The sequence below is a fragment of the Heterocephalus glaber genome, unplaced genomic scaffold, assembly GCF_053883595.1.
Source record: "Heterocephalus glaber isolate CG9 unplaced genomic scaffold, H.glaber_assembly_v1.0 deba00001457, whole genome shotgun sequence".
NCBI lineage: Eukaryota > Metazoa > Chordata > Mammalia > Rodentia > Bathyergidae > Heterocephalus > Heterocephalus glaber.
This window is the reverse complement of record NW_028258305.1, coordinates 34537436-35459364: the sequence shown is the minus strand read 5'-3', so window position 1 is coordinate 35459364 and position 921929 is coordinate 34537436. Positions and strand designations below refer to the sequence as shown.

Below are 921929 nucleotides of genomic sequence, written 5' to 3'. Positions count from 1 at the left end.
TTTGGGCCCTGTAGTGATTGGCATCCACAGTTTAAGGTCATTCCCAAGCAGACTGTTTGTCAGGGGGTCACGCTCCTCTGACCTTCCTTCAAGGGTGTGATTTTCAAAAGGATGAAGAAAGGCAAACTCCTGAGGACGGATTTCATGGTGATGCTCGGGCTGAAGCTCAGGAAGAGAAAAGCGTGAAACATCACGATGTGATCAAAGCTGGTTCCAAGAAAGGGGCAAAGAAATTCAGACAGAAAAGTTTAAATGTAGACAGAGCAGCAAACTCCAGGACTTCCATGCCTCCTATGAAGTAGTGCATGGTTGGTGACATGGTATATGGTACTGTGACCTCTCTGCTGTTCCAGAATATTTTAGGTAATGAGTCACACCCACAACATGTTTAGCATCACACCACCTGCTGCTCTCATGGTTGGCATTATTTGTCATCAAATCTGATCCCAAGGTTTGCCATATGATTGGATATCCCATGAAACAGAATCTAAAAATATAACTTTTCCCCTCTAAATTAGTGCTAACCTTACAAGTGGGGTTGAAACCATAACATCTGTGCCTATTTTTGTTTCACTTGCAGGGGTTAGGTAATAATATTAAATTCCTCATCTCATATTAGCCTAAGCCTATTTGTACTTGGCTTGGAACTTGAAGAATATATTTATAAATTAAATTTATGCTGCTTTTTATCTCATGCAAAGTAGCTATGAATTTATAGGCTCATGGTAACTCAGTGTTTTTGGCTTAAAAGAAACACATCTCCAGATTGAAGTTCCTCACCTGAGGTCATTTCCATCTCAGAATTTCTGAGGGCTGTTTCTGTTACAGAGGAGAAAAGGACACTGGACCCACAGCCGCCCAAAATCAGCATCTCTGGAAACTCAGGCCTTGCCTCCAGGTCCAGTTCTTCCTTTATCAGAGGGTAGCCCTGAAATCAAGGAAGGCAGGATTTGGAGAGCGTGGAAGTAGCTGCTTTGTCTGGGCTTGTGCATTGCTCTTTGTGGCTGCAAGGACCTTCAGGCTCATTGTAGGAAAACCAGTTAAAGCAGAAAAGGTCCATGCAACCAAATCTCTGCTCCCCAAAGTAGCTGTGCAACTTGTAATTTCCCGAGAACTTCACTTACCTCTCTCTAGTGCCAGGTCCTTCATGCTGCATTTTGTATTTCTGTAACATTCTTAAAAACCTTTGTTATATTTAGTTTAGTGAAGTATATTTATCAGAAACAAAGAAAGACTGAAGTATTGACTGCAGGATCGATTTACAGAGAGATGCATACATTTCTGTTTTTTCAGTGTCTGCAAGTCACATAAGTAAAACATGACTGTTTTCAGAGTCTGTGACACTAAGACACTTTATCTGTGAAAGATACATTGTTTAATACTTTATTTCTGTTTGGTTTCAAATTTTAAAAAGGAAACAACCAATTTATTTTCAGAAATAAAATCACCATTGACTTAAATTTTTCTGTACCCGATTTTCTTTTTGCTTTCACTTAATAATGGCTGGGTGTTATTTATTTTCATTCTCTACAAAGAGTTAAACTTCTTCTATAAGAGCACCAAATGGAAAGAATTGGCCAAAGGCCTAAGCTTGTTCTTTATGAGAAGTACAAGCCTCTAAGGGGCTCCAGCCTTTTTGGAGTCAGCCCAAGATTTGCTCAGGAAGCGTGGCATGGCAGAAAGGAACATAGGTGCTTTTAGCATATTTATGTGAACATGGGTTCTGGGTTTTACAAATAGAGAAATGTACGTCTGTGGGGGGGTGGGGAGAGAGAGAGAGAGACTGAGAGAGACTGAGATTTTGATCGGAGGATTTTACACTTTGAGGTCAAGTGTACAGCTAAGTCAGAGAAATGAGAGTATACAAGTAACGGCCTTATGACATAATTATTGGCTTTCTTTATGAGACATCTCAGAGAGAACACAATTTCTCTAAAAGAATGGAAGATATATTAAACGTTTTAAGCCCAGAATAGCCAAAACAATCCTAAGAAAGAAGAACAAACTTGGAGACTTATAGTTTCTAATTTGAGAACTTACTAGAAAGTAATCAAGGCAGTGTAGTACTGACGGAGGATAGACACAGACACATAGGCCAATGGGATGGAGATGAGAGTCCAGAAATAGATCCAGATATATGGACAGTTATTTTAAGATGATTCAATAGCATAAGATGTTTGTTTGTTTGTTTGTTTTTAACAAATGATGCCAGTACAACTGGCAAATCTACACGCAAACAAATGGATCTGGAACCTTACTTCATACCACATACTAAAATTAAAATAGAATAAAGACTTAAATCTGAAAGCTAAAAGTATAAACTCTTAGAAGAAAATATAGTTATGACTCTCTGAGACTTTGGATTTGACAATGGTTTCTCACATGTGACACCAAAAACACAAAAATAAAAAAGTAAATTGGCTTCACTAAACCAGAATTTCTGTTTGTCAAATGACATTACAGAATGTATTTGTTCCTATAGAACAGGAGAAAGTTTTTGCAAGACCTATATCTGATAAGGGTCTAGTATCTAAAATATACAAAGGATGTTTACAACTTAACAATAAAGAGACAAATAACCCAATTCAAAACTGGGTAAAGGTTGTGAAAAGGTGTTTCTTAATATACCATTGGCCAATAAACCCTGGAAAATGTTTTCTACATCATAAGCTGCTAAGGAAATACAAATCAAAGCTGCATTAAATACCACTTTGCACCCACTAAGACGCTATAATAAAAAAATTTAAAACAGAAAATAACAAGTGTTGGCATAGGTGTGGAAAATGGAACCCGCATATATTGCTGATGGGAATATAAAATGGTACAGCAGCTTTGGAAAACAGTTAGGCAGCTTCTGAAAAAGTTAATCATGAGATCAAGCAATTTCACTCCTATGGTCTAGATTCATACACTACACTATGGAGCTTTTTGTGTCTGGCTTTGTGTGTGTGTGTGTGTGTGTGTGTGTGTGTGTGAGGGGGTCTTCTTTCACTTAGCATACTGTTTCAAGGTTCGTCCATGTTGCAGAGTGTATCAGTACTTCATTCATTTTTATTGTCAAAGAACATTATATTCATAGATATACCACATTTTGTTAACCAATTCATCAGTCGATGCACATTTGATTTGTTCTGGCTTTCTGGGGGCTATTATGAAGAATCCTGCTATATGCATTGATGTACAAATTTTGTGTGGAAATATGTTTTCATTTTTCTTGGGGTTTTGCATACATTTAAAGACTATAATAATTCATTTTTTAACATGTGTAAAGCTTTTTCATCAAAAGGCAGGAAATGGATTCCATTTTGTATAACAACATCATACCCTTAGAACATTTAGAGCTCAAAGCAGCCTATGCTGTCTGCTGGGTGAGGTCCTGACCCTACTGACATAGCCCAGAGAGGTGAGGTGACTGCTTCAAGTGAACCAGCCAGTGAGTGACTCAGGCAGACATAGAGCTGTGTTCTCCCAGCTCCCACACCCTGTTCCCATCTAGATGTGCAACATGAATTCTTAGCCCTGTGAATGTCTACCCAAAGCGAACTGTTAGCCCTGCAAGTATGGAGCATGGGAGTGGCCGCAGGAAAAGGTGACTTCCCAGAGAGGGGTGGAAAGCTCCACCCACCTCCCCAAACTGTTTCTTTTCTCCACAAGATGCTACGTTGCTTGCAATTCTGCTGGGTTGAGGGAGGGCCCCCAAATGGATGGCCTGTGGGGGCCAGAGGGTAATGAAAGAATGGATGGGCAGGCTGGAAAGCTGGGAAGCACATGCCCCACATAAAAGAGCTCAGGACCCAAGCTGCAGGAACTGTGTCTGTGAAGGACTTGCAGGCCTGGCATCACACAAGTGGCTTCTGGAACCAGGATGCAAGACTGGAATGTGGGCCATGTTGACTTCCCTGATCCGTGGAACAGTGCTGGCATATTCTGAAGTCTCAGAGAGGCCCCTCCAAAGGGAAGCCAGGTGCTGCAAGACAAGGCTCTCAAATGGGTGCTGGAGCCCCCACAGTGGCTTGAGACAAGCTGGAGAGGAAAGATGGGCTTGCTCTGAGCGCCCACGAGATGCAACCACCCTGGAACACTTCGTTAATTCAGGGGGGCCTTAGAGGATGTGGTCGCTACCATCCCACATGGGGACTAAAAGCCTTCATAATTTGGGCCATGATACTGCATGCGAGGCCTGGTAAGTCTGGGGGATTTAGGGCTCATTTCTAAAACCATATTTTCTATTTAGTAACACGTAGAATATTTTATAATCCGAATGAGTCCATCACCTCTTGGCATCTGTTAGTGAGATGCTATTATCTCAGTAAGCATAAATCTCGACTCCGATTGATTTGGTCACGTCACACAATTCACTGGGGCCTCAGAATGCTGTTCCTTGGTCTTGCTTGGCTTCGCTATGAACATATGAATGTGCAGATGACAAGAACAGATGTCAGAGCCCCCAGAAGATCAAAGTGCTGGTGCTGCCTTAGAAAATCTGCCTGTGCCACATAGCTCTCTAAATCTGCAGGAAGGCTGTTGTAAATATTCAATACATATTTGTTCAATTGAATGAACTCTGAAGCCAACATATTGTTCACCACTCCTCTGGGAGCCTGGAGCTGGTGTCCAGGTGACCATGACAAAACAAGGAGGAGTACTTGAGTTGCAGTTGTCACTGATGGTTCCCCACCCCTTAGCATTTGTCTCTTTCCCCAATATCTTAATTTGCTGCAAGAAAAAATTTCTCCCCTTTGTAATAAAACTATGCTGATTGTTTTCATTTCTTTCCCCCAAAACTGAAAATAAAGACACACTGTTTTTAGCACTGTGGACAGTGATTCCAGACAAGGGAAAACCAGAGGGTTTTATGACTTAGGAAAGAGAACTCCCCGAGGGGCCCAGGCTGTTTTTCTTCCATCTTTCCCTTTTGTAATTCTCTGGATTTCTTCTTGATGATTTCTAAAGTCTCTTAGCTTGCCCCTCCACTTCTCTTCTTCCCTTTCTGGCCCCTCGCTGGTTGCCTTGTCCCTTCTCAGTCCTTAGTGGTATCTCCATGTTGGCTGCGCATATTTTTGCCTGAACTTCTCTCTCCTGTTTGACTCAAAAGCTCCTAAGTAGTTTTCTCCAGTGGATAAAATGAGCAGAATGCTAGTAGTGTGATTTTCTTAAAAAAAGAAGCTCTCCAATGCCCCCTCCTGATTGAGTGGACTCCCTTTTGTGAGGCATGCTTAGTTGACAAGGCATTGTTTGCATCGTTTTGTTCAATGGGCTAACTCCATTAACCTTTAAATTGTGCCCTTTTCCATAAAGATGTTTCACCAGCACAGCTGGATAGAACAAATGTTGAGTGGGGGAAAAAAAATGAAATGGAGATATTTTTAAGATATCTTAACATTATTAAGGTTATCTCTGCCAAAACCTGCATCTGGTAGTAAAGTCTTTTTTTTTCAAACGTTATTCTCTCCAAAGAGCCATCCAAAAGGTACTGTATGAAAGCTCCTTGAGCCATTTTTATTCTGTGGTTTCTAACCAGTGAGTCCTCCTGGCAGACTCTGACCAGGAAAGGTTTTCACTCAGTACTCAATGGACATGGGATTCTGATGGGTTCATGATATTTGGTCTAAGAAATTACCTGCGGCCAAAGATTCTAACTGATAAGACTACCACATTTTACCTTGTGGTATGTGCTCTGTCCCCCAAATATGCAGTTCTTACAGTGTGACAAATTGTTTGTGAGATGACCGTGTTGCAGCCAGACAGCTAGACAAAACACCCCTTTGGAGTTGAAACCACAGAGTGGGGTCCCTGAATAAGAAATATGCAAAATCACACCTGCTGGCCAACGTTACTGCTTGGGTTTTCCTGCCCCCACCCCCATTCCCACAAAGAAAATTCAGTGGGAAATGAACTAAACGTTGAGAAAAGGACCTGGGGTGAGGTTCCCACATAAACTTAGCTCATTGATATTTTGTGTGGCCTGACTTTAAATAGCTTGCATAGCGTTTAAGTTTATGCTGTTTGCAATTTGGAGTTGAAACCCCAATATTTAATGATTGCCAGCCTGGGGCAGTGCACAATGGTTGGCCACACAACGGATTTAGTCTTGACAATTCTCTGTGCTTTGGGTCTGGTGAGCCTTCTAAGATCAATATATGCTAACGAAGAATCTTTGCCACAACTCAATTCTCATGCATTCTGCTGTTAGTACCCAATATTTATGATACTTGACGGCAATAATATTTTCATAGTTAGGTGAGATTATTGGGAGTAAAATAGGACTGGGGAGTGCTCATTTTTGGAATTCATTCTGACATGAAAACGTCTTAAGGTTATTAAATTTCAAAAACTTTTCAAGGGATGGTTTTTCCTGATGGCATAGCAAGATAAGAATGCTGTTGTGCTGTCTTTAGTAAAATTTGTGGTATTTGTGTCTGTTGGCTATTAACATGTATTATGTGTTTTGAAAGCACAGATGCCTTTTATAGTTTAAGCTATGAGAAAATGTCCTCACTTTTATAAGCTAGATGTACATATAATTCATGCAAATATAAACATATAGCAAAGTACACATATGCAACTTTGCTAATTTTCCTATTGTCCTCACTAGGAGCACTGTAACTTTCTATAAAAATAATCTCTGGATGCTCATGACAAAATGTATAATTGCTTGCGTTTTAAGAATTGTGCCAAGCCCAAAGCCTATTTTCTGGAGTCTCTGGTAGACCCGCAGCCTGAAGTAGACATTCTGTTGTCACCACTGAATTGCATTCAGCCACGGTCTTTCCAACCCACCCTGTCAGTTCTGAGTTCCATTCTATAGTGTCTTCTCTAGTAACCTGTCAGTGCCTATCACCCAAGACTTTCGGGGGTCATTCTAGTCATTTTTTGGTCCTATCTTTCAAGCTTCTTATTCAGTCTATCAGTAAATTTGATCTCTGTTACCTCAAACGTATTTCAAATGAACTTCTCTCCAACTGGATCCCATGCCCTCAACTGGCACGACTGCCACCTCTTGTCCAGAAAGGACAGTAGCCTCCCAGATGCTCCTTCTACTTCCTCTATGGCCCCTCACTGATCCATTGATTATAGAGCAGTTAGAGCGCTCCTTAAAACATGGGCATCAGGGCTGGGGATTTAGCTCAGTGGTGCTGCCATCTGCCTCGCAATTGCAAGGTCCTGAGTTCCATCCCTGGTACCAAAAAAAAGAAAAAAGAAAAAAAGAAAACATGAGCATCAGCTCATGGTTTTCTGGTTCAAAACTTTCAGTGACTTCCCATTTCTCTTATAATGTACTCTGCATTCCCAATAATGGCAATTTCTTAGTCCCTAATTCCCATCTCTCTTTGCCATTTTATCTCATAATCTCTAACACTTTCTTTCTTCCTCATTAAACATATCATCCTGGTTCCTTTCAGTTCTGAGAACAAAATAAAGTCTCAAGGCCTTTGCATCAGCTGTTGTCTTTGGCCCAAGTGCTTACATGAGTCTACCCTTGTCATATAGGTCTCAGCCAAACGTCACCTTCTCAGAGAAATCTGTCCTTACCATTTTAAAGTGGAGACTTCCTGTTACTCTGTCATTTATCTTTCCCTCCTGGTTCTTTCTGTAATCTGTGAGTTGTGACACTTATTGGTTGTTTATTGTTTGTTTCCCCCATTAGATTGTAAAGCCCTTGAAAATAGGGGAAACTATTATCTATTATGTATCCTCAGTGCTTAAGAACAGTGTCTGTCACAAAGAAAATGCTCAGTAATAATTGTTGAATAAATGAACAGAAAATCCCTTTGAATGTTAACAGGAAATCTGCTTAAAATTTCTACTCTTGGTTCTGGTGTTTTTTAAAGTAGCGCTATAGCTTCACATACACAATCATATTTCAGATCTTTGATACCATTCTTTGGCATCTTATTTCTTTGCTGTATACTTCTCTCAACATGTCTTTTTTTATGGTATGGCTTCCAACTTTTTCATCACAGTAATTACTCTGTTGGAAGACTCTAATTTGACAACAACCTCCATTTAAAAAATCAGATGTGCTCTGATCACTGCACAACCCAACAGGTCCTTTGGACCTGTAGTTTCCAGGATCTAGTACTTTTTCCCTAAAATATTGCAAAGTAGAACATTTTCCACAGTTTCTGGCTCCTTTTCTGTTCTCCACAACTTCTCACATTCACAGCTAGTGGCTCTGAGATTACATCTGCAAGTTCCTTTCATCCTCTAGATCTGGGGGATTGAAATCATTGTTGTGCTTAGATTTTTCCTTATTTCCTAACTTACTATGGGTTCTTTCCATTGTCTCTTTTGCTGCACATTTAGAATTTAGAATTTATTGTCCTCACTCCAGGGGATGGAATTTTACTTTATGGTAATATGAGCTTTTTTCACCTGGTAACATTACCATCATCTTGTACTGGCCACTTCTTTGTTCTCCTTCTCTTCTGCATTTCTTCCATCTCTTCTTCCTTCTTTCCTTCTGTCTTTCTTCTTTGGTTCTCTCCCCTGTCACTCCCTTCCTTCTCTTTTCTCTTCTCTTCTCTTTTCTTCCCCCCACCCTGCCCCCAGCTGAACCAGTCATGGAGCACCTTGTTAATCCCACTTGCTTCTTGGATTTTCCATTAGCTGGGATTTTAGTCTTCCTAACCCTTCTTTTTTCTTTTTCTTCTGTATTGGTTCATGGATATATGTCCCTCATTACTGCCTGTGAAACATATCCATAAAACAATGGTTTCCTGAGGAAGTTGTCTGTGTGGCCACATCTGCTTATGAGTTGACTTATCCTGGCCCTTTTTACTGGGATTGATTGTCACCCCACTGCCTTGGAATTTATGTAATGCTCCCTTCCCTTGCTGCTGTGGGGTCCCCAAAGACATGCTCACGTACTCCCAAGGCCCCTATAATTTCTATATTGAAACCAGTTCTTTCTCATTGGTTAAAATTTTATCCAGAATTCCGGTTTCTCCTTTTCTCAGAGAGCTGAAATTGTTAGCTAAGAATGTTCAAAAGTTTTATAAGCATCTTTGCTTTGGCAAAATGTGGCCTCCAACAGGTCCTTAGGCCCATCACTGCTTGCTTGTCGTTATGTGGTTTGCATTCAGAAAGCCTCAGCCATTCCTGGGCGTCCACGCTAAACCTTCACCCTGGAAGGACTCTTCGCCTCCACGTTGCCTGCAGTTCTAACCAGTGGAGCTTTGTGTACAGAAGCATGTTACCTTTTTTGCATCCCCTTCTCACTCACATACAAGGCTTCTTCCAACAGTCCACCTCACCTGTGCGAGAATGCTGTGCTTCTTACATTATCAGTCCAGCTTTTTCTTGGCATCTTGTCTACTGTGAATCAGTGTCAGAGATCTTTTAGTGCATATGGGATTTTTTTCGTTCTCTAAAATAAACTGAGTTCCTCTCTGTTTTGACTAAGAATAGCATGTGAGGCACAACCTGCACTAGCCCAGCGATTTCTCCAGATGGCCCGGTTCTCACATTTGACTCTCATTCTTTTTTATCCTTTGACATAATTTTCCCTCTGGTTTCTTAGTGTTCCATCCTTTTAAAAACATTCATTTATTCATTCATTCCTTTTACTAATAATCATGTGTATGGAAAGGCCTTCCTTTCAGATTTTGCCTGCTCTTCTGCTAGCAAATAACCAGAGTACTGGTGATCATTTCAGGAACAAATACAGGATGCTTCTAGCACAAGCTGGCGGGGAAAAGATTTGAAGATCTTAACTTGGCTGATAGCGTGATCTGGGTGAAGAACCACATGATAAGTACAGGCTCAGGAAAGTGACTTGGAGAAATGACCCCATGTAGACTGCAATGAGGCTCTCTGTGGGGATGCAAGAGGAAGTATCCACTTTGACCATGGAGGAGGGAAAGTGCTATGCGTAGTGAGAAGCAGATCCTAAGAAGGGGTGGACTGGTGGAGGGACAGTGGGCTATGGAACAAGGAGAGGCCTGTGGGATTTGTCTCCCATCATCCTTTCCATCAGGTAAGCCTTCTTGTCCCTCCGACTCCTGATGGGCTGGGAGGGAAGTCCTTTGCTCCTGCTCTAACGCTACCATCCCTCTTCCTGTGAAGATTGGGTCCCATTTTGCACATCCCATCTCTGCACTGCCTGCCATGGGAAGCAAGCTGCTTTGTCTCCAAGTGGTCTAGGCCTGGGGTCCCTACCCTAGCACTCTCACCCCATCTCCTTGCTCCCCAGGAATTGTCTCTGGCACCACGTGCCTCTCACCTTGCCTCATGCACTACCTGAGCACATGGACCTGGGTGGTGGGAGACACCTTTGGAGGCTCACGGAAGTGCCCATTTGTAGGTAGTGTGGTATAGGCAGTCAGAACTAGATACAGGCCACTCTCCAAATTTTGCTACTTTCCAACCAATTATTTAATTGTTCCAAATCTCAGGGACTCTGTGTGTAAAACATGGATAGGAACCCTAACTGTGCATAGAGATGCACACACATATTTCCTGGCATTTAATATATTCTCAGCTGGTGTATCAGTATTTCTTCACTGTAAAATGGATAACATGGCATCTATTTTTTTGCATTTATTTTGAGGGAAGATAAATGGGGTAAAAAAGTACAATACAGCATACCCATAATCAGCAGCTGTTATGGGGAGATTTTGGGGCTAATGGTTAGAGTAACTTTGAAGACAAATTAAGTTGGAGAGCTGGCTCTGCCACTAACTAGCTGTGTGATATTGGGCAAGAGAATTTTACCTTTTGAAGCCTTGTTTTTCCCCAAGATCCAGTGGGACCAATTATAAAACCCACACTGTAAGATGGTTGCAATCCAGATATGTAATCCATGGGCAGTGTCCAGTCCTGTGGTTGATTCTTAGCAAGGGCTTCGAAGTCTTTGGTGTTACTGTAACTAGTTGTGCTGATCCTTTTCTTCTCCCTGCCCTCTCCCAGTCCTAGCCCAGGAGGGATATTGGTCCCCTGGTGGGGCAGGGAGAAGGACAGTGAACAGATGCACCTGGAAGGCAGGAGAGGAAGAGTGGACAGTAGGACCCTTTGGAAAGGACCAGGTTGGAGAGGCTGTGGCTTTGTCAGGATGAGCACTTGGCACTTTGTAGAGTTTATTCTTGTCCTAACCATTCCCAGCACTTCTATGGGCTGGTCTGTAGGTATTTGCTGAAAGGGTTATTCCACCTGGATCTCATTGAAATCGTGCAGCCTTTGCCTTCACTGCATGTTTTTCTATCCCAATAACTACATAAATGTTCCATTTGTGATGTAATTGTTCTGTTTCAGATTTTCTTTCCTAAACTAAAACTAGGGTTATCCAAAACATTTGAGACAATGGCTTGAATGTAATGCTTTGTCTGATCAAGTTTTTATTTTCTGTGGTTTACATTTCTTTTCCTATTTTGTCGTCTGTACTCTGGCTCTAGGTGGAGGCTCCAAGGGCATCAGCTACATTGTGAAGAGGTTGGACAGATGCAGAAAATTACTTTTCTTGTAAAAATTTTCCACTTTCTAGAGAGAGAGTGAAGCATAAACTAAACAGAGGCAGCTTTTACTTATTTGGAAATGCAATCATGATCTTTCTTTTGGTTGCTTAAAATTTCTACAGAAAGCAACCAGCTTCTGCCAAAATTACATTTGCAAAGAAAATATTCTATTGCGTTAGCTGCTTATGGCAGTGACATTTTTTGAAGCCAGTGAACTCCTCACTATTTGGCTCTGCCAAATAACCATGCATGAGAGGAGAAAGGAAGAATTAGGAACAGGCCAGAGTGAACTTTGGCATCTGAAAACAGAAAATGGACCATATCTGGTTCAACGAGGATGGGCAGTATAGCATTAAGTTATTTGGTTGTGGTAAAATGAAGGGAGGAGTGGGTTCAAAGCCAAAGACTTGGGTCAGGCCCCATTTCTGCTGTCAGTTATTTTTATGAGGTATAAATCTCAGTGTTCTTGACCATAAGATGGGAAGATAATGCTGATATAGTAGGGCTGGCACAGCTGGGCAGAAATTAGATGTGAACACAACTGACTCTTCTCTGGAGCCATTGTCTGACTGTGATAATAAACATGAGCATTTTCCTTTTTTGGCTGAAGAGAAGAGGGCTTCCTGGGAATTCTTTTTTTTTTTTTTTTACTATGAGAAACTACTTTATTTCATATTATCATGAAAAGAACAGAACTGAACATTTGCATGACAAACATGAGAATCCAGAAATTCCAAATGCAACTCAGTTTTTTTTCCTTTAATTTAAATAGGTATTAATGCTGGAAGGTGATCTGAAAAGTCTTCTACTCTACAGAATATTAGCAATTATAATTATTATTAGTCCAACAATTGAAAGAAAAAAACTACAAACATTAATAGACTATAGAGAAAATATTTGTCTCTATCATAAACATCTACCCATGCTTACATTTAGTAATTTTGACCACTTTATTTCATTCAGACTGAGAAGAATGCATTTTTGTTCCTAAATGAAGCTTGACCCTGAAATTTGAACCACACCAAAAGCCTTCAATGTCTTTGTGTTAAAATGTTTTATATATTTATTAACCATCACATTTGCTTACTAACAGTCCGATACAAGGGAGCTAGTCCCTTACACACCCACAACTAGAAGGAACTCAGAGCCTCAGCTCTCCCCGTTTACTCAGCCACAAGGTCACGAGCATGAGCTACTGAGATATGGCCTGCCTTACGGAAAGAAAAGTTGAGTTTGGCCCAGGAGAATCTCAGCCATGGAAGTGAAAGCCGAAAGCCAATACCACAAGGAGCCCAAGCAAAGAGAGAGAATTAAGATGAGAAACTGAACATGAACAGGCAAGAGTTGTATGGTAGAGATGAGAAACAGAGGGTACCAGCTGACAGTGAGCAGACAGTGACACAGGGAGAGGCACAAAGAGCCCGAGGAACAGCAGCGGTGAGTCACCATGCCACCGTGCACTCCAGCTCTGGTCTCCAGGATGTGCAGCCAAGGATTGGCTGCTAGGCTTAAATAGCCATGAAACTTCACGTCTCTAATTTTGCTCCTCATATATCAGTACAGTTGTACCTCAGTATTGGACTGCTTTGAAAATCACTGAATTTGGTACACAATGAGTGTGACCTGAAAATTTTATCCTGTGCAGGTCATTTGTTTGGTACTATCTGCACAGGCTAGAACTCACTGGTGTCCATTGCCCTGTGACTCACTGCCCTTTCCAGCCAAAACAATTTGCTTGGTACTCGTTTTTAGTACTTGTTGTGCCTCCCAAAACCACTTAAGAAGAGTACCAAGCAAGGTACTATTGTACAATGAAACCATTCTAAACAAATTAACTGCTATGAGTCTCCAGCTCCTGCAACCAAAGAACCTAAAATTATATACATATGTACAAAATCAAACCTATTAATTATATATAGCCTCTATGTAACATATAATATGCTGTAATATGGAATTATATACTTATATATTTGTAATATAGTAGCTTACAAAAAAATGGGATGCTTATATATTTGTAATAATATATAATACTAAACACAGAAAAAATATATAGGAAATGTGTTACATATTATACACTATGGATTAAAAATTATAGGTTCTTATACAGTTCACTAGATCAGGGAAAGGTCCCAGGACCCAAATAATGCCTGACTTCCAAAGTCCAAGAGTCTTGAAAGAGCTATCAGAGTTCTCTTTAGTGGTCATGATTTTTAGAAAAGCAATTAATTCAAGTTACCTAATCAGTTTTATGGTGGGTACACTGGGTGAATATAAAATATATTTTATACACAATTGAAAAAGTACCCTAAATGAGCCCAGTACTCTAGCTTTTGGTTTATGTCTTCATTATTTAATCACCATATGTCCTCATAACATGAAAGCACAATACACCAGATATTATAAGAGTAGGCCATCACTCTGAACTTTGGGGCTTTTCAAAGATGTCTTTGCTTTATAAATTTATACATCAGTTTTACCAATGGATGAAAAATACCAAATGTTATTAATTAGTCAAATAAGAAGACTAAAAATTGACCCTAGTAACACGAGGGTTAAAAGTGGTGAAAGCAAATCTAACTGGAGTATGTTCAAGGGAAAATGGGAGGGAGAATAGTGTTCAGAGAAGTCTTTCAAGAAATTTTGCTTCAAAAAAGTAAGAGGAGTAGCTAGAGGCATTGTATGATCAAGCAAATTTCCTGTCCTTTTTAGTCTGAGAAATATTAAAGCACATTTGTATAATGATAAGATTGATCCAGTAGAGGAGAAAACACTTAAAGATGCAGGCGGGAGAAAGGATAATGGTCGATGCAAACTTCCTGGGCAGATAGGAAGAACTGTAGAGATCAATGACTGCGAAGGGGTCAGATAGGATAACAGAAGAGGAGAAGCAAGAGGAGCATGAGAAATAGTACCTTTGTGAAATATTTTTCTATTAATGCATTTCAAATTTGCATTAATTTTGCCAGTAGCCTCACCAAAATACCAATTTCCACTATAGTCATCATCTACCAGGACCTTAGGTCTTTTTTTTTTTTTTGTACCTGGGATCAAACTCAGAGCCTTCTGCTTTCGAGGCAGGCAGCAGAACCACTGAGCTAAATCCCCAGCCCAGGTCTTTTTCCTTTATGTTCTCAGCCAGTTACACAGTCCAGAGTGCAGTTAATTTTTAGAATGAAACTGACTAGAAACACCATGTTAGCTTTTTTTTTTTTGGTACTGGAGATCGAACTTGGGACCTTGTGCTTGCGAGGCAGGGCCTGGAACCACTGAGCTAAATCCTTGACCCCCATGTCATGTTAGCTTTATGTTAATGCACTGGCAAGCTTTGGTCCTAATGTACTGTCAAAGCTGACAGAATAGGTGACCAACCCCCATCTCATGACATCATGGAAAGCCCCTGGGCCCTGGACATCACTCTACTTTGCTTATAATGGATTCTCCCTTGTAGTAGGTATAATAGTTCAGGCCAGGTCCTCAGGAGATTGATGAGAAATGTAACCTGTTTTTCTATTACTCGTTATCATCTCCATTTTGACTCCCTTATTTCCATTCCTATCAAAATTTATCCAGAAAATATCATATCTGGATACACTGAATCATTTCAGGATTTAAACTACAAATATTCATTGAAATATTTCAGCTAAGAACTTCCTCCTCCCTTTCCTTTTCTCTGGGCCAAAAACTAGGGTTTCAGGGCAATATTGAAGTTGAGGCCCCAGGGAGAAGCCCAGCAGGTCTATGTCTGTCAGCATGTGCTTCCACCGGCATCTGGGTGCATTAAGTAGTAAGAGGTCTCATGGTCGGTCCCTGATCCTTGGCCCACGTCCTTTGAACTTAATAGTCCTGGAGGATCTTTTAGGTCTGTTGGTCTGCTCTCAATCATTTTCCAGCCTTTCAGGGGGCTTTTCAGATGTTCTCTGGTGCTTCTGTGATGGCAGGAGGCTTAGAGCCACCTGTCCTCCTGCCCTGCTACCTTACTGCTACTGTCACTGCCCCCAAACAACATAGTGGATGAGACTGAGGAGCTCTTAGATATAAGTGGCATCTGCTTTTAGATGCCCACATTGACCTGAAGTCTCCATTATCAATTTTCCTAGTTCTTATGCTGGAGAAAGGGGGAGGAAATAGGAAAGGTCTTGGAACCATATTGCCTGCCCAGCCATCCTGATTTTCTACACAAGTATCCTTATTCTTCACTGTGCTAGTAAAATCGTGTCTAGGCCAGCTCTTTAATCAGCTGAATTTGTCCCAAATTCTTTATTTACTGCATAAACTTTGGCTTTTGTTACCTCTTCTGATATTGTCTGCTTTAAAATGGGAAAGCTGAGAATTGATTCTTTTGTATACCCTTCCCTTCCTTGGAGTAGTAAGTCTGGATTTTCCAGTTGCTGCCTGGAATGAGGAAGAAGGTCACAAGGGGAAAGGCAATTACTACAAATGGGAAACTCATAAATTACTATCAAGATATTAGCGGCCTTACAACATAACATATGAGTTGTTAAGGAATGTTTTCCTAAGAAGGTATCAGGTTTCTTTTTCCCTTCCACAATAAATGTACATTTAGCCTGTTGTAATATAGTATATTATTTTTGTTCTGTAATAGTCAATCAGTTTGGGCCTATCCTGTGCATTTATCGATGTAGCTACCACATTCTTATTATCTTTCACAAGTGCCATATAAAGCTGAGTTGGATTTAATATAGTTTGAATGCTGGTAAACTAGAATTTTCTTACTTTTAAATCTGTTCAATTTGTATCATTCTAAGTAGCCACTGACGTCGCAGGAAAAACCGTGAATACTAAAATGCACACGTTTAAGAGATACAAGCCTAAAACCATGACAAAAGTTCATATTTATAAAATTCTTTACTGCTTACAAAAGGGTTTTACATGCATTATTGTTCTTCGTTCTTCAGGAAAATGTAGATTGAGGTGGTGTGCGAGCTTTGGCCTTCTGAATGAAAATTCAGCATATTTCCACAAGGGACAGAATATTAGCATTCTGTCCTTTGATGATGAAAGCAGAAGCATTGGGTGATGTCCTAGATGACTCGTTGTCCATGTATGAGGTTCATTAACTCACTTCAAACCCTTTGCTGCTTATGGATGCCAAGACCACAGCACAGGCTGTTGCTTGCCTCAGTGTGCCAGGAGTTGCAAAAGAGATCAGTTATCTTCTGCTTGTCTCTGTGCTTTCACTTAGGCAGCATTAGGCCCTGGCATCGTGTCAAGGATGCTCTGATAATGCTTAAAGCCAATTGAAGTGTAAGAGTTGTTCAAAGGATATAAAGGATCTACTTTCCAATTGTCCTGCCGCATCCCGATGTGAAGCGTGCCCAGAGAGAGTCCTGTGTTTGGCTTGGCTGTGTAAGATCATCCACAATTATTCCAAATGCTAGAATGTGATTATTATCCACGTTTGCGATCATCCTTCTCCAAATTATAAACTGTAGGTGCTCTGAAGGTGACCTAACATATAATTCCTTCCAACTCTTGAACTGTTGGTGTCAATTTCCTCTTGCAGGGCCAGGGTCGGGAGGAGGAGCCGCGACGAGCCCACAGACCCCCGCACGGCGGGCAGGCGGGAGGCTTGCGGAGGCCCGGAGCGCAAGGAGGCAGGCGTAGAGTCGGGGTGGTGGCACGGCCGCCAGGCCTCCCCTCCCCTTAGGCCCGGGGGCCGGTGCCCGGGGCGGGCGCCGCGGGAAGGTGGAGACGTGAGGCGCGCAGGCCTGGACGGCCTGGCCAGGTGATGTGGGTCCTGGGAATTCTTGAGTGCAAGAGACTCGGAGGGGACAGGAGGACAGTGGAAAGGCAGGATGGCTTCTGTGTTCCATGCCCTTGTTCCCCTCCTGTGCATATGTTTCTGTGTTCTGAATCTGCCACCCAAATTGCTGAAGTGGGTCTTGAGCAGAACATAGGCTTGGGGCCCAGGTGACAAAACTCTTGCCACAAGTGGACCAGAACCAATATTTGCCATCCCACCAAAAGACTCTTAGCACTCTCAGGGGCTCAGGACAAACACCAACAGAGAAGTACTGGTCTAAGTGACCTGTGGGCCATGAATATGTCACAATGAAGACAGGACAGCAGAGAAGTATTGTTCATGGGTAACTGGAGACAGCTTCTGGGACACCGAGAAGTCCCTGGGGGAGACTTTAGGTGGTGAGGTTTGGGCAGGTGTGGGTCAGAGCTCTTGAAGGCTTGTAGGTCTGTAGATAGAATCTTATTTGAATAGGACTTCACAATTTGGTGATGTTGGGGGGACATTTCTGGTACCTGTATCTTACAGGGTTTCCACATAGATTTGTTTTTTTTGTATTAAATTCTTTTATTGGTACATTGTAGGTACACAACACAATTACATTTCTCATTGGGAATTGTACCTTTACATGATGCATCTTGGTTCTTATTTTTTCCCCATTCCTAGCCCTCCCTCCATGCCCTCCACCCTTCCCTATTTACAAAGACTTTATTTCCATTTTTCCATTTCTCATCATTTTTCCTTTCCCTTCTTTCCTTTCCCCTGCCCCTCCCACTACCCCTACCCCTTTGGACCTTTTCTTCCTATTTTACATTATCGATTATTCATTCTAATCATTGGTACATTTTAGGCATACAATATAATGACATTCATCATTGGAAATTTGCACCTTTACATGGTCTCTCTTGGTTCTTATTTTTCACCCTTGCCCAGCCCTCCCTTCAACCCCTCCAGTCCTCCCTATTTACAAAGATTTTGTTCCTATTTTTCCATTTTCTCATATTAATCCCATTCCCTTCTGTCCTTTCCCCTAGCCCTCCCACTTCCTTCCCCTTTGCCCCTTTTCTTCCTATTTCACATGACCTATTATACATTTAGTCCTTATTTACACTTTGAGATTCTCACACCAGAGAAACTATTCGGTATTTATACATGTGTGTCCTATTTATTTCACTTAAGAGTATTGCCTCAATGTGCATCCACTTAGCTATAAATGTCTCTAATTTCTCATTTTTTATGTCTGAGTAGTACTCCATTTTATAAAAAAACACATTTTCTTTATCCAGTCTCCAGTTGATGGGCATTTGGGCTGTTTCCAAGTTTTAGCTATCACAAACTGTGCTGCTATGAACATGGGTGCAAATGTATCACTGTGGTATGATTCTTTTAATTCTTTGGGGAAGATCCCCAGCCGTGGAATAGCAGGGTCAAATGGGACTTCTAGTCCTAGTTCTTTGAGGTATCTCCATACTGATTTCCACAGTGGTTGCATCAGTCTACACTCCCACCCGCAGTGGAGCAGGGTTCCTCTTTCCGCACAGCCCTGCCAGCATTTCTTATTGGTTGATTTCATGATAGCAGCCATTCTTTCTGGAGTGAGGTGGCATCTCAACATTGTTTTCATTTGCATCTCTCGAATGACCAGTGATGTTGAACATTTTTTCATGTATTTATTTGCTATTTCTACTTCCTTGTCTGAGAAATGTCTGTTCATTTCAGATGCCCATTTTTGGATTGGGTCTTTCAATTTGGGAGGTCTGATCTTTTTAAGTTCTTTATAGATTCGAGATAGTAGACCTTTGTCTGAGGAAGAGCAGGTGAAGATTATTTCCCACATTGTGGGTTGTCTCTTCACACTGCTGGTGGTTTCTCTTGCAGTGCAGAAGCTTTTCAGTAAAAAGAGATCCCACTTACTGATTGTTTGTGCTAGTTCATGGGCAACTGAGGTTTTGTTCATAAAGTCTTTTCCTACCCCAATGTCTTCAAGAGTTCTACCTAACCTCTGTTCCAGCTGGTTCAGTGTTTCTGTTTTTATATTTAGATCTTTAATCCATTTCGATTTTAGATTAGTTCATGGTGAGAGATATAGGTCTAGTTTTAGTCTTCGGCAAGTTGAAATCCAATTTCTCCAGCACCATTTATTAAAGAGACTATCTTTCCTCCAGAGAAGGTATTTGGCTCCTTTATCAAAGATGAAGTGGGTGAGTGTGTCTGAAGTTGTTTCTGCATCTTCTAATCTGTTCCACTGGTCCTCAGGTCTGTTTCTTTGCCAGTACCATGCTGTTTGTCACAGTAGCTTTGTAGTAGAGTTTCAGGTTGGGGGTTGTAATACCCCCTGCCATGTCTCTGTTACCTAGAATTGCTTTTGCTATTCTGGGTCTCCTCTTGTTCCAAATGAATTTTTGGATTGTTTTCTCAAGATCTATGAAGTATGCTGTTGGAATTTGAATTGGGATTGCATTGAATCTATGTAGCAATTTTGGAAGTATAGCCATTTTCACTATGTTGATCCTTCCTACCGAGGAGCAAAGGATGTCTGTCCATTTTCTGATATCATCTTCAATCTCTCTTTTCAGAGTGCCATAGTTTTCAGAGAAGAGGTCTTTGATTTCTTTCGTTAGGATGATTCCTAGGTATTTCAGTTTTTTGGATGCTATTGTGAAAGGAATTATTTGCCCTATTTCTCTCTCAGTGAGTCTGTCATTGGTGTAGAGGAAAGCTATTGATTTTTGTGTGTTGACCTTGTAACCAGCTACTTGACTGAATTTGGTTATTAAGTCTAGAAGACTTTTGGTGGAGTTCTTGGGGTCTCTATATAGAGTGTCATGTCTTCTGCAGATAATGATAATTTGACTTCTTCATTACCTATCTTTATTCCTTTTATTTCTTTCTCTTGTCTAATTGCCATGGCTAATGTTTCCAGAACTATATTGAACAAGAGTGGTGATAGTGGACATCCTTGTCTTGTTCCTGATTTTAGTGTGAAGGATTTCAGTTTGTGACCATTTAGTATGATATTGGCTGTTGGTTTTTCATAGATGGCTTTTATCAGTTTGAGGTAGAGACCATCTATTCCAATTTTTTGTAGGATTTTTATCATAAATGCATGTTGGATTTTGTCAAATGTGTTTTCTGCATCTATGGAGATAATCATATGGTTTTTGTCCTTGGCTCTATTGATACAGTGTATTACATTGATTGATTTGTGTAGGTTGAACCATCCCTGCATCCCTGGGATGAATCCCACTTGATCAGGGTGTATGATATTCTTGATGATCTTCTGCATTCTGTTTGCCATTATCTTATTAAGGATTTTTGCATCTATGTTCATTAGTGAGATTGGCCTATAGTTCTCTTTTTCCATTGGGTCTTTCTCTGATTTGGGGATCAAGGTGATACTTGCTTCCAGGAATGAATTTGGGAGTATTGCTTCCCTTTCAATTTCATTGAAGAGTTTAAACAGTAGTGGCAGCAGTTCCTCTCTAAATGTCTTGTAGAATTCAGCAGTGAACCCATTAGGGCCCAGGCTTTTCTTAGTTGATAAGTTTTTAATTACCTTTTCAATTTCATTGGTTGATATTGGGTTGTTCAGAATTTGTAGGTCTTCTTCGTTCAATTTTGTTAATTCCTATGTATCTAGGAATCTGTCGGTTTCTTCTGTGTTGTCCATCTTATCGGCATATAGGTTTGGGAAGTAGGTATCGATGATCCTCTGGATTTCTGCTGGGTCTGTTGTCATTTCACCCTTTTCATTCCTAATTGCATGGATTTGGGCCTTTTCTTTCCTTTTTCTGACAAGGTTGGCTAAGGGTTTGTCAATTTTGTTGATTCTTTCAAAGAACCAAGTCTTGGCTTCATTGATTTTTTGTATTGTTCTCTTAGTCTCCATTGCATTGATTTCTCCTCTGGTCTTTATAATTTCCTCCCTTGTATGAGCTCTGGGGTTGTCCTGTTCTTCTTTTTCTAGAAACTCGAGGTTCAGCATCAGGTTGTTTAATTGGGCTCGTTCTGTTTTCCTAATATGCGTATTCACTGCTATGAATTTCCCTCGTAAGACTGCTTTCATTGTGTCCCATAGATTCCGATATGTTGTATTGTCATTGTCATTTAATTGAAGGAACTGTCTGATTTCTTCTTTAATTTCCTCTGTGATCCATTGGTTATTCAGAAGTGTGTTATTCAATTTCCATGTGTTTATGAAATTTTTTGAGTTTTGTTTGCTATGGATCTCCAATTTCATGGCACTATGGTCTGATAAAGTACAGGGGATAACTTCAATTCCTTTGCACTTACTTAAACATGTTCTATGAGTGAGTATGTGGTCTATTTTGGAGAATGACCCATGTGCAGCTGAGAAGAATGTGTATTCTGATTTTGTGGGATGGAAGACTCTGTAAACATCTGTTAAGTTCATTTGTTCAAGAGTTCAATTGAGTTCTTGTATTTCATTACTTATTTTTAGTCTAGTTGATCTATCTATTTGTGACAGTGGGGTGTTGAGGTCCCCTACTACAATTGTATAAGTGCATATATGACTTTTCATGTCCATTAGTATTTGTTTTATATAGTTGGGTGCACTCGTGTTTGGTGTATAGATATTTATGATTGTCATCTCTTCCTCTTGGATTCTTCCTTTTACAAGGATGTAGAGTCCTTCTCTGTCTCTCTTAATCAGTGTTGGTTTGAAATCTACTTGATCTGCAAAGAGGATAGTTACACCTGCTTTTTTTGGGGTTCCTGTCACATGGAGTATTGTTTTCCACCCTTTAACTTTCAGTCTATGAGTTTCCTTTTGAATTAAGTGTGTTTCTTGTATGCAACATATTGTTGGATTTTGCTTCTTCACCCACTCTGCCAGTCTATTTCTTTTGATTGGTGAATTGAGACCATTAACGTTGATGGTTGTAACTGAAACGTATTGACTTGTCATTGCCATGACTTTTTCTTTTTGTTGGGTTCTCCCCTTTTACATTTAATTTCTTGTCATGCCAGATGGGTTCATTCTGCTTTGCTTCCTGGGGTTGTGATCCTCAATGCCTGTTCCTAGGATATTGTGTAAAATTCTTTGGAGTGCTGGTTTGGTATTCACGAAGTTTCTAAGGTCCTCTTTGTCATGAAAGTATCTTATTTCTCCATCCATTTTGAAAGATAGTTTTGCAGGGTACATCAATCTGGGTTGGAGGCTGTTTTCTTTTAGGGCTTGGAATATGTCACTCCAAGCTCTTCTTGCCTTGATGGTTTGTGTTGAGAAGCCTGCTGTGATTCTGATGGGCTTTCCTTTGTATGTGATTTGTTTCTTTTCTCTGACTGCTTGGAGAACTTTGTTCTTCTGTTGAGTTTCTGGAATCTTAAGAGTTATATGCCTATGTGTAGATTTTTTTTTTTGATCAAGGCTATTTGGAGTCCTATATGCCTCACTTATCTGTATGTCAAGTTCTTTTCCCCTGCTTGGGAAGTTTTCTGCCATTATTTCTGTGAAGAGATTTTTTTATGTCATGTCCACTCGCTCCTGTTTCTTCATTGACTCCAATCAGTCTTATGTTATTCTTTGCATCATCTAGCAGCTACTGGATTGATTTCTCATGTTCCCTTATAATTTTGAAGCAATTTTTCTTTTCAATCATTCTTTTCCTGGTCATTAATTGCAATCTTATCTTCTATATCTGAAATTCTGTCCTCACATTGGCTCATTCTGCTGTGTAGACTTTCAATGGAGTTTTTCATGTCCTGGAAATCTATTTGCATCTGTTTTATGGATTCCATTTGTTTCTTATGTTGGGATTCCATCATGTTCCTGAGCTCCTCTCTAGATTTATTAATCATGTCTTGCACTAAGGGCACAATTTCTCCTGTTATCTGAGAAATTATTTCTGATTTCATTTTTTCCAGATCTCCTTTTCTTGCCAGTTCAGAGGGTCCAGGTGGTTGAGTATCAGAATGGTCCATCTCATTTCCCTTTGTGGTTGCTGTAGGTGATCTGGAAGTCTGGTTTTGAAACTTATTTACGTATTTTCTCATTTCGACTGGGGCAGGGGGCTGTTAGCACCTGCATGGATTACCTCCTCTGAGCTGGGTGAGGTGGGACAGGGGCAGGGATCAGCGGTAGGGATGGTGACCCAAAAGCCCTTTCTTGTGGGCTGGGAGCAGCGGGAGGGATGGTGGCCGGGAAGCCCCTTTCTCTGGACCAGGAGCAGTGGGATGGTGGCTCAGAAGCCCCTCCCTCTGTGCTGGGAGTGGTGGGAGGGATGGTGGCTTGGAAGCCCCTTCCTCTGGGCCAGGAGCAGCGGGACAGAAGGTGGCCCAAAAACCCTTTCCTCTGGGCTGGGAGCAGTGGGAGGGATGGTTACCGGGAAGTCCCTTCCTCTGGACCAGGAGCAGTGGGACGGTGGCTCAGAAGCCCCTACCTCTGGGCCGGGAACAGCGCGACTCAGTACCTTGGTCTGGTGGTCTGGTGTCCTCTGCGTCTTTGTAGTGTGGAATCAGGTGGCTCCCTGTCTGCAGCGGGGTGATTCGGCATCTTCCGCATGACTCAGGACCTCAGTAGGGCATGCACAGACCTTCCTGTGTGTAGCGGGCTGATTCGGCGTATTGCGCGTGACTGGGGACCTCAGTAGGGCGTGGGCAGACCTGTCTGTCTGCAGCAGGCTGATTCGATTTGGCGTGTTCTGTGCAACTCAGGACCTCGGTAGGGCGTGCACAGACCTGCCTGTCTGCAGCAGGCTGATTCAGCATGTTCTGTGTGACTCAGGACCTCGGTAGGGCATGGGCAGACCTGGCTGTCTGCAGCCGTTTCCACATAGATTTAAAGAGAGACCATATAAAAGCCTTCTGCACATTTTAAAGTACAAAAGTGAGGGAGTGGTATTATGGACAAGACTTTCTGGAACCCAGCACAGCTCCCTGTTAGAGATCAGTGGAGACTGCTGAGGCCAGACACAAGGTGGATGGAGCAGGTCACTGAGATAAAGAACACCTCCCAAGGGAACCTACGGGGGTTTCATTGAGTGCTTGTCATGATCTAAGATTTCTCTCTGTTTAGATTTCAAAGATGAGTAATTCTGTCTCTGCTTTTCAAGAGTTCACAGTCCAAATAGAGATTTTCTTTCTGTAGCTCGTATTCTAAGGCAGCTCCAGAGGGGATGTAAGTGCTAGAGAGACCCCACACAGGCTTCTTGGGGGCTCCAGCCTTGCCGGAGCCAGGCTGCAGTGAGCTTCCCAAGCCAGAGTAGTCAAAGCAGGAGGGATGACATTACCCACTGACTTTTACGCAAAGCTGCAGCCTCCATCCCCATCTCCAGAAAGTGGGGGATGGTAGGGCATATGTCTAGATGTCCTTTCAAAGCCTTATGTGGTTATAGATGGGGCTTTTTGGAGGTGGCTAAATCTAGGGTGTGTGAATGTAGATTAAAGGTGTGATATTGGGATTGAGGGCATGTGGTACTAAATTAGTCCACTGATTGGAAGTAGCACAGTTCTGTGTGTGGCCGAATGAATTTACTGATGACAAAAGCCCTACTCTGGATGTGGGTGGCACCACCCAAAAGGCTTGTACCTTGGATGGGATAAAAGGGAAAGTCAGGCTTGCTGCTGCTGCTCTGCTACTTCCTTCCTGCCACACCATGGACTGTTTATCCTCTGCTTTATAGCCAATGGACTATGGACTGAAACATCTACAATACATGAGCTGAAATGGACCTTTCCTCCTTTAACTTTGGGTGTTGGGTATTTTGTCTCAGCAATGATGAAAGTAACTAAGGCAGGGGGCATAACAGCTGAGAGTACAGCCACTGAAGGGTCAACTACCCATTGACTCCATAAATAACATCTTCTTGGTTCAAATCCTTATTTGGGGTGTTTAGACTTTCTTCAGAAAACAAACAGCATCTGCCAAAATTAGTTCTCAAAATTAATTCACTAGTGCAACAAGTTGTCCAACAAGTATTTATTGAGAAGCTCTTGGGAGGCAGTCAGGATGAGTCACATGTCATTCTTCTAGCTCAGCATACACAGATTGGAGAAGGTGACTATCTTCAGCAGAGAGCAAGCACCTACTGGGATTGTTATGAATAACCACCATGCACAGCTCTCACAGCAGGGCCTTCAGTCCAAATCTACAGGCATAGTGAGAAGTAAGATGCCCTGGGTTTGCATGGACAGATCGAAGAGGACATACATAGTTTCTGCCATCAAGAACTCAGCCTGCTGCAGCAGTTGGCAAGTTATGTCTTGTGGTCCCCCTCTGGCTTACCACCTGTGTTTGTAAATAATATATTGTTGGAATCCAGACAGACCTATTTGTTTATGTATCATTTATGTTTGCTTAGTATATATCATAAGACAAAGTTGAGTAGTTGTGAACTTACAGCCTACAGAACCTAAAATATTGACTCTATAGAAAAAGTTTGTCACCTTTGGTCTTGTGGAGACTCAGCCATCCCTAGTTAACTCATTCTCATCTGAAGCATTTTGAAGAGGATCAGGTGTCAATGGTGGTGAGGGGTCAGTTGGCTGACTGCCCAGGGGATTGCCATGATGGGTGGACCAGCCCTCAGTCATGTCAGCCCAGAAACTTGGCTTGTCAGTTCACGGACATAACAACAGAATTCATGATGGACTGACAGATACCCCAAATCACAGATGATTTACAAGCTGAAAAGGAGCAGGTGCTGTGGAGTAGCCTTTTCAGGGAATGGAATGATTCCCACGGGGCTACCATTTGTGCGCAGTACAGCATGTCCCCATGTGTCCAGTTCTCTCAAGGCCTGCTTATGAGCATAACAGACATGAAGCCTCTGGGAGAGTTGATTCAGCTCCAGGTGAGACCAGAGGAGAAACTAGCCTGTTCCTTCCCAGAACACACCATGCCAGTGCCTGGGACTGAAAGTCCCCATCTGCACAGTCCTCCCCTGGAGAAGATTGGGAAATGCCAGAATGGGGCTCTCTGGGTCCCAACCCCCTCTGATAGTCCCTGCTTGCCTTATCACAGCATTAACATCATTGCTGGGGGAAACAGCTGGTGCTGGTAAAGGTGACATCCTGGGAACTTCTCAGGTGCTTTTGTTATTTTCTGAATATTGTTTTTATAGGTTCACTCTGGGAGGGAAACCTGACATCCCTCCTGCTCAGGTACTTGGGGGCACCTTACCATGTCCCTCTGTCCAACCACCTGCACCTGATGGCAGTAGGCTGTGCTGTAAGGGAGACAAGGTCAAGATGCTATCAGACCAGAGAGGAGCACATCTTTAATCTTTTTTTTTTTTTTGGTACCAGGGATTGAATTTGGGACTTTCTGCTTGCAAAGCAGGCACTGGAATCATTGAGCTAAATCCCCGGCAATGTCTTTAATCTTGACTGAGGTTCAGGAAAAGGCTTCTCAGAGGTGATATTTGGTGGGAGTCTGCAGGGGAGGAGCAATTTGAGAGACAGAGATGGGGAGGATGGCATTCAGGCAGGAGAGAAATATGAGCGAGGAGGCTCTTGAGGGAGATGGACAGGAGACTGAGCATGGCAGAGTGGTGGCTGTGGGAGGTGGGGACAGGAGGCAAAAGAGAAAAGACAGGTCAAAGCAGGCTGGAGGGGCCTGGTGTGCTCATGCTTTATTCTGAAGGCAGTGCAAACAGGGTGAGTGTATCAGCAAGATGGGAAAATTATGAGTGTAGAAAATAAATCCAGCAGTTCTGGCAAATGCAGATTTGACATAAACTTCTCAGGATTTGGCTGTGATCTTGGTAAAAGGTGGAACAGGTCCATGTGGGATTGGGATAGAGAGGCACATGTGGTTCCCAAGGTAGGAATCAAGGTTAGAGGCCCCTCTGAGCCTCTGAGGGGACCACGATGCTACCTGAATAGGAACTCTTAGCAGGAAGAATGACTGGGAAGAAAGTGATTGGGAGGCAAGAGGCACAGATGGATGATTTGTGTAATTCAGAGCCCTGTGTTCTCTGCCCCCTCACTTCAGGAAGCAGAGTGAACACTGCCCTGATTAGGTTTACCTCTGTTGCCATAGCAACTTGCTTTGTTGTACATTCTTGAAACTTTAAGCGAGGAAGTTATTTTATATCAAGTTACCTACTAGGTAGGCTAGTGATTTTCCTATCTCAAACATTCTCTTAAGTCTTGCTAGGTTCTCTCCTTCCAGAATTCATTCTCACATACTTCATATATCAGGATTTGGGACCAATGTATATGTATGTAAACATGCAAAAAACTAAAGATTTAAAATGAAATTATTCTGATATCTGATTATGAAAGTGCTTGTCAGAGACAAATGTGAAAAGTAGAAAAATCAAATCACTCATTTCCTCATCACTCTCAACATTTGATTATTTTTCCTCCTGATCCTGTTGCTAGACTCATTTTATTACATTAAAGTCTATTTGTTATTGTGTATTTACAGTTTTATATGTTGTTTTGTTTGCTAGCTGATTATATCATGGGTATTTCACCATGTCACTAAAATAGTTCTTAAAAACATTCCATTAGATATATGCTCCACATTTTAACCATTTCTCTATTTTAATGCAAAAATTGTCCATCTTTCTACATATTTTTGGTCCCTGAATCTATCTTTTTTTTTGGTACCGGGGATCGAACTCAGGACATTGTGCTTGCCAGGCAGGTGCGGTGCCACTGAGCTGAATCCCCAGCCCCTGGCCCCAGAATCTTAAATCCATTCACACATCAAGATTATTTTTGTATTTACATTTTCTTAGAATCTTTGTACTGAATTTAACAATGTTTCATACATTTTAAGAGGTATATTAGTATAATTACAAGTGTTCACACCATCTTTTGTCTCCAAATACAGGTTGTTTTGAACTATGATCTGATTAACCTGTAAAGTCCATTAAAAAATTTGAACCAGAGTCACGCGCAAAACACTGAATGAGCCCGCTGCAGATAGGCAGGTCTGTGGATGTGGTCCCAAGGTCACCAGTCACATGGAAAACCCTGAATCAGCCCTCACCTGGCAGCAATCCACTGGACACTGCCACCCCCACCCCTGGCTCCTTTGGCCTCTTTTCTGTACAGCCACCTGATTCCACACTACAAAGACACAGAGGAAACCAGACCACCAGATGACTGTACTGGAGCTAATCAAGTTATGAGCATTTGAAGAATTCCTGCCCAGAGGTGGGGGCTTCTGAGCTGCCATACCACTGCTCCTGGTCCAGAGGAAGGGGCTGCCCAGCCACCATCCTTCCCGCTGCTCCCAGCCCAGAGGAAAGGGCTTTTGGATTGCCGTCTGTCCCGCTGCTTCCGGCCCAGAGGTAGGGGCTTCTGAGCTGCCATCCCACTGCTCCTGGTCCAGAGGAAGGGGCTTCCAGGCCACCAAACGTCCTGCCGCTCCTGGCCCAGAGGAAGGGGCTTTCGGGCCACCATCCCTACTGCTCCTGGCCCCTGGTCCACCTCTCCCAGCTCAGAGGACATGAGCCATGTGGATGCCAAGAGCAGCCACCCTGCCCCCCTAGTCAAAATGAGAAAGCACATAAATAAGTCTCAAAACCAGACTTCCAGATCACCTACAGCAACCCCAAAGGGAAATGAGATGGAACACTCTGATACTCAACCACCTGGACCCTCTGAACTGGCAAGAAAAGGAGATCTGGAAAAAATGAAATCAGAAATAATTTCTCAGATAACAGGAGAAATTGTGCCCCTAGTGAAAGACATGATTAATAAGTCTAGAGAGGAGCTGAGGAACATGATGGAATCCCAACATAGGAAACAAATGGAATCCCTAAAACAGATGCAAATAGATTTCCAGGACATGAAAAACTCCATTGAAAGTCTACACAGCAGAATGAGCCAATGTGAGGACAGAATTTCAGATATAGAAGATAAGATTGCAGTTAATGACCAGGAAAAGAAAAATTGCTTCAAAATTATAAGGGAACATGAGAAATCAATCCAGCAGCTGCTAGATGATGCAAAGAAGAATAACATAAGACTGATTGGAGTCAATGAAGAAACAGGAGCGAGTGGACATGACATAAAAAAATCTCTTCACAGAAATAATGGCAGAAAACTTCCCAAGCAGGGGAAAAGAACTTGACATACAGATAAGTGAGGCATATAGGACTCCAAATAGCCTTGATCAAAAAAAAATCTACACATAGGCATATAACTCTTAAGATTCCAGAAACTCAACAGAAGAACAAAGTTCTCCAAGCAGTCAGAGAAAAGAAACAAATCACATACAAAGGAAAGCCCATCAGAATCACAGCAGACTTCTCAACACAAACCATCAAGGCAAGAAGAGCTTGGAGTGACATATTCCAAGCCCTAAAAGAAAACAGCCTCCAACCCAGATTGATGTACCCTGCAAAACTATCTTTCAAAATGGATGGAGAAATAAGATACTTTCATGACAAAGAGCACCTTAGAAACTTCGTGAATACCAAACCAGCATTCCAAAGAATTTTACACAATATCCTAGGAACAGACATTGAGGATCACAACCCCAGGAAGCAAAGCAGAATGAACCCATCTGGCATGACAAGAAATTAAATGTAAAGGGAGAGAACCCAACAAAAAGAAAAAGTCATGGCAATGACAAGTCAATACGTTTCAGTTATAACCATCAACGTTAATGGTCTCAATTCACCAATCAAAAGAAATAGACTGGCAGAGTGGGTCAAGAAGCAAAATCCAACAATATGCTGCATACAAGAAACACACTTAATTCAAAAGGAAACTCATAGACTGAAAGTTAAAGGGTGGAAAACAATACTCCATGTGACAGGAACCCCAAAAAAAGCAGGTATAGCTATCCTCTTTGCAGATCAAGTAGATTTCAAACCAACACTGATTAAGAGAGACAGAGAAGGACTCTACATCCTTGTAAAGGGAAGAATCCAAGAGGAAGAGATGAGAATCATAAATATCTAGGCACCAAACACTAGTATACCCAACTATATAAAACAAATACTAATGGACATGAAAAGTCATATATGCACTTATACAATTGTAGTAGGGGACCTCAACACCCCACTGTCACAAATAGATAGATCAACTAGACTAAAAATAAGTAATGAAATACAAGAACTCAATTGAACTCTTGAACAAATGAACTTAACAGATGTTTACAGAGTCTTCCACCCCACAAAATCAGAATACACATTCTTCTCAGCTGCACATGGGTCATTCTCCAAAATAGACCACATACTCACACATAGAACATGTTTAAGTGCAAAGGAATTGAAGTTATCCCCTGTACATTATCAGACCATAGTGCGATGAAATTGGAGATCCATAGCAAATGAAACTCAAAAAATTTCATAAACACATGGAAATTGAACAACACACTTCTGAATAACCAATGGGTCACAGAGGAAATTAAAGAAGAAATCAGACAGTTCCTTCAATTAAATGACAATGACATTACAAAATATTGGAATCTATGGGACACAATGAAAGCAGTCTTACGAGGGAAATTCATAGCAGTGAATACGCATATTAGGAAAACAGAACGAGCCCAATTAAACAACCTGATGCTGAACCTCGAGTTTCTAGAAAAAGAAGAACAGGACAACCCCAGAGCTCATACAAGGGAGGAAATTATAAAGACCAGAGGAGAAATCAATGCAATGGAGACTAAGAGAACGATACAAAAAATCAATGAAGCCAAGACTTGGTTCTTTGAAAGAATCAACAAAATTGACAAACCCTTAGCCAACCTTGTCAGAAAAAGGAAAGAAAAGGCCCAAATCCATGCAATTAGGAATGAAAAGGGTGAAATGACAACAGACCCAGCAGAAATCCAGAGGATCATCGATACCTACTTCCCAAACCTATATGCCGATAAGATGGACAACACAGAAGAAACCGACAGATTCCTAGATACATAGGAATTACCAAAGTTGAACAAAGGAGACCTACAAATTCTGAACAACCCAATATCAACCAATGAAATTGAAAATGTAATTAAAAACTTAACAACTAAGAAAAGCCTGGGCCCTGATGGGTTCACTGCTGAATTCTACAAGACATTTAGAGAGGAACTGCTGCCACTACTGTTTAAACTCTTCAATGAAATTGAAAGGGAAGCAATACTCCCAAATTCATTCCTGGAAGCAAGTATCACCTTGATCCCCAAATCAGAGAAAGACCCAATGGAAAAAGAGAACTATAGGCCAATCTCACTAATGAACATAGATGCAAAAATCCTTAATAAGATAATGGCAAACAGAATGCAGAAGATCGTCAAGAATATCATACACCCTGATCAAGTGGGATTCATCCCAGGGATGCAGGGAAGGTTCAACCTACACAAATCAATCAATGTAATACACTATATCAATAGAGCCAAGGACAAAAACCATATGATTATCTCCATAGATGCAGAAAACACATTTGACAAAATCCAACATGCATTTATGATAAAAATCCTACAAAAAATTGGAATAGATGGTCTCTACCTCAAACTGATAAAAGCCATCTATGAAAAACCAACAGCCAATATCATACTAAATGGTCACAAACTGAAATCCTTCACACTAAAATCAGGAACAAGACAAGGATGTCCACTATCACCACTCTTGTTCAATATAGTTCTGGAAACATTAGCCATGGCAATTAGACAAGAGAAAGAAATAAAAAGAATAAAGATAGGTAATGAAGAAGTCAAATTATCATTATTTGCAGATGACATGATACTCTATATAGAAGACCCCAAGAACTCCACCAAAAGTCTTCTAGACTTAATAACCAAATTCAGTCAAGTAGCTGGTTACAAGGTCAACACACAAAAATCAATAGCTTTTCTCTACACGAATGACAGACTCACTGAGAGTGAAATAGGACAAACAATTCCTTTCACAATAGCATCCAAAAAACTGAAATACCTAGGAATCATCCTAATGAAAGAAATCGAAGACCTCTTCTCTGAAAACTATAGCACTCTGAAAAGAGAGATTGAAGATGGTATCAGAAAATGGACAGACATCCCCTGCTCCTGGATAGGAAGGATTAATATAGTGAAAATGGCCATACTTCCAAAACTGCTATATAGATTCAGTGCAATTCCAATTGAGATCCCAGCAGCATACTTCATGGACCTTGAGAAAACAATCCAAAAATTCATTTGGAACAAGAAGAGACCCAGAATAGCAAAAGCAATTCTAGGTAACAGAGACATGGCAGGGGGTATCACAATCCCCAACCTGCAACTACATTACAAAGCTACTGTGATAAAAACAGCATGCTACTGGCAAAGAAACAGACTTGAGAACCAGTGGAACAGGTTAGAAGATGCAGAAATAACGCCAGACACACTCAGCCATCTCATCTTCGATAAAAGAGCCAAACACCCTCACTGGAGGAAAGATAGCCTCTTTAATAAATGGTACTGGAAAAATTGTGTTTTAACTTGCCAAAGATTAAAACTAGACCTATATGTCTCACCATGGACTAAAGTAAAATCGAAATGGATTAAAGATCTAAATATTAAAATAGAAACTCTGAACCAGTTGGAACAGAGGTTAGGTAGAACTCTTGAAGACATTGGGGTAGCAAAAGTTTTATGAACAAAACCTCAGTTGCCCATGAACTAGCACAAACAATCAACAAGTGGGATCTCTTCTTATTAAAAAGCTTCTGAACAGCAAGAGAAAGTACCAGCAGTGTGAAGAGACAACCCACAATGTGGGAAAAAAATCTTCACCTGCTTTTCCTCAGACAAAAGTCTACTATCTTGAATCTATAAAGAACTTAAAAAGATCAGACCTCCCAAATTGAAAGACCCAATCCAAAAATGGGCATCTGAAATGAACAGACATTTCTCAGACAAGGAAGTAGAAATAGCAAATAAATACATGAAAAAATGTTCAACATCACTGGTCATTCGAGAGATGCAAATGAAAACAATGTTGAGATGCCACCTCACTCCAGAAAGAATGGCTGCTATCATGAAATCAACCAATAACAAATGCTGGTGGGGCTGTGGGGAAAGAGGAACCCTTCTCCACTGCTGGTGGGAGTGTAGACTGATGCAACCACTGTGGAAATCAGTATGGAGATACCTCAAAGAACTAGGACTGGAAGTCCCATTTGACCCTGCTATTCCACTGCTAGGGATCTTCCCCAAAGAATTAAAAGAATCATACCACAGTGATACATTTGCACCCATGTTCATAGCAGCACAGTTTGTGATAGCTAAAACTTGGGAACAGCCCAAATGCCCATCAACTGGAGACTGGATAAAGAAAATTTGGGTTTTTTTTTATAAAATGGAGTACTACTCAGCCATAAAAAATGGAGAAATTAGAGATATTTATAGTTAAATGGATGCACATTGAGGCGATACTCTTAAGTGAAATAAATAGGACACACATGTATAAATACCGAAAAGTTTCTCTGGTGTGAGAAACTGAAAGTGTAAATAAGGACTAAAATGTATAATAGGTAAAGTGAAATAGGAAGAAAAGAGGCAAAGGGGAAGGAAGTGGGAGGGGTAGGGGAAAGGAAAGAAGGGTATGGAATTAATATGAGAAAATGGAAAAATAAGAACAAAGTCTTTGTAAATACGGAGGGATGGAGGGGTTGAAGGGAGGGCTGGTCAAGGGTGAAAAATAAGAACCAAGAGAGATTATGTAAAGGTGCAAATTTCCAGTGATGAATGTCATAATATTGTATACCTAAAATGTACCAATGATTAGAATGAATAATCGATAATGTAAAATAGGAAGAAAAGGTCCAAAGGGGTAGGGGTAGTGGGAGGGGCAGGGGAAAGGAAAGAAGGGAAAGGAAAAATGATGAGAAATGGAAAAAATGGAAATAAAGTCTTTGAAATAGAGAAGGGTGGAGGGCATGAAGGGAGGGCTAGGAATGGGGAAAAAATAAGAAGCAAGATGCATCATGTAAAGGTACAATTCCCAATGAGAAATGTAATTGTGTTGTATACCTAAAATGTACCAATAAAAGAATTTTTTAAAAATTTGACTCAAATTTGAATAATAATACATTGCATTGATTTTTGACCTCAGGTTTAGTGCTTGCTTAAATTCTACAAGTATAGCACTGATCACTGACGAAACTGTTTTTCCTGTTTTGGATTTGTTAGTAAATATTAATTCAGATCCTAGGTCTTTCTCATTTCTCTCTTTTCATTGCCTACTTTTCTTAGTCCTATTATGATATATCAATTTGTACAAATTTGCAGAAAGTGACTTTTTTGGCTTGTTGGAAAAATTCATTTGGCTTATGTAGTTTTTTCCATTATTTGACTCTCAAACATTTGGTGCTTCGTTTTAAGTGTGTTTCTTATAGAAAAGTGTGGTTGAATTAAAATAAGAGCCATCTCTTAATTGGTAAATTTAACACATTTTTATTTATTGTAACCATTGATAGGCTCTATTTGGGTTTACTTTTACTATGTTTTCTGTATTTTCCACCTGTCCTGTGGAGTTCTTTTTGTTTGTTTGTTATTCTTAAGTTCTTTTATTGGTACATTTTAGGTATACAATATGTTTACATTTATCTTTGGGTGTTTGTACCTGTACATGATGTATCTTGATTCTTATTTTTTCCCCATTACCTGTACCCCCTTCACCCCCTCCACCCTTCCCTATTTACCTAGACTTCATTTCCATTTTTTTCCTTTTCTCATAATTTTTCCTTTCCCTTCTTTCCTTTCCCCTGCCCGTCCCTTCACCCCTACCTCTTTGGACCTTTTTTCCTATTTCAAATTATCAATTATTCATTTTAATCATTTTAAGCCTTGTTTACACTATCAGTTTCTCACACTAGAGAAACTATTCGGTATTGACACATATGTGTCCTATATATTTCACTTAAGAGTATGGCCTCTATATGCACCCATTTAGCTATAAATGACTCTAGTTTCTCATTATTTATGGCTGAGTAAGTACTCCATTTTATAAAAGAAAACACATCTTCATTATCCAGTTTCCAGTTGATGGGCACTTGGGCTGCTTCCAAGCTTTAGCTATTACAAACTGTGCCACTATAAACATGGGTGCACATATATCACTGTGGTATGATTCTTTTAATTCTTTGGGGAAGATACCCAGCAGGGGAATGGCTGGGGCAAATGGGATTTCCAGTCCTAGTTCTTTGAGGTATCTCCATACTGATTTCCACAGTGGCTGCACCAGCCTACACTCCCACCAGCAATGGAGAAGAGTTCCTTTCTCCCCACACCCCCGCCAGCATTTGTTATTGGTTGATTTCATGATAGCAGCCATTCTCTCTGGTGTGAGGTGGAATCTCAGCGTTGTTTTCATCTGCATATCTCGAATGACCAGTGATGTTGAACATTTTTTCATATATTTATTTGCTGCTTTTACGTCTTTGTCTGAGAAATGTCTGTTCATTTCAGATGCCCATTTTTGAATTGGGTCTTTGAATTTGGGAGGTCTGATTTTTTTCAGTTCTTTATATATTCTAGATAGTAGTCCTTTGTCTGAGGTACAGCTGCTAAAATTTTTTTCCCACATTGTAGCTCTGTTGGTGGTTTCTCTTGCAGTGCAGAAACTTTTTAATAAGATGAGATCCCAGTTGTTGATTCTTTTTGCTAGTTCCCATGCTACTCAGGTTTTGTTCATAAAGTCTTTTCCTATGCCAATGTCTTCAACAGTTCTACCTAACTTATCTTCTAGCAAGTTTAGTGTTTCTGTCTTAATATTTCGATCTTTAATCCACACTGATCTTAGTTTAGTGGATGGTGATAGGTATGGGTCTAGTTTTCATCTTTGGCAGGTTGAAATCCAGTTTTTCCAACACCACTCATTAAATAGGCTGTCTTTCCTCCAATGAGGGTGGTTGGCTCCTTTGTCAAAGATGAGGTGGCTGAGTATGTCTGATGTTGTTTCTGCATCTTCTAATCTATTCCGCTGATCCTCAGGGCTGTTCTTTTGCCAGTACCATGCTGTTTTTAATCACAGTAGCTTTGTAGTAGAGTTTCAGGTTGGAGATTGTGATACCCCCTGCCATGTCTCTGTTGCCTAGAATTGCTTTTGCTATTCTAGGTCTCTTCCGGTTCCAAATGAATTTTTGGATTGTTTTCTCTAGTTCTGTGAAGTATATTGTTGGAATTTCAGTTGGCATTGCATTAAATATGTATAGCAGTTTTGGAAGTATGGTCATTTTCACTATATTGGTTCTTCCTACCCAGGAGCAAGGGATGTCTTTCCATTTTCTTGCATCCTCCTCAATCTCTGTTTTCAGAGTGCTGTAGTTTTCAGTGTAGAGGTCTTTTGCTTCCTTTGTTAGATTGATTCCTAGATATTTCATTTTTATGGATGCTATTGTAAAAGGAATTGTTTCTCTAATTACACTCTCAGTGAGTCTCTTATCTGTGTACAAGAAGGCTATTGTTTTTTGTGTTGACCTTGTATCCAACTACTCTACTGAGTCTGTCAATTAAGTCTAGAAGTCTTTTGGCTGGGTTTTTTTGGCTCCTCTATGTAAAGTATATCATCAGCAAATAATGACAGTTTCACTTCTTCCTTTCCTATCTTTATTCCTTTTATTTCTTTCTCTTTTCTAATTGCTGTGGCTAATGTTTCAAGAACTGTATTGAACAGGAGTGGTGATAGTGGGCATCCTTGTCTTGTTCCTGATGTTAGCATGAAAGTTTTCAGTTTTTGACCATTTAGTATGATGTTGGCTGTTGGTTTTTCATAGATAGCCTTAATCAGGTTGAGATAAAGACCTTCTATTCCAGTTTTCTGTAGGGTTTTTATCATGAATGGGTGTTGGATTTTGTCAAATGCCTTTTCTGCATCTATTGAGATGATCATATGGTTTTTGTCCTTAGTTCTGTTAATATAGTGTATTATATTTATTGATTCATGGATGTTGAACCATCCTTGCATCCCTGGGATAAATCTGACTTGGTCAGGGTATATGATCTTCTTGATGACCCTCCGTATCTTGTTGAGGATTTTTGCATCTATGTTCATTAGGGAGATTGGCCTGTAGTTCTCTTTTTGAGTTGGGTCTTTCCCTGATTTTGGAATCAAAGTAACACTTGCTTCCAGGAATGAATTGGAAGCCTTGCTTCCCTTGGAATTTCCTTGATGAGTTTAAAGATTAATGGCAATAGTTCTTCTTTAAATGTCTTGTAGAATTCAGCAGTGAAGCCATCAGGACCTGGAATGTTCTTCGTTGGTAAATTTTTTATTACATTTTCAATTTCACTCATTGTAATTGGGGTGTTTAGAATTTCTATATCTTCTTCATTTAACTTTGACAATTCATATGTATCCAGCAATCTGTCCATTTCTTCTGTGTTTTCCATTTTATTCTCGAAGTAGGTATTGATGATCCTCTGGATTTCTGCTGGGTCTGTTGTGATTTCACCTTTTTTGTTCTTAACTGCATGGATTTGAGCCTTTTCTTTCCCTTTTTTGATAAGGTTGGCTAAAGGTTTATTGATTTTATTTATTCTTTCAAAAAGCCAACTCTTTGATTCATTAATTTTTTGTATCTTTCTCTTACTCTCCATTGCATTGATTTCTGTGCTGATCTTTATAATTTCCTCTTGTACAAGTTTTGGGTTTGTTATTCTCTTCTAGGAGCTTGAGGTTATGCATTAGGTTATTTATCTGAGTTTTCTCTGTTTTCCTAATATGGGCATTCACTGCTATGAATTTCCCATGTAGAACTGCTTTCATTGTGTCCCACAGATTCCTGTATGTTTTACTCGCATTATCATTTACTTGTAGAAACTGTTTAATTTCTTCTTTAATTTCCTCTGTGACCCATTAGTTGTTCAGGAGGGTGTTATTCAGTTTCCATGTGTTTGTGGGGTTTTGCAGTTTATGTTATTGATCTCCAATTTTATTGCACTATGATCTGATAATATACAGGGGGTAACTTCAATTCTTTTACATTTACATAGACAGTTCCTAAGAGCTAGCATGTGGTCTATTCTAGAGAATGACCTGTGTGCAGCCGAAAAGAATGTTTATTCTGATTTTGTGGGGTGGAACACTGTGTAAACATCTATTAAGTGCATTTGTTCAATAGCTTGGTTCAGTTCTAGAATTTCGTTGTTAACTTTTTGTCTAGATGATCTGTCTATTTGTGATAGTGGAATATTGAGGTCCCCCATTACAATTGTGTTAGTGCTCATTTGGTTTTTCATGTACATTAATATTTGTTTTGTATAGTTGGGAGCATTCGTATTTGGTGCATATATATTTATGATTGTCATCTCTTCCTCTTGGATTGTTCCCTTCACAAGGATGTAGTGATCTTCTTTGTCTCTTTTAATTAGTTTTGGTTTGAAATCTACTTTGTCTGCAAATAAGATTGCTATGCCTGCTTTTTTCTGGGATCCTGTGGTGTGGAAAAATGTTTTCCATCCTTTTACTTTCAGTCTATGAATTTCTTTTTGAATTAGGTGTGTTTCTTGTATACATCATATTGTTGCATTTTGCTTCTTAATCCATTCTGTCAGTCTATTTCTTTTGATTGGTGAATTGAGGCCATTAACATTGATGGTTATAATTGAAAGATATTGACTCATCCTTGTCTTGATGTTTTACTTTTGTTGGCTCTTTTATTTAATTTTCTCCCTTTCCCTTTAGTTTCTACCTTGCCTGGTCATTTTCCTCTGTTTGGTCTCATGGAGTTGTGTTGGTCTCATGGAGTTGTGACCTTCATTGTTTTTTTCTAGGATATTGTTTAGAATTGCTTGTAGTGTTGGTTTGGTGTTCATGAAATTTCTCAAGTGTTCTTTGTCATGAAAGTATCTAATTTCCTCATCAATTTTGAAAGATAATTTTGCAGGATACAACAGTCTAGTTTGGAAGTTATTTTCTTTTAGGGCTTGAAATACTTCACTCCAGGCTCTCCTTGAGTTGAGGGTTTGTGTTGAGAAGTCTGCTGTGATTCTGATGGGCTTTCCTTTGTAGGTGATTTGTTTCTTTTCTCTAACTGCTTGTAGGATTTTGGTCTTCTGTTGGGTTTCTGGGATCTTGACTATTATATGTCTAGGTGTAAATTTTTTTGATCATGGCTAGTTGGAGTTCTATATGCCTCACTTATCTGTATGACCAATTCTCTACCTCTGTCTGGGAAGTTTTCCACTATTACTACTGTGAACAGTTTTTTTTATGTCAGTTGTACTTTTTTCATGGACTCCTATCAGTCTTATGTTATTCTTCTTTGCATTATCTAGCAGCTGCTGGATTGATTTCTCATGGTCCCTTACCATTTTCAAGAAATCTCTGTTTTCGTGGTCCTTAACTGTGATCCTGTCTTCTATATCTGATATTCTATCTTCAGATTCCCTTGATCTGCTGTGCATGCTTTCAATGGAGTTTTTAATTTCCTGAATATCTATTTGAATCTGTTTCATGGATTCCATTTCTTTCTTATGTTGGGCAATTGTGGTTTCCATTTCTTTCTTATGCTGGGTATTCATGGCTTCCCACATGTTTCTGAGCTCTTCTTTTTTTTTTTATCTATTTCTGTTCTAGAGCCTCTAATCATATCTTTCACTCTGCTCACCATGTTTGTAGTTATCTGGGAGATTATTTCTGTTTTGAATTTTTCTAGAGCCTCATTCATCTGTTTTGTTACTTTGTGCTATCAGTTCAGAGTGTCCAGGTGGTTGATTATTGGACTTTTCCACCTTGTTTCCCCTGGGGTTTACCCTTTGTGGGGTGGAAGTCCGAGTTTGTGCCTTGCTTAAATGTTTTCTCATTTTTGTTTTTGGTCCTGTCCTTGGTTTCACTCCTGAGTTGATACTTTGAAATTACTTACTGTAAGTATCTTTTTTGCTTGTAATTAGAACCCTTATGGAATGATTTCTTCTCAGAGGTGTCTTCCAGATATAGCTGGTCTTTAAATTTTGAGTCTCTAATGACTCTGGGGCTGTCTCATTTTCATTATATCAGGAAGGACCACTGACTAGATCAATAACAACACCTTAGCCCAAGTGATACAATGAGCAACACCATAGCATCAAGTACATTTTAGAAAATGACATTTTGTGGTAGTTATTAATCTATCACATTTAACTGTGTGAATTAAATCAAAATCGAGGACCAACCCAACATATGTTTATAGTGAATTAACTCTTCAATATAACAACCTTACCCTTCGGGATGGGGAGTTAGAAGGAGTTGGGGAGGTAGAGATAGATAGGTAGAAGGATAGGGGAAGGTTAGCAGTGGGGCCAGAGGACACAGCAGAGAGAAGGAAAAAGAGAGTAATAGAAAAATAAAGAAGAAATCTGAATGAGGGCCAGAACAGGAACAAAAAAGGAGATGAACAATGTGGGACAGCAAGAGAGTGAGTGTAAGAGAGAGAGAAAGGAAAGAGAAAAGAAAGAAGTAAAAAAAGGAGAGAAAAACCAGAATTTGCAAAGAGTAGGAAAAAAATTAAAGATAAGAGGAGAAAAACAAACCAATAATACTAATTTTGGAAATAAAAAATAAAAATGAAAATGAAGGGCCTCCTTCAGAGTATGTCTCTGCTGTCACAATCAACAACGTGGGTAGCAGTATGCAGATATAAGTCAATGAGTCTCAGCAAGCCAGTCACAGACCCATGAGATTCAGGCAGATTTCTGGCTGCAAGTCCCAAGTTGAGCTCCCTGTCCTCCTATAGGTTTGAACTTTTTGGGTTGTACTGCACGTTCCAGCTGCCCTTCCCCTGAAGATAGTCCAGGTTCCATTGGGAGGTGATGATCCCTCCAACTTATCCAATAGTGTGGTCTGGTGGTCTGGTGTCCCCTGTTGCTTTGTAGTGTGGAACCAGGTGGCAGTACAGCCAAGAGGACAGAGGAGCGGGGTGGGGGTCCTGCAGGTGCCCACGTGGCTAAGTGTATCACTGCTGGGGGTGTGGGCTAGATGCGGCGGGTTCCCTGTGACTGGGGACCCCTCTATGGCATCTGCGGATGTGCCTGTCTGGGGCGGGGTGGATCTGGAGTTCTTTTATCATTCCACTTTTCTCCTCTAATATTTTAGAACTTAGATAATAGATTCTAATTTTTTATAGTTAAAGTTATCCTTTCTCCTAAGACTTAGTGACTCTTTCTCAGCTAAACTGGCTATTATTGTCTTCTATGTCTGTAAAAATGTTCTCAGAAATATGTCACATATGCAAGTGTACAGCATGTGTGTGTATCTGTCTATGCATGCATGTGTGCATGCAAACATACACATGCACACACAAGGACTCACACACATGGACACACACTCTTGTATCTACCAGTTTTAAAGGCAGAATATGGCTTCTACTTTAGAAATCCATGTCCTCCACCTCTGATTTTTAAAACTTCACAAATTAAATGTTATTATTAGTGTTGATATTTATTTAGCCTTATCTACATGGTTGCCATTTTCTTTAATTACATCATTATCTTTCTTACAACTTTCTGGAGTTCTCTTCCTTATTCCTGAAGTGTATATCCTTCATTAAAGATTTATTGATAGTAAATTATCTTATGATTTTTAGCCAAATACATTGTATCTCATCTTTATTCTTGAAAGATATATTTTGCTGATTATGCAATTATCAGTTGTCAACTGTTTTCTTTCAATATTTTGAAGACATTATTTTACAGTCTTTTGGCTTCTAATATTGTTGATAAAAAGGTAGGAAGCAGGATAAACTGGGTTTTTTTTCTTTTCTACTTTAAAAGTAATTTACCTTGAGTGTTTCTTGAAATTGTTTTTTAGTTTCATAAGGATGAGTCTGGATGTGAATATGTTTTGGAATTTTTTAGGATCCATAAAATTTTTTGAATATTGTTTCTATCCACTCTCATTAGTCACTTCTCTGACACTGATTAGATGAATCTTTAAAGTTCTCACTCAAACTTTCACGTCAATAAACCTCTCTTTCATGATTTTCTCTTTACATCTCTATAGTATTTTCTCAGTAGTTTTGTTATACCCACCTGCCAGTCTGGTGTTTCTCAGTTCTACAGTGATAGCATATAGTTAACACAGGCCAACCCCTTCTCTTATTACTGCCCATGGCATCTTTCACACTAGCACAGCAAAGCTGAGTCTTTTTTTTTTTTCTGGTACCTCTTGGATCTTTGTGCTTTCGAGGCAGGCGGTGGAACCACTGAGCTAAATCCCTGGCCCTAAGCTGAGTCTTTTTGACAGAACCTGTGTGACTTGCAAAGCCTAAAGTACACACATCTGGCCCTTGAGAGAACCATCCCAGTATCCAGCACTTCCTTGTGTGTCTGATTTAGCTGCTTGATGTTTCTGCTAAGTCTGATGGTGTTTTACTCCATGGGTGGCTCTTGGGAGTAAGGCTGCATAATTTCAGGGAAAAACCATTTGATTAGGCCTAGTTCTCCTGCCCACAGGCCAGCTACGGCATTTTGAGACATAGTTCCATTTTGGCCCCCGGCCACAACTGAGACCTCAATGATGCAGTGATGCTGTGATTCTCCAGGACAAGATTATGCCAGCTGAAGACATCCTGGGAGGAACAAAATCTTCATCTACCCAGTTCCTCATTGTTCTTGGATTGTTACACATTGTTTATCCCGATGTACTGAACTCTCTGCAAGTCATTTGTTACATTTGTTTCTCCCGATGTACTGAATAAAAGGTGTGGTAAGATGGGGGCTTTTGTCTTTGCTGCCCAGAGCAGCACTGATCAGGCCCAAAACTCACTTCTTCTCCAAGTCTCATTTTTCTACCTTCCCTGAATAATAAGTTAATTTGCCTTGTGCTGCCATGGCTCGCAGGAGACTAGGACTTACTGCAGAGGTCCTAGTAACGTCCCCTTTTCCTGTTCCCTACAAGTGGCCTTGTGATTTTTTTTTTTTTCTTTTTTGTGGTTGTGGGGATTGAACCAGGGCCTCTGGCATGAGAGAGAAGTGCTCTACTACTGAACTACATTCCCAATTCATTTTATTTTTTATTTGGAGATGAGATCTCACTGAGTTGCCCAGGCTGGCCTTGAACTTGCAATCCTCCTGCTTCAGCCTCCCAAGTAAACTAGGATTATAGTTGTGCAACATGGTACTCAGCTGGTACTGTGATTTTTTTCTTGTTATGAGCTCATTTTGTTGGGACATTATCTGTGAGAATTTTATGAGGCTTGAATTGAGAGAATGCCCTTTTGTGTTTATTTTTGCCAAATACCTGGCCACTTAAAATTTATTATTATTATTATTATTACTTAAAATAGTTTCAAAATAGTTATTTAGAATCCATTTCAACCCAGCCTTGAGGCCCGACCTGTGCTTCTTTACTTGCATTGCCTCTGGTAGGGGACAGAGGCTGTTATTTTTTCTTCCAATCAAAATCAACTTGGAGACACAAACATTTTCTTTGACAGCTCCCTTTGGATGGCAAATATTTTCCAGTTCACCCTTTTACTGGGAATGTGGGCCTTTGGGGACTCATTCCAGAGTCTCCATGCTGGGACTGCACTGCCTTGTCACCCGCCTCCCCTGTCCCCCTTACACCCCTAGACGCTGTTAAAACTGAAAGCTCTAATTTAGAAAACACTAGCAAATGACCTTAAGGTCCTCTGCCTGCTTGAGTGCACGTTTACTATACTCCTTTGGATTCTGGCTTCCACTTCTTTTTTGGCCCCTGGAAATTAAGAAACCTTAATAGCTTAATGAATACAGCTATTCATTTTATCTAGCATTTTAAAGGTGATTTTTAGGGAAGATTTTCAGGAGACAGAGTCTGTCACACTGCTGGAAATGAATATCAGCAAATTTTTAGATTGAAAAATATACAATTAGGGCTGGGACGTAGCTTGTAGTAGAGTACTTCTGAGTTCAATTCGCCAGTCCTGAAATCAATCAGTCAATCAATCAATCAATAGTACAATTAGGAAAATGGAAATGAAAGTTTCCTGATACTCTTACAGGTCCCAAGTCTACCTAGTTGATTATTTATATTTCAGTTACGAGTATTGTCTCTGGAAACAGATAACCCAAGGAGAAAAGCAGGCTCCACTGTGGGGATAACCATGCGTGAAGACTCTCTGCAAAGGGCTGGATGGCGAGTATCTGCAGGCTGCATGTATCCACTCCACTCTGTCACCATATCAAGAGGACAGCCATGATTACATAATATGTAATGAATGGTGTGCCTGGTCCCAATAAAACTTTATTTACAAGAGCAAGCAGTGAGCTGGGCTTGCCCTTCTGGTTTTAGTTTACATACTTCTGGCCTTGTGCAAGTTAATGAACCTCTTTATGCCTCATATGTTCTTATATCCAGAATGAGGATAATAATAATACTGGTGTCATACATTGTTTATTATTAAGTTAGGGAATTCATGTAAATGCTAGTGTTATCTGTAATGCTGCTGCTGGAAATGATAGCTTCAAGCCGGTTCCCTGATGTTTTAAGATTACTAGGCTGTCATCACTTAGAAACATTTGACTATGTCCAATGTAACCATCCTTGCAGCTATTGATATCTCCTAATGGAAATAATAGAAATATAGAATATTTTTATCATAGTATTTCTATTATATCTCATAATAGAAATATTTCATAATATCTCAGTGGCTGCCAGAGTCAGATTTAAAATTTCGCTCATGTTTCCACCACAGGTTAGGGGGGAGTGCTCTAATGAGTGTCATCCACCCACAACTCAAGCTGTTGGAGCAGCTGCCATCTTAAAGGTCCTGGCCACTCAGGGGCAAAGGAGCTTTGGAAGGTCTTGCAGCAACAATTATATGTTTGGTCTGCATGTGACACATGCTATTTATGAGCACAATTCATGCTCAGGTTGGTCACATCTTCTCTCACCAGCCCATTTCCCCCATTGCTGGACGTGCAGTCAGCTTTCTCTGTCAGCCCCTCCAGCAGTGTCCAAGCTGCAGAGTATTTCACTCGAGGTCACATACTTCCTGGAGAGGCCCACATCCCAGGACTGCTCCAGATGGGAATGCAAAGCTCACATATTTCAGCCACATTTCAGTGTGGGACAACCCTGGGATTTGTTTCATCCTGTTGTCAGGCAACTTGACTCCTTCCTCATCCCAATCCTGCTTCCTTCTCCTTTCCCAGAGGTGGTTCCCAAGGACACTCCATAGTACACATTCTGCACAGTATCCTCTATCGCCTGTCACACTCACTGTGTGCCAAAGAGAAGGTGGGCTACAAAGACCTGCCAAGAGGCACTGAGTCAAACCTCTCTGAAGATAAAGCTTGCACATACAAATGGACAGGAAAGTTGAACAACAGAGTGGAGACAATGGCTAATATTCATTGAGCACCGCTGCACACCTTTTAGTCAAAAGATGTTACTGAGATGATTGCCTCATTTAATGCTCACAGCACCCTATATTTCAAGACCCATTCACTCTGTTTTTAAACTGTATTTTTATTATACATGTTTGCAGTAGATAATGTTTACATTCCTTATATGGAGTCGGTCCATGTACATAACACATCTTCATTCCTTTCTTCATCCCCTTTCCTTCCCCTTTCTCCTCATCCCTTCATCTCTTGATTCCTTCTGTATTTGAGAAAGATCTTTCTACCTACTTTCTATTATCTGTCTTTTATTTCACTCTTTCTTTGTAATTTGGGTTTCCATATAAGAGAAAATGTGCAATATTTGAGCTGGTATGTCTGATTTTTTTCATTTAACATTATAGTCTCAAGGTGCATTTGTTTTCCTACAAAGGACTCAAGTTTATTTTTCTTTGTGGCAGAGTAGTACTCTATTTTGTGTAAATACCACATTTTCTTTATTCACTCATCTGTACATAGATATATAGGCTGCTTCCAAGATTTATCTATTTTGAATTGTGCCGCTACATGAGTATATGAACGTGAGTGTACATGTATCTCTGAAACAGGATGTCCTTAACTCTTTGCGGAAGATACCTAGAAGAGGAATAGCTAAGTCAAATGGAATTTCTAGTTTTAGTTTTCTGAGGAATCTCCATACTGATTTCCATAGTGATAGTACAGTTTACAATCCCACCAACATAGAAGGGTTTCTTTTTCCCAGTAGCTTTGCCAGCACTTGTTATTATTGGATTTCTTGATGATGGTCATTCTCTCTTGGTTAAGATGAAATCTCAGTTTTGTTTAAGTTTGCATTTCCTTAATGGCCAGTAATGTTGAACATTTCTTCATGTATTTATTGAACATTTCTTCATGTATTTATTGGCTATTTGCCCTTCTTCTGAGAAGTGTCTATTCATTTCAGTTGATCATTTTTGGATTAGGCCTTTTATTTGTGGGGGTTCTAATTTTTTTGACTTCTTTATATATTCTAGATGTTAGTCCTCTGAGGAATAACTGGCAAATTTTTTTCCCATTTTGTAGTTTGTCTTTTCACTCTGTTGCTTATTTCTTTTGTTGTGCAGAAGCTTTTAGATTTGATACAATCCCATTTGTTGATTCTTGATACTATTTCTTGTCCAACTGGGGTTCTGTTCAGAAAGACCTTGGCTATGCTCATGACTTCAAGAGTTTTATCTTTTTTTTTCCAGTACCAGGGATCAAACTCAGGACCTTGCACTTGCAAGGCAGGCATGGCACCACTGAGCTAAATCCCCAGCTCAAGTTTTACCTGTTTTATCTTCCAGGAGATTTAGTGTTTCTATTTTAATATTTAGATATTTGATCCATTTTGATTTTAGTTTAGTGCAGGGTGAAAGATATGGGTCTAGATTTGGTCTTCTGCATGTGGCTAGCCAGTTTTTCCAGCACCTTTTATTAAAGAGGTTATCTTTCCTCCAGTGAATGTTTTTGGCCCCTTTCTCAAAGGTCAGCTGAATGTGCCCAGGGTTGTTTCTGCATCTTCTATTTTGTCTGTTTTTGAGTCAGTACCATTCTGCTTTTATCACAGTGGTTTTGGAATATAAATTCAAGTCTTGGAATATGATGCCTCCCATTTTGCTCTTGTTATCCAAGATTACTTTTGCTATTCTGGGTGTCTTTTGATTCCATATGAATTTTAGAATTGTTTTTTCCAGTTCTGTGAAGAATGATCTTGCCATTTTATCAGAATTGTGTTAAATCTGTATATCAATTTTGGAAATATGGCCATTTTGACTATACATACATTCCTCGTTTAACAATTGAGTTTTGTTTCTATGACTAGGTTGTTAAATGACCTGGTTGCTAAATGAGGAACTGTATACAGTATGTACATTACAATATTTAGAATAAAGAAATAGTAAAAGGAAACTCGAACTTGATGACTTTTCTTTTTTTGCATAACTCTGATATGCAATACTATACTGTGTAACAAATAGAACATAAAACTACAGTACTGTACAGTATAGTCAGCAAAAATTACAATACTGTATAAACAAGATGTTCAAAAAATACATTGAGGATCTATAAAAAAGAGATGTACAGAATTGTACAAAAAGAAAGATGGGTCGTAAGTCCAAGCTTTGGGTCATATCTAAACATTGTGCCTCAGTCGTAAGTCTGAATGGCCATTAAACAGGTGGGTCGTTGAATAAGGAATGTATTGAGTCTGTCTATCCAGGAACAATGAATATCTTTTCATTTTCTAGTGTCCTCTTTGATTTTCTTTTTCACAATTCTGTAGTTGTAGAGGCCTTTCAGTTCCTTGGATAGGTAAATTCCTAAGTATTTAATTTTTCTTCGTGCTATTGTGAATGCTATTTTTTCTTAATTTCTTCTTTTTCCTATTTTGTTTTTTTTTTTTAATAGTACATGTTTTCCATACATAATAATCACATTCATCATGGGGAATTTCTACCTATACATAACATATCTTAATTCTTTTTTTCCTATTCTCCCCTCCCTTCAACCCTTCTTCCCTTCCCCATTTACAAATGTTTTGTTTCCATTTTTTCCTTCAATTCTTTTTTTTAAATCCCCTTTCCCTTCTTTTTCTTCCCCTCCCCCTTCTTCCCCTTCCTATTTAAACAAATTCTTCCTATTTCCCAATATCTATCCTTCATTTTGTTACTCAGTGGGTTTATTATTGACATACAGGAATTCTGTTGACTTTTATGTGTTGATTTTCTATCCTGCTACATTGCAGAATTTGGTTAGTAAGTCTAAGAGTCTTTTGGAGAATTTTTTTGGTGGTCTTCTATGTAGAGGATCATGTCATCTGCAAATGACAATTTGACTTCTTTTCCTATACATATCCCTTTCTTTCTTTCTCTTTCCTAATTACTCTTGCTAATGTTTTCAGTACTGTATTGAACAGGAGTGGTGATAGGGGATATCCTTGTCTTGTTCCTGATTTTAGAGAGAATTCAATTTTCCCCCTTATAATATGATGCTAGCAGTAGTTTTGTCAAAATGGCTTTAATCAGATTGAGATAAAGTCTTCTATACCGATTTTATTCAGTATGATTTTCATGAAAGGATGTTAGCTTTTGTCAAAAGCTTTTTCTGCATCTGTTGAGATGATCATGTGATTTTTTTGTCCTTCTGTTTATGTGATGTGTTTATTACATTTATTGATTTGTGTATATTGAACCATTCTTGCATTCTTGAGATGAAATCTACTTGGTCATGATGTACGATCTTTTTAATGATTCATTCCATTCTGCTTGCTAGTATCTTGTTGAGGATTTTTGCATCTATGTTCATTAAAGAGATTGGTCTATAGTTCTCATTTTTGGTTGGATCCTCATGTGGTTTTGGAATCAGGGTAATGGTAGCTTCTAGGAATGACTTTTGGAATACTTCTACCCTTTTAATTTCATTAAAAAGACTGAAGATTATTGATGTTAGAGCTTCTCTGAAGATTTATAGAATTCAACAGTGAATACATCCAGACATGGGCTTTTCTTAGTTGATAGGTTATTTATTTATTATTTTTTCCCATTAAGTTTATTGGTACATTTTAGGTATAAAATATAGCTACATTCATCATTGGGGTCTTGTACCATTACATGAGTCTCTTGGTTCTTATTTTTTTTCCCCTTCCCCTGCCCTCCCTTCACCCCCTCCACCCTTCCCTATATGCAAAGACTTTGTTTCCATTTTTTCCTTTTCTCATATTTTTTCTTTTCCCTTCTTTCCTTTCCCCTACCTCTCCCAATTCCCCTGCTCCTTTAGACCTTTTCTTCCTATTACACAGTATCAATTATACATTTTAAAAATTACAATATCAAGATCTAGGAGACATTACCACAGATTTTACAGAATTTAAAAGGACATAGAAAGCGTATTACAAAAATCTTTTTTGAAATAAATTTGACAACTTCTAAGAAGTACCTTGGAAGACAAAGTAATGAAATTAACTCTGGAGGAAATATAAAATTTGAATAGCACCTATTAAAGAAAGTATATTCCTAGCTTGAAAACCTACCTATATGGTAACAGGCTTATATACATTTTTTTTGGACTGGGGATTGAACTTGGGACCTTGCGTCTGTGAGGCAGGCACTGGAACCACTGAGCTAAATCCCCAGCCCTAAAGGCTCATATACATTTTAACTGATAAATTATATCAAACATTTAAAGCAGAAAAAAGAAGGAACATTTCTCCCCTCATTTTAGGAAATCAACATTGTGCTAATCCTAAAACTGGGTAAAGATAATAGAAGGAAAAAGTATGAACATAGATAGAAATTTGTTTAACAAAACAAACTATTAGAAGTCAGATCTGGCAGTATGTAGAAAGTGGTTTTGTTATAGGGATGGCAGTGTTGATTCAGCATTGGAAGATCCACTCCCAAAAGTCATCATTTTAACAGAGGAAAGGAAAAAGCCTTATAATCCTCTCACTAGTTGGAGAAAAAGTATTGGACTAAATTCTATAGCTGTTCATGGTGAAAGCTATCAGGAGACTAGAAGTAGAACAGAACCTTCTCAACAGGTCAAAGACATGTACTCCATACTTCCAGCAAAAACGCCTTATATGAATGGAGAAGATACAATGCTTTCTCCCTAAGGTGGGGAACAAGGGCAGATATGCCTACTCTTCATCTGTCCATTAAACTTTGAAACCTAGGCCCAAACCAAAATAGTCTGGCAATAAAATGACACAATAAGGATAGGATTGGCAAGGTAGAAGCAAAATCTTTATATGTAGATGAAATGATCATCTACAGAGAAAATACTAAGAAATCTCTAGGAGCCCCTAGAACTTGTATTTGAATTTAGCAAGATTAGAAAACATAAGGTATATAGAAAAATTCAGGTGTATGTATACTTGCTATAAATGAAGAATTGGATATTGAAATTTAAAAGTTATGTATGAGTACAAAGGACCTAGAAAAGTAAAAAGAAAAAGAAAAAAAGGTGTTGGAAGACATTTATTACCTAATTTTAAGATTTCCTCTAAAGCTACAGTAATCAAGGCAGTGTTGGTGTAAGGAAAGACATATAGATCAATGGAATAAAACAGAATCTAGAAATAGAAACACACATATATGGTCCACTGAGTTTTGAAAGATTATTTAACATGAACATTTTATAGAATATAAACTCAATTCAAGAGCAGAGGAAAAGATAGTGTTTTCAGCAAACGGCACTAGAACACCTGGTATCCGTATATAAAAAATTAACCTCAACCCTTTATTTCCATACATAAAAACAACTTGAAAGGATCTATGAACAATATGAAAGACTAAAACTATAAAACTTTAAGAAGAAATTATAAGGGAAAATGTTTATGAATTTAGGGCAGGCAAGAACTTCCTAGGATACAAAAAACATGATGTATAAAAAAAAATTGATAAATGAGATTCTATCAAAATTTAGAACTTTAAATGACATTAAAATGAAAAGTAGTCCTTAGACCATATTTACAATGCATATAACCTATGACCAGAATATATAAAGAACTCTTACAGCTCATTAATAGACAACCCAATTAAAAATTAGACACAGGAAGATGATAAATAGCCAGTATAGCACAAGGAAAGGTGTGCAACACTAGAATCAGAAAAATACTAATCAGTCCAATAACAAGATTGAATTATATACGCATTAGGGAGATGAAGTTAAAAGTTTTAAAGTTTTGTCATGACTTTCTTTTTCTTTTTGTTGGATTCTCCCCCTTTGCGTTTAATTTGTCATGCCCAATGGATTCATTCTGCTGAGCTTCCTGGGGTTGTGATCCTCATCGTCTTTTCCTAGGATATTGTGTAAAATTTTTTGGAGTGCTGGTTTGCTATTCATGAAGTTCCTAAGGTGCTCTTTATCATGAAAGTATCTCATTTCTCCATCAATTTTGAAAAATTGTTTTGCAGGGAACATCAATGTGGGTTGGAGGATGTTTTCCTTTGGGGCTTGAAATACATCACTCCAAGCTCTTCTTGCCTTGAGGGTTTGCATTGAGAAGTCTGCTGTGATTCCAATGGGCTTTCCTTTGTATGTGATTTGTTTCTTTTCTCTCACTGCTTGTAGAATTTTATTCTTCTGTTGGGTTTCTTGAATCTTAACAATTATATGCCTATGTGTAGATTTGTTTTGATCAAGGCTAGTTGGAGACCTATATGCCTCACTTATCTGTATGTCAGGTTCTTTTCCCCTCCTTGGGAAGTTTTCTGCCATCACTTCTGTGAACAGTTTTTTAATGTTATCTGCACTCTCTAATCTTTCTCCATTGACTCCAAGCAGTCTGATGTTATTCTTCTTTGCATTGTCTAGCAGCTGCTAGATTGATTTCTCATGGTCCCTTGAAATTTTAAAGCAATTTTTCTTTTCCTGGTCACTCATTGCAATCTTACCTTCTATATCTGAAATTCTGTCCTCACATTGGTTCATTCTGCTGCATAGACTTTCAATGGAGTTTTTAATCTCCTGGAAATCTGTTTGTGTCTGTTTTATGGATACCATTTGTTTCCTATGTTGGGATTCCATCATGTTCCTCAGATCCTTTATAGTTTTATCTGTGTCCTCTCTAGAGTTATTAATCATGTCTTGCACTATGGGCACTATCTCTGCTGTTATCTGAGAAATATTTCTGATTTCATTTTTTCCAGCTCCTCCTTTGTTGCCAGTTCAGAGAGTCCAGATGGTTGAGTATCAGATTGTTCCATCTCGTTTCCCTTTGGGGTTGCTGTAGGTGATCTGGAAGTTTGTTTCTGAGGCTTGTTTACATGTCTTCTCATTTCCATGGTGGGGGGTGGTACTGCTGGCACCCATGAGGCTCACCTCCTCTGCCCTGGGAGCAGTGGAATGGTGGCCCAGGATCCTCCTCCTGGGCGCTGGGATTGGCTCACCTCCTCTGCCCTGGGAGCAGTGGAATGGTAGGTTATTTATTACTGCTTCAACTTTATTGCCTGTTATTGGACTACTCAGGATTTTAAATCATCTTGGTTCTGTTTTGGTAATTCATGTGTATCTAGAAATCTGTTCATTTTTTCTGAATTCTCCAATTTATTGGTGTAGAGGTTGTGAAGTAGTTGCTAACAATCTTTTTGATTTTGGCAGTATGTGTTGTGATTTTTCTTTTTTTTAATTAAGTTTATTGGTACATTTTAGGTATAAAATACAGTTATATTCATCATTAGGATCATGTACCTTTACATAATATATCTTGTACCCAATTCAAAAGTAGACACAAGAAGATGATAAATAGCACAAGGAAAGGTGTGTAACACTAGAATCAGAAAAATACTAATCAGTACAATAACAAGATCATATTATACACTCATTAGGGAGATGAAGTTAAAAGTTTTAAAAGAACAAATGTCAGTTTAGGTGTGAACCAGTTAGAACTTTCAAATACTGCTGATGTGAATGTAAAATGATAAACTGTTTTGGAAAACAATATAGAAATTTCTTGTATTACTGTTAAGAACCAATAGTTCTGTTCTTAAGTTTTTACTGAAGAGGAATGAAAACACATATTCACAATAGATTTGTACATACAAGTTGACTATCCCTTATCTGAAATTCTTGGGACCAGAAGTGTTTCAGAATTTGGTTTGAAATCCACTTGATTTGCAAAGAGGATAGCTACTCTTGCTTTTTTTCAGGTTCCCATCACATGGAGTATTGATTTCCACCCTTTAACTTTCAGTCTATGAGTTTCTTTTTGAATTAAATGTGTTTCTTGTATGCAGCATATTGTTAGATCTTGTTTCTTCACCAATTCTGCCAGTTTATTTCTTTTGATTGGTGAATTGAGACCATTAACATTGATGGTTATAACATACATATTGACTTATCATTGTCATGACTTTTTCTTTTTGTTGGATTCTCCCCTTTGCATTTAATTTCTTGTCGTGCCTGATGGATTCATTCTGCTGAGCTTCCTGGGGTTGTGATCCTCATTGTCTTTTCCTAGGATATTGTGTAAAATTCTTTGGAGTGATGGTTTGGTATTCACGAAGTTCCTAAGGTGCTCTTTGTCATGAAAGTATCTTATTTCTCCATCAATTTTGAAAGATTGTTTTGCAGGGTACATCAATGTGGGTTGGAGGATGTTTTCCTTTGGGGCTTGAAATACATCACTCCAAGCATCTTCTTGCCTTGAGGGTTTGCACTGAGAAGTCTGCTGTGATTCTGATGGGCTTTCCTTTGTATGTGATTTGTTTCTTTTCTCTCACTGCTTTTAAAATTTTGTTCTTCTGTTGGGTTTCTTGAATCTTAACAATTATATGCCCATGTGAAGATTTGTTTTGATCAAGGCTAGTTGGAGTCCTATATGCCTCACTTATCTATATGTCAGGTTCTTTTCCACTGCTTGGGAAGTTTTCTGCCATCACTTCTGTGAACAGTTTTTTTATGTCATCTGCACTCACTTGTGTTTCTTCACTGTCTCTGATCAGTCTTATGTTATTCTTCTTTGGATCATCTAGCAGCTGCTGGATTGATTTCTCATGGTCCCTTGAAATTTTAAAGCAATTTTTCTTTTCCTGGTCACAAATTGCAATCTTATCTTCTATATCTGAAATTCTGTCCTCACATTGGCTCATTCTGCTGTGTGAATGTTCAATGGAGTTTTTAATCTCCCAGAAATCTGTATCTGTTTTATGGATTCCATTTGTTTCCTATGTTGGGTTCCATCATGTTCCTCAGCTCCTCTATTTTTTTTTATCTGTGCCTTCTCTAGATTTATTAACCATGTCTTGCACTATGGGCATAATCTCTGCTGTTACCTGAGAAATTATTTCTGATTTTATTTTTTCCAGATCCTCTTTTGTTGCCACTTCAGGGAGTCCAGGTGGTTGATTATGAGAGTGAGTATCATTTTCCTTTGGGGTTGCTTTAGGTGATCTGTAAGTCTGTTTTTGAGACTTGTTTACTTGTCTTCTCATTTTGACAGGGGGTGGGTTCCTGGCACCCATGAGGCCTCACCTCCTTTGTGCTGAGGGGGGTGGTACAGTGGCCCGGAAGCCTCCTCCTGGGTGCTGGGAGTGGCTCACCTCCTCTGTCAATTTTGCTTTTTTCATTTCTAATTGCATTGATTTTGGTCTTTTTTCTTTTTGTGAAGTTACATTAGATAAAGGTTTGCCTATTTTGTTGATTCTTTTGAAGTACCAGTTCATTGATTCTTTGTATTTTCTTCTTTCTTTTTTTCTTTTGTATCAATTTCATAGACTTGTGCTCTGATATCTGTAATTTCTTTTCTTGTACTAGTTTTATATTTGGATTGTTCTTGTTTTTTAGGATCTTGAGATGCTTGGGCTCATTTTTTTTTTGTACTGGGGATCAAACTTGGGACCTTGTGCTTGCTTGTGAAGCGGGTGGCAGAACCACTGAGCTAAATCCCCCACCCCAAGGGCTCATTCTGTTTTTGTGATGTGGGCCTTCACAGCTGTAAGCTTCCTTCTTAGGACTGCTTTCATTGTGTCCTATAAATCCCGATATGTTGTATTGGCATTACCATTTTTTTTTTCTAGAACTTATTTCTTCCTTGATTTCATTTGTAACCCATTCTTTATTTAAGAGCTTAGTTTGCATGCATTTGTATTTACATAATTTGTATTTTCTTTCATCATTGATTTCTCATTACATTACACTATGATCTGATAATATGTATGATGATTTCAGTGCTTTTACTTGCACGTAATTTTGCTTTAGTGGAGAGTATGTGGTCTCTTTTGGAGAAAGTTCCATGTGCTGCTGAAAAGAATGTATATTCTGTTGTTTTGGGGTGGGAACACTGTAGATAACCTATTAAGTTCATTTGTACAAAGGTTTTGTTCAACTCTGAAATTTCTTTGTTGATTTTTTTGTCTAGTTGATCTATTGTTGATTTATTGTCTAGTTGTGATAAGGAGGTACTGAGGTCCTCCACTGTAATTGTATTTAGGTTTTATCTGATCTTTTATGTGCAGTAGTACTTATGAAGATGAGTGTGCCACTATTCAATGCATATGTGTTAATAATTGCTAGCTCTTTCTTGAAGTCTACTTTCTCTGATTACAGGGTAGCTACATCTGCTGTTTTTTGGGGGAGGGGGTTCTGTTGTGTGGAAAATTGTTTTTCAATCTTTGACTTTTTAGTCTGTGAGTTTCTTTTTGGGTTAAAGGTGTTACTTGTATACAGCTACCATTGGATTTTGTTTCTTGATCCATTCTGCTAGTTTGTTTCTTTTGATGGGGGAATTGAGACCATTCACATGGATAGTTATTACTGATAAGTACTGACACATTCCTGTCATTGCCTTATTTTCCTGTTGTCAATTCCCTATCTTTTCCTTCTACTTAATTGCTCACCCTAACTGGTGTATTCATTCCATTAAAATTTTTGTCAGAGTTGGCTTCATTGTCTCTTTCTAGGATATCCTTGAAACTTTTTTTGAGTGCTGGTTTGGTGGTCATAGATTTGTTTAAGTGCTCTTTATCATGGAAATATTTTGCAAGATCTGTCAATCTGGGTTGGAAGTTATTTTCTTTTATGGCTTGAAACACTTTACCCCAAGCTCTTCTGGCCTTTAAGGATTGTGTTGAGAAGTCTGCTGTAATTCTAATGGGTTACCTTTAAAAGTGTTACTTTATAAATGTTACTTGTTACTTTTCTCTAGCCACTTTTAAAATTCTGTCCTTGTGTTGGACTTCTGGGGTTTTGACTATGTGTCTTGAGGAGGTTCTTTTCTGATCATGGCTATTTGCGGTTCTCTATGCCTCACTTATCTGTATATTATATTCTTTTTCCTTATTTGGAAAGTTTTCTGTCATTATTTCAGTGAACAGATTTTTATGCGATTTGTGCTGTCTTCTGATTTTTCACTAATTCCAATCAACCTTAGATTAGTCTTCTTGTTTTGGTTTTGGTTTTTTTGGTACCGGGGATTGAACTTGAGTCCTTGTACTTGCAAGGCAGGCAGTGGAACCACTGAGCTAAATCTCCGGCCTTAGATTAGTCTTTTTTATATCACCTAGGAACTATTGGGTCCATTTTTCATGTTTTCTTGTTTATAAGGTATCTCTCATTAATTGGTCACTGACTGAGGTCAGTGTTTTTTAGTTTTGACACTTTGTCCTGACACTGGCCATTTCTGCTGTCCATACTTTTGACAGAATTTTTAAGCTCTTGAATTTCTATTTGGAGTCTTTATATGGACTGTAATTTTTTTCCGTGCTGATTATGCATGTTTTGCCTCACTTGGTTTAGGTCTTCTAGCTTTTTAATTAGTGTCTTCTGTAGACTTGCTGATTGTTTTGTTTATTCGGTCCATTATTAGCTAACTTATATCTTCTGTGAGCTTGCCAAATCCCTCATTGATCTGTTTTGTCATCTCCTCTGATATGATTTTGAATAATTCATCTGTGTGGCTTTTGATTTCTTTTTCTTTGATGCCCCATGGATCAGCTTTGGGGAAGTTGGGAGCTTTTGGGCACACTTTCGTTGCCTTTTCTTCTCATGTTTTTATTTTTTATTTGTTTTGTGTTGAGCCTTGCAGATTGATTATAGTGGAAAGCTTTGTTGCTAGTATGGAGACTTCTTAGTTAATGTCTACTTTTCAATGGTGTCCTCTGAGTGTAGCTAACTATTGGCCTTTGCCTCTGTCTCAGGATCCAACCACCTCCATTTCCTTGGATGGGAGGCTGCAGTATATTTGGCCCAGTACCTGGTTCTCTAGGAATGGGCCGCATAATGTTAACAACCCTGAGATAATCCTGATACTGGCATTCCCAAGAAAGCCAATTAATAGCAGCAATGATGTCATCACGGCTATAGTAATAAAATCAGCATCAATTGTAGCATCAAAGACAAAATGAATATTGACAAGCCCTCAGAACCCATAATGTCCCACCCTTAACCATATGAACATTAAGATAAACCATATATTGATGTACTATTGACCTGCAGTACATATCTACTAAATGAAACAACTGGGCCTCTAATAACAATAGAACATCATCCAACAGTAATAGCATAAATTTAATATGCCATCTGGAGACTCATAAAGCTTAGAAGTTATATTAATAAAGGTAGACTTGGGGAACTGGAGAATGAAAAAAATAAATTTGAAAAATTAATCAATGGATGTGATAAGGAGGAAAGGAAAGCAACACAGGGGTCCTATTGAGAAGTGAAAGGAATGAATAGTGTTAGAAAACAGTCATAGGAAAAACAAATGAGAGAAAGAAGAAAAAAAGATAAACAGACAGCAAAATACTAGAAATGAAGTAAAGATAAGAAGAAAGAGAAAAGCCAGGGATTTAGCTCAGTGGTTCTACCACCTGCCTTGCAAGTGCAAAGTCCCGAGTTCGATCCCCAGTACCAAAAAAAAAAAACAACCCACAACCAGCCAAAAGAAGAAAGAGAAAAAAGTTCAAAAGGAAAAAGAAAAAGAGGAGAGAAAATAAACTAAATGAGAAAAAGATAAAGGGAGGGAAAAAACCCCAACCACCCCCAAAACTCAAGGAAAGATAAAAATAATAACAAATTGTAAAATTAAAAAAGGATTGAGTCAAAGAAAACATTCCTGTTTTTGAAGGAGTGGTTTCTTTCTAAGATCTGTAGTCTTGGGATCCAGCCAGTCAAATTTTCTCTGCCTAGCTTTAGGGCCGATGGGTTTTCAAGGCGCCATCCCTACAGCTGAGGCCCCTGGCTCTCACCCCAGACTGGGCTTACCATCCAAGCCAAGGCCTGCCCGTGCTCACACTGGTAGGTGGGAAAAGCCATCAGCCCTCTAGTCTCTGCCGGATGTAGGCCACAGGGTGAGTTTTCAAGTGGACCATTGGGCTGTGGGGTCTGGTTTCTCCCTACAGAGGGCAGGACCTGTGTCCTCCAACCCTGAGTTTACTCTCTCAGGGGGTTCTGTGTCCGGCCCACTTCCTCTCTGAAGTGGTCTCCTGGGGCTGTGTCTCACACTGACACTTCGGGAGGGTCACATTGGAGTCCCTGAAATTGCTGGTCAAGTCTGTACTTTCTCCCTGGGTCTGCTGGCTTTCCAGGTTTACCTTTTCTCCCTGGGCATTTTTCTTGTCCAGGTCCGGGTTTGTTGGTTAGTGCATGCACTGCTGCCCTATGCCAAGGGGAAGCAAAACGTGGAGCCGGTTTAGAGTTAGCGGATGGTTGCGCTGTGCAGCCGGTATGGGCCTGCTTGTTTGCATCAGGGCTGCACTCCATGGCCAGTGGGGGCCAGTCGCTTACATTGAGGGGGTGCTGTAAAACCTGTATGGACCCGTTCATTCCTTTACACATTGTCTATGGCTACTTTCATGCTACATCAGTTGTGACAGAGTCTGTATGGATCACAAAATCTAAAATATGTACTATTTATGTCTTTTTGGAAACAGTCTGCTAAATCCTGTACTAGATGTTATTTCCATTTTGTTGATAAGAAAATAGAAGCTTACAGAGGCATGTAGTTTACAAAGTCCCAGAAAGCTATTTTTCAGCTATAAAGGCAAACATCTACAGCCAGGTTTCCTTCTCTGATGGCAGGTGCAGAACTTCTCCTACACCCCAGGCTATCTGTGAGCCTTTATAAATGCTCAGTGAAAGAATAGGATGCTTTTCTTCCTTCCAGGACCCCCCTTTAACCCTTTCCTAGCCTGGTTGCGTCCTCCACAGGTGAGGGTGTTCGTGGTTGTGATCCTTTGGCCTCTCCAAGTGGAGAACACAAGAGACCCCTCAGTTTTTGGTATCTCTGAGTATAAAACTCCTAGAAAAAGCTCCATTTTTTTCTAGAAATGCCTTTCTCATAATGGAATGGTTAGAGCAGTAAATTGTAGCTGCTGAGCTGGCTACCAGGAAACCCTTTATGAATGCTGATAAATTATTCTGTGTACAGAACCATAAAGTGATAAAATAAAATGGCAGCCCTGACAGGCCCCTTAGAATTTTAAGCTGAGATTATCTATTCCTAACTGCTTTCAGCTGAAAAGTGGTTCCCAGGTCAGCACCGAGTAACACAAAAGCATTTCCTCATAAAAGTGATTGTTCAAGAGGGATTCAAGAGTTTAGTTCCTAAATGCCCCTCCAGCTACTTCCTAGGTTTATCCAGAACATGGGCCTTATGCCCCCCACGTTCACTCCCATATGCAGGAAGCGAACTGGGAACTGAGCCCAGGTTCTCTGGCATCAAAGTTTGAGCTTTTAGTCATATATTCTACTCCTTTCGGATACACAAATACCCAGGGTTACATGTTCACATTCTACAGATACTGCTATACATGATTGTATAGATTTTCAGGCAGTGATTTTCTAGCAATTAGCTGCAAGTAGATTCTAGAGAGATCCCACCTGTCTATCTCTTTCTCCCATGCCTTCTAATTTCCTAGACTTTCAGAGAGAATCCTCAACTATAAGCAAGAATATTTGATCCATAGCAAAAATGTGCACTATCCTTTCCTTGACCTTAAGTAAAAAGCAGTTGGCTTTCAAAATTAGCTAGTGAATGGCACACACATATGGATATACATTCCAATAATGAATCAATCCGCAGACTCCGGGCAACTTTAGGATCTTGGGGCAAGGTTCGTATTTATGATGAAGAAGAGATAATTGGTAGGTTTCTTATTGTTTGACTACTGTATCTTCCGGGACAGAATTGAGCATTCATTATGAATTGTACCCTGTGCTGTGCTGGGGATAAGGCACGCAAGGTTTCTGCCCTCAATGCAGCCCTCCAGGGCTGAAGTGGAGGTGTGAACATCTTTGTAGGTGCCGGCAGCTTCACCTGGAGCTTTGCCAGTTACTCAGACATAGGGAGGAAAATACAGAGGGAAAGATAAAGACGAAGATGACCTTTCTATTAAGAGAAATGAAGTGTAATGCACAGGTGGAGGCATGGAAAGGGTTAAGTGTAAAGTTCTTGGCAGCTGGCAGATGTAACCTGATCCCTCTCAGCAGCAGCTTTTTAAACCTAGGCTTTAAAATCAGGAAACTTAGAGGAATCACAGACAGACCCAGGGCTGGTTTTACTGGTCTTGCCTCTGTTTAGAAAGCCAGGCCTTTCCTCACCAAGCCGGGTGTCTTTGGTGGAGTGAGTTATTTTTGTTTATTATTGCTTAGTGCAGCCATTTATGCCAAGTTGTATTTTAAAAGTATGTCCCGGCCCCCAGTAATAAGGCAAGTGGAGAGGACAGCAAAAGATGTTATAAGAGCAGGGACTGTTTCAATAGATAACTGTCAATACAACAGTGTTCTAACACAAATATAACACGATTCTTTCTATAGAACTTTTCACATGATTAACCAAGAGCCAGTGCTTGATTTAGTTGAAGCAAGTTAGTTTAGGTTGGGTGAAAATTTGGGAAAATCCCATTGCTCAGCAGATCCCTGAACGCAATTAAAAAAGACAAGTCAGAGTGTCCTAACCAAACTTTAACATCATTCATCATGACTTGCCTTGGTTCTGGAGCAAGACTGTAAAAAAACCGTTCACCTGTAAGAAGTGTTCTTCTACAAAGCATGTGTTATATATCCAGTGCCTGGGATAGATAGTAAGAGTTAAGAAGAGATCATCAGTTGAGGTTTAGGGTAGTCCAAAGTAAAAGATCTTGAATTCTTATTTGGAAGGAAGAGGACCTAGTCCAGAAGATAAGGATGTCTGAGCAGAATGACCCAAGGCAAGGTTTAGAAGCAAAAGCTAGGCTTCTTTTTTTTCCAGACGAATGGCTATGATTTTGTTTTTCAAAGAGAAGAAAGAAAAGTGAGTGAATGGATATACGGTAGTTGGAATAGATTTCTGTAGGAGAGTAGTCCAAGATTAGGTTGAAAGGGTAAGGAGACCGTCTGTGAAGGGCCTTGGAGCTTTGAAAAGCAACAGGCTAGGAACTGCTATGCCAAGGCGGTGTACTACCTAACTACCTTCACTCCTTGTTTCTTGTTTCTACACTGCTTTATTCTTTATATAATGTCTTCATCGATTTGATGGGAGGCCAAGAGGACATTTTGAGAAGTCAAATGAGTATCAGGTGTTAAACTTAAGCAGTAGCTTGTTCTAGTGCCGTTGGGTGAAAATCCTGATGTAGATTAAAAAACAAAGAATTCTAATTACTAATATCCTGAAATTTAAATAAAGGAAGCCCTTTTAGCAATTCCACAACCCTGAGAGCACGGAAGTTGAAGGAAAGCAGGAGGTTCCTTTTAAAATTGGATCACAGTTTGTAAGTGTCTATATCTGAGTAGAGAGAACATGATTGTCCACCTGGCTCTCAACCGATCTTGCAGGTGCCTGGGGACCCTTGGACTTAACTTTGAGAAGGGAAACTAGGAAAATCTCATTGACTGAATGGAAGATCAAAGAGGTGTTTAAAACTAAGATACAAAATGAAAGGAATTTGGGGGTTTTTTTGTGATCAAAAGACAGGTGTTTCATAGATTTCTTCATTGGAGCCTGTTTGGTGCACCTCCAGTGTTTTATAAGATGCAAACTCCTTCAAAGCAGGAACAAATTTCCTTCATACTGCATTGACTCAATGAGTTTAGAGGTGTGAATGACAAGTGAAATAAACTTATATGGACAGCTGTTTAATTATGTAGTTTCATTTTTTTTTTTAGTACATGTTTGCAGTACATAACGTTTACATTTCTTATGTGGAGTTGGTCCATGTACATAACCCATCTTCATTCTTTTTTTTTCTCCATCCCTTTTCCCTCCTCTCCATCTTTTTGTACCAGGGATCGAACTCAGGACCTTGTGTTTGCAAGGCAGGTGGCGGCGCCACTGAGCTAAATCTCCAGCCCCTCCTCTCCATTTCTTGATCCTCATTTGAGAAAGACCTCCCTACTTCCTATTATCTATTTTTCATTTTGCTCTTTATAATTTGGGTTTCTCACATAAGAGAAGCCCTGTGATATAGTTTCATGTTGAATGTTCAAAAGTTCTAAATGGCCATGAAAAAAATCTCAGTGAAAGCTAAATTAATGAACATATTTTTGGCTAGCTGCAGGTGGAACTATTCTGTGGTCTTCAGCAGCTCCAGTCTGTGGTCTTACCCTTGGTTATATGTAAGGCAAGTGAGAATAATCAGAAATGAAAGTGAGTGTACCCAAACTTTATTTTTAGTGGGTTCCCTTTTTGTTGATTGGCTCTTCTAAATTTATAGGAAGACAGAACCATACCCCTGTCCCCTTTTCCTCATGGGTCTCATTCCCCACCCTATAATCCCTTTTCAATACTTGCCACACGTCTTTATTTGTTCAGAGTCCATATATCTCCTTAGACTGGAGGCTTCTTACAAACTTGGGTCTATCTCATCATGGCCAGGCACCTAGGGCCAGCACAGAGGTATTCACTGGCTCAAGGGGAACTTTGAGCTGCGATCCAACAGCATATTTAACTTCTCCACTTAAAATGGAAGCCCTTTTTGAATTTGCTGTTAGGTTCCGCATAGGCCAGCTGAAGGCCCTGTAACTGTTCAACAAGCGGTTGTTGAATAATAACTAAAGATGCTTTAAGGGAAGGGAGACACTGGGACAACTCTCAGTTCTACTCATTTTTTTTTCCTGCAAAGCAGACCGGCACCTCAGCAGACAGACACTGGCATCTTTACCAGGTTTCAGCTTTAATTCTTCATCTGTAAAGCATCATGTTATATCTCATCAAAGTCAGTTCAGGTAAGAGGAGGTCACATGCCTCTAATTTCCCTCACTCCCATTTTTTGAGGAAATAGTTGAAAGCAAAAGAGAGGGGTGTCTCCAGCTAAACATTCCATCTTCGGCTTCCTGATTATGCAGGAGAAGGTGAGACTTCCTGTATGGGCATGAGTTTAATTCTAGTTCAAACCTGGCCGAGCTGATGTCCAGGTCAGAACTAGCTGATGTTTAGGAAAGGCTGCCAGAGTTCTAGTGAGCAGACTGAGCAAATGCAGCTCAGGTTGTTTCTAACTCTGCTCTCCACATTTCACTTCTCCCCTTTAGTCTCCTCGCCTTCTGTCTGCTCCCTTTCTCCTCCACTGACTTCTTCCTTTCCTGGCTTCTTCCTATTCCAATTCATTCCTCTTCTTTACCTCTACTCAGTTTTTGCCCCTCCTTCCACTCTACACCTGATTCTTTCAAAGCACCTTTCCCACTTTCTCTCTTGTATTAAAGAGCTTTCTATCATTATAATGAAATACTTGAGGCAATCAGCTTATAAGAGAAAGGGCTTATTTAGCTTATGATTTTGGAGGTTCTAGTTCATGATCAAGTGGCCCCATTTCCTTGGGCCTCTGAGAGGCAGTACAGGGGAGGAGCATGTGATCCAGCAAACTGACCACCTTAGGAACTGGGAATCAAAACAATAGGAAGAGGCTAGGGTCCCACAAGCCCCTTGACCTAAGGACCTCTTCCTCTTAAAGGGTCCACCACTTCCCAAGAGCACCACCCTGAGGACCAAGCCTTTGCCATACCCACCTTTGGGGGACCCTCATCCAGGACCCATAGCACTTCCCACCCTACAGCCTCTGCCCCTCTCCTTGCTCTTCCCTTTGTGTATAGTCTCCTGCCTTTGTGTTCTCCCCCTCTCCTCCTCCTTTCTCTTCCTAAGAATTTTTTTGATGAAAAAATGAAATCCTTGGCTGGCAGAAAACATGGGTGGAAGCAGTTCTGATCATACACAGCCACTAAATTTGATTTGTAGCTGATCTTAAATGTAGGAAAAGATTTTCAATTACAAAACTCATAAAGTGTAAAGATGAGGAAATTTGGCTACATTTTGAATTTGACTAATGGTCTCAAAGTGCTTTAAAATGTTTTGGCGTTTGCCAGCCCTTTCTTTCTTCTCCTAATCCTCAAACCCATGAGTTTTTATGGGAAACATAATCCTCTTTTCTGATTCATTTACACTTAGCTCATCTGAGTATTGTTTTGTAAAAACCATCTGAAGTCCAAAAACTTTTATGAGATCTTTAAAGACTTGGTTTTTGAACCAGGAAGTTGTGTATTGCCAATATAAATGGACCTTGAACCTTAAGGGGCTTTAAGTCCAGGATCCATGGCATTAAACTGGGTCTAGACTTGGCAAAGCTGGTCCCCAAGCCTGACAAAAACTGAGCTTTCACTTTTGGAATAACAGTGAGTTCACTGTTTTAGATGAGCAACCATCTCCTATGATAGTACATGGGGAGCACAATACATTTTTCAAGGATTATCTTGCTAGCACACTGTTCTCTCCACATCTGACATAAAGCAGGTTGCAACTTCCTCAAAGACTGGCCTGAAATACCCATCCCACGGTACTGTGGGTCAAGAGAAGGGAAGGGAAGATTGTGTTGTATATTTTTAAAGGTAGAAAAAAAATTTTTTCAAGTCATAAAGTATGGCAAAGGTCATTTCCCTTCACTTGCAAGGATCTCAGGCAGGTTCCCAGGCCATCTGGAAACTAAACTGAAGCACAGAGAGGTGAAATGATTTCCCCAAGTTCCCACAGGACAGAGAGCAGCATGCTATCCTCACCCCATCCCCAGAGTGCCTTCTACATGCAGCTTCCTCTGCTTCCATGAATGCCATCCACCTGCCAGTGCCCTGGGAGTGACCCACTGGAAAATCCCACTCACCACTGAAAACAGGTGCAGTCCATTCTGGCTGGTGCTTGTGTCCTTTACCATTTTCTGAATTTTCACCTGCCCGAGGCCTCCCCTCCTCTCCTGGCTCTTCAGAATGTTGTCAGCTCTGCTAGACACCCCACCCCACTCCCTGTCTACTTAAACTGCTGCTATATAATCCCTAATTGAGAGGTCAAATTTTCACAGAGTGATTTGAGTTGCAGGTAGGAAGTATTTTCCCAGCAGGTTGTGAACTGTGTAAGATGATATAGAATTGTGGGCTATACTATGGTATAGAAGTCTGCTCCCGCCTTGTGAGAGTTCTAGTATTCTCCTCACGTGTGGCTGAATTCAGTTGTCTTTTTTAAGCTTTGGATCTGCCCTTTGAAACCAGCTATCTTTCTCAAAGACAAAGGCATCGTATCTCTAGAAGTTCCTGCTCTTGCGCCTTCTTCAGAGCATGCACATGGTGGATATTTATTAGTTTGCTTCGCATTTTTCCAACAGAAACTAGTGCAGAGGCAATTTCTTAACTCTGCTCCTTCCATTTTCTCTGCTGGTTCACTTTGGCCTGTCTCAGAGGCTGACCTGGAACGATCCTGTCCAGAAGGACCTTGTATGCTCTTCCAGCCACAGACTCTTAGGGCTGGGAGAGACTCTTAATGCAGCTCCCCAACGTTATGGAGGAGATGGAGTTCAGAGAGGTCCTTTAACCAATGTGCAGCAAAGAGTGTTAGGCTGGAACGGAGATCTCTTCCCTCCTGGTCAGGGCTATTTATTCTAGGACAGTGGCTGTCAGGCTGTGTTCTCACAGGAAGCCGGTGCTCAGGCAGCTGGGCTGAGGTCCTCTCATGCCAAACCAAATATCGGAGGTAGTTCACCAACATAGAGAAAGAAAACAGACGAATGGGTTGTTTTCTCAACTTCAAACGGCTTTCCCACTCATACTTCTTAAGCCATTTGCACCTGCTATCAGTTGTCTACTAACAAAAGCAGGCAGACAAGAAAACAAAAGGAAATCTGCAAAGAAATATGAATGAGAACAACCAGAGTCTTGGAAATGGACTATTCTTAAAAATTTGAGGAAATGGACCACGATGACCAGAGGTTTTCTATTGCAGTGCTATAATAAAGTCATATTCTGGTGGTTCATTTTACATTCAAACGCTAGACGTGAGTATGTCATTAATACTTGGTTTTCCCCAAAGAACACCGGGGTCCCCTGGAACATCCCACCATCTCCTATAATATGATCTCGGGCCATCTGCAGGCTGTATGGCCCAGTCATATTGGGGGTCTGATCTGACTTAAAAAATACTTGATAATGGCTTGGAGTTGTCGGGGATCCCGAACTCTATTCCTATCCTGGAAGACCAGGCAGGCTGTGGCGCTTTTCTCCACCTACGGGGCGCCCCCTGCTGCCCGCCTTGCACTCTCGTACCTGCTAAGCAAGAAGCAGGGTACCAAAGGCTGCAGACCGAGAAAGCCACAGGAGAAATTAATCTCCAAGGAAATTATCCAAACGCTTTCCGATGGAGAGCTCGGCGCCCCCCCCCCCCCCGAGAGTGCCTGCTGGGCCCGACCTGGCATTGTGAGCCGACCCCTGCCGCAAACGTTCGAGCAGACACGGATAAGAAAGCGCGCGGGCTTGCAAACAAAATCAAAGGAATCCTACAGGGCTTCCAGAAGGAAGGGGGCGTTCAGTGGCTTGGCCCTCTGTCCTCCCCCGGGACGGGGGACAGGGGAGCGGGGACGCCGCCTTTCCGACCCCCAGTCCCCACTGTGGATGTGGAGGGTGTCGGCGCGCGCCGGGCTCCTTGCACGCTCTCCCCAATTAGGACTGACTGCCTGACGTCACGTCTGCCGGAGATTGGCTGCTCAGACCCGACTCTCGGGTCCACGGAGGGAAACTTTTTAAAGACTTCGCAGCGGGGCTGCCTGCGAGCGTCCCGGGCGCGGCCCTCACCTTGCGGCCTCGCCCCTCTTCCGCCGCTCTCGGCCCGGGTCCGTGCTGCTCGGGCGCCGCCGCACTTCCTTGCTCGGGCGCGGGTCTCGCGGTTCTCGGGGCGCCCGAGCGCGGGGAAGCCGAGCCGCGCGGCCGGGGGCGGGGGCCGGGAGGAGCCGCGGCCGGCAATGGCGGGGCCCTGGCTCAGGTGGGGGCTGCTGCTGTGCGCCGGGCTGCTGGCGTGCTGCGCGCGCGGCCGGTTGCGGAGGATCACGTACGTGGTGCGCCCGGGCCCCGGCCTGGCGGCAGTCGCCTCTCCCCTGGCCGGGCCGCCGCGCCCGCGGACCTTCAACGTCGCGCTCAACGCCAGGTACAGCCGCGGCTCGGCGGGCGCCCCCTCGGAGCGGAGCCGGCGCACGAGCAAGCCGGGAGGCGCGGCCCTGCAGGGGCTCCGGCCGCCGTCGCCCCCCGAGCCCGCGCGTCCCGGGGCCCCCGGCGGGCAGCTGCTGCCCAAGGCCGTCGGCCACCCGGCGGCCGCCCCGTTCGCCAGGCAGGGCCGGCAAGCTGCGCGCTCCAAGGTGCCGCAGGAGACGCAGAGCGGCGCGGGCTCCCGGCCGCAGGTTCACCCGAAGCAGCAGCTGCAGGGGTAAGCGCCCTCCCGCTCCCGCCGAGACCCGCGGGGCTGGCTCTCTCCCCCGCCTGCAGCTCCCGGGAAAGCCCAGCTCCGGGGACGCGGAAGGCGGGCCGCATTGTTACCGAGCCGCAGGGAGCACAAAAGGCTTCGCTGCCCGGGGCGTAACCTCCCGTGCGCGAACCGAGCTGCTCCTGGAGGATGGGCGTAAACATGAAGTCACTGCGCTTTAATCCCACGGCATCAATTAAACTTCTCTCTGCAGCTCACTTTAATCTTGGCTTCGCTAGTGAAAAAATTGTTTTGAGAGAGGCTGGCTGTGAACATCCAGCCCCTGTACCATGGCCTAGAACTTCAGGGCATCTCGGAAATTGTGGGCTAAGCTTCCGTGCACCGGTGGGGTCCGCAGTCCCGGGCTGGGGGCGGAGGGGCGGTGTCTCACCATCCACAGAATTTGGGGCTGGGAGGTTTGCGTCATTGGGCGCCGGTAAGTATCCTCCCTGCACCACCCTGCTCCACGTTAATCACAAGTTGGGATGTGGATGTGGGGAAAAACTTACTTTGCTTGTTTTTTTTTTTTTTTTTTTCCCCCTTCAGGGGTGGTTCCAGGTGGTGTGACCATACTGTTTTTTAGACACTTCTCTCTGAAACTCAAATTGGGTCCAGATAGTATACAGATTAAATTGGGCTTTAATTTGGGGGTTAGGTCAACTATTTGAATCGTACAGTCCCTTTTTGCTGTGGCTTACGCACCCTTCCCAGGTATGTACTCCTTGCCTTTCTACTAGACAGCTTTGTGTTGGGCGTCCTGCATACCCCTTGGGATTTTCTTGAAGCCAGAGGAGTGTGGAAGCAGGAGGCTGGCCTTTCAGGAACTTGCCGGAAGCTTGGAGAGCTTTGCTGTTGTTGAACTCAGGAGTCTTGTTTTGTTTTAGGGTTAATATCTGCGGAGGGCAGTGCTGTCATGGCTGGAGCAAGGCCCCTGGCTCCCAAAGGTGCACCAAACGTAAGTTGCCCTGTCTGCAGTACTGTCTTCTTGTCAGCTGCAGCTTTCCTCACCACCCACAAAGGAAGGGCCAGGTCAGGACAGTGACAGTGGCAGTGCCAGGAGGAACGCTTACACAGAACCAGGCAGTGCATCCCAGAGTCTTTGTGCGCTCACTTATCACACCTGTGAATCAGGAAGTATCAATAGCTTGTTGCACTCAGGAAAGGAAATTCCTATTTGCGAATGTGCAGTATGGTAGAACTGATGCAAGCAATTTAAACATGGTACCAAGAAGTGAAAATTATTCTTTAAGACAATGCTGAGGAATGGGAAGTAGGAATAACATTCAAGTTTTCTGAAAACAGCAACCTGCACCCCCATCTCTGAGGTCCCTTTCCTGAGTGCTCCCTATGAGTGGGTTTTCCAACCTCGTTCCTGCAGGTAATATGCATACCTACCAGGGTTTTCGAAAGATGTGTGACCCACGCATATAGATTTGAGAATGTTGGGAAGTGTTTCTCCTATGCATCGTGAAATTAAGATCAAGTTAAAATGGATCTGAAGCCACTCTTGAAAAGTTAATGCTAAGTCTAGTGCTAATTGGAGATTAAAGTCTTGCTCCCCCTCCAATATCGTTAAGCGCTTTTAGGTGTTTTCCGGAGAGAGCTTGAGCCATTACCATGAGTTTGGAATCATCCAAAATTTCATCTGTTAGTATTCAGCATAAGTAAAATTTAGAAATTGCCTTCTGTGTCATTTGGATTTTAAATACTGGTGGATGAATGAAAATAATTTCACATACTGTCACTCTAGTGATAGTGTCTCTTGGAAAATGCCATCTGTCTCTGAGGGAAACAGAGGGGCTTTGGCACAATGCCTTTCATTTTGTAGAGAGAATGTCCTCAGGTTTTGTGAGTTGACTATAAGCAAGGAGTAATGCCGGATATAAACAGCCTCCTGACTGTGGGACTCAAACCTCTGGTTCTGGAATACTGAGGGCGGTGGGCATTTCCTCTCCTCACCCCAGTAATTCTTTCTGCTCCAAGCTTGATATGCTAGGGTTTGCCGGCAGTGTGAGGAGAGCCCATCTGCGACAGCTCCACGGCGGGGCTGCTGTGGGAGGGTTAGACGTACAAGGCAGGGTTTGTAGGCCGGTGGATGCTCCTTGATGCCTGCTGGAGAGAGTGCTCTAAGACTCTAAGAAGTTAGCTTGGCAGATGATGTCACTGAGTGCTCTCTGAAAAGAAGCTGGTTCCTTAGTCTCCAGTTGTGTGAGGGTTTGGGGATCCAAAGATGTTCTAGAAGATCAGTGATGACCTAGAAAGAGGACATTGTGATCGAGAGCATTTCAGGCAAGGGTGGCAAAGCCCTGGGGGTGCCTGTGTGTAGCTGGCTTTGCCCCTGGTGATTCCTGGAGGGAAGGGCTTCAGAGGACTGTCAGATGGAGGAGTTAGAGGAGGGCATCAGAAGTCGTGGATTAATCTCACAATAGCTACAGCAGAGGCCTCCAGCTTAAATTTTCCTTCCAGCTCCTAGGAGGTACCTCCTGGAGAGCACTGGGGTCACTTTCCTTGTCTGTGGTTTTCAGCAATCATCACATGATTAGCAATTCTGACAAATGAATGAAGGCTGTTAATTAAGGCTTTTTTCATGCCTATCTAATAGGTCCAGACTGATAGAGGAGCTTCTGCCTTCCGACAGGACCTCTGGGGTTACCACCCATGCTAGATGCTAGGAAGCTTGTGTCCATGGCTGAGCAAGATGATGCCAGGAAAGACCCCTGGCCTTAGGTTGAAAAGATCTGAGTTCAAGTGCTGGAGTCTTCACTGCTGTGTGGCCTTGGGGAGTTCAGTTGACCTCTCTGACCCTTCATTTTCCCATCCAGAAATGACTCTGGTAAAAACTTGCCACCTCTCTGGGATTGTTGCAGGTATCAAGGTAAGAAAGAATGGATGTGAAAGCCTTGAGGAAACCAGAAAGATTCTTAAGAGTTTAAATTGGAGCAAGCCAAGTAAATCTTGTATCATCTTTCTCTATTACTTGATTTTCTTCTCTTTTTTTCTCAATTATATATATGTTGGTAACTTTATGTCATAGGGTGATTATCCTTTTTCTAAAATACACGGAACCAGAAGTCTTCTGAGTTTTGATGCGCACACACCAATAAAATGGTCTATCTCAAGAATGGGACCCAAGTCCACACATGAAGTTTGTTTCCTGTGTGCATTATACACATGGCCTGAAAGTGATTTTATAGAGTACTTTTAGTGTGCCAGGGTTTTGACTGTGATCTGTTACATGGGGTCAGGTGTGGGATTTCCATTTTTGATATCTTCTTGGCACTTAAAAAGTTGCAGATTTTGGAGCATTTTGGATTTCTGGATTAGGGATGCTCAATGTTTTTTTAGTGGGGTTTTTTTTTTTTTTTTTTTTTACCTAGAATGATTTATTGTAAGAGTTTTAAAAGAGACTATTGTTTCTAGTTTTCTTTATGTAAAAGCTTGTTGCTTAGGGAGAAATATTCCCCAAAGTATTTATAATTGAAATGAAAAACACTCCATCACCAGTTTTTATCAGAGTAACTACTTTGGTAAATACTGTAGCAGTGATATATAGGTTGCAGAATAAATTGATATGTGCTCTCCTTCCTTTCTCATATCATTAATATGCCAAGGTTCAACAATTGCACTTGGGTGTAATTTATTACATACACACGAAAATACAAAACCCAATCATATGTCAACATGAAGTTCCTCTTAGGAGGTTCCTCTTAGTCGTAAGTGAATGTAGATTTCAGGGTATATAACCCAGAAGGTTTAATAATAAAAATAATAATAGTTATTATTTTAAGATGGGGTCTTTTCATGTTACCCACACTGGCCTCAAATTCCCAGTTCTCCTGTCTCAACCTCTGAGTAGCTGGAATTTGAATTGTGTACTGCGGCCCCAAGCTTTAGTAGTTGTTGTTATACCTTAAGGGATAATTTTAAGGATTCAGCTGAAAAATTTTCATTTATATAGGTTGGGTCCAATTGTTGCAAAAAACAATCTTCATAAGGGATTGCATATGTTCATGTTGTTTAGTGTTTGATTAGTCTAGTGAAGAAAATAATGTGACCCACTGAGCCAACGTGCATTGTTTTGAGTTGATTGAAACTTAATTTAACGGACCATGGGTAAATGCTTCTGAGGACTGAAGATTTAATGGACCTTCAGTTGCAAATCAGAGATGGGAAGCAAGCAGGCCGCAGACCCATTGAGGGGCAAAGAATTTCTGTGTGCATCCACCCAGGTGGTCTCGGGGCTCCTGGAGCCCAGGCCTCATGTGGAGATGCTCAATTGCATGTTAATACTGCTGCTCAGACACCATTTGTGTGCGGATCTCTGAGGCTGAAATCACAGCACAGGATCCGTCTTTCTAGTTATTAATATTGCCTGTCTGTTGATGGTGATACCTGTTTGGGCAAAAGAGATGGCACCATATTCCTCCCTTTCCAAAACATTGACATTTATTTATTGAAGGGCTTTGTGGCTTAGGGACTATCCTCAGAGTGGGGCATTAAAACCCCAATGTGTAGCATTTTTATCTATTCCCATTTTGCATTTTTTCCCTCTGTCCAAGGTAAACTCACTCTTCCCCATAGCTTCTTCCAATCTTTTTGTCCCCTTTTCATGGTGAGTGTGGTCCAGAGAGGTAGATGATGCCAGGGGCTGGAGCTCTGAGAGGAGACTGGACAAGGGAACAGAAAACACAAGAATCCAGGAGAAGAGAGTGAAGCCAGCTGATGGGGGAGGCTGAGGGAAGAGGAGAGGGCAGGCAGGACTCCCCGGCGGCGAGTGCCTGGCACGTTGCACGCCCTCTGTAAATGCATGCATGGTTCTTTCATTTATTTAACGGATATCTGTTTAGCTTTTACCATGTGCCAGGTTCTATGAATAGGGGAGAAACACAGCCAGCTGTAGGGAGTGCAGGGTCTGTTTTTACTCACGTAACTCATGGCACATCAAATGACTTGTTCTCTCCTTAGCAAGGAACAGAAAATCGATATTCCATTGCTTTTCCATTGGCATTCAGCCCACCTGCTTTGGAAAAAAAACAAAAGCCACCCGTGGAAACGTTCCTGAGATTACATGCAGAGGAGACATGGTCATATGTGCTCTGGAGACTGGGGATGCTGGCACAGGGGGCAGCCCCCGGGGGGAGGGTGCAGCGCAGCTGGGCTTGGGGTGACCTAGAGAACACTCTCAGGCTGTCGCCTGGCCCCCTGGGCTCGGCAGCACGCCAGCCAGGCTTGGGAGGGAGGCCCAGGGTGATCGCACATTCTTCGTGTGCCTGCTATGGCCATTGACAGCTGCCTTGCCCATAGATCTGCGGCGAGGTTTACATGGCAGCTGCTGGGAGGGCTGCCCCAGGCCGGCCCCAGTGCTGGGATCTGCAGTGGGGGGGTCAGCTGGAAAATCTTGTCGTGCAGCACTGACGGCCCAGCAAAGGGAGAGGGACCCCGAGGTCAAGTTCACAGTGGGTCAAATATGTGTTCTCAACACTAGTTAAGACAAACATTTAGGAGTTGTAAATTCTGTGTTGCGATAGTACTTAAACCTTCACGGTGCGGCCCTCCTCCAGCCTGGGGGCCGGCCTGTGCACACCACCTCCCAGCGTGGTCTGCTCTCTTCCAGATTTTGCTGCCTACCCAATCCTGGGCCCTTAGGAACCCTGACTCGGTGAAAAGACCTTGGCGACCCTGGGTTTTGCTGTTTCGGATCCTGTTATTTGTTGTTCTGGATATTCCAAACATATTCAGAGGTGTTTGGGAATTTGAATGGAATTTTCTTAAAAATCCAGACTTTGCTTGAAAGTGCTTCCCCTCTTGGCCCTGATCAGAGCAAGAAGGAGCTACCGGTGGGGTAAGGGTGTGTGCCTGGGGCTCCAGAGCTGGAGAGAGCAGATTCGAGATTTTCACACCCTGTGGAGTAACTGAGGGAAGAATGAGCTGTTGCCCCCTTGCCAGGTGGGGCTGGTGCTCAGACCCCAATGCAGTTCTTCTGGCTCTTTGTACTGCTTCAGGCTGCTGTCATGCAGGCTGCACTATTCTGTCTCAAGGTCTTGGTCTTGACTCTCCTGATAACCCTAACTTTCCTGGATTGATTTCACCGTGTAAATTCGCTTCAGGATTTTCCAAGCTATATTACTACGCTGGGGTGGAGTACTGTAATAAAAAAGTACCGTAAACTAGATGGCTTGGAACAGTAAAAGTTTATTGTCTCACAGTTCTGGAGGCCAGGGCCCGAAATCCAAGTGTTGACAGAGTTGGCTCCTCCTGAGGGTCACGGGGGAAAGACCTTCCAGGTCTCTGTCCTTCATAGAAGGCCGTCTCCTCCCTGAGTCTCTTCACATCGCCTTCATTCAGTGCTCATCTGTCTCCACATTTCCCCTTTTTATAAGGACACCAGCCGTGCTGGATTAGGGCCTGTCCTAATGACCTCGTTTTAATTTGATTTGCTCTATAAAGATCCCCTCTCCAAACAAGGTCACATTCTGAGGTCCTGGAGGGACGAAGCTCAACCCATGATACAAACACCTGGATGCTGTGCAGGTGGGCTGGAGAGTTGGGGTAGTCAGAGTTGGCTTAGCCCAGGGGCTCCTGGGAATTCCTTAGCAGTGATCTAAGGATGGGTGGCTGGGGCTTGATCGTCCCCTTGCCACAGTCTGCAGCTGTGGATTTAGCTTGGCTTCTCCCCTACTACCGGAGCCCTGGCTGCCTTGGTGAATGTTAGGAGAGGTGGAGGATTGGCCATGGTTGGATTTGCTTATACCTCTGGATGTTTTTATCTAGCCTGATTCAGAGAGTTTCTAGACTGGTGTGATTCTTAGACATATGTATCAGAATCACAAGAAGAGCTTGTTAAAATGCTTTATAGGGGTCCGGGATTTAGCTCAGTGGTTCTGGTGCCTGCCTCGCAAGCTCAAGGTCCCGAGTTCGATCCCCAGTACCAAAAAAAAATGCTTTATTGAATCAGAATCTCGGGTTCCTAACAGGTACCCCAGGTTATGTTGATGGAGGTAGCCCATATTTTGAGACACTGATCCCGAAGGATCCCAGTCCTGGGCGATATTTATGACACGGTGTGAGAAATCAAAGGCCAAGGTAAGCACTAGAGAAAACCCTAAGGGGAGAGCCCTCAAACACTGTGTTAGCTCAGTACTCAATAGTACAGTCCAAGATTGCGGTATATGGGTTTTTTTCCTATCCAGTTTTTCTTTAATCACATATTTGGTATATATGTATATTTTTCTAAGAGTTTTAAATTTGCAAAATTTTTAATGATGCATAGATGATTAAATAGTTCTTTTTAAAGGTTTAAGCACTTTGGAACACATGGGTGTTCTCATCAGACATTCTACTTAAAATTTAAAATATACAAAAACATAGACGATAATATGTCTTAATAGCTACTCATCGGGTTTGTTTTTTTAAAAGCTCTCTTATGTGGTAGTTAAGCATAGTGATTTATAGATGAGTGAGAAAAGATGGTTTATTTTGTTCTAAAGATATGTTTTACTCATAATGGTTCCTGCTTTTTTTTTCCCCCACAGAAGATAGTACCTAATTTGTTGGTGTGACACAAATTGGTTGTTTTGGTGCTTATGGAAAGATTTCTTCTGCTTATTATTATGGATTGAACATCTCATGGAGACATAATCTTGGCTCTGAGACTCTGTGTATATGTCATTTTTTTGAGACAAGAATTTGCTATGTAGCCCAGGCTCGCCTTGAACTCATGGTGATCTTCCTGCCTCAGCCTCCCGAGTGCTGGGATTATAGGCGTGCGCCACCACACCTGTCCATACATTGTCATTTAGACATCACACTATGTAGTTGTGAGAAGGAAATGCTACTTGTTTCTTCTCTTCTCCACCCCCAAACTTGCCTTTATTGTCTTCTACTTCTTCCTCCCCTTGCTTGGGCTCAGTTTGGTTTGTCTTCAACTAGAGGCAGGTTGGCTCAGTGCAGTCTTTGGAGCTAGAGTACAGGGCTCCTGTCTTTGACTTGAGTGGACAACCTTGAGAACCAGGCAAGGCTGAGTTGACTGTGTTCGCAGGCAGATATGTTGGTCATCGGGAGCGGCATCTGGAAGCCTGTTGGCGGCATGAGGCGATACATGAACAGTGTTGGGAGAGCAGGGCCCTGCGGAACTATACTCCGGGCCTCTCTAGGCTTGGGACCACCCCCTCCTGGAGACCACTGCTGCTCATCCAGTGCTCCATCCCTTGCTCGAAGTCCTGCTCTCCCGTGTGCTTCCCAGCTCCTCTGACTTCTTTCACCCCTCTTGGCTCTGAGATTGGCCGCCCGTGTGGAAGAGTTGTCTTCTCAGTGCTGAGCTCCTGGGAAGCTGGGTTTTGTCTTAAGAACCCGGATCCCTTGCATTGCCACAGCATGAGTGCTGGTTGAGCTGAATAGGATTGAATTGAGCTAGCATCTCTGATTCTGCTGTGTTGTAAATGCTGTCCTCTGGTTACTACATAAAGAATTCTGCTAGCTTCTTTGTCCACTCTCATCTTTGACAGTAATTTCCATGAATTTTTCCAGCGCACATTTTCTCTGTGTGCTCGTCGTGGCCCACCAGACCCTGCTGCTTAGGACCGCTTTTCAGGGGCGTACACCTTCCTCTCAGTCCTCTGCCGTCTCTGTAAGGCCGGTCTGGGATAGCCCAAAGTAAGGCGACTCCCTTTCTTCCTGCCAGTTTTAGTCTTTCTGCTCACCATCATCTGATAGAGATTTGGGACTAAGTAAAATGAATGTTGTATGATTTTCCCTGTAATTTTAGATCCCCAAGTACTGCTGTTGGCCAACTACACTATTCCCTGTGGTTTTTTCACTCCACCACAGTTGAGTAATATTATTGGCATGGACGTAAGTAAACAGTTTGCGAAATGTTGTGTTTTGTAAATTAGAAGATGGATGGGCTGGTTTTTTAATACATGCCCTTGGTTAGCTGGGCCAGAGGAAAGATGAGCTTGGTCAGAGGATGGGAAGACTAGTGGAGGGAGGTGTTGCTGTCCCAAGTTGACGAGGGTGACTGCTGAACTGATAAGGTCTGTGATTTATAGGTGGAAACCTTGGCGGGAGGAGAAACTTTAGAGGGATTTTGGTAACGAGTTAAGGAGAGATCCTTGTAGAGCAGATAGAAAGTAACCCCCAGTGAAAAGTCACCAGAGGAAAATATAATTTAAAACGTAGGGAAAATAGCACAATAAAGATCATTTGTCTCTCTAGACTTAGAAATGTTTCATTTCTTAGGAGATTACCAAACATTCCAATTTGGCTTTCAATCCGGCATGAACTTCATTTTATTATTATTTTTCATTAAAAAGTAAATCTTGGGCTGGGGATGTAGCTCAGTGATGCTGAGGCTGCCCGGCAAGCTCAAGGTACTGAGTTCGATCCTTGGTACTGAAGGGAAAGAAAAGTAAATCTCCATATACGTACATATGTATGTGTCTATATGCTTATATGCCATTTTAACACTGCATCAAGTGGATAGTTAGAATTGGCATCTTTGAAACATTTTGGAGAACTACTGAAATCAGGCAAGATCCCATCAGTCATTTGCTATATTGATTCAGTAGTGAGGAAGCTTCTGCCTCTTCATTGGCTGTGAAACTTCACGCAGACCAATTAAACTCCTGGCATTTCCCATCCTTCCAGTGGGGAGAGTGCCGTCCACTACCCAGCCCTGTTGGAGTCCTTGTTGTGTCTGTCAGGCACCTGGATCTCTTTCTCTCTTAATACTTTTTACGTTGTGTCACAGTTGTCCGCATAGGTGTTTGGCTTCCCAGCTGGAGTGTGAGCTCTGTGAGGATGGGGAACTTACCATGGCCATCTTTTCATCCTTGGTGTACCTATGGACACGCAGGCCTTTGGGGAACAAATGAGTGAATGAATGGGTTCATTTGTTGCACTTTCCTGAGCGCCTCTGTACCAGGTGCTGGGGCACATAGGATGTTAAGTGCTATGAAGAGGGTAAAACAGGGTAATAGACCCGAGGGAGGGGCTGGGGCTGGGGCTCTGTATGGAAGTAACTTGGGAGCCTGTGTGGTATGAAAGGGGTTCAAAGAGGAGCATTGTAGGCCAAGAGAGCAGCTAGGACAAATGCCCAGGATGGGAATAGACCTGGCCCATGGCGGAGACATAGGCAGTTCAGGGTGTCAGGGAGGGCTCTAAGGTAAGATATGAGGCAGTAAGATAATTAAAAACTATTGCACCTTAAAAAAAGTAAAAGTAATGGGAATCCTCACATGGTACCAGATAAAAAGGCCAAATCTTTAAAAAACTAATGACTTAAAAAATCTCATTTTGATGATCACAGAAAATTAAATCACAGAGAGCATATAGGATGGGTAAAAGTGTGCACTTTGGAGCATATTTGAATGCTGTTGTGAAGTTTATTGACTCCACCAACATATAATGTACGAGTTGGGACAGCCATTGGCTCTGCCTCCCATTTTCTGATGGAGATCAGATAAAATGGAATTCACAAAAAAGAGCCATAGAAACATACAATTATATTACTAATAAAATATTAGTAATTTTTCCACATTGTGTTGAAATTAAAATTACCCATTTTCAGTGGATTTTTTTTTATGATTACACGGCTTGTATCTTAAGACTTTATTTTGATCACCAGGTTTTAATGATGTCTCTGAGGCATCTCATGGAAATTGGTTTGAAAGTAAGCAAAAAATACCTAAAACTCCACTTTAATCCCCTGCTTCTGGTGATTTGCCTTACTCCCCTAAAAGAGTGCAAGCAAAGACAGCCACCCTTTTGAGAGAGTCTTTTTTCTTTCCTTCTTTTTTGTGACAGTGAAAAGGTTCACTTACTTCAAAATTTCTTAGTAATTGGAGATGAAATAATACAGACAATAGGCAAATTACAGGCAGGCACTGTGTTTTGTTTTACTTTTTTATCCTCTAGGAAGTCGGCTCCCCAGCAGTTCTGTGTATACAGGAGACCCTCAGTAAGGTTTCTTCATTAATAAGCACTACAAGTCACATTTGTTTGAGTGGAAGACCAGCTGAAATTCATTTAAATCGATGGGTGCTGAGCTTGTGTCGTTAAGCAGTTCTCTTTGTTACAAGAGAATGCGTGTGTATTACAGCAAACTTCCCTGTATAACAGTTTGAAGTGCTCGGATTTGAGCCTTAAGAGTTCTTTCACTTTTTCTTCATTCTTTCCTTGAATGCAGACTGCTGAATGCACTTCCCAGAGCTTTCAGCCTAGTGATTCTCAGAGGATAGACCCTGGGCCAGGGACAGCCGCATTGCCTGGTGACTTGTTAGAGATGTAAACTCTTGGGGCCAGGGACTGTAGCTCAGTGGTAGAGCCTGGGCTTAGCATGAGCAAGGCCCTGGGTTTCATCGACAGCATACTTCCCCCCTCCCCCCAACAAAAAAGAGCGGAAGAAATGCAAATTCTGTAGCCCTACCCCAGGCTGACGGGTCAGGAGCCCTGGGGATGGGCCCAGCTGTCTGTGTTGTTAGGGGCCCTCTAGGAGCACCTGGAACAGCTAGGCGTGCCCGGAACAGCACTAGCTTGGCAGTCCCTGTCCAGCTGGACCTTCTCCTCATCTTCCACATACCCTCTTCCTTCCGTGATCACTTGTGGTCATGCTGGGGACAAGGAAATTGGATCCTTTGGGTACAGGCCTTGGGGACTGAAGGTTTGTTTTTTCTTCCTTCATTTCTGCTGAAGGATGAATTTGTAGGGCATTAGGCCCAATAGGATGGTTGAGTTTCCATCCAGTCTCAGGAACTCCAGAACCTGAGCAGGTGTAGCTGTGAAGTTTAATACATATGGTATGCATATGGTATGCTTAGTGGAGTGTGTCATTTCCAGCCAGTATACCTACCAATGTGGTTTATACCTTTAGGTCTTCCTGGTTCTGTTCTCTTCCTTAGAGTGGAAGATCCTTAAAGCACACTTCTTAGAATTCTTTAAAGCTGTATTTGTCAAAGTGTGGTACCTGGACCCCACACATCGGAACCCCAGGGGGATGTGTACCAATGCAGGCTGTGGGGCCCTGTCATCAATCCACCACATTGCAGGCTCCAAGGTCCCCAATCTTTGCAGGCACCCAGCTGCCTGACATGGGCAGAAGCAGGAGGACTCTGGGTTTAAGGCCTGCAGTAAAAGATGTCAAAGGCAAGGAATGCTGAGACAGATATTATGAAATCAATAAAACAAAGGCGAGATTGTTACATTTTATTTTAGAGGCAGGTGCCATTACTTGTTTGTAAAGTAGTTGGAAAGTGAAATGAAGAGCAAGCTCTTGCCTGGAGCATGCCCCTAGGGTTGGCAGGCATGGAGCTTCTTTATGTGGAGGTCAGGAAGTTCAAGCAGAGGAGAGGGAGGCGGCGGCACTGCCCGGCTGTTCCTTGGGTCATGCTGGCTCAGTCCTGGAAGTCACTGGAGGGATGCATCAGATGTTTGGAAACAGCCCAGTTAAGAATTTCAGCAATGACACACACTTTTATTAGATGTGTATTTCAGAAAGGAATTGCCTATTCTAAGACCAGGGCCGCTTGTAGAAAGAGCTGCAGAAGGGCCAGGTTTGCTTCTGCTGTGAAATAGAGACTATGTATCTTTTTCTCCTTTTTGTGCAATAAACACACAGATGCATTGCCTGTGTATTGAAGAAAAGTTAGGTCTTTTTAAAATGTCCCTTTCTAAATAGATATTTTGGGGAGAAAACTTACTTAAATCAGTTATTGTAATTATGGCAATACTTCATTAAAAGTATTTTATCTATATAGGAAATATAGATAGCTAGTAGCATGTAGCTCTTTCTAAACATCTGCATGTTACTTTTGATGAAGCGTTCAAAAGTTTAAATATCATGTAAGGCCAGAATTCTAGAAAATGATGCTAAAATTTTGAAAAACCCAATGTGGTGGATTAACTAATGCTCAGCTTGGAACGCCCAGCTGAACAGAATCAGCATGGTCTGGGCGTGGAAGACCCACCTGAGGATTGTTGCCAACGGCTTAAAAAGAACTGGAGGGGAAGATTGTGGGGTGTTGATTTTCTAGGAGAAGCTTGCTGCAGTTAGTTTCCTGATGTGAACTCGGCTGTTCTGGTTCGAGGAGCTCGGTACCTCGCTGTCGCTGGGAATGGCTGCTGTTCTGAGGGGATCTGTGATCCTCACTGTGAGTGCTCATTCCTGGCTCCAGTTTGGATCCCTCAGCCTGGTGGCACAAATCCTTCAGCCCACTGGTGTGGGCTTTCTAGCTTCCACCACTGGCCTTTGGACCTTCCCCTTGCAGGTCCTCAATACGGACGAGTATGAGACATTGCTGTGGCCTCTAGGCCTCTGGCTGGCCTCATGGAGGACATTGCCTTGGATTCTGGGCCTTCAGCTGGACTTGTGCAGGACATTGCTATGGGATCCAGGCCCTCGGCTGGATTCTTTGGGTCTCTAGTGTGCGGCTAATTTCTTATACTTTTCTGCATTTGACTTTTTGGGTGGCTATTATAAAATAATTCCATAAATTATGTGTCCTGTATTAAATCTGTTCCCTTGCAAAGTCCTGACCACAACACCCAAATGTAAGGAATTACTTACAATGTAGGTTTTAAAAAATCTTTAGCTCTTTTTTATTCTCAGGATGGGAAAACAGTGGAATAATAAGGCAAAATTATGGATCACAGCAGTAAGGACTTGGCAAAAGTGGGTACCTTAAATTTTATTTTTCATTTTAAAATACACTTTATTTTTAGAGCAGTTTTGGGTTCAGAGTAAAATTGAGCAGAAAGTAGAGCTCCCTAGATCCTCTACATACACAGTCTCACCCACTGTCAAAATCCTGCGTCAGAATGGTACATTTGTTACAATGGATGTATTAGTATCACCCATGGTTTACACTAGGGTGCACTCTTGGTGTTGTACATTTTATGGGTTTGGACAGATGTATAATATGTATCCCTCAGGACAATATCATACAGAATAATTTCACTGCCCTAAAAATTGTATGTTCTGCCTGTTCATCCCTTCTTCCTGAGCAATCCTTGACAGCCATGGATTCTTTTACTGTTTACATAGCTTTTTGCCTTTTCCAGAATGTCATATAGTTGGGATCATACAGTACTGCTACTTAGCCTTTTCAGATCGATTACTTTCACTTATTATGCATTTAAAGTTTTTCTATGTCTTTTCGTACCTTGATGGCTAGTGTCTTTTTAGCACTGACTAGTATTCTGTTGTCCAGATAAACCACAGTTTATTTATCCATTCACCTACTGAAGGACATCTTGGTTGTTTCTAAGTTTTGACAATTATGAATCAAGCTACTACTAAAAGCTTTGTTTGAGTTTTTGTGTAGATATACATTTTCAGTGAATTTAGGTTAATATCAAGGTGAGTGATTGCTGGATCATATGGTAAGACTGTGATTCCTTTTTTAAGAAACTGAAACTGGCTTCCAGAGTGATAGAACATTTTGCAACCCTACTAGCAATAAATTCCTGTTACCCCACATCCTTGCCAGTATTAGGTGTGTCTGTGTTTTGGAATTTGGCCATTCAGTGCATGTCTAGTGATACCTCATTGTTTTAATTTGCAACTCTCTAAAGAAATATAATGTTGAACATTTTTTTAGAAGCCCATTTGCCTTTTGTATATTTTGGTAAGATGCCTGTTTAGGTCTTTTGCCTCTTCAAAAGTTTTTTTTTAATTTTTGAATTTTAAAACTCTTTATTTTAGATAATAGTTCTTTATGTGTTTTTTTTTTTTTACAAATGTTTTCTTCTAGTCTGTAGTTTCTCTTTTCATTTTCTTGACTGTGTCTTTTGCAGAACAGTAGTTTAAAAAGTTTTTAAAATTTTAACAAATTCCAGCTTATCAATTTTGTCTTTGATGGTTAATGTCTTTCGTGTTGAGTCTAAAAGGTCATTGGCTGCTGAACCAACACTGCCATCCCTAAAATAAAACCACTTTCTACATACTGCCAGATCTGACTTCTAATAGTTTGCTCTGTTAAACAGATTTTTACGTATGTTCATACTTTTTCTTCTGTTATCTTTATCCAGTTTTAGTATTAGCACAATGTTGAGTACCAAAAATGAGGGGAGAAGTGTTCCCTCTTTTTTCTGCTTTAAATGTTTGATATAATTTATCAGTTAAAATGTGTATGAGCCTGTTGTGATATAGGTAGGTTTTCAAGCTAGGAATATACTTTCTTTAATAGGTGCTTTTCAAATTTTATATTTCCTCCAGAGTTAGTTTCATTAATTTGTCTTCCAAGTTCTTAGAAGTTGTCAAATTTATTTCAAAACAGATTTTTGAAATATGCTTTCTATATCCTTTTAAATTCTGTAAAATCTGTGGTAATGTCTCCTAGGTCTTGATATTTTAATTTTAAAAATGTATAATTGATATTGCATAATAGAAAGTAAAGGTCTAAAGGAGCAGGGGAAGTGGGAGGGGTAGGGGAAAGGAAAGAAGGGAAAAGAAAAAATATGAGAAAAGGAAAAAAATGGAAACAAAATCTTTGCAAATAGGGAAGGGTGGAGAGGGTGAAGGGAGGGCAGGGAAAGGGGAAAAAAAAAAAGAACCAAGATACTCATGTAATGGTACAAGCTCCCAATGATGTATGTAAATGTATTTTATATCTAAAATGTACCAATAAACTTAATGGGAAAAAAGGGTCATTGGCATATCGAAGGTCACCTATATTATCTTTTAGGAGTTTTATAATTTTGGATTCCACATTTAGGGATTTTGAATTAATTTTGTGAAGTATGTAAGGTCTGTGTTTAGATTTTTTTTTTTTGGCATGTGGTTGTCTAGTTGCTAGCACCATTTGTTGAAAAGACTTTTATTTGCTTCATTGAGTCTAGAAGTCAGGCAGTGTCAGTCCTCTGACTTGTTCATCTCCCTAAATGCTGTGTTAGCTATGTTGAGTCTTCTACCTGTACAGATAAACTTGAGAGTCAGTTTGTTCAATATAAATAGATTGAAGAGCAAACTAAAAGATAATAGGAAACCAGGAGATAATTTTTTTACAAAAGGGAAGAAACCAATAGTTGGAGTGAGATGGGAGGGAGTGGGGCAAGGGGGTGAAAAGAAATTGTGTCCTGCAGCCTTGCTGTAATTGCTTACTGGTTGCAGGGTTTTTTTTGTTGGTTCTCACATTTTCTATGCAGACAATTATATCATCTGGAAACAAGTCTTATTTCTTTCTTTTCAATCAGTTTACCTTTTATTTCCTTTTCTTGTTCTCCTACATTAGCTAGCACTTCCATTACACTGTTATGTATGATTTTAGCTGTATGTGTTTTATAGATTTTTTTCTCTATCAAGTTTTTTGGTTTGCTCATAATTTTTTTTGTCATAAATGGGTGATGGATTTTGTCAAATACTTTTTCTGTATCTACTAATATAATCATGAGATTTTTTCCCCCGGTCTCATTTCTCTTTGCTTTTCCATTGTGAAAGTTTCCATTGCCATATCTTCAAGCTTAGAGATTCTTTCCTCATTCATGTCTAGTCTATTAATGAGCTCATCAGTCATTCTTCATTCTAATACCTAACATTCCTTCTTGATTCTTTCTGAGAATTTCTGTCTGATTACGTTGTCCATCTGTTTTTACATGCCATCTGTGCTGTGCATCCTCTTGAGTCTTTGGCATATTAATCAGAGTTGTTTTAAGTTTTTGATTTGATAATTCCAAGGTCCATGCTGTATCTGACTGTGGATGTGATACTTATTCTGTCTTCCCAACCTATGTTTTTTGCATTTGACTTTGCCTTGTAGTTTTTCTTGATAGCCAGGTATGTCGTACTTGATATTGGTTTCCATGGAGGTTTCTACTCCAGTAAATTGTTCTTCTCTGTATTTGCCAGCTAGTCTCTCCAACATTGGGGCAGCATTTTGTTCTATGACTTTACTTCTCTAATGGATTTAGGAAGAGCTTCTGATTTTTCAAGTTCTGTTCAATTTTTTACTTGACTTCCAGACTTCCTGTATGCTGGAGACTGGAAGTTGAAATTTTATTTTAGGAATAAAAGTACAGACATTATTAAAAATGTAGGAAGGCAAAGTTGGTATCATCTGGAACACAGGAGGACCCCTACTTTTGAACAAGAGGTATCTCCCAAGGGTCTTCATCAGCTGGTGGCTTGGAACCTAGGTCTTCCTTTTCCCAGTAGTACAGTGCTACATACTGAGTCCTTGATATGCCCAGGCCTTTTGCTAGCTGCTCCACAGGCATTATTTTAGGTAATCCCCGCAGTAAGCCCATGATTAACCACGACTGTAATCTGCTCTGTAGATGAGCAGACTGAGGTGTTAACTTGGTGTTAGGGATAACATCTCACAGCAGGATTCAGACCCAGAGCTAGCCCGTCTTCATCTCTGTACTCCGTTGCTTCATGGATTGGTCCAAGGACCACCATTGACACTTGCCCCAGTTTAGACCCCAACTGCTGTGCCTGGAAGTGTTTCTATGGGAAAGTGAGCTTCCAGTTCTTACTTGAGATTCCACTTGGGAGAATGACATGCCTTCCCACCCTGGTGGAATTGAGCAAGATTCGTTTGGTTAACCAAACATATATACAATCATTGTCCACAAGATCCAGCTGTGTTTCTCGGAGCTGGCATTCTTGTGACCAGGGACCCTGTCTTCCTCCCAGAGCCTCGGGGCCCTGGTGGGATGGGTCTGGAAATGTTGACGGGTGGTAATGGGAGCTCTTGGGGATGGGTGGGGCCCTGTGTAACCTTCCAGGACGCTTCTGGTTTTGCATTCGCTCTTTCACTCCTCATAACCCCCCTCCCTTTTTCCCTGGAAACTTTAGGGAAGGCCTGAGTGTTCCTTTTTTCACTCTGTTCCAGTGTGGCTCCTGATTGCCTTATCTTCCTCCTCCTCACGCTTTTGAGCATCTCTGCCTGAGGGTTTTTGAATGAAGGACATAGTGAATGTGAGGCTTTTGAAAGGTGTTTTCTATTGCCCCCTGCAGTTGCAGAAAGGTTTCTTTCATCTCTTCTGTGCCCAGGATCTGGTAGCTGCTCAAAAAACATTTTTGAATGAATGTCTGAGTCTTTCATATCTTCTGACACTGTACATGTACAATTGAATTAGATTTTTATGTACCCTTCAGGAAATCTAGACACTTAGCCACCAAGGCAGAGGACCAGATGGGGGCCTTAGGATGATATTGGGGGAGATGGATTGGCTGAAGGCTAATACAGAGGTGGCCAGGGCTGAGGGGAGTGGGTGTCTGCTGTGTAGTGGACTTAGAGGAGGTGGACTTAGAGGCTGCGGTAGGCAGACCCATTAGCTGTGAAGGAATGATTCGTATGCAGACTGGCGTAAGGAAAAGAGGCTTCTCGTTTACAGATAATGAGTCCTAGGGTTCATGCTGGCTTCAGGCATAATTGGATCCACGGGTTCAAATGGTGGTATCAGGATCAGCTGCATCATGACAGGGCCCAGTGTAAGTCATGAAACCCTTGTAAAAACATTGTGACTTTCAAGGTTTTGACAGCAGTCAGCACAGGGTCCCTCTAAGCACAGCACAGATTGCAAACCCATGAAGCTGGCCCAGATCAGGACCGTGTGTGTTTCAATAAACCCCAGGTCTGCCAATCTCTCATGGTTTTCATTTTCAGACAGGCTTTCTCCAGTGACATCAAAATGACACCAACAACCCCCGCTTTGCATTGTCCTTAGGCTTGATGATCTCAAAGGCAAACAAAATACTGCACCTGTCCGAGGAGCTCTGGTATGACGTCTCTAAGAGAACTGTGATGAGTGATTGGCCAGGGTTGTGTCATGTTTCCATCCATAAACCAATCACAGGACCAGGTGCTTGAAGTGCTCCGAGTGGCTGGGGGTGGAGTGCTGGGCATGAGGTGGGGAAACGGGGCCAGCCGCATTTGACTTCCAGGGACCAAATGGGATCATTTGGGGATGGGAAGGGAAGTCCTCAAGGAAGGGATGTTGAATGGACAAAGAATGAGATTATGGGATGGGAGACAGAAAAGTTGCCCCACCTCATCACCCATCCTGTGACCAGAGCGCTGGGGTCTTGTATATGTCAGGACAAGGGATACAAGTTAGGGAGGATGTGGTTCTTGATAGAACGGCAGTGGAAGGAGTATAGGAAAAGAAGAGGGGGATGAAATCCTGGAATAGAGTCAGGAAGGAAAGGCAGGAAGAGAGGTCCCTTAGATGTGTGGCCTGCAGATCCTCAGATCCTCAGATCCTGGCTGCCATTCCCATGAGGGCGTTGCCTAAGTCAGGCTTTAGGAATTCCTGTAAATAGGATGAGAATTAGGCAGATTGCTATCACTTTTCCTCCTCTGGAAGGTGGAAAGAGCTCTGGAGTCATGTCTTTGCTGCTGAACTTTGTGATCTTGGCCCAATAATGTTACTGAAAACTAAGCCTCAGTTTTGTCATCTGTAAAATGGGGATTTTGATAATTTCCCAAAAGCTGCCAGGAACTGGTAAGATGCCTGAAATAGATGCTAATGAAATAGTATTGTTACTATTCCTCATCTCAGGGGCATCACATCCATCTGTCACACACGCCTCCTCTGGACAGGTTTGCCATGGAGAGTCGACAGTTCTCTTGTGCTCCACAGAATAATGGTCCCCTTGGAGATAACAGGTTGTAATCCCCAGAACCTGTGAGTGATAACTTACATGGCAAAGACTTTATAGACGTGATCAAATGAAAAGATCTTGGGATGGGAAGATTCTCCTGGATTTTCCAAGTGCCCCCTAACTACCACCACAGGTCCCTTCTAAGAGAGGGACAGAGGAAGATTGGACATATGCAAAGAGGTGAGGCACTGTGGCGATGGAGGCACAGGTTGCAGTGCTGCAACCACAAGCCAAAGAATGCTGGCAGCCACCTGTCCTGGAGGAGGCAAGGAATAGATTTTCCCGAGGAGCCTTCAGAGAGACCTTGGCCCTGTTGACACCTTGATTTTTTCCCCAGTGATATGAATTTCAGACTCTCATATACCTCAAGAACCCTGAGAAAATAAATTCCTGTTGTTTTAAGCCAATCAATTTGTGGCAATTTATTAAAATAGCCATAGGAAAATAGTACAGTATTTTGATATGCTTCTTGATTATTCACTTCAGTTCGTGTGTTTACCCTGGGATTGTACCTGCTAAAGTTTGCTGCTTTAAACTGTGGGGAGTCAGGCAAGACTGCTACAGGTGGCGTGAGCCTAGTCACTTCTACCATACTGAGGTCCTGGAGAGTCCTAGGAACCTGGGGACCCTGGTGTGACTTTGAGGTGGTGACTCAGTGGTGCAGTTACTACCTGAGATGATTTTACTGCACCTCCTTTAGTGTGCAGGCTGGAGATCAAGAGAGGGGCAGGTGCCTTCTGAATTTTAGAGGAGCGGTAATCTATAGTTATAGTTCACATTTAATGGACACTGTTAGTTGAGTGTGAGTAACAGGGATGTGACCTAAAATTTTCCTTATTACCCAGGATGTGGAGGTGTGAACACCCTTTAAGCTCCTCCTGTCTCAGCCCCCATAGTGGGAAATCCATGCAGCCGTAAGGCACCCCCCCCCCCATCTGAGTAACTGCTGCAGTGGTAGTATTGTTTACTCTGCCCTTCCTAATAGGAATGTAATTACATTTGCAGGGTTAAGAGTAAACAAAATGACACTTGAGTCCTTATGTCTTTTCTTTGGAGGCAATAGTACACGATTGCTCCCACATACTGAGACTTCCTTTTTTTTTTTTCAGAACAGAACTTAATACTTCTGTGGCACTTTCAAACTCTGAATTCTAAAATAGTAACACAATTTTGGCCTAAGATTCAGATAAGATCATTTCAGAAAGATGGTGCTGAACTTGGTGACAGTTATAGCATTGGAACATTGCTGTAACGGAGGCCCTGTTGAACAGTAGGTTGACTTCCTTCCCATAAAACCATGCTAAAGGATGATTTTAAGGAAGAGGGTGTAATCCTGACTCACATGGATATAAAATCAACGTGTCAGAGATTTTATTTAACATACTAATGAACCTGCAAACCAGTGAGATGTTACAACTAGTTCAGAGGAATGCTGGGATGAATTTGTAAATAGATGCAGAATGCTTCTATCCACAGGGCAACAATCAATTGGATTTCACAGACACCACTGATTTGCATCTTTATGATTATGCATCATTTGCAATATTCCGTGTACCTCTGTAACTTACAGGGTTGTAAATTATTAGAAAGCAACGAGAGGCAGAGGAAACTGGAAAGGGGGCCCTTGACTGGATGCTCAGTAATATTTTGGACATGGGGAGTCCTTCTCAAAGTCTTTTTTAGTTTTTCCTAACAGATGAATACTCTTTTCTCTGACCTTTGGGTTGAGTTGTACTTGGTGCACTGTGGTGATGTGGATGAGGGGAAGGCCAGGGACAGAGTGTACTAGCCACAGAGGAGTCTGGGGAACAGGTTCCCTTTTCCTGCCAGCTGCCTAGGTTCTGAGGGACCAGTGACAGTGTAGAGCTGCCATCAGGGAAATGTGCTTCCTTTTGAAAGGTTGAATAGTGAACTGGCCGGGGGTAACATGGCTTCACATTCTGGGTCCACACCTACTCGCTCTATGTCCCCTATGCCTTAGCTTCCTTAATGGTCACCTGGGGATAATGGTGCTGCCAGCGCCTAGGGTGGTGATAACTGAATGGGAAACTGAATATTCAGTCTTCAGCACAGGTGACCGAGTTAGTGTCTGTAAGGTAGCAGATGGTACTGGGCACGTGTCTAGCACTAGGTAGTTGTTAGCTATTATTAATTTTCAAGCAAGAATAACAGCCCAGGGTAAGTTCTGCGTTTTACCATTCTTGGAACTGCTTTATTGATCGAGTGCTTATTGTGACCTACTGATACTCTGTTCATGAGCAACAGACACAGGTCTCTGGCCAGTAAGCTTACAAGTTCTCCTGTCTGCTGGGCATTGTCCTGATCTGGCCACTCTGTGGGCCCGTAATGCAGTTGGCTCTGTGTATCGAAGGACTCTGCATCTTCACATCCAATCTTAGACTGAAAATGTTTCCGGAGTATATTTAGGACACAGCTCAGTGATAGAGCACTTGCCTAGCATGTGTGAAGCCCTGGGCTTCTTAATACCTAACATCACAAACACACAAAAGGGAAAAAAATTCCTCCTGTACTGAGCATATCTTTTTTTCCTTATCATTATTTCCTACATAATACAGCAGGACAACTACTTAGACAGCATTTACGTTGTATTATGTCTTACGAGTAACTCAGTGATAAAGTACACAGGAGGATGCACACAGGTTAAATACAAATTCGGTGCCACTTTTACACAGGACTTGAGCCTTGAGGTTTAGTTGTCTGTGGAGAGCCTAGGATCAAACTTATAAATATCAAAGGACCACTGTACTTGTAGAGCTCATGTTTAATTTTCAAAGTAAAATCAAGTGAAGACTGTTTGTATCCTATCACATGGAGATAGAGTATAGGTATTTAAAATTGTTGTATTTAGTTTGGGGTGGGGGCTAGGTTTATAAATCTCAGCTACCTGGAAGGCTGAGGCAGGAGAATCACTTCAGCTTAATTAAGAGTTCTGGGCCAGCCTAGGCAACATGGTGAGATATTATCTTTTAAAAAAAAATTAAAACAATTTTTTAATGTGATGTTAGTTTCTATAACTTTTCGGTAAAGCACTAATGGAGCTGCATTTAAAAATTTATTTAGAGGTCCGGGTATTTAGCTCCGTGGTTCTGCCACCTGCCTTGCAAGTGCAAGGTCCCGAGTTTGATCCTTGGTACCAAACCAAACCAAACAAAACAAATAAAAATTTACTTAGAAGCTGTGGCTGTTGTTACATGTCTATAATCCCAGGTACTTGTGAGCCTGAGGCAGGAAGATCACAAATTCAAAGCCAGTCTGGGCAACTTAGTGCAATCTGGTCTCAAAATAAAAAAGAGCTAGAGAAGTAGCTTAAGGTTAAGGCTCTGAGTTTAGTTCCCAGTACATGAAAAAGAAATTCACTTAGAAGCTGTAAGTCCAGCTACTTGGGAGGCTGAGGCAGAAGGATCTAAAGTTCTAGGCCAGCCCAGGCAACTTAGTGAAACTGTGTCTTAACAAGGGGGAGAGGGGACTGGGGCAGCAGCCCAGTGGTAGAGCACTTGCCTAGCCTGTGTGAGGCCCTGGGTTCAATCCCTAGTTCTGAGAAAAGATATTTGCTTACCATTACACTGGGGGAGTTTACCAAAGCTTTGCATTGTTGAGCGGGGGTCCTCGTATTCTTTACTCTCTACTTAGGTTGTTTGCATGAAGACTGATTTCAAGGAATGATGGTAATTGGACTACATTTTCTTAAATTTTGATGCTTTTCATATATTTTTCTCAAAGACTCTTACTGCCTTTTTGATGACTGTTCTATAAAAACTGTTAAACGAATATGTGTGTGTGTGAGGGATCTTCACATTACCTTGTGATTCATAGTGCAGTGCTGCAAAGCAGCTGTGGGGAGAAGAATTACGTTTTTATTAGTAACTTTTATGACTCAGTTTGGTGTTATGAGTCTACCTGTCTGCATCCAGGTGGGAAACAACTTAAATTATGTGCGAGTGACACATAGAGGTGGATGTGAAAGTTTTCCATGAAGAAATAGCTGCTTAATTGTGTGGCTCTGGGGAGCTGCCCACTCTCTAGAGAAACAGGTGGCATTTGTTCCCGTGGGTAGTTAATCTCTCATAGATAAACAGTGGACTTCCAGAGATTACAGTGGTACCATCCCTGGTCCAAACTAGGATTACACAGTTAATAAAGATAGCTGTAGTAAATCTTTCGAAGTGATGACAGAGTTTTGACTTGAAAAAAAGAATGTGCTTTTCTTCTGCTTGAGTTCGTTACTCATTCCATTTTTATTTCCTATCACAGAACTGGCTGCTTAAAGTTACAGAACAAAACTATGATCTCATATTACCTTATCTTTCTCCTTTCATATTTGCCCACATAGATACTTGCAACTACAGAGGATTCAGACCAGTAGTTTTTAGATGGATCTTAGTTGTCCAGAATTGGATTAATCATGCTTTTTGGCTTCTTACTTGCACATAAACTTGATTTTTTTTCTTGAATTATAGTTGTATCATTTTTTAAAATTAAGTTTTGCAAAATAATTGCCACCTACACTATCTAAATATAGAGATGCTTTTTGTCAGTTTTGGAAATATTTTAAAATCACACATAGACTTTCATGACAGCAATAATGGTTTGGGATCAGAAGATGAAGTAATTGGCTTCTTCGACTTTCCATTGTTGCACAACTTCGGGGTTGAGTGATACACTGTGCTGGTTAAGTGAGCCGGGTTAAGGCTTCAGTTGTTGTGTGCAGGACAAGCTAGTCCTCCTCAGTGGGCGTCTTGGAAGCAGGAAAGGGGTGGCTTTAGAATTTGGTCCTGAATGACCTAGAAGTCAGTCATCTCATCTTCCAACCCCACCCCTGCTCCAGCCCAAGAATCCTCTGGGGCCCTCGCCACAGGCCACCACGCTTAACCTGGACTTACATCCTTCTGGGCACGTGAAACCCACTCATTCATGGCCAGTCGTTGTCTTTCACTGAATTAAAGCTACGATTTTCTTGTGCTTGAGCATGCTTTCTTAAAACTTCCCCTCCTTTGCTGTCATAATTACTTCTACTTCTAGGTGACAAAATTAAGTCATCATGCTCATAACTAATTCTATTGGTAGAGTAGGATGATTCTGTATGCTTTTTTTTTTTTTTTTTTGGGTACCAGAGATTGAACTCGGGTCCTTGTGCTTGCGAGGCAGGCAGCGGAACCACTGAGCTAAATCTCCGGCCTTCCATATGCTTTTTGACTCTGTGCCTTCTTAGTGTGCTTCTCCTTGAGAAATCTTACCCTGTGTGTTCAAGGCAGCAGGTGTTTGTGGGGTGTGAGTTACATGCCAGGTGCTCTCCCCAGGCTGGCTGAGAAAGGTGCTTCACACGGCAGTGAGAAAGGCTCACAGATCGATGCAAGACCCAAACCAAGTGCCATCAGGGTCCAAAGGAGAGAGAGTGATACCAGACTCAGCTGTGCTGGCAATATTCCAGAATCAGGAGGCAGCTGAGACAGGTAGGTGGGTTTTTTTATTTTGTAGATTGAGACTGGGAGAAGGACCTTCTGGGCAGAGACCAATGTGGATGAAAGCCCAGGGACAGGAAGTGTGAATCGCATCCAAAATGGAGGAGTGTCCCGTTTGCTCAGCTTCCGGGCTGCGTGTAGGGAAGGGAAGTGTGATGAGGGTGAGGTAGCTGGTTGAGCCAAGAGCCCAGGCAGCCTCGATCCCTTGCTATCTGCCCGACAGCGCTGCAGTTCTGCCCAAGAGCTCAGACCTGGCTTTCAGCCTGAGTGTTGCCACAGAGCCTCTGCTTCCTGATCTGCAGATGGAGGTTTGTGTTCATCCCAAGGGCTGCGGGACCTGTGAGAGAGGACTCCGCCCCCACAGGGCAGACGGCAGTGGCTGGAGAATCGCAGGGTGTCCTCCTGCACTTGGTAGGCTCAGAGAAGCAGGGAGCCAGGGACCAGTTCCCACAGTGGGGTTCAGGGAAATTTGTGGAGAGACCTTAGCAGAGGCAGCTCCTCCTCAGGAAGAAAGGAAGATCTTTTGACAGCGGAGGCAGTGGGAATGGGAAGAAGGGCAGCCATCGATTGAGGGACAACCACAGAACTGGAAGCAGATTTAATGTCTGGAGGAGGATAAGGAAAGAGAGAGAGGTCACCTCCAGAAGGGTGGGTAAGAATGGTGAGTTTGATACTGGGTGTGCTGAGGCGCTGGTCCCGGCGGGCCTTCCAGACAGCCACAGGAGCTGGACATGGGAAGTTGGGCCTTAGGAATGAGCTGTGGAGGCAGGAATACTGGTCCCAAAGAGGATCCAAGACCCGGGCTGTGTGCTCAGAATGGAGGTGGGAGCAGGTGAGAGAGAGAGAGAGAGAGAGAGAGAGAGAGAGAGAGGTCCTGGATTACACCGAACTTGCAGTCCAGCTTGGGTGTGGAAAAGGAGCCAGCACTAAGCCGGGACCCATCTAAAAGCAAAGAAGTGAATTCTGAGACACAGTGAAAGGAAAACTGGTAGAGATTGCCTGAGAAAGGATTCATGGTGACTTAGAATTCTCAGCAGAAAAAAGGCCACATTGTTTTTGTGCATGCACACACACATATAAGGTCAGTCAAACACCATCTACTATTTAGGCCTGTTAGTTTCCTCAGAGAAACCCTTCAGGAAATGCTCTGCTTGTCCAGGGAATGTGTCTATATTTAGAAGATTTTGAGAGAAAGCCTATTGTTAAACTTTAGTTTGTTAGAGAATCACTAGGAGGCCATGGAAATGTAACGCAAACGTCAGTTGTACTGAGTGGGCTTTCTGTTCACTTGAAGACCAGAAAGTAAAACCATGGCTCCATCCTTGAGGGGACCTCTTCCTGGCACTGTGACAAGAACCCGGGATGGGAAGCACTGGAAGGGACCATGTGACCTGGTCTCATTCTTACGTAATGGATGAGGAAACTGAGGCCCAGAGCATTGGGAATGGCTGGATGTCACACAGCTTGCTGGAGGCAGAGCTTGTGTTTTGAAGTGACCCTTTCATCCCAGGCCAGGCCCTCTAAGCTTGAACAGAGGGGACTTCAACTTGGAGTGTGTGTGTGTCTAGGGGTTATTCATGGACCATCTGACCACAGAGTGTGGGAAAGAGCTGTGGAACCTGACTCATTATTATGATACCCTTATAACTTGTCAGCAGACCTTTCTTACAAGTATCCTGCAGAGGAAAGTGCTAACACATGAAGAGTGAAGCCCTTGTCAGTGAAGAAGGTCTTTACGGAGAATCTAAATGTCCACCTGCTTGAGTTAACAATAGTTAAATATTCACTGAGGACAGCTGGCATGCCTGGCACACCTAGTGTGTTTTCTATAGATTATGTCTTTTACCATCCCTACTGTTGTTTTGAGATACTCACTTCTTATACCAACTTTACACATAAGGCAATTATGTGTAATTATACTTAAGTAGCCTGCCCAAAATATAGAGCCAGAAAGTGGTAGAACCAGGATTACACCCCTTCATTTGATACCAGAAGCTCTGCATATTTATCTTATGGCAGTGGCTCTCAACCTTACTTGATTTTAAAAAATTCGTAGTCCTCGTGCTGTACCCCAAACCATTTGAATCAGCTTCTCTGGGGTAAGGCCTTGCATTAATATTGTTTCATAGCTCTTCAGAGAGATGATTCTAGCTTCCAGCAAGGCTGAGAAACACTGATGTATGCTACATCTGGTGCAAATGTAGTAGGGTAGTGCGCCTCAGACTAGTGTGCGTGGGGTCATGGTAAAGTGTACACCCAAAATCCTAACCTAAGGCCTCTGAATCTAATAACTGGGATTAACTACTGTGCTCTGTTGCTTTCTTGTACACATACAGGTATTATTTCCAAGAACATTGTCTACGGCCTTGTGTTTTCTAACCCCATGGATTAAGTATAGAACCATCTTAGTCCAGTTAGGATGCTGTAACAAAGTACCATAAACTAGGTGACTCACATACAGCAGAAATTCATTTCTTCACAGTTTTGGAGGCTGGAAGTCTGAGATTAAGGCACTGATGGGTGAGTCCTCTTCCTCGATGGCTGGCTTACAGGATCTCTTTGGGGTTCTTTCATTATGGAAGTAGTTCCATTCATGAATACTCCACCCTCATGACCTAATGACGTCCATCCCAGTCTCCCAGTACCATCCCCGTGGGGATTAGGATTTCAGCATAAGAATTTGGAATGGACACAGACGTTCAGACCACAGCAGGGACCTCTTCTTTGGAACTTTTTGCTTTCCAAGTGTCTTTGTTCTCCTCATGTTGGACCTGGTAGTGGCTGGTGAAGCATCTTAGGATTGCAGTGGTAACATTTTATGGAGGATATTTATGATATTCAGACTTGGTTTCCAGTAAAATCTGCTTCGTCTCCAGCAAAGTTTGCAGGACTCACATTCTAGATCCAAGTGTGGTCCCTGGATCACTAGACCGCATTGGTCCCTTAAGAAGCTTGCTGAGTTATAATTCTTGGTCTTCTTCCCAGACCTAGTAATTATAGGGATTAGGCCTGGAGATGTCTGTTTTAGAAAACTCCCTAAGCTGTTTAAATGTACACTAATATCTAGAAACCATGGTGGTTTTGTATATGTATGTATGTGTGTGTGTGTGTGTGTGTGTGTGTATATACATATATATATACACCCTCCCTGTGGTGGGGTATTTAGTAGGTGATTGGGGCTTTGGGTGAACCAGGATTAGATTAGATCCTGGGAGTTGTGCTCTCTGGGTGGGATTAGTGGAGGGTTGCCAGAGAACTTGCCTCCATTTCTGGTTCCAAAGATCTGGATGGAGCTGAGATTCTGCGTTTCTCATGAGCACCTCGGTGCTGCGGTGCTGCTGGGCTTTGGGTTTCCTGTTGGGCTTGAAGGCTAATCGTTTGAGTCCCATCTGCAACCCAGAAGAAGGCCCTCACCAGGACCTGACTGGACTGGTGCCCTGGTCCCAAACTTCCAGCCTCCAGAATAGGAAGAAATAAATGTCTGTTGTTTATAAGCCGCTCAGTTTGTTATTGCAGAAAAGTGTGGTCCCTAGATCATTAGAACTTGTAAATGATGGGCCCTGGTCCAGAGGTATTACATTAGAAACGTGGGGATGGGCCCAGTCATCCGGTATAACGAGCCCTCCAGGTGACTCTGGTGTGTGCTGACATTGGGCAGCCGGGGACTAGATCCTTCCTGCTCAGAAGGGGGTCGGTGGACCAGCTCTGGCTGTGTCATCTTGGAGCTTGTGTCCCAGCTGCCTCCTCCCGCTGAAGCAGAATTTGCATGCTGTGGAGGAGCTCTGTGCGTGTCCACAGTTGAGAAGCCATGCTGGATGTGCGTTCTAGCCTGAGAAACCTTAAAAAACTGCCAGCGCTCTGTTGCTACCCAAGGCATTTATGGGAGTCAGTGAGGTCCAGTGGGGCCTAGGCATCTCGTTATAAAAGTTCCTCAGGTGATTTGAACCGAGCCACCTGTGTTGAGATCCCTGATATAAAGTGTGGGGGTCTGGTCATCGGCGCCCCATCCTCACATTTCAGGCTGTGGAAAGGGTCAGTGCAGGACTAATTTCTCCTTCCTCCCTCCCCATCCTCCACATCCCAGAGTGGAGCCCGGAAGATCAGGAGGGATGTACATATACATCTTGATCATTTTTTTTTTTTGGTACCGGGGATTGAACTTGGGACCGTAAGGTTTCGAGGCTGGCGCCGGAACCACTGAGCTAAATCCCTGGCCCTGTCTTAATCATTTTTTTACTCCCCTTTCCCCGCCCCAGTACTGATTCCTCAAAACGATAAATATTATGTACCTAAATATATTGGTAAAAAATTAATAAGAAAAGACCAAGAGAGCTAAGTTCTTTTGTGTTTGCAGAGGTATGCTTACAATAAGAGAAGAGAACGAGGTTTCGAGGGGTGAGGGGTGTGAGAATTGAAAGGGTGGAGCCTGTTATCTGGGCTCAGGCCAGACTCTTTGTCACACTGACTTAGTGTCACCTCAGCAGCACACGATCCTGGGCTCTGCTGCAGAGTCATATCCAGGCCCTTGAGAGGGGCCCAGGCATTTGCGCTGTTAACACGCTCCCCAACACGATCCTGGTGTAAAATTGAGGCAAGCACTGCTAGAAGCTTGTGATCTGGCTGATTATTAGAAGAACCCAGAGAAACTAAAAAGTGTAGGCCCCTGGCTCTGTCCCAGCTCGTCTAAGTCCGGAGGCGAAGGAATTCGCCTATTGAATGAGTAGCGTAGACCTTGCCATCTGTGCCCTCAGAAGCTCTGTGGCTTCCTCTGCAGTGTATATATCTGGCGCTACCAAGGGTGGAGGGGGCTGGAACCCTCCAGCCTTATCTGCTGGTTATTTTAAGCTTCAGTGGAAAATTGCATTTGAAGAGAGGATTCCATCTTGTAGAAAAATTTTGCGAGCAAATCACGGTTGTCCATTGATACAGGATACAATCTCTGCAAGATTGGTAGTGCTTTTACCTTCTGAGCCACAGTTTTGAGGACAGATTCTCTGCTTTGTGACCACCCATCCTTACTAAAATGTTGATCTTAATCCTGTGCTGCAAACAATCCTGAATGCCCTGAGCCCCCCCTTCACATTGTGGGATTTCCTGATTCTGCTTTTTGGCCCCAGGACTGAATTACTTTGCAGCTAACACAATGCTGATCACCCCAGGAATGCCTTGTGCGCAAATCATAGTACCTTAGGATAGTGACTTTCATATGTGACTGTGGCTTTGAAAACTTCTGTGTCAGAATCACTGGGATGGCTGGGCCCCAGTCTCAGTCTTTCTGTGTCCTGTCTCTGAAGTGAGGCATGAAAATTTGTGCTTTGCTTTTCTTGGCGGTGCTGGGGTTTAAACCCAGGGCCTCATGCATGCCGGGCAAACACTGTAACATTGAGCTGTGGCCCGGACCCCTGAGAATTTGTACTTCTAGTAAGATCTCAGTTGATGCTAATACTGCTGGCTCAGGGACCACAAATAGGACCACTGCCTTAAGATTGCATAATGTTGGATATACCTGGGGTCAGATTCTTCTGCTAGATATATTTTTTCCACAGGTACAGCTTCTTTGGTGATAAAATAGTTGGTACCATCCTGAAAATGATACCTGGAAGGAAGAGCTCAGAACTCAGAGTAAGTTAGGGCTGTGACTTGTGTGTCAGGCAGGCCTTAGGTCTGGCTGGGCTCACCCGCCAAGCTAACAACTCTTTGTGGCAGTGTTTCTGTAGGAAGGTGCGTGTATTTCCCTGTTTGTGTCACACAGATCGTATCAGAATGGGTTGTAGGAGTGACAAGAATTTGGTGCTGGCTTCTTACTGTCCAGGGCTTGGTCAGAATGTGACAAAGCAACCCTGAGTATTAGTTATCAGCAAGGTGAATATTTTCTCTTCCCTGAAACAAGTACTAGAAGGATAGAAGGATTCTAGGTTAACTGTTCTTTTTAAGGACGTCCCTCCTCATCCCACTCTCTTGTGTAGAGCCAGGCACGGTGGCAAGGCAGAGGTGTCCTCCCTGGCCAAACACAGGCTCATGGAGGCTGCTGTCACAGTCAGGGGCCTTCGCAGCTTCGGTGGGGAACTGTACCAGTCACCGGCAGGAAGTCCTATGGGCTCTTCCTGAGAGTTGTGGAATGTTTTGGCCGGGCAAATGACTGTAATTATTTGCATTTTAAAAAAATAGCCAGCCCACTGTAGTGGTTCAGCTCTGGGGCAGAATATATTTAATTTTGGTTCTTAGCAATACATCTGGGAGCCTCTACTAACTGCCCTTGAACAAATGCAGAGCTTTCGATAATGAGGTAATTATGTTTGCGCAGGGGAGGGGGCAGGCGTCAGTGGGACAGTGAAAAGAACATGTAGGCAGTTCGTGAGGGGTGGGGTCGGGCAGAGCCACTTTACCTTTTCTACCTGTGAGGCTGGGTCCTGAGCTTTCTGAGAAGTAGGAAAAACACTTCCAGGCCAGTGTGAACACACGGCAGTGATGGAGTGTCCGGGGGCTCAGACCCAGCTGTGCTCACAAGAGCTGTGCTCTTGTGGGCAGATTTTCCAGCTCTCTTTATCCTGCCTGCTGAAGAAAGTGGCAGATAATCAGAAATATAAAGGGCCCTGGGAGCGACAGCTTTAAAAACCCATTCTCAGCACTGTCCCACCTGGAGGTCTGCTCCCCTCCTCACCACTTTAGAAGACACCCTAGACTTCGCCCTTTCCTTACCATGGATGGGATGATAAGAGCTAGCGCCTGTGGTGGCTTCCTGGGCTCCTCATCCTGTGCCAGTTGCTTAACACGGAGATGGGTTCGCCTGTAATAGAGTTGCATCATAAACACATTGAATGAGCTTGAATTACTACATGTGTCCGAGAGAGAGAGAGAGAGAGAGAGAGAGAGAGAGAGAGACTGAGATTGTGTTTAATCAGAGAAATAGTGACCTGCTCATATGTAGAAGGACATTCTGAGAGCCAGTGTGTTGGTATGTCACGTTAAGTAGATTTATAAGAGTAATTTTTTAGGTTTTTAAAAAAATTTTATTTTTCATTCGTAAATGTTTGCAGTTTGGGATGATTACATTCGTCATGGGAAGTTGGTCCATGTACACAACATTTCTTTTATTGCCTTCCCCTCTTTACATCTCTTTGTCCCCCTCGGTTTTGCAAAAAGTCTCCTTGCTTTTTTATTATCTTTTATTTTGCTCTTTATTTAGACTTTGAGTTTCTTTTCCCTTGTTTTTTTGGTACTGGGGATCAAACTTGGGTCCTTGCACTTGTGCAGCAGGCGGTGAAACCACTGAGCTAAATCCCCAGCCCTGTTGGGTTTCTTATATAAGAGAAATCATGTGATGTTCAAGCTTCTGTGTCTATTTAACATTGTGAATTCAAAGTGCATCCATTTTTCTACAGATGACTCAGATTTATTCTTCTTTATGACAGTGGTATTCCATTGTATATAAATACCACATTTTTCTTTATACATTCATTTGTTGATGAACATATAGACTGATACAAGATGTAGATATTATGGATTGTGCTGCTACAAACATGGGTGTGCATGTATCACTGTAATATGATGTCTTTAACGCTTTTAGGAAGATACCTAAAGGGGAATAGCTGGGGGAAATGGATTTCCAATTTAATTTTTTTGAGGCATCTCCACACTAATTTCCATAGAGATTCTGCTAGTTTACATTCCCACCAACAATGTAGAAGGGTTTCCTTTTCCCCACAGCGCTGCCAGTATTTGTGATTATTTCATTTCTTGATAATGGCTGGCATTCTTTCTGTAGTAAGATGAAACTTCAATGTTGTTTTAATTTGCATTTATCTAATGGCCAGTAATGCTGAACATTTTTCATGTATTGGCTTTTTGTATGTCTTCTGAGAAGTGTGTATTGATTTCAGCCACCACTATTAGATTGGGTCTTTTATTTTGAGCTGGACAAATTTGTTTGCATCTGGGCTCTTAGACTTCCTTGAGCTTTATGATGAGCTCTTTGATGGAATCATCTTACATGGGCATGATGATTTTTTAGAAAAATAGCTTTATTGAGATATAATTCATAGGCCATACAATTTGCCCATTTAAAGTGTACAGTTCAATTCTTTGTATGTTAAAGTTGTGATATCTATCAACATTTGCAAAATATAGTGTTCAGCTGTAGCTAGTATTATCAAAGATGAGTGTTTTTCTCTACCAGGTAATTTGGCCAGGAAATTATTAAAACATTTTGAGGTCATATTCAATGCTGGAAAAGTATAGAAAAATGGATGCCTATGCTGGATCTTCTCCACTTCATAGGATTTTTGAGGTTATTACACAGTCTTTACAAATTTTTTTAAACAAATTTTTATTTTATTATTTTATTCTTTTAAATTTTTTTTTCCGATACTGGGGATTGAACTCAGGACCTTGCACTTGCAAGGCAGGCATGGCACCACTGAGCTAAATCCCCTGCCTCTATGTGAATTTTTAAAGACTTGATCACACAATCATAGTGTGTTGTTGCAGGGGAGTCAGTGTGGTGGAAATAGCAGGAGCCCTGGGATGAAGTACAGCAACTCTTCTTGGGAGAATCAGTTATCTGTTTCTGCAAGACAAACCACCCTGACAAACTGTTTTTAAAACAAATGCAGTCATGTATTTGCTCCTGATTTTGTGATTCAGCCAGGACTTAATAGGAACGGCTCATCCCTGCTCCATGGGGCGTCAGCCTGGTGACTTGACTGAGCGGGGCAGCTGTACTTCTAAGGTAGCATACTCATGTGGATGACAAAATGGTGCTGGCTACTAGTTGGGAACTCAGCTGGGGCTCTTTGCCGGGGGCCTCAGTGCTCTCTTGGCTGTGGACCTCTTTGTGTGGTTGGTTGGGCTTCTTCAGAACATGGCGGCTGGGTTCCCAGAAGGAAGGCCTGTTGCTGCCTCACCTTAATGCCTGGGCTCCCAGGTCTCAGAATGGCACTTCTGCATTTCATTGGTTAGAACAATTTGAGGTTCATCTCGGACTGAAGCGGGCAGGAACATAAGCTCTGCTCTGTCTCCATGGGAGGTGCCACATAAACTCATGTTTCAGGTCATCTTTAGAGGCTAGCCACCACAGAGAACTGCAGTCATCTTTTTCTCCCCTCATTCCCGCTCCACAGAAGCCTCCTAATCATGGAATGAACTAGTAATCACAAATAATGGAAAGAAATCTCAAGAAAAAAATGGGTACTAGGCATACCTAGTCTTTAGGGGATTGTGGCTTGCTAGTAAATTATTGCATAGTCATTCTCTTAGGCAGTCATGAGATTTGTGATTATTAGTATATTTTTTATGCCTTTATTAAAATTGTTACAGATTTGCTGTATAGAATTTCATTATTTCTTCATTATGATTTTTTTCATTAGGGAAAATTTAACTATGTATAAAAATGACAAAATTACTAACAAAATAAATTTGCTATTCACCACTTACAGTGGATTCTTGACTTACAAACTCTGTTCCTGAGGGCTGGTTGTAACTCAAGTTGGTTGTAAGTCAGTACAGCTGAGATCTGGATGTTTACCTGGGTATACACTATAGATAACAAGAGGCAGGTGAATCTTCCATTAACCTAATTAACCCAAGTTGTTCGTATGTCAGACCAGTTGTAACTTGAGGGTCCTCTATATTTTGACTAATAAAAAGATTCAATTCAATCTTTAAAAACTTCTACAATCATTTATTTTTTTAAAAAACACAAAGACATGAAAAATTTGAAGATCGTAACACTCGGTGATGATGATCATCTATTGCTTCACAAGAAGTTTAGCCTAATGTTCTAAAACAAAATAGTTCTTTTAAATTTGGCAACTCCCAAGAAGCAATTAATTGTTAGTTTTTGCTCTTAACTGTTTAAATTTCTACTTGTGTATTGATTAGACTTTATTTCTGGCATGATCAGAGATTATAGAAGGAGGAATCTCAGATTTAACTTAAAAATTTTGAATGTATGTGGATATCAGCTGTTTTCTAATGGGTTCTTGAAGCCCATAATTGTATTTCAGATTTATTTTTTTTTTGGTACTGGGGATCGAACTCAGGACCTTGTGCTTGCAAGGCAGGCAGCAGAAACATGAGCTAAATCCCCGGCCCCTTTCAGGTTAATTTTTGAAAATGGTTGTATTGTGTTTCCACAGCACGAGAGCTAATGACCACAGGATGGATTGTTTGCAAATGCATCATCTTCTGGGCAGTGTCCTTCCTTTTAGGCAAGTGGCCTTGTATTTCGCAGTCAGGCTTCCACTGTGATGCCCTCTTCAGAGTAATAAGAGTCTGACAAGTGTAGTTTTTGTAGCAGGGGCTGTGTCCACACTATGTTCAGGCTTTATGTTTTGCGATGGCGCTCAGGCATCAGGGAAATTCAAAAGCATTTTTATTTTAGCAAGGAAAAGCGTTGGCATAATTTAGATTGCATTTCTTTCAGAGTTCTGCATCCTTAGTCACATAATGCTATTAATGTACCTTAAGGAATGTTGTCAAAATAAATCCAGTGGTTCTTTAAAAAGGCTCCATCTCACTTATTTAGCTATTATTCTTTATTCGGTTATGAAAATGAGTTTGGAAATATGAATCTTTAGTATGAGAACGATCATGTAGTGTTTTATTTTAGCGTAGCAGTGCTCTCTGTCATTTTGCAGCTGTCACAGTTTTACTTTGAATGAGTTAAGCATGGAAAAGAAAGAAAAATGGTAGCTGATTATCTTTGGCTCAGTGAGGAAGGCTGTTTTAGGTTAGTGTAAAATTCCAGTGGTAGAAATCAAATTCTACCCCAGATAGAAATGTGACCCACTTCTCTGACTCTTCCTCGAAGGCTCTTTTGGTGTGTGGGGGGGATAAATTTGGTGCATGGGTAATAATAATGGACACCTCACTGGTACTACGGTACCCTGAACCAGGAGCTGTCCCGAGTGCTTTGCGTATATTAATTATCTCCATACAAGCCCTCTTATTATTCCTGTTTTTTTTGGTACTGGGGATCAAACTCAGGACCTTGTACTTGTGAGGCAGGCAGCAGCACCATTATTCCCATTTTATAGAAGGAAAAACCACGTCACAAAAAAGGCCATGGAAACATATCCAAGGCCACCTAGCTAGTCAGTGCCTGAGTGGTGGCTTGGTTTTGGCCACCTGGCTTCTGTGGCCTTTAACCACCATATGACACACCCTCATCTGAGTCAGTTATGTTTTCTCTTAGTCTTTTTTCCCCTTTATCTTAAACCAAGGTTCAGATACTTAATTCTCAAGTTGGCAGTCATTTCAGTCTTGTAAAGCTTATTTTTTTTATTGTTCCAATTTTCACAAAAGCTTCTTGTTCAGCATTTTTGGTTGATGAAAATAAAATCCAGCTTTTCAGATTGAACATGTTGAAAATAGTGCTATGTATATTAACCAGGCATAGTATGTTAAGAATAAGTTTCAAAGGAAAAATAATATTCATTCTAGTATAGTATAGTTATCATAAAGTCTATATGTGGTACTCTGTCTCACATATCATTTATATTGTAGAAGTTGCAGCCCTTAAAATTTTAAGTATATTTAAAATAGTCTTTTGAGCTAACATTTCTTTTTAGAAAAATATTGTTGGTTTTTGCCATACTGTAAAAGTCGTAACAGGCCATTTAAAAAAAATCTGGAAAATACAGTATGAACAAAAGTCAATAACTTACATACTTCCACCACTCATAAGTAAGTAATTCATGTTGGCATTTAAATCAGTTTTTCTTCCTTCCTTTATGTATTCATTCCTTCACCCATTAATCATTGATCATCTTCTAGGAGCCAAATGGTGTTTTAGACACCAAAGCAAAAGCCATCCTCTTCTTTCTCCCTATGGAGCTCAGAGTTCGGAGGGAGAAGCAGAGAGTGGCCAGGTGAACGTGTAACTCAGGGCCAGAGAGGGGATGATGAAAGCCGAGGCGGGATAGAAGAATAGAGGCGCAGGGGCTGGAGGCCACCGTTGTGCCGAGTGTGGTCCTGGGAGAGGCTGGGAGATGGGAGTGAGGGAGCCTGGGAATATCTGGTGAGAGATGTTACAGCCCAGACAGCAGCCAGCGAGGCCCTGGATCGGACACAAGCCTGGTGTTCCGGGAGCAGCAGGGGAGCCAGTGTGACAAGAGTGTGATCCTCACCGGAGGGTTTGGAGCAGAGGAGTGGTTTTACCTGGTTCTGGCTCTAGGGGGGCCTTGTGGAGAGTAGACTGCAGAACACAGGGTGTCTGGGAGAAGGCTTTGGTGGGAGGCGGTGAGAAAAATGGTCAGTTTCAAGATGTATTTAAAATACATAAAAAAGATGTGGTATTTTTATATAGGGAGTTAATCAGCCATAACGAAGGATAAACATGAGACATTTCTAGCTAAATAGATGCACCTTGAGACTATACTCGTAAGTGAAATAAATTAGACACACATGTGTAAATATCACATTGCTTCTCTGGTATGAGAAGCTGAAAGGGTAAAGATCAAAATGTGTAATAGTATTAAATAGGAAGAAACTATTCAAAAGGAAAGGGAAATTGTAAAGGAGGGGGAAAAAAGGGAAAAAATGAGAAAAGAAGAAAAAAATGGAAACAAAGCTTTTGTAAATAAGGGGGGGTTGAAGGGAAGAGAGGGATTGGGGGAAAAAGAGGAGTCATACAGGAGACATACAGGTACAAATTCCTTATGAATGGGATCATTATGTTTGTTTGTTTATTTATTTATTTATTTTTTGGTGCTGGGAATCAAACTCGGGTCCTTGCACTTGTGCAGCAGGCGGTGAAACCACTGAGCTAAATCCCCGGCCCTGTTATGTATATTTAAACTGTACCAATAAAATTAAAAAATAAAATGAAAAAATATGTCAGTGGGATTTAGAGATGGATTGCGTGTTCACAAGAAAAAAAGAAGAGTCACATATGATGACTTGGTATTATGGGTTGGATTGTTGTTCCCGCTTCAGATGTTGAAGTCCTAACTCCCGGCACCTTAGAATGTGCCTGTCTTTGGAAATAGGGTGCGTGCATTTGGCGGGGGAGGATATGTGTGTGTATGTGTGTACATGTGTGTGTGGCTGCCTGTCTAATCGCTATGACTGATGTCCTTGTGGAGAGTGGAATCTTGGACTTAGGGAAGACACACAGACACAGGGGTAATGCCATCTACAAGGCAAGGAATGCCTGGCGACCAGAAATTGGATGAGGAGAATGGAATAGCTTCTCTCTCACAGCCCTCAGGAGGAACCATCCCACTGACATCTTGGTTTCAGAATTCTGGCTTGCAGAACTTTGAGACAATTATTTCTATTGTTTAAGCCACTCATACCGTGACTTTGCCATGGCAGCTGCAGCACACTAATACATTTGGTGAGATACTCGGTGCCTGGCAGTGCTGTTTAAAGAAGAATGCTAGGAAGCAGTGGGTCTTGGAGTTTGGAGTGCGGCAAGGGACAGAAACTATGCTGAGTTTGACAAGCCTGTTAGATATTCATATGGGACATGGATATTCTGTAGTTGGACATGGAAATCTAGAGTTTGGACGAGAGTACAAGGCCAGACATCTGAGTTTGGGCACAGTCTAGATAGAGATCAAAGCTGTGGGACTGGATGAGTTCACCAGGACAGGTGTTCCTAGAGCAAGCGGTCCCTGGGAAATTGCAGCGTTTAGAGGCCAGGGAGAGTCAGAGGTCACTGAGGAGGGGTTGGGGGCATGGTAGGAAGGAGGGCGGCAGGGTGAGACATCTTACTAGCCAACAGTGGTGAGGAAGGAAGGGCAGATCTGCTGTGGCCAGCACTGCTGGCGGTCAAGAAGGGGGAGGATGGAGAACCCCACGGATTCACCAGCCTGCAGGTCACGACAGTCCTGGGGTTAGGTTCAGTGAAAATGTGGAGGTTCAAGGCTCACTGGAGTCAGTTCAAGAGAAAGTAGGAACTTTTTTTTAAAAAAACTTGGCTTCATAAGCATGTTTTTATTTATTTCATGTCACTGAAAGTCTTTTCAAACATTGTTTTATTAACTCACATGATTTTTATCTGTTCCTTATTGGTTTTATGGGTAGGATTATTTCTAGTTTTTATTGCTACATTGATTGTAATACTGTAGTAGACATATTTGAGCATAAAATTTCCAACAAGACATAACAGAATGTTTGTTTTTAGGGCCAGATGTTTTTAGTGCCATCCTAAAAAAATGGCCAGTTTTATAGAAAGTCTGCAGGGTACACTGCACCCTTCTGCAGTATAGGAGCAGAATTGCCTCTCTGCACCTTTTTTTCCGACATGTTACTGAATTGGGAGCAACATTAAGTTACAAAAGTGATGGCAGGTGTTATGGGCCAAGCTATATTTTTCCATAGTTCACATGTTGAAATCTGTTAATCCACTCTCCCTTGCTGTAACCAAATACGTGAGGCTGGGAAATGCATAAAGAAAAGTTTATTTAGCTCACAGTGTCAGAGGCAGAAAGTCCAAGATTGGGCAGCTCCATTTGTTTAGCCTCTGGTCCGTCCTGTGGTGGCACTGAGTGCAAGAGGGATCACATTGTATCATAGGAAACTACAAGTGGACCCTCGAGTTACAGCCTGCCTGACATATGAGCAACTTAGGTTAGGACCAGAATTTTAGTTTTCACTTAAGACCAAAGTTTGAGTTATGACCCAAATGTCAGCTACTTGTGCTTCTACATGGTCTCATACAGATTTAACTCTTAGGGCTGGGGATTTAGCTCAGTGGTTCCGGTGCCTGCTTCGCAAGCGCAAGGTCTTGAGTTCAATCCCTGGTACCAAAAACAAAACAGATTTAACCCTTGATGGAAGGAACATTACATCCTTTTCTGGGTGGGGTTAAGTGAGAAATCCTGGGCCAGTGTCTCTCTAAGGACACTGAGATCTGCCTGTACACAGTAGAGAGACTTCATAGGCTGTGTAGGGGAGCCTGAGCCTTCAACTGACTAACTTGAGTTACAACCAGCCCTCAAGAATGAATTGAGTTCATAAGTCAAGGGTCCACTGTATAGAACTGGGAGGAGCCAGTCTTGCTCTTCCCTAACAACTCTTGAGGGAACTGTGTTCCCAAGAGAATTTACTTAGTATCTTCTGAGCCAATTACCTAGTTACCTAGCACCAGAACTAGTTACCCTAGTACTAGACTTCACCTCTTAAAGGTTCCGCTATTTCCCAGCATCGCCTTGCCGAGGATCAAGCTTCCAACATGAAGTCAGGTGTAGAGTTTTCCTTTGTGGTTTCTTGTCGGCACTCAAAAAGCTTTGGATTTTGGAGCATTTTGGATTTTGGATTGGAGATGTCCAACCTGTACTCAGTGCTGTTAAGTAAAGACTCAGGTATGGAGGCATCCTCAGGCCAAGTTTAGTTTAATGTTAGAGAAGGTGCTTCAGGCGTGAATGAATGAAGAATGAAATAGCATTGTGCTTTATTCATGTTAATATTATCCAGCACTTTAGAAACCTGGGTCACTTTATTCAGATTTTAAATGGTGGTATAATACCATATTTTACCAACCTTTATGGTACTTTTGAATTTTTTGTTGGTACAAATAGCACTGCTGTGGATACCCAGACACATGTGTGGACATAGTTATTTCCCTTTTTGATTATTAGGGTGCATTTCTTAAAATTAGGGTACTGTTGATTAAACTACTTTCTAAAAGGCTTGTACTATTTTACCTCCACCTTTGCAGCACTTTGAATTAATATTTTTACATTTTCTTAAAAATTAAATCTAGGTGTGTTGGCATATGCCTGTTATCCCAGTGCCCAGGAGGCTGGGGCAGGAGGATTGCCGTGAGTTTGAGGCCAGCCTGGACTACATAGTTCAAGGCCAGCCTGAACTACTTAGTGAGACCCTGTCTCAAAAAAAAAAAAGTTAAGTAGCCATGATAAATCTCCTTGATTTAGTTTGCATTTCTTTTGATGGCTTCATTAATTTTAACACTATCACATTTATTAATTGAATTTCCTCTGTCTTAGTTATCTTTTTTGTCCTTTATAATTTCTTTTGATTTTGGTATTTCTTAAAATTTAAGTTTTTCTATATAACAGCATTTTTTGAAAATGTTTTTTCTGACTTATGTTTCCTATTCATTTGCTATTTTTATTAAATGTTAAAATGTTGGTATAGTCTAAGCTGTTTATCTTTAACATTCTTTTTATTATGAAGCTTCTGTGACTTTAAAAAACAACGAACACAACTTCATAAAACAGCAGTAATGAAACCAGAAATAAAATCCAGAAAAACAGCCACTTGTTTCTCATTACATGACATGATTTAATTATGTTAAATTCTTTGAGTGATTTTACAGTTATTGATGGCATCGGGAGGTGTGTGTTCGGCCCAGCTGACTGCCTATTTTAAATTAAATCACATGGTAACAGCCACTCCTGCTGTGCTCAGGCTTAGAGGACCTCAGCCTTCCAGAATACAGCTCTTAAGCCAGTAGGAAGATGGGGTGGACACTAGACATAGAGGCATCAGACTCCTGACTATAACTGAGATCCTGCACGCTGCCTTTGTGCCTTTAGTCCATGTGATTTATGCTGGGCTCAGCTGTCTGCTTGTTGACATTACTGGAGAGTAGATTAGGACGGCACATGGTGTGGGACAGTGGCAAGAAAGCCTGTGCTACCTGACAAGTCTGATTCTGTGGGAGGCGAGGACTGAACACACACACACACACACACTCTCTCTCTCACACTCACACACTCCACTCCCTCCCTTACCCCTGAAGTATTTCATATGGATTCAAAATGATCAGAACCCCACAGAGGTGGTTCATGTATTGGTGCTTAATAGGGCGTGGTTCACCTATCCTGAAAACAGCTCTGTGGGAATTCTTCATATCGCACAAGACTAGATAGAAAAGGCATTGGGATGTTATGATAATGCTTTTCTCTGTAGGGATTTGGGAGGAAGCTGACCGAGAGCCATTCAGCACAATGGAAGTGCAGCATTTATTGGGGTTTGGTATAAGGAGCAGGCAGTAGACACAAATGTGTGACCTCACGGTAGGTTTTCTTGTGATCTGATTTCGTTTCTTGTTATTGAATAACTTCAAAGGGCAGCTGGGCATTGCCGTGAAGACACACACAGCAGAGCAGTTTCTCACCTGCTGTATCTGATCGACTCACATTTCTCCCCAGGACACATGCGGTGGACAAGCTGCAACTTGTTTGGCGACGACGAAGGCAAGGGGCAGAGTCTCAGTGTTTGTGCTGAGTGGGCTGGGGCAAGTTTTAAATATATCTAGGGCTACATTTTTAGAATGAAAAGCAATGAAGGCTGAGCTTGAGGGCATGGGTTCCTTCCTAAAAATACAGTCACTGAACTTTTAAAGAACTTTAGGGTCAGCGCGTCAAACTGGAGTGGATTCAAATGGGGAAGAAATCTGAGACTATTTTGGACCAAAAATGGGAAACTTACTCCGTTGATTTTTGACTTTTTCAGATGATGAAGGAGTGTTTTCACAAGATCAGCCTAGTAGTGTAGGAGGGAGTAGGATTTTGTTGCGTGATCTGCCTCCCCGAGCTCGATGTCAGTGGTTTTTGGCGAGCCCGGTGTGTACCTCTTTGTCTTGGTGTCAGTTTCTACCGCTTCTGGCTGGCCCTACTTCGTCCTCCCTTCCCCCTGTGATTAAGGAGCAGGTTTTTAACTCTCCTGTCTTCTCAGATGCCTTTTGTTGGCTGCTGAAAAAATTGATTTTGAAAAGTTGACTAGTACAACAGATAGACTAGTAAATACCAACATATCTACTACCCACAATTAGTATGTGTATACTTGTCGTATTTGCTACCCATCTTTTTAAAAAAAGTATTCCCATAAAGTGACTGATTTCCTTTCTAAAATTTATTTTCTTTTTTCCATTTTCTTCCCAGAAGTGATTCTGTCATAAACTTAGTGGATTTCAGTACATATTTTATACTTTTGCCAATCTCATATGTATCCATAAAACACATGGTATTGTTTTAAAATTTATGATAATATAGCTATAATATGAAGAACAGAGTTGTAAAGTAGTGTTCTGAAATTTTCTTTCTTCAGCCAAAATTATTTTCAGGATTCATTCACGTTGCTTGGTACAGATCTAGGTCACAATTTCAACTACTGTATAGTAAATATTCCATTGTGTGATCAACACCAGTATTTTGCTGCTGTAATTATTACACAGTGAATATTCCTGTATATGTCTTTGTGTGCATATGCCAGCCTAGAAGTGAAATTGCTGAGTGAGAGGGTCTTCACATTACCACTGTAGCAGGTCTTGCCTGGGCGCTTTTCACAGATGTGGTGTAACATGTGTCCCCCCCAGCAGTGTCCAGGTGTCCCATTGCCATGTCTGTGGTGGCACATGGCAGCAGAGTTTTTGCCGGGTTCATTGAAAGTAGCGTCTGATCTTGTTTGATTTGCAGTTCTCTGGTAATCGACACTATCTTTCCATGTTCATTTGCCACATTTCAAATTTCATCCTCTATGAATAATTGGGTTTCTATCCTGTGTCTGTTTTTCTTTGTTTACTGTTTCCCCATTGATTTGTAGGAATTTTTGATGTATCAAGTTAAATGAAATTCTTCTCCTAAGTGATGAAAATATAATTTCTTTCAGAAACCTAGAATGCATATTCTTGTGTGAGGCATAAGGTAGGGATCGAACTTCATTTATTTTAGAAGACTGGCCATTCTTTCCTAACACCATTTGTTAGATAGTCTGTTGTTTCCCTGCAGATTTGCTTCAGTTTATCTCCTCCGTATTTCCAGGTTGCTGTTTATTGTATAAACGACTCTGTTTACAAGCTTCCTATTAAATTTCACTGATCTGTTTTTCTGTCTCTGAAACCAGGATCTCATTGTCTTAATTATTTGAACCTTGTACTGAACTTTAGTGTAGTATCTGGTTGAACAGATGTCCCCATGGTCCTCTTTTTTAGCATTGATTATTCCTGGCTCTTTAATGTGCCATTGTTAATTTCAGAGTTGGCTTGTCAGTTTCTCTGAAAAATTATTGTAAAATTTCAATTTGAATGGCATTTGGAGAGAATACTATCTATTTGAGTTAAATCTTGCAATGCATGTATATGGTGTACCTTGATATATATTCTGGGGTTTTGGGGGGAGGTCCTTAAATGCTTTGTAATTTCCTTCACAAGTCGTGCATATCTTTTGTTAGATTTATGTAGGATGCTTTATAATGAACCCAGCTATGGTGAATGGTAGTTTTTAACATTACGTTTGTATAGTGATGTATTATTACAAGAGTACTGTCTATTTTTCCCAGTTGCTCTAGAGCAGTGGTGGCAAACCTATGGCCCATGTGCCACAGCAGGCTCATTGAAAGCTCTAAAAGTGATGGGCTGCTACAGCCCATCACTGCTCTAGAAGATGCAAACTTTGCCGACTTTTCTTATCAGTTCAAATGGTTTGTAGAATCTTTCATATGTACAAAACTAGGAAAACTATAAATAATGGTACATTTGTTTCTTTGTTTATAGTAGCTACATCTTCTAATTTTCTTGCCTGGGGTACAGTGTGCAATATTAACTGTAAGAGGTTATTGTGGGCACTTAAGTTTATTTCCAACTTTGATAAAAAATGTTTGTACCGTTTCCTCATATTTGCTATAGTTTTGGTTTGCTGTTTTGTGTAGGATTTGTTCTCGATATTGTTAACCAGAATAAGGAAAGCCCGTTGTATTTGTTATCATGAATAAGTGATGAATTTTATTGGAAACACTTCAGTACTCCTTCAGTTAAATTCTTACCTAATTTTTTTTTTTTTGGTACTGGGGATCAAACTCGGGTCCTTGCGCTTTCGAGGCGGACGGCGACACCACTGAGCTAAATCCCCTGCCCCCTTATCTAATTTTTTTAATATGGGGAACTACACTGACAGATCTGCTGACATTAGAGCCATCTTTGTATTTCTGGAATTAGTTCTGCTCTCTTTTCTTATTCTGAAATACCAGTGTATTTGATTGACTAATGTTTTAAGTATTTTGCGTCTGTGCTTATAATTTGTTCATTTTCTTTTAGATACTGTTCTTGTCAGATTTTGATATTGAGATTATATTGTCTTTTTCAAAGGAGTTCAATTCTGGGGTCTCTACTAACTCTTCTGATTAGCTGCTCAGCACAGGCCCTGTGCCCTAGAGTGGCTCTGGGACTTTGCAGCCTGGTAGTGTTTTTCTACCCTCACCCTATGCCTGTGCAGTGTAGCATCGGGCAGAGATGCATGTGGATCCTTTTCAGATGCCTGGGCTGTCTATTTCTGCAGGTTTTTCTCTCCAGTGCTCAGCCCTGCAAATGCCAGCTCTCTGTTTCCTGAAGCAGGGCTCTGTCTCCTCGGCTTGGTCAAGCCGTTGTGCCTGCTTTGTTCTCCTCTCCCTGCTGTGGTCCACAGATTGCTCTGCAAAAGATCGTTCAGCATCGGGCACATCTCCCCAATACCTTCGGAATCACAGCTGCATGCTGCTGGTTGTCTAGGGTTGCAGAACAGTTGTTTTATATCGGACATCCAGCATTCTAGTTGTTTATGAGAAAAAGGCTTGTTTGGTAACAGTTATTCCATCATGACTGAAATTGAAATGATTTTTTTGGATGTGAAAACATTTTTGAAAAATCATTGTTTTGTTTTTGAAGTGCTCAGAGGGTTAAGTCACTGCTTTCTTGAGCAGTGTTCCTTTTGGGAGATTATCCTTTTTATTAATTACTGTTCTCCTCACTTCCTTTATAGTTCATTTCCACAAATGGAGAATCTCTCAGCTCTTATTTTCTGCTGCACTGGAACTTCTTGGGCTAACTGCCTTAATGGACATTTGTTTTGGAAGTTTAGTAGCTCCTATCAGATCACTGTGATATTCTTTTCTCTTTGTTCTTGACCAGTTTCTCCCTTGGACTTCTAAAACAGCAGATATGGGCTGCTGAAACATTTTTTTTTGTATATCCTTTTATTGGTACATTTTAGGTATACAATATAATGACATTCATCATTGGAAATTTGCACCTTTACATAATCTCTCTTGATTCTTATTTTTTCCCCTTCCCCTACCCTCCCTTCAACCTCTCCATCCCTCCCTATTTACAAAGACTTTGTTTCCTTTTTTTTCATTTTCTCTTATTAATTCCATTCCCTTCTTTCCTTTCCCCTACCCCCCCTTCCCCTTTGCCACTTTTCTTCCTATTTCACGTTATCTATTATACCTTTTAGTCCTTATTTACACTTTCAGTTTCTCACACTAGAGAAACTATTTGGTATTTACACGTGTGTCCTGTTTATTTCACTTGAGTATTGTCTCAATGTGCATTCATTTAACAATAAATGTCTCTAATTTCTCATTTTTGATGGCTAAGTAGTACTCCATTTTATTTAAAAAACCACATTTTCTTGATCCAGTCTCCAGTTGACGGGCATTTGGGCTGTTTCCAAGTTTTAGCTATCACAAACTGTGCTGCTATGAACATGGGTGCACATATATCACTGTGGTATGATTCTTTTAATTCTTTGGAGAAGATCCCCAGCAGGGGAATAGCTGGGTCAAATGGGACTTCCAGTCCTAGTTCTTTGAGGTATCTCCAGACTGATTTCCACAGTGGTTGCACCAGTCTACACTCCTACCAGAAGTGGAGCAGTGTTCCTTTTTCCCCACAGCCCCGCCAGCATTTGTTATTAGTTGATTTCATGATAGCAGCCATTCTTTCTGGAGGGAGGTGGAATCTCAGGGTTGTTTTCATTTGCATCTCTTGAATGACCAGTGATGTTGAACATTTTTTCATATGTTTATTTGCCACGTCTACTTCTTTGTGTGAGAAATGTCTGTTCATTTCAGATGCCCATTTTTGGATTGGGTCTTTAAATTTGGGAGGCCTGATCTTTTTAAGTTCTTTATAGATTCGAGATAGTAGACCTTTGTCTGAGGAAGAGCAGGTGAAGATTTTTTCCCACATTGTGGGTTGTCTCTTCACACTGCTGGTGGTTTCTCTTGCCGTGCAGAAGCTTTTCAGTAAAAAGAGATCCCACTTACTGATTGTTTGTGCTAGTTCATGGGCAACTGAGGTTTTGTTCATAAAGTCTTTTCCTACCCCAATGTCTTCAAGAGTTCTACCTAACCTCTGTTCCAGCTGGTTCAGTGTTTCTGTTTTTATATTTAGATCTTTAATCCATTTCGATTTTAGATTAGTTCATGGTGAGAGATATAGGTCTAGTTTTAGTCTTCGGCAAGTTGAAATCCAATTTCTCCAGCACCATTTATTAAAGAGACTATCTTTCCTCCAGAGAAGGTATTTGGCTCCTTTATCAAAGATGAAGTGGGTGAGTGTGTCTGAAGTTGTTTCTGCATCTTCTAATCTGTTCCACTGGTCCTCAGGTCTGTTTCTTTGCCAGTACCATGCTGTTTGTCACAGTAGCTTTGTAGTAGAGTTTCAGGTTGGGGGTTGTAATACCCCCTGCCATGTCTCTGTTACCTAGAATTGCTTTTGCTATTCTGGGTCTCCTCTTGTTCCAAATGAATTTTTGGATTGTTTTCTCAAGATCTATGAAGTATGCTGTTGGAATTTGAATTGGGATTGCATTGAATCTATGTAGCAATTTTGGAAGTATAGCCATTTTCACTATGTTGATCCTTCCTACCGAGGAGCAAAGGATGTCTGTCCATTTTCTGGTATCATCTTCAATCTCTCTTTTCAGAGTGCTATAATTTTCAGAGAAGAGGCCTTTGATTTCTTTTGTTAGGTTGATTCCTAGGTATTTCAGTTTTTTGGGTGCTGTTGTGAAAGGAATTGTTTTCCCTGTTTCTCAGTGAGTCTGTTGTTCATGTAGAGTAATGCTACAGATTTTTGTGTGTTGACCTTCTATCCAGCTACTTGACTGAATTTGGTTATTAAGTCTAGAAGACTTTTGGTAGAGTTCTTGGCGTCTTCTATATTATAGAGTATCATGTCATCTGCAAATAATGATAATTTGACTTCTTCATTACCTGTCTTTATTCCTTTTATTTCTTTCTCTTGTCTAATTGCCGTGGCTTATGTTTTCAGAACTATATTGAACAAGAGTGGTGATAGTGGACATCCTTGTCTTGTTCCTGATTTTAGTGTGAAGGATTTCAGTTTGTGACCATTTAGTGTGATATTGGCTGTTGGTTTTTCATAGATGGCTTTTATCAGTTTGAGGTAGAGACCATCTATTCCAGTTTTTTCTAGGGTTTTTATCATAAATGCATGTTGGATTTTGTCAAATGCTTTTTCTGCATCTATTGAGATGATCATATGGTTTTTGTACCTGGCTCTATTGATATAGTATATTACATTGATTGGTTTGCATATGTTGAACCATCCCTGCATCCCTGGGATGAATCCCACTTGATCAGGGTGTATGATATTCTTGATGATCTTCTGCATTCTGTTTGCCAGTATCTTATTGAGGATTTTTGCATCTATATTCATTAGTGAGATTGGCCTGTAGCTCTCTTTTTCAGTTGGGTTTTTGTCTGCTTTTGGGGATCAAGGTGATGTTTGCTTCCAGGAATGATTTTGGAACTATTGCTTCCCTTTCAATTTCATTGAAGAGTTTAAACAGTAGTGGCAGTAGTTCCTCTGTAAATGTCTTGTAGAATTCAGCAGTGAAGCGATCAGGACCTGGGCTTTTCTTGGTTGGTAAGTTTTTAATTATGTTTTCAGTTTCATTGATTGATATTGGATTGTTTAGAATTTTTAGGTCTTCTTCATTCTATTTTGGTAATTCATATGTATCTAGGAATCTGTCCATTTCTTCTGTGTTTTCCATCTTGTTGACATATAGATTCTGGAAGTAGGTATTGATGATTCTCTGGATTTTTGCTGAGTCTGTTGTCATTTCACCCTTTTCATTCCTAATTGCATGGATTTGGGCCTTTTCTTTCCTTTTCCTGATAAGGTTGGCCAAGGGTTTGCCAATTTTGTTGATTCTTTCGAAGAACCAACTCTTGGCTTCATTGATTGTTTGCATCATTCTCTTAGTCTCCATTCCATTGATTTCTGCTCTGATCTTTATAATTTCCTCCCTTGGATGAGCTTTGGGTTTGTCCTGCTATTCTCTTTCTAGAAGCTTGAGGTTCAGCATCAGCTTGTTTAATTGGGCACGCTCTGTTTTCCTAATGTGATTATTCACTGCTATGAATTTCCCTCATAAGACTGCTTTCATTGTGTCCCATAGATTCCGATATGTTGTATTGTCATTGTCATTTAATTGAAGGAACTGTCTGATTTCTTCTTTAATTTCCTCTGTGACCCATTGGTTATTCAGAAGTGTGTTGTTCAATTTCCCTGTGTTTATGAAGTTTTTGCAGTTTCTTTTGCTGTTGATCTCCAATTTCATCGCACTGTGGTCTGATAATAAACGGGATAACTTCAATTCCTTTACACTTATCTAAATATGTTTTATGAGCAAGTATGTGGTCTATTTTGGAGAATGACCCGTGTGCAGCTGAAAAGAATGTGTATTCTGATTTTGTGGGGTGGAACACTGTAAACATTTGTTAGGTTCATATCTTCAGTAGTTTGATTGAGTTCTAGTATTTCATTGCTTGGTTTTTGTCCAGTTGATCTGTCTATTTGTGAAAATGGGGTATTGAGGTCCCCCACTACTATTGTATCAGTGCTTACATGTTATTTCATGTCCATTAGTATTTGTTTTGTATAGTTGGGTGCACTAGTGTTTGGTGCATAAAGATTTATGATTGTCATCTCTTCCTCTTGGATTGTTCCCTTTACAAGGATATAGTGTCCTTCTTTGTCTCTCTTAATCAGTGTGGGTTTGAAATCCACTTGGTCTGCCAAGAGGGTAGCTACTCCTGCTTTTTTTGGGGTTCCTGTCGCATGGAGTATTGTTTTTCACCCTTTAACTTTCAGTCTATGAGTTTTTTGAATTAAGTGTGTTTCTTGTATGTAACATATTGTTGGATCTTGCTTCTTGACCCATTCTGCCCGTCTGTTTCTTTTGATTGGTCAGTTGAGAACATTAACATTGATGGTTATAACTGACATGTATTGAGTTTTCATTGTCAAGACTTTTTCTTTTTGTTGGATCCTCCCCTTTGCTTTTAATTTCTTGTCATGCCCAATGGATTCATTCTGCTGGGCTTCCTGGGGTTGTGATCCTTGTTGTCTTTTCCTAGGATTTTGTCTAAAATTATTTGGAGTGCTGGTTTGGTATTCATGACGTTCCTAAGGTGCTCTTTATCATGAAAGTATCTCATTTCTCCATCAATTTTGAGAGATTGTTTTGCAGGGTACATCAGTGTGGGTTGGAGGATGTTTTCCTTTGGGGCTTGAAATCCATCACTCCAAGCTCTTCTTGCCTTGAGGGTTTGCATTGAGAAGTCTGCTGTGATTCCAATGGGCTTTCCTTTGTATGTGATTTGTTTCTTTTCTCTCACTGCTTTTAAAATTTTGTTCTTCTGTTGGGTTTCTTGAATCTTAACAATTATATGCCTATGTGTAGATTTGTTTTGATCAAGGCTAGTTGGAGTCCTATATGCCTCACTTATCTGTATGTCAGGTTCTTTTCCACTGCTTGGGAAGTTTTCTGCCATCACTTCTGTGAACAGTTTTTTAATGTTATCTGCACTCTCTCCTCTTTCTTCATTGACTCCAAGCAGTCTGATGTTATTCTTCTTTGCATCGTCTAGCAGCTGCTAGATTGATTTCTCATGGTCCCTTGAAATTTTAAAGCAATTTTTCTTTTCCTGGTCACAAATTGCAATCTTATCTTCTATATCTGAAATTCTGTCTTCACATTGGCTCGTTCTGCTGCATAGACTTTCAATGGAGTTTTTAATCTCCTGGAAATCTATTTGCATCTGTTTTATGGATTCCATTTGTTTCCTATGTTGGGATTCCATCATGTTCCTCAGCTTCTCTAATTTTTTATCTGTATCCTGTCTAGATTTATTAATCATATCTTGCACTATGGGCACGATCTTTGCTGTTATGTGAGAAATTATTTCTGATTTCATTTTTTCCAGATCCTCTTTCGTTGCTAGTTCAGGCAGTCCAGGTGGTTGAGTATCAGATTGTTCCATCTCGTTTCTCTTTGGGGTTGCTGTAGGTTATCTGGAAGTCTGGTTCTGTGGCTTGTTTACGTGTCTTCTCATTTTGATGAGCGGGGGGGCGGGGTGGGGTGGTGTAGTGTGAGTCTGTGTTCCTGGTGCCCGCTCGGCTCACCTCCTCTGGGCTCGAAGCCATGGCATGCCTACCCGGAAGCTTCTTTTATGCTGGGAGCCGCAGCACGCCTACACGGAAGCCTCCTGCTGCCTGCGAGCCGTGGTGCACCAGTCTCTGCTGAAATATTTTCTATGAATAACCATCTTACACTTTGAAAAGACCTTGTGTATTTGCAGACTGCATGTCTATTTTAATATTAATTTTGATGGAAAAACATCTGCTTTGGAGTACTGGAGACTTAGCATACTGTAAACCAAGGCCGTAGATTCAGACATTATTATGTACTAGCATAAGAGACTATCTTTCTTTAGAGATGTCCTTAAATCCCAGCACCATTTGGAAGGTAGTGACTCTACACTTATATCACTCTGGTAGCCAAGGTGAAGTTCAAGCTTCTGTCCTCAGAAACAAAGTTTTGCATGAGCCACTCAGCTGACCTCTCTGTTGATAGTCTATTTGGGAAATAAGAGATAACTTTATAAAAAGATGACTGTGTGGCAGCACACATGAACTATGAAGTGAATGGTGAAAACAGGACAGGGGCTCAGATGGTGTGAAGAGCCTGGTGAGGGTGGGCAGGCATTTGGGAAAGACTCAGGGCAGGAAGGACCGAAGGACCGGAAGTCTCCCATGCACTGGTGGAAGTGAGGGGCTTTGTTCCCGGAGAGGACCCCTGTGTGGAGACGCAAGGGGGTGGCAACTTGGGAAATGAGGGTGGTACCAGATGGATGGGGTCTTCAAATCATCGCACGGCCAGCAAAACAGTGGTGAAAGTTTTTGAATGAAGAGAAAAAAGTGAATCAGAGAGCAGCATTTTAGGAAGACGGTTAGTAAGTTTAGGTTAGGATTTTGTTCTCAAACCTACTTCTTCTCAGACCTGGGTATATTTTGTCGTCACCAGGTGCAGTTGGCTGGGAGTCAAAAGAGGACTGATGGCTGTGGCCTCTTCCCGGAGATTCTGATTTAATCAGGCTGGAGTTAGGCTTGTGTTTGGGAGTTTTAAAAGTTCCCAAAGAGATGCTCATTTTGCAGCTTGGGAACTGCTGCCCAGGCTCCAGTAAGATCTTGATCTGTACTCACTGCAGAAGCACAGTGGCCAGGCGTAGGCAGGAGCAGCGTGTAGGAAACAACCCGAGTTTTTAAAGCACTTCTGCAACATTATTTGCAATATTCCACATAGTTCAGCACCCCAGGTAGAATATGTTTTCTCATAAACACCTACACATTTTTGCATTGGTTGTGAAAAGGACAGTGACAGATGTATGGACTTTTGGAAGGGACCCATGAATTTGATAACAGGAAAAATGGTTCCTCTTATTAAAAATAAAAGGGAAAAATAAAACAAACATTTTAGTTATAGCTAAGAATTCAATAAAATAAAAGCAATACTAGTGCACAAAACTTGTAATAAAAAAAGGCTCAAAGCTTTATTGACGCCAAGACTGTCATTTCCTAAATACTGTTTGTCAGTTGGTTCAACCCTGAGAGTGCATCTGAATCCCCTGGAGGTGTTAACAGAGTGCTGGGTTCCAGATTCAGGTTTAGTGGGCCCAGGACAGCACAGGAATGTGTATTTCTGAGGTGTTCCCTGGTGCTGTTGCTGCAGCTGGTCAGGGTGCCAGATGTTGGGAACCCCTACTATCACTGCTGCATGGGGAGCCCTGATGTATGGGGTCCAAATATTTCAGGAAAAATGGCTTCAGGAAATGTGATTGGAGAATGTTTTTTGCTTTTTTACATCAGATGAGGGGCTTGTTTGGGCGGTTAGGGCACCTGTCCCCTCTGCCTCAGTTCAAGCCAACCCCTCCTCATTTGTGTGCTGAGCCGGAGACAGTTGCTGTCTGGTAGGGTAGGTGAAAGATAATATTGTCTTCTCATTCTCCTTTGAAAATTGACTAGAGGAGGATGGTACTCTATATAGTTATTCTATTACATAGCATGCTCTATTTTTCTTCCAGTAGAAAATACTGTCTTAGCAAATTTTTAGTATGATTTGCTTTTATTACCTTCTCCCTGTTCCCCTACTCCATGCAAAATTAGAATAGTTAAAATAAATGACTCCCCTTTTATTTTTTGAATCCATTTATATCTTTCTAAAGTCAGGCTCTTATGGCATGTTGAGTGGTACGTTGGATGATTTCAGCTCTTAGCTTTCACCAAAGTGCTCCCTTTTGCAGGCTGCTCTGCACAGCTTCCTGGTAGTAGACATTTGCAGTACACCTTGGGAGGAAGGAGAAGGGGAAATCATCCTCAGATGTTCAACTGAAATGTGTTTCTGATTGAAAGCATGAAGAGAATGCACACATGAAAGTGCCTTGGGGTGATCTCTTGATAGAGGCAGCGTTGAAAGCTCAGTCTGGTCCTCACTCCTGGCCCCTTCTATTCCCATTCCTGTGACGTCCAGCTAGGAAAATGCTGAAACATTAGCGTCCTGTATTTGAGAAGTACACAGCTTTTGAATTCCGATTCTGCGAGCCTAATATGGAGCAACCCGTGGGGACCATTTTAGAACAAGCAGCCACTGTGCTCCTAATGCCTCCCCACACACTACTAATTGAACCCATGGCTTTGTGTGTGCTAGGAAAGGGCTCTTCCACCAAAACATGCCCCATCCCCTTTTTTCTAACTTTGTGAAAATTTGTCAGCCTGGCATTCTTTAGGGTCATTTCTTATTATTTGCTGTAGCTAATTGGAATAATGTAGTAAGATGGGAAAAATGCCTTCTCCTTTTGTAGAAAATGAGTAGGTTTCAGAGCTATTAGGCCTTGGTAATTTGGCTCTTAATAACGATCTCCTGTGGTTCACATCCCTCACCTGTATTGTAATAACTTTGTGGCTATATCTGGCATTGAATTTTTTTTTTTTTGGTACTGGGTTGAACTCAGGACTTTGCTCTTGTGAGGCAGGCGCTGGAACCACTGAGCTAAATCCCCGGCCCACTGCATTGAATTTTATGGGAGTGTTGGTAGTATGATCTCCAGATCAAGTTTTAAGTAGGTGGACTAATATCAAAAGGGTAGCATTTATATATATATGAACAAATAAAGAAGGGAATGCAGGGACCTATGATATTACCTAATAAAACTTAAGTTCACAACCTCTAAACTCCCAAAGCACCATGCCTATGACCAAATCCACTAGATGTTGCCCATGACCCAGAGCCCTGCTAACTTTATAACCCTTCTTGGCCACAAGTCTGGTGATTCAAAGTTCAGGTACCTTAGCAAACAGGAGACGAAGAGTTTGTTTCTTTTTGGTTGCTTTTCATGTGCGGTTAGGGATGGTATACAGCGTTCTGGACTTGAATACAAAGTAGTAAGTGTTTTATTGGGTGACTCTCAACTTTTGTGCCCTTGGTTTCCTCGTATGTGAAAACAGTTGGTTGGACTAAATTTTAAAATAATCTGTCCAAGCTCTGATAGCCTGCACAAATCTCTAGGGGAATACTTCTTGGGGTTTGGGATTTTTTTTTGCCAAATCTTTGGAAAATAATTAACCTAAAAATTTAAAATTAAATTTAAACTTAAGACATAGAGTACAGCTTAAAAAAACAGCAGAGCATTTTTAAAGGTCTCTTTTGTGTTTTTGATGCATTTCTGGAAGGCAGTTATAGTAAAGTGGCTAAACATGATGGCTTTGCAGTCAGCGCACTAGGTTGAATCCTAGGTTTTCTATTTATTAATCATTGTGTGACCTTTGATAAGTTACTTAGCCTTTCTGTCTGTTTCTTCATGGGGGAAAATAAAATATCCACTACATGTAGTTTGTGAGGGATTGAATTTGCTGCTGTACATTAGAATGGTGACTGTCATATAGGCAGCCATTAGTAGATACCGGCTGCTGTCATCTGCGTGATCACTCGTCATGATCATGAGGGCTGAAGTGTGGTTTTATTTTATTGGAGAATATTGGGATGCTGCTGTTAACCCTTATCTTCAAACCTGAGCTTCTGTTGTCTTTTTTGCAGCAAGCTGTGTTCCACCGTGCCAGAATGGAGGGATGTGTCTCCGACCTCAACTCTGTGTGTGCAAACCAGGGACCAAGGGCAAAGCCTGTGAGACAACAGCTCCCCAGAACACCTTGTCAACGGCCTTTGGAGGGCAGAGTCCTGGGGCTGCCCCTTCTTGGGGCCCTCCTGAGCAAGCAGCAAAGCACACTTCGTCTAAGAAGGCAGACACCCTACCAAGAGTCAGTCCTGTGGCCCAGATGACCTTGACCCTCAAGCCAAAGCCTTCAGTAGGACTCTCCCAGCAGATACATTCTCAGTGAGTCTTTAACTTGACTCTAGCTAAGGAGCACCTTTATCAGTCTTGGATGCATTACTTTTTTTTGCTTAAATTCTTTTATTGGGTACATTTTAGGTATACAATATAATGACATTCATCATTGGAAATTTGCACCTTTACATAATCCATCTTGGTTCTTATTTTTTCCTCTTTCCCCTGCCCTCCCTTCAACCCCTCCATCCCTCCCTATTTACAAAGACTTTGATTCCATTTTTTCATTTTCTCATATTAATCCCATTCCCTTCTTTCCTTTCCCCTACCTCTCCCACTTCCCCTTCCCCTTTGCCCCTATTCTTCCTATTTCACATTATCTATTATACCTTTTAGTCCTTATTTACACTTTCAGTTTCTCACACTAGAGAAACTATTTGGTATTTACACCTGTGTCCTATTTATTTCACTTAAGAATATTGCCTCAATGTGTTTCCATTTAGCTATAAATGTCTCTAATTTCTCATTTTTTATGGCTGAGTAGTACTCCATTTTATAAAAAAATCCACATTTTTTCTATCCAGTCTCCAGTTGATGGGCAATTGGACTACTTCCAAGTTTTAGCTATTGCAAATTGTGCTGCTATGAACATGGGCGCACATATATCACTGTGGTATGCTTCTTTTAATTCTTTGGGGAAGATCCCCAGCAATGGAATAGTGGGGTCAAATGGGACTTCCAGTCCTAGTTCTTTGAGGTATCTCCAGACTGATTTCCACAGTGGTTGCACCAGTCTACAGTCCCACCAGCAGTGGAGCAGGGTTCCTCTTTCCCCACAGCCCTGCCAGCATTTGTTATTGGTTGATTTCATGATAGCAGCCATTCTTTCTGGAGGGAGGTGGAATCTCAGGGTTGTTTTCATATTTGCATCTCTTGAATGACCAGTGATGTTGAACATTCTCTCATATGTTTATTTGCCTTGTCTACTTCTTTGTGTGAGAAATGTCTGTTCATTTCAGATGCCCATTTTTGGATTGGGTCTTTAGCTTTGGAAGGTCTGATTTTTTAAAGTTCTTTATACATTCCAGATAGTAGACCTTTGTCTGAGGAAGAGCAGGTGAAGATTTTTTCCCACATTGTGGGTTGTCTCTTCACATTGCTGGTGGTTTCTCTTGCTGTGCAGAAGCTTTTTAATAAGAAGAGATCCCACTTGTTGATTGTTTGTGCTAGTTCATGGGCAACTGAGGTTTTGTTCATAAAGTCTTTTCCTATACTAATGTCTTCAAGAGTTTTACTTAACCTCTGTTCCAGCCGGATCAGCGTTTCTGTTTTAATATTTAGATCGATTTTAGTTTAGTGAATGGCGAGAGATATAGGTCTAGTTTTAATCTTTAGCAAGTTGAAATGCAATTTTTCAAGCACCATTTATTAAAGAGGCTAAATTTCCTCCCGTGAGGGCATTTGGCTCCTTTGTTGAAGATGAGGTGGCTGAGTGTGTCTGAAGTTGTTTCTGCATCTTCAAATCTGTTCCACTGATCCTCAGGTCTGTTTCTTTGCCAGTACCATGCTATTTTTATCACAGTAGCTTTGTAGTGTAGTTTCAAGTTGGGGGCTGTGATACCCCCTACCTTGTCTTTATTGCCTAGTATTGCTTTTGCTATTCTAGGTCTCTTCTTGTTCCAAGTGAATTTTTGGATTGTTTTCTCAAGGTCTGTGAAGTATGCTGCTGGAATTTCAATTGGGATTGCATTGATTCTATATAGCAGTTTTGGAAGTATGGCCATTTTCACTATATTGGTTCTTTCTACCCAGGAGCAGGGGATGTCTGCCCATTTTCTGATAACAATCTCTCTTTTCAGAGTGCTATAGTTTTCAGAGAAGAGGTCTTTGATTTCTTTTATAAGGTTGATTCCTAGATATTTCAGTTTCTTGGGTGCTATTGTGAAAGTTGTTTGCCCTATTTCTGTCTCAGTGAGTCTGTTGTTCGTGTAGAGGAAAGCTATTGATTTTTGTGTGTTGACCTTGTATCTAGCTACTTGACTGAATTTGGTTATTAAATCTAGAAGACTTTTGGTGGAGTTCTTGGGGTCTTCTATATAGAGTATCATGTCATCTGCAAATAATGACAGTTTGCCTTCTTCATTTCTTATCTTTATTCCTTTTATTTTTTTCTCTTGTCTAATTGCTGTGGCCAATGTTTCCAGAACTATATTGAACAGGAGTGGTGATAGTGGACATCCTTTTCTTGTTCCTGATTTTAGTGTGAAGGATTTCAGTTTTTGACCATTTAGTATGATATTGCCTGTTGGTTTTTCATAGATGACTTTTATCAGTTTGAGATAGAGACCGTCTATTCCAATTTTGTCTAGGGTTTTTATCATAAATGCATGTTGGATTTTGTCAAATGCCTTTTCTGCATCTATTGAGATGATCATATGGTTTTTGTCCCTGGCTCTATTGATATAGTGTATTACATTGATTGATTTGCGTATGTTGAACCATCCCTGCATCCTTGGGATGAATCCCACTTGGTTAGGGTGTATGGTCTGCTTGATGATCTTCTGCATTCTATTTTTTTTCCATGAATTTTATTGATACATTTTAGGTATAAAATACAGTTTCATTCATTATTGGGATCTTGTACCTTTACATGATTTATCTTGGTTCTTATTTTTTTCCCCTTCCCCTGCTCTCCCTTCACCCCCTCCACCATTTCCTATTTGCAGAGACTTTGTTTCCATTTATTTTTCTTTTCTCATATTTTTTCTTTTCCCTTCTTTCCTTTCCCCTACCCTTCCCACTTCCCCTACTCCTTTAGACCTTTTCTTCCTATTACACAATATCAATTACATGTTTTTAAAATTACAATATAAAAATTTAGAAGACATTACCACAGATTTTACAGAATTTAAGAGGAAAGTATATTACAAAATCTTTTTTGAAATAAGTTTGACAACTTCTAAGAAGTATCTTGGAAGACAAATTAATGAATCTGACTCTGGAGGAAATATAAAATTTGAATAGCACCTATTAAAGAAAGCATATTCCTAGCTTGTAAACATACCTGTATGAAAACAACAGGTTCATATACATTTTAACTGATAAATTATATCAAACATTTAAAGTAGAAGAAAGAAGGAACACTTCTCTCCTCATTTTAGGAACTCAACATTGTGCTAATCCTAAAACTGGGTAAAGATAATAGAAGAAAAAAGTATGAACCTAGATAGAAATTTGTTTAACAAAACAAACTATTAGAAGTCAGATCTGGCAGTATGTAGAAAGTGGTTTTATTATAGTGATGGCAGTGTTGGTTCAGCATTGGAAGACCTACCCCCATAAGTTATCATTTTAACAGAGGAAAGGAAAAAGCCGCATAATCCTGTGAGTAGTTGCAGAAAAAGTATTGGAGTAAATTCTACAGCTGTTCATGGTAAAAGCTATCAGGAGACTAGAAGTAGAACAGAACCTTCTCAACAGATAATCTGTGTATTCCATACTTCCAGCAAAAATGCCTTATATGAATGGAGAAGATACAGTGCCTTCTCTCTAAGGTGGGGAACAAGGGCAGATATGCTTATTCTTCATCTGTTCATTAAACTTTGAAACCTAGGCCCAAACCAAAATAATCTGGGAATAAAAAGACACAATTAGGATAGGATTGGCAAGGTACAAGTAAAATCTTTATATGTAGATGAAATGATCATCTACAGAGGAAAGTAAGAAATCTCTAGGAGCCCCTAAGAACTTGTATCTGAATTTAGCAAGATTAGAAAACACGAGGTATATATAAAAATTCAGGTATATGTATACTTGCTATAAATGAAGAATTGGATATTGAAACTTAAAAGTTATGTACGAGTAAAAAGGAGCTAGAAAACTAAAAAAAAAAAACAGTGTTGGAAGACATTTATTACCTAATTTTAAGATTTCCTCTAAAGCTACAGTAATCAAGGCAGTTTTGGCGTAAGGAAAGACATTTAGATCAATGGAATAAAACAGAGAATCTAGAAATAGAACCACACATATATGGTCCACTGAGTTTTGAAAGATTATTTAACACAAACATTTTATAGAATATAAACTCAATTCAAGAGCAGAGGAATAGATAGTGTTTTCAGCAAATGGCACTAGAACATCTGGTATCCGTATATAAAAAATTAACCTCAACCCTTATTTCCATACATAAAAATAACTTGAAATGATCTCTGAATCTAAATATGGAAGACTAAAACTATAAAACTTTAAGAAGAAATTATAAGGGAAAATGTTTAAGAATTTAGGGTAGGCAAGAACTTCCTAGGATACAAAAACCACGATGTATAAAAGAAAAATTTGATAAATGAGATTCCATCAAAATTTAGAACTTTAAATGACATTAAAATGAAAAGTAGTCCTTAAACAGACCATATTTATAATACATATAACCTAAGACCAGAATATATAAAGAACTCTTACAGCTCATTAATAGACATCCCAATTAAAAAGTAGACACAAGAGGGCTGGGGATTTAGCTCAGTGGTTTCATCGCCTGCTGTACAAGTGCAAGGACCCGAGTTCTATCCCTGGAAACAAAAACCAAAAACCAAAAAAAGTAGGCACATGAAGATGATAAATGACCAGTACAGATCCGTATTGACTTATCATTGTCATGACTTTTTCGTTTTGTTGGGTTCTCCCCCTTTACATTTAATTTCTTGTCATGCCCAACGGATTAATTTTGCTGGGCTTCCTGGGGTTGTGGTCCGCATTGTCTTTTCCTAGGATATTGTCTAAAATTTTTTAGAGTGCTGGTTTGGTGTTCATGAAGTTCCTAAGGTGCTCTTTGTCATGAAAGTATCTTATTTCTCCATCAATTTTGAAAGATAGTTTTGCAGGGTACATCAATCTGGGTTGGAGGCTGTTTTCCTTTAGGGCTTGAAATATATCACTCTAAGCTCTTCTTGCCTTGATGTTTTGCACTGAGAAGTCTGCTGTGATTCTGATGGGCTTTCCTTTGTATGTGCTTTGTTTCTTTTCTCTCACTGCTTGTAGAATTTTGTTCTTCTGTTGAGTTTCTGGAATCTTAACAATTATATGCCTATGTGTAGATTTGTTTTGATCAAGGCTATTTGGAGTCCTATATGCCTCACTTATGTGTATGTCAAGTTCTTTCCTCCTGCTTGGGAAGTTTTCTGCCATGACTTCTGTTAACAGTTTTTTTTATATCATCTGCACTCTCTCCTCTTTCTTCACTGTCTCCGATCAGTCTTATATTATTCTTTGCATCTTCTAGCAGCTGCTGGATTGATTTCTCGTGGTCCCTTGCAGTTTTAAAGCAAATTTTCTTTTCCTAGTCACAAATTCGAATCATATTTTCTATATCTGAAATTCTGTCCTCACATTGGCTCATTCTGCTGTGTAAGCTTTCAATGGAGTTTTTAATCTCCTAGAAATTTGTTTGCATCTGTTTTGTGGATTCCATTTGTTTCCTCTGTTGGGATTCCATCATGTTTCTCAGCTCCTCTATTTTTTTTATCTGTTTCCTCTCTAGATTTATTAATCATGTCTTGCACTATGGGTACAATCTCTGCTGTTATCTGAGAAATTATTTCTGATTTCATTTTTTCCAAATCCTCTTTTGTTGCCGGTTCAGGGAGTCCAGGTGGTTGAGTATCAGATTATTCCATCTCATTTCCCTTTGCGGTTGCTTTAGGTGATCTGGAAATCTGGTTTGAGAGTTATTTACTTGTCATCTCATTTCAATGGGGGTGTGAGGGGGTGCTGCGGATGCTCATGTGGCTCACCTCCTTGGCCCTGGGCGTGGTGGTATGGTGGCCCGGAAGGCTCCTCCTTAGCTCTGGTGGCTGCTCTACTACTTGGTGCTGGTTGTGGTGGTACACTGAATGTATTTTTTTTTTTTTGGTACCCAGGATTGAACTTGGGTCCTTGCGCTTGTGCAGCAGGTGGCGAAACCACTGAGGTGAAACCCCTGGCCCCGCTGAATGTAATCTTAATTTTTTTAATTTTTAATTTTTATTTTTTTCCTACTGGGGATCGAACTCGGGTCCTTGTGCTTGTGCAGGAGGCAGCGAAACCACTGAGCTAAATCCCCAGCCCTGAATGCAATTTTTAAAGAAAATGGCAAAGGTAGGAACTCAGCTTTGTACAGAGAAGGTATTCAAAGAAAGGAGTCCTGAAAAGAAGATAATTTCTCAACCTTAGTAGCAAATCAAGTGTATCTTTTAGCACGATGTTTACCTCCCAGTTGCCATGTGGGTCCATTTTTGGTGAGTGAGCTTGCCCTCTATTTATAGAATATGGTCCTTTTTTCATGTTAGGAAATAAATGCAAAGCTGATACAATGAGAACTCAGAGATAAGGAGGAGTATCTCTGACCTCCTCTGAGTTGAGCAGGAAGTAGCCCTTTACATGCACAGGGTCCTGACACAAATTGTCTCCTCTTAATGAGCTATTCCACATAGTTAATAAGATGCAGAATGTACTGCAACTATCACTTGTCTAGGAATGTAAAATACTGGAAGTCCCCAATTTAAACATGGACTTGGCCCAGCAGTTCATTTGTAAGTCACTTGATTGGAATTTAGGATGCTTTCCCCCCATAGAGACAAATTTCCACATGGTGATTAGTACTCAGTGAACCCACAGAAGTTATTTAATGAAATTATCCTAATTTATACTTCGCCTGTGAACACCTACTGTTCCTGCTGAGTGGGGTACCTACAACTTTCCCCTTTCGTTACCCTCCTTAATCCTTTTTCTTTTTTTTTTTCTCTTAATACTTTAGTTCTATCTTGATAAGTAGATTTGAGGCCTAGGTTGAAGTCTTACCACTTCGTGAGATTTTAGAGTTGGAAAACATATCCTGAAGCTATCAATGAGAAGGAGTATTAGGTATAACTAGCACATAGTAAGAGGTGATTATATGCCAGCTACTGTTTTAAGTGTTCCATGTGTATTAATTTACAAATTACAGTGGCCTTCTAAGGTAGGTACTTTTATTAACCCCTTTACAGCTGAGAAAACCAAGGTTCAGAGTGGTTAAGTAGTATGTTCAAAGTCACACAGTTTATCTGTAGGTCACAGTGTTGGGGTTGAAACAGAGTTTGTCAGGTTCCAGCATCCATGTCCTAAAGAAAGAGGTAGGAACATGTTCTGTAAAGGACTCTATAGTGTGTCCAGCTCTGTGGGACATGTGGCTTCTGTTGCCACTACCCAGTTCTGCCTTTGTGGCACAAACACAGCCAAAGACTGCATAAATGTCTTCCAAAAAGCTTTATTTATGGACACTGAAATTTGAATTTCATATAAATTTCACATGTTAAGGAATGTTATTTTTCTTTTGTTTTTTTTTCTCAACCATTTAAAAATAAAAAAATCATTCTTCACTTGTGAACCGTATAAAAACAGGCTGTGGGATGGATTTGGCCTGTAAATTCTAGTTTGCTCACCCCGCCTCTCCAGGATAATAGTACTTTTTTTTCTTTTTCTTTTTTGGCACTAGAAAACAAATGTAACCATGTCCTTAGAATGGTATAAAGCTTTGATTATATCATAGCTAGATACCTCCCTTTCAGCACTGTTCTGATCTTAAAAACAAAGAACAAGTCTGAGCTGAATGAACTGTGCTTTGGTGGCCAAGAGTCAGATTATTTTTTATTGCAATTTTTCTAGTGTGTTATTGCTTCCATAAACTGTGAAGTGATGTATAAGCAGCATTATTAATCCTTAATTAGAAAATGACCATTCATGATGTGCATGTACAATGTCTGGGCCCTTCGTAAGAACCAGTTGTCTGAAATGGAGCAGTGTCTTTTCTCCTTTTGCTAGTTACATTGTAATTTTGACAGGAATGTTGTGGGTCAAGGAGGATGCTAAGGTTTCAGCTCTGACATGGCTTTGGTAAAATGAAAGTCATTAGGTAATTTGCTCTGGATACTCCATCTAATGAACCAAGATCCGTCCAGGGGTGGCGTTGTTGTAGGAAGGAATATGTGCATGGGTGTGAGGGTTGTGTGCTTTGGGTAAGGAGAGGAGCTAGCCTAAGATGTTACCAGTTTTGATATCTACTTAATAAACTTTTGTAGATTACAGGTCTTTATCTGGTCCTTGTAGGCAGGATTAAGATGTATAAGATCCAGTCTTGCTCTTCAGGAGATTTTGAAATTATGAAGGAGTCACAATTAGAGAGGGGTACAAAGGAAGGGCACAGTTGGCCATCGATCAAATTTAGTAATGACATCATAACTTCAATTCATATTCAGTTAAACTGCTGAGGAAGTGCCATATGATAGGCTCATTTTGGCTAATTTCCCTTAAATTATTTTTTAAAAAATACTGCCTTTTTTAGGGTGTTTCATTGTTTTTAGCCAGTGAAGGGGACATTGATTAAGCCTCGTTACCATGCTCTACTGTAGACATAAACTTACCTAAAATGGCAGAATGTTTAGTATCCATCCACTGTGTGGGGGATGAAAGGGTTCAGTCTTGCATATTGACTGGGCACGTTTTTACTGGGCACGTTTTTACTGGGCATATACTGTGTAGCAGGAGGTACCACCGATACCTGCACAGAACACATGCTGCTTTCCTGGAGCTTATAGTCTGGAGAGGACAAGACAGCTGATGGTGATGTCGCTAAGTGCAAATCAGGTTGAGATTGTTTTCTTACTGTGAAGAAAACAAAGCTGCAGTAGTGATGGGATAGTGCTGGTAGATGTGAGCGGGAAGGATGGTGGTTTAACATGTTCACAATGGGGCCGTGCTTCGTATGTCTTGCTACTGGGCAGCTCGAACCACTGGCAGTACATGCATGATTGTCCCATGCATGACTGTACCACTTCTATCAATCAGTGGTACATGCTGCCTGATGGGACAGTCATGCATGTACCATTAGTGGGTCAAGCTGGTGGGAACATGTTGAAATAGGTTTTTTTTGTTTTTGGTACTGGGCATCAAACTCAGGACCTTGCGCTTTCAAGGCAGGCGGCAGAACCACTGAGCTAAATCCCCAGCCCTGAAACAGGTTTTTAAGAGAGGGCCGATGAGCAGGTGGCTTGTAAGTCAGGACCTAAGCCGGCAAGGGCAGGAATCATGCAGACCCTGGGGCTGCAGCAGCGGCTTGGAGGCGGGAGTGTTCCTGGCATGTCTGGGGAAGGTTTGTTTGGTGAAACTATATGACTAAAGGACATTTTAGGCAAGTGGACGTTAGATGAGTTGGTTTTGTCTTTAACTGAATTGGTGTAAGGGAGTTTGACTTAGAAGCAGATACCAACAATGTCCTTTAGAGACTCAAAGGAAGAAGTCCTTGCCTCCAAATTTTGGAGAGGTAGGAAGTAGAAGTCTAGAGAGAGCTTTCTGGAGAAGGTAGGTGATCTGTAAGCTTGAAAAGTCAGTGAATTTGGATCCACAGAACTGGAGACGAAGGGCATTCTCAGATATGAGGCCAGATGGTGTGGTGTGCTGGTTGTATTTTGTTGGGTAACAGATCACCTCAGAACTTAGCTGCCTTAAACAGTATACATTTATTGATTGACAGTCTGTGTGTATCAGGAGTCCGGGAGGCAGCTGGCCGAAACTGGCACAGTGTTTCCTGAGGTGGCAGTCAAGTGCTCAGCAAGGGTGGCTGTCATCTGAAGGCTTGATTGGGGCTGGGGAATCCACTGCCCCCAGGGCTTACTCCCAGGATTGTTGAGAGGAGGCCTCAGCTCTGACACGCTGCTGGCAGGAAGCTTCACTTTCTCTCCACACGGATGTCTCTGGGGAGCTGTCTGAGCATCCTCACCGCATGGTTGCTGGTTTCTCCCAAAGTGAGAGAGCCCAGATGCAGGAGAGCAAGGAGGAAGCCATTGGGCCTTGGTGGTCTTTCACACCTTCCTTCCCGCCTCTTTCTATCCACTGGAAGCAAGTCAAGAGTCTAGTCCATAGTAGGAGGGAGCAGAAGTAGCCTGCACTGTTTGGAGGGAGAAATGTCAAGGAATTGGTGGACATTTTAAAAAAGTGATCATATTTATGATATGATTTGATGGAATGAAGACTAGTGATAACCGATGAATGTGAATGAAGACTGGTGATAAAATAGGCATTAAATATTGGTTGAAAACCAGGCTAACGACTAATGCCCTACAAGAGAAAACAAAGCAAAATAGAAAAAAAAAGTAACGGAGGGAAAACTTGTCGTTCAGAAAACATTCATCAGCCAGTCAGAGTAATTGGACTACATTTTTCATCCTGATTCAAACACACTGCAAATAAATGAAAAAGATAACAATTGTAAAAAGGCTGACATTGATGAGGAACTTGACAATCTGAGAGAATGATTGTTGGTTTGGGGGGCTGTGATGTTGGCCTTGTAGTTGTTTGTAAGGAACAGAATCTTATTGAACTAATTACAGATGCAAGTTTATGTCTGACATTTGATTCACAGTAAGGCAGTGGGTTGAAGTATAGAGGTAAGAATATTGGCTGTGAGATGATGTTTATTAAAGCTGGATAATGGATACATGGGAGTTTTTTTTTTTAGAAGTGTTTTTTATTATGTTTGCAGATAAATACATAAGAAACATGCTCATCATGTAGGATTGGTACAAATACATATCACATCTTGGTCCTACTTCCTCTTCTCTTCTTTTTCCTTTTGTCTTCCCCCCATCATCAGATCCCCTTCCCATCTCCACAACATATCTCTCCCTATTTCTTATCTTTTATCTTGCTCTTTAAATTGATCGTATTTTGAGTTTCTCATATAAGTGAACCCATGTGATAATTAACTTTCTGTCTGATTTATTTCACTTAGCATTATGCTGTCAAAGTGTACACATTTTCTACACATTCAAATTTATCCTTCTTTATGGCTGAGTAGTACTCCATTGTGTGTGTGTGTGTGTGTATTACATTTTCTTTATCGATTCATCTGTTGATGGATGTATAGGCTCCTTCCAAGATTAAGCTATTATGAGTTGTGCTGTTTTATCTATATGAGGGTTTCTTACAAAATTCTGTTTTAAAATTTCCTGTAATACAGAGTAATTTAAAAAAACCAAAGAAAATTTCAAATAGAAGAAGGGTGCATTTATACTTGACGTCGGAAGATTAATCTCTCTGTGGTTTCTAAAATGGAGCAGAGCCTAGTGATCTATGACAGGTGTAGGAGTGACAGTAATTCAGGGGAAGGAAGTGAACTCAGAGGTTGTCAGGATAAACACTGGCACCTCACTGAACCATGGAGAGCAAAGGAAAAGAGAATCCAGGTGGCCCTGGCTTGGGACTGGGAGAAAGGGATTCTGAGGCTGGCCTTCCATCCTGCTGATCTTAAAGATTGCTGCAGTGAGGTCATGGGTCCCCATGCCCTTTGCAGGTGTGTGATACTAGGCCAATGGGTTGGTCTCCCAACAGCTTATGATGGAATACCAAGACCATCGGTGGTCCCCTACGTGGGACTACAATAAGTAGATTTCAGTTGGACAAGGCTGGTTACTTGGTCATTGTTAGGGCGTGTCCCCTCAAAGCCTCATGCAGGTTGGTCGTAGGTGGGGCTTTCCAGAGGTGGCTGGATCTAGGGTGTGTGGTGCTGGGATTAAGGGTGTGTGATTACTAAATTAGTCCAGTGCTGAGTTTGACATAGCTCTGAGTGTGGCTAATGGGAAGGCCTTCCCTGGGTGTGAGTGCTACTTCCCTAAGGGTGTGTATCCTGGATAGACTAGGAAGGACAGAAAGAGGGCTGCAGCTTTGCTGCTTCACTGCTTTTGCTGCCTTCTGCCTGCCATGAACTGTTTCTCCTCTGTGACGCCCCTCTGCCATGCCACCCTGCCTTGGAGCCAGCCGACTATTGACTGAAACCTCTACAAACTGTGAGCTACAATAAACATTTCCTCCTTTAGCTTTGGGTGTCAGGTGTTTTGTCTTGGCAGCGAGAAAAGTCACTAAGACAGCGTGTGTTAGTTTGAGAAGACTGGCTAGTACTTTCTGGCAATAGTCATCGAGTCACTGCTGTAGTTGGTAATTTCTTTCATGCTTTTTTACTGAAGTTTCTTATTATGACATTATTTTTCTAGTCTTCTGGACCACATCATGGGTATTCCATGAACTGAAGAAAGACCAAATGATATTTTATCTTCCTGTGTAAATGTTTGCATTTACTTTTCTGATTCCTTACACTTTTATTCTACTCTATAGTACTGGAATCTTTAGAGAGCCTGTATTAACATCTCAGGTTACTATCATACTTGCATCGTGCAGGTGTTATTCAAGGTAGCTGGTAGTGCTGTCTTCCCAGAATGGCCTCTCTTGGATTGCAGGTGCAAGAATTCACAAAGGAGCAAAATTTAAAACTGTTCAACTTTCCAGAGCTTTTTCGTTCTGTCACTGTCACTATTCACATATGCATTGACATTCTTCATTAGAGTTTGTTTTTGATCCCCAGTGCTGCTGAATGAAGCTATCTAGACTTGTATTGATGTCCATTTTATCCTTATTCATCATGATAGATGTTGTAAGTTCTGACCATGAAAGCCCACAACAGAGGTCAGAAGGCATTCTTGAGCTACTAATGACTTTGGGTTCTTAAGGAGCATTGGTACAAGGTCCCTGCTTTGCCAAATGAGGAGCTGTCATCTCTACTGTACAAAGAGTAAGTGTTTTTATGGGAGATGCTATGCCCAGTCCCCTCTTTTGGAGCTTGAACAGGAAGTCTGGTTTTACTCAGGATACTGATGTCAGATCTGTCTAGAGAGCTCCCTTGTATCCTGTCTCTTTTCCTTCCCTGGTGATGGCTGTTTTCATCGTCTTGTGGTGTCCTGATGTGGAGGTGGCTTGTTTCTCAGGAACAACTGGTTCTTTCTGTCTCAAACTAATCGAGGGACTAAATTTACCTAATGATATTATTTCTGTTTACTATCCTCTTCTTCCCAGGGATGTGGTGAAGATAAAAAAAGCAAAGTAGAAAATGTTCTTTTAACAAATAGCAGTAATTCAAATGTGTGCTGTATTTATTGAGTGACTTTACTCCATACCAGATATTCTCCAACTGTAGAGATAATGGGTTCGACTTCTACAGTTCTAAAAAATGAGTGCATGGCATGTATCTCGAGTCAGTTGACAGGAGGACACGTGCGTGGTGTCTGTGCCCAGAAGGACCAGAGAGGGCAGCACAAGTTCTTGTCTTCCTGTTGCTGTCAGTGTTCAAAAAGGACTGGATGGTCTGCCACCTATAAGGATGGAGGACCTTGTGGAATGTCCTTGGAGGATTCTGCCCTCCTCATTAACAACAACAAGCCAAGCTCATTCTCTTTATTTAAAAAACTTTTTTTTTTTTAAAGTTTTAAAAATTTTTTTGGTTTTTTGGGATAGGGTCTCACTATGTAGCCCAGGCTGGTCTCAAACTTGCGACGATCCTCCTGCCTCAGCCTCCCAAGTACTTGGGTTGCAGGTGTGTGCCACCATGCCTGGCCTTCAGTCCTTTTATTTGGACTTTCTTAGGCCTCTCTTTTTTCAGAAAAGAAAAAAAGAAAGCCTGTTATAAACCTACACCAACAGTTAAAGCTGTAGGGGAGGTTTCAAGTGTTTTTATGCAGCACTAGTAGTTGATTTGGGGACCTTGAGTGAACTTTTTAAAGCAGCCAAAGAACTGATCAGTCTTCAGATAGGCAGTGTTCCCAAATTATGTTCAGGCTGTGAAAGGGACCCCGCCCAATGTTGACCCCTTACTTGGGTCCCAGACCCTCCCCAGGTTCCTCCTGTCTGTGTCTTGTACTTACCATGATCACAACACTTACTACACAGTCTCTTCGCTTCCTGTCCACAGAGGTACAAGAAGGGCTTCAACAAATGCTAACTGTTTAGTTTTCTCTGGAGGAGAAAAGCAGCAACATTGTCTAAATCCCTGTCTGCTTGTTGTTCCATGAGTCCTTATGATGTAGGAGCTGTCTTATTTGCTTGGAATGATGCCCTTTGCGTTCATAAAGCCCCAAACATTTTGCAGATTCCTTTGCATTCCTTATTGTGTTTGATCTGCTGAGCAAGTCTGGGCGGTAGATGACGGTTTTGATCTCCACTTTATGATGTGGAACAAGAGGCAGAGTATTAGAAAACTGAAGAAAAAGTGCTCCATCTAAGGATTTCAGTGCTCATTTCATGAGACCTTCACGGCGTGAGAACAAGAACAAATTTGAGCCAATGACTGATTTTTCATCCACACATTCATTTTTAACTTTTTAAAAATTTGAGTTAAATGGGAATTACAAGCAGGAAAGAACAAAAGTCAAGAGCAGGCATAGCCTAGTGATTATCCCAGAGTGAATCAGCCTCACGTAAGTGTCATCCACGGAGAAGAATGGACCGTTAGTTACCAGGCTCTTCCCTGTCCCCAGAGGGAGGGGCTTCCTTGTTTCTGATTCCCAAGATCAGGACTGCCTGTCTTTGAACTGTATGTAGGTGATGCGGTGTGTATTCTTCCACCCCATATTATGTCTGGGATTCATCTGTGTAGTTGTGGGGCTGTAGTTTGTTCCTTTACATTGCCAGAGACAGTTTCATCATGTGAATATGCCCCAATTTATTTATTCTGTTCTTGTTAAATGTTTGAAATTTTTCCACTTTTGGCTCTTTTTTAAAATCTCCATCTATATTGAATAATTTAAAAAGTTGTCTGAATCTGCAGTGTGCAATATGATGTTTGCATATGCATGTACATTGTAAAATGATTTCCACAATCAAACTGACGTATCCTTCACCTCATGTACTTGCCGTATTTTTTGTTTGTTGTTAAGATTTAAGATTTAAATCTTAAATCCACTCTTATAGTGAATTCTTAATGTACCAGTCAGTATTATTAACTATAGTCACCCTGCTGTTAGAGCTCTATAATTTATTTATTAAGCATACCTGAAATGTGCCCTTTGGCCAGTTTTGGGGCTCATGGGAATTCTGCTGTGTGGGTGTATACATGTGGTAGTTGCAGAAGCAGCCCTTTCTGAGCTTACCAGAAAACCAAGCCCACCTTGGGTGTAGGGATGTCAGGGTTTGATAAGGACTTCATAAACTGTGAACCTTACATAAAGTTTGATCATATTGCTAGCTGATAGTGATATTTTGTTTGAAGAAAAAACAGACACATGGGAAAAGACATATGATGAGATAAGATAATTTTTTGAGTAACTAGAAGCAAGGAACTCGTAATTTTTTTTCTCCTGAGACAGACATAAAGAGAAGAGTAGGCTTTGCTCTGAGCACATTTTGAGTATTATCTCATTTAATCTTTTCAAAAGAATGTTAGATACTGTTTGTCTTAGTCTGTTTTATGTTGCTATAACAAGATCCCCAAGTCTGGATAATTAATCAGAAAAGAGGTTTGTTTAGTTTCTAGCTTTGGAGATTGAGTCTGGCTTCTAGGGGTTGCCTGTGCTCTCTGTCTCAGGCCCCTTCCTAAGTGTCAGTGCCAGCCACGTTGTCCCGAGTCCTCTTCCTTTTGCCACCCTTCTGTTCCCTTCCTTCAGCCTCCCTCTTCCACTTTTAAGGGCTCTTTGCTTACACACTGGGCCCACCTGGATAATCCAGCCTGAGTTCCCCATCTCAAGGCCGCTGATTAGCAGCCTTCATTCTGTCAGCACTTTAATTCCCCTTTGCCATGTAACCTAACACATTCATAGGTTCTGGGGACGAGGACGTGGACAAGTTTGAGGGCTTTACAATGCCTGCCATGACAGCCTCCCAGAGACCGCATCTTGCCCTTGCAGCCTTCCCTTGTGGCATGAGTGAGCTGCAGTCACAAGGCACAGGAAATAACCATCAGGGCATGCTTCAGTTAACAGCTGAGCCAGCCATTCTGTCCTTTGTAAAAGTTAATCTCTTCACAGGGGTTTAAGAACTAAATGCCTCCATCCCAATTGTTTTTTGAAGCCTTGGGACCAGCATGTTCAGGCACTAGTCATAGAGGAAGAGGAGAAACAGATCAGAGACTAGAGATGGCCAGGCCCTGAGAGGGGTCCTGATTCTTCCCAGGCTTGTGGCCTCTGGCGACTAGAAGGCAGCTTTCACAGTAAGTGCCACAGTAAGAAAATGCAGCGTGGCCTGTGACTGCTTTCGGTGCTCCTGAGGGGAGTTAGAAAGGGGTGGTCCGAGGTGGACAAGACAGGGAGAGGACTAGGAATCCTCACTCCCTTTGACAATTAGACCTGGCCCTGGAGTCTGATAAAGTGCTTCATATATGATTATTCTATAGTTGAAGTAATTTGTGCACTGAAAATGGAATCATCATTACCAGAGACCTTGCTGCAAACTGACAGTAGAACCGGGCTTGAAACTCATGTGAATCCCTCCACAGCAGTGTGGCTGACACAGGGGACCTGGGACCTTGATACTGTGTCTGCATGGTTGATTCCAAATGAGAATGCTGTTTAGGCCTTAGTGTTGGGTATCGTGAAGATTGGAATAATTTCTCTTTCCGTTTGAATATGCATTGCCTTCTAGGAATATTGCCCACGAGAATCCCTCCAAGGTGCCCCTGAGATTGCATTAAATCTTATCTTCTTGTTTCTCTTGGCATTAGAGTTTAAGTGGTGCGTAGACTAAACTTGAAGGTTGAATTTTCTTTTCTTTTTTTTTTTTTTTTTTTGGTACCGGGGATCGAACTCGGATCCTTCCGCTTGCAAGGCAGGCGGCAGAACCACTGAGCTAAATCCCCGGCCCCAAAGGCTGAATTTTCATAGCAATGTGGTGCCCTGGAGTTGCCTAGGAGCAGCAACAAGAACTTCAGTGGTGTGAGTCTTTTGTGAGGAGGGTGAAAAGTACACCTCAAATCATGCAAAGTAGGCAGCAGTCAGGGAATAAAAGGCAGAGTTGTGAAACTTATGTGGTAGAAACTCAGAGGTTCTCAAAGCTGGATGTATATTTTACCTATTTGTCTGTCCCTCAGAGGTTTTAGGGGTGACCTGGCAGTGGTGGCAGACCCATGGTCCCCTGGGCAAGAACTGCTAAGCGGGAAGAATGTCTACTTAAGCCGTATGGAAAAGAGAAAGCCTGGATTTGCTAATCCAGAAAAAAAATGTCTGTTTGTGTGCGCGTGCACACACGATAGCAAGAACAAGAAAGGCCAGGTGGAATTGAGTCGTGTCCCTGAGAGTGTTCTTATCCCCATGGGAGTCAGTGGACTTTCCCCTGGGTGGGGTGGGGCAGGGCTCGAACTGTCTTCCATCTCCCCAAAGCTTGGGATTTCACGAAGGATGAGTGGATTTCGTCTAAACCTGTGCCCGTAACTAGAAAGAGCTTCTCAGAATGTAGGTCTTATCTTGCCTTGCCTTGCGTAAGCATCTGTAAGCTTCCCAGGGCTCTGGGGGTGAAGATTAGGATTCTCCACCCAGGTGGGCTCGGATTCTCTGGTTGCACCTTGTGCTCTTTTTTCCTTTGTCGTCACCACACAGCCATAGCAACTCTGTGAGCTGCCCAGCTCCTGCCTGACACGTGCCTTTGTCAAGGCATTTTCTCCTTCCGTAATGCACCGCCCCTTCTCTGTTTAACATCTGCTTCCTCTGCTGATCCCATTTTTCCCGGGAAGCCTTCCCCAGCACCTTCCCAGCCTAAAAGGTACTCTCCCCACACCCTGCACTTTCCCTCCTTCATGGATTCATTGAAGTTTGTGTAAGTCTGTAATGTGCTCTGCGGGGCACAGTACATACTTGCTGAGTGAGTAAATGTTGATGATGATGGTATGTGACTGCTCTGATCCAAGCATTAGGCAAGGAGAATGCAGATGGGAACCCATTTTCTAGGTGGCCTCAGTGTCCCGAAAGTCCAACAAGAGTCACTGATGTAGGCAGAAGTTTACTCAGTCATTCACTCACTTTTGTAGGGCAGTAGTAGTTTGCATGGCATCCTCCTCTTCCATGGGATGTCTAAGTGATGAGGAGTCCCACTTCTTGTAGCTTTCTGGGTATCATAAGAGTTGTCATGGATCAGACTGTATTTAATTTCATGGGTCTTATTTTCTTGACCTTTTAAGGCTGAGTCTTATTGCTCCTTGTACTTCTTAGTTCTCTCTGATAGATTAAGGCGTAGTAATCAGCTAAGGCTGACAGCAAAGGCCAGGGAGCCATTCTCTGGGGAAAGTTCCTGATGCTGACACTATAAATCCAGTTTATGAACTTGAAACTTCCTGGTACTCCTGAGGATTAAATTACGTATTGACTCGAACCTTGACGCATTTGGCTAAAATGCTTATGGAACGTTAACAGGGATGTTCAGACAAACTTTAATTATTTTGGACTCAGAGTTCATATAATTTCAGAGTTATGTGACTTAATGGAGTTGCACCAGAACAAAGGAGAAATATTTTGTCAATATTACTGTCTTTGAATAGAGTTAATCTTGGGTACTTGTTCCTTTTAAAGTTTGCATTCAAGCATAATGGTAAATAGAAGAAGTATTAAATTTGGAGATTTTTTTCATCATTTTTTCAGAATTTTCTGTCAGTGCAAACCATAAAATTTTATACTTGTGGGAGGCTGAGTGCCCTGCCCTTAGTCACTCAGAAGCGTATTAATGGAGCTCTGGCTTGAACCAGGCTCCTTGACCTCTTATTCCATGTACTCCTGACATTTAATTTGTTTCATTTTATTTACTTATTCATTCATTGACATATACATACATACACAGTTACATACATACTTACATACACACATCCTGTGAATTGAATCCAGGGAGCACTGGGCTACATCCTCAGCCCTTGAAAAAATTAAATTTTTTGAGGAGGGTACTGATGATCGAACTCAGGACCTTGTGCTTGCCGGGCAGATGCTGTGCCACTGAGTTACATCCCCAGCCCTAAATTGTTTTTGGAGATAGGATCTTGATAAGTTGCTGGGCTTGAACTTGTGGTCTCCCTGCTTCATGCTTCCAAGTAACTAGGGTTACTGGCATGCTCCACCACACCTGGCTCTCCTGGCATTTTCTGTGTGTCGTTATCAGATTCCTTTTACCAGAGCAATGCAAAACAAAAACTAAAACACAACAGAAGATTTGAAGCCCAAAATACAATTAAAAAATATAGAGAAGTGAAAAATTATAGTTGTTTCGTGAATTTTAAATTTTGACATTTTTGTCTTAAAAGTTTGACAGAAAGCTGATTATTTTTTAAAACAGTTCAAGATTCACTTAAAAATGTATTCTTGTGGAAAAAATGTGGCAACTCTTTATTTTAGTTAAGTTACCAATGTACAAAGCTGTACTCATATCTTTAAAAGTTAATTGGACTGTCTGCCACAGACACGGAATTTATTTTTGAGGAAATTCTCATTGTGAGGCTTTCTTTGACAAAAGCATCACTTTTATTGCTTTCAAAGTACAATGTTTTATTTCTTTCTCTTTTTTTGAGTAGGAAAAATTTACTGGGAGAAAGAAAGCTTCTGCCTAAGAGAGACTGAAGGGGGACCGGAAAGTGGGTTGCCCACCCACCCCACTTTTCAAAGATGTTTTATACAGCAAAGCCATGTGGTGAGGCAGGTACAAAGTGGGTGAAAACTATGAGACCCAATGGAAATTTACAAGGTGAGCATGAGGTGAGACAAAACCATGACCAACCAATAAGATTACAAGTACAGTCACCCTGGTAATATTGATTAAATGAGGATCAAATGGGAAGATAAGTCACATACAAGAAATCTCCCATTTTATTTATTTATTTATTTTCCCTTAAATTCTTTTATTGGTACATTTTAGATATATAATACGTTTACATTTATCATTGGGTGCTTGTACCTGTGCATGATGTATCTTGATTCTTAGTTTTTCCCCATTACCTGTGCGCCCTTCACCCCCTCCACCCTTCCCTATTTACATAGACTTCGTTTCCATTTTTTTCTTTTCTCATAATTTTTCCTTTCCCTTCTTTCCTTTGCCCCCACCCCTACCCCTTTGCACCTGTTCTACTTATTTCAAATTATCAGTTATTCATTCTAATCATTTTAACCCTTATTTGCACTTTCAGTTTCTCACACTAAAGAAGCTATTCTGTATTTACACATGTGTGCCCTATTTATTTCACTTAAGAGGATGGCCTCAATATGCATCCATTTAGCTATAAATGTCTCTAGTTTCTCGTTCTTTATGGCTGAGTAGTACTCCATTTTTTTTTAAAAAACCACATCTTCTTTATCCAGTTTCCAGTTGATGGGCACTTGGGCTGTTTCCAAGCTTTAGCTATTACAAACTGTGCCGCTATAAACATGGGTGCACATATATTGCTGTGGTATGATTCTTTTAATTCTTTTGGGAAGATACCCAGCAGGGGAATAGCTGGGTCAAATGGGACCTCTAGCCCTAGTTCTCTGAGGTATCTCCATACTGATTTCCACAGTGGTTGCACCAGCCTGCACTCCCACTAACAATGGAGAAGGATTCCTTTCTCCTCACACCCCCATCAGCATTTGTTATTGGTTGATTTCTTGATAGCAGCCATTCTTTCTTGGGTGAGGTTTTCGTCTGCATCTCTTGAATGACCAGTGATGTTGAACATTTTTTCATATATTTATTTGCTGCTTTTACTTATTTGAGAAATGTCTGTTCATTTCAGATGCCCATTTTTGAATTGGGTCTTTGAATTTGGGGGGTCTGATTTTTTTTTCAGTTCTTTATATATTCTAGATAGTAGTCCTTTGTCTGAGGTACAGCTGCTAAAATTTTTTTCCCACATTGTAGCTCTGTTGGTGGTTTCTCTTGCAGTGCAGAAACTTTTTAATAAGATGAGATTCCAGTTGTTGATTCTTTGTGCTAGTTCCCATGCTAGTGAGGTTTTGTTCATAAAGTCTTTTCCTATGCCAGTGTCTTCAAGAATTCTACATAACTTATCTTCCAGCAAGTTTAGTATTTCTGTTTTTATATTTAGGTCTCATCCACTTCAGTCTTAGTTTAGTGCATGGTGATAGGTATAGAACTAGTTTTCACCTTTGGCAGGTTGAAATCCAGTTTTTCCAACACCATTTATTAAATAGGCTATCTTTCCTCCAATGATGGTGGTTGGCTCCTTTGTCAAAAATGAGATGGCTGAGTGTGTCTGGAGTTGTTTCTGCATCTTCAAATGTATTTCACTGATCCTCAGGTGTGTTTCTTTGCCAGTACCATGCTGTTTTTATCACAGTAGCTTTGTAGTATAGTTTTGAGTGGGGGATTGTGATACCTCCTGCCATGTCTCTGTTGCCTAGAATTGCTTTTGCTATTCTAGGTCTCTTCTGGTTCCAAATGAATTTTTGGATTGATTTTTCTAATTCTGTGAAGCATATTGTTGGAATTTCAATTGGCATTGCATTAAATACGTATAGCAGTTTTGGAAGTATGGCCATTTTCACTATATTGGTTCTTCCTACCCAGGAGCAAGGGATGTCTTTCCATTTTCTTGTATCCTCCTCGATCTCTGTTTTCAGAGTGCTGTAGTTTTCAGTGTAGAGGTCTTTTGCTTCCTTTGTTAGATTTATTCCTAGATAGTTCATTTTTTTGGATGCTATTGCAAAAGGAATTGTTTCCCTAATTTCTCTCTCAGTGAGTCTGTTATTTGTGTATAAGAAGGCTATTGTTTTTTGAGTGTTTACCTTGTATCCAGCTACTCTACTGAATCTGTCAATTAAGTCTAGAAGCTTTTTGGCTGCGTTTTTTGGGTCTTCTATGTAGAGTATCATATCATCAGCAAATAATGACAGTTTCACTTCTTCCTTTCCTATCTTTATTCCTTTTATTTCTTTCTCTTTTCTAATTGCTGTGGCTAATGTTTCGAGAACTGTATTGAACAGGAGTGGTGATAGTGGGCATCCTTGTCTTGTTCCTGATGTTAGCATGAAAAGTTTTCAGTTTTTGACCAGTTGGTTTAATGTTGGCTGTTGTTTTTTCACATACAGCCTTAATCTGGTTGAGATAAAGACCTTCTGTTCCAGTTTTCTGTAGGGTTTTTATCATGAATAGGTGTTGGATTTTGTGGAATGCTTTTTCTGCATCTGTTGAGATGATCATATGATTTTTGTCCTTAGTTCTGTTAATGCAGTGTATTACATTTATTGATTTATGTATGTTGTACCATCCTTGCATTCCTGGGATAAATCTGACTTGGTCAGGGTGTATGATCTTGATGACCCTCTGTATTCTGTTTGCTAGTATCTTGTTGAGGATTTTTGCATCTATGTTCACTAGGGAGATTGGCCTGTAGTTCTCTTTTTGGGTTGGGTCTTTCCCTGATTTTGGAATCAAAGTAACACTTGCTTCCTGAAATGAATTTGGAAGTATTGGTTCCCTTGGAATTTCCTTGATGAGTTCAAAGAGTAATGGTGATAGTTCTTCTTTAAATGTTTTGTAGAATTCAGCAGTGAAGCCATCAGGACCTGGAATGTTCTTTGTTGGTAAATTTTTTATTACATTTTTAGTTTCGCGCATTGTTATTGGGCTGTTTAGAATTTCTATATCTTTATTTAACTTTGGCAATTCATGTGTATCTAGGAATCTGTCCATTTCTTCTGTGTTTTCCATTTTATTGGAGTATAGGTTCTTGAAGTAGGTATTGATGATCCTCTGGATTTCTGCTGGGTCTGTTGTGACTTCCCCTTTTTCATTCTTAATTGCATAGAGTTGAGCCTTTTCTTTCCTTGTTTTGATAAGGTTGGCTAAGGGTTTATCAATTTTATTTATTCTTTCAAAAAACCAACTCTTTGATTTATTGATTTTTTTTTTGTATTATTCTCTTAGTCTCTATTGCATTGATTTCTGCTCTGATCTTTGTAATTTCCTCTCTTGTACAAGCTTCGGGGTTGTTGTGCACTTCTTTTTCTAGGAACCTGAGGTTCTGCATGAGGTTATTTATCTGAGTTCTCTCTGTTTTCCTAATATGGGCATTCACTGCTATTAATTTCCCATGTAGAACTGCTTTAATTTTGTCCCCTAGATTCCTGTATATTGTATTGGCATTATCATTTACTTGTAGAAACTGCCTGATTTCTTTAATTTCCTCTGTGACCCATTGGTTGTTCAGGAGGGTGTTATTCAATTTCCATGTGTTTGTGGGAGTTTTGCAGTTTCTTATGTTATTGATTTCCAATTTTATTGCACTATGGTCTGATAATATACAGGGGCTAACTTCACTTCTTTTACATTTACGTAGACACGTCCTTTGAACTAGCATGTGGTCTGTTTTTGAGAATGACCCATGTGCAGCTGAAAAGAATGTGTATTCTGATTTTGTGGGGTGGAACACTGTGTAAACATCTATTAAGTGCATTTGTTCAATAGCTTGGTTCAGTTCTAGAATTTCAGTGTTAATTTTTGGTCTAGATGATCTGTCTCTTTGTGATCTGTCTCTTTGGGGTATTGAGGTCCCCCACTACAACTGTATTAGTGCTTATTTGGTTTTTCATGTCCATTAATATTTATTTTGTGTAATTGTGTGCATTCGTATTTGGTGCATATATATTTAGGATTGTCATCTTTTCCTCTTGGATTGTTCCCTTCACAAGGATGTAGTGACCATCTTTGTCTCAATTAGTTTTGGTTTGAAATCTACTTTGTCTGTAAATAGTATTGCTACTACTGCTTTTCTCAGGGTTCCTGTGGCGTGGAGCACTGTTTTCCATCCTTTTACTTTCAGTCTATGACTTTCTTTTCGAATTAGGTGTGTTTCTTGTATACAGCATATTGCTGGATTTTGCTTCTTAATCCATTGTGTCAGTCTATTTCTTTTGGTTGGTGAATTAGGCCATTAACATTGATAGTTATAATTGATGGATATTGACTCATCCTTGTCATGATGTTTTACTTTTGTTGTCTCTTTTATTTCATATTTTTTCCCCCTTTCCCCTTTGTGTCTTACCTTGCCTGGTGGCTTCCCTCTGTTGGGCCTCATGGAGTTGTGACCTTCATTGTCTTTTTCTAGGATATTGCTTAGAATTGTTTGGAGTGCTGGTTTGGTGGTCATGAAATTTCTCAGGTGTTCTTTGTTGTGGAAGTATCTAATTTCCCCATTGATTTTGAAAGGTAACTTTGCAGGATACATCAGTCTAGGTTGGAAGTTATTTTCTTTTAGGGCTTGAAATACTTCACTCCAGGCTCTCCTTGATTTGAGGGTTTGTGTTGAGAAGTCTGCTGTGATTCTGATGGGCTTTCCTTTGTAGATGAGTTGTTTCTTTTCTCTAACTGCTTGTAGGATTTTGTTCTTCTGTTGGGTTTCTGGGATCTTGACTATTATATGTCTAGTTGTAGATTTTTTTTGATCATGGCTAGTTGGAGTTTTATATGTCTCACTTATCTGTATGTCTTAATTCTCCACTTCTGTCTGGGAAGTTTTCTACTATTACTTCTTTGAACAGGTTTTTTTTTTATGTCAATTGTACTTTCTCCTGTTTTTTTGTGGACTCCTCTATCAGTCTTGTTATTCTTCTTTGCATCATCTAGCACCTGCTGGATTGATTTCTCATGGGCCCTTACTATTTTTAAGAAATCTCTGTTTTCATGGTCCTTAACTGGAATCTTGTCTTCTATATCTGATATTCTATCTTCCAGTTCCCTTAATCTGCTGTGCATGCTTTCAGTGGAGTTTTTAATCTCCTGAATATCTGTTTGAATCTGTTTCATGGATTCCATTTCTTTCTTATGTTGGGCTATCATGGTTTCCATTTCTTTCTTATCTGGATATTCATGGCTTCCAACAAATTTCTGAGCTCATCCATTTTTTTTATCTGTTTCTGTTGTAGAGCCTCTAATCATGTCTTTCATTCTGCTCACCATCTCTGTAGTTATCTGGGAGATTATTTCTGTGTTGAATTTTTCTAGAGCCTCATTCATCTGTTCTGTTACTTCCTGTGCTATCAGTTCATGGTGTCCAGGTGGTTGATTGTCAGACTTTTCCACCTTTTTTTCCCCAGAATTTGCCTTTTGTGGGTTGGAAATCTGACTTTGTGCCTTATCTTCTCATTTTTTTGTTTTTGGTACTTTCCTTGTTGTAGTTCCTGGGTTGATACTTTGAAGTTGCTTATTGTAAGTATCTTTGTTGATATATTTAGAACTCTTATAGAATGATTGCGTCTCAGAGATGTCTTCCAGATATAGCTGGTCTTTTGGTTTTGAGTCTCTAATGGCTCTCAGGGTATCTCATTTTCATTATACCAGGAAAGACAACTGATTAGATCAATCACAACTCCTTAGCCCAAGTGATACAGTCAGCAACACAATAGCATCAAATACCTCTTAGAAACTGACAATTTGTGGTAGTTATTAATGTATCACCTTTAACTGTGTGAATTAAATCAAAATCAAGAACCAACCTAACATGTTTACAGTGAATAAACTCTTCAATATAGCAACTTTACCCTTTGGAATGGGGAATTAGAAGGAGTTGGGGAGGGGGAGGGATAGGTAGGTAGATGGATAGTGTAAAGTTAGCAGTGAGGCCAGAGGACACAGGTGAGAGAAGGAAAGAGAAGTAAAGAAAAATAAAGAAGAAATATGAATCAGGGCCAGAACAGGAACACAAAAGGAGATGAAGAACAATGTGGGACAGCAAGGGAGCAAGGGAGAGAGAGAGAAAGAAAAGAGAAAAGAAAGAAAAAAGAGAAAAATACAATGTTTAAAAGTAGGAAAAGATGGAAAATAATAAGAGAAAAAAATAGTGGTAATTTTGAAAATAACAAATAAAAGATAAAAATGAAGGGACTCCTTCAGGGTATGTCTCTGCTGTCACAATAGACAATGTGGGCATCAGTGTGCAGTTATAAGTCTGTGAGTCTCAGTAAGCCAGTCAGAGACCCTTGAGATTCAGTCAGATTTCTGACTGCAAGTCCCAAGTTGAGCTGCCTGTCCTCCTGCAAGGTTGAACTCTGCAAGGCTGTACTGCAGGTTCCAGCTGCCCTTCCCCTGAAGATAGTCCAGGTTCCAATGGGAGGTGATGATCCCTCCAACTTATCAGGTATGGTGGTCTGGTGTCGCTTGTGTCTTTGTAGTGTTGGAAGCAGGTAGTGGTATAGGCAAGAGACTGGCGGGGGTGAATCCTGCAGGCACCTGCTCACCTAAGTGGATTGGTACCATGGTCGTGGGCAGTGGCAAGGGGTCCTCACCTTCTGGCTGGTCCCTGCAGGTGTGCTTGGTGCGGGCTGGATGAGGCGGTGTTCCTGGCGACCCAGGAACTCTCTACTGCACCCTGCCAGTGTGCTTCGTGTGGTTTGGATTGGGCAGGGCTCCTGGCCACAAAGGACCTCTGGAGTGCCCTGCCCTGTGCTTTCTGCAGGCTGGATCGGAATTTCCTATTTAGAATATCAATCACTGCTATCTATCTCTTGGGGAAGTAGTGCTTCCTTTCCTTTTTACGATGCTAATCAGTGAATGTGCCTCAATTGTTCTCCATGTTGGTTCCTTGGTGTGTTGGCTCCAGGAGGGCTGACACCTTAAGGATGCCCTGTCTACCTGCCAACAAGATAACTAATTAACTTACCCATCTGTAATATTACCCCCTCTGAAGAAGTACCCCTAACTGCTGTGAGGGGGCAAAGGGCGAAGACCGTTCTGGCTACTTCCAGCTGAAGAGGGTCGTAGTTGTCATCAGTAGTTAAGAGTTAGTCTACAGAGAGTCTATCTGAAGGCCCTTGATAGGTGCCAGGCATTGTCATCTTGGTAGCCATATAGCTTTGAATCTTGAGGAGAGAAAACCAAAGAAAAAGTTAAAACATGGGCCAAATTATATTGTCAGCAGATTTGCTATGAATATAGCCAACAAAGGTCTCCACTGAGAGGAACTAGTAACAGCCTCCCACAAAGAGGATAAGGAGAAGGTCCAGGGGACTTCAGAATCCAACATAGAAGTTGTATTGTATAGTTTAGCAGTTATGAGCTGTTTACAAGGTCAATCCGGTGAATCCTGGTAAAAGAAGTCGAGCACATTTGTCATTGGTTCCATTTGTATGACTACTTGGAGTTTGGCAGCCTCTAGGCAAGAATAAACAAAACTTTTAAGAAATTAGAGCATGCATAGTCTAAGCATGAGCACACTAGAATGGAAGGGCAATTTGGGGAGAAAGTCACACTTAGAAATTGAAATAGTAATTGTAACCTGCTGGCTCATAGATTCTTTCATTGATAAGGTTATGTATAAGTCTACTTTAAGAAGAGGCAATTTGAAGATCAGATTTCGCTAAGAAATATAAAACTCTAGCTGAGCTGTTATAGATTCTACCATAGTTTTTCCTAATGATCCATAACCATGGTGAGCTACTGGTATAGCTAGAAACTGCCAGAAGGGGTCAGTGACTGGAGCCCCTTTTTATATCTAGCTTTATTACTATGGCATTATTTTATACCTCTTTTGGTTATTCTTTTCTGCTGGGTGTTTAAGACCAAGTTAAAGTGAGACCTGTGTCAATCAGTAAGAACTCTTGCTATCTATCAAGGTCAGTTAAGTCTCCTCAGGGATTACTTTGGAACCATGCATTGAGCCTCTCAGTTCCTCTGTCAGTGTCAGCCTTCAGGATGGTCATGGGCTTGCTTGACCCTGTTCCTTTCAGAGAAAACATGGGAGACTTTCCTTCTTTGTGACCCTCCTTTGGAACACAGTACACTTGTCCTCTGGTGTCCAGCAATCTCCCTGCTCAGGAGGTTGAGTGACTTAGGATGTAGGATCCTGTAGGAAAGGTTCCTTTGTGTCCTGGATCTTTGTTGACCTTTAGGGGCCAGGGCCAAAATATTGGCTGTCCTCTTAGCCCAGTTGTTGAACACCCAGAAGAGAAGATGAGTGACATAAATATTTTAGTAGGAGCACTGAGCTTAACTGTTATAATAGTTAAGACATCAAGCACTTTTGAAGTATAAAGCACAGTTAGAGGGCTGTTATTTTTTACCAACCATGGTTGTTTTAGGAGTTGAATCCCTGTAGAAGGTTACCAGACAACAGTTATATATTATAGAGGAACTTAAGATCAAGAGCCACACATAGTATTTTAGCATGACAATCATGATAACATTGTATTTGTAACACTTACATGTCTATCTTAGTACGAAATAGTCTTTCAGTGAAACACCTTCATCTGATCACAAGACATGAAATGACATAAAGAAAACTCTTCATTTGTTATCCTTTAGTAGGATGCCATCTAAAGAGAACATACATATTGGCCTATAAATGTATCTTAGAAGTTCATAATGTGTAGCCTCTAATTTTAGTGTGACATTGTTTCAACTGTTTGGTGATTGAGCATCCCTTAGTGTGGTGACACATATAACATACATCACGTAAGTTTTTAAGATAAGTGTTATTTGACTGGTTTTCTCATGCTAGCTTGACATGTGCCTCTTATCACAAGTAGCTGGAATGTAAGAGAAAGGCAGATAGCTGAGTCAAAAAAGATCATTACCATAAACAGTATCTTAGAAGATGTGTACACCCAGAAGGCATGAATAATATTTAGTACCCCATGAAATAACAATGAATATCAGTTACATGAAACCCCTTGTCATTTAATTTTGTTTTGTGCCGAGAACATTTAAAATAAAACCTTATTGTTTTTTCACAGAAAACTTAGCCTGTGACCAGTGTATACCTATCACAATGATATGTTTTGTGATGTATTTCCCACAAGGCTATGGAAATTATTGGGGTCCCCTTTGTGAACAAAGTCTGGAATAAATTTTTTCCAGGCAGCTTCTCCTTTATTTACCAAGGGGAGTCCTGTCCCATAGTTTTCCTAAACCCAAGAGTCTTTAATTATCTTACCAAATTTTTAGATGACCTGTGAGAGCCAGATCGTAACAGTTAATACATTATTTTGACCAATGAAAGATTCCCAAGTTATACATAGACAAAAATATGTACTGTATTTGTAAAACCAGTTGACATTATTTGGATCATCTGGGAACCTGGGGGAACCATGTCTTTAATTACATTTATCTATAAGCCAACTTGAGTTACAGGCAAACATCTTAAAAAAATCCAAAATGCCAAAAGAAAAAAGCTCAAACATAACAGCTGTGCATGTTGTAACAAATTGAATAGGCAGACAGACACACACGTAAGACAACTTGTCTATAAATCAGAGTGCACTCAGATGTATTTGGCCAAGTTGAATTATAATAACTTTTATAATTGTTAGGTTTATAACTGTAAATAATATTAGTGAGAACTTTGTAGATCAATTAACAGAGGTCTCTTGTAATAAGAATCAAAAGGAATAAAAATCTTCTACACCTGTGAAAGCAAAGACCCTTTTAAGATGGGCCCTAAGCTGACAGTTTATCTCACTGGAATACCCAGCTATACAGGCTTCTCATTGTTGATTTTATAACCATAGTTGTTCGACAGCCACATGTAATTGTTCCCTCTAAACAGACAGACTATTAAAGGTAATTTTACCTATCTCCAGTGGGGTCCGCTCAGGCCAGGTTTGGATGTAGAAGAGACTAGGTGACACTCTTTGGAGGTAAGTACAAATTCCACGCAGTGAGGGAAGAAGGCCTGGCAAGGCTCCAACCTGCCGTGCTGCAGATGTCTACCTGTGACAGTTTTTCCTGTTTCGAAAAGAAACAAAGGAAAAGAAGGCATCCCTGTTTATCCCCCTTGTTCTGTGCCCAATCTAAGGTGCCCCTTAGACTTTATCTCATCCAGTGCCAATGGCGGCTGACTAGAGGTGTGGTGCAAGGAAGTGGCCAGAGCAGGTTAGCTGTTCCTAACATTCTCTAATTTTGCCTGAGGGCTGAAAGATAAATCTGAACTGAAACTTTCACATTTATTTTTTGAGAGTTCCAGGATTAAACCTAGACCAGTTTTCTATATGGCCCAGAGCAAAAAGAAGGTCAGCTTTACTCTGGAAGGATTCCAGGGAGGGGAAACACCATTCTGGAAGCTTTGTCTTGAAATCCAGCAATCACAGAGGAGGGAAGTGTCTTGAGTCAAACTGCACTATCTCTCAGGGGGAGGGGAGTGGAGAAGGGACAGAAGTGTGCCTTTAAGTGTGGCACAAGAACTAAAGCTTAACCATCTCAGGTGTAGAAGGACAATTAAGATCAGGAGCTTTTCCAGAGCTTAGCAAAACATGTCTCCAGAGACAAAAGCTATGATTGACTCCGACTGCATTGCCAAGCAGAGAAATCAAACCAATAAGCAAAGAACCCAAATGGCTGCTTTGTGCCTCTTGAAAGAGAATGAAAGTGTTCTCACTATATTGTTGAGGGCTTATCCTTTTAATGAATTACTCTGAATCTATAATATCTAATTTATGACTTAAATACCCTACAGGCTGTTGAGCAGCTCCCTGATATTGTAGAAACACTTCCAAAGCCATGTCTCACCTTTTATTAATATACAGACTGAAACAGTGTCCTGTAGGTAGGCACTTCGAAGTGCTTGTTTGAACTTGTGGAATGAGGTCTGGGAATGAAGTTCCCAGGTGTCTGTCTCTTGGGCTTTTCTATAAGCTAATAGATGGGTCGCGAAATCTCACTATATATTACTATCTGAAGGCCACAAAAGCCTGTAATTTCCATGAATGTCCTTAGCTGTTTTAGAGTCTTGAGCTATGGAAAGGAAAGAATTTGTTTCATTCTTTCTTCCTCCAGTCTTTGTGTTCCTTTAGATATAATAATACCTAAATATTTTACCTCAAGGCTGCAAAGTTGTGCCTTCGATCTAGAAATATTATAACCCCTGTCAGAAAATTCAGCAGAGCAGATGTCTTGGCTAGAAAGCTCTTCTGAGGGGACACATAACAGCATACCATCTACATATTGCAAGACTCTGACTTGGGAAAAACGATAGTATTTCCTTTAATCAAATCAGGATGTAGAGATGTCTTATTTTTCCTGATAAAAAGTTGACAATTTAAAATAATTGAAGGACTGAGTTCTAATGTTTATTAGACCGTCAAGAATACATGCCTGAAAATGTCTTCTATTTAATCTCGTATCTGATTGGCAGGCCAGTGGGGGTCTTGTATAGGAACTGCTTGTATTCTAGTAGAAACCAATTGTTTCCCTGGATGCCTGTCTTTTTGAGCTTCCAAAATTAAAATATCTGTCTCTGTATGTAGTAACAGCTTGTAATACTACTTATTTCTCATTAGAAATCAATGTTGGATTTAAGAGCAACATTACATCTTTTCAATCTAGGCCATAGGTCTGAGTAGGTCCTCTAAAGACCTCAATGTACATATCAGGGTCATCTAAAAAGTATTTTAGGTCTCATTTAATCTGTCTTAGATCACTGAGAGAAAAACACAGTCACAGGGATGTTGTCTTTGAGGGACCTGAACAACTTAGCTAAGGATGGATATAGCCTCATAGAGGTTAATTATGACTGGCCTAGAAACTCCACCCTCAGCACCTGGTGGTCAAGGCTTAAAGTTGTCTTGGAAACTTTGTTCTCAGGTTCTAAAGGGCGAGGAGTAACCTCAGGTTTAGAGATACTGAGTGCCTTAAGGGTGAGGTGTCTCTCATTTTTCTGTGGCCCACATTTACTTTTGAACACAAGCAAGAATTATTTCTTAAGATGATTTTGACCATTTTCTCTCTTTTACAGTATAATTCTCATTGTGAGATAGAATCGTAGTACTTTCCTCTGTGTACTTGGCTTTAGGACGTAGGCACACCACATGCAGGTGTAGAGAAATACTAAATTGCTCCTTAATATATTCCAAAGATGTAAGAGGTTCAGATATGGAGTTCCTAATCTGAAACAAGAGAAACAAATATGGCATCCCATAAGTCTCTACTTGATTCCTGTGCCCCCTGGGACATCCCCAGGCCATCCTCCAAGGTTTATACCACTCCAGGGTAGGTAGCTACAGTCTGGAGAGAGAACCAGAAAATAAAACCACACTGCGCCTGCTTCGTAAGCGCAAGGTCCTGAGTTCGATTTCCAGTACCAAAATAAAAAAAATAAAAGTGTTGATTGCATTTGGGCTGGGGATTTAGCTCAGTGGTTCCAGCACCTGTCTTGCAAGCACAAGGTCCCAAGTTTGATCCCTGGTACCAAAAAAAAAAAAATGAAAACAAAACTGGACTGGACTATCTACCCTTTACCAGCATGCGATCTTATCTTCTTCAGGGAACTCATATCCTTACTCCAGTAGGTACTCTTAAAGTGCAAGTTACAGTTGTCTTCAGCCATAACAGTCATGTTTAAAGAAGGAAGTATTGCTACCAAACCAAGAGATTTAAACCACTGCTATCTAGTTACTTGAAAGAGAGAGGAAAATAAGTCAACAGTCAAATTAGGGCACTTTTCCTGCAAAAGAGATCACCTCCAGAGATGGTAAGTCAGAGATTCTGCCCTGGGCCCTAGGGCAGAGAAAGCTCTGAGAAATTTCTGTTGTCTATCCAGTCAGTTAGAGAAGTTTTATTAGCAGCAACACAAGGCTACTCCTTTAAGGTCCATTTTAAATTCACTAAGTATTTGAAACTCATAGGTCCTTCTTGCAGCCGCAGTCTACATAGTAAAGGCGCTCTTATCGATTTCCTGTGCAGGGATGAATGAAGAGAAAGGCTGGCTAAGATAGTCCCTTATTCTAGTTAACATGTAAAACACAAGTGCAAGTTGCTGATTGCTATTTTCCCTAGTGTAAGACAAAACAGTTGTTGAGAGTTGCCTTAGTCTGACTTTCTGGAAGGAGGAGTGGTCTGACTACAAGGGATTTTCAAATGAACTCCCAACCAGTTGGAGAACAGTTTAAGTGGAGTTTTTAACTCACTAGCAGAGAGAAAAAGCCCAAATAAAGCTCAAGCTGGTTAAACATTCAAAAATCACCATATAGCACTGTATAAGTCCACAGTCAAAGTTCCAAAGTCCACAACCTATGGAGAAAGACATTTTTCTCCCTTAGTCACATAAATGATGAAGACCATGACTAGAAGGGGGAGAGAAGATTCAGGTAGTTTTTAATCCTTCAATGATTTATTTTCTACATTTGTCTAGAGGTCTTACTAGTAGTAGAGAAAGAAGTCCAAACCTGTAGCTCAACTCTTAATGGAGGCTTAAGAAAGGGCTCTGACAGCATCATTTCACATCACTCTGAGACAGAGGCTATCTGGTGATCACTGAGTTCCCCTTTCACCTCACTGAGGAGTCCAGACAGGGACAAGATGTGGAGATTTTCTGCTGATTAGCAGGATGGGCTGTCTGGAGCTAGTTTCTTCTGAGGAACCTTTGGGTATCTGCCAGAGGGTAGCCCTGGCCATGAGCCCTCAGTTGTCACCTCAGTTTCCCCTAGTTCCACGCAATCAGAGATCTGTCTCTGAAAGGAACCCAATTGCCTATCTGGTCAACATTCCACCCACCATTGGTGTCAGCGGGAGTGGGGATTCAGCAGAGGGCAACTGGAGAAACCTGTCTTCTGCTTTGAGAGTGGCAGCTGCCCTAAAGGCAGTTACTAGCTGGCGGAGTAACCACCATTTGGCACTCTATAAGGGACAGATAAAAGCCTGAACTGTCTTTATCTGAGACGATTTCATAAGAGACCCATTTTACTTTTTTTGGGGGGGTGTACCAGGGATTGAACTTGGGACCTTGTGCTTGTGAGGCAGGCGGTGGAACCACTGAGCTAAATCTCCGGCCCATTTACAACATTTTAAAGCAACTAAGTCCAAATGCAACACATACAAAACAAGAATAAAATGTAATTATAACAAAAGACAGTGCATAAGAACAACAAGAAATTTGCAAACATTTAAAACACACAACTTAAAATTAAAACACTTCTGAAACAAAAGCCAAATCAGAGGCCAGAATTTATGAAACAGAAACCAGAATCTATGAAAGAGCCAGAGCCTATGAAACAAAAAGTTATAATCTATGAAGCCAAAAGACCAAAGTTAGAACCTATGGAACAATAGCAAACTCTTACCTCTGACCCGCAATCTCAGTGGAAGACCTCCAAAATGATACGAAACGATATAACTCCCAACTCTGCTAGATATCTGAAATGTAAGTTCGTGTTCTCTAAAATTGTAGAATGAATTTTAGCAACAATGGGGGTTAAGAGTAAGAAAAATTTATTGGGAGAAAGAAAGCTTCTGCCTAAGAGCCAGAAGGGGGACCGGAAAGTGGGTTGCCCTCACAACCTTTTCTTTCCCTGATGTTGGTGTTTTGCCAAGAGCTGGTATTTCAGATTTGATGGAAGAATCTAAATGAGATATCATTCTTTCTTAATTTGTTCAAAGCCTCTTTATGCAGCAGGTAATCCTTCCTAATTATATTTCTAGGAAGGATATTCTTAACTCAAACAGAAAGATGACAGACATTTTGAGATTAGGACACAAATAATTTGAAAGGAAATACTCTCCAGTGCCCATTTCTCCCTGGGTACAACCATTTCCCCTTCCTCTTTGTTAAGTTCTTTTCTCTCTCTTTCCTCTTTCATTCCTGTAGGCCCCATTCATCCCTTCACCTAACTAACCTAATTTGAAGGTGTAAAAAATCCAAGAAATCTGTTTCTAGTGAGGCAGACATTTCACAGCTTAATTGTCTTACTGTTTTGAAAGGTGACGAGCAAATCTAAATAACTTGAAAATTTAGTGCTGATGTTAAAAATACTTTAAGGTTGAATCACTTCAGGTTCCTGGATTAATTTCTTTGGTACCATGTTGATTTATATAAATTTAATGTGATTTTTATATGGATGGAAATATGTTAGTGACACCTATATTATCTGAGATTCTTAATATTTTAAACAGACTAAGCGTGGGTACTGTCAAATAAAACTTAAATAAGTCTTAATGGTTTGAGTATTGCGAGACATGATTTTATTACCTTGCTTGCAGAATAGTTTTAGTTTGTTTTAAGTTAATTTGTGTTTCTTAAGATTATTTCACTGGTTGAACATTTTTCATATTTTGAAAGCCTTTTGTGTATGTGAATAATCAATTTACATTCTTCATACCATTTTGTTACATGTCCTTATTTGTAAGAGCTCTTTTCATATGAAAGGTCCTTCTTGTCAAATATTTCAAGAATTCTCCAAGGGAAGGGATTGTATGCAAAGAATGTTACTAGTACTTACTGAATTTTTTATCCCAAATTTGGAAGAAACTTCTCAAGTTGGAATTTTGAAAAGCCCCACTTGCCCATGAGGACAATAGTGTAATCTGCTGCTCATTGACTGTATATGTCAGTTGTCTGTTGTTGTGACAAAATGCCTGAACAAATCAACTTGTGGGAGTAAAGATTTTGGCTCACAGTTGCAGAGGTTTCAGTCCATGGTCACTTGGCTTCATTGTCTCTGGGCTTGTGGTGAGACAGAGCATCATGGTGCAGAATATGAGGTGGAGCAGAGCTGATCACATCATGGTGGCCTTCATCTCCACAGTGCACATTTTGATTTTACCATAGTTGATTTATGCATTCCATTGGGAAATATCTATTGGGTGCCAACTACATGCCAGATTCTGTTCTAGGTATTCTAGTTGGCGGGATCAAGATAACATGTCTGAAATTTAGTGATTAATATAGGACAATCTCCAATTAACCACCACATTATGTGGTACCTATTATAACTTCTGGTGGAGAATAAAGAAGGGTACGACCAGTAGGCACTAGAGGAACAGAGTAAAGGAATATTTAGCAGAATCTGCAGGACTTGAAGAAGTGAAGGGGATGCTGGCCCTCAAGTATATAACAGAATGAATGGTATGGTGGAAATGAGTCTCCTGCTTCCATAGAACTGTTGAGGGATTGATCTCTTGGTGGGGGGAATTGAAGGGTAGGTGGCAGTGAGATTGGTTAGGAAGGTCCAGCTTATGGACAGCCAACCAGAGGTTCTCTGGGTGCGGCTGTGATAGAAAGTTGGCCCCGGTAGCCACTAAAGAAACCCATGAATCCTCTGTGTGGAGCCGGGCGGGTTCTGTGAAAGGGAGGAAAGGCAGCCCAGGTGGTTGATGGGCAGAGAGAGAGGTGCCTAAAGGGGCTGTTTGTAGCCCACCTGCCAGTCATAGTAAACTCCTGAGAGGAGAGGAAATCTAATTTCCTTTAAAACAGGATTCAGGCGCCCATTTAAGCAAACAGGCTCTCTGGATCCAGGTCAAGGAATTATGTGCAATCTAGTGTTTATCGGCTTAAGGAATTATGTGCGGTCTCATGTTTATTGGCTTAAGGAATTATATGTAGTGTAGTGTTTATCACGTTCAGGAATTCTGTGTAGTCCAGTGTTTATCTCTCTAGATAAGTGAAATGGAATGGGAAAGTAGCGGCTGTCTTTGAGTGTCTCCTTTTTTCCACTCTGTCCCTGAATTCAAACTCACCAATCCAAAATGAAAACCAGATCTTTTTCCTCTTGTGTTGACCAGCTAATCATTCTCAAAACATATTTGGCAGCAGTTCATCATGCTCAAGGTCTGTTTTCCTTTTCAGATGTTCATCAGACTGATTTTCTACCTTTCTTGATCTTTTTTGGCTTTGCAGCTTTTGCCATTAACTGTTTCATGTTTTCTCATCTCGGTGTCTTTATGCTAAGGCAGAAGTGCTTTAATAGTATATGCCTCCTCCTGTAGGTGACAGAAACCTTACATCTTTTGTGATGTCTTTGCTGGTGACCTGGAAATGAATGTGGGGTAATCACACACACACACAGGAGTCTAGTGTCCCACAAGTCGCTAGTCTCTAAATGTCTTTCTAGTTGGGCTGCATTCCCATGAGTTATCATTACTTAATATAAACAACAATTAAAGTCTGAAACAGAAGTTACATATTTATTATGTGATATTAAATAATCTGCTTTTTCAGACTTTATTCTGTGGTTTAGCTGTTAAGGTCCAGAGTTGCCAGGAAAGGTTTGATTTGCTTTGTGAAGAACTCAATCCAGTGACATGTTATGTGACAGAAATAATAATATTGCCTTTCACAGAATCAGAAATATTTTCTAGACCTAGTGAAGAGCTACTCCTTAAAAAAAACTTGTGTATCATTTTTGTATTCAAATTAATTTGGATGTTCATAAAAATGAAGAATGTGATCAGGCTTCTTTAGTAAGTCTTTCATAAGAGACCAAAAGGAGTGATTTGGGATTTTTAATCTCACGTATATTGATTGAGTTATCTACTCTGTGCCAGGTGCTGTGCTTGCAGCTCATGTACATATTTAGTTTCAAGGAATAAGCCATAAGTGGAACAGATTTTTTCTCTTTATTGTTGCAGTGCTGCAGATTAAACCTAGGGCCTCACCTATACTAGACAGGCACTCTCCCAGCCCCAGCTGTTTTCTTCCTCTTTGTATTATTTCTCTAGAATGATTTGTGAAATAATTTATTTTTGTTCCTTTCATAAGGAACTGTATTTTAATAGGACAAAATGTATGTAATATTATTCTCTCTACTGATACAGTAAGTGACTTAATTGACCTGTTCACCCAGAAGTCCAGTTCTGGTGTTGTGGGCCTGGAATCCATCAGTTTAATCAGCAGCTCACTGTAAAGTTACCTGTGTGCCCCAGGCACCATCATAGAGGTAGCATTTGGAAAGAACTAATGAGACTCTAGCCTTAGAAACCCCAGGTGCTTCTAGATGCCTTGGTGTGGGCATTCAGGTGAGAGAAAGATTTTGCCTGATGCGAAACCCTGGTGCATGACATAGTAGTTCCTGTAGAGATTGTGAAAAAAGGGTTAAACCAACCATGGGGTGAGGGGAGACTTGAACAAATGTGTGTGATGTTCCCCCGGGACCGCAGTATCTGAAAGCTAACTACCTGCAGCTGGATGGGCTTCCTTTCAGACAGAGACGCTGCCTGTAGTGTTAGGAAAAAATGCACACCAGAAAATAGTGCAATATTATGGTGCCATCTGTCTTGAAAATGAATTATTTTTTATTGTTTGCTTTATGGTAGTTCCCAGCTGACTGTAAGTTTCAACAAGCTTTGGTGCTATTTTGCATATGGGCAAAACCATCAGGCGAAAGCCTTTAAAGTTGTATTTTTATAGGAGGTTTTTTTTTGTTTTGTTTTTTGTTTTTTGTGCCTGGGATTGTACTCAGGTCCTTGTGCTTGCAAGGCAGGTGGTGTAACCACTGAGCTAAATCCCCAACCCCTAAAGTTGTATTCCAAAGGACGTTAGGATTATCATCCTGGGGTCTCTGCAGAGACTACTTCCCTGAAGTCTCTCAGAGCCACACCCCTGGTGGACCAGAGAGCGCGTGGAGTTGTTCTTGCACCTTCACTCTCCCAGTCAAGTCTGTGACCGGTTTCAGGACCTCTTTCTTTGCAAATGACACTTCTTCAATTCACCGTTTTACTTTCTCCTTAACGTCCGAGTTGTTTTTGAGGGGTTGACAGCGTGGATCAATAATGGTACAAATCTACAGTGTTAGAAGAATGAGACAGTATTTGAGATACTATTTGAAGGATAGTTATTATTTTTATGAAGGCTAAATAAAATGCATTTACTTATCAGTTTTTCTTAGAATAAATTAAATGAATACTGGACATATTGAGAACCTATGAAAACCCTTGCCAGTATTAACATAATTAAAACATTAGACAGTTTAAATGTCTAAAGCTAACAGTTAACACGGTGGTGAAATCATTGAATGTTTTGTTGTTGTTTGCTGAGTTGTTACTTCAAGTTTTGTAACATGAATATAAACTAGCTTAATACTATTAATTTTGGATTCTAGAGTCTGAATGGATGAGAAAATGATTTAGAATTCCTTATCATCATAGAATGATGACAGGCCATGGAACCATAGGACAATGCTGGGATATTTTCAAAGGAATTCCTCCCAGGTCTGGATATGATACTAAACATGACTGCAGTTTGGGCAATTTTTTATGTATACAATATGTATAACAGTTTGGAAGTATTTTTTTATTAGAGGCACCCTGGTTATAGCTGATTATGTACAGGGTTTGAAATGACATCTAACACCTTGGAGGTTTACATTTTCTCTCAAAAGAAGAAAGATAGGTGAGACCTAATGAATAAATACACACTATTTAAACATCTACACTATTCAGGTTGTAAGAGGATTTACATTGAAAAATGTGGACACAGTTTGAACATTTATGATTATGCCATTGGGCAGCAGGTGGCAAGCTTTGCTTTTCAATGTTCTTTGGTTTCACTTTCATACCACAGAATGCCAGAATTTGAAGAGGGTGGTTGGAGTCCACTGGGAGATGTCATTTCTTGGCAGTGCAGCCCCAAACCACCTCCTTTGGTCACCATGGATAATTGCCTTTCTTTGGATGTGGTGGCCAGCCCTCGGCTCCCCTTTTTGCAGATGGATCGGAATTAACTCACTTGAACGATGCTTTATTCTCTGGTGATTTTAACATGTTCCTAATGGAGAAAATAAATGAGAAACAAATGACTTTCTGAAGGCAGTCCCTGTATGATTTTATAGAGGTTTTGTTGAGAAGTTTCATTTAATGTTAAACCGTACATGTATATTTTTGCTTCGCGATTTTTATTTTTAAATCAATTATGGCTAAATAACTTGATGTAGAGGTATAGCAAAACTGAACAGAGTCCCAGGAAAATATTTTGAAAAATCAGAGAAGAAAAATGCAATTGAAGGCCAGAATTGAAAATCATTTTCATCCCTTAGGCTATACTGTTTGTTTATTCAGGATTTGAATTAAAATTTTTTTTACTGTTTGTGGTGCTGTAGATCAAACCAAGGGTCACATGCTCTACCCTTAAACTATCCTCCAGCCCTAGGATTTGAACTTGAAGTCTGGAAAGGAGATTAAATTTGAAGAGGAGGGTGATCCAGAGGTGGCCACCAGATTATTTTATAGGCAATTTATTCATACTTTGTATTTAAAAACTTCTTTTTAGATTATTATAGTATGCACTGTGGAAAAATGGAGTGAACAAAGAAAAGTGAAAAAGCATGTCACCATAAATATTTAATAATGTACAGATATTCAGCTTTTGCTATATACTCAATTTTATTTTCTCTAGGCCTTTTGTTAGAATTGAGTTCATATGGGGTATATTTTTGGGCCATAATTTTTTCTGTTCTCAACCTTTTTCTCTTTCACCTCTGCATATGTATTTTTCTTGTTTGAAAATATTTCACTTATAAAAAGATACATAATTTATAATGCAAATAGTTTAAAGGATAGTAAGACAATTCCACATTCTTAGCTCTCTCAGCTGAGGATATAAAACAGCTATTGTCTTCCTGGCCTCCCTGTGGGCCTTCCCAATTCCACTGTTCCTCCCCTCTTCTTCCAAGTTATTTGTGTCAGTCATTTCCTGCTTTTCTTTATAGCTTTACCATTATTTGGTGGTATTTCAAAACACTCCTACAGTATTTTGTTAGCACGTTTTTGGCTTTTAAGTAAGTGTATTGTATTGTTCTGAAACTTGCTTCTCTTGCTTACCATAGGTAGGCATTTATCTAGGACACTGGCTGTCAAACTTGAGCTTGAATTTGGTTTACCTGGAGAGCTTGCTAAACTGGACTTGCCATGCCCTGCTTGATTTTCTGATTCCGTGGGACTGGGGAGGTGCTGAGAGTGTATGTACTAATAGGCTTGTGAGTGGGGCTCCTGCTGCTGACATGGGGCCACACTTTGATAATCACTCTTAGTCCTGATGTGTACCGGTGAGATTCACTTGCTGTAGTATCATTAACCCAGTATACCACATTTATTATCCTTTGTTCTGACGATGTTTCCAGTGTTTGTCACTACAGCAGTGTTGTGATGAACAGTTTTGTACAAGTCTTCTGTTACATATTTTTAAAAGTGCAATGCAATAAAAATAACAATTTCACTCATATTAAGGGTTAGGGGTTCATTGTGTTTTGTGAAACTTATTTGGAAACACACACTCTGCTGTGTAAAAATGCCTTTCATATAGTGAGCTGTTGTCAACAATGTTTAAATGTCCCCTGTCTAGGGTAATTAAATTGAACATGTTTTCTTTGTATGTTGTTTCAGAAATCTTTTCCTAACTAATTACTATATTTTTTTCTATGTCTTCTAGAAGGGCTGTCTTTCACATTTGCTTTAGTGCACCTGGAATTGATTTTGAGAATCATGTAAGTTTATTTTCCATATGAGTTACTTACTGTCTTAATATTATTAAACAAGTCTCTCCCTTAAAAAAAACCCCTCAGAAATCTAAGATGTTTTTGTTACATTCATGTTTTTCTGTTTGTTTATGTATGTTTTGGGGGTTTTATCTTCTTGTGCTGATCTTTACCCTTGAGTCAACATCATGCTACTTTAAATTCTATAATTAGGTAAGTCTTGGTAGGAACATCTTCCTTCCCTGTTCTATGCTGCATTTCTGTATAGTTGTAGAATCAGTTTGTTAGAGGTTTTGGGTTGCTTTTGTTTTTTAAGGAGACCCAGTTGGAATTTTGATTGGAATTCCTCTGAATCAATGTATGATTTGGGGGTATATTTTTGATGCTGGCCCTTTCTATCCGTAAATGTAATATCTTTCCATTTATTTAGGTCTTCGGTGTTTTTCAGTAGAGTTTAATAAATTCTTCATTAACATTTTGCACATATCTTGTGAGATCTATTGGCTTAATATTCCTGGTTGCATTTGTAATAGAATCTTTTCTAATATTCCATGTTCAAATGTACTTCCTTAGAGAAATGTTTTTCTTATCCTGAGGAACTTTGCCGAAGTCACCTATTAATTCTAACTCATTGCATACTCTTTTGGGTTTTCTGTAGAGAATTATGTCAAACATGGTGAAGAGAGATTTCTTCTTTCTAATCTTTACATCTTCAGTCATTTTGAGCCTTGTTGTTGTGTTGGTTGGGGCCTCTAGTTCAGTGTGAAACAGAAGTGGTAACAGTGTGGCTCCATATTTTCAGTGGAGCTCTGTTAGCCCTGTATTACCGATTACCACACTGCCTTAGGCTTTTGCAGGTTACCCTTTATTAAAGCAAGTTAAGGAGGCTGCCTTGTATTGTTAGATTGCTAAAAGTATCTCTTACAGATGTTGAATTTGACAACTTGATCTGATGGCTTGGTCATATGGTTTTCTTTTATCTTTAATGTGGTGAATTATGTTAAAAGATTTGCTAATGTTGGAACAGTTGTGTGTGTTCCTATAATAAAGTTCACTTGGCTCTACTGTCTTTTTTTCCCCAGTGGATTCAGTCTGCTGTGTATTCATGAGTGAGACTGGTATAGAATTTCGCTTTTTCACACTATTTTGATCTGATTTTAGTGTTAAGGTTATAGTAACCTTAGAGCTGAGTATGTGTTCTCATTCCATTCTTCAGAAAATTTTGTGTCATCTTGAAGGTTTCCTAGAACTTGCTTGTCAAACTTGATTGTGACACTATCTGGGCATTTTTTATGTAGGAGGGTTTAATTTTTACTGCCATTTTATACTTAAAATTTTTCTTTGATTTTTAAATAATAATTATTATTTTAGGGGCTCTTCCCATAGGTTAAGGCATGTCTTCCTCTGCCTATAAACGTCTTGGGTTTATATGCTCCTTATGTTCTCTTAGTGATTATGCCAGGGGTTTGAATATAAATTTACAGTACCAGAGGCACAAAGTGTTCAGTATTTTGACTTTCTGGCCTGAGAGCATAAGCACTCGGGACCTTGAGACTCTGATTACTCCCTTGGAGGTCTACACTATTATTTTCAACACTTTAAAACATTTTAATCTTACAAGGTAGATATTGTAGCATTGCTTTATATAGACTGTGCTTGTTTACCTTTTCCCACATCTTTACCATTTTTTTGGTTCATTGTTGCTATGTGGATTTTAAACATTTTCTCTGGGGCAATTTGTCTGAAAGTGCTTGTTTTGGAAATTCCTGTGGTGTTTCTTTTGGTGCCTTCACTTCATTGAATTTTTCTGGGTGTGTAATTGTAACTTGACAGTTATTACTATTTTTAAATAGTTTGAAGGCATTGTTCTCGTCTTCTGTCTTCTCTTGTTCCTTTATTGATGAATCAATTTGTTTTCCTTTGAAGATAAATCAGCCGGTCTAATTCTTGTTCTCTCAAGTTAATTTTTCTTTTTTGCCTTTTAAAAATTTATCCTGCTGCCTGAGATTTATTGCGTTTCTAATGTTTTATGCTTTTGGAAAATTCTCACCCATTTTTTTCCCCTTGGAATATTGACTTATCTCAACTGTTTGCTTTTTTTTTTTTGGTACTGGGGATCAAACTCGGAACTTTGTGCCTGTGAGGCAGGCGGTGGAACCAGTGAGCTCAATCCCCGGCTCTCAACTGTTTGCTTTTAGAAGTGTGATTAGGCAATTATTATACCTTCTTATTTTCTTCTGTGCCTCCTTTACTCTTCTCTTCTTCCTTATTTGTGCTGCATTCAGATTAATTTCTTCTAGGTTATGGATTCTTTCTTTCTGGTACCAGAAATCGAACTCAGGACCTTGTGCTTGCCAGGCAGGTGCAGCACCACTGGGCTAAATCCCCAGTCCCTGGTTATGGATTCTTTATTTAGTTCTGTTATAGCTGCTGGCATCCTTAGGGCTACCCATTTCCAACAGGATTTTAATGTTTGGTTCTTTTCCAAATTGTTGTATTCCATATCAACAATTTCTTTTTACCCTTACTTTCAACCTTTGTACAGATTACAAATAGTTATATTCTGTATCTTACGATTATAGTCTAGTAATTTGTGGCTGTTACTGCCAGATTCTGCGGTTTAATTTTTCTGCTAATTCTGGCTTGTTTTATGATTTCATCTCTGGGATTCCTGAAGATCTAGTTTTAAGGTAGGTTTCTCCAGATCGCACTTGTGTAGGTTTTCAGTAGGGTTGTGGGGTGCAGGGTGGCACATTCATCAAATGTTGGGATTGTCGATTGTCCTGGCAGATTCAGGTCTTTTCAGCTTGAAGGCCAGATTGGCACAAAAATGAACTTGGGGTTAAAAGTTCTCACCTGAGTGTTGTGCAGTTGTGAGTTTTCATATTCACCCAAGGCCCAAGTGGAGGTGGGCACAGGCTGTCATGTTCGCTCACTGTGGGTTGATTTGTTTTTTGTTCACTTACTGAAAATCCTTTGTAGCGCTCTCTGACCTAATATTTTACCTCTCATGGTCACCAAGCTTGGTCCCTGTGCCTCTTATATTGCACTAAAACATGTAATGGAGGCATCCAGAGATGGCTTTGGGGAAAATTCCTTTCCTGCTGCTGACTCATTTCCCTGGATTTGTCATCTCTGGTTGTTCCTGGGCTCTGATGGCTTTTCTTACTCTCCTGCCAGCTCAAGCCATATTCTTACAAGTTGTCCAGAAATCTTAGTTGTTTTATCCTGGCAAAATATCCCTGGACATCTAACCTTCTCTTTTGTTTCAAAAATAGAGATCCTAGTTAATTTATTTGAAAAAGTTTTATTTCTGAGAAATAGAAAGTATTTGGAAGAGAGACCATAAAGTTTCTTGTGCTACAAGGAACTCATACCGCAGTTGAATAACTGTACTGAGTCTTGGAGAGACTGAGACATTCTTTTCCCTGTCACTATGACAGGAGTAGTCTAATGGGAGCCTCTGTTTTTGAGGGTACTCATCCAACCGAGAGGCCAGAAAGCCTGTGAGATGCTAGGGTGGTCTGGGGCATCTTCTCCCATGTCTACCCTTGGCACCCCACTGGGGACACTGTGTGTGAGCTGTGTCGCTGTAGAATAGTAATTTTGGGGGCAGGGAAAGGAAAATCGAAAAGTAGTTGCTTCTACATCAGTGACACTGATGGGGAAAAAGCCTACTTGCTCTTATAAGAGAGAGCTGGTGGAGAAGCCATATATATAAACCATGAATACTTGATTTATGAGTGGAGATAATATTGTATTCCTTTGAAAGGTGCTTCTTACCTCTTCTCTCTAAATTTATAATCTTCAGTGATCTGCTTTCGGCTTACCTCTTACAATGACCACCTGTAACTCGGCAGCCTATAGAGCATTGCCAGGTATATCAGGACACCAAGTGAAATATCTTTTCTAACCAATGTTGGAATCAAGTACAGTGTGTTTTTGGCTAACCAATTCTAATCCTCGACTTGTATAAATTATTGAGAAATTATATGTTATGTTTGTGGGGGCTGTGATAATATAATCATAGGCAATTAAATTGAGGGAGTGAATGAAATTAAGTATGTTTTTGGTCCTATATTATTTCTTTTTCAGGAATCTGAGTTGGAATTTGATAACTGTCATTTAGTTTTATCAGGGTAAATTCTAGGGTGGTAGTGGGTTTGGGAAGGCAGGTTCTAGGCAGAGGAAAGCTGATAATGCTTACTGAAAGTTGAGGTTTTAGATGATGAAGGCTTGGTTTTGTGTGTGATTTAGATTGGGACTGAAAGCAAGATGAAGAAGGAGAGCAGGTGAAGAATTCATCAGTGTTAGAGGAGGAATCAAAGAGAGGTCAGATGGGAGAGGCCTTGTGGGACAGGTCTCGGAGTCTGGGAGAGCTGGCAGAGGCCAGGTAAGCATGGTCGGAGAGACGTTCCATCCCTTGGTGTTCAAGAAAAATGAGCCGGGGTCACTTGAAAGATAAGCTTTGGGTTTGAGAGCTGAGGTGCTGATTGCTGTAGACAATAATCAGTGGTTAGGGGCTGCAGGCAGGAGGGAGCCGCTCAGTTAGTGGGCGTGGTGGGCATTCAAGAAGGAGCGTGGACCTAGATGTTTGGATCTCTGGGTGTTGGGTGCTCCAGCTTCAGAGGGAGCTAGCTGACTCCAGTAACTCTGGTAGAATCCCTTGCTTGCTGTTAGGGAGTCCACAGTTCAGTGGAAGGCATAATTACACACACGCACAGGATAATATTTTTTGTGGTAAAGGCAATGAGAGAAGCTTTGCAGCAGGAGATCTGGGAGTTCCACGAAGTTCCTGCTCTGTGAAACTCATTTCAAAGCCTTCTGTTCTATGGATCCATCTGCTGCCTAGTCCATCCATCGTATCCTTCACTACTCTCCCACCCACACTTCACTCCCTGTCCCCTCCCCTCATGCCTCTTCCACTCCACACTGTGTTCTCTTTACCTCCTCCTCCTGTAATCATTCCTTGATATGTGAGGCATAATTCAGTTCAGTAGTTTCCCTGAACTGATCACAGGCACCAACATCTATTGAGAATATACCTTGTTTACCACCCGCTAGGCTTTCTGCATCCCTGATCTTGTAATTGGAGATGTTCAAGTTATTGAGCTACTGTGTGGCACCGTTACAGAGCCTGCATCCTGGGTTCCCCGCCATCCTGGAGGTTATTCCTTTAGTGCTGGTGCTGAGTGGTAGGGAGCTCTGGCCTGTCAGCGGCCCTCAGGGAGCTGTCTCCTATGGAAGCAGTTGGACCCGCGGTACCTACCAGCTGACTGTCAGGCTGCCTTCTGACTGTCTTGTTGTCAGGACCCTCTTTTTAAAGATCGGGAAAGTTGGTTGTAGAAAGATCAAATAGCTGAGGGACAGCTGAAAAGTAAGGGTCGGGCTTTGCACCCCAGCCTGTCTAACCCTGGAGAATGACCTGAGCGCTTGCACTATACTGCACCACGTCACACGGCGAGGAGTCGGAGTCTTGCGTGGCTGCTGTTTCCTCTGAGTTGGGCTTATTTCTCTAGTTCATTGTCACCATAGGGATATAGACCCTGTCTTTCCTGTATCCCTGGTGCCTGGTCTGAAGTGGAGCACCTGGTATTATTCATTGTTTTATTTATTCTGCAGACTTAGTGAACACCTTCTGTGTGTCAGGCTTTGTACGGGGGATAAAGAGGCAGCAGAGATAGGAGAGGGACCCTTAAAGCCAGATGTGGTGGCACGTGCCTGTAAGCTCAGCACCGTGGGAGGCTGAGGCGGGAAGATTGCAAGTTTGAGCACAGCCTGGGCCACTTAGAGACTTAGTGAGACTCTGCCCAAGAATAAAAAATTTTTATAAAGGCTGAGGACGTACACAGTTCACTGAAAAGGCCCTGAGTCCCCCTAGCATCAACCAGTTAATCAGTCCTCGGTTACTGGAAGACGGCCCCCCCTTTCTCACCTGCAGAGATTATTGTGATGGAGCACAACATGTGCACGGTAGAAACTTGCCCCAAGTGGATCTCTTTAAAACTGCTTTCCATAAAAAAAAAACAAAAACAAAAAACCAAAAATCTGCTTTCCATAGTGACTACTCTTTTATTTGTTTATTTTTTCGAGACAGGGTCTCTCTCCGTAGCCCAGGCTGGCCTCCAACTCTTGGTGACCCCCCCCACCCCCGCCTCAGCCTCCCGAGTGCTGGGATCACAGGTGTGTGTGCCACCACACCCAGCTGTTTGATGTTCTTACCAGCAGAGTCTGAGAGCCTAGCTGCTGCATGTCCTCGTTGACACTGGCTCTGCTCTGACTCGATTGGTGCCATTCTAACAGGTGTACAGTGGGCGCTCACTGTGCTTTTTATGTGAATTTCTGTTTGCAGATGTTTGCTTGCCCTCTGCCTGTTTTGTTTTGTGGAGTCTGTCTAGATTTTGGCCCAGTGTCTACTTGGGCCGCTTACTTTCTTATTTGCCGGCATGACAGACTTTTAACAAACAGAATGTCCTTTTCAGGAATTGGCTCCATTTTCAGTGTATTTGATAAAGTGAATTTGAAGACTGTGCTCAAGGAGTGGGTTGCTAAGGAAACCTAAACTGGGCTGTGATTCTAACTGGGGTGAAGTAGGTGAGGATGAGGCTCAGTACTTTTCTTCCCTGGGGGCTGAGAAAAGCAAAATCAGAACCAGAGAGCACAGGAGGGACTTTGATCTTCAGTGTCAGAAGGAAAACAAGGCTCTGTTGGCTGCTGGTGAAAGCTGGAGGGGCTAGAAATGCTAAAGGAATGGTTTATCCTGATGAGAAAAGCAAGTGGACAAGAAGATGAATAGCAGGGCTTAAAAATGCTCAGCCTAGCTTGGCATAGTGGCCTGTGTCTGTGATCCTAGTGCTGCGGGAGGCTGAAGCAGGAGGGTCTCAAGTTCAACAGGCCCGGGCAACTTAACACTATAGCAAGAATGTCTCAGAAAACAAAACAAAAGGGCTGAGGATGTAGCTCAGTGTGAAGGCCCTGGGTTTCATCCCCAGTACTGTCCCTCTCCAAAAATCTAAAAAGCAAAAAATCAAAACAAACTCATCCTTTTCAGCCCAAATTAGAAGAAGTGAGACCAACAGGTGGTCTCTACGACAGGGAAAGGAGGTCACATGGTTTTGTTATCCTAGAGTGGTCAGGTAGATAGTGAACACTTTTAGGAGGAGTAAGAATGCCTCAATTTATGCTATTTGTAACATACATGTACTTTTAACGTCTGTATCAATATGCAAGTAAACTGTTTTTTTAAAAGCATTTGACTGATCATGTGAAAAATCGTTTTAGGAGCAGGAGGTCTGTTTGAGGCTAAAACACTCCCTCCCTTCCTGTCACCCAACTTGAGGGCCCTATGGCCCCGGAGAAAGACAACCAGGCTCCTGATCAGGCTGCGGGGCTCTGCCCATCTGACCCCGCACCGTCTGCAATGCTGTGTGGATCCGTATTTGAGGGGATAGTTATGCAGCTCTCCTCAGCCCCAGAGAGGCCCAGGAGCACCCCCCCCCGCCCCGCCCTGAGTGTGTCTGTGAAGCCCTCTCCTGGAGGGCTGCTTGACAAAGTCTCTAAGAGATGGCACAGCCAGCGTTCCTTCCATGTCCCAGCTTGAAAACCTCGTGGCAGGAAGTCCTGTGTCAGATGGAATCAAGTGTCTATTAAAGTGGTAGGGCTGAGTCCAGGGCTTTTCAGCTCTCTTATAGGCAACTTTGATGATTCTCTTCCTGACATAATTAATTTGTAACAATTTCCCAAGAAAGATATTTTTAAAAAACACTGGTTGGGTGAATTACTCTGATATGTGTATTCCTGATTGTATTGCTATATTCATAAAAACCTATGTTGTTACGTTTAATAAAAATATGAACGTAACGTACAGGGTGGGGCTAATATGTATGCAGTGCCACACTATGCATATTAGAGAAGATTGAAGAGTGTCAGACATGATCTTGGAAAGACAAGAGCCACAGGCACAGGGCAGGAAGCCGGAAGAAGAGTGTTGGAGGGAGGGAGGGTTTCCACCTGGGCTGGTGGGCTTCAGCCTGGGCTGGAGGCGCAGTGTCTGATAGGCGAGAAGGCGAGGGAGTGGCAGTTTAGTGGAAGACAGTGTGTGCAGGACTGCTCAGAGGGAGCTCTCCATGGGACACTGGGCTGAGCATGCTCCATGTGGAGGGATCCTTATAGGTCAACAGATGTGGGTGAGGTTGAAGCTGCAACACAGCTGAGATGACGTTTTGGAAAATTAATCTGGTGGCTGGAGGCCAAGTGTGTTGTGGAGAAGGAAAGAAACTAAAAGGAGAGGTGGCGTTTAGGTGCTTAAAACAGTCACATAGCCATGAAAGGGAAAGGGCTTCAGGAAGAAAGGGGCGAGGGCCATTGGGCCAGGAGGAAGGAGAATCTCTTGTAGGGTTCTAAGAGGTTCAGAAGGAAAGCACTTAGACTTTTTAGCAAATAACTGTTAGAAGAAACAGAGTTTTTTCTTTTTGTAAACCACACCGGGTGTTGAGTAAGTCAGGAGCTGCAGTGTTGTTACACAGCAGAGCTTTGTAGCCGTGAGTTCAGGGATCTGTTGTAAAGAGAGGAGAGGTGCAATCAGGAATTCCAAGGCCAAGGAGGATTTCAGGTCATGAGTGGTCTCCATACAGAGCGCATAAGAGGACTTGCTTAGTACAGGGAGGCACGTGGCCGTAACTGAACTTATTCCTGACAGTACCAGCCAAGTTCTTGCTCGAGACTAAAGACCAGAATCATCAAAGGACCCTGGGAGTACAGTCTAATCCTCCCCACCTCTCCTGGAGGACAACATTGTCGTCTTTTAGCAGTGGATGAAAGCCATGAATCAGAGCAGAAAGGGTCATTAGTTAAGTGTTGAGCCGGCACATTGACTGCTTCCAGTGCTGTCTGAGGTGAGGCGCTCACACCCCGAGGGATGCAAGAAAAAAATACAGTGACTGTTCTGCATATTTTTGTCTAAACATAGAAATTAAACTTTTCTGATAGTCAGTGTATGGACTGACCTTAGTGACTCGTGTGGTCCATGTGTTGGAAGATGCTGCAGCCACAGGCAATTGGGGGGAAACATTCAGCTGACAGAAAGTCCTAACGTGAGGCTGTTTAGTCAGATTTATTTCTACTCATGGGGTAGACTTACAGATGATAGCATCTTAAATAGCCAGAAAATCTTACAGTACTTCATAATGAGACAGAGAGGAATCCTAGTAATCTTTTATGCCACAGATGCTAACAAGAGCAACTTTTTAAAGGAGTTGTAGCACATAAATTAAGAATTTTTCTTGCAAAAAATAGGCATTTCAAAATTGCTAGCCTTTTATGGTATATGATACATAGCCAAGAGGATTCTTCTTGTCCTGTGGATATTTAAAAAATAAATACTTTAAATGTGTCCTTTTAAAATAGAATATATTAATAATGAGTCAGAAACTTATAAACAAAACCTTATACTGGAGAGAAGGCATATATAAAATAAATATATAGAAACATTTGCATCCTATATGATTGTCACAGTGAAAAAGTTTTAGTTATACATAAAAACATATTTGCATACTTAAAAATCTTGGAAACAAAGTACTTTTGAACAGTTTTTGAGCTCAGTAAAAACCTTTATCAAAATGTAACATTTCCCATAAGTTTGCAAAACCTACTTTAGAGTTACCTTAGGAAAGATACAAAGCCACTAACTTTAGTTTAAAAAAGTCTTTGCAATTAGTATATGAGATTGAAATATGAGGGTCATAACTTTGTATTTCTTCTATTTGCCATTATGTGTCTTTGGCAGATAGCTTTTTGTAGCTAACCCAGACCATAAAGCTAAATATTGACATATACAGATTCAAAGGTGTGATTCTACATTGAATGTATGTATCATAAAGTATCAGACCAAAATTTAAATAAGTCATGAAGTAATTCAACCATGCTGTGGTCAACGAAAGAGAGATTGTTAGTGAGGAAAAAAGGGATTAGTGAAACAAAATTATTTTGAAAATTCTTAATTCAATCTTAATTTCAGCTTTTAAAATTTCTAATTTTTAAGTGTTTCACAATGTATATTACATTAATATGGTTGTTTTATAATATGTGAGTGCAATAGAACATGTATTTAATTTATGAAAATATATTGGAAAAAAGCTTTTAGTTCCTGGCAAATTTAGTGAGTGCATGATCTAAACAGGTAAAAAGGTATTGGTCTACAGAAGGAAACCTACTGGGAAGTTTTTACAAAATTTTCTGTTTTCCATGTTGGAATGGTGGTAGCAGTGATGGAAGAGGAGGAAGAGTAGCAGCAAGCTGGCGGATCAGGATGGGGCATTATCCCTTCTGAGTGTTGTTGGCGGTACTGCATGGGCCCAGCGGGGCAGGGGAGCTCTCACCAAAGGAGGCAGGACTGTGCCCTTCGGGCCAGAACTGGCAGCCTGGAGGGGAGGAGGAAAAGCCCGCTGGGGTTCCACTCAGCATGTCATGGTTTCAGTCTCTGTTAGCAAGTTTTGATCATGAATTTTTGTCTTTAGAGCAGTACTGTGCACTAGAAATATCAGGTAACCCATGTAAGTTTTTTACAGTTTCTAGTGGTATTATTAAAAAGTTTTTTTAAAAGCTCCAGGTAGAATTGTTTAATATACCTTATTAAATCTCATGCATCCAAAATATTATGTATGTCATGTAATCAGTTTAAAATATTAGTGAGATATTTAATATTCTTTTCTCCCCCTTGGTAAGTCTTCAGGACCAGTGTGTAAGTTTATAGCTAGACCACATGCCCACTGGGACTCCAGCCAACAGTGGTACAGCAGAGCTAGAAAGGAGCTAGAGATCAGCTGACCAATGCATTTTCACAGCTCACGGGATGGTGGCAGTGGTAGAACAGGAAGAGGAGGCTGGCTTTCAGACACACCTGTCCCCCACCACCAAAGCCATTTTCCTTTACCTGCTTCATGTTTATATTCTGCCATATGATGGTGTTTTAAAAGAGATTCTGAAAAATTTTGTTTCAAGACAGTTAAAATCCAATTTAATTGCTTCATTTTACAAGTGAGAAAATAGAAGTCCATTAAATTAAACCATTTGGCCAAAGTCATTAATTAGAAGCATTCCTATACCTAATTTATACATTTATGTTTAAGGGCTTCCCCTTTTTTTTTGTGGTACTAAGAAATGAGTCTAGGGTCTTTGAGCTGAGCTACCCCCTCAGCCCTTTATTTATTTATTATTTATTTATTTTAAGTTTTGAGACAGGTTCTTGCTAAGTTGCTCAGGCTGGACTCAACTTGTGATCCTCCTGCTTCAGCTTACCCTAGTGCTGGAGGATCAAACCCAGGGCCTTGCAGATGCTGGACAAGTGCTGTACTACCACACTACATTACTAGCCTCCCTGGTTTTTTTTTATTAAAAATTTTTTTTTTTTCTGTGTCAGAGATCGAACTCATGACGTTGAGCTTGCGAGGCAGGTGCCACTGAGCTAAATCCCTGGCACTCAAGTTCTATATGTATTTTAAGGCAATATAATGATTACATGACTTGAGCACTTGTTTGGTCACCAGCACACAGCTGAGAGGTGCACTGTTTCTCAGAATCTCTGAATTTTCTCTGTGTGGAGAAATATTCAGATGGTACTTTCCATGTTTTTTTTTTTTTGAAGGGAACATGCTAGAAATATTTATTTTCTTGCTGACCATGAGGCTGCAGCATGCACCTTGCAACAATGAGCTGCTACCCTTCACTCGTCTAGAAGCACCAGATGCTATGGTACCGCTGCTTAGGTTCTCAGCCTTTCAAAAACTTTTATTGCCAGTATCATCACTTAAGGAATAAACCTTTTAAGGACTTAAAAGCACTTACTCTTTATAAAAAGTAATCTCTGATTTCATGCACCAAAGTCCGATGAGCAAATTTTAGGTCCATAATAGAAAGAAAAAAATTACTCTATTTTTGTAAATAATAAGGAATAAAATAAGTATTTCTACTTGCCTTGTTACAAGGAAATAAGACTGTTTTCCCTACCAGGAATCAGGATTGTAGCTTTGATGATTCCTTTGGGTTGCCCCCTAGTTATCTTTCTAAAGATGTTCAGAAATAGGAAGTTGGCTCATCTTCCTTATACAATTTAAAGAAATATTTGTGGTATGTGTAGGAGTTACAGGTTATATATACTCTAAACCCCTGTGAAAGCATTCAAGAGATCTATTCTCTCCATTTAAAAAAACTCCACTTCAGATGATAAAAGGAAATTCCTATTATCCCTGAGCAAAAAAGGGAAATAATCATAAGTACTTTTATTAGTTAGTGCAAACCACTGTAAATGAACATTCTTGGAGAATTTATATAAACTGAAACAGGAATGAAGTGCTCTCAGAGACTTCTTAGATAAATGAAGCCGTTAGTTTGAGTAGAAGAGTTTTACATCTAAATAACCATACAGCTGAACATTGTCAATTTTAAAATTTGAGAATATTGTGAGGATATTTATGGGATGTAAAACTATTGGGCACAGGAATTTTTTAAATTTCTTTTTTTTTAAATAAATGGATCTTTTATTTTGAACATAGTGCCATAAGTCATCAATAATTTACAATAGGTAACTGCCTCGTAAATATTATGTCTCATGAAGTTTAATGTGGATCAATTATTTTTTAAATTATCTATTTAGAACATAATAGAAACAAAATTGTCTCAATTCTTCTAAGAAAGAAAATCACAATTTCCTGATCAGATTAAAATCATTCCATCAGTAAAGGGGACTAAAAAGAAGCATAAATAAATGTGAATAGAAATGTCCATTTCCTGGCTTTGGCCTTCTATATAAACCCAAATCTTTAGAATTCAAATGATTTTCTAGTTTCCCTTCGTGAGTGATGAATGTCCTACAGCAGCTTAGAAAGGACCTTGATATCTCCACCCAGGCAGTGGGTAACGTGGGCTTCTCCCACCGAGCACATTCCTTCTAAAGCTCCCCTGGTACTGTGTTGCCCATCAAGGTACTGTCCCATCCAGGGACCCCTAACCTTCTAGATGCCACTGCTGTGAGGAGGAGCCATCACAGATCGCCATAGCAACAGAGCCCTTCTGGCCTAGGGGATCCACCACTTTCAGGCACTGTCCAACTGATACCTGGTATAGCTGGTTATTTTTCCCCAAGGTCCACTGCTGCGATCCACCTGACCCATGGCACTTCATGAGGCTCGGTGGGTCTGATGAGCGAGTTTCTGACATGTCTAGACAGAGGAGGTTATTTAAAACCAATTCATGCTCTTCATTATAAATCCAGACCTGAGCTGGGTCTCCATAGTCGCAGGCCTTGAGCACCACGAGGCCTCCCTTCTGGCTCGGGCGGCCCTGAGCAACCAGACATTTGTTGGTCTGAAAGTGATGGAGCCGTCCACGCTGCAGGACCCTGGGTCGCTTGGGCCCTCTGTTGACAAGGACAGGCTGCTGGGCTTTGGCATTGGGCCCCGGGATCTGCATTTCTGCGTAAATGTTATCCAGATACCGTTTGAATGACTGGCAGCCCAACTTCTTCCTCAACTCAACACGTTCACTGATGTTTCCGTAGCTTTTGGTCTTGAGATCAGGTCTTAAGGAAAAATACTGCTCCTTGTATTCATCCAGCCAGACGTGTGCCAACCTCATCGAGTTGTGTGTCATGGTGTCCTGGCCTTCGGGAGAGCCATACGGCCCCCTCTTCCGGAAGTTGTGTCCTACTCTTGAGCAAGGGATGATAAAGAGTTTCCCGCCACACTTCCAGATCCAAAATGATATTTCCAGATTTTCTCCTCCCCAGATATCCATACCACTGTCATACTGACCAAGCTCATTGAAATACTGTCTGTTCCTGGCAAACAGTCCTCCAGCCATTGTAGGGGAGTTGATCGGTGCAGTAGCGCTGTCTGCTCCTCCCAGCTCAGAAAGCGGAACAAGATCCCACTTGAAGTGCAGCCCCCAGTTGAAGACACCCCGGACGACAGGCGATGAGCTGTAGGCCAGCGTGTCGGCACTGATGATTTCGATCACCGGGCACACCACTGTGTGTGGGTCCCCGTGGACGGCAGCCAGCAAGGGCTGCAGCCACATCACATTCACCTCACAGTGGCTGTCCAGGTACGCGAGGACTTCTCCTGTAGCATGGGCTGCTCCGATCATTCTTCCACAAATCAACCCCTCTTGCCTTGGATTTCTGATTACTTTAATTTTTGCAGGGAGATATTTTTGGATATACTCATCTAGTTCTCCTTTTAAATCATCAAAGTCACTGTTGTCATCCACGAGGATGATTTCATGAAGCAGGTAGGCAGGCGTTCGGTCTAGCACACTGTGCACTGTCCGGAGCAAGGCAGAAAAGGCTTCGTTGTAGAAACAAACAACAACACTAGCTACTTGCAGTCAGTTGGGTAAGACTTCTCTTTACATACTGCATTCCTCCTGTCAGGAACATCTCTGTGGTAGCTCAGGCGGTTACTAATGAGCATATTAAAGGCATGCTTCTGATAGCCCAAATCGCTCAACTCCTGATCATGTTCACTGAAAATCATACCCAATTCAGAAGAGAATTTCAGGTGGCCTTTTTCTGGATCTTCAGTTTGATTATCTATCATATCACCAATTTTGTTTGCTTTAAACTGTAGATCTAATATTCTACTTGGACTACGAGTAAAACGAGGATAGAATTTTTTGGGAAATGGTCCATGGGGCCCAGACCCCTTGATGGGCACACTCTTAAATGGCTGAGTCACTTCACTGAAGTTGAAATAAACAAAAAGCAAAACTGTCCAGGCAGCAGATGTAAAAAGGCACCTATAACAGAAATACCGAACTGTGACACTTCCCATTATAGACCTAGCATAGCTGAAGGGCCATTTTCAGTTTCCGTGAAGCCAGGAGCCCAGGAACGTGGCCTTCCGGGCCTCGGGCTGCAGCATCTTCCCTCCTGCCATAGCCCAGGGCCCTGAGGCATGAGCTGCTAGGGCCAAAGCAGCCAGAGTTAGTGTAGCGGGGTGACAGGGCAGCCCAGGGCGTGGCGCAGGCACAGGGTGTGGTGAGGCAGCCCCGAGCCTCACCCAGTCCCCATGGCAGGCTAGCTCGAGCGCCGGGCCTCCGCTGGCGCCATGTCAGGGCGACCCCGCCCAGGAATTTTTAAAATGTTAGCAAACTGGCAGAAGGAGAACAAAGAGTGGGGAAGACTGCAGTGAACAAAGTGAATAAGGGGTGACACACTGTAGTTCTGAGCTTTTTATTAAGTCATGGGCCTCTGGCTGCATTAGGCTATACTTGCTATTATATTAATATGCACCAAATGCTGCGAAATAAATTTAATAATGTCCCAAACTAATTTAAGTCTATTTGTTCAAAGAGTAAATGAGAAAAACTTCAGCTTCTTTTTTTTTTTGGTACAGGGGATCGAACTCGGGACCCTGTGCTTGTGAGGCAGGCAGTGGCACCACTGAGCTAAATCCCCGGCCCAAAAGTTTAGCTTCTTAATCAGAGTGCTATATAATTTCAAAGCATCTTAACATAATTTATTTAACTCTAAAGCAACTAGGAAATAAGCAAAATATCATAAAAGGAAAACAACCAAAGGTTACTTCTTCCAGGGGCCAGTAGACAGGGTCTGTGCAACAAAGCAGTTAACCTTCACACACTTGGAGCCTGGTTTGAAAGGCCGTCAAAAACTGATTACTGAAAATCACAAATGTCACCACCAAAAGGAATGTTACTTAAAGTCAAAAAACTTCCCAAAGGGCTGCCTTCTTTGAAGGAATTTCCAAATGGTGCCAGCACAGGTTGATTACCTTACATGGCATTGATGGCTCTATTAGGGGATCAGAATGTCCTAGTCAGTGCTGTTTTAAAATCTTACTGGGAGGGAAAAAACAAAACAATCTACTGTTCCCTAACATATAACGCTTAGCACCCAGAGAAAGCCTCTGCCTCCAAACGAGACTTTCTGCATAGGGTTAAGCTTCATTAAATGAGGCGTGATCTTTCATTTTCAGGACGTGTCTTTTCTTGCAAGGTCTTTAGAGGCAGAAGTTCCACTCGGGTTCTAATACATATCCCTGTGAGCTCAGCTTCCTGAAAACATACACCTCCCAGGTTCTAGGTTCTCCCTTACCAGTAACTGTATTTGGTACTTCACAGGCACCAGAACCGCACATACACTATTAACATGATGAAAAATACAGCTACAGCTGCAAGTTTGGCATAAGTGGAACACATGTTCAAGTACTTTGCATCCTGGCAGTACTTCTTGGACAGACTGGACAAATTGTTAGCCTTTGAATCCAATGCTGAGAGTGCTTCTCCCCATTGCAGCACTTCTTCAGTGTTGGCTACCGTGATCCTCTGCACATCCTGCAACTTGGTGTTGATGGAGCCGAGGTTTCTCCAGGGATGACTGTTAGTGTAGAGCTTTTTGGTCTTCTGAATGAAGGTATCAAACTCAATAAAAGAATAAGGTCTAGACACAGTAGGCACCTTCTTCCCATGCTGTTCCTCAAATTCTGAATGCAAATCTAGGTAGGCAAAAGCCAACTTTTTAGGGAAGGCAGCGTCACACAAAACCAAATAACACACTCCCTACTCAGTAATGTAGTGAAAAGTCATGGCTCCTGCTTCCAAGGTACATTGATTGTTCATTCAGCTTTCGAAAGAGCTGCTTAGCCTGACTCTGATACTGCTGAAGGTCCTGGCCAGACTGTTCATACTCCTGCATCGACTCGGCCAGTGGGAGCCTGTCCGCCACTCTGGCGATCATCGTCTGCAACCCCATCTTCACAGGCTTCAGGGACCCAGCACTGGTCCACGCTGCCGGAGGCCTCATTCTCACTTCCTCTGCTGCGAGGACAGCAAAACCTCTACCTCACTTTCTGAAGATGTAGCCGCTAGTGTCTCCGCTTCCTGCTGAGGTGGTACTTTCCATGTTTTAACATCCACTCAGGAGAGAAGTTTGCCTGCAGATGAGGTCATGGGATACCTTTGAACCCATATTGTCACCATGTGCTGTAGATGATGTGTAACAGCTTTGGTTTGGGGGGAAATTCTGGGTTTTGAAATGGAACACTTGGATTCAGGTTTCTACCTTGCTCTATCCTGGCTATAATCTTGACAAATCACTGAGCCTCTTGATTAGGTTTGGTCAGCTAGAAAATGAGCATAGTCATCTGTCACAGTGTGATTTTTAAGCTCAGTGAATTAAGGCAGAGGAAAGTGTTCTGGAAACTGCAGATTCTGAAGCCTCAGGGGGATTGACCGAGACTTGAGCCTGTAGTCAGCCGCCTTCATTCTCACTGTGGTGGTCCTGCCCTGAGACTGGGATTCTCTAGGTGTACCTGTTAAGTATAGGCATTGTCCTTGAGCATGGTTCTGGCTGGGTGGGTTCTGTTTCAGATGGCTTAGCTGCCCTTAGGTTTCCAAGCTCGTGTCGCCAAGTTGTGTGGCGTGGTGTGCAGAGCTGCTGTAGGTTTGCAGTGCTGGCTTTCTGTGTGGTACTCAGAGGGCCTTGAGATCCTGGTGACTTAAAATCAAGAGCCACTTTATTTCTGCTCCCACATCTTACTCAGTCTGCTAGGCTTACAACAGTCTAAATCCCAGAAGCCCTGTCAGCTCTCCCCAGGAAATGTAGAACCCAAAGACATGGGCACATATTTTCATTTCCTTTTCGAATGAACACAATCTCTTTAGGAGTTTTATTTGAATACCAATCTATGGTTTGCACAAACTGTTTGAATTTTAAACAGATGTGTGTGCAGTGCTGGGAGGAAACTTTGCATCTCAGTCCAGTTTTATATCACTGATTTCTAGGGCTTACAGCCTGGTCCATATCTGCGCATAGGGTGGACAAGCTGGTGACAGCTTCCGTGTGCTTTTCTGCCCAGAGCTAGAGCCAGGGTGGCTTCTGGGTGTCCGGTGCATGGTCACTGTAAATGGACCATCGCTACAGTAAGTGCCCAGGAGCTCTTGTGTGCCAAACTTTACTGACTGCCAAGTCCAAGGGTACGTAGAGTATTTGGAGAGTTTAGTGAAAAAATATTCTTTGGAAGGGCCATCTTCTTAATGTTCACTTCTCTTAACTGTGAGCCAATTTTAATAATGTTTATAGTTAGCTAAGATTAAATTAGGTTGCTTAAAACATACTTGGACATTGTCTATCCAAGAGTGAGTAGGAAAATATTAGATGAAATAAACAAAACCTTTATTATTGAAGGTTGGGGAAAATGGATTACTTAAAATCTCAAGTGGTTAACATCTACTATTATGTCTGCTGTTATGTTTGAGTGAGTCGAGGGGCTTGACTTGCTATTTGGTAATTGTATCCTCATTGACAATAAATTTATATTATCTTAAAAGAATCCATGTACAGCCAAGATGAGGATAAATCAAAGGGAAATGTGATGCTAAGGAAAATTGGGGAGGTATTAACAAGAAATGGTTTTATTTATTCCAATCACCATTTTGTAATTATTTCAGGTTAAAATCTGTTATCTTGGTCAGATTCCATGATGTTGATGCTCTACTTTCACTTTTGAAATTAGTCTCGAATTAGATTAAAAAACCCTTTCCCCTCTTTATTACTCTTTTTAAAAAATTAATTCTATCGGTTCCTTTTTCGGTATACAATAGAATGACATTCATCATTGGAAATTTGCACCTTTACATAATCTCTCTTGGTTCTTACTTTTTTCCCCCTTCCCCTGCCCTCCCCTCAACCCCTCCATCCCTCCCTATTTACAAAGACTTTGTTTCCATTTTTTCATTTTCTCACATTAATTCCATTCCCTTCTTTCCTTTCTCCAATAACAAATGCTGGCGGGGCTGTGGGGAAAGAGGAACCCTGCTCCACTGTTGGTGGGAGTATAGACTGTTGCAACCACTGTGAAAATCAGTATGGAGAGACCTCAGAGAACTAGGATTAGAGGTCCCATTTGACCCACCTATTTCCCTGATGTTTATCTTCCCAAAAGAATTATAAGAATCATACCACAGTGATATATGTGCACCCATGTTCATAGCAGCACAATTTGTAATAGCTACAACTTGGAAACAGCCCAATTGCCCATCAACTGGAGACTGGATAAAGAAAATGTGTATTTTTAGAAAATAAAATGGAGTACTACTCAGCCATAAAGAACGAGAAACTAGAGACATTTATAGCTAAATGGGTGCACATTGAGACTATACTCTTAAGTAAAATAAATAGGACGCACATGTATAAATACCATATAGTTTCTCTGGTGTGAGAAACTGAAAGTGTAAATAAGAATCAAAAGGTAAATAAAAATCAAAAGAGCTGGGAATCAGTTGATGTCTCTCTCTCTCACATTGGTTAGAGCTTTATCAAGATATACGTGCCATGTATTCACCCATTTAGATTGTATAGTTCATTGGCTTTTCGTATATTTATAGAATTGTCTCATGGTCATACTTGCCTATAGCTTGGAGTAGAAAGTTGCTTCCACTCAACATTCCCCTGGGGGAGAACTTAGTTATGTGGTCCTAACCTAATTTCAAGGAAGGCTGGGAAATGTAGTCCTCCTGTGTGCCTAAGCAGGAAAAAATACTGTGATGCACACATGCTACTGTCACTGCCTTACTCATTTCCTACACTGTCTGCATGACTCAGGAAGGTCACTCTTCACTGAGTGAAGCTGTGCCTCTCACTGTCCCCATATCCATTCTGCCATTTTGCTCTGGTTTTTCACTCTGTTGCCCAGACAGGTGGGTGTGGGATTGAGGTGGGAGAGGCAGATAACTAAAGTCACTGCCAAAGTTCTCATCTGACTGGAGGACACATGGACATCACTTCTCTTGATGGGAAGTGCCCAGTTCCACAAGGGCTTCTCTCAGAGTGCCTTCCTTTCCTTCACCTTATAAGGGCAGTTCTCCATGAGATCATATTCAAGACTCTGTTGCTTTCCTTCCTTCATCCTTTGTACCATTTGGCCTGTGATTGTAGGTGATGGGAGGCCAAGCACCTTGCAGATACCACTTGCACTGGGAGAATTTTCTTCTCTGGAAAATTTTCTTTCTTTATAATTTCGTAACACAATGAATTGCTATGAAATAAAGGTTTAAAATTATGAGCATATCATTTACAATCATTTTTCCATTGGGAGCATCCAAAGAATTCTGAACTATTAGTTTTATGGAACATATATCAAAATTTCTTGGATTATTGGCATGTAGTTTATGCTAGTGAATTAATACGGAGTCTCAGAGTCACCACAATGAATTTTACTCTAAATATTTAAATTTTAGATTGATTAATATTACTATAGTAACAAACTTTATTTTGGAATAACTTTAGATTTACAAAACAGTTGCAAAAGCTAACATAGGGAGTTCCAGTATACTGGTTACCCAGTTGATCCTAATGTAAACACCATGCATTACCACAGTTGTCAAAGTTAGGAAATTAACTTTGTGTGATGTAGTAACTAAACCACAAATTTTGCTTTGATTTCCCTGGTGACTGTTAAATGGGACGACTGTATGATCTTTCTAAAGCTGTAATAGACCAATAATAACTATATGGGTAATATAGAAACTTGTCAATATTTATAAAATTAGCAAACATTTGGTAGTGGAGTCAAATGAGTAGGTAATATCAAAATTCAGTAATTAAAAATTATGTGAAACCCATTACATTGCCTCTTTTGTTTTATAGATGAGAAGCTAAAGTTTAAATGGTCTGCCTGAGCAAAGCCAGGATAAAAGTTGTCCATCTTCTAACTACAGTGCTTTTCATAAATGAAGCAGTTAAGTTAGCCTTCCTGTTTTACTTTCTTTTTTTTTGTTTCCTTTTGTCCAAAAGACTATTCTGAAATATTTTCTAATATGGAAGCATATTTGTTATTTAGCAAAAAAGCAAGAAGATCAGTTTTATGTATTTTCTTTTTACATTTGCATTTCAGGTATATAATTTATATTACTAGCACATAAAAACACTATTGAATTTTTTGTTTTGATATGGCTTTTCACACAGAAAAGCAGTTTCTGTCAAGTTTTTTGTTTATACTTTTGATTCTAGAAATTCTGTTTAAGTGGCACTAGTTCAGTTGTTTTCATTTCAGTTTTGAGAATGGTAGCTTAATGTATCAGGAGAGAAGGCACTGCATTTGAACTCACAAAAATATTGAATATGACACAAATACATTGAAATGACAGTGCTACAAGTAGAAGATGGAAAATGCGCATTGCCACTTCTTGATTTTTACAAGGATCAATACAGTTGTGGATATTTATCTTATTGTTTTCACAGCTACACATTTGCTGCTGAGATCATCAGTCTTTCAGGAGCAAAAGGAAAAGAATGATGTGAATTTCCCCTTTAAAAGTCAACATTAGGTTGTGCAACATTTAAGTGTTTTTTTGCCTGTGCCCTTGAAAAGCTATACCATTATGTTGATGGATTTGCTACATTGTATCCTATTAAGTAGAAAATGTGAACATATATTTTGGATTTCAGGGTATTTTCTGCTTTGTTGAGCACACTGGTGCTTAAAATGATGATTTAAATTAGTTTTAATGTAGTTGGGTAATCAAGCATATAGTGCTTTGAAGCCACTAACCAAGAAAAAGAAGAGAACTATTCCAGCTTTTCCCCGTAATGAGACCCATAAATCAAAAGAATGAACATGGAAACTTCCAGTGAGCTTGAGACTCTAATTTCAAACACCTTAAAGGGTCTCCTTTTTTGGTTCAGTCTTGCAATGACCATGCTGCCCAGTCTGCGAGCTAAACTGAGAAATTTAGATATAAAACAGAAAAACCTCTATAGGACTAAAACAAATGAGCCAAACTCTCCCTCGTAGCTTTTGGATTTGAGAACTTGTGGTTAGAAAATTTGAGTCTAAAGAGGAGGAAATGCATGGAGATATATTCAGTTAGAGGCATACATATGTTCAGATACCAAATACATGTTATCTAGGGCAATCATAAGATGAACATGAGAGAGAGAAAGAGAGAGAGAAAGGGAGAGAGTTTTCCACTCTACATGTAATTATAATGGACTTGTGGGACTAGCTCTGGGACAATACATGCTTTACATAAATGTTTTCAACTGACAGAAATAGAATGAATTTCTGAGGAAAATCAGACACAGCTCTAAAAAGACAGAAACGCCGTCTGGACCTCAGATGTATAGCAAAGAGGAAGACAGGCTATTTCTAGAACTTTGGCAGGCAGACTGGCCTTTCACTTCTTTAAAAAAAGGAATGGAATAAAATAGGCAAAAGAAGTGTGGAGTACGAGATCCAAGTTCTCTAGATGTTGTTGGTTCAAGCAATGTCAAATTCTTCATAGCTCCTCTCTTGCCGGCTGACTTTGGACTGCACATGGGCCTATTTTTAAATTGCAGACTCCATTTCACTCCCACATATTTTACCCTTTTACTGTTCAAGTGCTAAAAGCAGGCATTATTGAAGTTAGTTTACACCCTGTTGTACACTGAGATGAGACTGTAGGATTCTGAAACTGTGAAAGAACAGGGTAAAAGGAAATAAATGCTGAGAGGCTAGATGATAAAGGTGACAGGAATCTTTTCCCTCTTAATTTCCTTCTTTCCTAAGATTCACTGGAGTCCTAGAATATGCAAAGGCTTTTGACTCTATCTGTAGGAATATTTGCATTGAGGGTAGTTTTTTTTGATTTTGGCGATGTGTTGCTTTCCAGGAATAGCGGGGGTAATTTAAGAGCAGGGGACACAATTATTTTGCCATTCAGGGCTGTGCTGGATCTGTGGGTGTGAGCAAGGATATAGAGGAGAAGAACTTTAAAATACTATTGGCTGCACTGAATTTAAAATTTAAAATTTTTGGTATATGTGTGGAAAGAAACACATATACAATGGCTAAATATTTGTAGTCCTTAACAGCAAAGGGATCAGAGTGAATGAACTGGTATTCAGAAGAATGAGAGGGTCTGAATGGTTGCTGGTTATCAAACCAATTAGTATGATTTTTACTTTTTAAACATGATCTTTTATAGCAGTTGAAATTCTCTTGTTCTGCAACATTTTTAAAAATAAAAACTTGTTATTTTCCTAGAATCTTTTATGAAGTAGCTCTTACAGACAGCTGAACAAATCAAAACTGAAACTAACTGCAGCCATGTACTTGATTGTACTGGATCAGGTCATGGAACACTAATAAAGGTGTCTTGCCTGATACTAAATGTAGATACTGGAGAAGGCAGGCACATTCCTGTTACTTTGAGAGTTGATTAGGGTGAAGGTGATAAAAGTGATCTGTACTTATGGCAGATTTTATTTTTAACCAAATAGGGTATTTTTCTTGTAGCTACAGTGTCCATTCAGTTTGCCTGATGCTTTTAAAAACTAATAAGCACACATCTTCAGTAAGTTTTTACTCACTTTAGCATGCATGTCTTTAATTAGGGCAGTGCTGTGTTTAGTATTGTTTTTTAAAAGTGGAATTTTTAACACCCTGAAATGCACAAATGTTATGTGCATCCTTTGAATTTTGTGATCCCAAACTCTGTTGGGATAGAAAACAGGGCCATTATCTAAGAAAAATTCTTTCATGACTTTTCCCAGTCAGTTCTACCAGGGACACAGTTACTATTCTGATTTTTTTTTCACCCTAGTTTTCACTATTCTAGAACATTTAAGTGAAATTACACTTACACTCCTTTGTGGGAGATTTCTTTTACTTACCATACTGTTTTTTAAATTTGTTCACACTTTCGCATGGTTCATTCCTTTGTATTTTGTGTTCCATTGTATAAATATATGGCAGCTTGTTCATTCATCTGTTGATGAATACCTTCGTTGTTTCTAATTTGGTCTAATATGTAAAAGTGGCTATGAACATTTTTGTGCAAGTCTTTTTGTGGACGTAGGCTTTTGATTCTGTTGGGTATCTGGGAGTGGAATTTCTGTGTCATAAGATGGGTGTATAGTTAGTTTTGTGGGAAACTGCCAGACCTTTTTCTAAAGTTGTTTTAGTTTTTAACATTTCCATTAAGAGTGGATGAGATTTCTGCTCAATTTCGGTGCCAACAACACAACATTTTCAGGCTTTTTTAGTATTAACCATTGTGAGCATGTAATGATATTTCACTGATTTTAATTTGCATTTCCCTGAGGTCAAGTGATGAAGCTTTTGTGTGTGTTTGTGTTTGTGGGGGGGGGGTGCAGTACTAGGGATTGAACTCAGGGCCTCATACATGCTGGACAAGTGTATTATCATTGAACTACATCTTCAACCCTGCTAAAATTTGAGACAGAGTCTCACTAAATTGTCCAAGCTGGCTTTGAACTTGTAATCTTCCCATCCTCAGCCTCTCAAGTAGATGATGTTAACAGACATGCTCCACTGTGCCCAGCATGAATAGCAGTTAATGTACACATTCACTGTTTGTATATTTTCCTTTGTGAAATGCCTCTTTGATTTTTTGCTTTTCTTTATTGCTTTTCTTACTGAATTATAAATCTTTATATATTGTATTATAGATACTAGTTTTTACATGCATACCATTATTTTTGTCCAACTCTGTGGCTAGTCTGTTATCTCTTTAGCAGTGTCTTTTGATATGCATAAGTTAATAATTTAGATAAATTCTAATTTATTGGTATTCAATTCAATTGTGATTGATTTGCTTGTTAAGGAGTCTCTATTCACAGATTATAAAGATTTTCCTATTTGAAAAGCTTTGCAGTTTTGGCTTTTATATTTCTGTAATTGATTTTGAGTTGTATTTGTTTATAATGTGGGTAAGATCTAGATTTTTAAAATTTTTATACTGGTAGCAGTTTTTCTATCATAATTATTGAAAAAAATTTTTCCCATTAGAGTGCTTTAGCACCTTTTGTCAAAAATCAATCGATTATATATTTGCTAGTCTAATTGGTAGTTTGTGGTCTATTCTGCTAATGTATTCCTTGATTATGCAAGTGCATTGCTGTCTTGAGTACTATAGCATCACCAATAAGTCTTTAACTGAAGTTATGTAGCCCTCTGTTTTTGTTCTTTATTTTCAAAACTACTTTTTAAAAATATTTGTGAACCTTTGTGTTTCATATTAATTAAAGAATCACCTTGTCCATTTCTTTTTTTTAATCCTTTGGAATTACAGTTTGTAGTGCCTTGAATCTGAAACTCCTGGGTTTCCCCAGGTCAGAACTGTTTTCAGGGCCTGGGATTTAGCTCAATGGCACCACGCCTGCCTCGCTAGTGCAAGGTCCTGAGTTTGAACCCAACTACCCCCCCCCCAAGAAAACAACAACAAAACCCACAAAAAAACCAAACCTGTTTTCAGACTAAAACTAGTAAGGCATTATTTGCTTTTACATTCTCATTCTTTTAAGAGTGTACCATAGGGTTTTCTAGAGGCTACATTAATGTGGGATGCTACAACAAATTGAATGCAGAAGAACTGCAAATCCAGCTGTCATCGTAACTATTAATGATATTTGCAAAAGTGTAAATCTTCCCAATAAGTTTTATTGTTTTAGGAAGAATTTCATAGCAGTAATGTTACTATTTAATGAGGGTGTTAATTTTCAATGAAATAATATGTTAGCATTTTTTCATCTTATGTGGCAAATTTTGATAGCTATAACCACATAACTCAATTATTTTTAAGATTGTTAAGGGTTCTGGGAACAAAGTGTTTGAAAACTGCTCCTATTGATTATTTTCGGAACAACCAACACCTTAATGATATTCTTCTGATCATGAGCATCACATATCCCTACCTTTATTTGTTTTATAGTTCTCAGTATAGGGTTTTGAACATTTTTTGTTGACTGCATTCCTAAGTGTTGTCTGCTTGATGATGCTATGTAAATGCAATACGTTTAAAATTGAATCTTCTAATTATTTGCTGCTAATACATAGAAATATATATATATATATATATATATATATATATTTATTTATTTGTTTAACTTATACTTAGTGACTACACATCATTCCGGCAGTTGTATGTCAAGAACTCCACAGTGGTTTGAGGTGTGATCCTGCTCACAAGGTAACATGTTAGCTTACCACAGTTTCATCCATGCTGACCGAAGATAAAAGAATCCTCTGTCAGAGACAGTGGACTTTGTTATTCATTGTATAGCTGTGGCAAAAGCTTTCTGTTTATATTGATCCCTGCAGTCCCTAAGCCCCACAGTGAAATTCAGATTAGCCTTTGCAGATGGTGTTCACATAGTGGGTTTGTGTCCCAGCTGAGGAACCCTGAGCTTAGGAATTGCATTCTTTAAAAGAGAGATTAGCCAACCTTGCCTGACCATTGCCCCAGGGGGTGATGTCACTTTCATTTTTCTGTGCAGCAAACAAATCTTTCATTACTTCAGAGAAAGAGAAAATTACCTTTGTGGTCTTAGACTGTGTGCTATCGAAACATTCCTGAGAAGATAATTTGCCATGAAAGCCCATGATAAAGACATGCAGAAACATAGCCACATGGAGACACTCTCTGTAGCTTATTTTTCTGAGTGTTTCTTAAACAATCATGTCATTTGAATTATAGTCAAGTTACTTTTTTTCATATAGGCTTCCCCTTTTGTTTTGCCATATTGAACTAGTTAGGATTTATAGTGCAGTGGGGAATAGAAGTGTAAGAAAGGTCATCTTTGCTTTCTTTTTCTTGATCCTTTTGCCAAAGGACACTTTCGTACAATCAATATGATATATACATTATAGATTTTTCTTAAGAGGAGAGAATATTTTATATTCCTAATTTGCCTTAAGCATGAATGTTCATTGCATTTTATCAAATGATCTATATGTAATGTGATCATAATATATTCCATTTCTTTATTCTATTAATATGGTTAATTACATTGATTATTTTTCAAATGTTAAACCAGCCTTGCATTTCTGGGATGAGTCATCCTTGGTCAGAGTGTGCTATCCTTGTTATATATTATGAATTTGATTATGAAGCTGATATGCTGTGAAGGATTTATCTATTTGTGTTCACAAGGGATGCTGGTCTCTCAGTTTTTGGTATTATTCTAGCTTCATAAAACAATTTGGGAAAGGTTTTTCTTCCTCTGTTTTTTGACAGTTTTGATATGATTGGTTTTATTTCTTACATGTTTGTTCCATTTGGGATCCATACACTGATCCATTTGGGACTGGACTTGTATTTGTGGGAAAAGTTTTGGTAAATTCATTGCTTTTACTAGATATAAGATTATATTTTTGGTTTCGTCTTGTGTCATAATTTTTAATCTTTGTTTGACAAATGAAAATAGTATCTGTTTTAAATAGCAAGAAGGTTAAGTAGTCAGTGTATTGGCTGTTTGCATTTTTTCTTCATACACTTAGGCCAGTGTTCTAGTAGGATGTGTATCTTAAGAATATTAATCCTCTGTTTATATGTTTACCATATTTTCCTTTGTTTTCTCTTTTAAAAAATTTTCGTTTTTACTTATTTTTCATGCAGGATATTTTAATGTTTATGCAGTCTTATCTGTTAGTTTTTCCCCATATAGTTCTTGACTCTGGTGTATTACACAAAGTCTTTTCCAAACACCAATACTTTATAAGTATTTACATTTCCATGTCCTTTTACTTTATTCCATCTCCTTTCTTTACATTTTTAGATACAGTGGATCCTCAAGTTACGACTGGCCTGACATACGAACAACTTGGGTTAATTAGTTTAATAGAAGATTCATCTGCCTCTTGTTATCTATAATGTGTACCAGGTAAACATCCAGATCTCAGCTATATTGACTTAGTAACAACCAGCCTTCTGGAAGTGATCGAGTTCATAAGTCAAAGATCCACTATACAGTATACATATCAAACTTAACATATAAGATCTGTGGTACATATCTTCCTTAATGAACAATTCATTTTTCCTATAAATTTGAAATTCTATCTTTACTAAATCCTAAATTTTACATATATATATGTATATATATTTATATTTATTTATTTATTTATTTTGTTTTGAGGATTGAACTCAGGACCTTGCGCTTGCCAGGCAGGAGTAGTGCCACTGAGCTAAATCCCTGGCCTCTAAATTGTATATTCTTTAATCTTTTATTAATCCATTTATGCTAGTCCCAGTATGTTTAGTAACTGAATCTATTTTCATATTTGTAATTGATGTTTTGGACACAGGCTATTATGGAGTTTATAATGAACAGGGAGCTTATAATTAAGAAAAGAGATGAGACAAATATGCTTAATGCCATGTGGCTTCAAAGAGTAGGTTGGGACCAGGTTTGGAAGGCCTCGCATATGTTATCCTTAAATTTGGATCAGCCTTCTCACTATTGTAACATAGTAACCAATGAGTGCTAAACCCCACATACGTAGTCATGATTTCTTACAGTGATGCTTGAGGTAGTATATGTATCTCATCTCAGTTCCAGTCGATGGGAAGGGTGTAGTTGGAATGCTCTGTGGAAATAGCCCAGTGGGAAAGAATGTAATATAGAAGAACATTGTTCTCTGTCATGGATTCTGGAGGTGATATATTTGCTGTATGTTTTGCCTATTACTGTTTATATGGCTCCAGATTGCATTTGTCTTGTTGTTGTTGATTCTCTGGCCTCTGAGGTCTGCTCCTTTGTTATTACTTAGATATTTCTTTTCCCTGTTGCTGTAGTCTGGCACTTTCTATAATCTAATTCTGTTGATATTTTCAAGGGGAATGTAAACAACTAAGTTTGTTAAATTAACAACCTTATTTTTAGCCCAGTCTCGAGTCAGGGATTTATATTGCTGTCATCTATATCTCTGTCTTTCTTCCTTTCTTTTTTTCCTCCTATAAAATGTCAGAGCTGAAATAGTTCTTGCTTGTCACTCATTTCTGGATTGACACCTTCCTAGCATCCTTAAAAAACATTTACAACACCAAGATATCCCCTATAATTTTAACTTCAACTGTTTTAAAATGGATCTCACAGTCTTCCCCCTATAAGTCATTTCCAGTTCTCAAAGTTCCATTGCTTTTAGACTAAAAAGTAATTTTTAAAATCGCTTCTACATGTTCCTTTTCTTTCGTGTATGAATTGAGCCAGTTCCAGGTTGCCTGTCTGTCTGCTCTTTCTTCCTTCTACTCCCCATCTCTGTCCTTGTGAAACAGAGCAAATAGTCCTCATTCTCCTTCTCTTACCATTGTAGGTTCTTTTCTGATTTCCCTGATTCTCACTGCTTTATTTATATTTTATAGAGATATTTATATCATATTTTATACAGATACTTAGATTAGCGCTCCAGGCTTTTAAAAAACATATCATTTCTCTACTCATTTGGGTGCCTAGTTCCTATAGTCTTAAATCCATGTGACTCTGACTGCCTTAGCTTTATCTTTGCTTTTGTTCTATCCTCACTTTTTTTTTTTTTTTTTTTTGGTACTGGGGATCGAACTTGGGACCTTGTGCTTTCGAGGCAGGCGCTGGAACCACTGAGCTCAATCCCCGGCCCTATTCCTCACTTTTTATGCTTTACATCAGCTATGTTAGGAGCTCAGCCCTATCTCTGACTCTTCTTGGGGATGTTCTCTTCCCTGGCTCACACATTGTCTCAGTTTTCTCTCGTTGCTGAGACAAAATACCCAACACACAAAGTTAAAGGACAGAGGATCTATTTAGCTCACAGTTTATAAAGGTTTCAGTTCATAATCAGCTGGCTCTGAGGCAGAGTGGCACATGGCAGAGTGGGTGGTCACAGAGGAGAAACAGTTCATGGTGCCCACACCATAAAAGCAACAAGGGAACCTTAACAGTGTCTTTCTGCCCCTTTTATTCAGATTACAGGGGATTAGGGGAGTGTCAAACCAATCAGTGAACTGATTTAGTAATCACACGCCCTTAATCCCAGCATCACACACTCCAGATTCAGCCACCTCTGAAAAAGCCCTATGACTGCATGAGACTTTGGGGATACATCTAGACACAAACCCTAACACACCTATAGCATATTGTCCTATGTCCCTTTTACCTCTCCAAATTTTACCTCTTTTTCAAAGTATAGCTTTCGTAGATTTCCTGATCCCATTTACTCTCCCACAACTACTACTATTTTCCTTTCTAAATTCCTAGGGCACAAATTATAGTTACACATCAATTGCAGATGCTTAGTTGCAGAATAATGAGAGAATTCCACTGGAATGGAAGATGTGTTAGCCATCTGGGGCTGCTTTCGGCAGACAATACTGCCATGAAGTATTCTACTTTTTTAAATTTTGTCTTCCCAAATAATGTATGACCACCTGGAGGGAACAATTTTTTTTTTTTTGGTACCAGGGATTGAACTCGGAACCTTGCACTTTCAAGGCAGGCGGCGGAACCACTGAGCTAAATCCCCCAGCCCTGGAGGAAACAATTTTAAAATTGCCTTGTACTCCTTGTGTGTCATCTGAAGTTCCTGGCATAGTGACGGGACTTTATAACTGGTCTATTACAATATTTGATTGATGAATTATTAATAGAATCCTTATGTCTTAATGATAATTTCTAAAACAGCTATTTGTGAATGTGATTTTATCTAAACGATGTATGAAACTTTAAAGTCACCTTTTCCTGAAATTCTTTTACTCTTGACATTAAGCATGCCTTCTGAAAGGGCTTTGGAGAACAGGAGATTGAAAAATGAATTAAAACTCAAGTATTTTAATTGTTTTCTTAGTTGTACTATTGAATTTATATGCTCTCCAAGGGAAGTGAGCCACCTCAATTGTTTTTTGCCTTTAGTAAAGTACAGGTGATGACAGTGTTCTGTCTAATCCTAAAGTATTAACAGGCTTTAAGCATTGGGAAGTGCTAGACTAGGAGACATGGTGGAGTACAGAATTCTATTAAGAATTAATAGATTTGCTTACGAGTTCATGAGTGATGGAGTTTTTGAAGGAGCAGAGAAGTGGATATGTATAGTGGGGGGCCCTTTGCAAAGTTCTGGTTTTTCAATGGGACCAGAAATTTGGTTGACAGAGTGGCCAGTTAAGTATCAGTGGCCACTAAGGTTTTGTGCGATGTTCCTTGAGAACTTCTGGCATTCTAACCAGGGCTTCCTTCACTCATTCAGGGAGAGCTGAGAGATTGGAACCTCCTTATTCGCAGGCTCTAAGGCTAAGTGAAGCCTTACTATTGAGTTGGGAGTGGAGACTGATTGGGTAAATTCTTTCCATTCCAAATTCCTCCCTCCTCCTTCTCTGCAGTAGATACCTAGGAAGGATAGAAGTCAGAACTGTTTCAAAGCCAAGTGCCTACAAACTTGCCACTCATAGCAGGAAAAAGAGTTAAGATTACACTGTTCTGTACCTGCTCTTCTCGGAGGGTGTGGCTGGCTTAAAGAGAATATGATTTCTTTCTTTTCTGAACCATATTTGCCTTTCCTAAGCCTCAGTCTTGGGTAAAGAGGATGATCGTCCCAGGTAGAAAGGCCATTCTTTGATAAAGGAACTATTTCTCCTGGCCTAATTTATTGTTTTTTGGAGCACATTTCTGAGATGGCCCAGTGTCTTCCCTGGACTGTGCATGTAGAGCAATGGGTCAGGATCCATTCATACCTGAATTGAATTCCTTCTCTGCTATCTATCAGAAGTAGGACCATAGGGAAATAATGTAACGCATCTGAACTTTTACTTTTTCTCCTCAGGGAAGAATAATGCCTGTGTCCTTAATGTTAGAGAAGGGATTAAATGTAAGGCACCAGGCCATAGCCTGGAACATTAGCAGTCATTTCACGCAATGGTAGCTGTTGTAATAATAGTCAGACTTGCATTCAGGTGTCTGATGCAAACAGACTAGACCTAGGCAGAATTATGAGATGGGCAACAATTATCAGAGGCACCTTGAACATTTCTTTTTCATTCTGTGTTGATATTTCTTTACCATCTTCATGGACCAGTCTGCTTTCTGTCCACTCTCAACAAATGAAGAGGGTAATGACTCTGGTAATGACACTGTTATACTGATGGAAACAAACCTTTAGATCAGAGGCCAGCAAACAGTAGGCAACTGTCTGTTTTGGTGTGGCCCATGAACTAAGTTTTTTTGTTATTTTACATTGTTAAGTGATTGAAGCAAAAGATCTTTTGTGACATATAACGTGAAAATAATATGAACTTCAAATTTCTGAAAAAAAACTAAATTAAGTTTTATAGGTACACAGCAAGCTTTTCATTTACAGTTTGTCTATATAACATGCTAATTTTATCTCTTAGACTTGGTCAATTCTATGGGGGTATTTTTGATCAGATGGAAGCTTTCTTGCCATCAGAGCAAAGTTAAGGAGTCATGACAGTGACTGACAGGTCTTCCATCACTTGGCTCTGCTCTTTGGGCCACTACAGAGCACAGTGGTGCAGTTATCACCGGGCCATGTTATGAGTGCCATGTCTATTGCCTTACAGCAACATTTGCTTGTTTTTTATTGTTAGTGCTTGTCCTTGATGATAAAGTGAGAGAACTAGGCTTCAGATGTCCTGCTTTAAAGGCACAGTGGGATGTTGAGTTATTTTGATTTTTAGTTAGATGGCAAAGCATTCTGTTTATTATGTAATGAGATCATGACTGTGCCAAAAGAAATATACTGTACATTAAACTACAAAGTAACATTAAGCTACATACATGGCATGTCTGCAAAATATGGTGAACGTTTAAAACATGTATTATACTAAAAGTCCTATTGCTGTTAGTCTTCCTCAACATACTCGCCCTCGTTTTGAACACACCTATCTGTGTGTATGCGTACTCACCACTTTCTGAAGCAGTTCTGGAAGTCTTTTCTCACGGAGTCTCAGGAGTGTCTTTAGTTGTGCTGTCCCAGCAGCCTTCATATCGTGATTCAATTCAAAACATTCACCTTTCATGTTCATTTTAACTTTGGAGAAGAGCCAGAAGTCATACGATATCAGATCTGGTGAATAAGGTGGATGAGGACACGCCATAATGTTTTTGACAGAAATTGCCAGAAACATTTTGGTATCTTGATTGAGCCATGACAATGCAAGCCATGACACAAGCACAGCCATGACAGTGCAAGTAGAAACATAAATAGGACTGATAGAACTGCTTTAGAAAGTGGCAGGAATGATGGGACGTGTGTGTTTGAAGTGAGGGAGGGTGTTTTGAGGGGAATTAATGATAGTGTTTTATTATAATTAATCAATTTTTATTTATATACACACACCTTTTTTTTTTTAAGGTACCGGGGCCTGGAACTCAGGACCTTGCTTTTTTGAGGCACGCACGGCACCACTGAGCTGAATCCCCGGCCCTCCACACTCTTTTTTTTAATCACACCTCATACTTGTCACAGTATTGGCAACTCACAGGAACTAATGATAACACATTTGAAAATTTAAAACTGACTATGTTGTTACAGAAGAATTTCTAGACCAAGATAAAGAATGAAGATAAAATTGTAATTAAACTGTTTCAGAGTAACTCCTTTGCTAGCCAAACCAGAAAAGTCACTTATTAATGGTGAATTGATTCAATCATATATGATGGCAACAACTGAAGAAATTTGTCCAGGACATGGAAAATTAAGACTCTTAACTTTAATAGATAACAGTTGCTCAAGGAGGTCAGGGCATTAGTTAGGCTCAATGTCATTAGTCAAATAAAGGAAATAATTTTTGAGTGGCTTTCCTTGATTATTGATGAGTCAATATTACTAATAGACCCCTAATTACTAATGTTGATTATTTGTTTTTTCCTTGAGGGATTAATGTAAAGTTTGAAATGACTGAAAAGTCTGGGTCTACCAATAGTTTGTCTAGAACATCTAAAGTTAGGATATTTTCAAAAAATTACAAAAACATGAATTTAATACAATCTGAAGTGGAATCTAATAAGATATTTTAGAAGTAACGGTGCTACAGATGTGTGGAACAGTGGAACAGAAAAAGGCTTAGTTGATTAACCGTACAAAGCTTGTGAAAATGCAGTGTGTTTAAAACCTATAGCTATTTTTTGTTTTATCACCAAGTATTTTGAAGTTATTTGTTTGCTTTATGTTATTGAGCATTTGCTGCCAATGATGAACTTTACTTCATCTCTTATATTTCTAGTGGTCAATTCTGTGATTTTTGGTAGAAATAGAAGCTGAATATCTTGACTTGTCTTATCACACAACAGTTTGATGGCTTACCAAAAGTGAAATTTGTTTCTTTTTTCCCTTTAGCTCAGGGTCAAGATTAAAAATTTTTCTGAACACAGTAAGTGGCTTTATTATTTGAATACTAAATGGCTGTGGAAATTAGCTTTTACTGCATATTTGAGAATGAATTCAACATAAAACTATAAGAAGAAGTAGTGATTATATGCAAAACAACACTGGAATAATTTATATGCTAGCATTGTTTGAGTCACTAGTCAAGCTGCTTTATATACTTCCTATGCTGTCAAAAGTTAAAATATTCCCAAACCAATCTGTGGTTGAAATATATTTTCTTAGCAGAAATGAAGTACTAGCAGTGCTTTTTGGAATGAATGGTGTACAAAGGAAATTTTCATATTTCAAAATCCATTTAACTGCAGTTGAGGAATCCCTCTGCCCTCCCTCTCCCCTCCCTCTCCCCCTCTCCTTGTCTCCTTGTGTCTCCTCTCTCTCTCTCTCTCTCTCTCTCTCTCTCTCTCTCTCTCTCTCTCTCTCTCTCTCTCTCTCTCTCTTTCTTTCTTGTATGGGGAATTAGACTCAGGGCCTCACACTTGCCTGGCAAACACAGCACCACTGAGCTGAATCCCTGGCCTCCCCTACCCAACCTTAATTGGAAAGGAGGAATCTGAGGCATAGTAACATGATAAAAGGAAACTGTCAAGAAGAGTACCTAATAGGAAATTCCTAAATGCCATCCAAGTGATGAATGTCTTTAATGAAAGTCATATGCCCGTGGATGTCAGTATTGGTATTAATTTCTTGTGTGAAAACATTTTCAAAGATGAACTATATAAAATCTCAATACCAGTCAACATTAGCAGAGGAGCGTTTGTAGTTTTTTTCCCTTTATATACATGTGTAAATTTTTTTTTTTTTTTTTGCGATATCAGGAATCAAACTCAGGACCTTGAGCTTGCGAGGCAGGTGTGGTGCCACTGAGGTAAATCCCTGGCCTCAATATGTTTTTAATTCTTTCAAATAAATGCCGAAGAGGGCAGTTGCGAGGTCATATGGTCAGTGTACATTTATTTTTTTAAATTACATTTTATTTTTAAAATCCAGTTTTAGGTTCATAGCCCAGATTGAGGAAAAGGTAAAGAATAGCCAATATGCTTTCTACCCCACACATATATAGAATCTGCCATTATCAACATCCCCACCACAACGGTACATTTGATAAACCTGCTTTGTCATATCACGATCATGCAAAGACCACAGGTTATTTTAAAATGGGTTGACTCGATATAAATTTTTCTAAGTCCATGGAATGTGCAGTGCATGGGTATTCATGTGTCTTACAGAGTATTTTCATTGCCCTAAAAGTCCTCTGTGCTCTACCTATTTATCCTTCTCTCTCCCTTAATCCTTACCAACCAGTGATCTGCTTACTATTTCCTTAGTGTTTGCAATTGATTTTGATGAGAGAATAGTAACTTTGAGTCTCAGCTAAGCAAATTGGCATTCCCCCAAATAGCATGTTATTGTCCATATTGGCAGGCTTGCATTACAAATAATTGTTCTTTGTCATTATGTTTTAAATTTTGTCAAGGATAAATTTTTTATCATTGTTTAAGTACCTGTATAATATCCTCAGTATTGTCTCTTGGCCCACATCTAACATGTGTACTATGTGAATTATATCAGTGCTTAATTATTCTATCTGTCCTCATTCAGAGGGTGAGTGTTTTTGTGCCCTGATAAAGGTTTATTTCAAATATCAACAGTAGTGATGAAAATTTTGGGTCTAGGTTATTTTTCCCCAAAAGTTATGCCCATTTAAAGTTTAGTCTGATGCTTAAATTGCATTATCTGAGAGAGGGTTGAACATAAAACAAGATAGTCGATTCCACTCCCTGTTCTTGATAATACTCCTGGTACCCAGAGAGGATGGCCCCACTCAGGCCTGGTCTGAGGTGTTGGACTGAGGAGGAGAGGGAGCGGGAGGGGGAGGGCACCCCTGGCTCCATGCTCTGATTCCTCCGTCCTAGCCTTCACACCATCATCGAACACGCTGACCCTTCAGTCTGCCTCTCTTTCTTCTGTTCATGGACGTATCCATCACCCTTCAATTTCTAGGCCCCTTCAGTCAAGCACCATGCTTGTCTTTCCCTCTGGACAGTCCTTTTTGGTCTAGAAGATAGTGTTATCTTCTAAGAAGGCAGTAGGCAAAGCAGACTGTTTGCCCCAAAATGTGTGCTGTTTCCTAACACCTGCCTGAGAAGAGGAAGAGGACCTGGGTAACAGTGATCCCCCTGGCTTGAAACTGCTGGCTTTGCATGTGCACACGCGCGCACACACAACCTGGAAATCCTGGGCTGGGATTATTCTTAAGCTTCATGGGTTTAGGTTCATTTCTAACACAGACCAGTTTTCTACTCACAAAGCTAACAACAGTTGCAGAGAATAAGAATGAATACCGTGATGTTTCAATTTTTGCCTCTTCTCACTCTTTCCCCATCCACAGATGCCGTTGTCTTTACCCTTCGGTGCAGTCTTAGTTTCCCTGGGTCATCTTTGAAGGATATGTGGGTAAAGTGCTTCCTTCTTGCTTGGAATGTAGGCCGCTATTCTCCCAAGAGCTCTCAATAGTTTGCAATCCAGAGGAAGCCCTGTGAGTACTCACTCGGTCTATTGATCATGTAGAAAAGTGAACATAGCATGTGGGAGAGAAAATGACTCATGGATGTGACTTCACCATTGCCCTTATTTTAAACTTCTTACGGTGAAAGCATAACCCAGTTCTGACAAAGATTTTCAGCCAGGGCTGGGCCTGTCTTTGACTCAGTGATGTGTCACATTTTCTTTGCCGGAAATACGCATTCTTAACACCAGTCATCACGGACCTGGCGAGAAACCTTTTGGAGAGGTGTTGGTATTTGGTGGGTTTATTATTTTTGTTTCCAGTTGCCCATGAAAAACAAACTCAGAAAGAACTATGTTTTTTTCTTTTCTTTGCAGAGCATGGTAGAATAGTTTGTCATTTATCCATCTGGAGTTGTTGTTGTTCTGCCAAGGGTAGTTTGGCTAAGGCCATGGCAAGGTGACCGTGGCCCTGAATGAAGGGTAAAATAAGCTGGGGCAGCGTGCCTGTCTGCGCTGGTGAAACCTCAGCTGGTGTGAGGCGGGGTGTGGCTGGCCATGTTCGGTGGCCGCAGGCCCCCGCTTCCATTGTGGCTGAGATTTGCTTAAAGCAGTCTTAAGTGATGCCCGCCCAGCTACTCACTTAAGTGGGTAACTCTGAACTGTTCATGGTTTTGTGCCAAGACTGCCAGCCCACCCTGGGAGCTTCCCAGAAGCCTAAGGGCTGCACCTCATTTTTAAGAACGAGTCCCTCTTCTGTTCCGTGGTTTTCCCGATAGCTCATGGGAGAGGCCTATTCTAACAGGCTTATTTGTAATTTGCAGATGTAACATGAGTAGCTTCTTGAAAACAGGGCTGTGTCTTTACCAGGTGTTTCCCCCTAGTGTTCTGCTCAGAGGAGACCCCAACAGAGAGGGATTGTAGAGTGGGAAGGACACCTGTCCCATAGTCAGGGGACCAGGTCAGAACTCCAAGTGGGCTACTAGCCATGAGGTCTTGGCCCAGACACTCCCTTTCTTTGAGCATCTCCTTATCAGCTAATTAGTAGGTTGAGTAGAGATTCTTGAAGCAATCGTTTTTACTCTTACTATGCATCAGAAATATCTGTGGGCTTTTTATGTTAATATACATGATTGGGGGCCAGGGATTTAGCTTGACGGTTCTGTCGCTTGCCTCGCAAGGAAGTGCAAGGACCCGAGTTCGATCCCCAGTACCAAAATACATATATGTGTGTGTGTGTGTGTGTGTGTGTGTGTACATGATTGGGTCCCATCCTCAAGGTAGAGTTCCACAGGTCTAAATGGAGCTTAGAGAGTGAAGATTCACCCACCCTAGTGTTCCTTATCGCCAAGGTTGAAGGCTGCTAATGTGTAATGTTTCCTTCCTGACCTTCCTGACCTTTATGAATACACAGTGGTACCTTGGTTCATGAACTTAATTCTTTCTACCATTCTGGTGGCAGAATTTGTCCCGTGATTCTGGCTGCAACCTAATTCAGTTTGTGAACTGAGTTGCCACTGTATTTGACAACTGATAAGATATGCAATATGGGCAAAGACCGAAGAATCAAGTCCAATTCCAAGCTCATGCACATGGTTTTGGGTAGGCCTTAGTTCCTTCTCGGTTGTTGACCTTGGCACTTGTGCCTTTCCGTGTGGTAGCTATGAAGCAGTTTTCCCATAGGGTGAGCAAGAGCCTAGGCAAAGTGAAAGCCACAGTCTTGTTGAACCCAATTTCAGAAGCAACATCCCATCACTTTTGCTATATTCTGTACATTGCAAATGAGCACATGGTCTGCCTCACACTCAGGGGGTTAGGATAATATAAGAACCTTGAATACCAGCGCGGGTGGGGGACCATTGGGAGCTTTAGAGGATGCCTAGCATAGCGTCTAAGAGGCTAGTGAAGAATGAATTCTGAAGTAGAAGTAGGAATTGTGGGAAGACAAGGAAGGAATCAGAAATTAGTGGAAGTTGGATAGAATTCATATATGGGGTAATTCATGATGTGGTTATAACTCATAATCTTGGGCTTAGAGTAATAATGATTTACTCCATAATGCACATATTCACGTTAGGTAGCTGTAGGCTTTGTGCTGTGTACTTACCTTCCATTGCTGGTCATTTAGGGGTTATTCTTAGGACACAAGTGGACAGAGCAACCACGATCTGAAACATTGCTAGTTGTCATGGCAGAGGAGAGAAGTTATGAGAAGCATGTGTTAGCTCATAAAACTTCAAAATTCAGCCCATGTTATTTTCTTGCACATTTCATTGGTCAAGTCTTGTCATATGGCCTGCCTCCTTTCAGAGGGAATGAAGATATGAACATATGCCATGTGTCCCTAGAGTGGAAATCCAGAGATAACGTAATCGGTGCTAAAGGCAACCCTGGGAGAGTGGTCAGTATGTCACCTTACACACTGTGTGCATGCATAGGGTGCAGTATGACTACTCACCATGGTGTTTGGATTGGCAGTGGTGTGGTCATTGTTCACCTTGGTCTTTGCTGGAACAGTGGGTGTGGAGAGATGACCCATGCTCTAGTTGCAGTGGGCTGAGGAGTGAATGAGGGGCAAGAAGGTAGAGCTAGGAGGGAAAAATTGTAGACATTTATCAGGCAGGAAAGAGGCTTGAATCACAAGTCTTTCCTCTTTCTTCTTTATTTAATCGAGTAGTTTTATGGTGGTTTAATATTTTTTTTGTGTGTGTGTATCAGGCGTGTGTCAAAAGTCTTCCCTAATTGTAAAGCACTACATTTATGCTTTGATAATAATCTCAGAAATGACCATGAGAACTGACTTGATTTTGTGCACTCTTTCAGTATTGCATTTGAACAAGAAATCACTCCTTTTTAACTTTTCCTCTTATGGCAGCCCTAAATCAGGGTATTATGAGAGGAAAGCTTTCTGAGGAAACCTACTATGCACTCGTCCTTCTTGCTGTTTTTATTAACTATTTCTTTTTGGAAACTGGAAATAATTAAATCTGCCTCTGTCTCCATATGCTGCTCTGAAACAGCAACCTTCCATTTTTGCTGAGTTCTATATTGTAAGCAGGATATGTGAAAGTGGTAAACTGTAAATCAGTATACGAATATAAGTTGTTTTTGCCACTTCTCCCATTCATTTCAACTGGTCAAATGGTGATGTTGTACACATTTTGTTTGTGAGGAAATGGTCCAAAGTCAAGATCTGAATCTGGATAGTGGAGACAGTGATGATGTCTGATTTAACATATATTCTCTTGAATTATGTACTTAAATAAGCTGTTACTTCATTAACATGTAAGGATTGAGAGAGAATAAATATTGCTGCAAACCAGGGTGGATTTATACAAGTGCAACAATAACGGTTATTTTTTCCACCTGTTTTTCTTGCTAGTCTCTCACTTCTTTTCGTGGCCTGTTCCACTTCCTCCTCTGGCAGTTACAGTTGATTCGTCTACTTCCTCCGAGCTCTGCACGAGCTAGATAGAAAGGAGAGTCGACATGACCTGGGATTACCTGGTACTGTGCCAGGAGTCTTTGAAATGACAGAAACTGGGGAGAGCTGATTTCTGAGCATCTCAAAATTTTTTTTTAACTTTCAAAGGAGAAAGAATTGGCGGTGTCAGACTTTACACAGACTGACTTAAGATGTCAGCGAGAATTGACTTTGATTCAAATAGTTTGAAATATTCCCCACCTTATAGGTTTTCATTATTAACCTGTAGATAATTGAGATGTATGAATGATTAATAAATTTACAGTGGTAAAATTTTCAAAAAAGCTAGTATTAGGAAGATATTTTGATTTGGTGCTAACTTGGCATTGCAATATTTAACCTCCAAAGTTTAAAATTCAGTGACTAGTATTACAGTTTAACAATTTTTTTTTGAGCTAGCTGAAATAAATATTTAATTGTTGGTCCAAAGAAATTGACTTTACTAATCTATTAGAGTTATGCCAGAATTATGTTTATGAAAAACTCCTTTCCACTTTCTTGGCAAGATGCACGAATAATGTGCTATTAAAAAAAAAAGAATAATGTGCTATAAAAATCAAACCTTTTTAATTGCCTTCTGTGTGTTTGAACCAACATCTGCCTTTGAAGTTATCTAACAGCGTGTTACCAATTTACCTGTTTTCCTGGGTGTTATTTTTTCAGTGGGGATTATTAAATCTAATACTCTGAGCAAGTAATATAATCCATACTTCTTATAACATGATGGTATTCTGATAAAAAATTCACTTCCAGGTGTTTCTGAATTGAAGTGCTTTGGCAGGTAAATTCTTCTAAAGTTTTTTTTTCCCCATAATTAATACGACTTTTTTCCCGAAGGTATTGAATCTTTTTTTTTTTTTGGTTATCATATATGTTGTTAAACTCTTGAATTATTTGTATGCAGAAATAGGTAACTGAAGCTTTCTGATTTCCTCGTACTGTATTAAACCTCTTTGAGTTGCTGAAATTATTACTGCTTTGTACAATAGTTTAAAAAAATGCCTATCAAGGATATGTTTGGGATTGTATATTTTGGTTATGAATGATTGGGAGGGGTAAGTTTCTGTCTTTTCCTCATTATGTACAGAAGACAGGCTGTGAATTCTGCAGGAGGCCATGGGCAGCCATGAGAGTGTCAGGAGACCTTGTGGCTAAGGTAGTTGTTCCATATATTCTGTTCATAGGTTGGATACTGTCCTTCTCTGTACTGGGAAAATTGTTGTATTGCCAGATAAAATTCTTTCCTTGAGCTCAGCTATAACTTAGACTCTGAAGAATTACTGTGGGTGGTACAAAGCTTCCTCTGTTTGCTAATTTGCTTTTAGAAAAACTATTCGTATTCCTTTGCTTTATTTAAAAACAAAGCCAACTCTGAAGGGTTATATTATTAAAGAAAAATTCTTCTGAAATGATAGTGTTGTGGTATTGATAAATTACATTCTTCTAGAACTCGTTTACGTTTATCTCAGCATCATTTTGGTAGATGTGAGCAGTAGGTTGGGGTCACTGTAAAAGAGAACCCAGTAGGAGGAGGAGCTGACGAATTCCCTGTTGTGGAATTTGAGGTTGAGCGACCTGGGGATGTTCATTCAGGTGGAGATGCCAGTGTGCAGTTGCAGATCTACAGAGTGTGGAGGGAGGTCACATCTAGATGTATAAATTTTGCAGACATTTATTTGTAATTGAAGCCGAAGGGCGGGGGGTGGAGACTTGCCCATTAATCATGAAATGTGATAGCTGCTGTTGTAACCACATGAACTTTGTGTTAATCAGCCCCAACCAATGTATTAAGCCACGTTAAGTGGTGGGAAAACAACTAAGGTTTTCTCCCAAGGAAATGGAAAGGCTGCATCTTTGACCTCATGAATAAATATTTCAGAGGACAGAATTGACAGACTACTTTAGTGAAGCAGCCGTACAGCTAGTTTGCACAGGGTTACAGATTTGAATTTTGAAGCAATTAAACCTTACCTAAAATTAACCATACTGTTGGAAGAGTGGATTACAATAATGACATCAGAGTTACTGATGTTTAAGCCAGCTTATTTTGATTATATGCGTCTTTGTACGAGAGGAATAATTATGGGACTAATTGTCAGAAAAAAAGAGAGGAGCAATAAACATTCTTTATAGGGATGATTATTTAGTTAAAAGCAAAATTACACAATAGTGTTAATTATAGTCTAATTATAATAGTGTTATTGTCACAGCCAAATGAATGACTGAGTTAATTTTAATGAAATTCTTTAGTACAAATTTATTTTTAAAAGTAGAAATTTAAGAGCCACATCCTACTATGCTGCAGTCAGTATAATTTAGTCACTTCAGCCAGGTAATTATTTTTGCTCATCTATGGTATTGAGATAGAACTGGTTTTTTGCATTGTATCTGTGAATTTTCTTTTCATTGGTTTTGCCATTCTTAGATTCTGGTGAATGTTGTGACTCTGCTTATTCAACACTAGCTGGGTACTTACTTTGTATCAGGCACATGGCATACAAAGATGGAGTGAGGTTTTCAGCCCTCAAGGATGAAACATTTGTGGAGAAACAAATGAATAAACCAGAATTACAGGAAGGTAAGATGGGAGCACATACATAGGGGTGAAGGAAGCTTTCTGGATGTTTCCAGCTATATTACCTAAAAGAATAAAACTGCTGGGTGAGAATGTACAATTCATGTGTCCAAGCTCATCATGGATCTTAAAAAAATTAGGCAAATTGGGCAATTTGGAGAATTGATGCATAGTTAATATCATATCAGGAAACCCAGAGTTCATGGAAAGAATGTGTGTGGTTATTCAGGCCTTTACCAGGTGATAAGATCTGGACGTTTAGCATGAAGCTTGTGGTAGTGATGGAATCCTGGCCCTAGTCAGGAGGATCTCACTGCAAGGACCTTTTTACCCCCAGGACAGGGGAGTGACTCCATCTTTTTAGTATGGACTGAGCTATTCTCCTAGCCCTTTTTAATTTTACTTAGAGATAGTGTCTTACTAAGTTCATAAGTTGACCTGGCTGTGCCCTAACTTGTGATCCTACTGACTCAGCTCTCAGCTTCCCAGCCTGCCTTCCCAGCATGCCTGTGCCAGCAGGCCCTGCCCTGCAAAGATCCTCTTTTGAAATAATCAACTGTACTCTGTTTTCTGTCTCCTCCCAGTTCTAGTCTCACCCCCTCTAAAGGCAACCAGCTTGACCTAGGCTGATGGTGCTGCCTGTCACAGGGAAGGTGCCATCCGCACTTTCTCACCGTCACCTCTTTTCTCTCTTTTTTTTTTTGGTACCAGGGATCGAACTCAGGGCCTTGCACTTGCCAAGCAGGTATGGTGCCACTGAAACCTCTTTTCTTGGAATTTAAAAAACCAATCTCTTTCTTTTGTTTGCCACTAACAATGCAGTTAATTCCCCCAAGATTGCCTTTTTCTTCATGTTTTTCTTAGTCCATCTACCCCGTTTTGCTGCTTTTGACCTGCTGCCCTTTCTTTCTGTGTGTTCCAGATGTGGACAAACACTATAGCCCCAATAAAAATATAAATGATTTTGCCATAAGAGGGCAGTCCACATGTTTTCAAACAACATCCCCGTTTGCTTAAGTCCTTGAAAAAGATCTAGAAGTCCTACTTAAAAATCTCTTCATTTTTCTATTGCCTGTTTAAATCTAATGTTCTTTTAATAATATCTGTGTTCAAGATAAAAAGAATCTAATCATTTCTGTTGTTTTTTGAATAAAAGCTTTCAAAAAGTATACATTAACAACTACCTGTATGGTGTGTTTTGTATAAAACATTTTCTGTGATTCTTCTGTCTTAAATAACTGACAAATTGAATTATAAAAAAAAATCTGTCACAGTTAAGAGCAAATGGTTCTTTCTTTTCATTAATGTATTCATTTATTTTCTCTTTTCATTTATTCGTGGAATAATTATTGAGGTACCATTTGCTGGCATCTTAGCTGACAGTCATGCTGTGTGCCTTTAAAGGATTTTTTGTGGGCTAGATGTGTAACTCAGCAGAGTGCTTGCCTAGCACAAGGGAGGGCATGGGTTCAGTCCTCAGCAACACACACACACACACACACACACACACACACACACACAGAATTTGTCCTGGGGTGAAGCCCACTCATGAATGTGTATGTTTACTCTGTTCATGTGCTTTCTACATGCACATAAATGTGTGATTTAGTATATGTAACATGCCTGTATCCATACAGTGTATCTCTGTCTCTCTGTGCACATGCACACATGGATATGCCTGCTTCCTTTTCCTTAGCTCCCTCCAAATAGTGTAGCTTTGTAGCTTGGAATTAAGGGGTGGGCAAGAGTAAATGGGTAAAAGGTTGTGGGAAAGGCATTTTCTGTGGAGGGACTGCCATGCTCGAGTGTATTAGGGTAGGAAATCTTAGGATTTGTAATGCTAGAAGGACCTGGATTTATTAACAGATTTGGTTCTAAACAAGAAATTAAAGAGAAGGGTAAAAAAGTTGGTGTAGTGGGAAGGAATCAGCCTACAGGGTTGACAGTGACAGAGATATGACTCATTTAAAAAAAATAATTCAACTTATGTTTCAAGTTCATTTCTAACCACCCTGTGGGAAACACTTGTTTTTTTCTCCCTTTTACCTCACACGTGGTTCTAGAATCTTCCATTTGCCACATCATTAGGTGGGCATCTGCTGTTGGTTGTTGTCTCAGGAAAGTTGCTGTTGAGACATAAAACATCCCAGTCCTTCAGGTCTACAGTTCTCTGCTGAGTGAGAATCTATGTGGGGCGCCTGGCTGCTCAGACCACTGCAAAACCCTTCTTTGTTTGGATTTTGTCTCTTTCCCAGAAGCTCTGCTTATGAACGTGGAACTGCTGCCTCCCATTCTCTCTGGCCTGCCTGATGGAGTCCCTTTCTGGTTCTGGTAGAACTTGGCAGCAACTTACTTTACACATGAGAACCACCTCCCTCCCATCTGACTTCTAGAAGCTCTGGTTCTTTCTAGCCAAATCCCTCTCCAAAGACAGTGGACATAAAGGACCGATTCTTAGCTTGAATAAGGAAGAAAGAAGGGGGATGTCCCAGACCCCCTGCCCCATGGGGTCATGTTTCAAAAATACTGTCTTCTCCTCTTATGCCATAGATTGGGTCATAGTTGAAGAATCTTAGCTATTAAATTTAGGGCTCTGAATTCACTGGGTTGGGTAACAGTGACTCTGAGCCAGGCTGTGACACACGATGGGGCTTGTGTTTTGGGAGGATTCACCTGATGGCACTGGGATGCATCTAGGAGAGGGAAGGGACTCTGGATTCAGGGAAGTCCAGGGCGATTCCTGTTGTGTTCTTCTTGGGTGATTTCCTGTGCTCCAGAGAGGTACCTTAACACAGAGCATGGGGCAGTTAGTGCAGTTCATGCCCTGTGGGGTTTGATCCAAGGCTTTGACTGATGCTTATCTGTATTTTACCTTATACAGGGCTGTTCTTATTGAAGATTGTCACCCTCTGGGAAGCTGTGAGGTCAAGAATGGATTAGTCACTGGAAAAGGAAGTTACAGAAGGTCATTCAGGGAGGGAACATTCTTTCATTTCATGACTGCCTGTTGCACTGTCAGTGAGAGCTAAAATGTCTAATGGGTTTCTTAACCAGAACGGACACTGGATACTCCAAAAGAGGAAGCTACTCTAATAAGGCTGGAGGCTCCCCAGTAGGTAATAGTTCATTAACTTGGGAGGACCTTGCTGAGGTTGGAGTTTGCATTACAGGTGGAGGAGTCTGATGTCTGGAAATCTTTCTTATTTTATTCAAAGGCTGAGCTGTGGATCTCCAAGGCCCTCTGTGACTCTTAAAAAAGAGCAGACAAAGAAGGCTTTTGTAGGCTACAGAAACACTGAAAATTTTTTGGTGAAATTTGATGATTCCCCATTTGCAGCACATACATGTATCAAATTTTTTCGTTTGTGCCCAGATAGGCATTTATGCTTTCAAAATTTCAGCCGAGTCTGATTACCTAATTAGTTCGAATTGGCCTATTCTGGAGAGACAGGCAGGAGAGAGGCTTTGAAGTGGTGAAAGGGACCGTGAAGCAGACAGGCCTCTGGAGCCTGGGCAGGGGGTGCCAGCAGGAAATATCTTGAACACTTCTTCCTTTATTCTCATGGTGGTTCATGGAGGGAACTCTTAGGGACCCCAGGCCATAGCAGTAATCTGGTTTTAGGGAACTCTGTTGGATATCCTGCAGGCAAATCAATAAAAATATCAAATTCTTCAGCAGGGTTAGCATAGAAGTGAGTCACCGCTCTTGGCAGCCTCCCTCTGCACCCCATCATGCTCTCCTTGACCCCAAGGAGCTCAGCTCCTCTCACAGCTGCCACTGTGGTCCATAGTTTGTTTAACTTGGTTTCTGTGACAGATACTTGTCTCTGTCTGGTTTTCACCCTGTCAGGTAAAAGGCCAAAGACCAAGACCAGACCAGGCCACAACAAGCCTTTATTAGGGGACTAGATCTGCCGGGCTGTCTCTGAACTAAGGAGAGACAAAAGCAATATGGCTGGGGCAGGGAGAGTCTTTTATAGAGACTGTGGTGGGGTTTGTAGGGGCTGAGGTGGGGTTGAGTGAGGTAGGGACTAGGGAATGGAGGAGCCCGTGATGTCACTAGGTGGTAGGAGGTGAGCAAGTATTAGGTTACTCTCTAGGTGAGAACAGGGGCATGCTGGGAAGAAGGGTTTATTCTTTGGTGGGAGCAACCATCTTGGCATGATGTCACACAGGGGAGGGGGCAGGACAAGATACGAAGAGGGCAGCTACTATCCATAATAGCTGCTGAGGTAGTGGGAGACCTATCACACCCATTAATGGATTAAATGATATCTCTCCCCAAAGATATGCCTACATTTTAATCCCCAAACCCATGCCTGGAACCTTACCGGAATAATAATGTAAGGCTCTGAAGATGACATCACCCTAATTTAGATGGCCCTCAATCCAGTGGCAAGTGTTCTTGTGAGACATGAAGAGGAGACAGAGAAAGGAGGAGACTGTGTGAAGATGGCGACAGAGATTGGAGAGAGGCAGCCACAAGCCAATGAGTTCCTGAAGTCCTTAGTGCTGGCAGAGACAAGGAAGGGTCCTCTCTTAGAGCCTGTGGAGGGAGCCTATGGTCCCCTCCATTTCAGGCTTCTGGTCTCTGTGACTGGTAGACAATGAGTTTCTGTTGTTTTAAGCCTCCCAGTTTTGGGTGATTTGTTACAGCAGCTCTAGGAAACCAATACATTGCCAGGCTTTTATCAGTGAGCATCTTTTTGTTGTTAGGAGAGATAATGCATACCTTCTCCAGACACAGCTGCCACCTCCTCCAACAGTCATCTCAGGAATCATTTCTAGGAGGGGAATTCTGGTTCTAAGTCTTGGTGATATTTTATTCCAACATTTACATGCATCCTTGCCTTAGGAGTACGGAAATAATGCAACTGACAATTGCAATGGCTGTGGGTTAAGTGTTTTTTTGTGTGTATCAAGCATTGTGGCTAAACTGTCTTAGTCTTCAAGATAGCCCTTTCACTGCTAGTGTCTGAGGTTTGTAAAAGGGTTATTATCTTATGTTGCTGATGGAAAACCAAAGTGTAGAATATTGTAGGCCCTTGCACATGAGCATATGCTTACATAGGAGACAGGGCCGGATTCAGACCAACTTTTAACTCATTCCAAGATCTGTGTTCTTTGCCAGGACTCTGGGCCGAGTTTTAGACTTTGGGTTCTGTATTGGGTGGATGTGATCTGGCTTGTCCTGGCTGCTGGGTGGTGGGTTCTGGGAAGGGACAAAGTCATTGTACCTATAGGAAGAAATATGACCTGGGAGGCAGATTGTGCGACTCATAGGGCACTGGCCACTGAAACGGTACCAGGCAGATGATCCATCTTTGAGTAATGGGATCCTGATGAATGGGCTGAAAAGCCAGGAGTTAGAACATCAGTAGTAATGACAACAAACTTTCAGTTATTATTAGCTCTTACTATGTGTCATGCGTCCTTCCAAGGGTCTTGCATGCATTTACCTATTGTGAAGCAAGTACTCTGTTGACACAGAAGGAGACTGTCAGCAAGTGGTGGGGTGTAATTGCTTGACATTTACAGATAAGTTCCTGATGGAGGAGACAGCAAGAACAAGGCAGGTTCAGTTTCCAAGAATAGAGGTACTAGGTGGTTTACAAGGAAAAAATTATCAACTCAAGCTTTCAGGTGGGTGTCCAGTGAGTGGGATTTCATTCTGAAAATTTCATTGCAGGTGAGAGGCAGAAGTCCAGGTACTGGAACTGGGGCCAGAAGTGAGTGTACACCAGGACTGACTAATGTTTGATGCTGCTGTGGTGAGCATTAGGAGTAGCAGCTGATGTTCGAGAGTAGGAAGAGCTTGGCTTTGCATTCTCAGGGTTATGAGCTTGTAATTATGGTGACACAAATGAGCCTGATAGGTGAAGAAGTTCCTGATGTTTTTGTGTTGCATTGTCATTTATTTCTTTATTGCACGTGTTCAGCTTTGTGACTTCTAGTGTTGTGCCCAGATCGTGAGGTCCCCAAAGACCACCAAGGAGCCGATTCCGATGCAAACACACGAGGGACATTTATTCAAGCTCGAGCAGGGACTCTCATCTAACACCGACGCAGCGGGTCAGGATTGAGAGCCTTGACTCTAAAACACCAGGGGTTTTTATAGAGGTTACAGCAAGGCGCGGGGTTTCAAAAAGGCACGGGGTTTCAAATCACACATAAATCACACAATTGGCTAGCATTTAGCAAGTTTTGAAAGTTTAAACCTAATTGGTTGGGCCTTGCGCACTGAATTGCAAACGGCTGCTCAAGTCATCGAAAAGAACATCTGGGATACTGAGGTATTGGGGTAACTACTGATTAGCTGTTGCAGGCCATCGAGAAGAGCATCTGGGACATTGAGGCAGCTACTGATTAGCTGTTGCTAGGCTAGTTGCTAGGGGACTGCTGAACATTATCACAGGCAGGTGGCCAAAGTACATCTTGTGGTTTTTCTTGGAACTAGAATTTATGTCCAGGCCACCTTACTCTAAGATGGGGCCAAATTTTAAAATGGAGTCACTCAGGTCTCACACTAGCACTGCCTAGCATGTGTAATGTAATCCTTTGATTAATTTTTATCTTTAAGAAAATCATTATCCTTACTGGCTTTATTGATACCTTTTAATTCCTTTTTTTTTTTTTTTTTGGTACTGGTGATCAAACTCAGGTCCTTGCACTGTACCTTTTAATTCTTAAGAGTAGTTTTAGGTTGGGAACATGGCTCAGTGGTAGAACACTTGCTTAGTATATGCAAAAACCTTGGTTTGAGCCTCACACCACACACACACACACACACACACACACACACACACGTGCAGTTTCTATTGGCTCAGCACCCAAAATAATTTTCACTTCCTTATATTATTGGACCCTGTGCCATTTCTTGTTAAATTTTGACAAAGGAAAATGGAGTAACGTGTTGTCCCTTTTATTTAATTGATGGGAGCTTATCTCCATCTTGTGGTTATTTGCATGGCATTGTACATGCTATAGATGTCAATTGAAATTCTCCAGGTTTGTAGCTTCTTTGGCCTGCAGTTTTATTCTCATGTTGAGTTCTGAACATACAGATGCTGAACAGTCTCACTAATGCTGCGACTACTTCCACTTTAAGCATTTTCAAAGTCCTTTCAAAATGATGGTTTCCTTTGCTCCTCCAAATTGTCTTATGGTATATGCAAATTCTATTTGAAGATGAGGGAAGTAATTTTAATTTTAAGATGAGGGAATTTAATCAATATTAGACCTGAGCCCAGAATTTAGGTTCTTTTTTCCCCCCAGTACCGGGGATCAAACTCAAGACCTTGCATTTGTAAGGCAGGCATGGTACCACTGAGCTAAATCCCCAGCCTTCTTTTCCCCTCAGAAATTAGATTCTTTTGCTGTTAGAACACTTATTACCCTCATCTCTACCCCGTGCTCTGCCCATAACAGAATGTGAGGGTAGCAGTGTCACAAACCATCTTTCAGAGGCTGGCCTCGGCACTTTGTAAAATGCCAGTGGAGTGTTTCCAAACCGAATGTGCTTTAATTGTTAGTACATCTCCCCAATTTGCACAACTTGAACAAGTGTACTTTATGTTTTGATTACTACCGGTATTTTGAGAAAGGAACTCACTCCAAAAATGGGATATGACTTGAGAATAGAGTGTGTGGTGTAGAAGTACAGATTAGGACTTACTTTTAAATAAGTGAAACTTAAAATTCAAGAATTGGGAACTTACATGTCATTTAAACGTAACTGTGCATAGCAAATTCATGACAAAGTGGATAAAGCTTAAGGCTTGGAGCAAGAAAGACTCCTTTGTGGCCAGATCTTATATGAGGACAAAATACAGTTGTGAGGTTGCATATAATGCATATGGAATACCTACCATATCAGAGTCCCTGGCACATCATAGCAACATAAAACAATTATTTCAACTGTTTTCTTTAGTTTTTTTCAGTAAAACACAGAATTAGTCATATCTTACATCAGTGTTCTCAAGCAGGGTGATTTTTCCCTCTAAATGACATTTTGTCAATTCTAAGACATTGTTGATGATGGTGACATGTGGGGTTACTACTGACATATAGTGGACAGAGACCAGGGGAGCTGCTAAGCTGCTAATATCTTTTTTACTTTTTTTTTTTTTTGGTACCAGGAATCAAACTCAGGACCCTGTGCTTGCAAGGCAGACAACGGAACCACTGAGCTAAATCCCTGGCCCTTGCTAATATCTTTTTTTTTTTAAGAGTAGGAAAAATTTACTGGGAGAAAGAAAGCTTCTGTCTAAGAGAGACAGAAGGGGGACCAGAAAGTGGGTTGCCCATCAACCCCACCCTCCACATTTCAAAGGTGTTTTATTCAGCAAAGCCCTGTGGTGAGGCCAGTACAAAGTGGGAGAAAACTATAAGACCCAAAGGAAATTTACAAGGTGGGCATGACGTGGGATAAAACTATGACCAACCAATAAGATTGCAAGTACAGTCACCCAGGTAATATTGATTAAATGGAGGTCAAATGGGGGAGCAAGTCATGTAGCAAGCATATAAGGATTTTCAGTAAGGGTGGGTCAGGGATATTTCCTGGAGAGGCTGGGTTAAGACATTGACCCCCTACCCAGGTGATTGATACCTATTTAGAATATCAATCACTGCTATTTATCCCCAGGGGAAGCACAAGGGTGTGTAGTTTGACTCCTTTTAAAATTCTGTCCTTCAGTGAATGTGTCTTAATTGTTCTCCCTGTTAGCTCCTTGCTGTGTTGGCTCCTGGAGGGCTGGTCCCCTCTAACTGCACACAAGATATCTAATTAATTTACCTACCTGCAATTTTTCCCCCTCTGAAGAAGTACCCCTAACTGCTGTGAGGGAGCAAAGGGCGAAGACCATTCTGGCTACTTCTAGCTGAAGAGGGTCATAGTTGTGATCAGCAGTTAGTTACTCTACAGAGAGTCTGTCTAAAGGCCCTCTGTGGGTGCCAGGCATTGTTATCTTGGTAGCCATATAGTTTTGAGTCTGGAGGAGACAAAGCCAAAGAAACAGTACATGGACCAAATTATAAGGTCAGCAGGATCGCTATGAATATAGCCAACAAGGGTCTCCACCGGGAGGAGCTAGTAACAGCCTCCCACAAAGAGGATAAGGAGAAGGTCCAGGGGACTTCAAAATCCCAACATAGAAGTCGTATTGTATAGTTTAGCAGTTATGAGCTGTTCACAAGGTCGATCTGGTGGATCCTGGTAAAAGAACTCTAGCGCATTTGTCATTGGTTCCATTTGTATGACTACTTGGAGTTTGGCAGCCTCTAGGCAAGAATAAACAAAACTTTTAAGAAATTAGAGCATGCATAGTCTCAGCATGAGCGCACTAGAATGGAAGGCAATTTGGGGAGAAAGTCACACTTAGAAATTGAAATAGTGATTTTTTAACCTGCTGGCTCTTAGATTATTTCATTGATGAAGGTTATGTATGTATAAGTCTGATACCTTGTCATAAATCTCTCTAGTTTTAGCTGTAAGAAGATAAGAGACAATTTGAAGAACAAATCTCATTTAAGAAATTTAAAACTCTAGCTGAGCTCTTATGCATTTTACCATAGTTTTTTCCTAATGATCCATAACTGTGGTCAGCTGCTGGTGTAGCTAGAAACTGCCAGAAGGGGTCAGTGACTGGAGCCCCTTTTTATATTTAGCTTTATTACCATGGCATTGTTTTATACCTCTTTTAGTTATTCTTTTCTGCTGGGTGTTTAAGACCAAGTTAGTGTCAATCAATATGAACTGCTTGCTATCTATCAAGGACAGTTAAATCTCCTCAGGCATTACTTTGGAACCATGCATAGAGCCTCTCAGCTCCTCTGTCAGTGTCAGCCTTCAGGATGGTCATGGCCTTGCTTGACAATGTTGGTTTCCATGAAAGTGTGGGAGATTTCCCCCTCTTTGTGACCCTCTTTTGGCACATGGTACGTTTGTCCTCTGGTGCCCACCAATCTCCCTGCTCAGGAAGTTGAGTGACTTACCAAAGATATAGGATCCTGTAGGAAAGGTTCCTTTGTGTCCTGGATCTTTGTTGACCTTTAGGGACCAGGGCCAAAATATTGGCTGGCCTCATAGCCCAGTTGTTGAACACCCAGAAGAGAAGATGAGTAACATAAGTATTTTAGTAGGAGCAGTGAGCTTAACTAATGTAATAGTTAAGACATCAAGCACTTTTGAAGTATAAAGCACGGAGAGGGCTGTTATGTTTTTAACCAACCATGGTTGTTTTAGGAGTTGAATCCCTGTAGAATGTTACCAGACAACAGTTATATATTATAGAGAAACTTAAGATCAAGAGCTACACATAATATTTTAGAATGACAATCACTATGATATTGTCTTTGTAACACTTATGTGTCTGTCTTAGTACGGAATAGTCTTTCAGTGAAACACTTTCATCTGATCACAAGACATGAAATGACATAAAGAAAACTCTTCATTTGTTATCCTTTAGTAGGATGCCATCTAAAGAGAACATACATATTGTTCTTCATACATATAAATGTGTCTTGTTCAGGTACAAACACCCAATGATAAATGTAAATGTACTGTATACCTAAAATGTACCAATTAATATATAAATTAAAAAAAAAACCAAATAAATGTATCTTAGGAGTTTGTCAGGTAAAAGGGCTGAAAACCAAGACCAGACCAGGCCACAACAAGCCTTTTATTAGGGGAATAGATCTGCCAGGCTGTCTCTGAACAAAGGAGAGACAAAAGCAATATGGCCGGGGCAGGGAGAGTCTTTTATAGAGACTGTGGTGGGGTTTGTAGGGGCTGAGGTGGGGTTGAGTGAGGTAGGGACTAGGGAATGGAGGAGCCAGTGATGTCACTAGGTGGTAGGAGGTGAGCGAGTATTAGGTTACTCTCTAGGTGGGAACAGGGGCATGCTGGGAAGAAGGGTTTATTCTTTGGTGGGAGCAACCATCTTGGCATGACGTCACACGGGAGGGGGCAAGGCATGATAGGAAGAGGGCAGCTACTATACATAATAGCTGCTGAGGTAGTGAGAGACCTATCAGAATTCATAATGTGTAGCCTCTAATTTGAGTGTGACATTGTTTCAACTGTTTGGTGATTGAGCATCCCTTAGTGTGGTGACACATATAACATACATCACGTAAGTTTTTAAGATAAGTGTTGTTATTTGACTGGTTTTCTCATACTGGCTTGACATGTGCCTCTTAACACAAGTAGATGGAGTGTAAGAGAAAGGCAGATAGCTGAGTCAAAAAAGATCATTACCATAAGATAAACAGTATCTTAGAAGATGTGTACACCCAGAAGGCATGAATGATATTTAGTACACCATGAAATAACAATGAATATCAGTTACATGAAACCCCTTGTCATTTAATTTTGTTTTATACCCAGAATATTTAAAATAAAAAGTTTTGTTTTTTCACAGAAAACTTAGCCTGTGACCAGTGTATACCTATCACAATGATATGTTTTGTGATGTATTTCCCACAAGGCTATGGAAATTATTGGGGTCCACTTTGTGAACAAAGGCTGGAATAATCTTTTCCAGGCAGCCGCACCTTTATTTATCAAGATGAGTACTGTCCCACTCAGATGTTTTTGACCAAGTTGAATTATAATAACTTTTATAATTTTTAGGTTTTTTTTTTTTTTGGTACCTGGGATCGAACTTGGGTCCTTGAGCTTGCGCAGCAGGAGGCAAAACCACTGAGCTAAATCCCCAGCCCTAGGTTTATAACTATAAATAAGACTAGTGAGAACTTTGTAGATCAATTACAATGTTGTGCAATATTGTAACAAATTGAATAGGCAGACAGACACACACGTAAGACAACTTGTCTATAAATCAGAGTGCACTCAGATGTATTTGGCCAAGTTGAATTATAATAACTTTTATAATTGTTAGGTTTATAACTGTAAATAATATTAGTGAGAACTTTGTAGATCAATTAACAGAGGTCTCTTGTAATAAGAATCAAAAGGAATAAAAATCTTCTACACCTGTGAAAGCAAAGACCCTTTTAAGATGGGCCCTAAGCTGACAGTTTATCTCACTGGAATACCCAGCTATACAGGCTTCTCATTGTTGATTTTATAACCATAGTTGTTCGACAGCCACATGTAATTGTTCCCTCTAAACAGACAGACTATTAAAGGTAATTTTACCTATCTCCAGTGGGGTCCGCTCAGGCCAGGTTTGGATGTAGAAGAGACTAGGTGACACTCTTTGGAGGTAAGTACAAATTCCACGCAGTGAGGGAAGAAGGCCTGGCAAGGCTCCAACCTGCCGTGCTGCAGATGTCTACCTGTGACAGTTTTTCCTGTTTCGAAAAGAAACAAAGGAAAAGAAGGCATCCCTGTTTATCCCCCTTGTTCTGTGCCCAATCTAAGGTGCCCCTTAGACTTCATCTCATCCAGTGCCAATGGCGGCTGACTAGAGGTGTGGTGCAAGGAAGTGGCCAGAGCAGGTTAGCTGTTCCTAACATTCTCTAATTTTGCCTGAGGGCTGAAAGATAAATCTGAACTGAAACTTTCACATTTATTTTTTGAGAGTTCCAGGATTAAACCTAGACCAGTTTTCTATATGGCCCAGAGCAAAAAGAAGGTCAGCTTTACTCTGGAAGGATTCCAGGGAGGGGAAACACCATTCTGGAAGCTTTGTCTTGAAATCCAGCAACCACAGAGGAGGGAAGTGCCTTGAATCAAACTGCGTTATCTCTCAGGGGGAGGGGAGTGGAGAAGGGACGGAAGTGTGCCTTTAAGTGTGGCACAAGAACTAAAGCTTAACCATCTCAGGTGTAGAAGGACAATTAAGATCAGGAGCTTTTCCAGAGCTTAGCAAAACATGTCTCCAGAGACAAAAGCTATGATTGACTCCGACTGCATTGCCAAGCAGAGAAATCAAACCAATAAGCAAAGAACCCAAATGGCTGCTTTGTGCCTCTTGAAAGAGAATGAAAGTGTTCTCACTATATTGTTAAGGGCTTACCCTTTTAATGAATTACTGTGAATCTGTAATATCTAATTTATATTTGAAATACTATACAGGCTGTTGAGCAGCTCCCTGTAGAAACACTCCCAAAGCCATGTTTTACTTATTATTAACATACAAACTGAGATGCTTTCCTGTAGGCAGGCACTTTGAAGTGCTTGTTTGAGCTTCTGGAATGTCTTGGAACCAGGTTCTCAGGTTAAAATATGGGTATCTGTATTTGTTTTTTTATAACCCGATCGAAGGGGGGTCACACAATCTTACTGTATCCTGCTATCTAAGGGTGACAAAAGCCTGTAATATTTAGGAATCTCCTTGGCTGTTTTAGAGTCTTGGCCTGTGGAAAGGAAAGAATTGGTTTAATTCTTCCTTCTCCCAGTCTTTGGGTTCCCTTAGATATAATAAGACCTAAATATTTTACTCAAGGCTGCAAAGTTGTGCCTTAGATCTAGAAACATTATAACCCCTGTCTGTTAGAAAATTAAGCAGAGCAGATGTCTTGGCTAGAAAGCTCTTCTGAGGGGCCACATAACAGCATACCATCTACATATTGCAAGACTCTGACTTGGGAAAAATGATAATATTTCCTTTTATCAAATCAGGATGTAGAGATGTCCTATTTTTCCTGGTAAATAGCTGATAATTTAAAATAATTGAAGGACTTAGTTATCATGTTTCTTAGACCTTCAAGAATACATGCCTGAAAATGTCTTCTATTTAATCTCGTATCTGATTGGCAGGGCAGTGGGATTCTTGTATAGGAACTGCTTGTGTTCCAGTAGGAACCAGTTATTCCCTTGGCTGTCTGACTTTTGAACTTCCAAAATTAAGATAATATCTGTCTCTATATGTAGTAGCAGCTTGTAATACTACTTGTCTCCCATTAGAAATCAATTTTTGATTTAAGAGCAACATTACATCTTTCCAATCTAGTCCATAGGTCTGAATAAGTCCTCTTACAGACCTCAATGTACATATCAGGGTCATCTGAAAATTTTCTTAGGTCTCATTTGATCTGTCTTAATCACTGAGAGAAAAAGACACGTGAACACAGGTAGTCTTATATTTGCCATTTACTTCCTGCAAGGGATATTGTCTTCCTGGGACCTGAACGACTTAGGTAAGGATGGATATGGCCTCACAGAGATATTAATTATAGCTGGCCTAGAAACTCCACTCTCAGTAAGTGGTGGTTAGGGCAAGGAGTAGCCTCAGGCTTAGAGGTACTGAATGTCTAAAGGGTGAGGTGTCTCATTTTTCTATGTCCCACATTTATATTTGAACACAAGCAAGAATTACTTCTTAATATAAAGAAAATCTCAACATAAGATGATTTAACCATTTTTTCTCTCTTACAGCATAATTCTACTTGTGAGATAGCATCATAGTATTTTCCTTTGTGTATTTGGCTTTAGGAGGTAGGCACACCACATGCAGGTGTAGAGAAATACTAAATTGCTCCTTAATATATTCCAAAGGAGTAAGAGGTTCAGATATGGAGTTCCTAAACTGAAACAAGAGAAAGAAATATGGTGTCCCATAAGTCTCTCCCTGATTCCTGTGCCCCCTAGGGAGTCCCCAGGGTGCCCCCCAAGCTTTATACCACTCCAGGGTATGTAGCTACCCTCTGGAGAGAGAATCAGAAAATAAAACCGGACTGGACTGTCTACCCTTTACCAGCATGCGATCTTATCTTCCTCAGTTAACTCATATCCTTACTCCTGTAGGTACTCTTAAAGTGCAAGTTACAAGTGACTTCAGCCATAACAATCATGTTTACAGAAGTAAGTATTGCTAGCAGACCAAGAAATTTAAACCACTGCTTTCTAGTTCCTTGAAAGAGAGAGGGGAATAGGTCAATAGTCAGATTAGGGCACTTTTCTTGCAAAAGAGATCACTTCCAGAGATGGTAAGTTAGAAATTCTGCCCTGGGCCCTAGGGCAGAGAAAGCTCTGAGAAATTTCTGTTGTCTATCCAGTCAGTTAGGGAAGTTTTATTAGCAGCAATACAAGGCTACTCCTTTAAGGTCCATTTTAAATTCACTAAGTATTTGAAACCCACAGGTCCTCCTAGCAGCCACAATCTACATAGTAAAGGCACTCTTAAGGACTTCCTAGCAGGGATGAATGAAGAGAAAGGCTGGCTAAGATAGTCCCATATTCTAGTTAACAAGTAAAAACACAAATGCAAGTTGCTGATTGCTATTTTCCCTAGTGTAAGACAAAACAGTTGTTGAGAGTTGCCTTAGTCTGACTTTCTGGAAGGAGGAGTGGTCTGACTACAAGGCCTTCTCAAATGAACTCCCAACCAGTTGGAGAACAGTTTTAAGTGGAGTTTTTAACTCACTAGCAGAGAGAAAAAGCCCAAATAAAGCTCAAGGTGGTTAAACATTCAAAAATCACCATATAGCGCTGTATAAGTCCACAGTCAAAGTTCCAAAGTCCACAACCTATGGAGAAAGACATTTTTCTCCCTTAGTCACATAAATGATGAAGACCATGACTAGAAGGGGGAGAGAAGATTCAGGTAGTTTTTAATCCTTCAATGATTTATTTTCTACATTTGTCTAGAGGTCTTACTAGTAGTAGAGAAAGAAGTCCAAACCTGTAGCTCAACTCTTAATGGAGGCTTAAGAAAGGGCTCTGACAGCATCATTTCACATCACTCTGAGACAGAGGCTATCTGGTGATCACTGAGTTCCCCTTTCACCTCACTGAGGAGTCCAGATAGGGACAAGATGTGGAGATTTTCTGCTGATTAGCAGGATGGGCTGTCTGGAGCTAGTTTCTTCTGAGGGACCTTTGGGTATCTGCCAGAGGGTAGCCCTGGCCATGAGCCCTCAGTTGCCACCTCAGTTTCCTCTAGTTCCACGCAATCAGAGATCTGTCTCTGAAAGGAACCCAATTGCCTATCTGGTCAACATTCCACCCACCATTGGTGTCAGCGGGAGTGGGGATTCAGCAGAGGGCAACTGGAGAAACCTGTCTTCTGCTTTGAGAGTGGCAGCTGCCCTAAAGGCAGTTACTAGCTGGCAGAGTAACCACCATTTGGCACTCTATAAGGGACAGATAAAAGCCTGAACTGTCTTTATCTGAAACGATTTCATAAGAGACCCATTTTACAACTTTTTTAAGCAACCAAGTCCAAATGTAACATATACAAAACAATAAAATGTAATTTTAACAAAAGACAATGCATAAGAAAAATAAGAAATTTGCAAACATTTAAATCACACAGCCAAAATTAAGATACTTTTGAAACAAAAGCCAAAACAAGGGCCAAAATTTGTGAAATAAAACCCCAAATCTATGAAACAAATAGCCAGAGCCTGTGAAATTAATAGTAACAATCTTTGAAGCAAAAAGACTAAAATTAGAGCTTATGGGACAAAAGCAAACCCTTACCTCTGACCAGTAATCTTGGTGGAAGACCTCCAAAATGATATAGGGGGAAAAGATATAACTCCCAAACCTGGTAGATACCGGAAATGCGAGTTCGTGTTCTCTAAAATCGAAGAATGAATTCTAGTAACAATGGAGGTGAGGAATAGGAAGAATTTATTGGGAGAAAGAAAGCTTCTGCCTAGGAGAGACAGAAGAGGGACCGGAAAGTGGGTTGCCCCAGGCTGCTCGTATCTTACAGTGTACACAAGACAGCCTACAGAATGAAAAATTATCAGGCAAAGATATCAGTAATGCTGAGATTGAGAGACTTTGTCCAGGTCACCTGTGAAAGCATGATTTGAAGATATTGAGGGGCTAGAGGTGTAACTGAGTAGTAAAGGAGTACTTAGCATGTATGAGGCTCTGGGTTCAGTCCCCAGCACTGCCAAAACAAAATGTGTTTAAAAGATAAAAATCTCTGCGTCTAGATACAAAGTATGTGTCATTGTATAAGTCTTACTTTGAACCAGCTATTACTAACTAAAGTCTATTAATACATCGTAAATAAGTGAGTTTTCTAATTTCTTGGTGCATTGTTTTTAACTGGTGGTTTCAGTTAATATCAGGGATTCTTTTCTTGGACATATTTCCCTGTTTTAAAAAGCTGTTACTCAGGGCCAGGGATTTAGCTCAGTGGTTTCGCTGTCTGCTGCGCAAGCGCAAGGACCCGAGTTCGATCCCTGGTATCAAAAAAAAAAGCTGTTACTTGCTTTACAAACAGTATAGTAAGCACATGCCTAATAAATCCGTGCTGAGCCCAGCAAACACTGTTGGTTGGTATAGTTACAGCCATACAAGAATAGAACTCTTGCCAGTAGCTTGATCAAAATAAACTCAATTTACTGTTTATTAATTGACATTATCTGTCTCATATGAACTTAACCTGCATTCTGGTAGATCCGGTAGGGTTTTGTTTTTGCTTTTGTTTTTTTTTACTATGAAGAAAATTTCTATTTCCTGTGGAAAAATATTGTGAATTTCTGTGGCTGGAGAGAGTTGGAAAATTAGGGTAATTCCATTGTTTCATTTACTCTTTCTTTTTGGTGAAATATGTCATGTTTGAATGATTCTCTGGAGTAGAAAAGAGTTTGAAGACACTCTTCCTGTCCATAGTCATTGGGTTGAAAGCTTATCCCTTGACAATTGATGACACATCGGTAACTCACTTGGTAGGACCACAGATGTTCCCTTCAGTGGTCTGAAGTTTCTTATTATGAGGTTCTGATGTATACCAAATCTGTTCTTATGCCTGTGTTGTCAATCTTAGCTCTTGGGTGCTGTGTCAAGGAGGTTTCTTTGGAGAATATTGATGGCATTTAATGAGTGCTTAGTTTGTATCAGACACTGTATTAAATACTCTTTATGATTTACCCATTTTATCCTCATCACAGAATCAGGAGGTAGCTACTATTTTGATTTCCATTTTAGATCTTGGAATCCCAGGTTTGGAAAGGTTAAGTAACTTGTTCAGAGTTGTATGACTCAGGGGGTAGGGAGATCAGAATAGGTTCAGGTTCTCTGCTCATCTTTGCTGTCTGCAAAGGAGGGGTAGAGGTGGAGGTGGTGCTTTGAGTGGGATAGCACACACAGAGAAATCTGACTTTAGTTCTAAATTGTGGCAGTGAAATATAACTTAGTATCATTTCTTAGCAGCTCTGTGAGGAGAAAGAAAGCCCTTGCTGATAGAAGGGCTGGGATTTAAAAAGAGTTCCTTACTGAGGTCTGTTTCCCTCACCTTTGGTGGCTCCTGGGGCAGAATGTGAAAATATGGACATGCACGTACTGACGCTCATCACTTGCGAAGAAGCTGCTCCACAGACCTCTGCATGCTGTGTGCCCCCTCTAGTTGTGCCTGACAAACATCTAGGAGTGTTGCCTATCTGTGTAGTAGCACAGTTATGGACTCTCTGTCCATGCCCAGGAACCTGTGTGAATTGAAGTTTGTCCTATACTTGTGTGTGTGCACAAACATGAATGTTTGCAGCTCTCCCATTGGCAGTGCTGGGTAGGGTACAGATTTCTTCGGTGTGCCCTTGATGTACACCAGACAGAACTCTGGTCCTGTGGGAACTATAACTAGTGAATTGTTCTAGTCTTCTCTGGTCTGTAACTTAATAAATACTGTGTATGCTAGCCAGTTTTGTTGCGTAAAAAAAGTACCTGACATAATCAACTTAATAAGACAGAAGATTTATTTTCGCCCATTGTTTTGAAGGTTTGAGTTCATGGTCAGTTGTCCACTGCTTTGGACCAGTAGCAAGACAGTACATAATGCCAGGGAGTGTGTGGCAGAGCAGGACTCCTGGAAGCAGAGAGAGAGGAAGAAAACCAGCTGGGGTCTCGGTGTCATCCTCAAAGGCATGTCCCCACTAAGCTCACTTCCTTCTATGAGGCTGCACTTCCTACAGGTTCTACCAACTCTCAGTAGCACCACAGGCTGGCAGCCAAGACTTTAACACATGGATCTTTGGGGAACACACCACATCCCAATCCACAGCCTTGTGTTGATACTAGGAGTAACAGAGATCTTCTGTGCTGTAAGTTCTCTCTGTTTTACTGCCAAAGCACCTGAGCTGACGAGGATGAAATAACTCTGAGGCTGCTGAGCTTAGTGCCTGGAGGGCTGGGGTTCCTCTAGGACTAAAGTCAGTGTCTGAGCCTCTTCAACATTCTCTGTTCTTTTATTTTTGGATCTCTGGTACCTGGTCTTCAGTAGATACCAGTTGAGTGAATGTTGCTTTTAAACCCTTCTGGGTGGAATCAAAGCATTCCTTTTACTGTAGTATAACAGAGTTATAAGCTATACGGTGACAGTGGAAAGATTCCTTGGTATTTGGTGCTTGACTGGGTTGCCAGAAGGAAACCTCTGTCCTCAGGGCCTTTGCCCTGTGTGTGTCCTTTGGGCCTGGATTTTCCAGTCTTCCATCCAGTTTCACAGTTTTCCTGCTGAGCCCTTCCGGGAAAACTGTCTGATCTCTCCTTGATGCTGCTGGGCTTTCACTTTCAGTATGATTTTCCTTCTGACATCCTCAGAGGCTTTCCTTGTTGCCTTGGGAAAGAGGTGCTCACCCTACCCCAATTCCCAGGAACGTCACTGACTACGCATTTGTATCGCTAAGCTCTGTGACAGTGAAGTGTTTGGCCTGTTTGCATTTTGAGTTTCTCATCACCAATGTGAGGGCTATAAAGTAATAAGCCACTTAGTTCTGTAGTTATTTGCCAGGTTTTTAAAATTGTGGACCCCTGTAAGAATTTGCTAAAAACACATATTCTGCAAACACACACACACACACACACACACACACACACACACACACACACGATTTCAGTGGACTAAAGATCTCTGTCACCCAAAGCCTATCCATCTACTACCTATCCCATGTGTAAAGGATCTATTCTTTATTGGGTTTTATCTGTCTTTGACAGGCTCTAGTATGTCATGATAGTTTTTTAAATTGCAAATTTATTGAAAAGATAGCTTTATGTGAAAAATTATAAAATTTACAAAGCTTTCAGGCTGGGCTTTGAAGCAATACAGAGGTTTAGAATTCTGGGGTAGACTCTCACCAGACATTAGGACTCCTGCATTACTCCTTTCTCCCTGCCTTCCGACTTTCTACCCCACACTCTCATCATCTATATTGTGTATGAATAATCAGGTGAATGTTTTTTTTTCCTTGGAGGAATAAATAGCAGAGGGATGTTTCAAAGGTAGAATGTAGAGGAAACTTTACTTGAAATAAAGGCAATGGAAAACATATTTAAGGAACACTTGGGTTCCACAGAAAAACTTGAAATCCTCTTTTCCTGTTGCTTTTGAACTGCACATAGCAACCATCTCCAGAGAGTTTCTGTTGCCATGATCTAAACTCTCTCTCCATCTTTCTACACCACTCTCCCAACCTATCTGCATCTGTTTCTGCCAGTGTATTTTGTTCTTTGTGTATGTGTGATGCTGAGAATTGAAAACCAGGGCCTTGAACATAGTAGGTCAGTACTCTACCATTGACCAACATCCCTGGCTCTCTTATGTTGGAAGATCTGTGGTACCCACACCAAGCTAGTCGATGTTTTCTGGAGTGGAACATAGCTTTCAACAAACTTGTGTTTGGTTCATAATATTCTAACTAGTCCCTGGAATATTTGAATCAAGTCTTTGTTTCATGTACATGTATTTTCAAAGGGAAATAAGTGAGCAAAGTCAAATATTTGATTTACAGCAGTTAAGATGGTTAAATGCAAATGTTTCTGACTTGCTCCTCTTTTCCCCTCCATATGCTATTGCCCCTGCCCTCCCTCCCATTCAGTGAGATAGCCCCTTGCTCAAGGACTCCAATGAGATTTTATTTACTGCCTAGTGGAAATAGTTGAAAAAAATTATGCAGTTAGAACAGTCCAAGCATTTTGAAACATTTACTTGGCAGGACCAGACCCCTCCCCCCTCCCCCATTGGTAGCTAGGATACGCTTACTCAAAACAGTTTTTTTAATGTTTTACCTTCATGGGCTCTACGTTGCCAGTAAAAATGTTTGCAAATTATTCTCTTGATTTCATTCTTAAGACCCTTTGCAGTGACTATTACATATATGTATAGTGTGTTTGTGTATATATATGTGTGTGTGTGTGTATCTCCCATATATGTGAACAAACTGTCTTCTTTGGTTTAAAAATGTGATTATTTCTTTCAAGAAGAAATAATAATGTGAAACTTAAAATCTGGCTAGTTGAATTCCATGGAGGGGAGCTATTATAATTATATAAAGTAATGATAGGAACATACTGATGATCTCATAGGCATCTCATGCCTTGGTTTGGCATTTATGGAAAATCTCATGGTAGCAGTACATCATAGAGATAAGACAACCACCACTTCTTTTTATTTTATTTTATTTTATTTTCAACATTTCTTCAGACAAATTAGGACTTAGAACTTACCACCTCCTGGGTCCCCTGTGGGTAGTTTAATGTGGAACTGAAAAGATGTGACAAGAGATTTTAAAAGGATACAGGCATTCGGACAATATAAGGTATCAGATTAGTGATGCATATAAACTTTAGTAGAGCTTCTATAGTTTTTCATATGCAAACTATTTACAATTTTATTAATTGTTCATGAAACAATTCTTTTGGGATAGCTCTCTCTCCACCTTAATAGTATAGGAAGATTAAATGTGAGTCATGCCAAGCAGAATTTGTGGATATTTATTTATTTATTTATTTTTGATACTGAGAATCAAACTTAGGACCTTGTGCTTGACAGGTAGGCATGGCGTCACTGTGCTAACTCCCCGGCCCCAGAATTTGTGGATTTTTGTTTGTGTTTCCTAAAGACTTTGGTGTTTGATACATTAAAAAAATTCTTTTTTTAAAAATAAGATCTAGGAGGGCTAGTGTAAGATATTAGAACAAGCATTTGGCTCTAGACTTGTTTCTGTTATTGTTGATGATTACTTAATTTTTCAATATTGAATAAACTTACTTCCTTTCTTTGGCCGTCACCGTCCTCATCTCTAGAGCAAAGTGATTAGATTAGATGATATCCTAAGTCCATTGGAGCTGTCTGAGCACTGCTTTACTTTTTAAAATTATTTTTTAATTTATTAGTATATGTTTGTGATACATAATTAGATTCATCTTGGGGAATTGTACACATACACATCACGTCATTGTTTACTCCCCTTTCCCCCAGCATACTTTCTTCTTCCTTGCCCAGAATCCCTTCTCATTTCTCTGTTTCCTACCATCTCTCTTATTTCACTTTTAAATTATTTATATTTTGGATTTCTGTTTTAAGAGAAACCATGCGATAGTTAAGCTTCTATGTCTGATTTATTTTACTTAGCTTTATGGTCTTAAGGTGCATCCATTTTTCTGCATATGACTCAAATTTATCCTTCTTTATGGCTGGGTAGAAACTAATCATGTTTCTTTATCCATTCATCTGTTGATGGGCAAATAGACCACTTCTTTAATTTAGCTATTGTGAATTGTGAGCAGTGCTTTTCATCAGTGAACTTACAACTATCCTCTTTGAAGAATGTAGAATACCAGACCAATATCACATGAATTACAAATTAAGGAGGGGAATTGTATAAAGCCATGTACTGTAATTGGTTTTTTTTTTTTTTTTTGGTACCGGGAATCGAACTCTGGTCCTTGCGCTTTCAGGGCAGGCAGCAAAACCACTGAGCTAAATCCCCAGCCCTGTAATTGGCTGTATTGTGTGAGCACCACGTAATAATGATGTTATTTTATTTTTCAGTGAGTTAGAGCTTACAGATTGCCCAGTTGCCAGAAATGTGATGAATCTTTTTGGTTTTGGCCAACACATTGCTTTCACGAGTTCCACTGCACGTGGTTATAAACCCTGTGGATTTCTGAGCTAATATATGAGGTAATGCCATCTTCCAAATGAAAAAAAAATTTACTTGTTCCTCTAAGGAGAACATATTTTCCCCTCCTTGCAAAATAATTCTAACCAAATGTAAACATGTATAACAACATGGAATCATTTCAAAATTTATACCCTGTATTTTCTAATGTAAGGAAAAAGTTGCTATGAAACTGAAAACTAATATATCTTTACTTCCTAGGTAATGTAAATAGTTAAAAATTAAGGAAGAATGTTTGTCTGTCTTCTTTAAAATAAAGAGTAAATATCAATGTAAAATAGTGACCTTGAAAGAAAAATATTTTAAAAATATAGATGGAGAAAGTTCTTATCAAACTAGTTCATAACAGTTATGAATTCTGGACAAAATATAAATTCTATGTGAAATATTGTAAGTCAACTGAAAACAGAAATATAGGGGAGCTCTTCTCTTAAAGGGAGACCCCAAACATCTGTATTTAAACTCCATCTAAAGTCTTGGCTCATTCTTGGGAGGCTCCAGAGTTCTCATTGAGAGCAGTAAGTGAAAGCTGAAATGACTGAGCAGTTTCAGTCATTACACACTACAGGGTAGCAGAATTTTGAATTTTGAGTCCAGTCTAGAAACTGCCTGGTGCAACAGAACAATTAACATTCTTCAGAAGATCCAGAGTGTCCACAGCATAGTATCCACAGTGTTCTATACATCATAACAATTGTGAGAAGGAAAGGAAATACAACTCATCATCAAGAGATAAAGCACTCAAAAGAAAACAACCCTGAGATGACCAATTGGAATTAGCACACAGGGACTTTAATAGTAGTTATTATAAATATGAGCAAAGACTTAAAACAGTGGTCTTTATGAAGCTTCTGACCCAGATTAGCATATCTGTATAACAAAACTTTCTTTCAAAATAGATCGAGAAATAAGAACATTCCATGAAAAAGAACAACTCGAGATTTATGAACGCCAAACTAGCATTCTAGAAAATACTCAAGAATATCCTAAACAGAGACGACAAAGCCAACAATCCAGGTGGAATGAATACATCAAGCAAGTTGAATAGATAAAAAATGAAAAGAAAAGAAAAAGGAATCATCAACAGAAAAAGAATGGCACTTCTCAGTAATAACTCTCAATGATAATGGGTTCAATTCCCCAATCAAAAAACACATATTGACAGATTGGATTAAAAAAAACCCCCAGAATCAGACAGTCTTTCGCATTCAAGAAATTCAGCTAATCAAAAATATATTCACAGACTAAAAATCAAAGGCTTGAAAACAATATTTCATGTACCAGGACTCTGAAAGTAAGCCAGGGTAACAATTTTATTCTCAGACAAAGTAAATTTAAAGCTAAAATTGATCAGATGAGACTAAGAAGGTCACTACATACTAGTTAAGGGAATAATCCAATAAAAGAGATAATACTTGTAAATATATATGTACCAAATACTGGAGGTACCCATCTTTACAAAAGAAATACTTTAGGACATAAAAGATCAAGTAAACACTAGCACAGTGATAGTGTATGACCTCAAAACCCTATTTTCATGACTAAATACAAAGTTAATAAAGTAATATTGAGCTGAACCACTCTCTTGAACATAGGGATATCTACAGAGTGTTCTACACTACTACAACAGAATACACATTCCTTTTAGTAGAAAATGGAACTTTCTCCAAAATAGACCACATACTAGTCCACAAATGGTGCTTAAGTAAATATAAAAGAATTGAATTCACATCATATTTACTATCAGACCATTGTGCAGTGAAACTAAAAATCAGTCACAGAAGGAACCACAGAAAAATTAGAAACATCTGAAAATTTAAATACCCCTGAACACTCAATGGGTCATGGAAGAATCAAGGACAAAAATATTTCTGTAAGCAAACAGCAGTGCCATACAACACACCACAACCTGTGGGACACAATGAAAGCTGTCCTAAGAGAGGCTTATTGCAAGCAGTGCACACACTGGGAAAACAGAGCGAGCTCAAATAAATAACCTAATTAGGAACCTTAAGATACTCAAAAAACAATGACAATCCAACCCCAAACTGAATTATGGAGGGAAATCATAAAAATCAGAGAAGAATTTAATGAAATTGAGATTAAAAAAATACAAAGAGGGGCTAGGGATTTAGCTCAGCGGCACCACGCCTGCCTTGCAAGCACAAGGTCCTGAGTTCATCCCCAGTGCCAAAAAAACCAAAAACAAAAAACAACACAAAGAATCAATGAATTGAAGAACTGATATTTTGAAAGAATAAACAGAATAGATAAACTCTTAGCCAGACTTACCAAAAGACAGATAAAAGACTTATATCAATGCAATTAGAGAAGATAAAGACAGAATCACAATAGACACTATTGAAATCCAGAAGATAGTAACTATTTTGAAAAATTGTATTCCAACAAATTGGAAAATCTTAATAGACAGGTTGCTAGACTTATACAAATTAGCAAAACTAAGAAGACAAAAATTTTGAGCAGTCCAATAACAAGCAATGAAATGAGGCAGTAATAAAAAAAAATACCATCTAAAAAAGCCCAGGACCTGATGGATGTTTTTTGTTTTGTTTCATTTTTTGCTGTTTCAGTTTAATTGGTGTTTATTTTCTCTGCCTCTTTTTCCTCACCCAATCTCATTTCTTCAAAAAAAGCTCAGGACCTGATGGATTCATTGCTGAATTCTACAAAACCTTTAAGGATGTTTTGTCACCAATATTCCTCAAACTGTACAATGAAATTGAAAGTGAAAGAGCGCTTCTAAATTCATTCCTGGAAGTCAGCATCACTCAGATCGCCAATCCAGACAAAGACCCAACTTACAAAGAAAACTATAGGCCAGTATTCTTAATGAACACAGATGCAAAAATCCTCAATAAGTTGTTGGCAAATAGAATGCAACATATCATGAAAAGGATCATAAATCACGACCAAGTAGGTTTCATCTCAGTGTTGCAAGGAGGGTTCATCATATGCAAATCACTAAATGTAATGTGCCATGTAAACAGAAGAAAGGACAAAAACCACATGATCATATCAATAGATATTGAAAGAGCTTTTGACAAAATCCAACAGCCCTCCATGATAAAAATCCTGAAGACAATAAATATAGAAGGACCTTACCTGAATCTGATAAAAGCCATTGTTGACCAGCTTATTGCCAACATCATATTAAATAGAGAAAAACTGAAAACTTTCCCTCTAAAATCAGAAACAAGACAAGATGTCCACTATCAGCACTTCTGTTCAACATAGAACTCACAGCAATCGGGCAGGAGAAGGAGCTAAAAGGGATATGTATAGGAAAAAAGAGGTCAAATTATTATTTACAAATGACATGATCCTCTACATAGAAGACCCAAAGAATCCCACCAAAAACTCTTATAATTAGTAACCAATTTCAGCAATGTAGCAGAATACAAAATCACCACCTAAAAATCAATAACATTTGTGTATACCAATAAAGAACTCACTGAGAAAGAAATTAGGAAAACGTCATTTACATTGACACCAAGAAAAATTAAATACCTAGGAATTAATCTAACCAAAGAAATGAAAGACTTCTACAACAAAAACTACAGTTGTTTGAAAAAGGAAATTGAAGAGAACATCAGAAAAATAGAAACATGTCTCCTGTTACTGGATAGGCAGAACTAATATTGCTAAAATGGCCATACTCCTCAAACTGATATATTAATTCAACACAATCCCAATCAAAATACCAATAGCATTGCTCACACATCTAAAGAAAACAGTCCTAAAATTCACATGCAACAAGAAGAGAGCCAGAATAGCAAAAGCAATCCTGGGCAACAAAGGCAAAGTAAGTGGTATTACAGTACCCTTGTAGTTACACTACAAGGCTAAAGTGATTAAAACAGCATGGTATTGGCACAAAAACAGACATGTAGATCAGTAGAACAGAATAGAGGATACATGTACAACCTCAAACACATCCAGCTATTTGATCTTTGACAAAAGGACCAAAAATACACATTGGAAGAAAGATAGCCTCTTTAGCAAAAGGCTCTGGGAAAACTGGGTATCCATATGCAGAAGATTGAAGCTGGACCTGCATCTCTTATTGTGTTCTAAACTAAAAGCACAGTGGATCAGAGATCTAAATGTTAAAATAGAAACATTCAACCTACTGGAAGACAAAGTAGGAAAAACTCTTGAAGTCAGAGGTTAAGGACATTGTGAGTAGAACTCCACTTTCACAAGAAATAACAGCAAGAATAAGCAAGTAGGATTATATCAGTTTGAAAAGGTTTTGTACAGCAAAAGAAATGATCAATAGAGTGAAGAGACAACCTACAGAGTGTAAAAAAATTTTGCCAGCTATTCTTCAGAGTAATATCTAGACTATACAAAGAACTCAAAAAAATTAGAGCCCCTCAAAATAAAAGACCCGGTCAAAAAATGGACAAGGGAAATAAATAGACAGTTTTCAAAAGAGTAAGTACAAATTGCCAGTAAAATGAAAAAATGTTCACTATCTCTAGCCATGAGAGAAATGTGAATTAACACAACTTGAAGCAGAAAGAGTGGCCATCATTGAGACATCAAGTGAAAACAAATGGTCATGAGGCTGCAGGGAAAAAGGAACCTCTTTACATTGTTGGTGGGAATATAAACTTGTTACAACCATTATGGAAATCAGCATGGCGATTTCTCAGAGAACTAAAAATAGAAATTACATTTGACCCAGCTATTCCCCTTTTGGGTATCTTTCCAAAAGAGTTAAAGACATCATAGTACAGCAATACATATATATTAGTGTTCATAGCAGCAGAAATCATAATAGCTAAATCCCAGAAGCAGCCTGTATGTTCATCAACTGACAAATGGAAAAAGAATATGTGGTATCTGTTTTTAATGGAGTAAAGAAGGATAAGTTTGAGACATTTATAGGAAAACAGATACAGCTGGAAAATACAATGTTAAGTGAAATAAACAGTCACAAAAGCTTCAATACCATGTGATACTGTTGTGCCCAGATGGCGTAGTCCCAAAGACCACCAGGAAGCCAGTCCCGATGTAAGCACACGAGGGTCGTTTATTCAAGCTCGAGCAGGGGCTCACAACCATCACCGATGCAGCGTATCAGAATTGAGAGCCCCGAATTTCAAATTAGCAGGGTTTTTATTGTGGTTACAGCAAGGTTTGGTGATTTTCCACTTAGCAGTTACATGATTGGTTGACATTTAGCAAGTATGAAGTGTACATTTCTGATTGGCTAGGTTCATCGGGGGGTTGAGGGGTGGCTACATGTAGGTTTTACGAGGGAAAAGAGGGACAAAGGTTAGTGGCTGACTGTCACGTACTGATGGTCAGCAGACACACTGACTAATAGTCACAACCATTATTTACCGACAGCACTCTACAGATTGTTCTATGGATAGTGGGCCCGGAACATTCATTTCCTGGGCAAACAGATGGTTGAGTAATTAACTCAGGAACTTTGCTTCATTACAGACTGTATCTTTTGTCCCAAAGCAAGCACATTTTAACCATTAATTTGTGAGAGACTAGGGGAGTGGTGCATTTTAGCAAAATGGAGTCGCTTTGGTCTCACAATACCTCGCTGGGGTCTAGCTCAGTGGTAGAGCACTTGCCTAAAATATGTGAGGCCCTAGTTTCAATCCTGAGCACCACAAAATAAAATGAAAACCATACAGTATCACTCAGTGTAGTAAGGCAAATTGTAAGGACATGGAAGGGAGGGGGTCAAGGGAAGGATGGAAAAAGGAAAAACAGGAGAAAAAAAGGAAAAAATGGAAACAGAGCTTTTATAAATAAGGAGGGGAAGAAGGGTTGAAGGGAGGGGAGGAAATGGGAAAAAGAAAAGAATCAAGATACGTTATGTGTCTAGGTACAAATTCCCTATGATGAATGTGATCATGATGTATATCAAAAGTATACCAGTAAAATTAATTTAAAAACACAAAAAAGATAAGATGCCCTGGTGAATTTTATAAAAAAGAACAAAATAAATGATTGACATAGGAAAACAGGGAGATAGAGCTTTTGCAAATGGGAAGGACTCCAAAAGACTGAAGACAGAGAAGGGAGGCAAAGGGGAAGTGAAAAGATTTAAAATGAGTCATGTATATGTACCAAATACCCACAATGAATGTAAACATTATATGCCATAAACATGAACTAATAATAATATTAATGAAAATGGGGAAAGAGGATTTAGAGAGGGAGGGAGGGAGGTGGTAGGGAGGTGAAGGGCAATAAAAAAGAATCAAAATGTATTTGTCATGTACATGTACCTGCTCCCTAGGATGAATGTAAACGTCACATATTGCAAACATACTAATAAAATTAAAAAGAAAAATAGCAAAAAGTTGGAAAGGATAAGTGAACTGGAAGATAAATCAGTAGAAGTTACCTGGAGAACAAAGAGAAAGTTCTTAAATAAAAAATGCTCAGAATTTTGTACCCAGAGAAAAATCTGTCAAAAATGAAAGTTTGAGTAAGACCTTTTTAAGAAAGTGAAAGTGGAGACAGTTTTTTGTTTTTTTGTTAATAGAAGATCTGTTGAAAAGACAATTCTGAAGGAAGCACTTTTGGCTTAAGAAAAATGACACCAAATGGGTCAGTGTGGGGTTCATGATGCATGTTGGTGTAACATATAGAGACATGTAAGAGTTTTGCAGCAAGAACTGTAGAGATTGCAAGAGTGGTGAAATCTGTCAATATGTTGCTGTTCTTACAAGAAAGACAGGAGGGTCCTTGGTGGCAATTTGATGGTGTTTTTAGTTTTTAGAGAGTTTAGAAAATGTATATTGGTTCCTTTTCAGAATCATTATCACAAGATTATTTGGGAGGATTAGTGGCTGCTGTGGAAATCAGATTGTAAGGGAATGAAAAAGAGGTGGTAATGAATGTAGACCAATCACATATTAGAGGAACAGGAAGGAATAGCAAGAGCAAATAATTTTTGATATGAATTCTGAGAGGTCCTTCTTTGTTAACTAGGTGACTTGATAGAGTTGAAGGGGTGGAAATGCATGGGAGAGAAGAATGCTGATAACCCAATCCTAGTAGAAAGAATCCTTCAGGCCATTGTTTGGGATTGGCATTGTTTCTTTTTTATAGAAACAGTTACATATGCCTAGTGATTTTACAGAACCATATTTGTGTAGAATCTGTAGGCAATGAGGTGATCAAAACTTTATTTTATACTAAATGTAATTTTTCTGAAAGTCAAATTTTGAATGATTTGGTTAGAAATTCCAGGGCATTGCAGGGCAAGTAATGTCCAAGCTAGGCTCTGCTATTGTGTGGGGAAGCTCCAGAGGTATTGCCTTCTCCCTGCTCTCTGAATGGGCCTGCTGTTAGGCCCTGAGCCCTGTGGTCCTGGTACAGGAAGAGCCAGTAAAGGAAGATCCCCTGATTGAGTTTTGTTGCTTCTTATATAGTTTGATACTCATTGCACTCTAGACATACTGAAATAGGCCATGGTTTCCTCCCAGCTGAACCTTGCAGGTCCTCTAGGGTAGTGGTATTTTGTTTCAGCTGGATCAGGCCCTACAAGAGGATTGGAACAGATGTTTGAATTTGGTTAAATGCTTTCAATATTTATTACTTAGGTGACCTAGTTTAGAGGCAATTGTAATAGGAAAAAACAAGGCCATTTGGGAAAAACGGAGTTTATTGCATTCACCTTAAAAAAGTAGAAAGATGTTTTCCTTTTTTATTTAGCTTATTTTATACAGCTTGAAAGTGAGGAACCCCCCCCCCCCAAGGGAATCTATTCCTATGTTGAACAGATATCTCCATGCAGATTTCAGTTAAAAATGTTTTTCCATATGAAATATTTTTTAGTGGGACTGGAGAGCAGTTTTGGAGCTGAAGTTCTTGATGTGCTGGTTCTGAAAGCTGGGGGACTTCGGAGGTCAAATCAGAGAGACTGGCACTTCATAAATGGAGACACTGAGACTTAGAAGGACTTGGTAATGTGTGAGTCAGGGCCCGCAGATTTGCTGGCGCAGGTGGAAGCATAATTTGAATTTCTCAGACCCTGCTTAGAACTATTTCTCCTGCCTCCTTCTTGAGCTCTGTGTGCCACATGGATGCCCTGTCCTGGAGAAGTGGATACTTTGTAGGACAGTCTAAGTGTTCACTTTTGACTCTTTGGATAGCGTCATATTGCTTAGTATAAGGAAGATGCTAGCTTGTAAGAAGGGAAATTATTAAGGAACAACTTCTCTGAAATGTTTCAAGTACCTTTTCCATTCTTCCGAAGGAGGGAATGTGTAGAGTTAGCGTCCAAAACCCAGATCCGTACACGTGTCTTCATGTTTCCCTTAGGGTGTGGGCGAAGAGTTGACTAATGCATCCATGTAAGCAACGATAGCTCCAGCAAGCAGAAGACTTTGGAGAATGAATAGAGTTAGGTGTCAAAGGCTTCACAGGCAGGCGGATATAGGTCACTTCCTGTGTCTGACAAACTGGAAGCTCATTCTGCACAGTGCTGTGAGAAAGTGGTCATGGGAAAACATAATGTGTTAGAGCTGTAGAGGCTGAATTCTTATAATTTGGTTCAAGGAATGGCTGACACAGTGAAGAGGATTAGAAGGCGGGAAGATAAAAAATGGAAATGATGATAGGAGAGGTAGAATTATATATCTGGCTACTACTGCAGAGTTGGCATCTCAAATGAACAACAGGGAACAAGGTGACAAAAATATATTTGAAATTTGGGGAGATGACAAAACCTTACACTGTATCATCCAGAAATACTGACAGTTGGAGAGGGAGAAGTGAGAAAGCTTCCTTCTTTCTCTCTCATTTACTGTGGTTCTTGGTTTCTTTTTCTTTAAAAATTAGGTTTTAATTGATATATAAAAATTATGCATCTTATGGGGTACCATGTGATGTTAACATACATGTATACTCTGTAATATTCATATCAGGGTAAGTAATAACCATCTCCTCATTTATCATTTCTTTATTTTGAAAACATGCAAAATCTTTTTTTTTTTTTTTGGTATCAGGGATCGAACTTGGGTCTTTGCACTTGGGTAGCAGGCGGCGAAACCACTGGGCTAAATCCCCGGCCCCCAAAATCTTTTCTCCTAGATTTTTTTTTGTTTTAAAGGAATCTGGGTCTAATTATTTTTAACATAATTTAAAAAATTATAGGAAAGGATATATAACAGAAAAATTGCCATTTTAACTACTTTATATAGTTTACTGGCATTAATTACATTCATGCTATTGTGTATTCATCACCATTGTTTCCAAAATTTTTTTTTTTTTTTATTCTTTTATTGGTACATTGTAGGTATACAACACAATTACATTTCTCATTGGGAACTTGCACCTTTACGTAATGCATCTTGGTTCTTATTTTTTCCCCATTCCTAGCCCTCCCTTCACCCCCTCCACCCTTCCCTATTTACAAAGACTTTATTTCCATTTTTTCCATTTCTCATCATTTTTCCTTTCCCTTCTTTCCTTTCCCCTGCCCCTCCCACTACCCCTACCCCTTTGGACCTGTTCTTCCTATTTTAGATTTTCGATTATTCATTCTAATCATTGGTACATTTTAGGTATATAATATAATGACATTCACCATTGGAAATTTGTATCATAGTCTCTCTTGGTTCTTCTTTTTCACCCTTGCCCAGCCCTCCCTTCAACCCCTCCAGTCCTCCCTATTTACAAAGATTTTGTTCCTATTTTTCCATTTTCTCATATTAATCCCATTACCTTCGGTCCTTTCCCCTAGCCCTCCCACTTCCTTCCCCTTTGCCCCTTTTCTTCCTATTTCACATGACCTATTTTACATTTTAGTCCTTATTTACACTTTCAGTTTCTCACACCAGAGAAACTATTCGGTATTTATACATGTGTGTCCTACTTATTTCAATTAAGAGTATCACCTCAGTGTGCATCCATTTAGCTATAAATGTCTCTAATTTCTCATTTTTTATGGCTGAGTAGTACTCCATTTTATAAAAAAACCCACATTTTCTTTATCCAGTCTCCAGTTGATGGGCATTTGGGCTGTTTTCAAGTTTTAGCTATCACAAACTGTGCTGCTATGAACATGGGTGCACATATATCACTGTGGTATGATTCTTTTAATTCTTTGGGGAAGATCCCCAGCAGTGGAATAGTGGGGTCAAATGGGACTTCCAGTCCTAGTTCTTTGAGGTATTTCCATACTGATTTCCACAGTGGTTGCATCAGTCTACACTCCCACCAGCAGTGGAGCAGGGTTCCTCTTTCCCCACAGCCCTGCCAGCATTTGTTATTGGTTGATTTCATGATAGCAGCCATTCTTTCTGGAGTGAAGTGAAATCTCAGCGTTTTCATTTACATCTCTCAAATGACCAGTGATGTTGAACATTTTTTCATGTATTTGCTCTTTCTTCCTCTTTGTGTGAGAAATGTCTGTTCATTTCAGATGCCCATTTTCGGATTGGCTCTTTAAATTTTGGAGGTCTGATCTTTTTAAGCTCTTTATAGATTCAATATATTAGAACTTTGTCTGAGGAAGAGCAGGTGAAGATTTTTTTCCCACATTGTGGGTTGTCTCTTCACACTGCTGGTGGTTTCTCTTGCTGTGCAGAAGCTTTTTAATAAGAAGAGATCCCACTTGTTGATTGTTTGTGCTAGTTCACGGGCAACTGAGGTTTTGTTCATAAAATCTTTTCCTACACCGATGTCTTCAAGGGTTCTACCTAACCTCTGTTCCAACTGGTTCAGCATTTCTATTTTAATATTTAGATCTTTAATCCATTTTGATTTTAGTTTAGTGCATGGTGAGAGATACAGGTCTAGTTTTAATCTTTGGCAAGTTGAAGCCCAATTTTTCCAGCACCATTTATTAAAGAGGCTATCTTTCCTCCAGTGAGGGTGTTTGGCTCCTTTATCGAAGATAAGATGGCTGAGTGTGTCTGGCGTTGTTTCTGCATCTTCTAATCTGTTCCTCTGGTCCTCAAGTCTGTTTCTTTGCCAGTAGCATGCTGTTTTTATCACAGTAGCTTTGTAGTATAGTTTCAGGTTTGGGATTGTGATACCCCCGCCATGTCTCTGTTACCTAGAATTGTTTTTGCTATTCTGGGTCTCTTCTTGCTCCAGATGAATTTTTGGATTGTTTTCTCAAGGTCTATGAAGTATGCTGCTGGGATCGCAATTGGAATTGCATTAAATCTATATAGCAACTTTGGAAGTATGGCCATTTTCACTATATTAATCCTTCCTACCCAGGAGCAGGGGATGTCTGTCCATTTTCTGATACCATCTTCAATCTCTCTTTTCAGAGTGCCATAGTTTTCAGAGAAGAGGTCTTTGATTTCTTTCATTAGGATGATTCCTAGGTATTTCAGTTTTTTGGATGCTATTGTGAAAGGAATTGTTTGTCCTATTTCACTCTCAGTGAGTCTGTCATTGGTGTAGAGGAAAGCTATTGATTTTTGTGTGTTGACCTTGTAACCAGCTACTTGACTGAATTTGGTTATTAAGTCTAGAAGACTTTTGGTGGAGTTCTTGAGGTCTTCTATATTCAGTACCATGTCTTCTGCAAATAATGACAATTTGACTTCTTCATTACCTGTCTTTATTCCTTTTATTTCTTTCTCTTGTCTAATTGCCATGGCTAATGTTTCCAGAACTATATTGAACAAGAGTGGTGATAGTGGACATCCTTGTCTTGTTCCTGACTTTAGTATGAAGGATTTCAGTTTGTGACCATTTAGTATGATATTGGCTGTTGGTTTTTCATAGATGGCTTCTATCAGTTTGAGGTAGAGACCATCTATTCCAATTTTTTGTAGGATTTTTATCATAAATGCATGTTGGATTTTGTCAAATGCTTTTTCTGCGTCTATGGAGATAATCATATGGTTTTTGTCCTTGGCTCTATTGCTATAGTGTATTACATTGATTGATTTGCGTAGGTTGAACCATCCCTGCATCCCTGGGATGAATCCCACTTGATCAGGGTGTATGATCTTCTTGATGATCTTCTGCATTCTGTTTGCCAGTATCTTATTAAGGATTTTTGCATCTATGTTCATTAGTGAGATTGGCCTATAGTTCTCCTTTTTGGTTGGGTCTTTCTCTGCTTTGGGGATCAAGGTGATACTTGCTTCCAGGAATGAATTTGGGAGTATTGCTTCCCTTTGAATTTCACTGAAGAGTTTAAACAGTAGTTGCAGCAGTTCCTCTCTAAATGTCTTGTAGAATTCAGCAGTGAAGCCATCAGGGCCCAGGCTTTTCTTAGTTGATAAGTTTTTAATTACATTTTCAATTTCATTGGTTGATATTGGGTTGTTCAGAATTTTTAGGTCTTCTTCATTCAACTTTGGTAATTCCTATGTATCTAGGAATCTGTCCATTTCTTCTGTGTTTTCTATCTTATTGGCATATAGGTTTGGGAAGTAGGTATTGATGATCCTCTGGATTTCTGCTTGGTCTGTTCTAATTTTACCCTTTTCATTCCTAATTGCGTGTATTTGGGCCTTTTCCTTCCTCGTTCTGACAAGGTTGGCTAAGGGTTTGTCAATTTTGTTGATTCTTTCAAGGAACCAGTTCTTGGCTTCATTGATTTTTTTGTATCGTTCTCTTAGTCTCCATTGCATTGATTTCTCCTCTGATCTTTATAATTTCCTCCCTTGTATGAGCTCTGGTGTTGTCCTGTTCTTCTTTTTCTAGATGCTCGAGGTTCCGCATCAGGTTGTTTAATTGGGCTTCTGTTTTCCTAATATGCATATTCACTGCTATGAATTTCCCTCGTAAGACTGCTTTCATTGTGTCCCATAGATTCCGATATGTTGTATTGTCATTGTCATTTATTTGAAGGAACTGTCTGATTTCTTCTTTAATTTCCTCTGTGATCCATTGGTTATTCAGAAGTGTGTTGTTCAATTTCCACATGTTTATGAAATTTTTTGAGTTTCTTTTGCTATGGATCTCCAATTTCATCACACTATGGTCTGATAATGTACAGGGGATAACTTCAATTCCTTTGGACTTACTTAAACATGTTCTATGTGTGAGTATATGGTCTATTTTGGAGAATGACCCATGTGCAGCTGAGAAGAATGTGTATTCTGATTTTGTGGGGTGGATGACTCTGTAAACATCTGTTAAGTTCATTTTTTCAAGAGTTCGATTGAGTTCTAGTATTTCATTACTTATTTTTAGTCTAGTTGATCTATCTCTTTGTGACAGTGGGGTGTTGAGGTCCCCCACTACAATTGTATTAGTGCATATATGACTTTTCATGTCTGTTAGTATTTGTTTTATATAGTTGGGTGCACTAGCATTTGGTGCATAGATATTTATGATTGTCATCTGTTCCTCTTGGATTGCTCCCTTTACAAGGATGTAGTGTCCTTCTTCGTCTCTCTTAATCAGTGTTGGTTTGAAATCTACTTGATCTGCAAAGAGGATAGTTACACCTGCTTTTTTTCAGGTTCCTGTCACATGGAGTATTGTTTTCCACCCTTTAACTTTCAGTCTATGAGTTTCCTTTTGAATTAAGTGTGTTTCTTGTATGCAGCATATTGTTGGATTTTGCTTCTTGACCGACTCTGCCAGTGTGTTTCTTTTGATTGGTGAATTGAGACCATTAACATTGATGGTTATAACTGAAACATATTGACTTGTCATTGCCATGACTTTTTCTTTTTGTTGGGTTCTCTCCCTTTACATTTAATTTCTTGTCATGCCTGATGGGTTCATTCTGCTTTGCTTTCTGGGGTTGTGATCTTCCATGTGTGTTCCTAGGATATTGTGTAAAATTCTTTGGAGTGCTGGTTTGGTATTCACGAAGTTCCTACGGTGCTCTTTGTCATGAAAGTATCTTATTTCTCCATCCATTTTGCAAGATAGTTTTGCAGGGTACATCAATCTGGGTTGGAGGCTGTTTCCCTTTAGGGCTTGGAATATGTCACTCCAAGCTCTTCTTGCCTTGATGGTTTGTGTTGAGAAGTCTCCTGTGATTCTGATGGGCTTTCCTTTGTATGTGATTTGTTTCTTTTCTCTGACTGCTTGTAGAACTTTGTTCTTCTGTTGAGTTTCTGGAATCTTAAGAGTTATATGCCTATGTGTAGATTTTTTTTGATCAAGGCTATTTGGAGTCCTATATGCCTTACTTATCTGTATGTCAAGCTCTTTTCCCCTGCTTGGGAAGTTTTCTGCCATAATTTCTGTGAAGAGAGTTTTTATGTCATCTGCATTCTCTCCTGTTTCTTCATTGACTCCAGTCAGTCTTATGTTATTCTTTTTTGCATCATCTAGCAGCTGCTGGATTGATTTCTCATGTTCCCTTATAATTTTGAAGCAACTTTTCTTTTCCTGGTCACTAATTGCAATCTTATCTTCTATATCTGAAATTCTGTTCTCACATTGGCTCATTCTGCTGTGTAGACTTTCAATGGAGTTTTTCATGTCCTGGAAATCTATTTGCATCTGTTTTATGGATTCCATTTGTTTCTTATGTTGGGATTCCATCATGTTCCTGAGCTCCTCTCTAGATTTATTAATCATGCTTTGCACTAGGAGCACAATGTCTCCTGTTACCTGAGAAATTATTTCTGATTTCATTTTTTCCAGATCCCCTTTTGTTGCCAGTTCAGTGGGTCCAGGTGGTTGAGTATCAGAATGGTCCATCTCATTTCCCTTTGTGGTTGCTGTAGGTGATCTGGAAGTCTGGTTTTGAGACTCATTTACGTGTTTTCTCATTTCCACTGGGGTGGGAGGGGCTGTTGGCGCCTGCATGGATTATCTCCTCTGAGCTGGGAGAGGTGGGACGGGCCGGGAGCAGCGGTAAGGGATGGTGGCCCAAAAGCCCTTTCCTGTGGGCTGGGAGCAGCTGGAGGGATGGTGTCCGGGAAGCCCCTTCCTCTGGTCCAGGAGCAGTGGGATGGTGGCTCAGAAGCCCCTCCCTCTGTGCTTAGAGCAGTGGTAGGGATGGTGGCCTGGAAGCCCCTTCCCCTGGACCAGGAGCAGTGGGTCGGTGTCTCAGAAGCCCCTACCTCTGGGCCAGGAGCAGCAGGACTCAGTACCGTGGTCTGGTGGTCCGGTATCCTCTGTGTCTTTGTAGGGTGGAACCAGGTGGCTGTACAGAGGAGTGGGGGGTGGGGTCCAGTGAATTGTTGTTGAGGCGTGGGCTGATTAGGCGTGTTCTGAGGGACTCGGGACCTCGGTAGGGTGTCCGCAGACCTGCCTGACTCTAGTGGTTTGATTTGGCGTGTTCCGTTTGGGTTGTGACCTTGGTAGGGCGTGTGCAGACCTGCCTGTCTGCAGTGGGCTGACTGGGTGTGTTCTGTGCCACTCGGGACCTTGGTAGGGTGTCCACAGACCTGCCTGTCTGCAGTGCAAAAATTTTTTTACTGCCCGAAAAGAAACTCCACTTTCAAACTCCCCATTCTTTTCCCCCTAACCTTTGGTAATAAGTTGCTTTCTGTTTTCTGTCTGTATAAGTTCATCATCTTTCGGGACCTTATCTAAGTGGAATCATACAATATATTTGTCATTTTCTGTCTTAGTTCACTTAGCATAATGTTTTCAGGGTTCATGCATGTTACATATAAGAGTTTTGTTCCTTTTTATGGTTGAGTAATATTCCATTGCACATGCATATCACATTTTTTTTATTCATTTGTCTAAGGATATTTGGATTGTTTTCACCATTAGGATATTATGAATAATACTGCAGTGAACATTGCAGTATAAGTATATTGAGTCAATGCTTTCAGTTCTTTTGGGTATTTTCTTAGTAGTGGAGTTACAGAATACCTGGTAATTCTTTGTTTAGTTTTTTAGGCGCTATGAAAGTATTTTCCACAGTGGATGTGATATTAGGTCATTTAACTGTTTTTGCAAACTCACAAGCAGAACATTGTGAACCAACCCTGGGTTGCTACTGGGACTGTGCACATTGTTTATTAACATTTTTTGGATGCATTTATAAAGCTTTAATTCATAAAATTTAAGAAAGTAAGCTTTGCTTTTTTTCTTAACTGTACACTTTAGGTCAGTTGTAATGAACCTATGCATGTATGTCACAGTGGGCTGTTTGCGTCATTGAAAGCTCTGAGAGGTTTACTACTGCTTTAGGTGGCCTTTAAATATGAACTAATACTATCACAGGGGTAAAATTCGGTTTCTTTGTTGTCCTTATTGTAAGAGGTTAGTGAAAGAATCTAATGTCCTTGTATATCAAAGGGTATTTTCACACTTTTCCTTTTTATATCATTTTTTGCCATTATTTGCACATTAAGTTGGTGAGGTGGTACTGTTACTCTTGTATGGCAAGAGTATTGTATTCCTTGAAAAGTGGTAGAGTGAGGATCCAGTTAACAGCCACTAAGCTGGCCTTTCCCCTGTAGCATAGGGACCTTAATTACTTGCTAAACTGCTGACATTTTGGGATTTTAAAAATTCTGTTAGGTTTTCTCTGACCCCTCTGAGTTCAGATAAGTAGGAGATAGTGCAACTTCTTTCAAATTTGAGTTCAGGAAAGCTATCCTAAGTAACCAAGTATATAGCCATTTATATTTGACCAAAGAAGACATTAGATATTAATAATACCTTCAATGGTTACTTGTTAAATAATTTACTTATTTCAAGGACGATGGTTTCAGTCTTCTGTGTTTTTCTTAGCATTTGAAAAGTTACCTGCCTCCTTTATAGATAGGATATCTGCTTCGTTAGCGTGTAACTTTGATAACTAAAACTAGGAGAGAAAAGGGTATGCATTGCTTGTATGTCCCTGGCTGCCTTCTATTTTCTCTCTGGCTAGGTGTCTGTTTCCTTTTTCCTTTTTCTAAGTAATATTACTATACATTGCACTTTTGTAATGTTTTCTGTTTTTCAGAGTACTGTTAAGTACATGATCTCATTTGATACAGCTTGAGAAATGATAAAAGATTATTACATAAGATGATTTATTTTGTGAATTCTTACAAGATAGTTTAAACATAAGTAAAGTAAAAACTCCAAAGATAAACTACAACTGGATAGAAATTGAGAATTATGTAAGATACAAGTTGGACAGAATACAAAATCAACATTTAAAAAAAATCAATAGCTTTTCTATATACCAGTAATGAAGTAGATGAAAAAGAAAATTAGGAAAACAATTCCATTCATAAAAGCATCAAGCCACCTTGCACTTTTAAAAAGGTTCATACATTGCATATATTAATATTTTTAAAAATGTATTTTTATTAGTGCCTATTAATTTTATAAAATGCTGGGTTTCAGTGTAGTATTTTCACACATGCATATAGCATATTTCACTCCTATCTATTCCTCCATTATACCCCTCCTCCTTATTCTTTTCTTAATGTCTAATAATAGTAATAGTCTCCCTTCTACCTGCTTTCATGCCATCTTTGGTTTTTAGATTCTACATATTGGGGAAAACATTTAATACTTGTCTTTCTGAATTTTTGTTGTTGTTGTTGTTGGTACTGGGGATTGAACTCAGGACCTTGTGCTTGCCAGGCAGGTGCTGTGCCGTTGAGCTGTATTCCCAGCTCGTCTTTCTGAATTCTTTTCTAATATTTGTTTAATGTTTGTCTTTCTGAATCTGGCTTGTTTCACTTAATGTGATCTCCAGTTCCTGCAAATGACATATTTTTGTTCTTCTTTATGGATGACTAATACTCCCTTGTGTGTGTGTGTATGTGTATTTTACATTTTCTTTATCCATTCACCCACTGATGGGTACTGTTTTTGTTACTATGGCTTCGTAGTATAACTTCAGATTGGTATTGTGATACCTGCAGCCTTGCACTTCTTGGTGATGATTGCTTTGGCTATCCTGGGTCTTGTATGTTTCCAAGTGAATTTTAGGATTGTTTTTTTCTAGTTAGGTGAAGAATGTCATTGGAATGTTAATGGAGATTGCATTGAATCTGTAGAGCACTTTGGGTAATAGGGCAATTTTAACAGTAGTCTACCAGGGCCGGGGATTTAGCCCAGTGGTTCCATCGCCTGCCTCGCAAGCGCAAGGACCCGAGTTCGATCCTTGGTACCAAAAAAACCAGAAAAAACAGTAGTCCATGAACGCAGGAGATCTTTCTATCCTTTAATGTCTTTCTTTAGTTTCTTTGTTCAGTGTTCTGAAGTTTTCATCATAGAGATCTTTTGCCTTCTATGAATTTTTTGGAAAGCTTTTGTTCATGGAATTGTTTTTCTGATTTTCTTTTTCATCTAGTTCATTATTGGTATATAGAAAAACTATTGATTAATTGCAGTGTTGGCACTTTGTGATAAATAAGTGGATTTTGGGTTGCAGTTTGGAGACTTGGTCTCTAAAACGTTCACTATCACTGCTGAAGACATTACTGAACATCCTGGGTGGGGAGCAAACTCACTATCATGCTAGGAAACAAGAGTAAAGGAAAAGTAGTTCCAAAACTACTTGGTTGTGTTGCCTGCAAATGACGACTGAGAAGATTTCCTTATTCTCCGTGTTTTTATCCTCTCCACATATCTGACCTCCTTACTTTTAACTTCTCAATCATTTTTTGTCTCTTTCATCTCATTTGAAGTGTAAGACAAGAATTTTACTGGATTATCCCCTACATTTATATTTTTAGTGTAATCTTTTCTTTCCTCCCGTTCTCATGGCTCTGTGTTTGTTTCATTTTTGGGGGTGTTTTTTCTAGCATACTCCAGTTCTCTACACTCTCCTACTGGCAGTCAGTATGTGCTGTTCTTTACTTCCTTCATCAGCAACCTTTTACCTCCTAAACCTTTGTTGTCTGACAGGTAATTCCACGTGAGTGGGGTCACAGACCACAAATACTTGTTTCCCTTTATGTGCATTTGTGTATTGCTCTGCCTCATGGGATCTTCCTAATGTTTTGTTTTTTGCTTGACCTTTCTATGTGCATATTGTCCTTGAGTGCTCCATGGGAAAGAGCTTTTCTCCTTGTCAAATGTCAAATCATTGCTCACATTTTTTATTTGCCCTAATGCCCTTACTTCTCCTTGAGTTACATTTTAAAAACTATGGGGTACCCACAATTACCTGAATTTTATAGAGAATCTGGTCTTGAGGGACTCAAGTGGTCTCCTTGTGCCTTTCTCTGCATCATTCTTTCCTCCTCTTGTCTTTGCTAACTCCTGACTTCAAACTGGAGGATGCTCAAGGTAGGGGAAGGGTTAGGTTGTGTCAGACTGCCGTCTGTGGGAAACTTTTAATGGCCTGTAGGGGGTTCCTTTCTGTGAGGTCCAAAGCCCTTGGCTGAAGTGGACAGGACTGTGAAGTTTGCCAGATACTCCCACCCTCTCACAGGTCAAATAATGGGTTTTGTAGAAATATGGAAAAGTTTAGTTCATCTGCGTGCCAAAAATTGCCACTAGGAAGGCAATAGTGTAAACAGTGTGTGACTAATCCTTTCTTCTAAGGAAGACAGTTTTATGCAGTGGTTTCTCCTCTGTTTACTAGATACAAAAGTTTCCATAGATTCATATCTTCAGGTGGCTCTACATAGCCCTTGTTTCTGCCCTGTTTCTTTTCTGTCTTTACTGTATGTCACCTTTATCTGCCCCATAAAGTTATACTGTGTGGTTAGATTGTAGACAGCTAAGTTAGTTCAATATATTATGGGGAGTTAGATGGCAGGGCCCTCTAGGGAGTCGATAGAGAAGACACTCCAGGCCCATTTACTGAAAGGCAGGATTCAAAACACAAGACCTGCTGCACTCACATACTTTCCCTAGGGATGAAGACCAGTGATTGATATCCTAAATAGGCATCAATCATCTGGGGTGGGGAACAAAACCTCCCTAGCCCATTCCTTCACGGAAGTCCTTGTTTGTTCTGCTTGTTATGTGACTTGCTTCTCCATTTGCTTCCCACTTAATCAGTATTACCTCAACAACTGTATTGGTTGTAATCTTATTGGTTGACCCTAGTTCTGTCCCCCCTCATGATGTCCCATTGGATCAGTATTACCTAAGCGACTCCTTTTAATCTTACTGGTTGACTAGTTTTGTCCCACCTTGATCCCCCCCCTCATCTTGTGGCTTTGCTCAATAAAACACCCCTGAGAAGCAGGGTAGGTGGGCTACTCACTTTCTGGTCCCCCTTCTATGTCTCTCAGACAGAAGCTATCTTTCTCTCCATAAATTTTTCCTGTTCTTTTTTTTTGGTACCGGGGATCAAACTTGGGACCTTGCGCTTGCGAGGCAGGCGGCAGAAATTTTTCCTACTCTTACCTCCAATGTTTCTAGAATTCATTCTTCGATTTCAGAGAACATGAACTCAGAGTGTTGGATATTTAGCAGGTTGGGAGTTATAATATTTCCCTTATATCATTTGGAGGCCCTATTTCATACGCCCTGTCAGTTATGCCTCAACCCCTACCACTACTGCCACCCTGTTTGTGTTGTCTGTGACCTACCACCAAACCCAGCAGCCCTTTTTAAGGTCTTTCGTCCCTGTCGTTTTCTGCAGCACTTTATGGGTAACCCTTTCTCGTCATCTCTGGACCTGTATTATTCTTGTTTTTTCCTCTTCCGATTCTGCCCCCTGTATTGACTTTATGTCATCACCATTGAGGTGGAATATCTTTGAAGACTGTGTGATTGTATCCTTTTTGTTTCCTGAAGCATTTTTGCCTCTGAGGAGACTGGCCCACTTAGAATGTCACTATTCCTAAACTCCGAGGCTTTCCCTAACCACTCCATGGAGATCCACCCGTATTTGTTTCTGAGAACCAATGCAGGCATCTTCACCACAGACTGGCCCTTGCTTCTCACGGCTATGACTCAGCACACCTCTTTGCCCTTACTCTTCTACTAGGCCTCGACTCAGAAATACCCTGCAAGCCAACCAGGCTTTAAAGCTTTTAGTTTTGCTAAACTTCTTTCCCGTGGGTTCTACCCCTCACTCATTAAATCAAGTCCCGTAGCTCTTTTGTAGTTACCTCTGAATGGCCACTTCTTGTCTCATTCACTGTAGATATTGTTTAAAGATTTCTCGTCATGGTAGGTCAAGGGTTAGCTTATTTATCTCATTGCTTGTCCTCAGTCTTCCTCCGAGTCATTATTTTGTATGCATCATTTTCCTGTTTCTTCAAAGTCAAACAACACATTTAAACCTTGATTTATTCTTCTATCAGTGTCATGGTTATTATCCTCTGGCAGTTCATTTGCAAAAAGGAGGGCAGTGGCCCTCCCAGTCTTTCTTTCTCTTCTCCTCTTCCTCTTCTTCTGGCTAATTCTAGGTCTATCACCAGAGTTCAACACGGGTGCTCCTAACACTTCAAATATTTGTTGTATTTGTTTATGGATGTACCACTCAGTGTAAAGCCAGATAGGGTGTTTGGGTTTCTTCTTTTCTATGTGCCTGTTGTCAACATCCCTGTGCCTCGTCAAGGAGAATGTTCCCAGCATCACATTGGTGTGGATTCTCTTTTTTCCAATTCACCGTATAGTTGTATCTCCAAAATATCAATCATAGCACTAGGTGTGGTGGTGCACACCTGTAATTCTAGCACTCGGGAGACTGAGGCAGGAGAATTCCTGTGAGTTTTAGGCCAGCCTGGGCTACACAGTGAGTTCAAGGCCAGCCTGAACTACACAGAGAGACCCTGTCTAAAAAAACCCCCAAAATACCCAAAAATACCCCCCCCAAACAATATCAATCATATTTTCCATTCCAATTATTCTCCTTTTTTCCCCTTTCCTCTAAATTACTCTCCTGTTGCTCCCTGTCCAACATCCCTTTAGGGGAAATATATGGCAAACCAGTCTTTATGCTGCCGAAACTAAAAATGCCAAAAGGAGGGGACTTTACTGTGGAGGAGAGGAATAAATTTTGTGGTTCACCTCAGGTAATTTCATTCTTTTAGAGAAGAATACTTATTTTGGTTTCCCTGAGGGGGATCCAAATTTGACTTCTGGATGATCTGTTTGCTTAAACTGGGAAAGACAGTTGTCTTCATATATAAACTTTCAATTAAGACACCAGTGTTCACCCCTTTTCTCATTATAACCCCTTCCCTTCCTTGGCTCCAGCATCTGGAACTCCCCTGCCGTCCCTGGGAAGATGCACAGGTTACTAACTGGAACATTCAGCCACTGGATACCACCTGGAGGGAGTCATGATGTCATGAAATAGATGTAGAGTGGTTCAAGGCTGTCTAGCAAATAACTTATAGGAGAAAATATCAAGATATCCTGCACATAGAGGCTAAATAATATTTTGTGAAATTTGTTCGGATTATATCAAAACACACAGATATATAGATGTGTACTGTATCTTCATGTACAATGTATTTCCTACTGTGTGTTGAGGTAAAAGAGAAGAAAAATACGTTGGGACCCGTGGCTTCCTCTAGTCTGCTGAAACAGTCGGGGTTTCTCATTGTGTTTTGATTACAAATGTGATAGATGCAACTCCAAACCCGTTTAGTAACCTGTTGGGAGGAGGTCTCAACCAATCAGAATGGGTGCTGGAGCAGAGACCCAGGGGTTTCCAGTTCTGCCAAATGTTAACTCAGCAGATACAGGACCAAGGGGCTGCCTTAGGTGGCAGTAGGTAGGCTGGGAGGCCACCAGTGGAGGGAAACTGAGGAATATGGGTTAGTTGCTTTTTTATCAGTACAGTTGGTGGGAGTGTAGAGTGGTGTAACCACTGTGGGAATCACTGTGGAGATTCCTCAGAAAACTAGGACTAAAGGTTCCATTTGACCCAGGTATCCCCTTTCTTGGTATTTTCCTGAAAGAATTAAAAGCATCATACCACAGTGATATATGTATACCTATGTTTATAAAAGCACAGTTTGTAATAGCTAAATCTTGGAAACAGCCCAAATGCTCATCAACTGATGAATGGATAAAGAAGATTTTTTTAATACAATAGAGTACTACTCAGCCATAAAGAAGGATAAACTAGAGACATTTCTAGGTAAACGGATGCACCTTGAGACCATACTGTTAAGTGAAATAAATTGGATAATAATATGTAAATATCACATTATTTCTCTGATGTGAGAAACTGAAAGTGTAATAAGGACCAAAATGTCTAATACATAATGTGAAATAGGAAGAAAGTATTCAAATGGGGAGGGGGAAAAGAAGGAAGAGAAAAGGGAAAAAATGAGAAAAGAAAAATAAAACAGAAACAGTGCTTTTGTAAATAAGGAGGGGAAGTGGGGTTGACGGGAGGAGAGTAGAATGGGAAAAAAATAAGAATCAAGATAGAGCATGTACAGGTACAGATTCTGTATGATGAATGGGATCATTGTATGTATCTAAATTGTACCAATAAACTTAATTTTAAAAATTGACATACCAAAAAATATTTTAAACCACTAGTATGGCAGTACTATGGCACAGAGCCAGGTATTCAATTTATATTTTGTTTTACCTATAATTTTCAGGATGTCTTTGGAGGACAGGGAATATATGGGTGCCTCAAAACCATTTTGAACCAGAGGTCTACAGTTTTCACATTTAACTGAATGTTCTTTTTTTAAAAAACTTAGCTTCCTGTCCCTTAAAATTATATTGCTGCAACTAGTTTGATGTTCACTAGTGATAGTGAAGCCTTTTATATTCTGGTAGTGGGGGAAGGAGGAAGAAATCTCAATTTTTTTTTACATTTTTAAAAAATAAATTTTATTTGATCCCATTCCCCCCCCAAGCCCCCTCCCCTCCCTATGTACAGAAGCTTTCCTTCTATTTTCACTTTTTTCTTGTCCCTTCCTTCCTTTCCCCCTCCCTCCTCCTTGTTTCCCTTCCCATTTGAACACTTTCTTCCCATTTCCCAACATCCATTATACATCTCAGTCCTTATTTCCACATTCAGTTTCTCACACCAGAAAAACAGTGCGGTATTTAAACATATGTATCCAGTGTATTTCACTTAACAGAATGGTCTCAAGGTCCGTTCATTTAAGCTATAAATATCTGAAGCTCATTCTTCTTTATGACAGAGTAGTACTTCATTGTATAAAAAACCTACATCTTCTTTATCCACTCATCAGTTGATGGGCATTTGGGCTCTTTCCAAGATTTAGCTATCACAGACTGCTGCTATAAACATGGGTGTGTATGTATCACTGTGGTATGATTTTAATTCTTTCAGGAAGACACCAAGGAGAGGTATAGCTGGGTCAAAAAGAACCTCTAGTTTTAGTTCTTTGAGAAATCTCCACACTGATTAAGAAATCACAGTTTAAATAGAGAGATTTCTTTTTCCTGAAATAGTTGGGTAAAAGGAAAGAGAGAAGAGTTAGAGAGACTGTGTCCTTGTGAAGCTGAGAAGTGGTGCAAAGGAAAAATCATTGGGAAGGGTGGTGTTGGAGGAGAAGGTGGACACCAGCCGCCACGGAGGAAGCAGGGGATGAGCCTGCCTTGCACTGGGCTGCCCGTGGCTTTGCTTATTCCTTGGACTGTGAGCAGAGTGGCCTCAGCCTTTCTACTGCAGGGCCTGGGCACTTACACCCTGTTTCTGGGGAAAGGCGAAGAAGAGATGAAGGGGGCCACCTGTGTGTAGTTCCATATTTGCAGTGTGTTTGTCACTTGGGGTTACTTACACACCTGTGGGACTCAAGTCCTCATTCCCTTGGGCTAGTGCTGGCTAGAGGTTGTTACTCCAGTTCTAGACCTGGAACAGCTCGGCCTTATTTTTTATGTGTTTATTACTTTTCTCTTGTGCTTAGGGAAAAGGAGCCCGTGTGTACACAGGCTCTCAGCTCACGTCTTGCTGTCCCTGTCTTTCGGTGGGAGAGAGCAGGAGGTGCCCATCTGGAAGGCAGACCCACAGGCTCCCCTTCCTGCCGCGCGCGTCAGGACAGGAATGAGCTGTTGCAGCCCAGGTCTCCCAGGGGGCTGGGCTTCACAGTTCTGAACAGAAGCTCCTCCGTGTGCTGTCAGCCCGGTATAGCCCTGCAGCGACCGCTGACAGCGCAGCTGGAGGACCAGGTGCCTCTGAGGTACAGAGGTGCTCCCCCTTCTCCACGGCTTGTGGAGTAACTTGTGACCACCAGATGTGTCTAGCCGGTTCATTGCGTGTTCTATCCCAACCAAGCATACTTAAAATCAAAACAGTACTTACATCATCAGAACAGAAGTGTTTACAATGCTAACCCTTGGGCTTTTAGTAATTTAGTCGATAGTCTGGTGACAAAGCCCTTAGGTGGTATTGTGTCTGGGAAAAGCCAGGGCCCAAGATGGATTTTCCAGGCTTGCTGAGACCCAGGCTTTAGAGAGAGAGAGCTCCAGAGCACTGGTGAAGAGGAAAGCATCCTAATTCCAGCCTCTTCTGTCCCACAAAATACCTCCTCTCACAGCCCCAACTAGAATGAACCCTACAGAGTAAGTTATCCAGAATTCTGCTACTGGAGAGACGCTGCAGTGTTTTGGGTGGCTCGGCAGTTTACCCTTCACACCGAGCTGCCGTGATGTCATTTCCACCCTCTTGATATTGTCGCCTTCTTAAAAGCAGTCTTTTGGGTCAGATCACACTGGGGAGCAGGTTCTCTCCTGAAGGCTGTGTGCTTCTAAAATGGACTAGTCTAACAACTTTCGTAGCAATTTTGCATATCCTAGAATTAGTTGTTATAGCTTCTTTATATTTTTATTACTTATTAGGTCTCTCTAGGGATGCTTGAATCTGGGCAAAGACTTATTATTTTAAAGTATATATTGCATGCAGTGGAAGAGAACTATCACAGAATATAAAGAGTTGGACCAGGAGGGTGAAAACACAACACTTATGTTTGGAAGTCCCAGAGGTCTTCATTTGTAGTATTGAAAAAAATGACAAGATCGTGATTAGTTTTTATTATTCAGCTATAAACTATACCTGAAGAGTAGATTATACCATTATGAGATATAGCATAAAAATTGTTTTCCTAAAAGTAGCACCATAATTTATATTTCAAAAGATAATTCAAATGACTTTATTCTGGTTGGGTTTCTTTTTTTTCAGTTTTATTGTGTTCAGATTTTTTGGGTAGGGAGGTAGAGAGTGAATCCAGGGCCTTTGCACTGAGTTACATCTCCATCCCTTTAAAAATTTTTTTGAGTCAGGGGCTCACTAAATTGCCAAGTTGCTTAGACTGAACTCAAAATTGCCATCTTTCTGTCTCAGCCTCCCAGAGGGCTGGGTTTACAGGCATGCACCATCATACCTGGCTATGCGTTCAGATTTTTACAAGCATTTCTTCTCAGCCCTGTGTGGTAGAGACTGTGTATATTGCTATAGTTTAGGGAATCAAGACTCAAAGGAGCTGACCACCTAACCTACTATCATTAGGCAGCTTTACAGGGTCCCTCTGAACCATATGACTCTACTGGGTGAAGCTGATTTTGCTTCATTAACCAAGTTGGATATCTCTTGCATAATCTCCACCCTGTGTCCTTTTTCTTTTTATTTCCACTGTTTCCAGGGCTGTCAGTTTATTTATATGTATGTATCCATGCCTATGTCTGTGCTTTTTTCTTAACTATTAATGCTATGAAGGCTTATGGTAGCCATGCTGTGAACCCTCTGATAAAATCCACTAGTGATACCCTGTTTATCCTTATGCTTCTTGAGTCGATAGGCAGAGTCCCTTTCATGCTGGAGGTTTCTATGGGTAAGTGGTTAACTCTTGCCTTACACACCACGAATGGTCAGCCCCTGTATTTGAAGGAGCAAATGGGCCTTGCATGGAAGTTACTCTGCTTTTTAAGTTTAACCGCTTGTTTTTTCCTCCTTAGTTGACTTCTAAAAGCCCATTATTTACACTTTCAGTTTCTCATACCAGAGAAACTATTTGGTATTTACACATGTGTCCTATTTATTTCACTTAAGAGTATCGCCTCCATGTGCATCCTCTAGTTTGTCGTTCTTTATGGCTGAGTAGTACTTCATTTCATACAAAAACCACATCTTCTTAAGGATTAAAATGATTAAAACAAATAATTGATAATCTGAAATAGGAAGAAGAGGCCCAAAGGGGTAGGGGAAGTGGGAAGGGGAGGGGAAGGGGAAAGGAAAGAAGGGAAAGGAAAAATGATGAGAAAAGGGAAAAATGGAAACAAAGTCTTTGTAAATAGGGAAGGGAGGACAGGGAAGGGGGAAAAAATAAGAACCAAGATACATCATGTACAGGTACAAGTTCCCAATGATAAATGTAAATGTATTGTATACCTAAAATGTACCAATAAAAGAATTTAAGGAAAAAAAAATAGCCCATTATTTATTCTCTTCTTCTCACTTTGCTTCTCCCTAGAGTAACACCCTTCTCCTCCCAGAATGTGATGATTCACCATGGCCAGGCCCAGGAATATGTGCTCAAGCCCAAATATTTTCCATCCCAGAAGGTGATTTCTGGGGAGCAGTCGACGGAAGGCTCATTCCCATTAAGATATGGGCAGGACCAAGTGCCTTTTCAGTGTGAGTATGGTTCAGTTAGCCATTTTCCTAAGTTATAGTATCATAGTTTGGACATTTTATTTGGTTTATATGACTTTAATGTGTCACAGTAGGTAAAATTCAAGAATTATTAAAAGACCCCCATTGATTCCTGAGACAACCAGACAGCAGATATTTCCCATGGTTTCCTAATTCTGAGGAAAAGCAGCTTTCCTGGATTTGGGAAATAAATCTGAAGTGATCTGCTTGTGATTCTGTGTCTGCAAGATGTCTGCGTTTCAGAGACATACTTGGTGTAATTTTCGGTACAGTTGCACGTCTGCCGTGTTTACATTGATGGAATGTTTTCTTTAGCAAGCTAGCCAAGATTCATTCCTGTGAAAAGTCTGAAGTGTCCTGCATCCGTCTCCCAGCCTCACCTACAGTGGGTATTTTTGTGTTTAAGGTCCACCTACTTTTTGGTCTATTAAGCAGATGGCATGCCAGACTACTCTGAATTTGTAAAGGGCTATTGTATCAGTGGCCAGCTTGGTCAGTATCTTGCTCTGTGGGAAGCTCAAGGACACAGCCCCTGGCTCAAAGGGTGAGGAATGTGATGATTTGTGGTTTAGGTATTACCGAGTGTCTGCTGGCAGCATCTGCAGAAAACGTTCTGGAGCGAGATGCAGACCATTGAAAGGCAAGAGCTAGATGTGCACTCCTTCCAGTGGCGTCCTGCTCCGTCCCATGTTGACTGATTGCCCACACCATAAGTAATGAAAAAGAATGCCAGTTGTGGGGTCATGGAAGACTATCTTTCACCACCAGCGACAGTCTGAATAGCTGAGATGGAGATTTGCTACTGTTTGACACTGAAGCAGTGTGTAGCTGCTGCAGAGTTGATTTCCTACTGCTGTCTCCACCTCCCCCAGTTTCTGTACTGAATCTAAAGTGATCAACGCTGCCCTCGAGTTGTCTTTCCATGTGAAGAGTATCTAATAACAGGATTTTTACATCCACTTTTTGTATTTTCAAAAAGTTCTGCTCAATGACAGGTGGCTGGAACCCAGAGAATAGTTTGGTGTGGGATGATTATTGGGATGATTAAGGAAGAAAACCTGAGGATCTTCGGGAAAATTATAGCAATCATTTGCATCATATCCTGGCAGGCAAGATTACTTCCAACTCATTTGGAAAGGGAAAGATGTATCCATATAACCTTTGAAAGATCTTTCACTTTAGTACTTAATAGGATGTCCCTTAATTGAATATCCCTTGACTGCATAACATTTTTCTAACCCTAATTTTAAAAATAAAAAGGTGTACTTTCTTATTTCTTTGGAGTCTTAAATAGATATAATTTTAGAAGCACCCCAAAATTAGAATGTGATGGGAAGAGAATTTTTGAAAGTTGATGATTTTGTTGGTAAAGAGGTTTCTGAACAGCATGAATGTGTCAAGAAAAGATGGCTTGGGAATCACTGGTTTTGAGGTTGGAGACTATTGTTTTGATTAGTAATTGATGATTTGTTATTGGAATGGAATCCTTACTGTGTGCATGTATTTTAAACTCTCAACCCTTGATTGAGTTGTTTTATGGAAGATGAAATGGTTACAGAAGAACGTGAAGTTTCTTATCTGTATTGCCTTACACTTTCTCATCTGTCCTGATTAACTCTATTTTTGCATAGTAGTGAGCTGGTAAAAGGATATGGACTAGCATGTTATCACAGTGATGGAATTTTCTGACCTAATCCTCCACAAGATGACTCTTTCTCAGAAAGAAGTTCAGGAATTGGCTGAGACATTTAGGTGTACTGGAGGGCCAGGAAGGGAGATGTGGCTCTTTTGGCCTAGGCCAGAGCTCTACTGAGAGCTGGAGGTCTAATTGGAAAGTTTAAAAAAGAGGTAACTTGGCAAGACCATGGAGAATATTGAAATAGGAAAACTGAATAAGAGCAGGAACATTAAAACTGTATAAAGGGGGTACAAACAGGAAGAACCTTAAAGTGTTCTGTCTACCCATAGTCCCACTGCATGCCAAGTGAAAGAGGAAGCCCTATGTGGAACCAAAAGGAAGGAAAAATCAATACCAGAAATCTCAAGAAAAGCAGAAAATTTTAGTATCTTTATTTTCATTTTTATAGAAAAGATCAAATGCAGGCAGATTGTCATTATATTGAAAGATTAGAAGGTTAGACAGAAGTGGATACTTTTCTTCAGAAAAATAGAAGCGATTAGGATCATTTGCCGTGCTGTAAGTTGGGATAAAATTGAAGGATTGGTGTGTGTCACTGCTTGCTTGCGCTTGCACAGCAGGTGGTGAAACCACTGAGCTAAATCCCCGGCCCTGGTGCTGTTACTTTTGAGAAGTGACTAGGACCAGAGAAGACATTTAATTTGGCAAAGAATAAGTATTGTTTTTGACCTTTAAAAGGGCTTTTTTTTTTTATTACAAAGAAGATGTTCTACTGTAATTAAGTACCATTTGGCAGTATTAATATTGATACCTTGCAACCAGCAATAATGATGTTAACCTAGATAGAGCTCCACATGTTGTGTAACTTAATCAGCTTACAGTAGGAGGGCATGGTGGTTCTACCAGCCAAATGACTAAGGATTTGCTGTTGACGCTTGGGAAGAGAAAAAATGTTGCTCAGAATAAGTAGGAAAGAAATAAGGATGGGGCTGGTGGATTTACTAAAGCCAAATATGTTAGTGTGTCAAATGTAGCTCTCTCCAGAAGAAACACACTAGATTAGGGGAAACAAACCATCAAGTTGCTAGTGAAATACTCTCTCTGGGAGCAAAAGATATTATTTTGGCATTTCCCAGAGTTTTAGTGCTGGAGCTTGCCATCACTGTCCAACGTATGCACAATAGTTTTCCTATTTTTGTATTTACCAGCCTTTTGAGTCATTCCCTAGGTAACTCGATATCCTAGGTTGAGAGTTCTCTGGTCCCTGATAAGGGCTATCTCTAGTGATACATTAATAACTTGATGTTCTGTTTTATTAAGTAGTCTTAAAAGAATTTAACTTGCATGTGCTTCATTTAGAGCAGAGGTCAGAAAAATTTTTCTTAAAGGACCTGTAGTAACTGTTTTAGGCCTTGCAAGCCAAGAGGAAAATTGAGGATGTTATGTGACTACTCACATAGTTGTTTTTTTTTTTTAATTTTTTTGCTTAAATTCTTTTATTAGTACATTTTAGGTATACAGTACATTTACATTTATTATTGGGTGCTTGTACCTGTACATGATGTAGCTTGGTTCTTATTTTTTCCCCATTACCTGTGCGCCCTTCATTCCCTCCACCCTTCCCTATTTACATAGACTTTGTTTCCATTTTTTCTTTTCTCATAATTTTTCCTTTCCTTTTTTTCCTTTCCCCTTCCCCTCTCACTTCCCCTACTTCTTTGGACCTTTTCTTCCTATTTCAAATTATCAATTATTCATTTTAATTGTTTTAATCCTTATTTACACTTTCAGTTTCTCACACCAGAGAAACTGTTTGGTATCTACACATGTGTGTCCTATTTATTTCACTTAAGAGTATGGCCTCAATATGCACTTACATAGTTCATTCAATGTTGTTATTTAAGAATGTCGAAATTATGGGTGAAGGGCTGCATCTGGCTCATGGTCTGTAGTTTGCTGATCCCTGGTCTACAGACTCACAGCCTCTCAATCTACTAAACACAAGCAGATTTTGGAACTGATAGACTGATGGCTGGAACATTCCAGTTAAACCAAAAGCTGCCCAAGACCCTGCATGTAACCAGCCGTTCTTCCTTGTCAGGGTCCCTGACAACCTACCTCTTCACACCACAATTCTCAAATATATCTCCACTTAGTTTGGAGGCAGCTGGAAAAGCATGCACTACCAGGAACTACCTGTGTCTGATAAGTCTAGTGTCTTTTAATGTTAGAGTGACAGCATATATAGCAATTGGGAAAATTCCCATATAGCAATTGGGAAAATAATGTATGTCACAGAAACCCTTTTGATATTAGTGGAAATAACATTTCAATTGGATGAGGTAATAATGGTCATAGACTCAGCTGTATAATGTTATGGTGCCACCCGAATGCCTCGAAAAAGTTACATTTATTTAACTTTAGTTATTGTGTACCTGGCAGTTCCAACTCCTAGGTGTATACCCAAGAGAATCGAAACCGAAAGTATAAATAAGGACCAAAATGTATAATAGATATTGGGAAATAGGAAGAAAATATTCAAATGAGAACAGGAACAATGGAGGGGGGAGAGGGAGAGGAAAGGAGGACAAATAAAAAAGAGAATAGGGAGGAAAAATGGATACAAAGCTTTTGTAAATAAGGAGGGGAAGAGGGTTGAGGGGGGAGGGAAATGGGAAAAAAAGAATCAAGATATATCATGTACAGGTACAAATCCCTATGATGAATGTTATCATTATGTATATCTAAAATGTATCAAAAAATAAAGTGAATTGAAAACATTTCACACAAAAAGATTTGCACATAAATATGTTCAGAGCAGCATTATTCATAATATCCAGTGAAAACATCCCAAATGTATATCAACTGACGAGTGAGAAACTAATGAGGTATTTCCCTACAATGTAATATTAACTGTCAAAAGGAATGAGGTACTGATACTTGCTTCAACCTTGAATACAGGCTGAGTGAAAGAAACCAGACACATATTACATGATTCCATTTGTATAGAATTCCAGAATAGGCAAATCCTTAGAGATGGAGCATAGATTAGTGGTTACCCAGGGGCTTAGGTGAGGGAGAATGGAGAATAACTATTTATTTGTATGTAAGTGGTTTCTTCTGGGGGTGATGAAAATACTCTGGAATTAGATGGTCATGATGGTTGTACAACCAACCATGTGAATATACTAAAAAGCACTGAACTATACACTTAAATTTAAAAGGGTGTGTATCTCAGCTGTATCTAGTTAAAAAAGGTGAAGTCTTTGGTATGTTACATGTATCTCAGTGAAAAATAAAAGATACAAAAAGGATTGCCAGTGGAGGCTTCTGAAAGCCTATCGTCAGCTCCAAGGCATGGAGCTCCAGCTCTCCAGAGTCCCTGTTCTGACAGCAGCAGCTTTGTTGGCTGAGCCCCTCCATCCCAGCTGTGACCCAACCCCAGCCTGTAGTCCTAGACTGTGAAGATACTTTGGACACAGGAGACCTCTTCTTTATACTTCTGGTGACACTGAGGTTGATTGCATGTCAGGTAGCATTGACCAGCAGACTTGTGTTCAGGCTGATGTCAGGAAGCAGAAGACCTGAAAACATCTTAGGGCGTGGCAACAAGTAGCTGTGTCACCCCTTGAAAAAGGAAAACTGTTAGTCTGGAATGAAGATTCTCAGTGGTTTCAGACTGATTCAGTAGAGAGCTTACCAGTGATGTTGTCTGGGTCTTCCTGGTTGCCCTGACTAAGAGGGAAGAGAGGGGTTCTGAAAAGGTTAGAGGAGACAGCCAAAGCGGTTTGCTTTTGGCAAAACAAATCTGAACGTGAGGAGACTGGCAGTGTTTGGCTGGATGAGTTTGCCAATGCCAACCACTTCAAGGAGACAGGCAAGGACATTGAATAAAGGCTGTAGACAGCACTGCCGCACAGTGCTCATGGGGGTTTGTCCATGGCATAGCAGAGCACCCAGGACAGAAGAGAAGGTGGAGCTTCAGAGCATGGGATACCAAGTTTTTCCTCTACCTATTGGCCCTTTGCAAAAGAATGAATAATCTTTAGGGTAGCAACTGGATGAAAGTGAAAAAAAAAAGAAAAAGAACAGTTGGAACTACATTCTTATACATGGGATGAATTGTAGATCTTGAGCAGAGCAGCATTTGACCATGCTAGTGTGGGAAACTGTGGCTGTGAGAACCGTTGGAGCCTCAGTTGCACCTCTTGAGAAGAGGGAAAAGTAGCAGCAGCAAAAACCCAGCGTGTTGTCAGCTCCATTTCTCAGACTGACAGTTACTGACAGATTGATTGGGAGCCCGTTAGGGCAGAGCTTTGCAGATGGACCAAGTCAGTACTTGGAGGGAGAGAAGACTTCCAGAGATGGACATTCTGCAGCATTGGAAGACTTCCCTGTGTGGAGACTACCTCTAACTTGTGTGCAAATAAGCGTGTCTTTGGTATTGGCCTTACACCAACCCAGAGGGTACTAAATGGCAGTGGAATTTGGACCAGCCTACAGTCTTCCAAGAAGCTGATGAAAACCTACAAAAAATGAATAAACATTTAAGAAGAGTACTAGGTGTGAAAACCAACTGCTTTAAAACAGAAATGATGCTAAAGCTTCATACTGTTCCCGTGCAGAATCTACAAGTTCCTGAAGCTACTTGCTCACCCAAGCACACTTTTGTGTGCAAGTTAGGAACCTTGAGGCAGTTGCCCAGTTGCATTGCCGTATGGGTGTTGGCATAAACGTGACCAGAAGAAAATTGGTTACTCTTTGAGGATTTCTGGCAAACTCTTTGATTTGAAAGTCTAGACAATAAGATGTTATTCTGTGTATAGACTGAAACTTGAAAAAGCATTCTGATGATTAGGGATGGATTTGGTTTTGCTGAGCTATTACTCTTGGGGGTCCAGGTTTCTTTGAAGGACAAAGTACAACCTATTGTAGAGACAGTCTTCCAATGGTTATTGTGCTTCTGTGGGGGTAGAGGTATGGTATGTTTGATCCAAGAGTTGTTTAATCACATTCTTGCCCGGGAAGGTATGTGAACGTGAATGTTCTCTGCCTCCTGATGGGTTACACAAAGTTAGAGGTAGCTAGGAAATGGTAGATATGAATTGATCATAAACACTTCCAAGGAGCTTAATCAGCAATGTGAAAATTGGTGGAGGAAAACAATTATGTTGTTTAAATTCCCCCTGGGCAGTCTTTAGTACTAGAAAGAGATTTTTATTCCAGTGGCCCAGGATTTCATGACAAACAAATTCAAGGATATTTTTGAGTGTTGAAACTGAGTTGAAGTGAGAAGCCAACACTTAGTATGGCTTCAGAATATTTTGGAATCAAACCATGATTTTTCCTCCCCTTGGGGAAAAAATAATACTAATGAATTTACAGTTTGCAAGGGGAAAACTACTAAACAGCATTTTAGGAGAAGAAAATTTGCACTTGAAAAAGAAAAGAGATGGTTATGGTTTGGGTCTGGTTACCCCCCCAAAGCCTCCTTCTGTCAGAGGTGGCTGAATCTGGAATGTGTGGTGCTGGGATTAAGGGCGTGTGATTACTAAACCACTACACATGAGTGGTTGGTTTAGCACCACCCTAATCCCCAGTAGTCTGGATGGGATAAAAGAGGCAGAAAGACTCGGTGAAGTTCTCTTGTTACCTTTGTTGCCTTGTGTGTACCATGTTGTTCTCCTCTGCGATGCCTGTTTGCCATCCCAGCCTTGGATCCAGCCTACTATGAACTGAAATCTCTATGAACTGTAAGCCAAATAAACTCTTTCCCCTCTAACTTTGGGTGTCAGGTATTTTGTCTCAGCAACGAGAGAAAAGTAACAAACACGGTGACTACTTAGCCTTTGGATTTCTTTGTCAGAAATCTAAGCTTTGCTTGATTTTTATTTTTGGAGGGAAAAAACAGTTTCTAGGGACTGAACATTATTGGAGTTAAAATGGTAGTTTTGATTCAAAATAAACAGGACTGTACTTATGTGTTATGAGGTATTCCTGAGGGAATTAAAGTAGAATGCCTTGTCAGTGAGTTCTGCCCCACTTTGAAGTAAGCATCAGTCCCTTTCTTTTATTTTTGTTTCTTAAAGACTTTGTGCTATGATTTTTTTCTATGATTCTAGTTCTGTATCATCTTTCCCTCCTAAGAGATCATTGTAATCTGGTTAAATTGGTTAATTGTTGTGGCAGGCAAACTTTAAAAGAAGAAATGTGTATACATATGTATGATGGATATGTATATATTAAAAACTTTAAAAATGCATATGTATAAACATATTTTAAAAGTTTTTTTAAAAGCTTCTCATTGTTGTCCATAAAGGAAGTAGCCAGTGTTTTAGAAAATTGTTGTAGCCGTAACTGAACTTAATGCCTTTGATTTTTCAAGGTCTTAGTTTTTTTGTTTTTTGCTTTTTTTCTTTTAAGGAACGCATTCTAAATAGGCGGGGCTGCTTTAGTGAAAAAGTCGTAATTGTTTTAAAATCTCTGAATCCTGGAAACAGATTGACAAAGCTTTGGTGAAAGAGAGAAAAGCATCCGGAGGGCAGGGGAGCGGCCGTGGTCCGGCTTGGCGGGCTCTGGGCGTCCTGTGTGGGATTGAGCGCTCTCCCCAGCGAGGCTGAACACACACCCGGGCAGCTGGGCTCCTTGTTTATGACGGGCCCTGGCTACAGGTGCATCTCAGGATTGCAGCCGTTTGACTCAGATCCAGCAGAAACCAAATTGCTTCCACCCACGCTTTCAACTTACATTCCACCGAGAAGCCAGCGGGAGCAGGGTCTGCTTTCCTTTAGAGAGGATTATGGAATAATCCTCCCCCAAACAAAGTCCTTTGATTTATATTTTTTCCTTTATTCATCAATCAAATATATGCACCTTTGTGGTTCAGTTGGGTAGATAACTTCTGGCCCAAAGGTTGCTTTTTTTCTTGATAGCTGTAAATATTTAATGAAAATGAAGTATTTAAGTGTGCTTTAGTTTGTTTTGATAGGGAGAGAAGGTGGTGTATTTATTTTTGTTAATGATTCTCTAACCTATTTAACTGCCCCCCCCAACGTTTTATTCATCCCCAAATAAATAATGACAGTGGTAGGTCATATTAGTTATGTATCATTCTTTCTTCCCTCTCTTTTCTTGCTGTGGCTTCCTTGTGGATGTAGTGGCTTTTCCCACCCCTCCTGCCCTTGACTTTGGGCTTGGCCGCCTCGTTTGCCTCAAGCATTCGCATGTGGGTGTGGTGAGCGCCAGCTCTGGGCAGCGCCCAGCAGAGGCCTTGAGAGCCACTGCATTCTTCCGACTTTGGTCATGGGAAGGGCATGGATCTGGTCTGCTGACCTGTCCACTCCCTTGAAAACTGCTGTGTTTCTTAGATCATGGTTTCAGCAGGGCAGAAAACTGACTGGTTAGAACGATCTGGACAAATCAATTGTTAGTCTCGGCAGAGCAGATGGTACTGGTATGGTCAGACAGAATACATCCAGGTATAAGTGTGCCGTGATGGGTGACCTCATCTTCTGGCCACAGTGGACTGGAGAACAGATAGGCACTTGACCCAAGAGAAACCAGTGTGAGCCTGGCCTGTCTGCCGCCTGTCAGGTGGCCTGGCAGAAAAGCCTTCCCGACCATGGACGATGTTGCCTGAAGTAATCAGAATCTCTCTTAAGGAATTTGTCGGAGTTGAACAGTGAGTAACTAGAACAGAGACGGAATACCACAAGGGAGCAGAAGCAGCCAGACAGAAGCTCTCTGCCATATTAATGTTGGGTATAAAACTGATGTTCATCAGTGTTTTGGAAAAGGGCTGGGGATGGGACCGCACATAATGGGGTGCTGAAAGTACTGTGGTTTCTTAGCATCTTCCCAGTTACTGAAATAAGTTCCAGGCTCTGTGAGATTTGGCTTATGAAGCTGAGTTTCTTGAGACTTCCGTCTCCCTTTTGGCTGCACATAGCATCACTGTAACATCTTACAGCTTGAGATAGTGTACACTCCCTTCATGGTTTGAAGACAAAAGATCCAAGCTAACACAAGTTCTATTTCTACCCTGCAGCTGCTGTCCTGATTCCTCGGAGCACCCAAGGTTGCCTTCTAGAGAGGGAAAACCCAGCTGCTTCGAGTTCTGTTCTTTATTCCCTTTATAGCACTTATTCCTGCCCACACCCTCCACTCCTAGAAAGTTAGGATGGGTTGACAGATGGGGTGTGGAGTGGATGGGTTGGTTCTGTCAGTTCCCTAGCCCTAACCCCTGAAACACTTGAAGGATCGCTTTGCTAGGTCTTGGAGTCAGTAGGAGTTACCATATTCACATCTTTGCCATTTGGGTTTTTAACAGAAGTATTCTCAAGGCTCAGGCATTCCTGCTCGTGTGGAATGGAGAACATCCAATTTTAGTTTGTTAGTGAGTGTGGCTTGGGGAACCTTTTCAATATGACTTCTGAAATCCTGTTGTGCCTCCTCTTCATTCATCTTTATTGGTATGGGTTTTCTGGCAACCACAATGTGGTATGTGTGTAAATACCCATCAGGCGTGCTCTGCCATGTCTTGAACATAGAAATACAGTAAAATTAGATGCCTCTCTCTAAAGGATCTTTTCAAAGCCTGTTAGTGGAGAAAATGATTCATAATGTTTCTTCTCTGAGATCCCAATTTCCAAACCACACCTTAATATACCTTGAGAAAAAATCCAGAAATCTTGAAGGTATTGTGTATTGTACTCTTAGTCACCAAATATTAGGTAGTTAGAAAATGTGGATGTAGAATTTTCTTCATCTGTTTAGCACTTTCTGTATGTTAGCCACTGTATTAAGCATTCTGTGTACAACCATTTAGTATGTCATTACTATACACTTATGCACCACCTAACAGTGGTCATATATGTTGAGAAATGCATCATGGGGTGATTTGCATCACTGGGTGAACATCACAGAATGTGCTTTTAACAGACCCAGGTAGAATAAGTCAGTCACTTGAGGGTGCCTCTTGATGCAGTTGAGAGATGCAGTAAAACAATATGTATCAGGCTGCTTGGTGTATGCAGGATGTTTTATAGTAAATTCTGTAAGTAGGAATACACATTAAAAGAATAAAATGTTCATAGTATAGTAAATATGTAAACCGGTAACATAATTGCTTATTGTCATTGTCAAGTGTTACGTACTATACTTGATTCTATGTGCTATACTTTTATGACATTTATATGACACAAAGTAGGTGTGTGTACACTATCATCACAGATATGTATAAAGTGTTGCACCATAATGTTGTAGTGTCACTAGGAGATACGAATTTTTCAGTTCCATTATAATCTTAAGAGCTCATCATATACAAGGTCTGTTGTTGACTAGAATGTCATCATGGAGTACATTTTGACTACCTAAATGTCATGGATGTTATTCATACAAGTTTAAGTTAGGAATCAAAAATATCAGTTACTGCATCTTCTAATCTGTTCCACTGGTCCTCAAGTCTGTTTCTTTGCCAGTACCATGCTGTTTTTATCACAGTAGCTTTGTGGTATAGTTGCAGGTTGGGGATTGCAGAAACAACACCAGACACACTCAGCCATCTTATCTTCGATAAAGGAGCCAAACATCCTCACTGGAGGAAAGATAGCTTCTTTAATAAATGGTGCTGGAAAAGCTGGGCTTCAACTTGCCAAAGATTAAAACTAGACCTATATCTCTCACCATGCACTAAACTAAAATCAAAATGGATTAAAGATCTAAATATTAAAATAGAAACTCTGAACCAGTTGGAACAGAGGTTAGGTAGAACCCTTGAAGACACTGGTGTAGGAAAAGATTTTATGAACAAAACCTCAGTTGCCCGTGAACTAGCACAAACAATCAACAAGTGGGATCTCTTCTTATTAAAAAGCTTCTGCATAGCAAGAGAAACCACCAGCAGTGTGAAGAGACAATCCACAATGTGGGAAAAAATCTTCACCTGCTCTTCCTCAGACAAAGATCTACTATCTTGAATCTATAAAGAACTTAAAAAGATCAGACCTCCCAAATTTAAAGAGCCAATCCGAAAATGGGCATCTGAAATGAACAGACATTTCTCACACAAAGAAGTAGAAATAGCAAATAAATACATGAAAAAATGTTCAACATCACTGGTCATTTGAGAGATGCAAATGAAAACAATGCTGAGATTCCACCTCACTCCAGAAAGAATGGCTGCTATCATGAAATTATCCAATAAGAAATGCTGGCAGGGCTGTGGGGAAAGAGGAACCCTGCTCCACTGCTGGTGGGAGTGTAGACTGATGCAACCACTGTGGAAATCAGTATGGAGATACCTCAAAGAACTAGGACTGGAAGTCCCATTTGACCCCGCTATTCCACTGCTGGGGATCTTCCCCAAAGAATTAAAAGAATCATACCACAGTGATATATGTGCACCCATGTTCATAGCAGCACAGTTTGTGATAGCTAAAACTTGGAAACAGCCCAAATGCCCATCAACTAGAGACTGGATAAAGAAAATTTGAGTTTTTCAATAAAATGGAGTACTACTCAGCCATAAAAAATGAGAAATTAGAGACATTTATAGCTAAATGGATGCACATTGAGGCAATACTCTTAAGTGAAATAAATAGGACACACGTGTAAATACGGAATAGTTTCTCTGGTGTGAGAAACTGAAAGTGTAAATAAGGACTAAAATGTAAAATAGGTCATGTGAAATAGGAAGAAAAGGGGCAAAGGGGAAGGAAGTGGGAGGGCTAGGGGAAAGGACAGAAGGGAGTGGGATTAATATGAGAAAATGGAAAAATAGGAACAAAATCTTTGTAAATAGGGAGGACTGGAGGGGTTGAAGGGAGGGCTGGGCAAGGGTGAAAAAGAAGAACCAAGAGAGACGATGTAAAGGTGCAAATTTCCAATGATGAATGTCATTATATTGTATACCTAAAATGTACCAATGATTAGAATGAATAATCGATAATGTAAAATAGGAAGAAAAGGTCCAAAGGGGTAGGAGTAGTGAGAGGGGCAGGGGAAAGGAAAGAGGGGAAAGGACAAATGATGAGAAATGGAAAAAATGGAAATAAAGTCTTTGTAAATAAGGAAGGGTGGAGGGGGTGAAGGGAGGGCTAGGAATGGGGCAAAAATAAGAACCAAGATGCATCATGTAAAGGTGCAATTTCCAGTGAGAAATGTAATTGTGTTGTATACCTACAATGTACCAATAAAAGAATTTAATTAAAAAAAAAATATCAGTTAAGAGTTCCCAAAGCAAATCTTATTGGGAAAAAAAAGCCAATTTGGCTCTTTGTGTAAGTTAGTTTAAGGTGAGTTATAAATTCAAAATTAGATTATATTTAAAATTTTTGTCAATTTTATTATATGTGGGTCTTTCAAGACAACATATTTTAGAAATTGTCTGAATGTAGAGATAATGACAATTTTTGTTTTTTGGGGTTTTTTTTGGTACCGGGGATGGAACTTGGGTCCTTGTACTTGCGAAGCAGGCAGTGAAACCACTGAGCTAAATCTCCAGCCTCAATAATGACAATTTTTAACAGAAATTATTTAAATGTAAAATAAAGCTTTATAATCAGTAGATTCCGACTGCTGGTTGAAATCTATTTTTATGTCTTTCAGACCATGTCAAGCAATCCAATCATATCTAAAAATAATGTAGATACTATTGTCCATAATAGACCCTTGCTTTATTCTGTAGTAATCTTCTATAATAATGATCAGTGAAAGCAAATATCTTGAGACGAAAATTTTCCTATGCTTAGAAGTACTTGTAGATTTTGCTCAATAATATATCATGGCTTAAGTGTCACTGATGGTTTGAAATTTTCTCACAGCTGCTCTATTAAAAGCTGACTATATGTAATAATACCTTCTTACCTTTGCATAATAAAGTACAGCCTATAAATTATGTCCATACAAATAGTTTCACGTCGCCCTTGCCACAATCTCATGAGGTAGACAAGTTGGCTTACATTGTTCTGTGTGTTCTTTTTCCACTCTAGATTTCAAGATTTTGGTGGGTGGAGCTTATGAGTAGTTTTACTGTATCCTATCCCTTATGGTCATTATGATCTGTGATGGTCATTTCATGTCAGATAAAAATCTTAACCCTGGGCCTGGGGATTTAGCTCAGTGGTTTTGCCACCAGCTGTGCAAGCGCAAGGACCCGAGTTTGATCCCCAGTACCAAAAAAAAAAAAAAAAAAAAATCTTAACCCTATGACTGTGAGAATGAAGTGCAATGAAGGATCTAAGGTACCTAGTATACTGCCAAAAACATTACTTAGTAAGTACTCAGTTTGTATTTGTTTCCCTCCCTCATCCCAACCTCTCCAAATGCTTGGTGTCATGGGATTTTCATGGGATGCCCATTACAACGGTAGGAGAGGCACTGAGGTAGTAGAGAAAGACTGACTTCAGTGGAAGCCTGGCTTTACCATTTCCTGTAAAATGAGTTTGGCCAGCATTCTGATGACTAGCTCTATGGTTTCCTTGTCTATAAAATGGGTATGATGATAGCTGGCATAATTGTGGTATGTATTTGAGTTCTGGAGCTTAGTATGCACTTGCTACCTACATCTTGCAGATAGAGCTGTTACTGTGCATAGTGCTCCGTGTGTTTGGGACGATCTATAAATTCTGCATCTGTGTTCTCAAAATCTTGTGCCGCCCCCCCCAAGCACAAATCAAGAGAGAACACATGCGTGTGTATGTGTATGTGTTTGTGTATATTATCTCTTGTGCAACAAATCCCTCTACACCTGATGGTTTAAAGCAACAAATATCACCTCACAGTTTCTGTGGGTCAGGAATTTGGAGGTAACTTAGCCTGTTGGTCCTGCCTCAGGTTCTTCCATGAAGTTGCCATGAGAGTATCAGTAAGAGCTACAGTCCTCCAAAGGCCTCACTGGGGCTGGAAGATTTGCTTTCAAGATGTTTCCTTCGCATGCCTACTGGCAGGAGGCTTAGTTCTTTGCCACATGGGCCTTTCTGTAAGCTGCTGTGTGACCTCACATCATGATCCAACAGAGAGAGGTCGAGACAGCAGCCGTGGCATCTCTTATGATGTAGTTCTGGTCTCTGAAATAACAACCATCACTTGTATTTTATCCTGTTCATTAGATTTCACCTCTTGAAGAGAAAAGCGTCAAATAATTTATGGACCTATTTTAAAACTATCTCAGTGTTCAACAGAAAAAAAAGGAAGTTGAAAATGAGTAACCTAAAAAGAATTAGCTGACAGATAGCTGGAAAATTTACAATGTGTAATTACACATCAGTAATCCACTTTTTATTGGCAGCTAATCATTTTAAAATTTTTTATCACATGATACTGAAGCATAGCTAGATATAATATGATGACTTTGAGAAAAAGGAAATCTTTTCTAATGATGAGATCTATTGAATTTGGCAGTAATCCCCTGAGAGGAATAGTTGGGGCCATTTGATGGAGTCATTTAAAAGCTGAGCCAGAGAGATTTGTATTGAAAAAAACAATGAAGTAAATGATGGAATTGGTATTCTGCAGTCCTGCTTCCTGATGGTATAATTCTAAAATAATTCAGAGATGTCAATTTTCTATATAACTAATTGCTTCAGCAGATTTTTCTTTGTGTTTAATCCATAGAACAAGAGTTGTTTTGGCAGTTGCCAAAATCTTCATATCCTCAACTTCCTTAGTGCTTCTCAAAATGCATTCAGATTCTAACTTTATTTTTGTTTGCTCTGGATTTTTGTTGCCTGCATGAAAGAATTGGAATCCCTCAGAGGCACATTAAGGCATCTACTTCTGGCCTGGCAATTTCAGTGACTCAGAATGCCTGTTCAGAGCCCAGGGGCTTTTGGTTTCCTTCTCTGCCCTGTCTTTCAACATTTTTTTCTTTTAAACAGAAGTTAAATTTTGTAAAGTATTGTAAGTCACGTCTTTCCTCGTATCTGCCTTTGGTGTCAGAGGAAAATTTCCATGCATGAAAGTAGTCAACTCCCCTGAAGTTTTGTGGCTTCCATTATTAGCTCCTGGAGTCAAAGTCATTTCTCTATCCTTTACCTTGTCTGTCTTCACATGGCTCCTACCCTCAGTTTGTCACTTTTGATCCCTGATTTCATTTCCAACCCCTGCATTCTCTTCCCATGTCATTCTCTTCCCTAGTATTCTTCCCATTCCCAAAGAGGGACAGTCGCCAGATAGGATGTGTGTTGTAGATCGAAAAGGAGGATAAGAATACAAACTATTTTCTTTGGCTGGTTGGAGGCCAAAAGTCAGTGAGGAAAGGAGAGAAGCATACATAGATAGAAGTATGTGCAGAATCAAGAGACAAAGGATGTTGTAACATTCAGCTGCTAGGTGGTGAAGGTCATGAAGGGAGGGGGCAGTTGAGTGATGAAGATGGACAGTGTGGGGATGGGATGGGGCTCTAGGGAGGGGGAACTGTATTTGAAGGAAAGAGGTGCATGTGTGAGGACTGTGGAACACTCAGGCCTGGTTAATGCCCTGGCTTTCAGTGTAAATATGGCTGGAGAGGGGGCGGGGTGGATCTAGATAGAAAAGGTTTTAATTTCCTTTTAAAGAATTTGATTTTGTAAGAAATGTTTACCATAACAATAGAGATATATAGAATCCTGATTCTCAAAGTGCATGGTAGGGATAATCTGGAACCCTTTGGCCTATAGTTATGCTCGTTAATAAGCCGTGAAATGTGTTCCATGGCAAACAGAGCCCAGTAGCTATCTCTGTTTATTCCGACTTGTTTCTCTTCATACACTCAACCAGATGTTATTTATGGAAATGGTGAGTGATTGGCTGATAGCAAATGCTTCCATTTACTTGCCCTTTGAAAAACAACAAATGTGTGGATAAATAAAACCTAATCCCATTCCAAAATTAAGGGACAGAAAATTTGAGTCACAGGAGGCATATCTACCCACTATTTCTGTAGGGAGCCCCTCAGACTGGCTAAATTGTGTGAGCCTTAGATGCAGAAGCCAGGTGAGTGCAGACGGCTCTACCTCAGCTGCTCTGCTTCATGGCAGCAGTGAGGTCATTGCGTCAGGTGCACAGGCTCCCTCCTCCCTGGCCATGGTGTGAGTTCCGGTGCCATGCCAGTGCAGGCGCTGGTAGGGTCTTGGAGGGAGGTAGATGTTTTTACATATGAAAAAAAAGTCTTTTAAATGGTTTTCCTCTGGGGAGGATAGCCTTTAGGAAGAGCAACATCTTGAACCGTGATGACTCTTATCTCCCCCGCAAATCCCTGGACAGACTAATGTAATCCTCCCCAAGTGTGGTTCCCGTCATAGTTAGGTTTCTAGATTGAGGCTGTGGATTACATTCTTACTCCAGGGTTGAGAGAATGGGTTCAGTGAGCTCTTTCTCTTCCTTCCTTCTTTCATTTTTAAAATGAACTGAATCAAGAGCTGTCTCTTCGGGAAGGGTGTGCCTTCACCTCTTGAGTCCCAGCATCTTAGAGCCCACCCTGTGTGGCTGGGACACACTGGTAGGTTCTCTGGCAGTCAGGATTGGGAGCAAAGGAGGGATTGCCATATGTGTTCCAGACAGGTGAGTTCTTTGGAAAGAAGAGCACAGATCGGCCCTGTGTGACCACAGGGACTCTAGCACCAAGGCGTATGTTCATGTCTGCCTCTAGTTAGTGGAGGGTGGGGACAGGAGATCAGCAAGTGCTGTCACCTCTGTCCCTGGACAGAGGTCCAAACCTGTCCTGAAATTCCCTGGGTAATCCTTATCCCCATACTCCAGAAGGATGTCTGGACTATCGAATCCCTTCAGGGTTTGTAAGGCTAAAGAAAACTATTTTACAAAAGAACTAACACAGAATGAGTGTCAAAAAGCCAATAATTTGTTTTGCTAGCTCTCTGTTTTTATGACCAACTCTATTTTCTTTCCCCCAAACCTGGGTCAGATCCTGCTGGATGGGTAAATTAGTTGTTCAGTAAAAGAGTCTTTTGTCTGTAAAATATACCTTCAGAAATACTGGATTTCATTCTGGGCGTAAAAATAGGACCTTTTCTTATATTTATAGAGAAGACATTGATATTTAAAGGGGGAAAACTCCAAGGAGAAAAAGGAAAGATGAAAACAAGCCAAAGTCTCTGGATGTGCTTTTTATAGCCCTGTTGGGGGCAGTGAAGTCTGGCTGGCAGGGCAGGATTGATAGCGAGAGAACTCCTGATTCGAGGTGGAAATCATAGTCCTTACATCTCCAGTCAAGGTAAACCGAAGATTAAATGGGCAAAATAAGAAATTAGATGTTAAATAGAAATTTGGGATGACATCTACCATCTTTCTCGCTGGACTTTTGGTGAGTCCCTTGGCAAGTCTCCCTGAGTTAGGAACCAAAATGCATTTCTCTTTTTGGGTGAATTTTGTAGTTTAGTGGCAATTTACGTAAGTATTGCCACATCTGTGCAGATGGTACATTCATAGTTGTTTTCTACCTAACAAAGGGAGTGAATACTTAGTCAGAAATATGATAAAATTAAAAACCTTACACATTGTCATAAATTTTTATCATTAAAGGAAATTTCCATGGTGTGTCTTTTGATTTTTGCCTAATATGTTGCAAAATTTTTGTAGCAGTTGTTTTTCTTTTGAACAAGTGCTTGAGAAATTGCTATTTCCTGTTGCTTATCCCATTATTCTCTTTGGCCTACTTAATTTTAAAATTATTTTACTCATTGGCCATTTTTGGTAATATCTTAATGATTTCAGGAAAAATGTGTTTTGTAACAATTGCAGGGTTCCCAACCTGTAACAAGTTATACGTTACCTGGATCTGAGATGTTAGTGATTAAAATATTTCTCTCTAATGGTATCATATATAACAAATATGTTTTAAGGCTAAAGGTTTTATAGGAATGTTCTTTTCTTATAATAGTACCACTAGTTACCCCACAGATAAATATGAATATTTAGTGTTCTGTCAGTGAAATATATTCATTTGTTCCATTATTACTATTATTATTTTTTTGAGATAGGGTCTTGCTGTGTAGCCCAGGCTGGCTTCTATTTTGAGACAATCCTCCTTCCTCAGTCTACCAAGTGCTGGGATCACAAGTGTGTGCCACCATTCCTGGCCCATGATGATTATTTTTGAGCACATATTGTGAGATATCTATTCTCATGGAGTTTATGTTCTCATGACAACCATGAAAAACACAGTAAATAGGAAATGTAAAGCAGGGTGCAGGTAGATAAAGTGGGGGAGCTGGCACACCTTTTATCTTGGGTAGCAGGGAAGGACCTCCCTGATATGGTCACATTTGGAAGTCTTGAAGGAAGTGGGGAAGGAAGCTGTGTGTTTGTGCAGAAGAATATTCTGATAGAGGGAAAACAAAGTGCAGAGGTCCGAGGTAGGAACGTGCAGATAGCAGAGTAGAGCAGGCTGGGGAGAGTTGTAGGAGATGAGGGCTTGCAGGTCACAGGGGGCATTTGCTAGTGCTCCCTGGGAGGACGTTGGCTTGCATCTTGCTTGAGATGGGAAGCCATGGAAGAGAGGAGGGCCATGATCTGACTTCCATACATGAAAAGGATGTGCTGAGTGCTGGGAGGAGACTAAGGTGTAGGAGGGTATGACCAGAAGCTGGAAGTCTAGGTAGGAGACTGATGGGATAATGCAGACAGAAGATGGTTAGCGCACCAGCGCGTTGGCCAGGGAGGTGGCAAAAAGTTGTTGCCTTCTGGAAGAGAGCCCACAGGATTTGCTGTTGAACTGTTTGTGAGATGATGAAAAAGAGATGCAAAAATAGACTTGCAGAAGTCTTGAAGAGGGTATTTAGATGTGAGTACAGAGAGAAATCAACGCTTAATTTTGAGGTGTTTGTTAAACATCTGCCTGGTGAAGTCCCATAAGCAGCCGCACTGTTGGACTTGGCTGTGTGTGTGTGTGTATACATGTGTATCTATCTGCATATACATACACATGTGCATGTATATTTATAGTGTCTCCAGTGTATAGGTGGACAGACACATATGTGCAAGGTAGAAGTGAGTCAGGCTAAACTTAGGCAGAAGTTTATTATACAGAAGCCTGTAGATAATATATAAGTCCACGAGATAGGAGAGGATGGTGTCATCTAGAAAGTCAGTGTAGAGAAGAGAAGAAAAGGCTACAAGGACTAAGCTCTGGGCCTTTGCTTGGGTTGGATCATGAGAAGAGAGGCCACTGAGCTAGGAATGAGGCACAAGAGTATCGAGTGACCTAGAAGCAATGGAAGAGAACGTCCTAAAGCAGAGTGTTCTACTGTGTCACATACGCTGAAAATTGGAGTAGGAGAGAACCAGGAAGTTAGCCATTGGATTTGGCAACATGGAGGCCTCTGGTGACCTTCACAAGGGTAGTTGTAGTGAAATGGTGGCAGCAAAGCCCTGGCTGGAGCAGGCTCAAGAGAGAATGGCAGAGGGGGAGGGGAGATGCTGTGCAGATAGCTCTTTTGAGGAGTTTGGCTGTAAGGGGAGCTGAGTAGTATAACATCCACAGTGGAGTGGAATGGGGGTGTTCTTGAAGGACGGACGCTGTGTAGCAAGTCTGTGTGCTCATGGCAATGAATGCAAAGAAGCCTGAGCAGGCCAGAGAGGAGGAGTTCTGGTGCCTGGAGGAGGGGTTGGCCCAGGTAGGCCCATGCCCTTCCTTCATCAGGAGGAAGGCAGGACAGCGACAGCTGCAGGTCAGTTGAGAGGTATAGGTCCTAGCTTGTGGTTTTTGGGTTAAACAAGCGAAGTCATAGTTGATATTTTGGAGGCGGTATTTGGTGATGTACATTTGATCCTGCTGTTTTAATGAGCAATAAGCAATTCCTTAAGAAACTCAGAATCTATCCTGAAATTTATTCTTGTATTAAATGTGCTCCCCCTTTGGCTATAAGCCTATCTTCTTAAATGTATGTAAAGGGAAGGAAATCACACATGTGTGTGTATGTGTGCATGCGTGTGTGCCTGTGTGTAGGGGGGGCTGGCATAAGGTTCTCTCTAGTGACTACAGTATTAAGGGAGAATTGAAAGGGAGAGAAAGCTCAGTTGTCTGTTGCTTAGGTTTCTATCACGTGTGTGGCACCTGTTTTTCTGTACCTCTGTAGTTACTCCTCTACCTAAATACTTCAGGACATGGAGCTGGAACTGTCCACATCAGTGCTCAAGATCTCATCTGAGATTCTCTGCTGCAGGGCTTTTTCCAGGACTGAAGTGCCCAGTGAAGTAACATTTGGAATAACTTTTTATTCACACGCCACCTTTCTCAAGGAACACAAGGCACACCGTGGGCATTATTTTAATAGTCCAGGAGGAGTTAAACAAGTCTGGAGAGCTGAACAATAAAGTCCTGTTATTTTAAGCATTATTTAATACTTTCGTGATTTATCCTTAAAAGAATTCTTGGCCTTGGGGCAAGCAATGGACTACAAGTGGGAGCATGAGCTGTTGGTTCAGTTTCCCTCACGGCCAGAGGGAATACGTTTGACCTATGATGAGTCAATCTGGGTCTCTCTGTGCAAGCCTCAGTTGAAGGTCAGGGTGATGGCTTTCACCACAGATTGGTTGACCTTCTCAGGGGACATTGCCTGTGCTGGGCTGGTCCCGCCGTTTAAGCTGGGAGAATGCTGATGTCTCGCGCAGCAGCCTGGGTAAATGCTGAGGGGACTGTTTATTCGCCACATCTGATGTGAGTCTTGAACTTGTTATATTTATTTTTTTGCCTGTCTTTGCTTTGGTCATGTCTTGGTCTAATGACTGAAAGATGGCAACTATACTCCGTTCTATTCTGACATGCATTTGTGAAGAATAATTTTCACATTTTTGAATTTTTTGTTAATGATGGTTCAGCAGAAATGAAAACTTTTTTGTTTTTAATCTTGGGAAGGTATCGGCTTTATTCCCATCCCTTTCAACACTCACTCTGAATATGTGTGGTTTGTTTTAAGCCATGTGTCAGTGCCTCTTCTTGGAGGTTTAAATTCACGCAGGGTCTGGCAGAAGCTGCAGGCAGGATGTGGACTCTTGACTGACTAGGAGGCCTGGTGGAGGTGCTACGTGGCTCCAGGCAATCTGTGGTTCTAACCAAGGCCTCTAAAACCCAAGGTGTAAAAGTTCTGGCTTGAGATTTCTGGGGCCAACTCACCTATGAAAATCTAAAAATTACATTTTTTTTTTCCTTTCAGAGAGACCAAGGACAAGAAGCTGTCCAGTGGTTTCCCTGTTAACTCCTGATCGGCCCAACTTTTGCTTCTCAGATTTGTTATTCCTGGTCAGCTTCAGAGGTGCCCGAGATGATGCTTTTCTACCACTCACTAGTCCTCAGCTTGGTTCCTGACTGGTGAAGCTGGGCCTTAGTTGCTGTGAGTCCTGGATCTCTGTGAGGTCGACAGTCACCTCCAGGTCACTTCCTTTACTCCATGCTTACCGGGTACTATGTGTAAGATACCAGAGTTCCTTGAGTATTAACTCATTCAAAGGCCTCCAAGGAAGATGCCTCATTTAGACGAGTGGCCTTTGGAGAGTTCACATCCACTGTTAGTGAATTACTACTATAGGTTTTTGTGTGTTTTTGTGTGTGGTGGTACTGGGAGTTGAACTCAGGGCCATATGCATACCACTGGCCACATCCCCAGACCGTCCTGCTGAACTCTTGGAAGACAACTAGTATTGTCATCAGCCTGTCACTTCTGAGGAATTTGAAGCTCAGAGCAGTGGACCTTAGTTTTTTTATACAGTATTCTAAAACTTAGGCTTTTTTACTCTAGATAAGTTGACATGATTTTAAGAAGTAGGAAGAATGTATTTTCTAATCCATTCAATATTTATGGAAATCCCATTAGAGGTCTGAATGACAGTTTTGTGTCAACATGGTTTTTCACTGTGATTTTGAAAAGATTGATGTGGAAACCTACAGATAATTATCTAGAAGAATTAAATGCTTCGTGAAGAGACAAGAAGACCATTTGGACATACAGGTGTCTGTTTTAGAATGAAATTACTGTGTAGCAGAGTGAATGTAAAACACAAGGGAAAATATGAAATAAAATGTATCTTCTGCTTCCAAGAAGATGTGAACATTGTAAAAATCAGAATTAAATCATAACTGCCAGATGAGTCCAGGCCAAGAGAACTTTTTTTTTTGGCAAAGAAATACAGGTTTTTTAAAACAATAGGCCCTGAGAAAGTCAAGTGCCTATAAAGTGACTACTGTAGCTGGGAGATGAAATGGGAATCATGATGAAGTGCTTGCTTTCCCTGGATGTCTCAGTTTGCCTAAGTGAGCATAATTTTGGTGACTGGGCATTTGCCTGGCAGCTGCTGGTACTACAAGTTAATGCCAGAGAAGACAAAATAGTTGGCACACAGTTTCTAATTTGATTACTGTACTAAAAGCCAGAAGAAATAGAGTTATATTCTTCCGAAGTGGGAAGATGTTGCCTCTTTTCTTTCTTGGGCTTCACACACTTGCACACACCAAGCATCCTCCAGGTATTTGTTCAGTGTGGCCGCGCTGATTTGTTTGTGCTACTGTAAAGAAAACGAACAGGGTGAATTTTGTACCCTTGAGGAATCAGTATTTCATTGTACTTTTTGGAATTTCTAAAGTAGACACCCAGGTAATTTGAAATGTCATGCAAGCATCTAAAGCAGTGGGCAGCAAACCTGTGTTTCTAAATTTTGTTGGAACGCAGCCACACCCATTATTTGCATATCATATTTGACAAGCTGCCTTCCAGTTACCACAGCCTGGTTGAATGGCTGCACTGGTGGCCTTTTGGCCTGAAATCTGAAAATATTTTCTCTATTACCCTTTATAGAAAAACTTGGGAATCCCTGACCTAGAGCCTTGGTCATACCTTCTTAGTGGATGTCATTTTGCAAGGTGCTAGAAGGCTGGCTTGGCAGTTCAGATGCTGTACTCTCTCTCCGCCTCAGACAGTTGGTCTTCATCTCCAGTCAAAGAACCTCTGGGAAAATGTGCAAGGACTGCGTTCAGTCCTCAGTACCACCCAAAACAAAAACAAACAAACAGAAAAACCACCAAAAATCACTGGGTTTAGGAGAAACTTTCTTGAAAAAAAAAAAAGAGGAGCTTTTTCCTCTGGAAGAAGCAACTTAAGAGGGCTGACCATCTGATGGCTCAAGTCCTTCTCACTTCAGCATTCTTTGATTCTGTGGCCAGTGTCCTTGAGTGTTTGAAAGGCTGACATGTGGAAGAAGCATTAGATTGTGAGACTGGATGATCTGCATTAGGGGCAATGGGTGCAAGTTACTGTGAGTACAGATTTCAGCTCCAGATAGGATTGTGCTTGCTAGGAGCTCCCATTCGTAGAATGTGTTTCTTGGGTAATGAGTTCCCTGCCATGAGTGATGTGAAAATAAAGGGTAGCTGACTGCTTGATACTTGGGATGTAAGCACTGGATTAAAGATGATCGTGTAGCAAAACCTTGGAGGCACTAACCTTGAAATGCTAATGGCTGCTTTGGTCAAAGTTGTTTCCATGCTCAGATTTTAACCACATTTTAATTTGTTGTGAATCTCTAGATGCATCCTGGATGATTGTTTGAAAATATAATATGGCCAAACTAGAACAGTGCAGAGGGGTGGAGCTTTTCTGGGTGGGCAGAGATGGCAGAGAAAGGCTAACCTGGGCCCTTGGGCCACTGCAGTTAACAGTGGAGCAAGCTGTGTGCTGCTTCTCACCTGACTTAAAGCCTCACGAACAAACTGTCTCTCTCCAGCTGCTGCTACCATCTTTGCTTTCTGCCTGGGTTCTCGGAAAGAGAAGAGACCTGGCCAGGGGCATATTACACATGCAGAAGTCAAAACAGGGTTTCTGTACTGCTGTCCACCAGAGTTTAGGCTGGGATATGGCTTTGAAGAACAGGTCTGGGTGAGGTCATCGGGTCTCTGTGCAACTCTGTTGTGCTGTCACAGCACAGAAACAGCCAGGGACAATGTATAAATGATGAGTGTGACTGTATTCCAATAAAACTTTATTAAAAGAAACAAGCAGTGGGCCAGGTTTGGCCCTTGTGCTGTAGAGTGCTGATCCTTGAGAGAGACCTTGAAAGTTACAGCTGGAAACATCAGCTCTAGTTCCCTCATGTTTTAGACAGAAGGTGAAATGACATGTCCAAAGTCACCCAGGGTTGAGCCAGAATTACAAGGCATAGTATATTTTTAGTTTAGTTCCCATTTGGTGATTCTAGGCTGCTTCAGCCATGTGGTCAGTTTATAGCATTTGGTTTTTAAGAGAGCCTTGCAGATGAAGGCAACACCTGCCTCAGGTGCTCTGTGAATAGCATTCGTGAGAGCACAAGGATGTTATTTTATCAGAGATAACTCTTCATCAATGTGGCCTGGGCCCTCTACACAGTAAAACAAAATATATGTTGCCTAGGTTCCTATGGAGAAATAATGCCCTGGAGTTGTGAAAAAGAAATGGGCTCCTGCAGCTGCGTCACAGGATTTGATCACTTCAGCTGAGAGTGCCAGGAGATTTGAGACAGATGTTTTCAGACATGCTGCATGCCTAAAACATTTCCAGGGGTCGGGCTGCAAATAGTGACTTAATAAGTGGAGAAACAGGGAAAGTATGCAAGTTGAGGACACAAGAGTTTATTCACCACGAGGTGCGTGGCCAACCTCTTTGCATTACATCTGCCTGTCAGGGTTGGCTCTTTAATCTGTTGTGCCCTCCGTGTTGCTCTTTGTCTGCCCGTGAATAAAGTGCAGCATTGTGGTTAGTAATCCCACTCCAGTGACTCGACTTCAAATGTGGTTTTGGAGTGCATCCCAGAGTTCTGTTTGCTGAGCTTCCCACTCCTGTTTCAGAGACGCCACTGGATACAGAGCAGCGAGCACTAAAGGCTTCCCTCTTCCTTAAACCTGTCGGGTTGTGGGCTCTCTCTTTCCCCTTCTTGTTCTGTTTTTTTCTTTCCTTCTTTCTTTTTTTTTTTTGAAACCTTCAGGACAAGTTCATGGATACTAAGCTGATGTGTTTGTTGTTCTTTTTCTCCCTGCCTCCACTCCTAGTGAGTAACCACACTGGCCGCATCAAGGTGGTCTTTACTCCGAGCATCTGTAAAGTGACCTGCACCAAGGGCAGCTGTCAGAACAGCTGCAAGAAGGGGAACACCACCACTCTCATTAGTGAGAATGGTCATGCTGCTGACACCCTGACAGCTACGAACTTCCGAGTGGGTGAGTTCCTCCACGGTCCCTAACTGTCTTTGCCGGCTCGAGCTCTAGGAGATCATAGCCCTTAGACACCCTTCCATTCACACTGGGTCTCTGTCTGAGTACAAATATGCTTCTCTCAAGACATCTTTTAAATGACTTTCAGAACAATTTCAAACCTCAGTTTTAGTTTCTTAGAGAAATGGCAACTAGACTATTTCCTCTATTGCTTAGCATTTCCCCAGCCATGGTGGTGGGAATGTATAGAGTAGGGCAGAAGAGAGTTTTAGATGGAGACTCGAATGCATATCTTGCACTGATCAGCTTCTGATTCGATCAGCCCACATTGATACATAGCATTTGCATTAGATGTAACTCATGTTACACAGTTTGGAAGGTTGTGATGAAATTTAAAACTTCACTGTATAAATAACCAGGATCTTTAAAAAAAAAAAAAAATCTCTAAAATTTGTCAAAAACCTGTACTTTGGTTGTAGAAGGGGACACAGGCTTGTGTCTTTTGCCACGTTTCTGCTCTGTATCCTGAGCCTGAATTATAAATTGATATATGAGATGAGTTTAGGGGAAGATAGACTAGTATTATTGTAAGTATTATTGTAAGCATTCAAAAACTTTAAGTTAATTTAAATATGAACAAGTAGTTCTGACTGCAAAAGAAGATTTTCTCCAATTTTTTTTTGTTTCTCTTTTACTTTTTTGTAAATGGAGAAAGCATTGCGGTCTACTGAGAGCTGTCATAGTGCCATGTTGTCATGCAATACAGTATTTTTGTCACAGAAAAAAATGTCTTTTATTATTTTTTGACCAATTATGGTTTGCCATGTATACTCAAATAATCACAGACACCCATGTTACTTTATGAGTTACTCACAAGAATAACCCAAATGTCAGACAGATAATAACACTGGCTAGATCTGGTCTTTTTATGGAATATTGCTGTTTAGTCTTGGGAGTGTATGTCTAAGGGGGAACGTAGGAAAGAGTGTGTGTATTTCAAACTGATTTCCATCAAGACAAACTAAAAGGGCAGCTTGAAGTTCTTGTTAGCTCTATGCTTATTTTATTGTGTGTGACTCCCAATCCTTATGAGGTTGAAGCAGTATTCTTAATTGTATTTGGAGAAAAAAAACAACACATGCTCATAGATATAATTTAAAAGAGTATTGTAACTTTCCTGGCTATGATAGGGGTACTTTGGGCATATTTTAAGAAGAATTTTAGCTGTTAGGTGCCAAATGGCACATTATGCATAGCAGGGCAGGGAGCCGAGTTGAATGGGAAGTGTGTTGAAGTGATGATCAGGAAACTGGTCTCTGGTCCCAGTCCTGCTCCTAACCAGCTAATAACCCATAGGCCATGCCAGGTGGTATTTCTGGGCCTTGGTTTTTCACCTCCATAAAATAGATGGGTTTATCTAGTGATCTCTGAAATTCAGTCCACCTCCAAAATCGTATGACATTTTATCAGCGATAAGTAATATTTTTTTCTGGCTTTTTTTTTTGAGGGCTGTAGACAAGAAGGGGAAAGAAAAGGTCCAATTCTCCATATATTTTTCTGGGCTTCGTGGCTTTTCCCGCTTTTCTTTTCATGGTTACCTTCCTTAGTACTGCTTCCCCTTCTTTGTTATCAACAGTAACATCACTCCTGTTTGCATTTATGGTAAATCTTTACGGTAGCAATGACAAAGTAATCAAATGGGTGGTAATTTTTTTTGGCTTGCAGTGTATTCATTTTGAAACTAAATATTTGAGGGCTTTGAGAAACAGGAAGTCTGCTTGTTAGAACACACTGCACACCTTCCTTTCTGGCATTTAACCAGATGTTTAGGAACAGAAGACACATAGCCTATTCAAAATACAAGGTGGAGCAAAATTCTTCACAAAAGCATTTAAACATCAGAATCTAACTCTCCACAAAAGAATTGGAAGAATAGTTTAATTTTTAAAAAGCTGAAGAATTTAAAAAATTAAAGCAGTTTAAAATCTGTAATTGTACACTGGAAATCATTTATATCCTAAGCCATTTCCCTCATGTTAGTTCAAATATTTGAGGGACAAGTTTTATAATTTTCTTTTTTGAAGAATGATGATTATATAGAAATCAGATTGTGAATCTTACAAAAAATTTTAGCGTTCATTTGCATGCATGTATCTTTTTTGGAGTTTACTGCAATTTTATTATTTGCAAAGGACAGTTTTCTAATTTATTTTCTCTATCTGTAGTATATTAAATCTTTTGAAAAATAAGATATATATGGAAAATAGTACAGTTTGAGGAAAATTCACATTTTCATAACTGGCTCGCAAGTGTCTTTGGCCTCTGTTATTTACGGGTGCCAAAAGGTAAGGGCTGGTGAACTGTTTCTGATAAAGAAGTAGAGAGGTTACACATTGAATTTCCTGGGCCCTGGCCCCTGTGGCAGCGACTCACCCCTGCGTCATAGTATCAGTCAGAGACAGTAAGAACAGGACTGGATGTGCCGTGCCGCCAGAGCAGGTAACTGGGCTACACTGGACGTACGTTCCATAGTTTGTGGCCCCCCGCTCTGAGGAGGAGAACTAATACAAGAAAAAGCATGTGCATTTCACATTAACGATCCATTTAGATAGTCAGAACAGCAGAAATAATTTTGAATATTTGCATGATGATTTACCTTTGTTTCGAAGGAATATCAGTAAGGAAATTCAGGCACAGAGGGAAAGTGAATTGGTTCTAGGTATACAGTGAGTCACTTAGCTAAGACGAGACCCTGGATCTCCTTTTGTCTTCTGTGCACCTAACCACCCCCCCGCCCCCCAGCCCCTGGATGCCATGTACAGGTGGGGAGTGAGGGCCTCGAAGAGCTGAGTCTTCCAGGAAGGCTGGGTGGTATGAGAGAGAGAGAGAGAGAGAGATACAGACAGTGACAGCGGGCCCATGTGGGTTCGCATCCTGACTTCATCGGGCATGCTTGGCTCTGTGCCCTCTCCGGGCCAGGCCGCCTCATCCACCCCGTGGAGGCAGAAATAGCCACACAGAGGGTTGTTCTACAGCAGGCATGTGGACCAGATCCCTCCCGCACCTATGGTGCTTCTTTGTTGTTGTTCTGTTGTGTGGTGACTGTGAGTCTGGCTGTTCAGATGTGAGGGGCGGAAGGTGCTTCTCCCAGGGCTATTAAACCCACTAGCCACTCTTCTTGAGTGCTCAGTGGGAGAAAATAATAAGTAGAATTTCCGTTTAATATAAGGAAGGCCCCACTGAAGGTGTTATCTAAGGGAATTTTTCTTCTAGAGTAAGTATTTTTGTGAATGGTGACATTGATATGGTGTATGGAGCACTGACATTGAGTGGAGTTATCTGTGTTTAACAGATTTCTAATTATAATGACTTTTTTTCCAGCACTGTACACTCTGCTTCCTTGTTCCCTCTGACCCCTGCCTTTTTAAAAAATGGAAACATACCCTCCATGGGTAGGCCAGCAGGTTTGCCACTGCTGTTTTAATGAATTCTTAACATTTCATAGGGAGATAATGAAATGACCTTGTGGGAGTTTTGTTTGTGAAGTCTAAATTTCCTTTAACAAGGAGAATATAAGAATTCATGTTGTAACAACTAGAAAAATTCAAAGACAATAATCCTGTCACTCGATATAACATTTTGGCAGAAACATTGGAAAGGAGTCATGACTGCTACAATAACACACTTGGTTTATATGATGCTGCTTTCTCTGAGGAAGTTGTGACTCACATTCCTTGAGCACCAATTGAATAATTATAGAAATATATATGATAATTTACGAACTGTGTTTTCATATGTTATTTCCTTTGATGAGAGAGGTCAGTCATCGTGTCTATAATTTGCAAATATGACATCTGAGACTTTCAGGGCTTGATTAAAGGTTATAGTAAGCTTTTCTTATTCTAATGTCATGGTACTTCCAGCTGTCCCATGATGCTGCCTATGCGATACTAGTATTAAATGATTATGTATAAAATATGGTACTGTATTTTCCATGATAAACAAATCATAAGGCTGCCTCTGACAAGCTTCCGTCTGAGGAGGTGATGCAGTGTATCCATAAATAACCCCACATCGGGGTCCAAAGTGTCCAGCAGGAGCCCAGAGGGGAGAAGCCGTGACCTCCTGAGGGAGGATGCTTTGAGAGGACAGATGGCAGGCAGCACTTTTATTTCCTCTGTTCAACATGCTCCCCGACCTCCTAAGCTTGTTGTTCCACCCCGAGTAAATGCATACTGCCTTATTGTTGACCGATAGAGGCAGTGGAACTTGAAACATGGAAAGTCCCAAAATAAAGATGGATGGAGGGTAGGGAAGGAGAAAGGCAAAAATTATATGGGAAGGGAGAATTTACCCAGTGGAATCGGATGTGGAATGGGAAGACACGGGTTGTTTCTGGAAACTGGGCCTAGTTTTATTTAATAATAGTAGATGACAAGTCCGGGCTGGAGTAGGGAAGGCTGCTCAGCACTTCGAAATGCAGGCTTAGAAGTTTGGGTTGTACTCTTTCAGGGTCTGCTCATACAGTTCTCTGAGGAGATGTAGATATTGACCATTTTGAAAAAGTGAGACAGATGTTCTCTTTTTAGGTGGGAAACTAGTGTTTTCAGAGGCCAAGTTTCTGAATGAATGGTGACCTGCAGCCTCCTCCACCAGTTCTGAGGTTTGCCTGATGCTCTGCACTGGAGATCTCCCCATCTGTCTCTCAAAACCAACCTAATGCCATCGCTAAACTCATTCTTAGATGCTCCTCACAAGGAGGGAAGAAAATTCCCTCTTCAAGAGGCATGAAATAAACTGACACTGAACAGCTCAAGGTGGGGGAAGCATTTGGGTTTTTTTCTGGTGACTTTGTTCAAACACTGAGATATCCATGAATCTCTGCTGATTGTCGTTTGGGCCCCTGATGTTTATACAGCATGGAAATCAATGGAAGTGTCAGTGGGTCACTGGTTAACTGGTAACTGTATTTTCTCTTCAGTGTATTTTATAGGTATATTTTATATTTCTAAATAATAATTCAATAAAGTACTAAAGAAAATAGTTGCCTTTCATTTGGGCAATTTAGAATGCCTAAAAACTGCTCAAAGCGGGCCTGGGATTTAGCTTAGTGGTTTTGCCGCCTGCTGTGCAAGTGCAAGGACCCGAGTTCGATCCCCGGTACCAAAAAAAACCCAAAAAAACTGATCAAAGAAACTATCCCCAAATATTTTTAGTCTTATCAAGTGATTTTATTTTCTAATACTGAATAAATGTCATAATGGTTTTTTTCTTTTTTGGTACTGGGGATCAAACTTGGGACCTTGTACTTGCGAGGCAGGCAGCGGAACCACTGAGCTAAATCCCTGGCCCTTTTGTCATAATGTTTTTATTTAAACTATAGAATATTCTTAAAGGGCTGATATTAGACCATTCATTCACTTAACGTATTTATGGACCACCTATATGGTTTAGGCATTGGAGTTATAGCAATGAACAAAATGGAAGTCTTTGCCATCCTGCAACATTAAAAAAATAATATGCCTATAAAATAGATGAAGTTAGTGGACATTATACTGAGTGAAATAAGCTAGTCACAAAAAGACAGGTACCATGTGATTTTATTTCTGTGAGGGACCTAGTGAAATTTATGGAGATAGAAAGTAGAGTGGTGGTTGCCAGAGCTTAGGGGGAGGATAGAAGAGAGGGTTGTTGTGTAATGGAAGTAGAGTTTCAGTTTTGCAAGATGAAAAAGTTAGGGAGATTGGATGGACAGCAGTATGAATGTATGTAATGCTAATGAACTGTAGACCTACAGGTGATTAAGATGGTCAACTTTATGTTAAAACGTATTTTATCACAATTAGAAATAAAAACTTAGAAATATATAATATGTCTATACACTATCATCAAATATATCGAATCAAAAATATACTGTGAGAAATATACATGAAATAATGTCCAGTAGTGATAAATGCTATGAAGAGAAATAAAGTGGGGAGGGAGATAAGAAATGGGGAGTGTTGAGGGGGAGGAAGCTTGGTTTGCTAGCTTGACAGCTCCAAGGAGGCCTCTCTGGGGAGACAACATTTGAAAAGCCCTGGATAACATGAGGGAGCTCGGTGAGGGAGCATCAGAAACGTCATCATGTGACGTGACAATGCCTTTTACTCTGTCTACGCTGGGGAGCCGTGTCCAGAAGGCTGGTGTGCAGAGGATACGCTCAGACTTTTCCAGGATGCCATCTTGGGCCGGGTTTCATCCTCCTGTCTTGTGTCAGGGAATTTAATTAATAATGTCTTTAGAAAAGAGCCTCATTCCCAGAGGATAGAAGCAAGCAAGTCGTATCCTCTGGGTGGAAAAAAAATAAAAGGTTCTGTAATTAACTGCAAAAGGAGTCTTGGTGATTTAGAATAAAAAGTGAAAGGTTTTCAATATAAAAACTTTACCAAAACTCTGTCACCTCTTTCTCCAACATTCTTTTATATTAGACGGATGATGTGATTTTGGTGTGGAGCTTGGTTTTCATGCAGGGAAATAAAATGAGACAGTTTCAAGGGTTAGTTGGAATGAGGAGAGTCAGTAGGTTGATCTTAAGAACCAAAATGCACAGAGAATGTGGTCCCATTTGGAGAAGGAGGAAAGTGCCTGTGGCAAGAAAATAAGGGATGTCCGAGTATAGAATAAGAAGATATGTCAGCAGCCAGGACAGTTCTTTAAAAAGTGAGCACAGGTAAGAGAGGGTTCAGTAGTTTGCAAGGTCTGTGAGAAAGGCATGTGTGATAGATTGTTCCTCCTAAGCCAGGCCTGGCCTATCTCACAGCAGTGGATGGGCTCCTTCCAGGGGTTGTGCTGGGCTGCCTGGTGTAAATAACCTTTCAGATTTCCTTGATGTCTGTAACACAGTGTCACGAAGTGTGTATTCTTTCCTAGTCTGTCAGCGTGGGAGTATGGAATGCTCTTTGGGAAAATCCAGACTCCTAGTGTAGCGTCTGGGGCCTTCCAGGATTCTGCTGCTGCCTGACTCCCCGCCATTACTTTGGCTATGCCCCTTCATCCGTCCTTGTAATTCTCTACCTTTGTCAAACTGAGCTTGGAGATGCCAGAGGTGTCCAGTTCCGTGGGCCCTCCGATCCTCTGTTCACAATGCTTCCTCTCCCTACAGCTGCCTTTCCCCACCCAGCTGGCCTGGGCTGTCACCCACTTCATTTTCAGGACTCAGCCAAGTGACAGTCCTGCTGCAAAGCCTCATCTTCTTATTTATTGCCACGCCTGTGTCTGCACTGTACTTTACAGTGCTTGGGAACAAGCACCTGCTCCTCTATCTCAGCGTCCCCTGATCCAGCACAGTGCCCACTTTGGAGATGCTTGATGCAATTTCTGTTGACAGTAAATCATGCTGCTATGTCATGGGGGCATGCAGAGACATCTCCCCGTACAGATTAATTTTCAGGTAAGTAAAATTATGGAAATGAAATAACTGACCAGTCTCTGTAGAGTTTATAGTCACAGGAAAGAGGATATTTCACTAACTGCAAGATGCTCAGAAAAAGGGCCTGCGTGGAGCACTTTATATGGTAGTAGGTACTTTCTCCCCTGGGAAAAGTAGTTAGATTTCCATACACTTCATAGAGCTGTTTCTGCAACATGAGATCCCACCTCCTGACTCCTGCATCAGTTGAGATACTGGCAGTCCCTTTTAAGGAAACTGTGGCCATCCCAATGTCATTTGACCCCTGGTGGTCTGGTTCAGGTATACTGTGGATGAGCCCCAGGACCCAGGCTGGCAATTTCACCTCTTGGGTTCTCAGCTTCCATGCTGGTATAATGAATGGGATAAGCATTAACCTTCCTTGGAGAGCTGTCCTGGGGCTCCCCAGAGGGAGCAGGCCAATGGTATATGGGAGGTTCTTGGATTGATCTGATGACCTTTATCTTTTTCTCAATATGGTAAATCCTCCTAATTCACAAGCTCTATCTCCTTTCCTGTGGAGTGGAGGCTTGGCTCAGGGTGCGGTGCCTATGGCTCCTGGAGGGTCAATAGGGCTTGTGACTTGTGTACCTCAGAGGCAACAGCATCTTCGTGTACTGATCCCAAGAAGACAATAGCACCGGGAGAGGCAGGGGGATGTTTTTGTCACTCCTTCACTTTGGTCCTCTCATAAGAGTGCACAGAAGGCTCTGTGCTTGTCTTCTTTTAGGCTTGGGCAGGTTTGACTTTGCACAGGACACTGTCCAGAATCCTAATCTCGTGGCCAAAATGGCAGTGCAGCATCCTCTCTTCGCTGCTATGGCCATGCTCTTCCTGAGGTGTTCACTTGCTTGCACAGGAAGCTCTTGCACTTGGCTCGAGCCTGCTGGCAAGGGTGGAAATATTTAGCAGTATAATACATTTTGGAGCCCAAAGCTGTGGTCAGGAGGAAAAATAATCAGCCTGAATAGATGGGGCACCTCTAGTGACGTGTGATAATGACATCTGGTCCTGCTTTGTGCTCTTCACTCTGCTGTCAGTCCAGTAACTTACCTCTGGGCTTGTAGGTTAGAGTAGACGTAAGAAAGCTGGATATAAAGCAGATATTGTGATCACATTTCTGAGATACAGTATATACCTACAGCATTTATGGGCATATGAGTTGGGCTGAATTTTGCATCTATTAGACAGGTCAAATATTTGTACCAACTTTTAACCATCTATATATATATATATTTTTTCCAAGTAGAGAAGAAATAATGAATTTGTGGATTGTTGGAAAAACCTCCTGGAACTGACATCACAGCTGATGTGAAAATGTTTTTGAGGGCAGCCACACAATCATTGTCCTGCTAACCAGTCCAGGAAAATAAAATAACTACCAAATGGAGAAGGTTAGAGTTAGTGAGGAAGCTTAAGATTCATTCTCCAAGTTATATCACAAATAAAGAGAGTAGAAGAGCCAGATACCATTCCATTTGCCAATTTAGTGTGATGTTGTTATTAATGCACTTATTAAAACTTGATTTTTTTATTTAGTTGAATGGTGCAGGCTTAAGAAATGGTATACTGCTCAACTTCATTATCTTGAATTTAGTCTCTTGCAATAATTACTAAAAAACTGGTGCAACTGCAGTGTTGGCTTCTTGCAGGGTGGGGCTGGGGTGGGGGACAGACAACAACTTTATGCTGCAATGAGAGATTTCCTCCCTCTAGACCAAACTTCAGATGCCCAGCGGATTCTGTAGGAATTTATTCTGGAGTATGGGAACTTTCTAAGTTTTCCTAGTACAAAAACTCATCCTAACTTTGATCGTATTTTCCCTGGAAGAGGTAAAAGGGAAATGACATTAAATGACATTCTTGCAGGGAAGAAAGAGGACCACTGCCCTTTTCTTGGCAAATGAGGAAATGTACTAGAACATTCTTGGCTAAAAATCCTATTTAGCAAGATTAAAATATGTCACTTTTTGCCACTGCATTGTCCCTTTCTGAAGAAAGGGTGATTTATAAGCCTTCGGGATCTTCTTGTGGTATTAATAACATCTTGAGCCAGCTGTTTTATTGGGTGTACACAGAGGGTAATTAGAAACATCTGAGAATCTGATAATGTGCCCAGAAAACCATGACATTGTGTGGAAAAGAAAAAATAAAATAACATTCAAGCTAAAGTTGTATGCTTGGTAAATAGATTAATTTGTATTAAACAAAATTTACTTTGTATTATATACCGTTTTCTAAAAAGAAGCAAAACTCTTCAGGCTGAAAATATCCTTTTATTGAAATACACTCACTGCAAAAATCATAACCTTATTTGGTAAAAGACTTGTGACTCTGCTGTTCATACGGTGATTATCATTTCCCTTCTGTCAAACTCCATCACATTATAGACCATTTTCTGCCAGAAGAACTATTTCTTCTTTTACCTGGCAGTTGCTTGAATATTTTGGAATTCTGAGGGATCCCATTTAAGGAAATTAGCTCTTAAGAACAAGCTGCACCAGGGATTAATGTTGTCCCATTTGCTTCATAGTTGATCCTAGAAGTCGGGTTGGATGCTGGACTGTGGCCTCTGCTCTTTCGGGCTATTTGGAATTTGATCTGCTATGATGGTGGCTTCCTGGAAGTATTCGGGTATTCAGCAATAACAGCAGCTAAGTTAAGGTCTGATTTAAATCAGGCCCTGCTCTTCCCTCAAGACAAAATCTAGACAAGAAAACCTAACAATCTGGTGGTGGCTGGTGAATGGTTCCTTTCATCTTCATTCACAAATAACAAGCCCTTCTGAGAAGTCAGTGTTGAGTCAAGCTGACATAACCCAGGCGGACATGGCCAGGGTTCAAATTGGAGGCCTCCAGCATCTTTTCAACCTGTCTTGCTTCGCATGTCTTCCCAGCATATGCTGTTGTGGTCCTTTTTGATCATTTGAATGTGATTCTTTATGGATCCAGAAGAGAAAGTTTTTACTTTCTCATGTGTTTTTACTGAAGGGCATCAGAGACTTTATCAAGTATCTGGGTGGAGAAATGGGCTCACCTGTTTAAAAATGTCTGCCGGGTAGGGCAGTGGTTATAAGCTCTGACCTCAAATGCCTGCCTTCTTCAGTCACTGAATCAGAGGCTCCCTGCTCTTGTATCACAGAATGACATTGCTTAAAAGGTACAGGTGGCCACAAGTGATCCCCTAGGTTCCTTCAGTCATGGTTTCTGGGCATCTTTTGGGTATGTGTAATTTGAAAACAGGGCAGCAATTGTAACACACAGTTCTAATGGAGAACTTGTGGTCCTAGTGCTTCTCACCCTTCCGTGTCTGTCGGAATCACTGAGGAGCTTGTTAGATTCAGATTCTGATTCAGTAGGGCTGGGTGGGGTCTGAGATTCTACATTTGTAACAGTCTCCCAAAAGATGATATTCTGCTTGCCCATGGTTTGCTCTTTGAGCCACAAAGGTCTAAAATATTAATCACAATGGATAATAATTTCACAAAGACCTGTGTTATCATGAATTATAGGAGCCTAATATTATATTAGGAAATTGTTTCCAAAGGTCAAAAGGAACGTAGTCATATAATCAAAAAACGTTTACTTTTTGTAAATCCCCAACCTTACTTCCTGTTCCTCTTTAAGTTGAGGGTTCCTCACCCTGCCAGGCAGCTTTGAGCACCATCCGACCATGCTGGCTCCAGCCTGTGGGGTCTATGCATCCTTCCCCAAGAATCCAGATGGTGCAGCTGGCTCTTGCTTGCCTCGTGTCTTGAGAATGTCTTGGGGGGCAGTCAGAAAGTCTTTGTCCACCATGCCCCTTAAATTCTGAGGAGTGTGTGTCATGTTCTCCAAAGAGTTTTCACCTTCTCCACTCCACTGAAATAAGCTAATTCTGCAGCATAGGCGACCTCCTATGAAATGAAATGACTATTATGCCCTTTATACTCAGTTTTGAAATGTACCCCAAATCCCAAAGCAAAAGTTGAGTTCTCTAGTTTGTACAACATTTGACAGAACGTTACTGCCTTTAGTGAGTGTTTTGATTTGGAAGGATGATACTCTTGGTTTACAGATCTTTGAATTTTTCCAGGAAAGAGAAAGGGAGCTATATTTGTGTAGTCCCATCTTACCTGTAGTTGAGTTCCACCTGGGGTTGACAGCAAGCATTTTGACAATATATGAAGATACAGTCTTTATTTTGCAATAAGAGAAGACACAATTGAACACTACCAGTTACTCCAAACCTGTTATGTAGTCATCCCCTTTGCTGATAACCTAAGATCTCTATGCCAGATGTGTCTCTTTAAAGCACTCAGGTTTGAGGTAATGGCTGTACCACTTAAGAGCACTTCGAGGCTGGCTGGGTGACACAGGCCCAGCACTCTGGGAGGCTGAAGCTAAAAGATCGCAAGTTTGAGACAAGCCTGGCTATTTAGTGACATAGTGAGACCCCCCTCTCAAAATAAAAAATAATAAAAGGGCTGGGGATGTAGCTCAGTAAAAAGGCCTTGTACCAAAGGTCAGAAAAACCCCTGGTACCAAAAAAAGACAAAATGAAAGAGCTTTCTGAGTATAGAACAGTTGAGTTAGCTGAAACTAAAGAAGTACAGATGAATTCATTAGCCGTATAGCAAAGCTGGAACTTTCTCTTGCACCGTGAAGCCCCATTGCATTTCCTTCACTTCGTTTCGGCTCCTTCCTTTTTCCCACATGGTCTACTAATACCTAGGTTCCATCTCATTCCTGTGCCTGATTCCCTTTTATTTCAGCTGCATCCATCTGAGCTATGTATAGGTGGGTGCTACGTTCTCTCTGTTACTCTGAAATAGCCAGTTCACACCCACAGTGCAAATGGGAAGAATAAAAATTGCCCGTATAGTAACAGTTCTCATCCAGGGCAGTTTTGTACTTCCCCTCCTAGGAGAAACATTTGCTAACACAAAGAGACACTTTTGGTTGTCCAGACTGGGGCCAGGGGAGAAAGGGTGCGCCTGCTTCTAGTGGGTAGAGGCCAAAGATCTAAACATCGTACAATGCACAGGATAGCTCCTACAGTGAAAAATTGTTTTGGGCTGAAAATGTGATTGCCAAGGTTGAGAAACTCTGCTGTAAAGATTTCCATTTTTTCTCTGTGGCCCTCTTAGACCCTCTCCCTAACGTTTTGTCCAGGTCTGTGGAAAACTACCTCCTTAGCCTCAAGATTATTGTCTAGATGAAACTTCCAGCCTCTTGCCACAGATCTGCTTCTTCCTCAGACTTGCAGCTTGCCGTCAGCCCCTCTGTACACGTGTAACCTAATTAACTGGGCCCAGGCTCCTGGAGACTTGATTTACATTTGACCACTTATCTGAGATGATCACTTTTGATTTTGGAGGGAGAAAGGGGTGAGATGTTTGGGACTATCTATCTCAGGTGGACCCCTAAGCCATCTTGATTGGCCTTTTATTCTGGGGTCTCTCTGGAAACTGAAGTAAGAAATAATGAATGAGAAAACACTTAAGGCAGGAGACATCTTTTGGAGGTCTCACAAGTGACTGTGTAACAGAAGCAACTTTTCAACACCAACCGTTGCTACTGTGTGGACCCTCAGTGTGCGACATGGTGTCTGAGCTATGGCTGTTGCAAAAGGAGAGAATGCCTAGTGTGTTTATTTGAACGATAGCACTGTCTGGTGTTCAAATAAATGTAGCATCTTAGGGGAGAATGCAGATTTGTTATTTCTAACGCAAACGTGTTCACACATGCTGTCTGAAGGGTCACTTTGCCAAGTTTGAAAGATAAAACTCTCCTAGCATTGAAAGTCTGACTTTCAACTTGTTGAAAAAAGAAAAACCTGTTTGTGGCCAAAACATTCTATGTTAGCTGGACAGTGATGTATATCATGTTCTTACAGCATTTCCTTTTAGACTGAGAATTGGCCCTCGAGAGCAAGGAAAAGACATTGTCCTCACCCGTTTATAACCTCTCGGAGCAATTTTCCCTGATGTTTTGGAAATCTTGTTCGGGAAACTTGGGATTTTCACAGTTGTTTCTTTTGTGCTTTATTGTGGAATAAAATATCTGTTCTCAGTTCTACCAATATGGGGGAAGTTATATTTTATTGCTTATCTTCCTGAGACCTAAGCCTATAACTCACATTGTTACTTTTTTCCAGTTATTTTTTTAAGTTGGTTAAATATACATAACATAAAGTTGATCATTTTAAAGTGTACATTTCTGTGGCTTTGAGTACATTCTCAATGTTGTACAACCATCATCACTGTCCATTTATAGAACTCTCCATCACTTAAATCAGAATCTACACCCATTAAACAGCTTTCTATTCCTCTCTTCCTCGGTCCTTGATAACTTCTCTTCTACTTCTCTTTCTTAGGAATTTGAGTATTCTGAGTGCTTTATAGAAGTAGGATCACACAATACTTATCTTTTGGTAGCTAACTTATTTGACTTAGCATGTACAATGTTTTCAAGGTTTATTTGTATTCTATCATGTTGTAGGATCTTTTCTTTTTAATTTTCAAGGCTGAATAATCTGTTTTCTGAATATGCTACTTTTGTCTATCCATTCATCCCTTGATGGACATTTGGGTTGTTCCCATCTTTTGGATATTATAAATAATACTGCTATGAACATTGCTACACAAATATATGGGTCCCTACTTTGAAATTTTTTAGGCATATATAGGTGGAACATCTCTAATCTGAAATGTTCCAAAATCTGAGACTTCTTGAGGATGAGTATGGTTCAAAAAGCTTCAGGTTTTGGCACATTTCAGATTTTTGGATTAGAGAGGGATGCTCAATTGATAAAATTTATGTATCCTTATCCACATCAAAAACCCCTGCCATCTGAGACCCTTCCCAGGCATTTCGGATAAGGGATAGTGAGCCTTTGCTAGGAAGTGGTGAATCTGTGTTTAACTGAGGAGCTGCCAAACTGTGTCCACAGAGGCTCCTCAGTTTACCTTCTTGTTGGCATTGTTCTGGGGTTCCAGCTTCTCCACATCCTAGACAACCGCTTATTTTCCTGCTTTTAATGTTTTTTTCAGCAATAGCCATCCTAGTGGATGGCTTAATTTCTTCATCTGTAAAAGGAGTTCAGGGAATGGATTCCAAGATCTCATGGCAATCCTAAAATTCTGTTCTCATATTAATATAAAGCCTGTCTAGGAAGAGCACAGTCAAGTATAAAGGGGATCAGGCTATCCTGAGTATTTAGTAGTCTGAGAATATTTACTGTGATTTCCAAGCGTGTACAGTGTGTTTCCTTTTGTACTTTTATATTGGCTCTGCTTTCCACTCTGAATCAAAGGATGATTTTACACCACTCCTGTGGTGTATTGTGTGGTGATGTGCCATTGGCCTGACACGTTTGATTAGAATACTAGAAGCCTTGAAACATCGGCCAGGCTTACAAATGACTGTATTTTTCTTGCTTACTTTTAAAAATCCGAGCTCTCAGAAGAATTTGGCCAGAAACAGAATGACTCCATGGTGGCCTGAAGGAAGTGCAACTTGTTTGGAACAGGGTAAAAGGGTGAAGGTTGGGTTGGACCAGTATGGTTGGAGAGTACTGAGGTTTTATTTTATTTTTAAAGAAAACTGAAATGAGAACCTGCATGCCATTGACTGCAGGAGCCCTGTTACAAACTGCAGCACTGTGTGGTTGGGGATTACAAATCTGAGTTGTAAAATTTAAATTGTCTCTCTGGGAGAAGACAGTCAAAAGCCAATTTTAAACTTAAGGTAAGTAGATTTTATAGTAATTGAAGAGGTAGTTTCTCTGATACATATTTGAGTTCATTTATCTCTTGCCAATTCCCAGGGTTATCTTCATTTGCTTAGTTTAACACAGCTTTCTTGAATTTTTATTTTGTGTGCTATTAAGGCAAAGCCAGACACATGAGTGTTCAACAGTCAGAATGCAGTATTGACCAGTGCTGTGTGGGGAAGCCACCCTGTCTGTGTCCCCAGAGACACCAGAGGCTCCCCTTTCCTACAGGACACTGGGGAGTAGGGGAGAGAAAGGTTGGGTTTTTGTTTCCCCAGCTCCCTTCTACAGGGTCCCAGGGTCCTTTCTGCCCCTGCACCTAAAGCCACAGCCCCTGTCCTGAACCTCTCCCTGTCAGTTCTTTGCTTTTGCCATCCCAGGGTTTCCATCCCAGAGTGGGTCCCCAGACTCTGCCTGCTTTAAACTGTCTTTACGTTTTGGCCCATTTCAATGTGCCTCTATTTCTTGGCCCTTGACTCACACTAAACTAAGGGTGAAGTAGATTTAAAGGTAGATTTTTTTAAAAAGTTGATTTGTTCAACATCTTTAAAAAGTTTTTTTTGAATATGTAACACATGGTACAAGATTTAAAAGGGATAAAAGGGCTTAATATAGAGTGAACAGTAAGGATTTTTTTCCCCATTTTTATCTTCTTAATACTCAGTTCTCTTTCTTAGGGGCAAATACTTTTTTCCATTTCCATGATTTCTTCCAGAATACAAATGTATTGGCATATATGTAAATACATTGTGGAAGGTAGTAATATATTTTAATTACTCTATTATACTGTGTTTGGTTCACTTAACAGTCCATATCAGTGCAAATAAATTTGCCTTATTTTTTTAAAGGCTGCATAATATTCCATTCTGGCATATATTATAAACTTGTTTAAGCAGACTGAAGTACTGGACCATGCACCTTTTCAACTTTTGCTATCCTCCAAGAACAGTGACTGGTGAATGTCTTAGCATATGTTTGTGAAATTCTAAGGATAAATTCATAGACCCAAAATTTCTGCACCAAACAATTAGTGCTTATTTAATTTTGACAGATATTTAACCAAATCATTTTAAAAGTTGAACTAACTTACGTTCTAAACAGTATATGAGACTGTCTCTATCACTACACTCCTTGCGATACAGATTGTTAGCTATTTTGAACTCTGCCACTGTGGTAGGCTGGAGTTTTAATTTGCATTTTCGCATGTCCATGAGATAGAATGCCTTTTCATATGTCCACAATAGGGTCTCTCAGTCTCAGCATCATTCATAGTGGGTGGATAATTTTGTAAGGGGGCCCCTGTGCATGGTAGGATGTGTGAAACCCCCTGAGCTGTACCCATTAGGTTCACATAGTGTTGCTTTCTCAATTGTGATAGCCAAGTCTGTCTCCAGCCATTGCCAGCTGTGCCCCGGGGGAAGAATAACCCCTGGTTGGCTCCTGGTCTAAATGTTTTTCTGCTTTGTCTATTTTTTTTCTTTGTTGGATTGTTGATATTTTAACATTGCATATAATGGATCTGCTATTTATTTATTACTACTTTTTTAGGGCATGTGAAATTTTGAATTTTTTTATGTGGTCAGATTTGTCAGTCTGCTTCTTTTCACTTATGCACAGTTGATTCAGAAGTTGATTTGGGATGGAATTTTGTTAATCAAGTAAAAATACCATCTTCTATTTCCTGAAGTCATCTATTACATCTTTTCTCCAGTTCTAGACAACAAATTCCTAGTGGGAAACCAGGTTAAAGTTTGAATTTTAATGAATAGCATATAGATAGAGAATATTTGAAAAAAAATTATAACAACCAACACTACTGAGTCTGTTTTTCCTCCCCAGCACTATGCTAAGTACCTTGTATGTGTTACAGCTTAGCCTTATAGCACTACCCTGACTGATCAAGTGCGTACTTATGGTCATGTTATAGATGAGCAAACTAAAGCAGAAATAAAGTGGAGTGAAGTGATTTGCCCAAGACCACAGGGTAAGCAAGTAGCACAGTTAGGTTTCACGTAGATGTCTCAGGGTCCCAGGGTCACGCTCTGCCTTGTACACGGTGTTGTCTTCTGTTCACCTCTCCGTGCTGAGGTTGGCATGAACCCGCCAGCATTGTCAGGAGAAGGCGCGAGTAAAGCTGTGATGTGTCTTCTTTCTGGGTGACTTGGAAGACTTACTGAGCACTGCATGCCCTGGTTCTTGGGTCTTGCTCTGAGCTCTGTCGTATGTGTAGGGACAGTTTATTCCTCTGTAGAATGGGAAGGGAACCTCCTATTTCATAGAGTTGCCTTGAGGGTTAAATGCAAGCAAACTTCGCAAAAATGCTGTGTGATCAGCAAGGCAGTGTCCATATCTTAGGTGTTGTATTAATTGCTTGATTACTATAACCATACGTTTGATTACATCAAAGTTAAAATTTATGGAGCTACAACATTGAGTGTACTTTGCTATAAGAGATAAAAAATTGGTATTAACAAATACATGTGTTTACTTGTGTACATTAAACTGATGAAATATCATATATTGTTAGCCTTGCCTCATACGTCAATATTTTTATGCCATTTAGCTACAACTCCAGGTTTAATTCAAAGAGTTTATGTTGCACAATATATAGTTTTAATAAATTTTTAAAGAGAATCTGAAGAAAATTAACTCCATTTAATTTTGTATTTGGAGTTTTCATCAAGAATTTAAAAATTTGACAGTTCTGCAAATAATAGATTTCTCACAGTTGGTAGCCACTTCATTGGTGACGAGAGCAAAGGTTTTGTCTGAACTGGAGACATGCATAGAAAGTGCATGGAGTTTTCTTGATATTTAACATTTAATTAAACCTTAAAATCTAATTTAAGAAGCTGAAAAATGTATAAATGACCCAGTGGAGATGCTAGAGATTGCGGTGTTGTCTGTGACTAAGAAATCGTTGGTCCAAGTGGAATTGAAATGTGGCTGATGTGTGGAGAGGAATGAAGAGTCATGCAGGGAGGAAGGCAGCCTTTTAGATGTGGATTATTTCCTGTCTTTGATGTGTTCCTGAAAAGCTGATGATCATAGGATTGTACCAAATGTGCAAGAGGTGCAAACATTTCATGGAAATCTGTTGAGAATTGTTTTGCGACTTGAATGCGAGACTCGTGGAGCTGAAAGTAGTTCAGAGTATCTAATTCATCGTTTTCATTTTATAGATTAGAAAATTGAGGCCTAGAAAGGAACATGACTACCTTAGTGTCATGGTTGATGGCAAAGCTCAGATTTGGGCTCAGGCTTCTAACTCCCATTGTGCTGTCTAATAGGATTGTTTTTGTAAGGTTTTTATATCTAAGCTTTTAAGAGTGGTTCCTATAGGATGGTGCTGCTGTGTGATTTCTAATGCAGTTTGCCTGTGTAAGAGAAGAGTATCGGAGAGGGAATCTGTCCTAGCTGCTGAAATGCAAAACCTTTTCTTCTTTCCCATCCAAATAAGGGGAGGGTGAGTCATTAGGAAACTGAGAAAAGCTGGGATGACCATACTCAAGAAAGTACATACACATAAAACAGAATATTTCTTAATCATCATATATACCTTTGTTCAACAAAAGAATGAGTAGAGTATGCTCTATGAATGTCAGATAGAGATTGATGTGTAGAGTATCAAACAGACATCCAGGGTTTTAAAATTTAAAATGCAAGTAGTCAAGCAGAAGAAATACTCTGGGGCCCTGACAGCCAGGCCCTTCTGACCCAGCCACAGAAGGGTGCTTACTGATGACAAGGACTTCTGCAGGGCCTGGGAAAGGGGGACACCAAATTCTGTGCCATGTCTGGAGTTAACCCAGAGGAGGAATTGAGACAGGACATTCTAGGTGTGCCTACATTGGGGAGACTTACTTTTCCCTGGTTCCTTCCTGGTGGGGGTCCTGAATAAGGTTTTCTTAGATCATTGAAAGGAAGTAGAACAATAAAGTACCCATGATTCATGGACATTGTGGTTATTGAAGGACTCACTTTCTAGCTAGAAAACTGGATTTCTTTCCAGTGATTCACATGTAGTACCCAGAACGCTCCAACTTCCTGGAATTTAAAATATAAACTCTTGGCAATAACTTTTAAACATGGCAAATCAATGCATTTTCCCCTCCTTTCTCCTCCTCTCCCTTCCTCTCTAACCCTGATCCTTCAAACAGATTGTGGTGTACGGTAGCCATGATGACCAAAAAAAAAAAAAGAAAAAAATCCAAAAAACAAAAACGCTAGTGGTCTTCAAAGCGGTTAAAACACAGAATGTACTCCCTCCTCCCACAACACCCCTGACACATTCTCATTTTAGCACATCACATAATGAAACGGGAAACACTTTCTTTGGGAGCTCAGCTAAGGTGAGAGGAAAAGTGTCTCTTGTGCTTCTTTGTCTCATGGGCAGACAGAATGCAATGAGATGGGAATGTAGGGGGCTTAGGGTCTGCTTAATCCCACCCTAAGTGCACTTCTGTGAGTGAGGGAACAAAGCATCAGCTGGGGAGCTGCATGTGACAGCTGCGTGTGGCTTGTCTCCCTCCCTTTGCCCCAGACTGAGTCCTGCTTGCCACTCAGAGGTAAGCAGTTTGAAAAATCTGGGGCCTTTCAGGCTGCAGCTAAATTAATATCATGAGCCCCTTTGATCTTGAGTGCTTGATGTAAAGTCGAGGCCCAGCTGGTCCAGCAGCCTCTTAACAAAGCTGTTGAGTTTGATTTCACTAGAAGCTATCACTTCTTGCGCTTCCTATGTAGGATCCTTTATGGGCAACATCCTTGGTTCCTTTGCCAGAGAAAGAATTTTTCTTTCAGTATATTTTTTCTCCTTTTTTTGGGAGACAGAGCAGGCAGACTCTTGCTTTGTAGTTTATGCTGGCCTTGAATTCTGTGCAGCCCAGGCTGGCCTCAAATTCATGATGATTCACCTGTCTTAGCCTCCCAAGTGCTGGGATTACAAGGGTATGCCAACCCACCTAGTGTCTATATTTCTTATTCTTTGTGACTGATCATTTAACTCTTTAATGCTTTTATATAGTAGAAAGATAGAAACTCTACAAAGATTTTATAAAGGCCCCACTGACCTACTAAAGCCACTTATTTCCTTACTCTGCCTCTTGGGTCTATGGGTTGGTTTACTCTAGTGTTCTTTAGTTCCTACATGATAATCTGTGTGATTGTTAGAGAAGAAAAATTCCCAGAATAACCTGGTTCGGAGCTAGAAGGAGAAGAAAACTGATGTTTACTGAGTACCTTCTGTGTACCTAGGTTAGTTTTAGGCATTTTCACTGCTGTCTCTTTAAAACACTGGTATATTATTTGCATTTATTGATTATAAAACTGAGGTCCTACCAAATTTGAGAGGAAACTCAATGTAGAGAAAGAACTCAACTGTAAAAGTAACTATTGTGGACAATTTTCACTTCTGTAGCCAAATAGAGAAAATTTATTAGGGTCTTGAGGGGACTTATCCTTTTAATTGTTGGGAGATAAACAGCAAAACTTGAGTTCAGTGGAATCCAAGTGGTTTGGAATGACTTTGAGCAGGTCATTCATGTGGACAGGGCAGCGTGGCTTCCAAGGCCATGTTTTGATTGATTGTGCCAGCGTCCTTGGGTGGCCCTCCGGAGAGCTTTGAATGTCTGTGTAAGTTTGGTTTCCTCTAGCAGCTTTTAAGCTTTTACAGATGAGGCATCACATCTTTATTTTGTTCCATAATAGTGATCAGTACAGTACATTTAACTGCATGGGAATTCAGTACAAGTTAGTTGCCTTTCAGAGAAATGAGCTTTTTCAGCTCTGTTGAGAGTAACTAGATAGCATAGGTAAGAATACTGCCAACTAGGTACAGTATTTGGCTCTTGTGATTCTTTGCAAGTATTTCTGCCTCATTATTATTTATTGGTCATTGTGGTGCTTAGCTCAGGGATAGAAACTACTTTTTTTTTGTACCAACTCTATCGGTGGCTGACCAGCATAGTCAGTCTATATCTAGGCCTAGCAAGGTTAGTAATTTTTGTTACAGGAGAGGAGAGGGCAGCACCTGCCCCATAGCTGCTATTCCCTTGGGTGTTAGTCATCCCATTGAAGACTGGTCCTTTCTGTCCCTGCCTGGCTCTCCAGGAGTTACTGGGACCATGTGAACCCTTTGGAGATAGCATAGAAGACACTGAATATCAAATCTGCCATGCATTAATGGTGTGCTTTGGGAATGCTACATGTCTCCAAAATCCTCTTGTGTAACTTTGCACTGGATTGCTGAAAGAGTACGTGAGATTCTAAAACTTTCTTGTCCTTGCTTGCTGTGAAAAAGAAAAAAGAGTATTTTCATATTAATAAGTGGATAATGTAAATACTGGCATTATAGCATTTTAAAGTAGATATGTTATCCTTCCATCACATTAATCTATTACATGTATTAGTTGCAAGAGGTTACTATATCAACAAAGAGAGTGGAAGCCTTTCAGCAGTTTTATTATGTTGGACATATTAAAGAAATTGCATTTTAGACTAAACATTCAGACAATAGCTTTTATTGGTGATAAATCTTAGAAATCATGAATCATTAGTGTCTAATTCCTTCTGTACTTCTAGACAGTTCTCGTTTAACTCTTAATTTGTTTGCCATGGCTTTTGAATTGCATCTTTTAGAGGAGAATGGAGTGACTTGCTAAAGGTGAACATTATTGTGTTCCTCAGTAGTATCACAGGAGCCTGAGAACCACGTGCTTAGGAACTTATTTGATAGACTCATCATTTTAAAAATAGATTGATAGCCATGCATAAAAATTTTTGTATTATGTCTCACTCAAAAGAGCACATTTGAAGAGCGAGGGTTATATTGTGCTATCTACCTTTATGACTAAAGTGTTAAATTTAAGATACCAGAATACTGGGTAAATTTTGCCAGTTCTTTACATTTATTTAATAGATTTGTATTTGCTTATTTATGGGTCAGTAGCTTTATATGTAAAAATGAACATTACACATAGTCAAACAACATCTTAAAAATCAAAATTAGCTCTTTAATGATTATTTTTTATTTGCTTTAGGAATTCTGACTAGATGCCATGACTATATATCTAGTAATTTTTTGGAAAGTGTTGATCTTTGATTTTTTCCCTTTTCCATGGATTATTGAGCTATGAAAGCCAGAATTTTCCATTTTAATTGTAAGAACTCTGAATAGTTTTATGGTAACGGTGAAAGCAGAAATTTTTTCATCTTCAAATCAAGTTGAAGCCTTTTAATTTAGACCATATTGATTATACATATACTTGACAAGTAAGATTCACAGTCTTTCATCTGCTTGGCTTTTGATCAGCTTACTAGCAGCTGGAAGATCTAATCATAAGTCATTCGTGAAGATTATGAATAAGCTACAAGTTTATCCACATGGATAGCTTTTCTACTCCAGTGATAGTAAACGCTTCATAGTTAAGATAGGAAGGAATGACCTAATTTTATTTTTGGTTCTTTTGTTTTTTCAAAAATGGAATGAACAGTGTAGATGAGCAGTTAGTTGAATTTTGTGGGAAGGTGTGTCAGTCAGTGCTTACTAAAGAAACAGATTTAATGCAAAGTATACAGATATATAAGGATTTACAAGATCGGCCTACAATGGCTGCCCAGAGGGTTGGATGTGGAAGAGTGCAAAAGGGCTGTCCGCATGCTGGGGATCCAGAGGATCCAGTGGGAGGCCTGCAGTTCACTGTCATGTCCCGGGTGAGTCTGAGTTAGGAGGCTGAAGGGTCAGCACTGGTCCTAAAAGTCTGTGCTGGAAGCCAGGAGACAGCGCCCAAGGTGAAGGTGAAGACTGGAGCTCCTCTGAAGAAACAGAAGGGAGCCTTCCATTGTAGTTTCCCTTTTATTCCACACAGGCACCAAGCCTACAGGTTTGTGCCACTCACACCTGAGATGGATTTTCTTTCTTTAGAAAATCCCTTCAGCCATACCCAGGGCAATGCTGATCCAGTTTATTTGGATGTTTCTTACTCAGGTTGGCACAATCAGTTAACTGTCACAGAAGGGTTTGGAAGAAATCGGCCAGGTATAGACAGGAACCATTGTCGTTAGACCCAGGACCCAAAAGTGGCGCGGTTGTGTGTTAGTAAGCAAAGGCAAAGGCTTTGATAGAGTTGAGAGAGTGTTCTTTTTAGGTCCAAGAAATTGGAAGCTTTAAGAGATTTTAAATTGGTACTTGATACTGGAAATATCTCAGTAATCTAAAAATGATGGAAAGATTGCAAAATATGATTTAAAAGTATTCTGGGTATAATATTACATGTGTAAAGAGCTCGTCACCAAGATTGCAGGCTTGTCACCAGCATTGCAGAACTATTAAATCTTTTGAGGATTGGTTCTATCTTTTAGTGAAAAAGCATTGGAAGCAGAAATATTATGGAGCACCAGTGAAAACTGTCATTTCACTTAAGCATTATTATCTCGCTTCATTTTATGTTATTTAAAATAAAAAATAGCATAAGAAGCTGTCCTGGGAAAAATCCTCTTCAGTCCGTGTACATAAACCTAGAGTCTTTGGGTCTTCTGGACTGTCACACGCCTGGAGAGTTGGCATCACTGAAGTTCATTCAGAACATTGACGTTTATTTGGCACCAACTGCCTGTGCCAGGCAGTTTTCTACACATTGCTGGGAACATATGTACCTTATGTTGTGTTTGTATGTAGACAGTTTCCAAGTAATGTGTATTTATGCAAATGGATGCAAAGAAGCAGGTACACCTAGGCATCAAGGGAGCGGAATGCCTTACTTAATGGAAATATTTGGCATCATCATGGGACCCGAAAACTAAGAGGAGTAGTCGAAGAGGAGTCTTCCAAATGCCAGCCAGAAGGGATGGCATGTGTATCAGTGTGCATTCCAGACAGGAAATGTGGTATGTCCTAGGAATTACAGGTAGTTCAGTTTCATGGATTAAAACACCCAGAGCAGGATGTGGTGGAGAGAAGAAAAAGGGTGGTGGAGAGCCACAGAAAAATTACACAGGGGAGCCAGGGATTTAGCTCAGTGGTTCCACCGCCTGCCTCGCAAGTGCAAGGATCCGAGTTCAATCCCCAGTACCAAAAAAAGAAAGAAAGAAAGAAAGAAAGAAAGAAAGAAAGAAAAATTGTACAGGGAAGTGAACTAAATGGTTAAATATATACGTCAGAAAGTCCCTTCTGGAAATGGTATGGAGACATATTGGAGTGAAGTGAGAGAAGTAAGAGAAGAGGCAGGGAGATGGTTGCTGAGGCTTTGCCAAGTCTACAAATGATACAGTAGCCAACTTGGACAAAGGTATTAGGGAGTGGAGAGAAAGAAATGGGGTGGAGAGAGAAAGCAGTAGGTAGCACTCAGTCACCCTGAGGTCAGCTTGTAGGAGAGGGGAGAATCTAGGCACCACTGTTTATGATCTGTAAAGAATATTCTTTAAAATTTAATAGGTTATTGGACCATAAAAACTTAGTGTTGAGGAAATCGTGCATCAGTGAGGTTATCATTTTACCAATTAGAAAACCCAGTTCCAGATTGCTGAGCTGAAATGCTCAAGGTGTATGGCGCAGACCAGCCCCTGGAACCGAGATACGGCTCCCCGTAGCGTGCTTCTGACACTAGATTTCAAGCTGAACACTCAAAATAAATCTTTGGAGCATAGGTGATTTTATTATATCCAGGAATTATTTATTTATTTATTTATTTATTTTTATTTTTTGTACTAAATTCTTTTATTGGTACATTTGTAGGTATACAGCACAATTACATTTCTCATTGGGAACTGTACCTTTACATAATGCATCTTGGTTCTTATTTTTCTCCCATTCCTAGCCCTCCCTTCATGCCCTCCACCCGTCCCCATTTACAAAGACTTTATTTCCATTTTTTCCATTTCTCATCATTTTTCCTTTCCCCTGCCCCTCCCACTACCACTACCCCTTTGGACCTTTTCTTCCTATTTTACATTATCGATTATTCATTCTAATCATTGGTACATTTTAGGTATACAATATAATGACATTCATCATTGGAAATTTGCACCTTTACATAGTCTCTTTTGGTTCTTATTTTTCACCCTTGCCCAGCCCTCCCTTCAACCCCTCCAGTCCTCCCTATTTACAAAGATTTTGTTCCTATTTTTCCATTTTCTCATATTAATCCCATTCCCTTCTATCCTTTCCCCTAGCCCTCCCACTTCCTTCCCCTTTGCCCCTTTTCTTCCTATTTCACATGACCTATTATACATTTAGTCCTTATTTACACTTTCAGTTTCTCACACCAGAGAAACTATTCGGTATTTATACATGTGTGTCCTATTTATTTCACTTAAGAGTATCGCCTCAGTGTGCATCCACTTAGCTATAAATGTCTCTAATTTCTCATTTTTTATGGCTGAGTAGTACTCCATTTTATAAAACACCACATTTTCTTTATCCAGTCTCCAGTTGATGGGCATTTGGGCTGTTTCCAAGTTTTAGCTATCACAAACTGTGCTGCTATGAACATGGGTGCACATATATCACTGTGGTATGATTCTTTTAATTCTTTGGGGAAGATCCCCAGCAGTGGAATAGTGGGGTCAAATGGGACTTCCAGTCCTAGTTCTTTGAGGTATCGCCATACTGATTTCCACAGTGCTTGCACCAGTCTACACTCCCACCAGCAGTGGAGAAGGGTTCCTCTTTCCCCACAGCCCCACCAGCATTTGTTATTGGTTGATTTCATGATAGCAGCCATTCTTTCTGGAGTGAAGTGGAATCTCAGCGTTGTTTTCATTTGCATCTCTCAAATGAGCAGTGATGTTGAACATTTTTTCATGTATTTATTTGCTATTTCTACTTCTTTGTGTGAGAAATGTCTGTTCATTTCAGATGCCCATTTTCGGATTGGCTCTTTAAATTTGGGAGGTCTGATCTTTTTAAGTTCTTTATAGATTCAAGATAGTAGATCTTTGTCTGAGGAAGAGCAGGTGAAGATTTTTTCCCACATTGTGGGTTGTCTCTTCACACTGCTGGTGGTTTCTCTTGCTGTGCAGAAGCCTTTTAATAAGAAGAGATCCCACTTGTTGATTGTTTGTGCTAGTTCCCGGGCAACTGAGGTTTTGTTCATAAAATCTTTTCCTACACCGATGTCTTCAAGGATTCTACCTAACCTCTGTTCCAACTGGTTCAGCATTTCTATTTTAATATTTAGATCTTTAATCCATTTTGATTTTAGTTTAGTGCATGGTGAGAGATATAGGTCTAGTTTTAATCTTTGGCAAGTTGAAGCCCAATTTTTCCAGCACCATTTATTAAAGAGGCTGTCTTTCCTCCAGTGAGGGTGTTTGGCTCCTTTATCGAAGATGAGGTGGCTGAGTGTGTCTGGCATTGTTTCTGCATCTTCTAATCTGTTCCACTGGTCTTCAAGTCTGTTTCTTTGCCAGTAGCATGCTGTTTTTATCACAGTAGCTTTGTAGTATAGTTTCAGGTTTGGGATTGTGATACCCCCGCCATGTCTCTGTTACCTAGAATTGTGTTTGCTATTCTGGGTCTCTTCTTGCTCCAGATGAATTTTTGGATTGTTTTCTCAAGGTCTATGAAGTATGCTGCTGGGATCTCAATTGGAATTGCATTAAATCTATGTAGCAGTTTTGGAAGTATGGCCATTTTCACTATATTAATCCTTCCTACCCAGGAGCAGGGGATGTCTGTCCATTTTCTGATATCATCTTCAATCTCTCTTTTCAGAGTGCCATAGTTTTCAGAGAAGAGGTCTTTGATTTCTTTCATTAGGATGATTCCTAGGTATTTCAGTTTTTTGGATGCTATTGTGAAAGGAATTATTTGCCCTATTTCTCTCTCAGTGAGTCTGTCATTGGTGTAGAGGAAAGCTATTGATTTTTGTGTGTTGACCTTGTAGCCAGCTACTTGACTGAATTTGGTTATTAAGTCTAGAAGACTTTTGGTGGAGTTCTTGGGGTCTCTATATAGAGTGTCATGTCTTCTGCAAATAATGACAATTTGACTTCTTCATTATCTATCTTTATTCCTTTTATTTCTTTCTCTTGTCTAATTGCCATGGCTAATGTTTCCAGAACTATATTGAACAAGAGTGGTGATAGTGGACATCCTTGTCTTGTTCCTGATTTTAGTGTGAAGGATTTCAGTTTGTGACCATTTAGTGTGATATTGGCTGTTGGTTTTTCATAGATGGCTTTTATCAGTTTGAGGTAGAGACCATCTATTCCAATTTTTTGTAGGATTTTTATCATAAATGCATGTCGGATTTTGTCAAATGCGTTTTCTGCATCTATGGAGATAATCATATGGTTTTTGTCCTTGGCTCTATTGATACAGTGTATTACATTGATTGATTTGCGTAGGTTGAACCGTCCCTGCATCCCTGGAATGAATCCCACTTGATCAGGGTGTATGATATTCTTGATGATCTTCTTCATTCTGTTTGCCATTATCTTATTAAGGATTTTTGCATCTATGTTCATTAGTGAGATTGGCCTATAGTTCTCTTTTTCCATTGGGTCTTTCTCTGCTTTGGGGATCAAGGTGATACTTGCTTCCAGGAATGAATTTGGGAGTATTGCTTCCCTTTCAATTTCATTGAAGAGTTTAAACAGTAGTGGCAGCAGTTCCTCTCTAAATGTCTTGTAGAATTCAGCAGTGAACCCATCAGGGCCCAGGCTTTTCTTAGTTGTTAAGTTTTTAATTACATTTTCAATTTCATTGGTTGATATTGGGTTGTTCAGAATTTGTAGGTCTTCTTCATTCAACTTTGGTAATTCATATATATCTAGGAATCTGTGCATTCTGTGTTGTCCATCTTGTTGGTGTATAGGTTCTGGAAGTAGGTAGTGATGATCCTCTGGATTTCTGCTGGGTCTGTTGTCATTTCACCCTTTTCATTCCTAATTGCATGGATTTGGGCCTTTTCTTTCCTTTTTCTGACAAGGTTGGCTAAAGGTTTGTCAATTTTGTTGATTCTTTCAAAGAACTAAGTCTTGGCTTCATTGATTTGTATCTTTCTCTTAGTCTCCATTGCATTGATTTCTCCCCTGATCTCTATAATTTCCTCCCTTGGATGAGCTCTGGGGTTGTCCTGCTCTTCTTTTTCTAGAAGCTTAAGGTGCAGCATCAGGTTGTTTAATTGGGCTCGTTCTGTTTTCCTAATATGCGTATTCACTGCTGTGAATTTCCCTCATAAGACTGCTTTCATTGTGTCCCATAGATTCTGATATGTTGTATTGTCATTGTCATTTATTTGAAGGAACTGTCTGATTTCTTCTTTAATTTCCTCTGTGACCCATTGGTTATTCAGAAGTGTGTTGTTCAATTTCCACATGTTTATTAAATCTTTTGAGTTTCTTTTGCTATGGATCTCCAATTTCATCGCACTGTGGTCTGATAATGTACAGGGGATAACTTCAATTCCTTTGCACTTTCTTAAACATATTCTGTGTGTGAGTATGTGGTCTATTTTTGAGAATGACCCATGTGCAGCTGAGAAGAATGTGTATTCTGATTTTGTGGGGTGGAAGACTCTGTAAACATCTGTTAAGTTCATTTGTTCAAGAGTTCGATTGAGTTCTAGTATTTCATTACTTATTTTTAGTCTAGTTGATCTATCTATTTGTGACCATGGGGTGTTGAGGTTCCCCACTACAATTGTATTAGTGCATATATGACTTTTCACGTCCGTTAGTATTTGTTTTATATAGTTGGGTGCACTAGTGTTTGGTGCATAGATATTTATGATTGTCTTTTCTTCCTCTTGGATTTTTCCCTTTACAAGGATGTAGTGTCCTTCTTCATCTCTCTTAATCAGTGTTGGTTTGAAATCTACTTGCCCTGCCAAGAGAATAGCTACTCCTGCTTTTTGGTGGGTTCCTGTCACATGGAGTATTGCTTTCCACCCTTTAACTTTCAGTCTATGAGTTTCCTTTTGAATAAAGTGTGTTTCTTGTATGCAGCATATTGTTGGATTTTGCTTCTTGACCGACTCTGCCAGTGTGTTTCTTTTGATTGGTGAATTGAGACCATGCACATTGATGGTTATAACTGAAACACATTGACTTGTCATTACCATGACTTTTTCTTTTTGTTGGGTTCTCTCCCTTTACATTTAATTTCTTGTCATGCCAGATGGGTTCATTCTGCTTTGCTTCCTGGGGTTGTGATCCTCATTGTCTGTTCCTAGGATATTGTGTAAAAGTCTTTGGAGTGCTGGTTTCGTATTCACGAAGTTCCTAAGGTGCTCTTTGTCATGAAAGTATCTTATTTCTCCATCAATTTTGAAAGATAGTTTTGCAGGGTACATCAGTCTGGGTTGGAGGCTGTTTCCCTTTAGGGCTTGGAATATGTCACTCCAAGCTCTTCTTGCCTTGATGGTTTGTGTTGAGAAGTCTGCTGTGATTCTGATGGGCTTTCCTTTGTATGTGATGTGTTTCTTTTCTCTGACTGCTTGTAGAACTTTGTTCTTCTGTTGAGTTTCTGGAATCTTAACAATTGTATGCCTATGTGTAGATTTTTTTTTTGATCAAGGCTATTTGGAGTCCTATATGCCTCACTTATCTGTATGTCAAGCTCTTTTCCCCTGCTTGGGAAGTTTTCTGCCATTATTTCTGTGAAGAGATTTTTTATGTCATCTGCATTCTCTCCTGTTTCTTCATTGAGCCCAATCAGTCTTATGTTATTCTTCTTTGCATCATCTAGCAGCTGCTGGATTGGTTTTGCATGTTCCCTTATAATTTTGGAGCAATTTTTCTTTTCCTGGTCACTAATTGCAATCTTATCTTCTATATCTGAAATTCTGTCCTCACATTGGCTCATTCTGCTGTGTAGACTTTCATTGGAGTTTTTCATGTCCTGGAAATCTATTTGCATCTGTTTTATGGATTCCATTTGTTTCTTATGTTGGGATTCCATCATGTTCCTGAGCTCCTCTCTAGATTTATTAATCATGCCTTGCACTAGGGGCACAATTTCTCCTGTTATCTGAGAAATTATTTCTGATTTCATTTTTTCCAGATCCCCTTTTGTTGGCAGTTCAGTGGGTCCAGGTGGTTGAGTATCAGAGTGTTCCATCTCATTTCCCTTTGTGGTTGCTGTAGGTGATCTGGAAGTCTGGTTTTGAGACTTATTTATGTGTTTTCTCATTTCGACTGGGCCAGGCGGCTGTTAGCACCTGCATGGATTACCTCCTCTGAGCTGGGTGAGGTGGGACAGGGGCCACGTGCAGCGGTAGGGATTGTGACCCAAAAGCCCTTTCCTATGGGCTGGGAGCAGCGGGAGGGATGGTGGCCGGGAAGCCCCATCCTCTGGACCAGGAGCAGTGGGATGGCGACTCCGAAGCCCGTCCTTCTGGGCCGGGAGCAGTGGGAGGGATGGTGGCCTGGAAGCCCCTTCCTCTGGGCCAGGAGCAGCAGGACAGAAGGTGGCCCAAAAGCCCTTTCCTCTGGGCTGGGAGCAGTGGGAGGGATGGTTACCGGGAATCCCCTTCCTCTGGACCAGGAGCAGTGGGACGACTGCTCAGGAGCCCCTACCTCTGGGCCGGGAGCAGCAGGACTCAGTACCTTGGTCTGGTGGTCTGGTGTCCTCTGTGTCTTTGTAGTGTGGATCCAGGTGGCTGCCTGTCTGCAGCGGGGTGATTCGGTGTCTTCCGCGTGACTCAGCACCTCGGTAGGGCGTGCACAGACCTTCCTGTGTGCAGCGGGCTGATTCGGCGTGTTCTGTGCCCAGGAATTATTTATTTATTACCAACAGACTGGGTCTCTTTCTTGAGAAAAATGGACTAGAATGTATTGAATCCTGGTGTAAAGTTTGCATAATGCATTAGTTTCATGACCATAAGTGAGGGAAGTTAAGTGACCCAGTGAAAATACTTTACTCCGAATGACTTGTGAAAATACTGACAGGTTTAAAAGCTGCTATGTTACAGGCTTTGATGGTATGAGCCTGTTTGTAGATGTAAAAGCTGGAAGATGCTACCTTCTTTCCCCATTAGTTGTTTCAAGTTACTACTTTGGTTTTGGAAATCACCTTTGCCTCAGAAGCCTAACTGTAAAAGTAGATACATATCCTCTAAGTAATGTATGGATTTTTTTCTTATTGTTCATATCAGAGCTGCTGTAAATTATACAACTGTATGTCAAAATCAATTTTGTGTGAATTAGAGAAATGATTGTAGTTTGTAAAATATTTCCTTTTAATATCAGTAAAAAAGCATTGTATGTACATTTTAATTCTAAATTAAAAAATCTTTACATAGTTACCTCAACTTCAGTGTCTAGCCATAAAAGGAAAAGAAAAAGAAATAGGAATACTAGGGAAAAGTTTCTGAAAAAAAAAAAGTTTCTTCTTTGTATACCGAAGTTGTTTCTCTGATGATACCTGGTTTATTTAGGAATGTTGCCAGAAGGATTTGGAAATTTTTCTAGTCCTGATTAATGATGGTAGTTTTAATTTACTTTTCTTCCATGTCTCTGATTCTCATCCTGTGCAAAATCTAGACCTCTGATTGTTTTATTGTGGTAACTGAGTATTAGCCTATACACTAGGATGTTTCAAAAGTCAGCTTAGTCTAAGTTTGAACTCTGTTGCAAGAGAGTTAATTAGAAACATACTTGCCAGCCAGTACTGAGGATTAGAAGGAATTATCTTCAGGAAGTCAGTTTTGATACATATTGTCTTGGTTTAATGGCATGTTCCAGGTTCAGGAAGTATATATCGAGCCTCGAGGAATGAATAGGTGTATTTTAATAACCTGAATTTGACATATCAAGTTATTTAAATTAAATGGAAGGAGACATCTTGGCTCATCTCATCAGTCAGTAATGAATCACATGGGTTTGAATAGCTTTCACATTTGACTGGAAAGTTCTGTTATGTGATTTTAGGCAGTGCTCAGTAGAAGCTTTAAAATTACCTCTATATAACTGACTTTCCAAATTAACCCGTGTCCTTCATTTCTTTTTAAACATACTGTACTAATGCCCAGGGTGTGGCAAATGCTCGTAGTTGGTAACCTCTCCTGGGTTCAACCCACATATCACCCCAGTCAGGTCTGAGCTGTGTTCCTACCAGAGTCAGTTCTTTTGTCCTTGGCCTGAAATTGCATTATTTAATTAAATGTTATGTAAATTGATTAAAAAATTGAGTTCAAAAAATCCCCAAATGTTTTAATGAAAGCATGAATAATTTGGAAAGACTCAATAAAAGTGAGTCACTACTGTAATATTAAGTGCTGATTTAGGTTTAGGGAAGACAGTAGGGCATTAGAAGACAAATTATAAAAACCTAGAATTTGGCATTCAGATGGCTTTCCAATTAAAAAAATTTTTAGTAAAAACTTCATCTATCCATTCAAAAATATTTATTTGGTAGCTGCTGTGTGAAGGGTATTTTGTTAAACTAGAGGGATGGGGAGTTGAAAAAGGTGGGGTCCTGAAGACAAAGCTTCCTTCCTCCCGGGAGCTCATGACCTTCTGGAGGAGGAGTCAGACACACCCAGATGATCCAGTGAAACACTGGCTGCTGTTGCTCTGGGGGTGTGTGGCAGGGGTTAGAGCTCCCAGCTTTGCCCCGGTTTGGTCAAGAAAGGCCTTGGTGAGGATGTGATGCTGACGCAGAGGCTTGGGTTGAGGGAGCAGAGTGGAGCAGTCGATGGGAGCAAGAGGAAAGAGCCTTTGTGGCCTCTCACGTTGTGAGTGGTCCGAAGAGACCAAGTGTTGGGCATAACTGGAACTGAAGAGCATGTGGTGGCAACAGCAGGAGATGAAGCTGGACAGGAAGCAAGAACTAGATCAGAAAGAGCTCTTCCGTCATGATTTGGCTTCAGCCTTTTCCACTGGTGATACAGAGAATCTCAGAAACAGGAAATCAGTGTGTTTGGCTTTTAGCTCAGCTGCATCTGTACCTCAGAAGGAATGATCCAATTGAAAACTATTTGGCAGCTGCTTTGCTACTTTGAGTTGATGATTCTATCTATAAACCACTTTCTAGTTCCTGTTAGACATTTCCATCATTTTGTGTGCATAGTTACAGGAATGGAAAATGGGAGCTGGGTATGATAAGCAATCCAGATTAAAAATTTTTAAAAAATTTGGCAGGTTGTGGAAGTAAAACTTGTGATTTTTGACATTTATGGAAAGCCACTCTTTTACTTCTGTCTTTAGTTTCTTCCACTAAAGCCTGTAAGTCTGAAGGCAAAGTGGAAATTGATTTTTAAAAAATTAACTAAAGTGGAAACCATCATCCATCCAAATTGTGGAAACAGTTCTCGGTTATTGAGCCCATTCCTGAGCAGTTCAGGAGATCTCTGTCTAGACCTTTGTTTATATCCTGTACTCTACATGTGAAAGTTTGAAACCATCAGCATTTGAGATAATTCACCTGTCAGTCTAGATGGTGTAGACAAGCATATTCTTTGGGCATTTTGTTATATGGAGAATTGAAGGCCACAGCCAGCCTGGGACTTGTTTTCCAGGCTGAGGATTTTCCAGTTCAGGTATCTAAAAAGATCTTAGATCGCAAATGTATGTCCCTCTGGCAACTCCACAGGCTGTTTCATACTCTTAGGGATGACTGCTTCCCTACTTGTGGCGATTCTGGCACCTTGCACCAACCACATCCAAGCCTTACCCACTCGCGTGCTGTAAGTGACAACTTCGTACTCTGAAGAGAGGACTGGAGGGGGACCTGCCCTTTGAAAGAAAGAAAAGATCAAGACAGAGAAAAATGCCTCCACTGTGGTAGCACAGTTAGGTGGGAGCCATGGAAAAGTAATGATCCATGGAGACTGGGAATAAAAAGAAGCTGTAGACGGACCATGCAAATTTTTGTTTATAGTAGTGGTTCCCAAACCACTACTGTCCATCCAGAATTTATTCCTTTTGGCATCTGACTGAATTTCACAGACCCCATTTTATTTTATTACCCAGTATGTTTCTTCTTTCATCTCTCACAGGGAATGTTTCTCTGCTTGTGTGTTAACCTTAGTAGGTCTCTCAGTAATTTTTTCTGGTTTTATGTTCTTTTTTCCATCCCCGATTCCATTCTCAACTGCCAAATTTTCTCTTTTCTACCATGTTACATCTGCATCTGTCCTTTGACACCTTATGTTTGAAGTAATTGCTTAACTTTTAAAAAACAGGAAAGGAAGTTTCATTTAATATCTTATTTAGATCACAACTTGAAGCAAAAATAGTTGTAATCCATACTTATACACTGGGTAAAGACTCCAGATGAAATGAGTTAAATCATTAAGCAGAAGAAAATGACAATAAATTAATGCTAGCATGATATTGATTACTTATCAGGTACTTGGAGGGATAATAGTTTTTTAAGGATTGAGACAATAGAACACATTATAGAGAAAAGAACTTATAAGCTTAATTACATAAAACAAATAAAATACATTTTGTGTATGCCAGACAAATTAAAATGAATAAAGTGATAAAATATTTTCATCAGTAGGGTAAATAAAATCTTAAAATCTATTATCCATGAAAGCCATTGTGAAAGTAATTAGAAAATCATCAAGACTCTAAAAGGTAAGCAAAATCATCAGATAAAATGATAATGAGGTGTGATCCAAAAATACAGTGAATGTTTAAAGTAAAATTTTTTTATTACAGTAAAAGACTTATTGCCATTTATCCTCCTCAGAATACTTTCCCTCACTTGGAACACACTTATGTCCTCCTTGTTACTTTCTGAGGCGGTTCTGGAATTCTTTTTTGTGTCTTTACTTGCACTATTGGGGCTGCCTTGATGTCTTGAATCAATTCAGAACGTTTACTTTTCACGGTCATTTGTACTTTGGGGAAGAGTCAGAGGTCACACAGTGTTAGTTCCAGTGAATAAGGTGGATGAAGATGGACCAAAATGTTTTTATTTGATACTCATGCCATAAACATTTTGAATTGATTCAGGGCATTGAGGCAGTCACCAAAAGACTCACAAAAGAGGACTCTCAGAACTGTTTCAGAAAGAGGCTGCAACAGTGGGATGTGTGTTCAAAACAAGGAGTATTTTGAGAGGGATTAATGCCAATGTATTTTTAACTCTAATAATTTCATTTAAACATGTATATTTTCACCACTTTTTAATCATACTTTGGCATTCAAACAAAGGGAATGAAAAGCAGTATAGAAATATAGGAGGAAATTTTCAAAATCTTCATAAAGAAATACTAATCAGCATTATAATAATATAATCAGATGATTATGGGTAAAATATTTACAGCTCAGAAGTTATCATTTGGAAACTTTTAAGTTAGTAGAAATAAAAGGCAAGTTTGACAAGCTAAATGTGAGTTTGCTATGTTAATAAATTGCTGTTGATGCTTTTAATTGTAATTCTTGGAAGATTCATCTTCTGATACCTCAGCCACTCAACAGCGCCACACTCAGTGCTGAGAAGGGCTGTGAATGAAAGTGTCTGGAACACAGAGTGACCCGCCTACCTGTAGGCTGTGCAGGGCCCTTGCTTGGTTGTGTGGTGGTTTGGTCTCCTGTTACAGATTCCCATGGTACTAGCTGTGGCAATCACAAAGTTAATGATGATGGCCGACGCTTGCTCAGTGCTTACGAGGTGCCAAGTTCTAAGTGCCTTGAGTATATAAACTCATCCATACCACTAACAACCACATGAATCACTGTCCCCATTTTACAGGAGAGGAAATAGGGCAGAAAATTGTTAACTCCCCAAGGTCCTACCACTAATAAATAATGAAATTAGCGTCCAGCTCTCTGAGGTCTGGTTCTGAGCTCTTGCTCTTTATGTCTATGGTCTGTGTTCTCCTCATGATGAGACAGTTACAGTAGACTAATGGACTCATGTATGTTTTTCTTGTTCTCCATGACCTCTGGCATGTCACCTAGCCTAGTGCAGTGGTGCTGACCCTGTGGCATGAGTATCACAGCAGGCAGTTTGTATCATTGAAAGCTCTAAAAGGTTTGCTATCATTGACCTAATGTATACTAAGCAATTGGTAAGTATTAGTTGAATGTGTGAAGAGATAATTACTAAGAAAAATAAAACTATATGCATGAGGATGTACCTTGAAAGCTCAATCTGTAGTAGTTAAAAAAAAGAGAGAAAGAAATGCAGACAATCTCAAAAAACAATAGAGAAATGTTTATGAAATCTACCATCTGTCAGCTTAACGGAATATTATGTAGCTACTAAAAATATCAGTGATTATGGTTCCTTAACAGCACATAACCCATAACAGTATGAAGGGCACATCGTTAAAAAGAATGAAAATGTAAACTGTGGTGAGTATAACTATAACTCAAACATTCCTGTGGCTTTACTAGTTTATGGGCATAGATAATAAACAAACCAAATGATGCTCAAATTATGATTGCTTACCTATGTCCCCTGCAATTGATTGTGAAGATCTCCTAAGGGTACTTCCAGCCTTCCACCATGTGTTGGTGAGGAGCACTCACACATAGCATCCATCTAGGTCTTCCAGTGCAGACCCTCTGAGGTCACCTGCATGGGAGCCCTACCACTGCCCTATGGAAGGTCCCTGCCCACGTAGGGGTCTGCCTGTACTCTACCTGATGTTTGTTCATGCTCCCTTGAAGTGCTAGAGCCGTGCTTGGTAACTTGTGGAGATAAGATAACATATCTTTCTCTCCTCTTTAATCCGTGCTCTTTGACTCCTGAGCTCCAGAGCAGTGCTGCTTATGCCGAGTCTCACAAAGATGATAAGACAACAGATGATAAAGAAAGCAGGGATTTTTGTCTATTTTATTGGCTGATATTTGCCAAGTGTTAGGACAGTATGTGGCCCACAGTAGATGGACCTCATAATAGTCAATGAACACCACTGTTGGAGCTTTAGCCATCACTTTTCATCTCACTGGAACTGAAGGGGGCCGGCGATGGGCCAGCAGTATCCTGTAGAACCTTCTCCAGTGGTTCGAAGTGTTCTCTATCTACACTCACTCATAAGTCTTTCCTTTCTCATTTCATTATTCTTGATCCTACTCCTATTCCTCCTTCAATGTCTGTGCCCCAGGATATTCCTTTGTCTTTCTATTAATAAAAAGCCCTGAAGTGGACCAACTCATGTATTTAGATCCCTGGAAAAGATCCTCTGTCTACCTGCTATGCAGCTTGCCGACTCTCGATCTCAGTTGAGGTTTCTTTACCCTCTCCCGTTACTAGTTATAACAAACATAGGTGCCTGTGGAAGAAGACTGCAAAAGCTTCTGGCACAAGACTGTGGTGAGACTTGGGGAATGCCAAGAGCCCCCTCTATCATGAGAGGTCTGTGGGAAAGAGTCCTGAGACAGGATGGAGGAAACCTGGTTCTTACCCTGTTTCTTTTGCTACCAAGCCATGATATCCTAAGTGCATACAACCCCAGTGCCTCACTCTTTATCTGTATCAGAAGGTGGTTGAATCTGATGATTTAACAAATCCCTAACCACCTCTGCGGAAATACACTTTATGGAAATAGTTCCATGTCGCTTTATGGAAATAGTTTGAGAGCTACCACTCTAGTGGGTGCAAATCTCTTAGTCCATTGTTATGGTTTATATGTAGATGCCCCCCAAAGCCTTGTGTGCTCATAGGCGGAGCTTTGTGAAGGTGACTGGATCATGGAGGTGTGATACTCATTTGTGGATTAGTCCACTGATGAGTTAGTGTATAGCTAAAGGCGATGTTGGGAGGTGGGGCCTGTTGAAGGAAGTGGGTCACGGAGGAAGTGTATCTTGCTCCCTGCTTCTGGTCTGCCATGCCCCATGCCATGCCACCCTGCTTTGGGGCCAGCCGACTTGGACCAAAGCCTCTACATACTGTGAGTCAAAATAAACCTTTCCTTCTTAGAGTTCCGGGTGTTGGGTATTGTGTCCCAGTGATGAGAAAGAGCAGGACATCCATCTTCTGTTGCTATAACTGAGCACCAGAGAATGGGAATTTAGAAAGACAAGGGTTTATTTAGCTCATGATTCTGGAAGTCTAAGAGCATGGCACTGGCCTCTGCTTGGCATCTGGTGAGGGCATTCTCGCTGATGGGGACTCTAGTTCTGAGGTGATACAGTACGTCACATGGCAAGACAGAGCAAGCTTCCTAATTGCGTGTCTCTTCCTAATTGTATAGAGCCACTTGTGCAGTCATGGCAGATCCACCCTCATGACTTCATCTAATCCTAGCCCTCCAAACACTATTAACCTACTGTATATCTCTGGGAATTAAGTTTCAACATGAGTTGGAAGGCGCAAACAACCAGGCTACAGTAGCTAAAGCTAGATTTTGCTAGAAAAAAAGAGAAGTGTTAAAAGAGGGGTAAATACATGTTGTATTTTTTCCACTTGGAATCTTTGGGCCATTAATGCCAATAAATTTTTGTTGAGCTCCTGTCTATAAAATGCTGTGCTATGAAGTAAGAGAAATACGAAGATTAAAACATCATGGCCTCTTTCTTGTATATTCAAAATATAATAGAAAAATAACTAGAATACAGCTTGGATTAATAAATGATGTTAGATGCCCCTAATTTGCAGATGTCTTCAGGATTCTTTCTTATTTTATTATTCTTTCTTGTCCTTTTTCCTTCTTTGAAAGTAAGTTTCTTGTGTGGAGCTCATATTTGGAACAGACTTTAAGGCTACAAGAATGTAACTGGTTATGATGGCTAGAATTTTATTGCAGTTTTGTGCCCTTAAGTTAGATATGTGTGTTGAGGTTTTGACTTTGCAAATATTTTAAAATTCTAAATTTAGGGCTATCTCAAGTCCTTTTTTGAAGCTTAGGAATAAATAAATACTAAGAAGATATAATAAACTTAGTGGGAGTAGGAATTTAGTCTCTGGAGACAACACAACAGACAGAGTTTACAAATTATAGCAGTGAAACAAATGTAAAAAGGTTTTTAAGCTTATTTTTATCTTACTGTATATAGCCAAGGATTAAGTGGTATTACTTGGGTTTTTTTGAGAAAGCGTTTTGCAGGGTTGCTAGAATGGCCGGGTGCAGTGACTAAAATGCCAGCACGTCCCTTCAGATGGTTGTAGAAATAACACATAAATGGTGGTATTTGTAGGAATGAAGTGTCACCATTTTAATGAAGTCTGTTTCATTATTTATTATTGTGTAGCATTATTGTTTCCCCAGTTTGTATTCGTATCCATCCTCCAGAACAAGGTCAGCTTTTTCCACATCCACTGAGCATTTCGTTAACTACTTTGTTAGTAAGTCTGAAAGTTACACTGAAATCAGTGCCTGATTCTACATTACAAATGAAAATAAAGCACACCATTGCACCTGTTACTCTGGTCTCTTTTTTTATTTTTTGTATTGGGGATCAAACTCTGACCTCGAGCTTGGGAGGCAGGTGGTGGCACCACTGAGCTAAATCCCTGACCCACTCCAGTCTCTTTGATACAGACCTCAGGTGAATGGATCTCATATGGGTCTCATGTATAATTCCTTTAAATTTTTTTTATTTTTATTAGAACATGTTTGCATATCTTGATTGTTTTTATTCTCTTTCTCATCCCCACCCATCCCCTCCCTACATCCCTAGATCTCCATTCCTAATTTTCATTATTATTCTATTATTTTAAATTCATATTTACAATGTATAGTGCTTAAATTCATTGTGGGTATTTAGTATATGAACATGACCCATCTTAAATTTTCCCATTCCCTTTACCTTCCTTTCCCACTTGCAAAAGATCCCTCTCCCTGATTCCTTCTATCAAACCTTTATTTTGCTCTTTATTCACAGTTTGCCTTGCTCAATTGAGAGATACCATACTGTGAAACTTTAATCTTGCCCTCATGTTAGATGAGATGACGAAATATGAGTATCACTATATTTACTAACCTGGTTAAGTTTTGAGAACTAGAATTTCTGGGACTTTAAAAAAAAAAAAGAACCTCTGGCTTTTATCACCTAGCCATCTCATTTTGCCAATGAGAAGACCAAATCTACAAAGTAAAAACATTTACCCCAGTTTTTGAAGATTGTTACCAGTGAAGACCCCAAGCTAAAGGTGTCTGGGATTTTCGTGTTTACTGTATTATAAAGTTTGCAAATGTTGCTGCAGTTTCCTAGAGGTAAAAGAGACTTGAGGTTTGGGAATGATGAGGAGATAACAATGGTGACAACCTGTATGATGAAGAATGTGAAGTGGAATTTGGTGACATGCTCCATATACTGAGTTCCTTAGATTATGCAAAGTATAAAACCAGATCAAATCGGACAGCCTACAGCTGTGATGAGGCTGATGCTAAATGAACAGAAAACTATTAACAGATTGGAGGTGATGAGGGCTCAGTCCAACTCAGAAGCTTTGGTTTGTATGATAAGGGTTTCTATCTCCTGGATTATAAACAGAATGCAGTATTGGAATATTTACTATTCCCCATCAGCATTAAAAGTTAGTGGTGTCCCTGGAACTTTTGTTTGTATTAAGGTTGATTGTTTTACACTTGCTGAAATGTTTATTTGCTTTAAACATGGGTGTATTGTTCTAAGCATTTGATAGGTAAAGATGGAAGGAAGGTGGTTGTATTAATTTTTGAAGTAGGTAAAAAATCAAGATGTGTTCTGTTTGATCAGATTGATGAAACTGATGGTTAAAATTAATCTTTAAAGCAATGATACTTGTATGGCATCTCACCACCTGTTGTTTTATGAAGATAATAGCCTTGGAGTTCTGTGAAGGAACTTTTTTTAATGATTGCCTTCATCCCCAATACTTTTGCAAGCTTTAGAACATCCCTACATCTTCCAGAATGCCTTTTTTGCTTTCTAAAATACTTACCTTTCCCTTTCTAGTTTAAAACTGAGTGGTTATTATGAATATTTGTGATGTCCTCTTGTTCTTAATATACAGAATAGAAAACACTTTATTATGATACATTGAAACTACAATGTATTTTCACATCTGATGTCTAATAAATGCATATATCTCTAGTGGGGGAAAATCCACAGAGATGCTCATTGGCAGGGAGAGTACAGTAGGCGCCTTCTACACTAATTAAAGCATTTTCCTTTTCCTCCTAAATCTCTTTGGAACTGTGTTTCCACCTTTGCACGTGCTATGAAGAACACTAGTATCTTCTCACACATTTTTTAAGAAGTCTTACCTTCACAATGATTATCTATATTCAATGAGTTTTAAGTTCAGCCGTCCAAAAATTCAGTTTGAATCTTGATAAGTAGTCAGTCTAAAATGTAAAATAAGGCCCACAAACTCGATCAATTTACAGTGCACACTTAATATATATACAGTAGAGGACTCTCCAGCTTGCCTTCTCCCTGTTCTTTGTTTCTTCTTGGTTTTGTTTGCTATGTTTTGCTCCGGTCTTAAATTTTAACTTCTTCTTCCTTTGTTTCACCACACCTTGTTATAAGGCCTGACTTCATCCTTGTGGGCAGAAACAAGAACCTGGCCCTTGTCTGCCTCCTCACTCCCTCTGCCTCCCTTCCTTCAGCCACCTCCTCTCCAGGCACATCTGCTTCCTTTCCCCTTTGGCTTTTCTAAGCTATCTCGCCCCAATAACTTAGCACATGTTACATGTTCTTCTGCAGATACTCTTCTGCCAACTTTTCACACGACTGGATTCTTCTCCCTTTTAGGGTTAACTTAAGTGTCACCTCCTTAGACAGGTTGCTCCGGACAACCCTGTCTCATATGTATGTTGACTGGGTCCCTGAGTTAGTATAGATTGGCAGACAGATGATCAAGACTCGCTGGTAGGAGATTTTACAGCAGTTGTCAACGTCTGCATTCCACGTGGAGAAAAGCAGTCTGCCCCCTTCTTTCCTCAGCTCATGCGTAGGTCTAGGCCTTTTCAGTCCCAGTGTTCTGGCTTCATGTTGGCTTTCAACTCCATTTATTCTTTTGGGGAGGGAGATGTATACTGAATTGAAAGGCATATTGTTTTGTTTAGGTTCATAAAGTGAGCAGTAGTTTACGAAAGTATTTTTTGGTTGTGCTTTTTGTGCAGTGGTGGTGATCAAACCCAGGGTCTTGCACATGCTAGCAAGTGTTCTACCCCTGAGCTACACTGCAGCCCAGCATTTAACTATGATGTGACATATGTGTTATGTGAAAGCATTAACCCAGTTTCTGACCCAAAAGGGGAGAAATAAAGTGATAACTTTTACTTTATACAAATACTACCCTCCCTCCCCCCATATTCCAAAGGTTAGCAACCAAAGTGCTAAGGTCTCTTAAGGGACAGCATGCTGCTGGTCAGAAAGTTGAAGCAGCTATTGAGATCAAAATCATGTGTGTGTTTTGTGAAATGACAGACGTAGGTTTCCATCAGATGGACATTGGCTTTCCCTGTCCTGCCTTTACCACGGTACCTGAGAATTCTGTATCTGCTGGAATGGAAAGCCAGGGTGAGTGGAGTCCCCAGGACTTATTTCAGTAGTGCTGAGAACATTTCCAGAGAGTCTTTTGTAAACTAGCAGCTGTAGTTTGTTTTTTTTTTTTTTTTTTTGGTACTGGGGATCGAACACAGAACCTTGCGCTTGTGAGGCAGGTGCAGCACCACTGAGCTAAATCCCCGGCCCCAGCTATAGCATTTTTGTAGTCAGCTATGATAACAGAAAAGAAAGACTTACTTTTTATAAGTACAGATTTATAGAAAATTCAGTTTGATCATATTTGAGCACAAGCCATTAATATGCACTGGGGACCCCGAAACAGAGCACACAAGGCTCTAGGTTGTCAAGGTCTCAGTTAAGGTCTCAGGGAGATAACTTTTGTTCTTTGTTGAGCTGTCCAGAGGTTATTTCTGACATGTTCCAAAAGTTCCATTTCTGAGTTTCTTGTTTGTGGGAACCAAGGATTATATTTAACTATTTTGTGCAGCATTTTTTTGATGCTGCTGGCCAGCACCATGTATTTTGTTTAAGAAGGGTGCAGAGCAATTAGGTGTAATGTTGCTGTTTGGCTGAAAGTGATTACCCCATGTTTTAATCCCAGCTGATTTCCTACTGGCATGGAAAGCACTTATCTGTTTCACGAGAGGGCCAAACATCATTGAAACACTGTGTCCACTCTGGGTAACGTTCACCAAACAGGTGATCCCTCATGGGTTCAGGCGCCCTATTGGGTTCCAGTTACTGGATACCTGTGCAGCAGATCCCAGTCTCTTGCTTGTTGCTATGGCACAAGGCGAGAAGAAAAACTCAAAGACAGAATTAAAGAGAGAAATGGGAAGCCAGGATGGCCAGTGCTGAGCAAGCAGCAAAATTCCCTGGCCATCCAAAGCCACTGATATTTATTGGTGACATCATAGTTAGGTTAGGGTCAGAGGGCTATGTGTCCTTGCTAGGGGTATGTTGCTTGTAAGAGAAGAGACGAAGCATTCTTAATTTGGGGAATGGAATTTGGGTGTGAGTCACTCTGACCTTGGCTGCCATGTTATCTAGTCACCTAGGCTTCGGTTGGACACAGTTCTCAAAACAAGCCAGTTGTGGGGTTATCGCTTTACAGGCGGCAGTGCTCACAGCTTGCTTGGGGCACAGTCAATGGGGTGGTCCCCCAACATTTATTCACTTAAACTAGGTTCCAGTTTGTGGCCTGCAGTGTGAATGTTCATCAGCCCAGTTTCCTTTGTCTTTTTTTTTTTTTAGTATAACAAAAGTTGGTTTCTTTTTTTTTTCTTTTTGGTACCGGGGGTAGAACTTGAGTCCTCCTGGCGCCTGCACAGCAGGCAGCGAAACCACTGGGCTAAATCCCCGGCCCAAAAGTTGGTTTCTTTGGGGAGGAAAGATGGAAAAGAAAGAGGATAGACAAGCTACTGTGAGGTGGTAGGGGGCTTCAGAGCTGAAAACCCCTCAGCCCAATTTCTTGAGCACCACGAAATGTTTCATAGACCAAAGTGAATGGAGAAACACTTGATTTGAAACTTCCAACTTGTTCTCTGAGCCTGGATATTTTTCTCATTTTGACCTTTTATTGAAGCACTATGAGATAGTTTGACTGGTGGTCATGAAATTATACTTGCGGGAATAAAAGGATGAAGGCCCGCATACTTCTTGATATTTGTGATAGTTCCCTGGTCACCATATGATGCAATATATTGAATTACAGTAATGGCCAGTGAAATGTCATGCTGACAAGGAATGGAATGTCTCAGGCTGCATTCTATGTTACACCTTCCAATCAGATTTTCTAAAATATATGTGCCATAGCTGACTTATTAGCTAGCAGACTACAAGCTTCTCAAATTAGCTTGAAAGGTAACTTATTCTTTTTCCTCTTTATGTTCTGAAAATGTTTTATAGAACTTGGCAGCATAGATGATACATCATTCAGCAGTGTTTTGAGAGGGGTATGAACTTATGGAACAGAAAGAAGCTATTCATAGCTAAATCTTAAAAGTTTGTAGGTTGGGTTTAAAATTTGTTTTCTTTGATGTAAATGACTACTTAGGTGTAAAAAGATTGCTTGCCACAAAGGGCTCAGCATGTAGTTATTGATCTGAGGCAAAGAACTTTACATTGTAGTTGAGATTTTTGAAAAAATGCTGGAATGTGAGAATAGGTATTTCTCATTCATGAATGGTTATGAATAGTGGCCTTTTATTGGTTGAAATAAGCAGAAACTATTTCCTTTATGACTGGAAAGACAGGGTTATTGGAATTGAGGGATTATTTTGACATATCCTCTTACGTTACTGCAGACCTTGAAACGATCATAGAAATGCTATCTCAGTGTTTAAAGATAGATTTAAATAAAACTAATTAAGTTCATGTTAGATTTCAGGGTCTGCTTTTGTTACTGATTTAGTACAAGTCAATTCATTAATGTATCTTTGTAAAAAAAGGATGGTGATTTTTACAAATATAAAGTAATTCTAGTATAATTTATAGGTAGTCTTCATTTTGCATCTTAATAATCAAAGGAAAATGAGAAGTTCTGTGACCTTTAAATATTTTTGTGAGAACATTTAAAATATTTTATTGTAGGTTATAAATACATAGAGAAATGAAAAACAATAAGCCCAATACCTATTCAGTAATTTATAATTTAAAACATTAGAAACAGAGTTAAAGTGATTTAATTCTTTGGATAAACTAATCAAGAATAATTTGAAATTGTTTGCATTCTTCTCACTATATGTCTTGTGAAATGGAGAATCTTTTCCTCTTAGTGAACTGTCATTGTTGTGTGCCCTCTTAAGGACAAAAATACTGGAATATGATCCAGAGTTTTGAAGTTTGCAACACAACTACTTTTCAGTTTTACTTCTGCTGTTAACCACTTTGATTTCTTCGCTGCACTTTCTTTTCTGTTGATCTGTACTTTCTTTTGATTGTCTGCTTTGCAAAATGCCCAGAGATGAGGAAGGAACACAACTGCCTGCTTTGTTGTCTGTGCCTAAGTGGAGCAACAGATGTGCAGTGTGACCAAGCCCAGACATGGGAGAAGTGATCTGATTGGTCATTGGTCATGATGTCATCATTACAGAATGATGTGTGGACTAAAGAGCTTGATGTGATTTTTCAGTGACCACAGTATCTGAGTATTGATACATATTGGAGCCATCTAAAATGATGTGCGTATATTCCAATTATAAATTATCCATAGTACATTTAAATCTCAGCCTGGCTCCCTTTGCTTTTACCTAGTATACATTGAGCCCATCCAGTGTAGTCAAGCTGTGACTTAGAAATTTAGTTCAAAGTTGGACTTGAAGTAATAAAGTCCTTGACGTAACCTTAGAGTTACCTTTGACTTCTTTTATCGAAGACCTCACACAGTAGACCAGCACCAATGAAAGGATTTCCCGGACGCTACTCAGCACAAGTAGTTTTGATTTGATGTGCAGCATCAGCATTGAACACAGTTTTTGGGTTTGTCACTTTGGTAGTTTTTTCCTGCCTCTTTATTTCCTATCCTGTGTTTCCCCCTCTTCCCTGGCCTGCCCCTTCCCTCCTGTGTTCCTTCACCAACTTCTACTTGTCTCCTCCCCAGCATTATACTATTCCATCCTCTTTTCAGTGCTTGTTGGCATCATCCTAATCTGTGTACTTTTCAATTTGTCTTTCCATTATCATCATAGTTTCCTGACTTCCTCACCTTGTCACTCTCCTTTTCGGCTAATCCTGCATGCTATCACCAGAGTAATCTTCCTGGAGCACACTTTCAACCTTGCTTAATGCTCTGCTTGGAGCCTCTGAAACAACTCGTTCATTACAGAATAAAATCTAAACCACTTATTGGGCTTTAATAACTTGAATTGTATGACTCAGTTGTCTTATTTCAGTTTCTCATCTGACCCTTTCCTTCCCTCCAGAGCCCAAGGTTCCAGCAACTCATCCCTTCCCAGATACGCCACCTCACCTCCTTATTGTGTCTTGCTGGAAAGTACTCCTTAGTATTCTGAATCTTGCCCAGTTTTAAATACTTGTTTGAATGTTCTCGCCTGTGAAGGCCTTTTCATCTTTGAAGAAATGGCTTTTCTCCTCTCTGAAGCCCTAAAGGGTTTATTTCATATTTTCCAACTGTCACGCATTTGCTGGTCTGTATTTTTAGTTATAATGTGTGATTTAATCTCTCCAGTTAGCTTTTCAATTCTTAAAGAGCAGGAACTGAATCTTTTATGCTACTTAGAATGGTATTTGACAAAGTAGTAGGTACAAATCCATTTATTCTTCCATTAGTATTCTCTTGGGCCTTAAGCATTTCTTCTAGATTCTGAGTAGCATGATATAGGTAAAATATAACAAGATAAAATTTCTTGACCTCACAGAGCTCTAGCTAAGTGGGGCATACAGAAAGGTAGTCAGACAGTTGTTATGCAGTAAGATGTGTCATGTGATAGGTGGTAAATGAGATTCTGTGGGAGCTTGGATGAGAAGCAACTGGAAATGCATCCAGCAGGAGTGAGCATTAAACCAAGTCTCCAAGATACGTAGAAAGTTAGGGAGTTACAGGGGCCAGTAGAAAGAATGGCAGAGGACTCAGCATAGACAAAGCTCTAGTCTAGAAAGAAGGTACTGAATAAAGTTGAATGTCATTAATATTGTGGAAAGTGACCTGAGATTCTTAAATAATGGGGTTGCAGAAGGAATAAGGGGTCTGTGTTGGGGAAGAACTAAACATATTTGGTGGATGTTTAGAAGGGAGAACTTCTAGGACTAGATGTTTGGAAAAGGTATAGCAAGGTATGGAAGAAAGTGGGTTTAGTAATAAAGTAATTTCTTCTCCCCCACGAAGTTAGGAAAAAGTGATTAAATAAAAATTAGTACTGATATATCATTGAAAATAGTATTGTAACTATGATAATGAATATTTTGGGGAATATCATACATTTTGTTAATAATTGACTATAAATATTTCTTTTTGGGGGTTTGACAGTGAAAATATATATTACATAGCTAGTTAATGATGAAATTAGGTAATAATAGATTATTAATAGGTGAAGTGAGAGAGTGACTCTGAGGCTCATTTTTTTGGGTGGGCAGAGGTCTTGGAGGTGAGATGACACATTCAGCTTTAGACATTTTGAGTTTGAGGTGCCTGTGGAGTAGCTTCATGGAGATAAACAGGAATAGTTTGAAGCTCAGCAGAACACTTTGGCCAGGAAATATAAATTTGGGTCACTTCATCATAATGACAGGATGAAATCATAGGAGAGTGTGTAGAGTTAGTGAAGATGATTTCAAAGCCAAACCATAAAGCACATCAGTATTTAAAGGACAAGTAAAAAACATAGTCTGCAAAGACTATTAAGATGAAATAGGCAGGGAGAAAGGAGTCAAATACGCAAGCGAGATATAATGGAAGCCAAGAGATTGAAATCTGTCCATTGGATTTAGCAACATGGACCCCATTAATGATCGTAGTAAGAATAGTTTCTGTGTAGAAGATGGTTCAGAAAAGTAGGGCATATTCTGCCGTAAGGTGATTATAGTACATTGACAAGTGAACAGGTGATTCTTCTGGAAAATGTGGTCAGGGACAAGAGGATTGAAAGAGGGCAGAAGCTGGAAGGAAATAGAATTTTGAGGCTTTTGGCTTTTTTTTTTTTTTTTAAAGTGGGTAGAGATCTGATGATGTTTAAAGGAGAATTAGTGAAGGTGAGGTTAACTATAAGCTGAATTTAGCCAGAGTTAAAACTCTTCTTAAAAGTTTTCATCCAATGTGTCCTCTCATCTTTTGATATTCTAAACAAGTTAATTCCAAAGTGAGGATTGCTTTGCTACTTCTCCGTTTCACTGGACTCTCTTTACTCTAAGAAGATTGCAAATTCCTATATAATGTGTTTGAAGCTATCTTACCTTTTGGTTCTGAATATTACTTACTTCATTGTCTTACATAGAATAAAATTTGAGCAGATAATATTTTTATCACTTTTTTCTTTGAGCAAATACTTACTTAATGTCCCTGTATGTCAGACTTTGTTCTAGGTACTAAGGATTTAATGATTAGTAATCAGCAATCTCTCTTATTCCCAAGGAGGGAATAATTTAAGGAAGCAGCTATTAAAGGGAGACAGATAATAGTCTTGTATTAGATAGGGAAACAGAGTAAGTGCAGGTTGCAAAAAGATTCTTAAAATGGTACCGTGATAGACAATCATCTTGAGTGGCTACTTGAGATTCTTTTCCTTTGAAACTCTTCTATTATTGGAGGAGAACAATCAAGCTACTAGAGAATTAAATGACTTAAAATGGAAAGAAAAAAGTAATAAGTAATAGACTCTTGGGCATAGTATTTGCTCCTTAGTTTATTATTTCTTAAGTAAGTGGAATACAATGGTTATAATGAATTGTGTGTTTGGGGATTTCATTGATTATTAACCTTTGAACAATATACCAACTGTCTATGTTTTCTCTTTTCCATTTCAGTAATTTGCCATCTTCCATGTATGAATGGTGGCCAGTGCAGTTCAAGGGACAAATGTCAGTGCCCTCCAAATTTCACAGGAAAGCTCTGTCAGATCCCGGTCCATGGAGCCAGCATGCCTAAACTTTATCAGCATTCCCAGCAGCCAGGCAAGGCATTGGGGACACATGTCATCCATTCTACACACACTTTGCCCCTGACCATGACCAGTCAGCAAGGAGTCAAAGGTAAGCTTTTCGTTCCCATTTGGCCCATTCACCAGACCTCTACCTGTCAAACCCATGTAGAAGCCACATCTCTACAGAGGGCCAGGGCTGGTATTGAACAGAAAGCAGTGTGTGATCTGTGGGCTCAGAAATGGCAGTGGAGACAAATGTGGACCCAGCTATGTGGCTGCAGGCCTTTGGAGGTAATAGAGAATTGGCATCTAGGACATAAGAAAATAAAAAGGCCATTCTTATCATGAGAGCTGATTAACGTGAGTGGAACTATCTTGACAAGGCCTAGGAAACAAGAAGAGGGGCAAGTCAGTGGCCTTAATACATGAGTGGGTCTCATAGTGAGTGGTGAGGAACTTTGTACTTGAAGAGGACTTGTAGTTTCAGTTCTAAGCATCATCTAAGCTCACTGGGCTTCTGTTTATTCATGTGTAGGGGAAGGTAAACTAGGTCACTTGGAGCTCAAAAATCCTGTGACTAATTCATTCTTTTAAATCTGGCATCTTTATAAATGCATAAGTTTAAAAAGGAGGTCAGAGCAATGTTGCTGGCTCTTATTCTTTAAACCTGGAATCTTTGCAACAGAAGATGAGATTTTGTTTTAAGGGAGCAGAAAGTAAATCTTGTTACAAATACAAAATAGCATGCTTTGATGGTTTTTGTGTGTATTTGTGTCAGAGGCACAAAAATACATGCGTGCTGTATTAAGAGAATCATGCTTTATGAAACTGGATTTATATTTGCAATGGAAAATGTAAATCCTAAAATTTTGACAACAGAAATTTTATGAGAAATTAAAAAGTAGTTAAACCCTTGAGCTTTATTATCATTTGATAAAATGTACCCACCTATGGCAACAAATGATATAAATGTCAATTTTTATGATCCTACTAAAAAGATTTTTGTGGCATGAATATGCTACTGTTAGAGGTTTTGATGTCTTTATAATTGCAGTTTTTTAAAGCTATAAATGTAGGTTTGTCATTTTGGATATACATTTTGATTTTCAAGAATTCTGATAGCTGTGTGGCAAAAAATACATATTAAGTTATTTTATGTGTAGTGTATATATGTATATAAATGTGTACATCGAATTTACTTTCTTCTTTAAAAATCTTAACTTGCCTTTTAATCATTCACAACTAACAAGTTTTCCTCCCAATCTGTTTTAGTGAAATTTCCTCCCAACATAGTCAATATCCATGTGAAACATCCTCCTGAGGCTTCTGTCCAGATTCATCAGGTTTCAAGAATCGATGGCCCAACAGGCCAGAAAGTAAAAGAAGCTCTGCCAGGCCAAACCCAAGTTTCATACCAAGGGCTTCCTGTCCAGAAGACCCAGACTGTACATTCCACACACTCCCATCAGCAGGTCATTCCACACGTCTATCCCGTGGCTGCTAAAAGGCAACTTGGCCGGTGCTTCCAGGAAACCATTGGGTCCCAGGTAAGCAGCAGTGCTCAGCCCATTTAGTGATGTGTTCTAGTTATGGTGCCATTCCAGTGAAAATGTCAAACTGGGTACAAATGATTTCCTGTTTAGAAGAGGTTGTCAAGTTATGGCCTGTGGACCCGTTTTTATATGAAAAATATAATTGGAAAAGTCATACTCATCTATATGTATTGTCTGTGCCCACCTTCATGCTGTGATAACAGAACTAAAATGGTTCTGATGAGATCATATGGTTTGCAAAACTGAAAATATTTACTGTGTGGCCCTTTACAGAAGGACCCTGCTGATCTATGGTGTATAAGTAATTTTAAGTAGTGCAGTTCCAGAAATGTTACTGCAAGTCCATGATAGACTGTTTATATTTTTTCAATTAGGATGATTTGTGTATAAAAATGTGTCAGGCATGAGATAACTCTACAAAGATGTTTGCAAATAATGGTGTTTTATAACAATTTACAAGTTGGTAGGTATAGTTGAGTTTTGAACCCATTATGCAATAGTAATTCATTGTCATCTTTCATTTTCTTATAAAAATGCATAACTAAAATGGCATGCATGCACTCTTTGAAGTGCATTTTAAAGATCACTGGATTTGCTGTAACTTTAGGCCTATATTTTCATCAGAAATTGAGAGAAAGACTAAGTTTTCTTTAAAACTCATTATTGAATATTGAAGGCAGCCTAAAAGTTTGGTTTCTGTACTCCAGCCATTTCGAAATTATGCGATAATGAGATGGGATTTGTCCGGTGGTTCTCCTTCTGTCCTTTGGTTGTGATTTGTTTGCTCTATACAAAGAGTAGGCATAGGCCTTTGTCATTTACTGAATATTGCAAAATATTGAGAGAAACAGAGGGGGGGGGACTGTTTGTGTGTGTGGGATGGGCACAGAGACAGAAAGGGAGAGAAAAAAACATACTTGGGGATAGTAGAATCAATTGTTACTGCTTTAAAAAACCTGAAAAACACTTTTAGGTAGTGAGTAAGTCAATGTAGGATTATCATGGACAGTAATGATGAACCATTTAGAGCTTTGAATGGTAACAAACAGCCCATTGCAGCACATGTGCCATAGGTTCACCACCACTGTTCTAGGACAAAGGAAATTGGTTTGTGACTCTGAATGGAAGGCAGTGCACAGGAGTGGAAAGAGCATCATGGGGAGTTAGGAGATCTTGGTTAGAGCTCACGGCCCAGCACTTGGTGGCAAGGAACCAAGTTTCTAATCTGCAAAGTTGAGACAAGAATATGGGTTTTGTTAAGATTAAGGAAGATAATTAATGTGAGCCCATCTTTGCAAATGTCATAGAACTATGCAAATATTAGCTTAGAGGATACTGATAATATAGTGAAAAATAGTCAAAGTAGGTGGTTATTTATGTCATGAAACTTCAGTAATACCAAGAAACCCTGGATCTTCCACATACAACCGTTATCTGCTTGTGAATACCTGAAATGCTGGCAGCAGAGCAGCTGATACAGCTTTTCATTCCTCTACTGAAGTCCAAATTAGCAAATGCTTTGGGAGAAGGAGCATCGTCATTTTAAATTTAGTTTAGAAATAAAGACTGGATTTTTATGCTAAGAGTAAGTTTTAATAGGAACAGTGAGGCTGATGATAGAGTTTGTACATTTCATAGTTTTGCCTTAAACCAGCCTTGGAGAGGGAAGATGTATTTGGTGCCATTTGCATTGCTTAGTCATTCCAGCTTAACTTGGTCATGGAGAAAGGAAAAAGCAGATCCTTTTAAAACTGTGTGCCCAGTGCCTTTCTCATCAGTTTCCAAGTTGGAGTACAGATGATAAAATGAAAGAAAATAAGGCATAACAAGCTTATTTTTCTACAGCAGTAGGCAGATGATTGCCAACTAGAAAAAATGAGAGCATATTATTCCCTTGTAACCTTAAACTGGGCTATACAGTAGGCATGAATTGGGGAATTGATGGAGTTGCCCAAATATCCCAACTTGGGATACTTTTGTCTTATCTGGATGCTTCTGTGACTTTTGGTCTGAATGATCCAGATAGTGATCTCAATTCTTAATTCATTTTGCATATGTAGTGGCCAACACACAGCTTCGAAATAAGACCTCTTCTCAGAAAACATTCTCAGCATATCTTTGTCTTCCTGTCCATGAGACATGTTGCAGGATGCTTATGATTGCCTGTTTAATTTTTGCAATTAGGATAACCCAAGCATTTTAAAAATGCCTTGTTGGCAAATACTCAATAGTATATAGATGTGTTCTGCAAAGATGGTTAAAAACATTTGTGCTTTGTTGCTGTGATTGGTTTGAAGACATAGTCACAGCCAGGAGGTAGAGGTAGATTTTAAATGAAAGGCAGAAACAAACAACAGAGAACTGCACATATGCCATCTAATGCTCTACTCACTGGGAGCACTCTTATTACTTGCAGAGTTCAGCTATTGAGAGTTATAATCTAACATTTAGCAGTAGGCACCCACATTTACATGTTATGAGAAGTCATGTAAAAAATAAATTTGATGAGGGCCAGGGATTTAGCTCAGTGGTTCCGGCACCTGCCTCGCAAGCGTAAGGTCCCGAATTCGATCCCCGATACCCAAAAAAAAAGAAAAAAGAAAAAAGAAAAAATTTGATGGAGATTGTCCTTGTTTTTATGGCACATTCTAATAATTAGGCCATAAACTTGGAATTGAAAACACAAATGGAACTTTGATCAGTGTATTTAAATTCAGGGAAGCTTTATTGAATACAATTTCAGAATTGTTTGGATGATAGAGGAAAATGGATGATTGGTTAGGAAAACTAACTCACAGAAGAGGAGAGACAAATTAAATAGGAAAGAGAGCATTGCAAAAAATAAATGAGGAAGAAATGTCAGAAGAGGTCAGAGAAGTGAGATAGCCCGGGATTCAGACTTTAGCATATATACTGAACATCTTTTAAATGTTTTATTATTCATATATGTTTGCAATACATAATAATTACATCCATCTTGGTGAACTGATGTACATATCACACTGATCATTTTTACATCCCACTCTCTCCTCTGCCCCTTCCCATCCTATATCCTTATCCATATCATCCTATATCCATAAAGTCTACCTCCCTGTTGCCTACTGTCTTTCTTTGTTTTTGCTCTTTAAATTATTTATATTTTGGGTTTCTCGTATAAGAGAAGCCTATATCATCTGATTAGTTATCTCTTCTTTAAATTCACCAAAAACCTTACTGAACTGTTTTACCTCCATTGGTATCATTTCACTCCTATCTGCTGTGTAGTTTATGATTTCCTTGACTTTAATGCCCGTGAACCAGTTTTGGTGGAGTTGGGAGTTTTTGGAGGCATTTTGTTGTCTTGTCTTTTCATGCTTCTGTTTTTCTGTGTGTGTGTGTGTGTGTGTGTGTGTGTGTGTGTGTGTGTGCTGGAGTATGCAAATTCTTTGGCCCAGTGGCCTATTTTGGGGAAATGAACCACAGTGTTGTTTATAACCCCCATGGAATTCAGATTTGGGCATAGAGAGAAAACCAGTTGCCAGCCACTACTGTCACCTTGTCTATAGTAGTAAATTCAGTGACAGTGGCATCAAATTTCAACAGGATATTGACAAACTCTACGAACCAGTCATGAACAGCCCTTAAAACAAAGAGGACTATGATTTAAATGAATACAATTAGGCCACCCTTATATTGACCCACAGTAGTTAAGACCACTAATTTCTGCTGGATTTTAGGCATCAGTGCCAGAGCACAAACATACCACTATGTTAAATGCCTTCTGCAGTACCACCCTGTTGACTCTACTGCCACTGAACCTGGCTTCCTCAACAGAATATAAGCCATGATCTTCCTGCTTTAAGCCTGGGCCTTCCAGGGGCTCCCACGAGATCCCTATTTAGCTGTCACCCTCTCTAACCATAACTCCCAAGGCTATCTCTCACCCAGTCTCTGTGGGTATCACTTCAGGCCTTGTTATAGTTTGTGTTTAGATGTTCCCCCAAAGCCTCATGCTTTTTCTAGGTGGCTGAATCTAGAGTGTGATTGATTCATGGTGGGGCTAGGCCCAAAGGCACTAGGATTAAGGGCATGGTGTTACCTGCCTTAAGTAGTCTGAATGAGATAAAAGGGCAGAAAGATGCTCTTAAGGTCCCTTGTTACCTTTACTGCCTTGTGTGTGCTATGTTTCTCCTCTGCGATTCCAGCCTTGGAGCCAGCTGATTAGGGACTGAAACCTCTACAAACTGTGAGCAAATAAACCCTTTCCCCTTTAACTTTGAGTGTCGGGGGTGTTTTGTCTCAACAAGAGAAGAGTAACTTACATAGTCCTGAAGTGAAACTGTTCTACTGGGTGTGGTTCTGGTTGTCACCTCTGTTGCCTTGTGCTGTGGAGAACCCAGGAGGTGGTTGGGGGCACTTGGTCCTGGGCTCGGTGCAGGGCCCAGTGGGCTTTAGCCTCAGCTGTGGGTGGGGTGCTCAGTTTCCAGGTCCCCTTGGCTTGACATGGGGCCTGGGGAGTGTCAACTCAGCACCCTTAATAGTGAGACAACCAGCTGTTATGTGCCTGCTCATGCAAACAATGTGAAGTTTATAGTGCTACCCTCAAAGTATTCTTGTCCTGAATGCCTAACCTGAATCTGTTCACACTATTGCACCTAACTTTCAGGTGATAGGAAATACTGAGTGTAACGAAAGGTTTTTAAAGTATCACATATTAACAGAAAAAAATAGCTTCATAATGTAGAGCATTATCTTAAAAAAAATCATAGCATGAAAACAAAAATAGGGTGATTTTTCTAGAAAGAAACTGAGACCCAATAATGAACGTAATATGTGAACCTTAATTAAATCTTTATTTATTAAAAAAGGAAGAGATATCTTGTGAACAATTGGAGAAATTTAAACATGAACTGGGTACTAGGTATTATTTTAGAATTATTACTAACTGTCCTAGGTATGATGACAGTTTTGGGATTATGTAGTATGTCCTTATTCTTCACAGATGAATGCTGGAATTTTAGAAGTGAAGTGCTGTAATGTCTTTAGTTTACTTTCAAATGTATTTCACACAGAGATTTGGCAAAATGATGATAGTTGCTAATTCTGAGAGGTCCACATGTAGGTGATCCTTGTTAGTCTTTGAATGTCTCAGCATATTTGAAAATGTTTTTATAAGAAGGGAGGAAATACTGAAATTCTCCATAAATTGAATAATGTACTTTCCAGATAAACTTCAAAGTTATAACTTAAATTAATACATTTTAAAAGAAGAATTTTAATAGTTTTAACTTTTTGAGTGGGGTGGATGTTGAAATTGGCCTTATTTCAAGCATGAAATGACCAGTGGACAATATGAGAAGTAAAGTTGAAAACAAAGAGAGAAACATAGGGTGTTTTGTGAAAAATCAAGCCACAGCATTTGATTATAGGATGCTGTGAACAACAGTCACAACAAAAATCACAAGGAGTTGGATATTCTGAAGTTTCTTGCTTTAGAAATCAGATAAGTGCTTATCATCATTGATTAGCTGACCACCAAGGGACCAGGACGGGAAGATGAGTGGCAGTATCTTGTTAATGAGCTGTCCCATTCTTGAATCCATTGCTGCTTTACAGATAGACTGATAGAGACTTGATGGTGACAGTTCCATGGTCATTGAATAGGTCTACTGATGATAGTTAAATTCATGACAAGGAAGGACATTTCTTTGACTTCTATTATAAACAGAAAGGAATGAGAAAAATAGAATTGGAAATATCTGTAATGTTTTTCACCTTGAGAGGAAGTGCCAAAATGTAGAGGAAAAATCATTTCTGCTGATTTACTGTTGTAGAAAGTGATGTTTAATCTTTCAGGGTCCAAAAAAAAATGTTGTCTTGCATTAAGCCCATATAAAGCGAGCCTGTCTAACCTGAGATCTTGGGCTGCACGTGGCCCTGTGCACCTAATAAAGAGGCCCTGCAGGAATATAAACTTCTAACATTAGTAAGTGATTTTTAGTAATATTTTTTATGGCTCAGTTATGCAGTGCTTGATTGTAGACTGCCTGGGCGATAACAGAAGCCTGTGTAGGAAAGACACTGAATGCCAACTCCACCTCTGTGCCAGCCACACTCCGTCAGGTAGAAACCTGTGAGTATCAGTATCAGGGTGTTATACATGAGTAAAATAGTTATTACCTACAGTAGTATAGTCAACCTACCGATAGGTAGGTATTCCCAGGAAGACAGGCATTTTATTTTTGTTAATTAGACAAGTAAGTTTTCTTATTAAACTTTTATTTAATTGTGTCACTTCATAAAATAATAAGTTATAAGTTAAAATAATTTTTGCTATTGTAATATAGGAAGTATAAAAGTATTAAATAATTTTTTGCTCATGATATTGTTATATTTGTAACATTATTAATACTAGAAATGTTATAATAAAATTATATGAGGAAGACTTGTTACTTACATACATTAACCATATTATATATTTTATATTGTAACCCAGGCTATTCTCCTTGATTTATTGGGGCCCAGATAAACCGAAAGATTGGACACTCATATAAAATACTAATTTTTGTGTGAATCAGCTGGAATGTAGACATCACTAGATTTACGTTATTCAAAGAATAGAAATTAGTAGAACATGTAGGCTGGCTAAAAGGAATAGGCTTCTTGAATATGAATCAAATTTGAAGTAGTTGGCAAGTCATAATGTTGGAAGACTTAGCTTTCTGTGCTACTTGGAGGAAATTATAGTACTCCATATATATTAGAAAACATTTGCTAGAGTTGTTCACTGTGTGATCAAGTTAGAATTACAATTCCATTGGTTACAATTATCGGCTCCTTTCAGGGCAATCTCATGTTTTCTTGAGTTTAAAATTTGAACATTTCCATGCTGTTTTCATCTCTGAGGAGAGGCCAAGTTTCAGAAAATACTTCTCAGACCTGTTATTGCAGCACAGGGACATTAAACGTGTGCACCTTTTTTTGTTGTATAAGGGTGTCCTTTGTTTTATTGGCTCTCTTAACAGTGACCTAAATTTGAAATTTACTTGGCATCTGAAACTTTGGTTGTTTCAAACATGTTTTACTTATTGCCCAGTTACTGGAAACAAATATTTTATAGTGACCTAAGGAGGCCACGTGGATTGAAAGGGCCTTGTATGATTAGAGTCACAATGCAGAGCTCAGGTTGAGCTTCTGTGCTGGGTCTGCCATTGGCTGGTTGCTCAACCATGGATTCTTTGTTGGATGTGGAAACGTACCCTGTAATTAGATACAGGCATTACAGAGGAGACAAAAAAATTCACATGCGTCATGGCCTTCCTATTGCAATTGCTGAAAGAGCAGAAAATTGTTCATATAAACAACCTGGTTAACTAAGAAGCACAGAAATACTGGAAGACCTGAAGGAGATGCAAAGAGAAGAGGTCATTTTCTTAGTACCACACTCTGGCACAGGTAAAGATGATCAAGTAACACACAAGCCCACTTTCATATTTTGTAGCTATAAAACCCTCATAAAGATTAACCATAAGAGTCAAATGCTAAGATTAAGGTCTCTGATTTATATTCTAGATAAGAAAATAAAATTTATGTAAATCAGAAAGGAAAGAAAGGACTAATCCTTGATATGAAATGCAAAAATCACTGGAAAAAAATCTTTCATTCCTTTAATTGTTCATCATTCTTTAAGTATTCAAGATAGGGCAAAATTGAATTAAAGCGACACAAGAGTTGTTTGGGATTCTCTTTAGAGGTGTTAGAAGTTGTTCCAGGATTTCTCTTTGGACAGAAAATATGAAAACAGAAAGGACCATTGGAGAAAAAGATTAATTGGAGATATGTCTCGTTTGGCAGATGTATTCAGTAATATCCTCCAGCTTTAAACCTTTGCACTGAAATACAGTCCCCCCACTGTAAAAGGCCAAATAGATGTGCTTAACTTTGTTATAAAAAAATAGATATCATTGAGAAATTAATAGGAAAGTGTGAACTCGTCAAAATAAAAAGTATTACATGGCTGAGAGTACTTAAAAAAAATCTCAATACTTCTATCACAGTACTTTAAATGAAGAAAAAATATTTCTTGGTTTCCATTGCAGAGAGGCTGATGAGAAACCGGGGAAATAAATCCCATATGGCAGAAAAAAGATGGATGGATGGATGGATGGATGATGAGTTGGACAGACAGACGGACAGACATAGATGTAGAAGAGTTGTGCTGCAGACTTTCAAAATCTTTTCTCAGAGAAGGGAAATGAATTTATTGTTTAATGAAGAGAGCTGGGATATTAAATTCTTCTGAGAAGCCTACTCTTAAATTTCCCCAGAATCTCTTCTGTTTGACTATATAGGGTGAGGCCTAAAGTTATGGTGAAAAGCTAGCTTTATTTTGGCAGAAACCATGCTGGAATTATTGCAACACTTTTTTATACTGGTTTTTTCCCTAAACTGAATCCATCAACTACATAAATAGATTAGAAGTCTAAAGAAAATGCTTATAAAACATTCTATGAAGGATTTTTCATCTGTCACTCATGTAGTGTCCCTTATGAGGGAAGGACTGAGTCAAGCCCAGCTTGGTGCAAAGGTGGTAGGGGTGAGTATCTACCCCTCTGCCTCTCACTGTGGCCCGAGGCCATGTGCCTTTAGGGCCAGGGCCCTCTTGGGTAAGGTGAGCTTGGGCCAAGGCAGTATTGTTTGTCTTTTAGAGGTGCTGCTGGGCATGATTGGGGAAGGTGGGCTCAGATCTCCCAGATATCTGCTTTCCCCATGAGCAGAGAGCTCTGCTGGGGTATGCTGATTGCATTTACCAAAGTTTGGCCTCCTTCAGGTAGAATAAGTCATTAACACCAGGTACTTCCCATGCCATCTGGGTTTTTCTTCAGTGTCTCTCTCATGTACTCCTTTGGCATCATCTAAAAGACATTTAATTAAGTGTTAGTCTGGTTGTCTTTAGTGGCTCTAACATAGCTGCCCTTGCCAGTCCTTACCTGCATCGACAGCAGAGGTATCACTGAAGGCATTGAGCACATCTCGGTGATAGGTGCTGAAGCCCTTAACTGTTTGCTGGTCTTGTTCCAGTAACTTCTGCCAGATTGACTTCGTGCAGAAGCCCCTTTCCTGGAGTCAAGAAAGATCAGTAAAGACGGGGATAAGATCCAAAGGGGAGCAACAGTGCATGTGAAAGAGAACATGTGCGCATGTCTCTGGGCTGCTGCCAGTGCAGAGGAGCTGCTAGTTTTACTTGAATTAGGAATGTGGGGCTGAGACTTCAGGATCATTACAATACAAAGGCTTAGGATTGCAGTAGAGTATTTCAGAGAAGTGGGATCCACATGGTTCCCTTACTATACATGAAGGCCCGGTCTTCACCTAGGGAGCAGTTTCCTGGGAACCCAAGGGTGTCACCTTCAGGTGTTCACTCTCCCTGACCTCCTCCTTCATTGGTTTTTCTTGATCCCCTTCTCTCAGGTGTTTTTTCTATTTTATTGGCAAGAAAAATGCCTTTATCATGACATGGAGTATCAAATGTCCGTATTTTGCACCTCTAGGGTACACTAAAATAATATACCTACTAATTATTAGACTCTTTTTCCATAGGTGTAGGCATTGAAAATAATTATGGGGCATGTTAAACCACTTCTGATATTGGTACAGGAGCAGGATCTAATGGTCACCGTGTTTGAGGATGACAGTTCTGAGCATGTTGAAAGTAGTTTCAGGAGCTCATGGCTTGAACTGAAGGTTGGTGTAGGCTCTATACATTATAAGAAATGTTTAAGATTCACAGGTAGTATTCTAGGATCTCACATTGTTTTTAGCTCTGTGTGATCTCTTGAAATTGAGATCTGCTAAACTTAAGAGGAATCATGTGGTTTACTAAAAAACCAGTCCTCTGGGATTGGTAACATAAAGTTGTAGGGGGAGAAGTGGCATTGCCTTGTGCTGAGAGATGACAGCATCCTTAGCCTTCTCCTCACCCTCTGCTTTCCCCACATGATGATACGACTATCTCTTTTCATTCATCCTTTCATTTTTTTTCTTTTCTTCTATCTGCAAAGACACAGTTAAAAGTTTGGTGTCAGTGAGGTCACTATGAATTTCCTTTCCTCTAGTCATACTGCCATTGTCTAGTTTCAACATGTCTGCTTTAAAGGAATTATTTCAGAGCAGGAAAATCGTTTTTTGATAGTCTTCAGCTCACTTGTTTACTGTATTTTAATTATGTCTGAAGGCTCCCAGTGGTGGGTCAACTCCAGTAAGCAAGGATTTGCCACCACTGAGAATATTTCAAACAGATCTTCAGATCTGAGGAGAGTTCTAAACTTTGAGCACAAGTGTTCTAAGTATTTTGAATAGAAGCAGCAACACCTCCAAGGTGACCAGTCTACCAAGGACTGGTTTAGAATGCAGAAACTATACTAGACCTAAGAATGTGGTCTTAGCATTCTGTGGTTTTGGAGTAAACTTCTTAAACAGTATCTGTTTATAAAATTGATAGATGATAGAGAGCTTTACATTTATGACCAAATTTTTCCTTTAGGTATCTTCCCAAAATAGCTAAAAATATCATAGTACAGTGGTACATGTATAACCATGTTTATAGCAGCACAATTCATAGTAGCTAAATCTTGGAAGTGGCCTATGTGTCCATCAATAGATGAATGGATTAAGAAAATGTGGTATTTACACACATTGGTGTAGAATTCTGCCATAAAGAAAGATAAACTTGTGTCATAGGAAAATGGATGTACCTCGAGACCATGTTAAGTGAAATAAATCAGGTACACTAGCTTAAATATCACAGTGGTTTTTCTTATATGAGAAACCCAAATTATAAATAAAGAACAAAATAAAAGATAGATAATAGGAGGCACATAGATCTTTTTCAGATGAGATGGGGATTAGGAGATGGAGGGAGACTGGAAGGAAGAGAGGGAATGAGGATAAAAAGGGAATTAAGATGTGTTAGGTACCTGGACCAGCTCCACAAAGGCATGTAAACACACTAATGTACTAATAAAAATATGGAAAAACCCAAAGCAATGTGAGAGATAGGAAAAGGAGATATTCTTGTCTTCTATATGTTTGTGGAAACCAGGGAGACTCAGAGAAGTTGGGCCCAGATTGTACCAATATATCCAGGTTCATAACTCTTATTCCATTTTAGCAAACTCACCACGTTGCTGACCTTGATTTCTTCATTTTTCACATAACTGGCTCATCTAAGACAACCAAAGCATCTTTGAATCCTGAAGCCCTCTGACTATGATAATTTTAACATCTTTCCTCTTTTTTATAGTCTTAGACACCAGTGATATTAATATGTGTACAGGACAAGGGGCAGAAGAATCAAGTACAGTGAATACCTGTTCTGCTCGCAAATCCATTCTGACTTGAGAGACTTCTCAGCTATCGGTTCATCCAAAATGCTTTCTAGTACATCTTCATCCTGCATTTCTCTCTCTTCCCTGAATTTTTGTTGTGTTAGAATCTAATTAGACTGTTTTAAATTTAGTTATCTTAAAGTTGGTACTTTTGTGTCATTTTGCTCTTCATAAACTTGTGATTTTCATGAGAGCAGGTCACCTGTGAAGTGAGCTCAGGGCTTGGCACAGATGAATCATTGGTGTCATATTAGTCAGGTGCGAATAGGATGTGCTGCAGTAACAAATAAACACAACGAAAGTCTTCATTTTTCCTGTTCTGGGCAGCTGACAGGGAAGCACAAGACCGTGCTCTGCACATCTCTTAGGAACTTGGGCTAAGGGTGGTTCTGTGTTACTGCTGTGCTATGCAGAACACTTGAGTTCCTCAGTTTCTACAGCCCAAGAGAGGTGCTTCTGGGACACCCATTCTTGTTCTCATAGCCCATTGTTCAGAACAGATCACATGACCCCAGTGTGTGTGTGTGTGTGTGTGTGAGTTCCATTCATATATTGAAGCCTTAGTCCCCAGTGTATCTGTATTTGGAGGGAGAGCCCACAAGGAGATAATAAAAGTTAAATAAAATCAGAAAGGTGGGCCCTTACATAACAGGATTAGTGTCCTTAGAAGAAGGGACACCCGGGCCGGGGATTTAGCTCAGTGGTGCCGGCCGGCCTCGCAAGCACAGGGTCCTGAGTTCGATCCCCAGTACCAAGAAAAAAAAAAAAAAGGACACCAGAGAGCTTGGCCTGTCTGACTTTCCTCCTGCACACTCATAAAGATGAGGTCATGTGAACTCACAGCCCACAGCCGCTGCCTCCAAGTCAGGAACTGACCATGCTGGCACCTCCGTCTTAGGAAATAAACGACTATCGCTGAAGCCACCCAGTTTATGGTACTTTGTTATGACAGCCTGAGCTGAAACCAGTAGGCAGTTATGAAATGTGGGGAAGCAAGTGGTTCTTTGGTGAGCAGTAATTTTTCTTGCCACAAGTGATAGGGCAGTGGACAAGACAGACATAGTTCCAGCTCCCTACGATATAAATGAACCTGTTACTTTTATTTGTGGCTTTTAGTTTTTCTACATGACTTGCTACCAAACCACAGGTAAGTAGTAGTTTTTGAGTTCTGTGTACTTGGTTGAAGCAGAAAAACTGAAAGCTCAACCAAATGAGAGGCATATGTTATAATTGCTCAAAGTGCTGTGAGGCCTAAAATGTTTTTTGTTCCTTTGATTATCTTTATATAGACAAAAAGGGAACTGGCAAGAAATAAAGCTTAACAGAGAAAATTTCTGTCAATGTCGTGATAGAATAAACCTTGAGGAAAATAGGCCTTTATATTCATCATTTTGGAAGTGATCTGGTTGCCATAGTAATAATAATTGTGCCTAGATACCTGTCTTTATTTTTACTGTCCATATGAATCTTTCTTTGTAGACATCCCTGGTAATAGAAGTTAAAATAAATATGTTGTATTCGTTTTGCCTTAAAAAGAAAGGCTAATGAGAATTATGATATCAGAATGTAATTATGCCATACTTAATTATTGTTGCAGTATAGGAAGAACAAAATGTACATATCACATCTTGGAAGGCTTGACTCTTGAAATGCTCACATCATTGTAGAGGTGGAGAAAACAGGCAGCCCAAATTTAATTGTTTCTTTAGAAAAGATGTAGAGTAGAATCATAGGTTTCATGCTGAAGAATTTCTTTCCTTTGTATGTTAACTTTAGAAACCATTTTTGCCTTGGTGTAACTTTAAAAATACCATTTCATACACTAGAGTAGTTGTCTGGAATTCCTTGAAGCCCATGGTTTGGCTTCAGCAGGCTTTAGAAAAATACACTGTCAGAAATTGATGTGGATACATTTTCAGCAGTTAATACCCTAGTAATAGTAGATACCTTATAAAATCAATACCCAGGAATATCAGAGGATTATGGTTGTATCAGATACACCAAATGCCTAACATTGTTTTAATTACTCTAATAGAAGAAAGCTGGGTGGACTAAAAAACAAATCTTTGCCTATAAAGAATGTTCTGCTCAAGCCAAAGAAAATTTTTTACAAGTTTTTTTTTTTTTTTTAGAAAATCTGGAAGTATTTAAGCGTTTTCCTTTTCTTTTTATGAGACAATGCCTGTTACCCTGCCAGTGCTGCATTGTACTGAGTTCTCCTTTATGACATGGACCGACAGGACAAGTTGATCAAATGTGTCGCTCTAGTTGCATTAGCGAAAGGGTTCAGAGATTTGAAACTTTGTCTTATTGGCCCACAGAAATAAACATATTTAATGTTCTAGTACAGGGACACTGAAGAGCTCTCATGAAGCTTTCCTGTTTAATTTAGAGCTATAGTGGATCCAGAGACTAGAAGAACACCGTTTTCCTTCAGGGATTGGCTCAGAGGTTGGCTGTGTAGAAAGGTCAGTTTCCCCTTCATAGGGCACTGATGCTGGCCCTCAGCCAGACATCTGGGGTTTGCCTGGTGTTAGGTGTCTCTTTACTGTGGCTTGACAGCGCTTGTTGGGAAGGGGATCGTATGTGCTGAACTTAAAAACCCTTCTGCTATCTTCTTGAGGAAAAATATAGCCAACAGCCTTTAATTTCATATTTTATTCTCTGATTATTTCTGATCATGTTTATCTTAAATGTAATTTCTTCTTTTTTTCCCCTATGAATGATATACTCTGTCCTGGCTAATTCTTTTTTACATTTAAGGGTATCAGAGATAGAAAAACTATACCTTCATAAAACACTTAATCTTCCTTTTCTTCCTCCTCATTTATCAATATCTCTGCATTTACCATTGTTTAAAAGATGCCAGTTATTTAGTTAGAAGCAATCTGATGCTTTGTTTCTTTGGGAAAAGGAACGATGACACTTCCTTGTCCCTGTCTCCTGGTTGAGTTTCATATCCACATAGACATCTAGTCCCACATTTGGAAAGTGCTCCGTGGCTCAGCACCAGCTTGTTTTCTGACTTTCTGCGTTCATTGTCTTTGCCCCCTTGATGTTTGGACTGCCATCCTGTCCTTACCCCTGTTCTCCCAGTCAGTGGTTGGTCTTGTGCTTTGCTTGAGCTTTTCCATTGCCCTGGAATCTCTCCCCAGTGGTACCACTGAGTCACTTCCTTATTTCAGCTCTTGGCTAAACACAGTCCTACTTACTTTTGCAAGGGTTACAGTGAATCACCCTTCTATTTTATTTCTTGTTTCTCCTCAGTGCAATCTCTTGAGTATTTTGAAGAACCTGTATTACTTTAACATTTTAAGTTTTGTTTGTTTACTCCATTTGCTCAGTGCCTTATTCTCCTTTGAGAAAATGTTCTTTATTCAAGCTTAAGGTATTTTATTTGTCATTATATAATGGTTCCTAATAACAAATTGAGTTATATACATGTGAAAGTATTTTAGGATCATCCTTTGTAAAAGTCTTACCCAGTCAGGCTAACAGTAGGTCCATGACATTATGCCCGCCATCATGGAGTAGCCCTTTTTTATAGTTAAATATCTGAATGCCTTTAATGCATGTTCCCTGAGAGCCTATCAGATGGCCTGCACTTAACTCCTGTCACAGGTTTTACCTGCAGAGCATAGCTGAGGAGGATGTGTGGGGCCTGGAACCAAATCCGGGATCCATTCACAAAACTCAGTGCACAAGGTGTGGTGGCACATGCCTGTAATCCCTGCACTCAGAGCTGAGCCAGGAGGATTGCAGTGAGTTTGAGGCCAGCCTGGGCTACATAGTGAGACCCTGTCTCAAAATAATAAAAATGCAACAAACAAACAAACAAACAAGAAACCCAATGCTCTGGTGCACCACACATCCCGAAGGGTGACCTTTCTCTAATCCTACACCTGCTTGGACATGCATCATTCATTCTCACACACCTTTGATTGTTGTCCCATTATCCCATTGTCTCATTCCTGGCCCAAAGAGTCAGGGGGATCCGTAGCCCCTCACTGCTAGTAAGAGAGCCAGAATTTTGATCTTGGTCTAATGATTTTAGTCTAGCACTCCTTTCTTTCTTCCACTGCTGAATTTTCTTCCCTGGGACTCTGCACAGTATCAGCCAATAATCTTGGAATGAGGCTGTTGTAAATGTCAGAAAAATGAAGATATGGAAACTAAATCATACGGAACCATACTTCACTGTCATAACCTTTTCAAGTTATTCACCTCTGAAGCAACTCTGGTGGGGAATTTTTAATTGACAGTAATTTAAGCCTTGGTCACAAAGTGATAAATTTTCAATTGTCATTCCACTCATATTTATAGGGAATTCTAAAAGCAACTTTAGTCATAGCTTAACTTTGAGAATCAAGACAGTACTATGGTATTACCTCAAAACTGAGGTTAAAAACTAGGATTAGAGGTCCCATTTGACCCAGCTATTTCTCTGCTGGGTATCTTCCCGAAATGATTAAAAGACTCATACCACAGTGATAATATGCTCACCCATGCTTATAGCGGCACGGTTTGTAATAGCTAAAACTTGGAATCAACCCAACAGCCCATCAACTGGAGACTGGATAAAGATTTTTTTTAATAAAATGGAGTACTACTCAGCCATAAAGAATGAGAAACTAGGGCCGGGGGTTTAGCTCAGTGGTTTCATTGCCTGCCTTGCACGTGTAAAAGGTCCTGAGTTCATCCCCGGTACCCCCCCCCCAAAAAAAGAATGAGAAACTAGACACATTTATAACTAAATGGATGCACACTGAGCCCATACTCTGAAGTGAAATAAATAGGACACCCATGTGTAAATATGGAATAGTTTCTCTGGTGTGAAAAACCTAAAATAAGGATCAAAATGTATAACTGATATTGTGAAATAGGAAGAAAAGGTCTAAACGAGCAGGGGAAATGGGAAGGGTAGGGGAAAGGAAAGAAGGGAAAAGAAAAAATATGAGAAAAGGAAAAAAATGGAAACAAAGTCTTTGTAAACAGGAAAGGGTGGAGGGGGTGAGGGAGGGCAGGGAATGGGGAAAAAATAAGAACCAAGATACTCATGTAGTGGTACCAGATCCCAATGATGAATGTAACTGTATTATATACCTAAAAATGTACCAATAAACTTAATGGAAAAAAAAAAACAGGTAAAAGTCTGAAAACACATATCCTCAGTTGTGTCAGTGTTTAAAAAAGTTCATTTCCTTATGATCTATTAATTTTTGACAACAAGGTTTAAATTTTTTGAAAGTTACAGATTGTGATTCTTTGGTGTGACAGAGGCTGTAACATGGATATTTATGGAGTAATTGTTAATTTTTTTGAATGACTTGACCTTCTGAAGCACAGTAGAAAAAGCCAAGGAATTGTTTTCATACACTGTTTTCCTGGAGTTATTGGAGAGCCAGGGCCTGGAATAGCTCTCTTTGTTTTTTTCCTTCTCTGTTTGTTTGCATATGTCTACCAGGCAGAGGCTGTGACAGGGTGAGCACCTCTGGCAATGTGGAAGTGAGGGAGGAGGAGATAAGACAGAAAGGAGGTGGTTAGGAGTGCATCTGCCCAGTCTTGGTTCTGTGACAGCCTTGGGAGCAGCAGGCACTTGGCTTGAGTGGGCAGTAACCTTTATGTCTGAAATGGAGCATGGTGACCTTTGTGACACAGAATGTTTCGTCTGGCAGACTATAGAGGTCATTTACTCCCGGTGAAGATGTCACAGTATCATCCACTGTTGAGCAACTATTGAAAATATCTTCTACTTCATGAGTTGCATGACTTGAATCCTATCTTCCTGTTGTTTGCAGCCTTTAGTCCTGCCAATGATACCTTCCTTGTGCAGCAAGCTTCATGTTGCCCAGCGTGTCTCAATGTTGCCGTGGTGTCTACACATAGTCTTATTATCTGTCCTTTCTTCATTTGTTCCACTTGCACCTCTCTAGCTGGGTCATGCATTGGCTGACTCTTAGCAGTAATATGTAAGGTTATAGTGTCCCTTAATCTGGAGTCCAAGGTTGTGCAAGTTTTTTGAGGATTTATAGCACATTGTTTGTGTGTTTGTTTTGCAGTACTGGAAATTGAACCCAAGGAGTGCTGAGCTCCAGCTCCAGCCCTTTTTATTTTATTTTATTTTTAAAATTTTTGAGACAGGGTCTTTCTGAATTGCCAAGGCTGGCTTTGAATATGTGACCCTTCTGCCTCAGCCTCCTGAGTAGCTGGGATTACAGGGTTGGAGCACGCCCAGCTCCACACATTGCTTGTGTGACACTGTAAACGTTTGTTTCTGACTTAATATAGCTAACTATTGGGCTGTAAATTTAACTCATTTTTTTCCTGGATTGCTTATGTATAAGATATGTCCTGAAACAACAGACTTTCTCTGAAAAAGCCGTGAATAACTTACATAGGAGAAATTCCATTTGTGTTTCTAACTTGTGAAAATCACCTCAATCTACACATGCAGATGTAGCTAGCCTGAGTCTGTGTCCATATGATTATGTGTCTCTGAGAACAGATTGTCCCAGGCTTGGAGAAGGACTTTCTGAATGTTAACCTCATCCTATTTTGTGTGCTCTTCCCACATAGGGCCTTTGGTGTGGGAGAGAGAAGCTCTGTGAGCTTTTTCTCTGGGTGCTTCTGACATCCAGATGAGACCTAGTAGTGCTCAGTGTCCTCTTAGGGACAGCCCTGATTATGACCCTAAAGATCTCAGGTGGCATTTCTGGCTGTACACAGAAGCCTCTTACATAAAATATTGTGCCTTTGTTGTAACCATGACTTCATCTCTCATAGCTCATTTTTACACTGTGTAGCCCCAGTTTTGAGATGAACACACACTGTCATGGTACCACCTACGCTGCCATTTATTCCATCAATTTGGATGGCTTGTGCTGCTCTTGGCTCTGGACCTGCAAAAACAAAACCGTGGCATAAAGAAGCCTGAATCATGTAATGAAAACTTTGTACCTTTTTGGAGGCTTGGTAGAGAGAAATGATTTATTTTTGCCTTACCAAATAAAACATTCTAGGAATCCAAGGTGAAAATTGGATTTTAACTGCTACTAACATTTTAAGCATATAAAATCAGCAAGTGTTGAGTGTTTTGCTTAATTAAGAGAAGAACCTAAGGAGTTTGGTACAAGAAAGATCTGTATATGATGTGGACTGGTGTCTCACATAAACCTGACGATTTATAAAGCTGGAATAAGCATGAAGCACACTTGGACAGCAGGATTGCAATCGTGGGAACCTTTGTGTTTTTATTTTGTTCCTGGTTTTATACCTGAGTCATTGTCCTCCTTCCTCCTTCCAGCTTTGATTTTTCAAGTGTAGATCTTCTGTGATGAAGCTCGAAGAGGCTAGAACTGTCTGGAGTCAGGATATCTGTTGTCATGCTGATTCTTTCTCACCCTCTCCCTCTATCTCCTTCTGTGCTCTGTGTATGTGTGCTTCTCTTTCTGACATCCTGTCTACCTCTTTGATGTGTTGCTTTGTCCAGTCTTCCTACCAAGCCTGAGCCTACTTCCCAGTGCCCCCAGCCCTGGGGCCATCCTAGGAGGCAGTTCTGACACCTGTCGCAGACAGGTGTCCCTGTGGCAGTGTGCTGGTATCTGTGCACAGCTGGCCCTGGGCTGGTGCTTATCTATCTGGGTGGTTGTGCAGGAGATGCTCTTGATTCCTCTTGAGGAAAGCATGCCACAAAACTACACATGTGCCTAAGCTTGGGTCTTACTAACTTCCACTGTCAAGATGTCCTTAACACTGACCATTACTTCAGGAAACTTCATTTGTCCTATAGAGCCATGTGCTGTGGAACCTGGTACTTTCCAGTGGGCAGATAGACCAGCCTCTTTGACAGGCAGGGCACCCACAGCTCATTTGCCTCCTATCCCTAGGGATCTGAGAGACAGGACAGATCCCACACAGAGCATCTGGAACAGGAACTTTTACCTCTAACAACAACAAGAATGGTGATGATAACTTAGCACTTACACATGTCAGGCATAATGTGCAGTATCGTCCATGCAGTGTACCCTTCGTTTTTTAAGGCTCTAATAGAAAGATCCTGTGTTATGGATAAGAAATAGTCTGAGATACTGTGCATTTGAAGTCCCACATAGTCGGAATTCATACCCCACCCTCTCTATCTCTTGAGTCACATTTTTTAGCCACTATTATGTATTCCTTTTGGAGAGCATGTAGCATCTTGCAAAGATCATCAAAAATCATAAAAACCTGAAGACATCAAAGCTGTGATGTAAGTAAAGCTCTGATAACTGAGCTGGGCCTTCTTTGGTATGAGCTTCGTTTTATGATTTGGATGTGTAGTCACTTAAAGCCTCAGTCAGATTGCTGCACCCGAGCCTTGCAGGAGGGAGATGCTGTTTTTGGAGGGTTAGAGTTATTGGTTAGGGTTAGGATTAGGCCTGCTACAGAGGTCAGATATGATTCCTACTACCTGCCTGCCTTCTTCAGGCTGCACCTGGCTGGACTTTGTGTCCCTGTGTACTGTTCTCTAGCCTGGGGCCTGAGTGCTGACTTCCACAGGCTTTTCACATAGTGGTTGCTCTCTTGAATAGACTACAGCCAGTTTGATCCTGAGGTCATTTCATCCATCCATTCATTCTTTCATTCATTCAGCATTTATTGGGTGTTTGGAAAGTGTACTACACATTAAGATGTAAGATAAGTCACAGATGCATGTAACTAAAATGCATTGCAGGGGCAGTGGGACTTGGGGAAAGAACTGTGGGGTAGAGAGGAGATAAGAATCCTTGAAACTAATGAGCTGAGGTGCTCTTTAGATCTGGGGCTCCTGGGATGAGTAGTTGTCCTGGGGCAGAAAAAAGGAGGGGACATTCCAAGGAGAGGAAAGAGCTTCTAAAAAGCCCTGGCTTTTTCTGAGCCTGAACAGTCCTTTGGTGTCCTGAAGTACGGATAGAGAGAGGTGGAGGGGGACAAGAGATTGCCTCAGGTGGGAAAGGACCCTCTACGTCATGGTAGGGGAGTAGCTAGTGTTCAGTGAAGAGCCACTGGAGATTTGTGTTCAGTTGCATGATGTTGTGAGATTCATCTTTGGAAAGATGACTATGGAAATCCTTTGGAGGCTTTTGTAGAGGTAAATCAAGGCAGAAGGACACTTAGGTGCCCTGCATTTGTGCACTACTCAAAGATGTGTGGTGTGGGCTTCTCCTGCTGAGTAGGGATGGGGATTCAGGTCGCCTCCTTGGCCACCTGGCCTTTGGATCCATTCACAGAGCAGCGTGGGTCTCCTAAGCCCTTCCTTACTCCACTGAGTTGATCTTGAGGCTCCTGCCTCTCAGCCTCATCTGACCTCTCCTGGTGAACTGGGAATCTTTCCTGGTCTTGCTTATGTTTGACAGTAGTGCTGTCGCCGTAGTTCTAAGCCTCAGTCTTCTGCCAGCTCGGGCTGGTCTGACTTGAACCTGCCGGCCCCTTTCTAGCTTGGCTGACCTCCCTGGTCAGACTGCTTGGCTCTTTGGAGCCTTTGACTGGGCCAGAGCTGACCTGGCTCAGCTGATGACCATTTCCTGTGTTGTCCTCTCCTTTCCTGTCCTGGGGGTTATAAGAAGACCAGAAGCCTCTCGTAGGTGAGACCTGTGTCATTTTCTAGTTTTACACACATCATACCCTTACAGCTCTGTTCCCTGATTATCTGCAAGAGAGATTTAAACAGACAGTTACAACTAAAATTTAAAATTTATATTGAGGGCTGTGGATATAGCTCAGTGGTATGGCACTTGCCTAGCATAGATGCAAGGCCCTGGGTTTGATCCCTAGCACTGAAAAAATGATGAGGTTTTTTTTGGGTGGGGGGAAGAAGACATTGAAAGCTCAAGTTTTATAAAGTGCTCTGAGCAGTGAACAATTTTCATAAGACTTTATAAATGCCAAGGAGCTCTTATTTGGAATTTGCTTGTTCATTTCAGTGTTGCATTGATCCTGCCCTGGTATTGTGCTTCAGTTTTATAGTTGTGTTTTTCCTCCATGATTGTGTCGATAACAAGGGAATGGTTTTATAATGTGACTGTAAGATGCAGCAGTGCTCTTGAGCAGAGCGGCCTGCATTCACTTAACCTTCCTGTTTCACACCTCATCATTGCAGTGTGGCAAAGCTCTCCCTGGCCTTTCAAAGCAAGAGGACTGCTGTGGAACTGTGGGTACCTCCTGGGGCTTTAACAAGTGCCAGAAATGCCCCAAGAAGCCAGGTGAGTAAAGTTTCATCATTCCTTTGCAGGCTAATGGGGGCGTATCTGTTTTCTTAATGATTGCTCTCTTATTGTATTTTAGAACATAGTGCTATAATATGCACTTCCAGAAACCTTCCAAGTCAAGTAAAGTTTTTCTATCAGTTCTGTTCTTTTTTTTTTTTTGTACCGGGGATCGAACTCGGGTCCTTGCGCTTGCACAGCAGGCAGCGAAATCACTGAGCTAAATCCCCAGCCCCTGTTCTTTTTTTTAATAAGCAAAATTATCAGTTGCTTTCTCCAATTGAATTACTTATGGGTGAAAAGTTCTTTTAGAAGTAATAAGCTAAAATAGGCTCCTTTGTCTTAGGAGCAGAGAAAATAAAGTACTCTTTAAAATAGTAAAGATTTAAAATGGTGCTTGAGATGCTTTCTTAAGTTATATGGAAAAATGTTTAAGTGCTTTTCAGTTTTGTTTTGGTTGAGTTCTACTGTATTTGAGTATTATTGTAGTTTTTTTCCCCTTGCATTGTTCTTCTTTGAATGGTTTTAATTTTTTATATGTGTGTGTTTGATAATAAAGTTATTTTAAAAAAATGGTAGAGAAGTGTTTCAAATGCTATGAGAAGTCAGTGCAGTTACTATTTCTTAGGTTAAGTTCCTTAAATGAAAATTTTATTAATATCCACCGTTTATTGAATATTATAGGATTAGGATTATATAGGATTTTAAATTTCATAAAAAGAAAGGCTGAAATGAGTAATGGTTGGTTGCTGATTTGTAATAAAGAACTTTGTAATTCCTGGGACACAGGACTTTCCCCCGATTTTCTTAGCACTACTTCTGTATTGTCAGTTTTCAGTGACATCAGTCTGTATCAGCACCTACGTGCTATGATTGTCTTTAAAGTGTTTTGCAGAAACTATTGATTTGAATAAATCCAGGTTTACTTTTCTAATACTCTCTTCCCAACAGTTGTCTGTATTTTCAGTTTTTGAATGTAGTGTTAACTTTGAATAACTGATTTCTAAGGAATACCTCTTAGAAAGTCAGAGGTAACTTGTTTTAAATTGAGCTTTCTTACCTTTTGTCATCATATTTGTACTAAAAGAGCAAGTGATACTTTTCTTAGTCATCTACCTTTGTCTAATACAGCTAAAGATTTTTATAATTGCTTTTTATTCTTTATGCTGCAAGGAATTTTTCAGTTGCTTCAATTGAATACTTTTTATTTTCTTAAATATCCATTGATTGGATTGATACGCAACTACCTTTTTTTTTTTAGACACGGTCTTGGTATATAGTTCAGGCCAGCCTTGAACTCACTATGTAGCCCAGGCTGGTCTCGAACTTGCAGCGATCCTCCTGTCTCAGCCTCCTGAATGTTGGGATTACAGGCATGCACCACCACACCTGGCTTCAACTGCTTTTGAAACCTCTGCTCAATCTGAAATCTGCATCTTGGAATTACCACTCTATGCTTATATACTATTTGTTCTTCCAGCATAATAAGTGATTTTAAATAGTAGCCTCTCATTTGGACTTCCATAGTTCTGAAATTTATAGTTTCTGTATTCCTAAAGCTGTCTTCATTTATTTTGTCAGTACCACTTTGGATTTCTTTTAGAAAACATATTTGTGAAAATAACCACTACAGTTTCAGAAAATTAGTGAATTCTTCATTTAGGAAAAAATTCACATAAAGATATTCAGTAGTGAAAGAATATCTCAAGTAATTTTTCTAAGCTGATTGGATATTGATTAACACTGTATATTTCCAGCAAGTAAGTTGATTGGTGATGGTCTCTCCTGATTCGAAGATCCATTTGCTTCAAATTATTTTGACTCTTTGACCAAAGGGATATCTAGGATCCATTTGAATTGATTTAGAGAGCCTGCTGTTTAGAATTAGGGTAGCCTGAATTTAACTTCCAGCTCTGCCATTTGCTATTGATTCATATGAGTCATTAAACAAAAATCTCTAGGAAAAATATTGAAAAAGCACTGCTTTCTTAAAAAAGAAAACAACTGCCTGACATTCACTTAACATATACCCGTATGCTTGCGTGTCAGAGTATTATGGAGGGTGATGTTTCTCAGTGTTAGGTCTAAAGACAGGATGGGAGAAGTTAGATTCTTTTAACTTTGGGGACTAAGTTTACATTTCCTAGGTTTTTCTCCATCTTTTCTCTTACTTTTTATTTGTTCCCTTTGTTATGTATCTTTTGCTTAGGTGCTTCTCTTTCCTCTGCTTTCTAAACCCAAAGTAGTAGAAAGTGACATTCCTTAGGGGTAAAGGAATTTAAACCATTCCCTCCCCCCGATTTTAATGCTTAACTTCCATTCCTGACCTTTTGTCATTTTTATCTAGAATTGCATTTACCTAAGGATGAATTAACTGCTTTATGTGGTTTTATTAGCACTATATTTTAATCTTGATAATGACTTCAGTTATTAATAATAAATAATTAGATAATGAAAGTACAGAATTGCTGTTACTGTTAACTAAATGTTGATGAAAGTACATTCATATATTGGCCCATTTAATGTATAAAACAGAGGAGAATGACCGTGTTTCAGAAAGGGCAGTGTGGGTTACAAACAAACTGTTAACATCTTGACATTTATTCTGTCTGTGACATCTTAAATGGCTCACCCCAAGAAACACACACATGGTCATATTCTTCCTGTGTCATTTAAAAACAAAACAAGGGCCGGGATTTAGCTCAGTGGTTTTGCCACCTGCTGCACAAGCCCAAGGACCCGAGTTCGATCTCTGGTACCAAAAAAATAAACAAACAAACAACAACAAAACCCTTTTCTTTCCTACTCTGCAAAGCATGTTCATTTTGGAAGAGAGTAGACCCTCCTTAGCTTTATGTGCTGTGGTTTTCTCTTCCATGCCTTTTTATTTCATTTTACTTTTTTATTCATAGTAATTCAAACTTGTTTTCAGGTGGTTTTTATTTAATGTCTGAAATTTTTAATTGGCCACGTACGAAAGACCTTTCCTGCTGATCATTTGTTGCTGTGAAAACTTGATTTTAAATGTGCACATGATTTCATGAACAAGTCTGTAATCTTTTAGAGATGTGCTTAGTGTGAACAAGTCACTTGTCCTTTAAACAGTTTTAGAAGAAAATTAACATGGAATCCTAAGCTGGGGAGGGAGGGCTTTTAGAGATCATCTGGTCTGGCTCTCTGCCTCGAAGTAGACAACTGCTGAGACTTCTAAAACAAGCTATTATCTCTTTTATCTTGGGAGAATTCACAGACAAGAGATCCCACAGCCTTTGTAGGCAACCTGCTTCAGTATCTTCATTGTATGTGACAAGACAACATGAGCCCAAAGGGCCGGATGGGGTGACTCCCACATGCCAACTTCTCCCCTCTGCAACGCATCATTCCCAGAAGCAGATGAGGGAGAAGTCGATCCCTGATTTCTATTTTCAGAAAATATTCAGAAATATTTAATCACTAAATGGGAGAAAATGTAAAATCTTATGATTTAGTTAATGTAATAATGATTTACTGGCAACTTACTAGGCTGCTGTCCATTGCTAAATATGAAGTATATTAAAAAACAAGCGTAATGTGAAAGAAATTATGGAGTTCCACATTGCTCTTGGTGTCTTAGAAATGAGTAAGTGCAGTGATACCTTAAATGTCTTTGGTTACCGCATCTAGCGGTATAGAATTACAACAATTTAAACGAGACATGTAACAAAGAATTATTTCTTCTCTTACAGCTTATCATGGATATAATCAAATGATAGAATGCCTGCAAGGTTATAAGAGGGTTAACAACACCTTTTGTCAAGGTAAGGTTAATTGATTCCATTGGTATGGACTCAACAGTTGTTTTATCTTTCTAGAAACTTGAGTTGTTTTGCCATGTGTTGCTCCTGAGCCCAGCATGTGAAGGTCACACAGAGAACTGCCTCTGTCTCACTCCAGTTAGCTAAAGGAGTGTTGATGTTAAATGCATGGTTGTTGGATTGCTTTCCTACAGTTGAAACTTGATGAAACCCTTTAACCTTCTGTTAACCTGTGATAAAATCTGCAAGTGTTAGGGTAATGTGGAGAGTGCCCTGAAGTTGCTGTGCTGTTGCTTCGTATTGGTGCAGAGGTGCGAGCACACCCCTGTGGCTAGCAGGGTGCTGCTTTCCTGGCACATGATTGGGCAACAGAATTCCCTTTGCTCTTTCATCAAAGTATTTCTGGCCAACTGGAAGTGTTTAGATACTGAATGTCAGAGTGAACACACTTTCCCCAGGTAACAGGAAAGCTATAAAATTAAATATGAAATGTCCTGAGTACTTTTGCAAATTTATTTTGAATACCACAGTAGAACTGCACAAACAGGGGAAGCCCCAGAATTTGTCTGATCTTGTGTCTGTACTTTATAAAGAGGAAACTAAAGCCCAGAGAGGTTAAATCACTTCCATGTGGTTGCATTGAGCTGAGTTTGTAACTTGGGCCTACCAATGCCTAGGTTAGTATCCATATTACCAGATTTTATTTTAGTTACTTTGTGGAATATATAGTTAATTAATGCTCCTAATTTTTCTTCCCATGTTTAGGCTAAAGGTGTTATTAGTAATTTGGGTGTTTGTGCAAGAACACAGCCCATGTCTTCTGACTTGTGGTCTGGGGCCTATCAGCTTGTGCTGATAGAAGTAGATGAAAGTTACATTAGGGTGTAGTTTAGCCTGTTACTAAAATGGTCTGTGTCACTAGAACACCCATTATGGAAATCAGTATGGAGAGTTCTCAAAAAACTAAAGATAGCAATTTCATTAGACTCAGATATTTCTCTTTAGATATCTTCCTGAAATAGTTAAAGACATCATATTACAGTGATACATGCATACCCTTGTTTATAGTGGCACAATTCATAATAGCTAAATCTTGGAAGCAAACCATATGTCCATAAACAGATGAATGGATTAAAAATGTGGTATTTACACACAATGGAATACTATCCTGCCATAAAGACAGATAAACCTGAGTCATTTGTAGGATAGGGGATGTATCTTGAGATAATAATGTTAAGTGAAATCAGACATAAAGCTTCAATATTGCATGGTTTCTTTTATATAAATATAAATAAAGAGCAAAAGAAAAGATACATAATAGGAAAAATGGAGCTAGATCTTTTGCAAAAGGGAAGGGAGCCAAGAGATGGAGGGAGGAGGGGGAGAGGGGAGGGAAAGGGGATGGAAAAAAAGAATTAAGATGTTTTATATATATGTATCCACTCTCCACAAGGAGTATAATCATTATGAACTGCAAACATGTAATAAAAATAAAAATTGAAAAATAAAATAGTCAAAGGAATGTCTTAGTTACCTGAGAATTTTCTTGAGCAAACTGTTGATTCCATAGTCCATCAGTGTGACTTTTATGATATATAGAGTCTTTGCTGACTTAAAGAAGTGACACAAGTATACTGTGTCTCAGAGGCACAGGGTTTTGCCTATAAATGTGAGAAGCCCCATCATACGTGAAAGGAGAGAGTTAACTCATTAGCTCATGGAGAGGGGACTCATGACACTTTTTGAGAAACATCTGCAAACCTTAGTAACAAGGTGGTAATGGATTAATCTACATTGCTCAGAATCACCTGAATTTAAGAAATCACTGAATGAAGTTAAATGGATAGATGAACCAATGGGTAGGTTAAATTAATGAACAGATGGCCTCAATGTTAATGTTAGATTTATATAAAAACCTGTATAAGAAGTCTTAGCACATTTCTAAGATACATTAGTAGAGGTGCAATGACCAGGACAGTGGAAATTCCAACCTTGTCCTCTATGCCATCAGATGGCATTTGAGGTTTGGGTGTTCAGTGTTGTTATTATTTCTTGTTTAATAAGGTCAGTAAAGCTTGTGGGGGACTTGGAGACACATGCACTTAGCCTGGAGAAGTACCAACCAAAAATAAGTGTAATGGCTGCCTCTGAGACACAGCTTTGTAAGCATGCCTTTACATGTAGTAGCTGTCCTACAAAATAAGACTTTTTATGAGCTTTTTCAAAAGCCAGAGTCAGTAAGGTAAAGTTATGTGGTGGCACGTTTACAAGAACTACAAGAGACCTCTTCTGTAGAATCAAGTTCCCCACCCCTGTAATGAAAAGTACTGAGCTTCCTGCCCACAGAGATGGTCTGACAGGCTTCACAGCTCTTGGCAGGGGCGCTGTCTTGTGTTTCTATCCTGTGCAGAACAGAGGGTAGAAGACCCCATGGGTGCATTCCAGTTCTATCTTGCTGTCCTTACACTGTGTGCCAGAGGCTGTGCATAAGAAAGAAATGACAGCTGTCACACAAGTTTTAGCTTCTGAATGCCTGCTTTCCGGAAGTGTCCCCTAGGCTTATGTATCTCTCTTTGCTCCATTAGACTGCAGGATTCAGGAGTGTTCTTATTCATCCTTCACTGTTCTACTCCTGCCTGGTTAATCTTGAGGCGCTTGTGTCAGGTGCTCTTGAATTCTCTCACTGTCAAAGGGTAGAGAATATGCATGTGTTCTTTTGCTAGGTTGTGTTTCTGTTTCTATGTATTTGTTTACCATTTGTTACTCTTTGTAGCTCTCTGAAGACAAAAAATCTGTTCTTTCTCTTAAAATGAGCATGGTAATGCATGCTATAATCCCAGCACTCTGCATGTCAGGCAAGAGGATGGCATGTTTGAGCCTCGCCTGAGCTACATAAGGCCATCCTGGACTACATAGTGAGACCCTGTCTTTTTTGCAGTACTGGGGTTTGAACTCAGAGCCCTGTGCATGCTGGGCCAGCACTGTACTGCTGAGCTGCCTTTCCAGCTCAAACCTATCTCAAAAAAAAAAAAAAAATTTTTTTTTAAATCAAAGAAAGGAAAAGAAAACACCCTGCTCTTTATTAGTGCTTTGTGGTGTTATTTGTTCCTTGTATATTTGGAGTAATTCACTGAAGACGGCATTTGGTCCTGAAGTTTTCTTTGTGGAAAGTGTCTTAATTATGGATTAAATTTCTTTAATATTACAGTATTATTCAGATTTTCCATTACCTCTCTGTGTCAGCTGTGATAATTATTTTTTGCATTAGAAAACATTCACCTAAAATTTTAGATTAATTCAGATGAAGTTTGTTGTTATATGCTCTTGCTATCTTTATAGTTTCCCCAGTGTATGTAATGGTCCCTCTCCCCTATAGTTACGATAGTGGTTCTTTTCTTCCTCTTACTTGCTTTCCCTCCCTTCCTCCCTCCTCTCTCTCTTTCTTTTTTCCTATGCTTGCCAGTAGTTTATCAATTTTAACAGTTTTTCAAAGAGTGCACTGTTATCTGTTGAAAACATTATCTATTTCCCTACTTTCTGCTCTTTGTTTCATTTTTATTTTTATCTACTTTCTTTTCAGTTTGCTGCTGTTTTCTCATTTCTTCAGGTACTTATCTTGGATTGTTGGTATTAGCCTTTCTTCCTTTTTAATGCATGAGTTTAAGACTTTAATGATCAGTCTAGGTTCTAACCTTAATTATATCCTTCAATTTAGTGTCATTTTTATCATCTTTAAATTCACTTATTTTAAAATTCGGGTTTCTTTTTTGACACAAGTTATGTATTGCTGAATATCTAAATATTTGTGAAAATTTTCTTTTTTTGTCAGTTGTTAAGCAGGAGTGTTAAAATCTATTCTGATTGTAGATTTTTTTTCCTTTTATACCTGGAAAACTTTAATCTCTGTTTTTATGTTGACAGTGTGTCTCTTGTAGACCACATACACATGAGAGTTGCTTTTTTTTTCCTTTTACATTCTGATATTTAAGCCTCTTAATTGGAGGGTTTATTATGTTAAAAATCTAGTGTGATCATTGGTATGGTTGGATTCAGTCTACTTCAAACTTTTTGGTTGTTCTTCTGTTTCTCCTTCATGCTGTCTTTTGGATAGTTTGAACATTTTTTTTAGAATTCCATTTTATTGGTTGGCTTTTTAAAAAAAATAATATCTTTTTGGATTATTTTAAGTAATTTTTCTAGGAATTGTAATATACATCTTTTAACATTTCACAGCTTACTTAGAGTTAACATAGTACCATTCACAAAAGTACCAAAACTTTGCTACCAAACAGGTCTTCATCTTGGTCTGGGTTTAGGGCTTAAACTTCTGCTCCTGTGAGAGTCTTCCAGACAGTGTTAGGATCTCTTCCTGCTTTGTGTTGAGATCATTTGTTTATATTGAGTATTAGCATTTGTTTCCATCTCTCTTTTCTTGATAGGCTATGACCTCTCAAAGGTCAAGGATCCAGCCTTACATTTGTGAACTCGGAGACCATAACTCATAATAGCTTTTAAAAAATTGATGTGAATTAAGAAATAGTTTATTTCTTATTGATGAGTGGCTTACTAAAACTTTAATTGGCTGAGTACCAGTGACCTACAGATAAAACCAAGACGTTTTTAGTGATTCATGACAAATTGGGTACCTAAGCACAGAGTCCATTGATTTATAAAGTGGTAAATAAGGAACTGATTATCTTGACCATTAACTTAATTTGATTTCAGTAACTAAGTTTATTATATGGCAGATACGTCACATAATAAACACTTTGGGACAGTTTTCTCTCCATTAGTCCTTTTTGAAGTAGATATTATTGTCACCATTTTGCAGCTGGAGAAACTGAAACCTGGAGAAGTGAAGCAATTTATGCAGCATATAGTGTAGTGTGAAGTGGTAGAAGATGTGGGAATCAAACCCAGGTAGACCGAGCCAGAACTTCCACTCTCAGCCATCTGATTATATTGCCGGGAAAAGGCCCTACCCCTTATTGCTCACTATGTATTTGTTCATAGCTTATGTGCTTCCTTTAATCTTCAGAACGATCATATGAGATATGGGCATTATTAATCCCAGTTAGAAACTGAGACACAGAGCACAAGACTTTCCCACAGTCATACAGGCAATAAGAAGCCCAAACAGGATTATCCTCTGACCAGCTATGTTTTTATGTACAGCATGGCAGCTTTCACCAAATGCACACATGCGCATATTATACATATGTAGGCATGTGTGTATATGTATATAGAATATGTGTTTATATGTGTGTATATATACATAAACATAAAGTGTATATGTCTATGTCTATGTGTGTATATGTATGTAGAATATACGTGTATACGTGCATACATGTATGTATACATAAATACAAAATGTATGTATATCTATGTCTATGTGTGGGTGTATGTATGTTTTAAAGTATTGCTACTGAAAATACTGGATGATTAGAACACAAGATATACCATCTGTTGTGAGAGCTAGTATAAGTCCAATCAATTATTATTGATTTTAATTTAAAAAATAATACTTGTAGCTGATTCAAGGTTCATAACAACAGTTCACATTTATAAACATGTCAGTGTAGAAGTTAAAATTTGTAAGTAATGCCTTCTTATTTCACCTAGCAGAAAAGAATGGAGAAGCCTGTATAAAACGCTTGGGATTTTTGTATTTTCCTCTGTGTGGCCGAATGACCTTTAGCAAGTTTTGTTCATGCTGAGCAAATCACATGGTTCTGCCTCGGTCATTCCACTGATGGTTGGTCAGTAACACCGTAATCTTGGCTTATGCTGGTCCCAGGAGGATGTCTACAAAGCAGTGCTACACTTTTTTGGCAAGAATTCTAGAGTGAAATACCACAGAAAATTCTGTTCCTTGGTGCCTCAAGAAAGCATCGCTAAACTACACTGCACAGGAGTGTGACTCATAACATAATATGATTTCATTCAGCATAATCTATTAAAGTCACTATGGACAGAAGGGCTTAATTTCACTCCTTTTGTAATATTATTGGTTGGTAAAATGAAATAGAACATTCTCACATTACATATGTACCCTTAGTTTCCAAGGGCCCTAAAGCTTTTTGATTTTGTTATCCCTAACAGAAATTTTCAAAAGAAACCCATTAAGCATATAACTAGTGGTACATTCCACATTGTTCTTACAGTCTAGCGTCTTCTCAGTTTACAAAGCACATTTAAAATTAAAGTGATTATACCTAGAATTACCTTATTCCTTTAGTGAAATGAACCAGTGTCCTGAAGCAGCGTTTACTAATGTGCTCTAGGTAACAAAGAGCCAACTGTGCACAAGTTAATTTGAGGAGCTTTCAGATAACTGCCCTGGAAGTTGGGTTTCTTTCTCCCCTGTAGTGGAGCAGCGATTATCTTTTCAAAGGAGTGATTTATTACATACACTCACAGGGAGCTCTAAACCCTGCCGCTCCATTCTCAACGTTATAGAATTGTTATAATTTGTTTCATTTATCATAACAAACAATGCAATCACATTTCCTGGTGGATCTAGGGTGGCATTCATCATGTGTCACTTGATTATTATGCTAAGAGTTTGATGAAGAACGAGAAGTAAATGAAACAATACTCGTGGAAATGGTAGTAAGGACTCCTATTCCCTTCTGGTTACTCTAAAGCTCAGTCCCTGTGTTTGAGCAGTCTTCTTTGTTCATAAATTGCCACAAGATAAATGCATTCTTAAAAAGTTAGTTATAAATCTAAGTTTTAAAAATACAACTTGGGGGACCGGGAATTTAGCTCAGTGGTTCCGCTGCCTGCCTTGAAAGCGCAATGTCCTGAGTTCGATCCCCAGTACCAAAAGCAAACAAACAATAAAAAGACAACTTGGTCCTAATTGAAAACAGAGATTAGTCTACTTAATGAAAATTTTTATTAACCCTTGACATTAAAATAACTTACCAGTTTTATAACTTTACAGATGTAAAGTCAACTTAATATTATGTCCTACATTTTTAGTATGTGCTGAGATGCTGTGGGCAGTGCTAAAATACATGACTAGAAGATGTTTGCATTTTTATCACTGACTCTGTGCATTACTATGTGTGTGTTTTTCATTGATAATCTGAAAACATTTTAGTGATTCCATAAGCCATAAATATTAATTGATATGGTACTTCAGAGCCATAGACAGAAAATAATGTGATGAGTAATGAGTAAGACATTGTTTCTCCCCTTATAATTTACTGTAATTAAAGCAGTTTGAATCAGCAGGATGTAATTTGTTTTGTTCACTTTCCCAACTGTAGCTGAATTTTAGCTGAGGCCAGATGAGCATTTTAAAGGAAATATGAAAGAGCTGTCCCCATAGCTTTTGGGGGGGCTTCGTTCTATTATACTGCTTGTTTTGCTTTAATAAAATAAATGAAGAAGACTGAGACATTAGGGCACAATTCTATTTGCTGCCAAAACTTTGAATGGAGGTCTTTGAGCTAGAAAAATCCCCCAAAGTGCATCTGAAATCAAACTTTATTTGGACAAAAAAAAAAGAAAAATAATGCCCATGTTTTTCAAGGGCGTCTCTCTGTTGTTCAATGAGTTGATCAGTAGTCCACATAAGTAAACAGTATGCGAGGCTTTTTGGCCTTGAAGAGCTTGTCTGCATGGTTGCTTGTATTTCAGTCCACTTACTGATTACAAAAAGTAGTGAGTATGAACTGCAATATGTTGAGCAAGTAGAAGAGGACTGGGCTTTGGGTGCTTTGAGGAAACTGGGTGAATGAAGAATAGAAAGTGTGGGTGAGACCCTCAGAGCCTGCGTGCCTGGAGAAAGGAACGTGGCCCATGGCATAGCGCAGGGTTAAAACAGACAGGGTGGGAGGGAATGATTGAGAATTTGAAGGTGCTCTTCTAATTAACTATCTGCACCATGTACATGAATTATTTATAAGTAATTATAGGCTTTTTGATATGTGGTAGGAAAACAGTTAAAGAATTTATGCTGATTTTAACACTGTTAAAGAAAAAATATCCATATCTGTTACGGACCAGTCAGGCAGCAGCACTCACTTCAGTAGCACACATACTAAAATTGGAACAATGCAGTAAGATTTTCATGGCTCTGTGTAAGGCTGGCATGCAAACCTGTGAAGTGTTCCCTATTTTTGAAACATCACATAGGACCCCATAAATATGTATACCTTTGTATCAATTAAAAAGTAAAAATAAAATTCAGATAAAAGAACAAAAAGGCAAACTGTATTCAAGGGACTCTTGGCAATAGGTAGATGGACCACGGCAGTGGAGTTTCAGAGTAGGCAAGAGATTGGGCTCAACTGAATACAGCAAGGAAAAAATGAAAATCTATAGTGAAGAGGTGACACTGGGTGACCCTTCGGGTGTCAGTGGATAGAATAAGTGGAGGTGTGTGTGCAGGCTAAAGGGGGATTCTGGCTTGGTGGACCTGCGTGTTCTTATTGAAGGCAGGTTAGGTGCCCAAACATCACCTGACAGATGGTAGAAGATGACAAACTCAGCCAGATGCAGAGGGTGGCGCATTCTGGCTGCACTGACTCAGCAGGATTCTTGCTGGCCTTGGACAATGAATAGACAAACACTCAAAGTCAGGGTCCACAGTTGAGAACAGAACAAGGAGCCTGCTTAGAGTTTGGTCAAGGAGAGACTTGGTCCATGGAAATGTCCAGAGGCCATTATGACATATGAAAGAAAATGAATTTATGGATTAGCTAAGAGTCATCATTTTACAATGATTTTCAAGCTTCTAGTTAATGGGAATATAGAAAGCTTTTTTTCCCATACAGTCAGTAGTTCAATGCCTATATGGATCATTTATTAATTTTGGCAGTCAGTATTGTTTCTTTTTTTTTTCCACTTAACCAAAACACCGAAACTTTATTTGAATCAGAATTACCCTTGTCAAGGACCTGGGCAGTACCCTCCTCTTTGTAGCACCAATTCCTTCAGAGGGGACATTTGCTAATCATTAGGGTAAGTGTTCCAGCTATCCCCAGACTGGCTCTAGAGATGTCCTAAGCATGGTCACATCTGCATCAATGTCCAGGCACATTCAGGGGTCAGATCTCTGGTTTAATACCAGTTTTTCTGCCACCCCCTTATATTCCACAAGAGTCTTAACAGCCAGCAGGTAATTCTCCCCTCCCTACATAGCCCAGCAAACCCTGGGAAACTCCAGTGCCTTTTTAGAGTTCCTCCTTCTCCACCCCTTCTTTTGGAAGGCAGTTAGGATATTTAAGCTCTTCTGGAGCTCCTCCTTCTTCCCATCACTCATCTTGTTCTTCTCAATCAGTTTGGTGATTCGAGACATCTCTGTTGCTGGGAAGTCCTCACCTTGATCTAAGACCTTCCCCATGATCTTCAGGTATTGCTCAGCCCACTTCTTTTTGGTTTCTTTCACACTTGACAGGTTGTCCTGCCTCTGCTTCAAGAGGGCCTGGCGGGCCTCCACACTAGAGGCCCTGGTGAATTCACCCGCCAGGGCATCATAGGCAGGCAGGCAACCAGGCATACCCAGGTAGACACCCTGGCCCTTTAGCCAGCGCTGGATGGCTCCAACCTTAACTTCCCCACTGTATGGGTCTGGGTTCTCAAAGTCTCCATCCCGAAAGAGATAGAAGACTGAGTAGTTCTCTTTGTCCAGCTCGTATTTCTCACTCAGCTCCATGTTCAGTTTGTCACCATAATCTGAGATCCCCACCTCTGGCACCAAGAGATCACCACTGGAAGCTGAGTTTTCAGCCAGTCGCTTAAACTCGTCCTGTTTTTCACCTTAGTTGGGTGTCGAACTTCACCAAGACGAACTTGCTTTTGGGAATGACCTTGTAGAAAGTGACTATCCAGGGGAAGGGTGCCCTTAGTGTGCAGGCCGCTGCCGCCAAGAGGGGCAGAGAAAAGCAGGAGACCCAGGAAAAAGGGAAGCAGAGAAGAGAGAGAGGCAACACGGGGCACGACGGCAGCCATAACGCTGGATTCTGGGAACTAGCATTGTTTCTTGTATCTGCTTGCTTTCTGCATTCATGTCTTCTTCTGAGAAGGGTTTCCACATAAATCAGAGAATGTCCATTTAAATCTGAATTTCAGATAAACAGCAAATAGTTTGGGAAATACACTAAAAAGTATTTATTTGTCTGAAATTCAAGTTTAACTAAGCATTCTGTATTTTCACTTGGTAATTTTCTGCCTTGAAGTTATACCTTTTAACAGTTCTTTTATGAAATGACAGCTACTGGGAAGTATATGCTTTATATGTCTGGAGGTAGCTTTATTTTGCACTCTTTCTATAACTAGACTCGTCATGTACATTTCTGGGTTAACAATGGTTTTCCAGACTACCTTATTCCAGTGCTTTCTGACTTCTGTCCCTACCTCTTCCTCTGTAGGAATCTTTTCTTTTTGGGGAGCTTCTCCTAATTCTTTGTGTTCTATAGTTTTATCATGATGTGTATGCATTAGAATTTATCTTCATTTTACTCAGTAGAAGGTGATGTCAATCCAAAAAAACTCACGTCTTTCCTCACACTTGAAAAATGTTCACCAAGTATTCTCCACTATGCTTTTCTGTGTAATATCTTATTAGACAGATGTCACAGCCTATTTTTCATGCCTCTTAGAAATCTTTTTGTGCTTTTATGCCCCTGTTATTTTTGCTGCAGTTTGAGAGTGTATATCTCAAGTCCATCTTTCACTTTTCTAATTCCTGCTTTACTCTGCCCTCCCTCATAGGTATTATCTCATCCATTGCCTTTTTAATTTTAAGATTATATTCTTATTTCCAATGCTTCTCTTTATTTTTCATAGTTACCTGTTCTTGTTTCAAATTTTAAAGTATTCATTTATTAACTTTTAAAACATGCTAGAAATCTGAATTTTTGTTAGGCTATTTCATAAAATTATTCTCATCTGAAGAATATTCACGTTCAAATCATTGATACTGATTGCTTCTTTGGCAAATAAAATTAGAACTTTATTGTTTTGTGATGTTTTGAGTTGAACTGGGGATTGAACTTGGGACTTTCACAGGCTGGGCACAGGCCCTGTCCCCGAGCTGTACCCCGAGCCACACACACATTAAACTCTTAAATTAGTTTATAGGTTTTTACTTTGATTCATTTTCCTGACTAGCAGATTTATGGAAATTTCTACTTGCTCCCTGAAGTCCCTCCGTCTAGAGCCATATGGTAATGTTAGCTCTCTACTCATAGGCCTGTTCTTCTTGCAGTACTATTTATACAAGACTGACTTGATAAATTTCCCTTTTCAAATATCAGTAAATGTACTCTTTGCTCATTATTACCTACATGTCTCTCTCTTTTTTTAAACCTACATACAGTCCTTGCACATTTTGCCAGCTGTAACTGAAGGCTTATTTAGTAGTACCCTTGTTTTGGGTGCTTTGGTTGCAACCTTGTGAATTAACTAGTGTCTTTTTTTTCTTTCTTTCTGTCTTTTTTTTTCTTTCTTAAACTGATAATGAAACTGAGTTCTGAGGCTCAAAGAAATTAAGTGATGGAAGATCTACCAATGGGTTGACACTAGATATTATATGAAATTTTCGCTATTTACATTTAACTCTTCTGTTATCTTACTTTAGTAATATGCATAAAAACACGGAATTCTCTAAATTTCATTGTTTATAGCAAATTTGCTTATTTTAAATGTCTGTAGTTAAAGTGATTTTTCTCTTTCATTATTAGCATTACTATCATTATCTCCACAGCTTTATCCCAAGTCTTTAACAAGTAGAATGTTTACAGTTCCAGAGGTTTTTTTCTGTTTTTAAAAGCTTGGATTCTTTTGAATTCTGAGATAGCCCCTTCTCATATCATTTCTCCTCTTGCCCCTTCCCCTATTGAACAGTCTTTAATAAAGCAATCATGCATTAGCCCTTTTGCTTCCTGGGGGGCAGCTGGGCGATTTGCTCACCTGGGCCAGGTATAGATGACCTTGACACGGCTCAGCCATGCACCTGTGTTCCCCTGCTGAGTGCCTACAGCTGATAGTTCAGGATGGCCTCTTCTAGATAGCTCGACTGTTTTCCTTCTGATCTCTCATCCTCTAGGCAGCAAGCTTGGGCGGCAAGACTGAGAGAGAGGGTGAATGCAAACAAAAGCCGTTGAGGCCTAGGCTTGGCGTTGATGCACTGTCACTTCTGCTGGAGTGATGGGAGGAAATCACAAGGCTGGACTAGAATCAGAGGATGGGAAATAGATTCTACCTCTCCATGGGAGAAGCTACAAAGTCACATAGCAAAGAGCATAGTTTCAGGGAGAAATGGAGAATTGAGACATTTTAAAAATTATTCTATCACACTTTGATGGTTTATATTACTTTACCAAGTATAAATACATTCTGCTTGAGAGAAAAGGAATCAAAGATCTTTATTTGTGTTACTGTGAGGTCATGTTACATCTAAACTTGAAAGCCATATCAAAAAAGTATTGATGGTAAAAGATGATTCTTGTAATTATATTAGATGGAGTTATATTTTTAACTAAACTTTTATGAAGGTGCAACCTATGTATAAAAGAGTGCACAAATCACAGGATTTTATGGCTTAGCAAGTTACCACAAAGTGAGCACAATTATGTCTTATCTCTCAGGATGAGAAATAAAATATTACCTGCACCCAGTATTCCTTCTTTTCATCACTTCCTGGTTTTTACTTTATCCTTGTTTTCCAGAAGTAACCAATACTCTGACTCAGACAACCACACATCAGTTTTGTCTTTTATGAATTTTCAAATCCAGTATGAGTTCTTTTATGTCTGGCTTCTTTCAATAAACAGTATGTGGCAAATACAAATTGTTTCCTGTACTGGAGCCTGAACCCAGGGCCTTTGCACTGAGATGCATTTATTACTTTTTTTTTTCCCCCATGAGACAGAATCTTTCTAAGTCACTAGTAGCCTAGGCTGGGCTTAAACTTGCAAGCCTTCTGCCTCAGCCTCCCAGAGTGGTGGATACAAGTGTGTGGGCAGTACAGTTTTAATGCTCAGAGTTTCAGCTAGTGAAATGATAATATCCTTTGATGTTTTTTCTGTGTTTTATTTCTTGAGACAGGGTCTTGCTGTGTATTGAACTCACTATATTGCCTGGGCTGGCCTCGAACTCACTGCAGTCCTCCTGCCTCAGCCTCCTGAGTGCTAGGATTACTGACATGTGCCACCACACCGGCTTTCCACTGGTGTTTTTACTCAAAATCTTTTCAATGCTTTTCCCCTTCTTTCATCATTTTCTTCTTTGACCTCTCTTTATATAGCTTTATTTTGCATTTAGATCTTTGTCTCTAAAGTTCCTTTCAGTTCTATTATAAACAGGGAATTCTTTTATTTACTACTGGGAAGAAAGAAGAATATCTATGAGAGTAATACAGATATAAAGATGAAACTTAAGGGCTGGGGATTTAGCTCAGTGGTGCCAGCGCCTGCCTCACAAGCACAAGGTCCTGAGTTTGATCCCCAGTACAAAAAAAAAAAAAGATGAAACTTAAAATCCATTGCTTTTGCTATATATTTGGGAAACAATAGCAATAAATCAATGGATAAAACTAAGACTAGAGCCATCCAGACTTGATAATTCAGTTCTTCAAAGCACAAAAAACATCTACAGTGGACCTTTGAGTTATGACTTCCCTGACATGTGAACAACTTGGGTTAAGACCGGAATTTTAGTTTTAACTTATGGCCAAAGTCTTGAGTTACAACCCACATGCTGGCTGCATGTGCTTCCAGATGGTCTCAGATACAGATTTAATCCTTAAAGAGTTCTGGAAGGAACATTACCACATCCTTTCCTGTGTGGGGTTAGTTGAGAAATCCTGGGCCAGTGTCTCTCTGAGGACACTGAGATCTGCCTGGAAGAAAGTGTGGCCTAAAATTATACAGGAGAGAGACCTTGAAGACAGTTAACCAACTTGAGTTACAACCAGCCCTTGGGAATGAATTGAGTTTGTAAGTCAAGGGTCCACTGTAGTATTCTTTTTGTCTGGCCTACCAGAGGTTCGGCATCATCTCCTGCTATGGTAAGTGACTTAACCTAAGAAACCATGGAGTACTTCATATCATGTTTAATCATATTTTACAATAATCCATGGCTCACAAGGAATTGGTAGGTATTTTCCTAATTTGAAGGTGCTATTTTACTGTCTTGGGCATTATTACCACTGCAGTTTCTAGTTTAAATCACAGAGTTCTTTTAGTATGAATTTAAAATTTTTGATCTTTGCCTGCGCATCATTTTTTTGTGTGTACAAATTGGTTAGGGTTCATTCCTATGCATTTGAGGATCATATTTCTGGTGTGTCCTCTTACTATGCTCATATCACTGGGATTGGTTTCAAGAGGAAATGTCTGTTTATTTTATTATAATTTCTTCAGGAAAGACAGTGGTGAAGTGACCCATTAGCACATTGTACTTTCCAATAGCTCTTTGACCTTAATCTCTGGGGCTGTAAAGTCCATGGGAAGAGGCCTGCTGTATCTGTGAATGATGAGGAGGGCCTGTGGTGGATTCATGTTACTGTGAATGTTTCACAGAGAAATTAATGTAGTGTCTAATAGAATGTAGTTAGAAGTCCAAGACCAATGGAGTCAGTGTGTGTTATTAGCAGCATCTTCCATGTGGGCCACATATGTATCAAGAAAGAACTGCAGGCTATTCTCTGGGCTGTGACAGTGCTTTTATCATGTTGCCCTGAAGACAGGAATTGGAAGGAAAGCGAGTTGCCCCCACCGTGGTTTAACTCCTCTCAGTGAGTCTGGGGATGAGTCCCATGGCAGTAGATCATCACTTTAGAGCAGTGGGCGGTCACAGGTTGCGGGAAGGCTTTGGCAGCAGTGAAGCCTACATTGAAGCTAACATAACAACATCATTGTAGCCCATACAATAGCTTTTCGGGCCAGCCACACAGAGCAGGATTCATAGAGAATATCCCACGGACCACCAGTTCAGAGGGCTGTGAATAGATTGTGTGTGAAAAAGGGTTCCACGGCCAAATGTGTAGAAAACACCAAGTTAAACAAAGAAAAGCAAGAGTTCGTGCCAAAGGACCTCTTGGGTCTTTAATGCGCTATCCACTGTACATAGAAATGCAGTTTCCCCAAACATATTTGGCCGGAGATCCTCTCTTAGCAAAGGCCTCCCAAATCTTGTGTTTTGTATAAAATACCTTGGGAAAATTTGCTCTAGAACATTGATCTTCAAACTTTTTTTTTCTCATTTGTCTTCTGAAATAATTTAGAGAAACTCACACATGTTAAGACTAGCATCTGCATTTTAGAAATAAGTCAAATGGATAAAAGATTCATTTTGGCATATTTGTATTAGCTATGTGCTTGAAGCATCTTTGTCAGAACCTTGGAGTGGACCAGATCAGACATTGCTTTTTCTGTGGCTCTTCTTTGGGATGAGCATACTTGTGAATTGTTCATTTCTCTGGTGCCTGTGAGAATTCTGCATTGCAGAACACTGTACCCAGGAAGTCTAGAAAGAGTCTGGATAGGTAGGAGGTTGCCTTGGTAAAGAAAAAGCTGGTGACGAAAGGGGGAGATAGAAAAGAAAGATTAGCACATGTTTTCTCAAGAGCTTAAAAAGAAAATATTTAAGGCCAAAGATCTAGAAACTGACTGAAAAATGTTTGAGCCTGCATATACCTGGTGAAATATCTTCATGTGCCTTCAGTGGTACATGCTGTTACGCGGTACCCAGAGTAAACCTGCTTCTTTGAAAGTTATGGCCATTGAAGAGCAGTGTTTTTTACCTGAAGTAAGCAATCCTTCTTAAATGACCAAATAGTCAGTCTGGCTGGGAAAGGTATTTATCTCAAGATTCATTTTTTTTCTGCTTTCAAAAGGCAATCATACTGCTAATGGAATTCTAGAATAGAATTTCTGTCCATCAACAAAAGCTGAGCATACACAGCTGAATCTCCATAAAGCCTCATGGTTTTATACAGTATAAAGATCTTCATGTGCAGTTCTCACCTTGTCCCTAATTCATGTTAGTTACTAGACATGCCTCATTTCCTGTATAAACTTGAGTCACTGAAGAGGGAGTAAATTATTACTCACTTTGTTAAACATACTTTCCTCTGGGAGAATAGATGCATAAAAGTATATTTATTTCCTACAAGGGCACTTACGCTATTCATAATATATCATGCATTAAATGTCATATGTTATTTCTTGGCGTTTTCTACCCTGGAAACTGGCAGTTTGTTTTGAAATCAAAGAATAGTTAAGCTACAAGTAACCTTGGGAATTATCTACATCAGCTCTTTCATATTACATGAAAAGAAACTGAGATCAAGAGAAATTAAGTGAAATGCTCTACTAACAATATTAAATATTCTAGTTAGACCAAAAGGTACATCTTATTGGGATATTTCTCCCATTAGGTTGCCCATTCCCTTAATCTTTTTTAAAAATATGACATTGGACAAGATTATCTCTATGAAATGGTAACTACTTTTGTGCTGCTCAGCATCCAGAATTCTTATGAAGCTCCAGTGGGATAAGGTGTGCTATACAAGTAAATAAATAAAAAGGTGGAGGAGGAAGAGATTCATCTCATTGTACTGGATTATTATATTATTCCCCAGAACTGAACTCCTTAGGCTGTTTTATATTAGGTTGTTTAAAGAGTTTCTTGTTATGCATATTTTCTGGCTCTTCTACCTTCTCTCTCTGTCTCTGTGTCTCTTTGTCTCTCTCTGTCTCTCCCTGTCCATCCCCCTCCCTCTGCCCCCCCCCCCATACTGAGGGTTGAACCCAGGGCCCCAGGGAGTGCTGGAATGATACGTGTCCACCGATCTGTATTTTTATGCTACTTGGTTAATAGACGATTAGCTGTCTTATTTCTGTTGTATTAGGTTGAACCATATGACATGGCCAATTTTTGACCATTTTAGACTTACAAGGAGAGCAGTTTTGTATTTTTAATGCACAATAGGCATTTGGTAAGCTGTAGAGACAGAAACACTTATAAATATTTTCAGTAAGTGGAGAAGGATGTAAATCTCCCTCACATTTGCTGTAGCTCTGCCAACTTTGCCTGCTGTCGAAGAACACCTGGACCCGGCTGAGCCTTTCTCCCTGTTTCTGCTTCTGTAAACCTGTAGACTGCCCTGACTCAGAGCTGGGAAGGGAGGAAGGAACGGGCGGCTGGCTTCCAGGAGAATGAGCACCTTCAGCCCTCCCTTTGGCCCTCGTTCTTTAACTCAGAAGCAGTTCTGGGAACCATGCTCGCACCAGCACCAGCTTCCCAGAGAAACTCAGCAGTCTACAGAGTGAGAGCAATGAATGCTTTCATTTGTTTGTCCATTTGTGTTCTGAAACTAAGCACTTTTCATCAGAATACATTAAGCAACATGGGTTGACCCCATTAAATATGAGACTTCAGAAATTCTTATTATATTTGGCAAATGTAAGTTACTTATAAACTTATAAATATTATAATCATGTTAGAAAATTTTCTTTCTTTTTTTGTGGTACTTGGAGGAACTTCTCTTAAAAAAGGAAATAGCCTGGAGAATTGAAATCTAAATGGAATTGTAACTCATAATTTGCTCATCATGTTTCATGTGATTGTTAAAATTTAGACAAATACGCATCTTATTTTCGTTTAACACAAAGGATATAGACCCACAGCCCTTTGGAAACAAAGCAGGGTATGAAAGAATGCAGTGGCAGAAAACAAAAATAAAAACTTACATAATTTTTAGATGTATAAATTTATGCAGGAAGATAATAGAATGCTTTTCACAGTTTAATTTGTGGGTTGTTGAAACTCAGAATGTGATTTGTCAACAGAAATAATACAGATTAGTAGTATTCAAGTTTTCTTAACAAACACCATCTTACCATAGAACCTCAGAGTTTCCACCAGGCGCAAGGAACTGGCCTTGCTTACCGAAGCTGTGCAGGTGCCCTGGCTCCAGCATAGGTCTGCAGGTCACCCGGATGTGGCGAATCCTGTCAGGTCCTGTCTGACAGGTAGTATTAGAACTGGTCTTACCGATCACTTTCTACACGACCTGAACCCAGCAACTTGGTGAGCCCAGTGGCTCTTCGGCCTCTAGTTTATCCTGGGTCCAAGGCACGGTCTCTGACACAACAGGGAAGCATCCAGCTGTAGAAGATACGGACACTGAATCAAATCCTCTTGTGTGGCAGCTTCCGCCTCCATCCTGTCTCCCTGCAGAGACAGCCTCGCTTCAGAATGCTGCCTTTTGCACTTACAAGCTCATGTTTTTAATCACATCTCTGTGAGTCTCTCAGTGTGACTTTATTGATGTACTGGGCTGAACAAAACTTTGTCAAGGACTCCTGTGCTGTCAGAATGTTTAGCATCCCAGGGGTTCCTCTACCATGTGTACCTCAGACCCATGACAACCCCAAAATGTCCCCTAGGCAAGAACACCCCACACTCTTTTGAGAGTCACAGACTGATCTTCCCTGAGTGCTGAAAGGAGAGCAATCTTACTAACCTAGAACATTCCTGTGGGTATTTACATTTTCGAAGAGGAAGGTTTTATATGTCAGTAGCCAATACATATATGGAAAAAGTTCTTAATATCGTCACTCATCAGAGAAGGGCATGATAAAAATCACAATGAGATTACATTGCGGTACACCAGAATGACTAAATATAAGATAGATACAAAGCTGACAAGGACATGTAACTTCTGGTACTGGAAATGGAAATTGGCATACTGCTTTGCAAAACTATTTGACAATTTATTAGAGCTTTTGTAGTGATTCAGAAATTCTGCCTCTAGATACACTATACACCCAATAATAATGAGTACAAACACTTACATAAGAATGCCCATAGATCATTGTTAATAGCTCAAAATGGGAACTAACCCATATATTTGTCAATAGTAGAATGAACAGATTAATTTTGGTGTCTTTTACACGATGGAATATTACTCAACAATGAAAAAAATAAGTTATTGCACACAACCATGTTGATGAATTTCATAGCTATAATGAGTAAAAGAAATCCATCAAAAGAATATACAATATATAATATTCCCTTTATGTTATGATGTTCAAGAATAGGCAAGACTAATGGGTAATGGGAGTCAGAATAATAGTTCTTTGTGGGTAAAGAGGAAGTCGACAGGGAAAGGGCTTGAAGCAACCTTCTGAGGTGATGGAAATGTTGTTAATCGTGTTCTTGTGGGAACACAATACGTGCACACATATGTAGACACATACATTGTCTATGTAAAAATCATCTAGCTGTATACTTAAGATTGATACACTTTGGTGTATATGTAAAATAGGGGCAGCTTGAAAATTTAATTAATCTCTAATGCATAGTATTTCAGAAATTATGATGAAAAGTAAATTGACCAAGGAGTAGAAGGAAAAGGGAGTTTTTCTGGAAGCTGTCAGTATGCATTGCGCAGCCAGGTCCATGTTCCTAGGTCCCTGTGCCATTAGGGCAATGGAGGTGCTAGTGCTGGTGACACAGACTGGTTAGAGTAGTGGAGCTTGGAGGAATCTTACATGATTCCCTCTCAAGTGCGCTTTTCTGTTCCTTCTTGTCTACATCCTTAGGTTTGCTTGGTCCTTGCTTTTTTAAAGCCTTATTTCTTGTTTACTGACCCTGTGGCGTCATAATCAAGGCTGTGGCTGAGGGTGGCGAAGGGGAGGCCTTGGAAGCGGGCACAGTGCAGTGGTTACATATAAATCAGGCGTTTATGAATCGGAGAAGAAGCCTCCACCATAACCTGGTCCCAGCTTCGAGGCTGGGACTGTGCTGTCATAGAAACCCACTAACAAGGGGAAACTCAGTCCCGAGAAGTGATCATGGGATGTGTAATGGCATAACCAGTGAACACGGGGACAGCCCATTCTGACAGTCATACCCTTGTGGCAATGGAGGGGAAGAAGAGCAGAGATTCTGTCCAGTCTTTCTGACCACAGCTGGCTGGTTACCCAAATTTGAGGCTTCGCTTGTACGATGTAAGCTCCATCTAGACTTGGCGCTCTTCCTGCTCCTTCTTAGTGGTTTTCTTCAGAAGAATGAGTTATGGGGGAATATTTTCAGTTACATGTTGCGCATAAATGTGCGTTACAGCACAGCACACAGTCTGATAAAGAATGAGATGATCAGGTGCTAGACCAGGCAGCTGTGCCAGGTGTAATCTAGCTGTCCTGGTTTCCAGCTACATCCAAGTTGGAGCACCATAAAATGTGTTCATCAAGTTTGTATTAACTTAGCATTCGAATGTCATATTTTATCATTGAAATTAATTTAGAACTGAAAAGAGGTGCATATACATAGCTATGACTTCTTAGAACCCAAAGCAGGTTTTAATTAATATTACTTGCTTTAATAGTGGTTTATTGCTCTTTATATGAAGATTCTGCTAGTAATATTTTACTATTATTGTGTCCAACTTTAGAAAATTGATATTTTAAGATCCTTAATAAAAATTTATAGAATAATTAATGGTGGAAGGGCATGTGTATATTTGAGACAGAAGTGCTAACTGCCGAAGTCTGTTAAATTTTAAGCTTTGTAGGCCATACTGGATAAAATATAAATGCTTACTAAGTTTTCATTTTAATTTACCACGTTCTTTTTCTCTTTTTCATTACCTTAGCAAGTGACTGCATAAACTTTCTTTTTAAAATCACTGCACTTTGCTGTCTCAGATTATTTTGATTTTCCCTGGGTCACCATGTGCACATGATTTTAGGTCTGCATTTCCAGTTATGATTTCCTGTTTCACTTTATTCCAGAGCCTTCTGCTGCTGCTGAATATTTCTGCTTGCATATCCCAGTGTGACCTTGGACTGTAAAACTGAATTCCTCATCTTTTGCCATTCTTTCCTTCCACAAAACCAGCAGTGTGTTTTCCCTCTTTTCTCAGATTAGAAGCCTCCCAGATATCTTTGACTGCTTTTTCCTACTTCTCAGCATTGTGTTGAATAGTAGAGCATGGTGCATTGTCAGTAGTTCTTTGGGGGAAAATTTTAAACAACCAACTGTTTGCTCCTTATCTTTCCAATTGTTCTCATTGTCACCAGCCTAGTTTGTCATTAGCCTTCTACTTGCATTACTCCTTCAGTGATCAGATTTCTAATCTCTTCTCACCCAGCCTGTGCTGGCCCAATGAATTTTCCTAAAGTCTACTTTTGGTTGCATCCTTCTGCTGCATGGAAACCTTTTGTATAGCTCCCTATTCTTAGTAAAATTGAATCTAGCCTTCCCCGGCTTTTACTAGCTCTGTCTCCGACTATTTACCTTCTTGAAACTTTGTTTTTCCAGTTAGTGGTTTGACTCGCTATTTCCTGAGCCCCTTCCTTGGGCCAGTCTCTGTGCCTACCCATGAGAATATTCTGTCTCTTCCTCCTTCACCCATCTAACCCAGCCCCCACCATGCACACCCAGCCTTCAGCACCCTGCTGAGTGTCACCTCCTCCTGGATGCTGCCTCCAGCTTCCTTTAGTGGCTCTTACTATCCATGTAGGCAACTTCATAATTGAACATCTTCAAGTTACGACAGTTCTTCTAATTGTGGTAACTTGTACTGCTTCTCACTTCAGATTTTCATGTATTTGGACATGGCTAGACTCTCAGTGCCTCTAGGACGAGAATCTCTGCCTTCCCTGTGTGGTCCATAATACCTAACATACATTGAAACTAACATGTAAGCTCTGGGAATGCTGGAAGTGTTTGTCAACTATTTTTCACTACGATTAAATACAAAAAGAACTAAGCATGTAGTAGATACATAAGAAATATTAAATAAATAGATGTTCAATAAATATTCTGTGATTTGATTTTAGGTGATTTGAGCTTGCTGCATCCTCCAGTTTTACTATGAGATCAGAAGGTGCTGGGGGTGTGTGCAACCCAGGGATAGAACCCTGGCCTAGTATGTGTAGGCCCCATGGTTCAATTCCAGCACTGTAGCATAATAATGAGAGATTATTATAATGAAAAAGAAAACGACTGCCATTTACAGCCAGAATCTGCCCTTCAGGACTTGAGTCTTTCTTTTAAAAGACTTTTGTTTCCCTCCAGATATTAATGAATGCCAGCTACAAGGTGTGTGCCCTAATGGTGAGTGTTTGAATACCATGGGCAGCTATAGATGTACCTGCAAAATGGGATTCGGGCCGGACCCTACCTTTTCAAGTTGTGTTCGTAAGTAATGATGACTTTTTGTTTCTATTTTACATCACTTGTCTTTGGGGTTTATCCAAAAGAAGGAAAATACTCAGTCAACTGAATGTTATAAATATTTATGAAAACCCCATTAATTAAAATGGCAAGAGGGCAGCAAACCAGTCTAATACAGTAAAGTAAACCTATATTATGGAACCCTCTCCAAAGTGCGTTTTAATTGTGTTCAGAAAAATATAATAGCCAAAACTCAGAATGGTGAATTGCAGAAATAGACTTTGGTGAAAAGAAAGGTTAATTAAAATGAGTAGGTCAACCATTTGTGGTACTTGAGAGATAGAAACAGGTTTTTCCCTCATAAATATTTAAGTCTTCTTTAGGCTGAATTAAACTTTGTCTCAGCTCCTGCCTTTAATTATTCCAAATTCCAAGTCACTGGAGTCTGATTTTATGAGGTTTCCTTCTACTTTGCAAGTTGGAAAAGTATGGAAAATAGTTACCAAGGCCCTGAATTTCAGATTTTCAGGTTTTATTCTAATTTCAAATATTCTCTCCCATTGTTCTCCAAAACCACCAAAATGCCTCCAAAGTTACATTGTTTTATTTTACAAATGTCTCTGAGGTTTTCTCTTTCCCACAATAAGGGTAAAAAATCCCCCATCAAGCCACATGTTCTACTCTTGGTTCGGAAAATATAGTTTCACCAAGGAAACAAGCTAATAGATAACTAATCTAGTGTGGTCACTGATCATATGCCAATTAGACATAGATGCATTTGTAGCTAAAAAGTCCTCCAGTACAGAATTTTTAGATTGCCATGCCCATTATTACAAAACTAGGTAAACGCTGCAGATTTCTAAAAGGTTGAAATTCAAAAATTTTAAGAGCAGGATAGGATAATTTTAAGAGTAAATCTGTATTTCACTTGATCTTAGCCAAAAGGCTGAGAAGCGAAGTAAATCTGTATTTGTTTTGATCTTGCTAGGTTATTATTTTTATTTATTTAATGTGGCTTTAGTTATATCCTAATCTGTACCTTTCTTGTCCCTACTTTTTAAATTACCATTTGATCAGGTCAAAATATTCTTCATGAGGATACCATTATTTATTTTTAGCTAAGATTATCTCTCTTGATTCTGCCCCATAAGTTGTGACATGTAAAGATAAAATAAAGACAAATGTAGTAAAATAATGCTGACACGTATTGCTTTTTAGATGGGCTTTTGAGTCTTTTGAAATATTGTTACTAATCACTACTGTTTTCCTTTAAAAACTGTCAAATGCAGATTAGGAAATTTTGCACGTAAGTCCTTTTTTCCATGTTATTTTGCAGGCAGTTCTGATCATGAAGCAGGAGGACACCTAATTATTGGGCTTTTGAAAGGGGGAGGTGGTAAAATTAGACCATAAAATTAAGTTTGCAGACAGGGTATATTTGAAAAATGATGTTAGAATTTGGAAAATCCAGGCCAAAAATCACATTGTTGACAACATCCAGATAATTTAGGGATAATTTTTGGCTGATCTGAATTATGTAAGTTTTCTAAGTAGTTTTCTCATTTAAGCATAAAAAGATTGTGAAGAATTTGGATATAAAAATTTTCAGTGTTTTCTTTTCCTCTTAAGTAATTTATCTTGCAGCCTGGTTATAATTTTTACGTTGAAGGTTGCAGATTAGGTAAACTTGGAGAACGTTTATGAGACTTTGACTAGATCTGATGTCTAGAGTTTAGGGCAGACATCCAGGTTTTAATGAGATTGCAGAAACCTGCCAGAGAGAATTTTAAAACACATGCACATTTTGTTAGCATTTATTTCCCTCATCATTGCCCAAATAATTCTGAACTTATTAAGCAACCATCCTTTCTTATTTGAAAAATAAATAATTCAATTTTATGGTTCAGTTACAACGGTTGAAATGATAAGTGTTAAGAGACATTGTTGCTAATTAAATGTTCCAGGATAGAGTTTGGAGTGAAAACCTGGAACCTTTAGCACTATTGAGTCAAAAGCTACATTTCTCTTTCCTCTGAATTTACCACATATAATATCACAGCGATATGTAAAGTTCCATCAGGATTTGTGATTTGGATCAATTCAGCCTTTCATTTTGGTGAACTCTGTAAAGAAATCGATAGGGAACTCAGAAGAGATTTGGGAAGAATTTGGGAAGAAGGTAATGTTCAGAGAGTAAGAGGAAAAATTGGAAAGATGGTAGTGTCTTTCATAGTCATGGGGAAATAGTGGATTGGGACACACACACACACACACACACACACACACACTGAACAGAGTTGTTGCTTATGGTTTGCACTACTTGTTGTTGAGAGGTATAAAACTAGTCAGAGATAGAGCCTGCATGCAAATGGTAAAGATCGGCAGCAGCTGCGCAGGCAGTATGAAACGAAGGCATATCCAGGCCATGAAAGGTGTGGCCGAATCTGTGACTTCCCAGAAATGCACTTGGCAATGGCTGAGGAGCCACAGGAAACTCTCCCTGTTCCTGGACGCACTGAGCCAAACACCCTCAGAAATCCCTGGCTTCAGCCAAAGCTGCTACGACGTCACTGTCTCTTCTTGCCCTCTCTGTCCTTGACTTCACCAAGGCCAAAGGAGGAAAGCAGAAGGATGCTGGCGTCTGCTGCCTCCTAGCTCTGTGCCTGTGCCTTAGGATGCTATATAGCCCTCGCCAAACCTGCCGCTGCCTGTCTTCTGGGGAAAGGTGAAAATTTTAGACCTTATCAGAGCAAATTCAAGAAAAGTAGAATAACCTCAAACTCATTAGAATGGCGTTACTTGCTCCCTTACCTGCATTCTAACATACGTTCCCTTAGAAATGATAAACTGGAAGGGATGAGACTGATAAGGAATGTGGAATTTCATTAAGAAATGAATGAGTATTGGAGGGAGAGTGGGAGTGATGAAAAGCTAGTAAGAATAGCCAGACCCTTGCTGTTTTCTGAAGTCCTCTCTAGTCTTCAGATTCTTAAAGTACCAGATTTATGTCTTTTTAGTGATATTTATCATTCACATTTTAGTACTTGATAGTAGCATGGCTTTATTGTATAGCCCTATAATTAGGGCTGTCATTACATATAAGTTTCTTCCCTATTTTGGGAGGTGGTGGGGCTGGGATTAAATCTACAGTCTTGTGCATGCTAGGCATGTTCTTTACCACTGAGCTACAACCCAAGCTGTTAGTATAACTTTCTTAATGCACCACTAAAGAACCCAAATAAAAGAGCTATGTAGCATTTTACCTTTTTGCTTTGTTTTGTAATTGAGTTGAGGCTAGCTTTGGAGGTATGGTTAGGTTTACTACTATGCTTGGGTACAGAGCTATATGTACTGTATATGTTTACTACTCTTTTGAAGATTTATCTCTAGCCAAGAGCAAAAATAATATTTTCCTGACAAGTGTGCCATTTCTAGTAGGTTTTGTGCATCCAAATATTTTCCCCCTAAATTACAATATGAATCTTTTATCTTGATTTTGGCAACACATCCTGCAAAAAAAATATAGACTGACAAAAGCCCTATTCCAGTGCACATACTAATGAGAACCTACACACACCCTTTGTTATCGCTCCTCAGTCCTGTTCCACCCAGAACCATTTCCACCTATTCTTCAGAAATCTTTTGGCAATTCTGATTTTTAAAAAAATACAACATAAAAGCTACTGACTCAGTGGAGTGTGTAATTGTGTGTACTATATTTGACATTGTAAATATAGTAGACTGATGAATTACCCTTTATAATCAGCTTCCCAAACTGAGGTTAAAGACACATGCAATTTTGCATGTTCTGGGTTGCATATTGTTCTCAGGCTTATGTGTTACGTTGACTAAAATGTGACAATGCTTCATATGTTTAATTAAATGGGATTGCCATTGCAGGTCACTTGAAACAAAAAGTGAACAAAGGTAATTTAGGTATCACCCTATTAAAGCCTGAGCCCCAGTTGAAGCCCTTTTAGTCCATGTAGTTCTAGATAAAAGAAAATGTGAATCATGGAAACATTAATAAAGTTTAGATATGTAAGCCAGACCTTTTCAAGGAGTTTTCTTCCTTCCCACACCTATATTTGAAGGAATATTTGAAGGAATAGATTTAGTATTAGTTATTTTTTCTTACATGTACCTGGGGTAGGTCAAAATGTTCAGTTAGAACGTGAACTGACGCTGCCTGACTCACCAACAATTGACTTATTGATGACTCTGCAAGCCAGTGATTCTTTTTTTTTTTCTCCTCTAAAGACCCGAACTGGAACTGCTGTGAAAGCTATCATGGGAAAAAATACCACTACCCTAGAATACCAAGAAATCACAGAGAATATTTGGTTAGGAAGTGATGGAAGGAGAAAATCCTATAAGACCAATATGTCTTAGGGTAAGATGTTTAGAAAGAATTAGCTCACCTGACTTATACCTTTATACTCCTGAAATTTTATACTTTTCTTTGTGCAATGTATGAGATTTCAATAACCAGAGACTTACTTTAATTAATAATGTCTTATAGTTAGCACACATACATATCAATTAAAACGCTATAACTCATCTAAAATTTTGGCTTAATTTAGGGCAGACCTGGCAGTTCACATCAGAATTGAGTACTTGGGTAGGGGGATAGAGTAACTGTAACAGGCATGGTGCGTATGATAACATCAGTACGCTACAAATACGAGTAAGGTAGATATAAGGAAGTGGCTGTAGAAAATTTAAATGGGAGGAAGTCATCATCTGTTTGCCCATGTGAAGGATTTGAGAAAACTGCTCTTGTCCTTGGGACATAGAACTAACACTAATGTGATTAGTTTTATAAGTAAGACCCACCATGTGTAAAACAGGCTTTCATGAGAAGATCTGACATTGTTTCTATGGATGTAAATATTGTAAGGTCCAAACAGTCAATTTTAGGAGAAAATTTTGGAGCAAAATCCTTTGTGAGCTATCCCATAACTGTGTATATATTGTAAAGATTATATAATCTATAGTTGTATACACTCATACACACACATTATGACATTATGACAGATGTTTATTCCAGGGATTTACTATGTTTTTTAGGGTAATAACCATGATCTTAAGCTTTCATTTATTTTCGGTCTATGACCCTTGATCTTTTGTAGCTTAAAAGTAAAAATGAAAGAAAAAAAAGTAAGTTCTCCTGGGCCGTATTTCTAGCAAGCAAACCTTTGTCCTTTCCCATGTACTATATAGCACCTTAATTGAATCAGATCATTTCTTACAACATCTAACTGAGACATCAGTCCTATTAGATCTAAGCAAGAAGGGAGAGGAGATTAGGTGATTTGGAACCACTAGGTGCTAGAGGACTTGGTTAAGGGAAAGACAAATTAGGAAAACCTCATTTGGACAGGGATATGATAGACAAGAGCTTTGGGTGGGGTGGAGATCGGACAGAGGCAACATCACACATGGTCAGATTCAGCAGTTTTGAACTCATGCAGAACATACTCCATTCACTTGTGCATTAGAGGATGAACTTCTTGAAGGCAGAGTTTTTTCTTACTTACCCTCATGTTTGCCCTAGGTTCCTGGTAGACAGTTGGACTGTATGATTGATGAACTCTTATCCACTAAATGTAGAGTGGAAGATCAGGACTAGGATATAGGAACTGTGTGATAGTAGCCCAGTGTGCTTTCAGTGGTTTCTAAGGAGGTGATCATATCATCTGCTCCTTCTTTGCCATATTATCTGGCTAGAATGAGGCCTGTGTGGCACTGCAGGCCAGAAGCCACTTGCTGCTTCCTGTTCATGTTCCCTGGCCTAAGGTGAGCCATGACAGGGCCCTGCCAGCTCTCAGGCTGCTCAGAGTGAGCAGGGCAGCTGCTAGTCTGCAGGACCAGCCGTGCTCCTGATTGTCCAGGGTGCATGGTCAATCACCAAGCGCTACCCTGGATCTGCCTCTCACTGCCTACAAGGAGTCTCACAGTTGTACTCTTGGCTGTAGATGACTAGATTGATTTGGCCAGGTAGGATTTGGTTGAAGTTGTTTCTTTTCCCGTGTGCACACATTCCTGATTTAAGGTTTTCCTAAAAGGGAAGACAGGTCCAGTGAGAAATGAGGACAATCGCTGTCATGACATTGACTTTAAACCCATTTGGTAAATGGACTCATAATTATAAGAAAGGTGATGCCCTAAATCTAGGTGGAGTCTTTGTGAAGTATGGTCTCATACACCTTGGGGTTCATTTTGCTGTGACTTGAAATGCCAATCTGGTATTTGTTTCTTGCATGACATCAGGCTTTGTCTCTCTGCTTCAGCGGAGCCCCCTGTGATGGCAGAAGAGAAGGGGCCCTGTTACCGGCTTGTCAGTTCCGGCAGGCAGTGTCTGCACCCTCTGTCTGTACACCTCACCAAGCAGCTCTGCTGCTGTAGTGTGGGCAAGGCCTGGGGTCCGCATTGTGAGAAATGTCCTCTCCCAGGCACAGGTAAGACACAGCCAGGTGTACACCCCCCAGCATCCCTAGCCACACAAGTAGGCAGGATGACTTTGGCAGCTTGGGTAACTTCTGACTTTAAATCTAGTTTTTAAGAGTTCTATGTGTTTTTGTCACTTTTATAGAAACCATAGGCATACAAGGTTAAATCAGTGGAAAAAATGACGTGCAAAGAGATTTTCCTACTTTTTTCTGGGTAATGTTAGACTTCTGTTTGTATATTAAGAAAAGCCAGTACATTTTACTCTCACTTTCCAAGACTCTAAGTCTAATATGTAAGTATAAAGACCAAAAGTTCTGAAGGCACCATGTACCTTCCTACTGATTGGCCACTCATCATTTTTCGGTAACTGTACCTTCTGTGGGTTGACTGACTTACTCAATGATTGAACATTGCACTTAATTTCTTTAATTGGAAATAGAGGGGATTATATTCATGGTTGGATTATGCTCTGAAGTTTAATAACTCCAGAGCAGATCCTGCCAAAACTCGTATGAGCTTTCAGGGGAGCTATCTTTGAATTTGGTACAGAATTGCCTAATGCCCCGAAGGAGTAAATTTATTTTAAGTATCTTACTTCTACCTAAGAGTCAAAAATTTCTGAAGCAGGATCCTGCAGAGTTAAATGGCAGAAAACAAAATATAACTTGTAAACATTGGGCATGATTTGATTAAGGAAGGAGTGGTCTCCATTTCAGTGGCTTGGGTAGGCATGAAACAGCCTACTAAATTACTTATTTGATAAGTTGGTTCGCACCTAGAAGAGTGCATTAAATCTCACAGGGCCATGTGTGTCTTTAAGCTGAAATATATGTTAGAAAAGATTTAGATATTATTTAGGTATCATTATTCACCTCTGTTGGTGGTTAGAATAAAGCATATAATATCACCTAAGGCAGAGAATATTTAACTGATAGGCTGGATAATTTTACGTGCCTTCATCAGGCTGTGTTACCTTCCTGTTCCATCTAACACACTCATTGTTTTAAAATAACAAGTGCAAAGTTTTATAATCCATAGATACATTTCTCTTTAAGTTCAGTTTTGGGTATCATTTCTGTTTTTTGTTGTTGTTGTTGTTTTTGGGTTTTTTTGGTACCAGGGATCAACTCAGGACCTTGGGCTTTTGAGACAGGCACAGCGCCACTGAGCTAAATCCCTGGCTCCTTTAAATTCGTTTTTGATAGCTTTGTAATCCTTCTATGAAGCATAAATCAAGATGGTGAATGTAACTCAGGGATACCCGTACTCCATAGTGTAATAACTAAATTTGAAAATAATATTAAAGATCAATTTCCACTTAACTAATTTTTGGATATATGGTGATTTAAAAAAAAATTAGTTCATTAGTACTTGAAAATTTTATTGAAAGACATTTTCTTCTGAAAACCATTTTCAAGTAAGAATTCTATTTTCTAGTTATAAGAATGAGACTCCACCATTTAGTGTGTAATCCTTAGAAAAACGATATTCTATCATGCTTTAAAGGAGTATTTTAGAGTTTCCTTTTATTGAGAACTAATTTTAGATCCAGAACATTCAATAGAAGATCTCTTGTTCAGTGGAAGTGAGAAATGACTTATTTTACTTTCAATTTTAAAAGTAGAAATAAAAAAGTAGCCATAAGCTCCTCAGTGTCTGCATTTGGTTATTTGTCTCCAACACCAACAGCAAGGGGATTAGGCGGATTTTTCCTCCTTAGGCCACACACGGCCCTGTCTTTCCCCTTCACTTATTTGTGGGGATTATGCACACAGGCCAAGTCGACTTTTTTAAAGAATACACACCGTTTTTTTTTTTCTGGCCAAGATAACGATTCCAGAGCACAGAGTACCTCCTAGTTCTCTCTGTGACTAAGTCAGCTGCTTCTGGCTAGGAGTTCGCCCAGTTGTCAGCCCTTTGCTTGAAAAGAGTGGCAGCCTAGTCTGGCATTTCCTTTCTGTCTTGTTTGTCATCTCTTCAGCATGTCTCACTTCATGGAGTTTCTTCTCACTGTCCTGAGAAGTTCTCTGCTGGAACACTTCGCATTTTAGTCCCTCATCAGCACCTGGCCAGCAGAGCCCTCTGCTCTGTTCAGCCATGTGGGTTCCTTGGCAGGGAAGCAAATCCTGAGTATTTCAGCACCTCATTTCCCGGCATAGTGACTTCCCCCTCTTTCTTTGCCTTCTTATTCATTATCTAACTCCATGAGATGTCACTGAGTGCTTGTTTAATAGCTAATGAAATTATACCAAATTGAGAGAAAAGAAGCAAGCCTGCTTTTTGCCAGTATTGCACATATATATAACATGAGTTATACAATATAAAAGTCTTTTATATGTAAATGTCTCCTAACGTATCACATATATTTTGTATGTAATAGCTAATATTATATATATAATGTGATATAATATCTCCTAGTTGGTTGCTGATATATTATAAATATATATAAAATACATGCTAAATATATGCTGTGATAAATATATAAAATATTATATATATATCCTGATTGGGTAGTTTAAGGAGCTAACAGGTGGATAAATGTTTATTTAAAGAAAAAGTCTGAAGTTTTCCTTGTAAATATGCAGTTCTATCAGAAATTTAAGCAATTTGCATACATTTTGCATCTGTTTTTGAAGTTTTTAAATGTAACTATATTAGTGATTTATTAAGAGATATTCATCATGATATTTTCCTCTGTATAAGTTTGCACTGTTAGATTTTTAAAAGGAATATTTTCCCATCCCAAATCTAGCTGCTTTTAAGGAAATCTGTCCTGGTGGAATGGGTTATACGGTTTCTGGCGTTCATAGACGCAGGCCAATCCATCACCATGTAGGTAAAGGACCTGTATTTGTCAAGCCAAAGAACACTCAACCTGTTGCTAAAAGTACTCATCCTCCACCTCTCCCAGCCAAGGAAGAGCCAGTGGAGGCCCTGACCTTCTCCCGGGAACATGGGCCAGGAGCAGCGGAGTCGGAAGGTGAGAGTGGGAGTCAATTGTGCACTCTAGCCGGGTGTCTGTGTCTTACTTTGGTTTCTCAGTTTATACCCAACCAGAGCAGGATTTCTTAGCCTCAACACTATTGACCTGGTAAGATGGTTACTTCCTTGACAGGTGGGGAAGCTGCCCTGTGTATTGTAGGACTATTTCTCGGCATCTATGGCCTGTGATGTCTAGATGCTGATCCACCCTCTCCCCTCACCCTATAGTTGGTACAACCCAAAAAGGTATGTGAACATTGCAGATGTTCCCAGTTGAGGGATGCAGATTTACCCCTGATTGAGAATCACTGCTGTCGAACAATATGTACCTAGTCGGATAACAAATTCTATGGTAATTTGAGAATATTGTCTTGCTTTTTTGGTTATTGCTTATGCTAATGCTTATTCCTGGAGAGTGATATAGCTTCTTCACAAGAACAGTTCTAATTCATTTCTGTGTCTAGAGAGCCCTACGGTAAATATTTATTTTCAAAATGGAGTCCACAGGCTTAAAAAAGTTAAAGTTTCTACTGAACTTGCAGTGTAACAGGCAGTCAGAGATACTGGAGGGTGAAGTGCAGGAAAGTAGGAGATAGTTGATTGAAGGTACCTGAAAGACCACCCAGAAATCATTTGCCTTCCAAGACACCTGACACCTCAAGAGGGGACGTGACTTGCCATGTGTCATACAGAGAGTATGTAACAGGACTTGTGACCAAGGAGCACATTGTTCTGGTTAAGGCCTTATACTCGAGAGGTACTTGACTTCCAAAGTCTCTCTGGTACTCAGGAAAAGGGATTATCTCTCTCTCTCTCTTTACATATGCCAGCATTTCCAGTATTTTGAATGTCTTAATTACCACAAAAATTCTCACTCCATATAGGAAAAACAGAAATTTCAGATTTGCGTGGAATATTATGTGTTTAGTCTAATAAAGCTCCTGATGGCTTTTCATAGTTGATTAGGACTCTCGTACCCATTTATAGATCTTGTGAGGAAGTAGAATCCCCCAGTTGATGAAGAACTGGGAGCTTAGTTCAGGCCCTTCCTGGGAGGCCAGAGTTTTCCTGGGCTGTGAGCATTTTGTGTTTGGCCTCTTTTATTCCACTCTTTCACTCCCTACATTTCTTCCTTGATGAGGCATAGCAGGGAGAACCTCCCCTGGAATTAACTGATGTAGGGAGGCACGGCCAGCTGATTGCAGTGGTTCATCCCATGCACAGGCAGAGAGAAATAAATAGGTTCTAGTCCAAATTCTGCCTCAAGACTTTCTTGACAGTGTATTTGGCAGGATTGGAATTTACTTGACTTTCTCCAACCACAAGAATATTGCAGCAGTGATTTTAATTTAGCAGGCACCCTAATTGCTTTCAGAAGTGAAGGCACCTACCCAGCCTGTTTCCTAATGATTATGGACAGTGACTCTGGAGAAAAATCTTACTGAGTGTAGACTTGAGGCTTGAAGACTGATTATAAAAAGCAAGTCTTTCAAAATACAGAGGCCTTGCCTCCACCAAAATAATGTTCTTGATTATGTAGCATGTAATTTGCTCAATATATGGATGCTAGCCTCTCATTGTCTCTTACTGGCTTGTGAGGATTTTTTTCATTAGTTAGTTAGCATGTCTTCCTGAAAATGTTCACAGGGCTTCATTAAAGATTGGACTCTGTCAAGAATGCAGCACCTATTAATCCTTATTTACACTTTCAGTTTCTCACACTAGAGAAACTATGCGGTATTTACACATGTGTGTCCTATTTATTTCACTTTAGAGTATCACCTCAATGTGCATCCACTTAGCTATAAATGTCTCTAGTTTCTTGTTCGTTATGGCTGAGTAGTACTCCATTTTATAAAAAACCTCCACATTTTCTTTATCCAGTCTCCAATTGATGGGCACTTGGGCTGTTTCCAAGGTTTAGCTATCACGAATTGTGCTGCTATGAACATGGGTTTAATATAAAACAAAACAAAACAAACCCTGACCTCGGGCCAGGGATTAAAAAAAAAAAGAAAAAAATGAATGCAGCTCCTATTCTCAAGTCTCACTGAAATAAGTAGCATTCTTTTTTAACACTGACAACCGAAAGAGTTTCAAATGGTCTCTACTAGGTTAAGTATCTGACCCATTAATGAAAATGTTTGTTTTCAAGACATGGGAAATTCCATAAAATTAAGATTAGGCATAAAATAATGTATCTGAAAGTGTTGATCTATTTAACTTTTTTACTTTATCTTAATTTTAAATAAGAAAGTTTGAAAAACATATTTGCTTTCTGAACTGTAGTTTTAAAATGAAATAGCACAGAAAATTCTATCTTGGTCATGTATAAAATTCTTCAAAATGGTAGATGACTATAATTGTGCATTTGACTTAGTTTAATTCTTAATGCTTTTGGAGAGAGATACTAGACTTTTACTGCTTTTTAAAAATTGAAATGTAACGAGTGAATTGTCTTAAATTATACTAAGGCCCTTCTTTCTTTTCTGGTTTTAGTGGCAACTGCACCCCCTGAGAAGGTAATTTTTTCATTGTTTACAAATCTTCTCTATTTTTCAACTTTCAGATGTGGTTTTTATAGAATATGTGTGGGATTTTAGAATTTAAATGCACTAAGATGTATATTATGCATTGTTTAGTTTAAGAAAATTCAGGAGTCAAGAAATATTTACTGAGCACCTGCTAAATGACTTGGCACTATCCTCAGTGCCAGGAAAATAATAGCCAACAAATCAGACAAAATCCTCTATTCTTAAGGAGTTTAAATTCTAGTGAGAAAAGAATGGTGGGAATTAATGGAATCAAGGACTTAAACAGAATTTATTGAGTCATTTGATTGCTGGGACCACCTATGTGAAGAAAGGCTTTCACATGTTTATATAATTGTGCATTCTTGAATGCATATAAAATAACTGAGTTGCTTCCAAGTTCAACCAAAATGTAACATGAAAGATTTGAAGTGATGTGGAGTAAAACCAGAGTTTCTTCTTGAAAGCTGCAATCAATACTTGAGCATTGCTTCTCAAGTTTTAAAGAATTTTTCCTATTAATCTTTGGTTTGGGGGGTATAAAATGAGACTATGAATTGTGAGGCTTATTAGTAGGGAATGTAGATATTTGCTAGATTAATTTTATGTAATACAGTATTGTATCTTCTCTGGATCTTGCTTGATTATTTGATGATAGCATAAAATGGGTAATTATTAAATGTTTATATATTCATTATTCATTTGGTTGGCAAAAATGCCTTAAGTATTAGAATTTAGATGGGGTGATATGTAAACTATTAGAAATAGTTTTAAAAATTGTTAGTTTATAACAATGGTATATGGGTGGTATATGGGGAAAATATTGTAGCTTATGAAGTGAGCCAGTCAGCTGCCTGACAGGCTTATCATAAGTCAGTTTTTTTCCTGTTTATGATTAAGTTCATGGTAGCTCTCATTAAGAATCTGAAAAAGATCCTGAAATTTTCTTATATAATTTTAACTGCATTTTGTGTTCAGAGGGGAGTAGAAAAATGCAATCATAGCCTGTGTGATTGTGAGACTTTGTAAAGATCTCATGTTGTTTATGATGGATGCAGAGAAAGCAGGGTCCAGGGGTGGGAAGTGTATGTGTGTGGCAAAAGGACAACAAAGTTTATGAAAGACTTGGTTTGAAAGAAAATTTGGGGCTGCTTTTGCAAGGCTGGAAATACTAAACTACAGTTGTAATCAGTGAAGCAGGACTCTGCCCCTTGGCTGGACCTACCCGCCAAGGGGAAAAATGGTAAATTGATTAGGAGATTTTTGCCTTGTGTGGATGGGAGAGAGCCTCTCTGTAGACTGCAGGAGTGGGTTAACACCCCTTCATTGGCATTGGCATTGGCATTGGCGTGGGCTGCAGAGAATGGGCTGTAGTTAAGACGGACTGAGGTTGTCTCTAATAGATAAAATAAAGCCAGTCTATATTCTTAATAGGGTAGTATGTGTGAAAATATAATAAATCCTAAGTGTTTCTGGAAGACAAATCCTGGCTAACCAAGGTAGAGAGATGGAGGTAGCCTGAGAGGCCATTGGATTATTTCAGTAAACTAAGCATGAGAGTCCAACTGCAATGGTGGGGACTATGGATATGGAAAAGGGTGAAGAACTATAATGAGTGTGCTGATGAACAAGGTTTGGAATGAGGAATCAAAGGGGACTAGAAAGGACTTTAAATGGAATGGATTGATGAGTACAATGTGGTGGTGACAGAAATGGTGATGTTGGAATGGGAGCTGAATGATTTTGTGTGGAGATGAATTTGAGGAATCTGTGGAAAAGCTTAACAGAGTTACCCTAAAGCATTTGTGCTTACAAAATGGGGTTTTTGATGAAGTATTCAGGCAGGCTATTTTAGAAGCAGGAAACAGGTGTTAATTGAAGCTAGGAGAGAAAATAAGAAGCTAACAGAGGCCAGGAGTTGAGCGTTTTGGAAGTTAACAGTGGTTCAAATATGTAGGGAACATGTTGGGTAATGGTTAGCAAGGAACTTGATGAATACTTTTAATGAAAGTTTTGTTATGAGTTCTCTGGCCTCATGCTGGTGTGGATGAAGGCTCATACTAGGCTAATTGTTCAGTTGGCATGAGCCCTAAGGAGCTCTAACTGGAAGCAGAGCTATGGTGATGGATTGCTTCTTTGCATAAGGTCCAGGGGACAGGTGTGGGCGACAGAGTATGTTAGGAGGCTCTGAGTGCTTCTCAGGACCACAGTTCTGTTGGTGTGGCTGCTAACACTATTCAGAGAGCTGGAGTTACCGGGATGTTAGATGTGAGCTTAGCGGAGGCCATAATGACTGACTGGTATAAAATACTTTAACTTAGCTTGCATTCTTTTCTGTGACCAAGCTGAGAAATCCATTTAATCTGCAGTGTGACCAGTCATCTAGGGCGGCAGAGTCACATGTGACTGAGATGTAGGTGCAGTCCTCATTGGGGTTGGTATTGCCTCCTTAGAGACCAAGTGTGGGCCCTGGGGCCGAGGTCATTGCTCTAGAGGTCTGACTTTAAGCCCTATGGAAAAGATGGGGCCTTCTGTGGGCTAAGACTGCTGAGAAAACGCAAGCTTGCCCTGGAACAGCACAACAGGCTGGGGCTTTTTATGTCACACAGTCACACTGGTTTATATCTAATGTTCCATGAGACCTCTTTGCCTTTCTAAGAGTATGATTAATTAAATAAAAATAGTGCTATGTCTGTCTCTCTGTCTCTGTCTCTGAAATACAACCACCCAGGAAATATCTTCATTAGATCAAGAGAAAACCAAACTTGAGCCTGGCCAACCTCAGCTCTCCCCAGGCATTTCAACTTTTCATTTGCATCCCCAGTTTCCAGGTAATCCGTGTTGATTTGTACTCTTTTCTAAATGAAAGCATAGGAATTTTTGTGTCTTTGATTTCATTATTGAAATTTGTAATTGAATTTGAATGTAAAAACACACACTTAAGAACAATCATATGCTTATATAATGCTAGTGAAAGTATAGTAGTCTTAAGTATTATAGTGGAAAAGATAACTTTTTCACTATCTTCTGTGATCAAGAGTAGTATATATTATCTGATTATTGAAAGTCATTACTTGGTCTGTGATCATTTTTCTTCTGAACTGCTCTCAGATATTGTTGCTGAATATTGAAACCAGAATTATATGTTAATACTACAAGGTTTTGGAATCTATAATAGTTCTTTATATCCAAGAACTACTATGATATATTATTAGACTTACTTAGGCTGCACTTTGAAATGCAATCTCAGTGCACATGACAGGCTTTAATTTTCTCTTTATCCTTCACTTCCTCATGCAGTAGTGATTGAAAAAACATCTCCTCCTGTACCTGTGGAAGTAGCTCCTGAAGCTTCCACATCGAGTGCCAGCCAAGTAATTGCACCGACTCAAGTAACAGGTCAGTGAAGCATTTGCCATGTTGCATTGCATTTCCCATATCAAATAGTAATATCAAATAGTTTATGGGAATCATAGTAGCAAATATTTGGAGGTAATGTGAATATTACTTAAAAAGAAGAGTATGCCTGAATTATCCATATGCAGGAGAACATAGAATAGTTATTAATGTTTTAGAAGAGAATGTCCTGAAGAATTGTTTGTCTTAACTTTTACAAAGAAGTACAGAACATGATATAATGACTCCAATTTTATTTTTAAAATATCTGCAAACAGAGAAAAGGAGACAGAAAATGCTTCAGTGTTCACCCTTTATCATCTTTGTTCTTCAGTATGACTGTTTTCAAGATTCTTTGTAATAAACATATTTCAATTAGTTGTTTAAAATTACAAAGATGTATTCTTTTTGAAAAAAATGTAAAAACCTTAAATGGGAGTGTCTTTAAGGTATATGAGGTCTTATACATCTACAAGAAATTGATCAGTGGTCACTGAGAAATGGAAAGAAATATATAATCAGATATTTCACAGAAAAAAATACCAAGGAGGATATACTGGAAAATTTCAACTTTACTTGTAATCTAAAAAATGCAAATCTAGACAGGATAATACTTTATGTTTATCAAAGTGGTATTTAAAATTTAATAAAACTGTTTTTATTAGAGTGAAAATGAGACTCTCACATGTTTGCTGACAGGGTCTCCAGAGAAGCATAACCAACAGAATATCTGTAGATACAGATATATAGGTGTCAGCTTTATCAACAGAGATTGGCTTATAAGATGCCAAAGGGCTGAGACCCAAGGGAGGCAGTGATGTAACTCCCAGATGGGCGAGGCCAGGGGACTCCACACTGTGGCCCAGGGCAGGAGAGGGGAAATAGATGCCCCAGCAGATTGGCCTTCTACCCCTTTTTGTCACATTTGGGCCCAGCCCTCCATACACAGGGGTGAGGGTGATCTTCACTCAGTCCACCAATCCAGATGCTAATTTCTTCTAGAAACACCCTACAGACACTCCTAGAAACAATATTTTAAAAGCCATCTGAGCATCCATTGGCCCAGTCAAGTTGACTCATAAAATGAACCATCACAAAATGTAAATTTGGTCAGCTTTTCTGGAAAGCTCAGGCTTGACAATATGTATAAATGTTCAGAACTTTTTTTTTTTTTTGTACTGAGGATTGAACCCAGGGAGCACTGGCTATATTCCTAATCCTTTTATTATTGTATAAAGACAGGGTCTTGCTAAGTTGGCCAGGCTGCCTTGAACTTGGAATTCTCCTGCCTCAGCCTGCCCAGTGCTTCAGTGATGTGTGCACCCCCATGCCTGGCTAGCTTTAGAACTTTTGACCCAGTAATCCTATTTCAAGATAGCTTTTTTAAGGAGATAATATGCCCCAAAATGTGATATTAGTTTATATATGTGATTACTTACCACAATACAATATACTATTGAGGAAAAAAATTAAAAATCAGTACATTCAACTATAGGGAAATAGATGATTGTTGCATCCATATATTGAAACATTATGCTGCCACTTCAAAGAATTTTTATTGCATTCTATCCAGAAGTGGCCACAAAATGTGGGTACATTTAAAATGAAGCCTATAAAAAATGAAATAGACTGTTATATTGATTATATATTTATAATGCATACATAATGTTTGGAGAAAATATACCAGATATTAACAGTGATTATTTTTGATGAGATCTGAGAGATATTTAGATATTAATTTGTTTTTAGAATATTTTGTATTTCCCATTTATTAAGTGGACAAGTATTTTTAGAGTCAGAAGAAAGGCCACTACAGTATTCAGATAGGAATAAATCCTAGAGGTCTGTTGTTCAATATGGTAACTAGTTAATAAGGATGTAGTATATTCTTATTGTAATCTGTTGTAATAACAATATCTTGTATCTGTGAAAAATGCTAAGAGAATGAATTTAAGTATTCTCACCACAAAAATAACTACATGAGGCACTGCATGACAGTTAGGTAGGGTTAGTCATTCCCCAGTGCACATGTAGTTCAAAACATTATGTTACATGCACAGTAAGTGCATACAATTTTATCTGTCAACTCAGAAAAATAAAAAGAAAAACAATGTCACTGAGCTGCATATTAACTGCCTTCAAGATACCCTGTCAGGACAGTAGGAGTAACTGATAGAGGAGCCTTTGTTCTCCCTTAGGACAGTCCTTCTCTGACATATGCTGCTTTTCCAGTGGAGGTGTTCTTGAATGTTCAACTTTATGCCATTTTCTCAAAAATGTGATTGTACATCTCTTAGGCACTTGAATGGGGACAGCAGACTATAAAGTGTTTTTAAAAATCACCCCAGGAGCTGGGTGTGGTGGCATACTCCCAGTAATGAGTTCAAGGCCAGCCTGGAATAGATAGGGAGAGCCTGTCTCAAAAAAACAAAGAAGCAAACAAACAAACAAACAAACAAACAACACCTCCATCCAGGGGTGGAATGGCAGGTGATTTGGAGAGAGAGGTACAGCCTGGGTTCAGTGGAGCCTTTTCAGCTACTTTAGGGACAGAATCAAGGAATGCATGAATGCATGGCAGCCACTCTTTGGTTTGACAGCTAATACTGAGTAAAGTTCTGCAGAAATGTGAGCCATTCTAAGTATTTTTGGAGTGGTACTGAAATGATAGTGATTTTTAAAATGGGTACAACTAAAGTTCTTATTCCTTCTATACACTCCCTTTACCAAACATACGTGTAAAAGATAGTGTGCATGCAGGGTGTTAAGCAATAGTAGTACTGTCTTATCAGCCAGGATCTTACGTTTCCCTCAGTGTTAAAAAGAAAAATTGCAGTGTGACAATACAGTTCACTAGTTCTTTCTTCAATAAATACTGTATTTCTGTTTTCCAATGTGAAGGTAGATTTAGTTTTGAACAGTTTTGCTGACTTCACTGGACCAGCCTCTTGCAATCTAGCTTTGTAGAGATTCAGTTTGGCCAGATCAGTGCGGTTCCCTTGCTCCACTGCAGCAGTGTGAGGGATACAAATGCAAGTTTCTGGGCTTCTACTGAACTGCAGAGCTGATTGAACAAAATGAAAGTAGACCCGCTAGATGAGGTTGCCAGAAGATAGTTTAATCTGAGTCTGACATTTGTGCCGGAGTAACATCCTCCATCACAGGTTTGAGGCACAAATATTTCCTTCCAGGAAACAAGTGACGCTGGATCCTTTTTTCATGTAGCCCTTATAGGTACTTCCCCTTCCCCTAATAAGAGTCTTTCTGAAAGAATCTATGGGAAGAAAACTATAAATAGAGATTCTTGGAACTGAACTGATTGCAGATTTAGAACTACCTGTGAACCGAGATCTATATTAACATAAGAATAGTGTCTTGTATCAAATTGAAATTAGAATGTAGCTGTTCCCATTGGTTTACTATGAGGCCCAAACACATAGATTTTGTTTTGTTTTGTTTTTTGTTTTGTTTTTGGTACCGGGGATTGAGTTTAGGACCTTGCACTTGTAAGGCAGGCACAGTGTCACTGAGCTAAATCCCCGGCCCAAACACATAGATTTAAGCAAAACTCTGACCAGTGCTCTCAGGCACATTATATAATTTCCCCTGTAAAATAAAAAGGAAATAAATGTTACTTGTTACTGTTATTTGTCACCCATATTTAAAGAAAGGGATAAAATAAGGAAGTTTAAAATAATATAATCAGTTCCATATTGCTTAGTGATGATATCTTTATGATGGCAAGATTGGAAGTAGTCTTTTTAGATTTAGCCAGACACACTTTGACATGTGCAATAATTATGGAGTGAGCTGCATATTTGCAGGAAATAAGTGTGATATTTTCCACTCTTAAGAGTTGACTTGGTGGCTTGCAACATTATTGGCATACTCTTTTCAAATAAATTATACATTTCAGCATATAAATTCTTGATTTAGTACAGAGTCTTAATAGCTGAAGGATAGGTTTGGAAAATCAAACCTCCATTTCTCTGACAAATATTTACAAAGTGGAAACATCTGTTTCAATTGTTGTGGGACAATTTATGCTCATCGTGGGGCAGTTAGGAGGCCAGGGCATTTTTGTAAACCTTTCCATGAGTTCACATTTGATACCTTGCTCCGGCTTTCCCCCAACTCCTCCATAGCCCTGCGGACCAGCCAAAAATTATTCTTTGTCTTCCATGACTGCCTTACAGAAACCTCTGTAATTATCATAGCTCAAACATTTAAATAACTATTCGCTCCTCTGATTTTTTCCACCGCTTATAATTGACCCCTTTAAAAATGCTTGTCCCTGAACCATGTTCCGAGTGTCATTACAGTTTCCAAAAGCTATTTATACTGGCAAAAAATGAACGTTTAAAAAAAAAAAAGTAAAATAATCATGCTTTAATATTTTCAGACTCCATTTTTAAGCATTCATTCATTCATTCATGTGTTCATTCATTCATTCATTCATTGAATTAGTCACTTGAGGAAGACACAACCTAAAGGTCAGCATACTCTTTTTCACATTTTGCCCAAAGCTTTCTTTTCCATTTAATTTTAGAAAATACAGATACCAAACTATTAAATCTACCATCCATCTTGTTGCTGGGATAGAGAGCAGTTGGCTTTCTAAATTCTAAGTGAACGCTAACAAAAGAACTAGAGTAAGGTCTTGGCCCAGTGAAGGCCAGGTTGTTTCAGGACACATACAGTAGGGGAGGGTAGAGCCATTCATGAACCAAGAGCCTCTAGGTAGGCATCATGAAGGACTCCTGAAAAAACCCAGTGGGGGGCCTGGTGCTTGCCCGCTTCTTTGGGAAGCCAAACCTGCTGAAGAAGATAAGAAAAGACACTCCCATCACCAGCTTGTCCCCGAGGCCACCAGCAGTCAGTGCTGCTTGTGGGCGCCGTGGCCTGTGGTGTGTCGCAGCCCTGTCCCCAGAGCTTATATTGACAGTTTGCTGAAAAAATCTGTTTCTCCATGAACTGACCCATCACGTGCGGACAGGTTCAGATGACCAAGTGTGAGTGGCTCTTAGATAAACAGAAAGCATATTGTCTTTGCCCTTAAACAGAAAAGGCAGGGCCGGGGATTTAGCTCAGTGGTTTTGCAGCCTGCTGTGCAAGTGCAAGGACCTGAGTTCGATCCCCGGTACCCGAAAAAAAAAAAAAGAAAAAGAAAAAGCAGAAGGCTTTCCCTGTTCTTCAAGATAGCATCCTTGGGACTCTCTTCTATGCACAATCCACGTATTTGAGCCTGAAAACCTAGGAAGAAAATAGGGGAAACTCGGGGAGAGATCGTAGCAGACAGGTGTTAAATATTTCAAGATACGAATGCCTCTCATTCATTTATTTTCTTAAGAAAAAGCAACAAACCCTAATGCTGCCTTCTTGATGTCTACTTAATAGAAGACAGTGTTTTGAAGGCTTGTGGCTCTTTCTGTCTACCTGGGTGGGTGGAATCCTGCTTCACAAATGAAAAAAGAGATACCTGCAGTCAGAATGTTGAGAGTTACAGTAATAAATCACTTAGGTAAAAGCAGGACAAGCAGTGTAGAAATCAAGTGTTTTAGAAATGTCCCTTTCCTCCTTGGATATGTCTCCTAGTACCCTCTAGTGGTGTCAGAGGGGCATTTTCGTGCATATGTTCAATGGCCTGCCAGGCACAACTGATGTTTTTAGGCTGTATCTCTATATACTTAACTAGAGATAATCAAGTAAAATTCCTCAACATTCTTCGTCAATATAATTTCAACTAAATAGTTTCTATTTATGGTTCTGGCTAGGAAGGAAAGGCTATTGTTATTCATTTTATTTCCTGCAACTAAAGAGATAGAATTCTTAGAATTCTCCCTTAGAGCCAATTCGAGAGGATTGTGAGCTCAGATTGGGCTGGACTACATTAGCAAGTTCAAGCCCAGCTGGACTCCATGGTGAGACCCTGTCTCAAAAAACAAAATAAAAAAATAAGTATGTTAGCAAACTGTGGCATAGGAATGTATCATATTTGAATTAAGCATCACATATTTTTTGAAGTCTTATTCACATGTGTGAAAATTCCACTCAAAAGCTGTGCCTGCAAAGTGACAAATAGATATTTGATAGTCAAGAAATTGGTACATGTAGGAGTGAGGCAGTGACTGCTGATCGAACCTTTCATATAAACCCACGATTTATAGCCTTTTAATTTTTTCTGAATCCTGGCCCCAAGTACTGTATGTTAATTTGTCTTCTATTGAATTCATTTTTTTTAATACACAAGGTCAAATTTCTTTTCGGTTTTTAGAAAATGGCAGAGAAGACTATATAGGAAAGTCAATAATTGCAAAGTAAACCAAGAAATCTAAATATGAATCCTTATAGCATTTACCTATAATATAGAAAACACGGAGATGTATTTTTCATACTATTTCATGAAGAAATTGCTACAGAGAAGAGCGTTCTTACTAAGAGTCTAAAAGTATAACCTGTTGAAGACAACTGGTACCTTCAGATTTTTGTAGAACACAGAAATATTTTTAAGGAAAACTTTTCCAGTTATGAAAGTACTGTACTAATTAAATGTTCTCATTGTATAAATTTTTTTAAATGTAGAAAAATATGAACAAGAAAGTACCGGTCCCCAAATAGTAAAATATTTTCTTCCAATTTTGTTTTCTGTATTTTAGTGTAATTGAGATCATGTGTTACATTACAGCTTTTGCTCCTGTATTTTTTAAAATAAGCATTTCCCATATTCTATGCTATATACCCATTAAAATTCATTGTTTTGTGTTATTATTGCTGATCATTTAAGCATTCATGTTAATTAATCAACCATATATTTAGCCTTTTGGGTTTTCTTTTTCAGCTTTTTTTTTTTTTTTTTTGTACTGGGGATTGAACTCGGGCCTTGCACTTGCGAGGCAGGAGGCAGAACCACGAAGCTAAATCCCTGGCCCCTGGGTTTTCTTTTTCTAAAATTTGATAGAATATTGTCTTTGAACAGTTTTATTTTTCTGATTCTAATTGGCATAAACTAGCTCATAAAAGATACCTGTAATTTCCAAATACACAAGTTTTTATACATTTCTCATGCATTTGGGTTTCTCAGATAACTTGCATGTTTAGTCTTAAAGTCACAATACAGTGAATGCTTTATGAAAAATGAAGAATGTGCTTTTGGCTTTGGAGAGCAACCCCAACCCCTATTTAGGCCACTTCCGTCGTGGAGCACTGTTTTTCACATCCTTTTCTGCAGAATGCATAGTGAGTTATTTGTAGCAGTTGCCCCACCTGTTTTCTCATTCAAACCACAGTCCCCTCTAATAAAGCTGTACCGTCCATTTATCATACTCAGAGGCACCAGTCTGCTCACCCCCAGGGTTCCTTGGTCTTTCATCTCTGCCAGGTTCTCCTTTAAGCCTGGCTTGTTACCTGATGACAATGAGATAAATAGCCCAAGGTATTACCGATACAAGTGTGCCATTTCTTTGTTATATATTCGTAAATGACTTCAATATGAACACCAGTAACAGTGAGAATAATAATTTTGTAACCCCATATAATGTGCTAGGCATTAGGTTACATGCATTATTTAGGTTTTCTCTTTGCAGTCTGATAACTTTGAAGTTGGAACTCTGATTATTTTCACTTATACTAGTGGAAAAATGAGACTTAGAATGGCTACTGTGTAGCTTGCCCTGTGCTAGAGAGCTTTAAAGGGCAGCAAGATTTGTATCAGTTCATCTCAGAGCCACTCTTAAGTCCTGAGTTCTTTCAGTACTGAAGTCCCTTCTGATTGGCTCTGTGAGCCGCCTCCTCTGTGGCACATGGCATATGTGTGTACCTAAAGCAAGCTTATACAGGTTGCCTGCCTACACTCTAGGGAAGAAACAGTTTCCATACAGGCATCAGCAGGAGTGTAAGGAAGGGATTTGGAAGTGTGATCCGTTTTACCAATGTAAATAAAATAGGCTCATATTGAAATTGGTAAATTAAAAGTTAGATATGTCTAGAAGTTCTGCTTTCATTAGAAGTGAGAAGGTATTTGGAGGGGGGCTAGTAAGAAATTTTGGAAGAGTTTGGATATAGTTGCAATGGAGATTTTGCCTGCTGACAAATGGAAAATTATCATGTATTTCTTATCAGAAAAATGACAGGATGATTCAAACTCCATCATCTAAAAGGAAGTAGAGTGGATAGAGACTCTGATCAGCCGTGTTGGAAGTTTTATTAAGAATTGATTTCCTTATGACTTTCAGTGTGGCCTCTTTCTGAGTCTATACCCACTCTAGTTCATCCTAGAAATTGTTTTTTAGGAACCGCTGATGACCTTGAGTGTGACTGATCAATACAAAGTAATCACAGGAATCTATGCTGGATTTCAGAGGTCAGCTTTGTTTAAGTGCATACCTGGCAACTTTTTTTTTCTTTTATCTACTTAGGAAACACAAAGTAATGATTTTCAACTAGCAATTAAATCTTTGTTTATGTCTGTGTTTTCTTCATGTTACTTTATTTACTTTTAAAGAAATCAATGAATGTACGGTGAATCCTGATATCTGTGGAGCAGGACACTGCATTAACCTGCCAGTGAGGTACACGTGTATATGCTACGAGGGCTACAAGTTCAGCGAGCAGCAGAGGAAATGTGTTGGTAAGAAACACTTCAGTAGGTGTAATTATCAAACATAAAACATTTACACAGTTAGAGCACTCTTCTTAAACAGAATCTTGAGAAAATATTACTGTAATTTTTTAAATGCTGTAGCTAAGGGACCTCAAAAAAAGAATTGCCAAACTTCTGGTATTCTCTTCTTTAGTCGGTGCTACCTGCCTTGCCAAATATAATACATTTACCAAAAGGTAGAATAATTTACAGAAGTTAAAGTAAATAAAAATAAGTGCTCTAGAAATAGCTGCCTATGAACATATTTAGCAAAAGCAAGTTAATATATGCTGCAATAAAGAATTCTCTTAAGTACGGCAAGTCTGATTTCCAAAACAGATTTCTAAATTGAAGATCCATTTGTGCTGGCGTGAAAGTATTAATGAACTTATAAATAAGGGATCTCATATGTGTTTCTTTAGAATAAAAGGAACCTCTGAAAGAGATATAATAGAGTTAGATAAATCATTCTAACTCTAACTTCTTTTCTTTAAAAATGGAAAATTAAGCTCTTAAGATATAAGGCATTGGCAAAGTAAATAAAGCAACAAAAGTACATATCTAGTAGTACGTTAAGATGAGCAACTTTTGTGTGCACATACAGGTTGGAAATGGAGTCATCCACCTGCTTGGTAACATGGTTCTTTCCTTTTCATTTGCCTACTTTGTATAAATTCACCTGTAGAACCTAAAATATTAAGTAGAAAAATCAGTTGAGGGCCGGGGATATAGCTCAGTGGTTCTACCGCCTGCCCCACAAGCGCAAGGTCCCGAGTTAGATCCCCAGTACCAAAAAAAAAAATCAGTAGAGAGGACCTAATCCAGCTCCACCCTGTGCACTGCAGAGGGGTCTCTGACTGTCATAGCGGCAGTGGATTTCAGTTTTGACATAACCCTAGTCATCCAGTATCTGTCTGTGTTGACCTGAAATCTCTCTCTTTGAAATACCAATGCCATGGTTTTCAATCTCAGCCTTTGAAAAAATATGCAGTAAGTTACTTCCCTCTTCCCCTTAAGTATCCTTCAAGTGTTTGGGGTGAAGAGCCATGTCTGTCTCCACTGTTCTGTTCAGTTCCAAAGCTTTGTGTTCCCAAGGAATAGTTTGCTGTTTTGTTTTATTTTGTTTTGTTTTAAAACAAGGAGACTTAAGTTCTTGATACACAGCACTAATCTTTTTCCCTATTTTTTTTTTCCAACAGATATTGATGAATGTACTCAGGCCCAACACCTCTGCTCCCAGGGACGCTGTGAAAACACGGAAGGAAGTTTCCTGTGTATTTGCCCAGCAGGCTTTATGGCCAGTGAGAAGGGCACTAACTGCATAGGTGATGATGGTGCCTTTGATCTGTATATGTGCAGATGTGGGGTTTAGTTCCTGAGCTCCTCATCAGGGCCCATGGTTGGTCAGATAATGTAGACTTTTTATTAAACACCTGTGACGGCACAGCAACCTGCCAGGCACTGGGAGATAAGATAGATTTTTCTCCTCCCACATGTTGGAAGGAGGAGTGTCGCAGATGTGCGACTCGGTGTGATTTGGGGGCATGTCAAACAAATCAAAGGGATGCTAAGGAAAACCAGCTACTTTGTGGTCACGTTTGAACTAGGCTAAGAGAGGTGTGAAATGATATTTTGGAAAATACCCTTGACAGTGTTTTCTGCTTGGGATAGATGTGGACGAGTGCCTGCGGCCAGATGTGTGTGGCCAAGGGCACTGTGTCAACACCGTGGGCGCCTTCCGCTGTGAGTTCTGCGACAGTGGGTACCGCATGACCCGGAGAGGCCGTTGTGAGGGTGAGTTGGCCATGAGGGCGGGACGCCTGGCCCCGGCCATGCTGAGCACAAAGGATGGTGCCGTCCAGGGCTGGGCCTAGCCCTGGGCCGGTGGGCAGCTTGTCTGCTCCTTGTTTTCTTCCCCACTCTGCGTGATACCGACATCTCCAAGCTCCTCCTGCTCTCCGGAGCCATAGCTCCTGTGCCTCCTTTCGGTGGCTCTGTCTGGGTTATTTTCCTTCTCCATGTTCTCATTATTTTTCACCTCAGTATCTGCCTTCCCTGGTATTTGGAGTGAGGTCATTTTAGAACAATTAATTGCAGAGTATCCTAGAACAAATCCAGACTTAGAGTGTCTGGCCCGTTCATCTGGAAACACGGTGCAGGTGTAACCAGTGTTGATTTTTCGTTTTTGACCTTTTCACGTGGTGCATCCCTTGGTCTCCGCGGCCTCCTTTTGTACCTGTTCTGAGACTCGCTGGCAGACTCCCTTCAGCAGCGCTATCTGACCAACTCTGGGTCAGATTCCAGCAGTGCTAGATAAAATGTCTTCTTTAGTCTCCCCCGCCATGAGTTTGTGCTTATTAGAAAAATGTCTTGGGAACTATGGGTAGCAGGTCCAGAATTATTTTTCAGTTAAAATTTCTGCTGATGGATGTGTCCAGGTTATATATGTACTTTTTGAAATCACCATGGCATTTTTTTCCTGAGGAAATTCTTGAGCTGCTGCCTCTGCTGCTGTCATCCTGCCATGAACACATGAGGGCTGAGCACAGGGTTTTCTGGGCTGGTGTTTGCAGAGCTTGGATGTGGGTGTGGTGCTGGGTCCTGGATGCCAGCAGATCTGCCTGTTGTCTGATATGGCCAGGCTTCTAGAGCTAGTGTAGGACAGACTGAGGGGACGGACCAGTCTGCATCAGCTGTCCCCTGACTTCAACATGTTGGTTTTGTCCACAGCTCCAATGACCCAGGCTTGGAGCGAGTGCTAAGTAGACATTTTGTAGCAGCTTACACCGGCCTCTTCTGCTGGCCTCTTGCCTCAGCCCCTTGGGCTCTTATCTAGGAAGAGAGAGAGAAAGGAACTTGTTATATTACCAGGTCTCTGATCATTTCAGATCAAAAATACAGACATGCACTCTCCCCCAACAGGTGAGGGGCTGAGGGACAAATGCCGAAGTGTTCACAGTGCCCTACTCCAGGAAACTCTGCCTCTGCTATAGAGAGGCAGCACAGAATGGGAGAGAGTGAGGACTGGAATGAGCTCACCACACCCTCCTGTAGTAACTGTCCATCCAGCCTGAGCTAGTTACTTAGGCCTTGTGAAACTCAGTTTATCACCTATAAATGGGAGCCTTGAAGTGAACTTGTCATGAGTACAGGTGCACGTGGCATTTTCCAGTATAGCACCTGTCACTCCATTAATCCTTAAGGTTTAATCTCTTTAAACCTCTCTTCCCTGGCTTCTTTGATATGTGCCCAGTCTTCTCAGTGCTTCTGTAACTATGGGTTATGCCAAAAAAAAAAAAAAAGGGATGAATTTATTTGACAAGCTTTTTTTTGTACTGGAGATTGAACTCGGGTCCTTGCGCTTTCGAGGCAGGCGACGGAACCATTGGGCTAAATCCCCGGCCCAATTTGACAAGCTTTTATGTGCAAAGCAGCACGCATCAGTAAAGTCAGACATTTACTCTTAAGTTCAACATATGTGCACAGAATGGAGAGAGAAGATACTTAAGCAATAGAGATAGAAAGGAGTAGACACAAAATTTGAAAATTATGTAACTAAATTGAAAGCTGATTGACTATTCAGTAATACTCAGTATATGGTAATTGTTTAACAGAAATATTACCAGGCTCCCTGAGTAAATAATAGATCATTCTATCCCCATGGAAAGGCTTGAAAAGAAGAGGGAGCCAAACAATGAGGCTGTTTTCTAATTTCGTTGTGGAGCAGAACCAAAGGTCCTCGGGCTTCTGGCTCACTGAAGATTTTCTCAGCTGTCACTAACGAAGCTGCTTTCAACCAGCACCAGTGTCCAAGGGGCCTGTTGTAGTTTGCAGACATCATCTCACTCACCCTTGCCCTGGTCTGTTAAAGTATTTCAAGGCAGGTATTCCCTAATCTATAGAGGGTACATGTGCACAGCCCAAAGAGCAGCAGGAGATTCCGGAATGCTATCTTGTGATGCTCAGCACTGCCCCTTATTTATCAGACCAGCCTATCTCGGGGACATTCGCTGACATAGCAGTTACGTTTCTATTTTTTTAAAAAAATCTCATCCAAAGGAGAATGTAATGCTGTTTGGAAAATGAAACTGGCAAGCATCATCTTTTTTGTAGAACAAAAAGTCCCAGAACATCTGACCTTAAGAGAGAGAAAGAGAGAGAGAGAGAGAGAGAGCGACTCTGTGTCATTGTGTCTTGGCAAGAATTTTTCACTGATAGAAAAAGTTACAGCACAAATAACCTGGTGCTTCTTTTGTTAATATCATACTCAGCTTTTCACTTTAAGCATCTTTTCACAAATGCGTAATGGTATGTAGGGAGAGAAGCTTTAAGAATTTGCTGGAACAAAGACATCACATATACCTGGTTATTTATTTAGTGAACCAGTTATGTTTTTTTCCACTTTAACTTTTCAGCTTTTGTTTCTGAAAATCTGTTTATACATTAAGTATGTTTAGATGTCCTGCAAACTGTACATCTTTGTATCAGGACATTTAGAAATTAAATCTATGCACTTGACTGCAAAATCTCCCAGGAAGAAGCACTTCATTCAAATGGAGTACTTCTTTCACTCATTTTTAAGCCATTGAACTCCTCTGTATCATGCTTCCCCCCCATTTTTTTTTACCATTTAAAAAAAAAAATCCCTAAAGTTATGTTAGTAGTTAACTCTGCCATGGCCATAGCCATATCTAAGGCAATTTTTTTCTCTCTCAGTATTAGAAAAATTAATAATTAATAACTTTGGTTAGCAGTGAATGTGAAAATTAAGGTACGTTTTTACCACACAACACCCCCTATGGTCATATCACCATGTTTCCTGGAAAATCTTGAAAGTATTTGGTGATAATCACTCTCAGTGTTTTGTTTTTTTTTCTACTTCCAGGGAATTCCAGTCATTTGAAAGTTTTAAATTATTCAAAGCTAAGTTGTTCTTGAGATCATATGAGCAAAGTGAGGCAGTTTCCCTAGAGAAGCTTTTAATGAAACAGTGGGCTGTGGCACGCATGCCATAGGTCTGCCACCACTGCTGTAGAGCATACAGTGTCTGAAGAAACAACCTCCACCCAGGTGGATATGGATCTCCATCACATTCATCCTCATTCATTGTATTTCTTTCCGGCAAGCTGTGCTATGACTTGAAAGTTTTCATGTCCAGAAAGTGGCCCCAGAGGAGCTGCCAGCTTGCAGAAGAGAGTCCTATATATTGGACTCTAAACTGGCTTTTCCACTTGAAGAATTGAGGCCAAGGTCTTCCTTGGGTGTGTGTAAATACTTTAATACAGATACATCTGATTATACATTATTGTCACTTGTTTTAGTCTAGATCCTGTATCTCACCCAAGTACTATACTAAAATGTAGCTGTAACATGCTTTCCCCCACAAAAGTGAAATTTCACCTTGGTATTCTGATAAAATGTTCACCACCAACCTGTTTGTTTTTTTCAGATATTGATGAATGTTTGACTCCAAGTACTTGTCCAGATGAGCAGTGTGTGAATTCTCCTGGATCTTACCAGTGCGTCCCCTGCACAGAAGGGTTCCGAGGCTGGAATGGACAGTGTCTCGGTAAGTGCTGGAGCATCCTTGCCTGAATGTTTGTTTCTTCTGCGTGGCCCATTTTCTGGTAGGGCGGTACAGTGCCAATGTAGCCTTCCTATGAAATGGAGGTGGGAGGACTTTTCATTATTCTCAGAATAAGTAATTTTTAACTTAAAAATAAGAAAATGGGTTGACATGAAGGATGTGAGATTCCAGGTGGAATCTCAATCCAATCATTCTGATTGGAACAAACTCAACAGAGAACAAAGTGTTGTCCCTAATCTGATAAACCAAATCAAATCAAATAAGCACTACAAGGAAGAGAGAGATGAAGAGAAACATGCTTTAAAAAAGAGAAGAGGCCTAAGGAGATGGGAGGATGAGCAAATAGTCCCGGAAATATATGCACAAATTTGCTGGAGAAGCAGTGAGTGGAGTTAGGGAGTGTGGTGCTTAGCCCATGAGGAAGATAAAGTGACGAGTTTGCTATGGTTCTTTTTCCTCTGTGTGTCTACCATGTGATTTTTTTTTTCTTAAAATCCCAGCTCTTTTCTAAGCCATGCCAGAACTCTGAATATGTGAGTGAAATATTTCAGTCATTCCTTCTTTCCATTTTTCTCCTATTTCTTAAGAACTTACTGTATACTCCAGAGTTATTCCAAGTTCTGAAATACATCGAGGCAAAACCAGATATAGCCCCTCCCTTATAGGCCTTACATTTCATCTCATAAATAAAACAAATAGCTCAAGTGCTAAGTAGAAAGGAAGGGTCTGTGATAGGGTGAGTTGCCCTTAGAAAAGTGGCCAGGAAATGAGGCGGTAGGGAGAACCTTTTGGGCCTGGGAAAGCATATGCAAGGGGCTTGTGGAAAGAGGAAGCAGGTCATGCCTCAGAGGGCCAGTGTAGCTAAGAACAGGAAACAAGGGAAGACTTGTGGCAGAACGTGGGAGTGGACCATGTAAGGCCCTTGCCATCCAGATAAATACTTTGCTCTTTATTCTAATAACTCTGGGAAGACCTTTCCGTATTTTAGAAGGGGAGGGGATCAGTAGGTGGTAGAGACACTCTGAAATTCAAACCTTAGTTCTCATTATCAGACACAGCATCCGCTCAGCCACTGTAGCTGAGGCAGGTGGCCCCTGTCTTGAGCCCCTATGCATGTCCCAAGAGGTCTGCCACGGAACTGTGAGATGTAGATCTTTGAGGAACAGGAGAAAATGTTTTTATTCATTGTTTGTTTATTTGAAAAGCATTTGTGTATGTAATTGGTGCTAGCCAGAAAGTGTATTTGATTTTAATTTTTCCATTTGGCATAAATTTCATAGTCACCCATCCAAGTTCTATTTATGCTCTCATGTTCACATGAGATCCATCCATCCATACATGAGATCCCATGAGATCCCATGAGAGCTTGTATGATCCAAGACCAGTGCCTGAACTTTACGTTAAATAACTGATTTGCAATACAGGAATATACCACAGCTCTGATTTTAGTGGAATATGATTGGCCAAACTGGCAGGTGATTGCTCTTCAATATTAATAATACTAATTGATTTCTTATACTGTATGTGCATATATATTTACATATGTATGCATGTGTGTGTGTGTGTGCGTATTTGAACATTTTGATCCATTTTAGTCACAGAAACATTTAAACCATTAAGCACCTCATTTAAAAGCAATTTTACTTTTGCCAACTAGATGAGTGGAATCATAAGCAGATATATTAGATCACTGTGATGCTCAACTCTACTAAAGTGACACATTTAGTCCCTTGTTCCAAGCCATAGCTTTGTCTCTGCCTTGCTGAGGGCTTGTATTTCCTATTACCAAGAGTAGGCAGTGTACTTTTTCCTTCTGCTTTGGGTAAAATTTTGGGCTCCATGTAATCCACAGATCAAGCTGCTCTTCCATGATATCATTGCTGTTCCATCCATTGTTCATGTTGAACTTGCAGTTTATAAATCTCTCATGAGGGTTTTTGTAGATTACATTGAAGTAGATTTTCCATCTTAATTTTTTATGGTACTAGAACTTTCTAGTGTTGAAAAGCTGAGTGTGACCAAGAGCAGATACTGCAACATGTCTTTCTTCTCCTATTGAGCCAGTGAGTGTATTCAATTTTTCTATGAAATGCTGATAATGCTGATGAATTCTTAGTCCTATCTTCTTGTGCTTTTATATGTTTTAGTTCCCACGTTTGTACTTGAGAACTCTAAAATACTTCTCAGAAGGTACAGTCTTAAGCCTATCTTGGAGCTGAGCCAACTGATAACACAACTTGACATGTGTTTATTTGCTCATTTGATAAGTATATGGAGACTTCCAGTGTGTGAGATACTTTTAAAACAATGTAGACTGAGAGGGAACAAAACAGGCTTCCCCTGATTATACACACATGCTATTGCTTATAGCTTAACAAGTAGACAAGTAGAACAAATGGGATGTCAGATGTAGTGAACATCATGAAAAAAATGATAAAACTGCCTATGGGACATAGATAGGGATTGCTAGAGACCACCTGATAAGACAGCCAAATGATACATTATCAACAAAGTTACCTGTTACCAGTGTTTTTGCTTTTTAATATCATTTTAGTCCAGATGATTTAGGAAATATTGATATTTTTCTCATTAGTTTAATGTAAGAACATTAAAGATTTGAAAATTTCCTAAAAATCACACCTTTTGGGGAAAATCCTACATTTGGAGCTTTTAAGTTATCTGTAGAAAGTCTCTTGAATCTCTACTTCATAGAGCCATTGTGTTCCAGATATCTCAGGACTGTGAACCCTCAAGTTCCAGCTGGTCTGACATAATGAACAACTTGGGTTGTGACCAGAATTTTAGTTTTAACTTAACAAGCTCCTGAGTTACGACCCAAATGCTGGCCGCTTGTGCTTCCATTTGGTCTCAGATACAGATTGAACCCTTAATGAGTCCTGGAAGGAACATTACCACATCCTTTCCTGTGTGGGGTTAATTGAGAAATCCTGGTCCAGTGTCTCTCCGAGGACACTGAGAGCTGCCTGTACACAGGACAGAGACTCTGAAGGCTGTGTAGAGGAGCCTGAGCCTTCAGTTAGCCAACTTGAGTTACAACCAGCCCTTGGGAACAAATTGAGTTCGTAAGTCAAGGATCCACTGTATTCTTTTTCTAGGACTTTCTTACTGGTCATGTATTTTTACATTGTCAAAGTCAAATAATGTTTTACATAATATTATGTAAACTTGTCATGCTGCTTATGTTTTTTTCTTTAAACTTGTGTATGTTCACATCAATTGACTTTGACTGTTAAAAGATTTCGTTAAAAATTGCTGTTTTGACCTCATATTCAGCAGTGCAAGTTACACTTTGTTTTTCTTTCACAGCCTAAGTAATGAACTTGCAGAATCGATAATGGGCTCATTGTATTCGTTCCACATAAGATGGACCTTTGCTTTGTTGTTGGGGTGGTGGTGGTGGTAGTGGTTTTGAGACAGGGTCTCATATGCAGCCCCAGCTGGCCTCCAACTCTCAGTTGTCCTGCTTCAGCCTCTTGAGTGCTGGGACTGCAAGTGTGTGCCACCACACCAGGCTTGTAAAATGGACCTTACTGATCGATGCCTCAACTTAATTTATGAGTTAGAATAGAAATTGTTTTTGTTTAGAAATTGTTTGTGTAGAAATAACATAGAATGTTAACAGGTGTTTCATGGCAACTGCATTTTTTTCCCAGTGTTTAGTTCAGGGTGCATATCCTCAATAGTTTATTGTCCACTTCAAATACCTATCATTTTCCGACCACACCTGACACATCATCCCATAATGCTCTTTGGCAACACTTGTTGGCTCTTGTGCTAATGCAGCTGCTCCTTTCAAGTTGTGGGTTACAGTCTCCTCCCAAGGGCCCCTTTCAGTCATCAGCACTTACTCCTTGGACCTAACAGCCTGGACGTGCTGCCCACTGTGATCTCTGTCCTGAAAGACTGCTCCATCACCCTGGGTTCTGGCCAGTTCCCACTGGCTGCTCCAACCAGGACTCCTAAGGAAGGCTAACCTGTCTAGGACAGGTTTCTCTTCACTCATAGAAGACAGCTGGAATCATTCTCACCCGATGAAAGCCACCCCCCAAGGAAACACATTCATAGTTCATTAAAGATACATTTGGTGTCTCTGATATAGAGGTCTGAGTTCACAAAAATTAGACGAACTTTGGTTTATATGATTTCTCTAATTCTTAGTTTCATTATCTGTAAAATACTAAAAAAAAAAAAAAAAAGCGCCGGGGATTTAGCTCGGTGGTTCCAGCACCTGCCTCACAAGCGCAAGGATCCGAGTTCCATCCCCAGTACAAAAAAAAAAAAAAGATTGAAATATCTTTTTGTACGGTTTATTGTCAGAAATCCACACGTGATTTGAAGCACCTAGTAAATATTATAATCCATGTTCTCCCAACCATAACTCTTCCCTTTATTGCTTTTGTCATGAAATATAAAATATATGGTAATAACTGATACCTGACAAAGTAAACTGTATGCCACATTTCTCTATACTGTATAAAACCATATTTATTCTTTTTTTTTTTTTGGGGGGGGTGTACCTGGGATCGAACTCGGGTCCTTGCGCTTGTGCAGCAGGTGGTGAAACCACTGAGCTAAATCCTTGGCCCAAAAGTATTTCTTATTTCTTTTTTTTTTTTGGTACCAGGGATCGAACTTGGGGACCTTGCGCTTGCGAGGCAGGCGGCGGAACCACTGAGCTAAATCCCCGGCCCTATTCTTCTTGACTTTCAAAAAAAACATATAGTTTTTAACTCTGTCGATGAAATAGAAACTTTCTTTTTTGAATTAAAATAATTTTATGGTTTCTTTTTAACTTCTTAGCATTTTTTTAACATAGCTAGAATATAATTCTTGGGAATCATGATAATTCTCTATAGGGTCATTAATAATTCCTAACAAATGATTAGGCTTTTATAATAATGGTGCTATTTGCCCTCTTCATTTCATTTGCCTTCCTTCACAAGGCAGAATATTTGTACTCACTGGATATTCACAGCTAGCCCTTTTTAGGGTTACTTATTGTCTTGCTTTGCAGTTGAGTCTGTGATGACCATGTGGCATGTGACATAAATTTCTGACATTTCCTCAAAGCGTTCCTTCTTTGTTAATCTCTAAGTAAGGGGTCACTTTCTGACCTCTTCTAATATGTTAGTTCTTACATTAAAAGAAATTGTTCAATCCGGTTAATAACTGGCTACCCACATCTTAACTAAAACTAAACCAGAGAACTGGCAGGATAAACACAGAGAGCTCATTGTTCTAAGTATTCTTTTCACATTAGGATTTATTTTCAGAGTTCGAAATTCAGTACCACCCTTTATGGAATTTATGAATATGCATAGACTTATCTGAAATTAAAGACTTTTGTACTACATTTATTTTTGTATAAGTTAGCATCAACACAATATGAACCTTCTACAAATTTTATAGACTGTCCAAATGTCAGCCTTATCCCTAAATCTTTATACACTAAAGGAATCTTCTAACTAATCACTGGGTTATTTATTGAGCACTTGACTATCTGTCTACTACACGCTAGAAAGACTTGAAATTATAGAAACAACAGTGACAACCTCATTTTTGGAGGCAGGGACCATGCCCATGTGGGAAGAATACTTATTGTAATAAATACCACTAATCATGTAGTTTGCAAAGGACTTTAGTTCGATTGTTTCATTTGATCCTCACAATAATCATCCCTGTAGGACAGATGTAAAAATTGGTTCTCAAAGGGATAAATGGGCTTACTCAAGGTCAGGTAATAAATGGCCAAACCAGGACAGAACCCCAGGTCTCACCTATAACTCCAGAATTTACTTCTGTGTAGTATCTCATGTACCTCTTCTGTATAAAACTTCATAGAGTGGAGGAATTCTCATGGGTGGACATCATCCCTTGTAAGCAGCAGTAATAATGTCTCAGGGATTCCAGAGTTTGAAATGGTAAATTTGTGCCACAGGTACTGCAGCTGTTTTTCTGAAAGACAGAATGTTCCTTTGGAAAGGTGAGTTAGGAAGCCAGTAATTTGGTGGGATTAGTGGGTTGATTTTCTGAGGTCATCCTTGGCTCTTTATATAGGGTGTTCACAGCCTTGGGTCTTCTCCAGTTCTGAAAAGCAGTGATGATTCTTCATGGATTGTAGAACAGATTTTTGTCAGCAGCTCTGCTACTGCATATTTTAACTTCATCAGAATTGACAGAGGGGCCTGAGACCCTGGGGATTTACTATACCTCAAATGTGGTCGGAGTTGCTTCATCACACGGATCAGCATCCATCTCTCATTTTACTAGGCTGGCTTTTCAGTCAAATATGTTCTCCCATCATCTTTAGTCTAAAATATGTGTGTGAAGAATAGTTGGGGAATCATTGATGTGATGGCACATTGTGGTGGGGAGTGATCCTGTGTTTTCTTGTAGCGATAGTGCTGGTTTGAATTCAGATGGTACTCATTCACTGGGGTCTGTGTTGGTGACTGAGGAATTCATTGTGGTAGAATGACCTCAAAGAAATGATTGGTTCACATTGCTGATAGATGTATCTCTTGAAAGCACAGGAAGTAATATATGTAAACTCTTTCATTGGGACAAATTCTAGCCAAATTGAACTCCAAGGAATTGATAGATGGAGTGTGAGGGGCCATCCTTGCAGCCTGAGGAGTACGTGAACATGACTGGGTGAAGTCAGCATCTGAAGATCCTCTGTGCTTGGTAGGTCATGCCCACTAGGGAGAGGCTTGAGGCAGTCTGGTTTGTCCCCAGGATATTAGGAAGCCAAAGGCTGAAAAAGTTCCTGACCCACAGGAATTACATCCTGTGCAAGGAAAGAACGAGCAAGGTGGGGTTGCTGGCCAGCTGAGAGGCATGGTTATGAAGCTGTGGCAAATGGAGAGTTGCCAGAGAGCTGGAGGGAGGTTAGTGTTCTCATTTCTGCTGGAATTGTTGACCACTGATCTTCATGCTGATGATCACGATGAGGTGAAACATCTTTGACGGGAAGAAATGATCCCAGCAGTCAACCAGGGTTCAGTACGGATAAACTCTGCCAGAGCATCCTGTCTTCTCTGAAGGGTGGCAGATGGCTAGCCCAGGAATCCCCACAGCCTGGCGCGTCTGCTTTTCAACACAGCAGTTTTTTAGAATGTCTCAGAACACTGTAGATGAGAAGGATCAGTTTAGACTGGGTGATAGCATGGTAAGATAGATGCATAAACTTTAGAACTATAAGATCTACAAGGTCTGACTTCATAAACCTCTGGCAACTTTCTTACTCTAGGAGGTTCAATTAGTTCATTGACTGGAAAATGCCAAATTATTATGACCTCTCAGCCCATTGGTAAATTGTTTGGAGGTTAAAACCCATTTTTCTTTCTTTTCTTTTTTTTTTTTTTCCCGGTACTGGGGATGGAACTTGGGTCCTTGTGCTTGCACAGCAGGCGACGAAACCACTGAGCTAAATCCCCGGCCTAAAACCCATTTTTCTATGAACACGGTAGTATTCATGGTAAGTTTTCTGCCTGAGATGGAGAACACTATGACCTTTTGTATTCATTATGTAAATGCCTTGGAAGAATTTGAGTGATGTAAATATTCTACCAGACCATATCTTAGCGTAAGATGAGGTTTGAGCTCCGATATGGAAAACCAAATATTTAATCTTCTCCCTCTGCTATAGAGGGGAGGTGGCAATGGAGGTGTGGATAGTGGGCTGGGAAGGAACCATCATGCTTCCCAAGTTATTGATCTTCCCAGTGGTTAGAAATAAGAACTACAGAGGCCTGGCCTTCTGCTTCTGCTATCACCAGCACCCCACCAGTTTTTGTCCTTGGCTAAATTGAAGAATACTACTGAAAGTAGTGAAATTGGAAACTACTGAAGGTTTAAAAGTCGATGAGCAATACCATTGATTAGATTTATATTTTAGAGAGTTTACCCTCGCTGCATGATAGATAATAGATTAGAGATGACACGACTTAGAAAAACAAATAAAAAATTATGGCAGTATTCCAGGTGAGAGGAAATGGAAATAATAGGAATGAAATGAAGTGGGTGATTTGAGAGCTATTTGGAAGGTAGATTGATGTGACTTGGCATTAAGTTGTGTGGGCAAAGAGGAAGAGTAAGGAATTCAGAAGGGTGACTCTCAGTTTTTGAGTGGGACGTTGAGGGGATAATAGTACCCATGCCTTGATATGGGAAACAGCAGAAAGAAGAATCAGGGGAGGGACCAGTTTTAGCTGTGAAAACTCAGAGACACCTGTGGGATATCACAGGGCTATCCAGTGCCAGCTGGATGCTGGATATGCCTTTTAGGAGAGAAGTTTGGACTAAATGTTTTGATATATAGCCATTCTCTAGACCTCTCCTGTCTTTGCAGAAATTTTTTTATTGAGGTTATGCTTTAGAGATTTCTTCCAGGGTGTAATTTCCATTAAGACCATGTATTCATTCAATTCAAATTGCTCTCTCCACATGTAAATGATTGGCTTGACGTGATTCTGGTTCCATACAGTTTTGTCTGTAATAAGTAGACAAGAGTAAACCCGTCAGGCTACCTAGATATCTCACAGCATTCTGCTTCATTATTCATCATAGCAGTAGCCAAAAAGTAGAATTTTTATAGTTATCTTCTGAATGGTCCTCTACAGTGTCTGTTACTTTACTTGAGAGAAAATATGGTCTTAGAAATTGATTTTACTGTTACATTCTGCAGCCCTCTAAGTCACTCTCTCTGGTGCACGAATAATTAAAGAGAGCAATCCATACATTTCTGAACTTGTTAACATTTTTGAAACCATACCAGATACTAGACATGACATTTTCCCGTTGCTGTCTGGAATTTCCATGTCTAGTGTCTAAGCTCATTCTGTTCCATTATTTACTTTGGCTCCAGTGCTTGGCTTCTTCTTTCAAGTTGTTTGCTTTCAGCTTTTACAAAAGTGGATTCCCACAACCAAAGAAAGGGTGGATAATGAGTCAGTCTGGAAATGCTATTTTTGTTGTCCTGGAGCAGGATCAGTTCCCCATAATTAGTGCTGTTTTGTGAAAGCAACTGGAATACCTTAGCAGTGCCAATTCCTGGCCTCTTCTCTCTGTGAACAAACGCACACATACACTGACACCCCTTCGGCATATTTTAGTATAAGTGTTTCTGAATTCTACTGAAAGAAGGATAGACTACATTTTAAATAAAATACAGTGGAAATGAATGTAATCAAAACTCTGAGTTGCTGAATGAAGACCAGATCAGTGTTATCTGTGTGCATGTGATCTCTGCCTTAAGAAAAAGCTTTATTGCTCTCATAGTGAGTGTTAAAAAATGAAATTTATGCATTCAAGAGCCTTTTCCCCTTCATTTTTTTGTCTGCTCTATGATTATGCTGTTTCAAGTTACAGACTAATATAAGGTTTAGCCTAAATTGTGGTGTGGCCTGTGTTGTTTTAGCATTTTGGGATTAAGTTTTTCCTATTTCAGTTTTGGAATATTGATGCTACACTAGTGTCTGCCACTGAGACATACAGAGGACTTACCCCAGGGGATTCAAATGGGGTAGAGAATTCAGACTTTTCTTTTTGAATGATAATATTCCAGTAGGAACTTACTGAATTTTGTTCAGTGAAATCCATGAAAACCTAAATGATTATTTTCGGTATAAGTACTGTTTTAGCAAATAAGAAAAAGAACATAAAACTCATGGATTCTCTCTTTATTGAACTGTCACTAGTTTTTGCCTATGATGGAAACTTATTGCCAGATTAAAAGGATGGGCTTTGGATTTAAATCTCACAACCACTGTTTTCTAGCTTTGCATGTGGACTCAATGAAGTTATTGGACCTTTCTGAGTCTTAGCTCTTTCCTCTGTAAAATGACGAGCCCATAGAGAGTCTATTATAATTAAATGAGATAATGTATAGAAAGCCTTTAGTGCTTACACACAGTAAGTACATGACAAAAATTAGCAATTACTACTATTGGTATTATTAAATCTGCTTCTTTGGTCTATACCCTACTTTCAAACTGCCCCATGGACATATCATTGACTCCTAGGTTGATTTTTATGGTCCAGATTCACAGATACCTTAAAGTACAGTATTGTGTTAAAATCCCCTCCCCTCTTTCTCTGGGTGCTGAGTCCTAGCCTTTGCTTCTGAGGACTCCCCATCCTTACTGATTTCATCGATTCCCTAAATGGACCCCAACCCACCTTAGATTAGTCCGAAAGGTTTATTTTGTAGAGGGTATTGCTCTACACTTTCTCCCCCTTCCCCCTGCAGCAGGCCCTGCATTGTCTTCAGTTTGTTCCTGCAATGCAAGGCCCTTGCAGAAAGTGAGCTCAGCCGCAGACCCATCTGCGCAGCTCCCAGCAGGCCTCCTTTCCCTTGCTAGGCCACTTCGAGAGTTTGAGAATCCTCTTTCTCTTCTGAAGGTCTCCTGTTTCCTTTCAACCAGATTTATCTTTATTCATGTTTTCTTTTTCTGTCTCTCTCTCCTTTTTTCTTTCCATTATGCAACATTCCCCAAGACGTGGACGAGTGCCTGGAACCAAATGTCTGCACAAATGGTTCTTGTTCCAACCTTGAAGGTTCCTTCATGTGCTCCTGTCACAAGGGTTACAGCCCCACGCCAGACCACAGACACTGTCAAGGTAAAGGCTATGATTGGATGTCCCACTGTGCTTGAACTTCACTGACAAATGGAGGAAAGCAGCTGTCCTTAGAAAGGGGAGCCATGCTCACTGCCTGCATCTGTTTTAATTGAGCTACTTGGAGCTATTTTGTTTGGTGTTCTTGAAAGGGGCTCCTCATTGTGGATAAATACAGAGTATATCCATCCATAAATGGAAAGCATGTACTTTTTAGAGAATGTCTATAAACCACAGAGCTATTTATTTAATTTTTTTCTGATTATAAAACCAATACACAGAATTGCACAACTCTGTGAATGTATTAAAAAACCATTGAATTGTATACACTGAGGAGAATCATGTGACATAGCCATAAAATTGCTATTAAAAAAGCAGCATATACTCATTATGTAAAATTTTGCAAATGCAGAAAGGTAAAAAAGAAATCATTTGTAATCATTCCTAAGTATATTGTGTAGCAAGATGTACAATTTTTATCTCCTACTTTTTGTCAATTGTATGTTATAAGCATTTTATATCCCATTTATAACTCTTCAAATATTATTTTTAAAGGCTGCATAATATTGCAGTGAATTGCTGTTACACTATTTTTTGCTGTTCTTTAGGTATTGAACAAACACATTTTTTTCTAACTTCCCATTGCCATATGAAAAAAATTGGAGCAGGGCTCTTTATAAACTAATTTTAGAATTATTTCATTATTCATAAAAGGAAAATTATTTTAATTTTGTTACTGTTTTAATAAAACAATTTCTAATTTTGAAATGTACATTTCTTTTAATTCTAACAAGGTTTAATATTTATATGTTCGTTTCTGCTAATAATTACCAAACAATTATTAAATATTTATTTTATATATTTGCCATTTATATTCTTTTGTAAATTTGTCTTAATGTCTTGTCCTATTGCTAAGATTTTTTATTTTTTCAATGTATATGCTCTCTTTATATATATATATATAATTTTATATATATATCTTGAATATGTTTTTTGATGTATTGTTGTAATTTGTGCCAGGTTTCCCTATTTTTTTAATACTTTCCTTCATTCATCTACTCATTCATTTATTCATTCATTCTGCATGCTGAACTGAAGATGGAACCCTGGGTCTCACAAAAGCTAGGCAAGTGCTCTACCACTGAGCTACACCCCCAGCCCTATAATTTTTTTTTAAGTTGTAATTTTTTCCTATGAAAAAACTCTAAGTTGTTTCCTTTCTGTATTCTTCCACTGCTTTTATTCTGTAAAGCATGTGGTTTTTTTCCAAAGGGGAAAAAAACTAAGTAGAAATTTCTTCTTTCCTAAGTAAATGTCTCAATGTAAAGAAAGGAGCTGGGTGACCATTTCTCACTGGAGTAGGCAAGTAGTAAAGGAATACCCTGGTGTCCTGCAAGGATGGAAGCGTCTACTACTGGTTGGAAGGAATTAAAAGACATCTGAACTTTGTGACTTGTTCCTTTCTTTTTCTTTTTCTTTTTCTTTTTGGTACTGGGGATCAAACTCAGGACCTTATGCTTGCGAGGCAGGCGTGTTCCTTTCTAACAGTGCTAGCTATTAGAATGGCACATCTCTATTCTTTTCTGGGCCTTTCTGTCCTGGCCCATATCCACAGTTTTCTACTGACTCCTTGAGTAGTATCTCCTCAGGCCAGATTAAAAATGAGAATAGTCTAGAAGGTGTTATTTCTTCCCCCATACCTAGGTTATGGTGAATGCAGATCTCAAGCCTTAGAACTCTTGTTCATTTTTATTATCTTTAATTTTTATAATTGAAATCTTTATCTTTTAAAAAATATAGACATCTCTTTTTGTTTTACCTTCTTCTCAATCTACCTGGTTCTTTTCATGTGCTAGGTGCGGTGAATGCTTGTAATCTGTTCCTATCCTTCATATTTCAAGTTTGTCACTGCTGTATTCTTCAGCTTGCATTCTGAGACCCAGCAATAATGATTTCACAACTGCGCTGTGAAGATTCTGTGCCTGTTTTGCCCGCAGCACATGCTCATGAGTATGTTACCTTACATACCCATCTTCATTTTTTCCCTGAGAGGTGGCTCTTCCAGGGGTTTACTGTGTAAACATAGGTAAATGATCTCAGATTTCCAGACTTCATTTCATTCCTCTGAGGGACAGTGCACATATTATGGCTGATGTCCACTGTCTTGCTCTTGGCCATCGTCAAACCAGTTGAGCCTGCTGCTTTTGGATAGGATCTCCCTGAGCTCTAGAATTCACCCATCGCCACAGCTGGAGCCACCTTCGGAACACTGCTTTCCAGGTGTGGGTGGCATTCTGCAGGGCAGCTGCAGAAGCTGCCTTCTGTCCTCCTTCCCCTCCTCTCACCTGCATCCAGGAGCCAGCATGTTACAGGTATCTGCTCACCTGCGAGTACACTGAGAGGATGTACTCTCCCCAAGGACTCTCAGTAGAAGAGAAGCAAACTCTACAACTGAAAATTACAGATAATAAAGTACATTAAAGACAGTATAACTGCTTAAGCAAGTGAAGAAAGTAACATGTGACACTGACACCGGATGACGAAAGCACTTCACCTTTGTGCTGTTCTTTCTGAAAACCCGTAACTTCAGTCTGACCATGAGAAAGACAACAGACAAATACAAATTGGGGACATTCAACAGGACTCTGGCCTCTCCACATTCTGACAGTTAAGGTCATAGCTGAAAGACTGACTGGAGAGGCAAGACTGTCCTGGAACAGAAGAAGGACACAACTGGGAAAACTTGTGAAATCCAAACAAAGCCCAGAGCTTAGTTTAAAAAGAAGCAGCAATGACAAAAACAAAACAAGGCTGAGGACGTGGTACAAGGACATTTAGCTGTGTGAGGGCTGGATTTGATCCAAGCATCACAAAACAGAAACCCAAAAGCTAGAATGTCAAAGTCTAATATTGACAGAATCAACATGAGCTAATTTTGCTAAGCCTCACTTTTGGCATCTTCAGAGAAGGAGCAATGATAGAATGTGATCGAGTTATGTGGAGATTGCTTGAGATGATAGAGGAAAGGAGATAGTTCATGAAGGATGCGAATGTAGAAGTAGAGACTGATACAGTGGGTAGCAGTGGTGATGTTTGTGAAACTGAGGAATGAACACCTTGTGTTGAAGCCAAGAAACGTGTGGTCGAGCTTGTGTGCTTCTGGGAAAGCTTCATAGAGGTGTTGGTGCTTGGACTGGATCTTGAATACAGGATAGGAAAAACTTGGCAGGCAAAGGAAGGAACCCATGCCAAAGCTTAGAGATGGAAAAGGGCCGTTGTCTTCACTTGCCATTAACCCTGCCTTCTACTCAGACCCTAGCGATGTCTCCCTACTGCAGGCTGGGTTAGGGTACAGCAAGACCTCTGTCTTCTGCTTTGGAAACCTACATATACACCAACTATTCCTCCATCCAATCCTTCCCTTTCTATAGTAGTATCATCTTTTTCTTTACTAGTCTCATAATCTTCTCCCAAACCACTGCATCTCACAGTTTTCAAACTTATCCCAGATCATGTTTCTGTCCTTTCTCCAGTATCCCAGCAACTGTGCCACTGCTACCCTGTTAGTCATCCCTAGTATTCACTTCGACTTTGTCTTCACCTCATTAAATGCACTGACTTTTTTTCAGATTGTAAATACATTACCTAGTATATTAATTGAGTACTTATTTCTCTTGATCTGATTTTACCTATGCATTTTAGCACCGTGTGTGCTAAATTTCCATATACCTTGAGACAATCTATTTTAACTCTGAGCAGAATTTGCTACAGAAATATGTGTCAGATTTCCTTAAAATAATACCTTTTGTGGAAATCAGTGTTTTCTATTTATCTCTTGGCACAGAAGGGGGAAGTCATTTGTCCCACATGCCTATTTTATTAGAGAGATTTCTTTTGTCTCAGGAATTCTGTCCCTTATTGGAAAAGAAAAATCTTTTCTAGAAATAAGTTGCCCCTGCTCCACTTAGTCATTTTAAAGACCTAAAGACCTCTTTGGTCAAGATAACTGCGTGGCCTCAAGTTATTCCAAGTGTGTATGTGTTAGTACTTACAATGAATTTCTTCTGACAGTCTTCCTGACACAAAAGAGCAACTTATGTAAGAAGTGTGGCGTGCCCGGACAGCATTTGGAATGAAGGGTCTATCCTTGCTGCGCACATCTTCACATGGGAATACTTAACTTGTCATCTTCTAAGAGAAAGTTTGAAAGAGTCCAAAATACTAAAAATGTTGTCAGATATTATGTGAAAGCCAACCAGCTACAAGAGCTATTGCTGGTTTTAAGTTTGTGAACTGACACCTCAAATGTTTTATAAAATGTGCTGAAAGAAAATCCAACGTAGCAGCTAATAGACTTAGACTATGGGAAGATGTACAATAATTCTTAAGATGAAATTTGGCTTAATTATTAAATTTCTGTACGGACAGTCAATAGTTGGCAGCCAGGAATTATTCACAAATAAAGCGGACCAATAACACAAGCAGTGAAACAAACCAGAGTTTCTAGTTAGCTGAAGTCAATGCTGTGAAAAGTTAAGAAAGAAGCAAGTTTTTGAATTTCTATTATACTAATAATTTGTGCAAGCAATTTCAGGGAACGTGGGATAACTTGACACCTTGCTTATCTCAGGATAAAACTGAGAAGATTAATGCCACCATGTATGTCAAGAAATGCAACTTTGTTTAGGAAACGTAATTGAGAGAAAGAACTAAACAGTTAATGAGTTTTCCTGGCAAAAATGTAGAGACATTTAAAACAAGATATTTTAGAAGAAAACAACAGACAGTGATCTTTAGGACATGGACTTTGAAACACACGGTGTTCATTTTATTTATGATTCCATGTAGACAGGTGTGAACAGAAGGCTAGTGTGTTTTGCATCTCTTCTCTGCTCTAATCCTCACAAAAAAATCTGTGGTACAGTTGGTGAAGAGCAATTCTCCCATGTTTTGATAACCATCAACTCTGATGAATTGACTGGTTATTTTAATGGAACATGCTCAGGCCCTCTCTGCACTCACAAGGCCAGACAGCATTCTCTGATTAGAACAGACCAGCATAACAGACTAACAGAGACATTTGGAAAACCAACTGCTCCTACCAGAGGTGTTCGTGTTGTTGATGAAGCCAGTCCTTTCCTCAGTTATGTAACTTTGTGTATATGACATTTCTTAGAACACTTATTAGGAGCTATATTCTTTCTCATCCAGTAGCTTTATCTTCAGTCAAAGCATTTACAGAACCCTCATTTATCACTTTTTCCTTTGGCATTCACTCCATCAGCCAGCACCACACTACATTTCTCTTGGTTTTCAGTTGGTACTTTGGAAGAAGCTCAGTGCTCTGAATTGCCACTCTTTGACCTGACAGTTCAGCTTCTTCTATATAAAGTAGAAATGTCGGTTTCCTTCTGTAACTGCCTACATTTTAATTTGTTTTAAAAACTTCTTGGTAGTTCTGTTTTGAGTTTCATGCAGCTCAGCAAGTCTACGAACTCTCTGTCAGTCACTATTTTATGCTTCAGGTTCTGTCTTCTGTTTTCAGCTCTAAACTATTTCATACAGCATGTCTGCTATATCCAAAGTATGAGAGAGAGGTGGTGAGTTTTAAGGCACTTTTTCATGTAAGTTTATTGTCTATTTGTAATAGTTGCTTTTCTACAGTTCAGCATACTGTGGTTGATGCAAGGAAGAGTAGTGGGCTGGTACATGCTCAAGTTTATAGTACCTCACAGAAGATGTGTGTTATTTTAGTGATAGTAACCCTAGGATGCATTGTGGAGAGCCCTGCCTTCTCCTGGGTCATTTCTCTCCTGAAATAATTATCATTTGTGTTAACAGATATTGATGAATGTCAGCAAGGGAATCTATGTATGAATGGACAGTGCAAGAACACAGAGGGCTCCTTCCGGTGTACCTGTGGCCAGGGGTACCAGCTGTCAGCAGCAAAAGACCTGTGTGGAGGTACGGGTACAAGCAGCACAAACTACTAGATTGTTAATGATCTCAAATTTCTGTGTTTTTAGCTTTTTAAAATTTCTGCCTTTAATACCTATAAAGAAGACATTCCAGTAAGACTGATATAGTGTCCCCCTTGCTGTCAGAGATAGATCTCAGAGATACAAGGTTTGTGAAATACATCCTGTTCCTATAGATGATAGGATTCTGAACTTTCTATGGTTGGTTACCTCCCCCCACTCCCTTTTTTTTTTTTTGGTTTTTTGAGACAGGGTCTTGCTGTGTAGTTCAGGCTGGCCTTGAGCTCACTATATAGCCCAGGCTGGCTTCAAACTTGTGGCGATCCTCCTACCTCAGCCTCCTGAGTGCTGGGATTATAGGCATGTACCACCATGCCCAGTTTAGGGTTGACTTTTTAAAGAACTATTTCATTGAATTTCAGAAAGAAATACTTCATTCCCAATAAGTTTGTGCTTCATTTATGCTTCATGAGCTGGAAGATATTATGATGTCACCTGTGACAACCACAAGTATCCAGAGTGAAAAGAAACAGTTCTTATTTAAGAACAAAATTCATACTATATGCAAATAATTGTCTTACAAAAAGAAAACAAATCATAGCCAATTATCTATATTAATCTTTAATATTTAATGAGCAAGAGCATCTTTTGCGATAGTGTTACAAAAATGAGAATATATAATGGCAACTAGAAAGGCACCTACCAGTATTATAGACTTCCCCAGTTATCCCTTTCTAAAACAGAAAATGTTATAACCACACCTAATCTACGCTTGATCTTAGCCAAAAGGCCGAGAAGCGATAACCACACCTAATCTAGAAGTAGAGAATGATAAAACACAGGCCCTTACAAAGACAAATGAAGCAGCATCTTCTAGATTTTATGAATCCCTTTCAAAGTCTTTATCTTTAGGACTTCTGATCCTAGTTACATCAGTATTTAGTGAATACCTACTACTGTTCATAAAAAAACTACAAATGAACGGATAAGACATTTATACCTGATAGAATAAAGCTGTCATAGTCATTTCTTCGGAAAAGCCTGTGATGTTGCTATCAATGATAAATTAGATATAGCCAGAACCACCTACCAGATTACCAATAGAGGAGAACCATTTTAGGTGCCAGATGACTCTGACAACCACACTGATACTGTGACCATAGTGGGGAGAGCACAGATTCAGGGTCCCCATGGCAACCGATGTGTGCGATGAACCTGACAGAAGCACATTGACAGAAGTAGACCAGTGGTCTCAAATGTTACAAAATCCTCCAACCAGCAGCGGGCCCAGACTGCCTCCTCACTGCAAAATGTTAGGTTATCTAAGGAGTAATAAAGAATGTGGTAGACATAGCTACTGCCCTTAGGAAGCCTATTTATTAAAATCTAATAATGGATACAGGCAATATATTTTGGGCCACTGTTATGTGGATATGATATATGTATGTGTGTGAGCCTGAACTTGGGATTATGCAGGAAGAACAAATGATCTCTAAGCTGAGGATATGTGTGTGTGTGTAGTGACTCAGTGGCAGTGTGGAACATCAAACGAGTGAGAGAAGGGGACTTTTAAATTTGGCCAGGAGATCATTGTTGTGATAGAATAAAGGAATGAATGAATGAATGAATGCATATGGAAGTCCAACTATTAAAGGGACAAAGCATAGATTAGTGAACAAGAAATGAAGGTGCATGCTGTGACACTTCAAATCAGGGGTTGGCAAAGTTTTTCAGTAAAGGGCCAGGTGGTGAATATATGGTGCCGTTTCCCAGTAAAATTCATTTACAATACTTAGCCAGTGGGCTGGATTTGGTCTGTGGGCTGTAGTTTGCTGGCCCTTGCCTTACACTATTACAGGCCTATATGTTTTTTACAGTGGAATCTATGAAAGATCCCAGAATGAGGTTTGTGGATTACAATAAAGTATTTACCACCCATGGGTGAATAGAGAGGCTAATGCATACGGTTTCCTGGCTCATTGGTTAATTGAGTTTAAGTTCCTCTGAATTTTCCCTTTTGGTCAATTTAAGTCACACAGTGAAAATTCTAGTTTAATTATAAACTGGACGACGTACAGACCTTTTTTGCACGAATGAGTGATGGGGTTTGTGAAGCACCACTTGGACCATTCCTTTGTGCTCTGCCCGCAGATATTGATGAATGCCAGCACCGCCACCTCTGTGCTCACGGCCAGTGCAGGAACACAGAGGGCTCCTTCCAGTGTTTGTGTGACCAGGGCTACAGAGCATCTGCACTTGGAGATCACTGTGAAGGTGGGAACTGCCCCTTGTCTCAGCATCACCGAGTGCCAGAATCCGAGGTCACTCTGCATGTCATCTCCACCTCTGTCCATGAGCTCCGCCTTTAACTTCCCAGTTGAGGTTGTTAGGTTACAAAAATAATGCAAAGAAAGGAGTAGAGTCTGAGTTTTCTTTGCCCTGCTTGTAGCTGTCCTTTAGAATTGTGCCAGCTACAGGAGTAACACATCAGTTTGCCTTTACCTGCTAAAGGTTTACCCTGAGTGCATAGGTCTGAGCTCTAACTCCCATTCATACCAGACTGACTTTCAAATATTCCAAATAAGTAAAAACACCCCATTTGGCAGATAACTGGGAAGTGTGTAAGAGCTGAGCTTTTTGTATAAAATGTGTCTATGAGATAGATACCCCACCTGTGCAAAGGGGTGCAGTCATGAACCACTTTCGCTGCCTGCCTGGGCCTTCGTGGTCCGGGCCCAGAGGAGCCCTGTGTGTGGAGAGGGAAATCTTCTCCTACCTGCTCTGTCTGTCCTTTACCTCCAGCTCATCACCTGTGAATGATCTTGGCGTTCAGTGTCCGCCCTAGTAACCATTTTTTTTCCTGCTCACCTGTTCCTTTGCTGCCTATGAGTTGTGAATGGCATTCCTGGGTGTGATGAGGTGTGCCCCACCGTGCAGGGTGTGAGTTTTCAATGAGGTTCTGAACTCCACTAGGGAGGGAAGTAAATGGGCTTTTCAGAAATGGCTCTGTGGCCTACCTTTCAGTGATTTGAGATCATTTTCCACTTCCAGCCAGTTATTTGGGGGAAAATCCACTGTCATGTACAGCATGTTGCATATTGACCAGAAAATTTGGTATAAGCAGTCCTGGTGTGGCTGAGTACCTGTACTCTGCTGCTACTTGGAGAGTAAAATGACCCAACCCTTTTACCGGGCAGTTTTGGCAGAGTTTCAGAGACCTTAAAATGAACATTGTCTTTGAACCAATAATTCAACTTCTAGGATTTTATCTTAAGGTGATAATGATTCTCAAAGGTTAATAACATGAATGAAAAGTTGTCATCAAGATACCTCCATATTGAGGATTGGACAAATGGTCAAACAGAAAAATATGATTATGTCCAGACAATTGTGTTTGAGAAACTTCCTAACATATGTGTAGGTGTTAAGGATCCAACAAACTGGCATTCCAAGGCAGATGGGGCAGTTGTGTTGTGGGGAGCCAAGCATGAAAGGATCAATGTAGAAGAAAGCAAGTGGAAAGATACTGTACATGTACATGCAAAGGGGCAGAAAACATATACTGGCCATGGAAATCTCTTGGCTCTTGTGCTTGGCCAAAACAAGAGAATATCAGGACCACTGACTACGCCTTGCACAAGGTACTCACCAGTGGACATGCTCCTCTATTTTGGCTGCTTCTCACATGTAGCCATCTTATGAGAAGTCCAAGGTTTTTAATTCTAAAAACATCCGTTATATGAAAAACCAAGCAGAAACTTTTTAGCCAACTGGTTCTTCATTTTTAATATATATGTTAATAAGATGGAGTTATGCTCCATAAGAAAGCTTCTTTTGGAATATATATATTGAAGCCCCCTTCTCCTAAAGTCAGGACTGATTTGCCTGATGTATTGGGTTATAAATAGGGCTGGAGTCCATCCAGCTGGTTCTGAGCTCCCAAGAAAACTACATTAGCACTTTAGCTTGCTAATTCCCACCTGATCCGTCTCCCTGCCTTCAAAGGTATTTTGCTATAATTAACTGAGCTGTCTGCTCACATGACCTTCACAGCTGTGGGAGAAAGAGACATCTTTCTTGTTGGCTTTTCTGTTTACATGTGTAACTTCCCTCTAATAATGCTGGCAAAGACTTTATTTTCTGGTAGTAGTATCCTGCAGTCCTGCTGGCCTGCTCTCTGAGTCAGAATCCAAGGGCGGTGCTCATCGCTGTGTGCTGCTTACTCTGGCATGCACAGTCTCAGAAGATGGGTGGGCTGGGTTGTCCCAGTTCCTGGGAGTCTGGGCTTCTCAGCCCCCGAAGGCTCTGCCTTGGCCAGTTTCCCTCCTCTGCAGGTCTTTAATCCCTCGTCAGCCAAAACCCTTCCCCTCGCTGTGGTTGTAAAATGATTAGTTTGTTAAATGGCAATAAATGTTATTTAATTAAATGGAAATATGCTGAGAGAAGGTGGTGACTTTAGAAAGAAGGTAAATACAGGCTTCTTGACTCAATAACGTTTGATTCATTTGGGACAAACATTACTTTCAGAAGAATAGCAGGTGCAAAAGCCCCAAAGAACAGGCTTTATGAATGAGATTAGGAGTTTTACATGAGCATGTTCCATTTTCAGAGCCTAAAATGAGTATTCAAATGAAGATAATCCCAAAACAAACAGTGGAATCTGTGCAGTTGGAATTCAGGAGTGGGTTTGGGGCTGGGAGTTCTAAGTACATAGGCAGTGTTTAAAGGCGTGAGATTGGTGACATCACTAAAAAAGTGAGTGCAGGTAGAACAAGAAAATGCTCCTGTGCTTTCCGACTCTTAGAAAGGAGGAAATGGGTTGGAATCTGGAAAAGGAACTGAGGAAGTAACAAGCTAAAGAGGAAGAAAACTAGAATCCACGACAAGAGAGTTTCAGGGAAGAAAGATAGTGATGAACTATGTGAAACATTACTGCTTGTTAAGAGGAGGACCAAAAATTGACCTTGAAACTGAGCCAGGTGGAGGTCACTGGTGACCTTGGCGAAGTCTGCCTTACTAGAGGGGTGGCCAGGATTCACTGGTGCTTTCCTGAAAACCTGTTCCTGAATTCCTGGTGGTAATCCTGTGTTTTCACACCATGCCGTGTTGTGTTCTCTTGATGTTTGACCTACTATTTTTTGCTATAAATATATTACAAAGCATTTTTAGATTAAACCTGACTCTAACACAGTTTTTAAATTTATAAAATAATTTATAAACATTTAAAATAATGCTGTCCCCCCAGTGGGAAATGAATGCATATCAAATTACTTTAATGATAATATGAACAGAGGTGACAGGCTTCCATTCTGCTGAGGCAAGCGTCTAAGTCATGCAGCATTTTGCTTGTTGCTGAAATTCATATTCTCAGAACTCTCCTTGATCTTCTCTTGAATGGAGATATTTTTATATTCTAGTGATCAAATATGCCTCTTCTCATTTTGTTATCTCTTTTCCTAAGTGGCAAAGAAAGAAAGGTTAATCTGAAAACTCATTGCCTACTGTGTACCCATTCAAGGGGTTGTAGAGCTGTTCGAATTAATGTGGAGCAACTGGAGCTCTCCCCTATGGCCAGTGGAAATGCAAAGTTTTACATCCACTTTAGAAAACAATATTTTTCCACATACTAGGAAAGCAATCTACCATTGAGCCATATCCCCAAATCCCGTATGACCCAGCTATGTCTCTTCTGGGTGTCTTCCTGAAAGAGTTAAAGATATCATGTGCATACCCATGTTTATAGTGGCACCAACTCATAATGGATAAATCTTGGAAGCAGTCTATATGCATATATATGTCACATCTGGGGAAGGGTCTATATCATGCCATGCCATGCTACGTCATGCCACAGCTCTGCTGGAACATGCAGTTACCAGGATCCTGCTGGGATGGTAAACTCTCCACTCCAGTAATGAATTAAAGAGCCAAAATAAATATAAATAAAAAGAAGATGGTTTGAGAAAGAAAGGAGAAAAGGGGAGATAAACAGCTACCCTAGGAAGGTAGGAGGCATTAGAAAGGAATGCCCATGGATTTTTGTCCTCAGCTCCTTTTTTTATTAGGACTAGTGATTTCTTCCATCCTCCACGTGGCACCTAGAAGTTGTCGCCATCTGATTGGCTCTCTGGTTGTATTTAATCTTAACCTGGGCACCTCTATCAACATTCTCTCTGGCTTTTTGGTTTCTCCCTGTTCCTTTGTGATGGATAAGAGTGTGTCTGTGTAGACTCATGGAAAGATAATGTAGAGTTAATGATTAAGGGAACATGTGTGCTTTATATATTAAGTAAGAGCCATTAAGTGGCTGTTTCTTATCTCTTTTGCATTTATTCAGAAGTGGTTGAGGGGGGCTGGTTACCTTGGCCTTTCAGGTTCCTGGCTACATTCCTGTGTTGCCTGTCACTCTTTCTGCTAAATTTTTATGTTAATTGTGTTACCTGGCACCTTCCCCACCTGTTCTGTTCTCTCTCTTTCTCTCTCTCTCTCTCTCTGTCTAAATGTTGGAGTCTAACTACAGGCGCAAAAAGCTGCCTTTCTTATGGTTTCCTATTAATCTTTAATAAAGCTTAATGAGATCCTATTTTATCTTTTTCCCTCCCTGTGACCTTCTGTCTCTACATATATTTCAGCCATATAGAATGAATTTGAGTCATTTGTAGGAAAATGGATTCACCTTGAATTAATAACGCTAACTGAAATAATCAGATACAGAACGTTAAATATAAATATTGCATGGTTTCTCTTATATGAGAAATTAAAGAGCAAAATAAAAGAAAGATGATAGGAAACATGCTGGACTTTATAAAGATGGGTCAGGGATCTGGGTATGGGGAAGATGAGAGGGAGGAGAGGGGAGGAAGTAAAAAGGATCAGGATGTGATGTGTATAAGTACCAATACCCTCTGATGAGTATTATGTATACCTTTTTATTAATTGGACACAAACCTATTGCAGGACTCAGCCATTCTGTTTCCATGTGTTTGCTTAAGGAATGTCAAAGTGTATGTTACACAAAGACATACAAAGGATGCTTATAAAATTGTTATTCCTAGTAGCCAAAAATGAAAGCAAGCCAAATGCTCATCAAAAGGTGAAGTATAAACAAATTGTAGTATATTCCTCCAGTGAAATACTACTCATCAATAAAGACGGGAAAGGTATTGATCATCCAAGTCCATTCAACAAGTTGGATCAAACCAAGAAGCCAAACACAAAGGAACACACAGGACCCTGCTGGTGTCCTCTTCCTCCACTGTGAATGGTGGTCACGAGGATGTGCATACAGTTGTCAAAATGCATTGAACTGGACTCTTACATGCATTTATTCTAGGTACATTGTACTTCAGCAAAATTGGAAATACACAGTGAAGAAAAAGCAATAACTCACTGTCACATCAGCTGTTGTTTTTTGTTTTAGCGTCAGTGTTCAAAATGTTTTAAATCTGGGTGACCAGTCGCCATACTACCTTGTTTTTGTTTTGATAGAAGGAAAGGATAGGCACTCTTATTTTCTTGTTTTCCCTGTGGATGGTACAGAGCCCTTGGTTGATTGGGTTCAGTGAGGAAAGTTCAATTCAGTACGCCTGTACTTGGACCAGATGTCTCCATAGTCACTTCTTCCTGGAACCTCACATGTAGTTCAGCAGCAATCGTAATCACTGTAAGAAATGCCATAACATGCCAAATTCTGAGAAAACAAAGGAAGTTTTGTTCCTTAGCTTTCTGCAGTGCTAATGATTTAAATCCCACACAGACACACAGCAGACCAGGGACGATTGGAGTGTGTTAGGGGTAATGAGCTCAGTGTGCTAATAAACAGCCCTTGAGACTTCTGACCTAGGGGCCTCGTGATTGTCTCACATGCTCACAGTCAGCTTGGTGGTGGTTAAGCAAGCGGCTTTCACAGCACATGCGCTGTAAGAACATACACCAAAAACAAACCCGGGCAACGTGGAACCTGTTTGTTATAGCCAGTGATCGACTTAAGAGAGGCTTTTGATCTTCTGGTTTCCCTTCCTCCAAGAATCCCACTTCTTGCCTTTTTCGTGTTCTAATCGGCTATCGGGACTCCAGTTCTTTCTGTTACAGGAAGTGTTTCTTTGACCATTATGATACCTTTCTCTACATTCATATGACCCCACAGTTAGTATCATTCTTTTGTCAAATAATTCTGTTTTATAACAGTTCTTAAGTTAAACTGTTTTGGACTTATAAAGTAATTTAAGATTTTGTGCACCTGTTTTTATTAATCTAATACAATTTGAGCTTTTTGAACAAACATTTCTCTTTGTACATGGGTGCCTTGCCTAGTACTTTTAAATTTTTCCTATAAGGCATAATACAGGATCAACGGTAAGTAGATTAGTTATGGTAAGTGTGTTCAGGATACAGTTAGCAATATGTATTTTTAAAATAATTTTCTTTCGCCAAAAACACAACCAAGAAAGTTATTATTACCAGAATTTAGACTTTCCTAGTTATTTCCATTTGATTCTTAAAACTTCTGTGTATTGTTTAAAGTTAAAAATCATTTCAAAATGCTTCATTCTTTAAAAGTTTGAAGTTAAAATGCTATTATTAATTTAAAATCATTCATTGTAACTTATATAATGTACTGCACACTTAAGTGACTGTGTAAAAGTAAGTCTAACTTTTTTATATATAGTTTACTTAGTCTTTCAAATTTTTAAAAATTGATTTGTAGATATCAATGAATGCTTGGAGGACAACAGTGTGTGCCAGGGGGGAGACTGCATTAATACTGATGGGTCGTATGATTGTACTTGTCCAGACGGATTCCAACTAAACGACAATAAAGGATGTCAAGGTACTTCTCCCTCTCTTTTTCCTCAGTCACTGTTTACATTGTTCTTAAATTGTGCAATTCTTCCTGGCTGCAGTTTTACCACTTGCTTTATATATAAATACACTATGCTGTTACTAAAGTGTCTTTTTTGGGTCTGCGTCAGGTACAGGAAGGTCTGGCTTTGCACAGTACTGTGTTAACCAAAACTCACGACAGGGTCTGGCTGTGTCTCTAAGCTTCCCAGGCTGTGCGCAAGCTTCTGATCCTCCTGCTTCAGCTTTTCAGAGTGTTGGGCTTACAGGTGTGCACCACCACACCTGTCTGGATTTTTAAAATTCTGGCTTACCACATATTTTATCTCCTGTTCATGTTCCAGTTACCAATATTCTTACAGGAGAAGATGCAGTTTACTCCCTAAGATGTGTTGTTAGAATAATGTTGTGCTTTATATCTGTGTCACTGTTCATACCCAGATGTTTGTCACAGAGATATGAAAAAGCCTTGTGTCAAACTCTTTTAGAAATAGTTCCCTTATGAATCCTAGTATTTAAATATACTGGACTGTGTGCCTCATGTGATATGGTATATTTATTTACAACCACAATGCAATTAGTCAATTTAATTGTTTTAATATTTCCAATGCTGATATTAAGTGTGCTTGGATGTGATGAAGGAGAGAAGGAGTAATCATACATTTATGTGAGAAATTTTTCATTTGGTAACTTTGAACAAAATGAGCTTTATTTAATGCAAAAATGTTATGAGGTGCAAACAAAAAACCTGAATCTTGTCTTTTATTACAGGCTTTTTGTCTTACAAGTGATATTTTCCTGCCTAATTTTTGTCAAACAGGCGACACCGAGTCAGTATAAATTGACCAAGGTGTCATACCACAAATGTTATGATTTCACTTTTAGAGTTGAATCACCCAGAGCTTAGTCATCTGATTTATTAATTGTACTTTTCTCTCAGTATATTAAATTTATGTGTGTGATTTGATAGCCACTCTCAAACATGTGACAGCTCCAGATGAATGGGGTTTTATTGACTGTCAGTCATTCTACCCTGATTGCATTCTCTGTCACATTTAATCCTGTTTTCCAGAATAAGTTAATGTCTGTCTGAAAAGTGTAGCTCCAAGAAAATGATAGGCATTCTGAAGCAGGTCTTAGTATTGTTTAAAGAAGATGTGTATGAATCTGTCTCCTTACCCATTTTCTCATATCACAGGCTAGTTTTACATTGCTTACATACTTAGCTTGCATTGAATGATCACTTTTTAATCTGCCACTGGAGGCAGCTTTGATCTTTGATTCTGCCTGAACCTAGTATCCCACTGCTCTTTAATCTGGCAACCATGTCAGTATTCTATGGATAGGCACGAATTCCCAAGTCTGTTCTAATGCTGAATTGATGGCCGTGCTATCAATTGGCCATGGGATATATTTGGTAACTGTATGGTGGCCCTAAACTTTAAACCTTACCTAACATTCTGAAGATCCATATTCAGCCAAGTGTTTTCAGCTAGAAGTGTGTTTTAAGATTCTCTTTACCCTGCATAACTAATGATGATATGCAAACAGTGTGGAAATGCCATGTTAATAGTCTCTTAGGAATGTGGCAGGATATGTTTGAGATTCAGAACACATTTCAGTCTCACATTTTGAATTACACATGCCAAATTGTGAATTTCACTGGAATCTCGGACCCATGAAAGAAACCGAACTTAAATATAGTCTGCCTTTCAGCTCCGAGTTACTAGCAACATAGTTTAGAAATGCCTCAATAAGTACAATCCAAATTGAATACATATGTTTCTCTAGTTCGAGATATTCATGTTGTTCTTCTTAGGAGTTTCATGGAAAAAAGTCTGGAAATTTGTCTTCAGTTCCTGTCATCAAACTTTTTAGACTATTATTTGTTAATAAATGACTTCTTTTGAAGCATTAATGTTGTGTACAGTTGTGCAAAGTTGCAAAGCAGGTAGCTTTGAGAAGGCTACATTGAGGCATTCAAGAAAATAAGAAGGAAGTCTTGGGAAGAGACTGGGGGTTGATGAGATGGCTGTGGACACAGGCTAGATCCTCAGGCCACGGAACTTCATGGCCCCTTCTTGACCAGATAGGGATAACTCTGGGAAGATTGGAAGGAAAGCATGGAACTGAAGGTTAAGAGGCTGTCAGAATTCAGATGTCCTGTCTAGTGTATTTTCAATAGGTGGAGAATAAAAACAGAAGTATCCAATTTTATAATAGAGGTGAAGAACTTCACAGAGTGAAATCATCTTGAGAAATAGACAAGCAGAATAAGATCCATTCCTCTTCCTTGAAATATCTGAAATGTGATAGTAACAAAATGGAAGAATTGTTAAGAAATATGACAAATTCCTGCTCGATTTCTTATTTTGGTTCAGCAATTGATAGGCCAGACATAGTCTGAATTCTGTGGCAGATGGAAGGATGAAGAGTTCAGGATTAATAAAGGAAGTGGAATAAATCAGTAATTCCCAGAATTTCTGTTGCAAAATGAAATCAACAGGGTAAGAAGGATAGCTTTTTAGGACCCTGCATGTACAGAAAGGGTTGAGTTCCCTGAGGAAGAGAACCAAGGGTTGTGGCTCAGTCAGTGCTGTAAGTCACAGAGAAGAACTCACAATGCGTCCATTTTTCATGTTCTTCAACTTCGCAGTTATTTATGTGCCTCCCCTATTCTATTATGAACTTCATAATGGCCAAGGCCCCATCCTCTTCATGGAGAGCATTAAGAAACATTTTAATTGACATTAAGGATAAACTTCTAAGAGGGTATATTGAGGACTTCTTTAGTAAGAGGTTAAAGAGAACCTAAGAGACTTTAGGAAGACAGGAAAATGATCTTAGCAGAGCTATTGCTTGGATGGTGGTGAAGACATGTGATTATTTATTTTATCATCTCTATTAACAAAGGGAAACTTAATCACTGTTAAGCTAGTAGAAAATAAGCATAACTGAAATTTTGTGGGAAAAGGAAATTCATAAGACTCTACTAATGTACAGTACCAAGGATTAGGAACTCAGAGGTGAAGCATGCAGTCCTTCCTCTCAGGGAGCAAACTGAATAATGAGGAGCTCAGATGAGTAAGTGAGCAGTTAAAACACAGTGCGACCGGGCAGTTGCCTGCATCAGCACCACTGTGAGCTCGCATCCTTTAGGTTCCCGTGTGGTCATCTTATGCACAAATAGCTGGAACTGGTGGGAAAGAACATTTCTCACAGCACACCCTGCACGTGTTATCAGTGCCTCGTCTCCCTGGCCATGGGAAACAATATTTCACGAGGACAAGCAGAGCATAAGATGGTCACTCAAGTTCACCTACTGTGTGATCTATCTGTTCTTAAGTCTTCATAATAATAGCAACCACCTTTTGACCTTTAGTTGTGTGTTAAGTGCTATGCTAAACATTTTAACTCATTTGTTAATTTCATCGCCACAAAGCCATGCAAATAACTTCCCTGGCTTAAAAGACCTTTTTCTTGTGTTTTATTTCTATTACCCATTTCCAATGAAATATACATTGAAGTCAGTAAATATCATTTATGTATTTAGCAGACATTTATGAAGCAACATTTGTGAGCCAAATAGTCCATGTAAGGCATATCCAGCTTTGCCCTTAAGCAGCCCATGTAGCAAGGGCAAGATGTGACAGGCTATAGAGAATTGTAAGTGGGACGGTGGGGAGGATGGAGGTGAACACAGCATGCTGATGGAGGAGGAACATTTCTCAGAGGTGTTTATTAGTATTCCGCAAGCCTCTGCATTGTATGTCTAAGATAGGGGTAATTTGAATTGAAGCTTACACTTGATATTTTTGTTGGTTAGGACATTTGGACATTGGCTTTTTCATATAGGTTCTTTCTTACGATGGTTCCACTTGTCCTGTGGTCTCTTATATGGACAAATGATACAACTGGGCCACAAAATACATATCCAGTCACTTTGTAGATTTTCTTATGCCTGATATTGTATGAAAACAGAACCACTTTTTTGCAAGTATCTGAAGCTCTGTTTCAAATTCCAGATATTAATGAGTGTGAGCAGCCAGGGCTCTGTGGTCCTCATGGGGAGTGTCTCAACACAGATGGTTCTTTCCACTGTATCTGCGAACAAGGTTTCTCCATCTCTGCAGATGGCCGCACATGTGACGGTAAGATAAACCACAGGAAATCAAAGCTTTTTTGTGTGATAGAGCAGAGAAGAGATTGCTTTCTATTCAAACAGACAGACTCTAAGATGCTAAGAGGTATCATAATTCACGACTTCAAAGATTGTATGTATCAAGATGACACGTGCCAGAAAGCATAGCTCAGGGTTGCTGAGATTTACAAATCGGATCACCCAGGTCACAATGATGAAAATACGCACAGCTGGTTCCGTTACTGAACCTGATAATTAATGAGCCAAAATGAAGAGGAGCTGATGATTTTAGGTGCATCTTGGAAACCTTAACAGTAAACCATAGCACCTTCCCTGAGTGACTGGAGAGCCTGCCCGTTTGGGTTGCACTTCATCATTTTGATCATTCTGTTTATAAAAAATGAAGTCTTGCTTGATTTCTCTGTACCACCATGAACAGAGGTTTCCTAGACTTACTCCTCTGATAACTATACCTCGATGCTAGTGTATATTCTTACCCATCAGTATTTATGAACAAGTTGTAAAACATTAAGGTAACACAGTTTGCTTCCTATGTGTGACCTCTCTCTGTTTGCAGGGATACAGTGCTGGTTATTTTCAGAAGATTTCTATTCTTGATAACTTGGTGTAGTTTGATAAATTGAGGAATAATTCAGCTGAACCTTGTGTAAAGCAAACTGAGAAGATTCCCACGGTCATAATTTCAGTCCATCTTGAGCATCTAGGTTATTGAAATATGCCATATTTTAAAGATGTGCACTTCAAGCATTATGTTCCAGGCCTAAGACAGTACCCAGATTCTTCCTTCTTAAAAATATGGGAACAGGAAGTATGTGCTCTCCTTGCTAGGGCTGTGATGGAACCTGGCTGACAACCGGTGACCAGGTTCAGCTGAAACCAATTATGATGTTAGGAATAAACCGATCTTATAAAAAGCAGGAGATTGCTGAAATTGCTCTCCTGCTGAGCAGACAAAACATGGAGGCCAGATTTGGCTTCACATGGGAGAGAGATAGTGCAGGGTGGAGTCTGAGCAGACAGGTTGAGGGGTTTGGAAGGAATCAGAAGTTGAGAAATGGTGGAAGGCATGGTAATAATGTGGGCGATGAGAGATTTACTAGGTCCCCATGCTTCCCTGGTTCTCGTTTTCTGTTAAGTTTATAGTTAGAGCTTGGAGACTGGAGCTTTTAGAGAAGACACTGCCTGAACACACATTCCCCTAGAGAGCACTTTTCCCAGCTGAGTGGGTGCTAGCCCGTCCACATCACCCACAAATCACATTTGCAAACTCCCACATTCCAGAGAGATCCAGGTTTGCTGCTTCACTGAACTCCAACTCATGATACCTAATGAAGTCTTCTTCACTAAGAAATGGCCCGTTACAACTGCTGATGCTTATGACAAGTAAAACTATATTGAGAAAAACATCTCCCTCCGAGTGCTCACTGATCAAAGCTATTGTTCCAGAAGAATATACCAAATATAAACATATTCACATTTATCTTGCCTTTTGTATTTACTAATTTTTGTTAATTCTGAACCTTTTAAAACATGATTTATGTGACTTGAGGTTACATAATCACTCTAATTTAGTTGCAGCTCTGATTTTATTGGTTGTTTATTTGGCAGAGACTTGAATTTCAAAGTATATGTTTAGAAACCTTCTCATCCTTTGCAAATTTGCTATCCCCATTGAGGATAGTATCTCTTTGGCACATGCTCTGTACATTCAGATTCCCAAAACTGGACCTATTGATAAGTAATAGAACAGATAATTTAGAATGTTATGTGGATATGCGGTAGAATATCAAGAAATCTCCCTAATTGTTATCATGTTATTCTTTTTCTTGACTAAGTTCTACAAGGACTTCATTGAGGGGGTGCTTAATCCAATATGCTAATCAGGTCCAAATTTTCTTTTGTTGGACTTAGTCTGAAATTTATGGCAATAGTACTATGTCCCAATGCCACCCCTGGCTGTGGTGTAGGCCAAAACCCGCTCATGTGATCAGGATTTAGAAGGAAGCTGATGTGCACAGTGCCTGGATTAACACCAAGGAGGGTGCTGGGCACTGTCTCTTGCTCATCCATTAGCAATCTTCTGAACTTCCGGTTAAAGCAGCTGAAGCCAGGTTGGTGCTGGGGCTCCAAGCAGGGCTGATCCCAACATAATTGAAAGAAGGGGAGCCCTTCCCTGATTCCCTGTGGCTTGGGCAGTTGTCAGCATCTAGTTATAGTTTTTAAACCACGATAAGGTTCAGTTTGTAAACGAATGATCTGAAGTGGCGAGGTGGATTCCCTTCCCTGTTTCTGATACCTGGGGTCGGGGTGGGGAGAAACACCCTGGTTCTCCCACATGAGATACAGCACAGTGTTAAGCTGGGTGCGGTGGCATACTCCTGTAATCCCAGCAACAGGAGGCTGAGGCAGGAGGTTCACAAATTTAAGGCCAGCCTGGGCAATTTAGTGAGACCTTGTCTCAAAACAAAAGCAGGCTGAGGATATAGCTTAGTGGTTTCTGGGCGCGATCCCCAGTACTAAAAGAGGAGGGTGGTATTCAGAGTTCTAGTAGTGTGGGAAGAAGCAGATAGGTGAGCAAGTATTTATTATTTACTCATTCACTGAAACATTTACTGAGTGTCTGTGTGGTGCCAGGCATTGTACCTGGGGCAAAACACGCACAATTCTTGTCCACATGGAGCCTGTATTCCAGGAGAGAGTCAAGGATACATAAGTAAATAGTATACATAGGATACATTATTATGTTTGTTTTAATGATATGACATAGTTGCGTTTTATCAACACATGTAAGGGGAGCTGTGACATGCCACGTGTCGTAATATAATGCCCACTCTATTTCCACCAATCCCAGAGTCCAGTGGTAGCAAACCACAGGGAAACAGCATTCTCTTTGACTGACCTTCTGCTCTGTACCTGCCTGTGTCTCTCAGTTGAAGCTCATCTCCTGCCGCCCCTTTTCATCCAGACATTCTTTCTTCCGTGTACAAATAAAGGAAACATTTTGCTTCTTTCACTCAGCTCACTGCATATTTTATTTACTTGTTTGGACTTATCCATTTGTTTAAAAATTCATAATCGCTGTGCTCTCCTACTCTTTCCTAATTGTTTTATTGTGGAATTTGGTTCCCATGAAAGGTATTTATCCCCATGTTCACGAGCTGACTCGGAGTCTGGTGTCTTGAGCAGCTACAGAACGTGTGTGAGCGGATAGGAGCAGGGGAACTGGCGACCAGTCTCCGGAGCTCAGCACACATCCCTGACCCATGAGGAGATGCCTCCTGTTCTCTGATTCTGTAGCACGACGCTGCCGTGCCTCCTCTAGGCTGCATATAGCCAGGAGCAATGGTGCTCTCCCTGTCCTGTGTGCAGGCTGTGAGTTTGTGTGACCACAGTGAAGTTAGGGACATCACATGGTAGAGCAGCCCTCCAGCCTGCTCATGTGGTAGAGCAGCTGCGTTGGTCTCCTAGAGACCCCAGAGGGGCCCAGCAGTGTAGGGAACCGAGGCACCTTTTCCTCTGTGGTTGGCCTTACTTTACCTGGTCAGTCATGGCTCGTTGAGCCTCCAAACCATGTGCGAAAATCACCCCCTAATGCCCCATGCTTCAGGAAGTGTTCTCATGCAAAGTGTCTGCTGTGTGCCGGCCACTGTGCTAAGTACTCGGGGCCTGTCGGTGAGTAAGAACAACGAACAGATAGGCCCTTAGTGGGAGACATGAAGCTAATAAGTAAATGATACAAGGCTTTAGAAATTAAACTACAACAAAAGAAACAGGTAGAGTGAGGTAAGGAGGAAGATGCAGGCCAAAGCGAGAGGGGAAGCTGGTGTGATACTAACTGGGGTGGTCAGAATTGGCTGTTCTGCCTCTGTGAGCAGGTTTATGAAAGAACAACTAAAATTGTGTTTCCTAGTAAGAAATAAAGCCATGCCAGCTGCCTCTCATTTGCAGACTGGTCCTCCTCACTGGCCTGGTGGGAAAGGATACATGAGATGGGCAGCTCGAGGGCCTTTCCTGCACTGCCACCACAGATTCTGGGTTCACACAGGAAATTCTAAAGCCTGTAGGCTTTGGTCGGACATTTGTAATAGATGGACCACTGTGGTGTGTCATATTGGTAGTGAGAGAAGCTAAAGGACAGTATTAGGGGGAGCAGAGGGCACATGGAAACTTCAGTTTTGTTGGGAATTCAATCCACTCTTTAAAAATAACATCTATTTTAAAAAATTAGACATTTCTGGCATTACCTACTTTTGATTGGAAAGGAAAAATAAAAACCTTTCACTTTGATTCTACATTTCCCTCGTATATTTTCGTCCCATGGATGATGATGATTTTATTTTTATTTCTCACTTTTCAAAATAATGCCCTGGACAGAGTGATGTGATGAGCAGTTTCCACTACTTGTTTTCGAAACTATTCTAAAATTGAGAATTTGAGCACCACACAGTGGAGAGGGGACTTCTTGTAACATCTACCCTGAATTCTGACTCCCACAGCAGTTTACCCTAAGTCCTGGTGTTAAAGAGTTGTAGAAATTCTAACCCTGGAGCCTCTTCAGGTATTTGCTCTGAACCACTCTTTGCTAATACATTCACCCATAAGGGAAAACCTACCAGGGCACCCTTACCTGCCTGGTGAAAAGGCCACCTTCTTACTGCTTACTAAGGCCAGGAATACCAGTCTGCCTAAAAGAAGATGACTTCTAACTTGGTGGCCAGTTTTGTCTCAAACACAGTGAGGGCAGCTTTGCCAAGTGAAAGAAATAACTAATTGGGCTCAAGTGTGGTTTACGTTCAGAGCTTTAGGTACATTTTCTGCAAACAGTGTAGAAAGAAAGCATAAAACTGTCATTGACGATACTCAAAGCAGTTGGTGGTTTTGTGGCATAGACACAACTTTATATCCATCACCAAAGAGAAAATATTTTTGCAAGTGATTTAGCCAAGTAGGACACTGAAGTACCCTGACACAATAATATATTACATCTGGCTGCTTGGCCCAAACAGTTTTACATTTTTAGTGTTTTTAGGTTCTGAAACGAAACAATCTATTAAGAAAGAGAATACCACCTGAGTATGTTTTACCTTTACTAAAAAAAAAAAAAGGGAATCTCACTTTAACAACAGAACCCACTGTCTCCAACATGTTAAAAAAAGAAAATGGAATAGACAACATTCCAGGTAAAGGAAGTGGCCTCTGCACGAAGGGCTACTGTTCACACTCACTCTTCCTGCGAGTTACTTCTGCAGGAGTGAGGGAAATGGATGTTTAAATCATTAGGGAGAGAGCTGAGGAAATTTTGCTGGAATAGGTTGCTTTTGGACCTGGAATGCAGATTTTCCATGCATTGCTTTCATATATCAACATTTGTGTAAAGAAATTCATAATAGAAGAAAAAAAATTCAATAACTCTTCCTAAGCCTTTTTATTGCTGCTGACCTTTTTCAACCTCAGAGCTATGGAAAAACATCCCATTACAGAAGGAGAAGTAAATATTTCTTTGCAGCCAAAAAATACACATAAGAGACTGCCCAAATGTGGATGCCATGAATAGGCAACCTGGCCCTGCACACCTTGAGCTGGTGCCTTGCACGATAGGCACAGGCTTTCTGCATCTCTTTTGGTGAATCTTTGGATGTCATCAACACACAGAGTTCTTGTTAGGTCCTAGAAAGCTGTTGTGAGCAGTATGTTCATACTTTAGACATAAATTGTAATGCTTATGTGTCAATTCCAGGAACAGTTACTTATTAGACATCTAACTGATACAATACTGTGTGATTAACTTGGATTCCCAGTGTGAGTGAACGAGGGATACTTTGTATATCTGACTTTATTAAAACAATGGCAATAATATTAATAGCATTTGGGGAGTTCTTGTTATGAGCAGGCACTATGCTAAATGGATTTTACCTGTTTTCTCATTTAATCTTTTCAACAAATCTATAGGTTTTGAGTACTGATAGGCTTTTGACTGCCATAAACAGCTTAAAATGAAGACATTACACTGATAAGAAATGCAGACTCTCACCTGTCACCCCTTGTAGGCCTGTATTTGAACACCACTTTCTCAGTGAGCCCTCTTCTGACCACCTTTTCTCAGATTCACTCGTCCATTAGTGAGTGAATTTACTCACTTCCTGTTTTGTTTTGTTTTTTTAAATCACGCTATTCTACTACTTCTAGTGCTGTTTGTTCATTGTTAGGCTCCACTGCTAGACTTTAAAGCAAATGAGACAGGGATCATTTTGTGTGTTGTTTGGAGTTCTGTATGCCATTGGGAATAGTTAGGGTACAGTGAATGTTGGTGAATGAACGAAGGGAGGAAGAGTTCATCCTGAGGTACTTGTACATCTGCAATAAGATTATTCCCAGCATAGAGTGTGGTACGCTTATACAGCTTCCCTTGATTTTGGTTTGGTTTGGTTTCTTTGTAGTACCTTGGGATTGGACCTATAGCCTCACCCAGTTTAGGCAAATACTGTACCACTGAGCTGTGTCCCCAAACTACAATTTTTTAAAAATTTTATTTTAAGACTGGATATCACTGAATTGCTCAGACTGGCCCTGAACTCACAATTTTCCTGCTTCAGCTTCCCTAGTAGTACCTGGAATTACAGCTGTGTACCAGCATACCATTTCCCTTAATTCTGTAAAGCACACCATGAATAACTGCTGGGCACAGCAATGGTTGGAAAGTGGAGGTCTGGAGTTTGAGGACATGAACTTGAGCTCTTAGTCTAGCATTTGTGAAGGAAACTATGTAGTACCATAGTTCCAAGTCCAGCTCTAGATATCGATGAATGAACATGTTCTATGTATTTTTGAACCTAAAATGTATTTAAAATCATATAGAATATAGTATAACAATTCATTTATATATAACTAACTTGCTTTGTTCTTTAAATTTTATTTTATTAGTACACGTTTGCAGTGCATGAAGTTTACATTCATTTTATGGAACAGGTGCACGTATATAACACATCTTAATTCTGTTTTATTCCCCTTCCCCTCCCCACCCACCTCCCTGGATCTATTTTCCCATTTTCATTACTGCTATTTTTTAGTTCATGTTTGCAGAATATGATTACATTCATTGTGGATATTTGTTACATGTATAAGACACATCTTAAATCATTTTATATCATCCCTCCTTGGTCTCTTGGGCCACTTTCCATTTTCAAAAGCTCTATCTACCTATTTCCTTTTATCTTTTATTTTGCTCTTTAATTGTATTTTGGATTACTCAAATGAGAGAGACTATACAGTATTTAAGCTTGTGTGTCTAATTAATTTCACTTGTTTTCCAGATGTATCAATTTTCCTACACATGCCTTGAATTTCTCCTTCTGTATAGCCAAGGAACACTCCATTAGGTGTAGAAACCATGCTTTCTCCACCCATTCATCTGCTGATGGACGTATAGGCTGCTTCCAGGATTTGACTAGTATGAATTGTGCTGCTGTAAACACTGGCATTCATGTATCCCTATAATGTGATGTCATTAGCTCTTTTGAGAAGATACCTAGAAAGGGAATAGCTGGGTCAAATGAAATTTCTACGTTCAGATTTTAGAGGAATCCCCATACTGATTTCCATAGTGGTTACCAGTGTACATTCCCACCAGCAATGTAGACGGGTTCCTTTTCCCTGCAGCCTCTCCAGCATTTGTTACTATTAGGTTTATTATTAGGTTATGGCCATTCTTTCTGGTATAAGATGAAAAATCTTAGTGTAGTTTTAATTTGCATCTCTCTGATGGCCAGAGATGTTGAACATTTTTTCATCTATTTACTGGCCACTTGTACTTTTTTATCTGTGAAGTGTCTTTCATTTTGGTTGCTCATTTTTTGATTGGGTCTTATATTTTGGGGAGTCTAATTCTTTTGCATCCTCTGTCTCTCTCTCTAATATAAATGTGTATTTTTTTATAAATGTGTATATTTATATCCATTCATTCACTCATTCTAAGGAATAGCTAGCAATTTTTCCCCTCATTCTATTTGCTTTATTCTTTACCCTTTATTATGCCTGAGTTTCACATGATAGATTTTCCCCCTTCACCCACTCAGTGTTTAAGTCTTAGCTTGTTTCTGTCTCATTTACTAGTAAACTGCCAGCCAATGCTGGGGCTCATTTGTGTTCAAGCATTGGAGCTGTGCATTCTAGAGGTCTGCTATTTTCTGTGGTTTCATAACTGATCTCTCTTGGCTTCCTATTTAAATACAGAAAGAGAAAAATTAGAATAGTGAAAAAGAACAAGAATTATTTTGGCTGCTTTTATGTTGCCTCTGGGGCCTGCATGTCAAAAAGATGAATCTGGGGTTTGAGATCTCTGACCTGTGCTTAGGCTTCTCTGTTGTTCTCCTTGGCAGCGCGGCTTAGCATACAAAAGACTGTATGAGAAGAGAAAACGCACGGCCTGGCCCTGCACTTAGAATAGGGTGCTTATTGTTTTAAACCCTAGTACAAATAATTTAAAGCTACATGTGAATACAGAGACACTCTAAATGGTTATTAAAAGTCTGCTGGAACAAAATAGTAGTGTACTTTAAAAACTTATAATAGTATAAAATATGTATTTCACATATATTTTGTGAGTAATTGCAATAGGAAGGATATACAATTGAGGATTAGGATCTTTAGTTTCTGGAGAACTTTTTTCTAAATGGCATGGAATTTATTTATTTATTTATTCTTGGTATCGGGGATCGAACTTGGGACCTTGCCCTTGTGAGGCAGGCAGCGGCACCACTAAGCTAAATCCCCAGCCCAGTGGCATGAAATTTATAATGGAACTAAAACATCACTCTTTTGTGATTGTCCATTGTATAATAATAAATGGTAAAGAAGAAGAAAATTGTCCCTTCTTTTGGAAAAGGTTTTACAAAGGCTTTTTTCATCTTTTCTGTAGCAAGTTTAAATTGTTCCCATATACTTTTCTAGCTTTCATATAATATTCCATCAGCCCTCGGTGGAAACAGGAAGGAAATGACTTTACATGCAACTCAGAGACCAATTGTATGTATTGATTTTTCTTTTGTGAAAGAAGATCAAGGAATTTTGCTATGCTTTGTTAAAAATATGCACTTGTCTAATTCAGAATTTAAATTTTTTTTCTTTAAATGTTTGCGACTTGGCCATGCCATGTCCAGGTGCTGTTGCAACTTTGCAGATGCTGCACAGGCAGTGGCTTCCCCACACAGCCCCTCACCCCGCCCTGTGTCCCTATTCTCTGGGTTGGAAGGTCTTGCCCACCACAGGCTGCATCTTCCAAAGTTGCTTCGTGACACAAATGACCTTTCCAGATGCAAAACCTGAACTTTATGAGCTCCCTCGGTGAGGAGCACTGAGTCCCACCAGTTTCTCCATTTTCCTGGTCATTCACAGGATGAGCTTGTCAGTACAGTTGGAAATGTAACCCCTGACCTGGTCTTTGGGATTTTTGCCTAAGCAGCTCTTCTAGCATGACCGCATTCACGAGGACTTTGATTCTTGACCTTAGTTTGAGGTGTACCTTTACCCCTCTTCTCTGTCTTTGAATGCCTTTTAGAAATGAGAACTAGGGATACAATTTAAATACATAAATTTTAGGACTCTTCTGGGTGTTCAAAAAACCACAAGGTTAAAAATAACTCATTCAATTTATATTCTACCCTTCTGTAAAAGACCATTAACCACTAGCTGTGTTTGTCTGTAAATGTATGTAAAACCCTATGGAGTGGGGAAAGGGACCAGACTGGGGGCTAAATCTCCTGGAGAAGGGGCAGGACAGGAGAGCTCTTGCATAGGGGCCACTGATCTAGCTCTAGTGAAAAATGAAGCAGTGGTTTTAAGGTATCAGGAATGTGATTTGGGGATATGAAATTAGAGTTGCCTATAAAATATCTGTGTGGATGTGTCAGGTGACAGTTAAATCACCTTAGGTCTAGTGTTCTGCAGTTAAGGCTGGAGCTGTAAATTGGAAGTTGTAAGATATAGATGGTAGTTGAAGTCAGTAGAATGGATGAGGACACCATGAAAAATCATAGAGTGAGAAGAAAAGAACCGAGAACTAAGCCTCAAGAAACTTCAGTATTTTGGGTTCAAGTAAGAGAGAAAGATTGTTGAGGAGTGGTCCAGAGATTGAGGAAACCCAGGAGCATAGAGGACCGACCACAGAAACCAAGGGAAAGATTTCAAAAAGAAGAGATCAGTCAACTAAATGATTACTACTGAGCATTCTGTTAAGATGACAATCCAGAAGAATCCTTGGGGGGGGGGCGGGTTTTTAGCTCAGTGGCACTGTGCCTGCCTCATAAGCGCAAAGTCCTGAGTTCAATCCCCAGTACAAAAAAAAAAAAAAAATTTACCTTGTCTGCACAGAAAAATCCTTAGGGTTTTACAAAATGGCGATTTCACCAACAGCCATGTTGGTGGAGACTTATATATAGGAGCCATGCAAGAGGGATGCAAACTGAAGGAATGGACACAGCATGTGTAGAAAAGTCAAGAACCTTAGCTGCTAAAAGGGATGAGAAATATGGGATTATGGTACAAGGAGGCCCTTTGTTATTTTTAAGATGAGAAGCAGCAGGATCTGTTTGGTCTTGATAGAATGACCCAATAGAAAGGGAAAGAAGGGATAATAGAAGATGCAGGGGAAGAGGGGCCAGCTGGAAAAACAGCTCGAAGACGCAAGCATGCGCACAGCTCACAGGGAATGTGGCAGGGTCCTATCCTGCCATGCTATTACCCATGCTATCATCCATGGAGGAACATTGAGGAGGTTTAAGCAGAGAGTATCTTGATTGGACTGTTTCAATAGGTAAATAATTTTGTCATTATGGGTGATGAAGTTGGGGTCCTAATGAGTAGCTGAAAGGATAAAACCCAGTTAGGAGGCCATGGCAAGAATTTGGCACTGAATAAGTTTAGAGTATAGGAGAGAGATTGGAAATATGATGTAAAATCAGAGGGATGTAGTGATTTCATGTGGAGAGGTAATCAAAGATGCCTCCCATGTTTTTGAATGAGATAACTAGAATGATATTTTCATTTTTTTAGGTTGGTTTTCAACACAATGTCTTTAAAAATGAAGACTTTGTTTATATAGTGGTTGATAAAAAATCAAGGCAAAGGTTTGGTTTAGTTTCTCTGGAATTCATAACTGTATGGAAATCAAGTGGGAGGTTTGTCTCAGTAATTTTTAAGGAAATCTCTCTGAAGGTAGTACATTTTAAGGCTAGAATGGCAGGTCTTACTGGCTAGCTTTGTTTTCTAGAATTTACATGCTGGCGGTCAGATTTTAAATAACTTGATACCTCTGTCATTTCTTCTTGCTTATCTTAGGCTGCTGGCTTTCAAAACAGACTTGTGACCATCAAGGTCCATGCATTCTTCCTGCCCTTCTCTGGGAGGCCGGCATGGTAGTCAGATTCTGCATGCGAACATCATTTCTCACTGCTTTCTGGCTTGTCCCCATTTCCCAGAACTAAATTATTTTTCTTAACACATAAGGACCATATTTTCCAGCCTGGTCACTGTTGCCAGACCTCAGTGGACCTTTTCAAAAACGGTTTTACAATATCCTAGTGTATTTTCTGGACTATCTCCAAGGCCAATTTTTAATTTCCTATTGGTTAAATTTAATTTTTTTCTTGAGGCCATGTGCTCATCTTCCGCTTGGTGCTGGCTTCCCTTCCTGTGCTGTGAAGAGACCATAATTTCTTTTGGGCCAGGAGCCATGCCATTTTAAAATTCCTTTGGGCCACTAGTCAGCCAGTTTATCATCTCTCAATCTCACTTCTTGGCTGGGATTTCCCGTCTCCTGATTGGCCTCTGTTCCTCTCAGGAAGGAGTGTGAAGGCTGCCTTTCTCCTGAGCCCTATGTCCCTTCCAATGTAAGGCTGTTGTTTTGTATCTATTTTCCTAAGATTCTGACATCAAATATTTAACCTACTGTAGTTGGTGAGAAATCTCTCAGCCAAAATAGCAGGTCATTTCCTTTCACAGAAGAGACCCAAGAGCAGTGATGTGGATGTGAATCCTGTTCTTACACCATTTCTTCCAAGGGTCTCCTAGAAAAACATCTTCTTCAGGTCTAACAGCACTTCTGGTATTTAGATTTCAAGTAAGATGAAGTTCTTGTTTTAGAGACAAAGATGTCAACGTCTTGTTTAATGGTAATAACAAGGTACTGAACTAAAATTATGTCAGTAAATGACTTCCAGCTTTGTAGTAAACGATCCAATATGCTTGTGGGGCTCATAGTGTGGTTCATTCTATTCATCATGTAGGAGCAACCTTTTACACCATCGCTATGATAAGAGGCAAGCAGACAGGTTGGATGGAGCAGAAGATTGTTCCATAACAAAGCACTGTTCCTTTGCCAGCTCTATCACAAACTGCCTGCGTAACCTTGACACTAGTCATTTCCCCTGTTCATGTCTCAATTTTCCTGATTCTTAAAGAGGCTGAGCGGGATAATCCTCAAATTCCCCTTAGGTCATGATGGACCAGATGATTCATCTAAAAACGTTCTGACAACAGGAGGCCCATTTCTTCCCAACTTTGGAGTAGCTATGGAGACTTCATTGTGTATGGCCATCACCAAAAGTGCTCCAGTCATTCCCTCCACACGCCTCTCCAGAGTGGCCTGGCGGCAGAAGGAACACTCATTAGTGATAAGTAGGAAGATAAAATCCACAAAATAGTTAAGAGACTAAGAAAATGAAGCACCTCCTTAAAAAAACCTGAAGAATGTGTCTGAAAAAAAAAGACCAAAGCACTTTATTAACAAAATAGACACAAATATCCCTTTCCCAGGACACACAGAGACTTTTCTGAATGTAATACAGAAAACATAATGGAATCATCAGCGTTTGTTATGAATTTCATTGTCTAGCTCTTTTAACAGTTTTAATTTCTTGCTCAGTAAACAAGGTTTTAGAAATCATGCCTCTTTTCCATATTTGGTTCTAATTTCATAGTTTTCCTAAGTGAGAGGATATCACCAAGTGCCTGGTCTTAACCTTTATTTAAGAATTGAAGCTTCAGTTCATTCTCAGAATCCTTTTCTAATATGTAGGATTCCTGATAACAATCAGTAGGTTTTGAAAAACGTTTGGTCCATATGGACAGTAGGGAATTCACATTGGTAATCCACTATCCTGGCTCTGTGTAATTCTTCCTTGACTTTATTTCCATAGCAGCGTTAATATTTACTTCTACTCTTTTTAGTAAAATATAAATAACAAACACTTGCATGAGAAATCAGCAACTCTCATGATAGCTAATGTTAATCTCATGGATGGCTTTTACAGATCCTTTAGTGAAAGTGATTTAGTAATTTTAACATTAAGCAAACAAGAAAACATATGATATTGGAAGATTCAAAATTTAGTTTCATGTTCCAAATTTAACTTCAGCAGAACGGGGTGGCTTTCATTTGTCCAGACTAACAATGGAAAAATATCTGAGTGCTCACATCATCAACGAAAATTCTAATGAAATAATGATTTTATGTCGGTCATTAGAGAAGTGAAGCACATGCTGTGCTCTTACTAAACTGTCACCTTGACTCGTTGTTGAAAACACGAAACTGTGGAGAGCTACATCATGTCATTCTTATAAAGTATTATTTGCCGAAGAGCTAGTCTCTAGCAGGCACTTCACTTTAGATTTTCCTATTCATTCACTTCCAAAGTATTGCTCATCTAAACTTTTCCGGTTAATCACGGTTACTGTAAGTGTCAGTCTGCAAGGCGCCCAGTAATTCATAGCCAGCATGGGGCTCATTCACCTTCAGGTCACATATGCAGTTCCTGTGTTGGTGAACAGGAATAAGAAATCATCTGCTATAACTGTGCAGAGTTAATAAAGCAAGAATTAACAAGATATTTTACTTTAAGAATCTGGACTGAAAAGTCAGCACGGTTCTAGTAGCTTCTTGGCCTCTCTCCTCCCATTTTAGTGGAGAAATGGGTTGCTGATAGGGTTAGTTAAGGTTCCCGACCCTTGCAGCTGTGATAAACATAGCAATGGCACAAAATGCTCTGGGAGCAGAGAGCAGGGCCCTTAAAGTGCCACAAAGGAGGTGTCCTTTGGGCTGACTCCAGGAGGGGGAGGTTCTCAGCAAAGCATGGGGTGGGGAGGTTTCAGTAGGGAAAGGAGTGTGGACCAAGTCAGTGAGAAATTAAAGACTGGAGGTTTCCAAATAGCTCTAGCACACTGACAGGGCTGGAGTGCGGATTGGGAGAAAGGTTATCTGAGAACTGTGCCCACACATGTAGCCAGGAGCCAGAGGATTCAGGGGCTCTGTACTCTTCTAAGAAGGCTGTGGCGGTTCTCCAGCCAAGAAGGGATTCTGAACTTTGTGAGCAAGGGAATGGTGCTGACAGGACTGCATTTTGGAAAGAGCTCATTGGCAGCAGTGAGGTGGAAAATGGATTCAAGGGAGAGGCAAGAGTGTAGATAAGGGAAGCCAATTAGGAGTACAGGGAGTGAGGGGAAGATAAGAGGGCATGATTGAGAGGGGCAGGGAGTTGAGCAAAGGGAAGGATGACATCAAGATTTCTGGCTTAGGTGACTGGTTGGATTCACTGATGAAGGGAATACAGGAGAAATGGAGGTGAGGGGAGGAGAGGAGTGATAATAGGCTCATTTATTACAGACATGTCCCATCACTTTTAGATAAATGGTTCTAAAGGATGGAGGTCAAACTTTCAGAGAGACTGAGACATCATTAGTGCATAAATGGGAATTGAAGCAGGGCTGAGTTTGCAGCTCTTAAATCCTGTGGCTCTTTGACAAATGCTCATTTAGGGAAGTCTAAAGATATCAGTGACCTGTGTTAAATGATTCTATAACACAATACAGTTCTTCCTCGTGATTTTAATCAGTAAGTTAGTTATCATGCCAGCCTCATGCTGACATTCAAAATCAGTCATCATATTTCTTAAGATTCATTTGTTTAGGTGTTTAAATAATCTCATTGAGTATTCAGTTTAGGGAGATAAGAGGAAGACAAAAAAGGAAGAGAAGTGAGAGAAACTTCTCCCTGAGTTTAGGTGGTGTGGTTTAGCAGGAAGACACTGAATTCAGCTCTAGGCTTGAGAAAGTTTGATATTACAGCAGAAGATCAAATAGAAATAATAAGAGGATAAAATGTATGTATAGTGGAATACTACTTTGCTAGTGAGAATGATAGATTTGAGACATTTGTAGGAAAATGGATATACCTGGAAAATGTTGAGTGAGAATTAATCAGACACAAGGCTTAAATACCATTTGGCATCCCTCATTTGAGTGAAGCAATGTACCAACCATAAGAAAGGATGGATAGAAGGGACAAGGGGATGGATCTCTTGCAATAGGGAAGAGGACCAAGGGAACCAGGATGAGGGATGAGGAAAAGGGAGAGAGGAAATAAAAAGAATAAAGGTATGCCATGTACAGGAACCTAATAACCTCAATTAATGCAAAATTATACACCATAACATGAGCTAAGATTAATAGTATCAATAAGAATGAAAAATGGGATCTGAGACTTGGAGGAGGGAGAGAAGGGGGGAGGGACTTTTAAAAAGATAGAAACAAGCTGTGGTATGTACACAGTTGTGGTGCTCCCTGAAGTGACTGTAAATGGCATGAACTACACTGAAAAAATAAATAAATGAGACCTATACGTAGGAGAAGGATCCTGGCTGAGGTCAGAGGTTTGGAATTCATCCCAAGGACTATGTCACTGAAGCTGACAGTCTGGGAAGGGCTGAGAGCACAGCCCCGAGCATGTGGCCATCCGGAGAGGCCCGAGCCCTGGCAGACAATCCACCCATGGGCTGCGAAAGGCCGGGGATGAGCCAGAGCGGCCAAATTAGAAAAAGAATAATATTAACATTCTGTTATTAAACACGGGAAGAGTGCTCAAGCCTGGGTACCCGCGAGACTTAGCGGTCCAGAGTGGCCAACCAGAAAATAATGGTCAGGTTTCAGTTGATCGGGGAAGCCTCTTCCCAGAGAGTTTCCCTGGTATCAGGAGGTGGGAGTGAGATTACAGGCCGTGCGTTAGACTCTTCCTACATCGCATTCGCCTAAGTACTTTGTCTGTGTTATTTTGTTCAATCTTCACAGTAACTGGGGGGCACATGCCAGTATTATTCGGGTCATACATAGCATTACTGTTATTTCTGTATAATAGATAAGCTGTATGGTTGGTCTGCTATATCCACAAGTTCTGCATTTTGGGGTTCAAGAAACCATAGATCAAAACTGTTCAAGAAAAGTGCATCTGTACTGAAATTGTTTGGGCTTTGATTTTTTTATGTCATTATTCTCTAAACCAGGGGGCAGAAGAGACCAGGAAAAATGGGAAAAGGGCCCTCGCCCCAAAAGCAGAAGGGACATTTGGAGTTAAGAAAATTAAGAAACTTTGATGTTAAACTTATATTTTGTAATTCAGAAGAAAGAAAGTCTAAATTGTACCCATTTCCTCTGTTAGATGATAACTCTCCTTGGAAACTAAGAGTAGAAAACATTTAGGGATACTGATCATGGCAATTGTAGCAATTGTTTCAGTTTGAAAACATTTCCTGAGAAAAGTAAATGTTTTCTCACAGAATTCAACATTTTGGCTGTTAAACCGTTTCCATCAAAACATTTTATTAATATGTAACATGTTTTTCTCAGTGTAAACACGATCATCTCAGACTAATTGGAGTGTGTCAAGTGCTTCTGTTTATCCATTAATATCTGGTGTTTGTCAGCCTGTGTTTTGTGTCTGATGCTACACATCTCTCTTACAGATATTGATGAATGTGTAAACAACACTGTATGTGACAGTCACGGGTTTTGTGACAATACAGCTGGCTCCTTCCGCTGCCTCTGTTATCAGGGCTTTCAAGCCCCGCAGGATGGGCAAGGGTGTGTGGGTGAGTTATTAGATTTTTCCCAACATGTTTCATGTCCCTTTTGGAAAGAAGTCAAACTCATCAACAGTAGGAGATTTTAAGCAGGAAATGTGGGCAAAATTTCATCGTAATTTGATGTTATCATATAATTTGAGATTGTACAAATTATATGTCCCGTGGCTTCTGAAATGGATAGGGATGTTAAGAAATATATAAGCATAACTCTAAATCTATTTGTGAAAGGACAGCTGTTTAAATTCTTAGCAGAGTGTGCAGGCTTCAAAGTCCCTCTCACACAAGAAATAGAGTCTGCTGTGTGGTATAGCTCGTCTGTCCTCACAATGTGTGGTACCTCCTGCAGCAGTGCATTTAAGGGAAAGCTTGGTAAGACTTCAGTTTCCAGGAATGACACCAGTAAAATGATGCTTTGGATTGTGCAACTGTATTTCTTCAGCCTGTTCTGGGATTGAGCAGACTGGAAAGAATCTTGAATGTCATCGGTTGTCCTAGAGCATTCTTCAACACATGCACACAGCGAAGAAGATATTTTGCATTTCATTTTGTAATTAGCTGTGATTTCTTCAAATCAAATTAATTACAAAACATCCTTGCAATTAGAGCAGTTTCATGGGAAATTGAAGAAATGGTATAAAGCTCAAGAGTTCACAGATAATATAAGGCCTTTTCTTTATTCTTCTTAAGAAAAATATTTGTGTTTATAACAAGGCAGATGGCACTGGAAAAAAGTCAATAGTTTTTTTGAAAATTTACAAGTAAAACACTAGTTCCATTGCCATCCAGATAAAACCGGAGAAAACAAAATCTGTTCAGAGGTTTGATGATAATATCATTTGAATAGTAACTGCTTGTCTGGGATTAATTATGAAATTTAGTTAATTCCCAGTCACAAAAAAAATGTTTATAAAGTAGTAATGTAGATTTGAGCATAAATACAAGCTAGTCAAAAACCAAAGAATAGTTTAAGACTTAGTCACAAGACATAGCTATTTAATAAACAGCTAAGACTATCCTAATCTCTATACCAACGCCTGCTCTACTGCCCTTCCCACCAAAATACAAGTGATTCAAATTGTCTGACGTTTGTTTATATTTTGACTAAAGAGCTCTGTGACTTGGCCCCTACTTATTTTCTTAGCCTCACAGCTCCCTTCCTCACCTTTTATATCCTAGCAACACTGGACTGCTTATGGTTACTTGTGTCGTGGGACAGTTAGTTGGTCATTATTCCCAACTTCTGCTGGAAATGTCCTCCCCATCTCCCCTTCCCCGAGCCTGGCTTCATCTCACTCATTCCTGAAGCGTAATGTCTGGTGCCACCTCCCATCTGTCCTTGCTCCTTTCCTTGCTCTCAAGCTGAGATGTTACTTTCCTCCTGCTCCCAGGGCACCGTCAGCAAATCCTAGCACAGTGCTTATAATCTCTGGGGGAATGACTTAATCATGAGTGTGCTGGCCTTCACCAAGGCCATAATCTCCATGCGATTGGCAATGTTCTCACTTTCCCTTTGGGTCTCTGTGTCTCCCCTCTCCCTCTCTCTCTGGGCTGGGCACAATCATTGATCTATCCTAGGTACTCAGTAAATTTTGTTTAGCTCTTAATTGTGGAGGTGTGAGATTTAGTTAGAGTATTGCTGACTCCACATGGCCCCGAGCTTCTGCTTGGGGTTCAGTTCTAACCAGCCAGATGCGCACACCCACGCTTGTTGGCATCGCTGTGGGACATACAAAGCACCATCCTTAGAGAGGGGATGTTTGTTGTGATTTTGGCGAACTTGGCAAATGTTACTTTGTCTTTTCATTCTTTCAGAAATATTAACTGATGACTGGCGATGTAGCTCAGTCATAGAGCTCTTTCCTATAGTAAGGTCCTGGGTTCTATCCCCAGGATTGCAATAATAACAATAGCAATAAACCGAGCACCTATTAAATGCGCTTGATCACCCTGGGAGTTCACATGTCATAGATGAATCAGCCATGAGGCAAGGCTTTGGCTGTGCTGTGTCCTCTGCTTGGATTCTGCCTGCCACCTCTCATTATCGCCTACTCATCCCTCAGCTCTGGGCTCAAATACTAATCCCTGCACCAAAGGACCATTTCTCATGCTTCCATGGAGCTCTGTACTCTTTAATCCTAGTATTCGTTTAAGCCTGTGAATTTCCCTGACTTGATACACTGCGGGAAGGCAGGATTTGGGCCTGACTGTCATTGTTTCCCTACATATGGGACCAAATGGGCCTGGCCCATACAAGTAAGCTAGAAAAAACTTCTTGATTCAATGAATGCAGTCTATGGGAGAAATCTCAGTGGCTATGTAAATGAGCTGGGAAGTAGGAAGTTTCATGTGATGTTTACCTAAAATAGACAAATATGAACTGGCAAATGTATAAAGTCCACTTTTCTGTTCCACATTATAAGTGTCTGGACTGATTAAATATTCCAACTCTACTTTATATTACAGTATCATTTTTATAAGTGAAACCCAGCTTATTGGATTTATATGTTTATATACAAAGTGAAAGAGGGAAACTGAGGCAATTATCCCAGTAAGTCAAGCTCCATAAACTTTTTGTCCTATAAACTGGGTATAGCAGGTGAAAAATAAGGTGTTTCTCCTTAAAGGAGCTGGGTACTTGCTCAGAATTTCAGCTTTGTGTAAGACATCTCAGAGTGTGCTCATAAAAGCTAATGTTTGTACATGATTGGTGCTTAAGACCCAAGAGAGTTTCAGGTGACAAATCAACTACTTTGCTGACAGGACAGTCATTAATAAAACGTTTTAAGGAGAGAAAAAGTAAAAAGTACTATTAGGCAAGGTCAAATGTACAATTAACCTTTCTTTAGGGCTGTGTATTATACTTCCACAGTGTTGAATAAGTCACACATCAATGAGATGCCTTGACTGTATTTTAATTATATTTTTTAATATTTTAATTATACACACACACAAGAAAAACACTTAGCAAAATAGCAATTACAGTAGGGACAGCAACAGAATTTGAAAAGATACAGTGAAGGCAGTGATTAGTTATTGCTAATTTGGTTCACAGGAATGATTAATATACCTGATGAATATTTATAATGGTCTTGCCTTTACATCCCCAAATTCTAATTTATAAATATTGGGGCTGCTGGAAAACTGTATTTTCAAACACTTAAGTAAGTTTTTAAGTTTTTTTAAAATTTCAAAATTCTGTGGTTGCTGAAGTGCTCATGCTTCTATTTTTTCCTTAATTAAGAACCAAGAGTAGTAGCGAGCTGGTTCATTTATGACTTCACTATGTTGAAAAGTTGGGGAAGGCATAACTAGAAGTCAGAGGGCACATACTATGCTTCTGTAATTTCAGAGTGCTCCCTAAAACTAGCATTGGAATTCAGGACCTCTGCTTTACGTTTTCATGGTTCTCTCATACAGACCAAATGGTACAGCCTGCCCTCAGGGACCCCTTCCCTAAAAGAATCAAAAGGGTTGAGTTTCTCCCCAAGGATCACCTCATTTCCAGCAAACACTTCAGGCCTTGGCACAGCTGGTAAAATAAAAAGCTGTCAGGAACGAGGCACACGTCTCACTTGATCTGTGCTCCCTTTTCCAGATGTGAACGAATGTGAACTGCTCAGTGGCGTGTGTGGGGAAGCCTTCTGTGAAAACGTGGAGGGGTCCTTCCTGTGTGTGTGTGCTGACGAAAGCCAGGAGTACAGCCCCATGACGGGCCAGTGTCGCTCCCGGGCCTCTAGAGGTAAGTCCAAATGGTGACATGCAGGGATGGAGGGCTTCTCTCGGGAACTGGACCTACATGGGCTTGGGCTAACACTGAATGGAGTGAGAAACAGCCCAAAGTCCTGGCATAATCCTGCTTCTAGAAGCTTCCATGTTCTTCCTGTTACTGCCATATCAGTAGACATCAAATATGAGTGATGACTCTTTGGGCTAGGTAGCCTCTAATAAGCTTTCCAAGTCAGAGACACCATGAGTCTAGATCCAAAATGATGAGAACATTTGCTGGGGATCGCCTAAAACTTACAGAGCTATCAGCTAGGGTTTAATATAGCACTGTCTCATTAAATCATGTAATTCTCCTTTCTTCCCCCTTAGAGAAATATATATTTACACTTCTCTAAATTAAAAGCAACCTCTGAGGATCTACAAAGACTTCCACTTAGAATTCTTAAGGTGTTTTTCCAGAATCTGGCCTAGAGAGTTGCCAAGTTTGCATTCACTTAAAATTTGACTTAGGCTGCACAAATTAAAATGGAGAGCTAATGGTTTTCCAGATAAACCAATCAACTTCCAGATCACAAAGCACCCTTTTCATTTATGCTCTGTAGCTATAACTTGTATTTTAAGAAAAGCAAAAGACCAAGTGATGCTTTGAAAGCCAAATAAAATGAGACACAGACCATTTTACTTTCTGATTCTCAATCTTAGCCATGCTTCTATAATAACTTTCACTATTCCTCAATAGGGGACATTCATTCTGTATACCAGAACTATTTTTACAAGTCTGGAGACTAAAGTATAAAAATATTTTCATCCACACATTGCTTCTCATTTAATATAGAGAGGCAAGAGGTACAGAGTTAAATGAGCAGACAGTAATTCAAACACATGTGCAGAGGAAGAGGCAGGTTATTACTAAGGGACAACACTGTTCATTCATGGCAGTGGTCGCCATAATGATACATATGACATAAAAAAAGACTTTTTTTTGCCTTAGTTGTACCTATAATAGCAAAAATCACAACAGAAATCTGGTTGGCCTTAAGTAACTGCTGAAGTTAAGCAACTGCCTTTTCCTTATTTGCCCTTGGTTCCATAGAGTAACACCTCACCCAAAGGATTTTAAATGAATTAATTCATATATCATAATACTGTAGAGTCATTAATGATCTATATGGGATCAGGTAGCCATGATCATGCTAAGCGTACATGATATAATGTTACCTAAAAATATCCCAGTGATCATACTCTGGAGAGGGAATAAGGGTGAAATACAAAAAAGGATAATTGTAGGACATCATGGAAATTTAGTTTTTTTCCCTTTATTTTTCTTGTAATATCTTAAATGGGAAGACAGGCTGGGCATGGTGTCACATGCCTATAATCTCAGCACTCTGGAGGCTGAGGCAGGAGGATCACAAATTGTAACTTTAGTTACATGGAGCTCTAAGACTACCTATGATAGATGTCATTTTAAGCTATTCCCTGGTATTCTGCAACAAGGACCTTCTCTGTGACTTTATCAGAGCTAGTACTTGATCAGTTCTCTGAAGATGATTTCAACTGGAAATCATAAAAAGATAAATCCTTGAGATATTTAATTTTAACTTAAATCATAAAAGTATACATTCACTCAGCAGTCCTTGAAGAAGCGCCAAGGTCATTGTTTGAACGGCGGTCCACTCTTGGCATTCTGTGTGGCTTGTTGTATGTAAAGCTCACCTAGTATGCACTGCATACATTTTACAAAGCAGATGAGTGCAAAATACCCCAGATTTGTTTGGTTTTATACACTTGAATCATCTACACTTAATTTGGCAGCTTTTTTTTTTTGCCCTATCACCCTCATCTCGTCTTTCTAAAATACTTGCTTAGAAATATAACAGATCTTATATGCATGTTTGTTTTTATTGGTTTGCTTCCTATTTAATTAAATTGTGTAAGTACAACAATCAGCACACCTAGCATAGAGTGCAGGGAGCAAGCACAGTGGAGTCCCGGTCAGTATGCAGCTCGCCCCATGGAGAGGGGTGCAGACCTGTCTGAGCCCCCAGCTGGCTGTGAGCGTGCGGCCTTCTATGGGCATCAGCCAGGATGTTTCTCAGAAGCAAGAGGACATCTTTCACCCAGCAGGTTGGTCAGATGGAGAAAAGAGTTTGTACCATATCCCAGGCAAAGAATCTATCATTACACAGAACACAGTGTTTGGTACCAAGTTTAAACAAGTGTTCACCTAGGATTCACTAGGTGAATTTCACTATAGACATGATATACTCAGCCCACATTCTTATTCTTCCTGGAAAGTAGTTAGGAAGGGGAAGAGCAATTTGCAGTATAGCCTGTAATGTTTTTTCCAGTACCAGGGATCAAACTCAGGACCTTGCCCTTGCCAGGCAGGCACAGCGCCTCTGAGCTGCGTCCCCAGCTGCCTGTAACATTTGTACTCAGCCGTGTATAGTTTCCCCAGGACAATCCACATTGCAACAATGAGCAGTTACAGAAGCATCTCATGTCTCCTCACTCTGAGGACAGAACTGTGGCCCAGGGGATGGGACATCGGGAAAGCAGATTTCAGATGAGTATCCAAAAGGGCTTCCCAGTCACTAAACAAGAGCAGGCTGGCAGATATCTGTCTCATGAAGTAATGAGTGTTTCCCCTGGAGGTGTCTAAGAGGAAGTGGGGAGGCCGCTGACAGAAGGGCACCCATTTCCATCAGGATTTTGTCCCAGATAGCTTTTAAGGTACTTCTGAACTTTCATATCCTAGGGTTTTTATTTCTCAACTACTGTTTGGCTCCCAAATAATTTTTCTTTTCAGTCTAGTCTAATATTTTTCACTCCCTGGGCCTCTGGCCATTAATTTACATCGCTGTACATTACTTACTAAAAGCATCTGAAACAGAAATAACTAAAAAAAATGTCCATACCAGGCCATTCGTCACATTTAAGAGAGTATGGATATGAAATACAGTCTGATGCTTTTATTTCCTTAGTGCCTGTGATAATTGTTCAATAAAAACTTTATGTCTTTGGGCACTCTAAAGAAAGCAGTAAATATTTAGTCTTGGCAACTGTAGCCCTCAAACCTTACCCACAAAATGCTGTTCTCTTCCTTCATTGGTGAACAGAGGGGATTCAGTGGTAGAAACTGAATCTGATTTTTAAAACAGAAGGTTTGATGAAAAGAACAATGGAAAGATATATATGTTTTTAATGCAATCTAAGAAAAGCAAATAAATCAGAAATTATAAGGCATCTAGATTGGGGTAATTGTATCACAAAGTAAATGTTGGTTTCCACAACTATTTACTAGAGGGTTTCTTTACTAATTTTCTCTAATTCGTTTGAGAGCTTATTGTTGCATTGTGAGCTACATCCTGGACTTCAACATTTAGAAACCAGCTTAGTGGTTTTCCACCCTGGCTCCTTTATTTGTAGGTAAAGAGACTGAGGCCCACACTGAAGTTATAAATATTATTCTTGGGGTTAAACAGCTAATGAATGGCAGAACTGGTACAGGAACCCTACTTGGGGAATTTCCCACTTCATTATTTCTACTGCTCGGAGCTAAGGGCCCCCAGACACCAAATTCTTTGGAAATTTGACTTCCTTTTCACTGTTACTAAAGTAATACACATTTATCATAGAAGATGACAAATACAGAAATATATCAGAATAAAAATCTCCAGCGGTGTCATCGTCCAGGGATAATACCCCTGTCCCATGTTGACCTCCTACTCTTGGAAGGGACCCCGTATGTCACGTGTCTCCACAGGAGCATCTTTCATTTGCTCCTCAATACACTGGCATCAGGCCCTGACCCCTAAGTGAAAGTGCTTTCTCTTGGGTGGTGAGTGAGCTCACATGCTACAGCCACCCATCTTGTTGCAAACTCCATCCTCTGAAACATTTGATCGTGGCTTCTCTCTCCCTCTTCTCGTCCCTTTGACTGATTTCACAACATTACTTTTCCATGTGTCCTTGGACTGCTCCTGTTCTCTCTTTCCCAGGCTCTTCTGCTCTTGCACGTCCCTTCCAGTGACCCAGGGAGTTGCATACTTAACCCTCTTGTTACTCTGTGGGCTTCTCCTGGGACGCTGTGTCTGATTCTAAGTGCACCATCACTTAGCATGGCATTGCCTGCTCAGTATCTTCTGCCCCACTTGTTTCCTGAGTGCCACACTCCCGTTTCCAGCTGCCTGTTGGAGCTTTCTTCCAAGGGTGTTATTTAAGCATCTCTGGCTGACAGTTGCCCAAAACCAAATTAATTCCTGTTCCTTTCCATGTGTTCATGCATTAATTGTCAGGCATCAATATTGGAAATCCAGAAGTCATACTTTCAGGGTTTTTCCCCCTCTTGTCCAAGAATCCATCCAAGCCATCATCACATCCTGCCAGTCTCACCTTCAGATTTTCCCCCGCTCCATTACTGTTGCCTTCGGCCAGTCCTTCAGCGTCACCGGGACCACTGCGGTAGCTCCCTGACCTCTTGCCCTGCCTGTCATCAATTCTTGCTCCATACTTTTCCAGAGTTTATGTTATCCAAATAGATCTGGTTTTATATCCTTCTTTAATCTTTCAACTGCTTAATACTGCCTAGAGCAATAAGTCCAGATCCATCAGTGGGCAATGGGAGCCTTTGTGCTCTGCGATGTAAACAGCCTTTATAGAGCCATCTCCCACACCCCCAATATCTCCTGAGCCTTGCTCACATCTCCCCTGCAAATATTCATTCTTTCCCAAGACTGTGCTTTTGCCCCTGTTAACTCTTCTGTCCACCGTGCTTTCCCACAATCTTACTCACATCTTTTTAAAAGTCTGCAGCTGTTCCCGTGTTGTCAAGGCTTCGCCATGTCACCGAGGTCGAATTACTCGATTCTGCCTCTTGGCTCTCACAACACTTTGTTCACTGTGGAAGTTGTGTCTGTGTCACAGTTCTCTGCATCCCTGTGTAGCCCAGCTGGCTGCCTAGCACAGTGCCTGATAAACAGGAGACTCAGTGTGGCCACTGAATAAAACTCCCTATCTACGCTTGAGGTTGTATCCCTTCCATACCACTCCATCCTTTCCCAGCTAGTTCTGTAGAAAATGCATTTTTCATTTTATCAAAGACATACGAGAGGCACACCTAATGACAGACTTATTTATTTACACTTCTATGTAGGGAATAGTCCTGCTTGCTTTTGTTTTAGTTATAAGAGAAGTGAGAGAAAAAGCATTTCCCCGCTGTTGGGGACATGTTGTGCACCTCAGCCTCCTGGTTCTGAAACCGAACCTCAAATGGCATTCCTGTTCTTTTTCCTAGAGCGGTACACTATGGTCTTGTGTGTGTACCTACATTTTTAGACAGGAAACCACATATAACATCAGTCAACTGTTATATCTGGCAGAGTTGGGATTTTTTTAAATGTGTTTAGTTAACTTGTAAAATAAATTAACATTGAAAGAGTTTTTAAAAAATAATTTGATTAAAAAAAAACACCTTTGGTAGAAAAAAAATTCAAAGATGGTGAGACCACAGCATTTAGAATGTAAACATTGTAAAATGCCATAAAACTCCTGAGGCCTCACTGTGTGTTTATAGTGAATCTACACCATAAATGTAGGTGAGGTAGAAGAAAATATGCTCATTTATTTTTAAAAAATCATCAAGTTTCTTCCCACATCCAAAGATGATAATGAAAAAATTTTACTAATTACAAAACTTTTTATTTTTATAAAAAATTTCTGCTTGTTATATAATCTAAAATAATATCTGAGTTTTGGATAAAGGCTTGTTAATATTTTAATGAGTTAACATATCAAAGTGACAGCCTCAAACTAGATCCGTAAACTGTATTCTCAGTGCTGTGAGACACACCCGCACTGTTGCCCTGGACATGCGCTTTGGATCTTAGAATTTGCTACAGATGAGGTCTGGAGAGGAAGGGCTGGTACATTGCCTCTCACGCCCTTGAGAAGCTTTGCCTGCCCCTTCAGCATGGGCTCGAGATGCCCGTGTGTGCTGCGATTGAGGGCCAGGCTCACGTTGCTGAGAGGTCTGTTCACTCGTCTGCCTCTGCATGAGCATGTGGTCCTCGGTCCTCTCAGTGCACTGTTCTCCCTTCTCTTCGCAGTGCTGTTTTGTTTTCAGGAGTCCCATCTTTTGCCTGTTTCTGCCCATTTTTCTCCTCCCTACTTTTCCAGTTCCTGGTAACATCACCAACACTGTCTTTTGGCCCCTCCCCAGCCCACGCCTACCCCAGGCTCCCTTCTCTGTGAAGGTTTCACCAGCAAAGACAAAACTGCTCGTCAGAAAGTCCAAGTCCACTGGCAGGGCACCAAGGCCCTCTGTGCTCTCTAGAGTGACCCACTGTTCTAGTGTCCACTCCCCATTCTTACCCAAAGCCTTTACAAAAGCAAAACCAAAAAATGAGTTCATTCTGATGGGTATTTGTCACATACTTTTTAAGTACAACGCCCTGAGCTCCCCCCTGTACAGAGACTGATGCTGCCTTCTGCCCAGGCCCAGGTCAGAGATGCCTGTGTTGCTCTGAGCCCCGGCCTAGGGAGTACTGACCAGGCCCCCTCCTCGGTGCCCCACCCTCTCCTGACTCCCTGCGTGGACCACCTCTCCACTCACACTGCTCTGCCTACCTCCACTTAGTACAGTTGTACTTCTGACTCCTCCTCACCCTGCTCACACCTTCCTGGTTGACTTTCTTTCCCTCTTAATTTATCTTTCAAAAGCTTGCTTCCGATGTCACCTCTGCCAGGTGGCCCACCCCTTCCTTCCATGTTGTGGCTTAGGTCTGTGTGTCCAGGAGTGGCCTCTGTAGCCCAGACATGGACACTTTGCTTGCCTGAGCCCGCCCAGCTGAGCTTAGAAAGAACAGAAACTCAACAGTGAGGCTGTCTTGTTGTAAAGTGCCTTTACTCCCGTGCTTTTCTTTGTACACTTCACTTTGAGCTTTCCCATCTTTTCCATCTGAAATCTCCCCCTTTCTGTGGTCTTCCTTTTTACCTCCCTTCACATCCAGCCCCTTCCTATTGTTAGGGCCTCTGGGAACCCACCAAGGGCTTTATCCTGATTCCCATTTTAAATAACAAATCACCCATTTCCCTTCATTGTGAAAGTTCTTAAATGAGAAAACTCGTATATAATATATATATATATATATATATATATATATATATATATATATATATATGAATTTCTAAATTCTCTTCTGCATCCTCCTGAAATATCATCTAGGATTCTCTTTCTTGAAACGGCATGGGTGACATGAAACATTAGTTCCTGTTGAAATTTTAAAAATAAAGAGAATGAAGGTTCCTGCATAATTCTGTTGAAACTAACTTACTGAACATGACCACACTCGAGAGAGCTTAATAGATTGACCTGTCTTCACGATGTAGGTGGGTGTTTCTTGGGGAACAGCCCTGTCACCTCTTTGGGATGTCCCCTCTTGGTCACTGTAACAATCTTGACTGTGTCCCCAGGGTCTGGAGAGAATTAGCTCAGAAGTCCTTCAGAACACCCTGCAGGCAGAGTGGGAAGATGAAGATGAAGGCGCATTTAACTGAAAAAGTTTTGAATTTTCTCACCCTAACAGCAGTCTCTGTGAAATAGCATTACTCGGGGCAGAGTGAAACAGCCAGGGGTCCTGGGGGTGAGCACCTCACCCTCTTCAGTGAGCCTAGCCAGCGGGCAAGGAGCTCCCAGACAGGCTGTGTGCAGGTGCCACCTGCAGCTCCGGGTCCCTCCTCCCTGTTCTGAGCTCAGAGACTGCTCTCGCTGTATGTGGCCTGGTAGCTGACTCCACATCAGCTGGGCTCTTCTGCTGCTCTTTCCTCATTTTTCTCAAGGAGGAGAAACTCATGCTACTTGAGATGCTAAGGTGAGATGCCCTAAAGAAGGGTTTTGGGGAAAGCAGTGGACATAGGACATGGGGACCCATGCTCAGTTTTCACCTTCAGAAAGAGAACAAGTTACCTTGTCCAGCTATGTCATGTGTGTCACACTCTGTGTGTCACATGAAAAAGGCCTCCATAAAGTTCTTTCAGAAAAATACCAATGAGGGCAGTTAAGCATGTAGCTTAACTAGCATGCATGAGGCCCTGGGTTTGATCCCCAGCACCAAAAACAAAGAAAAATCCCTATGAAAAAAAAAGTGTGTAAAGTGTCCAGAAACTCACTTTTTTGTGCTATCACTGCTATACCCCTACGATTAAAATACATAAATTGATGTTTATACACTGATGTTAAACCAGCCTCTTCACACAAATGGAAAAATCCAATCTGAAAGAGATGGAGGAGAAATGATATGTTTCTTAGAAGTCTGGCATGACTAATCTTATTCATAAAATCTTTAAGAAAAAGAAAAGTCATGCTTTTTCATGCTAAGCACTTCCCATAACCATTGATTTGACCTTTTCAAATTATTTTCAATAGAAATTCTCAACCTCTGGCAGCAAGAATCTAAACCTATATAAATTCTTCAGAGAAATTACATCACAGATACATTTACTGATCAGTGTTTTAACCCAATGGAAAAATGCTCAAGGAAGTTAATTATTTAAAGGTTAGGCAGATAGGGAGATTGTAGTTTTTCCCAGAATGACCTTTGTGAACTTGTTTCTAAAAAAGAATTTGCAGCCCTTTCCAAGCACAGATGAGAGCCTGACTAACCCTCCATTTCAGCTGTGTAAACATTGACCCTTCCAGCAGTTTGGAAAGAAAATAAGAACAAAACTTGTAAAAACCAGTGTAAAAACCTGAATAATACAATTATATTATTGATTATTTCTCTTAAGAAATAATAGGTGTTTTCTTCCAAAGGAAAGGCAGAAAAACAAAGATAATTCTCTTAGTTTCTGTGATGTGAGTATAACAAAGATCATAACCATAAGACAGTATTTATATATATATAAAATATGTGTGTATATATAATTTCCCATACTTTGATTTAGAGAGAAGCCATGGTTTCTGATTCTCTGATTCTCTGTGAACACAGCAGTCCTCACTGAGGCCTCTACGACATAAAATTCCATTTTTTAATAAATACCAGACATACTTATAACTTTGTACATGAGGAAACAATTATTGATCCTTCTTTTAGCACAAACCATAAAGTAAACCTGAGTGGTAGAAGTCTGTGTTGCTTTCTTTATTTTCTTTTTTCTGAACACATTTATTAATAGCTAGCTGCATTTTTATGGCAGCCGAATAAAATAATTGAAGAGAATTAATAGTAATAAGCCCTCGGTGAATTTACAATTTTGAGGGGAAGTTTGACATTTTTCTATAGGGGTTTGTGTGATTGATTTAATCACAAAATTTTAAATAACCTGTTTTCTCAAATAATTCCATATCTAAGGTTTGGCGCCCCTCCTGGTGAAGATGGCTTCCGTTGGAGTGGGGAAAGCAAATATCTGTCCCATGCACACAAAACGTGAGCTAGATCAGATAAGGAAAGTGGCAGATTTGACCCAGTTTTGTACATGAAATGATTTAAAAACACTTCATAAATGGCTGCATAGAAATCAGCACTTTATTTTTTTTCCTAGATATTTGTTCGAAGTTTGAATTTGTCATCAGTTGTTAACATTAACTTTGAGTCCAAGCCAAAAATCTATCAAAGACAGAATGGGCTAGAATAAAATATGTGAAGGATCTTTGATATTCTCATTGATGCTTGTCTTTTGGGAGTATTACAAATTTAAAAGGTTTGTTTACTACTTTGCCTGTTTTTAATATTATAAGAAAGAGCAGTACCTTTTTTTCTTTTTACTGAATTTCATAAACTTTTATTTTTTGAATGGTTTTACAACTTAATTGAGTTTCCAGTCACTGGCACTCCCAGAAGAAATATATAAAAAGCTATTGTGAAAATAATTCATTAAATTTTCCTAATATAATGATCTACCTTCAGAAGAAGGTAATTTAGTCTTGACATTAAAGTCTCATCTTCGTCTTCACTGGCAAATGTTTTCCTTTTGTCCCTATAGTTTCTTTGGGTATAAGAATCTGGAAATCATAGAGTTCTAATGAAAACATTTCATTAGAATTGAGTAATTGTGATGGCATTATTCAGTTTCTTTAATACAGCATAAAATAAAAACTTAAATTTTAATCGGATCATGGGCAATAATTTAGACTAACATTTGGTAGAAAGGAAGTTAGACTACTCTCCAAGGGTAGCTACAAAATATTAATCAAAGACCTGTTCAAAGACAACAGATGTGTTCTAGTTTAGCCATTTGTATTATCTGAAAGTGGGTATGTTTTATTCTCATCGTTTGTATTTTTCCGTACCAGCTTGTTTGTGTTTTTTCATGAGATTGAGTCTTGTTAGAATACATTTTCCTCTAAAACATGCATGGGCTGGGACCAGAACCCAGACTTGGAATTCTACTCAGAGCTTAGCAGGTACACGTTATTTCATTCAAAGTCATATATTTACAGCAGTTTAAGTAGTTAGGTTTTCAAGCATGAAAGGTTATTTTGTGCTGTTGAGAAAAAATTGGGGACATGGTTGATTCAAGTAACCACTTAAGGGTTAAATATTACATGTGCCCCCAGATCTCTCCTCAAGTACTGGAGTAAAATTGTCATCTATTTAAGTAAGTGTTACAGCTCCACAAAGAATGGCCCTACGTTTGGCAAGAGAGCAGATATGGAAACTACTCTCAGCCAAATTTACAAGAATAAAGTAATTGGTTAACATAAAAGGAAATGGCTTTGACAGATTTACCCTCTTGGAGTGTGTTAGAAATCCACCAAAATTCACAACTCTCTTGAAGTGAAAGACTCTGACCCTGAAAGTGGGACACAGCTTTTTGTAAAGGCAGTGCCTGGACCCATCCCGTCACTGCTTTTCCCATTGTGTTCTCTACTCCGCGGTGCCTCAGGTACTTCGGAGGTGTCCATCCAACACTCGTTTTACTTTCTTCACTCTGTTCAGTTTTAGGTGTAGATCAGCCCAGAGAAGAAAAGAAAGAATGCTACTATAATCTCGACGATGCCAGTCTCTGTGATAATGTGTTGGCCCCCAATGTCACCAAGCAAGAATGCTGCTGCACGTCCGGTGCTGGGTGGGGAGATAACTGCGAGATTTTCCCTTGCCCCGTGCTGGGGACTGGTAAGAGCCACCCAAGAGTCACGGTGACACTTGTGTTTAGTTATGTGGTGTGCATTGGCAGCGCATGGCCTCAGTTTGGTTATCGCACTGGGGCCCTGCAGCGATGACATTCATAGCCTTGGTTGACTTCAGGCGACACTGCCTTGCAGTGAGTTTCGTTCAGGGCCGGGACTGTCATGCTTTCCCATGTCAACCTGAATTCTGAAACTTCCGTCCACCTGAGAGTGCACCGTTACAGTCAGGTTCTATATGTAATTGTGCCAGAAAGACAATTCAATTTGATTGCACTTGAAAATTAAGATCAATCTTTTTTGCTAACAATGACACAGGCTTCTCCATAAGCAGAGCTAGTATATTTAAGGTAGTATTTTGCTTTATGGGCTCTTACTAAACCTTTAAAATACTAGATATTATAGTACTGCAAAAAGTCATAATATGAAGTAAAACATGGGTGAACTAAGAGATTTTTTCAAAAACTTAAAGGTAAACTTATGACACTGATGTATTTCCACCTAACCTATAACTGTTTGCAGTCGTGCTGAATTTATCTGCCTCATATTGCATTAGTTATGAATCTGGGAAAGCAAAACTGAAATTAAAATATGCAGTCGGGGAAGATGTTAATTCTTTTCTTTTAAACTTATTTCTTTTTTTCTTTTTTTTTTCCGTTTTGGTTTTGTCTCTCCTAAAATCAGCTGAGTTCACGGAAATGTGTCCTAGAGGAAAAGGTTTTGTCCCCACTGGAGAATCCTCTTACAACATTGGTGGCAACATCTATAAAGGTCAGAATCAAGTGGAAATGAATTTGTAACAAATGCCAAACATTTGAGTCAAAGCTTGGCTTGGATTACACGGAGTTAGAGTTCTGTTGAGCCATGGAAACCGATTACAAAGCCCTTCATTCTACCGCAGAAGGAAGGAAAGTCTCTGTGGGCTCGAGTTATGGCTTGGATCAAAACACATAGGGCTATGTGACTTTGGCAAGAGAGGTCACTTAGCCTGCATTTCTGTCTCTTCATCTCTGAGATAGGAATAATGCTTCAAAGGTTACAGTGAGGACTAAGTGAGGTGTGTGTAAAACTACTGAGCACAGAAGTCTATTCTCACTAAATACTTAGGCATTTTGTTATACTGAGACATATTAGAAATCATAAATTATGACTATATAGATGCGACTGTCGTGATGTTTGTCATTATAGTCATCAACAAAGCTATGGTTCTTGCTTTTTTACAACTTACCTTACTACTGTATGTCTAGGAGCTTTTACTAATAGATTCATAATAACGAGGAATGGAAAAGAAAACAAAAGTAGATCTTTTATATATTTAATGCTACTATTGTATAATTCTAAAATCTGTGTACAACCACTTGATTTATGAACATTTTCTCATCAATCACTTTTAACATTTTCATGAGAGAGATATTATGACCTTTTACATACAAATATTTTTTTTTCCTTTTTGGTTTAATATTGAGAATTGATAAGTGGCTGGTAAAGAGACTATAAAAATATCTTTCTTGTCCATCCATTTTTTGAAAACTAGTGTTTAAATAATATGGAATAACTGAGTAGATGGATAAATATTCCATTTGTGTTTTTAACCATACATTTATGCTTTAGTCCAGCTGAATAACAAAAAGACCTGGTTTGTGATATGTATTGAATGGTTTTCAGATTCACAAATGTCACATTCTTTATTTTTGCAGGAATGCAGTTAAATTTCATATTATGGAAAAAAACCCAATTTCGTTATGAAGTCATCCTCTCTTTATATAAAATAAATTCCACTTCTCTCTACCTGTACGTGGCTGAAAGAAGCCTGGATTTAGGCCCAAACAGTCATAAGCTTTGTGGATGGCTCTGCCCTTTTCCATCTTTTAAATTTGAGCAGTCTGGGCCGGGCATTTAGCTCAGTGGTTTCGCCACCTGCTGCGCAACCCAAGTTCGATCCCCAGTACCAAAAAAAAAAAAAAAAATTGAGCAGTCTTCTGTGAGTCTCCAATTTTCAAAATGAATAGATGACTTCAGCTGCACAATGCTAGAAGTGATGCTGATAAAAGCCATAGATAACTTTTGAGCAGCTGCTTGTGCCAGAGCATGTACTGAGTCCTACATGTAGATTATCTCATTAATCCTTTCAAACTCCAGTTTATCACAGAGTAAATTGTGATGGGCAGTTCTGGGGGGTGTAATTCTGGGGGGCGGGCTGCCAACCCCTATAGCAAGTTGTGCCTTCACTGTCCTCTGTGTATTACTAAGAAAGTCTTTCATCAAGTTCTCTCAAACTCTTCTTGGCATCTTTGTACATCTCAACTAATGAATGGGCCAGGACATACATTTACAGAAAGGCACATTTCTTCAAGGTGTATTTGTTAGAGAATGTTTTTGGTGCCACTACGGAACCTGTAGATATTTTATTCATTATGAAGCAGTATCTGAGAAACCTTTACAGCCGGGTGTGGTAGCCCATGCCTGTAATTCCTGCACTCAGGAGGCTGAAATTGGAGGATTGAGAATTCCATGCCTGCCTGGGCTACATAGCAAATGCAGGGGTTACTTGTACTATATATTGAAATCCTATTTCAGAAAGGGAAAAGAAAAACATGATGATGATGGTGGTGGTGGTGGTGGTGATGAAAGAGGAGGAGGAGGAGACCATTGTCTTACTCCTTGCTGAGACAAAGTATCTGACACCCAGAAGTTAAAGGAGGAAAGGTATATAGTATACAGTATTTCAGCTCACAGTTTGTAGAGGTTTCAATCTATAGTTGGCTAGTTCCAAGGCAGGGAATGGAAGAGGGGCACCACAGAGGAGAAACAGTCCATGACAAAGCAGGCAGGAGATAGTGAAACAACAGGCAGCCTACCTGCCTACCCTTTTATCTCATCCAGGCTACTAGTCTTTTTGAATGGTGCCACCCAGGACTATGCTAATTCCAATCATGGACTAATTTAGCACCACACACCCTAGATCCAGCCAGCTCCAAAACACCCTACCTATGAGCATGTAAGGCTTTGGAGTAACCTCCAGCTACAAGCCATAACATTCATATTTACAAATATACCTTTTCTGATAATGTTGAGTTTGTTGCTTCACAGACAAACCACATCTGGTTATGTTTCTCCATCTGTCATGTAGGACTAATTTTAACAGTTTTATATTGCTGTGTCTGTAAGATTCTTTGGAATATAAATAACAATATTTAACTTGAAGCTCTATATTAATTTGCCTTCTCTTCTTGAGAAGATCAAAACTTCTTCTCTTTGTATTTTCTCAATCTTTCCCCCATAGATGCTGATGAATGCCTACTTTTTGGACAAGAAATCTGCAAAAATGGTTTCTGTTTGAACACCCAGCCTGGTTATGAATGCTACTGTAAGCAAGGGACATATTATGATCCTGTCAAATTGCAGTGTTTTGGTAAGCTTCAAGAGGACCTAGTATTGTGTGCTATGAAAATATACAGATGGAAAAAATAAGTAATGCTGTATACCAAAAACGATTTCTTTAAATCTAGATTGTGTGCTGAAGAGATTGGTGAAATGTTTTGTGGATATCTTTCTTGGCCAGGATTTAAGAAATAAAGCTCCCATCCTCCTATTTGAGTGGTTTTCAAACAAAGAGTTAATATTCAATATGGAATTATAATTCAGGTCGTTTGGTACAACTGAAGTGTTCCTTTGGTCTGTGGAGCCTCCTGTTTCATCACTCATATCATACAAGTCAAAGTCATTTTTAAATACTGCCACAGACTTCCATACTTAAGCAGAAAACCATATACACTAGGCAGGAAAGGAAATAATTTGAAAAGCATTGTTAAAAAGGCATTTTATCTTAAATTTCTAAGTGTATCCAATTCATAGATGTTCTCTTTCTATATTTAATATCAGTGGTGTCAAAGGTAGTGTTTTTCCAATTAGTACAACACATTTTTTAGAGTCTGAGGTGCTCTCTTTTGGAGGATGTGTAGGATCATTGAAATGTGGCAGCTCCTGGAATCTGTTAGCTTTGGTAATTGTATGAGGTATAACTGATGGTTGATTTTCTTTAATAATTTTTTTTTCTTAAGATATGGATGAATGTCAAGATCCCAGCAGTTGTATTGATGGCCAGTGTGTTAATACAGAAGGCTCTTACAACTGCTTCTGTACCCACCCGATGGTCCTGGATGCTTCAGAAAAAAGATGCATACGTCCCACTGAGTCAAATGGTATGTTCGGATGTGAGTGCAGACCCAGGTCCAGATAAATATCATAAATATCATCAGGCTTTCCTGTTGACTGAAATGTGAACGCTTGAACAATAGGAAAAAAAGAGTTCCTTGGGTATTTTGAAATAGATGAGATACGAAGAGAAATAGTAAGATGCATATGATTAAGATGTAGGAGATTTAATATCCTGAAACGTACTCATGAAAGGGACAACAGGGTGCATGCAGAGTGGTATAGAGCAAGTAGCAGAGCTGCTCTGTGCCTGAGGGTTCATCACACTTGACCTTCAGGGGCAGCTGAGGAAGGCGCAGGTTCAAAGAAGGAGAATCACTAGTCCTTGACTAGTGTGCGGGACATTGGTGAGGCTGGATGGAGCACGGGGTGCAGCTCAGCAAGATAGTAGAGCCCTGAATCCACTGATGGATCCCTGTTCATCTCGATGCCCTGGCATGGCATTAACAACTGGCACAGAATCACACTGAGGAGATTACTCTGGGTGAAGTCCATTGAAATGTGGAAAGGTTAGAATAGAATTGAGGGCTCTTGAATGAAGTGTCACTAATCTTGGGCTTTGGTAGATGAAATAAAGGATGCATCCAAAAAATGTTATATAGAAAGCAGTGGTAGGAGCTGACAGAGAAATAAGGGTGAAAAGTGAAGATAAGAATTCACAAGAAAGATAGTGCAGCCTCATTGTGTCATGATAGGAAGCTGTGGAGGAAGAGGTCCGGTTGGAAGGAACATGATGGGGAGGTTGAATTTCATCAGCTGGAATGACATACTCAGTTTTATCTATGGAAAGACCAGGCTGCATTCAGACTTTTCCTTGGAAGTCGCTCTTAGAAATAGGGATGGAAACTGTGAGACTCACTAGCTTCTACCACTGTGTTGAAATAGGAATAGCAGTGTGATTGTCACGGAACCATGTCTTTCCTTTAGAACAAATAGAAGAAACCGATGTGTACCAAGATCTGTGCTGGGAACATCTGAGTGATGAGTATGTGTGCAGCCGTCCTCTTGTGGGCAAGCAGACAACATACACCGAGTGCTGCTGTTTGTACGGAGAGGCCTGGGGCATGCAGTGTGCCCTCTGCCCCATGAAGGACTCAGGTGAGCCAGCATCCAGTTCCTTCTGCAGGAGGCCAGCGGGACAGGTTGTGCTCGCTGCCTTCGGAGCCCGACGTCTCTCTTATGTGTCTTTACTCCTTATATCTTATTTCCTTACAGGTGTAGGTGTGGGGGTGGGGGTGGGGAGGGAAGATCAAGATTGTATAAACATATGGTTTCTGGTTTGCCTCCAAGCCAGAACCTGTTATTAATTTTTGAAGCCATCATTCCATTTCCCTAAAGAATGATTAATGACCTGAAGAAACAACTCGGCTTAGGTCTTTAGAATTTATATTTCCTGATCCTTCATTTTTTCCCCTACATTCCTGACAGTTTCTAAATAGATCAAAAAGTACTCGATCAAAGAGAGTCATCATTGGTCAAGGAGAGATACTGATCAAGCATCCTTAATCCAAAAAGATAAGATTTTGGAGCATTTTATATTTGGAGAATAGAGAATGCTAATGCTTCAGAAAAAAGAGTCTATGCACATTTCTCAATTTCTGAAAGAATCTGAAGTCAGAAATACTTCTGGTCCCAAACATTTTGGGTAAGGGATATGTGTATAAGAAAGGGATTCAAACAAAAAGGAACAAAGTAGAAAATAAGTGGAAATGTAACTGCACAAATCTCTTTTCCTTTGAAGTTTTAGGTCAGGGGTTGAACCCTTGGTTACATGAAAAAAGTGAAGAAGGCTAAGGCTCCGGTTTTGTCCCATCTCCTGGAGATGAAGAATGACTAGAAGGTGCCAGCTTCAGGGTTCCTGGCTGGGCTACTTGGTGATCCACGGTTGTCCGCCAAAGGCTTCTCTCCTTAGCAGCTTAGAGACTTCTAATTTTAAAGGAAGGCAGTTGAAAGTATACCGTTTTGTAAAACTGACTTGTTAAAGCTAGAGGAAATGCATTAATTTTCAGTTAACTCAATTAGAATATTTCTTTCAAGCTAGTTAATAAATGAGATTTCTGGCTTAGGGGGAAAAAAAACCCCTTAAAACCACTGAGGCGTGAAAAAGGAAGTATGAAATACCACAAAAAGAAAATAGCTGAGAATAGAAAGCAGATACTTAAAGCACTAAAGGGCAGTGACAGCAGCCCAGACTTGCAAAGAGGACCCAGGTGGACTGAGTCAGCTGGCACGGTCCCGAGCCCCTGTGTGACCAGGAAGACAGCTCCACTCTGTATCATGTGTGAAATGGGCACGTCTGTCTCTGTCTCAGTGGGTTGTTATGAGGACATAGGAAGAGCAGGTTCTGATCACCAGCCTTGCTGTTGTCTTGGGCCCTGGAGGCAAATGCTGCAGGGAGAAAAAAGTGGAATCAGTAAAGAAGTGAGTGCAGTTGGGTGTGGTGGGGCATGCCTGTAATCCTACCAATGTGGGAGGCTGAGGCAGGAAGATCACAAACTCAAGACCAGCATGGGCAACTTAGTGAGACCCTGCCTCAGAATAACAAATAAAAAAGGGTAGGGCATGCAGCTCAATGCAAAGGAAAAAAATGTGAATGCATTGAGGCTTGAGTTGTCATACAATTCTCTAACACTTCAACTCTTGTTTTACTTATACAGCATTTTCACTGCTTAACTTTTCAAAATGAATAAAAATAGTCTAAGATGTTGTGTCCCATGCCACCTGCCTCAGCACAATTGAATTCTGCTCCTTAAAGATGTTCATTTTCAGTTTGATTTTAATTTTTCCTACACAGTAAGCATTGAGATATTGTAAGTCAGTATTTAAAACTGAAATCAGTATCGCTGATCTAAAGCACACTTCATTTTTGTTGTGCATCTCAACATCTCCAAAATTGGGAACATCTCATAATTGATGGCAACTAAAAATAGCCACAAGCCATTTTTGTTTTTACATTTTAACATCTACTGTATGAGGGTGCGTTATACAATCTGTGGCATCGTAGAGTTGATGAAAGATTGTCACTTTTACATCACCTCCCAGAATATTTTATGGATGCACCCTAATTTATTTAGTCACACCCCGTGCTGGCTGGTTGGGTTCCTCCACCAACCTTTCCCCGCAGTTCTGAAATTCTTGTTATAAACCGTGGTGTCGTGAGCCTCCTTGTGTGTACCTGAGGGAGTACTTTGGTAAGAAGATTCCTACAAATAAACCTACACATAAAGATACTGGGTTATTTACTATATTATTTCCCCAAAATATTGTAAAATTTTAAACTTACATTGGCAGTATCCAAAAATACCTCTGTTCTTTTAATCTTCTACCCATGGACAGTCTCAGTCTCTCACTTTTTTGCTTTGATTTGGGTTTTGGTGCTGGAGAATGAAGTGGGTCTTCCTGTATGCTAAGCAAAAACTCTACCACTGAGTTACCCCCCGGAGCCCCTGTAAAATAGTTTCTATCAGACTTGTATGCATTTCCATTGTTTCGAGGGAATTTGAGTATCTTTTCGTGTTTCTAGGTGATTTATATATTTTTTTGGTCAGTGATGTATACCCTCTGTCCATTTTTTATTGATTCTCTGTCTTATTTGTAGATGTTTTGTGCATATTCTGTTTACAGCACTGACCCTGGGTGATGGTGTACTTGAGGTTATGGAAACTCCTTTATGAAGGGGTTTGCATATATTTGCATTTTAGTCTCTAATCTGATCATGTGATAGTAAATGCTGCCTGTGACTCTGATAAACTAGTGCCTTTGATAAATTTAATTGGGATTTTTAAAAAATTCAACTAGCTGTCCTCAAATTTATGTTCAAATATAACTAAAATCCAAGGATCTTCTAAAATATTCAGTTACCTCATAGCATCTGAGCATGAGTTAAGGACTTTCAAATGCAGAAATTATTCTCAATCTAAAAATTTCTCCCCCAAACCATTGCCTCATAAATATTAATGGGCATATTAATTATCTAGGGCTCTTTTTAAAAAAAAAAATCACATTTCACCAAAAGAATATGTTGGAGAAAAGACATCCTCTTAACAAATGGTGCTAGGAAAACTATCTACTTGTAGAAGATTGAAATCAAACCTTATCTCAGACCCTGTATAAAAATACACTCAAAATGCATCAAAGAAAGACTTAGATATAAAACCTGAAACTTTGAAATTACTAAAAGAAAGTATAGGGGGCTGGGCATGGTGGCACATGCCTATAATCTCAGCACTTGGGAGACTGAGGCAGGAGGATTGTTCTTAGTTCAAGGCCAGGCTAAAGTACATGGGGAGATTTATCTCAAAAAAAAGAGGAAGAGGAAGAGGAAGAAAAGCAGAGCGGAAACAAAGCCATAGGCAAAGACTCCCTGAATAGGACTCCAAAATAGCACAAAAAATAACAGCAAGAATCAACAAATAGGAGTACATCATATTAAAAAGTTTCTGCATAGCAAGGGAAACAACTAACAGAGTAAAGAGCCTACAGAATGGGAGAAAATTTTTACCAACTGCTTTTCTGACAGAAGATTAGTATGTAGAATATATAAGGAAATTTTTTAAAACACCAAAATAATCAAATAGCCTAATCCATAAGTGGGCAAATGAATTGAACAAGTACAAATAGTCCATACGTAAATGAAAAAGTTTAACATCTTTAGCCTTTAGAGAGATGCAAATCAAAATTACATGGAGATTCCGTCTCACCCTAGTCAGAATGGCTATCGTCAAGAATACAAAAAAATTAAAAAAATAAATAAATTTTAAAAAAGAATACAAAAAATTATAAATGCTGGTGAAACTTTGGGGGTAAAGGAGGGCTTCTACACTGCTGGTAGGAATCTAAATCAGTACAGCCATGGAAATCATTATGGAAGTACCTCAGCAAACTAAAAACAGAGCTACTATTCGATCCAGCTGTGCCTCTCCTTGTTACATACCCAAGGCAGTTAAAGTCAGCATACTGCAGGGACACTCACATACCACTGTGTACTGTGGCACAGTTCACAGTAGCCAAGACATGGGACCAGTCTAGCTGCCTATTAGCAGATGAATGGATCGAGAAAATGTAGTGTATGTAGACACAATGGAGTATTGTATTCAGGCACAAAGAAGAATGAAATTCTGTTGTTTGCAGGAGAATAGATGGATCTAAAGACCAAGAAACCAGACTCAGGAAGAAAAGTGACACATGTTCTCGCTGATATGTGGAATCTAAAAAAGATGACAAGAAAGCAGAAGGGAGACTATTATTAGACAAGAGGAAGGGAGTAAGAGGGACAAGGAAGGGGAGATAATGAGCACATTATATGCATTGAAACCCTCCCAAAAAAGCAAAATGAGGGGGGAGACCAGGGCAAGGAAGATGGAGGGTGAAAATGATCAAAATATGTTATGTGACTGTATGAAGCTTCCAAAATGAAACCCATTATTAATTTGTATAATCAGTAAAAAAGACTGGAAAAATATTTGGAGAAAAATCAGATCCAGTTCCTGGGTTGAAGGGTATGAGGATGCAGGATTCTGCATTTCTAGTGAGTACCAAGGACCAAGCTGCTGCTAGTCCTGTTCACGAGCCAGGATCTAGAGGCATCTCATAGCATCTGACTTTTTGTTTAAAAGTACATTAATGCCGGTAGCTATTAATTTCTTAGAGGAAGCAAAGAATGTATGAATTTTTTTTTTGGTACCAGAGATTGAACTCGGGACCTTGTGCTTTTGAGGCAGGCAGTGAAGAATGTATGAATTTTAAAACAGGTTTGCTCATAATTTCTGTCCTTGAACCTTTTAAGTACACAGTTCTGTTTAAATACACTGAGAACTGCATTGTCTGTTAATATAACCCCAAGACCAATTTGAGTCCAACACTGAAACCCCCCCAGCCCCCAGTTTTCCTAGCTGTGCTGCACTGTTTTGGGGAACAATTTGTTACTGATGGAAACAGTGCTGGAGGAATTTGAGGCATAAATCGCACTACTTGTCATCAGCTTTGAGCATTAAAGTGCAGTGTAAAGCTAAGCTCTGGCTCCGGAGCAGGCTTTCACACTTTGGGTCCAGTAGGTCATGGGCATTAATTCTTGCTAAAGCAGCAACCCTGTCCGAGACTGGCTGGGGGAGGAGGTGGGGTCTCCCTGAATGGTGCTTTCTGAAGTTAAATGGCATCCTGCAGGTAAGTGCCATGTGCAGGGGAAATGAGTGGAGGGTGATGGATTGTGTCAGGGTGACTTTACGCAAGGAGAATTGCATAATTGTACATGTCCACGGGCACTCAGGATCTCATTTCAGTCCTCAGCTAAAGTCACAGTGGCCAAATGGCAGGCCACATTAGGAGAACGTTTCCGGTTTGTGGTGGCACTGCAGATGTGACAGCAGACAAGCTTGATCCAGGGTCATGGACTGACCACCTCCCCCTTCTAGAACTCTAGATGCCTCCTGTCCCTTCATCCTGCTCTGACGATGTCCTGTGATCCTGCCCACTCCAAAAATGTTTTAGTGGCTGAATGGCTTTAGGAGAACCCTCAGATTTGATTCCTTTATTGTAATGTCATACAAATCTCTGAAAGACAAAGCCGTTAGGAAAAGCAACTCAAGAAAAATAAATCCTTGTGATATGGACATAGACAGCTAGGGGAGGAAGTTACTGTTTGATACTGCTGGGAATTCTTAGTGCCGTGCTAGAAGGGAGTTAGAGTTATAACAGTTTTGAGATTGTTGGTGGATACGGAGTTTATTGGAATATGAATTTCCTGTAGCTGGGTTTTTCTGGGCCTCAGCTACAATAAAAATGAATATATACATGCCAGGTGCTGTTCAGAATGTCTCCGATCTATTACAATGTTTACTTCTCCAAGCTGCCTTATGTGTGCAGTTACCTCCTTTTTCCACAAGATGACCTGAGGCACAGAAAAATTCAGTTACCTGCCACAGGCACATCCCGTTAAAGGGCAGACTCAGATTCAGGCATCCTGGCTCTGCATCTGTGCTGTAACCACTTCATTGTTAACTGAGATCTCTTTCTCCACAGGGTTTCAAAGCACATCTTAAATAAATGGTATGCCTTAGAATATAAAGGTAATAAAGTAGACATTTAAGCTGAAATTCTTAAATTTTCTCCTGTTGTGCATTAAGAGAAAAACTACAATTTTAGAGCTTATAATGTACAGCTAAATTAGTCAGTATACCATCAAATCTGTATTGTCAGACACATTGGAGAGTGTAATATTTGATTATTGAATTGAAGTGTTAGCAGTTCTTAGTAAATGAAACTGTTGGTGACACTAGTTAATTTTAAATGAATTTTAATGTTTTTATTGGTATTCTTAAAAGAATAAATTACAGGGTTCCGTTACGTGGGGAAATAAACTTTTGACCTGTAAATGAAAGAAAATTCAAAACATTTGACCAATGGAATCAAAAATATCCAGGGATCCTAGTGTCTGGCTATATTAAAATAATTATAATAGACCTAGAGTCTTGATTTAAAGCTTTGAGGTTTAGAAAATTTAGCAGGACACTATTGCGTTGGGAGAGTGCCACCTATTGGTGGTATGATGTACTACAAAATAGGTGTCAACCCCAGAAGCACTCTCAGTAAATGAGTTCAGATGCAGAAAGCTGAGTGGGTTTTTTTAAATTGTCCCGAAGGAAATAGCAGTGGCACCAAAGAAACTGGAAAGTCTCAAATTTTAATAAAGTACTAACATTCATCAAAATATAGAGCTATGAATCCCTTGTTATAACAACAGTTTGAAGATACAGATGTACAAATAAATCTGATTCAAAAAGTCTCGTTCTGAGAACTCATTCTATATATACTTGAGTTCCATGAAGAAAAATTTTACAGCATCACAGAGAAAATTAGGATTCTTTCAAGAATTGGTTGATAAGTCATGGTACATGTATACTGTGGAAAATACTGTACCTACCATAGAATCATGTTTAAGCCACGTTTTAAAAAACAAAACAACATTTAATAAACTTACCACTGGTGTAAAAAATGAAGGGGAGAACATGTCTAGCTAAGTTGAGGGCTTTTAATAACTCTACCTTTTTTACTATGATTATTTTTACAATGTACACATTTATCCTCTTCAAATTAAATACTGTTTATAAGAACTAACCAGAAGCTACAAGTGCTAGAATGTATAGAAAAAGAAAGGTCAGCAGCCCTAGGAAAGAGTCAGTCAACACGACCCCCTCTCCCACCCTCACTCCTGGAATGTACGTCTCTATGCATCTTGTTTTCCTCCTGGAAAGTAGGAGAAAGGTCCAACTAGAATTTAAACTCTGAGGCCTGGTGTTATGTGTGGTTTGGTGTAGTTTGTCCATCACTGCCCCTCATGTAAGTGTCGACTAAATGACTAATAAAAGAACAAACAGATTTTAATGTCTGCTAAAGGTACAATAGTATAAAGACATTTGGAATATGCACTTAGCATCTACTAAAGGAAGCATGTCTGTATTACCTACTTTCTGGTTTAGATGACTTTCATTCCCCTACAGTACAGTCTGTTTGTAAGAGTTATTCATACTCCTCTTAATAACTAAAAAGAATGATTATTACTACATATAAGTCACCCACGTCTTACAGTTTATAAGAGATAGTTAAAAATCTAAATTATAATTTATTTTAAATTATTTACATATTCCTTCCTTGGCTTCATTATTTACTGAATATCTACATACTGGGCAAAGGCTTTTGGAACACACAGTTTTTATTTAGAATGTAAAATATCAGAATTAGGATATCACATTCCTAAATATTATGTCACTTAACTGTACATGATAAGCTGATTTTATCCACCATGTTATGACTAAATTTTGAATACATCCTAACAGCTAGTCTAGCCCAGTTTTTTCATATAGTTTTGCAAAACTAAAAGAATTTGGAATCTGCTTTAAAACAATTGCACTAGTGATTTCTTCCAAATCTATGCATGACTCTTATGTATTCCCAAAGATCTCACTGTAAGAAGGTGCATAATAGCCTTGGATGTATGAAGGAAGACGGGGATTTTTTTTTTTTTGGTACCAGGAATCAAAGTCAGTATCTTGCGCTTTCAAGGCAGGCGGCAACAGCACTGAGCTAAATCCCTGGCCCAAGACAGGGATTTTGAGATTTTGACTCATGAACAAACCTTGAAAAAATATTGTAACTGGGCAGAAGTTGCAAAAGACCTCTCAGTAATCATGGTTTAAAGCCTCTTCCAAGAAGTGTGTTTCCAAAAAATGTTAATAACAACTCTGCAACATCCTACATGTGAGACGCAGCAAACGGTCACCTCACTGCCTTCAGTGTAGACATCCAGAGATCTTGCTCTGTCCTTTCCTTGGACCAGTTATCAATCTCCTGTATCCAAAACAGGCGTCTTGGTGAGGCTATGACAGTTAATACTGCCTTAATGAGAGCATTTATCATTTTGATCATACATCCGGAGCATTATGACTCAAGACAAAGTAGCTATGACCCAGTTGTAATGGAAAATTAAAATTAAACTAGAAAAGGCCTCGTAAGTGGAGTGGTTACCACATCTGCAGACTGTGTTCACTTTGGGCCTGTTCTAAACAGGCAAGTGGTCCAGTCCTTTGGGACTGATTTTTGGTATCCATAGAAATAGACTGAAACTGGATACTATATGGCCATATAGAATGGCCAGTAAATAGTCTGGGTGGCTCCCTTGTTATTCGGGGCTGCACACAAAGAGTGCAGATAGGAGGGTGTTCAGGATGTGGGGTGGCCCAGAGTAACACTGGAGACAGATCGAATGCTTCAGTGCGTCCTGCAGGCCCCTCCACTACCAGAGGAACTTATGATATCAGGGGAGGCTTTGCACAGAAGGGATTATTTAATGTTGCGCTTTGAATGAGTGCTTGATGGATTCAGTTGGTAAATGTTAAAACCTAGATTTTTTTGTCATCCTAAATCTATTGACTTTTCTTTTTTGGTACCAGGGATCGAACTCGGGACCTTGAGCTTATGAGGCAGGCGGTGGAACCACTGAGCTAAATTCCCAGCCCCCTATTAACTTTTTAAAAAATAAATTGATCTTTATTTTTTGATTGTTTATATTTAAAGGAAGAGATTAAGTTAATCCTATATATATAATTTACTCCCATAAAGATCTTCGCTTATAAACATTACTTTAGTGTTTATTTGTATAAACATTTGATTTTCTCTTACGCACTTTATGCGACTGCAAGGGTAGCCCACAACCCTAATAAGCATCCTGTTACACATTTCAGCAGCTCTTATAATCTAATAAGTCAAACTTTAATATAATCAGTCAGTGCTCTAAAAACTTTAAATACTGTTTACTTTCCATAATCAAATTTTACTAATTTTGGGGCCGGGATTTAGCTCAGTGGTTCTGCCGCCTGCCTTGCAAGTGCAAGAACCCGAGTTCAATCCCTGGTACCAAAACAAAACAAAACAAATTTTACTAGTTTTCATTCATCTCAAGATCCTAATTCTAAAATCAATTACATTTCAAATCGCAATCACAGTGCTTGTCTATCTACTTTTCAATTATATGATCCCCTTAAATATGATAGACATCACAATAAGAAAAAAACCTCTCTAAAACTTTTAAAAGTGTTACTATTCTAACTTAATTGTCTATATTTCTGTAGCAGAATGGCCATCGTAGGCCAGCTGAGGTTACTGATTCCATCAGTTACTAAAGTATTCCAGCCAGGACTGTGTGCCCACAGTGCGGGGCGGGGCGGGGAGTCTCCCTGCCAAATAGGGGGTGGAAAAGCACATTCTTCTGTCCTTGCTATCAGGGCACCCCAAGTAGTTCTCATCATTATCTTCTAGTGCATTGGCTCTAAGAGTACTAACAGGACAGAAAAAACTAAATAATAAAACCTTTCTCCAACTCCCATGCCCTCCCTCCAGAGTCAGGCCCCCTTTCCGAAAGGGAAACAAGTGAGCCTCTCTGCAAGCTCAGGGCTCCCAACAGGACAGGGCTCTTGTAGCCCTCCAGGGGTTTGTTACTGAACCCTGAAAGAGATACTTATCTTGGAAAGGCGCTTAGGTCACAGGAAGAAAGGCAGGGAAGCCAGGTACCAAAGTGGGGACAGTAGATAAGATAAAAAATACTAGAAATGAACCCAAAATGTGCTGGGGCTTTTTTAGCCTTAAACTGTGTTTTGGCAGGTGCATTAGAGGAAGAGAAAGCATGGACAAGGGAGTCACTTTCTGGTTAGGAGCATATCGAAGTCATTGAGAAAAAGCACATTAGGAGAAATGTAAACACGGTTTGCCTCAGAGTAAGGATAGTCTAAAGAAACAAAGCCCGACGGGGAATGCACTCCTGGTTTCCCGCCATATTGCTGAGGATGAAACTGTGGGGAGGTTTCCTGGAGCAGGCAGTGGCCCCCAACTGCTTGCCCATCAGTGACCCTGTGGGACTCTGGCTAGGAAAGTCCTGGTGGGGTTGCTGGACTGCGAGCTGGGCATAAACTGTTAGAAGCTGGTTGAAGCCATTGTCCCAGTGTCATCACCAACAGTCATAGGACAATGTGAGAGGAGTTTGATTAACAGGTTGCCCATTGGTGACATGAGCACTTCTGAAATGTTAACTTACACACTTGGACTTAGGAGTGTCCATTCCATTCATGTCTATTTTCCTAAACACTACGCTGCATGGGAGTGCTAGGAAAGCATTTGCCCACTCTCTGTTAAGGTAACATTCTGAATAGAACATAAATTTAATTAGGATTACAGTCTCACTGATGTCACATTAGGATCTAATTTAGAATCTAAAAGGGAATTAAGATATGCATGTAAGATATGATCACAAAAATAACACATTTTTAATTACCTAGCAATCTAATTTACCTCAAAAGTTAACAGCGTTTGCAGTTTAAACTTTCTCCTTTGATATGAGAGTTGGTGAATAGGCACTCAATTTTCTACAAATGTCCTAAATGATTTCATCTTTGGTGGATTTTACTTTCATATGTTTTAAATAAAATTTGCTGGTTGTCTTTTCTCTTTGGTAACAGGCCTAGTTGATGTGTGCTCTAAGAAGAGTGAATTATGACGAGAGTGAGCAGGGAAAACTGTCCCTGGACACAGTTGTTTCAAGTCCTGTTCTGTTTTGAGGTTTTGAATTCCAGTGTTGTGTGTGTTTGTCCCTCTTTTTATTAGCCCTTTCTAGGATAGCTGTGGTTAGAATGAAGCTGTGGCCTCCCTGCTTGTGACCAGAGCAGGCTGCCTCGCAGAGAAAGGTGAGGAAGTTTATCGACTCTCCCTTCATGCAGCAAACACCATGTGCCCCTTAGGATTGGGAGAAAAGCACCTTGGAAGTACTCAGAAAGCCACCAAGTTCTTGAGTTTGTATGAATTTGCAGGCTGCAGAGACTAGGAAGGTAATTGTTTTGCTAAGCATCAGGAGCCAGTTCCTTCAGAAGGAAGCGAATTGTGGAAAGATTAGCTCATTGGGAGGGTTCCTGAGGCATTGGAGCCTTTTTATGCTTCAGGTCCTCAGGGACAGGCAGAGCAGTTGTGAACAGTTGTGCTATTGCACATGGCTCAACCCTAGAAGATGCCCTTCACAGGGTACTCTGTGAGCCCCTCCCGAGGACAGCCAGAAAAATCACTGCAGAAATAGGAGCTGCTGGTGCTGTATATGATTGTGAACAGAGCCAGAGAGAAGAGGAGAATCATCTCAAATTAAGGTAAACAGCAACATATGAAGAAATCATAAAATCAAGGCAGAGATCTTAACATAGTACCAGTTTTTTGTTTAGCAGGGATTTTTCCTGTAGTTGAATAAGCTCCATGTTGTGGATAATAATGCTGACTCTACTTAGTGTATTTTGATATTACCTTACTTAGAACTTGCTCTGCAAATAATGGTAGTGAATGCAGCTAGATCCTTGTTGTTTCAGAACCTTGAGATCTATACTTCTGCATATTGGAACAAATAGTAGAAGAGTTTTCTCTATCCTAAAACTTTTTAAAACAAGCTATATCAACATGTACTTTACATCTTAATTCTTGTTTCATCCACTTTCCCTTCACCCCTCCCTCCTCCATCTCATTAAAGATGTATTATGTTCATGTACCAATTCCTCACCAGGAATGTAAACATTATGAACTACAAACACATACTAATAAAAAAGGAAACAATTTAAATCCAAAAATATATATACTTCACAATATAACTTTATCGATACAGATTTTTAAAGAAAACTTTGAGGATTCAACTTGATTTGATTTTTGGAATACAATTACATTTCTCTAAACCTCCGTCTTTGGTGGGAGGATGCAGGATGGGAAGGTTAGCCTGTCCATGCCTACAGTGATAAATGTCCTTGGTGATGGCCCACATCCAGGTGGGCAGCACCTGGAGGGAACAGTGGCACCTAGTGGTGAGTACCTCACACTGCAGCCGCAAGTTACAAGAACAAATTACTGTACCTTCTGTTCCTGTGTCTTTTCCAGCCCAATAGTAAAATGTTTTCAGTTTAGAATCATAGGATTCAAAAGCTTAGAAGGAGCTTGAAGTCTTGTTTCCTCATCTTATAGTTAAAAATAGAAGTTAGATGAATTCCAGATTTAATGTATGCAACTTGCATTTTCCTTATATTTTTTATCTCGACTTTCTTTTTAGTTGAAGTAAAATTAATACAGCATTCTAAGGTGAACAATGCAGGACCACTTAACATATTCACAATGTGTTAGAATCTCCACTTAATTCTTAGGCTCATTCTTGGTTTTTTTGGTACCGGAGATCGAACTCAGGACCTTGCGCTTGCAAGGCAGGCGCGGTGCCACTGAGCCAAATCCCCGGCTCTCATTCTTGTTTTTTAAGTAATTCTTAGTTGGTTAATGACGAAAAATGAAATATAGATAGTCCTTATGGATAACACTCACTTTCCCCAATTTTCTGCTTCTCAGCTTGTCACTTTAAAGTGGTATCCAAGAGCAGGAAAAGGAAAATGAAATGCTTTACCTGCCCTCTTTTACCTCTTTGTTGTCCAGTTTTATCTCCTAGTAGATATTAGAGGTAACCATATTCCAAATTTTCTTTGAGACTTCCTTAAACGTAAGACTTAATGATGTATTTCCAAAGTCCTAGATACTTAGAAAACCCTTCATGCTCATCTCAGTACGAAATTCCTGAAATATTAGTCATTATTTTAAAGCTTTCCTTGTGCCATAATTTAATACCATTGCAAGAATATGAATTTGGGGCTGAAGATGTGCAAAGGGGGGAGCAGGAGAGGCGTGCCCCGTCTTGTTTGTACCTGACAGATGTCGCTCGTCGAGGCCTGGCTAACTAAGCAGCTACCTGGTGGGAAACCCTGGGCATAACTGAACTTGAAGGGCAATGTGAGGTGCAAGTCGGGGGTGGGAATCTTGAGAGGTGTATGGCCACAGGTTTCCAGAGCAGCAACGTTTACTGGAGCCCCACAGCATATGAGCTCTCCCAAGGCTTTAGACTTCATTACTTCCCCATCCTTGACAAGTACAATTTAATTGAACACTAAGCAATCTGATCTCTTTCACCTAATAAATCGAGCAAATTCAATAAACATAAATCCTGCTAATGATACAGCTGACCCTTGTGCAGCTGAGCTCATCAGCTTTCGTGGTTTTGACTCTCCTTGGGATTTTAGGCACAAATGCGTATTGCTGATCGAGGTGCTTACCTGTCGCTGAGGCTCTGGGGAGTGCAGTTAATAATTCTCCGAGGGGGTTAGAAGGGCAGCTGTGGAGAGAGTGAACATGGTTTGGCAGATAGGCCACTTTAGGTTCAAATCCCCCACCTGACTTGGTTAAGTTACACTATAAACCTTAGCGTTCTTATGGGAAACAAAAAAGGAACTGATTACAAGGATTTCTTGGGTTTTTCTGAGATTTAAATGAAAGTGTAAAGAAAAGTACATAGGGTCTGGCATACAGCGTAATGACTAAGGACAGCCTGGAAGATGGGGGAAACTTCACTTTGGAAGTGAGTGCCAGAGAAAGAAGAGAAAATTCAGAGCTGGTCACGCCCATAAGCTGGCCCAGGTGCCTCTTGTTAGTATCGTTGTGTCCTTCCTCTCTCCCAACCTTCACCCGGCTCATACTGTTCTCAGCCTCTGGTTGAATGAATGAATGAATCAACTTGTCAGTCATTGAATGAAACAATGCATGAGTCACTTTTAATACAGCTAAAGCAAAGAGAACCATAATCCTGTTCAAGAGATGGAGGATCTAAAGCTCAGAGAAATGTGTCCTGACCAACGAACTAGGAAGTAGAAAATCAGAGTAGAACCCAAGTTTTTTGATTCCAGATCCTTTCTCTTTGTAGAGTATACATTTTCTGTTACTGCTGCACACATTTTAATTTCAAGGAAGCAGGGTCTCTGCCTCTTCTGCAGGGACTGTGACTAAGACTATTCTCTGAAGAAAGAGTATCGTGGGTAACATGCCGATGTCCAGTTCCGCACAGTCATGCCAGTGGCAGCCAAGGCTCTTTGTCACCTTCTTTGCCCAGTACTGGATGGATGGACTATTCTGTAAATGCTAAACATTTTTTTTAATGTCAAAGCTTTTGCTAAGTACGTTTAAGTGCCTCTGATGACACTTGTTCAGCCCTGGGTGCCCTACTCCATTTTCTGTATCATTCCTCCATGTCCTACTTGCTGTTTTCTGAGCACTGCCATCCATAATCCACGTTTAAACCTGTGGGGAAAAGATCTGGTGGAGAATGTGAAATATGACCCATCTATCTTAATTCATAAAAATTGGTCCTTGTTTCTCCTATCTATGCAGTTCAGACTTCAGAGAATAGAATTTTTTATCCCTGATGTATGGAGGATGACACGGAACCTCTGCTTCATTTCTAAGAGCAGCTGAATTTAATCTGCCTCAGACAGAACTAAACTTCGCCTCCTGGTTTTCTCACATGCCAGAGTGGCACTGTGACATGTGACTGTCCAGACTGGCCCTGCAGATGTGTTTGTCATCAGACATGGAGAGTTCCTGCCAGGGTATTATAATGTGCTTCCCATTGCTGCTGATAGTGGGGGGCCCCAGACCTACTGGCTCCAGGGGGTAATTTAAAAAATGTTTTTCAATTTATAGTGAAAATCAAAGCAGCACCATCTGTCGTATGGATCTATCATGTCAGGGAAATTAGTGTGATGAGTGGCCTGGATCTTGTTTAGATCACTTAGAGATGGTGTCCCACCCCATCCCATGATTCCTTTTCATAGCTGTGATTGAAAACTGAGCATTTGTCTTTGGGGACATGAGGAACTGGGCGGGGGAGGGGGGGCGCCGGATACTTTGAGGTGTCAGGGTTTTCATTTCCTATCATTTCACATTTGTGTTTGGCTAGATCCCAAAGGGACACATTATATGGGTGCTCAGAAACAGTCTTGCCTTGGGAAGCACACCTCCTAGGACAAGCATCACCGGTCCTCTGCACTGACCCCCAGACAGCGGGGTGATTGGTGATGTGTGTAAATAAAGGGTGTGCTGGAGAAGGGAAGAGACTCAGAGGACAGAAAATGTGCATTCGTGTTCACATGGTGAGCTGGAGGAAGCCCCAAGAGTTGCTTGTGGGTCCTCGTGGGAAGCTGTAGAAATAGTTCAGGGATCTGCCATTGGGCTTTGAAGCTAGAGCCAGCCACAGCTGACTGCTGTCCCCCAAGCTAGACTCCTGCGTTGACCCTAGGAGTAACCAAGGCCAAACACCTCCAAGCTAGAGTGGGTTCTGTTTGTGGCCTGGGACCTTCAGAGATCCCACACTTGCCAGAAATCTGTTTGTTCCAAGATCCTAAGGAGGACACTTGTCCAAGACTCAGAGTAGTTTGTGCTACTCCTTTTCCTCCCCTGAAAGGTACACAAACCTACCTTTTCAATTTACCGTATACTTCTTTTTCTATTGATAACTTTCCTATAGTTTGAACATTAACATTGCTACCAGTCACTTATTCTAATACTATCTTTGAAAATCTGTCTCTAAATGTTCAGTAGGGACAGTGATTTCACTTGCAGGAAAACAGTATAAGCTCCTTTTCCTTGGTGCTTTGAAATTTATAAACAATTCCACAACATTCTCATTTTTCATATGTCAGTGACCCAGAGGTAGACAATTATTACCCTTGTCTGACAGATGTGGAAACTGAGGTTTGCCCAAAATTGCTAAGCTGGAAAGTAGTTCACTTAGGATGCAAACCCTGCTTCTGTCTCCAAAGCCCACATTCTTTCCATTACCCTGTGCTCACTTCACCCTCGACCTTGGCCAAGAATCAGGGAAGATGTGTACGGGAGGAGAGGCAGCATGGATGGATTAGGACGGACCCATCCATACTCCCAGAAAAGTCATTCAGACTGCATGCACTACTGCTGACGGATGCAGCCTGTCTTCCCGTATAAGAAGTACATGCAGAAATGATGTTTTCAGAGCTGACCAGAACTTGGCATGTTAATGCATTAGAGAAAGGAATACAGCTACAGAGGACAGTAAGTTCTAAATCTCAAGAGTAAGAACATCTGGCTGGGAAAGAAGGATGTGCCTAATCCCAAAGGTACCACCTCCCACATTTCTCCCTGCTGCCCCTCACCATTCTGGGTCAAGCCTTGAGCCTTCTTTTGGAACCACTTGGTAGTTCCCAGACACAACTTAGTTTCCTTTCTCTGTGCCTTTGTGCTTTAAAATTAACCCCCAAAGTCTTTTCCTGTAACATAATTCCTGTCCATCTACATAGCTGTACTTCAAATGCAGCCCTTACAGGAAGCTGTTTTGGGACAATGCACAGGAATGGATGTCTTTCCTCCTCCTCCTCCTCCTCCTCCTCCTCACGCCAGGTCCCCCCTTGGCGTTGCTGCATGCTGAGCACCATGACCACCTCGCATCATCTGATGGAGGCGGCATGGGGTAGGAGGCGAGGCACAGGATTGAGGCCAGGCCCTTTTATGTCACTGGACATTCCTGAGCTGCCCAAGAGGACACCCTGTCATCCTTGGTTTTAGTTTTACAAATTAACTGCATGAATTCATTTTTTATGTCCATTCTCAATTACACTGTGGCTTGGCTATAAACTATTGAACAAGTCTCCTCTTCTGATGTACAACAAATGTATATAAAAAGTCATGAGAAATGACCTCAGCTCTTAAAAACTTGTAAACATTGGAGTGATTTTACTCTAGAATGGAAATTCTTAATTCTTTTCAGAATTCAACCAGAACTGATGACCATTTGTGCTTTCTCTGTTTGAAGTTATACTTTTTTCTGTCAAAGATCTTTCTTCCAGGTGCTGGTTATTCTTTAGTGAAAGTCGTATTTCTCGTGGAATGGCTTCATCAGAGTGCTAGGGAACCCTAGGGTCTGGATGTTGTTGCTGGAATGCTTCGCCCCAAAGAAAATTTCAGGAAGGGGCAGCCAGAATCTTAACCTGTGCAGTGGCCCAAGGTCTTTTCTGGCTTCCCGCTTCCTTAGTGAGTTTCTCAGAAGGGTGTGTGTGCCTGGGATTGCACACCCACAGCCCCTTTGACACCTCCCCCTCGCCCTCAGATAGAAGGAAACCTCAGTTCACACTGTTGCCTAGTGTTCTCAGGCAAGCGTGACCGTTGTCTGTGTGCCCTGAGATTGGCCATCTAATCCTGGGGTTTGCTGCCCTGCCTGCCGCTCCCGGGAGATCTGTCAACCTTGAGGAAACCCCAGAATTTTCACACCTGGACAGTGTACTTGCCGTCACCTGTGCGCTCAGCACATGGTGCTACCCTTTCCACAGCTGTCTAGATTTTGGGAATAACTGCTGTGTTGGCTGGGTCCCCTGCGGAGGACTAGAGCAAGCTGAGGAGTCCGACAGCTGTGGGCTGAGCCAGCTGCAAGTGGGAATGTGGCCTGAGTAAGTGGTCATTTCAAGTGACTCTGGCTGGGCCACAAAGCAGGCAGTGACAGGAATCCCAGAGCAGCTGACCTGTTGCAGGAGAGACAGAATGTTCCAGGTAAGCGCCCCTGGGCTTCATTCCCTGCTCTAGGTCCAGTGCTGCTGCACACCAGCTGGGTTTTCACCTCTCCGTGCTTTGCTGTGTGAGATGCAGGTGACAACAGAGCCTCTTCACAGCGTGTCAGACGCTTCGAGTCCACCCGACACAGAGCAGGCAGTGTGCAGCGTAAGCTGTTGTTACTGCTCCCACTGCCACTGCACTTACCCTCCTTAGGACCATTTCTGTTTCGCTCCTCTTAAGGGCCGCAGAGTGACACAGCGCTCTAGCAGACTTGGGATAGGGGCTGCTCAGTCCAAGTAGGGGACCAGCAGCCTGGCTTGCTGGCGAGTCCTTGCTGAACACCAGAGATACAGTTTTTCTGTTTCCAGTGAGTGAAAAAATAGCTGTTAGTGAGGATGACTACTTTATACCTTAGAAATGTTTTTTTTTTTGTTTTGTTTTGTTTTTGGTACCGGGGATTGAACTCTGGTCCTTGCACTTGCGCAGCAGGCGGCGAAACCACTGAGCTAAATCCCCAGCCCAGAAATGTTTTTTTGATAAGATCCAAGGGGTTTGTATAAAGCCATTCTTCCAGCGGGCCTGAAGCACCCTCAGATTTTCTTTTTCATTACTTTCCTTACTCTCTTGGGATGTGTTCTACCAGTTGTTCTGGAGCTGTTTTTGCTGCAGCCTTCCTTGTGCGTGGAGGTACACAGTTCCCACAGAAGTGTCTCCAGGCCTGCCTCGTTGCACAGTGTGCAGGTGGAGGTGGGCACTGGCCCCCAGCTGCTCTGGGCCATGAGTGGGCGAGCCTGGTGCCAGCCAGCACCAGTGGGTCTCATGCTGCTGCCTGTCCTTCCTTCTCAGATGACTACGCCCAGCTGTGTAACATCCCTGTGACAGGGCGCCGGCGGCCATATGGACGCGATGCCCTGGTTGACTTCAGTGAGCAGTACTCTCCAGAATCAGACCCCTACTTCATCCAGGACCGTAAGCAACATCCTTCAGTTACTTTGAAACTAAACTGGTTAAAAGTCACTCAGTGGCTCTCAAACTGGGATCGTGGGAGCTTGTTCACGATGCAGACTTTCGTGGGCCCTGGCCCAAACCTGCTGATTAGGACGTCGGGGTGGGGGGGCCCTGCAGCTGGAGTTACAAGCCCCCAGGTGGACCTTCCGCATGCCCAGGGCTGAGCACTGCCACATCACATAATTAGTCCTGCTGGTGGGGACACTGTTTACCTCCTTAAGGGAACAAAATGATCTTGTCGCTGCGGTTGCCACAGCAAAACTCTCCACACACGAAGCAGTGGTCTACTTCAGGGGCCAAGGCTTCCTGGGGAGCCTGGGTCTACTGCAGCATTGTTTCATACAAGGAAATGACAAATGTTAACCATACGAAGTCGGTCTTTACTAGTAGTTTAGAGTAGGAGGTCAAAAAAGCTGTCCGTGAGAACTGAATTTTTAGAATCTACTTGTGAAGGGATTTATTAAGTAAGAAACAATGTGTGCCAGCTTTTCCTAGAGTTGTGAACAGAGCTTTCCTTCAGGAGGTGGCAGTGTGTATGTGCAAATACTGTAGTGTCCCCTCTAGAAAAGAAATGCCCTGCCCTGTACAGCCAGCGTGCCCTGCCCGAGGGTGCGCGCGCACACACACACACACATACACACGCACACGCACACACGAGCTTTCACATATAGCATGATGCCTTCAAGTCTGAAGAATGAGGGGCTCAGATGAACTATTAGTAGATGATAGGTTGCCTTACTTCAGGAGCAGGAGGGGAGGTGCTGATTCGGGAGCCCGTCCTCCTCCTGCGCCTGTCACCACATTCTTAGGAAGTCCCTGTGGCCCACACCTTTAGAGATGCTGCTGGATTACAAATGCAAGGAAGCTTTTCTTCTTTTGGGCCCTGTCACCCAGCCAACCTGACTGGTACCAGGAACTCTGTAGTTACATCTGAAGCTCTTTCTCCTCTGTGTCAAAAAAGCTTTTTCTTCGTCCCTGTTTTCTCTTTTCTTTCTCCCCTCTTTGGGTTTTTTAAGTGTAGCAGAGAAATCTCCTCTACCTTCTCTTAGGAAGTTCTTAGGAAGGTCTCTAGCTGGATCTAAGAACCCAGTTAATACAAGTGCTTATGAACAAGAGAAAATATAAATGTTCTATTGAATTACATGTACCTGGGGTCTTCACAAGAGAGAAGTCCAAAGGAATTTTTACACTTTTTACACAAAAAATAATGAATTTGTGAAGGAATGGCAGGAAAAATGGATATCTGCGCTAAGATAGTTAAGCTCTAGGGATGCCATTAAGAGATATCTGTGAGGGAACGTCAGAGCTAGTACAAGATAATGGTTACTGCAGAAGTTGTTTGTTCAGGGTCACTACATCCCCATTGACCAGTCGCTGGTGATCAAGGCTGTTTTCTAGCCTTGGTATGTGAAGGACACTCCCTCCCCAAGGAGTCTTTATGGCTTGCTGAGTGTGGAGAAAGACAGGCTTAGTGACCCATTCTGAGGTTACAGTTCCTCAAGTAACCTCAGCTTGAAAGCATCTATATACCCATTTGGCACATTTTCAGATGGCGCATCTTTAACTCCTTTAAAGGATATTTCATCCAAGCACCCAGCAGAGTTAAGAGTGCTATAGAATGTGTGTGAGCACAGCGTTCTGTTAATCCAGATCAGCACACACCTGGAACCCTCTACCTGGGACAAGGACATTGTCAAATGTCCAGAAGGCCCCTCCAACCTTTCCCAAGACTAACCACATCCTGACTTCTAACACCATAGATTAGCAACAGCACAGCACCATTCCATGGAAAGGGCCTCAATGTGCTCCAAGCGCTAAAACTGTGCACTTAGACACATTTGTCACTCTGTGTGTTGCAGGTCAGTAAACATTTGCTTTAACAAAGGAAGAAATACCCACTTTGCCGCCTAAGTCCAGAAATACCAAGTCTAGTCTATATTCAATGAGTGGTGTCTGCTGTCCTCTATCATATTACAGTACAGATTACAGGAGTTTTAAAGTTGAAATTTTCTGTTTTATGTTCCTTCATGTTAATGCTAACATTGCTCTAAAACTTTTCAAAAGTTTATTACAAGTGTTAAGAAATAAACATGTTGGTGTCACATAAGCTCCTATTTAGCAGCACTGGAAGTTGGCATGCAGCTCTCAGACCTCCAGCTGTGACTCCCTAATGACCTTTAAACATGGCACCAGTTACAGGGAAGTCTCTGCCCCAACCAGCGAGCTCGCTGTCTAGCAGCAGGGCTCTCAGGGCTTGCTGCAGAAGAATCTTACTGCACAGACAGTAACAGAGGGGACGCTGTGTGAGGTTTCTTTCCACCTTTGTGGTTCACATCTCTGTCACCTTCTGTTTGAGCAGTGTTTCTAAAAGTGGAATTTGTTGCAGCAGAAACTGCCATATTCTTCTCTAAAAGGCCAGAGTGTAACCATTGTTGGCTTTGCATGGCCATAGTCTGCCTACCTGTTTCTGAATCCCGAAGCATTTTAGTGAATCTCCTTGATGTATCCAAGAGTTTCAAGTTTAATTTCATGTTTTAATTTCTGAATAAAAAATAATTTTACTAGCTACTATGTCAAAATGATTTTGCCACAATCCATAGACTTTGAAGATATTTTCAGAACTTATTTTCTGAAATGAGTATTTTTAAACTTGACTTTGACTATCTTCTGTCCTTGTCTTGATAGCCTATAATATTTCTTTCCCCTTTAAAATTCTGAAAAGAGCCCATCATGGATGTACTGAATTTTTAAAATCACCAAGTTAGGGCTTATGGTCTTGCATAGCAGTGATATTTTGCTGCCCCCTGTAGTTCCAGTAGAGAATTGCTGCAAAGGCCAGATGAGCAGGAAATTCGGGCCCCATGTTTAGTTTCCTTTGAAGCTAATTTGAGGTGCAAGCGCTTGGGGAGGGAGAGGAGAGGCCCTGTAACGGTGTGTTTGGATCATTAGGAATTTGTATTTATAACTTTCCTCTTTAGAAAGAAGACTAAACACTTTTGACGCCTGGTTAAATTGTTTTTCTAATACTAGCACTCTAGATGTCTTTAAACGGATTCAGAACTAGATTTTAAACTATAAAGAGAATCAAGTAAAAATTCATTTCATTTTTTTAAAAAAGCCTTTTGGTTTTCTAAACACAAGTCTGATGTATTTTCTCATTTATCAGGATGCTTTGGATCTTTTTTTACTGCCTTTATCCTTTGATCCCTGTGTAAGGCTCATTCTAAAGCCAGAACAAACAGACTTCACAGAGCAAGGCCAGCCTGGCTTTTTTCTGGTCTTGCAAGTTCCAATTGAAAAAAGCACCTCTCAGCCTCTCCTGGGTCTTAGCAAATTCCTATGAACTCTGATCACGAATTCCATTGGTTCTACCCTGAAAGATTTTCTAACATTAACCTTACTGAGAACTCAGGAAATGTGGAATTTTGAATAACACTTCTCCTAATTAAGAGCAAAACCAAAAACCAGCCAGGCCTGGTGGCACATGCCTGTAATCCTAGCACTTGGGAGGCTGAAGCAGGAGGATCACCATGAGTTTAAGCCCAGCATGAACTACATAGCAAGAGCTTGTCTCAAAACTAAACCAAAAACCATACTTGCATTTTCATTTTATGTGTGATTTTAATATAAAACATCAGAATTCAAAATATGGGGATAATCTTTGAACACATACAACAGATACAATATCTTAAGTATTTTTATGCTTAATATTGTATATAGATATATTCCATTTTAAATTCTCATGTTTTCAGTTATCTGAAATATATGTGAGGGCTGGGGATTTAGCTCAGTGGTTCCACCGCCTGCCCTGCAAACGCAAGGACCCGAGTTCAATCCCCGGTACCAAAAAAAAAAAAAAAATGCCCATGAAATATATGTGAAATGAACCATAACCTTAGTAGTCAAACCAAATAGGAGTCTGAAGGTTTCTAATTTGGCTCCTACCTTTTCCTTCCCAGGGTTTTTAAATAGCTTTGAGGAGTTACAAGCAGAGGAGTGCGGCATCCTCAATGGCTGTGAGAACGGCCGGTGTGTGAGGGTTCAGGAAGGTTATACCTGTGACTGCTTTGATGGGTACCACCTGGACACGGCCAGGATGACCTGTGTGGGTAAGAATGAGGGTCTTGTGGGACATTGCTTTCCCAAGATCCCCTGAGGCCACATTCCAATCAGGGAATCTGAGGGGTGTCCATTTGGAAAGATGAGCGAAATGATGGATATATATATATATTTGTGTGTGTGTATGTTAAGTACAGTTGTACTTCATGCTACTGGACTGTCCACTTAAAATAGTTAAGATGGTTGATTTTGTGCTGTTTATTTTCACAATTAAAAATGAAAGTTGGCCCCTTGTTTTAAAAAACCCATAGTGTTAGATAAATATGCAGGAAAGGCCAGAATGTCCCGGGTAATTACTTTAGCTTTTACATGTAGTTTTTTTACTATGCAGCAAATGATTTCTCTGAATACTTGACACAAACATGAAGGAGTATAGACATCTGAAAAATAACACAGTTCCATAGTAATCATTTTGGATAAAACTCCTCTTAAAACTACCTTTCATGTTGCCCTCCCCTCCTGAGGTGAACAGGATACGTACATTTCACCTGCGCTGTGTGACTCTTGTTTTTCAGGTCCTCTTTGCCTCTAGGCTGAAAGATACTTGATTTTTAAAACAATATTTCTGCTATGTTTCCTCTCCCTCCTGTAGTGGGCCATTTGCCCTCCTCTGATTTGGGAATCTTAATCTGTGGTGGGTTTGGAACACAGGTAGTTGAGCCCGTGCAGGTGTTTCCAGCCTGTCAGAGCCTAAGTGTATCTCGTGTGGAAAGAAATCTAAGCATGAAACTGAAGGCCCGAGAGCAGCTGCTCATTTCCCCTTCACAAATCTAGCATTTTGTCTGTGACTTGGGAAAGAATCGAGGAGTAATATAGTTCCTTCACCTTTGAGGCTTGACACTACAGTTGTCAAGGTGGCAAAACATTGATGTAGTGTTAGAGAACAAGGAAAGAAATTCTAGAACCTCCCCGATAATGCACCTTAAGCTCCAAGGAGTCATCTTTATATTGCATGTGATTGAAAGAAGTGATGGTGGCAGAGACTACACAGTGGATGGGGTTCTGGGGATGGTGGCCAGGCTGGCTGCCTACCTGAGTGTAGGTTGTGTTTCTCACGGAGTGATATTTAAGACTGCTCACCTGCATGGGTTGCCTTATTGCAGATGTAAATGAATGCGATGAGCTGAACAACCGGATGTCGCTCTGCAAGAATGCCAAGTGCATTAACACCGAAGGTTCCTACAAATGTTTGTGTCTGCCAGGCTACGTACCTTCTGACAAGCCCAACTATTGCACTCCGCTGAATACTGCCTTGAATTTAGAAAAAGACGGCGACCTGGAGTAAGAGTCTGCATAACCTAAGCCCGTATACTCTACACTGTGTAAAGGAAAAGGGAGAAATCTGTAATACTTGAGACATCGCACCTAACCCAGAATGTTGCAGATGTGGGAACAGCCTGGAGTTGCCTATCCTCCAAAGACAATGAGAGGATTTAGTGGAGTCTGACTGGTGAGACAGGCCAAATGGACATTTCCCTGAAAAACCAGTATATATAGTCTGTTCATATGTAAAATTCAGTGGAAAAGAGGCAGAACAGTGCTGTTATTTTAAACAAAAGGCTGTATTATTATGTTGGTTTTTTTTTTACTATTGCTTAAATTTGGCATTTTAAATAGTGGTGGAAATGTTTTATATGATTTTCATTTTTTGTTTTTGGTTGCGCAGTTCCTTGGGTACTGCTTTTCCTTTTTCTTCAGATTGTTTTTAAAATAAGTGCAAAAGTCTTTGATTAAATATTGTTAAGTTGTATTATAAGTTTTGCGACACAGGGTTATGCTATTCCTGGTCTGGAGCATTTTTAAAATTAGAATTGTCTGTCCTGTGGAGCAGGCAGTGATTTTGTTTCAAAACTTGTGTACACATTTGGAGAAAAAACTTTATAATCTCCATGTATTGTCTGATTTTCATGTCCATTCTTAGCCAAGCTGCTAGCAGATGTCAGTTGGATCTTTTTCCTTCATTGAAATGGAAGAATTTATGAGCTTATACTAGTCTTGTAATATGTAAAGTAAGCCCAGCAAATTTAAAAAACACCCCCGAATATTTACTATTGTATGTTAAAGCACAATAAATCACCATTTTTGTAGAAAAACGTTCTTACCTGAGTGATTTTCAGTGAGTTCATGCATACAAGTTGTATCCTCCACCGCTCCTCTGCCCCCTTTTTAACCTTGGTCCTCTATTAAGGTAGACTAGTCTTTGATGAGGTAATCATTAGTTTGATGTCATAGGCTCAACTGTTTCCCTAAAATTCATAGTTTGAAGTTCTAATGCCTAGTACTTCAGAATACGACTGTTCAGAGACAGAATCTTTAAAGAGGAAATTGAGGTTACGTGAAGTCAGAGGGGTGGGCATAGTCTAACGCGGCTGGTACCCTTATATGAAAAGATGGGAGACACACAGGGGAAAGACCGTGTGAAAACACAAGGAGAAGATGGCCTTTTACAAACAAAGGAGAAGGGCCTAGGGGTTAAAGAAATGAAGACGAAGAAACCAACTCTGCAAAAACCCTGACCTTGAACTTTTAGCTTCCAAAATTACAAGAAAATAAAGTTGTACTGTTTAAATCACCCAATCTGTGGCACTTTGTTATGGCAACTCTGAGCAAATGAATACAGATGGGTATCACAGGAACAGTGAACAGTAGCTTTCAGGTTTCCAATCCCTGCCTACTTACTTCACTTCCACAGTGAGGCAGTTGTTTCATAACTTACACTGAAATTCAGAATCCTCTTTTATTAATAAGAGCATCTGAGTTTTAAAAAACAAACTATATACAGTATAGGCATACCCAACAGAAAAATATTCCCGTTTAACATTTTCCTGGAAGACAGGCCTCTTGAAGCAAAGGGAAATAAGGTTTCAGATAAGATTGCAAATCAGCTGGCCTTAAAATAGGGAGATTATCCTGGGTTATCTGGGTGCATCCAATGTAACCACAAGGGTCCTTACAAGGAAGAAGACTCAGGAGTCTAAGAGGAAAATCAGAGAGAGAGAGATGTGAATATGGAAGAAGTCAGATGCAATGGAAAAAGTTTCGGTGGCCATTGCTAGCTTTAAAGATGGAGGAACCAGGGAGGGGGCCTGAGCGAAGGAAAGTGGACAGCCACTGGAAGCTGGAAGAGGCAAGGAAACAGCTCCCCCTAGAGTCTTCAGAAGGAATGCACCTTGACACCTTGATTGCCATCCCGTGATACTTAAGTCAACTTCTAAAACTATACAACTGTAAGATACGTGTGCATTGCTTGAAGCTACTAATTTATGGCAATACAGAGCTAATACAATATCAAACCTTCATGGAAGCTAGCTTACATTTTTCAACTGATGGCAATATCTGAGAACATTATGACCACTTTCTGTCCCAAGCAGAGATGCTTTGAATATCTTACATTCTAACATGACGGTTTTATGGCATTTCAGTTACATTTTCATGAAACTAGGAGATTTAGGTTGAAGTCTATTAAATTCTGTTGGCATTCTCATATAGAATGTTTAAGCAGGAAATTCTTATCTATGTAATGAAAACAACAGTGTTAACTGACTTTTTAAAATATTGCACAAATTTTTTTAACAGCCGCAGAAAAATTTGTGTGTACAATATATAGGATTCTTTTAGCTCCTTTCAGTTTAGTGCTATAACTGATAAAATCTCCAAACTGTATTAAAGCAAGATAATAAAGCCGTTTACCTTGAAGCAAAAGTTACAACAATTTTTTAATGTACAGTTGTCCTTACGCAAGGTTTGAGATCTGTGGCAGTGGTCACAATTTATTAGCCAGGAAGAGAGAGACAGTAAGGTGCATTCCAGTCATTTCACTAGGCGTGTATTTTCTGGCTGCTTCTAAGCACCTCAGGCCCAAGTAAGAGCCAGGTCTCCTCTGTCCACCCATGGGACTGTCTCTGTACCTTAAAATGCTATCAACAATACTTCGTTCTTTCATAAAATCAAACCATGTTCCAAAAATAAACCACATCTGACTAGCAAACTTAAACCTCTGTCGTTCAGAATTATACTCTTGAAATCTGCCATATTAAAATGATCACTAAGTACAAATCCAGAAAGTTAAACCCTTAAATATATCACAGCTTTTTGTACTTCATGATTCATACATCTCTAAGAAAATATTCAACTTCATCATTCATATTTCTCTAAAAAATGTTTGACATAATGTCAAAATTCAGCTTTGTATGTGAAACTACTAAAGAGACTATTTTTGACTCTAATATGTGTTTTGATTCTGGTAATTCTTAGTGCCAAAATTGCATATTGTCAGGAATTTTGATATGAATAAGACATGAGGCTCATGAACACTTTGAATGAATAGTACAAGAAGTTAACATGTAAATCATTGGTACATGCACTACCGTGTAGAGACACAGTGCCCAAGAACAGAATATGTCATTGTAAACCCATACCTTTGAGATCCAAGATAGCAGAATTCAACACTCACCTCCTCCTTCTGGAAAAAGAACCAAAGTAACAAAGATATGCGTAGCTGCATTTTGAGGAGAGCAACCATGGAAGAACACTAGAAATCAGAAGGATGAACAGATAGACAGAGACACTGACTGACTCTGAATTCAACTTGTCTCAGCAGACAAGTTGAACCCCACTGGGTGTCCCATACTATAGGAGACAGGTGTCACAACATGAAGGGTAATGGAGGGCACTTCTCTCATGATGGAGGTAAGGGTCCTTGCACTCTGAGCCAAAGGTCATGGCAGCTATAGGTGGACTCACACCAGTACCAGATCTGAAGGCAGGCACTCACGTGGTTTCTGCTGCCCCTTCCCACTGTGCCAGCTACTCACAGGACAGGAAGATAACACCATGGATCCTTCAATTGCCCCATCCCCAAGGGTATGCTGAGGTAGCCTTGGCCAACTCTGTCAATCCATCCATCATCTTGACCCCAGACACACAAGTGGGAGTAGGATTCTGGGTAAAGACACTCCAGCTTCAGCCATTGTTTTGCTCATATATTTAACCAAAAAGAGCCCAGAAGGACTTTGACCTCAATTTTGCTCCTGGGTATGCACTGCCACAGGCAGAGAGGGACATGGTAGTTCCTACTGCCACTCCACCTATGCAATTCTCAGCACTACCTCACCCTTACAACCTATCTGGCAGGGCACTGCTATCAGCACTGGGGGTGAGTGCCATAGAAAAGATGGTGCAGTTTTGCCATGGCTTCTCCTTGTGCAGCCTCTGGGCCACATCACCAACTGGTCATGGTGAAGTGCTGCAGGCTCCCACCACTGCTGTGGCTGCCAGTTCCAGAAGCCCTTCCTAATAGCAGAGCTAGCATCAACAGTTCCTGAGGGAATGCTTCCATGATCCAATACAGACCACCACCCAATTGTAGGAGCAGTCACACAGTGAGTGCCCCATATATACTGCAATCAGGATCACACCTTCCTGAACTGCTAGAATGTCCATAATCTTTCATGGCCCACAGAGACAATGAGTCTCCAACTGTGCTATGGTATGCACTGTACTCAGTCATTAACCACATCTAGAGAAGCTATAGGAAGAATATGATTCTCAGATGAAAATAAACCCAACATTGCCTTACAAAGCACAAACTCAAGACATTTTCAGGTGAAAGCCTCTTACTAAGAAGGCCAATCATGGGGCTGGAGATTTATCTCAGTGGCACTGTGCCTGCTTCACAAGTACAAGGTCCTAAGTTTGATCTCTGGTATCAAAAAAAAAAAAAAGGCCAATCACAAAAGTGATGGAAGTACTTGATCCACCACCTGTGTAAATCTCAATATAGGACCATAAGAAATATCAAAAAACAAGGCAATACAATGTATTCAGAAGAAGGAAATGGTCAAAGGAAACTCCAGTTTGATGACTTTGCTTCTATTTGTGTAACTCTTACATGCAGTACTGTATGTATAATAGAATATAAAACTACAGTACTAAAAAACCTACAGTATTGTACTGTACAGTATTATAAGCAAAAATTACAGGATTATATGAACAAAGTACTGTACAAAAAATAAACATCGATGCTCTATAAACAAGATGTTCAGAACTGATAAAAATGGATAAGTTCAAACAGTCATTATACAGATATTCCTCATTTAATTACCTATTTGTTTAAAGGCTGTTCTACACAACAATGGAATATACATCTTTTTGACTGCACTTGATACTTTCTCCAAAATAGACCACATTATAGTTAATAAAGCATGCCTAAGTAAATGTAGAAGAATTGAAATTTTACCATGCGTATTATCAGGTCATATTGCAATGAAACTAGAATCCAATAGCAAAAGAAACCACAGAAACTGTGCAAACAAAAATTAAACACACTCTTGAATAATCAATGGGTCACAGAGGAAATTAAGGAAGAAATAAGACAATTCCTAGAACTAAATGGTAATGCCAATACAATATGCCAGAACTTATGCGACACAATGAAAGCAGTCCTGTGAGGAAACTTTATAGTGGAAAATGCCCACATCAGAAAAATAGGACAAGCCCAAATAAACTACCAATGTATCTCAAGGTCTTAGAAAAACAGAAACAATTCAAACATAAAGCTTGTACAAGGACAGAAATTATAAAGATCAGAGTAAAAATTAGTGAAATAGAAGCTAAAAAACCAATACAAAGAATAAATGAATCAAAGATCTGGTTCTTTGATTGAATAAAATAGACAAACCCTTAGCCAATCTTACCAAAAAAAGAAGAAACACAAATTAATGCATTAGACATGAAAAAGGTGAGATCACAAAGACACTGTCAAAATCCAGAAAATTATTAACAACAATGTCATAAACATATAGGCTAAATATTTGGAGAATATTTGGAGAAATAGAGATTCCTATATACATATGAATTACCAAAACTGAACCAAGAAGACTTAAAAATCTTGAACAACCCAGTAACAGGCAATGAGCTTGAAGTAGTAATAATTTTTTTTAAAAAAACTATCAACTAAGAAAAGATCAGGACCTGATGGATCCAAAGCCAAATTCTACAGGAACTCCAGGGAAGAGTTAACTCTAATATTCTTCAAACTTTTTAATGAAATTGAGAGGGAAGGGGTACTTCAAAATCATTCTCAGAAGTTAACATCATCCTCATCCCAAAACCTGACAAATATCCAACCAAAAAAAGAGAGCTATAGTCTCTACTGAACATAAATGCAAAAATCCTTAAGATACTAGCAAACCAAATGTGACAAAAAAGACTATATACCAGGACCAAATAGGCTTTGTCCTAGGAATGCAAGGATGGTCCAATATTCACAAATCAATATATGTAATTCGTCACATAAACAGAAGGAAAAACAAATCACATGATCATCTCAATAGATGCAGTTAAACCCTTGACAAAAATCCAACGTCCATTCATGATAAAGAAAAATCTGAAGAAAATAGGGATAGAAACATAAAAGTTTTTTATGATCAAACCACTGCCAACATATCAGATGGGGAAAAGTTGAAAGCCTTTGTCTAAAATCAGGAACAAGACAAAGGTTTCCATTATACCACTACTGTTCAATATAGTCTTCAAAACATTGGCCAGAGCAATCAGGTAAGAGAAAGAAATCAAAAGGATACATAAAGGAAAGGATGAAGTCAAATTATTATCTATACTTGACATGATTCTTTACTTACAAGACCCAAAAATCTCCACCAAAAGACTCCTGGAATTGATAACAAAATTCAGCAGTGTAGCATGATACAAAATAAACAGTCAAAAATCAATAGTAATGAACTCACAAAGGAATTAGGAAAATACCATTCACAATAGCAACAAAAAACTAAATACTTAGCTATTAACCTAATTAAGGAAGTGAAAGACCTCTATAGTGAAAGTTACATCTGACTGAAAAATGAAATCAAGGAAGACATAAAAAATGGGAGGAACCCCGGTACCAAAAAAAATAGGGGGAAGGGCTGGGGATTTAGCCTAGTGGTGTCGGTGCCTGCCTCACAAGTGCAAGGTCCAGACCTGGATCCCCGGTACCAAAAAAAAAAAAAAAAGGTGGTGGGGGGGGGACCCTCCCTGTTCCTGGTTAGGCAGAACCAATATAATTGTCTTAGTTACTTTTCTTGTTGCTAAGACAAAATACCCATCATCCAGATGTTAATGGAGGAAAGGTTTATTTAGATCACAGTTTGTAGAAGTTTCAGTCCACAATTGGCTAGTTCCAAGTCAGGGTGGCACATGGCAGAGGGGAAACAGTTTGTGGTGGCAGAAGACAGCAAAAGCAGCAAGGAGTGACTGTAGCTCTTTTTCACAGAGGTAAAGAAAACAATTCTAAAATTTGTATGGAATCAGAAGAGATCCAGAATAGCAAAAGCAATCCTGGGGAACAAAAGCAAAGCAGGTGGCATTGGAATCCCAGATTTGAAGTTATATTATAAAGCTACAGTGATTAAAACAGCATGGTACTAGCACAAAACCAGACATGTGGGTCAATGGAACAGAACAGAAGCAGAAAGAACCACAGGCACATACAGCTATTTGATTTTTGACAAAGGAGCCAAAAATATACACTGGAGGAAAGATAGCCTCTTTAATAAGTGATCCTGGGAAAATTGAATATCCATATTCAGGAGATTGACTCTTGACCCGTATATCTCACCGTGAACTAAACTAAAATCAAAATGAATCAAAGATCTAGACATTAAAATAGAAACAATCTAGTGGAAGATAAAATAGGTACAACTCTTGACATGGGTATAGACAAGGACTCTGAATAGAACCCCAATGCCACAAGAAAAAATACTGAGAATCAACAAAATCATATCAAAATTTTTATAGCAAAGGAAACAACCAATGGAGTAAAGAGACAATCTACAGAATGGGAAAAATATTTTGCCAGCTATTTCTCAGACAGAGGACTAACGTTAAGAATATATAAAAAACACAAAATTTAGACCCTCCAAAATAAAAGATCCAATCAAAAGTGGGCAACCAAAATGAATAGACACTTCTCAGAAGTACCAATGGCCAATAAATAGATGGTAGAATATAGCTACCATAAGGGAAGATAATCTTAAGGCATTTGTAGATAAATGGATGCAACTTGAGAAGTAAAGTGAAATAAATCAGACACACAAGCTCAATTATTGCATGCTTTCTCTTATATGAGAAAGAAACAAAATGAACAAAATAGAAGAGAGATATATAGGAAACAGGGAATTCAAATACTACCCCAAATTACAAATTCCATTTAAAAAAAATATTTCAATATATATGCTAATTGGTTTCATTTATACCACTAGTTTAGTTTGTTGAAAAGATTATCCATTTCTCTTTTGTAAGAATCTTTTTGGTTTGTATCTTGTATTCTGAGTAACTACTTTGAAGATAATGATAACAGTATAATAACTACTGTTCTATTAATATTTGATTGTGAAATTTTAGGTTTTTAATAAACTGAAAAAATTTAAGATAAAATAAATGTAAGAAAACAATGAAGCATATGAATGAGAAATTCAGCAAGGAGAGAAGAGATTTTGAAAAAGACCCAATCACAAACCTTGGAAATGAAGGGTTCAATAAGTTAGATAAGTACAGTTGAAAACCTCACAACAAGTGAAATCAGTGGAAGGAAGGTTATCCAATTTGATGACTAGTCCTTTTGAAATATCCCAATCAGTCCCAGGAGGAGGAAGCAGCAGCAAAGAAAAAGTAAGAAGGAAGAAAGAACAAAGAAAAAAGTCATTCAAGATTCTGGCAAATCATTAAACAGATACCTACATTTTCATAATACCTGAAGAGAAGGAGAAAAAGTGAATGAGAATAAAAATTAAGAAATAATAGCAGAAAACTTCCCTAGTCTTGGGAAAGAAGTGCACCTCCAGGTCCGAGAGGCTTAATGGGTCCCAGATAAACATAATCAGAAAAGATCTTCACCACAGCATGTTATATCAATTTTTGAAAAGTCCAAGACCAATAAATAAATAAATAATTGTTCTAAAATATTCACAATAAAAGCACAAAGTAACATGAAAGGCTATCCCCCATTAACATAGATTTTTCAGCAGAAATTACACAGGAGAGGAGGGAATGGAATGATATATTCCAAGTCCTGAAATATAGAAATTACCAATTAAACATACCATCTCTAGCAAGAATAAAACTCAGAAATGAAGAAATAAAGTCTTTTAAAAATAAACAGAAATCAAAAGGATTCATGACCACTGCACTAACTTTAACAGAAGATAGTTAAGGAAATTTTGCATCCAGAAGTAAAAGAAAGTAACTACCATTATTAAAGCATGTGAAAATCAAGCACTCTAGAAGAGAAATATAAAGGAATCAAATATTACCTATAGAGTAGATAATCAAAACACAAAGATGAACACCAGAAGAAAAGAACAAAGAACATTCAAAATATCTAGAAGAATGACAGTAAGTTCTATCAATAAATGTAAAAAATGTAAAGAGACTAAAATTTCCATATAATTATAATTTTGTAAAATTATAATTAAAAGTTATAGACTGGGTGAATAGATGCAGAATAAGCCCCCAAACTATGCTGCCTACAAAAGAATTTCACCAGTAAAGACATACATTGAAATAGAAAGGATGGAAAATGATATTCCAAGAAAATGGAAACCTATAGTGAGCAGAAGTAGCTATACTTATATCTGACAATATAGACCATTAGACAAACTGTAAGAAGTTACAAAGAAGTCAATATAAAATGATTAAGGAACCAATTCAACAATAAGATAGAACAGTTATAAATCAGCACACACCTTCTAGTGGAGCACAATTAGACCTAAACAGAGAGATGGGCTCCACTACAATGGTGGGGGTACTTCTACAGCAAACTTTCAGCAACAGACAGATCATCCAGGAAAAATAAAAAAAGCCAACAAAATCTTAGAGTTAAACTATACCATAAAACAAATGGATAACAGACATTTACAGAGAACACTTCAACTGTGCCATAAACCAACTGGATAAAACAGATATTTACAGAGAACACTTACAACATGGCAAAGGGAAGGAACAATCTGCACTTTCTCCCTGGCTCCAGGTTTTTGGCTTATGAGAAAAGAAGACCAAATTTACAGAGACAAAGCAAAAGTGGAGGATTCCAGAGGGCTTCAGGGAGAAACACAGCAATGGAATGGACCGGTGGATGCTGTGAGCTGCAACAGCCAGTGAGTAACTACAGCCCAAGTGTCCACCATACCTGTGGAGAGAATGCATGATTGGATACCATTCCAAGGAGGCACTGACTGTTTGAATCCAGGACTCAGAGCAGCTATGGGACAGCTTCAATTGGGGCTCCTAGTGTTACATTCCTAGTGACTGGGTAAGGGAAGGCCATGGGAGATGGCCATGGTAAGACTGGCAGAACTCCTGAGGGGTTTTAAACTAAAGGAAACAGGTGCTACCCCCACAGCCAAAAGGTCAGTCTGGATTCCAAAGTCACAGAATTTGCACCCTTGTCCTAATTCTGCTGCCTACTGGTGTCTGTGTACAGCACAGATCTGGGTTCTGACTGCCTTCTTTATCTACCGGTGTGAGCATGAATATGTTTTTACTTAGACACTGCCCTGTAACTATAGATCCTATAAGAAAACCACACATTCAAAATCACAGACCTTTGTTTGGTTTTGGTTTTCTTATATTTGTTGTTTGTTGTTTTTGTTTTGTGTTTGTGTTGTTTTTAGTTTTTTTGTTTTGCTTTTTTTTTCCTTTTCTTTTCTCATTACTTTTGGGGACTTGGGGGTAATTTGCCTTTTCCTTGTTTCTTATCTCTTTTTTCTGATTTTTTTCTCTTTATTTCTTTATCTTTCCTTTTACTACCTTTAATTTTTATCTTTTCTCTTTATTCTATTTTTTCTTTTTATCTTTATTTCTCATCACTTTTTTTCTTATCTTTACCTAATTCTATAAACATCCTTTTACTCCTCAGTAGGATTCTTTGTGCCACTTCTCTTTCCTCCTTCTCATATCATAGAGTTTAATGTTTTGAAGTTTCCCCGTTGCATTCCACCATTCCCAACACCTATATCTTTAATAGTATAACCATAAAGCTTTGTTAATTTTTTGATAGTTAACTTTGTAAAATTTTTGTTGAATTCTTTTCTATCATTAGCATAGATATAGCTGTCACATTTCGTACATACTAGCTATAAGTCAATACCTGGGTTTTCTTAATGTTTACAACATAATTGCAGATTTCTTCTCTAGGATTAAGGGTGGTACACAATTGGTTCTTATGGTATGTTAATATCCAATTTGTCTTGGACAATAATACTATAGCTGATTCACTTGATATTAATAGTGTCATATAATTGTTGCTATTTCTCTGTGAACCAACATTGAGATTACCTTTGAGAATAGGTAGAGTACATTGCCAAAGAACTTGGTTGTTGGGCTAGCTATACTGCATCCTCTCCTTATAAATTAACCAAGGTGGTTGGATCTTGGGATCGTGGCAAAGGATTACAGTTAGCCATGCCCAAGGTACATCATTGAACAGCAACTAAAGAGATCTCCATACTAGCAACAAAGTCTTTAGACTGTAAACATCCACAAAGCTTAGCATAAAGAAAACAATAGAAACATGAAAAGACAAGGCAATGAAATGCATCCCCAAACTCCTAACTCCCCTGAAGCCAATCCAGGGGGCACCAAGAGGCAGAATAGCACAAGCCACATGCCCAAATTTCTCAAAATGATAACAGACAAGGTTAGAAAAAAAATGTACTAAGAATCAGAGTAAATATAACAGAACAGATAATAGAAGTAATAAAAACATACAGGAGCTTTCAGAAAGCACTAATAAAAAGCTAAGTTAGCTAACCAAAATGATATAAAATGTGAATGACCAGTTTAACCAAAGAATTAGAGCCCATGAAAAGATTTCAAATGGAAATCCAGGAGATTAAAAATCATATAGAAAATATGGGCAGCAAGACAGACCAATTGAGGCCAGAATTTCAGAACTATAAGACAATGATGCCTTCAAAGACCTACTACTCAAAGGATGTGAACAATGGATCTAACAGTTGCTAGATAACCTAAGAATAATTAAAGTGAAAAATCAGAACATCACACAAATGGCAAAAAAAAAAAAAACCCACTCATTCACAAAAACAATGGCAGAAAACTTCCCAAAATATAAGAAACAAACATACAGATAATTGAGGCACATAGAACTCCAAATAGCCATGACCAAAAGGGAACCTCTCTGCACCACGTCATACTCAAAGTACCAAAGTCCATCACAGGGACAAAATCTTAAAAACTGTTAGAGAAAAGTAATGATTCACATATAAAAGTAAACCCATTAGAATTGCAGCAGACTTCACTACACAAACCTTAAAGGCCAGAGGGTTTGGAGTAAACTGTTTCAAGCTCTAAAGGGTAACAACTTCCACATCCAACTTATGTATCCTTGCAAAACTTTGCTTCAAAACTGACAGAGAAATAAGATATTTCAATGACAGTGAGCACCTCAAGAAGTGCATGAATACCAAACAAGCATTACAGAAAATTCTTAAGGATATCCTAGAGCAGTGATAGTGAAACTTTTGGAGCTTTTAATGATACAAACAGCCCTCTGGAACACATGTTATAGGTTCACCACCACTGTTTTAGCTAAGCAAAAGGAAAACAAAATAAGGAAACCAGCAACAGGAAAATAATGCAATGACAGGAATAGCTCAATACCTTTCCGTAATAACTCTCAACGTGAAAGGCCCCAATTCCCCAAGGGACACACACAGATTGGCAGAATGGATGAAGAAACAAAACCCAACAATATGCAATGTACAAGAAACACCTTTAATTCCAAAAGAAACTAATATTAAAAATCAAAGGATGGAAAGCAATATTCCATGCATTGAGAGCATGGAAAAAAGCAGGAGTTGTTATCCTCATTTCAAACAAAATGGATTTCAAGACAACACTGTTAAGAAAAGAAAAAGAAGATCAATACATATTGGTTAAGGGAACAATTCAAAAGGAAGAGCTAACAATTATAAATACATATGGATCAAATACTGACACACTCAACTTTATAGAGCAAACACTAGTGGGCATAGGGAAATTCAATACCCCAGTGTCACAAATGGGCAGATCAAATAGACAAAAGAGAAACAAAGAAATAGAGTTGAACCAAACCTTCAAACAAATGGACTTAATAGCTATCTATAGTGTTCCACCCAACAAGAGAATACACAATCTCAGCAGCATGTGAGCGTTTCTCCAAAATAGACTACATACTAGCCCATAAAGCATGTTTAAGTAAATACAAAATAATCAAAATTATCCCATGCATATTATCATATAGTGCAATGAAACTAGAAATCAATGCCAAAGACACCAAAAAAAAACTCCCGTGCAAACCTGTGGAAATTTAATAATACCCTCTTGAATAATCAGATGAAATTAAAGAAGAAATTAGACAGTTCCTAACAATCAAGTGGTATGCCAATATGACATACTAGAACCTATGGGACACAGTGAAAGCAGTCTTAAGAAGGAAGTTTATAATAATGAATTCCCACATCAGAAAAACATAGTGAGCTCAAATAAATCACCTAATAATGCACCTTAAGGTTGTAGAAAAACAGAACAATCCAAACCCAAAGCTAGTATGAGGAAAGAAATTATAAAAATCAGAGCAAAAATTAATGAAATTGAGACTAAAAAAAACAATATAAAGCATCAATGAATCAAAGTTAGTTTTTTGAAAGATTAAACAAAAATAGACAAACCCTCAGCTCCTCTTACCAACATGAAAAGACCCAAATCCACGCAATTAGAAATGAAAAAGATGAAATCATATTGGAATTTGCTGAAATCCAGAAGATTATCAGTAGCTATTTTCAGAACTTATACTTTAATAAAATGGAAAATTCAGAAAAAATAAATTCTTAGATACATATGAACTGCCACAGCCGAACCAAATAGATATAAAAATCTTGAATAACCCAACATCAGTCAGTGAAATTGTTAAAGTAATTTTAAAAACTCAACTAAGAAAAATCCCAGGTCCCAGTAGATTCGCTGCCAAATTCTGCAAGAACTATAGATCTACAACACAGGAAGTGCCTGTCCCACACCCAGCTGACACCACAGGTCACTGGAGACCCATACCTGAGCCCAGAATACTTGGGAATTGAGTACCCTGCCCTCAGTTCTTGGTTTCTCCACAGCACAAGGCAACAGGAGTGATAACCAAGAGACTGACCTGATCGAGGAAGGGAGCAACACCCAGTAAAAGAGTCTTGTTTTAGGACTGAAGTGATATGCTGTCACAGAGATTTTGAGAGACAAAACTTGAGAGGGTTGAAGAGGGTGTGAGCTAAATAAAGATCTTCTCAAATACCCTGGGAGGCCCAGGCTCAGACCAGGAAGATAATGGGGCCTGTACCCTGTTGTGGGAGGGCCTGGATTTGTGGAAGTCATCAACAGAAGGGAGAGTCCTGAAGAAGGGATTTAACCTAGTGGTATGTTTTAGCTCTGGCACAACATCCAGCTGAAATCATTGCTCTGAATTACTATAGGTAAACCTAAGAGAAGCCTAACCGTCTTCAGTAAAATCAAAGTCCTCTTTGTTTTGATGAAGGACTGTTCATGAGAGGGCCCGGGGTTTTATGAATATCCAATTGACATTTGATGCCATTGTTGTTGCTGAATTTACTATAATAGAGAAGGCAACATAGTAGGGGCTGGCAATTGGTTTTCTTTCTATGCCAATACCTGGATTGCCAGGGGGAGGGGTTGTCATGAACAATACTGTAGCTCACTTCCAAAGAACAAGGCACTGGCTCAAAGATTTTTTAAACCCCAGCACAAAACGGCAAACAAAAACTAGAAATATGAAAAGGGAAGGAAGCAAAATGCCTCACAAAATTCCCACCTACCCCCAAATTGGTACAGGAGGCAATGAGGGGAAGGAAATCATAAGCTACACTGCAGATAGGTATGAAAGGATACCAATGGAGGTAAAACTGTTCTCTACAAGGTGCTCGGCAAATTTAAAGAAGATACATAATGGGAACTTGATTCACAAATTTAATTTGTTCCATGATCTGGAAAAGATGGCAATGTTTATATTTGTACAGGAAAAATGGCCACTATTGTATTTGTCATCCAATGCAGAGTTTCACAAACAAAAAATATTTTTTGCTAAACATTTTTTGTTTGCAAACCAAATTGTTCTCAAACAAAAGCTTTCATGAACCAAAGTACCACTGTAAGTAATCAGATAATAAAACAAATGATCAGCAAGTCTAGAGAAGATACTAACAAACAGCTACTGGAGCTAAATAGATACAAAACATGAGTTTCTAGTATAGAAAATAAGGGAGTCCATAAGAAAGTTCCAAACAGAAATCTAGTAGATTAAAAACATGATTGAAAGTATGGGTAGCTGTATCAGTCTGTATTTACTAGAGAAACAGATATAATACAAGATATACAAATATGTATGAATTTACAAGATTGGCTTACAATGGCCACCCACACAGTTAGATATGGAAGAGTGCAGAGGGTCTGTCTCACCCTGGAGATACAAAGGATCCAGTCAAAGGTTTGGAGATCACTGCAGTGTTCCATGCCACTTCACATCAGGAGGCTGATGAGTCTGTGATGAGAGTCTGAAGAATCTTACACCAGAAAGCTGAAGGATCTGCACAAGAAGCTGAAGAGCCTGCGCTAGAAGCCAGGAGATGATGTCCAAGGTGAAGGCAAAGACTGGAGTTCCTCCAAAGAAACAGAAGCAGGTACCACTGCTCCCACCACAAAGGAGGAGGCTTCCAGGCCACTCTATCACCACTCTCACCACAGAGGAGGAGGCTTCCAGGCTGCCATAGTACCAGTCCCAGTACAGAGGAGGAGGCTTCTGGGTCAATGTGCCACCACTCCTAGCACAGAGGAGGAGGAGGCTTCTGGGCCACCCTACCACTGCTCTCAGTGCAGAGGAGGAGGGTTCTGGGCCACCATACCACCACTCCCAGTGCAGAGGAGGAGGATTTTGGGCTGCTGTAGCACTGCTCCCAGCACAGAGGAGGTGAGCTGTGTGGGCACCAACAGCACACACCCCCAAACCCCCACCACCGTCAAAATGAGAAGATACATGAACAAGCCTCAAAACAAGACTTCCAGATCACCTAGAGCAAACCCAAAGGGAAAGGAGATGGAACACTCTAATACTCAACCACCTGGACTCCCTAAATGGGGAACAAAAGAGGATAGGGAAAAATGGAAATCAAAATAATTTCTCAGATAACAGCAGAGATTGTGCTCATAGTGCAAGACATGATTAATAAATCTAAAGAGAAGCTGAGCAACATGGTGAAATCTCAACATAGAAAACAAATGGAACCCATAAAGCAGATGGAAACAGATTTCCAGATTAAAAACTCCATTGAAAGTCTACACAGCAGAATGAACCAATGTGAGGACAGAATTACAGATACAGAATATAAGATTGCAATTAGTGAGGAGGAAAAGAAAAATTGCTTTAAAATAGTAAGGGACCACAAAAAAATCAATATAGCAGCTGCTAGACAATGCAAAGAAGAATAACATAAGACTGATTGGAGTCAATGAAGAAACAGGAGACAGTGCAGATGACATAAAAAAATCTCTTCACAGAAATAATAGCAGAAAACTTCCCAAGCAGGGGAAAAGAACTTGACATACACATAAGTGAGGCATAAAGGACTCCAAATAGCCTTGATCAAAAAAATCTACACATAGGTGTTGCACCCAGTGAGAGAGAACCAACCAGAGACCGATATTAAATCCATACAGGAGTTTATTACCGGCCAGGACCCGAGCCGAGCATCGGACTCCAGCCTCGACTGGGGGTTGACAAACATGTTCTATACACCTTTGAGGCCAACAGTTTCTAGGCCCCCCTATGGGATAGAACTAGTAAAGCAAGCAAAAGGTACAGAAGCAGAACATCCTGCTGTTAGAACATTTGTAAAACAATAGTTGCTTAATTGTTGTTTCTAAGAGACTCTCTAAAGGGAGGAGGTTTCTAAGCTTCCTCCTTCTGAGTTCATCTAAAGGGCAGGGAGGTGGGTCAAGCAGCAATATGGAGTCTGTCTTGCTAACAAGGGTCCTTCAATAGGCATATAATTGTTAAGAATCCAGAAACTCAATAGAACAAAGTTCTACAAGCAGTTAGAGAAAGGAAACAAATCACGTACAAAGGAAAGTCCATCAGAATTACAGTGACTTCTTAAGGCAAACCCACAAGGCAAGAAGAGCTTGGAGTGATGCATTTCAAGCCGTAAAGGAAAACAGCCTCCAACCCAGATTGATGTACCCTGCAAAACTATCTTTCAAAATGAATGGAGAAATCAGATACTTTCATGACAAAGAGCACCTTAGGAACTTCATGAATACCAAACCAGCACTCCAAAGAATTTTACACAATATCCTAGGAACAGACATTGAGGATCACAACCCCAGGAAGCAAAGCAGAATGAATCCATTGGACATGACAAGAAATTAAATCCAAAGAGGAGAATCCAACAAAAAGAAAAAGTCATGACAATGATAAGTCAATACATATCAGTTATAACCATCAATGTTAATGGTCTCAATTCACCAATCAAAAGAAATAGACTGGCATAATGGATCAAGAAGCAAGATCCAACAATATGCTGCATACAAGAAACACACTTAATTCAAAAAGAAATTCAGACTGAAAGTTAAAGGGTGGAAAACAATGATCCATGTGAAGGGAACCTGAAAAAAAGCAGGAGTAGCTATCCTCTTTGCAGATCAAGTAGATTTCAAACCAACATTGATTAAGAGAGACAAAGGACACTACATCCTTGTAAAGGGAACAATCTAACAGGAAGAGATGACAATCATAAATATATATGCACCAAACACTAGTGTACCCAACTATATAAAACAAATACTAACAGACATGAAAAATCAAATGCACACTAATACAATAGTAGTGGGGAACCTCAATACCCCACTGTCACAAATAGATAGATCAACTAGACAAAAAAAGCAATGACATACTAGAACTCAATCAAACTCTTGAACAAATGAACTTGACAGATGTTTACAGAGTGTTCTACCCCACAAAATCAGAATACACATTCTTTTCAGCTGCACATGGGTCATTCTCCAAAATAGACCACATACTCGCTTATAGAACATATTTAAGCAAGTGCAAAGGAATTAAAGTTATCCCCTGTATATTATCAGACCATAGTGCAATGAAATTGGAGATCAATAGCAAAGGAAACCACAATTTCATAAACGCATGGAAAAACAACACACTACTGAATAACCAATGGGTCACAGAGGAAATTAAAGAAGAAATCAGACAGTTCCTTCAATTAAATGACAATGACAATACAAAATATTGGAATCTATGGGACACAATGAAAGCAGTCTTACGAGGGAAATTCATAGCAGTGAATACGCATATTAGGAAAACAGAACGAGCCCAATTAAACAACCTGATGCTGAACCTCGAGCTTCTAGAAAAAGAAGAACAGGACAACCCCAGAGCTCATACAAGGGAGGAAATTATAAAGACCAGAGGAGAAATCAATGCAATGGAGACTAAGAGAACGATACAAAAAATCAATGAAGCCAAGACTTGGTTCTTTGAAAGAATCAACAAAATTGACAAACCCTTAGCCAACCTTGTCAGAAAAAGGAAAGAAAAGGCCCAAATCCATGCAATTAGGAATGAAAAGGGTGAAATGACAACAGACCCAGCAGAAATCCAGAGGATCATCGATACCTACTTCCCAAACCTATATGCCGATAAGATGGACAACACAGAAGAAACCGACAGATTCCTAGATACATAGGAATTACCAAAGTTGAACAAAGGAGACCTACAAATTCTGAACAACCCAATATCAACCAATGAAATTGAAAATGTAATTAAAAACTTAACAACTAAGAAAAGCCTGGGCCCTGATGGGTTCACTGCTGAATTCTACAAGACATTTAGAGAGGAACTGCTGCCACTACTGTTTAAACTCTTCAATGAAATTGAAAGGGAAGCAATACTCCCAAATTCATTCCTGGAAGCAAGTATCACCTTGATCCCCAAAGCAGAGAAAGACCCAATGGAAAAAGAGAACTATAGGCCAATCTCACTAATGAACATAGATGCAAAAATCCTTAGTAAGATAATGGCAAACAGAATGCAGAAGATCATCAAGAATATCATACACCCTGATCAAGTGGGATTCATCCCAGGGATGCAGGGAAGGTTCAACCTATGCAAATCAATCAATGTAATACACTATATCAATAGAGCCAAGGACAAAAACCATATGATCACCTCAATAGATGCAGAAAAAGCATTTGACAAAATCCAACATGCATTTATGATAAAAACACTACAAAAAATTGGAATAGATGGTCTCTACCTCTATCTGATAAAAGTCATCTATGAAAAATCAACAGCCAATATCATATTAAATGGTCAAAAACTGAAATCCTTCACACTAAAATCAGGAACAAGACAAGGATGTCCACTATCACCACTCTTGTTCAATATAGTTCTGGAAACATTAGCCACAGCAATTAAATAAGAGAAAGAAATAAAAGGAATAAAGATAGGAAATGAAGTCAAATTGTCATTATTTGCAGATGATATGATACTCTATATAGAAGACCCCAAGAACTCCACCAAAAGTCTTCTAGACTTAATAACCAAATTCAGTCAAGTAGCTGGATACAAGGTCAACAAACAAAAATCAATAGCTTTTCTGTACATGAAAAACAGACTCACTGAGAAAGAAATGTGGCAAACAATTCCTTTCACAATAGCATCCAAGAAACTGAAATAACTAGGAATCAACCTAACAAAAGAAATCAAAGACCTCTTCTCTGAAAACTATAGCACTATGAAAAGAGATTGAAGACACTATCAGAAAATAGAAAGACATCCCCTGCTCCTGGGTAGGAAGGATCAACATAGTGAAAATGGTCATACTTCCAAAAATGCTATATAGATTCAATGTAATCCCAATTGAAATCCCAGCAGCACACTTCATGGACCTTGAGAAAACAATCCAAAAATTCATTTGGAACAAGAAGCGATCCAGAATAGCAAAAGCAATTCTAGGTAACAGAGACATGGGAGGGAGTATCACAACCCCCAACTTGAAACTATACCACAAAGCCACTGTGATAAAACCAGCATGGTACTGGCAAAGAAACAGACCTGAGGACCAGTAGAACAGATTAGAAGATGCAGAAACAACTCCAGACACACTCAGCCACCTCATCTTTGACAAAGGAGCCAAACACCCTCACTGGAGGAAAGATAGTCTCTTTAATAAATGGTGCTGGAAAAATTGGGTTTCAACTTGCCAAAGATTAAAACTAGGCCTATATCTCTCACCATACACTAAACAAAAATCAAAATGGATTAAAGATCTAAATATTAAAATAGAAATGCTGAACTAGCTGGAACAGAGGTTAAGTAGAACTCTTGGAGATATTGGTGTAGGAAAAGGTTTTATGAACAAAACCTCAGTTGTCCATGAACTAGCACAAACAATCAGCAAGTGGGATCTCTGTTTACTAAAAAGCTTCTTCACAGCAAGAGAATCCACCAACAGCATGAAGAGACAACACACATTGTGGGAAAAAAATTTCACCTGCTGTTCCTCAGTCAAAGGTCTCCTATCTAGAAAGTATAAAGAACTTTAAAAAAATCTGACCTCCCAAATTTAAAGACCCAATCCAAAAATGGGCATCTGAAATGAACAGATATTTCTTAAAGAAGTAGAAACAGCAAATAAATATATGAAAAAATGTTCAAGATCACTGGTCATTAGAGAGATGCAAATGAAAACAATGCTGAGATTCCACCTCACTCCAGAAAGAATGGCTGCTATCATGAAATCAGCCAATATCAAATGCTGGTAGGCCTGTGGGGAAAGAGGAACCGTGCTCCACTGCTGGTGGGAGTGTAGACTGGTGCAACCACTGAGGAAATCAGTACGGAGGTACCTCGAAGAACTAGGACTGGAAATCCTATTTGACCCAGCTATTCCCCTGCTGGATATATCTTCACAAAAGAATTAAAAGAATCATACCACAGTGATATATGTGCACCCATGTTCATAGCAGCACAATCTGTAATAGCTAAAACTTGGAAGCAGCCCAACTGCCCATCAACTGGAGGCTGGATAAAGAAAATGTTGTTTTTTTTTTTTAAATGGAGTACTACTCAGCCATAAAAAATGAGAATTTAGAGACATTTATAGCTAAATGGATGCACATTGAGGCAATACTCTTAAGTGAAATAAATAGGAAACACATGTAAATACCGAATAGTTTCTCTAGTGTGAGAAACTGAAAATGTAAATAAGGACTAAAAGGTATAATAGATAATGTGAAATAGGAAGAAAAGGTGTAAAGGGGAAAGGGAAGTTGGAGGGCTAGGGGAAAGGTAAGAAGGGAATCAAATTAATATGAGAAAATGAAAAAATGGAAACAAAGTCTTTGTAAATAGGGAGGCATGGAGGGGTTGAAGGGAAGGCATGGGAAGGGGGAAAAATAAAAACCAAGAGAGATTATGTAAAGGTACAAAATTCAAATGATGAATGTCATTATATTGTATGTCTATAATTTACTAATAAAATAAAATTTTAAAAAAAGAAACAAGCAGATCCATCCTTCTTCATTTCCCCTTTTTACCATCCGTGTGACAAACCACTCTGGGATGGATCTTTCCCACCTCAGGGTGTGGAGTTGCTGAGCCAATTTAGTTGAGCTTCTCTTACTCAAGTTGACATAATCAATCACAAAAACCAATTTATACAAGTAATAGCAGAAAATGTTCTAGATATGGAAAAGGAATTTAACTTACAGATAAGAACTCTGAATATAGAACCCTGAATAAGGGGCTGGGAATTTAGCTCAGTGGTTCTGTCACCTGCCTTGCAAGAACAAGGTCATGAGTTTGATCCCCAGTACCAAAAAAAAAACACCCCCCAAAAACAGAACCTATGAGAATGCTGAATAGCCATAATCAGAAAAAAGCACCCCATCTCACATAATTATAATACCAGAAATACAAGAACAGAATCCTAAAGGCTGCTAGAGAGAAGCAATGAATCACTTACCAAAAAAAAAAAAAAAAAAAAAAAACAAGCAAAAGCAAAAACAAAAACAAAAACCTTGTCAGAATTACAGCAGACTTCTCAATACATACCTTACAGGCCAAGTGTATGGAATGAAGTGCTTCAAGCTCTTATACAAAACAACTTCCAACCCAGACTGTTATATCTTCCATGATAAAGAAAACCTAAAGAAATGCATGACCACAAAACACACACTCCCCCAAAATTCAAGGATATACTAGAAGAAGACAATGTAGCTAACAATGCCAAAAGATCCAATAAAATGAATGTATCAGTTAGGGCTAGCAATTAAGTAGAAGCGAAAGAAAATAAAACAGCAGCAGGAAATTAATACAATGACAGCTCTAAGTCAATACCTATCAATCACATAACTATCAGTGTAAATGGACTTAACTTGCCAATTAAAAGATGTAGATTAGTAGAATGGATTAAGAAACAAAATCCAATGATATTCTGTAAACAAGATTTACTAACAAAATTAGGGGCAATTCTCAAAATTTTGCAAAGGCCAAAACAGATTTTACTTATTGGGACTATGCCTGGTCTCCTTGACCTAATTAGTTTTCAAGTGGATCCTGATTATGGTGTAATGAAATGCCTGGTAGGATAAATTCAGCTATACCAACAGTTATAATGCTTAAAGTCCCCAGCCAATTTTCTGACCAAATGCAGTATCCAATCGAACAAAAGACCTGTAAAAGACTCCAGCCTCTCATAGACAGGGTTCTCAAATATGGCCTTCTGTAGCCTTGTCAGTCCCCTTGCAATTCTCCCATTCTCCCTGTAGTAAATCCCTCAGGAGAACATAGGATGGTACAAGACCACTGCCTAATTAATGAGGCTGTAATCTCAATCCACTCTCGGGTGGCAGACCCATATACAATTCTTTCCCAAATCCTAGGGAATACATTTAATTCTCAATCTTAGATCTCAAAGATTCTTTCTGTTGTTATTCCCGTCCATCCAGATTTTTAGTTTCTGTTTGCCTTTGAATAGGAACATTCCTTTCAATAGAAAAGCAACAGTATAGTTGGACAGTTCTCCCACAGGAGTTTTGAGATAGTCCTCAACTATTTGCTTGGGCACTTGAAAAAACCCAAAGCTTAAAAGGGAACTAGAGCTTAAACAGGGAACCATCCTACAATATGTAGATGATACGCTACATTCAAACTCAGGAGTTGTCTAACCATAATACAATACAAAGCCACAAATTTCCAGCTAAGAAAGGATATAAAATATCCAAAGAAGAGGCTTAAATATCCCTTCAGGAAATTCACTATTTGGGATATATTTTTACACTGGGAGAGTAACAGCTGTCTAGGGGACTGGATCCAAGGTATATGTGATCTTGGGCCTCCTGCCACCAAATAGCAGCTACATTCCTTCCTGGAAATGGTCGGCTTCTGCTGGATCTGGATACCTAATTTTTGACTAATGGGAAAGCCTTTATATGAGACTGTCAAAGTCCCAAGTCTGTGCCCCTAGAAGGGACAAAAGTGATCGACAATGACTTTAAAGAAATAAAACACGCTCTTGCTCCAGCTCCAGCACTGGAAATACCTGACTTAAAAAAAACCAACAACCTTCTTCTACAGAAAAGAGAATTGCTTTGGGTGTTTTGATCCAATGGCTAGGACAAGAACTCTACCTGCAGGTTGCAGTTACGGATTGTAAGGGGCACCAAAGAGACATATCTAAAGCCTCCTTGGGAAATCAAAAGGCTGATAGGGAAGCAAAAAGTACAGCCTCACATCCCCTTAAGACTCTTGCCTTATTCCCAGTTTCTGAGGAACCATTGAAACCAGTCTGTACTCCCCAAGAAGATAAATGGATTGTAGGACAAGAAGGAATTTTAAAGGTATGCTGATAGCATTTAGAAAACAAACCAGTCCTTCCTCAGGGGACATAGTGGAAGGCTATAAAAACCCTTCATAATGCTTTCCATATGGAAGAAATGAAAATGCCAGTACAACAGTACAGCTCATCAGAATGTATGGAACACACTGAAAGCAGTCCTATGAGGGAAGTTTACGGTAGTGAATGTCCACATCAGAAAAATAGAACATGCCCAAATAACCTAATGATGTATCTGAGGGTCTTAGAAAAACAAGAACATTTCAAACTTAGAGCTTGTACAAGAAAGAAAATTATAAAGATCAGAGCAGAAATTAATAAAATGGAGAATAAAAATAATAAAACAAAGAACCAATGGATCAGCTGGGCATGGTGGCACATGCCTATAATCCCAGCAATCAGGAGGCTGAGGCAGGAGGACTGCTACAAGCTTGAGGCCAGTCTGGGCTACATAGGGAGTCCATGGCTAGCCTGAACTACATAGCAAGATCCTGTCTCCAAAAAACCAAAGCAATGAGTCAAAGACCTAGTGCTTTGAAAGAATAAAATAGACAAAGCCTTAGCCAATCTTACCAAAAAAAGGTAAGATGCAAATTAATGCATTTAGAAAGGAAAAATCTGAAAGCACAACAGTCACTGCCATAATCCAGAAAATTATTAGCAACTACTTTACAAATATATGGGCTAAATACTAGTGAGCTAAGAAGTGGGAGAGATTCCTAGGTACATATGAATTACCAAAACTAAACAAAAAAGACTTAAAAATCTTGAACGATCCAGTAACAGGCAATAGGATTGAAATAATTTTTTTTTTTTTTGGTACCAGGGATTGAACTCATGACCTTGCACTTGTGAGGCAGAACAGTGCCATTGAGCTAAATTCCCGGCCCAAAATAATAATTGAAAAAAATCTTCCAACCAAGAAAAACTTAGGACCTGATGGATTCAAAGTCAAATTCTATAAGAACTTCAGGGAAGATTTAACACCAGTACTCCTCAAACTTTTTAATGAAATTGAGAGGGAAGGGGTACTTCCAAAATCATTCTCAGCAGTTAACATCATCCTCATCCCAAAACCAATCAAAGATCCAACCAAAAAAGAAAACTATAGGCAAATTTATCTAATGAACATAAATGCAAAAATACTTAAGAAACTGGAAAACCAAATATGACAAATCATTCTCCTTGACCAAGAAGACCTCATCTCAGGGATACAAGGATGGTTCAACACACACAAATCAATAAATGTAATTCATCACATGACCAGAAACAAAAACAAAAATCACATGATCATCTCAATAGATGGAGAAAAATCCTTGACAAAACCCAACATCCATTCATGATAAAAAAAAAACTGAAGAAAATAGGTATAGAAGAACTGTTTTACTTTTGTCATTGCTGAGACAAAATACCCCATGCTCAAAATTAAGGGAGGAAAAGTTTATTTAGCTCACAGTTTGTGAGATTTCAGTCCATAAATCAGCTGGTTCCATGGCAGGGTGGGTTGGCAGAAGGGCATCACAGAGGAGAACCAGCTTATGGCAAGCAGAAGACAGCAAAAGGAAGCAAACAAGGAATAACTACAGCTCTTTCTATCTCTACTATCTTATCCAGACTACTTAGGGCAAGTAGCACTCCCAGCTTTAATCCTAGTGCCCTTGATCCCAGCATTGCACCATGAATCAATCCCATCACAAACTCTAGATTCAGCCACCTCTGAAAAAGCCCCACCTATGCATGAGGCTTTGGAGGGACTTCTAGACACAAGGTATACAAAGGACCTTAGCTTAAAACAATAAAAGCCATTTATGACCAACTTACTACTGACATCATATCAAATGAGGAAAAGTTGAAAGCCTTTGTCTAAAATCAGGAAGAAGTCAAAGATTTCCATTATCACCACTTCTGTTCAACATAGTCTTCAAAATATTGTCCAGAGCAATCAGGTAAGATAAAGAAATACAAAATATATGTATAGGAAAGGATAAAGGAATTATTATTTGCAGCATATATGATCCTTTACTTACAAGAACCTAAAAACTCTACCAAATGACTTCTAGAATTGATACCAAATTCAGCAGTGTAGCAGGATGCACAATAAACACACAAAAATGAATAGGATTCCTATAAACTAATAATGAATTCACTGAAAAGCAAATTAGGAAAGCAATATCGTTCACAATAGCATCAAAAAATTAAGTATTTAACTAAGGAAGTGAGACACCTCTACAATGAAAAATTACACCAACCTGAAAAAGGAAATTGAGGAAGACATCACAAATATCCAGGATAAAAGAACAAATCTAATCAAAATGGCTTTACTTCCAAGACTGATATGCAGATTTAATAAAATCTCAATAAAAATATCAATGCTATTTCTCACAGAGGTAGATGAAACAATCCTAAACTTTATACGGAATCAGAAGAGACCCAGAAAAACAAAAGCAATCCTCAATATCAAAAGCAAAGGAGGTGTCATTGGAATCCTAGACTTGAAGTTATATTATAAAGTGATAGTGATTAAAACAGAATGGTACTGGCACAAACACAGGTATGTGGATCAATGGAACAGAACAGAAGCAGCAGAAACAACCCCAGGCCTTTTGTTCTTTGACAAAGAAGTCAAAAGATTATGTTGGTGGAAGGTTAGCATTTTTAATAAGTTGTGCTGGGAAAATTGGATATCCCTATGTAGAAGATTGAGTCTAGATCCATATAGCTTACCATGTACTAAACTAAAAAATCAAAATGGATCAAATATCTAAGCATTAAAACAGAAACATTTAATCTACTGGAAGGTAAAATAGGTACAACTCTTGAAGACATATGCACAGGCAGGACTTTCTGAACAGAAAACCAATGCCACCAGAAATAATACCAATAGTCAACAAATGAGATCATATCTAATTAAACTTCTGCACAGCAAAGGAGACAACCAATAGCATAGGAGCATAGCAAGATACAAAATAAACACTCAACGTCAATGGTGTTCTTGTACACCAATAACAAACTTACCAAGAGAGATATTTAGGAACCAATACCTTTCATAATAGCATCAAGAAAAATGAAATAATTAAGAATTAACCTAACCAAGGAAGTGAATGACCTATACAGTGAAAACTATAGTACTCTGAAAAAGGAGACTGAAGAGGATATACCAGCAAACAGAAGGATATCCCCTGTTCCTGGAGAGGCAGAACCAATATAGTCAAAAAGGCCATAGTTCCAAAACTATTACACAAATTTAATGCAGTCCCAATAGAAATACCATAGCATTCCTTAGCAAACTGGAGAAAGCAATCCTAAAATTCATATGGAACCAGAAGAGACCTAAAATAGAAAAAGCAATTCTAGGAAACAAAGGTTAGAGAACATCACATTCCCAGACTTCAAGTAGTACTACAAAGCTACAGTGACAAAAGCAGCATGCTATTGGAACAAAAATAGACTTGTGCATCAATGAAACAGAATAGATAATGCAGAAATAATTTAAGGTGCATTTAACTATGTTATCTTTGACAAAGACACTAAATCATTTAGCCAGAGGTAAAATAGCCTCTTTAACAAATGGTGCTGGTAAAACTGACTTTCCATATGCTGAAGATTGAAGCTCAACCCATATCTCTCACTGTTATGGCTGTGTCTAGATGTCCTCCCAAATCCTCATGCAGTCATAGGTGGGGCTTTTTCAGAGGTGGCTGGATCTGGAGTTTATGATGCTGTGATTGATTAATGGTGCAGTGCTAGGATCAAGGGCACTAAGATTAAGGCTGTGAGTGCTACCTGCCCCAAGTAACCTAGATAAAATGTAAGGGATAGAAAGCTGCAGTCATCTCTTTCTTGCTTGCTTTTGCTGTCTTCTGCTTCCCATGAACCAGTTCTCCTCTGTGATATCCTTCTGCCAAGACACCCCACCTTGGAGCCAGCTGATTATGGACTAAAACCTCTACAAACTGTGAACTAAACTTTTCCTCCCTTAATTTGTGGTTGTTGGGTATTTTGGCTCAGCAATGAGAAAAGTAAATCAAAAACTCACCTGCAGCAAGTTAGTGTTTGACCCAGACCGTGAGTCTTCTGACTCTGTTCATTTCACCATGAAATATGCAAGCAATAAAATGTTACACAAGTAAAAACAAAAAAACTCACCATGCACTAAACTAAAAGTCAGTCGAAGACATAGGTGTAGGAAGAACATTCTGAACAGAACCCCAGTAGCATAAAAACAACAAAGTATTAACAAATGGGATCACATGAAATTGAAAAGCTTCTACATGGCAAAGGAAGCCACCAATAGAGTGAAGAGACAACCCACAGAACAGAAAAAAATTTTGTGAGCTACTCTTCAAAAGACCAATGTCTAAAATATAGAAAGAACTCAAAAAAATTAGACTCCCCAAATTTAAAGATCCAATAAAAAAATCTACATCTGAAATGAATAGACACTTTTCAGATGAAGTAGTACAAATGGCCAATAATTATATGAAAAAATGTTCAACATCACTGGTCATTTAAGAAATGCAAATTAAAGTAACACTGAGTGAGATTCCTTCTCCAGAAAGAATGGCCATCAATCAATAATCAATTCTGACTAGGCTGTGGGGAAAATGTACACTTCTTCATTGTTGGTGGGAGTGTAAACTGGTACAATCACTATGGAAATCAATATGGAGATTCCTCAAAAAAATAAAACTAGAAATCCCATTGGACCCAGCTGTTCTTCTAGATATCTTCCCAAAAGAGTTAAAAACATCATACTACAGTAATGTATGCATATCCATATGCTCTGGGACTCAGAGCAGTCAAGTTGGCTTCATCTCATGGCAACAGTGTTAAACTACCACAGTGACAGGGTGAGGGACAAACACAGGCGACATCCATGGTCAGGGAGCTGTGGTCAGGCCAGCAAAAGACACTCAGAGTGTTATAAGCTAAATGAGCCAGGCCCCACCTCCACAACCAAAGAAAGCAGATTCAGCCTGAATTTCCATGGATTTGAAAGTCTCAGAACCGGGACCCTGCCCTAATGTTACTGCCTCCTTTGTCTACTAGCAAGAGCAGAGCCATGTCTTCAACACTGCCACAAAACTGTAGACTCCAGAAAAATAACCACAGGTTTGAAGTCACAGAGAAACTCTTTTTTTTTTCTTTTTTGGTTTTTGGTTTTTAAATTTTTGTTTGGTTGTGTTTTTTTATGGTTTATTTTTGTGGGGTTTTTTTGTGAGGTGAACATTCTTTTTAGTTTTTGCTTTTGTTTTGTTCTTTTGGGTTTTTTCCTTTCCTTCCCTCCTGTTTTCTTCATTAGTTTCCTGAGGCTTGGGTAATCTTCCTGTATTTCAGCCTTGCTTCTAATCTCTTTTTCTTTTATTTCTCTAATTTTTCCTCTTCTCACTTTAAAATTTTTCTCTTTAATTACTTATTTTATTTTTTACTCCTTATAATTGATTTTCTCTTCCTCTTCTTGTTTTATCTTCTAAATTTTTTCTAGTTTTTTGTTCTACCTTTACCTAATATGATAACCATCCTTCTATTTCCCAATAAGATTATTAGTACCACTTATTTCTCCTACTCATATCATAGAGTTTAAGGTTTCAGAGTTTTCCTTTGCATCCTCCTGTTATTGAGTAGCTCTTTCTAAAAGTGGCTCAACAAATAAAAGTTACCAGGTTTGGGTCACTTGCCTCTCCTTATGGAGTTAGATTCCAGGGTCTTCTTGTCACAAAGAATTGAATGAAACAAGCAAATCGAAGTGACAAATTTTATTCAAAAGAGTAAAAGTGAAGAATGAGAGAGAAACTGACTCTGCAGGGAAAGCTTGGGACAATTAAAAGAGGAAAAAGCAAGATTTAAGTATAGCCTGGAGGATGCAAAGTGGGCTATCATGAGGAAAGCCACAACAGCAAGCTCTTTTTGACATCTGTGACCTTTTATACTGTCCATATCATGATGAAACCCAGAAGAACTTCTACATACAGGTCCTGAGGGGTGATTCTTGGATTCCAAACCTCAGGCTGATGTCAGGTCTAGGCCATCATATTGAAAACCTACCTAAGTTCTCATGAGAAATTCACATGCAGGGCTTTGAGAACTGTACTGCACATGTGTTCTGGGATTTTGCAATTAACAGGTCATATCTACTTCCCCATCCAGCTTTGGCATGCCCTAATCTCCTATCTCATTTCTTCCTGAGACACACAAATCCCCATAATTCTTTATGGAGTGTTGAGGGAGTGGAGTCTCTGTCTTCAATAATGTCTTCAAGCTGGAACAGGCTGTAGACCCTACCTACTGGGGATTATGTGCTCTCTAACTACCTTGGGTTGCTGTGGCTCACTGGCTAAATTGAAAGAAAATCCTGACAGAAAACAAGTAAGTACTTGATGACCATTGAGCTTAACTCCTGCAATACTACACCTTTATTTTCCTCTTCCCTCCTCTGTAGATGAGTTTGTCTCCCTCTCCTGCCACAGTCCCAAAAAGCCCAGCTCACTCCCCACCCTCAGCTCTTTCCAAACACTCCTTCCTCTCCTTTCCTCACCCTTTTCATCTCAAAAAATGACTATTTTACAAAATCTCCCTTCTTAACTTCCTGGGGAAAAAAAGGATACTGTGTCTCAGAATACAAAACTCAACTGGTACACCAAAAGATCACTTACCTCAGCCTTCACATCACCCCTACCACTTCTTGTATATCCTTCTCCTGAAAACAAGTTATTAACAATATCCTTTTCTTCACCACAAAACAAAATTTTCTTTCCTTCCTTGGGTTTTGTAGCTATTTTAGACTCTGGATTCCAAATTTCTCACTCATTGCTAAATTTCTTTATGAGGCCTCACACAGGGAACCCCAAGAAAGGGTACCAGTACCCCACCCCAATCCTGCTGCAGGCTTGCTGGGTTCATCCAGGATGGATTAGGGTTCTGTCTGCCTCCTTTGTCTATAAGAGACAGTGGAGACCTGCTATGAATTAGACACTATCACAAAACTGTAGACCCCAGAAGATAACCACAGGCTTGAAATCACAGAGAAATTTCTTTCTTTTCTTTTTTTCCCCCCTCTCTTGTTTCTGGGTTTTTTTCATTGTTTTTGTCTCTTCATGAGTGTGAACATTGTTTTTAGGTTTGTAAGTTACATTTAGTTCTTGATTTTTACTTTTGCTTCTTTCCCTGCTGTCTTCTTCACCAGTTTCCCAAAGTTTAAGTAATCTTGCTTAGTCCTTTAGCCTTGCTTCTAATTTCCTTCTCTTCTCCTATTTCTCTATTTTTTCCTTCTATAACTTTTTAAATTTTCTCCACTGAGGGTAAAAATCACACTGTTGAGGGGACATTTACTGTATATAAATTTATTATTTTAGATTTTGAGGTCTTGATATTAGTAAAAAAGCTACCTGCCATAAACAATTTACCAGCATCAATACAGAAAACAAATTTTAAAAAATAGTAAAATGAGAAGATATGGAAGCAAGATGCAGCCTCAGAACTCTAGCCCACCCAAGGAAAATCAAAAGAGCATTGAGGTAGAAAAAAAATCAAAAGCCACACACCTAAACTTTCTGAAATGATAGCAGTGGAAGTAACAAAGCAGATAAATAAGGCTCTAGTAAAAAATAAGCATTAATACAATTGTAATGGGGAACCTTCAATACCCCATTGTCACAGATCAATTAGACAAAAAAAATCAGAGCTGAACCAAACCTTTGAACAAATGGATTTAGTAGATATCTACAGAGTGTTCCACTTCACAACAGAATACACACAGAACAGAATTCTTCTCATCTGCATACAGGACATTCTCTAAAATAGACTATATACTAGCTCATACAACATGCTTAAGTAAATACAAATGAATTGAATATACTCCATGTATATTATCAAATTATAGAGCAATAAAATTAGAAACAATGGCAAAAGAAACCACAAAAACTGCATAAACACATGGAAACTAAATAACACCCTCAGAAAAATCAATGAGCCACAGATGACAGAAGAAAGTAGACAGTTTCTACAATTAAATGATAATGCCAATGTGACACACCAGAACTTATGGGGCACAATGAAAGCAGTCCTAGGAGGGAAATTTGTAGCAGTAAATTCCAACAACAGGAAAACAGAGCGAGCTCAAATAAACTAATAAACCTCAAGCTTGCAGAAAAAGAAGGGCAAGTTAAACCCAAAGCACATACAATGGAGGAAATAATACAGATCACAACAGAAATTAATGCAATTAAGACTAAGTAAATAATACAAAGAATCAATGAATCAAAGAACTGGCTATTTGAAAGATTAAGTAAAATTGACAAATCCAGAATGTCATCAATACTTACTTTGAGAACCTGTACTCTACTAAGATGGAAAATGAAGAAATGGACAGATTTCTTCATACATATAGATAACCAAAACTGAATAAGATAAAAATTCTAAATAACCTAATGTCCGTCAATGAAATTGGAGAAGTAATTTAAAAACTACCAACAAAGAAAAGCCCACATCCTGATAGATACATTACTGAATTCTACAAGAAATTTAGTGAAGATCTAATGTTACAATTCCTCAAACTCTTTAATGAAATCAAAAGGGAAGCAATACTCCCAAACTCATTCCTAGAAGCAAGCATTACCCTCATACCAAAATCAGAGAAAGATCCAACCAAGAAGAAAACTATAGGCCAATCTCCTTAAAGAACATAGATACAAAAGTCCTCAGTAAGATATTGGAAAACAGAATGCAGCCAATCATCAAGATTAAACACCATGACAAGTAGGATTCATTCTAGGGCTACAGGGATGGTTCAACATATGCAAATCAATAAATGTAATACACCACATTAACAGAACCAAGGAGAAAAATCACATGATCATCTCAAAAGATGCAGAAAAAGCATTTGACAAAATTCAACACCCATTCATATAAAAACCCTACAGAAAATTGGAATAGAAGGTCTTTATTTTAATCTGTTTCATTTTTTATTTTTTGGTACTGGGGATCAAACTCGGGTCCTTGCACTTGAGCAACACGTGGCGAAACCACTGGACTAAATCCCCGGCCCTTTTATTTTAATCTGATAAAAGCAATCTATGACAAACCAACAGCCAACATCATACTAGTCAAAAACTGAAAGCTTTACTCTAGAACAGGACTAAAACAAGGATGCCCACTATCACCATTCCTATTCAATATAGTCTTGAAAACATTAGTCAGAGCAATTAGACAAGAGAAAAGAATTAATGGGATAAGGATAGTAAAAGAAGAAGTTAAATCTTCATTATTTATGGATGACATGATACTCTACTTAGAAGACCCCAAAACTCCACCAAAAGATCTCTAGATATAATAACCAAATTCAGTAGCATAGCAGGATACAAAATCAACACTCAAAAATCAATAGCATGCAGCCACCAGCATACCAGACAGGGCAGAGCAGTCCCAGGCTGACTAGAGCCCTGCTCTGTCTGGCTTGCCACACCCATTTGTGACCAGAAGACCGTGAGGACCCCCTAGGCACACCCACCAGCCACCAGCATAGCCATGTGGGTGCCTGCAACAACAGTCTCCCCCACCCCTGCCTCTGGCCTCTTGGCTGTGCAGCTACCTGCTTCCACATCACAGAGGCACAGGGGGACATAAAGGTCATTGTCCTGAGTTGCAGAAGTGAACAACAGAGAGAGGGACTCTCCCAGGCTCCCTGACAAAAACTGAAGCCCACTGGAAAAATGAAGAGAATCTCTGCAATAAAGGCACACCAGACCACTCTACTTGGTAAGTTGGAGGGATCATCACCTCCCATCAGAACCTGGACTATCTTGAGGGGAAGGGCAGCTGGAACCCGCAGTACAAACTTGCAGAGTTCAACCCTGCATGAGGACAGGGAGCTCAACTTGGAACTTGCAGCCAGAAATCTGCCTGAATCTCACAGGTCTGTGACTGGCTTACTGAGACTCATTGACTTATAACTGCACACCACTGCCTGTGTTGTCTATTGTAGCAGCAGAGATGTACCCTGAAGGAAGTCCTTCATTTTTATCTTTTATTTGTTATTTTCAAAATTACCACTATTTTTTTGCTCTTATTTTTAATTTTTTTCCTTCTTTTTCTACTCTTAAAATTTTTATTTTTCTCTTTCTTTCTTTCTTTTCTCTTTTCTTTCCCCCCCTCTCTCTCCCTCACTCCCTTGCTGTCCCACATTGTTCTTCATTTCCCTTTGTGTGCCTGTTCTGGCCCTAATTCATATTTCTTCTTTAGTTTTCTTTTCTTCTCTTTCCTTCTTTTGCCTATGTCCTCTGGCCTCACTGCTAACCTTCCCCTATTCTTCTACCTTCCTATCCCTCCCTCCCCAACTCCTAACTCCCCATCCTGAAGGGTAAAGTTGCTATATTGAAGAGTTTATTCACTATAAATATAGGTTGGGATGGTCCTTGATTTTGACTTAATTCACACAGCTAAAGGTGATAGAAAATGACAATTTGTGGAAGTTATTAATCTAAGAGGTACTTGAAGCTACTGTGCTGCTGATTGTATCACTTGGGCTAAGGTGTTGTGATTGATCTAATCAGTTGTCCTTCCTGGTATAATGAAAATGAGATAGACTCAGAGCCATTAGAGACTCAAAACCAGCTATATCTGGAAGACACCTCTAAGAAGCAATCATTCCATAAGGATTCTAAATACATGAACAAAGACACTTACAATAAGCAACTTCAAAGTATCAACTCAGGAATTAAACCAAGGACAGTACCCCCCAAAATGAGAAGACATTTAAGCAAGGCACAAACTCAGACTTCCACCCCACAAAAGGCAAATTCTGGGGGAAATGAGGTGGAAAAGTCTGACAATCAACCACCTGGACACCCTGAACTGATACCACAGGAAGTAACAAAACAGATGAATGAGGTTCTAGAAAAATTCAACACAGAAATAATCTCCCAGATATCTACAGAGATGGTGAGCAGAGTGACAGACATGATTTGAGGCTCTACAACAGAAACAGATTTTAAAAAATAGATGAACTCAGAAACATGCTGGAAGCCATGAATCCCCAGCATAAGAAAGAAATGGAAACCATGATCATACAACATAAGAAAGAAATGGAATCCATGAAACAGATTCAAACAGATATTCAGGAGATTAAAAACTCCATTGAAAGCATGCACAGCAGATTAAGGGAATCTGAAGATAGAATGTCAGATATAGAAGACAGGATTGTGGTTAAGGACCATGAAAACAGATTTCTTAAAAATAGTAAGGGACCATAAGAAATCAATCTAGAAGCTGCTAGATGATGCAAAGAAGAATAACATAAGACTGATAGGAGTCCATGAAAAAAACAGGAGAAAGTACAATTGACATTAAAAAAAAACTGTTCACAGAAGTAATAGTAGAAAACTTCCCAGACAGAAGTGGAGAATTGGACTTACAGATAAGTGAGGCATAGAGAACTCCAACTAGCCATGATTAAAAAAAATCTACACATAGACATAATAGTCAAGATCTGAGAAACCCAACAGAAGAACAAAATCCTACAGGCAGTTAGAGAAAAGAAACAAATCACCTACAAAGGAAAACCCATCAGAATCACAGCAGACTTCTCAACACAAACCCTCAACTCAAGGAGAGCCTGGAGTGAAGTATTTCATGCCCTGAAAGAAAATAACTTCCAAACTAGACTGTTGTATCCTGCAAAATTATCTTTCAAAATCGATGAGGAAATTAGATACTTTCATGACAAAGAACACTTGAGAAATTTCATGAACACCAAACCAACACTACAAGAAATTCTAAACAATATCCTAGAAAAAAACAATGAAGGTCACAACTCCATGAGACCAACACAACTCCATGAGACCAAACAGAGGAAAATGACCAGGCAAGGTAGAAACTAAAGGGAAAGGGAAAAAATTAAATAAAAGAGCCAACAAAAGTAAAACATCAAGACAAGGATGAGTCAATATCTTTCAATTATAACCATCAATGTTAATGGCCTCAATTCACCAATCAAAAGAAATAGACTGACAGAATGGATTAAGAAGCAAAATGCAACAATATGATGTATACAAGAAACACACCTAATTCAAAAAGAAATTCATAGACTGAAAGTAAAAGGATGGAAAACAGTGCTCCATGCCACAGGAACCCTGAGAAAAGCAGGGGCAGCAATCTTATTTGCAGACAAAGTAGATTTCAAACCAAAACTAATTAAGAGAGACAAAGATGGTCACTAGATCCTTGTGAAGGGAACAATCCAAGAGGAAGAGATAATAATCATAAATATATATGCACCAAATATGAATGCCCCCAACTATACAAAACAAATATTAATGGACATGAAAAACCAAATAAGCACTAATACAATTGTAGTGGGGGACCTCAATACCTCACTATCACAAATAGACAGATCATCTAGACAAAAAATTAACAACAAAATTCTAGAACTGAACCAAGCTATTGAACAAATGGACTTAATAGATGTTTTCAGAGTGTTCCACTCCACAAAATCAGAATACACATTCTTTTTGGCTTCACATGGGTCATTCTCCAAAATAGAGCACAGGGCCAGGGATTTGGCTCAATGGTTTTGCCGCCTGCTGTGCAGGTGCAAGGACCTGAGTTTGATCCCTGTTACCAAAAAAAAAGTCCTTTAATCAAAATAGAGCACATGCTAGCTCATAGGATATGTCTAAGTAAATGTAAAAGAAGTGAAGTTACCCCCTGTATATTATCAGACCATAGTGCAATAAAATTGGAGGTCAATAACATAAGAAACCACAAAACTCCCATAAACACATGGAAATTGGATAACACCCTCCTGAACAACCAATGGGTCACAGAGGAAATTAAAGAAGAAATTAGACAGTTTCTACAAGTAATTGATAATGCCAGTACAACACACAGGAATCTATGGGACACAATGAAAGCAGTTCTACATGGGAAATTCATAGCAGTGAATGCCCATATTAGGAAAACAGAGAGAACTCAGATAAATAACCTCATGCAGAACCTCAAGCTCCTAGAAAAAGGGCACAACAAACTCAAAGCTCGTACAAGAGAGAAAATTATAAAGATCAGAGCAGAAATCAATGCAATGGAGACTAAGAGAATGATACAAAAAAATCAATGAATCAAAGAGTTGGTTTTTTGAAAGAATAAATAAAATCAATAAACCTTTAGCCAACCTTATCAAAAAAGGAAAGAAAAGGCTCAAATCCATGAAATTAAGAATGAAAAAGGTGAAGTCACAACAGACTCAGCAGAAATCCAGAGGATCATCAGTACCTACTTCAAGAACCTGTACTCTAATAAACTGGAAAACACAGAAGAAATGGGCAGATTCCTAGATACATACGAATTGTCAAAGTTGAATGAAGAAGATATAGAAATTCGAAACACCCCAATTAAAATGAGTGAAATTGAAAATGTAATAAAAAGTTTACCAATAAAAAAAAGCCTGGGTCCTGATGGCTTCACTGCTGAATTCTACAAGACATTTAAAGAAGAACTATCATCATTACTCTTTAAACTCATCAAGGAAATTGAAAGGGAAGCAAGGCTTCCAAATTCATTCCTGGAATCAAGTATTACTTTGATTCCAAAACCAGGGAAAGACCCAACCCCAAAAGAGAACTACAGGCCAATCTCCCTAATGAATATAGATGCAAAAATCCTCAACAAGATACTGGCAAACAGAATACAGAGGATCATCAAGAAGATCATATACCCTAAGTCGGATTTATCCCAGGGATGCAAGGATGGTTCAACATCTGTAAATCAATAAATGTAATACACTATATTAACAGAATCAAGGACAAAAACCATATGATCATCTCAATAGATGCAGAAAAAGCATTTGACAAAATCTAACACCCATTCATGATAAAAACCCTACAGAAAATTGGAAGAGAAGGTCTTTATCTCAACCTGATTAAGGCTATCTATGAAAAACCAAAAGCCAACATCATACTAAATGGTCAAAAACTGAAAACTTTCATGCTAACATCAGGAACAAGACAAAGATGCCCACTATCACCACTCCTATTCAATATAGTTCTCGAAACATTAGCCACAGCAATTAGAAAAGAGAAAGAAATAAAAGGAATAAAGATAGGAAAGGAAGAAGTGAAACTGTCATAATTTGCTGATGATATGATACTTTACATAGAAGACCCAAAGAACTTGGCTAAAAGACTTCTAGACTTAATTGACAGATTCAGTAGAGTAGCTGAATATAAGGTCAACACTCAAAAAACAACAGCCTTCTTGTACACAAATAACAGACTCACTGAAAGAGAAATTAGGGAAACAATTCCTTTTACAATAGCATCCAAAAAAATGAAATATCTAGGAATCAACCTAGCAAAGGAAGCAAAAGACCTCTGCACTGAAAACTACAGCACTCTGAAAAAGTAGATCGAGGAGGATATAAGAAAATGGAAAGACATCCCTTGCTTCTTGGTAGGAAGAAGCAATATAGTGAAAATGGCCATAATTCCCAAACCACTATATAGATTTAATACAATGTCAATTGAAATTCCAACTGTATACTTCACAGAACTAGAGAAAACAATCCAAAAATTCATTTGGAACCAGAAGAGACCTAGAATAGCAAAAGTAATTCTAGGCAACAGAGACATGGTAGGGAGTATCATAATCCCCAACTTGAAACTATGCTACAAAGCTACTGTGATAAAAACAGCATGGTACTGGTGAAGAAACAGACCTGAGGATCAGTGAATAGATTAGAAGATGCAGAAACAACTCCAGACATACTCAGCCACCTCATCTTTGGCAAAGGATCCAACCATCCTCACTGGAGGAAAGATAGCCTATTTAATAAGTGGTGTTGGAAAAACTGGATTTCAACCTGTCAAAGATTAAAACTAGACCTATATCTATCACCATGCACTAAATTAAGATTGAAGTGGATTAAAGATCTAAATATTAAGAGAGAAACACTAAACTTGCTGGAAGATAAGTTAGGTAGAACTGCTGAAGACACTGGCATAGGAAAAGACTTTATGAACAAAACCTCAGTAGCATGAGAACTAGCACAAAGAATCAACAACTGGGATCTCATCATATTAAAAAGCTTTTGCACTGTAAGAAAAACCACCAACAGAGCCAAGAGACAACCTACAATGTGGGAAAAAATTTTTAGCAGCTGTACTTCAGATATAGGACTGCTATCTAGAATATATAAAGAACTGAAAAAAATCAGTCCCCCAAATTCAAAGACCCAATTAAAAAATGGGCATCTGAAATGAACAGACATTTCTCAAAGAACTAAAAGCAGCAAATAAACATATGAAAAAATGTTCAACATCACTGGTCATTCGAGAGATGCAGATGAAAACAACACCAAGATTCCACCTCACCCCAGGAAGAATGGCTGCTATCAAGAAATCAACCAATAACAAATGCTGGTGGGGTTGTGGGGAGAAAGGAACCCTTCTTCATTGTTGGTGGGAGTGCAGACTGGTGCAACCACTGTGGAAATCAGTATGGGAATACCTCAAAGAACTAGGACTAGAGGTCCCATTTGACCCAGGTATTTCCCTGCTGGGTATCTTCCCAAAAGAGTTAAAAGAATCATACCACAGTGATATATGTGCACCCATGTTTATAGCAGCACAGTTTGTAATAGCAAATGCTTGGAAACAGCCCAAGTGCCCATCAACTGGAAACTGGATAAAGATGTGGGTTTTTTTTTTATATATATAAAATGGAGTACTATTCAGCCATAAAGAATGAGAAACTAGGGAAATTTATAGCTAAATGGATGCATATTGAGGCCATACTTTTAAGTGAAATCAATAGGACACACATGTGTAAATACCGAATAGTTTCTTTAGTGTGAGAAACTGAAAGTGTAAATAAGGATTACAATGATTGAAATGAATAATTGATAATTTGATATAGGAAGAAAAGGTCCAAACATGTAGGGGTGTTGGGAGGCGAAAGGGAAAGGAAAGAAGGGAAAGGAAAAATTATGAGAAAAGAAAAGAAGTGGAAATGAAGTCTATGTAAATAGGAAAAGGTGGAGGGAGTTAAGGGTGCACAGATAATAGGGAAAAAATAAGAATGAAGATACATCATGTACACGTACAAGCACCCAATGATAAATGTAAATGTATTGTATACCTAAAATGCACCAATGAAAGAATTTAGGGGAAAAGAAAAAAATCAATAGGATTCCTGTACACAAAGAGCAAAGTCACTGATAGAGAAATTAGGGAAACAACACTTTTCACAGTAGAATTAAGAACAATGAAATGCTTAGGAATCAACCTAATGAAGGAAGTAAAAGACCTTTACATTGAAAACTATAGTGGTCGAGAAAGGAGCTTGAAGAAGATATCTGAAAATAGAAAGATATCCCTTGTTCTTGGAGAGTGAGAATGAATATAGTGAAGATGGCCATACTTTTGAAATTATTATACAGACAATGCAATTCCAATCAAAATACCAACAGTATACCTCACAGAACTAGAGAAAAGCATCCTAAAATTCATTTGGAACTGCAAGAGACCTAGAATAAAGCAATTCTGGGCAAAAAAGGCAAAGCAAGTGACATCACAATCTCCAACTTGAAATTATACTACAAAGCTATTATAAGAACAGTCTGGTACTGGCAAAAAAAAATATACCTAAACCTAAGCATCAATGGAACAGACTAAAAGACGCAGAAACTAAACACACTCAGCCACTTTATCTTTGACAAAGGGGCAAAATATCTTCACTGGAAGAAGGATAGCATCTTTAATAAATGGTGCTGGGAAAACTGGCTATCCACATGCTGAAGATTAAGCCTAGACCCATCTCTCCTACCATGTACTAAACTAAAATCAAAATGGATCAAAGATCTAAATATTAAAACAGAAACACTTTATCTGCTAGAAGATAAAATAAATAAAACTCTTGAAGACTTAGGTGTAGGTAAAACTCTTGATGACATGGGTGTAGGCACAAACTTTATGAACAAAACTCTGATCATACAGGAAATATTACAAAGAACCAACAACTGCTTTTGCACAGTAGCAGAAACTGCCAACAATAAAGAGACAGCCCACAGAATGAGAAAATTTTTTTTTACCAGGTATTCCTTAGACAAAGTACTAATATCTAGAATATATAAAGAACTGAAAAAAATCAGAACCCCCAAATTTAAAGTCCTAATCCAAAAATAAGCATCTGAAATGAACAGACACTTCTCAGATGAAGTACAAACAGCAAATATATGAAAAAATGTTCAACATCACTAGTTATTTAAGAAATGCAAATTAAAATAATACTGAGATTGCATCCCATTCCAGAAAGAATGGCTATCATCATGAAATCAACCAATAACAAATGCTGGCAGGGCTGTGGGGGGAAAGGAAGACTTCTCCACCGTTGGTGGAAGTGTAAATTGGTGCAACCAATATGGAAATCCATATGGAGATTCCTCAAAAAACTGAAACCAGAGGTTCCATTTGATCCAGCTATTCAACTTCTTGATATCTTCCCCAAAGAGTTAAAAGCATCACACCACAGAGATATATGATCACCCATGTTTATAGCAGCACATTTGAAATAGCTAAATCTTGGAAACAGCCCAGATGCTCATCATCAGATAAATGGATGAAGAAAATGTGGTTTTTGTATACAATGGAGCACTGCTCTGCCATAGAAGGATAAATTTGAGACATTTTTAGTAAATGGATGCACCTTGAGACCATACTTTTAAGTGCAATAAATTTGACACACGTTTTTATATTGCATTGTTTCTCTGAATGAGAAACTGAAGCACAAATAAGGACTAAAATATATGATAGATTTTGGGAAGCAGGAAAAAAAAATGTTCAAATGGGAAGGGGAAAAAGGGAGGGAAGAGGGAAAAGGGAAGGAATGGAGAAGAAAAATCAGAAGAAAAAAATGGAAGCAGATTTTGTAAATAAGGAAGGGAAGAGGGGTTGAAGGGAGGGGAGGTGAATGGAGAAAAAGAATCATGTACAGGTACAAATTCCCTATGATGAATGTGATCCGTATGTATATCAAAAGTACCAATAAAGTTAATTTTAAAAATAAAATAAAAATTTAAAAAGTCCAGAGATAGGAAGGAGGTGTTAAAGCCTAATGGGGGTGGGGGGGGCGGAGAAAGTATGCCAAAACCAGATTTAATTTCTTCTTCTTTCTGGACCCTCAAACAAATACTCAAAGCACCTGTTTGAGTCCTACTCAACCCTAATAAAACTTTCTATTTCTAGCCAGCAGAACGGGACAAGCATTAGGGCTACTCGAACAACCAGCTGGAGATTCCCCCAATCCTGCTGCCTATTTGTTCAAACAACTCAAGCTGGTAAGCCTCTCTGCTTACAGATCCTAGCATCAGCTGTACTTCTTATCCCTGAGGCACAAAAAATTGTCCTCCACCAGCCCCTACAACTACATGCCTCACAAACCTCTCTGACCTCAGTCACCATGCGTTAACCCTTCTTTCCCCAGCCCAGGTTTACATTCTCAGCTCCTACAACCTTCAGTTATTTTCCATCATTCTCCTGTACTAAACCCTGACACCCTTCTCCTAGTTCCTGACTGCCCAGACTCCACCCCCCAACAGGAATGCATTCAACTCCTTGATTTTACTTTTACCTGTTTCCATCACATTACCTCAGAACATATGCCAGGGTCCCCTAACTGGTTTATTGATGGAAATATTTCAAAAACCACCCCCTCCCAGGCAGGACACAACATCATTGGAGGCTACCATGATAGTCCTCTTCCCCTCTCTGAGAAGTAATCAAGGCAGCAGCCTTCCCAGCAGAGGCCACTTCACAGCAGGCACTCATTGGAGTTCTTACTCTGGCAGAAGATAAAACTATCAACATCTATACAGACTCCAAATACACCTATAATATCCTGCATTCAAATGCCTAGATTGGGCACAAAAGGGGATTCTTAGCAGCAAAAAAAGCAAAAAACAAAAAACAAAAAACACTTCTATACAAAACAGACCCCTAATTTGAGACCTCTTAGAGGCAGCACTTCTATTCCGTAGGGCTTCTATCATTCATTGCAGGGGCCAAAGACCTAACTTACATGATATAGATCTTAGACACATCATTCATGAAAATAACAAGACTGACAAAATGGTAAAGCAAGCAGCCACCAATCTCCTCTCTATCCCCTGCTTCCTCTTTCCTCTCATACCTTCCTACTTGCCCCAAGAATTAACTCCACTCAAGGAACAGGGGGCACAACAAGAACAATGATGGTTTCTCCATTAAAAATTGGTCCTTCCTGGGCCAGGGATTTAGCTCAGTGGTGCTGCTGCCTGCCTCCCAAATGCAAGGTCCTGAGTTCGATCCCTAGTACAAAAAAAATTGGTCCTTCCTGAAAGTTTACAAAACAAATTCTTTTCATCCTTTTATGACCAATTCCATGCTGGATCATTCCCTCTGCTCTAATTTCTACAGACCCACATACATCTCACCACTACTCTTAAGACCTCCCTGCAAAAGATAACTGCCCAATGTTCCACATGCCAGGCCACCAACTCCCAAAACAACCTCAGACTTCCTCCCTTCCCCACCCACAAGTCCTGAGGATCTCTCCCCACACTGATTGGCAAGTAGATTTCACTCAATTGCCTCTAGTAATGAAACAAAGATATCTCCTGGTACTAGTTGATACTTCTCCTTTCCCAAATCAAAGAAGAGGTCCTCCACAGTAGCCTGTATTCTGCTTTGAAATTATTCCCTGCTTTGGATGTCCAACCTCTATCCAAACTGATAATGGACCTGAATTTGCCTAACTGATCACCCAATGGGTGACCTCCTCCTTAAATATAACCTGAAAATGCCACATCCATAATGACCCCAAACCCAGGTAAGGTCAAAAAGGCTAATCATCATCTCCTCAAACAGAGCCTAACCAAATTTCCCCTCCAGGTTCATTTAGATTGGAGAAAGTTCCTACCCTTAGCCCTTTTTAAACTCAAGTCTCTCTCCCACAACTTCTTATGCTCAGCCCCTTGAGGCTCTATACAGAAGGCCTTTTATTGCCTTCACTCTTCTCACCCTCAATTTAAATCTCCCCCTGTCCCTTTCAAATACTTAATATGTTTAGAAATCTCATCTGGGACTATGCTGACTCTACTCTCCCAAAACTCTCTGATAACCTACACACCCTCCCTCTTCCATCCCCACCACCTGGAGAATGGGTGTATATGAAGCCACTCAGCCCCTCTCTGGGACTAAAACTAAAATGAATGGGGCCCTTCCAGGTATTCCTGAGGACCCCAACAGTGGCAAAATTAAAAAGTCATGCCTCTGGGGTACACTTCTAAAAAAGGGTTCCCTTTTCCAGTGCACACCAACTGGAATCACATCCCTGAAGATCACCATGCTGCCTCCCTGTAACTGAAGAGAATGAAGACAGCTAGATAATCCTATGAATCTCTCTCTTCATAATTTTGCCCATTTTCACCATCTAATAGAAGAATTCCCCCATTATTCACCCTCTTCCTCCCTGGACACCATAATCCAAGACCTATTACTACAGGGAACTCTCTCAGACTTCTCCCCCATACAGATCATCACCTTTATTTCCTGTATTCTCCTGCCCTGATCCTTTCTCCATGTTACTTGTACTCTTAACCTCTAATACCACAACATAGACCCTTCCTAGATACTTCAGACAGACATTCTCTCACATGGCAAAAATCATCCAAACCTTTAATGGAACCATCCAACCACCCTGCTGGGTCTGCCTCCATCTCTCAGTTAGCAGACTCGGTAATTTCTGCTCCCCTTGGGGGCATGGATAAACACTTCTGCTGGGCTACACTGCACTGAAATCACCAATTCCAGGGATGCAGCCTTAGCTAAGGGATCTGACATCAGACTCCCAGTGGCACTAAATGCATCAGATATGCCCTGAAAGCTCACTGACTTCCCTAGCAAGCCATAATTGGTCCCTCCCAAAGTGGGCTCCATGTGACCCAACTTCCTCCTTTGTACATCTCTCTGGCCCAACATAGTTACTATACCCCACTCAGCTCCTTAGATTCTTCCCTCTGCAAAGCCACAGTCTGACTTCTATAACCCTCTGATTATGGCAATCCTAACTATCTGGGAACTCTCTTGCAGGTATCTGGGCATGCTTTCTTCCAAGACAGCTTACATGGAACTGCATCTAGATATGGCCAAGACAGAGGAAAGACTTTCTAAAGGACACTCCCTTTGCCCATAGAGGAACAGAAGATTGCAAAGATCTCGATATGTCTGATGGCAGAATTTCCCTAAACCAAAAGTTCACTGCTCTTAGCCAAGAAAAGCCCACAGTAATGCAACTATCCTCAACCCTTTCTCCTTTGATAGCTGCAACTTTTAGTTACTCCTTTCATATATGGAACCAATTTGAGGCAGTCCAACTTTTACTTCCCAACCCGCTCTGAGACTTCCTCCTCTTGTCCCAATTTGATCTTATGGGATTCCCCTCCTTAGAGATGGGCATCTTTTGAGTATGCAGAACCAAGGCAAATATTTGCTTATTTACCAACTGGACCGAAGTCTGTACTTTATGGATCCTCACTCCCACCCTTTCCTTAGCAACACTCAATCTACTCCACCCCTATCTTCCCAATAACCTGTGTCAGGAAAATGTACCATACAGCTAGTTCCCTTTATGGCCACTTTGGGAATACTCACACTTTAAAAATAGCAAGAGAAAATGAAAAATTGATCCAACCACTGCTAGATAATGCAAATAAGATTTATCTAAGAATAAATGGACTAAGTGAAAAATTAGGACAAGCACAAATGACATAAAAAACCTGTTCATAGAAATAATGGCAAAAATTTCCCCAAATATTGGGAAAGAAATAAACATATGGATAAGTGAGGCATATAGAATAGCAAATAGCCATGACCAAAAGAGAACCTCTCCACACCATATTTTACTCAAAATTCAAGAAGGCCATCACAGGGACAAAATCTTAAAAGCTGTTAGAGAAAGAAAACAAATCACATACAAAGGTAAACTCGTTAGAATCACAGCAAACTTTTCTACACAAACCTTAAAGGCCAGGAGAGCATGGAGTGAAATGTTTCAAGCCCTAAAAGATAACAACTTTCAACCCCAAATTATGTATCCTGCAAAACTTTCCTTTAAAATTGATGAAGAAATAAGGTATTTCCACGACAAGGAGCACCTTAAGAAATTCATGATCAACAAGCCAGGATCACAAAAAATTCTGAAGGACATCCTAGAAAGAAACAATGAAGTCAACTATGCCAATAAATTAAAAAGAATGAATACACTTGGTGGGATGAAAAGCTAAGCAAAACAGGGAAAAATGAGGATATCTGCAACTGGGAAATAATGCAGTGACAGGAATAAGTCAATACCTCTCAGCAGCAAATCTCAGTGTGAATGCTTTCAATTCCACAATCAAAAGATACAGATTGGCAGAACTGATCAAGAAAGAAAAGCCAACAATATACAGCATACAAGAAACACATTTAATTAAAAAAGATACTCAGATTAAAAATCAAAGGATGAAAAACAATATCCTATGCAATGGAACCCAGAAAAAAGGAGTTGCTATCCTAATTTCAGACAAAGTGGATTTCAAGATAAGACTGATAGGAATAGACAAAGGTCACTAAATATTAAAGGAACAATTCAACCAGAAGAGTTAACAATTATAAACACGTATGCACCAAATATCAGTGCTCCAACTTCATAAAACAGTAATGGACATGAAAAATCAGATAAACCCCAATACAATAGTAACAGAGGACCTTAACACCCTAGTATTAGAAATGGACAGATCAAATAGATAAAAAAAGTCTACAAAGAAATATCAGAGTTGAACCAAATGTTTGAACAAATAGACTTAATAGATCTCTACAATGTTCAATTCAACAACACAAAATACATTCTTCTCAGCACCACATGTGACTTTCTCCAAAATAGACCATATAGTAGCCCAAAACACATGCTTTAGTAAATGCAAAAGAATCAGAATTATCTCATGCATATTAACAGATCACAGTGCCATGAAACTAGAAATCAATTGTAAAAGACACCACAGAAACTATGCAAACACATGGAAATTAAACAATACTCTCTTGAATAATCAATGGTTCACAGATGAAATTAAAGAAGAAATTAAACTTTCTACAATCAAACAATGTCAGTAAGACTCACTGGAAGCTATGGAAGAAAGCAGTCCAAAGAGGAAAGTTCATAGCAGTAAATTCCCACATCAGAAAAACATCAAGCTCAAATAAATAACCTAATGATGCACCTCAAGTTCCTAAAAAAAAAAAAAAGAACAATTCAAACTCAAAGTTATATGAGGAAGGAAATTATAAAAATCAGGGCAGAAATTAATGAATTGAGATAAAAAAAGAATCAATGAATTGAAGGGATGGTTCTTTGAAAAATTAAATAAAATAGACAACCTTAGCAAAATAAAGAAAGAAAATACCCAGATCCATGCAATTAAAAATGAAATAGGTGAAATCATAATGGATTCTGCTGAAATCCAGAAGATTATCAGAAACTACTTTGAAAACCTGTATGCTAATAAAAGTCTGAACCAAGAAGATATAAAAATCTTGAGTAACCTAGTATCAGTCTGTGAAATTAAAGTAGTAATGTAAAAAACTACAACTAAGAAAAGTCCAGGTCTTGACAGATTCACTGCCAAATCCTACAAGAACTTTAGAAAAGGTCTAACAGCAGCACTCCAATGTTTTAATGAAATTGAAAAGGAAGCAGTATTCCTAAAGTCATTCCTAAAAGCAAGCATTACCCTGATTCCAGAACCAGAAAAGGACCTAATCAAAAAAGAGAACTATAGGCCAATCTCTTTAATGAACACAGTTGTAAAAATCTGTCAAGAGTCATTCTATATGATTTTTTGAGAAAAAAGTCATTTCATAATTAAATTATGGTTAGGGCTGTCTGAGGCCTAATGTCTCCTCACTGTTCAGACTGGCTATGGCATGTGGAAACATAACTGTGTGCTTCTGGTCACAGCTGAGGCCTCAATGGTCTCATGATGCTGTGATGCTCAAGGGCAAGATTACATCAGCTGAAGACATCCTGGTTCTTTGAGAACCAAGTAGTAATAAAAAAAGAGAAAGGGTCACCTGGGGGAAGGACAAATTCCTTATTACCCTGCTACCTCATCCCACCTACTATTGTAAGAATGCTCATCTCACTGTCCTCATCAATGTAAGATCCTCATCAACATAAGGCTCCCTCCAATTATTGTGCGCACCCAATAAGTAGTGGCTAGCTTGGAATGTCTTTGTCTTTGTCTTTGCCCACTCTGGCATTGACATCCCAACCCCCATGTACTTTGAAATTATTTCTCTTTGCCTTTTTTCTTTAGCCATTGCTGCATCCCTATTTAGGAAGATTGGAGGACTGATTGGCCTCTGATAAAAATACTCAATAAGATACCAGCAAACAGATTACAGTAAATCATCAAAAAGATCATACATCATGACAAAGTAGGATTCATTCCAAGGATGATTCAACATATGCAAAATCAATGTAATACACTACATAAACAAGATAAAAATCACACGATCATCTCAATAGATGCAGAAAAAGCACTTGACAAAACCTGACATCCATTCATGATGAAAACACTAAAGAAAATAGGAATACAATAAGTCCCCAAATTATAAACAAATTCCATTCTGGGAAAACGTTTGTCAGATTCATTTTAAGTCCAACAAAGTGAGTCTTATACAACTTTAACACAAATATGCAATGTGAAGTTTTTCCTCTTGCTTCCAGACATCCTGGGCTCTGATTGAGCACTGTACTACTGTACTCTATTGCTCTGCACAGTAAGCACACACCAGCACAACTGTGACCATATCCAGCAGACACATGAGCTACTTTCATGATTTGTTTCCAACTCAAATGTTAAGTCAAGGACTCACTGTAGTAAGTGTTTATCATAACCCAATAAAAGCCATCTATGACAAACCAACAGCCAATAATTATACTAAATAGAGAGAAGCTGAAAGCATTTTCTCTAAAATCAGAAAGACCACCAGAATGTTTGCTACCATGACTTCTGTTTAGTTCTTGAAACATTAGCTAGAGCAACAAGGCAAAAGAAACACATAAAAGGGATGTGGATAGGGAAGGAAGAAGTTAAATTATCATTATTTGCTGATGACATGATCCTCTACATAGAAGACCCCAAAATCTCCACCCAACAATCCTCAGAACTAATATCCAAATTCAGCAGGGTAGCAAGATACAGCTTCAGCATTCAAAAATCAATAGAATGCCTATACATTAATAACAAATTCAATGAGAAGGAAATAATGGAAATAATACCCTTCTCAACAGCATCAAGAAAAAATGAAATAATGAGGAATTAACCAAGGAAGTGAAAGCCTCTACAATGAAGACTATAGTACTCAAAAAGGAGATTTAAGAGGATATCAGAAAATGGAAAGATATCCCTCATTCTTGAATAGGCAGAACCAGTATAGTTAAAATGGCCATAGTTTGAAAAAACTGTTACAAAGATTTAATGCCCTTACAGAACTGGAGAACACAATCCTAAAATTTATATGCAATCAGAAGAGAGCTAGAATATCAAAAGCAATTCCAGGGAATAAAGGCAAGGCAGGGGGCATCACAATCTCAGATTTCAAGTTATACCACAAAGCTACTATGATAAAAACAACATGGTATTGGGGGAAAAAAAGACTTATGGATCAACGGGACAGAAGAGAAGATACACAAATAACTGCAGGCACACTCAGCTATGTCATTTTTGACAAACAGGCCAAATTTTTTTACTGGAGGAAAGATAGCCTGTTTAACAAATGGTGGTAGGAAAACTAGCTATCCACAAGCTGAAGGTTGAACTTAGACCCATATCTCTCATCATGCACTAAACTAAAACCAAATGGGTCAAAGATCTAAACATTAGAACAGAAACACTTCTTCTGGAAGATAGAATAGGTAAAGCTTTAGAAGACATAGGTCTAGTCAAAGATTTTCTGAAAAAAAAAAAAAAAAACAAAACTCCAGTTGCACAAGAAATAATACCAAAACAACAATTGGGATCACATTCAATGAAAAAGCTTCTGTACAGCAACCACTAACAGAGTGGTTTCCAATCTACAGAATGGAAAAAAATTTTGCCAGCTACTCCTCAAAGGACTAATATGGAGAATATAGAAAGAACTTACAAAAAGAGAAACTCCCTAAAATTTAAAGATCCAATTAAAAAATGGACATTTGTAATGAATAGACACTTGTCAGATGAAGAAATACAAAGAGTCAATGAGTACACGAAAAATGTTCAACATCACTGGCCTTTTGAGAAATGAAAATTAAAACAACACTGAGATTCCATCTTACTGCAGAAGAATGATTACCATCAAGAAATCAACCAATAACAAATGCTGGTGAGGCTGTAGGGAGAAAGGAACACTTCTCCATTGTTGGTGAGATTGTAAACTGATACAACCACTATGGAAATCAGTGTGGAAATTCCTCCAAACAATGAAACTAGAAGTTCCATTTGGCCTACCTATTCCCTTTTCAGGTATCTCTGCAAAAGTGTTTAAAGACATCATACCACAGTGATATATGCATACCCATGTTTTTACCCACACAATTCATAACAGCTAAATCTTGGAAACAGCCTATATGCCCATCAAGAGATGAATGGATAAAAAAAGTGGTATTTATACACAATAGAGTATTACTCTGCCATAAAAGATAAGCTGGAATCATTTGTAGGAAAATGGATGCACCTTGAGACCATAATGTTAAGTGAAGAAACTCAGACACACAAGCTTAAATATCACATGGTTTCTCTTATATGAAAGACACTCTCTCTCTTTCTCTCTCTCTCTATATATATATGAAATAAAAGACATAATAAGAAATAAGAGAAAGAAAAAGTTATTGTAATCCAGTGTGGAGAATGTTTATAAAATTGTACCTTGATTGAGTACAATTGTCTTACATAGTTTATACTCTTTTGGCCTATTCTGGTTTGCAATCTGCACATATGCTAATTAGCTTTATAAGTTCTTATAAGATAAAAGAATCTGATGCTGGAACAATCAAGGGCACTAGGATTAAGGGTGTGAGTGCTACCCACTCTAAGTAGCCTGGATAGAAAGAGCTGTAGTTGTCCCTTGTTGCTTTACTACCTTCTGCCTGCTACAAAGTGTTTCTCAGCAATGCCACCCTGCCTTGGAGACAGCCAATTATGGACTGAAACTTCTACAAACTATGAGCTAAATAAATCTTTCCTCCTTTAACTTTGGGCATTGGGTATTTTGTCCCAGCAATGAGAAAAGTAGGACATACACCATGGAGTAGTACTCTGCCATAAAGAAGGATAAACTTTAGTCATTTGTAGGAAAATGGATACATCTTGAGATTATGGTATTAAGTGCAGTAAATCAGACACAGCTTAAATATCACATGGTTTCTCTTACATGAGAAACTCAATATATCAATAAAGTGTGAAATATAAGACAGATAATAGGAAAAAAGTTATTATACTGAAGAATGGACAATGTATCTAAAAGTGTACCTTGATTTAGTTTAATTGTCTTATGTGTTTTATATGGTTTTGGCCTATTAGTCTTATTGATAATCTATATGTATGATATATGTATGATAGTAATTCTATTAGGACTTATAAGTAAATGAATCTAATGCTTGCAAAAACAAAAAAAGGCAGTGGAGGGGAAGGGGAAAAAAAGAGTTGAAATGTACTATGTACCAAATTCCCCACAATGAATATAATTATTATTATTATTTTCATGGTTGTTCTGTCAGCAATGAAAATAATTATTATGTACCGTAAACATGTACTAATAAAAATGAATTTAAAAATGATTTTTGTTGTTTTGACAAAAATTCCATATATATTATATGACCAAGAATAAAATTAGACCAAATTTTAAAAATCTAACATCTAGTCATGATAAAAATCCTGAAGAAAATAGATATAGTATAGGTCTTTATCTCAACCTGATAAAAAAACCATCTATGACTAATCAAAGGCCAACATCATACTAAATGGAGAGAAGCTTTTCCTATAAAATCAGAAACAAGACAAGTATGTCTACTATCACTACTTCTGTTCAACATAGTTCTTGGAACATTAGCCAGAGCAATCAGGGAAGAGAAAGAAATGAAATGGATTCATACAGCAAAGGATAAAAAGAAAGCAGGGTAACTCACTTTCCAGTCCCTCTTCTTCTCTCTTAGGCAGAAGCTGTCTTTCTCTCAATAAATTGTTCCTACTCTTAACCGCCATTGTTCCTAGAATTCATTCTTCAATTTTAGAGAACATGATTTCGCATTTCAAATAACTAGTAGATTTGTGAGTTACATCTCTTCCCCCTATATCATTTTGGAGGTCTTCCACCGAGATCACTGGTCATAGGTAAGAGTTTGCTTTCATAGATTCTAACTTTGGTCTTTTTGCTTCATAGATTGTAACCTTTTGTTTCATAGGCTCTTGAGTTTTGTTTCATAGATTCTAGGTTTTATTTCATAAATTCTGGCCTTTGTTTCAGCTTTTGTTTCAATTGTCTTAATTTTAAGATGTATATTTTAAATGTTCGCAGATTTCTTGTTTTTCTTATGATTGTCTCTTGTTAAAATTACATTTTATTTTTGTTTTGTATGTGTTGCATTTGGACTTAGTTGCTTAAAAATGCTATAAAATGGGTTTTTTATAAAATCATCTCAGATAAAGACAATTCAGGCTTTTATCTGTCCCTTATAGAATGCCAAACAGTGGTTACTTTGCCAGCTAGTAATTGCCTTTAGGGCAGCTGCCACTCTCAAAGCAGAGGTTTCCAGTTGCCCTCTGGTGAATCCCCACTCCCATTTATGACAATGGTGGGTGGAATGTTGACCAGATAGGCAATTGGGTTCCTTTTGGAGACAGATCTCTGATTGCATGGAACTAGAGGAAACTGAGGTGACAACTGAGGGCTCATGGCCAGGGCTACTCTCTGGCAGATACCCAAAGGTCCCTCAGAAGAAACTAGCTCCAGACAGCCCATCCTGCTAATCAGCAGAAAATCTCCACATCTTGTCCCTATCTGGACTCCTCAGTGAGGTGAAAGGGGAACTCAGTGATCACCAGATAGCCTCTGTCTCAGAGTGAACTGAAATGATGCCCTCAGAGCCCTTTCTTAAGCCTCTGTTAAGAGTTGAGCTACAGGTTTGGACTGTTTCTCTACTACTAATAAAACAGACCTCTAGAAAAATGATTTAAAAAACCAAATAGATTTTATACATTAAAAGCTACCTGAACCCCCCTTAGGCATGGTCTTCATCATTTATGTGTGTAGAAAAAAATACCTTTGCTGATAGATTGTGGCCTTATACAGTGCTATATGGTGATTTTTGGATGTTTAACCAGCTTGAACTTTATTTGGACTTTTTCCTCTCTGCTAGTGAGTTAAAAGCTCCCCTCAAACTTTTCTCCAACTCATTGGGAGTTCATTCAAGAATCACTTGTAGTCAGACCTCTCCTCCTTCCAGAAAGTCAGACTAAGGCAACTTGCAACAACTGTTTTGTCTTACACTAGGGAAAATAGCAATCAGCAACTTGCATTTGTGTTTTACATGCTAATTAGAATAAGGGACTGTTTTGGTCAGCCTTTCTCCTCATGCATTCAAAGGAAGTTGATAAGAGTGCCTTTACTACCTAGACTGTGGCTGCTAGGAGGACCTATGAGTTTCAAATACTTAGTGAATTTAAAATGAATCTTAAAGGTGTAGGCTTGTCTTGCTAATAAAAGTTGCCTAACTGACTGGATAGACAACAGAAATTTCTCAGAGCTTTCTCTGCCCTAGGGTCCAGGGAAGGATCTCTGAAAAATCTCTGGAGGTGATCTCTTTTGCAGGAAAAGTGCCCTAATTTGATTGTTGACCTATTTTCCTCTCTCTCTCTCAAGGAACTGGATAGCAGTGGTTTAAATCTCTTGGTTTGCTAGCAATGCTTCCTTCTCTAAACATGATTGTTATGGCTGAAGTCAATTGTAGCTTGCACTTTAAGAGTACCTACCAGAGTGAAGATATGAGTTCCCTGAGGAAGATAAGATCACATGCTGGTAAAGTGTAGCTAGTCCAGTCCGGTTTTATTTTCTGGTTCTCTCCAGACAGTAGCTACCTACCCTGGAGTGATATAAACCTTGGGGTATGCCCTGGGGATACCCTAGGGGGCACAGGAATCAAGCAGAGACTTAGGGGATGCCATATTTGTTTCACTTGTTTCAGATTAGGAACTCCATATCTGAATCTCTTACTCCTTTGAAATGTATTAAGGAGCAATTTAGTATTTCTCTAGCCCTGCGCATGGTGTGCCTACCTCCTAAAGCCAAGTACATAGAGGAAAGTACTATGATGCTGTCTCACAATGAGAATTATACTGTAAAAGAGAGAAAATGGCCAAAATCATCTTATGTTGAGATTTTCTTTACATTAAGAAGTAATTCTTCCTTGTGTTCAAATGTAAATGTGGGCCATAGAAAAATGAGAGACATCTCACCCTTAAGGCAGTCAGTACCTATAAGCCTTAGGTTACTCCTTACCCTAACCACCAGGTGCTGAGGGTGGAATATCTAGGCCAGCTATAATCAATCTCCATGTGCCTATATCCATCCTTAGCTAAGTTGTTCAGGTTGCTCAAAGACAATATCCCTTCCAAGAAGTAAATGCCAAATATGGGACTACCTGTGTTCATATGTCTTTTTTTCTCAGTAACCTAAGACAGATCAAATGAGACCTAAGAAAGTTTTCAGATGACCCTGATATGTACATTGAGGTCTTTAGAGAATTTACTCAAACCTATGGACTAGATTAAAAAGATGCAGTGTTACTCTTAAATCAAACATTTATTTCTTATGAGAGACTAGTAGTATTATAAGCTGCTACTACATATAGAGACAAATATTATCTTAATTTTGGAAGCTCAAAAGACAGGTAGCCAGGAGAACAATTGGTTCCTACTGGAACACAAGCAGTTCCTACACAAGACCCCCACTGGCCTGCCAATCAGATAGGCGATTAAATAGAAGACATTTTCAGGCATGTATTCTTGAAGATCTAAGAAAGATGAGAACTAAGCCCTTCAATTATTTTAAATTGTCAACTATCAGGAAAAAGTTGAGGACATCCCTAGATCCTGATTTGATAAAAGAAAATACTATAGTTTTCCCCAAGTCACAGTCTTGCAATATGTAGGTGGTATAATGTTATGTGGCCCCTCAGAAAAGTTTTCTAGCCAAGACATCTGCTCTGCTGAATTTTCTAACAGAAAGGGGTTTTAATTTTTCTAGATTTAAGGCATAGCTTTGCCTTTAGGTAAAATATTTAGGCCTTATTATATCTAAGAGAACCCAAAGACTGGGGGAAGAAAGAATTAAACCAATTTTTTCCTTTCCACAGCTCAAGACTCTAAAACAGCTAAGGAGATTCCTAAAAATTATAGGCTTCTGTGGCCTTCAGATAGCAGGATATAGTGAGATTGCATGACCCCTCTATCAGCTTATAGAAAAACCCAACAGACAGACACCTGGGGACCTTATTCCCAGACCACATTCCAAAAGGTCAAAGAAGCACTTCTAGGTGCCTACCTACAGGACACTGTTTCAGTTTGTATGTTAATAAAAGGTGAGACATGGCTTTGGGACTGTTTCTACAATATCAGGGAGCTGCTCAACAGCCTGTAGGGTATTTAAGTCATAAATTAGATATTATAGATTCAGAGTAATTAATTAAAAGGGTAAGCCCTCAACAATATAATTACAACACTTTCATTCTCTTTCAAGAGCCAAAAAGCAGCCATTTGGGTTGATTATTGGTTTGACTTTCTGCTTGGCAATTCAGTTGGAGTCAATCATAGCTTTTGTCTCTGGAGACATGTTTTGCTAAGGATTACAGATCCACTCTGAAAAAGCTCCTGATCTTAATTGTCCTTCTACACCTGAGATGGTTAAGATTTAGTTCTTGTGCCACACTTAAAGACACTCTTCTGTTCCATCTCCACTGTCCTGCCCCTGAGAGATAACACAGTTTGATTCAAGGTACTTCCCTCTTTTGTGGTTGCTGGATTTCAAGACAAAGCTTCCAGAATGGTGAGTTTCCCCTCCTTGGAATCCTTCCAGAGTAAAGTTGGGCTTCACTTATCTCTGGGCCATACAGAAAACTGGTCTAGGTTTAATCCTGAAACTCTCAAAAAATAAATGTGAAAGTTTCAGTTCAGATTTATCTTTCAGCTCTTGGGCAAAATTAGAGAATGGTAAGAACAGCTAACCTGCTCTGGCCACTTCCTTGCACCTCTAGTCAGCCGGCACTGGCACTGGATGGGATAAAGTCTAAGGGACATCTTAGGTGGGGCACAGAACAAGAGGGATAGATGGGGATACCTTCTTTTCCTGTTTTTTTTTTTTTTTTCAAGATGGAAAAAACTGTCATAGATAGACATCTGCAACACAGCAGGTTGGAGCTTTGGCAGGCCTTTTTCCCTCACTTTTTAGAATTCATACCTAGCTCCAAAGAGTGTCATCTAGTCTCTTTCTACACCCAAACCTGGCCTGAGCAGACCCCCGTAGAGATAGTTAAAATTACCTTTAAGGGTCTGTCCCTTTAGAGGGAAAAATTACATGTGGCTATCTAACAACTATGGTTATCAAAGCAACAATGAGAAGCCTGTATAGCTGGGTATTCCAGTCAGCTAAACTGTCAGCTTAGGGTCCATCTTAAAACTGTTTTTGCTTTCACAGGTATAGACTTTTATTCCTTTTGATTCTTATTACAAGAGATCTCTGTTAATTGACCTACAAAGTTCTGACTAGTCTTTTTTATAATTAGAAACCTAAAAATTATAAAAGTTATTATAATTCAACTTGGCCAAACACATCTCAGTGCACTCTGGTTTATAAACAAGTTATCTATGTGTCTGTCTGTTCAGTTTGTTACAACACATACAGCTGTTATGTTTGAGCTTTTTTCTTTTGGCATTTTGGATTTTTTTTTTTTTTTTGGTACCTGGGATCGAACTCAGGTCCTTGTGCTTGTGCAACAGGCAGCAAAACCACTGAGCTAAATCCCCGGCCCTTGCATTTTGGACTTTTGAAGATGTATAATATCTCAGAAATCTTTCATTGGTCAAAAATAATGTGTCAATTGTTATGATCTGGTTCTAATAGGTCATCTAAAGATTTGTTAAAGTAATAAAGACTCTTGGGCTTAAAAAAACTATGGGACAGGGCTCCCCTTGGTAAGTAAAGGAGAAGCTGCCTGTAAAAATTTATTCCAGCCTTTGTTCACAAAGGGGACCCCAATAATTTCCACAGCCTGAGTAGGAAATACATTGCTAAACATATTAGTGTGATATGTATACATTGTTCATGGTCTACATTTTCTGTGGGAAAACAAGGTTTTATTTAAAATGTTCTTGGTACAAAACAAAATTAAGGGACAAAGGATTTCATGTAACTAATACTCATTGTTATTTCATGGTATATACATTCATGCCTTCTGAATGTACAAATCTCCTAGGATATTGTTTATGGTAATGATCTTTTTTGACTCAGGTGTCTGCCTTTCTCTTGCACTCCAGCTACTTGTGATAAGAGGTACATGTCAAGCCAGCATGAGATAGCCAGTCAAATAGTAGTTTTCTTAAAAACTTATGTGATGTATGTTATATGTGTCACCACACTTAGGGATGCTCAGTCGCCAAACAGTTGAAACAATGTCACACACTAAAATTAGAGGCTAAACATTATGAACTTGTAAGGTACATCTATAGGCCAATATGTATGTTCTCTTTAGATGGCATCCTACTAAAGGTTAACAAATAAGAGTTTTCTTTATGTCACTTAATGTCTTGTGATCAGATGGAGGTGTTTGACTAAAAGACTATTCCATACTAAGATGGATACATAAGTATTCTGGCAGTTTCTAGCTACACCAGTAGCTCACCACAGTTATGGATTATTAGGAAAAAATTATGGTAGAATCTCTAAGAGCCAGCAGGTTACAATCACTATTTCAATTTCTAAGTGTGACTTTCTTCCCAACCTGCCCTTCCATTCTAGTGCACTCAAGCTTAGATTATACATGCTCTAATTTCTTAAAAGTTTTGTTTATTCTTGCCTAGAGGCTGCCAAACTCCAAGCAGTCATACAAATGGAACCAATGACAAATGTGCTAGAATTCTTTTACCAGCTCCACTAGATCGACCTTGTAAATAACTCTTAACTGTTATATTACTTCTATGATAGATTCTGAAGTCCCCTGGACTTTCTCCTTATCCTCTGTGGGAGGCTGTTACTAGTTCCTCCCAAAGGAAACTCTTGTTGGCTATATTCATAGCAGTCCTGCTGACATTAATATTTGGTCCATGTACTCTTTGGAAGAATTTCTTTTTTGGTACCAGGGATCAAACTTGGGTCCTTGTGCTTGCAAGGCAGGTGGCAGAAGCTCTGAGCTAAATCCCTAGCCCTGGTCCATGTATTCTTAACTGTTTCTTTGGCTTTGTCTTCTCCAGACTTAAAGCCATAAGGCTACCCAAGAGGACAATGCCTGGCGCCTATCAAAGGCCTTTAGATAGACCCTGTAGAGTAACTCTGATGGCTAATCACAACCATGACCCTCTTCAGCTAGAAGTAGTCAGATTGTTCTTCACCTTTTGCTCCTCACAGCAGATAGGGGTACTTCCTCAGAGGGGGGAAAATTGCAGATAGGTAAGTTAATTACATATTTTGTAGGCAGTTAGACAGGGCCAGCCCAGGAGGACCAACAAGGAGGACAGTCAACACACATTCACTGAAGGGCAGAATTGTAAAAGGAGAGAAACTACACACTCTTGTGCTTCTCCTGGGGATAAATAGCAGTGATTGATATTCTAAAAGGGTATCAAACACCTGGATAGGGGGGTCAAGGTCTTAACCTAGCCTCTCCAGGAAATATCCCAGACCCCCACTCTCACTGAAAATCTTTGTATACTTGCTACTTGACTTGGTCCCCCATTTAATCAATATTACCTCGGTGACTGTACCTGTAATCCTATTGGTTGCTCATGGTTTTGTACCACCTCATGCCCACCTTGTAAATTTCCATTGGGTCTTACAGTTTTGTCCCACTTTGTACCCACCTCACCACATGGCTTTGCTGAATAAAACATCTTTGAAAAGTGGCGTGGGAGGGCAACCCACTTTCCAGTCCCCCTTCTGTCTCTCTTAGGCAGAAGCTTTCTTTCTTCCAATAAATTTTTTCTGCTCTAAAAAAAAAAAAGTATCACTATTTGTGAATGACATAATCCTGTATATATAAGACCCAAAAACTTCCACCAAAAAAGACTCTTGGAATTAATAACCAAATTCAGCAATGTAGCAGGATACAAAATAAACACACAAAAATTAGTAGTGTTCCTATACACTAATAACAAACTGAGAGGGGCCAGGGATTTAGTTCAGTGTTTTTGCTGCCTGCAGCGCAAGCACAAGGACCGGAGTTCGATCCCTGGTACAAAAAAAAAAAAAAACCTGAGAAAGAAATTAGGAAAATTATGCCATTCACAATAACATAAAGAAATATTCAACACTTAGAATTAACCAAGTGAAAGATGTCTACAATTAAAATTATATAACTTTAAAAAAGGAAATTGAGGAGAACATCAGAAAATGTAAAGATATTCTCTGTTCCTGGTTAAGCAGAACCAATATCAAAATGGCTATAATTCCAAAACTAATATACAAATTTAACACAGTCCCAATCAAAATACCAGCAGCATTTCTCACAGAGCTAGAGAAAACAATCCTGAAATTTATATATCCCAGGCACATTCAGCTACATATTTGATCTTTGACAAAGAAGCAAAAGACACACTGGAGGAGAGATAGCCACTTTAATAAACGGAGCTGGGAAAACTGGATATCTACAGACACTCTAGACCCATATATCTCACCACATACTAAACTAAAATCAAAGTGGATTAAAGACCTAAATGTTAAAACAGAAACACTTAACCTGCTGAAAGATAAAATAACTCTTAAAACACAGTGTAGGCATGGACTTTCTGAATAGAGCCCCAATGGCACAAGAATCAACAAATGGGATCACATCAAATTAAACAGCTTCTGCACAGCAAAGGAAACAACTGAGAAGGAAGAGACAATCTACAGACTGAGAAAAAAATTTTGCCAGGTGTTCACCGGACAGAGGACAAACATTATTCTAGAATATATAGAGAACTCAAAAATGTTAGACTGTCCTACATAAGACTCAGTCAGAAAGTGGGCAACTGAAATAAATAGACACTTCTCAGAACAAGTACTGATGGCCAATAATTTTAAAAATATTCAACATTGCTAGAGAAATACAAATTAAGCCTACATTGAGATCATCATCTTACCTCAGAAAGAATGGATAGCATCAAAAAATCAAATAACAACAATGCTGGCAAGGATGTGAGGCAAAAGGAACCCCTACATTGTTGGTGGGAATGTTAACTGAAACATTATAGAAATCAGTGTGGAAAAATTAAAAATAGAAATTCCATTTGACCCAGCTATCCCCCTTCTGGATATCTTTTAAAAAGAGTTAAAATTATCATTTTACAGGGAAACATGCACATCTGTGTTTATAGCAGCACGATTTATAATAACTAAATCTTGGAAACAGTGTATACGTCTATCAACAGATAAACGGATAAAGAAAATGTGCTATTTACACACAATAGAGTACTACTCTAAGAAAAAACTTGAGGCATTCAGAGGCAAATGGATGCAAATGTGAGAATATGTTAAATGAAATGTCAGACTCACAAGCTTAAATGTCACATGGCTTCTCTTATTTGAGAAAAAATACATATTAGGGAGAAGATAACTCCAACTTATCTATCCTGCTGTTTCAAAAATATTTTGCAATAAATACTAATTTGTTTCATTTATGTTACTAATTTCTTTTGTTCATTGAAAAGAAAGTTTCCTTTTATTTGTTTCTTCTTTGTAGAGGGAATCTTATTACTTTGTAGAGAGAATGTTAATCTGAGTAGCATTTTGGTCATTCTTTTAAGCTCATATTACACAGCATAGTAACCATTGTTATTCTTGAATTATTTTATTTTGAAATTTTTTTTATAGGAGTAAAAAGAATGGTTTCATATTTTCTTTATTAATATCTACATGTATAACATTAAAATAAAAAATAAAGTGGGTGGGTGAAGGGGAAACTATTTTTGGAAACATTTCACTAATTCTAATAAAACCTCACCTTTGGTTTAATAAATAAATGTGCAAATTAAGAGGAAAGAAAGAAATAAGTTATTGTACTTTCATTCAGTATAATTATCTTATGTGTTATATATGTTTTGTGGCTTGTTAGTCTGCCTATCAATCTGTATTATGATAATTGACTTTATAAGGACTTATAAAGTAAATAAATGACTCTGATGCTGGGAAAAAAGGAGAGGTTGGGGGAAAGGGAAGAAAAATATGATGTTGGCTGTTGACTTGTCAATTCTGGATTTCAAGGCCTGTTACAAAGCCACAGTCACCAAAACAGAGCCGGTGTAAAGCCAGATGCAAGGCCCATGGCCATTTCTCTGGACTTACCTTGGTGTCCTGGCTTGTGCTGTTCCTCAGTGGCCCATCTCCACCAAACAGCAGAGTGCTTTGCAAGGCCAACCTGCCCACCAGTGCTTTTTCATGCCGGACTTTCTGCTTTCACCACTGCAAGCTGACTCCTCTCCTCGCTCTTATGATTTTCTCTCTGCTCCCATCCCCCTCTACTCCTGGCATATTTATAGGAAACGCTAGGTTTGTGTATGAGCCTCCATGGGGCTCTGCAGATCTGTCCTTCTTTAGAGATGAAGACTCTTCTCACTTCTAAAAGGAAAATTGTACTAATGAAGTTTAGTATACTTGAGCAAAACAAATGCAATTTGCAAATTGAGCAGCTCCAAGATCCGGAGCAGGATCTGAGAATGCCTACAAAATGCAGCATTTATAGGAAAACAGAAGTGAAACATTCAAAACAACCCAATTGGCTGCAGCCTTGTCAGTCAATTATACTTTGGCTAGTTCATTGTTTATAATCTAGTCAGTTAATAGGCTACAGGGCCTTCTGCAACCAGCCAGAGCTCACGTACTGTGATGAAACTATTGGTTTGGTCTGTTGGGCCCAGTGTAGGGGCTTAGTCAAATCCATGACCTTCTATAAAATTTTACTTACCAGCACAAGGGAGCAATCACTTACCCAAGTCATAGTCCTGTAACATTGGATCTGATGTTCTGATGGCCATGCTCCTGGCAGGACACATTGCACTACATCTTCATCCAACAGACCTTTCTCATCATCTCTTATCTTCATTTTCAAACACTAAAGTATTATTTACTGATCCCTTGATCTGGGCCAGACCTGCCCTTTAATTTCTGTGATGAGGCATACTCCATCCCCAGGTTATGAGCGAGTCAACTGTGCCTTGGAGAGGTTAGGAATCTTGCGTATGGTCACACAACTAACAATACACAGAATTTCAATGGAGTTCCTAGCCCATACTTGAACCCATTATGCCTGAATTTCTCATAATCTCACATAGAATTGCTTACAAAGAAAACACATTCCTTGGTTTACAACAGAATCAAGAGGGTAGAGAGGCATTTCTCAGGAAGAGACCCTTGGAGCAAGTTGCCATCAGTCTCCTGGGCAGTCAGCCCTAGTGAGTCCCTGGTCACCAAAGCAGGATGTGAGGCAGAGAGGTGAGTCTCTTGTCACATCCATCCATCCTCTCAATAAAGGCTTACTGAGTACTGCTTGTGCTGGGCCATACACTAAGTACCAGGGTGCAGTGGTGATCTAGAAACAACACTCCTCCCCCCATGGAACTCTTATTATATTAGAGGGTGTATTAGTTGGAGGTTTCTAGAGGAACAAAATCAATAGAAAAAAAATATATAAATATGCCATGAGATTAGGTAGGCTTACAGGATCAGAGGCAGGAAAAATCACAATGGTTGTGCACTGGAGAGCTGGAGGATCCAGTAACTACTCCGCCAGGAAGATAGAAGCTGCAGAACAAGAGGGATCAAGGATGAATCACCATCAGGGTCAAAGGCTGGAAGCTCACTGGAGAGTCAGTGGTGTGAGTCTGTGTTGGGAGCCTGAAGAAATTGGAGATCTGAAGGGTAATGTTCAAAGGCTATGACAGCACCTGATGCACCTACTCAAGACTGGGGGTCTTCAAAATAGGCACACATCCAGAGTAGATCTACCTTGCTCAGTTTGCTGGCCTGCATGTCAACCATCCCTAGACACAGCCAGAACTGGGCTTTACTGCTCTGTTAGACATTTCTGCATCCATTCAAGTTGACATATCATGATTAAGGGTTACAGAGGAACAACAGTATCAAAGACAAAATCAGGTTTTTAAAAACTGCAGATAGAGGGGAACAGAGGGATGCTAATTTATGTGAGATCGTGGAAGATGTCTAATGGGATTATATTTCAGCAAAGGGCTCAGTAAAGTAAAGGCATAATTGTGAATACCTTGAGGAAGGAGTGTCCCCCCCTTAGAGGAAGTACAGACGCTCTGAGGTGAGAAAGTCTGGGGAATCTTAGGGCCAGTAAAGCCAGGGGCCTGGAGCGGAAGGAGAGTCAGGGAAAGTGGTAAGTGAGGCAAAAGGGAATCTTATCATGTGAAGCTTGTGGACCAGGGTAGGATATTTCTAAGCTTCCATTCCATCTTTTTTCAACTAATTTCTAGACTCAAGCTTCTTTTGTGAATAATTTTTCTACTATCCATAAGTAAACTTTTCCTCTTCATAGGGACTGTCCCCCCTGGTTCCTTCTCTTGTGTCTTTAATAGTCCCTTGCAGGTTATTCTAAGCTATAAAAATCCCAGACTCTTCTAAGACACATGCAGAACAGGATGTTGTGTTTTTTCTAAGCCCCAGATGGAATGTCCTGCCACTGGAAGAGAAAATAGCCCTTTCCTTTCACCATGTGCGGGGCTCGAGCAGCAAAATTAAAACAGATGCGACGCTCATAAGGAAACAGCAAGGAGAAGGATAGTAGGGACAATGCCCAGCTGGGTCAACTTCAGCCCTTTTCCTATAAGAACAAGAAGTTCCTAGCAGGTGGTATTGAATTCTCACCAGCACGCTCAGGTTTACAGGGTGGGAGGAAGCTGAGAGGAAAGTAGTTGAAAAGGAGGAAATGGTTTATACACAACTTTCCCACACAGGAGAGTTGGTGAGGCACTAACTGCTAGGATTTTAGTGTTGAAGAGGAATTCCATTTATCCCATAAACGTTTGTTAAATGCTTATTTTGCACAAGGCATTGTACCTAAGGGACTATGGGAATATGGAAAGAAATAACTTGTACTCTTGGACCCTGTAGCCCCCTCAGAAGACAGATAGGAACCCCTCCTACCACAAGGCTAGGAAATAAGTAATCTCATGGAAGTTAGAAGCCTGTGTTATAGGACAAAGAGGAACAAATGATTCTGCTAGGGGTTGGAAATGTAGAAACTCTAAGGAGAAGATGAAGCAATTGGAACTGTATGGGGCTTATATTTAACATGGAAAAAGGAGCGACAAGAACATAGCCACTTCACTTGCTGATTCCTTTAATGCCCTGGAATATGCATTTAGTCTTCAAGAAAGAGCAGTGGAGTTGGCATCTTAGTGCACCTGTGTGGGTCCTTGCCTCCCCATCTTCCATGCCAGCTACCAGATCTTGAACAAGTCTATCTCTTGCAACTTTTTTTTTTCATCAGCAATAAACTCTGAGGTCCCAACTGTGTCAAAGATCTTCCAATTCTTTTAACTTGCCTATATGAAATGTTTTCTCTTTCCTAGCCTGATTCCTTAATCCATCTGACCATGATCACACAATTGGTTCATTGCCTTAGAATGACTTAACAAGGCCAGTGGCACTGTTGTCATTTGTGATCTCTGTTTGGGAAGCTGAGTGTTTTAGACGGACACCCAATAGCTGCATAACAGCAGCTGGTGAGTGCTTTACCCACGTATCATAGCTGTCTGTTCATTTTCCTAACCTCTTTGGTTGTATGTAGACTGTGGCAGTCAGCTTTCCTTTGCTGTAACAAATACCTGTTATAAATCAACTTAAGGGAGAAAGACTTATTTTGGCTCATGGTTTCAGAGGTTTCTATCCATGGTCATTTGGCCCTGTTGCTTTGGTCTGGTAGTGGTACCATAGTACATCATGGCAGGAGCTCATGGTGGAAAAGGCTGCATGGCATCGGGAAGCAAAAAGGGAGCCAGGAAGGAGTGGAGGGCCCAAAATCTTCTCTGAGGCCTTTCTTTCAATGGCCTGGCTTTCATAGGCTTCACTCTCCTAATAGCACCACAGGCTGACAGCCACTAACAGACAGGCTTTTGGAGGACATTTCCAAACCATAGCATATATATTTTAGAATCAGTTTGTCAATTCAAAAACAGAAACACAACCTTGTTGGAATTTTTATTAGAGTCCCATTGATTGTATAGGTCAATTTATGGAGAAAAAACGTCTTTACAATAGTGAGCCTTCTAGTCTTTAAAATTTATTTAGATTTTCTTTAATATCTGTCAATAAATTTTTGAGATAGGGTCTTACTATGTCATTCAAGGTGGCCTTGAACTCACTATGTAGGCCAGGCTGCCAATCTCCTGTCTTGGCCTCCCAAGTTTTGGGATTGCAGGTGTATACCATCAAACCCAGCCCATTCCCCTCTTTAAGGAGGCAACTCAGCCAATTACTGGAAACTATAACTTGACTTCTTTCGAAAGAAACATGTCTAAGTGCATACCATGGTACAAAGGAAAAACCATGAGATAACTATAGAGGGCGTTGTGCAGGAAATATTCAACTCAGTCACTAAACAGACAAACATGGTGCCCTTGCATCTAGGAAAACCAGTTACTGTAGCTGCTGTGGCAGCATACATCTTCTACCCCTCTCTCCCTCCCAATGGACCCATATTGAAGATGAAAAGGTCCAACAATCTCCATAGAGCATGAGGGAGGAAGGAGCAGAAAACAAAAAGACAATAGCAATGATAGTTCTTTTAGTGACAGAGCACTGCAACACTAAGAAGCAGAGGAAAGTGGATGTTGTCCATGGAGGAGCTGAGGGAGGCATTGCTATGCGAGGGTCATGCTGTCTTACAGTGTGTCATGTACCAAGTTGGCTTTTGTGGTCTGCTGTATGGGAAAGCACTCATATGCATTCTGTTTTAGTAGGTGTTTTGTATTAATTTTTATAAAAATTTGCTCAAATGTATTTCATGTAGTGACTTAATTTTGATTTCCAGTATTTATTTAAAGATTGTATTGCTATCTATCCAGTAGCCCCTATAGGATATGGGTTTCATTTGCTGGTAAATTTCTTTTGTTTTGAAGACTACCCAGTACCAAGAATCACAGATGCTGATCCATCACTTTTTTTAATCATGTGATTTTATGTTTTTTCAGGGATAAGTAGACTATTGCTGCATAACCAATGATTTCCACCCGGATGCCTATGTATAGTTTACTATATCTACAGAATCACTTAAAATCTTTCTGTAAAACGAACAGGATGGAAATCACTTTATGCTCCCTCTCCCACTTCGCTTATGAAGCTGGCATGTTGTATATGCCAGTAAACACAATATAGATTGACCTTGTATTTTTTTTTGTTTTTTTGGAACCAGGGATCAAACTCTGGACCTTGAGCTTGTGAGGCAGGTGGTGGCACCACTGAACTAAATCCCTGGCCCCTAGATTGACCTTGTATTAGCTATCCAGTGGTAAACTGTCCCTGCCAGAGAGGATGACCATGGACAAGCTGGTGGGTGGGCTTGGCCGTGGGGTACTGAAAGGTCAAACCTTGGTGAACAAGCCCCACCATTAGCACACAGACATCTCTATGTATGCATTATAAAGTAGGAAACATTAGCACTTTTATGAGTGTTACTTAATTAGGATGGCGTTTGTCATGGCCAAGAAGTGTACTTTATAAAACGTAGGCAATATCCACAGGCCGATTACTTTTCTTTTATTCTAAATCTTGTTAGAACAATATTTTTTCTTCAGCGAGTTGAGGAAACTCTTGCTTGTTTAAAATCAGTGAGTCGGGGTTTGGCCATTCTCTTTTTTGTTTCCATAAGCTTGCTCTAGCAGTCACTATAGGAGCCCACGGTTATAAAAGAAAGATAAAAAATAACTTTTAAATGTCTAGTAGGACTAATTTACTCTCCATCAGGGTATGTATATGGGATAGGGAGAACAAAGTTAGAATGTGTGCTCGAGGCAGTGGCTTTAATGGGCCAGATTCTGACTAGATTAAGTTACTGTTAATTAAACTTGCCAACTATGGAAGCCTATGTATAATCTTCAGAGCGGGAAATGAAGTTACTCCTTTCAGAAGCAGGGAACCCTAATATAAAATTTCATGGTAAGTTGCATTATATGTTAGTCACTGAGCTTGAGTGAATAGTACACAGGACTCTGCTGGGAAAACCTAGACAGTGAGTTTAGACTCTGTAACAGTCACCTGAGAGCACCACCACTGGATGGCAGTAAAAATCCTTGGGATTTTAGAGGATCTCATTACTCTGGGTTTTTTTCTTTTTAAAAAACTCATTATCTACCTAGCCCTTTCTGTCTGCTTAAGAGTGCTGTGTTTTTAGAGTTAACTTTTATTAGAATGTCCTAATTTGATATCCCCGTATCTTGTTAAACTCATGCTCAAAAACGATAATTAGAAGTTTGAAAAGACAATTATGAGTATTGTGGTAAAAACAAGTAAAGATATTTGGATGACTATTAAAGCCAGGCATTTTCCCTATTAGGTAAAAGTCAATATTCAGTCACTGTGTCATTTAAATGTCAAATTAGGCGCAGAGTGATGAGATATTGATTATACAAGGTCTCGTGGGCACTTCAAACTTCTAAATGCTGGGGAGAATCATAGTCCCAAAATAATGGTGCAGGAGCTATTGTTTCACCGGTCACCTTCAGAACTGAATGAAAGGTTATGCAATCCCCAGAGAAGAATATCAAAAAAGGACACACAGGTACTCGAAATTCTCACTTTCCAAAAGTAAACACATAATCTTAACCTCTAAACATACTAATTTACTTAACTTATTCACTTAGTCAGCAAATATTTATTGAGTGTTAGTAATATGTCTGTCAGTACCTGAGAGAAAGAAGGCCCTCACTGACAGGAAGCTTAGGTGCTCCCTGCCTTGCCTAGTTATCCAACCAGAACCTGAAAGTCACTCTCCCCTCTTCCTAGCCCATCTCCCATTGCCAATCAGTAGCAGGTAGTATTGATTCTACACCCTAAATATCTCTGGATTCCACCCACATCTCATTCCCCCCATTTTCAGCCATTTTAAGTGGGCTTCCCGCCCCTGTTCTTGCCTTCCATTTTCTACCTAGCAGCCAGAGTGATGTTTTGAACACATAAACCTGATAAATTTCCTCCTCTGCATAAAACCACTCTGCGGCCTTGCGCTGTCTTCTAGATAAATGTTGATGTGTCTCCTGGTTCTCAGACTCACCCCATGCCGTGTGCCCCCTTGCTGTCTGCACTCCAGTAATCACTCACATCAACCCTTAATTCCATCAAGAAGCTCATTCTTTCTTCCTTTGGGAGTTTCCTACAACCTGTTCTTGCTTGGGATACTCCCTTCTTCCTCCTAAGACTCCTTGGTCTAAGTGCTCCTTTGAGTATCAGTGTAACTGCCACTTTTTCAAGGACATCTTCCTTGATCCAATTAACTAGGTGAGAGGCTCTGTTTTCCTTGAGTAGTCTATACTTTCTGTTTCAAAACACACACCGCATTGTAAAGAAATCACTTGTTTAATGTTGATTTTTTTCCCCTGATATTAATGATTATCAACCCTGCGAAGCTAATAAAAATACAGATGTTGATTGTCTACCAATTGAATCAGGATTACTGGGAATGAGAGGAGATCTGGTCATTTTTACTTACTACTTTCTATTCTGATATAAATTAAAACTTACAGAAAAGTCACCAGAAGAGTATAAATTACTTTATACTTTTTACTCAGATTTATTAGTTATTTATATTTTCCCTATTTTTAGCATTTTTCTCTTCAATCCTCTACCTCTCCTTGTAAATTTTTTTCTGAATCAATATCATTAAATTGCAAAGCTTATATGCCTTTACCCCCATTGACTTCAGTGTATGCTTCTTAAGGAAAAGGACATTCTTTTATAAAAACACGGTATAATGGTTAAAGATCAGGAAATTTAACACGGATACATTCCTATTATCTAGTCAAAATTTTGTACTCACATTTCATCAGGTATGCCAATAATATTCCAGTTGAGATAGGTTTCCCAGGGAAAATGCTGTGGGCTGGAGATTAGTGTGAAGAAATGGCTTCAGGATCCACACTGCAGAAGGGAAGGGAGCAGTGAGCATTGAACAGAGGGGGAAGCTGGCCTGTGATGCAGTCGCAACTAAGGCCAAGCCAACCCTTTGGGGTCCCAGAAGGCTGTGATGACCCCTTTTGTGTTATTCTGAAATAGGTGACAGGGCTGGGCCTTTGTACTATACATTGACCACTTACTGGATCTCAGTTACCCCTGAGGAGAGAGGAACGACTTTGAGCAAGGCAGACTTCTCCACCCTAGGATAATTTCTAGATGGGGCTGATAGTTGGGAACTCTCAATAGCTAAGAAAGTAAGAGGTCAGGATGAAACATCACAGGTTTCACTATGTCTACCATTTACACTACTCATATCTACTTCTTCATCTAAATTTGGGGACAAGGTCTCTCTTTGGCGGGGAGTTGGGACAGAGTCTCACTATGCAGTTCATATGTAGCCCAGACTGGCCTTGAACTCATGGTGCTCCTCCTGCCTCAGCCTCCTGAGTGCTGGGGTAACAGGTGTGTGGCACCATGCTGGGCTCAGGAGAGCTCTTCCAAGATCCTGTTGGACCTCTTTCCTGGGGGAAAATGTATATGTAGGAGGTTGGCAAGATCACAGCCCTGACCACTGCAGTTGGAGCCACTGTTGAGTGTCTGCTCATCATCCACTACCCTTTCTAGACTGCATCGTTCGCAACCATCATCTCTGCTTTAGATGACTACTTACCTGTTGGCATAACCCAGACCTTCACTCCTGACGCTGATGTCCACACCCTTCTTAGGATGACTGCTGTGTTTGTCTATGTACCATCAAAATGAGCAAAGGAATGTTAATAGGTGATCCAGTATATCACCAGGACCCCAACCACATCCTTCTCTGTTGTACTGTATTATGTACTAGCAGCATTCCTCATACTGATGTTCAGAGTCCTCGCTGCCAGGAGGCTGGTGGCATCTTCACAATCCCACACCAGCATTTGCATTCTAAACCACTCTTCCACCGTTGCAGCTTGGAAAGCAGATTCTGAAATGGATATCAGCACACAGGAATTGAATTAGGGAGTGTTCTTGGGAACAGTGCCCCTAGCAGAGAAAGAAAGGAAATCAATGTTGATTGGTAGAAGATGGATTATGATGTAGTCCCAAAGGACTCTTCATCTCATTACTGTCTTACAACGTTCTACTGTGAAAAGGTTTTTGTTAAAACTAAACATATCAGTGGCCTCTATGTAACAAAGTGTGCACTGTTAGCATCAGTTTGAGTCTATTATCTCCCAATCAGTGAAACATTACATGAACACCATAGAGACAGACCATTCTATCAAAGTTTCTTCAAATCCGTCCTTTTATTTCTTTGTAGGAATGTCTTTCACTCTTTCGAATTCAGTGGCTATACAGCAACACTTTTTCCATAAAATATTTTTATTTATGAAATCATTTATCATTGGGATATTCTTCTGTATTCTTTTCTTTTTTATATTTGTGTGTGTGTGTGTGTGTACTACTGGAGATTGAATCCAGGGTTCACACTGAGGTACATCCACAGACATTTTAAAACATTTTAAAATTTGAGACAGGGTCTTGCTAAGTTTCCCAAGCTGGGCTTGAACTTGTGATCTTCCTGCCCCAGCCTTCCAGATAGCAGGGATTACAGGCATATGCTACCATGCCTAGCTCATTATAACTTTTCTTTAAAGTGCCTCACAAAAATAGAAGTTCTTCAAGAATGTAACTTCAAGAATGTATTTGCTATGGTTTGTATCTAGATGTCCCCACAAAGCCTCATGTTGTCATAGGTGGGGAGTTCTGAAGGTGGCTGGATTAGGGTGTGTGATGCTAGGATTAAGGGTGCCCCACCCTGGGTGTGGGTAGTACCACCCAAAAGGCAGGTAGCCTAGGTAGATTATGAAGAGACAGAAAGAAGGTACTGCTGCGGCTACTGCCCCTCACTGCTTGCTGCCTTCTGCCTGCCCTGCTTTTCCATAGACTGTTTCTCCTTGACAATGCCCCTCTGCCATGCCAGCCTGCCTTGGAGGCAGCCAACTGTGGACTGAAACCTTTACAAACTGTAAGCCAAAATAACCTTTTTCTCTTTGAACTTTGGGTGTGGGGTATTTTGTCCCAGCAATGAAAAAGTAACTAAGATATTATTAAAGTAGAATCTAACAAATACCATAAGCTGAGATATGTTGGAACATTTGTACTTTCACCCAAATGCATGGTCAATACCAAGTAACTTGTTTTGATAATTATTTCACATCTTCATCAATGTTTTCTATGTGACTTTCAAAAAAAATATGCTGACAGGAGCCAGGGATTTAGCAGTGGCATAATGCCCTCGAAAGCTCAAGGTCCTGAGTTCGGTCCCCTGTACAAAAAAAAAAAGATGCTGACAAAAGAATACATTTTAGCCTGTTAATCTTTTGTTTTACAGTTATGTTAGCCTTTTTTTTTTTCTGTGTCAGGAAACTGTTTTGTTTAAAGTTAAAAATCTCAAAAGGAGTTTCTAAGTGACTTTCAGGTTTTGTGAAGTTTGTCAAAAATTCAGTCTGTTCCACATAATTTTAAGTATCCTTGAAAAATTGCTGAAGTTTTTCTTCCTGTTCTGGCTTTTGAATGTCTTGCTAATCACAGATTTGTTATATGCCCCCACCCCAAACAGATACTGAACATCTTCTCTTCCCATTCTTTACATTGTGTGCCTGGGCTATCATGTCCACTGTCGTAGCTTCTATATATACATGCTAATACATTGGAAATCTCATAACATGAATGAGAGTACACTGAAAAGCCACTGGGAAACCAAATGGAGATAGAAGTATTGCTCTAAATATAGTGGCTGCTTCCAATAAAGATGAGCAAAGGCAGTGTCCAAAGAAAATAATCTCACACTTGTGTGGTGTGTAAAGTGTAAAGCATTACTTCCAGAATCTGGCAAATTAATTTGACTGTTGAGTAGGTAGATCTTACTCAAATTCTAGTAGATTTCCTGAACTTCCTTCCAGACTCATTAGCAAGCTGAGGCAGGTATAACAGAGCATCAGACCCTGCAGTGGATGGGAGACTCATGGGAACCAGAAGAGGTATCAGGGAGGGATTGAGTCAAGCAGGATGGTTTTCAGTGCTGAACTCTAGGACTGGGGACAGACCAGGGTCAGTAAACAGATTTGCTGGGTAGAGCTCAGAGCAGTGGCAAGCAGGAGTCTAATCCAGGTAGAACCAATCTAGGGAGGAGAAGTGAATTGGAAAAGCAGTGGCTCAGGGTCTACATTTTGCCTTACTTTTGTATAACAGGTACCAGGTCTGGTTGGAAATATAACTTTACTACAATCCGAAGTATTGTGAATATTCCAAGATGGGCTTTTAGTGTATTTCTTTTCCTCCCAGTGTGCTAATGTGTTCATCTTTGTAGGTAGTAAATTACAAATAAAACAATACAATTAAGAAGGATATCACTTTAAGACAGAAAAAAAGCAGATACAAACACAAACACAAACACATACAACTTCCTTTGTTCCAAGGATGGTTCAGTCTGTGGCTTCCTCAGAGTTTCCTGACAGGAGGTTTCTGGATTTCAGGACAAGTGGGCAACATGAGTCCAACAGCCCTTAGAGCTCTGTGTCCTTAAACTCTCCTTGCATATAAGAGCTGGAGATCTTCAGAATCCCCTCCTCAGGTTCCTTCTCCCCAGGCCCATTCTCATTCCCTTGATCTCTCACAACGTCCTCTCTAAGAGAGACATTTAGATAACAGTTCTTTCCCAGATTTATCTTTGGCCACCTCCTACCCGCCCCCCCACCCCAACTAGGCAGTAAGATGTCATTTTGTTCACTGATAATGTCACACAGATTATTCAAACAGTTTAAAAACAGAAGAATCAAGAAGGGAAGATGCTAGGATCATACCGGGTTCCTGTTTATGAAGGCTACACTGAAGGGATCCAGTGCTTACTGCCTGGGAAAAACTGGGTAACAAAGAGATGGAACCCACTCCTGAGCAGGGTGAGTTGGAGGTCATGGGGGCAACCACATGGAGGTCTCTGGGGTCCCTGATGGACAAGACTGGCATTGGGAAGGCTGATGGGCATTCTGCTCTGCCGTGTTCAGACAGTACATCTGAGGGTGTTTTGAGAAAATGCTCTCACAACCATAGTCTCAAGGTGGTTCTGGTCTTTGGAGTAGATGTGGATGGCCAAAAAGAGCCACATGGCAAGAAAGGGTCTCTTCGCGTCTCTCTGATTCTATGATCTTAGATAACATGTATTAGGAGTCACTTCACAGGTTGCTCTTAGAATCCACCAATCCTACACCCAGACAACTCATTGCTTGGGATTTATTTTTAACCCAAGTTTCCTCACTCTGCTGATATATAAAAAAAATATATATATATATATATATATATATATATATTCACAGCAGGCTAGGGGAGGGAATATATATATATTCTAGGGGAGAACATGTATATATTCTAGGGGCTAGGGGTGGGAAAGAAGCAGGTAGGTGGGTGGATAATCACATTCATAGCAATAATCTTGTTCCTGCCCTACTCTTGTTTTGATTGCTTTTGTCTTTATTTTGATTTATTTTAACCTTCTAACTTTAGGGTTACTATTTCACATGCAGTCTCTGGTCCTTACATTTGGAATTTGAACTTAGTTTCTTTAATGTCTGAATCCTCAGTTACCCTAAACTCTGTTAGGATCACAGATTACCTCTGAAAGAAACGCTTCTGTGTTAGCCAGGGTCCTTGAAGGAGACAGAAACCGTGGCAAGTTAAAAAACAAAACAAAACAAAACAAAACAGGAAAAAAAGGTAACAATGCAAGTAAACACAAAGTCAGCTAGGGTCTGGACACACCTGGACATAAATTCCTTAAATAACAAAGTTCTTGAGTTATCTTTCAGGAAAAGCCTCTAGAGGGTTTGGAACTGGCTTTGCAAGGCATCAAAAGCTCAAAATCTGGCTGAGGATTTAGCTCAGTGGTGCCGCCATCTGCCTTGCAAGTGCAAGGTCCAGAGTTCGATCCCTGGTACCAAAAAAAGAAAAGCTCAAAATCCCCTGTGCAAAACTTGAGAACTGTCTGGCAAAGAAATATATGACCAATGAAGACTCATGATGAGTTTAGGTCTTTCAAATGAACCCTAAAACAACTCCATATTGCCATCCAATCACAAGCAGCTGTCCTCCTAGACAGTACCTGCTATCACCTGATCAAGGAGACAGATTTGAACTCCTTTTTAACTCTCAGCCTCCTTTCCAGCTGGTTAATTATAAAATAAAGCTGTGCAAAAACCCAGTGCCGTAGTGTTGGCTCCTATGTGCAGTAACAGGTATGAAGTTGTTAACTGGATAACTGAGAAGGGAAAGACAGGGCTCCGAGGTGTCACAGAAATCACAGCTATATAGGAAATAACTAGCACCCCCTGCCCCCAAGGGAACAAAGGGATGCAGGTGGAATCACTCAACTTGGGAACTTAGAGGCGGAATCCTGGGCAGGTGGAAGCAATGCTCAGGGGAGGTACAAAGGAGCTGGCTTTCTCTGTGGAACAAACCTAGGAAGCAGATTCAGTGGGTGCTGTGGGAAGGCCAGGGCCCTGTCCGGGTGAGCAGGTTTTGCTCAGGTGATATCCCTCCTGAGCCTTCTTCATCCTACTCCAGCCTTTCAAGCGACCTCTAGAGGCCCCTGGAGGGCCACAAAGGGACCCAGCTGGCCCAACTACACAAAGCCACGCAGAGAAGAAAGTTTGAACTTGAAAGTTAATAACTTAAAAACGACACATTGGCACACTGGTAATCCTGTACTCTGGGAGGCTGATGCAGGAGAATTACAATTTTGAGTCCAATCTAGGTAATTTAGCAATTTAGCAAGACCTTGTTGCAAAATTTAAAGAAAAAAAAAATTCTGAAAGGTTGGGGATATAGCTCAGTGCTAAGGGCCTATAACAAACAAAAAACAAAAAACAACAAAAAAGAGAAAGAAAGAAAAAACACCAAACAACCCTGCTGCTTGTCCAGTTCCTACTCCTCCCCAGCTAGCCCCCTCTCTGCAGCCACCAGGGCAGAATGGCATCCATCATTTGCTACTTAGTTCTCCAAGCTTCCATCCTTACTCTGACAATTGGGAGCAGATGGTCATCACTTTCTGTTGCCGATTTCACTATGGTAAGGCTCTGCCTCAGCAGCAGAGAGGCCTCTAGCTTCTGGAGCTGCAGGATCTTTTACTCACCTCCTATCCTCAGGAGAGTGGTTCCAAGAATCTCTTGGGGTTTCTTGAACTGCTTGTTAGTCTCAGGCTCTGGTCATGGAATGTTGCATAACAAATTACCAAAATACAGAGGTATCAACTAGCATTTCTTGCCTCAGATTCAGTAGGATAGGAAGCTGCTTGGCTGAGTTCTGCTGAGATCTCTCAACAAGGATGCAGTCAGGTGGTAGCTGAGGTTGGGCTCATCTCGAAAACTTCTGGCACCTGAGCTGGCAAGACTCAAGATGCTGGGGGCAAGAACACTTGAGGGTCCTAAAGTATTTATTTAGTCACTCCATGAATCTCCCCAGAGTATCTAGATTGTTAAATGGCAGCTGATGTTTTCTAGAACAGTCATCCTCAAGCTGGCTGAAGCTGTATACTTTTTCTAATTTCACTTGGAAGTCAGGGATTATCACTTCTGCTATGTTCTGTTCATCAGGCAGCAGAGAAGCCTACCTAGGGTCAAATGGCAGGGACATACTTCATCACTTGACAAGAAGAGTATAAAACAGTTTGCAAACATTTAAAGAAAATCACAATAGGCCTCTGGTTCAGGGTTTGTGGGAAACTTCAAACTGTTGTTTTTCTAATATATAGAATTGCACATGATTATGTCAAGGATCAGAAGGGAGGGACATTCAGCCTGGAGACCAGTGTTCCATTGAAGGCACAGGATCAGAGATGGAATCATTCGTGTCCTGCCTGGTTGTGGGAAGGCCTTCGAGGGCTGCTGCCTGAAGAGTTAATTCCATATCAAGTCTACGGTGCTCCTGGGGTGGACTGCAAGCCACGGCAAGTGGTTATAGTCACACTCTCTGCTGCCACCTCCAGGTCTGCACACAGCTGTCATGGTGTGCTCAGGAGTGTCACATCCTACACGGGCCCTGGCCTGAGCAGTAATATGCACCACTGCAAAAATGAGGCCGTTCAGGCTCCACCCAGGGCAATCAGAGCAATCTCCAGGTTTGAGTCATGGTGGAATTAGAGGCATGATTGGAATTAGAAGCACATGTACTAGCACCAAAATTTCTGTATATGGCCTGAGCGCAATAACTGAGCTGGGAAAGGGAGCTTAGGAGTTTGTCTTGAATATTCTACTTCTGTCTAACCAGGCTCCTATTTTTATTTAGATTGTATGTTTACTCGGGATGACTTCTGGGATGGAGGCTAAAGGATATCATGGAGGCTAAAGGCCCACACAAGTCATCCCTTGGTGCTACAACCTGGACCATCATGTTCTGAGGTTTAGAAAGAGCCATAAAACTATTAGTGAAAGTCACAGAGCTGAGGCTAAATACTCCCCACTCACCTTCCCCGCTCCTTTTCAACCTCAGGGTTCTTCTTTCACCTAATTCTTACCAGGTTGCTTTCATCATCAGAGGAGAAGTCATGCTGCTGTGGCAGGACAACATCGTCACAATGTTGCATTGTCCTAGTGCCTGTCTTTGCCTAATGGGTATGCTCGATTTCTCAGCTTGAGACTTCCACAGTCCAGTAATACTGAGTGTTCCTAAGACTTTTCATCTCCCTGGTAGAAGAACCAATATAATGAAGAAGGATGCCAACTTTACCCAGCTGACTGCTGCCTGTAGAAAATTCCTGTCTATGCCAGTATCCATTTTTTTTGTATTAAATTCTTTTATTGGTACATTGTAGGTATACAACACAATTACATTTCTCATTGGGAATTGTACCTTTATATAATGCATCTTGGTTCTTATTTTTTCTCCATTCCTAGCCCTCCCTTCACGTCCTCCACCCTTCCCGATTTACAAAGACTTTATTTCCATTTTTTCCATTTCTCAGCATTTTTTCCTTTCCCTTCTTTCCTTTCCCCTGTGCCTCCCACTACCCCTACCCCTTTGGACCTTTTCTTCCTATTTTACATTATCGATTATTCATTCTAATCATTGGTACATTTTAGGTATACAATATAATGACATTCATCATTGGAAATTTGCACCTTTACATAGTCTCTCTTGGTTCTTATTTTTCACCCTTGCCCAGCCCTCCCTTCAACCCCTCCATTCCTCCCTATTTACAAAGATTTTGTTCCTATTTTTCCATTTTCTCATATTAATCCCATTCCCTTCTATCCTTTCCCCTAGCCCTCCCACTTCCTTCCCCTTTGCCCCTTTTCTTCCTATTTCACATGACCTATTACACATTTAGTCCTTATTTACACTTTCAGTTTCTCACACCAGAGAAGCTATTCGGTATTTACACATCTGTGTCCTATTTATTTCACTTAAGAGTATGGCCTCAATGTGCATCCACTTAGCTATAAATGTCTCTAATTTCTCATCGGTATCCATTTTCTTAGCCCTGATGCTTAGACCTAGACCTACTCTGACAGCTGGATCTGGTGGGAATATAGTCTAGATCTTGGAATGTGCTGTGGCCCAAGTATGTGTCTCATCCTGGTTCTTCTGCTGAAGCCAGATCACGGAAGTGGTGGTATTATAGGTGTGGACTCCGGGAGGTGGTTAGGTCCTGAGTGTGGAGCCCTCATGAATGAGATTAGAGCCCTTAGAAAAGAAGGCCCAGAGAGCTGGGGATTTAGCTCAGTGGTGCTGCCGCCTGCCTCACAAGCGCAAGGTCCCGAGTTCGATCCCTGGTACCAAAAGAAAAGAAGGCCCAGAGAGCTGTATTTCCCTTTCCCTTCCACTAGGTGAGGATGCAGTGAGAAAGTGCTCTCATTCTTACCCTTCCCTGATGCTAGAGTTGTAAGAAATGAGTTTGTGTTGCTTATAAACTGCCTACTCTATGGTATTTTGTTATAGAAGCTTGAATGGACTGAGCCAGAAGGCAATAATTGAAAAGCCACATCTCTAGTGTGTCTGTGTCTGATAATGGTTGGAATTTGTACTTCCCTAGCTATTTTCTTTTTTGTACTGGAGATCAAACTCGGGACCTTTCGCTTGCGAGGCAGGCACCAGAACTACTGAGCTAAATCCCTGGCTCCCTGGCTATTTTCTGAATGCCAATAAGTAGGGTGCTGTAAGAACACATGGATCCACAAGACACGGTGCTTGTGAACAAAGTATTTCCTAGAGCTTCCAAATACATCTACATATTTGTACATTAAAAAATTATAACTTTTAAAAACATGTGTGGCCCACAGGGTAAATAGAAGACTTTCCTGTACTGGGAGACAAATAACCACAAATTCCAACCCACTTCCCAGAGAGCATCTTTTCAGGAGGAACATGCAAACTATTCTAGGTGAGCTTAGTAGAAACTGCTGCTGAGTCAGGAATGTGGTGACAAATTATCAAAAACTAGGTGACTGAAAAACCACAGAAATTTATTCTCATGGGTTTGGAGGCTAGAAGCGTGAGATCAAGGTGCTGGAAGAGCAGTCACCCTCCAACAGCTCCACAGGGAAACCCTTTTTCTAAGCCTCTCCTAGCTTCTGGTGACCTAGGAATCCCTTGGACTGTAGCTACCTCCCTCCAATCTGCCTGCATCTTCACACAGCCTTCGCCTCTGTCTGTGTGTCATCTCCTCTTCCCATTAGATTGGATCCAATCTTAAATCCAGGATGGCTTTATCTTAAAATCTTAAACTAATTTCATCTGTAAGGGTCATATTTTCCAAAAAGTTTTTGGATGAATGTGAATTTGGGGGGTATCCAATTAACCCCCTACAAATGTACAACTAAAAAAAAATCCTCCTGTGGCTTCTTAGCATTGAATAATTTATTTTCATTGTGACTTTTAATATTCAAAAATAAAATATGGACTCTGTGCTTTTAGCTCCTTTACAAGTACAAACGAAAACCAATTTTCATGTTATATATAAACAAAACAGTGTAATGAATATATTTAGACTTATTAGCATTAATATGATGGATGACATTTTCCAAATTAAATTGTTTTTCACATGTATGAATCTGGGTTTGCCAGTCTGACCATTAATTTCTTTCATCACTTCTATGTCTTCTAACTATAATGAATTTTGGCTCAGTTAGCTCTCCATTGATTCATTCTCTGGGTACAAATTCATTCTCTTAAATCACATGGCCACGGTAAAGGTGATGATTATATATTTTTATGTTAATTATTTAAAAACAATCATCTTTTTAAATGACTTCCAAAATTAAATATTTTTTCTAGAGATTAGGAACATCTACACATGGACTCATTTTGATAAAACTGATGTGTGACTCTAAATCACAGGAGCTCCTGGTGTGGGTACCCTCCATGCAATAGCAGACTAATGCTGAGAAATACCATTATAAAAACCAGAAATGGGGGACTTAAGCTCATTTATGTTTAGCTATGGCAGCTCGAGTCTAGCACTCTAGCCTTGGTATCAACAGGCCTGCGATAGAAGTTGCCTGATCAGGTCAATAGCTAATTCCTAGGGTTGGTTAGGCCCAGAATCTCGGTCCTGAGATTTTCCACTCTCTACCACCTGTGAACCAACAAAACAAGAGAGAGGAGAGTTATTTTTGCTTGGATACCATGAGACCATGAAGTCTGAAAATTGCAAATTTTCCATCTTTCTTCTTGTCTTTAGACTTCTTCTAATCTTTGAAACCAACATCTTTGGTATGAGGTGAAGATGGGAGGCCTATTTTGGGTCTCCTCTATTTTGCCTATTAGGATTTCTCCCACTTTCCCCTGCAGCAGAGTCAACCTCTGACTTTGGCCATGGTCAGAACTCATTCTGGCCACAGTGATTGGTGTAAGAAGTGGGCTTGTGAGCCTGGCGCAGTGGTGCACACCCATTACCCAATGCTGTAGTGACCCGCAATGCTTTCCGGGATCTTACTGCCCTGTCCATTGAATTGGACAGAACAACTGGTGATTGTGAAAGCATAACATCTATTTTAGGGCAAAAGAAATGCTTGAGGAGAAAAGGTACCCTGAAGGAAAAAGAGAAAATACATCCTATACACAGGATGAGGCACAGCAAGAACAAGAGGCAGCAAAGTCCATGGCTGCTGTCTTTTCTACTTTCCAAGATTAAATCCAGGCCATGCTGCCTGATTGCATGCTGAAAGATTGGTATCAGGTGCCAGGCCAGGGTTGCGCTCATGGCAGAAGATTGGTGTCAGGTGCTGGGGGCTCCTGTCTGCATCCATGGTTAACAAATCTGTGCAATGGGCAGGTTGTGCCCTATTGCCCTGGCCATGTTGCCATGCCCAACTCTCCTGCCTCACTCTTATAATCCCAGCACTCAGGAGGCTGAGGCAGGAGGATCACCATGAGGTCAAGGCCAGCCTGGCTTACATAGTGAGTTCAAGGCCAGCCTAAATTACATAGCCAGACCCTGTCTCAAAACACTTTTTTAAAAAGTGAGTTTGTTACCCAAGCCCATCAGACTCCTGCCTGATGTTTTCCTTAGAGGCAGAAGGAGCCCTCTTCCTCACTTTCACCATGAGGACTGCAGCTGTGAGTCCAAAAAAGCCATGTTTCTAGTCTCATGAAGAGTCCAGTCTAAGAGTTTGAAGTAGAGATGAAAGCCCGGGAAAAGGATTCACAATGGTTCTTCCTGACATTCAGTCAAACAAGTTTATAACCTTCCTCCTTTTCAAGTAAGCCAGTTAACTTTGGATGTCTTTCCCCAGCCTACCACCAACTGTGACTGATTCATTTTATTAAAAACAGGTACTTCACATTTGACATGTAACCCAGGCTTCTTTCTCCTTCTCCTCCTCCTTTTCCTCTTCCTTTTCCTCTTCCTCTTCCTCCTTCTCCTTTGCTATACAGTACTGAGGATTGTACATAGGGCCTTCACACTAGGCTACATCCTCAGCTCTTTTCTATTTTTTTTTTTTTTTTTTTTTGCTAAGATGCTCACACTGGACATGGTTACTTGTCTCTCATTGCTGAGACAAAATACCCCACATCCAAAGTTAAAGGGGAAAAGGTTTATTTGACTCACAGTCTGTAGAGATTTCAGTCCATAATTGGCTGGCTCCAAGGCAGGGTGGGATATGGCAAAGCGGCAACAGTTCATGGCCGTGGAAGACAGCAAAAGCAAACAAGCAAGGGAATTTAACAGAGTCTCTCTGCCCCTTTTATCTTATCCAGACTACCTAGGGTGCGTAGCACTCACACTCTTAATCCTAGTGCCCCTGAGCATAGCGTTGCACCATGAATTAATCACACTCTAGATTCAGCCACCTCTGAAAAAGCCTCACCAATGACCACTTGGGGCTTCAGGGTGGGGGGGATGGGATGTCTAGACACAAGCCATAACAGGGCTCAAACCTGCAATCTTCCTGCCTTAGCTTCCCAAAGTGCTGAGATTACAGATGTGCACCACCTCACCCAGCTCCCTCCGTGTGCTTCTGAAATAAATCTGCTTACTGCTCCCATAAGTTCTCTGAAACTGTATTAGAACCTCTGTGACATTTTATCATAAGCGGAAGAGGCTCTGAAAGTTTAGATTTCTAGGAGTAAAGACCTCTCTACCTCTTACAATAAATGCTTTTGTTCTGGGAAACTATGGTGGGTCTTTTGGATAGGTAAAACACAAAGCAATTGTGTTCGCATTGTTCTATAAGCAAAATCTTGCAGCACCTTCAATCTGTAAAAGCAGTAGTGGTCGAAGTAGCGAGGAATTGAGAGGTTGCTGACTAGAGCTATATGAGGAATCCGTTCTCCTCTCATTGCCAGTCCTCCTGCCCCAGTCCCTTCCCTACCCTGACTCCAGGAGTAAAGCACATGAGCCGCCTGACACAATCAGAAACCTCCCTCCTGTCACTAGGGCTGGCTCAGTGGTGTGTGCTTACTCCCGTCAAAGCCAGGGACTTTGCATGGCACTCATTAACACTAGGTTTAAAGCTGAGGGGAGGAAAGGTGGAGCTTCCACGACTGTCCCTGAGTGGGGAGACTGCCTGAGGTGGGCACCAACTCAGAGGAAGTGAACCCCAAAAGTGATGAAAAGCTGGATCTTATTAACAATGTTGGATCCACTGCCTGAAGCCACACCGAACTTTGTTGGTTTTACTTGGAAGGGCACATGAAACAATGATATAATAGATTTAATGACATGTAATAATCACGATGCCTAAAACTTTGTTCAGAGTATAAGTGTATCACCTCAAAGGAGCAGATCCCTATGATGATAAAAAATCTGATGACGGAGGTCTGTTTCATTTAAAAAAAAGCAGAGGGCTGAGGATTTAGCTCAGTGGCTCCGCCACCTGCCCCACAAGCCCAAGGACCAGAGTTCTATCCCCGGTACCAAAACAAAAACAAAAACAAAAATAAATTTTAAAAAAAGGTAAAACAAAGCAGAGATGATCCTTCTTTTCTTCCTTTTTTTCATTTGTTTCTTCTTTTCTCCCTTCCTCCCTCCCTCCTCTTCTTCCATCCTTTGTTCTTTCTTTCCTTTCTTCCCTCCTCTTTCTTTCCACCATTTTTGAATTCCATGTACATTACAGACTAGACATCTAAAGTAGCTGACAAACCTCCTCTCCTGCCCATTGGAATAACAAATGGTAGCAGGGAACACTGTGCAGGGTGCTCTGATAATAAGAGCAAACAGAAAAATGATCATAATCATAGTATCTATAATCATTGTAATCACCTATTGAGTGCTCTTGGGTCAGGGATTGTGCTAGTATATTGCACAATTACTCATAATTAATTCTAAAGCATGGATCTTGTTCTAACTTGGAGTATAGATGAGAAAATTGGAATTTAAATGGTTTAAAGATTATCCATAAGGTTAGAGCCAATGAAATTTGAAGCTACGTTTGTCTGACTCCAAAACCTATCCTCTTTCTACTTTTTCCTAATGCAGGTGTTGGCTGAGATTCAGGGCCACCCTTGCATACACAGTAGAAGAAATGTCTGGTCCTCCAGATTGGTTAGTTTGATGCCTTGAAGGATACCTTCTTCTAAGTTCTTGACCTCTGTCAGGCCATCTCCTCGATACTATTGGGTCATCATGGCCCATTCAAAGTATTGATCAAAGCCTTCTAGGACTTCTGATGGCTCTGCATTTGACATGGTGCTCTTTTACACGTCATTCTTATAATGCCTGTGGACAAATTGCAAGGAGATCTACAATACACCAAGGGCTGCCTCGATCACTCCAAACCTAATAAACGGTCGGTCACAATGGGTTTTGTCACAGATCTTCCTACCTTCTAAGACTGCAACAAATTCTGGTAGTGGCAAATACCCTTATAATCCCCAGTTTTCATTCTTGACTTACCTCCCGTCTATGTTAGTCATAGTCATTTGTTCATCAAGGATATATAGAGAGATCTTATCTCATTTTTGACAGTGGCCTACAGTTCATATTCTGGCTTTAGAGCATATCTGCCTGTCACTCAAAACCCACAGTCAGGGGCCAAACTCTATTAATTCAATTATGAAAACCATCTCTGTTTCTATTCCATTTGTCTTTGCTTTACTCTTACTGGTTTTTGGCCAAATTTCTTAAATTGAACCTTTGCTTTTGAAGTTTGGGCTAAGCTCTCCTTTTTTTTTTTTTTTTTTTTCTTCAGACCTGACACTTTGTTAGGATTAGGTTTGAAAAATGGTTCCTCCATTTTAAACAGAAAATAGAATGATTGTTGTCAGGGGGCATCGGGAAAAGAAAAGGAGGGGTTGCCATTTAAAGGATAACAAGGTAGAAACATTCTGCATATCTGTTTCACAATAATATGAATATATTAAACCAATACACTAAAATGATTAAGATGGTAAATTATTTGTTAGGAATTTTTACTACAATTTTAAAAATGTGACAACAACTAAAAAACCTTTTGGCACCCAGAGAGGAAAAAAGGCTCCTTCACCCATATGTGTTCTTTTTCAAAGAGAGTCAAATTGAGTTTGCTACCATGGGGCACAAATTAGAAGTGACTTTAAAGAAAGTTTACACCATAATATGTTCCAAGATAGAACCTCAGTGTTGGCTGTGGCTACAATCAGATTTCATTCAGTACTTGCATAACCTCTTCCACTGGGTCACTCCCCTGTATTAGTTAAGAATGTATGTTTTGACCTGTGGATCACCCAATGTCACTATATCATTAATTCTCAAACTTCAGTATGCAATAACAATCACAGGCTCATTATAAATACATATTCCAAGACTTTCCCTAGACTGAATAAAGAAGAAATTCTCTGGGGCTGAGTCCAGAAATCTGTTTGTTCAATAAACTGTCTACATTATTCTGATACAGGCTGACATTGGACCATGATTTGAGAAATTTATGTTTAGAATGTATGCTGCTTTTAGGGAAAAGAGTAAATGTCTTATGTTATTTTTTCTGTTATGGTTCAAGCTCAGAGATTTGTACTTAATAGGCACTTATATGTGGATGAAAAAGTACAGTAAAAAAAGTACTTTGCTGGACTTATTATTCAAATAAAATACAATTTGTAGCATCTTGTTTCTTTCATAATTAGTTAGACATTAATATTTGATATTTGAGAAAACCATTTAGTAAAGAACTATGACATGATGCTGGCTCCCAAAATGTGGCTTTAGTGTTTAGCATTTTGAAATCCAAACTGTTAGATGCTCTGATCTCATGCTCTAAAGGTCATTTCCTTCAACTTCTTATCTTTCTTCAGCCTCTGAATGGAAATGAAGAATTCCTAGTTTCAACCTGATTTGCAACTTTAAATCTGTGTTCTTAGTGCAGCAATGGAGAACATTAATAATAGATTTTAGGGCCAGGTATTTAGCTCAGTGGTTCTGCTGCCTGCCTCACAAGCTCAAGGTCCCAAGTTGTATCCCCAGGACCAAAAAACAAAAAAAAAGAAATAATATATTTTATGGTGTAGTCTGCCCATGAGAGAATAACTGTGAATATGTTTATAATTTCGTATACTTTTTAATTTAACTTTTTGCCTGAAGAAATGGAAAAGTTTATTTATCTAGTGAGCAAGTAATTTGGAGTTACTGCATTGAAATTCAATTCAGAATTTCATTTTTAATAGTCACTTACATTTATGATGCCACACAGGTGTGCAATGACAACCTGTCAATTTTTACTTAGAAATTAATGAGATAATTTGTTCTTAATGTTCTGAAGGACATTTGCCCATCATATGGGTGTTTAGATAGATGATGGAGAAGGCTGTCTTCCACTAAGACTAACAGTATAAGTTTACACTGCCAAAGTAATTTCTTCACTCACTCAGGATTACTTGGATGCACTGTGACATGTAATTTGTTCCTGATAGAGAATATGGTTTAGCCCAAAATTTGCCTGCACAAAGTGGAGTTTATAACGATTTTATCTCTGTGTATTTTTAAAATGACATCATGCTTTAAAAATATAAATATTCAAGTGGAAAATCAAAAATTGGATCAGATAGTAAAACCGCAATAGATTTGGCTTTTAAAAAATTTTTCTAACAGACTGATCTATTATGTATTTTCTTTCTCTCCTATATTCTTCTCTTCAGATGTTAACAGTAACAGAGAGTCACCAAAACACTTTGTTTGAATACAGCCAGCATTTGTGGCACTCCAAAATGTCTAGAGAGGTTTGGTCCAAAGTTACAGAAGCTTAGAACTGGAAAGACCTCAAAGATGGAGCATGAGGCCATTTAGGTTACTGAGTTGCTCAAGAGTGCATATTGACAGGACACAAAAATCAACATTAAAGGCCAGCATGTAATTAAAGGCCACCGCTTGTAATCCCAGCACTTGGGAGGCTGAGGTAGGAAGATCACTGACCAGCCTGGGCTACATAGTGAGTTCAAGACCAGCCTGAATTGCATAATGAGACCTTGTCTCAAAAACTAAAACAAAACCACAAAAAACAAAACCAACATGAAGAAATCAATAGCTTTTTTGTTCACCAACAATGAACTAGCTCAGAAAGAAATCGAGAAGACAATTCCACTCCAAATGCTTATAAAAAAGACACCCCAGGAATCAGCCTAACCAAGATGAAGGACCTCTACAATAACAATTACTGATCACTGAGGAAAGACATTGAAGAAGACACTAGAAGATGGGAAAAGACCTCCCATGTTCATGGATTGGCAGAATTAATATTGTTAAAATAATCATGTTACCAAAAGCAATCTACAGATTCAATGAAATTCCCATCAAAATTCCAATGGCATTCTTCACAGAACTAGAAAAAACAATTCTAAAACTCAGTGGAAGCACAGAAAACCCAGAATAGCCAAAGTAATCCTAAACAAAAAAGAACAGGGCTGGAGACATCACAATACCCAACTTCAAATTGTACTAAAAGCCATAGTAACAGTGACAGCTTGGTACTGGCATCAAAACAGACACACAAAACAATGGAATAGGACAGAAGAAACAGAAATAAATCCACACAACTTTGTCCATTTGATCCTTGACAAAGGAACCAAAGGACACATTGGAGAAAAGACAGCCTCCTTAAAAAATAGTGCTAAGGGCTGGGGATTTAGCTCAGTGGTTCCGCCACCTGCCCCGTAAGTGCAAGGACCCGAGTTCGATCCTCAGTACCAAAACAATAATAATAATAATAATAATAATAATAGTGCTAGGAAAACTGGATACCCATATGTAGAAGATTGAAATTAGATCTAGATCTCTCACCCTGTACAAAAATAATTCAAAAAGGATCAAAGACTTAGGTATAAGACCAGAAACTTTGAAACCGCTAAAACAAAACACAGGGGAAACACTTGAAGCCATAGGAACAGGCAAAGACTTCCTGAATAGGACTCCAACAGCACAGGAAACAACAGCAAGAATCAGCAAATGGGACTACATTTCTAAGCAGAAAAGGAAACATTTCTAAGCAGAAAGGGAAAGAACCAACAGAATGAAGAGACAGCCTACAGAATGGGAGAAAATCTTTTGCCAGCTGCCCTCCCAACAGATAATTAGTGTCCAGAATATATGAAGAAGTAAAAAACTTAGCTCCAAAAAAAAAAAAAAAAATCAAATAGCCCAATTAACAAATGGGCAAATGAATTGAACAGACATTTCTCAAAAAGAGTAGAAGTAGTCAATAGGTATACGGGAAAAAAACGTTCAACATCTTTAGCCATCACATTTCACCTCAGTCACAATGGCTATCATCAAGAGTACAACAAACAATAAATGCTGGTGAATGTGTGAACCATTCTACATTGGTGGAGGGAATGTAAGTTAGTACAGCCATGATGAAAATCAGTATGGAGGTTCCTCAAAAAAATTAAAAATAGAACTACCATTTGATCCAGCTGTACCATTCCTTGCTATATACCCAAAGGAATTAAAGCATACTATAAGAATACCTGAATACCCATGTTTATTGAAGCACATTTTACAGTAGCCTATATATGGAACCAGTCTAGGTGCCCATCAACAGATGAACGAACGAATGAATGAATGAATGAAGAAAATGTAGTGTATATGTACTCAGTGGAATATTAATCATTCAGCCATAAAGAATAAGAGTATGTGGGCTGGGGATTTAGTTTAGTGGTGCTGCTGCCTGCCTCACAAGCACAAGGTCCTGAGTTTGATCCCCGGTACTGCAAAAAAAAAAAAAAAAAAAAAAAAAAAAAAGAATAAGAGTATGTCATGTTCAGAAAAATCGATGGGATTGGCTAGCATGATTTGAAATGAAATAAGCCATACTCAAAATGACAAGTGTCACATATTTTCCTTAATCTGTGGAATCTAAAAAAGATGACATGAAAATAGATGGAAAACTATTAGACAAAAGCAAGGGAATAAGAGGGAGAGGTGTATAAGGGAAGACAATGGGTATAGATAGGATAAAAATTATGCATGTATAAAGATATTACATTGAATTGCAATATTTTATAAAATTAATAGTCACCAATAAAATATATTTTAAAATGAAATTTAGAAAATAATTTTCAAAAAAGAAAATAGTGTATAAAATAGAGAGTTGAATTGACTTCGCCTTAGGACAGTATATTTCCTACTGGTTTGAAGGAGGAAAGGTTAAGTTTTGTCTATTCTGCCTTTGGTAATACTCTCCCCACCTGTCCTTTAGTAATCCACCTGATATTATATGTGGTCGTTTCTTCTTTCTAGTTTGGTTACCCATTGTGGAAGATACTCTAAGGTGTTCCCATGATCTCTCTCTCAGGACCCAGATTCTTTGATCACTCCCTTTGAGTACAGGAAGGACTTGTGGCTTGGTTTTAGCCAATGTCATGCAGCAAAAATAACAGGATATACACGATCACTTGTACATGATTGCCTTTCACAAGGCTGGAAACCATCTTAGTAGGAGATCCTTTCCGTGGCCTCCTTGGCCAGACATGGATTAGCTGGATACACTGTTTCACAGTCTTAAAAGGCTGCAATCAAAGTACTGGCTGGGGTTTTAGTTTCATTTAAGGCTCAATTGGAGTTGGATCTGCTTCCAAGGTTGTGGTTGTTGGCAGCATCTGGTTCCTTGCAGGCTGTCAAATTAAGAGTTTCAGTTTCTTGCTTGCTGTTGGAGGAAGGCTAATCATGTGACCTTTTGCATCTCAACATGGCAGCCTGCTTCTTCAAAGCTAGCAAAGAAGAGGGAGAATCTCTTGGTCATACTAGATAAACCAGAAGAGTCAGCTATTTTAACTTGGTACATCTAGGTAGTATGAATTTGTACCCCATCATTTATGCTGGAATTCCAAATCTTATGGTTGTGTTTGCCTTGCTCTGTCAATATAAACTTGGTATAAGCTTCAGTAATTGCATAATAGGTGGGTCAGGAAGTTATCCAGAATAATGACCCTATTTTTTTTTTTTTTTGCTTAAATTCTTTTATTGGTATATTTTAGGCATACAATACTTTTACATTTATCTTTGGGTGCTTGTACCTGTACATGATATATCTTGGTTCTTATTTTTTCCCCATTACCTGTGCACCCAATGACCCTATTTTGAATCCTAACCAATCTATTGCTTTAAGCATGGAACTTGTATTAATTATTGGATCAATAACCAAAATAGCAGGATTTTTTTTATTAGACTAAGGAAATTGCCAAAACAATACATTTTAATTATTGAAGGATAAATCGATTCTGTCAGGTAAAAAAGCTGAAAACCAAGACCAGACCAGGCCACAGCAAGCTTTTATTGCAGGAACGATCTGCTGGGCTGTCTCTGAACAAAGGAGAGACAAAAGCAATATGACCAGGCCAGGGAGTGCTTCTTATGGGAGCTGGGGTGGGGTTGAATGAGGTAGTGGCTAGGGACTGGAGGAGCCTGTGATGTCACTAGTTGCTAGGAGGAGAGCAAGTATCAGGTTACTCTTTTGGTGGGAGTAGGGGCTGGGAAGAAGGTAGCTATTATATACAGCAGCCACCCTAAATCGGAGGGGAATCTATCAGATTTCGCTGTCATGTTCTTTCCTGTTTCCTTCCCTTCTTCTTCTGAATATTGCACAAGGTAAGGTGGAGCCTATGGCTGTCCCCTTTGCCTTCAGACGTGTGCCACACACTGTCCCTGTAACAGCATGTCTTTCTCCTGCATAGTTTACTTCCAGTGATGGCTTTGCCCGTCTTCTTGCAGCTGACAGTGATTAGCTTCACTAACAACTTTGTGGTTGAGGCCAAAGGCTTTTCCCAAAGGAACAAGCAACTGGCAGATATACTAAAATGAGTGTCCATGTTTCAGAATTCATAGAAAAAACTTTTTACCACCACGCCCATTAGAATTTGCTTTTAGTTATTATGACATCAGATTTTTGCTTTGGCAAAATTGAACAAGCTCTAAACATTCATTGTCAGAGAGTCTCAAGATATTTCTGATGGTTTTTGTTGTTACACGGAAACTAGTGCTGTTTTATTTTAGGTGCATGGCAAGGTGACAGAATACCAATAAAGGCCAAACCCAAATGCAGTGGCGGCAGGGCAGTCTGGTTTAGATTTTCCCACTAAACGTTACCAAGGCTGGGCCTCTCCTGGGAGATATCGTGAACTCTTGTGTGGGTGCCAGGATTTTTGTAATCTTGTGAGGTAACTTTAACATTATTTTTACTGATAATTTAGCTAAATAAAAATAAACTGCTAATGAACACAAATCAATTTTAATTAAATTAATGGGAAAGTTGTATTTCTATTCCACTAAATCTTTTAGTTCTTTCAAACAGTTGTCAACTTTTACATTTTATTTTTGAATGTAGAGACTTCTCCTAACATTCAACTATTGTTTCTACCTCCCTGATAAAACTTAGAGACCCATCTTTAACTTACACATCCTTCTGAGTAGTCATTCCAACAGTTCCTATTTATTTTAATTTGTCTTGTGCAAAAGTTAAGTCAAAGGAACACAGTTTATATCCCATACGTTACTAATCTAGAGCTTCTGCCCTTGGTTGACAAAGGTCTTAAAAATACAAACAGGCTCAGATACATACAGTGCATCAGCTCATTTGAGTAGTAATTTGCAGACTTTTAGCGTCTCCTTTGAGAATTTTTTGCTTACATTTCCTCTATATTGTATATGTTTACATCCTATTTAGTGACTGCAATAAAAAAACTATTTCCCTCCACTTTTACAGAACTAAAACAATTGAAGAATGTCCCACATTCCCTGACAAAGCCTTTGACTTTTTCCCCTATGCCTTTTGAGAGAATCCATCCTTAATTTCAGATTAAAAATACAGAGCCTTGCTGTTCCAAAAATGTTTTTACTGCTCCATTTCTAGAGAGGTGGTGTATGGGGCTCTGTGAAGTTGTACTTTTTGAGAAGTAAAATATTTCCCTACAAAAAGAGAAGGAACATTTCCAGAGAACAATGAAAGCCTAGTAAATGTACTTGGATTTTCTTAGCAGCATTGATTCTTTTCACATGGGAGCATGGTTTACTCCCCAACATGTGTGACTCGGTTGCCAGCCGATCTCGCATGCCAACATCAACTCAAATACCTTTCAGCCCCTTCAACATACTGCAGCTGTTACATCCTGACCATGCACTTCCTTCTTCCTTTCTGCTATTAGAAGAAAGTTATTCACCCCTCCCTGCCTCTGTACCTGGGATATGGATACTCTTGGTTTCCTCTTACCAGCTCTGCCTGAGCTCTTTAGCTCAATCTATTGTTTCTCTCAAAAGGACCTTACATTGCAGCCAAGAATGGACAAGAAATGGCTGAGTTTAAAAAACAATAATACAATCACTAAACAAAAATATGAGATGGGACATTTTGTGTTCATGAGAGCCATAATTTCTTCACTGTTTACTCTTTTTTTCCCCTTAGTTCAGGCAACTCAGAACTTCCAAATGTACGTGTTAGAAAAGTTTGCTGTGTTTATCATGACTGTCCAGTTTGTGAGCTCTTTTGTCTCTCGGATACCATCATCTGTTCTTTCCATTGCTTTTTGCCTTGTTTCAGGTAGCTTTTCTAAAGTAACTGGGAAACTAGTGTCTTTTTAACATCATATGTAAAAATCCTTCTAGTCTTCTAAATAGGAATTAGCAGTACAAAGAAGATTTAAATTTTTTCTTGATTCTTGTATTAAAAAAATCTACAGTCTCAGATTCTATTTATTTATTAATTTATTTTCCTTAGATTTTTTATTGGTACATTTTAGGTATACAATAGGTTTACATTTATCATTGGGTACTTGAACCTTTACATGATATATCTTTTTTTTTTTTTTTTTTGGTACCAGGGATCGAACTCGGGTCCTTGCGCTTGCAAAGCAAGCGATGGAACCACTGAGCTAAATCCCCGGCCCGCACATGATGTATCTTGGTTCTTATTTTTTCCCCATTTCCCTGCCCTCCCTTCACCCCCTCCACCCTTCCCTGTTTACAAAGACTTTGTTTCCATTTTTCCCTTTTCTCATAATTTTTCCTTTCCCTTCTTTCCTTTCCCCTTCCCCTCTCCCTCCCACTTCCCCTACCCCCTCCACCCTTCCCTGTTTACAAAGACTTTGTTTCCATTTTTCCCTTTTCTCATAATTTTTCCTTTCCCTTCTTTCCTTTCCCCTTCCCCTCTCCCTCCCACTTCCCCTACCCCTTTGGGCCTGTTCTTCCTATTTCACATTATCAATTATTCATTTTAATCATTTTATACACTTTCAGTTTCTCACACAGAGAAACTATTTGGTATTTACACATGTGTGCCCTATTTATTTCACTTAAGAGTATAGCCTCAATATGCATCCATTTAACTATAACTGTCTCTAGTTTCTTATTCTTTATGGTTGAATAGTACTCCATTTTATAAAAAAAACCACATCTTCTTTATCCAGTTTCCAGTTGATGGGCACTTGGGCTGTTTCCAAGCTTTTGCTATTACAAACTGTGCTGCTATAAACATGGGTGCACATATATCACTGTGGTATGATTCTTTCAATTCTTTTGGGAAGATACCCAGCAGGGGAATAGCTGGGTCAAATGGGACCTCTAGTCCTAGTTCTTTGGAGTATCTCCATACTGATTTCCACAGTGGTTGCACCAGTCTGCACTCCCACCAACAAGGGAGAAGGGTTCCTTTCTCTCCACACCCCCGCCAGCATTTGTTATTGGTTGATTTCTTGATAGCAGCCATTCTTTCTGGGATGAGGTGGAATCTCAGTGTTGTTTTCATCTGCATCTCTTGAATGGCCAATGATGTTGAAAATTTTTTCATATGTTTATCTGCTGCTCTTAGTTCTTTGTCTGAGAAACGTCTGTTCATTTCAGATGCCCATTTTTGAACTGGGTCTTTAAATTTGGGGGACTGATTTTTTTCAGTTCTTTATATATTCTAGACAGTAGTCTTTTGTCTGAGGTACAGCTGCTAAAATTTTTTTTCCCACGTTGTAGGTTGTCTGTTAGCTCTGTTGGTGGTTTCTCTTGCAGTGCAGAAGCTTTTTAATATGATGAGATCCCAGTTGTTGATTCTTTGTGCTAGTTCCCATGCTACTGAGGTTTTGTTCATAAAGTCTTTTCCTGTGCCAATGTCTTCAACAGTTCTACCTAACTTATCTTCCAGCAAGTTTAGTGTTTCTGTTTTAATATTTAGATCTTTAATCCACTTCAATCTTAGTTTAATGCATGGTGATAGATATGGGTCTAGTTTTAATCTTTGACAGGTTGAAATCCAGTTTTTCCAACACCACTTATTAAATAGGCTATCTTTCCTCCAGTGAGGATGGTTGGATCTTTTGCCAAAGACGAGGTGGCTGAGTATGTCTGGAGTTGTTTCTGCATCTTCTAATCTATTCACTGATCCTCAGGTCTGTTTCTTCACCAGTACCATGCTGTTTTTATCACAGTAGCTTTGTAGTATAGTTTCAAGTTGGGGATTGTGATACCCCCTGCCATATTTCTGTTGCCTAGAATTACTTTTGCTATTCTAGGTCTCTTCTGGTTCCAAATAAAGTTTTGGATTGTTTTCTCTAGTTCTGTAAAGTATATTGTTGAAATTTCAATTGGCATTGCATTAAATCTACATAGCAGTTTTGGAAGTATGGCCATTTTCACTATATTGGTTCTTCCTACCCAGGAGCAAGGGATGTCTTTCCATTTTCTTATATCTTCTTTGATATCTTTTTTTCAGTGTGCTGTAGTTTTCAGTGTAGAAGTCTTTTGCTTCCTTTGTTAGATTAATTCCTAGATATTTCATTTTTTTGGATGCTATGTTGCAAGGGATGTTTTTCCCTAATTTCTCTCTCAGTGAGTCTGTTATTTGTGTACAAGAAGGCTATTGTTTTTTGTGTTGATCTTGTATCCAGCTACTCTACTGAGTCTGTCAATTAAGTGTAGAAGTCTTTTGGTAGAGTTTTTTGAGTCTTCCATGTAGAGTATCATATGGTCAGCAAATAATGACCATTTAACTTCTTCCTTTCCTATCTTTACTCCTTTTATTTCTTTCTCCTGTCTAATAGTTGTGGCTAATGTTTCTGAACTATATTGAATAGGAGTGGTGATAGTGGACATCCTTGACTTGTTCCTGATTTTAGCGTGAAGGTTTCCAGTTTTTTACCATTTAGTATGATATTGGCTGTTGTTTTTTCATATATAACCTCAATCAGGTTGAGATAAAGACCTTCTATTCCAATTTTCTGTAGGGTTTTTATCATGAATGGGTGTTGGATTTTGTTGAATGCTTTTTCTGCATCTCAGATTCTATTTAGAAGGTGAGATATTGATAAACACACACAGAGACAATATGCTAATGTTTCTCATACATTGTTGAGCATCTGAATCACCTGGGATTGACTACTAGGGTCCCACCACCAGCGATTCTGATCCAGGTGCCACTAATGCTACTAGTCCTTGGACCGCCCTTGAGTAGCCCTTACTATGGGGAGGCTCTCTAGCTATTCCTGTACGGATTCTCAACCTGTCTCCCCAATGTAAAGAGCAGCTTGTCAGGCAATAAGTGTAGAATAATACATAGATGGGCAGAGAAAAGAGAGAGGATTAGAAGCAGAGATATAATAGTTAAGTAGTACATAGTAAGTATAACTATTTGAAGGACTTTAATATTGTTTTAAAATTCTGTCTTTAAAATTAATAATTTTAAAAATATGTTATGATTATTACATTCAGTATAATAATTAAAAGAGCACAAATTATGTATGTTACAAACTAAACTATCCTTCCATTCTAGTCTTACACTGCCACTTTGCAAAATAAATCACACTTAACCATCTTGTTAGACTATGTACATGAAATATTTGAAAAAAGTTGAGATTTTTCCTCTAAATAATACAGGCCAAGTTACACTTCCATCTACTATTACATAAATGATTATTTCTCTGTATCTCAATAGTATCAGATGTTATCCAAATTTTTGCCTGCCAGTCTGATTTGTGAAAAATGGTGTCTAATTTATATTTTAGCTTGTGTTGCCTGTAATTGAGAGTAGAACAACTTTGAGTAGCAAGACTGTAGATAAGCTAATTTGGGGAAGGTGGATAGATAACCATTTTAGTCTTGACTTTGAGCTTTCTTTCTTTTTTGGTACGGGGATTGAACTCGGGTCCTTGCTCTTGCGCAGCAGGCAGCGAAACCACTGAGCTAAATCCCTGGCCCAATTTGGGCTTTCTTTTAAGGAAAAATATCTGTTTTCCTTCCTCACTTGATATTCAGATGGTAGGTCTTTTATGTTGAATCTTGCTTCAAAAGTGGTTCACCTCTTTTTGAATGAAAAGAAAGAACAAGGATACTTCCATTGCAGCCCACCCTCGGTTTTCACCTGGAAATTCATTTTTATAAGCCATTCCTATGGGAAATAAAGGATGCATATAGGTTTGTTCATACAAAAAATGCTACAGCTCCCAATCCAAGATTTCCTTATGGGAAATGACAACATCTAGTGAAACAATGAGTATAGGAAATTAAAGAAAACTTGAACTATGATGGATATACTAAAGCTGAATTATTTGAGACCAAATTTTCTTTAGCTTGTTTACTGCTGTTCACTTGAAAGGCACACACACACACACACACACACACACACACACACACGACTGCTTTTTGAAATCAAATACATTTCCTGCCTTCGTCTTTCCTCAGTACTCTTACAACCAACCTATTTATAGCCCAGGAAAGGAAAAAGCTTACTGGAGGCAGGAAAACTAAGTTCGGAAAGAATAGGAGGAAGTGTGCCTGCCATTTAGCCAAACAACCTTTAATTCATTGAGCTCAAAGCTTAGCAGCTTCACTGTGGCTGCTGGGCATAAACAGCTGGCAAATTTCAATTTTTTTTCTCTTTACTTTTGAACTGGATTTAGGCAATGAGGGTGATAACCATGTTTTAGAAAAGAAAATAGGAATCTTGGGTGCTTAGACACAATGAAGAGAAACTTGCAAGAAGTTTATGAGGATGAAAGAAAAAGATAGTGGGATGAACTTCAGATGATTGCATGTCCGCAGTTAAGGTAAGTGTCACTGTTAAGTCTATTGCTGGCGTGTTTTAATGCATTTCAAGAACTATGGATATTAGCCACTGATGGTGTTTATAATCTGAGGGAAGAGCGAATGTAATTTTTTAGTGAGCTTGCTTATATTGTATCTCTGAAGAAATGTAGAAATCAGTTTTTGACAGCTTCTGTTTATAACAATACATATGTATTTTAAAATGATTGTTTTCTTAAGATAACTTTAGCTCTACTAACTTTCTTCATTTTCAATTTCATCTGGGATTCTATAGCATAATTTCCTTCATCATTTTTGAAAAATACTTTCTCAATATTTCTCCTTTTGAAGTGTTGATCAATGATCTATCTGCCTTTTCTTTGATCAATACTAGTTTAGAATACATTTAACAACTAGGTCTTCAAGCAAAAACAGACAATTATAAAAAAGTCACTTTAGTGGGATTTAAATTTTGTGTAAAATAAAATAAAGATAAAGATTTTTAAAATACAAAAATTATTCTGACCACTCATTTTCAGACAAAGGAGAATCTTCTAGAAACACAAAATAGCAGCCCTGCAGTTTCCAGTGATGAAAACTGTTCACAGTAATTATTTACATTTAAATTATTATCTCAAAATGTTCCTTCAGTGTATATTTCCTGAGTGTTTTTAAAAATGTCAGTGGCTTTGGAAGTGGAAAGGTCGAAGGGAAATGGATTAGATCCAAGAACAGCTGATACTCCCCATAAAAACTTGGAAAGCTCCTAGGGACATTCCAAATTCTTCTAACATTCTTTGCCATTAAATGAGCACACTGTTTAAATGATGAGCCATACCATATTTACATCCACTGCCGATAATAACCCACATTTGTGTCTTGGAGTAGCATGATTAATGTAACCACAATGACTAACAAAGGAATAAGGTTCTGAGGGTTAATGAAAAAGGAAATGTGTTGCTGTTATTTTGACTTGTCCTTCTGTGATATTGGTATGCTAAGAATCTGCAGCAAAAAGATAGCAAAGCTGAAAAGCAGAAGATCTGAGCCAGCCAGGACCAGCATAGAAGCCAACACGAGGTCCTGGCTCACTGTGAATCTCATTGGCCCTTTTCTTTCCTGGGAGAATTTAAAGGCTATTCTTTTTCTGATTAAAAATTTAGAATTAGTTCCATAGAAATTGTGGAAAGGTTTCGTATTTTTTACTAGAAAGCATAGTTTCTTAGTTGCACTTTTGTTGTAAGAAAGTACAGGAAAACAAAACAATAAAAATCTGGATAAATATGATTGATCTGAAGAAACAAACTCTCAGTTCTTACTTTCAGGATGGTCCAGCACTTCAAAGTCAGTTCTGAATCCATTTTATTGCACAACAGAGTGAAATCTAAGGTAACTTCATTAATTACCATTCTATCAGGCTGTGATGACAGAAACCTCCTGACAGTCCACCTGATTTCTGTTCATGTTGAACTCTTTCCCCTTACAGGTTCAAAACAGCTTTTGTATTTGACACATTCATATGTTCATCTTATGAGAATAAAAATGTTTTACTATGATTTAAATGTTAAGCAATAGATAAAATTATTTTAAGAACGTATTTTTCCACTTTTAAAAATCTTAGTGTTGGTCACTAATCTCTAGGTGCCCACATTTGCTTATTAATGCGTTTATAAAATGCCAGTTATTTAAAATACATTTTAAAAGAATTCTTTAGTAGTTTCACACTTTACTTGATATACGTTCAGCTCCTAAGAGTATTTTAAGGTAGCTAGCTTTGGAAAATATTTGCTGATATTTTTTGCTTTTCTATTAATTAAATAGAAATTTATTGTTTTGTCTCCAATATAATTCCTATAGTCACTGTGTGTTTATAGTTTATATACCAGAGCCACCCTGCCCTCACATTTAAATATGAGTGACATCAGGTTACTGAAGACATCTTGTGAAGCAGCAGCAATTCAGATGCATATAACCTGTGTCTCGTGGGATGTGCTGAGGAGGGTATGGGAAGAATCATCCCACGCTCAGGAAGCCGCACCCATCTGCCATCTGATGCTGGACAGGGGAGGGAGGATGTTGCATATTGAATCACCCAAAAATTCCAATTAATGGTCTCAGGAGATTCCTGTTGTCTCTTCATCTCCCTTCATACCTAGACCAACCCCCAAAGTGTATTGACGAAGTTTTCCTACTTATAATACAATCTCTACTTTTGATTAACATTAATTGACATTAATTTGAAGAAAGAGATTGTATCAGGCATAAGGCATACTATGTATGGAACCAAATTACCAATATAGATCATGAATCCAGATAAGGAACACGATCCAGACAGACTTCACGGAGGTTGAGGTAGGTATTGGAGTGCAAGGTATGTGATGGGTACAAAGAGAGGTGAGAACATCCAAGACAAGATGGATCTGTGAGGAGGGACAGAGACAGAAATGAACATGGTGAGCCCAAGGAATGGGGTTGCCAGATGAGACACAGTATGCCCAGTGAAATGTGAATTTCAGATAACAAATACATTTTAGAATAAGTGTATCCTATCGCATGGGTGTGTATGAGGCCTATTGGATAGGGATACTTATACAAAAATATTATTTGTTGTTTACATGAAATTCACATTGAATTGGGTGCCTTGTATTTGGATTTCTTATGTCTGGCAACTCTGCCAGGGAAATGAGCCAATCAACTTGACAAGAGTAGAGCAGTGAGCGTGTAGAACAAGTGAGAAGTATCTGGAAGAGGCTGGGGTCAGCCTGGTGGGACTGGAATGCCAGACAAAGGAATTAGACTCTAGTTTAAAGATACCACGGAGCCACCGAGAGGTTTTGAAAAAGAAAATGAGATGGATAAGATCTGACCATTTGACGCAGATTTGCTGGAGTAAGGAGAACAGGTTACTGAGGTCTGACTCTTATGAAAAGAGAGAGGAACTAAGCAGAGATTCAGTAGGGAACAAATTATCCTGCTTTGAAAACTAACTGGGTATAGCCCTGGGAAGGGAAGATGTGTTAAAGAGGGAGATGTCTTTAATGGCCCATTCAAGTCAAAGGCCAATCAAAGAGACAGCAGAAGGGTAGGAAGTTAATGAGGAAGAGTTTGGTCACAGACTTATTACATTTGAGGCAATAATGGACTAGGAAGGTAGAAATAATAAGCTCACAGCTGGAAGTGGGAAATACTGTAGCTTAGCAGGGAGGCAAGGACTGGAAATAATACCAACCTTTATCAAGCACTTATTTTATCTCCATTGTCTTATTGAATGCCCAAGGCCACCTATGGGCAGGTTTCATTGGTAGCCACATTTTATAGATGAGAAAGCTGAAGTTCAGAGAATATAATTGTCCATGGTTCATGACTACATAAACATGAGAGACAATAGAAAATGGAACCTGGGTGTGTATGGAGCCAAAGCCAATGCTTTTGCTAATTCCCATGCAGATTGTTCAGTATTTTGCTCCAGATTCACTTTTTCCATCCGCAAAAATCTAAACGCACCACTTATTTATACTATAACCCAATTTTTAACTAGATTCCTTGTCTTTTATTGTTCCTAACTTTAGTAGCCCTCGCAGAATTTTGCACCTTTTGGTTAATCTCTCTGAGGAAATAGAAGTAGTTCATACATAGAGGTTTCGTTTCTTATTACTTATTACCTTAATTCTTTTTCCCTCGTTTTTCATTTTCACTTGTTTATCTGCTGAAATAAAGGTTATGCTGAAAAAAGAATGAAAACAAGAATGGTGTTAATCTCCTCTCCCTGTCCCTGGCTGCCCTCTACTGGCAATACCAGTTAACAACGTTCATCCTAGCCTGGAGACTGCACAGGCAGTTTAGTACTCTACTGTGCGGTGACAGAGTTCACTGAATCTCATTTTTTTTTTTTTTTTCCGTACAGGGGATTGAGCTCAAGACCTTGTGTTTGTGAGGCAGGCAGCGGCACCACTGAGCTAAATCCCCAGCCCAAGGGTTCACTGAATCTCTACAGAGTCAGCTGGGGCCTCTCAGAGAGTTTGGATACTGCTTATGCTAGGAGATTCTAGAAAGAGACTTCATGAGATTACATACACCTTTGCAGCTGAGTGGGCTAAAAGGCATTTTAAATAGACTAGTTTTAGTTTTATCTTTAACTTTCTAGTTACTAAAACTATTTCACTTGTTTACCCTTTTTAAGGGGTATGTAGCAGCTGGGGATGTAGCTCAGTGGTAGAGCGCTTGTCTGGCCTTTTTAGGGCCTAGGTTTGATCCCTACTACCACCAAAAGAAAGGCATGCATGTTTGGTTATTAGTCTTTTAATGCACTCCTGTGTTTTGTTAAGATGGTTTTTGACCTTTTATTTTATATATGTACTTTAAACTTCACAATATATTTTTTAAATAAGAAAGGAAAAGTGTATCTTTTAGGCCTCTATCCTGAAGAATCATAGATTCAGATAAAAAATGTATGTAAAACAGTATTTGTAACAGATACACTTTGAAACTAGCCTGAACATACAAAAACAGAGGAATTGCTAAATAATATTCTGCAATGTGGAATTTTACATAGTCATGAAATTACATTAAAGTATTTAGTAACATTAGAGAGTGTTTGTATTAATGTTAAGTGAGAAAGTAAAGGCTAAAAAATTACATCCATGATGTTATCCCATTCAAGTTAAGAGCTAAACATTAATATACTAAAACATTAACAATAGGAATTTCTGGTCAGTAGGATAATGGAGACTTTTATTTTCCATTTTGTGTTCAGTGTAAATAAGCATACACTGCCTTACAATCAGGAACAAAAACATGATAAAAAGTATGTTTTTAAAAAGTGGAGAGCTAAGTCTCTGCTCTAATTTCTTGCTGACAATGTTTGTGCTAATTCAGCGCCATTTACAGCCTTCTTGCCTGGCAAAGAGCTATATCCTGTTTGTGACAGCATAATTGATTGTAATGGAAAAGATTATGATGCACTAGCCTGGTCTATGACTTCACTGCGTTCACTGGCAACAGGAAACAAAGATACACACAAATACTTTTTTCATAATTGTTTTAGTAATAATTGACAATTGGAGGAAATGAATGACAGAAAACAATTATGGGCAGACAAGATGGTCAGCAAATCAGACTGGGAAATGCAACGGAGCCAGTCCAAGCTTTATTCATACAATGATTTCACAACATTACAAAGATATTATTGTTTTGTTTTCAATCTACTCCTGAAATCACTATTGTTTTTACCAACAGTTACACAATATTTTGCTGGCAGCACTGACTCCCAATATGCTTTTAATTCAGTAATCCAGTAATCCCACATCAGGGATTTGGTGTTGAATTTTTATGCTGATTACTATCCAGGATCAGAGTGAACTTCTCCTTGCGGTCAACAATGTTGCTGTCATTTCCTTGCCTCTGATTTGCTGCCTGTTCCCCAAACACTGAATTTTTAAAGCCTTGTTTTCCTTTAAATTTTAAACAAACGAATTTTTGTTTCTATTTCTGTAAATGATCCCTCGGGTTCATGTTTAGCAGCAATGGACAAAAGGAAAAACAAAAACTCAAAATAAATGAGGATGTTTCACTATCCAGTTTTCGTGTTCTGAAATGGGCATAATTAAAAACTTCTTAGATGAAAATAAGTAATACATTCTCACCTTAGAAAGAGTTAAGATAGGCATTATACTGCAGGACCTTTTGCAGTACAATCTCTTTGTCTCTGTTAGTGTTAAATCCATTTATCTTAATTATAGTATCTGTCTCCTCTCTGGCTTGTATCCACAGTTGTCTTGTCAGGTGCTGTTAAAATTCTGTGGATGGGAGAGTTAAACATGTGTGAGCAGTTACAACCTTTATTTCAAATTATGTGTGCCTCTGGCTAACCTGATTTGGAGTAAAACTCTGCAGCAGTACTGACTTCTAATCTTAAAGACTACTTACTGGTCATACCATATATTGAGGAGGTCCTAGACCACACTGTGGAATAGAAATATAAGGTGAGCCACAAAAGTGACCCACATGGCTTATCTGATTATTGTCCAATGACCACATTTTAAAAATGAAAAGAAATGACTAAGATGAATTTCAGTAATATAGTTTATTTACCTAGTTTTCCAGACCATTCATTCCACCTTGTATTAATATAAAAATACTGATATATTTTACAATCCCTTTTTTGAACCAACTCTTTGGAATCTAGTGTATATTTTATGCTTATGACACACTTCAAATCAGATTAGCCTCACTTCAAATGCTCAGTGACTTTGGGTTCCTACTGACTACTATCATGATCCATGTAAATCTGAACAGAAAAGCCACAGTTACATATATAATATTTGAGATACTGCGTCCCCTCCGTTCTGAACATTGATCTGGCAACCCTCACAGGTATCAGCTAAAATGGAATAGCTGAAAGGAAGCTGAGAATTGACAGTTTTTGAAATATGGCCTATTAGACAATCCAACTCTTCATTTAGGCTGAGTACCTTTGAATTCTTCAACTGACGGTAAGAGTAATAGAGGTTTAAAAAATTTCCAGTTTTTGAAATCTGGATTATATGTTTGTAAAAATATTTCATCATCATATGTTCAAGTGAATTTACACCTAGGAATAAATTCTGTTCCATTGTCTAAGACTAGCTTTCTGAAAGTATTACAGATTTTCTGCTTAATGCTACATGAAACATAGCGCAACGAAAAAATCTCTAGCAATTAATGCACACACAGAGCTAAACATTGTGACTATTTGCTGATATCCTTGCTGCATTTTACATTGCTTTACTTGAAGGTTAGAAAGCATGCTTCAATAATCTTATGTAACTATTATGCCCCGGGACTCTCATGCCAGTCAGCTGGGGTGATAAAGATAGCTCTGTGTACTAAATATAGAGACACGAAAATAGAGCTGGTGAAAGTGGACAAAACCAGGAGACGTGATAGGCTCTTATGCCTCCTCCAGTGGCTGAAACCTGCTAATACTGGCTTCTGAAGTCCTGGCAGCAAGTTGCAGCCAGCAGGAACAATCATCTTTTGGGTTCATTGCTTACTCCATGAGGCTTTGATTATGAAGCTAGATTTAAGGCAGTCAGAAAAATTCTAAAATCAAAACAAAAGTTAGACATTAACAATATAAATAATGACCATTCACTGAGTGATTTACAAATTGATAATGCTCCAGAAACTTGAGAATTTTCTTGGCCCTCTGAATTCATTTTCCATCCTCCCAAAAGAAACCAAGTTATAAATAGCGAGTAGGTATGTGCACCCAGAATGCCATATTTCTACAGTGAAATTTTTACATTGTGTTTATAAAGTTCTTGATTAATAAATTATTAAAAATGTGTACAATGGTTAAATTATTATAATGCATTTACAATGCGACATAATGAGTAATGTATCATTTCTACATTAATACATTCTGCCATACATTAATGTGCCAATCATTATATTAATACATTAATAATTAAAATAGAAGAATGTACTATCAACTCATAATCACCTTGTATCCAAGCCAACAAACAACACTAGAGAATCTCCCAAGTGACAGGTGCTGTAGTGTTGGAGCATAAAATGAAAAATCACATTTATTTTATCTGTTGATGTTGGTAGGAAAACAAATTCACTGAAAAAGAATGAGGAAATAGATGGGATTATTTCTTAAGAAAGGCACTTCTCTGACTCAGGCGGAGAAGGCTTTTTTGGACGTTTATGTCTATTTTTACTTCCAGACATTGGGCTTGCCTTGTCTTTGAGGAAATACCTCCAGCCCTGCTCTTCGTGGGCAGACATGCTTGGATCGCTGTGATTTCCAAATGGTTTCCTGAAGTAACACTTGGCTGAGAGACAGATGACAGCAAGGTGAAGGAAAGGTTAGGGTTAAACATGGAGGGATGTAGGACACACAACTGTGCACAAATGCTCAGTTTTCCTGCGGGAGAGGGCGGATGAGGAGGGGCCTGGGCTTCACCAATGACCCTTACCGCCTCTGGGGTAGGGAAGAGGAGGAGAGGTAGGGAGGCCCAGCCAGCCTTCACGTGTGGAATGTGCTTTCCAAGTCAGTTTTTTTTTTTTAAATATCTCAGTAACATAACTGCTGGATCCTGCAGATACCGCCATTGTGCTTTCTTATCAGTAGTGACTGAGCACTCGGTGACAGTGTCAGGCATTAAGTGACCTGCAGTCAAGGTCGAGATATCTGGGTTGAGTGGTGCTGGTGTTGGTTTCACAAAACAGAGAATTCAGGAACCAACAAGCGAGTTGGGATTATGTCTGTAGCTCCAGGAATAGGAGTCTAGGTCAAGGGAAAAACTAATACCTTCCTGTAACTTCTCCCACCTGGGAGCTGGGGCTGTTCTGGGGGCCCTCGGGGGCAAAGAGGTGGTGCGCAGAGGGGCACGCAGCTCTGCAGTGGGCACCTCCGTGTTTTCCATCTGAAACCACGCCCATGTCTTCGGAGCCGCTAACTTGTCCTTCCTCAGTGTCCTTCTCTCAATTGCTTTGGCTTAGGACATTGTCTGTAAATTTTTTCTTCGCCCTGAAATCTACCAGGTAACTTAACATGAGTCTGCTGCCTCCTCTCAGTGCCCCTTTGGATTCTCTGATATCACTACTGAAATGCTCAGCAATCTGTCACACATCATTTTAGGCTGGAACTCATAGCAATCCTCTTGCCTTGGCCTCCCACGTGCTGGGATTACAGGCATGCATCACCATACTGGGTTTAGAAGACTTCTAAATGATAATGTGAACAACCCTTTTCAGCTTTTACTCCTCTAGATCCCTGCATCATTTAAGATTCTAAAGCTGGGCTGGGGATTTAGCTCAGTGGTTTCGCCACCTGCTGTGCAAACACAAGGACCAGAGTTTGATCCCCCGTACCAAAAAAAAAAAAAAAAAAGATCCTAAAGTTTTCCTTTGTCAAATTCTGCGACAGTGTTGCTCTTTTGTTCTTTCTATTTTTTTAAGAACGTTTTCCCTACATCTGCAAAATGGCCATTTACCAAGAGACGCTGTTTCGCACTGCTCTCTAACTCCTTTTCCCGCAGAGAACTTGTTCTCGGCCTCACTTTAAATAGTCCTGTGCTTGCTCATCTAGCTGTGAGGAACTGCAGCCTGAACTCTAGGCCAGTTGTCTTCTTGTCAGCAAGATGTTTCTCCTGGTGTTCCATCATCGTGTCAAACTCGGCAAGTCCAAGATAAAAATCCTGTCCTCTTCCTGTTCTACTCTGCCCACAAGGTTTCCTGTGATGGCGACATCATCCCGTGCAGCTGGGGACGCCTGTCCTCCCACTAAGCCAGTGGCTCACTCTTCCTGCTGAATGTGTCTCTTAGCCATTCCTCCATCCATCGCTGCTGCCTGTTCTCATTCCCTCTCACCTTATTTGTGGACACTCTAAGCACCCTCTACAGCTGGTTCTTTTCCTCAGGGGCTCCCCTTTCACACTCAACTCCTCGGAGGTTAATCTGGGCAGAGCCACAAACTGCCTGGGGTCTCAGCCAAGGGCATGGGACAGAAATATGGTGAAAGTGGCTGTATTGTTATAAGAAAGGGTGCATCTCCTGAAATTGCAAGAAGCCAAGTGGAGAAGTGGCAAGGGCCTCTCCAGAAACCAGAGCACCAAGGGCCTGAGGAGCCAGGTGCCTGCTGGAGCCTGAGGATCCCCCTCTCTTGCCTCAACCCCTGCCCTCCCCTCAAACAAGATATAGCCTCATATATAAGTGGTTAATTGATATTTTCACTAGGACACAGATTTATGTGTAATAGAGATCAGAAATGTTTTTAAATTATAAGCATCACATACAGTATGATTATACCTTGGGCTTAGGTATGTCCACATGCGATTTGAGATCCTAAACTGTCTTAATCATTTTTACCTTTCCTGATATAAGATATTACATATAGCAACTTCCTAATCTTATGATTGGCAAATAATGAAGAGTATTAGCAAGCTGGGGATTTAGCTCAGTGGCACCACGCCTGCCTGGCAAGCACAAGGTCCTGAGTTCAATTCCTGGTACCAAAAAAAAAAAAAAACTGCAAATATTAGCAAGGTGTACAGATTCCCACATGTGTGTATGCTCATATGGTTTTCTCCAGCTGACCTTTCATCATTGTTTTTTCATTCTTTAGGGCTAGACATTGTTTTTTCAAATATCTACTTTTAAGGCATAATACATTTTGTAATACAGATATGATGGAATGTTGTGCAGCCATCTAGAACAAGATTATGTTTTGGGAAGAATATTTGACTAATTCTTTAATGTAAAAAATATGTCTAATGACATTGGAAATGTTTACAATATATGATTAATACAAAAAGCAGTTTGAAAATCTGCATGTCTATTATAAATTTTAGAAAAGAACAGAGATATAATTTGTTAGTTACCTCTTTCTGTGTAACAAATCATTCCCAAATTAAGTGGCTTTATATAACAGTAATCATTTTTACCTGTCATAATTTCTGTGGATCAACAATCCAGAGGTTCAGACTAAGGAGAGTGTCATGAGAGATTGTAGCCAGATGTCATTTAGGGCTAGCATCATCTGAAGACTTGCTGGGGACCATAACTTCTATTTTTCCATTTCCCCCCTAGATTTGCTAAGGTATAATTGACAAACCAAAATTTCATCTATTTATGCTATGAAATGTAATGTTGTAATATGTGTATACATTCTGAAATGAATACATCAAGTTATTTAACATATCTGTTACCTCACATAGTGTTTTTTGGATGGTAAGAACATTTAAGATCTACTTTTAGCAATTTTCAAATATATAATGTATTATTATTAACAACAGACACCGTACTGTACAATAGGTTTCCAGAACTTACTTATCCTGCAAAACTGAAACTTTGTGTCCCTTGACCAGCACTCCCTATTTCCCTGAATACCTCTACCAAGGCTTTCAAAATCACAGTTCTATTCTCTGATTCAGTGAGTTCAACTTTTTTGGATTCCACATATAAGTGAGATTTTGCAGTATTTGTTTTTCTGTGCCTGACTTTCACTTAACATAGTGTCCTCCTATCTCATCCATGTTGTACCAAGCAACTGATTCAAACTCCTAACAGGTTATTGGTCTATTCAGATTTTCTGTTTCATCACAATTCAATCTAGGTAAGTTGTATGTTTCTAGGATTAATTTGTTTTTTCTAGTTACATTGTATAACATGTAATCTATCTTGGAGAATGTTATATGTGCACTTAAATATAGTGTATATTCTGTACTTGTTGTATGGCATATTCTCTTTATGTTGTTAGGTCCATTTTGTCTATAATGTTGTTCAAGTCTGTTGTCTCCTTATTGGTTTTCTATCTAGAGTTGAAGGTGAGATATCAGAGTTCCCTAACCTTATTGTATTGTTGTCTATTTCTGTCTTTAGTTCTGTTAATATTTTCCATTTAAATGTTTCAATATTAGTTGCATATATATGTAATTGTTATGTCCTTTTGACGAATTGTCTGCTTTATCACTGCCTTGTTTTATAGTTTTAGATGTGAGGTCTATTTTATTTGGTATAAATATAGCTACTTCTGCTCTCTTTTGTTTGCCATTTGCATGGAATATATTTTCCATCCTTCAACTTTCAGCTTATGTGTGTCTTTAAAGCTAATGTGAGATTCTTTTAGAAAGCATATAGTTGGAATGTTTTTTGGTATTGAGCCTTCACACCAAGCTACATTCCTTGTCCTTTTTAAATTTTGGGACAAGGTCTCAGTCTGTAAGGAATATCTGGCCATATAGTTAAATGTTTTGTTTTATTCATTCAGTCACTCTATGTCTTTCAATTGGAGAATTTAATTTAATCTAATTCCATTTTATGCAATTGTTGATAGGTAAGTATTATTGTATTAGTCAGCTTTCCTGCAGCTGAGACACAATATCTGATATCCAAAACTTAAAAGAGGAGAGGTTTAATTTGCCTCATGGTTTTAGAGTGTTCAGTCCATGGCCAATTGGCTCCAAGGCAGGAACATCATGGTGGAAGAGTGTGGTGGAGTAAAGCTTCTGAGTTCATGGTGGCTGGGAAGCAGAACAGGGTCATAGCTCCAAAGACAAAAGGGTGAGTGGCCAGATATAGACCCCAAGGTCATGCCCCTATGACCAACCCAGCCATACCAGAAGTGCACTTTACTCATAATCCCTTGGGTGGCTCCCAAGCCAATCAAATTGACAATTGCTTATAGTGTTTTGTATTTCTTATGCTTTGTTCTTCCTCTTTTGCTGATTTCCTTTGTGACTGGATGGTCTTTTTTAGTTGTATGCCTTGATTCTTTACTTTTTATATTTACTATATTTGCAGTAGGTTTTTTGCTTTATATTTACCATCAGGCTTACCTAAAAGGTCTTATATTTACAATAGTTTGTTTTAGGCTGAAGATAGCTTAACTCTAACTGCATATAAAACTGACTTCTCTTTCTCCATATTTTGTCATTTATGTCACAATATACATCTTTTTAGCTGGACATGGTGGTGCACATACACTTGTACTCCTAGCACTTGGAAGGTTAAGGCAGAAGTACTGCTATAAGTTCTAAGCCAGCCTGCATCATATAGTAAGTTTAAGTCCAGCCTAAAATACATAGCAAGACCCTGTCTCAAAGAAAAAAAAGAAAAAACAGAACAAAATAAACAAACAAGTACAGTGGACCCTCAAGTTACAACCGGTATGACATACAAACAACTTGTGTTAACTAGGTTAATGGAAGATTCATCTTCCTTTTGTTATCTATAGCGTGTACTCAACTAAGCATCCAGATCTCAGCTATATTGACTTGGTTACAACCAGCCTTTTGGAACCAATCGAATTCATAAGTCAAGGGTCCACTGTACATATATAATTTTATATTGTGTATTATAATTAATATTAACAAATTAATACAGTTATAATTATTGCTTTGTCATTTAATTTTAATACTGGAGTTAAAAGTGATTTATGCACCACCATTACGGTATTATAATACAGATGATCCCCAGTTTACTATGATTTGACTTATGATTTTTAAAAAAATTTATGATGATGCGAAAGTGACACTGTTTAGTTGAAACTATTCACATTTTGAGTTTTGATTTTGTTTTTCTAGGCTAGTGATGTGCAATACATACTCTCTGCTGATGTGGGACAGTGGCAGTGAGCCACAGCTCCCTAACAGCTAGCTACCTGATCACAAGTGTAAACACCTGGTACTCTACATATACAGTATTGCTAAGCTGTGATAGTTGGTAGGATAGGACAACTAGGTGCATTTTTGACTCACGGTATTTTTAATTTATGGTCAGTTTATTGCAATATAACTCCATTGTAATTGAAGAGTACCTGTATTCTGAATTACCTTACCACTGAGTTTTATATTTTCGTATGTTTACATGTTGGTTAGGAGCCTTTCTTTGCAACTTGAAGAACTCCTGTTAGTACTTAAGACAGATCTAGTGGTAATGAACTCCCACAGCTTTTGTTTGTCTAGAAAAGTCCTTTCATCTTCATTTTTAAAAGACATTCTTGCCAAGTCTAGTATCTTGGTTGGCAGTTTTCTTTTTTATTTTGTTTTTAGTTTTTGAGACAGGGTCTTGCTATTGTAGTTCAGTCTGGCCATGAACTCACTATGTAGCCAAGGCTGGCCTTGAACTCATGGCGATCCTCCTGCCTCAGCATCTGAAATGCTGGAATTATAGGCATACACCACCACATTTGGCAAATTGGCAGATATTTTTCTTTCAGCACATTATGAATATCAATCACACTCCTGCTTGCAAGATTTCTGAGCAATCCACTGAAAGTCTCTTGAGGGTTCCCTGTATTTGATGAGCTGCTTTTCTCTTGCTGTTTTCAAAATTCACTCTCTGACTTTTGAGAATTTTGTTATAATGTGTCTGGGTGAAAATATCTTTATATATAATCTACTCAGGGATCTTAGGACTTCATGGATCTGAATATTCATTTTATTTTCAGATTTCTGGAGTTTTCTGCCATTATTTCTTTAAATAAGCTTCCTGCCCTGTATTTTTTTCTCTTTGCCTTCCATGAATCCCATAATGTATATTAAATTTCTTGACAGTGTCCCTATAGAATTGTAGATTTTTTTTCTTCATCATTTTTTGCTTTTCACACTTCTGACTAGATATTTCAAATAATCTGCCTCTTGCTTATTCGATCCTCCCATTGAAGCTTTCTGTGGAATTTTCAGTTCAATCTTTTAGCTCCAGTGTTTCTGGAGGTTTTGTTGTTCTTGTTTTCATTGTTTAATAGTTTCTATATCTGTGTTGAGTGTCTTGGTTTTGCTTGTTCGTTTAATGGTTTCTGTATCTTTGGTGAACATCTCACTTTTTTGTTTGTCTGTCTAATGATTTCTGTATCTCTCTTGAGTATCTCATTTTATTTATATTATTCACCTGATTTTATTTAGGTATCTCTTCTCTTGTAGCTTGCTAAGCTTCTTTAAGATGATTATTATGATTTTTTGGCAGACATTTCATAGATTTCCATTTCTTTAGGGTCAGTTACTGGTGCTTTATTTTGTTGTTTGGTAATGTCATGTTTCTCTGATTATTCATCACTCTGTAGCCATATGTTGGTGCCTGCACACTTGAAGAAGATACTTGTTCTGTTACATACTAACTTTGATGGGGAAAACTCTTCACTGGTTGGTGAAACTCTGGATAGTTCACTGGAAACGATGGATAGGCTGTCTGGTGGAGTCTGAGGGTAGGTTGCTGTCCACTCCTTGTGCAAACTGGCCTGGTGCTTGGGTCAATGAGTGGTGAGAGGGCAGGCCTGAAGCTTGGATCTCCTGGGATGGACCTGGATCTTGGGTTTTTGGGAGCTGGCTGAAAGCCTAGGTCCATAGAGTCTGACCTGGTGCTGGGGTAGGCCTCGAGCTTGAGTCCTTGGAACCCACTCAGCATTGGGATGGGCCTGCCTAACTGTGGAGACAAGACTGGATCCTGAGTTCACAGAGGCTGGCCTGATGCTGAGCCTGGCCTGGAGTCTGGTTCCACAGAGGCTTCCTAGATAGAGGTCAGGCTGCCAGGATGGGCCTGGCTCTCTGGAAGATCTGGAGCCTGGGTCTGTCATAGGCTTACCTTTGTGCTTTGTCAGAAATGAAGCCTAAGGCTATGGAGGCCTTCCTGGATCCTAGAGCCTTGGGAGCTAGCCTGGTGCTTAGATGGACTCGGGCGCTTGGTCTATGGGTGCTGTCCTGGAGCCTGTGGCCTTGCGCACTTCTTTGGTGCTGGGCCTCACTGGTACAGGCTTCATGCTGGAGTCCACAGTAAAGTTAGGAGCTCCCTGGTCACTGGATGAGGCCCAGATAAAGGCGGACACGTTTAAGCTGGAAAATGAATTGTGGTTTGAGACCTAGCCTTCTTTGCTCTCAGAATTCTACAGGCAAGGCAGAAAATGTAACTGCTAATAGGTTTTGAGTTTTATATCTTGTAACTTGGCCACAGAAAAAAGATGTTCTGGTTCCATATCTGAAAAATATGGGTAAGGGATGCATTAGGTTAGGGAACTGTCCACCTGATTCAGTTGCTTACTCTTAGAGCACTCAAATGTGGCCTAACCAGAGAAGGACATTGATTGGCAGAGTGGGGGTTACACACCCAAGGGAAGATGGGCGATGGGACTGTGGTTGAAGGTAGTGACTGGAGAGAAGAGATTTGGGATGTCAGGCAGTGTCATAGACATCAACTATAACTTCTCAGCCATTTCTGTCTGAGACAATGTCATGTAGGTGATGACGCCATGAGGCTTAAGATTATCTTAATGAATGTAAAAATGCACACAGTTTACATTTTTATAACACAGTATGGTTTTTCAATGAACTTTTTACTATATTATTTCTATTCTTTTCAAAAGCAATCCGTGAAACAAATTCTCCCATTCCTATCTTGTTGATTCACTTTTTCTTGAAAGCAGAATTAAAGGTTTATTATATCAGTGATATCATTCAAATAGCTTTTGATTGTTCGTTTGTTTGTTTGTTTTTGGTATGGGGATGGAACTTGGGACCTTGCGCTTGCGAGGCAGGTGGCAGCACCACTGAGCTAAAGCTCCGGCCCTCAAATAGCTTTTGAAGAAAACTTTGGTGAAAAAAATCATCCATTTAGCTTATTGGATCCTTGTAATACATATAAATTCCACGGGTGCATAAGATGCACCCGTGGAATTTATAAAACAAACAATAAAAGAAAACCTAGGAAGCAATAATATGAAAATAGGCCAAGCAGGGGCCTGGGATTTAGCTCAGTGTTTCCGGCGCCTGCCTTGAAAGCACAAGGTCCAGAGCTTGATCCCTGGTACCAAAAAAAAAAAAAACCAATTTGTGGTGATCCTCCAGCCTCAGCCTCCTGAGTGCTGGGATTACAGGCATGTATCACCACATCTGGCTTGAAAATAGGCCAAGCAGATCAGAAGCAAGGATTCCAGTCACTATGCCTACCTCTACCATATGGTATCACCTTACTCACACCAATAGCAAAAACTGGGAATGAGGGAAGAGTTGTTCCTAAGCAGGCTACTCCACTGAGATCCTTTACAGACTTGGTGACTCTTAAATCAGACTTATAATGTGGTGGATTCACTCTCCAAGTGGATTAAGAGAGGGATGGGATGAGAAATTTTGTCTTTGATTCTTAGTCCTGTGGAGTATTCCATTTTAGCACCCCAGTGATCAGGACAGGACCACAAACTCCTACATAATAGGGAAGGGGGAAGGACATTTGGAGAGATCTTATGCTCAGAGCATGAGCTGCACTAATATTCCTAGTTTCCTAGTGTCTCACCCACAGTTCCCTGCACCTGAGGCCCATTATGTGTAAAATCCACAAAGGCTGAGGAAGAGCTGCCAAGGATTGATGGCCTGGAGGAGCCACAGGGCCTCTTGTTGGACTAAGACTAAAGAGTTAACTTCTGGAAAGAATTTTCATCTACTTTCCCAATAAGACTGATTAGAACCATCTATCTAGTCCTGAGATTTCATGAAGGGACAGATGGGATGTGCCATCTGGCCTGGTGAAGCTTAGTCTGGGTTGCTCAGAGGAGTTTTAGCTCCACCATGCAGGGAAGGACTTTACCTTCAGATGTTCTAAGGAGCAGAGGTGCTAGGAGGTGCTAGACATTGTCCCACCCTGCCCTGTACATCTCAATTTTAAGTACAAGGTGCTGCATTATTTCTTAATATACCAACTGAGTACCTGTTAGACAACTTCACATTTACCATTTTGCTGAGATTATAGCATGGAAACATTTCTTATTGCCAATTCTCTGTTTCCCTTCTACTTCTCTCACCCTCTACTCTCTCCACAAAGTGAGCTTCTTTTGTTATTGTTGGTATAAAGAACTTTCCTTCAATTAATTTCAAGGCCTCAGAAGAGCAGTTAAGAGGGCTTGAGTTGGGGAGAGGTCTTGATCCTCTTATTTACACATATACAGCCCCACATCTGTGAAGCTGAACTGATTATGGATCTGTCCTTTAGTTTATTTTTTAATGATAATGTCTACATTTAATAGTGAGTGGAGAGATGGAGGGAGGGGGAAATTCTTAAAAAGAATCAAGGTATGTTATGAACATGTACCAATTCCCCAAGATGAATCTATGCATTATGTACTGCAAACATGTCCTAATACAAATAAAAATTTAAAAATAGTACATTTAGGCCATATCCACTGTGTTTATAGAAGTATTAATGTTATTTTTATTTTCTATTGCCATTGTTTTTTTATTGTCTCCATTTTCTGCCTTTTATTTGATTTTTCAAGTTTTTATATTCCAATTTTTCCTCCTTTGTGATTTAGAAGCACATAATTTAAGTTTCTTTTGTATGAGTGGTTATATTTAAATATATACTTGACTTAATAAAATATATATCTTCAATCTTCTTCTGAATAATATCTTAGAAACTTTTAATTCTGATCTCATTCTCCCATCATTGATGTTATTGTTGTTAAACATTTTAGTTCCATAAAAAAAATTAGCTTTGTTAAGTTATAATTGACACAATAAATTTCACATAGTTTCAGTATACAATTTGATGTCTTGATCTATGCATACACCCATGAAACTAGCAGCACAACAGAATAATTAATAAACCCATTTAAAAAAAAATGATGCATTTCACACACACATATAACTGGCTGCATATTACCGAGATTGGCTAGTTTTCTGCAAACTCATTTCACTTGATGAAGGACCTGTGATGATCACTATTCATCAAACCACAAGGCATTGCGCTAAGTGCTTGTGCTAGGTAGCTTTCCACTGCTAAGACAAGAGCCTGAGATAATCAGTGTGATTAAGAAAAAAGGTTTCTTTTGGCTCAGTTTTAGAGATTTCAGTGCATGATCAGCTGGCCCTGTTGCCTTGGCCCTGGGGCAGCACATCACAGTGAGAATGCATAGTGGAGCAAAGCTGCTCACCTCATGACCAGGAAGTAAAAAGAGAGGGAAGAGGAGGCTGGGGCCCCACAGTCCCCTTCAAGGGCACAGCCCTTATGACCTGAAGATCTCTCACTAGGTCCCACCCCTTAAAGTGTCTACCACCCCCCATTAATTCCAGGGGCTGGAGCCCACCTTTAACGGGTAGAACTTTGGAGAATGTTTATCCAAACCATAGTCCTGCTTGTTCCTATTGTCTTTAATTTTTAATTACACAAACAATACAGGTTTGTTATAAGTGAATGTACTCAATACTAAAATGAATTGTACAGAAAGAAGAAAGACTTGGGATCCTCTTGTTTAAGAGTGGATATATTTTTATTGCTTACTGTTACAGCAATTATTTTCTATGCATTTGAAAGCATGTGTTATTATAATAAAAATGGAGCTAAATGTATAGTTTTTTTCCAGCTCATTTACCTGCTACATCAAGTTTGTCTTTTTATCCTTTTCATGCCTGATGTACACACACAACATTGACTGCATGTATTGTGATTATTTTGATTATTTTCTTTTTTTTCTTTCTTTCTTTCTTTCTTTCTTTCTTTCTTTTTTTCTTTCCTCTTTCCTATGACAAATATCATATTGAACTTGTCTTACATATATTTTTGTGTACTGACCACATTTTTATAGGATAAATTTCTAAAGTGGAATGCATTATTTCCTATCTGAGTCCTATGTAGGAAGCCTATATAGCTAGCCACCCTTTGATTAGCTTTTTTCTTTTACAAATGAGGAATTTGATCCTTAAATACTTATTTAATTTATAAGTACAGAATAGGGAACAGGAATCCTTGTATCCTTTTCCGTGGCATGCAACCTTCCCACCTGGTTTTCATACTAGTTTAGAAAATGGTTAAAGAAGAAAAACTTTATGGTGGAACTGTCAGGGGAATTACTAGGAATTCTCAGCTAAGAATATCCTACGTAATTAGAATGTAGGGGACATAGTTGTTCAAGCAATTTATATTTTTGCCTGGCCTCTCAACTGAGGACATGAACGTGAGCTGATGGTCTATTAATAGCAGGTTACTGTGAAGCATCCTCGGGAGGTTGCAAAGGAGCTGTCTGTCATGGGCACCTAGGAAATGCTTGCCCACTTTTTGTTCTGAAGTAAAGGACACATCTGGCCAGTATATTGGGTCCAAAATTGGACTTATATTTATTTTACTTAATAAGAGCTTTTAAATCATATGATCACTTGTTGGTTGCTATTTTTAATGCGCCAGGGGTGCAGACATTTCTTGCGATTCTTTCTAAATAAAGATCAATTTTCTACACAAGGATTGTTTTAATAATGTGGACAAATTTCTCTTAATTTGCATGAGTATAGTGTACTTATTTTTCTTATATCCAAGAATCCTGTGGTCAGTTGTTTGTGTCTTGAGAGTGTATTGCCTGGTGCAGCCATACAAGTTAACAGGAATGTGGAGTACATATGCTGTTAAAAATACAGACAAATATATTCCAACACCTCACTCCAATCTCCCAAGCTAAACTAGATGGAGGAAACTTACAGTTCGGACAAGATGGTTTTAGATTAAACCCTCCTCCCCCCAGGTGTGTAACTCTAGACACTGGGTGCTCTTCGTGTGCCTGCCTCAGCAGGCATGTGAGGGAGCTGACGCTTCAGCTACATGGCCTCGGTCTAGCAAATGAGGTCGAAACAGTACAGGGCTGACTCACCCTTTTCCCCACCTGCTGTGAAAGGGTAGTAAAATGTTTTTAGTCCGGCCTTAATATTTTCTTTCTTCATAGCACATTAGTTCACATTTGCTCATAAAAAGATTTTTAAACCAATAAGCAATCGATTGTATGCCTGGAATGATCTTTAGAGTTCACGGACAGTTGGTGCGTGTGCATGACAAGGGCTGAAATAGCAGGGAGTGAAGAAACGCCAACTTTGAAACAAGGTGTGGTGGTGCTTGCCTGTAAGCAAAGCGCTCAGGAGGCTGAGGCAAGAGGCCAGCCTGGGCTGCATAACGAGAACTTGTCTGAAAATGAGACCGGGGGTGGGGGTGGGGGGCTTTTAATGGATCGATTTTAGTCAGTTGAGTTTGAAAGAACATTCTTTCTCTTCATGAAACATAAGCAAGCATCTTCAGCATAAATGATTTAGTAAACATACCTGTTAGGACATAATTTTGAGATGAAGTTGTTAGTGGTTCTTGTCCTACAGTCTTGATCCTCAAAGCTAACATTTCTCAAGGTTTCTAACTCATGACCTTTGCATTGCTATTTGTTCAGTGTGGGGGAAATAATTGACAAAGCATAGTTAAGCCAGGTATGAGCAAAATTGGTTGGGACAAATTTTCATCAGTAATAACTCTTGCAAGAGGAGGAAAAAGCCTAGCATGAACTGAACTCAACTTTTTGATTTTTACAGAGAGAATGAGGGGGTTGGTAGGGAACAAGTAGGGGATCAGTAGAATCAGAAAAGCAAAGAATTACAAAGGGTTGGTGGGTGTACATGAGATTAGACCACCTGTGTCTGCTGACTGACAGTTAAAAAGTTAGTATTCTGGTCTCCCATGGTTGGAAGACAAAGGTTCTTTTCTCAAGTGTGGGCAGGAACAGTCTTTTTTTTTTTTTATCCTTGAGTTTTCCCAGGCAGACACTTGAAAGGGGACTACAGTCATCTTACCCATGTGGCCATGAGCTGCTAGAAACCATCCTAAGGTTTGTGCCGGACTTCAGAGGCCAAGATTGAGGCTGTGGTGAGGAGAGAGCTCAAAGGAGCCCAGCTAGCATTTGGTCAAGAAGAACAGCTTCGTCGATAGCAAATGGATACATAATTTTACACTCCCAGTAATTTCAGTTTTGTACATCTATATGGTGGACAGACAATCAGCAGCAACTGGAGATACAGGTGCAAGAATTGTTAGTTCAACATTATTTACAGAGACAAAAACTGGGGACATTTTGAATATTCATCAACAAAGCGAATAACCTATTGATGTAGCTGTACTGCAGGGTAGGATGCAGTTCTTAAAAACAATTTAAACCTATATTATTGACTTTGGATCCAATATACCTGTCTGTGATGCATTATTAAAGCAGAAAAATCAACTTATAGAGTAAGAGAGTTTTAAAATATGAAAAAGTAGAACACATACAGGTGTGGCCAAAATATATAGTGAATGTTTTAAATTAAAAAAAAATTTTTTTTGGTACCAGGGATGGAACTCAGGTCCTTGTGCTTGCACAGCAGGTGGCGAACCACTGAGCTAAATCCCTGGCCCTTAAATTTTAAATTTTTATTACAATAAAAATCACATTGCTATTAATCCCCTTCACTTTGAAGATATTCATCCCATCATTTTTGCTACTTTCTGAAGCAGTTCTGGAAGTTCTCTTTCCTGAGGGTCTTTATGAGTTATGATAAAAAAAAAATAGGGTGTATGTTGCTGCTGAGGGCCACCCCATGGAAAGCCAGGCTTCTAAAAACATTGCAGTGTGTCTTCATCCCCCTTATTCACTGAATCTGACACTGATTGACTTCTGGTTTTTCCCCAAAGTCAAAATGACCATGAAAGGTCAACATTTTGAATCAATTGTGTACATCATGGTAACAGCCAGAACAGCACAACTAAGGGCACTCCTGAAAGAGGACTTCCAGAACTGCTTCAGAAAGTGGCAAGAATGATAGGATAAATGTTTTCAAAGTCAGAGGGAATATTTTGAGGGGATTAGTGACAAGGTGTCTTTTACTTTAATAACTTTTAAAAATTTAAACATTCACTGTATTTTATGATAGCTCCATCTACATACAAATATGTGTGTGTGTGTGTTTGTGTATGTGTGAGATATATTTTTATGTGGTCTCCATGAGATCAGAAGATAGGAAAAGGGGGTTATTCAATTTTTTATTTAGGTATTCTTTGAATTATTCAACTTACTACAATGGGCATGTATGGGGTTGTGTGTGTGCGTGCATGTGTGTTGTACTGGGGATTGAACCCAAGGACTCACAAACCCAAAGCAGGTGCTCTACCACTCAACTACATCCCCAGCCCTTTTTATTTTATTTTGAGACAAGTCACTCTAAATTGCCCATGCTGGTCTCAAACTTTCCATCCTCCTGCCTCAGCCTTCCAAGTAGCTGCAAATACAGGCATATGCCAGAGTGCTCCAATTTTTAAATTCAAGTATTTCATAAAATAAAAGTAAACAAATACAGGAGTCTTGCTTTTTTTATTTTGTGAAACAAGAAAGGAGACCAGTCTTCACTGTGATGGTATTTGCCTTCTGTAGCATGGCTACTAGAATGCAGATGTAAACATTATTGCTGGGGATTCAGATTCCTATCAAAGCTTCACAGCTAAGCCTGGTGTTTATCAGCTGTTGTAATCTGTGCTCCTTTTCTTTGTTTTTTGGTATCGGGGAGCGAACTCTGGACCTTGCGCTTGCGAGGCAGGTGGTGGAACCACTGAGCTAAATCCCCGGCCCCTCGCTCCTTTTCATTGCTGAGGGACTTTATTGAGCTTTTGACCTTCTGTGATCTTATATTAAGAAAACAAAAGCCAGGCGTGGTGGCGCATGCCTGTAACTGTAATCCCAACACTGAGAGGCTGAGGCAGGAGGATAGTTTTGAGTTTGAGGCCAGCCTGAGCTCAATAGTGAGTTCCAGGGCAGCCTGAACTACATAGCAAAATTTATCTCAAAAAAACAAAAAAATATGAAAAAGTAAAAGAGAACATTGTGCCCACTCCTCAGTTCTTATCGCTCAGTTTAAGATGTTTTACCCCAGCATAAATGTGTGACCTGCTTTTCACTAATAAGAGTGGCCATCACAAACATGAGCTATGAGAATTATCTTTTCTTTTTAGTAGCACTAGGAATTGAACCCAGGTCCTTTGCACTGCGTTACATCCCCAGCCCATATTTACATTTTTAATTTTGAGACAGGTTCTTGCTAAGTCGCTAAATTGTATTGAGCTCAGACTTATAATGTTCCTGCCTCCGCCTCCTCCAGATTGCTGGAATTATAGGCAAGAGAACACTAATTTTCAAATTAAAACATTAGGCTAGGTGTGGTGGCACATGCCTATCATCCCAGCACTTGGGAGACTGAAGTGGGGGGATCGTGGCAAGTTCAATGAGGCCAGCCTGGGCTGTATACAGAAATGAGTTCAAAGTCAGTCTGAACTGTAGTGAGACCCTGTCTCAAAAAAAAAAATAAAACATTAGATAAAACTGAAAATTCCTCCACTGCTTTTCTTTTATGTGCTGGTAAAATTGCCTTTTTAGTTTACTCCCTGTGATCTAAAAATGAAAAATCCTGTTGTAATAGTATTAGATCCTCATTCCTCAGTGAGTTCCCCCTCTCTGTGGTTGCCTTTGTGTTTGCTCAGAAGCCCTAAGAAAAAAGTCTTAGCTAAAGATTTTCCGTACACAAAGATGTCAGTGAATACCGAGACTGACACCACAAGGCTGAGCAAATGCAGCATAAGAAAATCACAGCACTATTGGGTGAATGTATGGTAAAGAGTGAGACTTTACAAAAGGATCCGGAAATGAGGTCAAGGTCTGGGCCCCCAGGTTTATAACCTAGCAATGGGTGGACTAAGACTTGAGCAAGTAGTTCAATGCTAAGGCTGGAAAGTAGCCTTGTTAGTTAGCTAGCTGGGTTCGAGTAACCTGGTAATTAAGAGTGAAGAGCAAACGTGATTGGGTGGGACATTGCCATTGCTTAGAATTATGCACAATTTTGACCAGATGGAATCAAATTAATATGGCTATTTTATAATTTTGGCCCTGGTGTAAAAATCCATCCACCCATTCATTCGTTCGTTCACTCAGGAAGTGTTCATTGAGTGGTACCTTCTAGCTGGGCCGGAACTGTGGTGAATCCAGGGCAGCTCAAGGACTCAGGAAGAGCCCTGGGTGGATCGAGGGAAGCCATAGTGTGAAGCTGGGGTGCAGGGAGGCCAAGCACCCCTAGAGTTCAGGTGCAAGAGCAAGAGGATTTGGAGTTTTGAGCAGTGTTTTTCCTTTGACTCCTAGGAACCTTGAACGGCTTCCCCCAACTCGTGTATTCTCTCCCTCGGGGCTGTTTACTAGTTGTGGTGGGCTAGTTAACCTCACTAGAGGTCATCTGGGTAAAAACAGTATCTCCTTCAGGCATTGACATGAGAATTAAGGGAGCAGTTTGCTCAGATGCTACTTGTAACACGTCATCAATAATATATTAACATATGTTACATATTAATGGGTTCCTATTATTATTATAGATCATTATCTATAATATAGATACTTATATATGGCCTTCTACAGGTTCCTCTTTTCTCCCAGAGATTTGGAGAACAGAGGTTTTTATCACATACTTTGGTGAATCTTTCAATGCAAACTACATTGAACAAAGGCAATACATTTCTTCCTTTACAGATGTTGATTTGCTTTCCTCAAGGGCATTAGAGGTTGAAAATTACTTCTTTTTTTTTTTAAAAAAAAGTCCTTCTTTCTTTTCTATTTGTTACAGCATATAACCAGCACAACTCTTCTGATTAACTGACTGTGACTGGGTACTTATTTTGACTCTGCATAGCTCAAAAAGAAAGAAAGGGGGAAATAACAGGAAGGTTAGTGAAAATTCCCCATGATAAGTACTTAGCTAAATGTTGGAACTAAAGAAGAGAAACAGAGAAGACATCAAAAAAGGTGCCAGTACCTAACAGAGGGCATGCACAAGGTAGAGCTGGAAGAAGAAGAGAGTAAGGCTGCATACAAAGAAAGTGGAGAGACAGGTTACCATGAGCTGATGCCTCAACTTGACCAGCAGGGGGTGGAGCACTAACTCGAAGCAGTTGCGCTTGGCCGAAGCAGAAAGGCTACGTTTCCTGAGAGCCACTCCAGGGGAGAAGATGCCCACGGTGTGGGGGGGATGGATACCCTTGGGCATCCCTGCGCTTGGGAAGTTCAGACAGGTACAGAGGCCTGAGAGGATGGCTCTGCAGAGTCCCAAGAGCTTGGACAAGGCCCCCTTCCCTCCTTTCTGCCTCCTTTGAGCCTGGCAATTCTACCGTTTGCAGTAATTTGCAGTCTCCTATTAGGTCCAGTGCTAGCAAGAGAGAGGAGCTAGACTTGAGAAGAAGTGTCTGGCTTGGGTATTGAATGGTGAGGCTTCTTTAGCTCTTGGTCCTTTGTCCTTCATCCCTTTTCTTGTCCAAGGCTTTCCATCACTGTAAAGACAAGGTATAAATACACCAAAATACTATTTCAAATGATCAGTAGGCCTCTTTTTCTGTTTCTGATAGAAGATTGTCACATCAGCATGTATTTTAGGGCACTGCATTTAGTTTTTTGTTCTTTTGAGACAAGGTCTTGCTCTGCCTTTTGATACTCGATAGAAGTTTATTTCTATTACTAGCTATAATCTCTTAGAAAATGATATTTTGATGCTTACAAAATATTTCATTTACACTTTGGGATCTCTTTGTTGGTAACAAATTAGGCCCTTACTCCCCTGAAAGTGTAACCGGACTGAGGGTTTCCCCCCATTATTCTAGAAAATACTATCCTCTATATGGAGGGAAACTTCTGATATGATTTTCACTGTTAATAATTATGAGACAAATCCCAGAATGAATGATTGCCCACACATGCTTCTACACTGAGTAAGATTTCACTTATTAAAAATCAGGGTTGAGCTGGGTGTGATGCTGTACACCTGTAATCCTAATACTCAGGAGGCTGAGCCAGGAGGATTGCCACAAGTTAGAGACCACCTGTACTACACAGTGAGTTCAAGGATGGCTTAAACTACATAGTAAGACCCTGTCTCAAAAAAAAAAAAATCAAGGTTGACAGTTTAACAGGCTAATTATGGTTCTGAAATCCCCAAGGGGACTTTAACCATAGTTTTTCAGACATTCACTTTGCCAAATAAGCCACTGTCAGATATATCTACTGTACCCTGAAGTGCAAGAGCAACACTGATTTGGGGAAGTGTCGCTCTTGCTATACCAAGAGGTCAGACACCCAAGTTCAGAGTAATGGCTGATCTTGATTGTCAGCTTGGTCGGCTTGAGCGATGCCTAGATTAGTCGAGCATGCTCCTGGGGGTGTCTGGGTAGGATTTGGGGGTGCGACATTCGGGACTGTGTTTGGTCCCTTCCTCCTTCCTCTCTGGATCTTTCCATCTTTCTCTTTTTTCTGGATGCCATGAATTGAGCAGCGTTCCCTTGCCATGCTCTTCTACATGATAATTCTGCGTAGGCACGAGCAGGCCTCTGACACTGTGCACCATAATAAATTTTCCTTCTTTAATTGTGTGTCAAGCATGTTGTCCCAGCAATGGAAAGGTGGCTAATGTAATCAGACACCATCCCAAACCAGATACTCCAAGGACTTTCCTTGGGGAGAAGGATGGTAAGCTAAGGCTGGGAAAACAAGGCCAGGAGAGAAGTATGACTCCAGAAAAATTTCCAAGATGGTTTACTACCTCTCTGAGCAGCAGGAAAAATGGCAGGTCAGTCCAACTTCTCAGCACACCCAACGGGGCAGCAGAATATCTACGATGTGCTGTATAAACTTGATAATTGCTGTTTCCACTTGCGCTGGCCGATAATCTTAGGTGCTCTGCTGAGCCCCAAAATGTTGACACAGTGCAGCACATAATGATGCAGAAGGTGGTCTTAGGGGACCTGAAGTCATTTCCTTTGACTCTTTAGATAAAGCCACATTTGATTTTCTTCAGGCGCTCCTCCTACGTTTGCCATCAGGCATCTGTGTGCACAGCAGCCCTGGGCTTTGAAGTCAAACCTAAGCATCGTGGGATGGGTAGTTAGGGTCTGCCCTCCTCAGGGATGGTCCACTTAGTCCTGGGGCTCTTCCAGCAAACCCAAGCCTGGAATTCTGAGAAAATGAAACCGAGCAGATTGTGTGTTTCAGGGCCACCTGAAGTGTAGCGCTGTTTCCACCTGCTGTGTGAATTCCTGCTTCCTTTTTCTTGCCAGTGAAGAGCCCTGGTGAAACTGTGAGTTGAGAGGGCCCAGGGACTGCCAGCCTCTCGTCCCCCTCACAAACACGATTCAACCTTCCACTGGTGGTGACCTGCCCTCCGGTGGGTCTTAGCAGCTGTTGGCAGTTTTGCACTAAAAGAAAACAAACTGAGGAATGTACTTCCCTGCATACTAACGAAATGGCCCGGCCAACTCAGGGGTGATGAGAAGGCTTTCGGAACCCAGGAGAATAATGATCCTCAGTCTCTGACCTCCTGGCACGGCTTGCTGTTTATCAGGAGGCACATGTGACTGGCTAAGACGCTGAGCTGGGGCTTCAAGGAAACAGCTGCTGCTGGTGTACTTGGCTTTTGGCAGCTGGACAGGCAGAACACAGAGACAAAACCACCCCAGTAAGTAACTGCAGACTTTCAAGCTGTGTGTGCGCGTGTGTTTGCACAAGCTACCAACAACTTATTTTATTTTGATTTTGGTTTCCCTCTGACTCTGTAGAAGGAAATGCCTTATTTGTACCTGTTAATACCCATTTGTGCTTTTACTAGCCATTGAAGAACCTGTGATTTTTAGCAACGTCGTCTTCTAGCTTTGCAAGGGATGAATGTGGCATCTTCCTTTATTCCTGTCTGAGGAAAGAGCTTGTTTCCAGGTGTCTGGGATTTGTATGGCCCATAGCACTTAGCTTCAGAGCCAAGATTCAGTCAGGTAACAAAGTACAGAACTCATGGAAGTGAGCTGACTAGATTTAATTTTAATCAATTTTATCATTAAAATTTCAAAGCATAGTTGTTCAAAATCACTTGTGAATTTATTGTGCGGCTGGCTTGACCATTACTGGTTGACTTGAAGACTATTTTTCTTAACAATGTATAAGTGGTTGTACTACTGAGAAGTGACAAGGTAATACTTGATTAGATTAGAAATCGTATTCAGATTTCATGCATGTTTTCCAACTCATTGAAAGCTATCTTTTTTCACTGAGTTAATTCACTCCTGATATTTTAAAGCTAAAATTTTCCGTTGCTCCTGGTCTTTCTTGTTTTAGTGTTTCTGTGATGCTTGGGCTCTTGTTTCTTTGTTTATGACATGGATTGTGAAAGTGCTGCCTGAAGCCGATTGTCCACACTGGGGACCTGGCATACAGAGACCTGAGAAGATGTCCTTTCCAGGGTCATTCAGCAACAGGGAGTTTGCTCTGCAGAGAGCTGCAAGTGGTGCCATGCTGGGACAGAGTTTAGAGGTATTTGTCCTTCTCTGGAGGTCACCAGCCAGAATGGATAAGAGGAAAGAAAAAAGAGGAAAGTTGAGGAGGCAGGACCTGGAATAGATGACGTAGCCTCTGAAATTGACAGGCTTCTCAATCAGAGGCGCAAGGAGATGACAAAGCAGCTTCCTTTTCCAAATTACCCGGACAGCATTGAGGGGAGCGGGTGGTTGTTTTCATTTGATTTCTCATTAGACAGTGTTTGGCTTGCAGTGAACCAGGGCACTCGGAAGTGTGACTGAGGGACCAGTGAGTAGGCTCATGTTGTGCAATATGCATGGGACTTTTGGCCCTTCCCCGGGGGAACTCTGCTTTCTCTCCCACTGCCAGGCACCTTTTGTTGGATGTGGAGATTGGATGGAAAATGACCCAAGGTATGTTGGTTCTGCCCACAGGATTCCCTCAACACAATTGGGCTGGAGTACCTCATTAGCAGCCGCAGATGCCCCAATGGGAAAAAATGGCTAGCCTGGCAGAGAGATGTTCTTCCCCTTATTTCTTAAAATATAGAAGAAACCACAGTCTTGAGTGTCCAATGAGAAAGAAATGGTTGCAACTCCTCCGTTTCTGTTTATGTCATTTGTGTGAAGGCCCTTGGGTCAGCTGGCATCCACATGGCCTGCGACTTCCCTGTTGGGGTGCAGGGGATCTGTTATTTCCCTGTGCCTACCATGCTGGGTCATTTTCTAAGGAGTTCACTTCTGGTTTAGTTTCTCTTTTTCTATATGTTGATAGTGGAAAAGAACTCTCCAGTGAAATCATGTTTTTAGAAAAATAGAGCCTCTCACAATAAAATACAGTATCTAATTGAGTCTAAACTAAAGACTGATCTCTGTAATTGTGACACTGTCATTTATGGTAATTTATAGGGCAAGGTGTAGTTCAGTGTTAGAGCATGTGCCTAGCGTGTGCCAGTTCCTGATTTTGATCTCTATCACTGGAAATTAAAAAGAGAGCCTATTAAATGGAATATCTGGCATGGAATGGTGGTGCATGCCTGTAATGACAGCTGCTCCACAGGCTGAGGCAGGAGGGTTGCCAGTTTGAGGGCTAGATGGAAAGTTGCAGGCAGCCTCGACATAGTAAGACCATGTGTGGAAAAAAGCAAAAAGAATGTCTAAATGGGAATGAGCATATTGTTTGAATTATACAACTGCTGAATTTTTGAAAGTTCACAGATCTTGAGCAACTCAATGAACTTTCAAAATGCTAATGGAATAATAATAAAAATAATTACTTTAGACACATTAGAATATATCATTATACTCAAAGACTTTTAGATCTGGATAGGAATTAGGAATGTTTAGTTTAGCACCTTCATTTTGTAGATGAGGAAATTGCGATAAATGTATCTGAGTCACAGTGCTGAGCCGGAAAAGAGAGTAGTTCTGGTACTGTTACAGGGTAATATTAATTCCAGTAATTATAATGTACATTTATTGTGCTCTTACCATGCCAAGGGATTATATTTTTATAGAGTCTTCATATAACCCTATGTGCTATATGGATAGATGGTGATTCACAGTGGTTCAGCTTAACAAGTTTTTGCTATCTTTTTTTTCTGGTACCAGGGACCGAACTCAGGACCTTGTGCTTGTGAGGCAGGTACAGCACCACTGAGCTACATCCCCATCCCTCAACAAGTTTTTGACTCTAGAAAAGTGTGAAAGTGATAGGCATCCAGTGGAAACCGTACTGGGAATTTTGAATTTGGATCTTTTCATGAACTAGTGATATGTTGTATAATCAATCCTTTCTTGAGAGGCAGGGCAGCAACCACAGATCATGGGGGAGACAATCAACCTACATTGCCCAGAGTTGGTAAGCAGGGCCGTTCAGTAGGTTAAGTGCATGAAAATGCATTTTCAACTAACCACATTTTCAACTTTTGATGGGTTGATTGGTATGTAACCCACTGTAAGTTAAGCAGCATTTGTATATTATTCTTCTTCCAGTTTCACATAAGGAGAAATGAAGGCGTGGAGTCCCCTTAGATACATACAGGAGTGACATCCAGATCTGATACCAGAACCTACACACGTTAAAAAATAAAAATGCACTTTATGGTGAATCCCACACCGTTAAGCTTAAAAGCCCATGAAATGCAAATGAGAGAATTTCCAGCACAATAAGATTAGATGCACAGTGTGTGTTAAGGGCTTTCCAAACCCTACATGACAGGAAGGGCTAGGTTTCCCCCTGTGACAGTGCGAGCCTGGGCCACACAGCAGCACTGACCGGCAGTGTGTTTTTCTCTTTGGAGACAGTGCACAGTGACGGCCCTTGCACAGGAAAGGCCAGCAGCTGAGAGCTTTGTCACTACCTGGAGTGCACTGCTCTCACTGTCCCCTCTGGCCTATCCCTTTTTTCCTGTCACTCCTTTCTTTTGGAGAACACCTGCTCCACCCATGCCCCACCCCTAGTTGCTGGCTTAGTTTTAGTGAAACCTTCATGCAACCTGCTCCTCGTGGCTCTGGTGGAAGGCTGGTTGTTCCAGCAGATTGTTATGAAGAGAAACAACCCAGGCTTTCACTCTGCTATTGCTTGCTCTGAGGTATGGCCCCAGAACGGGGCTTGGCTGGGAGGGAACAGACTTGTGCTTCTGTCTGCAGACTGTGATGCTGCCTGCACCCTCCATTTGCTCCGAGTCACATTTCTCTCCCCACATGCTACATATCCACACACTGCCTGTCTCACCTGTGAACCTGCGGCTTTTCTGGGTCATGAGACAGAACCCTTACATAAACTTGCTTCTTGAACCCTTTCAAAAGTTTCAGTTGGGTCTCCACATTCCTTCTCCTGGTTAAATCTGAAGATTGTGATAGCACAGCACTTGGTGATAACATAGAAGCAGCGGTGGAGCTGGAAAAGTCCTTTGGTTAGTCAGGGGGAAGAGTAAGCAAGTAGCCCATGCATGTATGTCTTTGAGAAAATTTTTCGTGTTTGTTCAAGGTCATTATGATAAGATTACATTTCTGTTTTGTTGTTTGTTTGACACAGGGTCTTCCTATGTAGTTCAGGCTGACCTTGAACTCACTGTATAGTCCAAAGTGACCTCAAACTCACAGCAATTCAAATTCTGGGATTACAGGTGTGTGCTTCCGTGCCTGTCTAAGATTACATATTTTGAGGATGAAGCTATTCACAGAAAGAAAAGGAAATTTGTAATCTTTAGTTCCACCTGCCCAGGGCCTTAAGCCCAACTCAACAGTAGTTGTCTATGCGGTCAGACAAGCCAGAACCACTGGGAATTAGCTCCAATGGAAGTTACAGTCACCCCTCAATATTCTTGAGGATTGGTCTCTGGACTCAATGAGTCCAAGGACACTCACGTTCCTTATAAATAATGGCATAGGGTTTGCATACAACCTGTTCATGTCCTCCTGTATACTTTAAATCATCTCTAGGTTACCTATAATCTCTTCTATAACATAAACACTATGTAAATAATTGTTAACTGTATTGTTTAGGGAATAATAATAAGGCTGTAGCTGTTCAGAACAGGTGTAATTACTTTTGAAAATATTTTTGATCCTCGGTTGGTTGAATCTGTGGACATGGAACCCAAGAAGGAGGCCACAATGCCTCTAACCCTGGCTGGGAACTTCTTATTTCCATGGAAATTGGCACAGTGTAGTGGGTGTTATATAGAAACTCATGAAATGGACTCAGAATTCTAACAGAGTGCACCAGACAAGCTCCAGGGCTGTTTTGAAGCAATACAAAATGCTTGATTAATTTGGGGGGAACTCTTACAGTAAGGAAATAAATTCTGTGATGCAGTGCTTATTTTGTTTACATGTGCCACATTGTTTTATTATTATTGCTATTATTATTATTAGTCTTTTTTTTCAGACAGGGCCTTGCTATGTAGTTCAGACTGGCCTTGAACTCACTATGTAGCCCAGGCTGACCTCCAATTTGCAGCCATCTACCTCCCTTAGCCTCTCAGGGGATTCCAGGCATGCACCACCACATCCAGTTCTAGATCGAGTGTTTTAAAGGTATCTGTTCCCAAAGAGTTAAAATCCTTGGCATCCCCTTTCCCAGTATATCAATTGCTCATTTATAGTCTGTGGTGTTAACTGCTGGACTCTTATGTTCTCATTGCTTTATGAGATTTGATATTTTTCAACTAGTCATTATACTTCCAGTCTGTGCTTTAGTCTTTGAGCCCAGCTTTGGCATCAAGATAAATCCCTGCAATTATATGGGAATTTAGTGGCATAAGGTACTTTCTTGCCCTTTGTCACAGTCCTGTGAAAGAGGGAGGACATCATCACCATTGTGTACAGAGAGAATGAGAGAAAATGAGTAACTTGTCCATGCTCATAGAATAAGGAACTAACAAATTCAACTCAGCCTGCAGTCTGCTGACTTCCAATCTCAGGCCCTTTCTCTTCCTATATGCTGTCATCCAGAGAAAGACCAATTTTGACTTTTTCATGATCATATGCTTAGATATAGCCCTGTGGGATAAAAAGTATCATAACTTGTCTCATTATCTTCTCATAGGCGAAAAGAAAATAGATGCCTGATTTGTAGCATGCCATTCCATTTGTATTCTTGATGGAATTTCCAAAGCCTATGTGCAATTGACCTCAAACAAGGAACCTCTTATAATAGTTCATACACAATACTATTTGCTTAGGGTAACATTTAAAACAGAACTCAGTGATCCTTTTCCTTCCCAGTGTGATTGAGTTGGAGTCAAATCTACTATGGTGTGATACAGCATTCACCTGTAAGGAGATCTGGTTGTTTTCTGAGATAGAGAAAATGAAGTCTTCCCTCCAGCACACACTCTCTCTGCCCAACAAGAGCATCAGCACACTTGGAAGTTCTGCCTTCTTAAGGCAGCTGTATTTCCATGGAGCAAGAGTGTACTCTGACCACAGGAATAGCATACAAGGTAATCATCTATCCCCTTGGTGCAATTATCTACCCACAAACACACAAGAGAGTTTTAGTTTGCTAGAGTAATCAAGACTTTCCACTATCAGTCAACTTTCTGTTATGGAAATCCAGTTCATCGTCCAACAGCGTTATTAGTAAGATGGCAAGGTCAAAAGATGACAGCAGATGAGCTCTGATGATTTTAAGTGCAGCTCACGCTGCAATGGCCAGGGGAAAATTAAGCAACACCTTTGCGACCGTAAGAGCTGCTTAGGCTTTATTTTTTAGGTAACTTACTTGAGCGTGTTTAAGACAGCCTTCTTTGAATTAAAAAATTTCTGAAAGACATTTAATCCATGAACTGACAAAGAGTATTTTTCTTTAGTGACTATTGCAATCATCAGAATTTTCTGCACCTGTCAAAAGGACAACAAGGAAAGAAAATAAAAAAGAGAAATGAAATGATAAGCTAATGACAGATTTTACTGAATTACAGCTTGCAGGATTTGAAGCAATATGAATCTTAATGCCACTATTATAAGTGGAGGATTCCACTCAATATACACATAATTTTTGTAAATGCAGACATCCCAACATCTTTTAAGTTTCTATTTGATCAGATGGGCAATTTTATTTTCTGAAGGCTTCTCTATTTGCCAGACACTGTTTTATTTTTCATTTAATTTAGTGTTCAGACAGACTTGTCCTCACCCCACAAGATGTCCTAAGACCCTGTATAGATCATTATGTCGTTGATCTGCTTTAGTATTATAAATATATTTGGAGTTTCAACTTGGCACATGTTCCTGGAACAGTCTTTGGCAGAGAACTAGTAATGTGATGAAAATTACATGTGAAAAAATTAAATCCATATCTAATCTGACAATTTGATTTTAGTAACTGCCTTTGAATGTCTGTAAGTGATTTGAATGGCTTTTCTTTCCCTGTCTGCAGTGTTTATATAGTTGTAGAGACCTAAACAATTAATGAATTGGCCAAAAGAGAAGAGTAGCAGTTTAAGAGAACAACTCAGGCAAAGAGGCCATGGATCTATGATAAAATCAGATTCCAGTTATTTTTTTTCTTAGTCATTCCTCTGGCTTTTTTTAAAAATAAAAAATTTCTCTCCACTCAACAATTCAAAATGGCCCTAACCAAGTTTCCTTGGAGTCTTCTATTTATATTAACTTTGGGAAGGCGTCATGAGGGATTCCTTCCTGGAATTCACACATACAGCTCAGTTTTATAGAACATGAGACCTGGAATGAAGGAGCTAGGAAAAAGAAATGTCTTTTTCCAGCCACACTGTAACATGCCTCATGACTATCAAGGATGAATCTTCTCAGATCTCCAGTCAATATAGATTTCTGGAATTCATTAACTACTCCAGAATTTTAAGCAGTTTTAAATTGAAGAACTGAGTATTATCTCCATAATTGGTTCTGGGAAACTCAGACCATGAGTTCAGCTTGACTGAATTTGGGAATCTGCCCAGCTTCCAGTTCTGTTTTTCTAAGTAGTAAGTATTTCATTTATGTGTGGAATGCCTGTATTCTCAATCCTATGTGTTGACAGGATGTTTTAGGGATTTTTTTTTTCTTTGAGGGCAAGGCCAGTGCCCAATCCGAAGGATGATGCTAGAGATTTCTCTAGCCCATTTATCTCTCCAATCTCTTAGTTCTGAAACAAACCTGCTTCTTTCTGTCTTCCTTCTGTAGTAGAAATTTATACTGTGTCTGTTCTAGGGAGAAAAAAAAAAAAAGCATTTATTTTCACCTTACCCAGAAGGGGACTGTGGGCACTCTTATGAAAGAGAAAAATTTCAGAGGTCAAGTACCTTGTACCTGGTGAGAACACAAACCACTGAGTCACTTTCTAGTTCTCCTCTGCACGAAACAAAGTACGATAAAACCTTGGATTGCGAGTAACTTGTTCTACAAGTGTTCTGCGAGAGGAACAAACATTTCTAATAAATTTTAATACATTTCTAATAAGTAAGTGATATCTTGCAATATAAGTAGTATGTGACCTGAACATCACATGATCCCTACTGAGCCAATGGTTCATCTCTCTCTCTCTCTCTCTCTGGGATCGTGGGTGACCATTCTCCAACAGCAAGTGGTTATGGAGGAGTTCTCATCTGCAGAGTAGGAGGAGCAGCATAACACTCCACTGTGTATAAATACATTTTCCTTATCTATTCATCTGTTGATGGACATATGTTCTGTTTCCAAGATCTAGCTATTATAAACTATGCTGCTATAAACATGGTATACATGTATCCCTCTAAAATGATGCTTTTAACTCTTTCAGTGATACCTTGAAGGGGGATGGTTGGATCAAATGAAATTTCTACTTTTAGTTTTTTGAGGAATCTCCACACTATTTTCCATAGTGGTTATACTAGTTTACATTCCCACCAACAATGTTGAAGAGTCCCTTTTTCTCCTGCAGCCTCACCAGCATTTGTTATTATTAGATTTTTTGGTATAGCCATTCTTTCTGGCATAAAATGGCATCTCAGTATAGTTTTAATTCACATTTCTCTGATGGCCAGCAATGTTGAGCATTTTTTTCACATATTTATTGGCCATTTGTATATCTTCTAAGAAGTGTCTATTCATTTTGGTGGCACATTTTTGATTGGGTCTTTTATTTGAGGGAGTCTACTTTTTTGAGTTCTTTATATATTTTTAATTTTAGTCCTCCTACCATGGCAAAAATTATTTCCCATTCTGTAGATTGTTTCTTCACTCTATTGGTTGTTTCCTTTGCTGCTCAGAAGATTTTTAATTTGACATGATCTCATTTGTTGATTCTCTTGTGCCACTGGGGTTCTGTTCAGAAAGTCCTTGCCTATGCCTATGTCTTTAGGAGTTGGACCTATTTTATCTTTCAGGAAGTTAAGTGTTTCTGTTTTAACATTTAGATCTTTGATCCATTTTGATTTTAGTTTAGTACATGGTGAGATATATGGATCTAGACTCGATATCTACATGTGGATATCCAATTTTCCCAGCATCATTTATTAAAGAGGCTATCTTGCTTCTAGTGGATGTTTTTGGCTTCTTTGTCAAAGATCAAATAGCTGTATATGCCTGTGGTTGTTTCTTCTTCTATTCTGTCCTATTGATCCACATACCTGTGTTTGTGCCAGTACCATGCTGTTTTAGTCACTGAAGCTCTATAACTTTAAGTCTGGGATTGTGATACTTCCTGCTTTGCTTTTGTTACCTAGAATTGCTTTTGCTATTCTGGGTCTCTTCTGATTCCATATAAATTGTTTTTTCTTGCTCTGTGAGAAATGATGTTGGTATTTTGATTGGGATTGCACTAAATCTGTGTATCAGTTTTGGAAGTATAACCATTTTTATTACATTGGTTCTGCCTATCCAGGAACAGGAGATGTTTTTCCATTTTCTGATGCTCACCTCAATTTCCTTTTTCAAAGTGATGTAATTTTCATTGTAGAGGTCTTTTACTTCTTTAGTTAGGTTAATACCTAAGTATTTAAATTTTTGATGCTATTGTTTTAGTATTGTTTTCCTAATTGCCTTTTCAGTGAGTTTATTATTAGTGTATGGGAATGCTACTGATTTTGTGTGTTTATTTGCATTTTCTTTTTAATCATAGCTCTCCTTGTGTCTGTGTTAAAAACTCATGCTCTCTATGCAAAGAACAGCCATTCTGTGGTGTCTGGATTCTCCTGGCCCTGTCATGCAGCTGACATTATATCATACCCTATACATACCCATTTCTATTGGAGGAGAGCTTCCGAAAAACAAATCACCCTAGATTTTGTGGATTCGTGACTAGAATCATCCTAGACTTTGTGGGTACAGTCTCTTTTTTAGCTCCTACCCAGAACACATTCATTGTGTTCATTATTGAAGTGTTCTCTCAATTGTGGTGCTGTGCACATTGTGCAGGCTGGTCCTGCAGAGTGAAACATCTGATGACACTCAAAAGTCATTATTTTATCTCACACAGTGACAGGTATAAAAAAGTTCATGGCTACAAGACTAGCTGATTAACTAACAATTACAGTTTGCTTTAAATTATATTTGGTTTTTATAAGAAGTGACATAATATTGGCACCAAATTGAGTGATCATATTCATTCCTTTAAAATTACTTTGGCGTCATGATTATAGATAGCTAAAAGGGCCAAGCAGAGCTTGAAGCAGGATTAGTGTAACATATCTCATGCTATTTTATTTCTTTGTGATTTGAAAGAAATACTGCCTTTAACCTCTCTGTGAAAGTTATAAGAACTTTTACTTAAGCTAGTGTTGATGGTATTAAGATATAAGAATTGAGAATTTATCTTTTTCAGCTACAATGATTACTGAGCCATATGTCATGCATAAAATTCTACAATTTATCTGGAATTCTATCTCACATCAAACTTGTGGAAGAGAGACTAATATATCTGATAAATTGTTTTGAGTTTTAATTTCTATATTTGGAAATTTAACTGAACCAAAAACTTTTAAAACCTCAGTAAATATAGTCTAGTTTATAGATCCTTTTACATAGAAGCCAGAATTTACATTTAGGTAAGAAAAGTAATAAGAAAAATCCAAAACATATGTTCATATAAGATGATTCATTTAGTACTTTTAAACATATTCTTTTGCACTATATGTTGCACAAACATGAATAAGAGTATAAACTTTATCCCACAGGACATCACCACCTAGTTAAGCTGATTGTTAAAATACTATTACAATAATCACTTTACAACACACAAATATATGTTCTGTTGAGGAGTGTTATACAATGTTCCATGGGAGTTCAAGGAAAGGAGATTACTGTATCAGAATGAGTCAAGGAAAATTCCATAGAGTTGATGACTTTTGGGCTGGGTAAAAAAGAATTAGTAGTCATTGTTCAAGAATAAAAAAACAAAACAATATTCTGAAATAGTCCACTCCAGGAATAGCATGTAACTTGGTAGGGGCGAATCATGGAGCACATATTGGAAGAGAGAGGGAAGAAAGGGCTCAAACACAAATTGTTTCCAGATGGTTAAGAGCAGTGTTTGCTCTTCTAAAGCATTTAGATATTTTTGAGAACTATTTAAAGTTTTTTGTAAAAACCCTTGTTATTATAGGAAATTTCAAATATATAAGAAAATAGACAAAATAGCATAATGAACCCACAAGTATTCATTGCCAACTTTAACAACTTTCAATTTATGGTCCACCTTGTTTCATTTACATGTCCACTCATGTTCCTTTCTTCTCACTTTAGTTTTGAAGCCAATATTACATATTGTATCATTTCATCTGCAAATACTTTAGCATGAATTGCTGGAAGTTGAGTTCTCTTTAAAAATCTGTGATATTATTAATATACCTAAAATAGTTACTAATAATTTGTAGCTATTATTGTAGTTTGTCAAGTAGAAGAATGATATATTTGCTTTCTGGTAAGAACACTCTGAAGGCAATGAAAAGGACTGACTAAAGAGAAGAAAGTATCAAAGACAAAGAAGACTGCAGAGACAGATTTGAAGCAAGGCAACGGTAACAAGAGTGGATTAATTTTCAGAATATCTAAAAAGTTGAGAGTTCTTGAGATCAATTGTCCATGGTGGTGCGAGAGACGAGGGAGTAGAGGAAGATTTGGAAGTTTCAACTTGGATAATCAGCATGTGAAAACAACATTAACTGATGTAGTGTAAGAAATTCTTAAAAGCAATTTAATCTAGTTCAGCACTAGATGGAGAATGTTGGAAACAAACTCCAAAATAACTTCCTATTACCCTCAAACAAAACTTTGAGACTTGGCACATTTGGAGTAATTTTGATTGCTCCATTTTGAGAAAGCTGTTAACAAAATTTGGAGGACGTATAGCAAATAGCATCTAAAATGTTCAGGAAAAGAGAGGAACTGCTTGGACAGACTAAAAACTAAGAACTCTTCAGATTACATATCTTGAAAGGTTATAAAATCATCAAGGCTCATGAACATGACTTACTCACCAAACCCAAATCACTAGAATTTAAAATAATGAAAGGAAATTCCCTCTCATCTTATAATGAAAATATTCAGACAAACAAAAAAGTTGCAAGAATTAGACAGTGAATACCCATTTATCACCAATTCATTTCTACAATTTAGTGTGTTTTAGTCCTCTTAGTATAATTTTAGATGCTTTTTAACGCATCTGTTTGTTTATCCACTCCTCTCTCTATCCATTGGTTCATATCTATTTTTTTCAAAATAAATTGTAGATAGCACTACGTTTATCAGCTTTATTCCTAAACACCTTATTGTGCATATCATTTACCAAACTTCAGCATTTGTTTAGGCATATGTTATATTTTCCTCAAGAGAGATTAGTCTTGTATTACACTTATTTTCTCAAAAAGAAAGGTGATTCCAAAGGAACTAACACAATTCATGGCTGATTAAGAAACTGAGACCCTCTTGATCCTCAGAAGTTGTTGTCATATTATCATACAGAGCAGTCGCTTTCTACTACAAAACAGCCTCAGGCACTGTTAAGTACTGGCGTGGCAATGCCATGCCCATCCCAATAAATATACACTACATTTGAACATGGAGAAACTGAGACTCAGATATATAAGCCTTTTGCCCATAAGTGAAAGAACTGGTTCTAGAACAAATCACCTCTAATAGTTTGCCTCTGACTACTCTGCAGAGTAATAATGTGATGGAACAGATGATTTATAAGTAAAAGGCAATTTATTCATTTTACATAAAGTCATCATGAGATTTCTCATTATGCGAGAGTAGCTAAGCAAGGGGAAAGGAGATAAAATTTTCTCACAAAAATAACTCCTCATTCACATATAGGAAAAAACCCTGCCAGTCAGTAGGATAGAGAACAAGTTTGGACCTATTAAGTTTTCTTAAATATTCTCACTTATGTCAAATTTTAACATGGTAAATGCTGCTGATTGGTTCAAGAATTAAAAATCAGGCTGTGGGGCTGGAGGTATGACTCAGTGGTAGAGTACATGCTTAGCATGTGTGAGGTCTTGGGTTCAAACTTTGGCACCAAAAATACATATTATATATTCAGGGTGAGATGATGTCTAAAACATGTACTCATCAAAATATTTATTACTGATAAAGATACCTAGTATTTATTTGAAAACTGAAAAATGCAGTCAAATAGCCAGACATCTGCCTGCACAAAAAGCAGACATTCTGATACTAGAAAAAAATTAGGCATTTGATGGACTTTTTCAGTTTCTATTTTGATGTTATAATTTCAATCTGTGTCAGCGGCTCTCAACTGGGAATGATTTTACCACCTAAGGAGCAGTTGGCAATGTCTGAAGACATGTTTTGCTTCCCAGTGGGGCTGGAGGTACAGACCTATTCATATCTAGTGAGTAGAGGCCAGGGATCCTAGGCCAGGTAAACATCCTACAATGTACAGGACAATGACAGAGAATTATTCGCCCACAAAGGCCAATAATACCAAGCTTCAGGAACCCTAGTCTGTACGAACCAATTTAAAAATCCCATGTGCCTTCAGAACACTTTAGAAGAATTTCATGTAACGTTGCTTCTTATTACTGCTGTTGAGCTGTAAGTGGTGATGACTTCATACCCTCAGTGAAACACTTCTGCAGCCACCCTAATGAGAGAATTTGCTGTAAAGTAACCTCAGTGTAGGGTCCATAAAAGGCTGAACTGAGCATCTCACAAGGCTCTTGAGTATCCATAAGATCCGATGGTGGCTTGCAAGGATCCAGGTACTTAGCAGACGAACAGTCAAAGCAGTGAGGGCTACATTATTGATCAGAACAAGAAAAAGGAGCATTAGGCCCTAAAGCAGGGGAAAGTTCATCCTAGGATTGGAGAAGTTCATTTCTCTGTTTCCCTCATTCCTCTTCAAACACTCAGGAAGGAGAATGGAGGGCATGAAAGTCAGGCCAATTCTACACTCGTGCTACCAACTTGATAACTGATTATTTCTGATTTATGGTATTCTCCTGCATCCTCTCCTGACTAATTGATGACATTTCTGTGTCTGTAATCCTGTTCTCTTTCATTCATGTTACAATTGTGCCCATCACTTACCTTTCATTATCCCCCCTTTTTCTGAGTTTTCAGCTTCTTCCTTTCAACTAGAGAAGCCCTTTCTGTACATAAATGTGGTTCAGTAACTCTCATCTTATAAAACATCTTTTGCTCCCAATAGCTCTGCCAATTTCTCTTCACTCAATCCTAGCCCAACTTAGTAAGCTTGTGTTCCACGCACGCTGTCTTTATTCCCTTCTATTCTTTAGATCACATCAACCTGGCTTCTGCCCACAACTCCAATAAAGATGCTACATTATTGTCAAGGTCCCCAGTGACCTCGTGGTGGCAGATGATGTTTAAAGAGCAGATGGTTGCTCCTCCTTTTGTTATTTGACTTAGTAGCATTCAATACAGCTGACTATTTCAACTTCCATGAGCACATTCTTCTTGTGGCCTCATGGTGCAACAGGCTTTTAAGTTTTCCTTCCCTTTCACAGGAACTATTCACAGTACTTTCTTGCTTCTCCTCCCCTCCTGATATTAGAAAGCCCAAGGTTTCTGGGTGGACTCTCTTGTCCTCTCCTTATACTTTCTTCCTGAGAGATCAAAGCCATGCATATGGTTTTAAATTCTATTTACATGGGGGTGACTCGATTTTAAGTTCTATCCAAGATCTTTACTTGGATCTTCGGATTTGTAAAATAAATGCAACTGAGCCACACGCATGTATTTTACAAGCACTTCAGCCTTCTTACATCCTGAGTACAACTTAGGTTTCTTCCTATGTACCCCCTTCCTCCATCCTACAGCCTTCTCCAAGTCTCAGTAAATGGAATTATAATCCAGCCAGTTTCTCAAACCTTTTGTTTCCTCACGTTCTCAGCTGAGTCTTGTCTCCAAGTCTCAGCTCTTGACTTAAATATCATCTCTTTAAAGAGATATCTCCTGACCACTCAGCTAAAATGATTGTTTTTACCATTCTCTATCTTAGCATTCCCTGTGGGTTTTCATTTATAGCTCTTACAACAACTTATGCTTACAGTAAAACCTTGGATTGCAAGTAACTTGTTCTACAAGTGTACCAAGAGATGAGGAAACATTTCTGATAAATTCTAACTTGATAAATGAGCGATGTCTTGCAATATGAGTGGTGTGTGGCATGGAACATCACATGGTCACATCTGACCCAGTGATCTCTCTTTCACTGCGGGATTGTAGAGATTGTCTCCCAGCAGCAAGATGTTTTGGAGGAGAACTCATGTGTGGAGGAGGAGAAAAGGACAGAGGAATCCTTCACTTCAAATGAGGTCAGGGAGATGTGTAAAATGTGGGAAAAAGTGCAGAATTTTGTGGAAAAACACCACCTGAATAATGCTGTAGCACTGCAAGCAATGACTCTGTTTAACAACAGTGCAATGGTCACATTTCCAAAAAATCTTCAAAGGGAGGCAAAAGAAAGTGTCATTGGATGGGTTCCTTGTTAAAATTATATGAAGAGAAAAAGATTCCATTCAGCCAATAGATTGCAGTGATTCCTTTAGTGACAGTGAAGTCATTCTACACAATAGCCCTCCTCTCTGTCTCCCTCACACCAGCCGTGAATGTTTTCAAAGGTAAGTGCAGGTTAATTTGTTTATTTTTCTTTATATTATGCACTTTCTCTATTAGTTCTTATTATATTACAGTATTGCAATCTTTTTATGTTGCTGTTGTTTGTTTTTTGAGACAGGGTCTTGCTATATAGTTCATGTTGGACCTGAATTTACTGTATAGTCCAAGTTAGCCTTGAACTTGCAGTGATCCTCCTACCTCCTGAATGCTGGGATTATAGACATGTGTCACCATGCCTGGCTTGTAATCATTTTTAATGAATATTTGGGGGTTGTAGAATGAATCATCTTAGTTTCTAATACTTCTTCTGGGGAAATTCACTTCAATATACAAGTAGCTTGGAGTACAAGCATGTCTCTGGAATAAATTATGCTCACAAACCAAGGTTATACTGTATTTGCAATTTTGTCCATCTACTTGGTTGATGTCGATTTCCCTCTGTACAGAGACCTGGTCTATTTAGTTCACCATTAATTACCAGTGCTTGGCATCATGTCTGGGAGGTAGAAACATATTTATTGAGTCAATAAAAAACTATTTGGATATTGGGATTAAAACTGGTGCTTTTATTTATTTAGTTTTGTCTCACAAGATAAGAATTTTTCTGTCAGTCATACTTTTATTTAGATTAAAAGATAACATTTAGCCACCACTCAGGAGGAAAAAGAAAAAAACCAAGATAATGATAAATTGATATTCAATTGGAAAATCACTTCTTTTTTTGTATTCTAATTTACTTATAATATAGAAATAATGCTATTTGTTGTGGTTAATATTTTGATGTTCCTCCAAAGCCTCATGCACTCATAGATGGAGCTTTTGCAAGGTGATTGGATCATGGGCTTGTGTTAATCATCAGAGAACAGTTCCACTGATGAGTTTATAGGTGACTTGCTATTAAGAGGTGGGATTTGGTCAGAAGAAGTGGGTCACTGGGAGCATGGCCTGGAAGGGTTTCTTTCTTCCCATCTCTCCTTTCACTCACTCTCTGCTTCCCCACCACCATCCCAAGAGCAGCTTTCCTCAGTTCTCCTCCACCATGACCTCTGTCATGCCATCCTGCCTTGGAGCCTGTTGATTATGGACTAAAATGTGAGCCAAAATAAACCTCTCCTTCCTTTAAGTTGTGAGTCTCAGGTACTGTGCCTCAGCAATGAAGAAAGTGACTATTCACTCTGCCAGAATTATTTTAAAAGATTATTTAAATTTAAAGGATTACTTTAATAATGCTTTGAAAAAAGTCATTAAATGCATATAGCTATACTTGAGATGGCGCAGAGATTCTATGTATTATCAATTTCTTCTTTCTGAGAACTATACCGAACCAATGTCTGAGCTCTTGAGGTTTGTGAACCAATAAAATGTCACCAGTCTTTATTGTTATGTCTTATTTGAAAGTGTGTTAGTCAGCTTTCCATCACTAGAACAAATACTCGAGATAATCAACTTATAAAGAGAAAAGGTTTATCTGGCTCAGAGGCTTGGAGTGTTCTATCCATTATAAGTTGGAACCCAGTGCTTTAGGCTTGTGGAGGCACCTCATGGTAGGAGCACTTGGCAGAGAGAGACTGCTCACCTGATGGCCAGAAAGTTAGGTGAGAAAGTCATGGATCCCATAGTCCCCTTTGAAGGCGCATGCCAGTGACCCAAACACTTCCCACCAGGCCCCACATCTTACAGTTTCTACCACCTCCTAGTAGTATCAACCTGGGGACCAAGCCTTTAATACAGGGACCTGTGGGGAACATTTCAGATCAAACGTTAGCAAAAGGACACCACTAGATAGTGTCTTAGTGATGTGGCTACAGTTGTGTACTGGCTGTGTGCTTTGGAGCCAGCCTCTTAGCCGCCCTGCCCTGTGGGAGGGGCCAAGCAAGACTGGTGGTCAGCACAGACAGCACAGTGGGCCCTGGCTGAGACCTAGGCCTGGGCACAGTGGACATCCTGGGATCTGACCAAGGTGCTGAAGGATAAGAGAGAAGGAAGCAACTTCACAGGAAGGAGTAAGGAGCAGGGTCTCCAGACCTCATCAGAGTCATAGTTACATTTGCAAAAATGAAAACCTTATGTTTTTAGAATTAGTTGTTCAGTCTGAGGTTGCTTGTGGAGTCTCAGGAGGAACTTAAAATTTCACTGGCTTAAACTTTTGTGACTTTAAAAAGCTGATGGTGAGTATATTCTAGCACAGTGGCAGAGGGGTGTAGGTTGGTGTGGGGCCAAAGCGACACTTGAAGGGCTCCCCTCATCATGACAATTCCATGATTTAAAACCTCACTGGAACTTGTATGTGATGCATTCCCAGATCCTCCAGCCAACTTAATACCAGCTATTTCCTTATGACTGGGTGCAGATTAAGGTCCTCCTAAAACAGATTTCACTGGACTCCTGCACAAGAGGACCCTTCTGGGTTTTCCTGCCCCCCAACATCACCCTGAAGCGCCAAAGCTTGAGCATGTGGGTACATGTATTACTACACCAAGAGTGCCAGCTGAGACCAACAAAAGACTCATCAGACCTCTCAGCTTCTCTGTTTCACCAAGCGCAGTTACCTGACCCACAAAGCAGAGTAAGCCAAGTGCTTTTGTGTGACACCAGCTAATACTGCCCGAGGGAAAAAAAATAACCAACTTAGACTAGAGCCCTGTCTTTTTTGACAAGCTAGAAGTTGAAGGTGCTGCTAGTCAGTGACTGATATCTTTATTTAGTGGCTTGGTCCCTGAATTCAGAGACTGAGTTGCAACTGAGTAAAAAAAATAGAAAATGAAGTCTTAGAGAAATGCACTGAGGTGCAAGCCAGATTTAATTCTCTTCAAGTAAGGTTGGTTGAACTAAGAATTGGTTAAACCAAATGTGTAACAGGACTGGATATTTGTCATTGTTACCTCTTGCTGTTACATTGCTCCCTGTGTCTTCTGTCTCAGTTTAGATGTTCTCAGACAATTAACACTGCCCTGATTGTAGACAACTGTGGTTTCCTAGTTTAGAACTAAGTCATGGTTGTACCTAATTAAACCTGTTGTATTCTTTTTTTTAAAAAAAGCTCATGAGTTTTTCCTTCTCTTTTATTTTGGGCAAATCCATATCCATTTGTTTTAAGGTTAAAAAATGATATATTATGTGCTGGAACCTCAAGGAATATTGTTTTTTTTTTTTTTTTTTTTTTTTTTTTTTTTTTGTCTTCTGAAATCCTCTGGGGAAATCAGTCTTTGAGTAGTGGTTATTAAACCTTTATTTCAGACCCTTTGGAGCCCTTGAGCAAGGCTATGGACACTCACTGTAGAATAAAAGCCCATACATACAAACACGAAAAATTTCACAAAATCCCACATTTGGCGTTAAGGTTTTTACAGATCTCAGATTCTTAAGAACTTTGCTATGGACTGAAAATTTTTTCCCCAGAATTCATATGTTGGAGCTCTTAATCCTCAATGTGACTTGTCTGAAAGTAGAATTGATAAGAAGGTAATTCCGGTTAAATGAAGCCATAGTGTAGGTCTCTAATCTTCTAGGGCTAATGTCCTTATAGGAATAGGGAACTGCCCCGCCGGTTCCGAGTCCGCGGACGACGCGGACGCCGAGCCCTGCAGGAGGCGTTCGAGAGTGACGGGCCGGCCCTGGCTGGAAGGGCCCAGGCGCTCCGGGCTTCTGTTCTGTCACCGCGGGCACCTCCCCCTCCCCAGCCCCGGGCCAATGGGGCGGGTGAGGCGAAGGCGGAGAGAGCCAGACGTCCTGGTCACTAGCTCCAGTTTTTCCAGAGTGACAAGTGATTACAAGTCCTTGCTGCCTTCCGTTAGGAATCAGCAATATGCACCAGGAAAATGCTTCTAGAAGAAAACCAATTGAGATTCACCCACAGATATCTTCCTATTGAGTTCCAGAACTGAAAGAGAAGTTGGAGGTCTCCATCCATTCATCTACTTCAGAAATCCTAACAGAGAAAATGAAGCCCTCTTCTGAAATGAAAGTTATTTTGCTCAGGACCACATTTCATTTCTGCACAAGGGACAGTTGAAACAGAGGCAGAGCAGGAAAGAGAACAAAAAAGAAATGGAGTGATAGGAAGAGAAACAGAAAGATACAGCACAAGAAGAACATCCATCAGAAAGAGAACAATACAGATTTAGTTACAGATAATGAAAGGGCCAGGAGCCATGCTCAGTCACAGGAGAGTAGACATAGAGATACAGGTCCTGCAAGTGGCATTCACAAAAGCTGAAAACAGGAGGAAAAGGATGGAACACACAGGGAAACGTGGAATGAGGCATACAAAAAGAGAGAAAGCAACCGTCTTTCACGGGATGGTATCCCTTTTAGGCTAGCACCGAGAAAAGCCATATTGCATTTAAAGAAACATAGCACAGCCAGGCGTAATGGTGCGTGCATGTAATCCCAGCTATTTAGGACTCTGAGGCAGGAGGTTCACAAGTTCAGCCAGGCATGGTGGCGCATGCCTGTAATCCAAGCCTTTGGGAGACTAGGAGGATCCCTGTGAGTGTAGGGCCAGCCTGAACTACATAACCAGACCCTGTCTCCAAAGCACAAAACAAATAAGCAGAAAGTAAAACTTAAGTTTGAGGCCAGCCCGGACAACTTAGTGAGAACATCACTACAGTCTGCACTCCCACATTAAACGGGGAGGGGGGAAGGAGGTGTGGTGATGCACACCTGTAATCCCGGCACTCAGAAGGCTGAGGCGGGAGGATCACCTCAAGTTTGATGGCAGCCTGGGCTACATAGTGAGTTCAAGGCCAGCCTAAACTACATAGTAAGACCCTGTCTCAAAAAAAAACAACCAACCAAATTCTATACATACATACATGAAAACGATTCCTCCACCTGCCTTACGGCATGGCTGGGAGAACTAGGTGAGACTATTTTTAAAAATACATAAGCAACATCCTGAGTTTAATCCCCATTACCAAAAAAAAAAAAAATTAAACTACATGCTGGACATGAACAGTCGATTGTTGTTCTTTATCTTGGACTCCTTGAAGCACAGCTCCCTGCTGTTAAACCCCTTAGTAGCGTCTATTAGATTGAAGATACCCTAGACTGCAGCTTCCTCAGTTTTACCCTGGACAGTTTGCAAAAGCAAACTATGAGCCTGCGAAGCACAGTCAGACCCCAGCACATGGTTTCTGCAAACAGTGAGCGCAGCTACACCCCTCAGGGACGTCTGCTCTTGTACACAATGATAATGATCCACAAAAACCATAATTAACACCAAGGAAAAGAAAAAGAATAGGAGATGCCTGTTGCCTGTTATGTGACAACGGAGAGAAGGCAGCCATCTGTAAGAGGGAAGGAGAGCCCTCACTAGGAACTAAATTGGCCGGAACCTTATGTTGGACATCTCAGTCTCCAGAACTATGAGAAATAAATTTCTGTTGTGCAAGTCACACAGGCTATGGCCTTTTGTGATAGTGGCCCGAGTTGACTAAGGGAAGCCCTACCCTAGAACCTGGTCTGCTCCTGATGGAGCTGTGCTTGTGGTCACTGATCCATGGAGAAGTGGATGAGGGTGGGGGACACCCTAGTGAGCGAATGTCCCACATCTGGATGATCCGCCCTGAGGAGTGTGTGGGCGCCTGGGCGCACAGGGGCAGGGGCAGCCAGCAGTACCTGGCCGGGCTCTCTCTGCCTCAGATTTGCTGCTGAGTCCACAAAGACAGTAAGTATGTAGGACACCGAAGGACCTGGTGCTCCTCTTCCACGCATTACCTCTTCTATACAGGTTTTTGTTTTATTGGGCAGGTGGTCTACCTGAACCTAGGGACCTCTTTAACTTTTCTTTCAAGTGTTTAGTATGAGACAGATGTCTTCTTGCACACAGTAATTCCATTTTGTAAGACAGAGAAGAATCTCCCCACAATTAAGATTGGGGCCACCCAAGCCTTAAACTGCTGGGAATGTGGAAATTATTTTGTCTGGTAAATTCCATTTACCCATCCTTTTCCTTCTTGAGAAAGCAACCACTATCTAATGTGGATAGAATTTGGAGACCAGGACAGAAGGAGCGCAGTTCTCAGGCTAGTTAGTCTGACTTCTGGCAGAGCAGGCCAAAGTTACAAGCCTAGTGGTGATGTTCAAAGTGAGGACTAGGAGAGGGGAGAATGGGAAAGGGTTTGCTGGAAAAGTTAAAGAGAAAAGACAAATTTGAGTGGCAAAAGGTAACAGCAAAATCTCTGCAGTTCAATATGAAGGAAGTAAATGCGCAGAGTCAGGACCGAAACATCAGAGCCCAGGAACCAAGACCCATCATTAGTCCTAAAATTTTGCCCCCCACCCCGTCTCAAAGATACCCAGAAACTGCTTCAGATGCTCAGTGTCCATCAGCCAGAGATTGTGCTTTTTACTAAAATCAGCGCTATCCTTTTAGATCCTTGAATTCAAAGAAATGTATTGACAAAGATAACCAAGTTAGAATAATCTTTGCAAGTCAAAGAGCTAAACCTTGAAATCCTACTGGTGACTGATAGCATATAGCTGCTTCATTTCTCCATGGGTTTAAATGGCAAAAAGAGTGACTATATGTTAGAAAACCCCAAATCAGCCTTTTGCTGCATGCACTTTTTATGTCCCAAACGGTTTTGGATTCTTTGGAAGCTCATGATTATGGAGTCTTTTCTTGCACTAACTCAACATTTAAACTTGGGCAAGTCATGTTATCATTTTGGATTTGGGCTTTCTTTTTAGAATGTGGTTGCTAATCTGGTAACTAAATGAAAGGTCCTCTTGAAAAGTGGAAATGTTCCCTGTGTCTTCTACTGCCACAGTCTCTTTCTGTTAGAGCTACAGAATTTCATCTGAGTAGACCAAAAACACTACCAGAAGGCTTGAATGAGCAAGATGATGAGACCAGGTGTTTGGACACCAAGCCTGCAGCTGCCCTGACCAGTAAATAACTCTTCTGTAGCTTCTGGCTTCTCTATTTAGAGTAATAAACAACAAAGGAAAAATACCAATTCATATAGTGCCAGTCATGTAAATGACTCGTTCTAAGTGCTAGAAATTAACCTGCTATTTAATTATAAGAAGTTATGAAAAGTTATGAAAAGCCCATAGTGACAACTGCTGGTGACATACATGAGTGTGACACAGAGAAGTAAATTGTTACTAGTTGTAATCATATATCCAGAGCAATTATAGAGAGGAAGTGGGAGAGAGTGAAACTATATATTCACCATAGCATGCAGAATCTGAAAATGTTTGCCTTCAGCATGAATAGGCACACATTTTTTTTTAGATAGTCCAATGTACATTTTATTTTCTCTTAATCTTTCCAAAATTTATAAAATAAAGTATTGAGGGGGCATTGGCACCAGTCCCAAGCTGTTGAGGAATCATTAATAGACATCTATTTAGTTGATAGGAGAAACATGTATAAAACTTTAGGAGAAAAAAACCCCCATAAAACTGGAGAAACTGCAAAACCCAGAGGTAATGTTGATATTTAAGGATATTTTAAATAGAAATAAATAATAATTTGCTAGCCTAACTAAACTTGACAAATGCTGTAGAAATCCTGATATATTTTTTTGCTTAGATAAGAGGTGAAATTAGTCTTGCAATCTGAATCTACCTTTCGAGTGCGCATTTGCCAGAAGGCTTATGTAAGAACGATAGCAGCCTTACTTATCCAACCCACAAATAGTAACACTCTGAAGATCTGCACTGAAGGCTCCTCTTCGCTTTTGCATCTGTGCTGTGAGTGGACTGCCCATGTGTCTCAGATAGGGCCATGGTATTGCCACTGTCTGCAAGACTAAGAAGATACCATAATGGCATAATGGAGGACGTAGGTTGCAGATAAGGAAAATTCTTTCTAAATTAAAAAATAGCATTTGTACTCTAAACATTATCATAAAGCATAATTTGATTTTGGAAGAAATTGTAATACTTGAAAACAACATTGACAACAATAACACATTTTGCAAAACCTAGACTCCCTTAATCTTGGTTCAGGTGCATTTTGGGTTTCAGAGATTCTTGATTTTTCATACGTAGATGCAACTTTAGGTATTTCAGTTATTTTTCCTGATCATTGATTTTTTTTTATAGTAGCTTTTTTTCCATCAAAAATCTGTAGTAACAAATTAATGAAAGTTTTAAACATTGTTATTTGTATTATTGTATTATTTGTAAATACAAATATAAATAATGTGTGCTACAAAGGAAGTATCTTTTTACCTAAATAATTCGTGCATACTTTCAGATTTTGTATGATTAATACTTAAGGATGCTGAGGTGAGTGAATAAATACATGTTCTCTTTCCTAGGCTAGACTGTGAAGCAAATTTTGCAAAGAAGCCACTGGGAATGAGATATAGTGGTGTGATAAAGATGGTCAAGGGTCTAAAATTGTGGGAACTTTCAGACTTGTAAAATCCCCACAAGTTACCACAGAAGCTGGTGAGGCTCTTGTGCTAATTTTAGTCCCCAGTTTGGCTTCACTTACTATTTAACTCATCAACATCCTTATTTTGTCCAGAAGATCCATTAGCAAACTTTAAGTGGAACTCTCTTTGTGTAATATTCACTCCCAAGAATGGTTTAATGGATTTTAATAACCCAACATTCACTTATTTCCACCAAAAAATGATTGCAATGTCAACCCTTGGATCCCAGTCGAGACTCATCGGTGCATGTGAGATGTTACTGACATTTCTATGTGAATCTAGTGAAATCTGATCTTTAACCTTTTTGGGTCAGATATTTGTTTTTGTTTTCCTATGAGTACTTATCTTACCTACTTTAAAAATGAGATTATAACTCATCAATAAAAACATAATTGAATGGGTTGGGTTAAATGTCTAGAGAGAGTGAATTTTAATGTACTACAGTTTTGAACATTACAAGAAAATGTAGGACCAAGTTGCAGTAAAAAGAGAATTTCAATTAGTTCCCAGTTTAGGACTCAAACTTTCCCCCTTGTGCTGTCTTTTTTCACCTCCTGCCTTCTCTCTCTTCCTTTGTAAAAAGGGTATGTGTAGGTAAAATATATGTGGCTTATGAATTTGAAACAAACAAGAAACATTTTATTCCTTTGGTAGAAGTCATTTGGTGATTTGCTAGGAAAATAATAATAGTAGCTAAAATTCATTTAGAATGTGCTATGTGCTGGTTGATAAGCACTTTATCTCTTTGTGATTCATTTAATTCCCATAACAACCCCACCATATAGTCACCATAACTAGCTTATTATTCAGACAAAGCCACAGAGACACTGCAGATTAAATAACTTGCCCAAGGCCACATAGCCAGAAAGAGTTGAATTCAGTCCAGTAAAGGCCAAGCTCTTATCCATTGTGCTCTACTCAGAAGAGAACTCTTTAAAGAATGAGGAAAATGTATAAATCCTACCCAAGCCCACAGGAAGAGATCCACTGGGTTTTGTCACATGGACTTTCACTGAAGTTTGTTCTGACGCTCAGACATTGTAGAACCTCTCTGTTTCTCACAATGTTTTTGAATGAAAGAATGGACAAATGCGTGCTTCCGTCGTGGCTTTCAGACCCCACCATCCTGTGAGCAGTCCTGCTTTTCTATGCTTTACCTTTTTCAGTGTTGCTTTCCCTGTGTGTAGTACTTTCCTTCTTATCTCTGCTCAGTAAAACTCCACTCATGCTTCAAGGCCAGCTCAATTCTGAGTCAGAACTTGTTTTCAACCTCTTTCCTGAGTCTTTTACAATGGCCTGGATCATAACTTCTGTGCAGGTGTGCTCTCCCCCTCTACATCCTAAGTCTTCTGAGGTCACAATCTGTGCCCAATATTTATACTTATACCTCCTTATGGGGTTAATCAGTGTCTGGCACAGAAAAAGTGTCCCTAAAATAAATGAGAAAGTGCATTTTTATTCTATGTAATATTAAAAATCTGGAAGTACATGTTGAAATTCCATTTTGTCATATTACTATGAAAGGAATAAATCATTCAATACTCTCAAGAAAATAATCCAGACTAAGATTAGAGAAGGAATCAATTTGAAGTTTAAAGACCACATTGGAAGAATAAGATGGAAGAGAAAGATAACTATATAGATATCAGACATACCTCGGATTAGGGGCTCAAGAAACACACAGTTCATGCTTAAACTACTAGAGAGGCAGAACTATTTGGTACCATAAGTCATGCAAAGCATAAAGGAAGACAGTATATTGAGTGCCAAAGTTAAAAGAGGCAGGAGGCAGGAGGAAGATATTTGAAAGATGAGTACACGATTGCCAAGCAGACATACTGGGAGATGGAGGACAATCTAAAAAAATAAAGACAATGTGGGCAAAACATGGGGCTCTGGACAAGAAGTTCCTTCTGACCACAGTAAAGCATGTGATGGAGTAAGAAGGTGAGGAATGAGTGCACAGGGAGAAAAGGCCCATTGATGAAAGGCTTTCTTTGCCACAGAAAAGACTTCAGGTTTATGTACCATAATAGGGAACTGTTGAAGAATTTGACAAGGGGACAGTCTGTGATCAGTCTGATAGTTGGAAGCTTGAGTTGACTCCAGCAGAGAGGAGAGATAAACAGGAGGTAAGCGCCAATCTAGAGGCCTGATAAGCCCTTTCAGCAAGCCAGTGAGATGTAAGGACAACTTTGCTTGTCTTCATCTGCCACACTTCAGTCAATTACAATAAATCAATTCTTCTTTAATAATGTACAACAAAATTGTTCCCCTCTCTTGTTCCCCTCTAACTCTTCAACAGTTGCTTCATGAAAAGCTATCTTCCTCCCCATCTTTCTCCTTCTCCGATCTTCGGATCAAAAATACCCATCAGAATCCAACCTCTAGGAATTGTATAATTTCTGAATGCTATTTTGAATGCTAAACAACCAGTGCTGCTAGCCACTAAAATTCTTGAGAATTTTCAAAATTTTACAGCATGTGACAAATCTCTACTGGTTTTCTTGTCTCTCATATGCTGTTAATCCATTTATACCATTGATCTATTGGGGAAATATATTCTAAATTCAAAATAAGTACTTTACAAATTTTGTTGGGAACATTTCACAACGTTAGCACTCTCTCCATCTTTTTCTCTTTCTCTCATCAGATTTATTCTCTTAAAACCTATCTCAAATGAATTCTTTTGTTCTAATAAGGAAGGGAGATTAACTTTATGGTCTTCATGTTAAAGGATAGTGAGCCTTACAGAATTTAATGGGGCCTAACATACCAGAGAATGTTCTGTTCACTTTCTTTTTCATAGGTATGCACTGTAGTTTTTTTGTTTTTGTTTTTTTCACGAGGAGATATCACTGCCTCTTGAGATTTGTTTTCCTTTTGGAGAAAGGAAGAAACATTTAATGTAGGAGAAAAATCTGAGAGAATAACAGTCATTAAGTAGAGCTTCCTAATTATGGACTTCAAACTGTGTAAATTTAACTGAGACCACAGAAATGATTTTTAAAACACGTTTTTTTGGTTTTTATGCTTAAATTTTACCAGTAAAAAAATCTAAATTTTTTTAGATTCAAATTTCTGATTCAGAAGTAATATGAAACTGAGACTTTACCATCCCATAAAAAAGTACTTTAAACACATGGGTTTCTAAATAAGAACAAAATGTTTTTATTTAAATCATCATCATCATTGTCATCGTCATCATCACCATTTTCTCTGAAAATGAAACAAAGGAGTAAGGAATTTGACTTTATTTTAAGGGATTTGAGAGCAGGTCCTTACAGGATTAAGGGCATAGACAAGGTTCTTATGAAGACAATATTGGAGTCTTTAGGAGAAGAAAATATGGGTTATTGTAAAAAGCTATTTTCCCAAAGTTAAAAAATTTAACTTTTGAGATAAAAAGTTTTAGTTCTTAGTTTTATTTGGGGATATTATTTGCATTGGAATGCTGGCATTGTCATGATAAGTCATAACCCTTCGATGTTGAATGAATGTTCCTTCTGGAAATCATCTGCCTGCACATGTCTGCAGTGTGTATATGCTGCTCCTCTTCCTGTTTAGCTCCTGGCAAATGCTAGGAAATTTTCCTCTGGATTCTACTTCAGAATTTCATGCTATTTATTACTAGTGCTTCTTCAAACCTCTCACTTCTCATTCAATTTATATCAGGTAGCTGTAGATTTGTTAATTTGGTTGCCAATATTAAATTCAAATAACTAAGAAAAGATAAATAAAATGCAGCTAGCCCCTGTTACTCAATTGTTATCAAAAGAGCAATGGGAGCTGCTTATTGACTCCTTTTTTCTACTTGGCACCAGCTATGCTCTGAATAGCCAAACTTGTAGTAATAATGAAAGTTATTCATTTTCAGACAATAGGGCCAGTAATAGAATGCTTACAAGCTAAGCACAGGGAATAGTGAACATGTGTTCTAGACAATGCCCAGAAATTGATCTAATGGGCAAGCCTTGAACAACAGCTAACATTTTTGTGAGTAGTGGAAAAAAGATAAATTTTTAGAGTCAAACTTGGTTTTGTAACTTAACTAGTAGCATGATATTGAACATGTAACTGAACAAGTAAAGTCCAGGTCTCAATTTTCTTAACTATAAAATGAAGATAATAGTACTTAGCATTTGGATTGTTGTAGAATTAAATATAACATGTGCAATTCCTCCAACTTTGTGTCTTTCCCATTACATTGCCAGCAGCAAGTGGTATTTTTACATGCTATTATTATTTAATTTTCTCAAGGCCAGGACAATATTGATTATTGGGGCCCCATTAATTTAATAAAATTTATTTATGAGGGGAAAAACATATGAATAAACACCAAAATTTTTAGATCCAGAAAAATCTCATTATCCCATTAAATAACCCCAGCAGGGACAAGAATGAAAAAAGCATTATTAGAATTGAAACCTAAAGTATTATTGCTGGTACTCCCTACTCTCATTGTTAAATAGCCAGTGAAGATTCTGCTGTCCTATCCATACACGTGGAGCATTTGATTCCCCATCTCTTTAGTTCTGCGCATTTACAATGACCTAACCCTGCTGTGAGCACTAGCCCATTTTCTACAGTCAGATTTGCAATGGAAACAACTTGGACAGTGATGAGAATGAAACTCTAATAGAGGATGGGGCCCACTAGAAAGAGCAACTGAGCAGAGGAACTGGAATAGGCAGAAAAATTCAAAGAGCTGAGCAGATTAGGTTGAAAGAATTGAAAGGGAAAGCTAAAATAAAAACAAGCCAATGCAGAAATAACTGAAGAACACTAAATATAATGAGGGAACTAGAAAAAAACAATAATGCTATCTTGTGATTTTTGATCTTCTAGAGGCAACAGGTAATGAGGGCTTTGGGGAGTGTGGATGGTAGAGATACAGAAAGCCTAGCTGGGAAAGTAGAGACAATAGGGTTTGTAGTTCAGGCTGTATTTACTAGGATGAAATAACCTGGATCCAGTCCAGCGGTGGGAGAGTAAGAATTGCTTTATTATTTCATTTCCAATTATCTCTTGCCCTTCTCTTCACCATAGCAGGCAAAGTAGTTGAAATGTTGGCTGGGATCTGTGCCATAGTGAAGATACTGACTATCAAATGCCAGCTCTGCTTGATTCTGAGGTTCAAACTTACAGACAACATCATTAAACCATAACAACTTCCATACAGAAGAGACTTGCCCTATAAGTTGTTCCAGAAAATTTACCAAAAATAATTGAGAAACATAAGAAAAATGAGTGTTATAATAGCCCAAGGGGCAAGGAACACTGAGTTTGTCTCAAAATAAACTCCAGAACAAAAGAAACATAAGCCTTCTATGCTTGATGGAAGCTATCCCAGTACTTAGGGTTTCTTCCTTTTGTCCTTCACAATGTCCCTTTGCACATTTTCTCCTCTTGATAAACCTCAGACCTGACCTGTATCCATCATACCTTCCAGCCGGTGACCTTGTTTTCTTTTCAAAAGAAATGGAAGTCACCAGACAACTTCCTTGACTTCTGCCCACCAAAATGACAAATCTGGCTTGCTCATCATTTCCCTTTTCTGATACTGCACTAAGAGAGGTGGCCTCTACCTTCTCCAAGGCCAATCCCTCCATGGGTGCGTGAGTTCATCACTCCTGTCCTCCCCAGAATTTTACTACATAGATGAACCTCTCACTGTCCTGTGCCTTGTTCTTCCCTTTCTGCTAACTTCTAGCACTTCAGCATTCTCAGCTCTCAGCTCAGAAGTCTCTCACAGGTATTTGGAAGCTTACTCAAAATTTCCTTTGGAGATCTCAGAAGTCTCTAGCTCAATACGGCCAAAAGTGAACTCATCTTTTGTCTCTCATGGACTTGTTCCCCCTCGCCTTCCCTCAATGTCTCAATCTCAGGGAAATGGCACCATACTTAACCGAGTGTTTAGCTAAAAACCCTGGAATTCTCTTCAATTCTGCTCACTCCTCACAGCCAGTGCATGAGCAAATCTTGTTGGCTCTATCTTCAAAGTATATTCTGTGAGCCTCCACTTCTCTCCATCCCCTTTGCCATATGCTGGCTTAGACAACCATTTGCTGTTGCTTAGATTGTGGTAATTGACTATTAAATAGTTCCCAGCCTTCAGTCTACACTTTTTGCTACGGTCTCTATGCTGTAGCTGAATGCAAAAGTGATTGTGCCTTTTTCCTACTTACCTCTAAAACAATGGTTTCCCATTGCCGTTCAAATAAAACCTGTACTCCTTCATAGCTTAAGCTGCTGCTCATGAGCTACTGCTATGGTACAACTCTTTAGTCTTGTTTCTTGCCACATCCAACACTCAGTGATATCAAATGTCTCTCTGTTTCTCTTTATTGTCTTGCTCACCTGTTCTTTGACTAAAACTTCTCTGGCTCCTAGACTAAACTACTGCTCCAGCAATGCTGTATGGGTCCGTGGTCTGTTAGGAACACATTGCTCAGCAGAAAGTGAGTGGCAGTGAATTAGCAAAGCTTAATCTGTATTGAGACCTGCTTCCCATGGGGGGCCTTTTCACTTGAGCTCCACCTCTTGTCAGATCAGCTGCAGTATTAGATCTTCATAGGAACACGGACCCTAGTGTAAGCTGCACATTCAAGGGGGTCTAGGTTGTGTGCTCCCTATGAGAATGGTGCCGGATGATTTAAGGTGGAGCTGAGACAGTCAGGCTGATGCTGGGGAATGTAATTATTATGTATTGCAAACATATGCTAATAAGAATCTAGGCCCCCCTCTCCTGGTACATGGAAAAATTATCTTCCACGAAACCAGTCCCTGGTGCCAAACAGGTTGTACCTTGCTGTTTTGGAGGATATTTTAATATTTTTTTCTCTAATTCTTTGCTGTAGTATAAAAGCAAGAATTACGTCTGTCTTGGTCACTGACCTATCCTTCCCTTCTCCCGCCCCAACACCCGCTAGCAGGCACTCTCATAACTTGCTTAGCATCTGCTATGTAGTACATTCTCAGTAAGAATTGTATTATCATTTCTCTTACTGAATGCAAGACTTACAGGTTTGTGATAATCACCACTTGTTTTCACAAAGGATTTAGGCATTTAGAGAAACTTCTTTGTCTCTATACAAAGGTCATGTGAATGTATAGACATAGATGTGGTTGCTTATGGAGAAAGATAATATCTACTATGACAGGAGAAGGGCCTTCAAGGGTTTTTGCTTGTTTATTGTGGAACTAGAGATAATGGAATAGACAGGATAGTCTTTGGAATTTCTAACATGGCAAACACCATTTCAAAACTACTTGAATACTTACTAGATACAGTATTTCACCCTATAAATCTTACAAACCTAAAGCCAGGAGAAACCTTCACTGTCATTTTAGAATGATTCCTAGACACCATCTAGGAACTTGGTCTGCAACCTTGCTGACAGTCTTTACTGTCTTTCCTGGAGACCCTTCAGGAATGGGAATCCTTTGCTGATGAGGCCACCTGCCTGCTATGAAATGTTCTAGTGCCATAGTATTTTTTTCTTCCATTTCCCTTCCCCTTCATTAACTGACCATTTCTCTTTCTGACATTTCTACAAATGGGTCCTGCACTTCAGCTTAAATCTGCATCCTAAAAGGTTTTAAATTTCTGAAGGAAAGACGTAGTGCAGGCAAAGGCAGATACCTTCTTTCTGAGTACCCTAAGTTTTCTGGCCCAGGGTGGACACCCTTTCTCTTACTTTACTAATTCTTTAACCAATCTAGTAAAGCAAACATTAACAGCATTTTACTCAGATTCAGGAGAAACTTTCTGCATATGGCTCTCTAGTGTTGAAACCCATTTTTTTTTTTTTAAGTTAAAGGCTCTGAGGCAAGAACCTGGGATGTTAATTTATCTCTGGTAATGAACGCTTGCGTGGAATTGGCTCCTTTTTATTGTTTCTAAATTTTGGAGTAAAATTACAATTATCCTAGATAACCTCAGAGAGTTTTTGACAATACAGTCTTCAAAAACCATATTAAGGAAAGTCTTCTTACTGAATGAACATATCATGACCTTTGAAATCAGACTCCAACCCATCCCCCCCAAAACCCTATTGCTCCTTTAAGATGAGAACTTCTGTCTTAGAAATAATTCAAACTATCAACACAATAGCAAGTCCTAAACCATCAGGAGACTAAACAGCCTGAATTAAAATAACATTGACATTCATGTTGAAGCAGGAAGGAGTAATTTTTGGTCAAAGTTTGATGATTTCTACAACAAACTGCTTTAAGGATTTACTAACATTCCAAAGTCATTGTTTGAACATTCTTAATGAGTAATTCACTGAGATAAGTGTATTTGAACTAAAATAGTATTTTATACTATATACATAAAACTTGGTTTTGCTACATTTGTGGGCTTTTAAAAGGCTTAAATTAAAAACAACTAATTGATTTAAAATATCATGTCACCAAACAACTATTTTAAATATGTTCCCTTTTAAATAGTTTTTTGGGTAAAGTTTAGACAAAGTCTCAAGCACCACATATACCTCAAGGAATACCTTTAGGAGTACTGTAACACAATGTAGATTTTTTTTTGGTTTCTGTTATTTAATTCTTTTTTTTTTTCTTTGTTCTTTTTTCAGGTTTTCCAAAGTACTTATAATTCAAGTTGAACAAAATAACGCTGTGGATTTTTTCCTTAATGCACTTCCCAATGATGATAACTGCCCTGAAAATCCTTTCATACTTGGAAATCTATTTATGTAAAAACAACAGGTAAATATTTTCTTTAAAAAGCTATTGTATGTATAGTAAAAGAAACATCCCTAAAAAATAAATATGCCTACAAAAAATGAAAAGAAATGTGCCATGGCATTAGCAAGAATTATTTTGGATGATGAGGTTATGGGTAACAACATTTTTCCTTTGATTTTCCTGACTGTCCTATTTTCAATGATAGAGGTATGTTACTTTTACAATACAGAAGCTTTATTTTTTCAAAGGTGGTTGTAGACACAATAATGTCCACATGTGTGAAATGTGATCTCAGGTAAATGTGCAGGAGACAGAATGCTAAGCAGAGACATGGAGGCGTCCGCTGATTACAGAAACGGATGGTAACCGGATAGCCAGGCCCACCTGATGCCTACCTCACTCATAGCTCTGCAGCTCGCAAATACAGCTCCAAATATAGTGGCAAGCCTTTGGTACAGGTTATGTGTAACCCCTGGGGGGAGGTCAACACCTTCCCAAACAACTCCGGGAATTATTTTGGTTTTGACCTGAAAAGCCAGTTTAGCTAATCTAGGCTAGTTGTTTTAAGGAATACATTTACTGTTAAGTGCATAACACAGTAAAAAAAAAATCTGTCTACTTACAAAACTAATCAGACTTGTTAGTTGTTCAATTTTAACTTTTAAGCATACTGACAGAAATTACATTAGGGAAATGCTGGCCCAAATGTTTGGAAGATGTGTTAGGTTTGTACTATGACTGTAGACAGATCCTACTAAGTCTAAAGTAATGGGCAGAAATTGTCATCCTAGTGATATTTACTTAAAGATGACTTGAATTAGTTATCTAGCAAACAAACAAAAAACTCTCTTAAAAATTTATGGACTTGATATGGTTGTGCACGCCTGTAATTCTAGCACTCAGGAGGTTGAGGTGGGAGGATTGCTACACTTTCAAGGCCAGCCTGGACTACATAGTGAGACTCTGTCTTAAAAGCTCAAAAAACAAAAAAAACTAAATAAATAAAATTTGAAAAGGTCCAGGAATGTAGCTCAGTGGAAGCTACTGCCCAAATATATCCAAAGTAAAGACAAGCTTTGGACAAATTTTATTTTATTCATTTCTTCAACCATCAATCTATTCATTTATTAATTTAGCAAATATTTTTGAGAATATTTTTATGAGAGGCATAATCAAGGATGTTCAGAAATGTATCAGAGGACAAACGCAAAAATCTCTGATCATGGAGCTCATGTTTACAGCTCTAAGGAGATTTAAAAAATAAATAAATAAGATACATAGTAAGTCAGATGGTGATAAGTGTTGTGAAGAAAATAAATGCAGGAAGGGAGGTAGGACATGCCACATGGGAGGCAGGTGTCGGGAGAGAGATGGTATTTTAATTAGGGTGGTCAGGAAGGGTCGTACTGTAGCATAACTTTGTTAAGGGACATACGATAGTTGCTTCCAGATGACTCTAATAATCCCCTTTCAGCAATAATTTGAGCATCAAAGCTAGGAGAACATTGATCCAGTGGTTCTGCTATTTTTATTGCATACTGGAAATAAGATCTTGTAAGATAGTGTAAGATCTTTATCTCTAAGAATGGTACCTTTGGCACAAAAAGCATGGATCTTATACAGAATGAATTGAGTATAAATGTTTTTTTCTAGTTATATGCTTGGTGTACAGACTCCTCAAATATCACTCTTTGGTAGTCCCACTGAATGAATATAACCATGAACATGGACATTGGTTGCTTTTCCCCATTCATTCGTTTGCTTTCTGAAGCTGAGTGCAAGCCCATTGAAGGTATGGCTGGGACAACAATTTGTTCATCTTGACAGCCTCAATGCCAAATCTAGTGTCTGGAATATGCCAGATGCTCTGTGATTGCCAGTGGAATAAACAAAATTTGAGAGCAAATTGGATGCTGACTTGAAGCACTCATGGGATGACTCTGATTGCCTCCTGTACCCACTTAATTGTCTGAAGTGAATAAATGCTTGCAGCATGATGACCCCTCTGCCTTTCCAAGTCCCATATGGAACCAGCACCAAGGATTTGCTCTGTGAAATAAATCAGTGGTGTCTCCCAGTAGGGCAATTTCAGTGTAAGTGACGAGAAGATTCTCCTTCTGGTTCCATTTTCCTGTGACAGTGCTGTCTAACACAAATGCTGTCGTTCTTATCTCCACATTTTCCTTCTACCCCTGTCATAGATCATCTAGATTATATCCCTTTTCTGAGATGCTAGGGAAGAATGATGTTCTTCACACTAGATTTGGGAACAAACTTAGGACAGTTTATATCCACACTTGGGGAGTCATCAGAGGGAGAAAGGGAACCTAGAAACTTTATTTAATAATGAAGTCCTGCTTCTAGGCCTTAATTATTGTGTGTTTTTTGGATAAATTGCCAAATCTCTGTGAATCTTACAGGCTTATCACCAGGAACAATAATTACTACCTCACAGCATGGTAAGAAGGTGAAGTTGGATAATATATATAAAGCATTTGTTACAGTGCCTAGGTCATAATGGAGTCATTCAATAAACTATTGTTAGTATTTTCACTACTACTAATGAATTAGTAAATTAGTGAATTGAAGCAGATAGAAATTTTATTTGCAATTGTTGAACATTTATATAATCAGTGAGGATAATTCGTATTAATATATTTGCATTTAAAAGTATATCTCTCTATGTACATTTATAATAACCAAGTAACATTTATAGCATTCTTGATTGCCTTAGTCCTTAAGCAAGTGAAGAAAGTGTAAGATCTTGTTTTAAAAACACTTCAGAGCCAAGTGTGATGGCACAGGCCTGTGGTCCCAGATACCTGGGAAGCTAAGACAGGAGGATCACAAGTTCCAGGCCAGTCTGGGCAACTTAGCAAGACCTTGCCTCAAACAGAAAAGTGGTTGAGGATGTAGCTCAGTGGTAGAGCACTTGGCTAGCATATATATAAGGCCCTGGGTTCAACCCCCAGTAATGTAGAAGCAAATAAAACATTTTGCTATGAAACAGGACAGTATCTAACAGTGACATTTCTGTGATCTCAAAATGCCAGAGATGCTCAGGGACAGTGTAGCAAGCACTTTGGCCTTCATGCTGGTTTGCATGATCTCATTCACTTTGATACTTTTCTCAGAAAAGAGATAAGTGATGGAAGTCATTTTTTTTTCAGGGTAGGAAAGCAGGGCTTTAATGGAGTCTGAACTGTTCCAATAACTTCTTTCTTATTTATTTAGAATTTTCTCGCAGTACAACTAAGAACAGAGGCTACAACTAGGCAGGAGGAGCACTGCCTCTCTCTACTGTGGAGATGGTCTCCCTGGTGCTGAAAATGTCTCCAATGTTTTGACTGTGGCTCAGCAGCCATGGAGTCCTGCAGCCTTGGGAAAGCAGCCACGTTAGATGAACTGCTGAGCACTTGCATTGAGATGTTTGGTATGAGTCTTTTTCTCTTGTCATCACTTTTGTCTATTTTGATTCTATCGTTTCCCTCACATGGGATACAGGTTGCTTGTGGTACAGAATTCAGTGTCTGTATAATGATATTTAAGGCCTTTTGGGTCTAGCCCAATCTTTCTCTCTAGTTTCACTACCCTCTACATTTCTTTCTTCTGACTGCCCACAGTTTGGACTCCAGCCGAACTCTCTACTTACTGTATCTGCAACATTCCCTGCTCCTCTTTCCATGCCTTTATTATAACCCTGTCTTTGAAATTCTGCTTCCAGGCTCATCTCATTTGTCATCTCAGATGTTCGTAATGCCATTCCTACTGACCCCTGTTAGAAATGCTGCTGGATTTTTCCACTTTCTCACATCCCAGTGTAACTCTTACAGCATGTGGTCTGTACTGCTGTGATTGTTGCTTGGTCTTCTGACATACACAGTTTGGCTAGTAAAATCTACTGCATTCCATATTGTATACATAGTGAAAGTCTTACTAAATGAAAGGCTTTACAGCTCTGTGCTTTTTATGTTGTTTATGTATTGACCCCAGCATTGGATTATTCTTGTACAAATAGAGTCACACGAGACTTATTTTTTAATTGATTACCACAAGAATCTGAGCAGAGAAGGTTTTTCAGACAATAGACAGGATGATCAGTTAAATTTGAATATTTGGGCAACAAAGGCTGGGGATTTAGCTCAGTGGTTCCATCACTTGCCTCACAAGCACAAGGACTCAAGTTTGATCCCTGGTACCAAAAAAAAAAAACAAAATTGGTAAACAACATTTTTCATTTATATCCTAAATAATGCCTAGGCCATACTGAAATAATTAATCACTGTTTACCTTAAATTAAATTTACGTGGGTGTCCTGTATTTTTATTGTTAAATCTGTCAACTATAAGCCAGGAGAAGGGTGAGACTCACCCAGTTTAACCTTGCGAGGAAGTATCAGAAGAAGTAGATAGTAAACAATAATTGGGTTTATGAAGAAGTTTGGATGTTATTTTTCTAGTGATATTAGAAAAATAGAAAACTAGTACTGTTATCTCCTCACTCCTTATTTTATTTTTAACAGATGACAATGGAGAGCTGAATAATAGTTATTTGCCAAGAATTGTTCTACTGATGCACCGGTGGTATTTATCCTCCACTGAATTGGCAGAAAAACTTCTCTGCATATATCTTTTCAACTACTGTGTAATTTTTACAATCACAAATCAAGTTCTGCATTTCGATATAAAGTCTACCCAAAGCCAGTAAATTAAGATGAATAAACAGGCTTCAGTTTGTTTTCCAGCTGTTTTGAGGTTATACCGCTGTCTAGATGAAACAGCTGGGTGATGGACTAAATAGCTGACTAGCCACTCGACATCTTGGCTCTATTTGCAAATAGTCACTAAGATGTGAAATGAAACAGAAGCTGTGACTGAGTGTTACTAACTTGTCTTAAACATTTTGACTGTTACGACAATGAAAGAATGTTTAACACTGATTGAAGACCTGATTTATTCCCTCTGTGATGACAAAATCCTGAGCATAGAGGACACAGCTGAGAAATATAGAGATGCCAGCCAGAATAATTTGCTCTGGCTTAGGTACAAGCATCAACTTAGATTTTACATTTTCCCTTGCTGGCAAGATCCCATGAACATTCTAGTAGGTTTATTGTAATTTGTTGTTTGGTACTGAAATACAAACAAAACACATAGATCTACACAGAGCTGGAATGTAGGCGTGGTGGTAAGAGTACTGGCTTAGCATCAGCAAGGCCCTGGGTTTGATCCCTGGTGTTGAAGAAAAATCCGTGTAGCTGGAAACCCCATTCTGTAATGAGAGCTTTCAGCAATCCACCACCTTTGTACATAATGCAGACTTAAAAAGTGTTTGAAGGCAATATAGCTGGTAATGCTGTCTCACGGGAGGATTTATTCCCTGAAGTTTCTTGCTTACTGTGCAGTCTGGAATGTTGGTTCCTGAAGTTTCTGCCTTTGCCAAGTCCAGAGGGCCCCATACATGAATGAGAAGCACCCGAAAAGTAGTGAGTATTGTTAGGACCTGCCAGGGCTTCCAGGGCCAAGCAGGATTCCACCAGTTAAGTCCAAGCCTCACCACTTCCTGCATCTTCCTCCACCTACTCCCCAGCCTCAGAGCAGAGGGGAATGTTAGAGGGGGTAAAGATATATTCACCCTAAACCGAAATCCTTGGAAATGAGCAAGCTCCTAGTCCCCAAGAACCCAAGGATTCCTAGCTTACTTGGTATCCACTGTGCCTGACATGTAGTAGGAGCTCAATTTTGCTTACAAAAAAATCAATAAATAGACTTAATAGATGACATAACCTGTACAGTAAAATATCTGAAAGTGATATTTTCAAATAATGAAAAGTTAGAGTACTTAATAAGGCACCAAATCCTAAATTTAAAATCTTCTTGGCTAAAATAGAGCTTCTATGTACTATTAATTTTAATTATTTATACTTGGTAGTATATTTGTAATTATAGCTGGCAGTTATTGGTTGGTAAGTAGTCAGGAAGGTAAAACAAACTTTCTAAGTGGCTCCTCTTTCAGATCAAAAATATACTCCAGAACATTACCAAGTTTTAACCACTTTGTGCTGGAGTAGTCAAAGCCCATTTCTTTCCCCATTTGAGGGCTATATATACATGTTGATGATCCCTTACCCAAAGTGCTTAGGACCAGAGAGTTTCAGATTTTGGATTTTAAAAAAATTTCAGAATTCACCAGGCATGGTGGTGCACACCTGTAATTCTAGCACTCTGGAGGCTAAGGGAGGGGGATTGCCATGAGTTTGAGGCCAATCTGGGTTTCATAGTGAGTTCAAGGCCAGCCTGAACTACATAGCAAGACCCTGTCTCAAAAAAACAAACAAAAACCATTTAGAATATTTGCATGTATCTATTGAGAAATCTTAAGGATGGGACCCAAATGTAAACAAAAAAATTCTTTTATGTTTCATATACAACTTGTACACATAGTCTGAAGACAATTTATATGACATTTTTAGTGCACATGCATTTTAAGTGTGACCTGTCACATAAGGTCAGGTGTGGAATTTTCTACCTGTGGCCTTGTCAGTGCTCAAGAAGTTTGGAATTTAGCTTATTTTGGATTTGGGATATTAGGATGAGAGATGCTCAGCCTATAACCCAAATGTCCCTAGTATGGCCCTTTTTGTGAGTTGAAGAAACAGCTGTGGGTGTGTGGAAAGGCAAAAAGGTGCAAGCACTTTTTCTTTAACTAGAGTACGTATCAAAATGCCAGTGGAGAAAGCTGCAATGAGTTTCGATTAAAGATCTGCTGTTTCATAAGGTAAATATATTTATAATTTTAATCTCTCTGTGGTTTCTGTTTCTGAGTTTTTTGCAATTTCCTTTTTCTCTCAGCGGTACACCTATTTTGACAATAGAATCTACTCAGACCCCCTTTTTACTGCCTATTAAAATTGGCCCTCCTTTCTTCCTGGGGATAGTGGAGTAGAATTTACCTTGTGGACTACAGATCAAGTAGTGGTGAATACAATTAGAGAATGGAACCAGATTTTACAGAGGGTGAATTCAATTTTTATTTTATTTTATTATTTTTTTTTGGTACTGGGGATCAAACTCGGCTCCTTGCGCTTGTGCAGCAGGCAGCAAAACTATTGAGCTAAATCCCCAGCCCTGAATTCAATTTTTAAAAACCCCCTCATCATGGACATTCTCCCTGTGAATTGGGGGAAGGATTTCTTCCCAGCCGTTGTTCTACAGAGAGTCAGAAAGAGGCTCAGGGTTGCAGTGCTGAATCTTGGTTCTTGACTGGAGGAGAACATAGAGACTCTTTGATGGTTGTGGAAAGTAGTCTGTATGACAGTTTCCATGGAAGCCCAACTTGAAGTCCTCCAGCTGTCAAATGTACTGTATTTCTTTCAGGTACTGGATTCTGAAGTTTCCTGCCGAGTTTAATTTGGATCTTGGTTTGATTCGTATGACTGAGGAATTCCGGGAAGTAGCTAGTCAACTGGGATACGAAAAACATGTCAGCCTCATCGACATATCCAGCATGTAAGATGGTGCAAGTGTCTTTCAAACTTGATGGGTCTACAGCTCTGGGACAGGAGTAGTGATGACCCCATTTGACTGAGTCTGTATGGGTCCAGAGCTATGGTTTGGTTCATGGAGAATAGCTTTGTTGCAATGCACACAGACGTACTGGATACAACTCTCTCCAAGCTATAGTTTGTTTGTAAAATGGGAAAGTGCTTTTCCCATGGGATTATGACAAGCATCCAAAAAGCACATAAGGTAACATGGGGAAGCATTTGGCACATAATAGATTCTCAGTATTTAGTTACTGAATGGGAATCTAGTTAGTGTTTCCTGTGCCTTGGGTGCTCCGTGTGTGGTCTTCACATCAGCAACACTGGCACCTCTGGGGTTTTCATTAGAAATGCAAAATCTTGGGCCCCATCTGCTGAACTAGAATCTGTACTTTTTTTTTTTCTGTCACTGGGAATTGAATCCAGGACCTTCCCACTGAGGTACATCCCCCACTTTTTTTCTTTTTCTTTTCCTTAATTTTGAGACAGGGTCTTACTAAATTGCCCAGGCTGTGCTTGAACTTACAATCCTCTTGCCTCAGCCTCCTAGGGGGCTGGGATTACCAGCCTGCACCCCCATACCTGGCTGGAATCTGCATGTTAATAAAGATCCCTAGGTGACTTATACACTTGTTCAAGTTTGAGAAGCCTTGTACCCTGGTACTTCTGAGATTGGCCTGAGGTTATCCGAATGTTGACCAAGTAGTGCCATGGACATGTTTGTTCGGTTACAAGAACACAGTGTCAGGCTTATTTCATATGGACTAAGTAACTTAACACTGAGAAAACTATTTAATGATCCTATGTATGGTTATCCATCTTGCAAATGGATGCTCTTGTGTCTGAGGCATTCCTACCACATCTTCTTTACCAGAAGTACTTCTTCAAGAGTGATCAATGGTGACTGATCAAGGAATCAACCGGGGTGGTTAAGATGTACATCATTCAGGCTCATTCCTAGTAAATCAGAATCTCTGGCAGTGCAGTCCAGGCCTCTGTCTTTGTAACCTTTTTTCCAGATAATTCATATTATGCTAAAGTGTGAGAAACACAGCTTTTAGTGGTTTCCATGCACCTTAAATCACCATCTGTGTGCTGCTAAACTTCCAAATGTATATACCTCTCCTTTATGATCCAGATCTTGCTTGGCCATAAGGAAAAGCAAGCAGGAGACTCTGGATGAGTTAGAGCAAACCTACTGTGCCTGGAAAAACAACTCAAAGTTTATGTTCTATTGGCAATGGGTCTGTGGTTTTCTCGTCATACACGAAGGGTAGGGCGTGTACAGTTCTGGTGGTTTTGTTTTGTTTTTGGTGCCAGGGATCAAACTCGGGATCTTGCACTTGGGAGGCAGGCGGCGGCACCACTGAGATAAATCCCTGGCCCTGTATTCTGAATAAGCTCCCGGAAGTAGGCCAAGCATTGCAGGGTCAGCAGGTTAATAACTTCCATCGAGTGCAGTGGGTTTCAGCAGACTGACCAGGCTCACTCTTCTTTTCTAGTCCTTCCTATGACTGGATGAGAAGAGTCACACAGAGGAAAAAAGTATCCAAGAAGGGCAAGGCCTGTCTGCTGTTTGACCATCTGGAGCCCATTGAATTGGCAGAGCACCTCACTTTTCTGGAGCATAAATCTTTTAGAAGGATCTCAGTAAGGAACTTAACATTCATTCTTCCAAGGATAACAACCTCCATGCCAACTTTCCCAAGAGCCATATTTTCATGCTCTGAAGTGTTGGCAGCCCCTGTCACTGGGTTCTGCTGGAAAAGTGCCCTTAATTCACAGGAACAATCCCTTTTAACCAAAGATAAACATTATCCTGTCTTTATGTTATGACTCCAGAGCTATATTTCTGTTGCCTTTTTCAATGTCTTCTTTCATAGGATTAAAGCATGATTTTTCTAAATACTCAGTGGAGATTTAACCACTGAGTGGCTTGTGCCATTGGCTTCTCCCAAGTTTTCCCAGGCCCTTTATTTGGAGGGAAAAAAATTTAGGTTGAGATCTGTATAAATGCCTAATTATGGGTATAGGTAGAAAATAGAAATTCTATGTTTTAAGGAGAATCTTAACACCAGACTGTCTTTCTCAGTGATGGAGACCCTGAATTAAACTTTCTTTCCTACTCATGTTGATAGGGCTTTGTCCCTTCTCTGCATCCCCTTTCTTCCTTGGCTGTGTAGTCTCTTCTTTGTTGCCTTCTTTTTGTTATCTACTCATTCTGATCATCTTTCCACACTGGTTGATAAGCAGCCCTCCGGGCCGGGGATTTAGCTCAGTGGTTTTGTCGCCTGCTGCGCAAGTGCAAGGACCCGAGTTCGATCCCCGGTACCAAAAATCCCCCCCCAAAAAACCAAAAAAAAAACAACTAAAAAGATAAACAGCCATCTGCTTTGCCTTGTCCCATCAAGGTCTGGGGAAGTCACTCCTCTTCCTTCTCCAAGGTACCAGAAACTGAATGACATTATTGCTTGTGAAGAGCCCCAACTTGATGAGAAGAAGCATGAATTTCTAAGACTGGGGTTTCACTAAGTAACCCTGCTGGGAAATGGCTTTAATGATTCCCCAGAGCAGGGCATGGGAGGAAATCCCTGCATAAGACAGGAGGTTCATACATACGTTATGATTTCCTTGATAAACTTTCTGAGAATGTGTACATTCTGCTAAAGAGGTGCCTTACTTTGACTGATACTTTTCTTATCTTTTTTTTGAAACAACTTTATAAAATACTTCTGCCTTGAAGTTGTTATATTTATATTCATTTATTCATTTCCTGTTCTTTACTATGTTCCACTGTATCTTAAACTTTTTTGACCATTGGAATCACTGGTAGTGTATTAAAAATGAAATTTCTTAGAGATACTAATCCCTTATGTCTTGGTGTTCCTCAGAATCAGCATTTTGACAAATGACCAAAGTAAATCTTATGATTCAGTAAATTTGGGATGCTCTGAAATATGACCTTTGGTCTTACCCTTTCCATCCTCTCTCCAACACTGTGATAATGTGTTTGTGTGTACGTGGGAGTGATGTTGGAAATGCAGCAAAATAGCCTGTTAAAGGTACCTGTACAGTCAACTTGTAGGATATCATTATAAATGGAATGAAATAAATTGTTTTGTTGTTATGAAACACTGTCTCTTCTATGCAGCATTTGAATTTCTGATTGTGCAAAAGCTCCACTATAATTCAGAATCTCTGAATCTTTCTTTACTAGTTCACTGATTATCAAAGCTATGTCATCCATGGCTGCTTGGAGAATAACCCAACCTTGGAGAGATCTATTGCCTTATTTAATGGAATCTCTAAGTGGGTCCAGTTGATGGTCCTTAGCAAACCAACCCCTCAGCAAAGGGCAGAAGTCATCACGAAGTTTATCAATGTCGCAAAGGTACGTCTGGTAATCAGACTGGGGTTCTTGGATTCAGGATGTTCTTTCAATCTATTGAGAAAAATCTTTGTGGAAATTTGATGTTCACAATATAAGGACAATGAACAATTAAACTACTCATGGGTAACTAATGAACAAATCACACTTTTCTTATGTAAGAAGATTGCTTTTAAAAGGCAATACTTAACATTTAATGTAGATGTTTGTCTGCCAAATAATTGATATGTTTTTCTAAAGGATTCTATTTGTACTTCATTTTAATTCAATATGGTTTTTCACTGTCTCTGTTGTTTAAATTGTGTGTGCATTCTCCTGTGCCTCAGAAAGTTCAGAATAATTTTAAAATCCCTACAAATTATGAACGTAACATTTTTGTTGCAGAAGCTCCTTCAGCTGAAAAATTTTAACACCTTGATGGCGGTGGTGGGAGGCCTTAGTCACAGTTCCATTTCACGCCTCAAAGAGACCCATTCCCATCTTTCTTCAGAGGTTACAAAGGTATAGTGGCTTTTGATTTTAATTACAAGAAAACATTTGTAAATTTTTCCAGTGTAATATACCTCTAACAAATGTCACTCAGGATGGGAAAGTTTTCCTCTTAAATCAATGGTAGGTTGCCCGTGGGGAACTGAATAGAAAGGGAACAGCCATACCAGCTGAGTCCACCCAGAAAAGCATGTCAGAGGTGGTACTGCACTCAACAAATATTTATCTGGTGCTTACTATGTGCTAGGCACTAGGATACACATGGAGGATGCCAGATGAGTAAGACAGAAATCACTCTTACTCTACCTTCCTGGAAATAGCCATTGAATGCCCACTCTATTTATGACACTGCACTTGATACAGCAGAAGATACAAAGAAAGGGAAAGACATGGGTCTTGTATAGTAATACTCAGCTTTATGGTTGAGGTGTCAGAAATACATACGGTTTTCTGCCATATTTTTTTCCAGACCCTATTCGTAATTTTTTCCCTTATTGAGCAAAAAGGAGCATTTTATCCTTACAAAAGAATCCCTTGTAAGACTGTACTTTGCTCTATCAATACGGTCATGTTCAGTTTTAAGTTAAAAGAGAAAAAAATCTAAATTGATTAAGTAATAAGGAAATATATTTTCTAACATACCTGGAAGTCCAGAGGCAGAGCAGATTTTAGGCATGGTCTAATGAGAGGCCTAGCTCAGTTCCTCTGCCTTTTCAGGATTTTATGTGGTTTTGTTTTGGGTTTGTTTGCTTGCTGCCTTGGACCATTTTCCCTCCTGATTGGGCTGTTTGTAGCAATGGCAAACTTATACCCCCTTGCTCATGAAAGCTGGAGATAGGGAAGGCTTCTCACTTCAACCCTGTCTGCATGGGATTAAAGCCCTTCTTTTTAGAAAGATTGGGCCATCTCAAGTCCTATGTCCACTATGGACTAATGACAGTTGCCAGGGAAGTACAGTGTACTGATAGGTTTGATCTTGTGTTGCTGAACCAATGACAAACCAGAGGAATGGAACTTTTACAAATTAGAACCCATTCTTGGTCATGTTTGGGGAAAGAGAAGACTGATTAAAATTAGGATTTGTTAGGAAGGTCTGGTTGTTGTTAAACAACCACCAATGACTTCTCCATATAAGGAAGAGGAAGTAAACCACAGAAGTGCTATTACTTGAGCTCAATTTTGCACTCATTCCAAGTACAATGGGACTCATTATGTGTTTTCTTTTCTTTTCACTTTGTACTAAATTCCAACTAAAAAGCAAAACAAATTTAAATATCATAAAGAATGAGACTCTGACAGGGGCTCGTAGAAGCTTGGAATTATCAGTGTATCTTTAAAATTTATTTATTTGAACTCCTTTTTCTTATAGAAAAGGAAATTGAGATCCAAAAAGTGAATTGATTTGCTGAACTTCACCCTTCTAGTTAGTGCAGAGGCCAAAAAACCACGTCTTATCTCACATCTTAGTGCAACTTTTCCTACTCTATAATGTCATAATGCCCCAGGTTCACCTTCAATTAATATCTGGAATGGAACTTTCTTGGAACAACTAGATATTTTAGTATGTTGTATGCTTAAATTTGTGGGCTGTCATATTTTCATGAATTGCAAAATGTGAAGTATACATGATGTCATTTAGCATCCCAACATCCCTAGTGGTAGGCAGCAGTGCAAGCTATTTCTGATTTTTTGCAGAATGGAACAGGCTGTCCATGTCATAGCTAGACCTTGTATACTCTTCTAACTTTGTTTTCCTTGGTTACTATTTCCCTGCATCAATGTCGGTGCAACTGATACTTCTCTAAGTAGCTGAGGAATTTCCTAGCCACACATTACAGGCCCTGGGGGTGGGCAGAAGAAGAGAAGAAGACTGTTTGCAAATTCTACTTTTCCATCTGTTCTCAGAACTGGAATGAAATGACAGAGTTGGTTTCCTCCAATGGCAATTATTGCAGCTACCGCAAGGCCTTTGCCGACTGTGATGGTTTCAAAATCCCCATCCTTGGAGTACACTTGAAAGACTTGATAGCGGTCCATGTCATTTTCCCAGACTGGATGGAGGAGAACAAAGTGAACATTGTGAAAATGCATCAGCTCTCCATTACCCTGAGTGAACTAGTCTCCCTGCAGAATGCCTCTCACCACTTAGAGCCCAACATGGATTTGATCAACCTGCTCACCGTGAGTTCCAGGGGACCACACTTGTGTTAAATAACCCTTCTGCACCTCATGTTCTAGGGAACATGGAAAGATGTATGCCAGCCATTCACTACAGGGGAAAATTAATTTATGGGTCAGTAGATGAGAAGAAATCACAAAAGATGAGGAAAAAGGAACCCCACACCTATAACCAACATGGCGTGAGCTGTACTCTTGGGGCAAATCAGTTTCCTTTTGTGTGGAGAGGCCCAGTCTCTGCCCATGCACTCTGCCTTCTGAAGTTCTCAGAGAGGCTCTTCCAAGGGCATCCTCAGCCAACTATTCACCTCCTTCTGTGTGTGCTCTGAACCTCTGCTTCTCTTTGGCCTCACTGCACTGCTTTAATCGCAGCCTGAAGTAATGCCCAGATCTCCTCTGTGGCCCCATCCCCACCATTGACCTCCCCAAGCCTCCGGGATGTAGTTCCCAGCCTGGCACTGGAGGACCCCCAGGACTGCATCTCTGACTTCCGCGCAGCCTTGTTTGTCCCCACTCTCTCCCACATCACGCTGGCCTTTGAGAAATGTTGGGCTTCGTGTACTTCTATCATGAAGCACTGTCTTCTGCTTCCTGGGCTTTGTACGTTCTTGTAAAATCCTTTCCCTCTCCATCCACATGGCTGGCTCAGATTCAGAAGTCTCCTTCTTGCTAGAGCATTCCCTGTTCCCTCCAAAGAGTAAATGTGTTGGCCTTGGCCTTTGACTGTAGGAGGTGGTGCTTTGCACTGTATTTTTTCTGTTCATATGCCGGATACCTCACATCCCTGGCACTTTCCATAGTACCTGGTGCATAGGAACTCAGTAAAGTGAATGCTGCTACATATGGGAGTGAGGCCAGACAGACAAAAGAACTTCATCTACCACTCATGCTTGTTGGCATTTCCGGCACACTGGTTTAGCTAGTCTTCAGGTCCTTGAACTCTTACATGTAGCAGGTATATGAAGGAGGACATTTCCATTGGCTCATTCTTTGTGGGGAAAAAGAAGCACCAACCACATTGTCTCACTCTTGCTTGAACAAGGGGAAACACAACTTCCTTGCTTAGGTTTATAACATTGGCATCTGAAACTTGACTGTGATACTGAATTGATTATTTTCCTTTTATGTCTGTAGAAAATAACTTCCCTTAAGTTCTGACAGCTGAGTCTCACAGGGCTGCTGTATTGGAATAGGAGTATGGCTCTGGCAATTCCACTGTGGAATTGTTTAGCAAAGAACAGACCCTCAGTGTGGGTAATAATGCAGTTGTACCGTTGTCTTAAAGCAGAAGTGTCAAACACGTACATACATAAAACACAGATCTTTGGGGGCTGAGTTTGTGTAACAAATAGGAAACACAGACATTCTCTAATGGGGTGGGTGGGGGAAAACTAACCCACAACACCCAAAACACCTGCATTTATGAATCATTTGCCATGTAAATCTGCTTCCACGAATAAGAGACCAGAGTGGCGGTCCCAGTCAGACTCCAAACCACAGGCACAGGTGCTGCCTGAAGACCAGTCCTAAGGTGGCCTGGGTTTCACCTGTGTGAGCCAGGTCTGGCTGGGTCCTTGATGTCAATCACAGAGCAGGTGCCTACCTTTGGGCAATGCCTCATCCACATGAAAGACCAGAATGGAACAGGAAAATTACTTGTGAGTTATAAACACATCAAGTAACATTATGAAAGAGATCAGATAGTTAGAGAAGTATTGAGAATTTTGAATGAAATTTCAAGGGCATAAATGGAAAACCTAAACTCCAGAAATAAAAACTAAAACACAATGACTTTTTTTGTTGTTTTTTTCAGACAAGTTCTTGCTACACAGTCTAGGCTGGCCTTGAACGTAATATGTAGCACAAGCTGTCCTCAAACTCTCAGTCCTCCTGCCTCTGCCTCCCAAGGACTAGGACTACAGACATGTGCCACCATGCCCAGCCCTAATTTCTTTTGCTGGGAAGAAAAGCAAAACAGGAAAAGGATGCCAGAACCCCCCACTCCTTCCCTCAGTCTCTTGGAGATACTGAAAAAGTGGAAGCCACCAAGTACAATTTTTATTTTAAAAAATACTTATATTAGCACTTGTTTTTGATACACAGTGATTACATTCGGCTTGGGGATTTGATACATATACATACTGCATCGTGATCATTTTTCTTCCTGGTCCCCCTGGCCTCCTCTCTCCCGCCTTCCCCAGATCCCTTCTTGTCTCTACAGAGTCTACTTCCCTGGCTTTTTAACATGGCTCATTTATTTTGCTCTTAAATTATTTATGTTTTGGGTCTCTCATATTAGAGAAACTATATATTTAACCTTTTGTGACTGACATTTCACATAGTACTGTGGTCTTGAGATCCATCTATTTTCCTACAAATAGCTCAACTTTATCCTTCTTTATGGCTGAGTGGTACTCCATAGTATATAACATCATATTTTCTTTATCCAGGCATCTGTTGATGGGCATATAGGCCACTTCCATGATTTAGCTATTATGAGTTATGCTGCTATAAACATGGGTATGCATTTATATTGGGCTTTTTCACAAAGATACTTAGGAGAGGAATTTCTATTTTTAGTTTTTTGAGAACTCCCTGTACTGATATCAATACTGAGTATATTACTTTATATTCTCACCAACAATGTAGAAGGGTCCATTTTCCCCCACAGCTTTGCCAGCATTTGTTGTGGTGGAGGTTGTTTGTTTGTTTGTTGTGACTATGCAGTTCAGGCTGGGCCTTGAACTCACTATGTAGCCCAGGTTGGTCTTGAACTCATGGCAATCCTCCTGCCTCAGCCTTCTAACTGTTGAGATTAAAGCATTTATTGCTTTTTGAGTCCTTGATAATGGTCATTCTTCCTGGAGTAAGGTGAAATCTGTGTTGTTTTAATTTGCATTTCTCTAATGGCTAAGACGCTGAATATTTTTTCATGTATTTATTGGTCATTTGTATTTCTTCTACAGAGAAGTGTCTATTTCTTTTCTTTTCTTTTTTTTTTTTGGTACCAGGGATCGAACTCAGGTCCTTGCACTTGCGCAGCAGGCAGCAAAACCACTGAGCTAAATCCCCGGCCCAGAAGTGTCCATTTCAATTGCCGAGTTTTTAATTGGATCTTCTATTTTGAGATGTCTAATTTTTTTGAGTTTTTTATATATTTTAGATATTAGTCCAAAGTGTAGTTGACAAAAAAATTTTTCCCCTTCTGTAGGTTGTCTTTTCATTATGCTGATTTCCTTTACTGAGCAGAAGCTTTTAAATTTGATATAATTCCATTTGTTGATTCTTTGTATAATTTTTTGCCAAGTACTGTAGCGCAATGTTGCCTGTCACAGTGTCGTGGCCCAGTCCTACATGGCAGGTCTTGCTTTTAGCCTTGCCTCTGCAGTGATTCAGCTTTGTCTCCATGCAAAGTAGCCCTGGCTCTGGCTTATTCCTAAGGGCTCTGTGCTTGTTTGTGGGGTCTCCTCCAGTGCTAAACTGCCATGACTCTAGAAGTAAGGACAAGGAGTGACTTGTAGTCCTGGCCCACCGGCTCTGGAGGATAGCATCATCCTGCACATGAGTCCCGGGGCATCAAGCCAATTACTCCTCAGAGCCAGAATCCTTCCTTTCTCTTCACACAAGGAGGAGTTCAGTGCACAAGGAGATGCATCCATTTTTCTTGGCTACTGAGGAGCTCACTCCTCACTGCAAGGACTGAGATGTCCACCACATGTTCCTCGGACCCCAGTATCCATTTCAGGACACACATTTGTATTCACATTAGGACCACATGATAAACTGCAGTTGCCTAAATATCCATGAGCATATCTGTAAGCACAGGATGGAAAGTGTGATTCATTTTTCTCCAAGACTCCAAGTCAGATTTTTCCTGAAGTGATTGTTTGCATCTGAACATGGCCCAAGGTGCAGTAACCAATATATGATTGATAGCCCCAAAGGATAGAATATGAGAACTCTTTAGTTAAACAAGCATTAAAGGCTACTCTGCAGTAGGCTGTCCAGCAATGTTTGCATTTTCTTTAATAATTGATGGTGGGCATACTGTAATCCCAGAAGTCTAGGAAGGCGAGGCAGGAGGATTGCAAATTTGGTCAAGCCTGGACCACTTAGTGACTTAATGAGACCCTATCTCAGAGAGAGAGAGAGAGAGGGAGGGAGAGAGAACGAGAGCGAGCGCGAGAGAGTGTTTCATTCAGCTCATTGTTTAGGAAGGTTTTGGTCTGTCATTTATTGGCCCCATTCCTTTTTGACCTGTGGCAACAGCAATCTTGGCAACAGCACATGGCAGAGAAAAACTGCTGATTTCTCATGGCTGGGAAGCAAATAGAGGGAGGAAGAGGAGGTGGCTGTGGCCCCACAGTTCTCTTCAAGGGTATGTCCCTGTATTCCAGAGGTCACCCACAGCCTCACCTCTTAGAACTTCCATGAGTTGCAATAGCACACTCAAGCCTTTAGGGGACATTTAAGATCCAAATTAGTTCGGTGTTGTGGTGCACACCGGTAATACCAGAACTCCAGGAGGCTGAGGCAGGAGGATTGCAAGGTCACTGGGCAATTTAGTGACTTAGCAAGACCTTGTCTCAAAGCAATAAAATTTTTTTAAAGGGCTGGGGATGTACACACACACACACACACACACACACACACACAAAGACACAAAGATCCAAACTGTAGCTGGTGGTTTGCTTTGGATGGGCGTTTTATTTCTAATGTAGGCATACCACTAACAACTAATTTACTTTATTTCATATCTGTACAAAGTAATACTTCTCTTCCTCTTCCCTGGCATGGAGATGCAGGCCTATAATTGCAACACTCTAGAATGCTGAAGCAGGAGGACTGCAAGTTTGAGCCTAACTTGAACAAATTAGCAAGTTAGCAAGAGCCTGTCTCAAAATAAAAAATAAAAGGACTGGAAATACAATTCAGCATGAAGACCTTGAGTTCAATCCCCTGTACCACCATGATAGTAATAGTAATACCTCTCTTCATCCCTCTTCATAAGGTGTGTAGCGAAAGAATTAATTAGAGGACAAGATTTAAGAGGGCAGACCACACCCCAAGGTGACAGACTTGGGTAGTTTCTTCTTTCAGGGACCATCTGGAACCAGGAGCTTTGAAAACCGAGGCTTCTGTTTCGTGATATACAAAACACTATGATTCTTTTCATAGTATTTTTAGCCTTATCAGTTACTTTTACTGTTCTGAGTATATGCAAATAACTGGAAAGCCCCTGTATTTTTACAGTCTCATTTTTTAAAAAAGAGAAGAGTTGCAAAACTGATGAGTGGAGGGAGTTTGATGTCCAAGTGTATTTTATCTTACAATGAACATTTAAGGCAAAGCGAATTCTAACACAAAGACTAAATCTGTAACCATCTTTGCTGAAAGGATTGCCCAGTAAATGCAACCACCACCATCTGAGACAGTGGACTGGAACACTTTTCAGAAACACCCAGAGTCAGCAAATACTCTTGAACCACACAGACAAAAAGGTGTGTAGAACATAGAACAGATCAGTCTCTGGGCAGCTCCTTGAAGCCCAAACACCTGAGACAGGAGGTGGGATTGCAGGTGGCAAAACAAGCACAGCTTCGCATTCACACATAAGCAGCCTGGCACGGCCTCCGGCTGCTCTACTGACTGGAAGCAAACCCTGCAGCTGTGACCTTCCAAGCGACCCGATCGGACATGCATTAGCTCATTTAACCTTCACCACAGCCCTGGGAGGGAACTCTTGTCGATGATTTTACAGATCAGGAGACTGGAACTCAGGGAGGTTAACTGCTTGTCCAGGTTCACAACACTAATTAGGAGAAAACAAATACATGGAGAAGACAAAAACGTTTCCTTGTCTAGGCATCACCTGTCCAGTTGACATGAAAAATACCCAAGAAGGCCTTGTTTCCTTGGAAGAGCATCTCCTGACATAGTGTGTGGCTCATTTGGGTTTCTGGTTGGATGTCCTGGTGCTCCTGTCATCCTTTCAGACAGTCATCTCAGGATATGGAGGCTGAGTCAGGAGGACCTTGTTCCTCAAGGTTGAGATTAACTCCTGGTAGCAAGGAACTCTGAAGAAGTCACTTGGTTTTCTCTCTTTATTTATGGAACCCTCAAACTGTGAGCCCACAAGCTGGGAAGAGAACACAGATGTGGGAAAGACAGATGTGCTATCCACTTTCATGAGGCTTCGAGCTCAACAGCCATCTGTTGAGGAATTTAACAAATGGTGGGCAACTGCCTGGGGCAAATATATTTTATTCTATTCATGTGGAATTCTAAAAATTGTTTTCCGTTGCTGGCATTTAAATATTGTGCTATTCCATATAAAATTCCAGATTTCTGACTTGACAAATTAGAAGGTTTTGGCAACTCGGTATCAATTGTCAGTCTGACAACCATTTGCCATACATAGTTCAGTAGTCGCTGTCCCCCAATTGTCACAGATCAGACCTCTCCCAATTGCTTCCCTGACAGCTGGGGTCAGATCCCGTTTATCATCACAAATTTCTCCTACTATGGAGCTACAAGGAAAGATCTCTAGGTTATTTGTACCTATAGACTCTTTTTTCCCAAATAATACACGGTAGTACCATTGCAGTAACTCTATTAAAACATTTCTCTTAAGTTGGGCTCAGTGACACACGCCTGTAATCCCAGCTACTTGGGAGACTGAAGCAAGAGGATCGAAAGAAAGTTCAAGCCCTGCACACAGAAAGCCCTGGGTTGTCTCCAGGGTGGGGGCAAATCCCTTCTGTGCATCCTACCTCTCTCTCTTTCTTACATAATGGGCTGGCACCTACAGCCAGTATTTGAACCTAGGCTGCAGAACCTCTGCTCTTACATGTTCACTGTGCTGCCTCCCTGAAGGATTCTGGGAGCATTTAGAATGGGGCCCCCCACCTCACATTTAGTGTGCTTGGTGTGAATGTGTCTTTTTGTGTTCTAAGTCTTACTTACTCCAATACTTACTCTTCAGAGCAGGAAACAATGTTACAACACAGTGAATCGCCAGGACTTAGCACAGTGTTCAAAAATAATAAAACTGAGTTAATTTTCCTTTATTTCCACAGTTCCTTAATCAAGCTTCAAAGGCAGCATTTATCACATTTATAGGTGGTACACTATGCATCTGTCCTTGCCTTGAGTGTGAAAACCTCAAGTATCCTTCATCTGTTGCTCAGAATTTAGTACTTAGAGGCTTGGTGGCTAACTCCTGTACTCCTAGTACTTGGGAGGCTGAGGCAGGAGAATTGTTGCAAGTTCAAGGCCAACCTGACTGCATAGCGAGACACTGTTTCAAAAAAAAGCAAAAAAACCCTTAGCACTTAGGAGTTGCTCCATAAATGTTATAGACGAACTGAGTGACGGTTCTTAGCGATGCTAATGATCACAACAGGATTTTTTTTCTTTTTTTACATTTTGTTTTCTTCCTCTGTGTGCCATCTTTTTATTGTTCCGCATTCATTCAAATTATTGGACATTGGACTTTAATGATGAATTTGAAAAATATTTTGGCAATGTAAATAGAAAGACATGATCCAACACAATTATTTCCCCTTTTTGTTTCATTGTAGCTCTCTCTGGACCTCTATCACACAGAAGATGATATTTATAAACTGTCCCTGGTGCTGGAGCCTAGAAATTCTAAATCGGTGGGTATTGTTTTCTCTCTATGATCAGTGCTAAACACCATTATTTGTCATTTATAGTAAGTGGCAGTTACAATGGCATTTGATGTTCTAAAGATTGAATATAGATTTTTAAAAATCTACATTATTCCCATTTTACCAATGAAACGGCTTACCCTTTAAGAGTATGAGAATTATTTCTTCATATAAGATGGTAATAAGGATGAAGAACATCATTCCTATTATTGTTTTATTATTGATCTTCTATTTCTTATATCCTCTGTAGTACACCTACATATAGGATCCAAAAGAAAAAAGAAAGAATTGTCTTGAAGATGAGTTATAACCTTCCAGGCTTTGTAAACACACACACACACACACGCGCGCGTGCACGTGTGCACAAACTCCACTCAACATAAAATTAGATTTAATAAATTTCAAATACCCTGATCATAATTCACAAACCTTCTCCTTTAGTGTTTAACTTAGCTTAGAATTTCAGCGTCACCCCGGATAGTGTCTCATTTAACTGATGGCTGACTCTTAGTAAATAAACATTATATAACAAGATCCAGACCGTTGCTTTAGTAAATGTATACTGCTGAATTTTAGACATTTTGCTCTAATTTAAAAATATGTCTGGGCCGGGCATGGTTGTGCATGCCTGTAATCAGGACTCTGGGAGGCTGAGGCAGGAGGATTACAAATTCAAGCCCAGCCTGGACAACTTAGTGACTTAGGGATACCCTGTCTCAAAAATAAAACTAAAAAAAAAGTTCGGGGATGCGGCTCAGTGTGAAGGCCCTAGGTTCAATACCCAGTACTGTACAGGAAGTGGGGCAGGGGGAGGTGAGAAAGAATAAAGAAGCCAGGATGAATCTAAAATTCACAATGAAAATATGATTTGTGTGTTGAAAGGAAAAATAAAAATGTCTGTCTGTCTCTTAACTCCTCCCACATGCTCAGTTTTTTACAAAGTCCTCAAGCCCTGCCTCCTTGCCAGCTGAACAGCAACTCCTCAGCTGCAGCTCCAGCCCGAGTCTATTAATACCCTCTGCCCCTGGGCCTGGGTGGAGGCAGCAGGGCGCTGAGGCTGCTCTCTGGCCGCCTGGCACGCACCAAGTGTGGGTCAGGGCCCGCAGCACCTGCGGCTGAGCTCCACCCGCCGGTCCCCTCCACCGTCCCCAGGGACCGTGCCCAACAGAGCCCCGCGGGGAGGCGTGGCCCAGGCACAGGTGCTGGCTTCTCCAGACCGTTCAAGTTAGCATGACGAAGAGATTAAGAAAGAAAGGCAAAGCTACGGGGAAGAACTTTGCAAGCTCCTGCCTCATCCCTATGTTCAGTGAGCCTGTATGTGAATCTTCACAATTTCCCACCTTGGCCTCCTTCGTCAGGCATAGTGATTGTGCAGAATGCCTGGCCCGCGGGCAGCACCGGCCTGCCATCCTAGCAGCTGGGAAACCGGGCCTGAGGAGCACGGGTGCCTTTCAGGGGTCTCACAGACAGTAGGTTACCACTGGGGCTCAGTCTCAGGCTCACCTTCAAGGCCCGTGCCTTTCCCACCATCCCTCCTATCAGGAACAGGGTAGGAAAGACCACTTCCGCACAGTCGTGTGCTTTAGGTCTGCATCAGTTTATTTTTAGGATAAAGTTTTGCCGGTCTTAGCAGGCAGTTCTATCAAACACGGAGAGGTCACTTAATTTGTTGTATGAGTGGACGCTTTCGAAGGCCCTTCCAAGTGCTGGAACGCTATGAATCTACGCAAACACATTCTCCGACCCCTTCCCGTCTCTTCTCTACATGGAGCATCGTCCTAGTCGATGTGTGTTGTAAGTAGAGAATGATTTCCAGACAGGATTCTGTTACCAGAAACCCGTATCGTAATGTGCTCCCAGTCGGAGCTGGCTGACCTAACCTGAATAGTCTCAGAGGTTCTCAGTCTTTTTCCCCCTCACGGTGTCTGGCTGGTTCCTTGAGGTTTACTTGGTGCTTCAATGGTGTTTTCATGGCACTCTAGATCAAAAACCAAACCAAACAAAACACCCCACTTAGTCCCTGTCTCAAGAAATAAAAAAAGGTTGAGGATGTAGCTCAGTACTAAGGCCCTGTATTCAATTCTCAGAACCACATACACATTAGAAAAGAACAGGAAATGCTCAGCAATTCCACTTATAGAATAGTTAGGTCCAAATAAATTAATAAATATTTGTGTGCAAACAATTTAGTACCCACTTGAAAAAAATAATACACTTATATTGAAAGACAACTAGTATTTTTCTTTCATTCTTAAATAACTGCAATTACTTCCTACTGGATGTGTGTGCCTGCTGGACACTGTACAATTTCTTAAATCTTGGAATTAGATTGAATGCCCTTATTTCTTGTTCCATATTGATTTTTTTTTTCAGAGATACTGTATCATTGGAAGATATTTAAGCCAGGTGTGGTGGTGCATGTGTATAATCCCAGCACTCCGGGAGGCTGAGGAAGGAGGAGGGCAAGTTCAAATCCATTCTGAGCAGTTTAACAACTTAAGGAGACCTTGTCTCAAAAATGTGAAAAGGGATGGAAATGTAGCTCACTGAGAAGACTCTGGGTGCAATCCCCAGTATTGCTGAAAAAACAAAAAGCTATGCAGTGTGAACTAATGGGTGAACTGGCCCCTGTTTCAAAGTGGTAGTTCTTGTGATGTCCATATTAAGGATGACTGTATTTCACTTGGAAATTTGCAAAATCTTTTTGTGCCCTATGAATTCACTGTAGTGCTTCAACACACACGTACAGTTTGGGAACTCAAGTATATCCTTTTCCCAGATCAATAAGATGAAAACATTGATTGCGAGAGCTACAGTGTGTGTGTGTGTGTGTGTGTGTGTGTGTGTGTGTATGTGTGTGTGTGAATTCAACGTATGGGTGAACATATGCAAATGACAGATAATTTTTAGTCCTATTGGTATGGTAGCTCACAGAATACCAGTAACACTCACCCCCCAACATTGTTAGGGGTTTAAATGAGTAGTTACTTCTTAATTCCTCTTACAAAAATGTTAATCCCTAACTCATAAGCAAGTAACCTTCTTCTGTAGGTTTGCATGTGTGTACCAGGGAACTATGGATACTGTACGAGGGTCCTGGGGCAGGGGGAGGAGGATACAAACCACCCTGCAGGTTTAGCTCCTCCCCGATCAGATGGCCAGTGTAACATGACCGTGGCATGCACTATTGCCACCGCCTTTCCCACATTATTAAGTGAAAATGTCTTACACCATGGACAAATCCAGTGGGTAAATGTGCAGAAAGAAAGTGCACCAGGAGGGGCAGAGAGGCTAAAGACTCACAGAACAGTTAGAAGGGATCAAGTGCATTGTCCAGAGTGCAGCCCAGAGGGCATGAACTTGGCCAAGAACTGGTGCCCATTTACTACAAGCACCTTCGGATGCAAATGCATTCCTAATGTCAAGTAGTAAAGCGTTAAATGACTGGTTTTTATATATTTAGTGTCATACAGAATCCACGATGGGCTGTTTTAGAGTGATTTAGTTCCTCATGTTGAGAAATAAGCCAGACTCAGACTAGTATTACGTGTTTTCCCTAATATATGTAATCTAAAACAAAACAAAGATGACCTGAAAGTAGGGAGACTATTACTAGACAAGAGGAATAAGGGGGAGAAGGAAGGTAATAAGGGGGATAGATATGATCAAAATATATACATGTATAAAAAATAAAACACAAATCATAAAAAAGTATGTTTTAGTGATATTTGGGGAACTTGGGTAGGCTATTTGGATGGGCTGGGAGGGCTTTATTTTTCTGCATTTAAAAATAGTAGAACTGCCGGCTGTGGTAATCCCAGGATTCTGAGAGACTAAGGCAGGAGGGTCACAAGTTCAAGCCCTGCCTGAGCAACTTTGCAAAACTTTGTCTCAAAATAAAAAAGGGTGGGGATGTAGCTCATTGTGAAGGCCCTGGGTTCAATCCTTCGACCCACAAAGGGAAAAAAACACCAACTCAGACTGCTACTAAACGAAATAGGTTATCGAATATGTATTTACTTACAGAACAGATTCCAATCACAGAAGATGGTTGTTTAATGATCAGTTTAGTCTATGCGAATGTAAGTTTTCACTAGTATTATTAATATACAAACTGTCTTTCTCAGTGTCCCTAGTCCTAGTTATGCAAGGCTCAGTTGAATTGATAACTGTGTGTGCTTTCTTTCAGCAGCCTACCTCCCCTACAACGCCCACTAAGTCTGTGGTGCCCCTGGACTGGGCATCTGGGGTGATGCCAAAGCCAGACCCCACGGTCATCAACAAGCACATAAGAAAACTAGTTGAGGTACGTAGCTGAGGGAGACTATGCAGCACTAGAAGGCTCCTTTCTCTGTCTGCAATGTTCTGTGATTGCCCAGAGTTAGACTTCATGGACCAGATGAAGCCCATGAAATCAGCTCTCTGGCAGATGGGAAGAATTTAGCCTTCAGGGGAGAATCTAATGGAAAGACCCTCTCCCTGTCTTGGCAGTGTGTTCTCATCTGCCCACATACTCTCAGCCACTTGCAGTTCCTTTCTTTCTACTTGATGTACTTTTGGGGAATTAGAATCACACGTGAAAACCCATTTGGGTCACAATAGGTCACAAAAATTAGTTACTTGAGGGCAGGAATATATCCTGTGAGCTGGATAGTTTTACTTGCTGTGTATTTTCAGGGCTCTGTAACACAGCAGTTCAATGTTAGAGGTCAGAAAAATCAGCTAATGGAGGACAAGGCTCAGAGTTTTTCACACAGGAAGAAGAGTAGAAGCACTAATGTGGGGATGTGGAACACATCTTGGGCACTGTAAGTTGTGATGCTGGATTACACCTCTAATGGATCAGTATACCCTCTGGTACAGTAGGATTGAACCTATGGGCTATATTGTGCTTTTTGCTGGGAAAGGATGTTTAAAGAAGAAGAAAGAATGTTCTACATCTTGGATAACCCAGGGAAATGTGAGGCACTGAAGAAAAAAAACTTTTATGGAATTCATGAGGCAGGGAGAAAAACAGTGGTAGGGAGGAGATTTCTCCTGAGGGAGGGGCTGAGAAGGCCCTAAAGTCCAGTGGCGGCCTTGAGATGATGTGGCAATAACAGAACTGAATTTCAGGCAGAGAAGCCGAGGCAGGAAGTGCCTGACTGTGTCCTGGAAGACTGACTGCTTACTTCACCTACTTGCTACAGGGGTACCTAGTGGCTCATATCCTGGGAAATTAGCAATTATTTTAATATTTTCCAACCCCAGAGATTTTTAAAAAGAAGTTTCATTTGAATGTTTATATTTACTAAGAGAGTTGGTACCTTCCCATGGATGGATTGCCCAGTTGGCTTTTTACTTTGGTTAATTGGCTGTTTTACTTTTGTGTCTTTGCTCTCTCAAATAACTTGCTGTCATTTATCTTTAAATTTGTTAATTGAGCTTTTTTGTTTTGTATATTTCATATTTTATTGTAATAAAATGTCTTTATATCTTCTGGCTTTAATGTTATGCTAAGACAAACTTTTCCCACTCAAAGATTTTGAGACATAAAAAAGATTTTTATCTCTTACCTTTGTTATTTTTAAAGCTTTAGTATTATTTTTACATTAAAATATTTAATGCATATGGAATTTAGTTTGGGGACAGTTTATTTTATAAGATTTTAGCCATTTAATTTAACAGCAGTTATTGGATGATCCATAATTTCCCTGTGAATTTGAGAAGATACTTTTTCATATTACATGGATATATTTCAAGACTCCATTCTCTGTAGTAGGTTGTATTATGTTGTTTTGATAAATATAGCCTTATAGAATGGTTCATTTCTGAAAGGGCATGTTCTTTCTCATTATATCTCATTCTAAACAATTTTAGGCTATTAACATATTCATTTCTTTTTGAACTTTAGATATAGCATGTTCAGTTAAAACAAATTCCTTCTCTTAAAATAGGTAGATTGGTAGGCAGGTATATAGATGAATAGATGGATAGGTAAATAAAACATTTTAAAATTCCCACTGGGATTTTGATTGGAATTGCATTAAACATATGCTTCCAATTTTTGAGACAATTTAACATTTAAGCTTGGTTTTCTATTGTCATGGTGTTAATTCCCCAAGCCTGACTCCTACTCACCCCCAAGGTCTCAGTTTAGACTTTGTTTTCTCTGAGAATCTTTCTTAATCTACATTCCCTACTTCATGGGGCTACAGTTTTATCATCCACAAGTCACTCACTTGTGTGTGTTGTAAAGGCTTCCGGATTTAGTTATCTTCCACTGGATTCTAAGCTCCTTGATAGAAAGGATAATATGCTATCATTGCTTTCACAATAACAAGTTCAGAGCCTGGCTCATAAACTGTCATTCAGTAAATACTTGTCTTTCTTTTGCAGTCTGTGTTTAGAAACTACGATCATGACCACGATGGGTACATCTCCCAAGAGGACTTTGAAAGTATAGCTGCCAATTTTCCCTTCCTGGATTCCTTCTGTGTACTAGACAAAGATCAGTAAGTTTTAATTTTGTTATATTTTAATAACTCTGTCTTACAGCAAAAGAATTATCAGAGGGGAACAGGAAAACCTGTAATTTACATCTTGATGGCTTCAATCTTAGAGATGTGCACATCTTTTTAAGTTGGCTTAGTGATTAGTAATCACATGACCTCCACCTAGACTGAGGGGCTGGAAAATGTATCTCCTAACTAGGCAGCTACTTGTGAGTAACAGTGTGTTGGCTTTCCATTGCTGTGACAAACTACCTGACATAAATAAATTTGAAAGTGGCAAGATTTATTTTGGCTTATGGTCTCAGAGGTTTTAGTCCATAGTAAGTTGGTTCCATTGCTTTTAGTCCTATGGCAACACAGAAATATCATGGTGGAAGGAAGGCTGTTCACTTCATGGTAGCCAGGAAACAGAGTATAAGAGACAGCCAGATAGGAAGGGGTCGGGGCCTAGATATAGTCCCTGAGGTCTGTCCTCATGATCACTAATTTCAGTTAGGCCCCACCTCCTGTTTCTGTCACTTCCCAATAATGCCATTCAATTATGATCTCATCAGTAGATTAATCCAACCAAGCCTTTCTGATCCAGTCACTTCCTAAAAGGCCTTCTGCAGCCTTCAACACAATGGGCCTTTGGGGGGGACATTTTAGATGCCAACTACAATGGTAATAGATCTGTATGATGAAAGATAGTGCACGTGTTATGTAACAAGCATTGCTCTTCCTTTCTCTCTTAAGCCATGGAAGGGCTGAGCCAGAGCTGCTGCCTATGATTATGCTCCAGAGACCTTATTCTCTTTATATTCTAGCAAGTGCAGCCCTTTAGCTGTGTACTTAGTGAGTCCATCTGTATTTATATCTATTTTCATGTATCTATAATCTCTGGGTCTATATATCCTTTTTTCCATGAATATGAAACCAGGCTCCTGGGGCTGGGTATTTAGCTCAGTGGTTCCACCACCTGCCTTGCAAGCACAAGGTCCTGAGTTTGATCCCTGGTACAAAAAAAAAAAAAAAGAAATTAAAAAGTAAGCATAGTGTTTAAAAAAAAAAAGAAACCAGGCTCCTTATGTGTATTTATGATTAATGGCAAGGATTGCAGGAAAACTTGCTCTTCTTAAAGTCAGCCGGGCGTGGTAGTGCATGCCTATAATCCTATGACACTTGGGAGACTGAGGCGGGAAGATCACTGAGAGTTGGAGGCCAGCCTAGCCTATGTAGTAAGGTCAAGGCCAGCCTTGAACTATACAGGAAGACACTCACAGAAAAACAAAAAGATGAACGAGACACTAAACGACTCTTCAAATTTTATACATTTTATCAACAAAATGTTGTTAATAAGAAATAAAATCAATAAATTTTTTTAGATATTATTTAAATTATTTTGCCTATGAGATAAGAAAGGAATCTTAAATTCTTAAGTTTGGAATAAGCCTGCAGGGACTTCCCTTTTACATGTAGAGTCTGAAAGCAATAAGTGGATCCTGCAGAAGAGCCAGAGAAAGGGGAGCCGGAGAGGAAGAAGACCAGTGCAGCATGGAACCACAGGGTCCACAGGAGAGTGTCACAAGGAAACACATCCCCATATGACATTCTGCCAGGATGTCAGCAAGCTCAGTTCGGAGAGGCCACTGAGAATGTCCTTGGTGACAGTTTCAGTAGAATATAGGCTCAGAATCTTAACAGTGTGAAGAGTAATGGATTGTCTTAGTTACTTTCTTATTGCTGAGACACAATACCTGACAACCCCAACTCGAGGAAAGGTTTATTTTGGCTTACAATTTGTAGAGATTTCAGCCCATAGTCAGCTGACTCCAGGCAGAGCAGCATAGCAGAGGAGAAACTGCTCATTGAAGAATCACAGGGGACCCAGGAAGGAGGGAGATAGAACCTTCCCGACCATGGCCCCAGTGATCCACTTCCTCCTATCAGGCTTCACCTCCCAGTGGACCAATCCACTGTTGAGTATCCCACCCTCATGATCCAATCACCTCCCATAAGCCACACCTCTGAGCAAATGAGGCTTCGGTGGGACATCCAGATATAAACCATAACATGGATGGAAATGGGGAGTCTGATACTGTTTTTAAAAATTTTGGGAATACAAAGGAGAGAAGACAAGACAGTTGTGAAATGACAGCAGGACTGAGGAAAGGAATTTATTAGGAGGAAAAGTCTTGAGCATATTTGCAAACAGAGGAAGGAAGAGATGAAGAGATTGAGCAGAGCCTGGAAGGTGTAGAATCCCGCCTAGGCTGGACAGTGGAGATGAGATCACCACTTCCTGTGCCATAGGAGGACCCAGGAGAGGACAGAGGAGACAGAAGGAAACCAAACTGGCGAGGAAGGGTATGGTCTCCAACACCTGATGGTGTAGGGAGGAGACAATGTGGAGCTCACCTATATCGAGTAGATTTGATCTTTTTTTGATTAAATAAGCTGGGGTATGTAATGAGTTGGGGGTAGCAAGGTGAGTGGAATTAAAGGTTGGTTTTGTGTGGGGAAGATCTGTAGTTGCTGCAGTCACTGGGCTCTGAGCAGTGAGACCTGAATGAGAAAATCACCCAGCAAGCAGTCTGCACAGCACAGCCTGAGGCTGAATCGATGTGAGAAAGCCAGGCCCACTTAGTACAATTTCCTACCCCTGGCCACAGCTTCATCCTCGCAACCCTATTGCTAGGCAAGGGCTGGAAAGATGTCCTTCTGGAAGCTACTCCTGAGGAAGGAGGGAGATGTTCTTTACTGGAGTACACAGGCCACATGTATGCATGTATGTGTATAGTCCTGCACACTCACACACACTTACTCACACTGACTTATGTGTGCATAATTTTTTGCATACTTTCTGAAAAAGGCTTTGACCACCTGAAGCTGTCCTTTAAGGTCCGGCCCTCCTTCAGACATAACAGGCCAGTGAACATTCCTCATCTGCTTTTGGCCATGAAGCTTTGGAAGGTGGGTAATTGAAGTGTGGCAACTGCTTAGCAATATGGAATTCAAGGACCCTTCTCTTCTTTGATTGTCCTCACAGGGATGGCCTAATCAGCAAAGATGAAATGATGGCCTACTTCCTGAGAGCTAAATCCCAGCTACACTGTAAAATGGGACCAGGATTTGTCCATAACTTTCAGGAGATGACCTATCTCAAGCCAACCTTCTGTGAACACTGTGCTGGATTCGTAAGTCTGTTTTCTACTCTTTTGTCTTGTGTGCAGTTATTTTTGCAGCATTCTGAAAAAGCAGGAAAATGGCACGCTAAATAGAAGCCATGGTCTCCTTTGGACCAGAAGTAAAACATGATGGTTCCGTGAAATTAAGGATTAAATAAAAGCAAAAGCAGTATCAGTGAGTTTAGCTGTATTCTAAGAATGCAAGGCTAGCAAGGACAAGGAAGGTTGGTGAACCCTCTTAGCTGGAGAGAGCAGTTTGTCTGCTAACTACTGCTAGGAGAAAGGTGTCAGTCAGCCCACAGAGGCCTGGCGTTCATCTCCAGTGTTCATAAGTGGCTTCAAGTAGGGAGCGCATGTAGCCAGTTCCTTCCAGCACTCATTTATATGGCATTAGTCAGGAGAAATCCATCATGGCATGGCCCAGAAATTCCCAACTCAAAAAGGAGAAAAATCTTTTGGAGAGAAGATGGTTATAATAATATATAACATTTACTTAACACTTGACAGTAACAGAGCACTTCTGTGGACATGAATACGATTAATCCTCACAATCAGCCCTTGCAGCAGATGTTTTACTCTCCCCATTTTGTCCATGAAGGTAGAGGGGTGGAGAGGCTGAGCCCGGTCCCCGGGAGCCTGCAGCTCCTAATTACCAGAGCTGAGACCTACACACGTGTTCTGGCTCTGAGCCCTATGCTCAGCCCACCCCAGTGCGACACCTGAAGATTGCACACTCCGGCCCCCCGTGTTTGTAATTCTTTGGGAAGTGGGGTCAGCTTTTGGTCCTGGCCTTAAACAGAGACTCTTGGGCTCTGCCTGTTTTCTAGTTAATTCCCAACTTGAAGAAAATGACAAATGTGGTATTGCAGTTGAGGGTGGCCCAGAACACAGGTGAGTAGGATGATTTTTCTCAATACCAGAGCTCACTTATGTCAACTATATTCAGCATCATGTCCCAGTATTGGCCCACTGAACGTTTTGCTGGTATTTTATGCTACCATCATATTACATTTTTCCCATCCCATGCTTGAAGAATTGCCTCTGGAGCTGGACATGGTGGTGCATACCTGTAATCCCAGTGCTCGGGAGGCTGAGGCAGGAGGATTGCCACAAGTTTGAAGCCAGCCTGGGCTACATAGTGACATCCTGGCTCCAAAAAAAAAAAGGCGTTCCCAAGGGTGGAGTTTCTACTGAAGCACATACACCTCTGAGAGGGGTAAATAAGAGGCAGCTCTTTCAGCAAAGATTACCCTAGGTGGTCACTGCAGCTCTCCCTACCCACTCCAGGGAGGGAGAAGTTCCTCTCCTCTTAGTGTCTCCGTTGGGAGCATATTACCAACCAGTTTATTGTAAAACCAATGCACTGTGGGTCTCCAGTTCTCTATTCTGATGGGAAGTTTTGAGAGTATCTAGACCCAAAAATGCTGATGGGGGATGGAGCTGTGTGTGACACATCCTGAAAAGTGGGACCCACTAAACAGAAGGTCAAACCGTTAGACACAGCATGGCTCAGCCAAGTCAGGATGGCCCACCTGTCCTTTGGTGGATATGAGAGTCAGAAAGCTCTTAGCAGCTTTCAAGGTCTCTCCTTGGCCTTGTTGTCCAAGCCTTCTATCCTGTCTGTCCCCTTCACCTCATTGGTACATTGGATTAGGTCTTCATTCACATACATAAAAAAGTGTGTTGGTTTTCAAAGGAATTTTTAAATACAACTCTAAAGGTGTGTCCCTGAAAGGAATTGTGAGGGAACACAAGGAACCATTCTTCCAGGACAGGGACCATCTGCTTTGGACATAAATTCCAATTCAAAGGGAAGAAAGACCAATAGAAACCACTTGCCCTGCAGTACATTTATTTCAGAATTAGGATTCCAGAACTGAAAAAGCACTGGTAATCCCCAATCTCAGATCTTTTGTAGAGAAAGAGCTGAGATCTAGAGATGTGAAGTGACTTCTTTGAAGTCACACAGATTAGCAGTGGGACCCGGACCAGGAACCATAGCTAGGTCTCCTGACTCTCAGTCCAGTGCTCCTTGCACCCAAACGAATTCCTCCAGACATCACAGCAGCCATGTCCTCAAGCTGGAGGACTGTGGGAAATATTCCTGCACACCCATCTACATGTGGTCACCTCTTGCTGTCCTTGGCCAGTACACTCACCCAAGTGACTTTCCTGGTTGGTGTTCTCCTGGTTATTAAATGAGCATTAGTAATGTCCTGCCCTGCCCTGAGGTTCTATATCCGCATGTTAGGAAACCCTTCTTACATCATGTCCTTTCTGGTCCTACCCAGGGCTTTGCTCACTCACAGAACACCCAGGAGCAATGGCTTCCTGTGCTTCCCTTAGGTGACACATTCTTCTGTCCCTACTTACTAGCTGAGACCTCATCAAGTGACTTCACCTCTGTGTATGTCAGACTCCTCACCTGAAAATGAGGAAAATATTATTCCTGTATAGATATCCTGAGCACTGAGTGGGTTAATCCATGCAAAAGGCTTAAAACTGTCCTTTTCACATAGCAAGACTTCAGTACATCAGAACAATTTTAGTTCTACCATGTTCCAGGCTGTGGGCCCTTGTACAGTTATTTAATTCCTTGGCTCATCACACTCACCTTTTACAAAGGAGAAGCCAGCTGGATCACCTTAAAAATTCTCATAGTTGATGGCAAGATGTGACTGTCCTGGCTACCCATGGCTCTTTCCTGTCCCCATCTCTCTCCAGTCTCCTCTCTACTCCAAGCCTTGCTACCAATTAGTTGTCCATTCCTTCCTGTCTCCAAGGCAGCATGTTACTCTGCCCCAAGGGGCATTTGCATCTTAATAATATGCTCTGAAGAACCAAATAGCTTTTAAGAATTTTATTTTATTTACAGACAGGGACTTTGCTAAGTCACTAAGTTGCTCAGGCTAGGCTTGAACTTGTGATCCTCCTGCCTCAGCCTTCCAGAATGCTGGGATTATAAGTTTGCACCACCACACCCAACTGTCTACTAATTTTATTTTTTAAAAAAATTTAAAGTTAGTATATGTTTGAGAACACATAATGAATGCTTTGATCTTGAGGAGTTGGTACACATATATATTACATCTTAATCTTTTTTACTTCTCCTTCCCCTCTCCTTCCCCCTCTCTCCATCTCTACTGCTTCCCATTTTCCAGGGACCCATGTTCCTGTTTCCTCAAGTAACTTTTAAGGCTCAGAGGAATCTTTGAGCTTTCCATGGGTAGAATTTCATTTTCAGGGAGAGGAAAGAAGCAGTCTTGATGATGCCCTTGAGTTGCTTCATATTGGCAGCTACTTACACTTCTTGGAGGACCATGATGCCCATGGCCACTGATACCCTGGGGACAGTACCCACACCGACCCAGGAGGCCGCTGGGCCTGCTTCTTTCTACATCATTTTATTAAGTAAACAGAAGCCACCTAGCCTAACCACAAAAAGGTAGGGCGTGTAGCTTTTCCAATCTGAGCTAAGCCCATTTCGCTGAACAGAGCCGAGTACTGTAGGTGTTTGGTGTTCATCCTGCCCATGTGCAAGTGCTGTGGAGAGGCACAAGGAAGGATGTGGCACAGCCACCTTCCTTATGGCTTCTAGAAGGAATCTGTCAGGAGCAAAGATACCACCCAGGACACCTCCTGAGCTGCCCAGGCAGACTCCCAGTTGACCCCTAGCCCTCACATCTCTCCTGGCCATGTGTCATGTCAAACAAATCATAGCATTCCAGTAATTTGGCTTTGAGATCTTACTTGGCTTTATTTTTTATTCTAGAACTAGGCAATATTTTCTTCTATAAAGTAGAATGAATGGCCCAGTGAACCAAGCATGAGAGGTTGGTTTTATGGACAGAAAAGTGCTGAAGAAAGCAGAAATAAAGAATAAAAAGCAGATTGGTCATATGAAAGTTACTTTCCTGGTGAGGCAGGGAAAAGAGAGACAGAAGAATAGAGAAATAACTCATTGGTTAACTTCAAGCTACCTTTTTATGTGTGTAAGGAGAAATACATAGGGAACTTCATTATCATGAAGTCGACTGGCCCCTTTGGGAAATTTGGCTGTTAGCTCTCAATTTCTCCTGGTTTCTGGGAAGGTCAGATAAAAAGCTTAGTGTCCACTTGGTAATGTGGAACTTTAGCATGGGTGACTGCATTTTGACTTATAGTCTGGTCTGTTGGAATCCAGTGCAGCATCCTAGTTCAAAACAATGACTTCCTGTAATTTTTATTTCATGGTCACTTTCTACTTATTAACCATGAGGTGGGCAGAATCCGAGCCTTTACTACCTGATTCTAGCTTGGCGCAAACCAAGCACAGAGCAAATTGTGGAGCCTCAATATGTGAATGAATAAGATTGTTTCCTCTTCTGTATTCAAGGTACAGTACAAATACTGGGAAAATAAGTGCAAAATCCAGATTAATAAGTGCACTTTTTAGATTGCTGTATTTCCCATTAAGGGGCCAAGAGCAACTAGTGTTACTAAAATGAAGGCAGAGGGAACAAGGGGCTTCCAGAGACTGAGCAGTCTTCTCTCCTATAAATTCTGCTGAGCGCTTCGTCAAAGCCTAACCATGCATCAACTTTAGTTTCCCACTCTGCCTCCCATTTGGCTCTGGGGAAGAAAAGGGAAGCAGAACTCATGTTATCACCACAGCTGGCGTGGGCTGGAAGAGGGGTCTTCTCTCTGACAGGAAGGGTGTTAAGAGCAGCTAGCTACATCCTGTTTGTGTCCGGCCAGTCCTGAAGCATCCCAGGACTTCCTTTGCTGCGGCCCTGTTTTCCTTCCAGATTTCCCTTCAGATTCCCTAACATTCCTTTCTCTTTTGTTACAGCTCTGGGGCATAATTAAACAAGGATACAAATGCAAAGGTAAAAAAAAAAAGTTATTTTGTTAAATTTTTAAAAAAATTTGGCATTTTGGGTAGGAGTCAAATTTGTCTGGTTACACCAAGAAGCTGTTGGCTTCATTGAGAACTTGGGTCTCTTGGGCCAATGACAACTGAAGAGAAAGCATGTTAAGAAGGGGACCCTGGAGGGGGAGAGGCAGAATTTTAATTTTTTAGCTTATTCTGTGAGGACAACAAGGTACCCTTGTCAATACTGCAAACATCTAGCCTTCCTCTTCCCCTTTCGAACTGTCCCCATCCAGTGAATGTGGGACTTGGGGTTCTGCAGTGTTACAGCTGAACTAAAATACTGTATACAAAACCTTCTTCGTTCAAAGGCAGAAAAAACACCCATACACACTCATTTCTGTAATACAGAGCCATTTCTTCTTGCTCTCATATACTGTTCCTTTCTCTACTAAGTCACATAGATGATGATGAAAAAAAGAATCTTCAGAATTCATTTTTCTCTTTCAATGAATTCATTCACTCATATATTTCTCTTATTTAATTGAAAAATTTTTTTTTTGGTACTGGAGATTGAACTCGGGACCCTGTGCTTTTGAGGCAGGTGGCGAAACCACTGCACTAAATCCCTGGCCCTATTTAATTGAAATTTATAAAAGATTGAGTTTATATCTGACAAATGCAACATGCATGCATCTTAAGCATTTAGGAATGTATATATATAATATATATATATGTATTATATATATAATATATATATATGTATTATATATATATATGGTAGATACCTCAGTTGTCGAACTCCGTTTGTTTCAAATTTCCATTCAAACACTGAAAGTTTGAGAACTGAACATATTTTTCCCATAAGAAGTAATGGAAAAGGAAGCAATTGGTTCTGAGGCCCAAAAATTATACTTATAAATTCATTTTTCCAGGACTTCAACAAATTTCACAATGAGTTCTTAATTTTTTGTTATTATTTTGTGTTTTTTAAATGAATTTTATTGGTACATTTTAGATATAAATAATGATCACATTCATCATAGGGAATTTGTACCTGTCCATGATGTATCTTTTTTCTTCCATTCCCCCTCTTCCCTTCTGCCCCTCTTCCTCTCCTTATTTGCAAAAGCTTTGTTTACACTTTTCCCTTCTATTCTCCTCTTTTCTTTTCCCTTCCTTTCTTTCCCCCTCCTCCCTCCCTAGTTCCCCTTCCCATTTGAACATTTTCTTCCCGTTTCACAGTATCTATTATACATTTTGGTCCTTATATGATTTCTTTCTTTAACTCTATTCTGGTTCTCACAGTTCTCCTTAGCTTTACTACTGGTATCACTAACTTTCTTGGGAGTCACAGTTATGATATTTTACACAAATAAGGTGCCAAAAAGAACCCAGCGATGAATGTTGTAATGCACTGACACACACAGTATATGTTGTCTGAGCGAGAGTGGCAGTCGCCCCTTTGTGTCCCAGAGAGAGGCAACACGTGACTCACTCTCCAATGCGACAGGTTTAAGTTAGATTTTCATTTTGACAATCGAGCAAAGTTACGAACAATGCACAGATTTTGTCTAATTTTGCTGTTTGAGTCGTGGAAAATTCGAGCTTAAAACTGTTCCACAACCGAGATATCACTGTATATGCTAGCGTTTAATAAGTTGCTGAATATTTTATACAGAGAGTTTATACGAATTCTTTTAAGAATGTGATAATGCTCTTGAAAAATATAATGAAAGTAAGCCAGGTGTCATGATCCGCACTGTAATCTGAGCACCCTAGGAAGTGGAGGTAGGAGGATCACAAGTTCAAGCCCAGCCTGGGCAATTTAGTGACTTAGTGAGAACTTTCCCAAAATAAAAAACAAAAGAAGGACTGGGGATGTAGCTCAGGGAAAAGGCCTAAATTCAGTCTCTAGTATTCCAGTAACACATGCACACACACACACACACACACACACACAGAAAGAAAAATATAATAAATGAAACACCTTAATCACAGATGAATGCTGTTCATAATGTAAACTATTTGCATAAAATATTTAGCCATAATTTATAAATTTCAATTAAATGAGAGAATTGTAAGAATGAATTCATTGAAAGAAAAAAGGAAGCAGAAGATATAATCATTTGCCCCAGAAAGGTTTGGGGAAGTGAAGAATAAGAATCGGACAGGTACTGGATGGAGGAGCACCTCACCATCTGAGACCAGAGACAGCTGCTGTCCCGAGATCAGAAACGGAGACTCCTCGTCTCATTCTGCCAGGACCCCCTTTGTGGGAATTCTATCTGGGCCCGGGAAAGAACAGCCAAACCGGATGTGCACTTAGTTTTAGGCAAAGGCAGCTCCTCTGGGGCTGACTGCTCTGTAGGCCCTTAGTGACTTGTGTAGAGGAACGAGCTGAACAAATACAGAGCTTTGGAAGCCCGGGGAGCCAGAGAGGCCCCTGGCTCTTTTCCAGTCCCTGTACACAGCCTACGGGCTTGGCAGGACTCGGGAGATCCAGCCCAGAGCCTGGGGTGGGGTGGGGTGGGGCGACTGGCAAAGGCACCACCCCCGAAGCTCATTCAGCACCAGACCCTCGTGCTTCACACTCAGCATCTGTGAACATTGGGATTTTTCAGACTGCGGAGCCAATTGTCACAAACAGTGCAAAGATCTCCTGGTTCTGGCCTGCAGGAGATTTTCCCGGGCACCCTCCTTGGGCAGCAGTCAAGGGTCCCTGCCTGGAAGCCCCTCGCTGCCCCCAGGTAATGGTCTCTGCTTTCCTTGCCATCCCTGTCTCTCTGCTCACCTCTCCACAGCTGCATTTGGGTCTCAGCCTGCCAGAGTCCGTTAACTCCAAAGCCTGCCTAGGGCGAGCAGCAACGGCTAAGCCCCTGGCTCCCTTACGTCTCTCTGCTTCCCAGTCTCACTGACATGCAAGTCACCTGTAGCTATGCATAGTCCCCTGTAGTTCTGTCCCTGCTTGGGCTTTGCCCATCAGACACCTGCTATTTGTGCTATCTTTGATGGTTTGCTATCAAGCAGACAAATGTCACATCACCATCACTCTCTTTCCCCTTCCAGTGCAAGATGAGGTGTTTGAGTTTCCTGGGGTCACTGCCGAACACCGGGATCTGGACAGCAGAGCCATCACGCTGGTTACAGGCTCTTCTCGCAAGATATCCGTGAGGCTACAGCGGGCCACGACCAGCCAGGCCACCCAGACTGAACCTGTCTGGTCTGAGGCTGGTTGGGGGGACTCAGGGTCCCACACCTTCCCCAAAATGAAATCCAAGTTCCATGGCAAAGCAGCAAAGGACAAAGGCTTTGCCAAGTGGGAAAATGAGAAGCCCAGGGTGCAAGCAGGTGTGGATGTTGTAGACCGGGGCACCGAGTTCGAGCCTGACCAGGATGAAGTCCTGGATGAGACGAGACAGGATGGTGAGGTCAGTGCTGGGCCAAATCGAAGAGAAAATCAGAAAGGAAGGCTGAAGGGGCTGAGATGAGCATTATAGTGGGTGGGTCTGGAAGGCATTCTGATAGTTTTGAAAGTGGTAATGTTTGGGAATTAAGAAGTAGCACTTTTAGGGGCCAGGGATTTAGGTCAGTGGTTCCACCGTCTGCCTCACAAGTGCAAGGTCCGAGTTCAATCCCCGGTACCAAAAAAAAAAAAAAAGATGTAGCACTTTTAATGTTGCTGTTGGCTAGTTACGTGACCTTGAAAAGTTGTTTTTTTCTTTTGGGGCCTCTGTTTCATTATGCCTAAAATTGAACTGGATTGAGTTCTAAAATTTAGCAAAGGTTGTCATGTCTGTGTATGGAAATGCTACCCCAGAGACCCATGGCTATTTCATGTATCCAGTATGTCAGTGCATTACTCATTCTCCAAGATAGAACCAGGGCCCAAACTCAGGGGACACAGTGGAAGCAAAGGATTTGGAGGTAGAGAATGAGAAATGGAAACTCCTGTCCTTACTAAAAAAGAGACTTCTGACAGCTTTATGGGAGAAAGTGTGATGAGAGTCAGACACGGAAACTTCAAGTTCTATACGACAGGCTCTATCTCCAAACAAGCATTACATTCCTATCGTCCAAAGTAAACTGGGATGCATATGGAATTTGTTAGAGCATGCTGAAAATAGAAATTGATTCAAGTTGGGGCTAGATAAATTTTATTAGTCAACAGTCCATAGGGTATGAAGAGAAAGGCTCTGGGGGAACTGGTATCATAGTCCTGAGCAGTGTCGGAGGGCAGCCATTGCCTCCCTGTTCCATCAGTCTCACAGCAGTGTGGGCTAGGCAGAGCCTCCACTGGACCAAGCCAGCGCTCTTTTTTCTAAGGGGTGGTCCATCACATTCTCCATCTGGAGAACGAAGACACAGTCTCCCTAGCTTCTCATAAGAAAAAACCCAATATCTTTAACCAAAATCTTCCGGTTCCTTTCTCATAACAATAAGAAGGCAACACACTACTGTATCTCCCAGTCAGGAAATGTATTGCAAGTTAAAGCTTTGCCATTTCCCCCTTTCTTATAACACTGTGCTAGTTTTCTGTTATTATGAAGAAAAACCTGATGTGAGAGAGAGAGAGAGAGAGAGAGAGAGAGAGAGAGAGAGAGAGAGGCCCCACAGTTCTCCTTAAGGATTTGTCCCCAGTGATCCAAAACCCCTCACTAGGCCCCTGACCTCGTCAATGCTTCTACCAACTTCACCAGAGTGAAGCTAAAGATCTGGGCCTTTGAGACATTGATTCAAAACATAGCACTGTTTATCGTTTGTTTGCTTGCAGAGCTAGGGATCTAACATAGAGTTTCCTGTGGGCTAGGCAAGCACTTTACCAGTTTTGCCCTCAGCCCCATAACTCTGACTTTTAAAAAGCTCTTTATTGGGACTAAGGATGCAGCTCAGTGATAGAGCATGTGCTTAACTTATAGAAGGCCTTGGGTTCAACCCTTAGCACCCAAAATAAATACACAAATAGGTAAATAATAAAATAAAAATCACTTTATTGACATATAATTGATATGCCATGAAATTCACCCACTTAAAGCATACGACTCAATGGTTTTAGAGTATTTGCATTGTTGTGCTACTATATAATCTAATTTTAGATTAGATAATCTATAATCTAATTTTAGAACATTTTCATCATTCCAAAACGAAGCCCTATAGCCAGTAGCAGTCACTCTCCTCCTCCACTTTGCCCTGGCCTTTGAGAGCTAATTTCCTTTCTGTCCATACAGATTTCCAGCACTAACTACTTTTCACATTTCCCCTAATAATTATCCTGGCAAATGTATCATTAGTCCTATCCTTCTACTTCTGCTAACATAGCTCAAACTGAGAATATACAAGTGATTAAGAAACAGTTCATGATTTGGTGCCAGGGGAAGATATCCCAGGGCAAGGGCTCTTAAACTGGTCTGAAAAATGGCTTCAGAAAGGTTCATGAAAGTGTTTTTTAAAAAAATTTTATAGAAATTATACATGGACATATGCTGGGCAGAAGTGTCCATAGCACTGAACAGATTCTCAAGTGGGGGGTGCATGGAAGTATCTGTGATTTAAAAAGAAAAGAAGAAACGAAAAAGATCCATTGTGCAAGATTTTCAGGAGGGTGCTGGAAATTGTGCCTGTCACCCTGTGTCCTTGCTTAGCATGTAGAGGCTGCCATGGAAGTCTCAGAAAAAGAGCCTGCTGGGGTGTAGTCATTGGATGCCCACCTAGAACACGTAGGATGGTGCACACCTCATGGGCATCTTTGAATTCTGGGGGCCCTGCTTGTGGATCTGGTCATGAGCTCACCTCTACTGGCCACCACAGTTCAAGTGACTTAACCTGGGCTCCTGAGTTAGGAGAAATTCACAGCCAGTTAGGTGCAGGGCATTCACATAGGTAAGATTTCCTGATGATTAATCGCTATGAGGAAACAGGAAGAAAGATCTGAGGGGTTTAAGTTTTAATTTTGTCTTTTGGAAATCAAGCCTTTAGTATTCAAATGTTCTTAGTGTTTCAATTTTCCCATGGGCTAACTATGGGGTTGGTTCACCGACCACTAATATCATTTGTTTCACTTAGAAAAGACTGTACGCTACTATATAAAATGTGTATATATGGTACACAGTCTAACCAAATCAGTAACAAGAAGATATTCGATCTTGTTCAGGGAAAAAGGAAAAAAAGGTGACAAAATTACCCAACAGTTGAATATATAGACAAAGGAGTTTTCAAATTCAAGAAATTTTCTGCCAGCCAAGACTAATAAATGAATGATCTATGCATTAACTATTTAGTGACATGATACTTATCAGTCGTATAATTTAAAATGTTAAAACACAGGTATCAACCCATTTTCTGTGGCTATAGTTGAATAGTACAGACTGGGTAACTTCAGGAGTTAATTTAGGTCACAGCCCTGGGGACTGGGACGTCCAGTAGCAAGGTCCTGGCATTTGGTGAGGGTCTCTTGTTGCACCTTAACATGGCAGAAGGCATCACGTGGGAACCCACAGCAAGCAGGCTGGCACAGGTCTTCCTTCTTAGAACCAGTTATGCACATGGTGGCATGAGCTTGTGATCTTAGCACTAGTGAAAGCTGGGGCAGGAGAATCACAAGTTCGAACCCAGGCTGGGCAATTTAGTGACTTAGCGAGACCCTCTTACCATAAAAAATAAAAGAAAGGCTGGGAATGCAGCTCAGTGCGAAGGCCCTGGGATCAAGCTCCATTATGGGTTGAGGCGAGATTTTTTACAAAGCCAATAATGGCATTGTGAGGGCTCCACCCTCATGGGCTTGTCTAACCCTAATCTCCTCCCAGGGGCTTCACCTCCAAATATCATTAAGGTAAGAATTGGGGCATCAGCTTTTCAACACATGAACTTTGGGGGAAACACATTCAAACCATAGCGGCAGAAATGGTCTGTAATCTATGCATTTCCTTCGACGAAGTTCCAGGATTTACACTCAGGGTAAAGTGTCAGGGTGTCAGTGTTTTTGGCGGTGGTGGCACCGTCTCACCGGTGTCCGCTGTCTCTAGATCATGGGCCAGGTCAAGATTGCTCTTTCGACAGTACCAATATTTCCTGTATAGTTTTGCGTTATCTCCTGCTAAATTAAATCTAGCCAACCGATATTTATTTTAGGATTAGGAAATCCTGAACAGAGTTCAATGTTTAAGAATATATACATACCTGCAAAGTATACACATACACAGTTCAGACATATTACATGTATGAATATGCATCCATTTGTAAATTGTTTCCTCACAAAGTTTCTTAATGCCTTTATATACACATTTATACTGTGGGTTTCTGAGAGGGGAACCTTTATCAAGCAGCATTTGAGGAAGCGCTAAGGAGAACACATGCTGTGGTACTCTGTGGAAATAAATCTTCAGGAGTCCATGTACTGGGTAGATGATATCACCTCTGAGTTCCCTCTAAATGCTGAGGCTACCGACTGGTCATTTAAGTTCAACTCGGTTGAAATCAAATTCTTTGGAAAACATCTTTCTAGGAACACTTTCGTTTTGTTAAATTAAGACCCAGTCGTGTAACAGGCTCTGATTTGTATTGCAGGATGGCTGACTTCAGGCTGGGGAAACTGAGGCAATTGTGTTGGCTTTGGAAAGGAGCAAGATGAGAAACTGAAAAGCACTCCCATCTCAGGAAGTAATCTGGAAAGACATCTGGATGTTTACTGCCTTGACATTGTGTGATCACCACGGTTGGTCAATGGGACAGAGAATTTACCCAAATAATGAACTATTTATGTCCTCCTCCCTGCCCCCGGTTAGGTGCCACCTAGACTGCTATGTAGCTAGTAGTTTTCTCATTATTTTTCTCTAGAGCCAATTATATACGGGTGAAATGAAGACTTCTGTGCACACACTTGATACTTAACTCTCAAAATTCAGCCTTTGCTTTTTTGTGAGGATATTTCAATTCTGTGTACTTTTTGGATGGGACCAGTGCTTAATGTTTTCTTGGGGGACAAGGAAGTTTTTCAGACCTGGAATGCAGCGGCTCTTCTAGTGAAGATTACCTGCAAGGAGAAGCTGTTTACGTTGTTCCTGCTGCACAGTTGCTATGATGTATAGTGAGTTACATGTATCTGTCACTGAAGTCTTACTAACTCTGAGTCAATAAGGGGCTATGAATGTGCCCTAATATTTATAATAGCCGTGGGACAAAATTAACTACACTTTCCCCAACTGACTGCATACTCTGTCTTCTTTAGATTCCTGAAATAGGAATGGCAATTGAAAAATTTGTTTTGGAGAATAAAATTTAGTAGAAAAATCACTGAACAAACCACTAGGTGAAATGCAAAATGACTGCCAGTTTTTAAAAGTCCAAAGTAATTCTAAATTTTGTTAAAAAAACTTTTGGTTCTGAAAGATAACTCTTGTACTCTTCCTAATAAATTGCCATCCATAAGTAGACTATTCATTAAAAGAAAGCCATCATAAATCACCTTTACTATTTCACTTAAACTATTTTCCTTTGACCCAGAATATCTAGATGTGGGTGGATTTCTTAAATTGTTAGAGAGAGAACTTGATTCAAGATGTCCCAAATAGAAGCCAGGTGTTCTCAGTGGACACTTGTAATCCCCAGCACTTAAGAGGCTGAGGCAGGAGGATCGCCTCAAGTTCAAGGCCAGCCTGGGCTACTAGAAAGACCCTGCCTCAAAAAACCAAATAAAGAAAAAAAAAAAAAAGCTGCTGAAGGAGATAGAATTGAGCCTGTGGGTGAGGTGAACAATTTCTACATGTGACCTGTCAGCAACTGTTACACAGAGGTACATGGTCCCCATATTACAAGGCTATTTTTTGTGCATAGTCCATGCAAAACTGATTGTTCTTGTGGCAGACACTTTTTCCCTCTTTCCCTCACTGTGGACACTTGCTGAGTTCTGGACAGGTTCTGTGCAAAAGGCACAAAGACGGGTGGGATTGGTCTCCGCCTGGGGAATGGAGAGCATGGGGACACCAAGGCAGGTGGTTCCCAGGATGTAAATCCGGCTGTGATGAAGCTAGAACCCACCGGCTGTACAGACCTCCCGGGCAAACTGCCACCCTCTGAGATGAAATACCTGTTAACAAAACTGAAAACAAAATGGTAACTTAAGCACAGGAACCCTTTGTTGTGTTATTATTATTATTTTTAAAGGAAGTAAATTCAGGAAGAAACCTGTTAATGTGGGACTGTTCTTTTTCTTCTCAAAGGAATTATTTCACTTCACACTTAAATTGCATATTTTTGTGTTTTCATATATAGGAAGAGTTTCATATTGTCAATCTTCCTATGACAAAGATACTAAATGTACCCTAAGTAAAAAATAAACACAAAAGAAACCAAACATGTATATAAAGTAGGTGTGCATATTGTGTGGGTATACACAAACACAAACACACAACTATTATTAGTTTGTGGAAGAGGAACTCAAATCCATAAGGAAACTGCATGGTAATTTTTATTACATCATTTTCTCATAACCAATGGTGATTCTGATGTCTCTCGTCTATCAGTTTCCCATAATTAGTAAAATAAACACAACAGGCAAACCCATGAAGGCGCAAAACCATCACCACGGATGTTTCCTCCAGACCTTTGTTTTGTAGGTCTATCACTGTTGCCTTTAAAGTCAAAACCAAAACCAAGCGAGCATTAGGTATGAGGCCAGGGTTTATTAGATGCATCATCCGTCGAGTCTTCACAGAAGGATGTACACGTTGGAATGAAGCGTGTGTAGATCTGCCCGAAGCAGAGCGGCCCTCAGCGACGGCTGCCCTCTCAGACAATACTGTCCCCAGTTTCCACAGTAACAGCACCTCCCGGGGAGGAGTCTGCTGTTTAACTGAGGGGAGAACTCCTACAGAAGGGTGCACTAAATTGTTCCTGGTAGTAAGAAGCTTAAGTATCCCTAAGATAAACACAACGACTTTGCCAAAATTAATGACTCCCAGATTAGAATGGCTGAGGAGTTAAATTCAGTCAAATCATATTACCAAATCAAACCTTTGGCCTGCAATTCATAACCACATTTTTTCCCCCACTACTGGGAACATAAACTTGCCTTCACACTGAGCTATATCCCCATCCCTTCTTTGTTCTATTTTTTATTTTGAGACACGGTCTTGCCAAGATGCCCAGACTGGGCCTGAATTTGCCGTCCTCCTGCGGACGCTGCAGCATGCTGGGAGGACAGGTGTGCACCACCGCGCCTGCCTACAGCACCGCTGTGCGCTCTTTGCCGCGGGGCTCGTGAGATGCTGGGCACTCTGGGCTCATCGCTCTGAACCTCGTTTCTTCATCTGAAAGAAACTCACTTCACCACCTTCCCCTGCTACCTTGGAGTCACTGCAATGAGCAAGACAGGGCTGGGGGGTAGCTCGGTAGTAGCGCACTTGCCTAAGGTGCAAGGCCCTGAGTTTAATCCCCAGTATTGCAAAAAGAGAAAAAACAATTCCTTAATAAAGCATTCAGGATTACTTTATTGTTCTTATTTTGTTTTGTTTTTGGTACCGGGGATCGAACTCGGGTCCTTGAGCTTGCGAGGCAGGCGCAGGAACCGCCGAGCTAAATCCCCAGCCCTCAGCATTACTTTAAAAAGCAAGATCAAGCCAGGAAACACATTAAACGTTATCTGTAAACATCTTATAGGTTGAGAGCTGGGCAGGATGGTGCAGGCCTATCATAACGGCACTCTGGGAGGCTGAAGAAGGAAGGTTGCCAGTTCAAGTCCCAACTGGGCAACTTAAAACCTGTCTCAAAAAAAAAAAAGGAACAAAGAGCAAAAAGGGTTGGGGATGTAGCTCACTGTGAAGGCCCTGAGTTCAATACCCAGTACAAAAATTTAAAAATAGAAACAAAAACCACAAATTAATATTATTTTGCAATTCAAGAGGGTTTTCTTTGAAAATTGTTGATTCCAGAATTTCTTTTTGGCGGTGATGAGACAGGGTCTCGCCATGCAGTTCAGGCTGGCCTTGAACTCACCATGTAGCCCAGGCTGGCCTTGAATTTGTGGCAGTCTTCCTGATTCAGGCTCCCTGGTCCGCCACCATACCCAGGAAGCATGCCAGACTTTGTATGTATTATGTAGCTATATTATTTGGAGGTTCTAAATTTTCTCTCAAACATTCAAACAACGAAGTAGAATAAAAATATTCAAAACAGATTGTGTTACTCCAGTTTTTGTTAATCCTATATGTGTATAGGATTAGTTCTGATAGTTTTTTAACACTGGCTATTCTTGCTCTGTTTGAAAATAGGCAAGATTAAGAAACCAAAAGGGACATGCATAAAACTCTGGGTTCCATCCCCAGCACTGCAAAAAATAAACACTCCAAATAGGTAGAATGTAAATGAGTTATGAATTTGGAAAAAAAATTCCACATATTGGGTACATGTAAATATACTAAATGATAAATATGCTTTAAAAAAAACCAGTGAATAAAACTGGACATGGTGGCATGTGCCTGTAGTACCAGCTACCCAGGAGGATGAGGCAGGAGGATCACTGAAGTCCAGGAGTCCTAGGACAGCCCAAACAACAAGGAAGTCCCCATCTGAAAAAGAAAAAAGACTAGATAGGAGAATTTAGTTTACTATGGGAGCCAGGAGGAAAACAAAATTAACTTTTAAAATAAAAAGTCTACCATTTGTTTGACAACTGAAATGCATTTAGAATGAAGGCAGGTGGATAAATATAGGAATCAACTTGGCTTTTGAAGGTTTACCAGAAAATAGCTTCTCCAGACTACATCCAAGCCTGCAGGCTAAAGCCTGAGAGCTCTGGCACCTCCACAGAAATGGTTATCTTTTTTTCTCATCTTTTGTCATGCTGGGAATTATATTCATGCTGGAAATTGTGTTCATTCAGAATCTAAGTGGCATGCAGTTCATCCATAAGAGCACAGGAAAGAGCCACTCAGAGCACTCGGAAGGCAACGGTAACACTTTTAAAATGCCAAGCAAAAAAGAGAGAAGGAAAATTTCTGGATGAAGAGACATTTAATAAAATATGGCAACTAAATGTGATGTTACAAAGCTTGGTTGGGTTCTGTTTCAAAAACTAAAGCACACATTTTAAGGGCAACTAGGGAAATTTAAATGTGGACTTCATACTCTGATATTGCATGAATGCTAATTCACTTCAGTGTGGTAACCATTTTATAGTTATGGAGATGAATGTATTTTTAGGAGAAGCCTGCTGAAGTATTTAGACAAGTATTAATATCTGCCAAATGGTCCAGTACAAACAAACAGCCAGGCATGGTGGTCCGCACCTATAATCCCAGTACTCTGGGAGGCTGAGGCAGGAGGATGACAAGGTTTGAGACCAACCTAGGCCATTTAGCAAGACCTTGTCTCAAAAAATAAAAAGGAGACTTGGAGGCTGAAGTTTCCTGGCCCGGTCAGTTCTAAGAAGCAGAAAATGAAGGCCTACCAGCCAAGCAATGTTTGTAAGAAACAACCTGACTCTATGAGAGCAGAGTGCTACACTCTTTAAGTCCAAAACATAAAAATAAAAATAAAAAATTTTATAAAATCCTAGAGTGTAAGTGGCCACCAAGATGTTAAAGGCTAACTGAATTTAACTCAAATTGAGGATCCTAAGAAAATTTTCACCTGGCCTAGATACTGTCCTGGCTCCTTCCCTACGTGAACTTCTCACTATTTTGGGATAAAAGCTCAAAATTAATATGGATTTAAAACAAAAACCCAGGACATACGAGAAGGAGAAAAAAAAGACCGTTGAACAATGTCAAACAGAGAACAAAACTGCACAATTGATATGAAAACGGTTTCTCCAAAAATTAAACCAACCTAGCCAGGCATGGTGGTACATACCTGTGATCCCAGCACTTAGGAGGCTGGGACAGGACTGCCATGAGTTCGAGGCCAGCGTGAACTACACAGTGAGTTCAAGGCTCAACTATATACGTGCTTCAAAAAACCAACCAACCAAACAAAAAGAATTAAATCTACTTAATGAATTCCTGATCCACGAAAACCATGATAATAATAAATGCTTATTGTTGTTTTAGGGTATTCTGCTACACAAGAGAAAACTAATACAATATCCTACAGGGCAATTAAACCATAACCTTTGGAGTTATTTTAGACAGAAATAGTATGCATCTCTGCCATAGAGAAATCATTTACATGTTATCAGTTTTCAAGTTAGCACCTGAACCCTAATCTATAATGGCTTAAGCAAAAATATATTTCTCTGGAGAAAGGTCTCTCAACCTTTGTACTACCCACATTTTGGGCCTGTTAGTACTTAGTTGGGAGGGGAGCTGAACTGTGCATTGTGGGTATTCAACAGCACCTCTGGTTCCTGCCCACTAGGTGGCAGCAGAACTCCCTCTCCGGCCTCAAGTGACACACACTGCTCCTGGACACCCAAAGGATATGCAGCCATCATTCACCTTATTTCCAGGTTTTGGATCACTTTTCTCAGTAATTCTTTCTCAAAAAAATATAAGGTGAAGGCAGTTCTACCTGGTTGTTAAGGTAGATATTAGAACAAAACCCCAAATCTTCTTAAATATCAAAATAAATGCAAAGAGGAGAGTAAAGAGACTCTACGTGAAAGACTTTAAAGTTATAAAAACAAGCTGGGCATCGTGGCGCAAGTAAGCCCAACAGGAATCACTGCAAGTTCAAGGCCAGCCTGGGATATACGGTGAGACCCTGTCTCAAAACGAAAAAAAAGTTAGAAAAATAAAATATCTACCATTTAAATGGGCTAAACTTATCTACCAAAAGGTTCTCAGAGTGATAAACCTAAAACCCAGTTCTGGGACATAATAAAAGATAACAAAGATATAGCAGGAAAATGCAGACAAAAATGAAACATTGGTCGTTATGATAATATAACACGACATTAAAGATAAAATTAAAAACAAAAAGCACAAAAGGGGACAAAGGCAGGTCTATTTTAATGCTAACAAACACAGTTCACAAATAAAGTCATGAATATTTTGCATCAAGTTAAACAGCATCATGTTTTATAGAACAAAAAGTATAGGAGGATAAATACACAAAAATACCCTAATGATATAAGACATCTACTTTCATCTCACTCAGCTCACGATGTAACAAAAAATGCGGCACCAGACCTGCCTAGTCCAATATGGCAGCCACTGGCTCCAGGAGGTCTGAGTGGAATGACTAGTGAAGTGTGGCGAGTCCACACTGACATGCGCTCCACGTACAAAACATGCCAGATTTCAACAACTTAGTACAAAACAAGGAAAATATGTCAATAATTTTGTATTGATTACATGCTGCAATAACATATTTGATATAAGTGAAATAAAATTTTACTTTTTTACTTTCTTCATATGCCGACTTTAAACATTTAAACTTAAAACTGCATATGTGGGTTCTATTATATTTTAATTGGACAGTGATGTTGCTGTAGAAAAACTAAATAACAAAGCAGATTCACATAATTATAACAGCTAACACATACAGAGTTTCACTCCAGATATTATTCTAAATGTTTTGCACTTATTGACCTCTCAACAGCTGTAAGAGGTAGACGCTATCGGTACAGCTGTTTTACAGATGAGAAACTGAGGCACAGAGAAGTTAACTAATTTGCATAAGATCACAGTAGTGAGTCTGGGATTTGGCTCCCATCTGTCTGGCAGCAGAGTCTATGCTGTAAACCACACGCATCTCGTTTATAATTGATAAACACACGCATTGAACTCTCAGCTGAGAGAAACATACGTCTCCTCTTCCATCATCTTCAATGGAACATTTCACATAAAAACATCACTACATTTACAAAATTGGAAATACTGATAAAGTCATTTCATAATGCTGTAAAATCAGAACTTAACTGCAAAACAAGAAAATCGAAGTACCCCCAAATCCAGAAATTAAACAAATAAAAACACCCAAAACCTACTTCCTCTAAACCTTTCAAGCAACTCTTGAATCAGAGAGGAAGTTGAAGCCGAATAATGCACAGCAAATGATCATGACAAGACTGTATAAACTAGCTATAGGACACAGTATAAGTATGACTCAGAACAAATTACAATTTTTCCCCTGTGCCTGGCCAGGAAAGTTATAATCTTAATACCCTAACAGACAAGAAAGAATCTACTTTGGGTACTTTGCTCAAATCGAGACAAAGGCAGGAGAAAAGGGAGGGAGAGAAGAAAGTAGGCAGGCAAGCAAGTTAAAGTGGATATTTTCTAGGGAAATAGAGTATACAAAAACTGACCTAAGAATACAGGGCAGTGGTAGCGAACCTACTCTAAAAGGTTTGCCATCCCCGGTACAGGGCTAGGATGGGTACAGCTCAATGGTAGAGCACTTTTCCCTAGCATGAATGAGTCCCCAGGTTCAATCCTCAGTACTAATAAAAAAATTAAAAAGTTAAAGAAACTCACACTGGTTGTGGTGGCATAGGCCCATAATCCCAGCACTATGCGAGGCTGAGGCAAGAGGATCACAAATTTGTGTCCAGACTGGGCAACTTAGGAACTTAACCACACTTTATCTCAAAATAAAAAAAGGGTTGGAGAGATAGCTCAATGTGAAGGCCCTGGGTTCATTCTCCAGTACTGGAAAAAAAGTTATGTATGTATGTATATATATATATATATATGGCTAGGGGTGTAGCTCAGTGGAAGATTGCTGCCTAACATGTGTGAGAGGCCCTTGATTCAATTCTCAGCATTGCAAAAATGAAACAAAAAATAAAATGAATATAAAGTGTCACTGAAGAGATGCTGTTCAAAATTATCACCAGGCTTAGATGATTATAACAGAAAAATTTTATCAGACTTTCAAAGGGTGGATAATGTCAGAATAATTGTTCTATAATACACAGAAAACACAATTTTTAAATGAAGCATATACAATATTGATTCTAAAACCTAATAAGAATTTTCTAAAATAAGAGAACTGGAATAATCTCATTTATGAATATCAGAGCAAACCTGAAATATTGTAAATATAATACATATAATAAATATGAAAGTTCAGGGAGTTCAAGAGTGTATCAGTGTTGATGTTCATGAATATAATTATGATAACATATAAACAGAATTATATGATCATCTTCAAAAGTGCTAAATAAAAATTTGACAAAATTCAACATACATTTTGATTTAAGCATTTCTAAAATTCAAAATAGGTGAAAATTTCTAGATATGATGAAAATATGCTTATGTTCTCCAACCTCCAAACCAGCATGGATTTTTGTTGTTGCTGTTCTTGTTTGTTGAGACAAAGTTCCCATACGTAGTCCAGGCTGGCCTTGAACTCACAGCAATCCTTCTGCCTCTGGCCCCAAGTGCTAGGATTACAAGCATATGCCACCAGACCCAGCCCAGCATCATTCTTAAAAAGGAAATAATATAAGTATTTATACTAAAGACTTGTCTCAGAAGGTATGTCACCACTATTTTATCTAATGTTGCCTTTGAAGTATTAGGTTATACAAATAGATAAAAGAAAATGGAGATGTAAATATTTAAAAGATGACAAAATTATTACTATGATATGATCCTACACCTAGAAACTCGAATAAATCACCTGAAAACTTACTACAGACTGTAGGAATAATCAATAAGGTATCTGGGATTAAATTAACAGAACAGGCCAGGGATTTAGCTCAGTGGTTCCGGCGCCTGCCTTGCAAGCACAAGGTCCTGAGTTCGATACCTGGTATCCAAAAAAAAAAAAAAAAAAAATTCTTAGAAAAAGCTGAGTGGCTTATCTTGCTAACAGCTAAGTGAAAAGGCGAACAAAATTTCTTTTCAGAATATTTGCAAAGCCTATTAACACAAAGCTAATATGCTCAATAAATAAAGAGTTACAAATTCATAAGAAATTGAACATGGTGGGACTGGAATGTGGTGAGTGGTAGTTCTTCCCTAGCACACATGAGCCCTAGGTTCAATCTCCAACAATCCCCCCACCCCCATTCTTGGTTTCAAATAAAATGGGCAAAAAAATTGAACTAACTCACACAAAAAGAAATCCATGGGACTCATGAAACCATGTTACCCTGAGTTCAATCCCTAGCATTAAAAAAAAGGAAGAAAAAGCAACTTAAAATTACATGGTAGTAACAGTGCTGGGCCTCACACTCCAAAATGTGAATCCTGTCTCAGCCCAAGTGTGTGGGACACAGATGGTCTATTCTCATGTCACTATTAGGAATGTAAATTTGGATAAAGGGAATGAAGATGACTTGAGCAATATACATCAACATTAGAGATGTACTTTCTTCTTGACTTTGTAATTCTACATCTGGGAATTTATCCTAAGGGAATTTATTCTAAGTGAGGATAACAGTCAATAGTAAGAGCAGTACTATTAGCGGCAGTGCACACCACACGCCATGCACTGGTCTGGGCAGTTTACATGGGATGGTTCATTGGATCTTTGCATCAACTCCAGAGTTCTTACTGATGAGGCCCAAAAAGCAGAGAAGTATCAGGCTCAACATCACACAGTTAAGTGGAGCCAGGGTTCAAACCCCAGGGATCTGTGTTCAAAATTCTTGCTCTTACTTGTGAACTCTTAAGCTATTCTTGGACACTGGAGACATAGAAAGTGATACGGTTTTTCATAACAGTTTGTTAAGGAAGGGAACTGACTGGCAATAACGTAAAATCCATCAGCTATGCTCTGGCCAAGTCACTGGTGTGACAGAACAATGGCATACAGTGTGATGCCATTCAAATGTTTAAAGAAGGAACTCTGTATGAATTAATACAGCAGTCTCCAAGGTATTTTTTATTTTTGGAACCATGGGTCTCACAAGTCCTAGGCAAATGCTTTATCACTAAGACACACATTCCCAGTCCAAACATAAATATTTAAATAAGACAAAAGTGCAAAACATATATATTGCATGCCATCACTTGTGTACAAAATAGAAGAAAAGAATGAATTTATTATCTTAAGGAGCCCTGAAGGAAGACAGAAACACGCTCCTGATACATCAAATGTCTGTAACGGGAACTGCGTGGCTGGGAGGCAGAGGTGAGAAAGACTCGGGTTGAGTAACTTTCTTCTTCCATTTTGAGATTTATCGTTTTACAGAGTAACACGGATCCCCTCATTAGGATCTGTCACAAAGGGACCCGTGGAGGCAAAGGGACAGGATGACAAACGTAAGGACTGATTCCAGAAGAATGTATCCCTACTCTTTTAATAATCATTTAATGAAATGGAAATCAGAGAACTAGTTACTAAGAGAACTGAGACAAAAGTTCCAACTTATAAAAACTAACAGAGTCCTCTTCCAGTACCTGGTGTCATCACCAGCAGTTTTCCAGTGTCTAACATGACTCTGAAGGGGAAGTCCACCACAGAAGGTGGGAGAAGTTACATTCTCAGGAAGGGGCCATCTGGCACGCAGTACAGACAAGCCACTGCCTGTGTAGGATGTGCATCAGGAACACAGCGCCCCTCGCACACATAGGCAGCACTTTCCAAATTAGTGGACGGACGTTAAGCCTCTGTGCTCACCTGCACATTTGTTTCTTTCTTTTCTTAAAACAGGGTGTTGCTGGGCCAGGGATGTAGCTCAGCAGTGCAGTGCCTGCCTGGCAAGCGCAAGGCCCTGAGTTTGATTTTCTGTACTGAAAAGAAAAAAGATCAAGACAGGGTGTTGCTATGCAGGTGAGGCTGGCCTGGAACTCAATGAGATCCTCCTGCCTCAGCCTCTGGAATGCTGGGGTTATGGGCATCTGCCATCATGCCCGGCTCAAGATAAATTTAAATACTTGTATTGTTTGCTACAAGCACTGACAGTGACTGAAAAATTTCACAAGCGATTTGGCAATAAATAAAGCTTTAACTACCTTACTGCATGAAGATACCTGTCACCGAACAGTTTATATGTAAGTTTTATTCAGTATTTCTTAACACATTTGGTTTTCCTAAAACATTCTAGTTATATATTTTTTTCTAGTTATATTTGTAAAAGCCTATATAACTAACCTATACTGTTTTGGTTGCTTTGAACTCAGAATATCCCTGGCCAATGTGGCCCTTTAGGAGAAGTAAGTATAAAAGCCTTCAAGGGGCTGGAATGCTTCCAACCGACATAAAGAAGCTCCTCCAAACCAATATTCTGATTGTCTCTTTGCCACCTGGCTTCTATACATAAGACAATTCACAAGAGGAAGACATGGATGCATTTCGGACCTTTGTAAAATGGGAACACTTGTTTTCTCAGCTAGTTTGCGGGCAGAGTACCAGTGCAAGATGTGGATCTGAAAACTGATTCCTTTGTCTGACGTTACCCATCCAAGCAGTGTAACCCTTGCCAAGGCCTCACGTGGTGCTGCTGAATTATGATGTGATGGCACCTCCTGAGTGTATTTGCACTGGAGATACTGTGGGCTGTTTCGAAGTTGTAGGAAGAGGAACTGAGTGCACGCTGCAATGTCTGTTTTAAACTTGAATCAAGAGGGTGAAGGAGATACACTAAGCTTCTGCTAGGGAGCTCCGGAGCATGAATTACCTCTGTACTGATGGTAACAGCTGAACCCTGGCTGTGCACTGTATGCTGTCACTGGGTAGGCAGCCACAGGGATCACTGCACTTAACTCTTACATCTCCCCTGTATCAGCGAGGATTATCTTCATTTTAAAGACTGAGGATTATGGTTTACCTAGGTGGGATAATTTGCTGGAGATCACAGAGCAAATATACCAGACTTCTGGATGCAAATCAACTGCCTCTTCATGCTCTAAGTAAATTATTGGGCATCTACCTGTTGTTTTCAGTTTAATATGGGTATACATTTTACTGCCCTCATCTTTTTAGAGTGCCAGTAGGGGAAACATGCATTTTATCTCCAAATAAGCACTTAGGTAACTCGGTAGTGAATTTTCAGACAGCAGCACTAAAGCCAAACATGGCGGCACACACCTGTAATCTCAACACTCTGGGAGGCTGAGGCAGGACTATCACAAATTGAAGCTCAACCTGGGCAACTCAACAACTTAGTGAGAAAAAAGCAGCGCCATGCTTAATATTTACCTATTTCATCATTATAATGAAATAAGATTGCAAAATAGCCCTCATTCTCCCCTTCATGGATTTACCTTCTGCTTGTTTCATTAAAAACTTCTTCACCAGTTTCTGACACTTAAAACATTTGTTAGAATGAACCAAGTGTCTGTAATGTAGCATACTGACCTGTGGGTGGTCGTCTTCTATACCACAGGGAGCAGTTTCTGCTAAGAAACAGTTCTAGAGTAGGTAAGCCTTAAGGGGCATTGCACATGATGTTGGCTATGGACTTAGTGCTGGAAGGTCTGTATAACCAGAAGTAAATATACTACGTTCTAAGCACTCAGTGGTGCTTTTCATGCATTTCCCAAAGAAAATGTGATTTACCTTGACCTTTTTATAAATACCTCATAAAGAATAGCAGTAATACACAATGAGTGCTGGACACATTTGCTTTGAATCCCTAGATTCTGCAATGGACACTTTGGAGTTCTTAAAGATCCGCAATTACTACATTTTCATAAAAATTTCCTTGGCTTTTTGTGACCATTCAGAGGGTATCACTTCATCCCCCTGAATTTTGGCTGTTACTTTACTCTCTTTCCCTTCTCAGTGAAGCTCTGAAACTCTCAATTTACCCTGTCCATTTTGTCCCTAGGCTCCAGAAAATCGTCCTGTTTTTATTCTGATACTGCTCTTTTAAAAGTCACAAGATGTAAAAGTTCTTTCAGCCCCACCTTGTTGAATTTCTCTGTAGCATGTGGAGCTGTGAATTGCTGAGCTGAGTCTGGCACAGTGGCACATGCCTGTAATCCCAGTAATCTAGGAACCCAAAGCAGGTGGACTGCAAGTTTGAGCCCAGTTTGCAAGGCTTGGCATCTTGCCAAGACCCAGTCGCAAAAAATAAAACAAAGGCTGGAGATGGAGCTCAGTATAAAGGCTCTGGGTTCAATCGCCAGTACTGAAAAAACAAAATTACTGAGTGCCAGAGTCAAACAGCCCTAGGTTTGAGTCTAGCTCTCCTGCTTACCAGCTCTATGTGTGCGGGCAAGTCTACCCTGACATCCTGACTTCAGTCTTTATATCTTTTTGTTTTCCCTGTGATGCTCAGGACCAAAATTAGGGCCTTGTGCATGGTAGGCATGAGCTACACCCCACCCACTTTATCCTCTTTATATGTGAAATGGATATAAATGTATTGCTCTTGTTAAAAGAAAAACAGACCAGTTAAGCCTAGCAAAGATTACTTAGCAAAGGACGTTTCTAGGAGCTAGGGGGCAGCATTGAGCCACACCGTTCAGGGTTCAGTGTGCACTCCACCAGCACCAGCAAAAGTACAGGTTGTATTTACAGCCAGAAGCCTGACACATGGAAAGGACCTGATTAGCTGTGCGGAGTACATCTTTTTATGGGCAGTCTGACCAGCGGGCAGCCTGTGGCTGACACTGAATTGCTTGCTCATAAAGGAATACTCGTAAGTTAGGACACCACTTGTTTACACATCAAGCTAGGGGACAGTTCGCTCTGCAGGGAGGCTGCCTTGGGCCAAACTTTGTCACCCAAGCAAGGACACATGTAGGGAAACCTACTTAAGGCTCTGGATAAACAGTAATAACTACTCTTCTTGTTACATGTAGACTCCAGGCCTCCGTTCCCAGCTTCCCCTGCTGACTCTCCTCCAGCCACCTCCTAAGCGACGGTCCCCCCAGACTGTACCTTCCTCCACTGCTCTTTTCACCCACCGGTGATTTAATAACAAACCACTGTTCTAATTTAATGTTCTAATGCAAAAATCCTTGCGTCTGTCTGGATCAGTCCCAAACCTCTGCTACCAGGCATTTTCTGAGTTTTCAGACAGAAACCACCACCCTCTGCCTCTATACACCCTTTTCCCCTCATAATTTCGATTATAGTTAATGGTATCACTGCATCACAAAACCAAGAGGCCAGGCATCACACTGAATTTGTTTGTAATACACTGTAGATTGTGCCCCCATTCCCTAAGTCTGCACTTTACCCCCATTATTCTACTGCTTATTTAAGCTCTACTGCTTTATTCCAGTTTCCCTCACCTCCAATTCAATCTACTCTCTACTCCAGCCAATAATTTATACAGGCTCCAAATTTACTGGGGGCCAAGTCTGAACATGCCACCTCCCTTTTTACTGGTATATGCTACTGTACATAAGAATCCTCTATTTCTTGACTGCCACAACCTTTCCAGTTTCTGTCAGTTTCTGCCCTAAATGAGTAATATGTGGAAACACGGTGCTATCCTAACCTGGCCTCACTTTCACTCTTCATTATTCATGCGACAGTTGTCTGCGTTTCTCCCAGGACTAACTTATCTAACTTATCTTTGTACCTCAGCCTACTATGGTGTATTCCAATAGCACTTTTCTTTTCTTTTTCCATTTTTTGCTATCTTGAGAATGGAACCCAGGCCTCATGCATACTAATGAATATTCTTCTACTGAGTGACATCCCCAGCCAGCACTCAAGCTTTTACTGAACTGATTGAAGGGGCTTTTTCCTCTTAAAGAATCTGTAACTCAATTTAGCAAATACTGATCATTTTAGAAGATGTTTTTCTTCTTCAAGAAATTGTAATTGTATTTAAAAATACTGATTTAAAGAGGCTTTTTCCCAAATTCTTAGAGAACATGTTAATTTTTTTTTCTTCTCGATTTCCACCCTAGGGCCCATTTACATTTGGTGGGCAGTGTACAATTCACTGTGGAAATTCTCGTATCAATAGCTATGTTTAATGCAAGTTGTTAAGAACAAATTTGCAGGTAACTTGTAAGGATGCAAAGTGAAAAGCAAATTCAAACCCTAATGTACATACCTGCTTCAACAGGATCAGTGATTTGAACTCTGGGAATACATTAATGTGTAAAAATGTGGAAATGTAGCCCTGAACAAAAAAATGACAGAAAGAACATTTATAGCCATTATAATCACGCTCGTGAGCAATGAAAGAAACAAGAAAGGCAGGAAAAAAGAAGTTTTATATAAAGCTGGATACTCAGTGACAGATATATTTTTCTCTTTTAGGTAAATCCACATAGCGAGTTTGAGGCCAACCTGAACTACATAGCGAGACCCTGTCTTAAAAAAAAAAAAGACTATATAGTATCTAAAAACTTTCATGTAACAAACTGGTGGTTTGAAATATCCTATTTCTAGATAATGTATGCTGAAAAGGGGAAATTCAGTCTTTTTGTGGTTTCTTAACAGAGCAGAGTCTAGTTTGAAGCAGAAAATGAGGATGTAACTTTTAGAGCCGTCATGGGGAAATCTATCATCTGCTTTCATACACACTCATATTTGAAGAAGCAATCCAGTAATTGTAAAAATAAATCAAAATTATATTTATTAAATGAATGAAAGTTCAATAGGTATACTGTGAAGTTACCGGCTATAAAACTGATCAAAGCAAATGCTAAAACTAAATGTAAATATTCTACGATATCATTTCAAGATATAAAACCAAAGCAATTTTATTTCTATAATTTTTCTGTTTTCTGGTACTGAGGATTTAACTCAGGACCTTGCATGGCACCACTGAGCTAAATCCCTAGCCCTAGTAATTTTATTTCTAATAGGAAATTCCTAAATGTACTTATTGTACATCGTAAGGAGACCAACTCTTACAATGTCTAAGACAGAATTAAACATTGAGGGGCAGGTTAAGACAAGGATTCACTATGTAGATTAGGCTGGCCTTGAACTCACTATGCAGCCCAGGCTGGCCTTGAGCTCATGGCAATTGTTCTGCCTCAGCCTCTTGAATGCTGAGATTACAGGTTTGTGCCACATGTCCAGCACAACTGCAACATTTTAATGAAACATTTAGAACATTAAAATTTGAGCAAATGGTAGCTGAAAAACAAATTAAGTAAAATTAACAAAGGAATCAAGGTAGTTTTTGAAAGACTGCTTTAATTATCATCATGTTCTCATGTCAATAATGATTTTTTTTTCTTGTGGTACAGAGGATTGAAATCAGGGGCTCACATCTGTAGGGAAACACTCTACCACTGAGCTATGTCTTCAGTAGAATATTTTTAAGGGGAAGACAGGATATTTCTTAAGCTCCATTTAGTAGGAAAAGAAGATCAATTTTTCATTTAATACAGAGATTTATATTTTTGATTCGCTTCCTTTTAAGAAAAAGCTTCCCCAGTTTTAGGAAGAATAGAGAACCAAAATAAAAACAAAACCCTAAAAGATTAGGGGCATTAATTTATCTTTGACTAATATGTGTAGCAACAGCTACATCCAGTGGCCAGAGCTGAGCAGTGAGTTTTTTAACCATAATATTATAAAAGGTGAATTTGGAAATGGTTATTTTTCAATGTATTTCAGGTTTTAGGGTAAGAGTTATCTTTTATGATAAATTAGGTTCTAAGGAAATCTACAGCTCCTAAATTTGATGCAGTATCTAGAATAGTTACAAAAAGTAGCTAAAATAAAACTCAAACCAAAGAAAGAACGTACAGATACTTTATTGCTCACCTTGCACACAAAGCACACCTCCAGCCATTTTCTTTCACAGCTTGACAATGTTTATGTATACAAAAACCCAGCAAGAAGCATCATGTCACGTCGTCGATTTCAGTAAAGGAGAATGTAAAACATCAGCTCAGCCAGGCTTTTGTTTTCTGCAGCAATAATAAAGGGCCTCCTGCACTAAGCAAAAATCTATCTTACTTTGTAGTGCATTTCTTCCGGTACAAAAATCGTCTCCTGCCTAAAGCAAACTAACTTGTATTTGCTGAGCCAGTGGTATTAACTCGTGCATAAAACAAATTTCGGTTTGCTATTTCTTCTAGCAGATTTCAAGTAAAAATAAGGTTGAAGGAAGAACTTGTTTTGGATGGATGCAGGTCAGTTTGAGTTGCTACACTTAACTAAATGGCTACGTGTACTATAGGTTCACAACTTAGTTTGCTTTTATAGTCTTCATGGATTTTGGCTGTGTTCAAGGTTTCAGAGTTCAGCATATGGTACAGTATTCCATCAACAGAATAAGGCTACTGAATGTGCTACCAGCAAAAGAGCTCATTTAATAGGAACTGACCCAACCAATCTATCATAAAGCAAATGTGGCACAGCCCTTCTGAATAATACCAACCGGGGGCAGACCTGTGCTCAGAAAACAGGCATTAGAGCACTTTATGTAAAAAATATATAAATGGGTTAATATGAGGAATGTTCCCCAGTAGTAAATCTAAAAAAGTCTAGGTGAATCCTCATTTTCAAACTACTTTATTCAAGTAAATTGTTCAAAAAGTACCATGTTCCTGACTGTGGAATTAGTCTACTGGTCAATTAAAGGCAATTTTAATTACCTTCCAATTTTTTTTCATAGAAAGGAGAGATGATGTGTTTTTCAAATAAACTGTATTATGCAAATCCATTAAAAAAAAAAACAATTGATGGAAGACCTACAAATGCTTATGCCAAGCAGGAGTCTGTCTGCCACCTGTGGTCATACACAAATTCAAAATAGATGCTGGACTCGAATCTGAAACTAAGTTTCTATTACTTGAGCTCTAGCAAAACGTAAGTTTCCGTAGCCTCAACTAGTGTAATGTCTTCCCTGTCCAAATCCAGAATGATTATACTGATAGCCTCCGTGCTGGAAGTGCTGTTCAAACTGACCCCCCTGGTGGTAAGTCTGGCCTCCCCTTCCTCCCCATCCTCCTCCCTGGCCTCCACGACCACCTCGGCCTCCACGACCACCTCTCCCGCCACGACCACCACCTCGATCACCATGATGCCCACCATCTTGATATCTATTGTCCTGCTGATATCCACCACCCTGGTATCCACTTCCTGTATACGAAGATGTTTGGAAGCCACCATAACCTCCGCCTTGATAGCCACCACTGTGGCCACCATGATAGCCACCCGGTTGGAAACCTGAATCTCGATAACCACCATCTTGGTAGCCAGCTCCTCCTGCACTCCCTCCATCTGTCCAGCCTCCTTGATGCTTATTTCCTCTTCCTCCCCCTCGGCCACCATGGTCATAGCCACCACGTCCACCTCTCCCTCCTCCTTGTTCATGACCTCCTCGTCCTCCATACAAGGAATGTTCATAACCACCTCTCCCTCCTCCTCGGCCTGCTTGCTGCTGGGGCCCATCTTGCCTTTTCTGCCATGGTGGCATCTCTGGGGGTGGAGGTTCGATTTCATTGGGTCTACCACCTCTGTCAGGCACCCTGCCCATCAACACCTACGGAATAAGAAAGACATTTTAAACTATCTCATTCCATAAGCAGAGACAAGAGTAACTGAAAGAAAATTAAAGGTATTCTAATCACCTTATTGATGGCACAAGCTGTCTTTTCTCTTATAGAACCACTGCTTGTCCTTAAAATCTTTGATAAGTCTTGTCTTGCAGCCAAAAGATGGGCAACAGAAATAGTACTTTTAGGAGATAAGACTGAACGCCTTGGCTGGTAGACCTTGGCTAATTTTTCTGTCTGACTCTGTTGAAAGAAAAGTGTTCAAAGACAAATGTTAATTTTCAAAAGTGACTTAAGAAACATTCATATTAAATAAGTTAAAGACTTGATATTGGTATTCACTAGCTTCAGGGTTAGAAGAAAAGTTACATACTCACCACTATTCCTATCTAGTCAAGAACTATCTTCTACAAGTACAGCTCCCAGATTTGTAAGGAATGAAGGTGGAACAAGGAGATCTAAACATCTCCTTTAGATATTTAGGGATCCTGCTTATAAATACCATGCTCTTTGAAATTATTTAATGTATACCTTAGCTCTGTCAGACCAGCCAAAGGACTGTACAGTGACATCCAAACGTTTTATTAGCAGCTTTCTTCGGACTTCATATTCATTAGCTATGGCTTGGTTAATTGCTTCTATCTTTTCCTGAAGGAAAATTTAAAAAGACTAGTTAGAATTTAAATCTGCTTGATCTCATGTTCCTAAAGGGAAGAAACCATTCCCTTCATATGGAAATCCCTAGTACTTAACCTACATAGTCCTTCCTCTTGGTAAGATATTAACAGTTAATATGAAATGATGGGCAAAAAACCCCACTAAGTCTTCAAACATAATGAAGAATGCATAAACTATAAAATTCTTAATTAGCTTTTTCATCGTTCACTGTATGAAGTGCAGCCCCATGACGTGTTTGGGTTGAATCCATTTGGCAATAAGAAACATGAATTTCAATTTATTTTAACCAGCCTGTGAAATATTTACAAATTACAGCCGGGTGCTGTGGTGTATGTTGTAATCCCAACACGCTGGGAGGCTAAGGCGTAGGATTGCAAGTTCAGGTCCAGCCTGAGCAATTAATTAAAATCCTGTCTCCAAATAAAAAAGGGGCTGTGGATGTGGCCCAGTACGAAGGCCTGGGTTCAATCCCCCAGTACCACACACGTGCACACTGCATGTGCATGTGCACATATGCACACTCAAAGGAAAATAAGTACATCTATTTGTAAACAAAATTATTCTGCATAAGCCTTGAGATTCACAAAAATGATTCTAAGGGTACCCATTTAGAAAACCATGTATTAGAAAACGCAATTTAAAAAGCACTGACACAAAAACCATGAAAATGCAGGTTTCTTTACTAAGTTTACTCAACAAGATTGCTACTTACCCAGTGGGCTGGTCCCATTGGCTTCTTCAGTAAGGGCTTTCCCACATGATTGGGTGGAACTTTTGCTAATGTTTCCTTTAACTGACACAAAAACATAAATAATGAATAAAATATCTAAAGGTAAAACATATCTTCCTCATCTTCCCAATTCCCATCATATCTTGCCATCAAAAGAAGACTCCTGACAGAGGCAAAGGTGGAGGATGTTTGAAACATAAATGTAAAGACCCACGAGATAAAGACACTCACTTGTCCCACTCCTCACGTGCCTACAGAAGCATGAATCCTTCAATGCACCTAGAACAGTGCCTGACCACAGTGGGCACTCAATGAGCATTTGCTGAATGAATGAATGAAAGAACACACAGAAAAATATGGACTACGGATTCATTGCTGCACCCCTGTAGCATTCAGCCAAATCTGTGCATCCTGGTGCTGACCTACCCCACTATGCAAATGTACGAATCGAGTCTTAGAGTCCAGCAGATATGCATATAGGGAGTAACTCTACAACAACAAATACCATTCTTTTTTACTCCTTCATTTTTTTGTTAAAAGTGCATGTTCCTAATCAAGTATATAAAAATATCTTAACCATTCATAATGTGTGGTACAAAAACAATTCTAATTTAGTTTCACATAGTAAATGTTAGCAGTCAACAAATCTTATTTGCCAATTGGAATATATAAAGACCCAAAGTGACTGAATTACAAAACAGAAAGCACCCTTTTCTATCCAGTCAATGGGGAAGAGGGTGGTAACATTTCATGATAAACACCATAAAAATTAATTGCATAAAAGTTCATTGATACTTTTCAAAAGGACTTAAACCTTAATTCTTAGCTTACTTCAGCTTGTAAACCAAAATGTAAAATTTCCTTTTTGAAAAAGAGACATGCTAATATGCTTTTTAAAAATATTAATTTCTCATTAAGTCATCTAGGATTTAAAATCCAAAACTTATTTAGTAACAATTACTTAATAATATGCACATTAGGTTCCCATTAAGAGAAATAAACTTAATGTTTCATTTCAAACAAATGTAGGACTATGCCTTTAATACACTACAATCTGGTACTAAAGGTCTTACTTTTTTTTCAATCCCGCTGAAGAATTGGAACATAGTTATATTGGCTGGAGGTTTGGACATTCCTAGAGCAATACATATGCCTTTCAACTCTTGAAAGACCTCACTACCGCCTCCTTCTTGAGCTTTTTTTGGAGGAGCATTCACACAGAGCATTCTGGCAGCTTCTAGTTCTGAGATGAGGTATGCTGAAGTAAACAAAATAAGATTTCAAAATGAGATACAGCTATAGTTAATAGTCATAAGTCTGGAGTCACAACTCTATAGACCTAATGATATGTAACTTTCAAAGCTGCAAGAATGGATAAAAACAAGAAAGGAAGAGCATTTTACCTGCAAATGACATAACATATAAACTGGTTATGTAATTCAGGTTTTTAACCAATATATAAAGTTTAATTTAAAAGTAAGCATTTCTTCTTTGAAACGAAAGGTTCAAGGTAGATCACACCTCAAGTTTTGGATTTTTACATTCTACTGTTAAGGAACCTCCAGAACAGGGGTTGGCATCTGTTTAAAAATTTGCAAAAGGTATGGCCAATTTTTAGAGGCAGTTAAAAATATACACATACACATACATACATATATATTCTCGTCATTAATGAGCACCAGTGATACAACTACCTTGCCCTCTTGTCTCTCAGTAATTAGGCACATTGTCCAGAACTAGTGCGAAACACTCCATTCCTATGTAGTCACAGTTTGACTTATAGAAGTGCAAAGGCACTAAACTCCCAAAACTTCCTTTCCCAAGTCTCCAGTATCCTCATGTTGCCCCTGGCTGTCCAAGAAAACCTCTTCCACCTGTGTGGTCAGGGTGCCCTTTCTCCCTGCTTTCCTCAACTTATTCCCCCTCAAATAACGAACCTTTCAAATCACTTCTTGGCACAGTCCCCTCAGTATGGTCACTTTACAGGATGGTTTCAGCCAGGTATAAGGGGGGCTGCAATGTGTTTTAGGTAATTTAGATGAAGGTATAAATATCCAATTCCATTCCTTTAACTTTCCAAAGGACATTTTAATTTTTATAAAAGATGATTTAATAATCACTTGAATCTTAGGATTTCAGGTTATGTGGCAAAGCGAGTGTTTTTTGACAATGTAAGAAGAGAGTATCAGACAGACATCTGCTAGCCTCTTAAGCATATTAGAAGTATAAAATATCTCATTTACTACCCTCAAGGTGTAAGGGGAGGAGCAAGAGGACCATAATTTTGGCAAATCATTTCTGAGAAGCTGCCAACTCCTGTTCTAAGACAATAAACACAGCTCAGTTTCTGCAAAGGTCATTCTAAATAGGCCCGATAAAGTCTTAATACATTCCATCTACCAAACTGTACTTATTCATTAAACACAAAGCAATAAAACCCCAGGGTTATGAGAATGACCACTGTTGTAACTAGGTGCTACTATAGCACACTGCACACTCACCCACTTGCAAGCAATCTGTGACTGTCCTCCTGCTATAATGGCAGAGGTGGTGACTGTCACAGAGGCCCCCTGGCCTGCACAGCCAGGAATATCTACCATCTGGCCCTTTAGGAAAAGTTTACCAACCCTTGTTCTAGAAAATCATATACTATATGATTTAATAAACTGGTTCTCTAAATGTGGGACAACATGGTTTAGGCATTCACAAAATTTGTTCACCAATATAATTAGCATGAAAAAATTTAAACTGTAAATGATGTGTTCAAAGCACTAGGAATGATACTGGAGATAGTATTTTTTTAAAAAGGTTATCTCTACTGATGCTCAAGTTAAGAATAAAAATGTGCCTCTCCCTGTCCCAAAAAGATAACTAGCTCTTCATCCAGAATTCTTAACTGGCCAGGCATGGTGGAACACCCCTATAATCCCAGCACTATGGGAGGGTGAGGCAGGAGGATCACAAGGTTGAGCCTAGCCTGGGCAACTCAGTGACTTAGCAGGACCCTCTCTCAAAATAAAAAATAAGGCCTAGGGATACAGCTCAGTACAAAGGCCCTGGGTTCAATCCCCAGTATGGCAAATAAACCAAAAAGCCTACCTTTGATCTGTCTTAACTTACCCATGGGAAATAATCTGAAAACCATAAAAGGCCAAAGAACAGGTGAAACAATACATGAGTTTTTCAACTGCACACTAGAAGACTATTCTACTTTACTAACAGTTGTACTAAGGTTCATTTACCAGCCCCCATACAATGTGCTAAAAGATTCAAATTAGTGAGGCAAAGGTGCTGGAAGTAAAATTGTAGCAGCAAGATGTGACAACTGTTACCTGTAAAGATGAGAATTAGTTACACAAAGCAGCAATGAATAAGTGTGTGAACTACTAGAATGAAAGAGAGGTTATCAACTGCGCAGAACATCTCTAAAAAAGAGAAAACAGCAGAGGCAAAGATAAAGAAGATGTGCATGTATGAAGAATTTAAAAAAGAACCTTTAGCTGATTCAGTCATTTAGCTGAGGAACAAACAGTGATCTTCTGAAAACCTTTTGAGATGATAGCACATTAAAAAAAATCAAAGTCTGTAATTACGACCCCAAGTCCAAACTAGTTTCGGTGCAGTCTGCTTAAAAAATAAGAAAAGAGTTAAAAGCATTCCGAGTGTTTTTTTGGTTTTAAAAAATTTTTTTTTATTTTTTTAAGCATCAGTGATAAAAAGGCTCCACTTTGAGCTCTTCCAATAAATTAGCAATTCAGGGTCATTACTAAGCATTCCTTCCACAAAGCTCTTATCTTCCTATGTAGATAATATTCTAAGTACCAACTATTATTGGTAGGAAAAGTAATTCTATGGAGGGAGAATTAGTTGAAAATACTGCTGGTGAGCTAGTTATCCCCCAGTAACAATCATCTGACAAAGAAGAAGTTAAGAAAGTGATTCTGGAATAACTTAATGCCTATGTATAATAGCTACAAACACTTTTTAACTTAACCTTCAAAACTACTGTTTTATCTTACTCATTTTTTTTTTTTTGAGGCAGGGTCTTGCTGAGTTGCTCAGGCTGGCCTTGAACTCAATATGTAGCCCAGGCTGGCTTTAAACTCATGGTGAACCTCCTGCCTCAGCCTACTGAATGCTGGGAATACAGGTGTGTTCCACCATGCCTGGCTGAGTTTTATCATTTCAGAGACCAAAATATAGTTATAAAGGCAAACATTTTAAAAAAATTCTCTGAATTGTATTTGTCATAATGAGAATTTAGCAGTTAACCAAAGCTTAATCTAAATGTTTTAGAATGCTTATAAAAATTGAGTTGACTACTGATTGTATTTATTTTTATAAGGCAATAAAATCTGTGAGTCTAATTAATGTTCTCAAGGTGAAAAGACAAATAGTTGTTAGTATATAAAAACACTGCAAGAACTTTGCATAAAATTTTATTTCCCAGAATGGTCGATAAGTACAGGAAACATACAAGTATTATTCCAGAATATTTACAAACCAAACTAAAACCTCCAAACAATGACCAAATCCCAAAGTGCCAATAAGACAAAATAAATACTTGCTTACTCTTCTCAAAGAACATATTTTTTTAAACAAAAATCTTTGTTGGGCTGGGGATTTAGCTCAGTGGTTTCACCACCTGCCTGGCAAGTGCAAAGTCCCAAGTTCGATCCCCGGCACCAAAAAAAAAATCATTATTTACACACTATTTTCCCCATCTACTTAAAAAGTGTTTCCAATCTAGCATGCAAAGGTTTACTGATCACACACTTCAACAACAATCTGCTCCACCATGGGTCATACCAGGTGAGGCACCATAGCTTGAGTACCACCAAAGCTGAAATGATAAGAGCATCAATTACAGAAACAATGGTACCAGCACACACACACTCACCATCAGCTCCTAAACTGGAAATTTCTTAGAAGTTTGTTGAATTGCCTTAAATATTTCTTAACGATAAATAGTACTGAATTAAATGTGCAATAAAACAAGAATAGCAACTAGTTTATTGGTCCAAAAACATGCACAGAAAATAACAAATACACTTGAGTAGCTAGAAACTTACTGAGCAGAAGGAGGCAGTTCTTCTGAATGAGCAGGCGCTTGGTCACATCCCCAGACGTCAGTGATGGATACGGACAGTTCATCTCCCCTAGCAGCCCACTCACCTCAAGCTGGAATTCTTCGGCCTCACTTGGACCTTTGAAGAATTACAATCGTCTTATCGAATGATACTGCTTGTTTTTCCATTAGCTAACAGTTATCATATAAATAAACTGAGATTTTTAATAGGCTTTTCCTAACTTGAGCTCCTTTCCCTTCTAATTCATTTCTTCCTGCACCACTGCAAATATTTCTTGTCTTTTGCAGTGCTCATTAGGCTGTTCCCTTATTTGACAATCTTTAATGGCTCATAATTTACACCTCATCTAATGTCATTTTTTGGTCTGCCTTTAAAAATTCTTCACAACTGCTGCCCACCACAGTTTTAATCATCTACTTACTACCTCCACAAATATTCCCTGTTTGTGTCAGGCTGCTCTGCTCACTGCCCCAGGAAAGGCCAATCTCACATCCACTGCCTTTTCTCGTGCACGTGTACGTGTGTGTACTGAAGCCTGAACCCAAGGCCTTTGCATTGAGCTACATTCCCAGCCTTTTTTATTTTTTGAGAAAGTGTTGCTAAGTTGCCGGGGCAGGACTTGAGTTTGTAATCCTCCTGCTTCAGCCTCCCAGACTGCTGGGATGACAGGTGTGCATCACCACACCTGGCTTTAAATTTTCAGTTTTAAATTATTTTTTCTCTCTCACTTCTCCATCAAAGCATGGTGGTCCTGCTCTTCAATGAAACTTTCCCTAAGTACCCTTGATGTCAGTGACTTCCTCCTGTGAACCATGAGGGAAAGCATTTAATTAATGTACTCATCCCTAACTGTTTCACTGGTACCTAGTATTCCCAGTTACATTAAATTTGAAGACAGAAAACATGACTTCTAGTTCTGTATTTCTGTAACATATAAAAAAGTATACAGTTCATTGGATGAGCCAAGGTGAGAGAATGCTCTTTCCTCTGTAACTATTCTGACTGTTCTCTATTCAATACCATACAGGGGAGAATTAAAAAAACACTGAGAAAATCAGCTGACCCGAGTCTATTTTCTCATCTGTGAAATGTGTACCATATACCAATATTTAGCAAATTGTGACATGAGAACTGTAGGGTTTCAGGGAGCTCCTTTGGAGGTAGCTGGGGAGACGAGGGAGTGAAATAGGAAGACTGCATCATCAGTGCTTTGCCAGCGGTGATCTATGCAGGTTGAGGGTCCACAAAGCTCCTTTACAGGAAGCTAAGGAAGATGAGGAGGATTGAGTTGTGCAACAGGTGCACCCTTCCTTCTTTTGAGCAGAAGAGCTGCACTTTCTTACCTGCTCTATCTGTTGGCTTCTATACAGTGGGCCACTGGAACAAAGAGTCTGCAAATTCAAAAGAGTTCTCTAGGTGTTTTCAAAGGTTCCTGCATGACATGTTCGGTCCAGAGGCACGGTGGGTAAGAACACTGCCTCTGAACCTGACTGCTGGGCTGGGTTCTGGCTTTACCTCAGGCAATATATCTGACTTCTTGGGGTTTTCTTTGTTGATGTATGGGGCAATAAAATCTGCCTCATAGGACTGCCCTGAGGCTTAAGACAGTTAATACATGCAAAAAGCTTAGCACCTAGTAAGCACTCAATGAATGTAAGCTCTACTATCATTACTGTTACACTAGACCTTCCTTAATAATTTTAACTGATCAAACTTGAGCTCAGGTGTAGCTCAGTGGCAGAACAACTGCTTAGTAGGTACGAGGCCCTGGGATCAGTCCTTAGTACACACACAAACATTCCAATTGGATGTAATTAACACGTACACATAGAATATGCTAACATGCAAGAGTAAGCTCTTCAAATTGGGATTATGTGGGGAGAAAGGGGACTTTGTGTATAGTTCTCCATAAAGGTGGGTTAACAGGTGGGCATTTTTGTTTGTCTATTATAGGTCTGCCCATGGCAGAAAGGAACCAGATGGTGGAGTGTCAGGTTCCAAGGTTTCATCTCTTTTGCAGAGTCAATAATCTAGTGCTCAAGCAGTAACAAAATTGGCAAATATAAAACAGCTCTCTTGCCAGGGAATTAGCTCAGTGGTTCCACTGCCTGCCTCACAAGTGCAAGGACCCAAGTTTGATCCCTGGTACCAAACAAAACAAAACAGCTCTCAGCTGTATAAATCTGATGGTGCTGGATGTGACTGTGATGTATCTAATGATATATTCCTATGATACAGAATGCATCTTAACAAACTTCTTTTCCTTCCTAAGCATAGCATAAGTATAGTATAATATATCTACTTTGCATGCTATTCACACTTCTGGAATCTGGTAGTCTCAAAAGAAGAACATCCCAATTTGTAGCTGCCAATCCAGGATCTCACAATTCAAGTTTTATAAAATACAGAAAGTTCATATATTCTTTACTCTCCATTTTTCTGTATTTCAGTAACAGGCTCTTTTCAGCCTCTACAATGGTTTATGTTACACAACTATGTTCTGGCTTTCAAACTTCTTAATTGTCTTATCTCAAAAAACAAAAGTATCCTGGCTCTTTTATAAAACTTTTCTTTGGATTTACAAAAAACTTGAAGTTTTAGATTTAGAACTAATAATGTTCAACTGACAATTTTACTTTTATATTCTGCACTGAAAAATAAAAGTTTACTTACTGTTAGTTGCTTGCACATTTTCTTCTAGTTTACAGAGCACTCTTAATTCAGATACCAGCCAAGCACACAGTTTGGTGAACTCGGGGGAACTGGCTCCAGCAGAGACTGCCTGAGTCAGGGCACCATCCTCCAACAAGGGGCCCTTATAACTGGTGAAGAAGAAATTACACTTCAGAGGAAGAGAAAGTCACACCCAATATATTACAGGCAAAGTAATCTGCACATTATTTATGTAATTAAGCAATAATTTAATGAATTATGATGACTAATTTCTAAACTTACAAATGTAAACAAAACTTAAAACTATAGCGAACCATTAGAAAAATGTCACATGATAACTGCATTTCAACCTTTAAAAGTATGTGACTACATGCCTGCCTGGCAAGCACAACGTCCTGAGTTTGATCCCCGGTACCAAGGGGAGAAAAAAATGTGACTATTTAACAGAATCACATATACTACTAAATTATGTAAACTTTTCTAGAAGCTCTTATTATACAAAGGTTTATATTTTTATTACAACTGAATTGAGTATTAAAAGCAGATTAAAAAGTGATAGTTAATTATACTCACTGTTTTAGAAACACTATTACTATTACAGTTATTTTTTCTAGAAATTTTTTTCTGGCAATCAGGTTGTTTTTAGTGACCTTCTTGAAAAGTTTTTGCAATTAATCTTTTATTTCTTTTTTCTATATTTAATGACAGTTAAGAGTAATAAGAAATACTAGTACCACAGAAATGTTGATTGATTTAAATGCTGGTGGCCAGTTTGCAAACTGATACATCTGAATCCTAATCTTTTGTGATTCCAATGTAATTATAAAATATTCAAACATTCACGATAGAAATAATGAACTATAATCATCTATATGCTGAAACTTAAGATTTTGCTACTCAAAGTAATCCTAAAATATACATTGTTTAGATTACCTTATATTCTTTTAAATGAAATACTGATAAAAAACACTTATTAAGATTATACATTAAATATACTTAAAGTAATGCGATGTTTAGAGGTATGACTATGTTGGAGAAAAGACAATTCTCAATCCTTAAAAATAAGGATTATAGGGCTGGGGATTTAGCTCAGTGGTACCGCTGACTGCCTCACAAGAGCAAGGTCCTGAGTTCAATCCCCGGTACCAAAAAAAAAAAAAAAAGGATTATATATGGTTATATATTTACATATGAAATGAAATGGAAAAATCTTACAAAAAAGCCTGAGGTTACATATAATCTAGCATCTAGACCCAAAACCAATTATTTTTGGACAACAGAATGAAGAAACTAGGCCTAGAAATTTCTCCTTGTGTTTCACATTTACACTTTACTGGTTTATTCAACAAGTAGATACTGAATTCCTACTGTGTGCAAGGTTAGAGGTAAAAGACAATTATTCAACTCTAATATTTTTCAGTGAATCCTTTAAGATACACGGCAGTCAATTAAAGCTGAATGTCAATATCCAAATGCCACCAAACTAAGTTAAAATTTATAAACAGTTTTCAGAAAATCCCGTGGCTTATATTACAACCCAATTCAATTGTTTCTTTGATTACAATTATTACAGTAATAATTATTTTATACCAAAGGTAAGAAAAATATAGTTTAAAAAGGGTAAAAGAACAATAACGGGAAGAAACTGCATCCACAGTCAACTGTTTAGTGACCTGCATCCATATGGAACAACCACACTTCCAGTCTACCCCTTTTCTCATTCCTTTCCTTCAACACTAACTGGAAGTGTCACTTCTTCTAGGAAGCTTCTACGATTTCACTGCCTTTCCTAGGAATGACCTTTCCCCGGTGCCCCTCACAAAATACCCTCATAGCATCTTTCCCTCACCTTGCATCCTACCCAAGATCCAAGGCCAACAGTGCCACAGAGCAAGTGTTCCTCAAAAATGTTCACTGAATGAACGGTTTCATATGTGAGCAAACAGCTCAGTGTGAGACGTCCCCAAAAAAGGCCATTTTGCAGAATGTGACTTCTACTTATACCTGAATGGACGAAATAAGCTCCCTAAGATCTGGTACAGTCACAAATATTCGAAGTAAGTTTCAAAGAAAACATTGGTAATTCACTTTGACAAAGAAAGATTAGCACCACCGCTTCCTCTCTTAAAAATTTCGATTAGGACAAGCAAGTTATTTAAATGGGCCAACTCTGGGAACTTTCAAAAGTGTCCTTTAAGAAAGGTTTACCTTAAAGGTTTCTGTTGTCATGAAAAAGCCTAAGTGAACGTTTTGATAAAGGTCTGGTTACTTCCCAATACAACTCGCTAAACTTGTACTTTTTTTTTTTTTTAAACATCGTACCTGTAGGCAAATACTTAATCATACAACTTGTTTCTGGAATACAGTTAGCCCAAAGGTTTCCAAGTTCTCAGGTTTAATAGAGCACACTGATCTGGGTGACCCAGTGAGATAAGCAGCCCTATTTCTAAGCTCTGAGGTACTGATGAATTATGACTGGATGACAGGAAGAGGAGACAAACGTAAAACAAACATGCGGGTTTTTAATGGGTGAAGAGGTCCTGGGCCAATAGGCTCGGCGGGCGAGGCGGTGTGCGAGTCAGGGGAGAAACTGCCACTGGTTCCCACGCAGGTGGTAATAGGTTACATGCACAACTGTGCGGCCGAGGGGACCGGGTGAGCGCCCAGACATGTGGCTTGGCTCGGGGAAGCCAGGCTGCACAGGGAGATGACTGGGCAAAGGAGGCTTTCGGAGAGAAGTGGGTGGGGTAGCAGCACAGGCTCTAGGCGAGGAATCCGGAGGATCAGCTGGGAAACGGGGAATCAACTTTGCAGCCTCTGGAGTGGGGGTAGGGCGGGATGGGGCAACGAGGGAAGCCCGGGAGTGGGGGTGGAGAAGCAGAGCCCAGACAATGACACGCGCGACTGACAAAAGCGGCGGGTAACCTGGCCGTAGGGAGCACCGGCTAGGGCAGGGGGGCGGGGGTGGAGGGCCCACGCCGGCAGGGCAGGGAGTGGACGTGGCAGCGGGGTCCTAGGGCCAAAGGGAAGCGACAGCAGGAGCCGCGAGTGCGGCGTGAGGAGGCAGGTGTCTCAGGACCAAGGCGCAGGAGTTCCTGGGACGCCAACAGTATGGGGCTCGGGGGACCCGTGCTTTGGCAGTCTTACCCTAGATCTTCCAACGACTCCAAGATGTCAGTCTCCATGAGGTCACACTCCATGCTACTGTGGTATTCAAATTTCCGAGTCGTCAGACTCCCCTCTTCGCCGGCAACGCGTACACTCACGCATGCGCCCCCTCCCCGGAACTTCCAAGTCAACAGCGGGCGCTTCAGGCCCCGCACTGCGCATGTCTTGAGCGTGCGCGAGTGTCTGGGTCCCGCCCGCCGCCCTGCCCCTACCCGCTACAGGGGCGTCAGTGTGCACATGCGAACTACTGAGTGATGAAGCCAGCCGCCCTAAGAAGGGCAGCAGGACTGGCTGCGTGGCAGCGGGGTGTAAGGACCCAGCGAAGGGGAGCGCTCCAAATTTCCGTATACGCATGTGCAAACCTTTGGGCGAGGCGGGCAGGGGAGGAGCTTGTCTGGGGCGGATCTCTGGACTGGGGAGTTTGTGTGCAGCTCGAAGCCTGCGGGAGAGCGTGGTGGGTGGACTCAGTAGCACGCCGGAGCTTTACCTGTGGGTCGGGAAGGAATGGAAAATGTGTGATTCCCTTTAATTGCTCTGGACTGGGGCGGAGGCGCCAAGTGCAGAGAACGGCAGATAACATGCAGTGTGATTTCAATTTGAGAGGGTTTCCTTTGACACAATGAGACCCTAAGCTTCTGTCCTTTCCCTGCTGTGCATTTTCTCCCTTCTTTTTCGTTGTTTTTATTGAGACAGGGTTTCCCTATGTAGTTCAAGCTGGCCTTGAACTCACTGTATCTCGGGCTGGCCTCGTACTCCAGCGATCCTCCTGCCTCAGCCGCCCGAGTGTGCGGCACCACGCCCAGCTTCTACCTGATTTCTTGAGCTCCTTTCAGACACTAAGTATTTTATTTTAAAGGGAAGGGGGGCTTTACTCTGTATCAAATAGAGTAGGATATGTTTAAACCCATGCAGTTTAGATGGTGAATAAACTTTCTTGCTGTCATGTCATTGCTTTTCGCAATATTTCCCTAGGTATTACACTTAGTTTAGGATGAGTTATGGTTATTATGTGCTTAGTAGCTGTTGAGAAATGAGAAAAAATATCTTCAAAGTGATGGCATATTAGGAAATTATAACCATAAACTGGCATACCGTTCTATTGTGTAGGCATTGAATTAAAGGGTTTTCACGTTGGTGCCAGATTTTCTTTTTGTAGTTTTCATTTTCACAGCTAATGGATACATGTTCCCTATCCTCAGCAATACATTTTTAGTTCTTTATTTTGGATCATCTGGAGTGGAGGAAGGTTATGTACTTATTGTGTGCTTAGCTTGGTATTATCGTTCCCACCTCATTACGATGCTATCCGCGCACACTTGTACAAATATTACTGCATTTTACAGATGAGGACACGAAGGCTCATGGTTTAATGATTTGTCAAAAAAAATTAAGGTCTGTAAGTACAGATTGGATTTTGAGGCTGAGCTATTTGAATCCATAGCCACTTTATTTGACTATTTAAATAGGATTTACAAGCAGGATGTAAAAAGGTAAGAAAATTTAGCTAGTTGAACGTATTTAGGTTTGTATATATTGTATGTCAGTATCTCACTATAATAAAATTGGATTTTTTTTTTTGTGGTGCTGGGCAAATGCTAAGCAAATGCTCTACCACTGAGTCATATTCCAAGCCCTAAAATGGAAATATTTTTATCAGAGTTGTTGAAGGTGCTAAACAAAAACTAATGCTTAATACAACTTTGAAAAATATCAACTTTATATCAACTTTGAAAAAAGTTACTTTTATTCTTGACTCCTCTTTTTTTCCCTCCCTCCCTACCTCTCTTTCTTTTCTGTGACAAGGTCTCACTATGTTGCCCAGATTGGCCCCTAATTCCCCTTCAGCCTCGCCCTTCTGCATAGCTGGAATTATGGGTGGTTGGCCCTTTATCCAGTTTGACTCACTTTATTTTTCTTTCTGGTACTGGGGTTTGAACACAGAAGGGCTGTACCACTGAACTACTACCCAGGCCTTTTCATTTTTTAATACAGGGTCTGGCTAGGCTGCCTAGACTAGAATTTGCCACCCTCCTGCTTCAGCCTCCTGAGAAGCTGGATTGATAGGCACGCACCACCATGCCTTGTTTGACTCACTTTTTTTTCTGTCCTGGGGGTCGAGCCCCCCCCCCCCCCGCCTTTATTTTGAGGTAGGGTTTCCCTATGTTCCCTGGAGTGGACCTTGTGATCTTTTTTGGCTCAGCTTCCCAGGGTTCTGGGATTATGGGTGTGCACCACCAAGCCCTGCTTTAAACCCACTTTTTGATGTAAACTGTTTTGTTAGCTTTTGTTTGTTTTGTTGGTATTGTTTTTAGACAGGGTCTCACTGTGTAGCCCAGGCTGGCCTCAAAATAGAGGCAATCCTTCTACCTCAGCCTCCTGAGGGCTGGGATCATTAAGTGTGCGCTACTATGCTTGGTTATTGATATAAATTAATAAATGAGCAAATGATGAGTTCCCTAAATGTATTAGCCTTCTTTTTCTCACGTAAAATTTTAGCTTAAATGGAGGGTTTTACGAGTGAAATTTTTATAGGTATTCTTATTTAAATAATTCTAGAATAGTGTTTTCTTTGATTAAAAATGCTTTTTTTTTTGTACCGGGGATCGAACTCGGGTCCTCGCACTTGCGCACCAGGCGAGCTAAATCCCCGGCCCCAAAATGCGTTTTAAATACAGAAAAACCTTGGATTGCAAATAACTTGTTCTATGAGCCAACATTTCTAACAAATTTTAACTTGATAAACGAGTGATGTCTTGAAATGCGAGTATGTGAGGATGAACGAGTGGTGCCGAACGTCACGTGATCACAACCGAGCCAATGGTTCTCCTGGCTCTCCCTGTGGGATTGTGGGTTATCGCCTCCCAACAGGAAGAGGTTATGGAGGAGATCTCGTCTGCAGCTGAGGAGGAGAAAAAGGCAGAGGAATCCCCCATCTCAAATGAGAAAACGTGAGAAACTGCAAAATCCTGTAGAAAACACCACCCGAATAAGGCTGTACTCGTGCTCGCAATGAATCTGTTTAATGACAATGCAATGGCACATTTCCACAAAGTCTTCAAAAGAAGGCAAGAGCCAGCGTCATTGGATAGGTTCCTTGTTAAAGTTCCATGAAGAGAAAAAGATTCTGTGGAGCCAGTAGATAGCAGTGGTCCCGTTAGTGACAGTGAAGTCCTCCTAGGAAATAACCCTCCTCTCTTCTCCCAGGAAGGCTTTCAAAGGTGAGTACAGGTGGATTTATTTTCATATTTTGCATTTTCGTTATTTCTTATTATATTACAGTACTATAATCATTTTTATATTGCTAATTTGGGGTTGTGGAACTAATCATCTGAGTTTCCGTTATTTCTTATGTGGAAATTCGTTTTGATATACAAATGCTTTGGATTACAAGTATGTTTCCAGAACGAATTATGCTCACAAACCAAGGTTTTACTATGCTACTTTTAAAAAATTGTCATTTTTTATAGTATCTACTGGGCATAGTGAGACCCTGTTTTTGCTTAGAGATTATTTATCTTCTGACTTGGTTGTCTGAGGACCTCATTCAAGTTGAGTGTAACAGAATGAAAGGAATAATGGTCTGGGGGTTAGGAAGCTCTGGGCTTTGCCTCAGATCAGTACTGTACAAGAGAGAATCTTCTGCTGGGCATGGTGGCACCCGCCTTGTAATCCCAGACGTTCTGGTAGTTGAGGCAGGAGAATGAGGTGTTTGAAGGCAGCCTGGACAGGGTTGTAGCTGTAGCTCAGAGCTCCCTAGGACCACCCCCCCCCCCCCGCCCTCCTGCCCCCCACATGCACACATACACACATACACACAGAAAAAAGGAATTTTCTTAAAAAAAAAAAAAGCAGTAACACCAAAGAGAGTGTTTTAACTGGGCCTGTTTTGGAGCACAGAGCAGGTCAGTACACAGGAGGGAGCCCTCCTGGACTGAACCTCAGCAGTGGCTGGGGACTGCGCTTGTGTAGCTGCTGAAGTCGCTTAGGTATCTTTGAGAGATGGTGAGCATCTTTCTTGAAGGTCATGGCCTGGAGGCTGGCTAATTACTTGTTGAGGGTGATCTTAGGAGGCACACCCACATGTGCCAGCACAAGCCTTTTAATAACCTGAGGACTTGCTTTGTTTTGTTTTGTTTTTTTTAAAGCAAAGTTGCAGTATGTAGTCCAGGCTGGCCTCAAACTAGCTGTGTAAGCCTACACTGGCCTCAAACAGGTGAACTCCTGCCTCAACCTCCAAGGACTAGAACTGACACACAGAGACCACCATAAAGGACAGAAAACAAATTCACCCTTGAGCTCTTAGCTTGTTCCTTACTAAAAGTATGATTTGTATATGATTTCTTCTAAGGAAGTCAAGGATTTAAAACAGTTCTTGCTTTAAAAAAAAAAAATATATATATATATATATGGTGACTCTACTTAAGTCTATAGATGCCGAATAAGTAACTAAAACCAGAACAAAGCTTGATCTTTATTTTGTATCTTTTTTTTTTTTTTTGGACAAGTTTTCTCTATGTCATCCACGTTGGCCTTGAACTCCCAGTGATCCTTCTGCCTCAGCCTCCTGAGTTCTGGGATCAAAGGTGTGCACCACCATGCCCAGCTATTTTTGTATCCTTGTTTTGTTTTTTAACCATAAAACTTTGGGTCAGATCCCTTCTCAGCTTTGCATATAGGTATGTTAATTATTTAAGGAGTGTCTAAAAGTTGGCAAAAGAAGGTTAACTAGCTCTTGCCCTGAATTTAGATCATCTTTTGACTGAGGACACCAAGATAAGGAATTTATAGGAACATTCAACTATGCCCAGAAGTCTCCAGTCTGCTCTCTAAAATGAAGGTCACCTCATATTCCTGTGGTGCCTCATGTAAGACTGAGAATGCCTCAAACAAAAATAACTATTTCACCAGGCTTGATAGTGCAGATCTGTCATTTCATTGTTCTGGGAGGTGGAGGCAGGAGGATTAAAAATTCAAGCCCAGCTGGGGATTAAGCTCAGTGGTTCCGGGCCTGCCTCGAAAGCGCAAGGTCCTGAGTTCCATCCCCAGTGTCAAAAGAAAATTCAAGCACAGCCTGAGGTTCTGAGGATTAAGCTTTTGTGGGGAGGGAGAGGTCCATTATTTTGCCTATCACATTGCCTTCTTTTTAGAGTAGAATGATGAATGATCCTAGTTGAAAGACCATCCTTTCTCAAGTCATCCTGAAAAGATTAAAGATCAATAATTTTATATACTCATAAAAGAATGTAGAGGGTATGTGAGTCAAATTAAACCTCTCCTCCTTTGAAAAATGTAGAGGAGAAAATGAAAAGGATTTCCATTTTAAGGAAGATCTTTTAGGTCATAATAAGGCAGGAGGTAACTAAGAAACAGCTGGAAAGAGAAGGGAGGGCCGCCTTAGAGCCTCTTTTCTGGGCTAGATACACCTTCTGAGTTAAACATTAGCCCAGCACTTGGATATCCAAGTCTAAATACAATGGGAGAAAGTAATCAGGCAGCTCAGCTCCTGCACAGTAAGTCTCCCCAGACCTGTGCCCAGTGGTCTTCAACAGCCATGGGCTGACCCCAGCCCAATTTGCCACGTCCTGAACTATGCAGTTTTGACCCCCCGCCCACCCCTGTGGGCTCTGGGGCTTTGGGCACCATGACACTGCCTCCAGGGGCCATAAAAGATCAAAAACCCTACTGCCTGATGGAGAGGCAGAGACAAGCTTCTCATTGGCAAGGGCAAAACCTCAAACAAACCCCTCATTCCCACCGCAAATGCTAATGCTTAAAACTTTCAATATCAAGCCTCCTTGGGCCTGCTCCTGCCTGTGGAGTGTACTTTCACTTTCAGTGAATCTTTGATCTTGTCATTCCTTTTGAGCGTCTTGTTCAATTCTGTGTTAATTAACTACTTCTGATCAGATAACAACCTTAAAAAGTATTATAAATAAAGTTTTGAATTAAATAATAGCTAAAGATTCATGAAGCTGAGACTTTAAAAAATTTACTCATAAAATCCATACAAGGGTAATTTCTTTGCTTTTTTCTCTTTTCTTTCTTTCTTTCTTTCTTTCTTTCTTTCTTTCTCTCTCTCTCTCTCTCTCTCTCTCTCTCTCTCTCTCTCTCTCTCTTCTTTCTTTCTTTCTTTCTTTCTTTCTTTCTTTCTTTCTTTCTTTCTTTCTTTCTTTCTTTCTTTGCCTCTCTCTCTCTCTTTCATTTTTTCTTTCTTCCTGTGTTAGAGCCTGAGCATGCTAAGTACAGGTTCTTCCACTGAGTTACACACCCAGTCCTGGGTTATTTATTTATTTATTTATTATTTAAAAAATTTTTGTCAGTACATATTTTCATACATAATGATAACATTCATCATAGGGAATTTGTACTTGACATATTATATCTTAATTCTTCTCTTTTCTCATTTCCCTCCTCTCACTTCAACCCTTCTTCCCCTCCCCATGTACAAAAGCTTTGTTTCCATTTTTTCCCCTTCCATTCTCTTTTTTAAATCCCTTATCCCTTTCTTCCCTCAGCCCCCACTCTTGTTCCCCTTTCCATTTGAACATGTTCTTCCTACTTCGTGGTATCTATCCTCCATTTTGGTCCTTATTTACCCTTTGGGTTTCTCACACAAGAAAAAGCGATGTGATATTTAAACTTGTGTGTCTGATTTATTTCACTTATGGTTTCAAGGTGGATCCATTTACCTAAAAGTGACTCAAGTTTATCCTTCTATGACAGAGTAGTACTCCATTGTAAACAACTACCACCTTTTCTTTATCCATTCATTGGTTGATGAACATATGGGCTGTTTCCAAGATTTAGCTATTGCAAACTGTGCTGCTATAAATATGGATATGCATATATCACTGTGATATGATGCTTTTAACTCTTTCAGGAAGATACCTAGAAGCTGTACATCTGGATCAAATGGAACCTCTAGTTTTAGTTTTTTGAGGAATCTCCATACTGGTTTCTGTGGTGGTTATACCTATTCACACTCCCACCAACAATGGATAAGGGTTCCTTTTTCCCCACAGCTTTGCCAGCGTTTGTTGTTGGTTGATTGCTTGATGATAGCCATTTTTTCTGTTGTGTGATGGAATTTTAGTGTTGTTTAATTTGCATTTCTCAAATGACCAGTGATGTTGAACATTTTTTTCATATGTTTATTTGCTGTTTGTGCTTCTTCATGTGAGAAATGTCTATTCATTTAAGATGCCCATTTTTGGGTTGGAACTTTAAATTTGGGGGATCTGACTTTTTAAAATTTTTATATACTGGATGTTAGTCCTTTGAGGAGTAGCTGGCTATAAAAAACACAAAAAACTTTTCCCATTATGTGGGTTATTTATTTCTGAGATGGAGTCTGTCTATGTTGCCCAGACTGGTCTCAAACTCCTGGTCTCAGGCAATCCTCCTGCCTCAGCATTCCAAGTAGCTGGGACTACATACATGTTCCAATCTACCTGGCTAGTGGGTAATTTTTTTAATGGCAATAAAGTAAAAATAAACATCAACAGAGGGGCCATGGATTTAGCTCAGTGGTACCACACCTGCCTTACAATTGCAAGGTCCTGAGTTTGATCCCTGGTACCAAAAAACAAAACAAGACAAAACAAAAAACCATGAACAGAGTTTGTCATAGAATGGTTTCTAAGAGTTGACTGAACAGCCATCTAAAATAAAATATTCTTAAATAAAAGAATACTGAAGAATAGTAGCATTTTATGCTTTGAATGAATTTCCCTTTCAATGACCCCCAACAAGGAGAAAATAAGACTATAGATTTGCTTGTGTTGCTTTTTAAACGCAAATTTGTATAAGCTGCTAAATAAAGTCCTCTACACATTACATAGTGAAAATACAACTCTTTGTTTTTTCCCTTAAATATTAGCATGTAGCTGCATGGTGGTACACATCCATGATCCCAGCACTCTGGGATGCTGATGCAGGAGGATCACAAATTCAAGCCCAGGATGGACAACTTAGCAACTTAGTGAGACCCTATGTGTCAAAACAAATTTTAAAAAAAGGTTTGGGGGCTGTAGCTCTGTGTGAAGGTACTGGGTTTAATCCCCAGTACACACACACACACACACACACACACACACACACACACACAAAGAGACATCTAGGTCTTTTTACAACAAAAGCTCCAAACATGATTTCTGTTGTTCTTCCAACAAGGCTGCAGCCTACTTATCATATTCTGCCAACCCATGAGTCAGGTACATAGTGAACCAGATAGACACTGGTCTAGGTAGAATGCATTATGAATTTGTCAGGAAATGCTTCAGCAGGAGGTTTACAAATTCAAAGCCAGCCTGGACTTCATAGTAGGACTTCTCAATAACAAATAAAGAGTTTGTCAGACTTTAGCCCAAAGTGATAAACTAGCATCCACATCAGACTAAGAGTTGTATTTTCTTTGGCCTGACTAATAATTGAAAGAATTTTGATTTAACATTTGAAAATTTGAAGACTGCTTAAAAATGTGAATTTCTATCTTTTCCTGGGAAAAAAAACCCCAACTGACTTAGGAGTAGTAGGTCCTTGTTGCCTATAATGGCAATGCTTGGCTTGCGTTGAGTAGGCTGCCCTTTCTAAAATTGAGCATGAATATACCAGTTCCCTCTGGGTTCCTGTCACTTGCCCAATATGTCATATGGGTGTACAGCCAGCAATTTACTTGACTTCCTGTGAGTATGGGATTTCCAGTCCCTTTTAATCATTTACTTTTTTATGCATGCTGATCACTTTTCCTACTCTATTTCTCATAGACCTCTCCTCCTTTTCCCTCCATCTGTGTCACACAGGACTTTACAACTCATTCAACACACCTTGTCCTCTCATGTCTCTATTCACTTGTTAACCTCTTTAAAGAATTTATTTTACACCTGCTGTGCCATGCAGCATGCTTTAAACAAGGAATCTATTATTTCCTAGTAAAACAAAGCAAAGACACCATCACTTTACAATCTTCAAACATAATTACATTTTGACTTTAATAATTTGACAAAGCCTTCATAAAACAATCTGCGGTCTAGTAATGGGGAAGCGGGAACGTGTTGCGTCTTCCTATGCTGCACAGTGAGAATCACCCTTAGTATGGTGGAATTTCTGGCCCTTCCCAAGGCCATAGCTCTCCACCCTGCCCGTCAGCCTCTGCATTTTCTTGGGCTATGGACTGGCTTAGTGATCCACTGAGCAGCACCATTTCTGATAGCCTTATGATATGCTATCAATAAGCATAACCTCAAAGAATTTGTACCTGGAATCTTTATCAACCCAGTAGGAATTCAGGACTCTCAGAGCCCCACAGTGGCTTCCAGCTCACTCCTTGGGAACAGACAAAAAGGCTTCAAGTAAACTTCAGCTGGTTAACACCATGGTCGACAGGCTCACTGTAGGTGCACCCATTGGAACTGGGTGTTTGCAGCCATGAGGATGCACACAGGATTCCTATCTATGATGTAACCTTGCGTGGTCTTGTATCTCAGTTTTCTAATTTTACTGGGCCATGTGGGGCAGGGAGCCCCAGCACATCACAGAGTGCTAGTGATATGGTCAGCAGCTGGTCTGAGGAAGACAGCACATTATTCACACTGCTGCTTCCTCCAGAGCTTCTGGATGTATTGCATACACCTATCATAGTTTACGTGGTTTCTGCTGCCAGATTGCCTCTATAGTTCTGTGCAGTTTACTCCTTCTGGAATCCCCTTTCCTGCATTCTCTGGCTGGCAGAGTCCTTCTGTTCATTTTTTTTCCTTTGGGTACTAAGGATTGAACTTAGGGCCTCATGCATGCTAGGCAAGTACTCTACCACTGAGCTACATCTCCCAGCCCTTTTTATTTATTTGTTTTTTATTTAGAGATAAAGTCTTGCTAAGTTGCCCTGGCTACATTTGAACTGTGACCCTCCTGCCTTAGCCTCCTGAGCAGCTACCCTACCGAGCCCTTTTGCACAGTCCTTAGGACCCAGTAGAGGAGAAGCCTTTTCTGGTTGTTTTGGCCCCTCATCTTCTACTTTCCAAAGCTTTCTTAGCATTTAGGTCTTGGCAGCTCCAGTGCAACTCCTGGCCTCTGCTCTCTCTGCTGCATGCTCACCTTCCACAGGCTCCTAAGGCCCAGCACAGCTGCATTCTTCACAAAGGGTATTTTCCCTGATGCCAAAGGTTACAACTGTATTTCCTCTCTTCTGCATTTCTAAGGTAGTTGTGCCCAACACAAATGATTATCATAACCATCTGAGGGACTTAAATACATATTCCCAAGCATTAACACTGATGCGTCTGTGAAGTTGGGCTTAGGAATCTATATTGCTTAAAACTGCTGTAATCCAGGTGTGGTGGCACATGCCTATAATACCTGCACACCAGAGGCTGAGGCAGGAGAATCACCATCAGTTTGAGGCCAGCCTGGGTGACATAGTGAGTTCAAGCCCAGCCTGAATTAATAGCAAGATCCTGTCTCAAACAAAACAAAACAAAAAACTGCTCTAGATGATTTCATAATTAGTCTATAATTCATCCCCTGTTAGTTTTTAATTTGATGTTGCTTGCATCCTGTGTTCCAGTCTTTTCTCTCCAGTTGTAAACCATGCATGTCCTACATGGTGGCTGCTGCCTTGTGGGCACAATGGGCATAAGGATGTTAAGTAATTGACTAAGAAGAAAATTCTCCCTTTCTCATAACCAGATTTTGCTTTCTTCTGAAAGAATAAAGTGATTCTTCGTAGAGAATAAATAAGTATACAATAATGAATTGTGCTCTGAGCTCCTGGACCATCCCGGAACTCAGTCAATGTCTATTTGAAACTTGGCTATTTTGGTAGGATGTGTTCTTTGCTGGCTTAGATTGTTATTAGCGACTTTGTCTTTTACACTGGTGCAGTGATTGTTTATGACACGTAGCGGGGAGTTAAGATCCTCAAGGAGACATTGTGAGCTCTACCACCCCTTCCTTTCCAGAAGAATCACAGCCTTTGGATACGAGATGCTTCTGATTAGGAGTGTACAGTGAAAAAAAGAGGATTAAAGAAGAATGAAGGCTGTGAAGCTCTGTCCTAGGGAGACTTTGTAAATATAACCATTATGATTAGATAAATGAACTAGCGGTGAACTGTGAACAGTTTTCAGTGTTTCTTAGTTTCCAGTTCTTCCTGACAATTATATACTTAATGTTTCTTCAGTATCACAATAGGATTATTGTTTAAAAATACAATAGAGGTAAGAAGAAAATATATATTTTTAAAAATAAATTTTATTTTATCTCAATCCCCTTCCCCCTCCATGTACACAAGCTTTGTTTCCATTTGAAGAAAATATATTTGAAGCAGGAACAATTATATTCAAACTTTTGTGTTGGATTGATTATGTTTCCAAAAACTTGGGTAAAGCCACATGAATTTAACTCTACAGAGACTATTGGGAGATCATTCTGAACCAATCTTTCTCAATCGCTTTTGAGACATTAAACCTTCCTGCGAGGTGTGGTAGTACACACCTGTAATCTCAGCACTCTTGGGAGGCTGAAGCAGGAGGATTTCAAATTCAAGCCCAGTGTAGACAACTTGGTGCTTTAGCAAGACTCTTACCATGGAGTCCAGGGATGGGTTTCTAGGTTCGTCTGTGCGACTAACAGGAGTTGGATGTAGCACAGAATGGCAAGAAAACAGCAGCAATGTTCATTAAAGACAAAGTACAGTGAGAGTGGCTGGCCTTGTGCCAGTGGAAGGAAAATGGATTGAGCATTGAGGGCACAGGGTGTAGGGATTGAAATGTCCTGCCTGCTTTAAGGCACCGCCCACCTGGGGGCTTCCAGAGCATGATTGGCAGGCAGCATGATTGACAGGGTGCTGAGTTATGTCTGCTGCATCCCTGAGCTTGTTCTTTCCCATAATCCACTCTGTTATATTGGTATATATAGCATGCAGACCAGCACTGAGTATAGTGATGTATACCTGTAATCCCAGCACTAGTGCTAGGAGGATAGCCCTGAATTCAGGGCCAGCCTGGCTACATAGTAAGTTCAAGGCCAGCCTGAATTACATAGCAAGATCCTGTCTCAAAAAAGGAAAGAAAGAAAGAAAGAAAGAAAGAAAGAAAGAAAGAGTGAAAGAAAGGCAATCTGTATATGTGAATTTTCAATGAGTTCAGAAGAAATGTTACTCTAGTTCATGTAAGGAGGTACAGGAAGGTCTAGTGCACCTGGATCTTGGTTTAGAATTTTCCCAGTTGGACTTGGGTTCTTGTTTCCCTTATTATGACTACTGAGTTTGGGATGGGATTGAAGGTTGGCCCTGGGGAGTGGCCCAGGTTCAGGGTAGAGGGGAGCATCCCTTAGCCCTTAATTGTGCTGTCTATGTAGTAAATCCCCAACTAATCAGCTTTCTCCTGGAACAGAACTAGCTCGTCTGTGGGGACTTACTGTATTAAGACCCTGTTTGAAAATAAAGGGTTAGGGATGTAGCTCAGTTTGAAGACCCTAGGTTCAAATCCTAGTACCATAAAACACAAACAAAAAACCCCAACTAACCAAACAAACAGACCAAAAAAAAAAAATCTTGAAAAAATTGAGACAACAGCACAAATTCACAGGGAAAGTTTCTTTAGGTCAGAAGCAAAGCTGGCTGTCCTATAGGCAGCCCTAGGAAAGAGAGATTGGCTACTCTATAGTGAGAACTGGCTTCTCCACAGACCGAAAGCACCTAATGAAGGATCCATGCCCCATTTTATGGGACCTCAAAAGAATGCCATTAATTGTTCATGGGCTTTTTTTCAAAAGGGGCAGGGGTCTCTGGACAGGGAAGAGTTTAGTTACTGAGCAGCTGTGAATTTGCATATGGCCCACAGTATGCTTAGAAGTGTGTTCGGCTGCCCCTCTGGTAGCTCTTTTTAGGGAAGTGCCTTGTAAGGGATGTATGATGAAGTTTAGGGTGAGTTCTTGGTCAGATCCCTGGCCATCTTTGCTTGCACCAGTCTCATCCTGTCAGCCTGCGCATCCCACCTTCTTATCTCAGGGGCTACAGGGCTGGCCCACTTACCTGACAGCCTGCTGTAGTTCCACTTACTGTGGACCTATGCGGTGGCCTGCTGACTCTCTGGCCACTCCGTCGAAACCCTGCCATTCCCCTCCTAGGTCTCTTGCTATGTGTTGTGCACTGTTACTTAAATTTTTTCTATTCTATTTCATTTACTAAAATGTTGGTTGGAACAGGTGTGCAGGAATACACACACACACACACACACACACACACACACACGCACACACACACATGCGCACATTCATTGGTTGGAACCCACTAAATTGGTTCCCAGGTAAGTAGCAAGTTGTGGGCAGCAAATGAAAAACTGCGTGGGGCCCTCTCAAAATCTTTTCCAGCTTGAGCATTTCACCCTATACTGGAACAAGTTTATTTTTTTTAGGAGATAAGATACAAAAGGACTGCCACAGAAGAACGTGAGATTGTAACCAGCACAACATGGATCTTTAAGTTACATTTTTTCCTTTAGAGACAAGTTGCTTCTTCAGACTTCCCCAGGCTCAGAGCGTACACAGCCACCCCTACCTCTCTCAGCAGAGATGAACAGAGACTATGCAGATGCTGGCCCTCGGAGGTCAGAGTCCTGTTTCCTCTTCACAGGCACGCAAGAGAGATCTGGGTCCAGGAAGGGATGAGAAAAGCCTGGGCTTGTCTGTTGGCTCATTGTATTCCCTCCCTTCTCTGTTCCTTGTTATGAAAGACCCTACACACCTGCGATGGTGATTTGGGCTGGGGCCCCTCCATCTCCTCAGTGCTAGCTTTGAATAAATCCCTTTTAGTTTTTAGCAAAATAAGTGGCCCCTTTGAATGTGGTCAGAAGCGTGCAAATGAACCTGAGCCGGTGGACTAACAATGTGGCTAGTCTCCTTCTGAGGATGCAGACACATCCGGGAGCCTAGTGGGAAGGTGTTTGGGGTCCAAGGAGTAAATTCCCAAAGCAGCAAACAGCTGCAGGACTCAGCCAGATTTGGTAGAGAATTCACCTGGAGCAGACAGCATGCGTGTGCAAGGTTGATCAAGGCGCACTGACTTGGACATGTCTGGGAGGACTGATTCCGAGCACATTATAAGGCAATGATGGGGGCCAGGGATTTAGCTCAGTGGTTCTGGTGCCTGCCTCGCAAGCACAGGTCCCGAGTTCGATCCCTGGTACCAAAAAACCCCCCAAAAAACCACAAACAAATAAGGCAATGACGCTGCAGTGAACTTCCGACCTGGCTCAAAGAAAACTGGGCCTAATGCCAAGAGTAGGACAAGTGAGGTTAAAGGAACTGTGGAGAAAAATATTTTACCATGGTCAAGGTGTGCAGACAGTAGACTACAGACGTGTGTTATTGGACCTAGGATTTCATCACCGTGTGGACCTCATAGCATGGACTTTCACAGATGTACCTGGTATAGATCAGTCATTCAACTGGGCCTCTTGATGCAATCGAGATGCAAACCAGGCATGGTTGGGCATGCCTGTAATCTGAGAACTTTGGAGCCCAAGGCAGGAGGATTGCAAGATCGAGCCCAGGCTGGGGATGTAACTCTATACAGACCCCTGGGTTCAATCTCCAGTACCACAAAAACAAGCAAGAATGAGACACAGTAAACATGAGACTTTTGAGGCTGTGGCTAGTGTAACACAGTAGACTGTTTTATAGAAAAGTTGGGTTTTTTATAGAGAGGAGTATACTCTAAAACAATGATTAAAACATAGCAAAATACATAAACCAGGAACATAGTGATTTCTTATCAAGCATTATGTACTTTCTGTCCTGTACAGAATTGCATGTGGTACACCAGCATCAACACAAATGTGAATGATGTGTGGGGCTACAATGACCCATCACCAGCCTATAGGGCTTTTTCAGGCCCATTACTATTATTGTTGTTTTTATTTTTTTTTGAGACAGTCTTGCTCTGTAGCTCAGGCAGGCCTTGAAGATCTTACTGATTCAGGCTGGCTTTGAACTCTTGGCCCTCCTCCAAAGCCACCTTAATGCTGGAATCACAGGTGTGCGACACCAGATGAGATCTTACCTTAAAATAGAAAAGGCTGGGGATATAGCTTAGTGGTAGAATGCTTACCTAGCATTGCTGAGGCTCTGGGTTGTATCCCCAGTACTGCAAAACAAAAAAACAAAACAAAGACAACAAAAAACCTATACTAAAGGATCATAGAGTTTGAATTTAATCCTTTACGTTTGGCTTCTAAAGTTTCTTCTGGGTCACTCCTCACCATTGGCAAGCCTGCCCAGCACCATGGTGACACTGACATCACTTGGAAATGGTGATTAAGCAAAATGGGGTAGGAAGGATCCTGGTGAAGGCCTTTATGTGACAGGAGGTGGTGTCTTTCAGCTGCTATGTGGACCCATGGAAAAAGACTAGGTTTATGGTACAAGATCTTGGGATGAGTTTTGGACATGTAGAAACATTCTGAAACATTCCTTTGACACATTTGGATGGAGCACTCAAGCAACTGGATAGAAGAATGGAGAGGTCTGGAATGGATGTGGAAATCTGGGTTTGTCAGGAGGGATTTATCCCATTTACATAGACACATTTCTGTCTTTCTACAGTGTCAGAATTTTTTGAATATCAACAAATTCACAAGCTACATAATTTCTTTTCCTTTTTTTGATTGTTTATTTGTTTGTTTTTGAGACAGGGTCTCCCTATATAGCCGGGCTGGTCTTGAATTTGCAACAATCCTGCTGCCTCAGTTTCCTGAATGATGGGATTATAGTGTGTGCCACCATACCTTTCTTTTTATCTCTCTCTCTCTTTCTTTCTCTCTCTCTTTCTTTCTTTCTTTCTTTCTTTCTTTCTTTCTTTCTTTCTTTCTTTCTTTCCTTCCTTCCTTCCTTCCTTCTTTTTTTCTTTTTCTTTTTCTTCTCTTTCTCTCTCCTTCCTTCCTTCCTTCCTTCTCCTTTCTTTCCTTTTCGTTTTCTTGGTTTTGTTTTTTTTAGACAAGGTGTTACTGTGTAGTTCAGGCTGGTTATGAACTTGAGATCCTCCTACCTTAGTCTCCCGAGTCCTGTGATTCCAGGTGTACACCACCACACCTGGCTAAATGACACCATTTCATTAGCTTTACTTCTTTGAGTATTTCTGATTTCATTTTGTTGCAGCAAAGGGAGTCAAAATGATCTTTTAGAGACCGGAGAGTTGGGTAAAACAAAAAAGAAAGTTTATTGCCGGGCAATGGCCAGCCTCAGGAAATGAGTCCTTACAGGCTGACCATGAGTTAAGACAGTTTCTCGTTTTTATACCTTTTACAGGGCAGCTTAACTTGCAGTTACACACAAGAATGTGGCAAGGGCATGATAAAGCAGCATTAGGTGGCAAGGGTAGCATAAGTTGCGAGTACGGAATGTAGCAAGGGTGTGGTACAGCAGCATTAGGTACGGGGTACTTAGATAGACACACTCAAGGCTAACTTCTAATCTCTCTGGGAACAGGCTGCCCCCACAAGAGGGAGGAGGGCCACCCAGAGTTTCCAAGCCGGGACAATTTCACGCAAGTTTCAAACAGGTTTTAGCACAGAGTTCATTAACAAATATTTTACAATAATTATCCATTCCAAGTTATGTTTGGCAGCTCTTTCTGCCTCAATTAGGTAGTTGTGACAGTGGCAATTGCAAGTTCTCTATTCCATTCCAATATCAGTGTCTGTTATTTATAACACTCAAGTTGATATAGGGGGAATAGATGCAACTCCCAAACCTGCTAGATATCCAAAGTGTGAGTTCATGTTCTCTAAAATCAAAGAATGAATTCTATGAACAACGGAGGTTAAGAGTAGGAAAAATTTATTGAGAGAAAGATAGCTTCTGTCTAAGAGAAACAGAAGGGAGACCATAAAGTGGGTTACCCACTCACCCAACTTCTCAAAGGTGTTTTATGGGACAAAGCCACAAAGGAGGGTTCAAGGTGGGACAAAACTATAATCAACTAGTGAGATTGCAAGTATAGTTGCTTAGGTAATATTGATCCAGTGAGAAATCACAAGGAGGACAAAACTATGAACAACCAATAAAGTTATGACAAGTATAGTCGCTTAGGTAATATTGATTAAATGGGAATCCAAAGGGGAAACAAGTCTTGTAGCAAGCATACAAGGAATGAGCAAGGATTTTTGGTTGTAAGGGGTCAGGGGCCTTTCTTGGAAGATCTTTGTTCCTCACCCCTACCTATTTAGAATATCAATCACTGCTATTCATCCTTAAGGGAAGCATGTGGATGTGGTAGTTTCTCTCTTTTTTTTACAATGCTGTCTTTCAGTGAATGTGTATTGATTGTACTCCATGTTGGCTTCTTGACTACTCTCCATGTTGGTTCCTTGTGGGCCAGCCCTATCTAACTGCCTACAAGCTATGTAATTAACTTACCTATCTACAATAAAATCATACATCACACTTTAAGCAGTGGTATTAGGTGACAGAGAGGCTGAGGAAGGTTAAGGCAACCATGAAGTTTAAAGAAGTGGTACAAAGGGCAGGGGGTTGGATAAGGGGGCCCTGCTGTGTGACTGCAGTCAAAGTGGGCACCATCCAAGCAAGGGGCTCACACCGGGCTAGAGTCTGATGACAGAGTCAGAAGTTCATTGCTGCAGTCTCATGACGTGGATGCCATGGTAGGGTTGTACTGTGGGAGCTAAGAAGAGAGAGCTCCAGAATGTAGCATTTCAGCTATGTTAAGTACTGCTGACAAGCCAGGCATGGCAGTGCACACCTCTAATCCCAATACTCTTGGAGGCTGAGGCAGGAAGACTGCAAATTCAAGCCCAGCCAGAGCGATTTGGTGACTTAGCAAGACCATGTCTAAAAAAAAAAAAAAAAAATGGCTGGGGAGGTGGCTTGATGTGAAGGCCCTGGGTTCAATCCCCAGTATCAGAAGAAAAAAGATATATTACTGACAAGCCAGATGAAGTGGTGCATGCCTGTAATCTCAGCATTCTGGGATGCCGAGGCAGGAAGATCTCAAGTTTAATACTAGCCTGAGCAATTTAGCGACTTAGTGAGACCATCTCAACAAATAAAAAGGCCTGAGCATGCAATAGCCCCAGGACTGGGTCGGGGGAGCTGGGCATGTTGCACATGCCAGAAATCCCAGCATTCCAGAGGTTGAGTCAGGAGGACTGTGAGTTTGAGACTAGTCTGGGCTACATAGTGAGTTTGAGGTCAGCCTGAGCTACATAGTGAGACTCTGTCTCAAAACAAAACAAAGCAAAAAAAGACCCCACAACAACAGTGAAACTATTGACAGGTCTAATAAGATAAGGATTTTAAAAATGTCAGTCAGGTACAGTGGCACAGGCCTGTAATCCTAACTACTCAGGGGCCTGAGGCAGGAGAATCTCAAATTTGAGACAAGCTGGAGCAACTTAGCAAGATCCTTTCTCAAGAAAGCAGATGGGAGCTGAGAATGGAGTTCAATAATAGAGCGCTTGTCCAGCACGCTCCAGGCTGTGGGTCCGATCTCCAGTACTGAAAAACAGCAGCAGCAATGACAACAATTAAATTAGTGGCACTCAGTCATTGATAACCTTGGGAAGAGCAGTTTCAGTGTAGTAATGAAGGCTGAAGTGGAATTGGAACATGTTAGTGTCGCTGGAAATATGAAATGTTATATCTCCCAACCTGTTAACTGTACCATACGCCAAGTTCTTGTTCTCTAGAAATTGAAGAATGAGTCCTAGGAACGACAGAGGTTAAAAGTAGGAAGATATTGATAGGAAAGCTCCTGAGGGGCAGGAGGGGTCCCGAGTGGGCAGCCCAAGGACCCCACTTTACAGAGGAGTTTTATAGGGTGAAACCCACGTGGGTACAATGTGGGCCACAGCCATGAACATCCAATAAGGTTACAGGTACAGTCACCTAGGTAACGGTGGTCCAATTGGGAAGCTTGGGAAGCGAGTCATGCAGCAAGCATTCAAGGACTTTCAGTAAGAGTGGGTCAGGGATATTTCCTGGAGAGGCTGGGTTAAGACCTTGACCCCCCTATCCAGGTGTTTGATACCTGTTTAGAATATCAATCACTGCTATTTATCCTCAGGGGAAGCACAAGGGTGTGTAGTTTCTCTCCTTTTACAATTCTGGCCTCCATGCAGAAGGCCCAGCCCTGTATAACCGGCTGTAATATTTATAACTAGCTTAGCTGTCTACAATACCAAGAGCCCCCAGTAACCTTCCAGCAAATCCCCTTGGCTTAGGTCAGTCTGTCCCTTTCTGTGCGTACAGCCAGGAAGTCTAATTGATGTGGTGCTGTGGTTTGTTTCACCTTTGTCCTGGCCTTCTCGAGGACTTAGCCCTATCTGACTGCCTGTAATATTTCTACCTAGCTCATCTATCTATAATATTAGGGCAAATGAGAATGAGGAAATCAGGTTGTCAAGGGTAGAATAAAACTTTAAAGTCTGGTTTTGATAAAGCAAGAATGAAAGCAACAGGGATGTTGTTGGATACATAGATTCAGGGAAGTTTTGTTGTTGTTTGTGCTTTTTGTGTGTAATTTGAGTACATTACGAGACAATAAAAAGAAATGAGAGTGAGAGATTTTATAGAAGCAAAAGAAGACACAACTGACAATGTTTTTAATCTTTGGGAGGGAGGCAATCCAAAGTTTTAGAGTACGATGAGGCCCGGAGGCTGAGAAAATGATAACCCATGTTACACGGTGAGGAGGCGGCTGTAAAATCTGTCCCTCCCGGCAATGGGTCAGCAAAGTATCCTAGCATCTAATAAAATTTGGCTTTAGGCATTCAGATGGAAAAACAGTATCTGAAGCTTATGTGAGTTTCTATTAGTTTGTATTTGCAAGATATTATTAGAAAGAGATGAGCCCAGAAAATGACGGCTATGTTTGCAGTGAGGAATGAAAAGGAGAGAAAGCCCTCAAGTTCAAGGACTCATTCTTGGAAGAAGCAATTGCTTTTCAACCTCAACTAGGAAAAAAAACAATACAAAGAAGTCCTCTGAGCAACAGAAGATGAAGATGGAATCCAGGTTTGAACGCAAGCTCAGGGATGTTACAAGAAGTGAATGAATGACCTACAGTGTTTCACAGCAAGCATCCAGCTAAACATGTTCTGCCAACTCAACCCTGTTAGCGACTGGAACAGAGATTAAACTCTGGCACAGATCCCACTGCAGCCTGCACACTTCAGGGATGTACAGGTAACTTGTGTAATGACTTCTTAGGGACAAAAGCAGAGGAATGAGGTACTCTGAGGAATTTAGGGAAGAAAGAGAACCAAAAACTAGCAGTATAGAACTGACCAGAATCGGGAGACGGGAGCCCTGTTTAAACACAGTCTGCAGAAGGACACACACATCTGGCTTGAGAAGCCTGAGACTTGGCTGGGCATAGTGGTGATTAGGGTTCCAGCATTCTGAGAGGCTGAGGCAGGAGCATTGCAAGTTCAAACCCAATTTGAGCAATTTACAGATTTAAGAGAGATCTTGTCTATAAATAAATAAATAAATAAATGAATGAATAAATAAATGACTGACTGACCGACTGGAGGTGTAGCTCAGGGTGAAAGCTCTGGGTTCACCCTTCAATACTGAAGAAAATAAAAAGGGCTGAGGCTTAACAGTGATCTTGGGTCCTCAACCTTCCATGGGCAGGAAGTAGCTTGATAGAGCTTCTCCTGACACTAGCAGGGGCTTCTCTAATTGCACGTCAGATGCAGCCAAGGAGGGTTGTAAAGGACCCCCCGAAAGCGAAGCTGGGGTTCAGAAGGCATGTGCAGGGCTTCTGGGCTTTCCCAGGGGAAGAGCTTACTCCAGAGGTCTGAGAGCCAAGGTAAGCATCGTCCAGCGCTACTGAGTACACGCATCTCTGTCGCACACTGAGGCGGAGAAATGACCAGGGGAGTGGGCCTCCTGACCAACTCTGAGATGGACCTGAGTTATGACTTCGGTGCTGATGGCTTCCGAACACTTCCACCCTAAACTGTGGCGAGCATGTCAGCGTCCTGGTTCCCTGCATGCTGGTGTGAGCTCAGACTCTGGATGTTCCCTCTGCTGTGGACACAGCTGTGTGGAAAATGGCCACGGGTGTGTTTCCTGTAAAGTAAAATGACAAGAGGCCGTTGTTTGGACTGGGTTCCTGTACTGGCCCCACCAGACCAGACTGAAAATCAAAGTGAAGTCACCCATACTTAAGTTCCACATCAGCAAACTGAAACTAAGCTGTCTGATCTCTTAAAAGACCAGGAGAGAGGGAGAGAAGGAGAGGAGGGGGGAGAGGGGGTGGGGGAGGGGAGGAGGAAGAGGAGGGACCCACGGAGACCAAATTTCCCCAGCAGGCCAGTCTTGATAGACATGATGATGAAGGCCCCTGCCTACCTCAGTCCTCATACAACCTGATGTGAAGTGATCTGACACTTCTCTTGTGTCCTTGTCCCTGACTCAAAGGAAAATCATTTTCAAATGCCCAATGTCCTGTCTGCTCTTTGTTTCTGCTTTTTTTCAGCCCTCCTCTGTCTACAAAGGTAACCTCTTCTGCCCAGCCCATTGAACACTTACACTATTTTAGAGAATACAGTGTTGTTCAACTCTGGTATTGAAAATAAAACCAATTAATATCTTTAAAATAAGGCTGGGTATGTAGCTCAGTGGCAAATCACTTACCTAGCATGCTTGAGGTAAGTCACTACATTGCTTAGTCTGGGCTTGAACTTGTCATCCTCCTGCCTCAGCCTTCTGGAGTTCTGGGATTACAGGCATGTGCCACCATACTCAGTGGTAAGTCACATCTTACTAAAGCTATTACAGATAGAAGACAAGTGAGCACTAGGGAGGCTGAGGCAGGAGGATCACTGAGTTGAAGGCCAACTAGGCTACATTGTGAGTTTAAGGCCAGCCTGAACTGCGTAGTGAGACCCTGCCTCAGAACAGGAAAAGTGCAAGCTTTTTGTACATTTGTTAGAAACAGCGTGTTTGCCCTTTCACACTTGCAAACTAATGCTTTTACTGAGATAGTACATAATAATGTTCAATTATAATCATAGATCAGATCAAGTTTATTTTACCTTTTTTTGTTTTTGTTTTTGTTTTTTGTTTTTTGAGACAAGGTCTCACTATGTAGTTCATAACCTCACTATGTAGCCCAGGCTGGGCCTCGAACCTACAGCAATCCACCTGCCTCAGCCTCCCGAGTTCTGTGATTACAGACCTGCAGCACCATGTCTGGCTCTACCATGTTTTTTGCTTGGTGCTGAGAGTCATCATTAACATGTGAATACACCTTCATGTGTTTTCTTCTCTCATGTAAATTTCACTTTTTATGGTTATATTGTAAAAACTTTTGAATTTTGATCATAATTTTTCCTTCCCATCTCATACTAAGAGTTAAATCATGCTCTTGTGATGTCCTCTTGCCCCACCACCAGGACTGTGCCTTTTGTCACATAGGATGCAATGAGTTGTCCTAATAAATTGGAGCACAAACCCTAAAAAATTACAAATAAAAAACAGTTAAATAACAAAAGCAAGACAAAAAAGCATGTAATGTAAAATTCCATTTATGTAAATGTCAAAAAAAAAATTTTAGTGTGTGAGAAGAGGAAAATGGGACATCAGTGATGTTCGTGACATTGGTTTCTTGATCTGAGTGTTGTTTACATTGTTGTTTTTAAAAAACGTTTGAAATTGTGCACTTAGGACTTTTGCACTTTTCTGTATGTGTGCTATGCTGCACTCTTGTGTAAGTCTTTGCAGGTAGATCTTTTGGGTAGGTAGATCTTTATCTAAATTTAACTAGATATATTTTATTTTTTGAATCCAATAAAGTTGTGTATTGTTTCAATATTAAGTACTAATTGCATGACCATCGTAGCACCTTATTCATTTATTGTAAATACCTAGTAATAGTATTATAGAGACACAGGGAAGTTGCAAGTTTAATTTTATTAACTACTAATTTTTTGTGTTTTTTTGGTACTGGGGATCGAACTCCAGACCTTGTGCTTTTGAGGCAGGGGGCGGAACCACTGAGCTAAATCCCTGACCCCATAACTACCAAGTTTTGCAAAGACCTAGTAGCACTTTCTATTCCTACCAAGAATATATGAAAATTCTGCCTTGGCAACTCTTATTATGGTTTATCTTTTTCATTGCAGCCATTCTGGCAGACTATCAGGTTTGTTTGTTTTTATTTTAGATAGGGTCTCACTATGTAACTCAGGCTGTCCTTGAACTCTCTATATAGCCCAGGCTGACCTCAAATTCACAGCAATCCTCCTGCCTTAGCCTCTTGAGGGCTGGTGTGCTGAGAACTAAACCCAGGGCTTCATACACACTAAGCATGTATTCTACCACAGAGTTACAACTGCAGCCTGATTATTGTATCTTTATTTCTCTGGTAGCTGGTGATATTGAGCACATGCTTATTGTCATGAATATTTAGACCAGGGTCAAGCACAATGTTAATGTTTAATAAATATTTGTTTAATGAATGAAGGAATTTCATATGAGGAGGTTCAACATTATGCCCTTCATTAAGTATCAACCTGTAGGCTACAATTAATAGCAATATTTAAAACATGGCTTTTCACCACACAGGGTGATGGCCACCTATAATCTCTGCACTCAAGAGGCTGAGGCAGGAGGATCACAAGCTCCAGCCTTGTCTAAGCTATATCAGAACTTGTCTCAAAAAAAAACCTGAATGTCAGAATAATTGTAGCTAATATATTAAGTGAGCACTTATAATGTCTCAGGTACCATTTTGTGTGTGTGTGTGTGTGTGTTTGTGCGTGGATGTGTGTGCACAATACTGGGGACTGAGCTCAGGGCCTTGTGCATGCTGGGCAAGCGCTCTGAGCTATGTCCCAGCCCCTTCTACATTGTATGTTGAGACAGTGTCTGGCCAGGTTGCCCAGGTTGGCCTCAAACTTGCAATCCTCCTGCCATAGCCTCCTGCATAGTTGGAATTACAGGCTTGTGTCACCATGCCTGGCTGCTGGCACTCCTTTGAGGTCCTCTCAAATACTAGCTCCTGCTCTCAACAACCATAGGAGATTGGTACAATGCTTGTCCTAGTTCACCAATGAGAACATCATGGCCCAGGAAGGGGCAATGAGGGTGAGGGGCCGAGATGAGGATCAGGGCAGATGACTTGAGAAACAGCACTGCACTGGCAGGAAGGAGGTGATGATGCAGTGCTGGCTCTGACCTCAGGCTCTGGTCCTCAAGAGCCAGCTGCTCTCTGGGGACCCGTCCTGTTGGCCAGCTGTGCTCTATACTCCCTGTGGCTGGGCTTCTTGAAACTCTTACCAGGGAACTGAGGCATATGCTTTCTCCTTGCAAGGAACGTCCTCTGGGGAATTCATTTACACCAAGCAAACTGAATCCAGCCTCTGCCTCCCAACGTTGTGCACCAAACCCCTGAGTTAGCTGGGGCCCACCTTGGCCGGGCCTGGACTGGTCAAAACTACCTCTTCTGTTTGCAGTTTTTTTTCTCCCTATGATACTGGACATTGGACAGAGCCTTGTGTATGATTTCTGTTTCCACTGAAAATTATCTTTTAAAAATGTGTTGTTTTAGGGTCCATTCAGTTAATTAAATCTGACTAAATAGGTGGGCATGGCAGCATGCACTTGTAATCCTGGCTACTCAGGAGCCTACGGCAGGAAGACTGTGAATTCAAGGTCATTGGGCAACACAGTGAGATCGCTTTCTCAACAAAACAAAACAAAACAAAACAACAAAAAAGACAAAACAAAAACAAAACAGACAAGAAATTTCCTAATCACATCACTTTACCAAAGTAGTAGAAAGCCACACTTATTGAGTGTGTGCTGTACAGCGTCAAAGTTAAGTGGTGTTTGGGATTAAAGAAAACACAGGGCTGGGCCAGGAATGTAGCTCAATGGTAGAGTGCGTTTCTAGCACATGGGGGGCCCTGGGCATGATCCCCAATAGCTTAGTTGTTCCATAATCATTTTATCTGTCTGATCTCAAATTGCAGTGGTATTCTGAAATGACTAAATTTCTCAAAATCTGTTTAAATTGCTTTGGCTTTTACTTCTGCATTTGAAATTTATGGAACTACATTTTAAAAAAATAGTCAGCATTGCAAAGATATCTCAGTGTTTTTAGTATTGAAAAGAGACAAAGAAACCTCAGAAACATTTATTCTAAATGCAATACTAAGCTAGTTATTTTAGTCAGAGTTAAAGTGATACTTTGTTAGCTGGGAGCTATTGATCATTGGCTGCTCTCTCCACCTCCCCTTCTATGGAAACATTTCTCTGCAATTGCTAAACAACAGTAAAAAGGTAATCTGAGGTATAAGGGAGAGTAATGGGGAGATGGATATGATTAAAGAATGTTATATGCATGTATGAAAATGCCGTAATGAAACTCTATATTCTGTAAAATTAATATGTACTAATAAAAAATCTCTGTCATCTATCTATCTAATCTATCTATCTATTTATCATTTATTCTCCCTTATCAGTGTATTTGACTGCATCAGGATATGTCTGATTTAAGCATTATGTCCCCCAGGACACATGGCTTCATAGGAAAGGTGAGGGAGGCCAAACACTTTTCTCCCTTATGAGTCTGGGAATCAGAAACTAGGAGAACTAAGACTGGGTCACGTGGCCACAGGGGCCTCAGTGCAAAGGACGTGTGGGGAGCTGGTGTGATGTAGCTTGACCAGCCAGCCGAGGTGCCCAGTATTTAAATAGAGAGGAATGAGGAAGCCTTGAAGCGTACAGCAGAGCTGGAGTAAATTGGCCAAACATGTGGAGCTAAAAAATGTAAGTTATAGCCAGCTGTGGTGGTGCACACCTATAATCCCAGCTCTCAGGAGACTGTGGCAAGAGGATTGCTGGGAGTTTGAGGCCAGCCTGGGCTACATAGTGAGACCCCATCTCAAAGGAAAAAAAAAATTCATATATATGTGTGTGTGTGAGTGTATACACACATATATGTTATAGCCGGGCATGAGGATGCACAACTATAATCCCAGCACTTTGGGTGAGTTCAATCCCTAGTACTAGAAATAAAAGGTAAGTTTATTCATAAATTTTTCTTCTAATCTTTCTGTTCACATAAAATGAATAGATCTCTTGGGTAGTTCCAGTGAAATAAAATTCTAGCAGAGAAGTCTCCATTTCTCTTTATTACAAATTCTCTTTATGTACAAATATTTTTATGGGTTACATAGTTTACATGTCACTCAAAATGATCTTGAAATTCTCATCCTGGAAAAGTGAAAGAGTTCTGCTATCAAAGGGTATGAGGGTCCACCACCCCAAGATATCTGGCTTTGGCAGATTATTTTAAATCAAAGTCAAATGAGAGACAACAGATACAAGAAGAGCTCTCTGCTCTGTACATTCTGCTTAACAGCAGGCACACATCTGTCCCCTCTCCTGTACCAGATGTGGGTAGGACCCTTTTCCCTGGAGAGGGAAAACCAGCACGCGGATGAGTCTGCATAAACAAACCTGGTGAAAAAGAACCCTTATCTTCGTGCACTTCCTAGTCACTTTTCTACAATCCTTCTGCTCTCTAAGTCCCAATCCCCTTTCCTTTGTCTAGTAACTTCTTTGTAATATATTGTCCTTTGTAAAAATGATATATAAGCCTTATATAAGCCTCTCAGTCTAATTGCTTCTTTAGATTTTCACTTCTTTTTATGAATCCACCGTCCACATAAAAATATTAATATTGATAAAATTTGTGTCCTCTCCTTAGCAAGTCCTGTCTCAAAATAAAATTAAAAAGGGCCAGGAATGTATCACAGTGGTAGAGCATTTGTTTAGCATGCATGAGGTTCAGTTCCCAGTACTGGAAAAAAAACCTATGCTTTTCCTCCGGGTAACATGTATTTATGTATTTTATCAATTTAATTTATAGGCCTCAGTTACTAATCTGAGAGAGAAGAGGCAACATTTTCTTCTCTCCTATCTTTTCTGTTGCTAAGTAAAACTATATCCATGTTTACCTCTTTTCTACCAATAAAATGATCTCTACAGCACCTTCTTGCTTATAATTCTTGTGAGTAATTCTTTTTAATGAAGGAGGCTCAGGAAGAGGAGAAGGAGATGCCTCTGCCTTTTAGTTTCTGGGGGAGGCAGAGCTTTCTTTGCTGTTGAAAGCATTTGAATAATCTGATTTGATAAAGCACTGGAAATATTCATTAGACTCTTACTTTTCTTTGCAATAAAGAAATTCCTGTGAATATTCATAACTGTTGCAAACTTGTTTCCTGCTGATATCAAACTGTCTTCGAAAGCAAAATGTAAACAAAGGAAACTTTTCAGATTGCAAAGACCTTAGAAAACAGTTCCATGTGCTGTGCAAATAATCTTCAAACAGGAACATATCATTCTGATTACTGTTTTTATGTTTTTGTGTCCTGATGATAATGTTGAAACAGACATCTCAGTATTACTAAAAAGGAAAAATATTTGTGTTTTCCTCAAATCAGGGGCCTTTTTTTTTGCATGTGGAGAAGGGAATGAGATAGACTGCTAATTTTCATCATTTAAAAATGATTAACAGTCTTGATCGAATAGTTGTTACTCATTTATTAACTCAAATAAAGTAGACCATTTTCTTTCTTTAGTGGATATGACCTATTTCACCAGCTAGGGAACTGGGCAGAGAACAAGCTGTGAAGTCCAGCAGCCCATTTGCTGGGGGCTGCTTTGGATGGTGTCGCTTGCTACGCAGCAGAATATGCAGGACAGCCGGTGGGACTCGGTCCTTCTGTTTCCTCAGTGATGGCCTTCCTGGCACAGCTCACTGCAGAGGCTGGTGTAGGTGCTCTATGCTGGGGCTGCAAAGTGACAGTTGCATGGTCAGCCCCATAGCCCATGTGGCATAGCCCTAGAGGGTTTACGTCAGCCCCTTTTGTACAGGGTCAGCCTCAACCCTTAGCCTTTCCCTATTCCTCAGCCCAGACTCCTTTTTCCCTTGTAGTTCTTTTACTTTGGGGATCTTGACATTTTTTCTCTTGAATAAAGAGGTTTATTTAGCTCACAGCTGTGGAGGCTGAAAGTCCAAGATCAGGAGGCCTCATGGGTTTAGTCTCTGATGTGGGCCTATTGGCAGATAACCTCACAATGGTGGGATAGAGTGGGAGGAAAAGATCGTATTTCCAAACTGGAAGTCAGAGAGCTCTTGACATCTTTTCCAGCCAGTGAACTATTGTTTAAGCCACTGTGGTCCACCTGGATCCAACATCCTGGCCACCCCAGTCCCGGGATCCTCCGGCAAAGTGGTTCTTCTCCCAAGACATATACAAAGGAGTGTCGGTCGGAGGTAACTTTACCAGGCCACATGGGAGTCACAGGATTCTGTTGCATCTTCCCACAGGAAGATGACTACAAGCCTACCTTCCTGTGTGCTTTCCCCTAAGAGAGCAGCCATTCATGTTTTAGCTCCCTTAATAAGACAGTCTGCTTCTAGCTAAACTGCCTCAACTTTGGTCCCTGAGACCACAGTGTAATTATGAAGTTTTTCTCATCTGAGATCTAAATACTTATTGCAGGCCATGTGCTGCCAACAATAAGGCCCCAGAAGGAACAATGAGGCCTGGTGCCGGGGATCGAACTCAGGACCTTGTACTTGCAAGGCAGGATCGGTGCCATTGAACTAAATCCCTGGCCCCAGGAGATATGTTTTTAAATCTACATGTGTTCCTGTTGTTGAGTAGAAATCTCACTGTGAATTCCAGCCAAAACTAGACCTCTGTCTGAAAAAATGTAAGGGAGGAAAAAACTTTTCTTTTATTCACTCAGGGTTAGTAACTGGGCACATGTGAATTAAACTGATTAATGACAGGTTAGCAAGAGAAAAACCAATGCATTCAAGTCTGCAAAGTACATACCCAGTGGAGTGCTCTGAGATGCGAAACTCCAGAGTTGTTAGAATATGGGGCTTAGACCATCTTACTCCCTGAAGGGGAGGGGAGAATGGCCCTTATGGGAAAGCAAATGACTTTCAGCAAGATAAAAGGGCCCACAGGAGATCAGACAGTCTTGTGCCAGCCCCTGCTGGGTGTGGTGCCAACTCACGCTTAGGCTTTAAGGAGACTGGAGTTTCTCCTAGGGAGGGGATTAATGACGATCAAGTTCTTCCAGTAGGCTTTTAGGCAGATAAAATACCGTAGGGACTAAAAATACATTTATCTTAACATAATTTTTATGCCATAGTAACATTCTTGGGGCTAGCATATTCTCCTATCCTGCAAAAAGAACCAAATCACTTGAACATTATAAAATATGACACTTTAAAAAATATAGAGAGCATAGTTTCTCTCCTTTTTGAAGAAAAGTATAATTCACTTTAAGAAAGCTCAATTGAAAAATATAACTTGGGAGAGGGGTTGAGGGGATAGCTCAGTGGTAGAGTACCTGCTTAGCATGTAAAGACCTTGCATCTGATCTCCAGAACTGCCAAAAATTAAAATCTAAATTAAAATTTAAAAAATACATTAAAATATCCCTAATCAACCACAATTATTTTTAGCCCGAAATATATGTTCCACTAGATCTTGGATAAGGAAGGTTTACAATTGTGGAATTTGCTTTACTATAAACCTCAGCTAGACAGTGTGCATATAATTCCAGTACTCAGGAGACTGAGGCAGGAGAATCACCATGAGTTTAAGGCCAGACTGAGCCACAAGTGAATTCAAGGCCAATTTGAAGTATAAAGCGAGACCCTGTCTTAAAAAAAAACCATAAACAAACAAACAAACCTCAGCTAATAGCAGGAGTAAATTCTGATGTCAGTGGACTTTGATGCCTTTCGTTGGTCAGCTCCATGGTGCCCAGCAGGGATGATGACCAGGTTTGCTGGTCGCCTGAGTGGCACATTGGTACTTGGAAGTGAAAATGCAGTTCAGTCATAATACACAAGCTTGTTGTGTTGTTATGTTTCTAATTTTCTGGTTTTTGGTTTTTAGTTCATAATCACTGAAATTTTTGCGTTTTTGAGACAGGATCTTGCTGGTCTTCAACTCACTTTGTAGCTCAGGTGGTTTTAAAATTGTGACAATCCTCCTGCCTCAGTCTCCCAAGTGCTGGGATTACCGATGTGTGCTACTGCACCCAGCTTGTAATCACTAAAATCTTAATTTTCTTTCCTGTTTAACATGTTGTTATCTACATGATAGTTTACCAGATTGGTTTATTCTGGTATCCATTGAAGTCTGAATGTACATTTCAAGTCAGTTGTGTGCCTGTAGATGTGGAGATGGCAAAAGATGAGTTAACTAAATCCTAGTGAAGTAGGAAATAATTGTATTTATTTAAATTTAAATAGCAAGTTCCAAGCCTGTGGTGACGCTGGGGTTTTTGCTTTGTACTAGAGCAAGTACTCAAGAATGGCCTTGAAATGGTGTCTCTGTTCCACGGCCAATGAAGATTTCCTCCACATGGCAGATGGCAATTTAAATTTAAGTTGGCTTGAAAAAAAAAGTACTTTTTTTCTTGGGTATAGTGATGATTTTGGAAAGACAAGCTCCAGAGAATGTTAATTCTGGAAGGTTAGATTTTTTGTGTAATTGTAATCGGAAGAATCCCCCACATGGGAAAGATCTACATAGAGTTGTTGTTAATGATGTCAAGGGTTCCAGCTTCTTCTACAGCTTATGACTGTCATAAATCCACACTTCCCTCTGGTGCCTTATCCTGGTAGATATGCTATGAATACCCATTCTCCCTCTGCTACCACGAGACCCCTAAACATTCTTGAGTAACTCCTATTTTATATTTATGTTTCCTTGAGGACTTTCCTGAGCCAATAACAGCATCTGCTTCCACAGTTTGCAGGGCATTAAAGCGAGAGCTCCTTTCAGTGCTACAGGATTGATGGCAGACACTTCTTATCGATTGCATTTTAATCAGTTTCTCTCTCCTCTGCTTCTAAGGAAAAGTGTTTCTGTGTTGTGGCATTGACAGATAGAGGCTCTCATCAGTTGTGTTCATAAATTTATAAGAAAATTAGTTTACAGTTATGAAATATTCCTTTTTTTTTCTTAACCTTGGTTTATTTCTATCAAAAGAGAAATATTTGCTATTTGCTTAGGAAGAGCAGGCTGAGTTTTTTCTGTTCTTTGTTAGAACACTGAGTGACACTTCAGCAGTTCCTCTGTCTATGTTTATTCACTTTCAGATAAGAAAGCATTTATCTATTATGCAGCTTATGCCACATAAAAGAGCTTCAGATAAAACAATTCTGTAGATTCAAGCTGTGCTTTGAAACTATTATTTGTTTTATGGGAATTTTATTTTTGAAATCACATTTATAACTCCACATTAATTGACTTCCCATGAAGCTATTTCAAAATGCTAAAGAAAGAAATAATGAAAATAAATGATTTAAGTATATGCATTTCCCAAACCTATCACTGTTTGATCCAAGGACTACTGTATGGGTATTGCTGTGGAGTTTTATATCATGAAGGAGTCTTCTAGTTTCTATGTGGCAGTTAGGGTGGAGCATAGACTTGGTTGGCTTTGGAATCTACCCAAGGGATTTGTGTACCACAGTTCAGGGAGGTGTGGCCTTGAGATCTATGTATGGTACCTGGCCCCTTCTTCTTTGGCACTGGTCCCTTGCTCTGCTTCCCAGCCACCATGAATAAAGCTACTTTGCTTCATCATGCCCTTCTGCCATGATGTTTCTACCTTGGAGCCAAATGGCCATGGACTTAATCCTCTGAAACTTCGAAGCAAATCAAACCTCTATTACTTTAAGTTGTGAATGTTGAGTACTGTGTATCAGTGACAGTAAGGCTGATTAATACAAGAAATTGTTATTGAGAGTGGAGTCATTGGTATAACTGTACCTGACCATGTATAATATTGGAACCAAAGGAGATAAAGGCATTAGGACTATTAAAAAGAAATCAAGTACTTTGTACAAGAAAAAGAAGAAAGATACCTTGAGAACATCTTGGAAATCAACGAGATTCCACACATCACAGCCTTAAAGGTGCAAAACTGCCAATCTTTCATTGAGAAGAGGGCTCCTGAGACCCTTGTTCAAAAAGAGCCTCCTAGGGAATTAGTAGCCTGAGATTCATTTCACTAAGCTCAGTCATCCAGGCAGTCAGAGGCTGCTATAATAGGGATCCAGGGTGCCCTGGCTACTGTTTTGTTGGCAGCAGACATTGGAATCATCTACATGATGCTGGTTTAATCTACATATAGAAAGCAAGAGTTGAGGGGTCAGAGAGACTTCTACCTAGATTTCAAAAGAAGGTCGGGGAGGTCAGTAGGGAGCTCCTGAGAGGGTAATGTGTGGAACTGAGGGATTAAAGCCAAAGGTGCAGTTGTGACTCTAGGAAGCCGGAGATTCAAGGACCATAGAATATTTGTCAAGGAATTCTGCAGGCCATGAGTGAAGTCAGCCTAAGACAGAGGCCATATAGACTGCAACAAACAAGGCCATAGAGCTGGGGCTGCTCAAGCCCTCTGGAGCACACATCTGACTACCATGTGCTCCAGATACAGGACATGGAACTACAGGATTTGATGTTTGCCCTGTTTGGTTTTGGTTTGCTTTGTTCCAGTTCTTTTCTATCTCCCTTCCTCCCTTTTGAAATGGGAATGTTTACTCTTGGGATTATACCTTGGGATTATGTAACTTGTTTTGGATTTTTTTATAGGAGTCACAGTTAAACTGGGTGTGTTGGGCACACCAGTAATTCCTGAACATGGGAGGCTGAGGCAGGAGGATCTCTGTGTGTTCAAGGCTAATCTGGACTACATAGTGAGTTCAAGGCCAGCCTTGGACATAGTAAGACCCTGTTTCAATAACCCCCTCTCCAAAAAAATGTCAGTGTTAAATGTTTAAGTCTCAGAAGAGACTTAATTTGGACTTTTGAAAAATGCTGGAACTATTGAGACTTTAAAAAAGGGATTGTCATATTTCTAGTTGTGCACAAGATAGTTATATTATTGTAAGTGAAACTGTAAACTTGTCATTCTTATTTGGAGATTTAGTGTAGTTTAAGGAGATGTGCTTGGGTATTAAGTTGACAAGGTAGGGGATGTGGTGGTGGAGTGTCAATTTGATTGGCTTTGGATCTGCCTAGGGGATTGGAGGAGAATACTTCCTGGAATGTGTAGGTGGGTCATGAAGGTGTGGCCTTGAAGTTTTTGGTTTTTGATTTTTTTTTTTGTACCAGGAATCAAACTCAGGGCCTTGCACTTGCAAGGCAGGTGTGGCACCCCTGAGCTATATCCCCATCCCTATTTGTTGATGTTTTTTGAGTCTGGGTCTAAGTTTCCCCGAACTGGCCTTGAACTCATGATGTCCTGTGTAACTGGGATTATAGGTGTGTACCACTACATTCACATTGGCGTCTATGTATGGTCCCTATCTCCTTCCATTCTGGTGCTGTTCCTTACTCTTTATTCTGGCCATTATGAACTAAGTATCTTTGTTTTATCATGCCTTTCTATTATGATGTTTCTGTTTTGGAACCAGATGACCATGGACTTAATTCCCTGAAGCCATGAGCCAAATTAAACTCCTCCTGCTTTAAATTGTATATGTCAGGTATTGTGCCTTAGCAGTGGAAATGCTAATGAATAAGTCCATCTTAGAAATTATTTTAGAGTGGTTGTTCCCTATATTTTCCTCAGAACAATGGTTTAGAGAACTGTCAATGGATTCAACAGGGGAAAAAAGTGATGGAGGGAGTACACGGTCCAATAGATATATGATGTATAAAGTTTTCACATACCCTTTAAAGGTTAATGTTGGGCCAGGGATTTAGCTCAGTGATTCTGCCACCTGCCCCGCAAGCATAAGGACCTGACTGAGTTCAATCCCCGGTACCAAAAAAAGCCAAAAAACAAAAAATGTCAGTTAAAGTCTCCGAGAGGAAAATTACATTGCTTTTTTCAAGGTCATTTGATCACAGATTGCTATTTTCACTAACATGCCATTTTGAGGAGCTCATGTTTGATCAAACATACTTGGGCAAGTGCTTGTGTAGCATGTCTCTTTGATGCTTCAGTGGAAAAAAATGGACCCAGAAGAGGCAACTAATGTACTCAAATCACTCAAATACAGACTCAGAGCTAGAAGAAAACCTCCATATATCTGTGTAATTTCTATGATTTTATACTTTCTGCTTCTTTATGTAAAGAGCACTGTTATAGTAGTTGTATTACCAATTAGGTCAGGGTTCTTTTGTTCACTTTGAATAGAAATCACAAAGAGACAAAGTGTAGCTCTCTTAGTGTTAACAGCTCTGAGCTTTGAATACCAGCAGGTATTAGCTCTTTGTGTTTGCAGCTCTCAACTGCTCTCTTGGCAGCTGGAGCCAGCAGCTATCAGCAGCCCTCAAGAATTTCCAGTGACTCATTGGGCATGGTGGCACACACCTGTCATCCCAGCACTTGGGAGGCTGAAGCAGGAGGATTGCTGTGAGTTTGAGAACAGTGTGGGCTAAGTAGTCAATTCAAGGCCAGCCTGAACTACATAGTGAGACCCTCTCTCAGAAAAAAACCAAAAAACAAAAACCCAAAAGACAAAAACGAATTTCCAGTGACTGAAGATCATGATTCCTGCTAACTCCATCATTCTCTGCCATTTTGGGGCTGCTAGCCACTCTGTGTCACCAGCCTTGGCTGCTGTGTACTTTCAGTCCCAGCAATCTTTGATGTTACCAGCTCATAGTGTTACCAGTTCAATTCTATCTATTTTTACCTATTTCTATCTCGTAACTAAAAAACCACAAGTATCCAGGCGTGGTGGTGCACGTTTGTAATCCCATCACTCAGGAAGCTAAGGCAGGAGGATCGCCACAGCCTGGGCTACATGGTGAGTTCAAGGCCAGTCTGAACTATATAGGAAGACCCTGTCTCAAACAAACAAAAAAAACAAAAACATACAAAAAGAAATCACAAATAGGCAAAAAAAATTATCATCTGAAAGAGGCTTTATTAGGATTTATGCTGCAGCATAAGGAGAACGGGGCATGGACTGATCATAAATGGTATGGGGAGGTTGACTATATAGGAAAAGGCAGGCTCACCACACATCCACAGTGTCCTGACCCTGACTGCAGACTTTGCTTAGTCATGGGCACAGAGGTTGCTCCAGCAGGGACTGAACTGAGGATGGCTGCACAGGGAAAGTGTCATTTGGTACAGACTGAGGACCAAAGCTCGCTGCAGCCAAATGAAAATGTCTCCTAAGGCATTTTTATCAACTCCTTCAAGGATGAACAAAAAGGACCACCCACTTGGGACCCCACCTGGAAATCCAGGAGCTGTTCTGCTTATTTCCAACATATATTCTCCTAACTTCTTCCTTTTAGTTCATGATTTCATTCTTCCATTTTTATGAGCTTGGTTTTTAGAGAATTACCTGTTTTGCTTCCAGCCGTGCCATTAACTGTTTTTCCTCTGCCAGGGCTCTCTGCCATGCCAGCCTGCCCTAGAGCCAGACAACCATGGACTGAAATCACTACAAACTGTGAGCCAAAATAAATCTCGCCTTCTCTAAAAAAACACAAAGATAGAAGAAAAAGACAATTTAAAAAATGCCTCTTGGAGACTCTTCTGTCCTTCTTTTCTGTCTCAGTTCCTATAATTTCTTCTCATAATGTAGCATAAAGTACCTTTGTTTGAATTAGTTTTTTTTATATCTGTATGTTGTAATAGTAAATTTTGTATCTGTGCATATTTTCTATTTGCATTTTTTTTTGCATGGTAACAACCACATATATAATTTAGTATCTTAACCACTTTTTTTTTTTAGTTCTTTTATTGGTACATTATAGGTATACAATTCATTTACATTTATCATTGGGTGTTTGTACCTGTACATGATGTATCTTGGTTCTAATTTTTTTCCCCTCATTACCTGTGCACCCTTCACCCGCTCTGTACTTCCCTATTTACATTGATTTCATTTCCATTTTTTTTTTCTTTTCTCATAGTTTTTCCTTTCTCTCTTTTCCTTTCCCCTTCCCCTCCCTTCACTCCTTCATCTTTGGACCTTTTTTCCTATTTCAAATTATCAATTATTCATTTTATTCATTTGAACCCTTGTTTACACTATCAGTTTTTCACACTAGTGAAACTATTCAGTATTTACACATATGTGTCCTATTTATTTCACTTAAGAGTGTGGCCTCGATATGCATCCATTTAGCTATAAATGACTCTAGTTTCTCATTCTTTATGGCTGAGTAGTACTCCATTTTATAAAAAAACAACATTTTTTTTATCCAGTTTCCAGTTGATGGGCACTTGGGCTGATTCCAAGCTTTAGGTATTACAAACTGTGCCGCTATGAACATGGGTGCACATATATCACTGTGGTATGATTCTTTTAATTCTTTTGGGAAGATACCCAGCAGGGGAATAGCTGGGTCAAATAGGACCTCTATTCCTAGTTCTTTGAGGTATCTCCAGACTGATTTCCACAGTGGTTGCACCAGTCTGCACTCTTACCAGCAGTGGAGAAGGGTTCCTTTCTCCCCACACCCCTGCTAGCATTTGTTATTTATTGATTTCTTGATAGCAGCCATTCTTTCTGGGGTGAGGTGGAATCTCAGTGTTGTTTTCATCTGCATCTCTCGAATGACGAGTGATGCTGAACATTCTTTCATATATTTGTTTGCTGCTTTTACTTCCTTGTCTGAGAAATGTCTGTTCATTTCAGATGCCCATTTTAATTGGGTCTTTGAATTTGGGGGGTCTGATTTTTTTCAGTTCTTTATATATTCTAGATAGTAGTCCTTTGTCTGAGGTACAGCTGCTAAAAGTTTTTTCCCATATTGTAAGTTGTCTGTTAGCTCTGTTGGTGGTTTCTCTTGCAGTGCAGAAGCTTTTTAATAAGATGAGATCCCAGTTGTTGATTCTTTCTGCTAGTTCCCGTGCTGCTGAGGTTTTGTTCATATGTCTTCAAGAGTTCTACCTAACTTATCTTCCAGCAAGTTTAGTGTTTCTGTCTTAATATTTATATCTTTAATCCACTTTGATCTTAGTTTAGTGTGCATAGTGATAGGTATGGGTCTAGTTTCAATCTTTGGCAGGTTGAAATCCAGTTTTTCCAACACCATTTATTAAATAGGCTCTTTCCTCCAATGAGGGTGGTTGGCTACTTTGTCAAAGATGAGGTGGCTGAGCATGTCTGGAGTTGTTTCTGCATCTTCTAATCTATTCCACTGATCCTCAGGTCTGTTCCTTTGCCAGTACCATGCTGATTTTATCATAGTAGCTTTGTAGCATAGTTTCAAGTTGGGGATTGTGATACCCCCAGCCATGTCTCTGTTGCTTAGAATTGCTTTAGCTATTCTAGGTCTCTTTTGGTTCCAAATGAGTTTCTGGATTGTTTTCTCTAGCTCTGTGAAGTATATTGTTGGAATTTCAATTGGCATTGCATTAAATCTATATAGCAGTTTTGGAAGTGTGGCCATTTTCACTACATTGGTTCTTCCTACCCAGGACCAAGGGATGTCTTTCCATTTTCTTGTATCCTCTTCGATCTCTTTTTTCAGAGTTCTGTAGTTTTCAGTGCAGAGGTCTTTTGCTTCCTTTGTTAGGTTGATTCCCAGATATTTCATTTCTTTGGATGCTATTGTAAAAGGAATTGTTTTCCTAACTTCTCTCTCAGTGAGTCTGTTATTTGTGTACAAGAAGGCTATTGTTTTTTGAGTGTTGACCTTGTATCCAGATACTCTACTGAATCTGTCAATTAAGTCTAGAAGTCTTTTGATGGAGTTTTTTCAGTCTTCTATGTAAAGTATCATATCGTCAGCAAATAATGACAGTTTCACTTCTTCTTTTCCTATCTTTATTCCTTTTATTTCTTTCTCTTTTCTAATTGCTTTGGCTAATGTTTCCAGAAGTATATTGAACAGGAGTGGTGATAGTGGGCATCCTTGTCTTGTTCCTGATGTTAGCATGAAAGTTTTCAGTTTTTGACCATTTGGTAAGATGTTGGCTATTGGTTTTTCATAGATAGCCTTAATCAGGTTAAAATAAAGACCTTCTATTCCAATTTTCTGTAGGGTTTTTATCATGAATGGATGCTGGATTTTGTCAAGTGCTTTTTCTGCATCTATTGAGATGATCATATGGTTTTTGTCCTTGACTCTGTTAATATGGTGTATTACATTTATTGATTTACGAATGTTGAACCATCCTTGCATCCCTGGGATAAATCCAACTTGGTTAGGGTGTATGATCTTCTAGATGACCCTCCGTATTCTGTTTGCCAGTATCTTGTTGAGGATTTTTACATCTATGTTCATTAGGGAGATTGGCCTGTAGTTCTCTTTTTGGGTTGGGTCTTTCCCTGGTTTTGGAATCAAAGTAACACTTGCTTCCAGGAATTAATTTGGAAGTATTGCTTCCCATTCAATTTCCTTGATGAGTTTAAAGAGTAATGGTGATAGTTCTTCTTTAAATGTCTTGTAAAATTCAGCAGTGAAGCCATCCGGACCTCAGCTTTTCTTTTTTGGTAAATATTTTATTACATTTTCAATTTCACTCATTGTATTTGGAGTGTTTAGAATTTCTATATCTTCTTCATTTAACTTTGACAATTCATATGTATCTAGGAATCTGCCCATTTCTTCTGTGTTTTCCATTTTATTGGAGTAGAGGTTCTTGAAATAGGTATTGATGATCCTCTGGATTTCTGTTGGATCTGTTGTGACTTCAACTTTTTCATTCTTAATTGCATGTGTTTGTGCCTTTTCTGTCCTTTTTTTGATAAAATTGGCTAAAGGTTTATCAATTTTATTTATTCTTTCAAAAAAGCAACTCTGATTCATTGATTTTTTTGTATTGTTCTCTTAGTCTCCATTGCACTGATTTCTGCCCTAATCTTTATAATTTCCTCTCTTGTATGAGCTTTGGATTCGTTATGCTTTTCTTTTTCTAGGAGCTTAAGGTACTACATTAGGTTATTTATCTGAGTTTTCTCTGTTTTCCTAATATGGGCATTCACTGCTGTGAATTTCCAACATAGAACTGCTTTCATTGTGTCCCATAGATTCCTGTATGTTGTTCTGGCATTTTCATTTACTTGTAGAAACTGTTTAATTTCTTCTTTAATTATTTCTGTGACCCATTGGTTGTTCAAGAGGGTGTTATTCAGTTTCCATGTGTTTATGGGGGTTTTGAGGTTTCTTATGTTATTGATCTCCAATTTTATTGCACTATGGTCTGATAATATAAAGGAGATAACTTGAATTTTTTTACATTTACTTAGATATGTCCTATGAGCTAGCATGTGATCTATTCTGGAGAATGACCCGTGTGCAGCTGAAAAGAATGTATATTCCAATTTTGTGGGGTGGAACACTCTGTAAATATCTATTAAGACCATTTGTTCTATAGTTTGGTTCAGTTGTAGAATTTCCTTGTTAACTTTTTGTCTAGATGATCTGTCTATTTGTGATAGTGGGATATTGAGGTCCCCCATTACAATTGTGTTAGTGTTTATTTGGTTTTTCATGTCTATTAATATTTGTTTTGTATAGTTGGGGGCATTTGTGTTTGGTGCGTATATATTTAGGATTGTTATCTCTTCCTGTTGGATTGTTCCCTTCACAAGGATGCAGTGACCGTTTTTGTCTCTCTTAATTAGTTTTGGTTTGAAATCTACTTTGTCTGTAAATAAGATTGCTACCCCTGCTTTCTTCTGGGTTCCTGTGGTGTGGAGAACTGTTTTCCATCCTTTTACTTTCAGTCTAGGAGTTTCTTTTTGCATTAGGTGTGTTTCTTGTATACAACATATTGTTGCATTTTCCTTTTTAATCCATTCTGCCAGTCTGTTTCTTTTGATTGGTGAATGTGAGGCCATTAACATAGATGGTAATAATTGATAGATATTGATTTATCCTTGTCATGATATTTTACTTTCGTTGGCTCTTTTATTTCTTATTTTTTCCCCCTTTCCCTTTAGTGTCTTACCTTGCCTGGTGGCTTCCGTCTGTTGGGCCTCATGGAGTTGTGGCCTTCATTGCTTTTTTCTAGGATAGTGTTTAGAATTGCTTGTAGTGCTGGTTTGGTGTTCATGAGATTTCTCAGGTGTTCTTTGTCATGGAAGTTTCTAATTTCCCCATCGATTTTGAAAGATAATTTTGCAGGATACAACAGTCTAGGTTGGAAGTTATTTTCTTTTAGGGCATGAAATACTACACTCCAGTTTCTCCTTGATTTGAGGGTTTGTATTGAGAGGTCTGCTGTGATTCTGATGGGCTTTCCTTTGTAGGTGATTTGTTTCTTTTCTCTAACTGCTTGTAGGATTTTGTTTTTCTGTTTGGTTTCTGGGATCTTGACTATTATATGTCTAGATGTAGATTTTTTTTGATCATTGCTAGTTGGAGTTCTGTATGCCTCATTTATCTGTATGTCCAATTCTCTACCTCTGTCTGGGAAGTTTTCCACTATTACTACTGTGAACAGTGTTTTTTTATGTCAATTGTGCTTTCTCCTGTTTTTTCATGGACTCCTATCAGTCTTATGTTATTCTTCTTTGTATCATCTAGCAGTTGTTGGATTGATTTCTTGTGGCCCCATACTATTTTTAAGAAATCTCTATTTTCATGTTCTCTAACCACAATCCTGTCTTCTATATCTGATATTCTATCTTCAGATTTCCTTAATCTGCTGTGGATACTTTCAATGGAGCTTTTGATCTCCTGAATATCTGTTTGAATCTGTTTCATGGATTCCATTTCTTTCTTTGTTGGGCGATCATGGTTTCCACTTCTTTCTTATGCTGGGTATTCATGGCTTCCAGCATGTTTCTGAGCTCATGTATTTTTTTTATCTGTTTCTGTTCTAGATCCTCTAATCATGTCTTTCGCTCTGCTCATCATCTCTGTGGATATCTGGGAGATTATTTCTGCTTTGAATTTTTCTAGAGCCTCATTTATCTGTTTTGTTACTTCCTGTGCTATCAGTTCAGGGTATCCAGGTAGTTGGTTATGGGACTTTTTCATCTCATTTCCCCCAGGATTTACCCTTGGTGGGGTGGAAGTCTGAGTTTGCTCCTTGCTTAAATGTCTCCTCATTTTTGTTTTTGGTACTGTCCTTGGTTCAACTCCTGAGTTGATAGTTTGAAATTGCTTATTGTAAGTATCTTTGTTACTTGTAATTAGAACCCTCATAGGATGATTGCTTCTCAGAGGTGTCTTCCAGATATAGCTGGTTTTTAAGTTTTAAGTCTCTAATGACTAAGGCTATCTCATTTTCCTTATACTAGGAAGGTTCATTGACTAGATCAATACCAACACCTTAGCCCAAGTGATACAATCAGCAGCACCATTGCATCAAGTACATCTTTGAAAATGACAATTTGTGGTAGTTATTAATCTATCACCTTTAGCTGTGTGAATTAAATCAAGATCGAGGACCAACCCAACATATAGTGAGTAAACTCTTCAATACAACAACTTTACCCTTTGCGATGGGGAGTTAGAAGGGGTTGGGGAGGGAGGGGTAGATGGGAAGAAGGATAGGGCAAGGTTAGCAGTGTGGTCAGAGGACACAGGTGAGAAGGATAAAGAGAATAATAGGAAAATAAAGAAGAACTCTGAATGAGGATCAAAACAGGGACAAAAAGGGAAGATGAACAATGTGGGAGAGCAAGAGAGTGTGTGTGAGAGAAAGAGAAAGGAAAGAGAAAAGAAAGAAGAAAAGAAAAGAAAAAAAAGGAGGGAAAAACAAATATTTGCAAAGAGTAGGGAAAAAATTAAAGATAAGAGGAGCAAAAGAAAAGAAAAGAGAAAAAACCAAAATAATAAAACCAATTTTTGGAATAAAAAATAACCATGAAGATGAAGAGCCTCTTTCAGGGTATGTCTCTGCTGTCACAATAGACAACGTGGGTTGCACTATGCAGATATAAGTCAGTGAGTCTCAGCAAGCTAGTCACAGACCCATGAGATTCAGGCAGATTTCTGGCTGCAAGTCCCAAGTTGAGCTCTCTATCCTCCTGTAGGGTTGAACTCTGCAGAGTTGTATTGCAGGTTCCAGCTGCCCTTCCCCTGAAGATAGTCTCGGTCCTGATGGGAGGTAAAGATGACTCCAACTTACCCAGTACAGTGGTCTGGTGGTCTGGTGTCCTCTGCGTCTTTGTAGTGTGGAACCAGGTGGCTGTACGGGGGGGGGGGCGGGGGGGGGCTGTTGCCGGGGCGCAGACTGATTCAGCACGTTGTGAGCTACTCGCGATGTTGCTGTGGCATCCGCAGATCTGCCAGTCTGCCTGAACCACTTTTAAGTGCACAGTTCAAATAGAGTTAAGTACATTTACATTGTTGTGAAATAGATATTGAAACTTTTTTAAAATTTATATATTAATTGGTACATTTTAGGTATACAATACATTTACATTTATCATTGGGTGTTTGTACCTGAACATAATGTATCTTAGTTCTTATTTTTTCCCCTATTACCTATGTGCCCTTCACCCCCACCACCCTTCCCTGTTTACATAGACTTTGTTTCCAATTTTTTTTTCTTTCTCATAATTTTTCCTTTCCTTTCTTCCCTTTCCCCTTCCCCTCCCGCCACCCCTCCACCCTTGGACATTTTCCTATTTCAAATTATCAATTATTTGTTTTAATCATTTTCATCCTTATTTATACTTTCCGTTTCACACACTAGAGATACTATTTGGTATTTACACGTGTGCCCTATTTATTTCACTTAAGAGTATGGCCTCAATATGCATCCATTTAGCTATAAGTGACTCTAGTTTCTCGTTCTTTATGGCTGAGTAGTACTCCATTTTATAAAAAAAAAAACCACATCTTCTTTATCCAGTTTCCAGTTGATGGGCACTTGGGCTGTTTCCAAACCTTAGCAATTACAAACTGTGCCACTATGAACATAGGTGCACATATGTTGCTGTGGTATGATTCTTTTAATTCTTTGGGGAAGATACCCAGTAGGGGAATAGCTCGGTCAAATGGGATCTCTAGTCCTAGTTCTTTGAGGTATCTCCATACGGATTTCCACAGTGGTTGCACCAGTCTACACTCCCACCAACAATGGAGAAGGGCTCCTTTCTCTCCACACCCCCGCCAGCATTTGTTATTTGTTGATTTCTTAATAGCAGCCATTCTTTCTGGGGTGAGGTGGAATCTCAGTGTTGTTTTCATTTGCATCTCTCGAATGACCAGTGATGTTGAACATTTTTTCATGTATTTATTTGCTGTTTTATCTTCTTTGTCTGAGAAATGTCTGTTCATTTCAGATGCCCATTTTTTAATTGGGTCTTTGAATTTGGGGAGTCTTTTTTTTTTCAATTCTTTATATATTCTAGATAGTAGACCTTTATCTGAGGTACAACTGCTAAAAATTTCTTCCCGTGTTGTAGGTTGTCTGGTTGTCTTTTAGCTCTGTTGGTAGTTTCTCTTGCAGTGCAGAAGCTTTTTAAAAAGATGAGATCCCAGTTGTTGATTCTTTGTGCTAGCTCCCATGCTACTGAAGTTTTGTTCATAAAGTCTTTCCCTATGCCAATGTCATTGAGAGTTCTACCTAACTTATCTTCCTGGAAGTTTACTGTTTCTGTCTTGATATTTAGCTCTTTAATGCACTTATATCTTAGTTTAGTGCACAGTGATAGCTATGTGTCTAGTTTTAATCTTTGGCAGGTTGAAATCCAGTTTTTCCAACACCATTTATTGAACAGATTATCTTTTCTCCAATGAGGGCGATTGGCTCCTTTTTCAAAGATGAGGTGGCTGAATATGTCTGGAGTTGTTTCTGCATCTTCTAATCTATTCCACTGATCCTCGGGTCTTTTTCTTTGCCAGTACCATGCTGTTTTTATCACAGTAGCTTTGTAGTATAGTTTCCAGTTGGGGATTGTGATACCCCCAGCCATGTCTCTGTTGCCCAGAATTGCTTTTGCTATTCTAGGTTTCTTTTGCTTATTGTTCTGGAAATATTATATATATATATATATATATATATATACACACATACACTTGTTTATTGTTCTGGAAATATTGTTCTGGAAACATTAGCCATAGCAATTAGATAAGAGAAAGAAATAGAAGGAATAAAGATGGAAAGGAAGAAGTGAAACTGTCATTATTTGCTGATGATATGATACTTTACATAGAAGATCCAAAAGACTTGGTCAAAAGCCTTCTAGACCTAATTGACAGATTCAGTAGAGTAGGTGGATATAAGGTCAACACTCAAAAAACAATGGCCTTCTTGTACACAAATAGCAGACCCATTGAAAGAGAAATTTGGGAAATAATTCCTTTTACAATAGCATCTAAAAAAATGAAATATCTAAGAATCAACCTAACAAAGGAAGCAAAAGACCTCTACACTGAAAACTACAACACTCTGAAGAAGGAGATCGAACAGGATATAAGAAAATGGAAAGATATCCCTTGTTCCTGGGTAGGAAGAATCAATGTAGTGAAAATGGCCATACTTCCAAAACTACTATATTAAAGATTTAATGCAATACTGATTGAAATTCCAACAATATACTTCACAGAACTAGAGAAAACAATCCAAAAATTCATTTGGAAGCAGAACACTTTTTGTAATATATATATATATATATATATCTGTGTGTCTGTGTGTGTGTATGTGTGTGTGTATGTGTGTGTGTATGTGTGTGTGTGTGTGCGCGCACGCGTGTTGATACTGGGGACTGAACCCAGAATTAAGCTGTATCCCCAAGTCTTTAAAATTTAAAAAAAAAATTTTCAGGCAGGATATTTGTTGCTAAATTACCCAGGCTGAGTTTGAACTTGCAATCCTCAAGCCTCAGCCTCCCAGAGTGCTAGGATTATACCATGTGCCACTATACATGACTTATGATATACTTTTTTTGTAGACTTCATTATTTATTTAGGCAGTAGGGATCGAACCCATGTTCTCATGCATGCTAAGCACACACTTTACCACTAAGATATACTCTATTTTTTAAATTTTGCAATCATATGGCATATTGTTTAATAGACCTTTATATTTTTATGAATATAATTTTAGAGTATTGAGGTTCAAACTCAGAGCCTCCTGTGTACCAGGCAAATGCTCTGCCGTATTACTATACCTCCAACTTTTCTACTTACTTATTTTATGTATTACTGGAGTTTGAACCCAGAGCCTTTACACTGAGCTACACCTCCAGCCCTTGTATTTTTTTAAATTTTGAGACCGAGTCTTACTAACTTGCTGAGTTGCACAGGCTGTACTCAAACTTGTAACCTTTCTGCTCTAGTCTCCCAGAGTGCTGGGATTACAGGCCTGTGCCACCAGGCCTAAAAATTTATTATTTCTGTGGTTGTATATTCACTATTATGAGGAATAAAGATTTAGCATTTTGAAAATATGCTTTCTCAGCCTAACTTCATCACTTATTTTCCTCGTATTTTTGTACAGTTTTCGCTTATTTTGAAGTTAATGATAGATAACCTTCCTTTATCATTTGCTTTATTTTTATGTACTGTACATACAAACATATGACATATTTATGCAAATATATATGTGAATAACTTTCTCATCATTTTCATGTAACCAAAAGCATTGTCCAGTTCCATGTCTTAATCAAATTTTAATCTTTATTAAGAGAAAAACCTTCCTCCTTTCCCTGCTCATACTGCTGCAGATCGGAAGTCTGACATAGAAAAAGGGGAGTAGAGTCTGTTTGCTTTTTCCTTGCTACCAGGCACTGTTATTGCTTGAGAGGGAATAGCATTCTGATTACGTTTTCTGATCTCTTTCCCCTCCAGGGTAGGAATCTTGTGAAGGGATAAAAGGAGAGGGAAGTCAGGTGTGGTGGTTCATGTCTGTAATCCCAGCATGTGGGAGGCTGAGGAGGGGGATCCTTGTGAGTTCCAGGCCAACCTGGGCTACATAGTGAGACCCTGTCTAAAAATTCCCCCAAAGGAAGGAGAAGGAAACAGAAGCATGACCATGGTGACAACAGTGTCAGGATGTGTGGCTTCTTGTAGCTCATGCTTTCCTAAGTAATTTTATGAAAAAACATAGGCAATATATATATAATCCATCTATCTATGTATCTATGTATCTATGTATCTATGTATCTATGTATCTATCTATGTATCTATCTATCTATCTATCTATCTATCTATCTATCTATCCATCTATCATGTATAGAAGAACTGGGGATTGATCCTAGAGTATTGCACATGGTAGGCAAGCACTTAGTTACTCTCCCAGACTCTGCATTATATATATATTTCAAACTAAGTTTAGCTGGGCTTGGTAATGCATGTCTGTAATCCCAGCACTCTGATAGAGTAAAGCAGAAAGATCACAAGTTTCAGTTGCAACTTAGTGATTTAGGGAGACCCTGTCTTGAAAGAAAAAAATTTAAAAATGATGGAAATGTAGCTCAGTGCAGAGGACTTAGCTTCAATCACCAGTACCATAAACAAACAAACAAACAAATGAATAAACTAAGTAGTTTATATACTTTTACAATCTCATTGACATTAGGCTTATTAATTATTATTTTATTTATTTATTTTGCCAGTGCTGAGGATCAAACCTGGGACCTGGCACAAGCTAGGCAAATGCTCTACCACTGAGCTGCATCCTCAGCCTTCGTTAACAAATATGAAGTGTCAATATTTAATACAATCATATTGCAAAATTTCAGTTATGTGGAAGCATCGCACTTCTGAGACTCCTTCTGCATATCTCCACAGCTCCAGCACCCTTGGGCAGGGTTAGCCTCTTCCACGGCCTCCACCACAGCTCCCACAGCTTTTGAATAGCTGCACTGAATCTTGGGCTGTCTTGTCTGCTTCTTTCTAGCTCAGTAAGGACCTTGGGGGCCCTCATTTCTCTCATTATGCTTCCCATGTCTGGATTATAGTGTTGTTAAGCAAATTTCCATTGAATTGAACAGAATTCAGAGACCAAAAGATCAAAGATTCAGAAAAAGAATCTCCCCTTCTCCCAGTAATTACCAGTGCCAGAGGAGCGGCTGTTTTTGGGTGGGGGCATCCCTGAACCCCTCATTAGCATCTCTGGCTCTGTCCTCTTTTCTCCTGCTTCAGTGGCTGTGGGGTGTGGTGGCAATTTAATCTACAGTCAGCTCAGGGCCCACTCCACTCAGCAGGCATTGGACAGCAGCATGCAGAGCATCCTCTTCTTAACGTCACAGCGATCCTGCTCAGTACCTAAGAGCTGCTGGAATCTGACTTCCAGACACCTGGAAATTACCATATTTGAAAAAAAATCACCCTAGGGGAGGAAGAAGATAACGAGAGAGGGGGGGGGAGGGGGAGAGGGGGAGAGGGGGAGAGGGGGAGAGGGGGAGAGGGAGAGAGGGAGAGAGGGAGAGAGGGAGAGAGGGAGAGAGGGAGAGAGGCTGGTTTGTAAATATTTGCTTCACCTTTTTGAGACATATTTTTAAACCATAAAAGTGCACGGTATGTTTTATGGGTTTTGTCTTTCTTCATCGCTCTATAAAACCCATAATTTTATTGGTGTGAGCCATCTGTGTGAAGTAAATGATAGATAAGCAGATGATCATTTTATTTCCTAGTGGAGACAAGCTGCGCTGGGCTTTATTGCACCTAATCTTCCACTGAAAGGAGGGTTTAAAGTACAGAGTAGCTCATTCTCTGGCAGATATGAGCTGTAAACAGGTTTTCATCTCCTATCTTTCCTATTAAATTAGAAATTTTTAATGATTATGTGTTTTTACTTCTCTTGTGAGGAAGTTGGAAATAATATTTTAGATGTTTCTTTTCTATTTCTCAGATACAATTGCAATATTACCTGGAGTGACTTGGGCCACAGTGTTAATTAGTTGCAGGATATTACTACCATTGGTAGAAATGGCTCAGAATCCCAGGATTCACTATCCTCACTCTAGTCAGGAGAGCAATTTCTCATTATCCCAACAGAAAGAGCTTTTCCATCTTGGTATAGTTCAAATGCTTTTTGTTTGTGTGTTGTCAAAAAATCTCCTTTTATCTGGGAGATTATGGTAACATGCTTCATTGTCAGTCTTTTTATTTCTTCCATCCTTACAGATGGGGTTGCCTAGCTGACTGGTACTGGGGAGGAAATTGACTTTCTCTTTCATGCCAAGTCTGGGAAATCCTTTCTGGCTTTGTGGAGCATTGAACCTAGAAGATGATAAAGGGACATCAAGACTCAACATCAAACAGTGCTGCAGTTGGTTGGTGATGCCTCCCTAGCCTCAGGCATGGGAACACAGCAGGCACAGCTGTTGATGCTGACTGTGGTCTCTCCTCTTACTGGGGACCCCTAAACCATTACTGGAAACCTCTGTAGTAGGCTCCAGTGTCCTGACCAGTGTATGATGCAGGCCTGAGGAAAAAAAACAAAACTAAAAGAACTAAGAGAGACAGAAAGCCAGGTGCCAGGATGACCAATGCCAGTGCAACTGACAAAGGCATTGGCCAGTCCAAGCCACTGATTTTTATTGGTAATCTATTGGGGTAAAGGTGAGCTATGTGCAATGGAAGTACTATGTGCGAGGATGTGCAGTCATGTGGTTTCTATGGAAATCAATGTAAGCAAGGCTTGTAAAGGACAAGATGAAGCATTCTCAGATTAGGAACAGAATAGACAAAATATATGATTGCAGGGGCTGGGGATTTAGCTCAGTGGTTCTGCTGCCTGCCTTACAAGCACAAGATACTGAGTTCAATCCCTGGTACCAAAAAAAAAAAAAAAAAAAAAAGAATTTGAAGAAAAATATATGGTTGCAATTAGGAACATTCACCTTCTAGTTAAGAAGGTTTTAGTTGTGGGAATGGAATTTGGGTGTGAGTCACTCCGAACTCAGGACATAGGATTTGGCTACACTTGCTTCTCAGAGTAAGCCAGTTGTGGGGTTCACTCTTCACAGCCTGCACTGTTTACAGCCTGCCTTGGGCATAATCAATATTGGAATCTTCTGCATCCTGCCTTCTGAATCAGGACTCATGCAACTTCCCATCAGAAAGTTTATGGAACGCTGTTGGTAGCTATGAACCTGTGAGAGGGAGAATTTTGGGTCACAAGCACAGTTCAAATTATTAGACTCCTAATAATTGATAAAAATATACACCCACCTGGTGCCATGACAGATTTGACTATGCCCAAATTAGAGAAGAGATGGCACCCCGATTCTTGGGAATCTTCTCTGTGCTCCATGACACTTGCTGATGACAACTTGAACACCCCGCCCCCCCTGCCCCATCCCACCTGCCCTAGTGCAATCCCAGAGCCCATACCATACCTGCTGGGGAGAAAGTGGTTTTAGAGCTTGATCTCCCTTTCTCCATTTTGTGGCCATTGGATACAATTTCCAGCCTGCTCCCAGAACTGTTTGGTTATTTATGAGTGGCACTGAGTAGAAGAAGAAGCTGCAGATTCCGTGACAGCCTCAGAGTTCCTGGCAGACAGCCTTTTCTGCCCCTTCCCAACTTTTGACCTACAGTGAGTGTCCTAAGCCTCCACTTTATCCTGAACCACTCCAGGAAGTGGACCATCTGGTGTGCTCAGGTTGGCAAAAGACCTGGCCTCTGCCCTGTCTGGCTCTGCTGACTAAAGGAGAAGAGCAAGAGAATATGGAAATTTGGTTACTAGATGGATAAAGAAAATTGCTCTGGAAAAAGAACTTTTTTTTTTTTTAAACTTCTTGTTTTGATTTCTTAAGGAAACATCAGTCACTTATTGAATACTTACTGCTGTCTGACGGAGCAATCCAAAGATCTGGCCTGTCTCTTCTAGTTTCACAAGGTTTGACCTACAGACAGACCAGCCTGGTTAACTTGCTGGCTCAGTGAGCTCATCTTTCATCATTAACAAATAGCTTGTAGTTTTCCACTCTCTTCTAGTCCTGTCCTTTTGCTGTCCTACGTCCTCCCTCTCTCCTCTGCCTGCTCTCCCAGCCACTCCTTCCTGGATCCCTCAATCTGGCACACCTCTAGCAGCACTGAAATTTGGCTCAGGAATTGCCTCACCCAGGGTGTCCTCTTTGTTTCACTCTGGGGCAGTTGGCTGCTTCTCCTGTCCTCCCTTCTTTCCATTTTACTACACTCTGGACTGGTTTAAACTAATAGTAATAATTCTATTCCCCTTGCCAAGGACCATTAGAAATAATCACATGGCGATTATTACCAACACATGACAGAAATCTGTCAACAACTTTTGGAAATGCTTATCTCACTCTTAAAAAGGGAAGCAAAGAGGATATTCTTTCTTCTAATTTGTGGACGTTGCTAGGAGCAAGTGATGTGTGGAGATGTGGTTTCTACCTTGTGATCCTGAGGGGAAAGCCTGAGAGCAAAGGCCAAAATACTGAGAAAAAAAGAATGGAAGGATGGAAACAGTTGGAACCTGGAAGGTGACATTGAGTTGGTGACTTAACCACCCTGGCAATGTACTTCTTTCAGAACTCTTGATATGTAAAATATTAAATCCCCTTATTGTTGAAGCCAGCTTACATTGGATTTTTTGTTATTTACACATGAAATTTTCCTCACTGATAGCCACCCATGTGGTTCATCTGTCCTTCCAGTAGAACCCTGTGCACTTTTCTATCATCTTGTTTTGGTTAACAGCTTTGCTGAAGTATAATTTATATACAAAGAAGGTCACCGCTTAAGTATGTGATTGCATTGTTTTAGTATATTCACTGAGTTGTGCAACCATGACAACGATCTAATTTTAGAACGTTTCCTCACATCCCCAAAGAAATCATCTACCCATTAGCAGTCATTCCCCTTTTTCTCACCCCTTTCCCACTAGTTCTAGACAACCATTAATCTACTTTCTGTCACTATTGATTTCCTTTGAATATTTCATATAAATGAAATCATTCGTGTTTTTCTTATAAAAAAGACCCAAAATATAAAAAAAGAGCAAAACAAAAAAGAGAGAGAGAGAAGGAAATAGGAAGATAGATCTTTCACAAAAGGGGAGAGGACCAAGAGATGGAATGAGGTGGGTGGGAGGGAGAGAAAAAGGGATGAAAAAGAATCAAGATGTGTTATGTCCATGTATGAACTCTTCACAAGGAACGTAATCATTACTGCAAACATGTACTACTGTAAAATAAAACTTGAATCATACATTATATCCTTTGTGGCTGGCTTGCTTGCTTCTCTCTCTCCCTTCCTTCCTCTCTCCCTCCCTCCCTCCTCCTTCCTTCCTCTTTCTCCCTTTTTCACGCTCTCTTTCTCTTTCTCTCTTTCTTTCTTTCTTTCTTTCTTTCTTTCTTTCTTTCTTTCTTTCTTTCTTTCTTTTTCCTTCCTTCTCTCTCTCTCTCTCTCTCTCTCTCTCTCTCTCTCTCTCTCTCTCTCTCTCTTAGACAGAGTCACTATGTAGTCCAGGCTGGCCATAGCCCAGGTTGGCCTCAAACTCATGAGGACTCTCCTGCTTCAGTACCACACCTGGCCTGTCTCCTTTAATTTAGCATAATGTTTTTCAAGTTCATTCATATTATATTATGTAGTAATATTCTATTTACCACATTTTGTTTATCTATTTATCAGTTGAGCTTTTGAGGTTTTAAAAAAAATTGTTATTCTGAGTAATGCTCCTAAGCACATTTGTGAATAAGTTTGTACAAAAGTGGTTTCATTTTTCTTGGGAATATAAACAGTAGTAGAATTTCTGGGTCATAAGTAACTACTGTTCAAAATTTTGAGAGATTGATAATTTATTTTTCAAAGTGGATGTAAGAAGATAGAAGAAACGAGAAAGAAAACAAGGAAATTTTAATTTGTTGGTGAGACAAGGTCTCACTATGTAGTTTAGGTGGGTCTTGAACTTGTGGTGATTCTCCTGCATCAGCCTTCTCAGTGCTGGGATTATAGGCATGTACCACCGTGCTTGGCTGGAAATTTCAGTTTTTAATTTGGACTTTTCAGGAAACTACATCTTCGGAACACAGAGGTTACAGTGTCATTTTCACCCTTGGGTCTGTTTTTCCCTTCCAGGCTTCTCATTCCTAAATTTCTAAGTCTTCAAACTTTAAACATATGCAAATGGTTTTTGGATTTTAACTTAGCTCATTAGTATGTAACCTGACAGACATTAAGTTTACACATCCTAGGTCATCTATCTTGAGGATGCCCCCAAATCACATTACAAGCTCTGTCTTATTACTTGTTCTTGTTGCTGAGACAAAATACCCAACACCCAAAGTTAAAGGAGGAAAGGTTTATTTTGGCTCACAGTTTGTAGAGATTTCAGTTCATAGTTGGCTGGCTCTAAGGCAGGATGCCATGGCAGAGGGGCATTGCAGAGGAGGAACAGTTCATGGTGGGCAGAAGACAGCAGAAGCATCAAGCATCAAGCAACAGTTTCTTTCTATCCCATTATATTGTGTCCAGGCTACTTGCCCTTAGGGCAGGTAGCACTCACATCCAGGGTGGGGCACCCTTAGTCCTACTCAGAACTAGGCCGGACCAATCAGTGGACCAATTTAGTAATTGCATACCCTTAATCCCAGCATCACACACTCTAGATCCAGCCCATTCTGAAAAAGGCGCACCTAAGATGCATGAGGCTTTGAGGGCATGGGTAGACATGAGCCATAATGGCCTCCAACCCCAGATCAAAGTGTGTCTCATTCTTGAGCACCTGCACTCCCTTCTGAGTGCGTGATTCTTTGATTCTGCTTGGTCAGTCTGCCTGTGCCTCTCCCAGACATAGCCTGCTGTGTTTTTGTGTGTTTTGAAATGATCTAGTCCATAGGGGGTAAAAGCTGAGGTCCCCATCTTGTCTTTGGGGGGACCTCCTCGGACCCCATCTTGTGAGAGCTGCACCATTTTGCAATCTGAGAAGTATCTGACTCCCCCCCCTTCTTTTTTCTTCTGACAGCCAGAAGGGGTTTTGGTTTGGCCTAGGGCTGTCATGCTCACTCCTCTCCCTTGCTTCCCTTCACATCCTGCAAGGATGGACTGGAAACACTGGCCCAGAGTCCTCCTGCATTAATTAGAGGCCACTCTCCAGGCCACTCCAATAGGAAGAGCAGCGCAGCTGTCACTGTGAAACACCTGCCCCACTCCCGCCACCCTAGATGCTAAGGAAACACAGCAGAAATGGCCTCTTAGGTGGCAAAGGTCAGGGAGAGATCTGGGCCCATTATTACCATCCCCAACCTTGCCAAACCTCAACAAGCTGTGATGAGCACAGTAGTCCTCCTGAAGACTCCCTAATTTCAGCGCTGTCATATTTTGGAAAGACACAACAGGTGTCAATCAAACAGCTCAACTGATTGGCAACAGCTACATCATTTTCCAGTCCTTCCAGCAGTGTACGAGGACTCTCATTTCTGTATATCTTCATTTGCCAAAACTCACTATTGTCTGTTTTTAATTTTTTTGTTATCATAGTGGGTGTGAAGTTGGATCTCATATAATTTTGATTTGTATTATTACCCTAATGGCTAACAATGTTGAGCATCCTTTTTTGCTAGTCATTTTTATTTTTTAAATTTTTACTTTTTATTTTTATGTACATGTTTGTAGTACATATCGATTACATTGTCTCTTCATTCTGTTAACTTCTACTGTGCAGAAGTTTTTAAATTTGATATGATCTCATTTGTTGATTCTTGGAACTATTTCTTGTGTAATTGGGGTTCTGCTTAGAAATTCTTGCTTATGCCTATGCCTTCAAGAGTTTTATCCATTATATCTTTTAGCAGATCAAGTGTTTCCATTTTAACTTTTTAAAAACAATTTTATTTTTGGTACTGGGGATTGAACTAGGGACCTTGTGCTTGCGAGGCAGGCAGCAGAACCACTGAGCTAAATCCTTGGCCTTCCATTTTAACATTTAGATCTTTGATCCATTTAGATTTTAGTTTAGTATGTGGTGAGAGATACAGGTCTAGATTCAATATTCTGCTTGTGGATAGCCAGTTTTTCCAGCACCACTTGTAAAGAGACTATCTTTCCTGTAGCATATATTTTTGGGCCCTTTGTCAATGATTAGATAGATAAATGTGCCTGGAGTTGTTTTTGCATTTTCTGTTCCATTGAGCCACATGTCTTTTTTTCCCATTGCCATGCAGTTCTTTTTTTTTTTTTTTTATCCTTTTAGCTTTATATTGTAACTTGAAGTCCAGGATTGTTATGCCTCCTGCTTTATTCTTTTTAGTCAGGATTGCTTTTGCTATTTTGGGTCTTTTCTTGTCCCATACGAATTTTAGGATTGTTTTCTCTAGTTCTATGATGAATGCTGTTGGTATTTTGGCTGGGATTACCTTAAATACATATATATATATATATATATATATATATATATATATATATATATATCAATTTCAGCCATTTTGTCAATGTTTGTCTTTCCTATCTAGGAACAAGAGATACCTTTCCATTTCCTGTTGCCTTCTTCAATCTTTTTCAGAGTACTGAGGTTTTTTGTTGAAGAGGTCTTTCATTTTCTTGGTTAGGATAATTTCTAAGTATTTAATTTGTTTTGGTGCTATTGTGAAAGATTGTTTTCCTAAACTTTTTGTTTTCGGTACCGGGGATTTAACTCAGGTCCTTGCGCTTGCAAGGCAGGCGGCAGAACCACTGAGCTAAATCCCTAGCCCTCCTAAACTTTTTTTTTTTTTCCCAATGAAACTATTTGAATTTTGTTTATTGCATTGCTACAGGTAATGACAAAGTATGATTTAGGGCACTGTGACAATAATGAATTCTGGTGTGCTCTTCCTACACTCCAGTACTGGAGATTCAATCCAGGGGCTAGTGCCTGTTAGGAAGCATTCTACCACTGACTTGTATTCCCATCTCCCCACCCACCTTTTAAATTTTGAGACAGGGTTTTAGTAATTTGTCCAGGCAGCTCTTGAACTTGTGAGTCTCCTGCCTCAGCCTCCAGAGTAGCTGGGAGTATACGTAGGTACTACCATGCCTGGCTCAATAATGTATTTTGTGAGTAACTGCATTTATTGAAACCAGTGTTAACCTTTTGCATAAAATACTCTAAAGAAGTTCCATGTTTCCCATTGTCTATATGTATATCTGGTTACTCTAATACATTCTCATTTCTCATTGCCCACACAAGTTCACCACATAGAATACTTTTATTTATATTAAATTAATGTTATTCATTTATTACATTTTGAATATAATCTCCCTCCTAAACTTTTATTGGTAAGTTCATTATTGGTATCCAGGAACACTATTGAGTTTTGCGTGTTGGCTTTATATCCTGCTATGCTACTGAATTTGGTTCCTAATTCTGGGAGTCTTTTGGTAGAATTTTTTTATGTCTTCTCTGTAGAGGATCATGTCATCTGTAAAAAATGATAATTTAACTTCTTCCTTTTCTATCCATAGCCCTTTCTTTCTCTTGCCTGATTGCTCTGGTTAATATTTTGAGCACTCTATTGAACAAGAGTGGTGATAATAAATATGCTTGTCCTGTTGCTGATTTTAGTGGAGCTTTCACCTTTTCCCTATTTAATGTGAAGCTGACCATTGATTTATCATAAATGGCTTTTATCAGATTGAGATTAGGTACTTCTATACTTGTTTTCTTCAGTGTTTTCAATCATGAGAGGGTGTTGGATTTTGTCAAATGTTTTTTCTGTGTCAATTGAGGTGATCATGTGATTTTTCATCTTGCTTCTGTTTATGAGATGCACTGTACTGTACTTATTGATTTGTGTATATTCAGTCATCCCTGAATTCCTGTGATGAAGCCTATTTGGTCATGATATATGAACTTCTTGATGATTTGTTGCATTTGATGCACCAATATCTTGGTAGGATTTTTTGTGTCTATGTTCACTAAAGAGATTGATCTGTAGTTCTCTGTCATGGTGCTTTCTTTTCTGACTTTGGAATCAGGGTAATGTTAGCTTCCAGGAATGACTTTGGGAGTGCTGCTTCCTTCTCAATTTCATTAAAGAGTTTGAGGAGTATTGGTGTTAGATCATCTCTGAAATTCTTATGGAATTCAGTGGTGAATCTATTAGGTCATGGGCTTTTCTGAGTTGGAGATTTTTTTTTTTTATTATTACTGCTTCACTTTTATGACCTACTATTGGATTATTCAGGATTTTTATGTCTTCCTGGTTCAGTTGTGGTAATTCATATGAATCTAGGAATGTATTCATTTTTTCTGGATTCTCTCATTTATTGGAAACAGTGTGTCAAATCAGTTACCAATAATCCTTTTGAATGTGTTGTACCTATTGTGATACCACTTTTCTTTTCATTTCTTTTTGGTACCGGGGATCGGACTTGGGTCCTTGCACTTCCACAGCAGGCGTTGAATCCACTGAGCTAAATCGCCGGCCCTCTTTTCCTTTCTAATTGCATTGATTTATATCTTCTCTTTTATGGTAAGATTGGCTACTTGTCTATTTTGTTTATTCTTTCAAAGAACAAACTCTCTGATCCATTTAGTCTTTGAATTTTTTTTAGTCTTGATTTCATTATTTTTTTGCTCCAATTGTTATAATTTCTTTCCTTGTACTAGCTTTGGATTAGGGTTGTTCTTGTTTTTCTATGACTTTGAGGTGCATCATTAAATTATTTATTGATGTGGGCATTCACTTCTGTAAACTTCCCTCTTAGCACTACTTTCATTGTGTCCTGTAGGTTCTGGTATGTTGTACTGGCATAATTGCTTAATTCTAAGAACTGTCTAATTTCTTTTGTGACCCATTGATTATTCAATAGAGTGTTAATTAATATCCATGTGTTTGAATAATTTCTGTTTTTTTTGCTATTGGTTTTTAGTTTCATTGTACTGTGATCTAATAATATCCATGGTATAATTTTGATTCTTTTGGATTTACTTATGTATACTTTATGAGGTAGCATGTGGTCCATTTTGGAGAAACTTCCATATCCTGCCGAGAAGAATATGTATTTTGTTGTTTTTAGACAGAACACTTTGTGAATAATGACATTAACTTAATTAACAATAGTAATAGCATGAAAGACAAACCATAAAAAACAATAATGTACTACCCTTAACTATAGAAAAGAGATCTATAATTATAGTATAAATCCTATGACAAACTATTTAGTTACATACAGTTAATATCCACTATATGCAACAACTATACCTCTGTTAACAATCAATAGTAATATAGCATAAAGTTAACTATCTAAAAATTAATAAAGCTTATGGTTATAGTAGTAGTAAAGAGAAGGAGTAGGGAATGAGAATAAAAGAAGAAGAATTTGAAAAATTAAGAAATAGAAGATCAGGAGAGAAAACAGATAAAGGATCATATTAAGGAATAAAAGGCAATTAATTGATTTAGATAATGGTAACAGAAAATAACAGACAAGAACAAGGATAAAATAAAAGTAAAAATATAAATAAAAAAGAAAAATGTAAGAATAGAAAAAAATGGAAAGAGAAAAAACTCCAAACTCCTCTAAAACTAGTAAAGAGAAATAAAACAAGAAAAAAAGTCCAGAGAAAAATGTAATTTTCTGTAATTTTGAAAGAGTGCTTTTTTTCCCCAGAATCTGCTGTTTTGGAATCCAGCAAGTCATGGGTTTCTCCTCTAGCTTTATGGCCTGTGAGTTTTTGAGGTGCTCTCCTGCTCCAGAGGCCCCTCTATGTTCTGTAGTAACTATCCAAGCTGAGGTACGTCCTTGCTCATCCTGGTAGATGAGGAAAGCAATTGGACCTCAGATCTGTGCTAGATAAAGTTCCCAGGATGAAGATTCAAGCAGCCTGTTGGACAGAAAGCCAGAAGTTTCAGATCCAGCAACCTCTGAATGCCACATATGCTGGACCTGGCTTCTCACCATGAAGGCAGAGTCTGTGATCTTCTTGGCCTGAGTTTAAACTTCTCAGGGGATCTATGTCTAGCCCATTCCCTGTATGCAACTGTCTCTCATGGCTGTCTCTCACTCAGTCACTGTGGAAAGGTTACACTAGGAATCCTGAAGTGAAGTTGTGTACTTTTTCTGTGGCTCAATCTTAAATAATCAACCCCTTTCCAAAATGACACCTGATTAAAACTCTCTGGTAATATTGCAGGCATTGTACTGGATTCCTTCTCCAACTGTAGCCTACAGTACAGAAGGAGTCACTTTTGGAATAAAACCCCATGTTGTTTTTGCAGTTTACAATAGCTGTGGGCTTTTGTTGGAGTTATCTGATCACTACTCCATTTTGGTCTTCTTGGTCTTTCCATTTTCTTTTCTTTTCTTTTTTTTTTTTGTGAGACAAGGTCTCACTATGTAGTTCAGGCTGGCCTTGTACTCAGGGCAATCCTCCTGTCTCAGCCTCCCAAGTGCTGGAATTACAGGCGTGTACCACCATGCCTGGCTGATCTTTCCATTTTCTAATATCTTCTTCAAGTTCTTCAGTGTTCTATACTTTTCATTATAGAGGTTTTTCATTTTGGCTAGAGTGATTTCTAGGCATTTTTGGAAGCTATTATGTGTACAATTGTTTTCTTGATTTCTTTCTTGGCATGGTCATTATTGTGAAATAGTTAAGCTATTGATTGTGTGTTGACTTGATGTCCTTTACTTTTTGTTTTGTATATGAACAATGATTTTTTTCTTCTATCATTTATTGTTTTGTAAGTGAATATGTCTTAGTAGAATATTTTAATTCCTTCAATGATATATCATTGTGTAATTTTAATTTATTTTTAAGTTGTTGCTCTAGAACTTACTATATAAGTCACAACTTGACAGTATCTACCTCAGATTTATACTAAATTCTAGTGAGATATTGAAACATTACATATATATTTATTTCTGCTTTTCCAATTTGAGGTAGCATTGTTATACATATCACATCTATGTTATAAGCCCCAAAATACACTTTTATAATTACAGTGGTACCTCAGTTCATGAATGCTTTTGTTTTTGAACAATTTGGTTCACAAATAGAATTGTTTGGCAGAATTTTGTTTTTCTTTGCGAACTCTGAATCAGGTGACAGATGCAACCATAGGCATTATTCCCACATGAACTTGCACATGGCCATCTTTTCCAGAATTGTGGAACGAATTAAGTTTATGAAATGAGGTACCACTGTACTACTTTGTATAATTTTATATCTTCAAAAACTAGAATAAAGGAGCGTAGGAATGCATTTATGGGTTATTTTATGTTAACTTCATTTGTCATTTCCTTATTTACTTTTTCTTTTTTTTTGGTACTGGGGATTGAACTCAGGACATTGTGCTTGCAAGGCAGATGGCAACACCACTGAGATAAATCCCTGGCCCCATTTCCTTATTTATGAGGATATGATATACACCAGCTTTGTTTCCACTGCCTTTTTGTTCTCTTATTTAAAAATAAATCATATGTATATGTGCTATAGGCTTAATTATGGAAAAATATACATATTGTTTTCAAATCAGTGAAGAGTTGAAAGGAAAAAATGTATTTTAAGGAATTCTATAATTAGATATTCACTTTATTGTTGCTCTTTATGTTGTTTTTCATTTATTGTCTGAGATCACCTGCTTTCAGCCTGAAGAACTAGGTCTGCTAGCAACAAGTTATTTCAGTTTTTATTTTTCTCTAAATGTCTTTATTTTCTTTCTTTTTCTACATTGGCCTAAAACCCAGAACCACCTGTTTCATCATCCTGAATGCCAAGGTTCCAAGTATGCAACATTATGTTTTGTTTGGCTTCATTTTTTTTTTTTTTTTGGTATTGGGGATCGAACTTGGGACCTTGGGCTTGCGCGGCAGGCGCCGGAACCACTGAGCTAAATCTCTGGCCCTGTTTGCCTTCATATTTGAAATATGGTTTTTCTGGATATAAGACTCTTGTTGACAGTTTTTTCTTTTCAGCACTTTGAATATTTCACACTACAATTTCTGGCCTCCATTTTTTTCTGTGGAGAAGTTGGCTTTTAATCTTACTAGTGTTCTTCCATATTATGTTCATTTTCATTGTTACTTTCAAGATTTATCTTATATCTTTAGCTGTCAACATTGTACTATGATATACACCTCTTTGCATTTATTATATTTGGAAGTTTTGAACTCCTTGAATATATAGATCAATGTTTTTCAGCCTTTATTTCTCAAATATTTATTTTTTGCTACTTTTTCTTCCACCCCTTCTGCTTCTATCATCCATCCATCTATGTATCTATGTATCTATGTATCTATGTATCTATGTATCTATGTATCTATCTATCTATCTATCTATCTATCTGTCTATCTGCTGTTCCTCTTAATGTTGTCCCACATTTCTCTAAGGCTTTCATCACTTTTCATCTTTCTTTCATGTCTCTGTATTTTTGGATTGTATAATCTCTATTGATGATTTACAAATTCACTGATTCTTTCCTCTGCCAATTCTAGTCTACTATGGAGTTTTATTAGTGTATTTTTTTAACCTATTGTCCTTTTCAGTTGAAGATACTGCATTTTTAATATAATTCTTACATTTTATTGGTATTTTCTATTTCATGAGACACTGCCACTATACTTTACGTCTTCAGCGTGGTTTACTTTTGTTCTCTGAACATATAATAATAGCTGGATATGAAATCTTTTTCTGTTACATCTGAATTCTGAGTTATGTCACAGACACTACTTTCTTTTGTATATGTATAAACACTTTCTTGGTTTTTTTTCCTTTTTTCATGTTTTGTAATTTACTTTTAACAATTCTGGTAATGAATTTCTTCCCTCTCCCACTGTCCCCTTCTGGCCACTAGGATAGGTTTTTTGTTTGTTTGTTTTTGTGGGGGTTTTTTTGATTGCTTATTTATTTGTGACTTGGCTGGACTGAGTAAAGTTGATTTCCCCTGCAGTGTGAAAACTCTGATATCAGCTCTTCAGATGGTGCAGTTTTGGGTCTGTGCTTAATCATCTCGGATGTCAGTGCTTTTAGCTGCACTCTCTTTAGTGTCTTTTGTTGATCTGAAGTTTTTTCCCTTTGTGGATATCATATCCATCTATTAAGCTCCACTAATTGTATTGATTGATCTGTTGTTTTCAATAATGTTCTAGGACTAAAAATTGTTCCAGTCTTACCCAATTAAATTTTTATCCTTTTGTTATGGGTAGATTTTGAAGCCAGTATTTGAAGTTTTCTGACTCCTGGAAGGCTCTTTTCAGCTATCTTTCCCCAATTCTCTCAGTAAACAGTTGGCCTGTGGTATAATTTGTTTCTCTTAGAGATCTAGCAGACCATTAATTGCTTACCACTAAAATGTCCATTTTTATTTAATTATTTTAGAAAACCTTAGGGTAATCTTTCATCACTCTCTGTTCCAGATAAGTTTCATTCCATTGGAGGAGTGCTTTAAAAAATATACAAAGAAAAATATACAAAATATGTTTATTTTTTAATTTTAATTTTTTTTGGTACCAGGGATCGAACTCAGGATGTTGTGCTTGCAAGGCAGGCAGTGGCACCACTGAGCTAAATCCCTGACCTTAATTTAAATTTTTATTAGTACATGTTTGCTGTACATAATGATTACATTCATTGTGGAGAGTTGGTACATGTACATAAGACATCTTAATTCTTGGTTCCCTTCACATTTAAAAAGATCTCTCTCTCTCTCTCTCTCTCTCTCTCTCTCTCTCTGGAGGCTGACAATGCTATCAGCATGCTCCTCCTGGGGAACCCCCATGGCCTCAGACTGGGAACTGGGGAGACCAGGAGCCCTATTTTCTCGGCCACAGCCACCCAGACTAACACTTCCCTCATACTGAGACAGGAAGGGAGAGAGGGAAGGAGTCATGGGTGAAGTGCCACAAACCCTTACTGTTCTTACCAAGATTTAGTATATTTCTTTATTTCCTATATGCTCCTGGAGAAATTTCAACAAACATTCAGTGGTTGTACTTTTATAATTCTCATGAATTATGTTTGTCTTCAGGGAAGGTAGATCTACTTAGCTGCTTCCACTGCCATTCTGGAAGTCATCCTCTTATTTTGACTTTCAGAGGACATGTTGGAGGGACTTCCTCCGAGTATCCACTATAATAGACATTCTGTGTAGACACAGGATAGAGGCAGTATACTACTATGGAGGAGACATGTATCTCTGAACCTGAGTTCCTTTGTGTCCCTCCATACTTAAAAGTCAGTGAGAAGATGGTATAGATGAATTGTCATTCAGCTGCATTATATGTGGTGGGAACAAGTTTTATTCATAAAGAGTTCACCCACTCTTTTGCCAACTAAAGTAATTTTGTATTTGTTTACACACATTCTCTGCTTCCTTTGGTGTCAAAGGAGATTTTTGTCTCTACCTGGTGGAGTCTAAGTATTTAAAATTACCTAGCATTAGCAGAAATAGATAGTAGATAGAAAGATTGGGAAAAACAATGGTGAAGTGTATGACCAGCAAAATTAGAGGAAAGAAAAAAGCTAGAAAGTACTGGTGGGACAAAGAAAATGGTGTGAAGGAGGGAATACCTAGTTACTTTGGTGAAGAGAGATTTTTTTTGGTACCGGGGATCAAACTCAGGACCTTGCGCTTGTGAGGCAGGTGGCACGGAACTACTGAGCTAAATCCCCAGCCAGAGAGATTTTCTTTTCTTTTCTTTTCTTTTTTCTTTTCTTTTCTTTTTTCTTTCTTTCTTTTTTATTTGTTTTTTTGAGCTAGGGTCTTGGTGTGAATTTCAAGCTGTCCTTGACCTCGCTGTGAAGCCCAAGTTGGCCTCAAATTCTTGGAGATCATCCTGCCTTATCCTCCTGAGTTCTGGGATTACACGTGTATGTCACCACACCCAGCTCTTATTGTATTTTTTTTTTTTTTGGTACTGGGGATTGAACTTGGGACCTTATGCTTTTGAGACAAGTGGCAGAACCACTGAGCTAAATCTCCAGCCCTCTTATTGTATTTTAATAAATATTAAATGTACCTCTACCCCTTCTTTTTTATGTTTCCCTAGGAGTACTGACTGTGAAGGATACTGGTATTTAAATCAGATTTAGGAGAAATGGGAGAATCAAATTCTGTCTTAGGAAAATAATCTGATATATCTATTTTATTAATAAAAAAGGCTCAAGATTGCCTTCAACTTAGAGTCTCCTTGCTTCAGCCTCCTGAGTAGCTGGGATTATAGCACCTAGCTCATTTCTTAAAACAAAACAAAACAAAACATATCCAGTGAGGAAATAAATTAAGGCTAAATGTGCTGCTTGAGGAAAAAAGTGAATTTGTAGTAAAGGAGTAGGTAGCAAAATACTAGAGTGTGTAGAAAGAAAGAATACAGTGGACCCTTGATTTACAAACTCAGTTTATTTTTGAGGGATGGTGGTAACTCAAGTTGGTCAACTGAAGGCTCAGGCTCCTCTACCCAGACTTCAAAGTCCCTCTGCCATATAAAGGCATCTCAGTGTCCTTAGAGAGACACTGGGCCAGGATTTCTCAATTAACCCCACTCTGGAAAGGATGTTGTAATGTTGCTTCCAGAACTCTTTCAGGGTTAAATCTGTATCAGAGACCATCTGGAAGCACAAGTGGCCAGCATTCGGGTTGTAACTGAAGACTTTGTTGTTAAAACTAAAATTTCAGTGCAACCCAAGTTGTTTTTATGTCAGGCCAGCCATAACTCAAGCGTCCACTGTATTGGGGGAAGGGAGTGGAAGCACTAGGCAGAGCAAAGAATCCCAAGAACTTTGGGAGGCAATAATTTTGAGAGGTAGGCTGGGTGTGGTGTTTTATGTCTATAATCCTACCGCTTGCAAGGTTGAGGCAGGAGGATTGCTAGGAGTTTGAGGCCAGCCTGGGCTGCATAGTGAGCACAAGGCCAGCCTATACTACATAGCAAGACGTTGTCTCCAGTGAAAAAAAATTTTAAGAGGAAGAAAATGGTGAATGCATTTAATTCAGAAGATAGGTTAAACACAATAATTAGACATTACTAGCCACTCTCACACAGTAAAATAGAAAAGTATCTCACACCCTCACTGGGAGCTGAGTGATGGATCTGATGGCCAGGAGGTCAGTGGTACTGTGTAAGTTACAGGGCTGTGGAGGGGTGGGAGATTGCTGTGGGTTGGGAAGTGGAATGGAGATGGGAAAGCTGCCTGGTGGAGTGTAAGCTATTGCTTTCAGACTCCATAAGACAGAAGTGAAAGCTCAGCTGCTTGGCCATCAACTCATCTAGAGGAGATCATGCTCCAAGAGAACAGCTTAGTGTATTTCATTGTTGTATTTCCCACACTCAGTATATTTAGTCTACTATGTAAGAATTAAACAAATACTACTGAAAAAGTCAAGAGGACAGGAAGTTAAGGGTATAGTCAAGAGAAAAGTTTGGATTATTTAGTCTGTTCTGGTTACCCTTTTCTCAAATCCCCAGGCTCAAAACCCTGCTTGGTTCTACTGAACATAAAACAGAAACTAGCTAGCAGGCCTATTGTTATTGTCAGCCTATTGTCCATGCCTGTAAGTGATGGTTTAGAAATCTTTCCAAAGCTCATTGAAAGTACTATGAACTGAAACTTCTAGTATGCCAATGTGTGAATCTGAAGCCTGAGAGAAATGCTTAATGAAATTATTTCTTACTAGTACCTTCTACCCTTCCCTGCTCACTAAAAAATGTTCTCTTTGTAGCCTAATTAAACCCCTCAGTCATTTAACCATTGGTTTCTCTGCCTCTCCACACCTGAACAATGGTTTCTATTTAAATCATGTACAGTTGGTCTTGTCTTACTTGAGAGTTTCTCAGCTCTGATTACATATCTAAACCACCTAGAGAGATTTAGCACTACTAATGCTGGGGTTCTACTCATGACTGATTAAGGCAGAATCTTTCAGCAGAGTACCTGCCACTGAATTATGTACAGCTCCCTTGGAGATTCTAATGTGCAGTTGATTCCCAACTTCCTAAATACTAGCATGGACATAGTTTCAATTATGCCTCCAAATAACAACTTCATCCTTACTCAGATAAAACTAGCCATTGGCTTTCATCTCATTTTTTAGGAATTATATATAGCCTATCATATTCTGACTCTTAGGAAATGCCCTTGCCATACACCACAGACTTGGCCTTCTGTATGCCCAGTGACAGTAAGGGAGTTGAGCTAGCCATAGTATAACCACTTTGTGGTTATACTATAAATAAAGTAGTAGTATAAATACTCTATGGAGTATATAACTCCATAGACAGGAGTTCATCTTAGTGGGAGGATGAGCTTGTCTGAGGAAACACTTCCAAATGCAAGTGGTTCGGTGATCTCAGGTTTACAGATGGCTTAGAAGAAGCCAAGTTTCTGGGACAAGATGTTCTTGCCTGAATACGTCTACAGTAACTTCTTCGACTCTTTGAATTTCTATTGTCTTTTAGACATCTTTGTACTATACTACCTCTCTTCTAAGGTGATGCTATTCAAACTTTACCGTATTTTTTTCTAGAATAATTTTTCCAATGAAAAGCCATGCAGAAGCTAAGTGCAGAGTTGGATAGAAGGGCTGTTGCTCTGACTGAATGATGCGGAATGTTTTCACTTCTGGCCTCGGCTTCTCCTGAGCTCCTGTGAGACATGTCTGCTGCACCCTATGGTTCTCAGTAACAGACTAAAAATCACTGATTTAGGATGGTAGCAGCTGTATTAAAATCCAAACTGCAAAACGTAACAGTGGAACAGAGCTATGAGTTCTGTTCTTTTCTTTTCTTTCTTTTTCTGTAGTAGGGATTGAACCTACAACCTTAGCACTGAGCTCTATGCCCAGCCTTCTTCTTTTTGTTTTATTTTGAGACAGTGTCTCATTAAGTCACTAAATTGCTCAGTCTTAGCTCAAACTTGTGATCCTTCTAGCTCAGCTTCTTTGACTGCTGGGAGAACAGGCATGAGCCATAGAGTCATCAGTTCTTTTACAAGAATGTCAAGGCCCTTTGACTATTCAATAGTCAAGGTTATAAAAAAAAACATGTTTGGTGAGAATGCCCAGAAGTGCAGAAGGAGCACCAAGGAAAGGCAACACAGGCAAGAAAACTAGAGAAGTAGCAAGAAGAGTGAGAGAAAAGTATTACATGGTGGGGTAAATAGTTGAAATAAATGACAATATTTAGCCTGGAGGGGAAAAGAAGAGATTACATTTTTCAAATATTTTCAGAATTGTTACTTGCAGTAGCACAGTTCTGTGCGACTATAGGAAATAGAAAATGCAGCATTGGGTAGGTGGCAGTTTCAGGAAAAGGCTTCCGGTTCACTTGGACAGGACCTGTAGGCCCCTGCTTTTCTCAGACTGGCAGGTGTGGCTTTGGAACTGGGCACACCTCAAGGGATGCTGGCCCTGCCATTTTCTAACCCTTATGTCTTGGGCGGTCACTTAGCCTTCCCAATCGTCCTGTGCCTCAGCTAGAAAAATAACATTAACTTCATGATGGGGTTAGCAGCAGGGTGGCTTTGGGGAAGAACAGAAACTGGAAATCATCTCATTACTTGCTTGCTTTCCATTTTCCTCATCGTACTCTACAGAATAGAATTCCATAGTGGAATATATCTTGGAGGAAGTCAAACTCTTTTGATTTGCGAATAAAAGACTAAGAGCCACAGTGATCGTACTGTCATTACATCATGCATTTGTAAGACTTGGCTTGACCAGATTTCTCTGATTCTTAGTTCTGCTTGCTTTAAAGAACATGACACTGCTGTCTCAGGAAAGGCATATGCATGAGTATGTGTGTATGTGTATGTATATATGTATGCAGATATTGACTCTTTGGTATGAAATGGAGCAAGTATCTGTGCCTTACTACTGATTGATTGATAAATGGCAAACTCTTACTGATGAAGTTTGGAAGATGAACGATGCACAAGGTGCTGGGGCTATGATAAGATAAATAAAAGGGATAGAGCTGGCCAGGCTCTGACCCCTTTGTGCATTTCATCACCACACCCCCAGTGTACAGAGGAAATTAATTTTCTTCCACTCACTTTCATCGAGGGTATTATACATCTGTAGAAAAGCTTAGATTGTCTGATAGGTTCCATGAAAATATACAAATGAATATAGTATATATACTGTATTTTCCTCCAAAATAAGACTGGGTCTTATATTAATTTTTGCTCCAAAACATGCAGGAGGGCTTATTTTCAGGGGATGTCTTTTTATGTACAAACGTCTAATTTATTCAGTCATATCATTTTGTTCTGAAACAGTGTCCTAATTCTCCCAGCTCTGAATTCCAGACTGAGACTGAATTTCTTGTGACTCCATTTCCTGTGGACACACTGGCCCCAATCTCTGCTGTTCAGCAATGGCAGCCTCCTTAAATGAGCACTTCTTGTTCGTCTAGCCTGCTCCTAGGGCACTGGCAACACAGCTGTCAGTGATTTTATCCCATGAGTTCTTCATCCAAGTCACGACCTCTTGCAGGCTAGGCTTCACAACGTTTCCTTTACATCAAGAGTTAATTGAAGACTTAGGAGTCAGGAGTGGCAACAAAAATGATGACAGTCAAGAATGATGGTCCACACAAAAGTGACAGAAAATTGCAGGCACTAAAATTCAGAAAATGTTTCTTTATTTCATTTGAGTGCATTAAATACATCTGTTAAAACACAAAATGTATTGAATTATGAAGATTCATGTTAGACACAGCTACATCTGTTCATTATCAAGTCCGCATGTTATTTGCGCATTGTGTCTGCACTCCAAGTGTTCATTTGGCAATCAATCTTGGGTTTGTCAGTTTACATGGGGATTTGCTTGTTGTCCAAAGGCGCCCTCTTAGGTATTTACAAATACTTAATTGTAATTTAAATTATCATTTATTTCAAGTATTAATGTCAATAATATTTATTTTAATTCTATATTTATACTATTATTTTGTAATTCAATACTTCCATCATGTGTTCCAATGGACACACTAAATACATCCTTCTGGCTGATGATATTAACTGTGGCTTATTTTGGGGGTAAAGGTTGTATTAGGAGCATCCCAAAATATCATGATGAGGCTTATTTTCTTGTTATTTTTGGGGAAATAAGGTACCTGCACCAAACACCGATGGTCTTGCTCTTATGACTTAGTGTGTTTTCAAACTACAGTACTTTAAAGGTAAAATAATTCTTTTTTGGCTTAGTCAAAGCATTTATAAATATATATAAATATAAGTATTACGTGTTTGCAGTACATAATGATCACATTTATCATGTGGAGTTGCTATATGTACATAAGACATCTTAATGTTTTAGTTCCCTCTTCCCTTCCTCTGTCTCCTCCCTACATTTCTTGGTTCCCTTCCCATTTGGAAAAGATCTAGCTCCCTACTTTCTATTATCCATCTTTTAATTTGCTCTTTATTTATACTTTGAGTTTCTCATATAAGAGAAGCCATGTGATATTTAAACTTGTGTGTCTGACTTATATCACTTAACCTTATGGTCTATGAAGTCTACTCACTGACAGTGGTTGGCAGCCTTGAATTTATTCAGTCCAGGTGTACGCAGGCCGCACTTCCTATGTAGTGGCTGGCTCAATCCGATAGTGGTGTGCTGTCAAGGATTCCTCTGACATGAACAGGTCTTACTCTTCACGGTGTGGAGGGGAACAAGAGAATCTAATGCCCAGAATCTTCTCAATTCAAAAACTGGTCCTGATTTATTATTTAAAAATTTTGGGGCTGGGGTACACATGGTTTTACAGATGAGTTTTATAAAATTTTCAAAGAACAGATTATTTCAGGCTTTTTCTTAGTTTTTATTTTTTTTGATTCATAATTTATTTTAAACAAATACAGTAGTGCCTCAGTTCATGAACTTAATTTGTTCCATGATTCTGGAGAAGATGGCCATGTTCACGTTCATATGGGTAAGATGGCTGCAGCCCTGTTTGTCACCCAATGCAGAGTTTGCAAACAAAAACAAAATTTTGCCAAATGCTTCTGTTTGCAAACCGAATTGTTCAGGAACAGAAGCATTTGTGAACCAAGGTATTACTGTACATAAAAAACACAAAAATTGTACATATTAATGAGGTCCCATGTAGTGTTTTGAAACATTTAGATGTTATGTAATCAACACACTCAAACATAGATCACTCCTTTATCGTGTAAACATTCACAGTCCTTTCTTCTAGCTTTTTAATGTACAGTAAACATGACAATCTATAATCACCCTGCTGGGCAACAGTACACTGGAACTTCTTCTTCCTATCTAACTATCATTGATCACATCTCCTGAACATATTCACAAAAGATGACTTCCAGAACTGCCTCAGAAAGTGACAAAAATGATGGGATAAGTGTGTTCAAATGTGAGGGAGCATTCTGAGGAATATTCACAGCAATGTGTCCTTTTACTGTAATGAAAATGTTAGATTTAACATCCACCATATTTTTTGATCACCTCTACCAGAGTGGGCAGCTTCCACATACATCCTTCTTTCCTTCTTCTCTTTCTCCTTTTCCTTCTTCCTCTTCTTTTTCTCCCCTTCTGCTTCTTCTCTCCATTTTTTAAATGTTAATTTTAATTTTAATTTTTGTATACCCTTTTATTGGTATATTTTAGGTGTATAATATAATGACATTCCTCATTGGAGATATGCACCTTTACATACTCTCTTGGTTCTTATTTTTTCCCCCTTCCCCTGCCCTCCCTTAAACCCTTCCATCTCTCCTCCATTTTTTTTTTTTAAACAGAGTCTCACTAAATTGCCTAGGCTGGCCTCACACTTGCAGTCCTTCTGCTTCAGCCTCCTGAGTAGGTAGGACCACAGGTGTCTGGCCCCATGCCTGGCCAAACTTCATTTCTGAATACATCACTGAATTGCTGAATTAATTATTGAATTAAACTACTGGATCAACAGTGCCTTGGGACTTGTTTTGTGAAGTATTATTGTCAAATCCACTTTGAGTCAAGTTTTCTATTAGTACACCATGAAGCTTACTTGATTTGTTACACTGGTACTATCCTCCTCTTGCTAATACTCTGTTTGGTCACACTTGTTTATTATTTTCATTTATGTGGCTTTCCAATAATATTTTGAACTTCTTGAGGTTGTGAAATTTATCTTGTTAATAATTGTTTCCCTAGGACAGTATATATCGCGCTGATCACTCAGTTGTTAAATGAATATATCTGTGGCTTTATGCTGTAATATAAACTAGAATCAATTCAGGACATGGAAGCCACCATGACAGCACAACTAAACTACAGTGTATAATATTCCAGAAATGCAGTATCTTAACAGAGACTATGACACGCAGGACCCTGGAATGAATGATCAAATAAAGCTACAGATATATTCATGGAACAGTTGAGCAATCAATGTGATATACTTATATAACTTAATAATGGCTTGTTTGCTTTATATTCTCAGACTAGTCATCTTATAAAAAATTCTTTAGTTCTTATTTTATTTTAATTTTTAATTTTTTCCCCATTAATTTTATTGCTACATTTTAGGTATAAAATACATTTACATAGGTCATTGGGATCTTGTACCTTTACATGAGTATCTTAGTTCTTATTGTTTTCCCCTTCCCCTGCCCTCCCTTCACCCTCTCCACCCTTCCCTGTTTGCAAAGATTTTGTTTCCATTTTTTTTCCTTTTCTCATATTTTTTCCCTTCTTTCCTTTCCCCTACCTCTCCCACTTCCCCTGCTCCTTTAGACCTTTACTTCCTATTACACAATATCAATTATACATTTTTAAAATTAAAATATCAAGAACTAGGAGACAATACCACAGATTTTACAGAATTTAAAAGGACATGGAAAGCATATTTCAAAAGTCTGTTTTGAAATAAATTTGACAACTTCTAAGAAGTACCTTGGAAGACAAATTAATGAAACTAACTCTGGAGGAAATATAAAATTTGAATAGCACCTATTAAAGAAAGTATATTCCTAGCTTGAAAACCTACGTATATGACAACAACAGGCTCATATGCATTTTAACTGATAAATTATATCAAACATTTAAAGCAGAAAAAAAAAGGAACACTTTTTCCCTCATTTTAGGAAATCAACATTGTGCTAATCCTAAAACTGGATAAAGATAACAAAAGAAAAAAGTATGAACGTAGATAGAAATTTGTTTCACAAACTATTAGAAGTCAGATCTGGCAGGATATAGAAAGTGGCTTTGTTACAGGGATGGCAGTGTTGGTTCAGCATTGGAAGATCCACCCCCAAAAGTCATCATTTTAACAGAGGAAAGGAAAAAGCAATATGATACTGTCACTAGTTGGAGAAAAAGTATTGGACTGAATTCCACAGCTGTTCATGGTGAAAGCTATCAGGAGACTAGAAGTAGAACAGAACCTTCTCAACAGATTAAAGACATGTACTCCATACTTTCAGTGAGAATGCCTTATATGAATGGATAAGATACAATGCTTTTTCCTTAAGGTGGGGAACAAGGGCAGATATGCTTACTCTTTATCTGTCCATTAAACTTTGAAACGTAGGCCCAACCAAAATAGTCTGGCAATAAAATGACACAATTAGGATAGGATTGGCAAGGTAGAAGCAAAATCTTTATATGTAGATGAAATGATCATCTCCAGAGAAAATACTAAGAAATCTCTAGGAGCCCCTAGAACTTGTATTTGAATTTATCAGGATTAGAAAACACAAGGTATATATAAAAATTCAGGTCTGTGTATACTTGCTATAAATGAAGAATTGGATATTGAAATTTGAAAGTTATGTAGGAGTACAAAGGACCTAGAAAATTAAAAAAAACAAAAAACAAAAAAAAGTGTTGGAAGACGTTTAGTACCTAATTTTAAGACTTCTTCTAAAGCTACAGTAATCAAGGCAGTGTTGGTGTAAGGAAAGACATATAGATCATTTAAATAAAACAGAGAATCTAGAAATAGAACCACGAGTTTTGAAAGATTATTTAACATTAGCATTTTATAGAATATAAACTCAATTCAAGAACTGAGGAAAAGACAGTGTTTTCAGCAAACGGCACTAGAACACCTGGTATCCGTATATAAAAAATTATCCTCAACCCTTTATTTCCATACATAAAAATAACTTGAAGGGATCTATAAACCTAAATATGAAAGCCTAAAAGTATAAAACTTTAAGAAGAAATTATAAGGGAAAATGTTTATGAATTTAGGGTAGACAAGAACTACCTAGGATATAAAAACATGATGTATAAAAGAAAAAAACTGATAAATGAGATTCCATCAAAATTTAGAACTTTAAATGACATCATTAAAATGAAAAGTAGTCCTTAAACAGACCATATTTACAATGCATACAGCCTATGACCAGAATATATAAAGAACTCTTACAGCTCATTAATAGACAACCCAATTAAAAAGTAGACATAAGAAGATGATAAATAGCCAGTACAGCACAAGGAAAGGTGTGCAATTCTAGAATCAGAAAAATACTAATCAGTACAACAACAAGATTGAACCACACACCCATTAGGGAGATGAAGTTAAAAGTTTTAAAAGCCTTGTCATGACTTTTTCGTTTTGTTGGATTCTCCCCCTTTGCATTTAATTTGTCACACCCAATGGATTCATTCCGCTGGGATTCCTGGGGTTGTGACCCTCATTGTCTTTTCCTAAAATATTGACTAAAATTTTTTGGAGTGCTGGTTTGGTATTCATGAAGTTCCTGAGGTACTCTTTATCATGAAAGTATCTTATTTCTGCATCAATTTTGAAAGATAGTTTTGCAGGGTACATCAATATGGGTTGGAGGTTGTTTCCCTTTAGTGCTTGAAATACATCATTCCAAGCTCTTCTTGCCTTGAGGGTTTGTGTTGAGAAGTGTGCTGTGATTCTGTTGGGCTTTCCTTTGTATGTGATTTGTTTCTTTTCTCTCACTGCTTGTAGAATTTTGTTTTTCTGTTGGATTTCTGGAACTCTTACTATTATATGCCCATGTGTAGATTTTTTTTTTTTTGGTCAAGGCTAGCTGGAGTCCTCTATGCCTCACTTATCTGTATGTCAAGTTCTTTTCCCCTCCTTGGGAAGTTTTCTGCCATCACTTCTGAGAACAGTTTTTTTAATGTCATCTGCACTCTCTCCCGTTTCTTCATTGACTCCAATTAGTCTTATGTTGTATTGTCTAGCAGCTGCTGGATTGATTTCTTGTGTTCCCTTACAATTTTAAAGCAATTTTTCTTTTCCTGGTCACTAATTGCAATCTTACCTTCTATATCTGAAATTCTGTCCTCACATTGGCTCATTTTGTTTTGTGAACTTTCAGTGGAGTTTTTAATCTCCTGGATATCTGTTTGCATCTGTTTTATGGATTCCATTTGTTTCCTATGTTGGGATTCCATCATGTTCCTCAGATCCTCTACTTTTTTTTATATGTGTCCTCTCTAGATTTATTAATCATGTCTTGCACTATGAGCACAATCTTTGCTGTTACCTGAGTAATTATTTCTGATTTCATTTTTCCCAGATCCTCTTTTGTTGCCAGTTCAGAGAGTCCAGGTGGTTGAGTATCAGATTGTTCCATCTCATTTCCCTTTGGGGCTGCTGTAGGTGATCTGGAAGTCTGTTTTTGAGGCTTGTTTACGTGTCTTCTCATTTCCACGGGGGTGGGGGTGGGGGTGCTTCTGGGGCCCGCATGGCTCACCTTCTCAGCCCTAGGAGCATGGAATGGCGGCGGGGGAGCTTCCTTCCGGGTGCTGGGACTGGCTCAGCTTTTCTCCCCTAGGAGCGTGGAATGTCCTCCCCTGTCAACTGTTGACTGTGGAAGGTCACTGTGGAAGCAGTATCCCGCGATTTTCTTGCTGGTTTCCACTGCCACTGATTTTCCCAGCCCCAGAGCAGTTCTATTTTTCAGGAGGAGGCCGAGCCAGGAAGGTTCTGACCATGATGCCTGCCACTTTCAAGCACCTTTTAGTTCTTATTTTTAAAAAGCCTTCACTTTCTTTCTTCTGGGGCATTTATGCCTGGATACCTTTGTTGAGAATGTAAGAAGCCTAATATCTATAACAAAAGGTTTGTTTTTAAAGAAGCCCTCTTTCCCTGAGTCTGAGCTTAGCATTCCTTACTTTGCTGTGCTATGACTGAGAATCCACTAGATGGCACTATTGCATAAGTGATCATACGTTGAACAACGCACTAAAATTTTCTTCCCCATTAAACAGTTGCTTACCGAACTATTTTGTTTCTCAAATCACACTGTGTAAGCTTGATTAATAATGTAACTTGGTCTATAGCAAGGAAGTAAATTGTCACTATTAAGAGTTATGGTAAGGTTCTTGTGAAATAAATAAGTTAATCAATTAGCAGTCTGCTGTAGTTTGTGTGCATGGAAAATTGTGAACCACAAAATAATGTATTTGAAAACTGAGCCCCTTTCAGAAAAACATTTTGGTGTTTGTGAGAAGGGAATTGCTCTTGGTATGTATTTGAAATTTCTTCCTTTGTGGACGGCAATTTATTGACCTTCAGTGTTTACAAAGTTTTGCCAGGAAATCAACCACTAATCTGGAAAATCTAAAAATTACACACTATGCAATTAGAAGCAGATTTGATTTAGTGGAACATCTCTACAGAGGCCTTCTTGTAATATTCTTTATGGAATTTATGCTCTGGATCTGCCTTCAAGTTGGGGCCACTTGAGGGAAAACTTTTTTTTTTTTTTTTTTTTTTTTTGCGGCCCCGGGGATTGAACTGAGGACCCTGTGCTTGCAACGCAGACGTTTTGATACTTTAGTATCCTTGAATGTCTTCAAAATTAACCTGCTTCATATAGAACTCACTTTATAATTTTATTATAACAGGATCTCCAAATCACCAAATAATGAATCCAGGGAGAGTTCAAAGGCTTGAGTAGAAAGCATAATTCTATACTCATATTAGAAGCAGCAATTATGTATATTAGCACTAAAGTAACTGCAATTTTTACAAAAGCTTCTACAATTTTTTTAAGTGGTGAAAAATGTACCATAGGCGATATAATATTAGAATAAGTGAATATTGTATTTTTTTCTTTAAGCTTTTAAACCCCTCTATCTGAAGAGGTTCTTAAATTGTTCCATGGACTCCATGGGTGTTCATATGCAGACTATTCAGGTCCAGGAACTTAGAATGAGAAAATTACATCTAACTGTAAGTTTAGCATTTTCTTTGATTACAATGTAGACAAAAAATCAAGAAGGTGTTATTAGTACCTGTGCTTTTGACATTAGAAATCACAGATTGTTTTCATGTCAAATCATCACATTTGTTGATCCATCTAAAATTATATTTTTGTTCTTCATTACTTTAAAATATTGGTGGTTATTACTCTGATGAATTTGTCTATTAGTATTATAATAAATAAATACATTCCTCTCTAATTTTTTTTTTTTTTTGGTACTGGGGATCGAACTCAGGTCCTTGCTCTTGCGCAGCAGGTGGCGAAACCACTGAGCTAAATCCTTGGCCTGTCCTATTTAGTGTTTTAGAAATAGTTTGATTACCATATTTCAATAGAATTGCATCCTTTAAAATCCTACACATTTTGATTTATGAATTTAGAAATATTCTGACAATGGCTTATAAGTTTCATACTTGATGACCAAAGAGATCCATATTACAAAAATGTTCAGAAACTATACTATATATGTAAGTCATGTTTTGAGACAGGACTTTCTGGCTGAGCTAAGCATTGCTCCTCTTCCTTAAAACAATGTAGGACTGAAGTCAGGCCTGGTGGCACAGTCCTGTAATCCTAGCTACTCAGGAGGGTGAGGCAGGAGGATTGCAAATTCCAGGCCAGTGTGGACAACTTAGTTAGACCTCATGTCAGAATAAAAAGTAAAAAGGCTAGGGATATTACTCAGGGCTAGAGGGCTTCTGATTTCCATCCCTAGCACCAGTGGGGGGAAAATCCCTTGGAAGTTACTAAGAGTAGATGGGAAAGCTTAAATAGAACTAGTGATTATCCTCCACTATATATAGGACTGAGTTTATAGGGTGGCTATTTCAAGAGGAATATTTAGTTTTTTCAAGTTAATCATAAAATATAGCTTTTAAAATGCAAAACAGACTTGTAAGTTTCTGTAGCAAATGAGATTGAGAAATGAACTGAATAAGCAAGAATCTTCTTTCTGAGTTTTCACCTCACCCAAAGCAATCCAAGGTTGAGGAACTAGATTGATATTAATACCTCAGTTAACTCACAGATAATTTAAGATGTTAACAAACATTTAAGAAATATCAAGAAAACTTCTACCAGGAATAGAATCAAAAGTTTGTGCAGTAAAATATAATGCTACATCCTAAAATCATAAAAGGAAACAGAAGAAAACCAAACTATGATCAATTACACTAATAATTTAAAATTACTTGAATTTTATAGACTCATGTGGAAATAGTACATCCACAGACACATTTCTGATGTATATTGTAATGATTATCTATGACTAATTGCTTAGATACATGTTTCATTGCACATTGCCCACTTCTCATTCCAATTTCACTATGACCCTTGTCAAAAGTCTACATAACATGTCATAACTAACTTGTCTGGTTCTCTCCATTCCTTGCTAAAAATTCTAGTTTAGATTAAATGATTTATTTAAAGGAAATTTGAAGAACTCAGGAGATAAAAGAGAAGGGAGATTTATGATTTGTCTTCTTGGTAGACAATTCTGCAGTACCTTTTCTTGATCTGTAAAGGTGTGTACATTTTATTTATTTGTTAACTGTAAGTGATTGTGCATTAACAGAAAGGCTTATGGTGCTATGTCCTCCTAACTCCACACATTTCACCAGCAGAAAGGTAGAGCTTTTGGATATAGAGTCCGTGGCCTTAGTTTAAAAGGATTTGTCCCTGGAAGAATCCAGGCATGAATGGATTAGGAAAACTCAAGCCTGTCCCTGGAGGAATCCAGGCATGAATGCATTAGGAAAACTCAAGCCTATCTTAATGTAGGCATCTCTCATTAATTTGTGGTTCATTTACATGTGGACCACCACCAGGTTTGCTTATAGGGTTGTGAGTTCTGTGGCTCACACTCTGGCTTTACAAGCATTTCTTTCACTTTTCTCAAAAGATTCTTTTTTGGTGTCTTTAAGGCACAGGGTTCTCTTTTTTTTTTTTTTATTAAATTCTTTTATTGGTACATTGTAGGTATATAACACAATTACATTTCTCATTGGGAATTGTACCTTTACATAATGCCTCTTGGTTCTTATTTTTTCCCCATTCCTAGCCCTCCCTTCACGCCCTCCACCCTTCCCTATTTACAAAGACTTTATTTCCATTTTTTCCATTTCTCATCATTTTTTCCTTTCCCTTCTTTCCTTTCCCCGGCACAGGGTTCTCTTAACAGCACACCTCAAAGTTACTAGTAACATATAGACTCTGTTCTTCTTTCTCAGTTGTAAATCCTCCATATAGGTTTTCCATCTCTTACTCTATATTGTCAAGTTATTTCTATAGTCCCTGGTCCTTTCTTCACTATTTTTTTGGTACTGAGGATCAAACTCGGGACCTTGCACTTGCGAGGCAGGTGGCGGAACCACTGAGCTAAATCCCCAGCCCTGGTCCTTTCTAAGTAGTATGACATATAGACCAATGAATCTGATTTTTCATTGTGGCTTAGGGATTTCAATCTTCTGCAGTTTTTTTTTTTTTTTTTTTTTTTTGGTACCAGGGATTGAACTCCGGGCCTTACGCTTGCGCAGCAGGCGGTGAAACCACTGAGCTAAATCCCTGGCCCAGGGATTTCAATCTTACCACATTAGATTAGAGTTACACCATGCACCATTTTCTTCTCATGAATCTCTTTTCCTTTAATTCAGTACTAAATGCGCAATGCCAGCCATCTTGATTGTCACTGAAATTGTCATTTTAATCCTTTAAATCCTCTGGTGGCTCCGTTTCCCTCTCCATTGTCAATGCTTTAGATGCACCTAGCATTTTGTCAATATCATTTCTCTTGTAACCCAATATAAGATTCTCCCTGCACTTCATGGAAATCTGTTCCTTATTTAATCTGTAAGCCATTCTTCAAAGCTTCTTTAACATTTCCTTTCCATAAGCCTCTAGAAACATGATTTCATACTCCAGACTTTAATCCATAGCTTTTCTAAATCCTCTCAGTTATTTAGAAGAAATTGTAGGATATTATGTCTCAACAAGTTAGTGCATTTCCAGCCAGTGCAAAGACTTCTGTTTCATGCAGATGAGTTCTCATAATTGAAAACATTTCAAGAAAGAATTATGCCACCTGTATGTGTCTGTATGGCAGCTCTTACAGATACAGCTGCTTCTATGCCGTGTAACATTTTACCCAAAACTACAAAAAAGGTTTCAGAAGATGGAGGTATGTTTTGTGGGGTTGAGTTACAGACTGCATCCTCTTGATTGGGCAGTAATTAATCATTCTTTTTATATGTTCTTAATCTATAACCACTTTTCTATGTCCAATTAGACAAAGTATTCAGCACAAAAAAGATAATTTTGTAAAAATTTGGAAACAATTGTTAAAACCTATAATCAGGCTAGGTATACAACATGGTGGGCCCAGTGTAAGAGGGAAACATGGGGCCCTTAAAAAACAAAACAAAACAAGGTGCCATTGAAGCTACTAAAAATATAACCCTTTTACTTTTTTTTTTTTTTAAGTTCAGTTTCTCTTGACTTGTCATAGTGTCCTATAGGTGGTACCTAATGTGGCCTTCCTTGAGTGCAGACCCTTCTAAGTGTCTGGGACTCCACCCAATGACATATGTACACACCTACTGGCACCAAATCACTCAGAAAAGTCAATCTTCCCTTCCTTTGGGACCAATGCCTTAAGCAACCATAGACAGGTAGAGCCCCAAGGGATTACACTGACAGCTTTATTTTTTTCAGATAAGGTCTCACTATGTAGTCCAGGCTGCCCTCAAACTCACTATGTAGTTGAGGGTGGCCTTGAACTTGTGGAGATCCTCCTGCCTCAGCCTCCTGAGTATTGAGATTACAAGTGCACACCATCACAAGGGATTACAGCTTCTATACTGTGATGCATAAGGTACCTGGATCAGGAGCAGGTGATTTTTTTTTTGACCCCACCAAATCCCTTCTTTTTTTTTGGTACCAGGGATGGAACTCAGGTCCTTGTGCTTGTGCAGCAGGTGGTGAAACCACTGAGCTAAAGACCTGGTCCTCAAATCCCTTCTTATGCTATGGAGGTCCAGCATAGAAAGGGCATGGATCTGCCACTCGCATAGGCAGGGACATTTGCGATCCTGTGCATGAGTCTGAAGGTGTTTCATGCCTACACCCGGTCCTTGCTAGGGTGGAGGATGACAGTTGTGGCTAGGTGCTGGTGGGACTGGGGATGGGAGGTTAGGTGGGAGCCATAATGCCCCAGAGTTTGGAATTGGGTAACTTAAAACCGGTCTCATTGAGGCCAAAGGAGGCAGAACCACTTCTAAGTCAAGGATCCAATGCCCCCACCACATGCTCCACAGCCACATTGGACTTCACTTTCAAAATAAAAATTCAATGATAAACATTTTCAAGAATTTTAGGAAGACTGCAGCACATTAAGCCCTTGGTGCAGGGCTTTTATGAGTGAGTTTCCAAGCACCTGCACTGATGACATTCCTATGAAGCTGGCCGCAGTCAATTGCTGTGTCTCAGTTATGGAAAAAACATCTGACACCTGAAACTTAAAGGAGGAGGGGTTTATTTGGCTCAGTTTCCAGTGGCTTCAGCCCATGGATGGCCAGCTCCAAGGCAGAAATGGGACGATGGAAGAGCCTGGGAGAGAAAGCTGATCAAGCCATGGCCCCCAAGAAGCAGAGAGAGAAGGAAGGAGCTGGGAATAAGAATATGCCCTTTCAGATCAGGACCCCTTGACCCAACTTCAACCAGGCTGCACCTCCTACAGCACATTCAGCTACAAACTCATCAACAGATTAACTCACTGATGAATATAACACCCGTATGATCCAATCACTTTCCAAAAGCTCCACCTCTAGCTAGAAACAGGAGACTCTGGAAGACATTTTAGGTCTACACCATAATACACTGTTTCGGTTGTAATGCAAATAGCATTTCCAATCAAGAAAGCAAATCCTATAAAAAATAGGAATGATAGCATAACATTATATTACTCCTTATGAGCGGCTATTCACAATGCTTCAGAATTCTCCAATCTCCAATATAGTAACATATGAGAAAAAGATTATTCATTAAGCATTGATACATCAAGACAATGAACCAAGGATCTAATCCAAAATTAAATACTACATTAGTGAGCATTTATTTGGCCAATACAATTCATTCCCCAAGCAAATATTTTAATTTTACACCATGTTTTCCAAGTCTGAGCCTTTTACAAAGGTAACACTTAGAAAATTTTCACATGATGAATGGATCAGTTTAGGAAGCAGCAGCATTTACTCACAGAAACCATGAGGAGGAGCTCTGAACTCATGTGAACATCAGAATTTGACATTTCCATCTTAGCGTATCCATGGAGAGTGGCATTGTCTTGAGGTATAATTAGTTCCAAGACAAACTTGTATCAGCTGAGTCTTGGAGGAGCAGTGATATGTAAACATTTATTAAAATGTTATAGTAGGAGGGGACACAATTCTACATAAGTCAAATTAGACACAAATATAACCTAGGCTTTCTGCCCTCTGGGGTTATTTGTTCCTCAGCTGAAGATGTCTGTAGTATGGTGGATTTCTATCCATGTTAAGAGATAGCAAGAAAAGAGTAGGGATGATTTTGCAGTTTATAAGTACTGTTGATAAATAGAGATATAAGTAGCACAACACTCAGAATCTAACATTTTTCCTAGAGGATCTCTAGGGGAACAGAAAACTACTGAGTTATGTTTCAATATATTAAGTTTTCATATCAGGAAATCATGAACTTGTAAAGTACATCATGGGATGTCTTGAAAAAATATAAATAAATCAATACATAAGCAGTATATTGTAAGCAGATAAGACAAAGCAATAAGATACATGACATTGTACCTTTTGCTTTTCTACCTTTATTTTCAATCTATATACAGCCCTTTAGTCTTTTGGAGAATAATGGTGATGGAGAAATAAGAAGCTAGGGAAAATCAGAGTCAGGAATATGCTGGGCCATAGCTGTTGAAACTCAAAGGATAGACAGTTTCTACAATCAAATGATGATGCCAGTACAACATACCAGAACCTATTGGGCACTATGAAAGCAGTCCTAGGAGGGAAGTTCATAGCAATAAATTCTCACATCAGAAAAACAAAAGGAGCTCAAATAAGTAACCTAATAATGCACCTCAAGGTCCTAGAAAAACAAGAACAATCCAAACCCAAAGCTAATATGAGAAAGAAAATTATAGGTCGGGGATTTAGCTCAGTGGTTTCGCTGCCTGCTGCGCAAGTGCAAGGACCCGAGTTCGATCCCCGGTACCAAAAAAAAAAAAAGTTAAGAAAATTATAAAGATCAGGGGAGAAACTAATGAAATTGAGACTAAAAAAATTACAAAGAATCAATGAATTTGAGTTAGTTCTTTGAAAGATTAAACAAAACAGACAAACCCTTAACTAATCTTCCCAAAATAAGGAAAGAAAAGACCGAAATCCATGCAATTAGATATTAAAAAGGTGAAATCACAACAGATTCTGCTGAAATCCAGAAGATTATCAGAAACTACTCTGGGAACCTGTACTGTAATAAAATGGAAAATTCAGAGGCAATGGATAAATCACTAGGTGCAATGATCTACCAAAGTTGAAACAAGAATATATAAAAATCCGGATTAAACCAATATCAGTCAGTGAAATTGAAAAAGCGATAAAAATACTATCAAAAAAGAAAAGCCTAAGTACTGACAGAGTCACTGCCAGATTCTACAAGAACTTTAGAGAAAATCTATTGCCAGTATTCCTCAAACTCTTTAATGTAATTGAAAGGGAAACAGTACTCCCAAAGTCATTCCTGGAAACAAGTATTACCCTGATTCTAAAACCAGAAAAGGACCCAACCATAAAAGAGAACTACAGGTCAATCTTTTAAATGAACAAAGATCCAAAAAATCTGCAGTAATATACTAGTAAAGAGAATGCAGCAAATCATCAAAAAGATTATATATCATGCCCAAATGGTATTCATTACAGGGATCGAGGGATGGTTCAACATATGCAGATCAATAAATGTTCTCACCACTGCCCCCAGCACCGAGGAGCAGAACTGCCCCCAGCTCAGAGGAGGTGAACTTTCCTGGCCCCCATACCACTGCCCCCAGTGCTGAGGAGGTGAGCTGCATGGTGGCAGCAGCACACAGCCTCCCCACCCCATTGAAATGAGAAGACATGTAAACAAGTCTCAAAAAATAGTAAGGGACCATGAGAAATCAATCCAGTAGCTGCTAGGTGATGTAAAGAAGAATAACATAAGACCGATCAGAGTCAATGAAGAAACAGGAGAGAGTACAGATGACAGAAAAAAAAAAAAACTCTACACAGAAGTGATGGCAGAAAAACTTCCCAAGCAGGGGAAAAGAACTTGACATACAGATAAATGAGGCATATAGAACTCCAACTAGCCTAGATCAAAACAAATCTACACATAGGCATATAATTGTTAAGATTCCAGAAACCCAATAGAAGAATGAAGTTCTACAAGCAGTTAGAGAAAAGAAACAAATCACATACAAAGGAAAGCCCATCAAAATCACAGCACACTTCTCATTGCAAACCCTCAAGGCAAGAAGAGCTTGGAGTGATGTATTCCAAGCCCTCAAGGGAAACAGCCTCCAACCCAGATTGATGTACCTTGCAAAACTATCTTTCAAAATTGATGGAGAAATAAGATATTTTCATGACAAAAGAGCACCTTAGGAACTTCATGAATACCAAACCAGCACTCCAAAAATTTTAGACAATATCCTAGGAACAGACAATGAGGATCACAACCCCAGGAAGCACAGCAGAATGAATCCATTGGGCATGACAAGAAATTAAATGCAAAGGGGAAGAATCCAACAAAAAGAAAAAGTCATGACAATGATAAGTCAATCTGTATGAGTTATAACTATTAATGTTAATGGTCTCAATTCATCAATCAAAAGATATAGACTGGCAGAATAGGTCAAGAAGCAAGCTCCAACAATGTGCTGCATACAAGAAACACAATTCAAAAAGAAACTCATAGACTGAAAATTAAAGGGTGGAAAACAATACTCCATGCAACGAGAACCCAAAAAAAGCAGGGGTAGCTATCCTCTTTGCAGATCAAGTGGATTTCAAACCAACATTGATTAAGGGAGACAAAGAAGGACATAACATCCTTGTAAAGGGAACAATCCAAGAGAAAGAGATGATGATGATAAACATATATGCACTAAATATTAGTGTGCCCAACTATATAAAACAAATACTAATGGACATGAAAAATAAAATAGGCCCTAATACAATAGTAGTGGGGAACCTCAGTACCCCACTGCCACAAATAGATCAACTAGACAAAAAATAACTAATGAAATACTAGAACTCAATGAAACTCTTGAACAAATGAACTTAAGAGGTGTTTACAGAGTGTTCTACCCCACAAAATCAGAATACATATTCTTTTCAGCTGCACATGGGTCATTCTCCAAAATAGACCACATACTCGCCCATTGAACATACTTAGTTAAGTGCAAAAGAATTGAAGTTATCCCCTGTATATTATCAGACCATAGTGCAATAAAATTGGAGATCAGTAGCAAAAGAAACTACAAGAATTTCATAAACACATGGAAATTGAACCACATATGTCTGAATAAACAATAGATAACAGGAAATTAAAGAAGAAATCAGACAGTTCCTTCAATTAAATGACAATGAGAATACAACATATCGGAATCTATAGGACACAATGATAGCAGTCTTATGAGGGAAATTTATAGCAGTGAATACTCATATTAGGAAAATAGAGCTACCCCAATTAAACAAGCTGATGCTTAACCTCAAGCTTCTAGACGAAGAAGAGCAGGACAAACTGAAAGCTCATACAAAGGAAGAAATTATAAAGATCAGGGCAGAAATCAATGCAATGGAGACTAAGGGAACGATACAAAAAATCAATGAAGCCAAGGGTTGATTCTTTGGAAGAATAAACAAAATTGACAAACCCTAAGCCAACCTTATGAGAAAAAGGAAAGAAAAGGCTCAAATCCATGCAATTAGGAATGAAAAGGATGAAATTACAATGGACCAAAGAAATCCAGAGTATTGTCAATACCTACTTCAAGAACCTATATGTCAATAAGATGGAAAGCACAGAAGAAATGGACAGATTCCTAGATATGTATAATTACCAAAGTTGAACGAAGAAGACCTAAAAATTCTAAACAATGCAATATCAATCAATAAAATTGAAAATGTAATTAAAAATGTACCAAGAAAAGCCTGGGACCTGGTGGCTTCCCTGCTGAATTCTACAAGACATTTAGAGAGGAACAACTGCCACTACTGTATAAACTCTTAATTGAAATTGAAAGGTCAGGAATACTCCCAAATTCATTCCTGGAAGGAAGCATCACCTTGATCCCCAAAGCAGAGAAACATCCAACCAAAAAAGAGAACTATAGGCCAATTTCACTAATGAACATAGATGCAAAAATCATTAATAAGACACTGGCAAATAGAATGCAGAATATCATCAAGAAGATCATATACCCTGACCAAGTGGGACTCATCCCAGGGATGCAGGGATGGTTCAACATATACAAAACAATCAATGTAACACACTCTATCAATAGAGCCAAGGACAAAAACCATATAATCTCAATAGGTGCAGAAAAAGCATTTGACAAAATCCAACACACATTTATGATAAAAACTCTACAAAAAATTGCAATAGAAACTCTCTACCTCAATCTGATAAAAGCCATCTATGAAAAACCAACAGCCAACATCATACTAAATGGTCAAAAAATGAAATCCTTCACACTAAAATGAGGAACAAGACAAGGATGTCCACTATCATCACTCCTGTTCAATATATCCTTGGAAACATTAGCCACATCAATTAGACAAGAGAAAGAAATAAAAGGAATAAAGATAGGAAATGAAGAAGTCAAATTATCATTATTTGCAGATAACATGATATTCTATATAGAAAACCCCCAAAACTCCACCAAAAGTCTTCTAGACTTAATCACTAAATTCAGTAAAGCAGCAGGATACAAGGTGAACACACAAAAATCAATAGCTTGCTTCTACATGAACAACAGACTCAGTGAGAAAGAAATAGGGCAAAAATTCCTTTCACAAGAGAATCCAAAAACTGAAACACCTAGGAACTGACCTAACAAAAGAAATCAAAGATCTCTTCTCTGAAAACTATAGTACTCTGAAAAGAGTGATTGAAGAGATATCAGAAAATGGAAAGATATTTCTTGTTCCTGGGTAGGAAGAATCAACATAGTGAAAATGCCCATACTTCCAAAACTGCTATATAGATTCAATGCAAATCCCAATTGAAATTCCAGTAGCATACTTCATGGAACTTGAGAAAACAATCCAAAAATTCATTTGGAACAAGAAGAGACCTAGAATAGCAAAAGCAATTCTAGGCAACAGAGACATGGCAGTGGGTATCACAATCTCCAACCTGAAGGTATACTACAAAGCTACTATGATAAAAATGGCATGGTACTGGCAAAGAAGCAGACCAGAGGACTAATGGAACAGATTAGAAGATGCAGAAAGAACTCCAGACACACTCAGTCACCTCATCTTCGACAAAGGAGCCAAATACCCTCACTGGAGGAAAGATAGTCTCTTTAATAAATGGTGCTCAAAAAATTGGGTTTCAACTTGCCCAATATCAAAACTAGACCTATATCTCTCACCATGCACTAAACTAAAATTAAATTGGAGTAAAGACCTAAATATTAAAACAGAAACGCTGTCATAAAAAATGAGAAATTAGAGACATTTATAGCTAAGTGGATGCAGATTGAGGTGATACTCTTAAGTGAAATAAATAGGACATACATGTATAAATACTGAATAGTTTCTCTGGTGTGAGAAACTGAAAGTGTAAATAATGACCAAACTGTATAATAGGTAATTTGAAATAGGAAGAAAAGGGGCAAAGGGGAAGGAAGTGGGAGGGCTAGGGGAAAGAATAGAAGGGAGTGGGATTAATATGAGAACATGGAAAAATAGGAACAAAATCTTTGTAAATAGGGAGGAATGGTGGGGTTGAAGGGAGGGCTGGGCAAGGGTGAAAAATAAGAACCCAGAGAGACTATGTAAAGGTGCAAATTTCCAATGATGAATGTCATTATATTGTATACCTAAAATGTACCAATGATTAGAATGAATAATCAATAATGCAAAGTAGGAAGAAAAGGTCCAAAGGGGTAGGGGTAGTGGGAGGGGCAGGGGAAAGGAAAGAAGGGAAAGGAAAAATGCTGAGAAATGGAAAAAATGGAAATAAAGTCTTTGTAAATAGGGAAGGGTGGAGGGTGTGAAGGGAGGGCTAGGAATGGGAAAAAATAAGAACCAAGATGCATTATTTAAAGGTACAATTCCCAATGAGAAATGTAATTGTGTTGTATACCTACAATGTACCAATAAGAGAATTTAATAAAGTGCAAAAAAAAAAAAAAAAAGGTGATGAGTGACAGTAGAGCTATAGTAGATGTCTCATCAAAACAAGCCAGGCACCAAGAAGGGCCCTGGAGTGTGACTGCTGGACATACAGGAAAAAACCCAAAACAAAACAGAAACACTGAACTGGCTGGATCAGAGGTCAGGTAGAACTCTTGCAGACATTGGTGTAGGGAAAGATTTTCTGAACAAAACCTCAGTTGCCTGTGAACTAGCACAAACAATCATCATGTGGGATATCTTCTTATTAAAAAGCTTCTGCACAGCAAGAGAACCCACCAACAGTGTGAAGAGACAACCCACAATGTGGGAAAAAATTTTCATCTGCTGTTCCTCGAAGGTCTACTATCTAGAATCTTTAAAGCACTTGAAAAGATCAGACCTCCCAAATTTAAAGACCCAGTCCGAAAGTGGGCATCTGAAAATGACAGACATTTCTCAGACAAAGAAGTAGAAGTAGCAAATAAACATATGAAAAAATGTTCAACATCACTGGTCATCTGACAGATGCAAATGAAAACAACACTGAGATTCCACCTCACCCCAGAAAGAATGGCAGTTATCATTAAATCAACCAATAAGAAATGCTGATGTGCCTGTTGGGAAAGAGGAACACTGTTCCACTGCTGGTGTGAGTGTTGACTGGTGTAACCACTGTGGAAATCAAAATGGTGATAGGTCACAGAACTAGGACTGGACGTCCCATTTGCTCCCACTATTCTCCTGCTGGGTATGTTCCCCAAAGAATTGAAAGAGTCATACCACAGTGATATATGTGCACCCATGTTCATAGCAGCACAATTTGTAATAGCTAAAACTTGGAAGCAGCCCAATTGCCCATCACCTGGAGATTGTTTAAAGAAAATGTTTTTAAATAAAATGGAGTACTCCTCAGCCATAAAAAATGAGAAATTAGAGACATTTATAGCTAAATGGATGCACATTGAGGTGATACTCTTAAGTGAAATAAAGAGGACACACGTGTAAATACTGAATAGTTTCTCTAATGTGAGAAACTGAAAGTATAAATAAGGACTAAAAGGTGTAATAGATAATGTGAAACAGGAAGAAAAGGGGCAAAGGGGTAGGGGAATTGGGAGGGGTAGAGGAAAGAAAAGAAGGGAATGGAATTAATATGAGAAAATGGAAAAATGTAAACAAAGTCTTTGTAAATAGGGAGGGGTGGAGGGGTTGAAGGGAGGGCAGGGGAAGGGGGAAAAAATAAGAGCCAAGAGAGATTATGTAAAGGTGCAATTTTGAAAAATGAATGTCATTACTTTGAATACCTGAAATGTACCAATAAAATTAATTAACAAATAAATGTACTATGCCCCATGAGGAGAAGCAGAGGCAAAAAAATCACATGATCATCTTAATAAATGCAGAAAAAACATCTGACAAGATCCAACATCCATTCATTATAAGAAACACTGAAGAAAATAGGAACATAAGGTCTTTATCTCAATGTGATAAAAGCCATGTTTGACAAACAAACTGTCAACATCATACTAAATGGAGAGAAGCTGAAAGCTTTCCCCTGAAAATCAAGAACAAGGCAAGGTTGTGTACTGTCACTATTTCTATTTAATATAGTTCCTGAAACATTATCTACACTAGTGACAGGAGAAAGGAATAAAAGCAATATGGATATGGAAGGAAGAAGTAAAATTACTATTATTTGATGATGCCACAATCCCTGACATAGAGGACGTGAAAAACTCCACCCAAAGTCTCCTAGAACTAATATTCAAATTCTGCAGTGCAGCAGGATACAAAATTAATACTCAAAAAGTAATAGCATTCCTTTACAGTAATAACAAACTCAGTGAGAAGGAAATAAGGGAAACAATACCTTTTCAAGTAGAAACACTTAGAAATTATGAAGGAAGCACAAGACCTCTACAATAAAAACTATAGTAATTTGAAGAAGGAGATTGAAGAAAATATGAGAAAATGGAAAGACATTCCCTGATCCTAGATAGGCAGGACCAGTGTAGTCAAAATGGTCACAATTCTATATGAGAAAACCCAATCAAAATACCAATGACATTCCTCATAGAGTTGGAGAAAGCAATCCCAAAATTCACATGGAACCAGTAAAAACCTAGAATAACTAAACCTATTCTGGGGAACAAGGGCCAGGCAGGGGGCATCACAATCCTGGAGTGCAAGTTATACCTCAAAGCTGCAGTGATAAAAACAGCATGGTACTGGCAAAAAACCAAACCAAACCAAAACAAAAAACCAGATTCATGGATCAATGCAAGAGAATAGGAGAAACAACTGCAGGCACACTCAGCTATGTTATTTTTGACAAAGGAACCAAATCCCTTTGCTGGAGGAAAGACAGCCTCTTTAAAAAGTGGTGGTGGGAAAACTGGCTATCTACATGCTGAAGGTTGAACTTAGACTCCTATCTCTTACCTTGCACTAAAATAAAATCAAAATGGCTTAAAGATCTAAACATTAAAACAAAAACACTTAATCTGCTGAAATATAAAATAGGTGAATATTCAGACTTTCTGAACAAAACCCCAGTTGCATAAGAAATAATCCAAAAATCAACAAGTAGGATCATATCAAATTAAAAACCTTTTGCACAGCAAAGGAAACCATTAACAGTAAAGAGACAACCTACAGAATGGGAAAAAAATTTTGCCAGCCTCTCTTCAAAGGACTAATGTGTAGAATATATAAAGAACTAAAACAATGAGACCTCCCAAATTTAAAGACCCAATTAAAAAATGGTCATCTGAGATGAGGCTATTCTTCTCAGATGAAGAAGTACATTTGGCCAATAAATACACGAAAAACTGTTCAACATCTCTTGCCATTTGAGAAATGCAACTTAAAATAACACTGAGCTTCTATCTCACTCCAGAAAGAATGGCTGCTATCAGGAAATCAACAAATAACAAATGCTGGTGAGGCTTTTGGGAGAAAGGAACACTTCTTCATTGTTGGTTTGACTGTAAACTGATGCAATTACTGGAAATCAGTATGGAGATTCCTTAGAAAACTAAAAGTAGAAATTTCATTTGACCCAGCTATTCCCCTTCTAGGCATCTTCCCAAAAGAGTTATAGACATCGTACCACAGTGATGTATGTATACCTGTATTTATAGCAGTGCAATTCATAATAGCTAAATCTTGGAAACAACCTATATGTCCATCAACAGATGAATGGATAAAAAAATGTGGTATTTATACACAGTGGAGTACTACTCTGCCATAAGAGAGGATAAACTTGAGTCATTTATAGGAAAATATATGCATAATGTTAAGTGCAGTAACTCAGACACACAAGATTAAATATCACATTTTCCCTTATATGAAACTCTCTCTATATATGTACAAATACATATACATATATTAAAATGATAGAAAAAAGGAAAGAAAACAAGAGGTATTGTAATCCAGCACAGACAATATATCTAAAAGTGTACCTTGACTTAGTACAATTGTCTTACATGTTTTATGTGTTCTTGGCCTATAAGTCTGGTTTTCAATCTGCACATATGATAATTAACTTTATAACATCTTATAAATAAATGAATCTGGGCAGTGGAGGGAAAGGAGGGAAAAGAAGAGAATTGAAATGTGTTATAAACATGTACCAATTCCCTACAGTGAATGTAATCATTGTGTATCACAAACATACTAATGAAAGTAAAAAAAAATTTAAAAAAGAGCTACTTCTACATTCCCATGTTTATTGCAGCACCATTCACAATAGCCAAGATACCAGATCAACTTAAATGTCCATCAATAAATGAATGGATAAAGAAGTTGTAATATATAAACACAAAAAGTCATAAAAAGTATGAAACACTTTCATTTGTGACATCATGAATGGCTCTGGAGGTCATTATGTTAAGTACACCAATCACAGAAAAACAAACATTGCATGATCTCCCTCATAAATGGAATCTAACAAACTTGATCTCACAGAAATTTTGCATGCTAAGCACAGTGGTTACCAGAGCTTGGGGGAATAAGAGGAAGTGCGTATGAACTGGTATGAAGTTATTGTGTGAGAGGAGAAATATTAGCTGGGTATGGTGCCACATTCCTGTAATCCCAGAACTCTGGGAGGCTGAGGCAGGAGGATGGAAAGACCCAGCCCATCCTGGGCAATTTAGTGATTTAGCAAAACGGTCCAAAAATTAAAAATAAAATTGGGCTGGGGATGTAGTAGCTCATTGTGAAGGCCCTGGGTTCAATCCTCAGCATGAAAGAATGGGAGTAGGGGGAAAAGGTGAAGTAGTAGGAGGAAAAGGAATGAGTTCTATGACCCAGCAGGGTAAATATCATTAATAATAATCAAGGTCTCTAGTTTCTTTATGGTGGCTTTGTCTGGCTCTGTTGTCACAGTAATGGTGTCCTCTTCAAATGATTCTAGAAGTATGACATCTTTATGTTATTGAAAAAGTCTGTGAAAGATTGGTATTGATTATTTAAAGATTTTGAAAAATTCATCAGTAAAGTCATTTGGTCCAGTGCTTTTCTTTGTTTAGAGGTTTTTGATTTCCAGTTCAGTATCCATTTTAAATATGGATTTGTTCAGACTTTGTACTTTAAGATTTGGTCTTATTGAATTGTATTTTTCTAGGAATTTGTGTATTTTTTTCTAGGTTACCCAGTTTGTTGCTATATTCTTCTGGATAATAGAACCTTATGATCCTTTTTATTTCTGGGGCATCAGTTGCAGTTCCTCATTTTTATTTCTGATTTTGCTTAACTTGAACTTTCTCTCTTTTTCTTAATTAGTTTAGCTAAGTGTTTGTCAATTTTATCTTTTCAAACAGATTTTTGTTTCGTTGATTTCTCTTTTGTTTTTCTCCATTATTTACTTCTGTTCTAGTCTTTTTTATTTCTTTTCTTCTACTATGGTATCCTTGGACTTAATTTTTCTAAGTCCTTTAAGGGAAAAGTTAGGTTGCTTATTTGAGATCTTTTCCCTTTCTTTTTTTTTAAAATTAATTTTATTGGTACAGTTTAGGCATATAATATAATGACATTCATCATTGGAGATTTGTACCTTTACATTTCTTTTCTTTTTTAATATAGGTGTTTACTGCAAAAAAAATCCCTTTTTTATTTATTGTATTTTTGTTTTTGTCTCTCTTGAGAAATTTTTCTATGTTCCTTTTAGATATCGTCTTTGATCCAATGATTGTTCAAAAATGTGTTAATTCTCAAATATTTTTTGATTCTTTTTTTTTTTTGGTACTGGGGATTGAACTCAGGACCTTGCACTTGTGAGGCAGGCGGCAGAACCACTGAGCTAAATCCTCGGCTCCTGATTCTTGTTTTTTAATCCATTCTTTTTATTAGGGATTTTAATTCATCCACATGTAAAGTAAATAATGATAAGGAAGGATTTACTATTGCTATTTTGTTCGCTGTTTTCTGTTAATCTTGTATTTCTTTTGCCTCTTGCTATCTCTTATTGTGTTTTGTTGATTTTTGGTATTCAAATGCTTTGATTCCTTTCTCTTTTTCTTTCATGTAACTTCTGTAGCTTTTTTTCTTCTTTCTTTATGGTTACTTTGGAGTTTACATAAAATATCTTACAGCAGTTCATTTTAAGCTGGTAACAATTTAAGTTCAATTACGTAAAACAATAAAATTATACACTTTACTTCCTTCCTCACTCTGCGATACTGGTGTCACAATTTATATCTTTTCATATCATGTATCTTACTTTTATATGTATGTTAGAAGTTTTTTCTTTAACTTTTATACTAGAATAAATAGACTCTTCCTACTACAATTAGAGTGATATACAATATTTTGGAATTGTGTATGTATATACCTTGATTCATACTTTCTTATGGTATTGTTTTACTGTTTAGTATGTATTACATTTCAACATGAACAATGCCCTTTAGAATTTCTTGTAAGGCAGATATCTTTTGTTTAAGAAGGTCGACCTCATTTTAGGTTGTGAGTGTGAGTGTGTGTGTGTGTATGTGTGTGTGTGTGCGCTGCGGATCAAACTCAATGCCTTGTGCATGTTTTGCCAGGCATAATATATTTGGCAGCAAGATTTTTCTTTTAGCACTTTGAATACATCATACTATTCCTTCCCGGGTTACCAGATATATATTGAGAAATCTGCGCAGAGTCTTAGCAAGATATTCTAGGAGGTGAACATTTTTTCTTGCTGCTTTCAAAGTTTTTCTTTGTCTTTCACTTTTGATAATTTGATTTTAATGTATTTTGGGGTTAATTTATTGGAGTTTCTCCTATTCGGTGTCCTTTGGGCTTTTTGGATTTTGATGTATATTTACATGCCCAAATTTGGGAAGTACTCAGTCCTTATTTCTTTGACTAAACTTTTGAGTTTTTTTTAATCTATCTTTTCTTTTTTTTTTTTTTTCTTGGTACTGGGGATTGAACTCTGGTCTTTGCGCTTGTGCAGCAGGTGGTGAAACCACTGAGCTAAATCCCCGGCCCTATCTTTTCTTGATTTCCTATAATTTATATATTGATCTGGTTGGTTCCCTAATGTTTCTTCACTCCTTTTCATTTTGTTCCTCTGACCAAATGATTTCCAAAGACCTGTCTTTGAGTTCATTGTTCCTTTCTTCTCTCCATCCAATCTGATGTTGAACCCCTCTAGTACCTTTCTCATTTCCATTATTGTGCTCTTCAGCTTTATGATTTCTAGTAGGTACCTTAAAAATATTTCTAAAATCTCTTTGTTGAAATTCTCTTACTCTTCTCTTGTGCTGTTTTCTTGGCCTTTGACAGTTATTTTGAATTCTTTGTTAGGGAAGGCATCCACCTCCCTTTCATTCAGCTCAGTTTCTGGAGATTGATCTTGTTCTTTGTTGGGACATCTTTGCCTGGTTCTTCATTTTCTTTGGCTCTCTGTGTTAGTATCTGATTTAGCTATGTGGATGCCTCTCCCAGTGTTCATGGGCTGGCCTTGAATGGGAGAGGATTCCCACCAAATGGCCTCACCAGAGATTCTGGGGAGCCTTTCACCATTCTTTTCTTCCCTAGGGAGAAGCAGACAGTTGTGGTTTTTGTCTGCTTACCTTATGCTAAGGAAGGACAGGAGATCACTGGTAACTACCAGTCTAAACTGCTGCCTTCATCCCCACGCCCCAAATGGCTAGACTTTATTAATTCACCAGAACTCAAAGACTTGCAAGACAGATGCTAGTAGTGCCTTGGGCAGTCCCAGAGAAGTTGAGGCACTGAACACTTGGACCAACTCTTTCCATCCTCAGAGGGAAGCTGAGATCTAGGATTTTTCATGTAATTTCTCTGTACTGAAAGAATTGGATTTAAAAGCAATCTATTTTCTCTGTGAATGAGGTGTGGGGGAGTATACATGGTGTTTTATCTTTCCAAGCTGCCAACTCTGTTTTCTCTCCGATGGTAAGACAGTGCTGGTTGCACCAGAGCTCCAAAACTCGTGAGACAGAAGCCAATCCTCTAGGGAGACTCCTCAGAAAAGTTGGGGCACTGAATGTATGAGCCAACCTTTTCCCTAAGCTGGGACTGGAATATCTTCTTCTGATCATCTGGCACTGTACAGCTGGTAGAGATTCTGGTGAAAGCATGTACAGAATCTCTCTTCTGGGGGTGAAAGATCCTTTGAATAAGTTCCTTGATTTCTTAGAAAGGAAAATTTTCTGTGAACTGTTGTTGGATCATTACATTTCAGCATACCAGAAAAGGAGTGTACACAACTCCCTGCTTCGTCATCTTGCTGACATTTCCTCTCCTGTAAATTTTTCTTATTGGCTCCTTTTATTTCTTTTCCATTTTAATTTTTTTTCTGGATCTCTTAAATTGCTGTAGTTCCACAGAGTAGTTAATAAACAAATAGAATATTTTGTGTTTCACATGAGAGTGTGCTTTATTTAAATAATATCTGATCCTAAAGTTTTTACCAGTTTATTGTATAAATATTTTCCTATTTTTTCCTAGATGTCAAGAAAAAAGCCCACATTATAGATGGAATTCTATTCAGCCAAGCAATGTTGGTCCTTCATCTTTGGACCAGTGCTTCCTTGGACCCAGAGTTCCTTTACTTTTAGTGACTTATAAGTACTTATTCAAAGTGCTTGCTCCAAAACTAGATATGTCCATCTAAATAAGAAGTATCTGGGGCCCGGGGATTTAGCTCAGTGGCACCCCACCTGCCTTGGAAGCACAAGGTCCTGAGTTCAATCCCTGGTACCAAAAACTAACTAACTAAGTAACTAACTAACTAAGTATCTGAAATATATCCTCAGAAATGGTTGACTTATCATGAATATAACAGCAAGTCAGATAAAAGCCCACTCTTAAATATTTGGGAAAGGAAGATGACAACTTTATTTTAGACATGAATATCCTAGATAAACATATTAAGATTTTTGTGTGTTAAAACATAAATACTCCCCACACTGAAATTTTAGTGTCCTTGATGAAAGAAACTCTACCTCATATTTTGTTTTGCAGAATATCTAGAAAACCTACTGCATACTTAACAGTGTTCAATATAAATATATGATTTAAAATTTGAAAAAGGAAAAAAATCAGCTGCAAGTGGAAAGAATTATGAGTAAGCAGAAGATCTATTAAGACAAGTCACACATTTGGCAGATAGAAGCACAAATTGAAAGGGTAACTCATAATATTTTCTATGGATATTTTCAAGTTGTATAAATGATTACAAGAAGAAATCATTTCCAATGGTTACATTGTTTAACCAAGATATTTTAATTTTTAGTATGTAGGTTTAACTATAGGACTGCCATCTGCTTCCTGTAGGAAACTTTATTCATGTATTCATTTAGGTAAAAAATTCATAATGCGAATTTCCAGTCTAATTAGCAGAAAGAGCAGGAAGAGGAGGAGGAGGAAGAGAGGAAGAAACCTCAGAGACATTTAATTTACAATAAAATATCAACACATGGATGATGGGGTCTTAGAAGGAAAGGAGAATAAGAAGGGGATCAAAAGACAGTTTGAGGAAATAATGTTTACAAATAAGTTAAAAACAAAAACCTCAAAGAGATTCACATCTAGACACATTCTAATCACACTGTTGAAAACCAAACAAGAAGACAGAATGTAGAAAGCAAGAGAGAAGGAAGTCATCATGTACAAGGTACTTTCAGTATGACAAACAGCTAATTTCTCAGCAGAAACCAGAGAGGCCAAAGTGGGTATAATGCATTTAAAATGTAAAACAAAAACAAAAACAAGCAAAATGCTGTCAACCAAGATTACTGTCTTGTAATAGTGAAGGAGAAATTAGGACAATCCAGGAATAAATAAAAATGGAGGGCCAGGGATTTAGCTCAGTGGTTCCACCGCCTGCCTTAAAAGCGCAAGGTCCCAAGTTTGATCCCCGGTACCAAAAAAAAAAAAAAAAAAAGAAAAAAAAAAAAGGAGACAATTTGTAGCTAGCAGTTCTGTGTTATAAAAAATACCAATGGTAGTTCTTCAGCTGAACTGAAAGGATACTGGAGAGCAACTTGAATCCACGTGAAGAAATAAAGAGCATGAGTAAAGGAAATAATAGATAAGAGTAGTATAAAAGTTGTCAAAGGGTCAGGGCTGTGACTAAGTGGTAGAGTGCTTGCCTAGAGGGCTCAAAGTCCAGGTTTGATTCTCAGCACCATGGAGGGGATGGGGTAGGGCAGAGTGAAAATGAAGTCACTTGCCTTAAACTCTTTAACAAGTACATAAACAAAGCTAAGAGGTTACAGAGGAAGGAATCTAATCCCTTGTCACAAGAACTATCACAAAGGACTGCCAGAACCACAGCTTTGCATAAAGGCTACCATAAGTTTACAAAAAAATACTTCTGCAAAGAAATTGCCCAGCAACTGCCTTTAAAAACTGAGACATATGTAGCCCTTGTTGTTTATCCTTACAGCCAAGGATAATTGTTTCCAAAAAGTTTATGGACGCATTTTCATTTTTTTCTTTAAAAAACTTTGTCTTCCTTTATTTCCTTGGATATGTGCACACATATTCCAATTGCAATGTACATTCTTGAATAAATTCATTATGTTTGGATTCTTTCTCTCTACCTGTTTGCTATGTAGATTGACAAGAGAAATATATAAAAGAGAATAGAAAAATAATAGGGAATTTAATAAAAGCAAAGTTTCATTTCTTTAAAGATCAAGGGAGTTGACAAACTGTTAGCTACACTGATCAAGAGAAAAGAATATAAGATTTAAATTACTAAAACCAAAAATGAAAGAGAGGAAATCATTTTGACTTTAAGGAAATGAAAAAGATTACAAGGGAATACATAAATGGCTATCTGGCAATAATTAGGTAACTTGTATGAAAAGGACAAATTCCTAAAATTCCTGAACTGACACAAGAAGAAATAGAAAATAAAAACAAACCTATGAATAAAGAGATTGGACAACTTTGGAGACAGAGATCACAGTGCTGGAGCCTTAAGTCACAGAATTCTGGCAACTGCCATAAACTGGGAGAGAGGGAAGGAATTTATCTCTAGAGCAAGCACAACCTTGCTGATACCTTGATTTTGGTTCAGCAAAACTGATTTTGGACTTTTGGCCTCCAGAAGTATAGGAGCATAACTTTTTGTTGTTTTAAGTGACCCATATTGTAATATTTTATAGTAGCTGTAGGAATGCTTTCTAACTCATTCTGTGCAGCCAGCATCACACTAATAGCAAAATCAGACAAAAGCATGCAAACCAGTATCACTTATTAATGTAGATTTTAAAATAACTCAACAAAATCTTAACAACTGAAGACAGCCATACAAAAAACCAATTTTAGATTATAGCTCAAGAATGCAAAATAAGTTTAAATATCTAAAATTAAGGTACTATAAGGTATTATATTCATAGACTAAAAATAAAAACCATATCTCTATATTCTCAATAGATAGAGAAAAGTAATTTGATGAAATTCAACACTATTTCATGATTAAAAAAAAACACTTGGAAAATCAGGACTAAAAGGAAACTTTCTCAATTGATAAAGGCCATCTATGAATAATCCACAAGTAATACGTTTACTATATCAGTGGCAAAATGCTGAATTCTTTTCCCCTTCAATGAGAAAAAAGAAAAGTATGTCTGCCTTTACCACTTTAATTTAGTAGTGAATGGGAAGTTACTTACAGATTAATTAATCGGCAAGAAAATTTAAAATAAAATAAAAGGCATCCAAGTTGTAAAGGAATGAACAAAACTACTCTTATTTGCAGATGACACTATCTTTTTTTTTTTTTTCTTCCTGTACAGAGGATTGAATCCAGGGCCTTCATACTGATCTACATCCCCAGCCTTGTTTTAATTTGAGACCAAGTCTTGCTAAATTGCTAAGCTGCCCAGGCTGGTTTTAAACTTGTAATCCTCCTGCCTCAGCCTCCTCCAGTGCTGGAGTGCATGAACAACCATATACCATTACACCTGGCTAACATTACCTTATATATAGAAAATCCTAAGAAATACACAAAATGTTATTAGAGCTAACAAATGTAGCTCAATTTCAAGATGCAATACACTATTACAGAAATCAAGTGTATGTACTTCTATATATTAGGAATAAACAATATAAAATTGAAGTTAAGAAAATAAGTACATTTAAAATAGCACCAAAAGAAATAAAATAGTTAGGAACACATTTAACAAAAGGGATGGAAGACAGTACTCTGAAAACTACAAAAACACTACTAAAAGAAATTAAAGAAGACCTAACAAGAGCTCATAGTCATACAGAACTTAGTGTTCAAATGGCAGTACTCCCAAAAATGATATATAGATTCATTGCAATCCACAGAAAAATCTCAGCTGGAGATCATTTGCAAAAATTGATAGGATAATCCTAAATTAGGATAAATCCTAATTTATATGGAAATCTGAGATACCAAGAATAATCACAACAATCTTTCAAAGGAACTAAGTTGGAAGATTCACATTACTTGCTTTTAATTAATTAATTAATTAATTTTGAGACAAGGTCCCACTGTATAGTTCAGGCTGGCCTTGAACTCACTATGTAGCCAACACTGGCCTCGAACTCATGATGATCCTCCTGTCTCAGCCTCCCTAGTGCTGGGATTACAAGTATGCACCACCATGCCCAGCTACTTGCTTTTAAAATTTACTGCAAAGTGGTAATAATTAAGATGATTTGGCACTGATATAACAATAAACATATAGATAGTACAACAGATTTGAATATCCAGAAATAAACTTATTTTTATGGTCAATTTACTTTTGACAAGTGAGAAAAAAGATTTCAACAAATGCTTCTAGAATTATTGGATATCTGCATGCAAAAGAAGGCATCTGGATCCCTACATTACATTACTGTGTATAAAAATTAACTGAAAATGGATCAAAGACCTAAATGTAGTAGCTAAAACTATGAAATTCTTAGAAGAAATACCATGAGTAAATCTTTGTGTTTTTATATTAACTTTTCTTGTAGATATGATGTCAAAGCACAAGTGACAAAAGAAAAAATAGACAAATTTAACTTCATCAAAATTGAAACTTGTGCTTCAAAGGAAATCTACAAAAAATTAAAAATAGGGATGATGGACTGGGGGTATGACTCAGTAGCATGTGTGAGGCCTGGGTTTGATTCCCAGTGTCACCAACCCACCCCCCCTAAAACCACCCCCATAATGGGGAAAATGTTGGCAAATCATATATTTGAATGTTTGATACTGGATCATTTATTTGGTCCAGAATGTAAAATTATCTCCTTTAGTGCAAAATGGGATGAAAACTGGAATAAAATATGGGCAAAAGATTTAGACAAATAGACATTTTCCCAAAGTATATTAAAATAAGTATATCAGAGAATGCTCAACATTATTAGTAATTAAGGAAATGGAGGCCAAACTGACATTGACTTAGCACTTTCAACCCACTAGGATGTCTATTATTATTTTTTTAATAGGAAGGAAAACAGTAACTATAAGTATTGGCAATGAAACCACAACTCTCACCCAGCACTGGTGGGGTTGTAAAATGGGGCAGTCATTTTGAAAAAACAATTTAGCAGTTCCTGAAACTATTAAATTTAGAGTTAACACACAACTCAGAAATCTACTCCTACATATACGTACACTCGGTAGAATTGAAAACACGTTCACAGAAAAATCTGACCACCAGTGTTCATAGAAGTATTAATCATAACAGCTGAAAAGTGGAAGCAACTCAAGTATCTAGCAACTGATGAGTGACTAAATACAATGTGATATAACTATATAATAAAATATTATTTGACAGTAGTAAGGAAGGAAGCATTGATACTTGCTAAATCATGGATGAACCTTGAATAAATTATGCTAGGAAGCCACTCAAAGGGTACATATGGCATGATTTTGTTTATATGAAATGTCCAGAACAGACAAATTCGTTAACACTGAAGTAGATCAACAATTGCTAAGGGTAGAGTAGAATAGGGTGTGACTGCTCATAGGCATGAGGCTTCCTTTTACAAAGGTGATGAAAGTGTTCTGAAATTGGTAGTGACAGTTGCACAACTCTGACTATACTAATTTATATTTTACTAACTTATAAACTTTAAAATGGTGAATTTTATATCATGTGAATTACATTTAAATTGCTGTTATACTAGCAGGGTGATAGTTTGGATACAGCCCCTACTGAGGGATATGGGCAACAGATTAATTTTTGTAGTATTAGGTATCTTAGAAAACAAATAAAAATCAATTTTTCAGAGGTTATCAAAGATTACTAAGGAAAGAAAGAAAAAAGCAAGATGCCACTCAAATAAATGTCTTTTGTTTCCTCTGCAATGTGAGGACTCAGCCTTCCCTTCCTCCTGTCTAGTAGTGTAAGAATGAACAAATTGGCCTGTTAAATACATTATTTACAAGGCGACTCTTCAACCTACTGATACACACCCTAATCTCGTCATATCCGTACTCTTCTGTACATGTATAATTCCAAGACCTTGGAAAACAAACCTCTTTCTTATTCTAAATTATTATATGTTAACAAGTATTCTGGAAGTTTAAACAATATGTCATCATGTTTTAAAGTTATTTTGAGATGCATAGCTCTAGATATTGTAAAAATAGGGCAGTGCCTTTATAAAAAAAAATGGTACTGAGGATTGAACCCTAGGGCTTTCCCACTGAGCTACATCTGTATCCCTCCCCCCGCTTTTGGTACTGGGGATCGAACTCAGGACCTTGTGTTTGCGGAGCAGGCGCAGTGCCACTTAGCTACACCCCTGGGCCTCCCTACCCCTTTTTATTTTTTAAATTTTTAGTCAGGGTCTTGCTGATTTTCCTGGGCTGGGCTCAAAACTGTGATTCTCTGGCATCCGCCTCCTGGAATCACAGATTTGTGCTACAACGCTTGGCAGGGTAGTTGAGTTTTTAACTTCTCATTTGTGCTATTTATAATCAGAGTTCAGTAAGAAATATAGAAATTATTCTAGATAGTTCCAGGATTTTTTAAGGAGAAAATAATTTCTTTTGTAAGGTGCTCAAGAAACTTTAGGAAAGAATGGGAGAAGAGAAAGCAGGAGATAGAAGTCCTCTCAGAAACCAGGAAAGTTGCTGCCTTCATTCTCCCTGAAGCATGACCATAGATCATAAAATCAGAGAAAGAACCTGCACTGGCTTGCTGCAGAAGCCTGAGCTGCTGTATGGCGCAGAACAGATTCTGGCCCCTCTGCCTTCTAAACCTCATACAAGCTCTTCTCTGATGGAATCTCACCCTGCTGGAGCGATTCTGAGAAATGTGGCTCCCAAGCATCTACCCCGTAATGTGACAATACAGAAGAGTGTTGGAGTGATACTGAGCAATAGCTCGTAAAACATACCCTCAGAAATCAAAGCACTGTCAAAATGCCCCTTTTTTCCTTTAGTAGTGAAGTAAGAAAGGCATTTTAAAATTCAGGGTAGGCATACTGGGAAGGAATGGGAAACCAGGGCCCTTAGCTCTGTCTTCCCCACTTTACAGTTTTTAAATCCATGTAGAAGACAGAAAATAATACTAGGACTGCTGTGCTCTTTTCTTCCATTAATCCAGCTATCTCTTGTAGATTACTCTTTGTGCAGCTGCTTTAGATTTAGTTGTTGAGCTGTGTTCTACAAAATGCTAGGGAGTCTACTCGTGTGTTTTGACTTATTATTATTTTTTAAATTCTTTTTTGGTACATTGTAGATATACAATACAATTACATTTCTCATTGGGAATTGTACCTTTACATAATGCATCTTGGTTCTTATTTTTTCCCCATTCCTAGCCCTCCCTTCACCCCCTCCACCCTTCCCATTTACAAAGACTTTATTTCCATTTTTTCCATTTCTCAGCATTTTTCCTTTCCCTTCTTTCCTTTCCCCTGCCCCTCCCACTACCCCTACTCCTTTGGACCTTTTCTTCCTATTTTACATTATCGATTATTCATTCTGATCATTGGTACATTTTAGGTATACAATATAATGACATTCATCATTGGAAATTTGCACCTTTACATAGTCTCTCTTGGTTCTTATTTTTCACCCTTGCCCAGCCCTCCCTTCAACCCCTCCATTCCTCCCTATTTACAAAGATTTTGTTCCTATTTTTCCATTTTCTCATATTAATCCCACTCCCTTCTATCCTTTCCCCTACCCCTCCCACTTCCTCCCCCTTTGCCCCTTTTCTTCCTATTTCACATTACCTATTATACATTTTAATCCTTATTATTTACACTTTCAGTTTCTCACACCAGAGAAACTATTCGGTATTTATACATGTGTGTCCTATTTATTTCACTTAAGAGTATTGCCTCAATGTGCATCCATTTAGCTATAAATGTCTCTAATTTCTCATTTTTTATGGCTGAGTAGTACTCCATTTTATACAAAAACCACATTTTCTTGATCCAGTCTCCAGTTGATGGGCATTTGGGCTGTTTCCAAGTTTTAGCTATTACAAACTGTGCTGCTATGAACATGGGTGCACATATATCACTGTGGTATGATTCTTTTAATTCTTTGGGGAAGATCCCCAGCAGTGGAATAGTGGGATCAAATGGGACTTCCAGTCCTAGTTCTTTGAGGTATCTCCATACTGATTTCCACAGTGGTTGCACCAGTCTACACTCCCACCAGCAGTGGAGCAGGGTTCCTCTTTCCCCACAGCCCCACCAGCATTTGTTATTGGTTGATTTTATGATAGCAGCCATTCTTTCTGAAGTGAAGTGGAATCTCAGTGTTGTTTTCATTTTCATCTCTCAAATGAGCAGTGATGTTGAACATTTTTTCATGTATTTATTTGCTATTTCTACTTCTTTGTCTGAGAAATGTCTCTTCATTTCAGATGCCCATTTTTGGATTGGGTCTTTAAATTTGGGAGGTTTGATCTTTTTAAGTTCTTTATAGATTCGATATGGTAGACCTTTGTCTGAGGAAGAGCAGGTGAAGATTTTTTCCCACATTGTGGGTTGTGGCTTCACACTGCTGGTGGTTACTCTTGCTGTGTAGAAGCTTTTTAGTAAGAAGAGATTTCACTTGTTGATTTTTTGTGCTAGTTCACGGGTAACTGAGGTTTTGTTCATAAAATCTTTTCCTACACCGATGTCTTCAAGGGTTCTACCTAACCTCTGTTCTAACTGGTTCAGAATTTCTATTTTAATATTTAGATCTTTAATTCATTTTAATTTTAGTGTAGTGCATGGTGAGAGATATAGGTCTAGTTTTAATCTTTGGCAAGTTGAAGCCCAATTTTTCCAGCACCATTTATTAAAGAGGCTATCTTTCCTCCAGTGAGGGTGTTTGGCTCCTTTGTCGAAGATGAGATGGCTGAGTGTGTCTGGCATTGTTTCTGCATCTTGTAATCTGTTCCACTGGTCATCAGGTCTATTTCTTTGCCAGTACCATGCTGTTTTTATCACAGTAGCTTTGTAGTAGAGTTGCAGGTTGGGGACTGTGATACCCCCTGCCATGTCTCTGTTACCTAGAATTGCTTTTGCTATTCTGGGTCTCTTCTTGCTCTAAATGAATTTTTGGATTGTTTTCTCAAGGTCTATGAAGTATGCTGCTGGGATCTCAATTGGAATTGCATTAAACCTATATAGCAGTTTTGGAAGTATGGCCATTTTCACTATATTAATCCTTCCTACCCAGGAGCAGGGGATGTCTGCCCATTTTCTGATATCATCTTCAATCTCTTTTTTAGAGTGCCATAGTTTTCAGAGAAGAGGTCTTTGATTTCTTTCATTAGGATGATTCCTAGGTATTTCAGTTTTTTGGATGCTATTGGAAAGGAATTATTTGCCCTATTTCTCTCTCAGTGAGTCTGTCATTGGTGTAGAGGAAAGCTATTGATTTTTGTGTGTTGACCTTGTAACCAGCTACTTGACTGAATTTGGTTATTAAGTCTAGAAGACTTTTGGTGGAGTTCTTGGGGCCTTCTATATAGAGTATCATGTCATCTGCAAATAATGACAATTTGTGTTTTGATCTATTTTTGCCTTTTACCTTTGTGAAGTTTTTGGCTGCCTAATATTAATTTAACCCCAGAGCAGATGCATATTAATTTCTCTTTGATGTTATAATATATTGCCATAAGTTTAGTGCCGTAAAGCAACACAGACTTACTCTTTTAACATTCTGGAGGCCAGAAGTCTACAATCTGTGTTAATCGGCTGGGGATTTAGCTCAGTGTTTCCTCCGCCTGCCTTACAAGCACAAGGTCCTGAGTTCGATCCCCGGTACCAAAAAATAAAAAATAAAATAAAATAAAGTTAAAAAAAATTTGTATCACTCGGTCAAGTCATGGTGTACCAAGGCTGGTTCTTGTGGAAGGCAGTGGTGTGGCAGGGGATGTGGTAGAATCCACTTCAGGTCTTCTCCAGCTTCCAGAGGCTGCTTCATTCCTTGACTCAATCCCTCCTTCACCTCACTCCAGGTCTGGCTTCTGTCATCATAGCTTGCCCTCTTCTGTTGCCAAATCTCCCTCTGCCTCCCTCTTAGAAGGACGCTTATGATTTCATTTAAAGCCCACCTGGATAGTCCAGAGTGATCTCTCTATTGCAGCATTCTTAATCACATCTGTAAAATTCCTTCTGTCATTGAAGGAAACATTAATGGGTTAGGAATTAGGACCTGGGTATTTTGGGGGTCATTATTCAGCTTACGTGAAAAACACAGGAGCATTTCCTTTCAAAGACACCCTTAGTCCTGTTTTGCAACAGTGCTTTCCTGCCCAATATGTAAGTCACCAGGCTTATCCTGTCACTAACTTTAGATCTGAAATGTTACAGAGAGGGAACTCTGACAACTGTTGTCTTTTCTGAGATGATCCCTAGTGATAATGATGCTAAGAGCTTCAACTTTCCAAGCTGAAAGCATATTGGTGCTATGGATGTATTACACACACACACACACACACACACACACACGCACACACATTCTTAATGCTTTAAAATGACTTATCCTGATTTTTCTCCAAAAGAAGTATTATCTCTTTTCTTTTAAACTCTTTTGCAGCTTCTGTTTGATTCTTGGCTCGCAAATCCCTTGATACAGATAATGTCAAGACTTCCTTTTTGGTTTGCCCAAGCGAGATCTGCAGCTATGCAGTCATGACAGAACTGGCCCTTTTGCTCACTGGGGACTGAAATACACCTCCTTGTTCCACGTTCTTGGATCTTGCTTGGCCTGATTGACTTCTATTTTCCCAAAGAAGTAGAATTCTTCATGTACTTTTTACTTGTTGGTCACTAGTTCTTATGGTCCTTTCATCAGGGATGATGGTATCCATCTGAGGGCTCAATTGCAAAAATAAGAGAAATGGATTACTGTGAATCTTTCTATCAACTGAACTTTGTTTTCACTCAGATTACATTGGTAGCTTCTTTACTACAGTAGGATTTTACTTCAGAAATAGACAATCGTACGGAACAGTAAGAATATACAGGAATCGCCAGCGAACAGTGGCAAATGGCCAGATAATCACTCAGATTGCGGATATATATTTGCCTATTTCATTTGAACACATACAGAATTGATGTTCTGAAATCCAAGTTAAATTATGCAAACATAATCTGTACATAGACTAAAAAGACTCTGAAAGACTACAGTTAATTAAAATTACTAAACAATTTTCTGCACAAAATTCTTGCTTCTTATTATGAGGTGTGATAGAAAAATATGGTGCAGGTTTAAAAAATATTATTACAGTAAAAGACACATCGCCATTCCCCTCAAAATAAGTCCCCTTGCTTTGAGCACACTCATCCTATTATTCTTGCCACTTTCTAAAGTTCTTTTATGTGTCTTTAGCTGTTGCCTCTATTTACTGAATGGATTAAAAATGTTTACCTTTCAAGGTAATTTGGCCTTTGGGGAGATCCAGAAGTTGCACTGTATGTATCTAAGGAATAAGGCAGATGAGGACACATCACAATGTTTTTATGATCCTGCCTTTCCATTGGATGGCATGTAGCAGCAGCATTCACCATAATTTTGATCATACTTCATAAAGACATGAAAGAGAACTTCCAGAACTGCTTCAGAAAGCGGCAAGGATGAAGGGATATATTTGAAGTGAGAGGGAGTATTTTGAGGTGAACTAATAGAACATGTCTTTTACTGTAATAAATTTTTTTATTTTATAAAATTTCTTAACAAGGTAATAAGAGAGTAATGAGTTAATACATCATATCATTATCCTCAAAGTACTTAGGGTACAAGACATTGACAAGAAAGATTCTCTCTTACAAAGAAGAAACAAGCATATACTAGCACAAAGTTTTCTTTTCAATGAACTAAGAGAAACTAGTAGTATAAATGAAAAAAATTAGCATACATATTAAAATATCTTTGAAACAATGGAATAGGTAATTTGGGAAACCATCTGAATCTCTCCTCTATTTTTCAATCACCCCCTGTATTTTACTACTGGATATGGACTAAAGTAACTTACTAATCTTATTTAAAGTTGCTTATTTTCTAGGGTAGTGAAGTTATTACATCGTTGTTTTTATCAGCAAGTTTTATTTTTGCTCCTATCTGGAATAGAGTAGACAAACATTTAATTTACGTCAACACTTTACAAAGCTGAGTAAATCACAGTGTCAAGAAACACTTGAAAGGAAGATTTGTTTCCAATTCATTGGGAGTAATTGAGGTGACAAAAAATCTCATATCAACAGTTCCTCCCTAAATCTTGGACTGAAGTAAAAATATATTAGCATATCATTTTCAATTCTATCTTCATGAGTTCCCTTTTTCTCCCTTTTTTTTTTTTATGTCAGAGCCAAGTTCAGGCAATGCCAACCCTGGGAGCACTTGGAGAAGGACAAGCCTCTTAATGTATTCTTGTGTTTCGTTGTAATACTGGGTTACAGTTGGATAAATTGCTGCCACCTAACATTAGAGTATTTGATACAAAAATCTCCATTCTGTCCTGCACATTGTCCAAGGCTAAAGGCACAGAAGGGTAACTTAGGTGCTAAAGCAATTTTTAAGAGCCAAGAAGAAAACACTTCAGTTTGAAATTATGAAGAGGATTTCCTTTGTTCTGTGTAGCAGTCAGATATTGAGGAATGATCCCTTGTTTACACAGGAAGTTTCTAACAAAAGAACTTGATTCTGCTATTAGGCCTCCTCTTCTTATTTATTCTAAAAGATTTTGAAATTCAAAAAGAGAAGAGCAGAACTGCCAAAAAGCAGGATGTCTTGAATATGCTATTGATATAACGATTAACCATTAGAACAGGGCATCCCTATGTCAGGGCTCTATGGTTAAAGTCTGTTTACAAAAGAAAGCATTAATCAAGACATATGGATCCATTTATAATGTCTCAGCACTGTTGCTGACTCCAGAGTGAGCCAAAGAGTGAGACGGTGGAGCTTGACAGCAAATTTTAAAGCCAAGGTCTTCACTGTCCAGAGATTTATCAGAGAGTCAAGCAGCCAGTATCTTTTATGACTTGCACCTTCTCCTTTTGCAGAGGCAGTAAATGGAAAAAACAGGAAAAGGAGGTTCCATCCATTGCAGCTGTGTAAAATCACATGAACACCGTGGCCTGGGCTTTCATTATAACACCTCCTTCTTAGCTAATTACTGTCAGCATTAAATTACAGAGTCAGGAGGCCCCACTCAATACCAATTCTTTCATTTTAGGTCACAGTTTGGCAGAAAACCTGTAGCGAAAGGCCAAACCTTTATCCACTAAGCCTTTTATATGTGACTAAACAAAAGTCTTGACAAGTAGTATAATTTGCATCAAGCAGGGCTACACCAAAGACCAATTAATAGTTTTTTTTAAATAAAGGTTTGCTCTAGTGTCTAGCCTACTTGACAGGACTTATAATTTTGCATATCAAAAAACCCCAGGAACTTATAGATTATTTTCTCCTCAATTCAAGCATTATATCTTTTACTATTATCCACCTTCCAAGCAAGTAATAACATGATTTGTTTTTGAAAAATAGACCTGAGTATTTGTCTTTCATTACTGTGATGGAGAGGCAAAATTTTTGGTGGTTTTTTTTGTAATATGTTGATTGTACAAATTTACTATCCTAAGCCTTTGAAATCCACTCTTACACACAGGTGGTCAGACCAAAATGTGCTTTTAAGACATGCAGAAATTTTGTAATTGCCTTAGGTACTTTCTGGGATAAAAAGGTATATGAAACTACTAACCTTCCAGGGGGTTTAATTTTCTTGTTCTTGACATCTAACTGCTATTCAGATAGTTTATTTAGGAAGAAAAATCAAATGTACTACAGCCTAGTATGTATGGTTGGCAGTTTGATCCAGATTTTTAACTGATTTTCTGATCATAAAGAATTAAGATTGAAGTGAAAAATTTTAAATCAACATCTCTTAAACTCATGTGGGTAGAAAGATGATATTAATCCACAAGAATCAATTTCCTATGATCTGGTTTGCATAGGTTCTAGGATATAAAGGAAATGCTTTTGGTGAAAATACTTGTTACTTTGAGTGAAGAGCTATCAAAACCCAATTAGGGCATGAGCAGAACAATAACTGAAATGTTCACTGCATGAGCTTGATACTAGAAGAAGAAAGGGTGAGCAAATAAAGATATAGCAGTACAAATTAACCAATCTTAAAAACAGAAACAATAAAACTCATGAAAAATGAAAAAGAAAAAAAACCCTAATTATGCCAGAGCATGGAGTAGATATCTTCTCACATATAACTGTATTTATCTGCTTCTCATTAGGACATTGTCTTAGAGATAATCCCATATCACAGATGAGGGTTTTTCTTTTTTTTGGCTCTGAGGATTGAATCTGAGGCCTTGTGCAGGCTAGGTACACACTCTATGCCTAAGCTAACTCCTCACCTAGCAGACAGTAACATCAAATTACTAGGTGATGTTAAATATCTTGCTGGAGGCCCCTTGCTGTTTAGAGAATTGAAGCACAGGTGCTCCGTCTTGGAGACCATTGACCTTTCTGCTAAACACTGGCCCTCCTGCTAGCAGGATTGTCAGTTAGGGCAGACTAGGTCTTTGTTGAGCTCATCTTTGATTAACAATGGCTGACATTTTACGCAGCTCTCCCCAAGTTTCTGAAAAGACAGTCTATTCTTTGTTAATCACCCAACCAAGAGGTTTTCTTCATTTTGTGGGCAGTGTTGGTAGTATTTTCATGTGTGAACATACAACACAATGAACAAACGATGCACTCCGGTATTGCTCCCATCTGCCCCTGGTCTCTTTGTTCATCTTATGTAGACTAGAAGGAATGAATAAAGGCCCCAGACAGTCTTATACAGTGGGAATTGCTGACAAGTGAGTGAATGTGGAAATGTGGTCCCCGGAGGTCCTTAGGATGGAAGAGCCCTGAGACTGGCAGGGATTGGAGCATGGCTGTGGCATTTTCAATACAAACATCACACAGCAGTTCCTGCAGCTCTTAGTTCCTGCCTGTCCTGGTCTAGGGTCCAGTGAAAGGTGACCTTCGATGAAGACAGATTCTACAATTGCAAAATGGTTGCTAATAAGGCATCTAATTTACAGATATGTTTTATATCTATGTGTTTTTAACCAAGACTGAATCAGAAGACAGTGCTATTGGTAGGATTTCCAAAGTGCCTGGTTTTGTGCTGGATACTGGGAGAGGGGTCAATATTGAATAGGACAGAGTCTCTCACTTCAGACAAATGAAGGTGCAGTTGAGAAGTGACTGGATGTTTTGCAGGATATGTACAATAATAAAAAGTGCACAGTATAGAGTAGAGGTACAGAGGAGTGTGAGGAATTAGGAGTGGGAGTTAGGAAAGACATTCAGAGAAAGTTGTTTATAGAGCACAATCTAAGTAGAGGAAACTGCAAGTTGAAAGACAGACAAGAGAATATGCAACAGCAAAGCCAAATGCCATGGATACAGAGTCAAAGAAGGGGCAGAAAGTCCAGACAGACAGCAAATGTAAGTCATGAAGAGAGTCTTGGGCTGTGGAATTCAGACATCATCTTCAAGGCCACTGAGAGCCACTGAAGAGCTTTTGCAGTGAGACACCATGATCAGATTTGTGTTTGGGAAGTATCACACAGGTTTCAGAGCAGCTAAGCTAGAAGAATGGAGACCAGTTATGCTGTTGTGTCAGCTTCTCTTTAAGCACACAGATAGATCAAAAAGGCACTAAAACTCTTCAGTGATTCCTAAGTTCAGTGGTGGTGTTGCTCTTATATTATAATACTTGTACAGTAAGACCTTAAAATGACAGACCTAGATCTTCAGCTGGGTGCCCCAGGAAAAAAGATGACTAGGTGGAGAGGTGTGCATAGAAGTGTGTTTGGAAGTGCTTTCAGCATCACCACCTGCAGGGGAGTAAAGGCAGTGGGACTTGGCAGAAGGAGAAGTTGAACTGTGATGCAGGTGCACCAGCAGCCTCAGCTTGCTCAGGAACTGAATGGCCATTAAAGGCGAGGCCTGGGCGCTTACACCACTGTTGTCAGTTACTGAATGTGGTCTGCCTCCAGGGAGGTGGGAGAAACCCCTAGGTCCTGAGTAACCCCTGACTGCATCAGCTGAGTCTGCTAGGGAACAGGTCTGTGAGCGCTCACGGAAGTGGTCTGGGTGTGGTGAGGCATCCACCACCAGTAAGCACCGTCGCCTGGTATAGCTGGCTCCCACCCCGAACTTACTGTTACCCTGTTTTATTTACTGCAAAGCAAGGTAAACACAACTTTTGCTGTTTGTCTCCTGCCTGTAGAAGGTATGCTCCAGGAGCCTTTACTATCCTGTTTACTCCTGTGTTCCTTGGCACCAAGAACAGTTTCTGGGCACATAGTAGGTGCTCAATCAATAGTTAATGAATGAATAAATAAAAATTAAATTTAAGAGAATAGGTATTAGGAGAACTTGATTTTTTTCAAATAAGAAATCCTGAAGGAATTTTTATCTTCTGTTTTTGACATTGGTAAGAATCAGGTCCAGGAATAGTTTGCATCTCCTCCTCTTTTACAGGGTTCAGTCACCCACTGAGAACTGCTGGAGACTATCTTTGATCATGGAAGACAGATATGTTTCTGGCAAGAGCTTAGCTCTAAGAGCCCACAGTGAGTATATATATATTTGCCGCTGGGAAGTTTAAGGGCTTTTATTATTGTGGGAACCCCCCCCCCCCCAGTTATCCTAGAGGAACATAAATTATCCGTTAAAGACTTTTGGAATTTTAACATAAAAATGATGCATGGAATTTGTGTGGAACCGACAAGCTTCTCCTCTATAATCAGCTAACCCATTTTGTTTCAAGTAGAAACAAACTGAAAAATGTAGTAATTTTCATGTGTAAAGGGGAAAAGTCACTTCGCACAGCTTGAAGATTCAAATTGTTCTGGAAACAACATGGCTGTACTGGGCTTTAAATTGAACTTGAGCTCTTAGACATGGATTTAGGGTCTAGACTTAGGACAACTGTGGCCATCAGACAGGCCTGTGGACGGCTGGGTGTGGGGACGCTTTACTCTTCCTTTAGCCCCCCACCTGCTTCCTTCCTGTCAAGGTACCTCATACAGTGATCCCAGTCTGTGAAGCTCTCATCTTTATTTAAGCAGAATGGAAGAATCTCTGGAAGGTATTCATTCAAGTCCTCATCACTAGTCAGGAACAAATGGATGTATAACATCACTCTTACTCACATTTAGATGTTTAGATTCTTTCAGTAGAACACTGGTTCCTTTGATTCAATTACGAGAGCCAGAGAGCAGACAGGAAAGCATCAGGTAGTTATGAAAGGCAGTGAGCATGGAAGGGCAGATCTCACTCAGCTTTAAGCAACCAAGAAAGTAAAGAACCAGTTTTCAGTAAAGAATCTGAGCAAATGTAAATGGAGATTTAGCTTTGCTTTAGGAGATCCTATTTAATGATCAGAAGAGCCTAAGGTAGGAATGGGTGTTTGGGATGTGGTTAATGCACGGGTGCCACAGGTGTTCAAAGAGAGCACCGGCAGCCCTTGTAAAGAGGATCCCAGAAGTGATTCAGCAAAGAGAACAACATAATCTTTCAGGGTCTTCCCAGCTTTAAAGTTCCATAGAGTGGCTCTCCACAATTATGTGTCATCAGCTACTTTGTTGCCATAAATTCTGTATTTTAAAAATCGGAATTGTTACTCTCTTTAAATCCAACCTTTCCTTTGGTTTTCTCCATCTGCCCAGTCACTTGCATCCGAGAATTTGGAGTCGTTCATACACCAATCTCCTTCTCATACGTATGTTTTTTAAAAACTAAAATATTGTAGTCTTTTGCTGTCTTCATTTTTTTTAAATTAAAGTTCTACATACACACAGTTTAAAAGCCAAAGGGTTTTACAAGGCTGTTTGTAGAAATGGAAGTCTCCTCCATCTCCATTTCTTCTTTTTTTGGCATCTACTTTAAGTTTTTTTGGTAGCTTCATTTGGTGAATATCACCATATTCCTAAAGACCAGGTTCATAGTTCTAGTTCTTGATTTTTCAGATTTAGGTATGATTTATTGACTTCCCAGTAAGAAGAGAATTTTTCTCCTTTTTTACTTCACCCATTTTCTTACTCATCTTTTCCCTGATTGTATTATAACTCAGATTAAAGCATTTTTCAGTCATGTTATTAAGGGCAGTCATAGTAGAGGTACACAGTATGCACTTTACCCTCATGTTTTTAGTTTTCTAGATTTACTTATTATGATTAGGTGTTTTTTGTTTGTGTGTGCATTTTCTTTGTCTTCTTCCCCAACTTTTATTTTCCTAGTTTTAATTATTATGAGTATTTTTGTTCGTATGTGCATTTTCTTTTTTTTCTATTAACATACTTATCATTGACTCAACCCCAAATTCATCTACATTTCTCCAGGTCTCTTCAGTTTTTATTTAGATGCATCAGATAATTTATCAATTTTGTCATCTTGAAGCAATACTCTCTTGTGGTAAAGGGGAGAATAGGGAAAGCCAGGAGGGGTGAAGAACTAAGGGATATTTAAGGACCTAAAGGAAGGACAGAGTGGCAGAGAGCAAAGAGAGTGAGTTAGTGGCCGGCAACACGGCTAAGAATTAGACCAGGGCTGAAGAAACCTGACTGCTGCCATCCTAGGCTGACCAAGTACCACTCTAAACCCGCCCTCCTGCTATGCTTTGCACCTGCTAAGGATGCATAAGAATGGGTGAATAAGGCCCGGTAACACAGCCACACCCTGTAACTCCCACCATTATTCAGCCCTGCTATCTATAACCACTCCCGCCCATACAGTACTTTCTCCTTGGCAGGTAGCCACCACTCCCCTTCACTGAACTCTCCACTCAGGACCCTATAAAAGACCCTATATAAATATCCTGTACAAGAGTGGCCAGTCTGGTCTGAGTACCAGGACGGTCCCTCTAAGATTTGTTCTGAGATAAACCTATTCTGTTGAGCTCATACCTTTGTTTTTTTCCTCCTTTTTTCCTAATAGGGGCTGTTATCAAGCAAGGCTTTATCCACTTTAAGGAATTTGGGGCTTTACCATATGACTAAGAAAAAGTCCCTGGAATGGCTTGCTTAACTGGGAGAACATATGACTAGATTTATAGTTTTGCATGGTCACTCCAGCTGCAGCATGAAGGATACACTAGGGTGGCCCAGAATGGAAGCAGATATAATTCACACATATGGGACATGGGGGTGGCTTGAACTCAGATCATAGTAATGGATAATGGGAAGAATATTTGAGAAATATTTAGGAGATAAAATTGATAGGACTGGAGGTACTGAGTGTGGCTGGTAAAGGAGAAGGAAGAATCAGGGAAGATTATTAAGCATCTGACTTGTTCAACTGGGTGAATCTTGGTGCTATTCACTGGCATGAGAACAAGTTTTGAGGTGGGCAGTTTGAGACAGGTTCTCACTGCATACCCCAGGCTGTCCTAGAACTAATGGCAATTCTTGTACCTCCACCTCCCGAGTTCTGGGCTTACAGGTGTGAGCCACCACACCCACATCTACTTTTAGAACATTAAAGAGTAAGACATGACAAAGGTGCTATTCTGTGTGGGTGTTCCTCTGGTACTCTCCAGTTTGGAGAGGGAAAGCGTATGCTTTAGTCATCTCTGTATTTGCAGCCACCTTCTCGCAAGAGCGTCCAGACCTGTGTTTATACCAGCGGATGAAAGAGATTATGTTGGACCCAGATTTGGGAATATGGAATGTGGCTGAGAGTTGGAAATTATTTTTCATTGTGCTTATAGAATTCTTTTTGTATTTCCATGTTCTTCTAAAACATTTTTTAAAGTTGCATAAAAACCAAATAAGACAGCAAATGTAAAAATATTTGGGAGAGAAAAAGATCTCTCAAAAGGAGTGCATTTTCCTATCATTTGGCTTATGTTTCTTTGCCCTCTCTTTAAATTCCTTCTGTTTCTCTTATATGACAAAAGGAGATCTAGATAAGGTGTATTAACAAAGGACCTAATCACTGACAAAATAACGAGGTAGATTTTTTTTTGCTGCACATATATTCCATGGGGCGTCTGCTAGGCCATTTCCAGATGTAACTCCATATTATGGTGTGTTTGTGGAAACATCTTCCTTATTTGTTGTATTGCTCAGTATTTGTGTTCATAAAACACAGGTAAGTACAAGGAACTACTTAATAAATGTCAAGATTAACTAGTATTTGAAGACATGGGTTCATTAAGAAGGCCTCTGTAAACTTCAGTAAAACAAATACCACAGGGCATTTTGGAAGATGAACAAAAGGTCTTTCCACTTGAAGATTTCAAATACTCTAAGAGCTCTGAAATAGTGGACTTTATCACCTCACTAGCGTGAAGAAGTATAAAATACTTACTGGTGCTTTCCTAGATGATTAAAAGGGGCCTTCATTCCTTCATTCTGTGGGGGAGATTAACTATGGAATATATCAATAATGAGGAGCAATCATTTGCATGTTGATCTTTCTTATTGGCTCATGTTACAGTTCCACTAGCAAGGAGAAATATATCCAAATCTATTTGAATGATTTAAAGTTTAATTTCACCTCTGGAATGAATATGAGTTGTATCTAATGAAACTCTAGGAACAGTTGTTCAGAATGAAAAGGCCAAATAATTTGGAATCAAATTTGTCAAGTAACATTTCACAAAAATGATATATTTTCTTTTTTCATTCTTCATCATACTCATAATTCAAAACAGAATCTAAATGTCAGATTCTGTGTCCTGATCCCTGTCTTCTCTGCTTGACAGAATTAGGCTCTCTCCTCTGAGCTCAGAGAGCCCCCTTTTCTTTCCTCTAAATTAGGACTTAGAACATGGTATTGTAAACTTTGGATTTCCTGGAGGGAAATGATTTTCTATTACTCATCTTTGAATCCTCTAAGCCTATCAGAGTGCTTGGCCCCTAGCAAGAGCTCGGAATGTTTGTTGAATGAATAATGCAAGTCCCTCCAAAGCATATGAATTCGTTTCCTGCTAAAAAATTTGATGTTCAAATGTGTATTAGCTAGTTTTTAAAACAACTAAACTCTAAAATTTCAGAGGCTTAACCAAATGCCATTTTATGATTTATTCATGTAGCAGCAATGTGGTTGTTACTGGTCAGCAGGGTGGTGGCTTTTATAGTCTTATAGTCCTTTTCTCATAGCTCTGCCTTTCTCCAGAGCCTAGATTAGAGTTATAAATATGTATTGGGCTACATTTTTAATGTAGAGATTCCTAGACATACTTTTATGTAATGCCTCATATACTGCCTTTGGCAAGTCATTACCTCTTTTCAATTTATCCACCTAATATTTATTCAAGGACCTACTAAATACGAGACAGACCTACTAAATATAAGCACTTAGGATATAATAGTGAACAAATTCCCTGCCCCTACATTTTATTGGAGGTAGATAACAAATAATAAGCTAAATAAATGAAATTGTATAGTTTGTTAGAAATTGCTAAGTGCTATGAAAAAATAAAAGGCACAGAAGGATAAAGGAGATCAAGAAGATATAACAGGGTTTCTTGCAAACTTATCTCACAAGCATTTGAAAGAGGGCTGATTTAAAGTCAGAAGGGACTGAATGTTGCAAGAACATTGCCACCGTAACCAAGGTGCAAATGTGTGCAGAGTGCACACACTCCAACAGCTTGCCATCTTGTCACTCCCTAGAATGACCTCACTGCCCTCTGCAGACCCACTGGCCTATCTTTCCCCATTCTGACTCCACCTGACTTTTTCCCCCCACCTTGGAGTTGTTGGTTATTCCATGTCTTTCATCGGAAATGCTTCACTCTAATCTCAATTTTTAACTAAGGCTTGACTCAAAAACCACCTATTTGAGAGACTCTGTGACTAACTCTATCCAGCTTATGTCCTCTGTTATTTACCACTTTAGTCTTCTATGTAAACAAGTACAGTCATATGTTGCTCAGCGATTGAGGTATGCTCTGAGAAATGTGAGCATCACAGAGTGTGCTTACGGAGACCAGGATGGCTATGATATCATGTAGGCAGACAATTCCAATGGCACCATTATCATATATGTAGTCCATTGTTGACTGAAATGTAGTCATAACTGCATATGGCCTTACATGTGCTGATATATGGCTTTGTAGCTGTTGTGGCTGCAACATTACCCTGTTTTAAACATCACTCAAACCATAATGATGTCCTACCTCTTCTCTATTGCTTCAGGTCTAAAACACACTAGTCCTCTACAGGCTCTTGACCTTTCTTTTCCCATAGGCAGCGTGCTGGCCACCTGGACTTGTGTGATTCTAAACTCATTCCTTCCTTATGTCTTAGTTTGGTGCATTCTACTTACCTGAGCCTATAGGTTCTTCTTATTCTTTAAGGGCTACTGTTGTCTTATTCATCCTACCTTGAAGATGTCTTAGGTTTATAAATTTGCTATTCAAACTCAGGAGCCAAAGGGCTGCTTGTTCTCTTTTCCTCACTTATTTCCCCTTGATATTCTGTACACACACAGACACACACAGACACACACACACACACACACTTAATTATATATTGCTGTGTATTATTAGTGCTTCAGCTGTTGAATTTTCTTCACAATTAATTTTTAAGTTTCTTAAATTATAATGCATCTACATTTCCCACAAAAGCTACCATCCCCTAACTGGTCTTAGGAGTTTATCTCTGTGCTTATATGGGCAAGATTGGAATCATCCTAAGTGGTTAGTGTATGATTGTTTTTGTTGTTGTGCAATTATGATCACTTCATTTTGGCCATTAGAATGGGTCTTAGAAGTATCAGTCAGAGACCGAGTCCATTTACTCATGTATTCACTTAGCTATTATGATGGAAGAGCAAGGCTTTATGTGGTAGAGCTAAAGTGATAAGACAATCTCTTTACTCAAAGAGCTGCTAGTCAAGTAGAGGAGGAAGATAGACAAAAAATACACAAATACACAGATGAACACAGGCTGAGATCTGATCTGCAAATTTGAAATTAAAAATGCTCCAGAATGTGAAACTTTTTGAGTGGCAACATGATACCACAAGTCTGAGGGTTCAATACGCACAAACTTTGTCTCATGTAGCAAGTTATTAAAAGTATTGTATAAAATTATCTTTAGCATCTTAGTTACCTTTTCTTGTTTTTGAGACAAAATACTCAACGCCCAAAGTTAAAGGAGGAAAGGTTTATTTATGCTTACAGTTTGTAGAGGTTTCAGTCCATAGTTGGCTGGCTCCAAGACAGGGTTGGCAGAAGGGTATCGGAGAAGAGAAGGAGTTCATGGTGAAAAGAAGGCAGCAAAGGAGCAAATAGCAAGCAGCAAGCAGTGAACAACAGCAGCCCTCCTTCTGTCCTTCATATTTTATCCAGGCTACTTACCCTTAGGTGCAGGTAGCACTCACACCCAGGGTAGGGCACCCTTAATCCTAGTAGGGCACCATGAATCCATTACCACATCACATCCTTAATTCTAGCATCACACACTCTAAATCTAGCCACCTCTAAAAAGCCACACCTTATTTTGTATCCTCCTTTATCATTTTATATAATAAAACTGTTTGTTCAATTTTTCTCCCCACTAATGCTCTTGGATCAGCATCAGGGGAGTTGAGAGTTTTTGGAGGCATTTTGGTGGCTCATTCTCATGTGTCCATTTATGTATGTATGTGTATATGTATGTATTTATTTATTTTTTGGTTTGCAAAGCCTTTATTTCTGGGTGTACATGTGATCTTGAACAAACATTATAGAAGAGAAAAATTAACAATATTACTAAAGTACAACTGACAGTGTAAGATAAAGTGGCCAAGTATCTAAATAACAATATTCTGGATAAAACACTGGGGGAAACAATTGCTTTACATTTTAAAGACTCAATATCCCTCAGTACAGTCTTCCCTATTTATTCTTCAAGTGTTCAAAATTTAAAGAATATTTTCTGTGCCACTAGAGGCAGAATTTTCAAGATTTATCTTTGTTTAAAAGTCTAGGAATTGGGTTCAGGTAATTTTTTTTTTTTTTTTTTTTTTTTTTTAATGAAAACAACTCAGGTGACCAAGCACTTTTTGCTTCAGACGCTAAAAGTAGACAGTTTTCTGAAAAAGAATCAAGTCCAAAAACTGACTCTTTGGAAATCTAGCCTGAACTTTTACAGTTATATTTAGTTTTCTGTTTTGCACCTATTGCTGTAAACACATTTTTAAACTTCCTAATGAAACATACATCATTTCTTTGTTTGATATGTTTCAGTTTCTTTCTTGATACCTCTTTTTGGCTAGGGGAATTACGGGCAGCAAGGCATTTCCTTAAACCCATGAGTTGGAATCCAAGCATATCTGAACGAAACACTTTTGTTGTGGTGGGGGGACCCATTCATAAGCATCAGTTTCAAAGCACTCAGCAACAGTACACTGGTTGAAAATCTCTGGTTGTGTAATACTAGATATAACAGGGCTTCTAGATTTCTGGCTAGGTATTTTTATATTTTGTGGACAACTTGGAGTGGGTTGCTGTTTGTCATTTTCAGGAGAAACTTGTGTTTTTTTATAGTTAGCATTAAGATTTGCATAAAATGCAGGTAATGTTTTGAAAGTTCCATGTATTCCATGAGTTCTTGTGTGGTGGAATCCTGAAACTGGAGTTGACTGTGAACATGGAGCAAAGTCTTGGCTATCTTTAAGATCATATTCCAAATCTGACTGAAGATGAGGCAGAGGAGAACATGTTCTTGGATACCCAAAGGCAGGCATGCTTTCCAAGGGTGAAGACTGAGTGAAGTTTTCAGAAAGTGATTTTAGTGAAAAACCAGAATCTTCAAGATGATTTCCTGCCAAAGATGTTTCCCACTGTAACAAAATATCTTCTGATTCTTCTGTAATTTCTGTTGTAATGTTTGTATCTTTAGCAATATCATCAAACAGATCAGCAGAAGCATTGTAGCTGTCTTCATAACCAGGAGAGCTTTGTGTTAAATTATTATCTATATGCCCATATAATGTCTCTTTTGATGTATTTGTACTTCTACCTGGACTACTACAAAGAGTTTCTAAAGGATATATAAGTTTCCTACAAATTGTAAAACTGTCACATTCATTCTTTGGCCACATATAATGTTTGTTTTCTAATTTGCAAAGACCAGAAACATCATTGTATGTCTTAGAACACAAAGTTGTTAACTTTTCATTCACGTCTGAAAGTGGCTGTTTTCCACGTCCATCAAAATATTTGATACTAAGATAAGAATGATCATTCTCTGAAGTACTGGGGGTGCATGAAATTTTATCTCTATGTGGTAGAATTTTGATAGTCTGCTTTACAGTAACAGTTGTTTCTAAATCTTTTGAAGATGGAAACAGCTGACAGACAAGTGTTTCAGAGTGAATATTCTGAAACACCACTTCCATTACTGTTTTCAGAGATAGCCTCTGTTGTTCTATTACTGCATATGGAGACAGCATCTGCTGTGTTATCTGGTTGTGACTTCTTTTGAATACTAGGATTTTGATTTGCTTCACAGTTGGAAAAGAAGTTATCTTTGCTAGAGTTTGCTTTGTCTGTTGCTTGTGATGATGTTGAAGTTACAGGTGGTGTACGTAGTGTTCCAGTTCTCTAGGGAGACACAGATAACCTGGTATCATAGTCTGCAAGGAATTTATCAATGTCATTATCTATATTATGTTTCTTATTCCTGCTATCTCTTGGGGTTTTAGCAATCTCACTTTCAACGACTGCCAGAAATTTGTCCAGGCTTTCAGGTAATGGAAGATCATCCCAAACTACAGGGTTAAAATCCTGGGAACTGTTGGTTACCTCTTCAGGTCTGAGTGATGCAGGTAAATAACAGGTAAAGGTCTTTTGATGGCTAGTGGTGTTGTCTACATCATGATGCTGGTAACATGGTAGCTCATACTGGGAATACTCATTTTTAATTCCTATTGCATTGTGGAAGGATTCTACACTACTTGACTCAAGGGGCTCTTGCATTTTCAAAGGGAATAAATTAGATGTAGTAATTCTAGTTTTATGATGACTGCTGTGAATTGCACTCAGTTGATTAGCTTGTAAGACAAGTTCTTCACCCAAAGTTTTGTTGTACTTTTTTTGTCCGTATATGAAACAAGGCTCCACGAACCCTGAATGGAGTCATGGCAATCAATGGTACCAGTGGCCTCTGCAAAGGACATACACTTTCTGTTTTGGTGAAGAACAGCAGTGGCCATGCTTTTTTTCTGAAGCTGAAACATCATCATTATCTGTTAGTTGTGAAACAGTGGAGGTGAGTTCAAGTGATAGGTGCCAGAATCTTGAAATATTATATGTACTATGAGACTCCAAAAAATAGGAAGTACTATCAGAACCATGTATGCTGCTGAGATCACTATTTGAGTGATCTAAAGAAAATAACTGGCTGTTAGGTGCCTGGGAGTTACAGTATAGTTTCCTCAAGCTGGAAGTCTGCAAAAGCTGATGGAAATAGCCAATGACAGTGAAGCCTGTAACACATGGGTCTGGAAGAATAATCTGGCAAGCTACTAGTGCTCTGATTTCTCTTCTTATGTCATGACACCTTTGTAAGAAGTTACTGGAATCTGAACCATGTCCATATTGGTTTTGAAAATTTGTCACTCCAAAAACAAAGCTTTGCCCAACAAAGCAGATTTCAACTGCTTTGGTTAACAGGTCCTGTGCTGTATCACTGTCCCGTGTTTCTGGAATTTATTAGGATCCTGAATATACCTGTGCAAATCAGTGACAGTAAGACCAAAAAATGCATCTAAGCAGCTTCCAAATACAGCAATGACAAATAATTTGTTTGATTCTGCAACTTTGAAGGAAAGTTTATATCTGTAACTTGTATTTTCTGCTTCACCAATAGAGCCACATTTTGGACAATTAGATCTTTGGCAAAGGCATAGGGGTCTCCTCAGGTAATGCTCAAGTGACTCAGGCCAGCTGGGCACAGTGGCTCACCAAGCACTGTCATGTATGTATGTATTTATTTGCTGAGGTTTGCAGGTTGATTACAGTGGAAAGACTTTGTTACTAGTACGGTGATCTCTTTAATTACTGTCTGCTCCTCAGTGATGCATTCTGGCCTTGGGTAACTAAAGCCCTTTGCCTCTGTCCCAAGATCCAACCACATCCATTAATTTGGGAGGAGAGGCTGCCATATAATTGGTCTGGCACTCAGTTCTCCAAAAATGAACTGGAGATAATACAAAGACAGACCAGACACTGGCATACAGTAAAAACCAGTTAATACTGGTAGCAACAGCTATGCCACCCTGGCCATAGCAACAAAATCAGCAAAAATAATAGGGTAAAGAGAAACCAGATATTGACATATCACTAAAACTAATAAAAGCTACCACTGTAACACCCTTAGCAATAGAAAAGAGATCTATAATTATAACATCAACACAAGGACAAACCAAATATTGACATGCAGTAAATGTCTACTGGATGCAAAAACTATACCACTGTGATAGTTAATTGTTTCAAGTTGAGTAAGAAATGCCCAATTAATTATATCAGCATGGTTTTAGGTGTCCTTGAAGAGATTTCCTGAAGATAGAAGACCCACCTTGGGTGTGAGAGGCATCAACAAAGAGGCTTGTGACCTAAATGGAATAAAAGGGAAACAAAAAAGAAAGGCTCACTTCTGTTTCTTTGGAGAAGCACCTAGTCTTCACCGTTATCTTGGACATCATCTCCTGGCTTCCAGTGCAGACCCTTCAGTCTTCCATAGAAGACCCTTCAGCCTCCTGATACAGATTTGCACAGGATATTACAGTGAGCTTAACGACTTTGACATTGACTGGATCCTTTGGAACTCCAGCAGGCAGACAGCCCTTTTGTACTTTTCCACACCTGACTCTGTGGGTGGTCATTGTAAGCTAATCTTGTAAATCCATATATAAATATGTATGTATATGTATATATATAACATTAAATCTGTTTCTCTAATAAGTACTGATGGATACAATCACCATTAACAATAGAAATGCAGTCATGCTCTACCACTGAGCTATACCCTCGCCCCAACAATAGAAATGAATTCAACCATAATAGCAATCAATGAAATATTGAGGGATTAATAAAGTTTATTAATAACGATTAATAGTAATATTAGTAAATATAGAAAGAGTGGGGAATGGGAGAATAAAAGAAGCAAAATTTGAGAGTTAAAGAAAAGGAAGTAGCCCAGAGGAGGAGGCTTCTGGTCTGCTGTACCACTGCTCCCAGCCCAGACGAAGAGGTTTCCAGGCTGCCATACCACTGCTCCCAGTTCAGAGGGGGTGAGCCGCATGGGCACCAGGAGCATCCCCCCATAAAAAAGAGAAGACACATACACAAGTCTCAAAACCAGACATCCAGATCACCTACAGCAATGCAAAGGGAAATGAGATGGAACACTCTGTTACTCAAACACCTGGACTCTGTGAACTGGCAACAAAAGAGGATCTGGAAAAATAAAATCAGAAATAATTTCTCAGATAAGAGCAGAGGTTGTGCTCATAGTGCAAGACATGATTAATAAATCTAGAGAGGAGCTGAGGAACATAATGGAATCTCAACATAGGAAATGAGTGGAATCCATAAAACAGATGCAAACAGATTTCCAGGAGATTAAAAACTCCATTGAAAGTCTACACAGCAGAAGGAGCCAATGTGAGGACAGAATTTCAGATATAGAAGATAAGATTGTAATTAGTGAACAGGAAAAGAAAAATTGCTGCAAAATTGTATGGGACCATGAGAAATCAATCCGGCAGCTGCTAGACAATGCAAAGAAGAATAACATCAGACTGATTGGAGTCAATGAAGAAACAGGAGAGAGTACAGATGACATAAAAAACACTGTTCACAGAAGTAATGACAGAAAACTTCCCAAGCGGGGGAAAAGAACCTGACATACAGATAAGTGAGGCATATGGGACTCCAACTAGCCTTGATCAAAAAACATCTGCACATAGGCATTTAATTGTTAGGATTCCAGAAACTTAACAGAAGAACAAAGTTCTACAAGCAGTTAGAGAAAAGAAACAAATCACATACAAAGGAAAGCCCATCAGAATCACAGCAGACTTCTCAATGCAACGTTCAAGGCAATAAGAACTTGGGGTGATGTGTTTCAAGCCCTGAAGGAAAACAGCCTCCCACCCAGATTGTTGTACCCTGAAAAACTATCTTTCAAAAATTGATGGAGAAATAAGATACTTTCATGACAAAGAGCACCATAGGAACTTCATGAATACCAAACCAGCACTCCAAAAAATTTTAGACAATATCCTAGGAAAAGACAACAAGGATCACAAACCCAGGAAGCACACAGAATGAATCTTTTGGGTGCAACAAGAAATTAAGTGCAAAGGGAAAGAATCCAACAAAAAGAAAAAGTCATGACAATGATAAGTCAATACGTATCAGTTATAACCATCAATGTTAATGGTCTCAGTTCACCAATCAAAAGAAATAGACTGGCAGAATGGGTCAAAAAGCAAGATCCAACAATATGCTGCATACAAGAAACACACTTAATTAAAAAAGAAACTTACAGACTGAAAGTTAAAGGGTGGAAAACAATACTCGATGCAACAGGAACCTGGAAAAAAGGAGTAGCTATCCTCTTTGCAGATCAAGTGGATTTGAAACTATCACTGACTAAGAGAGACAAAGAAGGACACTATATCCTTGTAAAGGGAACAATCCAAGAGCAAGAGATGACAATCATAAATATATATGAACCAAATGCTAGTGCACTCAACTATATAAAACAAATGCTAATGGACATGAAAAGTCATATATGCACTAATACAATAGTAGTGGGGGACCTCAATACCCCACTGTCAAAAATAGATAGATCAACTAGACAAAAAATAAGTAATAAAATACTAGAACTCAATTAAACTCTTGAACAAATGAACTTAACAGATGTTTACTAAGTATTCCACCCCACACAATCAGAATATACATTCTTTTCAGCTGCACATGGTTCCTTCTCAAAAATAGGCCACGTACTCACTCATAGAACATGTTTAAGTAAGTGCAAAGGAATTGAAGTTATTCCATGTATATTATGAGACCATAGTGTGATGAAATTGGAGATCAATAGCAAAAGAAACCACAAAAATTTCATAAACACATGGAAATTGAACCACACACTTCTGAATAACCAATCAGTAACAGAGGAAATTGAAGATGAATTCAGACACTTCCTACAATTAAATGACAGTGACAATACAACATACCAGATTCTATGGGACACAATGAAAGCAGTCTTACAAGGGAAATTCATAGCAGTGAATACTCATATTAGGAAAACTGAGTGAGCACAATTCACTAACCAGATGCTGAACCTCAAGCTTCTAGAAAGAGAAGAGCAAGACAAACCCAAAGCTCAGAAGGGAGGAAATTAAAAGATCAGAACATAAATCAACTCAATGGAGACTAAGAGAATGATACAAAAAAATCAACGAAGCCAAGAGTTGGTTCTTTGAAAGAATAAACAAAATTGACAAACCCTTAGCCAACCTTGTCAGAAAAAGGAAAGAAAAGGACCAAATCCATGCAATTAGGAATGAAAAGGGTGAAATTACAATGGACTCAGCAGAAATCCAGAGGATCACTAATACCTGCTTTGATAACCTATACGCCAATAAGATGGAAAACACAGAAGAAATGAACAGATACATAGATACATATGAATGACCAAAGTTGAACGAAGAACACCTAAAAATTCTAAATGACCCATTATCAATCAATGAAATTGAAAACATAATCAAAAACTTACCAACTAACAAATGCCCAGGTCCTGATGGCTTCACTGCTGAATTCTACAAGACATTTAGAGAGAAACTATTGCCACTACTGTTTAAACTCTTCAATGAAATTGAAAGGAGAGCAATACTCCCAAATTCATTCCTGGAAGCAAGCATCACCTTGATCCCCAAAGCAGAGAAACACCCAACCAAAAAAGAGAACTATATGCTAATGTCACTAATGAACATAGATGCAAAAATCCTTAATAAGATTCTGGCAAATAGAATGCCAAAGATCATCAAGGAAATCATACACCCTGACCAAGTGGGACTCATCCCAAGGATGCAGGGATGGTTCAATATATGTGAATCAATAAATGTAATACACTATATCAATAGAGCCAAGGACAAAAATCATATGATAATCTCAATAGATGCAGAAAAAGCACTTGACACAATCCAACACTCATTTATGAAAAGAAAACCCTACAAAAAATTGGAATAGACAGTATCTACCTCAATCTGATGAAAACCATCTATGAAAAACCAACAGTCAATATCATACTAAATGGTCAAAACCTGAAATCCTTCACACTAAAATCAGGAACAAGACAAAGATGTCTACTATCACCACTCCTGTTCAATATAGTTTTGGAAACATTAGCCATGGCAATTAGACAAGAGAAGGAAATAAAATGAATAAAGATAGGAAATGAAGAAGTCAAATTGTCATTATTTGCAAATGACATGTTACCCTAGAGATAAGACCCCAAGAACTCCACCTAAAGTCTTCTAGGCTTAATAAACAAATTTAGTAGAGCAGCTGAATACAAGGTCAATACACAAAAATCAATAGCTTTCTCTACGCAGATGACAAACTCACTGAGACAGAAATAGGCCAAACAATTCCTTTCACAATAGAATCAAAAAACCTGAAATACCTAGGAATCAGCCTAACAAAGGAAATCAAAGACCTCTTCTCTGAATACTATAGCACTCTTAAAAGAGAGATTGAAGATGTTATCAGAAAATAGAAAGACATCCCTTGGTCCTGGGTAGGAAGGATCAACATAGTGAAAATGGCCATACTTCCAAAACTGCTGTATAGATTCAATGCAATCCCAATTGAAATCCTAGAAGCATACCTCATGGACCTTGAGAAAATAATCCAAAAATTCTTTTGAAACAAGAAGAGACCTAGAACAGCAAAAGCAATTCTAGGCAACAGATACATGGCAGAGGGTATCACAACCCCTAACTTAAAGCTATACTCCAAAGCTACTGTGATAAAAACAGCATGGTACTGGCAAAAGAACAGACTGGAGAACAAGTGGAACAGATTAGAAGATGCAGAAAGAACTCGAGATACATTCAGCCATTTCAGTTTTGACAAAGGAGCCAAACACCCTCATTGGAGGAAAGATAGCCTCTTTAATAAATGATTCTCAAAAAATTGGGTTTCAACTTGCCAAAGATTAAAACTAGACCTATATGTCTCACCGTGCACTAAACTAAAATTGAAATGGATTAAAGATCTAAATATTAAAATAGAAATGCTGAATCAGCTGGACCAGAAGTTAGGTAGGACTCTTGAAGATATTGGTGTAGGAAAAGATTTTATGAACAAAACCTCACTTGCCCATGACCCAGCACAAACAATCAACAAGTGGGATCTCTTCTTATTAAAAAGCTTCTGCACAGCAAAAGAAACTACCAACAGTGTGAAGAGACAACCCACGATGTGGGAAAAATTCTTCACCTGTTCTTCCTCAGACAAACATCTGCTATCTAGACTTTATAAAGAACTTAAAAAGATCAGACCTCTCAAATTTAAAGACCCAATCCAAAAATGGGCATATGAAATGAACAGACATTTCTCAGACAAAGATGTAGAAATAGCAAATAAACACATAAAAAATGTTCAACATCACTGGTCATTTGAGAGATGCAAATGAAAACAGCGCTGAGATTCCATATCACTCCAGAAAGAATGGCTGCTATCATGAAATCAACCAATAATAAATGCTGGTGGGGCTGTGGGGAAAGAGGAACACTGTTCCACTGCTGGTGGGAATGTTGACTGGTTTAGCCACGGTGGAAATCAGTATAGAGATACCGCAAAGAACTAGGACTGGAATCCCATTTGATCCAGCTATTGTCCTGCTGGGTATGTTCCCCAAAGAATTAAAAGAATCATACCACAGTGACATATGTGCACCCATGTTTATAGCAGCACAATTTTTAAGTGCTAAAACTTGGAAGCAGCCCAATTGCACATCAACTGGAGACTGGATAAAGAAAATGTGCTTTTTAAAAAAATATTCACCCATAAAAAATGAGAAATTAAAGACATTTATAGCTAAATGGATGCACATTGAGGCAATACTCTTAAGTGAAATAAATAGGACACTCATGTGTAAATACCGCATAGTTTCTCCAGTGTGAGAAAGTGAAAGTGTAAATAAGGACTAAAAGGTATAATAGATAATGTGAAATAGGAAGGAAAGGGGCAACTGGGAAGGGGATGTTGGAGGGGTAGGGGGTAGAAAAAAATGGAATGGAAGTAATATGAGGAAATGAAAAAATTTAAACAAAGTCTTTGTAAATAGGGAGGGATGGAGGGGTTGACGGTAGGGCAGGGGAAGGGGGAAAAATATGAACCAAGAGAGATTTTGTAAAGATGCCCATTTCCAATGATGAATGTCATTATATTTTATACCTAAAATATACCAATAAAATAAAATTTTAAAAAATGAAAAATAAAAAAATAAAAGGAAGATGAGGAGAGAAAATTGAGATAGACCTTGTTAAAGAGTGAAATAAAATTAATTAAATGAAAGTCTCAGAATGGAATGGATAAGAAAAAAATGAACAAAGCAGAACAAAATAAAATTTAAAACCCTTTAAAAAACAAAAACAAGAAAAAATAAGAGAAAAAGAAAAAAGAACCCCTCCAAAACCCAATGGGGTAAAAGAGGAGTCCAAAAATATTCCTCTGTGTCATTGACTGAGTGGTTTTTTTCTGGATCTGTACTATTTGAATCCACCAGATATGAGGGCCGCACTGGGAGTCACAATAAGACCTGTTCTGTTCTCTCACTAGCATTTTTGTGTGTGAATGCTGAACCTTGCCCCACATTTCCTGCTGGGTGTGGTTGGTCAGTGATGTCTGCCCTTGGTTTGTTTTCACTCCAGCTGCTCCCAGTTTCTGTGCACCTCTGTGTGCCCCATCATGGATTTCTCTGCCCAGCTTTATGGCCTGTGGGTTTGTGAGGTGCACTCCTTGCTCTAGAGGTCTCCCTCTGTCTGTACACCACAGGCTGTGGCACAGTACCAGCCGAGGTGATCCCTGATTGTGCTGGCAGATAGGAAAAGCAAACAGATCCCTGAGATTTGTGTTGGATGTAGGCAGTGGGGTAAGGGGGTCAAACAGTCCATTGGACTTAATCTTGCACTTTCAGACCCAGCCCCCTCCAAATGCCAGACATGACTGGTTTGGCTTCTCTGTTCAGTGAGTGGGATCCCCATGTCCTTCCTGGCCTGAAATTAAACTTACTAGGTGGTGTACATCTGACTCACACCCTCTCTATGACTGTCTCTTTCGGCTGTCTCCCACTCAGTCACCACAGTAAGGTGACACCTGAAACCTTGGGGGGGGCGATTATTCTGTGGCTCAGTCTTAAACAATGCTTTCCCAAAGTGGCTCTTGATTAAACCTTTTCAAATATGGCAAATGCTGCCCTGGATTTCTTCCCCAACTCTAGCCTGCCATGCAGAAGAAGCCCCTTTCAGAGTAAAACCCCACACTGTTTGGTGCACTGCACAATAACCTTGGGGATTTCTTGGGGCCAGTGCTGCTGGCCTGCTCTGTTGTTTCTCCCTGGCACTGCCAACTCTCTTCAGGCTTACTTTGTGTTCACAGAGACAGGGCTCCTTCCCTGGGAGCTGGGGTTGGTGTTTCATTCTGTTTTGTTCCTTTTCTGCATTGTCCTCTGTTTCTCTAGCTTCTCTAGTTTCTAGTTTTCCTGTTAGCTCTCTGCTGATCCTTTTTTTAAAAATTGTATTTTATTGGTACATTTTAGCTGTACAATATAATGACATTCATCATTGGAAACTTGCACCTTTACATAATCTCTCTTGGTTCCTATTTTTTCCCTATTCCCATGTCCTCCCTTCAACCCCTCCATCCCTATTTACAAAGACTTTGTTTCCATTTTTTCATTTTCTCATATTAATTTCATCCCTTCTTTCCTTTCCCCTTCCCCTTTTCTTCCTATTCTCATTATCTATTATACCTTTAAGTCCTTACTTACTCTTTCAGTTTCTCAAACTAGAGAAAATATTCTGTATTTACACGTGTGTCCTCTTTATTTCACTTAAGAATATTGCCTCAATATGCATCCATTAAGCTAAAAATGTCTCGATTTCTTATTTTCTATGACTGAGTAGTACTCCATTTTATTAAAAAACACATTTTCGTTATCCAGTCTCTAGTTGATGTGCAATTGGGCTGCTTCCAAGTTTTAGCTATTACAAATTGTACTGCTATGAACATGGGTGCACATATGTCACTGTGGTATGATTCTTTTAATTCTATGGGGAAGATACCCAGCAGAGGAATAGCTTGGTCAAATGGGGCTTCCAGTCCTAGTTCTTTGAGGTATCTCCACACTGATTTCCACAGTGGTTGCACCAGTTAACTTTGCCACCAGCAGTGGAACAGGGTTCCACTTTCCCCACAGCCCCGCCAACATTTGTTATTTTATTTATTTATTTCTTTATTTACTTATTTATTTAATTAAATTCTTTTATTGGTACATTGTAGGTACACAACACAATTACATTTCTCATTGGGAATTGTACCTTTACATAATTCCTCTTGGTTCTTATTTTTTCCCCATTCCTAGCCCTCCCTTCACCCCCTCCACCCTTCCCTATTTACAAAGACTTTATTTCCATTTTTTCCATTTCTCAGCATTTTTCCTTTCCCTTCTTTCCTTTCCCCTGCCCCTCCCACTACCCCTACCCCTTTGGACCTTTTCCTCCTATTTTACATTATCGATTACTAATTCTAATCATTGGTACATTTTAGGTATACAATATAATGACATTCATCATTGGAAATTTGCACCTTTACATAGTCTTTCTTGGTTCTTATTTTTCACCCTTGTCCAGACCTCCCTTCAACCCCTCCAGTCCTCCCTATTTACAAAGATTTTCTTCCTATTTTTCCATTTTCTCATATTAATCCCACTCCCTTCTATCCTTTCCCCTAGCCGTCCCACTTCCTTCCCCTTTGCCCCTTTTCCTCCTATTTCACATTACCTATTATACATTTAGTCCTTATTTACACTTTCAGTTCTCACACCAGAGAAACTATTCAGTATTTATACATGTGTGTCCTATTTATTTCACTTAAGAGTATCGCCTCAATGTGCATCCACTTAACTATAAATGTCTCTAATTTCTCATTTTTTATGGCTGAGTAGTACTCCATTTTGTAAAAAAACCAAATTTTCTTGATCCAGTCTCCAGTTGATGGGCATTTGGGCTGTTTCCAAGTTTTAGCTATTACAAACTGTGCTGCTATGAACATGGGTGCACATATATCACTGTGGTATGATTCTTTTAATTCTTTGGGGAAGATCCCCAGCAGTGGACTAGCAGGGTCAAATGGGACTTCCAGTCCTAGTTATTTGAGGTATCTCCATACTGATTTCCACAGTGCTTGCATCAGGCTACACTCCCACCAGCAGTGGAGCAGGGTTCCTCTTTCCCCACAGCCCCACCAGCATTTGTTATTTGTTGATTTTATGATAGCAGCCATTCTTTCTGGAGTGAAGTGGAATTTCAGCCTTGTTTTCATTTTCATCTCTCGAATGACCAGTGATGTTGAACATTTTTTCATGTATTTATTTACTATTTCTACCTATTTGTCTGAGAAATGTCTGTTCATTTCAGATGCCCATTTTCGGATTTGGTCTTTAAATTTGGGAGGTCTGATCTTTTTAAGTTCTTCATAGATTCGAGATAGTAGACCTTTGTCTGAGGAAGAGCAGGTGAAGATTTTTTCCCACATTGTGGGTTGTGTCTTCACACTGCAGGTGGTTTCTCTTGCTGTGTAGAAGCTTTTTAATAAGAAGAGATCCCATTTGTTGATTGTTTGTGCTAGTTCCGGGCAACTGAGTTTTTGTTCATAAAATCTTTTCCTACACTGATGTTGTCAAGGGTTCTACTTAACCTCTGTTCCAACTGGTTCAGAGTTTCTATTTTAATATTTAGATCTTTAATCCATTTTGATTTTAGTTTAGTGCATGGTGAGAGATACAGGTCTAGTTTTAATCTTTGACAACTTGAAACCTAATTTTTTGAGCACCATTTATTAAAGAGGCTATCTTTCTTCCAGTGATGGTGTGTGGCTCCTTGGCAAAGATGAGTTGGCTGAGTGTGTCTCAAGTAGTTTCGGCATCTTCTCATCTGTTCCACTGGTCCTCAGGTCTGTTTCTTTGCCAGTACCATGCTGTTTTTGTCACAGTAGCTTTGTAGTAGAGTTGCAGGTTGGGGATTGTGATACCCCCTGCCATGTCTCTGTTACCTAGAATTGCTTTTGCTATTCTGGGTCTCTTCTTGTTCCAAATGAATTTTTGGATTGTTTTCTCAAGGTCCATGAGGTATGCTGCTGGGATCTCAATTGGAATTGCATTAAGTCTATATAGCAGTTTTGGAAGTATGGCCATTTTCACTATATTAATCTTTCCTACCCAGGAGCAGGGGATATCTTTCCATTTTCTGATATCATCTTCAATCTCTCTTTTCAGAGTGCCATAGTTTTCAGAGAAGAGGTCTTTGATTTCTTTCATTAGGATGATTCCTAGGCATTTCAGTTTTTTGGATGCTATTGCAAAAGGAATTATTTGCCCTATTTCTCTCTCAGTGAGTCTGTCATTTGTGGAGAGGAAAGCTATTGATTTTTGTGTGTTGACCTTGTAACCAGCTACTTGACTGAATTTGGTTATTAAATCTCGAAGACTTTTGGTGGAGTTCTTGGGGCCTTCTATATAGAGTATCATGTCATCTGCAAAGAATGACAGTTTGACTTCTTCATTTCCTATCTTTATTCCTTTTATTTCTTTCTCTTGTCTAATTGCCATGGCTAATGTTTCCAGTACTATATTGAACAAGAGTGGTGATAGTGGACATCCTTATCTTGTTCCTGATTTTAGTGTGAAGGATTTGAGTTTTTGACCATTTAGTATGATATTGGCTGTTGGATTTTCATAGATGGCTTCTATCAGTTTGAGGTAGAGACCATGTATTCCAATTTTTGTAGGGTTTTTATCATAAATGCATGTTGGATTTTGTCAAATGCTTTTTCTGCATCTATGGAGATAGTCATATGGATTTTGTCCTTGGCTCTATTGATATAGTGTATTACATTAATTGATTTTCGTATATTGAACCATCCCTGCATCTCTGGGATGAATCCCACTTGATCAGGGCATATGATCTTCTTGATGATCTTCTGCATTCTTTTTGACATTATGTTATTAAGGAGTTTTGCATCAATGTTCATTAGTGAGATTGGCCTATAGTTCTCTTTTTCAGTTGGGTCTTTGTCTGCTTTGGGGATCAAGGTGAAGCTTGCTTCCAGGAATGAATTTGGGAGTATTGCTTCCCTTTCAATTTCATTGAAGAGTTTAAAGTGTAGTGGCAGCAGTTCCTCTCTAAATGTCTTGTAGAATTCAGCAGTGAAGCCATCAGGGCCTGGGATTTTCTTAGTTGATAAGTTTTTAATTACATTTTCAATTTCATTGGTTGATATTGGGTTGTTCAGAATTTTTAGGTCTTCTTCATTCAACTTTGGTAATTCATATGTATCTAGGAATCTGTCCATTTCTTCTGTGTTGTCCATCTTATTGGCGTATAGGTTCTGGAAGTAGGTATTGATGATCCTCTGGATTTCTGCTGGGTCTGTTGTCATTTTACCCTTTTCATTCCTAATTGCATGGATTTGGGCCTTTTCTTTCCTTTTTCTGACAAGGTTGGCTAAGGGTTTGTCAATTTTGTTTATTCTTTCGAAGAACCAACTCTTGGCTTCATTGATTTTTGTATTGTTCTCTTAGTCTCCATTGCACTGATTTCTCCTCTGATCTTTATAATTTCCTCCCTTGTATGAGCTTTGACATTGTCCTGCTCTTCTTTTTCTAGAAGCTTGAGGTTCAGCATCAAGTTGTTTAATTGGGCTTGTTCTGTTTTCCTAATATGCGTATTCACTGCTATGAATTTCCCTTGTAAGACTGCTTTCATTGTGTCCCATGGATTCTGATATGTTTTATTGTCCTTGTCATTTAATTGAAGGAACTGTCTGATTTCTTCTTTAATTTCCTTTGTGACCCATTGGTTATTCAGAAGTGTGTTGTTCAATTTCCACATGTTTATGAAATTTTTTGAGTTTCATTTGCTATGGATCTCCAATTTCATCGCACTATGGTCTGATAATATACAGGGGATAACTTCAATTCTTTTGTACTTACTTTAACATGTTCTATGTGTGAGTATGTGGTCTGTTTTGGAGAATGACCCATGTGCAGCTGAGAAGAATGTGTATTCTGATTTTGTGGGGCGGAAGACTCTGTAAACATCTGTTAAGTTCATTTGTTCAAGAGTTCGATTGAGTTCTAGTATTTCATTACTTATTTTTAGTCTAGTTGATCTATCTATTTGTGACAGTGGGGTGTTGAGGTCCCCCACTACAATTGTATTAGTGCATATATGACTTTTCATGTCCATTAGTATTTGTTTTATATAGTTGGGTGCACTAGTGTTTGGTGCATAAATATTTATGATTATCATCTCTTCCTCTTGGATTCTTGCTTTTACAAGGATGTAGTGTCCTTCTTCATCTCTCTTCATCAGTGTTGGTTTGAAATCTACTCAATCTGCAAAGAGGATAGCTACTCCTGCTTTTTTTCAGGTTCCTGTCACATGGAGTATTGTTTTCCACCCTTTAAGTTTCAGTCTATGAGTTTCCTTTTGAATTAAGTGTGTTTCTTGTATGCAGCATATTGTTGGATTTTGCTTCTTGACCCATTCTGCCAGTCTATTTCTTTTGATTGGTGAATTGAGACCATTAACATTGATGGTTATAACTGAAATGTATTGACTTGTCCTTGCCATGAGTTTTTCTTTTTGTTGGGTTCTCCCCCTTTCCATTTGATTTCTTGTCATGCCAGATGGGTTCATTCTGCTTTGCTTCCTGGGGTTGTGATCCTCAATGTCTGTTCCTAGGATATTGTGTAAAATTTTTTGTAGTGCTGGTTTGGTATTCACGAAGTTCCTAAGGTGCTCTTTGTCATGCAAGTATCTTATTTCTCCATCAATTTTGAAAGATTGTTTTGCAGGGTATATCAATCTGGGTTGGAGGCCGTTTTCTTTTAGGGCTTGGAATATGTCACTCCAAGTTCTTCTTGCCGTGATGGCTTGTGTTGAGAAGTCTGCTGTGATTCTGATGAGCTTTCCTTTGTATGTGATTTGTTTCTTTTCTCTGACTGCTTGGAGAACTTTGTTCTTCTCTTGTGTTTCTGGAATCCTAACAATTATATGCCTATGTGTAGATTTTTTTGATCAAGGCTATTTGGAGTCCTATATGCCTCACTTATCTGTATGTCAAGCTCTTTTCCCCTGCTTGGAAGTTTTCTGCCATTATTTCTGTGAAGAGATTTTTTATATCATCTCCACTCTCTCTTGTTTCTTCATTGAGCCCAATCAGTCTTATGTTATTTTTCTTTGCATCATCTAGCAGCTGCTGGATTGATTTCTCATGTTCCCTTATAATTTTGAAGCAATTTTTCTTTTCCTGGTGACTAATTGCAATCTTATCTTCTATATCTGAAATTCTGTCCTCACATTGGCTCATTCTGCTGTGTAGACTTTCAATGGAGTTTTTCATGTCCTGCAAATCTATTTGCATCTGTTTTATGGAATCCATAAAACAGATGCAAATCTATTTGCATCTGTTTTATGGATTCCATTTGTTTCCTATGTTGGGATTCCATCATGTTCCTGAGCTCCTCTCTAGATTTATTAATCATGTCTTGCACTAGGGGCACAATTTCTCCTGTTATCTGAGAAATTATTTCTGATTTCATTTTTTCCAGATCCCCTTTTGTTGCCAGTTCAGTGGGTCTAGATATTTGAGTATCAGAGTGTTCCATCTCATTTCCCTTTGGGGTTGCTGTAGGTGACCTGGAAGTCTAGTTTTGAGACTTATTTATGTGTTTTCTCATTTCGACTCTGGCAGGGGTCTGTTAGTGCCTACATGGATTACCTCCTCTGAGCTGGGAGAAGTGGGACAGGGTCCGGGAGCAGCAGTAGGGATGGTGACCCAAAAGCCCTTTCCTGTGGGCTGCGAGCATCGGGAGGGATGGTGGCTGGGAAGCCCCTTCCTCTGGACCAGGAGCAGTGGGATGGTGGCTCAGAAGCCCCTCCCTCTGGACCAGGAGCAGTGGGAGGGATGGTGGCCTGGAAGCCCCTTCCTCTGGGCCAGGAGCAGCAGGACAGAAGGTGGCCCAAAAGCCCTTTCCTCTGGGCTAGGAGCAGCTGGAGGGATGGTGACTGGGAAGCCCCTTCCTCTCGACCAGGAGCGGTGGGATGGTGGCTCAGAAGCCCCTACCTCTGGGCTGGGAGCAGCAGGACTCAATACTGTGGTCTGGTGGTCTGGTGTCCTCTGCGTCTTTGTAATGTGGAACCAGGTGGCTGCCTGTCTGTAGTGGGGTGACTCAGCATCTTCCATGTGACTTGGGACCTCGGTAGGGCATGCATAGACCTGCCTGTTTGCCTTGGGCTGATTCGGCGTGTTTCACGCGTGACTTGGGACTTCAGTAGGGCATGGGCAGACCTGCCTGTCTGCAAAGAGGTGATTCCCAGCATTTGTTATTAAGTTGATTTCATGATAGCAGCCATTATTTCCGGTGTGAGGTGGAATGTAAGTGTTGTTTTCGTTTGCATCTCTCAAATGACCAGTGATGTTGAACAGTTTTTCATGTGTTTATTTTCTGTTTCTCCATCTTTGTCTGATAATTGTCTGTTCATTTCAGATGCTCATTTCTAGATTGGGTGTTTAAATTTGGGAGGTCTGATCTTTTTAAGTTCTTTATAGATTCGAGATAGTAGACCTTTGTCTGAGGAAGAGCAAGTGAACATTTTTTCCCACATTGTGGGTTGTGTCTTAACACTGCTGATGTTTTTTCTTGCTGTGAAAAAGCTTTTTAAAAAGATGAGATCCCACTTGTTTCTTGTTTGTGCTAGGTCATGGGCAACTGAGGTTTTGTTCATAAAATCTTTTCCTACACTGATTTCTTCAAGAGTTCTACCTAACCTCTGTTCTAGCTGGTTTAGTGTTTCTATTTTAATATTTAGATCTTTAATCCATTTCTATTTAGTTTAGTGCATGGTGAGAGATATAGGTCTATTTTTAATCTTTGACAACTTGAAACCTAATTTTTTGAGCACCATTTATTAAAGAGGCTATCTTTCTTCCAGTGATGGTGTGTTGCTCCTTGGCAAAGATGAGTTGGCTGAGTGTGTCTCAAGTAGTTTCGGCATCTTCTCATCTGTTCCACTGGTCCTCAGGTCTGTTTCTTTGCCAGTACCATGCTGTTTTTGTCACAGTAGCTTTGTAGTAGAGTTGCAGGTTGGGGATTGTGATACCCCCTGCCATGTCTCTGTTACCTAGAATTGCTTTTGCTATTCTGGGTCTCTTCTTGTTCCAAATGAATTTTTGGATTGTTTTCTCAAGGTCCATGAGGTATGCTGCTGGGATCTCAATTGGAATTGCATTAAGTCTATATAGCAGTTTTGGAAGTATGGCCATTTTCACTATGTTGATGCTTCCTACCCAGGAGCAGGGGATATCTTTCCATTTTCTGATATCATCTTCAATCTCTCTTTTCGGAGTTCTATATTTTTCAGAGAAGAGGTCTTTGATTTCTTTTGTTAGGTTGATTCCTAGGTATTTCAGTTTCTTCGATGTTATTGTGAAAGGGATTGTTTGCCCTTTTACTGTCTCAGTGAGTCTGTTGTCTGTGTAGACGAAAGCTATTATTTTTTTGTACTGACCTTGTATCCAGCTACTCTACTGAATTTGGTTATTAAGCCTAGAAGACTTTGGGGGGAGTTCTTTGGGTCTTATCTATAGAGTGTCATGTCATCTGCAAAGAATGGCAATTTGACTTCTTCATTTCCTATCTTTATTCATTGTATTTCTTTCCCTTGTCTAATTGCCATAGCTAATGTTTCCAGTACTATATTGAACAAGAGTGGTGATAGTGGACATCCTTGTCTTGTTCCTGATTTTAGTGTGAAGGATTTGAGTTTTTGACCATTTAGTATGATGTTGGTTGTTGGTTTTTCATAGATGGCTTGTATCACATTTAGGTAGAGACTGTTTATTCCAATTTTTTGTGGGGGTTTTATCATAAATGCATGTTGGAATTTGTCAAATGCTTTTTCTGAATCTGTAGAGATGATCATATGATTTTTTTCCTTGGCTTTATTGATATAATGCATTACATTGATTGATTTGCATATCTTTAACCATACCTGCATCCCTGGGATGAATCCCACTTGGTCAGGGTGTATGATCTTGATGATCTTCTGCATTCTATTTACCAGTGTCTTACTAAGGATTTTTGCATCTATGTTCATTAGTGACATTGGCATATAGTTCTCTTTTTCGGTTGAGTCCTTCTCTGCTGTGGGGATCAAGGTGATGCTTGCTTCCAGGAATGAATTTGGGAGTATTGTTCCCTTTCAATTTCATTAAGAGTTTAAACAGTAGCAGCAGTTGGTCCTCTCTAAATGTCTTGTAGAATTCAGCACTGAAGCCATTAGGACCTGGGCTTTTGTTAGTTCATAAGTTTTTAATTATGTTTTCAATTTCATTTATTGATATTGGGTCATGTAGAAATTTTAGGTCTTCTTTGTTGAACTTAATAATTCATACATATCTAGAAATCTGTCCATTTCTTCTGTGTTTTCTATCTTATTGGTTTATAGCTTCTTGAAATAGGGATTGATGATCCTCTGGATTTCTTCTGGGTCTGTTGTAATTTCACCCGTTTTCATTCCTAATTGCATGGATGTGGTCCTTTTCTTTCCTTTTTTTCTGGTAAGGTTGGCTAAGAGTTTGTCAATTTTGTTGAGTCTTTCAAAGAACCAACTCTTGGCTTCATTGATTTTTTTATATCATTCTCTTAGTCTCCGTTAGGTTGATTTCTGTTGTGATCCTTTAATTTCCTCCCTTCTGAGCTTTGGGTTTGTCTTGCTCTTCTTTTTCTAGAAGCTTGAGGTTCAGCATCAGGTTATTGAATTGTGCTTGCTTAGTTTTCTTAATATGAGTATTTACTGTTATGAATTTCCCTCATAAGAGCGCTTTCATTGTGTCCCATAGAATCTGATATGTTGTATTGTCATTGTCATTTAATTGTTGGAACTGTCTGATTTATTCTTTGATTTTCTTTGTTACCCATTGGTTGTTCAGAAGTGTGTTATTCTATTTCCATGTGTTTATGAAATTCTTGCAGTTTCTTTTGCTATTGATCTCTAATTTAATTGCACTATGATCTGATAATATATATGGTATAACTTCAGTTCCTTTGCACTTACTTAAACATGTTCTATGAGTGAGTTTGTGGTCTATGTTAAAGAATGACCAATGTGCAGCTGAAAAGAATGTGTATCCTGATTTTGTGGTATGGAATATGCTGTAAACACTTGTTAAGTTCATTTGTTCAAGAGTTTGATTAAGTTCTAGTATTTCATTACTTATTTTTAGCCTAGTTGATCTATCTATTTGTGACAGTGTGGTATTGAGGTCCCCCACTACTATTGTATTAGAGTATACATGACTTTTCATGTCCATTAGTGTTTGTTTTATATAGTTGGGTACACTAGCATTTGGTGTATATATATTTATGACTGTCATCTCTTCCTGTTGGAGGGTTCCCTTTACCAGGATGTAGTGTCCTTCTTTGTCTCTCTTAATCAGTGTTGGTTTGAGATCCACTTGATCTGCAAAGAGGATAGCTACTCTTGCTTTTATTCAGGTTCCTGTTGCATCAAGTATTGTTTTCCACCCTTTAACTTTCAGTCTATGAGTTTCCTTTTGAATTAAGTGTGTTTCTTTTATGCAGCATATTGTTGGATTTTGCTTCCTGACCCATTCTGCCTGTCTATTTCTTTTGATTGGTGAATTGAGATGATGAACATTGATCTTTATAACTGATACATATTGACTTATCATTGCCATAACTTTTCCTTTTTGTTGGATTCTCCACCTTTGCATTTAATTTATTGACACACCTGATGGATTCATTCTGCTCTGCTTCCTGGTGTTATGATCCTCATTGTATTGTCCTAGGATATTGTCTAACAATTTTTGAAGTGCTAGTTTGGTATTCATGAAGTTCCTAAGGTGCTCTTTGTCATGAAAGTATCTTATTTCTCCATCAATTTTGAGACATAGTTTTGCAGGGTATATCAGTCTGGGTTGGAGGCTGTTTCATTTAGGGCTTGGAATACACCACTCCAAGCTCTTCTTTTCTTGAGAGTTTGCATTGAGAAGTCTGCTGTGATTTTTATGGGCTTTCCTTTGTATGTGATTTGTTTCTTTTCTCTAACTGCTTATAGAACTTCGTTCTTCTCTTGAGTTTCTGGAATCTTAGCAATTATATTTGTATGTATAGATTTTTTTTTTTTTGATCAAGGCTAGGTGGAGTCCTATGTGCCTCACTTATCTGTTTGTCAAGTTCTTTTCCCCTGCTTGGGAAGTTTTCTGCCATTACTTTTGTGAACAGTTTTTTTCATGTCATCCGTACTCTCTCCTGTTTCTTCATTGACTCTGATCGGTCTTATGTTATTCTTCTTTGCATTGCCTAGCAGCTGCTGGATTGATTTCTCATGGTCCCTTAGAATTTTGCATCAAATTTTCTTTTCCTGTTATCTAATTGCAATCTTATCTTCTGTATCTGAAATTCTGTCCTCACATTGGCTCCTTCTGCTGTGTAGACTTTCAATGGAGTTTTTAATATCCTGGAAATCTGTTTGCATCTGTTTTATGGATTCCACTCATTTCCTATGTTGAGATTCCATTATGTTCCTCAGCTCCTCTCTAGATTTATTAATCATGTCTTGCACTATGAGCACAATCTCTGCTATTATCTGAGAAAATATTTCTGATTTCGTTTTTTCCAGATCCTCTTTTTTTGCCAGTTCTGGAAGTCCTGGTGTTTGAGTATAAGAGTGTTCCATCTCATTTCCCTTTGGGGTTGCTGTAGGTGATCTGGAAGTCTGATTTTGAGACTTGTTTACATGTCTTCTCATTTTTTGAGGGGGCCAATGGTCACCTCCTCTGCACTGGAAGTAGTGGTACAGTGGCCCAGAAACCCCTACTTCTGCCCTGGGAGCAGTAGTATGGCAGCCTAGAAGCCCCTTCGCTATGCTGGGATTGGTGGTACAGCGGCCTGGAAGCCCCTTCCACTGCACTGGGAGCAGTGGTACGGCATCCTGGAAGCTCCTTCCTTTGGGCTGGGAGCTGTGGTACGGTGGCCCAGAAGCCCCTTCTTCTGCCCTGGGAGCAGTAGTTCTGTAGCCTAGAAGCCCCTACCTCTGTCCTGGATCAGTGGTACAGCAGACCAGAAGCCCCTCCAAAACTGTGAGCCTAAGCAAACCGTTTTGCATTATATGTTGATTTATCCCAGTTATTTGTTATAGTCATGGAAATCTGACTGACAAAGCCATCACAGGGTATGATTCAGTTGAGTGGGGGTAATGTTGAGGTAAGGAAGATGAGATAATTCCAGAAGTGAAGCCCTTGGTCAGTAAGGGCAGGATCCACAGTTCAAGTGAAGGGTTTTTCTTGAGAGCAATGTGAATAACAGAAAGCCTCACCCCATTTTATCCCATGGGGCAATTCTCTTAAGTTCAAATGTTTTAGATTTGGGTGCTTGTCTGGTCTTGACAAATTTTATTATTCTGAAATTCACACTGTATTCTCACCTTTGTGGTTAAAACATAGGCAAATAGAAATTATAACATGTGCAATAGTTACCTGGATTACTCTTCCTATCTTTTTACTTTCAGTTTATCACTTTCTCCTGGTCCTGCCCTCCACTGGTCCATGTTCTGCTCTATGCTACTGTAGGACATCTACTCCTATTATGGCACCTGCTGAATTTTATTATTCTGACAAGTTTTCTTGGCTTTTCACTGAATCAAAAACTGTATGAGGAGAGCAACCATATTTCCCTTTCTCTCTATTGTGTCCACAGCATCTGCCCAGCCTGATATCCAAGAAAAGTTGAACATCAACATGTCTGTCATGCAGGGAGGAATTTAATACATATACATTTGTTGAAAGAATCAATGAATGAGACTGGGTATAAGAGAACATGTGCACATTTAAATTAAATACCTTTTAGAGGTCTCTAGCAAGCTCCCAGGAAATCCTTTTATAATTCAGTGAGAAGTAGGGATTTATATGAAGAGGAGTCTTTAATGATATCTTCCTAGACATCCATTTTTCTCCCTGCACTGTCACAGAACATCTAAATTAGATTATGAATGAAAAAAATAATTGAATTACATTCAAGTGAATTTACTGACACAAATTATTTGTTAATAAAGTTCCTTACATAAATGTAGCAGATACCAATTTTTTCTTGTGATCTTCAGGGAATAGTTTCATCACTTTTGAGAGGGATTTTATTAGAACTAGTATTAGCTTCCGTATGTCTGAATAGAGAGAAGTCTAATATTAATCACTTTTAGTGGCATCTAACCTTATTTTGTAGAGTCATACTGTGGGCTTGTGTCATTCTGAAAAGCATTCTTGCAGCCTTCCAATTCTTGGAGTGAGGTCAGGAAATCCATGGCCCTAAGCCAGGGTTGCGTTATGGTTCTTATTTGTTATGTTCATACATTGCCATGGTTTGGAGCTGGGCCCATTTGTGGACCCAGAATCACCATCATATGTGTCTAAATCCAAGTTTTTGTGGAGACTCCATGTAAGAGCATCTTGCTAGGTTTCCCCAAACTGGGATCCTGGAATCCCATCATGCACCATTTTAGGGTCTGGCACCTCCAAACTCCTGCCCCTGAGCTGTCACAAAATCTCTAATCCTTGTCCTTAATAACAATCTGGGTTTTCCAGTGGAATAGTCACCAGTTATCTCTTTTCAGTTTTCATAAAATAGAAAAATCCATCCTACCACTTCTTTAATAATAGGGCTTGAGGAAGCAGGACATTACCCTGAGCACCCTGCCTCGGTCTCACCACAGAAGCACCTGTCTTCCTGACTTGGAAGTGAGAAGGACCTGATTTTAGGAACGTGGATATTTAATTCCTTCCCTTTCATCATCTGCATGTACACCAATAAGAAACAGAAAACACAAATTAATTTTTCAGCTGGTTGCCCTATATATCTTGTTCTAAAAAAATCATGCAGTAAACAATCTATGTTTACTGATTGCACTGGATTCTAACATTATGCAAGAAACTCTTAAGATACACATAGCATTTAAAATTAGACTTTTGCATGAACCATTGGGTGAGAAGGCTAGTGTTCTGGAAAGTAATGCTAAATATTATCTTTAGCTTCGCTATTTTCAACATTCTCAATTTGAAATATATTCTTCATGAAACTGACCTATTCCTATGTCGGCCTAAAGATTATTAAGCTATTGTAGGCGCCAGCTATTGATGATTTATTTTCTGTAGCTTGTAAGGGGGATACTTATTTAGTTTGCCTGAAACATACACTTACAGTTTGATTTTGAGGTTTGTGAGCATTGTGTTTATAGGCAAAGAGCAATCAGGTAACTGTATCTCATTTTGTTCCTTTCTGGTATTTAATGTCAAAAGGCCATGCTTCCCTGGGGACAGTATCCCTTGATAGGCCTGGTCTCTGTGGAAGCCTGTTATTTTCCCTGATTTGGGGGATTAGAATGAGTGACCAGAAACTATCTCCCAGGATACAAACGTATTGAAGTTGGTGGGAAATGAGCACAATTAGGATCAGCTCATTAACCACAATAGTTTTCAATGAATCACACTGAGCCTGTAACCCTATGTGGTCAAAGGCATTGCCTGTTAGGCTACATCTGGACAATCACCTTTCCATGTGGTTTCTCTGAAAAATTCCACACTCTCTAAGGAAACAGAATAGGCTGAATGAGCAATGGCAATTAATACGCTGACTCATTAGGTGACTATTGTGATATATTTGTGTTAGGTCTTAATGTGTATATTTGTAATAATGCTTGATTTTTCTTTAAGTCTTACAGTTGGCACTTTTTCTAAAACAGTTTCTTGGGTATTTTTGAAAAGAAGCCATAGCCTATGTTCAATGCAGATTCAAAGGAGACTAGAGAGATGTGTCATTGCCTTGCCCATGACATTCTCAGTGGCCTCAAGCAAACCATTTTATAGATAGTGAGAGGCTAGGTTAAATCAGTGCTTCCCTGCAGTGGCTGAAAATTCCCTATGGAGCTTTAAAAAATACCAGTTTCCAGATACTACCCCAAATCAATGAAATTGGATGTTGTGGGGCAAGATCTGGCAGTAGCATTATTTACCAGCTTCTCCAAGTGATTTTACTGTGCACTCAGGATTGAAAATCATTGGACTGGATGATCCATAAATGTCTCCCAGCTTTCACAGTCTATGAATTATTTCAATCTGTTTTCCTTGGAAGGAACTATTATACTGCAGTCTTCTTATTTGAATTGTTGGTGGCATTTCTCTTGTCCAATTTCCAATTTAAATATTAGTTAGATGATCTGAAGAAATGAGCATCACAGTTTTGTACTTTGCTATCTCTGACAATGTGTAGCTAGGAAAGAGGGCCATTTTAGTGTTGGATGAGCTGCCAGCAAGGGGCAATACCCAATCCTCACCAGTTACTGGACCAGCTTGCTGTGATCCAGGGGCCTGGCCAGTTCGCTCAAAGGCTTCTCCTGTCTCAGATTGAGATGACAGACCTGAATTATATGAAAATCATCAAAAAAAAAGAGTTCTTTAACTTGACCTGTAGGAAACATCTGCATAGAGCTCCAAATGTGCTGCTACAGAGCAGCTGTGTTGAAAAACATTGATCATATTGATCTAATGTATATCCCTAAAGAATGTAAAATACAGTTTAGACAGCCTCTAGTTAATTACCATATGTATGGAATAGTAGGAGCTTGGCAGCTTTGGCAACTTAATTGGCTTATCTAGACCAAACTTCTGATCTATGACACGGTGCTTGATTACAGTGAGATTAGATTGAAATATTCACACCAAAAGGTTGGCTTAGTGCCTGGCACATGATAATCAGTTACCACTACTTGTATCACTATTATTGTCATTTAGATTATCAATCTTTGGCCAACAATGGCTCCAAGCAAATCCCCAGTCATAAACATCCTCTTGCTTGCTGTTTGAGTTCCATATTGCCAGGCTGGTCTCTAGGGGCTGCAGACTATGGGTCTTTTTCATCTGCTTTGTGCAGCTCCACTCTCTTTGAAGATATCTTTACCTTGGACAAATCACAAGTGTCCTGGCTGTCCTGGAGACCCCATTCTCAAAGTTCTTCATGTATCCATTCATTCATTTTTTTGTTCATTCATAAGTTTATTCATTTATTTTTTCACTCAAAGCAATACTTAAGAATTAACTACACTGAAAAGTTTCTTTCCTGAGGCAGAAGTAATTTGTATTCAAGCATGTAAACACAGCTGCTTCATTCTTTGCTGCCTTTTGAGTGTGAGTATGGTTCTAAAACGAGTAGGAAAAGACCTCTAAGAAAGTTATATGTCACTTCAGCGAGGCCCTGGGAGCTACTCTCTCCCACCCAGAGCCGAATATCAGGAGCAGATGCCTTACTGGGGTTCTAGAGAAGGCTAGCAAAGTCCAGCCTTTGGAGCCCAGCATGTGGCAGACCCTGGGCAATGCCACTACTATTTAGGTGATATCTGCATTAAGTTGCCAGCACACTCATCTTACTGTTGGACAGTTATATTTGATTGATTCATTTGGAGTTGTGACAAATTTACATGTGGTAAGAATTGCAGTTGAGTTACTAGGTTTGGAATCTTGAGTAGAAAATATGATTTCCACAGAAACAAGAGGATGTGGGAAGTTTGCAAATTTGTGTTTGTTGCTTTGGTATCACTGAGGCCCTTCCTTAGAGCTGTGAACCCAGATCAGACTTGCTGTGGTTGCGTGCTAAGTGTTGCTCACAAACAGCAAAGTCCTGAAAAGGCTATTTCTGTCCCATCTACCTGGAGTCTAGTGACAAAAGAGAGCATCTGAGGGCCTCAGTGTGCAAAAATATGTCCTTTCTTACTCACCATTTTTCTTCTTTTTGAAAGATCTACATATGCGCTTACATTACTGACAACCATTCAATTTGGTTAGTTTCCTCATTTTTCACATAGCACATTTTCTCCTGCATTGCTGATTTTGAGAACTGCTTCCATACACATTGTCTGAATTGACTCAGTTATTGTATTTCTGTGGAACTTTGAGGTATATTTTCTGTTTGCACATGATATTGCGGAACACCAGGAATTTAGTTACCTTCTCTCTGTTGAAGGACTTGGATGAACCTGTGATTCAGGAAGGATGTCTGCACATTGGCAGAGTTACTGAATTCAAGGATTTACTTGTGGGAAAATCTTGATTTGCCTTAAAAATTAAATTTACTAAGTGTTATAGACAAAACATGTGTATTGCAAAAGTTTTTTGAAACTAGAAGAAATTTTAGTAAAGGAAATAAAATTACTTTTGATCTGAGTCTGTATGTCAATACATATAACCATTACACCTTATCTCATTCTGTTTTGTGCTGCTATTGTGGAATGCCACAGACTGGGTAATTCATAATAAATAGAAATGTATTGGCTCACAGTTCTGGAGGCTGGGAAGCTCAAAAGCAAAAGGCTTTCTGTTGTATTATCCCATGGGAGAAGGCAGAAGGGCAGTGTGAGGGAGGGAGTGAAGCAGACCAAATTCATCCTTTTGTAAGGAACATAATCCTGTGATAGTAACATTAATTCATTTATGAGGGCAGAACACTCATGACCTGATCACTTCTTAATATTGTCATATTGAGGTTCATGTTTCCAACATGAACTTTGGGGGCCATGTGCAAATCATAGCACCCTCCTAATGCTTCTTCCCTAGGTCAGTTTAACAGAATTATATTCTGATTATTCACGCGGCATTGTACCTGAAAGTTTTTATCATGTCATTGTGCTTTTTGAAAGAATTATTTTTAGGGCTTACATACTATTCTGTTAGAATAGATGGGTCTAGTCTAACAGACCATTCATCCTATGGACAGTCATTAAGGTTGTTCCTGATCTTGCATTTAACAATAATGTCATGAATAGAAAGTACAGTATGTGCAGGTGTGACTATAAGTGATAATGGCAATGTTCTTAGAAGTGAGTCCTAATATGGATCAGGGCCAAGTCTGGTAGCCATGTTAATAGAACGCTGGAAGTTTATGCCTTGTTATTAACTTTTCTCTGATCATCAAAATGTAGTTTTATTTGGAGCTTATCTCTAAGCTTATACAACAATTAATTAAAAGTTATTTTAAGTGAATACTGTCATGTTCCTAATCAGTGTTTTCTTGTTGGTCTAGTGAGCTACTCGTTAAGACTCTAACAAGATCAGATAATACCACAAAGGATGGTACAAAACCTTTCAAGTCAATTCTACATGTACTGTTACCTTCTGGGATAAATACTGAGAATATTCTACCTCATTTCATGAAGTAATTCATAGAGTTTAAAAGGAATAGAATAAAAAAATTACAAAGATATGTAAAAATGGAATAATGAAAAATATTAGGGGAAGTTTTAGAACAGAAGTTTGTAGCCCAAAGGGCCCAGCAGTTACTTATGCTGAGCTTGAATTAGGCCTTGAAGTTCAAATCAAAGTGAGGATGGTATCCTGTCACATAATTCAACCTGAAAACAACACCTTATAGGAAGGAATGAAGCACTCTGTGGAGCACAGACATGCTTTTCCTGGTCAACTGATCTTGTACATTCTATTAGTTGCATTCTAGAATATTTCATAATTGTTCTTAAAAATGTCTTTCCACTGAGGTATACTGTGTGAAAATCAGAAAAGTAAAACCCTCAAATGGTGGCCCCTATCTATACTCAAAATGTACATGGTTTGTTGCCTTGAGTATGGAATGGACTCCAAACATCTCTTTAATTTTATTCATTTTTAACCAGATAGTACATTCATATCACATGATGCAAAATACACAAGGCAGAAAAAGACAAGTAAAATTTTCTCCTCATCCCTGTCCTGTAGCCATCCAATTCCTCACCAGAGATCACTGCTGTGCTCTGTATGCGTCCCTGAGATTCTTGTGTTGGCAGCTTGATCCCCAAGGTGGCAGTGCTGGAGGTGAGGCCTAATGAGAGGTGAATGGGTCCTGAAAGCAAAGTCCTCCTGAGAGGATTAATGTGACTATTACAAGAACGGGTCATAAGCGTAGGTGAGTCTGGCCTTGTGTGTTCTCTTTCACAGGTACTCACCTCCCCATTCCCCTTTCACTGTGTCATTGATTTGGCATGGGGCCCTCACTAAGCACACGTGCTATGCCCTGGGACTTCCCAACTCCAGAACCAGGAGCAAAATAAAGTTCTTTCCTTTATAAATGATCCAGTCTGTTCAATTCTGTTACAGAAACAGAAAACAGTTTAAGACAGTGTCTGTCACTTTTCTCAAAGCTGAGACAAAATACCCAACCCCCACAGTTTAAGGGAGGTTATTTTGGCTCACAGTTTGCAGAGGTTTTAGTCTATAATCAGGTGGTTGCAAGGCAGGGCAGTGTGACAAAGGGGCATGGCAGACAGGAAGCACAGAGAGTCAAGGGAGGAACCAAGGAGAGAGATATATCCTTCTGGGTCACTCTCCCAGTGACCTGCCTCTTCCAACCAGAAGCCATCTCCCCATAGCAGATCAGCCAATCACCTTCTAAAAGCCCCACCTATGAGTGCAAAAGGCTTTTTTGGGGGGGGGGGTGCTAGATACCACCATAACAGACAGTAATCCATCTAACCCAAATTACTTTAGGGTTCTGAGGATAGTCAAGTGAGATCAAGAAACTAATGAATAAAATTTGTCAGATGGTTTCTTCACTTGGCTTGAGAAAGAGGAAAGGCAATAATTGTACTCCTAAGACTGTTCGGGTTTTGTGATATCTGCAGTCAGAGTGGCTTCCTGGGCATGAGACCTGAAAGGTTGCAATGACACCCCTGCTTTGGGCTTAACGCTCTGGCTTTGCTGTCTTGAAATTCTTAATGATTTTTTTTTAACAAGGGGCCCCACATTTTCATTTTTCAGTGTGTTATTATTGGGCCGGGGATTTAGCTCAGTGGTGCCACCGCCTGCCTCGCAAGCACAAGGTCCTGAGTTCGATCTTCAGTACCAAAAAGAAAAGAAAATAAAATTATGTAGTCAGTCATGTTAGTGGTACTTTTAAGATGAAAAGCAGTAAAATAACTTCTAACTTGAGTAGCCCATGACTGATGTAGGACCATCACTTACCCTGAATAAAATTCAAGTTCTCACCTATGGCCTCTGAGATTTACTATGTTGAAACATCGGCTAAAAATGTGGAACCCTCCTGGTAGAATAAAAAGAATGGGAAAATTTCGAACTGAACTGTAATGAGCTGCTTTTGAATGTTGAATTCCAGGCAGATCACTTATGTTTATACAATTGTATGTTTAATATTTACTCTTTCTCCCTACTTCCTTCCTTCCAACCCTCCCTCCCTCCCTCCCTCCCTCCCTTCCTCCCTTCCTTCCATTCTGGAGACTGAACCTAGGGACTGGCTCATGATAGGCAAACATTCTGCATCTGAGCTGCATTTCTAGTGCTGTCATCTTATTAAAGACCAAAGGTTTGGTTCTGACGATTGACAGTTTAGCCATGCCTGATGGCTGAGGTTACGCTTGACAGTGGTCACTGAATATATGTTTAGCACTGATGATATTTTTGCCATATGTTTGTGTTTTTTGTATAAACCACAGATATTGAATATTGATCTCTGACTGGAGATGGGAGATTGAAATTATCCAGAACAGATCTGTGTAAATGGGGCAGCTCTACTCCCAACAGGAATTTTTTTTTAACTAAAAGGGTTTATTGTGCATCCCTTATTGTCACAGTGAAGACAGATGCTGATTCTTTGGGGAATGGTACCTGCAGAGAAAACAGATTCTGGTGTGGGTTACTCAGAGGACGTGAGAGCTGCAGACTTTAGGAGCAAGGTCATCATTTTGCAGAGCACACCAGAGTGTAATCAAGACTTCTGAAGAAATCTGTTAATAATATTCAGTGATTTTGATCAATCACCAAGATATAATTTTAGAACACTTCATCACCCTATAAGGAAACCCTCCACTCATTAGTAGTTGCCTTATTCTCCTCTTTCACCAGTCCCAATCTCCTACCTGTCTCTTTGGATTTGTCTATTCTGGAAATATCATATAAATGGAATCATACAATATTTATTAGTTTGGGTATGATTTATTTCACTTAACATAATGCTTTCAAGGTTCATCCATGTTGCAGGATGTATAGTATTGAATTCATTTTTATGGCTGGATAATATTCCATTGCATGGGTATGCCACACTTTATCCATTCATTGGCTGATGGACATTTGTCTTGTTCTGGTTTTTGGCTGTTATGAAGAATGCCTCTATGAAGATAGACAGAGTTTTTATGGGTGAGCAATTTGGTGAATATTGTGCAATTCATAGATGATTGATATAAGATGTGAACACAGGCTAGGCTGAATCAAAGTCCAAACTTGTAACAATTATTTCATGTTTCTTCTTAGGCATTGTCATAAATCCTGTCAGTGTAGTCTAACATCTTTTTGTACCTTCTTTGGTTCAGATTAACTTGTTGGGGTTTATTGCCTAGACTCAGTATACCCTGGCAAGTAGCCCTTTTCTTGCAGAACTCTGCCCCAACAACACATATTACTGCCTAGAACTGAGAGTCTTTACATCTTGCCATATTAGAGCTTATGGTAAGATGATGAAGGGAGAACCCTCTAGCTTTCCTTGTTCTCTGTTCCAAATCCTCTACTTCCCCATATCCATGTTAAAGAAAAACAAAAGGAAGTTATCTAAAAGAATATATAATTACTTCTAAAGCTTCACAGAGTTTAATGCTCCCCAGCAGTCTCCCTTTTCTGTATTGCCAAGGAACAGAAAGTATGTGTGTGTGCATGCATGCACACACACATAAACACACACACACACACATACACACACTAACCAAGAGAGAAATGGTTAATGATTTCAGGGCCACTGTTGCTTTGCTCCTTCTGTTGATTTCTCTCCATAGACACCACCCAGCTGTGCACAAGGCCACAATTCATACAAGCAATAGGAGTACAGAGAACAGCAAATAAACCAAAGAGAGCATCGCATTTCACTTTAGTAGCAACTCACTGGAGTTCCTCTCTCTGCATATAAGAACATGCAGAGGCAAAACAGTCTTTTTCTTCACACAGCTCTAGCCAGCCAATATTTAACCATTAAACTGGGTATCATATGTGCTTCCTGCCAACAGCAGCTTCCTGCACCCCGTGCTTCATTAGTGAGAGCATAAAATGGGGGCATATTGGAGTGGAGCTGTTTAAAACACAGCACACTGTGCCTCTTGACTGGGAGGCAGACAGACTTTCCCCCAGGGGTGCCATTTCAAGCAGGCAAAAGAAAAGGTAAAATCTTGAGTTCACTTTTCCATTAAAAACAGAGATTATGATTTCAATCGTGCTGTTCAGTGTTTTTTTCTTCTTTCTCTCTTTTTCTTTCTTCCAATTGAAAAATCCCAAGTCTGTCAGAAATAAAATTACAAAGAAAGTTTCTAACTCCCTGTAGCAGAGGCATGCAGCTAAACTGTTCAATGGGCTTCTGTGAAATGAGACAGCTCACCAGGCCCAGAGGCTCTGCTGTTGCCTCCTCACCAACAGGTACCAGGAATCTTTTGCTCAAATGCCAGGGGGTGAAATGATTGGAGCAAACCACTGAGCTTCCTAGTGTCTGAATCCTAACATGGGAAATGGATGAAAAGCAACTTATCTACGAGGGGTTAAGGAACCTAGTGCTTGTACAGACTTTCTTGGGTGAAATACAATGTAATTGTGAACATCATGACTACAGATTTCTGTGTCATCCCCCTACCTCCCTCACAGGATTAAAAATCCTCCACGTACATGAGTCTATTTAGGTTGCACAGTCCCCCACCAGGCAGAAAGAAGGCTGATCTCCATACTCACATTCTACAGTGGGAAACTGAGGACCTCACAGGCTAAGCTGAGCTTCTACATTATCGTAGCCACATTCCCAGAAGGATGCCTTTTGCTTTTCACAAATTCATATTGGATTTCAGGTAAAATCATGGAGAAAGTAATATTTTATGATTTAGGTTTGTTTCTTAAGAAAAGTGTGTGAATATTTCCATCACCTAGAAATTTATATAAGAGGAAAAGGGCATACTAATGTGCTTGCTCTGTGATGTTACAGCATATGGGTAATATGGGAAAAATGAACTTTGAGAGAAAAAGTAGATGACAAAGAATAATTCAACAAAACACTTTGGAAGTGACTAGTGCATTTTCTAACTCAGACACCAATGCACACCCACATATTACCCCCCCCCCCCCCGCCACAGCCTCTTTTAGGGGTGACTATGAAGACAGAGTACAGGTAATTTCTTCATATATAATAAAAGATACTCTCTCAATGGCAATTTAACTTATCTTAATGAACTACTTCTAGTATATTAAAAATTCTTATAAATTACTCAGCTGGTTTTTACAACACTGATTTGTCCCATTTTTAGATTCTAAGAAGCCATATTTTGCTTTTAATTGGTCTTCATACAACTGGTTAGAGAAGCATGAATTATGCACTCTTCTGGGCAATTTTGGTGCCATTTAGTACTTTGGATGAAGTAATTTTTTAAATGGTATCCTAGAATTAATCCATCATTTAAAGAGAATAATTTACTCCTTTCTTAGATATAGGTTCAGATTCATTCTTTACGGAGGAATTCAATGGCTGATCTAATTAAAGCAATGGTCGCTTGATTTTTCACGTTGAGGAGTCCTGATTTTGGTCACAGGAGTGTAACCCTCTTTTGTGGAAACTACAGGATCTTGCTGGATCTAGTCAGTGCCATTTGCAAGGTTTGGATTCAAATTCTGTTCAATCTTACTTCTTTTCTGAGCCAGTCATAGAATTCTAGAATAAACAGAGTTGTTATATTTTCTGGTTAACTTTTTTCTACATTTTTCTTTATTCTGAACACTTCAACTATAAATGTCAACTTTTCTGTTTCTTTTTCACTTTTGTCAAATTTTTTGTAGCTCCATGGTGTGGTGCATACATAGTAGTATTGCTATATATTCTTGGAGTATTGATCCACTTGTCACTCAATCATGTTGCTCTCTATCTCTAATTGTTTTCTTTTTTAAAATTTATATATTGGTACATTTTAGGTATACAATACGTTTACATTTATTATTGGGTGCTTGGTATCTTAGTTTTTATTTTTTCCCCCATTACCTGTGTGCCTTTCTCTAATTGTTTTCTTTGATCTGAAGTTGAAGTTGTCTGGTATTATTGTATCCATTTCTGCTTTCAATGCTTGTATATCTTTTTCTGTACTTTTGTTTTTAACCTCCCTATATCATTATTTTTGATGTAATTTTTTTGTAGAAAGTACATAGTAAGGTCATATTTTAAATCCATTTTGTCAATTGTGCTTTTTAATTAGTGTATTTAAGTAATTTACATTAAATGTAATTATTCATATGTTAGGATTTAAGTCTGCCATTTTATTTTCTATTTCTCTATTTTTCCCCCAATAGATTAATTGAACATTTTTAAGATTTATATTTTGGTTTATCTATAGTACTTCTGAGTGTATCTCTTTTATAGTTTTCCCAGTACTTCCGTGGGTACTATATTATATATTCATAATTTGAGTGATATATAGAACCTTCAGGTCTCTATATGTTCCTATATAATTTATAATATAATTTAAATAGTTCCCATATGTACATGCAGAACTATACTAGACAGTGTTATTTTATTCATCAAATACAATTTAGAAAACTCAAGAGAATTAAGGTATTAATTTTATTTAATTCATATTGTTTTAATTCATATTTTTTGCTTATCATGGTCTTTCTTCTTTTATGTTTCAAGGTCCTTTATTTTTCTCTTTCTATTCAGAGAACTTTTCTTTTCAGAAAAGTTCTTTTCAGATTGGCTTTCTTCCAACAAATTCTCTTTAGACTTTTCACTTGAAAATGCCTTTATTTCCCTTTCACTTCTGCAGTGATAATTTTGCTGGACGTGAGATTCTTGTATGATAACAATTTTTTTCAGCACTTGAAAAATCTTGTACTCTTCCTGCTATACTTCATTATGAGATATCTGCTTTCATTTGATTTTTTTCCCCATTATGAGTAAGGTATGGCTACTCTCTCACTGTTTTGGAAATTTTTCTTTAATTTTTAAAAGTTTAACTCTGAAATGGTCTGGTATTTTCGTACTTAAAATTTACTCACCTTCCTGTCTTTCTCCTTCTCCTCCTCCTGCTCCTATGCCTTCTCCTCCTTTGGTACTGGGGACTGAACAAAGGATCTTGCACTGAGCTCCATCCCCAGCCCTTTTTTGTTTTTTATTTTGAGACAGGGTCTTGATAAGTTACTAAATTGTTGAGGCTGGGTTTGAACTTGTGATCCTCCTGTCCCAGAGAGGTGGGAGTACAGGTATACATCACTATTCCCATCTCACTGGGCTTCTTAATATGTAGATTTATGTTCTTTGCCAAATTTGGGAAGTTATTGTCTATTATTTCTTTAAATAGTTTTCACCCCCACCTTCTAGGTTTCAGTTGGGAAGAAGGACTCCATTGGCAGTTGGGCTCCAGGCCATGTGTGTTACATTCTGGTGGAAATTAGTCTACATTTTGCTCCTGTCCTGAGACTTTCAGGGAATCTGAAATTAAAAAGAGTGGACTGATTAAACTGATGGAGAAATTTTCAAAGCAGTCTAATGTTGAGCCTGTGGCATGAGTACTGTTGGGGGCTTTTGGTCAACTCTACCTTGAGAATCAAAAGCAAAAGCCACAGTTGAATGATTTAAAAAGTTTTGAGTTTGGCCAGAAAGGAAGCTCTGATAAAGTCGAGGCCTGAGAAGATGGAGCAGAAGAGAGCCTGGTTACTAAAAAGATTAGCATTAAAAAGTCAGCAGATTTAGTGTTTCTGTTTTAATATTTAGATCTTTGATCTTAGGTTAGTGTGTGGTGAAAGATATGGGTCTAGTTTCAATCTTCAGCATGTGGAAAGCCAGTTTTTCCAGTACCATTTATTAACGAAGCTGTCTTTCTTCCACCAAGTGTGTTTGGCTCCTTTGTCAAAGATAAGGTAGCTGAGTATTTCTGGCATTGTTTCTGCATCCTCTAGTCTGTTCTATTGATCCTCGGGTCTGTTCTTTTGCCAGTACCATGCTGTTTTTATCACAGTAGCTTTGTAGCATAATTTAAAGTCTGGGATTGTGATACCCCCTGCCTTGCTTTAAATACTGCACTTTTCTCTGGTGTGAGAAACCTAAAGGGGAAATAAGGACTAAAATATATAATAGATATTGGGAAATGGGAAGAAAATGTTCAGATGGGAAGGGGAACAAGGGAGGAGGAAGGGAAAAAGGAAGGAAAGAACAAGAAAAAAGTGAAAATAGAAGGAAAAAATAGAAACAAAGCTTTTGTACACAGGGAGAGGAGGGTAATTGAGGGGTAGAATGGGATAAAATAAAATAAAATTTATTTTGAAAAAAGCCAAATAGTTTACAGCAAGACAATAGGAAAAATGCCTTTAGGGAATGTGAGGAACCTGCATAGCCTCACCCTCTGCAGGCTCAAAGTTGCAAAGATGAAAGACTTTACTTTGAGAAGAGAGCCCTAGGGCACTCTGTTGGAGAAAGATCATCTAGGGAATTGATGCCTGCAAATTCAGTTCACCATGCTTAGCCATCCAGGGATTTGGAGGCCTTTGCAGCCTTGATGTAAAAGGGCAAGGCTACTGCTCCAGCTGGTGGCAGACCTTGGTGTCATCCACATGGTGCTAGTTTTTGTTTGTTTGTTTGTTTTGTTTTCTGGTACCAGGGATTGAACTCAGGACCTTGTGCTTGCAAGGCAGGTGGCAGGACCACCGAGCTAAATCCCTGGACTAGTTTTACTTGTATGCAGAATTTAAGAGCTGTGAATATCAGATAAATCTCCACTGAGATTTCAGAAAGCCCAGGAGGCCAGGTGGTGTGCTCCTAGGAGGGCAGTGCATGAAGCTGTGGGAGCAAAGCCAAAAGTGCTGTGGAGACCCCAGGATATTGGAAAGACCAGGAATGTGGAATGTCTGAGAAAAAACTCAGGAGTGAGCAAAGCCAGCCCAAGAGAGAAGCCATGAGGTGTGCAACCACTGGCAGTGCTATAAGAGCAGAGTCACATGTGTCCTTGCAAATTCACATCTCACCACAACTTGCCCTAGGTTCTGGACATGGAAGTATGTGATTTAATGTTTTCCCTGCTGGATTTTGGGCTTTGGTCCTATTCCTTTCTATTTCCCAGTTTCTCCCTTTTGGAATGGGAATGTTTACCCTGTGCCTTTATATGATGTTGTTATTTAACTGTCCTTTGATTTTTAGCGGGACTCACAGTTAAGATTTGCCTTAAGTCTCAGAGAAGACTTCGGACGTGGACTTGTCATCAGTCCTGAAACTGTTAGGACATTGGCAATTCTTAGAGGTGGGTTAAATGCATTTTGCATAAAGGGATATGCATTAGTCTTTCGGGGGCCAGAATATTATGGTTTACATCTAGGTCTCCCTCCAAAGCCTCATGCACAAATAGCTGGGGCTTCTGGGTGATGGTTGGATCATGGGGGCATGATACTCATTGGTGGATTAGTCCACTGATGACTTTATAGCTAAATGTGATGTTGGGAGGTGAAGCCTGGTCAGGAGGTACCTCACTGAGGCTTGAGCCTGGAATGGTCTATCTACCTCCCTACCTCCTCCCCTGATCTCTCTCTCTCTGCTTCCCAGCATCATGCAATGAACTATTTCCCTTCTGCCATGTGGGCCTGACTTAGAGCCAGCTGACTCTGGGCTGAAACCTCTGCAAACTGTGAGCCAAAATAAACCTTTCCTCAGAGTTGTGGGTATCAGTTATTGTGTCTCGGTGAGGAGAGAAGTAACTAAGGCATCTGTGTTCAAGGTTACTGATTCTTTCTTCTCTTCATTTTGCTGTTAAGCCCACTGATTTTTTCAGTTATTGTATTTTTCAGTTTTAAAATTTCTTTTTTTTTTTTTGTATCGGGGATTGAACTCAGGACTTTGCCTTTGCAAGGCAGGCACCAGAACCACTGAGCTAAATCCCCAGCAAGTTTTAAAATTTCTAAGTGGTTCTTTTTTATATATTCCTTTGCTGAGACTTCCTTTTTTTTTTTTTTTTAAGACTTTCTATTTTTTAAAGTGTGGTTATAATTGCTGTTAAAGCATTTAAAAAATGACTGCTTTAAAATCTTTACAGATAATTTTAACCCTTTTGTCATCTTGGCATTAGCATCTATTGTTTATTTTTTACTTTTTAGTTTTTGACTGATATATAAAAATGGTACATATTTATGGGGTTTCATGTGATGTTTCAGTACAAGTGTACATTTTGTAATGTTCTAATCAGGGAAAACCTACCTAATTTTTTGAACATTTATCACTTCTTTATAGCAAAAACATTCAAAATCCTTTAACATGGCTGTTTTGTAAAAATAAACAGTGCATTATTATTACCCATCATCACCCTGTGTGCAGTGACACCAGAATTTCTTACTCCTATCTATTAATTACTACTTATTGATCAAGTATTCTATATCATTTCCTCCCCTCTAATTTCCTCAGCCTATGATGACCACCCCACCACTCTACTCTTAGGTCTTATGAAGTCACTTTAATTATACTCCACATATGAGTGAAATGAGTGAAATATTGTGGTAGTTGACTTTCTGTGCTTGGATTTTTTCACATAACATAATGACCTTAAATTCCATCCATGTTGTAAATAACAAGATTTCATCTTTTTTATGGCTGAGTAGTTTCTGTTATATTTGTATAGCACATTTTTTATCCACTCATCAGTTGATGGGCATTTAGATTTCTTTTACATTTCTTGGCTATTGTGAATAGTGCTGCAATAAATATGGGATTGCAGATGTCTCTTTGATACACTGATTTTATTCCCTTTTATATATGGGGTATATATGGGATTACCAGAAATTGGATATAGTAGTTTTACTTTTAATTTTTGGAGAATATTCCATAATGTTTCTCATAATGAATGTACTAATTTACATTTACACTAATAGTGTGGAAGAGTTCACTTTTCTGCACATCCTTGCCAGTGCTTGTTATATTTAGACTTTTTGATAGTAGCCTATTTTTACTGGAGTGAGGCAATATCTCATTGTGGTTTTAAAATTTGCATTTCTCTAATGATTAGTAATGTTAAGCATTTTTCATGTACCTATTGGTCATTTGTATGTTTTCCTTGGAAAAGTATCTACTTACATCTATTGGTCATTTAAAAATATTGCTATTATTATTTGTTATTATTTCACTTTTGGATTATTTGAGTTCTTTATATAGTCTACTTATTATTCCCTTATTAATGCATAGTTTGCAAATATTTTCCCCATTTTATAAACTGTGTCTTCACTCTCATTTTCTTTTTTGAGCAAAAGTTTTTTAGTTTGATGAAATTCCATTTGTTTACTTTTACCACAATTTCCTATGGTTTTGGAGTTTTATCCAATAAAATCCTTGCCTATTCCAATGTCTTGGAGTACTCACCCTATGTATTCTTTCATTAGTTCCATAGGTTCAGGTCTTACATTTAGGTCTGAAATTCATTTGGAGTTGATTTTTTATATATGGTGAGACATAGGGGTGTAGTTTCATTTTTCTGCATGTGGATATGCCATCTTCCCAAGACTATTTATTGAAAAGGTTATTTTTTCTCCAGGGCATATTCTTAGCATCTTTATCACATACCAGTGGGCTATTAATATGGGTTTAGTTCTAGGCTCTCAATTCAGTTCCATTGGTTTCTTTGCCTGTTTTTATCCCATTACCATGGTATTTTTGATTGTTTTTAAAATTAAGTTTAATATTTACCTGATGCATGGTATAGCATATCATTTTTAATTCAAATAGTTATTTTAGGTAATATAAAATCCTAGATCTTTTAAAATCTGTTTAAGTTGAATTTTCTCACATTGTTTGGTGAGATGTGAGGAGAGTCATTTCATTACCACTAGGTGAGAGCAGAAGTTTTGATTCTTCCCTTAGCCTTTGTTAACACTTGAGGGAGGAATATCATTACTGCTGGGCTGAGGTGGGAGTTCTGGCTCTATACCGGGGCACTATTGTTACTTCTCTGCCAGAAACAAAGACTGGCACCTTGCAACTGCTCCTCACATGACCTCTATTGACATCAAAACCTTCAAAGAGTTTGGTGGAAGTGGCTTCCCTGCCACTGGGCAATAGTAATTGTCTTGACTTTTCACTAGGTTTGTTTCTGTCTTAATCTGTTTTCTGTTACTATAACTTAATACTACAGATTGTGTGGTTTATAAAGAATAAAGGTTTATTCAGGTAATGGTTCTAAAGGCTGGGAAGTTTGAGATATGTGGCCACATCTAGTGAGAGTTTCTTGCTGGTGAGAAGTCTCTGTAAACATCCCAAAGTAGCACAGGCCATCACATAGCGACACAGAATGTCCTAGCTCAGTTCTTTCCCTCTCTTATAATTCTGCAGTCCTATTAGATAGGGACTGTGACCTGCCTTAACCTTAATTACCACCTAAAGATCTCATCTTCAAATAATATTGTTAGATTAAGTTTCTGCCCTCTTAATTCCCCAGAATGGGAGCAAATTTCTACAGGAATTTTGGTGGGAATACTAGAACTATAGCAGCCTCCCATGATATGTACAACCTCAGTGGGGACGGTGAGGGGTGCTTCACACTGCCAGAGGGGTTGGAAGTCCAGGGATCCCTGGCCATCAAGGAAGAGACTCATTACAGCCTGGTGAGGATGAAAGTCCACTTCTCTCCTGGCTTTCTTTGATGTCACCCTGGTATCTACTGGGCATGGGCTCTTAGCAGATTCTCGAGGGCAGAAGTCTAGCCTTCTCACTGACTTTGAGGCAATGAGGATGATGGGGCCAGTGTGTGTGTGTGTGTGTGTGTGTGTGTGTGTGTGTGTGCACGCTGGGTGTTTGGCTGTAATAGATCAGTTAAATTCTCTTTTCTGTGTTGCTAGGCTGCCCCATTCCAGGTTTTTGGATTAGAGAAAACAAGCTTTCATGGGGCTAGTTTTTGTCTGTGCCCATTGGCATTTCTGAGTTGTTAGCTTCTCAGTACCGAGTCTGGGTATTTATGTGGCCAAAGGTAGCTCTGGGAACTCACCACTAAGATGTTCGTCAGTGGAAGGTCCCTAGCCAGTCTGCCCACTTCTCTCCATTTCTTAGGGTTTCTTCATGTTTGTTTTATAATGTACAGGGTGTTTGTGCGCTAGTGGGATGATGAAGGAAAGTATGTGGGCATTGTTTGTCTTTATTTTTTTTTATTTACTTTTATTATTTATTTTACTTTTATTTTTTTCTTAAATTCTTTTATTGGTACATTTTAGGTATCCAACACAATTACATTTCTCATTGGGAACTTGTACCTTTACATGATGCATCTTGGTTCCCATTCCTAGCCCTCCCTTCACCCCCTCCACCCTTCCCTATTTACAAAAACTTGATTTCCATTTTTTCCATTTCTCATCATTTTTCCTTTCCCTTCTTTCCTTTCCCCTGCCCCTCCCACTACCCCTACCCCTTGGGACTTTTTCTTTCTATTTTGCATTATCAATTATTCATTGTAAACATTGGTGCATTTTAGGTATACAATATAATGACATTCATCATTGGAAATTTGCACCTTTACATAATCTTGGTTCTTATTTTTCATCCTTGCCCAGCCCTCCCTTCAACCCCTCCATTCCTCCCTATTTATAAAGATTTTGTTCCTATTTTTCCATTTTCTCATATTAATTCCATACCCTTCTTTCCTTTCCCCTACCCCTCCCACTTCCTTCCCCTTTGCCCCTTTTCTTCCTATTTCACATTACCTATTATACGTTTTAGTCCTTATTTACACTTCGTTTCTCACACCAGAGAAACTATTCTGTATTTACACATGTGTGTCCTATTTATTTCACTTAAGAGTATCACCTCAATGTGCATCCATTTAGCTATAAATGTCTCTAATTTCTCATTTTTTATGGCTGAGTAGTACTCCATTTTATAAAAAAAACACATTTTCTTTATCTAGTCTCCAGTTGATGGGCATTTGGGCTATTTCCAAGTTTTAGCTATTACAGACTGTGCCATTATGAACATGGGTGCATATATATCACTGTGGTCTGATTCTTTTAATTCTTTGGGGAAGATCCTCAGCAGTGGACTAGCGGGGTCAAATGGGACTTCCAGTCCTAGTTCTTTGAGGTATCTCCATACTGATTTCCACAGTGGTTGCACCAGTCTACACTCCCACCAGCAGTGGACCAGGGTTCCTCTTTCTCCACAGCCCTGCCAGCATTTGTTATTGCTTGATTTCATGATAGCAGCCATTCTTTCTGGTGTGAGGTGAAATCTCAGTGTTGTTTTCATTTGCATCTCTCGAATGACCAGTGATATTGAACATTTTTTCATGTATTTATTTGCTATTTCTACTTCCTTGTCTGAGAAATGTCTGTTCATTTCAGATGCCCATTTTCAGATTGGGTCTTTAAATTTGGGAGGTCTGATCTTTTTAAGTTCTTTTTTTAATTTTTTTATTTTTTTAACATAGGGCTTTATTTCTGTCATGTATATATGACTAGTGGTTAGATTTTTGGATAATATGGCAATTCTAATTCTAACGTTTTGAGAAACTACATATTATTTTTCAAAATGAGTACACTACTTTACATTTCCATCAATAGTGTGCTAATGTTCTAAGTCAAGTTTTCAAAAACTGAAAGATAGATAACAAGTTTCAGTCTTCTGCATAGGGACATCCAGTTTTCCCAGTACCATTTGTTAAATGGAACCCCCTTTTCCAAGGTTTTTTTTTTGTATTAAATTCTTTTATTGGTACATTGTAGGTATACAACACAATTACATTTCTCATTGGGAATTGTACCTTTACATAATGCATCTTGGTTCTTATTTTTTCCCCATTCCTAGGCCTCCCTTCACACCCTCCACCCTTCCCTATTTACAAAAACTTGATTTCCATTTTTTCCATTTCTCATCATTTGTCCTTTCCCTTCTTTCCTTTCCCCTGGCCCTCCCACTACCTTTACCTCTTTAGACCTTTTCTTCCTATTTTACATTATCGATTATTCATTCTAATCATTGGTACATTTTAGGTATACAATATAATGACATTCATCTTTGGAAATTTGCACCTTTACATGGTCTCTCTTGGTTCTTATTTTTCACCCTTGCCCAGACCTCCCTTCAACCCCTCCAGTCCTCCCTATTTACAAAGATTTTGTTCCTATTTTTCCATTTTCTCATATTAATCCCACTCCCTTCTATCCTTTCCCCTAGCCGTCCCACTTCCTTCCCCTTTGCCCCTTTTCTTCCTATTTCACATCACCTATTATACATTTAGTCCTTATTTACACTTTCAGTTCTCACACCAGAGAAACTACTCAGTATTTATACATGTGTGTCCAATTTATTTCACTTAAGAGTATCGCCTCAATGTGCATCCACTTAACTATAAATGTCTCTAATTTCTCATTTTTTTATGGCTGAGTAGTACTCCATTTTATAAAAAAGCCACATTTTCTTGATCCACTCTCCAGCTGATGGGCATTTGGGCTGTTTCCAAGTTTTAGCTATCACAAACTGTGCTGCTATGAACATGGGTGCACGTATATCACTGTGGTATGATTCTTTTAATTCTTTGGGGAAGATCCCCAGCAGTGGAATAGTGGGGTCAAATGGGACTTCCAGTCCTAGTTCTTTGAGTTATCTCCATCCTGATTTCCACAGTGGTTGCACCAGTCTACACTCCCACCAGCAGCGGAGAAGGGTTCCTCTTTCCTCACAGCCCCACCAGCATTTGTTATTGGTTGATTTCATGATAGCAGCCATTCTTTCTGGAGTGAGGTGGAATCTCAGCATTGTTTACATTTGCATCTCTCGAATGACCAGTGATGTTGAACATTTTTTCATGTATTTATTTGCTATTTCTACTTCTTTGTCTGAGAAATGTCTCTTCATTTCATATGCCCATTTTTGAATTGGGTCTTTAAATTTGGGAGGTCTGATCTTTTTAAGTTCTTTATAGATTCGAGATAGTAGACCTTTGTCTGAGGAAGAGCAGGTGAAGATTTTTTCCACATTGTGGGTTGTGTCTTCACACTGCTGGTGGTTTCTCTTGCTGTGTAGAAGCTTTTTAATAAGAAGAGATCCCATTTGTTGATTGTTTGTGCTAGTTCCCGGGCAACTGAGGTTTTGTTCATAAAATCTTTTCCTACACCGATGTCTTCAAGGGTTCTACTTAACCTCTGTTCCAACTGGTTCAGAGTTTCTATTTTAATATTTAGATCTTTAATCCATTTTGATTTTAGTTTAGTGCATGCTGAGAGATATAGGTCTAGTTTTAATCTTTGGCAAGTTGAAGCCCAGTTTTTCCAGCACCTTTTATTAAAGAGGCTACCTTTCCTCCAGTGAGAGTGTTTGGCTCCTTTATCAAAGATGAGATGGCTGAGTGTGGCTGGCATTGTTTCTGCATCTTCTAATCTGTTCCACTGGTCGTCAGGTCTGTTTCTTTGCCAGTACCATGCTGTTTTTTTCACAGTAGCTTTGTAGTAGAGTTGCAGGTTGGGGATTGTGATACCCCCTGCCATGTCTCTGTTACCTAGAATTGCTTTTGCTAATCTGGGTCTCTTCTTGCTCTAAATGAATTTTTGGCTTGTTTTCTCAAGGTCCATGAAGTATGCTGCTGGGATCTCAATTGGAATTGCATTAAATCTATATAGCAGTTCTGGAAGTATGGCCATTTTCACTCTATTAATCCTTCCTACCCAGGAGCAGGGGATGTCTGTCCATTTTGTGATATCATTTTCAATCTCTCTTTTCAGAGTGCCATAGTTTTCAGAGAAGAGGTCTTTGATTTCTTTCATTAGGATGATTCCTAGGCATTTCAGTTTTTTGGATGCTATTGCAAAAGGAATTATTTGCCCTATTTCTCTCTCAGTGAGTCTGTCATTTGTGTAGAGGAAAGCTATTGATTTTTGTGTGTTGACCTTGTAACCAGCTACTTGACTGAATTTGGTTATTAAATCTCGAAGACTTTTGGTGGAGTTCTTGGGGCCTTCTATATAGAGTATCATGTCATCTGCAAAGAATGACAGTTTGACTTCTTCATTACCTATCTTTATTCCTTTATTTCTTTCCCTTTTCTAATTGCCATGGCTAATGTTTCCAGAACTATATTGAACAAGAATGGTGATAGTGAACATCCTTATCTTGTTCCTGATTTTAGTGTGAAGGATTTGAGTTTTTGACCATTTAGTATGACATTGGCTGTTGGTTTTTCATAGATGGCTTCTATCAGTTTGAGGTAGAGACCATCTATTCCAATTTTATAGGGTTTTTATCATAAATGCATGTTGGATTTTGTCAAATGCTTTTTCTGCATCTATGGGATAATCAGATGGTTTTTGTCCTTGGCTCTACTGATATAGTGTACTACATTGATTGATTTTCGTATATTGAACCATCCCTGCATCCCTGGGATGAATCCCACTTGATCAGGGTGTATGATCTTCTTGATGATCTTCTGCATTCTGTTTGCCAGTATCTTATTAAGGATTTTTGCATCTATGTTCATTAGTGAGATTGGCCTATAGTTCTCTTTTTCAATTGAGTCTTTCTCTACTTTGGGGATCAAGGTGATGCTTGCTTCCAGGAATGAATTTGGGAGTATTGCTTCCCTTTCAATTTCATTGAAGAGTTTAACCAGTAGTGGCAGCAGTTCCTCTCTAAATGTCTTGTAGAATTCAGCAGTGAAGCCATCAGGGCCCGCGCTTTTCTTAGTTGATAAGGTTTTAATTACATTTTCAATTTCATTGGTTGATATTGGGTTGTTCAGAATTCTTAGGTCTTCTTCATTCAACTTTTGTGCTTCATATGTATCTAGGAATCTGTCCATTTCTTCTGTGTTGTCCATCTTATTGGCGTATAGGTTCTGGAAGTAGGTACTGATGATCCTCTGGATTTCTGCTGGGCCTGTTGTAATTTCACCCTTTTCATTCCTAATTGCATGGATTTGGGCCTTTTCTTTACTTTTTCTGACAAGGTTGGCTAAGGGTTTTTCAATTTTGTTTATTCTTTCGAAGAACCAACTCTTGGCTTCATTGATTTTTTGTATCGTTCTCATAGTCTCCATTGCATTGATTTCTCCTCTGATCTTTATAATTTCCTCCCTTGTATGAGCTTTGGAGTTGTCCTGCTCTTCTTTTTCTAGAAGCTTGAGGTTCAGCATCAGGTTGTTTAATTGGGATCGTTCTGTTTTCCTAATATGCATATTCACTGCTATGAATTTCTCTCAGAACACTGCTTTCATTGTGTCCCATAGATTCCGATATGTTGTATTGTCATTGTCATTTAATTGAAAGAACTGTCTGATTTCTTCTTTAATTTCCTCTGTGACCCATTGGTTATTCAGAAGTGTGTTGTTCAATTTCCACGTGTTTATGAAATTTTTTGAGTTTCATTTGCTATGGATCTCCAATTTCATCGCACTATGGTCTGATAATATACAGGGGATAACTTCAATTCCTTTGCACTTACTTAGACATGTTCTATGTGTGAGTATGTGGTCTGTTTTGGAGAATGACCCATGTGCAGCTGAGAAGAATGTGTATTCTGATTTTGTGGGGTGAAAGACTCTGTAAACATGTGTTAAGTTTATTTCTTCAAGAGTTCGATTGAGTTCTAGTATTTCATTACTTATTTTTAGTCGAGTTGATCTATCTATTTGTGACAGTGGATTGTTGAGGTCCCCTACTATAATTGTATCAGTACATATATGACTTTTCATGTCCATTAGTATTTGTTTTATATAGTTGGGTGCACTAATGTTTGGTGCATAGATATTTATGTTTGTCATCTCTTCCTCTTGGATTCTTCCCTTTTCAAGGATGTAGTGTCCTTCTTCACCTCTCTTAATCAGTGTTGGTTTGAAATCTACTTGATCTGCCAAGAGGATAGCGACTCCTGCTTTTTTTTGGGTTCCCGTCACATGGAGTATTGTTTTCCACCCTTTAAGTTTCAGTCTATGAGTTTCCTTTTGAATTAAGTGTGTTTCTTGTATGCAGCATATTGTTGACCCATTCTGCCAATCTATTTCTTTTGATTGGTGAATTGAGACCATTAACCTTGATGGTTATAACTGAAACGTATTGACTTGTCATTGCCATGACTTTTTCTTTTTGTTGGGTTCTCCCCCTTTACATTTAACTTCTTGTCATGCCAGATGGGTTCATTCTGCTTTGCTTCCTGGGGTTGTGATCCTCAATGTCTGTTCCTAGGATATTGTGTAAAATTCTTTGGAGTGCTAGTTTGGTATTCACGAAGCTCCTAAGGTGCTCTTTGTCATGAAAGTATCTTATTTCTCCATCAATTTTGAAAGATAGTTTTGCAGGGTATATCAATCTGGGTTGGAGGCTGTTTTCTTTTAGGGCTTGGAATATGTCACTCCAAGATCTTCTTGCCTTGATGGTTTGTGTTGAGAAGTCTGCTGTGATTCTGATGGGCTTTCCTTTGTATGTGATTTGTTTCTTTTCTCTGACTGCTTGGAGAACTTTGTTCTTCTCTTGTGTTTCTGGAATCTTAACAATTATATGCCTATGTGTAGATTTTTTTTGATCAAGGCTGTTTGGAGTCCTATATGCCTCATTTATCTGTATGTCAAGTTCTTTTCCCCTGCTTGGCAAGTTTTCTACCATTACTTCTGTGAAGAGTTTTTTTTATGTCATGTGCACTCTCTCCTGTTTCTTTATTGACTCCAATCAGTCTTATGTTATTCTTCTTTGCATCATCTCGCAGCTGCTGGATTGATTTTTTATGTTCTTTTATAATTCCTTATAAAATTCCTATAATTGCCATTAATTGCAATCTCATCTTGTATATCTGAAATTCTGTCCTCACATTGGCTCATTCTGCTGTGTAGACTTTCAATGGAGTTTTTCATGTCCTGGAAATCTATTTGCATCTGTTTTATGGATTCCATTTGTTTCCTATGTTGGGATTCCATCATGTTCCTGAGCTCCTCTCTAGATTTATTAATCATGTCTTGCACTAGGGGCACAATTTCTCCTGTTATCTGAGAAATTATTTCTGATTTCATTTTTTCCAGATCCCCTTTGGTTGCCAGTTCAATGTGTCCAGATGTTTGAGTATCAGAGTGTTCGATGTCATTTTCCTTTGAGGTTGCTGTAGGTGATCTGGAAGTCTGGTTTTGAGACTTATTTACATGTTTTCTCATTTTGACTGGGGGGGCAGGGAGAGTGCTTACGATATCCGCATGGCTTACCTCCTCTGAACTGGAAGAGGTGGGCCAAGCACCAGGAGTGGCAGTAGGGATGTTGGCCTGAGAGCCCCTTCCTCTGGGCTGGGAGCAGCGGGACATTTGGAGGCCCAGAAGCCCCTTCCTCTGGATCAGGAGCAGTGAGATGTCAGCTCAGAAGCCCCTACCTCTGGGCTGCGAATGGCAGGATGATCGGCAGCCCAAAAGCCCTTTCCTCTGGGCTGGGATTGGTGGGAGGGATGGTGGCCAGGCAGCCCCTTCCTCTGGACCAGGAGCAGTGGGACAGTGGCTCAGATTTCCCTACCTATGGGTAGGAATTCTTTAAATACTGTGAACTTGATTAGCTCCAGTACTGTCGTCTGGTGGTCCGGTGTCCTCTGCATCTTTGTAGTGTGGAACCAGATGGCTGTACAGAGAAGAGGCCAAAGGAGTGGGGTGGTGGTGGGGTCCAGTGGATTGCTGCTGGGGTGTGGGCTGATTTGGTGTTTTCAGCATGCCTGGCCACCTTGGGACCGCATCTGCAGACCTGCCTGTCTGCATTGGGCTGATTCAGTGTTTTCAGCATAACTGGGGACCTTGGGACCGCATCCACAGACCTGCCTGTCTGCAGAGGGCTGATTCAGTGTTTTCTGCAGGACTTGGCATTGTTTGTCTTTGAATTATAGACTTTAAATTGGAAGGAACTTGTGTGCATCAGCTTGAGTTGCCTTAACAAATACCACAGCTTGGGTGCTTTAAACAACAGATATTTACTTTCTCATAGTTTTGGAGGTCAGAAGTTCTAGTCAAGATAATAACATGGTGGGGTTCTGGGGCCTGTCTTCAGATTGTTACCTTTGGTTGTGTCCTACATGATGGACTGAGAAAAAGAATGAGAACAATCTCTTCTTATAAGGGCATCAATGATCCCATCATTAGGTAGGTCCCCACACTCCTGACCCCATCTAACCCTAACTACTTCCCAATAGTCCCATGTCTGATATCATGTTGGGAAGTAGGGATTGATTATGAAGTAGGGGTGTCATAAACACTCAGCCCATATCAGAACTTGAAAGGTATTCTAGATGCATTTCTGAGACCCAAGGACAGTGATTGTATTCTTAACACTTCTCAGTCTGCAGGAGAAGACTAGACTAAAGGTGTAGTGTCCAAATCCTTAGCTGGTGTTACTTATGCTGTGCTGTATTGCATCATGAGAAGCTAATTAAAAATTGTTTTTGAAACATGAAAGAGAACTATATCATGCAGAATCTATCCTCCAACAAAACAACAAAAACAAACCAACCCAGCAAACGCATTCCAGTAATAATTAAACAAAGAAAGGAGAATGGGCTGATATCTGTGGTATTAAGAAGTGGCAGCTAAAAACAATTTGGAATACTCAAGAGCAATAGAGAATGCTTCATAACCTCATTCTGTGCCCCTTGAATTAAACCAGTGTGCTTAAGAAAATCCTGAAAATCAGTCCCTAAACAATGTTCTATGTTATGATGTTTTTCACAATGTAAATTTGTTAATGTTAAATAGATATTTTTTAGTTTGTGTGTGACTCTCACCTTCATATTAATATTTTCAAGGGCTCACGAGCAGACTTTCTAACAATTAAAGAGAAAAGATAGATGAAATGAAAGAACCCTAAGGAAAAAGTGCCAAATCTTTAAAAGCATCTTCCTTGAGTGCAAATAGTAGCTAGTTTGGTGGCTTCTGGAGTTACTGCATTTCCTAAAATGTGAAGATTTTGGTAAAGCTCTGGGTGCTTGTGTATAAAGAAGCCACAAAGACATTTTCTTTGGTATTAAAACTCATTATTAAAAAAGACTATACACTATATGCTGGGTCACAGTCTTAATTTTGGTGGACTTAAATTTCAAAGATAAAGAGAAATTCCCAAGATTTAACAGTGTGAATAACTACAATGTTGGGTGAGAATGATGCTAAACCAGTGTTAAACCAGAAACTCTGAAGGCTCTGAGATTTTAATCCTGCTTGTAGCATTTACATCTATGTCTACATTTATATCTATATCTGTATTTATCTATATATCTATATATCTACATCTATATGTATATATAGACATATATATGATCAGAGACAAATATCTTATTATTCATAGCATAATAGTCAAAGTAGCAATTTTATTTGGTTTTAGAGGCCCCAAATCTCCACAGGAAGAAGTAAATGAAGCCAGATACTGCTGGTACATACTGTGGGGTTTTATTATAAGAAACAAGGCATGAATTTAGGAGCCTCTGAGATTTATTAAGGTTGCTGGTAATCTGCCAATTTTCCTTTCTCGAGAGCTATTGTTCAGAACCCTGAAACTAAGGAAATATGTCCTGGTATCCAGGTGTGGTGCTGCATTCCTATAATACCAGCACTCAGGAGGCTGAGGCAAGATAATGATAGTGATTTTGAGGCCAGACTGGGCTACATAGAGAGGTCAAGGCCAGTGTTAACTAAATAATGAGACCCTGTATAAAAAAAGGAGGAAATATGCCCTGGAGAGAAAGGGAGTATTTTATCAGTTTGGAATGTCTTTGGAGAAGGAGATAGCCTCTTTTGAGGGGATTAAAATTATAATTATTAACATATTTTGGTCATGTCTAACCTCCCTGATGTCTTTGCCTACCTCTTGTCTTCCTCCTCCCTCTAATCTCCTTTTTCCTTCCCTAATAATTCCTCTTCTACTTTCAGATATTTGTTGTTCTTGTTGTTAATCCCTATATGAGAGAAAACACTTATCTTTCTATATCTGGATTATTTTGCTTAATATGATGATCTCCAGTTCCATCTGTTTTCCTGCAGATGGCATAACTTTATTCATTTTTTTGGGCTAAAACTCCATTGTGTATTATGTACTATACTTTTTTATACACTCATCTACTGGTGGTGCACGTAGACTGATTTTGTATCTTAGCTATTGTGAATAGTGCTACAATAAACATAGCTATGTTCATTTTTGTTTGCTGACTTAATTTCCTTTGGATGAATATAGAATATTGGTAGAGCTGGATCATGTGTTCACTTTATTCGAGGAGATGGTCTCTATTGTTGGTTTGGAGTTCAACCATTCCTAAGCAAAGCTTGTCAGTGCCCTTTGCTCAGAAAGTCTGGACCATAGAAAGCAGTAATCTTGAGAGAATTTGTTTTTCCCAACAAATACTGAAGGATATTTAACTGTGCTTGTATTTCTAATTGGATTGGGATTGTTTGGGATAGTCTGGTTAAAAATTTGCAGTTTTGAGTGCATGGTTCCAAAGTCCTTCTTTCCCCATAAACTCTCTAATTTTTAGTGTTTAATTTTGCAGAAAGTAGAGTTTATCTGGAGCATATAATCACAATGTCTGTTACCTCCAAATCTGGAAAGAAACCAAATGAGTGCATCTGTCTTTTCTCTTCTCTGAGTGGAGGTGTTGGAATGAGAACAAAATGCAAGGCAGGGAGGGATGTAGGGTTTTCCCTTCCTGCAGAAATAGACTTAAAAAGGAAAATAACAAAGCAGGCACATCAGAACCACTTGCAGAGACCCTTCCAAGTGCCAGAGAGGGACCCTACCACAATATCTTGACATTGGTCCCCAGTCACACAGAACACATGCTGAATCAGCCCGGTGCAGACAGGCAGGTCTGTGCACACCCTACCAAGGTCCTGAGTCGTTCAGAAGACACTGAATCACCCCGCTGCAGACAGGCAGCCACCTGATTCCACAATACAAAGATGCAGAGGACACCAGACCACCAGAATAAGGTACTGAGTCCCACTGTTCCTGGCCCAGAGGTAGGGGCTTCTGAGTCATCATCCCACTGCTCCTGGTCCAGAGGAAGGGGCTTCCCAGTCACCATCCCTCCCACTTCTCCCAGCCCAGAGGAAAAGGCTTTTGGGCTACCTTCTGTCCTGCTGCTCCTGGCCCAGAGGAAGGGGCTTCTGAGCCACCATCCCACTGCTCCTGGTCCAGAGGAAGGGGTTTCCCGGGCACCATCCCTCCGGCTGCTCCCAGCCCACAGGAAAGGGCTTTTGGGTCACCATCCCTACCGCTGCTCGTGGCCCCTGTTCCACCTCACCCAGCTCAGAGGAGGTAATCCGTGCAAGCACTAACAGCCCCCCGCCCCAGTCGAAATGAGAAAACATGTAAATAAGTCTCAAAACCAGACTTCCAGATCACCTACAGCAACCCCAAAGGGAAATGAGATGGAACTCTCTGATACTCAACCACCTGGACCCACTGAACTGCCAATGAAAGGGGAACTGGAAAAAATGAAATCAGAAATAATTTCTCAGATAAGAGGAGAAATTGTGCCCCTAGTGCAAGACATGATTAATAAATCTAGAGAGGAGCTCAGGAACATGATGGAATCCCAACATAGGAAACAAATGGAAGCCATAAAACAGATGCAAATAGATTTCCAGGACATGAAAAACTCCACTGAAAGTCTACACAGCAGAATGAGCCAATGTGAGGACAGAATTTCAGATATACAAGATGAGATTACAATTAATGGCAATTATAGGAATTTTATAAGGAATTATAAAAGAACATAAAAAATCAATCCAGCAGCTGCGAGATGATGCAAAGAAGAATAACATAAGACTGATTGGAGTCAATGAAGAAACAGGAGAGAGTGCACATGACATAAAAAAAACTCTTCACAGAAGTAATGGTAGAAAACTTGCCAAGCAGGGGAAAAGAACTTGACATACAGATAAATGAGGCATATAGGACTCCAAACAGCCTTGATCAAAAAAAATCTACACATAGGCATATAATTGTTAAGATTCCAGAAACAGAAGAGAAGAACAAAGTTCTCCAAGCAGTCAGAGAAAAGAAACAAATCACATACAAAGGAAAGCCCATCAGAATCACAGAAGACTTCTCAACACAAACCATCAAGGCAAGAAGAGCTTGGAGTGACATATTCCAAGCCCTAAGAGAAAACAGCTTCCAACCCAGATTGATGTACCCTGCAAAACTATCTTTCAAAATTGATGGAGAAATAAGATACTTTCATGACAAAGAGCACCTTAGGAACTTCGTGAATACCAAACCAGCACTACAAAGAATTTTACACAATATCCTAGGAACAGATATTGAGGATCACAACCCCAGGAAGCAAAGGAGAATGAACCCATCTGGCATGACAAGAAGTTAAATGTAAAGGGGGAGAACACAACAAAAAGAAAAGGTCATGGCAATGACAAGTCAATACGTTTCAGTTATAACCATCAACGTTAATGGTTTCAATTCACCAATCAAAAGAAATAGACTGTCAGAATGGGTCAAGAAGCAAAATCCAACAATATGTTGCATACAAGAAACACACTTAATTCAAAAGGAAACTCATAGACTGAAACTTAAAGGGTGGAAAACAATATTCCATGTGACAGGAACCCGAAAAAAAGCAGAGTAGCTATCCTCTTGGCAGATCAAGTAGATTTCAAACCAACACTGATTAAGAGAGACAAAGAAGGACACTACATCCTTGTAAAGGGAAGAATCCAAGAGGAAGAGATGACAATCATAAATATCTATGCACCAAACATTAGTGCACCCAACTATATAAAACAAATACTAACGGACATGAAAAGTCATATATGCACTAATGCAATTGTAGTGGGGGACCTCAACACCCCACTGTCACAAATAGATAGATCAACTAGACTAAAAATAAGTAATGAAATACTAGAACTCAATTGAACTCTTGAACAAATGAACTTAACAGATGTTTACAGAGTCTTCCACCCCACAAAATCAGAATACACATTCTTCTCAGCTGCACATGGGTCATTCTCCAAAATGGACTACATACTCACACATAGAACATGTTTAAGTAAGTGCAATGGAATTGAAGTTATCCCCTGTACATTATCAGACCATAGTGCGATGAAATTGGAGATCCATAGCAAATGAAACTCAAAAAATTTCATAAACACGTGGAAATTGAACAACACACTTCTGAATAACCAATGGGTCACAGAGGAAATTAAAGAAGAAATCAGACAGTTCCTTCAATTAAGTGACCAGGACAATACAACATATCGGAATCTATGGGACACAATGAAAGCTGTCTTATGAGGGAAATTTATAGCAGTGAATATGCATATTAGGAAAACAGAACGATCCCAATTAAACAACCCGATGCTGAACCTCAAGCTTCTAGATAAAGAAGAGCAGGACAACCCCAAAGCTCATACAAGGGAGGAAATTATAAAGATCAGAGGAGAAATCAATGCAATGGAGATTAAGAGAATGATACAAAAAATCAATGTAGCCAAGAGTTGGTTCTTTGAAAGAATCAACAAAATTGACAAACCTTTAGCCAACCTTATGAGACAAAGGAAAGAAACGGCCCAAATCCATGCAATTAGGAATGAAAAGGGTGAAAGTACAACAGACCCAGCAGAAATCCAGAGGATCATCAATACCTACTTCCAGAACCTATACGCCAATAAGATGGACAACACAGAAGAAATGGACAGATTCCTAGATACATATGAATTACCAAAGTTGAATGAAGAAGACCTAAAAATTCTGAACAACCCAATATCAACCAATGAAATTGAAAATGTAATTAAAAACTTATCAACTAAGAAAAGCGCGGGCCCTGATGGCTTTACTGCTGAATTCTACAAGACATTTAGAGAGGAACTGCTGCCACTACACTTTAAACTCTTCAATGAAATTGAAAGGGAAGCAATACTCCCAAATTCATTCCTGGAAGCAAGCATCACCTTGATCCCCAAAGCAGAGAAAGACCCAACTGAAAAAGAGAACTATAGGCCAATCTCACTAATGAACATAGATGCAAAAATCCTTAATAAGATACTGGCAAACAGAATGCAGAAGATCATCAAGAAGATCATACACCCTGATCAAGTGGGATTCATCCCAGGGATGCAGGGATGGTTCAATATACGAAAATCAATTAATGTAATACACTATATCAATAGAGCCAAGGACAAAAACCATCTGATTATCTCCATAGATGCAGCAAAAGCATTTGACAAAATCTAACATGCATTTATGATAAAAACCCTACAAAAATTGGAATAGATGGTCTCTACCTCAAACTGATAGAAGCCATCTATGAAAAACCAACAGCCAATATCATACTAAATGGTCAAAAACTCAAATCCTTCACACTAAAATCAGGAACAAGACAAGGATGTCCACTATCACCACTCTTGTTCAATATAGTTCTGGAAACATTAGCCATGGCAATTAGACAAGAGAAAGAAATAAAAGGAATAAAGAAAGGAAATGAAGAAGTCAAATTGTCATTCTTTGCAGATGACATGATACTCTATATAGAAGGCCCGAAGAAGTCCACCAAAAGTCCTCTAGACTTAATAACCAAATTCAGTCAAGTAGCTGGTTACAAGGTTAACACACAAAAATCAATAGCATTCCTCTACACCAATGACAGACTCACTGAGAGAAAAATAGGGCAAATAATTCCTTTCACAGTAGCATCCAAAACACTGAAACACCTAGGAATCATCCTAATGAAAGAAATCAAAGACCTCTTCTCTGAAAACTATGGCACTCTGAAAAGAGAGATTGAAGATGATATCAGAAAATGGACAGACATCCCCTGCTCCTGGGTAGGACGGATTAATAGAGTGAAAATGGCCATACTTCCAAAACTGCTCTATAGATTTAATGCAATTCCAATTGAGATCCCAACAGCATACTTCATGGACCTTGAGAAAATAATCCAAAAATTCATTTAGAGCAAGAAGAGACCCAGAATAGCAAAAGCAATTCTAGGTAACAGAGACATGGCAGGGGGTATCACAATCCCCAACCTGCAACTCTACTACAAAGCTACTGTGATAAAAACAGCATGGTACTGGCAAAGAAATAGACCTGATGACCAGTGGAACAGATTACAAGATGCAGAAACAATGCCAGCCACACTCAGCCATCTCATCTTCGACAAAGGAGCCAAACACCTTCACTGAAGGAAAGATAGCCTCTTTAATAAAAGGTGCTGGAACAATTGGGCTTCAACTTGCCAAAGATTAAAACTAGACCTATATCTCTCAGCATGCACTAAACTAAAATCAAAATGGATTAAAGATCTAAATATTAAAATAGAAACTCTGAACCAGTTGGAACAGAGGTTAGGTAGAACCCTTGAAGACATCGGTGTAGGAAAAGATTTTATGAACAAAACCTCAGTTGCCCGTGACCTAGCACAAACAATCAACAAGTGGGATCTCTTCTTATTAAAAAGCTTCTACACAGCAAGAGAAACCACCAGCAGTGTGAAGACACAACCCACAATGTGGGAAAAAATCTTCACCTGCTCTTCCTCAGACAAAGGTCTACTATCTCGAATCTATAAAGAACTTAAAAAGATCAGACCTCCCAAATTGAAAGACCCAATCCAAAAATGGGCATCTGAAATGAAAAGACATTTCTCAGACAAAGAAGTAGAAATAGCAAATAAATACATGAAAAAATATTCAACATCACTGGTCATTCGAGAGATGAAAATGAAAACAACACTGAGATTCCACTTCACTCCAGAAAGAATGGCTGCTATCATGAAATCAAGCAATAACAAATGCTGGCGGGGCTGTGGGGAAAGAGGAACCCTGGTCCACTGCTGGTGGGAGTGTAGACTGGTGCAAGCACTGTGGAAATCAGTATGGAGATACCTCAAAGAACTAGGACTAGATGTCCCATTTGACCCCACTCTTCCACTGCTAGGGATCTTCCCCAAAGAATTAAAAGAATCATACCACAGTGATATATGTGCACCCATGTTCATAGCAGCACAGTTTGTAATAGCTAAAACTTGGAAACAGCCCAAATGCCCATCAACTGGAGACTGGATAAAGGAAATGTGGTTTTTGTATAAAATGGAGTTCTACTCAGCCATAAAAAATGAGAAATTAGAGACATTTATAGCTAAGTGGACCCACATTGAGGCGATACTATTAAGTGAAATAAATAGGACACACATTTAAATACTGAATAGTTTCTCTGGTGTGAGAAACTTCAAGTGTAAATCAGGACTAAATGTATAATAGGTGATGTGAGATAGGAAGAAAAGGGGCAAAGGGGAAGGAAGTGGGAGGGGTAGGGGAAAGGATAGAAGGGAATGGGATTAATATGAGAAAATGGAAAAATAGGAACAAAATCTTTGTAAATCAGGAGGACTGGAGGGGTTGAAGGGAGGGCTGGGCAAGGGTGAAAAAATAAGAACCAAGAGAGACTATGTAAAGGTGCAAATTTCCAATGATGAATGTCATTATATTATATACCTAAAATGTACCAATGATTAGAATGAATAATTGATAATGCAAAATATGAAGAAAAGGTCCAAAGGGGTAGGGGTAGTGGGAGGGGCAGGGGAAAGGAAAGAAGGGAAAGGACAAATGCTGAGAAATGGAAAAAATGGAAATAAAGTCTTTGTAAATAGGGAAGGGTGGAGGGGGTGAAGGGAGGCCTAGGAATGGGGAAAAAATAAGAACCAAGATGCATTATGTAAAGGTACAATTCCCAATGAGAAATGTAATTGGGTTGTATACCTACAATGTATCAATAAAAGAATTTTATACAAAAAAAAATATCTTGACATCATCATGTATTTTGGTCATATTTGCAAAGGTGTTATTTTAACTTCAATCAGTTTAGGGAGCTGGTTTTTCCACCATAGCTTCATCTTATGTCAAGTGGCAATGCAATTGTTGATAACTGTTTTGGAGAACTAAGGAAAAGATGAGTTGGAGATATAATCAGGCTCAGGCTGGATTTAGTAGGATATGTTTAAGTGGTTCACAGTTCCATCCATGAATATTTAACTTTGTTAACCTCCCATTGGAAATTGCCTCCAGGAACACTCCTACCTCCACTGTGCAAGCTCATCCAGAGTCAGAAGCCTCTGGATATGAAAGTGTCCTATGGTACAAAGCACTGGACATCTATGGATGCAGGAGGACAAACAATTTGAAAAGTTTGGAACCACAAGCTAGAACTGGAAAAACTTTCAAATAAAATGAAAGCAAAGTAGAGAGTCCCAAATTTGATAATTTAAAAAATTGATATGACTTACCAAGCATGAATTGTGATGATAAAAGAAATTTTCAGTAGTCACGCTAAAGGAAAAACAAATTTTGGAAATAATATTTGCAAAGACTAAATCTTTCCACTAAAAAATTGTCCTACTAAGAGATGAAAAGAGTATGGGAAAAAAAAAAGAAAAAAAAAGAAAAGAGTATGGGAGAGATAGGGAAAAATGTGTTACAAAAGCACACAACCAGTTAATTTTTTTTTCTTTTAAAAAAATATTTAATTTTAAAAAATTTTACCAGTACATGTATGCAGTAATGATTACATTCACTGAGATGAATTGGTACCAGTTAATTATTAACTATCATCCTGGATATTATAATTTTGTGTGTTTTGCCATTCTTCTTTAATTTTTTATTTTTATTAATATATGTTTGCAGTACATAAGGATTACATTCACTGTGGGGAATTGGTACATGTACGTAACACATCTCAATTCTATTTTTTCTCTTTTCCTCCACCTCCTTTTTTTCCAGCATCAGGTTCATTTATTTATCTTATATATCTTTATGAAGTTATCACATATGGAGATTAATAGCCTAACATTACAAAAAACATATAAAACACATAAGACGATTATACTAAATCAAAGTACACTTGTAGATATATTGTCCATGCTGGATTACAGTAACTTTTTCTCTTTCTTTTTTCCTTTTGTTTGTTTGCCATTAGTTTAGTACTTATAATGTTTTAGTTTCCTTTTTATTCTAAACAAAATTCATGTGCATACCTAATTTTGTACCATAGCTTTGTGTCCTTTTCTTTGAAGAGAGTCTCTTCAATTGTGTGGACCTTAGATCTCATAAAAATCATTTCCTCTCCCGATCCTATGGAATGTACCACTTCAGTCTCCCACATAGCTGTAGCGAATACTCTCAGGAAAAAGAATGCGACCCCTGTATCTCTCAAGAGACTGCACACTGCATCAGTTGAGTCTTTTCTTCTTTTTTACTTACTTCTTGTTATGATTCATCCTATGGCTGAATAGAAGTTATCCAGTTCTCTAATTGCAGCCCAGAAGAAAATGCACAGGTCTTAGGCATAGCGGGGAAAAGGAAATAACCCACATTGTATTAGAGAAAAGTTTCTGAGACAGAGCAGCTCAGATTGAGCGTGAATAGCATGAGAAAAAATGGCAACGCAGTGATTAGACTATACTTTAGTGACAAAAAACAATCATGAATAAAAATTAAAAGGAAGGAACAAATAGCAAATCCTGCCTTGGAGACAGCATGACCCAGAAGGAAAGAAAATTCCTCATAAATGTTCTTTGTAACAGCTTCATGAAGGTGACAATCACATGATATCTCAGGAATGAGATAATGGATAACATAATGAGGATGGTGCTGAGAAAATAAATTGAAGAACAAACCAACACATTATAGAGTGATTAAGATGATTAGAAACAGGGAACAGAATAGCACTGGTGAAAATAAAAATGCTGGCAGAGAGAAGAGGCTTAAGATGGATAAATAATAAGATATTTCAGCAATTAAATAGAAAGTAATTCATTGTAATAAATGACCCTGAAATATATAATCCAACAGATGAAAGTGAAAAATTATTCACAGATTGATATAACAGAAGAAAAATTTCCTGAAATGAAGGAACTGATTATATTGGATAAGTCTACTGCATCTTAGGAAAAAATAAAACAAAATTAACTTTGAGACATATCCTGATTAGGTTGAACAGAAAAAAGACAGTATTCTGAAAGCACAAAGGTAGAAAAGGAGCCTCACACACAAAAAGAAAAATACATGCCGCCTTCAAGTGTTTTCAGTATAGCACTAAGTGCCAAGTTGGAAAAAAACAACAACAAATAAACCAAGGTGATTCCTTATAAAATTCAGACAAGTTGTTTTTTGAGCATTAAGTAAACATGCATTCTCAGTGCTGTATCAAATATCTCAGGCAATAAAGTACTCATGAATTATTTCCAGAAGAAACAAACCCATACTTGAAGAAATTAGAGAACTGGAACAAAGCCAAAACCAAATCACTTATGATCAGCAGAATAATGCCTTACCATCTCCCAAAAATGTTCACATCTAAATCCTCTGGAGCCTAGGAATATATCCTCTGTGATGGTTGAGTGATTGTGTCGCCTTGAGAAGTTTGGCTAAGAGAAGCTTAGCTAAATTGGCTCAGCAGTTCCACACCTTAGGGCGTGGGAGTTCCACTCTAGGGCTGCTCCTTGCCTGACTGTTATAAAGGGGAAATGAGGAAACACACAGCTTCTTTTGTTCAAAGAAACCTAAAAACAACCTGGCATAAATGAAGTGAAGGGTATATCATTGTCACATGAAAGTCTGGGTAGATAAGCAGGACTGGTGGTGAGGTGGCTGAGGGTATTGGGTAACCAGACTTCTACTACCTCGTTGTCCTGCCACCATCAGCCTTCGTCGCCTCTCCTGTTCCCCCACGAAGGCTTCAGCTGCCACCACCACGTGTGCATTGCAGACTGTGGAAAGGTGGAATGGCACATAGGCAAGGGAGTGTTCCTTCTCTGTGAAGGCATAATCCAGAAATTGCTTTCATCATATCTCTGTTTTCTTACCCAGAATTTGGTGAGATGGGTACACCTACCTGCAAAGGAAGCAGGAAAATGTAGCCTTAAGGAAGCACAGACATGCAGTCTTTAGCAAGTATGTCTTATGCTCAGCTAAAACTTGTATTATAATCAAAAAGTGGGGAAATGGAGGTTGGGAAAGAAGAAACAATTTCTGCCACATTTGATAATGTAAAACTAATCCTATAACCTGAGTCAAGCATTGGGTGGGGGGGGGGGAGAGTTGATAGGATCTGCTTCCTCCTTCACATTCTTTTGGCAAGCAGGAAGTCATTTCCCTGGTTACACCTGGATTTGAAATATGTTCTTAAAATTATTTCCTCTTTAGCTTCTCATTTTCACCTTTTGACCCAAGAGTGATCTTGTAGGAAATACTTCATATGAGACATTTACTTAATATTCAGAAATTACTTCAATTTTATCTCCCTTCCTTTTTTCTTTCTCTCTCTGTTTAACTAAAAAAACTGAGAATAAATTTTATATTAAATGAGCTTGTATATAATGATTCTACTTTAATGAAAGTCCCTCTCTTTCTGGCTAATCTGAACAAACAGAAAACTAGAATAACACATGATATTGATTATGGCTATTTTTCGACAGTGGGATTTCTGACAATATTTTGTTAGACTTTGAAAAATATCACTTTAATTTTTATAATTGGTTCACATCACTTTTAGAAAAATAATGAAGTTCTCTTCTTAATAAAGATATAATTGATGCTAATGTGAGGAGGAAGGGATTTTAAAACCATCTTTGTAAGAAATGTTATGGAGTGTCTTTAATTAGTGCAATAAAAAGCTTGAATTTCTAAAAATCCCTTTAAATAACTCTTCTTAATGTATTAATTATGTTTGGTATTTTATATATCTTCTTTCTGTTTTTCTGTCATGATTAGCAGTAAACTTTTTGAACTCAAAAGTGAGTATTTTTAGATAGCAGTCAAATTGAGATGTTTTCACTCTGAAGTTTTGTGTAGGGAAGGATCTCCACAAAGCAGAGGAGGTGGTGATGGTTTTGAAGAGGAAAAGGATGTAGACTTCATGCTGTGGATCACAGAAAGAAGGAGAATGTACAAACATGTCAAATATATCATTCCCCCAGGAGCCACAGGCATAGCCTGGAGTTTCCGCTGCCTGGAAAATGTTCTCCACCACACAACCATAACTGTCCTCCAAGGCACAGCTTATCGGACCAAGAATGGGAGCTTGATTGAGGGTTGTCAGTATTCAGCTGGTTTGTGACAATCCATATGGGATGGAGATAGGAAGTGCTACCTGTGGGTCATGTTCCTGTCACTGACCAGATTCCCAAGAAGCAAACACTGCATTAGAGAGCAGCATGGGGGAAGTTTATCCAAATGCTGCTGAGATAAACATCTGGAGGGAAAGGAGGGGAGAGGGCAGAGGAGAAGTTAAATGGTGACACAGTCTCAATGCAGAGCCCAGCAGATACCACAGGGAATTCTTGAGCTGCGATGACTCTTTAGAGATGTCTCAGGTGAGATATGAGGACTTGGCCTTTAGCTTCTCTATCAACAGTCCCAGGTGCCCACGAAGGGGACATGACCTTGGGAGAGGCAGCTCCCTCAGCTGAGGCAGTGTAGGGGACTGACAGCGGAGGCTTCACTTCTGAGAGGAGTTTGGCAGTATGTCACACCACCCACTACAGCCTTTTTACCTTTTGGCTGAACTTCAGGTTTCTCTGTTTGGGGATTTAAAGTAGATAGCATAGTATACATTATCATTGCCCATGAAAGACAAAGTCGTTGTGAAGAAGGGGCCATGCAGGCTATCACAAGGCACATACAAGTCAGTATTATGAAATGGAAGGATGCAAGGAAGCAACTCCAACATGTCAGGGAGAATAAAGTGTCATCAAGCACCCTAATGACACTAGGAAAGAATCAGATGTCATCTACTTGCAGTTTCCAAAGTGGAGATACATACAGTAAGAGCACTTGCATTTGAATGGAATTAAAAGGTGGCAAGATGTAGCTGTTCTCCTTCACACCATCTGGCGGTGTCCTGAATACCCTCACCATTGCTGCCCCTTGAATTCTCTCACTAGCTTGCCTTGGCATTTCTGTAAGATGCAGGTGATAGTCACTACACTTAGTTTACAGAATAGAAAGGTAAATGCAGAAGGTAAAATGACTTCTTTAAAAAACAATGACTAGTTTTTTAGTCAAGTTATTCTCCAGCCCCCCCACCCCCAACATAATGTGGGATTTTTGACAAAATACTCTGTTTTCAAGAATTTGCTTTGTGCAGTCAGTGGTCCTGAATTGTGTAATTGTGTATATGACTAGCATAGCTCCTAGGGAGTCTATGGCTGCATTGCTTTAGTCTTGACTCTGCTGTGGCAATCGATAGGTCTGAGGCAAACTCACACTTTGGAATCAGTGTTTAGGGCTCAATATCTGGTTAATATCTGTAGGTAGTATGTGGCTAGTTACAGAGGAAAGCTAAGAAGAGAAATTTTTAAATTTTATAAGCTGTCCTTACTGAAACCATTGATTGTGCATGCTGTTTCCAAAGTCTTTCAAAATGAGGTAAGGAAATTATATTCAAATTACTTCAGAAACACAGTTAATTACTGAATCTTTCAGTTCACTAAAAAGACAGTAAAAGCAATATAGTTCTTTTACTAAACACGAAAGTACTATACTTTTCTTCTTGTCAAGATTTTTCCTTTGTAAAAGATTGTTTATTACTTTTTCTTTTCAAATCCTATCTTGAATGTCTCTCTCTTTATTTTTATTCCCTAATTTAACTAATTTCATCCTTTATGTCTTAGAATTTTTCAGTTCTCTAAGTATGGATTCAAATTGTATGAGCTCTCCTGGTTGAGCCTGTGGGGACATCACAAGATCCAGGGTGGTTCTTGATTTTCTGTTTATGAAGTTTTCCTGATGGTTTGACATATATTCTTTGGAGAGTGTCCATGTGACCTGAAATATGGTGACCTATGTGTACATAATCCTATGTTGCTTCAAATACGATCAAGATGCACCATTATGTTTTTGGGGGGTGCCTATTGCTATCAGAACATGCCCCAGGTGATGCAGGACAATAAAATTCATAGGGCAGTATTCAAAGACCTCTTAGTATGGTAGTCCAGCTCCATTCATCGAGAATGTTATTTATGGGCCCCACGTGTGTTGGGCTGGAGAGCGGGTGTGAGAGCTGCCACTCTGGGCTGTGAGTCTGTGCGGTCTGGAGTACAGAGGTCCCCTGTGGCCTCCAGGATGTCACCATGCCTAAAGCGCCAAAGGGAAAAAGCACAGAAAAAAAAATCATTCACTCATATAGTAGAAAAGCTGCTCAAATTACAAGAGAGGCCCACAAACAAGAAAAGAAGGAAAAATTGAAGAATGAAAAGGCTTTATGTCTCAACTTTATTGGTGAAAAACTGCAGTGGTTTCAAAATGAGCTGGATCCCCCCAAAATAAGATATTCAAAAAAAGATGCTTGTGAATTAATTGAAAGGTATTTAAATCGATTCAGCAGTGAGCTGGAACAGACTGAGTTACACAACAGCATCAAGGACAGGCAGGGAAGGTGCCACCAAGCCTGGGAGATGGTCATCAAACAGACGATGGAGCGTGAAGGACAGCAGTATGAAGGCTATGGCCTTGAGATTCTAGACATTTTACATGCAAGTAGTCTGAAAACCTTTAGGGAATGGGATTTGGATCTGAAGAAATTGCCAAACATTAAAATGAGAAAACTTTGTGGAAATGATGCAGTTGCTAAGAAGCACAAGAAGAAAACTCGGAATTTAACTATAGACAAAGATTTAGGGCATTTGGAACTAAAAGGCAAATCAAGTGACTTAGTTGAAGAAATGACTCCTGTGGCCTAATTGTCCTTACTTGAGTTGAAAATAAGTAATATGAGAACTTTAAGTCACAGTCACTACTCGTGAGAAATAATTATCTAGTATTTGTTGTTTAACTCATTCTCTCTCATAATGTAAATCACATTTGCAGTTTAAAATATGGTATTGTAATTTTTATTTAAAAATGAAAGTTGTATTTCATTTATATTAAGTTGCTAAAATAGAAGATATGTTCTGTTTTTCATTACTATAACAAAATACCAGAGGCTGGATAACATAAAGAAAAGAGGTTTATTTAGCTCATGGTTTTGGAGGCTGAATGTCTAGACAGCACAGTGCTGGCCCTGGTGAGGCCTGCTCTTGCTGCTACACATCATGGTGCATGGTTATCACAGTGGTGGGAGGGCACAAGAGAGGGAAAGATCACATGGCAAGACAGGAAGCCAGAAAATGGAAGGCTCCCATAATGACATCCCACCAGCCCTGTCTCTTAAAGGCCCAAGAGAATTAAATGATTTCAGGTTAGCTCCATTTGATTATTATATTTCTCATTGTGAAAAGTGATAGGTTTTATACAGACTTAAAGGTTAGAGAACTAATGATTATAATTGTTACTTCTGAGATACATTACTTAACTTAATATATAAACATATTTCAAGTACCATGACAAACATGGATATTCTAGAATTTTGCTCTTCAAATAATTTACTAAATGCTAATATCTGTTAGTCTGTCTTTTAAAGGATGCAAGTATAAATTTTCAAGAAAAGGAAAAAATAATGCTGTGTGAGATTAACTAGGTATCAACTAAATTGTTAACAATTTATACAAAGTGTTACAACTTTTATACTTCTGAAAATTAAAAATAAAGTTTATTTCTATAAAAAAAAGAATGTTATTTATTCTGAAATAGTGCATGTGTTTATATTGTATGCTGGAACAAAACATTCTACATGAATATTTAGTTAATAAATACCCTGAAAGTGAAGGTAAATAAATGAAATGGAACCATTTATTGACCTTATTATTATGTTAATAATACAAAGGGTTTTAGGGCCGGGCATTTAGCTCAGTGGTTTCGTCACCTGCTGCGCAAGTACAGGGACCCGAGTTCAATCCCCGGTACCAAAACCCCCCCCAAAAACCAAAGGGTTTTACATACATTATCTCAATTACTGGGTGAATGACATAGGCTAGGCAAGATTGTTGGGGGATTTTTTTTAAGGTTTTCTTTTGTATCTTCCTTTGACAGATAAGGATTTAAAACTGATGCATAGCAGATTAAGCATCTAGCCAAAGGTTGCAGGGCTAGTAGGTAGAACCAGTGGGTAAACCAGGTAGCTTGGCTCTACACTGTGCACTTAACCATACACTATTTTGTGTCACAGATGAAGAACATTATACCCTTAAACAGGCAGTGTTGGCTCTTGATAGAGTGCTGGGTGATGGTCTGGCCAACTCTGTTCTCACCCAGGGCTTCTATGTCTGAAGTTCATACCTTTGATTCTTCGTCAGGCTATTCTCTCAGTTGTCCTCTTTTAAGAGACAGAAGTATTAAAGGATATCAGATATTTGAACTAATCCTCACCAAGCTATATCTTTGCATCCGTTTAATTCCCTGGAAACAGCCTCAGAAAATGGACACCTGGGAGTCTGAGGCACACTGAAGAGAAGAGACAAATTTGAAGGCCACTAAAGGCAACTTTCCCTCAGAGACAGTTTTCCCTGTCATTGACCCTGTGTGTAGAAAACCTTGTGCATAATATGTCCATCAGACCACAAAGAAGATGCACATTCAGGGCTGTGCAGCAACAACGGGGTGAATTTTGAACACTGGATACATTCCAAGAAAGGTCTATTTTACTTAGTTTGTAAAGTAACATGTTAAAATTGATAAAATATGCTTGAATACAATCCTGAGAGAATGGCGGTGGTTCTGATCTGTGTTTCAACTCCTCCTTTGTGTTCTTTTGTTGCTTTCTTTAAGCAAGACTCTTCAGGTGGTGGCAGCAGCACAGTCTCTTTGTTACCTGGAATATTGAGGCTTGTGCTAGGTGGTTGCTTAGCAACCATTGTTTCTTTTCTATTCTTTTGTAAGAAGGTATTTTTGTATTGTACAATGCAAAATTTTTGTGTATGACGATTTAACATGAGATTCTTGTGTATGTGTTAGAATACTTCAGATTCCATGTGGATCCATCAAACCTTTGAATGATAATTATGAGTCGGTGAAGCCTTATTTACAGAAACTATAAGCAGTTATGACCCCACAATCATAAAGCCATTTCACAGTCCCGCTGGAAAACATAAAGGTCTCAAAAGAATGTGCTATGTCTAATGAAATTGTGTGTTTCTTAGGAAATGTTTCTTTTTTAATACATATATTATTAGTGCTCTCATGGGCTAAATACACTTTTATTGATGTTATTATCCTAAGTTGCTTAGTACTCAAATCTATAGCAATAAGACAGATACAAAACAATATAAAACATGTGTAGAATGTCTTTCATTTCTTTCCAGAACTTTTGAACATGATGTTTTTGGTTTTTTTTAACTCTGAATGAGGAAATCCTTAGGCTTTTATGTGATTTACATTCTAATTTTTATCTTTAAACTTGACTTTCCCTGGCCTCTCATAGATTCGACAGGGTGATATCTGTAAGGCCTGAGAACTGAACTTTTGTAAGTATTCATACTGGAAGCCAGATTTTTTTAAAGTATGGAGAAATTAGATTCTGATCTGCAGTGATAATCTTATGGCAAATATTTAGCTACTCCAAATGCAGAAGCTAAGTTTGTATAAGCAGTGAATCCTGGATAGAGATGAATTGGAGTCTAAGGTCTTCACCTTAGCAAAAGATTCCTAATTAAGTAAAGTCAGGATGAAGTAGCAGATTATTTTTAGAAGTCAGTGCAATCCTCTTAGTAACATGGAGCTAGTGTTAAACAGTGCTCAGAAGCTTTCAAATGCTCTTACTTCTGACAAGTCTTTGGTATATGACTGGTTATATACATAGCCAAGTTAAGAATGTTCTCTAAATGTTGTAGAGACAAGAAGCAATGGATCATTCATTTGCCATTGACTCTTTTGGAATAACCTCTCACCTGCAGTGTGGGAATTTTATTTACTATATCTTTTAAGAATGAGACAGGTTGTGTATAAAGCCATGGAAGGAATCCCTCTTCTGGCAATATTCTCCCAGAGATTGCAATGTGCCTGGCTTATCTTTTGGAGGCTATTTTCCTAGGGGCTGGTTACAGTGCAGAGTCAAGAAAGTGCTTCCTATGGACAGAGGACTAATGACTAGAATTTCTAAAGAACTAAAAGAAATAGACCCACCAAATAAAAGACCTATCAAAAATGGGCAACTGAAATAGACACTTCTCAAAAAAATAGATATAAATGGTCAAAAAATACATGAAAAAGTGTTCAACTTCACTGGCCATTAGAGAAATGTAAATTCAAGCAACACAGAGATTTCATCTTACTCCAGAAAGGATGATAATCATCAAGAAATGAAATAATAATAAATGCTGGTGAGTCTGTGGGGAAAAAAAGAACGTCTGCACTGCTGGTGGGAAAGTAAACTAGTACAACCATTATGGAAGTCAGTATGGAGATTTCTCAAGAAAATAAAAATTGAAATTCCATTTGACCCAGCTATTCCCCTTCTAAGTATCTCCCCCAAAGCGTTAAAGACATCATATTGTAACAATAGATGCATACCAATGTTCATAGCAGCACAATTCACAATAGCTAAATCTTGGAAGCAGTCTATATGTCCATCAGCAGAAGAATAGATAAAGAAAATGTGTTACCTATACAGAATGGAATGCTACTCAGCTATAAAGAAGGATAAATTTGAGACATTTGTAGGAAAATGAATGGATAAGTTTAAGTGAACTAAACAGACACCCAAACTTAAATACTGTATACTATATGGTTTCTTGTGTGAGAAATCCAAAGTACGAATACAGTAAAGAGAAAAATTAAAGAATGATAAAAGGAAACAGGGAGTTAGATCTTTTGCAAATGGGAAAGGGACCAAGGGACTGAGGGTGGAGGGAGGGGAAGGGAATGTTAAAAGATTTAAGATGTGCCATGTACTTGTACTAACTACCCACAGGAAACATAATCATTATATGTCACAAACATGAATTAAAATAAAGAAAAAAGAAAATGTGGGAAGGGGATCTAGAGATGAAGGGAGGGGCAGAATGGGGAGGGAAGGGAATAAAAAGAATCAGGTTATGCATAAGTACATTTACCTCTTCTCTAAGATGGATGTACACATCACATACTGCAAACATGTGCTAATAAAAAACATTTCGAAAAGAAAATTCTTTCTAGATGGCAAGGTGAAGGAGGCTGAATTGACTAATGTTTAAAAGACTCAAGGAGCTGGCACACACATAAAATCCCAGAAGCTTGGGAGGTTGAAGCAGGAGGATTCCGAATTTGAAGCTAGCCTGGGCAGCTTAGTGAGACTCTATCTCAAAAATGAAAATGCAATTTAAAAAGGACAAAGAAAAGAAGATTTACAGTTTTTAATTATTACCTAGTGGCCAGCACATCCATGATTTAGGCAAACTGAGTGCACCTATGTGTAACCTCTTCCTTTTTACTTCCTTTCTATCTGCTTAGTTTATAATTAAAATTTTTTCTTCCTTAATCTTCCTCTAGACATTCATTTTGACTAAGTTTTACAGATATGAAAATGTGTAGTGACATGGTTGGAGGGAGACACGGATTTGAAGCTAACAACATCCACCTCTTCATTCTTTTGAGCCAACTGAGGGACATAGCTTCCCTTTGAATAGTATAATGATGGGAGGTGTGGATGAGGAAGAATTTTGAATTTGGAAATTACTTAAAATTGAGTTTTCTTTCTTTCTGCTTGAGAAAAGAGACACAGTACACGGCAGCTCTTTTCATGGCCCCATTGGGCTTCAACATCGGGATCTATTGAGGAGGGGAGAACTGCTACCACCTTGTTAGTAGCAGCAATGCCCAATTTTAAGAGCCATAGAGAAGTAGGCATGATCCTGTAAACAAGTTACCTTTCTTCCCTATTCTTGAAGAACCCAAAAGAGCTAAGAGTGACTTGATATTTTCCAATGAAATGTGCCTCAACATTGGTTCTGAATTGTATGAACACAAAAGCTCTTCCCCAACTGATGGATGGGACCTCCGTGTATTTTTTTCAGGCTTTCCACTTTTTTGGGGTTCTCATATGAGGTCTTCTGTGTTCTATCACATGGAATTTCTACTGTTTCCTTGTGCTACTAACCTAGTCCATGTCACGCTATTGTTGTCAAGACGCCTGGAATGGGATGAGTCAGTACTACTTTGCTCTGATGATCTCCTGGGGCTGCCATGCTGCATGTAATCCCTTCCCTAGTGGTAGATTTCCCCCAAGCATGTAGCCATAAACCCTCTTGGTTGACATACTTATGTAACTTCCTGGCAGTATACTTAAAACAGAGGGGCAGTAGTAGACCACTGTTTTTCTCAACAGCTTCTTGTTTTCATCCCATTTTTCCTTTAGGGAACAATACTTCTCTCTTTCATGTGGTCTAGTGGAACTGTCAGTCACAATGACTTGTACATACATGACCATCAGTTGTCCCCATGACTCTAGCTGAAAGAAACTGACTTAGTCCCCAGGACATCTGCACCTTGAATAGGGGGAACACATCATGAGGAAGGAAGCTGTTATTCCAAGGGTCTTGCCTTTAGTCTAGGTGTGAAAGTTTTGACAGCAGTTTCTGGGGCTACTCTACTTTCTGTTTTCCCTGGGTTTATATAGAGTAGTTTTCACCTATGGCTAAGAAATCCAGAATCAGTTTTGGTTGCTTAAAAATCAATGAACTATTACCAAGAACAGAAGGGGATAGGTACCTCCCTGGTCACTTAGGTTTGGTTGCAATAGGTTACATGGCCTTTAGGTTAGAAGATTAAATTTTATGCCTATTTTGGTGATAAGTATAACTTCCGTCTTTCAGAGGAGCTGATGACTTCCTAGGTGAGTGGAGTAGAATGGGCTCAGGTGATATCCATGTCCTGTATTCAGAATTAACTGCTTCCCTGTAACCCAGAGTCTACTACTGAGGCTGTCCTGTACACTGACTCTTCTGTGAGGATACAAGGTCCAGAAGGGCAAATAATTGACTAGAGAAGAGGAACTGAGGGCAAGAGAATGAGAAG

General features: G+C 39.6%; 3 protein-coding genes, 1 long non-coding RNA gene, 1 other non-coding gene and 5 pseudogenes across 27 annotated transcripts; 4 read left to right on the top strand and 6 right to left on the bottom strand.

Moving 5' to 3' along the window:
• The first annotated feature begins 66711 nt into the window (after nucleotides 1-66711).
• Nucleotides 66712-502390, top strand: Ltbp1 (latent transforming growth factor beta binding protein 1). 15 transcript variants are annotated; one of them, XM_004839274.3, is made up of 34 exons: nucleotides 66720-67568; nucleotides 68489-68559; nucleotides 122825-123122; nucleotides 256814-256977; nucleotides 282642-282809; nucleotides 331837-332061; nucleotides 333225-333499; nucleotides 354989-355091; nucleotides 358820-358891; nucleotides 380939-381061; nucleotides 387331-387498; nucleotides 390243-390470; nucleotides 392972-392994; nucleotides 395735-395834; nucleotides 396304-396402; nucleotides 404900-405025; nucleotides 406237-406362; nucleotides 406709-406831; nucleotides 410487-410606; nucleotides 421146-421268; nucleotides 427107-427229; nucleotides 429395-429517; nucleotides 435948-436070; nucleotides 440107-440232; nucleotides 457028-457153; nucleotides 460743-460886; nucleotides 471814-471990; nucleotides 472686-472772; nucleotides 475285-475413; nucleotides 476063-476203; nucleotides 477144-477314; nucleotides 496017-496139; nucleotides 500138-500287; nucleotides 501401-502390. In XM_004839274.3, the coding sequence occupies exons 1-34, from the start codon at nucleotides 67111-67113 to the stop codon at nucleotides 501580-501582; spliced, it is 5118 nt and encodes a 1705-aa protein (XP_004839331.2). In that variant the 5' UTR covers nucleotides 66720-67110; the 3' UTR covers nucleotides 501583-502390. The 15 variants fall into 15 exon arrangements, with proteins under 15 accessions (XP_021109367.2, XP_087072288.1, XP_087072286.1 ...); XM_004839277.4 differs by having other exon boundaries at nucleotides 66721-67568; nucleotides 390402-390470; XM_087216160.1 differs by lacking the exon at nucleotides 429395-429517 and having other exon boundaries at nucleotides 66717-67568.
• Nucleotides 176968-178888, bottom strand: LOC101717480 (polypeptide N-acetylgalactosaminyltransferase 11 pseudogene; annotated as a pseudogene).
• On the bottom strand, nucleotides 180030-180871 carry LOC147827028 (vesicle-trafficking protein SEC22b pseudogene; annotated as a pseudogene).
• On the top strand, nucleotides 366918-367022 carry LOC147827027 (U6 spliceosomal RNA). The gene has a single exon (XR_015453315.1). It is a non-coding gene; the product is annotated as a U6 spliceosomal RNA (small nuclear RNA).
• Nucleotides 367746-368894, bottom strand: LOC106008883 (endoplasmic reticulum resident protein 29 pseudogene; annotated as a pseudogene).
• Nucleotides 478452-577124, bottom strand: LOC110347942 (uncharacterized). The gene is made up of 5 exons (XR_002392871.2): nucleotides 576905-577124; nucleotides 571406-571702; nucleotides 570599-570699; nucleotides 490874-490932; nucleotides 478452-478604 (listed from the first exon to the last, which is right to left on the bottom strand). It is a non-coding gene; the product is annotated as an uncharacterized LOC110347942 (long non-coding RNA).
• A 14000-nt stretch (nucleotides 577125-591124) lies between these two features.
• Nucleotides 591125-704888, top strand: Rasgrp3 (RAS guanyl releasing protein 3). 9 transcript variants are annotated; one of them, XM_087216483.1, is made up of 18 exons: nucleotides 597271-597693; nucleotides 598996-599059; nucleotides 605383-605512; nucleotides 657825-657957; nucleotides 661171-661369; nucleotides 665313-665444; nucleotides 666982-667129; nucleotides 668697-668870; nucleotides 669252-669368; nucleotides 671262-671537; nucleotides 679118-679195; nucleotides 683397-683513; nucleotides 685586-685701; nucleotides 688730-688877; nucleotides 693700-693736; nucleotides 696345-696470; nucleotides 696790-697151; nucleotides 701284-704888. In XM_087216483.1, exons 6-18 carry the CDS (start codon nucleotides 665368-665370, stop codon nucleotides 701290-701292), a joined length of 1785 nt encoding a protein of 594 aa, XP_087072609.1. In that variant the 5' UTR covers nucleotides 597271-597693; nucleotides 598996-599059; nucleotides 605383-605512; nucleotides 657825-657957; nucleotides 661171-661369; nucleotides 665313-665367; the 3' UTR covers nucleotides 701293-704888. The 9 variants fall into 9 exon arrangements, with proteins under 9 accessions (XP_087072611.1, XP_087072609.1, XP_087072607.1 ...); XM_004839282.3 differs by lacking the exons at nucleotides 597271-597693; nucleotides 598996-599059; nucleotides 605383-605512 and adding exons at nucleotides 623406-625446; nucleotides 662459-662561; nucleotides 664651-664713; XM_087216481.1 differs by lacking the exon at nucleotides 605383-605512.
• Nucleotides 704889-718219: 13331 nt separating this feature from the next.
• Tslig3a (tRNA splicing ligase complex subunit 3A) lies at nucleotides 718220-732514 on the bottom strand. Its single transcript, XM_004839288.4, has 8 exons — nucleotides 732303-732514; nucleotides 729156-729304; nucleotides 726465-726599; nucleotides 722466-722650; nucleotides 721375-721455; nucleotides 720516-720632; nucleotides 720060-720227; nucleotides 718220-719971 (listed from the first exon to the last, which is right to left on the bottom strand). Exons 1-8 carry the CDS (start codon nucleotides 732353-732355, stop codon nucleotides 719312-719314), a joined length of 1548 nt encoding a protein of 515 aa, XP_004839345.1. The 5' UTR covers nucleotides 732356-732514; the 3' UTR covers nucleotides 718220-719311.
• A 109963-nt stretch (nucleotides 732515-842477) lies between these two features.
• On the bottom strand, nucleotides 842478-913961 carry LOC101705089 (DNA damage-induced apoptosis suppressor protein pseudogene; annotated as a pseudogene).
• Nucleotides 913962-915136: 1175 nt separating this feature from the next.
• Nucleotides 915137-915745, top strand: LOC101719664 (translation machinery-associated protein 16 pseudogene; annotated as a pseudogene).
• Nucleotides 915746-921929: the final 6184 nt, after the last annotated feature.

Coding starts and splice junctions, on each gene's coding strand:
- Ltbp1 (XM_004839274.3), top strand. CDS start 67,111: ATGGCGGGGCCCTGGCTCAGGTGGGGGCTGCTGCTGTGCGCCGGGCTG. Junction 390,471..392,971: donor AGGAGCAGCGGAGTCGGAAG/GTGAGAGTGGGA, acceptor TTCTGGTTTTAG/TGGCAACTGCACCCCCTGAG. Junction 395,835..396,303: donor TTTGCATCCCCAGTTTCCAG/GTAATCCGTGTT, acceptor TTCCTCATGCAG/TAGTGATTGAAAAAACATCT.
- Rasgrp3 (XM_004839282.3), top strand. CDS start 661,300: ATGGAGTCCTGCAGCCTTGGGAAAGCAGCCACGTTAGATGAACTGCTG. Junction 665,445..666,981: donor CTCATCGACATATCCAGCAT/GTAAGATGGTGC, acceptor CTTCTTTTCTAG/TCCTTCCTATGACTGGATGA. Junction 679,196..683,396: donor AGCCTAGAAATTCTAAATCG/GTGGGTATTGTT, acceptor GCTTTCTTTCAG/CAGCCTACCTCCCCTACAAC.
- Tslig3a (XM_004839288.4), bottom strand. CDS start 732,355: ATGGAGTGTGACCTCATGGAGACTGACATCTTGGAGTCGTTGGAAGAT. Junction 729,305..732,302: donor GAGTCGTTGGAAGATCTAGG/GTAAGACTGCCA, acceptor CTTCTTCACCAG/TTATAAGGGCCCCTTGTTGG. Junction 721,456..722,465: donor TCAGCGGGATTGAAAAAAAA/GTAAGACCTTTA, acceptor TTTTTGTGTCAG/TTAAAGGAAACATTAGCAAA.